Source organism: Podarcis tiliguerta (genome assembly GCF_965153285.1).
Source record: "Podarcis tiliguerta genome assembly, chromosome: 11".
In the NCBI taxonomy this organism is placed as follows: Eukaryota; Metazoa; Chordata; class Lepidosauria; order Squamata; family Lacertidae; genus Podarcis; species Podarcis tiliguerta.
In genome coordinates, this window is record NC_139544.1 from 18821758 (window position 1) to 19975190 (window position 1153433).

The 1153433-nt window shown below is 42.3% G+C and overlaps 6 protein-coding genes and 2 long non-coding RNA genes across 16 annotated transcripts; 4 read left to right on the plus strand and 4 right to left on the minus strand.

Annotated features, from left to right (window-relative positions):
* Positions 1–79448: 79448 nt before the first annotated feature.
* Positions 79449–156257, minus strand: HSD17B4 (hydroxysteroid 17-beta dehydrogenase 4). Its single transcript, XM_083403948.1, has 24 exons — positions 156106–156257; positions 149704–149757; positions 142631–142738; positions 140754–140813; positions 139383–139404; positions 139250–139296; positions 138387–138471; positions 136988–137175; positions 131648–131739; positions 130694–130718; positions 129683–129811; positions 121646–121752; positions 118011–118247; positions 115128–115179; positions 114216–114287; positions 112766–112869; positions 111097–111162; positions 100407–100476; positions 96984–97090; positions 96281–96367; positions 93936–94013; positions 91640–91778; positions 81297–81424; positions 79449–79870 (listed from the first exon to the last, which is right to left on the minus strand). The coding sequence occupies exons 1-24, from the start codon at positions 156161–156163 to the stop codon at positions 79781–79783; spliced, it is 2205 nt and encodes a 734-aa protein (XP_083260074.1). The 5' UTR covers positions 156164–156257; the 3' UTR covers positions 79449–79780.
* Positions 156258–168225: 11968 nt separating this feature from the next.
* Positions 168226–211791, minus strand: TNFAIP8 (TNF alpha induced protein 8). 4 transcript variants are annotated; one of them, XM_083404404.1, is made up of 3 exons: positions 190120–190214; positions 174382–174475; positions 168226–171269 (listed from the first exon to the last, which is right to left on the minus strand). In XM_083404404.1, the coding sequence occupies exons 2-3, from the start codon at positions 174428–174430 to the stop codon at positions 170704–170706; spliced, it is 615 nt and encodes a 204-aa protein (XP_083260530.1). In that variant the 5' UTR covers positions 174431–174475; positions 190120–190214; the 3' UTR covers positions 168226–170703. The 4 variants fall into 4 exon arrangements, with proteins under 4 accessions (XP_083260530.1, XP_083260532.1, XP_083260533.1 ...); XM_083404406.1 differs by lacking the exons at positions 174382–174475; positions 190120–190214 and adding an exon at positions 211628–211791; XM_083404407.1 differs by lacking the exons at positions 174382–174475; positions 190120–190214 and adding an exon at positions 211408–211444.
* Positions 211792–215675: 3884 nt separating this feature from the next.
* LOC310660073 lies at positions 215676–223092 on the plus strand. 3 transcript variants are annotated; one of them, XR_014503119.1, is made up of 3 exons: positions 215676–216097; positions 216244–217327; positions 222963–223085. It is a non-coding gene; the product is annotated as an uncharacterized lncRNA (long non-coding RNA). The 3 variants fall into 3 exon arrangements; XR_014503120.1 differs by having other exon boundaries at positions 215690–216097; positions 216244–216616; positions 222963–223092; XR_014503121.1 differs by lacking the exon at positions 222963–223085 and adding an exon at positions 219699–220151 and having other exon boundaries at positions 215691–216097; positions 216244–216616.
* LOC310660070 lies at positions 220272–221611 on the plus strand. The gene is made up of 3 exons (XR_014503114.1): positions 220272–220493; positions 220560–220954; positions 220986–221611. It is a non-coding gene; the product is annotated as an uncharacterized lncRNA (long non-coding RNA).
* DMXL1 (Dmx like 1) lies at positions 221612–290612 on the minus strand. 4 transcript variants are annotated; one of them, XM_083403561.1, is made up of 46 exons: positions 290014–290520; positions 283021–283146; positions 280890–280967; positions 279820–279898; positions 277982–278108; positions 277120–277186; positions 273025–273200; positions 271227–271416; positions 270892–271057; positions 269921–270133; positions 268632–268876; positions 267876–268542; positions 267617–267738; positions 266492–266581; positions 264371–264473; positions 262012–262128; positions 260512–260733; positions 258382–260040; positions 257010–257120; positions 256061–256230; positions 254314–254411; positions 252761–252926; positions 251554–251806; positions 249757–250835; positions 246962–247153; positions 246209–246285; positions 245295–245422; positions 244068–244316; positions 243493–243606; positions 239615–239790; positions 238483–238616; positions 237896–237981; positions 236101–236302; positions 235073–235190; positions 234510–234572; positions 233231–233317; positions 232384–232505; positions 231040–231181; positions 227564–227614; positions 227237–227297; positions 226860–226987; positions 226309–226401; positions 225559–225650; positions 224894–224946; positions 224152–224369; positions 221612–223762 (listed from the first exon to the last, which is right to left on the minus strand). In XM_083403561.1, exons 1-46 carry the CDS (start codon positions 290098–290100, stop codon positions 223538–223540), a joined length of 9222 nt encoding a protein of 3073 aa, XP_083259687.1. In that variant the 5' UTR covers positions 290101–290520; the 3' UTR covers positions 221612–223537. The 4 variants fall into 4 exon arrangements, with proteins under 4 accessions (XP_083259687.1, XP_083259689.1, XP_083259688.1 ...); XM_083403563.1 differs by lacking the exon at positions 243493–243606; XM_083403562.1 differs by lacking the exon at positions 227564–227614.
* Positions 290613–297614: 7002 nt separating this feature from the next.
* Positions 297615–395771, plus strand: DTWD2 (DTW domain containing 2). The gene is made up of 6 exons (XM_083404344.1): positions 297615–297974; positions 337898–337988; positions 339051–339145; positions 354985–355174; positions 389120–389248; positions 392696–395771. Exons 1-6 carry the CDS (start codon positions 297799–297801, stop codon positions 392864–392866), a joined length of 852 nt encoding a protein of 283 aa, XP_083260470.1. The 5' UTR covers positions 297615–297798; the 3' UTR covers positions 392867–395771.
* LOC310660282 (uncharacterized protein) lies at positions 342560–857332 on the minus strand (the record flags this gene model as incomplete). The annotated part of the gene is made up of 5 exons (XM_083404607.1): positions 857276–857332; positions 736100–736236; positions 516946–517116; positions 343208–345252; positions 342560–342586 (listed from the first exon to the last, which is right to left on the minus strand). The coding sequence occupies exons 4-5, from the start codon at positions 345059–345061 to the stop codon at positions 342560–342562; spliced, it is 1881 nt and encodes a 626-aa protein (XP_083260733.1). The 5' UTR covers positions 345062–345252; positions 516946–517116; positions 736100–736236; positions 857276–857332.
* Positions 837245–856832, plus strand: LOC310660292 (uncharacterized protein; the record flags this gene model as incomplete). Its single annotated transcript, XM_083404616.1, has 4 exons — positions 837245–837313; positions 853956–854120; positions 854283–854944; positions 856775–856832. 4 exons carry the CDS (start codon positions 837245–837247, stop codon positions 856830–856832), a joined length of 954 nt encoding a protein of 317 aa, XP_083260742.1.
* Positions 857333–1153433: the final 296101 nt, after the last annotated feature.

The window sequence follows — 1153433 nt, forward strand, 5'->3', positions numbered from 1 at the left end:
CCTGCACAGAGTCCAGAATTAATCTCATACACAGAAAACTCAGATTTCCAGCTTTGATTTGCAGACTAATCAAGTGAAATTTAGTCATTCAAAAGAGGGATGTTGATTGATTGGCTGAAAATGAAGGAAGAGTTAGTTTGAATTTTTTTTTTTTTTTAAAGAGGTTGTACTGCATGCACAGATCTCTTGTGTTTGTACGGAGTAGAGCTATATTTTGCCCATTCCTCCTGTTTCCTCCTCATTGGAGCAGCCAGATATTGATGGATGAACACTGAGATCCTTTAGAGCTATGCTAACTGTAGATGACAGAGCCTACTGCAATCATGTCAAAATGTAAATTCCTCTACCTCTTAAAGAATAAAAATTTCAAGCGTATAAAAAATGATAAAGTGCACCACATTATAACTGGAAGCACAGCTATAATGCCAGGGAGATGTAGCTTAAGTAGAAGAACGGCCTTGGATAAATTGCTCTTGCCAATGTATTATCAATTTTTGGGGGGGGTACTAACCTGTTTTGGGACGCGGGTGGCGCTGTGGGTTAAACCACAGAGCCTAGGACTTGCTGATCAGAAGGTCGGCGGTTCGAATCCCTGCGACGGGGTGAGCTCCCATTGCTTGGTACCTGCTCCTGCCAACCTGCACTTCGGAAGCACGTCAAAGTGCAAGTAGATAAATAGGTACTGCTCCGGCAGGAAGGTAAACGGCGTTTCTGTGCACTGCTCTGGTTCGCCAGAAGCGGCTTAGTCATGCTGGCCACATGGCCCAGAAGCTGTACGCCGGCTCCCTTGGCCAATAAAGCTAGATGAGCACCGCAACCCCAGAGTTGTCTGCTACTGGACCTAATGGTCAGGGGTCCCTTTACTTTTACCTAACCTGTTTTATGTGTTGGGGTGCAATACAGCTTGCACCGGAGACTGATGGGAAAGAGTAGAGAGAGGGGGACCTCCAAGTTTCCCAGACTGTCCTTCTGACCTAACCTGTGCTGACCTTCCGTTAGGTGCTAGACGGATGTTCTTATTGCCGCTGACCTAATTTCCTGCTTTCTACTTCATCACTCACCTTTGGAGAGGGTAAATCTTTTGTGTCTCTCCTGCTGAGATGGAAGAGCAAGCATGGCTCAAGGCTTCTCCGCCTTAAATAGGGAACATTCCTATCAAAAAAATATTTGCTGTAATAAATTTGGTTTTCTTATTTTCCTAAACATGGAATCTCAGTGTGATTCTATCCTTTGCAAAGTATGCTCCTCCAACAGGGATTCAGTATTTAAATCGACTTCTGCTTAGTGTTTTAACTCCAAACGTCAACCTAGTCGCACATTACTATTACTAAATTCATAACACTGGCAGCCGCAGAGGATTTTCTTTTTTAAAAGTTACAGTACCAATTCATTCATCTATCCCAAATTTAAAAGTAAAGACAAGCAGGAAATTGTTTTACCAACTGCTCAGAATATCATAAAGCCAGTGCTGAATTCCATATTATTATTAATGAGCAAACTTGCCTGCTATTAGTCAATAAAAATAAGCCTTGTCTATGGCAATTATAAGTTAGTATAATTTCATTTTAATAACTTCCTACAAAAAGTCAAAATACCAACCTCAGACAGTACTAAAAAATCAGAAGCTTATAATGAAAAGTTAACTGATACAGATATAGCGGCAAAGCTTGTATTATTGCAGCTTTCTAGTATCAAAGTTCATCTCAATCATCCTCACAACCTAAGTATTCATTGTCATCATCTGTTTTTGCAGAAATGAGTCTGAGACACTTTTCCTAAACTCGAAAAGTTTTTCATCCCCATTTGTGATTTTTTAAGAAACTGCTATAGGAATTTAGGCTATGTACACACTCCCATTGATTCTGCTGGTTTGGGAAGCGCAGGTGGCGCTGTGGGTTAAACCACAGAGCCTAGGACTTGCTGATCAGAAGGTCGGCAGTTCGAATCCCTGTGACGGGGTGAGTTTCCATTTCTCGGTCCCTGCTCCTGCCAACCTAGCAGTTTGAAAGCACGTCAAAGTGCAAGTAGATAAATATATACCGCTCTGGTGGGAAGGTAAACAGTGTTTCCTTGCGCTGCTCTGGTTCGCCAGAAGCGGGTTAGTCATGCTGGCCACATGACCCAGAAGCTGTACGCCGGCTCCCTCAGCCAATAAAGCGAGATGAGCGCCGCAACCCCAGAGTCGGCCATGACTGGACCTAATGGTCGGGGTCCCTTTACCTTTACCCAAACGATGTAAGCCATACTCCATAGCTATCATGTTATTTCCTGATGAAGTACCTGTTTGGGTGGGTTTTCTCCAAAACCAGCTTCTATCCAAATTGAGAAAAAGAATGACCTAACTGCCTTTTAAGCTGGTAGTGTGTCACATTAATGGCTGCCTTCAGAGCATTGCTGGAACAGATTTCAGGTGAAAGCTCCCAACATCCAGCTACCATGTTGATTTATCTATGAAAGCAGACTGAGAACATGTGTGCTTTTTTCAGAAGTCATGGTCATGCAGGCCATTTTCCCACCGACAACTATGTGGATACAATTACCTGAAGAAACTCAGCAGTGAGTCCTGACACAGAGACCCTATTAATCTGTTTAGCGGGGGTGGGGGTTGTATGTTGAAATTAATATGTTGAAATTAATTTGTAATAAATGAAGAGGAAAATGACATTTTAACACCCTTATCACACACATTGACTGCGTTCAAATTTACTTTGAATGGAGGCACAGCAGTCCTTGCCTGAATCAGGCTTAGATCATCATTTAATGTTGCTGTATTTTAACAATTGTTGGGCTTCTGTGAGCACATCAAAAGGCCCTGTGTTCATTCCCTTGACCCTCCTCTTCTTCTTTTGCACAAACAGCCACAATCACAGGCGTGTTCAGTTCAATTAAGAATTAAATGTTATAGCACACTCTAATATAGTTACCTCAACAATGCCAGAAGTACAGTGGTACTTCAGGTTAAGAACTTAATTCGTTCTGGAGGTCTGTTATTAACCTGAAACTGTTCTTAACCTGAGGTACCACTTTAGCTAATGGGGCCACCTGCTGCTGCCACCATGGCGCCACCACACAATTTCTGTTCTCTTCCTGAAGCAAAGTTCTTACCCCGAGGTACTATTTCTGGGTTAGTGGAGTCTGTAACCTGAAGCACCTGTAACCTGAAGCGTCTGTAACCCGAGGTACCACTGTACATCCCCCTGGGCATTAAGACAGCCTCCCTAGATTAGGGAGCCAGTGATTCCACTCAAGAGCATTTTGATACCCTGTAAATAAAGTCCAGAGGGACGCAGGTGGCGCTGTGGGTTAAACCACAGAGCCTAGGACTTGCCAATCAGAAGGTCGGCGGTTTGAATCCCTGCAACGGGGTGAGCTCCTGTTGCTCGGTCCCTGCTCCTGCCAACCTAGCAGTTCGAAAGCACGTCAAGTGCAAGTAGATAAATAGGTACCACTCCGGCGGGAAGGTAAACGGCGTTTCTGTGTGCTGCTCTGGTTCGCCAGAAGCGGCTTAGTCATGCTGGCCACATGACCCAGAAGCTGTACGCCAGCTCCCTCGGCCAATAAAGCGAGATGAGTGCCGCAATCCCAGAGTCGGTCACGACTGGACCTAATGGTCAGGGGTCCCTTTACCTTTAAATAAAGTCCAGCCCTTCATTTTCTGGCATCTTTTCACCTGCCATCCCTGGTAGCAGCACACAGCAAGGGGGAAAACCTCCTGCTCTTTCCTTCCAGGATTGTTGCATCTCCCTGGAGGTTAAGGCAATTCAGACATACTGTATAAACACTCCAGCTTCATATGCATTTCTGCACTGAGACAGTACATGATGTGAACCTCATTGTGTAAGTGGGTGATCACTATTGCAGATATCAATATTGCACACACTGAAGCAACTGGATGCATGAAAACTGAGTCCTTTGGGAGTGAAGCAATGTCAAAGCCCATAACTTGCAGAAGTTTCTTTAAAACATAACAAAAAACTGTAAATGATACATCTACACAGTTCCATATCTTGCACAAGTTCAGCATCTTATTAGAGATTACTTTAAACAGGATTGAGTTAATAACGTCCCCACTCCAGCCTCCATTAGCCCTGGAGCTGTTTTGTTCTTCCTTCAGGAGAGCTTCATTTACATCCTCACTCCACAGAGTTTTGGGAACAAAAAAGACCAAAGGCAACTCCCTTCAAAATGGAGATTTGCAATTCAATACCTTAACCACCTGTTTTAAGGTTAAAACACTCACTGATGGTTGTTTCCTACCAGTTAACTATCAGCTAGTTAAAATTCAGAGAGAGATCTTATTGCTGTGCCTTATTTAGCTTCAGTGGAATCTCCCCGTGTTTAAACCTTCATCAATACACAGGCATTTCCCATTTCTGTGTGAATTAAACCAATTATACTTAACAGTCACATGACTAAATGTTCCAACATGTAGAAAACTCATTTGCCTGTAGAAGGTCAGCCCGGCAGGAAAAAGGACTCTAGCTTAAGATTCTCCCTGACTTGGGTTTCATACACACCATACACATTTCAAGCACATCCAGCACCACAAAGAATCCAGAGACCTGTAGTTTGTTAAGGGTGCTAGAAATTAGTCCTGCTAGGGATGAACTACAGTTCCCAGGACACTTGGGGTTAGGTGCTGTAAATGTGTGGTATGTGTACAACCATATTTTTTGTTTTGTTTGTTTTTTTTAATTCAAGTGGTTCTTCTTTCCAGAGGAGTGAGCCTTCAAGTAGCTTTGATCTGAAGCAGTACAGTGCCAGAAGACTGGGCCATTTGATTCCTCTCAACATGTGTTGTTGTTGTTTAGTCGTTTAGTCGTGTCTGACTCTTCATGACCCCATGGACCAGATCATGCCAGGCACTCCTGTCTTCCACTGCCTCCGGCAGTTTGGTCAAACTCATGCTGGTAGCTTCAAGGACACTGTCCAACCATCTCGTCTTCTGTCATCCCCTTCTCCTTGTGCCCTCCATCTTTCCCAACATCAGGGTCTTTTCCAGGGAGTTTTCTCTTCTCATGAGGTGGCCAAAGTATTGGAGTCTCAGCTTCAGGATGTGTCCTTCCAGTGAGCACTCAGGGCTGATTTCCTTCAGAATGGATAGGTTTAATCTTCTTGCAGTCCATGGGTCTCTCAAGAGTCTCCTCCAGCACCATAATTCAAAAGCATCAATTCTTCAGCGATCAGCCTTCTTTATGGTCCAGCTCTCACTTCCATACATCACTACTGGGAAAACCATAGCTTTTACTATACGGACCTTTGTCGGCAAGGTGATGTCTCTGCTTTTTAAGATGCTGTCTAGGTTTGTCATCGCTTTTCTCCCAAGAAGCAGGCGTCTTTTAATTTCACGACTGCTGTCACCATCTGCAGTGATCATGGAGCCCAAGAAAGTAAAATCTCTCACTGCCTCCATTTCTTCCCCTTTTATTTTCCAGGAGGTGATGGGCCCAGTGGCCATGATCTTCATGTGTTTTTATGTTGAGCTTCAAACCATATTTTGTGCTCTCCTCTTTCACCCTCATTAAAAGGTTCTTTAATTCCTCCTCACTTTCTGTCATCAATGTTGTATCATCTGCATATCTGAGGTTGTTGATATTTCTTCCAGCAATCTTAATTCCGGCTAGGGATTCATCCAGCCCAGCCTTTCGCATGATGAATTCTGCATATAAGTTAAATAAGCAGGGAGACAATATACAGCCTTGTCGTACTCCCTCTCAACATGTATCCTGACTCAAAACAATATACAACCTTAAAGGCTGGCCATCCTAATCTGGTTTTGTTATAATGGTTCCTCTAGCTGGGTGGATCAGTGACGCATCTATCCCCATGTGTCCAGAGAGGATCAGATATGTTGAAGGAGTGCACCTGACCCCTGAAATTAATGTCATGTGTACTTTTTTTCAAAGCAGCTGTCCAAGGACCTCCACTGGTGAATGAAGATCAGTGTGATTCTTGCTCAGTATTTGCACTGCAGACGCTTAAAATTAGTTTTGATTTTGAGTATTTGGAGAATGCCTGAACAAACAGAGTTGACATTAGGACCAGGAAATTGAAAACTGAGATCAAAGTTCAACCCTACATGAAATGGAGTGTGAGGAGGGAAGTAAACAAGACAGCCCACAAAAAGCTAAAGAAAATAATGGATCTCTGGCAGGTGTTTGTGTTTCTCACTCTCAAGGTACCTAATATATTCAGCGAAATGTTTTTTGGAATACTACACAAAACGCAATAAATAGAATTAAAATTTGAAAAGCCCGTTCCTAAAAGGTTATTTTCATATGACAGAAAGCAGCTCTGCAAATGGCCTCTTGAATCAATTTCATGCTCTCTGTTCAGGAACTAAAAGCTAATCCCTGATTATAACAGCGGGGAGAGATAGAAACAATCAATTTGGTAGTGTGATACCTCACAACTCAGAAGTCACTTTCTTGACATGTTTTTGTCATAATTAATAGCCATACATGGAAGGAAGAGGGTCAAACCAGAGTCAGATATGGCTGCATAAAACTTCACAAAGCTAGTATTCTAGTATTGGGTTGGGATGACTCGTGATAAATTCTATGACAGACCAACAAACAAATTCCAGCCATGTATAATGAGAAAAGCCCAAAGTTCAGAGCTCAAGAGCATTGTAAATATGTATTAGTTAACCCCATTTTTTTCTTGGTATATTCAGCAGACCCACTATCATTTGTGATATCAGAATTATTTTGCATTTTAAGGAGGAGACTATGTATGTTTCAATCTCAAGCCCTTGTAGGCTCTTGTTTCGTTCTCTTGTGGATCCTTGCTTAACTTGTTGATCTTTGAGCTATAAACAGTAGTGGCCAAGTATGTTGGGCTAAAGCCACCCTCCATATTCTGCAGCTCACCTGGGCAGCACCAGGACAGTGATGAGATCAGAGACCTCATCAGACTCTCCCACCAAAGCATCTGCACAGCCTTGACTGCTGCCTTCGCCTAAACCAGGGGTCAGCAAACTAAGGCCCAGGGGCTGGATGCAGCCCCCCCCCCGGCTCGTAAATACCTAATAATAAATAAATACTTTATTATTTATACCCCACCCATCTAGATGGGTTTCCACAGCCACTCTGGGCAGCTCCAAACAGAATATTAAAACCACAACAAAACATCAAACATTAAAAACTTCCCTAAATAGAACTGCCTTCAGAAGTTTTCTAAAAGTCAGGTCGTTGTTTATTTCCTTGACATCTGATGGGAGGGTGTTCCACAGGGCGGGTGTCACTGCCAAGAAGGCACTCTGCCTGGTTCTCTGTAACTTCACTTCTCGCAGTGAGAGAACTGCCAGAAGACCCTCAGTGCTAGACCTCAGTGTCCGGGTTGAATGATGGGGGTGGAGATGCTCCTTCACTGGGCCAAGGCCGTTTAGATCAGCACCAACACTTTGAATTGTGCTTGGAAATGTACTGGGAGCCAATGAAGGTCTTTCAGGACCGTTGTTATATGGTCTCAGCGGCCACTCCTAGCCTTAAGGGCTTCCCTGTGTCATCTGATTTTCTCAGAACAAGGGATCATCTGGGCAATCTCGCTCTCTTTTTGGTCATTTATATGTATTTTCTCTTTGTAATAATGACAATAAAGAATTCCATGATTTCCCAATCCTTTCTCAAAACAAAACTATATGCCCAAATCCAGCTTTCAGGGACTTTCAGCACAACCCTGTCATAGCTGTCAACTTTTCCCTTTTTTTAAGGGAAATCCCCTTATTCCGAATAGGATTCCTCGCAAGAAAAGGGAAAAGTTGACAGCTATGCACCCTGAACATGACTGCTGCTTGGAAACAAGTCTCATCAAGTCCCATCAGGCTTACTCCAATGTAAGTGGGTATAGGATTTCAGTCTAATAAAAATACTCTATTACCTCCGAGGCTGAATGCTATTGAAACTTTCTCCAATTAATCCATACACAACTTATTTATTGCTGGGTGCTAGCTATAATTTATTTTCTCTCTACTAATTCAAGTCACAATTGGACTACTTTCTGAAGCCTGCATTTTCTCCCTGAGTTCACCTTGGTTTTGTATTCAATTATTGCCGTTAACATTAAGATCCAGCCAACATATAAGCCAAATGTGGTTCTAATGCAAATAGATGATGTGATCATACTGACAAAGACCTCTACTACTGGATCATTTATAAAAACCACCTTGAGAACATGCTGTTTATTGAAGGAGCCACACATAAAAGCACATTACTTTGATCACTGACCTTATGCCAAGGAGTCCTTCAAAATGCAAATTCTGGGGGGTTTTCTGGGTGCTTTGCAATAATTGTGATAGATGCTCTTCTTAGATGTGCATCTTTCATGAGCTTAGGTGTGATTAATAGTAGGTATCTAAATTGGATTCCCACCACCACTCTAACAAAAGGTGCAAGGATGCAAGGAGGAAAAGCAAGACCATTTGTAAGTGTTAGCTCTGGAGGGAGTCAGCATGAAGTCAACTGCTAAAATTTCGTGAAGTGTCAAGATTGTATTGACAATTTAGAATACCATGAAGGTGCAACTTTCCATTGTGCGCGCTGTTGCAGTGATTCATCTCCTGCCTTCGCCATTCCCTGATGATCAACCATCATAAATGCAGTAATAAATCAATTCACTCATCAAAAAGCTCGTCGGTTTCAGTTAATCGTGCAGTTATTCCAGCTGCTCTAACTTATCAAAGAATGAAAGAACTCCAATATTGTGTGTAATTACAATTATGTGATCAGTCCACTGAATCACAATATAACACATTCATATGGACTTTAAGATTTAAGCATGCAACGTCATCAGTTCCTTTGGTTCCTGTCCTGACTTCCACTTGATGATGAACTCATAGAATCATAGAATCATAGAATCATAGAATCATAGAATCATAGAATCATAGAGTTGGAAGAGACCACAAGGGTCATCGAGTCCAACCCCCTGCCAAGCAGGAAACACCATCAGAGCACTCCTGACATATGGTTGACTCAAATGCAGAAGATTCCCCCCACCTCCACCCCTTTAAAAAAAAAAAGTTTTAATGCTCAGATCAATGCAATACCTACACAAAAGCCCTGTTCAAAGGCACAGCAAGCAATACACATAACTTCAAAGGCACAAATACGCAAAGGCACCGCAGGCTTCACAACGGAATATATTGATCCAATGATGACACCCCCTCCTGCAATCCTGTTCTAAAGGAATGAGGTGGCCATAAGTAGTGCAGCAAGTGACTCTGTTCCTTAGCAAGCAACCTAGAGGGCTGAACCTACTCCATCTCTTCATACCTCTGCTGGTGTCTCCAGAATCTAGGTGATGAGAGAGGTATCACTGGGACCTGAGAGGTGGACAGGGCTGGTGGAGCATCCAGAAAGGCAGGGCTAGATCCGGTGTCTGACAACTCTGGAGGCAGAGTAGGTGGCAAGACAGGCACAGCAGAAGCATCAGAGATGGCCTCTGACAGGTGTGGAGAGGAAGGTGGGGCTTGTGGCTCTCACTGTGGTGACTGGCAGGGTGCGAGAGGTTGAAGGAAATCCCCCCTCCCACTGAGACCCTCCCCAGAATCTTCAGCATTGGGCTCCCTTGAATCAGGGTCCTCAGCAAACCATCCCTCTGCATTGCTGTGACTAGCCCGCCCATTACAGAACCCACTTATTGCACTAAAATTGACCCTCAATTATTTCTTGGGCTGCATTGTATCCACATTCCCAGGCACATTTCAGCCTGATTGCCAAACAAAGCTAAGCCAGTGCACTTGGGTTTAAGGTGCTTTAGCTTCAGTACGCTTAACTGGATTACTGCCAAATACTGGGTCTTAACCTGAGTTGTAGAAAGGTTATTTAGACAGCTTAATAACTTGCAACAAAAAGTGTGATGCCACTGCTTGTTGGCATCCGTCTGTCTGGGGAGACAACGGAAGAGTGTGCCTTTGGAGGTGAAGGCAAACCATTGGAGAGTTACAGCGCCTGCTGTGGCTGTAGAGAATGATACAGGAGAGACATGTTTTGTTGCCACTTTTGCTATCCTTTTGTTTCTACTTGTGCCTAGAGAGGACAATACCTAAACAGGGCCCTGGTGCTATGAAGAAATATTGCTCATTTGTTCTATTCAAGAAAGCCAAACAAGATGCAATATCATTCGCACAGTTAGGAATGGTGCAAATCCCATGTTTACACAGGATTGTTATTGTGTGCCAGAACGGCTACTTCCATGGGCTATATGTGTGGTTCATATTTCTTTTCCTGACCTCTTAAATGACTAGATGCAAAAAAGATAAGGATCTGGATGGAAATTGATTGCATTTGCTATTGAACTAACCAATTATTGTGTTCCTTTTTTCTCCATGCACCATGCTGATGAGTAATGTGTTTTTCTTTCAACACTGCAAAACACAGCATGGAATTTTAAATATTTCTGGTGTCCCTGTGGCCCATACTGCACTGCTTTCAAAATATGTATTGTTGGCTTGCATTTTTTTTTTTCTCTTAGTCACTCACATCACCACTCATAGCAGTCCCTAAATACAACTGTAGAATGTGGCATTAGGATGACAGCAGTTTCTCCTACGTTTAAGCTTACTCTGTTAACTGCCTCAGAACATAGAAACAGGAACACCACAATATCTCACATTTCCAATGAACATATTTGGAACTGGTCCTATCAAATATTAAAACCATATGGAATGAGTTCCTTAAAGTCCAAGCATTATTGTTATTATCCATCATTTCATGTTCTGCAAAACATACAACCCAAGGAATGTATGTACCGGTATATGCCCAGGCATGCAAGAGATCCTATCTTCCCTTTTCTTATGCTGCTTGAATATTTCCGGAGCCCTTGGGATGGGGCTTCTTCTTCTATAAACCATCTCTCACTCTTCACCTCAGATTATTTATGGCCCTTAAAAGCTGGTACTACAGCTTCTTTATCCTCATTATTCCCCTGAAGGGCTGGGTCCGTTTTTGAGGGAAAGTGCCTTCATCCTGGCACTGCTGCATAGCTGGGTCTAGAGTAAAGACCACCATTTTAATTTCCCACCGTGCTCCTGAGTCATACTGCATTGGGGCACTGTGACACATTTCAGTGGTGGCTAGACCCAGCCAGCTGCCGTGGCATGTGGTCAGTGGACTAGGAGCACTAGGCTAGTCCTCTAAATGTCCCCAGTAAATTAGAGTATTAAAGTATTAAAGCTTGGTGCTTGGAAACTTTCACCCAGCTTAGGCATGATGCTCCAATGGGGTCCAAGCGGGGTCCACTACTTTGGGAAGGAGGCAGGAGGGCTCTAGCATCCTGTCAGAGGCCTGGTGCCTGGGTAGTTTCTGTCTGGCTTAGGGAGGGAGGTCACATGCATGACGACAGGATGTCATCACCTTGCAAGCTGGTGCTTCTGGCCCTAACTGTTCCCCTATGAAAAATTTCAGTGCACCCCACTGGCCAGCTGTTGCTGATGGAATGCCAGGTCAGAAAGAAAGTTAAGGGGAGCCCAAGGCAGACTCAACAATGGGCCTTGGCGGAGTCCTGGCAGTTTTCTAAGGTTTCTGGTGCCAGCACTTCTGCAATTAATAATAGGCACAACAAAATCTAAGGGGACGACGACAAAAAGAAAAACACATGAAAAACACATGAAAAACACATACCACTTTATTCTGTGCACATTTGCATGCTTCACACATTTGCCCCCAGGTGAATAAAAATATTTTCTGTTCCGTTCTCTGTTAGTTATTCTCACTACTTTTGTATGCAAAGAAGCAATATTCTAAAGTCTGTATTCAAAGATTATGCTTGCTTTCTTAAAGGAAAAATACTGCAAAAGACCATGAAGCATCATCATTTTACAGATTAACATGGCACTTTGAAATGAATATAGGTGAAATTGTTTTTCTTGGCAGCTGAAAACATTTGCATCCTGTGAAACTGGATCTATATGGTGTGTATTCCACTGACAGCAAATGTTTCTTCATAATTCCTTGGGTTTCTATCTCTCCTCCCTCCCCCCCATTTTATGTTATTATTAACACCTAAAGGGCCCCAAAGTAAAGTTCTCCATTATGTATGAAATATAAGCAGCTGGCAGCAACATATTGAATGTCTCTTTGTGCTAGAAGAGTTTTACCATCTTTGTAGTGGTTATCAGCTGAAAACAGTATAAAGCAACTGTCATTCTATCAAAGATTTCCAGAGGCACAAAGCAGCCAGTTTAGCTTGAAAACTTCTCCAAGATTCCTTCCACTCATGTAGTCAATAAAACCTTTTATTTTACTATTTATCTGACATGAAATTCATAGAAGAGCTGCCTTGCCAGCAGATTCAGTTTATCAAAGACACGTCATGGACTGATACCTCATCAAAGAAAAGTTCTGGTATACTGTCTAATGCACTGGTCCCAATCTGCAGCGCGAGTAGGCCAGCCCATCCGACTGATGCAGAACAGATGTTGGACTGTCAATTTTGACAGTGCTGATCTTCTGTTTGGGAGGGCTAGAGACCTCATTCCAAGTTCCCAGGAGATGAAAGAAGAATAGAACACAGCTTCATTTATCCAAGTTGAGTGCCAGTGTGGTGTTAAGAGCAGCGGACTCGTAATCTTGTGAACCGGGTTTGATTCCCTGCTCCTCCACATGCAGCTGCTGGGTGACCTTGAGCCAGTCACACTTCTCTGAAGTCTCTCAGCCCCACTCACCTCACAGAGTGTTTGTTGTGGGGGAGGAAGGGAAAGGAGAATGTTAGCTGCTTTGAGACTCCTTATGGGGAGTGAAAGGCGGGATATCAAATCCAAACTCCTCCTCTTCTTTCTTCTTCTTATCAGCTTAAAAAGATACCTTACATTTTGGGTGCCCTAAGTCTTATTGGAGGAGATCTACCAATTTCCATCTCAATTTAGTGACTGGTTTTGGGTGCTGGAGTGTTTATGTGTACATCAACCTACCTCATCAAAAAGGGCTTTTGTGCCCATTTTACTTAGCAGATAAGTTTTTAACATATTCTCCATGCGCCAGCCATCACAATGTTTCAAGGGAGGCGTGTTTTATATGAGTAGTAAAACCAGCACCATTTATTCAATCATTTTGAAGTGACTTTTGAGGAACAGCACCCATGCCAAAGAAATGACAAAATATTTAATAAACACAGTGAGTTGATTGGTTTTGGCAGGAATTTGAGGAATGAGCTGCCATCATTCCATAAAGGAGCACCCAAAAAGAAGAGATGATTATTATTCTTTCTTTCTATTCTATTCGAAGTGCCACATGTTGTCCCACAAAATAAAGAAATCAGTGTAACAAAGGAAACACTATCATAAACATGAAATACTGTAGTTTCTGTCTCAGCAAGGCTGTCGCTTCTCAGCATTTTTGCTTGAAAGCAATTCCCATTAAAAGTAGTAGGACTTAATTAGGATGGACAGGACAGGAGTCTGCCAGGACCATTTTTTAAGGGGAGAGAAAGAGAGAGGGAGAGAGAGATTAAACAGCCTTGGACCTGCTGACATTAAGGCCTGTTTCCTCTCATACAAACCCTCCCAAACATTCAGCATCATAGGCTCCACTTCATGGGTTCTACCAACCACGCAATTTGGCAAGCAGGTACAAGACAGTGCTTTTTCAACGATAGTGTCTTTAGAATGCTATATCTAAAGAGGCCTTGAGTGGACTCATCACTGCTCAAGTTTCATCACATGGTGGAGACCTAGCTTTTTTCTTTTCACGGTTGGTCCTTGTCTTTGCTGCTGAGACTATAGTCTTGGGGAGTTGGGAGTGCTTTGCAATAGTTTATTTATGATGGGCTTCATCTATAGGGTTGTATCCAACGAAAGTCCTGCTCAGAGCAGACCTGTTGAAATTAATGGACATGACTAGATGACTGTCGCAGTCTACAGTTCTATGGTTATGAGTCTTGTGGCACCATAAAGGGAACTAGCTTAGGTTCATTAATTTCATTTGGGTCTAATCTGAGTTGGATTCAGTTGGGTGCAACCCAGAGTTGCTTCTGCCAGTAGCAGCAGATGGAACAAGCTTGTTTTCTGCTGCTCCACAGGGTAGGACCCAAACCACTGGACTCAAATTACAAGTAAGCAAATTCTGACTTAAGGTTAGGAAGAACTTTCTGATGATAAGAGCTGTTTGAGAGTGGAGCAGACTACCTCAGACTCTGCTTCATCGGAGGTTTTTTAAGAGAGCTTGGATGGTCCTCTGTCAACTGCAATTCTTCATTACAGGGGTTTGGACTAGATAACCATTGGGACCCACTCCAACTCAACCGTGCTATGATTATATTTCAAAGAGGCCAATGATTTGTTTGCAAAAAACTCAAAGTATTTCTTTCTGTCATGGTCCAGTTTATGGGCAGTCAAAGTCCTGGCAGAGGACATCGGGACTGGGGGCAAGACAGCGGGTTGGGAGCAGGAACAAGAGTCCGGAAGCCAGGAGTCCGGAAGCCAAGGGTCCGAGAGCCAGGAGTCAAGAAGCCAAGGGTCCAAAAACCAGGAGTCAAGAAGCCAAGGGTCCGAAAACCAGGAGTCAAGAAGGCAAATGCAGCAAGGCAGGAAGCATGTTGCTGTGGCAAAGAGCCAAAGGGAAATGCTGACCTTATATCCCTTCCTGACTCTTGCCACCATGTGCTATGAGTTACCAATCAGCCTCATCTGTGCGGCCGCGCCTTGCCTCTTGAGAACAAACTTAGGAAAGCCCCAGTCCTGTGAAGCCATACCCGTCACAGGGCCTGGCTCCTGCATGCACTCCTGAGACTTTCCTTCACTCAAAGAGGAAAGATTAAAGAAAATAGCAGTGTTCATTTCAAGAGGTAAATAAGATTCTGTGAGAAAGTTGTTCATTTTCACACAGTAAACATGACACAAAGAAATTAGTATGAATGGGTGGGGTGGGGTGGCTCCCTATCTTTTCAACCTGAAAAACCTCTCATCTCTACTTAGCTCAAGTTGAGCTTCGAGAAAAATTTTCTTTAGGCAGTTACTGGAACATAAACCACTGGTGTTTTCTGACGGGAAACATAAGTGTCTGTAAAAGATGCCTTTAAAATGCATGAACATCTGGAACACTGCTAATTGCAAACAGAATGCTACATAAAACTTAGAATCAAAGAGTTTCTTTGACTCGTGTGTCTTCCATAGAAAGAATTCCATTTATTCTGAAACTCATATGTTGAAATAATTGATAACATGTTGACTGCTTTACCAGAATCAACCTCATATGTATTAGAGCAGAATAATGAACACCATGGTTTCTCAGCAGTGACAACCGATGGCAGGATCTTCCAGAACATCGTTGCAGATTGTGAAACGCTTCCTGTTCAGTGCTGCTAAGCAAGGGCAATTATTTAATAGTGGGAACTCATAGGGTGGTAATTTCCACTAATACCAGCAGGTGAGCCACATCAGCTTCAGCTAGCAGGGTTACTGCCTTTCTGGTGCAGAAAAACAAACAAGCACTATAGGATGAAACAGAGGAAACAAGCCATACTAGATGTGTCTATGCTAGTGAAAAATGTGCTTTTCTGGCAGGACTTAGGGAGCAGCAAATGACCCACCCATTCATTCCCACCCCACCTCAGTTAGGATGGTGCTGTAATGTGGGTTTTTTCCGGTGAAACCTAATCATTCTTATAAGCATGTCAAAGTGCAAGTAGATAAATAGGTACCGCTCCAGCAGGAAAGTAAACAGTGTTTCCGTGCGCTGCTCTGGTTCGCCAGAAGCGGCTTAGTCATGCTGGCGACATGACCCGGCCAATAAAGTGAGATGAGCGCCGCAACCCCAGAGTCGGTCACGACTGGACCTAATGGTCAGGGGTCCCTTTACTTTTACCTTTACAAGCTATAAAAATACTGCCTAGGTGAATGTTCCAAGATAGGATCACCCACTCTGTTTAAAGACTCATCTGAGAACACACGAAAAGGTTATCTTCAGTTGTGGTACCTAAACCATATAATAGTTTAGTCTTTCTACAGAGGTTTATCAGCACAAGAATCCTCTGCTTTGCTCATTTTTTAAATGGTTCGTAAGATAACTGTTACTCAAGTAAACATTTTTTAGTTGAGTCTTTGCTCTCTCTTTTTTAGTCTGCTTTTGATAAAAATGCCGTCCCTAAATGCATCATTAAAAACCATGACGGCATCTTTATTGATGTTAATTTTTATTGTGAGATTTCTGTTTACATTTTGCTGTTCTTAGTAAGCAGCCTTGAGTTTTATTTTATCCTAGAAAGGTGGGATTATAAATATTGCCCAATTAAATAAACAAACCTTTAAGTGTGACCAGATGGCTTCTTATCATCCAATAAGAAGAGGTAAGTAATGCACAAACTGAATCATGTTTTTCACACTGAAAACTGCTTTAAAGGAGTAATCAAATTAAAATATTTCTTTCTACTTCATATTCTGAGCATGCCATGCTGCTGCTTCCAAAGGCTTGAAAGTTGTTTTAGAATCTTTGCAAAGTGGCTGTATCACAGATTTTCCCAAAGTGCCTAAATTCTGTATGAATTATATAGCTTCAGGGATGACAACAAATGATTCACATACTCCTAAACGCATCAACAGGAAGCCCAATTAGAGAAAAGTTGACAATCTACTATTTGTATTTGCATTGAGAGGCATTCCTGAATAGCAATATCACAGCTGTTTTAAACAAAATGCACTTCAAATCTAAGAAAAATTCATGTCTAGAAACACATGAAGAACTAAATAAAACAGCAGAGCAAACTATAATAAAAGGATAGACCCAGACACCTTGTTTCTTTGAGAACCATCTCTATGCAGGTAAAATATTTCATGTCAGGTAAGAAGCCATACTTAAGCAGCAGGGAGGTACATTGTGGACAAACAGGGTTTGGTATCACAAGCCACATTGATCCACGTGGCTTGGGCAGAATTTGGGGTAGGTAGGAAAGGGCAAGAAGGGACGTGGGTGGTGCTGTGGGTTAAACCACAGAGCCTAGGACTTGCCGATCAGAAGGTGGGCGATTTGAATCCCCAAGATGGAGTGAGCTCCCGTTGCTCGGTCCCTGCTCCTGCCAACCTAACAGTTCGAAAGCATGTCAAAGTGCAAGTAGATAAATAGGTACCGCTCCAGCAGCGTTTCTGTGTGCTGCTCTGGTTCACCAGAAGCGGCTTAGTCATGCTGGCCACATGACCCAGAAGCTGTACGCCGGCTCCCTCAGCCAATAAAGCAAGATGAGCACTGCAAGCCCAGAGTCGGTCACGACTGGACCTAATGGTCAGGGGGCCCTTTACCTTTAGGAAGGGGCAAGTGCTCTCATTGATGTGCAGAGCAATGCCTTTTCTCACCAAAGGCTTGGGACTTGACAAGTACCAGGATCCATGGTGGGAAAAGGCATTCAATTTCCTACCAAGGAGAGAGCCATGTGGGGCCTCATCTTTTGAGGTAAATGACACATGGAACATCAGTTCTTAACAGGGATCCTGAGTTGAGTCCCAGGTCCTCAGCTGAAAAAACATGCTCACTCAAGGGGTGCTGAAGGGTAGGTTCCCACAAGGCAAGACACAGTGATAACAGCAAGAACCTTTATTGAACTGCATAACTGAACAACATGGGCAAGCAACTGCTTATATACATTTCTGGAGGCCTGGGCCACTCCCACTCCCACCGTGATTGGCTGTCTAAACTTCCAAGGTGCTAATTATAAGTCAGAGTTTAAGGGCCAATGGCAGAGGCCCAAATCCTGAAATGCTCTGTGATTGGATATCATGTATCGAATCAGAACACAGGAGCTCAGAATCCTTAGTCCAGACCCAAGCTCAGGCAAACACAGACCTCTCCCCTCTTTCTCCTGCCTATTCTCAATCACATTCAACGTGGCTTACGACAAAGAAAACAGGAATACGTTTCAAAAAAGCACTACAAAAACAATTCCATAATAATATAACAAAACAATAGCAAATATGATAACATAAAGGTAAAGGGACCTCTGACCATTAGGTCCAGTCATGGCCGACTCTGGGGTTGTGGAGCTCATCACGCTTTATTGGCCGAGGGAGCCGGTGGCCAGCATGACTAAACCGCTTCTGGTGAACCAGAGCAGTGCACGGAAACGCCGTTTACCTTCCCGCCGGAGCGGTACCTATTTATCTACTTGCACTTTGATGTGCTTTCGAACTGCTAGGTGGGCAGGAGCTGGGACAGAGCAACGGGAGCTCATCCCGTCGCAGGGTTTCGAACTGCCGACCTTCTGATCGGCAAGTCCTAGGCTCTGTGCTTTAACCCACAGCGCCACCCGTGTCCCTATAATAACATACCCCCCCCCCGAAAAAAACACCCACATTTCAATACTATAAATATAACAAGATTACTTAAACAACATGCAGCATCTAAAAGCAAAAATAACAAGGGAGGTTTACAATTTTACTTTAGTCCTAGAAACACCCCTGCCATTAATTTGCTCAGAATATCTCTCCTGCAGCCACTTCCAAGGCTTCCAATGGCAAGGGGTGAGGTAGCTGGAATCACCCCTCCCATGCATTTAACTCTTCTTTGTAATTGTATGAACTGCATTCCTTGTTAAAAACAAATCATATGATTATATTGTGGTAGCCTGCCCTGGGACCTTATGGCGAAGGGCAGGTAAAGAAATCCTACCAAAAAACACGCAAGACGTTCTAAATTTTTGAGGGATTGCTTGGAAGTCTGGAGTATTTGTCAGAGGGCAATAGCGGTGAGTGCCCACCAAACAGACTTGGTTGATTAAATGAGATATAAGCACATTCCTTGTTTTCTGTTTCTTTGTAAAGCACAAGAGGTCTAGCCCAGGCAGTGCTTTTACATTCCCATTGATTTCAAGTGGGGAGATTTAATCATATGCTTCATCACCCATTGGCATCAATGGTACTTCAAATTTAACCGATCCAAGTATCCTAATGGAATGATCATTACATAGTAAATAAAGCAGGATTCTTGGACATGTCTCAGCCAGCCTCAAGCACTTTTAAATACTGTGGAAGCCATGAGTCAAAACAGGCCCAGGAAGAGAGCAAGACTGGGTCACAGCTTGATTGGGAAGTGCCCTCCAAGTATGGGTAAAATCACAGCAAGTATAGATGTGAATATAGGAAAGAAAAACAGAAAATAGCAGCATTACAAACCTAATCAAGAGTGTAGCTGGAGCACTCTGGTATTTTAAAATATCCCAGAGCAGCTCAGACTGCTAAACGCATCGTATATTTTGATGCATGCATATAAATAACGCTCAGCCGAACATTTTCAGGTGTGAGGGAAGGGGTGATCATTGTGTAATATTCTGCCGGGATGGAAAGGTCACTGTTTAAGGGAAACAAATGGAGTCCTCAGACACTGTTTCTCATTGTAAGTGCTATTTTCTCTTTAGGTTTAACAAAGATGGCTTACTGAGGTCAGGAGAGCTGAACTGATATTTTTACTTCCAAAGTGCTTCTCTTCTCCCTCTCACTTCAAATACATTCTTTAAAATGGAATAGAGGAAGCAATATACGGTAGATAAAAGTTTGAAAACTGTTTCAAAGCAAAAGGATGATTACTGTATTTAAAAGGGACTAAGATATAACATAAAAGACTGTACCAAAAAAAAGGAAAAATGCACACATCACAACTTCATTTTGCAGGTTTTCATTTGTACACACACACACACCTTTATGATGATCTTGGCATTTCCAAAGTACATTTGTAAGGTGTGAGCAAGTGAAGCTTTATAAAACACAAACAAACATTTTCATTGCTATCACAGTTTATGCTCCTGTAGTTCCAGGATATAGCAGGAAAATGAATAGCTTTTTTTATTGTTGCTGTTTCAAGAACTGGCATCAGAGGTCACGATGATGAGAAAACATACCTGAGAGAGGAAAGGTCACTTCTAGGCTTATATTTCTCTCCGGATAATATGTAGCCGGTGGGCTTCAAAGTGTTACTTAATTTCACAGGCCACAAATCTCAGTATAAATTGTGAAGCCCTGCTACTTCTGCTGCTGACAACATTGTAATGAAGCAGAGTTGAGGAAGTAGTGTTTCAATGTTTTGGACGACAGCAACTTCTCACTTGTATTTACAACGCTGGGGGTTTAAATGTGAAGTGATTTGAATAGCTTGAATTCTAAAATACCAGGTGTAATTTTCCTCAGGGAAAAATAAATAAATTGAACAGCCCAAGTTTCCTGACGGGCGAATACCTCTTCAAATTTTCAGTGCCCATGTTTTCCTACACACCGAAACAAATAAGGTCAATATGAAGCTGAAAAGGGAGCACAAGCTTACATTTTATCCATTTTCAGTTCATGATCCAAAATTAAGCCATCAAATTTGGATGAATGTACCCCTTTCAGCTTTCCATTAACCTTGTCTGTTTCAGTGCAGAAATGCACTTTCAAGGTCAATGGAAAACTCGAAATGGTGCAGAAGGCTGTTTTCAAATAATATGTATTAGTAAGCTGTGGGCTTTTTTTGTTTGTTTATTTCTTTAACAGGATCCAGAGAGATATCTGTTGCTCACTAAAGGACACTGTTACATCAACATCATCCATTTAAAGCACTGTAACTGTCCAAGGAATTATAGTTTCTTAAGGGTGCTGAGAGTTGTTAGAAGACAATTCAGAAAGCTACAATTCTCAGCACCCTTAACAAATTACAGTATTCTGAGCAGATGAAGATGAAGGCAGCTGCAGCCTCCTCACCGGAGACTTTTCTTTAGAGACCTAAAAAGTGTTTTTGAAACACGTCGTGATAGTGAAACACCAAGCGATGCCAGAGTCAGCAGTGGTGGGCTCTCTGGGGCCATAGACCCAGGCATTTGCCCAATCATGCAAGTAACTGGTGCTAGATTTTCTATGGGACCAGCCGCATAGCATGAGCTCCCCGCCCCTGGGGTGGCCGCACATGCACGGGGGGGGGGGGCGTGCGTGTGCCCCAGAAGCGAGGCATGAAGTGGGGAGGGTGAAGGATCCCACCATGGCACCCAAACCCTTGCTGCCCACAGCACCAGAGCAACCCCACCCCACACTGGAGGCAAGCAGGGCTGCGCTGCAACTCCTGCCCTTCTGTGCGGGGGGAGCCCGACCAGCCAACGCAGCACTTGGCAGGAAGGAACCAGGTGCCCCCACTGTTGAGATGACACACTTCCCGTGCTGCAGGTATGTGGATTGTTACATGTCACATGTCTGTTTACATTCCAGCACAGATTGCTGGCATGACCAAAACTTCCACTCTGTATTGCTTTTGTTTTATTCTCTCCAAGAAGAACGACAAGGAGAGAGACCATGTTTTTCTTTGTCCTGATTTATGTAGCATAAATGCGTAGTTTAGTATTGTATCCACGCCTCAGGCCTGATCTGTTGGGTGTTTACTCTGCTGAGTAATGTGTGCTCTAGCCTGCAGTGCAGCTTGAGTTGCAGACGCACGTCGGAGAAGGGTGACTGATGGATCTCCACAGTGGCAAGGCTGAGAAGGGAGACGCTCCGGCTGGGGCCAGGCCAGCTGGCTTTTCATCCCCTGGTTCCAACACCCACACCAGTGCTCCCAGTGTGGCCCAGACTAGTACTCCTCCCCATGAGCTTTGGTTCCTCCTATGTCAGGAGAGGAGTGCTAGGCCAGGCTGCCCTACTTCAGGCCCCCTCAAAAAACTGCACCCGGGGCCATGGCCACGCTGACATCCTCCCCCATGCTATGCCCCTTATAGTTTTTAACTCTATTAATGTTCAATTGCTGTTGTTTTTATGATTAAAAATGTTTTTAGCTAGTCTTATTTTACCTGTAAGCCATCTTGAGTCCCTGTCAGGGGCAAAGGGGGGATATATATAAATATATAATGATGATAACAACAGGAGCAGAGGCTCCTGGGATATGTTTCTACCTGGAATCCTGATGCAGAATGCTTTCAGAGGTTTTGAAGGCCCAACTACAAGTTTCAAGCTATTTAGTGGCACCTTTATAATAATAATACCCCACTCATCTGGCCGGGTCTCCCCAGCCACTCTGGGCGGCTCCCAGAAGAATATTAAAAACAGAATAAAACATCAAACGTAAAAAAAACCTTCCCTATACAGGACTGCCTTCAGATGTTTTCTAAAAGTCAGGTAGTTGTTTATTTCCTTGACTTCTAATGGGAGGACGTTCCACAGGGAGGGCACCACTACTGAGAAGGCCCTCTCCCTTGTTCCCTGTAAACTCACTTCTTGCAGAAAGGGAACTGCCAGAAGGCCCTCAGCGCTGGACCTCAGTGTCCAGGCTGAACGATGGGGGTGGAGATGCTCCTTCAGGTATGCTGGGCCAAGGTCATTTAGGGTTTTAAAGGTCAGCACCAACACTTTGAATTGTGCTCGGAAGTGTACTGGGAGCCAATGTATACTGTGGGGTTCTTTTTCCTTAAAATGTCAGGTGGGGAGTCTGATCAGAATCTGAAATATACTCAGAGTTGAGAGTGGATTTTATACTCTTTATTCAGCTCATAGTGGTGAGGAGGAATGGAAGTTCCCCCAGAATGTCTGCTTTATATACATTATTTACACAATGGGCCCCACGTGATTGGCTAATTCCGGGATTCTCCTGTAGGCCAATCAGGTTGCAGATTCAATTCCACCTGGAACTGGATTGGGTGGTTCCTGTGGACCAATCAGACTGCTGCATTCTGGGTCCTATTGTTCTAGGACCAATCGGACTGCTGCATTTTGGATCCTATTCAACTCAGTACATAACAGAATCAGTTCTACGGGGTGGGGGGTAGGAGGGCTTTAAGCGTTCACCACCTGTTGAAGTCTCTATCAGAATCAGGCCTCACACAGCTCCAGTTTGCATTGTGGGAGGACAACTCCCATTCATTGTCTATGCATCAGGACCACAGGAGGGACAAAAGGTTAACATCTCCTGCCTGCCCCTATACACAAGGATCCCTGTCCAGATCAAAGGCTGTGCTGTCCATTAATTTGCCCTTTCTAGACTCCTTTTGACATTTGTTGCTTATCAAAACAGCCACTCCACTTGTGCATTCCCCATTCTCTAGTCATGGAGAAATGTCTCACACTGCATGTTTCCTATTAGTGTCTGTTCATGTACGCACCCCTGGCGCTCTGCTAAGTTTGGTTCCTGAGTAAGTTGCTTTCTGTCCTCTTCTTTGGCTGGAGTGTTTGCCAGTCTGTGTTGGGATACTGCCAGGGAGACATAGTCCGTCTTGACTCCACGTCGTCTCTGGACTTCCATTGATCTCCCGTAGACACGCAGTATCAGCAATTAGTGACATGAGCTCCAGAAATAGCTTGCCACATTCCAGAACTGATGCACGCTCTATCAGCAGATAATGCACAGCGAAAGATGCAGTCAGGAGAGCATGATTTACAAGTTTATTCAGCGTTGATCAGAACAAAGAAAAACATGACTGCCTGCTTGAGAGTTCCAGCAGAGTTCCAGCAGAGAGAAACGAAAGCAAAGACACAACAGAAGCATCCTGTGAGACAGGAAATGCGCAGGCTGTGACACAAACATCCTGCTCCCTTTTAAGGTGGAACGGAAATATCCTAACAGTCTGGACTCTCCATTGATTCCTTTGGCATTACTTACTCAAAAGAGCTTTTCTACTGTCTCCTCTTAATGCCAGGAGGGAATAAGCAATGTTGCATCAAGGATCAGTAGCATGTCTGCTAATCTGGTCACTCCTCTGGTCCGACCGCAACACTCCCATTCTTTTTCCTCCCTTAACCATCACAGTTGCGATGGCATATTTATACTGATATAACAGTAACATCATTACTACACTATCATAATTTAGAATTGAGCTGCCAAATGGGATTTAGGTGCAATCTTATCCTCATCTAGGCACCATAATTCACATTTCAGCATATAGCTTGCACGATTAGCCTGTTGGGGAGAAGCAAGCGAAAGCTAGTAATTGCTGATTCCACCAGGTACTTAAACATATGCAGAGCCTATTTGGTTCGAACGCACTAAAGCAGAAAGGCATTGTAGATCTTCTTGCAAGGTACTATAAAATAAATGTTTCAAGCACTATTAATTATACCTGGCTAAAATTGAACTGTCACAAACCATGAGACACTCACAAGAAAAATAAAAACTACAAAGTAAGAACCAGCCAGCCAGAAAAAAAAAGAAGGGAGAATGATTTACTGAGTTAAAAATGCATTTTAATGTGTATGCACGGACATGAAAACATAATGGGAATTTCATGATCAAAATACAACATATCAGAGATGAAAGAACAGGCAATCTCCAGCCTGCAATGTGAGCTCAATGCAAAGGCACTTCAAGTTTGAGTCATCCTACTCTAGATTCAATGCCTATGTGTTGCTTAACTGTGCGTCTCCCCACTCCCTGCTTGCATGGTTGGGGGGGGCATAGGTATAACATTTAATGGAGGCTTGTGTGCCTCTCTCATTTCTTTGCTCAGTCAAGGGAAGAGGTATCACTAGTGACCTAAAGGCTCTGGATATGCCTGAGTATACTCCGATAATAGAGTGGTCAGTTATGCCTGGCCAAAAAAGACAATTTGCATCATCATAAACAGAGGACATGAATGAGCAGGTAGTGATATATGTATCCTCTTGTACTTCTTGTTCTGTTGTCCCAAAGAGATTTATCATATTTTCTAGTAGCCAAATACAAACCTCTCCCCATATCTAGAGCTTGTGGAGAACCCCACTGGGGGAGCTGCAATATATACATATCAGATATCAGGAAGTCAGAGGAAGGGAAGCATAAGTTATTCACACATCCTGTTTCTTCCATTTCGGGATAACATTCAAAGCTGCTGGTGGCAGTAGCAGTAATTTCATTTTTGCAGGTTACTATCAGATTCCAAATGTATTCAGTTCCGAGACTTTGCTGTAATGTATAGGAAAGCAATTTTATTTCTATGAGGATGATCTGCGCTGTTAAAATAGAATTTATCAAATGGTTATTTTAGCAGCTCATAAGCACACAGGCAGTCTTGAAAATCCCCAATGTGATTCTTTTTATCAAAATTCAAAACGTTAGAATTATGGAGAACAGATGCAAAGTATAAAAGATTTCTGGAGTGTAAGATTTCAAGACGGCTCTCCTTTATTCAGTTTCCTACAGTGCAATGTATATTGTAAAATGCAGTGACTATGCACGGCATTTACTCTTCATTAATAGAGCAATCCTATGCATGCCTATTCAGAAGTAAGTTCCCCAGAGCATAATGAGACTTACTTAGAGACTGATCTACTTAAAGGCGAGCTCAATTGGGTTTGCTTCTGAGTTTAGAAGTATAAAGGTAAAGGGACCCCTGACCATTAGGTCCAGTCATGACTGACTCTGGGGTTGCGGTGCTCATCTTGCTTTATTGGCCGAGGGAGCCGGCGTACAGCTTCCAGGTCATGTGGCCAGCATGACTAAGCCGCTTCTGGTGAACCAGAGCAGTGCACAGAAACGCCGTTTACCTTCCTGCCGGAGCAGTACCTATTTATCTACTTGCACTTTGACGTGCTTTCGAACTGCTAGGTTGGCAGGAGCACGGACCGAGCAACGGGAGCTCACCCCATTGTGGGGATTCAAACCGCCGACCTTCTGATCGGCAAGTCCTAGGCTCTGTGGTTTAACCCACAGTGCCATCCGTGTCCCTTTTAGAAGAATAGGATTGCAATTAAAGATGGTGTGTGGGGAAATGCATTGATTTTGTATGTAAATGTTTAACGAATCTATAGATATTCAGGATCCTTAGAAGAAATGATTTGTTACACATGAAATTCTGAAAAATGTACTTAAACAAGCAAACAGTTCATATCACAGTGGGCTATTGCCCTATATAGTGGGCTTTTGCCCTATATAGTCTTAAAATTGTGGGCAAGATATGGTTTGCCCTGGATCCTTTCACTTGTTGGAGGAGCCACCCGAGGAGTCACATGTCAGCCACTCCTGATATGAGACACTCCCCTCTTCTCCAGCACTTCACTAAGATCTGTGGCATCCCACTTTCCACCCAGTTTAAGGCAATGCAAGTTGTCCCCTGAATCCTTATGGGCTGGATCTACACTGATTTTAAAAAACGCTATAGGAAAAAATGCTATAAAAGCTCTCAATGCAAAACCAGTTGGTGACAGTTCATAGCTCTACAACACCATCTGGTGTGACATGTTTAGAACACAGTTATAACAATATAATTGATTAGTGTAGCTGAGTCCCATGATTAGAGATGCTTGTCCAAGCCAAGAAAATCAGGTTAACCAGCCAGAAGGGAAGTGGGTGGGTTGATCTATTGGGGTGTAGATGTCTCAACATATACTGGGATATCCTCTGCGCACCTTTACATGTGTTTAGGCAATGAAAAAAACAGGGAAGGAGAAGACAGCTACTGTCCTTGGTCTTCAAACCAAAGCTGAGTTTTCCTCAACCTGGGAGATGTAGCAGAAGGCATCCATTTTCTTATTTTCTTTTTCATATAATGTGCACTTTTTTATTTATTTTGATCAGCTCTAAATAGACCCATCTTCCAGTTTCTTCTATCAGAACTCATAAGCAGAGTTCTCCCTTCAATGCAGGCTTCCATATTCTGCTTGCTTTACTCCCCAGAGACTGCTCCTGAACAGATTGCTGTTGTTCTTTCTTCACTGCAAATGCATGCTTGCGGGGTTGGATGTTGACAGCTTTTACAGGAGACGCTTCCTTCGAAAAGATTTCCGTCGCATCTTTTCCTTCCTCAAAGCACTTTTCGTGATCTCCATCCCCATCCCAGTGAAAGCCAACTGATAAATGTTGTCTGGCAAAGCAGATGGGCCCAGAGCCTGATTTTAGTCTCAATGTGGCAGCAGGAGTCAGGTCAAGTCCCACTAAGGTAAGACACTGGGAGCACATAAAGTTTCATGGTTGCTACACACATTGCAGTCAATGCCTTGCTGTCTTACAGAGGCGTGATCTCCACAGGACTGATTTCATCCTTGGCATTTCCCCCTAGACAGACCTTCTTCGGGGACAGCTGCCGATCACAAGACCACTCCTCTGGGTTGTGTGGCGATTCCCACCCCCCACCCCCAGTTGGGATAAATAAAGACACAGGACACCAGAATTTTAGGTTAATGGGTGAAAAATGGCCACAACTTTATTGGTTACAGGTAAGAGCGGTATTGGCTTTAGGCATTGGTCCTATCGGACTATCCGGCATAGAACCGGAAAGCGTTAACACCAACAGGAGGAGCCCCTGAGATGCACATCCCTAGGCACTCCCCGAGGGGTCACCGCTCAGGAGGGCGCTTTAGGCCCTAGCCTCCATAGGTTTCAGACGAGGCAATGCCCCCCGGAATCCTTTATCGGACTACCCTTAAATATTTGGGGGTTGCTGCAATCGAAGAAAAAACCTAGGAAATAAAGAAAAAGCCGCGGCCAAAATCCCTGCACGGCCAAGGCAAAACCTGAAAGTGAGCAGGAACAAGATGCCACCTAAACTGCAGCTGGAATGAGGCAGGAAAGGGGCGATCTCGGGCCGCGCTGTCCTTAAGTGACCCTAGCCCCGCCCCTGCAGCCAGCCGATTGGCTGGCCCAGGGGATGACGCAGCCCGAGGATTCCCCTGATCGCATGGGGCCACAGCCAGCCCCGCGCAGGTGATGGTGGGCATGAGCCCGCAACCCCCCTCCTCCTTATGTCAGGAGTGGCTATATCAAACATGCAGGTTAGGTTCTCCCCACCTAGCTAACCTCCCCCGATTACACGGGTATGCTTCTCTGATCTACAGCTTTCAGTGGTGATCATACTGTCCTCTAGTTTAGAGAGGGGATCTTAAGCTTCCCAAACAAACAAAATGGCAACAAAACACTGCACAACCTGAAAGGGAGCTGTTTTTCAAAATCCTCACCTCTCTGGATTTTGTGATGAAATTATCCAACCATATAACATGTACAAAAAAATGCACATATTGCTTAAAATAACAACAACAAAAACATAAAACCTGCATTATATCAGGTGAAGTTGCTTGCAAAAATGTGCATATTGGGCAAGGTTGCATACAAAAATGTGGAATCACATTTGCAGTTAAATGTTGGACTATGGTTATAAAGGAGATTTAATAGAATTGAATTAACAGAGAAGATGCAGAAGAAATAAGTTGATATAAAGACCCACAAATGGGAGGGGGGAAATCCATGGTAATTTATGGAATTGTTCTTTTCATTTTTCATTTTGATTGATGATTGTTTGTAAATTTGAAAATTAAAAAAAAGATTGCATACAAAAATGTGTAGATTAGTAGAAATTCTCCTTAAAATGCCATCCTAGACTCCTTTGAGAGGAAGGGTGGGATAAAAATTTAATAAATTAAAATGCAGTTGAAACTTCATGCAGATTGGTTGTTGTTGTCGCTAAAAACAAACTACTGGAGAAATGTGGAGAACTGAATTTAAGTTGGGGAAAACAAGGAGAAAAACTGATTCATCCATCTGCAGTGAACCGTAAGTATAGGAAAGGTGTGTGGATCAGTCATTTAACCAAATATGTGACATTTTTAATTCATAAACAAGCTTTCAGGCTATTTGTCACAGCGCTGTCAGGCAAGGAATGTCCGGTGTGAGGACTTAACTCTTTATTGTCCAAAGTACACTTACAAGTTAGGAAAAGGCATGTCCATCAGTCCTATGTCTCTCAGCTACTCCCAGGTGGTCATGCAATGAGGCAGTTGCATCAACAGAGAGGCCCTGCCCCAACCTCGGTTTATTTATCTCCCACACATGAACTACTCACAATCAAGTGAAGACAATGCCTACATGTAACCTGTTTCTGCTCCCAATGTTTCAATATTTTCCTGGTTGTGGGAGACAGTGGAGCAGGAGAGGGGAACTGTGGAAGCCCTTGACTCTGCTTCAGCCTAATCTGTCTCTCCCTCCTCCTGCAACTTCTGTCTCCAGTCCTATTCAGGACACCGGTCCTGAAAAACCTACATTGGCTCCCAGTACGTTTCCGAGTGTTGGTGCTGACCTTGAAAGCCCCAAATGGCCTGAAGGAGCATCTCCACCTCCATCATTCAGCCCGGACACTGAGGTCCAGCTCCGAAGGTCTTCTGCTGGTTCTCTTACTGCAAGAAGTGAAGCTTCAGGGAACCAGGCAGAGGGCCTTCTCAGAAATGGTGCCCGCCCTGTGGAACGCCCTCCCACCAGATGTCAAGGACATAAACACCTGACTTTTAGAAGACATCTGAAGCAGTGGCGTAGCGTGGGGGTGCAGGGGGCCCGGCCGCACCGGGCGCAACATCTGGGGGGGGCGCGCTCGCACTCGCAGCTCTCTGCCCCTACCTGGCTCACTCACTCTCACTGCAGTGCTGGCTGTGCGAATCCGATCCGAGCCGCCGGGTCGCCGCCCACTGTGGAGTGGAGGGTGCCAGGCGTGCGGTGCAGTGTGGAGAGAGAGTGAGGGACTATCTGGGGGAGGGACAGTGCAGCGGGGGGAGAGGCGCAAATTACTTGCCTTGCCCCGGGTGCTGACAACCCACGCTACGCCACTGATTTGAAGATAGCCCTTTTTAGGGAAGTTTTTAATGTTCGATGTTTTACCATGTTTTAGTATTCTATTAGGAGCCGGCCAGAATGACTGGGTTATTATTTATTTTTATTATTTTTATTATTTTTATTTTTGTTTTTTGTTTTTTTTATTTATTTTTATTCTTATTTTTATTACAGCAGCCTGATCTATCTCTTCCTCTTCCTGAACCTGTGATTTACTCTGCCTCTGACCTGCAACTTCTCCTGCATCTGACTCTTGTCTCCTGGCTGTTACACACTCCCCCAAATCACTGATCCATTCTTCCAAGTCAGTCTCCAATCCTGCTTCTCCCACTCATCAGTATCCAGTCGCCACCCCTCATTGTCCAGCCAGTCACTGACAGTACTGGAGAAAAATTCACTGGGCAAGACTGCCTTGAATTTGAAGAGTGCATTCTGAGTCACCGCCAAATTATTGACTTTTAAAAAGAAGAAGAAATGTAACAATAACATTATTACTTTCCTAAGAAACAATTGGAGAAGCAAGTGCACGATGCTGAAAGAAAGAAAAGAACAGGGGAAAGATTGCATTGGTTCTTCCATCCCTGAAGATTAGAACACAAAACTGAATCACAGAAATAACCATGCTTAAAATTATGGTCTCTCTTCACATTGCTCTTAGCTTGTTTTGTCTGAGATTTTAATAAGTTTTAAGGCCAGACGGGACTACTACAAGCCTCTAAACTTGACCTCCAGAATAACACAGGTCATGGAATTTCCTCTGAATCCTGTCTGCAGGGAATCATTTTTCTTTGCTATATAAGCCGACGTGTTGCAAGGAAACCATTTGAGAATGAACCGCAGTGTTTTTGGACGCCTCCAGTTTTAATAACCACAGAACCAAGATGCTGAAACTGTGTGTGTGTGAGAGAGAGACATGTAAAAAATAATCAACCCAACCTAACTAACACAATCTGCATGCAGAAACAGAGTTTATGTCAGCTGCATCCTGCTTTAAAACTGCTCCATGTTTTACTGGTACCAAGGTGCATCACCTCACTGCTATCCTGAGCATGACCCTTAGCTCTTGTCTCCTACAGCTTCACTTTGGATGTTACTGTGCCAGGCAAGGTATTGAGTCCACATGACCAAGGAAGCAAACTATTGTGTCCCCTAGCTGCCCTCTCTAAACTTACCTTGGGTTGTAAGTTTTCCCTCTTTTATCTACAGTAGGGATGGACCGAATGTAAATCAGAATCTCCTGGGAGATCTTAAGAGTGATTTGCAGTTGATCAGTAAGGATTCTGACTCCCAAGAGCAACCACAACATCCACAACAATAATGTTACTATTTATACCTTGCCCATCTGGCTGGGTTGCCCCAGCCAAAAAAGATTCCACCTACCTCAAAATTAGACTACAGTGGTACCTCGGGTTAAGAACTTAATTTGTTCTGGAAGTCCATTCTTAACCTGAAACTGTTCTTAACCTGAGGTACCACTTTAGCTAATGGGTCCTCCTGTTGCCACCGCGCCGCTGCCACGCGATTTCTGTTCTCATCCTGAAACAAAGTTCTTAACCCAAGGTACTATTTCTGGGTTAGCAGAGTCTGTAACCTGAAGCGTCTGTAACCCAAGGTACCACTGTACTGGGAACTACTGGGATGAAAACTTGTGGGAAGGAAGCCAGGAGCCAATTTTTGTGTGATACAACAGCAAGCTTGGTTCTGGTAATGAAAAATTCCTGGGCTGAGCATGTGCTCATTTTAATAGTAAGTTCCCCCCAACCCACACCATTTTTTTACCTGGTTCATGGAGCTCAAATAGTGGATGTCCTGTGGATGAAGGATTGACCTTGTTGTCCTGTAAAGTTCTGTTCCAGTCCTGTTTATGTTGACCCGTTAGGATAGTCAACCCCTGAAGCTTATGGAACAGACTTTTCTTCTAATAGCTTTGGGTGATTACTTATATGATCTGGCAGAATGTTACATTGAACCTTAATTGATAACTGGAGTAGACAGTTATTCTAGGAGGTGGTCATGACAGCCCGAAGGCATTCTCTCCCAGCTGACTACCAGAATTCAGCCCCCTCAATGATTTAATGGAGCAATGGAGGAAGACAACCTGGGTGTAGGTGGGGAAAAGAACATGGCTAATCCAAACAAACGGCTTAGAGTTCATTTAAGGGTCTATTGCTTTTAAATCACCCATTGCCCTTTTTGTTGGGAAAACTCCAGTCAGGAGAACTCTGAAACAGCATGCAGGGGAAGGAGAGGAAGATTAGTCCATATGGTAAGCCAAAAAGCTCGTACTGGCGGCATGATCAGAAGAGCATGATGTTGCATTTACATACCGCCCTATCATAAAGAATATCAAATCAGTTTACTATAATATCTATATAAAGGTAAAGGGACCCCTGACTGTTAGGTCCAGTCACAGACGACTCTGGGGTTGTGGCGCTCATCTCGCTCTATAGGCCGAGGGAGCCGGCCTACATCTTCCGGGTCATGTGGCCAGCATGACTAAGCCACTTCTGGCCAACCAGAGCAGCGCACGGAAACACCGTTTACCTTCCCACCGCAGTGGTACCTATTCATCCACTTACACTCTCATGTGTTTTTGAACTGCTAGGTGGGCAGGAGCTGGGACCAAGTGACGGGAGCTCACCCCCTCGCGGGGATTCGAACCGCTGACCTTCTGATTGGCAAGCCCTAGGCTCTGTGGTTTAACCCACAGTGCCGCCCACGTCGCACAGCACCACCTGCATCATAATATCTATATACTGCATAATAAAACATATAAAAATTAAAGCAAAGACCATCAACTAAGTATTATGCAAAGATGCTTTCTTACTTGTGTGCATAAGCCTGGCAGTAGAGAAAACTTCTCAGCAGGCATTTAAAGGTTGAAGCTTAAGGTTGTCAGGGAAAAGTGAACTAGCAAGTATCTTACAAACTACAACAAAATGCACTTGACGTTCCGGCTGAAACCATCTGTTGATATGGACAGGAGTGAGCCCACTCTTCCTGAAATCATGCAATGCTCTGTCTTCCTGCAAGTCCTACCTAGGCTCAAGATCACCTATCTATTACCTACAGAGAGCCCTGAGATCTTAAGCATCTTTCACAAGAAGCAGAACAGCTGAAGACTAGACTTCTCCATCTTTGTTGCTAAACAAAAATAATTCAGTGGGGGGTTTTTTGTTGTTGTACTCTGGAAAACTGCCATTCTAGGATCATCCTCTTCTTTCACAAGTCTGCAGATATGCATAGAGATGCTTGTTCTGAGCAAGCGAGATAACACAGCAACACAAAGACAACAATCGGCAGGGCCATGAGGATCCAGGAATTGGCAGTGAACCCCCTGCTGGGCCATGGGCTTCAGCCATAGCTGTCAAGTGTCCCTTATTTGAAGGGACAGTCCCTTATTCCAGCGCCATGTCCCGCTGCTGTCCCTTATTGATGGATGTCCCTTAAATGTCCCTTAAATGATGTCCCTTAAATTTCAAAGGAAGCAGCTCCTCTCCCTCCCTCCCTGCTGGCCAGGGAGGAGGGAGGCTCCAACTGTGTTGCTTGGCTGTGTTGCTCACCCAATAAGAAGTCTAAGAATGACTGGAGGGTGGAGTTTGCATGCCTTGTGCTGATCAAATCAGCTGCATTGCCTGGGGACTCGCCTTTGCTCAGCGCTTCCCAGCGGAGAGGTGATGGTGGTTTTCCTCGAGGCTTTGTTTGGCTGCTGTCTGGGCTTTCTGCCTTTGGCTCAGAGGGGCTCAGAAGTTGAACATACCTGTGCTGAGTGCTCGGATCAGAATCGGATGGATACGTCATTGACGGCCCACTCACCCTTGCCGGCAAAAAGATCTGTATGGAGCGGGGGCACATGGTGGGGGGAAAGGAAAGGAGATCTCGTGGGAGGGGGGCTTTTGAATTTGTTTTGGAGGCTCCTTCGATTGACTTATGGGGGGAAAGAAAGGAGCTGGTTGACTAAAATGGTGGGTGACTGTCGATCTCGTGGCGAGGGGGGGAGGCTGTGTGTGTGTGGCTAGTTAATGCAAGCTGGGGGGTTTTTTGAATGCTGAACGCCATTTTGTTGCACGTGCTGCTGCAAATTTTGCAGTGCAAAGCCAGGCCGGGGAGCCATCTTAAGTTGAGGCTGCATAGGCCTTGTGGTGCATATGATTCAGATTCTATTCAGTTGAACCTCTGGTTACAAAGTTGGTTGGACAGTGTTCTCGAAGCTACCAGCATGAGTTTGACCAGACTGCAGGAGGACAGGAAGACTGGAGTGCCTGGAACAGGTGAGGCCGCAGGTCCCTTATTTTGGCTGCTGATCCCTTATTTTTAAGGCTGCTGGTCCCTTATTTTCAAATCTGTAAGTTCACAGCTATGGCTTCAGCAGGTACCTAATGATGCTAATCCCTGAAACCACCTTGCTGTTTTCAGTATGTCTCCTCAACCTTTGCCCATTTTGGCTGGGATTGAACACCCAGGAGAAAATGTTCGCTTGGTTGATTTATAATGCACCTTTTTCTTCCTCTCTGGATGAGGGCCCTGTTCAGTTTGTTTGAAGGAGTCACTACAGAGACCACTACTTGGTTCTTTTCTCCTTTGAAGCCTTCAGTTGAGCCCCAGCTTCAGTTTCAGAGCACCCATTTTTTATTCTAATGTGTGTGTTTTTTGTCAAAGTAGTTTACTTGTAGATGGTGCCAGCTCTGAGATTCCTTTTGCAATCTGGTTCCCAGCTGCCAGTCGGGACTGAAAGTGTTCTGGCTGACATCCAATAGGGACCTTGTGGATTCTCTTTGACATAGCTTTCAATTTTATTGATCATGGCATCCTTCTTGCGTGGACTGAGAATCTGGAGGCCTGCTTTGTGCCTTCAAGCCTTCCAGAAAGTTGTACTATTCTGAACTAGTCTGTAGCTCATCCTTTGCACCACTTCAAATCATGAGGAGAGATTCTCCATAATTATAGAGTGAATTGTCATCAGTATACTGACATGGGGGAGGGGTGAATCAATTTTGGTTTATCGTTTTTCCAGTCGTAAGTTCAGTTCTCCACATTGCTGCATTTCTGTAATTTGTTTTCTTAAGTCCTCATAAAACAATCATCAGCATTTCAGGGCAAAATTCTCCTAATATCCATATTTTGTATGCAATTTGACTTAATATACATATTTTTTTCAAATAATTTCCACTAATTGTAATATTATGTATACTGTCCTGTAATATTTTGATCAGAAAGTTGAGATAATTTTGATCTGGTTTAGTATTTTAACTTTTGCATGTCTATTGTTTTTTTCCTTTTACCACTTTGAGGCTTTTTATAATCAAGCAATGTAGAAAATTTAATGAAATAAATAAATGCCTATACACATTATTTGATTGGAGAACTGCATCCCAAAATTCAGAGAACGGCGAATTTCCAAGGATAGTAGTGTTTCGGTCTGCATATTCATTTCACAACATTTGAATAAGCTTGGTGAGCTTTAAAATATGAACAATTCTCACATATGTATTATGCTATACATTCTTATCTCCTAAAGTAACCAGAATATAAGCAGATATGTACAGCAATGTATATAGCTGTATGGCACTTATTATGTATTAATACATATAAAATTATGCTGCAGAAATGTAATACAGTATAATATTATATGTCCTTCAAATTTATAATTTCTCCCACTAGTCATCTCACTTCAAGGAGAGGATCTGTAGATCAAAGATTAGACTCCAGCTCCCTGTGAACAGGTGAGAAGTCATTTGAGATGAAACGTTGATTATACGTTCTCAAATAAGCAGATAAAAAACCCAATGGAGTGATTTGCTGCCTTCAGAAGATTCCATTCCAAGTTCCAATGCCAATATAAGTGAAATATTGAGCCAAAGGAAAACAGCTGAAGCACTTCACAAGATTAAACAACGCCTCATAAGTTGCTAAACATTGTTAAGTTGTTAAGCAAAGACTTTCTCACAAAGAGCTAAAGCAATGATATGTGATATATGTTTGTTTATCTCCTTCCTTGAGAGGTAAGAAATTCAAGGTAACCTTTTCCAGTCAGCTTCCATAGTGTCCTTGTTTTAAAAAATGTTTCCAGGCAAAGGTACAGAGATAACAAGCTATAGCAACAGCAGGCATGGGCAATGCAGTTGCAATGGGAAATGAGATCATACTAGGCGTCTTTCTGTACTTGCCACAGAATAGTAGAGTCAAAAGAAACCCCAAGGGTCATCTACACTCAAGTAGGACCCTGGCAGAGACACATGCCCAACTGGCATGTTCTCTCCCTCCTGGTCAATCATTTAGGAGCTTCAGGAGCTTTCTTCAGCCCGAACATCACAGACATCGGCACATTTAGGGATCTGCAGAATTTGCACAGCTTGCGTAACAGACCTCAGCAACTCAGCATTTTGGCTAACCTACTTTATTTACATATAAATACACACGGAGCACTGCAACATGGCTCCCTCTCTCTCTAGCATCAGAAAGCAAAGAGAAAATGAACAAAGGACAATAGTCCCACTTCACGGAACACAGTAACACAAACATCCTGTCTCCGTCACTTCCCTCTTTGTAGGGAAGTCGTCCCTCTTTGTATGCCGTCATGTGATAGATAAAAACCCCATGACTGCAACCATGGAGCAGGAATTCTAAAAGTTCAACCCCTTGCAATGCAAGAATCACAGCTAAAGAATCTCTGACAAATGACCATCCAACCTATGTTTAAAACCCTCCAACGAAGCTATAGCATTTGTAGTGAGTGGTATGTAAAGGTAAAGGGACCCCTGACCATTAGGTCCAGTCGTGGCCAACTTTGGGGTTGCGGCGTTCATCTCGCTTTATTGGCCAAGGGAGCCGACGTACAGCTTCCAGGTCATGTGGCCAGCATGACTAAGCTGCTTCTGGCAAGCCAGAGCAGCGCACAGAAACGCCGTTTACCTTCCCGCCGGAGCGGTACCTACTTATGTACTTGCACTTTGATGTGCTTTCAAACTGCTAGGTTGGCAGGAGCAGGGACTGAGCAATGGGAGCTCACCCCTTTGTGGGGATTCGAACTGCCGACCTTCTGATCGGCAAGTACTAGGCTCAGTGGTTTAACCCACAGCGCCAGTTGTTGTTTAATCCAACATCTTTAAGAGTGAATTTCTACACACACACCCCCAGGCACATTCTTCAGTTGTCTGCCGAAACAGACAGGTGCCAACCAAGTCATTGTTTCAGCAGCCTCTAATATTTCTACTATAATCCTTTGTATAAGGATCTGCTTTAATAAGTCCTGCTATATAGATTTCTATCCATATCATTGAGAAATATATAGAGTGCATACACTGATCCAGCATAAACAGGAATAAGCCACTGGAAGGATCATAAACTAGGGCATTACAAGGAAAAGGGGGGAAATGTTGCCAATTTATAGTCTAACTGTGGTGAAAAACAAGAATGATTAGAACATATACTAAAGTACCAACCACAATTTATTGGTATAAATATTATATAACTGCTTTTTAAAAATACTTTGTTAATCTAATAATGTCCTTTCTTTCTTTCAATCAATGCAACACCAGGCATTAAAAAGATATTCATAGTAAAGCAACAGTCTTTTGTATATTGCTAGTATAGTCCTGTGCAAATCAACGCAAAAGGGCATTCCTTTCAATTAATGAGATCTACTCCAGAGTAAATGTCTCTAGAGGTGCATCTTTAAACTATTTATATTTACTACTATTTGGTGTTATATCACAGGTCCTATGTTTTTCTCTTTAAACATTCTGTCATATATTTTGTGTAGAATAGGATCTTCCCTTAAGAATGCTAGGACCTCAATTCATTTTATCAGTGAAGGCATGCAACATCCACAATGATATTTCATTTTTTAAGAAGGCATTTTGTTGTTGTTGTTGAAAAAGGAGTTGGAACCCTGGGACACAGATAATTTTCCCCTATGCTGCACGTTTTTAAACTTACGTGCTTTGGCACTGATCTACTAGTTTTCTTCCAACACATGTTCCTGCAAACTTCACATTTGCTCAATTATTTGCTTGCTGTACCTATTAGAATCTCTGCCAAATTTTAAATTAATTAAATTTGGTATTGTAAGGCTCTACAGCTGAGTAGCGCAATATTGTCTAAATGCTAATTTGGTGTTTGCTCAGACACTTCTCAAAGCCTCCATCTTCCCAAGTTGGATATTCTGTTAAATCTGGGTGTTGCTGTTTTTTTATTAAAATAAAAATAAACAGCCTAGGGCCCTAAGTGTTGATTTGTTTCCCATGTTTTGCCATTTGCTATGAAGGTAGCCTAACTCTTCTTCTGCCACCATTCTGTGTGAAGTTTTATAGAAAGAAAAAAAGAGGGGGGAAAGAATGAGAATGGTAAACAACATTTCCCTCTAGGAATAAATTTAATAGAGAAAAAGAGAGAGAGAGAGAAGGTCAAGCCTGAGCAAAATTCCATGACAATATTTACATACTCTCAATAGGCTCCAAAACATATTTTCAGTAGCTGGTTGGTTTTTTTACAGAAACCAAATGAACAATAGCTTAAGGAAGCAAATCAAAATGGTACTCATGCTTTCTTGCAGTGCTTTAGACTTGAGAAGAGTCCTCACATTGCCTGGGATTCGAAGTTCCATGTCATTACTAGTTCCTTGTGCCCTTGGGGACTCTGGGCACTTATATCTTAACTAGTAGCCTCCACCACATGACAAACCCAGTTTAAAACTGAGGGAACTTTCTAACGTTATATGGCATTACAGTAGTAGCCTACCATTCAAAGGACAAAAGCTCAAAATCTCATTGGATTTGTGCACGCTTAAAGCAGTTATTTGGTGCCAGGTCATTGTATGAGAGAAAAGAGCACAAGGGCATTTTCAACTGCAGGTTTACTATGAACATATCTTCCATAGAACTCTGGTGCAGTGAAATGACTCCATAAATGTCCTAACACCATCCCAAGAATTGCGAAAATCATTCCAGGAGCTCAAGGGTGTTTTAGATATATGGCTCCTCAAAAAGGATGGAGTTGTTTTGTTTTCTTTGTCCCCTCACCTTCCCTGGCATGCCTGATGGTCCATGGTAGATGTTGTCCACCCAAAGGTGAACTTTCTGGAGAACTGCTTCTCCCCTAGGGTGGCAGGTCTGTCCTGGGCTGCCTGGCACACTGTGTAGTAGCATGACAGTGTGCTAGGATGATAGACTGTGGAAGAGAGAGGAAAAACCAATGCCCTGTTTTCCCTCTCATGCATGTACTGCAGATGCATCTGGTGCTGCCATCCAGTCAGATAATGTTTCAAGTGGAAAGAAAGGTGTGATGGAGAGGGTTTAGAAAGGTAGAGGGATATTTTTAAAAAAGAATTCTCCCAATCAAATTTCAATCTAAGCCAAGGACTTTTAGCTCTTAAAGCTCACATTCCTTTGAGGTAGACAAGTCTCCAGAGATAGTTTCCAAGCAAGAACTTGAAGAAATTCACCAGCTCTAACAAAATTGCAAAGACTTTTCAAGCTGTGAGGAGGTTGCTATATTAAAACTAGAAGTGAAAACCAGCCCGACATTTGGAATGCAACTGCAGCCTTGCATTTTCTACTCAGCTAAATAAAACCAAAAGAAACAAACAAACAAAAATATTTATGCATCACAGATTTGTGCTGTGATGCTGGGTCCTAAAAGAGAAATTAGCATTTCATCTGGGCATGTTGACATCACACAATCATGACTCGCTCTGAGGAATGCTAATGAAACAAAAATGGCTAAATGAAGATTTTAGAGTTTGAATTGAATATAGGGAAACCACGAGATGAATTTAAAGAACATAACATTATATGCAACTCTGTTTGATAGATGGATAAATGGCAGATAGATAGATGTTCACCAAGACAGAGACAAAGCAGATGAGTTGACGGTATGAATAAAGAATGGTTCGTATTGGTTAACAAAGCTGTGTGTTTATAAAGCAATAGAACAAATGGATTGCAAAAAGAAAATGAAGTGAAGAAACAAATCATCAGCAAATGAACAACTTTTTTTAAAAAAACTTTTAGCAACAGTTAGAGAACTGCACATCAGACACAGATATACTGATTGCTGAAACAATCACTTCACATAGCTATAATAAGGTTTTTGCGGCAACCCGGATACAGAGATGTTACCGAGTGCTTAGATGTGTGACAACAATGCTAGAAAGAAGTGCTTGGAGCGAATAATTAAGACAAGTAGTGTGTGTGAAATACCAGATTGCTAGAACAACAATCAATACATAAACATTAAGAAGAAAACAACTCACAGTCAGAGCTGCCATTGTATTAAATGAGGTTAAGACTCTCTCTAGTAGACCAATCCTGTAGAGATTGGGGACTGTAGCAGAGAAACCACCTTTGCTGCAGTTCAGTTTTCCTTAATTTCCTCTCACACTGGCTGCTAAGGGAAAGTTAACTATGTCATCTCCAGGCTTTGTGCTGCTTTGGGGGAATATTAGGGCAATGGGGAAGAATAGAAAGGGTTTGGATTCTGTGGATCTGTGGCTTCCCCTTATCTCCACCCCTTTTGTCTCTTGCCTCTGGGCAAGAGGACCACCAAATGTTCTTGAGGGACTGGACTGAACAGGAGGAATGGGAAATGAGCCCTTGGCCAGATCAGCTCCTTTCAGAAAAGGAGGAAGAGTGGGAAGTTTGGCCCTCCCTGTCTCCAGCAGTTTCAGGAGGAGAGGGAGACAGGTGATGTACAGCTGAATGAGGAAATGCCTAGTTACGAGATAGTGGGGGATGAGGAGGGGGAAGTTGGAGAGCAGATGGCAGAGACCTCCCTGGAGAGTATGGGAGACCCTCCTAGTTCAAGGGCTCGCCAGTCCCTCTGCATTCAAGAACAGAGAATGTGAAGGGATGTGGCTCCTGTGACTTCCCATAGGTTTCCAGGATGTTGTGGGAGACCGAAGAGGAGGGACTCAGAGCAGCCAATGTCTCCTATGCGTGGAGATCTGGATCTTTTGTCTTGCAACCAGATGACTGAATAAAAGACCCAGTGGTGTAGTGGTTAAGAGCGGTAGATTCGTAATCTGGTGAACCGGGTTCACTTCCCCGCTCCTCCACATGCAGCTGCTGGGTGATCTTGGGCCAGTCACACTTCTTTGAAGTCTCTGAGCATCACTCACCTCACAGAGTGTTTGTTGTGGGGGAGGAAGGGAAAGGAGAATGTTAGCTGCTTTGAGACTCCTTCGGGTAGTGATAAAGTGGGATATCAAATCCAAACTCTTCTTCTTCTTCTAAAAAGCCATAAAATACGAACTCTTCTTGCCTCTAATGCTACTGAGGGAGGAGAGGATACTGCACGCCTGACATAGAGGGGTCTACCTCACTGGCTGAACAAATGCACCCCACTGGACAGTTCCAATGTGGAACAGGCAGTGGGTGGATGGGCTTTCTACCACGGCAACCAGGAGGCTTCTTCCCTCTCCATCTACAAAGACAGAAGTCCACTGGTATCCCACCAGCATGTACAAGTGACATGAGCACATTGTCATGGAATATTGAGGTGGCCCAGACCTCTGCTGGAAAATTCCAGGGGGCCAAAGTCCCTCCCCCCCCCCAGCTGATACCCCTGCATCCCCTCAGCCACACTCTCTAGAATTATTCCCTCCATAGATTTTGTAACAGAAGAGAAAAAATATATTACATATAAGCTATACAGTACTGTATTAGACATCCTCGTATATATTGCCTGCCAGTGCTTCTTTTCAACCTTGCCTTCACCTTCTGTCTTCTTTCCATCCATTTCTTTTCATTTTATATTTTATTTGTTTGTTCAAAATATTTCAGGATGCCTTTCCAGACACAAAGGTGGCTTAATAAAACCATAAAACAATTTCAATAAAATATGATAGTTTACATTCACAAAGGTTGCTGGCTCCCATTGTGGGAACATTTAAGGACCCATGATCGTCAACTGGCTACACATTTTGAGGATGAAGTCACTCAGCTTCAGAGGGACTTAACTCTGCAGTTCTTGCAGTTTTGTTCAGCGTATCCAAGTCTGGTGTGTTGTGGGATCATTGTCAGTTTCTGCAGCCCCATGATATGGACAGGGTGCTTGTGGCCATGTCATGTGCCCTTTTGACCTCTATTCCTCTTGTCTTATTAAATAAAACAAAGGGGTGTTTAACTGGCTGGGTCCAGAGCATGGGATGGGAATTGGAGACACTGTGTTTCAGTGCTTCTGGCCCTACCGATATGACCAAGTTCAGAGAGCAGCACTGGGAAAGCACAATTGTTCTATATTTATTGTGTTACTTCAGCTACTCATATCTGCGCAGGCTATCTCTCTCTCTCTAATTTTTATTAATTTTTCTGTTTTGCAATTTAAAATACTAATTTAAACATCCTTAAAATACCAATGACTTCCCTTCCTCTCTTTCCATGGTTCATTTTGCATATCACAAATCCCTGCATATTTAACAAAAACTAAACCATTCAGTCTTCCATTATTCCATCCATCAAAACTTTTTTACACTGTTGAATTTATCTTAATGCTTCCAGCATTTTCAGCTGTACACAATTCATTCCCATATAGTCAATAAACGTTTTCCAATCTTCTCTAAACGTATGTTCTTCTTGTTCCCTTATTCTAGATGTTAGGTCCACAAGCTGTGCATATTCCATCAGTTTAAGTTGCCATTCTTCTTTAGTTGAGACCTCACTTATTTTCCATTTTGGGGCTAATGAAACATGAGCCACAATAGTAGTATACATAAATAACCTTTTTCGACACCTGGGAATTTCAGTCTGACTTATCCCCAACAAAAAAGACTCTGGTGTGTGTGTGTGTTTTTAAGTACTTTTAAACATTTTTTTCAATTCATTATGGATTATTTCCCAATACTCTTTTACCCTTTTACAAGTCCACCAGTACCCATATCTGTTCTAAGGGCAGGGAGTAATGGTATGCACCAGATGCTCTGAATCTATGAACATATGTTATGATGGCCTATTATATGCAACAGAGAGAAAACAAAGTGAAACAGAGCTGAGATAGTTGCTCTTTTACTCAGAGCTTTTGAGACCTACTGGATGAAGTGGAAAGCCCTCCATCAGCTGGTACCAACCTTCTCCAACATGGTACCCTCTACACTTTTTGGACTACAGTTCCCATAATCCCTGGCTGTGCTGTCTGAAGCTAAGGGGAGTTGTAGCCCAACAACATCATGAGGACAGCAGGTTGGGAAAGTTTAATATATACCAAGGCTGTGTTTATACAGTAGGGTTGCCATACTGAGACTGCTTTAATATTGCTACATCATGACTTATAACGAAGATCGGACAATTTCCACCAGACCTCTACTAACTCCTCAAAATAAAAGTTTGCAGTGGTGTTTCATAAAGTGCAGAACGGCATGGTTAGGCTCTCAATCAATTCTTTGCCAGAATCACGGACAAAAAAATAAAGCAGTTTTACACCATCTCACGGGCATCAGTAATTAGTAAGTTGACCCTGATACCTAGCTGTTTGCTATGAATATATTTTCCATCAAGTGGCTATCTGAAAGATTCTTCCCCCCTCCCAAAAAAAGAGAACTAAACTGCTTTTTCTCCTCTCATCTCAGAACATTCAGGCTACATTATTTTTTGATACTTCGGCAAACTCTGAGAAAAGAGACTAAATAATTTATAGAGGCACCAAGGAGCTACCGCATGAAATAAAGATGAGTTATTCTTTCTGTCACAAAGAAAAAACAGTTAGCATTCAAATTCATTCACATTTGCCTATTGACTCCCAAAGATTGCTCCGGTTGCACATCTACATACAAAAATACTCCCACCTGAAGACAACAAGCCCACTTGATCAGCAGCAATCTTCAGCCAAATTGTTTGAAGAGGTAAGAGGAACACGCTGTCGTTGCATCCTAAGAAATCAGAGCCTCAGCTGGAAGCTCCAGGTGGGTTCGAGCCTCAGACACAGATAGAACTAATAGGCTACCCACGAAGACAGAATCCAAGCAGGAAAAGTTAGAGGTGCGCTGTTCTCTGATTTAAGCAAGCTATCTAGACACATCAAAGAAGCGTTTCAGTTCAACTCATTGCAAACTTTGTCTGAGAAATCGGGTTGGCAAAAACAGAACTCCACAGCACCATCTGGTGTCATGGGGTGAGAATGCATAAACAATGCACATAAAGTGTTTTTTCTTTGCCAACCTTGCTGAGTCCCATGTTACATGGCTAGTGTATAAACAGAAAGCATTAGGTTTTATCGTCTTCTTTTTCTCTTTAAGTGTATATTACTATTACTAGAAGCTACAGCCTCTGCTCCATTTGCTTGCCAACCACACCTACCCACACCCCCCCCCCCGAAGGCATCCTTCCCTTTACTCCTCAACAATGCCACACACAACTTTTTATTTTGGACAGGGGAGCTTTTAACCACTCAAGTACTTTTTAAAAAAAATATGCTGTGGTTCTTTTTTGGTATTGTAAGCTGCTTTATTGATTACAGCATTTGAGTTCTTGTAAACTCAATGATTTTTTTTTCCTTTTAACTGAAGGACAGTATAGAAACCTCTTAAACAACTAAGCAGGGGTCAGCAAACATTTTCAGCAGGGGGCCAGTCTACTATCCCTCAGCCCTTGGGGGGGGGGGGACAGACTATATTTGGGGGGGGGGAATTAATGAATTCCTATGCCCCACAAATAACCCATTATTTTAAATAAAAGCACACATTCTACTCATGTAAAAACATGCTGATTCTCGGACAGTTTGCGGGACGGATTTAGAAGGCCATTGGGCCAGATCCGGCCCGGGGCCTTAGTTTGCCTGCCCATGAAGTAAGGTAACATAGCTGTATTCACAAACTACTCCCACCACATCATCATCATCATCATCATCATCATAGTACTCTGCCCAACTGACAGCCACTCTGGGGGGTTTCCAACATATATGAAAACATAATAAAACATTAAACATTACAAACTTCCCTATACAGGAGTACCTTTAGATGTCTTCTAAATGTCATATAGTTACTTATCTCCTTGACATCTGAAGGGAGGGCATTCCACAGGGCGGTGCCACTACCGAGAAGGCCCTCTGCCTGGTTCCCTGCAACCTCACTTCTCACAGTGAGGCAACTGCCAGAAAGCCCTCAGAGCTAGGTCTCCGGCCTATGCTTTGCAGGATCTTCACTCTGACTCACACAAAGCGAGGGTTGAGACCATGCCAATGAACTCCGTGAGGTATTATGAAAATAAGAAAGTGCAGATCTTTCAAAAAAATATTTAGTCTTCTGCATTCATACAAAGCATTTTATGTAAGTGTTGAACACACTGCACACACAAATGTGACAAAGGATGATTTCCACAGAGGGCATTTTTCCACTTCAAAAGATTTAAAAAAAGGTATAAAATGCTGCAATGATTCCAGGAAAAGTCAGTGACATGTTCTGCAAATGTTAACGGGCTCATGTCTGCTCACTCTTTGTTTGTTGCAACCTTTTCCCGCGACACAATCATAGCAAAGCACTCAGCTTTCTTCTGACATTCAGAACTGAGGAATCAGTTCATACATCATTGTCAAAGGTACCTGCAAAGCCCACCCACACAATCAATTATTTGGAGAACAGATTGAGACAAAGAACATTTTCAGGTATCCCATGCCCATCATATGGTCTGTGACAGGGATGTCCAACCGGTAGATCCCCGGCTGATCCTGGTAGATTGCAGGATCCTCATGGTGTACAAAAAGTTGCAGGGGGGAGCTAAAAAACCTCTGTGCAATCCACCCACCCCACACACACTCCTCCTCCTCCAATGACAATGGGTAGATCACTGCCAGTTGTTTTTTTTTATACTGGGAGTAGATCACAGTCTCATGGGAGTTGGACATGCCTAGACTATGACATATCTAGGGCAAGGATGGGCAATAGGATGGGCAATTGGTTTTCTCCCAATCCCCCTTTTTTATGGACTGCCAACCTTTAATGGAAAACACTTGGCATTATTCATTTCTTTATTTAAACAATTCATATAACACTGAACTACAATAGTCTGTAAGATGTGTACAAAAATATACAACTGAGAAAAGACAAAAAATCAGTCAAAATGATAAAATCAAGCTTCAATTAAAATGCCAGGTGGAATAGAGAAACAAGTCTTCATTCCAGTACCTGTGGCGTGTCGAGGTCCCCAAGCCACCCCCCAAATAACTCACAACGCACACTTAATTTTTGTTTAAGGTTTTTGGCATAGTTTTGGCCACAACTTTATTTAAATACAAAACTGTGAGTGGTTGTTTAGGCATTGGTTAAGACTATCTGTCCCCCCGCCTGGGGACAGAACTGACTTCCGGCCACCACCGAAAGACAGTGCGGGGGAAAGCAAGTCGGGGAGAAATGGAGCTGAGTCACAGACCCTCAATTCTCATCCGCCTGCTCCCCGAAGGCTTGCCGGCCCTAGTCCCATTCCAGGGATTGGACGAAAAGATGGCAAGCCCCAGGATTCCTTTAACGGAATTCCCTTTCCGCAGCAACCATGGAGGGGCAGGCACAGCCTATCCTAACCCCTCCTCCACCAATTTATAACCAATGCCTAACCGCAACCTTACAAGTTGTAACGATTTGCTACGCAGTAGGCAAAAACCAAATGGCCCAGCCAATCAGCCAGACGGACAAAATTCCTACCAGGCCCCTGCCCCAATGGCAGACGACCCCATGACAGGCATAGCAAGGTCAACGCAACAACCCCTTACTCTAGGGCGGGTGGGAGGGTGATCCGTTGCACGCAGCAAAGAGAAAGCTCCAGGCTGTGTGCAGAGTATTTAAACATTTTACCCCTCCCACCAAAATTGCAACATAACTTTTACCCCAGCAACCCAGTGAACCAATCACTGCCCCAGGCCATCTTTAGAGACCCTGCCTGGTAACAGAGGGGTGGCTCAGCAGACCCCACCGCAACACGTGCTCTCCATGAAGCAGAACACGCTGAAGTGCAATAAGGAGTCAGTCTGATTCAGTCCCTCAACCATGTCTGAAGCCAGGTTGAAATGGATCCTGTTGATTCATATCCTCCAGGAAATCCTGGAACTGCTAGTGCAAAGTCACCTTTGGATGCAACCCACAGATTTTAGCTGGCAGTGTACAATTTTGCACAGGTGTTCATTTATTTTACTGGCGCCTCTTAAAGGTAGCCTGGTTATCACCAAGGCCATTAATAGCTCAGTTTTATTTCCTTAGGGGATCCCCCTCCCGTTTTTGGCATTCGCTGTGTCTCAGTTAAAAATATTACTAGCGTCCATACTAGAAAATAATAATGCTCTAAAAATAATAATGCTCTAAAAATGTACTGCTTTATAGAGTGGGTCAATACATTTTACAATAATCTCTTGGAAAACAGCAACACATTAATCTATCAAAAATGGGTAGACAATATTAAAATGTGTAAGTCAAACTTTAGACCAGGCAAGGATGCATTTTCCAAGGAGGCATCTTAGAAAAATCAATTCATCAAAATGTATGAACTAAAAAACAAAACAAAAGGAACGAAAAAAATACATATCAATAGAACTAGCAATCAGCTAATACTGTAGCACCAAAATGCACTGCTCTATGGAAGGTAAGGAACTTGTAATATGTTCATTTTCAAACCATCTACTCAACAATTTTCATACCCCAGCTATCTCAGACTGCTTTATATTTATTTCTTATGCTCCTTGGAATGACTTGATCGTAGTCAAATGGGTCATAAAAATTGATAATGAAACTTGTATATATTCATTCACAACAACACTGTCCAAGAAATAAGAATGCACATCACAGTTTTTATAAGAAGCTCTAAAGCAAACAAAAGAAGTGAAATGTGTACAAAATCACAGTGCACGATGGTTCAGATATATCTAAAAGAGATATATATCCTTTGAACCAAAACAGAAGAAAATTATTCTGTAAAAAAGCCACAAAATTTAAGTGTCCCACAGATTATTAAGCAGTAGGCTGAACTTCGAATGCATAAGATATAGATGTTCCATGCTCCTCTTACACTCAATATCAGACCCTCCAAGTGTCCCTATTTTACAGGGACAGTCCTGGATTTACAGAAGCCATCCCAGAACTGAGTTCCGGCACCTCTCAGGTGCGCGCCATTGCCATTATAAGATAACAAAGGATGTGTTCCTAGTGAGTTCCAGCACCTCTTTTTCTAGGAAAAAAGCACTGGACACCCCTATTTTCATCCGAGAAATGCTGGAAGCTATGTCTTTATTTTCACTGGAGAAATGTTGGAGGGTATGAATGAATAAATCGATTATTTTTTTTTGTCACTAATCAGCGTGGGTTTGAGGGTATGCAGTATGTATCTTTAGAGGCAGTCTTAGAGTAGAGTGACTGGTTTGGCCGCCCTGGGCGCCACATTGCTGGAATGCCACAACAATGCTACAGAATGAAGCAAGAGGCAGGGGGCACCGAATTTTAGTGTCACACAAGGCACCGTTGAAATTTGAGATGCGAAGTCCACCACTGTGTATCTTTACACATCACCAGGGCCAATCGGTAGAAGGGACTGAAAATGGCATCTCAAAAGAAAGAAAGGGGGATTAATCTCTGGGTACAATGCTAAACCTATTTTTAGAGAAACTAAAAGCCATTGAATGTGAGCACTTTGTCACACATGTACGCATATACCGAAGGGTCAGGTGATGAAGAACAGCAACACAATTTGTGTTCGAGGAAGAATTATGGATCACAGTTCACTAATTAAGGTGTATCACTTATAATTCTTTCCCCCATCAGGAATAAAGAGTCTTATAAGGAATTAATTTTCCCTTCCCCAAAGAAATAAAATTGAAATTGTATGCTCTAATTTTTATAGAAGGGATAATTGGAGCACATGGTCTATAGTCATATACAGCCAGCTTACATTTTTAGGTTGTGTGTGGGGGGGGTTGCATTAATGTTTGATTTTTGTTTAGGATACCTAAAAGAACTATAGTCTCATACAGACTTAGGCTTACTTAAGATTGCTGAAACCAGTGTGCTCAAATGCTATCTCAGTGTAGAATTGCAGCCAAGGTATTTTTTGCAGACAGAATTATTGGTGCAGTAAACATTTGATGCAACGTTAAACGCTTAGCTAGAGAAGCCAGTCAATAGTACTCATGCAACTAAAACTATGGATGTGTTTAGTTTATTATTCAAAAAGTATGTTTTCCCCACATTCAACTCCATCTTTCTTCACCTGAGCCCAAAGGTGGAAATTATCCAACACAGTCTAAGAGTAATTGGTCAAGGAACATCTGTTACCCTCAGCCTAATCTTAGCCAGAAAGATTGCAATACATTTTTGTTTTTCTTTCTGGGCCCAACAAAACGCAAATATGGAAGCTCAGATAGAGATCAAGATTTGCTTATAATGGACTCAGGCCAAGACAAAAGAAAAACAGAAAATTAGAAGATATTTCCATGGTAACTCCCTGCAGGGGAGAAGATTGATTATTCCTAAATGATTCACCCAACTAATGATCAAAAGATAAATACAAGTTCTTGAAAAGTTAAACCTTTCTGCATTCTCCACTTTTGCATTATGAAACTAGATGCAAAAACAAAATGCTTCAAGTCAAAAAAGCTTTGCTAAGGCTCTTCGCAGCTGTCACACATTCCGAACAGTTGGATTTTCACCCTTATGGAATGGATGATTAACAAGGTGGCAGAAAAGTGCTTTCTGAAAGCCTTTGAACTTGCTCAAATTATCACAGGTGTCAAATTATGTATAGCCATCTTAGATTCAAGCTGAGCACGCTCCCCTCTTGGCTCAGCAGTTGGAAAGTCGAGATGGTGGCATTTCTCACCATGTGTGCAGAGTGTTAAGAAGATGTGGCCTTGGAAGGGAGCCAGCTTATGGGCAAAACTAGGACATAATAAATCACTGCAAGATTCTTCTGCAAACAGTCGTTTTCTGGCTTTGAGTAGTTTCTTCAGTTTCTTCAAAATCTCAATGAGAAGATCAAACTTCATCCTGCACTTTCAGCATTCCTGTGGGGAAACACCTTCATTTTAATCATTTTTTGTATATGGTAAATGTGCACGTGTCTGCCTCATTCCTGTTACTTTTAAATATTTACTATGGTTAGCCACCTTGAGACTTTGGCAATAAGGAAAGAACTAAATTCAGAAATTATAATTAATAAATGCCTTCAAATAAAGAATTCAAGTATCATGGTTTTTATTTGAGGCTGAATGTTTTGAGAAATGAAAAGCAAAAGGGAGAGGGGATTTTAATTCTTTTTTCCAGTGATACTGATACAATTATACTGTTTTTGTTTAGATCTTTGAGTGAAGTCAAGTTGGAGGCAAAGATTTAAACCAGGCCATAAGGTAAAGGTGTAAATTATACTCAAACTCAAAACAGCAAAGGAGCAATAAGCCTTCTTTGAGCAACAACAATTTATTTATATGCTGCCTATTTGACTGGGCTGCTCCCAACAAAAAAAAAATTAAAACACAATACAACATCACACATTAAAAACTTCCCTAAACAGGGCTGCCTTCAGATGTGTATTAGATTCAGTAAAGAGAGACTAAATTGATTGAATCTGAAAGAAAATACATTCATTCATTGTTGCCATCTTCTTGAAACAAAACTAGGGGTAGAAAAAAAAACTTTATTCAGTTTGTATTTAAAGGTGAACGTACCTAATTGTCTGAAACAATATACATTCTGAAATACCCTTCAATATTTGGACTTGTGAATCTTGCGGTGCAGTTTGCCAGCCAAGGAATGTGTATTGAAAAGCATACACTAGGGCAAAGTGTGCATAAAAATGCATATATTGGTGAAAATAACATACAAAAATGCATTAAAAAGGAAAATAGCTGTTCAAAATTACATATATTGGACAAAAATGGATACAAAAATGTGTATATTAGGATAATTTCACACTAAAACACTGAATTTTCATGAGGATTTCTTTTTTTAAAAAAATCAAAAAATGATGTGCAAAATTGAGCTTAAGGTTGTTAAAATGAGAAACTTCAGTTTCCTCTTCTACGTTGAACATAGTTGCTTAACTATTTCACTGGATGCCAGGATTGCTGTCAAGCTCGGAGAGTCCTCCCCTCCCTTTGGTAACTTCACAGATAAGAATTAACAAGCAGTTGATAGATTTATAGTCCTTTTATTACAGCTTCATGTTACGATCACAAATACACAGCTTTCCATAAGGAGGCCAGTTGCCTACTCTGAATCTGTCTTCCTACTTCCGCAACAGGGAGGTGCCAATGGGAAGTTCCTCCCCTTCTCTGCCTCCTTTGTTCTCTGATACGTTCAGACCCCTGGGTCTGTGGGGAGGGGGGTTCCCCCACACTCTCAATTGATGTGTCTCCCAGCTGCCCCCTCCTTTCTGGATCTCTTGTCATTATCTCATAGCTGGGTAGCTCCTCCCTAATCTGGGTAGCTCCTCCCTAAGCTTCTGTGTCTGAATGTCTCCCTGCTTCTGTAAACATTGGAGGGGGGGCAAATACTACCCCTCCTCTTCTGAGAGAAGCTGATCTGCCTATGACTGCATTCCACAATCTTCAGATCCAGACCATTCCCTGACCATTGCACACCCAACTATCCCTTCTGATATTCTTGGGCTTCGTGATTACTGCAGATGGTGACAGCAGTCACAAAATTAAAAGACACCTGCTTCGTGGGAGAAAAGCAATGACAAACCTAGACAGCATCTTAAAAAGCAGAGACATCACCTTGCCAACAAAGGTCTGTATAGTAAAAGCTATGGTTTTCCCAGTAGTGATGTATGGCAGTGAAAGCTGGACCATAAAGAAGGCTGATGGCCGAAGAATTGATGCTTTTGAATTATGGTGCTGGAGGAGACTCTTGAGAGTCCCATGGAATGCAAGAAGATCAAACCTATCCATTCTTAAGGAAATCAGCCCTGAGTACTCACTGGAAGGACAGATCGTGAAGCTGAGGCTCCAGTACTTTGGCCATCTCATGAGAAGAGAAGACTCCCTGGAAAAGACCCTGATGTTGGGAAAGATGGAGGGCACAAGGAGAAGGGGACGACAGAGGACGAGATGGTTGGACAGTGTTCTCGAAGCTACTAAATGAGTTTGACCAAGCTGCAGGAGGCAGTGGAAGACAGGAGTGCCTGGCGTGCTCTGGTCCATGGGGTCACGAAGAGTCGGACATGACTAAATGACTAAACAGCAAGTATGCAAGTGGCTGATTTAGGTGCTTTCCTGATAGGTGGCTGATTTGGGGTACACCCACACCAGTTGGTAGCCCTGTATCTTTTTAAACTCTTGTACAGGGGGAGTCTTTTAAAAGAGGCCCCGTGGATACAGAGTACACATGTTCCACAGGGCCTCTTTTAAAAGACTCACCCTGTGGATGTGGCTGTTGCTTCATGTTATGCCAAGTCCCCACAACAGCCATTTTGTGTTCTGCCACACTCCTACAGCAACCGTTCTGTGAATGGCATGCTTGGCGCTTTCTCCAAAGGTTGGTGACCCCTGCCATACAACATCTCAACAATTGATTAGACAGCTCTGTTGTTGTTGTTGTTTTTCCATTTGGCGTGTTTTAGTTTAGTTGCCATTTGTATTTTCCACTTTTATATTGCATTTTTATTGCCTTGGGTCCTGAGTTTTCTCTTGCTAGCAGAAGTATTCCCTGAGTGGAATTTTTCTCACACACTGCTCCTGCCAGTGGTTGAGGAGGAGGAAATGCTCACCAATTACCTCCTCTGCCCTTGCAGTCCCCCGTCTTCCAAAATATGCTCCAAAGTGTTGGAAGACCACCCAGAGCAACAGGGGTGCTGCAGTTGAAAGCAAGAATCAGCAGAACCTCAGTGTGAATTTTTGCTATTCTGTTCCTCAGTATATTGGACCAAACATTTAAAGCCATTTAGAGCCAAAAGATTAATTGGATTTTTTTTTTATTTCTTTATTTCTTAGTCTCCAAAATTAAAGAAATTCAAAGCACTGTGTAACAGAGAAAACAAAACAAAACATAACAAATGGATATGAACTAATCAGCAAGAGGTAGTTTAAAAAGAAAACACCCAAAAGGCATTAACCTTGGCATTGGACAGCCTGTGAAAAGCCATAAAGAATTATCTTGAGAGAAAGCATTTCCTTCAGTTGAACTTATTTGTTCCAGACTTTAATTCTAAACCACAGATTTATGCCTGGGACTCCTTTTTCTTCCCTCTGCTTCATCAAAGCGATATTTCATGGCTATTGTCAGAGCATCCAATCAATAGTCATTAGTATTAATCACCTGACCAGGGTATTTTGTGTGGATATGTTTGTTCTCAGTGCTCTTTTACCCAGGATTAAGTTAGGTTTTAAACCCTGGGTGATATTCAGCTAATTTTTACTCAGAGCAGACCCAGTGGAATTAATGGGCCAAACTTAGGCATTTTCATTCTTTTCAGTGGGGCTATACCAGGGGTCGACAAGGTTTACCGGCCATGGGCTGGATCACTCCCACGGAGGTTGTCTGTGGGCCGGACTGGCACAGCTCAATGCTGGAAATTGCATCTGCACATGTCTGTGCTGCCAAAAATTGCTTCTGTGCATGCCCAGACGCCAAAAATTGTGCCTGCACAGAAGCGATTTTCGGCATCTGGACATGTGCAGAAGCAATTTCCAGTATCTGTGCATGTGCAGACACATTTTCCGGCGCTGCTTGGTGAGTCCCCGTGCCACGCTGCACCAGTTTAGAGCACTGCGCGGGGGACTTGCCGAGCGGGCAGGTCGGCTCAGGGGCAGCTCGTAGGCCGGTAGAACAGTCTTCATGGGCCACACTTGGCCCACGGGCTGCACATTTCCAACCCCTGGGCTACACTGAGTAAAATTTGGTTGACTACCACTAGCACCCTTCTCTCTCTCATTTTGAATCAACCATCCTCCTCTTTCAGGTCCAGCCTAAAGATATGACAGCATAACACACACACACACACACACACACACACACACACATGTATACATGCACACATGTTAAAAGAAAGCAGGGGAAGCAGTACTGGGTCAAGTTAGATCAGGACCAGGTCATTAATACTTTGTCCCGCTGCAATCCCTGACCTTATTGGTGAGCCCTCTATCAGCTAGCACTGCTCTGAGTTTGGATTGGGACCACAATAAAGGCTGTGGTCTCTCTCCTGTACCATGTATTTATTGTTTGGGGTTGTGTTTTTTTTAAAAAAATGCCCACCAGATCTATAGCCACAAGTAACATCATGTCTAAGATTGTCCCCCAGGTCATAGTTTCACAACTTATGTCACATTTAATCCCCTCCCACTTTTGTCCCACTTTGCTCCAGTTTAGCAAACACTAAACTCATTTGATGCCTTATTTCACACACCTTGCATGTATAACACTCTCTGACCAGGCTGTATATATTACCAGCAACTGGGATGAGGGAATCAGCCTACGAACAGCAGAGCTACAAATACAAATGAATAAAAAATATAGAAGTCCACCTTGACACTGAAGATTTATTAAATAGTGGTTCTCCAAATCATAAATTAGTTTAGTGGGCAAGGAATGCATGCAAAACACAGAACTAGGCACACTCCAGCTTACTTTTAAGATACCTAGATTTATGGTGAATATCATTGTTTTAGAATGTGATCATTTCCAACTGTAGAACTTTTGAAATGAGCCTAGTGAGATGCCAGCATAAATGAAAATTTAATAGCTTTCCACCTGAAGCAGCTGTGCAACTCAGGAGCTACAGCCCACAGTAAATATAACAGCTGGTTCAGTCAGCATTGATTTGCAAAATGGCTTCCATCATGTCAAGTAATGCTGTGAGGGTCCATATAGAAAACAGGCTAACAACTTATGTAGAATGAAGAGTAGGGTCCATGGAGATTTGAAGAAATGTGTGCTTTAAGTCATAAATAATCAGAAATGTTCCTCATCTCCTTTTGTATATCTCCCCCACTGCCTAGAAGTGCATTGAATTACAGTATTTACTTTGCAATTATTCTTAAGCAAGCAGCTAGCTTAAGACAATTGAACATGATATGGCGCACTGAATTATTTCCCTAAAGAGAAATGAGAAGCCTATCATATATCTGGGGTTCATTTTGATTTTCTTCAAATTATGCTATGATATATAATGGCATGCCTGCAACACCAATTTACAGCAATGCATGCAATCTTAAAAATATGAACTAAAAAGGAGAGAACACAGTTATGGGGTGAAGGAATTAAAGATGGAATGATTGAGATGCCTTATCGGATGCACCAATAATTTAAAGAAATTCAAGCATTTCAGTCTCATCGAACTATAAATGAATATTCAGATCATTAAAATGCTCTTTCACATTCACTTTAGATTTCACGCCAATGGTTTCCGTTGTGCATTTTTGCTCAGCCTATTGTAATAGATCATTCTAATTTTTTTTCCTTTTTTGTTTAATTATTTTCATTGATTTTTTCAGATTATTACAAATCAAACCAAATTACTTTAATTTAATACAATTTCTTAAAATCAGGTTTCCTGCTCCCATTGCAATCATATGTCCAAGATATTTTCCCATAGCTGTTTCCTTTCTTATTTAATCTCCAGTTGACATCCTTCCCTTGCCATTAAGCCATTCTTCCAGCTGTGTGCTACCTTACAGTCAACTACCTTGGTTTCATCTTATATGTACATAATCCATTTAACATGTGTATTCTTCATCTACATTTCTTTTCCAGACCTGGCGTGTTGAAAGAGTTCACTTCTTTGCAGTGCTTATCTGGGTGGTACAAAGTCACATTCCATTTCATTCTGCTGTTATCAAACGAACATGTGAGCCACAGCCATAAATAACTCGCAGAGTGAACTTTCCAGACTTCTGCCATTAAATTCACCTCTGCAATTCTTTCTTGGCACACAACACACAGAAAAATATTTTCTCAGATTCAGCCTCTCTTCAACAACTGTCCAGGTATGGGCCATTTCTTTCTCCTACTACAATCTTCCAACAACACCCCCGCCCAGAGGTGGTCGTAAATAAAATACATTCACCCTTGGTTGAGGGGGCAGCATAACAAAACCTTGTTAAATTCATTGTAGATCAAGGCCTCCCCCTTTTTTCAAAGTATCAACCAGAGTAGCAACTACACACGTCTCTTCATTATGCAGGAGAAGAAAACCATTAGAAAACCATAAGAAAGCGCAGAGCACCTTGTCCTCCCTTTTCTTTTCATGGCTATGGTAGGGATTCACAAACTTCAGAAAACCATTCAAATACCTTCAGAAAACCAGTCCTGGTTCTTTCGGCAGCTGATTGAATGCAGTCCATTTGCATATGATGCTTCGTGAGGACCTCTTGATTAATGCCAATTATCCAGATTGAGGAGGAACCTGCTAATAATCATGCCGGTAACAGAAGCTCGTCCATGGTGGGAGCACACTCCCAGATAGCTCCCGTTGTGCCTTTGAAATAGGATTACATGACACTGTGGGATGCAGTGAACTTCCCAGACCCCCCTGGAAAGCATCAGAAGAATTTATGCCTCATTCCCGTCCTTTCCCCTGCCTGAACTTCTTTGCAGCCCCCGGAGGGCTACGAAGAACATCTGCCATTAACTCTTAGGCGTGGCCAGAAACTAGATCCCATTCTAACGTTAATGAAAAGGATAAAACTAATCCAGTTAGATGTGACTCAATGTACCAACACACAGTCTATTCATTTGTTTGTTAGATTTGTATCTTTCCTTTCCACCAAATGGTGTTGAGCATGGCTAACATTACTAATGCAAATACAAGTGCTTTCCCTAAAACAGATTATCCCAGTTTTAAGTATTCCTAAATTTCACACCTACCTTTTCTTGAAATCATCTAGAAAGAAGATTCTGCAACTTCCCCAGGCAGCTTTTTCTATTCATGAGCACACATTACAATGAGGTGTCCTCGACTCCCACTGGCTAACAATTAACTCAAATTTGTCTTTCTGGCCATTTGCTTCTTGGTTTGAACTCAACAGGCAGGATGCAACAGGGAGCTTCCATTTTCTCTCTTTTTTCCAGTCTTGAATTGTCACAGCAGCTTCCCCTACCTCCCAGCTGCAAGAACCTATCTACAGTTTGATTGCAAGACTTGCCCAGGAGAAAGCTCAGCATGGTTGGGTTGAAGGGCATCTGAAATAACCACCAAACTCTCTCTTTTCTTACAGGAGCTGTGTTGTTCACTCTAATTGACCACGAGAAAGCCACACTGCTTTCTTGTCTCTGTCAACAGCTTTGCAAAATAATTAACTGAAAACTTATAGGTAGTCATTACAGACAGACATGAGTCCTAATTTGCCAGCCATGTACGTTGCTAAGCATTATTGGCAGCTTTTGGTGGAGCAGTGATCATTGTTTCCACCTCATTAGAAAATCATTTATTCCTTGTTATTATGGTTGCTTGTCCCCACTCCAGCTTTCCTACAGATTTTAGCTTGCTTGAATCATCTAGAACCATAAATTTGTCATGTATCGTTTGACATGGAGTAACTCGGCCATTGCCATCATAGTGACCTCCAGCTGTTTTGGCTACACTTTCCATCAGACCCAGAGAGCATGGCCAAAGGTAGGTGATGATGGGAGCTGAAATCCAAAACATCTGGTGGACACCAGGCTAGTGAGGGCTGGAGTAATCTGTTCATACTTGTAGACATTTGGAAATGAGACCTTATTGGATACACCCAGTGGCGTAGCGTGGGTTGTCAGCACCTGGGGCAAGGCAAGTAATTTGCGCCCCCTAACCCGTGGATTTGTGCCCCCTAACCCCCAGATGTTGCGCCCGGTGCGGCCGGCCCCCCTGCACCCCTCATGCTACGCCACTGGATACACCAGTAATGCACCTGCAACTTGAAGAAATTAATATGCCATAAATTAATATGGCAAAGCATGTTCTAAAACATGGAATCCCCTGGAAGCCTTCAGTGTGCAGTTGCAAAAATCAAATGGCGATTTGGTTAAATAAATTTGTAGTATTTTATATCATGTCAGGCTTCTGTGATTTCCCCTCCATGGGGAAGGGACCCACAAATTCTAACTCTTTGAGAATATGTTACAGCAAGTGAAAGAGAAGAATTAAACAAGACTGAAAATCAAGGTTAAAGAGTTTAAGTCTGGCATGCATGGGATCTTGAAATAAACTGTACAGGAGAAAGCACAATACAAATATGAAAATATAAAGAGGTAATGTCCTGGGAGATCTTTCACCTTTAAAAAAATGTCATGGGAAATGAACCTTCATTATTATGCATCCCCCATCAGACAAGGCCAGCAGAGTTCAAGGCTAGTCTCATTTTCATTGCTGCAACAGAAAGAAATTCCCTCCGGCATATAAGAACGGTGTAAGATGAGCATTACTCTTCACGTCTAATCATTTGCTCCCATTACACCCCACATTCATCTGTCAAAAAGAGAACAGAATTCTAACTGGAAAGAAAGAAAGAAAGAAAGAAAGAAAGAAAGAAAGAAAGGAAGGAAGGAAGGAAGGAAGGAAGGAAGGAAGGAAGGAAGGAAGGAAGGAAGGAAGGAAGGAAGGAAGGAAGGAAGGAAGGAAGGAAGGAAGGAAGGAAGGAAGGAAGAAAGAAAGAAAGAAAGAAAGAAAGAAAGAAAGAAAGAAAGAAAGAAAGAAAGAAAGAAAGAAAGAAAGAAAGAAAGAAAGAAAGAAAGAAAGAAAGAAAGAAAGAAAGAAAGAAAGAAAGGCACAAATACACAGAACTCATTTTGAAGGAACTGAAAATCAAGATTTTCACTTACCTATGTTCTGTTTTCAAGTGAAATAGGGCACAATGAGAGCACAATTCAAAGTGTTGGTGCTGACCTTTAAAGCCCTAAACGGTCTCGGTCCAGTATACCTGAAGGAGTGTCTCCACCCCCCTCATTCTGCCCGGACGCTGAGGTCCAGTACCAAGGGCCTTCTGGTGGTTCCCTCACTGCGAGAAGTGAAGTTAAAGGGAACCAAGCAGAGGGCCTTCTCGGTAGTGGCACCCACCCACATGTGGCTGCATGACATTGGTATGCCACGCGTACATGCTGTCAGTGTGCCCTGCAGCATGCTGACGCCACATGCGCACACTACGGGGCATGAACATGCAGCCATCAAAGAAGTCTGGCGGGGCTCTGCCCTCTGATTTGGGGGGGGCTTGGCCCCCATGGCCCTCCATACTTTGTGCCCATGGTATAGGGCCTTAAAAAAAAAAGGCACTGCAGAGCTATGAATATCTGCTAGTTTTGTACTAATGTATTATTATTATTATCATTATCATTATCATTATTATCATCATTACTGTTATCATTTTAATGCATGCACTTCAGTTTTCTTTGTCTGGGTTTAGAACATCTGGCCACAATGCCACCCTTCAAATTAAGGGCCAAAAACACAGGTAATTTGCTTGGTGCCAATTGTACAATTAAGCCTCGTAACGGTAGAATTAAGAGTACCAGAGCTCTCTAGTAAAGGAATGCATAGGGGACCTACTGAACCTCTACAAAACTGAGGCTCTGAAGGAATCTTGGTAAGCATCTTTCAGCAGCTATGACTTAGAACAATAACCAATACAGTGGTACCTCGGGTTACATACGCTTCAGGTTACATACGCTTCAGGTTACAGACTCCGCTAACCCAGAAATATTACCTCTGGTTAAGAACTTTGCTTCAGGATGAGAACAGAAATTGGCACAGCGGCAGCAGGAGGCCCCATTAGCTATAGTGGTGCTTCAGGTTAAGAACAGTTTCAGGTTAAGAACGGACCTCTGGAACAAATTAAGTACGTAACCAGAGGTACCACTGTACCTTGTACCTGCTTTGTCAAGATGCATTATATTTATCCAAGCATTGTTTAAACCAAAACTTACCTTATTTTAAAGAATTTACATGTTCTTCACCTGCTTCAGTAAACACACACAAACACCTCTGATGCCATCAAATAAAATGTGTGTGTAAATGTGCGAGCCCAGGGCATTTTCGTGATGGAAGCAGGGAATAAATGCCCCATAACCAGGCAAAACGTCTTTCTAAAACTATTCAGGCCCCATAATTCCTCTATCATTATGCTGCCTGAAGCCAACTGCTTCACTTTGCTTCATGGCACAACTAGTGCTGTGTCTAACGTAGCCTGTTCAAACTATAAATTTGATATTTTGCAGACTCAAAAGTCAATTCATACCTATTTCTGCATTTTGCTTCCAAAAGAGAACGAAGAACGTGCTCCCGTTTGTTTCCTGTTAGGCTTTGCTGTTGGCTTAGTTTTTTCCGAGTATGAGCAAGAGAAAAGCAGATTAGCTACTAACACTACCGTTGCTGCTAGAGATCTGCATAATGGATCAGACAGTTTATGCCATCCTTGTTTGTTCAGCTCCTCAAATCAACTAAAAAGTATGATGCCCGGCATTTGAGTCCATGTCAATGTCATGTGAAGGACTATCATTCATTGTTACACCTCTATAGTTGCATTGTGGCAGTGCAGAGGAAGCTTCTAGAACCAGACGTGGAAGGACCGTCACTGCATCACTTCCTCTTGCCCATATTAAGAAAATAAGAGGATTTGTGCTGGATTAGACCAAAAGTCTGTCTAGTCTATCACCATTTTCCCACGGTACCCACAGTTGCCTCTGCGAACCCCGCAGCAACACATGAGGACAATAGCCATTTCCGGGGCTTTTTCTTCAGCCAGAACTTGCCAGAACTCAGTTCTGCCACCTCTCAGGTGGGTGCCATTGTCATCTTAAGAAAACGAGGGAGGCGTTCATGTTGAGTTCTGTCACCTATTTTTCTAGAAAAATGGCCCACTGTTGCTACCCAGCAATTTGTATTCAAAGACATACTGCCTCCTCTGAATCTGGAGGTAACCTATAGCATAATTTCCTGAATTATGCCACATCACCAAATGTGTGATGTGGCATTGCTATGCTTCAAGTTCTCCCGGCCTCACAAGTTGCATTGAGGAAGCAGAGTAGCTCCATGATGTGTGGCAATATCACATTGCACATTTTTTGTTTTTTTATGCATTTATTTGCAACCTGCACTTCGTTTGTTCATGCAATCCCAGAGTGAAGAATGTTAACATACCATGAAACTACATGGCATCTACATACAACTCAATATAAAATCAAACAATAAGCTAACAACGAAAACCACATCCGCCAAGCCAAATGGTTGAGGGAATAGGCATGGTTTTACCAGGCATTAAAGCCCTATTAGCATTAGTGCTGATAGCACTTGCTGTAGAGGACTAACTAAAGTTGGAGTGCCACTATTGAAAAGACCTTCTCATGAGTCACCATGTACCATATCTCAGAGAACTGTGACACCCATGAAAAGGGCATCCTGTTGAAGTACGAGTAGCGAAATCACAGCTAAGACACTCAAATTATATATGTGACTGACACCCTTCTTTGGAAATTAAACCAATGTCCAGATTTTAACATTCAAAAACTTTGCATGCAGAAACTTATAGTTATAGATGAATCAAAAATTAATATTTACAGTTGCACGCTTATCTTAGAATGGGTTTATAGTCTCTTCTTTTAACTTCCAAGCAACTTTATTTTCCTTCTTTTCCAGAGCTCAGCACTCAGCCTTCTGTATCTCAATTGCAGCTCCTATGAGAGATTTCCACTTTTACCTTCTCCTGCAGCTTTGCTCTCTTTCTTTCAAGCAGGAAAGAAACACTCCAGCACTCTATACAACTTAGCAGTGTTCACAGTGGATTCTAAAACACAGTCATCTTGCATCACATAAACTGGAGTCTCTCCTTCACTAGATACCTCCCATGTGACCAACGTTAGCCAATCACATGAGAGCTACTAGAGGACTCTCTAGAATTCAGTTACCAACCAATCAAATTTAAACACATAGTAATGCACACAAGCATATGCAATTTCAGTGAATTAACTGACTATACTTAACACATCCCCCAATGACCTCAAGGTCTAGTCAAGTGTATAAGGAAGCTGGTGGTCTTTCAGGCACGTGGATCTCATATCATCTAGGGCAAGCATTCCCAAACTGGGTCCTCTAAATGTTTTGGGACTACAACTCCCATAATCCCTAGCTAACAGGACCAGTGGTCAGGGATGGTGGGAATTGTAGTCCCAAAACATCTGGAGGGTCAAGTTTGGGGGTGCCTGATTTAGGACTTTATGTATCAAAACATGAACTTTGGATTGATAGCCTATATTGGCAGCTAGTGTAGATCTTTCAATACTGGTGTTCTATGTTGACGAAGAGCTGAGCTGTCCCCTCAAGCAAGTCTGGCCGTAGCAATGTGCACTAATTGCAAGTGTTGAACTAGATCCAAAGGCAGCCCAGGTACTCAAGATTAACATGGGAAAGAGGAAGATGATACAGGGCTGCTATTTTTAAGAGCCATCATGTATCTGTGATAAGGTCTAGTTCTAAGGCATGATGCCTTGAAATGCTTGGGATTGTTAGAAATGCTGAAGGATGAAAACCAGCTAATTGGAATGCCGAGGGGAGTAAGAGAGCAGCTGGGCTGGAACTCTAACCTCACACAGTGTCTCTAAATCTATGGCTACGAGGAAAGGCTGAGTGAGAATAGATCCCAGGAGGTAGGAAAGCTAAAGGGTGGAGACATTCGAGACAGTAAATTAATTACATGCAAATTTACTTGTAGCAGGGAATTCCAGTCTGCCCTTTTACGTGGCAAGCTTGATTGGGACAATATTTCATGCAAGGAACACTGCAGGAAAGTGAACACTTCTTTAATGAATCTGTTGTTATACAATAAAGAAATGGAGTCCAGTATGCTTTTCCAGAAATAGCCTAAAAAATATAATAGCATAAGAGCAGGTAGGGGATGGCAGTCCTAAGGACTATGACAAGTCTCGCCAAGCATCAGACTTTTGTACAATTTTATAGAAATACAATCTTCTCTTTCTTTTTCTGTCAGAGTCATTCAGTAGATTCAGGAATACCAAGTTATCGGGGAATAATTCTCACTGAACTCAGTGGGGCTTCCTTCTGAGTAACTATGTGCTGTAAGAGTTATGGTATTTGAAAATTATTGAGACTTCCAGAAAGCCATTTTCAATCTAGCCATTCCTAGTCTACATTTCATCATTTAGAGAATGGCTATCCAGCTTTTCAGGTAAATACCTCACCCACCTAACATAACATTTTAAATATTAAAGCAAGATACAATAATATCATGTCATGTAAAAGCACCATGAAATAAAAGCAGAACAGAAGCTCACAGCCAGGTTTCATACATACATACAGTATACTGTATATAATGAATGTGTCTAAAAGGGTTAGGTAAATAAAGAGTTTTTCATTTGGTGATGGAGAAACATCCAAGTTGGTACCAGAGAAGCCTTTCCTGGTGATAGCATTGAAGAGTTGGGGCATCTCAGCCAAGAAGGCTCTGTCACATGTCACCACCAGCTTCATGTCTGAAGGTAGGGTGACCAACAGAACTGCTTCCAAGGCAGAACTTAGTAGCCATAGGCTTGGGTGAGAACCAGTGTGGTGTAGTGGTTAAGAGCGGTAGTTTCGTAATCTGGTGAACCGGGTTCGCTTCCCCGCTCCTCCACATGCAGCTGCTGGGTGACCTTGGGCTAGTCACACTTCCCTGAAGTCTCTCAGCCCCACTCACCTCACAGAGTGTTTGTTGTTGGGGAGGAAGAGAAAGGAGAATGTTAGCAGCTTTGAGACTCCTTAGTGTAGTGATAAAGTGGGATATCAAATCCAAACTCCTCCTCCTCTTCTTCTTCTTCTTCTTCTTCTTCTTCTTCTTCTTCTTCTTCCTCTTCTTCAGGCAATCTGGTCTCAAGTCATTTAAGGTTTCATATCAGGATGGATTAAGACCTACCGTATAAACCACTACACAGCTTGAATCTGAAGAACCATGTTTCCCTGTGTGGGTTTTGAGATCTTCAGGGAAGACCTTTCTGTCAGACCTATCATCCTCACAGGTGGACTTCAGTAATATGGCACCCTGGGCGAAGACAACATTTGGTGCGGCCAACCCCCCAATATTTTCAAAATAAACCCCTTTGGTACAGTCACTTTTTTATAGATCTTCTCAGCAAGTACAGTAAATATAGGTAGTAGTAAGTAAACATAGGTAGTAGTAGTGCGCACACCACCCTAAATCTGGCACTGCATGGGCACATTTGGTGAGGAAACAGCAGAGGACCTTCTCAACAGCTACCCCAAATTGTAGCACTACTTTCCTCAGGAGGCTAAGCTGGCCCCCACTCTGCTCAACTTTCCCCAGCAGGCAAATACTTCTTTATTTAGACAGGCCTTTGACCGCTTTGCAGCAAGGTCTTTTAATGGTGGTGGTTGCATATTGTTACAATGGTTGTGTGCCACCCCTTCTCACTGCCAAGTGGTGCAAAATTCCAGGGCATTCCAGGAGCCCCCCCCCCCCAGGGTCTGTGTCCCATTGAGAATCACGATGTGGCGGAGGCTGCTGTAACTTTAAGAAATATGATTTCTTTGCATATTTACACCTGAATCTAAATGGAGCAGGTTTGCCAGCTTGGGAACTAACGGCCAAGTGTTGCAGTTGTTCTAAAATAGTTTATGTGGCTTCTGAATGGAAACCAAAAGTAATCTAGCCGCTGCATTTTGGACCAGTTGGAAGTTTACAAAGTCTTCTTCAGATGCTGCAATAATTCTGGAAGTTAGCAGAACGGGGAATACAATGGCTAAGTTAGCTCTGTCCAAAAGGGGCCATAGCTGGTAAACCAGCTGTAACTGGAAATAGGCACTCCTAGCCATCTGCGCCTTCAGCCAGTATGGTGTAGTGGTTAAGAGCGGTAGTCACGTAATCTGGGGAACCGGGTTCGCGTCTCCGCTCCTCCACATGCAGCTGCTGGGTGACCTTGGGCCAGTCACACTTCTCTGAAGTCTCTCAGCCCCGCTCACCTCACAGAGTGTTTGTTGAGGGGGAGGAAGGGAAAGGAGAATGTTAGCCGCTTTGAGACTCCTTAAAGGGAGTGAAAATCCAAACTCTTCTTCTTCTTCTTCAGCAACAAGGTTGAATCCAGAACGCTCCCCAAGCTATGGACCCCAAGGGAGCACAATGCCATTCAGAACAGGCTGCCTCCCCAGCTTAGAACTCAGAACACATAACACCTCTGTCTGTTCAGAATTCAGCTCCAATTAATTATAGAACTCACTAGAAAAGAAAGACGGAGGGGAGACACAAACAGTTTATCTTTTGCTGCCAGGTCATTTCATGGAACAAATGGCAAAATAAAAACCTGAAACAACATTATTATCCTAACCATCTTTCCTTGCCTGCCCGGAATTAATAGCACCAATATCCCAACTGCAAGGAAGTGGAAAGTGTATTAATTTGTTCAGGTGTTTAGCAAATCTCTATAAGAAATTACAAAAAATTAAGATAGAAACAAAGCTATCCTAATCTTATAATTACTAGATGCGGTCTCTGAAAGATAGCGCATAATGTGTAGTAAGCCACATACCAAGTCATTAATGTGACATTGTTTCTGCTAATTGCTTACAGTGATATGATCAAATCACTGGTTCTGATTTTAACAGATAATGGAATTAGCATCTGGATCAGTAAAACCACCAGAATAGATATAATTGCTGTAATTGCTTAATGCATAATAGTCAGACATGTTATCATCCAAAATTATACCTAAAGGACATCTCCAGAGGACATCTATCAGCAAGTCATTATAACACTGTGAATCAGAGTTTCTGGTGAGATTTTTTAGTTGTTATTATTTCCCTGCCTCTGTTTCATCCCCCTCCCCACCCCTGAATGATGAAATTTAACCTGCTTTTCAGAATGGAAGGTACCCCTTTATACAAACGTTGCAGCTGTTATCTTGGTGCGATGTTTGAGAAAACGATGGAATCAGCACAAAGCCTTACAATGGAACAAACCACTAGAACACAACAACATGTGCAAAATTTTAAACCCTTCAAATATTAAAGCCCTACCTCAAAGACAAGCCCTCCGTTACCTTATTGTGGCTGTTGCTGGCAAGGTTTAGCTGGTTAAGTTATATACCGGTAATAAGCAGGGCGCCAGTGTGGTGATATTTGAAGAATTCTAGGCTTTAATCAGGGAGAGGAGAATTTGGGTGCCTGAAGCTCACGGGATGAGCTGAGAGTAAGTCACTACAGCTCAATCCAACATGTCTTTTGATATGTATACATATATCATCCTGTTTTCTGGGTTTAAAGGTTAAAAAGGTAAAGGGACCCTTGACCATTAGGTCCAGTCGTGGCCAACTCTGGGGTTGCGGCGCTCATCTCACTTTATTGGCTGAGGGAGCTGGCGTACAGCTTCCGGGTCATGTGGCCAGTATGGCTAAGCCGCTTCTGGCAAACCAGAGCAGTGCACGGAAACACCGTTTACCTTCCTGCCAAAGTGGTACCTATTTATCTACTTGCACTTTGACATGCTTTCAAACTGCTAGGTTGGCAGGAGCAGGGACCAAGCAATGGGAGCTCACCCCGTCGCGGGGATTCGAACTGCCATCCTTCTGATCGGCAAGTCCTAGGCTCACAGCGCCACCCACATCCCCACCCGGGTTTGAAGGTTACATTACAGCAAATAGAGTACGCACACTTAGCAACACTCCCCCCTTCACAAAAAATAAAAAAATACCCAGCTGGAAATGAAATCCCTTGTGATTGGAGAGGATTTTTTCTTGTATGTTTTTAAAAAAACAGTCTTGCCAGGAGGACCAGACCCCTTAAGGTTATAATGAACCTCTCCTCCTTCCCTGTGGGCCATTAAGAAATGTGTAATCTCCTCTATGCAGGTAGTGTTTCTACAACCTGGATACAAACAACAGCTCAGGGTGAAATAGTGTGGTCTGAAGAGCAGAGGAATATAGGAAGCTGCCTTATAATGAGACAGACCATTGGTCAATCTGACTCAGTACTGTCAACACTAAATGACAATAGCAGGGTAGGATAGCTGAGGGGGAAATCACATCTGGCAACCAATCTGCCCTTTTGTTTTCAGATAGTACATGGGTAGACGAGTCTAGAAAGCCTGGGAAACAAATTTTCACGGCTATCTAGTGGCTATGGTGGCTCCTCTATCAGAAGTAAGGTATTTAGTGTTAAGTCTTGATTCTGAAACCAAATGAAGCCTCGTAGAGCACCATATACGTCGGGAGGCTTAGTTTGGTCTCTCAAAGGTTTTCTAAAACCTCTGGATCAAAGGAGAACCTCTTTGAAGGCAGTGGGCATAACTCCTCCGTATAATAAAGCATTAACAACTCTCTGGACCATCCAGTCAGTCTCCTTCTCCTAGATGTTACTGTCCACCCCCTCAGGCTGCAACAACTTGAGGTTATCCCTCAGGCTTTAACCAGATGGGGCTGCAACAAACCTGAACTAGTTGTGGCATCTGCTTAGGTTCCTATGGTATATGAAGCAGGTCTTCTTAATGATAAGCAGCCTCGCATAAAAAGAGTGGAGATACAGCATTTCAACTAACACAGTCCCTTTTTCCGGAAGTCATTTCTTGCAAGTCCCGGAACGGATCTCCATTTCCAAAGTATGCCCAAAGTTAATTCACTGTTTAATTATTTCCTCTGATTTCACATAACAATGCATGTTCAGCTAATTAGAATTTCAGACTGAGTGTTTATTTGCATTTTTTTACCCCCACGATCAAAAAAAGAACCAAATAATAGATCATCTTAAGGTGCGGCATTTTCTCTGACTCAATTAAAAAGCAAAGATACACTATTTCTGTTGAACATAGTAACCATTCTTTATAGTGCAGAATATATTAATTACTGATAACATTCACGTCCCGTTGCCTTCTCAGAAGAATGTAACTAAAAACTAATTACCCTGTAGAATAATCTCTTATCAGCTTCATGCATTTCTCTTGTAACCCACCATGGCTGCGCCGACAGACAATGAGGGTGGTCGGTGCCATCAGAAACATGAATGAAAGCTGTCCCTATTACATACACACAACACAATGGAAATAAAGGTTTTGACGCCAATTGACATATTGCCAGGTCAAAAACTATGAGACTGATATGACGATATGGACTTCAAACTGGTTTTGGACGATGTATTGATATATCACTCAGCCCTAATTCATATACAGTGGTGCCTCGCAAGACGAAAAGAATCCGTTCCGCGAGTCTTTTCGTCTTGCGGTTTTTTCGTCTTGCGAAGCAAGCCCATTGGCGGATTAGCGCTATTAGCGCTATTGACAGTTTAAGGGCTAAAAACGGCTTTTTAAGGCTTAAGGGATTAGCGGTTTTGCTGCTAAAATGCTTTTAGCAGCTTAGCGCTTCAGAAAAAGGGGTTTTGGAGCGGGGAAAAATCTCAAAAAAATTTGTCAATTTTCGTCTTGCAAAGCAAGCCCATAGGGAAATTCGTCTTGCGAAGCGCCTCTGCAAACGGAAAACCCTTTCGTCTTGTGGGTTTTCCATCTTGCGAGGCATTCGTCTTGCGGGGCACCACTGTAATCTCCAGGTAGGGTTGAGAATGTTGCCTGTCTTAAACCTTGGAGACCCACTGCTTTTCAGGATAGGCAATACTGAGCAAGCTAGACCAATGGTCTGACCCAGTATAAGGCAGCATCCTATGTCCCAATGTTGAACAGCAGTCAGGAGGTTTTGAGGTTTGGTAGAGAGTATCTGCAGGGATATGTGGGCCTCAACAATTGACCAACTGTGCCAGCCTACAACTCCAACCCTGAATTCAGTTACTTGGAAAGTATAATATGAAGATACACGGTGGGTCCACACTCCTGGTTTATAACGTTATTAAATGTATTATTAAAATCTGATACCATAGGGCACTGCAGAGCAGGGAAACTGCCATTAAAATTTATAGAGCGTTATATTTAATAACGTTTAGAAGATCAATGTAGATCCAGCCACAGACTTCAGCGCTTGCACTACTTTGCTTTTTTGAAGCTGGAATCCTAGGCAGGGAGCACGCAGCTTGCATGGATTTGTCTGGAATTTTGTCCTCTCAAAACTCAATGACTTCCCAGAATCCTCTCCATCCAAAAAGAGTGAGTATTCCCAAACTTGAGTGGCACACTCATCCGCTGCTCCCACGCACACAGATAAACAGGCCCTTCAGTCTTTCACAGTAAAAATGACTAGATAGGATTTTGCTACTGGTCACATAACGGAGGCTCAATTCACTCATTGTAATTTACCACACAGAGGCAGCTCCACACAGCAAGCAATTTGCATGAGTGGCTCTTCACACACTTCTAGCTATTTCAACTACATTTGAAAGTGCAAAGAGAGAAAGGAGGGAGGTACAATATACTCAGAAATAAGCCAAGGTCATTTGGGAAGCCGTCTTATTATTCACACAAACGGGTTGCCAGGTGGGAGCAGCCGTCAAACAACTGAGCTCCAAATTGACAGCGGCAACTTGGGCAAGTGAATTGGGGCACCCACGCTATCCTTTGCAAGAGAACTATCGTCTTAAGAAAAACACCTGGATCCCTTGCAGAAAACGAACACATTGTGTACAAACTGAAAACAGGCACAGAACATCATTGTGGTCACAGTGTCAGGCTAGAACCGAGGAGACCCAGATTCAAATCTTCACTCGGTGGGTGGACTGGGACCAGCCACTGTCTTTCAACCTAATGAGGGGGGTCTCAGTTCCTTGGAGGAATGTGAGAAATAAATGAAATGAGAGAATGAAAGGAGTGGCAATAAATGCACTGGTCATTTGAAAGGTCTGAACTGCCTTTTGTTGCAACATGGCTGCTCTTCTGGAGTTGTTAATAATAATAATAATAATAATAATAATAATAATAATAATAATAATAATTCTCAGCATTACAGTGGTACCTCGGGTTACATACGCTTCAGATTACATACGCTTCAGGTTACACACTCCGCTAACCCAGAAATAGTGCTTCAGGTTAAGACCTTTGCTTCAGGATGAGAACAGAAATCGTGCTCCGGCGGTGCGGCAGCAGGAGGAGGCCCCATTAGCTAAAGTGGTGCTTCAGGTTAAGAACAGTTTCAGGTTAAGAACAGACCTCCAGAACGAATTAAGTACTTAACCCGAGGTACCACTGTACTATTACTGCCAATTATTATTAATTTTAGGGCTATTCAGGAGTAAATTTAACTCTGTCATCTTTTTTCAGGATTGTGCCTATGGCCCCCAACCTGATCCCCTCCTGATGTTTTCAACTATAACTCCCATGAGTCTCACACAGCACAGCTGATGCTGCGATCTGGCTAGTGCTGATGGGAATTATAGTCCAAACTATCTGGAGGGCACCAGATTGGGGAAGGCCGGCCTACACTTTCAGAACCATTAAAGGTACCCCTGCCCGTACGGGCCAGTCTTGACAGACTCTAGGGTTGTGCGCCCATCTCACTCAAAGAGGCCACGGGCCAGCGCTGTCCGAAGACACTTCCGGGTCACGTGGCCAGCGTGACATCGCTGCTCTGGCGAGCCAGAGCCGCACACGGAAACGCCGTTTACCTTCCCGCTAGTAAGCGGTCCCTATTTATCTACTTGCACCCGGGAGTGCTTTCGAACTGCTAGGTTGGCAGGCGCTGGGACCGAACAACGGGAGCGCACCCCGCCGCGGGGATTCGAACCGCCGACCTTTCGATCGGCAAGCCCTAGGCGCTGAGGCTTTTACCCACAGCGCCACCCGCGTCCCACTTCAGAACCATTACATGGCCAATTAAAACTTACAGGAAAGTTATTATAGATGTGTAGTCATGTATTACAAACACTAAATGTCAAATGTAATGCGAGGCAACTGAAAATTTAAGAAACCAATCATATTTGATATGGGGTGCACCAATTGATTTATAATATGTTTGCTCCTTTCTCCTCTAAGAGTTTTATTCTTACGTCTGTTCAACTACTTTCACCATGTTGAAATATTAAAAATAAAAGAAACATGTATATTTGTCCATTTTTGTATCGGGAAAAGAATTGGGTGACCACCGGCTCTCTGAAGAAGCCAGGCTGCTCTCTGCATCAACCTGGCAGCAGTCATTAGATTGGGCTGCTGAAGATGGAAGATGCAAGGATGCGGAGCCACTCCCTCAGCACAGCTGAGACACAAGCATCTTCAATGAATAAACCAAAACTTGCAACTAAGAACTTGTATGAGCTTACGCTTTTCCTCTCCCCTCCCAATCTGTCTTCCTTTTGTGCCATGTCTTTTTAGATTATAAATCTGAAGGCAGGGGCAAACACTCTATCTCAGATAGAGATGGAAATGTATATCTGCCATGTCCTTTCTTCTCTAGAAAAATTGGAGGTATTTTCAAAACAGTCGGTGAAAGAGGCAACAGCATCATATGTTAGAAGTGGGGCGTTTTGATCTTGAAGAAAGAATGCCAAGGTAAGGCAAGGACAGAGCACAAATCCCAGACAGGGAAACATTAGGAAGAGATGCATTACTCTGCATTGAAAATTTAATTTTCTCAGGAATAGTGATTGACATGCACTGCAATCAAATTCCCTATACCAGACCGATAATGTTTCAGTGTGTACCTCGACATGAAAATCCTCCTTAAAAGCATTCAGAAGATGCTAACAAGATTGGGGAACCAAGAGAGAGAAAATTAAAACGCTGGTGTCTCTTCCAAGGCTGAGTGAACCTGACAAAAAGAATCCTAACCAAAGATAAGCCATATAGCAAGATCGCATCCTTCCTTCCGCTGCAATCCTAAACGAACCTATCCAGAAGTCTCCATGGATGTTTGTTCTCCTGCGAGTATCAAGTCTTGCTAAGCTTGAGGGTGATCTTGCGGACAAAAACGAGTTGTCCTCACAACTCTACTCATGGGAGAAATGTGACAGGCAAGCCAGGAGATTGTGTTCATTGTGTTACAATCTCGGAGCAGCTCTGCTTCCTGATGTAAGGGCCTCCCTGCTCATCTGTTCATTTCCCAAGAATAGCCTAGTGCAGACTACAATAAAAGCGAATAAGAAAAGAACGACACAAGCTTTCAGTTCTTTCAAAGATAACCAAGGCCACTTCAACACAAATGAAATTGGCCCAAACGCGGTCCGGCTTCCCCAGCCAATTTCCTGCCATTCATATTCTGTAAACCTTTGGAAAGCTGCCAGTCAATAGAGGGTAAGAGAAATAAAAAACTGTGCTGAACCTTCGCTGCCCTCCTTATTTTCAGGACACACAATACAATATTGGGTTAGGCCATGCAATATTAGGTCATTCTAAGGCAGCTTGTGAGCATGTAGAATTGGCTCAAGGTGAATTGCGAATTCACGCAAACTGGGGAGGAAGAGGGGATGGCAAGTGTGGATGAAAGGGCAGGCATAAACTGTATTTCCTCATAAAGTTCCTACGTTGAACATTTGCCACCAAAGCTTCCCATATTTGGAGTGGTCAGACAGCTATTTTTTTAATGTGTTTTTGCATTTCAAAAATCAGTTGGGTATATAAGGGGCAATATGATCTTTTAGATATGTCATGGAGCTACCTGCTTGAAAAAAAACATTATTATTTTTTTATAAATATTTTTCATTGATTTAAATTATAAAACATACCACACACTTTATCACAGATACATTCTTTTTGGACTTCCCTCAGCTCCTCTGATAATCCTCCGTTTTATTCACTCCTTACGCATTTCCTAATTTAATATTACCTTATATTAATAACATATCCTATTTCCTTTTTCATTTTTACAATATTTCTAATATTAATTCTTCACAGAGCTTCTTGCAAACCAACAAATGTTGTTTGATCATCGCATATACTTTTCAGATAATCTGTAAATTTACTCCAGTCCTCGGTGAACTTCTGGTCCCGCCGGTTTTGGATCGTTTCTATTAATTTATCAAGTTCTGCATAGTCAATTAATTTCATTCTCCATTCTTCCATCATTGGTACTTCTTCTTGTTTCCATTTTTGGGCCAATAATATTCTTGCTGCCGTTACTGCATATAAAAAGAGCTTACATTCCTTTTTATTTATTTCATTTCCCACAATACCTAAAAGAAATGCTTCTGGTTTTTGAAAAAAAACACCACATTTTTAATCCAATTTCACTTGTGAAAGGAGGCACAACGCAGGTGACCATAAGCACAAACACAAATCTCCAAACAACAGTCAATAAGTCCATTTCAACACCATTAATCCACCCAGTATCATGCTAAATGCAAAATGAGTTTATAAGCTAAGATGAAAAAAAGAAAGAAGGGCAGGAACAGAGGTGCAAAGCCACTTGTTTAAACTGAACTGCAGCAGTGTAAAGCATATGCTGTTCCGGGATGGTTTATTACCTCTGTTTAGGGAAGTTTTTAAAGTTTGGTGTTTTATTGTGTTTTTAATATCCTGTTGGAAGCCACCCAGAGTGGCTGGGGAGGCCTGGCCAGATGGGCGGGATATAAGTAATAAATTTATTATTGTTGTTGTTGTTGTTGCTGTTGTTGTTGTCTCTGCTCATGCATTACTCACATGCAGTGAGTGTCAGTGCTGATGGTGGAGCAGGGCCACACTTTTTCACCTTGTCCCCAGCCATTGGGCCTTCTTTCTGCAGCCGCCTTGTGCACAGGGACCCTGTCCAATCAGGACAGCCAAACAAGTCATTGCACTGAGTAAGTTATTGGCACCGAGTCAGTTGAAATCCATCTCCTCTGGGAACCAGCATTTCTGAATTCTTTCCTTTTGAGGAAATTCTCGTAATTATGGCACCCTAGGCTTTAAATGCAATTTCAAGGATGTTATTTCTGCAGCTTTGAATTGTGCTTTCATTTTTTAAAAACCATTTGAACTACTTTACAGGCATTTTTACTTTCTACATCCAATCGCCTTTTTTAAGCCTTGGAAATGCCTGTGACTGTGTGTGTGTTATTCTACAGAGGAAATAAACGTGAATCATTGGGTAAACAGCTAGTCCATTATGGTGTCTGCTATCAGACTCTTTGCATTTTGCCTTTTCTCTCTCTGTCTCTCTCTCTCTCATTAGAGAGGTTGTCTCTCTGATCAGATAACTCAGCAGCCAGCCATATTCATCACTTTGGAGAATACCTCTCAACCTCACACCTGAATATGTAGGTAAAGGTAAAGGACCCCTGGACGGTTAAGTCCAGTCAAAGACAACTATGGGGTGCGGTGCTCATCTTGCTTTTTAGGCTGAGGGTGCTGGTGTTTGTCTGCATAAGCTTTCCGGGTCATGTGGCCAGCATGACTAAACCGCTTGTGATGCAATGGGACACTGCGATGAGTGCCAGGGTGCACGGAAACGCCATTTACCTTCCCACTACAGCGCCGTTTACCTTCCCACCTATTTATCTACTTGCACTGGTGTGCTTTCGAACTGCTCGGTTGGCAGGAGCTGGGACAAAGCAACGGGAGCTCATGACGTTGCAGCGATTCAAACCGCCGACCTTCCAATCGGCAAGCCCAAGAGGCTCAGTGGTTTAAACCACAGCGCCACCTTTATACCTCTACCTGAATATATGTCTCTCTCCACCAGTCATTGGCTGCTTTCAAAATAGTGTACTGTGCAGAGTATGCAGACCTTCCAAGGGTCCCGATTTTCCAGGGATGGCCCCAGATTTACAGAAGCCATCCGGTTTCTGATTTGATACCGGAATGTCCCACCTTTCCTTAAAGGTAAAGGGACCCCTGACCATTAGGTCCAGTCGTGACCGACTCTGGAGTTGCGGCACTCATCTCACTTTATTGGCCAAGGGAGCCGGCGTACAGTTTCCGGGTCATGTGGCCAGCATGACTAAGCCGCTTCTGGCAAACCAGAGCAGCGCACGGAAACATTGTTTACCTTCCTGCCAGAGCAGTACCTATAGCAGTACTGCCTACTTGCACTTTGACGTGCTTTCGAACTGCTAGGTTGGCAGGAGCAGGGACCGAGCAACGGGAGCTCACCCCGTTGCGGGGATTCGAACCGCTGACCTTCTGATTGGCAAGTCCTAGGCTCTGTGGTTTAACCCACAGCGCCACCACACCACTTTTCCTTACGACACCCTGTTTTCATCAGAGAATTGCTGGAGGGTATGGAGTTATGCGACCCCCCAAAGCCAAGGATATAAGTAACTATATGACCTTTAGAAGACATATGAAGGCAGGCGTGTATAAAGAATAATAATAATAATAATAATAATAATAATAATAATAATAGTAATAGTAATCACCTCACAGTTTTATTGTTTTTATATATGTTGGAAGCCACCCAGAGTGGCCGGGGCAACCCAGTCAGACGGGCAGTGTGTAAATTATTATTATTATTATTATTGTTGTTGTTGTTGTTGTTGTTGTTGTTGTTGTTGTTGTTAAATAAAGGTAAAGGTACCCCTGCCCGTACGGGCCAGTCTTGACAGACTCTAGGGTTGTGCGCCCATCTCACTCAAAGAGGCCAAGGGCCAGCGCTGTCCAAAGACACTTCCGGGTCACGTGGCCAGCGTGACATCGCTGCTCTGGCGAGCCAGAGCCGCACACGGAAACGCCGTTTACCTTCCCGCTAGTAAGCGGTCCCTATTTATCTACTTGCACCCGGGAGTGCTTTCGAACTGCTAGGTTGGCAGGCGCTGGGACCGAACAACGGGAGCGCACCCCGCCGCGGGGATTCGAACTGCCGACCTTTCGATCGGCAAGCCCTAGGCACTGAGGCTTTAACCCACAGCGCCACCCGCGTCCCTTATGTTGTTAAATAGGACGTCTCTATTTTCATTGGAGAAAAATTCCAGGGTATGGAGGTTGGTGTTAAGCATTCATCACTCCCCAGTGAGCCCTATAGCCAGAACCAAAGCAAGGTTTTGCACAAATTCAGAAGTCAGCTAAATTCTAGAATTTCACATTATTTTAAATTTGCCCTGATTTTTTTGGTCGTTCAAGAGCAATAAGCCTAAATCACGAAGGCTCGCAAAACTAGTTTCACCGTTCTTAAAATGTGGGCTTCAAGGGTTATAAAAACATATTGTAAAGCAAGAATCAGTATATGCATTTTATATATAGTATACACTGACAGCCTTTTCTAAATCCATAATCCAAATCCAAATCCATAATTGTGGATTTGATTTTTTCTACAAAATTCGTAGAACTGATTGACAAATGCACTAAGGGGAGCATCATGGGAAAAGTTAGGGCCTCTGTACACGTGACGTGGGTGGCGCTGTGGGTTAAACCACAGAGCCTAGGGCTTGCCAATCAGAAGGTCGGCGGTTCGAATCCCCGCGACGGGGTGAGCTCCCGTTGTTCGGTCCCAGCTCCTGCCAACCTAGCAGTTCGGAAGCACACAGTGCAAGTAGATAAATAGGTACCACTCCGGCGGGAAGGTAAATGGCATTTCCATGTGCTGCTCTGGTTCGCCAGAAGCAGCTTAGTCATGCTGGCCACATGACCCGGAAGCTGTACGCCGGCTCCCTCAGCCAATAAATCAAGATGAACACTGCAACCCCAGAGTCGTCTGCGACTGGACCTAATGGTCAGGGGTCCCTTTACCTTTTTACACGTGACACTAATGATGTCACTTGCAGATGACACATAAATGCTCAATCCTGAGATGCCATATTGGCACTCCAAGCCATAGAAAGTGGCACCTCGAGGAAGACGATGTGTGTTCTGCATAGCAGATGGAGGTATTTCAATGGCCTCTCTTTTCTACTACTCAGATAGGGCTGCAAAGTTCCCGTCCTTTTATCATCACATTCATTTTTAAAGCGATTCTTTAATAAGGAATGCACCTGTCGACATTTAAGCGCAAATGTCTGTAATTCCCGAGGACAGTTCTTAGGGGCAGTCAAATCCTCCGGAACAACCTAATTAAGAGAAATTCCAGTGGCTTAGAGGAAGAGCAGCCAGAGGCCCAAAGCCAGGCTGAAGCAAAGGCAAAACACATTAAGGGCTTTACCCCTATTTCACTTCTATTCTCGCGTGTTATTTAAAAGGCCATTAAATGGGTCACTTAAAAGGATGTTGAGCTGTAACGCTTCAATTGGTTTGCAGGAAATGGGAATGAACTGCATAAGGCGACAATGCAGACGACAGGGGAAAATGCATAAAGTCCTTGCTGGAGAAAGCATTCAAAGAAACTTAAATTGGACAAGCTTACCAATGATCCAAGCTATTCCAAGGCAACTTTTTTTTTTTTACATGCAGCTCTAAATCAACCCGTTGCTTTCTCATTTCTGGAGGCAGAACTTGCAGTTTAGCAAATATCCAGTGTATTGACTTCGTTCAATGCTACATAGCACCCTTCTGTTTTTCTAAAGCATCACCAGTTTGAAACCTGCCTGGGACCCCCTTCCCAGCTAAGAGACTTCACATTTAAATTCAAAATTTGCTCTTTCCAAAGCAACACATGAATCAAAATGCAGTCCCCCTTTGAAATGGGCACTTACCCCAATTTTGTAATGTAGCCAAGTAATGCACACAAAAATCCAGATTCTGTATTCATGTGTTAGTGAAAATAACACAAAAGATGCATTATATTGGGGAAAGCTGATTTGCAAAAACATGTACATTGGGCAAAATTGCCAGGCTTGACTACTGTAATTCGCTCTACGCAGGGCTGCCCTTGAAGCTGTCCCAGAAACTCCAGCGGGTACAGAATGCTGCAGCGAGGCTCCTCACGGGGTCTCTGCCATGGGAGCATATTCACCCAGTGCTTTTCAAGCTGCACTGGCTCCCGGTGGAGTACAGGGTCAGATTTAAGGTGCTGCTTTTGACCTTTAAAGCCCTTCACGGGACCGCCTCTCCTGGTATGCCCCACGGAGAGCCTCAAGGTCCATAAATAACAACACCCTAGTGGTCCCAGGCCCTAAGGAAGTTAGGTTGGCTTCAACCAGAGCCAGGGCCTTTTCAACTCTGGCTCCGGCCTGGTGGAACTCTCTGCCTCATGAGACCAGGGCCCTGCAGGATCTGATTTCTTTCCGCAGGGCCTGTAAGACAGAGTTGTTCCGCCTGGCCTTTGGCTTGGAGCCAATTTGATTCCCTCCCTCCCTCTCTTTCTTTTTTCTTTTCCTTCTCCTGCGATGAGGCTACATTTTAATATTTTAATGTTCCATTATTTTAATGTTGTATTTTACTTTTGTTTTTAAGTTGTAATCATTCATCTTGTTTTTACTATTGCTTGTAAGCCGCTCTGAGCCCGGCCTTGGCTGGGGAGGGCGGGTATAAATAAAAAATTATTATTACTATTATTATTACTAAGAAAACATGTATATTTGGAGATATCTGCATGAAAATGCTGGTGAATATCCAGGAGGACTTTAAAAACAACAGCCCACAAACTGGTGAGGAAATACGGATAACTGATTTTAAGACTGGAAAAATGAGGAATTCATAGAAACCGATGGCTTTGCCCATTGCTATCTGCCAATGTCTGCCACCAGCCTGACTTGACAATTAGGACACCATGAATATGTCAGCAGTACTAGTCTAAGGAAAACAGAGATGCTCCAGACCTGGAGGGCTAATGGAGCTGTGTTGCAGGGCAACATCGTTCAGCACTCCCGACGATTAAAGTGAAGAGAGAAACTGACAAGAGAGGAGTCTGCAGAGCGATGCTGAAGGATCCTTGCTCCAATAAATCGCCTGCTATCCTAAGTCTTCAGGGCCCAAGATGAAAATCTGTGCTGCATTTCATCAAGAGGAGATGCAAAAGGCCAGCTCACATGTAAAGGGGAAAATTAATGTCAAGCTAGCTACAAAATGGCACGTTTGACCATAAATATCAAGAGCTGCCTTCTGACAGCACTAACTCTAGAGCATATTGAACAAACAGCAATACAAAGCCTACGTGAAAGTCTTGGTTGAAAGTATGAGGAAAAACAACACTGAAAATAGCTTCATAAGCTACCGTATTTTTCGCTCTATAAGACGCACCCGACCATAAGACGCACCTAGTTTTAGAGGAGAACAAGAAAAAAAATATTCTCTCCCTCTGCGCAGCGCCACTTCAGCGAAGCGACAGGAGAAATGGAGCCCCTTCCATTTCTCCTCCCGCTTCGCTGAAGGGGCGCTGCGCAGAGAGGGAAAAATGCGCAGCGCCTCTCCGGAGGCTTCGAGTTGCTTTCGCTGAAGCCATGGAGCCTGCATTCGCTCCATAATATGCCCACACATTTCCCCTTACTTTTTAGGAGGGGAAAAGTGCGTCTTATAGAGCAAAAAATACGGTAGGTGGGACTTGTAGCCTTGTTTTGCCAATTTCACATTTTGTATCCAGATTCGTTGTTTTTCATTCTCATATACCTTTATGCTTAAGCTCCATGTATTATGAATTTCCCCCCTGGAGTCATACAATCTGAAAGAGTCCTTAAAAAGTTATAATGGAGAAATTGAGGGTGTAGTGGTGCCCACCCTGTAGAACGCCCTCCCATCAGATGTCAAGGAAATAAACAACTCCCTGGCTTTTAGAAGACATCTGAAGGCAGCCCTATTTAAGGAAGTTTTTAATGTTTGATGTTTTAGCGTGTTTTTAATATTCTGTTGGAAGCCGGCCAGAGTGGCTGGGGAGACCCGGCCATATGGGCGGGGTATAAGTAATAAATTTTCATCATCATCATCATCATCAGGCATGGGATAGTTAGCCTCGCCTTCCTGCAACTTGTGAAATTTGGTAGGGAACATGATGCTATAACACACTTGGATGCATGTGTGCAAACATCTCTGGTGGGTTAAATTCAGGAACGTACCACCACCAGAAAACGTTACAAAAACAACACACTATTCCTCTCTTGGGCATGTGGGTCAAGAGCTGTTGTGTGCAGACCTAAGGGTTTCCTCTGGCTTGCTCTGGTTGTGCAAGTAATGCTAAAGTATGGTTTAGCACTATGTCACACGGGTAATAAAATGATTCCTTCTCTGACCCATCCTTAGTACCATTATTGTAACTCTCATTGGTTTTGTAGTTGTACTATAGGTAAATTCGCTCCATTTTCCAGAGAATAATCCTATTGATATGGAGTTCAGATAAACCTATTATAGTCTAATAATAAATAGCTGCAACTGTTGGCCTGATTATCCCTGCAACGTACAAACTGAAGTACAAGACACGAATCCCACATATTATTCATAATTGTAGACTCCGCCCCTCCAAGTAACAGGAGCAACATGGCTTAGGCGTCTGAACAACAATAACCCAGAACAGGATGGTATCAAAGTTACGTTTTATTGAATTACGTTTTAATTTCATATAGAAATATATTAACTGAATGTGTTTTAATTGGAAGTAGCTCCAAGGAACAAGGTCTAAGGAAGGTATAAATGCTTGCAACATTGAAGAAAGAAGAAAGACCATGTTAAACCCATCAACATCCACACCAATTTTCTGTATCCGCAAGAATCAAGGCAACTTGCGAGTTAGCAATAAAGTCTATTAGAAGTTATCTAAGACAGGATTTGCATAAAGGTTTCAGGTTGCTGATCTGAAAAAGGAAACGGCTCCTTTTTTCTTCCCAGGCGAACTCAATCCAGCAGGGAACTCACAGCTTTGCATACTGCTGAAGAATCGTCCCCAGCTTCTGGCTCAGCATGATGTTTCCTTTAACTTTCAGCTTACCAGAGATGAATGCCTACAGCAAGCAGAGTGGGGGAAAAACAATTAAAGAGGCTGTCTCTGCTCTTCCAGAGTTGCACTTTTAAAGAACAGTTACAAGAGAATGCGACAGCGAGGAATTAACTGGGGACGGGGGCGGCATCTGCTGTGGACAATTGGGGTCAAACCTATCGAATCACCAGGAGTTGTGGTTTCTTTGAACTAAAGGAAAGGAATAGAATAATTCTGAATGGTGATTTTGAAGATCTGGACCATTCCAAAGTTAGGAGTGTAGAGCTATGAGACTGCAAATTCTCATATTGCCCACTGCAAAATATTACCATGGGTAGAAAGGAAATGCAGCACATTACCACGAAAGTCATCAATTCAGCAACGCTGATGCTCAATTCTTAGGCTATACATAACCAGTCGTAACAGCATGCAGAACATGAAGAGGCGAATTCTCAGCAATGTATCACTTTTAGGATGCACAAAATGAAGTTGATAAACCCACACTATTATAGTTAAGCATTATGGCTTGCGGCACACTATTCTGTCATGTCTAGGCTTGCCATAACATCTGAAAAAGGACATGCCAGGAAATTCCAGACATGCCAAAGGCCTGGTTGAAGAGGAATGCTTTCGTCTGGTGCCTAAAAATATATAATGAAGACACCAGATAAACCCCATCTCACATATGGGGAGCCACTACTGAAAAGGCCTGTTCTTGTGTTGCCACCCTCCGGACCGCACGTGGAGGAAGCACACGAAGAGGGGACTCGGATGATGAATGTGTTAGAATTCCTGCTCCGTGACTGCAGTCATGGGATTTTTGTCTTTCACATGACGGTCTATGTTTTGACTCCACAGAGTGGGAAGTGACGGAGACAGGATGTTTGTGTTCCGTGAAGTGGGACTATTGTCCTTTGTTTTTCCCCTCTTTGCTGTCTGATGCTAGAGAGAGAGGGAGCCATTTTGCAGTGCTCCGCATGTTTATATGTAAATAAAGTAGATTAGCCAAAATGCTGAGTTGCTGAGGTCTGTCACACAAGTTGCGCAAACTCTGCGGATCCCTAAGTGTGCCGGTGTTGGTTGGCATCGGTCGCTGTGATGTTCGGGCTGAAGAAAGCTTATGAAGCTCCCGAACGATTGACCAGGAGGGAGAGAACATGCCAGTCGGGCATGTGTCTCTGCCAGGGTCCTACTCAAGTGTAGGCTGAACTCCTGACAGATTGCAGGGGCCAGGACACTTCATATGGGGAGGGGTGAGCCTTCAGGTATTGTACATAGCATTGTAACAACTGAAACAAGATGTCCAAGATGACTAACAAATTAGGTGTTTTCTTAATATGGGAAGTTGTTGCTGCCCTAGCCATCCTTTGTTTAGGCTTGTTGCTTTAGCATCTCTTAAGCACCTGCAAATTAAAAGTCATTCCTTTAATACATGAATTCTGCATCTGTACCTTTTGTGGGTTGAGCTTGCCTAGCACCAAATCCACGAAGTCGTCATCCGACAAGGTGAAAATGGTATCAGCCTTCCCGCGGGCTGGTCCCTGGTACACGTCTCCAGTGCCATTCTTTAAGTCCATGGCTGGGGAAAATTGATAAGAGTTTTTTAAAAAAATGGAAAAAGCAAAAACTGAATGTTACATGCTCCCTTAAGAACTTTTTTTTAATCAGGAAGAGAGTCATACAGAACATTGGGAACTTAAAAGATACAAGACAACAGTGGTTAACAGCAATGAGATTAATTCCTGAATTTAATTAGTCTGAACTAGCAAACACACAAACACAGAGCTCAACATTATCAAAGCAGAAAAAAGACAAAAGCAAACATTTCTTTTATCACTACACCCAGATTCCCAACCATATAAGTTCCTAAATTATTTTAATTTATTAACACAGAAGTAATGAAGTCTACCTAATTACGTGCCTCCCGTTCAGTCATTTGAGTTACCTGCTGTGGGGATGCTCCAACGGAGAGTGGCTCAATTTATGAAACTCGTTATCCCCAGGCACTTGGGTCCTTTGAGCCCCCTCACAGTATGACAACCTGTTCGGCTTTCCGCCGTATCCTGCAACCTACCCTCATTAAGCATCCGAGTGAAGAGGTTGTACATATGCTTTAATAGCTAATTACCTGAGGAAATTGCTTCTGCTGAAAAGTGTTGGCTCAGAATCTCTGCGAGTTGCCTCAAAACATTTATTTCCCAGGCCATTTGAGATGAGGTGCCAAGGGGGTGGGCGCACACAGAATGATGCTGCTGCTTGGAGAAGGCAGTGAAATCCCTGACTGGAAGCAGGTTCAGAACATACAACGTGAAGTATTTCTTCACTTAAGGAAGCGGGCTCTGGGCTGGCCCTACTCTCAGAGTCACCCCAGGACCTCAGTGCGTTAGGCAAATGGGGGAACCTTTGAATTCAGCTGAAGTTGACAGGCTCCTCCATGGGACCCAGAGTCCCAAACTCCACAATCTATTCATCTGAACATGTATAGGTTCCTCCTTCAGACCTTCTGGCAATGTGCAGAAGGTCCGGGGGGTAGAGCCAGTGAGGAAAGTGGGGTGTCCATTGCGCACAACCTCCTCCACCAATGTTCTTCGAACATATGGAGCTTAATTTCTGGAGTGGGCTAATAGAATTCAATGCCACAAGTTGTGGAGATGGTTTTAACTAAACTGGTGTATGAGCAAAAGCCAGCAGCACAGAGGCAACAACAACAACAACAATAATAATAGTAATAGTTTGTTTTGGTTGTTTTTTTGAAATTGTTTTTATTGGATTTTACAAATGTAAAGTTCTAACAACACCAAATGCATATCCATGTATAGAGATTTCTCTGAATCTCGAGACTTCCCACCATTCCCCTTCTGGGTCCTATTGTCAACATTTTCAGCTGCATATAATTTCATAATCTATATTTTGCATCTGTCCATATTATCCATAGTGCTTGTTACATTACAAATGTTATTAGAATCCTGCTAATGTTTTCATCTGCTTACAGTGGTCTCCTAAATAAATTTAAAAAAATTCCCATTCTTTCTTGTTGTGGTGGTTGTGGTGGTGGTTGCTTTCTGTTGTTGTTGTTGATGCTGCTGCTGCTGCTATAATTATCATTTTATGTGCCACCCACCTGGCTGGATACAACACTGAATTCCTCCCAATAGGTCTACTTTGAGTGAAACTTAGTTAAATACCATGCTATGTGTACAGAATCCTGGGCCGTAACAGGAGAAAGGGCAGGATAGATCTAACAATATAAATAAATAAATGGCTGTATAAAAATGGGTTTTACAGTTCATCTCTCCCCTCTCAAGCACTTTCTATACTATACTGCTGCAGTTAGTAGGAAAGATGTAATCTTTGATTGGTACTCTCAAGCAGTCTCTCTCTGGAAAATGAAGAGGAAGACAGACAGATACTAAATTTCTCTGTCAGTACAGGAAGTTATCTGCTCAGATAGAGGACGTATAGCGCTTATTACCGAACTCTTGTGCTTGAAAAAGTCACAGCTGTAAAGATAATAGTAAGTACTTCAGTATCGCCAAGTTCAATAGTAATATGCTGGATTCTTTCCTCTGCATCCTGCTAAAAAGGTTACCAAGTGGAACACAAAATTGCCTATAAGTGTACGAAGGCAGCAGCATATTCTGTATGGATTTTCCCCAGAGTAGTTACCGCAAAAAAGAAAAGAAAAATGAAGGCAGTATTCACATTTAATCTTTTTGTGATACATTTCAGGGCCAACTATTATCCGGGCCAACTTATTTTTTAAAAAATCAGTGTCCTACTTTCCTTCAGCATACAGGCTTCTCCCCCTTCTAAGCTAACGCACACACAAGGATACGATGCGGGATGTTTTGTTTTGTACTATAGTGCTTTTTTAATGTTCCATTTCAAGACTATCTTAAATCTTAGCCAAGTATCTCTCCTTTCTTTACGGAACACCAACAATTTCTCAAAATGTCCGCTCTCCCAAAGTCCTATTTCCTGCACAAAATGCGCTGCCAAAATGATCTACTACAGGGTATATAAGCTGTCAGGTATCATGTAGCTTGCAATGGAGAATGTTATGACAAGATTTTGCTCTGCCAATTCATTTTCACATTTTGCAAATTTCCAGAGCCGCTCTCTTCTCTCCTGCCCCTGCTAGAGTGTATAAAAACAACGCCATTGCCAAGCTAATGCTCCTGTAAGGACCTGACATTTTTAATTATGATATCCAAGCAATTTTACCATCGGTGAGACAACAAGTTGGAAGCTGTTTTCTTTGTCTCTAGGTTGTCCTATGAATAACAACTTCACAAAGAACATGTTGTGCTTGTATTTGTTCTAAGAATTGTCTTTGTGAGATGTTGTCTATATGCTACGCAACACACCGTATCCCTGAAGCAGTTTTACATGGAATTTTAATACAGAAGACTTCAGCATTTACCTGATGGGTTGCAATAAAATTATTGCCTTTTTTTTCTTTACAAAAACCCCACAGCTTTCTCCAGTTTAGGATGAACTTTGCATAAAACACTTTAAAAGATTTCACATAATCCTTTCTGAAGATGAGAACATTGCCACATCGCAATACCACCATACTCATTTTTTTAAAAAAAATGAATTATTTTTTCTTAATATAAGATATCCACATAAATGGTTCCTATGGAGAAACATTGCCAGCTGTTTCAGAGAAAAAATAGGGTACAACAAGTATCTTCCATCATTTATTATTTTATTTTATTTTATATAATAATAATAATAATAATAATTAATAATAATAATAATAATATTTCCATACCATCACAGGGAGGTTTGCAATATAAACCATTTAATGGTATACTGGATAACTGCTTGGTTCAAATTTCAATTCACCCAAAAACTTGCTAGCTGAGTCACTTTCCTCTCTGCCAGCCATTTGTAAATTAATATAGCATTAGCTAACCATATAGGGCTGTTGTACAAATGAAGCTGTAATCCTATATACAGACTTACCTGGAAGCAAGTCTTACTGGGACTTACTTCAGAGTAGACATGCACAGTGCCTTGAATACATCTAAAGCACAATATCAGACCCTCCAAGTGTCCCTATTTTCCCAGATTTACAGAAGCCGTCCCAGTTTCTGATTTGATCCCGAAATGTCCTGCTTTTCCTTAGGACGTCCCTATTTTCAACGGATAAATGCTAGAGGATACAATAGGGTGTCCCTGTTGTCATTTGAGATATGTTGGAGAGTGATTGATAAGTAACTATATAACCTTTAGAAGACATCTGAAGGCAGCCCCGTATAGTGAAGGTTTTTTTAAAAAAATGTTTAATGTCTTACTATGTTTTTATATATGTTGGAAGATGCCCAGAGTGGCTGGGGTAACCCAGTCAAATAGGAAGGGTATAAATAACATCAACATCGTTGTTGTTGTTGCTGCTGTTGTTGACTAAGACGTCCCTGTTTACATTGGATAAATTTTGGAGGTATACAATGTAAATGCTAAATAGTCTTGCTTTCATTACTACGAAGGAGGCCTTTTGGTAAAGACCAGTTTACCATTAGAGAAATAAGTCTCTGATTTAAATGGTCTCTGATTTAAACGGCCTCGGCCCAGTATACGTGAAGGAGCGTCTCCACCCCCATTGTTCAACCCGGACACTGAGGTCCAGCTCCAAGGGCCTTCTGGCAGTTCCCCCACTGCGAGAAGCGAAGTTCCAGGAAACCAAGCAGAGGGCCTTCTTGGTAGTGGTGCCCGCCCTGTGGAACGCCCTCCCATCAGATGTCAAAGAAATAAACAACTATCCGACATTTAGAAGACATCTGAAGGCAGCCCTGTTTAGGAAAGTTTTTAATGACTGATGTTTTAATGTATTTTTAATCTTTTGTTGAAAGCCACCCAAAGTGGCTGGAGAAACCCAGCCAGATGGGCAGGGTTTAAATAAATTGTTGTTGTTGTTGTTGTTGTTGTTGTTAATGGTGGAGGGAAACAATGAATTGTCTTGATAAGATCTCAAATGCATTCCATGCAGTGTATAAAAGGAATTCTTATTGTTGTTCTTCTGCATTTATGCTGAAGAATTTCCACTTCCAACACAAGTATTAATTCCGGTTCACGTGTCCCAGCTGCTGAGGAATGGTAACGAAATGAAGAGGCTGGCATGATATGGAATGATACAAGGGAGGAGGTTCTAGTCAATTGCACAAAGCAATAAAAGCTTTTTTGGCACTTGTGAATTTGGGAAGAATAAAATTATTGGCCGTGTCAACCAGAACCGCAAATCATTTCCTTAAGGGCTGCTTCTCGTCATTTATTCCTCTGACATTCAGCCCAAGGACATCAGCTGAAGACACCAGAGATTCGGCCGTCACCCACAACGGCTATGAGCTGCAGGGGTCCAGAAGGCTGCTAGTGCTGTCAACAGCAGCCACGGCAGATTACACCAGAGAAGAAAGCCAAGGGAGAAGCGACAAGCCAAAAGATGGAGTGCCAACACAGCAGCCCCGTGGATTTATCAATGGGAAGAGGCCTAGCAGGTGGGCCAGGAGAACAAAGGCAGCCGTCAAAGCAAAGGCACCGCTGGCTAAAACCTAGCTGCAAACCTTTAGCAGCAAAGTTTCAAAGCAGACCCCAAGAGAATCAAAGTCCAACATCATCAATGTTAACAAAAAGCTTGTGAGATTTTATTATTATCGTTGCCCTTCCTAGTGGAAAACACCAGGCATATTGGAATTGGCGCTGAGCGGTGTCTGGTTTTCAACACTGTGATATACCACCAGCTAAATATACTGATGTCTGAAATAAGGATGGAGCTATGTAGAGGCAAACAGGGTACTGTCCTGGCAACTGCTACTGCTTAGGGTTCTAAAACAGACACATTTTTACAGAACAAAAGGGTGGCAGGAATCATGAAAGAAGCGACAGCTAGCTTCACAGTTTTTCCCATATCGCAATTTTTTACATAGCGCATGCACACACATCATGATTCGCAATATGTGACCATGTTGAATACGATGAAACCGTTACCACAACGTGGACGTCAAACTGATTTTGGACAGTGTATCTATACATCACCTGGCCCTAACTGGAACCTAGTCAGATTGGAGGGGGTAAAGCAGGTTGAACGATAAGGCAAGATTAAAATAGATCTAGCTGCAGAGACATCACCTTGCCAAGAAAAGCCCATATAGTTAAAGCTATGGTTTCCCCAGTAGTGATGTATGGAAGTGAGAGCTGGACCATAAAGAAGGCTGATCGCCAAAGAATTGATGCTTTGGAATTATGGTGTTGGAAGAGACTCTTGAGAGTCCCATGGAATGCAAGAAGATCAAACCTATCCATTCTTAAGGAAATCAGCCCTGAGTGCTCACTGGAAGGACAGATCCTGAAGCTGAGGCTCCAATACGTTGGCCACCTCATGAGAAGAGAAGACTCCCTGGAGAATACCCTGATGTTGGGAAAGATTGAGGGCACAAGGAGAAAGGGACAACAGAGGATGAGATGGTTGGACAGTGTTCTCGAAGCTACCAGCATGAGTTTGACCAAACTGCGGGAGGCAGTGGAAGACAGGAGTGCCTGGCGTGCTCTGGTCCATGGGGTCACGAAGAGTCGGACATGACTAAACGACTAAACAACAACAACAAGCTGCCATTTGTCCGTCAAAAGAGCCCCAGTACATTATAACCTTTTGAAGAGGATATCCAAGGCTATATAAAAGGAAGAGCAACAGGAATGTATGGTTGCTATACGAATACTCACCTGAAGCTCAGGCTGGAAGTTAGGCATATAGAACAATCTGCAGCCCTAGTCAAGTGTTATGGTCACAAATAAAATCTACTTGCAAGCATGGTGAATGGGGACGAGCGCAACAAGCGTCTCCTGTCCCTCGCCTTTCAACTCATGGAGGTCAAGACTTCCTCTACTCAGGGAGACATTCCCCACACAATAATCTGAGTTCTAAATCATACAGAGTCTCCACAAGAGGTTCCACGGTTCAGACCTTCACCATCCATGAGATGGAAAATGGCAGAGGTAGCGAAACTGCTTCGCATGCCTGTCCCCTACTTGCATGTGGGTTTTCACCCATGAGCAGAATGCCTGAATGTTGCTTATATCAAGCCTAAATGTGCCCAGCAGTGCTTGCTTATACGATGAAGCACTGAATAACCACAGTCTGCAGCTGTTTTCTTCTTCCGCTGCCCCATGAGAGTTGCTGACCTAGATGGCTTCAGCGTACGAGGTTTCGGGTTTGAAAATGGAAGGAAAGAGATAAGAAAACAGGGATCTTTCTGCTTCGTTCTTAGTGTTAAGGGAAGGAAATTCCCAATGCTCTTTACTTTTGATGGCTCTCTGACATAGAAGATGTTCAAAAAAGGTATTCTTCATTATTCTTAAAGATTAGTTTTGATATTTTTCAAAAGTTTTAGAAGACTTTGTACCAACTACTTTCTCTCAAGTTTCCTCTGTGTGTATATATATATATATAGAGAGAGAGAGAGAGAGAGAGAGACTTAGCTATATGGACAAAATTCATTTTTCTTTTGGGTCAACCAAGTAAATCCTTATATGGAGATTTGAAATTTAATAATTTTGTTTCTGTACTGAAATTAATCTTGGTATCTTTCATTTATGGCTGATAATCAGCATTTTTGTTGATGTGTTTTTTGTATTATTTGGAATATTATATTAAATGTCTGTGTTGCTTAGGATTCACTAACATATAAAAAACACAAGTTAAAGAACATACTAAAGCAGTGGTTCCCAATTACGGGTCTGGGGCCCCCGGGGGTCTGCGGAACACACCCAGGGGTCCGCGGCACTATAACTTGCCAGGGACTCACTTATCTTGATAATTGCACAGTGAAAGCCACAATGAGGATCCACGAATCACCCAGCCTCTGCTCGTGACCAGGGCCTGCTTGCCGGCAAGGGAAAACTTGTGAAAGTGTTTTGGGTGGCAAGTGAGCTGGGATTGGGCAAAAACCTCTGACACAGTTTCATGGGGCTCTTGCGATTGGGGGCGGGGAGAGTGAGAGATAGAGATAGATAGATAGATAGATGATAGATAGATAGATAGATGATAGATAGATAGATGATGATAGATAGATAGATGATGATGATAGATAGATAGATAGATAGATAGATAGATAGATAGATAGATAGATAGATTAGATAGATAGATAGATAGATAGATAGATGATAGATAGATGATAGAGAGATAGAGATACCCCGCACAAATGGCTTGCTCCACCATCAAGATTAGAGAACTCTCCCACTGCTTGTAGGTATCAGTGAATCTTGCCTCATGAGTTTGGGATTCATGTCTCATCTTGGAAGTCCAGCAGGGGAAATAGCTAAGCAAATTGCCGCTGTCATTAGCACAACAACTCACCTCTGATTATTTAGTTTAGTTAGGGCTGCCATACGTTTGGGATTTCCCAGACATTATTGGGATTCCAAAGGCAGAAGTGATGCCTGGGGGGGGGCGATTTTTAGGTGGGTTTTTAGGTAACAATTTTAAAGGTAAAGGTAAAGGTACCCCTGCCCGTACGGGCCAGTCTTGACAGACTCTGGGGTTGTGCGCCCATCTCACTCAAAGAGGCCAGGGGCCAGTGCTGTCCGAAGACACTTCCGGGTCACGTGGCCAGCGTGACATCGCTGCTCTGGCGAGCCAGAGCCGCACACGGAAACGCCGTTTACCTTCCCGCTAGTAAGCGGTCCCTATTTATCTACTTGCACCCGAAAGTGCTTTCGAACTGCTAGGTTGGCAGGCGCTGGGACCGAACAACGGGAGCGCACCCCGCCGCGGGGATTCGAACCGCCGACCTTTCGATCGGCAAGCCCTAGGCGCTGAGGCTTTAGCCCACAGCGCCACCCGCGTCCCAGGAAACAATTTTAGGGGTTTCCTTTAAAAAATAATATTAAAAAACCCACCTCAAAAACCAGTATATGCTGATATATCACGATGACTGGAATTTGTCTTGGCTGCTTCTTCCAAGATACACGACCTGTTAGTTTCTGTTTGCCACTGTGAAGTGCTTTGGAGTCACAAGACTCTGTTTTGCATTCCAGACATTCCATACTGTTGGAAGTCTCACGGGAGAGGGGAGACGGATGTGACGTTACTGGTTTCCTGTTCCTTTGTTGTTTCAGTTGCTCTCTGCTCTCACAGAGAGAGGATGTGTTTCTTTTCTGTCTGTGTAGCTTAGTAATAAAACTCTTTAGCCATGTAGCTCATAAATCTCATCACTTCCGCGTGCTGCTTTGATTCTCTGCGTAATGGAAACGTGCTTGGAGCCTTATCAGAGGCTTCGGTCATTAATTATCGTCAAAGGGTGATTCCGGAGGAGCTCGGTCGAACGCAGGTTCCGACCGTGACCTAGTCTTACACGGCGAGCGAGTCCCAATGCATCTCAGCCTCAATTCTGAACCAAGGAGCATTGGGGCTTCGCTGAAGTGCTCAGCTGGGGGGTAGAAGAGGTCTCTTGCCCCCCCCCAGCTGAACAGCTCTGCTGCCTCAGAAGGCATCCTGCCCCCCAGCTGAGGGAGCCTCAAGGCTTCTCCAACTTGCACACAAACAGGAGAAGCCTTGGGGTTCCCTATAGCTGGCGTGGTGGTGGAAGTCACCGACCTGTCAATCACATAATGGAGAAGTGGGTGGCTGCACTCATCTGGGCTATGAGGCCGATCCTGATCAGAATCTGACCCATGGAGACTAACAGGTTCCCCACCACTGCTTTGCAACAGAGGTCAATCCCTCAAACTCATTGACTTAGCCATATATATATATATCTGCACTATGATCGGGAAAGACATTGGCACAGAAGAGCAGAGGCTTTCAAGGCATGCATGTTTCATGTGCTTTGTTTTTTCATCACGGCACTTTTAGCATCAACAGCGAACACCATACATAAATACGAATGTGGAATAGTCATACATAAAAACGCAGCTGCCACTGGGGAAAGCATATTATGTATGCTAGCACAACAGAGTGATCGGAATAGAGGATAATGACGGCAGAAAGTATAAGAGGGCATTTACATGATGATCATCAAATGCTATTTACCGCCAGGCCAAAGAAGCATTAGCGTGATCCTCCCACGTGCAGGAGGGGGCGGGCATAATGTGAGAACTGGGATTTAATCCAATCTACTGAGATCTAATTCATTGTTAACAGCACATTATAGGATTGAGTCAGATCTAAATACTCAGGATTCAGTTTCCAAACCCGAGATGAAGACCAGTGGAGCCTTAAATGAATATTTCTGTAGACATGGATGTGTCTTACTCAAAACAGAAAGTATTATCTATTGTTTCCATGTCCAACTGCTTTGTAGATTACGTCTGCTTGCAAACGGGGAAATAAGTCGATGTCTTACAGTGACAAATATGAAAAGGAAAACCTTATCCACAGAAGAGAGGAGGAGGAAGAAAATAAACGAGAATTTTCAGAATGTGTATAGTGCTTTTGACTGTCGAAACTGCACACATCACCACTGCGACTTTTGCAACAAATCTATGCAGCATGATCCCCTGTGTAAATATTGTTACTGAGGAATAGTGTCCTTTTGTGATATATCTGAACTAGGACCTCAACTCTTTGCATAGCAACCTCATTGCCCACCAGCTCTAAGGTGACAAGATGCTAAAGTCTTGTTTTCGATGCCACGAGCACTACTGTAATAAAATATACCTTCGCTTTATTAGAAAGCGAACCTTCCTTAGCTGCCATCTTCCTTTCATCTAGCAGGGCTTAGAACCACATAAGTTTTCTCACTTCATTAGACGACGCAATAAGGCATTCCGTAAATTAATTAAACTTGTGACTTACTCCACTGCACTGCAGTCTTTCCGTCCTTAGTGATGTTCCACTGAAATATGGCATTTACTTTCTTCACCAGCTCGCTGCCAAGCTCTTTGATGCGACGACCAATTTCTCCAAACACAAGGTCACTCTTGAGTCCTACTACCTAATGTATACAAAGAGATATGGCCATTGAGGGATTTCACACCCAAACCCATATCCTGTGATTCATTACCGCACAGTTAGAGAGAATTCTAGCTTCCTTCTTTACAGGATATTTTGTGGCCCTTATCTGTGGCGTTATAGGCCCCAGGTAGCATATTCCCCACCTTGAAAAAGAGCTCAATATGCTCCTACTCTTTTTGATACAAAGGTGGAAGGGTTGAAGGGGCAAATGACAGGTTTCTAGATGAAAGATTAAGGAAACTGCTCTAGCAGTATTTCCTGGTAGAAATACTTCAAAGCCACGTGTTACTATAATTAAAGCCTTTATCCAGCTAAGCTATGCAAAAGTGATTCCATTTATAAGCCACCATTCACAAAACATCTCCAAGCAATTCAGCAACAAAAACATCAATGGTAAAAAGCACATGTAAACAGAATCACAAGCTCAATCTTAAGCAGAAACAGGCTGAGATAAAAAACCTCCAGTTAAATGGCTGGTTGGGAAAAGGAAGGCTGAAAAGATAGGAAAGATAGCTCCTGTCTGACATGTAAGCCGCTTTTTGTATTTTTGTATAAAGCACTGCATAAATGTAATAAATAAAATAATAATAATAATAGGTAGCAGAAGGACATTCAAAAGGGTAGACACTTAAAAGCTCCAATTCCCCCCTGCCAAAATGCTAATAGGCCCAATTTCTACATCATGCAGAATCAAGCTCCTGATGAAATGGTATTGGCAAGATGCCTTCTCCTGCAGAACACAGCTGGGTATACAAGGGCCGAGATGATATTTTAGGCATATTTTAGTTACTTCCATGCAAACACTCAAACCTTCCAACTCAAACATCCTCCCATCCAACCAATCAATTAAACAAGTGAACAGGAGTCTAATACTACTGGATTTACATGAGAATCCTCTGCTTTCGTTTACAACAGAAGCCATGTTGCTAGCCCTGATGACTAGGAATATGGAATTGAACATCTGTGGCGGCAATGTCTTCTGCAAACTGATAGGTCTACAAGGGATAGCTGAGGAGCACTATCTTTAAGCGGTCAGGTTAGGGAAAGTGACCTCAGTGGTTTGTATAAACCAAATTCCTCTCATGATGACTTGCAAAGCCAGGATTTATGCAAAATTAAACAAATGAATGCAAATTGGCTGGAGTGAAATACGTCACAGAAACTGTTGTCTGGGAGGGTGGAGGATTTGGGTCATAATGCAAAGGTTTGCTGCTATTATTACCATTTCATGACTAACTTACCGTATTTTTCGTCCTATAGGGCGCACCGGCCCATAGGACGCACCTCGTTTTTTGGGGGGGGAAATGAATAAAAACATTTTATTTCCCCCCCTCAGCTGCGGCTGCCGCCCCAAGCCTTGCGGACACTCGCCTGAAGCACGGGGAGTCCTCCGGAGGGCTCCCCGTGCTTCGGGCGGGAGGCTGCCGCCCCAAGCCTCTCGCGCTCGGCGGGACCTCCCGTCGGGCGCGCAAGGCTTGCGGACACGCCCCCGAAGCACGGGGAGTCCTCCGGAGGGCTCCCCGTGCTTCGGGCGGGAGGCTGCCGCCCCAAGCCTCGCGCGCTCGGCGGGACCTCCCGTCGGGCGCGCAAGGCTTGCGGACACGCCCCCGAAGCACGGGGAGTCCTCCGGAGGGCTCCCCGTGCTTCGGGCGGGAGGCTGCCGCCCCAAGCCTCGCGCGCTCGGCGGGACCTCCCGTCGGGCGCGCCAGGCTTGGGGACACTCGCCCGAAGCACGGGGAGTCCTCCGGAGGGTTCCCCGTGCTTCGGGCAGCAGGCTGCTGCCCGCAAGCCTTGTGAGCCTGTGGGAACTCCCACAGGGCTTGCAAGGCTTGCAGATAGCTTCCTGAAGCCTGGAGAGCGAGAGGGGTCGGTGCGCACCGATGCCTCTCGCTCTCCCGGCTTCAGCGAAAGCCTGCATTCGCCCCATAGGACGCACACACATTTCCCCTTCATTTTTGGCGGGGAAAAAGTGCGTCCTATGGGGCGAAAAATACGGTAAGTCCCATCAGTTTTAATGTGTCTACTCTAAGCGTGACTAGATTTCTATCCAACTCATTTTCATTATTCAGTGTAGCATATAAACTGTTCTTGAATTCATCATACAAAGCAATGTCTCACACTTTCACACTTTCCCTACCTTAGCTGAAGGCTGTTCAGAGGATGAGGTGAGATCGACATATGCTCCTCCAATTGCAACCTCCCCTGTCTCTTTGACCTGGAAAAAAAAATCAAATATAAGCAATTTCTACAGCACCAGTGCGTGTTTGAAAAATCTGAACATATTATAAACAGAACAATAGCTATATTAGAACAATTTAAAGATCTTCTTTGCATCTTAAATTGCACAGGTCAAATCTAGCAAAGGAAAGAAAGGGTTGAAATAGAAATAATTAAGCAAACTATCCTAAAGCCAGAACCATTTTGCTTGCATCCTTTCATAAAATCAAGTATGGCTTAATGAAAGAAAACCTAAGAACAATCAGTGACAATGTTCCGGTGGGTTAAAAAGCCACAAGAGCAGAGAGGAAATAATCAGTTCCAATCATTTCAAATATTAAATACAGACTTGTCAATGAAAGGGCTGCATGTTTTAGCCAAACATACTGTGTATGAATAAACATTGAGGGCAGGCTGCCAGTGTTTAACAAGCTGCTGCTATTTAATTGGCTCTATTAAAAAAAAAGGATAAGAAGAAAGAAAATGTTGTTTGCTGCTTTTTACATCTTTATTTACTTTTAAAGCTCGGGGGCAATCGCCTTTTTCAGATTATCTACCACTCTGGGTCTTCTATGAAATTAAGGGAACGAAAATGATTTCCAAAAACAGATTATAGAACCACAAAGACTGGGGAAGAGACGCCAAGAGACTCAAGGTCAACAGCATTATCAAAAACTCTCTTTACATGCATTTTCAAAGATGCCAACAAAGTTTGCCTTAAAAAAGAGCAGTATGCATGCGGGCTGGAAGAGATTGAGCAAACTGAACTGAGGTTTTGAACAGCTATTCTAATTCTCCTTTCCAGAACCCTCAACCTTGTTTTTACAAGAAAAAAAATATCAGGGGCAAAGGAAGTGGAGTAGCTATTCCGAAGTCCTATGAGGACAAGTGATGGACTGTGGCTCAGGGGGCAAGCACAGCGCTTGCATTCAGAAGGTCCCAGGTAGAATGCCTGGGATCTTTAGTTTAAAAGGAACAGGTTGCAGATGATAGGAAAGACCTCCACCTGGGACCTTGGAGAGATGCTGGCAGATGAGATAATACCAGACTAGGTAGACAAACAGTCCTACCTGATAGATGTAGCTTCTTATGCTCCTAGCCCTTACCTGCGCTTGTTCCCAGACGTCTTTAGTAAAGAACTAACTTCCCACTTCCACACCCAATTTATGACCACATGTATTTCCTGCAAGGAGCACGAGGTGGCATACAAGGTTTCTGTTCCTCTGTCACAACAACCTTGTGAGGTAGGTTACACTGGGGGAAGGTGACTGGCCCAAGGTCATTGGGTGAGCTTCATGGCTGAGTAGAGATTGGAACGTGGGTCTTGGCAGACATTATAAATGGTAAATTACACTGACTCCACTTCCAAAGACTCCTGAGTCCAATATTATCCTTGTCATCAGCAGACTCAATCATGAGCCATAAATACACCTGGCTTCCCTAGTCGGCCCAAGACCCTTTGCTGCCTGAGGTAAACGACATGATGATGATGATAATAAATTATTGTTGTTTTGTTGTTGTTGTTTTGTTGTTGTTGTTATTTATATCCCGCCCATCTGGCTGGGTTTCCCCAGCCACCCTGGGTGGCTCCCAACAGAATATTAAAAATACAATAAAACATCAAACATTAAAAACTTCCCTAAACAGGGCTATTTCCTTGACATCAGATGAGAGGGCGTTCCACAGGGCGGGTGCCACTACTGAGAAGGCCCTCTGCCTGGTTCCCTGTAACCTCACTTCTTGCAGTGAGGGAACCGCCAGAAGGCCCTCAGAGCTGGACCTCAGTGTCCGGACTAGACAATGGGGGTGGAGACTCTCCTTTAAGTATACTGAGCCACAGGTGTTCAGGGCTTTAAAGGTCAGCACCAACACTTTGAATTGTGCTCGGAAACGTACTGGGAGCCAATGTAGGTCTTTCAGGACCGGTGTTATATGGTCTCAGCAGCCACTCCCAGTCCCCAGTCTAGCTGCCACATTCTGGATTAGTTGTAGTTTCCAGGTCACCTTCAAAGGTAGCCCCACATAGAGTGAATTGCAGTAGTCCAAGCAGGAGATAACCAGAGCATGCACCACTCTGGAGAGACACAAGTGTGGTTATTTGTCATGGGATCTTTACAGATTCTCTCCAGGGAGATGGGGGAACTATATGTTAGCTGCATACAATTTGATCCACTCAATGAATGGGATTTATGCGCACAGGAAGAGATCCATTCTAGGGTACTGTTTTGTTTTAACTGCCACAAATCTTGGTTTCACCCTACTGACCTTGGTCTGAAGATGAATCCTGTTTCCTTCCTTCCACATCTCTGTTTGCAAAGTTTGTCCCGGGTAAACTGGTTTTGCAAACCGCACCTAACACAAGGAAAAGATAGGCATGCTTTAACAGGGATGGGGGAGGAATCCTATGAAATATTAAAAACATTTTGCTATGGCTGTTTTCGCTGTTATCCCTCACATTCACTTTATGTGTTTGCTTGTGGAAAGATGCAGTTTGGATTACTCAGCTTAAGCACTGCCACCAAAGTTGACAAACTCCATCCTCTAAAGACCATTAAGACTGTGGAAAGAACTGCAGGAGCCTATTCCCTTTATTTTAAGGGCAGCATCAACAAATGCAAGCCTGCCCCAATGGAACTGTAAACAACCTCTCTAAAATATGTTTGTAAGCCACTACGCAAATTGCGTTGTATTATGTAAATTGCTTCGAAAACTTTGTGGCTGAAAAATGACAAATACTTACTGCAGATAAATAGAACAAGAAAAAGGAAAGTATAATTGAGGCGTTTATAACGTACATTAATAGCAAACAAAAAAGTACAGTGTATGTAAAACACGTGAGGTAACATCAAATCAAGTGTCAACGTGACACAACGAATCGTATTTTATGTCTGCATCTTAAGTGCAATTAAGAAATCTTGTCTTCATCTCGCAATGAACACAAAATATCCCAGGAGAAGCATTAACAGACCTTAATTGCCTTGAACTTGGTCACATCGTTATTTGCGAAGTGTTTCAAAACATGCCTGGCAGCAAATCCGAAAGAACAAAGTCCATGCAATATGGGCTTCTGAAATCCTATTAAGAGAATACAAATAAAGTGTTGCATTTCTTACACAACATGTCTACATTTAGAAATGCGCTCCAAGGATCATCAGCATTTAACTCATACTCTGCTAAAGGACTTTTCAGGAATTAGTGGTTTGGAGAGGCAATAAAAAGGTAAAGGTACCCCTGCCCGTACGGGCCAGTCTTGACAGACTCTAGGGTTGTGCGCCCATCTCACTCAAGAGGCCGGGGGCCAGCGCTGTCCAGAGACACTTCCAGGTCACGTGGCCAGCGTGACAAAGCTGCTCTGGCGAGCCAGAGCCGCACACGGAAACGCCGTTTACCTTCCCACTAGTAAGCGGTCCCTATTTATCTACTTGCACTTAAGAGTGCTTTCGAACTGCTAGGTTGGCAGGTGCTGGGACCGAACAACGGGAGCGCACCCCGCCGCGGGGATTCGAACCGCCGACCTTTCGATCGGCAAGCCCTAGGCGCTGAGGCTTTTACCCACAGCGCCACCCGCGTCCCTAGTTGGAGAGGCAATAGAGGTGCATTATGGGAGGGCTTGCCCCAGAGGTCACATGACTCTATCAGCCACTCTCATGATGAGGAAACCCCAATATTCCAGGGCTCTCAGTTGCCTCCAGATAGAAAAGGCCACTGCAGAACTTCATCTTCACCTTGCAAGGGAGTGGAAGAATTTGCACAACTTTGAAGGCGAGGCTAAATTTGTGGCTGCTCCAATGTCCCGTTCTACTCCTGTGGCCTCTCCAAGCCAGTTACACCTGAAGAGGATGTTAACCAAAAATGGGATAAGCAGAGATGCTCAGATAAAATGTCCGCAGTATCGTATCCTCTTATAACCTTTATAAAGCCTGGAGACACTTCACCTCATTTTTTTTAAAAAGGCAAACCGATTATTAAGAAGGGGCTATTTGGCTAGGGAGTAAAGATATTCACTGGCTCACGGTTTGATTCTAGATACAATGCAAAAATGATGATTTTGCTCTTAGCATCTGACGTTTGCCTCTTCCTTAAGATCAGCTTGTAAGATCTTTTCCTTGATTTCCCCATATATACAGCCTCAGCTCAGTATACCTGAAGGAGCGTCTCTACCGCCATTGTTCAGCCCAGACACTGAAGTTCGGCTCCGAGGGCCTTCTGGCGGTTCCCTCACTGTGAGAATTGAGGTTACAGGGAACCAGGCAGAGGGCCTTTTCAGTAGTGGTGCCAGCCCTGTGGAAGGCCCTCCCACCAGATGTCAAGGAAATACAACTATCTGACTTTCAGAAGACATCTGAAGGCAGCCCTGTATCGGGAAGTTTTTAATGTTTGATGTTTTATCGTGTTTTTAATATTCTGTTGGGAGCTGCTCAGAGTGGCTGGGGAAACCAAGCCAGATGGGCGGGGTATAAATTATTATTATTATCATCATCTTTGTAGAGTACAGTGGTACCTAGGGTTACAAACACCTTGGGTTACAAACTCCGCTAACCCAGAAGTAGTACTTTGGGTTAAGAACTTTGCCCCAGGATGAGAACAGAAATCGCACGGCGGCAGCACGGCGGCAGCAGGAGGCCCATTAGCTAAAGTGGTACCTCAGGTTAAGAACAGTTTCAACTTAAGAACAGACTTCTGGAACAAATTAAGTTCGTAACTCGAGGTACCACTGTAGCTATATGGCAGCCTATCTGTGTGAGAGAGTGAGAGTGAGTGAGACAGACAGACAGACAGACAGACAGTGAGTGTCTAGTGACTTCCCATTAATGGAACATTGTTCCCAGTAAGTCCAGAATGGCTCAAGTTTTGCAGCATTTATGGAACTGAGTAAGATGTTGAATTCCCCAATGTTTTAGGTGCTTGATGGTTGATTTCATTAGCGTTGCTATTTCTGCTGTTTTAGTCGGTTTTCAAAATTTGTTTAGTTTTGTTATTGGATTGGGTTATATGTTTTGTTTATCATGAACAGCTGCATTTGGTGCTTTTACAACATTGAGGTGGAATACAAATGTGATCTTCAGATAAAGGGAGGTGTGCAAGCAAAGAAAAGAGGGAAAAGAACAAATATGGATAGAATGGAATCTGAGGTACCCATAATGATGGGTCACAAATAGCTGGGAAGAATTAACCTTTTGCTCAATCTGTGTGCACCTATATATAGCAAAGTGAGGGAACCATATACAATTGCTTTCAAATTAAATCCTTTTCCAGAAGTGTAGTAAAAGCAGCAGTGCATCTTGTGGCCCCTTTAAAACTAACAAATCTATTTTGGCATCAGTTTTCACGGACCACAGTCCACCTCATCAATTCATTACATTTTAGTTTTGTTTTTAACAGGCCACAAGATGCTTTATTGTTTTGAATTATCAAAACATGATACCGGCTCCTATAAATCTGAAACATTCTTACAGCCTTCTCTGTGAGCACTGCCATACTTTAAAAAAAAAAAAAAAATCGATAGGAAATTTCAACAGAAGTATGAAAAAGATCTACCGCAAGAAACCAAGAACGTACAGCCTGCCAGCACATAGTTAGTTTTATGTTTACATTCATTGTAATTAAGTGTGCTATATTGGCAACTCTCCATATAGTGGACAGACAAGGCACAGAGGGGTCAATTTCTGCCACACAGGATATTTCAGTATACTCAAGCAGACTTTGGACTTCTATTTCTTGCCATACTTTATAGAAAATCCCATTTGAAAAGCTTTGTTCACGTGTGACACTGATAAAAGCTGCCTTCACCCATGTACATGTGAAAGAGTGCGTGCTTGCTGATTTGTACAGCTCAGTTCTTGAGTACACATGAACAAAGATTCTTTACTTTTTGAACGTTAGATGTGAATACTTGTACAGGTTTGCAGCTCAACTGTTTTGTACACAGATTGCATACTTGTTGAATGTAATGTGTGAACACCCCCTAAACTGTTTCTGATGTGTCATTGCTATTCAAATAAAACGCTAAAAAAATAAAAATGCAGCAGGCACACTCAATGCCTAAGAGTAGCTCTCTGAATTTTGGTTTATATATTCCTCATGGGAGCAAGGTTCCGAGGTAAGCTAAATGAAAGGCAGGAAAAGATAACTACAATTTGCAGTCCTGCCACCTGGAAAATTAATTGGTTTAGAACTCAAAATTATGGGAAAGCCACCTATACTTCAAAAATACCAGTTACCAGCTGAAAATTCAACATTTGGTTAATTTTTTATTTCAGGATAGCAGTTGTCAATTCTCAAACCTTAAATGCATTTAAAAAAAAAAAAAGAATATTGCTGAAAAAGCTGAAAAGGCATTTGTGATTCCTGTCAATAAAATAAAGCAAAAGAGAGCTTCCTTCAAACTTACCTCCAAGGGCCGCAAAACCAGGTTCAATGTGTAAAGGATTCCAATCTCCACTCAGGCGATACAAAGCAGCCTATGGATAAAAAAATAATAAATATTAGGAATTATTAAACAACTGAAAACAGCGGCAACTTTTTTTTTTTTTGCCAGGAGCACAATTTACTTATTTATATGCCGAACAATTGATATTCTTTCCATACTGCCTAGAAATGTTCAAGAAATGTTATGGCCAGCATCAATTAATATCCAAAGAACCTCACAATGAATTGCAGCAAGCAAAACAACAGATAGGAGATGTCTGTCATAAGACACCATAATAAAACATAATGAGCTCAGGACAGCTGCGTTCCTCGACCCAGTAGACAGAACAGGCTGCAGACAAGATATAATTACCATTCCCCATAACTTCTCCATACTGCAGTGCCCGAATAAATGCCCACCTGAATGTGCCAAGGCAGAAGGGCAGTGGGGGGAGAAACACAACCTTCATTTTGAAGCAAATGATTCAGAACTACTAGTAATCCAATAATACAAGACATGCCATTTGGGTTCATCTTAAATAAAGAACTGAATTCAGAGCTCTGTTTTTAGGTGAGGTCTGCAACAAAATGTTGCTGCTCAGGGTTTCCAGCCAGCCATTTCGTTCCCCGTTCCCGCAGGCTCCCCTTCAAAGAGTCAGCCTACTGAGCATGCTCAGATCACCTTTTTTTTGTCTGAAAATGTTTTTATTAGTTCTGCAAACATTAGGGCTCTGCACACTTGCTGTCATCTCTTGCAGGTGTGGATTGCGCCCTTTTTGGGTTACATAAGGATTAGCACCCAAGAAAATGAGAGTTTGCTGTTGTACATAGGACAGAATTCGTGTGTGTGTGTGTGTGTGTGTGTGTACAGCTTTATGGTTGCACCGAAGTCATATTTAAAGACACTTCTTCAAAATCAAGGGAGATATTTTAAATATAGCCAAGAGCCACAGAGTTTCAGTATTTGTTACTTTCACAGGAACCTTCAGCTTTCAAAGATTCATTCACGTCACTTCTTATTGCTTTTCACTCCTCAGACTGATCCTTTGGGCAGCCCGTAGTCTGTATGCAGACTGTACGCTTTCCCATACACTACCTGATTACACGTGTGACTGAACAAAACTCAAGTTTATGCATGGGATTTCTTTACCGTAGTACAAATGCTTTTCGTTGCTGCAAAGTTTAAAGAGAGCTACGAGCACATCATTTCTGACTTTTTCAGAATCACTCCTACTTTCTGGAAGTTGTGACTCTGGGGTCGAATGGGCAGATAAAACCAAGCTGTCTAAACTACAGTGGTACCTCAGGTTACAGACGCTTCAGGTTACAGACGCTTCAGGTTACAGACTCCGCTAACCCAGAAATAGTACCTCGGGTTAAGAACTTTGCTTCAGGATGAGAACAGAAATTGCGTGGCGGCGGCAGCCCCCATTAGCTAAAGTGGTGTCTCAGGTTAAGAACAGTTTCGGGTTAAGAACGGACCTCCAGAACTAATTACAGTGGCACCTCAGGTTAAGTACTTAATTCGTTCCGGAGGTCCGTTCTTAACCTGAAGCACCACTTTAGATAATGGGGCCTCCTGCTGCTGCCGCACCGCGGGAGCCCAATTTCTGTTCTTATCCTGAAGCAAAGTTCTTAAACTGAGGCACTATTTCTGGGTAAGCGGAGTATGTAACCTGATGCGTATGTAACCTGAGGTACCACTGTAAGTTCTTAAGCCGAGGTACCACTGTACAGACAGTTTTAACATCCATAGACACCCACACTACAAGGTTATACTGACTCGAAAGGATCAAGTCAGTGAGGCTGTTAGAACATGGTTCAAGGTCGATCATTCGGGGACATTCCACAAGTAACCCTGTCCCTCTCTGTTTGTTTATTAATAGCAAGGATGGGAACGTGTGGCCCTCTAGAACAGTGGTTTCCCAACCTTTTTTGAGCCATGCTCCACCTAAGCATCTCTAATATCCTGATGCTCCCCCCAGCCCCCGCCGGTGACATATAATTCTTATTATTCAAAAAGGGAAGTCCTATTCACATGGAGGAAGCCTAAAAGGCCACTAACTGTTAATAACTCATTCTCAAATTGCCCCCCTGTGGGGCATGTGCCCCACATTGGGAACCATGGCTCTGGAAGTTGTTGAGCTCCACTTCACAGCAGCTCCAGCCAGCATGAACAATTGTCAGGGATTATGTGAGCCGTTGCCCAACAACTTCAGGCAGGCCACAGGTTCACCATCCCTGGTATAAACAACCAGAAAAGATGAGATTGTGTCTGTTGTGTTGCTCCTACCTGTGCTAGGAAGCAAATCTAGAAACGCTCATGCAGAACATGTTGATGTACAATTAATGACATGCGCCATGACAGAGACAACAGCATTTGAAATGGGTTCACAGGAACAGAGCGATGGAGGACTCATAGGTTCTGTGCTGGTGTGACCTGACTCTGGCTTATGAATGCAGTGTGGTGGGTCTCAATTTGCATACCCTGTCTGTTTATGAGTCCAGATTTAGTTTGCCCACCACAGAAGCATATAAATAGCAACTTCTGCATTTGGAGGGTGGATGGACTGCTAATGCACACTTGCCTCTTGAGATGGAGCCAGTGTGAGGATGCAGGCACAGAACAGCTGTTTCACATGGACAGAACTCCTACCAGGGCAACAGGCATTTAGTAAATCTCCTAGACTTAACAATATCCCAACTGGTTACTTCTTCTTTATTATCGCTATGCCAATGATGCCATATGGGGAAATGAAATCTTCTGAACTGTGTCTTAATTCAACAAGTAAATAGTCTTTAAAAAAAATACAAGACTTTGCAAAGGCAGAGATTCAAAAAGCTCTGACTTCCGCACTGCTCCAACGATGGCATTATTTCAATTAGCATATAAAAACCGATCCGTCTTTAGACCATAACAAAAGTCAATTGATTAGCAGCATTAGACTGAAGTTGGTCATAATATGGTTGGATTGCTCGCCAATTAATAACACAAATTGTCAAGTTTTATTTCCTAACAATTTAGGAGTTCTGCCAGATCAAAAGAGGAAAGGCAATATTCAACCTGTCGGCATCAATTTTTCAGTCTTGCCTGCTGTCAACAATAAAGGTCACTGGCAAAACTAAGGGAAACAGCAGTCTTGTTATACAATCACATACTGTTTTATGAATGGGTAGGGTGGGGTCTGTCACAACAGCAGGTGTTCCAATACAATATATCTCCATACTGAAAATAATTTTTCTCTGGAAAAGCATGCAATACTTTGGTAATAAAACACAGATACTTAGGAGCAAAGGACCCAATTAAAAGAATTGCATTTTTAACTTTTGGCAAAAAAAAGAAGAGATTGTGTGTCAATTTGATCTGGGACTAGAACTTGAAGGGGGGGTGGATATGTGAATTTTATCTTTGTGGCATTTTCCTGAAAGCTGTCAATCTGTAAGGGGTCCAATATAGTACCACCAGTGTATATGACACAATAGTTCAGCCCAGACACTGAGGTCCAGCTCCGAGGGCCTTCTGACGGTTCTCTCACTGTGAGAAGTGAAGTTACAGGAAACCTGGCAGAGGGCCTTCTCAGTAGTTGCACCCACCTTGTGGAACACCCTCCCATCAGATGTCAAGGGAATAAACAACTATCTGACCTTTAGAAGATATCTGAAGGCAAGGAAGTTTTTAAAGTTTGATGTTTTACTGCATTTGATGTTTTAGTTTGTTGAAAGCCGCCCGGATTGACTGGGGCAACCTGGTCAGATGGGTGGCAAAAAAGCAAGCAAATAAATGGACTAACAATGAAAAAAAAGGCTAGCTCCAAGGAGTTTATAATCTTTACCACTGTCAGCATGTAAATAGAAGGGAGAGGGCAATGGTGACCAACAGCAGATAGGCAAGAGATTCATAGGAGCCTAAAATGATACATCTTTGGTATATAAAGGTAAAGGTAAAGGGACCCCTGACCATTAGGTCCAGTCATGGCCGACTCTGGGGTTGTGGCGCTCATCTTGCTTTATTGGCCAAGGGAGCCAGCGTACAGCTTCCGGGTCATGTGGCCAGCATGACTAAGCCGCTTCTGGCAAACCAGAGCAGCGCACGGAAACGCCGTTTACCTTCCCGCTGGAGCGGTATCTATTTATCTACTTGCACTTTGACGTGCTTTCGAACTGCTAGATTGGCAGGAGCAGGGACAGAGCAACAGGAGCTCATCCCGTTGCGGGAATTCGAAACGGCAACCTTCTGATCAACAAGTCCTAGGCTGTGTGGTTTAACCCACAGCGCCACCGCGTCCCATCTTTGGTAGATACCTGACAGTATAAAGAAGCAGTTCAGAGTGAATGCTTTCCTGCAAAACAAGGCTTCAGCATGTGGTCAAATTAGCACACCAGGGAGAATGCTATGTGAAAGCTTTATTTTCTTTCTGATAGGCTCGTTTACAATATACAGGAAGAGAAGTGAAAAGTGCAATCCACCCATCCCCAAACTGGCAGGCTAAAGTGGTACAGTGTAAAACTCTGCCACCTCCATCAAACAATTCATTTTGCCCAGTGCACAGAACAGCTCTCAGTTGTCATAATCAGCCTGCAAGTGTAGGCATGGAAGCTGTTTTGCACCTAACCTGCGTTGCAAGGTAATGAGAGAAGGCCCGTAATACACAGGAGGAACCCAACTTGCAGCTCCTTCCCATGCCAGCATCAACTCCTTCACAAACAGAGTTAACACAAGAATTGGAGCGAGCTGCAAGATGTTCCTGCCCAAGATATCTCACTTTACCTTGGGCTGCAAGAAGCGGCCGTCTGGCGGCAAGTTCCACTGCCCTGGGATGAAATGAACACTCTTGGTCTAAGATTTATTCCAGAAACCAACTGTGCACGATTCCATACGCGAGCAAAACCTTTGTATTTATGATCTGTATATTCCAGGCCTGAGTGATTGCTGCATCTGCTATTCCCATTCAGATAAATTCAAAGTGGTTCATTCTGTCCCACTACGTTCTGCCAAGGCAAGCACTTGAAACCATGCCATCAAAATAAGCTTTATCTCTCGATTCGGAGTAGCAATACAAAAGAGAAGCAGCAAAGTAATCCAACACTTGGGTTAAATTATCAACGAGGGTGAGATTAACAATCATTGCTTCGAGTTAAGCATGCATTTAAATTTTTGGCCGTGATATCGTTTACAATGTTCTAAATTGGATTAATTGTGCATTTCTACACACTGCCAAGTACTAACCAGAGGCATCCCCCCCCCTTTTTTTTCTTTCGGCTTCTATTGGTGCTAGTAACTCTAGTGCTGTCACAAAAGCCGATACTAATAGGTGTAAAGGCATAGCTGTTTAATGGGATTGTCAGTCGCAAGTTCCCCTCTAATCATGGCTATTGTGCATCATGGATGTTGAAATGGAGGACTGCAAGGAAGTGGGAAGGTGGGGACTGCTACATATCAGGAAAGTGTTTCTCAGAAACAAATAGTTTTGTTAACAAATACACCAAATAATTTTAAGAAAGTAAGATTTCAGGATTCAAAATCAAAATAATAACTTCACAGCATAAAGAGCGATGCCTGATCAAAATTATTATTATTATTATTACCTCATTAGATGGCCCCGGGATTCTAGTACTATGAGAGAGGGAGAAAACCCTCTTTCTGATCATTTTCTACACACTATGTATACTTCTATCACCCATCTCCTCCTTTATCAAGATCGCAATACCTCTTTCCATATGAACCTATGCGGACCCTGAGATCATCTTCTGAGACCCTTCTTTGTGTGCCACCTCTTCAAGGAGGGTGGCAACACGAGAACGAGGCCTTCTCTGCAGTGGCTCCCCGTCTGTGGAATGCTCTCCCCAGGGAAGTTCGCCTGACACCTTCATTATACACCTTTAGGTGCCAGGCAAAAACATTCCTTTTTAACCAGGCCTTTGGTTGATTTGATTGACATCCAATGCCCTTTTAAAATGTGGTGGGGTTTTTTTTGGGGGGGGGGGTGTTAGTGGGTTGTTGTTTTTATTTTGATTATATATTTTGTGGGTTTATGTTTTGATTTTGTTCTGTGAACTGCCCTGAGCCCTCTGGGTATAGGGCGGTGTATAAATTCAAATAATAATAATAATATCAAGAACAATAAACGCATGCAATTGCTGCACAACAGGGGGAATCAAAGCAGCGCCTTCCAGTTGTTCAAGAGTACAGCTCCTACCATCCCTGGCCAAAGATCATAATGGCTGGGGCTGGAGGGACTTGTTATCTACAAAAGAAGCGCCCCTGCTGGCTATCCCTGCTGTAGAACCAAAACAGAGCTTTCCAGGCTAAATTCCAAATGCTTTTTTGATCAAGTTAAAGACAAAGTGGATTGGCTTCAATATTACCAGATTAATGAAGGACACTGACAAACTGGAACGTGTCCAGAGGAGGGCAACCAAAATGGTCAAAGGCCTGGAAACGATGCCTTATGAGGAACGGCTAAGGGAGCTGGGCATGTTCAGCCTGGAGAAGAGGAGGTTAAGGGGTGATATGATAGCCATGTTCAAATATATAAAAGGTTGTTTTCTGCTGCTCCAGAGAAGCGGACACGGAGCAATGGATCTAAACTACAAGAAAGAAGTTTCCACCTAAACATTAGGAAGAACTTCCTGACAGTAAGAGCTGTTCGACAGTGGAATTTGCTGCCAAGGAGTGTGGTGGAGTCTCCTTCTTTGGAGGTCTTTAAGCAGAGGCTTGACAAACATATGTCAGGAGTGCTCTGGTGGTGTTTCCTGCTTGGCAAGGGGTTGGACTCGATGGCCCTTGTGGTCTCTTCCAACTCTATGATTCTATGATTTATTTAAGTTGGATAAGAAAAATGGTTTTGCAAAGGAAAAAACCAAATTGGAAACGGAGTTGTTAGATATTAACGTCAAAAATTTGTCTAGGATGTATAATTTATTGTTGGAGTGGCATACAAAGGATGAACAAGTGAAATCTGTGATGATAGATTGAGCAAGAGTTTTTGGTCATAATATAATGATGGAAGATTGGGAAAGGTTGTGAAAGAAAGGGGTTAGGTTTACTGCATGTGCGGTGTTAAAGGAAGATATTATGAAAATGATGTATAGATGGTACTTAACCCCAGTAAAATTAGCAAAGATCTATCATAAGAGTGATAATTTATGTTGGAAATGTAAAGAAAAAGAAGGCACCTTTTACCATATGTGGTGGATGTGTCCAAAAGTGAAAAGTGAAAGACTTCTGGGGGAAAATATATAATGAATTGGGAAAAATGTTGAAATATACATTTATTAAGAAACCAGAAGCCTTTCTACTTGGGATAATAGGAATGGAATTGCCCAAAAAAGACGTTAGACTGTTTTTGTATGCCACAACTGCAGCGAGAATTTTGTTAGCCAAAAATTGGAAATCACAAGAAATACCAACAGTGGAAGATTGGCAGATGAAGATGTTGGACTTTTTGGAGATGGCCGACCTTACTGGAAGAATCCGCGATCAGAAAGAGGAGAAATATCAAGAAGGTCAGAAGAAATTTAAGGAATATCTAGCTAAATATTATAATATAATATGTGGAAATACTTGCAAGTATTAAATTGGTTTAGGATTAAAGTATGTTGAATTGTATAATACTATGGATTGAGATTATGATGAAAAGAAAGGAAGTTGGTAATTTGAACTAGTTAATTATATTAGAAATTGAATATTGGAAAATTGCTAAAATGAGACTTAATGAAAATCAGTTGGGAAGGATTCGAGGAAGTCACTTAATAATGGAAATTAATTTGGATTCTGATTGGACTAAATTTTATCTGTTTGTTTGTTTTTCTTTTTTATGTTTAGTTTTTTGTGTTGTGTTGTGTTGTATTTGTTCTAAACTTGGAAAATTGATTTTAAAAAATAGGAAAAAAATAAATAATTTCAAAATGCTTTTCCATTTAAAGACCTTTGCAGCTTAGGACCAGGTTACCTGAAGCACCAGCTGTGCCCAGACAGGTATTTGTTCATACTCTGAATCCTTAGCAATGAAACCCAGAAAAAGGTTCTGATACCTAAAGACTGTACCTAAAATACTGGAGAAAGGACTTTTTCAGCGGCTTGCCTACCCGCTCACTCCAATTTCTTTCTGGTGCCAAGTGAAAGTATTGGTTGTTGTTTTCTTAACAGGCTTTCAGCTTTTAAAACTTTTGTTGAGCTTTAAAACACTGATAGCAAAACACTGATTTGCTATCCAAGCGGCTGCTTTTAGTGAATTTCGGTTTTTAGCTTATTTTATTGCAGCAGTTGTTCCACAACATACAATACTTTATTGTGAGCTACCCTGATAACATATTTTAAGGGCTGGCCCCCGTATTAGAAAATGACTATTAAATAGACTCAAAGCAGCCCGCAATATCAGGTTTTTATTGACTGAGAGAGTAAAGTAATAAAACTGTGTTCGGGGTTTCATTTCTACATTCCTGAGGAGGAATTCTACTTCTACAGAGAGCTTCACACACATTTTCTCTGCAGTCCCTACTGGGCCTTGAAAAAGTTGTTGAGGTAAAAATAACTGATTGGGGTGGATGTGGGGCAGGGGCTTCATGGCTCAAACCTCACATTCTTAGGACTGAAATCTCAAACACACTTTCTAGGGACTAAATCCCATTGAAGCAAGGTGGAACTTGCTTCCGAGTACATATGCTGAGGATTATGCAATTTGCTGCTATGCTACATCAGAGATCTGCATATACGAAATCTGGAAGTGCTTAGAATGGGAGAAAGGGGGGGGGGGAACCCTGACTTTTCAGTGCATTCTGAAAAGGACATGTGTTGCCTAAAAATGTGCAAATTTATCTAGCTTCACGCACAAGGGACTTCCTGAATTTTCACCTATACACAACAAAAATGTGGTGTGTGTGCACGTGAGTGAGACTACTAATAAGCTCACACACATACAAATGTGACCTTGTCACTAGTAGTAGTGGGGACTCGAAGCAGAGCAAGGCACCTGTAAAAATCAGGCATAGGCAAATTTGGCCCTCCAGATGTTTTGGGACTACAATTCCCATCATCCCTGACCACTGGTCCTGTTAGCTAGGGATGCTGGGAGTTGTAGTCCCAAAACATCTGGAAGGCTGAGTTTGCCTATGCCTGGTAAAGATGAACTGAATTGCTGGATGGCTATCCCTTCAACGAAGGAGAAAAGAACGAGGGAATAACTATTCCCCCAAGGCTGTGTTTTTCCATCATCTGGCAATCAGCGGCAGGCCAAGGGACTCTATTGAGTGTGTCCGAGATAGAATTACTTCTGCCCAATATGGGATTAATTCCCCACACAAGATTATCTGCTAGATTAACAAGAAGCAGCGTTGTGAATTAAGGCCAGTCCTCTTGTGTAACTCCAAAACCCCACGAAAGGGCATTTGAGGTAGCAAAAGAATCAAAAGAGGTGAAAGCATGTCCGAGGCAGCCAGCAATGCTGGCGTAAATTCTGCACTTTACAGAATCTTGGGTGTGGTTTAGAGCGAATATTAAGGAAAAGCTGTGATCAATATTTAAAATCCTCTTTTTTAAAAAAACTAGACTCAACCACAACTTTAGTGAGACTATGCATATTCCCATACATTCACAGGATGCTGCTTAACTATAGTTAATTTCTAAACATAAAGAGAGAGAGAGAGATTTTGCCAGTTAAGGCCTCTTAGGTCTGATTGCAGTAATAAGCAGAACAAAGTCCTGAAGTATTAAAATCAGGAATGAAAAGGAACAAAGGTAACAAGTTAAGATTGAAATGATATTCATGAAAATCCCAATTTGTCACTATTTGTTACAACCAGCACAAAAACTGCAAGTTGCAAAGAAAGTCATTTACTGAAGTTAATTAAAGCTCTATTAAGCTCAAACCTATTCCCTAGGAGAAACACAGAATAGCGCAGAAGACATGTATTACAATGACACAGTATTTCCTTCTGTACTCAGGCTGCCAGATAGTGATAGTTTCTTCACTGTATTTTTTTTTAAAAAAAACAACAACCTGTAAATCACCACTTGAGGGTTTTCTCCATTGGTCTCTACAAAAAATGTTTCTTAATATACATTTTGGGAAAGGGCTAACAAGAAAAAACGTATCAGTCGGGACATGGGTCACAGAACACATATTTCAATAGTGCGATTGATCCCTTGGCAGAGCAATTCTTTCTTCATTGATTTAAAACATCAATCTGATAATTGGCAGGAAAGAGTAATGAGATGATCCTTTAAACTCCATAGTCACGTAGAAAGTCCCCCTGTAGAGCTGAAATTAATTGATTCATCTCTCCACAAACTGTTAACAATTTAAATGCTTTTGGGCTTGGTTTTGATCTTCTGTCAACACTTCCTTTTTACTCAAAGATTTATGGAAGCGAACGCAGTAACTCAGTTACTCTGCAAAGAATAGGAAAAAGGAAAGAAAGTAGACTGTGCAGTTGTTTCATAATATACATGTCTGGAAGGGAAAAGCTAGAACAGAAACCAACTGAACTAAAGGAGCAGCAGCAAAGTGATTTCCATTCTTCCATCAGCCTGCTTGCCTGCCTGCCTGCCTGCCTGAAATCCCTATGACCTATGGCGACCAGGTGACTTGTTAAATACAAGACTCCATACCACACCTCCAACTTCACAGGAATATTTAAATATATATATATTTGGCAGGAAGTAAACTATTTACCTGATCTCCTGTAGTGAGATCCATGGCAGTAGCATCTGGTGGTCTGTTGGGTGGGTTCACCGTGACCTGGAAATAAAGATAAATAAGCACTCTGCCCCTGTTCTTAGTGACATTTTATGTCTGGTTGTTTTGTACGTTACTCAGTTTTGAGACTCGTCTTTCTAAAGGAGCCAGGCACCACCAGCCAAAACCGCTGAGACTAGTACTGCAAGCCCAGATGTTCAAACGGAGTACTTTTTAAAGCCAAGCAGCATAGGGAATACAGTTTTCAATGGCTGTTAGGCCAATTGTATGTTCCTTCGTGGAAATGGTCACTCTCAAAGATGCTTGAGAACTTCTCTTGTCTTTTGCTGCATGCACAAAGGTGGAAAGATACAACCTCGCCCACTATAGAAGAATGGTTGATAAAACTATTGGACTTGGCTGAGACGGCAGAGAAGTTAACATGTCTAATTACTGACATTTACTAAGGATTGGAAATTTCTCATGGACTTTTTGCGTGAAAGAAAAAACGAACTTGTCATAGTTAGATTTGAAGACTGAAAAATACTGGTTTATAGAAGATAGGATGTTTGGATCTTAAGGAGTGAATACTATATTTAGCTGGAGAACAGAGAGCTGGAATTCCTTTTATTCTTCTTTATCTTTTTCTAATCTTTTTTTCTCTTTCTTTCCTCTCTTTCTCTAGGTTTCCCCTTTCCTTGTCTTTTCTCCTTTCTGTCTTTATTCTTTTTCTTGTGGTTGTTTCATATCAGTTTATGTATATATGAAACATATATGTTTCAAATATAAAAATATATTTTGTAAGGGGCATGTATTTTTGTATCTCTCTGAATAAGTATCAATATTGTTTTTTTTTAATTAATCATGAGGACTTAATCATGAGAGCTGCCAGTCCTCCAGGCATGCAAAGGTCACCCTTGCCTCAGAAGCTTTTAGGAAAAGGGCAGGAGATGGCTATTGAAACGGCATGACTTGAGCTGGAAAAAAATCAGTGGCGGAGGGCAGCCGAAGAGATGTCACGCGTACGGCATCATGTGTCCAGCAGGGGTGAGCGTGATGTCATGTGCAAATCGTGCATTCCATGTGTGTGACATCATGCACGTGTGACGTCACATCATCATGAGGAGCTCAGCAAGGAACAGCTTCAATGGCCAGTGGCTCCTCCTCTCTCTCTCGCCCAGAAGAAGCTGACCACTGAAGCTGTGCCACACTTGGTCTCCTCCAGCCCCTCAACTTTATGAGTGCCTGACCCTCTCCACACAGATATGGAGGGGGCCGGACACCTCAGCCCTATAGAGTTGGGACCAGTGGTTTCCATGCACAATCCCACACACTCTTGATAATCCCTCCTGAGAGATCTGGATTCATATTCCAGGCCTTCGGCCAAACTTTTCATACTGGTGACAAACTTTTTAGACATGCAACATTTCACAACACAGTAATTCAGTTTTACTAGCAAACTGGAAGTTAAACTAATCCCTTTCCAGCCCCGGGAGGGTCGTGGGGAGCATTTGCACGACACACCTACGCACTGCAGCCGACACACTAATGTGTCGCGACACACAATTTGGAAGGCTCTGGCTTTAGGCTGTCTAACCCTGGTTCAAAATACATTTTGAATTCGTTCACAAATTACCCATGCTGCCCAACTTAAAGCTCCTATTACCTTGGTTTTCTCAGATGAGCGTTTCCCGCCAAAACCGCCAGCTCCGACAACAAAGACGGAGAACTGGTTATAGCACAAAAGGTCCTTTCCAGAGTATGTGTTGACTAGACAAGATCGGGCCAAAAAAAAAAAAACAATTTTAGTTTAATTGCAAACAACATACCTTCCTTTCTTAAAATACAACCCATAATGACATAACTGCAGGGTATTAGCTGCGGCTCTGATTACAGCATGCTAAAGTAAAAACTAACATAGTGTTGAGCGAAACTAAGAAATCAGCGGAGAACTTTTGACTTAAATTTTCAGGGAACTGGTGAGATGGGCTACATAGTTCTTTTACTCTATTCCTTCTGCCCAGTGCTTTTCTAGAAAAAGAGGCGCCAGAACTCACCATGGACACCTCCCTCGTTCGCTTAGAATGGCAATGGCGCCCACCTGAGAGGTGCCGGAACTGAGTTCTGGCTGGAAAAAAGCCCTGCTTCTGTCTAAAAACTACTGAAATGTCCCTCCTTTTCACTGCCCTGACCCAAGTTTATTAACCGCATGACGCCACCTGAACCTTGCGGTCATTTTCTAAGGGGTCTTCCTCCATGTCCCCCTACCTTCTGAAGTTACGTTTGGGCCCATACACAGACAATTTCATTTGCCTGGGCTTTTGTCATTTAATATAAGCTGGTTATATGCCTTGTTGCACTTGTCTTGAGATTATCTTCACCCACGCTCCTCTATTTTCTGGAATTCTGCTATTTCACATGACAAGCTGCGTTAGAAATCTCTACTAAAGAGAGGCATAAGAATATGTGAAATAAAATACGAGCTTTATGAATACAGAGTAAAAACAATAAATATGAGATTGGCTGTGGGGAGGGGTAGGCCACACGAAATCTTCACTGGAAAAAAAACCAAAACTCTTATATCCTAAACCTATACAGTGGTACCTCGGGTTACATACGCTTCAGGTTACATACACTTCAGGTTACAGACTCCGCTAACCCAGAAACAGTACCTCGGGTTAAGAACTTTGCTTCAGGATGAGAACAGAAATCGTGCTCCGGTGGTGCGGCAGCAGCAGGAGACCCCATTAGCTAAAGCGGTGGATTCAGGTTAAGAACAGTTTCAGCTTAAGTACGGACCTCCGGAACGACTTAAGTACTTAACCCGAGGTACCACTCTAATGCATTCCAGAACATGCACAAACAAACACACTAACCACTTTTGGGGGTTTAAAACTAGGCTGGCAAAATATCAAGGCCAGTTCACATATGTTATGTCTTTAGATGCGTGGCAAACCCAGATAATATTGAAATTGCCCTCAGGGCAAGACAAGATTCCAGTAGCTGTTACAAAGCCTTCCTCCAAGATGGCTTCAAGGCACCGCTAGGAAGGTTCATTCCATTTTAAAGACTCATTTCTCTGCCCATTTGCTCTTAACACATAGTAGGAGAGTTACCATCCAAGAGAATAAGCGCTCCTGAGCCTTTATCTAGGATGTCAGCAATAGTGGCCTCCGAAGTTAGTTTTCCTAAAATCGAAAAGAAGAAAAAGAAATGACACAGAAGTAATACAGAAATACTTACAGGCCTCCCAAGAAAATCAATAGCTAAAGTTTGCAATATAAAATCCACACACACACCCAAGAATAGCATGGCATGATTTGAATTTTGGATCAAGTATATTGTAGAACATACTAAATAGTGAGAATTGAGCTGGAAGGTGAGAACAGAGCCTTGGCCCATGACACATGCATAATACAATAAAAACCTCCCCTTGAAGGGAGAGGATATGAGAATCAGTTCCCTGGATAAAGAATGGGCTGAAGGCTGTTTTTTGCAGGTAGAGAAACTGTACAAAGATCATGAAGAATAATACTAATTACTCTTGGTAGAAACACCAACAGAGTGATGCACCATATATGTGATTTTATATATATATATATATATATGCTTTCGTAGATTTTCACGGGTACAGGAATGCAGGTTTTGGTGTCCTCGGGTGTCTTCCCGTGTAAAAGTTGGGGTGTCTAGGCGACGTTTCGACGAGGTCTCACTCGTCATCTTCAGGCTGGTGCTTTCGGCTTCTTGTTACTGGAACAGAGCAGGATCTCAGTGTTTGAGTTCCTCCTCAACAGTATTTATAGGAACTCAAACACTGAGATCCTGCTCTGTTCCAGTAACAAGAAGCCGAAAGCACCAGCCTGAAGATGACGAGTGAGACCTCGTCGAAACGTCGCCTAGACACCCCAACTTTTACACGGGAAGACACCCGAGGACACCAAAACCTGCATATATATATATATATATATACACACACACACACACGCATACAAACACACACAAATTAATTAGGGTTGCTGAAGTCTTACCTGATGTTGGCAGAGGTTTATACAGCTCCAAATATTGCTCACCATGTAACACCTATAATAAGACAGAAATTTGCATCATTTGCACTGCTGTCAGAAAACCGCAGTCTATACTGCTGCAGTTTTTAAAACGATATAAAGAGATTAAGTATGTTTACTTATTTTTTTTTTACTGCGTTAACACATGACAACGCAATGTATCATTATTTTATTTCTAATATATCATTATTTTATCATCATTTATATGTAGCATTATTTTATATATTAATTATATTATATTATATTATATTATATTATATTATATTATATTATATTATATTATATTTATTATATTATATTATATTATATTATATTATATTATATTATATTATATTATTATATTATATTATATTATATTATATTATATTATATTATATTATATTATATTATATTATATTATATTATATTATATTATATTATATTATATTATATTATATATTATTAGACCCTTGGGTAAAGACAGTCTATTATTTGATCTGGAAACATGAAACAAAGCACAGACACTTAAGTTGCTTTTCCTCAAAAAGGTCTGCACTTTACCCATTAAGAGGGATAGGTAAAGGTAAAGGTACCCCTGCCCGTACGGGCCAGTCTTGACAGACTCTAGGGTTGTGCGCCCATCTCACTCAAAGAGGCCGGGGGCCAGCGCTGTCCGAAGACACTTCCGGGTCACGTGGCCAGCGTGACAACGCTGCTCTGGCGAGCCAGAGCCGCACACGGAAACGCCGTTTACCTTCCCGCTAGTAAGCGGTCCCTATTTATCTACTTGCACCCGGAGGTGCTTTCGAACTGCTAGGTTGGCAGGCGCTGGGACCGAACAACGGGAGCGCACCCCGCCGCGGGGATTCGAACCGCCGACCTTTCGATTGGCAAGCCCGAGGCGCTGAGGCTTTAACCCACAGCGCCACCCGCGTCCCTTATTAAGAGGGATAATAGTTATCATATGTTTTATGGGCTTGTAAATTTTCAGTCTGAGGTGGATAAACTATCAGATACATAGCCGCCACCCCTCACCTTTTTCTGTTTAAAGAGTAATTCTTTGTCTAATTCACACTTTGTTTCCATTTTGTTAAACAGGTAACACCTTAGGTATTCTTTATGGAGGGGGGTGGAATCTCACCTCATTATTAACATTATCTTTGCCCTTTAACTATTAAAGAAGGAGGTTTGAAGTCTTTGGATGCTTTCCCCAGGCCTCTCATGGGTCATAGGAGAAACTTGATGCAAGTTAACGGTGAAGAATTTGTGGCTTTCCAGATAAAGGAGCCCTGGATGGTTAAGTCCAGTCAAACTTGACTATGGGGTTGCGGTGCGCATCTCGCTTTCAGGCCGAGGGAGCCAGCGTTTGTCCACGGACAGCTTTGGTGCAACAGAAGACCATGACGAGTGCCAGAGTGCAAGGAAGCGCCATTTACCTTCCCGCCACAGCAGTACCTATTTATCTACTTGCACTGGCATGCTTTCAAACTGCTAGGTTGGCAGGAGCTGGGACAGAGCAACAGGAGCTCAGCCCATCGTGGAGATTCGAACTGACGACCTTCTGATCGGCAAGCCCAAGAGGCTTGGTGGTTTAGACCACAGCACCACCCACTCCCTCCAGATACTGCTAGAGTCACACACCCTTTCAGCCCCATTCAGACTGGCCAATTGTGAGGGGAAATGTAGCCCAGAAAAATCTGGAAAGATGATAGGTTCCTTTCCCTGATGCACGTGAAATGCATAGCACATTATTTTCAGTTTCTTTGTTTCTCCTTTGTATCGTGACTGACATTGTAATGTTGAGATATTGAGGAGGTAATGAGTACCATATTTTTCACTCTATAGGACACAGTTTTCCCCCTCCAAAAATGAAGGGGGAAAGTGTGTGCGTCCTATGGGGCGAATGCAGGGTTTCGCTGAAGCCTGGAGAGCGAGAGGAGTCGGTGCGCACTGACCCCTCTCGCGTTCCAGGCTTCAGGAAGCTATCCGCAAGCCTGCGGAGCCCGGTGGGAGTTCCCGCCAGGCTCCGCAGGCTTGCAGACAGCTGCCTGCAGCCAGAAGGCCGGGGAGCACGGCGCTGTGCACCCCGGGCTTTGGGCAGCTCTCCGCAAGCCTGCGGAGCCCGGCGGGAGTTCCCGCTGGGCTCCGAAGGCCTGCGGAGAGCAGCCTGCTGTCCCCGAAGCCAAAACAGCGAGACGGGGCGCTGCACAGCCCTCCGTCTCGCTGTTCCAGCTTTGGGATGGCTGCGCAAAGCCTCCGCAGGGCGGTGGGGTGAAGGCACCCCGCCGCCCTGCGGAGGCTACAAAGGATGTCCCCGAAGCCTCAAGCCTTTGGAGTACAGCTGCGCTCCAAAGGCTTCAGAGATCTTTGAGGCTGGCGATGGGAGAAAGCAGCGCTTCCCCCCACCACCAGCCCCACAAGCTCGGGGGGCAGCGGCAAGGCCTCCTCTTGAACGCACCATGTTTTTGAGGGGGAGAACAAGAAAAAAAATATTTCCCTATTCTCCCCCTCCTATGGTCCGGTGTGTCCAATAGAGCGAAAAATACGGTATTTCTTTACCACTCGCATTTGGAATTTGCCATGTGTTGCAGTCGGTTGGGCTTGCTAGGCTCTAGTTTTCATCACTGTCCAAAGTTTTAATGGAATGTATCATCTGGGGCAACAGCAAATGAGGGCAAAGCAGACTGCTTCATTTCAAAGCCAAGCTATATTGACTCCATGTTTACTACTGATGATTAATGCATTAGATTTTCACGTATCCAAAATTTTCCCCCCTCCGTTGCTAAATCTGCATCTGCTATGCATGCTGTTTCATTTGCTAACAGTTTGATACATAAAATCAATTCAATTGTTGTGGCTCACACTCACCTTAGTAAAATCAATATTAAGTCCTGGAACGCTAGACAATCCACCATCGAGCATAGAGGCCTGAGCTGGTATAACTCCAAAGCTTGGAAGACAGCAAAACTCTTCGCTTCCTTCAAACAGGAATTTCAGGTGGTCCGGATCCTTTGTTGACATGCCCACGCCAAGTGCATACAAGATGGGCTGCAAATGGCTGTACTCATAAGACATTGTAGGCAGCTTCTGGCCAATGCTCTGAGACTGTGGGTATTGAAAACACATTAGTATTATTAATTTAGATCTTCCGTTCCTACCAAAAGCAAGCTCAGAGTGATTAACAAGTAGTCTTTGGTGAATGAGAAGCACCTCAAGGCAAAGAGAGAAAGCTGTTATAAAAGGTGAAGACATTGGATTTTCTCTCAGGCCATATGAATGGTAAAAATAAAATAAAATAGACACAAGTGTGTATTAACCAGAAATGGAATCTGTAGCCATTCCAGATGTGGTGGAACAACAGTTCCCATAAAGCGTGTTCTCCTTCAGGGAGAGCACGTGTTGCGGTGGGGTCTGCTGAGCCACCCCTCTGTTACCAGGCAGGGTCTCTAAAGATGGCCTGGGGCAGTGATTGGTTCACTGGGTTGCTGGGGTTACGTTGCAATTTTGGTGGGAGGGGTAAAAAGGTTTAAATACTCTGCACGCAGCCTTGTAGTTTCTCTTTTGCTGCATGCAACGGATCACCCGCCCTAGAGTAAGGGGTTGTTGCGTTGACCTTGCTATGCCTGTCATGGAGTCGTCTGCCTTTGAGCAGGGGCCTGGTAGGAATTTTTCCACCTGGCAAATTGGCTGGCTGGGTGGTTTTTGCCTACTGCGTAGCAAATCGTCACAACTTGTAAGGTTGTGGTTAGGCATTGGTTATAAATCTGGTGGAGGAGGGGTCAGGATAGGCTGTGCCTGCCCCTCCATGGTTGCTGCAGAAAGGGAATTCCGTTAAAGGAATCCTGGGGCTTGCCATCTTTTCGTCCATTCCTGGAATGGGACTAGGGCCGGCAAGCCTTCGGGGAGCAGGCGGGTGAGAGTTGAGGGTCTGTGTCTCAGCTCCAATTCCTCCCTGACTTGCATTCCCCCGCACTGTCTTTCGATGGTGCCCAGAAGTCAGTTCTGTCCCCAGGCGGGGGGACAGATAGTCTTAACCAATGCCTAAACAACCACTCACGGTTTGTATTTGAATAAAGTTGTGGCGAAAATCATGCCAAAAATCTTAAACAAAAATTACGTGTCTGTTGTGAGTTATTTGGGGGGTGGATTGGGGACCTCGACACGCAATCTTTGACCCCTGGCCATGCTGGTTGGGTCTGTTGGGAGCTGAACATCCACCAACATCTAGGAGTGCCACATGACGCCCATCGCTGCTTCCAATTTATAAGATGCTCATTTGTTTTACAGTCTAATAACTTTTATGGGTTCACATGTATGGCTGAAATATAAATAGGAAGGGGAAAAAATCTTACTCAATCCCATGCAGAGTGAAAATCTCATACAAACGTACTAAATTTGATTTCATCCATTAATAGGTCAGCCGAAAGAGGAAAGTCTTCACACCACAGATATCAAAAGTTGGGAAAAGGTAAAGGATGTGTGAGAAAATGTATCTAGAAGAGTTTGGATTTGATATCCCGCTTTATCACTACCCGAAGGTGTCTCAAAGCAGCTAACATTCTCCTTTCCCTTCCTCCCCCACAACAAACACTCTGTGAGGTGAGTGGGGCTGAGAGACTTCAGAGAAGTGTGACTGGCCCAAGGTCACCCAGCAGCTGCATGTGGAGGAGCAGAGACGCGAACCCGGTTCCCCAGATTACGAGTCTACCACTCTTAACCACTGCACCACACTGGCTCCTCCTTTCTTGTATATATCATATAGGGACACATACTCAACCTGAATACCAGTCAAGAGCGCAGAAACTCATTCATAGTTATCTTTAAAATGGTGATGGGAAATTGAGAAGAGATAATCCCTTCCGGGTGCCAGTTAAATATTTTGTACCGATTCTCTTTTAGGACAACTGTTCTACGTCTAAACTACTACGGCTCCAGGGTATCGCAAAACTAGGATATTTCAAAACTCGGTGCCATTCCACTTGCCTGAAACAGGGTCCTTCAACTCCATCTAAGGCAGGCATGGCCAAACTTTGCCCTCCAGCTGTTTTGGGACTACAACTCCCATCATCCAACTCCCATCATCCCATCATCATTTGCTGCCAAGGAGTGTGGTGGAGTCTCCTTCTTTGGAGGTCTTTAAGCAGAGGCTTGACAACCATATGTCAGGAGTGCTCTGATGGTGTTTCCTGCTTGGCAGGGGGTTGGACTCGATGGCCCTTATGGTCTCTTCCAACTCTATGATTCTATGATTCTATGATTCTATTCTATCCCTAGCTAATAGGACCAGTAGTCAGGGATGATGGGAATAGCAATCCCAAAACAGCTGGAGGGCTGCAAGGAGCTGCAAGGAGCAGCAGAGAACACAGCTGTGGCTTGTCTTTGTCACCATGCTACCTTGAGGTGGTTTTTTGTGGGGGGGACATTGCCTTCGCTACCCCGCTTTTACTCCATTCAAGCCTTCCCTGAACTCAGAGAAGCTGCTCTCGAGCCGGTGGCTAGCCCGGAAATCCAAAACTCTACTTCCCCCCATGGTCATATTTTGTGGAGAAAAATTGGAAGCTGCCTTATACAGTGGTACCTCGAGTTAAGAACTTAATTTGTTCCAGAGGTCCGTTCTTAACCTGAAACTGTTCTTAACCTCAGGCACCACTTTAGCTAATGGGGCCTCCCGCTGCCGCCACGCTGCTGGAGCACGATTTCTGTTCTCATCCTGAAGCAAAGTCCTTAACCTGAGGTAATATTTCTGGGTTAGCGGAGTGTGTAACCTGAAGTGTATATAACCTGAAGCATATGTAACCCAAGGTACCACTGTACCAATGCAGATCATTGCTCCTTCAAGCTTGCTACTGTCTACACTTGACTCTCAGTAGCACTCCAAGGTTTCAGATACAAGACATACCTGGTCCTACCCAGAGATGCTGGGAATCAAACCTGCGATCTTCTGCATGTAAAGCAGATACGCTGAGCTACAGCCTTCTCCTTTCCCCAGTGAGACAGCAGCCCATTAGGGACAAATAACCTTAAGGCAGCACATATCTTTGTCCACAAATTATGCCAAGCTTCTCAAAATGCATGTTTGCTTCACACACACACACTTAAAGAGAAATGTGATGCTAGATTTTAGCAGCTGCGGTACAAAACGAAACAGAGGGATCATTTATTTTTAACTTTCTGAAAGAGATGTTACTCTGCCCTACAAACCAATGCCTGGAGAAATTACACCTGACTAGCAAACCTGCAGAACTAGAGTGTTTGGATTCTTCGGAGAAGAAGTAGCAAATTCTCTAGTCTAATCAGTTCTCATAAATGTTACTTTACACTATGGAATAGTGTACAAGGGAACAGTGTGGGGGAAAGCACCGCCTTCTCCAGCTCACATTTTAAAATTGACCTTTTGAGACAGTACACTGCATCTTCCGATTCATGTGTCACAGTAGCTTTTCCTGGCTCCAGGCAACGGAATATCTTCAAGCCAAGTACCTTGCAGAAGCATTTTTACTTACAGGGTCAAAGCCCGTAGAGGATCTTGATGCACTGTGGCTTGTGGGATTGGGGGAGACATCTTGGGATTCTATTTGACTTAACACATCATTCAGCATGCTGACTGATTCTGGAAATACAGAAGGGAAATGGTTTTGAAACCACACACACACAAAAATAAGTCTTTCCACAGCTTCATTCCAAGCAAAAATACAACCGTCACAAAATGCTAACATGACCCTTCAACCTCACTTTTGGGGAAGTCCCTTATTCTTGAAGTCAACACAGTGCCTCCTAACCATTCGTATGCATTGCACTTGTTAATGTGAACCCTCACATATTAATTATAGAGGTTCCCAATGCTGTCTGTGGGCTCCAGTGCCTGCCAGTACAGTCGGACCTTGGAAGTCAAACAGAATCCATTCCGGAAATCTGTTCAATTTCCAAAACATTCGGAAACCAAAGAACGGCTTCTGATTGGCTGCCGGAACTTCCGGCAATCAGAAGCCGCAGAAGCCCTGTAAGGATTTTGGGTTCCAAAGAACATTCGCAAACCGGAACGCTCACTTCCGGGTTTGCGGTGTTCGGGAACCAAAACGTTCAACTTGCAAGGCATTCGGGATCCAAGGTACAACTGTACTTCCACCAGGGCCTGTTAAAGGTCTCAGTAAATACCCCTTCAAAAATCCACAATGTGAGAGATGCGATTTGCTCTTTCTGTTCACTTCCTATTTCCACTGGCTTGGCCTCTGCAACATAGAACAACCCATCTCCCCTTAAACATGCCGACTTTTTGCTGGGTTACACAACTGGACACCAACTCCTCCTTCTGTTTTGAACAGAGGAAAGATGTAAACAGCTTGTTTCTGTGAGCAAGAATGGTGGTGGCTGGCGTGGGTGCCTTTTTCCCATTGACTGGGGGGCAGGCCAGCACTATTACGTGTTCCTATGATTCCCCCCTGCCGCACTCTTTTAGATGTAGCAGCTATTTTGTGTTATGCAGCACATCCAACCAGCTACATTTGGAGTTGCGACACCTCCCACCCCATGGCAGCCATTTTACGACTGTTACCCACAGCACACCTCACCCCAAACACCCACCCACCCCCTTCCCTCACAACCTGCTAACTGTTAAAAGAGTGGAGAGTTTGGAGAACAGCTCTCGAAGTATGCCCCACTATCCTTTAAATATTGCTTAAATTAACATCAGAAACAATCAGTGCTAACCTAGTAATCGAGACACGGGAGGAAATGTACTTGAACTGGCAAATTAAAAATACTGCCAGGTATCAGCTTTGCACCACGATGTATTTGAACACCTCTTCCAAAGCTGGTATATTTTTAGTCTTCCAGTACTTACATCAAAGGTCTAAGGTTCCCCCCGCCCCCCAGTGTTTAGCATCTCTATCAACTTCTTTTCTTTTCCCCACATATAACTTCAGAACACAATAATCTGCCTTACATCTGTGCCAAACTACTGGCTTATCTAGTATTATCTCCATTTTTTAAAAAAAATGTGGGGGATTTTTACATACATTATATTATCTTCTTCCAATTTTTAAATTTCCCATACAATTTTTTCCCCATTGCTCGGTCCTTGCTCCTGCCAACCTAGCAGTTCGAAAGCACGTCAAAGTGCAAGTAGATAAATAGGTACCACTCCAGCGGGAAGGTAAATGGCATTTCCGTGTGCTGCTCTGGTTCGCCAGAAGCAGCTTAGTCATGCTGGCCACATGACCTGGAAGCTGTACACCGGCTCCCTCAGCCAATAAAGCGAGATGAGTGCCGCAACCCCAGAGTCTGTCACGACTGGACCTAATGGTCAGGGGTCCCTTTACCTTTACCTTATTCCTTTCATTATCCTTTCAACCGTTGATTCGCTAACTTGTTCTTCCTGTATTATCTCCATTAAATGGCAGTGAATCTCCAAAAGATCAGACAGGTGTCTCTCCCAACCCTACCTGCAGATGTCAAGGATTGAACTTGCAGCTTTCTTGATGCCAAGCATTTGGTCTCTCAGTAAGCTATGACTCCTTCTAGTATTATTCAAAAGCACAACTTCTGGTGCAAATAGCAATCTGTCACCTATTCTATTTCTCTAGGCCTACCGATTGTCTGGTATGCAATTTCCTTCTCCGCTTCTTGGGAGTAACTTCTGCTATATATTAATTCTCACAGGGAACACAATCGAAAAGAAAAAAGGGGGGGGGGGGAGAGAACTGCAATAGCACAGAGCGCTGACCTTCTGCTGTCTGGCATAGGAAACTCAACTCCAGTCCCAACCTCCAGCATTAGATTTGCAATGATATTTTAGCACTTGAATAGGCTGCAGAACTTGTGTTATGCAAGGTCACACTTCCAGTGTCTCCAACCAAGATGCTAAGGAAATTGGATTACATGAATTGCCTGAAACTTAAGTGCCCTGCGGCGGTTATCAGGTCTGGGCATTAACAGTCTGACAAGTAAAAAAATAACAGTAACCAAACTCACTATGTTAGAAGTGCTACTGGTGCATTAGGCAAAAGCCAGACACGAGCATTATTATGATGATGATTATTAAAAGTATGTATTAAATCACTGTTCTTCCCAAAAGGAGCTATACAGCAGAACTAGCAATGCAGGATGAAGGCTACAGCTATACCTTGGGAATAGTGGTTTGAATCTCACCTAGAATTTTCTCTTTCTCTCTACCTCCCTCATGGAGCTGTTATGAGGCTAAACCACCACACTTAGCCCTTTGTAAAAAGGACAAGACGACAAAGTGGCGGAGGAATTAAGCATACCACAATCTGAGATGCAGCCTTCCACGTTTGTCATTCTGTTTCTCCACTTTCACATCTAAATTTTGGGAAATTTCTGATTTGTTTCACAACTTTGAGAGGCTATGCCTGTATAAGGGCTGTGGCAGTCAAGGCGCAACATCTTTTGCCGGCCTCCTCTTACTGGCAAATGATATATAATGAAATGAAAAGGATGTTTGAAATAACCTTTGTTTTTTTTTATAAAAAAAACCAGAAGCTTTTCTTTGGGGAATTATAGGGACAGAACTACCTAAAATGTATAGAAATCCATCCGAGACCAGGGAGAAGAGTCGGTGGAAGAAGATTGGAAAAAGTTTAAAGATTATCTACAGAAATATTATAAAATTAATGAATGTTAGAAAAGTGTTGGAATGAAGTTATATGGCTTTAGTAGAAATGTTATAAGGAATTAAGTATAAATAGACTAATAGAGTATTAAAGGGAAAAATAAGGTTAGAATGTGTTAAGACAATTATAGTATAGAAAACAGAGGAAGATGGAAAGGAATTGCTGAAACAAGTAATGAAGTGGAATACAAAAAGGGAGGTGTGAAGAGGTCGTGGAAATTAGTAAAAGAAAGATAAGATATTGAAATGGTTTTTGCTTTGTTTAGTTAGTTGTATGTTAGTGTTGTTAGTTTGTATGTTAGTTTTTGGTGTTTTTTTTCTTTCTCTTTTTGTATTGTATTGTATTATTGTATGTTTTTTGTTTTTTCATTTTTGGTGGTGTTATGTTTAATTTGTTGGAAAACTAATAAATATTATTATAAAAAGAAAAGAAAAGAAATCCATTCATGTATGCTACTACAGCGGCAAGAACGTTATTTGCCCCAAAATGGAAAGAAGCAGAAGTCCCAGCAAAGGAAGAATGGATACAAAAACTTATGGAATATGCAGAAATGGCAAAAATTACCGGAAGAATGAGAAATCAAGATAACTTCTTTTTTAAAAATGGTTTCTTGAATATTTACAGATAAATTGTAAACAAATAAAAACACTAACAGGATCAATGTAATAACCTGCAGTTTCATAAGAGTATATATATAAAGAAGATGATTAAATGAGCAAATTAAGTTAATGTGGTTATGCAGAAGATATTAAAAATACATTTAAGGAACCACAGAAAGAGGGGGAAGGAAGTCAAGTTTTGAAATGTCAAAATGATTGTTAAATTAGTGAAATGTATAAAGTTAGTGAAATATATAAACTTGAAAAGTATGTGTGTGTGTGTGTGTGTGTGTGTTTCTCTCTCTCTCTCTCTCTCTCTTTTGCCAGCTACCTGAACACTGAGCGTCTCTGCCAGTTCCGAAGAGGGGAAAGGGTGGGGAGGAGTGCCAGCACAGTAGCAATGCCAATCCAACAATCCTCCCCATGCCATGTCCCCCTCCCTGTGCCTCATCCTTCTCCCAACCAACAGCAATGCTCAGTGTTTGGAAGATAGGTGTACAACGTTCCCTGTCGAGCTCTGCTTGTCAAGGGCCTGGTCCCTTCATGAGGAAATAAGATGGGCCATTAAACTGAGGACTAGAACAGAGAAGTGCATGCAAGCCTTGCCCTCCATGTCCCCAAGCATGCCAGCTACACTTTAGGCCTCCCCACAACTAGCAGAAAGGGGCTAAACATGCTTCGAATCTCTTCCCACAACATGAAACCCTGAAAAGGATTTGGACTGAGAGGGAAATTTCTGGAAGTGCTCAAACATGCTTGAAAACCTTCAGACCTGCATGCTAACTGTGTGACGATCTGAAGAGCAGCTGGACACATGGGGTGGGACTTGGGGGGGTGTACCCCTATCCCTAGGGATGCGGGTGGCGCTGTGGTCTAAACCACTGAGCCTAGGGCTTGCTGATTGGAAGGTCGGCGGTTCGAATCCCCACGACGGGGTGAGCTCCCGTTCCTCGGTCCCTGCTCCTGCCAACCTAACAGTTTGAAAGCACACCAAAGTGCAAGTAGATAAATAGGTACCACTCCGGTGAGAAGGTAAACGGTGTTTCCGTGTGCTGCTCTGGTTTCTTCAGAAGCGGCTTAGTCATGCTGGCCACATGTCCCTGAAAAACTTTCTGCGGACAAATGCCAGCTCCCTCGGCCAGTAAAGCAAGATGAGCGGCACAACCCCAGAGTGATCTACGACTGGACTTAACTGTCAGGGGTCCTTTACCTTTTACCCCTATCCCAGTTTAATGCTTCACATATTTAGGCAAATGCCTGAACATGCATAGAGTGGTTTGTCAGAAGCTGCTAGGTGATCATCAGAGCCTAGATGGGTTTTAAAACTTTAATCTGCCACACACTAACCAACATAGCATACTGCCGCCCAAACTTTTTGCCTCAATATATTTGGAAGGTCATTAGAGGACCGGCTATTGAATCAGCTTCCATCTAAGTGGTGGGGGTGGGGGTGTCAAGAATAAATAAATTTAGAATTCATTATAAGTTTCTTTAATAATGTTTGGAGACAAATATGCTGCAACTCCAGCAAAGATACACAGAAAACCTCTTGTTTTGCCCTTCCTCGACTAAGACCTAAGCCTAATTAGAGTGAGATCATTATAGAGGAAGAAATCACTTTTTGAAAATGATACAGCTCAAATTTCAGTGCTTTTTAATCTGGGGTAAATGAAAATCAGGCCTACATACTCAGCATCTAAATAGCCACACACACCATTATAAGCCACATTTTGTGGTTCTAATTCTAGGCTATTCTCGCAAATGATAGGTAAATAATTACACTAATTGGCATTTTTTGTATAATTATATATGATAGTTTAGTTTATAATAGCTTTTCACAGCATCAAATTACTTACATTAATGCTGGTAATAGTTTTTAATGAAATCTCTGGGGACAGCTTGAACTTGCAGATATAAAGTAACATAGCTTTCATTTTTTTAAATGTGAATACTCTAATTAGTTTTCCTTACTTAACAGTTCGGTGCCTTGAGGCACTAAGGAAAGGGGCTTTCTTACCGAGGGAAATTTTCTAATGTCGTTCCACTGAAAAATTAAATGAATTAGGATGTCAGATATCAGCAGCATTTTACCAGGCTCTCTGCTAATTCTCACAGATGAGAGATTAATCAAAGGCACGTTCTCATCCAAACCACAGCCAAGAACATAACTGAATTCTTCACCCAGCAGAAAAATGTAACAGCGCACTGGATCAAGCATGCTATAGTCCCCTTGGAATGTTAACAACTGGTTTAACTTTCAGCCAGCAAAATAAGAGTAGCTCCTGGGTGGAGTTTGTTCTATCAGAATATTCAACGCATACTTATATTAATATTTTTATGTACAAGCCATCAGCCACTCAGCCCATATGGAAAATAGTAACAACATCATGGCCGATAGTAACAACATCAAGCCTGGCTTCACTGGGATGGAGAAGAGAAGTGGGGATGATTTCTCTAGTTTGAGAAATGAGTGCTTGGCAAAAGAAATCTGGTGCTGGACTAGGTGTTTGTATGGCTGACAGTGTCTGGTGCGACGCGGGTGGCGCTGTGGTCTAAACTGTGGGCCTCTTGGGCTTGCCGATCAGGAGGTCGGAGGTTCAAATCCCTGCAACGGGGTGAGGTCCCATTGCTCTGTCCCAGCTCCTGCCTAACAGTTTGAAAGCACACCAGAGCAAGTAGATAAGAAGAGAAGAAGAGAAGAGTTTGGATTTGATATCCCGCCTTTCACTCCCTTTAAGGAGTCTTAAAGCGGCTAACATTCTCCTTTCCCTTCCTCCCCCACAACAAACACTCTGTGAGGTGAGTGGGGCTGAGAGACTTCAGAGAAGTGTGACTGGCCCAAGGTCACCCAGCAGCTGCATGTGGAGGAGCGGAGACGCGAACCCGGTTCCCCAGATTACGAGACTATCGCTCTTAACCACTAGACCACACTGGCTCTCAATAAATAGCTAAAGCTGCGGCGGGAAGGTAAATGGCGTTTCCGTGCGCTCTGGTTTCCATCACGGTGTCCCATTGCGCCAGAAGCGGTTTAGTCATGCTGGCCACATGAGCCGGAAAGCTGTCTGTGGACAAATGCTGGCTCCCTCAGACTGAAAGCGAGATGAGTGCCACAACCCCATAGTCGCCTTTGACTGGACTTAACTGAGGGATCAAGAGAGGAGAGCATCCTACTCTCCTTCTAAATGTACCCAACTGCTCTTCCCTTAGTCTTTAGTAGTTGGCATCCTTGTGTTAGCATAATCTGTTAAGGCTGTACCAGTAGTGGGGGGCATATTAATAAGCTATTTTGAGAGAGGCTGGGATGTGTAGCTAGAACTCCACTTTTTATTTTTAGTTAGTAGCCATGATCTTCCACACTATTAGTAGATAACTTGGGTTGCAAACACGGTCCACAACTGAAGGGTAAAACCTGAACTTTCTAGGATCTGATCAACTAAACTGCCACTCATAAACATATCGTCAAAAATCATCTTCTTCACCGGAATCAGGTATGAACAGTCCCTTGAAAAAGGGTAGCATTCCTGATTCTGACAAACTCAAAGGCCCATCAAGTCTCTTCCAAGTATGACTTAGCCTTGTACAATTTGCACAATGTTTCCTTTGTCTTTTGCTGCTTTCAGTTCCTAGAATCAAGAGTATATGCTCTGAAATGGAGAAGTCTACTGAGTACCATATCTTCAGATTGACATATCTGATTATTTTAGCCCCACCAATTTGTTCATCAGAGGAGCAAACTAGAGCTGGGCAATATCTGGTTTTCAACATTGTGATATATCACCAGCTAAATATCTCAATTTTCTGATATATCACAATGTCTCAAATAAGGATGGAGCTATGTAGCATCGGCTGGCTTCACGTTTTTCCCCACATCATGATTTCTGCATAGCACACATACACACAAATCCCATGATTCGTGATATATTGCCAGGTCAAAAATTATGAAACGAGTATCATAATATGGACTTCAAACTGGTTTTGGACAATATATCAATACATTGTTCAGCCCTAGTACAAACTGAGTTCCTAAGAGCCTCACTGCCAGACTACTCCAATTCACCAGAATGCAAACACAAGTGTCAAATATCTAAGACTACTCTTCAAGAAAGCTAGAAAACTCCTCGGAAAGAAACAGAATTTCATGTTTTCCCTTAATATGCATTATGGTAAGACCTGACACTTCCAAAAGTGCAACATGTACCATGATGTTTAGCTGGGTGATTTATTTTTTAAAAATAATAATAAAATTGGTTCTTCGATGAAAAGACGACCACACGATTATTTGAGAAACATAGTGAATTTTAAGTGCCCATACCCTGGATAGTTCGAGGTTTGTTGGCATTATTGAAGTCACAGATCACCTCCCATTTATTCTGCACCTCCTCTGGTGTCATCGGCTGGTTCTTCTGTCTGACAATGGCTCCTAGCGATCGCTCCCAGCGTACTAAGCAAACAGCGATAGGAAGAGATAGCCATCAGCTGTTGAAACTGCAGGACCACTGCTTCCTTGTAAAAGTAGTAGCCTTTCCCATCAAAACAAAAGTCTAGATTATCGCTCCCTGCCAAGAACAGAATCTGATTTTTACATATTTCAGACCCCCCCACGTAGAGCAGCAATTCTAGCTCAGACCTTTAAGTAAGAGAGCTTCGCTGAATATGGCTTTTTGCCATGTTGTTTATCTGTATTCACAGCTTGCATCATTTTGAAAGCTTAAAGAGAACAGTAGTTGTAAGAATGATAAAAGCACCTTATTCAATTTCAAATAAGATCTGATAAAAACACACTATCATTTGCCATCAGTGACCAAAAAGCAGGTCCACATAATACAGAGTGCCCATAAAACACCTGTAAAGGGTGCATAGATGGAGTTTTGAGGAACTGTTTCATGGATGTACAGTAAACTGCTCCGCTATAAAACATGTTGGAGGGATTATTGGGTTTTCTTGTTTTTGTTTTTATTACGTATTATGTGTTTTTGCATTGTGATTTTGTGTTGTGGTCCACCCTGAGACCTGTGGGTATCGGGTGGTATACAAATTTAATAAATAATAATTATTATAATAAATAATACTATATGCCTTTGTAGTATAAATGTGAGTTCAATCCACAGTTACTTAACAAAATGTGGTACCGCTAAAGTGGTTTAAAAATGGCTAAAAATACCCCTTTGTATAATTCCGACGTATCGGCATAAAGGTCCACTACCCTTAATAGGCAGCAAATTAAAGTTTCCATATTCTATTTTATGACAACATAAAGATTTCATTTCATATTAAATTCAGATTCTTTTGCAAGTACTAGACCAGATTGTACAAGACCACTTACATTTTCCAATCCATCCAGCTCCGACCTGCAATATAAAATTTTAAAAAGTTAATATAACCTCAAAAAGCAAGCAGTGTCAGAACTGTACTTCTAGCCATACTGGAGAGAGAGAGCAGTATGTTTCATTTCAATAGGGATGACAACAATAGCCCAATTCAGATGATCATATCTTGGTTTAATAAGGAGATTATATGAATATGAGCCTTTTGCCCACCCACTCAACCTCTTCAGTCCTCCTTTCCCAGCTAATTTAATCAAGAAGCCTCTAATTAACTAGCATTGCCTGCTTTGTCTGAAATGGGAAATTATGGTTACTACTTTGTAACAAGTCATAATATTAAACCAGCTTCAACCGTTGGTTGAACATCCTAGCCTGTTTCAAAGCAGCTAATCATAGTTTCCCGGTTTTGATGGAACAAGAAACAATGGTTAATAAGAGGCTTCTTGGTTTGATTGTTGTGAAGGCAAGAACTGGGGAGCTGAACGGGCAAGCAAAAGATTTATTCATTATCTACGTATTAAGCTGAGGTATAATCAGAATGTAGCCAATACGTCAAACAGCTACAGTATATACTCTTTGTGTGGTATTCAATTAAGATTTACTCAGAGTACACCCACTGCAGTTAATTAACACGGCTAAGTGAGGTTCGTTAATATCAATATTAACTACTCTGAGTACAACTTGGTTGAATATTGCTCTTAATTTTTTTGCATTTTGTTTCTTTCACGTGTATCTTTAACCCTAGCACATTATTCTCCCAGCTTCAAAAAAGCTGTTAAGTAGGTAGGCAAACCCAATATTGGGAGTGTAAATTCAGGTATCACTCCCCGCGATTACCTTATTCACCCTAATTTGCCCATGCATGTACCTCACTTTAACTCTCATTTCTCAAAGATTCACAGCTGACCATGTGAACAATCTGTGGCCGGGAAAGGATAATACAGGGATATTACCTCAAACAGTCCGCTATTCTCTTGACAACTTTCATGGCAAAGCCAAAGAACCAGAGGAGCCACATATTCTGGCTTGAAAGCATCCAGCATATCTAGGTTAGATGGAGTTTAAAATAACGTAAGTTTGCAAAAATAAAATAAAAATGCTATACACTCTAGAACAGACGTTGCACACCAGGAATGGAAAAACTGCTATCTTCAGGTTGCTGATGGGCTACAACTCCCATCAACCTCAACCATTCTCCATGGCTGGCAAGAGCTGGAGTCCTACCACATCTAGAGGGCCGCAGTTTCCCCATTCTGGTTGTCTATAAAGAGATAAAATACCAGGCTTAACTGATACTCGTAAGTGCATGCTCACATTCATCCTTTGTTATCCTTGTTTCTCTTCCTCACTTCCCCATTATATTAGACTGTAACCTCCTTGGGAAGGGGGGGCACTAATTAATTAATTAATTAATAATAATAATAATAATAATAATAATAATAATTTATTTCTATCCTGCCCATCTGGCTGGGTTTCCCCAGCCTCTCTGGGTGGCTCCCAAAAGAATATTAAAAACACAACAAAACATCAAACATTAAAAACTTCCCTAAACAAGGCTGCCTTCAGATGTCTTCTAAAAGTCAGATAGTTGTTTATTTCCTTGACATCTGAAGGGAGGGCGTTCCACAGGGCGGGCATCACTACCCAGAAGTCCCTCTGCCTGGTTCCCTGTAGCCTCACTTCTCGCACTGAGGGAACTGCCAGAAGGCCCTCAAAGCTGGACCTCAGTGTCTGGACTGAACAATGGGGGTGGAGACGCTCCTTCTGGTATACTGTGCCGAGGCCGTTAAAGGCTTTAAAGGTCAGCACCAACACTTTGAATTGTGCTCGGCAACGTACTGGGAGCCAATCTGCCTCTCTTCTTGCCTTCAGAATTTAAGAGCGTTATGCGGTGTACGAAATAAAACATTGCAAGTGATAACTTGCTGTCCAAAAACACCCAGCATGGAGTTTTCATCCAGGCATCATAGCACAGAGATAGAAGTTGGGACACATTTCAATGTATCATTCCACCTTTCCTCCAAAGAGTGTTACATGGTTCTCCCCATCTCCTTATCTTCAGGACAACTCTGTGAGGTATGTAAGGCTGAGAGTCAATGACTGGTCCTAGGCCGCCCAGTGAGCTTCATGGCTGAGTGGCGATTTAAGTCCCACTTTCCCAGGTCCTAGTCTGACACCCTAACTATTATGTACACCGCATGGATTTTACAAAGACCCACGGGAAGAACAGATGTTGCACAGAGGCAGGAAATGGTGAGAAAAGCCTACAGAAGAAATACGGTTGCTGCAGGAGCAAGTAGCTTATCAGGTTTTCTGACAAATGCAATACAGTGGTGCCTCGCAAGACGAAAAGAATCCGTTCCGCGAGTCTCTTCGTCTTGCAGTTTTTTTCGTCTTGCGAAGCAAGCCCATTAGTGGATTAGCGCTATTAGCGGTTTAGCGGCTATTAGCGACTATTAAAGGTTTAAGGGATTAGCGGATTAGCTGCTAAAAGGCTATTAGCGGCTTAGATCAGCTGATAAGCGGCTTAGATCAGCTGTTAAGCGGCTTAGGGGCTTGGGAAAAAGGGGGGGGAGGGGGGAAAACCCCAGGAATCGCAAGACATTTTCGTCTTGCGAAGCAAGCCCATAGCAAATTTGTTTTGCAAAGCACCTCCAAAACGGAAAACCCTTTCGTCTAGCGGGTTTTCCGTCTTGCGAGGCATTCGTCTTGTGGGGCACCACTGTAAATGTTGGTGCACATGCACCAAGAGCAAAAAAACCCCAAAAAACCCTCCCAAATTAGCTTTGCCTATATCAACATTAGTCTGGCATGCGATCTCCTCTTGCTCTTCCTTTTGCAATGTGACATACATACTTTCTTTTCTTTTTTTTTCCAAATGCTTTTTATTAATGTGACATACATACTTTCAGTGGTGGAATTTGGTACTGTGGCACCCTCAGCTAGGTCAAAATTTGGTACCCTCCCCAGCAGACGTCCTTGTCAGTTTGTATTTCTTACTACAGAAAGTATTGATCTGATGTGTTCCTATTCCGGTTAATTCAGGAGTGTTCTGGAAAGTTTCTTTCTGCGTGAGAGAATCTTGCAGAAGGTTCTTGTTTGGATTATTTCTTCTGGGAAGCTGAGTACAGCTGGTTTAAACTGGTTCTGTTATCTCTCTGTCAAGGTCATGCTGACTATAATAGGCCAAAAGGAGCCTGGTCTTCACTTTACTTTCTCTTTTCCGTCTCATTGTTCTGGTGTTCTGTACTGCGTGCTATAGCGTTAAGGTTTATAAGTATTGTAAGTTTTATTGTAAGAGCTGCAACTGGATTTTTATGGACTCTGCCAATCCTGAATGTATTGGATTTGTGACCATTGTGCTCATTTGCCTTCAGTAGCAGTCAAGCTCTGCTGGATGAAGTGCAATTGCCTTTGATCTTTATCTTGGAAACTCTGCAAAGTTTTTCCTCCTCTGGAGACGGCACGACACTCCTGCCGTGCCAGGCTTTGGGAAGGAGGCATGAAGGCTCCAGCAGGGTTCAAAGCCCATCTACCTCCTTCCCAAAGCTGGGCAAGAACTAACTAGGCTTTGGGAAGGAGGTGGAAGGACTTGAGGACCCTGTCAGAGCCCTTACAGCTCTTTCCTGTAGCCAGGCAAGTGTTTATGGGGTGCCCTGCGCTCAGCACCCAGTTGCACTGCCCTAAAACCTCCGCTGTCACTTTGGAGGAACGCATGCTGAAGACTGAAATTTCAGTTTAAAAACTCAATAACATGGTGCTCACATAAAATATGCCGGCCCTTATAGGTTCACATTAGAAGTCACCCATGTGGCATTAAGTTGAGTGATGAACAAAAATGTTGGCATCTACTTTTTATAAAACATGCACCGTTTTTTCTGAGCACTTAAGAAGTGGATGTCGACGCCGGGTACACTCAAGTAAATGTCAACTTTAACCTTAATCAGAAATGAAGTGGGAGTCTGTGCAGGACACTAAAAGAATGTCTGTGGAAGAAGATGACAAAGTAACACTCCAAGATTAATATATTTAGGAGTTGGGGGAGAAAGGGAACTGGGACTTCACAAATGCCGTCGTATCTCATATTGCTTCCTTGCATTAGAACAAAGGCCATAAACAGGCAGAAAGCCATATCCAGTTAAAGATGATACAGCTGTAAAAGGGACCCCTGACCATTAGGTCCAGTCGTGACCGACTCTGGGGTTGCGGAGCTCATCTTGCTTTATTGGCCAAGGGAGCTGGCGTACAGCTTCCAGGTCATGTGGCCAGCATGACTAAGCCACTTCTGGCGAACCAGAGCAGCGCACGGAAACGCTGTTTACCTTCCCGCTGGAGCAGTACCTATTTATCTACTTGCACTTTGATGTGCTTTCGAACTGCTAGGTTGGCAGGAGCAGGGACCGAGCAACGGGAGCTCACCCCGTTGCAGGGATTCGAACCGCCAACCTTCTGATCAGCAAGTCCTAGGCTCTGTGGTTTAACCCACAGCGCTACCCACATCCCTGATACAACTGTAGTCGCTACAATTCAGGAGGGTGAATCTCGCACACTATGTCCTGAACAGTCTTTTCTCCACATTTATGAGCAGATAACTTTGTTTGTATCAGATGCGAAACTTTTAACTGCTTTCTTCTAATGCAGGAGCATCCAAACTTTTTTCAAAGAAGGCCAGATTTTATGAAGTGAACATGCATGAGGGCCAACCAAAATTGTTGACCTTTTTTAGGATTGAAGTTGTTGAGTGTTTTTTAGGATTTTACCCTGGGGAAATAAACTGCCACAGGGGCTGGATTAAACCAACCGGTGGGCCACATTAGGCCCCAGAGACGGATGCCAGTTCTAATGGATCATGCAAGTGGATCATAAGAAACACTGTATGCTGTATTTGTGGGTGTGCTTGAAACAATGCTGCTAAAAGTGGTGAAATTATTTATTATTTTTAAAATAGGGAGATATTGGAAGGTTTGCAGCAGTCACTGGGCTGAATCGCTCATTGAAGAACTGGGTTCTGAATTATTAATACAAGACATGAAATAAATATATTTCCAAAGTGCATCAATGCAGAACATTGCGCTTTATGTGTAAGTCCAAGTGACAGCACATCAAAGACCAAAAGCTTTAATCTGAGTCTTAGCGGTCTACGTTTGTTTTTGGAAGACAAGAGGAACGATATGAAGATACAGGATTAAAGTGAGCTTCACACACAAGCACATCTATTCCAGCATCGCAAGCATCATGCAATGAAGCAAACGGAAGACACTTTGAAAACACCACGATCAGCAGCACTAGTGGTCTCATACAAAAGCAGTCAAATCCATCACTGCCAGGCAAGAGGTGGTCAAAAAAGGTGTGTCTCCGATCAGGGGGCAGGAAATTTTCTCAGGCCTCACTTTCACTGGGCCTAGACCTATTTAATCCCCAGCATGCTTTGTGAAAATAAGTTTTGAGTTGTTCCTCAGTTGTTGTTTGGAAAAATAAAAGCATGCGCTTCTCTAAAAGTCTTATGCGGCACTTACGGTGAGTGAGTTACATCAATTTGTTCCCTTTGAAATCTAGGGAAACTGGAATCAGCTCATCTCTATGTTCCTTGAAGGACTAGACTAAAAGTTTAATCTAGTTTATAGTTCCATTTAATCCCAGATACTGTGTTGCCAACAATAGCTTTTCCAGTGATCCAGGAAAAGGTATCATTACTGCAAAAGAGAGACATGCTGCTAGTGCAAAATTTCTTATCACCCAAAGTTAAACGACCAGGTCCAGAATTTTGATTTTAAATATTATGACAAAGAGCCAATGGTAGATCTATTGTCTGTTACAATTTTTTCCGTTCTTTTTCTCTCTCCTTTTTTTCAAAAAAATCTGCACTTGCTGGGGACCAGTCAAAACAAATAACATTTCAAAATTTGAAGTTCTAGTCTGCTCTTGATTCAGAGTAGTTAGGGGACACACCAGAGTGTGGAACAGTAGTTAGCGTTCTGGGTTCATATTCCCACTCAGCCATGAGGTCAACAACTCACAGTCTAACCTACCACACAAGGCTTTGGTGAGGAGAATTATGTACACCACTTTGAGCTCCTTAGAGGAGAAGTGGCATATTACTAACATAACAAATAAAGAAAAGGAAAAAGGAAAAACATTTGACTGTGTGATCCTTTGTAATTTTGCCACCGTTTCGGTGATTTAATGACACAGCCAAAGCTCACCTGAAATGGAAGAAATGTCAGGAAGAGAAAAGTAGATGGGCAGTTCTGTGATATTAAATCAGCCACTTTGCTAATATTTAGATTGCTTACCCTGAGGCATGACAGTCTGCGTTAGCCGAGATCCTGCGGTGGGAGCAATGGTGTTGCAATGGATGTTGTACTTTCTGCCCTCAACTGCAAGTGTGTTCGCAAGACCCAAAAGACCAAGTTTGGCAGCGCTGTAGTTTGCCTGGCCAAAGTTGCCATATATCCCAGCAGCTGAGGAAGTCATAATTATTCTGGAAAACAAAACGCAGCGAATTCCTGCACTAATATGTCATGGCAGAAAACACCTAGAAAGGGGACAAGGGGACTAGGCCAGTAAAAGCAAGGGAGATGAATCCTGCAATGTGATAGGGCAAGTCAGCAAACAGCACCAGGCTTTTCACATAGCAGCAAAATGATTTCCCCTCTTATCTAGTAAGAGAACAGCCAAGTCATTTAGCAAGGTTTGGAAGTGCAAGTTAGTGACTAGCAAATAGGAGATATTCTGCTATCTCAGGCTTGTTGTTGTTGTTTAGTCGTTTAGTTGTGTCCGACTCTTCGTGACCCCATGGACCAGAGCATGACAGGCACTCCTGTCTTCCACTGCCTCCCACAGTTTGGTCAAACTCATGTTCATAGTTTCGAGAACACTGTCCAACCATCTTGTCCTCTGTCGTCCCCTTCTCCTTGTGCCCTCCATCTTTCCCAACATCAGGGTCTTTTCCAGGGAGTCTTCTCTTCTCATGAGGTGGCCAAAGTATTGGAGAGTCAGCTTCAGGATCTGTCCTTCCAGTGAGCTCAGGGCTGATTTCCTTAAATAAACCCTGATTATCTCAGGGTAGAGTCCCACAAACTATGGAAATGGCAGTGATTAAGAGAGACATTTGGGTATGTTACCATGATTGCTCATAGCAAATTTATTCTCACTCAGCCCCCTGCCCCTGCCTGGCTATTTGGGGCAATAATATTGGCTAACCTTAGTACAGGGGTTGCCAAGAAGGTGCCCTCCAGATGTTGCCGACTTTCATCATTCCTACACCAGCATGTCCGATGGGCAGGGATGAGAATTGTAGTCCAATAACATCTGGAAGGGACTATATTAGTTATCCCTTAGGGGGCTGTTGTATGGAGGACAACTAGATAATACCAGTGTTCAAGGTTCCTCACATGCAAGTGCTCTACAGCTATTAAGCATTATTGTTAGTATTATTGAACAACAACAACTATTACTGCTTATATTTAATAACCATTACATCATGGTTTTGATGGTTGTCTACCACCTTAGGGTTCTTTTTCCTTTTTAAAATGAAATATGAATTCTTTTCTTTTTTTTAAGATTAAAGTATCATAGATTTTACAGAGAAACAGGTGGTAACATAACCACAGAGTACTTTAACTCTTATTAATTCAACAGAGTTTTGGATCCCTCCGGCAGTATGTTCAATGACCAATCCAATCTACTCACCTGCCAAAGTTCTGGTTTTTCATATGGTTCCATGCAGCTCGGGTTACCAGGAAAGACCCCCTCAGGTGAACTTTGTGAATTATATCTAGAAGGAATTCAAGCAGTTTAATGCATATGTTTCCTGAATGAGTGAAGGCAGGCAATTCTAAAGCACAGCATGGATGCTTTTCTTTGGAACAATGGCCTGGAGTCTGACTAGCCCTCTGTGCCACTTCTCGTGCAGCTACGGTCGGTCCCCCAACAATCCAGAACAGATTTTCAAAGGGTCTGCAGAGTAAATGTAAGATCTGCAAAAACTACCATAATAGCTTCTGTGGGAAGAAGGATCCTATTAATGGAACTCTGCTCTGCTCCATCAATGGAACCTCAGTTTGGATCTAAGCCAACAGGATGAACCTCCAGTCTGTGAGTTTAATTAGGCCCACCAAAGCTTCCCATTTGGCCTGCAACGTCTTTTCAGCCAAACCCAACACCATATATGACATCAGGTGTGATGCAGGTAAATATATGGCTCAGCCGAAAGAGGGATTTACAGGTACTGATGATCAGCAACACCTGGAAAGTTCTGTGCTAAGCACTAGAAGATTATCAGGTCTTATGAAGAGCTGTGCACTGGGGTTCATAATACTGACCTTTGGCACTTTGCAGGCTGTGCCTTCAGCCTCACTGTTTCATTTCAAAGTATGTGGGCAAAAATGGGTCACCTGATGTCACTGTTGCATCAGGTGATTGACAGGTGGCTGGTCCACCCGCCTGTCAAACATGGGGGGAGGGTGTTGGGAGATAATGATATGCCCCACCGACCAGATTCTGTTCCCCACCAGTGATCCATGTCATTGAGCTTTGTTACTTAGTCAACTCACCCCAGTCTTCATCACTAATTCTAGCGAATGAACGGTCCCTCAGTATCCTAAATAGGAGAAAAGGAAGCAAAATCATCACAACGTCATGAATCTGCGGCAGAAGAAAAAAAATTTGTCGGTCAGATCTACTTACCCAGCATTGTTGATAAGTATGTCTGCAAAATAAATGCACACAAAATGTTATATAGACATATACTCGCTATACATAGTTTTGATATGCATGCTAAAATCTTCACTACTACTTGAGTTGCATTTAATTTTGCCTTTAGCAAATCTGGCCAGTCCTGGGACACAGAGAGAGTACATTTCAGGAATGCAAAATGCTTGCACTTGTTAAAGGCTGGAAGTGACTCCAGTCTCTGACTGCAGCACATCAGGTTGGTATAAGAACAACAACTACTATAATAATAATAATTTTATTATTTGTATCCTGCCCATCTGACTGGGTTGCCCCAGCCACTTGTAACAGACTGGCAAGAGAGAAAAGAACGCCCCACATTTTTGCTTGGAATGAATGAACAGTTACTAAAATTTGGGCAAACGAAAGTGCTTCTTGGAACGTAACTGGCCTAACAGCCTCATTCAAATTCAGGGGCACTTGCATATCTAAATGAAGCAATGCCTCTCAAACAAAGGACAAGGACATGCTGATGCTTGCTATGCTAAGCATTTGCTAGAACAGCAAGTCCAAGGTTCAGGCTGCCAGACAACTTAGCATGAATATATAATGCTGTTGCAATGTGAAAAAGAGAGTTAATTCAAATTCAATACCCCTTACGTATTTTGAAGTGGCACCATAAAACTTTGCCTTGCCGTTTTATGCATCTGTGTATTAGGTCCAGTCGTGGCCGACTCTGGGGTTGCGGCGCTCATCTCGCTTTATTGGCCGAGGAAGCCGGTGTACAGCTTCCGGGTTATGTGGCCAGCATGACTAAGCCGCTTCTGGCGAACCAGAGCAGTGCACGGGAACGCCGTTTACCTTCCCGCCAGAGCAGTACCTATTTATCTACTTGCACTTTGAGGTGCTTTCGAACTGCTAGGTTGGCAGGACCAGGGACCGAGCAACGGGAGCTCACCCTGTCGCAGGGATTTGAACCGCCGACCTTCTGATCGACAAGTCCTAGGCTCTGTGGTTTAACCCACAGCGCCACCCGCGTCCATAGTGACATTCAAAAATGTACATGGCTGGGCCCTAATGAGTAAGAGATTAACAGTCCTGCCCTAATCACAGTAGCTTCAGGACAGGACTCCTCAAATGCCCTGATGCCCACATGGTGCTCCAGGTGAGCTGAAATCCTCCCTCTTCTCATTAATAGGATGGTTGGCTCTTGATGACAGAAGGATGCCTTCATGCAGCTGTCCACCACTCAAGTGGATCAGAAGCCTTTTCATGAGCTGCATCTGAAAGATCAGGGCAGCTATGTGGGAGCTAACCCCCTAAGTCTGTCCTAAACCTCCATTTAGGACAGAAGCACCCTGTCTCATTAAAACATAATAATCATACCTATCCTCCCAAAAGCATCCAGTGCAGTTTTCACAAGCTTCTCGCCGGCTTCCACTGAATCTGCAGAAAGAAGTTATAGAAAAAGAACTTAAACTTCAATCAGCAATGAGAATATTCTAGTTAGATAGAACACACCCATGCTGGTGGAAAGCAGGACACTAGAAAACCTGAATGTGATCCCTAGAGGCCATTACACATCAAATTTTGCTCACGCACAAACTATCTGGGCTATGCATTTGCATAACCAAGTTGATTACCACAGAAAGCAGTAACTCCTTGCGACTGCAGCTACTGCGATTTCTTCCTGCTGCATTCATGATTACCAGAGACATTATGCATTATGTGGATAGACCCAATAGCCGAAATGGGGAAGAAAACACCAGCTTGGATCCTATGAGCCCTTTGGGTGAGTGGAAGCCACTTCTGCTTGTTCATAGCAGGAAGCGCCAATGCCCATCCCAGCTGCAGCCCCTCCGGCACATGCCATTCCAGAGGGGTCTCCTGGCTCTCAGAAGTAAATTTGCAGAGAGGCACCAGGGGGTATGGAGCAGGAAAAAACCCTGCTTTGCATATGGCACAATGTGTACTGCTGTTGTCTGGATCCAAGCCACTGTATGAGCACATGTCCTTGGAAGGTAACACATATTTAAGACCCTGAACCAAAAAAAGGGGGGGGGGCTTAAATGTGGGAACAAGCAGCATTTTGAGTGGTTTTTAATGCATCAAATATCTCCCGATGCCTGGGCTTCGGACATCACAATCTAAAGCAGGCTTCCTCAACCTCGGTCCTTCAGATATTTTTGGGCCTACAACTCCCATGATCTCTAGCTAGCAGGACCAGTGGTCAGGGATGATGGGAATTGTAGTCAAGTAAGCAACATATTGCTTTATTATCTAAGGATAATTGCATGTGCCAGATGGGTAAAACACTAAGCTCATTTAAAGCACCAGACTATGATCTTCAGTTCCTGGCTGTGCCTTGAAGCTAGAAGGACATGAATCAATAAATTTCACGACATGTTGCAGGTTATTTTCTGACGTTCTTCTGACACAAGGGTCAGCCTACATCACACAGTTGCACATGCATTTCATAGTGCTTGCCATAGTCTATGCAGGTAGATGGGAGCTGCAGGTAAATACATGCATGTCAAGTGTGTGTTACATTTGTGTGTGGACTTAAGCCTTTATAAAATGCAGACTGGAAACCACTTTCAAAAGGCAGCGGCGTGTGCTGCGAATAGAGAACAGTACGCTCATCCCATGGCCACTAAGAAATTACCAGATAGATCACAATGAAGCAGCACACAGATGCTTAAAGAATAAAGAAACAGAGCTACCATTTAAGGACTCAGCATAAATATTAGCCTTCATGACCTGCCCCAGGTAAGCTAAACGTGTACGTCTTCATTTAATGCAACAGCGTACAGCATGCTTCTGAACAGCACTGGCTGCAAAAACGATAATTGTTGGAAAGTGAATCACACTTACATAGCCGCAATGAATCGCATAACTTCAAATCCTTCTAAAATGTGTGGGCCTATCGTTCATGGCTCCACATTCTGACTTCCTAGTCACAGCAGACCCAATAATATTGGGTACTCTTAACCTTTCAGCTGGGTGACAATAATTCCCAAACTTTCCCCCCCAGTTCTGAGATTAGGAACAATTGGCAAGCAAAATTCTAGGAAACTACTAATCGTGCAACAGTCATTTAAAACTTCATTTATGATTATATATAATTTTGCCAAAAATGTCAGACCCTTCTAAGAACCTTACCTGGATATACATATTTCAAGTGTTAGAAATAGTAGCTTTGTCAGCATGTGTTTTCTTGGGCAGGGGAGAGGCGGGACAGAGATGAGAGGGGAGAAACATACCATAGTTGGCCACTGCTTTTCCACCTTTGGCTCTGATTTCTTCAACAACATTGTCAGCAGCTGACGAGCTCTTTCCATGTCCCTTGAAGTCACCTCCGAGATCATTCACTGGTTATCAAACAGAGAAGATTGTAATGAGAATTAGGACCAGCTGCTGCAACTTAAGGTAGGGCCAGACTTAAAGATCAGCAGTGCCAACTTAAATAAAATATTGGGGGGGGGGGGAGGTAATCCCCGCCCCACATAATTGATCGAATGTTGGGGTGCAACCTACAGCATTTAAATGGCAATGCCCATCAACTTTGGGGAGACCCATAGCCCTCAAATATTTTATTACAGAAGGCCGAAGGGACCTGGGCCCCTAGGAATTGGCTCCTACAGTATGTTGACCATGACTCTGGGGTCAGATGACACTCTAAGCTAAACCTTGGCATAGTTGCCATTCTGTGTCCGTATAGTTAAAGCTATGGTTTTCCCAGTAGTGATGTATGGAAGTGAGAGCTGGACCATAAAGAAGGCTGATCACCGAAGAATTGATGCTTTTGAATTATGGTGCTGGAGGAGACTCTTGAGAGTCCCATGGACTGCAAGTAGATCAAACCTATCCATTCTTAAGTAAATCAGCCCTGAGTGCTCACTGGAAGGACAGATCGTGAAGCTGAGGCTCCAATACTTTGGCCACCTTGTGAGAAGAGAAGACTCCCTGGAAAAGACTCTGATGTTGGGAAAGATTGAGGGCACAAGGAGAAGGGGACGACAGAGGACAAGATGGTTGGACAGTGTTCTCGAAGCTACCAGCATGAGTTTGACCAAACTGCGGGAGGCAGTGGAAGACAGGAGTGCCTGGCGTGCTCTGGTCCATGGGGTCATGAAGAGTTGAACACAACTAAACGACTAAACAACAACAAAAAAGCTCAGGGGTTGGAGCAAAGCAAGAGTGAGCTCCCCACTGGGAACTACAACTGTGCAAAAATGCCAGAAAGTCATACTTATCAAGATGTGTGAGCCAGACCTAACATACAGTGGTACCTTGGTTCCTGAATGGATTAGTTGTCGAACAAATCAGCTCCTGAATGCCGCAAACCCGGAAGCTCCTGCAGCCAATCAGAAGCCGTGCCTTGGTTTTTGAACGGTTTTAGGAGTCGAACGGACTCCTGGAATGCATTAAGTTCAAGAACCAAGGTACCACTGTATATGGGTCAGAATAAGTACGCATTTAGTCTGCCAATGTTAAATTTTAATCTGGGATAAGGAATTTGCGGTCCTCCAGATGTTATTGGACTGGAGTCGAACAACATCAGGAGGGTCACAGGTTCCAGGTCCTTTATTTAAACTAACACTTCCTAGACTGAAAAATCATGAGCAGATGACTCTGGGACATTTAATGTAATGTTTCTGGCACAGTGAGCTTTTCTGTAATTGGATACCTGTGCAAACAGGGAAGGCTAAGACTACATATAAACTTTGAGCTAAAATTGTCAGAAACCCAACAAGAGCTTACAGGGTGAGCAAAAGTATTTCAGGACCGTATGAAGGCCATCTATTGGCAGTCTCTGTTTAAAAAGCACACTCAGTAGTTAAAACAGGAGTCCCCAATATCATGGATGTATGCAGTTATTCTGCAAAATCTCTTTCTTTTCTTCCCCTGCAGCGCACTAATTAGACTTCATAGCCAGGCAGAAAGAGTTTTATTTTCATCATTGCAATTCAGCGTTTTTGAACTGTAAGAAACATGCATAGATTATTTGCATATTTTCAGACATATAACAAGAGCGTGCAGAAAATCCAGGTTACGTAATAATAATGCAAAGCAGTTCATCTTGGAGGAGAGCTCAAAAAGGAAAGCAAATTGTGCTTGTGGATATGTATATATATATCGTATTTATGAAGCAGGATTACCCCCATGTGGTCAAACTAAATAATGCAATTTAAAATTTGCCACTGTGTTCAATAATTCTTCAGGGTTAATGAAGTACATTAAAAAGGTGTCCATAAAAATTTGTTCTGAAAAATACACAGAATCAGGGGATAGCATAAAATTAATATCCTTATGCAGACACCTCATGATCTGCTTAAAAGCATTTTACTAGCCTAAGTGTTGGCTAAGGCTGCATCCCAACCTTACTTTACCTGAGAGTAAGCTCCACTAAATTCAATAGGACTTACTTCCAAGTGGACCATATTAGAATGCAATAAAGAATACAGATACACCAATGATAAGTGGAGCACAGTAGCACAACTTTAAGCCAGGTGTTCGCAAACCAATTTACTGAAGGGAGACTGATCTTTGATCCAACAGTAAACGGAATCACAGGCATGTGACAAATTACACAGACTGAGATCTCTAGTGAGGTGTGTGAGTTGCAGATCTCCACAGATGATAGCAGCTAGAATTGCATAAAACAACAAATGTAAGGGAAACCTATAGAATGTTAGGTAAAAGGTAAAGGGACCCCTGGCCATTAGGTCCAGTCATGACCGACTCTGGGGTTGTGGCGCTCATCTCGCTTTATTGGCCGAGGGAGCCGGTGTACAGCTTCCAGGTCATGTGGCCAGCATGACTAAGCCGCTTCTGGCAAACCAGAGCAGTGCACAGAAATGGCGTTTACCTTCCCGCTGGAGCGGTACCTATTTATCTACTTGCACTTTGACGTGCTTTCGAACTGCTAGGTTGGCAGGAGCAGGGACCGAGCAATGGGAGCTCACCCCGTCGCAGGGATTTGAACCGCCGACCTTCTGATCGGCAAGTCCTAGGCTCTGTGGTTTAACCCACAGTGCCACCCACGTCCCTTATAGAATGTTACAGTAAGCTAAAGTTCTGATTGTATTGTTCACTCTTTTCAGTTGTGATAGAAGGAGAGGAGAGAGGGGTAGAGTGAAGAAAAAAGTCTGTATCTCAAATTTAATTACAGTGTAATCCTATGTCTACTCAGAGGCAAGTCTCATTGACTTCAGTGGGTAAGAGGGTATAGGACTGCATTCTGGTATTCAGAATCATACTGCCTTTGGTCAAAGCACAGCTATCGCTACTAAGGGGAACAGAAAAGGCTTCGAGACTGCCAACTCTAATGCGATGACAAAAAAAATATCAAAGCGGTTTCCAGAGACCAAGAAGATTTAATGTCCTCCGTAACAGAGCTTGCAAGAGGAAGCCTTGCCAGTTTTAATTCTTGATTTCACACCCTGTTTTTCCCCCCACAGCAAAATTCATTCTGCAGTAGCCTTGAAGCTGAAATAAGGAAATTCGTGTCAGAGGAAGCTCCAATACATGCTCAGATCGCAAAAGCTAAAAAAGGAGACTTCACAGGAGACAACGAACAGACCTCTAGTCAAACTCATTTAAGGGCTCTTCCTATGACCTAACAGCAGAAAGATACCAATTACAATGGTGCCTCGCAAGATGAAATTAATTCGTCCCGCGAGTTTTTTCGTTGTACGAGTTTTTTCGTCTTGCGAAGCACCACTGCATTTAAACACTGACAACGGCGGGGACAGGCGGGGAGAAGCAGGACAGCTGCCGCAGCCGGTACCTCAGACTCACCCGCGCGCTGTGGCCACCGTGCGACGCGGCTGTTGGAGGGCGGCGGGGCTCAGGAGCGCGGCTCCTGGGAGAGAGAGGCGCTGGCGGCAAAGGCTCTCTGAGGGGAGCGCGCGAGGGGGGTGGGCAGCGGCGCGAGGCACCAACCGTCAGCGGGAAGGTGGGAGGGAGGCGGAGGAGCGGGGAAGCGAGCGTGCGTGCGTGCAGTGCGCGTTGCCATGACACGAGAGGCAGGGCCGTTTCGTCTAGCGAAGCAAGCCCTTAGGGAAATCCGTCTTGCGAAGCACCTCAGAAAACGAAAAACTCTTTCGTTTTGCGAGTTTTTTGTCTTCCGAGGCATTCGTCTTGCGGGGTACCACTGTATAAGTGGGTACCATTTTTATTGTTTAATGAATAGATTTATTGAATGTTCCTATTTTTATATATACTTCTAACATCAAAAACTGGGAGTGAAGGGGTGGGTGGTTATTTGCTTGCACGAGACTTAAACATGCATATCTCTATTAGCATTCCAAATGTCAAAATGGGTATTGATTAATTGTAAGGGAGAGCAGTAAGCTCTGTAGCTGATAGACAGATAGACTGACAGGCAAGGATTATATTTCTGTTTCGTGCCAGTTTCAAGTAGCCATCTTAATAATAATAATAATTTTATTATTTGTACCCTACCCATCTGACTGGGTTGCCCTAGCCACTCTGGACGGCTTACAACATATACAAAAACCTAGCAAAACATTAAACATTAAAAAACTTCCCTATACAGGGCTGCCTTCAGATGTCTTCTAATGGTTGTATAGTTACTTATATCCTTGACATCTGATGGCAGGGCATTCCACTTGGAGGGTGCCACTACCAAGAAGGCCTTCTGCCTGGTTTCTTGTAATCTTACATTGACGGGAACCGCCAGAAGGCACTCGGAGCTGAACCTCAGTGTCTGGGCTGAACCATGGGGGTGGAGATGCTCCTTCATGGATATAGGGTCTTTATACTTGGCATCTCTGGAAACTCACATTGAAGGACTAATTTTATTTATTTCCTTTTTATGTTTATGGTGCCACCTGCCTTCCATCACTGACCCCAAGGCTGTATACATGAGATTCCCAGCTGTTACCCAACCAGGCACTAACCAGTCCCAGACTTGCTTAAGTACTGCAAGGCCTCACGTGCCATCAGACCGAGACTTGTACAACTCACAAATGAACTATGCATATATAGAAACTATGCGCTGAATATATTTGCAGTGTTCTGGTCTTCCACTTATAAAACATTGACAGTTATGCAGAAAACATATGGCATTAAAGGCAGGACCTGGGTAATAGCAATAGATCTCGAAGTCGTCTCTGCTGCAAATGTCTAGGATTATTTCCCAAAGGCTAACAATTGTTTGGAAGTGTATCATGTTAAACTAGACTGAAGTGGGTGGAAACCTTGTACTGAAAGACTTGAGAATCACAAGGACAAAAGAAGTTAGAATACGACGCCAACTTAAGAAGGGTTTAAGGTTTGGTTCACTAGGCTTCTGTTCTAACAGTGCTGCAAAGCCTCTGTTTTTGAGTATGTTTTGAACATTCTTACATTGAAAATGACGAAGGCTCGCATTTCAAACAACTTTAACCACTTCCAGAATAAAAGCTGTAATTCGGAGCAGCTGTTAGCTAAAATGAAAAGGAACTGCACACATTTCTGAAGCTTTTAGAGCAGTTTGTGCTGTAGCTGCTTTGACAACTGCTTGGTTTAAACAGCTTGTCGCACTGGTTGTTGGAGCTGCGGCAGTGGAAGAAAGCCCTGGCTGCAACATGCAGTTTGCAATGTGAAACAGGAATTTTAGATTGTATTGTAAATTTGCGAGTTGCAAAACAGAATAGCTGCTTGTTAGAAGAATATGAGTGATATATATTATTTTCCTAATTGCCATTTATAAACTGCTAGAGTTGCCCACTGCTATTAGCAAATAGGATAGCAATTCCTGGCTACATCGCTAATGAAGCCTGAAATTCTGCTTAGTTCTGAGCTACCTAAACATTCAAAAAGCATGTTCTCCGTGCCTTAATTCAGCGCCACCAACCCTTCTGTCACTGACTCAATTCATGATCAAATTACCATCCCCTCAGACATTACCTCCTTTTCCTCCAATTTTCCTTCCCTGTCATTTTCCTGTTTAGCACTGACTGCAGTTTGCTGTGATGTTCAAATGGCCTAACTATGGTTGTCTTCCAAACCAAAATCATAAACGATGGTTTGAAGCAAACCCTAACCAGGGTTAATGATACATGGTGCAAATTTGCAACCCACTATGCACCCAAATCAGTTTACGATGAGCTAAATTTAACACAGAGAGTGGAGTGTTAAATGGAACATGCTCAACTCACTCCCGCTATTGCATTTTCTAATTTTTTGCACTAACTTGTGAACTTTTGTCCATTGCTGCTAAAACCGAAGCTCAAAATGTTCTTGCTAAACAGGCATTGAAAAGGCATCTACCGTAAGTGCAATCCTGGGAAACTACAGCTACTCATTTTAAGAGCTCTCTGGCCATGTGTTAAGAGCTTTGCTCCAGATTTCAAGGTTTCAAATTATGTAAACCTACATGAAAATTCAACACACACTTAGAAGTTGTGCAATTTGAAAAGTGCCCTAACTAGTAGAAGGAGGAACTCAAGATGGAACGCAAGTGATTATTAGGCCAAAACCTAGGCCTTTCACTCAGAACTAATTTACTCAGAATGCAGTGAGTTTTATTTCCTAGTTCAATATTATTTCCTAGCTTATTTCAAGGTTCAATAAGCCTTGGAAGTGTCGTTAGCTAATTAGAAACGAGTTATTTTAATGGGCAGAAGGGGATTAACATACATTTCCATGCATGTAGGAAAACTAAGAGGACTTAATCCATAACACACATTTTATATTGCTGTTGTCTTTAGACCCTTCCATAACTTGGTTTATCCTCCAATGTATTAAACACATTCCAGAGTTTCCAGTATGTTCCAGTATGCTCCTAACCTATGTGCATATATGCGCACTCAGGAACTGCTTGGTTCCCTTTAATGAATCACATGAAGCTGCTGTTGCCCAACTATGAAAAACAAGTCAATTAATCACTAAAGTCCCGCAGTGTTGCATGAGCACCATTAACATGGCATGAAAGAAATTACACACACACAACACTCTTCTAAAATATTGCATGTGGCGTTGTGGAACCGCAAGTGCTTTTGTTTTCAGGAAACATTTCCTTACCAGTAAGTAGCTACCACTCCAACTTAACACCAGATTCCCCATAAACACGTTGTGCCTGTGGGCAAGAAGATGTAGTACCCAAATGCCAGTATGCCATTATGTAAAACCCCTAGCTGTCTTGCCATCGAAACTAGGTCAGAGAAATTAAAACGGAAAAGCTTAACAGTGGATCTCCACAAGTAAGGAATGCAACGATTAATAGATAAATAAATGAAGTGCAAAGGTTGCTGGGACAAGTTGCAGCGTTTTAAATCACAAATGACAAAGGTTGCTGGCAAAAGAAATCAAGTAAATAACTTACCAACCACAGAAGCTCCTCTTTCAGCAAACGCCAGGGCATAGGCTCTGCCCAGTCCTACCAGGGATTAAAAAGAAGTTCTTTTAGAATCTCAACAGTTTAAACACTGAAAAAGAAGTCGAGTTTGTGTGTGTGGATAACCCAACAAGAAAAGGAACATTTATTCTGAGGTTGCTTCACATCCATGTTTTGTGCAATCATCTGATATAGGGAATTAAGCAGAGGCTCAGAAAGAGATATCCAAAGCGAATGTCATCAGTACTCTTGGCTTACTTGCTGATCTTGTTCCCAAGAGGGCTATCCCAGAAGAAGCTAATCGCTTAAGTCCTTTCATCTGCAGAAATACTTGGAACAATCTATGTAACTAAGCTGTGCAGTAGAGAAGGAAATTAGGCAGCCATGGTTCATTCTGGGAAGATGGATGGAGTGAAGGAAAATAAACTTGGTAGATTAATCTACTACTTCCCAAGTTAATATGGTAGCCTTGCAAGTTTAAGTTTAACATCGGTGAACATTTTAGAATATGCCTCCGTCATGGAGATTGTAGTGGGGGAAGTTCAGTGGTACCTCGGGTTACATACACTTCAGCTTACATACGCTTCAGGTTACAGACTCCGCTAACCCAGAAATATTACCTCGGGTTAAGAACTTTGCTTCAGGATGAGAACAGAAATCGTGCTCCGGCGGAGCGGCAACAGCAGGAGGCCCCATTAGCTAAAGTGGTGCTTCAGGTTAAGAACAGTTTCAGGTTAAGAACGGACCTCCGGAACGAATTAAGTACTTAACTACCACTGTAGTTTGAAAACATATTCTGATGCTTATGTTTTCTGAACATACAGCAGGTGTATGTTCATTTCAAGCCACCATACTTTACAATGTATACTCATCTTCACCCAAAATAGCGGCTATACTCATTTGTGAGAAAGGCTTTGGGAGTAAACCCTGAGGGAAAATTTGTACCTGCTACTTTGTGAGACATCTTTGTGAAAAGAAAAGGTTAAAGGGTAAACACTACACAAATCCGGAGCAGAGTTCCTCAGACAGTTGGGATGGCATCTTGTACACTTCCTTCTGGCAACTCCTGCAGCCAGGTAAAAAGGTAAAGGTAAAGGGACCCCTGACACTTAGGTCCTGTCATGAAAAGACTCTGGGGTTGCGGCGCTCATCTCACTTTACAGGCCGAGGAAGCCGGCGTTTGTCCACTCCGCAGACAGTTTTTCCGGGTCATGTGGCCAGCATGACTAAGCCTCTTCTGGCGCAACAGAACACCGACATCAGAGCAGTGCACAGAAATGCCGTTTACCTTCCCGCCACAGCGGTGCCTATTAATCTACTTGCACTTTTTGGCATGCTTTCGAACTGCTAGGTTGGCAGGAGCTGGAACCGAGCAACAGGAGCTCACCCCGTCTCAGGGATTCGAATTGCCCACATTTTGATCGGCAAGCCCAAGGCTCAATGGTTTAGACCACAGCGCCACCCGCGTCCAAATGATTGCTCTGCTTTCCTTTGGACCACATCAGCAAGGCCGCGGGAGGGGTTCTGTCATCTGAGCAGCCCAGGACCTCCATGTACATTGCCCAGGCCTACACTCTAAAGAGGTCAGTTTGATGCTGCTAACATAGCAAAAACAACACAAGAGGCAGCAGTTACAAGTTACCAGTCTCTGCAGCCGCAGCAGGCGCTGTGATTCTCCAGCGATCACCCCCAGAGGCACACTCCATTGTCTTTTGAAACAGATGGATGCCAACAAATACCGTATTTTTCGCTCCATAGGGCGCACCTGACCATAGGGCGCACCTAGTTTTTAGAGGAGGAAAATACGGGAAAAAAAATTCTGAATCAAATGTTGCACTAAACTATTTAAAGCAGCAAAGCGGGCGGCTCCTGTCCACTTTGCTGCTTTAAATTGAGCCTCAGAGGAGGGTAGGAAGGGGAACCATGGCTTATCTAAGTCCAGTTAATAATGCTGAGCCTGACTTATGGCCATCGAGATTAGCCTGGCCATCTCAGTGGAAATCTGGGGAGGCTGAGGCGGACTTTCAGTGGTCAAAGTGTGGTTGTGTCTTCCTGCCCGGCCTCCATTTCCTGCCCTCTTTCCCCCCTGCACCCCCGCACCCTGCTTTGAGGGAAGGAAGCGGAGCCATGGATCCTCTGCTCTCAACTGCAGTGGATTCCCTCCACTTTGAAGCAGGAAAGTGGGAGAGGAGCTGCTTACACAAGTGTAAGCTGCTCCCCTCCCACTTTCCTGCTTCAAAGGGAGCCCAGGAGAAGGGAATCCGCTGCAGCCGCAAGCGGTGGAGGATCCATGGTCCCTTTCCTTCCCTCCTCCGTGATTGCTTTGAAGCAGGAAAGCAGGAGAGGAGCTGCTTACACAAGTGTAAGCTGCTCCCCTCCCACTTTGCTGCTTCAAAGGGAGCCCGGGAGAAGGGAATCTGCTGCATTCGCCAGCAGAGGATGCATGGTCCCCTTCCTTCCCTCCTCCGTAGTTGCTTTGAAGGAGGAAAGTGGGAGAGGAGCTGCTTACACGAGTGTAAGCTGCTCCCCTCCCACTTTCCTGCTTCAAAGCAATCACGGAGGAATCCCTGTGAGCAGCGGAGGATCCATGGTCCCCTTCGTTCCCTCCTCCGTAGTTGATTTGAAGGAGGAAAGTGGGAGAGGAGCTGCTTACACAAGTGTAAGCTGCTCCCCTCCCACATTGCCGCTTCAAAGGGAGCGCGGGAGGAGGGAATCTGCTGCAGCTTCCCCCACCTCCCGCAGAAGCCGTGCGCTCTTTAAAGGGGCTGCGCGGCTTCTCCTGGCTTTTCTGGGAGGTGCGGGGATTCCCCCACCTCGTAGAAAAGCCCGCAGGAGCCGCGCAGCCTTTAAAGAGGGCGTCGCTCTTTGGGGCTTTTCCCAGAGGAGGGAGAACGGACCGATGCGGCCAGTCAGTCCCTTCTCCCTCCTGGAGAAAAGCCCGCAAGAGCGCACTTTGGGGCTTTTCCAGCCTGCCTCCCCCTTGCATTCGCTCCATAGGACGCACACACATTTTCCCTTGCTTTTTAGGAGGGAAAAAGTGCGTCCAATGGTGCGAAAAATACGGTACATTTACAGTGCAATCCTACGCCCGTCTACACAGAAACCCCACTGACTGTGTGGGTATGAGATTGCAACCTTACGGTACAATCCTAACCAGGTCTACTCAGAAGTAAGTCCTGGGGCTTACTCTCAAGGTAGGGGAGTTTAGGGCTGGAGCATTAGATTGCCTTCCTCATTTTGCACTAAAGGCAACAACTCTTTCTTCAGTAGGGGCCATTTGTTCAACATGTACACAACAGCACTGTAACAGAATCCAATTGTCCTTCTCCTATTTTTATTTCAGCCTTGAGCCCATGGACAACTGAATTACAAAAGCCACTTTACTGGGGGGGAAATAATTGATCCTTGTGAAAAGTTTTTTAGAATGCAAAGACAGAAACCGAAGCCCTTTTTCATACAAATGAAGTGGCTTCAAAAACAAACTTGAACAGGCACTTGGCTAAGCAAAATAGCAACACACAACTTCAACAACCCACAGTACCCAACTGTTGGGCTAATTCATGAGATCACTCTTGAGGTGCCCCCCACAAAAAAGATAAGTTGGTAGTGCAGTGTTCTTAAATCTAAGGTTTCTTAAAAGCATTTATAAATTAGAATCGGTTATTCGCAAGTGACCAGTGCAGTGTATCTGTGGGAACTTGTTTTTCCAACAAACGCTCTGTGAATAGAATCAATGCCCTATTCAGTTATCAAGTGCATTGCGACACTGGCAGCTTTAACATTTATGTGCATCTTGGAGAACAAAGAGCCTTGTGCAACTTTAAAAAATAATTTGTTATGGCCTACACTTTTGTGGACTTCCTGAACATTTCAGGAAGGGCCATAGATCAGAGCATCTTATCTGCATGTAGAAGATACCAGGGTCTGTCCAGAGCATCTCCATGTAGGACCGATCTGAAAACCTGGAGAGCAACAGTCAGTCTGCATAGACAATTTTGAGCTAGAAAGATCAATGATCTGCTTTGGTATAAGGTATTTTCCTTTGTTCCTTATTACTATAGCATAGCTGTCAACTTATAGATTTGAAAATAAGGGACCAGCAGCCTCAAAAATAAGGGATTAGCAGCCAAAAGAAGGGAAGTGGCCTGAAGTGGCCTGATACCTTGTCCCACAACTGATCTTTGTGCCAAAGCTGGCAACAAAGTCCTGGCAAAACATACTTTACTTGGACGAAACTCATATCTCAAGCCAGTTATTAATTATGGACAATTCATGTCCCTCCCTTGGTTTCTTCTAACTCCTCTTTTGCATGGCTTATCTAGCTGAACAACCTGCTCAAGAATCCTTATTCGAAACCTGGACTCCCACACCTCACGTGCAAAAAGATCCACAGCAGTTTCATGCAGCAACTTAGTAAAATTCAGGTGATTAATGAATCAACTAAACTCATACAATTAATTGCAATTTGCTTAATTGGGTCAGACCTAGCTATAGATTTTGGGAGGCCCTGGACAGGCAGGGGGTGACACACGCAAACTTGTTTAGCTTTTTTTTAAGAAGACCCCAAACATGTTGAGCTATTTTTAGGAACAAACCCAAATTGTTGACCTACTCCCAAAATAGTGAGCTGTTCCCGCTGCTTTTCCCATTGTGTTGCCATACATCCAGGTTCTCCCTGGCAAAATTCCCCCGATGCCATTTTTACACCCAAGAACCAGGACATGTCAGGAATTTTCCTGACGTATGGCAAACGTATGCATTTTACCCTCTGCCTACCTAGCATCGGAGCCCACTGAAGTCATCTTTTAATGTTTAATGTTTTGTTATGTTTTTATATGTGTTGGAAGCTGACCAGAGTTGCAGGGGCAACCCAGTCAGATGGGCAGGGTACAAATAACAAAAATATTATTTATTATTATCTGAGGTAAAGGAGGCACATCTTCCCTGAGTCTTCCCACTCATGTCCTGGTAGTGGGGCTGAACAGTTGGATCTCACTTAGCCCATAGAGGAGGTGAATCGTCCCTTATGCTTTAAGCAGTAACAGGAATGTATACTAGAAGCTGGTAATCATTGACTCTGAAAAGATGGCTGTTCAGATATATGGCTTTAATAATAACTGAAAAGATATGATAGCAAAGTCATTAAATCATATATGATTTAGCTAAGATTCCTGAAGGAATCTCAGACTAGATGACCCTTGACACCTTCCAACTATACAACTGGATGATTTTATTATTCTAATAAAAAAGGATAAAACACTGGTACTAACTCTAGAATCAGAATACTTTGCATTAAGTGCGCCTACACGTTGAATGGTTCAAGAAGTTTGTGGCAGTACATGTTGCAAAACACAGGCTTGGCTTGTTATGCATGTTTATTATCTTCCTTGGGAACTGTTTCATCTGTGAGTGGGCAGGTTTTGAAACTCACGTATTCCCACCCACAATCTCAGGGATCTAGGCAATATTCTGAAGTGAAGTTAGGAACACTGCCTACCTTTTTTAAGAATATAAAGTTGAAAAGATTTGCAACTTAACAACTTCCTCCAAAGTTTTTTTTATTGTCATTTTTGTAACAACAGCCGTTTTGCAGGGTGGGGAGGTAAAAGGACCATTTTGTAGTCCCCGTGTCAGCAACAATTACATTATCACATTCAGCATTAAGTTGCGTAATTCACTGCAAACCGATGTGGCAATAAGCAAAGCCATTAGTGGTTGTTATTTATTTCGTTACCTATGTTTTCCTCCGAGAAACTAAAAGAGATGAGCGTGGTTAACCTCTCCCCTGCTTTAGTCCTCTCAATAGTCCTGTGAAGCAAGTTAGGCTGGGAAGTAGCTGAAAGGGAGCTTCATCACTGAGTATTTGATTTTGGGTCTTGTCATTTCTAGTTTGACACTCTCAACACAAACGGTCTATGAATACCTGCCAGCCATAACAGGTAAAAAAGAAGCTGCATATAAAAGGGGTTAGGATTTCCCTGAACAAGAAATTCTGGGAACAAACAAGACTGTGTGCGTGAGCTTTCCAGAAGAATCTGCGTGGACACTGCCAGAAACTAGATTGATCTTCTAGTACAAAAGTGTCTACTCAAAAATGAAACGTAGGTTAAATGCATAGATCTTTGCAGCCTACTCAAAAGCAGATCCCATGTATTGCAGCCCAGTACATGTCTACTCAAAAGCAGATCCCAGTGGGACTTGCTCCCAGGTAAGAGGAGTCTCGTCCCCCCAAAAAGAAGCTCGCAAAGAAATGGCAACCTACTATTGACAGCACACACCTAGCAGCCTGGGACCCACGTCTGCAGACCCTGCAGGCGGCCCCCTCCTACCTGCACCCGGGCAGGTAACTAAGAAGCAACCTTGCAAGCCCTCGAGGTCGCTGCTGCTTACCTCCCCCTGCGCCAGTCACCAGCACCACCCGCCCGTCAAACCTCAAGGGAGCGGACATGCTGCTTCAATAACTCGAGAAACACTCCTCCCCAGCTGCACAGCGCAGAGGGTAAGCGGGGAAGAAGCCGGCCAAAGGGCAAGGGGAGAGCGCGTGCGCGAGTTGGCTCGTTGCATTCTGGGAACTGTAGTTCGTTGGAGCAAGCAGCCACCTCCTCCGAGCCGCGCGGCTTAAATACAGTACTAACGAGCGGTTTCAATGGACCAGGATTTCCCCAAACTTAGGTCCCCATATGTTATTGTTGTTTTGAACTACAACTCCCAACTAGCAGGACCAATGATCAGGGATGATGGGAATTGTAGTCCGAGATCCAAGTTTGGGAAACACTGCATAAACCAGTGATGGCCCTCTAGCTGTTTTTGGGACTACAGTTCCCATCATCCCTGACAACTGGTCCTGTTAGCTAGGGATGATGGGAGTTGTAGTCCAAAAACAGCTGGAGGGCCAAGTTTGGCCATCACTGGCATAGACCCTCTGAAGGTGGAATCCAGACCTTCCCTTTAATGTTAAACGCAGAGGTTCTTGAGCACTTCCAAACAAAAGGTGGTAAAAGCAGAGAAGCCTTCCCGTTTTTAAGAATGAAAAATGTAAGTGGCGGGGCCATTTTGAACCGGCAGCTGATCTCTCACTTGCGCCCCTGGAGATATTTAAAAATGGCAGCGCCCTTGTGAACCAAGAAATCTGATTCCTAGTTCATGCAGCAAGGTGGTTCATGGAGGAGCAGAAGCACACCTTCTGTCGTCTAGATGTTGTGGACTACAACTCCCATCATGCTTCACCATTAGTTGTTCTGGCGGGGGCTGATGAAAGCTGTAGCCCAGAGGGCCCAGGTTGGGGAAGGCTGGAGCAGAAACTGGCAATGGGTGTAAAAGTAATGGGAAGGGCAAAGGATATGTAGGTTATGCTGTGGATAGAAATGTGTGTTGCATTTGTGCCTCACAGCACAATAGGGTACAAGTCTACTCCAAAGTAAGTCTCATTGAGTTTCATGGGACTTATTCATGGGTAAAACGGACATGGGTGGTGCTGTGGTCTAAACCACTGAGCCTCTTGAGCTTGCTGATTGGAAGGTCGGTGGTTCGAATCCACACAACGGGGGTGAGCTCATGTTGCTCTGTCCCAGCTTCTGGCAACCGAGCAGTTCAGAAGCACGCCAGTGCAAGTAGATAAATAGGTACCACTGCAGCGGGAAGGTAAATGGCATTTCAGTGCGCTCTGGCATTTGTCACGGTCCAATGTACGCCAGTTTGGTCATGCTGGCCACATGACCCGAAAAGCTGCCTGCGGACAAACGCCGGCTCCTTTGGCCTGAAACGAGATGAGTGCCGCACCCCATGTCACCTTTGACTGGACTTAGCCATCCAGGGGTCCTTTACCTTTACCTACTCTTGGGTAAGTGGGTTTAGAATTGCAGCATGAAACTTGAGTGCTGTTTTAGTTCTAGGGGAGGGAAGGCTTGGGAAGACATATTTATAAAAGAATATCAGCAGCATTCTGTTAATTTGCGCACATTTTCTGAGAAGGCAAAAAGTCTCCTGAACTGCAGCCGTCTTCTTTTTTTTTAAAACTTTGCCAGATGCTTTCAGTTACTGTTATGTTGCAGCTTTTCAAGTTCACAGAGTTACTCAAACCACGGCAGATGTATCTTTCAAATGGAAACAGAAAAGGCATCTCTGATCTTGTCAACTCTGCTGGCTGGGTCATGGGACAATTTGTTCAGTTAAAGAGACCTACAGATATGTTTGAAACGTTGGTTCATCAGAGGATGTTAAAAGTTTGAGAAATGTGAGGTGCAAAGCTTGGTGTGAGGCATGCTTTACTACTTGTGGAATTGGAAGGTGGGATCCATCCCTTCTCTTCATAGCCAAGAAGTGCAAGATGCAGGATAAAAATAAAGACTATCCAAAATCCATGGCCAGACAATATTTGTTAAGACCAACTGAAATGTAACAAAACAGGGGGCAACTTTTAGTGTTCCTCTGTTCTCTTATTAGGCTGCATGGGAGAAAGGGAAAGAAGCTGGCTTGGCATTAGAATATACATTTAGTCACAGCATGAGATAGTAGAGCATACTCCAATTAATTTCCATATGGAAATTTAGATGCATGCATATGGTTAAGTGAACTACATAGTCCATATGTTAGTCATTAAGCTGTCTGGAGACTATTCAAGTTTCAGGTTACTGCTGGGACTAAAAGCCACCATCCGTTCGAAATACATTATTTCCCTCAACAAATTCTGAGCACTGTCGTTTGTTAAGGACGCTGCAGATTTTTCTTTATATACCGAAAAGCCCAACCCTAGCCTCCTACAAGGAAAAGGTTTGTGCCATAGTAAACCGGTGAATCTTTTAAGGTTACAGCAGCTGCTCCGGAAATTCTAAAAAAAATGGGTAATACACTAGCCGCCCACCAGTGCTTTAAAAGCACCGCAATGGTCCTTCTCTGCAACAGTTCCTGCAAAGTACTTTCTGTGAATAAAAAAGTACTTTCAAATCTCGCGAGACTTGCTTTCTTGCGACAGAAGCCGGAGAGAGCGAGCGAGAGCGAGAGAGCGCACGCGCAGTTACTCCCCGAAACGACATACAGTAGTTGGCAGTTGGGGGTAGCACGTGACCACCCGAGTTCTTCTGCCCAGCCAGCCAATGGGGGCGCTCCTCGCTCGGGCCGCGGGGCTTTCGAGGGCTCGGTCGGCGAGACGAGATGGCGGCGCTTAGCGCTGAGGCGTCTTCTCACATGGGTAAGGCGCGGCGCTCTTAGGCGTGGGAGACGCGACCTGTCCGGACGCGGCGTGACGGCGACAAGGAGGAAGGGGAATGACTGCGCCCGCCTCATGGGGACATGGAGGGGGGGCCTGGTGGGTGCCCTTTGCACATGGCCAGGAACGCTCGTGCTATTTTTTGGTAATTATTCCCAACCCCAAACCCCGCCTTTTTTCCGAGGCTCCCGGCACAGTAATAGAAATCTCAAAACCTTTTTAATGTCCAATTTGTCAACCTCAAAAAGCCACCCAAGTAGCAACACACACACACTATGGAAACGTTTGAAAACGAATGAAAATTAAATAAAATAAAACTACACAAAGGGATCTCTGCATTTTTCAAGGCCGGTGGTCCCAAACACAGGACGTGTAAGGGATATATGTAATCCTGCAAAAAAGAGAGCTGCATATTCTCTGATAAGAATACTATATCAAAATCTGATTTCCTCCCCACTAGGGGGACTATTGTACTGCTGACTTTGTTGTTGTTTAGTCGTTCAGTCGTGTCCGACTCTTCGTGACCCCATGGACCAGAGCACGCCAGGCACTTCTGTCTTCCACTGCCACCCGCAGTTTGGTCAGATTCATGTTTGTAGCTTCGAGAACACTGTCTAACCATCTCGTCCTCTGTCGTCCCCTTCTCCTTGTGCCCTCCATCTTTCCCAACATCAGGGTCTTTTCCAGTGAGTCTTCTCTTCTCATGAGGTGGCCAAAGTATTGGAGCCTCAGCTTCACGATCTGTCCTTCCAGTGAGCACTCAGGGCTGATTTCCTTAAGAATGGATGCGTTTGATCTTCTTGCAGTCCATGGGACTCTCAAGAGTCTCCTCCAGCACCATAATTCAAAAGCATCAATTCTTCGGCGATCAGCTTTCTTTATGGTCCAGCTCTCACTTCCATACATCACTACTGGGAAAACCATGGCTTTTACTATACGGACCTTTGTTGGTAAGGTGATGTCTCTACTTTTTAGAATGCTATCTAGGTTTGCCATTGCTTTCCTCCCAAGAAGCAGGCGTCTCTTAATTTCGTGGCTGCTGTCACCATCTGCAGTGATCATGGAACCCAAGAAAGTAAAATCTCTCACTGCTTCCATTTCCTCCCCTTCTATTTGCCAGGAGGTGATGGGGCCAGTGGCCATGATCTTCGTTTTTTTGATGTTGAGCTTCAGACCATATTTTGTGCTCTCCTCTTTCACCCTCAATAAAAGGTTTTTTAATTCCTCCTCACTTTCTGCCATCAAGGTTGTGTCATCTGCATATCTGAGGTTGTTGATATTTCTTCCAGCAATCTTAATTCCGGCTAGGGATTCATCCAGCCCAGCCTTTCGCATGATGAATTCTGCATATAAGTTAAATAAGCAGGGAGACAAAATACAGCCTTGTCGTACTCCTTTCCCAATTTTGAACCAATCAGTTGTTCCATATCCAGTTCTAACTGTAGCTTCTTGTCCCACATAGAGATTTCTCAGGAGACAGATGAGGTGATCAGGCACTCCCATTTCTTTAAGAACTTGCCATAGTTTGCTGTGATCGACACAGTCAAAGGCTTTTGCATAGTCAATGAAGCAGAAGTAGATGTCTTTCTGGAACTCTCTAGCTTTCTCCATAATCCAGCGCATGTTTGCAATTTGGTCTCTGGTTCCCCTGCCTCTTCTAAATCCAGCTTGCACTTCTGGGAGTTCTCGGTCCACATACTGCTTGAGCCTTCCTTGAAGAATTTTAAGCATAACCTTGCTAGCGTGTGAAATGAGTGCAATTGTGCGGTAGTTGGAGCAATCTTTAGCACTGCCCTTCTTTGGGATTGGGATGTAGACTGACCTTCTCCAATCTTCTGGCCACTGCTGAGTTTTCCAAACTTGCTGGCATATTGAGTGTAGCACCTTAACAGCATCATCTTTTAAAATTTTAAATAGTTCAGCTGGAATACCATCACTTCCACTGGCCTTGTTATTTGCAATGCTTTCTAAGGCCCATTTGACTTCACTCTCCAGGATGTCTGGCTCAAGGTCAGCAACCACACTACCTGGGGTGTACGAGACATCCATACCTTTCTGGTATAATTCCTCTGTGTATTCTTGCCACCTCTTCTTGATGTCTTCTGCTTCTGTTAGGTCCTTACCACTTTTGTCCTTTATTATGGTAATCTTTGAACGAAATGTTCCTTTCATATCTCCAATTTTCTTGAACAGATCTCTGGTTCTTCCCATTCTGTTGTTTTCCTCTATTTCTTTGCATTGCTCATTTAAGAAGGCCTTCTTGTCTCTCCTTGCTATTTTTTGGAATTCTGCATTCAATTTCCTGTATCTTTCTCTATCTCCCTCGCATTTTGCTTGCCTTCTCTCCTCCGCTATTTGTAAGGCCTCATTGGACAGCCACTTTGCTTTCTTGCATTTCCTTTTCATTGGGATGGTTTTCGTTGCTGCCTCCTGTATAATGTTTCGAGCCTCCATCCATAGTTCTTCAGGCACTCTGTCCAGCAATTCTAAATCCTTAAACCTGTTCCTCACTTCCACTGTGTATTCATAAGGGATTTGGTTTAGATTGTATCTTACCGGCCCAGTGGTTTTTCCTACTTTCTTCAGTTTAAGCTTGAATTTTGCTATAAGAAGCTGATGATCTGAGCCACAGTCAGCTCCAGGTCTTGTTTTTGCTGACTGTATAGAGCTTCTCCATCTTTGGCTGCAGAGAATATAATCAATCTGATTTCGATGCTGCCCATCTGGTGATGTCCATGTGTAGAGTCGTCTCTTGTGTTGTTGGAAAAGAGTGTTTGTGATGACCAGCTTGTTCTCTTGACAGAACTCTATTAGCCTTTGCCCTGCTTCGTTTTGAATTCCAAGACCAAATTTGCCAGTTGTTCCTTTTATCTCTTGATTCCCTACTTTAGCATTCCAATCCCCGATAATGAGAAGAACATCCTTCTTTGGTGTCACTTCTATAAGCTGTTGTAAGTCTTCATAGAATTGGTCAATTTCAGTTTCTTCAGCACCAGTAGTTGGTGCATAAACTTGGATTACTGTGATGTTAAAAGGTCTGCCTTGGATTCGTATCGAGATCATTCTATCATTTTTGAGATTGCATCCCAGTACAGCTTTTGCCACTCTTTTGTTGACTATGAGGGCCACTCCATTTCTTTTACGGGTTTCTTGCCCACAGTAGTAGATATGATAGTCATCCGAACTGAATTCGCCCATTCCCGTCCATTTTAGTTCACTGATGCCCAGGATGTCAATGTTTATTCTTGCCATCTCATTTTTGACCACATCCAACTTACCCAGGTTCATGGTTCTTACATTCCAGGTTCCTATGCAATATTTTTCTTTACAGCATTGGACTTTCCTTTCGCTTCCATGCATTTCCGCAACTGAGCGTCCTTTCGGCTTTGGCCCAGCCGCTTCATCAGCTCTGGATCTACTTGTACTTGTCCTCCGCTCTTCCCCAGTAGCATGTGGGACGCCTTCCGACCTGAGGGGCTCATCTTCCAGCGTCATAACTTTTATATACCTGTTGTCTTTGTCCATGGAGTTTTCTTGGCAGGGATACTGGAGTGGCTTGCCGATTCCTACTCCAGGTGGATCACGTTTGGTCAAAACTCTCCACTATGACCTGTTCATCTTGGGTGCCCTACTCGGCATAGTTCATAGCTTCTCTGAGTTCTTCAAGCCCCTTCGCCACGGCAAGGCAGTGATCCATGAAGGGGTACTGCTGACACAGCTGCACAATTTTGCAACCCCCCCCCCCAAGTGCTTTGCACCAACCTCAGGATTGCTTTATCTCTAGCATCTTAATAATTAGATAACCTGATTTATTACTGTAGAAAGGACTGGCTGCTGGCATGTTTTCAGTTTCTGAAACAGAGAACATTGCTGCTTTAATTTCAAGGTTTTTTGGTTTGTTTGTTTTTAACATATTAGAGAAAAAAGGGCCAGTTTAAAGGAGTGGATTCACTGAAGTATGTTTTACACCATCTCCAAACACCATTCTAGCATTTCAATCTCTTCTGATTCAGATGAAACAGAACTGGGTGTCCTCCATACGAAACACTGAGCAGTTTCACATAGCTGTTAAATAATATGTTTGCTTGCATGGAGCATTATTATTATTTATACTCTGCCCCACTCTGGGTGGCTCCCAACAGATTAAAAACAGAATAAAACATCAAACATTAAAAACTTTCCTAAACAGGGCTGCCTTCAGATAACTTGCATGGCACCAAACAACGATGCCCTCATAACTACTTTTTGAAAGCCACCCTGCAGGTAACGGTGAAACTACTGAAGTACAGTGTCCCCAACCTTGATCTCCCTGGGCTGTTCCAGAAGAATACCATTGGCAACCGTATCAAAAGTCACTGAGAGGTTGAGAAAAGTAAGTAGGTATAGATGGCTCTACCTAACTGTACTGTCCTGCTTTGAATCAGCAATTTTGTCCCTAAAGTGCAGAACAAATTTGTCACAGCAGGCTGCTCAGGGTGTCAGAGCAGCTGTCTTGGCCAGATGACAACAGCCCATTTGCTGCTTGGAAGCTCTGCTGGACAGCTACCTGCAGTTGCAGTGGTGGCCACTGGTGGAGGAAGAGGGGGCGGGGAGAGCACACCGCCCCTGGCAGTGCGATCCTGGTGGGGTGCAATCACGGCTGCCCCGCCCCCTGCAGGCAGCACACCACCCCCAGGATGTGTGCCACGCCCCTGTGGGCGGTGTGCCACACCCCCAGGATGCGCACCAGCCACGCCCCTGTCTGTTCTCTGCCCCCCCCCCCCGGTGCTAGAGCATGAAGCTCCGCCACTGGTGGTGACACCAAAGGCACTCAGTAGCAATTGTGTCAATGGCTCTGTGCAGCCCACCATTTCAGTGTGACAAGAGTGCCAGCCAACTGCTTAGCATCTTCAGTCTTTCATAATAATGTATGAGAGTTCAAACTATGTAGGGGTGCTGGGATGTGTATTCTAGCCCCACCCCAACATTCCCAACTCCTTCCTCTTCTGCCATTTTTCATTCAGCATAAAGGTATGCAGGAAGATTCTAACTGGAACCCAGATTGTGCAGGGTTCCCAGTAGCAGAGAGTATTAGGATCACATTCAACTGAACACTGTTATAATTCCCCTTTGAACCATTGCACAGAATATGTGAAGGTCAGCAATGAACCCAGTATACAGGGGATATTGGGGTAGGACTTTAAACCCACACAGATTCTTCCAAATGCCTGAAGAGCACTTTTCTCCACTAGGCACCAGAGCCTAATTTAGGAAGAGATGTAGTAATTGTATCCACATCCCTCATTTGTATAAAGGACAGTGACGGAACTCATGCATGCAAAATCATGGCTAGTAGAACAGGCTATGTTTGATTACTTAGTAGTGAGGAAAACATTGCATGTGCTCTGAGAAATGCCTTTCCCGCCTGCCCCCAGACTCAAGCTACAACATAAAAAATGATTTTGGAAGCTACATACACACTAGAGACCTTTGACTACTGTGTTGTATGTGTTAAAGGTAAAGGTAAAGGGACCCCTGACCATTAGGTCCAGTCTTGTCCGACTCTGGGGTTGCGGCGCTCATCTCGCTTTATTGGCCAAAGGAGCCGGCGTACAGCTTCTGGGTCATGTGGCCAGCATGACTAAGCCACTTCTGGCGAACCAGAACAGCGCACGGAAACACTGTTTACCTTCCCACTGGAGCGGTACCTATTTATCTACTTGCACTTTGACGTGCTTTCGAACTGCTAGGTTGGCAGGAGCATGGACCGAGCAATGGGAGCTCACCCTGTCGCGGGAATTCGAACCACCCACCTTCTGATCTGGTTGTATGTGTTAACTTCAGACAATTTATTATGCTTGCTTCAGTGTTTTTCATCCCAGAGAAGCAATCTTTATTTTCCTACTTCTTTGATTTTAGCACATGCCCCTGGAAAAGAGAGACAAAATTTTCATTGAATTCTGAAACCCTTTTAGTTTTCATGCATCAAAGCTAATGTCCTCCATGAATAAATCAAAGCTTGTACAACTTGTCTTTTAATGCAGAGCAATGGCATACTCTTATACATTGGGTTGCACAAAAAAGGCATTTCCTGCCATGTAAAAGACAAGTTACAACTATTGATAACAAACTGAAAAGTGTATCTTGATGAAGGAGCTGTACTTATCCTAAATTCAGTTTCCTGTCTGAAATACTTTGCATAAGGAGGGAAAGTTCCTCCCTTTGTTTTAACAGCTATTATGTTCCCCCAGTTTGCAATATATTTTCAGAAATGCCTGCACTGGAAGTAGTGTTTGTAGCAACTGTGGTGTATCACTAATTCAGCAGTGTCCCTATAGATTAACTATAAACATGTTATTTCCTTTGCTTCTTTGCTTCAAAAGCAGTGAAGTCAACCTCTTTTCAGATACATGCAGTTGATCATCTGTCGGCAGTGGTATCTGAAAAGCTGCTTCCTGGATTTGATGGCAAGCAACTGCATATTGTGCAACACACAGTGGGAAGTTCTAAAGAACAAATTGGCAAAGGTAAACATTTGAGAAGCACTTAACTTTCCACTTTCATAGGAGAGGTCTGCTCCCTTGTTTTCTTGCAAGAACCAAGCTTTGCATTTGTAATGCATGCATTTCTTGAACTAGTTGTGCCTAAGGCACCAGGTCTGGCAAGCTACTGGTTCCACTAGTTAGGTTGTGCCCAAGGCACCAGTGTCTCATTGTGCTAATATCCTGGTTTCACTAGTTAGGTTGGCCACAAATAATGTAACAAACAATTGTTACAACAAGTGCTGTATGTGGCTTGCTACTATTAGAGATACAATGCAGTAGTCTGAATTATAGAGAACTCTTAGCAATCTACTTCTATGTATGTCTACTCAGATGTATGCTCCATCAAATTCAATGGGGCTTACTTTCAGGACTGCAGCTCAGCTTAACTTAAAATGGTAGAAATTTACAGCCATAGGGGGACAAATGTGGATCATTTGGTCATTGAGCGAATTAATCTGTAGAATTTATCCAGTATGTTAAAACTACCACCATAATTATTGGTGAGAGGAGAGAACATTGGATGAAGTCACTGAGCTGTATTTGTAGTTGCTATTCAGGGATGGAGTTTGCATATTCAGACAGAATATGACAATTCCAGATAAATATTGACAGTTGCTCAGATAAATATTGACAGTTTAGTTCTCTACTAGTTGGATCCATTGGGTCTGACCTGTAGGAAAGCCTCATTGTTTAATATGTAACTGATGGAAGTAGTTGAGTACAAATGTGAAATGAAGTGGAATCAGGCTGCTGAACATATGGCTAAAAATTATTCTTTATTCTAATGAGTTCAGTTGTTATTCTCAGTTTTTCAATTGAAATTCAGAAGACCTAAAGATAAAAGTATTAAAGTGCTCATGTGGGGACAACACAGGGAAAAATAACTTACTTTGAATGTAGAATTTGAAGGACAATTTTTTTCCCTGTGGCAAAAGATAATGCAGTAATCAATACATGGTTTCTATTCAGATCTTGTGAGGGAACACCAAATCTATACTAGTGATGAAAAAAGCAAACAGAAGAAACGGAAAAAAATTACTGTGTTCTTGCTGACACTAACAGAAAATGATACTGGCTTCTCCTCCATTTTGAGCTTATTCCAGTCAATAGTACTTAGCAATAAGGGATACTCCATTTTAAAATTTGCCATGAGTGTTTTGTGCCTAGCAAGTGTTGGTGTATTTCTTTTCCCTCCCCTCTTCCAGTAACTCCTGTTTTCATTTCCACATTTCCCTTATTTATCCCTCACTTTTTCCCTTCTTCCCATCTCCATTTTACATACTATGTTATTTATGTTATTGCTCAAGATGGCCATCTATGTAATGACCTGGTAAGAATCATAAATCAAGCAATGCTTTTTCTATTGACAAGATATCATAGTCCCTGTGGTTTTTAACAGTAATGTTTTTTAGGTGGAAACTGAACCAGATCTCACTGGCGCATTGATCTTGGAACATCTACATCTTGCTCGATAGCCACTTCCTTAGATGGTATTGTCTTCCATTTTCCAGCCACTGCTTCCTCTAGCTCACCTTTATTTCTATAAAGGTTTATATTCAGCAGTATCAGGATTTGTGAGTGGTTTTTTGGTGGTAGCAAAGTGAGGCATTCTATCAATGTGAACCAGACAGAACTGGAAGCTCAGCAATAGCGTACAGTATTTTCGTCACTTGGAACCTTCTTGTGTTGAACTAAGAGCCATTCAGCATCTGTTTCATCATTCAGATGTTGAAGCTTTACCAATGGTTTCCTTTCAAATTTATTTTCACTATTTTTTTTTTAATATATAATTTTTTATTAATTTTCCAATACATTTATACATCTTTAACCAAATTGTAACAAAACATCTCTTTTGGACTTCCTTTAGCTTCCCTGGCAATCATCCATGGTTATCTCTTAATTATGCATTCCCTTAATTTATTTTCACTATTAGTCCCGATAGCTTTCATCAGTTTGCCTTTCACTGAAAAATTTTCAAGAGTTTTATTTGTGTCTCTGGAGAATGAGTTTGCCCTTGGTTTGGGGGCTAAACTGTGATGAGTGCCGGCTATATCCAATGCAGGTAGTTAGCTAGTTCAGGAGTCCAACCCTCCAGTCTGGAATCCTATACTGTCCCCGTTCTTCACCCTCACATTCCTATAGAACCCACAAGTTCCCTGACCATTCAGTTTTAATAGAAAATTCCATGAGTGCATATTTAAAACACTTTTTCATCCCCATATCCAATGGTACCATAGTAGTGCATTTTAATTATTAATTTTATGCTTTAATGCAGCAATTTTTGAAGGCAGCCTGCCACTTTACAGATGAGTTTTATTTTGTTACCTCTTTGAGGAGCTCTGCAGCAACTGTCATCTCCCTTTTTTTGCACTTTTGATTGCTTTGGCCACCATTTTATTGGCCTATGAGATTTATTTCACATCAGCTGAAACAGAGGTACCAACTGCCATACAGTTTGCTGTTAATTCATGTCCATTAGCTAGTTGTCCTATGTTCAACATACACTTCCTGAGGCTGCTGCTTTTATTAATGAGGGATGATAAAAGCCAGTGTGGTGGGCAGTTTTTCTGCTATGGGAGAAAACACTTATGCTTCCATCTTTCTTTGTGTGTGTACACCCCTTTTGCCTATCATGTAATGATTACAGTATTTTAAAAAATTAAAAAGTGATGAATGTTATAGGACACTGATTCATTATCTTCTTGCAAGAAGGGGAGAAAACAGCCTTAGAAATAATTGGTGTACATAAATAAAGAATCAAGAGCAATAGGTAGACAAATGTAGAAATGTTCAGTAATTTATTCCATAGATTTCTTTTTCCACTAGATGATGCTTTGTATAGCCACTCTGTACCACTTCTGATATTCCAATATGACATTTTGCCAGATAAAATGCAATTATAACACATTCAGAAACATGTTTGCTCAAAAATAAGTCCCACTGAGTTCAATGGGTCACCCCCAGTTAAGGTATGTACAGGATTGCAGCCTTAGAATATTATGTGCCACCTATATAACAGAAGTATTATACATTATCCAGGGTTTGATAGCACTCAAATTTCTAGTACAGTCATACCTCGGGTCGAATACACTTCAGGTTGAGCGTTTTTGGGTTGTGCTCCGCGGGGACCCGGAAGTAACAGAACGTGTTACTTCTGGGTTTCGCTGCATCCGCAGACGCTCAAAATGATGTCACGCGCATGCACGGAAGTGGCAAATTGCGAGCTGCGCATGCGCAGACGCGGGTTGCGTTCACTTCAGGATGCGAACAGGGCTCCGGAATGGATCCCATTTGCATCCAGAGGTACCAGTGTATATTTTTTCTTAGGCATTCTCCATGCTTTGAATTATACCCATCTCAATCCAAATGTAGTGGTGTTAAGGGCAGCTAAATAAGTCTTAATAGAATGATCTCAAACTCTGCTAATGAGTGGTAAAACTTAAGGGAAATCAAGTTTCTTCCTGCAGCAATAAAACATATATTTTGCAATACCTTAGGGAAAGCAACTACCCATAATAGAAATGGCATGTACAAAAAAATTATTAGAGACTTGTCAAGAAGGAACAAAACATGGCTTGGATTTAATTAAGTAGTGCATATCCATTTTTTGATTCGTTATGCCATAGAAAATCAGGCACAGCCTTTATAATGAATATATTCTTTTAGTAACAATTCTTTTTAAAACTTGGCAATCAGCAAAGACTTGTGTGACATACAAAAAACATTACACTTTCAGCAAATTCCTTTGGATAGTCCTATTTTCACCTCAGTGTTGTATTTTAAAGAAATCTTGTACAAGCTGCTGCAATTATAAGATGCATTTCACCATATTTGCTATACATTTATTCTAGGTTCTACACAGTGACTTCTGTTTCAGAGGCAATGTACACAATATCGTTCAGAATTTGGTGCTGGTACTTATGGTTTGCAGATTCACAATACCACCCATATATATATATATAATAGTTACTGTATTTTGTCACCCCACGCTATAGATTCTCATGTGCTCACATACACAAAATGTTGACTTGTGCATGCAGGGTGCCTCATTTTATTGAGGAACTTCATCTGGAAGTACATTCTTCTACAGAAATAAGAAAAGGCATATGCAAACTGAACTCCATGTGCCCACTGTGGGATTGGAATATTTAGGACAATTTCTATTTAAAAGCAAGCCCCTTAGCGATGACAGTAATTTTGGATTAAGCTAATTTTTGGTTTGTGTGAGGGTATTGTTAGCAGAATGGCAAAATGTATATGGGTGCTTCATTTAACCACACACTACTAATGTATAGTTTTCCTGGCCACACTTTATTACTGTAGCCAACTAAGAATAGCAATACATCAATCAAATCCAGACCATTCAGCTGATAAAGCTCAAAAAATTATGGTACTATAGATTAACAATCCAAAGCCTTAAATGATATGATTAAGGGTAGGGTCATATGGAAACAGCCTTTGTGAATTCCCTCGAGAGTACATGCCACAAGGTTTAGAGGTGGGATGTACTGGTCTTCCGTGGAAGTATGTTATGTGAAACCATGCCAATACATGTGAAGCATATGCAGATGCAATAACCACAGGACAACAGCTTGATGAACTACTACTATCGTTATGGGAACAGGGACTGCCATGTACAGATGTCAGTTTATGCCAATGAAGTATTTCCAGATGCATCTGGCGGCAGCCCTGCACATTTCAAAGGCAATTGTGTGGTCTCTTACTGTCTTATATGAGAACCAGCCCTACGAAGCAGAACTATTTTAACAGTATAACTAAGACCATGTGACCTAAGCATTTATGTATAGCATATATGGATCTAGATTAAGTAGCATAGGTTCTATTAAATCTAACTCCAGTTATCATATATGTGCCATAGTCATGATTTGTGTATATAAAAAAATATTGATCCTTTGTAGGATTATAAATACTCTTCTACATGTAGAAATATGCATTTTGATTCTGATTATCTTGCTGTACACTTTTCCTGTCTATTTTACAAAAGCTTTGTTTCACGAGTAATCCCGTTTCATGGCTTTATTGCTCCACGTTTTAAAGCAAAGTACTGCAAAAAAGAAAGAATAGCAATAGATGACTCCAAATAAATGGGTCAATTTGATGAAGAAATTTCTAAATATTTAGTATTTGTTTTGGTACTCAATTTTGCCATTACCACACACAGTTTTTCTAGCCCTCCTTCATTGAATCCAGACCATCAGTAGTCCTCAGCCTATGAATATACACCACCGATGCAGTAACTTATATATTCCCTTCATCTAACATTTTGTTGACACCATCACAGAGTCTCTGAAGGTGAGACTTGTAAGATCCAAATGGATTGTACAAGGCAGCCAAAAATTCACAATCTGAGAAGTGATCAAACACGTGGTTGACTCGTCCATGAGATTTCGCAGTTAGGTGACGCTGAATGATTTCATGAAGCAGGTCTCTGCATTCATTCAAGAGTTTTGACAAAAACTTTCTGTCAAAGGTATAATCCACTTGATGGAAGCTCACCACAGTTTTGGCCAACTGGTGAACTTTCTTCTTGAATTTCTCCATAAGGATGATCTCTTCTTCATTAAACTGGTTATTCCGGTAGAGGATTGCTAACTTGATTACAGTCTTAATGAGATTTTTAATGATCTTCTCCGCTTCCTTTTTGCTTTGTGTGTATTGCCTTGTCACTCTGTAAAGTTCATCCAACACATCACTGCTAGTGTCATCTATCAAAGCATTTGCTATGGATTTAGATGCCATTTTGCCAAGGATTTTCTTCTGGGCCTGGATGGCCAAACCTTTGGAATTGAAGACATCTGTTGCCACTGGAAGAAAAGGAGTAGATGTTAGTATCTTCAGACCATCTGATGCAATCCATTGAATGTGAAAGCATTTTAAAGCACTGTGTGAGGAGGAAATAACTAAAGTTTCCCACTACATATATTTCCTGTATTAAAATGCTGATTAATTTCCTTGTGTAACAATTAAAAGAACTAAAACTGATGTACTAAGTACTGATGTTGGTATTACTATTTCAGTGAATGGTACCCTATATTGCTTACTTGAAATATAATCACCTAAAGGAATCCTGAAACCAATGGGAAGCTAGTTAAAGGTAAAGCTAATTACAGACCCTAAAAAAAATAAATCCTAAAAAAAAGATGAAGTACACCTGAAGAACACAGAGAAAGATTATTTATTTCTAGGCAAAATACCCAGAATTTTCAAGAAGGGTGGTAGCTACTGGGCAAAGCAGTTTATCATGAGATGAGAAGAGGCTGAGCAATGAAAGCTTCCCTTAAATTGGGCTGGGGGACTGATTGAGCAGAGGCTTATATGTGCCAGAAGCCAGACTCTCCCTTCTGCCTACCAAACATGCTGGTGGGAGCCTGAAATGGGATATTCTGAGGGCTGTGGAATGGCTGAGCCAATCCTGGATTGAGTATATCCTGAGCCGGTCTCACTGCTGTTACATGATGGCATCTGGCTGGCTGGTGCTCCAGCATGGAGCTGGTGTGGGCATAGCGCTGCCACCATTAGGCTCTATCATCCTGCCCTCTCCACTTCTACCACTATGAGCAGCAGGGCTGCAGATGTAGCAGTGGCCCTGTTGCTCCAAAAAGCAAAAAAGGTAGTTAGTGGGGTCTTGGATTGCACCTTAAATGTACATATTTGAACACTAAATGTGCACTTTGGTTGGTAAGGACAATTTGTTTGTTTTGAGTGGAATATAGGATTGTGGTTCTTTGTCTTAAGTGTCAGATTTCCATGCCTGGGCTGACATACTCCCCATAGGACACATGACCCATCTGCAACACCACAAAAAGCTGCACTGTATAAAGAAACACCTTGTCTGTCCTGAATCTAGTGCCAAACAATTCAGGATTTTTTTTGGGGGGGGGGTGAGGGGATTCTTTCTATTCATCTTTTCCACATCACAACATTATTTTATAAACTTCTATTATGCTCCCTCAATTGGTTTTCCTAAATCCACAAAAGCTTTAGCCCCTGTTTCCCAACACAGCAGCTGTGGGCACAATATCTGCAGAGACAAAACTAAAGTCCATCATGAGAGCCATCCTTATCTTGGAAAGTTACACAAGTGGGCTAATTCAGACACACTACTCCACTGGAAGAAAGATAGAGCAATTCTGAGAAATATGATCTGGCCCTCCAAAAGACAGTTTAGATCTTGCAACATCTAAGTGGAATACTGCTTTATTTGTTGTTGTTTTTAAAATCCAGCTAATCACATGCATATGGATTAGCACAAAGCTTTATGCATATCTACTAGACAATATTTGTTGAGAGAATAGCTAATGAACTTTGAATAAAGTCTTACTCCAAGAGCAAAATATGTACATCTGGAAGACTCCTACAGATCAAATCCTGGAACTTGGAATGTGTCCAAGATATCCTACTAGCGCTCATGACAAAGATTCTGCTATTAGACACAGTCTAAACAGTTTATTTTAACTCCCAGATCATTTAAGCATGTCTTTTAATAGCCCAATTTTCACAGATGAAGCTACTCACATGCCAGATGAACTATTGTGATCTATTTTAAGAGAAGCAACTGGGATCACATGATGGACAAACTTGTGTTTTAACCATGTGATGGAGGAAGAGTCAGTCGATTTAAGAAATAAATAGTGCACTTAATGGCTCACTTGTAGTCTCAATTGTAAGAATCAAAACTGCAAACTGGAGTCATGTTTGAAATGAAAGTTGTGCGAATAGAAGATTGTATCGCTTAATACAACAAAACTGCATAGAATACAAAAGAGGCAGCAGCATGCCACACTATAACTAATAATATTGCCTGGATAGCTCCATTGGTTAGAACATGGTGCTGAAAATACCAAGGCAGCCAGTTTGATCCCTGTACGTATGGGACAGCTGCAGACAAACACAGCTTACTGCTTGACCAAAGATTTTAAACCAAATGAATGTGAGTAGACATGGTGACAGTTGGCTATGGTATTTGTGGATTTGTTGCTGCAGGCTTTGCCTCAGCACAACCTCTGTGCTAACATTCCAACTTTCTATCCATCAAGCCTAGATTTTGCATGCCAATGGCAGTTGACAGTTTTAAAACCAGCATGTATTAACATTTATTTAACTGCAAAAGCACTGTGTTTTTCTTTGCACAAGAGTCACAGGGACGTTATCATTAATTTTTTAGTTGCTTTTCCTCACAAAAGTGATGCAAAGCGGCTTACAAAAATAGTATAAACATTAAAACCAGTTATAACACCCACACAACCAGTAAATGCCTAAAAAGCACATCTATGCAGATGACAGGTCATACATATCCCACCACACTAAAAGAGGCAACAAATGTATGAAACCCTTCAAATTAAGTAAAAAGGAAAGCTTTTGCCTGGCGCCTAAGAAATAAGGATGGCACCAGGGAGAGCATTCCACAAGTGGGGAGCCAACACTGAAAAGGTCTGTTCTCATGTGGCCATCTTCCTGCCCTGCTGTGGAAGGGACACAAAGAAAACATCTCAGACGACAATTTAAGGATCTGGGTTCATTCACATGGGAAGAGGCAGTCCTTGAGATACTGGGGTCCCGAGCAACTTAAGGAATTTCAGGTCAAAACTGGCGCTTTAAACTGAGGCCAGAAACATAATTTGTAGCCAGTGCAGTCATACCATAATTGGTGTTATATCTGTGGACCGTCTTGCCTTGGTCAACATTCTGGCTGCTGAATTCTGCACAAGCTGCTGTTTCTTAACCATCTTTAAAGCCCCACATACAATGCAGTAATCCAACCTAGAGGTTACCAGAGCCTTAGCAATGGAAGCTAGGCTATCCCTGTCCAGCTGGGGCACCAGTCAAAGCTGACAGAAGACACTCAGTCCCACTGAAACCACGTGAACCTCACGTGATAGCAGTGGATCCAGACGTTTTCTCAAGCTACGTACATACCTGCTCTTTCAGAGGAATCATAATCCCATCCAGGGCAGATTAATCCCATCTATCCGGTACCAACTAACACTTCCTCAGCCTTATCTGGGTTAAGCTTCAGTTGAACAAAGTCAAGGAAATGAGGGGTAGAAAAACATGGAAAGGAAAAATAAATAGTCTGGGATAATGGGGTAAATGAGGAACATGATAATGCATTTGGGCAGATACAAGAGAGAGGAGCAAAAGTATGTATGTATGTATTTAATTTCTATACTGCCCTATACCTGAAGGTCTCAGGGCAGTTCACATAAAATATCAAATACCGTATTTTTCGCCCCATAGGACGCACTTTTTCCCCTCCAAAAATGAAGGGGAAATGTGTGTGCGTCCTATGGGGCGAATGCAGGCTTTCGCTGAAGCCGGGAGAGCGAGAGGCATCGGTGCGCACCGACCCCTCTCGCTCCCCAGGCTTCAGGAAGCTATCCGCAAGCCTTGCAAGCCCTGTGGGAGTTCCCACAGGCTCACAAGGCTTGCGGGCAGCAGCCTGCCGCCCGAAGCACGGGGAACCCTCCGGAGGACTCCCCGTGCTTCGGGGCGTGTCCGCAAGCCTCGCGCGCCCGACGGGAGGTCCCGCCAAGCGCGCGAGGCTTGGGGCGGCAGCCTCCCGCCCGAAGCACGGGGAGCCCTCCGGAGGACTCCCCGTGCTTCGGGCGCGTGTCCGCAAGCCTCGCGCGCCCGACGGGAGGTCCCGCCGAGCGCGCGAGGCTTGGGGCGGCAGCCTCCCGCCCGAAGCACGGGGAGCCCTCCGGAGGACTCCCCGTGCTTCAGGCGCGTGTCCGCAAGCCTCGCACGCCCGACGGGAGGTCCCGCCGAGCGCGCGAGGCTTGGGGCGGCAGCCTCCCGCCCGAAGCACGGGGAGCCCTCCGGAGGACTCCCCGTGCTTCGGGGGCGTGTCCGCAAGCCTCGCGCGCCCGACGGGAGGTCCCGCCGAGCGCGCGAGGCTTGGGGCGGCAGCCTCCCGCCCGAAGCACGGGGAGCCCTCCGGAGGACTCCCCGTGCTTCGGGGGCGTGTCCGCAAGCCTCGCGCGCCCGACGGGAGGTCCCGCCGAGCGCGCGAGGCTTGGGGCGGCAGCCTCCCGCCCGAAGCACGGGGAGCCCTCCGGAGGACTCCCCGTGCTTCGGGGGCGTGTCCGCAAGCCTCGCGCGCCCGACGGGAGGTCCCGCCGAGCGCGCGAGGCTTGGGGCGGCAGCCTCCCGCCCGAAGCACGGGGAGCCCTCCGGAGGACTCCCCGTGCTTCGGGGGCGTGTCCGCAAGCCTCGCACGCCCGACGGGAGGTCCCGCCGAGCGCGCGAGGCTTGGGGCGGCAGCCTCCCGCCCGAAGCACGGGGAGCCCTCCGGAGGACTCCCCGTGCTTCGGGGGCGTGTCCGCAAGCCTCGCGCGCCCGACGGGAGGTCCCGCCGAGCGCGCGAGGCTTGGGGCGGCAGCCTCCCGCCCGAAGCACGGGGAGCCCTCCGGAGGACTCCCCGTGCTTCGGGGGCGTGTCCGCAAGCCTCGCGCGCCCGACGGGAGGTCCCGCCGAGCGCGCGAGGCTTGGGGCGGCAGCCTCCCGCCCGAAGCACGGGGAGCCCTCCGGAGGACTCCCCGTGCTTCGGGGGCGTGTCCGCAAGCCTTGCGCGCCCGACGGGAGGTCCCGCCGAGCGCGCGAGGCTTGGGGCGGCAGCCGCAGCTGAGGGGGGGAAATAAATTTTTTTTATTCATTTCCCCCCCAAAAAACGAGGTGCGTCCTATGGGCCGGTGCGCCCTATAGGACGAAAAATACGGTACATAAAAATCAAAACAACAACCCAATAACCTCCTCTCCCCCCACCCCAAAAAGAGCCAGCATTTTAAAAAGGGTATAGGATGTAGATCAAGTCAGGCAAAGACCTGGTTAAAAATGAATGTTTTGCCTGGCGCCTAAAGGTGTATAGTGAAGGCACCAGGCGAACTTCCCTGGGGAGAGCATTTCACAGACAGGGTGCCTAGCAGAGAAGGCCCATTCTCATGTTGCCACCCTCCTGACCTCTCAAGGAGGAGGCACATGAAGAAGGCCTCAGAGCATGATCTCAGGGTCTGGGTAGGTTCATATGGGAAGAGGTGGTCCTTCAGGTATTGTGGTCCTGAGCTGTTCAGATCAAAATGAGGAAGAGTATGGATATGGGAAATAAAAGGGAAGGAAACAACTAGAGATGAAAGGACTATTAGGCCAGACACAAAGAGAACACTAGGCGGTGGAGGTGCAAACATATACAGAGCAATGGGTGGGGGGAGGCAGACGTGAACTGGATAAACACACTGGAGAGAAGGATGTCATTAACAGCCAGAAGAGACACAAAGATCAGCCAGATATTTCCTCTCCTCCCCCTCCCCCCCCCCCACCCGCCAACTACAGGACCAGAGTGATGCTAAACAGACACAGGCCGCTTCTTTTAACTTGAGTTCAGACTTTTTCTTCTTCTTTTTTAACCAATTCCACATCCTGACATTTGGATGCTGCTGTCAAACACCTGATAACCTTCAGTGTTAAGGACATATTTTGCTCTCAGGGATATAAAAGAACACTTTGGGCATATTTATAATTGTGAGCTAATGACCTGGAAACAAAATATAAAAGAACCCCAATGGTTAACTTTCACTTCATAATAAAGATGGCATTTTTTAACTCTGGCCCTGCCCAACACATTTTCAGCAGTCAAACTACTCTCACCCTGACGCTTTCTTTCCACTATTTGCTTTGGCATTTTTACAAACTAATTAGACAAGATGTAACATATATGCTGGAAACTGCAGTGGTTTGGGGTTTTTTTGCTCTACTGAAGCCTGGCTATAGACTACTGAAACCTCTGTTCTGAGTATTTTCAGGATCATAGTACCAAAGGCAACTCGCTGAGACCACTATATTCAAAATGCATACATTCAGAGTTGCCTTTCTACTATGACAGGTGACTATGACTAAAACAATGAATGGATTATTGAACATCACCGCTTCATGCTCCAAACGTTTTACCATTTTTTATCTCGAAGAGAATGAGGAAATTTTGCTTAATAGCAGGATTTGGCTGGCTAGCAGGGCCATCACTCATAATATCTGTTTATCAAACAGTCTGCTTCTGCACTCAAACCATATCAATTCTGTATCATGTAAAAAAAACCCAAAGTGGCAGACACTGACCTCACACAATCACATGGTAGATTCTGCTGTTAGAAGACTGATAGTACCATAATGAGATAGTAGCTTCAGTGATACAGCTTATTCCCAATTTGAGCTGACAACCTTAGAAACAGGTCCTGTAGCTGCCCTTTAACCACTAGCCAGGTCTGCAGCAGTTAGCAGGTGGAAATGTTTCGTTCCATGCCTTAAAAACCTTCACCTGCTGATTTGCATATCTCAAACCTTTTTTTTTTTAAAGGAAGATGAGTAGGCCAAGCTGCTTTTATCAGGTCCGATGGTGAGACTGCAGTTGCCCAGGAGGATTATTTTACCCAAAAATTGCACAGAATTTTTCTGCCGGGCTCCTTACAGGTATGACACCTCGTAACGCGGGAATGCCCTACCACACTGTATCCTCAAGTCAATAAAGAAGCAGCCTAGGCCCACCGATCCAGGAAAATCCTAAAGTCCAGGTATCAACCTCACTGCTAGTAATGAAGCAAATGGCTGTTAAGAAGTTTTAGTAAACTGTTCTACACCAGGCATGGGAAATTTGTGGCCTTCCAGCTGTTGTTGGGCAACTCCCAGCACAACTGACTACTAGGCCATGCTGGCTGGGACTGACAAGAATCAGACTCCAACAATATCTAAAGGGTCATAGGTGTCCCCCCCAAAAAAAAATTAATTCCACATAGTTATCAGTACAAAGTCTCTGAGTGAGAGTTGCACCCTTCTGCATTCAAGTTATAGTTTCCTGAGTACGTCTAAAGTCATTGCTGCAGGATACATATGGGTTGCAAGCAAAGTGAGAATATTAGAAATATTATCTTTTTCCAAGAGGGGAACAAAACAGAACATGAGGAGATCTAACCACACTTCTTTTCTAGCAGATATACTCAAGCCTCTTTATTGCTCCATTTGAAAACCCTAAGAGGCTGTGGAGGAAATTTGCTACAGGATGTGGGTAAAGGTGCAATCGGACAGAAGCAGGACGACACAGATTCACATATTACTCTGACAGTGCCATGCTATACAGTAATACTGATCTCATCTTCCAAGCTCTTTAGCCAGAAGAGGGTGAAAAGAACAACAAAGTAGCCAAATGAGTACTGAGCATCCTCAGTTGGTGTGGGATGATGGCTGACTGTTGTGGGGTGGGGACTAAAAACCAGGATGACAAAAATGGAATGGAGTATCCTGGGAAAGGACACAACTGGCCAGTGGGCACTTTAAACATCCCATGCTGCAACATGTGTTACAGGTCCCATTTGTATAACTAACCCTTGTTTAACTTCTTGGAGATTTTGTTTAAAGTTTGTAGGGCTATAGCCCTATTTGAGTGTTCCAGTTATCCTATGCAATTAGAATCACATGAAGAAGAGTGGCAACAAGTTGCTAGCTCAGCTCCCTGTCACTGTTCTCACCACTCTCTCCAAGTTAGAGGCAGATGTCTGCAATGCAAAGCAGAGGTGGGTCCTAAACAGGAGCCTATACATTTAGAAAAGATTCCATACTTCAGAAATTAATGCTCCAATTTGTGGATGGTACAGCATTTTGTTTGTTTGTTTTTTTGAGGGAAAAGGGAACTAGCCCACTAATATGAGGTATCAGAACATCTAAACAGGGCTTAGATGGATGGACCAACAATATAACCCAGAAACACACATTTTATTTTAATCATACAGCTAAAGCATATACTTAGCTGTCCAAAGCTGTGGTTAGAGAAGGCTTAAGCAACATTATGTGGAGTATATCACAATCACCATTTTTATTATTGTGACTGAACTGCATATTCTGTTGAAATATTTACTGATTTTGCCTTGAAGAACTGTTTTAGATAAAATCCTATTTCCCCTTCAAACCATGACACTCACTCATTTCTGCAATACAAGAATTATAACGTGGACAAACACAGCATGGGAGCAACCTTCAGAACAAGGTATAAGCCTGTAACTCTTCTCAATACTCTGAATGACATGGATCTACTTAACAGGAGAGTGCACAGAGTGTTGTTAGTGAGACTATTCCTGTGAATTAGATGTGAATGATTAGTTTAAAACACACAACTATTAACGTAGCTAGCATTGGATTACCATAATCAAGAACTGCTCTTTTCTCATTTATGTGCAATGACTTTCTACCTTCTCTTACAACTAAAACATAAGGCAGTGATTCTTAAGTGCTTTAGCCTAGGCATTCATAGATTCTAAGCCAAGAAATATGGTGTATGCAAATACAGAATGCTGATTCACAGTTCTTTCTATCTATATGAGGGAACATAACAGAACGTTAACACATTTCCTTCCTCTTTGCCTTTCTGTAACAATAAGCGCATCTGCACAAGTACTGCTGTGCTACAGTTATTAGTTGGTACATCAGGCAACATTAAATTCTTAAACTTGCAGAATGATAAGCACTGCCATTCTGCTGGGAGAACCAGCATCAAAATGAACAGGGGAAAGTCATGCAATGTGAGTAGTATTAATTTCAAATTACTAAAGCAGAGGTTAAAAAACTGATATTACCAGCTCTACTGTAGCTGGGTAATGAAAATGTTTTTCAAATTTCAGATAACCAAGGCATCTGCCTCTTCTCAGGGGAGCTCAAGGCAGCATACAGGGTTCATTCCTCCTAACTGTATCTCCACAACAACCTTGTAGGGTAGTTCAGGCTGAGAAATAGTGAAATGCCCAAGGTCACTAAGTGAGCTTCACAGCTTAATACAGATCTGATCTCCCTGATACTATTCAGACACTTTAACCACTGCACCACACTGGCTCTGGATAAGCTTCCTGCCAGAGTAGTTAGCAGAGAGGGGTGGCACTGAGCACCTTGCCTCCCAGCAGTGGTGTCTCTGCTGCTTGCTGAGAGGGACAGGGGCAAGGTGGCAGTGGAGATGGGAACTGCACGGATGCACCAGTAGAGCCAACCTGGTACTCCTGCCAATGAGCCCTCACAGACCCAACCTGGCATCTCAGCCCATTCAGTAAAGAGCAGCAGCAATGCTGCTACCAGGAGGCCAGATGTACAGCAGTAGCCCTTCCTGCTGGCCGCTCCCTGTCTCTTGACTGGAAGGCAACTAGCTCAGAGCAGTAATACATTGTGAGACTCAATGGGCAGCCTCTTCTGAAGACAGGCAACTCTGCTACATCTCTACACCTGGATTGATTGAATGATCCAATCACATCAGATGCAAATATATGAAAGAATTATCTTGCCCCAGGATGCTGTGGAAGATTACTGGAAGGAGGCAACAACAGGAAAATGTGGAAAATCACTGATCAGGCTGCCAACTTTGTGGGAGGGTACTCTAAATGAAAGAAATCCTCACTGCGCTCTGGTAGTGGTCTGAGCACAACAGAATGTCCTTCTGGCATGTACACAATGAACATGTATGAAATACAAGCACTTACATTTTATAACCTATAGACAAATCTAATGACTGAAAACACCATTTTCAATGTACGAATATAAAGGGGTATTCATTCACCAAACCATAACACAATCCAGTCAAAATTTGACATTTAAAACATAGGACAGTGGGCATGTACTGTGGAGTCAGGACTAATCCATGGCTTCATGGTATTCATCTACCTTATGGTTGTTCTTATCTTGGATCATACATGATCCAAGTCATGTTTGAGGAAGTAACATATGATCTGGGTGCCCATGCTGGGGTCCAATTCTCCAGAAACCCCGTTTGTAGTTTCTCTCCTTCAGGGGTATGTGGGGAGTTGTATAAAAAGCACGAGTGACAGCATGAACTCTGGGCTCAAACTTCATTTCCCTCACATGGATGTTGCAAAGAAACTGCTGTAAAGAGGGTTGTGTTCTTAAAGTACAGTAGACCCACAATTTATGAAGGGCTTATGTTCTGGGGATAGTGTGTAAAGCCAAACTTGCATATAGTCAAAACACATTGGGTGCAATGGTGAGTGGGATTGCCATAGTATTTTCCCCAGATGCCCTCTCCCTTTTAATTTTTTTTTTTTAATGTTTGCCAAGCACATAAAGCTGAATGCACACAAGTTAAATGTCCATAAGTTGTAAGTATACTGTTATGAAGCAGGGAGGCTTTTTCTTCAGTTTCAAAGCATAAGCAGCTGGTATAATAGTTTATTGCAGAGTTTCTCTTGAAGTTATCCTGCGTGCAATTCCATCCCTGCCACAGCATCACCCCCCTCTCATGAGCTCGGAGATAAAGTCATGACATGCAGCTTTATTGATTCTCATCTAAAACTGCTGCAAACAAGCTTGTGACCTCAAGCATCTTGCACAGAAAAAGCTTCTGGAAAAGCCACAGTTATCAAAAAACAAAGGCTAAACCTCTCCAAAAAGGCATCAAAAATTCTATGCTGACCTCTCAAAGTAGTTTACAGTTTGCATTTTGACTGAGTCCACTGGAAAAGTGCCACATTCTTTTCCTGATCAGTGTAAGGCCAATTGTGAGTCATTGCTTCTGTTGCACTATTTTACTGTTCAGGAAACCAATGAGCTGTACAGCAGCTTCACATTTTTAATTTATTCATCTCTTTACCCCAAAGTGATGTTCCACTTCCTGCTGAACCAAGCAATACCTTTAGGAGGAAGCAAAGAGGGGGGGAAATAAGGTAAGGAGCGAGGAGAAACCCCTGGAGATACTGCGGGACTGCCTGAAATGAAAAGTTTACTTCCAAGGTTGAGAAAACATTTTCTGATGCACATCAGGTTGATTCTTCATTTCCTTTTGAGGTGTGTAAAAGCAGAGCAGGGGTTTCATGGTCCAGGTGTCCAGATCTGACACTGTTCCATGATCTAGATCAGGGGTCAGCAAACTTTTTCAGCAGGGGGGCGGTCCACTGTCCCTCAGACCTTGTGGGGGGCTGGAGAGCCTTGTCTGCTAGAGAGGGGTAGGGGAGGCTCTAACCCAGGTTAGGAACATCCTTGGTAGAGACACGGCAAGTTATGTTGCCTCTCTAGGAAGAAGCTAGCTGACTTTCAAGAGAAGTGATGGGGGCCTGTGGCTTTCCAGACATTGTTGGTCTAAACTCCCATCTATTGATTTTTTTATCACACTGGTTAGGGATGATGGGAATTTCCAGCATCATCTAGACCAGGGGGCGGCAACCTTTTTCAGGTGTGGGCCGGTCCACTGTCCCTCAGACCATGTGGTGGGCCGGACTATTTTTTTTTGGGGGGGGGGAGAAATGAACAAATTCCTATGCCCCACAAATAACCCAGAGATGCATTTTAAATAAAAGCACACATTCTACTCATGTAAAAACACCAGGCAGGCCCCACAAAATAACCCAGAGATGCATTTTAAATAAAAGCACACATTCTACTCATGCAAAAACATGCTGATTCCTGGACCGTCTGCGGGCTGGATTTAGAAGGCGATTGGGCCGGATTCGGCCCCTGAGCCTTAGTTTGCCTAACCATGATCTAGATTATATTCCGAGCACCCAATCCTTCAGATGTCTGTTCGGTTCAAGTGAACAACAGGTTCAGTGTCACCTCATTGGAAGGATGTGAAAGAATTAACTGTGGTAGGGAACCTTTGGCCTGTGGGTTCCCCAATATTCAAAGCAGATTTTCAGGGAGCTCAAGAGATAGCAGAAGGATTGAAACCAAGCAATTTTTAAAAAATAATAATAAAATTAATTACCATAAAAACTCATTATGGACATTTTAATATTTTACTGTTTTACCTAGTCATGGTATCTACTTCCATACACTGATTAATTTATGTATCATTTACCTTTGTATCCTGTACTACCTTGAATGGATATATGCACTAACAAAACATTTGGAATATTTAAAGTCACACTTATAGCACTGAAATTTATTTTACAAATTCTATTTTTAAGTCAAAAATATGCAAATTTCCAAAACTAATTCAAGGGGAGTTTTTGAAGGTATATTTACTCACTTGGAGGGAGTTAGCAAAGTTAGGTGCAAATGAATTTATTATGTGCAACATTGCAAAGATAGTATTTGCTATTTAAAAAACCAACACCCTTATATTTGCTCAAATCACCAAACATTATCAAACATTTTTTGATAGTTGATCTAGGTATATTTGTACTAGCTTTTAGTGTACCTCGCAAACAAAGTGTTTAACATTTACCAGCCCATGAAAAAAATGAAGCCATGTCTCTATTGTTGCTGTGTAGATGTTACTGTTCACATGCTTGAATCCACATGCTTGAAGGAGGAAGTCTCAATTTTGTGTTTGTGTGTGTGTGTGCATTAATAGTATGTATATTTGCAGTGATCCAATGAAAAGAAGTGCCCCTGAAGAAGGAAAAGAATAGTGAAATGTCTTGGACCTTTAAACTACAATAAACTTTGAGAACACTTCCCTCTTTCATTTTCTTCTTGTTCACATAACTACACAACCCAGAAATTATAAAGCTGTGAATGTGGCTAGCTGCATGCTAAGACTGGCTAAGGTATGGGAAGTACATTGCTAACCACTTAGAAATGTTTTGCTACTTTTAATGGTAGTGATTCTAAGAGAGAGGTGAGCCTCAGCAACGCAAATGGCCAGTGCACATGTAATTTGCTTAACCACATGCTCCTTCCCAATCCCTCCTTGTGGAACCTGGCAAGCCTTAACCACATAATCACACTTCCCATAGGGACATTATTCCCTGTGTTTGTGGTGTTCTTTTACGTTGTGTTAAAATTCATTTTGTGTTCAAGACTGCCTTCAACCTTTCACAGGGCTGTACTGTTCCCCTGAGGAAAGGTGAGAGACCTTCAGCTCCCAGGGTGAACTTCTGTATCTCTAGATCAGAGATCCTCCTTTGGCTCATGGGCCAATCTTGGCCCACCAGACTTCCCCATTTGGCACATGAGTCCACCATGTGTAAGCCATGGCCACCCCCATGACACCTGACAGGTAAGGGTGGGGCTTGACCAAAGCTGCTTTGTCCAGCTCCGAAAGCAACCGGCAACCAGTTGGTTGTCAGGAGCCTTTGAAATGCTACACGAAGCAGGAAATCGGTGCTGAGCAGAATCACTCTCCCTTCATATCAGCTGATCCAAAGGGAGATCAAATACTAAAGAACTTCTGAAGTTCATTAGTTTATTAACTTCTCTTTCTCTCTCTCTTAAATCTTTTTTTTATTCCTTTTTCTCTTTTTCTTCATTTTCCTTCCTTCCTCCTCCTTCTCCTCTCCCTCTTTTTTGCCTTTAATGTTTCAGTTTGGATAAAGAAAGTATGTTTGACAATAATTTTTGTATTTTTCTTTATAAACCTTAATAATTATTTTAAGGAAAAAAGATAGGGAGATGCTGAGGTCAGGCTTTTGTGGCAAAAATAACATACTCATTCAACGTATGTTTCATTGTCCCAAGCTCATCTGATTTTGTTCCTAACATAAAATTTTTTTGTCAGTTCACCAAATGACAAAATAAAACTATGAATAAAATCAAGTGCCATTAACCTAGTCTCTATTTTCTTGGAGAAGGTATTTGAACACTAGAAGAAAATTAGAGAAATTCTGAGTCATTGTGTGTTTGTGTGTGTGTGTGTGTGTGTGTGTGTGTTTTAAATTGCATATCACCCTTCATCCATAGCTCTCAGGGCAGCTTGCAGCATAAAAATAAAACAAAAAACATGTAATACGTAATTTTGAAAAGCTGTTGCCAAGTAATGAAACTTTGGAAAATTATGATATTGAACATGTTAGCTATATATGGAAACGGAAAATGTGTCTGCAGGTTGACATTTCAACAGAATTATGCAAATCTGAAAGGACATGAACAGGTAACTTGAAGGTTGTGAACATAAATTATTACTGAAATTAAGTAACCATTCAAATCAGTGCAAATAAGGATGTAGCAAGAGTCCTGCTGGAGGTTGGATCTGATTTAGTTCAACATCCTATTTCTCATAATGCCCAGTCAGATATCTATGGGAACCTTACAAGAAGGGCTCACTTCTAAATACATGCAGAAGAAGGCTGATCGCCAAAGAATTGATGCTTTTGAATTATGGTGCTGGAGGAGACTCTTGAGAGTCCCATGGACTGCAAGAAGATCAAACTATCCATTCTTAAGGAAATCAGCCCTGAGTGCTCACTGGAAGGTCAGCTCCTGAAGCTGAGGTACCAATACTTTGGCCACCTCATGAGAAGAGAAGACTACCTGGAAAAGACCCTTTTGTTGGGAAAGATGGAGGGCGCAAGGAGAAGGGGACGACAGAGGACGAGATGGTTGGATAGTGTTCTCTAAGCTACCAGCATGAGTTTGACCAAACTGCGGGAGGCAGTGGAAGACGGGAGTGCCTGGCGTGCTCTGGTCCATGGGGTCATGAAGAGCTGGACACGACTAAACAACAACAACAGATAATGTGGATGTTTAATGTAATAGTTACATGAAATGTCCACATCATTCAATATGTCCAGACTATCATTCATGCTGCGTTATGATGTAGTGTGTTTGCAAGTTGGTTCAAGACCCATTGAGGTATTGATTGGCTTCTCTTATTTAACTCTAAACAAGAACCACAGGTCAGATTCTGACCTTATAATGTTTGCCACCTCAGTTCAGTCATTTGCAGAAGAGTAAATGGTCAGACTATCGCAGAATAATCAAATAGCTTAAAGCAAATGCATACTAATATTGGATCCATTTCCTCTTTCTACAGACATTGTGAAAGATTTATTAAATATTTAAGCCACAGCAATTGCTATATTGATAAACTCTGTGTCATGGACTGGCTGGATGCAGAGGAGTACAGCAGGCACCAGCGGGTACCCTTCAGTTCTCGTAACTGCCTCATTGGGGCAAGATCTACTGGAAAGAGTTGCTGCGCTCACTGGGCCTGAGCTGTTGTGTTTCTCTGAATAAAGAGAGTTAACTTCACTGACAATGCCCCACACCCAGCGCAGCCAGCTTTTATGGCTGATGGTGGACCAAACAGAAGACTGGGACTGTCAGGTCTGCCACTGGGGCACTGCGCCCCCACTAGGGTGCCAATTGGTCCATTTGCCAGCTCCCCACAGCCGTCAAGACCATTGCTGACATCAGCTGGCCATGCAGTTGATTCTCACCCCAGCTCTCCCTGTGGCCCCATGCCAAGCTGCAACAACAACCACTGCCTGAAGATGGTAAGCAGTTTTAATATGAACCACCAGCACCACCACAATTCTGGTGTGACTTAATTGATCATACAAATAATGAAGCATTAGTAAGTTCTAATTAACTATGTCCTGGTAGTTCGAATACAGTTTTCCATCTTACCCAGAAGTATACTGTGAAAAAGCACAGAGGTGAGGCTGCACACCTAACAGATTCAAACCCAAAAAATACTGTATTTTTCACTCTATAAGACACACCAGACCACAAGACGCACCTAGTTTTTGGAGGAGGAAAACAAGAAAAAAAAATTCTGAATCTCAGAAGCCAGAACAGCAAGAGGGATTGCTGCGCAGTGAAAGCAGCAATCCCTCTTGCTGTTCTGGCTTCTGGGATAGCTGCGCAGCCTGCATTCGCTCCATAAGACGCACACACATTTCCCCTTACTTTTAAGGAGGGAAAAAGTGAGTCTTATAGAGCAAAAAATACGGTAAGTGTCAAAATGCCTCTTTTTAACGTGGGATACACCATTTAGCAAAGAATGTCCTCCAACCTTTCCCACCCCATCTATCCCAAAATCAAGGAAGTAGCTGAGACATCTGTCTGACTTAACTCGAAACCTCCTCTAACTTTAACCCTGCCCACACTATACTGCAACATGACTGTGTTGTGAAAGAAGGAGAAGCTTTACTACTAAATTGGGGAAAATATGTGTTCCAGCACAACTAAGAAAGGAATTATTCTAACCAGGATGGCAATTTTCACATTAATTCACTCCCCCCCAAGTATTTAAGGGAACATGATGTTACAGATATTTAGCTTAAAATTAGTTGTGCTGAACAGCAGTCCAGTACAAATACCTCTAATAATAGTTTGTGGTCGAAAATTTAATACAAAATTTAATACAGAATGTAGCAAAAAGCACAATTCTATTGATCCATTGAGGTTTAGAAATCAATTATAATGTTCCAGTGCAATTGCTCCTTAGCAGCATCATTTGTTATGGGATATTAAAAGGCAAGTATGTGAGCAATTTTCATCTGGAAAATACAGAAAACAGTGAAAGAAACACACAAATGCTGCAAAGCCATGGAAGAATGAAATGAACAACATTAACAAGACCTCTGCCAAAACAAAAATTAAGAGCCCTATTTTCCTAACTCAAATTTCCTAACCCAATACATTATTATTATTTTTTATCTCACCCCTTGCAGCCCTTCTGAAACAGCTTATAAGACAAACACACACACACAAACACAAAATGCAGTTTAAATAAAAAGCCACACACACAGTAATCAGAGTCAGGAATAGGATCAACACTGTCCAAAGGCCTGTCGGAAAAGAAAAAGCATAGATGGCCAGCGAAAGATGGAAAAAAAACACGCCTGATAAGTCTTTTTAGGAGAGTGTGACTACCAATATGCTACTGTTCCTTTTAACTTGCTGTTCAAGGCCGGAGTCCTCTGCACTCTTACCTAGAAGCAGCTCCCCATTGGGAACAGTTATTTCTGAGCAATAATGCACAGGATTGCATTGCAACTGAGGCATAGCACTGGCAAGGGGAGCTCATTTATGATCCCAGCATCTACAGAGGAACAGGTAAGTTATCAGGCCCAAAAGTTTACAATGCTTTTTTTTGTAATGACATACATCAACACAATTAGCAAACGTTTGTGGTCTTTCATTTAAACACCTGAGTGGAACTCTGGATACACCTCTTTATAACAAATATATTGTTTGGTTTCATCATTATTTTCCTTTTTCTCCATTCTATGTCTCACATCGTAAGATCTAACTACAACAGCCATCAATCCCGCTTAAAACTGAAATATTGCCACCTAAATTTTGGGTGCACAGAAGAAATCCATCAACCGAATTGGGGGGGGTAGGTAATTTCCTGCCATCCTCCCCTCTCCCTATAGCCCCCCACCCAATGTGCCCTAGAGGTGCCCCCAACACACTGAAACAGGTTTGTAAACTGAGACGCAATATACTGTATTCAACTTTTACAAATGCCAACATGTGTTCTACTTTGTTTTCCTTAATTACCCCCCTTGAGAGAAGTTTCACCTTGCTCCATGTGAAACTCAGGAGTTTTGTAGAAAACAGAAGCACATAGGGGCATCTCAAGATGTCAGCAGAAGAACAATCACCCTGTAGCAAAGATAGCAGGGGCAATTTGGATGTTTTATCTTAAATCAACTGAATGTTCATGTGAAACGAAGGTCACTTTCAAAAGGTTTTCCTGCAATCCTTGTGTCATGTCATAGCATGCATGCTGCTTACTCATCTCGCACACAGGAGGGTTGGAATGAACGTGCCGCCAGGAGAACACTGCACTGAGGAGTTGCCAGTGGAGAAAGGTTTAGTACAGTTTTACAATTGTTCAATGGAAATGGATTCACATTTATCCTCTTGGTTGATGAGGAAAGGAAAGGGATGAGTATTAAAATGTTTTTAGCAGCAGTGTATTTGTTAATTAGCTATGCTGCAGTTTGTGGATTTCATTTAGTAGGCTGTGTTTTTTCTGTGCTAAGAAATACATACTCCTTCAACTCCAACTGGAAGGATAAGAGCTATGTTGAAAACACTGGCAAGGTGGGGGTATCAGATAAGCCACGGGGAGAATAGAGGAGCATTCCAGTGTTTTGAAAAGTTTCCTGATTTACTACAAACTGGTATTCTGACTAGCTTATACCAGCCCTTTATTTAAGGCAAGTTTATCTGGCTTCTTAACAAGTCAGGAAATTCCAGTTTTTAAAAGTGTGCCCACATTTTTTAAGGCATTGTCCTTACCCCATTCCCACCCCTTCACCAAACCTCTGATTTAAATGGGTTTTGTATTAACATTTCAGAAAGCCATTTCTTCCCTTCCTCCACCAGATACCCCCTCCTCTGTGTTTACACAGATAATTGGGGTATTTCCAGCTCTCCACATGCTCTTCCATATCATAAAAGTAAATGAAATCGTTTTCCACATTGACAAGCTTTGTTTCAGACCTAGTCTTACTTAAAAGCATACATACATCAAGAGTATATACCCACACTGGAAAAAGAAGTTGTTAACGCCAAGAAACCTCCTTCCTAAAAATAACGATCTTTCAGTTCTCTGTATTACACAACTTCCTTTTGCAAAAGGAACACTGCATCTACTTAAAAAAAAAGTATCTTCCCCTTTCAACTTAAGCCATTGTTGCTTGTGTGAATACATAGCACTCAGCCCTTTGAACATTAATAATACTGTGTATTGTATATAGTTATCATTGCACAAACAAAACGCCATTGGCATCAAGGCTCGTGTTTCTGCATTTTCAGTGAAATCTGAACAGCAGTCTTTAGATGCCTTTTGCTTTCTCCCCTCCCCTACGAAGAGCTCAGTGCTACAGAGAGCACAAATCTCTATTCATCATCTCATATTGCTGCCAGAAGCAGCTCTGAAGGAGACGCGAACTTTTTCAAAAACAAAAACCCAAATCTTAGAAAACACTAAAGTCATACCTTCTTTAGATTCATCTGCCTCGGCGCTCATGGTATCACACTAAATCTCTGGAGATTGCAGATGACGTGCGCGTCTGAGAAGCAGCAAAGTCAACTTCTCAAAAGAAAAAAAGGGGGGCTGGGATTAAGAGAGGAAAAGTTCTGTGAAACCAACGAATCACAGCTCAGCTGCTCTAAAAGTTTCCGCCTCTTTCGGAATGGCATTCTGAGCAACTGTCTGAAAAGGAGCACCTTTGCAGACACCCATTTCATTTTCCTAGGAATCACAGTTTATATATTTTATTCTATTTTAGCCTTTCAAATGGTGGACTTCTACTCGTTAGAGCCTGCTAAGCAGTGTGAGAGCACACATGCACATGAAAGGCAGTTAAGACAAAACAGCAGAAAAGCCACTAAGTTTTTAATATCTCATTAAGAGGCTGGCAAGCAGCATGGGCCTACAACCTCCAACTGTAATTGTCTAAAACAGTGTTTTGAGCTATTAAGAATTAACTTGATATTTGAGTATGAATTGCTTTATAGGGTGGGTGTGGGTGGGAAAGACTCAAGGAAGGAAAAGGTATATTTAAAAAAATAAAAATATACATACTTAAGCATTGTTTCTTCCAGCTTTATTTCAGACTGTGGCTTTTTATCTGTCCACAACAGGAGCAATTTTGGTGAAATATTTTTGCCCCTGCCCCCCTTATCTGTGCATTTCACACCTTTAATGTCTCAGATCAGATAGATCTGGTGCTAAACCACTGTTTGTTGTAAGCAGAGTTTAGAACCCAAACCATGGCTTGAGAGACCTCCGGGTATAGGGTGGTATATTCTTCATCATCATCATCATCATCATCATCATCATCATGGTTTGTGCTTCCAAATGCACAAGGGAAACCATGACTTGCAGTACCTTGTCTGCTTTTACATTCTGCCCTTCAGCTTTGCTAAACTGAAAGGGCCAGAAGCATATGGAGACAATATCTGCAACTGTCGTTTCGGAGGCATTACCGTGGTACCTCAGGTTAAGAACTTAATTCGTTCTGGAGGTCTGTTCTTAACCTGAAACTGTTCTTAACCTGAAGCACCACTTTAGCTAATGGGGCCTCCTGCTGCCGCTGCACAATTTCTGTTCTCATTCTGAAGCAAAGTTCTTAACCCGAGGTAATATTTCTGGGTTAGCGGAGTCTGTAACCTGAAGCGTATGTAACCTGAGGTACCACTGTATACCAAATCTTGGGGCTGGTTTAGATGATACACACCTGCCTCATCTACTGGATAGAGAGGGGAGAACAAGCTTGCCTGCCAACCTCACCCAGACAGCATGCAAGCACCACTCGAGTCTCACTATGTGCATGGTCGAGCATGTGTATGATATTATGCCTATGCATATACCAGATTTCATTTAGGAAATCAACTGGGAGGTCTTAGTGTATGTATGTGGGCAGCATTCCCATATTATGTCCCCACATGCAGGTGTGGAGCCACCACAGGTGGGTCAAGTACTCTGGACAGGCAGGTATGTTCATGGTTCTCAAGGTACTTGGAGCCCTGTCTCAACTGGCTCAAATTGAGTGTGAACCATAGTTTCCAGCCCCACTTCAAACTATGGTGTCCAATTGCAAGCAAAGGTTCATCAGTTCAGACATGATACAGAATCATAATTCGGTTTCCTTAACCATCATTTAGGGTGGCATCTGTATTACTACTACTAATACTTATATACTGGCCTTCATCTGCAGGTCTCAGGGCGGTTTACAACATAAAATTACAACATTGAATATTGAACCTTTACTGTTGTATGAACTATCGGCTTTACTGATAGTGACATAGCTCTGTAATTAGCCTATTCTTAAGTTGTTTAAAAGTTTTATGCTTTTCTTTTGAAATTGCTTCTACTGAAGTATGTCCTAGGTAAATTGTTTTAATGTTACAGTTCAGGATGACAATATCATTACTAATGTTGCGCTTTCTTCTTGCAACAACTCTGCACAATCTAAGTGTCTTCTTCAATAGGCTTTTGTGGTGCTTTGTAAGACCAAAGGCTGCTGCAATTGTGTCAGTCATGGTAATTGCCATGAGATGTATTGGTCTCTTGTGGAAGAGGCACTGTTCGTACCAACAGTGCCCGAGGTGATTGTTAGACTACATGTGAAGAAGCTCTCCCTGTGCCCTGTCAACTCAAACAGCAACTGGCGAGTTACCAATCTCTTGAGCATTAAATACTGTTAATGAAAACAAGCAAAACAGAAAAATCTAAGTTATGTTGGTAGAGAATTTACTTGAGCAACGGAACAATATTTAACTTGTTTTTTTTAAAGAGTGCTGTATTTTTCCTGTAACAGCAAGTTCAAAGCTCGGGAGTGCCTTGTCTTGCCCTGGTAACATCCAGACTGGATAGTTTTTCATTCATGACAAATAGGGCTGCCTTTTAAGTGTTCACAAAGAAACTTCATCTGGTTCTGAATACAGGAAGATATTAACAGGGGTTTTCCACAATTAACATTTTGCCACTACTGAAATATCCCTATTGTTTTCCAGTATGTTTCTGACCTCAATCCAAAGTTCTCCTTTTGATCGATAAGGTCCAGCAGTCCTCAAAATTCCCTCCTAGGGCTCACTTGAGATGGCCCATGACTCATAAAATGGCAGTGAAGGAGCAGAGTTGATAACAAAATGATGGTCAATAGAGACAGAAATAGGTATAATTGATGAGCAGTTACTGACACTTCTATCTAATCTCTTTGCCACAGCAATTTCCTTGTGGCAGGGAAATCCAATAGTTAAGAACAGATATTGGCTTCAAAGGCAACATGATTTAGATAAAATAAAATAAAATTTTATTTTATAAATTTGTTCTTAGTCATACAATTGTTTATAGACTATCTTTTTAGGAACATCCATGGTTTATGTTTTATTTTAGGCAGAATTTGCTGATCTATGTCTAAGCAGAGATGGCTTTTATATTTTCACTTCCACATGCGACTCAAAATAGTTTTACCCATCCAAAATTTCATCTTCCCCTCTCGTTTCACCCCTTTAACTTGTACCCTTTCCCCACTCCACAAACTGTCAATTTCTTTAATCTCTCCTTTAACAGCTTCCCTTACCCTGCTTCCCCTTTATTCCCGGTTTATCAGTACTCATATTATAAATACTGGATTTCTCCTAAATTCCTTTAATCCCCCCTCTTCAAAGGAGGCTCAAACCATCCATTCCTTTCACCAGCCCCTCCTCCTTCCTTCCTTCAAAGCCAGTTAACCATACTGCTCATTTTCATTTTCTCACTTTCCCCCCTTTCTTAACCTCCAGCTCTGCATGCTACAGCCTCTCTCTTGCTGGAAAGCATAGGGCATTCTGGGCACAACAGCCTAAGTCAGGCAGCCTCCCCCCCCCCCCCCCGAGCTGGCTTAGCCTTTCAAAGCCCAGGGCAAGTGTACCCAGCTACTCTCCACTATGCACAGGCAGTATCAGAAAGTAGCCAGGCACAAGGCACATTTTGCGACTGGTGCGGGTCCAACTGAGAGCATGCGGAGATCTCTGGATGCCAGGCTGGCAACTAAACTCTCAATCCGGCTGGCCTCTCCAGCTTTCTTAAGCAGGTAAACAGAAGAGATTATTGCATTTATATCCCACCTTTTTTCTCCAAGGAGTACAACGTCCAACCCTCTCCTACAACAATCGTGTGAGGTAGGTTAAGAGGCTGTGACTGGCCCAGGGTCACCCAGTGAGTTTCATGGCTGAGTGGGGATATGAACCCTGATCACCTAGGTCTCAGTCTGACACTCGAACCACATTGGCTTCTGAGAGTACTTCTGCTATGGGGCAGCTATATAAATTAAGTAGGTAAATAAATATGGGGAAAACAATATGTAACTTAGAGAAACATCTGAAATATTTTCCTTGAAGCTTTTCCTGACTACAAGAAAGAAGATTCCACCTAAACATTAGGAAGAACTTCCTGACAGTAAGAGCTGTTCGACAGTGGAATTTGCTGCCAAGGAGTGTGGTGGAGTCTCCTTCTTTGGAGGTCTTTAAGCATATGTCAGGAGTGCTCTGATGGTGTTCCTGCTTGGCAGGGGGTTGGACTCGATGGCCCTTGTGGTCTCTTCCAACTCTATGATTCTATGATTCTAGGAGGAGGAGGTGGAGGAGAGGGTTCCACTCCACACCAGCAGCACTGCCACACTCCTCCCCTCGCCAGGCCAGGAGCCAGAGCTACCAGGCGCACGTCAGAGCAAGTAGTCAGCAGGCGTTAAAGTCCAGGGAAGGAGAAGCACAGGGGCGCCAGCGGTGGGTGGCTGCACCACTCGACTTCCCCCAGCCTGGTGAATGCTTCTCCCCCGCCCCCCACACCAGCAGCATAGCTAGCCTCTCGAGCACCCACATGGGGGATGGGATGAGATACCATGGGGGCAGCGTGAGCTGGGGCAGGGGCCAGCTAGAGGGCAACCGTGGCAGGGAGAAAGGCGGCAGCTGGGGCAGCCTACAGGCCACGCTCCACATGCGTCCCATGCTGCATTTTCAGGCAGTGCTGGGCCCATACACTGGAGGGTACCCTGAAGCCCCAGTGGTGCCCGTGTCACACCCCCCCCCAAACACACACACTCCCTTCCTCTGCTATTGATGCATCCTGTTCTGGGTGTTTTCCCAAGCCCTCCACAGGAGTTGGGGTGGGTATGGAGAGGGAAGTAAAGTTCTGCTGTGCAAGCAAAAGTCTTTGTGCAAATGGTACAACTTTATTGGATCCAACCCTTAGGCTACAATCCTATATCCACTTAAGTGGGAATAAGCACTATTGAATTCAAGGCGCTTCTTAAGTATACATGTATAGGATTGCAATGTAAGTAATGTAGCTGAGAGTGGCAATACATTGACACTGTAGTGCACAGTAACAGACCATAACATGTCAGCCCCTTTCCTACTAAGGTTCACAAATTTCCAAGCCCTATGGTTCAGTATTTTGTGTAGTAGTAGTAATAATCATCATAATAATAATTTATTATTTATACCCTGCCCATCTGGCTGGGTTTCGCCAGCCACTCTGGGCGGCTTCCAACAAAATTTTAAAATACAGTGGTCTGTTAAACATTAAAAACTTCCCTAAACAGGGCTGCCTTCAGATGTCTTCTAAAAGTCTGGTAGTTGTTCTTCTCTTTGACATCTGGAGGGAGGGCGTTCCACAGGGCAGGTGGCACTACCGAGAAGACCCTCTGCCTGGTTCCCTGTAGCCTGGCTTCTCGCAGCGAGGGAACCGCAGGAAGGCCCTCAGCACTGGACCTCAGTGTCCGAGCAGAACGATGGGGATGGAGACACTCCTTTAGGTATACTGAGCCAAGGCCATTTAGGGCTTTAAAGGTCAGCACCAACACTTTGAATTGTGCTCGGAAATGTACTAGGAGCCAATGTAGATCTTTCAAGACTGGTGTTATGTGGTCTCAGCGGCCGCTCCCAGTCACCAGTCTAGCTGCCACATTCTGGATTAGTTGCAGTTTCTGGGTCACTTTCAAAGGAAGCCCCACATAGAGTGCATTGCAGTAATTCAAGCGAGAGATAACTAGAGTATGCACCACTCAGGTCTCAGCCTGCGTACCAGATGGAGCTGGTAAACAGCTGCCCTGGACACAGAATTGACCTGCGCCTCCATGGACAGCTGTGAGTTCGAAATGACTCCCAGGCTGCACACCTGGTCCTTCAGAGACACAGTTACCCCATTCAGGACCAGGGAGTCCTCCACACCTGCCTGCCTCCTGTCCTCCAAAAACAGTACTTCTGTCTTGTCAGGATTCAACCTCAATCTGTTAGCCACCATACATCCTCCAACTGCCTCCAGACACTCACACAGGACCTTCACCGCCTTCACTGTTTCTGATTTGAAAGAGAGGTAGAGCTCGGTATCATCTGCATACTGATGAACACCCAGCCCAAAACCCCTGATGATCTCTCCCAGCGGCTGCATGTAGATGTTGAAAAGCATGGGGGAGAGAACAAAACCCTGAGGCAGCCCACAAGTGAGAGCCCAGGGGTCTGAATGTTCATCCCCCAACACCAGTTTTTGGACACGGCCCAGGAGAAAGGAGCGGAACCACCGTATAACAGTGCCCCCAGCTCCCAGCCACTCTAGACGGTCCAGAAGGATGTTATGGTCGATGGTATCAAATGCCGCTGAGAGATCCAGCAAAACTAGGAAACAGTTCTCACCTTTGTCCCTAGCCCGCCAGAGACCAGTGCGACCAAGGCAGTTTCAGTCCCATGATGAAGCCTGATTCCCAACTGGAAGGGATCCAAATGATCCTTCTTCTTCCTGGAGTTGTTCAGCAACCACTCGCTCAATCACCTTGCCCCAGAATGGAATATTTGAGACTGGGTAATAGTTGGCTATATTGGCCGGGTCTAGAGATATTTTTTTAAAGAAGTGGTTTAATGACTGCCTCTTTCAGCAGGTCTGGGAAGGCTCCCTCACAAAGAGAAGCATTCGCCACCCCGTGAAGCCCATTGCCCAGCCCTTCCCGGCTAGCTTTTATAAGCCAGGATGGGCAAGGATCAAGGAGACAGGTGGTTGGTTTCACTCGTCAAAGCAGCCTGTTCACATCCTCAGAGGTAACAGATTGGAATTGATCCCACACAACTTGACTAGACAGGACTCTAGCACTCTCCCGCCCTGGCCCTGCTCCCACAGTGGAGTCTACCTCTTCTCTGCTGCTGTTTTCTGCAGATGCAATAGAGGCGGTGAAGAAAGTCTTCTTCACTGTCGCTATCGCCATTTGGTAGACTCGACATTGAGCTCTAACCTGTGTCCGGTCAGCTTCAGAATGAGTTATCTGCCACCGGCACCCTAGCCATCTCAGCGATTGTTTCATTGCCCTCAGATCCTTGGAAAAACACGGGGCTGTCCGGGCTCCATGCAACCGGAGAGCGCGCTTTGGAGCCAACAGTCAATAGCCTTGGTTAACTCCAAATTCCAGCGGGCAACCAGGGAATCAGCTGAAAGGCCATCAACATGGGATAAAGCCAAATTGGTCCCACCTCCCTGCAAGAGTTCTACAGGAACTTGAAGCTCCACAATTCCTGGTTGTTGTTTTTTAAAAAGACATTTTTAGGATACTTTATTCCAGGAAAAGTTGAATTCCCATACAGCTATTGGTTTTAATGTGATCAAAACCAACATAATTGGTTCCTGCCTTCCACAGATGTGTGATAAGGCCAAGTGAAAGCTCATTTGCAATGCATGTATGCAAAACAGGTCATCTAAACTGCATACTAAAACACAGAAGACATCTAATAATGGCTTGGAAGCAAGCAGCTAATTTTTGCACTCACTCATTTTAAAACCTTAAACACACATGGCACCTGCCTCTCTCTTGAAAGTCTGCTTTTATCTTCAAAAGAGTTTTGCCATGCAGTAGTATCTGTGTATGAATCCCATATGAAATTAGATAGAATTAATGTTACAGATTTGATCTAGTTATTTTCCCCAAGATAAATGCATAATTCAGTAATCTGGACTCAGTTTAAAACTGTGTGAACAGACCCCAATTAAGGAATTCTTATCTATTCTAAATTTGGTTCAAGCTTTAGAAAATGTAGTTGTATCAACATGGCACTAGATGGCACTTCCTCACTAAGAAACCATATCCTTTTACACAGGAACAAGTTTGCTGCTGGTTGGAACACAACCATTAGAAGCATTAAAACTTCACAAGAATTTTACACAAGTTTGGTGTGTGTGTCTGTGTGTACACACACACACTATATATATATGTGTGTGTGTGTATATATATATATATATATATATATATATATTCTTGCTATATCAGTTAAAACGATTAATTTTCAACAAGGTTATTGGAGGCAATCCACATAATCACACAAATCCATGAACATAAATATCAATTTCTTTTATGGCCACATTCACTAAAATACAGGAGAGAAGAATTAGATAAGTTTGACACAAGTTACTATGGGTTGCATTCAACTAAAACATTCCCAGAGTACACCTATGGAAATTAGTGAACCTAAATTAGTCATGCATATTAACTTCAATGGGTCTACTCAAAGTAGGACTAGCATTGAATACTACTCTATAGTAGTATCAGAAGAAAAGTCAAAATTTCATCAAGTCTTTCCTATATATAGTTTGAGAGACTTTCTAAGTTTGTTATTAGTATCAATACCACATCCCAAATGGTTTGAATCCAAGTGTGCTAAAAACCAGAGTGAAAAGCTATTTTGCAGCCGTTACATTTGACCTTAGGATTCTGCTTTCTTCTTGTTCAAACCAGATTATTCCAATAGCCATGTAACAAAGCTTATGCACAGTGCAAACAAATACACCTGAGCAGCAAACAAAGTATATGTTTAGTCAACAAAGAAATAAAAGGTGGTACTTATTTTTCTAGATGTTTAGCTTCAAAACTCCTCAGGGAAGCTACCTTACTGTGCTTCTGTATAGCACAGTATTTCAAACTCAGTCCAATCACCACTTTTTAAACAGGCTCGCAATGCTTCTCAGATATTTGTTAGACACACAGCCTTTCCCTTTATTCATGCATAGGTGATTTCACAGCTGGAGATATACATAAGCAGCTAGGGATGGGGATGGATGAAATTTCAAGTCTGGACACTAGATTTTGGAGAGCCTGTAGCCCTCCTGTTTTATTATCAACAGGTCATTGGAGTACCAAGGTGACATACATGCTTAACAGTAATGGCAAGGAGTAATTGTGTGAAAATCACACATACTGAAGTCCCCCCAAACCACAATAAAAGCTTTCTCCAACACCACAAAAACTCATCTGCCCGGGTCTCAACTATATATGCCAAGCCGGCTCCCTCTTTCATGATCAAACTCTGGATGATGGATGTTTTATTCTGGACAGACCCATCATTTAACATCACCACCACCACGAGGCCACGAGAACAGCTGATAGGCACTCCAAGATTCTGAAGTCCAGCAGTCAAAGCAGAGGGGCAAAGGGCTTTGATGTAATTAGCCCTTCTCTCCCACTTATATACTTTCACCCACCTCTGTATGTCTCCCTATCTACAATCATCATTGGGATGGAAGTTTCACTTCCATCCCCTATCCTTGGCCCCAGCCTAGATACAAAACTTTCCTTACCCTGACTGTTCAGCTCTAATCGTTTAAGGCTTGGAGAGAAGCAAAGCATATATGGAAGAGGCCAGAAGACTCTGTCTTCTACTGTACCAGCTGGTGCACTGGTGCATCAGTCTTAAGTACTTAAGGCACTTCAGCTTTAGCAGCCACCAGGATATGCAGTTCTACGTCTAAAAGCAAACACAAGCTGCATACGTTATCATTAAAAGTGGAGAGAGTGTGAACAGAACAGGCAAATCTCTGATCAAACTGATGAAACTTTGTCAACATTTCCATATTATCTGGATTGAGATGAAACATTATTCTAAATTATTCTGCAGAATTATATACCTAGTGATAAGATGCAATATTTGATTGTTCCCAGTTAGAGAACAGCCTAGTATTGATGCAACCATGACCATGGCATTTATCTTAAGTGGAAACTGATGTAGTAAGCTGGAATGCAATCACAGTTCTTGCTCAACAACAATAAGCAAATGCATCCCAAGTAGTAGGAATGACACAACTGAATTTAAGCCTCCTTGCAAATAAGAACAAATATGAGTCATGTTACAACATGGGTGTTCCCATAGTATCACTGCTCAAACATCTAATAGTCACAGAGTGAATTCTGAAAACATTAAAAGGGAGAGTCATAAAGACTCTTAAGAACACAGGAAAGAGAGGAGTGAAAACATAGAGGAGTGATGTGTTTTGTAAGCTCATCTAATGATTTCAAGGATCCTGCTATAAAAGTGTTCCTTAAAGTACAATGATTCAACAACAAAAACGAGCAAGACTAGAATTGTTGCATTATTACATTTGGATTTTAGTGGTCTTTTGAGCACTAACACAAACTTTAAACTGGCTCATTAACAGGGGAGGGGCATTTGGATCACTGAGCATTCAAGAAAATAAATTGAGATATTAACTGCAAAATGTTAAGTTATGTTGCGGAGTTCATGTTCCTACAAATGAGGTATTATCTCTTGACTTATACTTTGTACACAAATGCAAACCACACAAATAGGCACCTATGTGTTATGTTATCGGTCAGAAATAATAACCAATACAATTTACTGTTCATGCATTTCTCATTGCAAACTCTTATTTATATTGAGCTTAATTTGAAGTCAGGAGTCGAAAACACACAAAAACTTGCCTCTACCTTTATTAGGACCAGTTAGAATGCTGGTCCTACTAAAAGGTTCTCTTTGGCCACATTTGCACATCACAATAAATCACACATGAGCCACAGTGAGAATCAGTGGTAGAGTGTTTGCTCAGCATACAGAAGTCCCAAGCTCAATTCTTGGCATCTCCAGGTAGGGCTGGGATAGACCTGAACTCTGAACTCCTTAGAGAGCTGCTGCCAGTCAGTGTGGACTATACTGAACTGGATGAACCATAGGTCTGACACAGTTTAAGACAGCTTCCCAAGTTCCTATGCTTTATGTGAAGCTTTTAGTTTCACTTTTTTAAAGCAATGGCTTCTCATCTCTTTCAAACTGGGGAGTATGGTTTAACAAGCTATGGATTATGAAGTTGGCTTGCTTAAATTCCTTCACCCAACAATATGGCAGGAGGAGAGGTAGGGAGCTAAGAAGTCTGGAGTTTGCTGTAGCTCATGTACATAACCCATGCTTTTTTACAGGTTACAGGGAACCAGGCAGAGGGCCTACTCGGTAGTGGAGCTTGCCCTGTGGAATGCCCTCCCAGCAGATGTCAAGGCAATAAACAACTATTTTACTTTGGGTAAGTTTTTGGGTAAGTTGTTTGGGTAAGTTTTTAATGTTTGATGCTGTATTGTTTTTAATATTCGTTTGGAAGCCGCCCAGAGTGGTTGGGGAAACCCAGCTAGATGGGCGGGGTATTAATAATAATAATAATAATATTTCTTCTGCGGGTACTCAAGTGAACGCAGTATCCACATCTCCCCCCCCCCCATGTTAAAAGTGTGGCACTTACTGTAACAATTTCGTGGTGAGTAAAGGCACCTTTTTTGCTTAAAAAGCACAGCACATAACAATAAACCATGGTTTAGCATGACATTCAAACTGGGTCACTGTCACTTTATTTGCATACTACTTTTCTAGACTATGTAATTTATTACCCATCCTTCACGAACAAGTCTAGAAGGGCTGCTGCTGCTGCAATGATTTAAAATTCAGACATATAAATACTTAAAACAAATCACAGTTGCATGAATAGGGTGGGTCCCGAAAATACACATCTAAGGTGTCAAAGACCAGGGTAAAGAGGTGCATCTTCAGTATTTGCCGAAAGCTGCATAGCGAAAGTGCTAGACATACTCAATGTTAAAGGAATACCTGACAGACAAATGGCAACATGGAGGGCAGAACACTAATTACAGAGCAGTAAAATCAAAGAGAGAAAGCACAATTCGCTTCTCTGACCTCATTTGGAAAGTATGCAACTACAGCATTTCTCTTAGTATCAATAGATGATGTTCATCCCTCTGGCACATACATAGATACACACTGGTAAGCTCTATATTGTTTGCCTTTCCCAGTTTAGCTCTCTGCAAAAACTACCCTCCGGCATCAGCCAGTGGAAAAACACGATCAACAAAAGTAGATAAATAAATAAACAAGGGTCTGGGCAACACAAGGCCTAACATAGAGCCAGGGGGATCAGGGGTGCTTGACGTGCAGACCACTTGTAGCAGCTTACACAAAAGCTGGAGTTCATGTAATATAAAGGCAAACGCTCTCTAACATAAAATAATCAGAAAGCTTCTACCATGGCAGAAGACTCTTTGTTCCAGCAGAGGTTTTATCAGTGGAAGAGAGAAGGAATGTGATTTTCACCCTTCCTTTAGCAGCACTGATCACCTCCCAAAACCTTCTCCAGAAGTTTGGCAGTTCTTTTAGAACAAAATGGGAAATGGTGTGAGGAGGAGTACAAATTGGTGAAAATAGCCTCCTTTCCTTTTTGGCTGACAACAACCTCTGCTGGAATCAAAGAGCCTTCCTTTGTTAGAGCAACCATACTGCATGTAAACCACAGTGATTTCCCTAATTCATTCTGTGAATTTTTGACTAGGGGGCAAAATGTTATTTCACATACAGTTCATGTAATTCTTTCAACAACTTCACTACTTACCGTATTCTTTGCTCTATAAGACTCACTTTTTCCCTCCTAAAAAGTAAGGGGGAATGTGTGTGCGTCTTATGGAGCGAATGCAGGCTGTGCAGCTATCCCAGAAGCCAGAACAGCAAGAGGGATCGCTGCTTTTGCTGCGCAGAGATCCCTCTTGCTATTCTAGCTTCTGAGATTTAGAATATTTTTTTTCTTGTTTTCCTCCTCGAAAAACGAGGTGCATCTTGTGGTCTGGTGCGTCTTATAGAGCGAAAAATACGGTATTTGCCTATTCATTCTGGGAAACCTTTCTAGAAGTCAGCCTAACTTGTTTGTCTTTTAGGTTATTATGTGTTAACTAAGTATTCAAATAGCTCCATTTCCATCTGCAGCACAAAGCTATTTCCCTATTATTCAAAGAAAAGACACTGATATGCACATGGATGCATTAAATACTAGGCGAAAACATGAAGAAAATCTACTACTAAGCTGAAAATATATTAACTGAGCAGAAAAAAGGACAAAGACACAATATGTCATTTTGTCACAGCTGATCGCTTCCTGATTCTTTGAAGATTTATTTTAATTTATGTATTATTTTCTTATATATTATATTTAAGTCTAATAAAGTATTCTTTATTAAGTAAACTACATAGTTTATAATATATGTGTGTATATTTATGTGTGTGTTATAAAATGCTAAAAAATATGAATGTCTTTATTGTCCTTTAAAGCTCAGAAGTATTTGACCCATTATTTTGAATAATGTAAAATTCAGTGCTCCTCACTTCTCCACACTCCGTTTTCTAACAGGTAAAAGGAGGGTAAGCCCACACCCCATTCCTACTGCAGCCTCCCAATTATCTTCTGTGTTCTCCGACCACTGGACCCCTCCAGCTCAGTTGATGCCCCTCTAAATCATCCCTCACCACCTCCATGTCATAGAAGCCAGTGGTTACAGAAAAAGACAATAGTCTTTTAAGAACAGCTCCTCAGAGGAAATAGGGGCTATGTGGTGGGTTAGGCCAGCCAGCCTTCAGGAGTCCTTAAAAGGCATCAGCATGCTACTGAGACCACAGGTCTCCCAGAGAGAATCCTAGTCAGTACTGGCCAAAGTGAGCTCTCCAGGGTACTAACAAGCTTTCTTTTGCTCTTAGGGGCCTTGCTGTCTTTCCTGGTTGAAATGTGGCAATGCCAATTTTGCCACTAGTCTACTGCCTCTGCCCTGCCCCTGCTCTTCAGCACATGGCCTCCATGGTGCAGAGCATCAATCCACCCTCGGATGCGGCACTATTTTGCTTCCCAGGCTCATTCAATAAACTGAAAACTTTGCTACTTTGGAGTCATGCTAGGAGTTTTAGTCCAAAGCATCCAGAGGGCAGTATGCTAAAGGACATACGGCTCTCTGGTCTAAAAGGATGGCTGTCAGCTTATCATAGAAAGGAATCGCCATGGTATTGGAATACAAAGGAATACAACTGAGTATTTCGTGTGGCAATTTTCTTGACTTCTTTTTGAAGGCACTCACTTTCATCCTGCACTGGGTGGTGTTGTGGTAGCTCCATTGCACAGGTTCTTGGAGAGGCAAGTGAACTTGAAAAGGCAGCAATCAAATCGTAGTTAAGGACACAACACTAAGCCATTGTTAAAACATAGTCAAAGTTTGTTCTTAAGAACAAACTATTGCTTCATACTGCAGTTCGCTGGACATTAATAAACCATAGTTAAGCCTCTGGGCAGAGTTCAGATGATGAAAAAAGCCATAGTTTAACAAACCATGGCTTAGTGTTATATACTTCTACAGCTTGGTTATGCTTCTTGCCACTCACCAGTATCAGATGATAAAAATAAAGTGCTCTATATTAACAAAGTCAAATCTTAATGTCCAGTAACTTTTCTCATTCATGAGATGGCATTCTTCTTTTGCTACCACCATACCATGTTCAGTTTAGACAAAGGCCTCTTCCATATTCAGAATGAAGGCCTCCCACTAACTCTCTTTGCATACACCAATTGAATTATATGCTTAATTCATTTGCGCACCTCATCCACAAACTAGTTCCAGAACCTGCTATGCAAATCTAAATAAGGAGCTATGCAAAGAAAGCCCTGTTTGCACTCCTGTAAGCGTAGACAGAAGATTAGATGACAATATGAAATACAGACACCATTATGAAAATGTATTCCACTTGTCTCTACGATTCATGTTTCTCTAATGAAAATTATATTTTTGTTTTTCCTCCATCTTATATACAGCACCATTAACCTTCAGGTGGAAAATTCAAATTTAATATAAAAGTCAACAATTGGGGGGGGGGGGGCAATGCAGCTATATGTTTAGTCATACTAAGGAAAGGAAAAGCACCAGTGCACCCCACATTGCTAAGTGAAGTCTTCCCTAGTACCAAAGGCAGGTGGATAGGATCATTTAGGATGAGGTGGGGGACCCTGGACCAAAATCAGCCTCCTAGGCCTCTCTATTCAGCCCTCTGGAGTCTTCCCAGATGATGCCTCCCTCATTCCTAGGCTACACATCATCATACTTTCATGCTCTTAAGTGCTTTTGACTGGCTGTAATATGCCCTTTAACTGTGTTAATATTACCTGCTTGCCTTATGGCAAGATCTGGGTGTAGTAATTTCCGACTTGTGTGGCTAGTGAATATACTGCCCATGGATCTCACTGAAAAATTTGAATGTGCCCATTGGTCTAAACAGGTTGGTGACTTGTGAATGAATGTTACAACAGCAGGCTTTGGCCAGTTTCCAGTGATCAGTGATGGGGAGAGTTTTAGCCGAAACCTACAGGCTATACATAGAGCTTGCTCCATAATAGCATTTTAAATGAACGCAGTAGCTGAAGAAGCCACCAGCAAGCACCTCTTGAAACAGCACCAAGAAAGAGTCTTGTTACCTCCGAACACTCCTTGGTGCCCACAGAAGATGCACTAAGAAGGTGCCCAGATAAGCACAGGTTACAGATGTAAAGATTCCTCACTCCCATCACTCTTGTCTTTTCAACATCTTGAAAGTCTAAGCTGTGAACAAGAACTTAGCAATTATGCTCATGTAAGGAAGACATTTCTTTAACGTTCATCATCATACACCCTCTTATTAAATGGTTATGTTGGGAAACAGCCAAACACTTTAGGCTTTCTGCACAGTTCCTGGGTTCCACCTTGCTAAATGAAGGTGCTGTTCCTCCCAAACAGAAGCAAGATCCAATCTTCTGGCCTGCAGGTGCCAGATGGGACAGCGCACAGGCGCATGCAGAAGAATGGAAAATGAAGTAAACAAAGAATCTTCTGTACTTCATAGTATTTTGTAGTCCCATTCATACAGGAGACTTTGCCCAAGAATTCTGCTATCCTACATTGTGTTGAGACGAATGAACACGCATACACAGGAAATGCCTTTACACATGTGTGAAGAAAAACCTGGTTTACATCATACACATAGTGTACATATTTTAAGGCAGCATGGCTTTTAATGAATTTTAACTTGACACTGGAGGTTTTAACTTTGTCATGGTATTCAATGTTTTCTGTTACTGTTTAAATTTATTGGTTTTTGTATTTTCTTTTCTTGTAAAGTGCTTTGTTAGATCCACTGAGCCATCCATTTTTGTTGCTTATGCACATCACCTGGGAGCTAACATTTACAGCAAAAAGTGTACAGTACACATGTAAAGACAACTGAATCTTCTCCCACTCACCCTCCAGGGGCTTACCATCTGAACGACGCTAGAAGCGCACCAGGTTGGGGGGAAAGGGCTCTTAGCAGTGGACCATGGGAAGATAAGGCATGTGAGGGTATAAAGGTAAAGGTACACTTGTCCGTACAGGCCAGTCTTGACAGACTCTAGGGTTGTGCGCCCATCTCACTCAAGAGGCCGGGGGCCAGCGCTGGCGGGGAGACGCTTCCGGGTCACGTGGCCAGCATGACATCGTTGTTCTGGCGAGCCAGAGCCGCACACAGAAACGCCGTTTACCTTCCCGCTAGTAAGCGGTCCCTATTTATCTACTTGCACCCGGGAGTACTTTCGAACTGCTAGGTTGGCAGGCGCTGGGACCGAACAACGGGAGCGCACCCCGCCGCGGGGATTTGAACCGCCGACCTTTCGATCGGCAAGCCCTAGGCGCTGAGGCTTTTACCCACAGTGCCACCCGCGTCCCTTATGTGAGGGTATAGCTGTCAGCTATACAACTCTTTTTGATGTTAAATATTACCCACATTGTGCTTTTTGAAAATACAAAAATGGAACAGATATGTGAACGGTGAGGCTGCCATAGTCACATCTAGTTTAGCCTTTGAAAACAAAGGATACAGTTCCTCAAATGAGATCAACTTCCTTACCAAGGACAACTTAAGGTAATGCTTCCTATCAAATTCCTTACTACATGATGTACATGGAGCTTCACCAGCATAAGAGTATTGACCTATCTGTCATTGTTCATTTTCTCCCCACTGAAGCGAAAAATCAATAACTTTTCTAAACCCATTTGCCCTTGTAACAAGCTCTCCGGAAATACAATTCTTATTAAAATCATGGTAATGTATTTTAGATTTTACTTTTCTCCCTTCACCACATTTTGGGCAGTGGCATGTAGAATTATGCCTGCAAGTTCATGTGGTAAGGATAATAGACCCTGGAATACACTAGGACTGCTAATGGCTGCTTTACATACTAAAATATTTTACAAGTACACAAAAAGGTTACATATGTACATGGCATGAACACCCATGGCTTTATATAAGACCCAAGTTCCATGTCACATGCACACTATGGAAGCAAATACACATTTGCTGCTGAATATTATGTGTTGTTTCCAAATTAATCACTGCTGTTGTAAAGGCAGAAATTCCAACAGTAACTGAAAGATTTTTTCTGAAGAGTATACTGGTATAGGGAAGTATGCTACCTACTTCCATCAACGGTCAGGAGAGCTGTCCAGATGGTCGCTGGAAAGACAACATTGCCTCAAATAGTGGGAGTGTTAAGCCATAGATTTGTTGATCAGGCAAGAACACAGAATTGTAGAGTAGGAAGGGACCATGAGAGTCATCAAGTCCAATTCCCTGCAAGGGGCCCCAAACTGGGGCTTGAACCCATGTCCCTGAGATAGCCATCAACACCCTGCAGCCCTATTTGGAATTAATCTTCATGAGAATAACATTCAGATGAGAGGCTGCACCCACTGGCCTTGTGCCAGTATCCCTACCAACCCAGCCCCATCATCCACTTGCTGCAGGGACATGTCTGTGGAGGAGCCTGTTCTCAGTGCACAGTCTTGCTGCACAATCATGGTTTTAAGTCTGAGAGGGAGTCTACTCAGGTAGACCAGGCTCCTTTCTACAGTTCACCCCCAAACAGGGCTCCAAAAGAGGAAATTTCTAATCACAGTGCTCTTACTAGTTGCTGAAATTACAACCAAGGCCAAACTGTCTCCTGTCTCCTATCCAAATCTTGCAAAACTTCAATCTGATTTCTGAATGATTGCTACCCGTATCTCAAATATACCGTAAATAAGGCTGTTCACACCCTTTCCAGACATTTCTTCCCTAAGCAGTGGGCCAGAAACTCCTCAACCTGTATTACTGGAATGTTTGCCTATCTTACAATTGCCACACACTACAGTGCCCCAAGTCTTTTCCTTTCTTGAATTGTCTTTAAAAGATCCAGGGAGTTCACAAATCACATTTCACAAGTACAGAGATGGGTACTGGAATGCTAATACTGGGGGGTATGATTTTTGTTTGTTACTATGGTATATATTTTGTGTTTTATATTTTAAACTGCCCTGTGACCTTTGGGAAAAGGGCAGTGTAGAAATTTACATACATACATACATACATACATACATACAGGAATATAAAATTGAGCATCTTGAAAATCTCTTTTTTCTTCTTAGAAACAGTAAGGATAATGCCTAGTGAAACCTCTGGTATGAAAGAGCAGCAAGCAAGATTTCTGGTTACCAAGAGGCTTATATAATGTTTTGTACCTCCACTAACTAGTGGAAGCAAGGTAATATACACAAATCAAATGTATAAAAAATTGCACTGTCACAGAATTTAGCTTTCCTTGACAAAGAATATGGAGTATCAGTACCTACTCTATTCTTTTCCCATTATTTTATTTTTAAGTGAAGAAAATACAGAGCTCTGGATTACTGGCATGCAGAGAAACATAACTTTGGCATACGCAGGATTTTTGGTTCCAATGTGGGTGCTTTCACTGATGTTTAAGGCAGGAGTCTGGTACAAGGTGCAATACAAGATTGTTCTGAACTATCTACCAGAACAAACCTGAATCATTGCCAAACTCAGTATGCATGTCCTATTCTTCCTGCACTACACCCAACCAAATACACATTATACATACAAAGCAGGTGTATCAAGTATATACCTATTAAAAAGCAAATATTTGCTTTAGATGACAGGAAAAGCAAAAGAATGATTACATTGGTCACCTTAGTTTGCTTACAAATGGAAAACATTGACCAGAGAAATCTGGTTTAGCCACATCACCCAAAACATGTTATACAATGTATAACAGATGTGTGCATGCACATACACTTACTCAATTTTTTAATCTACTTTTTATCTTCTTTCCAAACAACTCAATAAAATATATTTTGGCGAATGACGCAAAATACACCTGTTTGAATACTTCCATTTCCCCCAGTTTCCCCATGGCAGAAACCCATGAAATAAATACTTTGATTACAATCACCATCAAACTTAATATTTTTCCCATTCTACAAACTTCATCATTAAAACACCACCATGTGTCAAGCATTATGATCATGCCTTTTTTTCTTTTTACAGTTTCACAGCAGTAATTTAATTTGAACAATCATTGTTCTCGGGAGGTTAATCAATAATAGACATTATTGTCTAATTCCTTGAATAGGTTAATATTGTTTCCTGCTTTTAGGCTTGCTCAAATTAGAAATCAAAATGCATTTATTTTGACAGAATATGTAAATTTATAATTGCACCCATAAAAAACCCAAGCCATTTGTTTCCTTTCTTCTCATGCACACACACCTTTCACATATAGTAGACATGGGGAAGATGTGCCTTTCCTGGTGTTGCTGGGCTATAATTTCCATCATCACTGATCACTGGCCATGCTGGCTGGGACTGATGTGCGTTGGGGGGTTAACAACATCTGGAGGATCCCTGGTATATAAGCTGCAGAAGCCTCCCAAAACTTGGTGCCCTCCAGGTGTTTTGGGCTGCCACTTCCATCAGACTCAGCCAGCAAAGCCAACAGTCAAAGATAATGAACTGCAAGTTGGGGATGGTCGATATAGGTAAAGGTAAAGGGACCCCTGGTCATTAGGGTCCAGTTGTGGCCGACTCTGGGGTTGCAGCGATCATCTTGCTTTATTGGCCGAGGGAGCCGGCGTACAGCTTCCGGGTCATGTGGCCGGCATGACTAAGCCGTTTCTGGCAAACCAGAGCAGCATACAGAAACACCGTTTACCTTCTCGCCAGAGTGGTACCTATTTATCTACTTGCACTTTGATGTGCTTTCAAACTGCTAGGTTGGCAGCAGGGACCGAGCAACGGGAACTCACCCCGTTGCAGGGATTCGAACCGCCAACCTTCTGATTGGCAAGTCCTAGGCTCTGTGGTTTAACCCACGGCGCCATCCGCATCCCTGGTCAATATATAGGCTGCATTTATTTGCATGGGAAGCTGCCTTAAACCAATTCAAACCACTGGTCCATCTAGCTCAGTATTATTTATACTGATTGTGAGCAGCAGTTCTCCAGGGTCTGAGACGGGGATTTTCCCAGCTTTACCATTAAATGCCAGAGATGAAATTTAGGACCTTTGCTCTAACACTGAGCTATGGCCCTTCCTATTATTTGGCAACTGTCTTTTGAACTGCCTTGCGTGTACAAATGCAGCAGGCAGAACAGATAGTACAGCACAGAATGGCAACCCCCGAAGCTTTTAAATTGGTATCCATTTGCCTTAAATAGCCTTAACAATGTACTGTACATTTAACATATATTTAACATTAAATATTTACGGCTGTAGTCCTGCTTACACAGTGCAGTTGCTTAGATCCTAGCGACCTCTACAGCCACACTTAGAAGCCTCTCTAAGCACATGGAACAACAGGCTAGAAGTAAACCCACCATTCAAGTGGTGTGTATGTGTGTGTTTTAAAAGGCCAGCTCCACAATGAAACCCCAAAAAGGACGAGAAAATAATAGAAAGGGCTCTGGAAATTCCAGAGCAGCAGCCACAATATGCCTTTCACAGCTACACAAGCTGACCCAGCAACCCAACCTGCAAGAGTTGGGCAGACAGTCAACTTCAAAAAGAGGTGCCCCTTCCAATGATCCCAATTGCTTAATGGGATTGCAGGAGCAACAGCGTCTTATTCTCTCCCCCGCCCGCCCTCCAAAAAGAGGAGTTTGCAAAATTGTAGAGTTGGAAGGGACCACAAGGGTCATCTAGCTCAACCCCCCTGCACTGCAGGAATATTTTGCCCATGACCCCGAGACGAAGAGTCTCAGCTAGCAAGATTTCCATCTTTCCATCTTGCACCCCCTTTTTCCAGTCCTACTTCTCCTTGGTATTCCAACTGGGTTGCCAATGGGGGACAGATATATATTGCATATAAATTCAATAAGTAATAATATCTGTGAACTGCCCTGAGACCTCTGGGTACAGGGCAGTATATAAATTCTAATAATAATAATAATTGGGGTGAAGGTATATATCGAATATAAATTCAATAAATAATATTTGTGAACTGCCCTGTGACCTCCGCGTATAGGGAGGTATATAAATTCAATCAATCAATCAATCAATATAAGCCCTGCCTGGAATAGTTGGTCACATGGTGCAACACACAACACAAACACACAATTTGAATGGCAATGTCCATCAACTTTGGGGGAGGGGCTGGCCCCTCAAATATTTTATTTGGGGAGGGGCGAAGGGGCCTTGGCTGCTCTGTATCCCATACCAGCAGGACTATTATGTGAGCGTCATCTGGGGGTGGTTTTCGAATAAGACCAACATGGTAACCTGTGATTTTTATTTATTTATCTATGTGTGTGTGTGTCTACTACTCACTATCCCACGAATTCCTCAGCGAAGTCTAAGACGTTTCCCCAGCCAAGAAGGGAAGCCTCCCCTCAGAGCGCCCCCCCCCCACCGTAAACTATTTAAAAAGAACATTTTCCCGTCACGGGCGGGGAGAAGCTGCCGCTGCTTCTTTCTCGTCATAAAGGACCCCCCCCTCACACACCCCCGACCCCTCCCTCCAGGGTCGCGGCCACGACGTCACACTCACTGTGTAGCCCGTGGAGAAACCGTTGGGAGGGGGAGGGGAAACCCAACGGCGGCAGCGGCGGCGGCAGCAGCACCTTGACGACTCCTCACAACTCTCCCAATTCCCCTGGGCGTGCGAGAGAGCGCGGCTCGGAGTGACAGGCGGGTGAAAGAAAAAGGTTTGGCCCACAGGGGGACGAGGAGAGGCGGGGCTTGAGACTTCGGGCCAATCGCAGAACGGAGGAGAGGGCTGGGGGGCGGGGGTCTCACCGGAGGTTTGAAAGGTGCGCCGCGTGAGGTTTCGCCCTCAGTGGCGGCAGGGCGTTGGCCGCTGCTCGCCAGCGGGAAAGGGGGAGTTTTGTTGGCCGCGTGTCTCAGGCGCAAGAGAGCCCTGGTCTCCCTCTCTCTCTCTCTTTCTCTCTCCATGGTTTAACCCTTTGTAAAGAAACGAGAATGCGAAACACGTGTCTCTCCTTTCTGAAGTGCCCCGCCTTTGGGAGCTTCTGCGCTCCTGTTCCTTCAACCGGCACAGGACGCCCGTCTGTCATCATCCTCTTGTCTATCAGATCCGGAACGAAATGTCTCAACTGTTTGTAGAGTTGGAAGGGACCCAAGGGTCATCTAGTCCAACCCCCTGCCATGCAGGAATCTCAGCTAAAGCATCCATGGCAGATGGCCATTTAAATCGCTTTCTTTTGACGCCAAGTGCTCAGGAAAATCTGTCAAAAACTTTCTACAATGTCTACTTCTAGTTAAGTATTTTTATTTATTTACTTGATTTGGGGGGGGGGTAAGCGGCTCCCCCCAGCAACGACCAATGTTGCTAGGTCATCTGGCCTCGTTTTGCAAGGCCCCCACCACCCCATTTTGTGTGCGCACGTGCAAATACATTTATAATTATATAATATATATAATATAAATGTGTATTCTTTGCTACCAGCCATTAGGGGACAGTGCGCTTGGGTTTATGGATACTAAACCTGGGGACAGGGTGTTAGTGAGAAATAGCCCCCATTGCATGCTCAGTGGGCACATCATGGCTGTCCGACTCTTGAGGTGGGGAAATCAAGATTTTACTATACAGTACTGAAGGGTATCTCAATGTGTAAGTAAAGGGACCCCTGACCATTAGGTCCAGTTGTGGCCGACTCTGGAGTTGTGGCGCTCATCTCGCTTTATTGGCCGAGGGAGCCGGCGTACAGCTTCCAGGTCATGTGGCCAGCATGACTAAGCCGCTTCTGGCGAACCAGAGCAGCGCACGGTAATGCCGTTTACCTTCCTGCCGGAGCCATACCTATTTATCTACTTGCACTTTGACGTGCTTTTGAACTGCTAGGTTGGCAGGAGCAAGGACCGAGCAACGGGAGCTTACCCCGTTGTGGGGATTTGAACCGTCGACCTTCTGATCGGCAAGTCCTAGGCTCCGTGGTTTAACCCACAGTGCCACCCACGTTCCTATCTCAATGTGTACATGCCATCTATTTAAAGTGCATGACTCCCCCAAAATATTCTTAGGAACTGTAGTTTAAGAATGCTGGGAATCATAGCTCTGATATGTAAACTAAAGTTCCCAAGGTTCAAAAAGGTGTACCAGACTGCCTCTTCTGGGGTCTGGAATATGCTACAACATTTTGCTGCAGTTCCCACTTGTGTATGCATAATACATACCCCCAACACACACACACAACACAATAACAAAAAATCAACAATATATCCAGCTGGGCATACAAAACCTAAACATATTAAATAATGACACCCAGTTTAAAATCACAACCATATTTCTCCAGATAGTGTGGTGAGAGATACAATTTAGCTTCAGATTTACAGGTATGTGCTATTTTTCTTCAATAACTAAATCCCAATGGATTTTTTACGCCATAAGGATATAGTCCTTAAAAAAAAAAAAAAATCACTATTTTGCTATAGGGATCCTGGCAGCACCCATGTCACAAGTTTCTTTTGGCAAAATGTATTCATGGTGCATGCCCTCTTATTTAGTAGGGATAACTGGGGAGAAAAATTGAATATGTGTTTTACAATCTTCCATATTTCCTGAATAACTTCATTCCAGAATAAAGCAACCGGTAGGAATCCCTGACACCATTCATCCTACAGTTTGGTGATGTATTGGAAGTAATATTTGGAAGTGCACAATATTTATAAAGAGGTTTTGGGTTTGCTTTGTCATGAAAGGAGTCTTGAAGGACCTTGAAACAACAACAAAAAGTTGTTGGTATTCTCTTTAGCATTTATATAGCAATATGGGAAGTAGGCTAAACTTAGACCTGCTGTATTATATGGTCCCAGATAATTTGCCATTATTGTAGCTTCAGCTCCCCGTCTGTTAAGGGGGGAAAGCAACAAACAATCTTGGAACTAGCATTGGAAGTGACCCTAAAGGTCATCTTGTCTTCACTATACCACTTCAGACTGTAATGAGGCTGAGCACAAATACAAACTTTTAGAAGTCCTAGGAAAACAATATCTATGAGTAAAATTCTGGGTTTTAGCTCTTTAAATAAACCACACACTTTTTCTACTAAAACATACAAAATACTATACAGAAGTTTAAAAACAAGGAGAGAACTGTAAAAGGCAGAAAGTAAGAGGCTGTAAATTAAGTTTAAATGCTATTTTTCATAGTAAACAGAAAAATTGAGATTTCTGGCTTTTAGGAGCTTAATGCCCTGGCTCCCCTTTTCTTGCAACTACAGATTCCCTTATTAATCAGCTGCACTTCCAATTTAAAACCCTCCCTTTAGATCCACAGTCTTCACCTATTTAGGAAAGCCTAAAAAGACCTACCTAATCCTGAGAGAAAAAAGAGACGACTCATCTTCTGTCTGAAAAATGCAGTTTTAAATTGCTGTCATAGGTGTCAGGTCTCCTGTTTGTCTTGCTTTCTAATTTTGCAACGTTGCAGCACTTATCTCACAAACTTCCTACTAGTACACAGTAATTAAAAGCATATTAGTCTGCTTCAGGTGAAAAGCTTCTGGCAGTCCTAGAGTTCATAAGTCTGAAGCAGAAGCAGTCTTCCTGGCTGACATAGGAGACACAATAAAAATCCAAATGTTTTATATATGTAGAGTATGTATATAAGTAGAGTATTAAACATTGGTCATAGGACTCGTTTGGAGAAAGATATTTTTTTCCTCCTCCTCACCCGAGAAACTAACTTTGTGCTTGCTCCACTCTGCTCTCATAGTGTTTAAAATACAAAATTTGAAGATGGGCCATAGCACTTGGATACATTAATCACTTGAAGGGGGGAGGGTGAGTACAAAGGATCCTTGGCCCCAACATCCACATGCTGGGCATAGACACCTCTATAGGTCAGGGTGGGGAACCTGTGGCCATTCAGATATTGGTTACAACATCGACCCAGTATACCTGAAGGAGCGTCTTCACCCCCATCGTTCAGCCCAGACACTGAGGTCCAGCTCCGAGGGCCTTCTGGCAGTTCCTTCATTGCAAAAACTAAGGTTACAGGGAACCAGGCAGAGGGCCTTCTCAGCAGTGGTGCCCGCCCTGTGGAACACTCTCCCACCAGATGTCAAGGAAATAAACAACTATCAGATTTTTAGAAGACACCTGAAGGCAGCCCTGTTTAGGGAAGTTTTTAATGTTTGATGTTTTATTGTGTTTTTAATATCCTATTGGAAGCTTCCCAGAGTGGCTGGGGAGGCCTGGCCAGATGGGCGGGGTATTATTATTATTATTATTATTATTATTATTATTATTATTATAGCTAAGATTCCTGGCTGTTGGTTATGCTGGCAGGATCTGAAGCAAGTCCAACAAGATCTAGATGGCCACAGGTTTTCCATCCCATCTCTATACTGAGAGAACTCAAGGCCCAAATATGCCATTTAACTTGCATCAAACAGTGATTCCCATTGTGAAGGAAACTAGTGGTTTGGAGGTGAGGGGGTTAACAGCTTTTGCTTTCCTTCTATATATGTATTTATTTACGTAGTACTTTTTGTCTGTATAATTCTAAGTCCCATATCATGGGTTCCCTGGTGGTCTCCCATCTGAGCACCTTAGCAGAGCCACCAAGTGTCCAGGGACAGCCCCAGATTTGCAGAAGCCATTGTGACCCCTCCCTCTGCTGGCTCACTGGTCTCCATGGTGCTAAAAGGCCTGGTGAGCTCCTATGGTTGGATCATTTTGTGTTTGTTACAGAAAGAAGACAAGATATGGAAGTAGGATTTCTCTCAGCATCTGCATTCTGTGATGATAGAGAATTCCTCTTGAGCTTTGAGGCGTGAATGCCAAAATCAGTTTAGGGACGTAGATCAGGAGAGTACTAACTGTGGGCCCCATTTCTCCCATTTTTCTCTTTCTTTTCTAGGCTTTCAAGGCTGAGAAAAGTGTTTTCCCAGTTGGGAAGGAGAAATAAGATTTGCCTCTCCCTGAGACCTGCTCCTCACCCACAACCTCCCCCTCCGCCTTCCCCTCTGGACTCCTCTTTCAGAGGACAAAAAAGGTAAAACGCTTCTGCATATAGATGTTGCTTCCAGAGTAATACTAGTCTCTAAGTAAGGCTTCTTAGGAAAGGTCTCTCTGTAACCGAGTCCTGTTTCGAGGTTCAGAAAATAAACATATCCCATGTGACTCTTTGTTTCCCTGTAGGCTCTGCAGACCTCCTGCCAACCAGAACTGAAAACCCCGGGAAAACATGAAGGCAATGTCTATTTCCAAGGATATGTTCAGGGTATATAAGAAAGTCCCTAAAACAGTTATAATTGCTAGCCTTCTCTTCTTTTCCATTGAGATGACATAATATCTGAAGACCTGGAGGGAGAGCAGGGCAGGACAGCTTTTATACTGACACCATGAACCACAGAACCTGAACACGGAGTTTGCCCTCACTCTCTACCAATGCTGGGAAGAGCTCCACCATGGAACGAACCTCGCCATTTCCCCAGTGAGCGTGTCTCTTTCTTTGGGGCTCAAGGAAGCCCATTGGCTCAGCTGCAGCATGCTCTGGTATACAGCACTCACGGTAAGGCAACCTTCTGAGAAACAGCTTTTCGGTGAGCAGTGCATGCTGTCGTGAACTTCACCTTACAGCTTGGCCTGTCTTCCCTCTGAGAGGCCAAGGAAGCCGCCCTCCTGGGGCACCAGGGCTGCCTGGGTCATGGCAGGGTCCGGAGAGCCACACCCCACATGGCCCAGCAGGAGCAGGGACAAGGGAGAGCATGTCCTCTATGGGGGATCTTACAAGCCCAACTGGGGAGAATTTAACATTTTTAAAGCAAATGTCCTGGATTTGGGGTTTGGTTCAGGCCCTGACTCAGCAGCAGTGGAGGGTCTATCGGGAGACTTCATATGTCTTGAAAATTGGCAACCCCAGATGTTTTTGCTTCCCTGATTCTCAAGACAAGACAAACTGATTCTATTGCACACTCTTTTGCACTGACACGCTTTAAGACATTGCTATGTATAAATATGCTATTAAGCTAGAGCAACTGTTCACGCATCTGATGAAACCTTTTAAAATAATTGTTGTTTAAGCCTAAGCAATCACCTAGCATAATTTTATTTTAAATTGTAATCTTATAATTCCTAAGTTATTCCTTATAACAGAAGGCGATGGGTTATCGAGTAAAGCTATCAGAGTGCAACTCAAAGTAGAAATATTGCACAGCTGGGCTGGATCCAGATGACCACGTCTAACACCACAGAAAACAGATGCCCAGTGTTTTTAGTGCAGGTAGCATATCTGATTAGACATATTTAACTGGTGGGCAGACAAGGCTGGTTGTTTCAGAGGCTTCTTTCTTTGCATGTCTTGTTGAGATCCTAAAATGTCTGTCAAACAGTTGCTTGAAAAGCTTTAAGAGATTGAAACCATAACTTGGTATTCATGAATTACAACTGACTTAATTTTCTTTAATGATACATTTCAAGGCACCTGCTTTTTTAAAAAATGCCAATCTGCCTAGGGACATCAAATCAATGAGTAAAATGTGTGGTTGCATTGCACAAACACACTGTATCCTAACAGTGATCTCCGGATCATTAGATTTGTATAGTATTTTCCACCAATGTTAAGGTAGCTGACTTGAGAAATTCTAAAGTAAAAATTTCCACCATTTTTTTTAAAAAAAGTAGCATAATACACTGAGCTTTCTGCAGGTTAACTCTGACATTATGTGAGACTTAAAAAAAAATACTGCAAGATCTTGTGTAATATCTTCAGATGCTCAAAAACAAAAACAAAAAACCCCTTCTTATCCCTGTCCTTCCTGGAAGGCATGAAGGCAAGAAGTGGTGTCTGGTACAGCAAATTGTGCAATATTTCAAAGCAGTATTGCCATTGAGAAAATGGCAAAAGGTTTTCAGTGGGAGGGAGAGAGAAAAGAAAGAAAAATACACCACTGATGGCCCCCTGTCCCTTCATAAGAAAACCCAATAACTAACAGTCCACCTTCAGTGCAAGCCTTCCACATGAACTATTTTTGAAAGTTCATACTTGATGTGATTGGGGGAAAAATACTAATTCAGTAGTTTCTAATTTAGAAACTGAAATGATGGTTTTGTTCAAGCAAGCGATGCAATCACTTGAAAGCAATGGGTTTTTTTCCCATCAGGGATCAAATCTAAAGGGGTTCATTACCATCCACATATAGAATAGGGCTAAGTAACTGCTGCAAGTAACACCTAAGTAAAAGTCGCTGTTCAGCTTTAAAGCACAACTTGTCTTGGTCAGTGGCAACTGCTACATCAGGGTGGGGGACCAGCATAGGTCCCAATTTGGCCTGCAAAACCATTTCCCTCAAATCCTGTAACCCACACCTGATGTCATATGTGATGTTAGGTGTGGGGCAGGCAGAGACTGGGCAAGATCAGCTGCAGAACCAAGTTCCTTATGGAAAGTTTGTGCAGCAGAACCCTGTGGAAAGCAGGGTTGAAGTCACCACTCATTAGCTGCGTGACTGAGTTTCCCATGGGAAATTTGACTGTACAGCCAATCCTTACAGAAAGCCGCTCTTGCACTGCACAGACACACCAAAAACAGCAAGCAAAACTCCTGTTCCATGATGCTGTCTCATACAAAGGCAGGCCCCTTCTCTGGATCCAACCCTTGATGTTTCACGTTCGATATTGCTAGATTCCCAACTTCCCATCAGCCTCAGCTAGGTGTGGGCCAATTTCCAATGCTCAGGGATGGGGAGAGTTTTAGCTGAAAGCTACAGGCTCCATGGGACGTGGGTGGTGCTGTGGATTAAACCACAGAGCCTAGGACTTGCTGATCAGAAGGTCGGCGGTTCGAATCCCCGTGGTGGGGTGAGCTCCCGTTGCTCGGTTCCTGCTCCTGCCAACCTAGCAGTTCGAAAGCATGTCAAAGTGCAAGTAGATAAATAGGTACCGCTCCAGCGGGAAGGAAATGGTGTTTCCGTGTGCTGCTCTGGTTCGCCAGAAGCGGCTTAGTCATGCTGGCCACATGATCCGGAAGCTGTACACCGGCTCCCTCGGCCAATAAAGCGAGATGAGTGCCGCAACCCACGAGTCGGTCACGACTGGACCTAATGGTCAGGGGTCCCTTCACCTTTACCTTTAGAGGCTCCATACAGGACATCAGGGCTTTTGTTCAGCCAGAACTCACTGTAACCTAGTTCTGACACCTCTCAGGTGGGTGCCATTGTCACAGGGGAGGTGTTCATGGTGAGTTCTGACACCTCTTTTTCTGGAATATGCATGATAGCATTCTTAATGACCACAGTAGCTGAAGAGGCCACCAGCAAGCACCTCTTGAAATAGCACCAAGAAAGAGTCTCGTTACCTCCGAACACGCCTTGGTGCCCAGAGAAGATGCACTAAGGAGGTGCCCAGATAAGCACAGGTTACGGATGTAAAGTTTCCTCACTCCCATCACTCTTGTCTTTTCAACATCTTGAAAGTCTAAGCTGTGAACAAGAACTTAGCAATTATGCTCATGTAAGGAAGAATTTTCTTTAACGTTCATCATCATACACCCTCTTATTAAATGGTTATGTTGGGAAACAGCCAAACACTTCAGGCTTTCTGCACAGTTCCTGGGTTCCACCTTGCTAAATGAAGGTGCTGTTCCTCCCAAACAGAAGCAAGATCCAATCTTCTGGCCTGCAGGTGCCAGATGGTACAGCGCACAGGCGCATGCAGAAGAATGGGAAATGAAGTAAACAAAGAATCTTCTGTACTTCATAGTATTTTGTGGTCCCATTCATATAGGAGATTTTGCCCAAGAATTCTGCTAATCAACATTGCATTGAGAGGAACAAACACGCATACACAGGAAGTGCCTTTACACACGTGTGAAGAAAAACCTGGTTTACATCATACACATAGCGTACGTATTTTAAGGCAGCATGGCTTTTAATGAATTTTAACTTGACACTGGAGGTTTTAGCTTTGTCTTGGTATTTAATGTTTTCTCTTACTGTCCCTGTTCATCGATTTTTGTTCTTCCTTTTCTTGTAAAGTGCTTTGTTACAGCCGAACAGTGGCATAAAATGTTTTAATAAATACTCTATATACCGGTAAGTAAAGGTAAAGGGACCCCGACCGTTAGGTCCAGTTGCGGATGACTCTAGGGTTGCGCACTCCTCTCGCTCTATAGGCTGAGGGAACTGGCGTTTGTCCACAGACAGCTTCCGGGTCATGTGGCCAGCAAGACCTAAGCCGCTTCTGGCGAACCAGAGCAGCACACCGTTTACCTTCCCGCTGGAGTGGTACCTATTTATATACTTGCACTTTGACATGCTTTCAAACTGCTAGGTTGGCAGGAGCTGGGACCGAGCAACAGGAGCTCACTCCATCACAGGGATTCAAACCGCCGACCTTCTGATTGGCAAGCTCTAGGCTCTGGTTTAAGCCACAGCACCACCCGTGTCTCCGTGTCGTTCCCCAAAGTGGCATGCAAGGGTCAGGAGAACCCCATAACAGCATGTGTTGGAGAAAAGGGTGGATCGTGGTGTCTAGCAAGCTGAAATGTTTGCACTGACAAGTGTTGCATCAGAAGAGTGTGACACTGAATTCCTTCCTCTGCTATCAGTCTGATGTGTTAACCACTCTTGGTACAAATTCATGATCATGTATGAAATCTGTATTTCAGCAACAAATTGATTAGAAGGGTGGGAAAAAGTGCACACCTTACCAATCTTCAACATCATACCATGGTTTCCCCAGTTTGTGAATGAGCCAGATTGAGCACTGAACTAAGTATACCAAAAGGTGAGTAGAATGATCCAGCTTAAACAAACTGTTACATCCAATTCTAAGGAATTATGGTTTGTTTAAACTACGGTTTCATAACCTGGGCATTTGAAACAAACCACAGTTCCTTGAGTTCAACTGAGTTCAGTTGAAACAAACCACAGTTCCTTGAGTTCAGGGAATAGCAGTTAGTTTCAAACTTGGAAGTTGCATGTTTCAACCTCTTCACTAGGAGCACAAAAAAGATAGGTGGGAGGGAATATATTAAATTGAGGGGACAGACATGACATTAATATCCTTAAAATGACCTTCACGCTAAGGAAAGAGTCTTCATAAAAAGTTCATAGCAACTATGGCATTTTGGAACAATGATTCTCTACACGACTTTTTATTTAGGCATTATGGGTGGGTACTAAATACATGACAATATTACAAAATTTGAGTTAATAGCTGAAGAGTATTCTTCACGAACACACTCATTCACCCATTTTCCTTGTAGAAGTGCAGAACTGTACACAATATTGGAATATTGGCATACTTAAAGTGCAACTTGTCAAAAGGTTTACTGAAAAATAATAGTTCTTCTCAAAATATAAATTTCCATCTTAAATTTATTTAATTATTTTTTTAAAAAAAGTCTGAACTGCTGGTACCCTGAACTGTAAATTTTTAGTATGCTTGGCTGCCTTTGTGATTCAAATATAAAACTCAGAAACTGGAAAATTAGGCTTTGTCTCTTTAACGTTGAAATCATTTCCCCATATTTGTCTTTTGCATTAAAATGTGAAGGGCAACAGTGTTTAAAGAGGAAATGCTTTAATACATACATGAAATATAATCGTCACAGCACTCAAACTCATGATCTGCTCCAAAATAGTTGTGCAGGCTTTCTGTCCAACATAAGCATAACTTTCCATAACCCTAGCATGTATCATCCTTGTTGATGACTTTATAGAAGCCCCACAAGGGACATAGGCCACTCTACAGGCCACTCCAAGCACTTATGTGCTGGTGCTACTTCCTTCATAAGCAGGGTATTAAAAGGCATGCCTTCCAGTCATGTGACTGCTTCATGGCACATGATAGAGCTATTGTCACCAAGTCACCCCATGGCCTGATCATTGTGTCTTAAAATATCAATTGATTCACGGGAATTTCAGAGGAAAAATGATTAAAATTCAATGTATCAAACAACTGTGCTAGTTCTTTGAAATGCCACTGTGCATTTCTTCTCTACAATAGTAGCATATATGTTATTGCACAAATTTAAATGCAGGCTAAGTGCTTAGAAACCACCCCTCTGCTCCTTGCACAGAAATCTGCAAAAAATTACATTTAAAATCATATAAAATGTTACAAAATATTAAAATTAAAATGTTAAAGTATGTGTCCTGAGAATATTACAAAATTCATTATACAAGCCCTTCATTTTTGTTTTATTTACAGCATCCATTCCCAGACATTTTTTTTTTTACAATTAGCATTGTATTGACACTGTTCCCACCCCCAATATTATAGCAAAAAGTATATTATTTGCATTTGAGTAACCAGTCTCTTATCTAGTTTACATACTTTTCTACACTTCTAAAATGAAAGAGTAACCCCAGAATAGTTGTTTTAGCACATAGAAAACGTTGAAGGCTTTGTGCATTTCTATATTTTGGTCAAAACAGTTAGTGTATACACTTTTTACATTTTGGCAAAAGAAACGTGAAAATCTTATTTCAATATACTTTGATTTCCCCCATTATAAATCTATAGTATATTTCATACCCCAGATTAGTCATTTTCTTTTGCAGTATTTTCTAAATTTGCTTCAGAAAGGCAGTTACAAGGTAAACACTATGATCTAAGTGCTGGGGAGAGAACAGCATCTTTGGGCTAAATGAAAACAAATTCACCAGAAAGAGTAAATTGCATTATTTGTCTATTTCCTGAAACACTCAGCGCTTTACAAAACAATAATTCGCATTCAGCATCCTATGCAGCACATTCCTATGGTTCATTTCATCAACACTAAAGGTTCATGTATTGTTTTCTTTAAATATAATTCTTAAACAGTTTTATGAGAGAGATAATCACATAATATTTGCATATTTTTAAACAGGGCTTAGATAAAAATATATATTCTGTATGTCTCTTGGTTTAAGGAAAAGACTGCCATCCTGATAGCAGCCGTTCAAGCATGGAAAGTTCCGACACAAAGTCTACCCTTCAATTCTTAGCTCTGCATACAGAGTTCAAATTGCAACAATGATCAACTTGGATTCCAGGGATTAGGTAGCAGCGGTGGCTCAACTCTCAAGAGGTGCTTATTTTAGACAAGTACAACCCATACTCATAGCTAGCTAGGAGGAGGAATTTGGCAACAGATAGTTGTATTTATCAGGCTAACATCATAAGGCTTCGTTATGGTATGGGTCTTGAGAGGAGAATAAATGAAAAAAAGACCACGTTCACCTACAAATTAAAAACACAGCAACGTACATAAAAAACTTCAGCAACATACATATTTTAAACATTTACTGAATGATCGCATATGGTTTAGGCAAAACCAGAAGGAACTTATTAAATCTTTAAGGCATCAGTGCATCGAGGACTGAAGCGCCAAGAAATAAATATAAACATCGAAAAATGTTATTGTGGTGTTATCTGTACAATCATCAACATACTTTACATACAATTGTTACCCACTTATAAAATATATTTCAGTATTAACACCATACTAGAGCATGAATTTCACATCACTTTTCAATACTTCACTGAGTGAGCTAAATCGATCTGGCAAGATTCTCATCTTTACTGTCCCATCAGCGCCACATGAGAATATGTGATTTGCTGGTCCTGTCTCAATCTGCATGACACCTGTCCCAAGATTTCTGAAAATAGACTGTCGAGAATGTTCATTGATGAAAGTGTGAAGAAGACCAAAGTTAGATAGACTCCATACCTAAAAACAAAAAGAAAAATATTTCAATATGTGTGTTTGTTTTTGCTATTACAAGGACAATACTGTTTGCTTAATCCATTATCTCGTACTAAAATTACTTCATCAATACTGTAACTTTGATTATTGTGTTTTTTAAATATATTTTATTTTATGGTTTGTACTGCAAGCCTACTTAAACTTCTATAAAGAAAGGCAGGGCATAAATATTTTAAATAAAAATGAATTTATAGTTAAGACAATACTAAATAAGTCTTAGGTTTAAGGAAAAAGCAGAAGAGAACGAAACATGAAAGTCCTACTCAATAAAATTCTTAGGCAATGCTCTAATGAAAGTGTAATAAATTTATATTTATCAAAGTCTTAAAAAATGGAATTTTACAATGTGTTACCTTTATGTTTCCTTCAGCAGATCCTGTGACAAAATATTCTTCTGTAGGATCCACAGCAATTGCTTTAATTGGAGAATCATGACTCTGGAAAAATTGTCGTTGTTGCTTTTGCCGAAGATCTATTAAACAGGTATAGCCTTTTCTGCCACCTGATATTAATAGCTGGTGTTTTGGGGCATATGCTAAGACAGTTGCTCCAGTATCATGACAAGTAAAGGCTAAAATCCAAATCAATAAAATAAAATTAGTATTAGTATTTTTATTTTTATTTGCAGTCTTGTATAAAGCTTTGTGTAACAACAATAGTGCACATGAACTGCAATATGAAACCTAGGTTTTATAGTGCTTAACTCAAGTCCAAAGAAACTAAAATGTTACTGATTCTCCTGTTGGCTCTCATGCACATGGTTCAGAGATTTCTCCTCTCTAAGCAAATGACTACGAGGAACCACTTAAATCAAGAAATTTGCCCTCTATTAATAATGCACGTATTCAACAAGATGTTGCAAATAAGCTCTAGCACAAGTTCCAATAATCTATTGGTCAGTTGATTGCATGTAAAATGAATAGTGATTTGTGAGGAACAAGAATGTAAATCTAGACCACAGTATTTGTTTTGCAGAAGCTCAATAAAGAATGTAGTGAACTTTAAGGGAAACATAACAATTATCTGAAATGTAAAAGCTCTACCTACATATAAATATGTAGTTTTAAATTGTTTGTATGTATGCATTAAACTTACCATGCACTAAGCTACTAGAATGTGCAACCAGAGTATCCCACAGACAAATATTTCTAAAAAAGAGAAAGATAAAAATAATCAAATAAACTTTTCTGAATTGCACTTGCTGGTGCCCTCCCTTTTTATACACATCAAATAGTGCTTGTGTGTATACAGTGTGTCTACTTCACTATATCAGGATAACGCTTCCTGCATTGGATAAAATGGACTGCCTATCTGCAGCCCCTGAAAGATTGCCTCTGAGGGAATGACACTGTTGCAATAATAATTAAGTTCTACTCCAAGTAGACCCACTGAAATTCATGGCTATAATTTTGATGCATTAATTTTAATGGGTCTGCTGCGTTTGGTGGTTCTATGCTTGTAGAAATCATTTGTGCAAGGCAGAATAATGCATTTTTGCCAATTCTCTCCTACCTACTGTAGTTTCCTGTACACTCCGATAAGCTGGTCTCAAGGACTGGAGGGCCCTCCTAAGTAGTGTGAAATATGGGGTCGAGGACTTGCAGAGGGTTGGTGGAACTGGTGAAATTCAGGTGTCCCACCTTGTGCGAGCAGAAGCACTTCCCCCTACTGCAAGCCACCACTGGCACAACCCAACATAAAAAGTACTTTCTTCATTTGCACTCACTTTACCACTGTGATCTTGGAACAAGTTTAAGTACCTGTTGTCAGTAGACTGCCCAGCTGTGGCTATCAAAGATGAAGAGCTGATGAAAACGAAGTCACTGGCTGTTTTGTTATGGCACTGCCACGTCTGAAAATTGTAACGGGCATGTAAAGATTGGAAATAAAATTAATATATAATTTGATCTTGTAAACAGTAACATGTATGAGATTGTCTAAGGGCTTTCCACTGTCGTAGTAAAAACCTGAATTTGGCCCAGTAACAAATCCTCAGCCAGTATGGCAGGAGTGTTAAATGCTGATAAGATCTCGCATCTGTCAGCAACCATGCAGCATGCAGCCTTCTGCTCTAACTGCAGTTTCTGGGGCAAGTGCAAGGGAACCGTAACATTCATAGTGCACTGCATTAATCCCATCTTGAAGTCCCAATGCCACAACTATTGTGGTCAAGATCTCCCAGTCCAGAAATAGTCACATCTATCATACCAGCCAAAGCTGGTAAGGTGTTTTGTTTTGTTTTGTTTTGCTTTTACTTCTTTTCATTGAACAGAAGGTCCCTAAAACCATATCATAACATACTTTTAGAAAGTCCCCGTTTCAGAAGTGGTTTGCCATTTGGCTTGTGGGTTTTTGTTAGAGAAGAAGAACGAGCACAAAACCTGCCATTTTTCAACCAAGTATATTTAACAATAGATGTCTAATGTCTTACAACAATTAAAATACAGCTTTTCAATGTCATGGTGCTATCAAACAAAAGCAAGTTGGGGGGGGGGACTTTTTAGGCTCACCAAATATGGTTTGGGTGTGCTTCCATTAAGTAGAGACGTTTTCCAGTTTGTTTGATACAGACTTATAAACCCATCACCATCAACGATCCCAAACTGGGGGGGGAAAACAACAACATTAAGAATATGAATATATATGCAGTTCCAACATATATTGTTTGTGTTTGTGTGTTATATATTGTCCATACATTTAAACTTCTTGTATCCTAAACGTTTAAACCTGTGGTTCCCAATGTGGGGCACACACCACACAGGGGGGCCACTTGATTTTTAAGGGGGGCAATTCGAGAATGAGTTATTAACAGTGAATGGCCTTTTAGGCTTCCTCCACGTGAATAGGACTTCACTTTTTGAATAATAAGAATTATATGTCATGGGGGGAGGGGTGGATCAGGATTTTAGAGATTATTAGGTGGGACATGGCCCAAAAAAGGTTGGGAACTACTGATTTAAACTTATTGTATCCTAAGCTACTGGAAGGAGCAACCAGAGAATTTCATAGAAACACATTTCTTTTTTAAAAAAATCTCTATGAGATGCAAAAGGGATGCTACCTTATTGCCTTGATAATTGAATCTCATCCGTGTAATCCTGGAGTTGCCACCAGACCGGAAACATGTAATTTGCTGAGAATGGCCCCACTCAAACATTCTCACACTGCCATCCTGAGCACCTGTCAAATCTGGAAGAAAAAATAATCCATAAAACTTCAACACTTCTTTAAAACTAAAGTATAGTTAAAATAGCCAAAAAATAGATTCAATCTGAATTAAGAATTACAACCGCCTACAAGTATGCTGGTTTTTTCCTCCATCTTTTTAAACAAGGGGCACTTTTCCTTCCTGGATATTTTCAAACATTTTCCCCATACGCTGCATAATAAATTGGGACTATTGCAAACATCAAAATGGCCTAGAAATATTAAACTTACAGTAAGGTAGTGTTGGATGGGAAGCCATTCTTCGAACATTATTGATAGCCTTCTTGATCATCTGTTAGATGTGCAAAAATAAATAGGTAAGATGCAAAATTGATCAGAAGCCTTTAAAAGTAATTAGTGATGTAAAATGCAGGCGCTACTAAGTTTGTTTACCTTCATGAATTTGGGGCTGAAATATGGATGGAAGTCAATGAAAGCTACATAATTCCCTCAGCATTAGTGCACACTGATATCAACAGAACATAACCCCTGAGTGTGGGAGCTTTCGTTCCACAGGACTAAGGGTCCCAATAGAGACACTCTAGGCTGCATTCTTACCTCTTTTCTTGCCAATTCCTTTCTGATTCCATTAAAATTATTGGAATATTCCTGTATATTGTAAGGTAAGTAAGACAGAGGTAGAAGCAGAAGCATGTAAGAGAGAGGCAAACAAACTTTTACAGAAGTTAACTAGGAATGAAGAACATTATGTTTTGCATTTAATCAATCACAGAAAATTTAGTTGTGACTTATTTGCATTAACTGGAAAATTATGTACAGTGGTGCCTCGCAAGACGAAAAGAATCCGTTCCGCGAGTCTCTTCGTCTAGCGGTTTTTTCGTCTTGCGAAGCAACCCTATTAGCGGATTAGCGCTATTAGTGGTTTAGCGGCTATTAGCGGCCGTTAAAGGCTTAAGGGATTAGCGGATTAGCTGCTAAAAGGCTATTAGCAGCTTAGTGCCTTAGAAAAAGGGGGTGGGGAGCGAAAAAAAATCACAGGAACTCGCAAGACATTTTCGTCTTGCGAAGCAAGCCCATAGGAAATTCGTTTTGCGAAGCACCTCCAAAATGGAAAACCCTTTCGTCTAGCGGATTTTCCGACTTGCGAGGCATTCGTCTTGCGGGGCACCACTGTATCTAAGTATCCTTCGGTTAAAGAGCATGTATTACAGCAGTTAGTAAGGTATTGACACAGCTATGTGGCACATTCATAAAGCCTAATTTTTAAGGAGTTTCCTAAATACTCCTGCAGCTTCTCCTTTCACACTTAATTTGTCTCCCCTGCCCCCATTACTTTTACATATGCTTCTTTCTTCATTTCTTATCCCCATCTTCTCTACTCCAAGTTTATTTTTTAATATTAACCTTTTATCTCTTTATTTCCCATCAGTACCCACTTTGGCTCTTTGCCCCTCAGAAGAGGGAGGAGAAGCATTCTGATTTGGTAAGTGATTAGCAGGAAGGATGGGAGAACTGGAGTGTGGATGTGGGATTTGGAAGGGCCAGAAGATGCAGGAGCAAGCCCCAAATGTTTCCTTCTCCCTCAGTTCATCCATTCATTCCTCCTCCTTTTCTCATATTTGGCTGGGCACTCTGTCCTCCTCCTCTCTCTCTCTCTCTCTCTCTCTCTCTCTCTCTCGCTCCTTTCCAACTTTGCATGGTACATCTCACTCTCCAACCCCCTCTTCCTTCTGTGTGTGCTTATGCACTCAACGGTGCATGTGAGCAGCTACTGGGAATGGTGTCAATCCCACGAAAAGGCTATGAAGCCCACGTGTGGTCCCTTGCCCACAGTTTGAGAAAAAATGTAGAGCAAAAACAGAGTTTAAATTACGTCAAAAAGGCAGACACATTAAGGAAAGTGTTTCATCCGCCAATGTCATTTGAACGAGGCATTATTCCATAGCTAGCAGTGCCTATTTCTAGGTAAAAGATTAGGTAAAACAAAACATGGACACATCCAGCTTTGCTGAATACCGCACACTTGCTTTGGTCTTCCTAGTGTAACAGCTGAAGGGAGTACTCAAAATTCCTTCTACGTGGATGTGTAAGTTGCGCCAATACTTTAGCATGGGCAATTTGCCCAAGTTCTCCCTTTGGATGTTACATAAAAACCATAAATTTGAAGTAAGAATTCAACCTTGCAGCAAAAGAAGATATATGGGAATTACAATGCATAGGATCACAGCCTTGCTACTGTCTGAGCAATTACTATCTTCCTACAGTATCACTGGGCTCAAATATACACGCCTTAGAGATTATTTGAGATCTTAGTGTAATCCATTTTACTTTTGCTCTATTTTCTCTACTTTTTGCAAAGGCAAAAATGACTGAGCATGGATACAAAAATCAAAACCAAGGATACATATAGAACCCTTTCAAGCAGTTATTTTAAGTAACTAGTTCCAATATTTTATAAACTGAAGCTAATCCCTGATAGTTGTATCAAGTTTTATTTATTTTGCTTTGTGTTTGGCAACTTTAACTCACTAACTGCAGATAAACCTGCCATTTTTCCTCCATCAGGAAATAAAGGGCATGAATGAGATTTGTAAAATATATCCAGTGCCCAACATCTTCTGGACCAATATACACATAATGGCTCATGCATGTTTCTTTAAAAGAATCATCAACTGAAGAGATTAAAATACAAAAACAAGTGAGCTTTCCTAATGTAATAGCAAGCAGCTTGCACAGCCTCAGATTCCTACTAGCAGAGCTGATGTGAAAACTCAGAACTGGTGAGGATTTAAAACGTTGGGGAGTAAAAGTAGAGAGATGTTTTCAGAAGTGTTCTCTTCTGAGGAAAGTGTCAGAGCAGCTGGACCAGAACTAAAACTTCAGAATCGCTTTAGAGACAGCATGGAAAGGTAACCAAAGCTAAGGAAGAAGAGGTCCTAAGAGGTTGGGGAATCCAAGGGGATGTAGAATGGAGTCAACAGCGGACTGAGTTACATTGGACCAAATGAAACACAGATGGAGAAAGAATCCTGAAGAAAATGCAAACAGAAAACGCACAACTGAGGACTCTAAGTGACTCTCAGTTTCAGCACTCCCACCCCACAGTAAGGGCACAGAAATACTTGACCCCTATTGTAAAGAGTTGTTGTAAGGGTTACAATTAGACGATGCATGTAAAGCATTTTGAAAGCTCTAAAAGGTACTATATTGATGCTGTTTTGTAATGAATTATTCTGCTTAAAGGAAACTGGACTTAGGCAGTAAATAAAACTAGCTGGGAGTAACAGTGGCTGTAGTAACAAAAGGGACAATTTTACAAGACATGGCTTTTCTATCATTGTAACACCATGATGGGAAGATCCACAGCTAGTAAATTCTCCCCAAGTACAAAGGTCATATCAAGGGCCAGACATGAAGATCAGTGAAACTCAAACAACAAAAAAGGAGAGCTCAATCATGTGTAAAATTTGAAATAAATGGCCAAGGAAGTAAACCCTAGGCTGAACTCGGATTTCTCTCGATGTTTATCCTTTGCACAACATAATAAACTTCTGAATACTGGGCATCAGAACCAGGCTCTGCCTTTGCTTCCCTTCTCCATCTCTGCCCTTTGAAAGGAACCGATGGCAAAAGAGGCAAGCTGAGGAAACTTAGTATTAGCATGGTACCTTTTGGAATGTTCAAAATGCTTCATGAATTTGTGTCACATTTTCAACCACCAAATATGGACAGATTAGTTTTATACTTTCTGTGCTACAATTAGGGATTGAGAATTCAACCAGCAACTTCTTAACTGATATATCATGTTCTTAGACAATGCACTATTACTAAACTTTGCTTTTTTTCCAACAGCGTTTGGATTGTCTGCACTGAAGAAAACTGTTAAATGTATGGATTCACACAGTAACAGAAGTGCTGAGTTTCTTGAGTAATTACTAATGTTTTAATCTTTAATAGCATTAGAAGTGTATATATTCTGAATATGATCTATAACACCTAATAAAACTTAAATATTCAATATTAAGTGTGTAATAGTGTGTAATTCAAGGATTATTCTATCGCAGGTGACTCACCACAGCAGCACCTCTGCCAGTCTGGGTACTACCAAGCCAAGGCATGTTGATCGGAGTGCCAGGATTGCTGTGAGTATAAGGAGTAGTTCCCTGAATGTTTCCCAAGTCATCACGAGCATGGATAACCAAGAAATCATCAGCTCTATAAAGGAAAATGTTCTAATGAGAATTTTATGTTGCAAGAAACGGCAGTTGTTCAGCCCATCTGCATCTACAAATTACAATGCAACATCTCTAATTTAGGCTACTGTAAAATGGTAAGAGGGGGCTGTGTCAGGCTTCGGGGAATCAGCTTCCTCCCCCCCCCCCCCCAGGTAGTAAATAAGAAGATCAAACGAAAGGAACGCCTTACCAATTAGAATATTTAATAACTACAGCAAGAGAATTAAGAACACATCTCCTAGAAATTGTAAGGATCACACACCCCTCTGTCCCTATTAATCTACATCACTCCTACATCTTGTAATCTGTGCTTGTACCCTCTGCACTTTCTGTTCTGAGATTTTCTGAGCTCTTTGTGACCTTGGGGAGGGTGGTGGAGGAATGCTGCCCAATGACTGTGAATCTGTCAACCCTCTGTCTCGCAGGGTTGTTTCTTCTGCTAGCTGTTCCCATTCGTTATTTCCCAGCTTCTGCCTTCTGAGCTATGTCCCTCTGCAAACCACTGTTCCAAATCTATACTGTCTTCCTGCTCCTGGAAAGGTTCAGGAGCAGGGGGAGGGGGTGGCTCCCACCATTTCTCCTCAGTGCAGCCCTCCTCAGCATGGTCCCTGACAGTCTGCTGGGTCTGGCCAATGGTCCATCTGGTCCAGCATCCTGTTAACATAATGCCGTTAACCAGATGCCTGCTTATACTTGACTCTTTGAGTTCAGAACTAAGGTGACCATATAACCACTTCAGTGTCTGGGTCAAAGCAGGCCAGTCTTTTGAGACAGCATGACAGCTAAGCCAACAGCTGCCAAGGGGGGGGGGGTGATTGCTTTTGTCAACACAGGTGGACTGTAAAACCACAGCAAATAAGGGTAACAGAAAGGCGGCGCTAACATTGGGGGAAGGGTGGTCTGGGAACTGAAGCAAACAGAGAGGGGGAAAGTCCAGGGCTGAGGAGATAAAGAAAATCAGGCTGGAGATCCCATAATACTCTTAGATAAATGTTTTAATAACTTTTTAAAAACTAGTTGGATTAAGAAATTAACAGTCTATCGTTATCATGTATTATTATCATGTATTATTATTATTATTATTATTTTCATTTCTATAGCGCTTTATATTTTTAAGAAAAAAATAAATTCATGTACAGAAGCCAATGTTAGGAGATATAGCCAACAAACGAAAAAATATACCCTTTAGCTTCCACTTCTACATCATCATCAACCCAAGTGTAGATCTGTGTAGCAAGAATTCCAGAAACATCTAGTTCTTGAACATCGTGACTTGAAGCTATTGCAATACAATTCCTGTTGGCCTACAATATACAAGTGTAAGGGGGAAATAATAAGCTCAGGACACCACCGGTTAACAATACCTTTAATTCCACTATTGCCTGTTCACCACTGAAAACAAAAGCCCCATGGAAGCGTGAAGTTATGAGTGTGACAGGGTGTTTAAATGAATCCGCATTGGCAGAGCTCCACATAGCTTCATATCATTTGGGTCCCCAACCGCACCAATCAACTACTCTTCTTTGGGTGGAAAGTGCAGAAGGTTAAAAATATAATATCCACGCTGCAGTCAGGTTCAGCATCTGCTTCAGCAAGCTTGTTTCCAAAATTGACCAGCCAGATGCCCCAGGAAAACCATTATCAGGGCATGATTGAAAAAGCTATCTGCTATCATTTTTTCAGTCAGTATTATTGCATTTCAAAGGTTCAACTGGATGAAAAGCTGCCCATATATATGACTTTTCATTTATGTTGTACCCACTCAGTTCCATTGCAACCATCTATTTATGTTGGTAGTAGACCAAAGTTTCTAGAACAGCAGAGTTACTGCAACAAAGATCGCTGTGCCTTTTGTGCATGCAGAACACAACATAATATTGACTGTAGGAGAAATAAAAATGGTGGTATTACCTCTAGCTAAGGTCTGACTATTTTCTTTAAATATTACAATAGCCCTTCCTTCTTGTGAGCCTGAACTACAACATTCCAAAATATTCATTTTTTTAAAACACCCCATTTGTGTGCATACCTTGTTGACAGCAAAAGCAGTGATAATGTCAGACTCTTTATGGATAATTCTAGCTTTACTTCCAGGGTATCCCATATCAGTCTCTATCTGTATATAAAAGGGAAACAAAGAGAGAGGGGGGTTACACACATACCTTTTTTAATCAGTAAGATTTCTATCTTTCTAGCTCATGCTGAAATATAAAAGCTACATATTAATCAGGAAGATTAATCAGGATGTCACATGGAGGAGGGAGAAAGGTTGTTTTCTGCTGCTCCAGAGAAGTGGACACGGAGCAATGGATCCAAACTACAAGAAAGAAGATTCCACCTAAACATTAGGAAGAACTTCCTGACAGTAAGAGCTGTTCGACAGTGGAATTTGCTGCCAAGGAGTGTGGTGGAGTCTCCTTCTTTGGAGGTCTTTAAGCAGAGGCTTGACAACCATATGTCAGGAGTGCTCTGATGGTGTTTCCTGCTTGGCAGGGGGTTGGACTCAATGGCCCTTGTGGTCTCTTCCAACTCTATGATTCTAAGAGTTCTGTGCTACTTGAAAGCATGTTACTTTTAATTAGTTCTAGATAGTCCAGTAAAAAAAGGTAAATTGTTATAAAAAATTAAAACACATTTTAAAAGGTGTAACAACTTTGCATCCTCTCTACTTTATAATCATTTATTGTCCCATCACTGTTATATTTAGTGCATAACCAGAAAACTAGAGGGAAAAAAGCAATTTCACATAAAGATGAACCATGTCTACCTATGAAATATTTAAAATTGACTCGGTATCTACCATTTAATAGTTCAGAACCAGTCACAAATAATGTGAAATTTGTCAAGAGCAGCAATAACCATATGAACAATTCTACAAGTCAGAAGGTTATAGAGGGGAATCTTCTGTTTTTGTATGTTAGGCCTCTGTTACCAAGCCCAGAAATACCAGTATACACATTACTTATGCACTTGTCTGAAACATAGAAGTATCTATGAAGGTTTTACAGGTTGCTGGTTGTAGCCTTTAAACATAATTACAATTAAAGTCTGCATAGTTTATCAAATACAAATAAAATTAATCCACAAATCTGCAAGACTTGACACAGTTGACTCTGGGGGGAAAAAATCACATACAAAGGAGACCAGACGATTGCTGGTGTTAGTCCACTCTGTATCTTCCCAATCAATACCAATGAACCACATAATGTGTTACACAGTTAAAACACACACACACACACACACACACACACATTTTGAGTGTAGGCTATAGTTTTCCCATATCACTATTTATTTTATTTCACATATACCTTATTGATTCCAGGCTCCTCCACTGAAGTACTTTTGATATGTTCGTTTTGGTCTTCTATTGACTACACCAGAAAAGAATAAATCACATGACAAAAGACAAGATGAGACTAACATGAAACTATGAGGCAAGGTTAACAATTACATAGTAGTTTTATGAATATGGAACAACATTTAACTTAGTGGAACAAAATTGTGGAATGCTGCAATAAACTTCTTTGAAGTACATTCTCCGAAGTACATCAGAAAGAGTTCTATACCTTAGATACTATGGTGAAGACTTAACTCTCAGTTCACAAATGGAAATTGGGCAAACTATAATAAATGTATTTATGCCAGACAAATAATACTCTCATTATATTGTTCTCCAGCCAGTGAACTTTACTGTTTACACATTAAGCATATGCAACCTTTGTATTTGAGGAATGTGGCGCCTTGGAAACTAGAACAAGCTTGGATGGGGGTTGGGGAGGAGACCCTGTGAGTTCAAAAATTTGAGGAACGCTGGCTTAAGAAAAGCCAAGTAATGTTATTAAATTTCTGTATAAAAACATACAATACATACCTCATTCAAGCACCTTTTCTTTGAAAATATGTTTCTGATGAAGGTTTCCTGGACCATTTCTTGTTTAACGAGATATTGCCAAAGTCTCTTCACAGATAGTGCATTATTACTTTTAGACCTAAAAATGAAGAGAAACATGTTTTTAAGCATGCTGCAGTTTCAGAAGCTTTTTCTGTAAGCCCAGTTTATTCCCACTACCTTTATAAATCTGGCAGAGGAGAATCCAGATTTGCTCATTGCTCAAATCAATGCCAGGGAGGACGCAGATGACCGCCAAAGAGAATCATTTTTTGCCAGCATGAAATTAATAATCATGTTAACCTATTCATATGGAGCCAAAGAACTAATCCCTCAGGTTTGTTTTGTTTCAAGGAAGCTAGGTTTGAAATTAAGATGACCCAGTCTGAGCAAGGAGTGCAGATGTCATCTGGAAAAGCAGCAGAGCATCTTAGCAAATTTTGATGAAGCACAACCAAAGGTAACAGAAAGAAGAAGAAAACGCTAAGTAATAGTGTAAAAGATAAAATAAAAGAGAAGAAACTGGATAAGTAAAAATAAGGTGGGTGAAGAAGCTCTCTTATTTCCATAAAAGTTCTTATGTTTCCTTGCACATTAAGGTGAAACTTCCTCCAGAAAACAGCAAAAGGTATTTCATTAGATTTACTTTCTTGTTTGTCTTTGTAGTGTTCGGTTTTGGAGAACTAGCGGAAAGGCACCACAATATATAACTTAAAGCACCAGTTACAGTCCACTCAAACTCCATGTTTATCTGCATGATTCATGTTTGCAAAATTGTGGTTGCTTTGCCTTTCCACTTTTAAATATACTGTTTTTAGTGTACATTAAAATACAATTTATTCACGCACGCACACTGCAGAGGAAACTTGCTTTGAGGTAACACATCCACGCTATGCTGACGTACGCTTACAACACTAATTAGAATGCATTGCCGATATGGAAATGTGAATGACAACTGGTTTACAGAGCATGAAAAGTACAAAAACGGCAGAGCCACTGTGCACACTTACTTAAAGGGGGTGTTTGTTGGCTCTAGCAGGGCTTTGTGGCGAAGTAGTGCCGGGCCAGAAGAGGATGCATCTTGAGAAGTATGAACAGAAATGAAGTTTTCTGGCGGGCCGCCATGCATCTCAAGTCGCCTAAGAAGAACTTGCTCCCAGCGTTGAAGTATCTTTAGTACTGCATGACACAGTGGGGAACTAACTGGAAGCTCTAAAACAAGAACAAGTTTTCCCTTAACTGCAATATATTAAGGAACTTTACACTCTATTTTCTGCTAAGGTACTGCTGTCACATCAATTGCAGATTTTACTCTATGGATGGAGCCTGCACATTTTCCTGTCAAGATTCACACAAGCGAGGCAACCAGAAATTAAAAACAAAATCAAACGGACACATAAATTGACATGCTAAATTTGGGCATGGGCTAATGAACTGTAGGAGTAGCTATCAAAGCAAAGCTGGAGATGGCAAACTGGTTATGAAATGAGGAATAACAGTTCTTTAGCCCAACCCTAAAATCCTTTATATATGTTGTTCATGTATGTATAAATATTTTTAGTTACACTTGATCCTGCCTTTCCTCAAAAGAGCTCAAGATGACATACACACCTTTTTTTTTTAAATCTCTGTGAAATAGTTACTGGCCCAAGGTAAGCTAATAAACTTCATGAATAAATGTACATATGTATCTTCCAAATCCTAGTCTGGCACCCTCAGCTAGTACAGCACACCAACACCCTGGTATTAAATGGAGCTTAGTTCCTCAAAATATGACTTAATATGATAATTATTTTCAAGATTTAACACAAAACAGACCCTTTTCACTGTTGCATAGATTCTAGCCTGTTAGCTGGCTGTATGTGCTTTTTATAAAGGCAGTATAAAAATATTACTGCTAGAACATGGCTTGGTATGTAACTTAAATATATGCTCGTTCAACATGAGCTCGGGTTTAGCCACATTTAATATTTCAGCTGCTGTTGTACTGGAGGATGTAAAAAAAAAACACTCTCTCTTTAAGAAGCTCTGTAAAGGGAGGTTTTAGCACCTGCGGCTCATGATGATATTCTTGCAAAACTTTTACTCTTAAAACTCCTCTCACTCAGTCCCCTTTGAATATTCACTCACAAAGTTCAAGAGGGATCATTACTTCAGCATCTGGACATTATATTAGCTTCTCATCCACATATTTCAAGAGTATTGTCCCTGTTATACCTAATTGCAAATTCAAATGTATGCCTATTGTGTTTTATAACTTCCTTGATATTGTATGTGAGCTGGAACTGGTCTGTGATCGAAATAATAAAATTCATTCAGTCCTTTTTCTCAGTCCTTAAACAACGCCATCCCACAATGCCTTTCAGGAAAACAAGTTTGCCTTTTACACCAACTAAAACTCAACTAGACTTGTAACTGCAAGCAAGGACTAAAGAACAGTTGCAGTATTATGATAACAGATAGAATCAGATGTATATAGATGGAAAATAAGATATGGACATGCATGCATGAATAATAAATATAATGGAACCATGGAGAGGGTAGAGGGAAGTCAAGGGACTGGAGAAATCCCACACTGTAATATTGTATTGATGTTTATTTTATATTGTTTGTTATGAATAAAACCATTTTTTTTAAGTAACTGCAAGCAAGGATGTACACATATGTATGCATTATTTTTTTCATTACCAACAGTTGTATAAATTTTATGAAATAATAAAAATAAGCACCAGTAAAATGGGTTAATTAAGGAATATGAGGGAATTCTATATAAACAAATCCAAAAACCCACTAAGACAGACTTACCTGAAAGATCATGCCCAGCCATAGGGTAGAAAGTCTTCAAGTTCTGGAGGACAAGCTGAACCATAGCCAAGCGCATCAGAGACCAACTAAACAGAATACACAAACAAGTATACACGAGCTGTGAAAAGATAATACTGGTTTCCCTTTCCTTTTTATTATTAACTAAAGGGTGTTCCTCTGATTGCTCCATACACCAACTCGCTTCTCCCTGCCTCAGTTGTCTTCCCCCGAGTTTCCCTCCTCAGGACCACAGAATTTTCCCCACCTGCTTCCATATCCCTCCCCAAGACTACAATGTGTTCTTCCTTCCTCACCTCCCAAACCCGCAAAGGGTTGCAATATCACTCCACGTCCCCCTCTCTCCCACCCACAATGTAATATCCCCCACCTTCAGTTTTCCATTCTTTCTCCTCTCTCACTTTCCACAAAACCTGCAAGTTCCAGTTTGTGTACAGAAGCACTTAGGGAGTGTGCAGGAGAGAACTTTAGATGGAAAGGTTGCCTCTTCCCTAGATGCCTCCCATTTCATAGATGAAAACAAATGTAGAAACAGTAAAGGAAAACAAATGAATCAAATCATTTCATACCTATATGAATTTGAATTTGAATGTTCCTGACTCTTTAAGTCTGGTGAGAATTCATCATCACCTTCATCATCGCTGCTTTCCTGACTCTCCTCTGAGTCATATTCAATTCTAGTTTGCGATGATGGAAGAAATGGCTAAAAGGTAAAATGGAAGTCTCAATCGAGGTAAACACAAAACAAAATACACTAGCTTCAAATACTTGGGGAGATCTGCTTATCATTTCAATTTCAGATTACTTTTAGTATGACTTGGCTTGAAAAGGGTAAAACCAATAAAGAAGAACTTAGTATTTTTATTTCTTTTAACCTTAGAAATACAGACAGGAAAAATGCCAGGTTCCCTCTTTCATTTATACTTACCTTATACTTATACATTCATTTTTCCGTCTATAAAACACCCCTATGTGTAAGATGCTCCCTATTTTGGGGGACTCAGATTTAAGAAAATGGGGGGGAGATGTATCCGTGTATAAGACACCCCCTAATTTTTGACATTATTTTTAGGGGGGGAACCTAGTCTTATACACAGAAAAATACTGTAATTCATACATTCTGCACATCTTTCTTTTTATTTCTTGGCGCCATTTCCTTTTAGAGTTGCCTCCTATGGTTAGTCCTCAAGCTACTTTACTAGTTACCTAGCTTTTTACAAATAAGATCAGTCCACAGCTGATGTGCTCGTTTTTCCACCTGCTTAGCCAATAATTTAAGGTTAAGAGATTGCTTTTCAAGCAGGGTTTTTGGAATACAGTAATTCAAGTAACATGTCATATTAAAACACAATTTTAAACCAGAGGTGGAGAGCCTTCTGCTCACAGAACAAACTTGGCCTGCTAGCCCTGACCATTTGGCCCGCAAGACTGTTTTGGGGAAGCCATGTCCATCTGCCCTACATCTGATATTATACATTTCATCGGGTGTGGGGTGGGTAAGGGCTTAAAAGATGCATTCAGTGGTGCCAATGAGGGTATCTGCTTGAAGAATCAAGAGTTGATTGTGCTTCTACTTGAAACTGGATTCTGTTTTTTGCCAAGAAAAACTACCTCACCCGTAAGGCCAGTATGTGACAGAGTGAGAATCACTTTTGCTTATGGAAAATATTCCAAAAGTGAATAAAAATTAAAATAAAATACCTTTGCTATGAAGTAGTCCCAGATACTAAGTTCAGGAGGAATAAATTTCTCTTTGTAATTTGGGGGATCTTGTTCTATCGAGGGTAAAGTAGTCTGTGAACTCTCTTTTAGAGAGGATTTTGATGACATTCTTAAAAACTTCTGTTGCTTCTCACCATCATCTAGGGGAGAAGAGGCTGCAGAGAGAAAAAGATGCATCTTTTTAGTAAAGTTTGGAAACCATTTACCAGATGTCTATCATCAAACTATTTAAGAATAAATGTTAAAAATCAATGTCTTAATTGCAACACCAACCACCAAGAACAAGTCTAGTACAGTATTACAGTATTAGCAATTTTAAAAATCTCTGGCTTCCAAACCCTTAATACTTTATCTATCCTCTCCCTTAACCCTACACCTCCAAAGAGGTGCAATTATACTGCAAAAATTCTGAGCAAAAATTGCAACTTTCATTTCTGCATACCTGAGAAATCAAATCTCCAACTATCATATTACAATTTATATCCCCACAGAAGAGCAGCATGTGGTGCTGCTATTTGCTAATAGTAAATAAAATCCTCACTGGCATGCAGGTTTTAAGAGTACATAATCTATAAATGGAAGTGCACGATAACACAGAAATAATTCAGATTTATTTTTCCAGTATATAATTGTCGCAAAACATGCTCATAAAATTCTCCTTAAAAATGCAACTCACTTACCTTAAAGATAAAAACATATCTGTTATAATACAAAGTATTTTAAACTTTGGTTTTTAGCTAGCACATCAAACATGCACATGCATTGCTTAATATGGTGCATTAGTTTTTGAGCTCAACGAAAATAACAAAGCTTTCTTATGTTTGAAATGAAGGCATAGGAAAATAAGCTTACAGAAAGTGTTACATGATACAGAACTTGAGAAATAATGGATCTTTTAAATTCTTGCTTCCACTCACCCACATCTAAACAGTAACCACTGTGCTTAACTGCTTTCTTGATTTAAATTTTACCGTTTAGGCCTGCAGCACTAGTAGGCTATTTGTTATGGAACTACAGACAAATGCCAAACTTATTACAGGAAATGAAGTCTCACTGACAAAGTTCCTGACTCTACAAAATAACTAAGGAAATTTATCTAAAAATGGTTTAGGATTGGTATCTTAAATGGTTAGGAATATTCTTGTAGTGCTTTTTCTTATACATGGCAGAGAAACAGAGAAAGAAGTTAATAAAACATGTATATAACAAGACTAACAAAAGAACATAAATAAGTGACAATATAAATAAGCGACAAATTGAATCTAAACATCACTGGATAATTTAGATTGTTCTATTGTAAAAAAACTGACAAGTCTTATGTTAATTAGGCAAAAATTCCAAAATGCCCTTTTCTTATTAACCACCCCCGACTGTATCATGTTTTACACAAGCAGCAAGATTTGAGCATTCCTTAGCTTGCACTGGAAAACTGCAACCATCAGCACAGCCAGTTTGCATTCCATTTGCTATCTATTTGCTTGAAATAACTTTAGGGAGGTTGCTCCCATGGAACTACTTTGGCATGGCACTTTTCTGTTTTACTTTACTATTCTTTTGTATTGTCAAAACAACTGAGCACCCTAAATAAAGAGGAATATGGGCTTCTAGTTATTTTTTAAAGGTTGACAATTTGCACTGTACAATATCCTTACAGCATTCAGGACTACTCATCAGGTTGTTATAATAAAAGAAGAAGAAGTGTCACATCTATATATTAAATATTTAAATATCTGAATTTAGCTGAAGGACAACCAGCAGAATCCAAAATGGGTTGGAATAATAAACATCTGTTTTGTCTACCCCTTCTTCCAATGCACAGTGCAACACCCATTTATTAGTATCTATATCCTCCATTAAATCATCATCACTTTAGACATTTCAGGAATACAGATCTAGTTATGGAAGACTGCCCATCATTCACTGTGGAAGATTTCTCTTTCAGAAGTACTGTTATTAAAATATTTAGTCCAACGAGTTAAAAAATAAGAATTTATTTTCAACCTAGATGAAAATGCTAACACACCAAAAGGAAAGCAGAATTCTGATTATGGTGTGTGTGTGTGTGTGTATTTTGTTGTACTCCATCCTGGAATCTGAATTGGATGGAAGGTGGTACATAAATTCTTTAAGTAAATGTGTGTGCACATTTTGGGCTGGATCTAGGAGGTTTACTCCCCCACCCCCGGGTCTCTGTCATCTTGGCCTCCTCCAATTAGGCTCCTCAGTGTGAGGCCATCCCAATTCACAAATACAAAAAGAGTAACTTTTTACAAGTATTAGACCTGTGACATTTTGGAAGACATGTGAACACAAACTTGCTTTATACCAAATCAGAGTACAGTGGTACCTTGGTTTAAGCACAGCTCAGTTTATGAACAACTTGGATTAAGAACGCTGCAAACCCGGAAGTACGTGTTTTGGTTTGTGAACTTTGCCTTGGAAGCAGAACATGTTCCGCTTCCTGTTGAGTGTGTTCCATTTGTAAATTGAGTCCACCACTGCTATAGGAAAGCACACCTTGGTTGAAGAACGCTTTGGTTTAAGAACGGACATCCGGAACAGATTAAGTTCGTAAACCAAGGTACCACTGTAATTGGTCCATCTAGCTTACATGTGCCCCGACATTCAATGGCTTTCCAGTAATGGGCAGCCATTTGTGGATCTTTCTTCCTCTGAAGCTGCTGACAGTGATTCCTGCCTTCAAACACTAGTCCCACCTGAAATCTTCTTACAAGCATGGGAGGAACACAATTTTATCACTGAAAATTCCATGGTAATCCAGAGTACAGACACTGACCGAATGTATTTCCTCTTTTCTAAAGTGAGCTGTCCAATGAAAAGCAGTTAATCCTAAAATATGTGCTTGCATGCAAGTTCTAATGAAGTCGGCTATGCTTACTTCCGAGTACATTCACAGATGGCAAGAGCTATAAATTTTACCCTAAAGCCACAAAGGAATCCATTATCAGAATCCTTCAGAATCTAAGTGTTGACATCATTCATATCTAATCTGCATACCACACAAGTTTACTTTAGGTTATAGATAACAGAAGGGACCATGAGGATCATCCCTACAGGAATCTTTCACCCAGTGTGGAGCTCACACCCATGACCCTGTGATGAAGTCTCATGCTCTACCATGAACTATTCCTCAGGATCATTTGTTTGGTGTAATTAAAAATTATCTATAATGGATTATATGTGGACATTTGAATACAAAGCAGCATTTTGCTGTGGTCAAATAAGCAGGCTATGTGAATGACGATGTTTAAATCAACTCTTCTCTGCCAAGGCCATTTTGTGTCGCCTATGCCAATCACAAATCAAATTATAAATCAGCCAAAATGAAATGTTAAGCAGGTCACATTACCAGAGGATCTGTAGACACCAAGTTTTACACTTATATTATTTGCTGCCCTGCAACAATCTTTGATGGCGACTGGATTCATTTTTGCTACGAACTAAAGGCGGCTTTTATATGCTAAATTAACAGTTAGAAATCCACAGCCATATGCATGGTCATGTGACACAAAACAAGCAGTCTTCATGAGCAAAAAAATGTATTGGAAATATTTCTGGTAATTGCAAGCCATGTTCTTCCTTCAATAATGAAGTCATTTAAAACTGATTTAGAAGGGATTGTTCCAAATGTATGAATGACCAATGTGGTGGTTTTTGTTTTGTTTTTTAATTTTCAACTCCAATTCACATAGTTAACATGATATAAATAAAACACAGTAAAAACCTGAGGTCACGACTTACAAACAGAAATTTTTCTTTGTATCTTTATTCCTACATATGCAAGATCACATATCAGCACTGGATTTAAAAGCCTAAGACTGAAGCTAGTATCTTGCCTGCAGGTTTGGTAGGACTATGAGTACTGATGGCAGTTAGAGATTTGGTAAACCCCACACATTCCATGGAGAATACTACTACCTGGTGTGGGCTAGGCATAGGGAAGTGCCTACCTGCCAAAAAGAGAAAACATAGGCTGCTCTTAGAGTAAAGGAATATGGCTACATCAAACAAAAATAAATTATTTTTTCACGAATCATTTAAATATCATGACAATATTTTTTTAAACTGGCATTTAATAGGCTGCATAGAAAATTAGTTTTAGACTATCAAATACTGGAACACCTAGAACTGTTTGATTAATTTCACATGTAAGGTATGAAATGGCTATTTCAGCTACATTAGAAGTATTTACAGCACAAACCAATGTACATTTACTTTAGAGCCAAGCTCAGCTACTTCCATGTAAGAACTACATAGGATTGCAGCCTTAATGCAGTTATTTACTTAATTTAACTATAGCAGCTAAGAGGAAAGACAGTGCCAGACAGCCTAGCCAGTTTATGCAGCAGGAACAGGAAGGAACAGAGTTCACAAAAGTTTTATAGGTAAAGAAAACAAAGAGTGAACTAACCCATCTTTGATGTTTGTTGCACCTGGCCTTTCTTTGGAATCTTTGCTCCTCCACCAAAGACAGCAAACCACATTTTGTCATTAAGAGGATGAGCCACAATTCTGTACAGCTCATTGCTGGAATGGGTGGCGAGACCATGGATGAAGAGGCTAAGGTAGACTGCTGTCAAAATTTCACAGAGCAAAACTGTGATCCCAGATTGCGCTTCTTCTCCAGTATGATTTAATAACTGTATTAAAGCCATTATACCTAGAAAGAGAAAAAGCACTATCTAGTTTTTAAACACACACAAAAAAACCACAAAACAATTCTCCCCAGAGACAACAGTAAACTTACTGTGAGCTATTTAGGGTGTTTATTTGTTATTTGTGCAGTAATTGCTGCAACCCACCCAAACCAACTGAGTATAATGGTGTAAAAATGTAGTTTTTTCGACTGAAACTACATCAATGCATCCTCAGGAATAGGCCTGTTCCCCAGAATGCACTTAACAGAATCAGAGTTTTGGGGTATTCTTGGAAGCTCAGTTACCCTCAGTGGCTAGCAGTGACTTTTACCAGCTCCCGCTGGTACATCAACTATGGCAGTTTTTGGATAGGGCTAGTCTGGCCATGGTAATTCTTGCCATAGTACCACCTCAATGATTGATTGATTAATGCAATGCACCCTTGGGCCTGCCGTGGAGGCTCCAGTTAATGCAAAACACTACAGCTAGATTGTTGATGGGGACAGATAATCACCAGCACATAACTCCGGCAAATGCTTGTACTGGCTATTCATATGCTACTGAGTCAAGTTCAAGATTCCTGTATTAATTTACAAGGCCCTTAACAACTTGGGCCCAGGTTACCTCAAATACCACCTAATCCCTGCCCTAAGGTATTTGCGGGAGTCATTGAACGCGGTCCCCCATGGCTCAGATATAAGTCTTGTATCCACCAGGAGCTATGTGTGTTTAAGTCCTGTATCCCCAATTTTGGGGAAGAGGCTTCCTCCTGTTCACATTCTGGCACCAACTGAAGTATGTTTTTCTTCCAGTAGGCATTTCAACTGAAGTCTGATTTTGTAGTTTTAACTGATTTTTACCCTTTCTCTGTTTTTTTTGAAGACCTTTCATAGACAATTGTAGTTATACAGTATATTTTGTTTAAATAAACCAAAAAAAGGAACAGCCCTGATTATTGTCAAGAAAGCTAGATAAGACAAATAAAAAAAAATCATTACTACCTGGCCACTGAGATGGCGCAGTATTGGGAGTTACTGTTTCATCTAAGCTTGCTGTCCTTAAGGAATGCCGGTGAGAAAGCAGCAGTGTTTGGTAAACTGTTCCAGTGAATTGGTTTGCTTGTAATGAGCTATTAAAAAAGAAAAGTTAAAATTAAATTAAGCCACTATTTCTATTAATCATGGCACTTCTTTTATTCTTTTAGAGCAGGCATAGGCAAACTTGGGACTACAACTCCCATGATCCCTAGCTAACCGGACCAGTGGTCAGGGATGATGGGAATTGTAGTCCGAAAACAGCTGGAGGGTTGAGTTTGCCTATGCCTGTTTTAGAGTGTCTTTCAAACCCGGTTCATATAATGCTAAACTATAGTTTGTTTAGCTTAAGTCTAATTTCCTTTTCCACCAAACTCAACCAGGATCGCTACCATGGTTTGAGGTAAGCAAACCAGGATCATACACCATGGTTTGAAGTTGGTTTGTGAATCTTATTTTACACTGTAGTTTGTAGTTATGCACAAACTTTGTGTGCTGGTTTAATCAAATATTGTTATACTACTCTACCCCTACTACCCACCTGGTTACAGTGTCACAAGCAAAGAATATAAAAGGGTGGAATCTGGGGTCTGTAACTTACATCTCCAGAAGGTATAAATAGTAAAAAGGACCGAATGATTATCATACCATAAGTAGCTATAGTGCTGTTAAATAAGAGATGCAATTAAGTTTGTCCATTTACATCTAATACTTCAAAAGACCACAGAACATCATAACCCTTTATCATAGAATACACACAGAGGCAGAAGCTGGGGGAAAAAGATTTGTGTATTTTTATACCTTAAGTAGGACTGCAAATAGGGAATTATTTCTCTCAGTGAGCATCAAAGCTCACATTCATTTATTTTAAAAATCATTACCTGTAGCTGTGACCACCACAGAGAGACTGGTATATGCAAGCTGACAGAGATGCAGCTAACGTATGCATTACATGGATCTGGAAGAAAGTTTTAGAGGACACATTACACATCAGGCAAGAATTGTTGTTTATGTAATGTTGGAACCTCTCATTTCCAGAAACAAATTATCAAGTCAAACACAGTATGTCACATGACGTAATGTGCCAGCATCTATTTAAAAATGAACAAAACACACTCGCACCAATGTGGTCTTAATTAAAGTACCGTATTTTTTGCTGTATAAGACTCACTTTTCCCCTCCCAAAAAATAAGGGGAAATGTGTGTGCGCCTTATGGAGCGAATGCAGGCTGCGCAGCTATCCCAGAAGCCAGAAAAGCAAGAGGGATCGCTGGTTTCGCTGCGCAGCGATCCCTCTTGGTGTTCTGGCTTCTGGGATTCAGAATATTTTTTTTTTCTTGTTTTCCTCCTCCAAAAACTGGGTGCGTCTTGTGGTCTGGTGCGTCTTACAGAGCGAAAAATACGGGTAATTCCAAGGGCAGACTATTGTGCCAGGGAATACATGTGCGTAGATATAAACGGGTGAAATGCAACGTAGCATTTAGTGCAGTATGCGTAAACAGAAGAAAGTTCTGTTGTGCAAGTGGACCCTGTTTCGCTTGCGCAGCAACTTAGTTGAATCCCACCATATTTTCAATTGTTAAAAAAAGACTTATTCAAAGACAAAAAAGAAAGTGACTTGTAATAATACTTGCCTTATTATTTTGTACATCTGGACTGGGAGGCGCATGAAGGTTTACTATAGCATGTAGTATGTCATGAGTCAGGTTACTAAGATGTAGCAAAGGATTGGCCACCACGGTTTTGGCACTTGCAGTACAGGCAAACAGAAGCGGTATTGAACTCTGCTCAGATACGGTATTAGTAGGCAAATGAAGCAACAGTTCCTTGGGGATGGGGAGAATAATAGAAATCATATTTTAATAGCTGAATTCTGGAAATACTAGCATAGGTTATTAACAGTGATTGCTTCCTTCTTACGGAATTCCTGCTGATGATACATATACACACTTGAAGTGATAAAGTTAATGGTTTGCCTCTTCCCTCTCAAAAAATTACTCAAAGCTAAACAGGAATCCAGTATGTTATTATATAAGCTGGTGACCAGCCTGGCAAATTACTTGCCCTCTTGAATAAGCAATGTTTCGAAAGTGGCCTTGTGATTGGGCAGGGAGCGTAAGGTTTCTGAATTGGCCAGGCTAATTTATGATCCATGTCCGATCAGCAAAACTTTCACCTGCTGCACCCCGAATTTTCAATTTAAGCCCCAGCTCCAACAAATGACTATTGAGACCTGAGATTGGAGGGCTCTCTCTAGATCTGGTTGCAGTAAACTCTGCCTCAAGCTGGCCCCTATTAAGTTTTAGGCATTGCAACACCAGTATTTGTGTTAAGCTAAATCACCAGTTTGTGTCCACACACAGCAATGAATGTTGCATGAAGCATGTTTCTCTTGTGAAATTCTGTGCCATGTGGTGATGTATACAGAGGGAGGTACAGTAGTGAGTGGCAGTTTCAGAATCATTTTCTCTCTCATATAAGAGCATGTGCACCTTTGCCAATGGTTACCTGTGCAGAGTATTTTGGGAGTAGATTCACTGTTGCCTCTTTTTGGTGGTTTATCTCCCTTTACCATTTAAGTCCTTCAATTGTGCAATTTTGCTGTGACTGCCTTAGCTTCTCCCTTGTTGTATTTTTTATCTTTTAGCTAAGGTAGTCCTCCATGTCACTGTTTAAGATTACAATTCATCTATCTGAGAGTAAGTCCAACTGAAATCAATGGGTCTGACTTGTGAGTAGACATGTAGAGGATTGAACTGTCAACTTCAGACTAGTTTTTTTGAGGAAGGGGAATGAGAAATGGGAGGTGAAACTGACATTCCAAGCCTTATTTCCCTCAAAGGAGGAATTTGAAAGGGGAGAATGAGAACAGATCCTTTAGAAATCACAGGATCCCCCCCACAGAATCTGTGATTTTTATAGTTTAGTCCATATGCATGGATATAATGCATGTGTGATATAATGGTACTTCCAACAGTATGCTTTATTAACCAGAGGGGTCTACTTTTGCACAAAACTGAAATTATTCCTGCTTTGCTGCTGTGCAGATCCATATTGGAAAATGTTGCCTCCCCCCCCCCCCAAAAAAAAAAAAATTAATGGCCTACCATCTAGTATTGCAGATGGAAGTAGAGTAGAGGACAAATTTGTGCTCTTGGAGCTACTCAATGCATACACAACATACACAACAGTGGGAAGGTGAAGATGCAGCAGAAAGATTGCCAAACTAGTTCAGCAACCTGAAGGCACTAGTCCCAGTAAAGTTAGAATAAACTGTTGCTTGTATCTGTCTACTTTGTAAACAAAGTGACAGTGCAATAAACAGAAAAAAAACATGTCTAAAATGAGTTGATTATTGTGGCATGTGGCATGGAGGTCAGCCTCCTGTTGCTACAATGGGAAATGTCACATGACACATAAGCTCATTTATAATTCAGTAAGCTTCAACATGACAAACTGCTCCTGTCTTTATCCTAAAAAGGGTGAGGCATCTCCAGCCCGCAGGCCAATCTCTGCCTCTCAGGGGGTCCAATTTTGCTTGCTGGCCATTTCCCTCAAACCATGCTCACCCACCCAGCAGCTAACACCACCAGATAAACGGATACTTTCTACTTCTGTTCAGCAAGGAACAGGATTGTACAGCCAAGGCAAGATTTTAATCTCCACTTATTAGCTGATAAGCAGGGATTAGAGTACTTCTCAAAAATGCTTCTTAAAGCAGCTCATGTACTTCTGGAATTAGGTGGGCACCAGTGGCAGCAGTGGGGAGAAAAGAAGTTTCTCCTCCCCTCTCCCCAGTTACCACCCACCTGTGAGCTGCTTCAAACAGCCCTTTTGTGAAGTAATGTAAGGCACCCCTCATGTTCCTGTGTCAGCTGCAACAGGAGTGTGGGGACTGCCTTAAAGCGCTTCCCAAAGGGGCAGTTTTATGCAGCTGCCCCCTTCACTTAAAGGAGAAATGGCTGAGTGCTTCAAAAAGCGCTTTTGGAAAGGGCTTTAATAGAGTCCCCATGCTACTATTATAGGCTGAAATGGGAGCATGGGGGCTTTCTTAAAGCCTGTGCAAGTCTCCCCATACCCCCCTGCTAATCTTCTGAGATTGGGAATTTAAAATGGGAAGGGTGAGACATGCAAAGTAATACACCTGGCAGGTGGATCAAATTTGGCTTGCAAAGCCAATCCTGAGAAGCTACTGCCTCCCCGTCCTCAAAGAGCTGTGAGGATACTAGATATGATAGTTAAATACTTATGTGTAGATGCAAAACTATTTAGACATGTGTTATTTGAAGAAATTATAGAGATATCTTTATATACTGAACCAGAAATACATTAATGGGCACTATAATTATATTTTGCCAAGAATATACTTTTCCTCTTAACTATTCATATTTTAATACTACATCTATACTACAAGGAGAAAACGCCATACCTGCTGAGATTCTTGAAGCAGTAAAATCAGTTCCATACGTACAGATGCCAAGCCTCCACCATGAGATCCATGAAGGATACAGTAACTTAAAAACATTCGCAAAAGTGATTGATATTTTACAAGCCACTGTCTTCTCTGAAGGTATTCTCTCTGCTGTGTATTTTCTTGTGTGTCTGATAGTTCTTCGGTCATTTCATTTGATGAAGGTTCATCCATTACTGGGCTAATTCCTGGCTGAACATCTTCTGTTTCAACACTATAGTCACAGGTTTTCTGAAGAGCTACCACTTCTCTTTCAAGCCAGTGATACAGCTGGTATCTTAATTTTCCACCATCTACTTCATAGCCGGTAGATAATGTACGAAGCTCCACCGTAAGGATCTTCAAGCATGCCCTAAATTTCAGCTGTGCAGAAATGATGTCTTCTGATGAAGTGAGAACCTCATTTTCAGCACCTGAACTGTAGGTTTCTGTATAGCTAGAACTAACTTCATTTGGTTTCTCACTCACTTCCTTCTGCAAAGGTTTCATTACAATACAATCTTCACTTTCATCATCTTTGTCACTGTCCCACTTTAGCTCAAAAGGCTCATCCTGGAAAACTGTGCCCGGTTGACTCCAGTCAAACGAAAGAGCAGAATTTGAATGTTTACCTGATGACCCATCTGAAGATAATTCCAGACCATTGACGATAGGTTGTGACCAGTCAATGCTGAAAGGTTTGTTATCCTTTGATTCCAGTGGTCCTGGAGAAGAGGGTGAGCAGCCTTTACTAGTGTCCATTAAGCTAGATGTTCTTCCTAAAGGCTTTGACTTTTTTACCACTTTGGGCATCTTCGATAACACTTCCAAAGCCAGCATGGGACAGCCAGCTTTTAAGTGAGCATACGCAGTCGTAAAAAACAATCTTCTTTCCCTTAAATTGATTTCATCTGCCAGCCCATTTTCTCCTGTTACACAAATCCTCGTGGAAGATAAATCAGAAGACCCAAAATGGCGTCTCAACAAGAGAGGATGTGTCCTTAGGTAATTATAAAAATTGAACACTGAAGGGTTACATCTTGACACATTGCCTTCATCTGTAAAGACATTGCATCAGAGATTATTGTTAATGATTTATTTATTCCATAAAAGAACTCAACCATTTCCAGTTCTAATACAATAAATCCCCTGGAACTACAATTGTATGTAATATTATCCCGCCACTATGTTTATAATGTGCAGTAGGACTCCCCAAGAGGTTTATATTCAAAACATGTAAGAAAATTATATTTGTATCTGCCTTATAAAAAGAATCACATCATGGATTCATTTAGTTCAGTATTGTCTCCATTTCAAACAATAAACAATTGGTTTATCATTATGTGTAAGAACGCTGGATTAATGCGCTTTGTACTCATGTTGAAGAGAAAAAGTAAATAGCAGATGTCTACAGATATTCTTCAAATGATATGGTCATATCAAAGTAAAGGTTTTCAAATACATAGTAACATACCTGAGAATCAGCCCTGTAATGATCACTCAAAGCTCCCATTTTGTAACTAGAATGAGACTGTGACAGATTTTCTTTCTGACCCTGCCCACTTTCCCCTTATTCCATTGTTGAGAGATTCATTTCTTATGTAGCTAAATGTTCATTCACTGTTGTGAACAATGTCCATCTGGACTACCAGTCTGAACCAGAATAGCAATTCTTTGCTGTCTTTTACTGATATAAACTCAAAAGATATTTTCTTCAGATGATAGATTCTTTATATGTTTCCTAACGAAGAGCATATATAAAAAGTCCCAGCTTACCTTCCTCATCCAAAATGGGTTGGCTTATAAGAGTATCAAGAGCATGGCTATAATCCTCCAAAATCCAATAAGCCATACTCCGAAGAAAAGGATCAGCATGTGTGCTTGATGGACTCTCTTTAGTATGATGTCTGCTTCCCAGAATTCTCTTCTGTAGAATTGATTTGTAAGTCCCAGATACTTCAAACTCTGGCTCATAAAGTCTTGCTATTATAAGAGCCAATTGAATATCATTTAGTTTCTCTAGGCAGACCTTTTTGAAACAAACATAGGATTACTTTTAAAAATTGTTTCTGTCAATTTGTATCTCCACTGGGTTTTGTTTTAAGAAACTTAATATGTAAATGGAAAACAAATGTTGGATTACAGCTCATTATTTGGACAGCTTTCTAAACAATCTACCTGCTGATATTTTGCAGTAATGTCAGAAAAGTATTCAGCCTAATACCCAACAAGTTAATTAAAAGCAAAGCTGGCTTATGAAGCTTTCCCCCCCAATAAATACTGTTCTTACCTACAGCGTCCGTTTTCAATTAACTGCAGTTTATTGTTTTGTCTGAATTTGGAACTGCAATTAGTTGAATTATGGCTTATCTCCAAAAGCCAGAATCAGAAACCAGAGCCTGAAATTGGCTTGTTCAGACAACTATGAAATGACCAATTGCAGTTTGTTGAAAATCGAAGGGGGTGCTTTTAATTTTCTTACTGGTGGAAGAGTGGGGAATGCCCACTAAATCTAAATATAATCAATATTTATTACAAATGAACATTGATTACCCGAGAACAGTAAATACAAAGTGTCAAAGTTATATACACAAAAGAGAGTCAAAGAAAAAGACAATCCTAGACCCATTACCTTAACGCCAGTAGTAGCTAAGTCCTTGAAATAGGTTATTTTTTAAGCAGTACAATGTCACTAACTTGAAAACATGAATATCAATATGCACATTTTAACTGAGTAGAACACTGGGTTAAAGAGAAAAATCATAAGTGCGTTGGAGATGATGTCACAGTCCCTTCTTTGATTCAAAGTACAGAGGCATTTGAAATCTTTAACCATAGTAAGCCAAGCCAATGACATTTTTCTTTTAAGAATTCAAGCCTAATATTTTTCCTGTAACAGCACATTACATAATTATGGTAATAGTTATAGCCCCTGTTCTAAATATTTATCACTAGTCTCAAAAGGTAGTTTTATCCTACTTACCTCAACAGCATCTTTTAGGTGACCAGCCAACAAGAAAAATGCTGCAGAATGTTCAAAGCGCTGTTTGCCTAGCAGTGAAAAAGCATTCTTCAATGCAGCTTTACGCCATCTGTCTTCAGTAAAATTGTGTCCAAAGAACTGCGTCATCTTAGTGTCATTTAGAGATCTGAAAATGCAAATATTTAATACACTTGATTAAATCAGAACGTATTCTAATAAGTAAGTGATTGGTTCAGGTGCATCCAGGGGGAAAAAATACTGGTAAGCATATCATCCAAATATCACAGGGTAGCCCCTACTCAAAGTTCAAACAGCAATTTGACTTGCTTCTAAAAATTTCTATACTTAGGAAAAGACAGGACCATTGGTCTTATCTGCAAGTTATTTCTATGTGCATGCAAATATGTTTTCTCATGGGTCTCAAGCTCACCTAAAGGATGAAGAAAGGAACACTGTTTTGCTTCAAAATACCTAAGTTTCTGGATTTTACTCAATCTGAAACTATCATCAGATCATTCATGCCTTTGAGTGAAGCAGATGATGAGTGTATTCTCTGTCGGGTCTTCCATGGCTCAAGCTGGTATACTGCAGTGTGTGCAATTAGTTTTCAACATTTGCTTGTCTGTTACTTTGTACCATTAGTCTTTGTCTATCATTCCTGTTTTTGTTTCTGAGTTGCGACTGTAGTCTATATGTTTCTCCTCGGTGTGAGTCTTTCTAGTCCCCTCCTGGCCCTGGTGTGATCTAACTCAGTTTATCAGTACTGTATTTTAAGTAATCCCTGTATTCCCCATTTTTTTTGAAGAGTCCATTTTTCTGAGTTGCTGTTGTTTAAAAAAGAGCCATTTATATTCTCACATTTTGTCTGTCTCTCCTCTATTTTTATGACAGTCCTAGCCCTAAGTGTTTTGTTGTTGTTGTTTTAAACTTGCTCCAGGCTTTGATCCTTTAGTAGTGATGAACAAAATGTACAATTCAGAGCTACCAGCTAGAACCCCAACAGCTTTCTTGGTAATAGATGAAAAAGAGTAACAGAGCTGCACATCACCTGCATGCAAAATCCTCAAATGACTTCTCTCAGTAGTTAACACAAAGAGATGTTGAACAACATGGGAGACAGAACAGATTCCTGAAGTAGACCATGCATCAATGGCAAAGGTGCTAAAAGGAATCTAACACCTCCAGTATGACTAGTCAAAACTTATCCAACATACCAGGGTTCAGAAAGGGCTTGTTAAATAAAGGTCCTAGGCTGCCAACTTAAGGTTAGCTAGAACTACACCTTCCTGAATGTCTTTGTAAGTGGGACTAGAAAACATACTTCCTATTTGGGGCCATAATATTTAAAGTTCCATTTCAGGCACCTGAGTTTTTTTGACTCCTGCTTGCAAGTTGGCATTTGTAATACTATTGGCAGAACAGGTGTGCTATGACATCAGTAATGAACAGCTACTGGAAATCACAGAAGATTCAAAAACTTATAGTAAAAAAAGTAAAAGTAACCAAGTTAATTATCCACATGTATTGAATTAAATCCAGTTATAAATCTTTACCTGTATAATCCCCAAATCACAGCCTTCTTTTTCATTGCAAGGTAAAAAATGGCCGCATCTAAGGGGTCATTGTTTCTTTGAAAGGCTGCTTTAGCGACCTGTAAAGATAATGGTGTACCTAAGCATTACAGATTTCATACATTTCTATCTAGAGGACTGCAAGCAATACTGAACAATAATATTTGAGTCAAGGTAAAAACATTTATGTCAGTGCTGCTCATTGTTGTGGTTCGAGGACCTGATCCCCGCAAAGTGGAATGAATACACAAGGACACGTGATATAAGGTTAATGGGCAAGAAAAGGCCACAACTTTATTGATTACAGCCGGGAGGGGCTGGCGCCGCAGCATTTAGGCTGCTGTACACGCCCCCTCGGAAGCACCTGATTGGGTGCCTGCCGCTGGGCGTGGGCGCCAGCCAGGTGAGTGGGAGGCAGCGGGCTAACGCCCCCTGCTAGAGGCGGAGCTCGGCTCCCGCCCACAACCATTCCCCTCTCTTCCAGGAGGAGAGTCTTTATAAGTCTTCTTCTTTGGCAATCACTCATAGCCATGAACACGGTCTTAACGTAAATGACTGTGGAGGCTAATTCTGGATCCACACATCCTTCCACAGTGGGTACATAGGTTTCGGGGCGGGGGTTGATCATGGTGAGGGTTTGCCAAATGTGCCTTCCTCTTAAGGGACATAGTATGAGCTGAATGGCATTAAAATGAATTAAAATAAATTCCTACAATGTCTTGCAACAACAAAAAAGCAACCTGAAAACACGTGGTACAATGCATATGATAAATGAGAATTAATGGTTTGTAGCCAACACTGTCCATGTGTGAACAGAATGGACTTCAGTTTGTGCAATGGGACTTTACCTTCCACCCCTCCCCTCATGCATCCTCAAATTCAGGAAGGGAGATCAGGGACAGGCTTAGATTCTCATACCTGGCTCCCCACTCACTTCACTGTATGGAATGATTGAACTAGGAAAATCAGTGTTTGCTTGACTACGGAATCTCCCTTCACATTACAAGAAGAAACCCTTTTTAAAAAAGGGAGAAGTTAAACTCAGGGGCTTCTCCTGGTCTTTCACTTGCAGGATGTGAACATACATGTGTGGCCTTCTAAATACAACCATTACACAATGGTTACACAACCATAAATTTAAATTCAGCGTCAAATGCAGGCAGAGATCTTTGAAAATGTGGTCTGGGCTTAAAATACAGTTGAAAAGATATTTTCTTCCGCTGCAGTCCCAGCTTTAAATTAAGCAGGGGCTTCAAAAAAAGAATGAATGAATCAGAGAACACTTATGAGTGTGCTTACAACTGAATCACCTTATCACCTTTAAAGGTGAATCATATGATGCCCAGTGATAGAAAGGTGAGTGGCCCTGTCCACCTGTTGAAAATCATGGATCTAGCTCACTGGGTGGATCCAGTTCCTCTCCCCTGATTTAGCAGAAAAGGCTGAGTGTGAAAGATCCTTTCCATTGGCTTTACTGGTAAAGGTGCTACATGCCACCTTCTCCTCTCAGACTATCAATGACTGCAGGACTAAGCTTCCTTTCCATTTGTCTAAATTGGTTCATTTGTCTTTTATATTTCTTTTCTTGTCTACTTATCTTTTTCCTATTAAAAAGGTAAAATATATAGAAAGTACACATTTTAGTTTTAGTTACCCATGCTGAAAATACTGATGTTTTTGCTTAAGAACATTCCAAAACCATAAAGCAACATGCTATCAAAGTATTTACCTTCTCAATGCATCTCCGTAAGCTATGGGTATTTCGAACCCACCATCCTACACCCATAGCTCTGAGCTCTGACCATGTTGGATCACCTTTTTGCATTGCAGGAAGCATGTTTAGCAGTTCTTCTCCTGCTACTGAATGAAACGCCCAGGCAAAATGACTAGAAGATAAGCCTAAATTGTTCAAAGAGATTATATTGTTACAGGTGTATAATTTATAACATGCTATCATGCTAAATGCTTTTTTTCGTTTGTTTCTTGTAATCAACGTTTCAGAAGACTTTGGAGATCTTAGGATAACATCCAAAGGATCCACATCACATAATTTGGCTTTTTGCAAATAGGCACATTAGATTTACCAGTCTAAATATGTTACATGGGCATTTGATTGTTAAATTGAACACAGAATTATGCCAATCTCTATGAAGCCCCTACAAGCCTTACATCAGGGGTGGGAAAACTTTTTTCAGTCTGAAGGCCACACTCTTACTTTGGGGTAGCTAGAATATAGCCTACAAAGTCAGACCACATCACTCCATTCAGGAAAACAAGAGGCATTATTAAGAGTTAAATGACACATTCCAGTCAGGCAAAAGCATGAAGCAGTCAGTGCCAGTGAGGGAATGTGAAGTGAAGAGGGTAAATGACTTGGGGAGAATCCTATAGGCTAACCGAGAGGCCTTGAGAACCACATCTGGTCCCTGGGTCTGAGGTTCCATAAAGCAGCATTACATGAAGAGCCCCAAACCAAGCCAAAACAACAATTGTCCAGGCAGCCCTAGTTGTGCAATCATACAAAGGAAATCCAGTTGCTCAGTGGAGACTATGAAAGCCTACATCAGCACAATGACAGAGCTCCGGAAGGCTAACATTTCCTCAAAAATCAATTGTTTCTAAAAATGTTGCCCTACATAATGTAAAATTGATACTATAGGCAGAGTGAAAACCATTACCTTGGTGAAGGAGCTGGGCTCTGTGAGCAGGTGGCAGCGAAGTTGTCATAAAAGAGTGAAGACGTACAGCCAAAAGAAACTTTAAACCACATTCATCAAGTGTTTCTCCTCCTATGATTAAATGTTCAGTGTATATAATTTAATTCTTCATGGAAAATGCAGATATTCATTCCACCCTCATCTTGTTTCACATCATTTAAATCGCATTAGGAACACATGGTTCGACAATTTTATAATGTCAGGAAACCAGTGTGCAGTAAAAACTGATTTAATAGCAATCAAAAACTATTCTAAATTAATATTGTAGACAATTATAGCGTTCATTAATTTGCTCACAGGCAATAAGTATAGCTGAAGTCCTGCGTAATTATATTGTGGTATTTTTCAGTGCACAGTTGTGTTACATATTACATCCATAAGGAATATAGTCTGGATACAAAGGAGATGAATGTTGGACATTTGCAAAATAATACAGTCCAGATACAACATTGGGTAGCTTAGAATGACTCTCTCCCTCATCTCTAAGTACCTACCACTAAATCAAAAGCTGTAACTGCTCTATTTCATTCATAGAACTCTTTGATTCTCAGAAGGCAGCTATCATGTTATATGCCTAAGCAAGTGTTTCAGTGGGAGGCAACTTCTGAAACCATTCAACTAACCATATGTAAAAACTGACAACTACAAAATAAGTATAAAAGGTTCCTAAAGGGCTGAAGCCTACAAGGGCTGCCATAGTTGAACTATATCCCAATATGATGCTAAACCACTGTATCCTTCAAAACCAATCCAATTAAATCCTTTCTATTGTATGCCTGTGGAATTAAGTTTCACCTACTTTGGTCCCTCAGATTTCATAGACTTCCAAACCCTTTCATAATAAACAGATACATTCTGTGACTATTAGCAACACTAGCTAATGGATTATAAAAGTATTGGCCTTTGTATTTCAAAGTGCAATCTAAACATGTTAACTCAGAACCATGTTCCATTGTATTCCAGGGAAGTATTCAAAGGTTTTTAGCCTAAGGGCCACATCCAACATCACACAATCACAATTCTCACAACAGAATGTCCCCTTCTTCTCTGCCCCCTGCAGCCTCTGTTCACATGCCCCAAAATCTGCTCCGGGTCCTCAACCTTCTCTCCACAAGCAGTTTTCTGGGGCACAGAGGGAGAGAAGGACTCCATTCTGCCAGTGGTGTCTGTTCCCCTGACAAATGGATATCATTTGATTTCTAAAGCTTGGTTTAACTATGGACTTTTAAGTATATAGCACATTAGATGAGTATCTAAACAAGCATACATAGAAATTCTGAAACAGTTTTGAGAAGGTGAATATCTGATTTAAACAAATCATGAGAAAACTCACCCTTGCTTTTGTCTCTGCTTTCTCCTATATCAGTGCTGGTAATGGCAATTGTATCGACCAAGGCCATCAAAGACATCTGCTCCATTCTGGTGAGACCGGGTAAGCTAGCGTGAAGCAAGTGCCGCGAAAGAACTTGAGCATGCTCTGGTCCAAAGTAAGTTGGACTGTACTGAGAAAGATCAATAACCTTTGGCTTTTTATCTTCTTCATCTACTTCAAACATAGTGAGATCATCCGTATGTAGATTGGAATTCTGAAAGAGATCATCATAGTTTTCATCTGCCACCTCTTGCTTCTTAAGGGTTCTTTGGTTATTCGACTTCTCTGTACATGATGTATATGAGCAGTCCTCATCTGCGGCAAGCAATGCATATAAAGGTAGTGGTGGAACAGAGTCTATTTCTGTATAGTCTGTAATAGTACATTTGCTAAATGTCATGGGGTCCCGCGTACTGCTCCCACTGGCACAGATTGAGAGAGAACGGTACCGCTTTTCATGCTCAGGATCGTCAATGGCAATAACTTCTCCAGCAATGCATTTCACAAGATGAGAGAGGATGGCTTTTGCTCTACGCACTTTCCCTAGATCCATGAGTTCCAAAAGCTGCAGAGGATGGTACTGAGGTAAAGTAGGACATAATGTATGAGCTGCTTCAAAGAGGCCAGAATCTTCCATCTCCAGGGACAGATCATATACAGTTCGTTTCCCACTCAGTTTCTGAGCGAGACTTGTCATGGATCTGGTCAATGTCCTCTTAGGTGGGTGACCACCAGTTGACTGACTTTGTTTCATTAAGCTTATTATGGATGGTGTACTCCCACTGTAAGAGTCTAGAGTAACAGGATCTTGCTTTGTAGGGGGCTGCCACTGAGAATAAACATGCATTTCACAATCCATCCCAACTACGAGGATGCCATCACGAACCCAAGATAAAGAAACAGGTAAAGGCGGTGAACCTTCTACTGATGAAACTAAATCCACACATCTTAGCAATATAAATCTAGAAGAGCATGACGTTTTAGCATTTTCCCACACAGGCAGTATGAGCATCTCCTTACCACTTTGTTCTTGCATCTTCCCAGACAGCTGACCAAACATATACAGCTTTGCCCCAATGCCTACTGTTAGGATATGCGAGCCGTCTTCTCTAGACATCCAGTCTAAGTGAACCATATGATTTGTTCTAGGTATTAAATTCTCATTTCCATCTATCACTGAACTGCTGTCAACACCCAAAGAGTCCAATGTTGGGTTTAGCTCATCTAAGTGTAGCGTTTGTTCCAAGATCCAACAAGAGCCTCCGGTAGATTCGCATTCAAAAATTCCAACCGTCACCAAAAAGTCTTGAGATGAACGACTGTTTACAGTTGGTGTTCGCTTATATGCCACAGCTAAGCGATTTGTATGTGCACAGCTGATTTCCAGAGCTTGGCCTGGCACAAAAAGAGCACTACTGCTAAGAAGTCCATCTTCTATTAGTAATGGCCATTCTTCCCATATATACATGCCACTGTTCGTAATACTCTCTGCTACAGAAGTCACACCTGATTCCACTGCTAATCTGCACCTCCAAAACCTAACCTTGCCATCTGAGCATAAAGTTGCCAGAAGATAAGGTGCACGACATACAGGATAAATGGAAGAAGAACTCAGGTGACCTGAAATTAGGAAGAAAAAACCCCTCAGGATACTAGATAAATATATTTTTAAAAATACTGTAAATCTCCTAGAGGTGACCAGCATGAAATGATCAACAGGTTTAATAAAGTATAACAAGAAAAATACAGAATTTGAAACTGACACCCCCCGCCCCCCGAAATCAGGAAGTACAAGCAGAGTGGTACCTTGGTACTTGAACAACTTGGCTCCCAAACTGGCTCCCAAACACCGCAAACCCAGAAGTGAGTGTTCTGGTTTGCGAATGTTTTTCGGAAGCTGACTGTCTGATGCGGCTTCCGCAGCTTCTAATTGAGTGCAGAAAGCTCCTGCAGCCAATCAGAAGCCGTGACTTGGTTTTTGAACAGTTTTGGGAGTTCAGTAGACTCTCGGAACAGATTAAGTTTGAGAACCAAGATACCACTGTAAATCCAAAGCTAACCCCCCCCACAACCCCCCCTTAAATTACAAACCTGCTGATGGTTTGATGCTTATGATCTCTACTCCTTCTGGTAAATTCAATTCTTGACTATAGACAATTTCTGAAGAAAGAGTAAGTTGGCTGGTACTTTGAAGGTTCTCTTTGCAGGCTTGATATTTCTGAGTAAAGGAAGACTGGAGCTTCTCTTGATCTGGAGAAGTGTAAAGCTCTTCTTGAGATGCTGCTTCACATGCCTTGGAGTCTATTTTTTCATCTAAAGAAAGTGGACATTTTAGCTAGATGTATTATAAAAGCAGGGTTTTTTTAAAAAAAAACATCTATACCCCATGTATTCAAATTCTAGCCTAATCCTGGCATTGATGTTGACCTATTTTCTTTCAATGGGTTTAATATGTTTGTGAGCTCGGGGTCATGTAACAGCTATCATGAACTACCCTTGGCACTCTAAGACTTCAAGTATCCGCAAGCTGTTACACCTATTTATGTAACGGTATAGTAGTCTGTATACTATATTTTAATACTGAAATACATTAGCAAGGGGCACCAGTCACATTCTACCCCATAAGCTCTACATAGGCAGACCCTAGAGATAGCGAACTTGACTTTTCAAAGCCACACATAGCAATAATAGCCAAATTATCAGATGGAGCTGTTGACAGAGTTCTTCTTTCAGATACGGGAAAATGGGTAGCCCACAGCAAATTGTTTCAAGACTAACATACCTCACATGATAGTCTGAAGATAAATGATTTAAGAACTGTAATGTATTCATTCTTGTACCGGAAATGTTATGCTGTCTACAATGCACCATTCTGCACAACGCAATCATTTTGGATTATTTGCACCAATGCAAACTGTATTGATCAAATTAGTCCTATGAAGCACCTTTTAAGGCTCTTTTAAAAATATTAGGCTGCACTCAAACACTGGATATGATTCAGCCCTTTTGAGTACTGTTACTTTCAACAGGAGGTGTGCTTAATTGCCTCCTTAAAATCAAACACATGCAATATGCTTAACTTTAACTGAATACTACCCATGGCTGGATTCTACCCATTGCTTTTTAGGCAGACACAAACAGATAGACTGAAAATGACTTGTTTTACTTTACTAATATTGGCCTGGTTTGCATTTTCCAAGAATTCTCTCTGTGTGTCTCCCTTCCTCTTGCCACGCTGCTGCTGCATCACTGACAAACTAAAATCTACTTTGTTTTGTTGTTTGAACCCAGGCTCACTGTTTGTTTCCTCCAAACTAGCATCAAGTCATACTATGACCAAGTATTTTCTTAGTGATGAAGCAGCAGGGAAGTAGCAATATAGAAACTTTATTAGGATAGTTTATTTGAGAAGATTTTGAGGCAAGGACAAAAAGAAAAGAAAAACTAAATCCCATGCACACACACATTTGAAGAAGAACCAGAAATATTATTGAACTACAGCATTGCAATAATAATCAAAATAAGCAAGCATTCTATCAATAAATGTGCTTTATAACTTTAAAATTTACATTGCAAACATAAATGACCTACCTACTGAGACTGGTATGGACTTCAAATGTAATTTCCACATATGTAACATTGAACAGTTCTGAGTATGTTCAATTACTATTAAATAGAACTTTTCAGAAAACCCATTTTTCTGATATCCTGCAAAAATGTAGAGAGGTTTAGTTATTAGTAGATGATAATTTGAGCAGTTGTTAACTACTGACTGGATAACGTTCATCCCTCTGTTTTATGGTATGTATGCATTCAATTTATATACTTGAAGGACCATCCTTTGTATAAAAAATTACAGAGTTTGTTACTTGTGAGGGAATACTGTTTTTGACACAGATTTAGTATGGCACAAGCTTTCAAGGAGTCCAGTCCAGTTATCAGATGCATGAAATGTTATCCTGGATTGTAGGTACATATAAAAATTTGGAGGGGGCGAAGAACAATAAAGTTGAAAGAAACAAGGGTGCAGAGTAATGAGAGTACAATATGGTGTTAATCCTGCTATTTTATTTTATTAGCAGTGGCCATTCATACACCAAACACACACACACACAATATTTAACAAGCCAGACACCCTGGCACACTTGGTTCCATACATTTCAAAGGGATTTATTATCTCATGAGAGAGAATAAAAATTGAGCCTTAGATCACAATTCTATGCACAATTAGTTCAGAGTAAGTCATACTGATTTCCGTGTTGCTAAGAGCCAAACAAGATGTGACAGTAAAGGTGTCGTTAGGAAAAACATTATTAAAAAATAATAACAACAAGAGCATGAGAGATTTTCATCAGGTTCTCAGCACACAAGAAGGGAATATTCAACGTTTACTTCCCGAAACACTATTCTGATTAGATAAAGGCAGGCTTCTTCAAACTCGGTCCTTCAGATGTTCTTGGCCTACAACTCCCATGATCCCTTGCTAGCAGGACCAGTGGTCAGGGATGATGGGAATTGTAGTCTCAAAACATCTGGAGGGCCAAGCTTGAGGAAGCCTGGGTAAAGGTAAAGGACCCCTGGATGGTTAAGTCCAGTCAAAGGCGACTATGGGGTTGCAGCGCTCATTTTGCTTTCAGGCTGAAGGAGCTGGCATTTGTCCACAGACAGCTTTCCGGGTCATGTGGCCATCATGACTAAACTGCTTCTGGCGCAATGGGACACCGTGACGGAAACCAGAGTGCACGGAAATGCCATTTATAATCACACAACCACCCCAAATTGGCTTTGAGGGAAAAAAGCTCCCAGAAGTGAAAAAGGGACTTTTCCCATATGTGGGAGGGATGATTTTCACTGTTATAGTAGCTAGGGATTTAAGTCTCTTCCTTCAATGTGGCTCTGTTGAAAATTCCTTTACTTTTGCCACACTAAAATAAAAAATTAAAAATGTAATTTTCTAATGATGCATGAGTTCTTGGAACTAAGGGCTGAACTAGATGCAACTCTAAACATGGGACTGGAATGCTGTTCAAACTCAGTCCAACAAGTCCCTTGAAACATATACAAATGATTATGCATGCCATGGCAATTTGGCACTGTAGAATAGCAGCTTCTGAACAAAAGGACTACATATTAAGAATTTCAGATTACTCTTTTCTAGACTGAAGCCTGTACAATAACTGGTTTACATACACAGCGGAGTGAGAGGAGAATAAAATTCAATTGTAATACAATAAAAGAAATAAAAGAAGCAATAAAATACAATTAACAATCATTATGAAAAATGGGATGGATGTGGTGTCTCCCATCTTCAACCACAAATCCAGACCCAGACCACGTGAATGAAGCTCATTGACCAGTTTGAGAAACCCTGCTTTAGAGGCAGTTAAGACATTTAGTTTGGCTCTTAGCAACATTTGGCCTTCTGCGTTGGCCAGCATGGGAAATCTTTGGCAGATATGCCTTGTGGGCATGAACATTTGTGAAACTATTTTGTTTTTAAAGACTAAAAATGAATTTTAGGAGACACAATTATAACTAATAGTATACAAGGTAAACGGTAAAAAAACCCCAGAAGTTAGTATAGTCATTTTAGAACACTTATCATTCCATAGAATCTGTAAGATATTTAAATTTTAAAATAAAAAGACAATTAAAGCCATAGTGCAACAGCACACCACGTTACAACTGCTACAGCAGGTAGAAATTTTTTTAAGTGGTCCACCAAAACCTTCAGCAATCATCAAGGAGTCCATGGGGGGCAAGTTTGGGAATCACTGCTCTTAAATATTAACAGTATGCTAGGATAAGCCTGTTGTTTATGGGACAGGAATCCCATTTTCTTACTATAATCTAGAATACAATCACTGCTTTAGATTTCATATTTTCACAAATTATTACACAGTCATAATGCCATTGTATTGAGAAGTTACTAAAGACAGATATGCTTTACCAGAGTCAGGTAACATGGTGTTTTTCTCAGACAGTCTATTTTCATGATTATTCAAAATGAAATCTTCTTGAAAAACGTGAAGTAGCTGCATTTTCCCACCACGCTAAATAATAAAAAAGCATATTAAAATACAACATTCTGCCCAAATTACATTTAAATAATCTCGAATAGAATATGTTGAAAATATGCAATACTTTGCTGAACACATTTTCAGGAGGCAAGGGGTGGATTAGCCCCTGAGAGGTTGATAGAAAAATCAGGGAAGGGGAGTCCCTAGAGAAGCTGTGAAGTGGAGCTACAGGAGAGGAATCTGCAGCTTCTGTTGATTCTCTTATGATGGGACCTTCCCAGAGTGTGGTAATAATGCCTACTTTTATTTCTTTGTGGCCCAACCCTATAAACTGTAGAATAAAAGCAGGAATGGCTATACTGCTCCACCTCCACCGGTGTAATACTGCCTCCCTAACCTCCTAGATGATGAGCTGTTGAAGCCATCAAAGAAAATTGGCACAGACTTAGTTCCTTCCACAGTCTGGAGTCACAAAGCAAGATGACCCAGGGGTCTCAAACTGACTCACCGCTGTGCTGCCAATAGTGTGAGAGGATGTCTCATAATAGGCTTCCCTCAACATCACTGCCACCTCCTCCTCTTCAATGTGTTTCATCTTCTTTGCAACCACACAGGCTGTGTAAAAGCCTCATCCAATCACTGATTAAATGAAGTCTGTATTCCCTTAAGTCTTACCTCTTATATATTTGTTTTAACTGTGTGTCTTATCTGTTTTAATTATCAGTTTTTATCCATCCATTATCCATGTTTAATCTCGTATTCTATTCACATGTTTTATCATATGCCTGTTTCTTTGTTCTTATTTGCTTTAACAATTATCTGTCTAAATGCTAACTATTTTATTTATATATTTTTCTTATGCTGGTCTGTGACTGTAATAAAGTTCATTCATTTATTCCTTCGTTCATTAGAGAAAACTTCCAAAAACCTAACTTATTCACCAATTCGTTTTTCTGAATCAATGCATATTCATCCCAAAGAGGGAAGTATCACATAGTGTGAGGAACTCATTGGTTTGCATGTTATTTAGCACGACAATGCCAATTGATGCAGAGATGAGATGAGCTGAACTTAAGGTTAGGAAAAACTGTCTGTAAGATTTGGGTATTTGCCACCTATGTTCTCATCTGGTCAAATGAAGTGATGGGAAGTCCTGGCTAAAGTGATGTGTTCTGCTTTGTGTATAAAGGATGCAGAAATGTTGGCTTGGGCATGGACAAGCCGTCTCCTTGCTGTGGTGTCCATTCTGCTTTCTGTAGTGGCTGGGGGATGTGGCAGGCTGATCTGCTGTAACTTGACACCTTTCTTTTAATAAAATCTGAGGCAATTTTATGGGAGGTGGCAACTGGTTAGTAGCATCCCCTGACTCTGGGCAGAGAAGGGTGGGGTAGTACTGTTCTACCTATGCTAGTAGACTCATACCCAGTTAGAGAGAGCAAAGAGATTCCAGTTTTCCCCAGACCAGCTGCCAATGCTTGGGAAACTCACCGCAACCCTAGCAGGATACTGTGGTTCCCCTTCTTCACTTTCCTGCGGAACTGAGCTGAGGGGGCCAAGGCTGGGAAGCAGTGTGCTTACGGCCAGTTTGGTGGTGGGAAGGAAGGTTAGTCCTTCTCACAACATAAATAAAAAGGCAATCTTTGCAAAGCTTGTCCCCATTCCTCAGCCAAGACCCTGCTCTTACAGTGCCAGATAGGGCCATTCTCATTCCCCAGGATGGGATCACAATGATTAGACCCTGCCTGGCCTTGTTGGGATGAGCTAACCCTGAAGGCCTTGGAATGCCCTCTAGGATAAGGTTATCGGATTTTTTTCAATGAATCCAGGGACACTTTTCAACTTCAATGGATTTTGTATAAGGACTGATTTGTAAATCCGGGGACTGTCCCCGGGAAATGGGGACGTCTGGTAACCTTACTCTAGGAACTACAGGAGAAAACAGAGTATTTTGCTCATTTTTTCAAGAGGCATATTATTTTTAGAAAACAGGTTATTTCTTTTGAATAAAATAAAACCATGATGTTTCCACCCACAAAATGCAAGCGCCTTACCAGCTCTGTAATGGAATTCAACTCTACAATGCATCCTGGTCTAGCTGTGGATTGTTGACTTATGATGTTAAAAACTTCACCAACGTATTTCTGTAAAGTTATAAAGGTCAGTAGTTACAATTTTTGAGATTACATCCAGTCATATCTCATAAACCATTGTCTGAATCTTAATATACCGTATTTTTCGCCCTATAAGACGCACTTTTTCCCCTCCAAAAATGAAGAGGAAATGTGTGTGCATCTTATGGGGCGAATGCAGGCTCCTTGGCTTCAGCGATAGCAACGTGAAGCCTCCGAAGCCTGCGCTCCAGAGGCTTCGTGTTGATTCTGCTGAAGCCCCTGCTCTTGGGGGCTTTTCCCCAAGGAGGGAGAAGGGACTGACTGGCTGTTTCAGTCCCTTCTCCCTCCTGGTCGAAAAGCCCGCAGGAGTCACGCGCGGCTCCGGTGGGCTTTTGCGGGAGGTGGGGGAATTCCGCCACCTCCCGCAAAAGCAGGAAGAAGGTCTTGGAGTAGCGCACAGGCTGCGTGCAGCCTGCCCGCTGCTCCCAGAGCTGCGGGGGGGGGGGGGGGTTCATATTTTTTCCCTTGATTTCCCCCCCTGAAAACTAGGTGCGTCCTATGGGCTGGTGCGTCCTATAGGGCGAAAAATACGGTAATGTAATCACTTGGGACTTTATGAGAAGGTATTTCTGTTTTACTTAACAAAGAGTGAGAATTTTATTTTTGTGAATTCCTTAAGGCAATACAAGTTTTGTTCTGATAAATGGGTCAGGGATGGGGAACCTGTGGTTTGCTACGTATTTTGTGATTACAACTCCCATCATCCCAGGTCATTGGTCATTCCAGGTGGGGTTGATTAGAACTGGATTCCAGAAACATTTAAGGGGACACAGATTTTCCCATGCCTGATCTAAGCAAAGCTCAAAAAGATAAAAATCTCCATATAATTTCAGGAGCCAAGATAAATCAAGCCTGAAAAGGATTAGTCATACTTTTTTAAACTACAGGGCAAGCTAGACTTGATGCATGTGGAAGGAGTTTAATCCTCCCCCTGTGATGTTTCTGTTAGATTATGTTAGATTTCCATTAATTATGTAATTAACAAGCCTATTGGCCTTTACTTACAGAAATTCCTGGATTTGATAGCTCACAGAGAAGTTTTTTGGCATCTATTATAGCTTGATACAGTCTCAAATATTGTCCATCACTTGCAACAAAGCAAGCACTTGGTGAATTACAGTATGCACCTAAAGGCAATTATGAACAGTCTGATTTAGGTAAAAAAGATCAACGAGTACCGATACATTTACACACAGTTTTATTCAGATATCATTATGAGTTGTTGCTATGTTCCTTATTTTATTTATTTATAGGAAGGACTTACCTAGGCAATAACTGGGTATAAGGGTAGGCAGCCATGCCACATTTGAAAAGGCAGAGACATGAAGAGAATTAATTCTTGCAAGCTCAGAAACTCCACCAGAAAAAGATAACGGCCCAACTGGATCAACTCTCCAAAGGATAAGTTCACTGTAAACAGCAGTGAGATCCTGTGATGTGCTTGCTGTGCCTTCATCATGAAGTCTCGATGGTGAGACGTCACACGACTCTTTTATGCTGTCAACAGCCGGTGTCCTTATTGCATTATGATGAGAGGTTGTAAGTAGCAATGGAAGTACTGAATGACAAGCCAGGTCGTTAAGATGGAAGCGATGACCACAATATCTTGATTTGTGGGAAATACTGAGTACAACTGAAAAGGCAGATTCCTCTGCAAAGCTGACCAGCCATTGGTTTAGAGACCCATCTGCATGTTTGGAAATCATCATAACATTTGGGGTGAAGATGCTTAATTTTAAGCTGTTGGTTGATTTACTATGGCCCGAAGAGATTAACATTGAGCAGGAACGCCCAAGGCTAGATGGTTTCTGTTTGCCTTGCTGAAGAGCAAGATCCACATTCTTTGTACAAGCATACATCACTACACTTTTGCAGAGCGAATTTGCATCACCAGTAGGGAAGGCCACAGGAATCCTTGAAACAAACGATACCTAAAAACAGAAATGGTACGGAGAAGCATTGGAATCAAGTGGAACACCTCAAAACTATTTAAAAATTTTATTCAGAAGAGCCACAGTACCTGAACTTGGCGAAACATGCCTGGCTGGTACTCATCTAGCCAATCTACATGCCATACTAACAGTGACCCATCCATAGGATGAATACTAAACAACATGTCTGCATTTTTATTCCATTCAGACAGCTGTACTTCAATCTCATGATCAACAATAGCAGATGACAAGGGGATATAGCTTGAATTTGGAGCTGGTTTTTCACCAGCAAGTTCTTGATTTCCTTTTTGATCTTCTCTATTGCCATCGGTTTCTGGTGGGAGAGAAAAATGTCGCTGTCAAGAGATCTGCACACTGAAACCATCCTTATAGTTACAGGCAATGTGACGTTTTACAGCATTTTCTAGAACTCAAAAAGTTCTAGCAGGTTGAAACAGACATCTCCTATACCCATAGATTGACCTAGCACACATGTTACTTTAGAGCACAGCTAAGTTTGACTGTGGTTTAAAGGTGAAGGGCAGTGTCTAAGTGAACAGGGAGGAAATAGCTGCGTCTTCACGCCACCCTTCGCTCTTGCCGTGATACTGGGAGTTAAATCAAAGTTACGTTCAAACCAAGACTCGGAGCTGACTCTCTCCAATCAACCCACAAGCTGTAACCAAGCCTTGTTCTTGACTTACACCTCAAGACTTTGTCTGGCAAAGACAAGCCACAAGTCCAGGTTCAGATGTAATGGTAGCGTGGCAGCAGTGGGAGAAGGGAGAGTAAATTTGCTGTTATTTTTCCCTTGTGCACCTGCATGCTGGACAGTCACCTTTAAACCGTCTTTAAGTTTAACTTTTTTTCAAGTGACATGTGAATGAGACAACTTTGCCAAATATCCATGTTCAATATCTCCATCAATAATTTCCTATGGCTGCCAATAATTTACTATGACCATTTTCAAAAATATTTCATATTTGGTTTATCTAACAAGGCAATGTTCACATGAGGGATAATCCTTGTTCGGTGGGTAATTAATGTCTGATTTAAAAGCTTTAAATGAAATATTCAGAATCTAGAGGTCAAGGCTTCAAGATTAAGAGTTACACAGACAATGAACTCTCTCGTGCACTTAGGGAAAGAATCCAACATTTTGCAAGTGGGCTTTCACACATACAATAGGACTTCTCCTTCCTCTCCTCCCCCTGCAACCCTCTGTGTGCTCTCAAAATCTTCTGGAGAAGATTCCAATCCTCTGGAGCACATTTTAAAGGTGCCTGTTAAGACATACAAACTAAATAATAAATTAGTGTATTATAGACATTACGTTGTTTCCAAAAAGAGTCAAACAAACCAACAGTAGGCACTTTACCTTCATCAGATTTTATCTCTGTCTGATTAGACTCTTCAGTGCTGACCTCTGAAGAAATATGCTCAAAACTCTTTTTTAGTTGCTGTAGAAAGACTTCCATTGATAGGGTAAAATGCAATTCTTTGTTATTCAGCCAGTGTACAACAAAAGGCCCACTCTTTTCTTCATTTTCATTAAGACTCAGAGACATGATGGAAGGGAGCAAAGGAATGTCTACAAGCAAAAGACCAAACTTACTTTCCCTTCAAGATGTACCATAACTTTTAAATTATTTCCTTTTTAGTAAGTAAAACTTAACTGCGTTAGAAGATGGAGATTAACACACAAATGCAAAAATCACAGGAGAGTTAATCCTACATTTCTTTAATAAAGCACACCCAGAGATATACATAGACCCCACTCCCCTCTGCCCACAGAAAAAGAGAATACAAATATGACTGCTTGAAAGTATGTTATTAACATCTCAAGGATTCATGTCCGAAATTCAAAGAGCTTTTTAAAGTATACCTGAAGATTTTGGGCATGCCCATTGGGATTTCTTATTTTCTTTTATTACAGCAGCAGAAACTAAATGTTATCTGACACAAGGAAGGAGGGCATGTTCAATGGACAAAGACCAGTGTGATTTTCTTGTCTTTGGCTGCAATGTGCCAACATAACCCAACTATGGCATGTGTGAATCACTTCCAAAGAAACTAAACAGATTATATGGCACAGTTTCATTTGAGGTTTTTGTTATTGTTATAAAATTTATATACCACCCTTCATGAAAAGATCTCAAGGCTCTGTTCCAGTTAACATAAATTATCTCCTGTTAATCATCTTCAGCAGCGGTCAAAGCCTTGAACTGAAGCCATGCTCAGCTTTATATCATTATTCATAGTCAGACAGTATGTCTATATTACTTTTGCAGGAGAATTTTACAATGAACTGTACCCACTTATAAAGCAAAAATTGGCATTCATAATCACCTGTAGCTGGGTTGATGCTGGCAGCAATGTGGAAGTGGCAAAGTGCATTTGATTGCAGTGGAGTGTTTCGATGAACTTCGTGAGCATCTTGCTGATGCGGCAAGTATCCAGTATGTGCAAGTGCTATTGACCTCCTTCTTCCTCGTCGAAAGGGCTTTAGATTTAACTGTTGAGAAAATGACATGTTATACAAAAGGAGAAAAGGAATCTAGCAGCAGCAATATAGCTCAGATTGCTGTTTCTCAACAGTCAGCAAGTTACTTTGGTTGTTACTTTAAATACAAAACTATAATGATCTGGGAGGCTTACTCAAAGTCAGGTAATTATCTTCTTACCTCTAAAGCATTTTTCATGCTTTCTTTACTAGAAGCATTCCTCTTAAAGTTATTAGTTGACTTCACAGGTTCCGGCAAATGGTTGTATCCACCTCCATATAACAGACTGTCATTTGGCAACAAAGTCTCTGCCCAGAGACGGCATATATTATCTTTGCAGCATGTCAACAGCACATTACATACGGCACCACTAGGACAGGAAAAAAAGTTTTTTTAAAATCTGCAGGGGTTTCTGAATTTTATACTGTGCTGCTACCTATAGCAAGTCAATTTTTTTCTGCTTTGAAGTCAATACTACACATGAATACTTGGAAATAACTTTTTAAAGAAAATGTAATAAATGTTCCTATTTCCTTACCACCCTTCTACAGCAGCAGTATGATGCAAGTTAGGGCAACTCAAGTCACAGTGGGCTTGGATATACAGTGGTACCTCGGGTTAAGTACTTAATTCGTTCCGGAGGTCTGTTCTTAACCTGAAGCACCACTTTAGCTAATGGGATCTCCTGCTGCCGCCGCGCCGCCGGAGCATGATTTCTGTTCTCATCCTGAAGCAAAGGTCTTAACCCAAGGTAATATTTCTGGGTTAGTGGAGTCTGTAACCTGAAGTGCATGTAACCTGAAGCGTATGTAACCCGAGGTACCACTGTGTTAGGTTCCTGCTTTGTTTCCCTATAGCCAAGGATATTCGGGTGCTATTTGTGCAACACTGGTGAGGACACAAACTCCTAACATCATATGTACAGTGGTACCTCGGTTTCCAAACGTAATCCGTTCCAGAAGACCGTTCTGAGTTCCGAAACATTTTAAAACCAAGACTCAAGAGCAGACAGCTAGGTCTCCAGATCTTGCACTAAGCAGAAGCCACGTAGCACATTCAACTTCCGAGGCTTGTTCGAAAACCGAAGCATTTACTTCCGGGTTTTCGGCGTTCGAAAACCGAAACGTTTGACTTCCGAGATGTTTGAAACCTGAGGTACCACTGTATAAGATTTCCTACAATTAGTGTGATCGTTATTAAGTGACTCTCATTCGATGACTATGTTCCACTCACAAATCTATAAAACAATTACTCAGTGCTGAGGCAGTGATGGAGAACGAAAATGTGGCCAGACAGCGCGCTGCTGAAATCACTTACTAACTGTATTATAGGAACTTTTATGCCCACCAGCCAGGTAGATTAAGGTATTTTTCATTTAATGTCAGAACACATGTTCGGAACCGATGTCAATGTTGCCAAAGTGTCGTACAGCAGACCTTCAGTGTGTTACAAGTGCGGGATGGTTCACAAGGCTTTGCACTGTGGCAGATATTTTACATGCTGCTTGTGGCATTTTACGGAAGCCTATTACATGCAGTAGCAGTGGATGGCATGTGGAGGGTGCGCCACTCACCTGACATTTCTATGCCCCTGTTGCTGCTAAATACTGGGATGTAGAAGGGGAGCAATGAGGTGGTGGTAAGGTCAGTGCTGTGCAAACACACTGCCAAGAGCATCGTATTGGCTCCACCAGTTTGCACTGCACTGACCTTAACCCTCCCATTTTCTGTTCTGATCGGCAGCAGCAACTCAGCTGGAGGGAGGTCAGGTTTGCAGCACAGCCCGACCTCACGGTCTACTACTGCTTATAGATCTCCATAATCTTATCTGTTTTGGGAAGACTTACTTAGATTCATCTGAATGTTTACCCAACCATGGCTGATTAAATAATACTGGCACAATTTTGAGAGCACAAGGCAAAATTTGAAAGCATTCACAATTTCTACGAATTCAGATGGAACAGTGAAAAAATGCTCACCGTGGCATGTAGTTACTGGTCTTTCGCCAGGAGAACCCATTAACAGACCGAGGATGAACCAAGTAGATAAATGAGAAGCCTACTTCCTGTGGGATTGTTTCTGGTGCTGTAACCAGTGGTGTGACTGCTGATTTCCAGCTATCAGTGTTATACCACACCTTTACAAGACAATCATCCTAGCAAAGAAAAAGTGATATATATTAGTACATTATTTTCCATAATTGCTACGCAGAGCTAATTCTTCCACTTTTGCTCACTCTTAAATAAGCTTTTCAATACAACTGAATAGAATTCTTTTCGAAAGAATTATTTAATCATGTTAAATGGAGGATGACGTCACCTTTTCCCCATAAAAACAACTTTTAAAAATTCTTCTTAATCTGTGGTTCATAATTTCTGCCAATTATTTTTAATGAACTCCATCCCTTACCAGGGCCACTGCTTTTTGGAAAATGTAAGCAGCAGCAAAAAAAGTCCATACTCTTTCTGCAAGAAGAGCCAAAGGAGACTCCATTTCTCTGTCCTTGTCCAATCCTGGTTTCTGTACATGTTTGATTCCCATGACACTAATCCACTCTCTGGTTGTGAGTACAGAAACAAAAATATAAAATGATTTGCACTAAATGCTGATCTACCTCACCTTGCATGAACTTCTCAGCTCTTGACAGATACATAGCTGGCTTATTTTAACTGAAACTCATAACTCATTTCTATGTGTGTAAATAAGGGGAAAATTTGGTATTTTAGTATGCCATGCAGTTAAAATATCTGAACCATAATCAGAGCGCAGAAAGAAAGAATCACTGAAAAATCCAGTATAGTAGAAAAACGGTTACTGAAAATAATAAAGAGAAAATGGAAGGTGAATGAAGAAAGATTAGATAAATAATTATTCAAGAAAGAGATAAGTAGTTGTAAAAATTACAGAATTAACAGTCTGTAAAAAAAAATGTAGTCTATAGTCCAAGGAGGCCAAGAAGTTATGACTACATGAGATAACAATACAAAAGCATGAGCATAAAGATATCAATGAAACTCTAGAGAGAAGCTGCTGAAGGACAAGATTTATCATGCTGTTTTGAAGGGCTGTTAAAGGCTTATTTGGAATTTAAATAAGAATGTGCATTGGCATAGAAGGTGCTATTAAAATAAATTTAAGATCTGAAAAAAGAAAAAACATCAATGGAAGTTTTCATAAGATTTGCTAATTACAGAGTAAAAGAGGCAATTCAGATAAATGTTTGGACAGGGTATTCACTTAAAACAGACAATACAGAGGCTAATGTTTTAGTAGGTATGCATCTGAAAATCTTAAGAAACCAGTAATTTTTGACCATTTGTTTAAGAGAGAGACAGATGAGGGACTACTTTTATTCTTAAATTTTTGTTTGGAAAAGAATGGATTGCACTGCAGAATACCAAAGAAGGTCAACACTTGTTAGACATAATCAATAGTTCTCTCCCCCAAGCAAATAAAACCTAACCACTTAATGCTAGGCTGCTGTTATTAATCCTTTCATCTCTCTCAAGCAGAAACAGTTTGAAATTCTTGAGAAAGTAAGGGAAGGGAAGGGAAGGGAAGGGAAGGGAGAAATGAAACATGAACAAAATAATAAGAGAAAAATGTATAACTGCATAATGGATAATTTAAGATTACCATCTGTTAATGTACGGAGACTGAATTAACTCAATAAATGCATAAACATCATTAGGCTATTGAAAAAAGCAAAAAGCTTAAATAATTCTTCTCCAGTAGAAACATAATTTAAGAAAGAGATTAAAAATATCTGGATGCTTTTACACTGAGTTCAGATAAGAAAAGAAAGGGCAGTATATTACTGCTGAAGGTTTCATAGAATCATAGAATCATAGAATCATAGAGTTGGAAGAGACCACAAGGGTCATCGAGTCCAACCCCCTGCCAAGCAGGAAACCTCCATTAAGAATACAGAATGGATAAAAGACCCATCTGAACATTGTGTTTTTGGCATAGATACAATAGTCAATAAACCCTTTATGACATTTATGTCTGTTTATCTTTTATTAGAATAGTAAGAGTTCAAGGAACAATAAATTCATAGGCCTGTATCTAACATGATCCATGCACAGACCATACAAACTTCAGCTCACGCAATGAGAATTTCACTTTCTCCTCCTCCCCACTGCAGCTCTCTTTGTGTCCTCAAAATTTGCTCCAAAGGGGTTGGGGGACTCTGATTTTAGGGGTGCACAGGGGACTGGAGAGGCATGAGCAGAAGTCTGTTTGAGCAATGCTGGATTCTATGCATACATTTTTTGGGGGGCGGGGGGTTTAAAAGAATAATACAATGCATTACATAAATTTACACATGATATTTTAGACTAGAATAAGCAACATGAGTTAAGATTTATGAACACTGGTTCTAACTGTCAACTAACTATATATGATTAATCCATATTTCTGTTGTATTATACTATCCTTTTACCAACTTACTATTGCATATTTGTATTGCAAATAATTCAAATAAATGTGTTTTTAAAAGAAAATGAACAGAAACAGGCGTATTTCTATTATCTATTAGAGTAGGCATGTCCAAAGTCCTTTTGGGGGCCTAATCCTGTATATGTACTGGGGTAAAATCCTAAAAAAAGCTCAACAACTTCAGTCCTAAGAAAAGCTCCGTGTAAGAGTTGAATCCGGCCTCTTTCAAAGGAAACAAGTCCTTATTTGGGTTTGGGTGTTGTACATTTAAAATACCTACTAGAATGCTACTTTGTCCCCTTTCTGAAGCCTTCCCTAATGGATAGAGTCGAATGATTACCAAGAAAATCAACAGTGAGGATAATACACAAGCTCACTTCATCAAATCTGGCTCTCCTTGAAAAAAGTTTGGGTACCCCTGTATTAGAGCAACTACTGCCAGTGTTAAAGTATTTTCTTAAATGGGCATCCAATAATAAATAGCAGCTATCCATTTCCCTTAATTTTGGCACTATAGCCAAAAATGTCAATTCCACAGAAAGTCATTCTGTCTGAAAAACAAGCATCACATGATTGCATCTTAGGCCTTAGGGGAAGTGTTAGTTGCTTCAAACAGATCACCATGTTATTGCAATATTATGCTTCTGTGCTGATGATTATTCATCCGAAGAGCACAAGAACTGTGGAATCCAATATGTTAAGAGAAAAAAACATCACACTGGATTTTAAGCTAGCTGATCTTTTGTCCAAAATTTAGTTTATAAGGGTGACTTATTATAAAGAGCAATTTACTTTATTTATAAACTTGCATAGCACTCTTCATCTGAAGATCGCAGGGCGGCCCACAACATAAAATGGGAAATTATATTGTACGACTTATTCTTAATATTCTTGGAGGAAACTAAATTATGGTTTGTGAAATCTGTAATTTCCTCTTCTTTCAAGCAATTTATGACACTGTTGCAGCATCACAGTTGCTCCATGGATGAGTAGAGTTTGGGAAGATAGGGGCTTTCGCAAAACCACAGACTTACATAGCCGATTAGCTACATGGACAACTTTCCAATCTTTGGCTTGTTAACCACTTATGACTGTGTCTACATGCTGAACATTCTACAAGGCATAGGAGTATCACAGCTAAGCTTGCTTTGCCTTGCCTTTAAAAGCTTGGTGGTGGTCATGTTAACCCATTGGGATAACTGAGCTTCTTGCCCTGAACTTTGACTCAGGACTACTGCTTCTAGCCTAGCTAGTCCTGTCATTCCTGTTGCCCAGTCCAAGCTCTGAAACTGTTATGATACTACGCTTGTTGCTGGGCCTGTCCTTCCTTACTCTCAAATAAGAACCTCTGCCGCTATGGCTTGAGTGGAAGCCAAGATAGGTAGTACCTATGAACTGCCCTCCTCTCCTCTTATTATAGTCACGAGATGGAAAATGACTTAAAATGTGTGTGTACGAATATCAACTTTGTATCCCTGGTTTTATTGGTTCTTTTCATTTTATTGCTTTTTTTCAAAAATGTTTTATTGTATTTTTATTGTAATGACTATTTGTTACCTTAATGCTATATGCAGAAAGGCTAGGTGTGAAGTTAAAATAAGAAATATATTTCAGATCCTATGAAACTGGTTTACCTTTCCTGCTGTAGCAAAAAATTCCCCATCTGGTGAAAACTTCATTAGCTGAACTTCAGAAGCAGTTCTGTAAACAGCAGAAAAGAAAAGGGGTAAAAGATGTTCATCGTGATTTGATACCTCAAAAGCTTAATAAAACTGAACTTGAGTTAAATATTAGAGTTAGCAAAATCACTTATTTGAAATTCAATTATTTTTGTTTTAGTTGCAGATGATTAATTATAAAACTGATGATACAACTTATGTGGTTTACTTGGCTGTTCGCCTATCAAAAACAAAGTTACAACATTAACACAGGTTTTACAATTATAAAGCTTAGTAAAATCTGTTGTAACCCTGTTTCACTTCTTAGTATTTGCATTGTTTGCTTTATTTATGCTGGATGACCCTTCTTAGAGTAAAAGGGCGCTAAGTAATCATATGCACTTCCATATGTTCTATGTTGTAGAGATGAAACATCTACTACATATTTTGGAAAGTATCTCATATATAACACTTTTTAATCTGGGAAACAACATACAATGATTGGCTCACACCGAATGAACTGAATTGCAGTAAACTGTTTCTTGCTAATTTCTCAGTTTACCAAATATGAAATTAGACCCGTGTTGAGGACAAAGGAAGACAATAAGAAAAGAATAAGAATTGAAACATGGATATATGTTTATTATTTGTTTTGTATCTGTATTTTTTAAAAAGTCTGTTCATTGTGTGTGTTTGTGTTGCAATAATAAGCTAATAAAAAGCATATATAAAAAATGAATTGCAGTATACTTAACATTTAAATATACTGCTTTGGAGTAATGCACCGGTCCAAGGAGGTTCAAAAACAAGTGTAAATTAGTCTTAATATATTTCTTACTTGCACTGCCAAATTATTCTCCAATTCCGAACTTCTGTTTTTTCAGGATTTTCGTCTTCTGATGGGTTTTCATAATTGACATTGGACCAAAGTTGCAAACAACTGCAAGCCGTCAATAGACGGGAGCCTAGATTTTGAGAATGTGTACACATAAATTAGAATAAAAAATAGTAGATAAAGTCAAACTATAGACTCTGAAATAACTGTAACAAACAATATAACTATAAACCAACTATATACTCTGAAATATACACCTGAATCTATAAAGTTTTAGGTGATCAATCTGAACTGCTCATAATGAAACCACTTCATTTGCATACACAAAGACTAGAATTAACAACTGTCCTGTAAGACAGCAAATTGGCAAGAAGTCAACTGGCAAAAATATGCATGCCAATCCAGCTATCAGAATTCCATCTGTATTAGTTGTTGCCTAGAGGAAGGGAAGAGATCGATCTAGCTTCACTTACCAGCAATGTACTTCAGCAGCTTCTCTGACTACACTGACTCAGCTAGTAAAATTCCATTTTTAACTGCCAAGTGCCTTATGAACAGATGGGGCAGGCCTGTGTAAAGGATACTCTTTAGGAGGGTAAGCATTATGGGATGGTGAGAACTCAGTAGACACATACATGAGGAATGATAGATGGGAAGGACTTGGAAGCATGGAAGAACAATGATGGCTGCAGAGAATCTCAGTCTCACTCAACTCTTGCTAACTAGTCAAAGAACAGCTTTTTGGTGTCCAGCCGAAGAGTAAGGGATAGTAGGAAGAACCTCTAGATCAGAGTAGCCAGATGTCACTGGTCTCCAGCCCCAACCAGTCCCAGCCAGCATAGCTAAAAGTCAAAGCCGAGTCCAACAACATCTGGGCACCATGTTGGCTAATTCCAAGTTAGATACACTGAAACCTTAAGTGCACAGTATCAAGGCGGGGGGCGGTGGCGGTGAGGCTTTGAGTTTGCTAGGAATTCTGCAACACAAGTAAGGTGAGCAATATGCATTGTCCTGGGCAATTTAAAAATACTGATAAAGTAGCATGTGAATCCTAAGATTTAGGAAGTGGGGACCATGTTGTAAAAAATGACTGAAAAGCAATGCTTTTTCTATCAAATTTCCATAGAATCATACAGTCATCTAGTCCGACACCCGTTATGCTATTTAGACGTGTGTGTTTTTTCCAATTCATTCATATAAATGTCTCTTATTCCTCCACCCCCAAGCAGAAAAAAATAATCAATTCTGCAAAGTATCATAAAGTATCATTCAACATATATTCAAGTTAGTGAGTTACAGGAAAACAGAAACCAAGGTTGGGGTGTATGGTTTGAGAGGAAGAAAGGAAACTTGGAAAAGAAGGGTACTTGAGAATAAACAGGGAGGCCCACTTCAGGGGAGGCTCGGGTTCCCCTGAATTCAAAGTACTCCCACTCCCCAGGCATGCCCCTGGCATGGGTGAGTGTGGAGACTTATGCCAATCCTTCAGCTAACACACTTATTTTATCTCTAGCCACTCCCTATTTTCCCTAACCAGCATGAATTTTATGTTCTGAACTGTTCTGAAATCTACAGTGGTATACAATTTTAATTAATTAATTAATTAATTATTATTATTATTATTATTATTATTAATAGCAATGAAGCATGATATTGGGTGGTTTTTCTATTACATATACTCCCCCACCTCCATCCTACAAGATTGCTCTGCCCAACACTACACTTCCTTCCATAGAAACATGCTTAAATATGAATTAGATTATTATTATTATTATCACAAGATAATTCATTGAAAGGCAGGGAGAAAAGAAAGGCAAACATTCAGCTGATTTTGTATTTACCTGTTGGATCCCATGTTAAGTTATGCACCGCATCTTCCAGTAAAATTTGATCTGACTTCTGCCACTGATAATGTAATCCCTACAAACCAAACACAAATGCAATACAAATTGTTTCTATTCAGAAACAAATTGTGTGTTATATTCAGTTGGCATAGTTGTCAAATAAAGCATAATGAATTCAGAAGACTGATCTGCCAAACTTCCTTCAGCAACTATTGGATAATATTTCCAAATAACTGAGATAGCAATAACAAGTTCTATAAGTTCAATTCTATAAGCTGAAACTGAAACTTCATTACAATGAGCCCAACACTTATGCAAGGGTTTTGTTCCAGGAGTCCGCATGCAATGGGGAAAACATTCAAAATCAGGAATCCCAGGAACCGTCCCACCCCACCCCAGTGAGGCAGAGGACTGCTCCCCAGGGGCTCTGGGAAGGTCATTGCCCTCCCATGACTTTCCCAGAGGCCAGTAAGCAAGTCGGTGCATCTGAAAGAAACTGCTCTATGTTTGGAAATACCGGTACTTGCATCAAATCTACGCAAAAGAAACTGGTCTATGTCTAGAAATATTTGCACCAAATCAAGAAATAAACTGGCATGTGAAAATGCAGAAGTTGATTTCAATAGTAATTTGTTTACTACCATTTTGATGGTTTCTGTTTCTGTTTTTTATGTTTTTTGCCTGCTCATTATAAAGTGGCAAAACCACATAGATGCTAGTTTCTTACAGTTCAGCAGCTTGTAGCTCCATTTGCAACAAAAACTTAAAAAAATTAATTTGTAATTATTGTCTGCATATACTGTACTTTCAATATACCAGAAACAATAATTCTATGGTAAATGAAGTTACACATAATGCATTTTATGTTCCTAAAGCAATAAAGTTACTTTTGATATTTAAAGAGTGCATAAAGAACCAAGTATTGCATTTTCCCACTCCCCCCCCCAAAAAAAAATTCTGTTCCCTCCGGAAAAAACCCCACCAAGAACATTTTCCCTCCATGGCTTCAAATAAATACAACTCACAATGCAAATGCTTAGCAAAGATAAAAAAGATAAATTACTTACAGTATGATGACTACTCTTCTGTTTCAGGTGTTGAACTGGCTCAAATATACAAATCACATTCCCATAAGAAGCTGCAATCTAAAGCAAACAGCATTTTAAAATTAGTTTGTACTGTATTTACTTGCAGGTTGTGTTACTTTCCTTCCATTCTTTGTATCTCCACGCAAAGAGTCGCCATCACAAAAATGGCAACTGTCTAAGTTATTTTGAAGATACACAATATTCATTTGGTTAGATATGGCTACATAATAGCTTTGTTAAGACTCACAATATATCTAATTACCCTGAGGCTGGGAGCTAAAATGCACAATTACATTTGTTCAATTTATATGGTTCATGTATTTTAAATGGGGTGAGAAAGTGATATGCATGTAAAAGATACTCTGAAACATGATAAGAAATGTGTGATACAGATCAGAATTCAGCAATCCTGGGTGTCAAGAGTACAGTACTTTGAAAAAGAATACATACAAGACGTTAACATGTAAGAAACATTTAAAAATCTAAAGCAAAAAAAGCTCAGTCAGTCTGAAATAAAAGGATTAAAGACAAGCAAGGGTTAAAAAAAAGCAAAGAGAAACCACCTATGTATGTGAGGCAATAACAGAGACATATATAATCAATTTTACATATTGCACAGAGCTGGAGAAGCAGATCCAAAAAACGTAGGGGAAAATATTTAACTTCAACTTTAAATATTTTAACTTCAACTAACATCTGTCAGAACCATATTCCACTTTCATGCACAATATAAAATGATATATATATTGCGTATAATGCACTATTATTTTCATGGACAGGTCTTTTTTTAAAAAAGAAAACTTTATAATGTTACTTTTGCAGAAATTCTGGAAAAATGCAGTGAGATGCAGGTTCAAGATTAAAAATCTATTACAAAAACAAATTACAAGGCATAGCAATCTACACATGAGCATGACCTAAAAATGCCAACTAGAATCTTGTCAGAACTGCACAAAATCTAGAGTAGTAAAGACAATAAGAAGGTAGAAAGGTATTGCGCGCTTAATAAAGAAAGTGATAATCTCCAGTATTTCATTCTCACGTGGATCTCAACTGTGAAGAGGAGTCTTATTTTGGGGAAAAGTTTATGAATTTGGTAGTGTGTTTAAATTCACACCTTTCCTAACAGAAGGATGTTCTCCTTTCATGATCTATGCTTATGCAGTTTCAGAAATAAAAAGAAAAAAAGGCAAGAAGTTCAGAGAGTGGATGTATGAGCAAAATCCAACACACCTTATCAGCAAAGGAGAAAGCAATGTTGGATAAAACAGAGAATCCAGAGTCCTAAGATAGTGTCTTAAACTTCAAGAGAGGCCAAGAGAGATCATCAAGAAATCTGTTCCAAGGTAACTCTCAGTTGATTTTTAAAATTGGTTTTAAGTTTCATTTACAACAGTAAATTACTATGTGTGTCTCCTACTATATGACCATATCTTACCACTCCTGCAGACATCTGAAATAGCATGAAGAGACTTCTCTCCAAGGTGCTAGGTTTTGATGGTTCACATGTCATATTCAAACACAGTTAAATATTAACTATGGTTTAATGCATATCAGCAGAGTGCTGCAGCTCTCTAAGAGTGTTCTAAGTTCGTTTCACTTTCCTCCCATCCTGGCTATGCCAGGAACAACAAACAACAAAGCCTTGTATAGTGTCATCAAAATCATGGTTTGTTTCTTGCCTAAACAAACAACATGTGATAGCCAAGAAAACGAAAGAGGATAGTCTCATGGAAAAACCTGTACTATCTCAACCACAAGATGTCTTAGCTGGCTATGTACCCACCGCTGTAGGAAGTGCCTGCCTTTGTGGGGGCTTGGGCCCACATTCACAAAGAACCTTGTAGCATAATGATGACCAGACTGTTCTTCAAAACACAGTACTGTATCAGACTCTAGAATATAAACAGGAGTCTCCAGCAGAGGCATTAAAATAGCAGGATAGCTGCAAGCATAATTCAATCTTCTTACATGCAGGTCCTTGTGAAGGGTTAGTACTAAAAGTATTTGAAGAGTTTAATATCACCTTCAGACAGGATGGCATTGCAAAATGCATATTACAAGAACAAATAAGATAGGTATGTTTAACAAGAGTACCACTTCTACTTACCTTCCCTTGTTGCATAGAGCAATCTACACATCCCACTTGTATATTTCCATGTTTTGCTCCAGGAATTATTTGTAATCTTTCAAAATCAGTCCCCAGTATCACAATATCACATCCTGATGCGTATGCCTAGAAAAAAGTAAATTGTATAACTGCTCTGCCTTTTTTTTATTTGTAAGACAATTTGAAGAAAGGTGTATTTCAGTAATTACCGGTAATCTTTAAAACCCATTTACCTAATCATCTCGTTTATAAGTGTAGCCACATATTTAATCCACTGAACCATCCCTAACAAAAAATTAAAGCTTTGTATTGCTGCTATGAGAAAAGCCACTTTTTAAGTAGCATACACATCCTGACTGGATGCCAGTTAAGTTATTTCAATGATTACTTTCACACAAATTCAGCAAAATACATCTCTTGTGAACCAACACAAGCATCTATACACTTATACAAAGTCAAAGCCAATAACAAACTTCAGCTTCTGCTTATGGCCTGCTTAGAGAGAGACAAACCATAAGCCTGGGCTCAAACATCACAACAAACCATACTCAGACATGTTTGTGGCCCCATGCAGCGCAGTAAGGAGAAAAAAAGGGGGGGGGAGCACTTGTGTTTAAACTATAGTTTATTTGGAACAATGGTTTAATGTTTTGTGAGAACTTGGCCTATATGGGGGTGAGAAAATTTTCTGAAGAGTGTGGAGAATGAAGTGTGCCCTGTTTCTCTCCTAGCTCCTGCAATCTCCCTGGAGAGGTTAATCTCATTGCACATATACCTACAACACTAATCTGCTTTTAGAATATTGCTAGAGACTCAAGTAGGCCAATAAACTGAACTTCTACATTTAGGGACAATGTTAGTTAGTTAGTTAGTTAGTTAGTTAGTTTATTATTCTGCCCTTTCCTCCAATGAGTTCAAGATGGTATACATAGTTCTTCCCCTCTTCATTTAACCCCAACAACAACCTTGTGACGTAGATTAGGCTGACAGGTAGGAATTGGTCCAAGGTCACCCAGTGTGCTTTATGGCCAGGTGGAGACTTGAATCCTGGTCTCCCAGATTTTAGTCCAATACTCTAACCACTATACCATACTGGCTCTCTTTTGATTACAGGATGCTATGAACAAAAGTAGATTGTTATATCATAATCTGCTTGAAAGCTTCCAGAAGCACCTAACTGGTCGCTACTAAAGACACACTGCTACTGCAAACTAACAGGAAGAACTCTTATGGCCTTGTCACGCATTAATGCAACTGTAACATTATATTTTGGGTACTTGCACAATATAATGAACACAGAACACTTCTTAGGAATTCAGCTGTATTATAAATTGTGGCTAACTGAATCTGGAAGTGAAAGCTTCTGGTTTCCTCTTCACGGCATCACTGGAGAAGCATATGTAGTTTGTTCAGATAGTGTTACAACAATTATTGTTTGAGCGGCTCCCAACCCCTTCTCTCTTTTGATAAGACTTTTGACCAGGAGCCACATTATGCTTTGTTAAAAGAGCATAATCATAACATATCATAGAAGATGTAGCCCTTGTAGAAACTGGGCTGTGCATTGTTTTAAACCTTATCAAGATCTTCCAGGGCAGCTTTGGAGGACCAGCCCTGTATGAAAATCCTCATTACAAGTCTCCAAATATGTATTGCCAGGTAATGAGACTAGACACAGCTGCTAAATTCAGAGAGAAGCAACAAATAAAAAAGCTACAGAAATTGCAGTGTTTCTGGAACTCATATACTGTAGTTCTTAACATGCAATCAGTCAGATTGGCAGCCTCTGTAGGCAGTCCCCAAATGGGACAACAGACCACCAATTCTACTCCTCAAGTAAGTTATTAGGAAAATAGCAGAGACTGATGAAAACCAAAGTATCTCCAGCTCAGGCTCAGCAACCTGTTTACTCCTCAGTCCCATTCTGAAGCTGTACCCCATCAACCCCTCAAATGGGAGCGAACTCGAGATGCATGTGCTGTTGACCAGCACTGAAAATGTGATGCTAGCACTTTAAAATGCTGTCATTTTGTTCTTTTTTGCATGTATCCAGTACCTCAAATTGTTATGCTGGCTCCTAAAGTATTGATTCTGATGCCCAGGAATTTAAATATGTTGCCAATGCTGAGCCACAGTTTTTAATACACTGGCTGAAGGAATTAATAGCCTGTTCAGTGCAATAAAATTAACAGAAATCAATTAATATATTTATACAGTTGTGTTAGTCAAGTAGAAGAAAAAAAATATATGTACGTAATGATATGGGGTTTTTTTTCCTGTAGATGTGTGCTTTTTCGTTTTTGTTTAGTTTTGTTTTGTTTCCTTTGCTTTCTTCCCTTTTTCTTTTCTGCTTTTTTTTTGTATGTTCCGTTCTTTTTTGTTTGTATATTATTATTTTGGATTCAATGTTTGTAATTTTTGTTATGATTCTGCATTGAAAATTAAAAACAAAAAAACAAAAAAAAATCCACAAAGCAGTAGTGAAGTAATACCTCCACTAAAGGTAAAGGGACCCCTGACCATCAGGTCCAGTCGTGGCCGACTCTGGGGTTGCAGCGCTCATCTCACTTTATTGGCCAAGGAAGCCGGCATACAGCTTCCGGGTCATGTGGCCAGCATGGCTATGCCGCTTCTGGTGAACCAGAGCAGCGCACGGAAACACCGTTTACCTTCCCGCCAGAGGAGATAAATACCTATTTATCTACTTGCACTTTGACGTGCTTTCGAACTGCTAGGTTGGCAGGAGCAGGGACCGAGCAACGGGAGCTCACCCCGTCGTGGGGATTTGAACCGCTGACCTTCTGATCGGCAAGTCCTAGGCTCTGTGGTTTAACCCACAGCGCCACCCACGTCCCAATACCTCCACTAGGACCAAGTAAAACTTCCCAAAACAATAAGCAATCTATTGAGCTTATCAGATTTTTTCTTCAGGTTACCTTAAACAAAAAAGAGTGCGTGGGACTTCTTTTTTGCTGGGTATAATACAAATACCTGTCTTAGTTTTGAATAGTCTAAAAATGGAAATAGAGAAGGACGCTGTCACCTAAATGTTTGGTCTTGTCTGATAATAGGCACATTTCTACTTCCTAATGAAATTAATGAGATTTACACCTACATTTAAGGGATGAATCTTAAATTAGATGGTGCAAAATACAAATGTTTAGTTTTCATCTGAAAAGCAGAAGCTGGAAGACATTCAGAACATTCTTTAGCAACACAAATCAATGCATATCATTGCTATAATATTATAGCAACAATGTCCATGCACTCCCAGTTGCACTGATAGTCAACACTACTGCTTAAAACAAAACACCCAAAGTTTTCCTCATTGCATCCCTTGACATAAAATAGAAAGGGGGGTTGGGAGAAAGAGCTTTTCCTATGAAAAAGATACAATCTTAATAAAATATCAACTTATCCTCCATGCCAGTGGCATTTTTTCCTACTTCTAGAAACTTTTCACAACAGAAAACCTGTGAATAAATAGTTGGATTTTCATTTAAACAAGGAAAAGGCCTTCCAGGTCACCTCTAAGATAAAAATGTCCCAAGCTACTTGTGATGTAATCACTTCCTTGAATTCACACCAACAAGCAGTTACTGTTTACATTACTACGTTCTTGGACTATTTGATAAACAGTGCTTATGTTCATTTGTTCATTTTTAAAACAATGAAGAACCTGTCAGACCTTGAAGAACTAGAATTTTACTAGATGGTGCCATAATAAAAACATGGAGGGTGGCTCATAGAACTCAGCAAGCACAAGGTCCCAGTTTCAATTCCTGACATCTCCAGTTAACCATCTCAGGTAGAAGGGCAGGGAGTGGTGGAATAATTCTGCAGGGGACTTTAGAGAACTGCTGCCCATTAGAGGAAATAAATCTAGGCTAGTTGATCCACTGGTTTGACTCATAAATGGCTAGATTTGGAAATTTGAAGCATTTAACAATTTTAAGAGTGTATTTTTTGTTTTCTCTCGTAGATTGATTGTTCTAACTCCTTTCAACATGTCTTAAGAACTACTTGCTATTTTGCCAATCCAATACTTTGCACGAGCAAAAGGAGTGGAGTTACTTTCATGCCCCTTAGAATATTATGCAGAAGACCATAATTTTATTATTGTTTACCTAATTCCACAACTATTGCAGGGACGGGAAATTAAAAAGATAATATAGTATTTTCCAAGACACATGCTACAACTACTTTGAATTAAGAGCTAGTCTACAATTTGCATATACCATATTTTCCCATATATAAGGCACCTCCATGTATAAGACAATCCCTATTTTTTTAAACCAAAAATTAAGAAAATAGTATTTAAACATCAAAAAGGGTGGGGGGGGTGCACACCCAAGATCGGGCAAATTTGTTGAGCTTTTTTCGGAAATCGCCAAAACTGGGCTCCTGGGAGGGACAGTGGCTATGATGTTCCGGCAGCTTCTTCACAGAAGGTAAGTGGTGTTTTTTTAAAACAAAAACAAAAACCCTGTGCATTCACCATCTTTGTATAAAACAACCCCCAATTTTTTACTAAATTTTAAAAACAATTTTAAAAACTTATCTTATTCATGGAAAAATACGGTAATTTAAAAAGATCAGTTGTGTTTTACTTAAGTTCATAACTTGGAAAACTTACACTTTTTCCTGATGATGTACAAAGTACAGTACTGGCAAAAAAGAAATGCTACGAAGTTGAATATAGAGAGATACATAGATAGTTACACACACACATACACACAGCACAGCAAGTCTAGAACACTTCCAAAATAATACTTCCCATGTTTCTATTATGGTATAAGAGCTGGAATCAACACAGTAGGTTTTCAGAATTTCCAGCACTGTCTTAGAACAAGTGTTGCAAATACTCTGAAAGACTGTAGTAAGACTCATCAGCTTTTTCTGGTCTACCTCTGCAACAAAACTTAAGAGTTTAACCATTTCATTCCAATAAATATGCAGACAAAATCTCAAATAATTAAATGTTGCAGCAAGGAGATACATGGCAGAAATAGCCTAGAAACAAAACATACTTAGAAGTTTAGGCCCAAGTAACAGAGTTGTTCAATAGTGGAACAGACTCCTTCGGGAGGTGATGGACTCTCTTTCCTTGGTGGTTTTTAAGCAGAGAGTGGATGGCCATCTGTCATGTATGATTTAGTTAAGATTTCTGCATCACAGGGGGTTGGACGAGATGAACCTTGGGATCCCTTCTAACTCTATGATATCAAGAAATGTATTTTATTGCCATCCTATTATTAAAACGCAAGAAAAAAGCCTCACTACGAAACAAGTTATGAAGAACAAATGTTTCCAGTGAGCACCAAAATATGCTTTATTCTCATTATAATTAGTCATAACTCAGGGAGGCCTATTGTTTCGTTTTTGTCTTATTATGTATGTTGTGTTCTTGTTTGTAGTTTATGTTTGGAACCACCTGTCATCCAGGAGTACAAAGAATATATACATGCAATGCTAATCCCTAAGGAAAGTAGTAAGATCAAACTGTATTTATACTAAGGGTTTCCCGAGGGAGGTTGAAATGTACCAAAAAATGATTCTGTGTGACCACAGACCAGTTTTCAAACAGCAGTTTTACCCTGGGCTGAGTCAGTTTACACCACAGTTTACTGTTGCACTGGGAGCCCGTGCAACACCTTGGACTCAAGCAGTCCACATTCCTTTTCCCACACAGCTAAAAGGAGGAATAAACCATGTTTCAGTTTCTCCATCTCCAATTTCTGACTTGACATTATGTATAAAGCAGGAATTGTGGCTTACAATCAATTCTAATCAACTGCAAAAGCAAGTCAACTTTAAAATACAAAATGAGAGCACAAATACAAAAGCAAACCAATAACTCCTCTCCCACAAACACATTTAATAGGCCATATAATGTTTAATCAGACAAAGTCTGGTTATAGAGAAACATTTCATATGTATGAAGGTGTCAGGTGAGCCTCTCTGGGGAGAGTATTCCACAAACAGGGAGCCAACACAGAAAAGGCCACCCTCTGGGACTCTTTCAGAGAGGGAACACCAAGAAGAGACTCAGGTGATGACCAGAAAATAGTACTAATAATTAAGCCATAAGGAACTGTATATGCCCAAAAGTTGTTTCTAGCATGACCCTTTGTCTTGATTCCCCAATCACACACATTTTGTCACAAGCGCACAAGAATGGGAGTACTGCATTTCAAACCTCAAAACCGAATATATAAACACCACACTCAAATGTCACTTCCAGTTGTTTTCGATTGGAAAGCACAGCTGTTAGTTACATAACAGGCAGGCTGATCAATAACAGCCTCAGAAACAAGACAATCCAGATGTTTCCTGGAGCCCACAAGAGTGCCATATAGGAGCCTAACCCTATCTCTTGGCCACTTGTCCTTGATATCCCTTCCAAAGAAAAGAACTCTGCCTCCCTGAACACGTTTTGAACCGCCAGGCTCTAAAGCAAGCGCAGCTATAATGATTTCAATACAAATGAATAATAATAATAAAGGGAGGTACCTCTGAGCATGTGGAGAATGCCTCTGTGGCATTAATGCAACCGGACTCACCTTACGCCCAAGCACTTCGGAAACTAACCACAGCTCAGATGAGGAGTGCGCATTATGGGGGAGGGATTAAAAAATTGTAGAGAAGTGGCAAAAATGCTTGCAGCGGGAAGCGAAATCAAGGGAATTGATCTGCCCCGTCATGGCAAGGAAAGGGCCCGGTCTCGTGCTCGCTCAGCTCCCGACGCCAATACAGGCTCGGCTCCGGTCGAACCGGCGGATCTCGGGCGTGCTTCAACAAGGCACCTGCCGAGCGTCCCACCCGCACCGGTGCCACCGTCCCTGACGCAAACTGCCCGCCCGCGCGCCCTCTTCGCCTGCCGGCTGAGGGAGGCCGAGCGCTGCCCAGAGAAGGGGCGCCGTCGGAGGCGGCCTGAGTCGCCGTCTTGTCGCGGTGGCACCGGACCTGAGGAGGAAGAGGAGGGAGACTCACCGTGAAGGGATGCCCGCCGACGTTCCCCACGGAGAAGCAGTTGTCCCCGGGGTTGACAGCCCCCGTCAGCACCTGGTGCAGGTTCATAACGGCGAGGCTCCCGCTTTCAGAGCCGACGCTCTCCGCCAACGGGCAGGGCAGCTGAGGCACCCGGAGCCGCTCGGCCGCGGCTAGTCCCGCAGGGGGCGGCGGCGGCGGTGGCACATAGCGGGGGGCGGGGTCTTCCTCGGAGGCTCCTCCCCTTCTCGGGCAGAGGCAACGTCCGCTCGCGACCTCAGGGGGCGGGCGGAGGAGCCCCTCGCGCGCGCGGACTTCCTCCCTCAAACCGGCTTCCTACTGGCCCTCGCAGAGTTCTCTCTCCCTCAGCCTACAATAGCGGGCAGACCCTCTCTTGCGAATCGAACCATCGCGAGAGCGGGACCGGCCATGACGTCGTCCGGTTCACCCAGCAACCCGCGAGCTCCCTCCTTTTCCCCATGAGGGATCGTTATGTACGCGTGCGCTAGGACTGTGAGCGAGGGAGGGAAAGAATAAGGTTCAGAGCATGCGCAGTTGAGACTGCGTGCCTCCGCGAGGAAAAAGACGCGGAAGCCGGAGCCTTCCGTGCGAACGCGTGCGCAGGCGCATTGGCGGCTCGGGAAGGAACGTCGACTTAAGGGAGGAAGGAGCGCAGGCGCAGTAGAACCGTCTAGTCCATGGTGGGGTGTGGCTGTTGTCACGTATTCGTCGTGACCGTGAGGAAGGGCGGCGTGTGTTGGGGAGAGAGGCTTCAGCTGTGAAAGGGGCCGGTGAGGATGTGGGAGGAGAATGTGAGGAAACTGGGAGCAGCCAAGAGATGGACGTGGCAAACTGGTGAATAAGCGCGGCTCTGCTGTTAGGAAATAAAGCCTTGGAGAGGAAAGTTAGCTAAAAAGTATCCCTACCTTCCTCTCCACCAAAGTCTCGATCTGGATGTTATAGAATAATATGTTTAAAGTTAAAATGACAAGAAAGAAAGATGTTAAGTGATTTAAGTTAGTTTTATGAGAAATCTGTTTTGGAAAACTGTTACAATGATATACACTGAAATTCAGCCAGGCGGATTTGAGGAAGTCACTTAATGTTACTAAGATTGGATTAAGCAAGGTTAAGATCTATGTTTGCTTGTCTGTTTAAAAATTTTGGGAAATCAATTTGAAAAATTTGAAAAACAACAACAACAAAGTATCGATCTGGATCTTCTAATTCCATTTTTTTTAAGCCGCTAACAAATGTCTAGGAAGCAAAACACCGTTAGCAATTGCATGAATGGCACTCCATCTGGTCTGGCCCTAAAACGACCTGTACCCTGGTTGGTTGGCATCTTGTCTGTCCCGGGATGGCTTCGGGGGTGAAGTCTAAACCATTGGAGAATGACATTCACCTGCTGCCGCTTTCATAACTGCTGCCTCCCGCATTGCTTTTGCTGCATAAGCAGCATCGAAGTACCAAGGCAGTGTGTATGGAGAACATGGGCTGCCCAGATGATATAAGACCCTGCCCCCCCCCCATACCTCCCTGATGTGGTCCAAAGGAAAGCAGAGCAATACATTTGATACAAGCTTGGCAGCAGGAGTTGCTGGAAGGAGGCAAACAAGGCACATTCCAACCGCCTTACAGACTCCACTTTGGATTTGTATAGGATTTACTCCTTAGACTTCTTCTCTTGAAGATGTCCCACAAGGCAGTGAGTACAGATGGTTCCTCAGAGTTTACTCCTGAAGCCTTTCTCACAAATGAGTATGACCACAAGGCAGTGGAGGTTTAGGATCGCAGTTTTTCTTCTCCTGTATGGGGCTACCTTCCCATGTTGACTAGCCCCATCTGCCCCCCTCATTTCCCTAAATAGCACGTGTAGAAGTCTCCTTCTTAACTATTGGATCCACTATTGGTGTTCACTCAATCTGCTGGAGTCTGTCTTCGCATGCAAGGGATACCTTAATGTGTGGCAAGCCCTAACACTTGCTTTCTGTTTGTTCAAAAACAAATTAGCAGTTCTGGATAATCTGTAAATAGTAACTGACCACCTCCCCCACAAATTGTAATCCTGGAGCATGTCTCATTGTTACAGTATCAGTACACACTCAGTTTCCTCGGCACTCAAAAAAATAGTTCAAACTGCTCCTATTATTAGTCTGCCACTTTGAAATATGCAGTAGGCATACAGTGCAACCTTTTTCATATTTACTCAAAAGTAAGCCCTGTTCAGAGGGGCTTACTGCTGAATAAGTGTAAATAGGATTGTAATTATATTAAGTGTCACTGTAGTTTGAATATATTTTCAGAAAAGGTCAGGTTAACTCATCTGATGCAACTGACATTATGAATTTAGCTTTAAGTCTTATACAAATGTGAAGTGACCTTATTGTGCTATATGTCCTGAGCATTGTTTTAAGGCAAAGCTGGCTTAAAAACATTTAAAATCAATAGAGTATATTTTCCCAGATAATGTGACATGACCTTGTGATCCTGGAAGGAGAAGGTACTGGGGTAAAGTGAGGGAAAAGTGGTGTGTAGAGAAAATAAAAATGTGTTTTTATTTTTAAAAAGTCTGAGTTCAGGTGGGTGGAGTATAAGAAGAAGGGGTGTATACATGGAATATAGTTAATCCTGTGCATTTTCTGGTTATCCCAGTTACTAACAAATGCTAAAGAGTTTATTTAGTTTATCCCACTGTGTTAACTGCTAAGTATGCATAGGTTATCCAGAATAACCTAAGCACATTTACTCAGAATTTCTGATGAACAGTACTAGCTCCACAATAATCTACTGTGTGGAAAAGTCCTTCATCTTGACTATTTCCAGCTGAATTGAGGTCTTGGTATAAAGAAACATTCTTCTTCTTACAGTTTCTTACAGTTTAGGATTTCATTGTGAACTTAAGCAACTTGCTATTTTAGTGTGGCAGCAATTCTTTCTGAAGTTCCCCTCTTGGTTGTCATAAGCAATTAACTCTATGGCTGTTCATCATCATATGTTACTGACTACTGAAATCCATGGGATGGAAAGCAGAAGGCTTAAATGAGAATGCAGAAGAGAAGAGTTTCAAATTCGGGGACTTTCCATGGTGTTGGCAAACCTATTTAACAATTATTTCTTATACTATAGTTAAGGAACATCTTCAGTTGGAAAAAAAAACAATTGAGCTGCAAAAAAGAAGGAAAAAAGAGTAATTTCTATGCAGTATTTGAGAACATATTGACAGAGCTATTCATGGAGAACATTGTTTTAAGAAGTGAAATCATGGTTTTGAAGTTTCAGTACCAACAAAATTAATCATAATCCTGAAATATCAAATAGATTTGGGGCAGAATATTTTGTTCTGATTTTTTTCTGTGCAATACTATACCAGAAATTTGTCATGCACATTTGAAAGACTAAAAAAAAAATGTAACAAATGTATTCATGAATGCCTATAAAACATACCTTCAATATCCCACTACAGAGATATAAGCATTGGTGTGTTTTAAAAAAATACTTCACTATACCATATTACAGGAATGTAACCTTACAGTACCTCTCTGTCTCAGACATAGTTCTTTGGGAGAACCTTTAAGTGGAAACTGAACCTGGAACCTCATGAATGCAACTTATGAGCTGTACTAACGAGCTCTAACACCACCTCTGCAATCACTAACTTGCATGCTTTGGAACAAACACACTAACAGTCTAGTACTGTACTAAATGTCATAGATGTAAAGGAATTCCCCTTCTTCGTGCTTGCTCCATGAGATGTCCAGAGGGTGGCTAAACAGGAAAAGGCTTTTTCTGCAGTAGCTCCTTGCTTCTGGAATGCTCTCCCCAGGGAGGCTTGCCTAGCACCTGTTACATATCTTTAGGTACTAGGCAAAAGCACTCCGCCCATGCCTTTGGCTAATATAAACAATCTATAGCCTTTTAAGCTGGGGGGGTATTGTTTTTGTTTGTTACTGTGTTGTGTGTTTTGATTCTGTAAACTTCCCAGTGCTCCTTGGGTGGTATAGAAATTTAATAACTCGTAGAATCATAGAACTGTACAGTTAAAAGGGACCCAACCCCTTGCAATGTAGGACTTTTAGCTAAAGCATCCATGACAGATGGCCATTAATTAAAATAAATAATAATTACTCAGTAATACAAAGCAGAAATATTTTGGATCTTTTAAAAATATACCTGCGTGCCTAGAGAGGGATAGAAGTCCTGCCTAGGCCACCTCTTTGGTGAGAGCCCTCCCTTGTTTTCCCAGTCTGCATCTGTAGCCAACTGTTTTTCTGATGTTTGTTTTTAAGGTGTTTTAGTATTTGTTGTTTGCTGGCCTGAGCTCCTTTATTTATTTCATAAATAAACAAACAAAAAAACAAACAAACCTGAAGTTATTGGGAGGAACTGATGGTCTGGGCTGTTGGAATTTACTCCTGAGGAGACTCAAATGGAAAAGGGAAACTTTGCCACTCTGGAGAAAGAAGCACACTGAAGCAGCCACCCTGGGAGAAGAGGGCCGCTGAAAGCTTTGTTGTTGGGGAAATATGCAAACCATAGAGTGGAGCAGCATTTCCGAAATGAGGGCTTGCATACAGCTGACCCGATGTGTTCAGCTGCCTCCTTTGACCCCTTTGCCAGGTATGGCTCAGGTGCCCCTTCCCCAGAATTACAACACACAGTGAATAAGCAATTGTATGCAGTTAGAATATCTTGATATTCTATATCATTGATATTAACTTCTCTTTTTGTTGCAGATCAGTATCGTGCCATTTAGTAATTTTATTCAGTTTCAGTTTTCACATTGTTTGGATGTATTTGTATTGAAAACACTTGAGGGCCTCCCTGGCTATGTTGACACATGATACTTCGGCACACAAAGTCCTTGCATGTGAAAGCACAGCGTGGATTTCTGGGCAAAGGGGCTGTTTACTTCTTAATATTAGCAGCACATAACCCTGCTGGCATGTGAAATCTTACTTCTTTCCCCCCTAACATTGCAAAGAAGAATTGTGCATGGGACTTAAGGAAATAAGCTCCCATATCTGCTGTATCAGATGAAAGGCCCATCTAGCACCTTATCCTCACAGTGGCTGACCAGATATCTGTTGAAAGCCCACAAACAGGCCATAAGTGCAATGAACGCTTGTCATTCATAGCAACTGGTATTAACTGGCATACTGACTCTAACATGAAGGCTCTAAACTTAGCCATCATGGATAGTTGCAACTGATAGCCTTATCCTCCACGAATTTACTAAACATCTATTAAAATCATCCAGTGAAATATACTCTGAGTCGAGTGTGGATTTCATGCTCTTTATTCAGCTCATAGTAGTGAGGAATGAATGTTTCCCCAAAATATCTGCTTTATATACATTATTTACACAATGGGTCGCACGTGATTGGCTAATTCTGGGATTCTCCTGTAGGCCAATCAGGTTGTGAATTCACTTCCACCTGGAGCTGGATTGGGTGGCTCATGCGGACCACTCATACTGCTGCATTCTGGACCCTATTGTTCTAGGACCAATCAGACTGCTGCATTCTGAATCCTATTCAATTCAGTACATAACATCCAGGTTGGTGGCCATCACTACATTTTGTCAGAGAGAATTCCATCATTTAACTATGCATGGTGGGAAGAAGCATTTTCTAAAATTGTCTATCCTGAATCTTCCAACATTCAGCTTTACTGGATGTCTATAAGTTTCAAGTATTGAGGGATATTTTCTCTCTTTAAAACTAGCCCCTCCCCGACTGTAACCTTTCATCACAAGGGAATTGCTTCATCCCCTTGCTCTTTTTGGTTGTCCAGTTGTGAACACTTTCCAGTTCTAGTCTCTTTGATGAGAAGTGACCATAACAATCAACATCATCCCAAGTGTGGTTGCACTGTAGTCTTGTAGAACGGTGTGACAATATTGGCAATCTTATCTTCAATCACTTTCGTGGAATTTGCCTTTTTCAAAGCTGTTGCACAGCTATCCACTGCAACCCAGTGGTCTCTCATTCCTAGTCAGCCAGCACCAGTTTAAGATTTCTTAGCATAGCATATACCTGTGAAATTAGGATTTTTTTGCCCTAATGTTCATCAGTTTTCACTTGCTTACACTAAATTGCATTTGCTATTGTACTGTCCACTCAATTTGGAAAGATCCTTTTGGATCTTATTTGGATCTTATTTTAACTGCCCTGCACAATTTGGTGGTTCTCAGCAAACATGGCTACATCACTGCTCACTTGTAACTCTATAGGTAAAGGGACCCCTGACCATTAGGTCCAGTTGTGACCGACTCTGGGGTTGCGGCGCTCATCTCGCTTCATTGGCCGAGGGAGCCAGCGTACAGCTTCCAGGTCATGTGGCCAGCATGACTAAGCCGCTTCTGGTGAACCAGAGCAGTGCATGGAAACGCCGTTTACTTCCCGCCGGAGCGGTACCTATTTATCTTCTTGCACTTTGACGTGCTTTCGTACTGCTAGGTTGGCAGGAACAGGGACCGAGCAATGTGAGCTCACCCCGTCGCAGGGATTTGAACCGCCGACCTTCTGATCGGCAAGTCCTAGGCTCTGTGGTTTAACCCACAGTGCCACCTGCATCCCTGTAACTCTATAGGGGTGTTCTTATGTTACATTCAATAAGTGTGCAGTCTTTGTACCCGAGTACACAAGCAGTAGGGCTGTACATTCATAGTTCTTCACATGTAACATTCAGCAGGTGAACAATCTTTAGTCTGCACACATCTGCCGCAAGCAAAAGGAAATAGATTCAATGACTTATTACAATTGAAACAATTCCATTTTACTGGCAACAAGGCAGGGCATGTCAGTCATGTTGTACTTCCTGAAAAAGTTTCTACAAAGGTTTACATTCAATAGTAAGAATTGTGGCAGTGTGGAATCTAGTGTTGCTCTTCATTTCCCCTCTTTCTCAAACTTGCTCCAGTGAGCTTTATAACTGAAGTTCTTCTCACCCAGTGGGGTGAGAAGAACAGAGGTCATAAGACTATTAAGTATAAGGTCTAAAATTAACTAGCTTCACCCCTGGAGTTTGTAAAATAGGGAAAAAATGAAGAACAACATTGCATCCCACTCTGCCACTATTCTTACTTGGTAGGAAACTGTTTCAGGAAATACATCAGGACTGGTATGCCCTTGTCTTGCTGCCAGTAAAAGGGAATTGCTTCAAGGACGCATGTGATAAGAGTCATTGAAGCAATTTCCTTTTGGGGCATCAAATGCATGTCGGCTAGTGATTACACATTCTGTGAATGATGCATGTGAATACATGAATGCTTGTACACTCCCTGAATGTAATGTATGAATATAACTAATGAGCAAGTTAAAAAAAACTTGTTCATAAAGCTGGTCTTTGGAGGATCTGCACCTCCTACACCCCCCCCCCTCTGGGAAAACTGTCCATTTTCTTATTCTCTTACTTCCAGTTCCTTAATCCTTAACTGATCCATAGGAGAATTTGTTGTGCCGCAGAAGATGACTTCTTACAAGCGGAGAACAGATCTGAATTCTTAGAATCCGGGTAAGGCGGTGATTCGCACCCAGCACTTAGCACAGGTGCCTCTCGGCTCAAAAGTGGCAAAGGCACCATTCTGCGTAAACAGCCAAAGCCTTTGAAGAGCACGCTGCTTCCCGATTGGCTGGAGCCGCGTTTCTGATTGGCTGAGCATGTCCGGCGGGGGCGGGAGAAGGAGGAAAGCCCTTTCCCCATCACACGGCCGGCGTTCCAACTTTCGGGGACCGGCGGGGTCCTAGCGCCCTCTTCCGAACGTTCCGGCGCAGGGCAGAAGCGATGGAGGGGAGGGAAACGCCGGCAACGGACGCCGCGGGGGGCAGAGAAGACGAGGAGCCGCTGCTGATGCCTCCCGCTCCGGCGAGCGGCCCCGAGGAAGAAGCGGAAGACTGCGGGGGCCTCTGGGAGCTTCCCGTGGAGCTCAGCGCGCGGAGGCCGGAGTGCGGCCGTTGCGGGTGAGTGGCGCGGCGCGAGGAGAGAATGAAGGCAGGCCGCCGCGGCGCGCGGAGGTCACGTGACACCGCCTGCCCGCCCGCGCCCCCTAGTGGCGGAGAGATGACGGTGCACCTTCGCCGCCTCTTTCCCCCCCGCTTCTCAGTTTTATGGCGCCTCTGAGGAAAAGGAGGATTTCTCTCTCTCTTTCCCTCCTTTCCTCGCTTGGTTGCTGCCTTTAAATAGAGAAACAAAACAAAACAAAAAATCCTTCCAGTAGCACCTTAGAGAACAACTAAGTTTGCTCTTGGTATGAGCTTTCATGTGCATGCACACTTCTTCAGATACACTGAAACAGAAGTCATCAGACCCTTATATATAGTGAGAGGGTAGGGAGGGGTATTACTCAGAAGGGTAGTGGGAATGGGTGATTGGCTGATAGGTGTGGTAAACCTGTTGACAACTGTTAATGACTGCAATTGGTCTTACAGGAAAAAGCAAGGGGTGAGATGACTAAAAATAGCTTCATCATGTATAATGAGAAAAGAATCCAATGTCTCTATTCAGACCAGGTCTCTCCATGGTTTTAAGTTTGGTAATAAGTTGCTGAATTGCAACTTCTCTTTCCAGTCTGTTTCTGAAATTTTTTTGTAATAAGCCAGCTCCTTTGAGATCTTGTATAGAATGTCCTGGGAGACTGAAGTGTTCTCCTACTGGTTTCTCTGTCTTGTGATTCCTGATGCCAGATTTATGTCTATTTATCCTTTGGGGTAGGGTTTGGCCTGTTTGTCCAATATAGAGAGCTGAAGGGCACTGTTGGCATACACAATGTTAGAAGTTTTTGTTGTTTAGTCGTTTAGTCGTGTCCGACTCTTCGTGACCCCATGGACCAGAGCATGCCAGGCACTTCTGTCTTCCACTGCCTCCCGCAGTTTGGTCAGACTCATGTTGGTAGCTTCGAGAACACTGTCCAACCATCTCGTCCTCTGTCGTCCCCTTCTCCTTGTGCCCTCCATCTTTCCCAACATCAGGTTCTTTTCCAGGGAGTCTTCTCTTCTCATGAGGTGGCCAGAGTATTGGAGCCTCAGCTTCAGGATCTGTCCTTCCAGTGAGCACTCAGGGCTGATTTCCTTCAGAATGGAGAGGTTTGATCTTCTTGCAGTCCATGGGACTCTCAAGAGTCTCCTCCAGCACCATAGTTCAAAAGCATCAATTCTTCGGCGATCAGCCTTCTTTATGGTCCAGCTCTCACTTCCATACATCACTACTGGGAAAACCATAGCTTTAACTATACGGACCTTTGTTGGCAAGGTGATGTCTCTGCTTTTTAAGATGGTGTCTAGGTTTGCCATCGCCTTTCTCCCAAGAAGCAGGCGTCTTTTAATTTCGTGACTGCTGTCACCATCTGCAGTGATCATGGAGCCCAAGAAAGTATGTTAGAAGAGGAGCAATTAAATGGTCCTGAGATGGTATGTTTGATGTTGTTGGGGCCAGTAATGGTGTTATTCCCACCACCCTTCTGAGTAATACCCCTTCCCACCCTCTCACTATATATAAAGGTCTGGTGACTTCTGTTTCAGTGTATCCGAAGAAGTGTGCATGCACACGAAAGCTCATACTAATAACAAACTTAGCTGGTCTCTAAGGTGCTACTGAAGGGAATTTTTATTTTTATTTTGTTTCGAGTATGGCAGACCCACACGGCTACCTTCCTGTAACTTTAAATAGAGAGAGAGATTGGGTAGTCAGCTCGTTTGGATAAGATAAGATATGATAAGATACTGCTTTTTTCCCCCTGCTGCTGCAAGCAAGCCAGCTGTGGTGCATAGTGGTTACAGCAGGGGTCAGCAAACTTTTTCATCAGGGGGCCGGTCTACTGTCCCTCAGACCTTGTGGGGGGCCGGACTATATTTTGGGGGGGAAATCAATGAATTTCTATGCTCCACAAATAACCCAGAGATGCATTTTAAAGAAAAGCACACATTCTGCTCGTGTAAAAACACCAGGCAGGCGCCACAAATAACCCAGAGATGCATTTTAAATAAAAGGGCTCATTCTACTCATGTAAAAACACACTGATGCCTGGACCGTCCACAGGCCGGATTTAGAAGGCGATTGGCCTGGATCCGGCCCCCGGGGCCTTAGTTTGCCTACCCATGTGTTAGAAGAGCATCAAACTGTGAAGTCCAAAGTTCCAATCCCTACTCAGCCACGAAGCTCACTGGGATGCAGTGAGGCATACCTCTGAGGAAATAAGCATAGGATCCCCCTGTTACATTTGGGTTTGACAGAATATTACATCTAATGATCTAACCATATAATGTGACCTTTTTGAAGGCATATGCGTAGCCACTAAGCAACATGCATTGGTGACCCTGTGCTGCCATCTAGTGAGCAATAGTGTTCTTGCAAGTTTTTGTATTAAAAAAACACCCCTGAATCTAAAAGCACCCCATGCATCTTATTTATTTCGGCAATTGAAGTAATCGTGGTTGACTCTGGCCCATGAATTTCATCGCATCTACTCAGAGTAATTACTTAGCAGTACGCTACCCCTTGCATGTTTATAGAGGCACATATGTGCTGTTACTGTTGTCAATTCCAGATAGGATAGGATCTTGTTTGACGAAAGGTACTATTGGAGACGGAGGGAAAAGTCATTTCCCCATGTTTCTTTCACCTTCCACAAGCAGCCATTTCAGGAGCATTTCAAAGAGAAAACTACAAATGGGACCTGCACAAAAAGTAAACTAAAATGGCTTAACCTGGCACCAAAATAGTTGTAATGTTGGCGGAATATTTGTCTCCTTAGGGTGGGGGTGGGGGGCATTTCAAAGTTGGGTGTGCCACCACAGAAAAGGCCTTCTTTTTCTTGTGACTACATAAAAGTAAAACCAGCCTCTTCACCCACTTGCGCAAACTGGGGTGTCCCTTGCCCTTCTTGCACCCTTTAGTGACTTCCCCGCTGTCCCAGGGAGATGATGCAGCCCTGCTGTTGTAAAACTGCTAGACCAAGGATGCTGGATCTTTGGAGAAGGTCACAGAGGAGAGGCAAGCAGGTGCAAAAGCTCACCTTTCCTCATTTGGCCCAGGGCAAGATTAAGATACTCTGAGGCCTTAAACTATGTCAAATTTAAGTGGCCACATAGGTACCCCTGACCATTAGGTCCAGTCGTGGCCAACTCTGGGGTTGCGGCGCTCATCTCGCTTTATTGGCCTAGGGAGCCGGTATACAGCTTCCGGGTCATGTGGCCAGCATGACTAAGCTGCTTGTGGCGAACCAGAGCAGCACACGGAAACGCCGTTTATCTTCCTGCCGGAGCGGTACCTATTTATCTACTTGCACTTTGACGTGCTTTTGAACTGCTAGGTTGGCAGGAGCAGGGACCGAGCAATGGGAGCTCACCCCGTGGCGGGGATTCGAACTGCTGACCTAGACTCTGTGGTTTAACCCACAGCGCCACCCGCATCCCACTCTGAGGCCTTAAACTATGTCAAATTTAAGTGGCCACATAGCATTACCTTAAAGGTTGATTGTTCAACGGACAATGAAAATGGAAAGAATGAAGTTTTGTATTTGCTATATATGTATGTAGGTGAGGATGCAACTAAAAACTAACTATCTGACTAGCTTTTTGGGGACAGTGGTATTTAGAGGCACCTCATAATCTGAGGCCCTAAAATGCTGACTACATAGCTTGTGCATAAATCTGGCGTTGCTCAGGTCAGATAGTCTCATCCATTTTCTCTTATTGGTGGGCTGCTGCAGTTGCTTAATTTGTTCTTCCTTTTGGGGGAGTTTGTGGAATTTTTTTGTTTTCTTTTGAATTGTGAGAATGGTGGACTAGAAGTTAAATTAAATAAATATATACTTGGCCACATAAGTTAGCCCTCTTATTTATTTTATATATCCTTGGGCAGACTCTGGCTACAGTTCACCTAAGAAATTAGACACATATATAAAATTTGCCTGCCTGCTTTTCCTCATAGGCTTTCTTGCTGCCTCCTCAATTTTCTAATTGGATTATGAAATCTTAGCTTGTATTCATGAAAGTAGAAAAGAAGAAGAAAGAAACCCATCTAAAATTATTTATGTACAGTGGTGCCCTGCAAGACGAATGCCTCGCAAGACGGAAAACCTGCTAGACGAAAGGGTTTTCCGTTTTGGAGGTGCTTCGCAGGACGAATTTGCTATGGGCTTGCTTCGCAAGACGAAAATGCCTTGCGATTCCTGGGTCTTTTTCCCCCTCCCCCCCTTTTTCCCAAGCCCCTAAGCCGCTTAACAGCTGTTCGCTAAGCCGCTTAACAGCTGATCTAAGCCGCTTATCAGCTGATCTAAGACGCTAATAGCCTTTTAGCAGCTAATCCGCTAATCCCTTAAGCCTTTAATAGCCGCTAATAGCCGCTAAACCGCTAATAGCGCTAATCCGCTAATGGGCTTGCTTCGCAAGACAAAAAAACCGCAAGACGAAGAGACTCACGGAACGGATTCTTTTCGTCTTGCGAGGCACCACTGTATTATGTGTATGTATGTGTCAGTCCAAAAACTATGATTCTAATGTTTTAATAGACCAGGTGGAGGATTCAGTTAATTTGCACAGTGGAGTCTTGCAAATAACTGCCTTGTGCTCCATAGCTATGAAGTTGACTGAACTGGTGAAATTTAGTAAATCAGAGTTCTGTTATAAACTATTATTCCACAGTCACTCTGTGAACTTTCTGTCATAATCATGCCAGTGCTTCTGGGCCTTAGAGATATCTGCTAGCCTTGACATTTTTGCTCGTGTGAGTCACGGCTGTCATCACCAAGAGAGGTTTATTAAATTTAACTTTTGAGATTTGTCAGTCAAAGAGAGAGAGAGAGGAGTAGTTGAAATAGCTCATTCGTAATTCAGCGGAAAGGCTGCCTTGATTTAGAAAATTAATGCACTGGCTAATGTGCTAAATGGTGGGAATAAGCTTTGCAGGTGATGAGAGATGTTTTAGTCCCTCCTAATTAAGTCCCTAATGGGTATGTTTACAAGCCATCAGGGCCTTTCAGATGTAAGCTTTTCAGAAAAAGATAGGCCTTTCAGTCCATCTCCTGCCTTGACAGGGTAGAATTACTTATATGTACTTCTTACGGTTCTTCCTCTAACATAAATTTGACCTGGATAATTGTTGCATGGTGGTGTTAGGTGCTCTTTTTGCAACAATTTTCATCATTTAATAGATATATCCGTATAATCCCCCAGTTCTTTGAAAGTCCCTGCTTTTTCAGTAAGCCTTTCTGAAGACATTTTTAGAAACAGTTTATAGTTCCAGTCCTCTTTCAGACATCCCCTCCATGTCCGTCCTAGTAATAACCTCAGTTTGTGCATGTTTTGGTCTTTTGATAACACTGTTACTGTATGTATTGACACATGGGCAGCGTTTCCCAAACTTCTCCAATTCCATTTCCCCTTCTTAACCTACTCTACCTTTCCCCTTCTCCCAAAGCTTTGCACGCAGAAGGTCCGAAGCTCAGTCTCTAGCATCTGTCCCAAGCTGTGAAAGACCCCAGTCTGAAATCCTGTTGAGCCATTCCCGGTGCTGAGCTAGAGAGATCAGTGGTCTGGATTAGTTGTTTGATTCGGTATAAGGGAGCTTCACCTGTTGGATGGCAGATGTGTGGAGATCCTCGTATGTAGCAGAGTGCATATTAGTCTGCTTTGGTGGACAAGGATGTATAGATGAGATAATGGGATATAATTTTGTAATAGAATGTGTCCCAGTCCTCCAACTCTTTTTGCCCATCTTCTGCCATTCATCTGCTTATGTGATGCATACAGCTCTGAATTTAGTATAGGAATGATGCTTTGCACTCCCCTAGAGCATCTAATGCATGGGTAGGCAAACTAAGGCTCGGGGGCTGGATCCGGCCCCATCGCCTTCTAAATCGGGCCCGTGGACGGTTCAGGAATCAGCATGTTTTTACATGTGTGGAATGTGCCCTTTTATTTAAAATGGATCTCTGGGTTATTTGTGGGGCTTGCCTGGTGTTTTTACATGAGTAGAATGTGTGCTTTTATTTAAAATGCATCTCTGGGTTATTTGTGGAGCATAGGAATTTGTTTATTTCCCCCCACTTTCAAAATATAGTCGTCGTCGTCGTCCCCCCCCCCCCAAGATCTGAGGGACAGTGGACCAGCCCCCTGCTGAAAAAGTTTGCTGACCCCTGATCTAATGCTTGTGAGGGGGACATAAAGATGCTCTTGGAATAGAAGAGATTGCAGAGGATGCAGTTTTTCAGGAAATGACCTGAAGAATGGGAGGAGAAGTTGTCCCCCTCCTCCCGCTTACTAAGTGTTCCCAACTCTCTCCTCAATGTACACCCCATGTACCAGAATCAAAGTTTTGTGACTTCTAGGGATGAGCGGTTCTGGCAGTGGTAGCTATGGGATCTGGCCATGTTACAAGTGTGTGCACATACTGTTCATCTTGCCCAGATTTATTGGACCATCGTCTCATAGTTTCTGTACCTGCCTTTTTTTCTCATATGGGCAAATAACATCATTTCACTTATATGAAAGGATATAAAGATAATCAAATGGATGCATCCTTGGAATAGGAGATAAGCAGTTTCCTGCCTCTAGTAACACCAAATGAGCCTAACTTCTGAACCCTGTATTGGCTTTTGTTTTGAAACACCGCAATCCTTTGCATATTTACTCAGAGGTCTTTTGAGTTGTCACACAGTGTTTAATCCTGTGGTAAGTGTGGAGCTTTGTCATGCAGCATTGGTAGTCTGGGAAATGATGTTGGGAACTGGATGGATAGGTAGATATTGGGAATTCTTAGATAAACTTGAATAGGAATAGTTGGTTTCACATACCTTCTGATTTGTTTGACATTTGTTTAACAATTAGGATTGTTACCAATACTTGAACATCTGTTTGACTAGTAAAATCTAGTCACTGGAATATCACTTGGATATCTCCCACCCCAGAGTAACTCTCTGACACCAGAGAAATCTGAACCAACATATTTGTTTTTATTTCAATCTCATACTTGCATCAATATTAGTATTTGTTGTTTAGTCGTTTAGTCATGTCTGACTCTTCGTGACCCCATGAACCAGAGCACGCCAGGCACTCCTGTCTTCCACTGCCTCCCGCAGTCTGGTCAAACTCATGCTGGTAGCATCGAGAACACTGTCCAACCATCTCGTCCTCTGTCATCCCCTTCTCCTTGTGCCCTCCATCTTTCCCAACATCAGGGTCTTTTTCAGGGAGTCTTCTCTTCTCATGAGGTGGCCAAAGTATTGGAGTCTCAGCTACAGGATCTGTCCTTCCAGTGAGCACTCAGGGCTGATTTCCTTAAGAACAGTGGCGTAGCGTGGGGGGTGCAGGGGGGCCCGGCTGCACTGGGCGCAACATCTGGGGGTTAGGGTTAGGGGGCGCAAATCCACGGGTTAGGGGGTGCAAATTACTTGCCTTGCCCCGGGTGCTGACAACCCACGCTATGCCACTGCTTAAGAATGGATAGGTTTGATCTTCTTGCAGTCCATGGGACTCTCATGAGTCTCCTCCAGCACCATAATTCAAGAGCATCAATTCTTCGGCGACCAGCCGGGGCTTTTTTCAGTTGGAAGTTGCCAGAACTTAGTTCCGGCACCTCTCAGGTAGGAGCTATTGCCATTATAAGAGAACAAGGTAGGTGTTTGTGGTGAGTTCTGGCACCTCTTTTTCTAAAAAGATTACACTGGGTATACTGCATGTTCAGTTCTTAAATGTGGTAGCACAGTGAGTTAGGATCACATTTTAATACTTGGTTGGGGGTTGATTATTACATGATGAGTTCTGATCTTTTCAGGCCATCCGCCCTGCGCTCATTCCATTTGGCTGCTACCTGTTTTGATCTGTTGACATTAAACACACACACACAATTAGACATCATTGGATGGCCGTGTCCCTTGACTGATGAGAACAAAGAGCCTCTGCCTGTAGCAGTGACTAATCTTGTTAATTAATGTCATTACCTTTTGATTGGCTTTGTCTTCTGTGATTGTATTAACTGTAGTCTTGCCTTGAGGAGTATGGGATTGAGAAAAGAAGGCTATTTCAGTGCAGATTGAAACATCATAAGCTGTATCAGTATTGTTATAAGCATCCTAGGGTCCCAAATATAAAATAAGTGTTCATAAATTTACAAGGCAAACACATACATAAGTATATAAGCCACTTGTCTAAAATAGTATAGGAGAACAATCCTGTACTATCCTGTACTAATGACCTGAGTCATTTGGACTCTCCCAGTGACCTCAAATATTTCACTGCAAGGAGAAAGGAAATGGGAAAGTCTCTCCATTGTCTTTATTTATCTGTCTTAAGGGCGTACTTATGTGGGTGAATAGGATGAGCTTGTGACCTGGATTCAGGAATTAAAGTATTTACCACCACAAAAGAATGGCCTGGCTGTCCAGGTAATGCAATCAGTGACCAGTGATCAGGTATCCTGGCAGACAGGCATTCTTCTGTACACCGCCTCTTTCTGTGATGTATGTATGGTGTTTTGGGGGTGGTCTCTGGCTACAGGGTGGGCAACTTCAAAAGTCTTTATAAGAGTTTGCACACCATTGTTTTAGGTTCCTCTCCTCCCTCCCTGCATGGCAGGAGTGGGGGACCCTGTTGCAACAGTTTAATAAAGATCATGCTTACTAGCTGCTTTGCTTCTCCATATTCTCTGGTTGGCGGTGGCGTAGCATGGGTTGTCAGCACACGGGGCAAGGCAAGTAATTTGCGCCCCCTAACCCGTGGATTTTAGTAGGGGCAGAGAGCTGCGAGTGCGAGCGCGCGCCCCCCCCAGATGTTGCGCCCGGTGCGGCCGGCCCCCCCTGCACCCCCCACGCTACGCCACTGCTGGTTGGTCTCTGTTATTTTCTCCTACCAATACAGAACCTACATAAGGACTCTAAACGGGCTCTTGGATACCCCATAAGGGATAAAGGAGCAGTTCTCCCCCTTATAACAAGTATATTCACTGAAAAGATGACCTATTTTTGAATAACCTATTTTTTGCCTTTCACCACATTTCACATATTGTGGTAGTGGGAAAAGAGAAAGCTGTCCCCCCAAATTGTCCACTTACAAAGTGTGTTAATATTTCCCCAATAACATTCCATTTAATGAGAAATTTGAAAAAAAACAAAAACCCAAACCACTGTTCCCAAGATTTGTATTATAGACTGGAGGTGTCTTATTAAATATGTTAGAGAATGCTAAGATTTTTTCTCTAAAAATATACACTCTGTTATAATTGGTGAAAGGCTTTTGTAGTATAGTTTCTAAACTCTTACAAAAAACAACAGCACCGATAGCAAAATAAAGTCAATGCATCACAAATCTATTGATATCATTGGAACAATTATGTTTGCTTTTGCATCCTGAAAAATCCTGAAAAAATACATATTTGATTGACATATATGTTGATCATTATCTGGCTGTAATAACCCTAATAAAGGTAAGTCGCCACTTGCCATTCTTTAGGCAAAAATGTCCGTCTTCATCAGCATTTACATCCTGCTTGATATCTCTTTAATCTTAATTGCTTCTGCCAAGTCCTCAAAGTTTAAACAAAGATTCTGGCTGCAGGCTGTGCGTATAAGACATCCAGCCAACTGCAGGAATGAATTGTTGCCCGAGACAAATGTGATAAGGCCTTCAAAATACTGAAAGAGAAATGTTCAAGAGGCTTTTGTTTAAAGCAGCAAACAGTGTAAAATACTTGCTATTATTCTTGCCCTGCCACAAAGATATGTCCTAAGTATCGGATGATTTTTTTTCAATGGAATATAGTGAATAGTTTTCAAGAGGAAACAGGCTCTTGGATAATCCCCTTTGCTGCTGCTCTCACAATCAGTTTAGGTACTTTTCTCCATTGGCTGCTTTTTTTCTTTGTTTTGGAAATTCTTGGCAATATTCTCAGATTTGCAGAGTAGGGATTTGCAGTGACAGAAAAGGGAGCAGTGAACAGAATGTATTTTCTCTGCAGGTACCCCTTGTAGAGAAATATTAGAGCAGGTGGGCCTGCGGCAACACAACCTGCTCTAAAATGGAGATCTCTCTCCCGTGAAGGATCCACAGGGAATAGCAATGAGAGGCTCCTGTATCCTGATTCACAGTGTTCTATAATAATAATAATAATGTTGTTGTTTAGTCGTTTAGTCATGTCCGACTCTTTGTGACCCCATGGACCAGAGCATGCCAGGTACTCCTGTCTTCCACTGCCTCCCCCAGTTTGGTCAAACTCATGCTGGTAGCTTCGAGAACACTGTCCAACCATCTCGTCCTCTGTCGTCCCCTTCTCCTTGTGCCCTCCATCTTTCCCAACATCAGGGTCTTTTCCAGGGAGTCTTCTCTTCTCATGAGGTGGCCAAAGTATTGGAGCCTCAGCTTCATGATCTGTCCTTTCCAGTGAGCACTCAGGGCTGATTTCCTTAAGAATGGATAGTAGTAGTAGTAGTAGTAGTAGTAATAATAATAATAATAACAACAACAACAACAACAACAACAACAAATTTCTTATTTATACCCCACCCATCTGGCTGGGCTTCCACAGCCACTCTGGGCGGCTTCCAACAAAATATTAAAATACAGTAATGCATCAAACTTTAAAAGCTTCCCTAAACAGGGCTGCCTTCTGATGTCTGGTAGTTGTTGTTCTCTTTGACATCTGGTGGGAGGGCGTTCCACAGGGCGGGCGCCACTACCGAGAAGGCCCTCTGCCTGGTTCCCTGTAACTTGGCTTCTCGCAGTGAGGGAACCGCCAGAAGGCCCTCGGAGCTGGACCTCAGTGTCTGGGTAGAACGATGGGGGTGGAGACGCTCCTTCAGATATACTGGGCTGAGGCCGTTTAGGGCTTTAAATGTCAGCACCAACACTTTGAATTGTGCTCGGAAACGTACTGGCTTTGACAAAGTTTTTTGGGTGTGGCTACATCTCTAAAGGTACTCAGGGCAGTATTCAAATAATTGCACTCGTGGATAAATAACTGCTTGCACAATGGGACTTTCCCGCTCGCCTCCCCCTCTGTGTCCCCTAACCTTCCAGGGCAGGTTTGGGACAGCAAGGGTGGAGGAGAGAGGGCAAAGTCCCACGGCTTCGAAACCTGGAAGTACAGTGGTGCCTCGCAAGACGAAATTAATTTGTTCTGCGAGTCTCTTCGTCTAGCTGTTTTTTCGTCTTGCGAAGCAACCCTATTAGCGGCTTAGCGCTATTAGCGGCTATTAGCAACTATTAAAGGCTTAGCGGATTAGCTGCTAAAAGGCTATTAGCGGTTTAGCGGCTTAGAAAAAGGGGGTGGGGAGCGAAAAAAAATCTCAAGACTCGCAAGACATTTTCGTCTTGCAATCAAGCCCATAGGGAAATTCGTCCTGCGAAGCGCATCGAAAAACGGAAAACCCTTTCGTCTAGCGGGTTTTCCGTCTTGCGAGGCATTCGTCTTGCGGGGTACCACTGTATATGTTAAAGATAGACAATATGTTAAGGAGTTTAACAATAAAGAGCAGAGTGTTTTGAAAACTGAAGAATGATACACATGTATTCACAATCTGATAAAAACGTGATATTAACAATGTGTCTCTTACGTGAATTGTGTATTCGTTCATGCTTAAAATAAATAAAAAGTGTTGCTGATCGCCCCCCCCCCCATCCCTGATGACTAGGAATTCTGTTTTGGCGCCCACAACCCAGGTCCCAGGAGCCATTTGGCTCCTAGCTTTTCTATCCCAGTTTCTAACACTTATGAGGAGATGCAGTTTTTAAGGCATTGAGGTCTTGCACTGTGTAGAGCTTTATAGGTCAGCACCAGCACTTTGAATTGGCCCCAGAAACTAATTGGCAGCCAGTCACACACACACACACACACCATCCAAAACAGTTTCAAAACAAGCCAGATTCCCAGTGTGGAATGAGAATTCATGGCAATTAGTCACACTAAAATTAGCCAACCCAGATTAATGTATGTAAAAGAGAGAAACACACGTCCACAATGTGAGGAACACAGAGTAGTTGCATGGCTCTCTGGGTTCAGAAATTCAGTTTTCTATTTACTGTAAGGCAGAAAGCAAGCGGGAGAAGAGTTCAAGCAAAGACACTATGCGAATAGGGCTGAGCGATATATTAATATATCCAACACTGTTTTGAAGTTCACATCAAGATAATTGTTTCATAATATTTGAGCTGGCGATATATGGTGAATCACAATGTGTGTAAGGGCTAGACTAGGCAATACAGTGGCCTAGTCTACTGTATTGTAGACTAGAAAAGAATCCGTTCCGCGGGTCTTTTCGTCTTGCGGTTTTTTCGTCTTGCGAAGCAAGCCCATTGACGGAGTAGCGCTATTAGCGCTATTGGCGATTTAAGGGCTAAAAACGGCTTTTTAAGGGGTGGGGGATTAGCGGTTTTGCTGCTAAAATGCTTTTAGCAGCTTAGCGATTCAAAATAAGGGGTTTTGGAGCAAAAAAAAAAAAAATTCAAATTTTTTCGTCATTTTTCGTCTTGCGAAGCAAGCCCATAGGGAAATTCGTCCTGCGAAGCACCTCTGCAAACGGAAAACCCTTTCGTCTTGCGGGTTTTCCGTCTTGCGAGGCATTCGTCTTGCGGCGCACCACTGTATCTGGTTTTCAATATTGCGATAACTCACCAGCTAAACGTTGCAATGTTATCACAGCTAAACACTGCAATCTACCTCAGTGTCTGAAATAAGGATGGAACTATACAGAGGCGAACAGGACAATGTCCTGGCAACTGCTACTACTTAGGGCAGGGGTTGGCAAAGTTTACCAGTTCATTCCAGCGGAGATCCCTTCATGGGTGTGATTTCCAGCGGACGTGATTTCTGGCCGTGCCGGTTTAGCGCAGCGTCCAGGGACTCGCCGAGCAGATGGCTCGGTTCGGGGGGGGGGGCCTCGTGGGCCGGTTAAACGACCCCCGTGGGCCGCTTGTGGCCCATGGGCCTTAGGTTGTCTACCCCTGACTTAGGGGTCTAAAACGGATAAATGACAATACAGTATTATCAATCATCTCACAGTTTCATCAGCGTCTGCTTCTTCTGTCACTTAGTAGGCCTGCTGGCAGTCCGGCAGTCTCAGATTCTTTGTATTCACTATGACTCATCACTGTACTTTGGATTGTCCTGAATACCAACATTTGGTAGCCAAGCCCAAAACCAAAAGTCTCAATTGGATGCATTTTGCCTTGCCTGCTGATGAAAGTTGACCATGAGGTGATTGATAATCATTTATCAGTTTTAGACCCTTAAGTAGTAGCAGTTGCCAGGACATTGTCCTCTGTGTAGTTCCTTCCTTATTTCAGATATTGTGATATAGCGATATATTGTGATGTTTAGCTGGTGATATATCATGATACTGAAAACCAGTTATGGCCCAGCCCTAGATGTGAATCGGAAGAAGTCTCAGTGGTCCTTCCTTGGCACTTTGTAGATTTAGAGGGATAAGCATGCTCTCCATTGCAGGCTAATAAAAATACATAAGCAAGGTAGATATTGGCTCAGATTCTTACTGTGTGTATGTACTTTTGTGATAGGCTTTTATTCTCTTTAAATAATTACCCTAAGCACTTAGAGTGATATGGACAGCTCTTTGTGGTTCTCAAGAAGAGAAATCAATAGAGTAAATAAATAGAGATGAGTGTCCTTTAAAGCTTCATTGAGCAAGTGATCGTCTCAATCCTTTCCCACATCTTTTCATTTTGACGTGCTTGCAAAGTAAATCTATATAAAGCTTTCTTCATAAGTTATTATAGGCAAGGTGGGTGGGTTTTCCAAAATACACAGATAACAATTAAAGAGGCTTAACAAAACAAAACAATAAACTCCCACAAGCTTCTGTCTTCCTTAAAGCATGAAAGTGCTCTGCAAGAAAGTATTTGGCAGAGATGCTGTAAAATAGCAGTGGTCTGTTGTTATCTAGATTGTTGCCAAGGGACCAGAAATCACACTGAGTCTTCTCCAACCAAGCACTCATTGCAAAACATATTTACCTAATTGTTTCTCACTTCAGAGAGATAATAATTTTATTTGGCAATCTTGGATTTTAATATTGCTTTTCAGTGAACTTTTCTGAAGTTTGACTCATAAAGGGCATACCTTTGGAAAGCAAGCTGTCTTGTTAGCTTTCTTAATAGAACAGCAGGTTAATTATACACTTCGGTAGCTCAGGTCTTTATAGGATGATGAAAGTAGCTGTGTGTTTAAAGCCAGATGTGCACTTTCTGCTGAAAGGACGTAATTCTCCGTGCATTTTAAAAGCCCCATTTCAAACACTTAGGTTCTCACGGTTCAGACATCTGAAAGCTCCTTTTTGTTTAGCATACAATATATGACATTCTTCATGGCAAATGCATGTAGCTGCCTGCATCTGGACCCAGACAAGGGACATAATCCTGGCTCTCATCTGTACTGAATAGTGGATGTGCTAGAGATGGTTTTCTTACTTTGATAATGGACTGGATGAGATCCAACAAACTGAAGCTCAGTGCAGATAAGAATGAGGCATTGTTAGCGGGTGGTTCCCTAGACTGGTTGGCTGGAGGTTGCCTGCTCTTAATGGGGTTGCAATCCCTCTGAAGGAGCGGGTACACAGCTTGGGGGTTCTCCTGGATCTTTTGCTGTCGCTTGAGGCTCAGGTGGCCTTAGTGACATGGAGTGCCTTCCATCAGCTTCGGCTGGTGGCCCAGCTGTGTTCCTATCTGGACAGGGGTAGCCTAACTTCTGTGTTCTATTGTCTGGTAACCTCTAGGTTAGATTACTGCAATGCATTATATATGGAGCTGCCTCTGAAGACGGTTTGGAAGCTTTAGCTGGTGCAGAATTCAGCGGCCAGGTTGCTCACTGAGGCAAGATGATTTGAGGATATTACACCGATCCTGGCCCTACTGTACAGTGGTACCTTGGTTCTCAAACTTAATCCATTCTGGAAGTCTGTTCCAAAACCAAAGCGTTCCAAAACTAAGGTGCGCTTTCCCATAGAAAGTAATGCGAAATGAATTAATCGGTTCCAGACTTTTAAAAACAACCCCTAAAACAGCAATTTAACATGAATTGTACTATCTAACGAGACCATTGATCCATAACATGAAAGCAATAAACAATATCTACAGTCACACAATCAATCAGTAGCTGAACTGGGTTCCACACAGCCACAAAAACAAAACAAAAAAGCTGCAAAAACGGAAATGCAAAATAAATAGCATAAACAGACAGACCTCAGCTTAAAACTCAGAACGGAAGAGTGGCACTCAGATCGGAAGCGTAAGACTCAAAACAGAGCTCGTTCGTCTTCCGAAAAAAGTTTGCAAACCAGAACACTTACTTCCTGGTTTGCAGTGTTTGGGTTCCAAGTTGTTTGAGTACCAAGGCGTTTGAGAACCAAGGTACCACTGTACTGGCTGGGCCCAATTCAAATTTCTGGTTTTGATCTATACATCCTTAAATGGCTCTGAACCGCAGTACCTCAAGGACTGCTTCTCCCCTGATGAGCTGATCCAGACCGTGTGATCATCATCTGAGCCTCTTCTTCATGTGCTTCCTCAGTGAGAGGCCCGGATGGCAGCAACACAATAACAGGCCTTTTCTTCAGTGGCTTCCTGTTTGTGGAATGCTCACCCCAGGGAGGTTCATCTGGCACCTTCGTTCTATATCTTTGGGCACCAGGCGAAAGTTTCTTTATTGTCAGGGAACTGCCATCAGTGTCCGAGGAAGAGAGCAAGCTCCGAAGGGATCCCAGAGAGCATCCCGGGAGTGGGAGGGGCAGCTCATCTTCTGGGGGAGAGAATCAGAGTAGCTCCAGTGGAGAAGGGGGGGAGATGGGGGAATCGGTGAGGCGATCCCATGACTCCTTGCCGGGGACCAGCGGGGAGAGAAGGGGTCCTCCGCTGCCCATGCCCTCCTTGCGCAGAAGGCTTCCGCGCAGGGAGAGTAGGCGGAGACTGGGCGTCAGAGAACTTCTTTGCTGGAAGAAGTTTAAGAAACGCCCACTGACGGATTCTGGCAGCGATTGAGACGGTCACGGGCGAGTGGCTGCCCGGACAGGAAAGGTTCACTCAGGCAACCCAGCCAGACGTTGGGACAAGCTTACGCACGAGCAACCCCTAGAACCATTACATTTATATTCAGGCTTTTGGCTGATTAAATGTTATATGGCCTTTTAAATGTGTTTGTGGGAGCCAGTTAGGGTGTTTTTTTGGTTTATTATGTATTTTGTACTCTCATTTTGTATTTTTATGTTGTGAACCACCCTGTGGTCTTTGGATGAAGGACAGTATACAAATTTAATTAATACTACTACTACTACTACTACTACTAATATTGGGACGCGGGTGGCGCTGTGGGTAAAAGCCTCAGTGCCTAGGGCTTGCCGATCGAAAGGTCGGCGGTTCGAATCCCCGCGGCGGGCTGCGCTCCTGTTGTTGGGTCCCAGCGCCTGCCAACCTAGCAGTTTGAAAGCACCCCCGCGTGCAAGTAGATAAATAGGGACCGCTTACCAGCGGGAAGGTAAACGGCGTTCCATGTGCTGCGCTGGCTCGCCAGATGCAGCTTGTCACGCTGGCCACGTGACCCGGAAGTGTCTCCGGACAGCGCTGGCCCCCGGCCTCTAGAGTGAGATGGGCGCACAACCCTAGAGTCTGTCAAGACTGGCCCGTACGGGCAGGGGTACCTTTACCTTTACCTTTACTACTAATATTAATAGTGGCAGCAGAGCAATTTGTTCTCAGTTACCCGGTGTTCATAATACACTTGTTAACATGAAGTGAGGAGTTCCAAAAATATACATGTAATAATAATAATAATAATAATTTATTTAAACCTCACCCATCTGGCTGGGTTTCTCCAGCCACTCTGGGCGGCTTCCAACAAAATATTAAAAATATAATAAAATATGCTAATCATTAAGGAAAGTGGTAAAATCAAACTATATTTATACCACAGCTTTCTTGTGGTTGATATATACCGTATTTTTCGCTCTATAAGACGCACCAGACCACAAGACGCACCTAGTTTTTGGAGGAGGAAAACAAGGAAAAAAATATTCTGAATCTCAGAAGCCAGAACAGCAAGAGGGATCGCTGCGCAGTGAAAGCAGCAATCCCTCTTGCTGTTCTGGCTTCTGGGATAGCTGTGCAGCCTGCATTCGCTCCATAAGACGCACACACATTTTCCCTTACTTTTTAGGAGGGAAAAAGTGAGTCTTATAGAGCAAAAAATACGGTATATATATTTTAAAAAAAGATTTTGGGTGACAATAGACCAGTTTTCAAACAGCAAATTATAAAAAGTAGTTTTACCCTGGGCTGAGCCACATAAAGTCTAAACCATGGTTTAGTGTTGCACATGCAAGCTTCTGGGAGCCTGTGCAAACCCTTGGATTCAAGCAGTCCCCTCTCCTGCTCTTACACAGCCAGGAGGCATAAACCATGATTCGGTTTCTCTCTCCTCGATTTCTGGCTTGTCCTTATGTACAAACCAGGAATTGTGGTTTACCATAAACTCTAATCAACTGCAAAAGCATGTCAGCTTAAAACTGGGGGTTATGAGCCTGGTTAATTTAACACACTGCAGTTTATTTTAAACCATGATTCTTGATTCGCATGTAATGAAAAGCCAAGAATCTGAGAAAGTGAAATTGAACCCTCCTTTATTTCTTCCCCCAGCCAGGCAGCAGGATGTTAGCGGAGAGGAGCAGAGGACTTGAGTCTGAGGTTTCACTTGGGATTGCAGAGGTTTTGTGCACATAAAGTTAAATCACGGTTTAGTGTTGCATGCAAACTGGGCCATTGTCACCTCCTTCTCTGGGCCGTTGTTGCCTCCTTCTCTGTCCCTCGTCTAATACATCTGTTAGTTGTCTGGCACAAGGCTGTATTCGGTCATCAGACGTTTTGAATGGGTAAAAATAGATGAAGACACCATTTTTTATCTCGATTCCAGACACAAATTTAGTGCATGAGACATGTGGAGCTTCCAAACTTGTTTTGCGAGTTCAGGACATTGTTCTTGCACTGGATCAGTCTGGTGTGGCAAATACGTCTCTTTAGCCTTTCTTATCCTATTCCCTTCAAGTATCATAAAATACACACCGCTTGATTGCAAACAAACAAACAAAACCCTCAAAGCTGTTTACAAAAGATAAAAGGGTAAAATCAAGAAAAACCCACAACCCTAAATTAAAATATACAATGCTAAAACAGATTAAAATCCCCCCAACTTTCAGAGCATCTGGGTAGGTTTGTCTACATAGGGATATTTTTAGCAGGCACTGAAATAGAGTACAATGTAAGCATCTGCTTGATCGCAATAGGCGGGGAGTTCCAAAGTAAATGTCAGTTCTACTTCTTTCAAATTCAGAATGGGTGCTATGTGGCACCTGTAGTAATGCCAATTCCATCCATTGAAGCGGTCGAGTGGGCACTTGTGGGGTAAGGCGATTTCGTAGATAAACTGGTCCCAAGTTGTGGTGCTGTGGTCTAAACCACTGAGCCTCTTGGGCTTGCTGATCAGAAGGTTGGGGGTTCGAACCCTTGCGATGGGGTGAGCTCCCATTGCTGTGTCCCAGCTCCTGCCATCCTAGCAGTTCGAAAGCACACCAGTGCAAGTAGATAAATAGGTACCGCTGCGGAGGGAAGGTAAACGGCATTTCAGTGCGCTCTGATTTCTGTCACAGTGTTCCGTTGCACCAGAAGCGGTTTAGTCATGCTGGCCACATGAACCAGAAAGCTGTTTGTGGAAAAACGCCGGCTCCCTCGGCCTGAGAGCGAGATGAGCGCCGCAACCCCACAGTCGCCTTTGACTGGGCTTAACCGTCCAGGGGTCCTTCACCTTTACCTTTTTATAATACAGTGGTACCTCGGGTTAAGAACTTAATTCGTTCTGGAAGTCCATTCTTAACCTGAAACTGTTCTTAACCTGAGGTACCACTTTAGCTAATGGGGCCTCCTGCTGCCACCACACGATTTCTGTTCTAATCCTGAAGCAGTTCTTAACCCGAGGTACTATTTCTGGGCTAGCGGAGCCTGTAACCTGAAGTGTCTGTAACCTGAAGCGTCTGTAACCTGAGGTACCACTGTAATAGTAACACATTGAATATAGCCCAGTAGCAAATTGTCAACCAGTGCAGATTTATGAGCACAGGTGATATCTGCCAACGAGGCTGGATAGCTCCGTCCATAGAGCATGAGACGCTTAATCTTAGGGTCATGGGTTCGAGACCCACACTGGGCAAAACATTCCTGCATTGCAGGGGGGTTGACTAGATGATCCTCGTGGTCCTTACCATTAGGGATGCGGGTGGCACTGTGGGTTAAACCACAGAGCCTAGGGCTTGCCGATCACAAGGTCAGTGGTTCGAATCACGACGACGGGGTGAGCTCCTGTTGCTCGGTCCCTGCTCCTGCCAACCTAGCAGTTCAAAACCACATCAAAGTGCAAGTAGATAAATAGGTACCACTCCGGCGGGAAGGTAAACGGCGTTTCCATGTGCTGCTCTGGTTTGCCAGAAGCGGTTTAGTCATGCTGGCCACATGACCTGGAAGCTGTACGCCGGCTCCCTCGGCCAATAAAGCGAGATGAGCGCCGCAACCCCAGAGTCGGTCACAACTGGACCTAATGGTCAGGGGTCCCTTTACCTTTTATGATTCTAAGGCCTCACTTCTGTCAGCCATCACACTGCAGCATTCTGCATTAACTGCAGCTTCTCAATCAAGCGTGTGAGAAGCCCTACGTAGAGCACATTGCAATAACCCAGTCTTGAAGTAACCAATACATGAACTACTGTGGCAAGGCTTTCCTGGACTAGGAATGGCCAGAGCTATGGTTTTGTACTGATTGTGGTTTGCATCTTCTTTAAAGCCTATTCTTTTTGAGCTTGGGCAAAATTTGAGCTTTCGGATTTAAAACTGGACTGTAGAGGGCAGTGGTGTATTTCATCATTGCATATTTTTCCTGCTTTAAAAATTTGATACGGAAAAATTCTCACTGGCTCTTTAAAACAATTTCCTTATGCCTGTATATGTCACAAGAATGCTTAATGCTTCCCTTTTAATTCATTTTAAAGATATCTCAGCTAATGTAATCCCACTCATTTGACCTACAATATATGCATTCCGTGTTTTATAAACTAGTAGGAAAAATCCATGTAGTAAGTTGTGCAGAGACTGTAAAAGCAAACACAAAACACCTATTTTAAAAAGTATTGAACCCAATTTTGCAAATATTTAGTGTTGTTGTTTTTTAACAGATTTTCTATAATGTATGGAAGGAGGCAGTTTTTGCAAATTCCAGCCCTCAATGCCACCTCTGCTCCTCCCACCAAATGCAGTCACAAGGGTTTGCCCAGCCGTTGCATCAGATTTGGGGGTGGGGATAAGGGCTGCAGAAGGAAAGGGGAATGATAGAAAATAGGTTTCCCAGCGCCCCTTCATGGAAGCCTCCACAGGATCAAAGAGCTTCTGTTGTTGTTTAGTCGTTCAGTCGTGTCCGACTCTTTGTGACCCCATGGACCAGAGCACGCCAGGCACTCATGTCTTCCACTGCCACCCGCAGTTTGGTCAGGTTCATGTTTGTAGCTTCGAGAACACTGTCCAACCACCTTGTCCTCTGTTGTCCCCTTCTCCTTGTGCCCTCCATCTTTCCCAGCATCAAGGTCTTTTCCAAGGAATCTTCTCTTCTCATGAGGTGGCCAAAGTATTGGAGCCTCAGCTTCATGATCTGTCCTTCCAGTGAGCACTCAGGGCTGATTTCCTTAAGAATGGATGCATTTGATCTTCTTGCAGTCCATGGGACTCTCAAGAGTCTCCTCCAGCACCAAAAGGTCTTCTATGAATGGTTAAAATGGGGGGGGGGGGACGACCAATGGCTAAAATGTTTTCATTTCAGACAGTTAAAACGATCCTTGAATCTACTCCTTGACACTACCTGATGGGTACTTATTTTTATATGTTTTATTACAAATATTGTGTGTTTTAAATTCTATTTTCCCTCTCTGATTATTTTTTTTTGGGGGGGTGTTATTGGGTTGTTCTTGTTTTTATTTTGATTATGTATTTTGTGTTTTTATATTGCAATTTTATCCTGTGAACCGCCCTGAGACCTGTGGGCATATAAAGTTTATTATTATTATTATTAATAATAAGAATAGAATAGAATTCTAAAATAAATGTATTTATAATTCCATATATTGTCTAGTTTCTTTGTTCTGGAATACCTGAAAATGACGGGTTCTTCTGCAGGTATGAAGTTACAGGCAACACATCCTTTATTAAAATGTGCATATCTATGATGTTTTGTTTTTTAAAAACCCTATGCCCAGAAAACTGATGAATCTTTTTCTTCAAGTACAAAACAAAACCCCAGTCCAAACAATGTATAAAATAATAATAATAATTCTATTTTGCAGCAGCTGGTTGCAAATTGGTTCTTAATTAGTCTAAAACAAGGAGGCAGTGTGCTCCAGTTATTCGTAAGTGAAGGTAACTGTCAGTTGCGGACGTCACTACAATTATATATTGTATTATTATTTCTTTATTAGATTAGTATACCACCCTTCATCTGAAGATGCTCAGGGTGGTTCACAACAGAAATACACAGAGTTTCTCCAAAGGTAAAAACTCTCAGTTGTACACAGTAAAACCAAACAAAGCTGCTACTTCAAGGTTCCACTTCATTTCCCCAATTATTAAGGTTATTATTATTATGCTTATGCATTATAGTGAGAGTCCTAGAGTCCTTGCCTCTAGCACTGACTGATAAATAGCTTTGAAAATAAGCTGGCCTAATGCGTGCCTTAAAAGCATTCAACAACTCTTCCTCCCTTGACACATGCCCTTTATTTACATTAATCTCAGGCATTCTCCTCCGTTTTGCTTTGCATAGATTGTGAGCCAATTTATAGGATTCAGCTGATAAACAAAAGAGCATCCTTTTAGCGCCGAAGAGAGATCTCCATCGGTGGAGATAGTCCATCTTAATGAGTACCTGTGTATTATATTAATACACAGATGGGCTTCTGTGGATGAAAGTGGCTTCTTTCACTTGACCCCAATCCGTAGATGCCCTTCTACTGGTTTCTGAGTGCCAGGGGTAAGGCAGATAGATGGTATCCAGGGATGAGACCTTCTCTAGGGTGGTACACTGAGGTTAAAAAAAGAAGTCCATAAAAATGTATAACCTTCGTTGTGTAGTTTTCTTGTATGCTAAATACACACCTTTCCCCCCTAGCCTGAGATTGATTTTGCTCTTTGCTTTTGACTGTAATTCGTTTTAATAGATTTTAAAATAGTTGAAACTTGGGACTCTACAGTGAAGGGCGGCTAAGAAATCTAATAAAAATAATAATTTCAAGTAGAGCATAGATACTAAAGATCTATTATTATTCTCCCGTAAAGCAAGTAGGTCTATTCTATTGTTAGTTTGCACACATTCAGTATATAATGTAATTTCAGAGCCTATAAAGACACTCAGCTTTTAATGTGTTACAAGATTTCCAACTACTTGAAATATATGTAAGTTGTCTGCACACATGTTCCAATACTCATTTTTCAGAACCTACGCCTCATTTTTCTGGCCCTAGTCTTGTCCCTTTTAATAACAACTTAATATGCAGAAATTAAGCAGCTACAGTGCTTCCAATATTTTATATCTGTTCCAGGAAAGAAACTCCATCAGCCTAATTTCTGCAAGTTCTGCTGAAGGTACAGGTCATTAAAAAAACGTTGGCAATTCTAGCTCCAGCTTAATGAAAAGCAGTGTTTTTTAACTCAAAGTTATGTGCTGATGTCCTTTAATTACTTGGGTCCCATTAAACTCAGTTGGAATTCAGTGTATAATTTACCTGATATTTTAAAATTCCATTCTATTTTGCAGAAGAAAATACGTGAGCTACAAGTCGCTTTTGATTGGTGTTGGTATGTCAGTGTTGGGAAACTAAGAACATATTCCAGAGATGGGATGGCTCAGTTGGTAGAGCATGAGACTCTTAATCTTAGGGTTGTGGGTTCAATCCCCACACTGGGTGAAAAGGGGGTTGGACTAGATGACCCTTGTGGTCCCTTCCAACTCTATAATTCTGAGATTCTATGGGAAAGTGGTATAGACAGCACTACTTCAAACCTGCTTTCAAGGAAATTGGGAAATAAACGAAGTGAACTGATGCTGACCTAATCCTGGAACAGAAGGTGCTTTTGAGAAAATTCTCACCTAATAAATGACTAAAGAGTCATACTGCTGCTTTAAATAAGGTGTATTTATAGAAATATAGCTGGGATGCGGGTGGCGCTGTGGGTTAAACCACAGAGCCTAGGACTTGCCGATCAGAAGGTCGGCGGTTCAAATGCCTGGGACGGGGTGAGCTCCTGTTGCTTGGTCCCTGCTCCTGCCAACCTAGCAGTTCAGAAGCACATCAAAGTGCAAGTAGATAAATAGGTACTGCTCCGGCGGGAAGGTAAACGGCATTTCTGTGCGCTGCTCTGGTTCACCAGAAGCAGCTTAGTCATGCTGGCCACATGACTTGGAAGCTGTACGCCGGCTCCCTCAGTCAATAAAGCGAGATGAGCGCCGCAACCCCAGAGTCGGCCATGACTGGACCTAATGGTCGGGGTCCCTTTACCTTTATAGAAATAGAATGGCAATACCCAAATATACTATTACCACTAGAGGGCATAATATACTGAGACCTCTTTATCCAACAGACCTATGTGAATTAAAATATCCCATGTACAGTAGTAGAAAGTAATGTTTGGGTACGTATTCCTCATATTATGCAGATCAGATTTTTTTTTTAAAAGTCTCTTCTATACTCTATCACTTTCTGTTCCATTTTAGTTGATACCACCTGAGAATCATATTCTGATTTTTCTCTCCACCTCCCCCCCCACCCCTTTTGCTATATCAGAGCTGTGGTTAACCTGCAGCCACCCTAATGTTGCTAAACTCCGGCTCTCATCGACCCAGCCAGCATGGTCAATGGTCAGGCATGGCGGAAGCCGCAGTCCAACAACACCTGGAGGGCCAAAGGTTGACTACACCTGTTATATCAGTTTCAGTTAAGAGAGAGTGTGTGGCATCGTTCAAAGAAATTGGTAGTGACTGGAAAGTGGCACAAAGGCATCCATTTCAAAATTCTGAAGGAACACTGCTTAGTGGTTTCCCCCCTGAAGTTTTTCTTAATTAAGTTTTCCAAAATTTAACACATACATTTCAATGCATAATAAAAAACATTTTTTCCAACTTCCCACCCCCTTATATATGGTGTTTCTCTCCCTCTGCTGCACCCTACTTTCTATCTCTTAAACTACCATAATCTTTAATCCCTTCTGTTGGTCATCATTCAAACCCTGCTCATGTGTTCATCATATAATAAAATTTCTTTAAATAATCTGAAAAGGATTTCCATTCTTCCACAAAACCTTCTCCATTAGGTTCTCTTATTTTAGCTCTTAACTTTGCCATGCAAAGACTGGAGTTCTAATTATTTCAGGAGGCCCATCGCAAAGTTAACTCCATCAGCTTATCATGAGGTTATTTTACATGTAATGTCTGCTCAGTTTATAGCCCTGATTAAAATTTCTCTTTAGCAGGAAGCATCTTGAATTCAAGATGCAGTATCAGCGGATGTTTAGCAGGTTCAAAACATTTCTATAGGGTCTTATTTGAAGGTGTAAAAAAGGAACTTGCACACCTGGGAGGGCAGGGAGCAAGGAAGTGGTAAAATCCTATACAGCAGGTGTTATTGAACTGCAGCTTCCATCATCCTTGACCATTGGCCATTTTGGGTAGGCCTGATGGAAGTTGGAATCCAACAACATCTGGAGGGCACCAGAATGGGGAGAGCTACTCTACTTACCTACTCAGAAATAAGTCCCGTTGAGTTCAAAGGGCCTACTCAGAAGTACAGTAGTGCCCCGCAAGACGAATGCCTCGCAAGACGGAAAACCCGCAAGACGAAAGGGTTTTCCGTTTTCAGAGGTGCTTCGCAGGACGAATTTCTCTATGGGCTTGCTTCGCAAGACGAAAATGTCTTGCGATTCTTGAGGTTTTTTCCTGCTCCCCAACCCCTTTTTCTAAAGCGCTAAGCTGCTAATAGCCTTTTAGCAGCTAATTCGCTAATCCCTTAAGCCTTTAATAGCCATTAATAGCCCTTAAACTGCTAATAGTGCTAATCCGCTAATGGGCTTGCTTCGCAAGACGAAAAAACCGCAAGACGAAGAGACTCGCGGAACGGATTCTTTTCGTCTTGCGAGGCACCACTGTAAGGGGGTGCAGAATTTCAACCTAAAACATAGAGGGGAGAGGGCTATGAGATTTGATATCTAAATGGAACATTCCACGTGCATGAGCTGTATACGTCTAAGTACCTAATGCTTGAGACAAATGAGATGATATAGACGCTACTTTCAGAGACTGGCAGTGGTTAGAAATGGAAACTGGACACTTGGCCTAATTTAGCAAAGCTGTTCTTATGCTCTCAGGTACAGTCGTACCTTGGAAGTTGAACTGAATCTGTTGTGCTGGGCCCAGGGGTTAACCCGAGCAACACGGTCCAGGTCCGGTCCCAAATCCAAGGATTCCACGAGGAGTCAGTCCAACAGGGCCAAGGCAGGAAACCAGGCTAGGTCAGGCACAGGGTAACAGGCAGGTCCCAGCAAGCGGCAATCTTGCTCCCGCAACCTGGGGTGGCGTCCGGCAGCCTTTTATCTCTGACAGGGTAACGGCCGGTCCTGATCCCCCGGTGACTCACCTCCCTGTCTCTCCCGAAGATGAGCACTCCTCCTGCGAGTACTCAGGTCTCTCCTTCTCTCAGACCTGAGTCTCTGCAGCTCGGGAGATGTCGGTGGTTTACTAGACCCAGGGGGCATCTCAGCCTCCCCTGACCAAACCGGTAGTGGAGCAGCTGTAAGTGATGGCCCAGCTGAAGGCAACGAGGTAATCCCCGCAGCTGGAGTCAGGGCAGGCTCAGGCCCCTGACTCGGCTCTGCTGGTGCTTGTAGCTGGGGAACCTGTGCAGACTGGGGCTCTTCATAATCAGGCCCCAGACTCAGTTCAGATGCCGCCTGAGGCAGAGGATCCGGTGCGGACCGAGACTCCTCCGGTTCTGAGTCCGAGCCCGAGTCCCAGGCCGTCAACATCCGTTCTGGAAGCCTGTTTGATTTCCAAAACATTTGGAAACCAAAGCGCAGTTTCTGATTGGCTGCAGGAAGTTCCTGCAGCCAATTGGAAGTTGTGGAAGCCCCGTCGGACATCCGGCTTCCAAAAATAGTTCACAAACCTGAACAGTCACTTCTGGGTTTGCGGCGTTCAGGAGCCAAAACGTTCAAGAACTAAGCTGTTCGGAAACCAAGGTACGACTGTATACATTTTTATGCTTGTGTTCATATGATCTCTGAGAGGGGACCTGGAAATTTCAGCTAATTCCCTTTCTGTGATTTTTATTTTATTGGTGCTCTGAAAAAGGTATCTGACAGCATGAATATTTCTGCCATCAAAATCCACAAACTGCTGACTGATAACTCACACTGCTCTTGGAAATGCAGGTGCTGGTGGTGATGTGTGGAACAGAAACATCCTCTAAAGTCTTCATTAATGAATTGTTCTTAATGGCTACGTTTAAATACCATTAGCACTACACCTTGTTCAGCAAAATGAAGACAATAAGTATCTCGTGTCATGCTCACCACTAAGTCAACTCACACCACTAAGCAAGATGCATTAAAAATGACAACACTAAGGTTCATTAGTTCTTGACTTTCCTTGCTAAGTTAAAAACAAAAAAACAATAAACTTTAGCAAATGTCCCTGGCATGAGATTGGTTTTTAGTGCTCTTGGTGTCGTCCAATGCCATTCAATTAAAATATAGACATAATTCAAGTAATCATAACACTGTTCCCTTTTTACTTGTGGGCAACTTGCATTACAATTTGTTAATGGAAATTACCCGCATAAATCCTTTCTTTTTAAATGAGCCAATAGAACCCATAACGTAGAGTTCTTTTCTATTCTTTATTTAATTCTCTCCCCATTTCCCCTTCTCTGTTCCCTTTCTATCAAATGGTCATTGGAATGGAAGAGTGAAGAAATGCTTAGTCAGATTTTCTGTCATAGTAATGTTCGAGTAAATAATGTGTTACGATTTGTTCTTTGCAGCGATGGATGGGCAATGTTTCCCTAGGCTAGATTTGAAGTGGGCCTGACTGAGACATACTAATTAGGACTCCATTTTGATTGGGTCTAGATTAGTTTTAAATTTTAATTGGGACCCATCATCTCATAGTTTCAGATTGTCAGGATCAGCCACCTTTTCCTAAAACCATGTTTGCAAAAGGGGGGTGGGGTGCCATGGCATCCCAAGGCCTCAGAATTATGACCTAAATGCTGTTGTGTAAGTATGCACAGCCTTATCTTTTGTTCCCAGGAACAAGAGGATGCTTTTGTTTTTTCAGCATAACCTTGGCCTTAATCAGGAGACCTAAAAAATGCTGCAAGCTCTTCTTGCTGCTGCCCAAGTTTGCAGGAAATGGCCGGCTGGCAGGCAGCTTAGTTAAAAAAAGAATTTATTTTGAAATGGGCATGAATTTAAAGGGGTTCGTGGTTGTGAGAGTGAATAAAAGAAATTTGGCTTTTGAACTCTATCAGTATCTAAACTGGGTGCTAGTTCTTTGCAAAGCAGATAGCTGGTTGTCTTGCCATTCTATAGCAAATTCACCATTGGATTTTGCAGGGGTTAGAAACTTGTGGAAATAACATATTTGTTATTTCCAAATAACATTGGAAGCTCCTGCAGCCAGTTGGAAGCCCCATCAGATGTTCGGCTTCCAAAAATAGTTCGCAAACCAGTACAGTCACTTTCGGGTTTACGACGTTCGGGAGCCAAAATGTTCAAGAACTAAGCTGTTCGACTTCCAAGGTACGACTGTATTTAATAACAAGTCACCCGCTTTTATGGGACGAGGGTGGCGCTGTGGGTTAAACCACAGAGCCTAGGACTTGCCAATCAGAAGGTCGGCGGTTCAAATCCTTGCTACAGGGTGAGCTCCCGTTGCTCGGTCCCTGCTCCTGCCAACCTAGCAGTTCGTAAGCACATCAAAGTGCAAGTAGATAAATAGCTCCCGCTCTGGCGGGAAGGTAACTTTCTGTGCGCTGCTCTGGTACACAAGAAGCGGCTTAGTCATGCTGGCCACATGACCCGGAAGCTGTACGCCGGCTCCTTCGGCCAATAAAGTGAGATGAGCACCGCAACCCCAGAGTCGGCCACGACTGGACCTAATGGTCAGGGGTCCCTTTACTTTTACCCGCTTTTATATATTTCTTACATACTATTTTAACCTTTTACTTGCTACCTATTTTCCTCACTTTCTCTTTCTGTACAGATTTATCTTTCCTTCTTTTTCTCCAAAATATGGTTGTGGCACCATAGGTGCAGCTCACATGGCAATTCACACCTTATCATGGGTGAAGCTCACCTGGAGTATGGAGTTATGGAAGACTTACACAAAGTTTTAATGATGTTTTTCCCCAGTGCTGTTGGGATGCATTTAACCTCCACCTGTGGACAGCAAGTTAAGACATTATCGGCTGCTTCTGCAGCAAATGTAGACAGCTAATTACTTTGCACCTTTCCCCAGGAGGCCCTCAGAGCAAGGAAGAGGTAAATAGAAGAAGATTAAAGCTCCTTCCAGATTATCTCTGGACTGCACTCAGAATCAATCCTCTGATTATCATAATTTTCTGTACGGGTGCATTTCACATCAGCCCTGACTATTGGCTCTGCTGGCTGGTGCTGACAGGTAGTTAGGTCTCCTGGAGGGCCAGAGCTTCCTTATCCCCAATTTACTGAGTCTTGACCAACTCAAAAAAGATACAAACAACAGATGTCTTCACAGAACAAATCAGGAGACTTCTGACATGAAAGTATTAAGTTGTTGAGTTCATTGAACACAGAACTGAACGTTTTCTCTTTTTAAAGAGCTAGACATACTGCAGATTATGATGCAAATCAGAGGCACCGAGGCACCACATGGTTGCCTTGGGCCAGCCCCAGTTGCTGATGGCAATCTATTTGTGGCAAGCCTGAATTAATGGACACCTTGGCCTTTGTTGGCTATGGCCTGCTCCTCAGTGCAGATTCTGCTTTCCTCCAGATATCTGTCTCTCTTTCTCCCTCATAACCTTTTAAAATGCAGCCCAAAGACATATATATATTTATGCTCCCAATTGCGCAGAGATGATTTATCTAGTGTATCTTATATTTAAACATAAGCTTGAAATGTGGTTCTTCTGTATTCTACTGTCAGGAATGAGGCTCCACTTATATCCATGGAGAATTGTGTCTCCAGTAGCCTCAGAGCTACTTACCCATACGTAACTAGGAAGAGCTTGCATTGATTTGAGACTAAGAACTTCCAGTGGCTCGTCTTACTTATTTAGGAAAGTTCTATCCAGCCGTCATAAAATATATCCCAGGGTGGGATAGAGCTTCCTCTTTAAAGGGGCTGTAATTGTGTCTTGCAGACCCCTCATTTACCCATTTAGAAACACCAAAGTAGCTTTTTGCCTTGGTATTCTCAATCACCTCAGTTATAATTATTGAAATAAGGGGAATAACTATAGCCAGATTCCCAGGGTCCATCCCAAATCTGAGTTTTGTGTAAGCCTCCGTAATATAATGTCTGCTTCACCCTGTGGTCCTACAACCAGTACTCCATGCCTGATGTAGCTAGTTAAAGCAGCCGCTCAAGTACCGTAATTTAATGCTGTCCTTCCTTCCCAAGAGTTCATTAGCTGACTTTGATGTCCTAAAAGTTGAGCACGAATATTAAACTCATCAGGAAATATATTGGCTGCTTTAAAGGCCTTTCCAGTGGGGATGTACTTTTATGTGTCTCTTCTGTTATTAACTTCAGTAAGTGACACTCTACCACTGTAGCCAGTGTCTTTCAGACATTTTGCCACATTTGTCCCAATTTGGACTTCTTGAGTTGTGACTGAAAATCATTACAATCTGATGGATCTTTGGGAGTAATGAGAAGTGAATTGATGATGTCAGGCTAGGTGTCAACGAGAGAAGAATCAGGATCAAAGCTGCCATTAGTTGTCACCCTTTTCTTTGCTTAAAAGGAAACCAACATTTAAATGGACGTTGAATCCTAACTGACAGCAAGCAGTTCCTTTCTTTGAACTTTTAAGATGTGAAACCCTTCTCCTGTATTTGCCCTAGACATCTGAGTGAATAGCAATTCACTTTGCAGAAAACCTTAGTGTGTCTAGACTACTCTGCCATTAGTCTTGACCACCACCCTTTAACCATCTTCCTCAAATCACCGCCTTGCTCAAATTTTCTGTGTATACCTTTTTTTTGGTTTGTTTTTTAAAATAATATTTATTGATTTTTGCACAATTTAAACATTGCAAAACCAAGAAACAAAAACAGAAAAATAAAAGCCAATACAATACAATAAAAAAGCACTACATAACACTAAACACATAACCAAACAAACCAATTTAAAACACTCAAACAATTTCAGTATCTTTCATTCACTTGTTTCACCGACCTCCTCACACCTCCCTTTTTGTATTCTACTTCTGTCAAATGTTTCAGCGATTCCTTTCCATCTTCCTCTGTTATCTGTCAAATAATTATCTTAACACATTCTAACCTTATTTTACTTTTAAAATTCCGTTAATCTATTTATACTTAAATCATTATAACATTTCTACTGAAGCCATATAACTTCATTCCAACATTTTAACATTCATTAATTTTGCAGTATTTCTGTAGATAATCTTTCCAGTCTTCTTCCACCGACTCCTCTCCCTGGTCTCGGATGTTTATATGGCTGTCTGTAGCCCTGTTCAATCATTCATATTCACACGGTTCTCATCTCATGAGGGAGCAGTGAGGATGTGCTTGGTGGCCTATTGCCATTCACTGGTGGGAAAGTCTGAAAGGAAGAATCTGTTTTAAATGTGTTGGTGTGACGAAAAATTTGGTTTTGCTGGACAGGTTGAATCAACAAGTGTTTCTTTCTCTACCAGCAAATGGTTAATGAATGGCAGCCTCTGATTGGCGGTGGTTCTAGGAGGGAGAGTTTAAAAGGAGAGGATTTGAGGAGAGACAGGTAGTTAGGGATTGGGGGTTGGTTAAGGAGTTGAGGGAGTTAAGAGGGTTGGTTTTGGACGGTTGGAATTGAGGTTGGAGAGGTTAGAAGATAGGTAGGGAGACAGCTTGACGTATAATGAATGGGAGAGAGAGTTGCCTCTGGGTCAAAAAACAACTTCCTGACTCTGAGCGTATTGTGAAGGACAGAGTGTGGTGTCCTGTAGGAGTAATAGACTGAAATTTTACTGGGAGGCAGAGGTTGAGCCAGGAGAAGTAGGAGCTGGAAAGGAACAGCCTACTTGGGACTCAAATCTAGTCTGGAGGGGAGAGATTCTTCCAAGGGAAAGAAGAAACTCCCAGACCCAGTGAAGGGAGGAGATATGGAGAGCCCTTTGGTCTAATACTTAAAGTACCTCAGGAGCAGGCTTGTTAAAGGGGACGGATAACTGAAAGAAAGTATCACCGTATGAAGGAACCAAACCTATACAGTGGTACCTCGGGTTACATACGCTTCAGGTTACAGACTCCGCTAACCCAGAAATAGTGCTTCAGGTTAAGAACTTTGCTTCAGGATGAGAACAGAAAATGTGCTCCTGCGGCGCAGCAGCAGCAGGAGGCCCCATTAGCTAAAGTGGTGCTTCAGGTTAAGAACAGTTTCAGGTTAAGTACGGACCTCCGGAACGACTTAAGTACTTAACCCGAGGTACCATTGTAACTCAAAAACAACTGAGGACGAATTAAAATGAAATCACCCTCTTTTCTTGAAGAAACCTAAGTTTAATCCATGTGTGTTATATACTATCTTGCCTTATATAAATCTCTATTGTTTATTTAAAGAAAACCTGTCTGAGACTCCAACTTACTAGTTATCCCCTCACAAAGGTCCCCCCGCAGGATTCTCAGGGCTAGAATTATAAGAGGAAAGGAAAAGAAACCTTTGGGCAAAGGGTTGTTTAGTAAGGTGGGGGCAATTTATCTGTGTGAGAGCAGGCCCACCGGCATGAGAGGAAAAAGTGCCAACGCGCCTGTTGCAGTTGGCTCCCATCATGATTTAGAACACAAATCATGCAGACCAGATGCCCATGTATGTCGAGCAGAATCTCTGCTTCAGACCTTGCCCAAACACATGTGGATGTGGGCAGGGGGAGCAGCATGGGTTGCCAGAGCAGAACCAACTAGTGGAACCCATCCTCTGCCCCTTGTGTATGTAATGGTAGTCTTGCAAGTATGATTGCAAGGGCTTCATTTTCAGGCAATATGGCTGCTTCCTTGTAGCTCACACAGCACACACACACACCCGCTCAAAAAATGACAGTAATCTTAAAAGTGATTCCAAATCTACAGGGCACAAAGTGAAGCGATATGTCTCAAATGACGATTTGAGAATGGATATGATAGAGGTGGCAGATTGGCAAGCTTGATGCAACATAAAAGAACTTTTAACAGTTAATTCACTCTCCTGCTTGTCTCTGACTCATACTCATCATCTGCATTTGAAACACACAAGCCTCTTGTTTTGGGCAATTGGATTATTAAAAATGGATGGCTTTCTCTAGAGAATTCCCTGCTCATTTTCAAATATCACACTTTATTGAATCATTCATTTAAGAGGAAAAAACGATCTACAATTTCATTCTTATGTAGGAAATTAGATGCATATTATATCCCTATGAATAGATTGAGTTGAAGATTGCGAGCACCTGTTTCAGTGTTTTTCTGTGCCTGTTTTTAATTTTTACAAGAAACATCATTCAGTAACTCTGATTTCTCCCCCATTCTTTTCATATAATTTTCTGATGGTTATTACATTGGAAACAAGAAATGTTTTGAATATTTTTCTCCCCAGTTTCTGTTTTTCTGTACACCTGTGATCATATTATTTTACTGCCAGCTTCAAAAGAGCCATATGCAACTGTGTTTGAAAAGTGTCCTAATGATAGAGTCTGCAGTTGGAAAATATTTATATGAAGATGGGAATTAGTAAACATCCTTTTGAGTTCTAACCAGGATTATCCCTTTGGGTTTTGGTGCTTAAAACCATTTTATGATCTAGATGGTTAGCACACATATACTACTCCTGTTTCCTAAAACTAGCCACAAAAGCTCATTTAGAGAAGGCTTTTATCACTTCCCAAACTTTCAAGCACAAATATTTACAGAGTTCCTGAAGGAATTATAACATGGGCTAGGAACCTCAGATTTGGACTCCTTATGTGGCCTCCCAGAACTTTCTAGTTCACTCTCAGAAGTTTCCTCCGGCCATATCACCTCCCAAACTCCACCCCTCATCAGCCTTGAATAGAATTGTAGAATTGGAAGGACCATAAGCATCATCTAATCCAAATCCCTGTATCACACCCTTCTCAAATGTTTTTGCTTGGCTGATCTATGATATTTAACAGTTGTTATCATTACAGTAGTACCTCGGGTTAAGTACTTAATTCGTTCCGGAGGTCCATTCTTAACCTGAAGCACCACTTTAGCTAATGGGGCCTCCTGCTGCTGCTGCGCCGCCGGAGCACGGTTTCTGTTCTCATCCTGAAGCAAAGTTCTTAATCCGAGGTACTATTTTTGGGTTAGTGGAGTCTGTAACCTGAAGTGTATGTAACCTGAAGCGTATGTAACCCGAGGTACCACTGTATTAATTTTATGACCTGCCATTCACCAATAGATCCCAAAACAGGTTACAGCAATTTAAAATTCAGAAGTAAAAACCAGTTAAAACAGATTATGATCACAGAAATAAGGTGGGATACTTTTATCAAAATCTGTAAAAGGTTAACGAGACTGTGTTTACCCTTACAGAAGCCGTGCTGATTCTGCTTCAGCCTGTCTTGTTCTTTTATAGGCTTTTTATATTTTATTAAGCTTTTCACCATTTTTCCTGGAATAGATGTTAAGCTAGCCATCCTATTGTTTTCCAGATTCTGGCTGGTTCCCTTTTCAAGCATTAATGTTACATCAACCATAGTCCTTGGGTATGGAAGCAGATCTTAGAGATAAGTTGCACATTTTTGTTACAAGATCAGCAATTTTACATTTCAGTTCTTTAAAGAACTCAGGAGAACGCCAATGATTTGTCCATTTTTAATTTGTCAGTAATCTTAGAACTTTGTCTTTTGTCACCACTATTTGCCTTAATTCCTCAGATTTCCTTTCTGAGAAACAGGGATAGGATCTGCCCGATCTCTTTTGCTGTGTAGACAGATACAAATAATTCATTATGGCTCTTATGTGATGTATTTATTTTTCATGTTCATACCCCCACCCTTTTGTCAATCAAGGACCAAGGTAGCTTAAAAAGGTAAAGGTACCCCTGCCCGTACGGGCCAGTCTTGACAGACTCTAGGGTTGTGCGCCCATCTCACTCAAAGAGGCCAAGGGCCAGCGCTGTCCGGAGACACTTCCAGGTCACGTGGCCAGCGTGACATCGCGGCTCTGGCGAGCCAGAGCCTCACACGAAAACGCCGTTTACCTTCCCGCTAGTAAGCGGTCCCTATTTATCTACTTGCACCCGAGAGTGCTTTCGAACTGCTAGGTTGGCAGGCGCTGGGACCGAACAGCGGGAGCGCACCCCGCCACGGGGATTCGAACCGCCGACCTTTCGATCGGCAAGCCCTAGGCGCTGAGGCTTTAACCCACAGCGCCACCCGCGTCCGAGCTTACAGGGTAAGCTTACAAGGTAGCTTACAGAGTTAAAATTTGCAGAAGCACAAATTGAACAGAAAAAAGGGAATGTGAGAAAACAGCCAATTAAAACAGTTGGCTCATAAGTATTAGGAATTGGCTGCAGCCTCCAACTGAAGGCAGCCTTGCGTAGAATATGGCCCCAAATTATCTCCTGGATTCATTTTCACTTGCTTTCATCTTGCTGCCAACATCAGCCAGGCGTTCTGCACATATCAAACATGTACGATGAAGATGGAACGAAAAGAAACAATAGCGTTGGAATGACTGTTGCACTTATGCTGATCTTAGATGGAATCTCCACAACAGGGAGCCTTCTGGCTTCACTTGAAAGGAAGGGAAACAAGATGGAAACTGGTTGGACACAACAGGACACACTTTTTATCATTGTTTGACATTCATATTATATCATACAGAAGAAAAATCTTTCAGGAGTGGGGGAGAATATAAGATTCTTATCTATGAATGTCATCATACCTGACTATTACAAGCTAGAATTGGCTCAACTGAAAGCTGTATAATTTACAAAGGCTTTAATCAATATTTACTGCAGTGTGAAGGAAGCAGGGATCAATATTATTGAACAGGCCTCCACATCATAAGGCCCATGGGCTGATGATGGCCCAAATCCTGATAATTTATGCCACCGTAGAGGAATTCCAAATGCCTGCTGTTTCTGGCCATTTCGTACCACTTCAGGGAAACATTTACAATCCATATAAGACCATGAAAAGTGTTGTCTGTGGTGCATCGTTAGGTCTGATTGCATCTTTCCTACTCTCCCTGGAATTTAGATACACGTCACAGAAATTGTGCCAGTTTTTCCAGGCTATGCCAGCCAGCCATGCTATGTAGCCTATTTGCATCTGAAACTCCCTCACTATGAATTTCTAGGAGAGTGAAATCCTGGTGTGCTTGTGCTGTTTAATTCAGCAAGGACCATAAGCAGAACAAAAATGATGGCACAAATGAGAAATACTACTATGCGTACTTGTACTCAAGAACCCAACTAACACATATCCTTTTGACTCTTTAACTCACTTGCCACAGGGTAAGTTATATTAGAAGAATTAGCACTCGGACAATAGACCAAAGCTTAGAACCAAAGGATTTACGGAGTTACATCATGCTAACTGGGGCTGAAGGGAGTTCCTCCAACAGCATTTGAAGGGCCACAGGTTTCTCATCCCTGGTTTAGCCAAATACAACTTAGAGCCTATTTGAATGCCTACTCTGTGGAGGTGACAGTGGTGAAGACATTTTTCACCTGTCCTTAATATCCAGATCCATGAGGACGGTCATCACCATGGATAAGTGATGGCCAAAACGAGGAAGTAGTTCCAGGACTCCAGAGAGACAGGAAGATGAGACATAGCAGGATCAGGACCTTGGAGAAGAACCATGGAGAGGATTTCAGAATCACAGTTAGTACCGTATTGGTCTGAATATAAGCTGCACCCGCAAATAAGGCGCACCTTTAAAATTCAAGGGGAAGGGGGGGAAATACAATACCCGAATATAAGCCGCTCCCTTGAAATTCTGCAGGCACTCACACCTGTAAATGGCAAATGTAGAAGAAAATCTAGAGAGTACCCATTAGAGAGGACCCACAAGTGAGTTAAACACCTGTTTGTTGCACCGTAAATGCAGATTAAAAAATCAATACTGCACTGTAAAATATGGGGAAAGTGATGAATGACATTAGAATTAATTGCACAACAGTCTAAAGCTCGCAATGCGGCAGTAAAACATTTTTTGGTGCCATTTAAAAATATGTCTGTTTCAACAGCGATATCGTAAGAGCCAGTTTTTGTAAGTTTACAAATTTAAGCCGCACTTAGAATTTGGGGTGGAAAGTGCTGCTTATATTCGGGCCAATACGCTAATCCCGCAGCTGAGGCAGGAAAGTATCCATGTGGTGTCCTGTAGCAACTGGCAGATCCATAAATCCTGGGTTAGGTATTCATTAACTAGAGACTGTATCCCCAAATGCTGTATCTGGCCAGCAAAAGGGCCTGGTGTCTTTCTTCACAGTTGTTGCCTTCTTCTATGTCCTGGTGTTTCAAGCTGTGAGGATTTCTCCTTAGGTCTCTCCTGAACCTCTGTAGAGCCTGTGGACCAAGAATCAGAGTTTGATGCCAGGAGTGTCTCCTTGGGGTTCAGGAGAAGAGATATAGGTTCCATTGAGTGTGACTCCACATGAGGCTGACCACTGAGATTATTGTCAGAAGACTCTGCCTCCGAGGATTCCTGCTCTGGGCCCATAACACCTTCATTATACCATCTAGTGGAGCTCTTCAGAGCAGTTAAGGGGCTTATTCAACATTATCCATATCCATGCATTCAAGCCTACAAATGTGTGTAGGCTTAAAACCTGGAGGATACAAGTTGTGGCCCCACACTTGCTGGTTCCATTTCGGACCTTCCCATGTCCACCACAGTGCTCTGAAGGAAAGTTCTGAATGCAATAAGAATCCTCTCCCAGGATTGGGAACCTCAGTACAGTGGTACCTCAGGTTAAGTACTTAATTCGTTCCGGAGGTCCGTTCTTAACCTGAAACTGTTCTTAACCTGAAGCACCACTTTAGCTAATGGGGCCTCCTGCTGCCGCCGCACTGCCAGAGCACGATTTCTGTTCTCATCCTGAAGCAAAGTTCTTAACCTGAAGCACTATTTCTGGGTTAGCGGAATCTGTAACCTGAAGTGTATGTAACCTGAAGCATATGTAACCCGAGGTACCACTGTAACTGATACGTTGAGGACAGGTCTGTGCGATCTGTAGTCCAAGCGTATGGCTTTTCTGAAAAGGATTACACACCCCTTAAAAAAACTAGGTGTTCTGTTCCATTGCCACTTCTCCTGGCTGATGTTTTACCTTGCTTAAGTAACATTTCAAATAGATGACCACAGCCATCTCTGTGAAAGCTGCCCTTAGCAAATGTGCAAGCCAGGCATTGACTGGGCTGGGGGCTTATGCCAGGATAAGAACACACTGAAGTAGTGTGAATAAGATTTCTGCTTGCCGGTTAGTTTCTGTGTGGTTCTGATCTACAAAATCCTAGTTACCTAAGGTCAAGCCTGTCTGGGTACCAGACTCATCTGGCCACTTAATGGAAAAGCATGTTTAGAGAACTCCAGCTCTCTCTTTTTAGGAGACCATGAAATCCTCCAAGTATCTAAGCAAAGCGGAAGGTTTGATTCATACTCCTATTTCATTAATGGATTATTTCTCAACGCTACTGATTAAATCATGTTATTTAATATTGATTTTGTGTGTATGAGAGACAGAAAAGAGCCATTATGCGTTGTTTCTTCATATATTCTAAAAGTTAGTAAAACAGTGAATTGACTTCTTGCAAATCTTCATGCTAGATCTTTGGTTTTGAATAATATATGTTGGGGAGGGAGAGATGTGTAGATAATTTATGAACATATAATAACTGCCTGTTGCCATAATTGCAAGCTGAGATTACTTGAATTCTTAGAATGGTAAACAAATATAATTTTAATTGTCTAATGTAAGTATAAGCATAAATAGTTAACACCACTGGATGTTTCTTTAATGAGATTGTATTTGAACAGAAAATGTGCAGTTACTATAGAAGTTACTATAGGAATTCATAAGGTGTGTGTTGATCTTCAGACTCTGTAGCGTTTGGCTTTCTCTCACTTTCTCTCTTTTGGGCTGTTGAACTCCTAAGTATCTTTTACTGTTTAGTGAAATTGATTTCCTTCAATATGTGACATGACTTCTGATTGAATCACAAATGAGCTGCCATCATTCAATCAGAAACATCTGCTTCCTAATATTACAGACGTTGGATTGGATCCAAATAATCTGCTGGGTGAGTGGAAGCACTTCTGCTAGGGGAAGGAATGCCAATTTCACACATACCTCTTTCTGTGCTCCCTAAAAACCCATGCTGGAAAGTTGTAGATCTGCCATCTTCAATATTTTGTACCACCCCCTCCCGCTCTGGTAAATGTACTAGAAGCCCCTCAGAGGTATAAGTGCTCCTTCCAGGTGTACAACACAATCTTAATACCTTGCTGAAGTAGTGTATGTTCTGTACCTGGGTGGGAGATTTATATTTGATTTTAATATTGAAATTCCATTTTTCCAATGACAAATTCCGACCTCAAAGTGGCTCACAACTGCTATACTGTCAAACACAATAAAGCAAATTAGCAACAAATTTCATCAAAATGATTAGTGCAATTCCATAAAGTCATCGTAATTCAAAATATCAGAAAATATAAGAAATTGATTAATACAGTTCAACAAAGTCATAGCAACTGTGTACATCACATGGAGTTCCACTGAAAGAAAGTGGGATATAAATTTAAGAGTGTCTAAGACACTATGGACTTCCTTTCTGTAGGACTATCAGGGCCGACCCTGCTATTGGGCAGAGTGATTTTGTGTGTTATGAAAAGTGAGTAAATTGTGAGTTACATAATTTATCATTGATGTAATTATTCACTTCTGGGAGGAAGTGCTTGTGGAAAAAAACTTGGCCAACCTTGGATACTATGCTCCAAGATTTGGGAGAGAAGATGCTATTTTCTATTCCACCTCAGGCAGTAAAATGTGTTGGTTCAGTGCTGACATCTATGCCATACTGAGTGATGGTGCCTTGCTGAAAGCTACACGATGACCTTTGCGGCAAGGATTTGAACACGTTGCTGGAACCATTCATCCTCATTTAGTTTTTCTGGTGTGAAGAATGAATGAATGGTAGATGCAGACTTCTGAGCTCTTCTCTTGTACGATCCTCAATGACAAACGTAAGGGCAGAAGCAGTGCTCTGTAGATTAACCCTAAATGATAGGTATGTTTTCTGAACACATGGTCTTTTATCTTTGGAAGTTGGTGTGTTCAGGCACATTTAAAAATTACTATGCATGTGTACATGGGGTACAAGTCATATATTTCCAACTGTTCAGTGTTTCTGAATTTTCACCTAAGAGTCTGTTTGCTTGTTTTAGAGCACCCACAGAACCACACAGTTGTTTGGGTTTTTTAAAACGTAGCAGAAAAGCACTCAGGCAAAGATGCACTTGTTACATAATTAAACTGCATTATACATTAATTCCTGATATAAATATGTATATTTCTACTCCTTTCTATCCTATAGCCGTCCTGAGAAGGTGTGTTTGTGTCCATTCTTGCCAGTCCACCCGCTGAAAGTCTCCACCTGTTTGTATATCATCCAGCATCCAGCAGAGGTGAGGAAGGTTGTGGGAAAGGCAAAGGTTCAACTAGCAAGTTAGCTCCCCAAACAGGAAATAACGCAAGTGAAAACTGGCTTAAGCCCTGTGAAATTCAGTCACTTTTGAAGCTGTTACCAACCTCAGCGACAGTCTCTAACCTTATAAGCTAAAGCTTACTTGTTTTGTGTTTGCTCAAGCTGTTTTCTCCTGTGATGAGAAAAATAGTGCAGTTTAGTACATACAGTGGTGCCCCGCAAGACGAATGCCTCGCAAGACGGAAAACCCGCTAGAAGAAAGGGTTTTCCGTTTTGGAGGTGCTTTGCAAAACGAATTTGCTATGGGCTTGCTTCGCAAGACGAAAATGTCTTGCAATTCCTGGTTTTTCCCCCCGCTCCTCACCCCCTTTTTCTAAGGCACTAAGCTGCTAATAGCCTTTTAGCAGCTAATCTGCTAATCCCTTAAGCCTTTAATAGCCGCTAATAGCCGCTAAACCGCTAATAGCGCTAATCCGCTAATGGGCTTGCTTCGCAAGACGAAAAAAACGCTAGACGAAGAGACTCACGGAACGGATTCTTTTCGTCTTGCGAGGCACCACTGTACTTCCTTTGTTTCATTGTAGCTCTTTTGATTATTGGTTTGCAGATATTTCTGATTTTAAGTGTGAAATAACTTTCTTTCACTTTATTTTTTCTGTCAGCTAGAAATAGCTATGTTATACTGTATATCATATCTCCCAATCAACACACATTATTGTTGCAAGCTGCACACAGCACACGATTATTAAGCATTGCACAAATACTGTAAATATGTGTGGTTCACTTCCTGAATATTTTTGTGTTCCTTCTTTGTACATTTTCAAGTTCAGGTATATGTTTGCTTGGTAATAGGTTGAACCCAATTATTTGGGGATAGGTATACCATTATTTTGTCATGGGATGTTGGTTTTTAGAGGTTTTCTTCCTTTTCCTGTGAGTCGTAGTGCTTTCAGGTTTATAATACAGGCAAATCCAGTTTTGTGTGTGTTCAAAGAATGACGTAAATCTCTTTGTTTTGTTTTTATAACCATATGAACTGAAGGAAAGTAGAGTATTACGAACTGTACCCCTTCTGGCTGCGTGTCTACCTGAAGAAAAATGCAAAGTCTTGATTGGTCGTCGCTTCAGTGAAGACAGGTAAGGAGCACTGATAGTTTAACTTCCATTTCTTCTATGAGCAGTTACTTGTAATTGTAAGTTAACTTTGTGTTAATTGGCTCAGTGTTTTATAGTGCATATACAATGAAGGTGAAACAAGCTAATGTTCCAATGTGCCTAAACGAAATAAAACAAATTTTAGACGCTCCCAAGCAAATGGCAATTCTCATTGCTTCTTTTTACATCTCCAAATCCATCATCCATGCCCTGTTTATTTACTGTTTGTTTACTCCTTCAGATCTGCTTCTTGGCTTTTTGCTATATATCTGCTACATATATATTCTCTGTCCAGTAAGTTGACGGTGCCTCACATAAATTTGTGTTGCACTGCCATTTTCTTTGAGTAGGATTCACCTAAGTTGTTGCGTACGTGAAACAATGTCTGCTCACACAGTAAGACAGGCATGGCCAAACTTGGCCCTCCAACCTTTTTGGGACTACAGCTCCCAGCTCCCATCATCCCTAGCTAACAGGACCAGTGGTCAGGGATGATGGGAATTGTAGTCCCAAAACAGCTGGAGGGCCAAGTTTGGCCATGCCTGCAGTAAGACTTTCCCTTGTCTCCTGCCTGCTCTACGCCACTGCACCCCCTACATTTGTTTTGGTGGGTTGGGGGAACCCTCAGAACAGGTTTAGGGGATGTGGGAGCAGTGGGAAGAAAGTCTCACTGCATGAGTAGTCCATGCATGGATACAACCCTATGTTCGCATCTAGTATAAGTCGCTGGCTTTGTGTCAGGTTTGCATCCATTCCAAACTTCTAAGTCACATATCTCCTAACTCTGTGGGGGGACATATCGATTTTTCGCCCAGGATCGGTATGAGGAGCAGACCGCAATGTCGATTTCACTCAGCGGTATATCGCTGGTGAAACCACCACCGCTCCTGAGTCCCTCTGCTAGCAGCATCCATTGGAGGGAATCAAGAGTCCCTTTCACCAGCAGGCACCGCTAGCAGAGGGACTCACGAGTGGTGGTTTCAGCAGAGATATGTAAAGTTAAAGGACCCCTGGATGGTTAAGTCCAGTCAAAGGCGACTATGGAGTTGCAGTGCTCATCTTGCTTTCAGGCTGAGGGAGCGGGTACTTGTTCACAGCCAACTTTCCGGGTCATATGGTCAGCATGACTAAACCACTTCTGGCGCAATGGAACACCATGACGGAAACCAGAGCGCATGAAAATAAGTAGATACCTACTTATCTACTTGCACTGGTATGCTTTCGAACTGCTAGGTTGGCAGGAGCTGGGACAGAGCAACGGAAGCTCACCCCATCACGGGGATTCGAACCGCCGATCAGCAAGCCCAAGAGGCTCAGTGGTTTAGACCACAGCACCACCCGCACTTTACCTTTATCAGAGATATATCACTGAGTGAAACCTCCATCCCACTCTGCCTTCATATGACGCAGAGGGAGAAACAAGCTGTATCGGCAAGGCACCAATACAGCTTGTTCCTCCCTCTGTATCTTTTAAACTGTTAGACTGAGGAGTGTGCAGCTGCCCTTGCCTCAGTCGAGCAGTTAAAGGAGCCCCCAGCCCTTGCTGGCTCCCACAAGTGAGCGGCGGGGTGGGGGCACCGTGAAACTGCTCAGCTGAGGGGAGCGCGGTTCCCGTTCCCAGAAAGCGAGCAGTTAAAGGAGCCCTGATCCTCTGCCTGCTCGCATGCAAGCGGGGAGAGCACTGGTGCTGTCTTAGCTGAGAAGTGGGGACCAGCCTGCAAGCCCCTGGGTGAAACCGCCTCAAGGTGAGAGCTGGGGCAGTTTTACCCGGTGTCTCGCAGACAGAGGCCAATGCATCTTGTTTTTTCAACATCACGGTATATTGCTGGTATATGTTTGGCTGGCGATACACCGCCATGTTGAAAAGCTGATATTGCCCAGCCCTGCTCTGGGCAATGTGTTATCATCCAGATGTCTACTGATCGGGATGCAAGTTACTTCTCTTTTCTCAAGGAAATAAATCAGGGGTCAGCAACCTTTTTCAGCCGTGGGTCGGTCCACCATCCCACAGACCATGTGGGGGGCCCGACTATATTTTGAAGAAAAAAATGAACGAATTGCTGTGCCCCACAAATAACCCAGAGATGCATTTTAAATAAAAGCACACATTCTAGTCATGTAAAAACACACTCCTTCCTGGACCATCCGCGGGCCAGATTTAGAAGGCGATTGGGCCGCATCCGGCCCCCAGGCCTTAGGTTGCCTACCCCTGAAATAAACAATAAATGCAAGAATTAGTGTTAGTAACTCCTGAACTTGCTTGTGGAATCTAAGGCATCTCAACCCTTTTAAGCTACTCTTTTTTTAGTGTTCAGCTGTTACCTCATAAGAGACCGTACATGGTATTTGTATCTACTGAGTTTTCCACCAGTTTGGGTTAGTATTATTATCATCATTTATTGAATTTATATACTGCCCTATACTTGGGGGTCTCACTGCGATTCACAGAACAAAATGAAGATATAAAACCACAAAATACATAATAAAAATAAAAAACAATAACCCAATAGCCTCCCCTCCTTTCTGACTCATGGCTAGCATCCTTAGTTCCCTAGTTCTTGGTCCTCAAACCAGAGCCATCTTCAGAACAGAGTGCCCTTTGCACTAACCTCTTGTCTTCTGACTTTAGTGAAGTTCTAGCCCAGTAGTTGCACTCCCTAGTCTGTCACTATTTAGAGAATTGCCACCTGAGGAAATCCGACGCTGAGTCACAACCACTGAATGAAAAGGCACTGGAAATGTCTGTTCAAGGGCTGGAGGTATAATAAATGTGATGGTATGAGCGGGAAAGATAAGATGTTTTGAGAAGTACAGAGAAATGAAGCAAATCACGCCCCAGCCCAAAGGCACACTGAAGCAGAATAACATGCACCTCAAGATCAAATTTTAGATTTCATAGTGTGCCTACTATTGCTCAGTGTAATCTTCTGGCAGAAATCTTTTCAAAGAAATGTTATTAACTTCATAGCACGGGGGGGGGGGGACACCAAGCATTTTATCTATTTACCGTCATGCTTAATTTAAAGTATTCCATAAATAAATAAAGCTATATCCTGTAATGTATAATACTTTATTTAATTATCATTGTGTATTTTTGGCCAAGTGCTTGTTCTATTATTCATCACGAAAGTTCTGATGAAGTAGTGAAACTATTATCCTAGGATTTATTTAACTCTTTTAAGAGATATTTTTACAAGCATTTTTAAAGTCATCAATCCTTTTTCAGTTGAACAGTAGAGTATCCTAACACAGTCGTACCTCAGTTCTCTAATGAAATCCGTTTGGCTTCCGAAATCCATTTGGAAACTGAGGCTCCTTGGTTGCAAGAGCTTCTTGCACTTAGTGGAAGCCATGTCACATGTCCGGGTTCTGAAAAACGTTCGACAACAGAAGCATTTACTTCCAGTTTTTGGTGTTCGAGAACTGAAACGTACAACAACGGAGGCATTCAGGAACTGAGGTTCTTTTGTACTTTAAAGCAAACACTACCAACAGATTAGTAATAAAATAATCAATTTTTCATGTCATTAAGTTATTTTATTGGAGCTTTAAGGGTGATTTTGCACTTGGTTAAGCAAACGTTTGTGCTAATTAAATTCTTTGAAAGCCATTTCTCCATATTATCCTAGTTCTGCATTTTTATTTTTATTTTTTTAAAGCTAAAATAAGGCCATTTGTTTTTTCTGATATCTGTTTATATATATATATATATATATATGCAGGTTTTGGTGTCCTCGGGTGTCTTCCCGTGTAAAAGTTGGGGTGTCTAGGCGACGTTTCGACGAGGTCTCACTCGTCATCTTCAGGCTGGTGCTTTCGGCTTCTTGTTACTGGAACAGAGCAGGATCTCAGTGTTTGAGTTCCTATAAATACTGTTGAGGAGGTGTGGTGTATAGCCTCCAATGTTCTGGGCAGAGAGGAGGTTCCCAGGCTAGTGTGCCTTTTCTTCTTTTGTTCCTTAATTACTTGAGGGATATCTTGAGTGATTTCTTGAGTGATTTCCTGAATCACACTTAGGTGGGTCATTAGGTGTGGATTAGTTGCTAAAGCCTTCGTGTCTTGAACTCTTGAACTTTGTGAAGAGTTTTTCTGAGAAGATGGCTGTACTGCACTTGGTTGTGCTCTGGCTTGGCTTCGTGTATAGGGGCGAGCTGTGGTTTTGTGGCCTGTGCCAGCCAGATCTGTGTAGGGATTGCAGGGGGGTGCAGCATCCGGAGGTGCCACCCTGGTTTGGCTACTGGATGGTGTCTGTAATTTATCTGTGGAGAGGGTCTGGGTTTGGGTCTGGTGTGGTTGATTGGTGATGGCGTTCTGTGTGCCTCTGGATCTGGTGTCAGATTTTGTGGGGAGGGCTAATTTCCAGATGTCTGGCAAGCGGGATGTGTCGTCACGCTTGTTCATGTTGTGAGGGTGTTTCTCTATCTCGATGGCTTCCATGATTATTCTCTTGTGGTGATGTTCCATGTTAAAGAGCAATTTGGAATCTGCAAAATTAATTTCGTGTCCTGTTTCTTTCATGTGTTGGAAAAGAGAGGAAGTTTTTTCTTCTTTTTTGACGGCATTCTTGTGTTCTGCGATCCGTGCATTTATTCGTCTGTTTGTTTGTCCAATGTACGTGGCTGGGCAGACTTTGCAGGGTATTTCATAGACCCCTTGGTTTTCCAACTGAATTTTATCCTTGGGGTTTCTGAGGATATTGGCTATTTTTTGGTTGGTGCAAAAGGCTGTTTTGATATTGTGTTTATGGAGGATTTTGCTAATTTTATCTGTAGTGCCCTTGATATAAGGAAGGAGGGCTATGCCATTGTTTTCTTCTGTGTCTTGGTTTTTGGGGGGTGTTTCTTTTTGGATTAGCTTCGTAACCCTGTTTTGCTGGTATCCATTGGCAATTAACACATTTGAGAGATTCTGTAACTCAGTTGTCAAGTGGTCTTCGTCAGCCAGGCGTTTGGTTCTGGAGATGAGAGTCTTGGCTACGGAGTTTATTTGTGCAGGGTGGTGGTGTGATTGTGCATGTAAGTAGCGGTTGGTGTGTGTTTTTTTCCGGTAGATAGTGTGTCCTAGGGAGCCATCAGGTTTTTTGTAGATTAGGACGTCAAGGAAGGGAAGTTGGTTGTTGGCTTCTATTTCCATAGTGAATTGTATTTTGGGGTGTAGGCTGTTGAGATGTGTGAGGAAGCTATCCAGTTTTTCCTTCCCGTGTGGCCAAATTACAAAGGTGTCGTCAACATATCTGAGCCAAAGTTTGGGTTTGTGTTCTGACTTGTCTAAAGCATTGGTTTCAAAGTGTTCCATGTACAGGTTAGCGATGACCGGTGAGAGGGGTGATCCCATAGGTGCTCCTTCTATCTGTTTGTATCTTTGTCCATTGTGGATGAAGTACGTGTTGGTTAGGCAGTGGTTGGTCAGGTCCAAGATGTATTCGGGGGGATTGTATTTGTTTTGAATGGCTGTCAAGGCTTCATTAATGGGCACTTGTGTGAAGAGAGATACAACATCGAAGCTCACAAGTAGGTCATTGGGTTGTAGGTTTTGCTTCTTTATTGTTTCTATGAACTGGAAGGAGTTTGGAACGTGTGAAGAGATGGATTCTGCATAGGGCTGAAGTTGCTTGGCGAGAAATTTAGCGAGATTTTGTAGAGGTGAGCCTATGGAGCTGACTATTGGTCTGAGTGGTGTTCCTTCTTTGTGTATCTTGGGGAGGCCGTAGAGTTTGGGGCATCTGGATGATTTTTCTCTGGGGATGATTCTTAGCTGGATTTCTTCACTGATAGGAGAGGCTTTTATTTTGGATTTGGTGGTTTTTTCCAGATAGGTGGTGGGATCTGTTTTTATAGGCTGGTAGGTAGGGTCTTGGAGTAGATTTGATAGTTTTGTTTGGTAGTCTGATGTGTTCATCACAACAGTGGCATTACCTTTGTCTGCTGGGAGAATGATTATGTTGTTGTCTTTCCTCAGGTTGGTGAGTGCTTTCTGTTCTTCTTTGTGTAAATTGCTTCTGGGTGGTTTGCTGGAGCAGAGGATGTTGGTGACTTCAAGTCTGATTTTATTGGCTTCATCTGGATTGATTTTGGTTAGGCTAGCTTCGACTCCGCATATGATGTTTTCCGTGGGGATGCGTCTCGGGGCGACTGCAAAGTTGAAACCTTTGGAGAGTACTTTGGTTTCAGTTGAGGTGAGGATCCTGTCTGATATGTTATGTACTGTTTGTTTCATGGGTTGTTGTGGAGGGTGGCTGGGCTTCTGGCGTTTCTCTAGTTTGTGGAGTTTGTTGGTGTGTGTGTCTGTCTTGTGTGAGGTCTCCGTTTCAGCTCTCCAGACGGCTAGTTGTTTGCATTTGTCCCAGAGTGCAGGGTGGATTTTGTTACAGAGTTTGAGGTGAAGAGTGAGTAGATCTTTGTTGGTTTGGTTTAGTAGGTATCTTTTCTTGTGTAGTTCGTTTCTGATTAGAGATAGTTCAGTTCGTTTCAGGATCCTTTCGGTAGCTGGGGTTTTAGAGTGGAATTTAAGTTGGAAGCATGTGGGAATTAAGTTGTTGTCTCGGCAGTTGCGTAGGAACAAGAGATCACATAAGATGGTGGCTCTTCGGATTTCTAGTTTCTCGTAGGTTCTTGTCAGCTGGAAGGTTTCCTCCCCGTAGAGGTGAGATATTTGCTTTCGTAGATTTTCACGGGTACAGGAATGCAGGTTTTGGTGTCCTCGGGTGTCTTCCCGTGTAAAAGTTGGGGTGTCTAGGCGACGTTTCGACGAGGTCTCACTCGTCATCTTCAGGCTGGTGCTTTCGGCTTCTTGTTACTGGAACAGAGCAGGATCTCAGTGTTTGAGTTCCTATAAATACTGTTGAGGAGGTGTGGTGTATAGCCTCCAATGTTCTGGGCAGAGAGGAGGTTCCCAGGCTAGTGTGCCTTTTCTTCTTTTGTTCCTTAATTACTTGAGGGATATCTTGAGTGATTTCTTGAGTGATTTCCTGAATCACACTTAGGTGGGTCATTAGGTGTGGATTAGTTGCTAAAGCCTTCGTGTCTTGAACTCTTGAACTTTGTGAAGAGTTTTTCTGAGAAGATGGCTGTACTGCACTTGGTTGTGCTCTGGCTTGGCTTCGTGTATAGGGGCGAGCTGTGGTTTTGTGGCCTGTGCCAGCCAGATCTGTGTAGGGATTGCAGGGGGGTGCAGCATCCGGAGGTGCCACCGTCTGGAGAGCTGAAACGGAGACCTCACACAAGACAGACACACACACCAACAAACTCCACAAACTAGAGAAACGCCAGAAGCCCAGCCACCCTCCACAACAACCCATGAAACAAACAGTACATAACATATCAGACAGGATCCTCACCTCAACTGAAACCAAAGTACTCTCCAAAGGTTTCAACTTTGCAGTCGCCCCGAGACGCATCCCCACGGAAAACATCATATGCGGAGTCGAAGCTAGCCTAACCAAAATCAATCCAGATGAAGCCAATAAAATCAGACTTGAAGTCACCAACATCCTCTGCTCCAGCAAACCACCCAGAAGCAATTTACACAAAGAAGAACAGAAAGCACTCACCAACCTGAGGAAAGACAACAACATAATCATTCTCCCAGCAGACAAAGGTAATGCCACTGTTGTGATGAACACATCAGACTACCAAACAAAACTATCAAATCTACTCCAAGACCCTACCTACCAACCTATAAAAACAGATCCCACCACCTATCTGGAAAAAACCACCAAATCCAAAATAAAAGCCTCTCCTATCAGTGAAGAAATCCAGCTAAGAATCATCCCCAGAGAAAAATCATCCAGATGCCCCAAACTCTACGGCCTCCCCAAGATACACAAAGAAGGAACACCACTCAGACCAATAGTCAGCTCCATAGGCTCACCTCTACAAAATCTCGCTAAATTTCTCGCCAAGCAACTTCAGCCCTATGCAGAATCCATCTCTTCACACGTTCCAAACTCCTTCCAGTTCATAGAAACAATAAAGAAGCAAAACCTACAACCCAATGACCTACTTGTGAGCTTCGATGTTGTATCTCTCTTCACACAAGTGCCCATTAATGAAGCCTTGACAGCCATTCAAAACAAATACAATCCCCCCGAATACATCTTGGACCTGACCAACCACTGCCTAACCAACACGTACTTCATCCACAATGGACAAAGATACAAACAGATAGAAGGAGCACCTATGGGATCACCCCTCTCACCGGTCATCGCTAACCTGTACATGGAACACTTTGAAACCAATGCTTTAGACAAGTCAGAACACAAACCCAAACTTTGGCTCAGATATGTTGACGACACCTTTGTAATTTGGCCACACGGGAAGGAAAAACTGGATAGCTTCCTCACACATCTCAACAGCCTACACCCCAAAATACAATTCACTATGGAAATAGAAGCCAACAACCAACTTCCCTTCCTTGACGTCCTAATCTACAAAAAACCTGATGGCTCCCTAGGACACACTATCTACCGGAAAAAAAACACACACCAACCGCTACTTACATGCACAATCACACCACCACCCTGCACAAATAAACTCCGTAGCCAAGACTCTCATCTCCAGAACCAAACGCCTGGCTGACGAAGACCACTTGACAACTGAGTTACAGAATCTCTCAAATGTGTTAATTGCCAATGGATACCAGCAAAACAGGGTTACGAAGCTAATCCAAAAAGAAACACCCCCCAAAAACCAAGACACAGAAGAAAACAATGGCATAGCCCTCCTTCCTTATATCAAGGGCACTACAGATAAAATTAGCAAAATCCTCCATAAACACAATATCAAAACAGCCTTTTGCACCAACCAAAAAATAGCCAATATCCTCAGAAACCCCAAGGATAAAATTCAGTTGGAAAACCAAGGGGTCTATGAAATACCCTGCAAAGTCTGCCCAGCCACGTACATTGGACAAACAAACAGACGAATAAATGCACGGATCGCAGAACACAAGAATGCCGTCAAAAAAGAAGAAAAAACTTCCTCTCTTTTCCAACACATGAAAGAAACAGGACACGAAATTAATTTTGCAGATTCCAAATTGCTCTTTAACATGGAACATCACCACAAGAGAATAATCATGGAAGCCATCGAGATAGAGAAACACCCTCACAACATGAACAAGCGTGACGACACATCCCGCTTGCCAGACATCTGGAAATTAGCCCTCCCCACAAAATCTGACACCAGATCCAGAGGCACACAGAACGCCATCACCAATCAACCACACCAGACCCAAACCCAGACCCTCTCCACAGATAAATTACAGACACCATCCAGTAGCCAAACCAGGGTGGCACCTCCGGATGCTGCACCCCCCTGCAATCCCTACACAGATCTGGCTGGCACAGGCCACAAAACCACAGCTCGCCCCTATACACGAAGCCAAGCCAGAGCACAACCAAGTGCAGTACAGCCATCTTCTCAGAAAAACTCTTCACAAAGTTCAAGAGTTCAAGACACGAAGGCTTTAGCAACTAATCCACACCTAATGACCCACCTAAGTGTGATTCAGGAAATCACTCAAGAAATCACTCAAGATATCCCTCAAGTAATTAAGGAACAAAAGAAGAAAAGGCACACTAGCCTGGGAACCTCCTCTCTGCCCAGAACATTGGAGGCTATACACCACACCTCCTCAACAGTATTTATAGGAACTCAAACACTGAGATCCTGCTCTGTTCCAGTAACAAGAAGCCGAAAGCACCAGCCTGAAGATGACGAGTGAGACCTCGTCGAAACGTCGCCTAGACACCCCAACTTTTACACGGGAAGACACCCGAGGACACCAAAACCTGCATTCCTGTACCCGTGAAAATCTACGAAAGCATATATATATATATATATATATATATATATTCTACTTTTATTATTTTAGCATCCTTTTAAAGCCCCCCCCCCAAGATCTTCAATTTTAATTTTAATAAATTAAAACGCTATTGATGTTTCAGAGGTACTTACGAGAACAGAATCTTCATATTTTGTGCAGACAAAAAGCAAAACAAATCTAAATCTTCAAAATTCATCACAGATTAACCTGAAAAATCAATCTGAAAAGTTTTCAATAAACTTGCAGCACTGAACAGCTGAAATACAACAAAAATGTATTGGAAATGAACAAGTTTAGTGGGGGGACACATTGAAAAGTTGCTGAGACTTTGAAGAATGGGCAAGAGTTTACCTCTCGAAATTCAAGGTGGAAGCAGCATTTTCGGAATGCTCATGTCTATAGAGGAAATCTGAATAAAATAAAATAATAAATAAAATAAAATAAAATAAATAAAATAAAATAAAATAAAATAAAATAAATGTAGCTTTCAAGAGCAGTTTTGTGGTGATGGTGCCAACTAATTATGTGATGTACAGTGGTGCCTCGCAAGACGAAAAGAATCCGTTCCGCGAGTCTCTTCCTCTTGCGGTTTTTTTCGTCTTGCGAAGCAAGCCCATTAGCGGATTAGCGGCTATTAGCGGCTATTAAAGGCTTAAGGGATTAGCGGATTAGCTGCTAAAAGGCTATTAGCGGCTATTAAAGTCTTAAGGGATTAGCGGATTAGCTGCTAAAAGGCTATTAGTGGCTTAGATCAGCTGATAAGAGGCTTAGATCAGCTGTTAAGCGGCTTAGCGATCAGCTGTTAAGCGGCTTAGGGGCTTGGGGAAATGGGGGGGGGGGGAACCCAGGAATCGCAAGACATTTTCGTCTTGCGAAGCAAGCCCATAGCAAATTCGTTTTGCGAAGCACCTCCAAAACGGAAAACCCTTTCGTCTAGCGGGTTTTCCGTCTTGCGAGCCATTCGTCTTGCGGGGCACCACTGTATTTTACTGAGTGCATTGGCCATAGACAATAAGTATGGCAACTATCCTAGGAAAAATATAACTTTAGAGACAGAGTGCAGAGAGTAATCCCTAGCTACGTTATCAAAGTTTGTTTCCTTTTTGCCAAAAAGAGATGCCTAAGAATAGAAGAGAATGGCAAATATAATATGGGGTTTTCTTTATGAAATATAAGTCTGTAGTCACAACTTGGCATTACAACAGACAGCATTTTAGATTTTAAAAATTCTGCTCAGGAAAGCAAAAATATATCTAGGAATAGCATGAAATCCCTGTCCTTTCTTAGATGAAATTGCATGGCCGTCTCAGCCCTGTCTTAAAAGTGGAGCAGCATTCTAAGCAGCAAAGAAAAAAGTAGTTCTATATAATAAAAAGATGGCTTCCAAAACAAAAAGGACTTAGAATTTTAATCTCTCTTTCAAGATGGGTTTTGAAAATTCCCATCCCACCCTACAAGTATCTGTTTGCATTCTTAAATGGAGGTTCTTCTGCTGCTATATCAGCAAAGGAGTCTGGTTTCTTATCAATTTGCCCCAACACACCATCCACAAATGTATGAAGGACCATTTATACTCATATCAACCTGGCTCTGCACCAAGATCTTTGGAAACCATTCTGCATGGTTTCCATAGTGTCTGAGATGGGGTAGGTAGCAGTTAGGGAGAGGCCCTCATTAGTTGTTGCTTCCCACTTATGAATTCTGCCCCCTGAGGCTCATCTGGTATAGAGATGTGTTTTTAGCAGCCAGGGGAAACCTTTTCAAAAAATTAAAAATCTTTAACTCAGGCATAGGCAACCTTGGCCCTCCAGATGTTTTGGGACTACAGTTCCCATCATCCCTGACCACTGGCCCTGTTAGCTAGGGATCATGGGAGTTGTAGTCCCAAAACATCTGGAAGGCCGAGGTTGCCTCTGAAAAGTATGTTCATTTTGGGGTTGAGAGGACGTGCCTGTGTATGTAGACCAGTTCTGTGAAACATGCACCACTTCTGTGGAGACATTTCCTTCTGGCTTCTCATATCAGTTGAGGATTACGATAAAGGCGCAAAACCCACTTTCATTTATTTTTAGTAATGCTCAGTCCTTAGCGGCTGGAAAATGCTTGAAGTGGAGTACCTCTGCCTTAATCGACGCTTTCAGTTTGTCCTCAGTTTACACTGAAGCAGCTGGCAGGCTTTTCTCAGCCTCTTTGAAGCACATAAGGCTCAAGAGGAAAGTCCTTTCTTTGTAAGAAAATCACATGTGCATATAGAATGCAACTTTTATTTTTCCTTTTACATCCCGAGATGTAAGATCTTTACAAATCCGGCTCTGATCTGGAGGGGCAGGGGGATGTTGAATTTTGGGGTTCCCCCTCCCTGTGATTCCTTGAGTCTTGGGAACTTCAAAAAGGGTGAAGCCACTCTGATTGAAGTGGGATTTACTATCGAAACACCTGCCACTCTTTGGTACTGCAATATCCTTGTTTCATGCTTTGTTTCATAATGGTGTTCCAGTCTTCTATGGATTCACTCCTGCATAGGTTGATACAGTAGGACAGATTTTTTTTTTTTTGGTTAATTTAAGTAATCTCTATGTTAAACACAGACCATTGAAGCTTTTATTTTAATAGTTAATACAGTGGTACCTCGGGTTATAGACTCTTCAGGTTACGTGTTTTCGGGTTGCACACCGCACCAAACCTGGAAGTACCGGAACGGGTTATTTCTGGGTTTTGGCGCTTGCGCATGCGCAGAAGTGCTAAATTGCGCTTTGGGCATGCGCAGAAGCGGAAAATCATGACCCGCGCGTGCTCAGACACAGCGCTACGGGTTGCGAACGTGCCTCCCGCACGGATCAAGTTCGCAACCCGAGGTTCCACTGTACTACTGTATGATTGGGTCAGGGATGAATGTCTTGTCAGGATCTCCCTCAGCTCTTTGATTCTCTAGTTGCAAGCCATTGGCTTGTGAATATGGAGGACTTCTAAAATGATCAAACCAGTTTCTTTTGCCAAGTTGATAGCCTTCTCCAGGTCTGTTAAGTATCTCTTCCTGGTTGGTAAAGTATGATTCTCTTAATCTCAGGTTGTGGGTTTGAGCCCCATATTGGGCATAAAGATTCCTGCATTGCAGGGGTTTGGACTAGATGACCCTCGTGGTCCCTTCCAACTCTGCAATCCTACAATTTTAATGTAAGCTAAGTAGCAGCTTAGGGATGCGGGTGACGCTGTGGGTAAAACCTCAGCGCCTAGGACTTGCCGATCGCATGGTCGGCGGTTCGAATCCCCGCGGCGGGGTGCGCTCCCGTCGTTCGGTCCCAGCGCCTGCCAACCTAGCAGTTTGAAAGCACCCCGGGTGCAAGTAGATAAATAGGGACCGCTTACCAGCGGGAAGGTAAAAGGCGTTCCGTGTGCGGCTCTGGCTCGCCAGAGCAGCGATGTCACGCTGGCCACGTGACCCGGAAGTGTCTGCGGACAGCGCTGGCTCCCGGCCTATAGAGTGAGATGAGCGCACAACCCTAGAGTCTGTCAAGACTGGCCCGTACAGGCAGGGGTACCTTTACCTTTTTACCTTTAAGTAGCAGCTGACATATTGAGGTGGGAGTGCTTACTTAGCCGCCCAGAGTGGCTGGGGAGACTCAGCCAGTGGGCGGGGTATAAATAATAAATTATTATTATTATTATTATTATTATTATTATTATTATTACCCCAACCTCCCGACAGCTGTGTTGCTGCTGATTACTAGGAGGAACAGGCAGTGGCGGAGGAAGCCGCCCAGGGGTGGTGTGAGCCACCCATAGGGGCAGGGCACACCGCGGGGCCTCTGGAGTCTGCCTGCCTCTTCCCACTCAGCTGTCCTATAGCTGGGGGGAGGGAGATGCAGTGGGCAGACCGTTTGGGCAGCGCGGAGCCTGTGCATGCCCAAGCCACTGCGTCTCTCCCACTGCAGACCCCATGATGAGTGCCGCCCGGCATTTTGTCACCCCTCTCAGTGGTGACACCCCAGGCGGACCACACCCCCCCACCTCCTTCCTCCGCCCCTGGCAACAGGGAGGTTGGCAAAGCGATCCTGTTGATCTCACTGACCTCTCTATTGCCTTACCCCTCTCCCTCCCAGTAAGCAAGAGTGACTCTGTCAGGAGGTCAGGTGAGTACTGCTGCTGAACCATGCCGTCCACTACTAGCTAGGACTATAAGTTGTCACAGAAACTAGCTACAGTGGGCGGGAGGCATGTCTTTCTCCTCCCCTATCCTGGCTGGAGGTGGGGTCATCAAGCCTTGTTGGCCTGTGGCAGGAAAACCAGCAAAGAACCCTGTAGCACCTTAAAGAGCAACAGAGGTATTATGACACAAGCTTTGCGGGCAAAGTACGTTTCATCGCATCCTGGCAAATGCGTATATAACTGTAGAGGAAAAAGTGTAAACTGTGAGACCAGAGGGAAACCTAATGTAAAAAGAAAATGTGCCAAGTTTAAAGGCATTTAAAATAGGCACTGTGGCCATTCATAAAGTTGTGTTGATGAGAATGCAGACATCCTGGCATGGATATAAATTAACAATTCAACATTAAATGTGTTTAATGCATTGTTCGGTGTTCCTAAATCTAAGAGCTGAATGCAGTCATTGGATCATTTTATAGCAACCGCCACTCCCTAATGTCCATACATGGTTTTTGCTGCCTCTGAAGGAATCAAACTGTTCCACCATTTTATGTTTTCTTCTTTCTTATAAAATGGTTGGCTGCTTCCTTTTTTTTTTTTTAGAGGTCTACATTATACAGGAGGGTTCAAAGTTAAGCCTGAGAATTTGCCAAAGGGAAATGAAACTTATAGATTTAATGGGGGGAAAGATGTTTGGGGAAATAGAAACTATACCAAGGTTCCACTTCTCCCTCTGATTGACTAAGACATTTAGGGAGGGAGTTGAAATAATTTACATATAGGGAAGAAAAAGAGAGAGGGGAGAATATGCTATAGGGTAGAGAGAAATAGTTGAGGCACGGGAAGCTAGCACAATTGGAGCAATGTAAAAGGAAAAGCCTAAAGAGAAGACTGCAAATGAAACTAGTCCCTGAATTCTGAAACAGATGGATGTTGACTGGGACATTAAAAAATAATACTTCCAAAGATCAAAGAGCTGTTTCATGAAGGCAGCCAAGGAAAGAAGATAAAAAGGTAAAGGGACCCCTGACCATTAGGTCCAGTCGTGGCTGAATCTGGGGTTGCGGCGCTCATCTCGCTTTATTGGCCGAGGATGCTGGCGTACAGCTTCCGGGTCATGTGGCCAGCATGACTAAGCCGCTTCTGGCTAACCAGAACAGCACACGAAAACGCCATTTACCTTCCCGCTGGAGTGGTACCTATTTATCTACTTGCACTTGGACATGCTTTCGAACTGCTAGATTGGCAGGAGCAGGGACCGAGCAATGGGGGCTCACCCTGTTGTGGGGATTTAAACCACCGACCTTCTGATTGGCAAGGCTTTGTAGTTTAACCCACCGCACCACCTGTCTCTAAGGAAAGAAGATACCTGCTTGCTAACAGTGGGGAAGTCATCAAAAAAGGAGGGGTTGGCAGAGCTGGTTTGCTTGTTTCCTGTCCCTTTCCTGGGGAAGTCTGGTCCATCACACTGCTCCCTGCACCCCACTATTGTTCTGCCTCCAAAGGCTAACAGCTTTCTGCAGTCTCATTCACCAAGTTAATAGGAGTGCAGTACACAGGTTTCTTTCCCTATGCATTTAGGTAGTCCTGGAGAGAAAATGGTGTTGGGTGAAATTATTTGGGGAAGATTGTAAATAAGCAGTTTCATTCCGATAAATGAAGAATTGGAGTTTTCTAAACCAGTGGGGCTAAGTATGTTAAACAGATTTCATACATGTGGATACTTAGAATCCAGGTTTATCGTGAGGTGAAATGGGATAGGCAGGATCGAAAAAGACAAGCAAGTTCTATATTTGTACTCATCAGAAAGAAAGAAAGAAAACACTAAAGTCACTTTTTCAATATTTCTGTAGGTACCCTGAGCTGGCATCTGTGTGCAGAAATAAAAATACCTTAATATTATATCCTGGAGCTGGAGCAGCAAATTTGGAAGAGGTCGACTTGAGCTCACCTGATCCCTATGTGATCATTATCATTGATGGAACATGGAGCCAGGCCAAAGATATATTCTTTAAGAACAGCCTTTTTCGAATACCTAAACAGGTAAGGTTTAACACAGAGACTTAAAAATGAAGTGTGCTTCTGCCTGAGTCAGTTCCCTTTGCAGACTTGCAGACACCTGCAACACAGCATTTGCATATACCTTTTATTATTAATTTAATATGGAAAATGCTGCTCCAAGTGCTCCAATTATGCATGGAACTGTTAAAAGTTGTTACTGTTGCTGTTGAAAACAATTAAAAAAATAATAATCATTGGGGTAAAATTCTTGGAAGAGATGCTTGAATAACTCATGACTGGAGTTTTTGCTGACCAACGGCTTTGCATATTGACATGTTAATGTGGTAGGAGGGTCCTCGACTCCTTTTTGTAGCTGAAATACTAGTCATGTTTCATGTTGTTTTTACTCAACTATGCATTTGATCAATACCGTGACCTAAGAGAGATTTTTACAATGATGACTTCTGCAGCAACACCTGGTATAATCTCTCTTATACCAGAGAGCCAGTGTGGTGTAGTGGTTAAGAGCGGTAGTCATGTAATCTGGGGAACCGGGTTCGCGTCTCCGCTCCTCCACATGCAGCTGCTGGGTGACCTTGGGCCAGTCACACTTTTTTGAAGTCTCTCAGCCCCACTCACCTCACAGAGTGTTTGTTGTGGGGGAGGAAGGGAAAGGAGATTGTTAGCCGCTTTGAGACTCCTGAAGGGGAGTGAAAGGCGGGATATCAAATCCAAACTCTTCTCTTCTTCTTCATCAAAAGTTATCTTCAGCAAAGGTAACCTTTGATTACACCGACAATAGCCCTTGTGTGCTTGGTAGAAATTCCACATTTAGTATGCTGTAAGCCTTTCTGACAGGTTTTAGATCAGGCTGAGAACTGCCAGGTCAGCAACTCACAGAAGTATAGAAAACTGCCTTCTACAAGTCAGATCGTGGATCTGTCTAGCTTGATAATATCTTTATATTGACTGACAGCAATGCAATTCCACAGAGTTTTAGGCAGGAGTCTTCCCAGCCTTATCTGAAGATGTCAGGATCTGAACCTGGAACCTTCTTCATGAAAAGCATTTACTGTACCACCAAGCTGCAGTTCTTCCCCAAACCACAAGCCGTTTAATATTAAACGTAATGTGAATTTATTTAGTTATTTTGTTTATAGAAAAATATTGCATCCTGCTTTTCTCCTGCCTTTGAAAAGTATCCTGCTTTCCGACTCCAAGAAGGGGTTGCAAATGAAGTATAAAACCACAAAGGTCAAAACCAAAATACTGTTATCATTAAAGCAGTTGCAAAAAAAAGCTAAAAGCAGCACACACAAAATCCCCACAGGACACAAAGAACACAGAAACTGGAGGCAATGATAAATTAATTAAATTGATCAACAGCAGAATCGAAGGCTTTTTCTCCTTTAAAAAGAGTATTCAAATGCCAGTGGAACACAAATAGAGGAGAAAGGAACAGCGGAGCAGGGAATTCCTCACGAAGGGCACTGCCTCAGAAAAAAGAAAGGCAAAATGACATACAGTATATCCAGATTTGCACTTCTACAGTGGTACCTCAGATTACAGACATTCAGGTTACAGATGCTTCAGGTTACAGATGCTTCAGGTTACAGATGCTTCAGGTTACAGGCTCCGCTAACCCAGAAATAGTACCTCGGGTTAAGAACTTTGCTTCAGGATGAGAACAGAAATCGCGCGGCGGCAGCGGGAGGCCCCATTAGCTAAAGTGGTACCTCAGGTTAAGAACGGACCACCAGAACTAATTTAGTTCTTAACCCGAGGTACCACTGTACTGAGATTCAAAAATAGAGGCTAGAATGGAGGTCTGTGAATAGAATGCCTTATATCTCAATGTAGGGCCTGGCTAGCTCAATTGGTTAGAGGGTGGTGGTGATAATGCCAAGGTTGCAGGTTTGATCCCCAAATAGGACAATTGCATATTCCTGCATTGCCGGGGGTTGGACTAGATGATCCTCAGGGTCCCCTTCCAACTCTATAATTCTATGAATACTGATCGTCTGTGTAGTGTTCCAAGTGAGTAAGAATATATATATTTTTAAAAAGATTCTCTACCACAAGTAAGGTTTGTTACTTTCTCATCCGTTTAATGTTTTGTTTTGCTTTTGTTTATTAGTTTTATTAATTTCAGAGTGGTTTTCATGGCCTAAATAAAGCCTGAAAGAAGAGCAACTTAAGTTAATGCATCCTGAAGTATTATATAGAGACATTTAAAAATAAAAATGAATTAATGCATCGTTCCAGCTCGCAAGCTCCGTTAGTTATGCTGGTCCCTATCTGCTGTAAAATTCTCATGCAATTTATTAATCCGTTCCTTCCGCATATCATTTTTATCCTTCTGTTACAATTTCTTTTTTAAAAAAATTGCTGAAGGTCTGCCCATATGTGGAACTGGAACCATCAGTAAAGTTCTGACTTTGGTCATCTTAAGCATGGTGAACGGGTGGCTGAGAATTTTGTCGCGTAATCCTAATTGATTATAGGTTGTTCCTGCCCACCTCGCATGTGATTGGACTAGGATCTGGCCCTTACATCGTTCAGAGATGAGGGGCCCAGATCTTGAAACAGTTTGGAGCCAGGTTTTTCAGTTTGAAGGGCAAGAGAATCCAACAAAGAATGGCAGAGTTTTGAGATGTGTGTTGGTGTGTTTAGTGCATTGTATGAAATTCAGTGGGGGTACAGGGTTTGTGAATGCAGACTTAGAAGATCTGCTCCCTGTTTAGGAGTGCATGTTTGCTTCCAACACAGGCTGCTTATATATTTGTAAAATAAAACAAATATCACAAAGACACCGCAAGTCCCCAGTGCTCATTCAAAGGGTCTAAATCCTGTAGCATCCCTATTGGAACTTTCCACTACTTGCGGGGTGGGGAACATATTGTCTTGCTGTTATTGAGGTACTATTAAAAGCAGAAAATCTTGAATCCACATATAAAAGAAATACAGTCGTACCTTGGTTTTTGAACAGCTTAGTTCTTCAACGTTTTGGCTCCCGAATGCCGCAAACCCAGAAGTGAGTGTTTCAGTTTGCGAACTGTTTTTGGAAGCCAAACGTCTGATGGGGCTTCCACAGCTTCTGATTGGCTGCAGGAGAAACCGCACTTTGGTTTTTGAATGTTTTGGAAATCAAACGGACTTCCGGAACGGATTCCATTTGACTTCCAAGATACGACTGTATAGGGTGGGGAATTAATAAGTCTAGCACTCTCTTAGCCAGTTTAGGATTGTGTTGTGCTTAAAACTTGTGATTGTACAGCTCCCTTTTGGGTTTGAAGGAACTAGAAGTCAAGGTTCAGGAGAGTCTACTATTAGTAGGTGCAGGCTGTAGAAGGGAACTACTATTGCTAATTTAATAATAAATTCCTTTCTATTCAAGACATGCTTTTTTGAGAGATACTTTTAAACAACAGAACAGATACAGGGAGCTCTCAGATCTTACCGTAGCAACTAGCAACATGAGTTTTCTATGAGAAAAAAAGGTTCACTCATTCATAAAGGAGCAGCTTGAGGAAACAAAGATCCCATACAACTAGGGCAAAGTTTATATGTACTGTGTTAGTAAGATATTGGGTCACACTCCACTCAGGCATGACCAGGCTAAAAATTGTTAAGAAGCAATAGCTACAAAGATTATGCCTGTTTGCTGTTGTTACAGAACCTGAATACTCATTAAGTGGTCAGTTCACACAGTGAAAATTGATATGCTGAGAATATGGTCAGAGAGAGTCAGTCAGAGGTTGGCATGTAGGGAAATGAATATTTCAGTTGCTTTGCTGCACTCCCAACACCTAATTCAGCCCTAGCTTTTTTAAAAAAAGCAAAACTACTTAGAATGGTTGGGTCATGGCATGGTAAACAAATGTTTTGGGCTTGGTGTAAGGGGAAACAATCTTACCGTTTTTTCAACATTTATCACCAGTTGACCATAAGATGTAACCTGTCAAAGGTGTGTGTGTGTGTGTGTGTGTGTGTGTGTGTAAAATTTGCTAACCTGTCAGTGCTAAACTCAAACGAAGAGCTTTCTAATAACTTTATATCTCATTCTGCATTCATTAGCTGAAACCTCTTCGGAACTGTGCTAAACAGCTGAAAATGAGACATAATAACTGTCTGCAAAGTTCATAATAATGTTCTTTTTCATAAAATTTACATCTGAGGACTGTAATATCCGGCTGCTGCTATCGGTAAAAGTTATTGTTGCGTGAACTGCAGCTTGCTTTTATGGCCCCAAAGATCAGCCAAACACAGGTTTAAAAAGCATCTCCCATATTTTACTGCCATTAATACAAAGGTTATATTATGACACTATTTTCTTATAATCAAGCTGTCTAACCCTTTGAGAGTAACCTGTATAACACAGAAGTAAAGCGCAATCCATGCTTTGCTTCTGCACAAAGTATGCAGTATTTCTTTCTTTCTCTAGAGAATTACTAAGATCTTCTTTCAAAATAAGTTCTCTTTTTCTGCCAGCATTTATTTGCTTCTGAAGTTATTAAAGCAAGGTTTTTATTACTAGAAATAATTTAAATTTTAATAGAACAGTTGCCACACAAAAACTTGCACTAGTTGCGGATTGCACTTTTGCCAAAAAGTACATCTGAGCAAATGTTGAGGCCAGAACTTTATGTTACATTAAACACAAGTCCATCTCTAAAATGACAATTGTGTGTTTAATTCCATTCTTCTCTTTCATAATGCCTCAGATTGCAATCCTATATTCACTTAACCTAGGAGTAAGTCTCATTAAATTTAATGGTACTTGCTTCTGAATAGAAATGTGTACGATAGTACTCTAAAACAAACTACATAGTACATTTTTTCCCATTCCTAGCAGCAGATAACTCATAAAACACTTTCAAGGTAATACTTGGAGGATGATAGACAGATAGATAGACAGATAGATAATTTTAAATGAAAAAGATGTCAAACCTCCCAGATCTAGAAACTTCAATTGTTTGTTAATAATGCAGCAGATGCTTCAACTGTTTGATATTTTTTGATACTATGTTTTATATATGCTGTAAGGCACCCAGAATGGCTGGGGAAACCCAGCCAGATGGGTGGGGTATAATAATACTACTACTACTACTACTACTAATAATAATAATAAAACATTCATGTGCATTTGTGCACACACTTTGAATTGGAATCAGTGATACTGAAAATCTCAGAGCTGTGGTTTGTTTTTTGTGTATTCAAAATGATTGACATACATATCTGTAGCAGAGGTCATTATCTATATTGTGATGGGGCTGACAAATAATGGCTTGCTACCAAAGGTACTTTGGACACGAGTGGTGCTGTGGGTTAAACCTCAGAGCCTAGGTCAGTGGTTTGAATCCCCGCAACAGGGTGAGCTCCCGTTGCTCAGTCCCTGCTCCTGCCAACCTAGCAGTTCAAAAGCACCTCAAAGTGCAAGTAGATAAATAGGTACCGCTCTGGCCGGAAGGTAAACGACGTTTCTGTGTGCTGCTCTGGTTCTCCAGAAGCAGCTTAGTCATGCTGGCCACCTGACCCAGAAGCTGTACGCCGGTTCCCTCAGCCAATAAAGCGAGATGAGCGCCACAACCCCAGAGTCATCTGTGACTGGACCTAATGGTCCCTTTACCTTTAGCTTTACCAAAGGTGCTTAGTGAATTTGAACTTTATCCAAGTCATAATCAGAGTATGACTTCTGAAATCAATGGACTTCTGTATGACTTAGTTGGATGTCACCTAAACTTCCTGGTCTCTACATAACTGTGCTTCGCTAATTATTGGTCTTTCTGATGTTTCTGGGGGCGCGAGTAGCAGTGAAGGGATGTCTGTCCTTAGAGAATCCTAAATACTGCTCATTTATTATTATTTTTTAAGTGGCATAATTGGGATTGAAATGATAAAGGCCAGTCTTCTGCCTGGTGTTTTAGTTTTCTTTATAGAGAGAGCTTTGGATATGTTGGGATATTTCTACATTCAATCTCCACCTTCAGCTACAAGCGGTATATAATACAATCACAGATGCATAGTGTGAATCTGCTGATTGTGTGGCTCAGATTTTAGTGCGCTGTTCAGCCTTGTGGACCTGATCCATTATCAGGATTTGATCCATTATCAGGGAGCGGATGGAGGAGAGAGGCAATTGTGGAGAGTTAAAATTTTCATTAAATTGTTGGAAGCTGCTTACATGCATAGTTCTTATTCTTGTTTCAGATTTATTGCTGTTTATCTTGCAGATGTTGATCAGACTTTCCACAGAAGAGCTTATAATTATGATTTAAGCCTTTTCAGGGAGTCAAAGGGAATATATATCCAATAAATAAAATGCAAGATTCCTCTCATTTTCTTGTCCTAAAGTGTAAGTGTTGTATATTCCAAAAAGCATAAAGAATGTTCTAGGACTATAACAAAACAGTTTCCCTTCCCTTTTACATGTAAATTATGTATATGCATTTTGTATTTCAGCATAAGAGTATTTCTAGCATACTATTTTTGCAAACAGCATTTCTTGCAGATAATCACATAAAATTACAGGTTTCTAAATGTATTCTCTGTATGAGAGATTCTGTTTTATTTTCAGGATGAGGAGTACATTAACATGGCCTGCCTGCCTTTCCTAGCTTACATTTTTGCAGAAGTTAGTTCTGCTAAATTCAGTAGGATTTGCCATCTAAAAAGTGCCCCCAGCTTTTGTGTTTTGTGTACCCCCCCTCCCGTTCTCAGATTCTAAATAGTGCCATTTGAATATAGATATAGAAGAGAATAAGATTCCTCATATTTTTCAAAATACATTTTTGAGTGGGATATTTTTAGTGTATTTCTCTTTCCACTTGGTTTTACTGTATCTATGTGGGAGTTGTGGTTATTTTGTCCTGCTTTTTGGTTGTAAGTTGCTTTGGGTTGCCTTGGGCAAGATAAAGTGGCTGACAAATTTAATAATAAGAATAAGAATAAGAATAATAGATCAATGCAGGTACATAGAGTATTGCTTCAGAAAACCAAGTTGACAGAGCTTGAAGAAACAAGATAATGTCTAGAAAATCCCGGACCATTTGACTACCCAGTTCTAAACTCTTGTAACTATGTCCGAATAATGTTATTATTCTGTGTGACTGACTTTTATATCTGTCTGAAAAAAAATGCATTTTTCTGTTAGCATAGGTAGTCTGTGTGCCTCGCTCAGAGGATGGAAGGGGACTAGATTGTCATAGTAAGTTGACAGAATATGTTTGCAAAACATAGCTTAAAGTTGTCCCCTTTTTACTGAGTATTGTTGTGTAAAGCCATCGTTTGTAATGCTTCATATACTTTCCAGGAGCACATCCATGTGCTTTACAAAAGCGTACTACCCTGTGATGTTTTGGTGCAGACACAACTGAGAGAGGTTACGAAGGGGCCTCACATACACCACAGGCCTCCTTGCAGCAGCTGTCATAGTTGGCGAAGGGGATGCTAAGGAAGCGTTGCATTAAGCTGGCCCAGCAGATACAAATTAGTTCAGCGAAGGGAACACGTTTGTGTGCACAGCAGGCGCGACTGCACAGTTAGGCTACTGGTATTTTGCACGAAGCAATCACTCTGCGCTGCGAGAGAGGCTGCTTTTCACGAAGGGCGATATCCATAGCAGAGTGGGGAACAGATGGCGAAAAAGCACTTGACCTTATCATACCTCGTTATAGGCATAAACAAAGTTGCAGAAGCTTTTTCCTCAGTAGCAACAAGCCAAATAGTAAACAGAAAACACACACGTTTAATCTTTAAGCTGTTTGAAGCCTACTTTGGGGGGCACAGCAAGAAAGGTGCGTCTAAAACAAACAAATGTTGTGCCCACTAAAAGACCTGCAGTGAATTGGCCAGGTATATCCCAAATGGGCTCCATGATCACTGCAGATGGTGATAGCAGCCACAAAATTAAAAGACGCCTGCTTCTTGGGAGAAAAGCAATGACAAACCTAGACAGCATCTTAAAAAGCAGAGACATCACCTTGCCAACAAAGGTCCGTATAGTAAAAGCTATGGCTTTCCCAGTAGTGATGTATGGAAGTGAAAGCTGGACCATAAAGAAGGCTGATCGCCGAAGAACTGATGCTTTTGAATTATGGTGCTGGAGGAGACTCTTGAGAGTCCCATGGACAGAAAGAAGATCAAACCTATCCATTCTTAAGGAAATCAGCCTGAGTGCTCACTGGAAGGACAGATCCTGAAGCTGAGACTCCAATACTTTGGCCACCTCACAAGAAGAGAAGACTCCCTGGGAAAGACCCTGATGTTGGGAAAGATGGAGGGCACAAGGAGAAGGGGACGACAGAAGACGAGATGGTTGGACAATGTTCTCGAAGCTACCAGCATGAGTTTGACTAAACTGGGGGAGGCAGGGGAAGACAGGAGTGCCTGGTGTGCTCTGGTCCATGGGGTCACGAAGAGTGGGACACAACTAAACGACTAAACAACAACAACATCCCAAATGGAGCAAAGCCGCACAAATGTACAGCATTGCACTCTAAAGTTACTGTTAGGTGACTTCCAGAATGGTTTCTTTTCATCAACTCAAGAAAATAAAAACCATTCCAGACTTCTTTCACTTCACTGGGGTTATGTTTGTGAGTAATTGTTCAATCACAGAAGAAAGGATGGCCCACAGCCTAACCCAGGGGTCAGCAAACTTTTTCAGCAGGGGGCCGGTCAACTGTCCCTCAGACCTTGTGGGGTGGACGGCGGTCTATATTTTGGAAAGGGGAAAAAAATGAACGAATTCCTATGCCCCACAAATAACCCAGAGATGCATTTTAAATAAAAGGACACATTCTACTCATGTAAAAACACATTGATTCCCAGACCGTCCGCGGGCCGGATTTAGAAGGCGATTGGGCCGGATCCGACCCCCGGGCCTTAGTTTGCCTACCCATGGCCTAACCCTTTAATGTATTCACATTCTCCCCCCTTTTTTAAATAGCGAGTCCATATAGAAGGTGTTTAGTGACGTTTCCAGAAAGTACACTATCCATTCATTTTATAGAGAACACGTTTTTTTCCAAACAAACAAAAAACACAAGAGTTCAGGCCCTAAATTCTTTAGTTGTACTTTAAAGCTGAACAGTCATGAAGGTTGACACATCAGTAAAAATTTTCTCCATTGTTGTTGATCTTCAATCCAATAACAAGCAGAATCCTGTTCCCAGCTGATGTGAGGCAAATCGTAATAAAATTTCCCTGGAACCAGCATCTGTTTCCAGCACGGGTGACCAATCCAGTTCCCTGTATTCGGCGAGAGGCAGGCTGTGCAAGAAACTGCTGTTTTCAGTTATTGTTGGTTGTTTAGAGCTGAGCTGAAATTTTGTAAAGTGCAATTTGCATATTGAAATATTAATTTTAATCTGAGGAGAGCTTTCCATTGAACTAAGTAGATAAGAAAATGGTGTGTTTATCATTCAGCCAAATTCTAGGCCACAGCACTCCTCTTAGGAGTTGTGAAAGAAGTCAATGCCTCAAGGAGCCCTGCGGTTCTGAGCTAGTTCCCAAGGGTCTGCTGGAGTAAGCAAGAGTTTTTAATTAACACCCACTGTACTCAGAGAAGACAAAGACACACTTAAGTGGTTAATGTATCTGGAAGTAGAATGGGTGGGTGGGCTCAGCAGCCTTCCTGTGTTGTGAGTTGCAATTTCTCATTCACTTTCCTCCTTGCTTCTCTTGTAACCAGTAACGCCTGATGATCCTAAGTAAAATATTCAGTTTACGCATGCAGCCATGTCACTCTTCCTTGAGGTGAGACAAAGAACCTCCTGTGCAGCAGGGCCAACCTCAGGAAAGTTCCCGATCTCGGGAGCAAGGAAGCTATATAGTCTATAGTTTCAAGGCCTAAGTTTGGGGGAGCTCTCTGACCTAACTCTGCACAAACTTGGGCACTTATGCTGTGGCAGTTTACCCTGTGTGACCTTTCTCCCAACCCATATTACTATGACTGAGGTGCAGCAGTATGTGATGTGGTCAGGACTAAAAGCCCTATGTACACAGCACAGCAATATGTGAAAGGTTATGGACAGAGCTACATATGCTTTCTGAAGCCCTTGACTAAGTTTCACATCAAGTCTGTCTATACTTTGTGATCCATAGTTATGCCTTACGCATGTAACTGGAAAACTCTGTAGTCTTCCCGCAAGAAACTTTCAGGTAGCCTCAAGTGTTGTAATACAATGGTACCTTGGTACTCGAAGGGCTTGGCTCCCGAACAAATCAGCTCCCGAACGCCACAAACCTGGAAGTAAGTTTTCCGGTTTGCGAACGTTTTTCAGAAGCCAAACATCCTACGCAGCTTCTTCTTGAGTGCAGGAAGCTCCTGCATCCAATCAGAAGCTGTGCCTTGGTTTTCGAACGGTTTCAGGAGTCGAACAGACTCCCGGAATGGATTAAGTTTGAGAAGCAAGGTACCACTGTATACAGTTATTGACTCTCACTTGTGTGTGTGTGTGAAAGGGTTAACCTGAGCCCTGAGCTCAAGTTACCATTGTGGGTAGGGCTTAGCTTGTTCTCAGGAACCTCTGCTCCCTCCTCCCACTGGCTTCCCACTCTGTTTCTGGGAGAGCAAGCAAAGGAGGAGCCATGCAGCCATGACTCCCTGCAAGGGAAAATGAATCTCTCTAAAAGAGATTTAAAGTCTGCATTTTTTTCTAACCCAAGATTGCATGTTTGTTGTCACTTCTGGAAACTCTGTGAGTTTCACTTATTTGCAAAGCTAAGATTCTTGTTATTCATTCAAGCCTAAGTATTTTCATGAGGAATGTTTGTTTAAAGGTGGATTAGAGAAGATGTAAAATCTAACCAAGTTTTAATGTGCTTGGAGCTATTGTCATTGTGCTAACTCTGCTACGAGAAAAAAGATCTTTCTCCCAAACCGTTCTCTCAATCACTGAGTGCAAAGTTCTTGGTTTATTTCCTTTTGTTCATATTCATATGGTTACTGCAAACTTATATGTATGGAGAATACCTCTATATAAATTCAGAACTCAGATATGTTTTCCTGAATATGGGCTTTCTCAATCTTTCCTCTTCATTATGAACAAAACCATAAATACTTGTAAAATCTGCAGCAACTTCACTCGCAAGTGCCATCATTTATCAGCTTTATTTATTTTCTGCCAGTTTTCACTATTGGAAGAGGTTTAATCTTCTCATACTGTCACTGATGAATTTTTTCTTCACAGAACTGGACTGCGGGCTTCTGATAAGAACTAAAAAACGTTGTCATCCTGCTGGTCATTAGTTGGAAAAATTATTTTATACTTGAGGTTGTTGGTGGTTGATAAAACATCTTTCTAAAATAACCTAGTTCAATAAGCCTGAGCCATTGCTCTTTCAAAACTGAGCTTCAGGAGAAGCTACATATATGGCTGATTCTCATGCAAGGTTTCTTCATGGAAGGCACAGAATATTATCTTGAAAGCAGACACGTTGTTCCTTAGGCCTTTTTTTTTGCCTTGGGGCCTTAGGCAGATGCCATAGGTGGTGCTGAAACTGGTTATCAGGGAAATGTAAGAAACCTTAGCCTTGGGAGCAGAGCATATACTCAGGATTTAATCATCATCATCGTTGTCGTCATCCACCCATCTGACTGGGTTGCCCCGGCCACTCTGGGCAGCTTACAGCATATACTGTACAAAAACATAATAAAGCATTAAACATTAAAAAACTTCCTTATACAGTGTTGCCTTGAGAAGTCTTCTAAAAGTCAGATAGTTACACATCTCCTTGACATCTAATGGGAGGGCGTTCCACAGGGCAGGCACCGCTGTTGAGAAGGCCCCCTGACTGGTTCCCTGTAGCCTTACAGTGAGGAAACTGCCAGAAAGTCCTTGGAGCTATGTAGATCTCAGTGTCCCGGCTGAAAGACAGGGGTGGAGATGCTCCTTCAGGTATACCGAGCCAAAGCTGTTTAGGGCTTTAAAGATCAGCACCAACACTTTGAATTGTTCTCAAAAATGTACTGGGAGCCAATGTAGGTCTTTCAAGATCGGTGTTATATGGTCCTGGTGGCCTCTCCAGTCACCAGTCTGGCAACCGCACTCTGGATAATTGTAGTTTCCAAGACAACTTCACATAGAGCACATTACAGTAGTTCAAGCGGGAAATAACTAGGGCATGAGTTGGTGCAGGTTTTTTGGAGGGGCAGTGGCTAGCAGTTCCTTTCTAACTCTTAAAAAGGTAAAGGTACCCCTGCCCATATGGGCCAGTCTTGACAGACTCTAGGGTTGTGCGCTCATCTCACTCTAGAGGCCGGGAGCCAGTGCTGTCCACAGACACTTCCGGGTCACATGGCCAGCGTGACAAGCTGCATCTGGTGAGCCAGCGCAGCACATGGAACGCCGTTTACCTTCCCGCTAGTAAGCGGTCCCTATTTATCTACTTGCACCCGAGGGTGCTTTCGAACTGCTAGATTGGCAGGCGCTGGGACCGAGCGACGGGAGCGCACCCTACCACGGGGATTCGAACCGCCGACCTTTCGATCGCCAAGTCCTAGGCGCTGAGGCTTTAAACCACAGCGCCACCCGCGTCCCCCTTTCTAACTCTTACATGGCTGATATTAGCTGGCTACCACTTGGCTACTTTTAGCATGGAATGGTAGCTTCAGTTTCGCAGACTTCATGTGTCTACTTCAGTGCGGGCAAATCTGGGATTTGGGTTGATCCTTCTACATCTGGTAGTCTTCTGGCTTCAAGATAGTAGATAGGAAACCATACTATTGATTGATTGATTGATTGATGGATTGATTGAATTTATATCCCACCTTCATACTGAAGGAGCCCAGGGTGGCAAACACAATTTAAATACGAAAACATTCTAAAGCAGTTAGAACATTCTCATTACAATTGCAGTTAAAAAATCTAGTAGCAGTCATAGTTAAAAACATACTAAAAGTAGTTACAGTTAAAAACATCATTTCATCTCCTGATCTCAGGGGTTGCCAGGAACAGTATTCTTCAGCCACCAAGTGTCTGGGTGATGTTTTTAAATTGTTGCTGAAAGTTAATAATGATGGAGACAGATGCACCTCACTAAAGAGGGCATTCCACAAATGAGGAACCTGTATCAATATTGCCTGAATAATGCATCTGTTGAGGGCATGACTCTGAGGAGTTACAGTTTCCCAGCATTTTGGAGCTTGAAGGAACGTAGAAAACCCTTAACATGAAATATTAAGCCAAAAACTTTTTTGTTAACTGAATACAAAATTATATTTGTGATTGTGTGTAATGTGTGTGCTGTAAATTAAGCAGTGCAGCTTAGGTTTGGCTTACCCTTTGATATTGCATGTTGCCACACAGGGCCTGCTCTACCATTAGGCAGAATGAGGTAGCTGCCTCAGGCAACAGATGTTGAGCGACAGGAAGCAGACTGAGTTGTATGTACCATCTGGCCCCTGCCCTGTGACACCTAAGCTAGATGACTGCCCTCGAGTATATGGCGCCATTGTCAGTGTTGAAGAAAGACCCAACTACCTGTCCAGTCAGGAGGGGAGGGGTGCCACCTTGTCATTCACCTCAGGCCAGTTTCCTAAAGTTAGGGGAAAGAGAAACCCTTTCACTCATATTTCCTATTGGTTAAAATGGTAATTTTAGGTTTTCACAGTGCAATCCTGTGCATGTTTGCTCAGAAATATTGCACTGGGTTTACTGAGCCTTACTCCCAAGTAAGTGAGTATAGGATTGCAGGGTTCATACTATACATACCTCATCAGATAGGTCAGCCATATTTACCTTAAATACATTTTGCTACTGCATGTGTCTTCTCCGTTCATAAAATGTATTTGTTTACTATAAAGGGTTCTAATATTTTTTGTATGCAAATGATATAGAATTAAAAAAAAGACATGCTCTTTCACTGCAGAAGGAGGACTATCCTTTGAGACATTTTATTTTTGTTTCAATCTATGGGCTTCAAACAAAAATGGTAGTCATTGGGACTACATAATGTTGGTCCTTTTGGTATGTTTTTGGAGCAGTGTTGTACAGAATTTCCTCAAGAAGTTTTCTTATTCCTTTCCCCTGTTGCTTTTTATTTTGTTTTTTTAACTTTTAACCTAACAGCACAATGTACAGTAATTGGAAGTGAATGCTATTTTCTTGTAGAGCTGGCCATCTTATGTTTCTGGGAATCCTTTAATCTTCTTGCTCTTTCTGTTTCCTCCTGGATTAGCAGGAAACTGTCAGTCACCATCATCTGCCGTGATGCTGGTGGCCTTCTTTCTTCAATCGCTGTGTATTTTGTCTCTGTAAGTAAGGGGGAAAGGTAAAGATAGATGCACCAGCCTTGTCTTGGACTGCTAGAGCTGGCAGATAAAAAGCATTTCATCTTTTATTATTCAGCGGCTGCACACCCATGTTATTCCCTGTTCCTTACCAGATTTAGACTGCCATCCTTACCGGAAGAAGGGATTTGTGCCAGGTTCATTGTGCTAATTGTAAATAATGCTGGTATGTTGTAAACGATAATGACAGCGATGATAAAATAAGTGGAAGCCAGAAGGAGAGACAAGGGCTCCTTTTACATCTTAGAGGCTGTTTTTTTAAAAAGGAAAATCAGGCAAAAGATAGGTGGATTAACACTAGTCTTGAAGCCTGATGTTTTACCAGCTGTCTCTGAAGAGATGGCGATTTTTCACACTGTCAAGCTAGAGGGGAATGTTCAGTGTACATAAACTACATTTTCCCACTGCAGATACAACAACACTTCTTTCTTCTTATGGTACAGCGTATTATTTGCTATCTTAATTAAATTTTCCTTAGGCTAATTACCCACTCACTTCTAAATGGCATTGGAATGTGTATGGTATAAACACTTTACAATATCATTTTTAATTTTAAGAAACCCTAGGCATTCCTAGCTCGCATTGGTCTACCTTTATTTCTGGGTTGCTGCATTAAAAAAAAGAAATGTGTTCAGTTTTACTATCTAGTATATGCAAATAGATGATGCTGATGAAATGCACAGGGTAACTACATCACTCAGCTAATAACTTGACACATGCAGCATACACCCTGCAAACATGGTTATTTTCAATTAATTCTAATATATGTCTCACAGCACATGTAGAAATGAATCCTTCATAGTAGTAATTGCCAAAATACACATTCTTTTGCATTCAGTGAGGGTAGGGGCCTTACACTGCAATCCAGACCGCAGCCAGGGAACAGCAGGGTTGCATCTGCAGCCTTGCCATTCAAACAGGACTGAAGGCTTAGGAAGGCAAATCACTGGAGTTGGTGCAGCAATCAGGTCCAAATTGGGCCCAAACAGTAGGACTGAATTTGGGATCCAGCAGATCCTGGGCCATCTCAGCCCTACCCTTGAAACATCCCATTTGTGGGCTTTCTTTGGGTGCCTCTGATGAGGATCCTGCCAGCGACACACCAGAACAGTTGCACATCAGATTGATGCTGGCATCACTCCAAGGGCAGAGGCCAGCATAGCTGGGAGGGGTATCTATCCTCAGTCCAAACCCACAGCTCTAGCTTGCACAAAGGCAGTTTGGATTGCAGCCCCATTTGAGTAGTTGAGACTTCCAGGTATAAAGGTAAAGGTACCCCTGACCATTAGGTCCAGTTGCGGATGACTCTCGGGTTGCGGCGCTCATCTCGCTCTATAGGCCGAGGGAGCCAGCGTTTGTCCGCAGACAGCTTCTGGGTCATGTGGCCAGCATGACTAAGCCGCTTCTGGCAAACCAGGGCAGCGCACAGAAACGCCGTTTACCTTCCCACCGGAGCGGTACCTATTTATCTACTTGCACTTGACATGCTTTCGAACGGCTAGGTTGGCAGGAGCAGGGACCAAGCAATGGGAGCTCACCCCGTCGTGGGGATTCAAACCGCCAACCTTCTGTTTGGCAAGCCCTAGGCTCTGTGGATTAGACCACAGCACCACCCGCGTCCCATCCTCCAGGTATAGGGTGGTGTATAAATTGTATAAATATTAGTAATAATAATAATACCACAGTTGTGTTCTTAGTGATGATTCAGATAAAAGGAAATCTGATCATAAGTCAGAGAGTTTCTTGGAAGATTTGGACAAAACTGAACAACAGACAATGTCTGCACGTTTTATATGTGTATTTATGCATGTGTGTGTGTGTGTGTGTATTCATATTTTTAGTTAATTGGGGCTTGCCATGAAGGCAAATGGGGCAGTGTCCCCCCTCCCCAATAGCTATATCACACTCTGCACTGAGTCTTTACATGCATTGACTCTGTAAGAACTCACCCTGCCCTGGTTTGATTAAGAAGTCATAGGGTTGCCATATTTCAGAAAGTAAAGTCGTTGAGCCTTTTTAAGAAAACCACCGCAATTGGGAGAAACCTACACCAAAAATAGTGATTTGGAGCTGTTCTCACTGCTTTTTCCCATTGCATTGCCATACATCCGGGTTTCCCCTGACATTTTGTCACTTCAGCAAAATCCCCTCCTGATGCCATTTTTACACCTGAAAACCAGGACAGAATTTTCCTGATGTACGGCAAGCCTAGGCTAGTATAGCAGTAGGAGACAGCTGCTACTGCGTGGACCTCTTTTGTCTTTTGTCTCACCAGAAGTACATATTTTTGCCCAGTGTAAAAATAGCCTGAGGTTTGGTCGTGGGAGCTACCGCTCAGTCCGTTTGCCCAGTTTCGCTGGGGTTGGTCAAAAAGGCATACCCAGAGCCAACTGGGGCACAGCTTTTTGTGGCTTCCATTGCTTAAGGATGCCTCTAGCCAGTCATGTGGCAAACAGCATTGTTGCTGCATTTAGCAAGCAAAGCTGTGGGGCTTAATCCTTGGCCAGCAGTGATGGGAGAGACTGACACTGCAGAGCCACCAGCCAGCATGACTTGCGCAAGCTTCTGGCAGCAGGGATTGCTTAGGGGGCACAGAGACTGCTTTGAGGGATGAGGGAAGGTGGTGGAGAAGCCACGAATCCTCTTTCACCTTGTATTTTTCAGCTAATTTTTAAACAAGCTTCAGATTTGTTTCCAAGCCTATCCCAGATGATCATAGCCACTTGAATACTCTGATCCTTGTGAATTCCAGGAGCAGCGAAAGGTGCATTTCCAGTGATGTTCATGCAGATGGGTGCTGTCAAATGGGCAACTCTTCATGCTGGCTTGCCATGGGGTTATGCATTCATTAGCTGCTTGGTTAATGCAGTTACTCTAGCATGCCTCTGCCCACCTAATAAAAGCCAGCTTCTGCACATGGATCCTGCTCTCTGCATTTGATTCTGAAAGTTGTCTTTACTGATAGAATTGGGGGCAAGGGCTTGTACCCTGTTCGGCTGGGGTTTGAGCCTTGCAGAGGAACAGGAAGCAGTAACAAGCACTTACTTCATTCAAGTCAGACAGCTTAAGACAGATCAGCACCATGGACAGCTCCCTGTAGGCCCTTTTAGCTGAAATCTATTGATGTCTCAAGAAAGGCTAGAGTCGCCTTAAGGCAGTGGCTCTCAACCTTGGGTCCCCAGATGTTTTTGGCCTACAACTCCCATGATCCCTAGCTCACAGGACCAGTGGTCAGGGATGATGGGAGTTGTAGGCCAAAAACATCTGGGGACTTGAGAAAGGCTGCCTCAAGGCATGGGTAGGCATACGAAGGCCTGGGGGCTGGATCCGGCCCAATCTCCTTCTAAATCTGGCCTGTGGATGGTCTGAGAATCAGCATGTTTTTACATGAGTAGAATGTGTCCTTTTATTTAAAATGCATCTCTGGGTTATTTGTGGGGCATAGGAATTTGTTCATTTTTTTTATCTCCAAAATATAGTCCAGCCCACCAGAAGGTCTGAGGGACAGTTGACTGGCCCCCTGCTGAAAAAGTTTGCTGACCCCTTAAGGCTTAAGGAGGCTGGCAGGACCTCACTTCACCCCACCTGGAAACTGCCTGCAATTATTTAAGAGCCCTTAAATGATTCTGCAGCCAAATGCTCCTATGCAGCTGTGGAGTAGGAAATGCTACAAGGAGAAAATTCAGACACATTCTCAGGATGTAACTGTAGAATGTGATGGCAATGTCTTCCTACAAGTGGAATGACCTGTAAGTTGTCCTGTTTTGGGTGACTGTGATGTCCCAGATGCAGGGGACATAATAGTTTGGGGTGCAGTATGATGACAAATGGGACGTGGGTGGCGCTGTGGGTAAAAGCCTCAGCGCCTAGGGCTTGCCAGTCGAAAGGTCGACGGTTCGAATCCCCGCGGCGGGGTGCGCTCCCATTGTTCGGTCCCAGTGCCTGCCAACCTAGGAGTTCGAAAGCACTCCCGGGTACAAGTAGATAAATAGGGACCGTTTACTAGCGGGAAGGTAAACGGCGTTTCCGTGTGCGGCTCTGGCTCACCAGATGCAGCTTTGTCACGCTGGCCACGTGACCCGGAAGTGTCTCCGGACAGCGCTGGCCCCCGGCCTCTTAAGTGAGATGGGCACACAACCCTAGAGTCTGTCAAGACTGGCCCGTATGGGCAGGGGTACCTTTACCTTTACCTTTATGATGACAAATAATGAATGGAATATGTTTTGCCGGCAGGGGGGAGAGATCTTGCAGTTGAGAAGAACATCTATTGAAGTTCTAGCAAACTTTAAAAATCATCTTTTAAAAACCCATTAATTATCCATTTCTTACATTCCTATCTTTTCTGTGTGTTCAGATTAATGGTAACCTATAGGTAGGGATTTGTCATTTTGTTTCTTTTGTGTACAGCAACTAACATAATGTTAAGAGCATTAACAGCAACTACAATATACATGGCAGCTCTTCAGTGAGTACTAGGACAAAATTTGGCCACAGAATAATTTTAGGCTCTAGGTGTTGACCCTGTGGCAGAATGTCTTAAATGGGATAAAAGGGGGTTTGCTATTTATCTTCATTTTTCCTTTCATACTTGTATAATTTAGTTCCATATGAGGAAATGCCACTGTGGGAGTAACTGTGTGTGGTGAAATGCATTTTGCAGATGGCAGTTTTTATATATTTCTTGGATGTATTTTGATTTTAATATCAAATGAAGTATAAAGAAAAAATAAGCACTGCAACTGTTTAAATTATAATGTAGAATATAACAACATGCAGCTGTGGCGCAGTTAATCTTCCAAAGCAAGACCAAGTGTTGACAAATTTTGGAACATCTCCATTTTGCTTCCTTACAAACCCAGCTAACTTGGCCAGCAGTACGTTTGCCTCATCAATCACTCCTCCTAGTAGCAAACTCAGCTGGTGAGTGCTGACAGGATTGTTGCCAAAACAGGGCGACAGAGAAACAAAGCAGAGGTATCAGCACAAATCCATTTTTTAAAGCTCCCCACCTACCGAAAATGTAAAGAGGTGACCCCACAAAAAACAGTGAGGACTGAGCCCAGTAAGCCAAGGAATGTAGTTAGGATGGAGAAGTGGGAAGTGGAATGTTGCACTTGATAGAAATGCCAGGCAAAAATTCTGAACAGAAGCTTTTAGCAGTGAGGTTGCTCTGCAACATTGTGTTGCAGTCCCTACATCTTTGCTTCTCCTTTGTTTGTGTGTCATAGCAGCCCTTCTTAATTCATAGCTGTGTTCACTGAATTTCATTTTATTGCATTCTGCCTCCTCTTCCTAGTTATTTAGAGCAAAAGGGACACATTCAATGCTATTGGGTAATCTATTCCTATCAGCTAAATCATTCGCCATCCTTTCTGGTTAGATTTTATCCATAATTCTGAATTTTTTAATCTTCTTAGATATTGTTTTATAAGCATTGCCCTACATAACTTCTTTCACTTCCCTTTCATGGGTCAAGAAATACTCAGTGCCATTAACAAAGAAAGAAATGGAAGTGTAAATAATTAGTAGCCCTCAAAGCATCCCGTTCACAGGTATTATTTTTGTCTTTCGGCACTTCTGATATTTACAGTTAATTTAAAGTTAAATAGCTCTGGCAATCTGCATAATTACATTTCTTTTCTTTGTTTCATGGCCCTGCCTTGAGATCCGCACTCTGCTCTGTGCCTGCGCTTCCTTCCAGCACTTTTCTTGTCCATTAATTATTAAAAGAATAGCACTGCATAAAATATTGATCTGTTGCCTGACATTCATTTCAGAAATATATGCAGGGGAGGGGGGAAAGGTAACATGAGGAGCCTTTTCAAAAGCTCGCCATTCCACTCTTCTGATTCCTGAGCAGAGACTTTTAAAAATGCTAATTCTGCTTTACTCGCTATTAATTATGCATTCCATAACTATTCAGTATGAATATTTTTCAATGGCGTGCTATTTTTTTAAATTGAAAATTGACATTTTGACCAGTCAAAAGCATACTTCTCTATAAAGGGATGTCATCTTAGTGAAGTTTCATGCCCCAGAAACCAAGAGGAGGCTACTTGCCCACATAGTAGTGATGCTTGGTGGTAAAAAAAATAATTAAGCGTAGACCCAGAATATCTCATAGTCAAACTTACCTACGGTCAGCTCCTCTCAGGGTAACTGATAGTTCTGAGATAACACGCAGATAGAATTGCACAAATAGATGGCAATACGAAATGTTGATGGCACCAGCCTGCCAAAGGAATAGATTCCAAACATTTGGCAATGGTTTCCAAATGCGTAGGAAGCTGTGATCATGAAGAAAAGTGTTAACTAAACTCTGTTTCTCTGAATGGAACTCAAGCATCACACTTTCAGATTATATAGCATCCTTTTCTGAAAGAGCCCCAAACATGGACCCCTCATTTCCAGTCCTGAGATGGAACTGCATCACTCTTGCTTCAGTGTTTATCATACATGCCGACTCCGCACCCCTATTTTAAAAAATAATAATTAGGGAGTCAGCCCCCTCCAATTTTCAGAGGGCATTCAGCTCTGCTGCCTGGCTCCTTGCAACTTTAGGATGTCGAGCAATGTTGTGAACATGATGTTAGGCTGCCCTCCATCATCTTGTACTCAGACCCCTGAAAAATGTTGGTTTGCTTCAAAGTACAGTCCGTTCGACTTCCAAAACATTTGAAAACCAAGGTGTGGCTTCCAGTTGGCTGCAGGAAGGTCCTGCAGCCAATCGGAAGCCGCAGAACCCCTGTCGGACATTCGGGTTCCAAAGAACGTTCTCAAACCAGAACACTCACTCCCGGGTTTGCAGCGTTCAGGAGCCAAAACTGTTAGACTTGCAAGGTGTTCGGGATCCAAGGTACGACTGTACAGAAAAGTCGTACGAAAAAACACGTTACAGAATTTGTATGCACAGAAGCAGTTTTCCCATAGTGTCAGGGAACTGCCATCAGCTCACAGGCGAGAGGTGGAAGGGCAGTTGTGTTACAGGGAGCCTCTGAAGATCTTGCGAAGCACTTCCTCCTCTGGCAAGGAGGAAAGCCCCGCCTCCAGTGGGGAGGGGGTGCAGGGACCAGGAGATGCTAGGGAGAGCCGCAACACTGAGCCTGAGCAAAGCGGAAGGGGAGGCAAGTCCCCCTTTGCCAGCACCCACTCTGCGCAGTAGGTTTGGCCGCAGAGAGGGGAGGAGAAGGATGGGGGTCACACGACTGTTATGTTGGGGTGGCACAAGGACCGGCCACGCCCAGATTCTGCTAGCGACTGAGCAGACATGGGCTTGCGATGCTCTGCACTGTAAATAGTTTGTATTAATAATAAAGCCTTAGTGATGTATGGAAGTGAGAGCTGGACCATAAAGAAGGCTGATCGCCGAAGAATTGACGCTTTTGAATTATGGTGCTGGAGGAGACTCTTGAGAGTCCCATGGACTGCAAGAAGATCAAACGCATCCATTCTGAAGGAAATCAGCCCTGAGTGCTCACTGGAAGGACAGATTGTGAAGCTGAGGCTCCAATACTTTGGCCACCTCATGAGAAGAGAAGACTCCCTGGAAAAGACCCTGATGTTGGGAAAGATGGAGGGCACAAGGAGAAGGGGACGACAGAGGACGAGATGGTTGGACAGTGTTCTCAAAGCTACAAACATGAATCTGACCAAACTGCGGGTGGCAGTGGAAGACAGGAGTGCCTGGCGTGCTCTGGTCCATGGGTCACGAAGAGTCGGACACAACTGAACGACTAAACAACAACAACAGTAATAAAGCCTGGAAAAGACAGGTTGGAGTCTTGCCTGTTTGCTCTCGAGCAACCACACCACCACCTGACAGCAATCTGGGCGTCTCTGAGGTTGCTTGGGGGTAGCAGCGAAAAGGCAGCACGATGAGCAAGCCAGGGACAGGCGCTGAGATGGATCAGGAGAAAGCCAGGTCAGAGTCACTCCAATTGGGAGAAAGGTCCCAGCACTTGTGAGCAAGTTTGGGGAGAAGCCTCAGGATCACAACGCTTTTAGAACTGAGACAACCACACCACCACCTGACACATAGGGAGACTCACTTGGGAAATCTTTGGGTTGTCCGTACAGGCTTCCTACCTGCAGTTCCATGTTAGTGTGTTGAAAGAGAGAGTAGTAGTCTGTTTTCCGGCAGTTTAGTCAGGCATTTCCTCTGCCACTTTTCCGATTGATGCTATTTGTGCATGGCCAGTGTGGGAGTGTCATCAAGTAACATTTTGATTAGCAAGTGACAGCAGAATTTCCAGGTACACTATGAGAGTAACCTGGCTTTTGTAGATCCTGTATAGCTGTTGCTGTGCTTTTGAATCTACTGCTGTGTGGACATAAGAGCATGATTCCATAAGTTAGCCCCAGTGTGGCAGCCACCGAACATATGGGGACCATATGATCACCTGGCCCATGTTCTCTTATTCCTTAGCTTCGAATTACTTTATTTTAATTCAAGTTTCTTCTAGCAAGCAAACTCCTATTTCTCAGATGCTTACTAATAATTCTCTCTCTTCCAAAGTTTTGGAGCAAAATACTTCTCATTGATTCTCTTGTGCTGTGCATCAAGACTAATATAGGGCTTTGTCTAAATGCCAGCATCTAGCTGTAAAGAAATGCATTTAATAAGATGAGCTTCCATACCTTGATAGCAGCAATCATGTAGGAAATTATAGGGGAAAGGATTTATGACCTAAGTGGAGATGGAAATTTAATAAGAGGCTTTCATCATGGCCACGGAAAAGTCATGGAGTTCTTTTAAGTGCAGTTCACATTATGCATAAAATGCACTTATTTTCCTAACATTTCTGTAAATATCTCATAGGTAGCGTGATTACATACTCCTATGGAAGCATAAGAACATGAAAAGCAGAAAGGTTTCGTGACATCAATTTACTTTTTCTGCCTATCCATTCCTAACAGTTGCATGGCAGCTATTCCCTGTAGAATATAGCAACATGGAGCTCTTAAAATGCCACTTTAAATTAAAGTCAAGATGTTTGAAATGGCTAACTTATTTATGCTCTTGATGCAAATTTCAGCAATGGGCTGAGGCTTACTTTGTGCATTGCTTTCTCTGTCAAGAAGGCAGCTGGTGGAACTTTAGCAGCAAGCAGAGAGAAGTTAGAGCTATAGCATATAAAAGCAAAAGGAAATATGCACCCCTATTTGCCTTAAAGAATGCATTTTATAAGATTTTGACACGCAAAGCTACACTTTTTATCTGGGCCATATTGATAAATAGATAATACCTGCACGATATTTCACATTGCCTAAGACCTATGTCTTTTGCGTGTGCTATTTGGGTTCCTTGCTTTTCACTGCTTTTGCATTCCATTTAATCACCACTAATACGTTGCTCATTATATCCCCCTGATTTTAATGTTAATTCTGTTAAAACCTCAACATCAAATGTTGCTGAAAAGGACAGTGGCAAAAGAACCATTTCCCCACTTCAACTTAGAGAAGAATGAAGGGGTCTTTATTTCTAAGAGCTACCTTCTTCTGGGATATCAGGAATCTGCACCCTCACCATTCTACCTCTTTTTGGCTATCTGCTACACCTGTCCTCCATCCTTTTATAGTAGTCTTGTTCTACTGTTATGGACCGGCTGGATGCAGAGGAGTGGCAGGAGGTACCAGCTAGGGAACCCTCAAGGGATCCTCTGGGAAAGAAGTCTCAGAGCTTGGTGGTGGGACAATAATGAGTGGTTAGAGGGAGACGGAGGCAGACTGTGAGAAGGTGAAGAGGTAACAGGGTTAGGTGAGCAGGAAGAGGCCGTGGCAGTGAGCAGGCCAGAATCAGAGGCAGAGGCTGGTGAGGAGAGGGGCCAAAAGGCAGAGGGGAGGAAGGCTGCTGAAGAATCCAGGGAGTCTCCCCCTCCCACTGCAACCATCTCCTCTTCTCCTTGGTCTCCCAGAACATGAAGAGGAATAAAGAGGGCAGAGCAAAGAGAGACAAGACAAAGGAGCCTCAGGTTACTGGGGAAGCACCTGGGAGGAGAAGAGCCTTAGAAAGCGGTGGAAGGATCTGTGTGATATATAATAGAACACACAAACTATATTTGGCATTTCATATGTTCGACACAATAAAAACCTGATCATATATTTACTCAGACCACTCGATTTCAGTCTAATGTCAAAGTAAGTAGGATTGCACTGTTAGATTAAGTCTAAATATTTCAGGGTCTCTGTGCAGTCCCACAGAGTAACAATGGAAACTTAACAGGATAAAAGACTTTTGGTGAAAGCGCACCTTCAGCCTTTAGTATACATGCACAAAGCGGGGGCTTTGTGGAGCATTGCGTACTTTGGCCTCAGCATCCCCTGCCAAAATGGACCTTGGATCCACTAAACTTGCAGCTTAGGCAAGCAGTCTCAGTATGCCTGCCTTGTGAAATGTTGGCAATGAAGCCACATTCATCTACTTGCACGTCCTTCACCAAAGCAGAGGAGGCAGCGGTTGTGCCCATTGCAGGTTTGCTACTAAAAGTGGAACAGCTGCATCAAACTGCCTTTTGCAGCATAGGCAAAGATGTCTGCTTGGCACCAAAAAAAACCCCAAACTGAATGCAGATGTACAAATAACAACACTGTAGAGAGAAAAGAGAAAAGAAAGTAAAAATGGAAAGGCCTAACTGACATTCTTGAGGGGAAGTGGAAGTTTTCTGCTGGGATAGCTCAGTCGGTAGAACATGGGACCCTCAAGACCATGGCTGCAAGCCCCCACATTGAGCAAAATATTCCTGCATTGCGGGGGGTTGGACTAGATGACCCTCACGGGCGCTTCCAAGTACAGTTTTATGATTCTATGATTCTTCTTGATCATTGCCATATCCTTTTGGTCATGTGTACTAATGGTTGAGACTGAGATTCCTGCCAAAACTCTTTCACCTTTCATTACAAAGTTAGGTGAACCCAGGGCTCGCTCTTGTGACAGTACTCGTCAGTACAGGGTATCAGCACACGCTGCCCATGGCAACCATTTTGTGCTAGCACCCATGATACTTTTATTAATACAGTGGTACCTCGTTTCCCAAATACCTCTATTGTCGTACATTTCGGTTCTCGAATGCTGACAACCTGGAAGTAAATGCTCTATTTTCGAATGAATGTGTGACGCGGCTTCCACTGAGTGCAAGAAGCTCTTGCAACCAGTGGGAAGCCGCGCCTCGGTTTCTGGACATTTCAGAAGCCGAACGGGCTTCCGGAATGGATTACATTCAAGAACTGAGGTACCACTTTATATGAGTGCTGGCATGAAGTGGGGAAGCCCATATGTGTGACTACACAGATGACCACTCAAATAAAGGCTAGCTAACTATTTTCCTTACCTACTAAGCCAGAGCTTAGAGCTGGTTTACCTAAAAGTTATTTATAGGGAAGAAAGTGAGACTACAGAAGTCTATAAAAGAGAGGTATGTGTTTTACAGTTTTCAGGAACATTCAGACACATTTCTTTATAAGCAGTAGCCAAGAATTGGATTCTGCCATCTTTACTTACTTGCACACAGCTCTCATCTGTGTTTAGTTCCATTGACGTCAATGAAATCTACTCACTAAGCACTCCATTCAGATCAGGAATGTGAACATTTTGAATAGCTGTATTTTAAATTACAATCAGACTTGTGATTAAGGACAGTCTGGATTTCTCCCTAGATCAGCAATTAACTTTAAAAAATGTTCTTTCACTTAAAGTGACACATAGTTGTCATTGTGTAGAAACATATTTCAATATATTACAATGAGCTACTGAGGATAGCATAAAAACAAACATAATCTGTTAATGAATCATTAGGCAATAAGCCCCTTTGTGAAGATAAGATTTAGTACAAAGATTGACACTCTGGGCTTTTGCATTTTGCAAAAAAAAAAAATGAACTATTCTGTTCTCAAAATAATCAGACACTAGTAATATATCTCTTACTTGCTAACTATAAAATTGTAATGTGTGCATTAACTAAAATATCAGTCATATGCTTTGCTGATCCATTTGCAAAAATGTGCTGACTAGCAGCTGTAGATGAAGATGACGTTAAATAAAGAATTATAATGAATCTGCAGCAAGAAACTTTAAGCTTTTTCCTCTACTCATTATAAAATGTATTAAAGTAACCTGCAGACAGGGCATATATTTTCAAGTCCCTCCAAAGTATTCTAATCACTCACTAATAGTTCATATCCATTTTGACCCATTTTTCCTGACAGTCCTAAAAATAAAAAAAACAACCGACGAAAGCTAGTATTGTCGAGTTGGGACTAAAGTAAACATGACTGTCCTTTTGCTCCTCTGTGACTCCCAGTTGTCTACAGAGTTGCCTTTTCTGCCACAAATGGAAGAAAATAATTACTGCTTCTCACGATGAATGGCATTCTCTCTGCAAGAAGGATCATTTGATATTCTAGATGGATAGACATGGAAGCACAAAGTGGGCAGTCACTGTCTTGCACTGTACTTTGATCCATCATAAAGGAAGTCCTGGAACTAACTTATTGGGGCTTGTTTTGGTCAGTTCAGTATATGTTGAACGTGTTATAAGGCTGGGGTAGCTCAGTGGGAAAAGCATGAGGTTGTTCATCCCAGGGTTGTGGGTTTGAGCCCCATGTTGGGCACAAGATGCCTGTATTGAAGGGGGTTGGACTCGATGACCCTCATGGTGCCTTCCCACTCTACAGCTCTATTGTTCTATGGATGATTTAAATATTCCATGAATTGTTTCCCCACCACTTTTACTAAAAGGTATTCTCTGCAATTGCAAGTAACTGGGTAGCAATCCATCTGCCCTGTGATCATGTGTGGTATAAGGTTTTGTTTGTTTTTTTAAAAAATGTATATACAGTGGTACCTCAGCTTTATTAGAGAACCGACCAAGGTGTCACGATGCCATGAGCGTTCTCCAATATTTTGCAGATATGAAACCTGGTGGTTACTTGCTTCTGTTTACTGTTCTAATTGGAATACTCCAGAGTAACAGTGAGCTTTTATTTCCAGAAATAAAAATGGATGAATGTCCATTGTTGCTTTGTCCCAGTGGTCCTTGGTGCAATGTAAAATCTGTTAACGCATCTTTCATAGTGTAATCTAATTAAGTTTGCATAATGCCTTCTGCACTCCATCTTAAGGTTTGTTGCAAGCTGCAGACTTTGGGAGTTTCCCGTCATGTGTGGTTTTCCTTTCTCATTCTCCCCTCCCCCCCCCCCCGCCTTGGATGTTTTGTTTAGCATCCAGCATTGCTCGGAGGATCTCAAAAGCTTATTATTTGGTGACATTTCAGATGATGGTAATGAAAGTTTTACCCTACAGTGATTTTCTCATTTATTTTAATAACTTAGCATTCTTTTGTGGCAGTGGGTCTGAAATACATGCAGGTTGCGGGGTAGGGTGGGGTGGGGGGAGAGACGTTCCATATCTACAACAGGATATCTGTACAAACATGCATAAGAGGGACGCGGGTGGTGCTGTGGTCTAAACCACAGAGCCTAGGGCTTGCCGATCAGAAGGTTGGCGGTTCGAATCCCCGCGACGGGGTGAGCTCCTGTTGCTCTGTCCCTGCTCCTGCCAATTTAGCAGTTCGAAAGCATGTCAAAGTGCTAGTAGATAAATAGGTACCACCCCAGCAGGAAGGTAAACGGCGTTTCTGTGCACTGCTCTGGTTTGCCAGAAGTGGCTTAGTCATGCTTGGGCACATGACCTGGAAGCTGTACGCCGGCTCCCTCGGCCAGTAAAGCGAGATGAGTGCCACAACCCCAGAGTCATCCGCGACTGGACCTAACGGTCAGGGGTCCCTTTACCTTTTACACACATGCATAAAGAGCATCATGTCATAGGTGGTGTTATTAAAGACATAGGTTTATTTTTTGGAAGGAGAATATGGTTGTATTGTAGCTGTTGGGTGCTTTTAATCACAAACAACCAGTTTTTCTGTTTCAGTTCTGCTTTTTTAAATCTCTTTCAGGTGAGCATCTTTTACTGCTTATTTTGAAAACGTTTTATCTGCTTTTAATCTTTGTTCTTTGGACATTTTTTTTTTCCCGGGGGGACGACGGACTATTTCTTTCAGCTACAGTTGATATGTCCTTATAATATGCAGGTCATGTTGGAGGAATTTTTATTCCAAACAGCAGTATGTATGTGTGTGAATCATCATAACAATAGTAGTAGTAATAATAATAACTTCTAAGATTGCTGAGCTCTGTCTATGTTGTGACTGTCAAAATGACTGTTAGGAAGGAAGTTGGGTGGGGGAAAGTGTTTGATTAAGGACCTGGAGGAGTTGAGCCCTTTGTTCTGAATTTGGGGCTGGTAACCAAGAGGAAAAGGGGCAAGGCAGCAAGAAGGTTGGTCTGGTATAGCCAATGCAGCAAAGACATGTGCTTCCTTCCTGCCCATCTTACTCTTCTTGGTTACCAGCAGTGATCCCCCACATTGGGAAGCAAACAATACTGCTCTATGGCTGCTACTTTTAGAGACCCCAGTTAGTCTCCCTCGCCCCTTCAGTGGCAAAGGTTTCCACAAAATCCTCTCCCCCCCCCCCATTCTTTCCCCTCTTCTTTTTGTAACTGTGGCTGTGTTGTGGCGCTCGTGTACACACGCCTCCCAGAGGCACAACACTCTGGGGAAATGAACATGGCAGCCACAACAGTTTGGAACTTTTTCTGCAGCATACCCACTCTATAAAGGTAAAAAGGTAAAAGGTAAAGGTACCCCTGCCCGTACTGGCCAGACTTGACAGACTCTAGGATTCTGCGCCCATCTCACTTAAGAGGCCGGGGGCCAGCGCTGTCCGGAGACACTTCCGGGTCACGTGGCCAGCGTGACAAAGCCGCATCTGGCGAGCCAGCGCAGCACACGGAAACGCCGTTTACCTTCCCGCCAGTAAACGGTCCCTATTTATCTACTTGCACCCGGAGGTGCTTTCGAACTGCTAGGTTGGCAGGTGCTGGGACCGAGCAATGGGAGCGCACCCCGCCGCAGGGATTCGAACCGCCGACCTTTCGATCGGCAAGCCCTAGGCGCTGAGGCTTTTACCCACAGTGCCACCCGCGTCCCCACCCACTCTATAAAACACTCCATTAAAAAATAAAATAAAAATCTGTGGAGGGAAAAGACATTGCAGCAACTGCAACTGATAGCCATTGTCGTTTGGAGGCCTGTATACACTATGGATGCCTTTATCTGCACTCCATAATTATGTCCTAGCAACACCCCCAAACTGTCAAAGCAGCGAACCTGTCACACTTATCAGGCATCATCAGCAAGTTATAAGTATCGAACACTTAATAGTAGCTAAAACCCCCATTTTAAGAGTATAAATTCACCTGTGGGCTTCACTTGTTGGCAGTGGAAATAAACATTGGCTGATTTACCTGAAGCCCACACAGCCATCATATCTCTTGTGTATTTTCTGTTCCTTCAGTGTTCCTGGATGTTTTTCATCTTTAAGTGTGGACTGTAATGCTTTCTTTGGTTGCTGCTCAACACTCACTCGACCTTGGATGTTTTTATCACCAACCTCTCTAATCATTTTCATTGAAAACCGTCATTGATTTTGCCTGCCAAGCTTTCCCCCTTGTCAAACATCTGAAGAGTTCTGAGAAGTCTGTCCTTTAAGGATTATTTCCAGATTGTTCTGTTTGAAATTTAAAATTAAAACAATAGAGTTTTATCACCCCAATTCACTTCATAGCATTGATCAAACTCAGAAAGTGATCCTTATAAAACAGCCCGAGGAAGGAACTGCGCTCATTTTTTCCATGTTACAAGTACAACCAAGGGGAAATAATAAGGTAATCTCGGAGGAAAAATACGTTATATCTGTGTAGAGCGAGAAATTAAATTAGTAAATCAATCATAAACCTGAGAAGGAGGCTTACTATTAGTGTTCTGTGGGGAAATAAAAACTTTGTTGGTAGAATCGTTATCGTAAGCTGCCCAGGGAACTTCATTATTGGGTGACATATAAATACCATTAATAAATAAATGCTGCTAAGCCAGGTAACAAAATGCTTCACATGGTCAGACGCCCCTTCTGAACACAACACCACAGTGCAACTTGAAACTCGATCTTCGGTTGGCTACAGCTTTATTCAGTCCCCTAATGGGATTAGAAACCCCCTGCCCTGTTTGGGCATTCAGTTTCCATGTGTGATTGGAATGGCGTGAGGACAAACTGGCTGACTGCCCTCAGCACCACCTCTCCATGCCTATCGCCACTAACCTCCATGCAACGGAGGGTGAATTTCTGCAGCAGGGAGCTCCTGATGTAGCTGTCAGGAGCTCACCCTACACTCGAGTAATAATAATAATAATAATAATAATAATAATAATTTATTATTTGTACCCTGCCCATCTGGCTGGGTTTCCCCAGCCACTCTTGGCGGCTTCCACAGAGACCAAAATACACTAAAATGTCACACATTAAAAGCTTCCCTAAACAGGGCTGCCTTAAGATGTCTTCTGAATGTCAGGTAGTTGTTTATTTCCTTGACATCTTATGGGAGGGCGTTCCACAGGGCGGGCGCCACTACCGAGAAGGCTCTCTGCCTGGTTCCCTGTAGCTTTGCTTCTCGCAATGAGGGAACCGCCAGAAGTCCCTCGGCGCTGGACCTCAGTGTCCGGGCAGAACGATGGGGTTGGAGACGCTGCTTCAGGTATACTGGGCCAAGGCCGTTTAGGGCTTTAAAGGTCAGCACCAACACTTTGAATTGTGCTCGGAAAGGTACTGGGAGCCAATGTAGGTCTTTCAAGACCGGTGTTATGTGGTCTCGGTGCCCGCCCCCAGTCACCAGTCTAGCTGCCGCATTCTGGATTAGTTGTATTTTCCGGGTCACCTTCAAAGGTAGCCCCACGTAGGACCCTGGCAGAGACACATGCCCAACTGGCATGTTCTCTGCCTCCTGTTTGATCATTCGGGAGCTTCAGAAGCTTTCTTCAGCCCGAACATCACAGTGACCGATGCCAACAGACATTGGCACACTTAGGGATCCGCAGAGTTTGCGCAGCTTGCGTAACTGTCCTCATCAACTCAGCATTTTGGCTAATCTATTTTATTTACATATAAACACACATCAGACAGCAAAGAGCACTAGCATCAGACAGCAAAGAGAAAAAGAACAAAGGACAATAGTCCCACTTCACGGAACACAGTAACACAAACATCCTGTCTCCATCACTTCCCACTTTGTGAAGTCAAAACATACACCGTCATGTGAAAGACAGCAGTCCCATGACTGCAATCATGGAGCAGGAATTCTAACATCAGCCACCCTGCATGGTTGAGAACCCTGATCATGCATGAAATACTGGGAGGGACATATGCCGAGCATATCCACACTCTCATGTGTGGGGAAGCTGAATGCCTGACTAGGGCTTACCTTGATTATGATTCTGCAGCCTCCTTATATGTTGTACCTTAGATCTGCTATCAGTTACTGCTTTTGGGCAGGAAGTGAATATAGCAGGTGCAGAATCGCAGTGTCCATTGCCCAAATGCTCAAGAGATCTCCCCCACCTTCGATAACCTTATGAAACAGACTCAGATATCGAAAAGGAATCCCTAGCAATTTAATAGATACGATCTGATCTGCACCACACATTTAAAACAGATCCAGTGCACATTTAAACCACACGACGTCTCCCATAGAATCATGAGAACTGTAGTTTCAGGGTGCTGGGAATTTTATCTCTGTGGTGAGGAAACAGCACTTTTCTGTAATCTCAGGACTCCTTGGGGACGTCATGCACTTTTAAACCACCACCTTTCTTCTCCATATCCGGTACAGTGCAACCTCGGTTTTCGAGCGTCTTGGAAGTCAAATGTTTTGGCTTTTGGACGCCGAAAACCCGGAAGTACCGTATTTTTCACTCCATAGGGAGCAGCGGACCATAGGGCACACCTAGTTTTTATGGGGGGAAATAAAGAAAAAAAATTAAACCCCCCCAGCCCCAAAGAACAAAGAAGCCAGGACAGTGAGCGGGATCCATCCCGCTGGCTGTCTTGGCTTCCTCTTTAGCCACGCACAACCTCTCCAGCCAGGAGGGGCTGCACTCGGCTTCGTTTTTAGCTGCAGGGCTGGGGCGGGGGAAGTTCGAGCTTCCCCCGACCCCAGCCCCCACAACAGGCAGCTATCTGCAAGCCTTCCAAGCGCAGCGGGAACTCCTGCTGCGCTCCGAAGGCTTGCAGATAGCTGCCTGAAGCCTGGAGAGCGAGAGGGGTTGGTGCGTACCGACCCCTCTCGCTCTCCAGGCTTCAGCGAAAGCCTGCATTCGCTCCATAGGACGCACACACATTTCCCCTTCATTTTTGGAGGAGGAAAAGTGCATCCTATAGAGCGAAAAATACGGTAACTGCTTCGGTTTCCGAACGATTTTTGGAAGCCGAACATGCCATGCGTCTTCCCTATTGAGTTTTCCGGACGTAAATGCTTCTGGAAATGCAGGCTTTGGTTTCCGAACATTTCAGAAGTTGAACGGTCTTCCGGAATGGATTACGTTCAAAAACCGAGGTTGCACTGTATTGGGAAGGCGTGTTGGAGGTAGGCGCTGTTTGTGGAAAAAGGAGTCTCTGCAGGATGAAGTGTTAAGAGAAATTTCAAAGGCAATGGATTTTGCATGTGCCTCGACACTTCAGACTCTCTCTGTATCAACTCTTTTATCATCATTGATATGAATATTAAGAGGATGTGCTACTTTGGCTTTCCACCCAAAGCCATTCCATGCTATTATGTCTGAATCTGAAGGATCATAATGAATAATGTCTGAATACTATCGCAAAGGCTACTGTGTCATTTTTCAGAGGCTGTTTATAAATCCGGTGAAAGCCTCTGCAGCTGATAAAACACACAGCCTAATGGGAGATTGGCATTTGTCTTTCTTGAAAAATGTTTAAACATATGTGATAGTGTGAAGTGCTTATCACTTAAGGCAGAACTAATTAATCAACTTAAAGTATTTTTAAAGTCTGCAAAGATATATTAAAACTCTCCAATAAATCACATGAATTCATTTTTTATTGTACCTTTTTATAATAGTGTACTAATTTTCATTTATAAACTATTTTGCAAGTACATTTTAAAAAATTAACCCTATACGGTATTTTAAAATGGTTTAGGTTTTAAAAAAAGTTTTTACTGTGAAATATAACATGTGAACAAATAGAATGGCAGGATTTAAATCAATATAGGAAATGATAATGATATAGCAGATTCAAACCAGAGTTTCAGAATCATGTTTTTCAAAAACATTATTATGGTGACTTTTTATTTATTTATTTAAAGTATTTTTAGACTGCTGTTCAGCAAAGCTTCATAAACAGCTGTGCTAAATGTAAAGACCAAATTAATTCTAAATACTGTTTGCGTTACTATTTAATATATAACTATTTTTAAAGATTATTAGTGAATTATAACCAAAAAAACGTTGCACTATAGCAGGCATAGGCAAACTCAGCCCTCCAGATATTTTGGGACTACAATTCCCATCATCCCTGAGCACTGGCCCTGTTAGCTAGGGATCATGGGAGTTGTAGGCCAAAAACATCTGGAGGGCTGAGTTTGCCTATGCCTGCACTATAGTATATACCTATTATAATTCTCAACTACTGCAAAGTATAATGGTGCATATTTTAAGGACTGCTTTTCAAAATAGAGAGCTCCTGTAATTAGTTGTTCCTTTAATCTACAATTGTTGTTGTTTTCAGGTGCAGCTGAGAACTAGCCTTTCAAGTCAGTATGTAATTCGTACCCAGCCTACCAATGCATGCCTGTCTACACTTGAATGTGCAGCTATTTCCCTGGCCATCATGGAGAAGAATGACGGTATTAAAGAAGTAGGTAATTTTACTCTGCTAATGGAATAATAGGGTGAGAACAAGGCTATTTCACAAGGCTGTTTCACAAACAGGGCTGTATTTATTGGCCAAGGACCATATACCATGCATATTTATAGTTGCAAATTGTTAACTTCAGAGGTTTAACAGACGGGAGAAGCAAAGTTCTCCTAAGCATTTTGCACTTCCATGCCATACATCAACATCTGTCAAAAGCAGCTACATAAGTACTGCTTTTGGGATACTTCATTCCATACATTTAACTATGTTCTAAGTAAAGTTGCAACCCTAATCCCATTTACCTGGGAGTAAGGCCAGTTGAATTCAGTAGAACTTACTCTGAAGTGGACATAGTTAGGATTACGGTGCAAATTACATCTTTTTTAAACAATGTTTTTAAAAGTCAGCAAAAATATTTATAGGTTCCATTCTAAAGTGAATCACAGACATATGTATAGTACCAAATTTAGACCCTTGGTTCTTTGTTCTATTTACAAAAGCAGAATAAAGGTATTAGTGTTGTTAGACTGAAAAGTGTGCCACTCCTCTTTCCCCTCTGAGGTTACATAACTCTCCTTTTCTTATATTTCATAAGATCTCATGCCGAAACAAAGGTTGTTGAAGTCAGGCTAAGCAATTATCTTCTTTCACGGTAATGAAATACATAAATGTTTATAAATAGGTTAAACAGCTACTCTGTGGTCCAAAGGCATCGGTGGTGAACCCCAAAGAATAATAAGTCACTGCCAATCCAATTTCAACCAAGCAATTAATAACAATCATTCCTGCATGAGATACTCTGCAAAGATGACCTAAACAACCCTTGAAGTGAGCTTGAAGATTAAAATATATTTGTAAACTCATCCCAATGACTCGAAGCATTCTTCTAGCCTCAGCGTATGACCCAGTGGGTTATTTCAATCTACTAATCAGCTTAAAACTGTCAGATGTCATTATAAGAATTGGGAACATGACAGCTCCGGAGTTTAAGTTTATTCTACTGGGTCAAAGAACCAACAATAAGACATTAGCCTTTGCTGTGCAAGTGGATCTCATGGGTCTGTGATGGAAGACTCTGTCAAGATTCTAAAACGTCTCCAATACACTTTGGCAACTACTACTGGAAATGCTACATGATTGTTAGCACTCCAAATGAGAATCCTAAGAAACAGTACTATAAGGACTGTTTCTCACTGTGGGTTTTCAGAATAAATAGGCTCTGGGACAGGGCTCGGGAACCTTGACCCTCCATCTCCCATCAGCATCCATCACCATGGCCAGGGATAGGGAGAGCTGTCATCCAGCATCATTTTGGCAGCCACCACGCCTACCTGCCCTACACCTGACAGGTAAAGGTGTGACTCAGTTGAAAGTGGGGTTTACAGGCTTTATCAATCACCTGATTGTCAGGTGTGGGGCAGCTTGGCTGGGACCAGAGTTTGTGATGCCTGCAAAGCCTTGTACTTCTGCCTGTACAAAGTAGTGTTCCTTGGCCTGCACAGCTTGATTTCAAACCATGCTGGCAAGGGGAAATGGGTCACCTGGTGATGATTGTGATGTCACGTGACTACAAACGTGACCCACTAGGTGGTGAGGGAGATAAGGATCTGTGCCCCCCCCCCCTCAGATCCAGTTCCTCACTCCAGGCCTTTAAGTGAGTTTATGGCCTTCACAGCGATGGATACCCAATCTTAGGTAACCTGCCAGCTTTCTGTTTCAAGCTACAGTGGAACCTCCTTACGAATGCTTCGGGTTATGAGCTCCGCTAACCCGGACGTAGATGCTCCCAGTTGTGAACTTTGCCCCGGGATGTGAGCGGAAGTCATGTGCTGGCGGTGCGGCAGCAGCGGGAGGCACCATTGGTGAAAGCGCACCTCATGTTAAGAACGGTTTTGGGTTGCAAACGGACCTCTGGAACAAATTAAGTTCGTAACCGGAGGTAAGGTAAAGGTAAATGGACCCCTGACCATTAGGTCCAGTCGCGGACGACTCTGGGGTTGTGGCACTCATCTCGCTTTACTGGCCAAGGGAGCTGGCGTACAGCTTCCAGGTCATGTGGCCAGCATGACTAAGCCGCTTCTGGCGAACCAGAGCAGTGCACGGAAACGCCGTTTACCTTCCCGCTGGAGCGGTACCTATTTATCTACTTGCACTTCGTGCTTTTGAACTGCTAGGTTGGCAGGAGCAGGGATTGAGAAACAAGAGCTCACCCTGTCACGGGGATTCAAACTGCCGACCTTCTGATCGGCAAGTCCTAGGCTCTGTGGTTTAACCCACAGCGCCACCCGCATCCCTTGTAATCGGAGGTACCACTGTACTAAGATTTGTAGCCAACGTTTGCTGAATTGTTAATGGGTACAGGTTGTTTCAAACCTATCTGAATTGCGTTTAGCAATGAAAAACATATTGTTAGTGAACCTTCCTTGTTTTTTTTTTTGGTGTTTCTTTACTCCCAGTTTTATGGAATAAAATATATCTCGTGTGTATTTGGAATATGAAGGTGTACTAAATACTAGCACACTGTTTAACAGCCCTTTGCACGTTCAGAGTAAGGGAGTGGGTGGCGCCATGATCTAAACCACTTATCCTCTTGGGCTTGCTGATCGGAAGGTCGATGGTTTGAATCTGCGCAACAGGGTGAGCTCCTGTTGCTATTTCCCAGCTTCTGCTAACCTAGCAGTTCAAAAGCACACCAGTGCAAGTAGATAAATAGATACTGCTGCAGCGGAAAGGTAAATGGCGTTTCTGTGCGCCCTGGCACTTGTCACGGTGTCCTGTTGCACCAGAAGCGGTTTAGTCATGCTGGCCACATGACCCAGAAAGCTGTCTGTGAATTAATGCCGACTCTCTCGCCATGAAAGAGAGATTAACACTGCACTCCATAGTTGCCTTTGATTGGACTTAACCGTCCAGGGGTCCTTTACCTTTACCTTTACATTCAGGGTTGATAAAGTTCAAAACTCTGCCTACCCTTCCTGTATTTCCCTTTGCAAGAAAAAATGTAGTTTTCTGTTTTCTTCCCGCCGCCTCCACCTTCCCACTTTTGCCTAGCACCAACACAGTAGAGCCAAAATTAGGAACACAAAGAAATATGTCCAGGAAGCTTAGAGCACGACAACAACAAAAAGCATTGTATTAAGATCTGCAACTATTTTAAACAATGTGCTTGCAATTCTTCTGATCATTTTTATATCAAGCACACATTTCAGTATATTAAATATTTCATCTCAACATGTGATAAAATCCAGCCTGCAAGCTTGAGCATAATTCAGTGGAAGCTCCCTTTGAAATCAGTGTGAGTTCCAGTGTGCTCAGGAGTGGGATATCAGTCATTTACTTGGTGCAATGACAAGCCTGTGTTAACTCAAGATGAAATAATATCTGAAACCTATGTATTAAAGCTTTTTTTCTCTCTCTCTCTGTCTCCATCTGTCTCCTTTTTTCCAGACTGTCCTCCGTCCTCTTCAAGCCCTCTGCTCTTTCCAGCTTCAACACGGCGCCCAAGTTCATCACAGCAAGGAGCACCTTCTTAAGAATGGTTTATATGACAAGCCCATGCCAAAAAACAAACGCAAGCTCAGAAGAATGGAGCTCTTAGTGAATAATGTTAAAATTTAGCAATGTCATGTAGAATTAGGTTTATTTTTTAAAAAAAGAACGAATCCTTTAAAATGATGAAGTGGAGTTTGATATGGATTTAATCCAGACAATCATCTCTTTTGATAATGGACAAAGTTCAGGTGGCAACTTGCCAAGGAGTTCAAACATTATAATAATAATAATGAAAAGCAGAATGCCTGGACCATCAGGGAATAAACAAGAGATATCCGTCCCCCATACTCTCACCCCTGTTTATCAGTCTGTGATCTTTAGTATGGCTTCTTTAATTTTTTTTATGGGAAGCTTTTGGCATTACTGCACAAGGAACATAATTTTTTACAAGGCAGCGGTTAGAAGAGAAAATTCCAGTGTGGGGATTTTGATTTGCAACAACAGTGGGAAGGAAATAATAATTTTAACATTTTTTTTCCCCGTTTAATTTTTTGTTCTGATTAAACAATATATCATACCAACATGTCCAGTTCACATTGCGGGATGTTGGTAAGAACAGACTAGTAAATGTGATCATCGGAGAACAAGGTATTTTGTCCTGTCACTCAGGAGAGCAATTACACACTGCAATACACTTGTATGTGATTTGGAGAAGGCATCTCCAAAACATGCAATGGATGTGAGCTAGGAAGCTGCAGCCAACCATAGATCATTGATTAGGAGCTTAACCGTGATCAGGCAACACACTAAGCCAAATCTTGGTTTATCTGCTGCTCGGAGCTAGAAGGGAACAGAGAGCAGCAAAGCAGGTGCAAATATCACTCCAGGAGCCTGCATGCTTCTGCAGTCCTGATCAGCCATAGTTTGGCTTCCTGTGAGTTGCTGTGTTTCCTACAGCCTGGCCACAGTAATCCGTGCTTGAAGAACCTCACAATGAGATTGCTACAATGCACTTTACATGAGCTACCATGAAGACAATCTGATAGCCTCACCTCATGCAAAATACAGCTAATGCAAAACAGCCTAGCTGTTGAGCAAGTCAGCTAGATGGGACCAGGAGGCACTGATCCTTAAAGCTCTTCACTGCCCACCTTTGACCTACCAGGACAAATTTAGGACATAGGTACTGATACATAAAAAAGCATCTCCCCAATATCTGCTAGCCTGTGTTCTTAGCTTGGCAGATAAGGCCCTCTTCATGATCCTACTAGTTGATATGGCCTGTGGGGCCGTTGTCTGAGACAGGGACTTCACAGTGGTGGCTCCCTGACTGTGGAATTCCTCTCCAGGGAAGTGCAGTTGCGCCTCACAATGTTAACATTCAGATGTCAATTAAAAAACAAATCATCTGTGCATTTGGGCAACAAACTCTCTGGGATTCATCAGTTTTGTTATTAATACCAATTTTTAATATCGTTTTTAAGGATTGTAATTTTTAGTTAATTATTAATTATTGACTGTGTTTTTTACGTTGTGCTCCTTTAGAAAAAAAGGTGGTGTATAAGTGTAAATAAATAATAATAATTGGTAGTGTCTGACAAAGTAGTTCCATTAATGCAAGGACTTTGGGCTCCACGAAGGAACTGTGCCTCACGTCTTTCTTGCACCCCACATGCGCCACCTAGATGCGTTCTGGGGGTTCCCTCAACCCTCCAAAGCACATTTGGGGAGGGTATGCAGGGAGAGAAAGTGGAAGTTCAGTTGCACATACGTAAATCCTTGCGCTGACGGACAGGGCCATCTTACCTATAGGCGCTAGGGGTGCGGGGCACCCAGGTGCCGGGCTATCAGGGGTGCCTGGCCAAGAGTCCAGGGCCCAAGAGTTGAGTCTGGGGAAGAGACCGTCCATCAGCCGGAGCACCGCAGCAGGCTGTTCTGCTGCGGGCGGCTCTGTGCAGCGAGTTCGGGGGAGACCAAGTCACCGAGAAGCTGAGGCAGCCGGCCGGTTCCACCTTCCTGCACGCTTGGGACTGGGCAACCGGGGGGGGGGGATCTTTGCACCCCAGCGCCGCATATGCTTAAGACAGCCCTGCTGACAAAACTGCTTGGTTGGAAACCACCCAATACTTTTTAGTCATGTGTCAGGGATTGACATTTTATAGCAATGTTACTATTGTAACACAAAATGAATATGTGGAAGAAGAATGTCCTGAATCAATAATGTATGGTTAACTGTATTTTGTCTAGATGAAAGAAATTAAATCAATACTACTGAAAATATGGGTTGCAAGGAAACACTGTTAATGCTGACATAGAACATTCTTAACTGTAGATGTATCCTGGCTGCAGCAGTTGTTCCTGTGAAAGCAGCAGCAATTAAGCTTTGTAGCCAACATATTCCTCTTAATGGAGGATGCACTCGCTTCCCTTTGATTAATTTTTACTTGCTTCAGACTCATTAACGTAGTAGTATTTTCTTCTGTACCAAAAATATTTTTTCCCCTTCAAGTTTTTAAGAAGAGAGGAAAATCTAATACCCTAGATTCACAGTTTAAAATATCTTGGTATTATTAGTCAAATAACCCCTTCATTTATAATGCCACAGTGTGAATTTTTATTAAATGTGGATTAATGTTTCATGTATATGAAAGAGGTCTGTTTTGGCACCCTTTGCAAGTCTTCTTAATACTTTAGTATATTTTTACTTCTTTGGAACTACTCAAAAGAATGCTTTGTATAATGGGATCTTTTGGAATCTCAATCTTTTAATTTTGTTGAGGTTTTTGTACATTTAGAAGTGGTGCTGTTCCTGTTTGCCACATGGAATATAGCTGGATCAGCTTTCTTCATTGTTCCTCCTCTAATAATTAGTTATATTAACTCTGTCTTATATCCATGTTTATTAGAAGTATAGCTCACTGGTTGCTACTCTTTTCAGGAAATGTTGAACTGCTTTTCAATTTATAAGTTACTAGCAGCCTTATACACAGCATTGATGGGAAATTCTAATAAACAAAAAATTAAAAAATGAGTGTAGTTGTGAAATAAGTGGTCAAAATCGGTGCAGTAGGTTCCATCCGCCATCTTGATTCAAAATGGCATCCAGTTATAGCAAAATATAGACAGAGTTACTGCTCAGTGCACAAAAGGCTCCTTCCATTCACTGATGGGACTCTGATCCAGTGGAAAATCCTGCTACAGAAGGGATAAGGAGCCTGATTCAAATTAGGTGCTTGCTGTAGCACTCGGGGGAGACTCTAAAAATGACTGAACACATGCCAAAATGGCCAGAAGAATCCAAAGTCAGGAAGTCCAAAATTTTAATAAGGAATGAGGAAAATTTATAACTTATCTTAAAGACCATTGTAAACAGTTAAAATCATCAGTAGGGTTGGAATATCACTTGTAGTTTAAGGGTGAATTTTGGACACAGTGGAGATGAAAAGATTTGGATCATCCTAAAAGATGCAGGAAGAAATGATTAATAATCAGACCCACAAAGGGGAGGATAGAAGTGCAGGAGGTTCCTAGGAATCCTGTTTTTATGATCCATGTTCGATATATGACTGTAAAATTTTGAACAGAAAAACAAAATAAATTTAAATAAAATAAAATTATTGAACACACATAACACCCAGCTCAAACACATATAGGTCTATCAAGATTAGTGACACAGTGTGTTTTATGGTTGATTGCATTGTCTTCATTATTTACAGAAGAGCTTGTGTTCCTTTAGGAATCAGGCTAAATGGACATACATGGGACACCTGTATAAGCCTTCCACCTCCTGTAGCAGCCTTCCTGGGCATACATGGGAAGGGAGAAGAAATCCAGGCATGCGTAGCAGGGATCATGTCCATCGACTGTGCAAATGTATTAAGCAATTTATTTTTCACACAAGCTGGTCTTCAGTTTTGCAGTATCTTCTTTTAGTATTTTGGTTTCTTTCTATTCAATTTGTTGACGACTCTTCCCCATTTGTTAAGAGAAAAACACTTCAGTCTGGCACTTGTCTTATTTTAGTTTATCACTTTAGTATTTTTTATTCAGAAATGGTATTGAAAGAAAGCATCATGAAAGTCTGAAAAGGAGAGCCAGTGTGGTGTAGTGGTTAAGAGCGGTAGACTCGTAATCTGGGGAACCGGGTTCGCGTCTCCGCTCCTTCACATGCAGCTGCTGGGTGACCTTGGGCCAGTCACACTTCTCTGAAGTTTCTCAGCCTCACTCACCTCACAGAGTGTTTGTTGTGGGTGAGGAAGGGAAAGGAGAATGTGAGCCGCTTTGAGACTCCTTCGGGTAGTGGTAAAGTGGGATATCAAATCCAAACTCTTCTTCTTCTTCTCTTCTTTTACAGATGGAACAGTTTTAGGGTTTGTGGTATAAGTTTTCTGAGCAAGAATCGAGCTCTAATTTCACTTTCCCCTCTATTCCTCATTACTGTTAATTATCCAAATGAGAGAACTTACAATGAATTAATGTTGCATTTGAATACTTGAGTAATTTCCTCATGTTTCTTTTCTGTATTACATAGATGAGTTTTGTTATTGAGAGTACAAATTACATGAACCTTTTGTCAAATGTGAAGGCTTGGTGTATTTCTTTAAAATCCTCAGAAATTGCAATCAGAGAACTGCCTACCTGCAAGTTATTTTAAGGAGACAAACTTTTTTTATATATAAAAAAAATGCATTGATAGAAAACAAAGTAAAATTGACCTTGAAGCAAGTCTCACTGAATTTTGCAGGACTGCTAAGTGGACATCCACATAGTTGCACTAGCATGAATGTGATTTGTGATTGTGCCTACTCCAGAACAACAGTGTGGCTTTGTCGTTCACCGCTCTGGGGAAGCTGTGTAGATTTTTTTTGCCTCCGTACTGGCAACAAGTGAACTCAGTTGCTCCTCTCCCTCCTAGGCTAGTTTTGAGGATAGAACAGATTACAGTCATACCTTGGAAGTTGAACGGAATCCATTCCGGAAGTCCGTTCGACTTCCAAAACGTTTGTAAACCAAAGTGTGGCTTCTGATTGGCTGCAGAAAGCTCCTGCAGCCAATTGGAAGCCACAGAAGCTCCGTCGAACGTTCAGCTTCCAAAAATAGTTTGCAGACCAGAACACTCACTTCTGGGTTTGGGAGCCAAAACGTTTGGGAGCCAAAACGTTCAAGTACTAAGCTGTTCAGAAACCAAAGTACAGCCGTATTACCAGCTTTACCACCTGGACATCCTTAGTAAAAAGACATGGTACTGGTGTGTGTGTGTGTTTTAAGCAACATAACAATTTGTTGTTGTTATTATTCATTTTATACCCTGTGGAATCCATTGGAGAATCTTTAGCAGCAGTTAACATGAAGTGATTATCTGTCATTGAGTAATCTGCACCTATCCTGTAACAAGTTACTCTTGGCTACAAATGTTGTCTGATCAAAATCTCCATTTGCCCAAGTCCAAATCCTGCTATATGTACCTGTGTAGTCATTGTCTTGCCATTTAAATCAGATGTGGTAAAACTTCACTGAACTACAACTCCCATCAGTCCCTGCAAGCATGGGAGCTATAGTTCAGCAACTACTGGAAGGCCAAAGGCTCCCATGCCCGATTTAAACATTCAACTCCGTATTTGCTTCAAAGCACATTCTGTTAAGGGCGTCACTGAAATCAACGTGCCTTTTAGCAGAGCAATTGGGTCACCAGCATTTTAGAAGAAAAAAATATTATTTTTTCTTTCATTCAAACTGCTGCTTCGGATATGTGCAGGTATCAGACATGCAAAAATACCTCATCCATGGTGTGTGTTGGTGGGGTTTAATTGGAAGAAAATAAATGTTCATTTCTTGACTCTGTGCTCAGTTCAGGAGACAAAAAGAAAATATGTTGACAGAGTATAACGGCAGAGCGGTTCCCGTTACATTGGTGATTTCTACATGAAAATACCTAATACATAATTTAGAGAAGGCAGAAGCAAGTGCCTGGGTGGCCAATGACTCCAATGAGAAAATCATATTGGAACCAAAACATGCTATGTAAAATGCATGATAAGACTTAGTGCTCAATTTTAAATTTTAATTGACTTTGGTCGCATGAGGCAAGCCGATGTACAGCTAAGGTGAATTCCCAAACAGCTTTTTGACATGCCAGCTATTAGAAGTGTTGTAAGTAGTTCGTGGTAATAAAGAAAAAAAGGGGTAGGTGGGGAAGAATTGAAGAAAGATGCATTAGTTAACCTGAAGTGGTACCAAGTGGTCGCTTGACATGAATAACAAGCCTTCATCTAGAACATTAAGGCTATAGTGTGCAAATTTGGAGTCCGTGCTATTGAAACAAGTTTTAAAAATCTTTTCAAGTAGAGATATTAAGAATTTAATGCTGCATGCATTTTTCTGAAGACCTGGAATTGATGGCACTAATGTCAGTATTGTGGGTAGAAGGCTGTGGCTTTCAAACTTTCTGCCTTCAAAGAACCCTTTCCACATCGGCCGGTCTGCCAAGGAACCCTTTTGCATCTGCCAACAAACTCAGGTATTGCAAAGAATTTTAAAGCATGTTCCAGTTCACAGAAGACAATGCCAAGTAACTTCACCCTGCATAAATTGATGCATGGAGCATAAGGAAATGGTAGAATGCTGAGGGAAAATAGAAAAAATGTGTTGAGCTAGTCCAAAATGGCGGGTCTCACAAATTGCCTGAATTTGGACAGTTCTTACTATTCATCTCCAGCTCATACTACAGGTGTAAATTCAGCCTGAGTATACCCAGAACACATCCAACCCTGTGATTACATGTTACAGGGATAGATCCGTTCTTCAAAGAACTGTGTCTGCTGTTACTGATCTCACCGAAGAACCTCAAAGAAGCTTCTGGACACTGCTTGCAAACCACAGGCATTTGTGATTGAACTCAAATCAAACTCAGATCAGACTGGCTTCATGGTTACAAGGAAATGTGCCAAAGAAACCTTATCCCAGTTTTAAAAAATTTACAGCAGAATCTTTGTGTCTTTGGCATAAAGAAGATGAATAATATAGTATGTACTGCTTGTCTTAAATGCTTGTGGTGCTTCCCATACCTTATCTCAAAAATCCTTAGAACAACTTGGCAACTACTTCAAGACTAAAACTTAAAGATAATGGTTTGTCTGATCCAGTGAGTTTATGATGGAGATGAAATACGAAATATACTCACTTCGTGCTCTTAAGCACGACATCAGACCAGCTATCAAACTGCTTAAAATATTGTTTCTACTTCCAAAGTTCAGAGGTGAACGTGGATATATACTGCATGCAAGGGGGAGGTATCAGCAGCCTGAGGGAAAGGGAAAAGAATGGAGTATTCTGGAAGAGGGGAAGTGACTGACTGGAACACTGAACATGAACACTTCACGCCACAACCTTCCATTGCAAGTCCTACTTGTTCAAATACAAATGAATAGGTGTCAAGAGAATTCTCAGCATGAATATATTGGATGAACAAATAGTGTGTGCTCCCCCCCCCCCAAAAAAAATTGTGGCATTAAGACATCTTTTACTCCTGATTCAGTGGTACCTCTGGTTATGAACTTAATTTGTTCCGGAGGTCCATTCTTAACCTGAAACTGTTATTAACCTGCGCTACCACTTTAGCTAATGGGGCCTCCCGCTACCACCACATGATTTCTGTTCTCCTCCTGAAGCAAAGTTCTTAACCCGAGGTACTATTTCTGGGTTAGCGGAGTCTGTAACCTGAAGCGTCTGTAACCCGAGGTACCACTGTAATTGTTTCGCCCACAGGTTATAGAGGCAAAATTAGTAGTTGCCAGATTCCTTCAAGATGAGGGGGTTTCCTGGTTTTCTAGGCCTGTCTTGCCAGGATCCATGGTGATGGTCAGTGAGCAATACTGAAAGCTGCCACAAGCCAGGCTTTCTCATAAATGTAAGGGAAGCTTGATAATGAGTCATAGAGTTGGAAGGGACCCTGAGGGTCATCTAGTCCAACCCCCTGCAATGCAGGAATCTTTTGTCTAGTGTGGGTTTCGAACCTATGGCCCTGAGATTAAGAGTCTCATACTCTACCAACCGAGCCAGGTCCTAGCTCTGAAAGTGCTCTGAAATTTTATTTTACTCACCAAAGCGAGTGTGGTAGTTCCTAACTCAAGAAAGGGAATACATTAATGTATTTTCTTGCACCGCAATAACATCTAGCACGCTCTCACCACTGTCCTGCTGCAAATATCATTATGAAGGTTGCTGTGCTTAGCAACTCTGTAGCTCGAGGATTTGGGCTTCTGATGTCTGCTGCCTCTTTTTTCATTAGTTATTTTAGCCACAGCTTACAACTGTGGGTTAGGCCTGGGAGTATTTAAGCAGAAGCACTGTCCATGTAGCGTTGACATGAAAGTGCTGCAATAGCAGGGCCTGTCAGAAACCGGCATTAAAGAAATATATGGGAGTTCAACTTGGAGAAACTTCTCTCCCTCTCTTTTTAAAAGTTCATTAAAGCATCTTAAGAAGTGTCAGCACAAAGCAGCAAGTTTAATGGGGCCATACAAAGCCCCTGCGATGCTCAACACAAGATTTAGAGGCAGCTCGTCTCCCATTGTTCCTTACCTGCCAGTAAAATGTTTATAACTGTGCCAGTTTATGAATGTATCAGCATCTTGCCAGAAACTAAATGTAAGGTGCTCAAGTCTCTCCTGCAACTGTTATTATACTCTGAGATAATTTTACACAATAATGATTCCACGTGGCCCCAACGCATCACATTTCAGTACAGATCGGCTGTCAAATATACAGTGGCACCTTGGTTTAAGAACTTAATTCATTCCGGAGGTCCGTTCTTAACCTGAAACTGTTCTTAACCCTAGGTACCACTTCAGCTAAAGGGGCCTCCCACTGCCGCTGCGTGATTTCTGTTCTCATCCTGAAGCAAAGTTCTTAACCTGAGATACTATTTCTGGGTTAGCGGCAACCTGTAACCTGAAGCGTCTGTAACCTGAAGCGTCTGTAACCTGAGGTACCACTGTACTAGGAAATGTCAAGTGATTTTGACCAGCAACAACAAAACCACAACTGGCAGGAGAAGAAGGGAAGCAGAAAAGAAGCATATTTGTTCCATTGGTTGCAATCTAGAGCAAGTTATGCTCAAGATTCATTAAAGACAGGAATACTTCCACACTAGACTTGTACTCAGGGGGCTGGGACCGAAAGACACATGGCTGCTGTGTCCTCACTCCGCCCTCCCTGAGCCACATTGCGAGGCTGGGATCTGATCAGATCCCCAGCCTTGCCAAAGCAGCACAGCGCTGGCTCAGGGAGGGCGGCATGACCATTGCACACACGCAAACGCGCGCACACACACACTCCAATGTGAAAAATGTGTCTGGGGTGATTGCCCCAGCACACAGACACACACCCATGCTACGCCCCTGGTGGGTGGTGTTATCAGGTTGCTGAAGGCTGCACCCCATCATCAGAAGAAGATGGCTTTATAGAGCTGGTAGGCATTCTCTCTTTTTGCTGTGCCCTGCAGAGTGTGCCAGGAATGGTTAGTGGAGCAGGTCAGTTGCCTGTTCTCGCTCCCCGCCCCCACTATGCCATAAATACACATTAATGTAATGCAGGTGTCAGCAAACTTTTTCAGCAGGGGGCCGGTCCACTGTCCCTCAGACCTTGTGGGGGGCCGGACTATATTTTGAAGGGGGGAAAATGAACAAATTCCTTTGCCCCACAAATAACCCAGAGATGCATTTTAAAGAAAAGCACACATTCTACTCATATAAAAACACCAGGGAGGCCCCACAAATAACCCAGAGATGCATTTTAAATAAAAGCACACATTCTACTCATATAAAAACACCAGACAGGCCCCACAAATAACCCAGAGATGCATTTTAAATAAACACACACATTCTACTCATGTAAAAACATGCTGATTCCCGGACCGTCCAGGGGCCAGACTGAGAAGGCGATTGGGCCGGATCCGGCCTCCAGGCCTTAGTTTGCCTACCCATGATGTAATGCATCGTACTTTTCCAGACACAGAAATAAGTGACGGGGAATAAAGTTGCTAAATTTCTCTGTGTTAGGCTGCCATTAAAGACACGTGAGCAGGTCCAGTTTAAAGAAAGAAGAAGGTAAAGATATATAGCACCAGGGATAATGTAATGGAATTGGTGGTGACAACTTGCTATGGCCATCGCTCACCTCCTGGAAGAGCCCTTTGAATCATCCATGTGGCTGCAGTCTGTTGTAGAATAAGGGATGGGTGAAATAAAGAGTGAATTAACTACTGAAATTCCAGATAGATTAACTCTAATCTTTAGCACCCTTCAAAGGTTTGCCTCCACACTTAGGGTTAACATCTGGAGTGTCATGGGCCAAGAGTCAGCTTCACCTGATGAACAGCAGCCTGAAGGGGGAGAAGACAGAGTGACTCCACCTGCAGCTGATCAGCCTTTAAGGACTCAGAGGAGAAGGTCCTGATAAGAACCAGCTGGCTTCAGCTTTCTTAAGCAGAGCTTCCAGCAGCAGGCAGATGTTGGAAACAAGGTTTGTAGACCTACCTTGCTGCTTCCTGTTTGTCTTGACCCCAGATTTCCTGACCTCTGGATCATCTGACCACTCTTCACCTGACCCTAGGACTGAACCTGACTTTGGATGCTGAATCTGCCTCCACGTAAGTATAACTCAGAGACGCTTCTGGTTGGCTGGCCTCCACTGAGCTCTGCATCTTGTTGCTCAGCAACGTGACTATGACACGGAGGAGGGGCGAGGTCATGGCTCCAGCTCTGTTCCCAACCTAGAATGTCCAGCTCCCACCATCCCCATGGTGATATCTAAACAGAAGGCTACTGGAGCATGTTGGGTCCATAATACTGGAGAAGTAGAATCATAAGGCATGACCTGTGTGTATTAGACCAGGGGTCAGCAAATTTTTTTAGCTGTGGGCCGGTCCACTGTCCCTCAGACCTTGTGGCGGGCTGGAGAAGCAGCACGGGGCGGGGGTAGCTGGAAGAAGAGGTGAGGGGGGCAAGTAGTCCTCCCCATACCCCAGCGCCAGCCGCTGTGCTTACCTTCCCGGACCGGTGATCTGAGCACCCCTAGCCCCTTCCCCCTCTCCCCAGAAAGGGAAACAGGAGCCCTTCCCTGGTGCTTCAGCCTCGAGGACTTTCGCCGGACACATCCTTTGGTGGTGGGCTGTGCTTGGGTCTGCTGGGAGCTAGCCTGCCAGGCCAGGACTCATTGCAGCGGCTCACTGGTTTCACCCCTTTGCTCCGCACCCGGCTCCTCCTGCGGGGCTGGAGCTTGCCTGGGCTTGCCGGGTGGCACGCTTGCAGTGCACAGTGCCTCTGCAGTGGCGGCGGCAATGGCTGCAGTGGCAGCTCCTCCTCACGCTCTTTCCCTAGGGCTCCTGCAGGCAGGATGGTGGCTGTAGACTGGCAGCTCTTGGCGGGCCGCAGGACGGGTCAGTAGCTGGTACGTGAGAGGTAGGGGAGGGAAGTGGCGCAAAAAAAATATGGTGGCGCAAAAAAAAAAACATGGCAGCCCAAAAACAGAATCCCCACAGCCCATGCCAATCCATGGACCGTCTGTGGGCCGGATCCTGAAGGCAATGGGCCAGATCTATCCTGCAGCCCTTAGTTTGCTGACCCCTGTATTAGACTAGCGGTGGGAACCTTTTCAGCCCATTGGGTCAGATCCTTAGCTCCCCCTTCTGCAGCGGTCACTTTGCCCACCTGACAACCATCTGTCATAATCATGACATCAGATGTGCCATCTTTCAAGCTGCACTGCAAAGGAAGATTCCAAAGGCTTAGATTAGCTGGACTCTGGAATTCCCAATCAGAAACTGTAGTGCAGCCAGTACTGTGGGACCTGAAGTCACTGCCAATCAGCTGACAGGAGCTGTCTTTGAGCACTGCTTTTAGCAGGGATTGGCTACACTCGTGTGTCGCTGGACCTAGGTGGGCTCGAAGTCACTCTCAACTTCATTATACACCTTTAGGTGCCAGGCAAAAGCATTCCTCTTTAACCAGACTTTGGGCTGACTGACACCCAATGCCCTTTTAAAATGTGTTGGGGTTCTTATTGAGTGGTTTTTGTTTTTGATTATGTATTTTGTGATTTTATCTTGTGAAACGCCTTAAGACCTGAGGGTATAGAGTGGTATACAAATTTAATAAATAGTTACAATCTAAACCCTCTATGTTTCACTGTTGTTTTTTCAGTGTGGCTGAAAACTCTTTATAATTTAAATTTGAATTTAGTAGTGGTCCATTTTATACCTGTGCACGGCATAGCCTTGCCTACAAATCTGGAAAACACTTCCTGAGTTCCGGACTCGAGACGAGCCAAATGAGTCATCTTTGATGAGAGTTTGAGAGAGAATGGCGAGGGGAGGTTTGTCACAACTTTGGGAAAACCAAAGAGAAGAGTACAAGGACTAGGAAGGTGAGCACTCTGAAGGTGTTCCTTGAGCTTGTCATGCCACATTCCGAATGGCTAGAAAAACATGGGATTGCCTTGAGCATCTTTGTACAATATCAGCTTTGTCAGTAGTGTTACCGTCCCTTCTGAATTTCCATCCATTCCTGCTTTGTGGCATGTGGCTGTCAGGAGAGCCTTGTCTGTTAGAGAGGGGTAGGGGAGGCTCTAACCCAGGTTAGGAACATCCTTGGTAGAGACATGGCAGGTTATGTTGCCTCTCTAGGAAGAAGCTAGCTGACTTTCAAGAGAAGTGATGGGGGCCTGTGGCTTTCCAGACATTGTTGGTCTAAACTCCCATCTATTGATTTTTGATCATGCTGGTTAGGGATGATGGGAATTTCCAGCATCATCTAGACCAGGGGCCGGCAACCTTTTTCAGCTGTGGGCCGGTCCACTGTCCCTCAGACCATGTGGTAGGCCATACTGTATTTTTTGGGGGAAAATGAACGAATTCCTATGCCCCACAAATAACCCAGAGATGCATTTTAAAGAAAAGCATGCATTCTACTCATGTCAAAACACCAGGCAGGCCCCACAGAATAACCCAGAGATGCATTTTAAATAAAAGGACACATTCTACTCATGTAAAAACACGCTGATTCCCGGACCGTCCACGGGCCGGATTGAGAAGGCAATTGGGCCGCATCCAGCCCACAGAACTTAGGTTGCCTGCCCCTGATCTAGACAACTGCAGCTTCTCTATTCCTGTTCAAGAGATTAGTTAGTTAGTTAGTTAGTTAGTTAGTTAGAATTGATAGCTGTCTGATCATATTGATACCCTGTTTTAAATAGTTTCATCTTCTTCTGTTTGTTTGTTCTGGGTCTGAGAGAAGCTACATTTTACAAGCTCTCCTGTACCACAAAAAAATATGTAAATGTAAATATGTAATTCTTTGTATTAGTCAGTTCCTGGGTATGGTGCATGATTTGTGATATGATCACAGTCATGGTATTTCTCCTTTCCTCTGCTTCTATTATTATGCATTGCGCAGCACACTTCCAACAGGACTATAAATTAGGATAGTAATTCCATCTGGGTTTCTGGTGACAAAAATAGAGAATTTAAGCTGTTTCTGAAAGTTCCTGATGATGCTGAGACCCCTCAAGTGATATTAGCAGTCTCCTGGTGTGTGGCTGAGGCAAGTTTATTAATTCCCTTCCCTTCCAAGAAGATGTAATTAGTAATTAACCACAATTGCCTTGTCCAGAGGAAAAGTTACATGATGTAATTAAGATGAATGCATGTGGTATTACCAGGTGTTCAGATGGGTAAAAATGAATTAATAAACAAAGGAGCTAATCCATTGTGAAACTCAACCGCAAATGAATCATTGGTTCACTTCATAGGATATCTGTCCAAGGTCGTCACATTAGGAATCACTATGGCTACCACCCGGGCTAAAGGGGAATTAATTTATGTCTGAGGTGTGCTGATCAGTGTCTCCATGTGGTACAAGAGTCTACTTTGAAGTTGAGCAGCTCTCTGAATGTCCATAATAGTTGTGTTTTACTGCATGGATACTGACACATGGTACAAAACAGTGCCATTGATCACAAGGGCTGATAGAGATAAGCAACAGAAAATTATTCACAGAACAGTTAAAGAAGTTCTGAAAGTATTCCTAACAAATAAATTAGGCAGTCGCAATATTGAGAGAATGTTGACTGAGACAAATGCCACTGGACTTAAGTTGAAGGGTCAAGTTTTAGTCTTTTTAATTTTTATTATTTATTACATTTGTACAGTGGTACCTCTGGTTACGGACGCTTCTGGTTAAGTACACTTCATGTTACGAGTTCCACTGACCTGAAAGTAGGTGCTCCTGGTTACAAACTTTGCCTCAGGATGTGGGTGAAAATTGCACGCCCAGGGCACGCATGGAGCGGGAAGCGTCAATAGCGAAAGCGCACCTCAGGGTGAGAATGATTTCTGATTACGAACGAACCTCCGGAAAGGATTCAGTCTGTAATCAGAGGTACCACTGAATACCCACCATTCATCTGAAGATCTCAGGGCGGTTCACAGCGTAAATAGTCTTACCACTATAGACAAGTATTTTTTCTGGCATCCTAGCCAGGGCCCCATTTTCTGTATAACTAAGATGAAGCAGAGCCAAGATCAAACACAGATATTCTAGAACCAGGAAACTAGTCAATAAGCTACATTTTTAAAAATTATTATTTGCCTGCTTAATAAATTGGCTGTTCTTAGTTTAATTGTCTGCTGCATTGAATTTATGAGCCCCCAATTCATATGTGGTTCCTGGACGTGGCAACATACTACCATTCCTGTTCATTTGAGCCATTGATGCATATCTCTTGTACAGTCAAGTCTTCTATAGGTGATGCGCTGCATACAATGAGCACCCAATTTGCCTTACTTTCTTTCTCCAACTTTAGAACATAAGAAGAGTCTTCCTGGATGGGACCAATGCTCCATCTACTCCAGAATTCTGTTTTTTATACTGGCCATCCAAACACCTAGCAGGACCTGAGCACTCTCCTCTCCTGCTCTTTCCCGCAACTGGAATTCAGAAGGATATTTCTGTTTGTCCACCTTGCCCTATGACATTTTCAGTTCAGGGTCATGCTTGTTTACCTTCTCATGATAAACCTGCCCTATATTTCCTGCATCCTGATAAGGACCAAGCTCTTCAGGGCCCACTAGCCACCTATTCCATCCCTTCGTCCAATGGATGAAGGAAGAGGTTTATCAGAAGAAGGGACCATACTGGCAAAACCTATCTAGTTGATGTTGATCAGAGTGGATCTAAATTTAATGATTGTTGATATGCTATTTTAAATGTTGAAAGCATATTGCATTCTCTGGGCTCATCCACACTTGTGCTATGTCTAAAAAGCATGGGTCCAAGTGGTTTCCCACTTGACCCACGCTTTCTAGGCATGAATCCAAGCAGTTTTCGCCTTGCCCTGCTTCTTATCTAGGGAAAACCTACTCTCACGTGTTATATCAGAACTAATGGCATTCTGGGGAAAACCCGAATTACTGTTTGTTCTGATTGAGCACTAAAGAGCAGTTTTTCCCAATGGGAAAGCAGAAGAACAAGAAGAAAGGTGAATAAGCCCTCTGTCTCATCCATGATCCTGTAAGGCAGATAATTCTCACTTCTGTTGCCCTGGGCTCCTTTTGGAGGAAAGTTGGGATATAAATAGAATAAATAAATTTATGTACTGAGTTGCCCTGACCATGATTACTCTGAAGTAAGCCCATTAATTCAGCACAGCTTTCTTCCAAACTTACATGCGTAGGATTACAGTCTGAAACTTGAACAAGTGACTTCAGCAAAACTAAGTTTTGTTTTTATTTGCATTTCAGATATCCAATTTGTATTTCATCCCCTTACCCAGATTCAACCATGTAATATATACTGAAAAATAACGATAAACTGAGGACATGGCTAAGAATGTGCACCAGATTTAGGCTTTAAACTCTCCTCATCATGGTAATCTTTAGCCAACATTAAAGCATTCGATATTTTTTCAAGAGCTTAATGTACAATCAGCAGGAGAAACAGGGCACGTTATGCCTGTTTCTCACTTATTATTAACCCCATATATTTATCATTTAATGTACATACATGCTTCCAATCTGCATTCTTCCAGCACTGTAAAATGGTCTTTATAGTCAGAATATGAATGAAAATAATGCCTGCGATCTCTAATGGCTTAACTTTAACAAAACCCACTAAGAACTTTAATGGGCACCATTGCTATTCCACTTTTAAATAATAACTTCTAAAGGGCCATTTTGTAAGAAAAAAAGCATTCTAGCAACATGAGCAAAAAGTAAAGTTGTCGTGACTTTACCCTTTGCTGGGGGAAAATGAGCAAGTCACAAATATGTCATCCTAATGAAGTCTTCTTGTGATTATACTGCAATTTGGTCCCTGCTGCTTGCAAATGGAGAGGCACTTCCCTGCCCCGACTTTCTAGCACCCAGCCGAGTTAATGCAAAACGTGTAAATCTCTTCAAAGCAAGGAGGTTTGCCATGGCTGGATGGAATTCCACTGTGCTGAGGTATCCATTAGGTTTGGAGACAAGCTAATTAGATGTCTGTCTTTTGGGGGGGAGATATTAAGTCTTAAATTCTAGGGCATCTAAAGTTTGTGCAAATCCAGGCATCAATCAGTTAGACAAAGGGAGAAAAAACAAGTCAATTTTATTAGACTACAAGACCCAGTCAGTTGATTATACTGAGAAAAAACAGGACTAGTTACTTTAACGGAGGGTTTGCTCTTGTAATTGATTAACTGCTGCCATCTGCTCTATTGACCTTCGTTAATTTGTTGCATTGCCTGTCATTCCTTATCTTGGGCTGTGTGGAGAGGATTTTTAGGTAAACATCGACATTGCTAAAGTCAGAAGGGAACTTCAGTTGCCGCTGTAGTTTAAGTTTAATTGTATGCATAGTCCGACTTTCTTGTCGAAATCACTGCTGTGCTGTTACTATTTCAAGCACAGGAGCTTATGCCTGAAGCAGAGGAGAAGGAAAGGAAGATGCACGCTGAGCTGATGTGAAACAGGCCACAACTTTAATTCATGAAATTTCCATGACAGCAGCATAAGAAGAATAGGGAGACTGCCCCATTACCCTCCCCCCCCAAACTGAGTTTATGCAGAATCAAATTCTGGTGGCTTTTTGTTTGAGTGGTTACTAAAAGAACAGATCCAATGTACAGTGGTACCTCGGGTTCAGTTCTTAATTCGTTCCGGAGGTCCGTACTTAACCTGAAACTGTTCTTAACCTGAAGCACCACTTCACTTTAGTTAATAGGGCCTCCTGCTGCTGCCGCGCCACCGGAGCACGATTTCTGTTCTCATCCTGAAGCAAAGTTCTTAACCTGAAGCACTATTTCTGAGTTAGCAGAGTCTGTAACCTGAAGCGTATATAACCTGAAGCGTATGTAACCTGAGGTACCACTGTACAAATGCAGAAAAAAAAGACAGTGATCCTTCTCCCACAACCCACCATTTCTAGCCTGGGAAGATCATTAGTTTAAAAAACGTATGGAATGCTAGAACTCTGACAAAATGTGCTGAGGTGTGGGAACGTAGAGAACAAATTAGCTGCCATTGATTTACTGGCTTCCTTGTTCCAGAAGATTGCTTCTTGTAATAATGCTAAGTTTTTGTTTTCAGGCTTTCTATAAATGCGGAGTTCGAATGAAGAAGTTTCTAAAAGCATTGTTTTGTAATCCCCTATAGACCTCTTGAACTTGAACCCACCCCCCTTATGCAAGTACATAAATGTTAGAAATGTGCTGTGTAAGCTGGAAGAAAAGTACTATGCTGATAGTGAAGCTAGGACTGCGTTAAAGATAATCGCATATGGAGCTTGACATCAGATGTCAAGGAAATAAACAACTATCTGAAGGCAGCCCTGTTTAGGGAAGTTTTTAATGTTTGATGTATTATTATTATTATTATTAATTATTATTATTAATTTGTTGGGAGCTGCCCAGAGTGGCTGGGGAAACCCAGCCAGATGGGAGGGGTATAAATATTAAATTGCTGTTGTTGTGGTTTTATTGACCAATGAGTCAGGGTTCCAGTTCCCTGTGGCTCTGGAACCTGGAGGTTAGGAAATGTCAGACAAACAATTAGTCTGTGGAATACCACTGAGCATTAGCTAGAGGAGGGAACTACAGTGGTACCTCAGGTTACATACGCTTCAGGTTACATACGCTTCAGGTTACATACTCCGCTAACCCAGAAATAGTGCTTCAGGTTAAGAACTTTGCTTCAGGATGAGAACAGAAATCGTGCTCCGGCGGTGCGACGGTAGCAGGAGGCCCCATTAGCTAAAGCGGTGCTTCAGGTTAAGAACAATTTCAGGTTAAGAATGGCCCTCCGGAACGAATTAAGTACTTGACCCGAGGTACCACTGTACAAATTGACTGGTGTCCCTTACAAGAGGTTCCTTATAAGCCAGAACAGCTCACACAATGGATTTGATAGTGGGAAAAATATTTGATCTTGATCTTCACCTTGTCTTGCTTGTTGGAGCTTGCTTCCCACTGGCTTTGCAGAGAAAGGGGCATTTTTACATTCTGGGCCTGTCCCCTTCATTTCCATCCTGTGATTCTTCCTTATGCTGCTTAAGAAAAAAACTGTACTCAAAGGACTTAGCTGTAAAGCTGCAAATAAAACGTTTTAAGTGTGTCTTAAGTACAATATATAATATGACACTAGATGGCAATGGTGAGCCTTATGGAAAATTCAATGTATTTTTAAAAACAGCATTTCCAGAATGGTTTTTAAATGTGTGTAGATTCCACCAAAGTTTACTTTAAAATTTAATTCTATCAGTCTCTGATAATTTTAAAGAGATACCTGTACCTAGGTTCTTTTAAATATTGTTAAATAGTTCCTTCCGATATCTTGTCTAACTTTCTGAAGTCATTGAATATTTTTTTCCTGTCTTCCCTCTAGACTTCTGCACATATGATGTCGCTTCATCAGCATATTTAATTAACACCCCATTTAATTCTTCTTCCAGCTCATTAATGGAGATAGAGAAATGGTGCTATGATTTGCATTCTCTAATTAGGTAAGGGGAGTAAAGAACTTCTTGTTATACTTTAAACACTTGGATGCAGGGAGGGGAAATCCTCATTTAGTCCTACCATTTAGTGTTATATTTGTCCTACCATTGCTAATATAGGAGGAAGAGATTTTGTTGGAATTAATGAACCAAAAGCAAAATTCCCTTTGACAGTTAAGAGTCAATGAAACTCCATTTAATGGCATTATCCAACGTAATCCATTCTCTTTTCAAACTTCGCTCCGAAAAGCCTACAAAATCTTAGGATGCTTTAAAAACCCTGCTGGATGCTAGAAAGCTCCTGGATTCTTTTCTTTGCATCGTGATGACTAATTAATAGAAACAGCTTGATAAATGTTCAAGTTCAAGAGTCTGGCCTCCTCTGAAGCGTTTGCATTTGGGATGGCAGTCAAGCTGAGACAAGAAAGTTGTTGCCTCCAGACTCAGAACTTTGATCCTGCTTTGACTGATGTTGTATTGAACTGAGAATTCTTCCAGGTGATGCACCGTAAATTCCCACCAGTTTTACCTTCAGGATGAGGCTGAAGAAACAGTAAAACAGCCAGTCTACATATTTAACCCTCAAAGTGCATTGTTACATCTTGTTCCCCCGAACTTATACCATCTGCCGCTATCCCCCGCTTTACCAAGATTGCTGCAGGTGAATACCAATATTTATGGATAATGTCAGGAGTTTAAAGCTAATCTCACTTGTCTGATATGACAAAGCACCCTGGGTGCCTACTACAATGGCGAAACCCCAACACGAGAACCTAATAGAATGAAAAATTGGTACTTAGCTTAACAGGCTGGAGAATCCTCAGCTCAAGCTGAGTTCAGAGCGATAACAATATGTCTGTTTGAAAAGCTGCTCTAAAATACTCAGCTCGCAGGTACAATTTCCACATGTATAGGTATGTTAAGAAAAATAGAGGCACTCTCAGCAGGGTGAGGGGACTGGGTGAGGTCAGTAATATAAATCGTTTCTTCTTCCCTGTCTCCAGAAAAAGGAGATGGAGGTGGTGATTTTTGTCATAAAGCCTTCTTGTGTGCAAGTGTATTTTCTCAAAGCTTGGCTAGATGGCACTTCCCGCAACTCTCAGTTGCCCAGTTCAAGGAAGGTTCTGTTGAGGAGCTAGCTAGAGGAATTACAAGCAGGGTGAGAGCCAGTAAATGCCTGCTTGGTTTCAATAGGTGTTTGAAAACCATTCAGAAGCAAAAACCTTTCAAAGTGTTTTCCCACTTAGTAGCTGTTTTACCTGACCTCACTTCTATGTCAATAACTGCGGGGAAGAATAGAGTTTAGGACATGTTCATTGGGCTTTTTGTTTGTGGGAAGTAGAGGTGGGTGTCTTCAGATGAATTAGCGCAACACATCCAACCCTACAAGGCACATGATACCCATATCACATCTTGACTTATCACCTCAATAATCTACAGGGCAATATAATATTCACGAAACCAACATGGGTAACAGTATCCACAGCACGCAAACATACTAAACCGTGTTTTGTAGGCAGAGTCTGTTTGTTTCTGCTTCCGTTTGAGACATCACGGGTTCTAGGAAGCTCCTGTGTAGACAAATTCTAAGTCCGTAATTTAACTCCAGACAATGCAAACTGTAGGTTTAGTTGACAACATTGCTTATTAGGTTGGAATGTAGGTTCAAGACTGAATGTTATGTTCCCATAAAACGTTACATTCAACTGCATAGCTTAATCTTCCTTCTATGTGTGTGTTGGGACAGAGGGGAACTGCTTTAGTTGCGGAAATTCAAAGAGTAACTGTTGCGGCAGCGTCAAGTGACACCCTGCGCTTGCTTAGTAGCATGGATCTGTGTAGTATGCCTCACTGTTTATTCAAATACATTTGCGTGCCAAGGCCCCGTGACCAACGGTCCCCTAGCGGATGGATAAAACACACAAACAAGCAGATTTTGGTTTATGGGTTCAAATAGACCACAACTTTATTGGTTACAGATGTGAGTGGTTTGGCTTATGCGCTGGGTGAAGCCAGACTATATATCAACCCACCAGTCTGCAGGGACTCCATCTGAGGGTAAACCACTGGTAGGGGGAGCTCTAAGACTTATATCAAATAGGGGGTCCCCACTGGGGTAGTGGCATGGTCCTAGCCCACGCCTGGGCATCGGACAGAATCCACACCCTTGTGTCCTTTTTCTTAATGAGGAGGGGCAGGCAGAGGCTACAACCTCCCCTCCAACTAAACAAAGGCTTACCCACAATGCCTGACCTCACAGCGTTGTGACGATTGCTACAAGGTAGGCGAAAATCAAATGGCGGCGCCAATTTGCCAAGTAGAAAAAATTCCTGTCTGGTCCCAGCAATATGGCAACTGACGATTAGTCCATAGCAAGGTCGTAACGCATTGAAGCAGAAGAAAGAGGGCAAGGTGGGAGGGAGATCTGGCAAACGGCACAAGAAGACACCCACCCCCCGCTGCACTGGAGTTTAAATTCCCTGCGGACACACCCTCCATCGGTGCTGAATGGTTGGTGAGGCCCACTCCTTGAGCAGGGCCCCACCCAGCACTGATGCCATGGGGGGGGGGTGATGGTAGGACATGCTCCAGTCTCCAGCCCTCGGCCGGGTGATGTAGGACCTGGGGCCTGGCCACAACACTACCCACCAAATGAGGTAAGCGGACATATCGCATAGCACTAAGGTACTGGGCTGGGCTGGAACAAGAGATCCCATAGTTGAGATCACAGGGAGCTGACATTTGCCATGCTGTTGTAGACCCATTCCCAACAGAGCTCTGTATAAAGCCTCATAGTTGCCATAGTCGTGCAGGTCAGGTGACTGCCATCGCAACAAACTCGGTAAAACATGGACCCTAGAAAGGCTACTCAGGATTTATTTGTGTTATCTCAATGTTATATTCCAGGGACGCGGGTGGCGCTGTGGGTTAAAGCCTCAGCGCCTAGGGCTTGCCGATCGAAAGGTCGGCGGTTTGAATCCCCGTGGCGGGGTGCGCTCCTGCTGTTGGGTCCCTGCCCCTGCCAACCTAGCAGTTTGAAAGCACCCCTAAGTGCAAGTAGATAAATAGGGACCGCTTACTAGCGGGAAGGTAAACGGCATTTCTGTGTGTGGCTCTGGCTCGCCAGAGCAGCGATGTCACGCTGGCCACGTGACCCGGAAGTGTCTTCGGACAGCGCTGGCCCCCGGCCTCTTTGAGTGAGATGGGCACACAACCCTAGAGTCTGTCAAGACTGGCCCGTACGGGCAGGGGTACCTTTACCTTTACAATGTTATATTCTGGGTTAGGCAGTAGCACAAGAAGTCAATATTTGAGCTGTGCCCTCAAATGCCACTGAAATATAGATAAAGAATAAAATAAGAATAGTGTGTCTATGAAGAATGGGTGGAAGAGCTTTACATTTTATGATACTACAGGGCTGGGGAACTGGATTCAGGCAGAAAGGTGGATCCTTATCTTCCCCCATCTCCTGCAGGCTAAGTTTGACAGGTAGATGAGGCCAGTCACGCATTAATCAGCTGATGACACAATATGCAGATGACAAGCTATCATTGTACTATCATAATACTGTGCATGGAACTGTAAGGGTCTGACAATCAGCTGATCACTGGAGCTTTCACAGTGCTGTGCATATTAGAATAACTGACTTCCTATAATGTTGTTTGGGCTTATTTTTCACAACTGCATTTATGTATTTTTGCACAATTGCACCTCTGACTTTAAAACAACAGACCTTGTTATAATTGGATGAATAAGACTTTGCATTGGGTTTGTATTGTCTTTTCTTATTCTTCTGAACATAAACACACCCCTTCTCTAGAAAGCTAACATGTCCATAGACGACTGCTAAAACATATGGGGGTTTTAGCTCCTGAAAATGTCCACATATCATAAGTCTGCAGTTGGGATATATATGCATCAGCCAGGTGTGGACAGGATAGGAAAGAGATGAAAGCAGAACATAAGAAAACCCCTGCTTTATGGCCCAAAGAGTCCATTTAATACAGCTTTCTGTTTCCAAGAGTGAGTGGCCAGGCAATTCCTTCCAGGAAAACAACTGTTCGTCTTAGTCCCTTTCACTGACACACAGAGGTACCTTTCAGTTGCTATAGCTACTGAGGGATATATCTTAGGTGCACAAGTGAATCTTCCTTCCCACCCTCTTCTCTGCAGCTCTCCCCATCCCGAAAAAACTATCCAGATCTACTGAACATTGTGGGGTTTGTTGTATGGGGCTGCAGTGGGAAGGGAGAATCCCCTGAAATCAGGCAGAAGAATCTTCCATCTTTACTTCTTGTGTGCTTGTTTCAAGCTATATTATTATTATTATTATTTTATTTTTTATTTTATTTCATTATTTATTCATTAATTAATTTAATTTGTATACCACCCTATACCTACAGGTCTCAGGGTGGTTACAATATAAAACCAATAAAGAAGAGGAGGAGTTTGGACTTGATATCCTGCCTTTCACTCCCCTTAAGGAGTCTCAAAGAGGCTAACATTCTCCTTTCCCTTCCTCCCCCACAACAAACACTCTGTGAGGTGAGTGGGGCTGAGAGACTTCAGAGAAGTGTGACTAGCCCAAGGTCACCCAGCAGCTGCATGTGGAGGAGCGGGGAAGCGAACCCGGTTCCCCAGATTACGAGACTACCGCTCTTAACCACTACACCACACTGGCTCTCTAAAAAGCAAAAACAATCCAATTGCACTAAGCTATCGTGTAAGGTGCACAATAAGTCATGCATTAGCTGATGGAAGTTCTTTTATCTGTCAAGGACCAAGTGAAGTGTGTTGTTTGACATAAATTCTTTCTTTTGAAAACTGTTTCCTTGTAACCAACTTCTATTATTTCCATAACTTTGGTGGAAGTGAGGTGAGGGCAATGTAATGGGGCCTAATATCCATAGGGTGGCAGTTATATAATTGTTATGGCATGACAAAGCCCAGGAGCCATTAGTTAAATATTGCTGCCCATTCCAGCCTTGGGACTTGTTATAGAGGTGGATAAAATGATACTTTAAGCGGCTGAAAGGAAATGTCTTAATGGAGACATGCTTTTACTCAAACCACCTCAAGCATCCATTCCTGTAATGCTGTGGTGTTACCCATAATGAATTCAAAGGTTGGCAGGCTTCATTTGTTTGAGCTGTGTTGCTCAGGTTCCAGCTACTTTCCCTTCCTTTGAAGAACACAGCTTTAAATATCATAGGGGTAGAACTTGGCAGAGGCTGTGTCTGGTGTTTTCTTTAGTTTTGTTTGATACCCTGGAAAACTTTTTTTTTTAGCCAGGCATTTAGACTTGTTTCTTGAGAACAGTGCGATGGCCGTTTCTCATTACAGTCTTTCTTGGCAGTGATCTTAAGCCATGCCTATCCAGTTCGGCTTAAAGGGTGTCAGCACAGTTACCGCATGACTAACAAAACCACCCATAAATAAGTAAATCTGTATGCACCCCTCCCTCCCCCTGAAGCTGTCAACCAGGGCATATAGGGATGAGAAATCCAGTCAGAATTCTACTCACATTCTCCATTTGTAACATTTCTGTTGACTGCCAGAAAGGTTGGGCAGAAAGATACTGCCTGCAATTCTTTTAATGGCTGCATGTTAACCTGCCGTTTCACCCACTTTCATTGGGCAACAAATTACTGACAGTCTCTTAGATTCTCATGGACCAGAAAATAGACAAAACCAAGAGAGAGAGAGAGAGAGAGCACATTTTGTTCTAAAGTGCTTTATTTTAAAACAATGGGAGCACTGTTACAGTTCTTATGTTCCATTACTCAACATGTTTCTTTTTATAGACTGATCCTTGTGGTATTCTGTTCTTCTTGGGCTTGGGGCTTGCAGGAGAAATAGTAATGAGTACCAGACTAGGCAGATTAGGACCCTGGACAGTTCCCTGTGGTCCCTGCTGTCTGAATTAAGGAAAAGATTGTCTCAGCCATGGACCAAGATCAGCTGAGAATTTAAGAAGGCTGGCAGGGCCTTCCCTTCCAGTGGCTCCATCCCCCTGGAAGATCGGCACGCCATCTTTAATGAGCCTGTAGCCTATTCTCTACTTGCATACTCCTGCAAAATAGAAGAATATTTATTTGTATCGGCAACTAACCATAGCAATAAAATAAATAAAATAAAATAAAGTGTACTGAAGATAGAGGTAAAAACTTTAACTATAGAAAATACATTTTGGGGGTTTACATCAATAATCAAATAATAGATCTTATTTTAATTTTCCCCACTAAAAACCTTGCCGTTTTTGCTGTCAACTTATCTTGATCTGCTAAAAGAAAGGACACACTAGCAATGGTTGAGCGACCTGGCATGGACAATAATAGAGGGGTAATAATCTGCTGCAATCTCTGGAGTCATTCTCGGACTCTGAGGATGATGGGAGAGCCATTTCCTCACACCACAGAGAAGGAACAATCAATCGATCACTTTATTTGTATGCTGCTTTTCCAAGGCGGCTTACAACATATAAAACAATTACAAAACTACAAACATAACAAAAGTAGTCATAAACAATAAACAAACCATCAAAAACTACACAACCAAATGCAACAATTTCCACATAAATCATAAGATCCAAAATAAAGATACAAAAATTCACAGCAGCAACCCCCCCCCCGCCCCAAATCTAAACAGTATCCCAGCCCAAGATTCTGTTCAGTAGTCTCAGCTTTTGTAGCTGGAGTCAGTCAGGATTCTGCTCTCCCCCCTCCCAGCCAGGTGGGAAAAGGTCTGCAAGGCAGGCTGCAGGTCTTCCAGGACTCACAACGATGATGGTCTCTGGCCTCTTCAGCAGTTTGAGGTCTCTCCCTTGAATGGGCCAACTAGCATAGCATCTGAGTCCTCCACAGACATTTCGAGATTCTGGAGGAGAGGGATATGACACTTGATAGCCTATACTAGCAGGCTGTTCTTAAAATACACCTATAGTCACATGTTAAGACAGGAGAAAGAAGTAGCTACTTCTAGAGTTGCTGCTGAATTTTTGGCCTACCCGGAGTTTTCAAGTTCATTTTCTCTGAATCAAGTTGGACTGAGCTGATTTCTCAGCGCTGGGGCATGATTCACTGGCAGAGGAAGTGACATCATAGACTTAACATAGACAAGTCTGTCAATAAACATTTGCCTACCCATTGAAGTTGGTGTACCACGCTGGGCTTCATAACCATCTTGGGAAAATGCCAGGCAGCTGCGTTCTACCCCCTCAAAAGCCCCTCGGGATGATCCGTCACTTCTCTATCCTGATGCGCTTCTGCAGCACATATCTGAAAATATGTGCACACAATACTGTAGCAGAGTCCAAGCAGAAACTGGGCACAGGGGTGTGGAATCTAAGCTAATCTATTATGTACAAGATCAAGTGTTACAAAACAAAGGAAACATGGCTCCTCTCTCCTCCTTCTCTGAGAGAGAACAGCAAATGCAAAAGTACAACAATAACGGAACAGTGTAACTCAACTTCCATTCTCATGACTCCAATGGTATGGAATGTCAACACAGACATGCGATGAAAACAATCACACATCAGCAGTGGAGAGAATGAAATCCCAACAATTGACACATTTTAGTAAGGAATGGCTCGTAATCTTCAGAAGACATTTTCATGCATCCTCTGGAGAAGGCAGACACGGATCCAGTGCCATTAAGAACACAGAGCCTAATGTATATGTTATTGAATAAAAACATGAGGGGTATTTTTGGGGAGACGTCTGTTCAATAGGTCAGCACAATGGAAGTGAACCACAATTATGTCTTAGGCAACTTTACTTACAGAACCTGGAGTTATTTGCTTCCAAAGCTTCCATAGGTGTGTAGTATGAACATTTCCAACAAGCATCTGTTAAGCCATCTGTGTTAGTTTACAGCATGCTGTGCTCACTGCAGTGCTTCATATATGTCCTGTTCGACCCCCCACCTTCCTTTTCACCTTCAATATAGCTGTCTCCTGTCTACTGTGACAATTCCACTAGGAGCTTGCATATAATGGGCATTTTTTATTTTGACTTTGTCAGCCACCTTGGGCGTCTCTTGATAGACAAACAAAGTAAAAAACAAACCAACCACTGTAATAAACTTTTTTGTTTTTACATTTCTGCTAAAAATGTCAACTCCACTTTCCCCTTCCAACAGACTGCCAAAAAACCCCAATAAACAACATCAAAAATAAACATAGCAACAAGCCACATCATTAAAATAATGAAATGCATAACACAATACTAAACTAAAAGCAGCAAAGAACTCGGAGCACCCACGAACAAATAACAACCCAAACAGCAGGAGAATCAAAAGCCTGCTGAAAGAGAAAAGTTTTCAGCAAAACACCAGTAAAGAAGAGACTAATTTAAGCTCTTAGGGTAGGCAGTTCCATACTTCAGATATCACTGCAGAAAAGGCTCTCTGGCACAGTGCCACCAATAGTATCTCAGAAGGTCTTGTCTTGCATAAGAGGGCAGTATCAGTTTCTCAAAGGACAGGTAGATTCACAGGGAAGGAGACAGTATCTCAATTAGGTTAGTTCCAAGCCACTTTGGACTTTAAAGGTAATAATCAGCACCTTGAACTGCACCCAACGATGAACCCACCCCAAACAGATGGGAATGCAATTCAGTGGCCTGGTTCTTTTAATCCCATTAGGTAGCCTCCCTGCTGCATGGGATGTGAAAACAAAAACCTGCTGCCTTTTCTTATGACAACAGTATGCTGCACATATCTGAAGAAGGCCTTGGAGGCCCCCAGCGCAGTTTAAGGTAATAATAATAATAAATTTTATTTATACCCTGCCCTCCCCGGCCAGAGCTGGGCTCAGGGTGGCTAACACCAATAAAATCACAGTAAAAACATAATGGGGGGGGGACCAATTTAAAATACAGGTTAAAATGCAATTTAAAATGCAGCCTCATTTTAAAAGTAGCTGATAAATCAAGACCATAAGGGGTAGCCAGTGTGATGGTCTTCTTCGGCGATTACTCGTCGCTGAGTAAGATTGTCTTCCATAAACACGGTCTTAGCAGTGAGTCCGTAAGTGACTCTGGAGGCCAGTTTTGGATCCACACATCCTTCCACAGTGGGGATATTGGTTTCTGGGCGGGAGCTGATCATGGTGTGGATTTGCCAAGCATGCCTTCCTCTTAGCATGTTTCTCCCTTGCGTCCTGAGTTCGAGTGTCTTCAAAGCCCATGACACCTTTGGTAAAGGCTGTTCTCCAACTGGAGTGTTCACAGGCAATTGTGATTCCCAATTGTTGGTGTTTATACTACATTTTAAAAGATTTGCCTTGTGACAGTCTTTAAACCTCTTTTGTTGACCACCAGCATTACGCTTTCCATTTTTAAGTTTGGAATAGAGTAGTTGCTTTGGAAGACTATCACCAGGCATCCGAACAACATGAACGGTCCAACATTGATGTTAAAGAAGTGTGGTACCCTATAACTTCCTTCCATCAGCCCCAATGCACAGTCGATTGTCAGGGGTGGGGGAAGTAGAAGTCCTCACTGCCAGGTGGGAACCACATTGACCACCTCTGGTTTATGGTCCATGATCAGCAATAACACCATGGTTTTGGTATTTTTAAGGGTGTAAGACTGGCACGTGTAGTGGGAAACTGACAAACCTTGCTATTTTAATACAGTGGTGCCTCGCAAGATGAAATTAATTCGTACTGCGAGTTTTTTCGTTCTGCGAGTTTTTTCGTCTTGCGAAGCACCGCTGTGTATTGACGGTTTCCCATAGGAATGCATTGGCGGTTTTTAAAAAAAGGCTCAAGACGTTTCGATTTGCGAAGCAAGCCCATAGGGAAATCCGTCTTGCGAAGCAACTCAGAAAATGAAAAACTCTTTCATCTTGCGAGTTTTTCGTCTTCTGAGGCATTCGTCTTGTGAGGTACCACTGTACCTTGTTTTATGTATTTGTGGTACCCTGCCCTGGAGTCTTGTGACAAAGGGTGGGATATATAAATCTAACAATAAATCTTCTACCATGACAGCGGCTGCATACTATAGCCTTGCTCCCTTGCAATCACTACGTTGTGTTAGGCCTCATTTCCTCTTTCCAAGCCAGACACAGAACTCACATAGAAACACATACACATGCTTCTCCTGCACTCTGTAGGCTCTGCACTTCCTGATCTGCAAAAGCCCCATGGGAGAAGTTCTATTGTAGCTCTTCAACTGAAATGTGGGAAGCTGGAGAGATTGGCTACTAAGTGCCTGAGGTCGCTGATTTTGTTTCTGAGGGAAGTCCTTCCTTTTAATTTTCCGCACTGATTCTTCAGTTTGGCTTCAAGTCCTCTGCCTTTTTCTTGAATCGCGCATGACATGATTTGGATAAACCAGAATCCCACCTGTGTTCCTTGGCCACTCTCACCAAGTTCTGGGCAGTCCGGCTCACTTTTCCCAGAAGCCTAGCTGATGAGTCATTTCTGTTCTCATTCTGCTAAGCAGCATGAGATGTAGGGTGCATCAGGCTTTCTGGAGGGAGAGTAAAGCCTTTACTCCCCAGCAATCCTGATTTTGCCTTTTCCCTCCCCAGTGATCCTGGTGCAGTCAAGAAAGCATCATCCATGCTGTTAAAAGTAGCATGGTGTGGCCTCTTTAAATTCTTACTGGTTCTCAGCTGAGAATGGGCTTTCAGCAGGTCAGCTCTATAACTTAAGAACTCAGTTGGGATCTACCCACTGTTGATTTCAGAGTATTTACTCTGATCCTGCTTTCTGAAACCTGTAAATGCTACCTGTAACTTTGCTTGGGCTGCGTATACATCATACATTTGAAGCACATGATGTTCCCCCAAAGAATCACGGGGATTGTAGCTTACCTGCCACCAAGTGACAGTTCCCAGCAATCTTAACAAAAGACACTTCCTAGGATTATTTGGAGGAAGTCATGTGTTTCAGATATTTGGTGTATATGTCGCCTTGGTGTTTTAAGGGCTCATAGCCTAGCCAGGGAGAGGGCACAGACCATGGGAAAGGTTCTGAGTTTAAATTCCCCATGACTTTCTGCCTACTTGTTTTTGTAGTACAGTGGTACCTCGGGTTAAGTACTTAATTCGTTCCGGAGGTCCGTTCTTAACCTGAAACTGTTCTTAACCTGAAGCACCACTTTAGCTAGTGGGGCCTCCTGCTGCTGCCGCGCCGTCGGAGCATGATTTCTGTTTTTATCCTGAAGCAAAGTTCTTAACCCTTACTATTCCTGGGTTAGCGGAATCTGAAACCTCAAGTGTATGTAACCTGAAGCGTATGTAACCTGAGGTACCACTGTACAGTTGTACCTTGGCTCCCAAACGCCACAAACCCAGAAGTGAGTGTTTCGGTTTGTGAACGTTCTCGACACAGGTTCCATGGATTCCGATTGGCTGCAGGAGCTTCCCGCAGTCAGAAGCCACACCTTGGTTGTCAAACGTTTTCAGAAGTCGCATGGACTTTCAGAACGGATTCTCTTCGACAACCAAGGTATGACTGTACTTCTATGGCAATCATTTCCCCCCACCCACAGCCTATTTGTGAAAATAGTTTTGACACATGAACCAATTTAGTCACATTGAAATATTACATATTCATGACTACTGAAAGTCGTTTTCTTTTTCTCTGTCTACATTGTTTGATTACTTAGTAGCAAAAGATGCTCAGGTGGTTCCCATTAGCTGCAGCTTCAAAATTAGGAGGGATCTATCCCTTAAGGAGTTTGGCTTTTTTCCTCCCTCATATGTCCCCTTTCCCTTTTTATAGACAAAATTGGTTTTCTTTCTACACAGGAGCTTCAGCTTAAGTAATGGAAACGCTGGTGCTTCGGCATTTCTGACCAAGTGCTTAAATGTGATTTATTGCATCTTGTGTGCAATTCTTGGAACTTGCACCTTTTTTTTAAAAAAAAAAAAGTGTGTGTGGGGGGGGAGATGTGAAACCAGTACAGTGGTACCTCAGGTTACAGACACTTTAGGTTACAGGCACTTCAGATTACAGATTCCACTAACGCAGAAACAGTACCTCAGGTTAAGAACTTTGCTTCAGGATGACAACAGAAATTGCACCGCTGCGGTGGGAGGCCGCATTAGCTAAAGTGGTACCTCAGGTTAAGAACAGTTTCAGGTTAAGAATGGACCTCCAGAACGAATTAAGTTATTAACCCGAGGTGCCACTGTATATATTTTATTTGAGTGCCAGTTTTGTTCTGCTGCAATTTCTCTGCATATAATTGAATTCTGAGCTTTCAAAAACCACGAAGTCTAGAACTGCAGGGCTCGGGGTCTACTGTAATGGAAATCTTGGGTTGTACACTTCTAAAATTAATGCTGCTGTTGAAATGGAATGTATGGGTGTACACCCTCACATTTTAGCTCACTTTCCTTCTGCCAGAGTGGCAGTGCCTCAAGCCCTCCCAAAGTGATGTCAACAAATGACAAGGCCCCAGAGCCCTGTCAGCTCTGCCCCGCTTTAAACACATTTCATGGTGGTCTAATAACCCCCTGGCTGGGTCCAGGACCTGCCATTCTACAATGTCATGGAGAGGCCCTATATCAGGAGCATTGTGGGAAATTAAAATGGCATCTTCCCAGTGTTCACCAGTGTGTGGTTGCTGCTGCCTGCTAGTACTGCCACTCCCAGCAGGGAAGCCCACCAGGGGTGAACTGCTGCAATAGGAGGGTGCCCACCTGTTTGTGGAGGACTGGGGCCACCCCTTTCTCAAACCTGGGGCCACATTATTCCTTGACTCCCCAAAGGCCTAGTTCCTACTCTGACCAGAAACCTATCAGACAGTTATGGCCAAATCCTAAATCTGCTCCCTCAGTAGTATTCTCCTGCCATTGAGGGGATTTGCTGCGCGGGGGGATGGGTATGTATGTCAGTTTTCGTTTCTCATTTTTTCTTTTTTCTTTTTTTATAAATGGTTTATTAAGTTTTTTACACAGAAAATAAAACAAAAAAACAACAACGGAAAAAGCAAAAAAATATACAGAATTACAAAAATGCAGAACAACAGAAAACATCAACAGGAAAAAACAATAATAAAAACAATTCCATCTTCATAATATTTCTTGCATTTACTTATTTCTCCGACTTCCCCACACCTCCCTCACTGTATTCCAAATCATATATTTAATCAGCAAATCCCTTCCCTCTATCTTAATTGATCTTTGTCTTAATTTTGGTATCTTAATATAACTTAATCTCCTTAATATCTTAAAATATTGAATCTTTTAATTTTTCAACTTTTTACTAATAACCTTTTACATTCAATCTGATGTCATTCTAACATTCATTAATCTTATAATATTTCTGTAGATAATCTTTAAATTTCTTCCAGTCCTCTTCCACCGTCTCTGCTCCCTGGTCTCTGATTCTGCCGGTCATTTCAGCCAATTCCATATAGTCCATCACTTTCATCTGCCATTCTTCCAGAGTGGGTATCTCTTGTGTCTTCCAATGCTGTGCGATGAGTATTCTTGCTGCTGTTGTAGCATATCGTTTCTCATTTTTTTCAATCTTAAATTAAGTCAGTTGTTTGGATAGCACAATTGGTTAGAGTCTGATGCTGATAATGCCAAGGTTAGGGTTCGGTTCCCATACGGGACAGCTGCATATTTCTGAATTGCAGGGGGTTGGACTAGATGATTCTCAGGGTTTCTTCCAGCTCTACGATTCTACATTTCCACATCAGTTTGCAAATTGTGTTGGGTTTTTTTTTAAGTTCTCACAAAAATTTGCCAGCATTTTAGTGAAAATTTCACCTAACTAGGGGTTGATGTTCCTGCTTGCTTTGTCCCCAACCCCACCAACCCACCTTCCCCAACCCCCAAAGCCCCCTCTTCCTTTACTTATGGTCCATGCTCCCCTTAGCCTCCCCTAAAAGGTAATGGTAAAGGACCCCTGACAGTTAAATCCAGTCACGAACGACTCTGGGGTTGCGACGCTCATCTCGCTTTACTGGCCAAGGGAGCCAACGTTTGTCCGCAGACAGTTTTTTCCTGGTCATGAGGCCAGCAATGATTAAGGCACTTCTGGCGAACCAGAGCAGCACACGGAAACACCATTTACCTTTCTGCTGGAGCGGTACCTATTTATCTACTTGCACTTTGATGTGCTTTCAAACTGCTAGGTTGGCAGAAGCTGGGACCGAACAACTGGAGCTCACCCCGTCGTGGGGATTCAAATCGCTGACCTTCTGATCGGCAAGTCCAAGGCTCAGTGGTTTACACCATAGCGCCACCTGTGCCCCTTACTCCTCCCCTGTTGTTGTTAGTCGTAGAGTCGTGTCCGACTCTTCGTGACCCCATGGACCAGAGCATGCCAGGCACTTCTGTCTTCCACTGCCTCCCGCAGTTTGGTCAGACTCATGCTGGTAGCTTCGAGAACACTGTCCAACCATCTCGTCCTCTGTCGTCCCCTTCTCCTTGTGCCCTCCATCTTTCCCAACATCAGGGTCTTTTCCAGGGAGTCTTCTCTTCTCATGAGGTGGCCAAAGTATTGGAGTCTCAGCTTCAGGATCTGTCCTTCCAGTGAGCACTCAGGGCTGATTTCCTTAAGAATGGATGCGTTTGATCTTCTTGCAGTCCATGGGACTCTCAAGAGTCTCCTCCAGCACCATAATTCAAAAGCATCAATTCTTCAGCCATCAGCCTTCTTTATGGTCCAGCTCTCACTTCCATACATCACTACTGGGAAAACCACAGCTTTAACTATACGGACTCCTCCCCTACTCCTTGCCAAATCTCTGCAGCTTGCCTGCACTACCTTGCTGCCATGCCACCCTTCTCGCTTGACCCAACCCCACCAGCTCACTCACCCAGACCTCCCCCTCCAGCCTTTTCTCGCCCACTACCCTGCAAGGAAGGCTCTAGATTCCTCACAAGTTATTGCACACTGTACTTGTCCCCCTCATGTACATACAAACACACTCCCATCATTTGGGTGCCATATTGTGGCCATTTATGCAGGATTTATTCTATTTGTTTTAGGAGATTTACAGCACCGGAGTCAATTTCTGCCAGAGTTTTCTGCCGGTTCCCGCCCTGCTAAAGCAGTTTATCAAGACTTTTCTGTGCTGCTGGTTGCTGCTTATCAGTTAATGATCTGTGCCATTGAGTGGAAAGCAACAAGAAAGCAGCTAATAAAGGCAGCTTAACTTCCTGGGGTTGCTCACAGCTAGCTTCTCTGTGTCTGTGAGCCAATTTCTCTTTTCTTTCACCCCCCTTCCCCAATCTAAATATCCTGCTCAACCGTAACAGTTTTCCTATAAGTTCTGCCAAAGCAAATATTTCCCTCGTGTTATCTCTTGAGGCAAGCTGAAGTTCTATAAATTTCACTTTCGAGATGTGCTTTCTGCTCCACAAAGACTCTGTGTCTAAATGGAGTTTGTTGTGCAGACTTTCTTCTATGTTGGGGTTGTGGGGTAGTCTTTTGGGAGGTGCGCATCAAAGGGTTCCATGTCTAGTCACCTCCCCACAAATCTTGCTGCCAAGAAAAATGTGACATGATGGAAGTCAGACAATCATCCATTTATTATGCTAAGTACCAGCACACAAGCCCACCAGCCCTTTAAGGCACGGGTAGGCAAACTAAGGCCCAGGGGCCGGATGCGGCCCAATCGCCTTCTAAATCTGGCCTGTGGACGGTCCAGGAATCAGCATGTTTTTACATGAGTAGAATAATTATTAATACTAATAATAATATTAATAATATATTATTTATACCCCACCCATCTGGCTGAGTCTCCCCAGCCACTCTGGGCGGCTCCAATCAAGTGTTAAAAACAATACAGCATTAAACATTAAAAACGTCCCTAAACAGGGCTGCCTTCAGATGTCTTTTAATGATAGGATAGCTGCTTATTTCCTTCACATCTGAAGAGAGGGTGTTCCACAGGGTGGGTGCCACTACCGAGAAGGCACTCTGTCTGGTTCCCTGTAACCTCACTTCTCGCAATGAGGGAACCGCCAGAAGACCCTCGGCGCTGGATCTCAGTGTCCAGGCTGAACAATGGGGGTGGAGATGCTCCTTCAGGTATACAGGACCAAGGCCATTTAGGGAATGTGTCCTTTTATTTAAAATGCATCTTGGGGTTATTTGTGGGGCATAGGAATTCGTTCATGTCCCCCCCCCCCCAAATATAGTCTGGCCCACAACATGGTCTAAGGGCTGTTTCAGAACCATGTCCACAGTCTGATTCAGAGATTAGGAGGCAATCCAGCCATTTCTTTGTTTAGGGTGGGTAAATCAGAATCTGTGTAGTTATTGCTCTATAAGTTTCCTTCATGGGATCACCTCTGTTAGATTCCACCTCTGTTAGGACCAATGGACCTGCAATGGTGGAACCGAAGGCTGTAAACCTCAGGATTGAGAAGAAGAACCAGATAAGTCTAGGTTTTCCTTATTGGCTATGGGCTTTCCCTGTCAATGAAGCAATGACCTCTCCTTTCCTATTCTAAGGCATGGACTAGAAGCCTTTCCCCCCCTCTGCAAGCATTTTAACCTGTGTAGGTCCCTTGGATAAAACCAGTGCTGGTTCCTGGTAAACTAAGGAGCTGGCTCTTAGCCTTAGGCCCCATCTGCACTGTACATTTAAAGCAGCATCATACAACTTCAAACAGTCATGACTTCCCCCAAAGAATCATGGGAACTGTAGTTTGTTAAGGGTGCTGAGAGTTGTTAGGAGACCCCTGTTTCAGAGTTTCCTTTGAAGGGGGCTTGTTTGTTAAACCACTCTGAGAATTGTAGTTCTCTGAGGGAAATAGGGGTCTCTTTAAAAACACTACTGTATTGGCCCGAATATAAGCCGCACATTTTTCCAAATTCCGACCGTGAAAAGTTAAAATGCGGCTTATATTTGCGATGTTACAATATTGCTATTGAATTAGCTGCCCGCGAGGGCCATCGGGGGTGCAGGACAACGGCGCCTGTCCCGACCGCGGCTCCCAAACCTCCCCTGAACCACCAGAAATAAGGGGGAAGGGGGGTAGGCTGCCGGCAAAGTGGTGTGGCTACGCCCCAGGAAGCAGCCCAGGAGCGCGGTGCAATGGTGCGGTGCCCGTCCACCGTCTCAAGCCTCCCCCAAACCGCAAAAAAGAAGGGGGAAGGCCACTGGTAAAGCAGTTACTGTATTTGGCAGCGGATGACCACGTGGGCTTGGGTGGTGAGAATGTGTTTGTTTGGGATGGGTGCTTGTTGACCCCCTTTTGATTCCCTCCCCCAACCCTCCCTGGGCAAGTCTTGTGTGTGTGTTCCTCATTGTGTGATCGCCCTTCATTGGGTGCCTTTAGGAATCCCCCCCCCCCAATTTTAAGGGAGAGGCTTATACTCAGGTATTGTCTTTTTTCCTCCCTCCCTCCAATTTTAAAGGTGCAGCTTATATTTGGGCCAATACCTCATTTTATTTTATTTTTTATTTGTATGCCACCCATCTGACTGGGCTGTCATTTTGAGCATCTGCGCATGCGCGAGTGGCGAAACCTGGAAGTAGCGCACTCTGTTACTTCTGGGTTGCCGCGGAGCACAACTCGAACGCGCTCAACCCAAAGCGCATTCAACCCGAGGTATGACTGTAAATCATCAAACATTGAAAACTTCAGGTGTCTTCTAAAAGTCAAAGTTGTTCATTTCCTTGACATCTAATGGGAAGGCATTCCACAGGGTGGGTGCCACTACCAAGAAGACCCTTAGCAAAATACAGCTCCCAGTACAGTGGTGCCTCGCAAGACGAAATTAATTCGTTCTGCGAGTTTTTTCGTCTTGTGAATTTTTCGTCTTGCAAAGCACGGAAATGCATTGACGGTTTCCCATAGGAATGCATTGACGGTTTTAAGAAAAAGGCGCAAGACGTTTTCGTCTTGCGAAGCAAGCCCATAGGGAAATTCGTCTTGCGAAGCAACTCAAAAAACAAAAAACTCTTTCGTCTTGCGAGTTTTTCGTCTCGCGAGGCATTCGTCTTGCGAGGTACCACTGTATTCTTTAGGAAAAGCCACAGGACTTTAAAGCTTTATGAATCTGCTTAAATGCATTGTGCACATAGGGGTTTATTGAGGATTGTGACTCTGACATTCTGTTGGACTTCCCTGGGGGAGTGGGGAGAGGGGTTGAACTATCCTGGTTAGGGAACTGTTCCCTTTGACCTCCTGCAAAGGAGCTTGCTTACTCTGCCTGGATGATGGTGTCCTTTTCTTCCAAACAATCTGTGTTCCCTGATGAATGGGAATGTATATACTGTGTTGCTTGTAGACACACGGCAGAATTATGTCCCAAATAAGCACTGGAAGTGAAAAAAGGACATGTCAGAATTCATTGTTTGTTTTCACTGCAGGTCAAAACAAAAGCCATTCTTTATGACTGCTGTACATTATAGCAGTCAGTTGTTTGCAAAGTGCTATGTATAATATTGGTGAGCTGTGAAGTGTTCTAGCTTTTTTGCTTTTGTTTTTTAATGCCCTGGACGGCTTTTCCCATCTTGCAGCTGTAACCTCTGTGCTTGAGGGGAGAGGTGCTTGCTGACATATGAACCAAAAGCACATGCTGCCCCTAAGGTGTGAATATTTTTTACACCTGCATCATTGATGGAATCAGTCTTGTGGAAGATCCATGGCCGTGATGAAATATAGCGCAGAAGGCATGCCCTGATATCAGCAGAACAGTGCAATGTCTTCTGATTTAAACCATTTTCTATAGTATCCCTTTTCCACAAGCATTTGCAAACGGGTGCTGAAAGACACTGACCTGTTCTTTGTATGGCATTTTGCTTCTCTTTCAATATTCCAGACCTTGAATGAGTTGGCTGCTAACTCCAGAGTACTAAAATATCTGATATTTGAGAGTTTTGAGTCCTGCCTCATGACAAGCTCTAAGCAATTGCTATTAAATAATATTGGGACAATTGGCTCTTTCTGAGAAGGCCGTTGTTTGCTGCTTCACTGGAGACTTGAAGAATTGAGAACCAAACTCACAAACACTAGAATGTGTTCATGGAGCAATCAATCTTTCAGTTCACATCTTTCCACTAGGCAAGCCTCCCTTTCCCCGCACACCGTCCTTTCCCCCCAAAGGCATGTGTGTGCCGTGTGAGTAAAATGCACACAGTGCTGCAGCAAAGGCTTTGCGAGAAGAGTGACTGAACCCTTGTCAACTTTATAGACGATACATCTACTTGTCCAGAACGACCCTCTTAGGGATCAGCCGAACGCCTTGCCAAAAGTAACAGGTTTAAGCAGAGGACATGCGAGATCTGAAATATTTTGCAGCTCATAAACAAAGCTGGCGGAGTAAGAAGCAAAGAGGAAACGCAGTAGCTTGCTGTATCGCTTGTGGCACCTCTGTGGCAATGTGGGGATATTTACTAGCCTGCAATCGCTTCCCATGAAAGCACCGTATGAATAATTCATGGCTATTTGGGGATTTGCAAGGATTCCCACCCCCTCCCTGGCATCTTATCACATTGCACTGGTAGATACTTTTATTTTTTTATTAATGAAGCTAGCCAATACCTTCATATGAGGTCCCAAATACTGGAGCCTTTATCTAATGCTTTTGATTCCGCCTTGCTCCTCATATATATATTTTTTTCTTATCTTATAATTAGGACTGTCAACTAATTAAAGTCCTAGCGGCCAATTAATTGGGCTGATTTAACTTGGCGCTTAATCAGTTTAAGCAACTAAATGCTACAGAACCTCAATAAATCTCTAGGGGCTTCTTTTCAGAGAGGCCTGGCACTCTGCTGCTCCTGTTCTAGCACAGTGATGCCCTCCTGCAACACTGCGTACATAAATGAATAAAAAATACTGATCTGGAAGGGCTTTTTCTTAGCAGAGTCCTTTCCCCTGACATGCCTGCAGTCAAAAGACGCCTGCCTTGATCACATGCATGCATGATCCTGTGAAGGCTGTTGTACATGGATGGCATTAATTGCATTTTCATAAAAGCACAAGAGTCCTGCTGAATCGGGCCAACAGCTCATTTAGTCCTGCATCCTGTTCTTCATGCTGGCCAACCAGATGCCTGTGAGAAACCTTCAAGCAGGATTCAAGCACAAGAGCACTCTTCCCTCCAATCATCATCATCATCATTTATTATTTGTACCCTGCCCATCTGGCTGGGTTTCCCCAGCCACTCTGGGTGGCTTCCACAAAGACCAAAAATACACTAAAATGTCACACATTAAAAACTTCCCTGAACAGGGCTGCCTTAAGATGTCTTCTGAATGTCAGGTAGTTGTTTATCGCTTTGACACCTGGTGGGAGGGCGTTCCACAGGGCGGGTGCCACTACTGAGAAGGCCCTCTGCCTGGTTCCCTGTAGCTTTGCTTCTCACAATGAGGGAACCGCCAGAAGGCCCTCAGTACTGGACCTCAGCGTCCGGGCAGAACAATGGGGGTGAAGATGCTCCTTCAGGTATACAGGACTGAGGGCGTTTAGGGCTTTAAAGGTCAACACCAACATTGTGCTTGGAAACGTACTGGGAGCCAATGTAGGTCTTTCAAGACCGGTGTTATGTGGTCTCGGCGGCCGCTCCCAGTCACCAGTCTAGCTGCCGCGTTCTGGATTAGTTGTAGTTTCCGGGTCACCTTCAAAAGTAGCCCCATGTAGAGTGCACTGCTGTAGTCCAAGTGGGAGATAACTAGAGCATGCACCACTCTTTAGTTTCAGATGCATTGCTGCTTTCAATCATGGAGGCAGAGTTTAGTTGTCATGGCTAACAGCCATCAATAGCGCTCTCCTCCATGAATTTGTCTAATCCTCTTTTACAGCCATCACTGCCTCCAGTGGAAGCAAATTCCATAGTTTAACTATGAAAGCAACATCCCTTTAAAAAACAAAACAAAACCAACCACAAAAACAGGAATGACTCTGACCATACCGACAGTATATAGAGATTGCTTCAAGGTGATTCCTACCACCCACTTAAATATCGAGGACAATTCTAGGGTGCTCATGTATGCAGGAAGAAATGGGAGAGGCACTGTGTGAACCAGTCTTTAGGACAGTTCTTTTACTATAGTATTAAACCCCTTCATTGTTTTGATTATTTTTTATGATGCTCTGATTATTTTTATGATGTTTTGACTATTTTTATTATGCATTTTGTGCTTCATATAGTGTAACTTTGTGTTGTGAATTACCCTGAGACTTACGGACATAGGGCAGTATACAGATTTTAATAGTAGTAGTAGTAGTAGTAATAATAATAATAATAATAATAATAATAATAATAATAATTAATAATAATAGAATACTCCTGACATAAACCACTTCCTACTGGAATGAGGTTGTGCAATGACTGTGATCTTCCCTCTTAAGATTGCATAAATCTATCAGGGTTCAGCTGCCCCTGTTGGTACACATGGAACTGGGGTGGCTTTGACGAGCAAGCGTGAAGATTCGCCCTCCATGTGTCCCACCCCACAGCACCTGCTACCTGGAGATGTCAGGGACTGAATCTGGGATATTTTTTTACATGCAAAGCATCTAACTCTGTGTGCGCACAGCATGGTGTGTTTGGGTTATATCCCACCATCCTTGTTTCACCCCTTTCCCCATTTTGCAGCCATTTCCCCTCTGCTTTCTTCCCACTGTTTCAGCTTGCAAGCAAGTATTCCCCCCCCCCTTGATTTTGCACACGTCTGTTGGTACGAACAAATCCTGGTGCTGATGAGCCAGAAGAGGCAGTTCAACCAATCGGCATCCTGGTCAGAGCCTGGAGAGGTAGAAGAAATGTACTAATTGACAGAGTGATTTACGGATGCTGATAATCGTTCTCCCTGCCGTCAGCTTTGTCATTTACTAGTAGAACCAAGATTACTCTGTGATTTCTGACACTGGACTCCTTTTAAACTGGTAATAACTTAAAATAGCCTTATAACAGGCAGTACCCACAGCTGTCCATGTTGTTGCTCTTCCTAACACCCTCATAAGGGAATTGTCGTGAGCATATCTCGTTTTATAGCTTTGCCTTCCTCATTTGCTCCTGCTGGCCTTCACAAGGGGTGCCACAAAGCCTTTCCGCCACAAATGTTCCTGGCCAACTCTTAAACTACTATTTTATTCACAGACTCCCCTCTTTCTTTCTTGCTCCTTAAGCTTCCCAACATTTTTATTTTTTGTTCCCATAAAAAACGAGGGTAGAGAAGCTGTTTCTTAGTCCCCCACAAATCTCCCTCTGATCCTTTCCACTTAAATATGAGGAAGAGGAAGTGCAGGGACGAGGCACTCTGCCCTTGTGAGGAGATCTTGAAAGATTACTGTTATCCTTCAGAAAGAAATGAATGAATATCCTTGCAGCAAGCCTGCCTGGCTACGTCTGCCCTAGATTCTGTTTCTCCCCTTGTAATTTATATCTTTCTAAACTTGCTAAAAAGCGCAGCTGCTAAGCCAAGCTGAAAAGGACATTTAACAATTTGTGGCCCCATCTGCACTATGCATTTAAAGCATAATTACAAATTTGAAGATTCATGACTTGCCCCAAAGAATTCTAGGAAATTAAAGGTACTGAAGGTTGTTAGGAAGACCCCCTATCAACTCCATCCGGCACAACCAATGGGCAGGGATAATGGCAGCTCCTATGCCTTTGTTGAAACATTTATTTATTTGGAAGCCAATGTAGACTTCCGCATCTGAAGACTGCTACTGACTATATTCTCCAGAGTTTACATCCTTTGACTTTCTCACACTTCTGGCATCCTGCTATTGATATTCCCTTTGTTAGGAATCCTCACTTTTTCTAACAACCCACTCTCTGGGGAAATTTCACATATTGTGTGCTTTGGGATGGGCCCTCCATTCATTTGTTGACCCAAGCCCAAGCGTATCTTTTCAAAGGTTTGTGTTGTATAACTCTACTACTAGAGTTGGCTAAAGGTCTCTTTTAGCACACAGTGATAGGTGAGGAAGAAGGGCGGACGCTTTCTGCGGGCAAGATAGAGCTTAGACTTTAATATCTGGAGAGGCGAAAAGCCTCCCACTTCCTGTCTAGTTTCTTGGATCTTTGTGTTTTTCAGTTCCTATCAGCGATGTTCCATTGCTCTACACCCAACATAAAAATAAGCTTTGTGGGAAAGAACAAAATTATGTTTTGAGGGTATGTTAATGTGTGCTCTTCTCAGAATGGCCTTTAGTCCAGTGGAGCTGTTTATATATTACAGAACATCTTAGTGTTATTGGACCTAACTGGCTGACCCCTACAAACATCCACCCACACACCCACACACCCATGTTTAATTGTTTGCCAAGACGTGGAGGAAAAAGGATAACTGGGACATTCCAGGCAGTACCGGATTTATGTATAAGCTAAACAAGCTATAGCTTAGAGCCCCACTCTCTCAGGGGCCCCCAAAAAGTTTCAAAGGGAAAAAAACTGGATGTTCATTTCCAAAATATAAGATAAAAAACAAATAAAATGAAACCTACATACAGCAACAGTGTTTTGTGTTGTGTAGGCTCCTATGATGTAAGTAATGGGCCCCACCTGCTAGCCTGCTCCCTAAAATATCACTGGTTTGCTCATTTCTATATATAGGGTGCCTACATTCTGCATGTGCCAATGGCTTTAGATACCTATTAGGTCCATAAATTACCATATAGCATATATTCAAAAAACAGCGACAATTTGTTGTTGACAAAGGATAGCTGGAGATATAAAGGGCCCCATTAACTTAATGAGCTTAGGGCCTCATCAAACCTAAATCCGGCCCTGGTTCCAGGATCAAATTCCAGGAATGGCTTCTGTAATTCTGGGACTGTCCCTGAAAAATCAGGACACTTAGAAGGGTATGTTATACACAATCCCACTTTCAATCCTGTTTCTGGCTGCAAAGGTATTGGGGCAGACTGCTTTGTTTCCAATCTCTGTGTGTCTCATAGTTTTCATCTGAAATACTGGAACGTTTCATAGCACAAAGGTTCCTAGTTTGTCATTGTTTTGTCTTGCTTTTGTGGTGTTTCATCGAAAAGGGCCCCTCCGGACAGTAATAACATGGTAATGTTGGGGAAGCTTCACAGAACAACTAATAAAGTGGAATGAAGTGTGGATGGTCCAGTAAAAATCTAGCATTTAATGCAGTATTATCGGTCAGTGACAATGACCACTGGTCTGGAGGGACCTTTTATCTTCTATCCGTTAGATTGTACCTATGATGGTGACTGTTCCTAACATAACTTGGCAGTCCCCTGAGCCGGGCTGGTTAATCTAGCAATCGGAAGCAAGATGGCTTTAGCTCTTATGTCAATAGTTCTTTTTGCTGAATGGCAGCAGAAAGCGAGGATGCCTGGTTTAGCTTACAATGGCTTATGACAAATATTTGCCCTTAATTACCTGCCGCACACACGCACAATTCCCAAAGAAGGGGTTTGGTCTGCCTAGCACAATGTAAACAACCGCATTTGGCAAGGAATGGCTTAGTCACTTCACACCCAAGGTACTGTGTTAATAAAAGAACTAATCACTCTTTATAAAACTTTATGCAAATATAGTCAAATTAGATTTATTAAAATGATGAAAGAGAGCAGGGGATTTTTTTTAATAAGTAGTTATGTTGTGCAGTATCTGTTCATAAAGCAGATGTAATGATGCATTATAAACTCCGGGAAAATGTAATCAGTCTAGGAGAAAAAAAAAATTATAATGAAATGGTTGTTTAAACACTGTAAAGCTAATGTTATAGTAATTACTTCCCAGCGAGAAAGGCATGGAAGGCATTACGCAGGCTGTGTTTGATTAGTGATCTTGCCAGCAACATCTGGCTATTTGCTCCATTTTATTTTAATACGATTAATTTAATATGATTATCAAACTTAACGTGAGTGGCTAAATAAATAAATAAATAGTTGCAGGTTGGAAATAAAGTCTTTGCAGCACCCATAGTTTCTCTACACAGTGTGTTTCTTTCTTCTGTACAAAACCAACTTTTGAGTGGGAACTTGATGTCCGAGTGGTTTTTATTTATTTAACCTGAAATAATTAATTGATTATTTTGTAGATATATTTTCCCCCCTCCAGTGAGCGGAGAGGAATACACATTATGGGGCTATCCCATTTTGACCTTTCAGAATCCCTGAAAGGAAGTTAACATTGAGAGACAGTGATTGACCCACGATCACATCGTAAGGTGAGCTAAGGGCATTTTGCTACCTGAGAAAAACTGAGGTGACCGAAAGTCCAGAGGTAGCATTATTATCAATTTACGATGGGGTGGAAGGTTCACAGGCTATGAAGGGCTTGCTCACTAATTTATTGACAACTGCACGAGTTATGATAGCTAGGAAGTGGAAGGGGCAAGCAGAATATAAAATAGAAGAATGGTATGAAGAGGTGTGGGATATAGCTATTAATGATAAATTAACATGTGCCATTAAAGTAAGATGGGGAATACGCAGGAGAAATGATTCTGGGGAGATATGGAAGGTGTTTGTAGAATCTGTACTGTTAAAACGGAAAGGGGTCAAATCATCACAGAAGGTGTCGAAATTTTGGGAGGCTGGATAGTTACAATGGAATGGTCTCCGGGGTGGGGTGCCCATTTTTATTCTTATTTATTTGTGATTATTACTTTGTCAAAATATAAAATAAGAATAAAAAATAGAGAAGAAGAAGGAGCAGCAAACTGAACCGCAAGTCAACTCTTACTTCAGCAGTGGTGATGGGCAGTGCCGGATTTAAAGGTAAAGGTAAAGGGACCCCTGACCATTAGGTCCAGTCGTGACCGACTCTGGGGTTGCGGCGCTCATCTCTCTTTATTGGCCGAGGGAGCCGGCGTACAGTTTCCGGGTCATGTGGCCAGCATGACTAAGCCGCTTCTGGCGAACCAGAGCAGCACACTGAAACGCCGTTTACCTTCCCGCCAGAGCGGTCCCTATTTATCTACTTGCACTTTGACGTGCTTTCGAACTGCTAGGTTGGCAGGAGCAGGGACTGAGCAACGGGAGCTCACCCTGTCACAGGGATTTGAACCGCCAACCTTCTGATCGGCAAGTCCTAGGCTCTGAGGTTTAGCCCACAGAGCCACCCACGTCAAGCTAAACAAGCCATTTTTTAGGGCCCCACTCACTTGGGGGCCCCTACAAAAATTTAAAGGGAAAAAACGGGATGTACATTTCCAATTGTATTTCAATTCAACAATTACTTTGATAAAATACATATTTTGTTATGTGCAAATTGCTTTAGATATCTATTAGGTCCATAAATTACCATATAGCATATATTAAACACACAAAAGCGATATTTTGTTGTTGACAAAGGACAGCTTGACATATAAAGGGCCCCATTACCTTCAGTTGCTTAGGGCCTCATCAAACCTAAATCCAGTCCAGATGATGGGGCAACATCCTTCATTATGACCGAGGACTTCAGGCTAACTTAGAGGGCACAGGGCAAACCAAGTACCACAACCAGCTCTGTCCACCAACAGCTCACCGCTACTCTGTGCCCCAGTATCTCTTCCCTCAGGCTGCCTCCTCACTCTGGATAATCATAGGGATGGCCCTGATGCAAAAGCTGTTATATGAACTCAAGTTGTCCAGTCCAAGCCCAACATTGTATCCATGGCACTTTCTGGATCATGCGTGTTTATATCATGTTGTAAGGTTGTATGGCAGTGACAAACCTAGATAGCATCTTAAAAAGTAGAGACATCACCTTGCCAACAAAGGTCCATATAGTAAAAGCTATGGTTTTCCCAGTAGTGATGTATGGAAATGAAAGCTGGACCATAAAGAAGACTGATCGCCGAAGAATTGATGCTTTTGAATTATGGTGCTGGAGAAGACTCTTGAGAGTCCCATGGACTGCAAGAAGATCAAACCTCTCCATTCTTAAGGAAATCAGCCCTGAGTGCTCACTGGAAGGACAGATCCTGAAGCTGAGGCTCCAATACTTTGGCCACTTCATGAGAAGAGAAGACTCCCTGGAAAAGACCCTGATGTTGGGAAAGATGGAGGGCACAAGGAGAAGGGGATGACAGAGGACGAGATGGCTGGACAGTGTTATTGAAGCTACCAACATGCGTTTGACCAAACTGTGGGAGGCAGTGGAAGACAGAAGTGCCTGGCGTGCTCTGGTCCATGGGGTCACAAAGAGTCAGACATGACTAAACGACTAAACAACAACAACAAAGGTGGTATAGATGAATCTAGAAGGATTTCAACGACGATGCTTTATTGTATTTTTGTTTGTAACCTCTTCATTGTGAGCCTTTTGGAAGGACATTAGGTTTTGAAAAGCAGCATATAAGTTTAATAACAGTAAAGTTGTTGTTGGCATCTATTTTTTGACAGTTCTTTCATGAACTGCACTCGTGAACTCCCAATAAATGGGAAACACTAATGGGAAACTAATCATGTGTTTATTAATTGTCATCCAATAAGTTATAGCCAATGACAGGGGAACAAGGATAGTGACTTCATCAAACTCAATTCATAATATGGTATGAGAACTTTTGAGTTGTACAGAAGTCTTCCTCCAGATGGATTTTTTAAAAAATAATGTGGATATTTAAATATAGCGACCATATCCTAGCAAGGAATAATTGATCAGCAGAACAAGAAATAATTATTCATCAATGCTATAAGCTGTGACTAACTTGACCAGGAACAACAGGGCATCTATTAAACAATGACTGACTCACTGAAGGTCCCCAAGGATCTTGCCTGTTTTTTGGAACAGTTGTTACCAGATGGGAATTACAATGGAATGAAGAGCAATTTCATGCTATTTTGAGATTGGGACAGGTGAAGTTTCAATAACTTTAGGATCAAGAAGGAAAGGAACCAGTGACATCTGCTTCAAGAAGCATGAGCTCTGCCAACAAATTTGTGACTTTATCTCTTTGAGAAGGCCTCCCCTTTCAAATAAACAGAGCACATATGGCTCCCACAGTGATAATCTACAAAGTGGGCCTGAGAGATTCGCCCTTTCAGTGTATGTTTGCAAAGTGCGCTTGAATAATAAAACACTATCCTTTTTCTTTATTTTTATTAATTTGCATCAACAGTTTTATTATAGTAATTTTGTAGAGGATGATGTTTAGAGAAGTGTTTTTAATGGAATCCTGATTATTTTTTGTTTATTGCTGTTTTTAAAATTAGCAATATTACAGTGCTTTACATAATTTCAGAGGGGCATGACAGGTAGAATTGTCCAAAAGGGAAGCAAAGTGAAGGTGTGAGGAGTTCAGCTTAAAACATCTTCTATAAGTGCGTTTTGGAATCGTATCTGTAATTGCAACCATGCTATGACAATGCAGAAAAAAACCCCTCCAGCCTGATTTATCTTTGTCGGAGTGGTAATAATAGTCTTGAAATCCAAAGGTATACATGATTCTAAGAAGAGCAATTTATCAACCTTTTCATTTGACACAAATTGAAATTAAGCTACTTCTCATACTCTAGAGGTCACTTTCCAACAGGAAGAATTCACTGTATAATGTATATCCAGCAGCAAAAATATGAAAGCGAAGTAAGCACAGTTGAATGACATTTGTGCGTATCAAACTAAAATGGCAATGGCGCCCACCTGAGAGGTGCCGGAACTGAGTTTCAGCTGGAAAAAAAGCCCTGGTTATAAGCCTCCCTGTGATTGGGAACCTGGATAATCTTCAGATTTTCCTGTCCAGTGCAGGAAGGCCAGTGATCAAGCAGAGATTCACAGTGAGTTTGGGGCAATGGTTGCATGTGCACATACGTTGCTATACCCTTTCAGTCAAAACTAATGCCTGAACAGGGCTAGAGTAGACTACTTTGGGTAAGAGAGAGTCTCTCTCTCTCTCTCTCTCTCTCTCTCTCTCTCTCTCTCTCTCTCTCCCCCTCTCTCTCTCTGTGTGTAAAATGTACTGATGGAAGATGGAAGGAAGTTTTCACTGGGACAGAAAGAGTGCTGAAGGACAGCATCCTCCACAACATCTCAGGGTTGCAAGCTAGCTTAGGAGGTGCAAGAAACAAGGAAGCTTTGGTTCTGTTGGGGCACTGACTCAGAGGACGGAAACGTCTGTGGTTGTCCCCCTCTGTACCTGTCACCTGCCTCATTCTGCTTAACAGTAGCCCCAGTCCTTACATCTGGGGACTATGTGTGTCTGAATAAGCGCTGTGGGTACAAGGCAGCTGAAAGTACTTCAGTACCACCTTTTGAGAGTGGGGCATCTACGTTTCCAACTTAACTCAATAATAATAAAGTTACGCTTTTAAAATTTATTTTGTAGAACAAAATAAAGCTAAACTAGTGGTAGTATCTCACTTTCTTTTCCTCAGTCCCCAGCATCCGTTGTGCTATCAGTATAAGGCAGCAAGTGGAATAAAATATTTCAAGGTATAAATTTCAAGTAATTTGGCAGCAAGAGGAATACAAATGTATTTTAATTGGGGACATGAACATAGAAAAATTGCTGCCTGTGCAAATAATGAAAGGATTATGGGATTTTCTGCAGACTGAAGGAATAGTAGAAACTGAAATATTAACCCCATGTGAGGGTGATATTGTGTGAGTTGCGGTTTTTTGGTTTTTTTACTAGCATTATCCATGTGTATAAATAAATCCAGTTGCTCTGCTGTTATTCACAGAGGAATATTGTTGTTGGAACACATCTGTCTCAAGAGACAATGGAGTTCGCCTCCGGGAGATAAAGTCAAACTGGTACATTAGCAGCACTGAAGGGACCTCCCCGGGGCGCAAACCTTGGTGGTGAGTATGGAGGTTCTGAGTTGCCCTCCATCCCCCGGCCTTGCGGATGTGGTCCAAAGGATAGCAAAGCAATACGTTTGGCACCAGCTTGGCTGCAGGAGTTGCTGGAAGGAGGTGTACAAGGCATCATTCAACCATCTTAGGGACTCCAATGTGGATTTGTGCATTGCATACTCCATAGCCTTTTCTTCTCCCAAAGATATCCTACAAGGCAGCAGAGGTTTAGAATCCGAGTTTTCCTTCTCCCAGATGAGCTACCTTCCCATGTTGAAGGCTACGTATTGTAGAGTGGATTCCATACCAAAAAAACCAGGTGAATGACACTCACACCAACTGGACATTGATATACCAGGTTTTGAGCATCAGAGCCTAAAACCTATGGGGTGGAGTAGACCAGAGTGCATGGCTGGCCCTTGTGATTCCAGGGGGCTAACTCAACAGACAGCAATCTTATGGCTGTAAAAAAAAAACAAAAACAAACAAAAACAAACACCATTTGAGTCTAGCTGGTGGCCCTGAGATCAAATTTGCCACCCTTAGAAAGGATCCCAGAGCCATAGCCCTGGGCACAATCATACCATTGGCTCAATTATTTACATGAGGCTTTCACAAGGAACCAACCATGATGGTTGTTAGAAACCTCATAGGTCTCCCCCTTTATATTATGGTCACAAAAACAGGCTTGTGAGTACCACCCAGGCCTTTTCAGTTGGTTTTGTCCTGCCTTTCTTTTCCATGGGTAGCCCCAGTCTCTCCACTACCTTCATTATTGCATCTGATTTGCTTCTCATGTGCATCCTTAGTTCAGCAGCTCCTTCCTTCCTATTCAAACGTTATCCATCTCTCTGTCCATGTTTGAGGGAATGTGAGTGTGCTGTTGGGCCTGGACTGAGGGCAACTGGTCTTACCTGGCCAGATTTAAGGCCTTGAACCAAGCAGCCATTGTTGAAACTCTGTTTGACTTAAGACAGCTTTTTCAATGAGGACTTTGAGTCTTTTTCTATCCCTGTCCCTGCATCACTTCCAATCTTGCTTCTGCAAGGCAGGTTGGGAGGGCAATGGGCTCCCAGCCTAAGGCTTTGTTGCTGCACACCTGCCCAATTAAGGGTGCTTTTCCAAAAAAGAAAATTCCTGCAAAGATGTATACTATTTGCTCCCAATTGCAATTCTGCCATTGTAAATTCACGAAACTCTCTGCCCTTAAAACCCTGAGCTCTCCACAGAGTTAAGGTAACAAAACATGCTAAATTTTGAGTGAAATATCAAGAAAGAAAGTAATTTATTTTTACACAGCTGTCCCTGCTCTATCCGACTCCAGTTGTGTGATATGATCAGTGTTTAATTTCAAGTAGTTGGAGAGTTTGAAGTGGCAGAATATTTCCCAAAAGCCAAGACAGCTTTAGGGGGCATGTGAAATGAAACTCATAGCTCTGAGGAATCTGATTCAACAGAGGCCCCTCAGGAACTCTAAATTAAACTTCCTCTGTGTGAAACAAAGGAATTCTTTTATCTACTCCAAATGCTGTTAAACACTAGGCCTTCTCCTTTTGGACGTACTAAAATTTCACTTCATACCAAGCCAAGAGCAGAAAGAGATTACTGAAATAAAAATAAGCTAAAACAATTGTAACATTTAAAAACTGGCCCTGGAATCTGCTGAGGTTTCCTCAGACGTCCAAAACACCCAGAGAGCTGTGCGGCCAAAGGTAACCCACCACAAGGTTCTTGTGTCTTGGTCTGGTATATGACATGGCAGTGACTTACCAGATTTGCAAGTACAGTGGTACCTCGGGTTAATAACTTAATTTGTTCCGGAGGTCTGTTCTTAACCTGAAACTGTTCTTAACCTGAGGTACCACTTTAGCTAATGGGGTCTCCCACCGCCGCCATGCTGCGCCGCCACCACACGATTTCTGTTCTCATCCTGAAGCAAAGTTCTTAACCCTAGGTACTATTTCAGGGTTAGTGGAGTCTGTAACCTGAAGCGTCTGTAACCCGAGGTACCACTGTATCTGTTGGCAATTACAATACCTAAAATATTATGTGGGAATTATATACAGAGGGCTGGCCATGATGCTGAGGTGATTCTCCTGCATGTCCTGAGTGCTGCTCTCTGGCTCGCCCATGTTCCTCCAACTCCCTCCCCTATTTCCCTCCTCCTTGAGGGAGAAGGTGGTGAGGCCTGGCAGGGTCAGTCGGGACTTTGGTGACGGGAATGGGAGGCAGGTGAGGTTGCTGCTCCTTTGCACCTGCACATTGGGAAGGGGGAGGATCACAAAAGGCCAAAAGGATCAGCACGGGCCAGGCTTTGCAACTCTTCCCCATGTGTTCCCCCTTTCAACCTCCAGTTTTGGGATTCAGACAGATGAGCCTGCCAATAATAATAATAATTTATTATTTGTACCCTGCCCATCTGGCTGGGTTTCCCCAGCCACTCTGGGTGGCTTCCAACAAAGATTAAAAATACATCAAAATGTCACACATTAAAAACTTCCCCGTCACTTGACATCACAATTGTGCCATGCGAATTGTCTTGCCCATTTGCCAAAGTTGTCCCACAGGGATTCCCCACCCCTGGCCTAATGTGTTAGTGTGTTTGTGGGGAGAGATTGGCAATGTCTAGGGGGTAGGAAGGTTGTTGGGGAGCAGGGTTGTAAGTGAGGTTGGTGATGAGCAAGCAGGGATGGAGCCTCTAGTACAGTGGTTTTCAACCAGTATGCCGTGGCACCCTGGGGTGCCTTGAATGATGGTCAAAGGTGCCGCGGGCAACACTGGCCTCTGTCCCTCTTTCCTTCCCTCCCTCATCTGATTCCGTCTTGCATCTTTGCCTCCCAAAGGCTTGAGCAGCCCTGGCTACAAGCCACCTGGGTGAATGGTGCCGCTGGGGCAGGCCAGGAGGTACTTCCCAGGCCCCTGTGGGGCAGTGTGAAGAAGTGCCTCTCTCTGGGAAAGGGGGGGGGCAGCTCAGAGATCAGGGGTGGCAGCTGTGGTTTCCCAGAGGACACCCAAGGAGAGGAGATTGGAGAGGAGGCTGAGGGAACACTCCACAAGGGTGTGTGTTCGAAAAAGTGTGAGAGGCTGCCAGCTCTGCAGGCAAGGGGTGACATAACCGGACTCCTGAGCCCCACAGGGGTGCTGCAGAAAGAATGTAGTTGCTCAAGGGAAGCGTGGACTCAAAAAGGTTGGAAAACTCTGCTCTAGTATATAACTATCTGCCAACTGATAACTCCTCACAAATGAAAAGCTTATGGCACCATAAATTTATTAGTGTTTGAAGGCTCCACTGCTATTGCTGCTACTAGTAGGAAGCATCTATATAGCAAGATTCAAGTGCTCAAAAGTGCTTCCTATATTACCTCAGCAAAAGCTTAAAGCAGCTTCAGGTTTTTGGCGTTTCAGCAAATCCAATATTTATACATTATCCTGTCTTATAAAGAAATGGAAATTGCATATTGCATGTATAAACTTTGAAACACACTCTAAATTTCTTCCTGTCTAGCCAATATTTCTACTTTTTTTTATGGATGGGTAAGTGCAAGTGACATGAGTGATGCCCCCCTGTTTGCTAGCACACTGGTGGAAATGGCGGAGTTCTGACTGACGGCAGGAAAAGAAGCTTGCTACTTGAGGGTATGTCCCTCAGAAGCCTTCTTGGCCATTCTCAATGCTGTCTTCTGGAGACTAAATGGATGTGGACCAGAAGAACTCAGATATTCCCAGCTTACCTACCCAGCAGTTTCCTTACCTACTGAGTATTTACTTAGGTTTGTGGAAGGATGTGATATTTTACTGCCCTGATTTATAGTGAACAAGTTTCAATCTTGGCCACTGCACCGGAGTTTGAATTGTGGATTTAAAATGACACATCTGTACAACTGGAGTTGGAGTTTGATTTTAAATTATTGATTCTCATACCTTGAAGGAAGTGGCTCAAAGAGGTTTGTAAATCCAGGGAACATTTCACCAGGGGGGAGGTAGATTGGGCTTTTAGGTCTAGGTGATGGTATTTTATGTTTAGAAGGTGCATGAGCAAAAAGAACTGTAAAGGGAAATCCTACCTAAATAATAACACACATGCACACCAACAAACTTAGCTCCATCTTTATATTGTTCTCCATTTTTATGTGACTATAATCTGCTAAATTGTCCATCCTGGTTGGTCTCTAATGACTGTATATTTTAAGGGTCTGAACAATGTTCGCATGAACCAACATAAATGACTGATGGATCATACTTGGATTAATTATAGATTAATTATGTATATAAGGGGTTAAGATCTAATATAGAATCATAGCTGAAAGAGAAGTTCAGAGTTGAGAGACAAGGACCTGTATAAAAGTGGTTGGAAAATTAGACTCTGGGTGATCTCTTAGATGTGGTTGCATTATTTGTTTGGATTATTTGTTTGGATTATTGATTACTTGTTGGGATGGACAGAATCCGGCTTGACAGGTCACCTCAACTCATAGATTATTTGTGTCTGGGAATGTAAGTGATACCTATCTTATATTTTTGTTATCTGCCCGTTCGAAGCTTGTGAGAAACTTCTTGCATATGCATTCTTCAGAAAATGTGTTAACCTGCAACTCAGGTTGACTCTGCCAACTTGTGTTTAGTAGGTCAGTGAGTTCCCAGGGACCAGGGAGGGCACCTAAATGAGGAGGTTGTAGGATAATTTCTGGTCCCAACTCAAAAACTCCATAAAAACGAAATCCTACAATATGCGCCCCAAAGCCAAATATTCATGGTGCAACACCCATCCCTCACTCAAACATAAAAGTAAATAATGGAAACTTTGTCTGCTACCAGCTTCTGAAGCTTTGTAAGAAATCCTGCCATTGATGAAATCCTGTTGTCATTGCTGTGAAACATCTGCAGAATGCTGAGTAAGAGTTGGTCACCTCCTTATAAGGAAGTTTTGCAATAGAGGCAGTGACCATTTTTATTTTTAAAAAAATAATATTTATTGAATTTTCCAATAACATAACACCAAGACAAAAACATATCCACAAAAGACAGAAAAAGAGAAGAGAATATAGAATAATAAAAAAGAAGAAAAATAAAAGAAAAAAACCCAAAAAAGAACCCTCTTCTCCAGCCCCCAACACAAAAATTCCCAAAAAGCAAACACAAAAATACCCAAACAACGCAAAGTTTCAAATTCCTTCTTTTTTAACTTGTTTCCTTGACTTCCTCCCACCTCCCTCTTTGTATACCAATTTTTAATCTAACCGGCAAATTCCATCCAACTTTTGCTACTTTTTCACTTGTTTACCTTTACCCCTTTTAAAATGAAATATAATAATAGAAAAAGAAAATTTACCTTAAATCTTCTAATCTTAAACCCTATAATAATATACCCTTATGTCCTAATGTTTCATCTTCCTTATCTTAGTCCCTGGAACCAAAAAAATTCCTTCCATCATCCCCCCTCGCCGTAGGTGGTCAGACCCTTCTTTTCAGAGAGCGGTCCCCTCCGAGACGGAGGAAATCCGCCATTGCCAGGCGTGCTCAACCCGGAAGCCGGAGGCAGTGGCCATTTTAGGTGTGTCCGATATATGCATGAGTACTCATGTGTGCTGAACTTGGAAGTGACCCCAAAACATCACAAAAGTGGCTGGAACAGTGCAGGGGCAGAAATGGGTGTTTCCAGGCTTTTCCAATGGGTGTTTCAATTAGATGCGGTTTCATGTAAGTGTGCGGTGCCTCAGAACATAACCCTTGCACAAATCAGTTGCTGCGTGTACTCCAAAACAAAAACCTGGTGGTAAATTCCTGGATCAAAATGTGTTGACTTGGGTATCCCTTTGTATTATGAATGATAAATGTGCTCTTCTCTCTCCCCCCCCCCCATTATAACTGACCTGGAAGCTAGTTCCCCCTCCCCCTCCCCCCCCCTGCTGAGTTGTACAAGGACAACACTGAATCGAAGGAGTTAAGATGATAGGGCTACAGCTGGGCTGATTCTAGGTAAGGAGGTAGGAAAGTGTGGACTGGCTTGCTGGGCAGTGCCCCATTTGCCTTAATGGACCAGCTTCCACTGCCTAGAAGCGAACCAGGTCCATAGCAGTCACACAGGCCAATTCACAGTATAAATAGTCTCTGAATGGTCAAGCTATTGGGCTGCAGCCCGCATTAATATAATCTGAGCAGGTGATTTTTTTTTTTAAAGGTATACAAATACGCCATGCGGGTGGCGCTGTGGGTAAAAGCCTCAGCGCCTAGGGCTTGCCGATTAAAAGGTCGGCGGTTCGAATCCCCGCGGCGGGGTGCGCTCGCGTTGTTCGGTCCCAGCGCCTGCCAACCTAGCAGTTTGAAAGCACTCCTGGGTGCAAGTAGATAAATAGGGACCGCTTACTAGTGGGAAGGTAAACGGCATTTCCGTGTGCGTCTCTGGCTTGCCAGAGCAGCGATGTCACGCTGGCCACGTGACCCGGAAGTGTCTCCGGACAGCATTGGCCCCCGGCCTCTTGAGTGAGATGGGCGCACAACCCTAGAGTCTGTCAAGACTGGCCCGTACGGGCAGGGCTACCTTATGCAAATACTATTATAATAGCATTTAGATAGCAGGTTATGGAATATTGCCTTTTAGAATGTCCACATGGATTAAAGTAGGGCTGCCATATGTCTGGGTTTTCCTGGACATTACCAGGATTTCAAAGGTGGAATTGACGACCAGGGGAAATTCCCGAAAGATAGCACTTTGTCCTGGATCTTAGGCAAGTCAACTTAGGCATGTCAATTGAAAAAATCACATTTTTGGGGGCATAAAAAGGCTTGGCGATGGGAAGCAATTAGACAAAGGAAGTCGACCTGAGCCATTTTGGCTTCTTCGTAATTGAGCAAATATAAGATCAAAGGTTGGGGAACATATTGAGGTTCATTGAAACAGTAACGTGAAACTTGGCAAAATAAAAAGCTGGTAGAATATCAGACCAAGGTGATCTAAAGGGGGAAGTGCAGAGTTACTAACCACGTGATGATTAGTCATTGTTCTAATTGCTATGCGTTCCACTGATTTCATTGTTTCAAAGTGGTGCTACTTCTGGCCATATTAGTATTCTTTCTCTAAATGAAAGAGTGGTGGTAAAATTGTGTGCACTGACATGGCTCATTAAAGGCGGTTCCACTGAGTTTATTTCCCTGCCTGAAAGGATGGTGAGTCATATAGCCAAACATTAAGGTCTGTAGACTGCCCCAGAGCTGTATTCAAGAATTTTTTTTTTTAAATGAATTTCATAACATGTTCTTGTTGCATTTTTGTCCCTCTTTGCCTAATAGGTCTCTTGACCCATTCTGTTGTGCAGAAAGCAATCATAATGTCTGACAGAATAATTTTAATGTTCTGCAATACACAGATCCGGACTCCAAAAGTCTTTGGTGTATAAAATCTCTGGTGCCTAGCTGCTCCATTTGGCTCTTCTCATTTGCTTTAGAAATGTGCCCCATTTTTACAACTTTGGCTTTTATTTTCTGGAAGAGGGTACTCACAGGTACGCTTCACCTAAGGAATATACAGTGCATATCTCTCTCTCTCTCTCTCTCTCTCTCTCTCTCTCTCTCTCTCTCTCTCACACACACACACACACACACACACGAGAGAGATAATCACTTCTTTTGACTGCTATTACACTATTAACAGTTGAAGTTGGTGGGAAGAAACATACATGGAGGAGATTCTCAAAACAAAAGTTAATCTGTTGGGTTTGTACCTTCCCTTTCTCATTTTTATTTCCATCCAGTTTTTACTGATTGAGCACAAAATCTAGAAAAAGAAAACAAGAAAGTGCCTTTTTATAAGCCTTGGTAGCCTCAAAGGAACTGTATTACTTTTGCTCGGCAAAGAAACGACTTCAGAAATAGATAAAACTCACGCTTGATGGCTAAGGAAAGAGGGAGTCGTTCTGCAACAAACATTCAGCAGAGCATTGCCATGCAGCTTCAATCTGCTTCTTTTTAGGAGGGTATCAGTCACAACAAGAGTGTTTCAAGATGGATTGTTTTTTGTTTTTATCCCTTCATTTCTTGGAAATGTGTGGAGTTGCACATATGAGAGGCCGTCTGGCTCGCTGAGTGTTTGCTGGGAATGGCTGAGGGACATTGTTTATGGGGAGAAACAGGACAGTTTGCTGATTGATTCTTTTATAGATCCATTCTCTGGAGACTGCACGCAGCAGAGACTGTTGTCTGTAGTAATATAATAATTCCTGTAGTTCCTGAGAGAGCCTGTTTCATATCTCATCAATGCATGCAATCTGATCTGGGTGGAGCAGACAAGTGCTTGATTTACAGAGACCTCCATTGAGGCATTGGGTATCAGCATTTGCCAGTAGACAGCAGTTGTAGTCGAGTCAGAGACAGACACTGACAGATTTAGCACGGCTCAATCTGACTGTAAATGTAGCCCAGGGAACACATGCACAGGCTTGCAGTGTGAAGAAGAGCATGCCAGAAACCTGCAAAGGGCTCAAGCACTACAAACAGCACCTGTGCTGCCAAATGGTGAGGGACTTGGCAGCCAATTCCTTCTGCCGAGGCCCCTGGAAGGAGGATTCTCAAGGTCACCCCAATGTTTTTGCCAGGAGTGGCGTGGCGCTATAGCATTCAAACACAAAAGCTCCTTTCCCCCCTCCCCTTATAAGAGCAGCTCAAGTAACGCCGGTGCCTGAGGCATTCTCAGATTTAATCGTCTAGGCTGTAAATAAAAGCAATGTGACCAGGAAAACAATCACCATTACACTGATTGCTCGGGTGGAATGTATATTGAATCCAAGTTTGGGGTCAAAGGTGTCTTATAATTGTTTTGCTCTCTGACTTGTTTTCAGTCACCAAAAATAAATAGTTGGGGCAGAGAAGTGATCACAGGCATTTCTTTTCATGTGCACTGAGCGATACATTGCTATTTTTCGAGGAAAAGAGGTACCTGAACTCATCATGAACTTCTCCCTTGTTCTCTTACAATGGCAATGGCGCCCACCTGAGAGGAGCCAGAACTGAGTTCCGGCAAGTTCCGGCTGAAAAAAAAAGCCCCCAGATCTGATTTCATAGCATCACTTAGCAGTGTGATGACAGCATAAGAATGTGATTGTGTAGTTGCAGCTCAGTATGGATTTGTACTAGCCAGCAAAACCCACTAGAAAAGAAGGGTCATTAAATAGCTGCCTAACTCAGATGGAGATTCCCACAGACGGAAATTCCCAGGTGTCAAAAAAGGTTATTTATGTATGCCACTACTGCAGCCTGTGTTTTGTTAGCCCCAAAATGGAAAACGAGCGAGGTCCCAACTAAAGAAGAATGGCAACTTAAACTGATGGAATACGCACAGCTTGTGGACCTAACATATAGAATAAGAGAAGAAGAGCATACATTTAAAGAAGACTGGAAAATGTTTATTGAATACATGGGGGGAACTTGTGTACACTTGAAAACGTTGGCAGCATTAAGATAAATTCAACAGTGTAAGTAAGTTGTGATGGATGTAATAATGGAATAATAAATGATTTAGTTTATGTAAAATATGCAGGAATTTATGTTATGCAAAATGAACCATGGAAAGAGAAGAAGGGAAGTCAATGATATTTTAAGGTTGTTCAAATGAATATTCTAAACTGTAAAAAAGAAAATGTAATAAAAATATATAAAAACACACAAAACCTGCCTTACGAGGATTGCAGAGACCAATTCAGTCCATAAACCGCATCGCTATGCCAAGTCTATAGGGAGGCATTAAGGTGTCAACCATCCAGCATAATTTTTCTATTTTGGGTTCTGCCCACCATCTCCTGCTTTGTGTAACATCTTGCCAGACAATATGAGTGTTCCTGAGCACTATTTTGGGACATATTGGATGGTCTTAATCAAGAGATTGCCCAACTGTAGCTTTTGGAGTTCTTTTTTCTTATGGACCAACATGGTTAACTTCATTTTAAAAAATCTGTGTTATACTGAGTCAGGGCTTTTGTGTCTCTAGAGTAAGTCCAGGAAACCTGAGGTTGTTCAGCTGTTGAACTCCACTTCCCATCAACCCTCTCCAGCATGGCCAGTGATTAGGAATTATGGGAGTTGCCATCTACCAACACCTGGAAGGCCACAGGTTCCTAATCTCTGCTCTCAAGCTTTGAGTCTCTCCTACCATTCTACCTGATACTGTTTTCACTGAAGATGCCAAGGGTAGAACCTAGAACTTTACATGCAAAGCCACTGGACCAGCCCATCAAGATGATGTAGACCAGTGCTTTATTCCTGAAAAAAGGTAGTGAAACTCACCACAATGTTTGTTTATTGTGGGCCCAGTCACAGTCCCTCTGCCCCGGGTGGTGGCTAAATATAAGGTGTGATAAATAAACTCAAGCAGACAATGATATGGATTAGAAATGGTCACAGCTTTATTGATTACAGATATAGGTGGACTGCTTGGCTCAGGCATTAGGTATTTAATTTTAAAAGGATAAGGGAACTCAGTTTCCCCCAAGTTCCTGCTCAGAAAACCTCCTGATGTAAACAGTGGACTTGACAATTCAGGGCAGATTTCTGCAGTAGGATGCAAATGATTGGACTGGCCACTATTTGGCAATGTGGCAAATTGTCACTATTCGGAGAGGCAGGCGGAGCTAGAGGCTCAGTCCTTGTGCCTTTACTTCTTTCAGGGCTGTAATCCACCGAAGAACTGTCAGAGGTAATGCTGTGGATAAACATAATAAATTGCTGACTTCATTTCATATTGTGCTGGAAAGGTATCATTGGCATAAAAGATGTGAGAATATGTTCGCAGAGTATTTCTTTTGGTGTACCATCATCTGGGTAGTTGACATATTATTGCTATTTTATTAGAAAAGGCTAATTGGGCAATTAGCGGATGTTTTCCCCCATAATGCTCAGAGGCAGGCAGATTTTTATATTTTATTATTTGTATAATTATCAACTGGCTCCCTAGTAGAAATGTTTCCAACCTATTTTTTTCTAGAGTTCTGTGAAAGAAAGAAAGGCTATAAATACAACTAGCTAACTAACTAGCTGAAATATTTAAAATTTGAAATACGGTAGGCACATTACAAACCTGAATTAACTTTAAAGTAAAGAAAAGGAGACTTGCCCCATAGTTGCTGTGATTACATGTTCCAGCCAAGACTCATTAGGAGTATTTTTAAAAGGCATTTTTGCAAAGAGCTGCTACTCTGTTGTTTGCTATACAGAACACATCTGTGAGGCGCTGCCTACAGATTGTTTCTCAAAATAGGCAGAGTTCCTTGTTTGTGAAATCTGCTATTCAAACATCTGGTGTTTTCAAGATATTTCCAGAGGCATGTTGCTCTCTTTCTTCACATGCCCAGGAGTCAAAAGTACTAGAGTAGCTTCCGACTGTTACTTTCTCCTGGGAAGAGTCATGCTGGGCAAATTGTATGAAAAGACAAAGCACCATTTGCATTTTTTATACAGAGCCTGAAGTGACAACATGTGCTGTTTTGGCCCACAAAGGAGCCATGTGACTATTCCGATCGCTTCAGCATTTTTTTGTTGCAGTTGCAAAGATTCTGCATAAAGGCAGATTCAGCATTGTCCTTGACTTTATTTAGATTCACTGTCTGTTGAGTCAAAGCTTCACATACAGAAAAACCTGACAAACGTTTCTCATTGGAAGCCATTTTACCGGTCCAGGTGTTTCCAGAAATCCCTGGTGTGGCATCACGATGCCTTTTATTAATCAAAAGCATGTCCTTGTGTTAACTAGCATGCTGTGCAACACAAAACATTCTCTCCGGAGAAGGTGTTCCATTCATTTGGTTTCTGCCTAATAGAATAGCATGACCATTAGGTTAGGGGTCTGATCTCCCTGGTATTGAGAATGCAGACTACTGACATTTCTCTGGAATGTTGCCATTATCAAGCAACAGAATGCACCTTGCATTGGGAAGAGTTTTAAAAATCTAGACTAAGCAAACTTCAACAGAGTGTTGTCAAAGCAGGGAGCTGGAGTTGCAGATCACATGGAAGGGGACAACTGATGGTATCTTGAAGATAAACCAACAGCAGCCTGCCAATTTAGGGGCAGACGACTTTTGTGGAGACAAATTTTTGAGATGACTTCCATCAAGCATCCAGGTTCTGTACTTTAAATATAAGATCTGCCTGATGTCTGTGAGACAGTGATGAAGAAAGATGGACTCACCAAACTTTGCCAAAGAAATTCCTAGGAGATTGTCGTGGATGTGGGTACCAGTGTCAGAACTGTTCTATGTTCATGTTCATGCATGCCTCTGAGACTAAAACTCTGGTCTGGCTGAAGCTCCTGGGAGCCCAGAGACACTTGACTAGAAGGCCAGCACTCAGTAGTGGAGAGTTGTGGGGCTTTAAGGTTTATCTGACCTCCCTCTGCCTGAATGGCTGCTGCATCCAATCACCTCATGCGCAGTACAATCCTATACAGCTCCATTCAGAAGTAAACACCACTGAGTTCAAAGGGACTTGAAGGGCCAGCATGTAGAGGATTGTAACTTCAGTGGCCTAGTAGATCTTAGGATCAGTTCTCCAGCAGCAGTATGAGAATAATAATGATCATTGACTTTACAAAAATTACAATGAAATGTATATGAAAACATCATCATCTCTACACAAAGTGATATATGCTAATCATTATTCATTCTATCAAACAAACAAACAAACAAACAGGAACCCCAGAAGGAGGAGTTGATGCTGAGAGGTGAGGACTTGCCCACGGAAAAGCCATTCAGTTGAATGTGAAACGGAAGTGAGGTCTGAAGTGCTTCCAACCCACAATTCATTCCCAGGCTGTAGTGGCTCCCTTCATTAGCTATTAGTCAAATGACTGAGAGGAACCCAAATGCTGTTGTTTTAAAGGTAGAAAATACCAGCAAAAAGACAAATGGCACTGAATTAAAGGCCCCAAATGTTTCTTCTGACAGCTTAATGATCTATGTATAACTATGATGCATGGCTATTTAATGGTCCTCAAAGCTTTTCTGGGAGCCCTGGACTAAACAGGATTTATCTCTAAAATGAATTATTTGGTGTTTTTGAAGAATCAATGATATGGAGCCCCACATGGAATTAAAGGACGAGGAACTCATTCCAATGAGAGATGTTTTCCTGCTTCCAGTCTTGTGTCACATTTGCACTGTGTTTCTTCAAGTTACCAGCAGATTAACAAGTGTTTCTGGGTATTGTCAGCAAAGACCAATCTTTTGTGGCCTTCATTGTGACCCCCAGTGCTTCACAGGACTTCCCAGGAAAATATACCCTTCCCCACTACCATGGAAGTAAGGAAGATGTGCAACAACCAGTGTTGTGAATACGGTTTACTTTGACTGGCATTCCCTTGGAGACAAGTGTGTTTATGGGTGGTTGACCTATGTATCTCCACCTTCTCCTTTTCTTAACCTGGACAGGGTACAAGCACAGGGACTGATTATTCCACTGGTCCATGCTGCCCTGTCAGACCAACTCATTTGCTTTTCAGCCCTGTCCTGCTTACCATCCTTGGGTACCAGCACACCACCAGCCAGACCACTTGGACTAAGAAGAAGAGGTAGAGCTCTTCATGCTACAGCAAGGCCTATGTCTTACCCTCTGCCAATTTGCCTTTGCTGTCTCTTTTCTAGTGAGATACAACCACAATTAAAGTTGTACAACCAGTCTACTTCCTCTCCAAACAAATCAGATTTTTGTGTGATAAGAAATCGCCAGCACCCCTCTGTTTCCAGAGACAATGGAGTGTGCCTCCAGGGGTGAAGTCAGACTTCTGTGTTTACAGCACCAAAGTGACCTCCTGGGGCACAAGCCTGGACGGTGTGTATGGAGGTCCTTGGCTGTGGTCTGGGAGGTTTGCCTGGCACCATATATCTTTAGGTACCAGGCAAAATCTTTCCTCTTTAACCAGGGCTTTGGCCTCTAAATACATGTGGTTTTTTAGAGTGGGTGGGATGTTTTAATGAAAAAAGAAAAAGAAAAAAGGTTGTAAGTTTTTGAGTTGCCTTGGGCAAGAAAAAGTGACTGACAAATGTAATCAGTATTAATAATTCTATATTATTCTTTCCTTGTGCAGAATTATGAAGGTGCAAACTATCAACCTTTCAGTATCAAAGTATAGATTTGAAAGGACAGGCAGAGAAATTAAGAAATATGTAAAAGAAGAGTGAGTTTAACATAGCTATAGCAACTGCGTTTTTTATGAAAGCAACGTCTCCCCCCAAAAAAGCTTAAAGGAGTGTGATTACTTATAAATCTGTTTTAAAACTCTTGAGACAGAAACGACCAGAGGGAACGTAAATAGGCACAGCAGCCAATGACTTCATTCAGCGCTCTCTTTCTCCGGTTCACTTTTCGCTTGCTTATTATTGGCTTTGCTGTCTGATTCCAGGCAGTGCCTAAATGGCTGATGGGGGAGAAATTATTCAGAAATAATAGAGGATAAAAACCACAATCTATGAACCCAGTGGAAACCTGCAGGGACTGCAGTAGTGCGCACCTAAATATTCCTGTTAAGTAGGGAGTTTGTTTTCACAACTTAAAGACTGGAGTTTTATTTCTTTTTGTGGATGTATGTTTTAAGTGCTGAATGTAAAGGAGGCCTGAGGAGAGGCAAGAAGAAAGAGGCAGCCTCGAGTGGGATGGCTGAATCCTTTCCTAATCTGCTTATCTACCCTGCACATTTGTTGGCAAATTGCTTTCCTAGTAGGCGCCACTTAACCAACTACTAATCCACTTTTATACATTAGCACAGTGCTGTTTTTCTAGAAAAGGAGGTGCCAGAACTCACCACAAACACCTCCATCATTCTCTTAGACTGGCAATGGCGACCACCTGACAGGAGCTGGAACTGAGTTCCTGTGAGTTTCCCCCCTGAAAAAAAGCCCTTCATTGGCAGAGGGAAGGGCAGGATAAATCCTCATTAAGAACCCTTCTAGAGGAAGCGTGTTTTCAACTTCCTCGTGAGCAACCAGAGCTCAGATTGAAGAACCGTCATGCTTTGTGCCTGGCACTGGATACCCAAGCAATGGTCGAGTTGTGGATTTGAAAGGCAAGCTAAGATTGAAAACCTGAAGTCCCCCACCCTTGTCCCACAGAAGAGCTGAATAGTCCTACTGGTAGTTGAGCGAAAAAGGAGGTTCAGGGTGCAATTCTATACACACTAATCTGGGAGTAGATCCCACTGAATTCAATAGCACTTATGTCTCCCCTAGGAATACACTGTCAGGACTGTAGATAGGCTAAGCCAGGTGGGGCCCTCCAGATGTTGGACCACAGCTCTGGTAATTCCTGTTCATTGGCCACACTGGTCTGCAATTGATGGGAGTCATAGTCTAACAACATGTGGAGGGCACCATATTGGCTAGCCCTGGGTTAAGCACTGGTTCATACAAGTATTTTTCTCTAAAGCAGCCATAGCTTGTGCAGTCTGGTTCATACCTTTCCTCACATAACCCAAACTGTTTGGATGAATGAATCACCAATCCTGCTTGGTCTGGAGGCAATAAACTTGTCTGCGATTGATGAAGTGGCTCTATCTGATCAGATAACAAGTATGGGGTCTTTAGTGCTGTTTTTTTACAAGCAGGGTTGTAAAGTAGGTTGGAGCTGTTGCTAGGCACAACTTCCTCCATCTTGGGCTCATTAGGGAGCCTTTTTTTCTCACAGATGTGTCAGATTTTGCAACAGTGATCTGAGTTTCTGTATGTTCTAGCCCAGAAGATGACTCAGAAGCTTCAACTGGTAATGAAATGCATCCTCTCCAACATTTCTCTGATGAAAATAGGGCTGTGCTATTCAATGATGATAATAATAATAATAATAATAATACCCCACCAATCTGACTGGGTTGCCCCAGCCACTCTGGGCAGCTTTCAACATATATAAAAACATAATAAAACATTAAACGTTTATAAAAACTTCCCTGTACAGGGCTGCTTTCAGATGTCTTCTAAAGGTTTTATCTCCTTATCTCCTTAACTCGGGAGGTCACATAACTCCATACCCTCCTGCACAATTTTATGTTCCTGTCCCTTTTTCTTCTCTCTTAAATATGACAGCCATTTTGTATTCTATCACATTCCAAGGCAGCCATCTTGTTATGCCACCCCCATGGCAGCCATTTTGTGACTGGTGCTCATGCTGCTTCCTGTACATGTGGAGGCTCCCAGTATATCTTCATAGTCTGGAAATCAGGGTTCCAGAATGTCTGGGGAACAGCTCTTCATTCAGTTCCCTTTTTATTTGCACATTCCCAAATTACCGTAAAGTTTTCACATCAGCCTGTGCTTCAGTGGTTTGCTAGAGGTTTTTGTGTGCTTACGCCAGGAAAGATCTCGACTTTCTAAAATGTTGTTGAAAAGGCTGTCGCAAAGTATGGATTTCAAGCTGAGAAACTGAATGTCTACAAGGCATTGTTTACAATGGCTTTCTCCATCTCAGGCTGCCATATCTGTGACAGCTTTGCCTCTTAACGGTTAGCTGACATGACTTTTACTCCTTAGCCTGACGTGAAGCTGTCCATTATATTTGGAGAAGTTTTAATCAGTGCCAGGAACTATGACATATTAGTGAAATGTCCTTCAAAGCTGTTCTTGCAGGCATTACCACCGCTCTAACTCCTTAGGCTTGAACTGAAGACATATCTAATGACTTGGAGTTAAATGTAACTCAGTGAGCCACTGTCCTAGTGGCAGATATAGATTATGTGTCCAGCTGTCAGAGTACATTCACAGTGCATGTTTTTAATCTTCAGAGTTAAAGTAGACTTCATATTTCTGTTTAACAACAACAACACTGCACCCTAACAATACCAGAACTTTATCCCATTGTGATGCATTTTTGTGCTTTGCGGGCGCTACGCAAAATGGTACTCTTGATTATACTTGTTTCTCAAAGTTCTTGTCTAAGAAGAATGATCTCTGTCTTCGTGTCTGGCCAGACAGAACTAAATATACCACAATGCACAAATAGCAATAGCACAGAGTCACAGCCAGACTGGATCTGCTGCCCACCCTTCCCTATCCATCTTTGCTTTACACTGGTACCTTGGGTTACATACGCTTCAGGTTACACACACTGCTAACCTAGAAATAGTGCTTCAGGTTAAGAACTTTGCTTCAGGATAAGAACAGAAATCGGGCTCCGGCAGCACGGCGGCAGCAGGAAGCACCATTAGCTAAAGAGGTGCTTCAGGTTAAGAACAGTTTCAGGTTAAGTACGGACCTCTGGAACGAATTAAGTACGTAACCCGAGGTACCACTGTACTTTATTCAGAACTTCCTTCAATGCAACTAATTCCCAGCATACCGGTTAAGCACCAAACTAGATGTGATGTACCACCTATATAGCAATTTAATCTGCCTCATTCACATAAAAAAAAAAGCAGTGTAAGGGAAGATCCAGTATTCACATGACCACCTAGGGAAGTGGAGTGAAACCCATCTCCACCTTTGCTCACTGTGCAAGAGGATTTTAAGGAGGTTCCTCACTGTGTGGATGTTGGGGACAGGCCAGATGAGGAGGAGTCCTCCACCCCAGGAGGCTTCCAGGCAGTCGAAAGATGGAGATAACATGGATCCAGGTTCATGCTGGTGGCACAGGCAGTGGCGTAGCGTGCGGGGTGTAGGGGGGGCCGTCCGCAACATCGGGGGGGGGGGGCGCTCGCAGCTGTCTGCCCCTACCTGGCTCACTCACTCTCTGTCACTGCAGTGCTGGCTGTGCGAATCCGATCCGAGCCGCCGGGTCGGCGCCCACTGTGGAGGGGAGGGTGCCAGGCGTGCAGTGCGGTGCGGAGAGAGAGCGAGGGACTATCTGGGGGAGGGACAGTGCAGCGGGGGGGGGCGCAAATTACTTGCCTTGCCCCGGGTTAGGGGGCGCAAATTACTTGCCTTGCCCCGGGTGCTGACAACCCACGCTATGCCACTGGGCACAGGACACATCCCAGAAGAAGAAAAAGAGCTGGGTAATAATGGAGAGTAAGAAACAGGAGCAAGCTAGTAGATGCACTAGTCTCGAGCAGAGACAGGATGTCAGGTGTGCGTGCAGGAGCCAGGCCCTGTGACCAATAGGACTTTGCAGGACTGGGGCCTTCCTAAGTTTGTTCTCAAGAGGCAAGGCGCGGCCTCACAGGTGAGGCCGATTGGTAACTCACAGCAACTGGTGGCAAGAGCTGGTAAGGGATATAAGGTCAGCATTTCCCTTTGGCTCTTTGCCATAGCAACACGCTCCCTGCCTTGCTGCGTTTGACTTCTTGACTCCTTGCTTCTTGCTCCTCGGACCCCTGACTTTGTGCCTCCTTGCTTTCTGACCCCCAGACCCTTGGCTTCCTGACTCCTGGTTTCTGGACTCCTGTTCCCACCCTGCCATCTTGCCCCCGGTCCTGACATCCCCTACTGGGACTTTGATTGCCCGTGATCCGGACCATGACAACGGAGTCAGAAGTGGTCGAAACATTTGAAGGGCTAGATCCAATCTGAAGGGGTCCTCAGCAAATTCTGGGCCTGCTCCTACATTAGCATCAGAAGGCTTCACCAGCCGCACCAGTTGAATGAACAAGCTGCCATTTTAGATTTCCATAATGGTGAGGAACCATCACTTTGAGGCATTCTGGGAAATTTAAAGGGATGGTTTATGGCTAGCTGCCTGCTTCCTTGCACCAGGAGCCCAGGTCAGGTCTTGGAGGTTGATGTCAGGTAAGAAAGCGAGAAAATCAGTAAGAAGCATTATTCCAGTACCTGTAATTCATTGAAGGAAAACAAGACATGTAACTGCGTGCTATACAACAAGTGTATGTTTAGTTTGCCTCTAAATGGGGAGGGATTGTGTGTTCAAAACAACACAGAAGCTTGCCTGAGTAACTAGCCCTAAAGGTAGTAAAGGTAAAGGGACCCCTGACCATTAGGTCCAGTCGTGACCAACTCTGGGGTTGCGGCACTCATCTTGCTTTATTGGCTGAGGGAGCCGGCGTACAGTTTCCGGGTCATGTGGCCAGCATGACTAAGCTGCTTCTGGCGAACCAGAGCAGCGCACGGAAATGCCGTTTACCTTCCCGCCTATTTATCTACTTGCACTTTGACGTGCTTTCGAACTGCTAGGTTGGCAGGAGCAAGGACCAAGCAACAGGAGCTCACCCCATCGTGGGGATTCAAACCGCCGACCTTCTGATTGGCAAGTCCTAGGCTCTGTGGTTTAACCCACAGCGCCACTCGTGTCAAACTGCTTGGTTGGCAGGAGCAGGGACCGAGCAACAGGAGCTCACGCCGTAGCGGGGATTCGAACTGCTGACCTAGGCTCTGTGGTTTAACCCACAGTGCCACCCGCATCTCTCCTAAAGGTAGTAGCAGTAATCTATTCTTGAAGCACTGTTTCTCTAATGAAGGGCTTGCCAGAAAACCACAGTGAGCTCTCTAGAAATGTGACACTGCAAAATGGGCTATTGTACATGTACACATATATACAGAGACACCCCAAGAGGCCGCTTGTGTTCATCCTGTGAAAACATGCTATTCGGTGTTGCCACAAGTTGTTGTCTGTGTTCTCCTGTTCTTCAGTCTCATGGTGATGATAGGCAATCTACATTTTGCCTTTCTTTTGTAACCTCGCCTTTGTGTGAGGCAAGGCTTCTGCATTTGCTAATTAACAGCTGCAGTATCTTCATTGTTTTAAGACACTGGTTTACCCTGATAAAGAACAACAACAAATCCATTATGCCAACGATCAAAGCTCAACAAGGCTGTAGATTGTGCTGCAGATCAAAGATGATCTGTCAAACTTTATTACAAACAAAATGAAAGCACAGTGACTTCAAACATTATTGAATCATTCTTGATTTCCTCTTCAAAAATGAATTTCCCCCCAAAGCTGAAAAATCACCTCGGAGATCTCAAAATGTGCAAACCTGACACCACCTTTGCCTATACTCGAGTCTTTTGCTCCTTACTGCTCTTGATTCCAGCTTTATCCTCCAGTTTTGAAACAGTTACTACTTACACTTGTTACTCATCAGTAAATGCTGGATAGTCAAGGTTTTATCACAGTGTGTTATTTCTTTGTCTATAAGAATACTTATATTTTAATAAATATTTATATATTTTTAAAAATATTATAAAATACTTACATTTTATAACTTGTCATTAGAAAGCCATTTACAATGAATATTTATTCAATGAATATATTTATTTATGTATTTATTCAATAAATAATCAATATTTATTCAATAAAAACCACACACAAATTCAAAATCACACACCATCAGCTAGCTTATGGCAGAAGATGTTTTCTCAATTGTCGGCTTACTCCTGGCGGCATACAAAAGTTTTCAGCAAATGTTTAAAAATTAGAACAGAAGAAGCCTGCAGTCATGGGCGGGGGAGAAGGCAGAGTGACCACCTGCAGCTGATCAGCCTTCAAGGACTCAGAGGAGAAGGTCCTGATGAGAACCAGCTGGCTTCAGCCTTCTTAAGCAGACCTTCCAGCAGCAGGTAGATGTTGGAAACAAGGTTTGTAGTTGCTGGCCCTACCTTGCTGCTTCCAGCTTGTCTTGCCCCATGATCATTGGATTCCCTGATCCCTGGACTGTCTGACCATGTGGATTACTGTTTGCCTGGACACCAGGACTAGACTGGACTCTGGATACTGCCTCTGCCTCCAGGCAAATACACCTTAGAGACTCTGCTGGTTGGCTGGTCTCCCACTGCACTGAGCTCTACATGTTGTTGCTCAGCATAAGACTATGATACCTGCTGAATCTCTACTAGAAGAAGACTGGGCCCATGACACTAGTGGCCTGGTTTTGTGTCAATGAGCCTCACCACTTGGGGCAGGGTGGTGGTGACGACCAACAATGCTGCTGCCGATGTTGTCAGTGATAAAGATGGGATATGAAGGTTCAGGCAGGCCCTAAGGGGCCTTGAACTTAAGTTGCAAATCAACATAAGGACTTCAAACCTGGCTTGGATTTTTATCAGCAAGAATATTTGCTCAAGCATGAAGTTAAGCTAAGAGATGGTGGTCCCCGATTCTAGCCAGTGAGCCTCAGGGCTGAATGTCGATATGAACTAGGGGTGAGTGAATCTGTCTCTTTCACTTTCTCATTTTTCCAGTTCTCCACGTGAGTTTGAGAATTTTTTTGTTCATAAAGATGTCACTAAAAGGGCAGGGGCAGAATGGGGTGTTTACAGGGTTTTTCAATGGGTTTCAATTATACGCAATTTCACTGACGTACATGGTGCCTCAGAATGTAACCCCAACGTAAACCGGGGGGGGGGGGGGGCTGCTTCTATAGACATTTGACAGCTAGAGGTTTCAGCCTCAGGCATTGAGCACACCCCGCATCCTGGTACAATTTTTTTTTGGTATGTTCTTTTCACTATTGTATTCACTTCTGAGCACACTTTACCACAACATAGACATTTTTCTACACATTGATTGGCTGCAGAACTGCACTGCAAAATTTGGAGATGTGCGGATTTTGAATGACTGTTTCAGAAAGCTCGAAAGACGTGATCTTTAAATGAAAATGGAACTGAATCTCTCCCCTTGCCCTTAATTTAAGTCCAATCCTTAGCCAGGTATTCTAAGCAGCACATCCCACTGGTTCTCGTCCATACAATCATAAATCTTTCTGTTTCAAGTGAAGCAAAATGTTGCATATTTACCTAGTCTTTGGGAACTGTCTCAAGGCTTCCCATTGCTCTAAGTGCCCGTGGGGAGTTTCTAGGAATCTGCTCACATGAAACGGTAACCACATGGAAGCGACTTTAAATCGCCCCCTGTGGTGGCAGTCTCATCTGAGCAGGCTGTCTGTGGCATGGAGAAAAGCCCTAATTGACAGGGCAAATTAGTGCACAATTTCAAGTAGCTTCACATGACAAACCCTTTGTCTTTCATTTTCATTAGCCGTGTAGCTATTTTCCATCCATTTCTGTCTTCTACCAATAACTTTGGTAGGTTTTCTCCACTCGCCAAGTTTACGCTGCTTGCACTGATACAGCTACTACATCTTCAGAGCACTAAGCCACGATGAAACACACTTTATTTAAAATCTTGTTTGCTGCAGCACATGCCAATTTTTCCTGACTGCTGAGAGTAGGTGCAATTGCCTTGTGCTTGCTTCCAAATGGCCGCAAGGTGGTGCTGTTTCAGAGCATAAAAGTACACATTTGGCTCCAGCCGCCCATTATTTACGTTGGTTTTGCTTATTAGGTACATAGTACTCCTGTCTCCTTAAACTCCAGCTTCAGAGGGCAAGGAATTAAGAGGCTCTTGCAGCACACTATATCATACTTACCAGGAGACAGTCAAAATAAATGATAGCGAATTGCGGCAGTTGCTTTGTGCTTGCCATTATGGACTTCTAATTTTGACATTAATCACCCAACATGCGAGAGCTGGATGTGAACAATCTGCGAGATCCTGGATACAAGCGTCAGTCTCTCCCTAGTCTTTCTTTGTGGTCTGCTTCTCTTTCCTTATAATCGCCCTATAAAGATCCTCGCCGTTCCCTTCCAGTGAACTTTGGCACAGCAGGCGCAATTACAGGTGGAACTGCGGAAGAATAAGGGGGAAACTGCGCTTTATTATTAAAAAATGAACTCTCGCTACCTCCAGCACAGCTGCTCAATTATTTATTAAAAGTTGGAGGCATTATTTGTACTTTGCCTTTGTAAATCCTCTTCGCGGCCCTCGTGGGCATCCGTAACAAGCTATTAAGTGGCTGCAACTGCAACCTGGAGAGGAAAGTTTTCCTCTTGTAATGATTTCTGCAAATCAACACACAAAACGAGTTTGCTATAAATCCTCACAGAATGTAAACACAGTGAACGGAGTCAGGCCAACCATTGCTTTAGTTCTGGAGTTCTGAAATGAGCAAAGAAAATAGGTTCTCTCGCCCTGCTTTTTTGTGGGGTGCTCTGTCATGCTGTGGGCTCGATGGCCCGTGCAATCTATTAGATGCTGCTGCTTACCCCATGGAAATAAGCAAGGTTTACATAAAAGCAGTCCTTGGTGGTCTTAACTTCCTCTGTGCCCCTTTGTTGGAGGAGGCCAGACTGACAGGCATCCCCTGATATTTTTTTAAGTGATTCCACCTGCTTTCACAGTGGGAGATGTTTTCTCTCCTGGTCCACAATTAATAACCACCTTGATAGGAATCAGACTTCTGGTGTCTGCTATGTGGGTCATAAGGCCATTTGCATCTCCTTGTTCTCCACATGGAGAACATTTTTCACCTCTTTCTGAGACTACTCTTTCATGCAATCTGGTGCTCTTTTGCTGAGAAGATGAGAGGAAATTTAGAATGGAGCAATAAAGCCAGTCGAGTTTCTTTAAAGCTTTTCTTAGCTACCTTTCCACAGTTAGCTTACAGTAGTGATTGCTATTGCAACAGATTAAAATAAAAGGGAATCGCAGAATGCAGGGCAAACCAAATGTTCTCACATTGTTAAAACACACTGGCTGCTTTGTCTGTGAAGTGGGTTGGGTTGCTGTTGTCGGTAACCATTAGTTTCTTTTTTCACAAGGTGAACTCAAAAGCGACTTGTAGAAACGAACGCTAACAACAAATACAGAGTAAAAACAACCTAAAATATATACCCATAATATGTATCAAAGAGCAAACCCAACTCAACCCCGGCCCACCAAAATGAGTAGAATATTATAGGTCTGAGTGAATAACATGCTTTTCGACTGGTGTCTAAAAATAGGCAGTGATGGTACTAGGCATGCCTCTCTGGGGAGAGCATTCCTCAAATGAGGAGCCACCACTGAGAAGGCCCATTCTTGTGCCAACATCCTCGAAGGGGGGTACCTGGAGATGGGCTTAATTTGTCTTTTAACAGTAAAAGGAGCAGGCATGGATGGGAGCAAAACTCACCTCTCCCTTGCCTTACACTCCTGTGCTGCCAAGCTTCGTTACTGAAGGTGATCCACCTAAGCAGGCAGACTTTGGGTTCTCAAATTTTAGTGGTGCCCTGTGTGGCACTGCAATTCTCCACATCCACCCACCCACCCTGCCTCTTGCAATCCATTCTACATCATCATTGTGTCACCCTCCTGTGGCACTAGTGCCCAATGCGGCTGAACTGGTTGCACTACCCTAAAACTGCTTCTGATCTGAGGATCAAACCACACATGGCCTTAACTGTGTTGTTCTGCCCCTGAGTGCAGTGTTCCCCCCTCCCCCAAATTGCCAGCACAATGAGTTTGATCTATATTGGGACACTAGCATGGGAATGGGGGACTTGAATGACAAGCAGGCGGCAGGGCATTTTCAGTTTGGGCCCTCAATTCTTGAATGTTTTCTCCAAGAAGGCCTGCTTAGTGCCAGCCTAGATGTTGCCTTTGGAGCAGGTGAAGAGGGTTTTCAGGTTGTGATGTTTTATTTTGTCCCTATTTTTGCTTTTATTTATGTCCCCTCCACCATCTGTATGTTTGTGTATATCTGACAGACTTATGTCCTGAGAGACTCTTTTTAACCTGAAGAGTGGCATAAAAGAACTAATAATAATAGTAATATATCATCTCTCCAAGTATTGTAAAGTGGTGCCAGAAATTATGGTGACTGGGTATTGTGACTGGCATCGAACTGATTTGCTAACTTCCTGGGAGCTTGCTGAATGAATATAGAGATTTGTTTGCTCATGTAGTTGGGACAGCAACCCTATGAACTGGGTGGAGTCTTTGTATCTTGCAATAAAGTGAAAGTCTTACCAATTTAACACCACCTCCACCCAACAGCCCCTTCCTAGCAAGTGTCTTCAAACTCAGTACTGCGTCCCAATTGTGATACATTGATATGGAGGTTTTGAAAGGTGTGTGCTAGTGACATGACCCACTATTGCGGTGCAGATGTGCTGAGGCAGTGATAGAGAATCTGAGTTGAATCTCTGCTTTCTTTCTTTGGCACCGTACCCAGAAGAAGCAGTTGGATCAGACAGGGACAATTCTTGCTTGGCAACAAAGCTGCAATCTAAAACTTCTGGAAAACTGCATGCAGGCATACTCTTAGTGTTGGAGTGTGAATGGAAACTATTTCTCTTTGTAAACCAATAGATCAATTTGATTCAGATTAAATTCTGATAACTGTAGAGGCTAATCCTAGATTCACAGGTAGGTGTCACATCCATAATTGTCAGTGCAGAGATTTCCACTACTGTTCTGTTTCTTGTATTTGTTCTGGGACTGCAAGGGACATCTCTTATCACAGATTTGATGGCCCACTGAGTCCATGTTTGGAAGAACCCATATATAGTAGGTTTAGTTGACTTCTAGGTGACTTATCACTGCCTATCTCATTTTTGTCTTTCATCCCATGTGTTTGCCCAGTTATCCCTATTTGTGAAGGACCATGATGCTTGGTATGTTGGACTGACTGAGAGCATCTTTGCAGATGATCTCATCTTGGCAGGATGCAGTGTCAGCAACAGACATGGAAGTTGTGCCTAATCTGTTGCTTGAAGTGGTTTATGTCTTATGGCCCATGCACCAGGATATTGAGAATCTGGAGCGGATCAATCAGTGCCTTTGTCTCAATGGTTAGATTGGCATTTTTCCAGCCATGGTTTGCCAAGCTGCCAACATGGTTGCATTCATAGAGTGCCAACATGACAAGAATATATTGTATTATTCAATATCCACTATTGTTCAGCTCATTGCTAAGCCATGCAGGATATAGATTCCAGACAGAGGACAAATATTATTAAACTGATAACAGGCACTAGACTTGATCTTAGATTATGAAAAGTTATTGTGGGAGGAGATATAAAACAACAACAACTAATATTTTGGCCCAGCATGTGATAGAACAAGCTCATAAAAATCTGGAAAGTGTTTTATTGCATTTCAAATGTTCTACCTTATTGGTCTTGATAACATATATTCAGTAGAGATGAAATATGTTTGCATAATGCATTTGACCATGAATTGCACACATGCCCACTACAATGAACCATGCCTTTTTACAGAGTTAGTTTTTACAGCTGAATGGTAATAGCTCTATTAGTGAAAAGATGGCGGTGTAATACACTGTTTGCAAATTGTTTATGTGTACAGTGGGATACACATTCTATCTGTGGCTTGTAAAGAAAATGCGTATTAAAATGGCTGCAGTATGGAGAGTGTGGAATGTAGGCATTCAGGAAATTTAAAATATGAAAATAGAGATTCAATTTTAAATAAAAATTTAAAAAATCCAACTATGCAGGGCTGAAAGATTATTGCATGGCTTTGTTATGCGTTGAGAAGCATTGCAAAAAAAAGGGAACAAGGATCTCTATTGAGAAGCATTACTTATGTAGTTCCACACATGGTTGCACCAGAAATTTAGTTATATGAGGCAATGGAATAAATAATTTTGATCGAGAAAAGTCTGTGCAGGACAACAAAAATGGATTTTACAAGCCCTTATGGTTGCTAAGAGACTTATACTTCAAGTCTGAAAGGACAAAAACTCGCTGTCTATTTTGCAATGGTCTGAAGACCTCAATGTCCTTGCTAGATTTGAACATACTATCTATAAACACCACTTTGTTTGGGTATTGGTTTGGAGGGCCCATATCGATTTGCATGTGTAAATTAAGGTGGATGTATGGATGTTTATGTATTACGAATGAACTGATGTTCTGCTGTTCTTTGTTTTCTTCTCCTTTGTTTTTCTTCCTTTCCTCTCTTTAATAAATTTGCAGCAAAATATCAATTAACCGAAAAGCCTGCCCATGTATGTGTGAGAAAAATTTGGGCGATGCATGATGCATGATGATTATGAGCATTGCAACTACCACTCTTCAAGGTGCTACTGTAAGCTATTTTGTGAATCGATAAAACGGTGTTCTTCATGTAAGGCAGCTACTTCAAACTGAGGATTTCTGAATCACAGCCATGGTATATTGTCCTTCATATTGTCTTAGTGCCGCTGTCTGTGTCCTTGAACGCCACTCCCATTGCTCCGAATGCTGTAGATATTGCCAGAAAAAACTTGCCTTTCTAACATCACTGTAAAGTTTCAGATACCACTCCCAACAAAAGCAAATTCAGCTGGTGACTGCTGACAGGATTGTAGGCAAAATTGGGCCACTGAGAAACAAGAGAAAGACCTCAGCATGCTTAGGGGAACCCCAAGGTTTGCAGAAGTACAAGAAAATCTGTAGGGGGTGAAAATATGAGGGGGAACAAACCCCTCAGCAAAATGAGGACTGAATTTGCTCAGTGGACACTGAATACTAGAATATGTGTGTGTCAACATAAAACTGTTGGACAGGGAGAATAGAAGAAAAGAGGGCATGACTGGCTTGCTGGAACCCAGACTAGGAAATGTTTCATCCTGCAACATTTTGTTACAGATCAGACTTGTAAGGATTCATTTATAAACTCACTTGTGCAAATACAGACTTGAGGATTCTGGTGCTCAGACTCTTTCCTGAAATAAGATTTCTTACTTTTTTAAGGTGCTTTCAGACACCTGTACAGCCTATGCCATGATTTGCAACACAACTGTGTGTGTGTGTGTGTGTATGGTGTTCTTCAGAGCAATTATTGCTCAATCAAATTGAGAAACTATTCATTATTGAGGGTGAAGAGCTGAGAAGCAATAGTTGTCTATGTTTCACCCCTCACCTTAAGCTATTTTCAAGTGAAGTCAGGGTAGCAGGCTGTTTTCTGTGTTATTCTGATCCAGGAAAAAAGACTCGATGTGCTATAGAGATATGAAAAGTGCAAGCTATTGTGTTCAGACCTGCAGTACGTACCTAAAATGTTGGGATGCACCCTTTAAAAATACACACACAATGTGTACCAAAATACAAAAGATAAAACTACGAATCGGCACTGAAGGAAAATAAACTGAATAAGAAGAAACCAATTATTTATCTTCTATTACAAGATTGCAAGGTTTTTGCCAATTATTTTCTCAATAGCAGGAGCCAAGACATTCCCCAGACATGCTGCTTTCAATACTGTGCAGGCTTCAAATATTCAGCCAGGGTGGAACATATATTTCAACAGCCATCTATTGGGAGAGCAAAGTCTATTCAGAGCCTTAAGATCATGTACAGCTGGAGTGCTTGTCTGTCTCTTGTGGAAATCTGTGGGGGTGGAGATATCTGTGAATAACCGCTTCTTTTTTATGATGGGAGGGGGGGGGGCGGCAGGGGGAGAACTCAAGGAGATAGAGTTCAGGAGTCCAAGGAGAGAGAAGACGCATATGCTGCTACATGCCCCATCCAGTTGTGTGCACATTTAAATGGCAGTTTCCTCACATACCTGGAAGCAGGCCCAATCATTTCCTTATTGCTCCTTGTCTGCATATTTCAAGGGAAGCCAGCCATTTAAATGCATGCATTTAATTCACATCTGAAACATGACCTTGAGCTTCCAAATATGTGTATAAGAGGGAAAGTGCGAACTGGCCAATTAAAAAATAAACAAGAAACGCATACTTTGCTTTTCACTGCATCTGGGTCTCGAAGCAGATGCATATACAGTGGTACCCCGCAAGACGAATGCCTCGCAAGACGAAAAACTTGCTAGACGAAAGGGTTTTCCGTTTTCTGAGTTGCTTTGCAAGACGAATTTCCCTATGGGTTTGCTTTGCAAGACAAAAACGTCTTGAGCCTTTTTTTTAAAAACTGCCAATGCATTCCTATGGGAAACCGTCAATACACATGGGTGCTTCGCAAGACGAAAAAACTCGTAGAACGAAAAAACTCGCAGAACGAATTAATTTCGTCTTGCGAGGCACCACTGTACTTTCTTTTGATTGTAGCCACTGGTAGCTCCCAACAGAAGGCTCTTTGATCCAGCAGAGGCAGTTAAATGGGGAGGGAGGTGACTTCTGCTGATTTCTCCTCCTCCTGCAGCCCCAACACCACGTCCTGACTATTCAGAAGATTTGGGGGGTGCAGAGTAGAGGGGAAAGAAGTAAAAATTCGCTCAGACGCAGTAGCCCCTGCAGAATCAAAGTTGCTTCCATCGGAGAGACGTCACTAGATGCTGTCAGTGGCAAGCAACTTCCTCATAAGAGACTCTTTATCTCCTGTGTAGATAACAAGGAGCTATCTATTGATATCACCTTCTGGCTTATGAAGTACCATAACTCTGCTACCTTTGCTTTTTGAGCTGCCAGTGCAGGGCTATTGAAAAATCACCTTACCGTGGTACCTCTGCTTATGAACTTAATTTGTTCCGGAGGTCCATTCTTAACCTGAAAACGTTCTTAACCTGAGGTACCACTTTAGCTAATGGGGCCTCCTGCCGCCACCGCACAATTTCTGTTCTCATCCTGAGGTAAAGTTCTTAACCCGAGGTACTACTTCCGGGTTAGCGGAGTTTGTAACCTGAAGTGTTTGTAACCCAAGGTGTTTGTAAACCACTGTACTCTGAGGGGAAGATAGAGAGGAACCTGAAGAACCCATTATCTAGCTCCTGTAATGATGTTCCTCCCTCAGCTGCTACAACCACAGAACTATGCAAGGGTCATCTTCCCCAGAGAGAAGAAAGGATTTTGTTCTCCATATTTTTTCCTACAGCTTGTTTCATTAATGCTTTAACATATTTATGTAAGCAACAGGGGCGCCGTCTTTGGAGGCCTGGGAGGCTCGAGCCCCTTCAAATTTTCAAGCAGGGGACCAGGTCCCCTCAATATTCCATGGCCTGCGGTGGGCCCTATTAGGCCTTCCCACAGCTGAGATGGGCCCCCTCAGGCTGCCTCCTGCTGCATGTCATCGCACACACATGCCACCCCCCCCCAAGTTGGGTGGAACCAGGTGCATGTGGTAAACAACATTATGCCATTCATCTGAAAAGCTGCATATAAATACCTACCTAATGTGGTTGAGGTTCTCCCCCTAATGCCTCAACAAATGAAATGGATTTGTAAAAATGTTACATTGAAAAACAACAACGAGGCTTTACACTTACTTCTGTAAAACAAGAAAATCCTTAATAAAATATCAAGATTAAACAAACAAACAAAAACCACACACACACACACACACACACACACACACACACATCTATTTATCTATATATAATCTCAAGGAACAGAAATAATAACAGTGTGCATATATATAGTAAAACTGACAGTTTTATCCATATTTGGGTTTTATCATGCTTTCAGTTTCCTTATTATCAACAAATATTTTATATTCTTTGTAAACCACTTGGAGGTTTTTTCTTTCTTTCCTTAAGCAGCACATAAAGGTAAAGGTAAAGGTACCCCTGCCCGTAAGGGCCAGTCTTGACAGACTCTAGGGTTGTGCGCCCATCTCACTCAAAGAGGCCGGGGGCCAGCGCTGTCCGAAGACACTTCCGGGTCACGTGGCCAGCGTGACGAAGCTGCTCTGGCGAGCCAGAGCCGCACACGGAAACGCCGTTTACCTTCCCGCTAGTAAGCGGTCCCTATTTATCTACTTGCACCCAGGAGTGCTTTCGAACTGCTAGGTTGGCAGGCGCTGGGACCGAACAACGGGAGCGCACCCTGCCGCAGGGATTCGAACTGCCAACCTTTCGATCGGCAAGCCCTAGGCGCTGAGGCTTTTACCCACAGCGCCACCCGGGTCTCTTTAAGCAGCACATAAATCTTGTTAAAAAAATAAAACAAATAAAATATAGATAAATACCTACCTAAAATGTTATAGGCTCCTGAAAAATGCATTTATTATCATTGATTGCTTTCTACCCATTTGTTTCAAGGCGATGCTCAGTAAGAACAGCAAATTACAAGGAAACAAAAGCCACCGGAAAGAAAAGTACAGGGAAAGAAACAGCAGCTCTTTAGGTCCACAGGGATTCGCGGTGTCCAAACAACTCACTCATCAATCACAGTTCTGACATCACTTGTTGGCTAAAAAAGCTGAAAGGCAGGAGCAGCCATGTTGGCTTATCTCATACAAATCCCTTAGAAGGTTAAGGCTTGCTGGCACATTTTGCTTTGTAACTTTCTTCTTCTAAATGAAAACTAAGGGTTTGGAGCCCATACATGTCTATCCCCTGTACCCCTGGCCCTGATTGTTGGGCTAGAACTCTCATCCTCATTGACTACTGGAGTTCAACAACACATGTTTTTGTTACATCTGGTGTATGGTATGAAAATCCAGGTTTATTCTTTGCTCTGTCACGACACTTACCAGCCATGATAAGAATGTTTAGAAAATAATAAAAGGAAGTACTATTAAAAAAAAGTTGTGGTGTTAGATGAGAATCAGTGCCAGGAATACAGTATATACCACTATTTAAAGAACTGCTGTTTTTATACTTAAGAATTCTTTTCGGCTGAGGCTGTTTTGCTGCCGAGGAGAAAACTTTGTTGAAGGGAAAACATCAAACCCTTCCCTTTCTTTTAAATGAATATTAACAAAGCAATCGCCGAGTAGGAGAGGGCACTAGAAGTTTCCAGGTAATTCCCCAGCAGGGGATGTAATCTGGTTCTGTTATTGTGTTACCCTTTGATTTACTTCTATTTTTTATATATAAGAAGATGGTATTCATTGGAATGACAGTAAATCATCCCCGCAGGGCAGATTTACACTATTGATGTGAGTGCCCCTTCTAGGAGGCTATCTAGCTGAGTATTATACCATGTACTTATATTAAAAGGTTTGTGGGCATTGTGTAGATACCTGAGCTGGCAGAGATCTTATACATATATTTTATTGCCTGAATAACCCCAAGAGAGAGGCTGTGTAGCTGTTACATCTATTTCTTGACAGGATATAACAGTATAACTCCTGCATTCCACATCTTTCTGGCAGGATATATAATACATATAATACTATAACCCTCTAAATTCTACACTTTGTTGTAGAGGTTGATTGATTTGTACTGAGGCGGAAATATGTTAGTCTTGGCTGTTATGAAACTATGATTGCCCTGTTAATAAAGTCACTTAAATAATGCAGATGGAGTTAGGTGAGAAAAAAGAAATCCTGATACTGCTTTCCTGAGGGAACTGAACAAAACAATGTATAATTTCGTCTTTCTAACTTTAGGCTTTGGGCCTAGTTTATAGCATGAATATATCTATCAATTAAACATAGGAAAATTCACTCAAAACTATTCAGCCAATCAGAGTATGTGTTACCTCAGTGCATGTTACCACATGCCACTCTGGCTGGTTGCCAAGCCAGAGTAGCATAAGGTAACTTATGCACTGAAGTAACAAATGCTGAGAAAATAATTAACCCTTAACTTACAAACTGAATGATCCTGGCTGTTGCATTTCCAACATGACAAGTTAAGAGGTGAAGTAACGCTTGGTTTCACTGGAGACAATGGAAATCAGGGGCCAACCCAAGACACTTGGTGAATCACAAAATGGCACCCCCCCCATCAATGGAAGAAGGAATGAGTGAAAATCTATCTACATCACAAATAAGAAAGGCATATAAAGATGAGGAACATGGGTAGGAGGAGACCAGCAGTGCCTCCTATTCACCCAGAGGCCGCTGTAGAGGCAGCATTGTGGGAGTTGTCAAGGACATAGCAGATCTGGCCTCCAAGGAGTGGGTGTCAGCCATGCCACCATACCACCCCTCTCCTACACAAGGCGTGCCTATGAGGGTGGCAGGACCGAAATAAGGGCCTCCTGCGAGGATCCTAAAACCTGCAGAGGTTCATATTGAGGGCACATGTTCCTTCAGATAGCTTGGACTTAAGCAGTGTAGGGCTTATAGGTTATTAACAATACCAAAGGCAGGAGAGGCGTCCCATTCAAGACCATTTAGCAAATATCTGAGTCTTTGATTCCTCTTGCTTTGAGAAGAGGAATTTTGTTTTTGCAAAAGTGTATTGCTATGCATTTCATATTAATAAATAGAAGACAACACCATCATGCTTTGATGAACACGTTCATGTCACTTTTCCCACCATACTGATCTCTATCTACTCTGTTGCTTCTGGAACAACAATAGAGTAAGACTGCACAGATAAACAGTTGCAGTGAATGTTCTCTTCATCACCGTATGCTATGGGAGCTTGCTTTCCACAAGGAATCATGAATCTGCGAGGCCCTTATGCCCTTCCAGCTCTACGGCATTCACAGTCATAGGTTTTCAATAAAACACTGATTGTTTCTAAATTGCTCTCCAAATTAACAATCTGCCCTTGGATTGCTATTGTGGGACTTGGATTATTTCAAATTCCCTCCCGCTTGTTCAAAAATGTTTTGCGACTTGGTGGTTGTCAGCTCAGATATAGAACACACAGCACTTGTTGGCTGGTGAGCTACTTTCTGTTTCTGTTTCCATTTCAGGTTTGCATCATTATGGGTATATCGGTAGTAGATGAGAGCTGACAGCCTTACTCTTTGTGTTTTGAATGACTGCACAAGGGAGAGAATGAGCAGCCTGCTAGGGGAAAAACTAACAGAGTTATGTTTTATTTTTCTAAAAAATTAATCCATGCAATAGCTATTATTTTATTCATGAACAAGACTTCTGTCAATGAGCCAATTAACTTGGCCACTGAACTGCTGACCCAGATATTTTTTAGATAATTAGTGGTTTGTGTGCAGCCATAAAGGAAGCCTCACCAGAAAAATGCACCTTAAAAAAATTGTTCTCCTGACCATGGTATGAACCGTTGTTTCACATATAATAAGGTTAGTACCTAAAGTGGGGGGAAAGGAAGGGAAGAAGAGGGGGAAAGTCTCTTAACACATGGGACCAGGAAAGGAGCAGGCCACAATTGTTAATGAAACTTACAGAATCCAGTAGTTTGATGCAAGGCAGTAAGGATCTCATTGAAAAGACTGAATCTACCTAGTAAGGGAATCTGGGGAGGAAGAAAGGAGTAGGCAGAGTCCTGGAATAGGAAGGTGTGTGATTAGGCATTCGGGGAGTAAAACAAGTTCATGGCTGGGGTCAGTCTCCGGTACCCATTTGTGGTGACTTCCTGGGTCAGAGGTCTTTGGATATCAAGAATCCTGGGACTCAGCATGGCCAGCAGCCAAAGCCCATGCAAGTAGTCAGAAAAGAAGAACAGAAGATGCTCAGGGTGAGTGGGCTATTGAATATTCTGCTTGGTGGCAGGATAATAAATGACGCCATCTTGTAAAGAACCAGAGGTCTTGGGATATCCACTTCTGTCAACTCAAAGCACTCCAATGGCTTTGTTTTCTATTCTACCTGTGCATCTTTGGTTCAGGGTTTTGTAAAGTTAAATTAAATTAAAGTTAAGTTAAATTAAAATAATAATTCCCCATATTCTCCTCTAAGAAAAAGCAGGGCGGGGTTGTGACTATACAACCATCTTCAGAGCAGCTGAACTTGAGATGCCCCAGTGATGTCAAAGGATCTTTTGCCAGTTGGATGTGGATGTTTCCCTATTTAGCATCTCTCTTGATTACATCAGCAGGGGCACTTTGGTTTTTTGCCAAAGGGAATAATATTACTGCAGTGATGCCTTGCTTAATGAAAGTGAATTTCTGGGATGCTTTACTCAGCAATCTGCTAGTTTATTACATATTCTTAGTCAGCTTTTTTTTTTTTTTTTTTTTTTGGAAGAACATGATTTATTTATTAGTAGGCCCTGTTGATGCTGAATAGAAAAATATATGCATATAATCATCATACGTACAAAACCATATAAATAGATAGGCATGTGAACAGAAAGGGTTCAAGGCTATTTTGGGCTTACCACCAGATCATGATCACATCTGCATAAGGTATTAATATCCTTTTATTTCATCTTTTTATTATTCTGGTAGAGGCTCAAGGGTAATTTACAATATTAGCTGCTCCAGTTGAGAACATTTAGTATAACAGCACTAATGGTTACACAAGTTTAAAGAGTAAAGCACTGAATCATACATAAGCGACTTGGAAGCTTAAATTGCATTTTGGAAGATGAGTAAGGGCCTGATTTTAAGATCTGCTGCCCTGACGAATAAGTTCTCACAAGGATGGGGACTTCTCATTGAGGTTGTGCAATATTATTACAAGCTGCAAAGCTGAAGAGAGATGAAGTAGTTTTGTAAGCAGAATGACTGATATATAGCACTGCAAATGTTGGGAATTGCAACAGTAGAGTTACAGAAAACAAAACAGCAGATCCTTTGTTAATACTCCCATGACCAGGCTAGTTGGAGAGCATCATCTTTCATTTCTCCCAGGAAATTGGTCAGAATGTGAACATTTGATACCTAGTAGGCAGGAAGAAAAGACTTGAACTATAGAACTGAAGGTGAGACTACTTGGTGCATCAAATTCTGTGGGAAGGAGAGTAAAATAGACACAGGAACTGTCTGCTCATCAGCTATTCAGCACTAAAAAGAGCCAGCTAAGAAACAAGAATTAGAGATGAAGTCTGTCTATAAATTACTAGCAGCCTTGTACCTGGCGTTGCTCAGGAATTCTAAGAAGCCAAAAAAGGTAAGTGTGGTTTTGTAATCAGTGTTTAAAATCGGTGCAGTGTTGAAAGGATGTCTGCTATCTTGATTCAAAATGGCATCCAACTGTATCATTATTATTTTTAAAAAACCCTCCTCCTTGATTTCAGAAACCACCCTGAAAAATTGGGTATGATATCTTAAGCAGGGTCCAAATGCATAGTGAAAAACACCTTTCCAAAATATATGGTAGGTCTTGCCCTGAAACATTGCAACTCTGGTTAAATTAATTCCTGAATGACAAAATTCTGGTATTGAGTCAGAGCTCGGCTGGGAAAATGTGAAGGGCTTGTGCTCGGGGTGAAGCTGTCCAAAGAAAACTCTCTTTGCCTTAGGCATACAGCTGCATGTTTTGAAGGTTTGATGTTCTACTGTTTGATGTTTTAATTTTGGGGAAGCTGCCCAGAGTGGCTGGGGTGACCCAGTCAGATGGGCGGTATATAAATGAAATTGTTGTTGTTGTTGTTTGCTTTCAAGTCTCCTGCTATAAAAAGAGAGAGAGAGATTCACACATGATCCTAGGCCCATACAGGCCATCCTTTACCCATTCCAGACTCTGATGGTATCCAAACCAGACATGGGTGGCACTGTGGTCTAAACCACTGAGCCTCTTGGGCTTGCCAATCGGAAGGGCAGCGGTTTGAATCCCCTCGACGGAGTGAGCTCCCGTTGCTCTGTCCCAGCTCCTGCCAACCTAGCAGTTTGAAAGCAAGCCAATGCAAGTAGATAAATAGGTACCGCTTGTGGCGGGAAGGTAAACGGCGTTTCCATGCGCTCAGGCTTCCATCACGGTGTTCCGTTGCGCCAGAAGCAGTTTAGTCATGCTGGCCGCATGACCCGGAAAGCTGTCTGCGGACAAATGCCAGCTCCCTTGGCCTGAAAGTGAGATGAGCGCTGCAACCCCATAGTCACCTTTGACTGGACTTAACCATCCAGGGGCCCTTTTTTACATATCCAAACCAACAAGCAAGAACTCAAGTAGATGAGCCCACCTACAAACTCCATGTTGTAACATGCATAGCACACACATGTGCATCATATAATTTTGTTAGAAAACTCTCTAGAACAGAGATTTCTCCATTTTATGGGCTGAGTCTATACTCTGAAGGATGATCAATGTACCCATAGAAATAATTCAATATGCTGCTTTGCTTGGGATGGACAAGACCTGGTAGTGTGCTGGCTCTGGGATGCTCTTGCGGGATCTTATGGGGCCACCTGAATTCCTGCAAGGTCTCATGTGAGCCTCTCTAGCTTTCCTGAGCCAGCATGCTGAATGGGCTTTGTCACCCAAGCAAGGCCGAGAGCTTTGGGTATATGTGATTTTTGTGTATACATGGAACCATTGTAATTGAGACCTTGCATAAGCTGTGATCTTACTGTACATCACAAGAGTGTCTCCTCTTAATGGCAGGGGATGAAGTGGGGGGAGACACCATCTTGTCTTTCACTTCCAGCAGCAAAATGGCTTCAGTCAGCCCTCAGGCCTGTTGTTTTTACATACCTCCACATGTGGTGGGAGTGCTCCAAAATCCAACTATTCTGGACAACAGCCATACGAGAAATATGTAAAATAACTAAGCAAGTATTAGACATCACCCCAGAATTGGTCCTACTAAACATCTCCCAAGACAACAATGCCCATTTACACCACAAAGAACTCATAACCCACACTGGAGAGACCTGTCAGGAGTAAGCATGGACCAATGGTACCAAATAGTATGGGAAACAGCCCTACTAGAAAAATTAACCAATAAACTGAAACTGACACGGGGACAAACAGAAGAAGATGCCTTTACCCTGGTATGGCTCCCCTTTATCACATACACAGCCCAACATGACAATGACAATAATCCACCAACAGCATACAAATCAGTACTGAATTTAAAAATTCAGTATGGCTAACCTGATCCAAAACACCCACCCACCCCACTCACACATGAAAACAAAGATCACCACAGCCAATCACAAACAAACAACCATACCCTAGGCCAACCCCAACCTCTCTCACCACCAAAGAAACACAAATGAACAGCACGAGCAACGCTGACACCAAACCCTACATACATTAAGCAAAATAGAAACATCACCACCCGACCCCCCCATCTCCCCCCCCCAATGTCTCAACAAATGAAACTGATTTGTAAAACTGTTACATGGAAAAAATACGAGAGTCATAACACATACTTCTATAAAACAAGAAAATCTTTAATAAAAAAAATCAAAAAAAATCTGAAGGCATCATTCATTTTCTATCGATCTGGTAACTTTACTGGCATGTGTGAGGAGGCAATCTAGTCTTTTTATTCAAGAAGCCGAGGGTTCTGGATCTAAATCAGCAAAGCACATATATATGTTCCCTAGTGTCACCTTGATCAAGACTTTCAGCTGTATCCACTTCATATTCTGAATCAGGGTTTTGGTCTTCAGGATTTGAGTAATACTGCCAGAGGCTGGAGAGTGAAATATTTAGGAACAGGGGAACAGCACTATCCTTTGCATGTTTTGTGGAAGCCTCGTAATTGGACGTACATTTTGTAGTGATTCAGTGGGGCTTACTCCTATGTAAGTGTCTGCAGGATTGCAGACCAAAAATTTGAAACAAGGGGGATTCTATATAAAATGTCCTGTGATATTTAACAGCAGGTCTGCAGAATTTTTGACCAAGCTACCAGCTATGTACAGAGGCTCTCCTGAATTCCCCCCCTCCCGCTACTTGTTTTAAGATTGAAAAACAGAACAAAAAAGGTTTCTTTTCCTAGTTACAATACTTAAGGGTCCCTAATTGCAAAAGCTTCACAGAAATAAAGCAAGTTTTGTCTTTTGTTAAATATTTGAAGTGAAGATGCAAGCGGGGGGGGGGGGGGGGGAGGAACCTTATAAACAACAAGAATCGTGTGCCATTTTCCCATGAAAAATATCTGAATTCTTTCAAAGGGATATGCACTTATGTAAGGTCTGAAACTGATGTAGTTGAGAAAAATGGGGAGAGAAGTTTGGACTAGTAACTTCTACTTCATTGACAATGTTCTAGATGACACTACGACATTTAAATTAAGAGAATCCGGATTTGCAAAAGCAATGGTTCTCACAGTTCGTTAATTTTTCCTGCTGCTGGTATTGTAGCAGCTTCAAGGGACATTTAGATCAGGAAAATGGTTTGGCCAGGGTGGAAGGAGGATTAACCCTTCCCTCTCCCAGTGCTGGGAGCTCTTTTCTCTTTTAAAAGTGAACTTGAGACACTGATACCGCATGTAACCTGGTCCTCAGGTTCCTTAAAGCAATGAATATTACAGATGAATGAAGAATTGGAATCTCTTTGTCTGAGGCACCTTTTTCACCCAGCCAGTGTGGTGTAGTGGTTGAGAGCGGTAGTCTCGTAATCTGGGGAACCGGGTTCGCCTCTCCGCTCCTCCACATGCAGCTGCTGGGTGACCTTGGGCCAGTCACACTTCTTTGAAGTCTCTCAGCCCCACTCACCTCACAGAGTGTTTGTTGTGGGGGAGGAAGGGAAAGGAGAATGTTAGCCGCTTTGAGACTCCTTAAAGGGAGTGAAAGGCGGGATATCAAACTCAAACTCCACTTCTTCTTCTTCTTCACTAACAAAAATAGCTTCTCTTTCCAAGGACTGTAATTTATTTGTGGGTTTCCCTTTCTGATTGTGATACAGTTTAAAATGGGTGGTAATGGTCAGTGTGAATGTTGTTTCAGTGTGTTACTCTTTTATACAATGTTTGTCTAGGTCACTGCAGAAATGATCAATTTCATTATTACTAAGCAGAAAAGGTTCCTTTGCAACGAAATATATAAAAAGTGCACCACCTTGCTTCCTTCACCTGTAGTTTGGCACTTGTTTGTTTGCTACAAATGCCACACCTGTATGGATGAATAATAGACAAGTGGGAACAGTTATAGAATTCATTGGCTTTCTGTGGGAAATGTTAGATTAATGGTACTAAGAGGCTGGTTCCAGATCTTCAGCATGTAAAATAATAAAGCAATAAGATGTGGCAAGGGACATATTAATGGGCAATAAATGCATAGCTCAGGTACACTATGTACGTGTGGCTGGAGGCCAAAATGTTTATTTTAATCTATCCAATATTAACAGCCCTTTAATAACATAGGGCAGTGCATAACTTTATGAAAACTAAAGATATTCAGAATTATTTCATCCCAAGCCAGAAGCAATCATTTTAAAAATGTGATGGCAGAGGGAATATAATTTGGATTTGTGTCCCCGCCCCTCCTAATATTTTCAATAAAGGTGGTATAGCTGTAAAAGGGGTAAAGGGACCCTTGACCATTAGGTCCAGTCGTGACCGACTGGGGTTGTGGCACTCATCTCGCTTTATTGGCTGAGGAAGCCGGTGAACAGCTTCCGGGTCATGTGGCCAGCATGACTAAGCCGCTTCTGGCGAACCGGAGCAGCGCACGGAAACGCCGTTTACCTTCCCACCGGAGCGGTACCTATTTATCTACTTGCACTTTGACGTGCTTTCGAACTGCTAGGTTGGCAGGAGCAGGGACCGAGCAACGGGAGCTCACCCCGTCATGGGGATTTGAACCACTGACCTTCTGATTGGCAAGTCCTAGGCTCTGTGGTTTAACCCACAGCGCCACCCGCTTCCAGGTATAGCTGTATGAGAGTACAATTAGATGATATAATGGAGAAGTGGCGGAGTGGGGTGGCAGGGTGGCAGAGGCCCAGGGTTTAAAATTCTGAGAGGAGCATAACCAGGTGCCCACATGACAGGCTCCCTCACTGAGGTAGCATTGCTGAGCTCCTGCCATCTTCTGGAGCCGCGGCGAGATAAGCTGTCCCCAGGCCAGGCCTTCAGGGCTGGGGTGGCATATCCTTTTCCTTGTGAACAGTGGAAAGATGTGCTCCCCCCATGTCCCACCCCTGGGCTGGTTCAGAGGCGAGGTTGGGCTGCTTTACCCTTGTGCATTGTGTGACCTGTCGGGACCGCAGAGCAGAAAGCAAGGCAGGAGGGTGGCTCCTCTGCAGACAGGACAGAAGCTGTCTCTGCTCCAAGCCAGCCCCTCTTCCCTCTTCCCCAGTGTGCATCTTGGTGCCATGCACCTTGGCCATGATCTGTGCTCCGCAGCAACAGTGGTGGGGGCTGGGCATGGCCAGAGCACAATAGCTGGGTGCACAAAGGAAGCCCTGAGTTTTCCCAGTGTGGGTTCTTGCCAGCATGCCCCCCACTACTGTGTCACGGCTAAAAATTGGCCGCTGTTTCTTTAATGCTTAAAAAGCTGGGTCAGCATGAGTCAGCTGACTCATGTTAGTTTGGGGTTGGGTTGGTTGGTTGGTTAAGTGTGTTCTCCTTCATGGAGAGCACATGTTGTGGTGGGGGCCGACAGGACACTCCAAAGTTGTGGGGCGGGCTAATTGATCGTTGGCCACTGTTGTGATTGGGCTTCCCTTGTTGTTGGGAGGAAGTTAATGTTGCTATTTGTTGATTGACAGCCAGAAATGCTAAAACTCCCTGCACGAGGCGTTGAGCTTCCTCTTTTCGCCCCGTGCATCGGATTGCCCGTCCCTCCTTCCCTAGAATAGGGTTGTTTGCTTTGACCTTGCTATGCCTGTCATGGGGTTGTCTGCTCTTGGGGCAGGGGCCCGGTAGGAATTTTGTCCATCTGGCTGATTGGCTGGGGCCATTTGGTTTTTGCCTACTGTGTAGCAAATAGTCAGAGCTTGTAAGGTTGCGGTCAGGCATTGGTTTATGGTTTGGTTGGTTGAGGGGCATGGATTGGCTGTGCCTGCCCCTCTAATGCTGCTGCTGCAAGGGATTCCGTTAAAGGAATACAGGGGCTCACTATTGCTTTTGTCCACCCTGTCAAGGGGCTAGGGCCATGCAAGAGCCCCTGGTTGCATTTGGGGAGGGCTGAGGGCAGGTTCCCTGCTCCATCGCTACCCCCAAGTGTATTTCCCTTTTCTGACTTTTGCAGGGGTGTGGATTATCAGTCTGTCCCCCATGGGGGAGTAGATAGTCGCAACCAATGCCTAAGCAACCACTCACATTTTTGTATTTCAATAAAGTTGTGGCCAAAATTATGCCGAAAACCTTAAACAAAAATTTCTGTGTGAGGTGTGAGTTATTGGGGTGGCCCTGGGGACCTCGACATGCAAGTGAAAGCTGGTAGTGTTGATGTGTGTACAGTTAGTCAGTCGCTTTTGCAGAAAGACTTTTAAGAATAAAAGCAGAAAGTACTCTGCAAGGATACTCTTCTCGTGGACTCTTTTATGGTGACAAGGGTCCAAGACCAGGCTGAGGCAACAAAGGGAGGTCAGAACCTTTTCTCTTTTTTTACAAACACTGACATGCTGCACCTCGCCACTGCCACTTGCACACTGCTTGGCCCGGCCAAGGGGGGGGGGAGAGGAAGGCTGGAAAGTGCCCGAGGGGCAAAGGCCCCCCAGCGCACGCCTCCACCCCAGTTGCCCAGTCCACCAGGGGGGCACAACACTTGTCCCGGCCCGGCTGCCAGCAACCCAAGCTACGTCACTGAATGGAAGATCTGCGATTTAAATGCCCATTATTATTACAGTGGTGCCTCGCAAGACGAAATTAATTCGTTCTGCGAGTTTTTTCGTCTTGTGAATTTTTCATCTTGCGAAGCATGGGTTCCCATAGGAAATGCATTGACGGTTTTAAGAAAAAGGCGCAAGACGTTTTCGTCTTGCGAAGCAAGCCCATAGGGAAATTCGTCTTGCGAAGCAACTCAAAAAACAAAAAACTCTTTCGTCTTGTGAGTTTTTCGTCTTGCGAGACATTCGTCAAGCGAGGTACCACTGTATTTTTTAAATTGCAGAGTTTTGGAGTGTGTGTGCATATTGGAGTGTGTCTGGTGTGTGTGTTTAGTGTTCCTTGTTGTTTGCTTCCAGAAAACCCCCCGCTGTAGTTCTGCTGTTTTCCACTATATTGCCAGAAGTGGCTTTTACATGTAGAAATTAACAGTTAGTGAAACGTCACAAAAGCGAAGAGCTGCCATGTGAATGCAGCTGGTGTCAAATCTTATGTTTTTAAGGTCACTGAAGCCTACAGACATGTTATTGTGACTGTCAAAAAGATTATAATTAATCAGCTGGTAGAGATATGCAGTTTTACATTTTATTTCTGCCTTTCGTATAGAACACACATCCAGATGGTACAGAGAGAGAATACTGAATGAAAAGTTTACTTAGCAAATATTTGATCCATACTTAAGAATCTGTTAAAGGAAATAAAAAAGAAACTCAGTCAACTGAGAACTTCAGAAAGAATCAGATCTTACTTATATAGCACTGGCACCAGCCCTGTTCACACATTATTCATAAGGATGAAGAGAAAGGAAAAAAACCATACTGTTAGCCCTTTCCCCTGATGTTGCATCTTTTCTGATCACAATTAGGGGTTTCGAATGATCTTAAAAATAAATGTGATACATCTTTATTAAGAAAAAGAAAAGGAAATAGAACAGACGAAGTCCATCAATTTCAAAACATCGAAAAGCCACACTGGGGAGCAAACAATTCTCTCTATAGTAAATAATAAGTGGGATCCAATTAGTTATAAGAATTATATTGTCTTTGTTCTGTTTCCTTTGATCTCAGAAAAGTATGTCAGCTTTGCCGTGAAATGAATTCCCAAAGCTTGTCTATCTACTTATTGTGAGTGTTCCTTGCAACCTCCATTTCTTCTGGAAACAATGTTTTTGTTGCAGTTGCCATATGAGAAAACATTTTTTATTTCTATACTAAAGTGATCCGTATAGTTTAGTAACAATACCATTGGGTCAAGTGGGGTTTCTTAATCCATGAGCTTCAGTGTTAAACATTTAATCTTTCCCTAGTATTTCTTAGTAAGGTGACATTCTCACTACGTATGATAACAGTCCCCTGTTCCCCCAGGCATTTCCAGCATATTTTCAGGTAGCTTTTATTTATCCTAAAATTATTTATTTATCCTATTTATTTATTTATTTATTTATTTATTTATCCTATTTATTTATTTATTTATTTATTTAACCAACCACAGGAGTTACATACTACCTCATTATTTCAAAGCAATTTCCTCTTATATTCATATCGAAAGAAAATGTTATTTGTTGCAGATGTTGTTAGGATATTTCCGTTCCACCTTAAAAAGGGAGCAGGTTGTTGTGTCACACCCTGTGCACTTCCGGCTCACAGGAAGTTTCTGTTTCGTATATAGCTGTTGTTTTTCTCTCTCTGTGCCTGGACACGCAGGCAGGCAGTCATGTTTTGCTTTGTTCTGACCAACGCTGAATAAAGTTGTAAATAATGCTCTCCTGGGTGCATCTTTCGTTGTGCGAACTCTGCTGAAAGGGCGTGCCCTGGAATGTGGCAAACTATTTCTGAGGCTCGTGTCGCTAATTGACTGATACTGTTGTACGGGAGATTGATGGATCATCCGGAATCGACGTGGAGGCATGATGGCCTTTGTCTCCCTGGCAGTATCCCAGCAGAGGTTTCCCCAAACCTCCATTGAGATATTATTCCTTGCATCTTGTTCCCAGTTTCATTTGTACAGGATCCGTGCATCTTTAAAAAGCATGCTATATATTTTGGACAGTAGGCAAAGCTGAATTAAGGTACTTGATTTCCTGGTGCCTTTTGCTAAAACAGCCCCCCTTTCTCCCAGAAAAGAATGCACAAAACGTACACAAGACTGATAGCCAGTGGAGCTGCTGTAACAAGGGACTTGTGTGTTCCTTATAGCCAGTCCCGGTCAACAATCTGGCCAATAGACTGAAAAGCAACAACAATTTATTTGCTAATGGTCTGGCCTGGATGCTTAAGAAATGTAATGGAAGGAACATGCTAGTGATCCATCACTGATGTGAGGTGAATCATGCAAAACAAGTGGGCTCTTGCAGACACAGGTCCTGGAACAATTGCTCCAATTGCACCACTGATAACCTGGCCTTAACAATAGATGAACCTTATTTTTTGTATTCAGATTTTGTTAATTCTCTGAGCATATGATTGACTGAGAAATTCATGTATCAGTGATCTTATTTGAAAATGCATACGCCATAGTGGTGTCCCTTGGTTCATACTTTCTTTTTTTAAAAAAGTACAGTGGTACCTCTGGTTACCTACTTAATTAGTTCCGGAGGTCCATTCTTAACCTGAAACTGTTCTTAACCTGAAGCACCACTTTAGCTAATGGGGCCTACAGCTGCTGCTGTGCTGCCGCTGCACAATTTCTGTTCGCATCCTGAAGTAAAGTTCTTAACCCGAGGTACTATTTCTCGGTTAGCGGAGTCTGTACCCTGAAGCGTATGTAACCCGAGGTACCACTGTATATGAATATTTTGATTCAGAACTTAAACAGTTTAAACTCAACATGGTTAACAGAGGTGCTAACTATAGAGGGCTCTGGGTGCCTGAGCACCCATACCACAGGACCCCCGATGCGACTTCCAAGGTCTCACAAGACCTCAGAAAGCATCTCTGAGGCCTCACATGATCTCAGAGATGCTTTCCAAGGTCTCGAAACCTGACTTCCCGTGTCACTGGAAGTCGGGTTCTGAGGCTGGGGAGAGCGCATGACGTCATGACATCATGCCGCAATATGATGTCATGACGTCACATGCAGTGGGCACCCATAACCTGGGGCCCAAGTTGGCTCTCCTGGTGCATAACATTTTGAGCGCATACTTTATGTAGACAAAGTACCATTCCTGTGTTAGGCTATTAGTAAGGATGATATGACAAAGCGTAAGGTGCCTGCAGGCTGGGGGAAAAGTGAAATGTTTTGACGGAAAGAAATAGACAGAGGTTGTAATCTAATTGGTGCTATTGTTCTCATGGAATGTCTTTTAATTCACTAATGAGAGAGCCAGTGTGGTGTAGTGGTTAAGAGTGGTAGTCTCGTAATCTGGTGAACTGGGTTTGCGTCTCCCCTCCTCCACATGCAGCTGCTGGGTGACCTTGGGCTAGTCACACTTCTTTGAAGTCTCTCAGCCCCACTCACCTCACAGAGTGTTTGTTGTGGGGGAGGAAGGGAAAGGAGAATGTTAGCCGCTTTGAGACTCCTTAAAGGGAAAGGCGGGATATCAAATCCAAACTCCTCCTCCTCCTCTTCTTCTTCTTCTTCTTCTTCTTCTTCTGGAAGAGGAGTGGAGGCATCCTTTGCTTATTCTCCCTTGCTTGTTCTGAAGGTTCTTCCAACTTTCTTCAAGAGCTCTGAGGTGTTTCAGGAAGGAGAATCACCCAGAACTGCCTCCCCTCATTTTCGTTGCTACGGCAACATCCTCCCATGCATCTAGGGCACCAATTAGATTCTACCCCAAAAAATCTTTTTGATATTTGGCTGTGGAAGGAAAATGGAAGCTGCTCATCAGCATAGTTCTTCAGACAATGATGACTAACAACTTTTAGTGAATAAAACAAACCATCAGGTGCACTGAATATGAATGAAAAAGATAACATTTTACAATATAAAGGGAAATAAAAATCATTAGGTGGACAAAATAAAAATAATTGGGATGAACTTTTCTGTGTAGTGAATGACTACTCAATCTTCAGCCATGCACAAATAGCATGGACCAATAATCTTCCTGCCCTTCGTCCCATGCAATGTCTTTAGATGTCACAAGAATGGTGGAGAAAAAAATGTGAAGCAGCCTTTTTCATGGGGAGGGGATGTATGAGGAAAAGGAAAGGAAAATACTTCTGAGAATTTCCCCCTCAGTTGTAACTTAAAAAGAAATTTGCAGTGCAAATTCTTGGAAGCATCCACACCTATCCTCCTCGCTCAAGCAGAACATGAGGGGAAGAAAGAGGAAGGAAGGGGGGGACTGAATAATTTTTCTTGTCAAGTAAGCCTTGGTTCCTTATTACCGGTATATTACTAAAGGAAGAGTGAGCAAGCTGAAGTGTGGTCAGTTTTGCACAATTTTCTCTTCCTCCTGGACCTGTCTGCCTCCTGACACATCACTGCCATGAGCTCACCCTACCTGTCAAGTCTTCTTCCAGACTTACTCTACCATTCTTCTTCCTGTCATACAAATTTGGTATAGTTCTGAGAGGACTTTTAAACAAAGGTTGTTTTGAAAGCTACCTTAATTCGGTGAGCATAGAATAATTAAGAGTGGATGAACGTAAGAGGCAAACACAGTTCATATTAAATGGGCAATGATTTCAGTAACGGAACATGATAGAAACTGTTGATAAGAAGGAGAATGTGCAGGAGGGCTGTTGCTGTTGTTATAATGCTATTATTACGACCAGGGAAACTGGCATGGAGAGCGATTTTAGGTATCTCCACAATCCAGCAAACTTTGGTTCCCTTGCATGAGAGAGAGAGACGGGAGAGATGGGTCATTTCCATATTTAAGATGCCTTTACCTTAAGCATCCATTCGGAATGATAGAAAGCATTCTCCTTTCTAAATGTCACTCCATATCTCAAATTAGATGTCATTTCCAGGCATCTTCCATCACTGCACTTCCCATGTTTACACCCACATCTGCACTACCCCTAGCGTTTTTGGCTGAATCCATCCCACAGCAGCTGAGGCTTGGTCACATTACCCAAACAGAACCCCCTGCAAGGAGTTAGCTATGATTAAATTCTAGGCTTTTGAAGCTGGGCTGCAACCAGAATGTTTTCCAGGGCTTCTGATGCTGCACTGCATCTATACAGATTCAAGGGCTCACAGCACCCGGTTGTAATTCCCCATCCCCTCCACAAGCCTATTGAACTTTTCTTTGAAAAAGGAGGAGGAAAACACACCTCTGTGCCTAAAAGGATGAGCTTGCCAATTACAGTTCTGGAGATTTGAACCAGCTTCCCTCGCCCCTTGACATATGGACGCTGGCTGTGGTAATAGCGGGGAATGAAATCTTTTGCCTTAGCTCGTTTGTAGGAAATGATTTTCATCTCTCCTTGTCTCGGGGGCTCTTTGTAGTCCTAATGAATTTAAACTGGTTGTTGGACTCTGGTATTTTCTCAGTGGCTGGCTCCTTTCAGGTTCACTTAAAGATAATAATAGAAACAATGACTCCTATTGATGATTTTGCATTTGCTGGGACTCTGATGTTCAAATATTAATCTCCTTTCCTTGAGTGCACACATAGAGGAATAGGCACAGCGCTTATCAGCATTTCCAGTTTGAGTGAAGCAGAGAGGCAGTGCTAGGATATCTTGTTATCTGTTGTCATTGTCAATTTGCCTCCTTAACAAGTGTAAAAACCGAGCTTTCGCTTCTAAATGCCACGGAGTACTGCTAAGAGTATCAAAGGTACAGCGTTTTGTACAATTCAACTTATCACATATCTGCTTCTATCCTTAAGCTGCTTGCATGTATTCAGTCCTGAAATTCTTGGTCTCTGGCTGGAACATAGGCAGAATAGTTCACTACCTCCGCCTAGCACAATTATGCTGCAGGTGTGATGCTCAGAGCTCACACAGATTCACAGATTCCAGCTTTCCCCACCCCAAGATGCCTTGCAACAGGCTTCCAGCCACTATGACATTCCCAGAATGTCTAGTGTCTGCTGCTTCTCTCTCTCTCCCCACCCCTCCCAAATTCTTGACCCTTGACTGCTATGTAACTAGCTCCTGCCTGGAATATAAATGAGCGCTCCTTGTCTGTGTGATTAGATTAAGTCTTCTGTAAAGGGGTTCTTCACTGAGCTGCTGGGGACATTTCCAACCTTTTATGAAGGCCTTTCCATTAGCTAGGGTGAACCCCTTGCCCAAGGAGAGGAATCTGCAACCGGTCCCCCTCTCCCAGATACAGAACAACTGTCACTTGATGACAGTTGAGGGAGGAGCATAGCTGTCAACATTTTCCCTTTTTTAAAGGGAAATTCCCTTATTCCGAATAGGATTCCTCGCAAGAAAAGGAAAAAGTTGACAGCTATGGGGAGGAGACTGATTTCAGGATAATGTTGCTTTTACCAAAGACAAAATTATGATTATGTAATTGGTTTACAGTGGTACCTCAGGTTACATATGCTTCAGGTTACAGATGCTTCAGGTTACGGACTCCGCTAACGCAGATATAGTACCTTGGGTTAAGAACTTTGCTTCAGGATTAGGACAGAAATCATGCTCCAGCAGCGCGGTGGCAGTGGGGGGCCCCATTAGCTAAAGTGGTGCTTCAGGTTAAGAACAGTTTCAGGTTGAGAACGGACCTCCAGAATGAATTAAGTACTTAACCCGATTTACCACTGTACTATGGTTTTCCCAGTAGTGATGTATGGAAGTGAGACCTGGACCATAAAGAAGGCTGATTGCCGAAGAATTGACGCTTTTGAATTATGGTGCTGGAGGAAACTCTTGAGAGTCCCATGGACTGCAAGAAGATCAAATGCATCCATTCTTAAGGAAATCAGCCCTGAGTGCTCACTGGAAGGACAGATTGTGAAGCTGAGGCTCCAATACTTTGGCCACCTCATGAGAAGAGAAGACTCACTGGAAAAGACCCTGATGTTGGGAAAGATGGAGGGCACAAGGAGAAGGGGACGACAGAGGATGAGATGGTTAGACAGTGTTCTCGAAGCTACAAACATGAATCTGACCAAACTGCGGGTGGCAGTGGAAGACAGGAGTGCCTGGCGTGCTCTGGTCCATGGGGTCACGAAGAGTCGGACACGACTGAACGACTAAACAACAACAACAACCACTGTACTGTGAAATGCTCTTTTCCCTGACACTCTTCTTTTTCTTTTTCTTTTTCTGCTTCTGCTTCTGCTTCTGCTTTTTAGAAAAAGGCTTCATTGATGGTGATTATTATGTTACTTTATTTTATTATTTATTAAGTTTCTGTACCACCCTTCCTATGAAGATCACAGGGTGGTTTACAATAGAAAAACACATAAATACGTAATACAGTAACAAACAAAAACAAAGCCCTCCTAGGTTTAAAACGCCATAAGTTGCTTAATTAGGCAAAGGCCTGGAAAAGAGGAATGTTTTGTCCTGGTGCCTAAAGATATGGAACAAAAGTGCCAGGTGACCTTTCCTGGCTAGAAAAAGTTGTTAGAGCACTTTTCCAGATAGAAAGTGCCCACTGGACATTTGTCAATATCTTTGTTCATTCCCTGTGTGCTCTTTTGTCGCGAAATGAAAGTTTGAGTTTCTCATTATTCTGTGAGTAATATGAAACAGAATGGTGAAGACGTTTCTATTATCATAAAATGTTGTGGTGCCAATATTCCATACAGAGGCTGTGGGAGTAAAATGCATCTAAGTTTGGTTCTGTTAAAACATACCCCCCCCCCTGCCCGCTTTGTCACTTCACAGATGTAATTCACTCCTGCCTTACAAAAGGTGAAAGTATGTGATGTATTATTGGTCTCATTTTGCATCACCAAAACTGTCAAGTGTAAGTGTATTTATAATTGGGATGATCCAGACTCCTTTCAAGAAACATGGATGAAGTAATCTCTAATTCACACAGCAGTCTACACATTTGTGGCTCTACTATGAGCAACATAGTTATCAAAGTCAAAGTAGCTTCCGTTTTAGAAATAGTGTCACCCTTTCATTGCCTTATTGTTTGAAGGAGATTTGCTTCTGGGTTCTTCCACTTTTAGTGAAATTGCTACCATTGGCTTGTCGTGTGACATTGGTAAAAGGCCAGCTGATAAGATAAAGAGCAAGGGAGGCAAAGACAGCTCTATTCGGACACACATTCTGCATGCAAAAGGTCCCAGGAGTTTCCAGGTAGGACCAGGAAAGACGTTCTACCCGGACACTGAGGTCCCATGCTGTGAGGGTCTTCTGTTGGTTCCCTCACTGCGAGAAGCCAAGTTACAGGGAACCAGTTAAGGGGCCTTCCTGGTAGTGGCACCCGCCCTGTGGGACGCCCTCCCACCAGATGTCAAAGAGAACAACAACCACAGACTTTTAGAAGACATCTGAAGGCAGCCCTGTTTAGGGAAACCTTTAATGTTTGATGCATTACTGTATTTTAATATTTTGTTGGAAGCCGCCCAGAGTGGCTGGGGAAGCCCAGCCAGATGGGCGGGATATAAATAATAAATCATTATTCTTATTATAAATCCCAGAGAGCTGCTGTCTGTCAGTGTTGACCGTACTAGACAAGGTGGATGAAGGATCTAACTTGGTATAAGAAAGCTTCTGAAAATTCCTATGCAAGATAGGAGAGTCAGAGTGACTAAGAAGACAGGAATTTGAGATTAGGATGTTGGGGACCTCTGTATCATGATACTGGGACTCTTGTTGATCCTCCACATGAAATAGATTTGCCAAAGTCCTGTTTATGACTAGATGCGTTGGCTTTGATTCTCCCCTGAGACTGGGGTCTCCTCCAAGGGCAAGGATCTCCATCCATCTTCCTAGGGCCAGGGAAGGGGTGCTTAGAGCTTAAACAGTGTCGGTGATCTGCTCTGTTCTCTCCAGTCATCACTGGCAAAAGTGTCTCTGAACAATCCTTAGTTGTCTCTTTTGTATTTTTGGCAGCTACTGAAGACATCCATTTTTCAACAAGCCTTTAAAATGGAGTTTTCTTTTTAATTCCAGTCTGTGTCTATGTTGGACTTGAAGTCGTTTTTATAGGCGAAATTGTTTTAATTGTTGATGCTTCTATTGTTAAATCACTTTGAGATATTTTTAGGAAGCGATTCATAAATTAAATGGGATAATAAATAAATCATACTCCTTGGCTTCTCTGGTTAACACCCCACAACCCAGTTGTTCCCAAGTTGTGAAAGAACCAGATTGGTGTTACAAATAGATTTAGGTGAAACAGACGGGAAGGATGAAAAAAGTTTAATAACATAATTTAAAGACTAATGATCTAGATGTGGAATGAGTCTAAGTAGCATCTAGTTCACAGCATCATCTACTCCAGACTTCCTCAACCTTGGCCCTCCAGATTTTGGCCTACAATTCCCATGATCCCTAGCTAGCAGGACCAGTGGTCAGGGATGATGGGAATTGTAGTGTCAAAACATCTGGAGGGCCGAGGTTGAGGAAGCCTGATCTACTCAATGAGAAATGTGAAAGGCAGCTTTGGTGTCCAGAATTTGACCATTTCCCATAACAAACATTCAAAAACATTGGCTCTAAGAATTATGTGGGTTCTGAAAAGAACTGGTAAGTCTGACGCACCCACCAGGAATGGAAAATCCTCATGGGTCAGATGCAGATAACACACCTCTTGAAGCAAAGCCTGACTAAAAAAGTAAATTACATTGGATTTCTGACATCCATTAAGAAAACCCACAACCTTTTATCAAAACCAATCTCCATCAAAGAGGTTTTGTTTCATTTTGCTTTCCACCAAAATGAGAAGACTCTCATTTATCCATCCTAATCCTGTTTCATGTGCTCAGCTCACATTAACTCTGAAAAGGCACCAGATCTCTATCCCACTCCAAAGTTATAGATGGAAAGACAGTAATTGTTTGAGGTCTCCACTGCCCCAAGCTGACCCTGTCAGACTGAACAACAGTAGCTTGCAGAATGAGCTTTGTTTTAGGAAAAGAGCACCTAGCAATGAAGAAAAATATGAGATGGGAGTTACTGAGTTCTTAGATTACAGTGGCAGATATTGTGGAGGCTAGGCTTCACAAGGGATTTGGAAACTGGAAGTTGTGCATGTATCTACTCAACATAACTAGTATCCTAAATTGTTGACCTACTGAGTCAACAATTCATAGAATCTTTGGGTAGAGCTACACGTTGGAAGTGTAGTTCTTCCCTGAAGAACTGGTTTGGAGAATGTTTACAGAGAGCTATAGCGGTACCTCGTGTTACAGATGCTTCAGGTTACAGACTCTGCTAACCCAGAAATAGTACCTCGGGTTAAGAACTTTGCTTCAGGATGAGAACAGAAATCGCGTGGCGGCGCGGTGGCGGCAACGGGAGGCCCCATTAGCTAAAGTGGTATCTCAGGTTAAGAACAGTTTCAGGTTCAGAATGGACCTCCAGAACGAATTAAGTTCTTAACCCAAGGTACCACTGTATATATTTTATTTGAGGGCTAGTTTTGTTCTGCTGCAATTTTTCTGCATATCATTGAATTCTGAGCTTTCAAAAACCACAAAGTCTAGAACTGCAGGGCTTGGGGTCGGGAAGAAGTGACTGCTGTTATGATATACAGTGGTACCTCGAGTTAAGAACTTAATTCGTTCCAGAGGTTCGTTCTTAACCTGAAACTGTTCTTAACCTGAAGCATCACTTTAGCTAATGGGGCCTCCTGCTGCTGCTGTGCCGTAGCTGCACGATTTCTGTTCTCATCCTGAAGCAAAGTTCTTAACCCGAGGTAATATTTCTGGGTTAGAGGAGTCTGTAACCTGAAGTGTATGTAACCCGAGGTACCACTGTAGTTGTACTGCACAAATTACAGCTCATTCTTTTAGACCTTTTAATGTGCTTTATTAAAACGAGAAGAATATAACTCTTTTGATATTAATTTGAAATATTGTCATCATCATTCTTTGAGGAAGAAATATCTGCTTATTATCCAGTACTAGGTAGGCTAATGCATTTTTGCATTTTGCAACAAGCAAGTTTATGACCTTAGCAACATTATTTTGTGTAGAGTAATGCCCACCCAACCAGTTGCTACCAGTAGATAAAGGATGATTTGATAATTGCAAACCTAAGGCAAGACTAAAAGCTGTTGTTGCACTAAAATAATAAATGGATGGAAGGACAAGAGCATCTTGTATTCTGTTGCTCAAAGAGCTGAATCAAATTAGCCAGATTTAAAGTTCAACAGGTAGTTCAGTGATGCAGTGTAGATCTCTGCTTTGAGGCAGGTAAAAACTTAAGTATCTCTGTAGCCGATTCTTGCTCTCAATTAAAGTCCAGAAGTACTCGGGCTGAAAGCATCTCTTTCTGATGGTTTGTAAAAAAAAAAAAAAGTCCTTTCAGATAGATGAAACTAGCAAGTTTCAAAATGGAACAAAACTGAAGCTGTTTCCTTAGAGGTCCAGTATGATGCCTAGGGACTATGCTGAACCATTTTCATTGAGACCTCTCCAACCATAATGATGTCAGCAGTAGGATCAGGGATGTGCTAACTTTCCACATCTCACCTCCTCAGATATTGTCACCAGTGCCTTTCTCCCATTGCTAGTCTGCCCTCACACCCCCAGGCCTGACCTCTATGCAGTTCGAAATCTCCTTCCTTCCTTGCATGTATTCACTTTCAAGGAGCTCAGAGCAATATACATTGTGTTCTCCTTCCCATTTTATCTTCATATCAACCCACCCTGTGAGCTACAGATTGTACTAAGATAACCCAGTGAACTTCACTGCTGAGGAAGCATCTGAACCCAGGTTCACCTCAGTGCTCAAAAGTTAGGCCGAAGTGAAATCCACATGCACCATGCCCTCTGACACCATGCCAAGTATTAAATAAATTTCACCTCTGCATCCTAATAAACAATGTCTGAGGGGGATCCCTACAGAACTCATCCTGATCACCTGAAAGTTTGTGCCCTCCAAATTTCCTCCACTGCCCACTCTGTGCCTTCCAGGGATGCCAATTGGGTAAAAAAATATGGTGGGGCAGGAAAGCCCCATCCTGGATAATTGATCACATGGCAATGCTCATCAGCTTTTGAGGCCCCGCCCCCTCAAATATTTTATGGGGGGGGCAAGGGAGCTTAGCCCCTAGGAGCTGGATCCTATGGTGTCTTCAAACTCTTAAAGGGCCAACTCTTTGATCTGAGTATGAGCGCTTTCGCTTCACTCTGGACTTCCATCTTTGTTGTTGGACTGATAAATTAGTTTAGGAGACATGCAGTTCCTTAGGCTGAGTGGACAGCACCAGGGGGGGTTTCTGACTCTGCTTTTATATACTTCGGTTCAGAGAGATGCTGCCTTGTCCACCTGAGCTTCAATGGGATCCTAATCTGATTCCTTGTCAGGAACCTAGTCCTGTACGATAGACTCTTTGGTGGTCATGGTCATTGCCAGACTTGATGGCCATGCCAATCTGCCTCTGGTAAGCTTTTTCTTTTGGCAGGGGTTAGGCACTAGGGGAGGTGTTGAAGGAGCATTGAGTGGCTCCCGGCACTTTCAAACTTGACGCAGACTCTGCTAGTATCCACCTGGTAGAAATCTGGTATTTGATTGGTTTGCAAATGGTACACATTGTGTGATGAAATCTTGTCTGGATCTGCCTTCATACCAGGAAACAGCAGGAGTCAGGGTAACTTAAGTAGTTGTATTTATTGGTAAACAGCAGAGCAACAAACCATCTAGACTTGCTACACAGGCAAGGCTAAGGTACCCACTAAGCTATAGAGGCAACCGGACTTTCTATTTCAGACAACACATGTCTCTTAAAGAGGCAGGCCACACGCACTACAGGAAGTCTGTGCTTTCACTGCGGGGTGTTTAGGATTCCTTTCGAATCAACAGCGACAATGTATAAATAGAGTTAGATTACAAAGTCTCATTACAAATTCTTTCCAACATGCATGCTCCAAATCTGGTTGCCCAGTCTTTTCCATAAATACAGATTGCAGTTTAAAACAGCTGCGATCGAACCTAGAGTTTCATTTCTCTATCTACAAAATAACCTCTGTAATTCTTTGCACCCTTTCAAGCGGAAGTGAACTCTGAGTCATAAAACAAAGCCCTGACTCATCTCTAATTAAGTAGCCAATTTGTGAAAGGAATTAAGGCTTGCAAACAGGGGTGGGGGTTAAGAGAAGAAGGAACTGCTATAAGTTTCGAAAATAGCCCATTATTAACAATCTGTAGCAAATCGATTTGTACCTGCAGCTCACTCAGCCCCTTAACAAGCTGAACGATAGCTGAGGTAATTATTTGAGGAAATTATTGCTGTTATAAAATGCAATCAATTTTTTCTTCTTCAAAAAGACACTCCTCCCCATCCGCTAATGTGTTCTAACTTTCTATAGCCAAGCTGGCAAAGTAGTTGATTACAATACAAATCAATGGAGGCTTAGCACCAGTCGCAATGCAGAATTTCCAGTCACAATAAAAATGAATGGCCCCCCCCTTTGTACTGTGAACCACCACAAAGCCATTATTATTTTACCACCGTAATAGTGATACAAATTGCTTAACACATAACATGCTTCAAATACATAATCAACGGCAATGCATTGCTGTGAATATAGTCAAAGATGACCTATACAGTGGTGCCTCGCAAGACGAAAAGAATCTGTTCCGCGAGTCTCTTCGTCTTGCGGTTTTTTCGTCTTGCGAAGCAAGCCCATTAGCGGATTAGCGCTATTAGCGCTATTAGCGCTATTAGCAGTTTAAGGGCTATTAACGGCTATTAAAGGCTTAAGGGATTAGCGGATTAGCTGCTAAAAGGCTATTAGCAGCTTAGCGCCTTAGAAAAAGGGGGTGGGGAGCGAAAAAAAATCTCAAGAATCGCAAGACATTTTCGTCTTGCGAAGCAAGCCCATAGAGAAATTCGTCCTGTGAAGCACCTCTGAAAACGGAAAACCCTTTCGTCTTGCGGGTTTTCCATCTTGCGAGGCATTCGTCTTGTGGGGCACCACTGTATTCATGTGTATCAGATTGGTGTGAAGTCCTTGTTGGCATGCAGAGGGCTGGGAGGCCAGCTGGCTAGTCCCGGCTGGGCCGTTCCCTTTCAGCCATTCTGCTGCAAGACCATCACCTCTGCTTCAACGTAAATCAGCGACCCGGGCTTCTGAGCCAGGGCAGACTATCAGCAGATCAAACTGCGCACACAGAATAGGTGTGAGGCTTGTGGAAGCATACTACAGCTACAGATTTATTAAGCATAAATCAGGACAAAGAAACATGTTGTCTCTCTCTCATGTCATATCAGAGAGAATAGCTAAAAGCAAAAGCTATACACACATCGGAAGTTCCCAGCATACTGTGCTGGAATGTAAACAGACATGTGACACGTAACAATCCCATGTTTGTTCCTTAAGGTGGAATGGAAATGTCAGCAGTGCTCAGAATTATATTGCAGGTATTCGAAAAGATTGTATGGCCAGGTACCAGTACGGGCTCAAGGCGTTTTGCTGCCTGAGGCAGAGGAACATCCCAATTAATTCAAGGTACATACCACCTTGAAGCCACACAGCAATAAGAAACAACTAAACAGAACTGATTTCATCCAGCTTCATTTATTCCAAATTTACAGTAATTTTGAGCTCAATTTGGAACTTACTGCATTCAGAATAACATCTTAATCAAATGCAACTCCTGTGACCCCATAGCCTGCCCTGAAATCCCCTGGTCTAGCAGTGGCTGAAGCAATTGTAGTTTGGGAAGGACTCCCTCCTTCTCTGGTGCAAGCCACAGAAGCGTGCTAGGAATCTTGGGAAATACAGTTTTCTTTGTGTATTGAGGCATGTAGTTTTCAGAGCACCTGCTCTCCATTCAAGGGACTCAGTCTCTGACACCTGAGATGTTTCTGTAGCAGTTTCAATCTGTCTGGGAAGGAAAAAGGCCTCTAGAGAGACTTCCTTCCCAACATCAGAGGAACCTGGGGGGTAACAGTTCCTCTAAGAACCAGCAACACGCCTTCCTTATGTGCATGTGACTGATGTATAAAAATGTTCTGTGAATAAATATTAAATTAAACCTGCTTGACTTCCTGGCCTTCATCTTCCTGTTAAAGCTTATCTGTTTCTCCACAAGACTGAGATGTGTGTGGGTTTGTTTGTTTTTTAAAAAAACTGGTATTGTATGAAGATTATAACTGCTTATTATCAGTATACATTTTTGCTGGTACTGACTTTTCCCGTCTACTAGGTCTATAATTTTCATGAAGTGCTGCGTTAGATGGGCATATACTGAGTACTGAATTACAGAACATCATGCATTGAAAGGAACAGATTGTATGTGTGGAAAATCAACAAGATTATATTTCTTGCAAGTGTAAGAAACAGGTTTGTTTCTTTTTCTCTGGCATAATCTTCTCTAAGCATTGCTGATAGGCGTAGGCTCTCTTCCTTTGCCAACCATTATCATGAACGTACAATTAAGTTATAGAGAAAACACTTTGCCTTGATCCACCCTGTACACTCCTGTTGAGTTGCCCAGTTCCCCACACCTCTGTCTTGTACTGTGGTTGGCCAGAATGGGAATGCTGTGGGATGAATTTTTGCCCACCATGCACCACCTGGGTATGTTATTGTCATTCATTTGAGAGAGAATGATTTGGTTCAACAGACAGGCTTGGAGTTGCTAGCAGAGATCACTAAGGATTTTTGTCGCCTTCAGTTCCATGTTCCAGAAGCAATGCTTACTGTATGTTGTCAGTGTCAGCAGTTGAGCCTACACTCGAGTAGGACCCTGGCAGGCACACATGCCCAAATAGCATGTTCTCTCCCTCCTGGTTGATCGTTTGGGAGCTTCAAAAGCTTTCTTCTGCCCGAACATCGCAGCGACCGATGCCAACCAACACCAGCACACTTAGGGATCCGCAGAGTTTGCGCAGTTGTGTAACAGACCTCAGCAACTCAGCATATTGGCTAATCTACTTTATTTACATATAAACACACATGGAGCACTGCAGCATGGCTCCCTCTCTCTCTAGCATCACACAGCAAAGAGAAAAATAACAAAGGACAGCAGTCCCACTTCACGGAACACAGTAACACAAACACCCTGTTTTCATCACTTCCCACTCTGTAGAGTCAAAACACATACCGTCATGTGAAAGACAAAAATCCCATGACTGCAATCATAGATCAGGAATTCTAACAGTCAGAGCTTTTGGAGAGACAGGTCTGGTGGAGGGCCAACCACACAAATAAGGTTGACGGGGCACAACGGAAGATTAGCTGTATAATTAAGTTTTACACCCCAAAGTTATATAAGAATGATGGCTTCATCTGTCTGTAGAGGGTAACACTTGGACGATCTGCAACGAGCTCTTTTTGGGCTTTTGTGGGTGGAGGAAAACTAGCAGAAGCTGATTGCCTCCTGTGGCATTTGGTTCGGGTGGGTGAATGGATTTTGGAAAATACCCAATTAATATCTGAAGCAGAGTGATGTTTGGGCTTGTCGGGCACATTGGGGTGAATGATGGCCGGGGGACTACAGTGTGGCTGTAAGGTTCATATACCCAAGGAGCACACAGTGAGGAAGTTTCCTTGAGCCTTGCTGCATGATCACAGCATGTGGCTGGTAGCTGGTTCAGAAGATGGGAGAGCTGAAATCTCCTGTCAATCAACCTTACACTGTCATTGGTTTTGGTTAAATTATTCTGACTGGCAGATTCTATAGATGCTATATTTTAATAAATATAACCTGTTACTCATCCTTCTTGTCTCGAAATTTCTTGGGTGTGTTGGCAAAGAACCTACTCTGCAACACAAATAGTATGGATTTCACTAATGTGTTCATGCAAGCAATTTTGTTTGATAAAACATTTATATAATGAAAATTATGCAGACAAACACAAGTTTCAGGATTCTTTGTTCTGTCTAATAATCTTGTTTTGAACTTCTTGAAGATTAAAAGCAAGATATGCCCTATTTCTTCTTCTGTGTGAGAGATAATTTGGTAGGACTGGTAAATAAGCAAAACAAGACAGCAACAAACCCACAATTGTTAGGATAATTTCCATATTTATCTTGTGATGTAACTGAAATTAGCAACAAATGAGGAAATTTCAGTCGCTTAGGTTCCTTAACTACATGTTCCTGAAATCAAGAAAATGGCTGCCTGTCCTTTGTTCTAAATCTATGCTGACAGCTGTAAATTGAAACTAATTCATGAATTTACACAAGTAAAGAAAACTAGATCTTGCTCAATAACTACGCAGCTAATGTTATCCAGGAAATTCTGATCAAACCCTAGCTGATTGTCTTAATTCTCCTTTGTTAATAAATAGCAAGCTGCATGGCATAAGAAAAGATATATGTTGTTCCACTACTTGTTTTTCCTTCCATTGGCTGTAATGTATATGATATACACCTTTTAAAAAAAATGTTGAAGTAATTAATGTAAAGCATATCTTAAAATAAACTTTTTATTTTTCAGACTTCTACATATAAAGCAACACTAGCATTTATCAGATTATCAGTGTGCATACAGTGAACTCATGTACGTGTCTGTGGAATGGGACTACAGAGCCAAATTCTGGTATTTGCACATTCACAAGATGATTTATATATTCCCCATGTGTGTACAAACTGTAAGCACATAGCATTTGTTCTCAGTGGCTGGGGACCCTGTGAAAAGCATGTAGCACAACTTGAGATTTTAGAGCCTATGCACATCAAGTTGCTACACATGCATGGACTATATACATGGCCTGGTGAGCATGCATAGGTCAAGGGTAGAATTTGTTGCTATGATCTTTCCCACCTCTTACTCCCTTTATGTATATTCACTGTATGCATGCTGACAGTCTGGAAAGTCCTACATTTGAATTGGAATGGTGGCAGTTTTTGCACTAATCCAGTTTGCACTTAAACTGAGCCCCATTTGCTCACAGCCATTTGTGAGTTTTGCAAGCCATGCAAGGTTTCATGCAAGTATTAGCAATATTTAGCCGCACATAAATTTCTTCAGTTGTGAAAACAAAACCAAGCAACTGGCAACTTATCAAGCCATTATAACTGCACAACCCATTTCAACTTGGGATCTGTTGTGCTGCTGAAAGGTATATTCTGTATTCCTTCTGTTTAGTTGAACTGATGACAGTAGCCATTAATGTTCTTTGTTATGCTTCTAATTCTGTTTCCAACCGTGTACTGTAGTAATGCTTAATGGTACTAACTGGGCTGCTCAACCTTCCTTTTGGTAAAAGTTGTACCTGCAGTACAAGTTGTCATTGCCATTGCTTTTGCTAACAGCTAGTAATAAGAATAATACAATTTATGCAGATGATTGGGTGAGTCCTTTAATCCTGGCCAGGACATTGTTGTCTGCCCTGTTGGATCTGATCTGGGGAGAAGAGTGCTTTAGTGAAATGACTGGTCTTTGTCAAAGAGAAGACTGCCAAACCCACTGCTGACGTCAGCTGTGATTTTAGGAACTGTAACCTGGAGAACTTGTGCTTGAACTTGCTTTTTCCTCCTCCCTCCCACTCCTTTTTCCTCATGTGTCATGACTTTTAAAACTGCGAACCTGAGGGCAGAGGCTATCTTAGAACGGATAGCCACTCTGACAGCTTTTTTGATTAAAGAGCAAGCCACAACATTCTACCGTTTAGAGGAGGCACTTAACTGAATGATCTGCTTTGTATATGGAAACCATCACCATGTCAGTGTCTGCCCTGTGTTAGGAGTAGAGTCAGCATCAAATTGCACTGTTCTGTTTAAAATTTTGCCTTGAGGTAGATAATTCAGCGGCTGTGTTGACAGGAGCTGACATAGCTTTAAACAATTCACGCAATTAGAAGTAAGGTGTGATTCCACTGAGATGTACTTTTGAGAATAATTAAATTACATATCTGTTTGATTAAAATATGAGGGAACATCCTGTCATGAAAAACCTTTAAATATCTAGACTTTTTCTGCTGAGCTTCTAATGCGAGTGATATAAGGTGCAGTGCAAAGCTACACATGGCTACATGGAAATAAGTCCTACTGAATTCAATGGGGTAACTCTCACAGATTAGATTCCTGCATTGCAGGGGGTTGGACAACTCTACAATTCTATATAAGTGATTGCAAAGTATTTTTTTTTTTTAATCTACTGCTAAATTCTGCATTATGTTGCATATTATTTAAGAAGCCTTACCCACTCCACCCTCACCTTAACCTGCTTATATTTTAAGGAACACAGTATAACTTCATTTTTAGCAAGACTTTGGGAGAGCTTTTATGATTTTATGATGCCGTCTCAACATTTCCATACTGTTTTTATGACTGATCTGCTTTCTATAATTTTCACGGCAGTTTTTCTATTGATTGTTATGGTTCTGCTGGGTTTTTTTTGCCCTCTATGGGATGTTTTTAAATTTTGTAAGCTGCCTCGATTTGCTATAAGTAAGAATGGATGTTGGACTCGTATTCTATGCAAGTGTAACAAAACTACAAAACGCAACATCTTTAGATACTTATGTTTCTTTTTAAATGAAACATTCATAGAAAAAAGTTTTCCCTCCACTTTTATGAGTGCAAAAATAGTTACAAAACTTTATGGGAGAGTCCTGAGGGAAATCTCTGAAGACGGAGTGCTTGCTGTAAAAGATTAACAGTGGTTCCTTGTTATTCCTATAAGCCCAAATGCATCATGCCAATTGAGAAATAATGAATAGCAAATTTGCTTAATTCGCATGGTGTCTAGGGGGTTGCAGAATTTAGCTTTTCAGAATTCGGCCAAGGATCTGGGGAACCAGCGCAGAATCACCAACATTTCAGCTCTGCTTTATTTATTTTGGGATGCTATTTTATTATTTTTACAACAAGCATCCATTCTGGAAAAGAAATAAAAGAAAGAAAAGAAAGAAAGAAGGGATGGGGTGAAAAAAAAGGAACCAATTCAATTCCAATTTACAAAAGCTTCTCTCTCTGTTCATATGGCAATAATTCTTACTCTCCAGAGACAATTAAGTCAATGGTTATTTGTATGCCGGTCACAATAGCCCCAAATATTCCTCACAGAAGGTCGCACTCAGATCTTCTACCTTTATATTTGTTCTTCCTATTAAATGTTCACGGCCCTTATTTTATCTCCCTTCTAGGTTTTCTTCATTTCCATTTCTTTCGTTCCATTTACCTCAGAGATCTCATTTTCTTCTTTCTCTTTTGCATAGCTCACGTTTTCAATTCCCCCCTCTTGAGTTTCAATGCCTGCACAGTGTCTTCTCAATACCTACAAGTATTGTTTTATGATGTTGTTTGCTTCATTCCCTTTCCATTAGAGGGTTTGTCTCATGTGTGGGCCTTTTCAGTGTCAGCCCATGAAATAAATGCACGAAAAAGCCAACAAATATTAGTTTGTGTGCTAAGACTGTACTGTGGGAACCTTAAGGCTAAGCTGGCATAAATTCTCCTTAGGACACATTCAGTAGCTGTTTTGCCAAACAGCATCATTTTGGAGTGCTATTACCACAGTTTATTAGCTTTGTTGAGGCTGAAATCCTAGGCATACTGACCTGGGAGTTAATCCCATGGAAGTCAACTCAACATACTTCTGAACATACATGGATAGAGTAGAGAAGGGAGGAAAATTCAGTTCAGTCTGCTATTTAATGCCAACCTATATAATTTGCAAAGGGACACAGATGGCACTGTGGGTTAAACCACAGAGCCTAGGACTTGCTGATCAGAAGGTCGGCAGTTCGAATCCCTGTGACGGGCTGAGCTCCCGTTGCTTGGTCCCTGCTCCTGCCAACCTAGCAGTTTGAAAGCACGTCAAAGTGCAAGTAGATAAATAGGTACCGCTCTGGCGGGAAGGTAAACGGCGTTTCCGTGTGCTGCTCTGGTTCCGTGCGCATGCTGGCCACATGACCCAGAAGCTGCACGCCGGCTCCCTCGGCCAATAAAGCGAGATGAGCGCCGTAACCCCAGAGTCGACCACGACTGGACCTAATGATCAGGGGTCCCTTTACCTTTACCTTATATAATTTGCACTTCCTGAAACAATCTGTGAACTGAAATGCAGCTATCCTTCAAAGTTTGCACTTCTCTGAATTTTGCAATGCAGTTTTGTAATGCAATTTTCTAACTGCAGCAATCAGTGCAGGAGTGTATATCTTAGGGGAACTTTGGCACAAAACTGCATATATTTGTGAAAATAATTAGTAAAAAGCATTCTATCAGGGAAAACTGCAGATAAAAATGTATTAGAAGAAATTAAGATAAAAATGCTGCTGAATTTGGGGTAGAATGAAACTTTCATTGCTGGGCAGAGTGTCACCCATAAAAATGAATGTATTACCAAGAATGTTTCAATCAATACCAGTGATCTGCAAGACAGACTGCTTCAACAAATGGCAAAAAGACATTTCTAAATATATCTAGCAAGAGGAAAAAACAAGAATAAAATATAAAATACTGATAGACACGAAAGAGAGAGGAGGTTTCTCCCTGCCAGACATGAGATTATATTATGAAGCATCTTGTCTGTGCTGGTTGAAGGAATGACATTTAATAGGAAGAACAAATGCAAGAATGTTATTTGCCCCAAAGTGGAAGGATGAAGAGGTCCCGATGAAAGAAGAATGGATACAGAAACTAATGGAGTATGCAAAAATGGCAAAACTTACCAGAAGAATAAGAAATCAAGGCAACAAACTTTTTAGAAAGGAATGGAAATGGTTTGTTGAGTATTAACAAATTGTAAACAGATCAAGATATTGCCAGAATTATTGTAAAAGACAATTTGGAGTATGCAAGATAGTACGAGAATAAATGTAAGGAACCACAGAAAGAGGGGGAAGTGAGTTGAAGTTGAAAATGTTAAAATTATGGTTAAACAATTGTTGTAATGTATATAAATGAAAATTATAAATACTTTTTTAAAAAATGCTGATGCATTTCCATGAGGATTTTAAAAAAATTAATAAAACTGATGCAGAAATGAGGTGAACTAATTTAAGGCTGGAAAAAATGAGAAACTCTAATTGGGAGCTTTAGTTGTAAAGCAGCCTTTCTCAACCTGTGGGTCCCCAGATGTTGTTGGACTACAACTCCCATCACACCTAGCTAGCAAGGCCAGAGCTCTGGGATGATGGGAGTTGTAGTCCAACAACATCTGGGGACCCACAGGTTGAGAACTGCTGTTGTAAATCAACCTAGCTGTTAGTGAATACAGTGTTTGAATGCAGCACCCTGGGTTCCCCTGGGTGTTGTGGGTCTACAGTGCCCATCATCGCTAACCGCTGGCTATTTTAGCTAGGGCTGATGGGAGTTGACTGAGGCCTCCAGCTTTGACTTGTAATTCCAGATTCATCCAATTCTGATAGGTAATGATCGTCACATGGGTGGAGTTGAGCTAATATAGAACTCTCTTCAGACTGACAATCAGGACGCGGGTGGCGCTGTGGGTAAAACCTCAGTGCCTAGGACTTGCTGATCGTAAGGTCGACGGTTCGAATTCCCACGGCGGGGTGAGCTCCCGTCGTTCGGTCCCAGCTCCTGCCCACCTAGCAGTTCGAAAGCACCCCTAAGTGCAAGTAGATAAATAGGTACTGCTTTATAGCGGGAAGGTAAACGGCGTTTCCATGTGTGGCACTGGTGCTGGCTTGCCAGTGCAGCTTCGTCACGCTGGCCACGTGACCTGGAAGTGTCTTTGGACGGCGCCGGCTCCCGCCCTCTTGAGCGAGATGAGCGCGCAACCCTAGAGTCGGTCACGACTGGCCTGTACGGGCAGGGGTACCTTCAGACTGACAAAAGTTATAAATGTGATTTTGTTCTTATATGTTGTTCTGATAATATTAATGTGTTTGTACTGCCTTGAATACCTTACAATTGTATAAGCAAACCTGCTTCTTTTGTTTGGTTTCCAGACGCATACTTGCCTGTTTGACTGATACACCCAAATTCCTCTATTTCTCTACAAACATGTCTGCATCATAGCATCTTCCATAATGCTGGTAACAAAAGAGCCTTTTAAAGTTCAAATTATTTCCTTCTGAGTTATTGTATTTATTTTCTTTGACAACGTGCTCGATTTTTCAGCTGAGTTTCATGGAAAAGCTAGACAGTGCCTTTGTTAGACCCCAGCATTATCTTCAGCATTGCCTTCCTAATTAAGTAAAGCTCATTTATTTAGCAGCAAATTAATGCAACCAAATTCTCCTGCAATGACATCAGTCTAGAATTGCTGAAAGGTTTCAAAAACTGCACGGGCCCATTCTTTTTGAAGATCCTTGCTATTTCATTCATGTAAGCCATTATAATTAGTAAAGCAAATTAACTGGGTATCTATTTTCAAATGTCACCATTTTCACAGAGTTGTTTTTGCTATTCAGATTATAATTATTTTTTAAAATCCAGGCCTATAGAAACAAGGAAAGTCATCTTGTCAATATATCAGTCAGAACAGTATCAGACTGATGGTCCTCTTCTTAAAAAAGAAAACATTCCTGATGCTCTGAAGTTTGAATCTTCCATTCCAGGTACTGTTTGCAAGACTGAGTTACACTGCGGGATTTCAACTTTGTTCACACCATAGGAAACTGGGCCAGCTGAAAGAATTTAATCATGTTTCTTTCTCTCAGCTGAGAATATACCGGTAGGTTTGCCAATGCATAGAAGACAAATGTTTTTAATTTCCCCAAACTCCATCAATTACATTCCCTGGTAATTGAAGTTAGCATTTACAAATATACCTTAGGGTTCCTTATCAGGTGAAAAAGAAAACAAATATTGACTCGCAAGACAAAACAGTTACTTTAATCTGCAAAATTGATGATGCAGACTGTGATTTTTTTTTTCTTTTTTGTGATTTTCTAGAGATGGTAGCGTTTGACAGAAAACGTTGATTTTAAATTATTTGAATACTTTAATTACTATAAAATTGGCTATTTCTGGAAGAATCAAGATTATTGTGATTTTTTAAAGGTGGGACTTAGCATATTCAGTATTGCTAGATGAAGTGGGGAGGCACGTGGAAAAACTTGGTGCCATCACTGACAGTTCTTAGCTAGAATGGCTTAGCCGGTGGAACAGAGCTGTAGCTGTAGCCTCCTGGAAGTGACATCACTACCACTTACAGGAGTAGGAAAAGAAAAGTGGTAAGTGGCCATGACACCATTGCCTAGAGACCACTGCTGCACCTCCACCCCCACCCTACCAGGTGGGTTGCTTGTGGTTCTAGAGATACAACAATGGCTTCTTCAGAGTCTGGTGGCAAACTGCTGGATGACTAGACTTTTTGGGAGGCAGAAGACCAGGACGATACATATGGATTTGGCCTCCTCAGAGTCCTTTCATTTACACCCTGTTATAGGAGCCTGGGGAGGCTGTCACCATGGCCTGAGTGACAATGGCCTTCGTATAGTGCCCTGCTCAACAGTTTCTGGAAGGGCTGAAACCATTGGCCATGAAGCAAATTTCTCTTGGGTCATCCCAGCCAACCATTCCTTAAGTTAGCAATGGGAAAGTGGGTTGGGTTTATTTCTTCTCAACCAATGTCGTTGCCCTTCCTCCACCCCACTGAGCTATGGCCAGCAGCAGATCTCGGCTCTCTCCTGCCAGGGATGTTTCCTCACAGCATGAGGGATGCCCACATGCACAGCCCTGGCCCCAGAAAGTTTCAAGAAAGTTGGGGTGGGGGTGGGGAGTCCTCCCTACCAGGAATTTTAATGCAAGGGTAGATAAGCTCGACCATCAATATTATTATATGCCACCCCAATCTCCATGAGCAGTGGGAGTTTCCAAGGGTTGCAGGTGTGCTTGCCAAGGTCTGTGTTCTCCTTTGGGACAATAAGGCATAGCGGAGACTGTGGTGTCTTTATGGTGTATGGTTTTATTTAAACATAGTTATGCAACCTGCACTGCAATGGGGCTGGCTTCCCCATTAAGGGTAGCATTGGATTCAAAGGACAGCAGAAAGCCATCTTCTGTGTCCCTTAGTACTAGTCTGTCATCCCCAGCTCACATGGAGTTCTGCCTCTCCTTCTTGCTGCTAACTGACTCCAAGGACCTCCCCTTAGCCTGTGTCATTCAAAGTTGAAACCCTCAACCTGCCCACTAGCATCTAACAAAGAAGGGGCGCCACTCCCCTTTGCTTGGCACTCTTGCCTTCTGATGGTTTCCTTGATGGGCCATCACCAAACTTTGTCCCTTGCCAATGGCCCGTCCAGCTAGCTCTGATTGCTGGCTTGGCTCCTTAGCCATAACTAGACCTAGGCTGTTTCTGCGTTTGGCAAAGTTCAATCAAACTTTGATTGATTCTAACTTCTACTACATCCAGTACGTTTCCGAGCACAATTCAAAGTGCTGGTGTTGACCTTTAAAGCCCTAAACGGCCTCGGCCCAGTATACCTGAAGGAGCGTCTCCACCTCCATCGTTCTGCCCAGACGCTGAGGTCCAGCGCCGAGGGCCTTCTGGCGGTTCCCTCATTGTGAGAAGCAAAGCTACAGGGAACCAGGCAGAGGGCCTTCTCGGTAGTGGCACCCGCCCTGCAGAACGCCCTGCCATCAGATGTCAAAGCGATAAACAACTACCTGACATTCAGAAGACATCTTAAGGCAGCCCTGTTCAGGGAAGTTTTTAATGTGTGATATTTTAGTGTTTTTTGGTTTCTATGGAAGTAGCCCAGAGTGGCTAGGGAAACCCAGCCAGATGGGCGGGGTACAAATAAATTATTATTATTATTACTACTACTACTACTACTACTACTACTACTACAACTATTACATCCAGGAGTTATGGGGAGTCTACCTCCTCAATTCATGATAACACAAACCCTTTCTTGCTGACCTTTTAGGCACAGGTGGTGTCTGCAAATGGACATTCCACTTCAGAGAGATATTAATGTAAGTGCTTTGAACCTATGATGAATGAAAAACTCTCTACAGTGGGGTTTTTCATTTTCTCTTTTTGCTATTTTGAAGCCTCCTTTATGGCAATCCACCTCTGCAGATGCAAAAGGCAGCAATAATCATATGGCGGGGGGAGAGAGAACACAAAACTCCTCATTCAGATCAAGAAGAATGGTTTCCCTCAGGTTTCTCTTCCCTTAGGCTAGAAAAAAAAGAATATAAGAGAAGTGTGCATGAGTTGAAACGAACAGGTTTGACAAAGAAACATCCATTGTTTTGAAAGCAGTTGCAAATTTCTTTTTCAGGGCAACTGACTCTTATCCAGAAGGAATCCTTTCCCCCCTTTCGCCTACATTACTTTGTTTATGCTTCTGCAATGGCTTCCTATTTGTTTTGTCGCATCCTCTGTACGCTCTTTGCGTCTTGGCAGCCAGCTTTTCAATTCTAGCTCGCCTTTTGCTTTATCTTAATTCTTTGTGTAAATGCCTAAGCCTCTTTGGTGAACTTGGGTTGGGGAGCAGGAGAGGGTGGGGAAGATATAGAATATCTTTCTATGTTGCAAAGCTTTTCACCCATCCTGCTAAAGACGCTCTCAAGGAGGACATTGTGTGATCTTGGCATAAAGTGCAGATTGATGCCTTCCTGTGAATGCATCATTTTGTTACAGATCCATGATTGTTAGCTAAAGGTGTCCCTTTTTTCTGCAGAGGTCTCGTTTGATTGTGAGCCAGCTGAGGCAGGGATGTTGCCATCAGTCACCATCTTTTTTACTCTCAGACTTGGATGAAACTTTGGTTCCCATGATTCTGTAGTCTGAGTCATCTTAAGAAAGATGTAGGTGGGTGGGGAGAATGGGAGGCCATTTCCTGAATGGGTTGAAATGCTCTCTGTCAAAGGAATCATGCAGATCTGCTAACACTGAACTTTTGTCCTATGATTTCTGCAGGGTTCAAGATTTTAAGTGGAAACCATGTTTTTATCTCATTAAAGGCATAATTGTTTTTAAAGTTCCAGTTTAGGTTTTCATGTTTCAGACTTATTTATTGTGGAACTATTTCTCCCTCACATAACTCAGCCTATTTAGTGTGGTGAAAGGTATTATGTGTAAAAACCCTAGGGGCATCTAATTACATATTCTCTATTTACATATTTTAAACCATGCACCATGCACCAGCTATGTACCATGCATCAAGCACTATGCACCAGCTACATGAGCGTGGGTATCACAGAAATGTCAGAAAGGATGGGGGTGACCAGGAAGCACATACCCTCCAACATTTCTCCAATGAAAATATGGATGTCCTAAATAATAATAATAATAATAATAATAATAATACTATTTATCCCCACCCATCTGACTGCGGAGCCTTTCATGAGCCTGTTACTGAAGAGTGTGACACCCTTATCTTCAATGAGCCTCAAGAAATGACCTAATCAGAGGTCTAATTGTGGTGGGAAAAATTGGTTAGCACTTAAGGTAAAGGTACCCCTGCCCATACGGGCCAGTCTTGACAGACTCTAGGGTTGTGCGCCCATCTCACTCAAAGAGGCCAAGGGCCAGCGCTGTCCGAAGACACTTCCGGGTCACGTGGCCAGCGTGACATCACTGCTCTGGCAAGCCAGAGCTGCACACGGAAACGCCGTTTACCTTCCCGCTAGTAAGCAGTCCCTATTTATCTACTTGCACCCGGGAGTGCTTTCGAACTGCTAGGTTGGCAGGCGCTGGGACCGAACAGCGGGAGCTCACCCCGCCGCGGGGATTCGAACCGCCGACCTTACGATCGGCAAGCCCTAGGCGCTGAGGCTTTAACCCACAGCGCCTCCCGCGTCACTTAAGGTTAGCACTTACTGGGGCAATAAAATTATAATGTTGCCTAATAAACTGTATTCTCCTTCATTCAGAGCATGTAGCTTAACTTCACTTGCTTTCATCACTTCCTCTTTCTGTTTCATCAGCACTATGTCCTTTAGTCACTCCTACTTTATGACATGCCAAACCTTCTGTATTAGGAAGGTTATTTTTTTGTACCAAGTTAATGTGTGGTGGAATGTCTTGAATCAGAGAATGATTCTATCATTCTTCTTCTATTGCTCTTCATTCTGGATGAACAGGCTTCTTCAACACTATAAACTATTATTCTTAGTGTGACCATGGACAACATGATTTTTCAAAAATATTAATAATTTGCATAATTACCAGCAGACAAGAAATATGTATACACAAGCTATTTCCAGGACTGAGGTAAAAACACTTGCTGTATAATATTTTGTATTTCTTGATGAAGTCCCATGTCTGTTTTAATGTTGTGTGCTTGATTCCATTCTAATATTCTTTCTTCTAAGTGTCAAATTAGGTGACACAGTAGCCATGCAATTACTATTGGCATGAATGGGAGCTTTTATTCCAATGAAAACAGCAGGAATGGTGCAGGCTGGTATGGCAGTAGGGGACTTATGGTTAAATCCCCCCTATCTCTCCAAGGTCCTGATCCAGCTTAGGGTCCGGTCCCCCTGTATGTTATTTACTTTTTTAAAAGTAAATAGGCATGAATGACATCTTGTCTGATTTGGTTTGTAGTCCTAGGGAATTCAGTTCAACATTAGTTTGTAAGCCTCAGGACATAGGGGAATGAATCTAACCAGTTTCCAGGGATTCTAAATTTTAGTTTTAAAACAATTCTCCATCATCTGGTATCTTATTAAAGGAAGTATTATGTCTCTGTCAGTTATCACCAAACATATTGAAGGCATGTCAATACTATGCAAAAGAATGATTCAGGGACATAATTGGCTTTATGTCCACTTATATTAAAACGGTAAATCAGGAATGGAAAAAAACCCAAATAAATCAGATTATACTGGTTCTTCTTTGCTCATCTGTTATGGGGATCTGTGGCCAAAGGACAAATGTGTTAATAAATTAACAGCCGAGTCACCAATGGAAACCTAATCCTTTAAAAATAAAGCAGTTTGCATGAATAACATCAATGCAATATATCCTTTACGGTAACGGCAATAAATTTCAGATGCCTTAAATTACACAAGGCTTTGCTATCATAGGGTTGCCATATTTCAAAAAGTGAAAACCCTGAAAGTTTTTGAGCTTTATTTTTTATAAGAAACCCCCAAAATGGTTTCAGAAATTCTCCCCGGATGCGTCAATTCCACCTTTGAAATCCTGATAATGTCCGGGAAAATCCGAACGCATGGCAGCCCCATGCTATCACCACAATATAAACATTCAAGCTACTCTTCCACATTTTGAAAGAGGCAGGATTTAGGGTTGCCAGATTTCTGACAGATGCTTGGTATTTCTATTTTGTCATAACAGAAATTTTGTTCTCTGTCTCCTTTATCTCAGTTAAATGGATAAATACAGCTCAGGTTCCAATGCAATAAGCTCTACTGGCATGTTAGGTATCTGCCGTAAAAATGCAGAATATCTCTGTATGGTGTTATAAAAATCTTCACATCTGCTCACAGTGATCTGAAACGAACGCTCATTTATTTTCCCTTTTCTATGTGGAATGTGCCTGCATATGTGAAGAGAAATTGTTCAGGCCATTTTATTTTAGCAGACTACCGAGAGTTCTAATTGGGGAGGTGAGGATGTGATGGAGAACCAGAACTATTTTTCTCTGTTCCAGGATATGAAGACTAGGAATCTGGCTTGGCTTTTCTCTGTGCAAATCATATTTTATGCTCCTTTGGCAATGGCCTCCTTTGAGTCAAAACTGCTGTGCTTTTAAACAGTTTCAGTATTTGAAAACACTGCCTAGGATATTGTGGTGGGACAATGTGCTTTTCAGAGGAGGTGACCTTATTGTGGGTGTCCGCTATAGACCACCAAGACTTGGATGTTGTCTTCCTAGAGGAGATTACCAAACGTTCAAGAAGGAGAGCTATAGTAGTCATGGGAGAGTTCAACTTCCTGATATCTGTTGGAACTCAAACTCTGCCAAGAATGTAAGGTCCAACTCATTTCTCCACTGCTTGCTGGCAATTTCATATTCCAGAAGCTGAAAGAAGCAACAAGGGGCTCATCAGTATAGTGTTGGGCTATGGTCATAATTCATTGACAGCAGTAGTGGGGAGACCAAATCGTACTTCTTGTTTATGAGACCTATTTTGTTTTGGTGCTAAGTCATTAAACTGCTAATAAAGTTACTTCTTTTTAATTAAAACAGAAGGAGTATAATTTTTTTTTTTGAGAGCATACTGTAGTTTTATTTGTAGTCACAGCCCAAAAGCTAAAAAATCATCTTTTCACATTTAAATGTAGAAAAAGCTGGGTATGGGATTATTCCTTTGCACTTGTGTAAACTGCAGGAGGTATAGCTCTGAAGCAATTTTTTGGGGGGAAATATGGGAATTTTTCGTTTAATTTTAAAATTAAGATTGGATGGAGTATGCTGATTTATTTATTTCCCCAAGCACAATTACTGTTTCACTATAAAAGTGCTAGGTAGATTTCTAAACTCTTTCACCACATTGCAGCTCGCAAATCAAGGGCTTAACACTTAGCAGGTTTGTTTATTGAGCTGTTTACTGTAGTATTTTCACAGTTTTAATCTAAAAAGAGAAAACCAAGCCAATGTTTTGTCAGATTATCTCTTGGAGAACAGTATGCACACTAGACAAAAGAACAGCTGTGAGCAAGGATTAAAGGAATATTCCACCACAGATTAATTCTTCCTCCCAATATCATCTCCTCAATGTGCATCCCTTCAGTTTATCCTATTCTGTTACAAAGTTTACATACAGCTGGAATGATAAACCAGACATTTAGTTAAAATTTATTTAGGCATGGACTCAAACCTGTTATTGCATGGTTCATACAAGGTGCCACCATATAGCTGCTGATTTCTACTTCCCTCTTCAACCCTCACCTTCCTCTGTGCAGAGCTGCTTTAGTGAGGATGGTGGCTAGAAAACCCCCATTGCAGAAGCAGAATCCTGCTCACACTCAAGCTATAGGACTTAGATTTGGGGACAATTTTTAAAGAATCTAGGACCTTCTATTTGGGATGCCAGTGCAATAGGGAGTGCTTCCACGTTGTAGTTCACCCATCTCTATCCTTGTCAACTCTGCTATTTTCTAATGAAGTTATGGAACTGGCAGTTAGAAAGCATAGGATGCAATTGTCATTTATCAGTTTTATCAAGCACAGCTATCCCAGAATCAAGATTAAGTTCCATTGCATTTACTAATTGCATCTATAGATTGATGGATCAGTCTGTGTCACTTTCACTTGTGTTCATCCATGAATGATGCCCATTCTATTTCCACATTCATATTTTTTTAAAAAATCTGCATGGAAATTCCCATTTGTATTTTAAATACACATTTCCAAATGTATTCCCCCCCATTTTTAACTTGGTTATACATATATTTTTTCATATGTTTCAGAGCATTCGTTTATTGTATTACATTTATATCATAACTTTCCTCCAAGGAGCTCAAGGTGGCATACATGGTGTTCCCTCTTCTCATTTAATTCCCACAACAACGCTGTGAGGTAGGTTAAGCTCAGAGACAGTGACTGGCCTAAGGCCACCCAGTGAACTTCATTGCTGGATCTGAACCCTGGTGTCCCATGTCCTAATCTGACCCTCTAATCAGTATGCCACACATTCATGAAAGCATCCATGGATTTGGGGGGAAATCTGGACTACAGTCCTACGTATACCTATCAAGATTAAGCTTGATGGACTATAAAGAACCTTGATCTTGAGCAAACACACTCATGCTTGCACAGTAGGAGATATAAGGTTAAAGGAATAGCTTGTACTCTATTGACTTTTTCTGACATTGTCTAGGAAGGCAAATTATTCTTGCTGTATGGTCTTTGACTGGTTAAGATTCCTTTCAGTATTTCTAGCACTGCACAGGCTTGCCCACTATATTTAGCCCCAGGCTAGTCTGGAAGCATATAATTTTAAATTAGCATAGCCATGCATGTACCAAGACGGTAGGCATTTTTGAGATTTTTGCCTATGCATACATAGAAGCGTTCAACATTGGGAGCATACATTGAGGAAGGGAGTGGTGGGCGAGAGACAAACATAGCTGTCAACTTACAGATTTGAAAATAAGGGAGCAGCAGCCTTGAAAATAAGGGACCAGCAGCCAAAATAAGGGACCTGCAGCCTCACCTGTTCCAGGCACTCCAGTCTTCCTGTCCTCCTGCAGTCTGGTCAAACTCATGCTGGTAGCTTCGAGAACACTGTCCAACCAACTTTGTAACCAGGGGTTCAACTGAATAGAATCTGAATCACATGCACCACAAGGCCTATGCAGCCTCAACTTAAGATGGCTCCCCGGCCTGGCTTTGCACTGCAAAGTTTGCAGCAGCATGTGCAACAAAATGGCGTCCAGCATTCAAAACCCCCTCAGCTTGCATTAACTAGCCACACACAAGGCATGCAAGCTCCACCCCCAGTAGTTCTTAGACTTCTTATTGGGTGAGCAACACAGCCAAGCAACACAGTTGGAGCCTCCCTCCTCCCTGGCCGGCAGGGAGAGGAGAGGAACTGCTTCTTTTGAAATTTAAGGGACATCATTTAAGGGACATTTAAGGGACATCCATCAATAAGGGACAGCAGCGGGGCATGGCGCTGGAATAAGGGACTGTCCCTTCAAATAAGGGACACTTGACAGCTATGGAGACAAAGCCCTTTTCTCTTTGGGGTGAAGGAACGCAATCTTTCCTTCCACCATTTGACACAGTTAATTCATGGTTTCACTCCGTTGGGCCCAGAGGGCTACTACATGGCCGTGGGCTTTCTCGGTTTGTGTTGATAATCACTCTGGCGCCAACACTGTAGATAAAATTGTGCACAGATAAACGCTCATGCACCCAGACTGTTTTATGGGCAGACGGATGAATGCGTTTTGGATCAAATTAGAAGACCCCTCCCGCAATGTACATCGAGTCTGAACCAGATCAGAGCTTTGCTTTTGATTCTTCGCTTGACCCAGCTATCTCCTGCCATTTTGCTGTACTTGCTTAATTTTAAGCACAGTGGTGGGGTGCTTGGGCTTGTGTTTTTCTGAGGAGAGGCATAACAGCTTTCTCTCCTCTTCGCTGGCATTCCAAAGCAGCGGCAGCAGCTGCTCCCACCCTTTCAAGAATGCAAAGTACTTACGGCCTAGCATGCTGCAGTGTGCTGTCATATCAATGAAATCCTGCCACCTCCATAAAAAATGCCATACTGGGAATTTTTTTTAGCGGAATTAGGCCTACCAGCTGGCTCCTTAAAATGCAGGATTGGGGGAGTGGGCCAGCCAGCCCCCCCTTGAGAGTCAGACAAGCCATCTGGCTGCTTGCTAATGGCAAAGCGAATCTTTTGGGATTCTTCATTAAGATGGGAATGTATTAGGTGGACTTCTGGGACCAAGTAGCGGTGACTTTGTTTTGTTTTTATGTCTCCTGTTATAGGCTCATATAATAATAAAATAAGATTAAAAGTGAAGATTTCCTGCCCACATGGCTTCCTTTCGCTGTCTCTGCTGACACAGGACATTGTTCGGGTTCCACAGCCGGCTGAATATAGATTGATAAGGCATGTTATTCATAGCAGATTTAAATCTGTCTGGTGTGACTGAAATCTGCTTTTGAATATGTATTACAAGATCTATGTCTTCTTTGTTTTGGTCTTCTTTATGTCTAGGTTTTGGTTCCCTAGTCATGTTGTACAGCTTTATTGAAACAGCCTGTTTCCATCTGCATTCTGCACAGTGATTATTACTGGGGAGCTTTTGCTGATTTGGGTGTCATGCTTGGCAAAATGAAATTACCGTATTTTTCGCTCTATAACACGCACCCGACCATAACACGCACGTAGTTTTCAGAGGAGGAAAATCCGTAGACATGCCACCCGTAGGCATTCCCTCCATAACACGCACAGACATTTCCCCTTACTTTCTAGGAGGAAAAAAGTGAGTGTTATGGTGCAAAAAATACAGTAACTATTTAAAGAACGTAACATGCCACCCTCTGCCCCTGAAACGCTAACCAATGTAGAAAGAAGTCTTAAAGGTGCTATGTGTACCTTGCAACTGCCAACCAAAAGACTCCAAAATCAGTTGGGGGCCAGGACTAGGTTGAATCAGCCCTGGATTATCCCAAATCAGCTGTTCCAAAGTGCTGGGCTGAGGAGGGATTTAGGGGAGTGCGACCAGTTCAACCACACGGGCCACTTTGCTGAGAGGGCACCACATCAATGACTTAGAATGGAAGGCCAGAATTAAGGGGGGTGCACTGAATTTTGGCGCCACAAAGGGATTCCCTGAAATTTGAAAGCCCAAAGCCTGCCCCTGGCATGTACAGTCCTAGTTAATATAGCAGGCATCTTCAACTCCGATAACTTTATTCTCAAATTCATGCAGAAAAGGTTTAGTGCCCTAGCCACCCAACACTCTTAAAAGGAATGAGAAGGCAGATGGTAGCATGAATTGTGTCTTAGTTACGCCTTCATCATATTTGGACTCTCTGTGGCATTATGAAAATTCAGAAATATTAAATTGATTGGAGAGGAGGGACTGTCATCTTAAATGTCACAAATATTTGTGTTAAAGTGTGTCAAGAGGAAAAAACACATTTTAAAAATAAACAGGACTTAATGAAGTGCCAATTAAATACAAATTAAAGTATATTTTCTCATGTAGCTTCACAAGGACTTAGTTTCAATTTGCCCATATATTTGAGCAAGCGGAAATAACTCCATTGCCTTCATAAATATGTTTTTCGTAACGTCCCTCTGAACTTGAGTGGAGTCAGATTTTCTCCATCCCATCTGCAGTTGGAATGAGAACATGTGATAAATGGCACTGAGTCGTCACCACTCATGACATGTAAACTGCCAATTGGGAAGGTATGCTTACTTGATATGTGGTTGAAGCTATGTATTATGAACATATTTGAGGCGTTCTCAAAGTAAAGGAAGGATTGAACTCTGATTAATAAGAATACACACAGAGGCTTGAACCAGCAAGACTCTGGGAAGGGTGCGTATAATAATCTCTGTCTCTCCACCCCTCGGCCCAGGTCGTTTTATTCACAAAAGAACTTTTTACAGAGTGTTTGTAAGAACCAATCAGATTTCTTCTGAGCATTTCAACAAACCCCACATGGGGACAAAGTTAAACTACAAACACTAGTTAAGTATGCATACTTTTGGTAAGCAATCAATACACATGATAAGAAGGATGGCTAGGAGGACAGCGATCATTATCACCTTTATGTGAAACCTGTTTCCTGGCTCTAAGATTAACATCCTAAGATTAACATATCAGAAAAGCTACATCAAAGAAACTTGCCCACTATCTTTATGGCCCAAGATGCCTGCTTGGCTAAGTGTGTACATGACTTGTCAAGCAAGAGAAATGGACAGTAGAGGAAATGGCCAGAGATGCAGAGGGTTGTGGGATTTGATCAGAAATTATTGTCAATGTATCAAACCCAGTCAACACGATGCATTCATCGTGGACACAATGGCTTGATGCATATTTTATAATTCCTTATAGTAATCCCACCTGACCCACACTCTGGATATTTGCACTCCTACACATATTACTGACAATATACTCCAAAACTCCAGATGACCCCGCTCATTGGTTTTATGCAGTTAAAATTGAACCTTGCAGAACCTCAGACATGTGGCCAAACAACACTCCCTAAGCACCACCCTCTGAAAATGATCATCTAAATAGGATTAGAAGCAGTGTCACCCACCCCCAGCTCAAACAGCAGCTCCAGAAGAACATCATGGTTGATGGTATCAAAGGCCAGTGAAGGATCAAGGAACATTAGCATGGTCACACTCTCCCTGCCTCTCCCGAAACAGAGATAATCATACAGTTTGACCAATGCTGTTTCCATACCAAAACCAGGCCCAAACCCCAAGTGAAATGTACCTAGAAATGCAATTTCATCCAGGAGAGCATGGATCTGACCCACAACACCTGCTCACTATAATAAAATGCTATGTGCACGCAGCCTAAATTTACAGTTGTTGCATATAGCGAGTGCCAAGTTCTTTTATCCCTCCCCTGCTTGCTACATTCTAGATCTGGCTTGCATTTTCTCGTGTTTTTGAAATTGGAGCATCCATTGTCTTCCTTGTTTACAAAACTATTTTTGCATGCTTGTTATAAACCTGTTAGCTCCCATGTGCCTCTGTAGTGGTCTTATCTACTGCAGAAATACACCGAAATTAGTCTCCCTCCCTCCCCCACACACAAAAATTTAAATCTGTTTTCATCTTATTGACCATCTTTTGGTCCACGTCTTCCTGAATTTCATAATGTGTCTATCTTGTCACGATTTAAAAACCCAGTGTTGTTTTCTTCAGCTTTGATCAAGACACGCTCATTCAGACCATGACAGTTATAATTACAACCAGAGAGATGGCAAGAAGGCCGCCTTTCCCTTGCCTACTACACTTAGCATCTGAGTTTGTATCATTGATCTTGATTTTCCAATATTCTGTAATCCTTTGTCTGGATTAAGACAGCTAATGAAGCGTTGCGGGAGAAAGTTTCAGCTAAATTCCGTCTATTACTTTCGAAAGGCATTGTGTTTGCAAACCAGAACTTGGAATATGTATATGACACATAACGGACACTAGCATCAAATATTCCAACTCAGTAATCCCCGTGCAACGGAGAAATTCCATGCTTTCTGACTTAAAACGAAATTGCAGTATTGGTTACAGATTTGCGGGGTATGGCTTGGGCAAGATCCCTTTGTCCTCCCCGCTTTGAGTGGGCTTAACTCTTTGTCACTGCCACCAGTGCCCATCCACCTGCCATCTCCATCTGGACCAAGCGTGCATCACTGCTTAGTAGCAGGCAGCAAGGCAAATGGAGGCTCCTTCTCCTTTTCCTTGCTCCTGTCAGTGCATGGAATACAGAGCTTCCAACAGCTAAGACATATTGTTCAAAAAGGGAAATATTATTCCATGCTTCAGCACCTGGAGGGGACAAGTGAACAGGCAGCATCAGCAAGAAGGAGAAGGAGAAGGAGAAGGAGAAGGAGAAGGAGAAGGAGAAGGAGAAGGAGAAGGAGAAGGAGAAGGAGCAAAGTCAGGAGGGTCATAGCTGGGTTGCTTGCCTATGTATGGGATTCACTTGGTGCTTGACAGGAAGCATGACAGCAGCAAGACTGAGATAGGATTGTTGAGGCTGTGATCTTCACTCTGGGGACCTGCATGCTTGTTCAGTTGCACTAAGCCATGGCTTGGTGTTGCATCTAAAATGGGCATCAGTAGTTTGGAATCTTTCCTTTTCACCCTGTTTTAAAGCTCTTCCTTACTGGTTGGCGGTTTGAATCCCCGCAACGGGGTGAGCTCCCATTGTTCAGTCCCTGCTCCTGCCAACCTAGCAGTTCGAAAGCACGCCAACGTGCAAGTAGATAAATAGGTACCGCCCTGACAGGAAGGTAAACGGCGTTTTCGTGCATTGCTCTGGTTCGCCAGAAGCAGCTTAGTCATGCTGGCCACCTGACCCGGAAGCTGTACGCCAGCTCCCTTGTCCAATAAAGCGAGATGAGAGCTGCAACCCCAGAGTCATCCGTGACTGGACCTAATGGTGAGGGGTTCCTTTACCTTTACTTTATAAAGAATATGGAAAAGCAGCTTGACCAATATGACCTGCTGACTAAATAAATACGCAGGAGATGGAGGTGGGAGGGGAAGTGAGGTTTTATTTATTTATTTATATATACATACATACATACATACATACATACATGGGACGCGGGTGGTGCTGTGGGTAAAACCTCAGTGCTTAGGACTTGCTGATCGTATGGTCAGCGGTTCGAATCCCCGCGGCGGGGTGAGCTCTTGTCGTTCGGTCCCAGCTCCTGTCCACCTAGCAGTTCGAAAGCACTCTTAAGTGCAAGTAGATAAATAGGTACCGCTTTATAGTGGGAAGGTAAACGGCGTTTCCGTGTGCTGCGCTGGTGCTGGCTCGCCAGCTGCAGCTTCGTCACGCTGGCCACGTGGCCCGGAAGTGTCTTCGGACGACGCCGGCTCACGGCCTCTAGAGCGAGATGAGCACGCAACCCTAGAGTCGGACACAACTGGCCCGTACGGGCAGAGGTACCTTTACCTTTACATACATACCCAGCCCATCTGCCTGGGTTTCCCCAGCCACTCTGAGTGGCTTACAGCATATCTAAAAACATAAAACACCAAGCTTTAAAAACCTCTTGATACAGGGCTGCCTCCAGATGTCTTCTAAAACTTGTGTAATTCTTTATCTCCTTGACATCTGAAGGAGGGGTGTTCCACAGGGAGGGATAAATAGAATATTCATTTTGAAAGTCCTATAATTAACACACAACTACAGACACCATATCCATAAGCAAATGACTGCATTTGCACATCAATTCTTTCTTTATGACAATGCCTAACTTTTTAATAATAATAATAATTTATTATTTATACTCCACCCATTTGGCTGGGTTTCCCCAGCCACTCTGGGCAGCTCCCAGCAGAATATTAAAAACACGATAAAACATCAAACATTAAAAACTTCCCTAAACAGGGCTGCCTTCAGGTGTCTTCTAATACGGCCTCCAAAAAAGAAGGAAAAAACAGCCATTATGGCTAGTAGCAGTGGATTGCCTGATTATCCAAAAACATGAACTCATCTGAACCACATGGTAACAGTTGTCGGTGCTTAATTTGCAGCTTTATATATATATATATATATATATATATATATATATATATATTATAATTAATTTTATTCAATTTCCAATACACATTCTTTCCAAATTTGACATTCGCATTAAACATGTACATCTTTGAACTTCCTTCAGCCTATCTGACAATTCTCCCTATTATCACTACATTTCACATTTCTTAAGTTTATATTGCACTTTATCACTCTTAATCTTAACCTATCTTTCAAACAACATTTCAATCAGTCTTTTTCACAAAGCTTCTTGAAAGCCAACAAGCGTTAGTTGTTCCTCACATACATTTTTGATATATTCTGTAAATTTATTCCAGTCCTCGGAAAATCTCTGGTCACGTTGGTTCCTTATTTTCCCAGTCAATTTATCCATCTCTGCATATTCCATCAACTTCATTCTCCATTCTTCCTTGGTCGGCATTTTTTCCTACTTCCATGTCTGGGCCATCAAGATTCTTGCCGCTGTCGCTGCTTTGCAGCTTTATAATCCTCATGTGTTTGTGGTTCCTTGTTGTTGATACTGTATTTATTTACTTGTTCATTAGAATACTGTGATTCCATGCTGTTGGGGAAAATTTTGCCAAAAAGGTGGGCAAGTGTAGAACATCCCAGGTTCTGGCCCTGGCATTTCTTGGTAAAGCTGGCAATGTCCCCTAGCCTGAAACCCAGGAGAGCTGCTGTCAGTCAGTGAAGGCAGTACAGTGCTACCTTGGTCCTCAAACACCTTGGTACTCAAATAGTTACTGATTGATTGTGTGACTGCAGTAAATTGTTTATTGCTTTCATTTTATGGATCAATGGTCTCATAAGATTGTAAAATTCATGCAAAATTTCTGTTTTAGGGGTTGCTTTTAAAAAGTCTGGAACAGATCAATCCATTTTGTATGGGAAAGCACGCCTTGGTTTTGGAACGCTTTGGTTTTGGAACGGACTTCCGGAACGGATTAAGTTTGAGAACCAAGGTACCAGTGTAATGAGTTAGATGGACCAATGATCTAACTTGGCATAAGGAAGTTTCCTAAGTTCAACCTAATATTTTGACACAAATAAATATAAGAACATTGGAGGGACCAATTTAAGTATTATGCCACATGGATTCTGTTAAAAAAAATGTGATTGAACAAAGAATGGCAATTCCATAGAAAATGGATGGTGAGGAATCAGTTCTTGTTTCCCCCCCAAATATTGCATAGCAACCATCAGAACAGATATGATGGCATGCTATTTTATTGCTGTTTCCCTACATTGTAATGAGGGGATTTAATTACAAATGTACCACATAACTTTGTTGCTATTCATACAAAAAAACTAACCCCTAGTGAAATGTGTGTGCTTTTGCAAAATGTTATTGCCTGGGGTGCTTGCAATATATTTTAGAAATTATTATTAATAATATTGGAATTGTTCATATATTAGCCCCGAAATCTGTCATATGCAGACATAACAGGAAATTGGAAATACAAAGGATTACATTGGTATCATCGGAGGCTTTGCTATAAAAACATTTGTTCTTAACTCCAAACAAACAAAAGTACTGTGACAGAATTCATTGTGCTCCTAAGGATAATCTTCCCATTAAAAAAACCCACAGTGTTATTCTCTCTCCTGTTTCTTCATCTGAGGAATTTGACTGCATTTGGGAACAGAAGCAAACATTCAGTTGAAGCTCCAGTGTCTAAACCTTATCTGTGTTCGGCTAATTAGCTGGCCTACTCATAATTTTAGTTTCTCAGATTTTGTGAGGGAAGAGAAAGGCAAATAATTAAGCAGTATATAAATGTTTTATGTAAGTAAATGAGAGATGTGCCAGGCCACATTTTCTCTGATCTGTAGGACGTGAATTTCCACTCCGTCCTGAACTTGAGGTTTGTCTGTGAGGCATTCCGCTCTGGTCAAAGGAGAGAATCACAAAGAAATAAGTAAGGAAATAGAGACACTGGCAGAACAGCAAATGGTGGCCCACCTAAAAGTCAAAGTGCATAATATTCCAGACTTAAATTTCATGACACCCTAATCTGCTGCCTGAAGTGGCCACCTCACTCTGCGTAATGGTAGGGCCCTCCCTGTAAATATTCTCTGTCCCTTAAAAAACTTCCCAATCAGGTTTGGTTACTGGGATGAACTATTAGGGGATTCCACTTAGGTCTACCACTGTCTGAGAGAGCTCAGAAGTGTCATTTCCCAGTCTTTTGGACACATCAGAGCCTTACTGGAATCCTGAAATGAGCAAACTTGCAAGCAATCTTATCTACGTCTCCTCAGAATGACCGCTCCCAGTATAAAAGGGGGGCGCCCTTTGCGTGGACGCGCATAGCCCCTGGATCTGGAGCGGCTCCATCAGCATAGGCTTGGCTTTGCTTTCCCTCAGGTGGGATACCTGGAAGTCTCCGCCTACCCCAGTCAGTTGTCCAATCCCACCTGGGGGATGGGTTGCCAAGGAGACCAGGCCAGGTAGGGGAGGGATTACCTGCCCACACAATACAGGGAGGATCTTACCTGGCAATCCTCACTTGGCTCCAGAGCTTCTCCCACCCTACCCACCGTCAGTTAATGCCTTATTTTGCAGGTTAACTTTTCTTCACAGGTTTTGCGGGTTAACCTTTCTTACAGGTATGCGGGCGCTGCTACGTTAAGGTCGCTGTTAAAGGGCCGGAAAGGAATTTCCCTGCATTGGCAGGTTTCGCCTTTCCTGTAGCAAAATGTCACAACTTGGCGGTATCAGGCCTTGGGCGGAATCCTTTAGTCCATCTTCCTCTTTGTGGCGGCGATACCAGGGTTCCCCGTTAAAGGGGTTTCTGAAGGGAGGCTTTGACTGTACGCCGAAAGGTCGTCATTGCTCTCCCTTGCGGCGGCGGCGTAACGGGGACGGCTATCTCTGCTTGAACATATGTTCTCCAGAGCCGGCCCATCCCCCCCCCCCACTGGATAACCCTGATGCTCCCTAGGTCCCCAGCTGGGGACTGGGGAGGGAGAACGCCCAATGCCTAAGCCAAGGTCTACCCACATTTGAAATTTAATAAAGTTGTGACCAATTTAATCCCATAGCACGTTGTCTTGAGTCGTTACTCCACATGACGGGGGGGACTGTTCGGGATCTGGGGACTCCGCCTGTCCACGCAATTAAGCCCCAATGCATTAAATGGAGCTGTTGTCAGGAAAGTGTGCATAGGAGTGCAGCCTTAAGGAAGTTCAAGGAGATTTCATATGTCCAGCAGACCCCCATAACCCACAAAAACAAGTCTTCTCTGGAGACTTGATGACTCCCTGCTGATCAAGGTGGGATGGGGTACAGGGGGCTGCTGGGGGGGGGGATTGACTCAGATCGGGCTTGGATACTAAGATCAGTTAATTTAAAGGAAATTCACAGGGGTGAAATTTCTTGGCATTTCCTTGGCCTTCATTCTCTATTGCTCAGGAGGGGCCCCTGGTCTTCTACAGGGTTGTTTTTTGTGTGTGGTCATAGGTGGCTGCAGGCGTAGGAGAGGGTGTCAAAGTTTTCTGTGAATGAAAAAACAAGACAAAATATGGATTCAGTATTCTGTTCATATGCAAATCCTACATGTGAACAGGGTGTTAGGGTGTAACTTCATACCAAAAACAGTTAAAACGCTTTTATTAAAAGATAAAGATCTCGATGCAAAATATAATGCATGATTAATAAATGGGATAATGGAGCAATCATGGATGCGATTAATGTAACAGATGAAGTTGATAAAGTGCAAGAGTTACATGAAGATCTGACAAATGATTAAATTTAATAAACTGTCAGGCAGAAAGATGGAACGCAGCATAGCAAACTGTTATTTTAGCGGGTGGCCAATCCATAAAGTCGCTACAGCATCTCCTGGGGACTAGTATTGTGCCAAACCCTTTGATGTCTTCAACTCTTTCCTCCCCTGTAAAAGAGACTTCCACCTTTCCGTTTCATTCATAGGGCATTCCTTTATAAATTTGTGGGATATACCTTTGAGTTTACCTCGGATGAATCCACACCACACATTTGTGGTGCTATGATATCAATTTAAACAGCCATGACTTCTGGGAGAAATAGCGAGAGCTGCAATTTGTTAAGTGTGCTGGGCAAGGTTCACCTGTCCTATTTTGCCTCCTGAGGAGAAACAGGAAGGAGCCACTGCTACCATGCCAACTCTCCCTCAGAAGCCTTGCTTACTCGCATTGTGCGGTGGCAGCAGTTTCCAACAAGATCTTACAGACCTCTTATATGAGCTCTTGGAGCTCTTGGGAGAGTTCACTGGAAGCTGCCACCCTGGTTGCGTGGGACACCTTTAAGGGTGCTGGCCCATGAGATTCCACCTCCCAAGATGGCTGCTTCAGTCTACCTCATGAGCAGTCTGGCCTTGGTGCTAAAAAAGTGTTTTTAGGAGACCCCTATTCCCCAATCAACAATCAACACAGGGACCTCCAGGAATTATAACTTGGGGGAGGAATAATATTCAGCACCCTTAACAAACCACAACACACAGAATTCTTTGGGGGCGGGGGAAGCCATGATTGTTTAAAGTGGTATTGTAATGCTTTGAATGTGTGAATGTGGCCCTTATCACTGCAAGGTGGTCAAGTGTAGTGGTGTGTTTTTCTACCCGTTAAATATTTCTCCAACATTCCTCAGCTTCCCTGGCAGAATATGCCTTCTGATTTGAAAAAAGCTCAATAAAAAGAGCTGCCCCTAGGCTTCAGTCAAGGTACGGGAAAATGGAGAGGCTTTCAACTGAGGGCTTGAGACAGGTGTGCTCACTGAATGTGGGTTTTAAGGAAGTCGTTCCTTCTATATCCCAACACATAAACACCATAACCTAACATGCACAAACTCATTTAAGAGTAGAAACACTTATTTAAGAAAAGAAAAAAGCAGTTGCTTTCGATTTCCCAGAAAACCCAGCTCAGAAAACAAGAGTGCCCTTGGAAGACTATGAAACGAAGACCACCAGAGAGGTGATAAAAGAAAGGACACTCAGAAATTCTTGGCCACCTCAAAACTGAGGTGCAACAAAACCCCTGCATAAGCATCTTTATTTAGATAATTTTAGAATAATTTCTCAGTTGATGGATAATTGTAGAGGGAACTGCAGAATTATTATTATTTTTAAAGCAAAGCTCTGCTTGGGTCTGAATTCAAAGCCAAAGAAAGGACCTTCTTCCTTAGTGGTTTTGATTCTGAGTCTCATGGGAGTGGGTTTGACATATCACAAACCACTTTAGTTGGGGATCTGCTTACTGTTTCTGTAGGTTAATTGATGTGCTTCCAACATGCAGTAAAATAGATGTTGCCATCATTGTACCTGACATTTACATGTGGGTCCACATCTCCCCCCCTTCTATCTGTAAGTTGGGGAAAACATATGTGCATAATTCTCAAAGACAATAACTTGGATGAGTATTCTTCTTGTAGTTGTTATTTTCCCTTTAGACAGTGGCTGTGCTTACTCAGGCAAGGATCCAATACCCCAGCCTCATTTTGCAGGGACTGTCTATCGTTGTCGAGGAATTTCCTGGTTCTATGGCAAGCCTGGAGAAAGGCACCTTTTAATATTTATATTTATTTAGGAACAATGGCCTATGTATTCTAACTTTGGCTTCAGGGTAATTGGAACAATTCCCATAGCTAGTATTAAGAGGGATACTATATGAATTGTTTTGAGTTTCCAGACATGCTTTATTTCCAAGTTATTTTCCTTTCCTTTTTTCATTCTCAAGTGTTTTTCAATGCTATATATGATACATTGCAAAATCTATTACAGGCTCCCTAAGCAGGTGAGAATGAATGACCCCCCCACTTCAGCTGGACCTGGGAACACCCCCTTTAGTTAAGGTTTCTATCTCATTTTCCAACCACTGACATATTTGCTCATGTGTTAGATTTTGCGTTTCTTATTTGAACGACGTGCTCTCAGTGACTGTAGTTAATGATTGATGTGTCATGCTTAATGACATCACTGGGGCCCACCCCTGTGACATCACCGGGGGGGAGGCCGCCCTTAGGTCTCAGGTTTAAACCTCAGGATCTGGGATGCCTCTGAACTGGGAATCCTAAATAGGGGTCTCCTGACAACTCTCAGCAACCTTAATAAACTAGAATCCCCAGGTTTCTTTGAGGGAAGCCATGACAGTTTACAGTGATATCATTGTGCTTTAAAAGTATGGGATGAATGTGACTAGAGATTAATTGAAATCAGTGGGTCTACTCTTAAGTATGTCTAAACCTGAATTCAACCCCATGAATGGAAGATTTTGTCAAGGCTAGATGTCAGTGGCGCTGTGGTCTAAACCACTGAGACTCTTGGACTCACCGATCGGAAGGTTGGCAGTTCGAATCCCTGCAACGGGGTGAGCTCCCGTTGCTCTGTCCCAGTTCCTGCCAACCGAGCAGTCTGAAAGCATGCCAGTGCAAGTAGATAAATAGGTACCACTGCAGCGGGAAGGTAAACGGCGTTTCTGCACGCTCTGGTTTCTGTCATGTTGTGCCAGAAGCTGTTTAGTCATGCTAGCCACATGACCAGGAAAGCTGTCTGTGGACAAATGCCAGCTCCCTCGGCCTGAAAGGGAGATGAGCGCCACAACCCCATAGTCACCTTTGACTGGATTTAACCGTCCAGGCGTCCTTTACCTTTTTTACATTTACTTTTAAGTCAAGCCAGACCTGATTGAGTGCCAGTACAGGTGGGGACCGTTTTAGGTGTGTCCAATAGACATGCAATCCTCAACATGCGGGTACACTTTTAGACCCAGAAGAGGGCAGAATGGGGGCAGGACAGAGCATAGTAGGGTGGGGCACACTTGCGTGCTCTGTCGGGTGGAGCTGGGGGCTGGGAATGGAACCCCCATGCGAAAGGGTCACTGTCTGTAATTTACAAAGCATTTCGTAGATGTAATTCTGTCCAGGTTAGTTTGTGACTGCATTGCAATTTGTGCACATGCGCAAGATCTGGGGTATTTTGCATTTAGCAGATGCATGTTTTGATCTTTTCCCAATAATAATAATAATAATAATTCCCATGTCTCAGTTCTCCTCCTGTAATCTGTGTTGTTGTTGTTTAGTCGTTCAGTCGTGTCCGACTCTTCGTGACCCCATGGACCAGAGCACGCCAGGCACTTCTGTCTTCCACTGCCACCTGCAGTTTGGTCAGATTCATGTTTGTAGCTTCGAGAACACTGTCTAACCACCTGTAATCTGTAATATATGTTTATGCTAACTACAAGGTACCTTCATCCCCAATTCAGTAATAAGGGAATGATGCATTTTGTTATGAAATTCATCACAACTGGTGGGCAAAAAGGATTGACTCTGGTGCTTCTTGTTGTTGTGCTTTCCATCAGTCATTCAAGGGGAAATATATTTATTTGGCAAGATTTATATTTCTAGATTGTAATAAAACCTTGAAGAAGTTTACAAAAAAGAATAAAACTATCAGCAAAAACGAGTTAAAAACAACATTTTAAAACATCCAAAAATAATTAAAATCAACAATAAACTAAAAACCAGATTTAAAGACCTGCCAGAATACTACATATCTGGAAAGGAGTGCCTAAAAAAAAATGTTTTTAGCAGACTCCAAAAGCGGTAGAGTGAAAGCAGGGAGTTCCAAACTTTGGCTGCTGCCACGCTAAAAGATCAATTTTTAGTGGTACCTGTAACGGTGCCAGTTTGACAGACTGAAATGGTTGAGTGGGAATATATGGGGTAGAGCAAATCCTCCCTCCACCTCCCAAGGTAAACGTTTTAATTAAATCTGAATGCCACTCTGTATATAAAATGCTAGGACACACTATTTTTGGAGAAGTGAAAGGCAAACTGTTAGCTGAAACTTTGCTGAAGGAGTTACGATACTCTAGGGAGAAATAACTTTTGCAAAGAAATATTTTTAGTAGAACTGCTTCGGAGTTTGGCATGGTGTTTATTTTAAATAGAACTTCAGAAGCACGGAGGAGCTTCATAAAGGGTCATTCGCTATATAACCACCTTATTTAATAAATTCACAACTCTGGCTACTTCCCCCTCCTTTATTTTCCCTATTTATGGTAGGGTGGGGGTAGGGGGAGAGGGAGAGACATTCTGTAGTTTGTGAACTGCTTCTTGTGTTAAGTTCATACACATGCTTTCTTTATTCGCATATGTCTCCAGAAATGATGCTATGCTGACAGTATGGGAGCACTGCCAGCAAATTGTTGTTGTTGTTTAGTCGTGTCAGACTCTTCCTGACCCCATGGACCAGAGCACACCAGGCACTCCTGTCTTCCACTGCCTCCTGCAGCTTGGTCAAACTCATGCTGGTAGTTTCGAGAACACTGTCCAACCTTCTCAACCTCTCTCGTCCCCTTCTCCTTGTGCCCTCCATCTTTCTCAGCATCAGGGTCTTTTCCAGGGAGTCTTCTCTTCTCATGAGGTGGCCAAAGTATTGGAGCCTCAGCTTCACGATCTGTCCTTCCAGTGAGCACTCAGGGCTGATTTCCTTCAGAATGGATAGGTTTGATCTTCTTGCAGTCCATGGGACTCTCAAGAGTCTCCTCCAGCACCATAATTCAAAAAGAAACTATTCCCCCTGCTTTTCCCCCTTGCTGGAGGGGGGGGGGGCGAGGCAGCACCTTCTCGGTTTGTCTGTCCTTGCTTCATCGTCTTGTAGCCATCACTTAATTTGGCAAACATTCGACAGCTGAAGCTTTATTTCGTTTAAGTATTATTAATAGCAAGTACTACAGGTCTCTATGGAATAATATCATTTTATTGTGGATGAATTTTTTCCAGTTGCTTTACAACAGTTTCAACATGGAGATATGCAAGTAGAAGAAAACATAATTGAGTGAAGTTGATTTATTTAGTAACACAGCAGGGTATAATTGCTTTTCTGAAGTTAAATCCCACAGAGAGGTGTTTTTTTAAAAAAATAAACACACACACACACACACAAAATTCCTGCACCCGATTGCTCTGGTAGCTGTTTCTTTAATTAGAAATAAATTGTGTTCTTGCAAAAAGTGGATCACTTACAGTTTTTAAAGACTTCATCGGTGCATCATGAATTTCTTCCCCGTCCCTCAACTGCTTGAATTTGCGGGAAATAAAGACCTGTATTCCCAGGGTCAAACATGGAAAATCTGTGATTGGATTTGTCTTTATAGCAGTTGCAGCTGGGATAGGAATGGGTGGTTCCAAATCTGAGGGGAACAGAGATGCTGGCTGACATTTTCCCTGCCTAAGTTGTCTTCTGAAGTCATTAGGAGTCCCACTGCAGACAAAGATAGGAATCTGCTTAGGGAGGGGAGAAGGGGTATTTGCACCAGGAAAATGACGCATGTGTCAGGAAGTGCTGTTCCAGCAGTTGATTTCAAGTAAAACTAAAATTTGCTTGCAGATTTGATCATGGATTCCTTGTTGTCAAATGTAGTTTGGGCCTTTAAACAGGTAGCTGTTAAAAATGGGAAATCATCAGAGGTGTTGATGGAAGTCAAAACTATTGTATAAGATGTGAAGATATCTCCTTCTCTGGACTGTGGCGCAGGCAGTGGCGTAGCGTGGGGGGTGCAGGGGGGCCCGGCCGCACCGGGCGCAACATCTGGGGGTTAGGGTTAGGGGGCGCAAATCCATGGGTTAGGGGGCACAAATCCACGGGTTAGGGGGGTGCAAATTACTTGCCTAGCCCCGGGTGCTGACAACCCACGCTACGCCACTGGGCGCAGGGGAGGGCACCCTCAGTGCACCCCTCTCTTGGGGGCTCACACCACCCCTTTGGGGGCATGCCTCACACCCTTTGGTGAGCATATGCTCCACTGTTGCCCAGGTCCCTTTGGTCGGTCCCACTCCAAAAATATTGGGGGCACCCCCAAAATTGATAGACAATAAATAATAATAAATGAATAAACAGATACAGAACACACCCAGTGGCTCCACAGCTTTGGGGGAGAGAGAGAGTAAGATAAAGTATTAATGTGCGAAATGGGAAATTTCTGCTTTTGGAACCGGCCACATTCTGTGCACAGTTCTTGAGCCATGATAATGTCTCTTACATTCTGGGATGGAGAGACGTGGGTTTGTAGGAACCTCTGAATTTTGCATGGCTTGAATGTAGCCTGCGGTACATATGTAAGAGTAAGAGTGCATATTTTTTTGCCTCTGGCCACGTCAGGCAACTGGTGTATTTCAACACTGCTCTTAGCTGGAAATATTCAAGAAATAAATAGAATGTACACCCAGGACATTGAATACCAGTTTGACTTTCTTGAAATGTCTGTAATGATTTGGACGGTTTTAAAAATACTGTTTTCCAGTGCAGTATCCTATACATATCTGCTTGGAATGAAGTCCCAATGAGTATAATGCAGTTTACTCCCAGGTAAGCATCTGTAGGATTGCAGCCTAAATTACTAATATGGGGCACTTGGAAATATTATCTGTAGCTCAGTCATAGTTTTTTTTAAAATAAGAGCAGGAAAAATGGATTTTCGAAATAGATGCATGCTAAGGTTCTTAAAAACTGTTCTAGTGGGAAAGAGAAAAATATAGGTATTTGCATTCTTCAAGACTTTTTTTTTAGCATTTTTTTTATTTCCCTATTAGCAAGCAGACTTTGACAAATGCTAATCTTGGCAGGCTTTACAGAGCTGCCTTGTAAATGAAGATTTAACTCATGTTCTGCAGGTACTATTAAAATTACAGAGGTTCAAAAAAGACTCACTGTCAAGCCATTAATTCCCATGGTGCTATTAAAATCTGCAAAAACACCATTTGAGAAGAATGATTGATTAACCGTGTCATGGAATAAAGGTCATATGACAAACAATATTTTTCAGACAATAACGGCCTGCGTTTTGGGAAGATTTACTGTTGCAAACACTTGTTAGCTGTAAACTAACCCATGAAAGTAAGAAGTATAATGCATATCTATTGCTTGGAATGAAGTGATTGGATATGATCCAAAGGTCCGCAGGGATCTGAAGTTATGGAGCTCCTCAGTTGCCAGCATATGCTTACTGTGTGCACCTCCACAGAGTGGTTGGAGCACACTTAGTAACTCCCAGTTGCAACCACACTTTTTTGTTGAGATCAAGTGTCAAAAACCAGTATGTGGAATCACCCAGTGGCGTAGCATGGGGGGGTGCAGGGGGGCCGGCCGCACCGGGCGCAACATCTGGGGGGGCGCGCTCGCACTTGCAGCTCTCTGCCCCTACCTTGCTCACTCACTCTCTCTCACTGCAGTGCTGGCTGTGCAAATCCGATCCGAGCCGCCGGGTCGCCGCCCACTGTGGAGGGGGGGGGTGCCAGGCATGCGGTGCGGTGCAGAGAGAGAGCGAGGGACTATCTGGGGGAGGGACAGTGCAGCGGGGGGCGCAAATTACTTGCCTTGCCCCGGGTTAGGGGGCGCAAATTACTTGCCTTGCCCCGGGTGCTGACAACCCACGCAATGCCACTGGAATCACCATGTATATAATTAGCCCAGCTTGTGGAAATGTGCTTACCTGAGTGATCAATAGGCCTTGCTCTCGGGTACCTGGGCATACGATTGCAGCCTAAAAGTCTGAACTGGCTAACTTAAATAATTCAAGCAAAAAAGGACTAGAAAGCAACAGGTCATGCTGGAAACTGGATATTTCAGTATGACCTAATTAATCACTTGTGAATGATTAACAATAAAATGATTTATTTTTATCTTCCTAGATATCACCTGCATCATTATTATTATTATTATTATTATTATTATTATTATTACAGTGGAACCTTGACTTACATCTTCTCGCAGACATTCCAAGTTGCGACCGTGGCAAACCCAGAAGTAAACACCGGGTTTGCTGTGATTTGCACATGCGCAGAAGTGGCTTCTGCCGCCTCTATGCATGCGCAGAAGTGCGCTGCCACCGAATGCGCATGTGCACAATGGCGCCTTTACTAGCGTCCGGTTTCGCCCAGTGAACGGGCCTCTGGAACGGATTACGATCGTAAATAGAGGTTGTACTGTATTATTATTTGAATTTATATTTCGCCCTATAACTAGAGGTCTCAAGGCAGTTCACAGAACAAAATCAAAATATAAAACTACAAAATATATAATCAAAATAAAAATAACAACCCAAGAAATACCAGTTTCTTGAATCTGTGTTCTGTGCAACAGCAAAATATAACAGTATTATTTCTATTTCTGACAACCATGAAACTACACCCTTTAAAATAATAATTAACCAGCATTGCCTGAACAGGTAAGCAGCTAAAAACCAATTTATTTCTTTTGATTCCTTAGAATAAAACAATGTTTCTCCTTTCCTCCATTACCATACTGCATTTCTTTGATGAATTTCAAAGGATCTCCTGCACTTCAAAAATGTGTGGGTTTTTTTTTTACAAAAAATGCATTCCTAAGTGGTGGATAATTTTTTAGCTTAGCTATATGAAAGTTGCATGCAAAGAATACAATGCAGCCAAAGTTAAGCACTTTTAAGAACTATTGACCTCAGGGGGAGAGTTAAGAATGTGATTAAGTCAAATTCAGTTGGACTTTAATGTGCTAAACTTTGGCTAGATCATGCCCCAAATATAATTGCATTGTACAAGGATATTGGCAGAGCAATTCCTCTTCTAAGATGGTAGGAGGGAACAAGAGGTGGGCAAGCCAGTAGTCCAGAACTCTGCTGGATGTACAGCAGCTGAGCAGAAGGGAAGGGGGACTGGAATTTGACCTCCTGCTTCCTTTCCAGTCTGACCCAGTCTACATTTCCCCTCCCGTTGTGGTGGGAAGATAGATATACTAGCTCCATACAGTGGCGTAGCGTGGGGGGTGCAGGGGGGGCCGGCCGCACCGGGCGCAACATCGGGGGGGGGGCGCTCGCACTCGCAGCTCTCTGCCCCTACCTGGCTCACTCACTCTCTCTCACTGCAGTGCTGGCTGTGCGAATCCGATCCGAGCCGCCGGGTTGCCGCCCACTGTGGGGGGGAGGGTGCCAGGCGTGCGGTGCGGTGCGGAGAGAGCGCGAGGGACTATCTGGGGGAGGGACAGTGCAGTGGGGGGGCGCAAATTACTTGCCTTGCCCCGGGTTAGGGGGCGCAAATTACTTGCCTTGCCCCGGGTGCTGACAACCCACGCTACGCCACTGGCTCCATATTGTTTGTATTTCCCCCTTTAAGGAACATGTCAAGGGAATGTGAAGGCTGTGACTCTTTCCAGTTCAAATCTTTCCCAAGTTCACCCCCCAGCATGCCCCATATCTGTTCCCAGCCTGTACCAAAATTGGACCTTTGGTGGTGGTAAGCCAAGAAGCACAGGGTTTTCCACAGTGGCCAAGGAAGAGCCATATGAGGTTGGAGTTCACCCTCGAATGTATATGTTTGTTGCAGATCTCCTCTGGTTCAACCCAGATCATAAAACCTGTACAGTGGTACCTCGGGTTACATACGCTTCAGGTTACGGATGCTTCAGGTCACAGACTCCACTAACCCAGAAATATTACCTCAGGTTAAGAACTTTGCTTCAGGATGAGAACAGAAATCGTGCTCCGGCGGCGCGGCAGCAGCAGGAGGCCCTATTAGCTAAAGTGGTGCTTCAGGTTAAGAACAGTTTCAGGTTAAGAACGGACCTCCGGAACGAATTAAGTATGTAACCAGAGGTACCATTGTATCCACCTGACCTGCGCTAATTGGTGGTGGGCACATGTGCTTTTCTTTTAAAAAGTTTTTTAATTAACAATTTCAACATAACAAAATATTAAAACAAATCATATTTATTATTCCCCCCTTTTCTTCCACCTCCCCATTGAACCCTCCCCCTCCCCCTGAGATTTCCCTCAGCTCCTCTCTCTGATTTCTCAACACATATTGTTCTCTGCATACTTTAAAATTGTCTAAATCCTTATATTATCTGTCCACTGTGTTAACAATCTATAAATTTGTGTATGTTTATTCAAAACCTGCCAAAGAGTCAAATTCATTTTGTTGTTTTTTTTAAAGTAATTTGTAAAAAGTTCCCATTCTTCTTCGAAGTCACAGTTGTCCTTATCTCACAGTTTGTATTTCAATTTAGCCAGTTCTGCATAGTTCATCAATTTCTCTTGCCACTGTTCTTTTGTCGGGGTTTCCTCATACTTCCATCCTTGTGCTGTCAAGACTCTTGCCACTGTTATTGCATACATAAATAAGTTCTTTGTTTTCCTTGGCAGTCCCTTTTCCTGCAATCCCTAACAAAAATGCTTCTGGGTTGTTTTTTTTACAATGTCATTTTAAGCATTTTATTCAATTCATTATATATCATTTCCTAATTTTTTAAAATTTCTCTACATTCCCACCACATATGATAAAAGGTCCCTTCCTTTTCTTTACATTTCCAGCATATGTTTGATCTGGTTTTGTACATTTTTGCCATCTGTACTGGTGTTATATACCATCTATACATCATTTTCATATAGTTTTCTTTCAGAAGAGAACAGCCTGTAAATTTTAAATCCAACGTATTTTTCGCTCTATAGGACGCGCCCGACCATAGGATGCACCTTGTTTTAGAGGGGGAGAACACGAAAAAATTATCTCCCCCTTTCTTCTCAGCGCCCCTTCAGCGAAGTGGCAGGAGAAACAGAGCCCCTTCCATTTCTCCTCCCGCTTCGCTGAAGGGGCGCTGCGCAGCTCTCCCTCTCTGCTGAAGCCAGGAGAGTCTTGCTCTCCCGGCTTCAGCAAAAAGAACCCGAAGCCTTTGGAGCGCAGTGTGAGTTCCTGCTGTGCTCCAAAGGCTTCAGGCGGCTATCCCTGAAGCCTGGAGAGCGAGAGGGATCGGTGCGCACCGACCCTTCTTGCTCTCCAGGCTTCAGCGAAAGCAACGCGTAGCCTCCGGAGAGCGGAGGGAGCGCTTCCTCTGCGCTTCGGAGGCTTTGCGTTGCTATTGCTGAAGCCAAGGAGCCTGCATTCGCTCCATAGGACGCACACCCATTTCCCCTTAATTTTTGGAGGGGGAAAAGTGCATCCTATAGAGCGAAAAATACGGTATTTTCCAGTTTTTCCCAATCCTCAAATTGTATGTTGTGTCCTATATCTTGGGGGCACATGTGCTTTTCTTGGCTAAAAGTGTGTGTTAGATGGCAGTGCTACCTCGTTCCTGCTCCTCTAATGCCAAGCACAGAGGAGACTTAGTGATATTTGTAGACCACAGGGGCCTTCCTTGACACCCACAGGATACCCTCCCAATTTCATGTCCCCTGCTGCAGTTGGCTTGTTGTAGCCAGAGGTGCCACCTGCTCTGGAGGACTGAGGAGGCCCATGCATGATGCTGTGCAACGTCCTGACATCACACTCATGATGCCGCATGACATCCAGGTGCCACACAGGGGACCTGAATATTAAGGGGGTCTGAAAAAAAGATTTGGGGAGCCACAGTGCTCTCCAGGAGCCGGCACCCTTGGTTGTAGTCAATAGAATAGGCTGTGGTGTGTAGTTGGTTGTGGGGTGCCCACAACAGTTTATGTGGTTTGCAAATAGCCCATAAGGTGAAATTATTGGTGACCCCGGCTGTGGACTTTAGCAAATACGATTTCATAGGAATATTGCTGTGAACAGTTGAAAATTCATAGAATAGAATCATAGAGTTGGAAGAGACCACAAGGGCCATCGAGTCCAACCCCCTGCCAAGCAGGAAACACCATCAGAGCACTCCTGACATATGGTTGTCAAGCCTCTGCTTAAAGACCTCCAAAGAAGGAGACTCCACCACACTCCTTGGCAGCAAATTCCACTGTCGAACAGCTCTTACTGTCAGGAAGTTCTTCCTAATGTTTAGGTGGAATCTTCTTTCTTGTAGTTTGAATCCATTGCTCCGTGTCCGCTTCTCTGGAGCAGCAGAAAACAACCTTTCTCCCTCCTCTATATGACATCCTTTTATATATTTGAACATGGCTATCATATCACCCCTTAACCTCCTCTTCTCCAGGCTAAACATGCCCAGCTCCCTTAGCCGTTCCTCATAAGGCATCGTTTCCAGGCCTTTGACCATTTTGATTGCCCTCCTCTGGACACGTTCCAGTTTGTCAGTGTCCTTCTTGAACTGTGGTGCCCAGAACTGGACACAGTACTCCAGGTGAGGTCTGACCAGAGCAGAATACAGTGGCACTATTACTTCCCTTGATCTAGATGCTATACTCCTATTGATGCAGCCCAGAATTGCATTGGCTTTTTTAGCTGCCGCGTCACACTGTTGGCTCAATTATTGTATTAGTACTCAGTGAAAAATATACACGTCTCTCTTCAGTCTTTACCACTGTCATCCGTTTACTAATAGTCTGTTTCCAAAAGTTGATTCCAGGCAATAGAATTCTTCCTTCAAAAGGTAAGGCAAGCAAATTAAGCATACTTTATCTTTATAAAGAATGAATGCCATGCCTGTTTAAAGATTTGTTTCTCTTTCAAATTGAGTAAGTACCTTAATTTATAAAATTGTTGCAATAAAGCAAACCATTAAGGGCTCCTATTCCATGCCACTCTAAGCTCCATATACAAATGTGATACATTGATAAATAAATTAAAATGGCAGCTGAAAGATTGCTAATGATAAAAGTGAATATAATCACAGTAAAACAAAACTTTTATTTATATGTTTAGCATACCCTTGAGAGCATTAAAAAAATTAGAGGAAAAGAGATGACTGTAATCACCAAACAATATTTCTGTCATGGTCAATAATTCAGTGTCGATATAAGATTTCAGCTGCTCATTAAATATTTTCTTTCCGTAGTGTATACAGTTTGTTTTTTAGTATAGAAAATTAATCCTTGTTGGTTATGTGTTGCCATTTTGTACTGCTCATTCTTTTCTTTCCTTTTTTCCCAAAAATGTGCGAACAAGAGAAAGTGATGAGCAATTGGAAATGAATGTTCTATTTCTTAAATGAGATATTTTTTAGGCTAATGAATAAATACCACTAGCATGAGGTAACAGAAGCCACTAGACCTAAATGGTTCATTTGCATCACGTAAATTGGAAAGGCATTATTTGTCCCACATCTCATGCAGTCTACAAATATTAGTTGAATTGGAGTGTTGTTTGGCAGAAGGTTCAGAAATGTTCCCGTAGCTGCTCTGAAAGAATTGATTCAGACAGTACAGATAATAAGTCTTAATGATGCCTCTACACAATGTAAACTCCAGATTCATTAGAAGGCTGAGTAGGAAAAATGTTGAACATCTCATCCAGGGGAAAAAACAACCCTTGGAGATAATCAGCCTATTTCTGTCTCTTTTATTCTTCAAACAGAACCATAGAAGTTTGCTTCACACTTTACTTTCTTGCCACCCACAGATGACCACACTAATGGGTAGACTCTGTGGTCCATCCCCCCAGTGATCACATGATCGTGCCTCCCTTTATTGTTAGTAATGAGTGAAGGAGGCTAGTGTTTCATTGATTGGTTAATTGATTCATGCTTCATATTACCTCTCCACAAAACAGCTTGCAGATAGAAGTATAGGCAAGAGAACAAACATAATCCCAACCAATGGCAAACGTAAGATTGACACAAGTGCTGATGGGCAGATTCCCAGAAGAAAAGACAGCCATTCAAGAAGCTTGGTCCCAAGGGTTTATTGAACCAGCAACTACACTCAGAAATGAACTGGGAGTGGTAGCCCATTTATGAAAAGTAAAACTCTGTTTCTATTTTTTTTAAAAAAACATTTTTATTGATTTTCCAATAAAAAATGTCCAATTAATATATTCAATCATAATACTCCAATTAAAATAAAAAACTAAAATTAAAAAGACCAATTATAGTCCAAATTATAATTATTAATTTTTCGGAGCTCCCCACGGTCTGGGTCTCTGAAGCATATATCCACATTTCAGTCCTGCCTCTCCTCGTTGTTTCCATATTTTCCACATTTCAATTTTGATGCTTTATAATTCTCTGTCCCTGAGTCCACGATTCTGAACCTCTGCTGCCTTGTAGAACATCTTCGGGAGAAGAAAAAAATAAGGAGTAAACCCTACACAAATCTGGAGTGGAGTCTCCAAGATGATTGGATGCTTTCATTTCTTTTCTGTGCATGTAACTATATCCAGAACACCCCTGAATGGAGGAGTGTGATATTTATATCTAGCTATCTAGTTATATCATCTATCTATCTCTAGACATTATTTTGCACAAAACCAGAAAACTGCAAAAATGTGTGAAATTTTACAATCTCCTGAATGTGTGCTTTTGCACATTTTCTGGACAGGATTTTTTAAACAAACAAACAAACAAACAAACAAACAAACAAACAAACAAGGTGCTTGTGCATCTATCTGTGTATTTAATCAGAATTAAATTTGCAGTATTTAATCAGAATATTGGGTTGCAATACATCCGGAATTTCTCAGACATATCCAGAATACTGCAGCTGGCAGCAGCGTTTGGGCGGAAATCGGTAAAAATTGTCCGGGAAAATCCAGACATATGGCAAACCATGTTGGCAGTGTCGTTTTTGACAATTTTCCAAAAAAATAGCTCAAAAACACCTCAACAACATTTTTGTCTGGATTTTACTGTTTGAAATATGGCAACCCTAGAATAACAGAACCAAAAGGCGGCCGGGGGGGGGGGGGGAATGGGAGAACAAACACAACATGGTTTGTACGAACTAGTATATTCCTCATATATAAATTTAAGTATGTGCAGGTATAGACTGTTCCAATCTAATTTGATTGGAGGGGGGAGTGGATTAGCAGCAAAATTGTGTTCAAATGTGAAGAAACCCTGTGACATGCTATACAGTATTTTTAGTCTCATTTTCTAAAAATGTGCAAACATAGTTGTATAGCCTAGATATCCTTGGTTAGGCCGTAACATCTTTGTTTTGACATTAGCATCTATGCAATTAGCCCTTCTCCGTTTGAAAGCATAGCTGGTTGAAAATCAGATTACAGGTAATAGATTAGTTTAATAATCTGGATTTTATGATTTATAAGTCTCTGACTGAAGAACATCTGGTCGTGGCTGGAGAAGCTGCAGCAGTGGAAAGCAGAGAATGAATACAAAACCTCAGAAGAACAAAATATGTCACATTCGAACCACACAAAGTAGTGCCATTCATTTCCAAAGGTTAAATCTAGAGGGCAGCATGAGAAGCCCTATTGACAATCTGGGATATTTTGCAATAGTAATAACGATGCCTCAAATCCTGTGTGGCAAGTTTCCTAAACCAGGCTTTCTGGAAACAAAAATGGCAATAATCACCAAGTTTATGATCAGTGTAATGTTTAATCTGAATCTGATTTACTGAAGGGTAAAGAACTGGCCTTCTATACACTTGGATAGGCATGCACACATTAAATTTGCTCCACTCTGTTGCTTGATAGCAGTGTGAATACTGCTTCATTAAGAAAAATTAATTTTTCCAGGTGAAAGTAAATGCTGGTTAAATGTATTAAACCTCCTCACATCAAATAAGCAGGTTTAAATGGCCCAGTAAGATGCTCTGAAGTCTTTTTCTACAAGAAGCTGTGTTAAAAGCATTATGTAAATGAGTTGGCTATTCAGTGGCAGCAAAGTAGCTTTTTGCCTAATTCCCCTTGCATCCACAGTAACCTAGTTGGGCACTCAAAATGGAAACAAATCTAGACACTTTCTCATTGGATTTCCGGCTTAAAATATCTCCCTCTATAGTCACAAATGCAAATGAATAGTATCTCAAAGATGGAAAAACCAAGAGAGTTTTTCCAGGAAAAACAGCCTATGGGCAGGGAGGTGCTGGGATGGAACTTGAATAACATGGGATCACTGATCAACATGTGTTGCTGTGAACAACAGAGCTAATTGTAAAAAAGAAAAAGATCTGATTTGAGATCAGCCCTTCCAAAGGATTGTAGTAAGCATTCCTTAAATACACACAGAACTGGAACTTGGCTTCCAGATTGCATGTCCACAGAGTTCATCTGCCCTTTACGTAGGAGAAAATGTGTAATGTCAGATACCATCCTTAAACCACACAAGTTATGTAACCTTGTTCATCAGTTTTGAATATTGCAATGAATATTCTGTAGCAACCTACAGAAGTGTAGTGACCAGGATATTGTCCAACAGACACAAATGGCTGGAATATGTTTATTCAGATGCCTATGACACTTGGTAACTACTACCAGCCAAGCCAGGGACACGGGTGGCGCTGTGGGTTAAACCACAGAGCCTAGGACTTGCCAATCAGAAGGTCGGCGGTTTGAATCCCCACGATGGGGTGAGCTCCCGTTGCTTGGTCCTTGCTCCTGCCAACCTAGCAGTTTGAAAACACGTCAAAGTGCAAGTAGATAAATAGGCGGGAAGGTAAACGGCGTTTCCGTGCACTGTTCTGGTTCGCCAGAAGTGGTTTAGTCATGCTGGCCACATGACCCGGAAGCTGTATGCTGGCTCCTTGGCCAATAAAGCGAGATGAGCGTCGCAACCCCAGAGTCGGTCACGACTGGACCTAATGGTCAGGGGTCCCTTTACCTTTACCATTACCATTACCTTTACCAGCCAGGCCACACCTACTATCGTGGTAGTTCTGAGTGTGTGTGTGCATGAAATGGGGGGAAACAGTTTAGAGTACAGGTGGAGGCTATAGTTCAGCAATCATCTGGAGGGCCACAGATCTCATAATCTCCTGACCATTAGCCATGCTGACTGAGGCTGATGGTAGGCGGGGTCAACCAAACCTGGGGGGGGGGGCTTAGTTTCCTCCCCACTGGTTTAAAGTGATGACATGTAAGCCAGGAAGGCTGGAGCAGGTCTGAATTTTCAAGCTAGCTTGAAGGCAGCATCAATGGAATGCTTCTTGCTTTGAGGAAAACTGATACGTCGTCACTGTCAGCTCCAGCTCAAAGATGCTCAGAACAGCAGGATAAGCTAGAAATTGGCAGTGTTTAAATTACAGAGCTAAAGCAGAAAATCTCAGAATCCTGGGGAAAGAAAACAGACTGCACTTGGTGCCAAAAAGGCAGCAGAGGTGATGCCTGATGAACATCTCTGACGATTATAGACATGAGATGTTAACACTGAGAAGGCAGTTTATCAGGTTACCATCCACCTCACTTCTGAAGGCAGGGGACCTGCAAAGGGCTGCTTTGGAAGAAGATCTTAACACCTGGACAGGTTTATGGGGAATAACTTTGAACTGTGCCCAGAAACAGACCTTTATGGAAATCTGCTACACATTTTACCTGTTCACTTTGCATTTGCCCACCTCCTAGGATATTGTAACCCAATTTTGCATGATGGTTCCTGAGATCAAGGAGCAAGTTTTCACCTATTTTTGGAATCAATTGGGTGCCATTTTGAATTTCGAAATGGCATTGATTTTTTCCTAGTTTCTTTGAATTCCCAAGCAACGTTGGGTCTGAGACTGTTCGCCTTCAATAAATAATAAACCGCAGAGAGGATTTCCCTGCTTTACAATATAACACTGTTAGTGAAAGTGCCTGCCTGCTTTTCCATGTTCAATGTGTATATTTCTGAAAGATCAGAAATGATAAAAAAGCCATATGAAACTAGAAGCTTATACAAGTACTGTACCAGTACTCATCACTCGAGTGGAAAGTACATACTTGTAGTCTAGTTCCTTGTAGCATTCTCAGTTATATATAGAGAGCCCTCCATGTATACAGCTGTTTGTGTGAGGACTCTGAATGAACACAAGTAAATTGGGGCTGGAATTTAAAGCCACTAATCTATGTGCACAGTATCCTTAGTTGTTGGATGTAACCATGGATACTGAATACATGAATAGAGATAAGGCCTCTAATGACTTTGTGCCATAATGCACATTCCAGATAAATCCAGAGTTTTCATTAGGACTGTGAATGATTCTTTCATGTGCCCTGGAGACTATAGAATCTGGTCTGTGGAACAGTTTTATACAAGGAAATCCAGGCAGCCCACATGTAAGAGCCAAACAAGGCCTAGGTGGTTCAGAAGCGGGAAAGTATGCTTGCTCACAGTTCCAGGGATTTTATAGCAACTCTCATAGCTTCTTTGATATGTGTTGCCTTATTTGATGCCATATTTTGATTGCTACTTCTGAGTCAGTAATGGAGAAAGATAAGCATGGCAAAGCAAAGGGTGCTTGTGATAAATTCTAGGCAATAATATTGTAAATATTGCCAGCTGCAACCAGAGCAGCAAATTTCCAGAGAAAAATATGGCTGCAATTTATGCTGAAGTTTACACTGATTAGTATCAGGGAGCTGTGTGCTTTATGTTCTGCTCAAATTAGTCTTTTTGCAGATGGAAATAAGTTTTCTTACCCAGAGTATAAAATAATACAGTAATGTATAGTGAGGTGGGTGGCGCTGTGGGTAAAACCTCAGCGCCTAGGGCTTGCCGATCGCATGGTCGGTGGTTCGAATCCCCACGGCGGGGTGAGCTCCCGTCGTTCGGTCCCAGCTCCTGCCCACCTAACAGTTCGAAAGCACAATTAAGTGCAAGTAGATAAATAGCTACCGCTTTCTAGCGGGAAGGTAAACGGCGTTCCGTGTGCTACTCTGGTGCCTGTTCGCCGGAGCAGCTTCGTCACGCTAGCCACGTGACCCGGAAGTGTCTGCGGACAGAGCTGGCTCCCGGCCTCTAGAGTGAGATGAGCGCACAACCCTAGAGTCTGTCAAGACTGGCCCGTATGGGCAGGGGTACCTTTACCTTTACCTATAGTGAGGAAAGCAGTTCCGTAAAAGGTTTCGACAATATGATTGTAATGTAATAGAACTCTAGTGACTGGACAGTAGAATCTGGCCCATTAGGGTGAATGAAGCACTGCTCCATCAACCAACCCAGCTTCCTGGGCTTCCTACTTACAACCAGTTATGTGAGGTAGCACAACCTGTCAGCTTCCTCCTCTCTAGCCTTGCTGTTGTCCATGTGGAACTCAGCAGGGAGAAGGATGGGGACAAAAATAGCTGGACAGCTCAGTCAGTAAAGCATAAGACTCTTAATCTCAGGGTTGTATGTTCAAGCCCCATGTTGGGTAAAAGATCCCTGCATTGAAGGGGGTGGGACTTAGATGACCCTCATGGTCCCTTCCTATTATCTTGCTTTGGCTCCACCTACTGCTGGTCTCCCTTTCTTCCACCCTTCCCATCCAATGAGCACCAGTTACTTCTGAAGGAGCTAATAGAGAGCTGGGACACGGGTGGCACAGTGATCTAAACCACAGAGCCTCTTGGGCTTGCTGATTGGAAGGTCGGTGGTTTGAATCCCTGTGACGGAGTGAGCTCCTGTTTCTCTGTCCTAGCTTCTGCCAACCTAGCAGTTCAAAAGCATACCAGTTTGAGTAGATAGGTACCGCTGCGGCGGGAAGGTAAACGACGTTTCTGTGTTTCCATCATGTTGTGCCAGAAGTGGTTTATTCATGCTGGCCACATGATCTGGAAGGCTGTCTGTGGACAAACGCCTGCTCCCTTGGCCTGAAGCAAGATGAGCGCCGCACCCCATAGACAGCTTTGACTGGACTTAACCGTCCAGGGGTCCTTTACCTTACCTTACCTAATAGGGAGCTAACAGGCACCCGTTGGAGGAACTGCTAAAGGTCAGTTGACTTAAAGGCTTCATAAACCTCGAGCCAACAAATACATTCTGGAAAAAAATAAGAAGGGATGAGACTTCTTTAACAGAATGTCTTGGTTGAAGGAGTCCTGTGAGGCAGGGTGGAGAGACGGAAGGAGCCGTTTTCAAGTTGAGGTCATGTTAATATTTCCTTATGTGAAACTTCTTAAAAGCTTTCCTTGCCAGAACATGAAGTTAACTTAACATTTCTGAGGTTTGAATGGGGAACTCTTTGACCACCTGGTGCTGTGTGGGAAAGCCAATTCTATTACACCCGAGTATTGTTTTCAACTTCAGTTGTAAATGAAACGCATAAGGGAATAAACACGGAGAGGAGGCAGTGTGTTTTCCCAGTCTATTTTTCCTTTGTAGCTACTTGGCCAGCATAATAGGATGAATAGAAAAACCCTTCTGGGATATATTTAAATAAGGTTGCATGAGTGGTTGTCATGAATAACTTTCCACTGTGTAAGTCATGCGGCTGAGGTTTTCCAGATCTTCTGTTTACTGGGAATCACTTGGATCCTTTCCGCCTTAAACACCTGCTAGTGTTACAAAGGACAGCATATTTCATTAGTCGTTTTAATTTTTTGAAGTAAAGGAAATTAGACAAGTATGCAAACCATGCCATGATTATTGCATATCCTCCAACATTTCTCTGATGAAAATAGGGACATCCTATTCCATAAATAATAATAATTTTACTATTTATACCCCACCCATCTGACTGGGTTGCCACTCTGGGTGGCTTCCAACATAATAAAACATTAAATTTTTTTTAAAAAGAACTTCCCTATACAGTGGTGCCCCGCAAGATGAATGCCTCGCAAGACGGAAAACCCGCTAGACGAAAGGGTTTTCCGTTTTGGAGGTGCTTCGCAAAACAAATTTCCTATGGGCTTGCTTCGCAAGACGAAAATGTCTTGCGAGTTCCTGCGGGTTTTTTTTCCCCTTCCCCCCCTTTTTCCCAAGTCGCTAAGCCACTTAACAGCTGATCCTCTAAGCCGCTTATCAGCTGATCTGCTAAGCCCGCTAAGCCGCTAATGGGCTTGCTTCGCAAGACGAAAAAAACCGCAAGACGAAGAGACTCGCGGAACGGATTCTTTTCGTCTTGCGAGGCACCACTGTACTGTGTTTTCTTCAGTTGGCTCATGGGTTGGATAATTCCACACCCTCCAACATTTCTCTGATGAAAATAAGGACATCTTACCATACCCTACAACATTTCTGCAATGGAAATAGGGACGTCCTAAGGGAAAGAGGGACATTCCGGGATCAAATCAGAACTGGGACAGCTTCTGTAAATCCAGGACTGTCCCTGGAAAATAGAGACGCCTGGAGGGTCTGTTATTGGTACAGACTAAGGAACAAATGGACTTTTGCTTCTAATGGAGCTGCCCAGAGTGGCTGAGGAAATTCTGTCAGATGGGTGGCACTCTCAGACCACTCTTCTTCATTGGTCCTGCTCCGCACTCTCCTTGCCTGGCTGGAAAGTGTTGTTGAACTCTGATAATGCTTTTTCTTGCCTGGAGGGAGAAATATGTGTATCTGCTGAAACCACTGGAATTCTGTGGTTGGAATATAGCCTACTCAGCAAAGGTTAAGAACCAGATTCATTGTCAATATTTTCCTACTTACTGGTGTTGCAGCAGGCATAAAGGTTAAAGGTATACACACATTATTGAATTGATACACATCCTGACCCCTCGCAAAAGGTTCTGTTCCTTTCAGGAGTGTGGGTTACATATATGTGTGTTCAGACATGTACCTTGTAACACTGCGTAGCTGAAAACAGAACTTGCACATCTGAGAAGCATTCTGTCCCTTTGGGGCCATTAACATAACACGGGTCAGAAAGAATCTTCCATCTACACGTGGTAAAGAGCTCATCACTTTGAGACCTGATTCCTAGTGCAAGCATATCCATGTTACCAGAGGGTAATGGGGAAAGCGAAGCAATTGCGTTGGTTACTAGTGAGTCTGATTATCTGAAGTTTTATTTATTTATAATTAATTTGCAATCTGGAAAGGCTGAGTCCAAGTCCCACTCAGCCCATAGGACATAAGCTCTGGAGATGACTAGAGGTTCTCAGTCTCTACTTGTTGCCCATTGGCAAAATGGGAATGACAAGGACATTTACATTTACAAAAAACCCCTGCCAGTTAAGCCATGGTATTTGAAAATGAAGAGTTAATTAGTCAGGCTGCACTCCTAATCCCACTTACCTGGGAGTCAACTCCATTGAACTCAATAGGACTTACTTCTGGGTAGACATGATTGGGATTGCATTTTTAGTTCAGTGGGCATCAGCAGAAGTCCTAACTCCAGGCCTAGGTTTGACGATGGTTGGATGGCTCTGCTTTGTAGCAGAGAACAGACAACAACAAGAAAAAAAAGCCTCCAAACCCTTTCAAAGCTGGGATTCAAGAAAGCATGTTAATTATTTGCATCAACCTTGTATGTGCTGGTTGCTTGTGTATCAAATGATCAGCCTTTTGGCCAAGCACTTTGTGACTGAGCCAATTTATATCATTGGCATAAGTTGCCTTCACTTCACCACAGGCTCCTGTTGAAATAAATAGCTTCTGAAAACACAAGGGTAAGAAATATGACAGAGCAGGTTGGAAAGGCCATTGGACAAGTGCAAAAGGACCGCTGCAGTGTGAATACTGAGTGCCTATTTTATTATAACGACTAATGGGTTATTTAAAGCAAAAATGATTTCTTTCCTCTTTTTCTTATTAAGGGATTCAGGCCGAAGTATATTGGTCAATTAAAGCAGAACTAGCCAGCCTTGGCATGTAGGCTGGCATTTTCATCTTGAAACAATTGCTATTTAATGAGCAAGAAAGGGACATTTTGAGGTTCGCTGTTTGTTTTTTATATGTTATCCATCTCTGTACGGTTCAAAGGCAATGCTTCTAATGTACAATGGAAAAAGGTTTAGATCAACTGGACCCCAATAAACAGTTCCATTAAACTGACTATTCACCCTATTAAGTATTTTCAAAAGTAATTTAATGTCTCAAAGTTATCTCTAATAAGTGTGCAGCTTTTTTAAAACTACCAAGAACAATTTAAAATCAAACCTAGCTTTTATTCCCCTCCAATTTAAATAGTACACAAGGGAATGTTTCCAACATATAATACAATACAATAATACAATACACTCTATAAAAATAACACAATTCTAATATAGTTTTAGTAAAAATGAAAGGGACACAGATAGATCTGTATGCTCACATTGGGCTGAACGTTAGACTACTTGAAGGCCACAGTGTTAGCATTCTTCTGCTAATGATCCCCAGGAACTGGGATACAGAGGTAGAATACCCTGGAGACAATATTTAATATTTATGGAAGTTTTCCTTGTAGTGTGGCCTAGCCATGTCATCCATACTATTGAAGATGCTTTACTGTTTTTCTGCATTTTATTTTGCATATGCTCTCATGTCTTAAAAGGTATAGCATTCTGGTGTTTAAACGTTTAGTGGTATAAAAATGCCTATGAACTAAACCATTCATAGTCTTATCCTCCAACTAGACTGGTGACTGGGAGTGGCCTCTGAGACCATATAACACCGGTCCTGAAAGACCTACATTGGCTCCCAGTACATTTCCGAGCACAATTCAAAGTGTTGGTGCTGACCTTTAAAGCCCTAAACGGCCATGGCCCAGTATAGTGGTACCTCAGGTTAAGAACTTAATTCGTTCTGGATGTCCGTTCTTAACCTGAAACTGCTCTTAACCTGAGGTACCACTTTAGCTAATGAGGCCTCACGCTACAGCTGCACTGCCGCACAATTTCTGTTCTCATCCTGAAGCAAAGTTCTAAACCCGAGGTACTATTTCTGAGATAGCGGAGTCTGTCACCTGAAGCGCCTGTAACCCGAGGTACCACTGCATACCTGAAGGAGTGTCTCCACCTCCATCATTCATCCTGGACACTGAGGTCCAGCTCCGAGGGCCTTTTGGCGGTTCCCTCACTGCGAGAGGTGAAGTTACAGGGAACCAGGCAGAGGGCCTTCTGTGTAGTGGTACCCGCCCTGTGGAACGCTCTCCCATCAGATGTCAAGGAAATAGACAACTATCTGACTTTTAGAAGACATCTGAAGGCAGCCCTGTTGAGGGAAGTTTTTAATGTTTGATGCTTTATCGTGTTTTTAATACTGTGTTGGGAACTGCCCAGAGTGGCTGGGGAAACCCAGCCAGATGGGCGGGGTAAAGGTAAAGGTAAAGGGACCCCTGACCACTAGGTCTAGTCATGGCCGACTCTGGGGTTGCGGCACTCATCTTGCTTTATTGGCCGAGGGAGCCGGCGTACAGCTTCTGGGTCATGTGGCCAGCATGACTAAGCCGCTTCTGGCGAACCAGAGCAGCTCACGGAAACGCTGTTTACCTTCCCGCCGGAGCGGTACCTATTTATCTACTTGCACTTTAATGTGCTTTCAAACTGCTAGGTTGGCAGGAGCAGGGACCAAGCAATGGGAGCTCACCCTGTCGCAGGGATTCGAACCACCGACCTTCGGATTGGCAAGTTCTAGGCTCTGTGGTTTAATCCACAGAGCCACCCGTGTCCCCTGTGTATGTATGTATAAACAAAGAAACAAACATCATTATCATTATCCATGACTTTCCTCAATTCCCTTTAAAAGCCATCCAAGCTGTTGGCCAACATCACAGAATCCTAGAATTGCAGAGTTTGAAGGTACCCTTAGGACCATCTGTTCCAACCACCTGCAATGCAGTAATCTTGAAATAGTGAATTTCACAGTATTAATATGCCACCATGGCTACATTTTGAGATACTGAATTCCTAATGATGCGTAGTATGAAGTATTTTCTTTTGCCTGTCTTGAATCTAATCAATGTAACCTGCACACAGTTCTGTGACATTCCTGGGGTCCTTTGAAAAGTCTTAATCCCTTTTCATATCCTATTATTGCAATAGTCATTGGATAAACTTGATTAGAAGTGAGTCTGCTTTTTCTAGTTTTACCACTGAGATTAAATCTACTCTAACGTTTGTTATAAATTGATAGACAGCCAGCAGGAACTTAATTTAATAGAGATAATGGGAGTGCTAAATTAAATTTTTAGTACTGTAAAAATGTTCAGAAATATTGTATATTTTTTAAACTGCTGGTTTTATTTATATTCTATTTCTTTAGGTTAATTGTCTTTAACATCTGGTTGCAATGGTAATTTTAATGTATAGCTTAGGTGAAATCCTAAGAAGTTTTAATGATTAAATGCTATATACTATAAATCTTGTTAAATAAATAATCTACACTTTGGAACACCTTGTCTAGTGAGATTAGGCAGGCACATTCAAAGTACTGTTTCTGGTGCCTGTTAACTTTTTTGTTCAAGCAAGCCAACCCAGTTAAGTAAATTCTTATCTTAACATGCAATTTCATTATATATATATTTAAATTGATGGTGTTATTTATATTATGAAAATATGGAGGTTAATTTCTTTTTAAACATCTGGTTTTATCAGTGATTTTAATGCTTATTTTATATAAGTATTAAGCAGCATATAATCTTACTAAATAAAAAAATACATAAAATAAATTATAATCAAGCTAGCTTCCGAACTTTAAACTTCCTACAGATTGTCATATTCTTTTTTTAGTAAGTTGGCTGAAAGTTGTTAATTTGGAATGGAATAAGCCTATTCAATTACTCCCTGAACAAAAATTAGGTTTATTATATAACACAGAGCGAGGAAATATAGTTGGAGTTAAGGAGATGAAAAGCAAACATTTCTTCTAATTTAATGCTTGCTTAAATTGCATATGCAGGCACATATAATTTCCATGATTACACAAGAACCATAGCAAGGAGCAGTTGTTTCTGTGGTTACAGCTCAAGTTCCATCTCTCTTTCCTTGACAAAGAGGGATTGCATAGAATTCACTGATCACAGCTTTCACTTAGGACCCCTTAACAACAGGCTGTTGAGGGGAAACATATAGGAAAACTTGGCTAACTCACCTAACCCTAAAAACTACCACAATAATTTTTCCCCCAGATGATCAAAATGATAGATAATAAAAACATGTAGGGACAACAAGATGACCTGCACTGCCCTTGACCATAAGCCACCAAATTTTGATTTAAAGGCCTGAACAGAGTACATCTGTACAAATTGTACACACATAGGATCTGTTCAGATTTTCAGATCAATGCATAGAGATCACAAATGGGGACGATGGCCATGATTTCTCCATCATCTATGTTTTTCATTATTATTCACCGTTTTTCAACTTCTGAAAAGGGTTTGGGGTGAAAGTAACAGCCGTGTAGAATAATAGATTACAGTAACCTTCACATGGAAGCAATGGCTTGTCAGTATTTGGGGAATAGCTTGCCATTACTTTGGATTATCAGAAATTGGCAAACAGAGCAATGTATACTCAGGAAAAAAATTGCTAGCGTCTGGTTAATTCCCTGGATATATACAGCCTGGTCTGTTAGGAATAGGTGCATCTTGGTTCAGAGTATAACAGAGAATTATTTTTAACCCAAGATAGTATATTCCTAACTTCACATGAAAAGCTCCATCAAATACCCCCAAACCTGGAGCCTTTTCTTGGAGTTAGCTCCACGTTTTTTGTTTTTTTACTGGGAGAAACTTTAATTTGTGATTAAAACTTTATTCATAGAACCAATCATTTGATCAGACTTGGTGCCCTGTCCAAATGATATAAAGATGCAAGCAACATAGCTCTACCGGGATCCAGAAATTAATATCTCCTAAAGGCGTAATGAATAAAGGCACTGTCACTTTCCTTTCTCATCAGTTTGCAGTGCTACTAAATAAATGTACTTTGAAGAGCAGGTTTGAGGGTGACAAAACCTGAATTGGAGCTTAAGGAGAATAAAGATCAGCTAAGCAGGAGATGCTGCAACCATGAAGGACCTTGAGGTTAAGAGCATATTTTTTACCTCATTTCTTGACTTTATGGGAAATCAGTTTAATGGCTCACCAGAAGGAGGTGAAATATGATAAGGCTTTGTGTTTGTGAGTAACCTTTATTCATCAGTGTGCTCTATCTGTATTTATTTTTTTCTAGGATCGGTTGAGAACGTCACTGGCTACAAGTGATAATCAGTAAACAAGATGGCAAAGGCACAGAGAAGCAATGTCAGCAGGGGGATGAAAGGTATTATATCAGGTTATATGTTTCAGGTAGCAAAAGGATTGTTTTATCATCTTAACTCAAAAACAGTAAGGGATCAAAGTGACACTGAATCTTTGTGAGGAGGTATTGAGGCTTTAACTGGACGGTAGGAGAATATCTGGGAGCAGTTTGTTATGGTCTCAGTGCTGTTCATGCACACAAGGCTTTTTTGTTTTTGTTTCTTTTGCAGCATCCATGAGATGTTGTCCTCATTAAAATGCCATGCTATATCCAAACTTCCCCTTTAATCCAGATGTACTGTTCCTTTGCTTTAAAAACACTTAATGGTTTTTCTGTGGAAATGGTAAATCCAGATTGAGGAAAGATATGGTAGACTCTGCTTTGCTAATGATATTATTGAGCTATGAAGACCTGCAGTGGTATCCATAAGCGAAGGGTGTTGTGACTGAAGTCTGGGGCTGCTGCTCAGCCAAATGACCAGGAGCGTCCCTCAAGGCTTATAACAGTTTGAAGGAGGTGAATTAATGCTCATCACCATGTGAAGCAGGCATGTCCAAAGTCTGTTTTGGGGGCCTAATCTTTGCCTGCTGGTCGGTTTAATCTGGTCCCTGTTTATTTCCTGAGGTAAAAATCCTTAAAAAAAAGGCTCAACAACTTCAATCCTAAAAAAAGGTCAACAACTCTGGTTGACCCTTTGACCAGCCCTTCTCTTCATCAAATCTGGCCCTCTTTGAAAAAAAGTTTGGACACCACAAGAAAGGTGCTCCCTGAGTCTAAATTTACCTAACTGTACCTCTGAAGATATGAGCAGCAGAAGCAGTGTCATGCAACTGAAGTGACATTTCCAGAACCCACTTTTCAAACTTTTGAGAAACTCTTACGCTTTGGGAGAACTTTCCAACTTTTCTCAATGTTCCCTGAATTCAGTTGTTTATATGTTGGTTTACATCACACTTTCTTCTCCCGCAAGAAAAAGAAAACTCAAATGAGCGGGTTCTGGGCTGGAGATGTCTTCTGGAAACTTCTTCTGTTGGATATTTATGCGCCTTCTGCCTCTTTGCTCACTCGTTCCCATTTCAGCACCTGAGGCCTCAGATGCAGACAGCCACCTGCCCAGCAGGAGGATGTTTGCCTGAGGAAGAGCATCCCTTTGATTTGGAAGACTTCTTCAGCTCATGACTGACTAGACAAGGCAGCTGATCAAGGGGTAACACCCTCCGCACCTTTTTGAGCAGATGGCTTACTGCAGGAAGGCCCCAGGAGATATGGTTGAGTGTGGCAGATGAGGCAGTAGGTGGAGAATGTGTAAAGAAGCCAAAGCAACTATCCTGCTTATCTCACCATATGTCTAGAATCTTCTAGCTTTGTTTCGTAAACATATCCCTTCCATCATATGTAACAGTTAAGCCTAACAATAAGCTCTCTCTCTCTCTTTTACAAAATGCCATTCTTACACTGATGTACCATAATTGAATAGAGTAGAATAAATTCTGGTTTGCTCTCATAACTGAAAGATTAATGAGCCCCTGAAAAAAATATCACATGGAAATGTTCCTAGGAAAACAACCCTGCCACTTAAAGTTAATGATAGCTATTAGAATGGATACCAACATTCCCATCGGCCTTTGGAAGTTCTCTTTCTCCTTCCTGTATTATCCTCATGTTTTCTAACTGCTGCGTCTGTCTCTCTTTCTGCTACACCTTCTGTATAACGCAACTGTTTGATATGTATTTAAGTAATGTGGATCTTGGGAAGAGTCTGAAGGGAAGGATGCCATTGATGATGAAGCCTTGTCTGTTTACGTGAAAAGAGAAAAATGCACTGGTGAATACTTACCATTGATGTTGGACATAAACTCTCATCAACATTGCTGTTTTATGTGCCAGCTGTAGAGATAATAACAGCTAAAGAGGAATATACATGACATGATGCAAATCCATGTGGAACAGTCAGCAAATTCCTTTGGTGAAGATTGTCCTCCTTGTGATTATTTTTTATGCCAACAAATTAAAAGTCCACTTTTAATTCAGATCTAGTGTGTAATAGGTAACGAGCCTCTTGAAGTAAATGTTACATTTGCAATGAATAATATAAACAACTAATTATGAATGAATTAGTGAGTGCCGTGTTCTCTGCCTGGCGTAGCATCACTAGAGAAGAAGCGATAGCGCATTTGAAATCTCGCTGCTGTTCATTTTTGCCATAACACGAGGCAATGTGAAATAAAGTTCTATTCAGATCAGTCAGGACAAAGGCACCCCTGTTTGGCTTAACCAGAGCTAACATAGAATCACAGAACTGTAGAGTTGGAAGAGACCCCACGGGTAATCTAGTCCAACCCCCTGCCATGCAGAAATCTCAACCACATTATCCATGACAGATGGCCATCCAACCACCCGAGGGAGTCCATTCCACTGTTGAACAACAGTTCTTCCTCATGTTTAGTCAGAATCTCCTTTCTTTTAACTTATTTCCATTTGTACAGGTCCTACCCTCCAGAGAAAGAGAAAACAAACTTGCTCCATCTTCCATGTGATAGCCCTTGAGATATTGGAAGATGGTTATCGGATCTCTTCTCAGTCTCCTCTTTTCCAGGCTAAACATACCCAGCTCTCTCAACCATTCCTCATAAGGCTTGGTTTCCAGACCCACATCCCAGCTTGCCCAAAACTTAATTGAGATAGTTAATTGATGGTGGGTGGGGTTGAAAGAAGAGAGGGAGCAGGAGAAAGATGGCAAGTTTGAGATAGTGATGAAACATTTGAGAAGAAATAGAGATGTATTTGGAGATATGTGATTGGACGGAGAGGGGAATTAATAACGTAGAAAGTTTCTGCATATAAGCAGTACTTTGAAATGTTTCCGATATATATATATATATATAGAGAGAGAGAGAGAGATCTATCCACAGTATTTTGATTAGGGAGAGGCTGTATGAGGCTGAATTTGAGGTAGTCAACTAATGGCAATCAATGCAGTGGTGGACTTTGGGCTCTGAAATTTCAGCGGCACCTTGTATGATGCTAAAATTTGGCATCTCCCAACTCTTGCACTCTGTTCTACAGCATTGTTGTGGTGCCCAGTGTGGTTGAACCCGTTGTGCTACCCTAAAACTGCCTCTGTCCAATGAGGTAACCAGCATGCAAAGAAAGAATAGAAGAGATTAAGTAGGTTTGGGACTTTATAAAATTCCAAAAGGTCAATGCAAATTTGCCACTCTTAAATGGCATCAACGGTGATGCCTAAATATTAAATACTATTTATCACTCCATTCTGTAAATATTGGTTGGTTTTATAAAAGACTTTTTCCCCGTCCCTTTTTCCGAAAGAACTGCAGTTTTATGAATGGACCTCAAGAATAATTTGCCTGAAATGTATAAATCAAAGCCTAAGTGAGTGAATTTGACATGCACCAGTTATTGCCTAATATAGCTAGATATAGCAAATAATGATGCAGAGAAGAGTATAAGGTCATTTGGGTTTGGAACACACCATATGGCAATGCAGTCTGTTTGCCACCAGGCTTTCTGAGTTTCAGGTGTTGATAGGAAGGAGGAATATTAGCTCCTAGGTTTATATGCCTGCAGTTAAAATTTTAATAAGGGATGCCTTGCTGTCTAAATAGAATTATTTTGGGTAAGGCTTGTGGTAAATAAAGAATGGAAAACAAACTTTGAATAATACTCCTTTTATGTTGCCTCCAGCTACAGTGGTATATTTTATACATTTGAACAATTATGGTCCCTGTAGAATGATTGTTTCAATTCTAATGAGCAACTGTTGAGAATTGCTCACATGCAACTCATATGGTGTATTTAATTACAGCCTCTTTAAGCATCAGTTCAGGTAGCTGATTTTTTCATATTATTATTCGTGATTTTCAGTTATATACATTTCAGTAGTTTTACAGTCATTTTAACATTTCAAAACTCGACTTCCTTCTTCCTCTTTCTGTGGTTCCTTAAATTTATATTTATCATTTCCTGCATATTCTAAATTAACTTATTCTTTTATTTATCTACTTTAATTTTTTGCTCTTATAAAACTGCAGGTTATTAACAACAATCCTTCCAATGTCCTTATCTGTTTACAATTTATTTGTACATCTTCAATAAGCCATTTCCATTCTTTTATAACAAGTTTGTTGTCTTGATTTCTTATTTTTCTGGCAAGTTTTGCCACAGCTGATTTTAAAGCGGCAAGAATCTGGACATTCATGGCCCCCCAACCTTGTATCTCACATTGCAGATGATTTGACTTCCTCAAATCCAGTGTCACGTAGCCTCTCCATATTCAAAATATTATAAATACATATCTGAAACATTTCAAAGCCCCAGGAAATATACATGGTGGACTTTCAGGTTACATCGGGGTCAGCAACCTTTTTCAGCCATGGGCCAGTCCACCGTCCTTCAGACCATGTCATGGGCCAGACTATCTATCTATCTATCTATCTATCTATCTATCTATCTATATATATATATAATATTTTGGGGGGAATGAACAAATTCCTATGCCCCACAAATAACCCAGAGATGCATTTTAAATAAAAGCACATATTCTACTCATGTAAGAACACCAGGCAGGCCCCACAAATAACTCAGAGATGCTTTTTAAATAAAAACACACATTCTACTCATGTAAAAACATGCTGATTCCCGGACCGTCCACACGCCGGGCCTTAGGTTGGCTACCCCTGGGTTACTTGCATTTCAGATGTTTGTTCATGGGATGTGGCGCACATGATCTGACAAAATTTTAGAAGAGGAACATCTACAGGACCGGCTATCGGCATGGTGCTTTGGGTATGACATGGAAGGTGGTAGTTTTGAGGTGGGGAAGCCTTTGTAAACCTGCTGAAACCAGAATACAGTTGTCTGCTTCTTTCTCCCCTGGAAGGAAAAGGAACTGGGGGTGGAGAGAATGCTTTTAAGCAGAAAAGGTAAAACAGCGTTGAAAGAAAAGGATTAAAGGGAAGCAACTTTCTCATCCCCTGCTGTTGCTGGTCATCAGGGCAACCTGTGGCATTAACTTTTGATTAAATAAATAAAGGTAAGGGAAAGATATTTGCTAATGTGTTTCCATGCATCGTTGTAGCCATGCTTTGCATGTTCCCCAGACATGTGTTCCACTTCACTCAGTGGGTCTTTTTACAAAGTACGTGTGATTAGGATTAGTGCTTAGTAAAGGTAAAGGGACCCTGACCATTAGGTCCAGTCGCGGACAACTCTGGGGTTGCGGTGCTCATCTCGCTTTATTGGCCGAGGGAGCCGGCGCACAGCTTCCGGGTCATGTGGCCAGCATGACTAAGCCGCTTCTGGTGAACCAGAGCAGCTCACGGAAATGCTGTTTACCTTCCCGCTGGAGCAGAACCTATTTATCTACTTGCACTTTGATGTGCTTTCGAACTGCTAGGTTGGCAGGAGCAGGGACCGAGCAACGGGAGCTCACCCTGTTGCGCGGATTCGAACTGCCTACCTTCTGATCAGCAAGTCCTAGGCTCTGTGGTTAAAGCATGTTATTCCCCACCTCGAGGCTGAAGTACAAAACAGGGAAAGCAAGGGGGGACACATGTTTGCAGTAAAGGTTATATTCATAGAGTAACTGACACTTGAGGAAGTATAATGTATAATCTATGTCTTCTTTTTTAAGCTGGAAAAATTCCTGATGAAGGTTTAGAAAGAAGAGAAAATCTGTGGTTGTGGCTTCGAGTAGTTGGATATAATTTTCTATGTCATTTTGATGTCCAGATCACATTCATATTTACTTTGCTGAGTGAAGTAGAAGATGCACTAATTAATTCACAACTCATTGCAATAAGGAGTTCTATTCTCCAGAGTCTTATACCTGTAGTAGTAACAAGCATGCCAAGTGCCTAATTAAGATGTAGTGACTGAAACAATACTTCAAGCCTTTGTTTTTTGGTCAGATTCATTCAATTATGCAGTTATTATATTATTTGTTATGGTCAACTGACGTGTTTTTCCCCCTAAAAGCCTTTATTTCCCTTTTTCTTTGCCTGCTGTTTTAGAAAATCTCAGCATTTTTGAAGGGCTCACACTTCCGGTAAATTGAGAATTAGGATATATGCACCAACCGTAGCCAGATAAAATGCTTGTTAGCAGAACAAAACGTAGATAATTCTCATAATAAGAATCATTGTATAATACCCCACCAACTCAATCTCCTGCATCCATGGGAAGTCTTATAATGGCTACATTTGAAAACTTTATAATTTATGCAGCTCTTGGTGTAAACAAACAGATGGCAAACAACAAGATATTCTATACATACTGTCGTCGAAGAATGTTGATCCCTTATTTTGGCTGCCAGCGGAAGGCAACAGTAGCATAAATATGTCATTTATAATTTGTCAGTTTGCCCTACTAATGACAGAAACTGTGACTATCAAAAACAATTAAAAATATTTTCTAAATAATCTGTCCAGTAAGCAGTTTTTGAAAGAAGTGTTTGACACTGTATAATGTTGGCATAACGTGTGTGTGTGTGTGTCTGTGTGTGTGCATATAAGCATCTATACATCAAAATTTATCCAAGGTATGTTAAATGGTCTACTGAGAAATGTAGTCTGTTTAGCTGAGAACTCTCTCCAGATTTTTCACCTCTTTTATCATTGGAACGAGGCTTAGGCTTTTGAAAACATTGAGAACATAATAGTTTCTGGTTTTAATTTTATATTTTCCCTTCCTAAATGCTAAATCAAACACTTGGGAGAAGAGAAATACTCTAGAATTTAGTCGTATTTTTTTAAAAAAACATATATACAAAAAAAATTCAACCCAGATGCTTGGTGACCATTTAAAAACAAATATTCCAGACTTTCCAATTTGGCTTTTCACTGTCAAGTGAAATGAAATATCATGGAACGGGCAAAGAATGAGACATTGTAGTACCAGATCCCATCTGGTATAGCTCAGTTTGATTCATTGTGGCTCGCACTCTGTAAAATGTTTGAAAGCTGCAAAGTCAGTCAATAGTACCTACTGTCAAGCTAAAGATCTCAAAGCTTTGTTTCATCAGAGAAAGAAAAACTTATTTATAAATAGTGCATGTGATATAAACTACCTGGGAGTAAGTTGTCAGGACTGCAGGGGCCACAAAATCAAGTGGCTGAACGTTCTGTTCACAGCTCTAAAATCATGTACTGCATATTCATTGCACTCGCATCAGTCTGAAGTAAGTGCCCTACAGAGATGCTGCATGTATTGGCTTCCTGATTCGCCTAACTTCCGCCTTAAGAAACTTAGATGTATAAAATGGGAATATCAGCACGGACCCAAGACATTTTCCTGCTTGAGGCAAAGGGCTATGCATAAAACAACAACAACAACAACTATTTATACTCTGCCCATCTGGCTGGGTTTCCGCAGCCACTCTGGGTGGCTTCCCACAAAATATTAAAATACTGTCAAACATTAAAAGCTTCCCTAAATAGGGCTGCCTTCAGACGTCTTCTAAAAGTCTGGTGGTTGTTGTTCTCTTTGACATCTGGTGGGAGGGCATTCCACAGGACGGGTGCCACTACCGAGAAGGCCCTCTGCCTTGTTCCCTGTAACTTGGCTTCTTGCAGCGAAGGAACCACCAGAAGGCCCTTGGCGCTGTACCTCAGTGTCCGGGCAGAATGATGGGGTGGAGATGCTCCTTCAGCTATATTGGAACGAGGCCGTTTAGGGCTTTAAAGGTCAGCCCCAACACTTTGAATTGTGCCTGGAAACGTAAAAGATGACTGGCCTAGCAGCTGAACCTTCTTTCAAGACTGGAATGAAATTGTATCTACCATTGGATCTTAGGACTACAGGCTAGTTTAGAGGGCATACAGCTCTGCTCTGTACACCTTGTCATAGATCCCTACCACCCTTACATCTGTTGTCATAGGCAGGTTCCTCACCCCAGCCCTGGGAAAAACGAGTGCAGAGCTGTCTGCAGCCCAGAAGAGAACCTTTTGCAATGATGGCGGTTCCATATATTCACGTGAACTCTTGTGTGTGAAAATAGTCATTGACTCAGATCCAGAGATCTCATGAGCTGAATTCTGCTCAAAGAATCTCCTGCTGCTGGACATGGACAAGGAGGCAGGTGGAGTGGGAGGAGATATACTTTTGGGGCCATTTCCCTCTGCGGTCCCCTGAGCCCTTGAAATCTGGTCTGGATGCTTGAAAGACCCTCGGGGACAGTGTGGCAATTGGTGCAGGAAGATGCAAAATGTGTCTCCACTTCTTCTGTGAGTGGGATCTTCTGCTAGACCACCAAAGGAACTTAGGAAGCTTCCTTGCATTAGGTCACACCATCTTTCCAGAGTTTCAGACAGGAGAGTCAGCCTTACCCGGAGATTCCAGGGATTGAATCTGGGGACTTCTGCATGAAAAGCAGATGAACTCCACAGAGCTGTGGCCCTTCCACAAACTGAAGAAGCCATTCTGCAGAACAGCTACTCTGGATTCAACCCACTGAGATAGGGCAAAGATAATCACGAGACAATTGGGAATCATAATAGTCATAATAAAAAGCCAACCTTTTATGTGATGGATCTGCTGTAGAAGCTCTGCTGGGACCAAGTAACTGTGGAACCCAACTTATTTATGATAAGTCAAATTGTAAATTTAACAGCTGAAAGCTGAACTAAAAATAACTTATAGGGAGCGCCCAGACTGCACATAAATGCACTTAGCACAATGAGGCTTATCAGGAACATCACGTTGAAATATTGCTGCAGTGCCACTTTGGAAAGGAAGTTTGTCTTATTCAACTTTATTTAATGATTAGGTTTTATTGACTGCAGTATTATATTCTGACAGTTCTATGGGTAAACTGTTGTTCTCATAGTGCTCAGGACTGTGGGGCGGTGCTGAAGTCTCAGACAGCAGCATGATGGAAAATGTAGGTTGAAGTCTGTTAATTTTCTTCAGGGTTAGGGCATTCGGTCTGTTTTCACACAAAAAAGACAGCTGCGGCCTTTTGGAAGATATAGGAAGTTAATCATAATAAGTTGTAACACCGATGTCAAAGGGAAAAAGAGAGCTGAAACTCATTGTTTATGCAGATAATAGAACATTAGTTACAAAGTCACACTAATAACTCTCCCCTGGAAACTAAATGCTAAAAATGATGAGTAATGAAAAAGAAATACAAATAGCAACAGTAGCATAATACTGCTAATATGAACATGTTCCACTAATGTGAAAAAATGAGGGGAAAGGAAGAAAAACAGCTTTTCACTGTAACTTAGAGGTGAATTGTTATAGATAGGCTAGAGTTCATTTCTAAGAATCAAGCAGAATTCTCTTGGGTTGTTGGGACAAACCAAGGTCAGGAGCCCCTGACTTGAATGAAGTGAAAATCAATCATGTCTCCAAACTTTGGGATCCCCTTGTCCCTCAGAACTCTTGAAAGACCATAGAATCATAGAACTGTAGAGTTGGAAGGGACCCTGAGGATCATCTAGTCCAACCCCCTGCAATGCAGGAATATGCAGCTGGTCCATACAGGGATTGAACCTGCAACCTTGAGTGTTATCAGCACCATGGTCTAACCAACTGAGCTATCCGGTGTGCTTCATCTCCTTTCTAAATTTCTCTTGGGTACACGCAATGCTCCAGGTGAATCAAGCATCTTACTAACACAGCTGAAGGATTTACTTTGTAAGGCTGTTACACTGATGGCCTGTGGGGCAGGACGAGGGAGAGTGGATTTGTATCTGCCAATTACCGGTGCATTACAGAGGTGACCAGTGTTCCCTACAGGGTTATCCCACAAAATCAACTGGGCATTTTGTGGTTCCAGTTGTAATCTGACTGGAAAGGATAAAAAGTTGAACTGATTGGAAAACCCATCTTGTCCCCCTCCAAACTTTATCTTGGAAAAGGGGAATAGGGTGAAAAGTCACAGGTTTCCTTCAACACAGGAGATGTTCCATAATTAGGATTGGTATTTTCTTCTGAAAATACCAATGTTGAGCTTATTTGCACATTTTCTCCCCTAGTTTCCATCTTGCTCTTTAATTGTGTGGGAAAGTGTTTGCCTTCCACCAGCTGTGAACAATTCATACATATTATATGAATTATTATCCATTGTACATACATATAATACTATACACATATGTATAGACATTCCAGATTTCCCACAGCACATGAACGTGGGCATACAACTGTACAAATACATGCCTATAACTGTACAAATATACAAAATTAATACAAAATTCAGGAGAAATATAGTTTAACTTGGGGCTTGACTCCTTTTTACATGCTATAAAATATGCTGCATATAATTGGTCAGACTAAAAAAATATACAGTAAATGTCTCCAACCTAAGCGGGTGCTCAGTCCAATGCAAGCAAAACTCAAATCACGTCAGAAGTGCCAAATTCCATGTCTAAATCTGTTTAAAATGGATTCCTCCTCCATCCGTCTCTGCATTGCATTTCCTTGCCTGCAAACAATGTGGAGCATCATTTCTTGCCAGTCTTGTAGCTGGCAATTGGTCTGACTCATCATGGTGATTTATGTCCTAATTATTAAACAGGAAGGTAGCAATAGAGACAAGCCATGAATCTTGGAAATTTAGGAAGAAATCAGAACACCAACCTAAGGCCCTGTGCAAGGAGCTGAAAAGCACCCCTGCATTTTCACAACGTAAAAGTATAAAGAACCAGAATATTACCTCTATATGTGTTCTGATCTTTTAAAAACATGTTTTCATTTTTGAACAAAAGGGGAAATGTTTGGAATGGCTTTTCTGATTTGATGGCCCCAATTTCAGAATCTCTCCGGAGTGCACTACAAAAAGAAAACAGCTGAAAGTTTCCGGCTAAGATAAGCTTCTAAACAGACTATCAATACTTATAAGTCAAACAGATGTTAGTAATTTCTGTCTCTGTAAGATAGAGATTGTAATCATAGGCTCAGTTGTGATATCTTCCATACCAACAGACTGCAGGACAGGATATGTTGCTCAGGGGCTCCCCAAATGGAGACCCACGGAGAGTCTTTGCTTTGTAAGTCAGTCAAGTGTGAAGAACAGAAATAAAAGATGTGGATGAAAGTCTAAAATACTTCAGATACTTCCGGATTATCCAATACTTCCACAGAAGGCATGCGGTTCAGAGTTCATCTACCCAATTTTGAAGTACATCTTGAGGCCTACGTTTCCCAATGAATCACAGGGTGGGAAAGAAGGGCAAAATTTTGTAAGAATGAGGACTTAAGATCTGTTCACCAGAATTGCGTCCACTTTGCAAAGAACTTTCTACAAAGGAGATGTATGATCAGCCGCAAGCACTTTATCTTGACAGGAATGCTGTATCTAGTGACTACTAAGAACATACAGTGGTACCTCAGGTTAAGTGCTTAATTCGTTCCGGGGGTCCGTTCTTAACCTGAAACTGTTCTTAACCTGAAGCACCACTTTAGCTAATGGGACCTCCTGCTGCCACTGCACTACCGGAGCACAATGTCTGTTCTCATCCTGAAGCAAAGTTCTTAACCCAAGGTACTATTTCTGGGTTAGTGGAGTCTGTAACCTGAAGCGTATGTAACCTGAAGCATATGTAACCTGAAGCATATGTAACCTGAAGCGTATGTAACCCAAGGTACCACTGTATTTACATGGGATGCTGGAGGTACACTCCATTGTCTCTTAAAACAGACAAATGTCAACATGTGTCACTGCTGAGAAATTTGGGAGGGAATATCTGGAATTATTATTATTATTACTCTGCTCTTTAGTTTAAAAATACTGGTGTACAAAGATCCTGCTCTCATGCTTACAATCTAAAAGAGATGAAATACAGTGGTACCTCGGGTTAAGAACTTAATTCGTTCTGGAGGTCCATTCTTAACCTGAGGTATCACTTTAGCTAATGGGGCCTCCTGCAGCCGCTGTGCTGTCACCATGCGATTTCTGTTCTCATCCTGAAGCAAAGTTCTTAACCCAAGGTACTATTTCTGGGTTAGCGGAGTCTGTAACCTGAAGCATCTGTAACCTGAAGCATTTGTAACCTGAGGTACCACTGTAAAAGGAAAAAGGATTGGGAGGGAGGAGCAAAAAAGGAAACTCGGGCACTACTTTTTAGTTATAAAGTTCTGATAAGGACCATGTTAGATCATCTCAGATACATTGGCTGAACTCCTCCCTGATTGGCTGGTCTGCAGAAGGCAGAATCCAGCTCAGTAAGTTCTGATGTCTCCCTACTCCTAAGGGGTGGATGAAAATCCCAACACCATGAGGCAGACTGAGCATATCTGTAGCCGATCGTACAAATTTATATTCATTTTCCAGAAGTATTTGAGAAAATGCTTTTGGTGGGATTGCAGGAATAGTTTCATCGTCTTCTTATTTATTTAAAGGTGCACGGACTTAGCATTTCAGAGCGAACCAGCTAATTCAAGGATTTTGTCTTATTACTAAGCCTTTTTATTTTCCAGTATACAAATGTGCCTGTTTAAAATCTGTTTAAAAATGAAACTTTTCTTTTAGTTTCATATTCCATCATAGTATTGGCAGAGTAGTATAATTTGGGTCAAGTATACATATTAACTAGCAATGAAGGAGAAATGTTTGCAGTTGTAGAGTTGAACAAAGTAGCCTCAGATCAATTAATATGCAGAACTTTCTGTGTTTCACTATGAAGATGGTCTTGACAGAGAGCTCCATAGATGCTATATGGCAGCTAGCAGTTTTATTGGCCAGCATGTGCTCCAATCAATTCCCTTGTGTGTGTAAGACCTAGTGGTGCCCACTGAAACAGGATAGAACTTTCCAATGGCTTATTCTTTCTACAGTTGCCTGGATAGGTGGTGTTACTGCTCCAACAGTTGCTAGAGGCATGACAGAATGGTAATTATATCTAATTAGGAAAGAGTAAAATGTTATGAGACAGAAAAATAATGAAACTTGATTGCGTTTTATGGTAGGCACATAAAACCTCTAACTTTCATTTTATACTTGGAATTAGCTTACCAGCTGATAAACAACTCAATGATACTTCGGGATTTTCAGTGCAGCACTTGTCTTGCTAATAAACACCCATTCATGCTTATTCTTAAGTCTGAAATTTCTTCGCAAAGAAATGTCCAGTTCCATTTTATAGCCTTCATTTACTTTTTCCTTATATAGTTTATGACTTGCCTTTTTGAAGTAATATGTGTTAAATGGACTGTGCTAAGGTGAAGGATGAGCATTATAAGATAGCTTTGATAAATTAAAATATAATCTTTTTTTCTTAATTGTACACACCAGTGGCATTTCTTTTAAATATGGAGTTCTTTTTCATTTTTATTATCTTTACTATCAAGCAACAAGAATTTAATGGAAATATGCTTGCGATTCATCACAGAATAAGTTCTTTCAAATCATTGTTTCAGCATAAATGTTAATTTCACTTACTTACAGGCTTGTTCTCAAGGATACTGGCAGTGAGCTGGAACACAAACAGTTTTACAGCCGTGCCAAAAAAGAACTTGGATGCAAATCGGTTTTTTCGGCAAACATGTAGAGACATCAAAATTGCCCAGATGTACAGAATGCAGAGCCGACTGCCCATTAAAAATGCATCTGATGCTGAAAGTTTTGAACACATGGGGAATGTCAACAAGGAGAAAAATTGTAAGGATCTAGGAAAACTATATCCCAAAGGCTAAAGCTTTTAAGCTGTCCAGTCACATGGTGGTGATATGTTCAGTACCCTAGATATGCCAAGAAAACTGTCTTTATTGTCAGTCTAAAACTTAGAAATGAGCCCTAGTAGAATATTTTTTGGATCTTGAAAGCTGGCACTGCATTGTAAAATCAGGAGATGCTAAATGAATGATTTGGGTCATTAGGGCATGCAAAGTTTACACTTTTTATTTGTATATGCAAATGTCACACTCATTGCGCCAGATTAGTAGAATGGAATTAGTATACCTGTTCTGCATACTCACTTTGGGCTCAGCTTCTCCTGGTGTAGGTTGGAGTATGCCAGCTATCTCTTATTAGTAATGACAGACAAACTCCCCTAGGCTCTATTCAGATTAGGACTGGCAATCAGGAATGAAAGTGGAGTTGGCTGGGAGAAAGTTGTATTTTCCTGGAGGGTTATAGTCTGTGAGCCCTCTCTTACCTGCTTGCTGTGACATCTGGTGGCAGTCTCTTCATCATTCTGCTTTTCATCATTGATTCCGCCCACCCCTCCTCTCACACTCCCTCTCACAACCAGAGGACAGAGGGAAGAAGGACCACTGCAGCCAATTAAGGGGCTGAGTGGCGGGAGAAGTTTTTATCTGGCTCGGATTAAAATCTTAGCTGAGGAAGAAATTCTCAGAAGTTCTTGCAGTGCATCTGTCTTTTCCTGAATTTCTAACTAAAACAACCTATGTGTCATACGTTCTCAAGGTGACCTGTTGCCTGGGCAGAAATCTCAGAGTAGCAAGTGGTGAATTTTTAACAGTATGCTAAAGATCAGTGCGATTCTCCTGGCCTGACAACATTGATGTCATTGGATTCTGCTTTTCTACAATAATGAAATAGTTTCACAGTTGTTGTTTTTTCCATGTAGAATTGGGCAAGATGCTTGAGAAGGTGGTGGTGGTTCAGCTTCAAGCATACTTGGAGAAAGATGATTACTTTGACCCATTCTAGTGTGGTTCAGCTTCAAGCATACTTGGAGAAAGATGATTACTTTGACCCATTCTAGTGTGGTTGTGGCACTGAAACTGCGTTGGTCACCCTTTCTGATGAAATTTATCAGAAAAGATGAGGAAAGTGTGAGCCTGCTCATTCTCCTTGATCTCTTAGTGGCTTGACCACAGTATTCTGAGGTGTCTTAGGGAGGTGGGGATTGGGGACCATTGTACTTCAGTGGTTCTGCGTCTTGTTCTAGGGCAGCTTCCAGAAAGTGGCCATGGGAAGCTACTGTTCTGCACCATGGGAACTGTCCTGTGGTGTCTCACAGGGTTCCATCTTGTTCCCCATGCTATTCGACATGTATGAAGCCTTTGGAAGCTGTCATTGAGAGATTTGGAGAGATCATCTCTTGGAAGACCTGCTCTCTGCCTTGCGAGTCTTTCCCTACCTGACTTGGGAGAGCAAGGCCCTGACTGACTCCAGCTACAAAAGCTGAGACTGGTGAACAGACTTATTAGCTTGTGGTATTGTTTAAGGGGGGATGATGATGGGGGGTTGTTGCTGTTATTGATATTGATCTATTTTTAGGTCGTACAGTGATTTATGTGGAAATTGTATGTATTGCAATGCAGTTTACGTGCGCTGCTTCTTCTGATAAGGATCAGCCCCAATATGGCTCTAACGTACGATACACTTTACTTGCATTAAAAGTTCAGTCTGTACTATTTCAATGCACTGTTACAATGCTTACTGGATGGATATTCTGTAGCAGCCATTATACATAGCACAGTTATAATTTCCTCATAGTTCAAGCTATTAGCATCACATCGCTAGAAATTTACATGGTCACATGTAAATATCTTTACATTTTCAAAGCATTTATATACAGTTCTTTATCAAGTCAGGTTGATTCCAGGATAAAAAATATTGTTCAACCCAATACAATAAAACACTAGCATTAGGAAACACCAGATTAAAAATTACAGGGGAGGCTGAAGGATTATACAAATTAAAGATTGTAAAATAGGCACCAAACATACCTTCTTAGGGAGGGCATCCCAAACCTGTGGCATTCTGTTTTGGAATTACATTATGCACTCCTGCAGCACCAAAAAACCTCGTGTTATTATGCTTCTTAAAAACATATTACCTTCGGGAGCCAGTAATATTTTAAACTAAGTATTAAACAGTCTTTGTTTGTGGTTTTATGTGGCTAATACCACTGAACTGTAGCCATAGAATACAGCTCTAGAAGATTATGGAACCATATCCAAAGAATTAAGAGTCCATGGGGTCACGAAGAGTCGGACACGACTAAACGACTAAACAACTAAACCACTAAAACACTAAACAACTAAACAACTAAACAACAAAAGATAATGTAAGGTTACGTGATTTATCCACTATTTGGCTGCCTGTCACCATCAACATGGTTTATAAGGTGAAACATGATATTAAAGGCACACTGTTATCGAAGGGGTAATGATGTACAGTTTATTGCTCTCAACTGGCTTGGTCTTCTGTATTCTCAGAACTGGAACCAATTATGAGTTCATGGTCCTTGAACCATCAAGGCACTGTGGCCGTCTTTAAGTTTTCTTAATGGGATAGAGAGGAACTAAAAGGTGAATGAAAACATCTGAAAAATGTCCAAGTTTGCCTATTACTTGTCTAATACTATTACTCTCTCCCCTTTCTCTGTATATACACATACACACAAATTTAGCTGCTGTCCCTCAAAATGTAAAGTAGCTGATAAGAAAAGGCAGAACTTTTAATGGACTATTACTGAGAAATTCTCATATCAAAGTCCTGCAAAATGCACAAGATTGACCATCAGTGGGTGCCTTGGAGATTTAAAATTAAAAAGAAAGAGAGAAATGTAATAAACATAGGCCTAACCCAATTGGCTGAGTCATAGTTTTCAGTGACGTCACCCTCACATCATCATCTTTGTTGTTTAAATGTTCATCAAAATGGCCTGTACCTTGACTCTGAAGTAACCGAATCTGTACTCTAAGGATTACGTTGAAATGAAGTGGAAATCTTATGTCGTTCTAAAGACTGTTTGTTTCAAACTATGAAATGGAATGAAAAATTTCCCTGCTGTTCTAGAATAGTTTCCTCAGACATTAGATTCTTGCAGAAAAGCATCATCCTGCACAGTCTTATTATAATCCCTTAATGGATTTCTTTCTCTTGCCATCTGGTTTCTTCAGCAATTTAAAGAAATTCAAAAATCAATCCCTTCTTAGCATACAATTTGATTCATATTTAGTGGTACTAATCCTCAAATTGTATTCTAATAATAAAATAAATTGAACAGTGTTGCCCCTGAACCATCATAGATTAAAGACCCCTGTTTACATTGGTCAGTTTCCTAGGGAGCTTTTTGCAATAGCGTTATGTAAGGACAAGTGAGTTATTTTTAAACAGAAAATGCTTCTAAGAACATAGACATGAAGTGCCAATGGATTATAAATCTGTTTTGATTCCCGCCCCCCTTATTCTTTTTCAAAGCTTGAATTCATTCTTATCCGAAGGAAGCCTGGTATGCTACTGAAAACATACAGATCATGACAATAGATAATTAATATAAGATTTTAAAGTATTGTTAATTTTGGCAAATGTTCTCATTAAAATAAAACACAGAAAGCTGCTAGGAGTTATGTGAAAAAGACATAAAAATAGGTGATGGATAAATAAAGGATGTTACCTACATAACAAATCAAACCAAAACTACACTAGTTCTGCAGCTGACATATTTTTCATCTCATTATGGGGCCATATCTAGGAAACTGGGGGGGGGGGGGGAGAGAGAGTTGGATTGAGTAGACCCAAGGTTTTCCCTGTATTAGAATAAATCATTGAAAAGCACACCGACAGGTGAATCTGAAGTCCATAAATCCCTTATGTGTCTGATCATTTTTTCTTCAAATTACTAGTTTTTCAAGGAAGACAGATTGTGAAGGCAGAATTGAGGCTGACCCAATGCTATTTTGGGGGTCTCGTTTGGATTTCTCCTAAGTTTTGAACACAAAAAGCTTTGAAAGCTGTCTCCTCCTTGAATAATGAATGGGAAATAAGGTGATAGCAGTGTCTATCACATCTGAAGGTCAAGACCCTGGGTCAGGGATGGGAAAACATGTGCACCCCCAAGATGTGGGACTAGATCAGCCCCAGCCAACATGGTCAATGGTCATGCCCTGGGTCAAGGTGAATCTAACCAATTCCATTTCTCTTCTACCCCTGAGTTAGAGCTAAGCAAATACCTTGCACTGAGTTGCATTACCTATGCCCTCATTTACAGCTTCTCTGCTAAATGGGAGACAGAAGCTTTTCAGTAATATTGATAGAATCCTGAACACTGGATCATTGACTGCCCAGGAGCACACAGCTTTAGCATTAAACTTTGTGTGTACTTTGTTGTAATACCAGGTCTTTTTCCAGAGCCAAACAGAAACAGAGCAATAATTGGCAGCAATGGTTTTCTTGTATCTGAACATAAGAGCATAAGGCGAGACTGCTGGTTCAGGACAATGGCTCAAGTAGTTGAGCATCTTGTTCCCACAGAAGCCAAGCACATGGCTGTGGGAAACCTGTGACCCAGGCATGAAAGCAACAGCACTCTGCCCATTTGTGATTTCTAGCAACTGCTATTTAGAAGCCTAATGCCTCTGACATTGAGGTAGAGCCACTATTGTTTTATATATTTTTAAAAATCTACTGATTTTATAATTAGATGCTTTTATCCTATACTTTCAGGAAAGCGTTCAAAGCGATGTGCATAGTTTTCTCACCCCCTTTATCCTTTGAGGTCAGAGTTAGGCTGCGAGAGCTTGACATGCCCATGCAAATTTCATGACTGAATGAGAATTTGAGCTCAAGTCTCCTTGCTCCTAGAACAACAACAACAACAACAACTTATTATTTATACCCCGCCCATCCGGCTGGGTTTCCTCAGACACTCTGGGCAGCTTCCAACAAAAGATTAAAAATACATTAAAACACCAGTCATTAAAAACTTCCCTAAACAGGGCTGCCTTCAGATGTCTTCTAAATGTCAGGTAGTTATTTATTTCTTTGACATCTGATGGGAGGGCGTTCCACAGGGCAGGCGCCACTACCGAGAAGGCCCTCTGCCTGGTTCCCTGTAACCTCACTCCTCGCAGGGAGGGGACCGCCAGAAGGCCCTCGGCGCTGGACCTCAGTGCCCAGGCTGAACGATGGGGGTGGAGACGCTCCTTCTGGTATACTGGGCTGAGGCCATCTAGGGCTTTAAAGGTCAGCACCAACACTTTGAATTGTGCTCGGAAACATACTGGGAGCCAGTGTAGATCTTTCAAGGCCAGTGTTATGTGGTCTCGGCAGCCACACTCAAAGCACTGTGTCTCAACAGATCTTTCTATAGAACAGAATGCATTTATATTATTTTAATAAAAAACCATTGTCTTTGTTTCTGTTGATTTCTTCCCCTAAGTATTGCTCCAGTCAAAGTTTATGGTCCCATTGATTTCAGTGGAAGAGTTAAGGTTGGGCTTAAAACACTTTCATTGAAATCAATAGGTCTCAAGTGCTTGAGATCCCTGCTTTAATATATACGACCTAACTAGTATTCCAGTTCTGTCAGCCAGCTAACAGATGCAAATGGTTGATGTGGTGTTTGGGTGTTTTCTATAGTTGTATAATTGTACATTCTGTAGAACATAACTTTCTAATAAAAACTAAATTAGAGCAGAACAATATGACCTCTGAAGCACTGCACTCCCAAGAGCATTGCTTGAGTGATCCACAAGCCTAGTTAAATCAAGAAATCAAACATTTATACTAAATTATTTAACAAGCTAGCTTTCAGATCAAGAAAATTATCTGTTCCAGCCCTCACCCTGCCACTCTTCTTCTTCTTCCATACGCACAGACTAAAATTCTTAGAAGTAATTGATTCAAATGTAGCCATGTAGGTCACTAGCTCTTACGGTGATCTGGGTCAATGTAAGATTTATGAATAATTTGCCCTATATTCTGCTCTACAACAACAGAAGTGCAATACTGGAGATCTGGAACACAGGCAATGGAAACAGTTGGCAGGTATCCCTCTTCAAACTCAATCTCAGCCAATTCACACAAACTTTACTTGGGTTTAGTTCCGGCCCAGTTGATTTTTTCTTTCTTTCACAGCCAGGGTTGAATCAGCAGGTCATGTTATAATTGGCTTGGTCCATATGCTCATCCTCTGCATAGGGGCCAGAAATATTTGCGACTGGTTGTTTCACTGTTGTGTGAACAGCTGTTCCTAGACCTGGGCCAGAGGGAAGTGCGATAATAAGCGCACAACTGGATGCCACACACTGTATCAAAGTAGAAAGACAAAAAAGTCAACAGGTTTTAAATAGGATCATTCAGATTGGCCCATATTTGGACTTCTAGAGGTTAGTGGATGCCTGAAATTCATATCATTATTTGAACAAGCCCTTAGAGTATATTTTAAGGGTGTGCATCAGCTCCATGGGGGGATGGAGTAACAAGGTGAATCAGAGTCATGGGTTGGGGGGTCTCCTATCCCTAATCAGAATGTCAAAAACTCCCCTTGAGTTGGATCAGGGCCCACAGAGTGCTGTGTTCACTGCATACTAACCCTGATACATATGTTCCTTGTCCATTGAATGCTACTAAACAGTAGCTGGAAACTGCAGGACAGAGAGTGCTGTTGCATTCAGATCCTACTTGTGGGCTTCTCATAAGCTTCTGGTTGGCCATGAGAACAGGATGGTGGACTAGATAGGCTGCTGGCCTGATCCAGGAGGCTCGTCTTAGATGTCTGTATTTTTCTGTACCAGCACAGCTCTATGTTTTCCTTTATAATGCATCTACGTTTCTTTAGGTCCATGGGCTTTAAAGGAAATGAAGCTTTCCAATATATTTCCCACAGAGCACTGGAGAACTCTGGATTGCTTGTAGGTGTGTTAAAGCACAGGAATGGAGAGGGGCATTATCACTTAACCGTTGCCACGCTTTCCCCATTCATAAGAGATTCTGGAAGAAAGTGAATCTTTTTATTTACCCCACAAAAAGCCCTTGGGTCTATTTGTCTGCAACTTGGCAGGCTTGATACACCTTGGAGGGGATCACATGCCTGCAAATTTCACCCACTCTTGCCCAAGAGGGAGAAAATTAAAGCGGGTTTGTTTGTTTTTTTACTTTCCCCATTATAGTGAATGAGAAAATACAGAGCTTCATTGTGAAGACAGCAGCTCAGGAACTGAATTGCAGATTGAGTGGAGCACACACTTTCAAAATTGCACAGATACTAGGCACATCTTGGGGCCTGTGCATACCCCTAGAATGTGTCATGACTGAGATTATCCTTAGTATAAGAAGAAAAAAGCTTATGGTTTTGGATTGTAAGAGCACTGGTCACTAAAGAAAACCACAGTAATGCTAAGGGCTGATACTTGCATTAGGGCTGTCATAGGGACATGATGGATAATTCTTTCATGAGGCAGCCGTTCATCACATGGCTTGTTAGCCATCCTGAGCACTATAGCCATTGTGGAAGGGTGGGCTACACATTTCCTTAAATTAGTTAGCGACAGCCAATGTTAGAATTGGCACTTACTTTTCTGGGAAGGTAAGATGCAGCCCTTATCTGACTGTGCCTGGGAAGAAGAGGAAATAAGGATACGCTCCATTGAAACAGAAGCTTATTTCTGACCTTGGTTGAAAGATGGTCTTTCATCAGCTTCTTCACCAACAGAAGATGATTTTGGGACCTAGGGTAGCTAAATATGGAGCTAGTCTTAAGTAGGAATCAGAACATCACAGTGACGGGAGAAGAATAGAGAGCTGTTGGGGTTACGTTCTTAAGATTCAGAATTCAGTTACATAACAGTTTTATTGTAGGCCAGTAGCAGTGGTAGGGATGGAACACAGCATGTTCTGTGAAATTACAGAAGACTGTTATTTTTAAGAAGCTATACAAATGTTTGAGAGAGATTTGTCTGTCTATCGTTCATTTGTTCATAGTGTCAAACAGGGGGGGAAATGCAACAGTAGTTCAGATCTAAGTATCATGAGATTTTTAAAAAGCCTTGAGGTGTTCTGGCTGTTCTTGGCTTTTTTGAGTCAGAAACTGAGCTGCTGGTACTTTTTCTTGTGAAATTATCCAGAACTAAAATCAATGGGAGATTTAATAACAGACCACCTTCCAGGTAGGCAATACATAGCAGATATAGGGACATGGCCATCTGGGAAGTGTTGCTGAACTGCATGCCATTTCCTTGAATAAAGAGTTAACTTCACTGACAACGGACTCTGTCTCTTTGAACCGACTCCTGCCTTGACACACACACACTTATATAAGACTGATGTTCTCATCCCTATCCCTCTCTCACAAAGACACATCAGTCCAGTTGTATCTCATTTCAGCATGGACTGTCCTGTGCCATTTCAATGCAGATGTTTCATGAGAAATCTGTACAGAAAAAACCCAAACCATTAAATGACAAGTCAGTCCAAGGGCTCCCTCTGAGTCTGTCTTGCAACTGTTTCAGAACACAGTTCTAGCCGCCTGGAAGAACATGGTGCTCCTGTGTGGAAAGCTCTGTTATCATGTAAGAACATTCATGTGAAAAGAGCACAGGGAGCCAGTTTTGCTTTCCCCTTTTGCAGTGCCAATATACTACTTTTAGGCAGCAAAGAGGAAAGAACTACAAATCACAAACACAGGGACAATCCTGTTTTAAGTTACTCCTGTGCCCCCACTTGCAATTTAGCATGCTTTTAAACAAGAAAATGCACTAGAGTAATTTAAAATGGCTAAATAATTGCTCCTTAAGAAACAAACCAAGGCAAATATTATTATATAATCTGATTCAGATTCTCTTGGTAACAAAGACTTTGAGGGCTCAGATAATCACAAATTTGCTTATATTCCAAAATGTACTTTTACAACCTAGTTATATTGCCAATGGATATAAAGCAGCCGTGTAAATTTAACATTTTCTGACATTCTATATCAGTATTTCAAGGAAAAAAGTATTCAAATAAGCATCTATGAGTATTGAACTGAAGTCTTGAAGAACATAAAGGTTTTATTGTCTGCTAAAAGCCCCTTACTTATTTTTTACTACACATTGATGCAAACATTAAAAGGAAGTTGGCTGTTATTAGTCTGTTGTTAAATTGTAATGGAGAAAATATTAGGAAAACATTTTACTGAAGTTAAATAGAACAAAGCCAGCAATTTTCTTGGGTCATATGTTGCATTTCATTTCATGTTTTTTATTTTATTTTTAAAGACACATTATTACAAACAGCAAGTATTGAGGCCATATGCCTGTGACCTGCTGTTTATAAAGAGATTTTCCCAGACAAACTCAATTACTCCTTTAATGGAATTACCAAATAAATGGTAAATATAAAGTTGGGTGATTGAGTAGATCAAATAGACCTGGAATTTAGAAGAGTATTTGATGAAGTGAGATGAAACAATCCAAATGTATTCAGAGTGTATGGTTACGCAAGTTCAATAACTTGGGTTATAGGTTCTGAGCAACTTGTAATCAACTCTGTAGTGGTAGTGAACCAGCTATGTATTGTAGTCTGCCAGATATCTGATAATTTATTTGCTGTTGCAAGAACACATGGCATTGCACCCCACCGTCCTGCGAATGGAACTCTGCTCATAGGATGTGCCTGCTGCAGGATGACGGAGGTAGTTTTCATCATACCCCATTTCCCTGAAGCCCTCTGTGCCACTTGAGAAAATGCTCTGCAGAGTCAGGGGATCATTTGGAAGAGCTTGGGAGGTGGTGGCTATGTGAAAATGACCTCCACCCATTTAACGTCCATTGGGAAGTCTCCACTGAATTATAGTTCCTTCTGCGGATGGAAGGAGCCCTTCAATTCATGGAACCAATCTTGAAAGCTGGTTTGACCTCTGTCAGGTGACCATACATGGCTGGTAGATTGGCTTTGTGGGTCACAAATAATACAGATTGATGATTAATAAGGTATGGGGATTTTATTTGGAAGCCCAATTTGCTAACGCATTGACATTGTTCCTCTACAATTCTTTGTAAAGAGATAGTATAACCTGGTCCTCAACATAGGGATTTTGACCATTGACAGATTTTTCTTCACTGTGAAGTGGCTCAGCTGATGTTCTGTGGAACTAATAAATCCTATGCTTTTACACCATAAAGTACAATGCACAGAAAACACGTGCTCCATTCCTAAACCTCTCCACTCAGAATTACCATTTGTTTCCATGGAATGTCTTTCAAAGTAAGTATCCTGAGTTACTGAAATATTTCCCCCCTTAAAAAGTTGCTTCTTCTGGTGAGTTATGGATGGGTGCTCTTTTATTTATTTATTCTACTCATTTTAAAATATGGACTCAGATCTTTAGACTCAAGTTCTAAAGTCATGGAAGATCATGGAAGCTTAAAAGCAGATTGTACCCGGTCGGCCAATTGGTGCCAAGGAAGGATAGAACCTTTTTTATGTACGCCACAACAGCAGCAAGAATACTTATCGCAAAGTATTGGAAGACACCAGACCTACCCACCCGGGAAGAATGGCAGATGAAGCTGATGGACTATATGGAATTGGCGGAAATGACTGGCAGAATCCGAGACCAGGGAGAAGAGTCGATGGAAGAAGATTGGAAAAAATTTAAAGTATATTTACAGAAATATTGCAAAATTAATGAATGTTAGAAAAATACTGGAATGAAGCTACATGGTTTTAGCAGAAATGTTATTAAGAATTATGCAAAAACTGATTGTTAATGGGCCAAAGTGGAAAATTTAAAGTTAGTCTGTGTTAAGATAATATTATAGAACAAAAAATTGAGAAAGAGGGAAAGGATTTGCTGAATTAGATAATTTGAACTAGAATACAAAAAGGGAGGTATGAGGAAGTCGAGGAAGCAAGCAAATGAAAGATTATGATGTGAAATTTGGATGTGTTTTTAAATGTTTTTGTTTTTTCTTGGTGTTTTGTTGCACTGTTTTTTCTTTCTATTTTTGATGTATTGTTTGTTAAATTTTTTATTGTTGCTTTTTCTTTTTTTCTCCTCTTTTTTCTTTCTGTAACTTTTAAACCCTTAATAAATATTATTATTATTTTTTAAAAAAGCAGATTGTACCCTTTAGAAATAGGAACCCACAAATTGCCAGACTACCAGTTTTATCTCATATGGAACCAAAACTTCAAGAGTGGCACCAGTCAGAGTCTGGGAAGGACTGGTAGAATATGTTAGGGATTCTAGTTAGTTCATTTCTCGACTCATTCCTCTTTGTGATTTCGTTTAAATTGGAATACTTTGGTGTAAGCACTCCAGCTCTGTAACTACCACACAGTAGTACGTATTCTATTTTTTTCTATCCCAAGTAAGACTGCCCCTGTGTCTTATAAGCCCCATGTAATCTAACTTGTGCATGAACAGTACCTAACTTGTTGCTGATGTTCTAAAATATCTCATGGTAGGATTGTGGTTCATGTCATTCAATATACTCATTCAAATGGACTCTTTCCAAAAATATAATCAAAACATTGGCCATGATTCAGCACAGTCAGCCATACATGGAAGGGATGTGCAATAATCCCTCTACTAACCATACAGGGGCTTAAGAAGTGACCTCTACTGCTTTCATCTCCTCTTTTCCCTGCCTCAAGCCAAAAAAACTCTACTTGGGGCAAAGGATTTGGAACAGGGGCAGAAGCTCAAGGAACCTCTTCTTCAAGCCTCTACAGGAAGTAAAAGCTGTTTTGCCTGGGCCTGGGAGTGCCAGCAGCCACTGCCTTTATGCCTGCCTCTGTTACGTTGTACAATAAGAAGGTGGAGGTGCATAGTCCATAGGATTGGGGGAAACAGTTGACATATACTGTCGTCTTATACATGGATAGTGCATAGTGGGGGGGGGGGACGTGTGATTGGCTGCTGCCAGGAACCGGAGATTGTCATCGGCTATTGGGCGTGTTATTGGTGGCTGCGGCAAGGGCTGGTGTTGATTGGCTGTTGCTTCGTGAATTGGGCGTGCAATTGGCGGCCTCTGCCTGCGAAGGAACAGCTGATAAGCGGCTATTGCAACGTGTGTGAGTGGCAGCGCAGGTCATGTGGGTGAGCGGTTTTTGGCAATCCCCCCCTTTAAAAACCTCAGCAACTCTGGACAATCCTCCCCCAAGAAAGCTCAACAACTCTGGGCAATTTCCCCACATTTTTTAAATTTTGAGTCTCCCAAAATAGGGGGCGTCTTATACATGAAAAAATACGGTAGTTTATATTCTGTGATGCAGCACATAGTCTACATTTTATTTCCTGCAAGTTGCTCTATTTCTTTCCAAGTTTCGTTACTGCAAGCAGGTGTTTACATGAACTTTGTCCTAATGCAAACAAGAAATACGAACAATTTCTCACTCTCAAATGCAGGTGGTCTGTGTTTAAGCTTTGGAGTTTGGCCCAGTAATTTTCCATCATGGATCAAGTGAGATATCATTCAGTAACTAATTGGTATTTTTAAACCTTTCAGTCCATAACAAATAAAAATGGATGGCTTTAAAAATAATAAAATAAAACTTGAATTAGATTTATAATGTTTTGATTGATTGAATTTTTAAAAAATAAGAACACATTGCAGTTCCTTTTTTTTTTTTTAAAGGCTTGGTTAAAAATAAATCTGAATATAATAATGTGAACAACTTAAAACTGAGCCAAAGCTACTCTATCAAGCACAGGTAGGTAGCTGTGTTGGTCTGACACAGTCGAAATAAATAAAAAAAATGTCCAGTAGCACCTTAGAGACCAACTAAGTATGATCTGGGTATAAGCTTTCATATGCATGCACACTTCTTCAGATAGTAATAGGGAAGTAATAGTGCCACTGTATTCTGCTCTGGTCAGACCTCACCTGGAGTACTGTGTCCAGTTCTGGGCACCACAGTTCAAGAAGGACACTGACAAACTGGAACGTGTCCAGAGGAGGGCAACCAAAATGGTCAAAGGCCTGGAAATGATGCCTTATGAGGAACGGCTAAGGGAGCTGGGCATGTTTAGCCTGGAGAAGAGGAGGTTAAGGGGTGATATGATAGCCATGTTCAAATATATAAAAGGATGTCACATAGAGGAGGGAGAAAGGTTGTTTTCTGCTGCTCCAGAGAAGCGGACACGGAGCAATGGATCCAAACTACAAGAAAGAAGATTCCATCTAAACATTAGGAAGAACTTCCTGACAGTAAGAGCTGTTCAACAGTGGAATTTGCTGCCAAGGAGTGTGGTGGAGTCTCCTTCTTTGGAGGTCTTTAAGCAGAGGCTTGACAACCATATGTCAGGAGTGCTCTGATGGTGTTTCCTGCTTGGCAGGGGGTTGGACTCGATGGCCCTTGTGGCCTCTTCCAACTCTATGATTCTATGATTCTATGATTCTAAGATACACAAAAATCTGAAAAAGTGTGCAGTGTGTATGCACACAAAAGCTTATACGCAGAACATACTTAGTTGGTCTCTAAGGTGCTACTGGACTTTTTTTTTATGTATTTCTATCAAGCACATTAAGTTAAAGCAGCGGCTATCAAAGGGTGTGGCGTGCCACACTAGTGTGGCAGGAGAGGATGGCGTGCGGCAGGAAGATTCAAGGGCAAAAAAAAAAAAATGTCAACATTTCACGGTATTATAGCATAGCATATATATATGCATGCAGAATATGGATAGATATTTTTTCAAGATGAGAGCAAGAGCATCAAGTGATACTGAGGACAATCCTAGCTGTTTTCCAGGATCACCGTTTGAACAGACTTCTGAAGGTGACTCGTTTATAATTATATTTTGGGGATGATTCATGTTCTTATGTAGCTACACTTTCTGGATGTCCCATGATCATATTCTAAAGTACAGTGGAGTGGTACCTCTGATTACGTACTTAATTTGTTCTGGAGGTCTGTTCTTAACCTGAAACTGTTCTTAACCTGAGACACCACTTTAGCTAATGGGGCCTCCTGCTGCTGCTGCGCACGATTTCTGTTCTCATCCTGAAGCAAAGTTCTTAACCCGAGGTACTATTTCTGGGTTAGCGGAATCTGTAACCTGAAGTGTCTGTAACCTGAGTTGTGCAGTAACTGTATGTAACTGTAGTTGTGAGGTAAAAGGTCAAGGACCCCTGGACAGTTAAGTCCAGTCAAAGGTGACTATTGGATTGCGGCACTCATCTCACTTTCAGGCAGTGGGAGCCGGCGTTTGTCCACAGACAGTTTGTCCACAGACACACTTGTATTTCTGTCCCTGTCTATAATTAAAAATGAAAACAGAGGGTGGGAGGGAGCGTAGAGCCCAGGGAATTCAGGAGAATGCTCTAAGTGTAAAAATAACATATGGGTTCCAATCCTGTACACTTACCTAGGAGCACCTGCTATTGAGATCAATAGGATTTACTTAGGATTGCAATAAGACATGAGATCAGTATGCTTTATAATAGAAAATGCACAGGATTGTACTGCTGAGATTGCTTAGCTCAGTTATATGTGTTATATCCTGCCCATCAATGTAAACCCCCCCCCTATTTTCCTATTCTATTTGGTGTAATTTACTTTGAGTTACCATTCCTAATGCACTGCACCTTGACATATATAGAGAGTGAAGTGATCCATTAAATTAGGAGCCTTTAAATTTTTTTTTAAAAAAATTTCATGATGGTTCATGCATGTGTGTTCATGTATATGCATGTTTAGACACATACTTGCTTAGAACATGTAAATACTCTGTTTTGTTGTAAAGGAACATGCTTTTGTGGTTAGGATAACAAATTGGTAATCATAACTTCATACAGTATATGAATGGAAAAGCCATTTTTATTGTTAAAATCTTCTGAATCCATCTAACCTGTTCCATTCACATTATTCTTAAGTACAGATTCCTGAAGACATTTTGGTCTTCCCTGTTTAAACATTTGGCTACTCTGGTGATTTACAAGCAAAGCAATTCCTTGCAAAAAAAATGTCTTTTATGTTTCGGATGTATTGGATTCATTATTTTCAATCAGTTGAACAATTCAATATGCTGTTTAAGGTTATTCAAATACAACATAGTCAGCATCAAGGATGATGGGGATTTTATGACTCTCTTGCACGTTAAATGGCTTTTGCAGCAATTCTTCTCTGTGACCTCTGCCAGAAATATTGGTAAAAAGCTGATTACTTGCTGCTCCATTTCAGGTACTCTGCCTGCTAAGTACCAAGAGCGTCTGTCAAGAATATGGAGAAATTATCTAGTCTTTGCTTTTCAGATTCTTGGAAAAGTTTGCTGATTAGACATACACCAGGCATGTCTCCAAAGTCCGGCCTGCCAGTTGGTTTAATCCGTCCCCGGTGGCATTTTCTTTTCTGGGGTAAAATCCTAAAAAAAGCCCAACAACTTCAATCCTAAAAAAAGGTCAACAACTTTGTTCAACCCTCACGCATGTTCACTTCATCAAATCTGTGTTATGTACTGAAGTTCTTACCCTGGGCCAGCAGGGGGATACTGTAGTTAGTTCAGGTCCACATATGCAAATAAGGGATTGAAAGTGATGTGATTGGACAGTTACAGAAAATGGTTACTGTTGCATTGTAGTGGAGCTCTATATAAGCAGGCTGGCTGAACCCTTCAGTTCAGTTCTGTTCTGGCCTGTGAATAAACAAGAGCTGTTTGAAGAATCACTGTGTCGTCTGATATGTTCACCCACAATTTAACAATCTGGCCCTCTTTGAAAAAAGTTTGGACACCCCTGATACAGGAATGATGCAGGTTCCTAGGTAAGGCTGCAATTTTAGCACCAATTATCTGGGGATAAACTGACATGGTTAGGATCGTGCTGTAAGTCTGCAATCCTAGTCTCTCCTCCAAACCGGGAATAAGCACATTTGGTTGAACTCAGTGAGGCCTACTTTTAATAAGATTGTGCTCTTAAGACTTCAGCCTCATGCATATTTTAACTTATTTTAACTAGAAATAAGTCTCAGAATGTTAACTGCTTATTCTAAGAAAATTGTACATAGGATTACTGCCTAAATGTGAGTTTAATTTTTTTTTTAATGTTCTTTCTGTTCCCTGTAATTTTCCACCATTTAAATTTATGTTGTAAATGTATTTCCCAGTATGTCAGGTTCCATTGCAGTTTTAGAAAAGTTTTACATTAAAAATCTTGATGTTTTTTTATCAGCATCAGACTCTTTCAGTCTACCTGCTCTGTAAATTTCTAAAACTGTTGCTCTTTGCAACAAACGTTGCTACTGTTCAGTAACTTTGCAGCATGATGTTCTTGTCAAAATATAATCCACAAACTTGCATGGAGATGTGCTGTGTTCAATTCAAAATAGAAGTGATGCGTAAAAGAGGCAAGTTCAAGGAGAACAAATTCAATGACCAGTAGTCAAGATAGAGGTTAAGCTCTACCTCCACAGATGCAGACCCTCCAAGTGTCCCGATTTTCCAGGGACAGTCCTGGATATGCAGAAGCTGTCCCAGTTTCTGATCTGATCCTAGGGTGTCCCTATTTTCATTGGAGGAGTATTGGAGAACGGCCCTCTTTTCATTGGAGGTTATGGAGTTATGTGACCCCCGAGCCAAGGAGATAAGCAAATCTACAACCTTTAGAAGACATCTGAAGGCAGCCCTGTATAGGGAAGGCTTTTTTTTTTTTAAAAAAAAGTATATTGTTTTATTGTGTTTTTATATATGTTGGAACCTGTCCAGATGGGCTGGGACAACCCAGTCAGATGGGCGGGGTATAAATAATAAAATGATCAAGATGATGATGATGGAATAGGACATCCCTATTTTCATCGGATAAATGTTGGAGGTTATGTAGTATACTTGTGAATGCCAGTTACTGGAAACTACAGAAAGCGAGTGTGCTCTTCTCAATTCTTATGTTCTTACGTTCCTAAGGATGTTAACATTAGAAACTTGTCTTAAAAATAATATTTAGGCTTCAAAATTAAAATTAATCTAGAACTTCTACTTCTTTCAGAAAAGAAACAATAATCCAACCAAACGAGTCAAAAAACACTGTAAACAGCAACAAAAACGGGTTTTTTATCTCTCTTAGCATTTTTCTTCTTAAATTTCAATTTGCATTGTATGTGTATATCTTTGTTTCTTTTTAATTTCACCCTAATGTAATTGGGAACCCAAAGCTTTCTTCCTTGAATTAATTTGTGCTGGCCTGTTTTCTCTCTTCACCTTATTGAATGCTGACAGCGTAACTCAAATATCCTTGACATGCTGATAAAAAATAGGGATGGCACTGTGAAAAAAACCCTCTGAAAAAGTAGACTTTCAGGATTGCAGGCTAATCATAGAACTCCAAGGGAAGGAAACACATTTTGTTCTGTAATTGCTTGCCATGACCCCAAAACATATAAAAGAAAAAATCAAAGGTTAGGCCAACCAGTGAGATGTTGGTGCATGTTGGATGATACAACTTGTTACACAGCTTTGAAACTAGAATGCCAAACCTATTGAATCTGATATATAATTTCTTCTTACTTCCCTATTCCCTTTTATTCATTTTTATCTTGATTGGTACACATAGCAGGTATCATATGCAAAGTCTCAAATGTAAGACTTTGCAGGAGTCAAGATATTTCTTATCTCTATATGCCGTGAATGTATATTTAATTGAAAAAAGGAACTAGTTTGGCATGGAAGATTCAGAAAAAATAGTGTATTTTGGTAAAGGGATCAGTTTAAAATCTGCAGAATGAGAAAATATTAAAAAGAACCAGAAGGGGAAATTGAGGGAAGTCCTTGGGTGGGTGGGATATATGTTTATTTCTTTGTGTGATTTATGTTGATGGATTATGTTGATTAAATTGTAAAACTCAATAAAGAAAAGAAAAAAAGAAAAAAGGAACTAGTTCTAATTTATCATGTTCAAAAAGGAACTATTTCTTGTTCATGTCTACTTGTTATATATTGAACTAGTTCAGTTAAAGTTCCTCCAAATGAACTTTTTAGTTCATAAAAAGTTCATCCTCAGTATTCCCTCTCCTCAGCATTCAGCATAGGGTTCAAAAGCAGATCGGGGGCCATACACATATAATAAGGTGACTGATATACAGAATATCAGTAAGCAAATCTTTCCCCATAATTGTATTTCCGTATTGGAAAAAAGCTGTTTAATTTGTGTCATCCACACAGCTGTTAAAGGGACAAGGCAACATTTGCTTTGTTCTTGTGTTTATTCTCGACATCCCAAGGTTTTAGTCTTCCTTTTTTCCATTAACTGGGTCATATGGAGGTATGGAAGGCTAATAGTTGCGCTATAAGGAAGCTTTCATCAAGATTTGGGAAGCCCCTTGTGAGATCCCCCTTTGTCAAACATCATGACAGAATCAATCTGTTCTAAATAATGAGGAAATAGTTGCATTTTATGTAGCAACCAGGGATCTCATAGCATGTTAGAAACATTTAAATATTTAAGCTTTATGACACCCCCTGAGAGGTAGATAAGCATTAATTTAGCCGCTGACAGGTAGTTAGATAGGTATAGGAAAGGATTAGTAAGACGGTATTACATTGCTGCAAATCTACTTATGGCAGTTTATAGTCCCTCAGTGGAGCTTCATCTCGTCATGAATGCAGGATCCTTTAGTACAGCAATCAGACCATTTCTGTTTCGGGGTGGTCAACTGGCTGGCTTTAAAATGGCATGGCCGCCTTTCCAAGGAGTTAATGAGCTAAGGAGAGATGAAGTGCTCTTTCATTTGCAGATGAGGACGCTTCTTGGCTTAATCAGTCTATGGCGTCCTTATGTTTCTTGCCTCGCTCTTGGAGAAATGTGCACATGCTTACAACTGGAAATGCATTTGCATATTTCTATATTAGAATTGTAATGCTTGCATAACAACTGTAATTGTGGCCTAAAGGGGCTTGTACTGCTCATGTTATAGCTGATCTTCTGAAGTTGTTCTAATTTTTTTTTTAAAAGAAGAAAATTATATTCATATCCCACTCGTTCCTTTCTCATCTCACTTTTAAATAAAGAAACCATCACACCCAGAAGCAAACACTACTGACTAATATTTTGTGTGTTTACTGGAGTAAGAAAATTGGTAGTCAGTAAACCAATCAATTAGTGTCTAAGCTGTATATGCAGAGGAGACCCGTTTTTAGGGGAATGAGATATGAGCCAGTTCTCCCAGAGCATTCTCTCTCTCTCTCTCTCTCTCTCTCTCTCTCTCAACAAGCAGTATCCTAGAATCATAGAATCATAAAGTTGGAAGAGACCACAAGGGCCATCGAGTCCAACCCCCTGCCAAGCAGGAAACACCATCAGAGCACTCCTGACATATGGTTGTCAAGCCTCTGCTTAAAGACCTCCAAAGAAGGAGACTCCACCACACTCCTTGGCAGCAAATTCCACTGTCGAACAGCTCTTACTGTCAGGAAGTTCTTCCTAATGTTTAGGTGGAATCTTCTTTCTTTTAGTTTGCATCCATTGCTCTGTGTCCGCTTCTCTGGAGCAGCAGAAAACAACCTTTCTCCCTCCTCTATGTGACATCCTTTTAGATGCCTCTCACAACTTTCTGCATGCCTCTCACAACCTTCTGCTAATCCCTCATGCTAGGCTGCTAGTCTTAGAACTTTTCCACATTCCCTCTGGTCCCGCTGCTTATCCCTGGGGAAAACGGCTCTTTGGCACTCAGTCAAAGCAAACAGCACTTCAGGTTTTCCCTGGGTTGACATTTGTTCCGATCTATCACCGTGGGTTAAACCACAGAGCCTAGGACTTGCCGATCAGAAGATTGGCGGTTCGAATCCGCGTGACAGGGTGAGCTCCCGTTGCTCGGTCCCTGCTCCTGCCAACCTAGCAGTTCGAAAGCACGTCAAAGTGCAAGTAGATAAATAGGTACCGCTCCGGCGGGAAGGTAAACGGCGTTTCCGTGCGCTGCTCTGGTTTGCCAGAAGCGGCTTAGTCATGCTGGCCACATGACCTGGAAGCTGTACGCCGGCTCCCTCGGCCAATAAAGCGAGATGAGTGCCGCAAGCCCAGAGTCAGCCACGACTGGACCTAATGGTCAGGGGTCCCTTTACCCTTATCATAAAAAAGCGGGTTTTCCATTGGAAAGGAGTGGGGGAAAGAGGGAAACCGCTCAGACCCAACCCATACCTAGAGAGTGCGGGTCAAGTGGAAAATGGCTTAGAACAATTATTTCTAGGTATGGCACAAATGGAAGCATGAACCAGCCCTTAGATGATGATGATAATTTAAAAAACACACATTTATATCCCGCCCTCCCCGGCCAGAGCTGGGCTCAGGGCGGCTAACACCAGTAAAATTACAATAAAAACATAATAGGAGGGGGGGGGGAACCAGTTTAATATACAGGTTAAAATACAATTTAAAATGCAGCCTCATTTTAAAAGTGGCCCATAGATACAATGGAGGACAGTGTCCTGTCACCAGCGTGGCAGTTAGGCTAGTGGGCTTCCAAGAATCTGCCATTTTGTTGTGCGCCTCAGGCAAGAAAATGTCTTGGCCAAGCCCTAAGAAGAGAATCCCAAGTTCTTTGCAGAGAGATCGTTTCCCCACATTGCTTTGGAGCTTAAAGGATCGAGACTTGGATCCCACTCAGCTCTTCAGCTGGCAACGATGTTGGTTTTTTGTTTTGCTGCCAGCTTACGAATTTTGGGAGAAGTAGAAATTAAATAAATGAAGCAAGAAGATTCTGCATTTTGTATTGTGAAGGTATTTTTCTTATGATTCATTTGAAGACCTGTGTGTACCACGACTAATCATAATCATTTTTGCTTCAAAACCACTTTAGCCTTGATTTATAGCTTCTGAGGCACTCTGCAGTTTGAACAACAATGCCATCATTTACTTAAATGGCTGTTTCTACTGCTATATTTCAGCATTTGAAACTGATCATTACAAAACCGACTAGCCATATGATTATTAATTAAATTTTTATAAGGGTAAACATTTATCATGCAATTGACTGTCTTCTCAATTAAGAATTAAATGTATTGTGATTCTGTGAGAAAACAATGCACTTGGGTAGAAATAAAACTACTCTTGATTTGAATTCTACTTTGCATTTGGCCAAATTTGCCGTGAGATGTCCAGTTATTGTTTTTCTCTGAGTAAAATAAAATAAAATATGAAAAGCCCATTTGGAATGAATGTACATTGTGGTACCTGACCTGCATAGATGTGATTCTTCAAAGGACTGTAGTAGTTCATCAAATAGTGCTTCGAAGACCATTGCTGAGTTTTAGGGAGCAGAAAATTCAGAGCCATCGTTCAGTGACTTGGCATTTGCCTTGTATGCCAAAAGTCCCACGTTCAATCCTTGCATCATGCCAGGAGCTTGGATCCCAGAATTAAAACTGGCCCTAGAAGAAATTTAGTGATGTATGGAAGTGAGAGCTGGACCATAAAGAAGGCTGATCACCGAAGAATTGATGCTTTTGAATTATGGTGCTGGAGGAGACTCTTGAGAGTCCCATGGACTGCAAGAAGATCAAACCTCTCCATTCTTAAGGAAATCAGCCCTGAGTGCTCACTGGAAGGACAGATCGTGAAGCTGAGGCTACAATACTTTGGCCACCTCATGAGAAGAGAAGACTCCCTGGAAAAGACCCTGATGTTGGGAAAGATGGAGGGCACAAGGAGAAGGGGACGACAGAGGACGAGATGGTTGGATAGTGTTCTCGAAGCTACCAGCATGAGTTTGACTAGGCTGCGGGAGGCAGTGGAAGACAGAAGTGCCTGGTGTGCCCTGGTCCATGGGGTCACGAAGAGTCAGACACGACTAAATGACTAAACAACAACAACAACAACTAGAAGAAATTAAAATGAGCCTGACAAAGACAATATTAGGCTTGAATAGTTACCCTTGACCTGCTTGAATAAGCACATTTAATCATGCAATTTCCCAAAGTGGTACAGACCAGGTGGACCTTATTATATGCCTTTCCCGAATGTGTTGATTCATACCCAATAACTGCTATCAACTCCCAAACTTCTATGAGGAAAAGTATTTCCCAGCTTTCCTGGGAAGCTTAAAATTGCAGAAAAGTGACCCCCCCCCCTTTTATGAAAACAGCCGCAGGCAAGCAGATATAACTAGATTCTGTCCTGTAGCCATGGGATGGTGAGGGAGGGAAATTGAAAAAATCCCAAGGAATGTCTGGAAATCTCAATTACTGCCAAGTGAGCTGTGAAAGGACTCTGCAGCCTTTGTATTGATGTACAAATTGACTTAGCATGTTTTATTTAATTTTGCTGTCAAGTGACTTCTGCATGCATACATGTCGAAAGGGCCCTGGAAATGCCCCTGGCATTGTGACTGCAAGTAGCACTAAAATGTTTGGAGAAAGTTTTTTAAAAACGAAGTCCTAGGGCTAATCATACATATTTGAACTCGGTTGCTTTTTACACAGAGAGCTTTCTAGCTGAAGAGAGAAAGGCAGCTGGATACTGGTTTACACCACCCCACCACCCATATTTTGGCATTAATTCACTAGATTTAAGAAGGAAAGCTGACGAAATGCTTGCTCTGTCATCTGTCTATCTATCTACCTTAAGGCCGCAACTTATGCTCACTTTTCTTATGCAATCGCAACTGTATGCATACGATCAAATAAATAAATAAATAAATAGGGGAAGAAACTCGAGGGAAATCAACATACTGTATTTTTCACTCTATAGGACACACTTTTTCCCCTCCAAAAATTACGGGGAAATGTATGTGCATCCTATGGAGTGAATGCAGGCTCCTTGGCTGCAGCGATAGCAACGTGAAGCCTCCGAGGCGCAGAGGGAGCGCTCCCTCCACGCTCCGGAGGCTTCGCGTTGCTTTCGCTGAAGCCTGGAGAGCGAGAGGGGTCGGTGCGCACCGACCCCTCTCGCTCTCCAGGCTTCAGGGATAGCCGCCTGAAGCCTCCGGAGTGCAGCAAGACTCTCCTGGCTTCAGCAAAAGGAACCTGAAGCCTCTGGAGCGCAGCGGGAACTTGCGCTGTGCTCTGAAGGCTTCAGGAATAGCCGCCTGAAGCCTTTGGAGCACAACGGGAGGTCCCACTGCGCTCCGGAGGCTTCGAGTTCCTTTCCCTGAAGGGTAGGTGCCCCTTCAGCTAAGGTGCAGCACCCCTTCAGCTAAGTGGGAGGAGAAATCGAAGGGTCTCCATTTCTCCTGCTGCTTCACTGAAGGGACACTGCACAGAGAGGGGGAGAATTTTTCCCCCTTGTTCTCTCCCTCTAAAACAAGGTGCGTTCTATGGTCGGGTGCGTCCTATAGAGCGAAAAATACGGTAACCATTCAGAAGGTGAGAGAGTGGGAAACAACAGTTGGAAATCCCACCAGCCATTTCACTCGCCTCGGGAGAGTGTTCGGGCATCGTCGGAGAGTGAGAATTGGAATCAGAGAATCAGAAAGTGAGATAGGGCCTAGGGGAGAGCACAGAGAGCGAGCGGAGGTGATCTGAAAGCAAGCTAAATTTCCACCTGAGAGCATGGCCCCCAGGTTGCTTCCTTCTCAGCTGGTGGGAAAGCTAAAAAGCAGAGATATGTTCCCACGCTGGTAGAGAAACTGGCTGCGCTGGACTGCTTGAGGAGTAGCATGACTACAGTGTGGCACACAAAATGGCTGGAAAAAGTCTAGCATCTGTGCTGACAAGCTGCGGAAGAAGGAGTATTCCTTCTAACTGCGAAGCTTAGGTACATGACGAGGCTTTAGTCAAGACTGAGAAGTCATTAAACCTGTGGCTGGAAGACATGAATGGACATGTTGATAGGCATACAGTGGTACCTTGGGTTACATACGCTTCAGGTTACAGACTCCACTAACCCAGAAATATTACCTTGGGTTAAGAACTTTGCTTCGGGATAAGAACAGAAATCGTGCTCCGGCGGCGCGGCAGCAGCGGGAGGCCCCATTAGCTAAAGCGGTGCTTCAGGTTAAGAAAAGTTTCAGGATAAGAAGGGACCTCCGGAACGAATTAAGTACTAAACCCGAGGTACCACTATATGTTGCTCCAAAAGACTCTTTCTTTTTTTAGTGTGGTATTACTTACACTTTGGACCTCCTTTACTATTGACAGCAGGTTGGTACCGTCACTATGGGACGCGGGTGGCACTGTGGTCTAAACCACTGAGCCTCTTGGGCTTGCCGATCGGAAGGCCGGTGGTTTGAATTCTCTTGACGGGGTGAGCTCCCTTTGCTCTGCCCCAGCTCCTGCCAACTTCGCAGTTCGAAAGCATGTCAAAGTGCAAGTAGATAAATGGGTACCGCTGCGGTGGGAAGGTAAATGGCATTTCCATGTGCTCTGGTTTCTGTCACGGTGTCCCGTTGCACCAGAAGTGGCTTAGTCATACTGGCCACATGCCCCGGAAAGCTGTCTGTGGACAAACACTGGCTCTCTCAGCCTGAAAGTGAGATGAGCACTGAAACCCCACAGTCGTCTTTGACTGGACTTAACTGTCCAGGGGTCCTTTACCCTTTTTTGCCATCACAGAAGGTAAACGGCGTTTCCGTGCACTACTCTGGTTTTGGTGTTCCATTGCGCCAGAAGCAGCTTAGTCATGCTGGCCACATGACCTGGAAAAACTGTCTGTGGACAAACGCCGGCTCCCTCGGCCTGTAATGCAAGATGAGCACCACAACCCCAGAGTCGTCTGCGACTGGACTTAACTTAACTTCTTAACTTAACCTTTACCTTTTTATATTCTTTCAGCCCCTGCTGAAAACCTTTCTAATTTAGGCAAGCCTGTCCAGATATGTAGAAGTTGCATGTATTTATCTCTTTGTAGCTACTGTAGATTTTAATTGTTTGTGAATTCCTGCTTTTAACAGGCTTTTTAAAAAAAATTAAGAATGTTAATGTTTTATATTTTTGCATATTTTTGTTTTTGTTTTTAATACAGTCAAGCAGTATACAGAAAAATAAATAATAAATAAATAGTGGGAGGAGCAGCAGAAAGGTGTGTGGTGAAGATATTGATACCAGGGTAAAGATCACCAAAAGATCAAGCTAATTCTTTTTCTCCCACATGCAAGGTTTACACTTGAGGGAGCCCATCGACTTCATCTGAAAACACTTGCATTAATTCAGTACTAATGAAGACATAACCAACAGGATCACATTTACATGAGTGTAACAGGACTGGGGGCGGGAAACAGAGCGCATTGTTTATCCCGCGAGGAGAAACCATTTCTGTGTGGCTCTCCTGCAAAGCATTTTGAAAGTTGTTACTTTCTTTTATCCTTCTAAGCATGGCGGCTCAGTGCGTGCAGCAGGAGATAACTTTGAAGTTGCTGTTATTCGGCAGGCGAGATTCCCTACTTAATCTTTGCACTGGATTAGTGAGGGTAATTAGGTGATGAGTCGATTTGTTGCCAGCAAATAGCGTCTAGGCAATGTGCATTAAGTGGAGCAGGAATGGAACATTAAGACGCAGATTTCAAATGAAAGTGAATCATTCTGTGATATACTGTAACCAATACAGTGCTCGGCATTTAATTAATATTATAGATATTGTAGCAGCCAGCATCAAGCGGAGGTTTTAAAGATATATTGACACAATGCAAAGATAATAGAACCGAGACCTCAAATGAGGTTGCCTCACTTTGTTGATCGTATTCACATTGAACAGCTAAGCAGCACATTTTTCAGGGACTGGGTTTTACCTTGATTAAGGGATCTTTGTTGCATCTGCCTTCAAAAGCCCTATGGACCATTGGGTGATATAATTTTATTTTGGTATAATGCTGTGCAGAAATGCCTCAGACTATACGTCTAAAAGAAGGTTGTGTTGACCTCAAACAGACAAGCAATTGCATTCTGCAAGGTGATTAGTTTGTCTTAAAGGGTTCCACATTCTTATTAATAATAATTTTAATATTTATACCCCCGCCATCTGGTTCGGTTGCCCCAGCCAAGTTCATTTCAGTGCACATTACACGGTAGCTGTCTTTGTTTGTGTTCTATTTCAACAGTATTCAGTATTTTGGGGGACAAGTCCCACCCTCAGCAGTTCTGCAAAACAGGGTCCCATTCACTATACATGCCTATCTTTTTGTTTTCTCTCTCTCTTTATTTAACCATAATATGTTTCTAATAAATCCCATATGATTATCTCTTCAGTTTGCCAAGTTACATAGACATTAGTTTAAATTTATTATTCCTTAAAAACTAATTATACTTTTAATATTGTTATTAGTCACTTTTTACAACTTTTGCATGACTTGAATTTTCAAACTATTCAAACATTATTTCTGAATTACTCACTGTTTCTCCCTGGAATTGAATACTTTTTGTCTGGTTGCACATTAAAAACAAAAACAAAGGAGAAGACCACCATGTGGACTTTTATAATCCACAAATTCACATGCCTCTGTATGATCACACACACACACACACACACACACAGAGCGCTAAATACTTCACCTTTCTTGATCACATTTCTTATCCAGCTCAGATGTTACCACAATCAGGGGCTGTCACAGACCATCCTTTTATCTTGTGTTACCTAGTAACTGAAGCTAACCTACAGCAAAGTGAATGGACAGAAAAGTAAAATCTGGATAATGCTCAGGCAGTCAACACACAGATGGGGATAAAGATGACACTGGACCAGGAAGGACATGGGTGGAAGGAGGGGAACAAACAGGAATCAGATACTTCTTGAAACCATGGAATAGAATAACGTGACTTTCAAGACATATGTATTTATTGACTGTGCAAGGGCTTCAGTGGCTTTGCAGTAGAGTGGAAGAAATGGTTGATAATAGTGGTTTAGTGATTAAAAATGGGAGATTAATTGGGTAGATGGCATATTTGTAGGTGTGTGCAAGGTTTGGAAGTAGAATGGGATGAGGGTTATTGGATGAGTAGCAAATATTGTATGACTTGTATAGATGCAAGACAGAATATGGGTGTAATGGTATTTGTTAGTGGCTGACAGCTACATACTTTGAGTCAGGATGTGGCGTGACAAGAGGGACGGGGAAGAAAGAAGGGATTCCCGACTCTTTAGATGTTTTCAAAATGTGCTGCCGTGTTTTCGTTTGGGGGCATTTTATTGTTTCATATTATATTGCAGTTTGTATTATACTGAAATGTCATTTTTGTTGGTTTTTGGTTAAAAGGAAAATATAAGTATATATAAAAAGAGAATTCCCTGGGTGCCTAGATCTAGGTTTGGTGAGATAACCACTGCAGAGATTTAAAATACCACAATATGCACCAAAGTAAATTGTGGAAATATAGACTCTTAGACCTTTAAAATATCGCCTTCTGAGTTGCTTCCTCTATTCACTTAGCATAGAAAGAGACCACACGTTTGGTAAGTTAAAAATTGGTTTACTTACAAACTTTTCAAAAGTCAGATCATGTGCATTTCTGTACAGCAGTCAGAAAAGAAACACAGTGAAACTTAGGTTTTAAAATGGTAAATGTAAATGTTTCTAAATTATTTGTATAGAAACACAAATGTGGCCTGCTTAAGCCATGTGGAGCTCGGAGCTCGGAGCATCCAGCTTAGATGTCCTGACTGATAGAGTTCACATGGTAGAAGCTGGAAGAACAAAGTGTTGATAACTCTTTATTGCAAGGTGAGGGATGCGGCCTATCTAAGTCTGGCAGAATAGCTTACTCTATTGTCTCAATCACTTCTTGCATTAATTAGACTTAAGCTTATCCCACAGATTTTCAGTTTACGCACACACACACACACGTGTACACCCCATGTGTCATTTTTGTAAGCCACTTAGATTATTTTAGTTTTAGGCAGTATATGAATATATGAAATAAATAAAGCAGTGTTGTTGGGGAAACAGGAAAGGACATACTGGTGAGGCCTTTTGTCTTTATACTTCCCTTCTTACTCAACCTGGATGCCTCTTGCCATCTGTCCATCAATAGGATTGAATGAAATTTCTTATCTCTTACTGATCTTCAAGTCCAGAGCAGATGTTGTTCTGTTCACCTCAATTTTATCCCAGTTTCCTTGGTGTGGACGGGAAGATGAGTACAATGTAAGCTCTATTTTGAAAGACTTTGGATGTTTTTCAGTAGCTTGGTTGAAGAATGACTTGTCAATAGGTCAGCTGCATATACATGCATATGATCTATATTATGTTCACATATTATCTCTGTGCCGAATCGTAGCTGGCCCAATTCACATGAAAACCCTCTAAGGCTGACAATATCTAAATGGAAAAATTAAGTGATATTATGATAATGTCACCACAGGTATTTCCATCTTGCTAACTTAAAGTGTATTTGTAGACATATATTTCTAGAAGGAATGGTATTTCTTATTAATAGGGTACATAAAACTCATAGGACACTCTACTGATTGCTCCTTTGTCAGTAAAAAAAAAGAAGTTAGGTCAGAAGGAAACCCCCCCCCCCCCAAAATTCAATTACATTTACAGCAGCAGCTGAAGGGGAACAAAATCAATGAAAGGAGCATACTTATTAGAGACCCGCAGTTGCAATAAAAGTGAAACTAAATCACATTGACAGCATCTGAACTTCAGGTAAATTGCTTTGAATTCAGAATGGGAGCCTGGAGAAATAATGGAAATGATATTGCAGTTGTTGGGGGGAAAAGGAATATAACTTTTATATATCTGTTGCTGCTTTGGATTGTATGGCTAGCTATTATAGGCACGTAACACTAATGCATTGTCTGTATTTTGTTATATAGGGACCTCTGTTGTTTCGTGAACAGCTAAAAATACCATTGTCCATTGAGTCAGACCCCAATGTCAAGAGAATTATACTTTTTGAGGCAAAAGGCTGACTGGTAACCAACAAACTAGCCCTCATCTGAGCACCAGGCTTATTAAGCAGGGGGAGAAGTTGGAGAGTTGTCGGTCAAACCAATTCTTTTGCACCAAATAATTTGTCAGGACTCACTCTCAATCTCTGTTGACTTTATTAACCACAGGGTGAAGCATACATTCACTCCACCACATGCAACCAAATTCTCCAGCTGTATGGTGCATGTTTCATGGGTTTCCATTGTCCTTTGCCATGCTTTGGGAATATAATATGTGAACCAGAGGGGAAAATAATGAGCTTCAGTTCTAATTCCAGTAATTCAGAACCTGGAGGAGATGTCCTCTGAGGGATGGAGCACATTTCTCCCGGGTTCTGAGTTATGATAATTAGATGACATGATTATGATTCTATTAGTAAAGGCCTGTATACTGCATGGAGCCTTAGGTTCATCTAATGGCTAGTTGTCCTCAGGGCTGGCCCAAAATATTTTACTATCTAAGGCAAAGGATGAGTTGACATCCCTCCCAATTCCGTGTACAGAATCTGAGCGGACTGTAGATAAATCTTACTCTAAAATCTTAGCATTTCACTCCTCTGTTGCTGAGGTGTGATTGTTACATCACATGTCTGTGTTTACTTTCTAGGCTTGGAAAGCCTGAGAACGGAAGCTAGCCTTATCTCTTCTGTTCTGTTGTGTTTTTGTACTTTTTACTTTCTGTTCTCTCTTGGAGCTGAAGTGAGAAGATGCCATGATCACTTTGTCCTGTATATACTGCTTAATAAAAGCTTAGAATGAGTACACCAATCTCCCCTTCATTTCTGCTACTCTCTGCTGAGTGTGCATGCACATAGGCATCTGCTATGTGTCGCTGGAGCGCCCTGGGACTGATGATTTATGGACGTCCCGGAACTGCACAACACCAGGAAGATGCACGGAGAGGTTTGTCTCATCCCAGGGGCTGTGTGGGCCCCCAGAGCCGTATTCCGACATGGTGATGGGATATCATCTTCCACCACACCTGAGGTGGCAGGCTTGATTAAAGGGCCCAGGAAAGGCCTTGTGGCAATAGAAGACAATGCTTGGGGGCTCCAAAGGAACAGCCAGAGGCTGCTGCTGCCCCTGAGCAAAAGGTAAAGGACCCCTGGATGGTTAAGTCCTGTCAAACTTGACTATGGGGTGCAGCGCTCATCTCGCTTCAGGCTGTGGGAGCCAGTGTTTGTCCACAGAAAACTTTCCAGGTCATGTTGCCAGCAGGACTAAACCATTTCTGGTGCAATGGGACACCAGGACGAGTTCCAGAGCACATGGAAACACTGTTTACCTTCCTGCCACAGTGGTACCTATTTATCTACTTGCACTGGCGTGCTTTCGAACTGCTAGGTTGGCAGGAGCTGGCACAGAGCAACGGGAGCTCATCATGCGGATTTGAACTACTGACCTTCTGATTGGCACGCCCAAGAGGCTCAGTAGTTTTGACCAGAGTGCCCCCTGCTCCCTGCTTGCCCCTGAGTATTAGCTGCCTGAGGTTGTTGCCTCACCCCACCTATTGGTAGGGCCGGCTCTGGCTGCCTTGCTGATCAACTGTTTGAAGACAGTGCTGGTACTGAAAGGACTGCTTGGGCTTCCATTATAGAGTAAGTATTTGTGTAGCAGGTCTATGAAGTGGCTAAGCATTGGTTTAAAGATGCTCTTAATGTGAGATAGTTAGTTTGTTCCACACTACTGCAAAATCAAACTTATATGAGCTTCCGAAATAATAGCAGTGGGCATTTCTAGACAATTGGCTCAGATCAGCTTGTACACAGACAGATATGCCAGTATTTGGCATGATGATTCAGCTTCTGGTTAGAGCATTTGAAAAAACCCACCCTGAACATTGATTTTTATTTTATTTTAAAATTAAGCTTATCTGTGTAACTAAAAGTCATATTTTAAATGCAACAATGCTATAGTACTTACAGATAAGCAAAACTGTAATAAGAAACAAATTAGATAAGAGAATATTTAGTTGGTGGCAGATCTTAAGAGCCACTAATAATGTACTTGAAAATATTTTTTATTTGTTATATACAGTACCGATGTGAAAACGGTGGATTTCCAGTTGTGAAGTCTGCCTCTCTGTGTTAAATGCCACTACTACTAAATTCATATCAGTCAATCAAGCAATCAAGCAGTCTTGCAAAATGTGGGGATGAAATTTGCAATGTTGTAACCAACAATGTAAGTTCAATGAGCAGTGGGTTAATATGTTCAAATGGGAAATTGATAAAAGAGTTTTCTAGAGAACTGTATGACATTTTAATGAATGAGGGAGATTTCTTGTTTGAAAAACACCCATGCCAAACCCATTGCACATGAAAAAGTTATGAAGCAAAGAATTTTTTTTCACGTTTCCAGCCTTCTGCCTCCTCTCTGTAGACATTTGACCCAATTAATGTCCACTAAAATTCTCCATTCTAGTCCCACGGCTACAGTTGGATGGAGAAAGCAACTGATGAGTTGACTGGACCATAAAACTCCCAATGTTGCTTCAAATGAACATGAGAGATAAAACATGAGGTCTCTCTCCCTCCCTCACGCACCTCTTTCCACACACTCACACACTATGTATTACTACTAATATTGTTGTTGTTGTTTAGTCGTTTAGTCATGTCCGACTCTTCGTGACCCCATGGACCAGAGCACGCCAGGCACGCCTGTCTTCCACTGCCTCCTGCAGTTTGGTCAGACTCGTGTTTGTAGCTGCGAGAACACTGTCCAACCATCTCGCCCTCTGTCGTCCCCTTCTTCTTGTGCCCTCAGTCTTTCCCAACATCAGGGTATTTTCCAGGGAGTCTTCTCTTCTCATGATGTGGCCAAAGTATTGGACCCTCAGCTTCACGATCTGTCCTTCCAGTGAGCACTCAGGGCTAATTTCCTTAAGAATGGATGCGTTTGATCTTTTTGCAGTCCATGGGACTCTCAAGAGTCTCCTCCAGCACCATAATTCAAAAGCATCAATTCTTCGATGATCAGCCTTCTTTATGGTCCAGCTCTCACTTCCTACATCACTACATCACTACTGGGAAAACCATGGCTTTAACTATACGGACCTTTGTTGGCAAGGTGATGTCTCTGCTTTTTAAGATGCTGTCTAGGTTTGCCATTGTCTTTCTCCCAAGGAGCAGGCGTCTTTTAATTTCGTGACTGCTGTCACCATCTGCAGTGATCACTACTGATATTACTTTTACTAATATTATCTCACTGCCACGAACTTGTGTGGTCCGATTGTGTGGCTCATATGTTATTTCCTCTTCAGCTGTGACTGCAGAATGACTATAATTTAGGAGAAAGGGTTAAGTACCCCCCTCCCTGTGCATCATAGTCCCACTTCAGTTCAGGAACACTTTGTACTACTATTAATTGTTTTAAACAGGGCTTTCTTTCAGCCAGAACTCACCAGAACTCAGTTCCAGCACCTCTCAGGTGGGCGCCATTGCCATTGCATGGAAAGGCGGAGTCCCCTCAACCCCAGGCAACCCCTGAGTGGAATAATGACTCAAGACAACGTGCTATGGGATTATAATTGGCCACAACTTTATTAAGTTTCAGATGTAGGGAGACCTTGGCTCAGGCATTGGGTGTTTATCCTTCCCAGTCCCCAGCCAGGGATCTGGGAGACTTCAGGGTTATCCAGAATGTGTGGGGATTGGGCTGGCTCTGGAGAACATATGTTCAAGCAGAGAGCCCGCCTCCCGTTTCTCCATCATTGGAGGGGAGAGCAATGACAATCTCTCGGCGTATGGCTAATGCCTCCCCTCAAGACCTCTTTAATGGGGAACCCTGGGATCACTGCCTCAAGGGGGATTGGGGTCACCGCTTCATGCCCCCCCCCCCAATTTAGGGATTCCACCCAAGGCCTGAAACTGCCAAAGTTGTGATGTTTTGCTATGGGAAAGGCAAATCCTGCCAATGCAGGAAAATTCCTTTCCGGCCCTTCAGCAGCGCCTGCATACCTGTGGAGAAAAGGTTAACCTGCAAAAGAAGACTTAACTGAGGGAGGGGAGGGTGGGAGAAGCTCTGGAGCCAACTGCTGCTTCGCAGGTAAGATTCACCTTCTTTTGTGTGGACAGGACGGTCCCTCCCCTTACCTGGCCAATCCCCTGGCAACACCTCCCCAGGCGGGATTGGGCGATTGGCTGAGGTAGGCGGAGACCTCCAAGTATCCAGCCTTGGGAGAATGAAACCAGCCTGAACTACCAGGAGTTGCATTGGGATCTGGGGGGCTGCGCATGACCATGCAAAGGGTGCCCCAATTGATGTGGGGAGCGGTTATTGCAAGAGAACAAGAGAGGTATTCATGGTGAGTTCTTGCCCCCCCCCTTTTAAGGAAAAAACCAGCACTGGTTTTAAATCCTATAAAGTACTGAAATGCATTCATACATTTCACTCATTATTTATCATGGACCCCATGGTCTGGATCTGTCTTCAATGGTAAAAGCATTTATTAGAGTTGTTCATCAGATCTGGCCAAATCTGAATGGAATCGGGCATCGGTAGGGGCTACTATGCCACCATGTGAATAAACAAAAAAGTTATATCTGTTTTAATTTTAGAACATGTTACATTTAAAGGTGTCTAGCATAAAAACCCACAACTTTACCCATTGGATATCTGGCAGAGTTAATCACCTCTAAAGGGACTACCAACTCTATAAATTTCAAGCATCTATGGTGAAAGAACAGGAAAGTGTTGACCATTTTGTTTCGCAATACAAGTCAATGGGATTTCTGGAGAGCTGTGCCTTCCAGATCATGGTCTGGATTTGAATCCAGGGCAAGTTAGATCAGATCTGGATTTGTCCTGACCAAATGAGGTCTAATCTGGATTTAAATCAGGTCCAATCTGGATTTCCAAATCAGGGCCACAAATTGGATCAAGGGCTCTGTGCAAAGTCCTAGCATTTAGTAAAACATAGCACCTTTTAATATTTAAAAATGGTCCAAATTTTACAGCATTAGGGCCTGAAACATTTCAAGAAGTCCCCCCTGAAGAACAGTCAATAAGATACAGCCCTCTGTATTTGTTCAACACAAGCATGATATATAATAACAAAAAGTGTAACAACAAATTGCATCTACCTTGGCTATCCATTACTCTGGTTATTTGTAAGCAATGACAAGAATTTGATAGGCATTTGTTTTATTGTGCTCTTTTTAGTTAAGTTTTCATAGAGCAATCTATTTCTGCCAGACTTAAAGAAACAGAGAAAAAGATGCTCTCTAGAAATTGCAGGCCCTCCAGGCAGAAAGCAAGAGGCAGACGAAGCTCATTCACTTTTCCTTGATCTCTGTAGTCAAACTCTTAGGGCTCAGGTGTTCTTTAAGAACCAAATAATTGTATTTGATGGAGAGCCCTTGAGGAATGCACAGAGGAACTGCCTTTCTGTTGTTTAGCGATCACTTGCCATCTCTACGTGAGTCACACATGCTTTGAATATACATATAATTCATATTTGCTCGTCTGCTGTCAGAATAACCTGCCATGTTCCAGACATACTTATTTACCTGGCACAGAGCAGGTTGGAAATTTCTCTGGGTATTTAAAATGTATGTCTTTCTTTCAGTGTGTGGCTTAGAGCCGTCAGCAACATGATGTTATGGGAAAACAATACTGGAACAATAATGCAAAGCTGTAACTCAATTTTCTCTCAACAGCGAGTGAGTCTCATTGAGCTCAATGGCATTGACTTGTGAGTGGGCATGTATAGGATTGTCCTCTAAGTCACTAAATGCCAGTTCAGATAAAAACTGGTAACAGAAGAGATTCAGGGCCAACGTCTATGGTGCAAAATATGTGCTGGGGGAGGTTATTGGTTTGTTTTTGTTTAATTATGCATTTTGTGTTCTCATTTTGTATTTTTATGTTGTAAACTGCCCTGTGATCTTTGGATGAAGGGTGATGAAATATACTCAGAGTTGAGTGAAATGAATGAAACTTACCCCAAAATGTCTAGTTATATATACATTATTTACACAATGGGCCCTGCGTGATTGTCTAATTCCGGGCAGCTCCTGTAGGCCAATCAGGTTGCTGATTCACTTCACCCAGGAGCCTGATTGGCTGTTCAATATATTATAGCCAATCTTTCCTCCTGAAGGATCCAAGGGTGGCAAACATGTCCCTGCTTTTTGTTTTTTTAAAGCAACCTAAAACAGTTAAAACATTTTTAAAACTGTTGCATTTTAAAACATTATTTCATCCAGAGATCTCAGGGTTGCCAGAAACAATAATTTTTTAGCTCAAAAATGCTTGGGGAAACAGGAATGTGGTAAATTTGCTGGTACTTAATACCAGCAAAGCACAAGTGAGTATATAACCAGATGTAGGAGAGATATGTTTATAGTCTGTCTATGTAAAAGGAGCACAATACCTCAAGGACTGCTTCTTTCCATGTGAACCTACCAGGACCCTGAGATCATCGTCTGAGGCCCTCCTTCGTGTGCCTCCTCCTCAAGAGGTCCGGAGGGTGGCAACACGAGAACGGGGCCTTCTGTGCAGTGGCTCCCCGTCTGTGAAATGCTCTCCCCAAGGAAGTTCACCTGGCGCTTTCATTATACACTTTTAGGTGCCAGGCAAAAAGGTTCCTTTTTAACCAGGCCTTTGGTTGACTTGATGGACATCCTATACCCTTTTAAAATGTGGCTCTTTTGGGGAGGGCGTGTTATTGGGTTGTTGTTCATATATATAGATATAGATATATAGATATAGATATATAGATATAGATATAGACGCGGGTGGCGCTGTGGGTAAAACCTCAGTGCCTAGGACTTGCCGATCGCATGGTCGGCGGTTCGAATCCCCTCAGCGGGGTGAGCTCCTGTCTTTCGGTCCCAGCTCCTGCCCACCTAGCAGTTCGAAAGCACCCCTAAGGGCAAGTAGATAAATAGGTACCGTGTTATAGCGGGAAGGTAAACGGCATTTCTGTGTGCTGTGCTGGTGCTGGCTCGCCAGTTGCAGCTTGTCACGCTGGCCATGTGACCCGGAAGTGTCTTTGGACAGTGCTGGCCCCCGGCCTCTTAAGTGAGATGGGCGCACAACCCTAGAGTCGGACACGACTGGCCCGTACGGGCAGGGGTACCTTTACCTATATATATATATATATATATATAGTGAGGGTATGAGAGATTACATAGTGCCTGAATGTACAAAAGCATCACTGTGTTTCTTTTCTTGAAGATTCTTAAGCATGCTTGAGGCATGTGGCATTTCCTTGCTTCTTGTGGAGAGTATTCCCTCCCCCCCAACCTATGATAGTATCATTTCTGCCATTTATCCCCCTTTTCGGATCATATGGCAACACTGCTCCTTTACCCTTTCCTTCTCTTATTATTTTTTAGTTGAGGCTGGGTCTCCCCCCCCCCCTTCAGAAAGTAATACTTTGTCGGGAGAAATGGCAGGATATTATTCACAGGAGGAAGTGCTATTATTCTTAAAGGATTTTTGACAGACTGGCTTCCAGTTTCAGAATGCTCTACTCTTGATATGCCCGCTATGATTTTTATGTTCAAATTATAAACATTTCCAACACAGTACAGCTCAATCTAACTCCCCAGGTATAGTTTATCAGAAAACAATTTTGTTTAAATGGAAAGACAAATGAATGGATGCTACCATCGCACACCTGTCACACAAAGGCAACCTTGTGCTTGGGATTCATCACAGGCTAAGTGAGAATTTATTTTAGGGTGGAGGGAAGCTAGGGACTGTTAAAAGTATTGGCCGTGCATCACTGGTGTGCCAGATATGCCACTAAACCATTTTGAGATACGTTCCCGGAAAAGGAGAGAAATGGCCTGCCACGGTGGAAGATTGAGGATTTAACAAGGCAGATGTCTGAATGAGCCCTAAAGGTCAATCAGCTTCATCAGAAACTACTTGAAAGACTACAAATGCAGCCTAATATCCTCATGGGAGGCACCCACGATGGATGTCTAATAGCTATACACTGCAGATCCTGCAATATAAAATTTGCAGGGGATTTAACTCACAAAAAGGGCGAGGACTTTATTGCTCTCAGAAGTCATTTTTCTTCCAAGAAGGCAGCAGCATAGGGCGTTTACTTGCATGTTTTAATGCTTTTTGAGTAGGAGTATGTGAACCAAATGTGCAATTTAATATGCCTCTGAAGTTTGCAGAGATGCAACACGCGTTTGGATCGACTCTGTGGCTATTTACCCGTCCTGGTATACGGCAACCTGGCATGCATAAAATGAAAATAAATTAGCTGCAATACTGATAAAGCCCCTTTGCCCTCCTGAAGCCGATACTATGATAATCTCCGCTGCGTTGTGGCTGTGCTGCAGTAAAAGGAGGATGTGTGAAAATGTAACGAAATGCAAAAGGCTGAGCATGTTTTCCCATGCGCAATAGTTTGCAGGGGGCTTTGTTACAATGGAGAGAAAGAAGTAATAGAAAAGTTAAAACTGAACTATGAGATATATTGAAACAGCCTCCAGCAGAAGGCTAATAACATATTATAGGAAGAAAAGGTGGAATGAAACAGGTGATCTGGAAGAAAAGGGTGTGGAGTATAGCAGAGTACCTGCAATGAAGCATAATTAACTGCACATAAGAATTCTGTACTTTTTTTGTTACAAAATGAACTATACTTGATAAAACTACTGGTTACACTCTTTCTACTTTCCTCCCTTTCATACCTACAGATTTATAAAACATTACACATAAAACCATATGATCAATAGAAGAACTGTATGATAAATTATCCATCACTCCAAGCTTTCTTTGACATGCCTCAGCTATGGCAGCACAAAGAAACTATAATTCATATTGCATTTCAGTTGAATTTTCTTTCAGCATATGACTTGTCCAAAGCCCAGATCAGACAAACCATGAGATGAGTTCTGACCAATATAATATTTTGAAGCCATCACACTGTACATCTTCATGGCATTCCGAAAAAAAAGAAATTTCAAAAGATTCTCCATGGATTCTGACTTTGCTCATCGTATTAGATTGGTCTGGGGAAAGTAATGAAACCTCTTGTTTACTTTGTTCATATTTCTTAAATCTTTATCTTTGAAGCTTAAGAAATTGAGAAGCTGGACCGTCTGGCAAGAGGAAGGAAAAAATATGTTGATATTTACTCAGCACAAATTTAGAATGAACTTAACCATCTGTCTCCGAAGCAATTATTATAGTTCTGGTTGCTTACTGCATTCATTTAAGGCAAAAAACAAAACCACAAGCATTCTTCTGTAGGGCTAAAAGGTAAAGGGTGCCTGGAGGGTTCCGTTGAGTCAAAAAGGGCTATGGGGTGCTCCGCTCATCTCACTTTCAGGCCAAGGGAGCCAGCGTTTCTCCAGACAGCTTTCTGGATCATGTGGCCAGCATGACTAAACCGCTTCTGCCACAACGTAACACCGTGACGGAAACCAGAGCGCATGAAAACACCATTTACCTTCCCGCTGGAGTGGTAACTATTTATCTACTTGCAGTGGCGTGCTTTCAAACTGCTAGGTTGGCAGGAGCCGGGACAGAGCAATGGGAGCTCACCCCGTCTCAGGGATTCGAACCACCAACCTTCCGATCGGCAAGCCCAAGAGGCTCAGTGGTTTAGACCACAGCACCACCCACTGTAGGGCTAATCTGTGATTGGTATATTATACCCTTTCAGACTCAACAAAACTGAAGGATGGAGTATGCACTTTCAATTTTTATGAGAAGATTGCCAAAACTCATCTGAACATGTGCCAAGTGAATTGTCCCCATTTGGGTCACAGCGTGGAACCCAAGGGGTGCCATTTTGCTTATGGAAGGACTGTTTAAGGTATCTGTTTAAGGAAGAGAAGGCTATGCAATTTTTGCTAATTCCCCCTTGTCCTGCAGGTCCCTCACACCACCTTCCACGTAGTTCATAGAGGTTCCACTAATCAAGTACCTGGGTTTGATTTCCCAGAGGGAGGCTGCAGGGGGAAGGGGAATATGCAAAAATCACCACCCCTTTCTTCCACTCGCAAATGATGCCAGCTGATCAAAAGCTGTTCTAGAGTGCAAGAGGACCAGTTGGATTACATCCATAACATTTAGAACATCCAAAATAATTTCCTTCATTGTGTGAGAGTCTCTAAAGTCTCTCCACTGGATGGCAGGAACACAAAATGGAGATGATGGACATGGTGACCCAATGTAATAGCTGTGCTCCATGTTGCAGGTGTTGCCAAGTATTACATACAATAAGAGGGATGTGGATGGCGCTGTGGTCTAAACCACTGAGCCTCTTGGGCTTGCCAATTGGAAGGTCAGTGGTTCCAATCAGTGCAACAGGGTGAGCTCCCGTTGCTCCATCCCAGTTTCTGAGGAATGAGCAATTTGAAAGCATACCAGTGCAAGTAGAAGCTGGTATTGCAGCGGGAAGGTAAATGTTGTTTTGGTGCACTTGGGCACTTGACATGGTCCTCCGTGTATTAGTAGTGGTTTAGTCATGCTGGCCACATGACCCAGAAAGCTGTCTGTGGACAAACGCCAGCTCCCTCAGCCTGAAGCGAGATGAGCGTTGCAACCACATAGTCGCCTTTGATTGAATTTAACCATCCAGGGGTCCTTTACCTTTATCTTACATACAATAGTTTATTATTCTATGTATTTGCCACTAAAACTCCACATTGGGGGATTTTCTTCAGTCTCAGCAACCAAATAAATGTACTGCTAAACTAAATCTAAGCAAGTAAATGTGACTTTTCATAGCAAAAGCCAAGGGACTTTTGGTTCGAGCAGAAGAAACCAAGAGATTCCCAACTGGTGTCAACAATTACAATCAAGGACAAACCATCACACGGAGCACATTTTTATTTATGCCTGAAGAGGAAGGGTCCACAGTCAACATTTCTCCCTCCCTCTCTCTTTATATAAAAAAGAATGATTTAACATTTTTCTTCTGTTTATTTCCAAAGGCAATTTTACATTTCATTAGGTACAACAATATGTCATCAGTCTTCCATATAGTTACAGTCACAGGTAATAATAGTCACCCTGCAAAGGTTAACAACAAAGTGCACATTTTGCAAGGGGTACACAAAGCAAGCTAAATACCCCTTTCTACCAAGTCATTCAAGAAAAGTTTATTGTGTCAGGAAGTAAGTGGGCATATTACCCGCCAGTAGTAGTTCATACGTAAATGATTGGAGTTGACTCAAATGGGCTTTTTTTAAGTCGTCAAGGAGAAGAGAAAGTCGGAAGTTGTGATGTACTGGGAACTGAACAAAGATGTGGCATACTGTGCTATACTGAGGTTCCGCAGCCTATTACATACCCAATAAGGTAATACAAGAGCGTAAGGAAAGAAATTAGCTCAGATTCAGTAGAATTCCACCTGCTCAAATGCCTATATTTATTCAACATAGTTCTAACAAGTGTTGGCAAATAAGATAAAGGATTAACAGTGCAAGTCCATGCATGGCTTCTCAGAAATAAGTCTTACAAAATAGGATGGGACTTACTTGGAAGTAAGTGAATCTAGAATTGCAGCCTAATCACTCAATGGCATTGTTAGCAATCCTTTTCTTCAGAGAATAAGGGTGTTGTTCTAACACTTATTATGAGAACTTTTCAACATTGCTATGAAGTGTGGAAATTACGTGCATGCCTGCAATTATCAGGTGCAATTCTGACACTCAATTCTAGGGATATTGGACACTGAGACCTGGAAACATTCCAGAGTTTGTCAACCCAAGAGTTAGCACAGACCACAGAGATAAATCAGAAGTAAATTTTATTATATTGAAAGGGAACACATGTATTGTCTCAAAAGGGAATTAGTGCATTTACTAAAAATATTAAACAAAATCAATAAACGGCAGACTCACACTTGTCTGAGATTAGAAGAGTCAAAACCAGTGCAATAATTATTCTTAGAAGCATTCCTAGGAAAACTAGGATGTGGTCAGGGAAAGGGTGGAATGGGGTAGGGGGAAGGAGAAGATTTGGCTGAAGAGCTGAAAATGGTACCAGAATATATATTTTTTGAATAACTTTTTTATTGGATTTTATAAACAAAGATAATAGGAATAATAATACTAATAAATAGACCAAGTCTTCTAATGTCATTTGTATATCACAAAAATGGCATAATAAATTTGCAGTAAGATCTTCAACATGGCCCCTAGGAGTTGGCTGCTATGATTATTAGTGGTCAGTGTATAGGTTCTTGGTTCGTGAATTGGATTAAGCAAAACCAAAGGGGAAACAGGATAGAGCAGAATAAAACTAAATTAACAGGTAACATTCAACATCACGTGGCTAAACACCCAATCTGAAGCCATTGTGGTTGTGCTTAGATTAATTACGCGCAATAGTTATTTTTCTTCTTATGTTACCAATGAAACAATGTAAGTGTTGGTATATTGATGAATATAGGAGGGGAGTTGAAAGTGAAGACTTTTTTTGGAGGCTGACAAAAAATGGCTCCTCATAAAATGTGCACCCACTTGCTGGCATGAGCAGAATTAGAATTACAAGAATTTATTAAGTTATAGTGTCATCTCTCAAAGGGGAGATCTATTTATTCAAATGACTTTTTTTTAGTTGGGCTGATTAGATTCCAGAAAAGGCTGACATGTTTTAATAATATTTTATAGACTAACTTCCTTCTTCAGACCCAATTCTGGAATTTACTCTAACTTGTTATATTAAGAATATAACAAGAATATATTAAGCATTCTTTTCTTTAGGTTATTCTCATTTTCAATTTTGAAGAGAACCATATTCAAAAATTTCCACTGTTGATTATTTTAAACCTTTTGGTCTGATTTGCTGGTATGGCTCCATAAGAATAAAATTACCATTAGGAACTTCACATAAGGTTGATTGTCATTTATCGTTACATGGGAGAGTCATCATTATTAACAACTTTTCATCATATTGAATAGGTTTTCATTCCACAAGTGCCTCAGTGACATTTAATAGAGTCATCCTTCCATAATGAATATCTCTACTGTTCATAATGGTTCTCTAGATCTCAAGTAATCTCCATTTACTTACTTTTTTTTTTTTTACCGAGTTGGGGTACTTGTCCAGATAATTGAATAGAGATACTGAGTATATACTGACTATATTTCTGACATTAAGAGGGCCTTGTAAAACCTGTCATAAAAAGGGCCCCCAAAATAAATAAAGATCTACAAGAAGTAGCTAAATGAGATGCCAATACATATAGACCCACTGAGATAATATAAAAACCTATTGGGATAATACATAAAACAGTGTTAAAACACAGGTTGTGAGGAATAATGCCAGCCATCTTGGTTAGCAATATCACCTAGAATTATTATAGAGTGTACCAACAGAGAAAAGGAACATTTGACAAAGACTTTGAGGTGACAGCAAAGTTCAGTAGAAGACAGTGTTAATTATGGATCCATGCAAGAGTTCTAGAGCTTTGTGTCAAGGCAAAACAAGAAGTACTGGTAAGCGGGGCCATAGCTTTGTGGTAGAGCATCTGATTTGCATACAAGGGGTTACCTTGTTCAGTCCCTGGCATTTCCAGGCAGGATTGGGAGAGACGCCCAGTCTGAAACCCCTCATATTTCAGTCTGCCAGTCAGTGTGGACAATATTGTGCTAGGTGTGTCAATGTCTGACATGGCATAAGGCAGCTTACTATGTTCAATGTGCACCAAATTCTTCTTAATGCTGAAAGTGATTAGAAGATTCCTAAGTCTTGAGACTAATTCAGTTGTCTTGTATAATTGACTAGAGTGAAAAAGCAACTTTTCTTGACAAGGGATGCAAAACTAATGGTGTGTGAGAGTGTGTGTGATGGTGGTTGATCCAATATTCTGCCCTCCTTTCAGTGATGGAATGGAAGTATTTTGCTCCTCTACTTTGAACTATTTATCTGCCTTTGGAAACAACGGGAGGGAAATAACCCAGGACTACATAGGTTACGGGGGCCTGTTAGAGGAATAGGAAGGTGTTGGATACTTCAGCTCTGAGCCACCCACTGGTCCACTCCAGCATGCCCACCCCAGCTGTGGAAGTTTTCACAGTGGAGATTGTGAAGTTGGAGCTCTACCCTCAGAGAGGAAGTACCACTACTTCCTATGTCCCCTGAGATATCTGCCCAGGGACTGTAGGACTGGAGGACCCAACTCATTTATCAGATCACCAACGCATGGAGAGAAATGACCTGCACAAGACCTCAGGGATCACCTAGGCTTCTTAGTGATGGCAGAAGATACCCAACCTTGAGGGGACAGCCACTTACTTTGGCTTAGAAGGAGATAAAGAGAACCCCAATTCTATGTTTGGATTTGTTGTTGTTGTTGTTTAGTCGTTTAGTCGTGTCCCACTCTTCGTGACCCCATGGACCAGAGCACGCCAGGCACTCCTGTCTTCCACTGCCTCCCGCAGTTTGGTCAGACTCATGTTTGTAGCTTCGAGAACACTGTCCAACCATTTCGTCCTCTGTCATCCCCTTCTCCTTGTGCCCTCAATCTTTCCCAACATCAGAGTCTTTTCCAGGGAGTCTTCTCTTCTCATGAGGTGGCCAAAGTATTGGAGCCTCAGCTTCACGATCTGTCCTTCCAGTGAGCACTCAGGGCTAATTTCCTTAAGAATGGATGTGTTTGATCTTCTTCAAGAAGAAGAAGAAGAAGAAGAAGAAGTTTGGATTAGATACAAGGAACTTGGTAGAATGAAGAGGCCAAGGCACTTCCTCTTAATTTCAGTGGGAAGCCTAAACCATCCTGCCTTATGAACATGGGGTTGTGGTGATGATCAAAGACAAAGGCAAACAAACAGAGGAATGTGCATATATTCACAATGCCACAGAAACACTACTTTCCCATTCTGCACTGTCCAAATGGCTAGAGATGAAATGTAGTTCAGGAGAATGGTCTGGCTTGGCAAGGGGGGATAGGCAGAAAGTCCAAATTCTGTTTCCCCAGCTCCTCTTGCCATAAGGTTGACTAAACTGAAGGCTGAATTAGTCAGAATTCAGAAAGCCCGTGCCCACAGTAGCACACAGCAGAGCATTTCTATAACTTGCCTTTGGGCTTCCTGCAAACCTCTTCTAATGTGTCAGAAAGCGGGCAGTGGAAATAAGAGCTGGCAGCTTCCTCACCCCTTATAAAAAAAGAGAGACGGAAACCCGTAACGAATGAAAGCACACAAAACTGCTCTTGCCATCTGCAGAGCTCCCAAACCTCTTGTAATTTTATAGCAACAGGATGCCAATGTCTCTGAAAGCCAAAAACCCAGATTAAAAACATGCACACTGAAAAATGAAGCTGAAATTGGGAGGATATCGCAAATCATTATTACAATAATAATAATAATAAAAATTATAGAGAACTCCAACAATGACAAATAAAAATGAGAACGCCAAACAGGAAAAGAGGCTGGCAGAAGGCAGGAGAAACAGACTTAGAGGAATGATATAAAATGTTTATAATGGAAATGGTTGAGCTAAAGGGCTCCCTGAGTAGAAGCATTCCAGCTTGAGGCATCATATTAACACCTTTGAGCCAGGCACTCTGCTCACCCAGTGCTTAATCAAGGCAGATGAATTATGGCACACTTCCTCCAGCTAAAACAAACGTTGGGTTTTAGAGCTGAGCTGTAGCACTCAGAAGTTATTTCCCTAGAGATATTAATGTTTAAAGCAAAATCAAATATTAATAGCTGAACATTGGTCATTTTAAAAACTAAACACACACACACCCAATCTGCACGACTAGCTAGACGATGGCATTTTTGCATCTTTTTCTGAGTAAATAAATTGTTTCCCCCCCTTTATTTCCAGGTAGTATTCAGTGATACCAAAAATAAACTCCCATCTCCTTGACCTGGTCTTTTGAGACCAGGAGCTATCTTAACAGCAGAGAGAGTTCAGGTAATTTAAAAGGGGTGTTCCCATGGACTGCAAGAAGATCAAACCTATCCATTCTTAAGGAAATCAGCCCTGAGTGCTCACTGGAAGGACAGATCCTGAAGCTGAGGCTCCAATACTGCCCATATCCAATCCAGTCTTCCTTGCCGAACCTTATACTGTATATGACAGTCCTCCAGCCCTTAGGACATGTAGGCAGCCAAAATTAGGATCTCTTGCCTTGCAGACATGGAAGTGTCTTCTTTTCACAGAAATCTATACATTTCCCAATAAAAGAAATGCAAAAGTGCCCGGAAGATCTGTGTCATGGACTGCCAAAACTTGAGAGAGCTACGTTTTGTGCAGAAATTACTTTGAATTATATTGCATTCAAGTGGGAAGCTAGTTCAGAGTTTTCTATTCAGGAAAGCCAAGCTAGTATCCTTTTTTAAAAAGTTAAAAAAAGTAGATCTACAGATTATTGTGGCATTTCTCCTAAAATCCATAGAAACAGTTATGTGGTTTTCTCTAAGTGGCATGCACACATTAGCTTGAATATGTTTTCCTAGGTGAAAGCCGCAAGAAAAGTGGGTTGGAAACAGTGTACAGCACAAAATGTAATTGCTGTTGGAAGCTTTGAAAAGAAAATAACATTTGAAAGGGTAAAAATGGCCACTCTGGTTGTATCAATTAGCCATTTGGTATTTCACTTTAGAATTATGGCAGCAAAAGTTTTACAAAGCTGACATTTATTTACTCCTTTCTCTCCTTCTAGCCATCTGGTATTCCTGCTAGAAACACTGGTGCAGTTTTTTTTCAAAAGGAAATTTATTGCACTGCTGGCATTTGGGAAAGATGCTTTTCTTTCAGGTAAGGCTTCCAATGGAATTATGAATGGGGCTGGTTCATATGTTTCAATGAATGAATCATTCACTCTGTTCTCAGTTTTCAGGCTATAAGTATCATTGTTTATGTAGCCAAAACAGCACTATCCGTACAAAAGAGGTTTAGAGCAAGTCTGAAGATTGCAGGAGGGTAAACCTCAAAAATAATAAGGACTGAATGCAGAAAGCGAGGACAGGGGAGGAGTGGGGAGGGTGAATAGGACTTCTGGAATCCTGAACAGAAGCACTTCATAGAACAGCATTTGGTTGTGGGTCCCACTTGTAAATATATAAAATAGTCATTGGGCAACCACAACAGAGTCCAGAAGTAAACCAAGCCGAAATGAAATAGAGCTGGGGAGATCAATCTGTTCTGCTTTCTCTCCATTTCTCATTTTCCTCATCTTAAGTTATCCACATTTCTACATTGGTTTGACATTTATTTTTTAAAGCCTCAGGAATATTCATTAGCATTTTAATGTGAATTTACCCTAATATGCACATTTTCTATACACTTTTGCCTAATATATTGTTATGGGTTGTGGGTGTGGGGATAGGCTATATGCTGACCCCCTTTCTATCTCCTGGAACCAGCAAGGGTTAAAATCTAAGCAGGATTCAAATTGCTGGACTAGTCAGGCTAGCTTCCTGGTGAGGTGATGGACCATTAAGGTAAAAAAAGGAAGTGGATCTGTGCTAAATGGCTGGGGCTCCCTCCCTCAGCTCTCTAGTAGATAGAAAGACAAAGGCCAGAGTTCAGAGTTTAGTTATGGGAGCTGGAAGCTGGAAGCAGCAGGCTAGGAAACCAGAGAGACAGAGTGACGCTTGATTTCTCTTTGAATCCAAGGCTGCAGCTATGGGAGAAGCAAGAACCTTTGGGAGTGTTAATGTAGCAAACTTCTCCATCGTAGGCTCAGGTTGCATATATGTGTAAACAAACCATATATCATAAAGGTACCACAGTCTCCGCTGTCCCTCATTCCAAAGGAAACATGAACCCTGGGTAACTGCCTGGAATTTTGCACCGCACACACAAAGATCAGGGTAGCATGCAACAATATAAATCTTTGCAAATGAATTCTTCCTAATAACATGCATTTTGGGATGTTATTTTCACAACTACTTGCATTTTAAAGCACACTTTCCTATAGTATATGTGTTTTCGTACACATTACTTGCCTGGAGAGCTGTATTGCAAAATTCAGAGAAACGTGAATTCGGAAGGAGGGCTATGTTTTAGTTCGTATATTGTTTGCAAAGTGCAAACACCAGTGCACATCATGGGGACATTAAAAGCAAGATGAGGAAGGTGGGGAGAGTCCAAGGTTCAGAAAGCCTCAGCAGAAACTGATGAGCAGGAGATGTTGCAGTCATTTTGGCAAATATTCAGCAGTGGTCTGTGCCATGGACTTTGTTGGAAGCCACCCAGAGTGTCTGGGGGCAACCCAGTCAAATGGACAGGGTACCATAAATTGTTGTTGTTACCTTAGCTATAGTGGGCACCAAGACCCAAATTGCTTCCTTTGTTGAAGGTGTTCCCCATATAACTGTGAGTCCATCATAATGGAAGAAAGCACCACATGATACTCCCCAGATGCATCACTAGCTTAGAAGTAATAATATTCTGAATGTACTCCAAGTCACACCACATTTTCCCCACACCTACCATATCTACCCATGTATCTATCTATGCTATAAAATACCTTGGGACTTTTGACCGTCTCAGGGTGCCCCTTCTGAATGTCTGACTTGCTGTGCCCATATATTATGTATAAATATTATGTATTTATTAAAATATTTATACAACATTGTACTTTATTTTAGTATTATATATTATCAGCACACAATATTCTCTGATACTTACAATCTTATTTATTTCATTTACCTCACAATTCTATGTTCTGAACATTACAAAAGATTGTACTGATACTGCAAATAATGTGGGCAGATAAGGGCTTCACTAAACTTGAAGAACCTCAGTAATGAAAGTATAGTACAGCAGAGACAGTACTAAGACTGAATTTGTAGCAAGCCTGGCTCAAAATGCTTAATCGGACTCAAAGTGTATGCCCTTTGGTTACAGAGAAAGACAGAGTGACATTTCAGAATTCTGAGTTATGAGATTATTGATCCAGACGAATGTAAGAGCATGGAGCACTCCACGACACTAAAGGTAATTGTGAAGCCTCTGCCTCATGGAGTTCTGCATTGTACTGGTGCTCTTGCAAAGAAACTAAGTTGGGGATCTTGTTTCTAGAGTCTGAGAAATGAAAGGCTCTTTAATATGGAAAGTTGAGACACATCAGAGGCAATGTCTAGCCCTTCTTTTGAAACGCACAGGTAAGCAAATTGCATTTTTTAAAAAACAAAACAAGTGTTGTATGGAAACCATTCTGTTTTTCTTTTCATTTCTTAAAAAGAGAATTATCGCCAAAATGAAAGAGGACAAAAGAGGGCTTAGGTTCACATAAAGAAATGCCTTTTTTATATGCATATATGCAAATTTAGATATAAGTACTATAATTAAAGTAGAAATCTCACTTTAATGGGGCAGACTGTGTACCTGCTCAGTCTTCTGGTAGGTGCTAACTGTTGGTGATCAACAGCAACTTCCCTTCTAATGGTTCTTTGGGTTATAGCCAAAGAAATCCTATTCAAAGTAGACCCAATCATTTAAATGGCTCTACTGGGAGGAAGACTAACATTGGGTGCAATCCATCATCTTTCGACTGGACTTGAACCTGATAGCCCTTCAAACAAAAGAGTCACTCGAATGCAGGATTGTGTTTTGTAAGGCAGTTGTCAGGGAGCTGACAAGGAGAGCAGGTCATTCTTAGATCAGAGAAAGACAGTGAACACTAGCTAACTTTCAGTTAGCTTCTTTATTAAGGAAGCAGAACAGAGAACACACAGAGACTTCCAAGGGTCGCTCCTGTCTAGATGAAGCACTTTCCCAGACTGGTTTGTAACTCTTCCTCCACCCCCTATCCCTCTGTGTCAGACCCCTTCCTCTGTCTACAGTGAGCCCCAATGGACACTCTCTGCGTCCGCCTGGCTCTCTGCTCGGCGACATGCAACAGATACCATGTTCTTGGAGTGGAGGGGGCTTGCAGGCTATCAGCAGAGAAGCTGTCAGGGTAGCTCTGTGGTGAAGCTGCCAAGTCTGATTCCTGTCTCTGCTCTGCACTGGGGAACCTGCCTGTTTCCTCCTCTTCATCATCCCTCAAGCTTCCTGCCTCCAGTACTTCCCAGCTCTTCCACTTCCTCTGGGGTGTGGCCAGTTTCCCACCATCAGGAGCCAAGATCCAAATCCTTTCCCTCTGTGCTTTCCCTGGAGGGTGGCTCTTAGTTAGGCAGCCTCCACCACTCTTGCTCATCCAGCCAACCCCAACAGTAGGACACTAAGTTCTAGGGGACTGTATGGGCAGAATACACAATCGCTCAACATGCATCTCCTCAAGAGAGTCATTTTCATGGGTGGCCATTGCTTACGTTGACCTGGGTCATGCTTGCCAACAATTTATATCCTTATTCATGTATGCATGCGAAGCCCAAATCTTTTGTATCCAAAGAAGAGCAGAATCGCAGAAAATCCTGCAGGCCAAATTCCTGTGGTGTGTGGGCATATTGTTCTGGAGATGTCATTTGCTCTGCAATAGCTCTGGATTTTGTTCCTAAAAGAAATCCTACACAATTTGGAATTTTTTAATGCATTGCCCATCCATGCATTAGCTGTACATTTTCAGGCCCGGAAATACCCACTTACATGGATTTTGAAGCAGAAGTCCTGCAGGGTGCAGACTCCTGCAATCCATTTCAGTGGAATGCTTTACACACAAGTTATTGTATGAAATGCATTGGTAAAACATTAATGACCTCTGCTCTGCTCTAAACCAGCAGGCAGACATTGCTTTAAACAGCTCATTTTCCATCTCTGATAGAAGCTGGAACAGCATGACCACTTCTGTTAACTTTAATTTTGAACATTTTTATTTACAATTAAAGCGCCACATGGCAACTTCAGGGGAGTCACTGGCTCATAATGGCACCGCTTATCTTAAAAAGGAATAGCATTAACTTAAAAATAAATAAATGTTTCTTAACCTTCATCCCACATTGGGGAAAACAACAGACTGATGGTTTTGAGGTGTTTTTTCCTACTCCAATCAGATTCCCAATGTATTGGGGAGAGCTGAGAGCAAGACCCGGATAACATTTGTGTCTGTTGTGTCGGATGAAGTGTGCATGACAATTCCCAAACACCCAGAGCCAGAAAACACGTATTCAGAGAAAGTAAAATGTCTGCAGTAAGCGTTTTCCCTGCCCTTGCATACTGAGTAAACAGCACCATTTCTGTTCCTTTAATACGCCATGATTTTTATTTTCAATTACCAACAATAAAAACTATAATTTAAAGTAAAAATGTTCTGAGCATATTGTAAACTGTCTAGAAAAAAAAGCACTTTATTACAACTGAGAAATAACATAAGCTAATGTTAACTTTTTTGGGGGGGGGGGTGTTATTCTAATACCATCTTTTAAAAAACCCCTGCAAGAAATCTGACCTTGGTTAGAGAACTGTCCCCAAACAGCACTATATGGATTATGCCAGCCTACTGATGTTTTCTTGACCTCTCACTGGCCTATGGAGTTTTACTTCCCCTATCCACATTGGTTGTGGTATTGAACACAACCCAATTGCAAACGTCAACGTATTTTCTCTGGCATTTTGCTTTCAGGAGAACAGGAAAGAAACTGGCTAAAATTTGGGGACATTGTATAGGTTACAATTGGTGCCACTGTCCTAGAGGGACTACCCTGTCGGTCTACTTATGTTTAAATTTCACAATGAAAAGTGCATCTGGGGTAGACTTCTAACGCCATTAAAATAGATGAAGGTTAAATGTGTGTCATTTCAGGAGAATTAAGAGTTTTATTTTATTCTAGTCAGACCTCATCTGAGCTACTGTGTGTCAAGTTCCGAGTGGTGCAACTTGATAAGGATAGAATCTGCATAGACAAAGTGGAATGGGGCCAGAGGATGGAGTTGGTCAGCAGTATGGAAAACAAGTCCTACAAAGATGGGTTGGAAGATAGGTTTATCTTGAAAAGAACTGACAAGAACAAGGTAGGAGGGTGAGGTGGAAAAGGTACAATAGCACTCTTCAAGTACCTAAAGGGCTGTCAGAATGAAGGTTGCTGCATCAGAAGGAAGGGTAGATCTAATGGGCTTAACTTACTGGGAGATAGAACATATTTCTAAATGGTCTGAGCAGTTTAACAATGGAAGCCCAGGGGGGCAGGATGGGATCTCCCTCCCTTGATACTTTCAAGCAGAGACTACACAGCCATCTGTTAGGGATGCTGTAGCTTGGATTTCCAGCAATGACCAGGGTTCTGGTCTACAAATACAGTGGTGCCCCGCAAGACGAATGCCTCGCAAGACGGAAAACCCGCAAGACGAAAGGGTTTTCCGTCTGCAGAGGCGCTTCACAAGATGAATTTCCCTATGGGCTTGCTTCGCAAGACGAAAAATGACGAAAAAAATTGAATTTTTTTTTGCTCCAAAACCCCTTATTCTGAATCGCTAAGCTGCTAAAAGCATTTTAGCAGCAAAACCGCTAATCCCCCACCCCTTAAAAAGCTGTTTTTAGCCCTTAAAATGTCAATAGCGCTAATAGCGCTACTCCGTCAATGGGCTTGCTTCGCAAGATGAAAAAACCGCAAGACGGAAAGACTCCCGGAATGGATTCTTTTCGTCTTGTGAGGCACCACTGTATTCATCCAAGTCTATGATTCTATGAGTTTCATTTATTCTGAAAGAACAAGTAGAAATTTAGACATGTGACTCCCATAGCGCCCCCCCAGGCACTGATTGATCTCTTTGGAAGAGAATAAGAGGCAGGGGGAAGGGGGATTTGGTGAACATTGCCTCCCTCACCGCTTCCATTTTAGTGACAGTCTCCCCCAGATCATCAGGTCTTCTGCAACCCCTTTTGGAGGCAGAAGGAATACAAAAATCCAAGCCATTTACAGTATTTTTCGTTCTATAAGATGCACCCGACCATAAGATGCAGCTAGTTTTAGAGGAGGAGAACAAGAAAAAAATGTTCTCTCCCTCTCTGCTAAGCACCTCTCCAGCAAAGTGGGAGGAGAAATGGAAGGGGCTCCGTTTCTCCTCCCGCTTCACTGAAGGGGCGCTGTGCAGCTCTTCCTCTCTGCACAGCGCCCCTTCAGCGTAGTGGCAGGAGAAACGGAGCCCCTTCCATTTCTCCTCCCGCTTCACTGAAGGAGCGCTGCGCAGAGAGGGAAAGCTGCTCAGCGGCTCTCCAGCGAAGCGAAGCCTCCTGAGCGCAGCGGGAGCGCTCCCGCTGCGCTCAGGAGGCTTCAGGCAGCTATTCCTGAAGCCAGGAGTGCAAGAGGGATTGATGCAGCCTGCATTTGCTCCATAAGACGCACACACATTTCCCCTTACTTTTACGGTCTATGCTGGAGGGTTGCCGCTAATTGGCTGTATCAGTTGCACTGGAATCAACTCTATAGGGCCAAAGTGCCTTTGACCCCATCAATATCTGCCAGGAGGGCAGAGGATGCTGAATGTGGAGCCGAGCATGAAACAGAAGGAGCCACTAGCCATTGAAGCCATGCCACACTTGGCTCTGCACTCGGCCTCCTCCTGTCGATCTGACGTCATGCGTGCAACACGCAGTGCACAACACATGCATGACATCATATGTGCACAACGCACAATGGGCCCCCTCAATCTTGGTCATAAGTTCGTGCTTCTGATGAGTTGTGATCCAAAGACACTTGCAGCTATTTCTGTGCACACAAGGGTGCTTCGACTTTTGTGTTTCTCAAACATCAGCTTCCAGTACGTCACAGCAACTTACTTTTGAAACTGAGGAGATTTTCAAAAGTGGTTTGCCATATGGCAAAGAGGGATGGGGAGGTCCCTGCTGCTCAGTGAAAAAGGACAAGAACCCTGCTAGGCCTGCCAGAGTATTTAGGGATGCCTAAAGTAGCTGTTTAGATGCCAGCCACATATGCTCTGCGTAACCTTTTCGCAAGAATGTGGCAGGTACCACAGCATTGCGGTTGAGTGCGTTTTGTGCAATTTGTGGTGTGAGGCAGTAGCTATTAAGATGTTTTGAAGATGATAATCAGTGAGACAAGATTGCAGTTTACCCTTGTTAAGTTTCAGCAAAGAAAATGTTTGCTGACAGATGTGCATGCGTTTAATGACAGATGTTAATTTATGGAATGATGCACCGTGTTTGCACATTTAATCTCATCACCTCTCTAGTGGGTCTTGAAGGATGCGAGATCAGAACGTACACAAACTGCTACTCTCTCCAAACTATAAATAAGAAATCCGTTTTATAGGAGACCGCTGCACATAATGGGATAATAATCTCAGTATGTTTTTGTTATTTCATTCCCGGGTCTTACACGGAAAACGTTTACTACTTGCATTCCTCAATATGTTCTTTGTAGCCTAGACCCTCAGGCACAACACATACCACAATATTTGTGCTATATCTAGCTGCTTAAAGTATTGCAGACTAATTTTAAATGGATCAAGTTATTGTATCATGAACAATGCCAATGATTTGCAATAATGAAGGAATTATAAAAAAAAAAAAAGTTTTTAAATTATGTCTCATACAATAGGGATGAGAATGAACTTTTCCTTTATTGTATGAAATGGTAGTAGTTATGGAAAGTGCTAGCGGAATATTAAAAGTCAATAATGACACTTTTAGATTTACACAGCATTTAGATTTGTGTGTTTTTTAAAAAATGGACGCCAGGAAACTATGGTTCTCTAAGTCTGAGGAGCCAAGCATTTGAAGGGCCTTTTCCATAACAGAATTATTGTAAGGGAACCTACAGTTTATCTTGAGGAGTTTTAACCAATAGGAAGCCAAAATCACTGCTTTTGTTGAAATTCGTGGTGTGTAAAAAATACCAAGTCACTGCTTACGACTGGGTGGGCTGAGAAGGTGGCCATCTTGTAAAAAGGAAACATGTGTCATCGCTATCTACAGATCACCACAAGGTCATTACAGTATATTTGAGATTTCCACCCCTTCTGACAAACCGGCAACTATATAATTGGTATAGAAGCAGGAAATGATAGCCTTTCTAATCTTGATGTGGTTACGCTGTAACTCCAAAGCCGGATCTGGAGGCCTGCCACTGTTCGCCTTGGCGTGAAAACTCCTCCGTTATGGTCAGGCAGTAAGTAAGTGTGGTTAGAATGCTGTCAGTACATGTAAGGAATAAACATCACTTGTATTTCATATTATCCCTTAGCAAAGTATATCTGCTACATAACCAATAAGTTATTGAACCCCAGCTTGTACCAGCAGGATAAGCCACGCTTTCATGCTTGGCCAGACTGTGGCTTATCTACTGTGTGAGCGGGTGCTTTTGTGCTTAAGTTTATTACCCAAACTGTTCATGACAACCTCGCTAAACCTTTCCATATCTCGTTCCACCACGCGTAAAGCGCAGATGGGAATGTTGGCTTGGCACCACTGACTTGGTTGCGAAGGAAGCTAAACATACAAAATGCATCAGATGGAATGTCAAATGGCTTTCCCTTGAAAGGAAAGAGGAGTGTTTAAACCAGCACTTGTTAAGTTGTTGGGGAGGCAGAGGTGTTACATTGTGAAGAACTGCTTGGCTCCTTCATTGCTCATAAAGGTAAAGGTAAAGGGACCCCTGACCATTAGGTCCAGTCGTGACTGACTCTGGGGTTGCACTGCTCATCTCGCTTTATTGGCCGAGGGAGCTGGCATACAGCTTCCGGGTCATGTGGCTTGCATGACTAAGCCGCTTCTGCCGAACCAGAGCAGCGCATGGAAACACCGTTTACCTTCCCACTGGAGTGGTACCTATTTATCTACTTGCACTTTCATGTGCTTTCAAACTGCTAGGTTGGCAGGAGCAGGGACTGAACAACGGGAACTCACCCCGTCGCGGGGATTCGAACCGCCAACCTTCTGATTGGCAAGCCCAAGGCTCAGTGGTTTATACCACAGCACAACCCGCGTCAAATATGACCTGGGAGCTATTTTAGGGGTATCACATAAAACTAATGACCCATTGCCATTAAGAGGCTTCTTTGCTGGTCTGGCTAATTTCTTGATTCTTGAAAGGGGGAGTCCAACTTATTGCACAAAGCATCCCACTTTGGTTCTCATTGTCCTTCTGGCAATCCTCAGCAAAGTCAAATCTGAATGCTACCTCTGAAACAAGCCCCCTAATTCTAATGATAAAGTCTACTGAGACTCCTTAAACACTGTGAAGTACAGAGGGTATTAGGACATGATAAACTTCTCCTAGGTATAACTATCGTGGAGTCAGCAGAACAAGACGACAGAGGACTCTCTTGGCTTGCAGTTCATTTATTTGTTTAGATGGCAAGAATTCATATCTCACCATGGGCTATTAAATCACTTAAATCATGTTACACAGAAAAGACTGGTTTTATTAGAATATTAGATATGAGAATAAATGTATCCCTAATAGTCTCATTTTATTTCCAGAGTGCTTGATCTAGGTGTCCATTATCCCTAATTTCTTTTTAGAGTTATGCAGTGAAAAAATATCATACCCAATTGCACCTGCAACTTCATTTAAGAGAATATATATATATATATATATATATATATATATATACTCTCTCTCTCTCTCTCTCTCTCTCTCTCTCTCACACACACACACACACACACACACCCTCACACACCCTCTTGTGGGTAAAAGTAGTATCAAGCTTCAGTTATCCAGGATAAAATTCTTGGAAGAATAAGGTAAAAAACAAAACAAAAAAACCCTCAGAGTTTAATTTAAACCAGGAGCTTTGACCCCAAATTTCTAAAGTGGCAAGCAACAGTAGAGATGTCCTAAAATGATCAGTTGTGCCAGCCATGTTGAAAATGCCCTTGCTCCCCAAAGTGCCATACTACTCACATTGAGAACAACAGAACATGGTTTCTATAACTGGCTTTGCTTGCCCTCAGCAATGTGCTTACATAGCCAAATATGAGTGGCAACTTTGCGATATCCCCTTCACTGTATGATCCCTGATAGGCTGGGAGCACACATGCAATTCATCTGGGGGGAAGCTACAGAAACGAGATGCTATTGCAGTTGCTCAGAGGCAAACCGAGGGTCACAATTAAATTTAAATAAGGCGGACATCTCCCAATTAAGGGGCTTGTGTCCTCATACAGGCTGCATGCTCATATCAGAGCACCGCAGCCTGGATGACTGTTGGCACTGGTGTGGAGACTGCACACAGATATGGGACCATTGTGTAAAGGACTTTCAAGCATTACATCTGTCATGTGGAAAGCTGCCATAACTGCTTTTCAGCCGCCTCCAAATAGGGGCTATAACCTTTAAATCAATGAAATGAAATGAGAATTGAAGCATAACTACTTAGGGCACAATCCAATCCCACTGTGGCCCGGCACCAGCACACAGTGTATTCCCTCAAGCCTCAGTAAAGCCCTTTTGCTGCTCTCATGCTCTGATCAAGTGTGCAGGCAGCACAGCAAGTCAACGCAGGGAAATGGTATGTGTGTCTGCGAATGCAAGTGACTCAGGCTTGAGTATTATAGCCAGGGTGTTTTTTGTTGATTGATAGTGGCTTTCACTTGAGTTCATGGCTAAGGAAAGAGTGTGACAAGTCCTTTCCATCTCACGGTTCACGTTCTTCATCACTATGCTGTGTTAACTCTCATGTCTGTACATCAGAGATGGTGAATCTTTGGTTCCCTGGATGCTGTTGAAGATGGATGGAGCTCTCAGCTAGGTCATGCTAGCTGGGGTTGATGGGAATTGGGAGTCCAAGAACATCTGGAGGGCAGGAGGTTCTCCACCCCTGATATATACAGATAGATTGGGCAATGGCATTTGACTATGTATGGGACAACTGATTGAACAGTCTGAGATCTTGAAATTCAGTGCATACATTTAAGTCCCTGCTTCATGATTGAAACGTAAAATTGTCCTAATCAGTTTTTTAGAACAGCTAGAAGCACCAGCAGTGGCACCAAAATCTAGAATAAATATTCACTAACAGATATCCAGAGCAGATTATTCCATTCACAAATTTCATACCCTCCAACATTTCTCCAACGAAAAGAGGGATGTCCTATTCAGTTCATAATAATAAATTTTTATTTTTATTTGATTTTAAATTGTTATTGTTATGATTATTTTCTTATTTATACTGTTCAGTTTCTGTTAATTGATTCTCATGGAAACTTACAGATTCTGGCTTCACACAATTAACTCAAGGCAGTGTCAATTTACTCTTGGCAGAAAGCCAAGGTCTGCTTGACCTAGAAACTACTTACTCTGATTGGTTAACGACCAGCACTCAACTCTGTTATCTGGGAATGCTAGCACAGTGTGGGTTGGGTGTGTTAGGAGTAGGAGTGCTGTGTATGGTTAAGAGAGAGAGAGAAAGAGAGGATTTATTTTGCTTTGTTTTGTATGCAGAAACTCTGCTGGTTTCTTTTCCCTTTTTAATAAATCCTGTAAATAGTTATTCTGAGTCTAGCTGACTAGTCATTTCCACCTCAACTAGCTTCTTCGCTGTGCAGGAAAACTCTGCTACGTTTGGGCTAAAGCCATTAGAGCTATGCCTGACACTTCAAAGTTCCATGAGGTTATGGGTATTGTGCTGCCAGCCTGAGTTGTGGTGGTGTCAGCATCAACGGTGTTGGTTCCAGTAGTTGTTGTTCCTGTTGGTGCAGCAGATGGACACTGGCTGGTTCCTGACTGTTGTGAGCTGGTGACGCAGTGGACACAAGGACAACAGACGCAGCGTGTGAATGCTGGTTGCTGTGGTTCCTGTTTTCTCTCTCGGTGGTCGTGAGTAGCTGGTTCCGGGTTCCAGGGACATCGCTCTCAAGATGGCCTCACAACCAGTTCAGATGGCTTTTGAGCATCTGAATGATTCCAATTACTTGCTGTGGTCGGAACGCATGCAGGCAGTGCTGCAGAGGGATCGTCTCTGGCAAGTGGTGAGTAAGTTTCCTGCGAAGCCTGATGATGAAGACCTCGATAAAGACCAAAGAGCAAGGGCCACAATTGTCTTGGGGCTGGAAGATTCCCAGTTGCCGTATGTGAGGGGAATCAAGACAGCTAGAGGTGTGTGGCAAGCACTTAAAGAACTCCATGTGCGAGAGACAGCGGTTTCCAAGCTGTCCATTCGCAAGGCATTGTACAAGGCAATGTTACAGCCTGGGGTTACAATGCAGGAACACCTACACAGTTTACAGTTAAAGTTTGTTGCGCTACAGGAAAGAGACTGTGCATTAGACCAGCAGGAGAAGGTGGCTATTATTTTGAGTTCTCTCCCGGAAAGCTGGGATAATTTAGTTTTGTCTCTAGAAGGTTTACAGGAGCGTGATTTATCAGTCAGCTATGTTACTGGGCGTTTGATTGAAGAATGGCAGAAGAGGCAAGAAAGGTCGCTTGCTGCAGAGGCTTCTACAGGCGGGCGGTTTGGAAGGAGTTCTCATGCCGTGCCAGAGGTGACGCAAAAGCAGCGTACCGGTGAGGAGTCAGCGTTTGCTGTTAGGCGTTGTTTCCGATGTGGGTCTTCAGCGCATCTAAAACGACAATGTCCGGAGTTGGTCAAGTCTCAGTGGCCGGTGCAGGAGCAGAGACGAGATCAGCAGCAGCAGCGTAAAAAGAAATTCTTCAAACGAAAACAGTTGGCTCAGCTGGTGACCGCCGAGGTCAAGATTGCTGATGAGAAACAAGCTGTCTGGGTGGTCGATTCGGGAGCGTCTCAGCACATCGTAAATTCAGATGAATTGTTTGTTTCCAAGAACTCAGCACAGCGCAGCCAGGTGACTCTAGCAGACGGAAGTACTTCCGAAGTGATTTCGGGGGGTGCAGTTTTTGTTCCTTGTCTTCGTGAATGCCTGCAAAATGTACTTTGTGTACCTTCATTAAGGAGCAATCTGATGTCTGTAGATTGTTTGCTAAAAGCTGGATTTAAAGTGTATTTTGAAGGAGACAGTTGCATTATTAAGAAGGCTGGTGAGATTTTAGGCACTGCTAAGTCAGAGGGAGGCTTGTTTTGGCTTAAAGCAGGATCTCAAGTTGCAGCAGTAGTCAGTAAATCTCAGCCTGCAGTGAATAACAAAGCTATACATGACAACTGTGTGCACTTATTGCATAGGAAAATGGGGCATGCTGGCTGGAAAAGTGTACTAAAAATGTTTGAATTGGCTGATGGGGGTGATTTAAAGAGTTGTAACAAGTACCTTGATTGTAATGTTTTTAAAAAGGTTAAAACCCACAGAGTCTCTTACCCCAGAAGTGACAGAGTTAGTGAGTCACCGCTACAGCTGGTTCACATGGACGTAATTGGTCCATTTCCTGTAAGCAGGGGTGGATCGCGTTTTTCATTAACAATTGTGGATGACGCCACGCGTTACTCTTGGGTTTTTCCCATGAAGAATAAGGGTGACGTGTTCACTAAGTTTAAAGGCTGGGCGGCATCTGTGGAAAGATTTCTGTCCACTAAACTCAAAAGGATTCAGACGGACAGAGGTGGCGAATTTATGTCAAATGCTTTTAGAGATTGGTTACAAAAGTGTGGCATTGGGCATAGAAAAACGAACGCTTTTTCCCCAGAGGAGAATGGCGTTGCAGAGCGAAAACATAGATCTTTACAAGATATGATGTTTGCCATGCTTGAGGATGCTGATTTGCCCATGTCTTATTGGGGGGAGAGCATGCTCACCGCGTGTTATCTCCAAAATAGGCTCTTTCATCAAACAATAGGTACAACTCCGTACTTTAAATTGTTTCACAAAAAACCCAAAATTGACCATTTGCATGTGTTTGGATCAAAAGCCTGGGTACTAATTCCAAAACAAATGAGAAAGAAGGGAGATCCTAAGACCAAACAGTTAGTGTTTGTGGGTTACCAGGAGCTGGGAAAAGGTTTCCGCTTTGCTGAGGGGACAAATGGCATTGTGATCTCCAGGAATGCCAGTTTTTGTGAACATAGTGGCTGGGAGAGACTACATGCCAATACTGAGGTTTGGTTTGAACCTTCTCAGGAGCTTCATGACTCTGAAGGTAAACATAGAGAATCAGAGTCTGAGGGGGAGGAAAGTTCAGATAAGAGCTCTCAAGAAAGTGGAATTAGCCAGAGACCAGTTGCTAAGCAACAAAAGAGAGGTCGTAGTTCTGAGGAGGAAAGTGGGTCAGAAGAAAAATTTTCTCCCAGAAGATCTAAAAGACAAAACAAAGGAGTGCCTCCGGTGCGTTTTTCTCCGGATACTGCAAATGTGTTTAGTGTAATTGCAGAGCCCAAGAGTTTTCAGGAGGTGTTAAAGTTACCAAAAGAGGAGGCAGAGCTCTGGAAACAGGCAATGGAGGAAGAGATGTCCTCTCTGAATGAGCACAAGGTCTTTACACCAGTAGCAGCGCCTGAGGGGGGCAAAGATTGTAGGCTGCAGGTGGGTGTACAAACTTAAACCTCTGGTGACAGGAAAGTACAAATACAAAGCTCGTTTAGTGGCTCAAGGATACTCTCAGAGGCCTGGAAAAGATTATGATGAGATTTTTTCCCCTACTGCTAAGGCGGAAAGTGTAAGGCTGATTCTAACGCTTGGAGCAAAGAGAAAACTCCTGTTAAACCATTTTGATATTCAGACTGCATATTTACATGCATCAATATCAGAAGACCTGTATCTAGCAGAACCGCCTGGTTATGAGACAGGTTCCAATAGAGTGTTGAAATTAAACAAAGCTCTATATGGTCTCAAACAGGCTGCAAGATCTTGGAACAAATGTTTCCATGAGGCCTTAGTGTCATTTGGTTTCAAGCAGAGTACAGCTGACAATTGTGTTTATGTACGTGGTACAGGCAGTGATCAAGAGTTTTGTCTGATTTATGTAGATGATGTATTGTATGCTTGCAAAACTGATAAACAAACTAAAAGGTTTGCCAAGCAATTGTCCAGTAAGTTCAAAATGAAAGACTTAGGCCCGGTTAGGACATATCTAGGGTTGGAAGTGTGCTGGGCCCAAGATGGCAGCTGCCTAATTAGTCAGCAGAACAAAGTTAAACAACTACTGACTACATACAGGATGCAGGATTGCAAAGGGGCAGTGGTGCCTATGGATCCAGGTTTCATAAAAACACTTCATATAGATGAGAGTCCTGAATTTGAACATCCTGATGTATATCATTCTGTAATTGGAAGTTTATTGTATCTAGCACAGTGGTCCAGACCTGATATTAGCTATGCAGTAGGCATATTAAGTAGATTGGTCTCAAAACCCACACTAAATGCTTGGAAAGGGGTAAAACAAGTTCTGAGATACCTCAAACAGACAATTGGCTATATGTTACAATTAAATTCTTCAGAGGATGAAATGTTGGTTTGCTATTGTGATAGTGACTGGGGAAATTTGCCAGATAGAAAATCTGTCACAGGACTAGTCATAATGGTCGGTGGAGCTTTAATCAGCTGGCGGTCACGCAAGCAAGACATTGTAAGTGTGTCATCAACGGAATCCGAGTACGCCGCATTGAGTGAATTGTGCAACGAGGTGGTTTATTTCAAGCATTTGTTAGCAGATTTAAATGTAAATTGTGGAGAACCAGTACAAGTTTACATTGATAATCAGGCTTGTATAACCTTAAGTAAAACAGAGGGTTTCAAATCACGTTCCAAACATATCTCTGTAAAATACCAAAATGTACGTTGCTGTGTACAAGACAATATAATCACATGTACTTATGTATCAAGTGAAGAAAATGTAGCAGATGTATTAACTAAACCATTGGCAAAGATAAAGAACAAGCAAATGTGCAAGAGTTTAGGTTTGCTGGAAAAATAATCTCCTACATAGGTGTTATTTGATGTTAATTGCCCAGCAGAATCTGTGAGGGGGTGTTCAGTTTCTGTTAATTGATTCTCATGGAAACTTACAGATTCTGGCTTCACACAATTAACTCAAGGCAGTGTCAATTTACTCTTGGCAGAAAGCCAAGGTCTGCTTGACCTAGAAACTACTTACTCTGATTGGTTAACGACCAGCACTCAACTCTGTTATCTGGGAATGCTAGCACAGTGTGGGTTGGGTGTGTTAGGAGTAGGAGTGCTGTGTATGGTTAAGAGAGAGAGAGAAAGAGAGGATTTATTTTGCTTTGTTTTGTATGCAGAAACTCTGCTGGTTTCTTTTCCCTTTTTAATAAATCCTGTAAATAGTTATTCTGAGTCTAGCTGACTAGTCATTTCCACCTCAACTAGCTTCTTCGCTGTGCAGGAAAACTCTGCTACGTTTGGGCTAAAGCCATTAGAGCTATGCCTGACACTTCAAAGTTCCATGATATACTGGGTTGCCTCAGCTACTCTGGGCAGCTTCTGACATATATAGAAACATAATTAAACATTAAAGAACTTCCCTATACAGGGCTGCTTTCAGATGTCTTCGAAAGGTTGTATAGTTACTTATCTCCTTGGCTCAGGGGTTGCATAACTCCATACCCTCCAGCATTTCTCTGATGAAAATAGGGATGTCCTAAGGAGAAGAGGGGCATTCTGGGTTCAAATCAAAAACCAGAATGGCTTCTGTAAATCTGGGGCTGTATCTGGAAAATAGGGACACTTGGAGGGCCTGAGGTCTGCTGACTGGACAGCTACCTTCTGAATATGCTGGATGTTGTATTCAAATTAGCACAATTCATTGAAGTGCTCAAGGGAACTGTAAGGCAGGGGAGGGGGTCTGCATCCAGCCTGCAAGAGAAGCCCTTATCTCTCTATGGACAAACTTCAAAGGGGCTCGCTCTCAGTCCCTGCTAGCTGTTTGCCACTGAGAATGGCTCCATTGGCTGCACTAATGAGGAACTCCCTGGTGAAGCCAATCCTAGTTATGTCTTTATCTAACTGGCACCTAGTTCGGGGGTTTGCGGTGGGGAAAACATCACAGGCCTATTAGGGCTGTGGGCTAGAGGTACTGCAAGGCTTCCTTTGATTCAAGAACCAATTTAATACCAATAGTCACAGCTTGCTTGGTCCTCTTCTGAAAAACCATTTAGGGCCTGATTATTTGAGAGACTGTCTGGTTACTGAGATCAGCTGATGAGGTGATTGGTGTAATGGCATCTCTATAATGGAATGTACTCTCTATAGAAGTGTGGCATGCCCAACAGTTTGCAGTTTCCAGCACATGTTTAAAACATATTTCTTTAAACAAGCCTTTGTAGAATAACAACATGCCCTGGTATTTGATTTTGTAGGTCTGTACAGATTTGACTTTTATTTTTATCGTTTTATTGATGGTATTTTCATTTTTACTTTACTTCCTTTTTTGCACATGTTCTGCACCACTTCGAAACATTTGCATTGGTGATCTATAATTTCTATAACTGAAATAAATAAATAAATACAAAGGGTTGCCAAAGGCAAGGACACGCTTCTTGTTATTTCCAGGTTGTTTTGCTGATGAAGAGCTCGATTTCAGCATCATAGTTTCCCTTCCCAAAGTGTTAGTAGCTTATTTCCTTGAACTTCACAGTCTAACTATTGCTATATGGTACTCAAGGGAGCAAATCTCACTGCGACATAAGGTCAATGAGGCACAAGAGTATCGTAAGTAGCAATGAGCAAGTATCCGAAGGCTTGAAGCTGATTCAGATGTGGATGAACATTCAAGGTTATAGGTATCTATCAAACTGGGCTAGGGGGAAAAAACCTCTGAGGGGAAAAACAAAGTTGTTGATTTTATTATATTCTATTTTCGGCAGTGTTGGAAATATGGTGAAAATCAGGTTTACTTGAAAGAGTGCATTTCTATTACTTCCAGAAACTACCCAGGAGCCCAGAAGTGCATTATAAAGTGTATTAAAAAGGAAAAAGGAAATCTGTTGTCTGGAATTTCCCAAAGCATTGCAATTTTTGTTCTGTGAACTGCCCTGAGACTTCTGGGTATTGGGCAGTATTTTATAAATTCAATAAATAATAATAATTTGGGGCCTGAAAAAAAAATACTAGCCAATCATTTGCTCTTGGACATTATTGAATCTGAAAAGAGAGCAGGCAGCACGGACTATGGTGGTCCAGTTCTTCATTGCTTGTTGTTGTTGGTGATCTTCCTTAGTGATTTCCACATTGCCAATACTAGGAGGTGAAACTAATGAACAGTTAGGCAGAATACTCATCAAGCTGTCCAGGGAATGACACAGCACCTAGTGACCAGCACCTGTCCCAGTGAAAGCACTTGTTGCTTTTGTTGGGATCTGCATTCGACCGAGCTGATAAAGCTCTATTTTCCTCCGGAATTGCCCCCGACATGATTGACGACCTGAGCCTCTGATAAGGCTCCAGGCACATCCCATTCAGCAGAGAATCCAAAACAGCACGCGGAAGTGATGAGATTTATGGCTACATGCTATGCTTTATTACTAAGCTACGTAGAGAGCAAAGAAAAATCCACCCTCTCCCTGTGAGAGCAGAGAGCAACTGTACAACAAAGGAACAAGAAACCACTAACGTCACATCCGTCTCCCATTCCCGTGAGACTTCCAATAGCCTGGACTGTCTCTGGAATGTAAACAGAGCCTTGTGACTCTAAGCAGCTGCACAGTGGCAAACAGAAACTAACAGCTTTCACCTGTTGCAGCGAAATCTATTTCTGTGACATCTACCTTGTTGATGGTCCATTTACCTCACTCTTTCTCCAATCTCCTTTGAAGTACATCTGGGCAGCTGATGGCTATATAAAGCAAGGGAAATGGGTTGTTGATGCACAGAAACAGGAATTACTATTTCTTCATAACCCAAAGCAACAGCCATTGTGTGTAAGTCAGAAAATTGGCAATCGTAAACTGGGAGAAAGGGGGAAAATAATCACTCTTCCACTTAACATCTCTAAAACAAACTCTGTCTCTACACCAGCTGCTATGTTCAGCAGCGGATGACATGGTGGGAGTCACTACTCACCTGACTTCTGGCCAATCACGCCACTGTTGCTTATGGGAAGTGGGAGGGGCAAGAGCTCTCAGTCATTCTCACTGGCAGAATGAATGAGAGCTCTTACCTGGGAGGTAAATTTACACGATGGCCAAATGCAGTAAAAAGAAGAGTTAAAACACTTTTAAAGGAAAAGTTGGGATTCTCAGTACAAGATTGTCAGCTCAGCTCAGAGAGACAAGAAGATTTCATGGCATTCCATTGCCTAATTCAACAAAGTGCAACACTATATGTAGTTGTCACTTTTAGTATTAAAAATGTTTTAGTGCCCCCTGAGCAATCTTATTTGATTAATAAGAAGCCGAATGAGCAACCCACCTCTTTTAAGTGTATTTCCCTCCATGAGGCCTCTGATCTATTCTATTGATTAACTTTCGGTTAGTTTCACTCTAATGTCTACAAATAGTGTCCAATGTGCTCCAAAGTCTATACTGTGACTTACGTTATACAGAACTCCCCTGGATTAATTCTGGATTTATCGTTGCCAGTTGTGCAGTTTGAGAAATATATTTTAAAAGCATTCAATATCAGTCATTCCACATTGTATTCAGATTGGTCAAGCCATACGTCTTTTTTTTTTTTTTTTTAATCCTCCAAGTTGAGACATTCTGCTTTTTGGTGGAGTCTAGCAATAGTGACATCAACTCAATTGGCATTTGTGACTATTTTATGTTCTCCCTTACAAGTGGTATAAAACTAAATGTAATTTACTGAAAACAATTTGCAGAGCTAGAGGCTTCAGACTCATTGGGATGAAGATATTGAAAGACCAGTTCGTTCCTGATATATCAACAACGGGTATCACTAATAGGTGCCATAACTTCTGTTTATGAGTCTGTAGGGTATTTTTCTTTTCAATAAGTATTTTCCATGAAGATTTGTGATGAGGAAATTACCTCAGGCCTGCAACACATATGCATATGCTCTACCAACTCTTTGGCTTATGCACTGAAAGCATGTGTATTCTAGATGTATTCTAGATGCACTCTCGATGTATTCTCAGTTTGCCAGCAAATGTGTAGGGATTTCTTTAAAAAAATTATAAGGCTGAACATAATATCTCTATTATTTATTTATTTCAGGTTAGTCATCATCTCATTGCGAAAAGAGTCTTGAAATGACTTACAATAATAAAAATACACAACAATACAACTGACTACATTCTTTAAAAGCAATTCAGCAGATATAATGGCCACCCAAAATAATCAGTTGTAGACAAAAAAACCCCAACCCTCCACCACTCCACACCTGGATGAATACTTTTCTATTCTTTCCAAGTCCTGAATAAAATCATACAAAGCTTTTCTAAAATTCAGGACACTTTCAATGAACCCACTGAGCAGTAACCATACCACATTCACATAAGGATCATTAAAAAAATGACAAGTAGAAACAAAAGTTTTCATGAGCAAAACACATAAGTGTGGCAATAACTGTTTGCTTAGCCTCAAGACTACAAAATGCATGATTCACTGCCATAAGAAGCTATGTGCTCAAAAGCAACTGGGACTTCAATTATAGGGAGATCCGCCTGAAAGCCTCTGCTATAAAGACTGTATAATACAGATTGTGTAGGAAGCTAAATTATCTTGTGTTTGTAGGAAACTAATTATCTTTTGTAAGTTGCTTTGGGACAACTTTGCCTTGAAGGCTGGCATGTAAGGGCTAAGCATGAACGAATGAAATATGTAACTGACACTATTGGAGAGAAATGCAATTCAGGAATTAAAAAAATAGAATTCTACCAGCAGGACTTCTGCATAACTACTGTATATCCACATATTGGTGAGTTGTGTCAGAGCCGGTACTCAGATCCTTTCAATGGGCTAACTTCCAGTGGTACTTCTTTTCACATGTACTCACAAAGTCTGTTTCCAATCTTTAGGGCATTTGAAAGAGAGCAATTAAAATCCAATGATTATCATTTTTATGGCTATTCCAAATGTGAACATATGATGTATCAGTGAAAAATCCCCCTAGGAATTAAAATATAGAGCTACTTAATGTTCAGGGAGGGATTCATTTTTGATCCCTCTCAAAGTGTACACATTCCAGGGTACTTGAACTGGCCCATAAAGAAGTGGTTGCAAGTAACTACTTCATGTTTATTTAACTTTTTTGGATGCAAGAGCCCTAGTGTGAACTTATACTCTAAAGAGGATTTTTTGGGGATTCATATAAAATGTTTCTGTTTGGCTGTTCTAGTCATTTGAGTTAAGCCAGTAAAAGTGCTACCATAATGGGTTCTAATAATATATTGTTATAGAACATGCATCTGTGGGATAGACTGCCATGTCCTATAATTCATGAGGGTTACAGGGTGGTTTTTGGAATTTGGTGTTGTTGTTGAGGAATGAGTCTGGATTATATCTGTAAGCCCTTTCCAGGCCTGTAATTCTGTGTCAAGGAGCTTCAGAATCTAGTAGAAGAGGACATTGAACTGGTCTGATGTCAGGTGCTGGGCAGAGGAGGAGTAGTGGTGGAGACCGCTTCCTCATTCTGACCCTTCCATGTAGGAGGAAGAGGAAGACAGTTCAGATTTACAACAGGGGTTTGCAGGAGGTCACAGTTTAGAGGCAGATGAGGGGGAAAGTGGGGATATCATGGGAGAGCTAGAGCAACAGCTGCCTGACACAGTGTCTTTAGAAAGCATTCCAGACCCACCATCTCCCAGAACCCGGTGAGCCTTAAAAGTAGGAGAGCAAAGAGCTCAAAGATAGAGGGCATGTAGCAGCACCCGTTGAGGAGATGATGACGAATGAGGAGGTGGGAGAAAAGGGGGGCGTGAAGATTCACTTGGGACGGTGCCATTATCCAAGAGGTTGAGTTCTATAGCTTCTCTCTGTAAAGTTTGAAATAAAAAAAGTCCGTAAGAAACTTTTCCTTGGCTTTGTAATTTCCTGGGCAACCAGCCGGGAGCCGCTGACAGCACCCTGACATCTGACCACTTTCTTTGTGTGATAGTGGGCCTTAACTGGCTGTTTCAGTACCACCATTTACATATCCAAAGAGTTTGCCCTGTTGCTATAGAGACAAAGTTGGGGGAGGGGTAACCCTCCTTCTCCTCCTCACCTAGTTCCACCATCTTGTAAGGTGGAAGAACAGTAGCCAGGGTTGTATGTGAATTTTTCATGGGCTGGAAGCTGGAAGGACATACATAACTCTTTCTGAGTGCTGAATTCCAAAACGATGGCTTGTGGGCAGAGGGCTTTCCTCAAAAGTTAGGGGAATCAAGATTTGTTGGGGCGTTAATGCTGTGAGCTCCTCTATCCTATGCTCAGGGAAATAAAACCATGTATTCTAAAGAAACTAAAGTTTCCGGTGACCTTCATTCCAAGGAAACCGAACCCTGGCCAAGCACAGGAACCCCCAAAGTCTCTCACTGCTTGGAGATTTGGGTACGCACAGCAATACACATGGAAGTTGTGTATTTCTTTTTTAATATCTAAAAACTGGTTTCTTAGGTGCAACTGTTATGTCTGAAGGCTGCAAATATTTTGAAAAATCAGTATTTGTATAAAAGAGTATAAAACTGATGGTTGATTGATTTTCCATAATGCAAAATGCCTTGCACTGCAGCAAAGCTAAAAATGAAAGCAAAAAAGTCTAGAAGTGCATCTCATAAGACTTACAAAACAACCCTTTAAATGCTTATTCAGAAGGAAATCTCATGATGTTCAGTGGGGCTTACTCCCAGGTAAGAGTGCCATGGCTCTAACCTTTGAGTTTTTCTACTGTAACTTTGAAAAGTTTGCCATCTGAAGAATATGTTGTAAATCCAGTTCTCCAAAGACCAGCAGGAATTCAAATTAACAAGACTTTGACCAATGCAGGACTTTGGTGCCCTGTGGTTATATGAGGTACTCATGGAACATTCAGGATAGCACACTTTTATACTACTATAATAAGCATTTTGGTTTCTCCAAGTACATAACGATCATCTCTTTGCTTTATAAAGAAGGATTTAAAGGTCGTCAGTTCATTGTCCTTGAGAGCCTGAAAGCTTTTCAGAGTAATGTTTCTTCAATGGAGTGATTGTGCAGAATAGCCCAGGTTGAAATGAAACACTTAGGTTCGTTCTCTTCCCGAGCTCTGCAATCTAAACATTTATTTCTCCGTGAAACTTAATGCCCAAACCTAAATTAATGGTATCAGGGGGGTTTGCTAATTATGTATATAGGTCAGAGCTCATACAAGCAGGAGGTCAATTTGAAAACGTAGGTGTTTTGTTTTCTTTCCTGTAAGCATTTCATGTAGATTTGTGGCCTTCAAATTAAAGGGAACCTCTTTATTGGCATAGGACTAGGGTTCAAGCTGGGAGCATCCATATATTAAAAACATGCTATTGAATGAAACAACACAGCAGTGGCCTCCAGGATGCCCTACCTCCCCCCCGCCCCAAAAAAGTGGCTTGTAACATTTGAAGGGTTTGACTTTGAAGCAAATGGTTGTATCCCCTGGAAAATGAAATATTACCCTATGTGGTTCCTGTAAGGGACTTGGCACCGTGGGAGGGAAGAATGTGAAATTGCCTTCCGAGTTCCTCTGGAGCAATATTGGGGCATGCATAATGGTGGTACCTGGCATAACATGTCCCACACACTGACTCTAGAGTAATTGCATTTTACACAGCCTGCTGCTCACACAGCACCTTTATAAGTGAACCATAAAGACTTGCCTTCTCCAACTTTATTAAAAGAATAAAACCAGCCGAATGATACTGCAGCGCTGACCCAAAACACATGGCTAAACAATAAAACACAACAGTAAACCAGTTTGGAAATGTTTGATGCACTATACAGCCTAGAATACCTATAAAGTTTTAAGTGAATTGTGGAAAAAAGAGGTTTTGCTGCTGTTTCCCAAGTGTTCTCAGACTTAAAAGTCTGACCCAAGGTTAGCTATAACTATGTTGTGACAGGCGCCACTGCAAAGTATTTGAGTGCAATAAACTTAGCGTGCTTCAGGTTTTGAATCTGAACAGAATATTTAATGCCCCGTTCCATAGTTATTTGAAACTAACTTACGTCAGAAAAATCATGGTTAATATTAGGATATGTGATGAATATATATGTGTGTTTCATACCCAATGTAAATGATATAGTTGCAAAATGTACTTTATGTCAGTGTAATGTAATTCACAGCAAAACGGCACAAAAACAGATTATGCCACGGATATGCTCAGCATTATAGAATATTCAGCATCCTCGCTGTGCCATCCAGTAGAGCTTATCTGGGTAGTCTGGGGCCTCTTGCAGTCTGGTCTGAAGGAGGTGGTACAGGTAGTTCGCTTAGGGCTGCCATACGTCCTGATTTTCCAGGACATGCCCTGGGATTTGCATCCAAAAATGGTGTCCTGGATTATTTTTCAGAAATAAGGCAAATGTCCTGGAAAACCAACAACGAGGGTGAAATCATGCCAAAAATGCCTTAAAAAGCTCTAAAACTCAAAAATTATTGTATCTGGTGTCCTGGTTTTTACTTTTTGAAATATGGCAACCCTAAGTTCGCTATGACCTGTTTGCAAAGCATTTTGAGGACAAAACTGCTTGTATCCCCTGGGATCTTGACTCTGCTCTTATAGCAGATGAATCTGAAGGGGTGTCTGGCACACTGTTTAGTCCTCTTATGTTGGATGAGTTTCAGTTAGTAAGGCTCGGGAATGTGGACAAGCTGCTGGATCGGTCGGAACACTTAATCACTTCATATAATGAAAATAAAAATGGGTTTAAATATAAAATTGGAATATATTATTATTAATTAAGTAAAATATAATAATTAGTACTAAAAAATAGTATTCAGTAGGCACTGGAAGCTGAATAGGAAGGGCTCTGCCTGACCTCAATTAGAAGGTAGTTCCATAATATCAGGCCTATCATTGTGAACATATTGCTCCTGGTAGATACTACAGTGATACCTTGGTTCTCGAACGGCTCCATTTTGGAACATTTCGGCTCCTGAACACTGAAAACCTGGACATAAATGCTCCGGTTTCCGAACGTTTTTCAGAAGCCAAACATCCTATGTGGCTTCCACTTGAGTGCAGGAAGCTCTTGCAGCCAATCGGAAGCTGTGCCTTGGTTTTCAAACAGTTTTGGGAGTCGAACGGACTCCCGGAACAGATTAAGTTCGAGAACCATGGTACCACTGTAGTTGTGCATTTGAGCCATAGGGGGCCACTAACAATGATTTCCTCCAAAGATATCAATGATCGGACAGGGATGCAATGGATCAGGCAGTCCTTGAGCCTTCTGGGAATCATGAACGTGATGAGTGCTGCTGCAGGCAGGCCCTGCTTCTGGATGTCCCATAGATATCTGGTTGGCAACCATTAGAACAGGATGGGCTATTGACCTGAATCAGCAAGACTCTCCTTTGTCTTCCTTGTCCAAACACCAATTCATGGCAAAATCCCTCAATTCAGAAACCAAGCCTGTTTTTTTGTTTTTTTTTTAGCAAAGTGGAAGCTTGGCATGCAGTAAACTGTGAACCTGGTATGCTTTAAATTGCTATCAAGTAGAACTGAAATAAATGGTGCATCTCAAAATTTATGAACCACATTCAAAGATATTTCATTTATTTGGACTACTGGTGAAATTTAATACATACTGTGTTAAATTCATTGAATTATGCAGTCCCCCTGAGTATTCTTTTTGGTTTGCTGAAATCTCTCACAAAGAAAGGCAGCAACAGAAAGCTAGCAAACCAGGTATTATAGCCACCTATATGGACTTCATCTCCGATGTTCCTCACTATGGTCACCAAGTGAACATCTTTAATTTTCTCTTGGCTATGTCCATGAAAACAGCCTTTTCCTCTCTGTGATGTCTCTATGGACTTCCTGACTAAACCAACCACATTCTTTATACCAAGTGGGGTGGTAAGGCAATTAGACATGGGTGATAGACAAGACCTGGCAATTCAGTAATTTATTTCACCTGTTCTTAGTCCATAGGGCAGGTCAGCTTCCAAATTTCTTGCTTCTTTTGTTTGCTGCACTCCTGGATTCTTTTCTGATGTCTAGCTCTCTGGCTCTCTTATTGGTTTATATATGCCCACAAGCACACAATTCCAATTCCTTCTCCCAACCTTTTAACCAATCAGAAAAACTGCCAAGCTTTGGGGAATCGGCTTCCTCTCTCATGGCTCTAAGAAGATCAAATGAAAGGAACATCTTACCAGTTAGATTCTTTAATAATCACAGTGAGAGACAACAGAACACGTCTCCCTAGAAATGCCAGTGCTCCCAATTAAGGCTCACACCCTCTCCGTCCCTATTAATCTACGTCACTCCTACGTCTTGTAATCTGAGTTTGTACCCTCTGCGCTTCCTGTTCTGAGACTTTTAGCTCTTCTTGACCTTGAGGAGGGTGGTGGAGGAATGGTGTGCAGTGACTGTGAATCTGCTAAGCCTCTCTCTTCCAGTGTTTCTTCTCCTAGCTGTTCCCCATCCAGTATTTCCCAGCTTCTGCCTTCTGAACTATGCCCCTTTGCAAACCGCTGTCCCAAATCTATACTGTCCTCCTGCTCTTGGGAAGATTCAGGATCGGGGGAGGGGGTGTCTCCCACCATTCCTCTGCAGTGCAGTCCTCCTCAGCACATCCCTGAGAAAAACAAAACAAAAAACCAGAAGTGCATTACAGTGTTGCTAAGTTTCTAGCTCTCATACAAATTAGACTTCTCTGCCAGCTAATGTTTCAGTTTTCTGGGTTGACTTGTTGAACCTTCTGAGACACTCTGAACCCCTGGGCAGGAACAGCTTCTAAATAACCCCATGTATAAACAGAAGGGCATGTTTTATAACAACAAGCAAATACACAATGCTTGAACAATTTCATTCCTTCACAGTATCGGCCTTTATATATGCGACTGTAATTATGGGATCTTGAAATCTGTGCATTCCACCCAAGGGCATGTTTTGGTGTCTCTCTCTATGCAAATTTCTCCTTTCTTTTTAGAAAGTGACTTTCTCTTTTACGTGAGATTCTTCTTCTTTTCTCCATTCCACTTGAGACCATTGTCACACAAAGCTCCATGGTCAGTTGGTCTATTTTAATATTTTGCCTCATTACACAAACTGATAAAAGTTGCCCAGCTCCCTTGCATGCCAGATGTACTAAATTTTTATTTTGTCCCATGTTCTTTCCAGTCACTGCTCAGCCATTCACTCTTCCTGTGTCAGTCCCATTCGTCTGGTGTTGAAGGCTGTTTATGTTATGACTTTCTGTACTAGAGGGTGAAACTGGTGAAGGTGATATCATGCAACAATATTAGTGCAACCCAAAATATTTCATCAAGGCAAGCTGCTGGGGCTTCTGCTTCCCCCCAAATAGAAAGCTGAAAAAGGAATGCCCGAGAGTAGAATGGGAAAAATAGACTATCTGCAATATGTATTTCAGCTACTACTATTACTACTACTACTAGAACAACCTGGTTTAGGAAGAGGTTAGATTGGAAGCCCATCTCCTTCCTTCTGAATGACTTACTTTTCATGGAGGACAGGTGACTCTCATGGATCTCTATTATTATTATTATTAGCTGCCCATCTGACTGGGTTGCCTGAACAGCTTCCAACAGAATATTAAAAACTCTGTAAAATATCAAACATTAAAAACTTCCCTAAATAGGACTGCTTCTGAACTCAATTCTATCAGCCCTGTGGATAGCTCAGTCAATAGAGCAGTAGTCTCTTAATCTCAGGGTTGTGGGTATGATCCCCATGTTGGATCAATTGACCCTTGTGGGGTCAACTCTACAATTACATGTCACTAGTATAGGTCCAGTTTTTTTAATAAAAAATGGTTAAACATATTCTTTTCCAACTCAGTGTTCTTCAAAGGGTGGATTCACACAGCCCCCCCCCCCCAATTGACAATATGATTGTTTGACATGTTTACCAAGCATTAGTTCCTTTGGTCGGTGTCAACGTCCATCCTACAAGTCTCACAAGATCTGGCATTTTTGTCACAGCCTCAAGCTTGGTTGTCTGCTAATCCATCATTTTGTTTTCTCAGAAACGACAGAGCTTGTTGAACCTGCTCTCCCAATAATCTTAGGAGCTTTCGATCTGAAAGAGAGGCCTGCTGATTTAGGTCTGACCTAAAACCACATGCACAGTCTTAGAGGCTGCAAGAAGAAAAGATAAATTACACATTCTACGTGGCTTTCTACAATTCAGAAGACTCCATTTTATAAACTTTTCTTAAGCTATATTTAGAAGTTATAGAATATAGCTTTATTGGGTGGAGAGTATATATATATGGCTTGGAGACTAGGGCATGGCAACCAGCAATGACTAGCCCTCCCAAAAGTTGTGTGAACAGTCTAACCTTGCTTACTGACTCTACGTGTAAAGTCCACTTCCTTGTAGATATTCATGTTGTCTGCATGGATGCTAGCTGGAAGAGCTAGTTAGCATAGTCTTCCCATTACTTTACACAAGAGCTGTAACTTCTGAATAGCTCCACCCCCCTCTCCCTCCTTCCTTTATAAGCCACCTTTCTGCAAGCATCAATGGTGGGCATCATTGGGTAACTGCAGAAGGGCAAGTTCCCAGCAGGTTGCCTGCTGACAAGCCCCACCTGGGCCTATTGTCATTAAAAACTTCCCTAAACAGGGCTGCCTTCAGATGTCTTCTAAATGTCATATAGTTGTTTATCTCTTTCACATCTGAGGGGGAGGGTGTTCCACAGGCCTGGTTCCCTTCACTGGTTCTAATTTGAAAGAGCTAACTATCATCTGCATACATAGGCACAGGTCACAGACTGCATGGAAATATTGTCATCAGCTGCATCATCATTTAGAGAAGCTAAATGATAACTGTTTGCATATCTGCAAGCAGATATTCTATCCATATTCTGGAAAAAACATGGGGGGCGGGGAGCAGACTCAGAGGTTGGGGATAAACTTTGTTCCTGAGGTGAGGGCAAAAAGAACCTATGTATGTTTAGACTGAAATGCCTTATCATAGCTGTGAAAGGATTCTTGCAATTACTGCTTCGTGCCTCTCTCCATCTTGACAAAAACCATCACATTTTGTTCCTTGTACCATTCATCTGACTAGAAATTTTGTGTAGTGGATAAGATATATGACAACTGTGTGGTTATATTTCCATACATATATATATATATTTAAAGCCACCCTGGTTTCAAAGAGTTTCTTCGTTTGGAAATGAAAAGTGGTGGAGGCTTTTTTTTTATTTTATTACTGCTCGGTGGCTTCCCTTCTGTGCTGACTGCTGATTTCCCCAAATCTATTTCCTGTAACTGGCATCTCATGCAGAAACTATCAATCTCTATTGGACACACATGGAAGATGGGATAGCCTTTCAATATTTTTAGCTCGGTGACAGAGAAAGGAGAGGGATGGTGGAAAGTAAGCTGTAGTGTTGAATCAAAAAGCTATTTCTGCTGGGGCCTGAACAACCTCTGAGCCACAATTTTCCTGTCAGTTTTGTACACTATGTTTGTGTACCTCTGAATAAAGCTAAGGAAACTGGAATTCTTACTGTCAACGACTAAGCTATATCTTTTCTGTTCCTGAATAGTTTGAATGTAAATATAAAAATAAAAGTCTTTACCCAGCCCCAATTGGTTCTGTTACCTTTGAAATTTCTCCCCCAAATATATCAGAATCATATGTAGAAACTGTATTTAATCTTGAATGGAATAGTGGAATGGCACAGTTCTTGCAAAAGTATGGTAGCAAGCCACCCCAATCTCTGAGCCATGCAAGATTCCAGAGTTTCCGGGCAGAGTCCAGGGTTCAGTTTCCTTGGAATGATGGACAGTGGAGACTGTAGTGTCTTTATGATATATGGCTTTTATATATATATAAAACCTGAGCACTCCAAAAGGTCTTGCTTCTCCTATAGCCGCAGAATTGGCACCAAGCATAAATCACACATGAGTCTCACTCTCTGGCTTTTGCCAGAAGCCTGCATATAGCCCAGCTCTCTCTCACAACTCTACTCTGGCTATTATCCTTCTCATTACCCACCAGGTAGTGGAGGGGGTCCACCCATTTGTCTTCTGGCACAAAGCCACTTCTCTTAGAGCCCATTAACTCACCAAGAAACCTTCCCCACCCCTTCAACAATGGAATCCCCCAAACTCACAACAGTATTTTGCATTATCTGGCCATTTCTTAAAAGAACTTGGGAGCGACCACCACCACCATTTTACCCTCCCAACAACCCAATGAAATAGTTTAGGTTGTTAGAAAGTGACTGGTCCCATAGTCACTAGTGACCTTCAAAAAGTGAACATTTGATCTCAGGCCTTCCTAACCTCAACATTACACTGACTCTGGGCTATGATTCTCATATAAGGTGACAAATCCTGTGCCACCTATCTGTTTGTTTATCTATCTATCTATCATCTATCATCTATCATCTATCATCTATCTATCTATCTGTCATCTATCTGTCATCTATCTATCTATCTATCTATCTATCTATCATCTATCTATCTATATCTATCTATCATCTATCTATCTATCTATCTATCATCTATCTATCTATCTATCATCTATCTATCTATCTATCATCTATCTATCTCTATCATCTATCTATATCTATCTATCTATCTATCATCTATCTATCATCTATTTATCATCTATTTATCATCTATCTATCTATCATCTATCTATCTATCTATCTATCTATCTATCTATCATCTATCATCTATCATCTATCTATATCTATCTATCTATCTATCTATCTATCGATCATCTATCTATCTATCTATCTATCTATCTATCTATCATCTATCTATCTATCTATATCTATCTATCAATCATCTATCATCTATCATCTATATCATCTATCTATCTATCTATCTATCTATCTATCTATCTATCTATCATCTATCTATCTATCTATATCTATCTATCAATCATCTATCATCTATCATCTATATCATCTATCTATCTATCTATCTATCTATCATCTATTATACACTTCCCTCTTAATACATTATCAAAGCGGCTTACAGTATAATAGGGAGACGGATCTTGTTATAACTAATACATGAAAATAACCATACTTGATTTATGCCTTATGCCAAGTCTGTGGCTATAGAAGCAAGAACTTTTGGGGTGTCGATGCTTTGAGCTCCTCCATATCAACTGAGAATTTTGTTCACTGTGTAAGGGTGCAATCCTGTACCTTAGTTATGCCAATTGAGAAATTTTGGGACTTGGCTAAAGCCACACTACATGGGCAGAATGCAGGATATGCTTCTGCCATAATAGATACCCCAGAGGCACACTGTTTTGGTGTTGTCACCTGTCATTCCCGGGCACACACAAAAGCTTTTTTGAGCTGGAACTCCTCAGAACTCAGTTCCAGCACCTCTCAGGTGGGTGCCGTTGCTATTCTAAGAGAATGTAAAGGTAAAGGTAAAGGGACCCCTGACTATTAGGTCCAGTTGTGGTCGACTCTGGGGTTGTGGCGCTCATCTTGCTTTACTGGCCGAGGGAGCTGGCATACAGCTTCCGGGTCATGTAGCCAGCATGACTAAGCCACTTCTGGTGAACCAGAGCAGCGCACAGAAATGCCGTTTACCTTCCCGCCTGAGCGGTACCTATTTATCTACTTGCACTTTGACATGCTTTCGAACTGCTAGGTTGGCAGGAGCAGGGACCAAGCAATGGGAGCTCACCCCGTCACGGGGATTCAAACCGCTGACCTTCTGATTGGCAAGTCCTAGGCTCTGTGGTTTAGACCACAGCGCCACCTGCATCCCCTAAGAGAATGAGGGAGATGTTAATGGTGAGTTCTGGCACATCTTTTTCTAGAAAAATAGCACTGGCAAACAGGAGATCATTCACCCTTTAAAAAAAAAAGGTCATGCTTGGATGTTTCCCCCTTTCCCACCTGGGCTGGGCATGTATAAGATATGGTGGCAGTGGCAGGTCTCCCATCTTCCTCTATATAATTAGAATATCGAATTGCTCTGCCCACCTCCATTCTTCATCTTCCTTCTTTTTGAAATGAAACTAGTTCCCTTTATGGCTCAGCTCAACATATAGCCAAGTAAATTAATTTTACACCTTTAATATTAAAGGAGAGGGCTGGCATGAAAAATGGTTGAGTTAAAATCAAACACAAGATGAATGATGAGAAAGAATTAATTAGATTGAAGCAGAATTACATTCTTATCCTTTCCTCCTAGTTTGTGGACCTAGCAGTGTATACTGCTTAAAGCATCATGAACTGATCACATAACTGACATCAGGGTGCCATATTTAGACTTCTGCCTTTTTATTTCATACTGAGTTCTTTGTTCTAAAATAAAGGGACCCATGAGATTTATGTCAACATAGGAAGTACTGTTGAAACCAATGCATGTTCATTTGGAAGTAATTTCCACTATGTTCGATGGGACTTACTCCCAAGTAAGTCATCACAGGATCACAGCATTAGACACGAATTAGAAATCTCTTTCCACAATGAGAGATTACTATGGATAACAGATGTACAATGGACATAATTTCTCATCAAAGATCACATACGGTTTCTTAAAAAAACAATGACTGTATCCAGCAAGTTTGTCTTTTGTGTGTGTGTGTTTATGTGAACAGAACAGCATCACTCTTCAAGGAGAAATTGAATGTTTTTCTATTTACGTGATGGGATTTATAGAACAGCAAAAGTACTTTTGCCCTGTAATCATAATAAATTACATATCATGGTCAACAGGGAGAATCTAGGAAGTAAAATGATTTGCTGTATTGTTCGCGTTTTGAAGGCAGCTGTTTTAACATACTGTATGAGAATATATCTCCCTTATTTGCTCTTTTTAAGGGATACAAAGTTGACCCACATTGATGCAATTTTGCCTGGATACTGGCTTTACTACCCAGTATCTAATTGGTCTATTATTTGGCTTGGATTCCTTCCTTCCTTTCAATGAAAAGAGATAGCAGTCAAAATGTGGAGGCAATATTCCAACCAAATTTTTGGGTGAGAAAGAACCCTGTTGCCAACCTCTATTGTATTCAATGCAGGAATCTACAACTAGGATTTCCACCTGACTTCTGCTGTGGAAGACATGGCACAGGGAGCACATCCCAGTGTACTGGGCTCAGCTGAGACCATCTGCTCTTTAGCTCATCTTTTACTGATACTTTCACTTCTTGGCTGCCATTGCATCTGACGGCTGGCAAGGGAAATATGAGACAGGATGGTCCACCTGGCCTCTCTCCCTTAGACCTGCCTGTCTAGTAGCCATTTCATCTGAGCTCTATTTCAAAGTGGGGGGAGGGAAACAGCAGGGCTACTCTCACTGGCCCAGGGGTGCCAACAATAGGGGGTGGAAGGGGCTTTGGCCCCTTCAATATTTGTGGGCAGGGGGCTGATCCCCCTAATATTAAGGGGACCACCATCCCCTGCCACTGCTGGATGAGCGCTTGTGTACTGGGTGAGAGTGGGACATGTCACATGACTCTTCCTCCCTCAATGAGTGTGTGGTGGGGGGCAAATCGGCACCCCTGCACTGGCCTCTTCCCTGCATTCATGGGAGCTCTGCCCATTCACTGGTGAGCATGTCCATAGAGAAGAACCTGCTATACACACATAGGCTCCCTCCATGATTTAGAACCTGGCATATTTGAGGTTCCAAGTCACAAGGGGAGTGTACCTCCACACAAAAAGAATGTCTCCACAGACATTACAGCAGGGGTGGGGCCAGTGCATTTGATCCTGTTGTTTCCATCCACCCAACTATGATTGCATGGGCTCTTGGTCAAAATCTAACTGGAAAATTTTGGTTACAGTTTTCTTGCTCTCCTCTTTTTGTGTTGTTATAACCAAAAGGCCATGTCAGAGCTCTGATCAATGGGTGCTATAGAAAATTTGAAATGCACACACATATCAGGGAAGAGCTCCCAAAAGACATGAACCACCGTCTGAAGAGAATTCCTGGTTTGTTTGCGAGCTGCTGAACTCACAAAACTTGGGTTCTTTGCATGGTTTAGGGTTGGCATTGAGAGAAAGCAGGGCTCTTGTCCATTTAAGAGCTGTGTGCAGGGTCGGAGCAAGGTTTGGGCGGTGGCGGTAGTCCACCCCGGGTGCCATCACTGAGGGGGGTGTCATTTGGGGTGCTGCTGGCCTGTGACTCCTGCCTACCCCGAGCCATCGGGGGAAGGGGATGAGTTGCGCTGCTTTGCCTTCTCCCCTTCCCCCTTTGTTTTGACAGCCCCGCACTCCGGGGCTGCTGGAGGAGGCATGCAGGCAGAAAGGGAGATGACAGGAAGGAGGCTGGCGAGCAAGCGGAGGGTGGAGGGAAGGAGAGAAGCAGAAGCTCCCTCAAGTCAGGACCCAAACCCTGTAACCCCCCAAAAAGCTCAACAACTTTGGTCAATCCTTCCCTTAAAAAAGCTCAACTCCTGGCAGTGACAATAGGTAGATCACACCTAGTATTTTTACACTGTGAGTAGATTGCAGTCTACTCACAGTCCAACCAGATTTCAATGTATGTGTGTGTGTGGGGGGGGGGTGACAAGAAATTGTTTGCTCCGGGTACCACCTGACCTTGCTATGCCACTGGCTGTGTGGCAGGCATAAATTCCTAGTATCAGAATACTGTTATGGGAATGCTTCACCTGTTGGTTTTCTGTTTGTCTGACATCTTATTACTTGCGTATGTTCCCTGATTTGTTTTTGGTCCATCTGCATAAGAGAACACAAATTTCATTTAGTTAATGTGCACTGAAATGTTATGCGAATTTGTGTCTTCTTTTGCAGATGGAGCAGAGGACACAATCCACATGCGTTGTACTGTTCCCAGTCAACCTCTGTGACTAGGCAGCAGCATACCCAAAAGGGGGGCGTTATGACAACTCTGAAATATAGGCTTCTGCTTAATTTTGTGTATTTGATGTGGGGCCGAGGCTGGTTAAAATTTACACTGAAAATATACCTAACAGAACAGCCCACGGATATGGTCAGTCTTGTTCCATTCTCCCTCTCCGTGTCCCCCACCCAGCTCAAATTCAGCGTTCAGTTGCAATCTGAATCCTTGTGTTCCATTGACTTGCATGCAGACAAATCACTTATGAAAATGCTCAGAGAATATATTACAAAAGTAAGAGTGAAATTAGCAGTGAGCAATTTGCACCTTATGCAAATTAGGTTATTCAGACTTGGGAGACGGGAGAATGGCATCTCTCCATAACACACAAAATTAGCCCGAGAGCAGGTTGTATGAAATGAATATGCAATTTGTGCAGGTAGCAAAAGTTAGGAAAGCTAGCCTTCAAATCATCAACACATGACCAAGATCGCTACTGAATTGCTGGAAAGAATGCCATCATTTGTCAACCATGCAATCAAACCTTGGCCCTTGACTATTGTTTTGCAGATCATAAAACTGGCATCAGGAGTCCTGTGATCCACAACTTCAGATTCATGAAGTGTGAAAGTTTCCTTCAGTCAAGCTTTCATTAATGTCTCAAGAAGGATATTAATAAATGGAAGAAAGAAACTTCTGGGGAAAGAAGTATTCTGCATAAGCTTCTTCATTGTTACCATTTAAATTACATTCTGTCTCTGCCACTTAATAAAACCCATTGCCTCCATTTGCAGAAAGTGAAAATTAATTTGGTGTTCTCAACCTGAAACTACCCTCATCTGTTCATTTCTGAAAATTATGCACTCATGCTTTCGAACTGCTAGGTTGGCAGGAGCAGGGACAGAGCAACGGGAGCTCACCCTGTCACAGAGATTTGAACCGCCGACCTTCTGATCGGCAAGTCCTAGGCTCTGTGGTTTAACCCACAGCTACAGCAGGGCAAAACAAATGGGTCATGTGCTGAAACTCAAACCTTTGATTATCTATTTTTCCAGTACAGGTGGTGACCATTTTAGGCACATCCGATTGACATGTGAGCGCTGACATGAGGGTCCTTTTGGACCAGGAAGAGGGCAGAATGGGGGTGGAATGAGGGAAGGGCATAATTGGGGTATAATGTGCTTATGCACACTTCACTGATGCATGTGGGGGCCGGGAATGGAATCCCCTGTCAAAATGGTAGCTTCTGGCACAAAACAAATTTTTAATTGGTACAATAAATAAACATTTTAATGTTGGAGCAGATATCTTTCTTTTTTTAAAAAAGCAGGATATAAAAAAGAAAGTGATGCCATTTTGGAGAGTGGGATGTTGGCGCTCAGTAGTTAAGAGTCAGATATCCTATGGTCTTTCACCTGAGGAAAAAAAGGATTCTGTAAGCCAATCTTTTCCAACTATGTGCCCTCCAGAATTGGTAATGCATGCCCCCCCCCCCATGCCCACCAGCCCTACGCAGCATGGCCAATGACCAAGGAAGATGGAAGTTATAATCCAAAACATTTGAAGGGTACCAGGTTGAAGATGGCTGGCAGAAACAAATGGGATGGACCACTGTGACTTGGACACACGCAGAAAGGCCTAGAAGTTCAATTTCCAGTTTGTTTTTAAATTTCACATAGCGAAACTTGGAAACATTTTTGCCTACAACCTTTTGAAGCACTGGCACTACTTGACTACAACCTTTGTTGAGTCATTTGAGAATTTGGGTTTATGACTAAACAGTCCTAGAGTTATATTATTTCTTCTTGAAGGGAAATAATTCCATGAATAATATGGCTGGCATTATGTGTATCAGCTAAAATCCATGTATTAGAAACAGTAGCCCATTGTTCTGCTGTTCACAGTCCACACGCATGGTCGCCCCATGTTGTGGGAGAAGGCCCATCAAATGATTCCAGAGGGATGGAAAGGTGTTACCAAAATGTTTAAAGCATGTTTAAGATTAGTCTTGTCAAGACAATGTTCATAAGAGGTAAAAGGTCCTTTGAAGGAAAAGCGAAGTACTTATGGAAAATATCACATGAAGGGCTGACGTGTTGTTTTGTTTCACGCTAGATGAAACAAAAATGAGCAGGTGTTCCAAAGTGGTGGCTGTTTCTTGCCTAAGATGTTGTATAATCGGTTGCACACATACAGACACCCTAGCCATGTGGAAGCTGCTTTTCTGCAATGTGTTTTCATGTTACTGAGAGCTGCAGGTTAATGATGTAATTATGTGGTTGAGGTCAATTGCACAAATCTTTCCCATTGCACACCTTGAATCATGCAGCAGGGTCTCCTACGTGGCAGAGAAGGGCACTCATAAGAAGGCGTAATGGGTAGCAGAAACATCAAGCTGGTGGCTCAGTGATCACCATCCAAATCTTTGCTAGAAGATGGAATCTCACTCAAAGCTGTGTTTGTCAAAGGACCAAGCATACTTCTTCATTTCCACTGAGGCACCCTTGGAGGAAGGTTGATGACTTAAGACTAAGTAATAATTATTTAAGAAGCATAAACAGAAACAACTGAAATCTAGAAAGACGCATTATGTGCTTCCTCTCAGGGGTTATAAAATAGGTTCTAAATTTTTTAATCTTTGCCTCATCTGTGTGTGCTTCATCTAATATGCATGCCTAGATGTAATGAATATAAATTGTATCTAAAATAAACTAATAAATTGGATCCTTGATTAGCCAAAACAGTCTCATTTGTTGAAAAGTCAAATGCAAATTCTTCAGGGTCATTGTCTCAACATGAATACAAGTGAGGTTCAGACCTTTTTCTTGAGAACACATTCTTCCCCTTTTCTTAAGAATATATAAAGTGAATGGCTAAAGGATTCTTTTCTTAATAAAACAAAAAAACCCCAAGATGGACTGAGTTTTCTCCTTACTTACACTTCTCAACAAATGAGACTGCTTTGGCTAATCAAGATCTGATTTATTATATAAAGAGCCATTCTCTCCCAATAACAACAAGCAAATTCATTTATTTGTTGCATCTGTATGCTTGTCCCGTGCCTTTTGCTCCCATTGGCGTAACACCCACAGAAAAACTGACCGTCTTTGGCAAGTGTAAGAAGTCATCAGATCTAAGTTCCAAGGTCCATGTGAAATCAAACCCATTTATATACAGGGTAGCGCTCTATGTGTTTCCAAGCAACACACTGAAAATCTTAAACTGCTTTACAATGAGTCCAGATAGCCCAGTTTTGTCTAATCTGAATGGTAATGGTTCTTCTGAATTTCAGGCAAGGCATCTTGTACAACAAGAGCTCCCCTTAACTGGAGATTTCATTGGCTGAACCTGAATAACATCTGCATATACGACAGTTGAGTTTGTGCTCCCATCTTCTTAGAATCATAGAATCAAAGAATTGTGGAGCTGGAAGGGGGTTATCTAGTCCAACTCCCTGCAATGCAGGAATCTTTTTTTTTTTCCAAGAAAGGGCTCGAACCCACGAACCTGAGATCAAGTGTCTCATCATCTACTGAATGAACTGTCCCAGGTTGATGAAGAGTAGCCTAGTACTCTCAAAGCCTTTTGCTAGAAAGGTGGAGGGAGACATGCACATTTAGGATATGTGAAATGGTTGTTTCGGACACACATGCCTCTTAAGCAAAATTGCATTTCATGGAGACTGGTGTTATAGCGTCCAAAGATCACTCTCCCTGACTTTCTTCAAGGGTTCTCTATATCTCTTAAGAATAATCCTTCGATCACTGTCCAGTGCTTGCAAAGATATGAATCACTGTGAAATTATCAAAGGTACAGTGTGTGTATGATTGTGTATTGAATACACTTGTGGGTCCAAGTCTTGAGAGACTGAAATTGCTCTACGGTAAGAGCTGATAGGACTTCACAAACTCAAATGGAGGAGAAATAGCTAATGCAGAGTAGCCCTCATAACCTAGTGCACTTGAAAATGTAAGGTAGTATGGGAAGCAGCTGCAAAAAGGCAGAAATATGAATTATTTCATTATGTGAACGTACTTCAGAAAAACACAGAACTGGTGTGAGATCGATAATTTGACTGGTATTGCAGAGTATTTCTACCTTTCTTCTTCCCAAATCAATAAGAATGTTGAAAAGGTAGATCTTACAGTTCTTATGCTCCCTGTTCCATGTAATTTTGTATGTGCATTTGGATGCAACCATCTAAGAGTAAGGGGTAAGGTTGCATGGAAATATTTACAGGCACACAGGTCCCTTCCAACTCACAAGTCCATGATTTCTGGATCATGACTGATATTTTTTCATCTGTCAAAACCACAGAAATGGCTGCAACTACCTGAGTATAGCCTCCTGGTTCGCAGCAGCCTTTTCTGCATGGGGTCATGCATTCAATACATGACTGCATGGATTAAAAATGGCCAGTTGCATGCATGAACTGTTTCTCATTATGTAATTGCCTTGTCTTCCTAGGCTCTGAATAGTGAATTGTTTTATGCCTGATGTCTAGTCAGGTAAACTGTGTATCTGTAAGGAGCAGACTGTTGCTGACCAATCAGGCACTAATGTCTTTCATGGGATTTGGCAATGCAGTTTTTTGGGGGGAAAGAAAGTAAGCTCACATATTCAGCAAAGTGCTTTCTGGAAGATTGACCCTAGTCTGCAAAGCGTTGGTCCTGCCTTCTGTCCTCACACAACCCCATCACCATGTTTCATTTGCCAGTCCCTACCCTGCTCCAATCCCTATAACTATGATTTATGTCTATTGTAGGTAGCAAGCCTAATAAGAAAGACTTCTACCATAAATTGTACCTTGGAATAGATGGATCAGCCTATTTCCATTCTTTGTCAGTTTCACATGATTTTAGTTATGTCTCTTCTGGCTGGATTTTGGAATATATTTTTTTAATGTGCAGAAGATTCACATGTATATTGTATGCATTTTTGCATGCAGATTTCTCTTTAAAAATATGCTTGTTTCTCTCATGAATTATGCAATTTTATACACTAAAAAAAACACCCCTGCATTGCAAACTTCAGGGACATGCACACTCAAATTGTTCACTGTTCATCTGCTTATATGCCTGAGAATGGTGAATAAGGTGAGCTAGATGGACCAATGACTTTACTTGCTATAAGGCAGCTTCCTCCCAGGAAGGCTAAGAAAACTCTTTGATGTGATGCTTGAAACCATGCTGTGCAAGCACATTGCATTATTTCAATTTGCTATTTTAAGCCAAATAAATGAGTTGTGTGTGTGTGTGTTTTAAAAAATGCTAATGCGTTTCTTTTTAAATCTAATTTTGCTTTACTGTAATGCAGAAGGATATTTCCAATAATTGTGTCCCAGATAATTTGCGGATTATTGTAATGGGCACGATGTCCTCAGAACCTCAGCAATGGCTGTGGCTTTCAGATTTCAATACAAAAGAGACGTGCTGTACCAGGTCTCCATGTGGCAGAGAAGGAGGATCGGAAAACCCACTTCTCTCTCATTATTGAAATTAACATTCATTGATTGCATGTGCCCAACGCAGCACTCAGGCATTCAGTGCACATCAGAAACAAATTTGAAAATTAATGATATCACTTCTAAGGCATGAATCCCAATAAAGGCAATTGGAAAAAGGAAAAAGGAACGAGAAAACAAAACTTTGTGTATTCACTGGTGTCTCTTCAACAGAGAGAGAGAGAGAGAGAGAGAGAGAGAGAGAGAGAAGAGCACATGAAATATTGACAACAACATCACTGGCCAAAGGACTTATTCTTTGTTCTAAGGTACATTACCAGTCCTTCTATGTTAAATGCTGGGGAAAATCTAATAGAATCAGATTGACATTTGAGAGCAGGCTGCACTAAAATAAGTAGTGAAGGATAACAGAACAGAAAGGTAAAAAGGTTTGGACTCCACAATATCACTTCAAAACGGGGAGCACGAAGGATGCAATCATAAACACACTTATTGGGGAGTAAGTCTCAATGAATATAGTGTGGCTTACTTCTAAGTAAATGTGTGTAAATTGTGCTACATGCCAGGTCCAATCTGTGCATGTGGATGGTGCTACACATCTGGTCCAGAGTACTTATGGATTCTTTGGTTTGTCCAATCACATTAAAATGCAGAGCTTTCTTTACTGTGGCATTGCAGAATGTTCTAGAGGCAGACACTTTCCTAACCCACTCTTCAGACAGCAAGTTAAGCTAAATAATCAGGGTGAGGTTTTTTGGGTGGTGAGGGTGGTTTGGACTAGGTTGCCCTCATACAATCATGTACAGCATATATGAAAGTAAAAGCAAAAGAATGGAATGTACACTTAAAATATCAGATGACGGAATGATTTAGCCTATGTACAAAAAATGCCTGCAAGCAAAATATTTTCAAGCTTGAGCTACGCCAAGCCTCCTGGGACAATATTTTGGGGAAGGGTAATAGCTCAGTGAAAAGGGATGCGGGTGGTACTGTGGGTTAAACCACAGAGGCTAGGACTTGCCGATCAGAAGGTTGGCGGTTCGAATCCCTGCGACAGGGTGAGCTCCCGTTGCTCGGTCCCTGCTCCTGCCAACCTAACAGTTCGAAAGCATGCAGTGCAAGTGGATAACTAGGTACTGCTGTGGTGGGAAGGTAAATGGCATTTCTGTGTGCTGTTCTGGTTCGTCAGAAGTGGCTTAGTCATGCTGGCCACATGACCCGGAAGCTGTACGCCGGCTCCCTCGGCCAATAAAGCGAGATGAGCGCAGGCAACCCCAGAGTCGGCCACGACTGGACCTAATGGTCAGGGTTCCCTTTACCTTTACTAATAGCTCAGTGGTAGATCACCTGCCTTGTATGCAAAATGTCTTGCATTCAACACCCTGACCTTGCTATGGACCTCAGTTGGTCACCCTTTGAAAGGGCCTGGTAGGAATTTTTCCGCTTGGCAGATTAGCACCAGCCACTTGGCTTTCGCCTACCTCATAGCAAATTGCCACAACTTTGTAAGATTTGGTGCTTACACATTGGAAAAGCTTGTTTATGGGAGGGGAGGTTGTGGCCATCACCTGCCCCTCCCCTTTAAGGGTATTCCGTTAAAGGAATCCTGGGGTCGTGGTGCCTGTCCGAAGCCTGGGTAGAGTCTAGGGCCATGGCACGACCTCTCTGGTGATCCTGAGCGGAGCTCCAAGTTGATGTACATCAACAGGGCTCCCTGGTGGTTAACCCTTGTGAGACTCCCTGCATGGTGGGCAGGAGCCAGATATAGTCGGTTTGGGTCCAATGCCTAAGCCAATACCATTCACATTCTGTAACCAATACATTTGTGGCCTTTATTAGCCCATTAGCCTAAAATACTGGTGTCCACGTGTCTTATTCATCAAATGGGGGCTGCAGGGCCTTGACACGCAATACCTAGCTAGGAGGACCAATTGTCTGACTAGGTATAAAGCAGCTTCCTATTGTCCCACAGCTGTAGAGCAGCCACTGAGAAAGCTTCTATCCATGCCATTGCAACTGTAGAGATACAGTTATCAACAGAATGTAGAGTCAATATGTCAAATCTTTCACACAAGATAAAACTGAAAGCTGTGGCGAGATCTCATAGGATCAGTAGCAAATCAAGATCAACAGAATCAAAAGCTGCAGCAAGAGCATACAGTAGGATCAGCTGGGTAAAATGTCATCTCTCGTTCCAAGGTTGAAAACTTGAACCAAAGCCATCATAGTCTCAGCGCTAAATCCAGGTCAAAAGCCAAAACTATCTTCAGGAGTATCTAAAGCTGCACAAGCTGTGTGTGTGTGTGACACACACACACACACACACACACACACACAGAGAGAGAGAGAGACAAAGACACAGAGAGAACAAGAGACAGAGAGAACAAAGATACAGAGAGAACGAGAGACAGAGAAATGGAGTGCTGCCTGTCTAAGGTTGCAAACATAAACATGTTTATTGGACGTTATCCCCACTGAACACAGTGAGGTAATATTCTGAGTAAACAGGCAGAATATCAAGTAGCAAGTCAATTTTTCTTTCCCAAGCATATGTTTAGTTACAGCAGATTTTAGGCTGCTTGATCTGCTCTCTTCCTTGCCCTCCGTGAGGCATTGGCAAATCCAGCCAATACATGACCCAGCATATCTCAGCTGATTTTCATGAATCAGAATGGACCTAGGTCCAGGTTGTAACGATCAGTTTTGCTTCAATACAGTGGGCAACACAGATCATTGTCAAGTCTTGAAATGGAATTCATTTTTTTTAAAAAAATGTATCTCTTCCACCCATAAACATAGAAATATGGGATTTTCAGTTTAGGAAAAAAGTTGAGCAAAGTGGTGACTTGATAGAGGTTCACTTTGCCCCCTCAAAAAATAAATATTGTGGAACCCCCATTTTCACTTCACAATAACCTTGGGTATTAGGCTAAAATATGATAAATGGACCAATGTCAACCAGTAGGATTCATGGCTATGTTGGGATTTCAACTGGTTTGTTTATCCCTGGTTTAAGTCCACCTGCCTTTATATTATAGCACACTGGCTCTAAATGAACAATCAGTTCCTTTCCTTTCCTTCCTACATAGTTAAGAAATAGGACAGTCTTGGATTATACAATGTATTCTCATGGCCCTTTCTTTCATACAGTAACCATTGATGTAAAAACATGTGTTTGTTTTACGGTGACAGAGTAATGGCCTTGTCAGTCAATAAATGAAGGAACATTCAGATTGAGCTGCTGTATTCAACTTATGCTTCTGAGGACCAAACACCACACAAAATGTCACAAACGTGCTTGTGGTTGATAGAAACCAAACTCGATGAACAAAGCAACCATATGCATACCTACTCAGAAGCCTTACTGAGTTCAGTGGGGCTTAACCCATGCAAGCTGGTATAGGATTGCAGGCTTCGAGTAGTAGCTTCAGTCATTTGGAGAGCATAGGACAAGGTCCTGCCAAATAATAGCCCTTTAACTCCCTTTGTGCGTTTACATGAAATCATGGTGTCTTAAAACTGCTCTGCTTTGGCTAGATCATGATCAATATTATTAGAGTGGAATGGAAGATTATTTTAAATGGTACCCACATAATAATCTTTCCCTGTGTCGTTTCTTATTTTTAATTCATATCCCTGAAAGTCAGGGGGTGAGGCGTAAATTTCCAAGAATGATTTATAGAACAAGATAATTAGCTAGAGGTGACATACTTGAGTTTATTATGCCGGAGACCGGAGATTCTTTGTACCACACAGTGCAGGTGACTTTTCCAAGGTTGCGCTACCAGTGAGTGATTGCATAATGAGTGATATGAGCTGTCATCCATCCTTTCCATAATTTGCAAAGCCCTGGCGTTCACAGAGTTCTGAGAACACAAAGCAATGAATGAGATATTAAACCATCTAATCCTTTCCTCCCTAATCCCTCCCCCCATCCAGTGCTTGCTTGAAAACAATGGTAATGAAGGGTAGGGATTTTGTGGTTTGATGCAGGCTCCCTGTGGTATTTCTTTGAAATGCTGAGACGCTGGAGCTTGCTCTCCCTTTCTTGTTTAGCCCAGTTTAGCAAAAAGAAAACAAAACAAAAAACCCTTCTTGCTCATCATAACCACAAGACTCCAAGGAGAAACACGAAGCGGTGTAGCTTTAAAGGTCTCATTAATTTCCTTTGTACTCCAAACCTGGAACATTAGAAATTGTGATAGCGCAGATTCTATTCCAAAGTCAAAAATTCACTCCAATTATCCCGCTATTTACATCAAAGAGAGCCTGAAAGGGATGCACACGAGAATTACATTCTTGTGCTGAAAAATTAATACATCGTTGACACTGACCCATTTTCCTGGCTTATGAATTTTTCAAGCTTTTCTGACTTGGAAGACAGATCCATGCTTAAATTTGTTTTGGGATATTGTCCCTTGAAAGATTAAAGAGCAAGGCCTGTTGTTCCTTTGGAGGACTGATAATGCATAAAATAAAAAATATTTTTAAAATGGTCTTCGCAATGCCAATGTCTAGACTATTTAAATCTCAAGCACTTGTTTCAACAAGGAGGCAAATTGAGTACAAATGCACATATGAGTTCAGTTACACAAAATAGCATTTACATCATGATAGCATTCTATAAGACAAAGGCTGAATCTACACTTGGAGATCTGTAACATCTCAGTCACTCTAAATCAGGCTTCCTCAACCTCAGCCCTCCAGATGTTTTTTGGCCTACAACTCCCATGATCCCTAGCTAGAAGGACCAGTGGTCGGGGATGATGGGAATGGTAGTCTCAAAACATCTGGAGGGCCGAGGTTGAGGAAGCCTGCTCTGAATCCTCATGACACAATAATCCTAATGACACAATAATCAACTCACTGCATTCCCATGAGTCCTACCTCATTATTCCAATATGCTCCTGACCCAATTTGTGAGGTTTCTTCCCATCTCTTGTGCCTAATGTAGGTAAGTGACACATGATTCTTATGATGGGAGTGGATGATATCTACAATTTCATGAGGACTTTCTTCAAACACACCCTTGACTCTGTTTTAGGAATGGGTAAATCTGCCAGTTTCAGTTTCTCTTTCACATTAAAATTGGTTATCCACATTTCCACATAGTGTTCTGGAAGCTTCTCTGTGTGAAAGAAATAAGCAAAAGCTGGCTTAAATTGGTTCGGTTATCTCTTTCAGTCAAAGGTCATGCTGACTATAAAAGTAGGGCCAGAAGGAGCCTGGGTTTCACATTCTCTTTCTATCTCTTTTCCTTCTGGTGTGGTGTTCTGTACACAGTATGCTTACTGTTAAGGTTTAGACTTATTATAAGTTATTGTAAGTTTAAGTTAAGTCTGCTGCAACTGGATTTCTTATGGACAGTGCCAACCCTGAATGTATTGGACGCAACCATTATGCTCGTTTGCCTTCACTAGCAGTAAAGCTCTGCTGGATGAAATATTACAGTAATTGCCTCTAGTCCATTTTTTGGAAATCCTGCAAAGTGTTTAAGTTTTACTCTGCCAATTTTTACTCTGGATCAATGTTGAGTAAAATTTCAATGACAGCCTAACAGTGCCATGACACCAGGCCATCCCTCTCTAGGAGTAGGTGTTTATTTTTGGGGTTTTTTTTAAGTAAAGGATCTCTGGACAGTTAAGTCCAGTAAAAGTTGTTGTGGTGTTTATATCACTTCAGGCTGAGGAAGCTGGCGTTTGTCCACAGACATGTGGACAAACATGTGCCAGCATGACTAAACCGTTTCTAGCACAATGGGATCCCACAACAGAAGCCAGAGCACACGGAACATTGTTTACCTTCCCGCAACAGCAGTACCTATTTATCTACTTGCACCAGCGTTCTTTTGAACTTCTAGGTTGGCAGGAGCTGGGACAGAGCAACAGGAGCTCACCCCGTCGTGGGGATTCGAACCGCTGACCTTCCGATCGGCAAGCCCAAGAGGTTCAGTGGTTTAGAACCCGCGTAGGTGATGAAGCAGACAAAGCTGGTAGAAGGCACTCCTAGCTGCAGAGGACACTTGGGTGACATTTGGGAGTTTCCCTAAGCTAAACACTTGTTTTTTCAGAGGAAGTGGAACCACTTCCAGATCAGGCAATTTGCTTATCTCCTGGACATGGGTACCACCCACCCACAATCTCCATCTTTCTTGGTTTCAAGCTTTCACAGCCTCTCTCAATTCACATCCTAATTTACCATATCAGTGATCCCATCCAATGAAAAGGAAGGATGTTTCCAAGGTCCACAGTCTTCAGAAGAGATTTCAAAATTTAATTCAGGATTCCTTTTAAAACATTATTCATTAATTATTCCCGCGTGCCTTTCTTGTTGCCCTTATTGGTTATAAACTGCATTTAGGGGTCCTTTTAAGGGCTGAAAGGCGGTGTGCAGGTATTTTCAATGAATAAAGGAAAAAGAAATCATTATATATGATTTGTGCCAAGCGCTAGATGAGCCAAAAAAGCAAGTGCTGTGTTTTGCTAAGCAGATACTATGTTAGGAACATTTAATATTTGTCCGTAAGATTTCATCACAGCCACTTTTGGAGAGGTGTTTTTGATATATTAAAATTGATTAGATTGTTTTGACAGCTTTACTTCTGCTCGGAGATTCTTACTGTTGCTTTTCTGCAGTAATCAATCTCTAGTCTGAAAGATTGTGGGTTGGGAAGGAGGGGGCGAGAGCTTTGCAAGATGCCAAAAATCATATGAAGCAAAATGAAACACAGTGTGGTTGTCTCCAACTACTCCCCCCCCCACCCCAAGAAAGAAAACAGCCAGCTCAGCCACAAAATCAATGTCTTTGGATATATGACCTCTGGCTGGCTGAGAAGACTAAAACCAAATGTGGGATTAGGAAGGACAAGACATGGAAATTGTCAAATGTAGTAGATCCTCCTTTTCAAGAGTCAGCAGGATGACTTGAAAAATTAACTAGAAATAAGTTATGTATAGCATCACCATACACATACCTAAATAAATGGAAAGCATATGTTACAATCTATACAACCTCCTGCAGTTCTGGTTATAAAGGGAGGGAGAAAAGTGCTGAGTATATAAAAATGGTGGAGAATTTGTTACATTTGTCTCCCCCACTGACCAACAAATGAATTTTATATGAAACATACACTCGACTTTCACTGTCCCATATGTGACCCCGCCTTGTACAGGAAATAATCAGTGTAGAGCTCATAATGTATGGAATATTAAGCATTTTCCATAACAAGGCATGGTGATGGAAGAATCAAGTTGATAAGTGTGTCCTGAGCTATAAATTTGCTATGACCATTTCATATATATATATATATATATATATATATATATATATATATGCAATGGAAAAGATTGCTGGTTGCTGGAACATACACCAACTTTCAATTCCCATTTCCCTGATTTTATTAAATGCATTGCTTACATTCCCAAAAATTCAAGAAAATATTTGCTTTCTCCAGGTTCTCTAGGTTGGCCTACATGACCCTAATAGTCCCTTCCACCTCTACAGGTCTGTGATTCTGTGATACTACTCAGTATTCTTGTAGCTAAGGAGACTGTATGCAGTGTCTAGGCAATATGAATCAACAGTGAAGACCTAGCAGGAGCATTGCTAAGCATGTCTTTATCAGTTCATTCAGATGGTCGCATAAACAGTGTAATATTGTGGAATTCAAGTAATACCACAGCAGCAGCTGAGGTATTCTGATTAGAAAAATACCCCATAGTGAATGAGATAAGGGGTTTGTCGATACTGGAACAAAATGTGGGTATGCATTTGCCTGTCTCTTCATTAATACTGGGGACCCTTCTTCCTTCAAATGTGGTCGGTTTTAAAAAATGGATAGGATGGGGGGGGGGGAGAACCCTGTATTTAAAGAGGGAAAGATAATACTAATGGGGAATATTAATGGGCAAATGGGAAGTTGCAGATCCACATTTTGCTGTGTTATGAACAACCCAAGTTTTCCACCCACTTGCTTAGTTTTTTGGGTTACAAAAATATCATCCCTCGGAGAAAATACTCATGCAAGTGCATGAAGATTCACACAACTGAGTGTTGCATATAGTTTGGCCACGATACACACAGTTTTAAAGACTGAATTCAAAGTTTGCGGCTCCACCTTAAACACTGAAGATTTCCAACACAGAAAGTATTGCTGTGCAGTTAAAGAATAAGACTAATATATAGAACATTGTGTGAAAACACTGTTGACTCCATATTTTTAATTTTTTTGGGAGGCGGGGAGAGGGATCCTTAGAAAAGATCCCCTATGTGGTCCCCACATCGTGCCCACCATTCATCTCCCTCTCTGGCCCAATTCTTGAGAAGAAAAGGTCAACTAGGTCAGGATGAAGATCAACTGCTGGTCCTCCTCCTTGCTCACATATTTACTTGCAAGTGTCAATAGTGGGAAGGGCAGCAGTGCCAGTGGTGGTGGTGGATGTTTCATTTGGACAAATGGATCACTGCCTTATGAACCCCAATCTCCTCTCAGTCAGCCCCCACCAGCCTGTCAGCTTCCTCCTCATGGGCCTCAGTGTTGCCCTAGTAGAACTTAGCAGGCAGTTAGAGGATAGGGACACAACTTGAATTAGTTGGCTCTGCCATTCATTAGCTCTCGCCCTAACCTACTATTGGTCTCTCTGCCTTCTGCCCTACCAGTCCCAATGAGCAATGATCACCACTGACTCTGCTGATCAGCTGTGGGTACCATGATGATATATGGGGCATGGTAGATGCCTGATGACACCAACTCCCAACAAACCTCTTCATGAGAACCATAGAGAGTTACTCTTGTGTAGACATCGTCTACATGTACTGAAAGGCCAGGGCCGTTTGCAGGTGCACTTGCAATAAAATGGAGACTTCACAGTGCCGTACATGAGAACTTACACATGGCTTTGTGTGGGAAATATTTCATGTCCGATGTAGGTTTCGGATAGTCATTGGAGGGTTATATTCAGGGTTAGGCAAGGACCGCAAGCTGAGGGGATTATAGGAAACTGACAGATTTTCTGACAGAGGGCAACCTTCCAAACTGATTTATCGAAGAAATAAATTAGTTGACTGCACTGTGCTTTATTAAGTGGAACATTTTTCAGCTTTTGACATTTTGAAATTGGTATCAGCCACAAATGTTTTCCTAGCAAAGAGGACATGAAAGTTGCTCCGGTTAAGTTAAGGGTCCATGTTTTATTTTCTATTTCCATGCAGCAGACACTTTCAAACAGCACCAAGCCAAAATGAGATGTGTGTGTGTGTGTGTGTGTGTAAACACACAGTGTGGGTATGTTATGTGAATATTTTCACCATCTTTATGTATGTTGATTTTGTACAGCCATTCACGCTTCCCCCTCACTGGATGTGAAAGGGATGTTGAAAACCAATCCCATTTCAGAATACTGAAAAGGTCAAGGTAGTATACTTGATAAATATATGAGACGTTATAACATTTTTGGTATCTAATTTTCATGTCTTGCACAGCATTAATCTTATCGAAAAGATGAACCATTCTAATGAGAACTGGAAATAGTATAAATCTGGCACATTCCCTTGCATAATTTTTAGACTGTAGAGGTGCGAAACTCACCTTAGCTGGCATATATTGTTTCTGTGTTAACAAAAGTGTAAGAGCGATGCTAAATTGAAAGCATATTTCTTCATCCAAATGAAGGCTAATTTTACCACCGCAAAGGCTTGTAAGCTATTTTCATTTTTGTATACGGCAGATCAACTGTTCGGAGGATTTTTCGATGCTCAAGTTCAAGTAAGATATGTAATTTTAGTAAAAGGAACAACTCCCTTGTTCAGCACATTGAATACAAAACATTTAAGTACTCTGAGGTCCATAGGTTCTGAGGAACACTGTGTTTCTTTGGGAAGGTGGGGAATGCCGTATTGCAGACGCCACTTTCCCAAGATGCATGCACAAAAATTCAAAATCTCAAAATCACAGAGAACTTTTGCCCGAGCTTGTAATGTTGGATCCACAATTTGGCCTGCTGGTTATTATTTCAGACTGCATAAGTTCACCTAGCTGTGTGGAACAGCTAGAAAGGATATCAGCTGGCACACACTTTCAGAATCAGGCTGCAGTTGTCCCTGGGAGGACTGGACATGATGGAGTACTGCCTCTCTTCTGAACTTTGAAGATGGATGGCTGCTGCCACAAGTAAATCAAGGGGTTGAATTGTTCCCCATTCCATCCCATTCTTCCACAGTCTATTCCCATCCACAAGGCGTTCAGCAACAGCACCTAGAACTTGTTAATGGGGGGGGGGGAGTTAAAAGGCAGCCCCGGGACATCTCATAAAATGTGAGTGGTTTTTTTAAAAAGCGAATTTTCATGCAAGGATTTTTTAAATGTCTGAATATAGGAAGCTTCCTTATACTGAACCAGACCATTGGTCCACTTAGTTCAGTATTATCCACAATGATTAGAAGTGGTTCTCTCGGGTTTCAGACACAAGCCATTCTCAATCCTACCTGAAGGCGCTTAGGATTTTTGCACCCAGAGCAGATACTTTACCACTGAGCTAAGGCTTTTTCCCAATGGCAAGGTTGTGTGTACCAGTTGTGTGCCAAGCTTCTCCCCTCCTGTTTTTGGTGAATGCTGTATGGCTATCCTCATCAGAAGATTTGATGGTGCACTTAGGGCAAAAGTTGAACACTTTGCATAGCAATAGAGATGGCCACTGTTGCATCAGGAACGGAACAGATGATGTGACTCAGTGATGGAACAAAATCTGATAAATTTTGCCCTTATGTGATCTTATAAACTCTGGCAGCAAACTACTGGGGGCATTGGTTACAAATGTCAGATAATATGCCAGAGTTAGAGGAAGCTGTGAATCTTTTGGAACATATTTGTCTCAACGTTATTGAAAGGGCTTTATTTTTTTCCTTCGTTAATAAGCTTTGTGCTGCTTTTGTATTAAAAATAAGCTGCTTCTTGTGAATGAAAAGTGATGATACTTACATTTCTTTTGATCTTGACAAAGGCCACAATCCTTTTGAATGCTTTATAGTTTATTTGGCTTCTTTCTCTCTCTTTCTCTCTTTCTCTCTCTCAGGTAGTCCTGAGTAGTGGATATATCACATCTAATTCTCTTGAAACTCGGCCAAAGGTCAGTCTTATGCAGGAGTGATACAGGATTAATGTGTCAGTAAATTGCTCATCACTGCTTGACATGAGAAATAGCTGGACTGACAGAGTGCTGGCAGATGAGCCTTTAGCCAAGGAAGTTTTCAGCTGAAGGGGATTAAGACTAAGGCTAAGCCTTATGAGACTTTGACTATGCCACATTGAAAGAAAGAGCCCTGCCCTTTGTCTTTATATGTAGACAGCTTTCCCCTAAATTGTTCCTTGTTTCAATGCATTCAAGCCCTTGCAACTGGAGAAAGTTTAGCCCAAGCTTTCTCTGTGACACTTTTTAGCATCTGTGCCAATTCTCTCTCCTTAAGAGATTTTTGGGGTGGGGTGGGAGGTTCTGAATGCCTGCTGTCAATAAATCCATCATTGTTGCCACAGGAGGGCACTGGCAGTAAATATGAACCTGAGGGTAACAGTAGGTGACTTTATTTTCCCATTATAATATGATTTTACCCCATGGTTGTAAGGAGCCAGTTATATCAAATCACACATCAGGTTGAGGAAAGTGAGCAGTGTGGGAGGAAATTTGTAATGAAGAAAGAGTGAAACATTGTTTTATATTGATTTTAGAACAGTTGGCCAAATAGTAGGGGGGTATTTGAAAAAGCCATTAAAAGTGTATGGAGGTCTTATGGAGGAACTGGATAGGTGTGGGAAACCTGTGACTCTCTAGATATTACTGGACTACAACTCTTAGCAAACCATCCATTGGCCATGTTGGTTGGGGTTGATGAAAGTTAGAGTTCCCCAACACGTTCCCCAGCTCTGAACCAAGGGATGAAGCAGGCGAACACTAGATTTGTTGTGGACCAGCGCGGCTACAATTCTAAGTAAATCGCATTGAAATTAGTTCTGAATCAAGGTGGTAAGGATTATGTGGTAAGGCTGATTCTGGAAACTAGGAACTCATGATTTAAAATGGTGATATGAAGGTCACAAAAAATCTCTTTGCAGTTAGGTGGCCCATGGACTGCAGGTTAGCCGCCCTGCTCTAATCAGACTGCGTAGTTGACATTTCTTAAATCATCCTATTGTGGGATCCAGCTATATGTGGATCACATCCTGAAAGGATGGAAAGAAAACAGTAATGACATCTGAAGATTGCAGGTAATGCCTCTGAAGTTTATGCTCCTTTCCACAGTCCAGCAGCTTAAGACTCATTGTTTTCCGGGGGACTTGCACAGGGAGCAGTATCCTGGATAAGACTGAAAAGGGCAATAGTAGGTTCATGATCCAACGATCTGTGTGCACATTACTTTGGGTACCCATATCTCTGAATCCATGGTTTAAAGCCATGGTTTTCCCAGTAGTGATGTATGGAAGTGAGAGCTGGACCATAAAGAAGGCTGATCGCTGAAGAATTGATGCTTTTGAATTATGGTGCTGGAGGAGACTCTTGAGAGTCTCATGGACTGCAAGAAGATCAAACCTATCTATTCTTAAGGAAATCAGCCCTGAGTGCTCACTGGAAGGACAGATCGTGAAGCTGAGGCTCCAATACTTTGGCCACCTCATGAGAAGAGAAGACTCCCTGGAAAAGCCCCTGATGTTGGGAAAGATGGAGAGCACAAGGAGAAGGGGACGACAGAGGAAGAGATGGTTGGACAGTGTTCTCAAAGCTACCAGCATGAGTTTGACCAAGCTGCAGGAGGCAGTGGAAGACAGGAGTGCCTGGTGTGCTCTGGTCCATGGGGTCATGAAGAGTCGGACATGACTAAACAACTAAACAACAACAAATCTCTGAATCACGACCATAGACTTGCATGTGCCATTCTGCTTGGCTGTAGAGATGGAAAGATTAGGTGGTGAGATGTATTCCATTGGCTCAGCAGAGAGATCAGCTGCCATTTGGGTCTTCCCTCCCTCCCGAACTGTTTCCATTCTATGTGATAATCATAGAAACAAAAAGTTGGATTGGTTTTAGACAAACAAATTGTGTTTTGCGTGAAACCTGACATCATAATTCATGCAACAACAAGACCCGTGCCGTCTTTTATAAAGGAAGAGTGGGCCTATTTACAGATTTAGATTACATATGAAAGTTGGGTATGAGGCAGGCAAGTACAATCCCCTCCCTCTTTTCATATAAATCTACCTAGGCTCCAAAATCATCACCTGAAGCCCTTCTTCATGTGCCTCCTCCATGGGCGGTCCAGAAAATGGCAACAAGAGAATGGGTGTTTTCTGCAGTGGTTTCCAGTTTGTGAAATGCTCTCCGCAGGGAGGTTCACCTGGTGCCTTCAGTATACATCCTTGGAATCATAGAATAGAATCATAGAATCATAGAGTTGGAAGAGACCACAAGGGCCATCGAGTCCAACCCCCTGCCAAGCAGGAAACACCATCAGAGCACTCCTGACATATGGTTGTCAAGCCTCTGCTTAAAGACCTCCAAAGAAGGAGACTCCACCACACTCCTTGTCAGCAAATTCCACTGTCGAACAGCTCTTACTGTCAGGAAGTTCTTCCTAATGTTTAGGTGGAATCTTCTTTCTTGTAGTTTGGATCCATTGCTCCGTGTCCGCTTCTCCTTAGGTGCTAATGTTCCTTTTCAACTGAATCTTTGGCTGATTAACACCCAACACCCTTTTAAACATGTTGTGGGAGGGGAAATTCTTAGTTTTCTTTTTATTTGAATTATGTATTATTATTATTATTATTGTTATATCCTATTTTTATGTTGTGAACTGACCTGAGATCTAAGAAAGAAGGGCAGTATACAAATTTAATAAAGAATAATAATAATTCACAGTTAGAGGTAGGGGAGAAATTCACTTCAGGTCTCATCTGGAGCCAGACCTACCAAATTTGTACCTTCCAAAGCAAGGTGGGAACTGAAGCACAGCCATCCTTAAAAATTTGTGCTTAACTGAATTTTGCTACGCAGTTTGCCAGCCAAGCAATGTTTACGAAAATGCATATACTAGGATAAAGTGTGCACAAAAAATGGATATATTGGTGAAAATAATAAACCAAAATGGATCATATTAGGTTAATATTCTGGTAACCAATGAAAAGGCCCATATGTTGTGTGGAAAGTCCTGACTCCTACAAAAAAATATTGTAAAATATAATAAAAATGACATGGAAGCAACCCTTAAGCAGATTTTGGCTGTGAATGCATAGGGAAATGTCCTAACCATTTTATTTGAGAGGAAAGTTTTCCTCACAACTAATTACTTATAAGTGTTATCAGATCACTAAAAGCACCAGCATTGTGAAATATGCTTCCTAATTTGGACATGCTTGCTGAACAAAGAGGCTACTAACAGGAAGAAATGCATTTGAAGTGTTCCAGGAGTGGCCATGTGTCCTGCTTTAAAGCCCTCTATTTCAAGGGCTGTCTGATTTAAAGAAACGTAAGAAAGGAGTGCAGAGTTCCTGAAGCTGCCTGTCAACAGCCCAAACTTCATTCACTATACCAGACTGATTCATTATTATACCTTCTCTCTTCAGGTGATTTTTTTTCTAGTCACACAATATTTTTCCTAGTCCTGTAATGACATGCGTAGACCTGCATCCCATTATGGGCTGACTGAAAATGAAGACAAGTACATATTACTATAGAGAACCTTTGCATGTTAAAGTGGACCTTATAGATATAATTGTCAAAATAAAAAATAAAAATAAAAATTGTCCAGTAGCACCTTATAGACCAACTGAGTTTGTTCTGGTATAAGCTTTTGTGTGCATGCACACTTCTTCAGATACACTGAAGCAGAAGTCACCACACCCTTATATATAGTGGGAGGGTGGGGTATTTCTCAGAAGAGCAGGAGGAGATGGGTGATTGGCTCAATGGGTATGGTAAACCTGTTGACTACTTATAGATAGGTAGCCATGTTGGTCTGCCATAGTCAAAACAAAATAAAAAAATTCCTTCCAGTAGCACCTTAGAGACCAACTAAGTTTGTTATTGGTATGAGCTTTCGTGTGCATGCAGATTCTGAAGAAGTGTGCATGCACACAAAAGCTCATACCAATAACAAACTTAGTTGGTCCCTAAGGCGCTACTAGAATGATTTTTTTTTTATTTTGTTTCTGTTGACTACTGTTAATGATGGTTAATGACTGCGATTAGTCCTACAGGAAAAAGCAAGGGATAGTATGCAGATGCTTATAGGTAATTGTCATGAATTTATTTATGGACAAAAGAGAGCACTTCTTTACACCATGCAAGATGTAATTATGGTACCCTAGACAAATTCATGGATGATGGATGATGATTCAGTGGCTACCAACCATGATGGCTATGTTCTGTCTCCACATTTGGGGACAAAATGCCTCTAAATAACAGTTACTGAGAACCACAGGTGGGGTGAGCGCTGTTGCACTAGGTTATGCTTGTGGGCTTCCTATGGCATCTGGTTGGCCACTGTAAGAACAGGATGTTAGACTAGGTCGGCCTTGATCCAGTAGGACTCTTCTTATTTTCTCAGTGGACTACTGTGTTTATTCAGGGTTTGGTCCATGTATTTTATATTCTGTTAAAAAGAGTGCATCTGGATGATCAGATGAATCTTCAAATCAGTACAAAATCCTTTTTGATGGAGTATTTTGGAAGTAGTAGAGGAAATAAGTGTTTTGAAAAATAGATAGGACTAGGGGTGGGAAATAACTTGTCTGGCACTCGTGAGCAGAAGGAAGTTTGAAGCCAAGGGTAAAAGAAGCCACACACACAAAAACCCACACGGTAAAAAATGATCAGGCAAGAAGCTTGAGAAAAGGAGGAAGAAACAAAGACTTAGATGGATTTTTAAACCACCAAGGAAGCAATACTGGGTTGTTGAAAGCTTAAGTGATAAAAACTGAATTGTTGCTGAATACACAAAGAAGCCACTAATGGAAATCAAAGAGCAAAAGGTGGGCCAGAGTCTCAGGGTATTTATTTAAACCATATCAGCATTGGACATAACCCAGTCTTTGCTGAAGGTGCAGTGGATTTCCACAGGCCCCAAAGAGCAACACATCTTTTCCTCCAGAAGCTGGGTAGCATCAATGGTGGTTTCTGATGGTGATGCTCAAGGTCTCAAATGTGGTTCTCTCCTCCCCATATAATTCTCACAACAAAGCTATGAGGTAAGTTTGGTTGGGAAACAGTGTTTGGCCCAAGGGCACCCAGTGAGCCTTATGTACATGAAGTGCTATCACTGTGGCATTTGCTCCAACTGTGTAGAGAGGAAAGTGGGACAATGTCTATTGGTTATGCGTCTCTAACAGGCCATACATTTGGAAGAATATCTGCAGAGCCTGTATTTGCATGCAGCCTAACCCTGAAATGCAGAACCCTGCTTGATCAGAGTTCCCTGTCTCTGGCAGAGCTGATATTTCTCTGAGGGGTTGCCACCACAGACTACTGAATGAACCACAGTTGGAGAACCCCTCGTCTCATTATACACAGTCTTGCCTCATATTTCCCAAAGTACACACAGAAACACCCACCCACCTCAGCTACTTCTTGTCCAGTCAAATCCTTATTCCAGTGGTTTTCAACCAATGTGCCATGGCACCTTCAGGTGCCTTGAATGATGCTCAGGGGTGCCACAGGAAACACTGGACTCTGTCCCTCTTTCCTTCCCTCCTCTGATGCCATCTTGCATCTCTGCCTCCCAAAGGCTTGCACAGCTGTTTGTTGCAGCAGCCTCAGCTACAAGCTCTGCAGGCAAATGGTGCCTCTGGGGCTGGCCAGAGGGTGCTAGTTGCCAGGAGCTGAGGTAGCCTTGGAGTAAGCAAGCAAGTGGGTGAGGCAGCCCAGCCAGGCAGTCTGCCAGGCCTTGCTGTTGGGAATGGACAGAGAAGTCCCAGGCCCCGGTAGGGCAGTGGGAGGAGGCATCTCTTTTGGGGGTGGGGTGGAGGCAAGCTCAGAGGCCGGGGCACTGGCAGCAGCTGCCCGGAGGACTCCCAAGGAGAGGGAGAGGAGAGGAGGCTGAGGGTACACTCCAAAAGGGAGGGTGATTTTAAAAAGGGTGAGGCTGCCAGCTCTGCAGGCAAGGGGTGGCATAACTGGGCTCCTGAGCCACACAGTGGTACCGCAGAAAGAATGTAGTTGGTCAAGGAAGCTGGGCACTCCCAAAGGTTGAAAACCTCTGCCTTATACTATTATCACAGTAGCCAATTAGGTGCATTTAGCTAAAAACATTTCAGCTCCCCTGCTCTCTTTCACATACTTTTTGTCCCCCTCTTCTTCAATGCATACATACAGACATAATTTTATTTGTATGCCACCTTTCCACAGTTCAAACCATGCTCAAGGCGGTTTTTATATGTGCTAAAAGCCACCCAGTGTGGCTGGGGCAATCTGAACAGATGGGTGAGGTATAAATAATAAAATTCTTAGGGTTATTATTAATAATATTACAACATGAAAAAATACATAACTTCAACGCAACAAAAGTAGTTAGCAACAATAAATAAAACATTAAAAAACACACAACCAAACTGAACAATTTCCACATAAATCACACCAAGATCTAAAATAAAGATTAAAAAAAACCCCCAACCAATGGCAAAAGGAGCAACAGTCCCCTGGCAACAACCCCTGCCCCCAAATAACACTGCAACCCAAGAGTCTGTTCAGCAGCATCAGCTTATGTACCTGGAGTCTGTCCATCAGTCAGGGCCTTGTCCTCTCAGGCCTGATGGAAAAAAGCCTGCAATGTAGGGAGCAGGTCTTTCTGCACATATCTCTGTTCTCAGATCCCATCCTGCTGGCAAATAGTCCATTCAGAAGGGAAACTATTCTAACCATTAGCCCCTATTAGGGACATATCAACTGGTCATCCTCGACTATTAGCAAGCCATCAGCTTAACAAAGCAGCCCTAACAATATGAACATAGAGACGAATGGCATAACTGCAGGAAAAAGGTAGAATCAGGGATTCAGAGAGGCGATCAATATATGGAAAGGCAAGACAACTAGCAATGCTGATGAAAAGCAGCCATAAAGAGTAGGGTAGATAAAAGAGGGATGCATAATAAGATAGCAGTAAATAGACAGATAAAAGGCAAAGTTCTGGCAGGTAGTAAGGAAACAGTCAATAGGGGAGGGGAGCACAATTAATATGGCACATAATAAAGTGCAAATCAATGGGACAAAACTCAGCTAATTCAGCAAGAGGCAAAGGGTCAGCTAATATTAATAATGAGAACAACTACTAAAGCAAAGCCCTACTTTTAAATAGCTCACTGTAGATATATCAGAGAGATCACTTCATTTACTTGGTGACCTTGGGGGGGGACAGTCACCATTTCCAAATCAAACTTACCTCACAGGTTTGTTGTGAGGATTATATGGGAAGAGAGAAAACCACTTTCTTACTCAAGTTCAGTGCCATCATTCACAATATCAGTAAAGAAAAATAATCCCTTTCACCTGACTCCACTATTCTTTTCAACGGCAAGCCCGAAATTTAACTGCCACTTTGTTGTGTGTCAGTTATGTGTAACCACATAACTAAACCACATGACTAAACCAGCTAGCCTTTTGGGCTTGATGATCGTAAGGTCAGCAGTTCAAGGCTGTGCCATGGGCTCAGCTCCCGTTGTCTATGCCCAGGGGGTGCAACTTCAGGCCTTCCTTTCTGTATCTGGAGCATCAAAAACCCAGTAGTTCTGTGCCCTGTATGTGTGTGTAAATTCTTGGGTAGGCTTTTTCAGTTATTTCATCCTGTAAACATTGTTGTGCAATGGGCCCCAGAAAGCCCTGCTGTTGCAAAACAAAACAAAACAAACAAACAAACATTTGTTTCCTCCTTTACAGCAGGATACAATGGAGGTAGATTCTGTTATTAGTTGCTGAAGTTTTATCTGGGTACATCACACATATATAATCCCAAAGCATCTCTGTGAGAAAGCTTACAATGCAATGCTATTGTTCCAGTTTCTTATTCATTGTGTTAGCGTCTACATCTTCATTCAGAGCTATTCTCCATGCTTATGAATTTTCTCACCCCAGGATTATATATCTTTAACATTTATCTCAAAATTGCCATATAAAAATAATGATGTTGGAGAAAAAGGTGGAGAGAAGCCCACCGACGGGAAAGAGCTAAGCTGTGTGCTCTAAGCTGATTATTGGTAAGAGGACTGGAAGGTGAGACAGAATGTTTATTTCAGCATCTGGTATTAGGGAAATCTGAATCATTCCATTGCTAGACTTTATTTTCATGTTTCTGATCACTGGTTCACACTCCCCCGCCCTCCCACTGGTATTTGCCTTCATGAAATGAACCACACCTCCTGATCCTTGAAAGGTAAAGCCTGTGTCTCTATGGGAAGAGCAGAAGTTTTGTGTAATATTTTTTTTTTTGGGGGGGGGTGGCGGGAGTGGAATCCAGAAGAGATGGTGGAGGAGGAAGATGCAAGCCATGAGAAAAAGGGAAGGGGAAGGAAATGGGGTGCAGGAAGGGATGTATAGAACATAGAAGCAAAGATGTGCATGGACCAGGGCATGTTGGGAACAGTCCCAGTTGCAACGGGATCAGGGGCTTATGGAAACCAGTTGGAGTGCAAATCATGAGACAGGAAACTGGGTTTGCATAGTTGGGGGTATGTGAAGTAGACATGGTCAAAATGGATGTGTGGGGGAGGGGAGGTGTGGCCATCACGTAAGGGTGCGTAAGGGTATTCTGTTAAGGGTATTCTGTTAAAGGGTATTCTGCGTAAGGGTATTCTGTTAAAGGAATTCGGGGTGTGTGTGGATCTTGTCCGAAGCCCGGGGAGGGGCTAGGGCCATGCCACGACCCCAGTGGGAAACCAGGGGGTGCTCGAGTTGATCCACATGGGCAGGGCTCCTGCTACTGGTGGTTTACCCTTACCAGACTCTCTGCAAGGCGGGCAGGAGTCAGATACAGCCTGCTGATGCCAGTGCCTAAGCCAATACCACTCACATTCTGTAACCAATAAAGTTGTGGCCTAAATTTTGCCCGTTAACATTAACCCAAATTCTGTGTCCTTGCGTCTTTATTCTCCTGGGGTGGCTTGGGGATCTTGAAGTGCAAAAAATATATATTGTGAAATTGATCAGCTTTTTAGTGCAAATTTCTCCTAATATATACGGCTTAATACTTTTTTTTTTTTTTTTACATGTTTGGGCAAGGGCTTTCAATGAATATAATGCATTTTGTATGTTATTTTCAGCAATGTATTCATTTAAATGCACATTTTAGCCCAGTAAGTGCATTTTGTACTCCTGGGTGGAGTACTGCACTGCAAAATTTGGCTTTCAGGTTGCATATTCTTTCAGGAATGGGCTCATGCACACTTCCATTAGTGTTGCAATTTGTAGGCACAGGTCCATGCTTTGGGTGCTGAAATGGAACAAATACTAAAATGCAGGAAAACTAATTGACATTTGTTCCAATTCAGCAGTGGGTTTTCTCAATGGGGCAAAACAACTCCACCCCCCAAAAAACTCCCTGCTTCTACCTGGATCTGTGTCTGGATCTACCTGGATCTGTGCCTACAAACCACTGCACAAATGGAATGATGAGCCCAGATGAGCCCAGATGAGCCCAGTGCAAATTAAGTAAATTAGCATTTAAATGTGAACTTAACCAAACATATTTCCCATTCCTAGTATGAAAGAAACTCACAACCCCCTAGATCTGCTGTGGCAGAAATGTTTGCCCAGTATGGAAGGGATGTGTTTATTTTTTTATTCTTTTAATGGATTCCTGCTAAGCCAGTCCTGCATCCAGACATGGGATAGAAGAAATACAGATTTAGTGGGAGAGAAAACTCCTGGAGAAAATGAAGCAGGAGTGATGGGAAAAGGGCCTGGAGGCCTCCCTTCACACCAGTTGATGTACCCAAGACATTTCACAGACTTTTCACTAGTCGTTCTGTAAAACTTACAGAGCAAGAAGGAAAGACATGAGAGAAACCCTAATATCCCAGGGCTAGCTTTGTCACTTATACTGATAGCTTGCGATGATGCTTCATTAACTAGTGCAAACGCTATAACATGATAAAGCTGCTGTCTCTATTACTGTTGCTACAGCTCAGAGAAGGTTGAATGGGCAACTATCATACTATCTGTTTTTGTCGACTAAACCCAGGATATGTGGCTATGGAAAGCGCTCTTCTTTCTTCTTCTCTTCGCCTCCCCTCCTTTCTAAATTGTCCAAAACCCTCTTGACAATCTCCTAAAAGTGCACGTTCTTAACCTTGCATTTTCAATAATGGTTTTAGACTTATTTATTGTAAACCACCAAAAGAATTTTATGTTGCCGGCGAAGTGTTTGACGGAAAGAAAAGCGCATACACACGACCCATAGCCACATTGCAACGAATACGGTTAGCTGGAATCTGAACCCACCAAAATTAGAAAGAAATTATTAAGCACTTTGAGAAAGAGGCTTTCAGGCAAAGGAAAAGTTCTGAAAAACTGGAGGCTGTGATTTGGTACGGCACTAGCTCCATCATTGCATTGTAGTTTAATTACAGCACAAACACACAATCTACCGTTTCTTAATTTAGTGAGAAGGTGCAAAATACTGAACTTCAGTAGTGGTTGGGTTCATTGCTGGAGTTCTGAGGCCCATCTTGAATGTTTAGAAAGCAAAACGTGTGGTATTTTAAGATAATTCATCATTATTATTATCTTTCTGTGTGTCATATTAACTATAGCAATGTTCTCCACATAAGACAAACAGGAACATTTTTTTAGGCAAAAGGATTTGTGCTATTGGCATGCATACCTATTTTTATAGCGCCTTGTAATATATTGCAACCATTTCATGTATAGAACCTGTGAGCTAGCCAGGGATAACAGATGCTCTGGAGACCATTCTTAAGATGTTCCTCCCGCTGACATACAAATCACTCTTTTTATCTCACTATATATATATATAATCTAAATTTTAACCAAATCTGTCAAGGTTCCTCAAGAGTTAAGCTTCTTATGTAAGCTTGAAGCTTCATTATTCTTTTGTTCACAACTTGGAGAATAGATGTAAATTTTAGACGATTAGCTACTTTTGACTGACACATTCCATTTGCTACATTTTGCACATCTTGCATTATTGTTTCCACACCTTTTTGTTGGCAGATCAGCCTACAAAAGACCAGCCAAGATATTTGGAGTCTATGAATTCTATTCACACAGAGAGGTTACCATAGAAATGAAAGAGAGATCTCATTTACACATCTCGGCAGTGCATCTTCTGACAGCTGTGGTTGACACGTTTGGTAGCAACATTTCTGAAAGATTTATCTCACAGAAAAAGGAAACTGAGCATACTGCTAGATAAAGAGGTAAATGATTTTATAATTCCTCATGTTTTCCTCATATGCCCCTCACATGCCCAGCCTCCTCCATTGGTAGATGAAAGATGAAACTGAAGACCCCCTTTATATTGTTCTGTTCAGTATCCCAAGATCTCGGATCCTCCCCATATGCTATACAAGCCTAATTGTTACTCCTAGTTTGAGATGAGCAACACAGACATCTTCAAGTAGTTTTTCTTCTTCTGGGGAGACTGGTCATGTATCCCAATGTCCGGGCTGCCATATTTTGTTAGAGAAATGCAATATTTCCCCTTAGTTAGGGTATCCATTGTGATTGTAGCTTCTGGTTGAAATGTAAGTTGCAGGAGAAGACATAGCGATGAAGTATATCACCTCTTTATGATGAGATTGAAGATTCCTGTTACACCATTCAGTCTTCAAACCCAAACTCTCCAATCCTTTTACACTCTTACTCATATTTTGTTATGTATGGGTAGCATAGGCATCACTGGATATAAGCTGGATATATACACACCATATGCCTACAAATATACATCCAAAGAAAAGCATAGCTCATCGGGGGTTTTGTTTTTTATAACAATCAGAAGTGGTAGCCACCAATGCTGCAATTGTATTTATTTACTTAGGTTCTTTCTAAGTCATCAGTATTTATTACAAGGTGGCTTACAATACAGAGCAAATGTTAAAATCACAATTACAGTTGCATTGCCCAACCACATAGTGGCCACTTAAATAATAAGAAGAATAACCTTGCTCTTTGAATGCCATATTTTTCCCTACTGTGGTTCTAGAATCCATATCTCCTTCTCACAACACCCCAAATAGCATACCCTCCAACATTTCTCCGGTGAAAATAGGGACATCCTATTTCATACCCTATCTGGGATGCGGGTGGCGCTGTGGGTAAAACCTCAGTGCCTAGGACTTGCCGATCGTATGGTCGGCGGTTCGAATCCCCGCGGTGGGGTGAGCTCCCGTCGTTCGGTCCCAGCTCCTGCCCACCTAGCAGTTTGAAAGCACTCTTAAGTGCAAGTAGATAAATAGGGACCGCTTTATAGCGGGAAGGTAAATGGCGTTTCCGTGTGCTGCGCTGGTGCTGGCTCGCCAGCTGCAGCTTCGTCACGCTGGCCACGTGACCCGGAAGTGTTTTCAGACGGCGCCGGCTCACGGCCTCTAGAGTGAGATGAGCACGCAACCCTAGAGTCGGACACGACAGGCCCGTACGGGCAGGGGTATCTTTACCTTTTTATTTCATACCCTCCAACATTTCTCTGATAACAATAGTGGTTTTCACTCCAACATTTCTCAGGTGAAGATAGGGACGGCCTAAGGAAAAGTGGGACATTCCAGGATTAAATCAGAAACTGGGATGGCTTCTGTAAATGTGGGACTGTCCTCGGAAAATAGGTACAATTGGAGGGTCAGAAAGAACTTCGTGGCTTACCCTTGCAGAAGGGCCACACCTCCCTCTAGAAAGTGGAGCTGCATTAATGCAAATAGCAGAATGCCACATTTTTAATCACCTGCAAAGGCCCTAAGCATGGGTCACATCAACAATTTCCTTCTTTTCCCCAAAGCAATATAGCAGAATTTCGAGCCTTCCAGTACAGTACGTTGCCTCCCAATTCTTTCAAAGATGTTACTGGGCACGAAACAGCACGGTGGGGAGCATGTGCAGATTAGTTCCGTAAATGAAAAGCTTGTATTTACTTAATGTAAATATTGCACGGGAAGTGACACATTTGCTTTGTCACATTGTCAGTATGAGTTCCAGTTTTGCACACAGCAATTAGAATCAAACTCAAAACCTTTCAGATTCGCTCAGCATTGTTGTTTGAGTGATGTCTCTAGCCAAGTCTGGGTTCCAGAGTTCAAGGAAGAATGCAGAATTCAATGTTGCTTTATGAATGGTGGAAGAATAACCCATTCAGCAACTGAGGCCAGTTTTGAAAACCACATGAAGGGTGACTGTGCAGGCTGAAATAAACAGTACCTTCTTAGTGCAAACCAACCATTTCTTTCAGAAAATGCTTAAACGTTAGCCCCATGTGACTTAAGGATTTTAATTGAAGCTTGCCACCACCACTGATTTTTTTTTGTTTATTTCTCATTTAACATACACACATACATCCTTTTATTTTCAGGCCACCTTCTCATAGTCCAAACCATGCTCAAGGAGGCTTACAACATGAAAACATTACATAATTACAAATATAACAAAAGTAGCCATAAACAATAAATAAAACACATTACAAAGTGCACAACCAAATTGAACAATTGTCACATAAATCATACTAAGATCTAAAAATAAAGTTAATATCAATTAGAGCAACAAACCCTCCCAAATAAAAAAACGAAACCCAAACAAGACCCAAGAGTCTGTTTAGCAGTCTCAGCTTTTGTAGCTGGAATCAGTTATAGGGCCTACAACCAAGGTGGACAGGCAAACCTGTATTGTAGTCATTTTCTTAAAGTAACTACATTGTATATTAAATGGATGAACTTGAGGGTAGAGGATTGGATTCAACTATAGAGAAGTGGCAATGGTAAAAGATCCAGTCACAACATTTAGGGTGGAGTGGTGCCATGTTTATGTGGAGAAGAGAGCAGAGCAACTGTTCTGCATACAGAAAGTTGCAGATTGAGGACCTGGCATCTCAAGATAGGGCTGGAACTCTTGCAGGTTCTGCTAGTGAGTGTACACAATACCAAGGTAGTTGGACCAATTAGTATAAGGCAACTGCCTCTGTGGATTCTGGTAACACACATACACATGTGGTTCCCAGACAGCCTGTCCTTGGGCTCCAGAGGCAAGTGGATGTACCAAGTGTTCAAAACAGCAACAATTGTTCCAGTTTTAACATAGTCTAGAGTGTGGTTGACACAGAGACAGTCAAACTGTGAGAGAGATATGGGCGAGACAGGATGTGGCTTTCTTAAATATTACATGCATATATAACACCCGCATTCTTGATCTGGAACCCAACTTATCAACCTGGGGCATGGTAGGACATATGCTGGCCAAAGTGGAGGGCAAGGTGGCACCCTCCCCATTCCAAATAAGCACATCTGGCAGATGAATCTTACTCCAACACTGGCAACCGAAGAGCTCCATTTACCAGGCCCAAGTGAGACATGCTAATTTAGGTGGCAAAGGGCAGAGGCTGTGTGGAACTCACAGGTATATCCTCCCAACAGATGGGTATGGCCAGGGGGCTCATGAGGAATGGCTAGAGAGCTGTCCTGTCATCTCCCCAGGATCTGCCACCTGAGATGACCATCTCCCTTTGTCCTCTTCCACCTGATATATCATCAGTTAATCACGGGGAACAGTGACTTCATTGCTCAGCTGGAGTCCCTAGCAGGGCCAGCAATTTCTTACCTATACGTCATACTTCTGTAGTTGAATAATTCCAATGTTGCTGGGCTCTTATGGGGTTTGTAAAGGTGGCTCGTGATCTGTCAGAATCTTTGCAGGCATGTCAAACAAACATAGTGATGGAACTTGATCCTGGACATGGTGAATGCCCTGTGTGAGCTGCAATAACCGGTCCTAAAAGTTGTGTGGAATTAGCCTGGGCTAAAGTCCAGCGTATGGTATTTAATTTCTCTGATCAGATGTCACAATGCTCTCTGTACTCCACATATCACAGCCCTAATAATTGGAGTAGAGGTATGCTGAATCTTATAGGAAGGAAATTTCCACTGAAATCCAACAAACCTTATGTGTGGTTCATTGCATGCTATAAACCACCGCACTTCATCGACAAACACAAGCATAACAAATGGGTGACAAGGGAATTTCACAACACTCAACAATGAAGTGGTTCGGGTCAGCAAATTCCCCTTTTCTCTAGTTCAATCCATAAACTCATATTCCACTACCATCCCTCATACACAGTTGACACATTAGGAATGTGCCATTCTGCCCTTCAGCCTGTCAATTTCCAATATGCTGTAGTAAGGAAAGGAAAAGACTGTCTCCTCTGGCTTCTCATTGAGATATATTGTTCTGTGTTCCCAGAAACTAACTATCTGGGTGGTATCTCATGCAGACTTTAAGAATAGTCATTCCTTTTCAGGAATGCATGAAAGAGTGATAAAGGGGCAACAGTGACTTTTCTTGAGTCCATTCATTCAGGTCATGTCCTCTAGACCAGCAGAGACAGTGTTTGCTCCATCTTCTACATGACTGAACTTTCAGATGTGGTCCTTCGCTGTCCTTCTCCATGCATTCAGTATCTGCTTAGTCTTGTTAACAAGACTATTATAATTCCTATCATTGAAAGTTTTCAGCAGTTGTAATTCATGTGGCTGTACTGTGATCAACTGGAGAGAACTGTGGCTTATGGCTCTGCTGAATGCTAGTCATAGTTGGAGTAGTGTTCTCGAAGCTACCAACATGAGTTTGCCCAAACTGCGGGAGGCAACTGTGGGAGGCAGTGGAAGACAGGAGTGCCTGGCGTGCTCTGGTCCATGGGGTCATGAAAAGTCGGACACGACCAAATGACTAAACAACAACAAAATTAACAGACATGACTAACTGAAGTCTATTAATTTCAATGGGTCTACTCTGAGTAAAACACAGTGGAATTGCAAGAGAAATCCATGTCCCCATACCTTCTGTGATAACTTAGTAAGATGCAGACTTTAGAGGGCTAAAGGGACGTGGGTGGCGCTGTCGTCTAAACCACTGAGCCTCTTGGGTTTGCCGATCAGAAGGTCGGTGGTTCAAATCTGCATAATGGGATGAGCTCCAGTTGCTTTGTCCCAGCCTAGCAATTCAAAAGCACGCCAGTGCAAGCAGATAAATAGGTACCACTGTGGCAGGAAGGTAAATGGTGTTTCCATGCACTCTGGCTTCTGTCATGGTGTTCCATTGTGCCAGAAGTGGTTTAGTCATACTGGCCACATGATCTGGAAAGCTGCCTGTGGACAAATGCCAGCTTCCTCAGCCTCAAAGCAAGATAAGCACCACAACCCCATAGTTGCCTATGGAGATAGATGGGGGAGGGGGCTAAATGTATTTAATTCTATTGCATAGAGTTTGTGCATTTTTTGTGTGTCAAGATCATGTGGGTAGGTCTCTCTCTCTCTCCATTGCTTTGGATAAAATGGGAGCTTGTAAATTTCATTAAGGGCGCCCCTAACTATTTTCTGATAATCCGAGCACCAGGGTACTTCCTTTTTTATGTGCTTAATGTGGAAATTAGGGAGAGGGTTTGTCAAGATCAAAAGCTAGAAGGGGAAAAAGGATGTGCAGTGATAGCAATTATCCAATTTCAGCTTTCAGGCTTTCAGAGGAAGGGCAGTAAAAATTCTGCTCCTAAATTCCAGTAATTTTTAATGCTTCAAAGTTTCCATATCCTTTAAAAATATATATGCTAAAGGAAAAGGTATTGGTTCAGTCCGGAGGATGAATCTCTCTGAATTGCAAAAACCAGGGTGAGAGGAAGGAAGGTAACAATCCGTAGAGGAGCATATTTCAGTTTTGAATTTTTAATGGGCCATTATAGCATAAAAAGCTGTGGGCAGAGAAACCATTTTAGAGTAAATTAAAATACCTTGACAATATCAATTGAACTTTAGCAGCGCAGCCAAGTGATCCAAGTGAATGAAAAGTGATGAAAACAGGGGACATGTTTATAAATATGTGTGTCACCAATCCATTTGGGTTATGGGATCATTTCGCCTTCTGGGGAATTAACATGTCATGTTCACCTGAATGTGTCATAGATCATCCATTAGTAAACCATTCTTATGATTCTATGCAGTCCCTGATCTTTTGTCAGGACACAATGAAAAATAATTGCTCACTTAACCAATACACTTAGAACCGGAGAGCATAATAAATGGGTGGCTTTTGGAGGAGACTTTGGTTCACCTTTACTGCCCATAATGCTTTTACTATATACGTTCTGTCCTATTTTTAGATGGGCTTAGACAGTTCCTAAAAACGCACAACTTAAATACATTAATGCCTTTTAGTTTATTATGGTTAGTTTGCATTTACATTTTAACTTTCCATTCTTTCTTGTAAACTGCTCTGGAAATGCCATTAAAGGCTATCGCAAAAGTACTTTTAACCAATCAACAAACAACTAAAAAAAATTGAGTCTTTGAACCAGTCAGATAAACTAGGATAACAGGACTTTTGCATGACTTTTAGGGTTCCAAAAAAAAGAAATAAAACTTTTAATTGTAAAGTATCAAGTAATAAATGGTGTGGAAACATCATCAGATAGATTTGTTATCATAAAATAAGGCAGTTATGTGATGATTTTGCCCTTTTCATTTGGTTCCAGAGAATGGGAACCAAAACAACAACAACAACAACAACAACAACAACAACAATAATAATAATAATAATATCAAAATGTATGCCTGCATTTTTGTCTTGCCTTCTCCCTGTTAATGAACTGCAATTACTGGGCAACTAGCAGCATGTTATGTATTAAATGAGGATGCAAATGCTTGATTTACTGACTAAATTATAAGGAGTGGTGGATGAATCGTCCTCGATTTTTGAAGGCAATTATTAAAATCATGGTGTTTTATTTTTATTCTTAAAATCTCATTGTTGGCATCTGTCTGTCTCGAGAGACAATGGAGTATGCCTCCAGGGGTGAAGTCAAACGTCTGCATTAGCAGCACCAAAGTGACCTGCCCAGGGCACAAGTCTGGGCAGTGTGTCTGGAGGTATAATTAGGTCATCCCTGCTAAAGGGCAGTCAGCAGCTGTGGGGGAAGAAGGATAGGCGATAATGAAACAGTAGGGCATTAGGACCCAACATGCATTCCTCAAAATCTATTCTGTAAAGCAAGAATGGGAACTGAAAGGAGTCAGCTGAGAAAACTGGAAGGATAAGAGACATAACAAATGGATAAGAGTGAGTGGAAGGAGAGAAAGGCTGCTTATGTCTGTAATTCCCCCAGGTTACAAATGTGTCCGAAGGATCCAGGACTGGTGGAAATGTATAGTCCCAAAGGAGACTTCTTTTTCATTTTTCTGACTCTCTCTTGTGTGAAACAGCCATAGCACAAGAGGCCATCCAATGTCATTCCACAACATTGGAATTTCAATGCAGCCAGTATTTTTCAATGGAGCCAGGTCACACAATTAGATGTATGCCATTTAGTGAGGTCATAGAATGATATCATGTCAAAATTTGTTAATTTTTTTGCTGGTAGATGCAGAAACTTTTCCCTTAAGGTAAAAAGGTAAAGGACCCCTGGAGAGTTATGTTCAGTCAAATCCAGCTATGGGGTTGCAGCGCTTATCTCACTTCAAGCCGAGGGAGCTGGCGTTTGTCCATATACAGATTTCCGGGTCATGTGGCCAGCATGACTAAACCGCTTCTGGTGCAATAGAACACTGTGACAGAAACCAGAGTGTACTGAAATGCTGTTTACCTTCCTGCCACAGTGGTACCTATTTATCTACTTGCACTGGTGTGCTTTCAAACTGCTAGATTGGCAGAAGCTGGGACAGAGCAACAGGAGCTCACCCCATCGTGCAGATTCAAACTGCCAAGCTTCCAGTCCGCAAGCCCAAGAGGCTCAGTGGTTTAGACAACAGCGCCACCCGCTCCCTTATACATCCATAGACTAATGGGTTTTCTGCCGTGTCTATACTTCCTTCCATTCTATTCAGGAGTTGTTTTGAAACCTCTGCTCTATGGTTCAGGTTTACAGTGCTGCAACAGATGCCTGCCCTCTGCCCTGATCATAGGGGCAATTTACACCAGTTTAATTCAAGTTGGCAGAAATTCTGCAGGTTCCTATATTGTTACTATCTGACACAGATCTAACCATGGGGGAAACTGGTTGTTTAGACCATGTGGCCACAGAGGAAGGCAATCCCCCCCCTTCCTCCCAATGCATTCACAGTCTGGATCCTGCCAATTCTTTATAAAGTGGTGCAACTAAACAACCAACAAATGCACAGCCAACCATAAAGCATGGATGTGGTTAAAATGCCACACCAGGTGGAAGCACACTACTGGCTTCTTAATTGCATGTGCATCACAGTATGTTTGCAAGCACTGAACATGTGGGATATAGTTGTCTGTACCTAATGTGCAAAATATGTGTGTAAATCAGCCCTTTGTCACTCAAAAAATTAAGAAGTAAAATCACCTGTTTTAGCTTACTCAATGCATTTTCCCGAGCAGTCGAATTATATCTGGCATTCAGCTCTTCATCTTTTGTCCATGCGGATATCTGCGCATGAGCCCAAGGAAAGGGACATTGATGTGGTTGTCTTAGCTCTCCCTGTGCTTGTCTAAAAATCCATTGTTTGAATGGCTGCTTGTCAATGGAGGGGTTAAAGTGGAGCAATTTATCTACTTGAATGCTGGGAAAGGGGGATTCAAATGTCTTTCTGCTGCTGATCCACATTCAAAGGTACTTACTCTGTATAAATGGAGGCAGCGAATAGGCTAGGTTGTTTTTAGGATAAAAACCTGCATAAATATAAATGGGGGGGGGGGAGAGATTTTCCAGAACAAGGTATTCCAATTAGTTCAGCCCAATTTTCTATTAAGCTGTGTGCTGTAGATAGACATATTGGGCCTTTTATGAGCTTCATTGTAATGTTTATCATTTATTTGTTCATTACAAAAATTTTGCTTCTCTCAGCATTTGAAATGCACGGAGATGCTTTCTTTAATCTGGGGATATTAAATTTTGAACTGCAGTTACAGGAAGAGCCAGAAGAACTGCTTCTAAGACTGCAGGAGTTTTTTGCTTCCAAGAATACATATTGCTGATAATCTTTAAATTCACCGTAGGTGCCCGACTATAGGGTATAATAAAATCAATTGTCGAAAAGGAAATTGACTGCAGCATTACACGGAAATGTTTGTGCTTAAGAAAGCCAAGCATATATTGTTTTGCTGTGGGCAAGAAATATTTCAGAAATCTGTTCTGTGCTGTAGCAGCTGGGACCAATTCAAGAGAGCATCTCCCGATAGAGATACCTTGCAGGCTGAGTGAGAACCAAACTCTCAGCCTCCCTTCCTTGTTTCAATGGATTTGGGTTGGAACTGCCACCAGGCAACTACTGGCAAGAGGTGGCTGCTTTCATCACCAGCTGAGTGAGATCCAGTTGATTCTTCGTCCCACTCACTAACCCCAGAGGAATTTGGTGGGAGCTGCTGTGTGGTAGGAAACCAGAGCTGGATGACAAGGTCAAGTTCAGGAAACATTACCTGGATAATTCTGGTTACATAAGGACATTGGCTAATTTCTGTTCTTTCACTACTTGATTCGAACGGGACTTTTGTTTTGAGAATCTTTTGCAAGCCACTTTGAGGGGCTATAAAGTGAGATGTAAGCCTTTTGTGTAAAATGAACCAGTATATTATGCCTCGCTGCTATTTGTGAAAGTCAAAATATATCTTTTAGCCTCTGCTATTAGAGTCAAGGAATATTATGCTCATATGCACAAACGAGCAACAAGAGCTACAATGAGCTGCATGAAGTACAAGAGAAGGTTGAAGAGGAAGCCAAGCCCAGGCTTTCCCAACCTTGCTGAACTTGGTTTAAAGCAGGCCCCAGTGTCCTCATCCGCTCTGCCATTGACTCTTTAGCCTTTCAGTTAATATTTATGCTCATGGAGCAGTGTGGTGTGATGTGATGGTGTTGGGCTATGACTTGGGATACCAGACTTCAAATCCCTACTCAGGGATGAAACTCACTGGGTGACTTTGGGCAAGTCAGTCACTCAGCCTTACCTGCCTCATGTGAGGATGAAAATGGAGAGGAAGAAAAACATGGACGCCCCCTTCTGATCTTTGGAGGGAAGGTAGAATACAATTGTAATAAGCAAACAAACATGGAGCCACGTGAAGTTATGCTGTGAGCTCGCTGCTGCCCATGGGTAATGAAATTGTTCTTGTGTTGACTTTGGGGATCACTTTTGGGAATCGGTATGGTGTCTATTGGTTATTCTGTTTTTGTGTGTTAATAAAAGTTTGAATATGTTGCCTTATTTATGCCCTCTTTTTTGGTAATGCTCAGGGATGATAAGAGTTGCAGTCCAATAATACCTGGACAGCCACAGATTCCCCAGACCTGCTTTGGTTCATCAACTTTTTGATGACTTACGTTAAAGGCAATAAATCCAGAAATCAGTGGCACAATACTCTGCTATTTCCGCAATGATGCAGGTAGTAGATTTCAATAATTTATTCAGAAATTTATGTATGTCGAATGTCCTTCCACAGCGTATAAGGACACTGGACTGGAAATAATGACTTTATTATGATATTTCAAGATTCCTCATCTGGAAATTATGGGTGGAAAAAACAATCATACCCCATAAAAATTGCAACCAAATCTTTTGTATATCCACATAAAATATTTTTTTGTCTTGATTTAGTGGAAACAAGATATATTCAACCTGAATTTGAAATAATAATTCTGAGAGACACTTCTCAATGAATTAGTCAAATATTGACTCTGTACTGAATAACAAACTGTGCAAGCAGTACTATCGCTTAAAGGGCATGGCAGATTTATTAGTTGGGATAGGGAGGTGGGAGGAGAGGAAAGATGGGTTTTCTTTCATAATTTAGAAGTTCTTTAAGATGATACAGTGATCTATGTTACAAGGTCTCAAACCAAAGAAAATATACTTACCTTTGATGTTGATTGAAGTAGTACTAGACAAAACTGAAGAATCACTGAGTGAGTCTAAAGTCACAATATTTTTGTTGGCTAATGATACCATGATAGTTAATCCACGGTAAATATCAGCAAGGCAATGCTTTTGTTTCTTTGTACAAATTAAATTAACTATTCCCCATCATGCTTCCCAACATCTACATGAACCTACCATGTGGACGTCTCCTTTGAAATGTCACAGCTATGCTAAGAGTCTATGCAAATCTTTGCCTTGTTTCCATTTTCTGAGTCTAAGAAGTGCTGAACAAGTATGGGGCAGGGCAGTTTTAGACTAAATGAGAGTATGGAAGGGGGAGAAATTCATTCAGCTTTCATGTTAATATGAACCCTACATAACTCACACTTCTTGAGCTATCTGAATTTTTCACTTCACCAAATTTTTTGATGAAGTTCTCCAACCAAAAAGTTGTGTACGAAAAAGCATGCCAAGGGTAAAGTGTACGCAAAAGTTGCATATTGGTGTAAATAACATGCAAAAGTGCATTAGGAATGATTTCTTATAAATGAGTGAATTAAGAGGAAGGCACTCAAAATGTTTTGAATATTTTTGCAAACTATTTTTTTAAAAAGAAACCTTTGTGGAAAAGGAGCAATCTAGGATTTCCCATTTAAACTGAAAGATTTGCCCTAGATGAAAGCAAAGAAATGGAAACTTGCTCAAGACAGGATGGAGGAGCTGTTGGTTGGAGAAAATATGCATGCACAGCCAATCTTTCCTATTGCCTCCACTTCCTCATAGAAAACTACAAAGCAGCCACAACAAGAACAGATCGCTCTCAATGCCCGTTGTGACTCACCTCTCCCTGAAAGCTTGAAGAAGGAGGGGCATCATTACCTGCTGAAAATATAAACATTCTTGACTGAAACCCTACACCGTAAGGAAAATTAATGTCTACATCAGAGTAAAGGAATGGGAATGGTTGCCCACCTGGTCCTGTCTAGCTTAACTCAAAACATTCACATCACATTCAGCGTACAAGTTATTTCAATTATATGCTACTTTTGAGTATGTAACTCCTGCTGAGGAAATGTTGGGATCAGGTGCCAGTGTGGAAAAATAATCACAATATGCCATCAAGAGTCCCAGTGCATAAACCAAAAATACATTTCGCCTGTCCACCCCCCCCCCCCGCAATTTCCCTCCAATGTAAAATGCAACTCTGGCTATTGTACTTATGCCTCTTTCCAATGCCTGTGTTGTTTAGATGCTTTTGTCATGATAGGCTCCAAGGTTAGCCTTTATTCATAAGGTTCAGGCAAGAATAGCTGGAAGTGAATATATATTGCCGTAAAATTGCTATTCATATTGATATAGCCATACCTGCAGCTATTGTGTATGACAATATTTAGATCATAATCTGGTTATTTTGTCCTACACTGAATGTAAGACAAAGCATCAAAGATATTTGGATTTATATTTAGACACCATCTTGCAGCTTGGGGGCTTCCAATCTTTTAAAGCCCAGCTTTTTTAAAAACTGCGTTGTTTTTCAGCAGGTCTGTGCAACTTGTTGAAATCTAGGAAGCCAAGCACAGCTCACAGTGCCGCATCTGCGAGTCTGCTGGGTCTTCTGAGGCTATGAAACAAAACAGAAGAATAAACACCACAAGAGAGCTGTCAAACAATGGACAGGCCCCAAAACGTGTCTGATGGAATTAGTTTGGTGGATCATGTTGTGCAGGCCTGATCTGGAGGAGAAAATTGAAGGGAGGGGAAATAAATTTGCAGCATGGTCATCTAAAAGAAATCTTAGCACTGAATCCAAGACTGGACACCCTTTTGATCATCTCCACGGATTTACAACTCATGCCACCTTCAGTGGCAAAGATGGTGGCTGGCATCCCATAGACTCCATCTTGGAAGTGCCATCTTTCCCATCCACCATCATGAATGACATTCCATTGTGAGAGAGGAGCTAAACTATATAGCAAGGTGCATCAGAAGGGAGCACCTAGACAGAGCTTTTAGCCTTATTATCTATTGTGACTGACCATGGACTGATGATGTTGCCTTCCAGTAATAAATGTACCAAGCTATGCCTCTGTTTGGTCATCAACTAGGAGAGAGAACATCCTTTTGACACTCATAAAACTCTTCACAGATCTACTCAGTCTTTACTGACTACAAAAAGGTGCTAGAATTTAAGATCTAACCACCTTTCGAATCCAGGTATGTCTGTGGTTACTTGAAATTGGGCTCTATTGGATTATAAATAAGGAAGTTATAGTACACCATTGAAAATGGTGGATTCTATAGGCTTGGTTTTAATCACAGCTATCCCTGATTGATGGGCTTCCCTTTGTAATTTGTTCTACTGCCGACTATTCTCATGATAAGTTAACAGCAGAACAAGTAACCATGGGAGGTAATGGAGTCCCTCAGAGGATGTTTCACAGACTAGGCAACATTAACATCTGTAAAGTACTTGCGATTCTTCCCAAAGCCAGTGAGTTATTCAATCTTAGGCTCTAAGGATTTATAACATCTTTTGGTTTGGGGGACATAAGCATTTGTATTGCAGCTATTAGTTATGGCTGTTTCCTGGAATCAATTGAACAGAGCTGCTGTTTCTGATTTTTCTCTGTCTCATATTATTCTTGCTATACCAATTATTAATGGGTGTTCTGAGATAATCCAATATCTGTTATAGCCTTGCTTCTGTTTCTTATTTTCAAAGCACCAATAACATGATGCACATTAGAAATACGCAAGGCAACATTAATTGTTTTTCAGTATCATCATTCAAACACGAATACTGGTTTACTTTCAGTCAAACAGTCAAATCTGAAATTGTATCGTATGTTCACCATGGAAGTTCATTTTAACTGTGTTACAACAAATGGATTGTGTCTAAGGGGTCAATTTAAATTTCAGATAGGTGCAGAGGGGTGTGTGCATGCCTGCAAGCATAGTTTTGAAATTTTCAGAGGAAGCGATTTGCTTACCCACCTCCCTCTGAATTATTTTGGGAGGAATTTGTCTGAAAAGAGAAGGGAGGCACGGAAAGGGGTTCACAGCAGATAACAGAAAATACCAAAGTCTAACAATGAGGTAGGTTCAAATGTGGATGCTCATGAGCTTAGAGGGTGAGCAGAGTGGGACCAAGAAAGCTCACTGGGTGACCTTCAGCCAGTCTCTTAGCGTAATGCACCTCAAAGGGTTGTCAGAAAGGTACCTGTTCAAACCAAATGCACACCCTTAACTGCACATTGGCCCTCATCTGTGATGGCCACGGGCCATCTATCTTAATTTATTCAAACCGGAAAGTCCTAACTTATAGATTAATTAAATCACTTGACAGATCTCTCCAGCCTACAGATCATGAAACATGTGGATTCCATAGATCAACTAGGCTGGGTTCTCTCTATGTTACAGAAATATAGGCTGAGGCATTGCATTTGGGGTAAATTAAAATGGTGCAGGACCATCACAGATGTGAGCCAAACTCCTATTGAAAAGCAGCTGCAATGCCAAACCTGGTTGGCTGAAGGCTGAAGCAGTGGCGTAGCGTGGGTTGTCAGCACCCGGGGCAAGGCAAGTAATTTGCGCCCCCTAACCCGTGGATTTGCACCCCCTAACCTGTGGATTTGCGCCCCCTAACCCTAACCCCCAGATGTTGCGCCCGGTGCGGCTGGCCCCCCCTGCACCTCCACGCTACGCCACTGGGCTGAAGGCCTGGTCATTCACACATGCACAGAAACCATGTGAAAGTGCTATATATCATCTATTTGGAGAACTTCTGGGGCGGGGGGAAAACAAACAGGCCTCAAATGAGTCAAGGCATGTGAGGAAAAAGTTCCAGCCAAGAAAGTTAACAATGCTGTAATTGTCATTGCTGCAACTGGTGACAGCAGTCACCATTGTCAGAAATTAATCTGCAATAAGGATGAAACTCTAGCACTACCCTGCTTACACAATGGAGTTACATGGAAGAAAGCAGGAAAGGATTAGGATCAGCTCCTCAGCGTCTAAATACTCTGTCTCCTTGACTGAAAGCTTCATCTTCAGTTAGAACATGAGCGGCAATGCCAGAGGGGATTTTAAAAAGATATTTTCTGGGGCTGGGGGAGGAGAAAGGAGAAGCATAAGCAAATGCACTCAGGATAGTTGCAACTCTTTCATGGCTGTATCTAGGATTCACTATCCTCTTTGACGGGATGTTTAGTTTAGGTGGGATTAATCTAATCTTACCCTTTGATGTATGCACAGCAGTATTTATAGATATTAGCTAATCTAACAAACACAATAAAAATGCTTTAAGAAATATTCACATTTTTTATTTTTGCAATAATTTTACAAAATATTTAAGAAGAGCGCTGCCAATTTTGGTATCTGAGTGAACAAGTCGTGATCATTAGATCATGTCATTTTGCAGGCTCTGTTGCAAACCTTTTAATTAGCTTTAATTATTGCAAACTGGACCTGGAACATAGACAAGCCTATTTTCTAGAATAAGTGACAAATCAAAGTAAAAAAGTAAACATGGGCATGTGGAACATAATCCTCTTGTGGACGAGAGAGAACTGCTTGTATTCAGCAGACAGGACGAAACTGAACTTTCTTTGTCTCTAAGGGATGAATGCACTAGTTTGCAGCAAAAGAAAGGATATATTATATAAAATATTTCTTTCTGGATTGGGAATGTTATTAAATGCATCAGTTTTTGAGATATTGGATTCCATTACAGTGGTACCTCAGGTTACATACGCTTCAGGTTACAGACTCTGCTAACCCAGAAATAGTGCTTCAGGTTAAGAACTTTGCTTCAGGATGAGAACAGAAATTGTGCTCCAGTGGCGCGGCAGCAGCAGGAGGCCCCATTAGCTAAAATGGTGCTTCAGGTTAAGAACAGTTTCAGGTTAAGTACGGACCTCCGGAACGAATTACGTACTTAACCTGAGGTACCACTGTACTTCCAGCCAACATTTGTAGATATGCAACACACATATACAATGTAAGGAGGTTATCGCATAACCCCCTTTGGAGGGTTTGTAGTACAGTGGTGCCTCGCAAGACGAAATTAATTCTTTCCGCGAGTTTTTTCGTTGTACGAGTTTTTTCGTCTTACAAAGCACCACTGCATTTAAACACTGACAACGGTGGGGAGGGGCGGGGAGAAGCAGGACAGCTGCCGCAGCCGGTAGCTCAGACTCACCCGCGCGTTGTGGCCACCGTGCGACGCGGCTGCTGGAGGGCGGCAGGGCTCAGGAGCGTGACTCGGCGGAACCGCCACCAGGGAGAGAGAGGCGCTGGCGGCAACGGCTCTCTGAGGGGAGCGCGTGAGGGGGGTGGGCAGCGGCGCAAGGCACCAACCGTCAGCGGGAAGGTGGGAGGGAGCCGGAGGAGTGGGGAAGCGAGCGTGTGTGCGTGCAGTGTGCGTTGCCATGACACAAGAGGCAGGGCCGTTTCATCTAGCGAAGCAAGCCCTTAGGGAAATCCGTCTTGCGAAGCACCTCAGAAAATGAAAAACTCTTTCGTCTTGCGAGTTTTTCGTCTTCCGAGGCATTCGTCTTGCGGGGTACCACTGTACATTGGAACCTTGGGTTTCAAACGTACTTCATTCCGGAAGACTGTTTGCATAGCTGTCAACTTACAGATTTGAAAATATGGGACCAGCAGCCTCAAAAATAAGGGATCATCATCCAAAATAAGGGATTTCCTTTCCCCCCCACTATGTGCCCTCGCTCCAGACAGACCTTTTCCCCAGCAACGGTGAGTGGGCCGTCAATGACATATCCATCCGATTCCGAGCATAGGTATGTTCAACTTCTGAGCCCCTCCGAGCCAAAGGCAGAAAGCCCAGCCAGCAGCCAAACAAAGCCTCAAGCGGTGGTTCCCACAGTGCAGCAACCCGGCAAAGGGGATGCAGCAAGGAAAACAAACCGTCACCTCTCCGCTGGGAAGCGCTGAGCAAAGGCGAGTCCCCAGGCAACTTGGCCAATTTGATCGGCACAAGGCATGCAAGCTCCACCCCCCCAGTCGTTCTTAGACTCCTTATTGGGTGAGCAACACAGCCAAGCAACATAGTTGGAGCCTCCCTCCTCCCTGGCCGGCAGGGAGGGAGGGAAAGGAGCTGCTTCCTTTGAAACCCGGGAAATTTACGGGATATTATCAATCCGGGACAGCAGCTGGACACGGCACTGGGATAAGGGAGTTTCCCGCCAAATAAGGGACAGTTGACAGCTATGACTGTTTGTCTTCCGAAACACTAGAAAACTGAGGATTTTGCGGTCGGCAAAATCCATTGAAAAAATGGAAGAACATGCAGCGGAAGCCATTGAACTTCTCAGGTGCGTTCAAAAATGGAAGCAATTACTTCCAGGTTTTCGGCATTCAGGTTCCAAATTGCTCGGCTTTTGAGATGCTTGAAAACCAAGGTCCCACTGTACATCACAATCCTAGATTTGCAGGAAGTCAGGGTAGAAAAGGTGAATAAAATTGAAGGCAGGTTGCATAACAGCATTGGGCATGGGAGAGAGAAGGGGAGGGAGAAGAGAAGAGGGAAAGGGTGCTTTAAAACCAATGGCAGAGGTTTGCATAAAGTGCTATGGAATATTTGAGGGCTCCACGTTCTTTATCTCTCCCATGAGGCAGCTGAGGAATGGAAGAGGGGTAAGTTTTTAGTTTAGTAAGAAGGAAGGAACACAGAAGGGGGGGGGATGTCCATTTTGAAGATTGGCAGAAATTTGAATAAAGGTGAGTGGAGAAATACAGAAAGGAAAGAAATTGAAAGGATAATGGAAGTGTTAAACAACAACAGAGGTTTCCCCCATCTGTGATTTTCAGCAACTGATATTCAGAAGCATAATGCGTCTGATAGTGGAGGTAGGGCATAGCCATTGTGGCTTGTAGGCATTGATAAGAGTTACCCTCCATGAATTTGTCGAAGCCTCTTTTACAGGCAGTCAACCTGGTGGCCATCACTGTTGGTTTTCATTTTGGTTAAAAGAAAATATATATGGTAAATAAGAGGAAAATTCCCTGGATACGTAAGATCCTGGTTTGGGACAAGTACTGTTTGGTGAGAGAACCCAGCAGAGATTTAAAACCACAAAATATTCAGCCAAGTAAACAGTGGAAACATAGGCAGTTAGACCTTTAAACATCCCCTTCAAAGTTCCTTCCAAAGTTCCTCTCTTTCCTTAGCAGAGAAAGAGACCACACATTTGGTAAGTTAAAAGTGGTTTACTTACAAACTCTTCAAAGGTCAAATTCATGCAGCATTTAGAAAACACAGGCAGTAAAGCCTATGTCCCAAAGTAGTGGATGTTTCTAAATTATTTGTATAGAAACACAAAGATGGCTTGCTCAAGCCTCATGGTCTAAGCTTGGAGCATCTAGCTTAGACCTCCTTGCTGGTAGAGTTCACATGGTGGAATGAAAAGAACAAAGGCTTGATAACCCTTCCTCCCAAGGTGAGGGAAAGTAACTTAGCCAAGTCTAGCAGGATATCTTTCTCTATGGTCTTAACTCCTTCATGCATTAATTCGATTTAAGTATATTGGTTATATGGAGCTGGATATTCCATAATTAGTACCCTTTGTGGCAGTGAATTTCATAGTTTAACTATGTGCTGTGGGAATAAGTATTTTCCTTTGTCTGTCCTGAATCTTCCAACAATCATTTTTCTTGGATGTTCCTTTAGTTCTGGCTCCTGTGAGAGAGGGAAATATCCAATGCTGAAAGATAATGCAGATGTGTTTTATGTGATAGCACACCTCTATCAAAGCTTATAATCCACTTCTCCTTTGGCAACTGCTCCCACTGAACTGCAAGCTGCAGTTCTGGAAAAACGTCAAAAGGTAATACGTATACTGATTTGGCAGCCATACAGCCAAATGCAGTAGTTGGGTTTAATTGTTTAATTAAATTGGCAATGTTCAATTTTAAAGTTTTTCTTTTTTGTACACCTGGACATCCTTTGATCTTTACTGTACATCCTTTACTTGAAATCAGTGCTATTTTTCTAGAAAAAGAGGTGCCAGAACACCATGAACACCTCTCTTGTTCTCTTATAATTGGAAACTGTGTATTATTGTTGTTATTATATTTTTATTGTTATTTTATTATTGTTATTAATATTATTATTGGTTTCTTTTGATTTATTGGTTTGTTTGCTGCTTGTATATGATTTTTAAAAAAAAAATGTTTGATGTTTTGTTGCATTTTATATATGTTGTATGCTACCCAGAGTGGCTGGGGAAACCCAGCCAAATGGGTGGGATATAAATTAAATTTTTTGTATTATTATTATTATTATTATTATTATTATTATTACAATGGCCCATCTGAGAGGTGTGTCAGAACTGAGTTCTGGTGAGTTCCAGCTGAAAAAAATGCCCTGCTTGAAATTACAATTACACCACTGTCATAAACTGTATATTTTCCAGCTTCCTATTTTAGCTCACCTATCATCACGTCTTTGCCCAATATCAATGAAACTGCATTCCTTGACTGCTCGTCACAAAAAAATTGCCAGAATAATTTAATATGTTGAGTATATAAGCTGATACTTAGCAAGGATAGCAAGAAATAAAAAATTAAAATCCTGTCTTCCATCCTGCGGCTTTGACATATAACAACCAGTTCTTTCGCAGAAGCTCTTCTGAGAGTTATAAGGAGTGTATTTTGGTGTCATTACAGAGAAGGAGTTTAGCAGATCTGTATTTGTCACTCTTTTACAATACTCTAGTGACAACAAGATTCTAAAATGAATACTGCCAGCCGTTAACTAAGCTGAAAATAATATGCTTTTTCAAAATAGCCTGATTCATAGAGCTCAATTGGTGACAGCCTTCCTTCTGAGTCATTCATATCCAAGGGCACACTCCCAAACCAACTTGGACCAAATTCTTGTTTCTTGCTATGTGGTTGATAAAATGCCAGATTCTGCTGGCGCAATGCATATAATTTGAGGCAACGGCCCAGAACGACATATATTTAGAGCAGACGAGAGAGAGAGAGAGAATACTGGCAGCCATTGTGCCAATGTACATCATTCCAACACAAAGACCCAGTTCACATAAGCAACTCCCCGCACTCCTTTTGCAACTTCAAACAATGCTACAGAGGCCACTTTTGTGAAGTGGCTCCCTACATCATGGCGAACCTTATGACAAAGCCAGGGTGTCTTTGACAGAAGGCGCGAGCAATCAAATCACACAGTCACCTCAAATTTATATTGCTAAGCCCCAAATTCATTGCTGAAATAGTATTTTATGTGATGGAGTCGGGTAGGAAAGGTCACCTACAGCTGAGCTGAAATTCCTTTCATCTCCCGCCAAGCTGAATAGTTTTCTCCTCTCTGTGGCTCTTGTAAGTTCAGGTTCACATATTGAAAGGCCAGTGTACATCTATGATTCCTCTATTCTGGGAATATGCTTTGTTTTATAGAAGAAAAAAGGCTGCCCGCCTTCAGATGACCTGCCTCAACGCTTCTTATATCTGCTGCCTAAGTTATTTGACTCTCTGGCTTTTGTGGAGCAAATCCCAATAGCAAAAAAGGTCATCTTCTCTTCAATGTAGCTGACTTCAAACTTTCATCCCATGTTAAAAGTGGCTTTTCGGGGTGTGTTTTTTTAAAGTTAATGTGCTGTGTTGGTTCCATAGGCTGGAGTGTTTATGAATTACTGGCTCAAGAACAGAAGAACAGTATCTAATGTGTCAGAGAATCATAGTGTTGGAAGGGACCATATCTAGCCCCACAAAACGCAGCAATCTCAGCTAAAGCATCCATGACAGATGGCCATCCAACCTCAGCTTAAAAACTTCCAAGGAAGGAGAGTCCACAACCTCCCAAGGGAGACTGTTTCAACAAGCAGGGGGACAAAATAATGTAAATATCACTCAAACAGCATCAACGTATCTTTCTAACACTTAAATCAGCCCTGCTTTGGTTGCTCATAAAACCACTGGTGTTGGCCTAAGTTTTTGTTTTTCTCTACAATTTTTCTAGGGAAGTTTTGTTGTGATCCTAGCATTTCTGATATGCACATGTTATTTTTTTTCCTGTTTCTCGCTTCCCTTTGTATTCAGTGAACTGGGAAATTTTGGCATGGTTATCCTCATCATGTACATGGAAGCTCTTGCACACATAAGGCTCTGGATCTTACCCACTGTCCTTTCCCATGTGTATGAAAATATTAAAATGTTTACTTGTTTTGCAATGATTTCCCCCCCTCCCCTATGTTTTTAGCTGTTTCTATTTTAGCAGTAAGCTTCCTTGAGTCCCTGTCAGTGAAAAAGACAGGCAATAAATGAATAAAATAAAAGAAATGCGAATAGTCCTTATGATCCATTTGTTTTTCTCATTCCTCAGTCTAAGATAGCCATGATATCTTTCCTATTCTTTCTTTCTTTCGTCCCTGAAGACAGCTATGGCACTGTGTGTGTGTGCAGGCAGGCAAGGTGGGAGATTATGCCTTACTGCTTTGACCCCTTACAGGGCTCGCAGTCCCAGATGGGATTTGTACAGATTTAGATGTGGGTCTTTCTTTCATCTGTGATCCTCCTTCAGTTTTTCATCAGATCCCCTGCTACTGCTTTTTTCCTCCAGAGGAAAGGCTCCAGAGACCTATTTGAGCTACTTATTTTCAGTCAGGCCTGCCTGAGAGGGTCAGAAGGTGAGCAGCTGTGATAATGGACTAGCAAATGGCAGGGAAATTCGTGAAATAACTGCAGTGCTTTAAGCCATGTTTGGATTGCAGTGTTTATTAAATGTAATTGTTTTTGTAACTCATGGGTGGGCAGCTGCTACTTTTCAGGGGGGGAAAAAACCTATTCTTTACTAGTTTGGTTATTTAAATGCCTCTGACCCTGAATCAACCGCAACCAATCAAGATGGAGTCAAGGCACTTAAACTGTGATTATAGAAAGAATATTAGATCCCATAAACTGGATAGCTACACACCATCCCATTTTCTGCCTTTCTACTCACCGAAGCCAACAAGCAAAAGACAAGTGAGTGCCAACATAATATTGCACAGAGACTTTCCTGCACCTTAGGATAAGCCATGCCTAAATATAATGAACATCACTGTTGTAAACAATATAAATTGGAGCTGAGTTGGGGAGAACTTTACCCAAGGCACCGCAGCTTATTGCATATTTCCGTCAAACTGGATCCTTAAGTGTTTCACAGAATGAAATAGTATAAGACCCTCTGTGGTATGTGCTACAAAAAGACTGCGGAGAGAATGAATAAAATTGGGTGGCCCGGGGCTTTGGCTCTGATCCTCACAGCACTCTGACAGCCCAAGTTAATTGGACCTTGAAAACACCTCCACACCTTACAGAATCTGCCTGTGCCCTCCAACATTCCTCCGATGAAAATAGGGGCATCCTATTCCATAGTAGCAGTAGTAGTAATTTTATTATTATTTATACCCCGCCCATCTGACTGGGTTGCCTCAGCTACTCTGGGAGGTTTCCAACATACATAAAAACATAATAAAACATTTTTAAAAACTTACTTAAACGGGGCTGAAATATATATAAAAATAAATAAATTGTCCAGTAGCACCTTAGAGACCAACTAAGTTTGTTCTTGGTATGAGCTTCCGTGTGCATGTATACTTCTTCAGAAACCATCTTAGTTGGTCTCTAAGGTGCTACTGGACAATTTTTTTATATATTTCTACTGCATCAGACCAACCCGGCTACCTACCTGAATCTTAAACAGGGCTGCTTTCAGATGCCTTCTAAAGGTAGTATAATTACTTATCTCCTTGGCTCAGGGGTTGCATAACTCCAGTGCTTTTTTTCTTAAAAAAAATGTTTAGGGGTACCCTCATTTTGACTCAAGAAAATCACCATTTTATAGTTCAAATTGGGGGAAATAAATACAGTAAATGGACAAAAATACAAAGATTCACAAAATGTTTGTGGGTATGCATACCCCTGCATCCCCCCCAGAAAAAAAGCACTGCATAACTCAATATCCCAATGAAAATACCTGTAGGGACATCACAAGGAAAAGCTGGTCAATCCGGGATCAAATCAGAAACTGGGATGGCTAATGTAAATCCAGAACTGTCCCCGAAAAAAAGGGACACTTGGAAGGTCTGTCTGCCCACCAATTTTAATCTTGGAGATTCTTTGTCAGCTAATTTTGAAATTACCAATGGGTAATTCAATGCAAAGAGATGTGGGTGGCGCTCAGGGTTAAACCAGAAGGTCAGCAGTTCGAATCCCCGCGATGGGGTGAGCTCCCGTTGCTCGGTCCCTGCTCCTGCCAACCTAGCAGTTCGAAAGCACGTCAAAGTGCAAGTAGATAAATAGGCACCGCTCCTGCTGCAAGGTAAATGGTGTTTCCATGCGCTGCTCTGGTTCGCCAGAAGCGGCTTAGTCATGCTGGCCACATGACCTGGAAGCTGTACGCCGGCTCTCTCGACCAATAAAGCGAGATGAGCGCCGCAACCCCAGTCGGTCATGACTGGACCTAATGGTCCGGGGTCCCTTTACCTTTACCTTTAATTCAATGCAAAACCAATGTTCCACCACCCTCGAAGCTCATATTGCTACTTAGCAAACTAGAACCCTGTGCAGGCATTCATGTGATGCAGAAATGAAAGCATGGAAGGAGTATCAGGGGCATCGGTCAACTCAAGGTGCCCCTTGTACAGAGGCAGCACATGTACTCAAATGGACAACCCATTCTCACAGTTTTTGCCAGGCATGGCTCAAACATATTGCAGCCTATGTGCTGTAGACTGCTATGCAAATTTTGCAAACTTTGAGGCTATTTTGCAGTATGTGAAAGCATTCAAGTCTTTAGAGTATTGGTTTCCCATTTATTTTTCTGAATATAAAATTCTAATTCAAGGTAAGGGACCTCCTCTGCCAGTTAATTTATTTATAATATGTCTAGTTGCACATATTAAATATGATTATTGTGGCTTACATATGTCTTCAGCACTTTGTGCCTTTGAAATTGCCGTGAGGCTACACAAGATGGCTGCATAAAGCTAAAATAATTAGTATAACTGCTTGGAGCGGGATCTTTTGTTTGTTTCATTACCAGGCTCCAGAAGAATGATGTTTAAGTAGCATTAGTAGCTAAGTTTAAAGTTTTTTTTTTTTTTAAGGAGAAGGTTGCTAGAAGCTTTTCACGTATGTTTCCTTACTATGATCATTCTCTGTGCAACCACAGAGGCAAGTTTTCAAAGTTCACCAAGGTTCTCTGGTGACACCCTGTGAATTAAAAATATATATGTTCTATATGGAACAGCTGGAAGTGAGGCATATTTATCTTTCCAGTAGTAATGAGCCCTTGCAGAGCTCTTGAAAGGCAGAAAGGCAGAAAAAGAAGAAATAAGAAAAATATTGTAAGGTCACAAAGTTAGAGATTAGTTTTGAAAGAAGACTAGGCACTAGGGATGTTGGAGGATTCCAACCAAAATGGAAAGAGGAGTGGAAATTGCAGATGTTCATTTGTTAATCCCATCGTGCGAATGTGGTTGGTATTCACCCTTGTTGCTTTAAGTCCACACAATGGATATGTTGTTGATTAAGTCCCCACTGCTCACATTTGCATTGTGTTTCATTTGCACTGAAATGAATGGGGCTGGATAATATAATGACTACCTAACTAATTACATAAATTATATGAGTTAGGTAATTTCGTCACAGGAAACAGTGAGACAAATTGCGTACAGTAGTGCCTCGCAAGACGAAATTAATTCGTTCTGCGAGTTTTTTCGTCTTGTGAATTTTTCGTCTTGCGAAGCACGGTTTCCCATAGGAAATGCATTTACGGTTTCCCATAGGAATGCATTGATGGTTTTAAGAAAAAGGCGCAAGACATTTTCGTCTTGCGAAGCAAGCCCATAGGGAAATTCGTATTGCGAAGCAACTCAAAAAACAAAAAACTCTTTCGTCTTGCGAGATTTTCGTCTTGCGAGGCATTCGTCTTGCAAGGTACTACTGTAGTTCTTTGGCAGAAGACGAACTGTGGCATATTGGAAACAGTGCTGCAGGAGACAAACCCAGAAAACAATGATTTCATACATCCCTAAAAGGCACAGGATTCATTGAAACCTAATTTGACTTTTGATTTTGTTGTTGTTTACACAGAGGTCTGTAAGTGGCTAGCATATGTAAAAACATATGCACAGCATATGTGGAAACATAAACATGGGGGGGGGGAGAGGAAATGTAATAGCAACACAGTCACACAAATATACATGCAAAACGCCCACCCTGCCTCATACAGCCATAGAAAGCTTTTGCAGCACACTAACAGCAAAAACATATTGAAAGTCCATCAAAATAATAATAATAATAATAAATTTTATTTATATCCCGCCCTCCCCAGCTGAAGCCGAGCTCAAAAACCTGACAGGGGAAGAACAGGAAAGTAAATTTCTACCTGGTGCCCAAAAGATGTTAAATAAGGTGTTTGGTGGACCTCACTTGGGAGAAATTTCCCTAAATGGGGAGCCACAACCTAGGAATGGATGGACTGTGTGCAATGTTCTCTAAGAAGAAAATAACATCTCTGTGTCTATTTCTTTCTTCTGAAGGTATAATACTGCTTTTGGATAGTGAATTTCAAGCCAATGATTTAGCTAAATGTATTGCTAGGAATGCAAGATTATTCATAGTGGAACAATTAATACAGATTGACATCTTTATTGCTGATGTACCTGGGTGACTTTGTGGTACACAGTTTGGTTTAGGTTCATGCAGTTCTCATGATATGCTCATGAGAAACATATGTCACCTAGTTGTCACCTTTGACCTCTTAAAATATTTTCTCCACTGTGGTCCTGAATTATTTTCCATGCCTCATTAGAACTTGTGCACAGAGACACAGTTTGCAGGAGGAGATTATCTCCTTTCTCACAGAATCCCATTGTGGCCATTTTTCTTTCCTGTCACCTCTAAAGGATTGAAAGCTGTCTTGAAATGATCTGAGAAAAGATGGCATTCAGCAGTTTTAAGGGAGCGGAAAATGGAGAAGAAGAAGAAATTAAGAACAGAGAAAACATAAGATTAGAAAGAAAGAAACAGTTTGCTAGTACATCAAATCCTCCCCTCCGAAAAGGCTAATCCTGATAGGCACTTTTTGTGACATTACAAGAAGAAAAGCAATATCTTTTATTTCCAGCACATGCGACCTTTATCCTTATCGACCTCCTCAGCATACAGCATTTTAGAGGCATTGCCTCTGGTTTCAGATGTTTTGTATCTGCCTTTTGCTCTCTCTTCCCTAGTGAAGTCTGAGGGAGACACCTTTTGCTGTACTTTGATCTTCTCTCTTCAATGCAACCTCAGCCACAATGGCAAGCCAGCTAGATAAGGAGGAGATGTCATCTATCTTTTATGAAAGACTATTGTATAGTTTCCAGAACACATTCCTTGCTTTTGAAACAGGTTTCGATTTTGTTTTAGCATCCCGCTTGCTTGAAAAAATAAAAAAAGCAAAGGCCATAAGATAAAAATTCCAAATGGCACAGCTTTGATTTTGAGTGAGTTAGTTCATTGTATTGCATTGCCTAGCTGGCCAGAAAGGACTTTCCCCATGACTTGAACCCTAATTGACCACTTTGAACCTGGCTCACTAGCCAGGTAGTCATGTCCCCCTGGCCGCGACAGCCAGGGGAAAACCCTCATCCTCCATAAGGACAGAAAGGCTCCTGAGACTGCAGTAGGAGGGCCGAATGGAGCTCATCACAGCCACGGCAATTCCTCTTGGGCCTTTCTAAGGGCATGAAGGGCCCTGTCGGGCCTCCTTCAGCCATGTGACATCATGCATGCATGCCAGGTACCCACAATGTTGGGCAGAACCCAGAGCACCTGCTCAGGTGGCCACCATTGCCATGATAAGAAAATAATAGTTATTTATTATTTGTACCCCGCCCATCTGGTTGGGTTTCCCCAGCCACTCTGGGCGGCTTCCAACAAAGATTAAAAATACATTAAAATGTCACACATTAAAAACTTCCCTGAACAGGGCTGCCTTCAGATGTCTTCTAAATGTCAGGTAGTTTATCTCTTTGACATCTGATGGGAGGGCATTCCACAGGGCGGGCGCCACTACCGAGAAGGTTCCCTGTAGCTTAGCTTCTCGCAGTGGGGGAACTGCCAGAAGGCCCTTGGTGCTGGACCTCAGTGTCTGGGCAGAACGATGGAGGTGAAGACGCTCCTTCAGGTATACTGGGCTGAGGCCCTTTAGGGCTTTAAAGGTCAACACCAATAAGAGAACAAGGGACGCATTTGTGGTGAATTCCAGAATCATTTTTTCTAGAAAAATAGCACTTCTTTCCTGCCTATCTGGCTGGGTTGCAAAGAGAATGGAGGAAGACCTTGGGTTGGTGCCAGCTTAAGAATTCTGACTCTCACGCCTTCTGAAATGGGCTGGAAAGCCCTTACATGACCGACAGCCATCCCTCCTCAAGTGAAACTATTCAGGGCTTCTCAGATAAGAGGGCTGTGTGGCAAATTCACCCCCACTACCAAGAGTGGCATTGGCATTCTCAATACTTCAATACGATATTATTGTGAATTTCAAGGACATCAAGCAATGCACTTCTCTAGATAAATAGAAATACAACCACTGATTAACATTTAATATTGGAGAAATAAAAATACAGCCCACTGGCTCACATTCGAATGCTTCAGGTAAATTATACATGAAATTCCAGACACATATCCTCGCACCAAATGTAGAAGCTCTTACTTGAAGGTAAGTAATGCTAAAATCAATGGGAATCATGTCTAAGTAAATACATTTAGGTCTTTGATACTGGCACTCCACATTTTAAAAAGGTCATGTTCCCTTACAGAATAAGTGAACATAAGCTCTTGACACAGCAATGATAAACTAATGATAGGAAAAGGGTGAGCATCAGATTTATTCTAACCAACTGCAACCACTTAGAGGTTAACCATTTTTTCCTGAAATTGATTAAGATGAAACTAATAAGAACCTCCAGAACAAAAATAGTATTTTTAATACTTTGCAATATCTTTCATCATACAGCAGAGGAAATAGCTCTAATTTGCACAGGCACTCTCAAGAATATAGATTTAATTAGCAGATATCTGTCTTATTTATTATAAAAAAGCTGAAAATTTATAAAATCACCTCAAGGGTACAAAACTACTGCTTACTGTTTAATACTGATTTTATTGACATTTCCATTATACCGATAAAGAATAATGTACAGATTAAGTCATTTCGTAGCCAGAAGAAAAAAAGATTTTCTTTTTACTGAAACACTCTGTCAGGAAAAGATGAATAATAAACAAAACCAATCAGATTATTATTATTATTTAAAATATGGTATTTGACATCTTGAGAGTCTTGCCTTGCATGCAAAAAGTGAATTCCTAGTCCTAGTGAGGAGAGTGAAATAATTTAGATACATATTTGTGCTAAAGCCTCAGAAACATTTCGGGGGGGGGGGGAGACACTGCCTATACATCCTGTGCAAGCAGTGGCGTAGCGTGGGGGGTGCAGGGGGGGGGCCGGCCGCACTGGGCGCAACATCTGAGGGGGGCGCGCTCGCGCTCGCAGCTCTCTGCCCCTACTTGGCTCACTCACTCTCTCTCACTGCAGTGCTGGCTGTGCGAATCCGATCCGAGCCGCTGGGTCACCGCCCACTGTGGAGGGGAGGGTGCCAGGCGTGCGGTGCGGTGCGGAGAGAGAGCGAGGGACTATCTGGGGGAGGGACAGTGCAGCGGGGGGGGGCACAAATTACTTGCCTTGCCCCGGGTGCTGACAACCCACACTACGCCACTGGTTGGAAGGGAACTGTTAACACTCTCCCCTTTACACCTCTGGTTACTCAGACTCCTCCTAAGCTTGAAAGTCTGTCCAGTGATTATGCTTTCCAGTCCCTCAGTGTCCTTTCATGGTCAGGGATGGGGAACCTTTTCTGACCTGTGGGCCAGAGCCTTATCTCCCCATTCCTAAAGGGCCAAATTTTACAGAGGGCTAGGGCATACCCTCCAACATTTCTCCGATGGAAATAGGGACACTGAGTTCAGTGTGGCTTACTCCCAAGTGGGTGGCGTTGTGGCCTAAACCACTGAGCCTCTTGGGCTTGCCGATCAGAAGGTCAGTGGTTCGAATCCCCATGATGGGGTGAGCTTCAGTCACTGGTGGAGGAAGTGGGGTGTGGGTGGAGCACACGGTCCCCAGCAGTGTGATCCCAGTGGGGTGCTATCGTGGTTGCCTCCCACGTATGCGCTGGGCGCCATGCCCCCGCAGGCAGCACACCATGCTTCTGTAGGCAGCGTGCCACGCCCCTGGGATGTGCACCATGCCTCCGGGACGTGCACCAGCCATGCCTCCACCTGCTCTTCGCCCCCTGGTGCCAGAGCATGAAGCTCTGCCACTGGCTCCAGTTGCTTTGTCCCAGCTCCTGCCAACCTAGCAGTTTGAAAGCATGCCAGTGCAAGTAGATAAATAGGTACCTCTGCAACGGGAAGGTAAACGGCGTTTCCGTGTGCTCTGGTTTCCATCACAGTGTTCTGTTTTGCCAGAAGTGGTTTAATCATGTTGGCCACATGACCCACAAAGCTGTCTGTGGACAAACGCCGGCCCCCACAGCCTGAAAGTGAGATGAGCGTCGCAACCCCATAGTCGCCTTTGACTGGACTTAACCATCCAGGGGTCCTTTACCTTTTACCTTTACCTTACTCCCAGGTAAATGAAACTTATGATATGCTTATCATAGAATCTGGCCTTTATTCCACAGCATCCAGATTTCTTTAAATTTTGGTTCAGAATAGATATGGTCCTGAATATGAATCGTGGACACACAATATTTTCATACTTATCCCTGCTGTGCCTTGAAGTCCTCAGTTCTGAGGAGATTTCTGCACTCTGAGCTTTGAGCGCACTGCTGTTGTACTTTCTACGAACAAAGCTGACCTGAATTCATTCTTTGGAAGGGAGACTGAAACACAGTAAATTACATCTTTGTCATCTCCTCAGTGTAGTGAGGTCAACTATGGCCAGAGAAAGCTGAGCAGCACTTGCTGAGTTACAGGGGAACAGTTCCCTGGTGCTTAGAGAGCCCGACTGCTGCATAGGTCTATTTGACCTGTGCTATAGTTGATAAATGAAAGTACTTTTAGAGTTATCCTGTTGTTAGTTCCTGCGAAATCGTAAATTGCTTTGGGGAAATGTCATTATGCTCTGAAAGCGAAGAGGATGTCAGCAACAGCCTTTAGCGTTAGTTCTGTGTTAGAATGAAAGATACTTAGTCCTCTGTGTTAGAATGAAAGATACCTGGTCCTCTGCCATCTACATTTCTCTTATGAAACCTTCAGAACACTTCCCATCTTACACAACCTCCAATTCTTTGAAGGTTTGATCACTGCAACCGGGTAATATGGAGAACTCATTCGGAAGCATATTCTTGAGGCTTGGAGAAAGGTACTGTGAAAATGAGAATGGGAGATTTATCTAGTCGTAAGGAAGGGAGGAAAGAGAGGGAGGGAAAGAGAAAGAAAGAAAGAAGAAAGAAAGAAAGAAAGAAAGAAAGAAAGAAAGAAAGAAAGAAAGAAAGAAAGAAAAATAGACCTGAAAGGAACTGCATAGTGGACCTAATTATGACTGGTAATTTAGTGTTAATTTTTGTTTATTGTTATAGGGGTGTATTGTACTTAGATACAAGTTGCTTGTATATGCCTGTGAATGTATTTGTGCATGCTCATTTTTAACAGTTTTGTGGCATTTAGCTGTATCTTATCATGTACAATTTTATTATGCACACAGTTTAGAGAGTTCTTTGATTAAACTGTTTATAAACCTTTCAAAATAAAAAAAAGATTAGAAATGTGTTCAGGTGCTTGTCAGAAAGAGTCTACATGTGTTGATTTTCAAAATCCCTATTTTTAAAACTTAAATGCATTCACGAGAATATTTTTAACCAGCTAGAATGAGATGGTGGCGGCAATCTTAAACATGATTATTGCACATGCATATTATGCTGTTGTGTGAGTCCATATGGGCCAAGTCAGAAGACCATCTCCAACATAAAGTTTTGTACCCGGAGAATGGTGTTCAGATTTGTCTTTGAACATCTGGTGTGTATTCATGGGAATAATTCCAAGCCATCAGAAATAACAGCCAGGGAGGACTTTGACTAAACCAGTTGAGGTGACACCTCATAAAGCCAAATTCATGGCAGAGGTTCTTGTTTCCAGCAGTTCCAACCTCTTCTAAATAGCTTCCTGCTTTAATACATGATGAAGGGTAAGAAATGATGGGGTTAGTCATCCCAAACAGTCTGGAGGTCAACAGATTGTGGGAGACTTTCTAGACTGAGGGTGGAATCCAACCAGTGCCCTCACACATGGGCATAGCCAGGATTTTGTTAGGGGGCAGGTTTTTGTTGGGGGCAGTCTTTTGTGAGAAGGGGCAGAACCTCAGATTTGTATTGATTGATTACACTGGTCAACAACAAATTTGTTGTCTGCGTTTTTTCAGTTGATTTAGGATGAATCTGATGCACTGAATCCAAAAATCACATTGGTTTTGCTCAATCACATCAAGTTTTTGAGCTATGGCCACATGTCGTTTTTTTACGTTTTTGTTCACATGTACGCTTGTGTGGAGCATTTTAGAAGAAGTTGGTGGGGGTAAAATGCCATGTCGAATAATTGTTTTGATTGGAAATGATTATTTTAATGACAAGAAGTATTCAGGTCCAATAGTTCTGGGTGATTATGTCGAAAAGAGATCAGTTTGAAGTCATAAAACATCGAAATCTTCCATAAATTGGTGCGGAAAAGCATAAAGTTGGGGGATCAAAACAAAATTAATCCTGATCTTCAATCAGCACGTCGTCCTGTAGCTCATTGTGAGGAAATTCCAGTGCCTATCTTCAGAGAACTTCCTGACATTAGTGACGAAGATGCCTCCAGTGTTGAAGGACATGAAGAAGAAGAAGTGGTTCTTGAAGATGATGCTCCACATCCATTTTCCCAAAAGGAGTTGAATGATCTAGTTCGTGACCTCAGCTTGTCAAAGGACTCTGCCGAACTGTTGGCATCCAGATTGAAGGAGAAAAACCTCCTCTCTGACAGTGCTCGCATTAGCTTCTTCCGCAACAGGCATCAAGAGTATCTCCGTTTTTTCTTGGAAGAGAAGGACTTGGTGTACTGTGCAGATATTGCGCAGCTTCTGCTCAAGCTTGGAGTGCCACAGTATGAACACAAAGATTGGAGACTGTTCATTGACAGCAGCGAGCGATCACTGAAATGTGTTCTGCTACACAACGGCAACCAGTTTGCCTCTATACCCCTGGCTCACTCGAGTACACTGAAGGAGAACTATGAAGCGGTGAAGTATGTGCTGAAGAAAATTGGTTATGATCAGCATAAGTGGTTTATTTGTGGTGAACTTTTTGTTGGGACAACAGTCTGGCTTCACCAAGTACCCATGTTTTCTGTGCATGTGGGATAGTAGGGACCGTGCTCAGCATTACACAAAGAAGGACTGGCCTGTGCGGGAGCAATTGGTGCCTTGCAAAGAAAGGAACGTCATCAACGACCCTCTGGTGGACAGAGACAGAATACTCTTCCCACCGCTGCACATCAAGCTCGGCTTAATCAAGCAGTTCACCAAGACTCTGAACAAGGATGGTGACTGCTTCACTTACTTGTGCCAGGCTTTTCCAGGATTGACCATGGAGAAGTTGAAAGCTGGCATCTTTGACGGTCCTCAGATCTGTCAGCTCATCAGAGATCCAGAGTTCAGAAACTCAATGAACAAAGTGGAACTGGAAGCGTGGAAGGCATTTGTTCTGGTAGTGAAGAACTTTCTTGGCAGCTATAAGGCCAGAAACTACACAGAACTTGTCAACAACATGCTGACTGCTTTCAGAAACCTGGGCTGCAACATGAGCGTCAAGATGCACTACCTATTTTCACATCTGGACCGGTTTCCTGAGAACCTGGGTTCAATGAGTGAGGGGAGAGATTCCATCAGGACATGAAAGAGATGGAGACCAGGTATCAGGGTCACTGGGGACGCAGTCATGATGGCTGACTACTGTTGGACTCTGAAGAGAGACCTCCCTGCCGCTGAGCATTCCAGGAGTTCCAAGAAATGGAAGTTCAAGCCCTGAAGTTTGAAAAATGGTGAAGCAACATGCAATTTACGTGTACTTACCTTTATCAATGCCCACCATTCAGTTTACAGTAAACCTGACCTGATGGAGAGAAACGGATGCCATTTCCTGATTCAGCAGTGCAAAAATACCCTAAATCAGTTGTAGAAATCTAGACAACATTCAAAAAGTAAAAAATTGTTGCCTAGTGTTATGATTGATTATGGGGGGAGCTGCCCCCGGCTATGCCCATACCCTCACACCTGCTGAAGACCTTTTGATCTTATGCCTGCCTCTGCTAGTGAGGAGGGGAGTCCATTTTCCCAGTTCCTCCCTCCTTATGCAGTCCTCAGCACCCCAACCAGATGAAAAGTAGCTCCAGATAGTTGGGGTACCCTCCAAAACAGTGTGAAAGGTGCTGTAGGTTGCCAATGGAGGAAGGGGAAATTGATTGGACTTGTTAGGTGAATTTTTAAAATCTGTGATTTTGTAAATTAGCCTAAATATCATACGGGGCAAATCAATATACTCCTATTCTAATATATATCTCAGTAGAAGAAAACAAATCTCTATGAAAACTTTGCATTCGATTTGACATAGTGAAAAGGATGATTGTGTTTCTATGAAAAGTGTTCTTTTTACTTGAGCTTCTATCTTTTATGTTAAACCCTGGTATTTAATTTCAGCAGGTGGTTTGTGGTTGAGACTTTGCTACTGCTTTGAATTGGGAATGTTCTGTTGGTACTGCTGGAGTTATAAATTTAATCTTGATTGCACCAAATCTATGTCATCAAAACGCTTTTTCGTTCTTTCAATGCTTGCATGTAAAATTAATTTTGTTGCTGGGGTTTTAGATTTCCCTATTCTCTTCTCAGTTGCTCCATTATTTGTCTACATATTGTGTTGTCTTATTTTTTATTATTATTATTGCTTTATTTCTCGTGCCATCCAGGAGTCTAACTGCAGCAGTAAGAGTTGAACAAATAATGTCACCGTTTTTGAAAAGCAGGAGGGAGGCAATCATTTTAGTTGCAAATGATGCTATAATAAATAATGAGATTCATTCGGTTAAATCCTTCCTTAGAACCTGGAGAGTAAAATAGGACTTCTTTAATGGCATGGCATAAAGGGGCAATTTTGTCTGCAGAATGGTGATTTGATTATCATACATTTCCCACAGGGTTTCAGTGCTGAATCAACTCAGAAAACAGCCTCTACCAGTAGCACCATATTGAAAATGTTTGGGCAGAAGCAGCGGATAGAGACCAAGAGGAAAATCTGTGTATATAAATAGCGATATCTGCGAAGAGAATCTCAGAGGGGGACGAATAAATTAAAAAATTAAAAAAATTGTCCAGTAGCACCTTAGAGACCAACTAAGTTTGTTCTGGGTATAAGCTTTCATGTGCATGTACACTTCTTCAGATACCTTCAGATATCACATGAAAGCTTATACCCAGAACAAAATTAGTTGGTCTCTAAGGTGCTACTGGACAATTTTTAAATTTATTTCGACTGCATCAGACCAACACGGCTGCCTACCTGAATCTAGAATCAGAGGGGGACAGGGATAGAAGTACAGGACCGAGAAAAAAACAACGTATGCTCTTTTAAACTTCTTTCTATCCCTCTGCCCCTGCTTCTTTGGCCCATCCCACAAACTAATTTAAAAATATGATGGCTCTGAAGGGGAGGGATTGAGTTTCTTTTAGCATCTATCAAATATAGTTTGTGACTGGGGAAGGCTGTGTGATCCTTGTTGATACTGGGCTCATCCAGACTGCCTTTTCTGCTGCGTTTCTAGGCACACGTGCATACCCTCCAACTTTTCTCCAGTGAAAATAGGGACATCCTATTCTATTATTATTATTATTATCCATGATCATGTTGAGGGTGGTAATAATAATAATAATAATAATAATAATAATAATACCCCACCTACCTAACTGGGTTGCCCCAGCCACTCTGGGCAGCTTCCAATATATAAATAATAATAATAAAACATTAAACTTTTTTTTATTAAAAAAACTTCATTATACATGGCTGCCTTCAGATGTCTTCTAATGGTTGTATTGTTACTTATCTCCTTGGGGAGGTCACATAACCATACACTCCAACATTTATCTAATGAAAACAGGGACATCCTACCATACCCTCAAATATTTATCTGATGAAAATAGAGACGTTCTAAGGAAAAGCAGGGATGCGGGTGGCGCTGTGGGTTAAACCACAGAGCTTGGGGCTTGCCGATCAGAAGGTCGGCGGTTCGAATCCCCGCGACGGGGTGAGCTCCCGTTGCTCGGTCCCTGCTCCTGCCAACCTAGCAGTTCGAAAGCACGTCATAGTGCAAGTAGATAAATAGGTACCGCTATGGCGGGAAGGTAAACGGCATTTCCGTGCGCTGTTCTGGTTCGCCAGAAGCGGCTTAGTCATGCTGGCCACATGACCCGAAAGCTGTACGCCGGCTCCCTCGGCCAATAAAGTGAGAGGAGCGCCGCAACCCCAGTGTCGGCCATGACTGGACCTAATGGTCAGGGGTCCCTTTACCTTTGAGGAAAAGCAGGGCATTCTGGGATCAAATCAGAAACCAGGACGGCTTTTGTAAATCTGGGACTGTCCCTGGAAAAGAGGGACACTTGGAGGGTCTGCAGGTGGAGGCTTTAAAGCTCTGTGCCTGGGCGTCATTGTTGTTATTATGATGATCCCAGAGCTTTTCCCAGGGAAATTCTGCATTTTACTGCTGAATCGGAGCAAATAGCAATTGTTTTTTCTGTGGATTGACATTTACTCTTATTCATTGTGAAATCACGGGTTTAAACGCAGGCCCGGACGACCTGGATAGTGCATTGCAAAAGGAAGTCTGGATGAGCCTGTTGTCCCATTCCCTGTACTGGAAGTGTCATTCTGCTTGCTTATGCTTAGCACATTGATTTTTCACATGCTCACGCACTTAGGGCGTATTCCCATGACAAGCAATGTGGAAGGCAGGCCTCAGCTGAATTTTGTTTTGACTGTTGTGTTGAAGACTTTGAGAGACAGCTGCACAATAATATTGTGTCCCAGGAAACCTACTGTGGGCTATTTTCAAAGGAAGCAACTTTGCAGCAATGTAAAAAACCAAAACAAAACAAACCCTTTAAAGTCACATTGCCACTTGCAAGCCATGACATTGCAAACTTTAAAGGCTGGCATTCCCAGGGCAGCGCTTCTTACTTTAAAAGAAGGCTTTGAACTTGCAATCTGCTATATGAATAGAAACCCCTTAGTGACAAGAAGCCTTTATTGCAATGGCTGGCAAACTTTAAGAATGAAATAGATGCTCAAAGGTCAGAAGAGTATAATTGGTATCCTATTTAAACCCTGTGATTTAGACCTGGCTTTTAGTAGCATGGGGCAAACTCATTTTCTCTCGTTTAAAACCAACTCAGATCTTACAGGCTCAAGACTCCCATTTCATACTTAGATTGGATACATAGAAACTTTTTCTACTTAAAAAGGAATGGTTGGGGGTGAGGGAAAGGAAGCACAATTCCAAAAAGTGAAATCTTAGGGTAGTACAAATATTCAAGGAGATGTGAACTTGGAAATTGATTCAACTTACCAAATTTAAAATCTTCAGCCTAAGCCTTACCTAATTTTGAGACTTTTCCTTAAGGATCAGCAGCCTCTCATGTTACAACTTCATTCTTCCTCCTTATTGCTTGCATTTTTGGCGGTGGGAAAGCAGCGATGGGAAGGACAAACGGCTTCCATTGAATAGAAATGGCTCCCCCTTCCTTGAGAAGGTGTGCTCCTACCTGCACACACCTTGCTCCAGCAAAGGAACAACTGGGAGTCCACTTTGAGCTTTGAAGCCTTGCTCTTCATCACCCTACACTTGACATCATGTGGATGACGGATGGTGGGTAGGCACAACTTCCCAAAAGAGCCCTGTGGGTCACATGGGGAGGTAAGTGGGCAGTGGCTTAGCATGGTTTGCCAGTGCCTAGGGTCACGTATTCATGCACATTCAACTGCCTAACAGCGTCTGCATCACCCAGGAGATCACAGCTGCAGAGATAAGAAAAGAAGAGTAATCTGGAGAGATCACTTCCTGGTTTGCATGGAGAAGCATTTTCAATGGAGCTCAATGACGGAAGTGCGCAGCTGGATTGAGGCAGCACATGGTGTTGAAAACTTGCACCTCCTAACAACTTTGTCCCCAGGGCAACTGCCCCTCCCCCCCACTACGCCATTGTTGGTGGGTCACATTTGGCCTGCAGTCTAGAGTTTCCCTGTCCCTGTTTTAGCACTTGTGTTGCATGCTGAAGATCCCAAGTTGAGTCCTTTGCATCTCTAGGTCAAAAAGGGCCCATGTCTCAACTAACTGGGGAACTTAGAAATCAAGACGATAACAAATATAAAAAGAATGGGAAATGTCTAATGCATATATACAAAAGCATTGTAATGAAGTTGTTATGTATTGAAGTTCTCACCCTGGGCCAGCAGGGGGTTACTGTAGATAGTTCAGGTCCACATATGCAAATAAGGGATTGAAAGTGACGTTCAGTGATTGGATAGTTACAGAAAATGGTTACTGTTGCGTTCTAGTGGAGCTCTGTATAAGCAGGCTGGCTGAACCCTTCAGTTCAGTTCTGTTCTGGCCTGTGAATAAACAAGAGCTGTTTGAAGAATTGCTGTTCACCCACAACTTAACAGAAGTGAATACGGCAGGGTTTTAAAAATATTTGTAATGTTATCGGTAATGTTTAAACTTGGTGGTAATTAGAGATAAAGACTTTATTGACATGCATAAATGAAGATAAAACAAAGGAACCAGGGGCGGGAGTGGAGGGATTTAATATTAAATTTCATGCTTTTTAAACTTTTTTATTTTCCTTTAATGTACTGATTTTGTTTACAGTGGTACCTTGGGTTAAGAACTTAATTCGTTCTGGAGGTCCGTTCTTAACCTGAAACTGTTCTTAACTTGGGGTACCACTTTAGCTAATGGGGCCTCCCACTGCCGCTGCACCGTCGTCGTGGTGCGATTTCTGTTCTCATCCTGAAGCAAAGTTCTTAACCCGAGGTACTATTTCTGGGTTAATGGAGTCTGTAACCTGAAGCGTCTGTAACCCGAGGTACCACTGTATTGTGAAAATTAATAAAAATGTTATTATTTTTAAAAAGGGCTCATGTCTTGAAAAGCCATGGTCAGTGAGTGTAGTAGATAATACTGAGGTAAATGGACCAATGGTCTGGCTCCTGAGTGAGTATCCTAGGTTCCAGAATTTCATATACATTCCTCAGGAAAGTGGGCTAACCAGCAGAATGTGGCTCTACAATTTCCCATGAAAATATTGCTCCTATTAAGCTTTAAAAGGGCAATAAGTTAGGAGATAGGAAGATACCCATTAACATATATATATGACAGGAAACTTAATCTCCTTGGCTGTTTCCATTGCATAGAAATCATTGCGTGCAAAGGGGATTTCATAGTCACATTCCCAGACTTGTCTATTTATTATAATGTATTTAAAACACATCCCTCCTTTCCTCTGAAAGAGCTCAAGATTGTAACACAAGTTATAACAAATATGATAAAACCAAATGATTAAAAACGTCCACAGAAAGATAAACACATGAAGCGCAAAGCGGCTATTAAAGCAATTGATTATCTTCTGGCAGGGAAAACAATTCAACGTCTTGCCACATTCGGCTCCCACCCGAGTGAAAAGTCAAAGTCTGATGCTACTTGGTGGCTTCAATAAACTGCAAACTCAGGTTGCATCAACAGCTGTCCCGTTGTAATTCTCATCCCAGAGTTTATGTGAGTTTGGGACTGGATGCATGCAGCTGCTGCTGTCACTTCGATGCCTACATTCAAAATCAGCGCTCAGCTGTTTAAGGCTGCTTGCAGCCATTGTCAGCTGTGTCAAAAGGATTAGCACGCACCCAGCATTCTTAAGTCCCATTGTGGCAAAAATACTGCAGGAATGTCAAAATAGGTCCCAGAGAGCAGGTGGGAAGAATACTAACTCAGCAGGACATAGAAGAGATGCAAAATGGCACAGGGCAGACAGGACTGAAAAACTGAGCCTGGGAAATATTGGGGAAGACATAAATCAGTTTTAGTCCCGATTACTGAAAATAGTACCGTAAGTTTATTTATCTGCAGCAATCGTACCGCACCCTTTAGCCCAAAATGCTGTCAGGGTGGCTTCTAAAATGGTCCCTCCTCTCTGGATCATAATAAAAAATTCTAGAGGGATATTTTCTTGATGCAATTAGGAGAGGGTATTCTTTTTTTCCAGGTGGGTAACAGAGAACAAGAAGCACAAAGGGGGTACCTATCATTCTGTATTTTCCTGTGGGGGGAAATGGAGAAGCGTGGAGCTCTTTGGACTTTCCAGCTGGATGTTTGCTGAATTTCCACAAATATTCCAGAATCTGTTTCAGGTTTCAGAAGGCATGGATCAGGGACAACATTTTCTGAAAGGTTGAGGCTTCTCTGAGGCAGAAGGTTTTGATGTACTCGTGCATGCCAATGAAAACTTAAAAAAAATAAAAAATCCACAATGCAGCCCAACAGAATGGAGGCAAGAAAAATCAATAGTCAATTCTGGCATGTCTTCATACTTTTGTTGCTGAATTACACCTGGATCAGAATCTCTAGGTCTAGGATAAAGGCCGTACAAGATGCTTGACTTTGGAAAACTTTTTACTGAAAGCGTGAAATAGAAGATGCTACCTTGCTTTCTTCTTAACCCTTAAAGGAGTAGTCACTAGGCATATGTAAAATATTGTTTTCATACCAACCCCTCAGTATTTGTAACGGCATAGAGTGTAGCAGGGTGGAACTATTCTTAGACAGTGAGGCGATAAGCCTAAGGTAGGTAGTTTGATGTTGCAGTGATCCTATACAGTGGTACCTTGGGTTACAAACTTAATTCGTTCCGGAGGTCCGTTCTTAACCCAAAACCGTTCTTAACCTGAGGTACCACTTTAGCTAATAGGGCCTCCTGCTGCTGCCATGCCATCAGCACATGATTTCCGTTTTCATCCTGAGGTAAAGTTCTCAACCTGAGGTAATACTTCCGGGTTAGCGGAGTTTGTAACCCGAGGTACCACTCTATCATCTATCTATCATCTATCATCTATCATCTATCATCTATCATCTATCATCTATCTATCTATCTATCATCTATCTATCTATCATCTATCTATATCTATCTATCTATCATCTATCTATATCTATCTATCTATCATCTATCTATCTATCTATCTATCTATCTATCTATCTATCATCTATCTATCATCTATCTATCTATCTATCTATCTATCTATCTATCTATCATCTATCATCTATCATGCTACCTATCTATATCATCTGTCTCTATCTATATCTATCTATCTATCTATCTATCTATCTATCTATCTATCTATCATCTATCATCATCATCTATCTATCTATAAATCATCTATCAATCTAATCTTCTATTTATCTATCATCTAGCTATCGTCTCTATCTATCTATCTATCTATCTATCTATCTATCTATCTATCTATCTATCTATCTATCTATCTATCTAATCTATTGTCTATTGTATATACCTGCAGATCTATTTAACTCTCTGTCTAGCATACCCTCAACATTTTGGGTGGGAGGGCAATTCGGGGCACCCGCCCCACCATCCCATCTGCCCCATCACTCACCCCCTCCCTGCTTCTGATCCCTTCCTTGCCTGCTTGCTCACCCAGCCCCTATCGTTCCTCCTTCCGTCTGCTGTCCTCCTCAGCCTCAGGGGAGCATTGGGAGACACTGCAGGGACAAACGTGCCCTTGGAAGTCATTCAGGGTTGGGATCAGAAGTCGAGGTGCCTTCTGTCCATCCATAATGTCCCACTTAGAACAGGATACTTGGGGGGGGTATGCACTATCTGTCTATCTTACCATTAGGGGGAGCCGTTCCTTGGGCTGCCTCTACAACAGGAGAACCAAAGTGGTACCCTGAAGATTTTGCAGATCCCCACCTCCCATCAGACCTAGCTAGCATGGCCAGTATCCAGGGAGGATTGGAGCTGTATTCCAAAACAGCTGGAGAGGACCTCTTGGCTACCCATGCTCTACAGTCGAAAACCCCACACTTTTTTTTTAAAAAAAAAACACCCCACCACTATTCAGTATAAAAACCATCTGTATCCATGGTCTGTGTTGTTTCTTAGCATTCATGTTGCTCCAGCTCCATTTCCTCAATATACTCCCCCACAACAGTCTTTCAAATAATATGATCGGCCTCTTCTAATGCTTTAGAGTTTGGGATATTTGCTTGAAGGGGGCTCTTTCTGTCAAATGTGTTGCTCTCAAATAGCCTCCTCTTTGGGTCGTCTAAAAGACCTATTCACATACTGCTGCCTGATCCTGTGTGGGTTTAAAGTCTGGGAACCAGCTTTCAAGTTTACCACCAGGAACAATGGTGTCTTTGAGCAGCACAACATGAGCTGGTCAATCACCCAAATATGTCTGTTTTTCTTTTCGCTGACTTTTCTGCAACCTCCTCATCACAAGTTCTGGTTCAGGCTGACTGTGGCCTTAGGCAACTACATGTCTGGAATTTCCTTTTCCAGCTTGGAGCAACACAGCTTGAATTAATGTAGAAGAAGCTGCTGCACAGCTTTAATGGAGGAGTTTATTCAGCTGCATTGCCAAAGTTATGCTGATGTTTTCTGTATGACGTCTTGGCCTGTGTTTTAAGCGAAGGAAGGCTTTTCTTTGTTTTCTTTAAAAAAAAATAAGAATCTATATTGTACCTATCATGTTGCAGGTGCTGCTTAGAGATTCTAATTTAATTCATCGTTTAAATACTCTGTCACCTGTGTGGAGGGGAATGTTGTGACCAGAAGTGTGCTAGTACTTTAATACATATAAATTATTTTATATTGTTATAGATTTGGGGTGGTAAAGGTAAAGGTAAAGGTACCCCTGCCCGTATGGGCCAGTCTTGACAGACTCTAGGGTTGTGTGCCCATCTCACTCAAGAGGCCGGGGGCCAGCGCTGTCCGCAGACACTTCCGGGTCATGTGGCCAGCGTGACATCGCTGCTCTGGCGAGCCAGAGCCGCACACGGAAACGCCGTTTACCTTCCCGCTAGTAAGCGGTCCCTATTTATCTACTTGCACCCAGGGGTGCTTTCGAACTGCTAGGTTGGCAGGCGCTGGGACCGAACAACGGGAGCGCACCCCGCCACGGGGATTCGAACCGCCGACCTTTCGATCGGCAAGCCCTAGGTGGTGAGGCTTTTACCCACAGCGCCACCCGCATCCCAGAGATTTGGGGTGGGGAACCCCCTAAACCCTAGACATTAATAAATGCTAGAATTTTGATTGTTTGGGATATGAAGGGAGAATGCAAGTTGCAGGAGAATTCGTGGGCTAGCCTATGCAAAATGAGCTGGCCAAGGTAGGGCCATTAAGAAACAATAGGGGGCCATTGAGGGCCATTGGCAATGCAAGAGAACTGTGCTCCCCCCACTCGGTCCTGCCCTGAGGTGTGAACAGAGACTGGGGGTTTGGAAGGTTGCCAAGGTAACTGTGTGTTGGAGGTGTCAGGAAAAGGGAGTCTGGTAGAGCCTCTCCACCTTACAGAGGGGAGGAGTTGTGAGCAGGAGCTGTTTCCTGCATTGGCAGGGGGCGTTCCAGCCCCCTGCCCAGCTGGCCTGGCTGCCGTGCCACATCCCCAGGTAGCCAACCAACCAGGTGGAGGCTTGGGGGCGGGGTTTTGCCGCTCAAACGTGGCCGCGGCAGCACTTCCCTTTCATTCCGCTGCTGGTTTTCGTCGGATCACCCACCCACCCTCCCTTTAGTTCACTGCTTGGTTCTTGACATTGCTATGGACCTGTGGTTGGTCGCCTTGGTTGTCCAAGGGGCCTGGTAGGAATTTTTATCCAACTGGCAAATTGGCACTGGCCACTTGGTTTTTCGCCTACCTCGTAGCAAATAGTCACACCTTTCAGGTATTGGCGGTTAGGCATTGGAATATGTTTGTGTATTGGAGGGCAGGGTGTGGCCATCGCCTACCCCTCCACTTTATGGGTATTCCGGTAAAGGAATCCGGCCCCTTTGCTGGTGGCTAGGGCCATGGCATGACCCCTGGTGACATCAGGCAGAACTTTCAGTTGAAACCTGCTTACAATGGCCTCGTATAAACTTCCCCCATTCTTTTTAAAAGTTCTTGTCTACTTGATTTCTGAGCTTCCCAATTAATTTTGCCATTTCAGCATAGTCCATCAACTTGGTTTGCCATTCTTCTCTGAGATGTCCTAAGGAAAAGCAGGACATTTAGGGATCAAGCCAGAAACTGGGACGGCTTCTGTAACTGACCTTGGAAAATAATGACACCAAGGTCTGTGAATAATGTAGCATATATTCTACTTGTCTAATACCGTCATGCCCAGGGTTCTTTTTAGTCCTATATTGCAAATCCTGATGATAGACAAAATAGAGTATAATGAGAACTACTATTATTAGCCAGGTAACTGTAATATGATGTCTGATTTTCTCATACTCCTTTATCCACGCTTTGCCTCTGTACCGGATAATATAATATGCAACTTAAACAAAGAGGTGCACCTTGATGAGCTCATCACTTTATATGAATAAGCAGTTTAGTGCAGGGGAAAAACCACATAATTTATTTTTAAATATGTCTTTTCATGCTGCATAAAGCATCTCAGAGAATGCACCAATATCTAAATAATACATTTTGCAGAAATAGAGAGAGCTCCACAAGGCAGCATTGCCACATTATTTATCTTTCATTTTAAAAAATGAAATTGCACATAATTATCCTGTGCTATATAAGCCCATTTGTTGAAAGTTGGCAATGCCTTCTGCAATAACAACCTTTTGGAAAATACTGCTTACCATCCAGTTGAATGTAACTAGCTGTTATTAAGTAAATGTTAGGGAAGGGAATACTCAACCCAGACTATATCCTACTATGTATTATTAAATATTCTTGTACATTCCGCCCTACCACAGCCCAACTGTTTCCTACAAAGGCATAGGAACATTTTGCTTTGCGAGAACTGTAGATCATTGAGAGTCAAAATCAGTTTTATTATGCAATGGTGCCTACATTTTAAGCAGTAATTAGTTCTAGTAGCTCTGTGGTTCCATGTAAATAAATAACTACTGAATTGCTTTATAACTAAAAGAAATATGATGTCTTGCAATTAACTTCCATTCTATGCTTCTTTATACAAATGTTGGATTGTGTGTGGGAACAGTCACACACAGAGAGGGCGAAAGCATGAACAATAATAAGAATAAGAATATGTCCAATGCCCAGTGGACAGGAAACACCCTGTACTCATTCATTCAACACATGTAAAATGTTTTATTCTTATCAGTTCATCCTGTTTTGATTTCCCAGCAGTGAAATGGGAGTGGGGGATGAGTGGACCCCAAAACTGTAATGGTTGGCCTTGTGGGAAGACCATTGAAACTTCTCTTCTGAAATTTCTTTTTCTTTTTCTTCTATATTTTTCATCTAGCCAGTGTGGTGTAGTGGTTTAGAGCGGTAGTCTCGTAATCTGGGGAACCAGGTTCGCATCTCCGCTCCTCCACATGCAGCTGCTGGGTGACCTTGGGCCAGTCACACTTCTTTGAAGTCTCTCAGCCCCACTCACCTCACAGAGTGTTTGTTGTGGGGGAGGAAGGGAAAGGAGAATGTTAGCCACTTTGAGACTCCTTAAAGGGAGTGAAAGGTGGGATTTCAAATCCAAACTCTTCTTCTTCTTCTTCTTCTCATATAATTTTAACAATTATTAAACATACTTTTATATCTTATACACATTTTCTATCAATCACATCTGAAAAATTTCCAATCTTATCTCTTAGTTTACATTTCTTACTTTCACTATTACATTTAAATATTATAACTAATGTCTCTCTTCTTTCTCTTCTTTGCAATATTTCATATATTTTTCCTTACAAAATTTCTTGTAGTCCTACTAACGTAATTTGTTGATTACAGTTGCTCTTCAAATAGTTCGTATATTTCTTCCAGTCTTCTGTAAATCTCTGGTCCCACAGGTTTCAAATCCTTCCTGTCATTTTATCCAATTCTGCGTAGTCCATTAATTTTGTCTGCCATTCTTCTTTCGTCAGTATTTATTCTTGCTTCCATTTCTGGGCCTCCATTCTGAAATTTGACAGGATTCACAAGAACATAACAAGAGGCTTCTGGGTCAGACCAATGGCCTTCTAGTCCAGCATCCTGATCTCACATGAATTAGTTTAATCCTCTTTAACAGCAGTCTAGGTTGGTGGCCATCAGTGCCCCCCATGCCCCCCTCTGAAAGGGCAGACTTGCCTGCAATTTCATCTGATTATTATTTTGGTACAGCTCTTTTCCTTTTAGAGCTTGTCGAGAACAAAATCAAAAGTTCAAAGATGTCCAGCATCAATGCCTCTGGACCTAATTTCATGTAATTTGACAGGCTTCCACTCTGGAGGAGCTAGCAGCCTTGTACCTTGCATCATTCAAGATCCCTGCATGATTAGTGTTCCAATTTGCATGGAATCTGCATGCCTGGGGTCCTTAATGCAGACACCTACACTCAACACTTGGGATATGAGTGGTGGAGATGGAGAAGCCGTATGACAGCAGGTACAGAGACAACAATGCAGCTGTTATTTCCCCTTAATCACATGGTATCAGCCCCCTCCATGGTATCGTCAAAGTGAGGATTCCCAGGTAAGATCCTCCCTCTATTGTGTGGGCAGGTAATCCCTCCCCCACCTGGCCTGATCTCCTTGGCAACGCTTCCCCCAGGTGGGATTGGACAACTGACTGGGGTAGGCGGAGACCTCCAGTATCCCACCTGAGGGAAGGCAAAGCCAAGCCTATGCTGAATGGAGCCGCTCCAGATCCAGGGGCTGCGCGCATCCATGCAAAGGGCGCCCCCGTTTTATGCGGGGAGCGGTCATTCTCCCAGTAGTCCAGCAATTCTGTTTGCCCAGGTTTTCTGCAGCAACAGTATTCTGTTTAAAATAAGCAGAAACCCATAGCCCTTCAGCAAAATGGGAGACAAGTACATTCAGAAAAGCAATTTATTCAGCATCAAGATGCCATTCTTAGAGTCACCTAGCAGCTTTTAGCTACACATTTTAAAAGTAGAAGAAAAGCACAGTCCTCTTAGAAACACTTGTAGTTGTTCGGTAGGGTAATAATTAGGACGTGGGTGGGTGGAGCAAGGAGAGATTTAGATAACAAACAATAGGCTCAAGGTCTCTCTCTCTCTCTCTTTTTTCCCTTGGTGAATGTTGGACTAGTTTCAATCAAGTTAGACTTTCCAGAAACAGAGGGAGGGTCTTGCTGTAAGTAGGGCCAATGGTGTAGGGTTTGGGGCAAAGTCAAACTTATCTAATTTGCTACAGACAAATCAATAGATAGGTATCCTCTCACACATGTACCTTATGACAGTTATGTGTCATTGCTCAGAGAGAAGCACACTGGGACATTGGAGCCAACTTCTAGTGGACTCCTTTGCCTGAACCCTTCTGCATGCTGGGACCAGGTAAGAGAGAGGTGAAGCTGCCAGACAAGATACTGCCAGTCAGAGGCGTAGGAAGGTCAGGTGGTACCCGGTGTGGAAAATTTCTTGTCACTGACCCATTAATTCCCCCCCCCCCTTTTGCCTGCAAAAATAGTTTTAAGTTATTTCATATTTTCTTACAAAGGAATGTGGGTTATGGGCCTCTGCTAACAAGGAGGCGACTGTGGACATATACTTAAATCTACAGGATGGATTGTGTTTTGAGTTGAAATTTCAGCCTTCACGACATATGCAAACGGCCAAGTAAACAGTTATTTTCGTGGAGGAGGGTCAAGATATGAACTGATATGCATGAAATTTCAGATATAGCTATATTATCCCTAGTGTAGTGAGATAAGACCTTTGGAACAGGCATTTTTTTAAAAAAAGTTTTTTTATGAACCGCCCTAGTAGGGCAGTAATTGTTCCTTTTTGACACACACCCCTCCATGATGGAACCCGAGGTGGACCGCCCACCCTGCTCCCTTCCTATGCCCCTACTACCAGGATACAGAAGTGCTCTTGAGTGGAACCGCTGGCTGTTGGGGGATACTGTCTATAACCCCAATCAAGGGAGGCTGCCTGCCATTGCTGGGGTAACTATTAGAGTGAGCTGTAATACGTATTCCCCTAACAAAAAGCATGAACAGAATAGCCCAATGACTGTGGCTGTTTGTGCAAAATATGAGGAATGGGGGAAAGAGCCTTTTGATATACCTCTGTCCATGGAAACCCAACAGCAGGATACAACATACGTTATTGCTGGATCATAAGCATGAACATTTGAAGTGGCACAGTTGAAAGTTGCAATGCTAGCTCAGCCAAAGCTCTGATCTTTCTTGTTATCTCTCTGTACATTCACAAAAGTTGACATATTGGTGGGGGAGGGAGAAAACACCAACCAAATCAGAGGTTGCAGGCTAAAGAGGGGGAGCTGCTTTCAATCTGAATCCTGCTGTCAAGTCACTTTGATGGGTTCAGCTGAAGCAAAATGAAAGCATATAGATTCCCCTCCCTTTCTTTTAAGCATTGAAAGATGCAGCCAACTGCAGGGCAAATGATTATCTTAGCTTAGTCCCTACAAGTCAGAAACGCCGGGGGTGGGAGGTTTGTTCTTCAAATGTTTGTTTATGGGATTATATGCATACCTTGGTCTGAGACTTCCATGATACAGTAATTCTGAGCCTCCCAAATGTGTCGCAAGAGATAAGCTTTAGTATATAAGATTAGAAGGGCATAACGAGAGTTGATCACAATTGGGCACAAAATTTCAGTCCAAAATTTCACACGTCTCGAGGGAAGATTGAAGTCAAATCTGCAAAAAGATTCTGTAACAAGACTAAATGGAGAGAGATCAAAAAGGCTTTCTCAGATCCGTAACCGCTTCTGGCAAGATGAGCTGCAAGCCCTTTGGAAGATGAACTCTGAAAATAAAGTAGAAGTAACTTAAGAGTGAATGGTCATGATCCACATACAAATCCATGTCCATTCTGGGCTACCTGAAGGAGGAAAAAGAACTGTGCTAGCAAACCCTGCTCTATGTGATTTGAATTGGTTGCAGGAAAATATTCCATGCCTGTACAAACTGGGCAAAATCCTGGATTGTGCATAGATATGCACAGTAGTGGAGACCAGTGAGGCAGAAGAAGCAGAGGCAGCACTGTGTTCATCAGGAGAAGGATGGGGTGGAGCAAGACAGCCACGGGTCAATTCTGTGGGGCTCTCATTCACACACAGCTTCTCTGCAGGAAAGCCCCTCCACAAGCTTGATGCCTCTGCTGAACATTTGTTGTGAGAAGGCATCATTTCTGCAGAGTGCTGCTTCAGGGATGTAGCACCAGGCAGGAAGGAGAATCACGTGGCCTTGGGCTCTTACCACCCCCAGGAAGTTGCAGTTGGTGGTTGGATAGGTCTCAGTCTTGTCACTGGCGGAGGAAGAGGAGTGTGAGGAGAGCGCACCGCCTCCAGCAGTGTGATCCTGGTGGGGTGCCATTGCAGATGCCCCACTCACCCGCGCTGGGCGCCACACCCCCACAGGCGGTGTGCCACGCCCCCAGGACACGCGTCACACCCCTGCGGGTGGTGCCCCATGCCCCCAGGATGTGTGTCAGCCCTGCCCTTGCCTGCTCTCCACCCCCTGGTGCCGGAGCATGAAGCTCCACCACTGAGTCTTCTGTGGGGTTTTCTTGACTGATGCCCCACCCCCTGACAACCCCCCTTTGGGGCACCCAACTTGCAGAGATTCCATGGCTGTCTCAACACAACCTGGGTTGTCTGAACCCTTCCAAATAGGCACCTTATCCAATGCACAGTCATAGTAAGCTGTTATTGAAGGTTATGCTTTAGGCATATTGAAAAAATACAAAACACATGGCAGACACGCCCCCTCACAAAGTTCAGATGGAGCCTCTATATTCCAATTCCAGGGCTTTGGAAAATAACAACAAACTTCTTCTAGTTCTCTCTTCCCTCCCAAGTGCTCAGGACTTATTTGCTTGAAATTGGCAAGCAAATTCACCTCTCATATCTGCCATTTCCCAACCACTCTCCCACAAAATATCAGGGAAGACCCCAAATGTAAAAACTGCAGTTGTTAAAAAAACACAAACCACCGCAACTATCCTTTCAAAATTTGGCAAGATTATTCCTACAAGATTTATTAAGTTCTACCTTTAAAAAAGTTGTAGATATTTCATGATTTCAAAGTTGAAAGGTGCCCAACACACACACACCTTTTTGGCAGGCTTAATACTGTCTCTGAAGGCTACTATGCCTTCAAATTTCTTCCACTTCTGCCAAAAGTAAAGAAGTGTTAGTCATTCTTTTAGTTACAAATAGTGATTTTGGAAGGCTTCACCCAACGGTTCCTTAGCAGAGGCTAAGTAGCATCAGGTCAAGATGGAAACCTGTGAAACTCCATAGGCTACTGGCCAAACAGAACAGTAGTTTCTGAGCATCATATTTGAAGTCCAATTTCCCAGGATTAAGTAGAGCCAGCACAACACAGTATCCCATGACCCCCATCCCTTTGAGACAACTCAGGAGGATACCATAGCCAAGCGGTTCATTTGATCTCACTGAGTCATAACCGCTGCATCTGGACTGTGTATGAATCTCAGGGAAGATACGTCACATGCATACACCTGAAATACATAGATGATTGCTAGAAATAAACAGTTTCACAGATGTACGCCACACTCTTTGTGTAATATTGCATTAAGCAAAGAGATGTGTACAGGGTGCCTGTCTCAGTTCCTCTCCTCTCAGCCATCCTTTCTTGCTATTGTACTTTTGACAATCCGTCTGCTGGGTATCGCAAATAATCAAAACAGCAACTGCAACTGTAGGGAGACAAAGTTCATAGATTCTCTACTCTGGTAAAGCGTGTTCTCCTTCAGGGAGAGCACGTGTTGCGGTGGGGTCTACTGAGCCACCCCTCTGTTACCAGGCAGGGTCTCTAAAGATGGCCTGTGGCAGTGATTGGTTCACTGGGTTGCTGGGGTAAAAGTTATGTTGCAATTTTGGTGGGAGGGGTAAAAGGTTTAAATACTCTGCACGCAGCCTTGTACATTCTCTTTTGCTGCGTGCAACGGATCACCCGCCCACCCGCCCTTGCTATGCCGGTCATGGGGTCGTCTGCCTTTGAGCAGGGGCCTGGTAGGAATTTTTCCACCTGGCAAATTGGCTGGCTGGGTGGTTTTTGCCTACTGCATAGCAAATAGTCACAACTTATAAGGTTGTGGTTAGGCATTGGTTATAAATTGGTGGAGGAGGGGTTAGGATAGGCTGTGCCTGCCCCTCCATGGTTGCTGCGGAAAGGGAATTCCGTTAAAGGAATCATGGGGCTTGCCATCTTTTCGTCCAATCCCTGGAATGGGACTAGGGCCGGCAAGCCTTCGGGGAGCAGGCAGGTGAGAGTTGAGGGTCTGTGTCTCAGCTCCAATTCCTCCCCGACTTGCTTTCCCCCGCACTGTCTTTCGGTGGTGCCCGGAAGTCAGTTCTGTCCCCAGGCGGGGGGACAGATAGTCTTAACCAATGCCTAAACAACCACTCACGGTTTGTATTTGAATAAAGTTGTGGCCAAAATCATGCCAAAAATCTTAAACAAAAATTACGTGTCTGTTGTGAGTTATTTGGGGGGTGGATTGGGGACCTCGACAGGCAACAAACAATGCAATTGATGGAACTTTACTATGGGTGAGAAAGCAACCTGAATTCATTTCAATAAATCATAGAATCTTAGAGTTGTAAGGCACTCCAAGTTGTAAGGCACACCTGCGGCCCTCCAGATGTTTTGGCCTACAACTCCCATGAACCCTAGCTAACAAGACCAGTGGTCAGGGATGATGGGAATTGTAGTCCAAAACATCTGCAGGGCTGAAGGTTGGGGATGCCTGATCTAGTCCAGCTCCCTGCAATGCAGGAATCTCGGCTAAAGCATCCATGACAGATGGCCATCCAACCTCTGTTTAAAAACCTCCAAATTAGGAGAGTCCACCGCCTCTCATGGCAGTCTGTTCCACTGCTGAACAGCTCTTGTAACTTACAGATCTTGAAGAGACTGTACAAATCAACCTAGACCCTATTCCATACCGATCAAAAGGGAGTGCTTCTGAGATCTATGGCATGTAAACTGAACATTTAAGTGTATGGCTTCGAGTGAAGGACTATGGTGCTATAATTAATTGAATAGAACTGAGCTTTCCACTCTCACCTTAGGACTGCACTAAGAAGAAAGGTGTAGTATATCAAGGAAAATAGATGATACAAATTTCTGCACTAGTTCAGAGCTGCCAGGATCTGGAAACAACGCTGTAAATAAGAAAAAATGGTGAAGGACAGAACTTATACAGAAAGTCTACTGGAATATAATGGATTAAAGCAAAAAAGTTATGCTCAAATCTTTATTTTGTTTAACAAACACACATTCCACTTCATGTCATTTCTTTGCTAGTTCTTATCAGAGTCCACATATTTGTATATTACCATCCTTGTAAGATATGGGACGCGGGTGGCGCTGTGGGTTAAACCACAGAGCCTAGGACTTGCCGATCAGAAGGTCAGCGGTTCTAATCCCCACGATGGGGTGAGCTCCCGTTGCTCGGTCCCTGCTCCTGCCAACCTAGCAGTTCAAAAGCACGTCAAAGTGCAAGTAGATAAATAGGTACCGCTCCGGCAGGAAGGTAAACAGCGTTTCCGTGCGCTGCTCTGGTTTGCCAGAAGCGGCTTAGTCATGCTGGCCACATGACCCGGAAGCTGTGCGCCGGGTCCCTCGGCCAGTAAAGCGAGATGAGCGCCACAACCCCAGAGCCGGCCACGACTGGACCTAATGGTCAGGGGTCCCTTTACCTTTACCTATGCTTGTTAGATAATCTCCAAAGTGCCTTGCAAAAACTGCAGAAAAGTTGAAGCCTTTAGGGTGGGGAGAGAAATCTGTCTGAAATCTTGGAGATCCACTTTTAGATAGTAAGGACAAGACAGAGCTAGACAGGGCAATGGTCTGTCTTGGTATATTTCTTTGTAATAAAAATAGCTATGGTTGCAGGGGTGGAGGAAGGGGGGTGCGGTGGATGCGGGCCACCCCGGGTGTCACCACGGTGTGTGTGTGTGTGTGTGTGACAAAATGCCGGGCGGCACTCACCGCGGGGCCTGCAGCTCACCAGAGCCATGCGTCTCTCCTGGGACAGACGACATGGCTTGAGTGTATGCAGGCTGCATGCTGCCCAAATGGTCTGCCCACTGCCTCTCCCCCAGCTGTAGGGCAGCTGAGTGGAAGGAGGCAGGCAGACTCCAGAGGCCCCACAACTGACCCTGTCCCTGGGCACATTGCCCCAGGCACCCAAGCAGCTTCCTCCGCTGCTGTATGGTTGTGTTAGTTTTTTACACTTCTGTTTTTAGAAGTCACAGATATCTGTACTCCGGAAAACATATGACCTAGGAACCAGATTTTCCTGTTTTGGTATGGAAAGAGGGCAGGCACAGGCATTGGAATTAAAATCTAACAATCAATAGAATGCAGAAGGCTCTAAGATGAGTTTGTTTACTTACGATGACCAAATTGATTCATTTGAAAATGTTAAACTGTTTATGTGCTCTATTAAATCATTTGGAAAATTTGGCACCAGGCTGTTTTTCCATATAACTACTTTGAAATGTGTGTGTGTGGGGGGGGGGGGATTATCTTCTGAGGGCTGCCCTGGTGAAAAAAATAATGGAATTTATGAGTACTTCAACATCTATGATTCAGACACATCTAGCATAGTTATGAAAGTTTTCAACTAATAAACAGGAAACTTAGATATCCTGATCTGTCAAGGGAAGTCTGCACATGATTAATGTTTTTATGTATATTTTATCTGATGCAAATATCCATCTGGGTATGCGGATTACAACACTCAAATGGTCTCTGTCGAATGACTATGCATCTCCTTCTGGAGCTTCTCCTCAATGTCTGCTCTGTTAATTACTCCCCTCAGGTCAAGCTATTTACTTTGAAAATGGTCCTCAGGTAATTTTTTTGTATTAATATTCTGTCATGTAACCCAAGGGGCATATATGTGGCTCTCAGGATGTCTCCCATCCAGACACTGACCAGACTCAGACCAGTTAAGCAAAGTGGTGGCTTTATGTGCCTTCAATTCACACCCTCAGGTATTTAATACCCTGGATTAATTTCACATCACGTGCAGTTTGGCCCCTAGTTCCTATCAAGTGGCATAAGTTTGGCATAAGCTAAGGTTACTTAGGTGTAAGGCAGCGGTGGAGCATATGTCCACGCTGCCTAGGGCGGGTGCACTCCTGAGGGGTGCGGGGTGTGGAGGGTGCCCTCCCAGGCACTGGATAGCTGCTTGGGTGCACAGAGCGGCATGCAGACATTCAGCGCACCTCCCACCCACAACTCCCAAGCCTCCCCCAAGCTGTCAAAACAAAGGGGGAAGGGGGGAATGCCGCTGGCAAAACGGCGCCGCTCCCCCATCCCCAGACGGCTTGGGGTAAACTTGGGAGTCACAGACGGGTGGCACGCCAAATGTCACCCCCCTCAGCGAAGACACCCCGGTCGGTCCACCCCCACCGCACTTCCTTCCTCCTCCCCTGCTGTAAGGCTCACTCTATCAGTTTGCATTTCTTAGTACAGAAAGTATTGATCAGATGTGCAGAGATCTTTCCTATTCTAATTAAATCAAGAGGGTTCTGGAAGCTTCTCTGTGTGAAAGAAACAAGCAGAAGGTTGGGTTATTCCTTCAGAGAAGCTGAGTATGGCTGGCTTAAACTGGTTCTGTTATCTCTGTCAAGGTCATGCTGACTATAATAAGAAGCCAGAAGGAAGCTGAGTTTCACTTTCACTTTCTCTCTCCGCCACCCTTTCTGGTGTGGTGTTCTGTACATAGTATGCTTAGTGTTAAGGTTTAGTCTTATTACAAGTTATTGTAAGGTTAAGTTAAGTTAAGTTAAGTTAAGTTAAGTTAAGTTAAGTTAAGTTAAGTCTGCTGCAACTGGATTTCTTATGGACAGTGCCAATCCTGAATGTATTGGATTTGTGACCATTATGCTCATTTGCCTTCAGTAGCAGTAAATATCTGCTGGATGAAATATTACAGTAATAGGCTCTGGTCTGTTTTCTGGGGATCCTGCAACGTGTTTAAGTTTTTACTCCGCTCACTGTACGTTGAAGTTCTGCTCTGGATCTATATTGAGTAGAATTCCACGATACACTGAACTTTATCTGAATGACTGGACTATTTTCTTGATCTTTTGCTATCAGGGGACAATTCCTCCCTCAAGTTCTCACCACCTCCAAATTTTGCTTTTGTGTGTGAAGTACAGACTTTGTAGCTGCTGATTTAAACTGCAGCATGAACATCAGATGTTTTCTTTCAACTAACACCACTCTGCACATTATATGGTTGTGTTTCTCAGTAACAAAGTGTACATTGTAAGCTGTCACCTCTGACTCTAATTTTCTCCTGTGAGTAGAAGATGGATTCCATCATAACTAGTGCAGAGAATACAGATGCAAAGATGTCATCCATTGATTTTAACTTATCCCTTCATGTGGAATATACTGTGCAGGGCCAATTTTAAATTTTCAGGTCAAGGGTAATTGGCTGAAACCCAATTTGTAAAGAAGTAAAACTATTGCCTATGGCTTTTCATTTGCTTTATTTTTTTTATCCATACTGAAGTTAAAACGATACAATCTTTAACAGTGCTTACCCAGCTCACTGTTGCATTTTATGAAAATCTAATACTCTACACAGTTTAAAAGAAAAAGAAAAGATGGGGAACATCACATTACCCTTTCATCCTGGGAAAATCACATCACATTTTATTGTACTCTCAGATAAACACACATGTTAGCTGCAGATTCCTCTCTTTGCTCTGCCTGCTGGTCTGCCTTACAAACTTTGCAGTTGTTGTTGTTTAGTCGTTTAGTCGTGTCCGACTCTTCGTGACCCCATGGAGTAGAGCACGCCAGGCACTTCTGTCCTCCACTGCCTCCCGCAGTTAGGCAAACTCATGCTGGTAGCTTCGAGAACACCGTCCAACCATCTCGTCCTCTGTCCTCCCCTTCTCCTTGTGCCCTCCATCTTTCCCAACATCAGGGTCTTTTCCAGGGAGTATTCTCTTCTCATGGGGTGGCCAAAGTATTGGAGCCTCAGCTTCACGATCTGTCCTTCCAGTGAGCACTCAGGGCTGATTTCCTTCAGAATGGATAGGTTTGATCTTCTTGCAGTCCATGGGACTCTTAAGAGTCTCCTCCAGCACCATAATTCAAAAGCACCAATTCTTCAGCGATCAGCCTTCTTTATGGTCCAGCTCTCACTTCCATACATCACTACTGGGAAAACCATAGCTTTTACTATACGGACCTTTGTTGGCAAGGTGATGTCTCTACTTTTTAAGATGCTGTCTAGGTTTGTCATTGCTTTTCTCCCAACTTTGCAGTACATCATGCTTAATGGAGTCACTATACTGCCCAGTATAATAGATTAAAACATTTTACCATTCATGAAGCTCAAGCTACACATGCTGGAGATCTGACCAATATCAACAGCAACAGAAATCGTACCCTCCAACATTTCTCCAATGAAAATCAGACTTTCCTATTAGATAATAACAATAATACACAGCTCGGGGGTTGCGTAACTCCAACATTTCACTGATGAAAATAGGGCAGTCTAAGGAAAAGCAGGACATTCCGGGATCAAATCAGAAACTGGGATTGCTTCTGTAAATTTAGGACTGTCCCTGGAAAATAGAGACACTTGGAGGGTTTGCAGAAATTACATTTCTGGCATATATTTTTTTAAGGAAAGATACTTGATGAAGAGGAAGGCAATTTCCTGAAAGCCATTCAGATGAAGTCTTGAAACCAAACAGACATTTTCTTGCATTAATAAAGGTTCAGTTTAATAGCTCTACAAGCCTGAGGGTTGCTTCTAACTTTCTTGGGAAGTTGCTACTTAAGCACAGTTGGAAGGGATACAGCCATGGTAAAGCAGCACTGAAGCAAGGCAGGCTTTCAGGGCAGGCATGAAGACAGTAGTTACAAGCGGAAAGAAAGCCCAATGTAAAGCTCTGAGCATCTGCCTCTCAAAAGTCTCCATCTTGTTTGTAGGCTAGAAGATTTCTGCATGGAGAGGCACCTCACCATATTCTAGAGCAGGACTTTCCAAACTGTATCACAGGATGTTGGGGAGGATATGTATTACGTAATTCTACCTTGCCCAGCCTGTATTCATAGACCGGGATCCATTATTGGAAAGGGAAGCTTATTTCTGCTGTGCTCAATGCCTAAAGTAGTCCCAAAGAGGATGACCAACTGTGAGAACAGGATGCTGAGCTAGATGAGCCATTGGCTGTATACAGAAATCCTTCTTACGTTCTTGTATTCTTAGAGGGACGCGGGTGGCACTGTGGTCTAAACCACTGAGCCTCTTGGGCTCACCGATCAGAAGGTTGGCGGTTCAAATCCCAGCAATGGGGTGAGTTCCTGTTGCTCTGTCCCAGCTCCTGTCAACCTAGCAGTTCGAAAGCACACCAGTGCAAGCAGATAAATAGGTACTGCTGCAGTGGGAAGGTAAACAGCGTTTCCGTGTGCTCTGGTTTCTGTCACGGTGTTCTGTTGCACCAGAAGTGTCATGCTGGCTACATGACCCAGAAAGCTGTCTGTGAACAAACGCTGGCTCCCTCGGCCTGAAAGCGAAATGAGTGCTGCAACCCCATAGTTGCCTTTGACTGAACTTAACCATCCTGGGGTCCTTTACTGAAATATACTCAGAGTCAAGAGTGGATTTCATGCTCTTTATTCAGCTCATAGTGGTGAGGAGGAATGGAAGTTCCCCAAGATGTCTGCTTTATATACATTATTTACACAATGGGCCCCACGTGATTGGCTAATTCAGGGATTCGCCTGTAGGCCAATCAGGTTGCGGATTCACTTCTACTTGGAGATGGATTGGGTGGCTCCTGTGGACCAATCAGACTGCTGCATTCTGGATCCTATTGTTCTAGGACCAATCAGACTGCTGCATTTTGGGTCCTATTCAACTCAGTACATAACATTTACCTTTACCTTTTATTCTTAGAGGCTTGCCAAGTCCTCTGTAAGGACAAAAATATAATCCAAGAATGCACATGAGTATTGGAAATACCAGTGTTCTCTATCTGGTATAAATCCACCATAAAAATCATAGCATTTTGTTTAAGTGGCAATCACAGAAGTCTTAAAAAGAAATCCCTCTCTTGCACTAGTCTGCGTAAAAGAAGTCCCAAGTGCACAATGTAAATGTTGGATATAGGAGGGTTGGCTGCAGCATGCAGGAATTACAAGGGGGTAAAAGTGATGCCTTCTTAACGGAAAGCTTGACAGCTTCCTAGCTACAGCACAGTGTGCTGCCAAGCAGAGCTAAGATACATTGTTACTTTTCTTTGACATAAAAATTGATGCTTGAAATGAATCCTACAACGAGATTTCTACGCTAATTGCAGAAATAGATAACGTGTGCCCTGGGCGGCCATTACTCATTCTACAATAATCTTTCTTGCACTGTAAGTGGCATTCTGCTTCAATAGGACTCTGCAGTGTGCTGCTCCCACAAGGAATGCTAAAAACTGCACTGTCTGTTGAAAGACATGCAGCCTTAAGCTGCAATCTTACACACACTCACCTGGGAGTAAATCCCACTGAATTTATTGGATCTTACTTCTGCAATGCAAAGGATTGCACCCTTATAGTGTCTGATTCCCATAATTGTAGTTTTTGATCATTCCTTTTTCAACATGTGTATATAGCACGTGTGCAACCAGTTTTTGAAAACCACTACCGTCATACCTCGGGTTGAATGTGCTTCAAGATGAGCGTGTTCAAGTTGCGCTCTGTGGCAACCTGGAAGTAACAGAGCGCGTTACTTTCGGGTTTTGCCACTTGTGCATGCGCAGACGCTCAAAATGACGTCACATGCATGCGCAGAAGCGCTGAAACATGTTCCGCGCACATGCAGACGCGCGAACACAGGTTACGTTTGCTTCTAGATGCGAACAGGGCTCCAGAAAGGATCCCGTTCGCATCTAGAGGTACCACTATATTTTGCTTTAGTTTTCCTGTGTTCCTCTGTGTTCACCGTGGTGCTGCTCCTGTTTCTGCAAGGGTCCAATAATTAAGAAAATAATAGATGCTCATGACATTGGTTAACATTTGTGTGGCCTTCCTACAATCAGTACGTGGCAGCTGCAGAGTGTGAAAGACAGTGCTGGATTAGAGGCATTCATTGTAGCTGAAGCTTGTGATGTTTGGTCCTCCACAGAAAGTCTTAAAGAACTCAATGGCCAAGACAAACCTGTGTGTCATAAGGCTGCTGGATGATACTGCATTAAGATCCACAGATCAACACAGTCTACCCCCTTAAAAGATATCCAGCATAAAGATATTTTAAATAAATAAAATAATAATTAAAATAAAATGCAAATCTATGGTTGTTTTTACATATAGCTTTCCCCTCTGAATTCACTCCAAATTGTACACAGAATCCTTTCTTTCTCAGCTCTATCTCTGCCAAATCAGGGTGTCTCTTCATTTCTCCATCAATGGCTTCATTCCACTCCACCAGCATCAGAACTCCACCATTTGCGGTTTCATTCCTCTAAACATCTGTGTGAAGGACTTTTCACCCTCTGTTGCCTCCAACTCTACCACGTCACCCTCCTATTCTGGCAATTCTTCATCCATATTGTTTTCTCCAAAGTCTCTTTGTCCTCCTTGATTTCGCTTTCCATTTCATCCTTCTGCGGTCTGCTTCCATTCACCATTTCATAAATCTCAGCTCTAATCACTTTTATTTGAGAAGCAGCATGGTGTAGTGATTAAGAGCAGTGGATTCGTAATCTGGTGAACCGGGTTCGTGTCCCCGCTCCTCCACATGCAGCTGCTGGGTGACCTTGGGCCAGTCACACTTCTTTGAAGTCTCTCAGCCCCACTCACCTCAGAGAGTGTTTGTTGTGGGGGAGGAAGGGAAAGGAGATTGTTGGCTGCTTTGATACTCCTTATGGGGAGTGAAAGGCGGGATATCAAGTCCAAACTCTTCTTCTTACTTGTTCATCAAACATTTGTTGAAGGATGCGAACAGTCAATGGAATGCCCAAGAATGTATTCACTATGCTGAATGGTCCTGATCTTATCAACAATTTATTATCATTACATCTCCTGTCTCCACCTTAAGATCTGAACAGCACTCTCTCTTATCAAAATACATTCCTTTCCCATAGAGAAGGCATGAAGTGGCAAACTTCCATAAAGGCAACACTTTCAACAGAGAATAAAAAACAAAGAAAATAAAAATTCTTCACACTCAGAACTCCCTTGATTGTTTAAAACTTTTTTTGGCTCAAACAATTAAAGCATGCTTTTGGTTCTGCCTCCAGCCTTTTAATTATGGACTCTTCTGAATGCCAGAAAGTTGCTCATAAACCAGATGTAAAATTTCACTGGCAGACAGAGAAACCCCTCTTAGGTGGAATCTACACACATATTAAAACTGTTCTGAAGATATTTTTTAAAAAAATACATTGAATTTTCCATAAGGCTCACCATCACCATCTAATACCACATTGTATATTGCATTCACACTTAAAATATTTTATTTATGCTTGGCTATCATCAATCACCATGTAATTATCTCTGTCAGCAACCTGCCGAAAGGAGACATTCAGTCTGCCATGTTCCTCCCCCAGAAGATCTGATTTGCTAATTTTCCATGTGCAAGGTTTTCTTTTGGTTTTTGGCTTTGTATGTGATGGATCCCTCAATCATACAGTTCTTTGCCTGCAGGCAGAATACAGATGCTGTTTTTTTGCATCTTCTAATCATGGAGGCAAAGGCAAAAGTTGGACTCCTAACCAGGTCTACTCAGTGCAATCATCATCACGTCTACTAAATTCTTACTGGATTCAATAGGGTTTACTCTCAGGTAAGTGGGATCAGGATTGCAGCCCAACTCAAGAATTGACAAGGGACACCTAAGTGTTATTCTCCACTAGCCCTCCTCCGGCTCCTCACAGTTCACAAACAAGCACTTGCAATATTAACACCACCATACACCTTATTTCATATTATGCTTTCTAATTTATGAACCTGGCTATGCTCATATTTATTGAAGAGCTGCTAAATTCTGATGCAATGTGAGCCAACATCTCTTCCTTTCTCCAACTGTTCGCACAGCTGTGGTAGACTCCAGTACCTGAGGTGATATGAACCTGCAAATAATGCTTACATTTATATTAATGAGCTGGATACTACTTAGCTAATACAGAAAGACATTTTACCTTGCTTCCAAGAGAAAAACATATGGTAACCTTCTGATGCAAATGGCAAAGCCAATAAACAAAGCTGTGATGGACTCTGTGAAATAAGAAAGCATCCCTGGGCTTTGCAGAAAGAGAGAAATATACATGAAGTGCCATGCTACCATCATTAATTACATTTTGAAAAGGAGCTCATGAGAATATTGACTAAATAAAAAATGCTTCCTGCTGCTCAGAATTCCAGATCAGTTCTTGCAGAGCCAACACTTGGTATTTTGGGTCAGGAAGAACCACTTTCTCATTTGTCACAATTCATATCGCTAACATAAATGAGAGTTGATTAAGCTATCTACAATGCAACCCTAGAGAGAATTAGAACTATTTACAGAGGACTGATAGAGTGTAGCCCTGAAAAGGAAGCTCATCCACTCTTAGGAGAAACATCTTGCTAATGGAAAAAGTGACACACAAGATTCTGCATGGCAACTCCTGTATCATAACAAAGCGAATTAATGTTGTCTAATTTGATTCCAAAGTTCCAGGTGATAGAGATAGCTGTAATCTAACATGTTTCACTTGTGTTGTGACAAATAAGAAGCCACTAATTATGTTTCCAGTTGGAGTGTTATTAGGAAATGTGTGCCATCCAAATTAGAAATTGGAAGCTATATGCGAAAAGGAACATAATCCAAGCTGTTTATCTTTTTTCTTTTTTAAAAAAGCTATCTGCTTAAACTGCCGCATTTACAACTTATTCATTTTAAAAACCCTTGTGTGTCCCATTACAATTACCAACCAAAGTTACCCTCTTAATTATACCATCCATATGTCAGATTTAGAAAGCAAGAGCTCCGATAGATCTATAGTTTCTGTTCCGTAAGAGCTTCTTAGATGCTCTGAAGTCTGAATCCCTTTGTAAAGTCCTTGTTTGAGTACTTCCTGGGGGTGGGGGGAAATGCTATTGCACCCATGTCCTGCTTTCAACCTTCCCATAGACATTTGGTTGGCCTTTGAAAGAACAGAACACTGGGCTAGATAGGACTTTGGCCTGACGAATTAGGCTCAGGTGAAGTCAGAGAAAGATGCAGAAATTCATTAAATGCTCAGTAGAGTTCTCAGTGGCTTCTGGGCTTCTTGAAATACATGCCATGTCGGATTTAGTGATAATCTGATGCCTTTCATGAGTCATCTTCTCATATAATCCCCAACATTTGAGACTTCATGGGAGACATCTCTGTTCTGCTGCCAATGTTCTGGCAGTGGTGGTAGGGCCAGAGGCCAAAGTGAGTGGAGCAGCAAGCAGCAATGTTATCTTTGTATGGTAGGAAGCTTTCTGGCCCTACCACCACTGCCAGAACATTGCCCAGAAGGGAATTCCAGATTCTTCACTCTTGCTCAGATAAAGATGAGAGAAATTGAATGTCATACAGTGCTATTTTTCTAGAAAAAGAGGTGTTGGACCTCACCATAAACACCTCCCTTGTTCTCTTAGAATAGCAATGGCGCCCACCTGAGAGGTGCCAGAACTGGTGGAAAAAAGCCCTGATAAGTTTTTAATGTTTGATGTTATATCATGTTTTTAATACAGTGGTACCTCAGGTTAAGTACTTAATTCGTTCCGGAGGTCCGTTCTTAACCTGAAACTGTTCTTAACCTGAAGCACCACTTTAGCTAATGGGGCCTCCTGCTGCCGCCACGCCGCCGGAGCACAATTTCTGTTCTCATCCTGAAGCAAAGTTCTTAACCTGAAGCACTATCTGGGTTAGCAGAGTCTGTAACCTGAAGCGTATGTAACCTGAGGTACGACTGTATTCTGTCGGCAGCCGTCCAGAGTGGCTGGGGAAACCCAGCCAGATGGGTGGGGTATAAATAAATTGTTATTATCATCATCATCATCATCATCATCATCATTATATGTTCTACATGTATTATTATGAAAATGTTGTATGATTTGATGACCAATAGAGTTGCCCTCTAAGAATTCTTTTTTAAAATATCTACTGTAAATATATGAACATCAGACTGTGCTAAGCAAAAGGGATAGAAATAAAACACATTCATTTATATCTGCTTTATCTGCAATGGATAACTGAATTACAAGCATCTTAGAACATAAATAACATGTCAGGTGTGTGTTTTTTTAAAAAAAATTGTAGCACATGACAAATGGCAAGCTTCATCGATATTTGCTTGCCTTACTTCTATTGACATCTGTGATTAAAGATGCCCTGTTATATTATTCAGTTATAAACAGATAGCATTTGTCTTAATTACCAATACAAGGTAATGGCATTTACTGTTGTGCACAGAATAGATCCTGTCTATTAGTGGACTTATATTTATTAAAGTCAATAAACCTCTTTTTCAAACTTTCTAAAAACACATGGAACCAATTAACTTGGCATTTATTTATTTTTTGGTGATTTCCTAGAGCACTATATTATGAATGCAGGCAGATTCACTTTCACTGCATGTACAAGATAAAGCGGGAGATGCGATTCGTTGTGGCAATTCTTAAACTTCCTCTACCCCAGAACTCTTATACAACACTGAGACCCAATAGTGCCCACATGTCTGCCTTTGAAGAGAATAATCCTCTATTTCAACAGCTGCTCCCTCTAAGTTAAGTTTATACACACACACACACACAAACAAACAAACACCGTATTTTTCCGTGTATAAGACGCCCCCTATTTTGGGGGACTGAATTTAAAGAAAATGAGGGGAGATGGCCCAAAGTTGTTGAGCTTTTCAAAGGGGGAATTGCACACGTGCCATCACACCAGCAGGACTGTTGCCGGGGGTTGGCAAAGTGGGCAGCTGCTCCCACCACGTCACTGCGAGCAGGAAGCTCCCTAGAGCATGGGCTGCCAACCAGCTGGCTGGCGGCTTCCCCTCCATGTCTCTGCGGGAAACACTCCCTAGAGTGCATGCCTCTGGCAGCGGCATGGGGGGGGGGGAGTTGCGCGCCCATCAACCAGCTGGCTGGTGGGCGCAGCTCCCCCCCCCCATGCCACTATCTGTGTATAGGGCGATCCCAGGTTTTTGACATGTTTTTTGAGTCAAAAAACCTTGTCTAATATCTGGTAAAATGTGTGTGTGTGTGTGTGTCTTAGAATGGAGAACATAGGCCATTAAGTTGCCCCTTGACAGGTAGCACTAGCTCAACAGATGGATAAAGGACACAGGTCATATGGCCATAGTCATCTTTGCTTTCCTTGACCCCTAGAAATTGGCTCCAATGGGCTATGTCATTGTTATGGTTCTAGGGGTTGCTCGTGTGTAAGTTGCCGCCACTCCTGGCTAGGTTACCTGGTTGAACCCTTTCTGTCTGGACAGCCTCAAGTTTCGTGGCTGCCTCAGTCGCTAGCAGAATCCGTCAGTGGGCGTTTCTTGAACCTCTTCCAGCATAAAAGCTGTTTGACGCCCAGTCTTCTCCTACTCTCCCTGCGTGGAAGTCTTCTGCGCAGAGAGGGTGTGGGCAGCGGAGTACCCGTACTCTCTCCGCTGGTCTCTGGCGAGGAGTCCTGGAGCCACCTCTCCGATTCCCCCATCTGCCCCCCTTCTCCACTGGTGTTACGCTGATTTCCTTCCCCAGCGGATGGGCTGTCTCTCTCCCTACTGGGACCCTCTCCGGCATCCCTCTGGAGCCTTCTCTCCACCTCCAGCTCCGATGGCAGTTCCCTGACAGTCATCTTACCCATCCATACTACTGGATCTAAAGCCTGGGAATGATGGGAGCTGGAGTTCAACATCAGGGCAGGGAGCATACAGGTTTCCTACACCTGTTCTATGGCATAGCAGAGGCACCAACTTGTGAGGGAGGTGGGGGGGGGCTACGACATCGCATCTACTGCTGCCCCACCAATGGCCGGGGGCTGCTTCTCCCTTCCTTTACCTCTGTAGGGCAGGATGCTGTCTCTGCAGTCATAACAAAGACCCCCTGAATCTCCTTTATCCATGTATCCCTCTTTTTCTGTGGGTGGGGGGAAATATCTGCTCCATCCTCTGTCCCCCGAGATTGATGCCCGCCCAGGCATTTCAAAATATTTCACAATTCTTTCACCCTACCTTAAAAACCTAAATTCTCAATTTGAAGTGTAACTTGAGTCAGCCGTGGCTGGATCCTAAAACTGTTTTCATGGAACGTACAAGATTTTTTGCGAAACTTCTATGCTTTTGTATGCTGTCGTTCTGATTTTAAAGATACTTAAAATACTGTCTGAAAGAAAGGGCTCATATCTAGTAGACTGTTTACTTGGCTACCTTGAGTTTCAATATTTTGGTATGGAGAGCCTTATGTATGCTATTCTATATTTTTTCTTGGGCAAGTAATTATCGTATAAAAATATGACAGGCTAACAGATGTTCAGTGTTTCTACGGTGGAGCTCCAAAACAGACTGCAGACTAAATTTCTCGTTTCCCTAACCTTGTTATAAAAAGTTCCTTATATAGTGCAGTAAGAGCACACACCTTGAAGCAATCAAAAGGCTCTTGTATTAAAATGTTCCTTTTCTGTAACTGATCAGTTGTTTCAGGTGGTAATAATATGTAAAACCTGCCGTGCAGTATCATATTCATGATGCTTTTGCAGCGCAGCTCTAAATATGTAAGTCTTTCTGGGTTCAGGTGGTCTTATTTTATGGTAATTATGCTTTGGGTGGCAGTTCTAATTAATATAATTTGAAATCAAGCTTTCAGTATATGACTATACCCAGTTAATCATTCATTCATGCACTTATTCATTTAAAACACATACTCTGCCTTTCTGAAAAATTCAAGGCTTCTAACCAAGAGAGAAAGATAGACTATAAGCAGATAAAAATTGATTCAAGGCGCAACAAAAACAATTAAGACTTGACTACATATAAGATGAAGGGGACGCGGGTGGCGCTGTGGGTAAAAGCCTCAGCGCCTAGGGCTTGCCGATTGAAAGGTTAGCAGTTCAAATCCCCGTGGCGGGGTGCGCTCCCGTCGCTCGGTCCCAGCGCCTGCCAACCTAGCAGTTCGAAAGCACCCCCGGGTGCAAGTAGATAAATAGGGACCGCTTACTGGCAGGAAGGTAAACGGCGTTTCCGTGTGCGGCTCTGGCTCGCCAGAGCAGCGATGTCACGCTGGCCACGTGACCCGGAAGTGTCTCCGGACAGCGCTGGCCCCCGGCCTCTTGAGTGAGATGGGCGCACAACCCTAGAGTCTGTCAAGACTGGCCCGTACGGGCAGGGGTACTTTTACCTTTACCTTTACATATAAGATGAAGCAGAGTTCAGTAGAGTATGAGATTTTTAATCTCTTTTTTTATAAATAATTTTTATTTAATTTCCAATAAACATTTTATCCAAATTTAACCTTTGTTTTATACATAAACATCTTTTGGACTTCCATCAGCCTATCTGACAATTCTCCATAGTCTCACTACATCTCACATTTGTAGTGAGATTTTTAATCTCAGGGTTGTGGTTTTGAGTCCTATGTCAGGCCAAAAGATTCCTGCATTGCAGGGAGCTGAACTATATGACCTTTGGAATGTGTTCCATCTCTGCAATTCTTTGATTCCAAAGTTTAAAGATAGAATTATAAGAACAACAACAATTTATTTAAAAATGCAATGTTTACTAATGACACAGTCCCATGGTCCTGAGAGGGCACCAATCTCAGGAACCAGAGGATACAGTGGATATTCCCATCCACTCATGGAAAAAGAGATATGGACAAAGGAGATTCATCCTCAATGGGTCCTTGTTATGACCACAGAGACAACATCCTGCCTCTGCCATTGGTGCTCCAATGGCACAAGGGAGGCCAATGGTGTGTGTCTGAGTGGATTAACCATAAATTCCCCCATTTTCTTGTCTGCCCCCCAAAAAAAAAATCCAGGGGGGAAACTAGGTCAATTCTGGAATAGTGAATTCTCCTCCCCTAAGAACCAATGGGAAAGAAATTGCCTGGGGAAATGTTGCCTCTCTCCAGCTTGTGTCCTGGTCGGTGGGAAGTTGTCAGGACTTAATTGTGGCAGTTCCTGTGACGTTAACATATGAGAGTGCTGGAGGTAAAATAGTTAAACAGGTTACCCAATCAGAACCTGGGGGGTGGAGTCAGAGGCGCTATAAAACCAGCTCTGGGAGGGGCAAAGGAGTTTGTTGGGAGTTGGGTGGGTGGTTGGAGTGGGAATGAATTGGGATAGAGTTTGTGGGTAGGATGAATTAGTGTAGTGAAATAAGCTGAGTTAGGAATAGATAGGGGCTAGGAAGACAAGTAAATATCTGAGAGGTGGTTTAGTGAGTGAGAGCAGGTAGCGGAAGTTATAGGTCTGGATTGGTACCGTATGAATGTAATTGACTGATACGGTTTATGAAACCACACGCTTGTTAAACTGCAATAAATAAACAGAAGTTTATGTTCCAATTTAACCCTGACTGGACTCAGTATTGTACCAGGTAGGGCCTGGGTGGTGGCAGCGAGAAATCAAGTGGTGGCACAGGGATCAATAGACGATGAAACATCTGGGGACCCTGTGTGATCGCCACAGTTCCTTGTCACAGATGCTTCCTTCCTGTTCATAGTAGGGTGGCTCTATAAAAACACTCACATCCAAAGGCTTTGAACTAAAATCCCAACTGGAGTTTTTATCACATTTTGACCCTTCATAGCTAGGGAGAAAATTTATAATTCACTGCATGAAGTTTCTTCCAGTCATGAAATATCTTGTGCATGAATTAGGAATGCCAGTTTTTTGTTTTGTTTTTTACAGCGAGTGTAAAGCTAACTCAGGGAGGACAACCTCTGGTTTAAAGTTCATGATACGGATAGATTATGCAATACAAATAAATATTGTGAGTCCTTTAGGAGGAGGAATGAAATTGGGATAGCAAGATTCTTCTGAGATCACAATAAAGTAGAAAGGATAAAAATGACAATGAAATTCAATCAGTGTAAGTCCCATTGTTTTTACTGGAAGAATGTAAAATGGCCAGAGCTCAGTGGTTTTGCATGCAGGAGGTCTCCAGCATCTGAAAGAGAGTTGTGTGTGAAATGTTGATGAGCTGCTTCCATTCAATGTTGAAAATATGGAACTAGATAGACCAAATGGTATGACTGAAGCATAAGGCAAATTTCTACGTTCTGCTCTCCAAATGAAATCAATGGGATTGTGGTGTGCTTAACTTGGGCTGAGAAAATAAGAAAGAAATTAATTTCAATTTTAACAACGTTTAAAAAAAATAGTTGAGACAAGGTCCAGATGATTATTACTTTCACTGAACTCTTGAGATAAAGGGTTTGGAACAATCTTTAAAGTGAAACACTTAAAAGAGGAACAATCTCTATTGCTTAATGCCAAAGTGCCCACTCTTTGGAAAATTACAAAATTAGACTTCTTTAATCACTTTAATCTGGTTGAGAGACTTTAGGTGCTTAGCTGTATATTCTAGTTATAACCCAATAAACAACTGGTAGCATTGTCCTCCAAAAGATCATAGCACAGATTAATAGAACTGGGTGCTTTGAGGTTAATCTGTGCAATTTTCTGGGGGAAAAATAAAGGGAACTGTCATGAACAAAAAATATGTTGTTATTAAGTAATTAACTTGTCTTCCAGGCACCTACAATTTACTGATGCACCACACAACACATCAAAGTGCAATGTATATATTCTTAAAGGATAAAGGAATCCCTCAAGGAACAAGATATCAAAATGCAAGGTATTAGGTTTATAATCACTCTGCCTTGCAATGAGCAGCTGGCTTGCAGATGTGGGCTCTCTACAAACCACTTCTCAAATGATCACCTTATTGGTTTTTAAGTCCTTTTGTTACACTGTTGGAAAACTGTTTCATTATCTCTGCTTTTAGTGAGTCTCATTTAAATCCCATCAAGCCCTTCTCTTATTTTCAAAGCTGATTTATGATCATTCTCAAGTGAAACAATCAGTAACCTACAGAATGGTGCTCATCAAGGCTTAAATTGGTAGAAACCCAAGAGGGGAGCTTCAAGGGTGGGGGAATCAACAGTAGTCTGTTCATGTTACATTTCAAGTTAATAAAATTGTCTTATTAGTATAACGTTGTAAAAAAAGCATATTGTAAGATCTGTTTCAGTGCATTCAAGCTTTGTTATTAGAAGGTCTTTTTTAAAGCAAATGTAAATGAGAAAAGGCTTACAGCATCAGACCAGTCATCTATTTAGTCCGGTATTCTGTCTGAGATAATGTGACTATGGTTTGATGGAGAGGGGGGTCTGCAAAAATCTAAAATAATTTCTCACCATTGAAAAGAGCTGCTTGGCAAGGACGGCATTAGAGAACACCAAGAAGTAGAGAGAATGAAAGGCTGGAGCTGGAAATGCAATGAGAGTTCTGCTTTAGGGCGGTGTGAGCAGACAAAATACCTGTCCGTTTCCAATGGTAATACTTGACTAGGTCATACTCGGAGTAGGGCCATTGCAATCAATGACTTGGGTTAGCCTCTGATTGCAAAGGACCTACTGTAACAAGACATCTGTTTTTGAAAATTGAAGTTATATTTTATTTTATTTTTATTTTGCAAGGGTGCAAGTAGTTAGCCTTGTCTAGGGTACAAAATAGTCTGGCACCGGAAGTGCTTCCAATGGGCTCCATTCCTCCCTCCCCATCCATTTTTCTATCTCCCCCCCCCCCCCCGCAACCAGACACTCATCATTTGGTGTCCATTGAGCATGTTCTGTCTTCATTGCACTGTTATTTGGGGGGAAAGGGAGTTGCACCCCTTATACGTCCCCCCCCAAAGGTTTTTAAATACTTTTTCAAAGTTCAGCCTTCTCCTGTTTGGGCTTATTTCAGTTCATTTCTCCTCTTTTGGGTGAATATGCATTCACAACCCAAAGACACGAAACAAAGACAAAAGAAAGCTTATTCATCATCTTTCTATGAACCATAGTTTTGACTTTCTTCACTTCATTTTGCGTTTTTTGCATCATTTTCGTCCTCTTTCTATGCATATTCACCCAAACAAGACGTGTTTTCCTTTGTTTTTACTTACTTCACTTCGTTTTGCATTTTTTGAGCGAATATGCATGAATACCCAAAAACACGAAACAAAGTGAAATGAGCCCAAACAAAGCTTTTTAGTCTACTTTCTATGCATATTCACCAAAACAACATGTGTTTTCCTTTGTTTTGACTTACTTCACTTCTTTTTGAGCAAATATGCATGAACACCCAAAAAAACGAAAAAGCCTTCTCCGAAATAACACCCAAAAATCCTTCTCCTAAGCATGCTGTGATATCACCTTTATGTTTCTCAGTTGCCCAATTTTGTCTATAGAGAACTCACCATCTGAGTTCTCTCGCTATCATGATTTTCCTGCTGGAAATACGAAATTATACGGGAAAGCCATTGCAGGAGCCAACATCAGTTTCAAGTAACGTAGCTTCCTTTTTTTTTTTTTAATTAGGCAGACTATAGAGGTAGTTGATTCACAGAAAAACCCCACATAAATGATTCTGTTCGAATTTATGTTTCTCAGCCATTATATAAGACTAGTACTGCAGAAAGTGAAAGTAATAACAAGTACTAAAAATAATAATGTTGGAACACTTTTTTTTAAAAAAAAGAACATTATGTAAATTGGCAAAAGTAATTGAAAGCTATAATACCCAATGGTTTGTGGATCTTATTTTGTCAATGGTTTTATGGTTTAGATAAAGTAATTCTTATTCATCAGGTCTGTAATTTGTTGTGGAATGGAATTATAGAAAATAACGCCTTTAGGAGAGTGCTCTAATTTTATGCTCTTGATTGCTTCAATTTCCCAAGTTTTTCTTATAGGCAAAGTCTGAATCTCAGGATTGCTTTAATTATGGATTTTACATTATGAGTGAGCTTTATTCCTGACTAGTAAAATGTTCATCATTTAAGAGTGTGTGTGTGTAAAAACAGGGCTGTACTATATAGGCAGGGTGGTGGCAGTATAATAAATATTTGTGTGTTCTGCATGCAATTTATTATCAGTGTTATAGATGTTGCCAATACCACTATGCTGTCTCAAAATGAGGTGGTTTGATATTTCACTAGTCATAGGAGCAAATGATAACTGTTCACTAATAAAGAGTTAGGGTTGTAATTCAAGACACCATGGGAGCAGGAGCTTAATCTAGATGCAAATTAGGTAACTGACTTATCTTCTGATTACCTTCTGAGTTGATCTCATTTTTAATTTATTACTGAACTGATAAATGAACTAAATATTAAAGTCCAAATGACAAAGGGCAAATGCAATAAAACAAGATAAAACAGATAAATGGTGATCTACCAGAAAAAGGATCCACAACATTTCAAAAAGGTTTACAAAAAGTTGCATAGCAAAATGGTGATAATGAATTAATAGTTTTGTTTTGTTAATTGGCAATTATTTTTGAAATAATTATTGACATGATTACCTTTTGAAATGTTAATGACCTATGTTCATGATAACAAAATCAGACACTGCAAGTGTTCCTATTTTCCAGGGACAGTCACAGATTTACAGAAGCCATCCTGGTTTCTGTTTTGATCCCAGAATGTTCCACATTTCCTTAGGACATCCCTATTTTCATCTGAGAAATCTTGGAGACTATGGAGTTATGTGACCCCTGAGCCAAGGAAATAACCTTTAGAAGACATCACTATGTTTTTATATATAGCCCTACCGTGGGTTAAGAACTTAATTCATTCCGGAGGTCCATTCTTAACCTGAAACTGTTCTTAACCTGAAGCACCACTTTAGCTAATGGGGCCTCCCACTGCCGCTGCGCCGCCGGAGCACGATTTCTGTTCTCATCCTGAAGCAAAGTTCTTAACCCGAGGTGCTATTTCTGGGTTAGTGGAGTCTGTAATCTGAAGTGTCTGTAACCTGAAGCGTATGTAACCCGAGGTACCACTGTATGTTGGAAGTTGCTCAGAGTGGCTGGGGCAATCAGGGCAGGGTATAAATAATAATATTATTATTATTACTATTAGGGAATGGGATGTCCCTATTTTCATAGGAGAAATGTTGGAGGATATGCAAAATCCAAACATCAGTTCACGACACTGCACAGGCAAATAGCAGCCTGATCATCATCATCATAATTTATTATTTATACTCCGCCCATCTGGGTGGTTCCCAACAGAATATTATTATTAATAATAATAAAGCGACAAAACACCAAACATTAAAAACTTCCCTGTTATGTAATGAGTTGAGTAGGATCCAAACTGCAGCAGTCTGATTGGTCCTAGAACAATAGGATTCAGAATGCAGCAGTCTGATTGGTCCGCAGGAGCCACCCAATCCATTATTATTATTATTATTATTATTATTAATAATAATAATAATAATTTATTTGTACCCCGCCTATCTGGCTCGGTTTCCCCAGCCACTCTGGGCGGCTTCCAACAAAGATGGAAAATACACTAAAATGTCACATATTAAAAACTTCCCTGATGTCTTCTGAATGTCAGGTAGTTGTTTATCGCTTTGACATCTGATGGGAGGGCGTTCCACAGGGCAGGCGCCACTACCGAGAAGGCTCTCTGCCTGGTTCCCTGTAACTTTTCCCTGTAACTTGAGGGAACCGCCAGAAGGCCCTCAGTGCTGGACCTCAGTGTCCGGGCAGAACAATGGAGGTGGAGACGCTCCTTCAGATATACTGGACCGAGGCCGTTTAGGGCTTTAAAGGTCAGCACCAACACTTTGAATTGTGTTCGGAAACGTACTGGGAGCCAATGTAGGTCTTTCAAGACTGGTGTTATATGGTCTCGACGGCCGCTCCCATATCCAACTCCAGGTGAATCCACAACCTGATCGGCCTACAGTAGAATTCCGAAATTAGCCAATCACGTGGGGCCCATTGTGTAACTAACGTATATAAAGCAGACATTTTGGGGGAACTTCCATTCCTCACTACTATGAGCTGAATAAAGAGCATGAAATCCACACTTGACTCCGAGTATATTTCATTCTCTCAACAGGGCTGCCTTCAGATGTCTTCTAAAAGTCAGATAGTTGTTTATTTCCTTGACAAACAAACAGAACAAATGGCAGCCTAATCCTGAACATTGGCACCATTTGTATCGCACGATGATAATATGGCTTCAATATTTCTTTAGTGGCAGCAGCATCTCTGCACGTTTAACAATTCCAATAGCTCAGTCCTAGAAAAATGGGTGGGGATGGCACTGTGGAGGAGGCAGTGTGTTGAACAAGAACCTTGCATTCTCTTTCCATTTTGACCGTTGCTTGAAGATGAGAGAGGAGCCAGGGGAAGCCAAACAAGCAAACACATAAATGGCTGGAAGCCATTCCGGAGAGGCAGGAAAAGCAGGGGGATAACACTGGGACCCTTTTCCACTTTGAAGAAAAACAGCCTGCTGAGGGAAATGGAGGAGTGGGAGAAGGACAAGGAGAAAGTCACGGCCAAAATGATTTCCTGCGCTTTGATCTCTTGCTTTCTCATGTGTTTGACCAAAATAATTTCTGTCTGCCACCTCTTCATCCCAGAGGAGCCTGCAGCTGTGTTTTCTGTGTGGAGCAAGTGATTCTTTACCTCCGCACTGGGAAAGGAGAGCTCAGGAAACAGGAGGTGGGTACCTTATAAAAGAGTATTTACTATGCTCCCCCCACTTCTACCTTCTCACTGCATTCCATTATTATAGCTCAGTTAATGAGGTATGCAGCTGACTGTCGCTATAAAATGTGAAAGTGGGAAATGGGATAAAATTAGGCCTACCACTTCCGCTGTTGGTATTTTGACTCCGCACTCATGCAGTTTTCACACCGTGATTAATTCTGAAATAGATTCAGCCATTACATGTTATATCACTGAATTTTGTGAATTGCAGCAATTTAACACGTACGGAAATGTGACTTCACACTCTTCCAAAATGCATGCATCGTATAGCCTTTATCGCGTCTTTTAGCATATACTGTTGGAAGGCTGGGGGTTGGGGCAAGAGATAGTTAATGGAGCCAGAATAAATGCTGGAGACTTCCTAATGTTCAGCGGCAAAAACAGTGCGCATGTGCTACTCAGGCACTGCTGCCCTCACTGGGGAGCACTGATGGCATCAGCTCTCTTCAGCGTGTGTGTTCCTGCTCACAAGTAAGGGTCTTTGTGATTCGGACACCGAGTTGTGCATACAAGAGCAGTTTGAAAGAAGCAGACCAAAAGTGTAGCCCTCATTCTGTGCATAGCACACAGGTTTCCAGGTCTCTGTGTGTGGAAAGTACAGTGGTACCTTGGGTTACAAACACCTCGGGTTACAAACACTTTGGGTTACAGAGTTTGCTAACCTGGAAGTAGTACCTCAGGTTAAGAACTTTACCTCAGGATGAGAACAGATGTTGCGTGCCAGCAGCATGGCAGCAGCGGGAGGCCCCATTAGCTAAAGTGGTACCTCAGGTTAAGAACGGTTTCAAGTTAAGAATGGACTTCCAGAACGAATTAAGTTAATAACCAGAGGTATCACTATATGGCTATATAGTCCAAGAAAGCTCAAAGGTAGCTGGAGAAGACAAGACATCCTTATGACCAGTGGTGTACGTGGGTTCTCGGAGCCTAGGGTTGTGCAGTGGGGTGGGTAGAAGGGAGGGAAATACACATTCCACTGTCTAACAGCATCTGTACCACCCAGGAGATCACAGCCGCAAGGACAGGAAGAGTCGTTCCATTGTCTGGAGACGTCACTTCCTGGTTCACATGGAGAAGCTGTTTTCAACAGAGCCCAGTGATGGAAGCACAGCTGTATTGAGGCAGCACTGGGTGTTGAAACCTTATGATAAGGTTACCAGACGTCCCCGTTTCCCGGGGACAGTCCCCGGATTTACAAATCAGTCCCCTGACAAAATCCTATCATTCCTACTGAAGTTGAAAAGTGTCCCTGGATTCATTGAAAAAAATCTGGTAACCTTAGCTTGTGAGGCCTCCCGTCCCAGCCAGAGAGAGGGGACAGTCTAGCTGTGAGTTGAAGGCACTGCTGTGAGAAAATGGAGCATGGGCTTTAAAAAAAATCCACATGGCTTATGCATCTGAATGATTGATTTACCAAAAGAGGAATACTGATCCATCAAACAGCTAATAATGCCTATGATATTTCAGAATGTTTCATTTAGTTCAAAAAATTAATTCTCTGGAAACAAGAAGCAACTAATGGCATTTAAAGTTTGTTTTGTTCATCTCCCTCTACTACAAACTCTTTGGTATCTGAATACATAGGAAATCTATACTTTCCCCTTCAATCAGTACAAACAACCTTCTTTCCCCCCAGAGTATTATTTTGCTATTATAGTGGGCCCTGCTGGAAATCTAGTTCCTGTGTGAATGCATGAAATTTCTCAATTATTTCTTCTTCTTTTTGCATACCTTTCACAGGTTCATTCTGCACTCCATAACTCCTTTTATTGGCAACACCAGCATTAAGGCTCTGTGACACCTTGACTGATGATAGGGCAACCAGAGGCGCTACAGAACAAAGCTCCTCCATCTTTCATAGTTGAGAAAGAAGCTTTCAAGTTTAAGCTTCTTTCTTTCTTCCTTCCCATTCCTGGATTATGAACACAACACAGCTAAAGTTCTATCAATTTCAGTAGAACAATTAAACATGCATGAAAGAGATTACTAAGTGATTCTGGTTTGTCCAGCTTGTGTTTTTAGCATATCCATTTGACATTAAATTCCAAAGCATACTTAGGAAAGTTACGCTTCGGAATTCAAGGTGTTAATAAAGTAGCAATTGCTCTTTTTTAACTGCTAAGGAACAACATCTTGATTTGCTTTTGAATCGTGAACTGGTGCCTACGGCTTGTTAGAGAAGAATCAAGAGGCATTACGATTTGTACAGAGCTTTAATATCAGCAGGCAAAGTTTCCCCATACTGTAATTTTTCACAGTTGCAAAACAGCAGGGTGGTGGTGGGGAGAACAATAACCTCAAGGTTGGTTAGATATATTTATGATCATCTCATCCACTGGGTCAGCTTCTCTTTGAAAAGCTACTTCCGTTCACAGCCTCAGGCTAATTTTGCTTGCTTGCTTTTTTTTAAAAAAAGTATTAACCCTCCCTCTGTATTTCCCAAACATGAAAGTGCAGCTAAGTTTTAAATGCTTCTCTCAACCTGTCTGAAAATGAAAATTATTTCATCTTAGTTTTGCCTGCTGGCACTGTGGTGAATACTGAAAAACGATCACATAGCTCGCCAACAAATGGGTACAGCTAAAGGCATCATGGCATGGAGGGGATCTCACCCCTATGTATCTTTGAAATTCATGGAGAACCTAGAACATGGCATATGAGTTTACACCATGCTGTACTGATCAAAGAAAGGCGTGATCCACATCTTTCCACACAAGGGGGAGAGAGGAGATTTCTTTGTCCTCTAACCAAGCAATCCTTTGCATGCATGCTTTGATGGTATTTACTCCCAGGAGAAGGGGACGACAGAGGATGAGATGGTTAGACAGTGTTATCGAAGCTACAAACATGAACCTGACCAAACTGCGGGTGGCAGTGGAAGACAGGAGTGCCTGGCGTGCTCTGGTCCATGGGGTCACGAAGAGTCGGACACGACTGAACGACTAAACAACAACAACAAGTTTGAATAGGATTCCAGCCTGACAAGCCTACCTACAATCATTTCCATTGAAATTGCAAGCTGAAATACTGATATTTATTAGTGGTAAAATTTTAATTATCGCTCTGAATGACCTACTTTCTTTAACGCTCTTTACTTGATCCTAAGGGCGCACGGAAGTTCGAAATCTCGCACAGCCAGTGTGGTGTAGTGGTAAAGAGCGGTAGACTCGTAATCTGGTGAACCGGGTTCGCGTCTCCGCTCCTTCACATGCAGCTGCTGGGTGACCTTGGGCCAGTCACACTTCTCTGAAGTCTTGCAGCCCCACTCACCTCACAGAGTGTTTGTTGTGGGGGAGGAAGGGAAAGGAGAATGTTAGCCGCTTTGAGACTCCTTAAGGGGAGTGAAAGGTGGGGTATCAAATCCAAACTCTTCTTCTTCTTTACAACAACTCTGTGGGGCAGGCTACACTATTCTCATTTTGCAGACTGCCCAAGAGTGATTGAACAGGGCATCCTGAGAATGATTTTCCTTTGAGGTTGGCTCCACCTTAATCCAAGTCTGGAACTATATGGTCCAAACCAAATCATGCCAAATACCTATAAAATGGGCAGGGTGGAGTTAAAATGCATAATGGGTAGCTGGGGAAGGTTGAATCTCCTTTGCCTTAACAGAAAAACCCCATCAGTTTTCCTACCGGTGGAGGTTAGTCCCAGTTACAAAACCCTATGGTGAGTTCTCTTCATCAGTCCTCGCTGGGAAAAGCTTTCAATGTGTGTCTGAGGAAAGGCAAATGGCTCTGGGGGACGTTTCATCCTCTTCTTTCTACCTTGCTGCACTTGAAATCTCTCTCTTCAACCTCCATCCTTCATAGGGGTTTGACACTGACCCAAACCTGTCACACGTGCCTTTGGCCATGTCAAGGCTGATTTGCATTACTGGAACACCTTGGCATAAATTTGGATGTGTATTCAGCATCTGCCCCCCTGTCTGTCTTGCACATCTGGTGACCTATTCCTCCCACCCCACCCCCACATGAAAGTAAATTTGATGAACTCAGAAATAAAGAAGGTTCACAGAGAGGCAGGGAGGAAGAGATACACACATAAAGTGGGGTGGAAGTAGGGCCATTGCTTTATTGATTAAAAGCCTTCAACATTTTAATGTAAAGGGGGCAAGGAGAAGATAGATTTGCTGTCTTTTTGATTGATGGAGGAGACTACAACCATTCATACTGGGAGAGCAAACAAATCCTAGGCAGGGTGAAGGATGGACAAAGGTGTCAATTTCTGCCTCTCATTTTCCCACAGGATTTGCAAATGTGTGTTTTGAGGTAGTTTAGTAGGGGAGTTTGAAGGGGAGGCCTGGAGTGCTGTCTTACAGTGTGTGTAGGGCCAAGAGACATGAACGTTGAATGAGTTGGTGCAGAAACCTGCAACAGCTGTACCATGCTTTCCTTCTTCCCTGAGAATGTGTTCAAAACAACACCTGCAGCAAGTGCAGGCTGGTTGCCTTACTGGAAGAGAAGGTACAGCAACCTGGTCATCTATTTTGGACCCGGTCCTCACCAACAGGGAGGAACTGATTGAGAAAGCGGAAGTAGTGGGAACCTTTGGAGGAAGTCATTGTTGGGATACTGCCAGGGAGACAAAGTCCATCATGGCCCTCAAGCCGCCTCCGGACGATCCATCGATCTCCCGTAGATACAGTATCAGCAATTAGCGACACGAGCTCCAGAAATAGCTTGCCACATTCCAGAGCTGATGCACGCTCTATCAGCAGAATTCACACAGCGAAAGATGCACGCAGGAGAGCATATTTACAACTTTATTCAGCGTTGGTCAGAACAAAGAGAAAACATGACTGCCTGCTTCAGTGTCTCAGGCACAGAGAGAGAACGAAAGCATAGACACAACAGAAACATCCTGTGAACAGGAAATACGCAGGCTGTGACACAAACATCCTGCTCCCTTTTAAGGTGGAATAGAAATATCCTAACAGTCATAACGTCCTCCTGGGTTTCATGATACAGAGGCAAGGGAAAGATGAGAGTTGTCAGACAAGCACTCTGGACTTTATGAAGGCTGATTTCAAACAGTATAAGGATCTACTGGGTGAGATTCCCTGCTCAAAAATACTCAAGGAGAAGGGAGTCCAAGATGAATGGGAGTTTCTTAAAGGGAAAATATTGGAGGCACAGATCGAGACAATTCCAACAAGAAAGATAAGTGGAAGGTATCTAAAGAAACCAGTTTAGCTGCATAAGGAGCTGATAGATGAGCTGAGATTTAAGAAGGGCATGTGTTATTAATGGAAAAAAGGGAAATAACAAAGGAAAAGTATACACGAGTAGATAACAGTTGCAGGGAAAAAGTCAGGTCATGCAAAGCTCACAATGAGCTAAGTCTTACAAGGGAGGCCAACAGTAATTTTAAAAGGTTTCTTTAGCTACCTATGTTCAAAGCACTAGGAAGAACAAGCAAGTAGTAGGTCCTCTGCATGGAGAGGACAGAAAAAAGTTATTGTTACTATCATGACAGTGTTGTGATCTCCTTATAAAGGTAACAATGGCAAAGAAATAATTTAGATTTTGACACTTTTGATTGATAGACTAAACAACAGATAAAGATCATGTCATAATAAAACGAGTAATTTTTTCGAGTTATTTTAGGAACAACTAGGATTGTGAAATTTACATTTGTTAACTAATATGATCCTATGTGGGATTCAGAAAGAAATAAACATAAAATCCTAAAATTGTAGAGTTTGAAGAGCCCACGAGGATCATCTAGTCCAACCCCCTGCAATGTAATAATCTTTTGCCCAATGTGGGGCTTGAATCCATGAGTCCAACTTTAGAATAAGCTACTGAACTTGTTATCAGTTCAAACTTTTGTTAGCAGTGCAATGAACTTGAGAAAAAGAGCATTTCACAGTTTTAAGGCTTAAATATTAAACATTGTACTTAGAGCAATTAACATTTTGACTGGAGAAACCCAGTGTGGAGACCCAGGGCAAAATTATAGCATTCCTCTTGGAACAGATTTCCTCTCTTTACACTTAACATTTTTTTCATTAAAAATACCACTCTGCAGTTAGTAAGAAACAATAGGTTCCAGTAAGAAAACATACCAATAACACTGCCCATATTTTCCCTCAGCTGAATATGATGAACGAAAGAAAGAAAGAAAGAAAGAAAGAAAGAAAGAAAGAAAGAAAGAAAGAAAGAAATATTCTGGAAGATGAAAAACAACCAAACATTCAGCACTCAGTTAAGAAACAAGACTAGAAATGGTCGCCAAATTCAGCCAAATGCCTTTGAATTATGTCTCCTGTGGAATGCAGTTTGTACTTTAGTGGGAAAATCTTCACTCCAGTCATTTAAATGTTAAATGGAAGGCAGCAAAACTCCCTTCCTGCTGTTAAAATGTCTTATTGTATTTCTCAGAATGTTATTGTTGCAGGTAAGCCTCAGCTTAGGTAGCATGAGAAGGATATAGATTGAATAAATAACATGGGGCATGTTCCAATTGTAAGCATTTTTAGTCCCATTGATTTTAATGGGAAACATTTAAGAATGTTGTTATGTGTCTCCCGCTTCCTCAAGCAGTGAGATGTCCAGGGCAGCTCTGCAGGGTTAAGTTTCCTTTTGATCAGAGAGTGCATTGGATATTTATAGCATCTCTTGGTCAACAAATACACAAGCAGAACATACTGGAAGGAAATCCATTCAGCAGCACAGGAAGGGTGTCTTGTCAGATTCCCAATAAGAGCAAGGGTTAGCTAAGGTCAGTTTAAGGGTTCTGCCTGTTCCTAATTCAAACTGCTTCTAGCTGCTTTCGCTGTCATGCCGTTTTCTGCACCAAACTGATGAGGTAATTATTCAGCCCTTTAATCCAGTCTCTGATCGCTCCTCAGATGTCCCTTTATGTAAAACCATGGCAAATCATTCGCAACTGAGAAAGAACCAAAAGCATAAAGATTTGCTCCATATGGTCCACTCTTCCATTGATGGAATCATAGAGTCACTGATGTAAACAGAGAACAGCCATGATAATTGAGAAGAGTTCTGAAGTAGAAAATCATGCGGCAGAGGCCCATTCATTTACCCCTTGAAGACGTCTGAAGATGGCAGTTCCACAACATCCAAGTATAAAGAATATTGCCTGGTCTTTCAATAATCATTTCACCAAGAAGCAAGAAAACTAACCAGCTCCCCACTTTTTAATAATGGTAGCAGCTTTTCTCAGCTTGGTGCCCCCAGGATGTTCTAGAGTACAAATCCCATTATCATTGGCCATGCCAGCTGAGGCAGTGCTATAGAGTAACATTCAGTTCTCAGAGGGGCTGAATCATTTTCTAATCATCTCAAAGCTAAAATGACACAGTTCTTTTTACTTTTTATGTAACCTTTTAAAAAAGAGGAATGACAATACAACACAAGAGAAGATTATACAATACGTGAAAATAATAATTACTTTCATGTTATATATATATATATATATATATATATATATATATATATATTTGACAAAACGTCGTCAATGCAGTAAGCAGAGCTAAAGGTCCCCTAGTTTCAATTGGATTAGGTCAGAGATCAGGATGGATGAATATGTCCATTTTGGTTTCTCTTAATTTTTCAATTTTCCAGTCATAAGTTCAGTTCTCCGTATTTCCAAATCAGGTTGCTTATTTTTTTTAAAAAAAGTGTCCTCAGGTAAATTGATCAGCACTTTTGCAAATTTTTCCTAATATATACATGTTTTTATGCAGTTTTTCCTTACCTACACATTTTTGAAAAGCAATTTCCCCTAAAATAATGCATTTTGTATGGGTTTTTTTTTCACTGAAACATACATTTTACGGACACATGCCAGTTCGCAAATTTGTGTGCACACTATTTGGCTATAGAACAGCATTACAGAATTCAGAGAATTACGAATTTTGAAGGATAGCTTTGTCCTGGTTGTTTGGAAAGTGAAAATTCATTTAATTTGCCTTTAAATGTGAACTGCATCAAATTTCTTCCCCATCCCTAGTCAGAATTAAATTAAGCTTTTTGCCCTGAAAATTCAGAAAGAGCCCAGCATGCCTTTTTGAGCAAATTTGACTTTGGGAATTGGCCTGGAGATGGCAGCAACAACAGCTGCATCAAACTATGGTTTTGGGAGTAGTGGAGAAGGTAATCTGGAGGCCTGGCATGCTTCCTCCTCCTCCTCTTTTTTCATAGCTCCCCAGTGTCAGGAACATCATTTGTTTGTTTCAAACAATTATAGCCACCTTTCTGCATAAATGGCATTCAAAGCGATTTAACAACAATTCATAAATGCTCCAAAACCAATAAAAATGAAAGCATAAAACAGCAGATAAGGGATCAAAATGTGTCACTGTAAACCTACAATTAGCAATACAATGCAGTAGCTTAAAAATTACAGCAGCTAGTAAGACAAGCAAGACAAGACAAGCATATGAATCTAGTGAAATTATTATTTTTAAGTGTTCACTGTTTGTAACAATTTCCAGAAGGGAAGCTGGGCTAGTTTGTGTTGCGGCAAAACCAGCAAAGAATTTTGTGGCACCTTAAAGACTAACAAAACCCATGAAAACCCGTCATAAACATGTTAGTCTTTGTACAGTGGTACCTCGGGTTAAGAACTTAATTTGTTCCAGAGGTCCGTTCTTAATCTGAAACTGTTCTTAACCTGAGGAACCACTTTAGCTTAATGGGGCCTCCCGCCTCCTGCTGCCGCCGCACAATTTCTTTTCTCATCCTGAAGCAAAGTTCTTAACCTGAGGTACTATTTCTGGGTTAGTGGAGAATGTAACCTGAAGTGTCTGTAACCCGAGGTGCCACTGTATATCAAGTGTCACAGGACCTTATCTCTGTGACATTGTTGCACTGTGCCAACTCACATTCAATTTACAAAAGCTTTAACTCTCAGATCCTTTTCATTAGTGTGACAATTCAACTAGTTATCCCCTGATTTAAATGTGTCCGTTTTCATTTCTATGTAGATGATATGTTTTGCTGAAATAAATTACTGCCACATAACATGAATATTAACAGCACCTATATATGAAGTTAAAGTATGTGGGAGCTTTCTTTCACCATTAGTTTTGCTGAAACAGCTACATGTGGCTCCATTTGCAATATGTTTATGAAAACAGCTTGTAATGTGATTTTATTGAGACTGAGGCCGAGTGAAACAAGCTAGCCATGACTAGATATCAGCAAAGGTAAGAAGTAGGCCTTTCCAAGCATCTCAATGACAAAGCACCAGACAGCATAAAATATAGCAAAACAAAACAAAACATTAAAACCAGTTTGAAAAATCATCATAATAAATCAGCATAAGAAGAAAGAGGAAAATATATTGTATCTATCTATCATCTATCTATCTATCTATCTATCTATCTCTCTATCTTTACTGCAGTCCATAGACCCACACAACAGTTTTGAAACAAGATACAGTTAAGACAACCAAACAACAGTCGAAAGAGACCAAGGTAGTCATTTTGTTATGTCTTGAGCATGATGGTCTTTGTTTCTTGCAACCTCCGAAAGAAACTTTGCCACAGTCAGTGTAATATCATTTGACCTATCCTCCAGAAAGTATTTAATATGGGAGGCTTCAGATTTTCTTGGCAAATTTGCTAATAAGGGTTTGATCAGTTGATCCCTTGCTTGCTCATACTGCCCACAATGCAGTAGGTTGTGGCTCATGCAATTGACATCCTGAGAACATAAACAAAGCCTATTCTGATAGGGGATGCCTCTCAGTCTACCATTAGAACTTCCGATGGAAATACATTTAATCTAACTTTGGTAAATAAATGCCGATAGGTGGGTACGGATAAATTCCTAAGATATGAGGCTAACTGAAAGTCATGCCCATATTGGATTCCAGCTGCAACCGGGCCACAGATTACATTGGATCTGGATCGCAGGTCGCTATGTGAGATGTCCCAAAGCCTTTGCCTCAGGGATACAAGGGCAGTATTGTAGCCCAGTTGATACAAAAGGGAGGGTGACAGTCCAATCGAGGTGGCTTTTCTGGCCATAGTTTTCAGCCATGGACTGATAAACTCCTCGTCGGTTAGATGTACATGTAATCCCTTCCCCAGGCCAGGGAAAATATTTTAAAACTAGGAAGCATTGAATCAAACCTTCATATAGAAAAACCACCAAAGCTGTGCAGAATAGAAACATTATTCATGCTCACCTGAAAGTCAACAAAATGAGGCTAACCTCCTCAATCTAAACTTCCATGGAAGCAGTTCCATAGTCAGGATGCAGCCAGAGAAAAGCCCCTGTTCCACATTCCCAACAGCTTCACCTTTTTAGGTGGTGGGACACACAGCAGGGTCTAAGAAGAAGATTGAACCTGCAGTCAGGTTCAAATTGAAGGAAATGGTCTCTCAGATACCCTGCCCCCAAGCCATGGGATATGGTTTGTTTAGCACTAAACAGCAGTAGATAAAGTTGCTGTCGCAATGAAGGATGTCTGCGAAGGTCAACTGTGAGACTGTTGAAGAGTTAGCACCTGGGCTTTAATATACAAATTCAGCTGTATTTTGGGTATATAAATGTACTGAAGATAGAAGAAACGTTCTTCAGTCAGACACAGACTCTTTAATATGTACATGTTACATTACATTCTAAATTATACAACAGCATTGCTTCTTTCCGCTAAGGGAATATGCTGTGTAGGAATAAAGAAGGATTGGAGAAAGAACTTGAAGCTGTGGGAATTAATTATATCTTGCAGTTGTAGTTAGAGAAGATGTGAAGGAATCTCTTGTATTTCCACTAGACCTAATTCAGTGAGTGATACCTGTCTTGCAGCATTCAAGTACACCTATCATCTGAAAAAAATAATATGCAGTACATTTGCAGTATGTTAGGAAACATCTGCGGAACTTCTTGATTTGCATTGCCAGATGGTGTAGGTCAAGTTCTGCTGAACTGAAATCTCCAAGATATCCAATGGTCAGTACCAAGGCTGGCTGGGGTCAGGGTGCAAAAAGGCTGAGAGGATGGCAATGAATGTTAAGATATTTTTCAGTGGCTCACTAGTGGGTGAGAAATTCATGAATATTTTACAGAAGGCATTCTGCAAGGTAATGCAATTGACAAAGTTTTTATTTATATTGTTCTGAAATATGTGGCAGAAATATTATTGCACTGAAGCTATGTTGTCATTGAAGGACACTGAACTAAAATGCCCAATCATTAAATGACAATCCAGAGAGAGACCAAGATTGGAATGTGAAGAGTTGGTGTAGAGGTGCCTTGCAAATCTGTCCACACTCCGTCTCACAACAGACTGCAGTCATGTTATGCCCATACACACCAAACCAAAGTCTTCCATTATTCTCAGAGATGTTTCCACCAATCACGCCTCTATTCACTCCAGGTTGACAAATCCAATTCCATCTTTTGAAAGGAAGAGCTAAAGGTCCCTTAGGAGAGACTGCTGTCTGAGAGGAACAAGTGTAGCAGGCATGAAGAAGAGGCAAAAGTTCTGGAACAGAATCCCAATATGTCTCTAAATACTTCCAGAAGATGCTTGATTTTGATTGCTTTTTGGAGTTTCACTGTCATGCAAGGGCAAGGTCTCATGCTTTAGATTGGGCATAGAGGTAAAAGGAAGAGGTGAGGGCTCCATAGCTACATCTTAGCTTCTCAGATGAAGGACCTGAATGACCAGAGAGGACTATTATCTACAACTGATGATCCTACCTACAAAAGCGCCTTAAATTTGCCACAGATACAGCTTTAGTTTCCTGTCTCCAGTCCCAAACCATGTCTTACCAACAGGCAAACTGAAGGCAGGAATTGGGCCTCAGTCAGGCATCAATTCTAGTTGTTCCTTCATGCTACGGTGGAACTGAAGCTGCTTTCTCAGCATAATGGTTTCATTTTTTGTCATCTTAGATGTCTTCCTGTTTCAGTGAGAGTTATGGGTGGTGCAGAGATGGTGATTTTGATTCTGCTGCATGTTCCTCCTCTCTGTTATGGAGAAATGAAAAATGGCTATGCTAACGTAATTGCTTCCGCCCATGACCTTCTTCACTATGGATCACGAAGTTTCGCTGGCTCATCTGTGGATAGTGGCAGCAATAAGCAGAAAGAAAGCTATGTTTACTGCACCCTTTCCTGTCCATAAATAGTTTCCATCAGATGATTATTAAGGTTTTTCTAGTGGTATATAACAAACATAGATTTACATAGATCAATAGCCTTTTTTTGAAAAACTTCTAAGTTAGACCTTCTACTGGTTGCTATAAAATGTGATCACTTCAAGGAATGATATTTTCTCTGAAAGTTTGGAGATTATTGGAGCTTTTGCCCTCCAGTAATGAACTTCATAAAACAAGAAAAGAGACATGGAAGATGTTGAGATAATAAAGTGCTAGCCAACCCTGAGAATCAAATACTAGTAAAGTTACTGTTTTATTAACATCTTAATAGCCCCTTTGTGGCCTGTTCCTATGAGCTGCTATACTGAGATCGTAAGTTCATAGCAATGTATATATAGAGCCCAGTTCAAGAATGAGGAAAGAATTTGTATTCTTAATGCTTGTGCTGCTACCAGACCTTACATGAGTCTCTGCAACCTGGTGCCCTCCAAGTGTTTTGGACTACAATTCCTATCAGCTTCAGCTAAAAGATGTGCTGGTTGGAGGTGATGGAAACTGTGGCCCACAATATCTACAAGGCATGAGCTTGGTGAAGGCTGCCTTACACTTACATGACTCTTCTTCTTCCAAGCTTAGTTATACTGTGTTATGATACGGTAACCATTCCTTTCTTTTTATAAAGGTGCTAGTAATTGGCCCTGTATTCACCAGTCTCATTTTTTCGTTTGGCACAACAGAATATTTTATTATTTTTGTACCACTTGCAGAGCAACAGATGCTGTTTTATAATGCCCAGTTTTAGCATATCCGCTAAAGACAATTCATGAGATCATCCCACCTAGGTATTTTGGAATGTGTTGCTATTTTAACTCCATATACAACCCATGATATTTGCTGACACAGTGATGTGTGTGTGTGTGTGTGTGTGTGTTCAAAACTTTTCACATATTTGTGATAAGTGTTCCCTTTTAATCTGAGGCTATTGACAGCCAGAAGTCATTCCTAGGTATTCTGCAACAAATGCTTGCAATTACTAGTACATGAGATTTCCAGAGAGGTGACATTATTTACCAAATATCTCAGAGAGCTTCTGAATATTTGCCAGATAGTCATTTTTGTTCTGTGAAGAATGTTCCAGGGTTTGTTACATTTTTTTAGTCCAACTAGGTTCAATGGAATTTACAACTGTGTATGCAAATGTTTACAGCATCCAGTCTTGCCTTCATCGATAGGGAGTCAAGGAGGTAACAACTGAGTCATATTGCTTTGCGTCTTCTCTCTCTCTCTCTCTCTCTCTCTCTCTCTCTCTCTCTCTCCTTCCTCATGTTATATAGAAAATTCCAATTCCAACTTAGCAATAGATGGTCTGCAATGATAATTGATTGCTTTGGCCCACTAGAAGCTTTGCACCATCATCACCTGAAATCCTAGCATTTTCTAATTTTAATTTTGGCAAAAAAAAAAAAAGCCAAATTGAAAAGAAACAAGGTAAAAGGTAAAGATACCCCTGCCAGTACGGGCCAGTCTTGACAGACTCTAGGGTTGTGCGCCCATCTCACTCAAGAGGCCGGGGGCCAGTGCTGTCCGGAGACACTTCCGGGTCACGTGGCCAGCGTGACATCGCTGCTCTGGCAAGCCAGAGCCGCACACGGAACGCCGTTTACCTTCCCGCTAGTAAGCGGTCCCTATTTATCTACTTGCACCCGGGAGTGCTTTCGAACTGCTAGGTTGGCAGGCGCTGGGACCGAACAACAGGAGCGCACCCCGCCGCAGGGATTCGAACCGCCGACCTTTCGATCGGCAAGCCCTAGGTGCTGAGGCTTTTACCCACAGCGCCACCTGCGCTGCAAATGCAAGATACCCACAGTTCATAATTTCAAGCATTCATGATTACATCCATGATTATACTCAGATTTTGGGTGTTGTTCTTCTGGATTCATGGCCAAATCTGCAGGACACACCTTGTGAATATATGGAGAAATCAAAGATAGTGACATCAGTGTTACTGATTCATGTAAGTTCAGAACCCAGCAAAGAAAAGGGAAGAACTACAGCCTTCTATTTCCCATGCCTTAAATTCATTGTTCCAAAGACTGGTCAATTCAGCCAGAGCCCTTACCAACTGCTGCAAAACATGTGGGATTGGAATGATTACTGGGGTGTAAGAAAGAGCTAGCACTTAATGGCTCACAGAGGGCAATACTTTGGGCTGCATTAGCCCCATGTCTCTGTGCGTGAGAGGCAGGAATAAGCATTATACAAGCCTGTTTCCTCCATAAACAACAACCAGCCAGATGGGGAAGGAAGCAGCATGACCCACCAATCTGCTGAAAAGCACAGTGGCTGAAATGGATTGTTTCCTGCTATCCCTGATTGGCTGTTGATGTGGCATTTTGCCTTCCCTAGAGTGTTCCTTCTAATGGATGAGGTTTGTGTCTCCCATTGATTCAATCCGCCTGTTTCGGCTTCGTTCTTTTTCTTGTTTGCCACACCCTTGGCAGAAGGAGGAATGTGTAGATAAGGAAAACGAGAGAGGGAAGATGTCTGGGAGGTACTTACCTGCCCCAACCCCCCCCTCCCCAGCTGGAGCAGATCTCTCAGTGTGCTTCTGCCTAGGGCTGTGAAGATTTGCTGCACCAAGCAGAGCTAAAGTTAGCTAATAATACCACCCCTCAGGTATAGCTCAGGTTCATTCTTAATGGTGTCATTGTCTCTGGCTATCCTTGTCAGTCTCCCTGAGCATCTGAAATACAGGGTTAGAACCGGAGGCGCCAATTTCCGAGGGAGAAGGGGGAGGGCTGATGTTGTGTGGACACGTGATAATGTGCACATGACGTCAGGAGGAGCTGGGGGCGGAGCCAATTGCAATGGCAATGTGGCAGCAACGCAGGTTCAGTGGCCAACTTGTCTGAATTAAGATGTACGTGGTACCTCAGGTTACATACGCTTCAGGTTACATACGCTTCAGGTTACAGACTCCGCTAACCCAGAAATAGTGCTTCAGGTTAAGAACTTTGCTTCAGGATGAGAACAGAAATCGTGCTCCGGCGGCGTGGTGGCAGCAGCAGGAGGCCCCATTAGCTAAAGCGGTGCTTCAGGTTAAGAACAGTTTCAGGTTAAGTACGGTCCTCCGGAACAAATTAAGTACTTAACCCGAGATACCACTGTATTTTAATTAATTGATGTCTGTTTTGATGCTTATTGTGTTGTTTTTATGATGTTAGCTGTTCTGAGCCCGGCCTTGGCCAGGGAGGGTGGGATACAAATACAAATTTATTATATTTATTATTATTTATTATAGCTCCTACTCCTCCTGCCACCTCTACCAGCCAAGGCTGCTTCCCCGCTCCTTCCTCTCTGTGGAATGCTTGGCTTTGGACTTAACCTTCTCTGGCCCCTTTGAACATTGGGGGAGGCCCTCCCCAAAAATATTAGAGGGGCCAAAAGGGCTCGACCCCTAGGAGATGATGCCCCTGGTTAGAATCTTTTTTCCCCAGAGAGGTCTCAACTGCTGCTTTATGCCAGGCTTTGCCAACCCAGTGTCTCTAGATGTTTTTGGATGATAGCTCCCGTCAGGCTGATGGGCACTGTAGTCTAAAAACATCTGGAGAGCACTGGGTTGGTAAATGATGCTTTGCGTTACGTTCCCCAATAAAGCTGTGGCCTGAGTAATCTCATTTATTGCTGTCTGCCTCTTTCTTCCTCCCACAGCAATTAGACCTTTTGTGTGGTAAGATATTCCTTTAATTTACGAAAGCTTTCCACAGCAGCGCTCTGGCTGCTTTGTAAGTTAATAAGGAAGCTCTGTTCTCACTTTCAACATCTTAAAACCCTGCACTATGTGGTTTCTTAAGCAAGGGTGCCCAAAGGGCAAAATCAGCAACAATTCTACTTTTATTAGATCCAGCGTTGTTGGCCACTCATTTTCAATTTTGTCACCAGCAGGAGAGAGAAATACTTGTTTTCCAACCAGAAAAAGTTTTTGCCTTCCTTGGTTTTTTAAAAATACCCTGTTTAGAGAAGCCTTGTTTTCATAATGGACAATCCTTACAGCAGGTTATTTGATCCTTATTCTACCTTATCAAGAAAAAGTGTAAGGCAAAGGTAAAGGAACCCCGGACCATTAGGTCCAATCGTGACCGACTCTGGGGTTGTGGCGCTCATCTCGCTTTATTGGCCGAGGGAGCCGGCGTACAGCTTCCGGGTCATGTGGCCAGCATGACTAAGCCGCTTCTGGCAAACCAGAGCAGCACACGGAAACGCTGTTTACCTTCCCGCCGGAGCGGTACCTATTTATCTACTTGCACTTTGACGTGCTTTCGAACTGCTAGGTTGGCAGGAGCTGGGACTGAGCAACGGGAGCTCAGCCCGTTGCAGGGATTCGAACCGCCGACCTTCTGATCGGCAAGTCCTAGGCTCTGTGGTTTAACCCTACAGAAGTGTAGGCCACTGAAAATGATACAACTTTATGAAAATGTATGTATTTAGTTTAAATATGTATATAATGCCTTCTATCGCAAAGGATTTGCAGGGGAGACAAATGTCAACATAGAAAGGTTATCATACCATCCCAGTTCATACATTACCTCCAGATGAGATTGCATAAAATTGAATTATTAAAACCCTGCCAACATCACAATCACAAATAAAAGGAATTAAAGATGATTTGTTTTGTCCATGGAAAGCTTCCCCAAAATGCAAATTTGGTTAGAGCGGAAAAGATTCTGCTCCAGATCTGCATAGCCCATAATGACTTGTACCAGTAGAAGCTGAAGAAATCCTCGAACCTGCTCCTATTACAGGATGGAGTGGCTTGTATGATTTGTAGGGCTGGTCAGTATAGGGGACCCATCCCTAACCTGATGTTCTCCAGGCTACAGCTTCCATCTGCCCCTTCTATCATGGCCAATGGTCAGTAATGATCAGAACTATAATTCAAAACATCTGGAAGACAGCAGGTTGGGGACAAATAACATAGAGTTTTCTGCTTAAGAATCATCAAGCAGAAATGAGCTGCTCGCAAAGATAAAGTCTATTGGGTTCCCTTTCTTTCTTTTCTTCTGTGAAATGACTCGCCTAAAGTTTTACAGTGGTTTGCAATGCAATCCTATTATATCTACTGAGAAATAAGTCCCACAGAGTTAAGTGGGGCTTAAAGGTAAAGGGACCCCTGACCATTAGGTCCAGTCGTGACCGACTCTGGGGTTGTGGCGCTCATCTCGCTTTATTGGCTGAGGGAGCCGGTGTACAGCTTCTGGGTCATGTGGACAGCATGACTAAGCCACTTCTGGTGAAACCAGAGCAGCGCACGGAAAAGCCATTTACCTTCCCGCTGGAGCGGTACCTATTTATCTACTTGCACTTTCATGTGCTTTCGAACTGCTAGGTTGGCAGGAGCAGGGACCGAGCAAAGGGAGCTCACCCCGTCATGGGGATTCGAACTGCTGACCTTCTGATCAGCAAGTCCTAGGCTCTGTGGTTTAACCCACAGTGCCACCCTTGCTCCCCGGTAAATTTGGGCATAGGACATCAGCCTTGAGTGGCCTTTTTGGCCATAAGTGTTTAGTAAACGAAGGTGACCTCATTAAATCTCTGCATGTGAAATATGCTTTGTCAGGCAAACCAGTAATCCAAATCCCTTAAACTCTAATCTTAGCTTGTTTCAAATTCAGGAATGAAGAGGGATGGCAGTAGTAATACTAAGGGAAGTGAAAGAATGAAATTTGTTTGATGTTGAAGTGAATAACAATTACAGCATGGAGCTTAATCTTTTTAAAAGCACATTTACATGGAAAATGAATTTATAACAAGGTTGTTGAGCCCCAGAGGATGCAATAAATGATTGGGTCCCCCCCCCCCCCAGTTTCGGATGCTTTCTCACCCTCCACTGCCTTCCACATCCAAAAATTCATAATGAAGTGTCTCTAATGTTAGAGAAAGTGTATTTAATAAAGAGAATATTAAATATAGTGCCTGGCTATCAAAAGGAACACATTTTTGTTGAAAATTGGCTTCCTCTGTTAGCAGGAGAATAAAGAAAAGCTGTAATAATAATTCATGAAAATGACCTCTCTAAGAAAAGATTCCTTTCAAGCACCCAAAATGGGTGCCAAGATCAAAAGGTGAGCTCTATTATGGGCTGATATTTGCAGGCAGCTCTCATTTGATCTGACAAAGACGCATTCATGATCAGTGTGTGAAAATATCACTTTATTCGTGATAAAAAGTTGAAGGCTGTAAGTTATATTTTTTTCTCTTTAAAAGACGGAGCTGGAACAGCCTAGTACCAATGGCTCAAACTGTACCTTTCTTTAGAATGTAAATATTACTGAAAAAGGAAAAAAGAAGAAGAGAAAGAAAGAATGGCATTTGCAGCATGTTCTTCACATACAAGGTATTCTTTCGAATCAGCTTTTCATCTTCCAGATGTTTCTTTTAGAAACATATGCACTATCCTGCTCCTGTTTGTGAACTGCTGCTGATGTACTCAGAAGACAAAAAGTAAGAATGAACTCACTTGATTAGAAATAAGACCAGACATAGGGACTCCTTATATTCTCCAACAGCTGAGCTCATAAAAGCTTAGAAGGAAAGGATATAAAGCTGTTTCAGAAATGTGTTACTGCATTGGCTTAATTAGCAGATGGCTAGATCACTATTTGGATGTTTTTGAGAGCCATCTAAATTTATCTCTCTCTCTGTGTGTGGTTTATACAATTTGCATAGTATTGTCCAAAACAGGTTTCTGAACTACCATCAGAACGTCATAAAAAGATGAAGGTTCGAAGTTGCTCTTCCACTTTCAAGCCATTGTTTTTCCTAACAAAGGTCTAACAAAAAAACATTTCAGGAACACTCAACGGGCAGCTTGAACCTGTCACTGACCTGGATGGAATAGTCATTAAGGATTCTATAGTACACAAGGGCCCCTTCAGGGTGCTAACAAGACCTAAGATAGTAGGTCTAAATGTAAGAAATCAGGACACCTGTGTAGCAAGTGTCAGATCAGGCCTCTCCAAGCAAGCAAAGGATGTTGCCACAGTAGTTGTCTAGAGACTAGGGATGCTAGAAGAACCTGATTTCTGTGAATTCTGGTGTGCACTGACCTAATCCACTCCTCCTGGGTGTCAGAAACGTCCCTTCCCAGAGCAACAGTGAGGATTCCGAATGGGAGGGGTGGCAGGCTGGGGAAAACAGAGGCGTCCTTCCTTCCCATACAGTGTTACCTCAGGTTACAAACTTAATTCGTTCCGTAGGTCCGTTCTTAACCCAAAACAATTCTTAATCCGAGGCGCGCTTTCACTAATGGGGCCTCCTGCTGCTGCTGCACCGTCGTCATGTGATTTCTGTTGCGTGTCGAGGTCCCCAATCCACCCCCCAAATAACTCACAACAGACACGTAATTTTTGTTTAAGATTTTTGGCATGATTTTGGCCACAACTTTATTCAAATACAAACTGTGAGTGGTTGTTTAGGCATTGGTTAAGACTATCTGTCCCCCCGCCTGGGGACAGAACTGACTTCCGGGCACCACCGAAAGACAGTGCGGGGGAAAGCAAGTCGGGGAGGAATTGGAGCTGAGACACAGACCCTCAACTCTCACCCGCCTGCTCCCCGAAGGCTTGCCGGCCCTAGTCCCATTCCAGGGATTGGACGAAAAGATGGCAAGCCCCAGGATTCCTTTAACGGAATTCCCTTTCCGCAGCAACCATGGAGGGGCAGGCACAGCCTATCCTGACCCCTCCTCCAACGGAATTCCCTTTCCGCAGCAACCATGGAGGGGCAGGCACAGCCTATCCTGACCCCTCCTCCACCAGATTTATAACCAATGCCTAACCACAACCTTACAAGTTGTGACGATTTGCTACGTAGTAGGCAAAAACCACCCAGCCAGCCAATTTGCCAGGTGGAAAAATTCCTACCAGGCCCCTGCTCAAAGGCAGACGACCCCATGACAGGCAATAGCAAGGTCAACGCAACAACCCCTTACTCTAGGGCGGGTGGGCGGGTGATCCGTTGCACGCAGCAAAAGAGAAAGTACCAGGCTGCGTGCAGAGTATTTAAACCTTTTTACCCCTCCCACCAAAATTGCAACATAACTTTTACCCCAGCAACCCAGTGAACCAATCACTGCCCCAGGCCATCTTTAGAGACCTTGCCTGGTAACAGAGGGGTGGCTCAGTAGACCCCACCGCAACACGTGCTCTCCCTGAAGGAGAACACGCTTTGCGTGTCGAGGTCCCCAATCCACCCCCCAAATAACTCACAACAGACACGTAATTTTTGTTTAAGATTTTTGGCATGATTTTGGCCACAACTTTATTCAAATACAAACTGTGAGTGGTTGTTTAGGCATTGGTTAAGACTATCTGTCCCCCCGCCTGGGGACAGAACTGACTTCCGGGCACCACCGAAAGACAGTGCGGGGGAAAGCAAGTCGGGGAGGAATTGGAGCTGAGACACAGACCCTCAACTCTCACCCGCCTGCTCCCCGAAGGCTTGCCGGCCCTAGTCCCATTCCAGGGATTGGACGAAAAGATGGCAAGCCCCAGGATTCCTTTAACGGAATTCCCTTTCCGCAGCAACCATGGAGGGGCAGGCACAGCCTATCCTGACCCCTCCTCCAACGGAATTCCCTTTCCGCAGCAACCATGGAGGGGCAGGCACAGCCTATCCTGACCCCTCCTCCACCAGATTTATAACCAATGCCTAACCGCCAATCGAGCTCTTATGCTCGCCGCCAACCACTCACAATCCCAACCCAACCTTCAATCCTCCAATTACCGCATCCAACCAGACATCATTCCCCAGCTCGGAAAGATGTACCCCATCATTGCGGTAAAGGGCCAGAGCCTTGAAGGTAATATCCGGGTGGTAAATCACCAATCCACCCAATTCCGCTACCCTCTTGCTCACTGCGGAATTAATGAGCTTCCTGGCCCTTTCGGCAGCCTTGGGTTGAGAAAAGCCCTGCCAATTGCTCCTTTGCAGTAATTGTGACCAAAATATTTTAACGGTAGGTATTAAGGTCACCAATTCCCCCAAGTCTCTTAGAATCACGGATTGCAAAGTAAAGCAATCAACCTTTGCCATATCATTCTCCCCCAACTGCACCAAAATTGCCAAAGGGGGGCCATGTGAAAGCACCCTCTGCTTAATTAGTGGGATGAATTCACTCCACCGCATTCCCCGTCTGGATATCCACGGCACCTGTACGTGCTGTGGGAAGCCGAGATCCCCTTCCAGACTGCCTCACTCTGATGCCAGCCCAGTACACGATGCTGTGCCCCACAATCCAGATACGGACTGGAGCGAGACCTGCACATGCTGCGGGAGGCCAAGACCCAGTCCCCTTCCAGCCTGCCTAGCTCTGATGCCAGCCCAGTAAACGATGCTGTGCCCCACAATCCAGATGCGGACTGGAGCTAGAAACATGGGCAGGAAGGCTGAGATGGCGCACCCAGTCCAGACTCGTCAGGGTGCTTGCCAGCTCAGTGCATGATGCTGTGGCAGACAATCCAAATGCGAACAGCTGCTCCTATGAAAAAAGGAATAACAGACAGGCATCAGCACAGGCATCATTGGCGATGCTTCCTGACATAACCTTTGTCAGCGTCAGACTTCCAATGACCCGTATTCACAATCCTGCCTACTAACAGGCCCCAGTGCGCAGCCTTTGCAGCAGCACCTATTTGGAAGGAATGAGGTGTGTTCAGCGGTAGGCAAGCCGCAGGCTGCAATAACAGGCGCACAATGTGAGCAATTAGATGCCTGTCGAACCAGAACCCATTTCTGTGCACTAGGATCGAGCCAGCCCCCAGGGGAACGAAAAGCCAAATATTTCCGGTATCCAATAACAGGGCAAGGGCCCACCTCACCTGTGACTGGAAGCCTGATGTTGGCAACCCTGCTCACTAGGTCTGACTTAGAGCTCCAGACACTTATGACAAGCTCCAAAGCAGATAAGGAAAAGTCCTGAGGCAATAAGCCTCCGAACTCTCAGCCCCGTGCTGGCTCCAACACAATTTCCCCAACCCTCAGTACACCAAAATTACAATTGAATACTGAAATAAGTCTTGTCTTGATCTTGAACCAGCCGACAAGTCTTAACTTGTTGCGGATACTGCATAGGTCAAACATTGACCGGCTTCCTGCCTGCTGGCCTGTGAAGGTCGGAGCCTATTCCAACCTTCCGAGACCCTGCGCACGACACACTTTTAGAAGGGTCTCTGAAAAATTAAAGCTTTACTCTAGCAGACATTGCAGCGGACTGAATTCTGGCTGCATCCGATCTGCAGCAGATGGGTGAATTACTGCAGGTCCTGCTCAGAGGATGGGGGCAGGTTCCTCTGAATGGCCGAGGACTGCCAGCTAAATTTTAAGAAATCAATCCCGGCCTTCTCATAAGACCTGAAAGCAGATGGGGAAACGTAAGCTACTACTCCTCATAATTAATAATTGTTGCCAAGTGCCAAAGGAGCTCCAGAAAAATCCGGTCTAGCTGGGCGTCCAGAGCCCAGGATCTGAAGCTCTCCAACTGAAAAAACAGGATAGAGCGACAGCAAAAACATTAGATGATCCCGAAATAAAGCGAGCAGAAACGCAATATTAAACCTTAAGCATTGCGAAGACTCTGCCAGAGCATGAAGACCATTTTGCCAGGATTCTCACACTGCCTGGTTATCAGACCAAGACAGATCCGACGGTCCCTAAACTCCTCAGTCTAGATGTGCACTGACACTACAATGGGGAAAACTCGAGAAAAGTTAGGTTACATGTGATTGCCTTGCCCTGCCAGGCTCAAGGCCACTGTACATGATGATGAAGGGACCCCGGGCCATGAGACCACCTGGCCAAGCAGGAATGGAAGGAGCAGCCTGGAGCAACCACCCTGCATGCAAAATTTAACTGACCTAGGAATGATAGGATCTGACAAAGCAACACTTGCTTCAGAGGAAGTATTACAAGAATAACATCCTTCAAGGCAAACAGATTTTCCACAGGCAAGCAGATGTTTGAGCAACGGTATCCAGCTAGCCCCAAATACGTTAAAAGGGGCAGTAGGACCCACTATCCTCCACTGCCAACAGAACACCCAGCTCCTCAGGGAATAAAGGGGCATCCAGTAAGCTAAGCAGAGGCTGGTGTCACAAGAATCAGCCAGTAAAATAATCCACATAACGATACCCCCAGTTAAACGAGTCTTGACTCGCAATGTTCAATCCAGAAAGGCGCTAAAGGACTCCAGTGCTGCACAGCCTATTGAGTAACCCACTGGCATCGCCTTATGAATATAAGGACCATCCAATTAAAGCCTAACTACTTAAAATCTTGAGGGTGAACCGGCAGCAGCCTAACAGCCAATTCAATATTGCATAATGCCAACAAGGCACCTCCTCCAATTTGTTGGTAAGCTCAACTGCCTGATCCAAAGATGCATATTTCACGGAACAATTCCGGAGGGATAGCATCATTCACTGAGGTGCCTTTGGGATGTGATAAATATGGATCAGATGGAATCGTATGGGGCTCTCTTAGGGACGATCCCTATGAAGTCCCAACAAAGCTGCCACCGGGCCAGCTTCCTGCATACCAGCTTCAGGTTCTATTGCTCAGGGAATTTCCATTTGAAATGTGGAGCTGTCCACATGTCCCCGTCCCTGTGATCCTAGCGAGCTAAGGGGATGATGGCAGCCCTGTGTCTAACATTCCCATCATAGTGAATTACCACTTATAGAATAGTGGGGTTGGAAGGGACTCCGAGGATCATCTAGTCCACTCTCCCACAATATCATCATCATCATCATCATCATAATCTATTTGTACCCCGGCCATCTGGCAGGGCTTCCCCAGCCACTCAGGGCAGCTTCCAACAAAATATTAAAATACAGTAATGCATCAAACATTAAAAGCTTCCCTGAACAGGGCCGCCATAGATGTCTTCTAAAAGTCTGGTAGTAGACATCTGGTGGGAGGGTGTACCACAGGGCAGGTGCCACTGCCGAGAAGGCCCTCCACCTGGTACCCTGTAACTTGGCTTCTCACAGTAAGGGAACCACCAGAAAGGCCCTCGGCGCTGGACCTCAGTGTCCGGGTAAAGTGATGAGGGAGCATGCAGCTGTCCCATACAGGGACCAATCCTGCAACCTAGGCATTACCGGCACCATAGGCTGACCGGCTGAGCTATCCATGATGATCCCTAAAGACTTGGAACAGCCTCACCCTGACCCCTGGAGAGGTCCAAGGTGATGTCTGAATCATCATCAGCCCAGTGATGATTTACCTGCAAGGAGGTGTAAGCCTCATCCCTGCTCCGCTTTTTCCTGCCTCTGAAGACGCTTCCTTCCGGAAGAAGGCACCTGGGGCATCAACATGTCATCCTCTGCAGGAGAGGCAAGCTCTGGAGGCATCTGCAAAGGCCCTGTCATAGTCTGCAAAAAACCTAAACAATGTGAGGAACAGGTGAAACCAATGCTTTGTGCACCACATGGGGACGCTATTCAGGCCAGAAACGCTGCCAGAGGCCATCAAATTCTAGGGCCAAGCGGGCCAAGCCCTAGGATCACCTGCTAGGCCAGACATAAATGTTTCCAATGAGATAACAAACTCGAGGCAGCCCACCGCCTGTCCAGGTACCCCTGCTTGCCCTTTAGAGGGAAGCACCTCCTCAAGAAACCCCAAGTTCTTTTTGGGAGCAATATCACAAATGCACCAAACTACCCAGCAACAAAATAGTCCAAAAGGAGCAGCTTGTTTTGTTATGTGATAACAATGGCTAAGTGGGGGATATGAACCCTGTCTCCCAGGTCCTAGTCCTGCGCTCTAGCCACTAAGCCACAATGGCTCGTCTCTAAAATGGCAGTTGCCACTATAAGGGAAAAACAAACTTGCAGAAAATAAACTTGTTCAGAAACAGCATAGTTAAAGAGCATACAAAGAGTGCTCATTGGAGGCACAGAGAGCCTCTGGCTCCACTCTGTCTGCCTAAGATATACATTAGCAACAAGTGAGCCTGCAAACAAACAGATACATTCTTATAGAGAGAATGAGTCACATGTCACAGGAACTTAACAATTTACTGTACTGCTAACTGTAGCAGGCTTAGGCTTGAATGATATGTGCAGGCCGTGCAGGCCGTGATGGCCTCCAGGCTTCTGCTCTCTGCCTTTTTTGTCTCATTGCAATATTAAAGGAACTCAAAATAGTGCTCCCGCCCAAGGCTAAATTAAAACTCAGCCAACAGCACTGCAATCACCCAAAATAAAGCCAATCTATGAGGATACTATAAACGAAAGTGATTCCAGGTAACCTGGAAATTTACTGTACTGCTAACTGTAGCAGGCTTAGGCTTGAATGATATGTGCAGGCCGTGCAGGCCTCCATGCTTCTGCTCTCTGCCTTTTTTGTCTCATTGCAATATTAAAGGAACTCAATATAGTGCTCCCGCCCAAGGCTAGATTAAAATTTTGGCCAACAGCACTGCACGCACCCAAAATAAAGCCAACCTATGGGGATGGTATAAATGAAAGTGATTCCAGGTAAGCTGGGAACCGCCCTGGCTAGCCCCACAATTAAACAGGCAAAAATGGGGAAAACCTTTTTGCAAAAGAAAACCCCTAATGGGGGCTCTCTCCCTATTGGGAAAGGCAAGCCAAGGAGGATTAAGCACAGGCAGTGCTCACAGGTACAGGGAGAATCTTCCCAAAGGGCAGGATAAGGGGTGGGGTGGGAAATCAAACAGGAAAAAAAAGGGGGGGAATTAAATTAATTAAGGGACTAGAGAAGATTAAAAAGAAGGGGAAAATAAAGAAATGTAACCAGACAATGAGAAGATCGCTCCACTGTCCTCCAGGCGGTCCAAGTGCTCCAGGTGATCCGTTGCACGCAGCAAAAGAGAAAGTACAAGGCTGCGTGCAGAGTATTTAAACCTTTTTACCCCTCCCACCAAAATTGCAACATAACTTTTACCCCAGCAACCCAGTGAACCAATCACTGCCCCAGGCCATCTTTAGAGACCTTGCCTGGTAACAGAGGGGTGGCTCAGTAGACCCCACCGCAACACGTGCTCTCCCTGAAGGAGAACACGCTTTCTCATCCTGGGGCGAAGTTCGCAACCTGAGGTAACTACTTCCGGGTTAGCGGAGTTTGTAACCCGAAGCGTTTGTAACCTGAAGTGTTTGTAACCCAAGGTACCACTGTACTGGGGGGTGATGCAAGCCCCTGCAGTCCTGGAATGCAGGCTGTAAATTCCGAAGATAGCATAGGTCAGACAGAGACAGGTTCAGAGGAACTGCAGCCTTTGGAAATTGCTCCAAGGGAGGTGGAGATGGCTCTACAGTGGGGTGGCCAAACTGCCCCCGAGTCACCATGGACATGGCGAAGAAGTAGGGTCCAAGCTTGGCGTCAGTCCCACAGGAGGAAGGGCGGCCAATGGAGGATGTCCTGTGTGAGGAGGACCTGCCCTTTAGTGAGCCCAACGTCGTCTTCAGCAGATGATTGAGCTATGAGCTCAGACTGAAACTATTGTGTAGATACTAATAAATCTAAGTGCAATTAAACTGCCAATTTGCCGCGTTCTTGGTGTGAGAGGGATATCTGTAATCCTTACCCTGGACTAATGAGCAGATTGGAAAATAATCCTTGCTGGATCAGACTGAAGGCCTACCAAGTTCACTATTCTGTTCACATAGTGGATCTACGAGAAACTAGCATACCCTCCAACATTTCTTCAATGAAAGTAGGGATGTCAATAATAATAGTCTCAGTCAGTTTTATTGCACATATCCAAAGGCTGCCACAATGTATGCAGAATTATTTGACAATTAAAAGAAAATATACTGAATTGGTAAAAAAAGACTTAAAACATTTATATCATTAAAACATTACGTACTCTAAACAAAGCTATAAAAGTACCCCAATGTACAAATAAAAACATTAAACAATAAAATTCATAAGCTAAAATCATCACATGGTCACTAATGTTAAAAACAATATCAATTAATACAGTGTGCAATTTATACTCAGAGTTTGGTGACAAAGATAGAGCATAGCCTAAGGTAGATAGATAGGATCAAATAAACACAGTCACTCTGGGTGGCTTCCAACATATATAAAAACACAATAAAACATTAAACATTATAAAACTTCCCTATACAGGGCGGGCTTCAGATGTCTTCTAAATGTTGTAGAGTTTCTTATCTCCTTGGCTCAGGGGGTGACATAACTCCATACCCTCCAACATTTCTCTGATGAAAAAGCGTGTTCTCCTTCAGGGAGAGCACGTGTTGCGGTGGGGTCTACTGAGCCACCCCTCTGTTACCAGGCAGGGTCTCTAAAGATGGCCTGGGGCAGTGATTGGTTCACTGGGTTGCTGGGGTAAAAGTTATGTTGCAATTTTGGTGGGAGGGGTAAAAAGGTTTAAATACTCTGCACGCAGCCTTGTACTTTCTCTTTTGCTGTGTGCAACGGATCACGCAATAGGGACATCCTAAGGAAAAGAAGGAAATTCCAGGATCAAATGAGAAACCAGGGGAGCTTCTGTAAATCTGAGACTGAAACTGAAAAATAGGGACACTTGGAGGTTCTGAAGCCCACAAGCAACATATGAGTTCAATAGCACAATCCAGCCCATATTCCCCGTGACTGCATTCAGACGTCAGAGGTATTATCCCTCCAATACTAGTGGTAGTATAGAACCATCACGATTAGCAACTATTGATAGCCTTATCATCCATGAATTTGTCTAATCTCCTTTGCAGTAGCAAATTCTATAGTTTACCTATGCATTGTAAACTGAGGCACTGAGGTTTGTTTGCAGGAGCAAATGGTGCCTATTTTGCCCACATAGTCATGTAGTTGGGTGGAAATTTGCTGTTTATAGTAGGTTAGCACCTATAGCCATTTTCGTGGCTACAGTCTCTCTTTTATGATAAACCACAATCCTGAAAATGGCAGGGACCGTTCCCCTGCAAGAGGCTATTTTTCTTTAAACTTTTTCTAGTTGTTCATGTATCCAAGTGAAAATATTTGCCACTCGGTTTTGGAATCAACTTGAGTTTTGTTTACTTGTTGAATCCAAAGGACATGGACTACGTTTGGAACTGAGTGTCAAAGCTTTGTGCAGCTCACATATATTTCAACTGAAGTGAAATTTTAATAGCTAAGATATCACCCCAAGTAAACAGGACAGATAATGGAAACATAAATGCTGACATAACCTTAACTATAATAACAATAATAGCTTGAACTTCTTCAATAATACAACATGTTTTTATTACATCCTTCACCAACACATTTAGATTAAGTGTTTTTAGAGAGATAAATCAAAGACAGCATTATGATTATATTCTTATTTGGCTGTAATGCATCCTGGGGATTTAAAAAACAAAAACCCAAATGTAAGTAACTCTGAAGTACTTAACACTTAGCTCATTGAGGCATTAAATGTTATAAAAAGTGACCTTCAATGCTGTCAGGTATGCGATAATAAAATAGACTTTGTTTTTTGGGCACATATATCAGGGGGAAATGAGTTGTTAATCTAGAACTGCAGGTGTAATCATCCAGATCAAATATTTAGTTATGTGTTTTTGGTTGATAGCACCTCTATCCCCCTTGTGGAATGGCAACGGAACTAAAAATAGGGCAAGACTAGAAGGGAACAAAACGTGAGATGGTGTAGATTGTTGCAGCTCCATTGAACAAAAAAATTATTTGAGGATATCCTCTGGTTCGAAATAACATACCCTCCAACATTTCTCTGATGTTATAGGACATCCTATTCCATACTACTAAATTTATTATTTATATCCTCTCCACTCTGACTGGGTTGCCTCAGCTACTCTGGGCGGCTTCCAACATATATAAAAACCTAATAAAACATTAAACATTTTTTAAAAAACCCTTCCCTATACAAGGCTGCCTTCAGATGCCTTCTAAAGGTTGTTTAGCTACTCATCTCCTTGAGTTGGGGAATTGTATAACTCCATACCCTCCAACATTTCTCTGATGAAAATGGAGATGGCCGAAGGAAAAGCGGGCCATTTCAGAATCAGATCAGAAATTGGGACAGCTTCTGTAAATCTGGGACTGTCCCTGGAAAATATAGACACTTAGAGGGTCTGGAGTTCTCCGACTGACAGTGGTACCATATGCCTTCTCTAGTACAGGAACATCAGCTACATTAAATCCATTCCACAGGACAAAATAGAGAATTCAGTTCATGCAAATGACTACTTAGAAAAAGATGATGCTTCACCCAGTCTCCACACTCCCACACCACTGACTGTGTTGGCTTCCAGATTATGGGATGGGTGCTCCTCACGCATGCAGTTTTTGGAGAGTGAACACACAAAATCCTTGTCGTAACAATGCCAGCCCGTATTTCCTTTCCCCCATTTAATCCAGGCTTGCTATTTCTGGAAGCAATCCAATAAATGACAAATGCCTGTTGACAATGACCTGTTTGCGATATTTGAATCACCCTGTACAATACTAACCGCTCATCTGGATCCCCCTATAATTTGGAAAATCAAGCATCTATGTGTGCTTTGTTTTCAAGAATATTTGCTTCCAAACATCTCAGACATCCTGAAATTTGCTAATGTTTTGCTATTCAAGCAGAAAATTGGACTCCACCATCTCAATACATCATGCTGAAGGTGGCTTAGCTGTCAGAGTTCTAATCCCATGAGCCGCTGCATTTTAAACAGGAGTGCATGGGATCGTGGATTGTTCCTTGTCCCTGCATTGGGACCTATTTCCAACTCAGGAACTGGCACAGCAAAAAGGATGCATCCTCTTGTTCCACCTCTCCTCAGCTTGACCTTGCAAGCACCGCTACAGTATGCCATGGGCATTTAAAGGTCTGGGAGGGATGAAAGCAACCAACTACTAGGCATCTGACTAGTCAATTTTATGAGCTGAGGACCAAATCCATCCCACCGTTCCTTTGTATTAAAGGACCATTTGTACCACAGTTGTGCATCCATACATAATAGAAAAAGAGAGAAATTGACCTTAGCGAACTTGTCAGAATAACCACGTTTTCTATCAGTGCGTCACACAGATTTCTGCTGTAGCACAGTGATTTGCAATGAGTAAATAAAATATTGTTGGTCAAATGCAGTTATATGCAAGAGCTGGGGGGCTGGGGGTGGGGGTGGGACTGGCAATGGGGGGTCCCACCCACCCACTGCCTCTCTGGTGTTTCACTGCTGTCTGCTCCCAGATGCCGTAGATTGGAAGGAAAACCACTCCATGGCACAGGAGGCTATATAGATGCCTTACTATGTATGAGGGTAATGCATAGTACATGCATTAAAGCAGGGGTCACCAACCTTTTGTGGTCCCAGAGACAGATTTGCAAAGCAGAGAATGGTGTCCACTCTCAAGGGTATCTTTGAAAATCACTGACCTAAGATATTAAGCAGGTAATTTTATTATACTCAACCCCTTTCATAAAGGAGTATGAAATGGCATATCTGTCGTCTTAACTCCTTCTTCAAAGATGACTCAGGAGAATGGCTCATGAAGGGAGGAGGTTGTGGTATAAAACACATGTGGCCCAGGGCCAATGAAGAGGGGGTTGGAGCTTGCCTTATAAGCTCCCCTGAGCTCTTCAACCTTGAGTTTTCCCTCCCTCCCTATAAGCAACGTTGGCTTTTGTGAGTCTCATGTTATAAGTGGGCTGAGTAGGAATTTTTTTGAGGTGGGGATTCCTGGATTTGCCTTACCATCTGTCAAGGAGCTGTTAAGTGCGCCAGGTCAACCGTAGGGTAGGCACACACACACACACACACACACACACACGGCATGGAATGCAATTAGTTATTTTATTAACAGAAAATAATAACGCAGCATGTTCCTCTGGTTCATCTTAAACCAGCTGAGACCTTGCTGTGAGGAAGCTGAGGAGAAAATGGTCAGTCTACTGAGGCATGTTTGGGTTAAGGAGACCCTTTAGGGATCTTCCAGTGATTTATGCCTGGTGGGATTTTAAGGGTGCCTTTAGGCCTGACATGTACATTTGGAGTGAACATTGGATGGTGGGGCCTGGGTATGCATGTTGGGTTTATACCCAAGGCAAGAAGGGAGTAATCTCGTCCCCCATCCTTTGTTGGGTAGTCTACAGCTGCATCATTTGCCCAGGGGCTGGAGGGATATGTTAAACCCCTCTTTTGCCCATACTATCTGAATTCGGTTTATCACGCTGATTTATATTAAGGTTCTCCTCTTCCCAGTGGGGCAGGACTGTGAGTGGGAATTGGTTCCCTCGCTCCTGAGTCCTGAGCCTGCGTCATGCCCAACCTGGCTGGCTGGGGGGCATGGTTTAGTCACATTTAAAAATGGCTGTGGACACACGGACTCTCCCTTGTTGTTCCAGGCCTCCTCAGATCACCCACCCTCACTCCCTCTAGGTTTTGCTTCAGCTCCTGACCTTGTTATGGACCTCGGTTGGTCACCGTGGTTGTCCAAGGGGCCTGGTGGGAATTTTTCCCCTCACTTGGCAGATTGGTACCAGCCACTTGGTTTTTCGCCTACCTTGTAGCAAATCATCACAACTTTGTAAGGTTCGGCTGTTAGGCATCAGAAAATGCATTGTGTGTTGGAGGGGAGGTTGTGGCCATCACCTACCCCTCCCCTTGAAGGGTATTCCGTTAAAGGCATCCAGCGGTTGTGGTTCCTGTCCGATGCCCAGGTGGTGGCTAGGGCCATGGCACAACTTCCAGTGACTCTAGGGGAAAGCTTCCAGTTGATTCACATCAACAAGCTCCCCCTACAGGTTGTTAACCCTTGTGTGACTCCCTGTGGAGTGGGCAGGAGTCAAGTATAGTCAGTTCGGATTCAGTGCCTAAGCCAATACCGCTCACATTCTGTAACCAATAAAGTTGTGGCCTTTTTTAGCCCATTAACCTAAAATACTGGTGCCCATGTGTTTTATTTTATCACCAAGCAGGGGCAGGGCCTTGACTCACAAATAAACACTGTATAACCATTTTCTCAATCATTACTTGAGTCTTCTTTGTGGGTGTCGGGGCCAAGACATATAATTATCTACAAGTACCAAGCAACTAGGGTATTTACCTGGAGAAAAGGGTTGCTGCTTCTAGAACTGAAAATCTGACCCGTTCTGAGCATCCTCTTTATTGCCTGTTGGATCAGCTGAATTTCTGCTGATGAAGTGCTGGATTAAGTTCGCTGAATAGAGCTAGTGATTCATTGTGAAACCCATTTGCTTTTGCTTCGTATATCAAAGAGGAAGGTTCCCACTGTGGCAAAGTGGCAGGAAAGATTTTGCTTTTCCACAACACTGAGCAGGTCAACATGAGGGGCTCTTTCCACTGATAGCCTCTCATTCAAGTTCCCTCTGTTGCTGGGTGACGACATCAGTGTATTACTAAAAAGGCACCTGAAAATCAGAAAGAGACCAGCTGTCTCTGGGAACTACTTACACCTATATAAAGCGGATAACATTTTGTTCTTTCCGTCGGATATCTGTGGAGTTGCAAAGCATAATTGTACCTTTTGCACCGTGAATGGTGTTTTTCAATGAACTTGCCACCTTTCCATTCTCCCGACTCTATTAAAATAGGTGAAGAATAGTTCTCCTGAAAAAATCACAAATGAAAGACAGAGGTGTGCACAGCAAGCGACAGCAAATATCAGCATGTTTCTGTCAGTTACGTAGGAAACATCACGTATGCTAGACACTGCAAGTATTAAAAATTATAATATTTTGGCTTAGAAAATTACTGCTTGCAAATTTATTATTTAATAAGCCGCACATGCTTCCATTCTCTGCTTTCTCCCCCAACCCTCTACCATCCTCAATGGAACATGAGATCAAGGTAGCAAAAGTAGCTTTGTAGAGAAAGTGTCAAGCTGCTACGTTTAACTTCTGAGTGTGTTAACCATCACTGAGTGCAATTACAACTGTTCCATTATTTGTGTAGGTCCTTGCATTCAAAATCAGTGAAAGCACCAGGAGCCTAAGTCAATAGCAGTCACTGAACTATCCATTATTGAGAGAGAACTAAGATCAAAAACAAATGTGGAATTGTCCACCCTTTTAATGAAGGAATGGGCAATCTTTTTTCCCAGAGGGTTTCAGGGCACAGTGAAATATGAAGAGCAATCTTGCTTGACCCCATGTTTGCCTGGTGGATTATCTTTTGATGCTGAAGGGGAAATATTTTATAATTCACTCCCCTGCAAATTCTGAGGAGCTTTCGTCTCTCATATACTGCCTTGGCACTCTGATATTCATAGCAATCATAGAGAAGGAATATATTTGAAGGAGAGCAAATATTAATAGAGCCGTTGGTCTGTAGCCCACAGAATACCCACCCTCCTTCTGAAAACTAAAGCCTGTGAGATCTTTCCAGTTCTTGAATAAAGAGCAGGATATTTCCCTTTAGAATTTAGGGTTAGATGCATATATCTTGAAGTACATCACAGCTGTTTTGTCTACATGTCACCAACAGGATCATGCAGTGAACAGGAAATATTGTCATCACCATGATAGCATTCTGTTCAGGAAAAAAGTTAAAGTCTGAGTTCATATGCCTACTGGATGGCATGCTAATGCATAAGGGAATGTGAATCCCTAGGGTGCCCCCTTTTCACTCAACACCCAATGTTTGCAGACTAAAACTTAAAGGAAGATGAACTGTTTTTGAAATTACACGCCCACATTTTGGGCTTGGTAGAAACTTAAAGGTGGGTAAGTGTGATTTACCATGCAAGCAGAAATAACAGGTAGCTATGACACTCTGGTTTCCTGGAAAAAAATGTCAGTTTGCATTTCTTAGTGCAGAAAGTATTAATCTGATTTATAGAGATCTTTCCTACTCTACTTAGTTCAAGAAGGTTCTGGAAGCTTATCTGTGTGAAAGAAACAAGCAGAAGGTCCACAATGTTTGGGTTATTCCTTCAGATAAGCTGAGTACAGCTGGCTTAAACTGGTTCTGTTATCTCTATCGGTCAAGGTCCTGCTGACTATGAAAGGAGGGCCAGAAGGAGACTGGGTTTCACTTTCTCTTCATATCTCTTTTCCTTCTGGTGTGGTGTTCTGTACACAGTATGCTTAGTGTTAAGGTTTAGACTTATTATAAGTTATTGTAAGTTTAAGTTAAGTCTGCTGCAACTGAATTTCTTATGGACAGTGCCAATCTTGAATGTATGGGATTTGTGACCGTTATACTCATTGCCTTCAGTAGCAGTAAAGCTCTGCTGGATGAAATACAATTGCCTCTGGTCTACTTTCTGGGAATCCAGCAACATATTTAAGTTTTACTCTGCTAACTATACATTGGAATCTACTCTGGATCAATATTGAGTAGAATTCCATGACAAAAATATCTTAAAAATTGACCCTGAACCAGTGGCCCCCTGTCCAACTGAAAAACATATAAATTGTAGATGCAGGGAATTCAGTTTTGAATTTGCTATGACCTCTGAAGATAAGAAAGTAAGAAATTCCATACTGGATTAGGCTAGAGGCACATCTAGCCCAACTTTCTGTTCTCACAGTTTCTGACCCAAATCAGAGCCAGTGTGGTGTAGTGGTTAAGAGCGGTAGACTCGTAATCTGGGGAACCGGGTTCGCGTCTCCGCTCCTCCACATGCAGCTGCTGGGTGACCTTGGGCCAGTCACACTTCTTTGAAGTCTCTCAGCCCCACTCACCTCACAGAGTGTTTGTTGTGGGGGAGGAAGGGAAAGGAGAATGTTAGCCGCTTTGAGACTCCTTCGGTAGTGATAAAGCGGGATATCAAATCCAAACTCTTCTTCTTCTTCTTCTTCCTATAGGAAACCCACAAGCAGGACCTGAGGGCAACAGCACTCTCCTCATTTCTGATTCCCAGCAACTGGTTTACCAAGGCATACTGCCTCTGACGGAGGATGCCCAACATACCCATCATGGCTGGTAGCCACTGGTAGCTCTGTTCTCCATGAATTTGTTTAATCTTCTTTTGAAACCATCCAGGATGGTGGCCATCACACCTTGTGGGAGTGAATGCCATAGTTTAACTAGGACTGTGTGGGGTGGTGCTTTCTTTTGTCTGTACTGAGAGAAGGTCCCCCTCCCCACCTCAATAAGGGCTCAAAAATTACAACTGTGGAAAATTGAGGGAGAGGCACACCTCAAGATCCACTGCAATGCTACAGGGGATGTGCAAGCACTTTTCTCAAAATGCACAGTGCAACGGCTTTTAGTAGCAAGATTTCTTCGGCACAGCCTGTTAACAGCCAAGCCTTTGGGACCATAGAACACCAGTCCTAAAGGTTCTAAACTGGCTCCCAGTACATTTCCAAACACAATTCAGTGTTGATGCTGAGCTTTAAAGCCCTAAACGGCCTCAGCACTGTATACCTGACAGATATCTCCACTCCCATTGTTCAGCCTGGACACCAAGGTCCAACTCTGAGGACCTTATGGCAGTTCCCTCATGGCAAGAAGTGAGGCTATAGGGAACCAGGCAGAGGGCCTTCTCAAAAGTGGTGCCCTTCCTGTGGGACACCCTACCATCAGATGTCAAGGAGATAAAGAACTACATAACTTTTAGAAGACATCTGAAGGCGGCCCTGTATCAGGAAGTTTTTAATGTTTGACATTTTATTCTGTTTTTATATGTGTGGGAAGTCGCCCAGACTGGCTGGGACAACCCAGCCAAATGGCCAGGGTATAAATTTTGTTGTTGTTGTTGTTGTTGTTGTTGTTGTTGTTGTTCTTGTTCTTGTTGTGCCCTCCAGATGTTGTTGGACTTCAGTGCCTATCAGCACCAGTCAGCATGATAGGAGTTGTAGTCCAACTAAATGGCAAACCCTGGTGTATACAAATAACAAAGAAAGAGGCAGTTCTGGGGTTTTGTAAGTATTATGATTGGTGGTATTTAACTATGTTTTACTCAAAATAGGCCCACTGAAATTTATTAACATTACTAAATTAGGGCCATTAAAGTCAGTGGGTCAACTTTGAGTAAAACTTAGTTGAATATTACCCAACAGCTGTCCAATTGCTGATAAAACGCGTCCAATTTCAGCTGAATCTGAGGCAGTTTTTGTTACAGTGATTTACATAAGAACACCATGGAGTCAGATCTCTGAAGAGCACAAATCTGAGCTGGGTAGCTGATAAAAACAGGCCCCTTCATTAAAGGCCTGTGTTTTCCTCCCTTTTCTCTAGGGTGCAGACACGAAGCTCATTGCTAGACATAATTTAAGCATTCATTTTCTCACCCCAACTGGGAACAAAGGAGATCTGAATTTCCTGAAGTCTAAAATTAGGCTAATGTTTGGCGTGAGAAAGCAGTATTTTTTAATATATAACAGCATAATGCTATTATTGTAATGCCGCACAATGTAGCAGCTGCATGAATAGTCTCTATTCATCTTGTCCTCTTATACGTTAATTATGAACATGTTACCTATTATCTCTCCATTGTCTCCCAGCTCATGGACTTAGCAAAACATTCAGCTTGGGTGACTGTCACAGTGAAAAGCAGGGGAGGGGAGCGCCATTACCTGAGTCCCTCCCACCTCTTGTTCTTTCTGCTGATACCACTAAAAGTAATGAATGCCCTTATCTGCCTGCAATAATGCAGTGCCTAGTACATAGTGCATCCTCTAATGGGTCAGACCAGAAGAGTTCACAACTCAATGCACTCCAGCAATGCTGCCTTCATACTAATTGTGTCCAATCAAATAACAAGCCCTGTGCAAACTTTAAATCATTTAGGCTTGTTAAAATGCCACAGCTAAAGTTCACGGAGCCATTTTCAGGGTGCATATCTATTTCCTGCTGTGATCTATTCCAGAAATAAAGGATGAAGGCAGATTCTGAGCAGAGTAACTCACATGTCAGCAGCTTGTTTTATTTGGAAGCACGTAGATTTCTTCTGCAGCAAAACAAGGAATGGATGAGAAAAGAAAAGAAATGTTAGTCCCAAACTTTTCATTCATAGATTGTTAAAGATTAATTTAATTTAGTTTTCCTCGGTGCTAAGAAAGCACTAGAGGAAATAGAAGAATTTGGACAAGTAGCAGGTTTTAAACTCAACAGAAAAAAGACAAAAATGCTAGTTAAAATATATTACACCGGTGAAGCTAGCCAAACTCTATAAGGTAAATAACAAATGCTGGAAATGTAAGGAAAAAGAAGGTACCTCATATGTGGTGGTAATGTAAGAAAGTGAAATGCTTCTGGGATATGATATATAATGAAATTAAGAAAATGTTGAAATATACGTATATTAAAAAACCAGAAGCATTTCTACTGGGAATTGTAGATACAGACATTAACAGACAAGATATTAAGCTTTTCCCATATGCAACAACGGCAGCAAGAATTTTATTAGCACAGAAGTGGAAACAAGAGGAATTACCAACAAAGGAAGAATGGCAACTGAAGTTAATGGAGTATGCGGAACTGGCCAAAATGACGGGAAGAATCCGAGAACAGTGGGACCAGAAGTTCATCAAGGACTGGACTAAATTTGTAAATTATTTGAAAGACAATTGTAGTCAATCAAACATGTTGGTAGGATTGCAAGAAGCTTTGTAAGGAAAGTTACAAAAATCAGTGCAGAGAAGAATAAGAAAATATGATGCTTTGATGTTTTTGATTTGAAAGCAACGGTTAAGTAGTGAAAATGCAGAAATTTGAAATGAAAGATAGAAAATCATAAGGAAGGTTTGAAGGAAGTCATGGCCCTAAAAAACCAAAATGTATATAATATAAGAGGAGAAATTGTAATGGAAGCATTATTGTAAAATTAATAAAAATGATATGGCAAAAAATAAATAAATGTAATTTAGTTTTCCAACTCATTTTCAAAGAGCAACTTGTTTTGAGAAGCTTAATGCCATTGATGATGTGCATTGATGATGTTGATACATATTTTCCTTTGGCTATATGGATTTGTCACTCAGGGCTGCACTTTCTTTCCTTCTGTAGATTGATTGATTGATTGATTGATTCATTCATTCATTTAAAGTGGCTCCAGACTGTCCCAATTTTGTGGGAGGGATTCAAATGCATTCCATAAATTTAGGTATATGTAATTAAGGTGGATTAAAGTGTTCTATCTTGTTACAAATCCACTTTTTAAAAAGCACCAGACTTTTTGGGGTTTGAAAATTGACTGGGAAATGCATTCAAAACCATATGATAACTAACTAACTAACTAACTAACTAACTGAAAGACACATAAACATTCTGCAAGCAAGTCAGGATAAATACAGGATGAATGTTCTAATAATAATAATAATAATAATAATAATAATAATAATAATAATAATTTCTTATAACCCACCCATCTGACTGGGCAACCACAGCCAATCTGGACAACTTCCAACAAAATATAAAAGGACAAAACATCAAAGATTAAAAGCTTCCCCAAAAAGTTTTATAATTGTTTAACTCTTTGACATCTGAGGGCGGGCGCAACTACCGAGAAGGCCCTCTGACTGTTTTCCCATAATTGCTCCACCAACAGATCAGAACAAATGCTCAACAAATGCCAGATATAATCCAACCTCTGTGTAAGCTTCATGCAAGCAAATCAGGATGCTCAATAAATAGATCACCTGAGGATGCTCTGACTGATTTGAGAGGGCTAGACCACTTGTTATACAACAGTTCCATCTGCTTTAATTCTGAAATTGGCATGTACTAGTGTGCCCTGTTTCTTCCTCTGCCTTTTTCTTTCCAAATGTTCCTTTCCGCTAAGAGAAAGTAAACTCACCTCATCTTCATTTAGACTGCGGCAGTTAAGCCAGCATCCCTGTTATGTCATGTAATGTGAAGGCGACCTTGAACTAGGTGAAAACGGCATTACTTTCTCAGTGTGCATTCTGTGATTACTTCAGGTTAGGGTTCAAGAGCATTAGCGGAGACCCAGCTGCCTAATGGCAAGACATCTTTAGCACTTTCTGCCTTTCTCCTGCAGAGCCCAGCTGCCTAAGAGGCAGGCTCTGGTGCAGTTCCATTAAAGAGGCTGGAGTTGATTAAAATGTCACCTATGCTGGGTGCTATGAACTGGGCTACTTTCAAATGTGCTATCTGCATAACCTTTGCAAATCATATCTAGCAAGCTATGAAACATAATCACTGTCATACATTAACTAGGGGGTGAACAATCTGAAAGGTCATACAATGAATCTAAATTCCTATATGATGCAAAATGTGAATTGCTTTAGCTTTCTGCATTTCTTGAAACCCATCACGTTCTACCTATGTAAAAATACAATGCCTCTGGATGCAGCAGAAAAAATTGTGAGTGGAGGTACTCACTTAAAAGACAGCGTCCATCTAAAAGGCATACAGAAGGGGTGTAGATGTCTGCCTAAGGTGCAAAGAATTGATTGAAACCTAAGGTTCAGAACTACTGACATTTTAGCTTCCATATCTATTGGCACTCTAGATTCTCATGAGTAGTAAAGCCCCCCCCCCCCCCAATATGCTGGGTATAGAATAACTGAAAATTTCATGTGTAGACAAATGTCAGTTCCAGTGCTTTTTTTCTTGGGGGGGGGACACATACCCCTAAACATTTTGTGAACCTTTGTACTTTTGTCTATTTACTGTATTTATTTTTCCTGATTTGAACCATAAAATGGGGATTTTCTTGAGTCAAAATGAGAGTACCCCTAAACATTTTTAAAGAAAAAAAGCACTGGTCAGTTCTATACTTCCTAAGAAGAAATCTTTGCCAGCTAACAGAGGCTGATCAGGACAAAACAAACATATGTTGGCATTATTTGACTGGCCAGAGTAAGGGTGGCTTTGGAGATCCTGCACATTTACAGATGTGGAACAGAAAGTCATGACTACAGTCATACTTACACTAGAATAATATTAGTGCACGGCCTCTGCTGCGTTCACCATCCTTTGTTCGCCAGCAAGGACTTACTTCACATGTTGCACAATGGCTCCAATTTCCCGTTTCTTTTCAAATAAGACTGCAATCCTCCCACATTTATCTAAGGGAAAAGTCTTATTTATCCCAGTTCAGTGCATGGAACAGCAGCATGCTTTTAAAGTACTCTCCTGAGCCCAATTCAAGTGTTCAAGCAACACATGTGAGCAGCTAAAGTCTGCGTGGGACCCTATTTGGTGTGTACTACCTTAGCTTTCCTACATTGAACAGAATGATTCAAAGGGGACTTCTAAGAGGATGGATGCATGCACAAATGAGAAGCCTGAAAATGCAGGCCTTTTTAAAAAATTTTTATAAAAAAGACATTTTTCAAACATTCCAAGCATATACAATTTAAATGATACAGCCAAACATTTAGAAGGTTGGTACAATAGTTTAGAACTAATTCTTTCAGTTTACTTTGGCCACCTCATGAGAAGAGAAGACTCCTGGGAAAAGACCCTGATGTTGGGAAAGATGGAGGGCACAAGGAGAAGGGGACGACAGAGGACGAGATGGTTGGACAGTGTTCTCGAAGCTACCAGCATGAGTTTGACTAAACTGCAGGAGGCAGGGGAAGACAGGAGTGCCTGGTGTGCTCTGGTCCATGGGGTCAGGAAGAGTCGGACACAACTAAACGACTAAACAACAACAAATTCTTTCAGTTAAGTGTTTTCTACACTCTGTCTTAAAGGATTGTCCCAGAGTGAGCCACAGGTGGTGAGGGTACATTGTCCTTTCAATGTCCTGAGACAAACATGTACCATGAAGTTTCAAAATAATGTTTGGTCTTTATGTTCCTTAGTGCTATAATATTGTTGGTATCCATCTGTCTTGAGAGACAATGGTGTGTGCCTCTGCGGGTGAAGTCAAACGTCTGCATTAACAGCACCAAAGTGACCTCCCTGGGGTGCAAACCTGGGCAGTGTGTATGGAGGTCCTGGGCTGCCCAGGCAACAAGACTCCACTCTTGGCCTCACTAATGTGGTCCAAAGGAAAGCAGAGTGATATGGCTCCAACTTAGCTGAAGGTATTGCTGGAAAGAGGTGTACATGGCACCAGAAACTGGCATCCTTTAGCCAGAAGGGCCTGATATAAGACCCTTTGACCCCTTTCACCACTGATGTCCCTACAGCAGAAGACATTTATAGTTCTCCAGCAGGCTATTCAAATATTCAAGGACAGCTTTTAAGAGAGAATGATTGCACTGTATGAGGTGCTTTCACTTGCACAACTCATTGGGTTTTCCATCCAACCTTCTCCCACTTTGGCTCGGATGATTGTAAAGCTGCTACATTGAATAATGCGAAGTTTCCCATGGAATGGAAATATGTACCCCTCAGTGAGAACTATGGCTGTGCTCACATCTCAGCTCAGTGTGTTAAAAATTAAGCTGAGGGTGTGCTATGATTTCAGAAAGATTTAGCATTGCTGTGATTAGATAAAAGCAGGGCGATACATACAAATGGAGCCTCAAGCAGCTATTCAGTCTGAGATTTCATGCTGTAAATGAAGCATTACATAGACTCTAAGCTTTAGGGGACAAATATCAATAAATGATACATACAAACGTACACAGAAGCAACCTAGTATGTATATCAAATGTATCGGCTGTTAGGACATTTATAACCACCATCATATTTGATAGTTACAGAGTAGCCTTAGGTTGAGGGTTAATTTGTAGAACGAATGTTGATTTTGCTTTGTTTTTATTGGATACACTCTTGGCTACCTGGATGTGTTACAGCTCCGCAGGGGGACGTTTGGCAGACAAAAGGAGCAATCTGGATTTTCTGCCAAAAAGGCACTTTCTCCCCATGGGGCAATAACTCCTGCAGGTGATCATGGCTACAGAGCTGTATTTATTTATCTAGGTTTGTGTCATGCTTCTGCACTGTGTTTTGGAAGAATTGTTTTTTTAAAAAAAACAGTTTGCATGAATATTGTGCACAGAAAAGCTTTGTACAGATTTTTATCCCCAAACAAGGTAAAGATAGTCTAAAAGCATACATTCATCTGCTTTGGGGTCAGTTTGGTACGTGTGTGTGCCTAACACATTGCACATTTATGAGATAAAAAACAGGACTAGAAACACGTAGCATAGTGTCAGATATTGGAATGACAATTAATACAAGTTCTGTGTCCAATGATTTGCCCTGTCTGAGGCTTCCTTACAATTGATGTGCAGGCTTTGCTAAAGAAGGGTATGTGTGTGCGCCACGAAGCAAGGATGTAGCTGCTGATGTAATCACCGTCTTTTACATTTGGTCCCCATTTTCTCTCTTGAAACCGAATCATTTCCATGATTTACAGTACTGTGCCTCTGTCTGCTGGCCTGCTAACCTCACCTTGATCTCTGCCCCTTGTTTTCCCATTTGTAGAAACTCAGGCTACTCTCCCATGCCGATCCCACCATCTGCAAGCTGATGTCTGCATTTCATTGACTCGGCGACTCCCTTTCTTTTTTGCGTCTTTCTCTGCCTGCCTTATAACCTTATGACCTTCTCTCAAATAAAACAATCAAACGCTATCCCATGGTTTCCAGCTGCTCAATAAATCTCCACCCTCTGTTCTTTGCTTCACTTTCTCCTGGAATATCGGAAAACACGATCAAAGCCATGTTTGCGTAATACATTTTCATGTGACAAATATGCAAAGTAGCCATTTGATGGTGTGTTTTGATCTTCTTCTTTCCAATCAGCGCTCGAGCTATTTTGTGGTTTGGAAGAGTGTCATCCATCTAACTTAAAAATCAGAGGAAAGAGCTAGCATTGCCCCATCTGGAAGTGCATAATGTTGAAACAAGGGTAATTGTCAGATCACCACCATCTGAGGATCTGATGTGATCTTAAGTGCCTGAAGCTTGCTCTTTAGAAAATAATTTCCAATTTACAGAGCCAGCATGAGATGGGAGTAGCATTAGAGCCAGGGCAGGTGGGAAGAAGAAGAAGAAGAAGAAGAAGAAGAAGAAGAAGAAGAGGAGGAGGAGTTTGGATTTGATATCCCGCTTTATCACTACCTGAAGGAGTCTCAAAGCGGCTAACATTCTCCTTTCCCTTCCTCCCCCACAACAAACACTCTGTGAGGTGAGTGAGGCTGAGAGACTTCAGAGAAGTGTGACTGGCCCAAGGTCACCCAGCAGCTGCATGTGGAGGAGCGGAGACGCGAACCCGGTTCCCCAGATTACAAGTCTACCGCTCTTAACCACTACACCACATTGGCTGAAGGGGAAGCTAAAAACTCTTTTGTCCCTGTTACAAACCCAATGAAAACTTGTCTACTCCCCCTCACCAAGGCACCAAAGATGATATAGGTATTGGGAGGAAAGGCAGTTTTAATAAAGACAATGGTGCAGGAAAATAGATAGGCATGATCCTGTCCCCATCCTCCCAAGCAGCAGCTATTGCGGGGGGGTTTTAGATCAATTATGCAATCAATGACACATCTACCTTTAGACCCTGATTCTTTGAGGCTGTTGTTCTGCTTGGTTTTGTGCCACTTATTTCACCCAGTACATAGGCTGGTAGCAGAAAACTGGAGGACAGCACTGGCAACTCCACCCACAGCTGTCCCTCCTAGGCTCCTAATCCATACAGTTGAAAATCAGAGCTAAGTGTGTCACAGGCCTGTTATATATCTCCAAAATAAGCTTGCTGCCCTTGGGTTCACTGGAGGATGTTATCCTGTTGCCATTCAGTTGCCTGTCCAGTCAGCATCTGTACATGGAATGGAGATGGGCACCATTTTGTAGCTGACATTGGGCAACAACACATCTTCAGCTGTCCCTGATTGGTAGGCTTTCTCTATAAGTGGCAGCTAGGTATGTCAGAGAATTCTGATGGAAACAGGAGTGGAAATTCCCAGTGTTTGCTTATCTGCCCCATGTCCAGATGGGAAATCAGTCCAGCAAATATAACCAGTGTTCACTGTTGTTGCTTTCAGTCATGTGAAAGCTGAAATAGAAAAGGGAGATGCTGGGGAAATAGAATAAACAGCTGTGTGAATGCAGCCATGCATTTTAGCACAAGATGCTCTGCGCTGTATGTGACAGATAACGAATGAACTGGGAGATGATGCCTTCTTAGATTCTTAGTGGCAGGAAGCAACAAGAGGTTTATTACTTTTACCTTTGTTTTAGATACTCAAACAAGTCATTGTGCATCTAGTCCTCAGCTCCATTTAGTCCTCAGCTCCTGCCAACCTAGTAGTTTGAAAGAACGCCAGTAGATAAATAGGTACTGATGCGGCGGGAAGGTAAACAGCATTTCTGTGCACTCTGGTTTCTGTCATGGTGTTCTGTTGCAACAGAAGCAGTTTAGTTATGCTGGCCACATGACCCGGAAAGCTGTCTGTGGACAAACGCTGGCTCCCTCAGCCTGAAAGCAAGATGTGTGCCACAACCCCATAGTTGCCTTTGACTAGACTTAACTGTCCAACAAAGTAGAGACATCACCTTGCCAACAAAGGTCCGTATAGTAAAAGCTATGGTTTTCCCAGTAGTGATGTATGGAAGTGAGAGCTGGACCATAAAGAAGGCTGATTGCCAAAGAATTGATGCTTTTGAATTATGGTGCTGGAGGAGACTCTTGAGAGTCCCATGGACTGCAAGAAGATCAAACCTCTCCATTCTGAAGGAAATCAGCCCTGAGTGCTCACTGGAAGGACAGATCGTGAAGCTGAGGCTCCAATACTTTGGCCACCTCATGAGAAGAGAAGACTCCCTGGAAAAGACCCTGATGGTGGGAAAGATTGAGGGCACAAGGAGAAGGGGACGACAGAGGACGAGATGGTTGGACAGTGTTCTTGAAGCTACCAGCATGAGTTTGATCAAACTGCGGGAGGCAGTGGAAGACAGAAGTGCCTGGCGTGCTCTGGTCCATGGATTCATGAGGAGTCAGACATGACTAAATGACTAAACAACAACAACAACAACAACTGTCCAGGGGTACCTTTACCTTTACCTTATTGTTTTTGTAGTCTTCTTGGCTAAGTTTCTTGTTGCTAGCTGGCATGGATAGTGTTGGTTTAGATTGTCAACACACATGCGTTTGTGACCTCTGTTACCCATCCCCCTGAGTGCAATAGGAAAGTATTTGCAGAAACACATTAGAAAGTGAAATCCAGATATCATCCCATTTGTAACTTTCTCATGTTCGCTTTTTACTAACATTTAAAGTACTGAGCTCATCTGTCGTAAGATAAATGACAATCAGGTTGAAGCTCAGATTCATGAATATTCATTGAAAGAAAATGGAAATATTGTATATTTTTCCAGCAGTCTTTGCCTTGTCTGTTGAATATATCAGAGAAGTGTAAAAAAAGAAAAAGAAAAAATATATATGACTGATACAGATGCTTTTGCAAATGTTGCTTCTTTGTGTGTGCGCTACATGAGAACAACAAGGGGGGAACTTTAAGAGCCTTTAAATTTAAGAGACTTTAAGAGTCATAATCTAATAGTCTGTTCACTGCTGATCTGAGCATGGGAAAAGAAGCGGTGAAATTTATTTATTTATTTATTAACAGGTGTTAAGCTATCACTGTCCAGATAGCCCCACATTTAGGCCACTAGTCAAAGCTTATGAAAGGCATTCCAGGGCACTGAGGCTACCTGAGCCTCAAAGATTTAGGTAGGTAGCCGTGTTGGTCTGATGCAGTAGAAATATATATATAAAATTTAAGAAATGTCCAGCAGCACCTAAGAAACCAACTAAGTTTGTTCTTGGTATGAGCTTTTGTGTGCATGCACACTTCTTCAGATACCAAAGTATCCCCAAGCTACCTGCTCCTTCAGAGGGAAGCAATCTCCCTTCCATCTGGTCTGGGGAACCTCCCACTAACAGTCCCTCAGTCTTATCTGGATTGATCTTCACTTTGTTGGCTCTCATCCAGGCCATTACCAAGTCAAGACAATGATCCAGCACATCCACTGTCATACCTGCAAATGTAATGCAGAAGTTGAGCTGTGTGTCATCAGCATATTGCAGACAATATAACTCCAAACCTCTGAATAACCCCACACAGCAGTTTCATGTAGATGAGACTCTACAGGGTAGAAGAGCACTTCCCAATCATCACCCTCTGGAAATGATCATCCAAGTAGGACCAGAATCACCCCAAAGCAGTGCCACCTTGGACAGCCACTGCAGAAGGATACCATGGTTGATGGTCTTGAAAGCCAAGAAGAAACAACAAGGACACATTTCCCCAGTCTCCCGACAGAGGTCATCATACAGGGAGACCAAAGCAGTTTCTGTGCCAAAGCTGTGCCTAAACCCCAATTGAACTGAATCTACAAAAGTAGTTTTCTCCAAGAGTGTCTGCATCTGGTCCATGAACAGATCTAGTCAAGAACCTTGCCCAAGAAGGGGAGATTCACAACTGGCCATTAACTACTTAGAGTTTTTAAATCCAGGGATGGTTTCTTGAGGATTGGCTTTACCACTGCCTATTTCAAGTAGACCAGGCCACCCCCTCGTGCAAGGAGGTATTAATCACCACCCTGGCCCAGCCAGCTGCCCTCTCTCTGCTGGTTTTTATCAGCCAAGAGGGGCAAGTGGCCACCCTTTCTGATCCAAGCACCTTGTCCACATTGTCGAGCCTTACTAACTGAAACTCATCCAACACAACAGGACTAGACAGTGCTCTGGACATCCCTTGAGACTCATCTGCTATAATAGTGGACTCAAGTGGATGCAAATGATTTTTTCCCCTTGAAATGCTTTGCAAACAAGTCATAGTGAGCTACCATCAGTTCTACCACCTCCTTCACGCTTTGCTGGATAGAACAGTGAGGATGCAATGGAGGCACCAATGTATGCCTTCTTTTTTGCCTTCACAGTGCCACTAGGCAAGCTCAGTGATTACCCCTCACCAGTGTTCGATTGCATTCAACTGGAATTTTCCTCCGAGGTCTCAGTGAGACAGCTTCCTCATCCACAACTGGATCATGTATGAGGAAGGTCTCATTCAGAGCTGACCTGGCATTCAACAACAGTAGCCATGGACACTAAGGGCTAGTCAATAGGAAACCACAATTCCCAAGGCGCTGGCACACGGCTAGTGACTAACTGCCTAGGAACTTTTATGCAGTGAACAACTTGCATAGATCATTAAATGAATTCACTGTCTGTTTAGGAGGATATCTATCCTCCTGTCTTAGACAGCCCATAAGCTTCTGCACGTATTTCAAGTGATCTCTCCGAAAAAAATTGTCTTGTCATACACAACTGAGCAGGAGCAATATCAGTTCAATACTAAGAAATACTGAGTTGGAGCATCATGGAAAGGAGAAGAAACTCAAAGTCCTTACATTGGATCTTTTCCTTCCTTGACTCTTCTGTTGCCTTGTGCCATCCGCTGAACAGATAGAACATTTTTATACTTAATGAGCATAATACATTCTGCAATTGAATAAAAGTCACAGTGATGTTCTTTATATAGAAAGCGGAATTAGACTTCCAGGACTCACATTTTCATTTGAGAAGGCTGCTGCTTGTTCTGCCATGACATTTCTAATAGCTCTGATCTAAAGATAGTGCTCTTTAAGTCATTTAATTTGTCGGCCTGTAATACCATAATCCACTTTTCTGCTTGTACACCTTGATAAGGGAGCTGTAAAAATAAACAAGCAAAATCCCACCTAGTAAGGACTTCATTATTATTAATTCCTCTGAAATATGGTGAATAGAAGCTTAGCTATTCCCTTGTTTCTGCATCCCCCTCCCTTTTCGTCTAACATCTGTTGCTGAAGGAAACTGAAAATTACTGACGGGAGCCAATGTCTCCAATACTGCAGAGCAATAAATTCTGAAGCTGGTTTCATTATTTTAGTGTGACCAAGCCACAGAATAAGTAAATCACATGGTGGGCCTAACATGCAAGTGTTTCTCTCGCAAAGTTCCTTTGACGTAATATGCATTTATATTGCTGTTTTAAAATCTCAGATTTTTTTTATAGCATTGCTGTTGGAAGAGGATGGTAGGAGCTGTAGATGGTCAGACAGATGGAAAAAAGTCTTGCTGAGTGCTTTATCAGACACCTGCCACTCTCTAAATGGCAGCAGATAGGCCAGACTATCTCTTTATGTGGCATCTGTGCCTTTAAATTTATTATCACAACACCATGAAGCTTCACAGATACTGATGTAGCCAATTTATCTGCAGGGATGTCTCTCTGATTATCATGAAGCATCACTGGTGTGGTGTGTGCCAGTGCTTCAAAAATAAAGCAAAAATTAGAAAGGGGTAGGGGAAGAGAAAAGAAAAGGTGTTTTATAATCACTTCTAACTCTTCATGGCAAGATCAATATCTGTGAGTGGCTGAGAGATGGATAGAAGTGAAGTATGTCTAAATGAAACAGATTTGGTAGAACAATTTCAATTACGCATTTAAAGAAAGGTTCTGGGCAAAATACAGCATTATCAAGTGCAGTTCACTGAATCTGAAAGCAGTTATAAATCCAGCAGAACTAGAAACTGCCAGCCATGTAATTTGAAAATGATCATTGCTCAATATGCCCTTCCGTTTATAGACAAGGGGCAGCTTAGTTAAACAGGGAGCTCCAATTTCCCAGAACAAGAGCGAAGCAAAAGCTAAGGGGGTAGGACGCTGCTTCCCATCACACTCCACTGGAGGCAAATTCTGTAAACAGTTGCAGGATGTGATGAAAAGTAAAAAAAGAAGAAGTGCAAAACCCACTCATCTTAGTTCACATGGGCCTCCTCAGGGCATTGTAGAGAACCTGGTTTTATAAAGGAGTCCCTATAAAGTCTCTCAGTGCCGTAAACTAGCAACCCGTTCCTCCCCTTTCACATTCAATGAAGCTCGTGGATCAAGCAGTTCAGAGAAATGAAAGAAACAGGAGAAAGTCATGTTGAGATCTCCAGTAGTGATGACTTTTTATTGACATCATCACATTCATATGGTGAAAGGTCTCGGGCGTCTCCCAGAGATGCACTGCAGAGAGACTTGCTTTGTTTTACTTCCAGCTGAGAAGCCAACTTGGACATTAAGATTCACCTCTTATACTGGAAATTCAATAGAAAGAAGACATGTGAAACGTGGATAAAATATTGCCAGGGCACTGCCACGCATACAAAGGTTTCCCTAAATATTCTGGATTTTGCTGTTCCTTTATCATTCATTTGGCACATCTTATAATTGTACCCTTTCTCTGTTGCCTTCTGAGTTGCTATAGAAATCTTTTAAAAGTTTTCCAGGAAACATTTTGTCAGGAAAGAATTCCAAGAATCAAGTCCTGTGCCTGTCCCACTGACTTCAGTTGGATTTACTCTCCAGTAAATGTCTTATTTCCTGAGGTCTGAAAAGGACATAAATACATACATTTTTATTTCAGATATTCTTCACGCAAGCACAAAAATTAAGATGTTCATAGTGGCGCATCAATAAAACTGCAAGCACATTTGCAAAGCTAAGCAGGGGTTGGTGTGGTTTTAAATTGGATGGGAGACCATGTGTTGAGATTCCTGCATTGCAGGGATTTGGACTAGATGGCTCTCGGGGTTCCTTCCAATGCTGCAATTCTATGATTCTATGATGGGAGGGGGATTTCAGAGGACAATTTTGAAGGTCAAGGGATATTTGTTCTGTATTAGTAAAGGGGTTAGACTGTCCCTTATTAACATGTATAGGACTGATCTGTAAGCACTTTAAAAGATCACAGAAATGGCAGACAATTTCTGAGCACAGCAGAGTGAAGAGGTTCCACGACAGTTGACAACATTTGAATTGACAAACTCAGTCTGAGATACAATGGGTTAACAAATATTACTTCTTGTATATTGACTAAAGAAATCGCATTAGGGAAAGTGAACTGGACGTGACAACACTGTTCAATTTTTATATTTTATTGAGTTTTGATTTACTATGTTTATTTCCTGACATGAATGCTTGCTGCAAGATAAAATGTATCACCTCACAGCATCACAGCGATGCAGAAAATGTAAGATCACTATGATAAATATAGTCCCTTATCATTAATTTGAAATTGCACAATGAATCTTCTTCAGGTAATCTGATATTTGTCTTCGGCTCCTCAATGTGATCAGATTTTCTGGTTGGTTTGTCAGCCTTAATATTAACAGTTTTGAGTTGAGAAACTTTTCATTGTATCCCTTGGTGGTTTGATAAAGTACGGTATAAGCATTGCTTAGAGAGGACAACATATCTATACAAATTAGGGCTGCTTTTCACCCTAATTTCAAGGATTTTCTTGGAGAAATGAGAATCATTTCTTGTATATATATTATTGACTCTAAATGGAAACAAGGCCTGCTAAACCTAACTATATTTTGGGGTAGTCAATGTGGTGGTGACTTCCAGATGTGCTGATCCATCAGCATGGCCAAAGGTCAGAAGTAAAGGGAGTTATCTAACAACACCTGACATGCACCATATTGGCTACTCCTTATCGATGCCAGTTTGTTTGTCTATATTACTCTATCTGTTGGGTTGCATCCAAACATAACCACCCATGAATTGGGAAAGTGGTGAACACAGGTCTTTGGCTCTGGGGAGAAATTCTATCTCCTACTCCTTCTTGTACAACATGATACATTATCCTATATACACTTTCCTGTGGCTAAGTCCCATTTAACTTATTTCTGAATATGCCTATGTATAACCACACATATAATTGATGCTTTTGAATTATGGTGTTGGAGGAGACTCTTGAGAGTCCCATGGACTGCAAGAAGATCAAACATATCCATTCTTAAGGAAATCATCCCTGAGTGCTCACTGGAAGGACAGATCGTGAAGCTGAGGCTCCAATACTTTGGCCACCTCATGAGAAGAGAAGACTCCCTGGAAAAGAGTCTGATGTTGGGAAAGATGGAGGGCACAAGGAGAAGGGGACGGCAGAGGACGAGATGGTTGGATAGTGTTCTTGAAGCTACAAACATGAGTCTGACCAAACTGCGGGAGGCAGTGGAAGACAGGAGTGCCTGGCATGCTCTGGTCCATGGGGTCATGAAGAGTCGGACACGACTAAACGACTAAACAACAAAAACAATAACCACACAATAAAAGTGTTTCTATACACCAGTGGTCAAAAAAGTTGTGATTTATGGCAAATTATCATGAAACTCCCACTGTATGAGTGAAAGCTTTCATGTACACAAAGACACTTGACGAAGCTCTTTATTTTCTTGCTTTGCATTGCTTTCCAGTATATAACGATGAATACACTGAGCTGCATTTCCCCCCCTGATAATTTTGGAACTGAGTTCCAAAATTACATTTGGACAGACTAAGAACTATTTCCCCACTTCTGTTTATATTTACGCTTTGCTGATGCTACCAGACAAGTCACATAAATAAATAGAAACGAGCACTTGAATAATTGTATGTCTTACTGGAAGCAGAAAGGTCCCCATAAAAACAATAAGTGTCAGAGTATGTTTCAGAGATCTGAGGTTAAAGGAAAAATCTACACTGATAGCTCATAAAACATGATCTCTCTCCTAAAGGCTATCTACCTCTCATGGGCCTTCACAGTCAGCCAAGTAGGCCTCACCATCATCCATCTTGTTTCCTAAATGTGTGTCTGGATTGCTTGCCAAATAGCTTTCTGGCAATCTCCTGGCATCCCTAAGGAGGCCACAATCATGATGTCCCCACTGGAAATGCTACAATAATTTTTTTAAAAAATGCAATCACACATACATTGTTTATGGTAGGAGTATGCTACTTCCATTACTTTTAATATTTTGGTGCCTTAATGGATAATGCCTGGGATTTGCTATTATAGTATATTAAATTCAGCTGGAAAGGTACAATGGACTTGAAATTTTCAATTGCCTTGTAACTGAAAATCATAAAATATTATGTATGAAATGGTTTATTCTTTTCCTTGTTTGAGGTCAGAAATTTTCATACTGATGACACGCATAAAAACATGGCTACTCTATATGTTGTATCAGATAAATATTTGTAGACATATATAATGAACATTCAGATGAATGTTTGTTGGACTATTTCTCTTAAAAATAAATTCTGAAATGTATATATTTTTTTAAGGCACCATCAAAAGAGATGCTCTCAAGAAAGAAGCATGAAATATCTGGTTGACTTTGTGGCACTGTAAAAGAAATCATTATTTCCTCATCAGTTCACCATATGGAGCAATACTCCTATCGTGCTGGTATTATATGCAGTCAGCATTTGTTTGCTGGTGAAGTATTAAAAAGTAACAAGCTGTTGGGCACCAATATTATTATATTTATATGTTAATCATTTACATCTAATACAGGACTTAAGAAACTCCAAAATTGGGGAAGCAACTACTTTATATCCAGACTACAATATCCAGTGGGCTACATGGATTATTATTATTATTATTATTATTATTATTATTATTATTAACAATAATAATTAGATTTATGAACTGCTTTCCATGGAAATGCAGGTTTTCCTGGGGAAACTATAGGGGCCAAAACCAATCAACCAACAAACAAAAACCGCTTGCTCTTGGAGCTTTAAAACCTAGACCTGTCTAGAAACATGGCAGAAAACTCTGGACAAGCTCTTAGTCTGATTGCTCCATTCCTCGCGAGTGTTTGCTCTTTTTCTGCAAAGGCTGCCCTGAATTCCCTACCACACAGAGACAGGAGAGCAAAAATATTATTATTATTTTGTAACAATCCTGTTACCTAGCTCTTTTTAACAAAATGCTAATTATACAACCATTCTAAATTCACCATAACACTTAGGACTCGTTGTTAGGAAAAAAATGAGTTTATACGCAGCATGATTTTAAAATGTGGTATTAATGCAGCCTCTTTGGCATATAACCCTCAATCATTAATTCCGTGTGTGACTGGTCAATCAGATAATGAGAAACACTTCCTAAATGGCAGATGAAAGCTAATTTCTCGCTACCCAAATGAAACATATAGCTTTTCATGCCATTATTATGACCGGTAAGATTTGAAGTGGAAAAAGCCTGCTTCTCAGTAAGACCTTAATGGTGAAAACCCATAATTCTCAAGCAAAGAAATGAATATACAATACTCCAGACCTTTAAAGGCCCTGACTTTTAAAGCCCTAAACGGCCTCGGCCCAGTATACCTGAAGGAGCATCTCCACCCCCATCGCTCAGCCCGGACACTGAAGTCTTCATCTGAGGCTCCTCTAGTGGTTCCCTCACTGCAAGAAGCAAAGTTACAGGGAGCCAGGCAGAGGGGCTTCTCGGTAGTGGCGTCCGCCCTGTGAAATGCCCTCCCTTCAGATGTCAAGGAGATAAAGAACATAATTTTTAGAAGACATCTGAAGGCAGCCCTATATAAGGAGGTTTTTAATGCTTGATATTTTACTATTTTTATATATGCTGTAGGGACACGGGTGGCACTGTGGGTTAAACCACAGAGCCTAGGGCTTGCCGATCAGAAGGTCGGTGGTTCGAATCCCCGCAATGGGGTGAGCTCCCGTTGCTCGGTCCCTGCTCCTGCCAACCTAGCAGTTCGAAAGGACATCAAAGTGCAAGTAGGTACCGCTCCAGCGGGAAGGTGAACGGCATTTCCGTGCACTGCTCTGGTTCGCCAAAAGCAGCTCAGTCATGCTGGCCACATGACCTGGAAGCTGTACGCCGGCTCCCTTGGCCAATAAAGCGAGATGAGTGCCGCAACCCCAGAGTCGTCCGCGACCGGACCTAATGGTCAGGGGTCCCTTTACCTTTATTTATACGTGGTAAGCCACCCAGAGTGGCTGGGGAAACCCAGCCAGATGCGTAGAGTATAAATAATAAAAGTAGTAGTAGTAGTAGTAGTAGTAGTAGTAGTAGTGATATCCAACTAAGTCATACTCAGATTAGACCCATTAAAACCCATGGATTTAAGTCCATTGTGTTCAGTGGATCTATTCTAAGTATGAGTGATGTTGATGGTGAATCTTAGGATGCAATCCTACCTCCTCTTACCTGGAAATACTTACATAGCATTAGGGACATGGGTGGGGCTGTGGTTTAAACCACTGAGCCTCTGGGGCTAGACAATCATAAGGTTGGCGGTTTGAATCCCCACGATGGGGTGAGCTCCTGCTGTTCTGTCCCAGCTCCTGCCAACCTAGCAGTGCAAGTAGATAAATAGGTACTGCTGTGGCAGGAAGGTAAACAGCGTTTCTGTGCGCTCTGGTTTCCGTCATGCTGTCCCGTTGCGGCAGAAGCGATTTAGTCATGTTGGCCACATGACCCAGAAAGCTGTCTGTGGACAAATGCCGGCTCCCTCGGCCTGAAAGTGAGATGATCGCCACAACCCCATAGTCACCCTTTGACTGGACTTAACCGTCCAGGGGTCCTTTCCTTTTTTTTTTTTTTTAACATAGTATCGTGCTGTTAAGGTTGTATTCAATGCATGTATTCAATGTCTCCCATCAGCACAAGGATTTACACATTAATAATAGGAACTTCCCCCCTCTCTGTCTCCCGAGTGCCCTCTAAATCTGTTCTGGGTTTTCCTTCAACAGATTTGGGAAGAATGTGGGGTGCACAAAGTGGGGAAGAGTGAAGAAAGTCCTATTTACGGAACACAGTACAGTGGTACCTCGGGATGCAAACGGGATCCGTTCCGGAGCCCCGTTCGCATCCCAAAGTGAACGTAACCCGTGTCCGCGCATCTGTGCATGTGCGGGTCATTTTTTCGGCACTTCCGCACATGTGCATGGCATCATTTTGATGGCCTGCACATGCGCGCGTGGCAAAATCCAGATGTAATGCGCTCTGTTACCTCCGGGTCACTGCGGAGTGCAACCCGAACTTGCCTAACCCAAAGCGTATTCATCCCGAGGTATGACTGTAGTTGAATGCCACCCTTAATGTCTAAACTGCACTGCAGTGCTATTCAACTTTACTCAGAAGTAAGCCCCACTTTGTTCAATATGGCCTAATTCCAGGTGAGAGTTCATGGAACTACAGTGCTAGTCATTTCTACCACATCCCAAGAAAAGTAAGCCTGTCCTACATCATAACAAAGGCTATTAAAACATGTTTAATTTAATTTATTGACCCCCACCCACCACTGCCATGATTTGCATTGCTATACGCCACCCCAATCTCTGAGCAGTGCAAGATTCCAGGGGGTTCAGGTGTTTACCCAGGGTTTTGATGAAATAAGAGAAGGTCATGCTCCTTACATCTATGACTTGATGTTTTAATGGTTCCCTCCAGTTGTTGTTGAATTGCAGCTCCCAAAAATTCTACTGGCATGACCAACAGCCAGGGAAGATGGAAGTTATATTCCATCAACATCTGGGGGTACCACATTGACTACCCCTAGTTTATCATGTCCATGGGAGTGAGAGATTCTTTTACTTCTCTGTGTGAAGCAAGACAAGATATTCATTATGTCTAGAGATGCTTTCAAGTCCTTTTTGCTTCTTTTAACCTTGTATGTTAAACGGACTTTTCTTACAGAAATATAATCTATTCATTAGACACTTAAACCAGAATATAGGATATAATTCAAGGATCAGTCAATGAATCCTTTGTGATATTGAGAATTTAAAGCAATGGTGGAAAGCAGTTTCAGAGCACTTCAGAACCTGATTTCTCATGTTCAGTGGTTAGGTCAGGAACCGTGTATTTTAAATGGATGCATTGTATCAGCAATTACTCGGGCTTTAACTGCATGTAATCACCCAATCTCTAGAGCATCAAAAGTATCCATGGTTAAGTCAAATATCAGGTTTTCTTTAAAAAAGGTGGTTTTTGAGGGACAATTCACTTACTTATTGTGCTTGGGATCACAGGAAATTTTACATGCCTTTTTAAACAGGGAGGATTGAAAAATGAGGAACAGAATGAGCAGCCAAGGAATTGCCTCTACCGGAATGAGGACACAAGACTCATAAGATTAAATCAACATTTGCAACATAAAATTGTTGTTGTTTAGTCATTTAGTCATGTCCGACTCTTCGTGACCCCATGGACCAGAGCACGCCAGGCACTTCTGTCTTCCACTGCCTCCCACAGTTTGGTCAAACTCATGCTGGTAGCTTCAAGAACACTATCCAACCATCTTGTCCTCTGTCGTCCCCTTCTCCTTGTGCCCTCCATCTTTCCCAACATCAGGCTCTTTTCCAGGGAGTCTTCTCTTCTCATGAGGTGGCCAAAGTATTGGAGTCTCAGCTTCAGGATCTGTCCCTCCAGTGAGCACTCAGGGCTGATTTCCTTAAGAATGGATAGGTTTGATCTTCTTGCAGTCCATGGGACTCTCAAGAGTCTCCTCCAGCACCATAATTCAAAAGCGTCAATTCTTCGGTGATCAGCCTTCTTTATGGTCCAGCTCTCACTTCCATACATCACTACTGGGAAAACCATAGCTTTTACTATACGGACCTTTGTTGGCAAGGTGATGCAACATATAATAGACATGAGCAAATTACAGGCAGGCACACCCCCCCCCCCGGATTAATGGAACCCCACTCACTCCATCCCCATTCCTCCAAAATTCTGGATAGACCCACCTTGCTCAAAGCTTTGTTCAACCAAATTGAACAGGAGTGTTCCATATTTGAACATTTTGTTGCAGGCTCCCACTTTTTAAGTCAATAGACTCCAGAAATTTAAAGTTCTCTTGCACTATAACTAGACCATTCAAATAACCTGCTCTGTGGAAGAACAAAATGTTTAGTCTATGGATACTTCCCCAGTTTGGCTCAAATACGGCTTCTGTTTATTTTGAAATCACGAAGATTATTTTATACACAGATTACATAGCTCTAGTTGATTATCTATGGGTGGCTTACAAATAATAACAAACCCTGTATCATGCACCTTCTACTTCTTTCAAATCACCACTTCATAGCCGTGAAAATTGAACAACTAACAGAATGGATTTGCTCTAGCAGTAAATTTATTACAACGAGGAATCTAAAATAACAAACTTGATTCCTGACAATGCCCTTTATTCACACAAAAAACCCCACCTGACTCCCACATGAGTGGCTGTGTAAAGAACCTCCAACTGTAAAATCTGTAACATTTTACTCTCACCCACCTTTTACTTGGTCTTTGAGAAACAGCATTTCCGCTTTGGTTGTAAGTATCAGTGTATAGAGGGAAGGTCCAAAAAATATCTACATGGTGCCTAGGGAACAACTTACCCCTTAATATCAGCAAGACAAAGGAGATGGTGTTGGACTTTGGGAGGAAGAGAGGAGAACTAGCCCTGCTGTACATTGGGGAGGGCTGTGTGGAGAGAGTCTCTTCCTTTAAATTACTAGGAGTTTATCTCAGTGAAGACCTTACTTGGAAAATCAATACAGCCCAGGTGGTTAAGAAAGCCCAACAGAGACTCCATCTCCTCAGAGTATTGCGAAAGAAGGATGTCAATCAACATTTGATGATCTCCTTCTATGGTCTACATTAGAAAGTGTCCTTTCATACTGCATCACAGTGTGGTACGTTGGTTTGACATCAGCTGATAGGAAGTGCCTACAGAAGGTGGTGAATACAGTACAAGATATTATGGGCTATCCCGTGAATCCGCTGGATGACATCACAGAAGAACGTTGCCACAGGAGAGTGAGGGAAATTCTCAGGGATGATTCACAACCTGGCCGGCACTTTCTTGATCTCCTGCCCTCGGGCAGAAGATATAGAAGCATGATTAGTCGCACAGAGTAAAGAACAGCTTCTATCCATGGGTTGTTAGGCTGCTGAATGAAAAGATAACAACAGGGCAACTGACTTTCAGGTTTGGTGGGTGTGCATCAGTAAACGAGGGGAATTAAGACTAAGAGAGCTGAGTGGGGGGTGCTCATGTAATCTCACTGTATACAAGTTGTACAAGTGACAATAAAGTATTTCAATTCAATTCAAGTTGCTTTACAAATTAAATATATAATGAATGCTTACACTTCAGCATAGGCGTTAACTCCTGTGGGCTGAGGTGTCTTCAGCCCCTTCTATACTGTTTAACAGGGGGCTCCGCCCCAATATTGAGGGGGTGGAGGATGCCAAGCGCTGAGCAGAATGTTGCCTGTGCCTCTGCTGCTGCTGCCTCCACCTCCTCCTTCTGCCACTGCTGCCACGGGGCTCTCAGCAGAAGCAGCTGTGGCGACCACAGTTCAGGTCCTCCACAAACAACCAGCCCTCCCATGGCTGGGGAGCCCTGCTGCAGTACTCTGTTGCCACTGCCATTTCCCCCAGCCCTGCCACTGACTCTGGCTGCTGTAGTGGATTGCAGTGGTGGCTCCCACTCTGGCTGTGCCAGCCTCACCATGCTGCAGCCCGGCTGGCAGGAGGCTCACCTGGTCGTCTGCCAGGCTAGGTTCTTGGCTTCCTCCTGGCTGCGCACAACTGCGCGTGACGTCACAGGTGCGTGACGCGCACTGAGCCCCTACAATGCTGGGCCCAAGGCGGCGCCTCTGTACTTGCATAATAGAATCCACACAAAATTCTCAGACCATGGTTTACAGTTTGTTTGAGATGGGTGGTGTTGGACTCACAAAGTTGTTTTGGACAGTTGTGTTTGCTATTAACAAGAGATGTCAATGACTGGAAGAATCAGAAATCAGGAAGACCAAAATTTTAATAAAGAATGGGAGAAATTTATAATTAATCTTAAAAAACCATTGTAAACAGTTGAAATTGTTAGTTGGATCGGAATAACACTTGTAGTTTAATGGTGAATTTTGGATATAATGGAGACGTGCAAGATTTGGATTAGTACAGGCATAGGGAAACTTGGCCCTCCAGATGTTTTGGGACTACAACATCCATCATCCCTAGCTAACAGGACCAGTGGTCAGGGATGATGGGAGTTGTAGTCCCAAAAGAGCTGGAGGGCCGAGTTTGCCTATGCCTGGATTAGTATAAAAGATGCAGGAGGAAATGACTAACAATAGGACTCACAAAGGGGAGGAGGGAAGTCCAGGAGATTCTTTGGAATCTTGTTTTTTATGTTGTATGTTCGATATGTGATTGTAAAACTGTAATTTGAAAAACCAAATAATAATGTTTTTTTTTTAAAGGAAAGTCAAAAAACCAAGAGATGTCATGGTGGCTAGCCTGGGGTATTTGGTACTGAAATTCACTACAGTGGTACCTCGGGTTACATATGCTTCAGGTTACAGACTCCACTAACCCAGAAATAGTGCTTCAGGTTGAGAACTTTGCTTCAGGATGAGAACAGAAATTGTGCTCCGGTGGTGCGGCAGCAGCGGGAGGCCCCATTAGCTAAAGTGGTGCTTCAGGTTAAGAACAGTTTCAGGTTAAGTACGGACCTCCGGAACAAATTAAGTACTTAACCCAAGTTACCACTGTATTTGAATTATAGTGAGTTAAGATCAGACCAAAGACCCATCTAGTCTAACATCCTGTTCACACAGGATGGTACCAGATGCACAGACGACGATAGAAGAACAGACTAGAAGCTACCAAAAGGCCACAAAGTCTAAAATGAAACTGTGAAGGATAATGGAAATGCTGTCGGGTCCCACCCAGTCAATAAATACTTCTGTTTTGATACATAATTGAATTCAGTTCTTAACTGATGGCAAGAATGTAATTAATTTGCAGGGCTGAAAACAGCCATTGAGAACTTCTTTAAAAGAGCCTCAAGTTAACTATTGTTTTAAATTAAATAGGGTGTGTTTTGTTGTCATTCATTAACCTAATTCAAAGTCAGAGCAAAAGAGAGCCTTTGTGGGAGGAAAAAATATTTAATGTTTTGAAGTGAATGAATGCACCAAGTTATAGTCATCTCCACTGAAACAGGGGTCTTTTTCTGCTTTGTATGTTGGGTCCAATTATCCAGTCAGCCCATGAATACAGATGAAAATGATGTCAAAAGCTAAGTGTTAGTTAACAGTTGGTTCAGATTGCTAGTCTGTAAATATTTTTGCATGCACAGGGCAGGGAGCCCACTATATAAAGAGGAAAGGTTTTGAAAGGATATTGGGAGGCATTGTGGAGTTTGTCCTTATAAAAAAGCGAAGACATGCATTACAGCAAATAAGTTCTTGCACTGGAAAGTAGTAAGAAGATTTAAGGAAAAGCGAGCATTTTAAAATATCAGTATGTACAGTGGTACCTCAGGATAAGTACTTAATTCGTTCCGGAGGTCTGTTCTTAACCTGAAACTCTTCTTAACCTGAAGCACCACTTTAGCTAATGGGGCCTCCCGCTGCTGCCGCACCACCGGAGCACGATTTCTGTTCTCATCCTGAAGCAAAGTTCTTAACCTGAAGCACTATTTCTGGCTTAGCGGAGTCTGTAACCTGAAGCGTATGTAACCTGAAGCATATGTAACCCGAGGTACCACTGTACATGGGTATGGTGGTTTTCTTTTCATTAGTCACACCACTGGAGCTACCAAGTAGGTAATTGTTGTGTAACTACATTAAAAACAATACTTTAAGGGGAAAGCGGGGAGGGGAAGGGGGAAGAATTGCAGGTAACTAGCAACAGTAAACCATTGGTTAAGAGGGATGTATTCAATGTGGGAAATATACAAGAATAGAGTTGTGACTGGGGAAATGGGTGGAAAGCATGATTTGAGATTAATATACTTTTAATTCTCAAATCAGAAGAACAAATCTTGCTGAAACAGCATGGTTTCCGCAAAGGGAAATCTTGGATCAACCAAACTCGAATATCGCCAAGCATATTGACAGTGGTAAATTATCAGGGCTGTGCATTGGATTTGGCCCAATGCTAAACAGAATTGGGCCCATTCGGGCAGACCTGGCTTTGACTAAATCAGTTTGAGACAGCTCCTGTCGAGTCAGAAGCTCATGGCTTTCCTTGATGGGAATATGCTTTTTACCTCTCTTCATACCAGCTTGGGCAAGGGAATTGGTCAAGGTTGGATTGGTCCCTAGCAGCACGTAGGAGATTTTCTGCCCATCAGCATAGCTTATATCTGCTGCACTTGTTTAGCCGAAGCATTCACATGCTCAAATTATACATATGTATTGTACATATACATATGTATTGTAGGTTATACATATGTAATGTAGGTTAAATTAATGTGTTTAGCCAAAGAATTCACATGCAAAATGCTCAAATTAATGTGCATGTTATACATATGTATTGTAGGTTAGCATGTTTATTTCAAACATGAAATAAACATGAAAGCATGTTTATTTCAAGCATGATCTGACTCTCATGGAGTCATCCTCCCATCAATATCCTTGCTGCTGCTTACCGGGATGAGACAGCCAGGGTGATGGTTAGGTCAGGGTCACCTAGCTGCAGCAACAGGAGCACTGCCACCAATCTGCTGTTCATATCAGTGCAGCCATATAGCTCCATCCCCACTGCATGTACCACTGCTGCTGACTCTGGACCCTATTCAAGTTCAGATTTAGTAATTCCAGCATGCTAACTACTGGCTAGTTGGACACCTTACAGAGAATGGCTACATCCCAGTTGATCCCAGGCAAGCAAAAGCAACATTTCCCACATTCTGTCCAGATTAAAGTAAAGGTAAAGGGACCCCTGACCATTAGGTCCAGTCATGACCGACTCTGGGGTTGCGGCACTCATCTCGCTTTATTGGCCGAGGGAGTCGGCGTACAGCTTCCGGGTCATGTGGCCAGCATGACTAAGCCGCTCCTGGCGAACCAGAGCAGTGCATGGAAACACCGTTTACCTTTCTGCGTGAGTGGTACCTATTTATCTACTTGCACTTTGACATGCTTTCGAACTGCTAGGTTGGCAGGATTAGGGCCACTCAAAATTCATAATCCTTACATATACCAAACCAAATGGAACATTGACGGTTGTTCCACCCTCTTCATATACTACTCAATTTTAATTAATGACTTAAGAACTAGTTCTTAAGAGATCTAATCCTAGGGGTGGGCTAGTGATATCCTCTTTTCAGTGTAATCATTGACAAGATTTTGATTGGTTTCCCTATATTCAAAATTTCATTCAAAATAATATTGGGAGGAGTGGGAGGAAGGAGCAGATTATTAGTAAGGCAGGAGAAATTTTAGTAACCAGGGACCTTATCTGTCATAGTGTCCACTGCTCATTTTGATTCCCCCACCCCCAGTACATACCCCCTTTTTTGCGGACATCTGCTATATATTATAAATGATCTAACTCTTTTTATTAATGAAACCTGACAATTTCTTTAGACTTAGATGCCTCTAGTGCAATCCATCCAAGTTGATCAGTCAGTCATTAGACACTTTTATATCTGACAGACCATTGAGTAGCTTTTTTTTATAATTGTAAAGGTTACTTGAAAGTTGTGAGGAATGACTTATAACAACTTTAGTTTCTAAAAGACACCGTGAAGTAGAACATTAAGATGGGAGATAATAAAACAGTTGCTTACTTATCTTGTTTTTCTTTTAATTCTGGGCCACCCAGTAGACATAGGAAGTAGGAACTATGTTTCAGTCTTTGGGATTTCTCCATGTAGAATCCTTGGGGAACTTTGCCTTAAACATAGGTGAAATCTAAGTGAATTATTGACATCTATGCGTAGTCAAAAAGATACAAGGATACACACAAACTATCTAGAGTAGCCTTCCTCAAGCTGATGTCTGACAGATATTTTGAACACCAACTCCCATCTGTCCTTGTGGGTGGCAGGAGAGGATATATTGTTTATTAATATCCTTCTTAACTTGCACTAGCAAGTTCCTTTACTTAGCAGAGTGCATTCCCTTTACACAGCAGAAAACTTGCTGTAAACTCATGTGAGTTTCTTAGGACAATATGCAATTCAGTCTGGCTTTTCCAGATTGAAATGTGTTCTAATATTTTCCTGGTAAGACCCCTTGAATCCCTCCTAAAAGAATAAAGACACCACAGTCTTATTCATAAGCAATAAAAGGAAAGTTTGCTCATGATCAGGCAGAGCACAGTGCGATCCCTGAAGACAGGCTTTAGGCTTAAAGTTTCAAAGATATACAAACATTTACCCCCTAAGGGAGATTTACCTAGTGACTGCAGGCTAGCAGTCCAGCAGTTCACAGGACGAAAGGAAGATAGAAAAGAGAGTAGCAGCATGCCTTGTCCTTTTACCAGGTCTGGAAAGGTCATGCCCACCCACTAGTCACATGCAAGGAAGGATGCTCCAGGCCAGGAGGAACAGGAAATTTCGATTGGCTGGACCAAACATCCCCTTGCATGACCACTCTAGGAAAACAAGGAATGTTGTATTTGACTGCTCCCAGCAGATTACATCCCACAGCCCTTGTGTCAGGGAATGTTCTGAAGATAAGGACTGGGCAGTGGCGTAGCGTGGGTTGTCAGCACCCGGGGCAAGGCAAGTAATTTGCCCCCTAATCCGTGGATTTGCGCCCCCCAAACCTAACCCCCAGATGTTGCGCCCGGTGCGGCCGGCCCCCCCTGCACCCCCCACGCTACGCCACTGGGACTGGGGAATGCATTCCACGGCAGATCCAATGGAGAGCTGGGGGGGGGGAGTCACCCCCCTTGTCCACAGTGTGTTCAGAAGCAGAGAGAGAGAAGCTGAACAGCTAAGGGGTGAGTTACCCAGCTGCGAGATAATGACAACAGAACCAGAAGGGAGGGGCCAGCTAGCTGAGACGTCACTTGAGAACATGGGGACCCACCCCCTCACTTGGAGGTCTGAACGTATCAGAGAGCAGAGGAGTCAGAGGGAGGGAGGAACTTCATGATGGCGCCCAAAATGCTGAGGAAGCCAGAAGAAAGATTAGACTAGCCAACTGCCCTCCTTGCGGAGAGCTGTGTATTAGTGCTTGCAACATGATGCCGTGAAAAAAGGACTATAAATCTGTCAGCTGCTCGTTAATTCTTCTCTGGGAAGTTACCAAAATGAGGGGAGGACTCTCCATGCCTGACACCTTGCCAGTATGGCCACTGGTAAAGGATGATGAGGATCTGAATCCTAAACAGCTAGAAATGAGTACCAGGGTGGGTTGCTCTGAGTAACATGTAATTATTGAACATGTAAAAGTCGTGAATAAATGTTTGTCAAATACGAATGAATCATTCAAAAATAATAATGATTAGCTCATTTGGGAGGCAATATGCTCTAAACTCTTACTCACTGACCTGTGCATTGTTGTTGTGTTGTTTAGTCGTTCAGTCGTGTCCGACTCTTCGTGACCCCATGGACCAGAGCACGCCAGGCACTCCTGTGCATTAGAAATGGAAAATTAGTATCTGTTTTACAGATGGCTTCTGTGAAGTAGACAGCTGTACATTAAGAGTTGGATTCAGACCATCCACCAAATTTATACATGACCATTCATCTCTGTTGACTTTATTTAGGTTCAGATCACTGACCTTGCACTAAACCATGTTTCCTTTTAGAAAAGCAGCTGAAAATAATACTGCCCATATTACAATATAGTTAGAGTGTGCATGGTTGGAATGCTGTGTGTACAATTCTGCTCATCATTCTGTAAATCATTGTTTGTACAATTCTGGTCACCACCAAATCCCCAAAAATGATATTGTAGACCTGGAAAAGGTACAGAAAAAAGCAACCAAAGGATGTAATGATCAGGGCATTTTAGTTAGGAAAAAATGGTGACTGGGAGGCATGACAAAAGTTACAAAATTTTGCACGGTGCAGAGAAGCTGGAAACTTGGTACAAGGATTCCTGAGGTGGGGTCAACATCAACATTTGGGTGCCAGATGCTATTTTGAATCAATATAGTGGTGCAAAACATGACTGCACTCATTTTTGGCACAGGTTTGGTTGCATCTTGATAGATCATTGTCAAACTTGGCACAATAGTTCCTGAGGTGGGGTTTGCAGTCTTCATCAATGTTTGGACACTGAACACCATGCTGTTCCAAGATGGTGGAACACCACATGACTTTGGTGTGACTTCATCCATGTTTTTGGCATAGGTTCAGCTGCCTCTTGTTGCCAAACTCAGCACCATGGTTCTTGAGGTGGGGGTGAGGGTCTTCATTGACATTTGGATGCCAGGTACTATTTTGAATCAAGATGGTGGACCAAAATGTGACTTTGGCATGACTGCACCTGATGTTTGGCAAGGAGGGTTCAAACTCGCAAATTAAAAAATCAATATATATTTTTTTGAAACGGGGTCAGAGCTAAGCTTCAAGAGCAGCTTGACTAACGTTGATCATTGCTGCATTCACAGAATGGCTCTGATGTGTGTGTGGAATTTTCATTTTGGCTAAAAGGTGAAGTAATTATACCAGTTAAACCGTGACAAAGTTAAGGTGCAAAATTAAAGACACACTTTTTAATTATCTACAGGGCCTTGTATGGTGACAGAAATCCAACAAAACACACTTAGACCTGGATGTTAAACATGACTTGAACCCCTCTGGCATATCATTCAATAATGTGTGTGGGTCTCTGTTGTTTCAGATGCATAGCTGAAAAGTTACTGCTGGATTCCAGCCAGTGAGTTGTGAATCAATGTTCCTAAGATGGCCTTCTGCAGAATACAGCTACATAATTTACTGGCTGAGAAAGCAATATCACATTACTGTAACCGTGTCAGGGGGAAAAAAGATGTATATTTTCCTTTCTGGAAATTCCAATGAGAACCAAATTAAAAACAAAAAAGTGTGTGTCTTTTGGTGTTATTTGAATGAAGAACATAGATTTTTAAAATCCCCTGTAGAGCTGTGAAGGAAAATAATTCAGCAAAGTATATCTAGTCAGTTCTTTACAGTTGGGCCTTGTTTTCCAGCGATCAATTCCAGTGTTTAGGAGCTAATAGTGCAGAATAAATTGTATGTTCAAGAAACACTAAAGGAGCAAGAACATTCACAAAATGTTTCTGCGAGAAACAGGGTCTCTGTAGAATTCAAAAGTGTAATGCAAGAAAGAAAGAACTTTGTTGTTACTACTATTTAAAATTGATCTAGTAACCACAAGTATGGTAGATGCAGATATCAGTTTTCACGTAAGCTGATTTTACAGGATAGATTGTGGATCTGGTCAAATTGGATAGAGATCAATTGCAGAAAAAGCAGATAACAAATTATAGGAGGGTACAAAACCCCCCAACTATTGAAGTACATCATAATGATGCTCCTATCAACAATGTGCTAGGAGCTGCATATAGTATATGATGGATAAAAGTTTAGGAAAGCCATGCGTATAGCATATAAGTGCCGTCCAACAATAGTTAAGCACTTTTACATTCAAACAAACTGCCATTTTGTTATTGGGGGAGGTTAATTGTGGAATGTCTCCGACTGGTACCACTGTGTTTTTTTAAAAAAATTAAAATTTGACTAGATTGTGTCATAAGTCCATTCCATATCAGCATCACGGTCACTCAGTCATTCATCTATAATGCTTTGGTTTCTGTGGACTTTCCAATGAAAAGTCCACATGTAAATTGCACACATTGGCTAATCACTCGCCCTCTTAAATGGACATCTCCCGATGAATTTTTCAATAAAGGAGCATTTTGTACATATTTTCATGTAAAATACAGGTATCCATCCCTGTGCACTCTTCTAAGGACTGAAACTGCATCCCAAAACCCAAAGAACAGCACACTCGGACTGACAGTTGTGTTCTGATCGCCGAGCAACTACAGTGGTACCTCTGGTTATGAACTTAATTCATTCTGGAGGTCCGTTCTTAACCTGAAACTGTTCTTAACCTGAGGTGCCACTTTAGCTAATGGGGCCTCCCGCTGCCGTCGCACAATTTCTGTTCTCATCCTGAGGTAAAGTTCTTAACCAGAGGTACTACTTCCAGGTTAGTGGAGTCTGTAACCAGAAGTGTTTGTAACCTGAGGTACCACAGTATAGGAATGTTTACTTGAGTTGTTCTACAGCAAGAAGCAGACTGAACTAATTTCTCCCTCATCCCTGATTACCACTGGATAATGCAAGGAAAAGACTTTGAGCATTTGAAATTGATATAAAGCTGATAAGTATTGTTAAGCAACCTTTATAGATCAGCAAGCTCAAACTGGTGAAGGCATGAGCTGGGTCAGTTTTCTGACCATTTCCCTTCCCATCGACTTCAATGGGGAATTTAATTTGCCATCCCTAGAAGAAAGGGAAGACTTAGTATCCATTGACACCATGGCACATCCCTGAGACCCCTCTGGAATGCTCCATTTTTGCTACCATCACTGACAAACACAGCCAGCATGATACCACAGGCATACCAAGCCTGGATCTAAAAGGTAAAGGTACCCCTGCCCGTATGGGCCAGTCTTGACAGACTCTAGGGTTGTGCGCCCATCTCCCTCAAAGAGGCCAAGGGCCAGTGCTGTCCGAAGACACTTCCGGGTCACGTGGCCAGCGTGACATCGCTGCTCTGGCGAGCCAAAGCCGCACACGGAAACGCCGTTTACCTTCCTGCTAGTAAGCAGTCCCTATTTATCTACTTGCACCCGGGGGTGCTTTCAAACTGCTAGGTTGGCAGGCGCTGGGACCGAAGGACGGGAGCGCACCCTGCCGCGGGGATTCGAACCGCCGACCTTTCGATCGGCAAGCCCTAGGCACTGAGGCTTTAACCCACAGCGCCACCCGCGTCGCTTGTAGGCTGGATCTACACTGACCTTTTTAAAGTTATTAGAACGATATTAGAGATATCATTCTAAAATGTCCCAGGGCATACTGGTAAAATAAAAACCTTCCTTACCTGTTTCCTCTGTAACAACTCAAGTTCCCTACTGCCTAGTTCCTGGTTGCTCTGCAGAATCCTTTGGTGTCACATTTTAATAGCGCATTGTTAACGTTATAAGCTAAACATAATACAGTGGTAACTTGGGTTACATATGCTTCAGGTTACATACGCTTCAGGTTACAGACTCCACTAACCCAGAAATATTACCTCAGGTTAAGAACTTTGCTTCAGGATGAGAACTGAAATCGGACTCCGGCGGCACAGCAGCAGCAGGATACCCCATTAGCTAAAGTGGTGCTTCAGGTTAAAAACAGTTTCAGGTTAAGAACGGACCTCCAGAACAAATTAAGTACTTAACCAGAGGTACCACTGTATGTCCAAATACGTTATGATAACAATTCCTTAACGTTATAAACCATGAGTGTAGATCTGCCCCAAAATACTCTGAAGGTAGAAGAGCTCTCCCTTTTAGCTACCATATTGACCTGAATATAAGGCTCACTTTCCCCCCGAATTCCGACCATGAAAAATTTAAGTGTGGCTTATATTCGTGACCTAATGGTATGCAGCCAGGAGCGCGGGTCAAACAGTGCCAGGAGCATGGCAAAGCTGCACCTACCCATGCGTATTACGCTGTCCTCTCCCCAAAGGCCAGGAAGGGAGAGAGCAAGGAAGGGGAAATACGGCAATACAGCGCAGCTCCCCGCCCCCCAGTATGCAGCCAGGAGCAGCGAGGAATGGAGCAGCTTACATCCTGGTATTTTTTCTTTTTTCTCTCTCCCCCATCAATTTAAAGGTGTGGCTTATATTTGGGTGCGGCTTATATCCGGGCCGCGGATGGGTGGCGGGTGGTGCTGTGGGTTAAACCACAGAGCCTAGGACTTGCCAATCAGAAGGTTGGCGGTTCGAATCCCCGCAACGGGGTGAGTTCCCATTGCTCGGTTCCCGCTCCTGCCAACCTAGCAGTTCGAAAGCACGTCAAAGTGCAAGTAGATCAATAGGTACCGCTCCGGCGGGAAGGTAAACAGTGTTTGCGTGCGCTGCTCTGGTTTACCCGAAGCGGCTTAGTCATGCTGGCCACATGACCTGGAAGCTGTACGCCGGCTCCTTCGGCCAATAAAGTGAGATGAGCGCCGCAACCCCAGAGTCGGTCACAACTGGACCTAATGGTCAGGGGTCCCTTTACCTTTACCTATATTCGGGCCAATACGGTAAGTAAAAAGCAGTGCAATGCTTATCTTTATTCATTTCCATAAACTCCTGAGAAAACAGTAACAGTCACTGTGAGCGACTGTTTCGTTTAGCATCATAGGGGACAGCTAGCCAGCAATCTTGGATAGGAATTCATAAAACACACACACACACACAAAATTTATGAAAGATTCTCTTCTAAGAACAAAATAGACCAGGACAGAAAGTTTTCATTTTGGTGCCACGAGAGTTAGTGACACTGTTGTGCAATGTATTCCGAATGTGGAGAAAATATATTGCTCAGTCTGGCTAGCTCACAAGGGCTTATTACAAAGGAAACAGTGCTTGGCAGGAAGTATTTCTTTCCCCATTTTTTGTCAGTTCAAACATCTGTCATTGCTGGCCTGTCCTTGTTGGCAAACAGACCCTGTTAAAATTAATCTGGCTGATGATTGCTTAAACATGCGACAATAAAAAGTTACCGTGAAAGAATCATAAAACTATGTCGGTTTTTATCCTTCGTATTTGATGGTGATGGTGATACTGATGATGATGAAGCAGCAGTCGGAGAAGAAATCTCAGTACGTAGTATATTTGTGTCTGAAAGAACATACCGAGTTCGGGCTGAGAGTAGACGTTCTACCATCCCTGGCAAGGAAATGGTACTGTTCACATCAATTTTCATCAGGAAGATTTGGTTTCAGGTCCAATTCAAAGTTCTTGTGTCGACCTTTAAAGCCCTGGGGTCCTAATTATCTGAGGGAACATTTCAGCACCAGCCCTCCTCACTGCTTCTGACGAGTTACTTCTCCAGATCTAATCTTTTTGAAAATCTGGATTAGGCTCCACAAGGAGCCGGGACTTCTCTGTAGCAACCCCAATGCTCTGGGTTTCTTTTTCTGGGAGAGGTACCAACCGCCTCCTCACTGCTGTATTTTCAAAGAGAAATTCAAGCCATTGATCATTCTGTTGCTTTTATCTTTGTCCCTCTGTTGTTTGTTTTTATACTATTGCTTGCATGGTATCTTATCGGGTGGTTTGTTTTTTTGGGGGGGATATATTGCTGATCAGTATTGTTATACCATGATACAATTTAGATCATGGGTAGGCAAACTAAGGCCAGGGGGCCGGATCTAGCCCAATTGCCTTCTAAATCTGGCCCATGGACAGTCTGGAAATCAGCATGTTTCTAAATGAGTAGAATGTGTCCTTTTATTTAAAATGCATCTCTGGATTATTTGTGGGGCCTGCCTGGTGTTTTTACATGAGTAGAATGTGTGCTTTTATTTAAAATGCATCTCTGGGTTATTTGTGGGGCATAGGAATTCATTCATTATTATTTTTCAAAATATAGTCCGGCCCCGCACAAGGTCTGAGGGACAGTGGACCAGCCCCCGGCTGAAAAAGTTTGCTGACCCCTGATTTAGATGAACAACAACATTCATTTTTAAAGAAATCAGTAAGTAAAATAATAAAACTAGTTTGTTCCAGACTAATTACACACTGGACATGGGTGTTTCCCCATTCCTACTGATCATATATTGAGGAAACAATTGTATTGATCCCATTCTCTAAATCAGTACTAAATTAGTACATATTATCAAAACTCTTTGCACTCAAGCATCTGTTGAAGCTGGTGGAAGAAGTATCCGTGGATTCAGGAGTCAACATGTACCTTGTTGCCATACATGGAATATCTCTGAATAAATGGATAAAGGGGTGTGTGTGAGAGAGAGAGGGGGGGGGGACTTCAATAGATTCTGAATGACTTCCTTATGTAAGAGAACTCCATAAAAATAAATGAAGGAAAGTTTCGAATCCAATGGAAAATAATATTGGTATTGTTCATTGTCTTTTATGTAAATGCCAATGGAGAAAATAAATAAAGAAATCATGGAATGTTCCAAAGGCTGTTCTAGGAAGAACAATCCACCAACACGTAATGGTTATTTTGAGGGTTTTGTGCTATTGGAAACTGGTGTAGGAATGATTTGGAAACACTATAAGTTTTTGAGGATGCCAACAGACTCTTCGGCTTGTCATGCTGAGTTCTTCCTTCTGCTCCCTGGCAAATTCAGTAACAAACAATAGTCAATCAATGTTCCTAGGTAAGAAGCATGTTAATTTCCAGTTAAGCTGTGACCAGAAGTGGAAGGTAGCCAGATCCGATTCTGCCTCAAAGAAGGAAAAGAAGGTTGGAAAACAACGGGACCTTTCTGAGCCATTAGCTAGTTCAAACTACAATGTTAGATAAATAATAAAGTATATGCAGTATTATCTAATTATTAAAAGCTGTGGAAATAACATACAAATGAAACAGCAGGCATTACTGTATACTATGTAGGTTAAGTTAACACTGAAGAGTGAGATCAAACAGGCAGAACTTCCTGAAGTCTTCCAAAAAGCTGGTAACAGAATAGCTACTTCGTTATTTGGGACCTCCCAAAATGGGAAATGGGAAAAAGATGCACAGAGACAATTATTCAGGAAGTTCATTGCATTCCAAGGTTTTGTAAAGGAAATCATCAAGTTTTACTGTTATGCTGACTCTAAGCTGTGGTTTTTAAAATTGGCTGATAAAAGATATTGAGTGTAGAACAAACTGCCAGAACTTACAAGGTCCCTTATCCAAGGCTAGTCAACGAGATCCTCTCAGCTGGTTATCAGAAAAAGTACAGAACCAGGATGCAGACTTCACAAAGAATACAATTAATTGCCAAAGAACTACTGTTGCAAATCCTTACTTCCTTGCATAACATTTCCCAACACATATTTGTACCCCGAAGCTGTGTCCACAGCTCTCTTAGATCCAAGCTTACAATTTTGAGTAGATACTACTTAGTTTGTCCTTGTTTCTCCAGCTTACACTGTACTCAACATTCAGCTTCCTTACTGACCTCTTACTGGAAGAGGAAATAGATTTGAGGTGGTTGGTTGTGTGTGTCTCCTATAGCACATTGATGAAATGAAATGAAGATGTCCATTTGACCCTGGTTGTTGGTGCTTACACATTTTTAGGTTTTGTTTGACCAATTTCTCTGGTCTATGTATTTTTGGGCTTGCAGTAGTAACCTCTGCTCTCTATGTAGTGTACAGTTAGAAATAAAAAATAACTTAATGGGATTGAACAACGGAAATGAAAGAGACTGCGCCCATGAAAAATAGGGTGGACCCACAAAGGTCTTCTGGGGGTTTTCCCCCAATTGAATCTCTTTGCCACAAGGTGGGGAGCAAAACTCCAACTTGTGACACCTCAAATGCCTTACTCAAACATCTCCTAGCTATGCAAGGAATCCCTGACTGTCAAATGAGTTACATTGCCAAATCCAGGTGGTTTGGCTTCCTTCTAAGTCAGCCCTAGATGAGTCACGGATGGTTCTGCCATCTTAAACTTTATCAGACAGAAGCAGAAACTGCTATTTCTGCTTTTGCAACATCATGCCTAGCATACTGCAGTGTACTAGATGTGGGGCTGCCTTTGATGGAACCAGAGAGCACCAGAACTGTGATTCAGCCTTTTTTAATATCATCCTATTTAATATTCTAGGCACAGATGAAGCTTTGTGGCTCAACCAGTTCCTGAATGTATTGAAGTCAACCCTTGTCAGAGATCAATTACAACCTCTCCTGTGTTCCCAAAAGCCAAACAGAATACCCCTTTTACAATATGTCGAGCTGAGAAGGCATGGTTCAGAAGGCATACCAAGGCATTCTTACAGCTTCTCTACAGTTGCAGGAATCTCTGTTTCTGGAGACATGCCAAGTGCATAGTCTGAGCATCTGTTGGGAAGCCCTGTAAGTATTTTTTATTTGAGCTGAAATCTTGTGGTTGGGCCTACACCAGTTTGCAGATGGTTTTTTAAGCGTTCAGCCTGTTTTAATCAGGTTTCATCCCTCCAAGCTTATGCCTTTGAGAAGATGGAGGTCTAAATATGTATCAAATCACAGATATCGCTGTCTCTCTGGAAGGTCAGATTTTAGTAACGCTCTTCATACACATACAACTGATGGGAGCTACTTTCCTGCACTCCTTTTATTTTAAATAAATGTGCAGTTGTGTTGCTGGGATGGGGGGGGGGTACTGATGGGGTGCGAAAGGTGCATTAACCTTCTCTTCCATTGTAGAGTGCATACCCTCCAAGTGTCCCAATTTTCCAGGGACAGTCCCAAAATTATGAAAGCCATCCCGACTTCTGATTTAATCCCGGAATATGAGCAGGTGCTTGCCCCAAGCGGAGGCAGCAAAGGAGCACAGGAACCAACTCCTGGGGGCCGAGGCCCCTTCACCCCGAATAAAATATTTTAAACCCCCCCCAATTAATGGCCATTGCCATTCAAATGGTATGTGCATGCCACATCATGTGATTGATTATGCAGGGTAAAAATTAACTGCCCCCCCCCCCCACATTTTGTTCAAGTTGGAGCCCCTGTGAGGCAGCATCCCATGGCTGCTGCTGCTGGCTTTCCCTGGGCAGCTCATAGAAGCTGCTGAAGAGCAAGCAAGGAGGATTGATGTTTTAAGGATGTTTTTATTGTGTTTTTAGATATGTTGTAAGCTGCCCAGAGTGGCTGGGGAAACTCAGCCAGATGGGTGGAGTATAGATAATTATATTATTATTATTATTATTATTATTATTATTATTATTATTATTATTATTATTAATCTCCCACCCGCTGAGGCCCAGCCTTGTGTAACATGCCAGTTCTGAGACTCAGGCCCTGGGTGGAAGGAAAAGGGGAGCAGAACAGACCATAAGGGGTCTTGATTTGAAACAACAACAACTTTGTGTGTCCACGTCTAATCTTGCCCCCTTCTAAAATTTGTGTGTGTTTTTCTTTTTGTAATCTACCAAAGAATAAAATAAAATAAAATCCGGAAATGCTCCGGGGGGGGGGGGGGCAGGAGAGATAACAATAAATAAATAAATGAGGAGTCAAGGAGGGTCAGTTGGAGTGAGTGAGAAATGCTCCAGTGTGGTGTAGTGGTGAAGAGCGGTAGACTCGTAATCTGGTGAACTGGGTTTGCTTCCTCGCTCCTCCACATGCAGCTGCTGGGTGACCTTAGGCTAGTCACACTTCTTTGAAGTCTCTCAGCCTCACTCACCTCACAGAGTGTTTGTTGTGGGGGAGGAAGGGAAAGGAGAATGTTAGCCGCTTTGAGACTCCTTCGGGTAGTGATAAAGCAGGATATCAAATCCAAACTCCTTCTATTCTTCTTCTTCTTCTTTCAGCTGAGGGAAGATGGAGGGTATGAGAGTGCACACATATTGCAGCAGCATGAGGTAGCTCCACAGGAAAGCCCTATCCATGTGGCTGCAAGAGTGTGTTGAGGAAGCAATTTATATCCTGGAGAAGTCAGAAGAAGGGCAGACAGAGTATCCTAAAATTAAAAAAGGAAAGGCACCCAAAACTGGAGACTTTGTTGGAGGCCAAAACTAGAGCGCCATTTGACATGAGGGTATCAAGAAGTCCTGGAAGTATTTACCAGGTGGCAAATTACTTCTAAGAAGTTAGGCTATGCATATGATAGCCCAAAGGTGTGGGTGTGGGTGTAGCAGTGGAGATGGATTAAGACTGGCCAGGGAATGTGATTCAGAGACTCAATTTAAACTTCCGAAGACAGCCTTTAATCCTATCAGTCTCTGCTTCTTCCTCCTTGTGTCCTGGGACTAAACCCAAGAAGCACATAGATCAGTTTGTTGTCAGAAAGAAGATGAGTAATTGCTGTTTGTATTTGCTCCTTTTTATTAGTTTGACACTTCTCTTCCCACATTGTGGCATATGGTGCGTCCTCATGAACTGCTCCTGCAGCCAGAGGACGATCCCTGAGAGCCAACGCAGAGGATATGGAGAGCAGCAGGAAAGCCAATCCAGACATTTGATCTTTTGCTCCTTTCAGCTGGGAGCAAAAAAACCTTATGAAGAGAATGAAATGGAAAATAGCTTTCAGGATCATTGTCAGGAGAGGGCAAAGATCCTCCTGTGATCGTGCAATGGTGCATGTATGTGAAATGGTACCAGTCCAAAGTGCAGGCGAAACATCACACGGAATACTTGCAGCAGCTTGAAAGGCGAATTATGCTTCCATTATGACACGGGAGGGAAATCAACAAGGAAATGAAAATGCGATTGGCCTCCCTGTGATCCTGCTAGAAAAACAACAGGAAAAATAAAATACGCTTGGATGAAAAATAATGTGGGGGTGGGGGGGTGGAATAACTTGGCATTCTGAGGCTGCAGGGTTTTTTATTTGTTTGGACCAAAATAAAATAAAAATGGAATGCAGATGAAAAAGAGAGTCGGCAGAAATAAACATCAAACAGGAAAGCCAAGGTATTAGACTAAGGAGAGCAAAATCTGAGCATGGATTTTGACCTCAAAATGTGGGGCTGGAGTGTAGGAGGCCAACTCTAGGATGGCTAGGTAGTTATCATCACTAGTTCTCTAACGGAAAATTGCATGTAATTAACACTACAAATGACAGATTTAAAGGTTCAATTATACCTTTTTAATTAGTGGTTCAAATTGGCATCTGTGCCAGAAGGAAGGGGGCCAGAAATATGCTGGCTTAAACATGTCCAAGCTATCACAGTATCCAAAGCTAGCATGTGGCATCATAGGACTGTGAAGATAATTTACTGGTACACCCCCAGTAAACTCCTTGCATTGATCAGACATAAACTGGGTGGCACGAGGCTTCTGGTTGACTCCCATTCATGGAAATCGGCTGTGTTGGAACAGCAGGATTGGAAGGGCTATGTTGAAGTCTGGAGTTTTGATTTAACAAGTGGCTTCACTGACACTGATAAGTTCAGTCTCAAATTTCAACACTTCCCTCAAAATGGCTTTGCTTCAATTTCTCACCTATCTGTGCTTGGCTAAAACTTACCATCATGCAATGTCTTCCTGCCCAGCTTATATCTATGCTCTGAGTAGCTATCCCTGGACTACATTAGACATTATTTTCCTGCTGATTCTGTGACATGATTGTACAATGGCAGAATGATTTTTAAAACAAAGAAAAGGCCAGTAAGGACCCCTGAATCCACACACAAAGTCAGAGACTATGGAGGCACCAACTAAGGAGCCCAATCCAGTTCATGGTGTGTGTGTGTGTGTGTGTGTGTGTGTGTGTGTGTGTGACCACAGCTGCACAGATGTTATTGGCCCAGAAATGGAAAGAAGATAAAGTCCCTACCAGAGAAGAATGGCAGATTAAATTGATGGATTATGCCGAAACAGCAAAAATGACCAGAAGAATCAGAAATCAGGAAGACCAAAATTTTAATAAGGAATGGGGAAAATTTATAATTTATCCTAAAAACCATTGTAAACAGCTAAAATTGTTAGTAGGATTGGAAGAACACTTGTAGTTTAATTGTGAATTTTGGACATAATGGAGATGTAAAAGATTTGGATTATTATAAAAGATGCAGGAGGAAATGACTAACAATAGGACCCACAAAGGGAAGTCCAGGAAATTCTTTGGAATCTTGTTTTTATGTTGTATGTTGGATATGTGAAACTTTAATCTGAAAAACCAAATAAATATTATTTATTTATTTTTTTCAAGTTCAGGGTTTTGAGTCAGTTGCTGGATATCAGGGGACCACTACAACTGAAGCTGGTGGATAGAAGCCCACAAAGGACCTTTTAGACCACCAGGGTCAGAGCTCAGACCCACATGTGTGCCTTCCTCAGAGTCAGAGGACACAGATGTCTCCCACCATATCTCAGCAGTCTGGCAGTGCAGGGGGTGCAAAAGGAGGGAAACTATGGAACAGAGGAGCAGTTCCCAACATCAGGTCAGGGGGTTGGGATTCCACCACCCAAGGTGGCTGCTTCAGCCTGCCTCATGGGCAGGCCAGCCCTAGTCTCACAGCTGAGATTTCGGCCATCTCAAAGCATGACGCCTACCTAAGTTTCTGAGGAGTTTTTGTTTGCCCTGTCTCCTTGAACTGGCATACTCAAAGGGTGACATCCAGCATCACAAGATCAAACTTCTGTTGATGCGATGGGTTGTCCTCTTCCTTGCCTTCTCCTTGCTTCAGCCACCCTCCCCCAATCTTCTCTAGAAGGTTCCTCAACCCCCTACTGCATATTTTAGAGGCATGTGACGGGCTTCAATGTAGGCTCCATCACAGGAAATGTCCCATCATGCAAGCAGACATCTGTTCTGCTAGCAGACAGAAGCCACTGGGTTTCGCCTTCAATGTCCATAGCCTTCTGTTCCTAGTTCCTCTGCAAATTTCTCTCAGCGTTAACTGTCAACAGAACTTCCCCCCGCTGGCAGGTCAGGAAGAGGGCAGGGGTCTGTAGACATAAAATCAAGAGATTTCCGGGCTATTCCCAAACACTTGTCTCCTCATCCAACTCCTTTCTTCCAGTTCCAAAATTCCATCTCCCACCTCCATATCTCTCGTGCCTCATTTCCTCTTCTTTGGCCCAAAGCCTTCTCAAATATGTCTTTCAGAATCTGCTACAAAAATCCCACCCACCCCCTGTCTTCAAGGGGCTGGGATTTGCCAGGAATTAAACAAAGGGAATGCAATTAAGGTGTGTTATTAATAAAACAGTGTTGCTAGAAAGCTATTGGTTTTCAAAATATATTTCTGTTCCCAAGGAGGTGTGGGGGTAGTTTTGGGTTGTTTACTTTTGTCCTGATAGATTTCTACCCTGATTCTGCCAGGTGGGTATACAATGACAAGTTGTGTGTGTGTGTGTGTGTGTGTGTGTTTGTGTGTGATATCTCACTCACCATGACTGAATGAATAAACCAGTTGCATACGACTGTTTTGCTCAAAAGAGAACCTGGAATGCACACAGCGTGGGAAGATAAGGATATCTGATTTTTTACTAAAGTATCTTTTAAACATGAGAAGAAGAGCTCTATGTAAAACTGAATTTACAGGGTTCAGCAGGGGCCAAGTCTGAAATTTACAACCCTAACAAAAGAAATGGATTGGAAGTTCAGGTCGTGTATCTCCATTCAAAAGCTTGTAGGGTGCTTTCAAAGGTTTACAAGAGCAGACCGTCAAAATGGCAGAACGGCTATATGAAAAGGATGTATTTTATTGTAAGGACAAATGACAGAGAACCTATAAGAGAGGGGCATGTTTTATTTAATGACAGGCATGCATTTGTGCTTTTCCCTTGTACGCCGCATATTCTACACTCTCTCTCTGTTCAGTCAAATGTATTCTATTCTTTTACTTTTGACTTTATTCAGAAAGCCATAAATGCTCCTTTATCCAAATGGATCACTGTTGCCAATATCTTTTCAAAGCTTAGAAGCTGGACAGGGAGCGGGATGAGTATTTTTTCAGCAAAAAAGAAGGCACTTTGCACCTGTAATGGTTCTAGGGGTTGCTTGTGCATAAATCGGTGCCAACACCTGGCTGCGTTGCCTGAGTGAACCTTTCCTGTCCGGACAGCGACTCACCCGTGGCTGTCTCAATCGCTGGCAGAATCCGTCAGTGGGCGTTTCTTGAACTTCTTCCAGCATAAAAGTTCTTTGACGCCTAGTCCTCGCCTACTCTCCCTGCGCGGAAGCCTTCTGCGCAGGGAGGGTGTGGGCACCGGGGGACCCGTGCTCTCCCCGCTGGTCCCCGGCGAAGAGTCTTGGAGCCACCTCGCCGATTCCCCCTTCTGCCCCCTCCTCCACTGGTGCTACACCGATTTCCTTCCCCAGAAGATGCGCTGCTTCTCTCCCTCCCGGGACGCTCTCCGGAATCCCTCTGAAGCCCTCCCTCTCCTTCTGGCTCCAGTGGCAGTTCCCTGACAGCACCACTTTGCACTTTGTAACTCCCTTCTACATACTCCGTCTTTTGCCTATGTTACCAGTCCCAGGGTCTTCAAGTTTTTCTTCCCTACCACTAGATACTTAAATGAGAGAGAAAATGCCATACAATGCCAATGGATAGTATGATAATAAAGCAGATATAGGATAATTTTCTGATTAACAAAATATATTCCAGCAGATCCTCCAACTGTCCCGCTTTTCCTTAGGACACCCCTACTTTCATTTGAGAGACGTTGGACGGAATGGTTGGACGTCACTATTTCCATCGGAGAAATTTTGGAGGGTATGGAATTATGCAACCCCCCCCCCCCCAAGTCAAGGAGATACAACCTTTAGAAGACATCTGAAGGTAGCCCTTATTAGAGAAGTGTTTTTGTTTTTTTACTGTTTACTGTTTTATTTTGTTTTTATATATGCTGGAAGCTGACCAAAATGGCTGGGGCAGCACAGCCAGATGTGCGTGATATAAAAAGTAGAATTGTTGTTGCCGCTATGGAATAGGATGTCCCTATTTTCACTGAAGAAATATTAGAGGGTGTGATTCCAGTTACTGTATGTGCATTTTATATAGTTGCTGAATTTGTAGGCCTCAAAGTCAGAATTCTAGGTTTTCTTACCTTAGATCAGGATCACACATTACATTTGCCATGGAGAAACTTTGTTTTTTTTAAAAAAGGAAAGATATTTCCATGACAAGTAGCCTATGTCTGAAACGCACAGAGTTGACATGATCAATATTCCTAGTGGCCATTGAAGGGATATTGAGACTCACAATATGTCAGCAATGTTACAACCTTTTACGTTTTCCAGAGGAGTAGCCTGGTTAGATTTTTTTCCCAGCAAAAGCAACAAGAAGTCCTGTGGCACCTTAAAGACCAACACATTTATTATTTATTGATTTATTAAACCTTTTACTTGTAACAGGGAAGGTCGTTTTGGCAGCACGGTCTGCGTGAATGAATATATGTGTTCTTCTGGCCTTCTGAGCCTTCAGTCACTGCGGCGTGTTCTAAAAGACCCTCACTTGGAAAGCCATAAAAGGAGCGCAAGCTAGGATCATTCAGGCACATAGTTATCTAGATCATATTTCATGTCGTATATCTTCTAAACATCTATAGTGTGGTGAGACGCACTTCCAAAGTGTTTTGCTGTGGATAGGGTTGAGAGGGTGGGGCTCAGCCAAACTCCACACACACACACTGAAAATTCTTTCCCCTTTCTACAATGCAGGAGTTTTTCAACATTTTATAGTGCCACTGGGGTGAAAAGACATACAGTCCTTGCTTTCCGCTTATAGACAGCCTGCCATCCACATAGCAGTCAGGGGTCTCCATTGCAAACCTCTTTATGACCTGATTGGCTATTACATCGACATCTTCCTTCTTTCTCGTAACACCATTATGTAGCCTCTGTTTGGTAACATCACTGAAGGCAAATGAAGGAATCGCAATGCTGGTTTGAGTGGCATCATCATGTATCCAAATCTGACCATGTAACCATGTTACCTGGCAAGAGAAATGAGGAAGTCAAAGAAAAAATTGTGCAAAAGCAGCAGCAAAGAACGAGATCATATGTTAACTTGGGGGAGTCCTGCGGGAAACGTTTGGGCTCTTTGTAAACCCTTTCACTCCAAAAATGTCCAAGGGAAAACAGATGGCTAAGCCCTGGGCTTCATGCAATTGTAGGAATCTCAGAGCACTTCCTGGATCAATAAATGGTTTGCCCTTTCACATTTAACATATATTTATCTCTTTAGATTTTCTCCTATCACACCCATCAGGCATCTGAGTTTGATTAACTGAACTTCGCCAAACTAGGCAAAACTTTTTTTTAAAAAAAAAAATCTTTTTTATTGATTTCCCAATAAAAACAGCCAATCAACATATCCAATCATAATCCAATTAAAAACAAGAAACTAAAATTAAAAGGACCAAATTATAATCCAAATTGTAATTATTAGTTTTTCTGGGCTCCCCATAGTCTGGACCTCTGAAGCATATCTCCAAATCTTCAGTCCTGCCTCTTCTCGTTGTTTTCATATTTTCCACATCCCAATCTTAACGCTTTAAAGTTCTCCGTCCCTGGCTCTGCGATTCTCAGTCATGTCAGAAATCATATATCCTTTCGTCAGTTGAATACAGCTTTATTTGTGTGTATATATATATATATATATATATATATATATATATATTTTCAACTGTCTATTTGCCAGCGCAGCTTTCCCTGATTCCATTCTCCAAGTCTATCGTCTGAAGTTTAGTGACACAGCAACTCCCAAGTTGTTAATCATTCCAATCCGGGCTGTTACTTCTAGGCAAAACTTTCTAATGTTCTTTCTAAAGGGCCACCTTTCCATTCTGTTATATGCATGGTGCCTGCAGTGTTATTACCTACATGGCAAAGGAGATCTTTATAGAAATGCAGTGGCATGCCTCATACAGTGGGTGACCTGGTAAGGTTAGCTAGATGAGGGGTCTTTTGCTGCAAGCTATCAATGATCACTTTTTCTGTACATCATCTTGTGGCAGCTGTGACTGAAAGCTTAAAGCCTCACTGCTTTCTCATAGATATCATGCCCTAAATAGGCTAAGCTGTCTGTCTGAAAAAAACCAAGTATTTTATTTTTTCTCAGTATGAAAAATACAGAAAACAGCCTTCCTGCCCCACCCCCAATCTTCCTCTCCCTTAGTTGCTGTTGTTTTAATCCCTGATATTCTTGCTCTCCAGCTGGTACATTACTTTTGTAATGTCTTAACATAGTCTTAGAAAATGTGTCTTCTAAGAGGAAAGTCAACCATGATTTGATTCTCTCGAGTCCCATGGACTGCAAGAAGATCAAACACATCCATTCTTAAGGAAATCAGCCCTGAGTGCTCACTGGAAGGACAGATCGTGAAGCTGAGGCTCCAATACTTTGGCCACCTCGTGAGAAGAGAAGACTCACTGGAAAAGACCCTGATGTTGGGAAAGATGGAGGGCACAAGGAGAAGGGGACGACAGAGGACGAGATGGTTAGACAGTGTTCTCGAAGCTACAAACATGAATCTGACCAAACTGCGGGTGGCAGTGGAAGACAGGAATGCCTGGTGTGCTCTGGTCCATGGGGTCACGAAGAGTCGGACACGACTGATCGACTAAACAACAAAAACAACAACAACTTCTCATCATACTGACAAGCCAAATCCAGATTCGTCAACATGAAATGGCAACTGTGTGGAGGCCAAGTTAATTTGTTTCCTGTTGTAGCTGCCTGGTACTTGTCCCTGTCCTAAGCCACTAGCATGGGGCAGCTCTTCATGAGGACTAGAATATCATTTCATGCCACTGAAAACCTTAGAAGATGGAAAGAAAGGAAAGGGTGCTTTTATGGCATCTCATTGTATAAGGAACTTTTATATACTTATTCGGTAGTAATTTTATAATTCAGCAGAGGCTGGATACACTAAGTACACAGAGTGACATTATTTTCATCAACGAAATGCTAAAGGAAATTTGTTTACTGTGTTCTACTCAGGCGTTTAGCAGATCATCAAGAAGTTCCCCTAGTTGTAAACTGGAAAGCTGAAATTTAAATGATCTAGGGAGGAGGAAAGTGTGCTTCTGACGTATATAATCTATGATAGACACCTACTTAAGTCAAAATTTGGCATCACCTATGCTATTTGTCCATATAGTTAAAGCTATGGTTTTCCCAGTAGTGATGTATGGAAGTGAGAGCTGGACCATAAAGAAGGCTGATTGCCAAATAATTGATGCTTTTGAATTATGGTGCTGGAGGAGACTCTTGAGAGTGAGTGCTCACTGGAAGGACAGATCCTGAAGCTGAGGCTCCAATACTTTGGCCACCTCACGAGAAGAGAAGACTCCCTGGAAAAGACCCTGATGTTGGGAAAGATGGAGGGCACAAGGAGAAGGGGACGACAGAGGGCGAGATGGTTGGACAGTGTTCTTGAAGCTACCAGCATGAGTTTGACCAAACTGCAGGAGGCAGTGGAAGACAGAAGTGCCTGGTGTGCGCTGGTCCATGGGGTCACGGAGAGTCGGACACGACTAAACGACTAAACAACAACATGCTATTTGTTACTTCATGCACAAGTATAAATAAAACAAAGTGGGTGGAACGGAACGCCACAGGTGATATATATATATAAGGTATATGTTACATATATTGTTCTGAAATGTGGCTGTTATCATGGAAAAGCCCTATTTGCTATAGCAGCGAGATTGTCCTATACAGAACTGTTGTTTTTCAGCTGCAGATGGCTGCGCTAAGGCTGTGTCTAATCATGGCTTTTGTCTGCTCCATGTCCCCAGATAGAAACCCTTATTTTGTTCCCAGGTATATTTGTTTTAATGAGGGTTAAATTGGTAACCGTTTAATTTTCAGGAGGCTCCACCATATCCACTGCTGGGAACTAGAAGTCCCAGTGGGCACAATGGTAAAGTCCTTGAGCCAATACTCCAAGCTTAGGATGAACTCTCAGAAATACAGGAGAACCAACTCCTTGAATTCTCCACCCAGAGAGTATCTCCACAGGATGGTCTAATCTAGGATGCAATGCAGCAGGTATAGCCTGGATATTATAAAGGCTCAATAAGAGTTTAATGAAGAGTTGCGGAGGGAAGCACTCAGCTTTTATACATTTTCTCATTCATGCCTTTTTTTGGAGTAATTATTCTGGCACTGTATAGCAAGAGTGTTAAAATAATGAAAGAGCAGAGGAGAACCTCTTTAAAATCCCACTGTGGTGAGCTTTTCAGGATCCCACTGTATTGGCCAGCAGAAACTCAGCAGTGCTGGAACAGTAATTTACAGCTATTCATCAGCAGTGAATTGCACACCCACACTTGGCAAAGAAAACATGGTGCGAAACAACAGCAGATGATGGATTATGATGATGGCAAATAGCAAAGATAATGGCTATTGATTTCCCTTTCCCCCCTTTTTGGAAGGGTCCTTCACCCTACGTTTGCTGTGGAGACAGTGACAAAACCAGCTGGCAGTAGCAGGTACTATGAATGTGAAAAGAGAAAGGACCATCACTGATGTTTATATTCATACTTGTTTTATGGTCTATTATCTGTAAATTCTGACAAAAAGATGAGAAGAGCAACCAGAGATAGATAGATGATAGATAGGTGATAGATAGATAGATGATAGATAGATAGATAGATGATAGATAGATGATAGAGATGATAGAGATGATAGATAGATAGATAGATAGATGATTGATAGATAGATAGATAGATGATAGATAGATAGATAGATAGATAGATAGATAGATAGATGATAGATAGATAGATAGATGATAGATAGATGATAGATAGATCATAGAATCGTAGAATCATAGAGTTGGAAGAGACCACAAGGGCCATCGAGTCCAACCCCCTGCCAAGCAGGAAACACCATCAGAGCACTCCTGACATATGATTGTCAAGCCTCTGCTTAAAGACCTCCAAAGAAGGAGACTCCACCACACTCCTTGGCAGCAAATTCCACTGTCGAACAGCTCTTACTGTCAGGAAGTTCTTCCTAATGTTTAGGTGGAATCTTCTTTCTTGTAGGTTGGATAGATAGATAGATAGATAGATAGATAGATAGATAGATAGATATAGATGATATAGAATTCTGATCTGGCACGGGATAATTTTGTTCTCTCTGTCTTCCTGTTTGTGCTCCCCTGTAATCAGGAAGATGCAGATTAATTTATAGAAAAGTTTTAAAATCGGACAGGCAATTGTACTAGGCTCTCTTCAGGTCTCTTTCAGCCCTGGGCTTCTGTTGTGCTATATTCAGTGCTTCTTCCAACAAATGGTGTGAGAAGCATGCAACAAGTTAGTTCACAGAAGCTCACCATGCAGCCAATGGCATTTCCCTTGTCACTGCAAATCTTGCCACGACATTAAGTCTCTGTTTTGGCAAAACTATGGTTTATTTTAATTGAAATGCATTTCATTTTGAAAGATGGCCCATGTTGACATTTTTAAAAGATGAAGTAATGCGTAGGTTGGGGTGCTTTAGATCTTTTGTTTTATTTTACGTTAATGTTACAGGTCCAATGCTTGCAAAGTCTTACTTAAGGACTTAATTTAAATAAAACTTCCTGCCTTAACCTTAAACACATGTGCGAGATCTACAACAAATCACGAATAATATCTACTAGGTTACTAATCCCATGCACATTGCACCTTTGATCACTTCAGCTGTAATCTTACTATAAAATCCATTCTCAGTGGGCCTATTTCTTCTCTTTCAAACCTCTGAGAATCTTGCAGTTGCTGCAGCTTTGTTTTCAATCATCCGTTCTGAAATACTACTGTTTCTTCTGCCATTATGCAATGGCTTTTCCAGACATCGTGAAGAAGACGTTCATACAATATAAGTGATATTAATGTCTGTGCTGAAACTGTTTCCTCAGCTACTAGTAAACTTCCTTTACCCCTTGATCATGGCCAGAGAGCTGTCGTACCCTAAAATAAATGGGCAGTACCTCGCCTGGAGCTGTCTCAGACCCCTGGCAATGTCCTTCCCACCAGCAACCAGAGCAATTGACTAGCACATAGTCCCTCCTCAAATTGCTTTAATGTGCTATCCTGGAATGTGGCAGGATGGACGTCCAAACAGGATGACGGGGATACGAAAGAGTTTTTAGCGAAATTCCAGATTATGGGTATACAAGAGACCTGGTGCTTAGAATCTTCACCCCCCCCATCCCTACCGGGCTATGACGCCTTTGTGATTCCTGCGACCAAAACACACTTGTATGGGCGCCCTAGTGGAGGCCTGGTAACATTTGTTTCGCAGGAGCTTCAGCTTAATATCTCTCCTATCTTTTGGTTAGAGAGTAATTACATTCAAACTTTGCACATCACTAACAGCTCGCTTGGGGAATTCATATGTGTAAACTTGTACAATCCATCTACCTACTCCTCCTCTCATTCAAATCAGCTTTGGGAGGATTTAAGATTTATTTTAGATAAATCTGGGGCTGAATTTCCAAAGTCAGAGATCCTTATAATGGGGGACTTCAATGCCAGAATCGGAGCAGATATAAGCTTATTCACCGATAAGTCGCAATTATTCATAGAAGAGGAGTGGTTTCCTACGTGGAATTCACAGGACAAGACCATTAATAGGGCTGGCATCATACTGCTGGAGTTCACTATAAACTGTGGGCTGCACAGCTTGCACGGCACACCCAAAGACTGGTCCGGGGGATACTATACTTTTCTAGGATCTAGAGGGGCAAGTGTTATAGATTACATCTGGTCCTCCTCAGCATTTAATGATGAGGCATACTGTTTCAATGTGTTCAACAGAACCGAAAGTGACCACCTTCCAATTGCCATCTCCTTTCACCACACACAGCTGGGGCCTCCCAGCTCACCACACCCCCAGGATTCATTGACCTTGGCCCCCGGACGCAAGAAGTGGGACATCTACCTGGAGCAAGACATAAAAGTCCTCCTAAATTCCCCTGAGATCCTAGCCCTGAAAGCTCAGCTGTTAACAACGAATGTGAATCATTTCTCAATTTTCCAGCAAATTCTAGTCTACTTGCTCCCTTCGCTTACGAAACCTTCCCGTGCGATTCTATCCTGGAAGAATCAAACCTGGTTCGACCAAGAATGCAAACAGTGCAGAAGTAGGCTTAGATTTCTCCAGTCAGACATGAAATCAGACAGCACACAGAGCAAAATCAGGGAGTTAGCCCAATTTCGTTCATACTATAAGAAGCTGCTCCAACATAAGAAATTGCTCTTTGCGAAAGAACGCTGGTCGGCTCTGTCAGTGGCCATTAAAACCCGTGACGACAAGAAATTTTGGAATTTAATTAATGCAGGTCTGAGACCCCCCTCATTCATTGTCAATAACATCACAGCAGCCAGCTGGCACTCTCACTTTGCTCAGCTGTATTCCACCTCAGATTCTGACGTAAATGTAGTCACCACCCTTCCAGCATCTGCCTTGCCCACCTGGGAGCCAGTCTCCCCAGAGAGATGTACTCAACTAATTAGCATGCTATCAGGGGATAAATCCCCGGGGGAGGATATGATACCACCTGAGGTATTCTTATCGAACCAGTCGTGGTGGGCCCCTATCTTAGCATCTCTCTTTACCACCATTAATGCTACTCTTAAGATTCCACCTAACTGGAAACAGAGCATAGTTATCCCAATACATAAAAAGGGGGACCCACAAGATCCGCGCAACTACCGACCTATCAGCCTGTTGGACATATCATACAAGGTTTACTCTAGATTCTTGCTAGAGAAATTAATTGAGTGGGCAGAAGAAACAAAGCTATTCCATCCGGAACAGGCTGGCTTCCGCAAAGGTCACAGCACATCTGGCCAATGTCTTGTTCTACTTACCCTGATTGATAAATACCTAAACAGGTTCAACTGCAAACTACACGCGGCTTTTGTGGACCTGACCTCCGCCTTTGACTCCATTCCCAGAGATAGGCTATGGCAGAAGCTTAGTCATACCAGCATAGATAAGAGACTCCTCCTCCTTCTTATGGAAATTCATAATGACATATCGGCCAGAGTAAAATTCGGCCCTCTGGGAGCTCTTTCTGATTCTTTCCCTCTGAATAAAGGGGTCAAACAGGGCTGCCTCTTGGCCCCTTTTCTATTCAATTTCTATATCAATGACATCGTCACAACTATGAAGGCCCTAAATCAATCTGCCCCCTCCTTACAACAGCTCAAGATCCCCATATTACTCTATGCGGACGACATGGTGATACTGTCATTAACCAAGCTGGGCTTAAACAACATGCTCAGAGGGCTCATGACATATTGTGATACCAACTCCCTTAAAATCAATTTCGCCAAAACCAAAATTCTTACTTTTGGCATGAAAACTCGGAAGTCACTCTGGAATTTTGAGGGCCATTCTATTGAACATTGTTCAGCATTCAAGTATTTGGGTATCATTTTTCAGCATGGGCTTAGCTGGTCAGCTCACCTAAATACAACCATCCTGGCTGCCCGCAGAACCATCAAAGCCTTGGAGAAATTCTACTATGCAAAAGGCGGCCAGCTGGTTCCACCAATCAGGAAAGCATTTATCAGCAAAGTCCTCCCGATGTTACTGTATGGGGTTGAAATCTGGGGGTGGAATTTAAAAACACTACAACGGCTGGAGATTCTACAAAACTCTTTTGCACGGAAGATACTGGGTCTCCCCAAGGGCTCGGTTGCAGCACAGTTAAGAACAGAACTGGGCCTCCCCTCCATTGTTGCGAGAGCCCACATTAGAATTATTAGCTTTTATTGTAAATTAATCAATGCCCCAGGTCCCCTACTAGCCAGGCAAGCCTTTTTAACGTGTTCTCAAAGCAATAAATGGTCCAAGGCCATGGTGACTATTACTGCACGCTACTCTCTCCCAAATCTTGACTCGCTGTCCTCTTGGGACAAACATAAAATCCGGGCCTGGATTCTTACAAGAGACGAGGCCATGGACCGGGCACAGTCCACCTCAGCTCGCCTCTCCATGTGGCTCCCTAAAGTGAAAGTGGTAAGATCACTTGCCAACTACTTGATAGACCTGACGGAGCCCAACTTGAGAAGAGCGTTTACTATGGCCCGCTTCCATTCTATACCCACGGCCTTCCTGCAGGGGATTTATTCTAAGACCCCTATTACCCAGCGTCTATGTCCATGCACAATGAATGAAGTAGAGGACTTCATACATTTCTTTTTCTATTGCCCTATTTATGAGCCAATAAGATCTAAGCTCCTCCTTTTGATCCCGTCCACCATTACATCTAAGGAAGACTGTTTGAAATCGCTTCTTGTGGACGCAAATCCCCAAATCTCACGTGGGGTGGCAATATTCATAGTGCAGGCTCTGAAACTCAGGGCTACTCTGACAGGGTAGCGTGCCCTAGACCTGGACCTGTTTTAATCTTTTTATTACTTTTAACTCAATATGCTGAGTCTGTTCTGGGGCCATTTCGTGCTTTATATATACCCGCATACTAGTTTTTGGGCGCTGGCTACTATTTCTTTGCATTATTGTCTTCGGGCAACTTAAATGTCACTACGCCAGCCAAAACACCTGAATTTTGCTGGGTTGCTTGTCTCTAGTTTGTCCCTTTCTTTTTGTATTGTCTTATTTTGCTATGGCAGTTTGCTAATGCAATAAAGGTTTGATAAATGGGCATCTGCCAAACAACCGCAGACAGGAGCTAGATCCTGCTAAGACAGACAAACTGTGTGAGATAGGCTCCCAGTTCTGAGAACTGGGGGCTTGCCTGTTCTAAATGGGCTTGCATTCCCTCTGAAGGAAAAGCTATGCTGTTTAGGAGTGCTCTCAGAGCCAGAAATGTCTTTTTTTTTTTTTATAAATATTTTATTCGGTTTTACATAGAAAGCGACAAAGAAAAACAAAAACAACAAACAATACACCAACAACATACACAATTAAAATACTACAAACAACAAAAATAAAAACAATCTTATCTTCATATTGATCTTGCATTAACTTGTTTCTCTGACTTCCCCAGATCTCCCTTCCCTGTATTCCATTTCATACAATTAAACAACAAATCCCTTCCCTCTGTCATATTTAAACTCTTTTTTAAATTTAAATATCTTAATATAGCTTATTCAATGCTTAGAACCTGAAATGTTGAGTCTAATAATCTTTAAGATTTTACCCCAATAACCTTATACATTCCATCTGATGTTATTTTAACATTCATTAATCTTGTAGTGTTTTTGTAAATATTCTTTAAACTTCCTCCAGTCTTCTTTCACCGTCTCTTCTCCCTGGTCTCTGATTCTGCCAGTCATTTCTGCGGATTCCATATAGTCCATGACTTTCATCTGCCATTCCTCCAGCGTGGGTAATTCTTGTGTCTTCCAATACTTTGCAATAAGTATTCTTGCTGCTGTTGTAGCGTACATAAAGAATGTCCTGTCCTTCATACGTACCTCTTGATTGACCATGCCCAGGAGAAAGGCCTCTGGTTTCTTCGGAAATGTGTATTTAAACACTTTCTTCAGTTCATTATAAATCATCTCCCAAAAGGTCTTAATCCTTGGGCATGTCCACCAAAGGTGAAAAAAGGTGCCTTCAGTTTCTTTACATTTCCAACATTTGTTATCGGGCATATAATAAATTTTTGCTAGTTTGACTGGTGTTGTGTACCATCTGTATATCATTTTCATAATATTTTCTCTTAAGGCATTACATGCCGTAAACTTTACCCCAGTGGTCCATAACCGTTCCCAGTCAGCCAGCATTATGTTATGACCCACATCTTGTGCCCATTTAATCATTACTGATTTCACTTCCTCATCCTGTGTATTCCATTTCAGCAGCAGATTATACATTCTTGACAATATCTTAGTTTTGGGTTCTAGCAATTCTGTTTCCAATTTTGATTTTTCCACCTGGAAGCCAATTTTTCTATCCAATTTGTATGCCTCCATTATCTGATGATAATGAAGCCAATCACGGACTTTGCTTTTTAGTTTGTCAAAACTCTGCAATTTCAATTTATCTCCATCTTGTTCTAGTATCTCCCAATATTTTGGCCACAGAACCAGAAATGCCAATGGAAGCCCAGCTTTGCTTGGTGCAGCAACTGTGCCCTTTGCCCACAGTGACACATGCCCAGGTATCCTCAAGTTTAGACAATTTAATGCTCTCTTTGTGGAGCATCCCCCTACAACCGGTCCTGAGTCTGTGGCTGGCACAGGATGCTGTGGTCCAGTAATGCCCTTTATATCACAACCGTTCAAAAGAATCTGCACCAGCTGCCTATTAACTACCAAGCAAGTGTTAAGGTTTTGCCACTAACATATAAAACACTAAACAAAACTGGACAAGATTATCTGCAAAACCAGCTTCTCTTCCACTGCCCTGTTAAGGGCATTCAGTCAAACAAATGAAACCTGGCTAGTTTTGCCATGGTCTGATTATTTGGGTTTTTTCAGTGATGGAACCAGTATTGTGGAAATATACTGACTCTGGCATCTTGCTCTTCATGCCACTTGCCATTTTCTCCTGCTTTTTTCCTGTTTTTTACAAACAAAATAAAATTGTACAAACTATCCAAATTTTTGAATAACGATCTTACAGAACCGAATATGTTAGCTCATTGTAAGAGATTCAGAAGTCACCCATACGCTTTACCAGTGCTAATCTCAGTGGTCCATTCAAAATCTTTGTTCTGTCTCTCAGTTTCTTTTGGGAATGACCATTTTTGAAAGTTGGGAAATGAAGATTTTATCAATGTCGGGAGAAAGGGCTATGCAGAGTTGGGGCAAAGTTCATAAATAAATAAATGGGAATTTTAAAGGCTCCTATCTAACAAAATTATGCTACTATATTTTTCATTTCTTTACTGGGATTATTTTCCCACACACTGGGTCAATGACAAGAACTCCTTTTTTTCTGAATTATGCCTTGGGGAAATACACATAATGAACGAACAGATTTTGTTTTCACAGTTAACTCATTCATAAAATTAACAGCAGAGTGCTGCTGATTGCTTTGATGTGTTTCGGTAAGTTCCACTGCTTTCACGTACATTCCCCCCACTTTTTGTTATTTCTACAAATCTGCCTGCTGTTGGAACTTTGCAGCAATTCCTGGCCTGTGACAGAGGGACTAAGATCTGAACATATGCTATTACAGAGACATCTATTTTCAGATCTGATGGCTCAGAGCTCTGTGTTGCTTCTTGAGCCCACTAATCCTACCAATTAATTCCTTCTGACTACAGTGACATCTGTTGGCGAGGCCAGAGCTGATGGATTGTGGGCTCAACTTCAGGGTTGCACCAGACGAGCCGTTTCAAAGCATGGCAGTTGTTACCTTCTCTCATTTTACTTTTGCTAGCGCAAACATTTTGGATGGGGCAAATTGGTCTGTTTTCATTCGAAAAGGATCTTAGCTGCAGAAGTCTAATATTGAGGCTGCTGGCAGAGAAGGATTCCTTTCATGAGGCAACTGAACAAGTGTTTGACCTCAACTTTAATCTGGCCAGAGGATGACTAGGGAGTCTTTAAAATGTAAGCGCCATTCTCTTGGTGGGATGGCACCTAAAACCATGGATGAACTCCTGGTTCTTCGCTTGCTGAAAGTTCCTTGGTGATCCACTGGTGGCGAGTAGGACCAGGCATGTTGGGCGTGTTTCAAGGGCAGCCTCTAAACCACAGGATCCAACCCCCCTACTGTTTCTCTGGTTAACAGAACATTCTGAAAGCTATAAGGAGTTGGCTTTCAGGGGAACAGCTCTGAGCATGCTCAGAACATAGGTATGATTTGATAGGGCTGGAATAGCCTAAGTCATCCTCAATCAATGTAGATGGCTCTCATAACAGAAAGAAGGAGCGGGATGCTCCTCAACCAAGGCTAAAAAAACTGGAAGTCTTCTTCTTCTTCTTCTTCTTCATACCCTGTCCATCTGGCTGGGTTTCCCCAGCCACTCTGGGCTGCTCCCAATCGAATATTAAAAACACAATACAGCATTAAACATTAAAAACTTTCCTAAACAGGGCTGCCTTCAGATGTCTTTTAAAAGTAGGATAGTTGTTTATTCCCTTGACATCTGATGGGAGGGCGTTTCACAGGGCAGGCGCCACTCTGCCTGGTTCCTAGAGACACATGGGAGGAAGCATTTTACCATAGAAATACTATTGGATTAGGATTGGGTGAGTGATGCACAGAGCTGATTGACAGAGCATAACATGTAAGTATAAAATATATGTGGAAAGAGCGTGTCGCTTTGAGATTTTTTTTTTGGGGGGGGGGGGTTAAAATAAATTTGCATTATCAATGGGAGGGCTATGCCCCTGTAGCCCTATAAATAGCCTGAACACTTTATATAAATCCTTAAGAATGTTTCGTGAGCTCATCCTGGTATGCCAATGCTGCATATTTCCTAAATTTCACACTTTCTTTGAGATATCTGGGCACATCTGTTTTGATGTGCCTTTGCCTTTGCTTTGCCCTCCAGCTAATCCGTCTGCACCCCTGACTTGGGTTTCAAATGGAGTCTGCAAACACTCACCACTTCCACACAGAAGTATGTTATGAACTTGATGCTCTTCATGCACACAAATTATACACAATATTGACATGGCATTATCTACATAATGATGGGAAGTTGAGGGAAGTTTTTAATGTCTGACATTTTAATGCATTTTTAATCTTTTGTTGGAAGCTGGCCAGAGTGGCTGGGTACAAATTAATAACAACAACAACAACAACAACAACATCAATATGCAACCTATATTATTATTTTCCCATTTAATCCAGTTTTACCATTGCCACAGAAAATCTAATAAGTAAAAACAGAGAGACAGACATATGAATAGTAAATATGGGTTGGGTTAGGGGTGGGGAATGAGATTGCTTTTTGATGAGGCTGATGTTGTGCAGACACCGAAAAAACATGTATGCCTGATCAGCACTGAGTCTACAATCAGCTGTCATATGATGCCAGTGGGAAATCTGAAAACAGAAAAAGCTCACAAACACTCCTGGTTTTAACACTTCCATGCCTGGAGTTCAATGTTTCCTCTGTTCAGAGTCCATTCTTGATGGGATGTCTAACTGGCCGTTGAACTTTTAAAATAAGATTTTATCATATGATTATACCATTTTTAAAACAATTTCTGGGGACTATCTGTGTCCCCAGAGGTACCACATTTATTGTAAAAGCTGTTTATAGAAAGGAAAGGAAATCATCCAACACAATTTAATTTATTTCCCGTATGCTTAAAGGAAAGGAAGAAAGACAGAAGAGAAAAGTTCCCGTAGATAATGCTTTATGGAAGTTTTCATGATTCTAAATTAGAAGTCTCATTAAATAATAAAGGACAATGTGAAATGTAATCTGATTCAGTAAGGCTGCAGTCATTTAAGTACCTGGCTAATAGAGTGCAAATAGAGTTCACGGCAGATTCAAATATATTGGTAAATTCCTAAGTAAAGAACCACAAGAAATGAGACGGATATAGCAAGGCATGGTAATAAGCTGACAAGAAAATAGATTTGAGAGAAATGGAAGGGAAGAACAGTATTAAGAGTCATCAGGCTGTCAGCTGCAATGAAGAAATCAAGCAGGAACACACACAAGGAGGAAATTTAATGTAGAAGGCAATCTATAAAGAGCCATGTATATCACTGTTCACCATAGATGTAATTGCCTGGCATGAAATCAGGCTCTCTCAATTTATCTGGTCAGAAAATATTAAAAATGTTAAACTCATCCTCGCTGGAAAAGAGGAGAGAAACTTCATAATAACCTGATTTGAATTATTTTTTTAATTGCAAAGGGGATTGAGAATATTGATCCAGACAGCTAAATAGCTGTGGTCTTAGATTCACTATGTTTCCAATCAACTGCTTGTGAAGAAACAAATCAAATGAGTTCGTCCTATTTTCCAATCTGCATTACACAAAAAAGCTAATTTTGAAGGAAGTCTACCGAAGGAAACAGATTTTTCGGTACACACAAAAATACGTTTACATTTTATGTAAAAATGTACAAAGATACATACATACACAACCAAATCATATTTTAAACTCTTTGCTGTGATAGTTTTAAAAACAACGGAGGAAGCAATAGCACATAATTGTAATAACACGGGTTTCCTCTTTTTGTACTTTGTGAGGGGAAAGTCACACAGGTACAAAGTTTCACTTGTCAGGGTAACTTTATTTGCATGTTTTCGTCTTCTGCAGACTGGACTCTGTGATGTCAGTTACTGCTGTACAGTGTCTAGCATCCTTTGGTGCTTTGAAAATAAAATAGGATGGTGATAATAAACTAGAAAACAGAACTATAGCTCCCTCATCCCTTTTTCACAACCACCATTCAGGTGGGTTAGCCTGAGAATTCATGACAGGCTCAATATTCCTTGGTGAACTTCAAAGGTGAGGAGGGGCTTGGACCAGTCCCCTAACATGGCCTTCTAACCACTACACCATACTGCAGTTTTGTCAAGACACTTTTAGACATCTCCCCCTCTCTGTCTCCTTCTCATTAATTAGCTGATAGGATGTTAAAAGTACCACATGAGCAGGAAGATTTGAAACATAAACCAAAAGGAGATAGTTTATCATTGACATATGTCAAAGTTACAGATAATTTATGTGGGTTTTTTTACGATTTGTCTGTGGCCTTTCCCACTTCTTTAAAGGTCAATAGGCTGTATACGCGTTGCGCAGATTGCTCACTGACTCTGCAGCTAGATTTATAAGAGCTGGATCTGGGCTTGCAGGTGTCTTGTTCAGAAGCGATAAGAAATATTTCTGCCTTTTGTCAAGGCTGGCAGAATTACTGCCCGTAAATTGCCAGACACATTGTTTAAAATTGCCAGATGGATCAGTATTCTGCTGCTGTCACTCAGTGTAATTTCACGGAGCTCAGTACTATCTTTTCTTTAACATCCTCTGCCTGCCTATTTATCTTACACCAAGAAATGCATGTGGTGCGCATCTTACATGCACTGATGTCTTGAAGTCTGCCAGCGAAAGTCAACCCCACAAAATACAACAGGTCAACAAAGTTCAGCAGTCAAGTTTAATATGAAACTGAAGTGCCAAAGCCCCAAAGACCAAGCTGAAGATAAGACAAAAACCTTAATACTTATTTACCAGTGTCATAAAAAGTCTTTAACTTTTACTCAGTTTGCGGCAGCTGTACAGTGGTACCTCGGGTTAAGTACTTAATTCGTTCCGGAGGTCTGTTCTTAACCTGAAACTGTTCTTAACCTGAAGCACCACTTTAGCTAATGGGGTCTCCCGCTGCTGCTGCACCGCCACTGCATGATTTCCGTTCTCATCCTGAAGCAAAGTTCTTAACCCGAGGTACTATTTCTGGGTTAGCAGAGTCTGTAACCTGAAGCGTATGTAACCTGAAGCCTATGTAACCCAAGGTACCACTGTATGTAGAAATGTTTTGAGCATTGGCCTCAATCCAGCCAGGTATGACTAATTCATATTGAAACCAGTGTGACAAGATATAGTTTGGCCAAAAAAATAAATAAGCAAGTAAAATTTGCCATTGCTAGTGTTATATTAATTTTTTTAAAAAAGTCTGTATTGTCAATGGGGGTGTGGGTGGGGCTATGGTCTAAACCACAGAGCCTAGGGTTTGCCGATGAGAAGGTTGTCAGTTTGAATCCCCGTGACGGGGTGAGCTCCTGTTGCTCGGTCCCAGCTCCAAGTTCGAAAGCACATCAAGGGCAAATAGATAAATAGGTACCGCTTCAGCGGGAAGGTAAATGGCATTTCTGTGCGCTGCTCTGGTTTGCCAGAAGCAGCTTAGTCATGCTGGCCACATGACCTGGAAGCTGTCTGCAGACAAACACCAGCTCCCTCTGCCTATAGAGTGAGATGAGCGCCGCAACCCCAGAGTCATCCACGACTGGACTTAACTGTCAGAGGTACCTTTACCTTTACCATTATATTGTCAATGAGCACACAAAACTAAAACCAATAATTGAGATAATTCTTATTTGGTGATCACTCATAGCCAAGTAAGATTGTCTTCCATAAACACGGTTTTAACAGTGAGTCCGTAAGTGACTGTGGAGGCCAATTCTGAATCCACACATCCTTCCACAGGGACATTGGTTTCTGGGCGGAAGTTGATCATGGTATGGATTTGCCAAGCGTGCCTTCCTCTTAGCACGTTTCTCCCTTGCGTCCTGAGTTTGAGTGTCTTCAAAGCCCATGACACCTTTGGTAAAGGCTGTTCTCCAACTGGAGCGCTCACAGGCCAGTGTTTCCCAGTTGTCAGTGTTTACATTTTTTTAGATTGGTCCATGTTTCACAAGCATATAGTAAGGTTGGCAGTACAATAGCTTTGCAAACAAGCATTTTGGTTTCCCTGCGAATGTCCCGGTCCTCAAACACTCTGCACTTCAGCCGGGAGAAAGCCGCACTCACAGAGCTCAGGCAATGCTGGATTTCAGCATCAATGTTGGCCCTTGTGGAAAGATAACTGCCTAGGTATGAGAAGTGATTGACATTTTTCAACATTACACCATTGGGTTGGATTTGTGGTGCTGCAGAGGGGTTATTTTGTACCTGATTGTGCAGCACTTTGGTTTTTGGGATGTTGAGTGATAGGCCAAGCTTTTCGTAAGCTTCTGCAAAGAATTGAGATAGTTAAAGTGGTACCTTGGGTTAAGAACTTCATTCGTTCTGGAGGTCTGTTCTCAACCTGAAACTGTTCTTAACCTGAAGCACCACTTTAGCTAATGGGACCTCCTGCTGCCACTGTGCTGCCACTGCACGATTTCTGTTCTCATCCTGAAGAAAAGTTCTTAACCTGAGGTAATATTTCTGGGTTAGCAGAGTCTGTAACCTGAAGCGTATGCAACCTGAAGCGTATGTAACCTGAGGTACCACTGTATACCACCCATGAATCAATTTTGGCTCTCTTCTCTGTCTTTCCATACTTCTACTCAGTTCCATGACAGTCTCAGAACAGGTTTCAAAGTAGCAATTCCTCCCCCTCCAGGCAGGTATTCGAATGAGTTGGAGAGATCCATGGAAAGAGATGAGATTACTAAAGACAATAGTTTACATTTTTTATGCCACCCATTCCTAAATAATTATGGGGAATGAGGAGGGTTTTTTTGCATATGGCGGGTATTGGACTCCCTACCTCTTGTGTTACTAGTACAAAATACTTATAACCAGCAGATAATGTTTTAAAGAGATGTTTTAAAGAGAATATTTGATTCTGAAATAATTGAATTGTAAAAGCATGCATTTGACCTAACCAGAAAATATATCAGGGTTTGCTGATTTGATGTCTGTTGTTTGGTGCCATGGAAATATTCCTGTTGAGTCCGACACTGTTTCATCAGGTTCACCGTGCTATGGAGCATGTATCTGAAATGGTTGAATCTGTTAACAGTAGATTTGGAATGAGGTGTCACCAATGCTAACTAACTCACCATGAATGCCTCCCTTGTTCTCTTAGAGCAGCAATGGCACCTACCTAAGAGCTGCTGGAACCCACCTGACAACTGAGTTCCCCTGAGTTCCTGTTGGAAAAAAGCTCTGGGTGTCACCAATATGCAGACGACAATACAACTTTATCTCTCTGTTCTATCTGTTGCTTGGAGGGTTCATCACTTGCTCAAGGCTACCAGATGTCCCTAGTCCACTGTCAACCCACTACACACCCTGGGTTAGATTCTCCAGATGGAAGTTAGCCATGACTTACTTCCTATTGGTTTCAAGGATGGCTAACTTAAGTTCCATCTATTTCAACTGGAACAAATGTGACTTACAGTGAAGTCCAGTGTGTGTTTACCTGAAAGTAAATCCGACTATTGGCTTTATATTGTGCCACAGATTGACAAACAGCAACAGTCTGGAAAAAGTGTAATGCTTTTAGTAAAAGGGAGTATGATAAAATGAGCCTCATTTATTCCTATTGGAACCTTGACCTTTTGATTCAGATAGAATAGCTGTGATATTATACTTTTTAATTGGTAGATTAAAATCTATGATTAATTTTTCAGAGCTATAACACATTGTCCTGATCAGAATGAATCATAATTACATTTTGGGCTTACTTTAAAGTCGGATATGATTCCTTTCAAGAGGGATTGTATCAATAAAAATTAAAACTGGAGAAAGTTTCAAAAGTCAAGCTAGGTTATCCAGCTAGATCAGAAATTAGATTCCCCTCAGTTTTATTTTCATGAGGAAATTTCCACAATACAATAATATTACAATATGTATTTTCTCTGCCACCTATTAACTTTTGAGATCATTGGTAGATTACATATTGTGTTGTATAATCACTGCACATAACATAATTACTTAGATAATTACTTACTTGAGAAATTATATTGCAAATATTTATTTTCTGGGAGCAAAACATACTGGCATAGAGGGGTTTTTTCCCCCTCAAGAATCTTAAGGCTTTTTTGATATGCTTAGTAATAAAATAATCATAATGTAATAGAAAGTGACCACTGCCAAGAATGTAATGCAGTTACATTCCCATAGCCCAGGGCAATTTTTCATTTCCATTTCCCATCGGTCAACTAAATCTGGCATTCAGAATTGTATGCCATATTGTGATGGCAAGGAAGATAATTCAAATGCTCCAATCCCAATGAACTTGAAACAGAAATATAAACTTGGCTAACAAGGTCACACCACATTTTTGTTTGAAATGAAGGCTGGATTCAATTTACACAGCAGCGTATTCGCTAGCAATGAGAAAGCAATATAAATATTGTAACGATTCTAATGTAATATATTTATTTTTTTAAAAATTCATCTTGCCTCCCTGCAGCTTTAAAGTGGATTATATCACTAATTAAAATGACTATAAATGCAGCAGTGTTGCAACTGGAAATATATGATATAGGTGAGGATCCAGCAAAACTATTGGTATAAAGGAAACATTGTCTACATGGGTGGAAATTTCTTTGACATTTACACTGCAATTGGGTATGAGAACTGAAGAGGCAAGCCATTGTTCTGCAGCTTGCCTCTTTGGTTCGATGACCTGATTTGGAGGCATAGTAAAAGAAATGTCTAGATACATGTGTCCTCCTTCCACATGGCACATAGTTTTGTTGGATCATGATATTCAAATATATAGTGAGATGAGATTTAATTAAACAGCAAACAGTTGTACACTTCATGCATGACATTCTGTGAACATTTATCAGGATCTGACCATTTGATCCAATAAGTGACTTCATGTGCATAGGTCCAGATCATGTATCCAGTCACTTAAAGCTTAAGGAATTTTTTTTTATAGTAGCTACACATCATCTTGAAGGGAAAATAGAGAAAATACTGCAGTATACAAGGTTCATGTACAGGGTTCAGTTAGGTGCACTGGATTGGTTGTTGTGTGTATGCATGTGTGTGTAAAGGTAAAGGGACCCCTGACTGTTAGGTCCAGTTGCGGATGACTCTGGGGTTGCGGCACTCATCTTGCTTTACCGGCCGAGGGAGCCAGCGTACAGCTTCTGGGTCATGTGGCCACAGCACCAGAGCAGCACACAGAAACACCGTTTACCTTCCTGCCGGAGTGGTACCCATTTACCATATCTACTTGTAATTTGACGTGTTTTCGAACTGCTAGGTTGGCAGGAGCAGGGACCAAGAAACAGGAACTCACCCCGTCTTGGGGATTCAAACCACCGACCTTCTGATTGGCAAGCCCTAGGCTCTGTGGTTTAGACCACAGCGCCAACCGCGTCCCTGCATGTGTGTGTACACAGCCCTAAAACTCACAAATTACACCGCCCACTTTGTCTCTTGTCCCCAGTATTGGTCTCAGTTCTTCCTGCCCTACAAGGTCCACCATGAAGACAGAGACAAAAAAATTTATCCAGCTTCTTTGCAATCTCCTTATCATCTTACAGCACACCTGTTATCCAAAGTCCAACCAATTCCCTAGCCAGCTTCCTGTTATTAATGTGTTTTCCTGTCCTGTTATTAATGTATTTTATTTTGTTGGTGGTGTTGGTGGTCTTTATGTTTTGCTAATGTGCTCCTCAAATTCTTTTTTAGCACCTCGTACTGTCATCTAGCCTGTTGTCTTTGATCATGGAGTTTTCTTGGCAGGGATACTGGAGTGGCTTGCCGGTTCCTCCTCCAGGTGGATCACGTTTAGTCAAAACTCTCCACTATGACCTGCCCATCTTGGGTGCCCTGCACAGCATAGTTCATAGCTTCTCTGAGTTATTCAAGGCCCTTTGCCAGGGCAAGGCAGTGATCCATGAAGGGGAAGACAGGAGTGCCTGGCGTGCTCTGGTCCATTGGGTCACGAAGAGTCAGACACGACTAAACGACTAAACAACAACAACAACTGTCATCTAGCATTTTGTTTCTCAAACTTTGTGTTCCTTTTTGCTCTACTCATTTAGAAAATACCTCCATGTTCTAAAGGAAGCCTTCTTCCCTCTAATAATGTCTGTGGTTCTGCTCCTTAACCACCTATGCATCCCCTTACCCCTAAAGGTAAAGGGACCTATGACCGTTAGGTCCAGTTGTGGACGACTCATCTCGCTTTACTGGCCGAGGGAGCCAGCGTTTGTCCTCAGACAGCTTCTGGGTCATGTGGCCAGCATGACTAAGTCGCTTCTGGCGAACCAGAGCAGTGCACAGAAAGGCCGTTTACCTTTCTGCCGGGGTGGTACCTATTTATCTACCTGCACTTTGACGTGCTTTTGAACTGCTAGGTTGGCAGGAGCAGGGACTGAACAATGGGAGCTCACTACATCGCGGGGATTCGAAGCGCCGACCTTCTGATCAGCAAGCCCTAGGCTCAGTGGTTTAGACCACAGTGCCACCCTGTCCCCTCCTTATCCCTAGTGCTACCTTTATTGACCTGCAATATAGATTTGAGCTGAGCTTCTAATGTTGGTTTTTTTAAATAACTAATATAGTGTACCAATTTCTGAGGAAATTCAATTGGGGGGGGGGACCTATCTGGGTGTATTCGTATCCCATTATGTATTTTAACTTTCATTATATTTGGCATTTATTCTAACTTCCATTATAGTTCAGGTTATTGAAAGAATAAAATTATATAATCCACAATGCCCATTCTCAGTCTTAAAGAATATCTGAAAGAAACAAAAATGTACAATGCTTTTATTTCACAATGCCATATGCTGCAATTTTCCAAGAGATTTAAAGAGACATTAGTACCAATATGTATAATGTTGCTTTAAATCTCTTGGAAAATTGCAGTGTATGGCACTGTAAAATAAAAGCATTGTACTTTTTTGTTTCTTTCAAATGCTTCTTTTAGCTTAGAAGTAGATCTCTTTGGAAGATCAAGACAATATTTTGTGTTATTATGTCATGGATTACAAAAAGCAAGGTGAGCTACAGCCCAAACTGTATTGGCACCTCAAGAATAGGACCATTAATCTCACTCACAAATGCTTTCAAAAATAGCCTTGGTATATTGCCAGACTTCAGGCATGTCACAACCTTTTCAACAGATGCCTTTTTTCCCTTTGCTGCACACTGACAGAAGATATGAAAACATTTCTTTTCTACTTTGGTTTCTGCAGCACAATCATTAGAGTTTCGGTGCATCTCTGGCCATCAGTGGTTTGTGGCCTTTGGAAAAAACTGTATATAATGAATCAGCAAAGTGAATGATGTTATGTCACAACTCAATACATTATTACGGTCCATTTCTTGGTCCATTTTGGATCTCTTGTGAGCACGAGGCACAAAAATAAGGCATGCACCAAAGATAATCTTTCATCTTTTTATACTAATGTGTCCACAGAAAGAAATTAAAACCTTGTGAGTCATCCTTTCTGAGGGTCAGTTGAGTCTTTATTACATAGCGATCCATTCCATGGTTCTGATTTCTTCACTCTTGTTAGGATTTTAAATGGTTACAGTGGTACCTCGGTTTTCGAGTGTCTTGGAAGTAGAACGTTTCACTTTTCAAATGCCAAAAACTCGGAAAAACACCCCATCATAAGTCAAACTGCTTCCGCTCCATGTTTTTCAATTTTCTTAACTGGATTTGCAGCCAGTCCTTTGTGCTTCAGTTTTCGAACATTTTGGAAGTCGAATGATCTTCCAGAATGGATTACGTTTGAGAACCAAGGTAGCACTGTACTGATGTCACTGTTACTTTTGGTCTGGGAAATATAAGTCTGTGGGACTTGTAACGCTCTCCTTAAACGCAAGCAGAGCATTATGCCCTTTCCCACCAGTTATTCTCAATTTGGATTTTAATCCTGGTTAGAGAATAATTCCTCAATCGTCCTTCCCCCATGACCTGCCCCAGTCTCTTCCTCTGCTGCTCACCATCCACATGTCTGAAGTTGGCATTCCTATAACATAACTTCCAATACGACATGGCCCAAAACTGAGACGCCACCTTTCAGGTCTGTGTGCTCCCACACAACCCATGTGACCAGCATGAGATGGCAGACCTGGAAAAAGAGTTTTTCAGAAATGGTGCCCAAAAATATGTCCTTTGGGGCAGCATGCAAGATCACGGACTTGCAAGATCACAGATTGATCTCAGATTGATTGACTTGCAAGATCACAGATTGATCACAGATTGATCTCACGGCCCCAAATCACATGATGTCAGAATGCTGTCAGCAACTCCCGTCTGGTTGCCCAGGAAAGTACAAAGACAAGGAAAAGTTTCTTACCATCCTTTTTATTTCAAGATTACAAAGAAAGTGTGATGGCCTGGGATTCCGATTCGGAGGATGAAACAGAGGAATCCCGGCCTGCACAGGAGTCCCCGCCTCCAGGGCCGGCTGAACTGGGGCCAGGCCTAGATGCTGAAGAGCCTGCACCTGTGGCAGTGCATCAGGAGCTGGCCCCAGGTGAAGCCCTTCTGGCCCCAGAGAGGCTTGACGACTCAGTGGCCACAGGTGAGCCTCCTCCAGGGCCCAGTAACCCTTCGGCCTCTCCTGATCTGCAGAGGTTTAGAGCAGAGAGGCGAAGGGAACTGGTTGCCCCCAGGAGGAGTGCTCGCCTTAAGGCCAGAGGAGGCGGGGCTCCTGGGGGCCGGGACCGCCCCTGGCCTTAGAAGAGGATAAAAGCCCAGTCAGCCCGGCCCCAGGTTGCGGGAGCAACGTCGTTGTTGGCTTCGGACCTTCCTGCGTTCTTGATCCCTGCTCGGCCTCCTGTTCCTGACTATCCGGTACTCCTGTTCCCTGCTCGGCCTCCTGTTCCCGACCCTCCGGTGTTCCTGTTCCCTGCACAGCCTCCTGTTCCAGCGTTCCTGTTCACCGCCCGGCACTCTGCCTCGGACCTTGCCCCTCTTCGTGTGGACTTTGCTACACCCAAGGTACCTTACCCCCGGGACCAGCACAGTTTGCTCCCGCCACCTCCCGCACTCCCCCTTCGTCGGGGTGCGTTCGGGAAGAGCCAGAGGCCATGGCTGAACAGGCGGCTGCACTGGTGGCTTTGGCCCAGGAGAACCAGGCCTTGTCTCACACCGTGCAGCAGCTCAGTGACGCGGTTGAGGCACTTCAGCAACGCTTGGAAGCCCTACCGGCTTCTGGGGCCGACGCCCCGGCTCCGGGCAAGTACCCAGTGGCTTTGCCTGAGAAATTTGATGGAGCCCCGGCCAGCTTTCCCATGTTCCTGGCCCAGGCCAAACTGTATATTCAGGGGCGAGCCCGGAACTTTCCTGACGACCGTACCAAGGTGCACTTTTTGATTAGCTTGTTAAAGGACCAGGCGGCCAAGTGGGCGTTGCCGCTACTCAGGCAAGACTCCCCCTTGCTGGCAGACTATACGGGGTTTTGCAATCGTTTGGAGGCCGCGTTCGGCAACCCCCAGAAAGAGAGTCAAGCCAACCGGGCGATTCGGCATTTGAAACAGGGCAAGTCCACGGTGGCCACATATACCACGGAGTTCCGGCTGTTGGCACAGGACTTGACCTGGAATGACTCGGCACTGCGGGACCAGTATCTCGAAGGGCTTTCGGACGAGGTACTGGACCAGTTGGCCACAATGGAACGCCCCACCACGCTGGACACTCTCATTCAACGGAGTCTACAAATAGGCGACCGGTTGGAGGATCGTCGTCAGGCCCGGGGTCGCCGACACTTCCAGTTCACGGCACCAGCTTTTTCCGGCAGCCCCACGGTCACAACTGATTTAACGGAGGAGCCTATGCAGCTCGGGGCAGTGCGGCCACGCCTTTCCCCCGCAGAGAAGGCGCGGCGTCGGGATGGAAATCTCTGTCTTTACTGTGGCGGAAGTGGACACTTCGCTCGGTCCTGCCCTGAGAAACGCCAGCCGCAGGGAAACCGCCAACCCCAGTAGCTGATGGCCCTAGCTACCGGGGGTCCCAAACCGTACAGAATGGGCCCGCACCAATGGACTTGCAACATCTTATGGTTTCGGTACGTTTATACCCTCCAGGTGGGCCCTGGATCCTCACCCATGCTTTGGTAGATTCAGGGGCAACCCGCTCCTATATGGACGCTGCTTTTGCCGCCCATCATCAGGTGCCACTTCGGAACAAGCCAGTACCGGTCCAGGTGGAAGCGATTGACGGACGACTTCTGCGTTCAGGTGCCGTTACTCAGGAGACCCAGCCTCTGGTCCTGTGTCTCCAGCAGCACCGGGAGTTGCGAACTTTGGACATTGCCTCTATGCCCCGCTTCCCCCTGGTGCTCGGGATGGACTGGCTGGAGGCCCACAACGTTCAGATTGACTGGGTCAAACGGACCGTGCACTTCCCAGACCCATGTTCCCATGCTCAATCCGGAACGCTGGCGGCCGCGCCCTCAGAGGAGGCAGCACCCACGCTCCCAGCCGTGTACCAGGACTACCAGGACGTGTTCGAGGAACGGGGGGCAGACCAGCTGCCGCCGCATCGGCCTTTTGACTGCGGCATAGACCTCCAACCCGGAGCGCCTTTACCTGTGAGTCGCTTATATTCCCTAACAGAGCCAGAGCGCGAGGCTTTGCAGGACTTCTTGCGCAAGAACCTGGAGCGTGGGTTCATTAGGCCTTCCACCTCGCCCACCGCGGCGCCGGTGCTTTTTGTTAAGAAGAAATGTGGGGAACTCCGCCCTTGCCATGATTACCGAGCCCTGAACAAAATTACCGTCCCAGACCGGTACCCCTTGCCCCTTATCTCGGAGCTGCTGGAGCGGGTGCAAGGGGCACAGGTGTTCACCAAGCTGGACCTCCGGGGGGCCTACAACTTGATTCGGATCCGAGCCGGGGATGAGTGGAAGACAGCGTTTGGGACCCGGTACGGGCAGTTCGAATATTTGGTTATGCCTTTCGGTTTGTGCAACGCGCCTGCTGTGTTTCAACGCTACATCAACCACGTGTTTCAGGACCTGTTAGACAAGTACGTGGTGGTGTATTTGGATGACATACTGATTTACTCCCGTGACCCGGCTCGCCATGAGGGACATGTCCGGACCGTGCTGCAGCGCTTGCGTGAGCACCGTTTGTACGCAAAGCTCAGCAAGTGCGAGTTCCATCAGCGGACTGTGGACTTCCTTGGTCACCGGCTCTCTCCAGATGGGGTGCAAATGGACCCGGGGAAGGTGACAGCGGTTCAAGAATGGGCGGCACCCCGGAACCGCAAGGACCTACAGCGTTTCCTGGGGTTCGCCAATTACTACCGGACCTTCATCGCTGATTATGCTCATCGCACCACCCCGTTGACCCGGCTACTGCGCCCAAAGACGCCGTTTTCCTGGGACAAGGAGGCAGAGGAGGCGTTTCAGGGGTTGAAGGCCTGTTTCCAGAGGGCACCAATCTTACAACATCCTGACCCCTCTCGACCCTTTGTGGTGGAGACCGACGCTTCCAGTACGGCTCTCGGTGCCGTCTTGTCTCAACAGATTGGTCCTGAAGCGCCACTCTTACCCTGTGCCTTCTATTCCCGCCAGCTCCTACCAGCGGAGCGTAACTATACTGTGTGGGAGCGGGAACTACTGGCCATCAAGGTAGCCTTTGAGGTCTGGCGCCACCATCTTGAGGGGGCACGACATCCGGTGGAGGTGAGAACCGACCACCGGAACCTGGAGTACCTCCAGACCACCCGCAAGCTGAACCAAAGACAGATCCGGTGGGCGTTGTTCTTTTCCCGGTTCCAGTTCCGGATCCGCTACATCCCTAGCTCTCAGAATCAGAAGGCGGATGCCCTGTCCCGGAAACCTGACGACAACGCAGACACGGTACAGCAAGCAGAACCCACCACGATCCTACCTCCGGCTGCATTCCTGGCCACCCAGGAGGCGCAGCCGCTGCAGGTTCGGGTGCGGGAACAGCTGCGGGTCGACGCTTGGGCCCAGGAACGACTCCGGGAGCTGGCTGAAGGGTCCAGCCCACAGTATCCGGGGCTGGTCCTGCATCAGGGCCTTCTGCTGCACCACGGTCGTTTGTACATCCCGCCAGGGCCACTACGGCTGGAGGTTCTCCGGATGGCCCATGATGCCCCAGCAGCGGGGCACTTTGGACGGTATCGGACCACCCATCTGGTCAGTCGAGAGTTTTGGTGGCCCCGCCTGAAGGCTGACGTGGCTCGCTACGTGGCTGGTTGTGATGTCTGCCGGCGCGCCAAGGGACCTACCGGGCGACCCCCCGGCCTACTTCAGCCATTGCCAGTGCCACCGCACCCTTGGCACACGGTTTCGTTGGACTTTGTAGTGGACTTACCCTCGTCTCGTGGCTGTACCTGCCTTCTGGTTTTCTCCGACCATTTCACCAAGATGGTGCACTGCGCTCCCTGTCCATCTGTACCCACAGCCAAGGAAACTGCTCAGCTGTACCTTCAGCATGTCTTCCGCCTGCATGGCCTACCTGAGCGCGTGGTGTCCGACCGGGGCGTTCAGTTCACATCCCGGTTCTGGCAAGCACTACACCGGACCCTCGGGACGGAGGTCTGCCTCTCGTCAGCCTACCACCCCCAGACCGATGGCCAGACGGAACGGGCGAACGCGGTGCTGGAGCAGTACCTCCGGTGTTACTGCAGCTACCAGCAGGATGACTGGGTCGACCACCTGGCATTGGCGGAGTTCGCCTACAATAACGCGGTGAATGCGTCCACCCAGCAGACCCCGTTCCAGGCCAGTTATGGTTATCATCCACGGCTGTTTCCAGAGGTGCTGCCGACATCCGCAGTCCCGGCGGTGACGGAGTGGCTTCAAGAGCTCCAGTCCCAGCAACAGCTTTTGGTGGAGCAACTGCACCAGGCCAAGGAAGCGTACAAGGCCCAGGCCGACCGCCACCGCCAGGTGGGGCCGGAACTTCGCGTCGGTGACCTGGTTTGGCTCTCCACTCGCCACCTCCACCCCTCTCGACCTTCGCGGAAGTTGGACGCCCGCTTCACCGGCCCGTTCCCTATCGTAGACCAAGTCTCTCCTGTGGCATTTCGTCTCCGGTTACCCGCAACCCTGAAGGTTCACCCGGTCTTCCACAGGTCCCTTTTGAGTCCGGTGGCCCCACCCGACGAGTTCCACCCGAACCGTCCCCGACCGCAGCCAGTGTTGGTTCGGGGAGAGCCTGAGTACGAGGTGGAACGCATCCTGGACTCCCGATACCGCAGGGGGAAGCTGCAGTATCTCATTGACTGGAAGGGGTACGGACCGGAGGACCGTTCCTGGGAACCAGCGGCCAACGTCCACGCACCTGCCTGCCTCCGAGAGTTCCATGCGACGTACCCCGGCAAGCCGGGTCCGGACCCTCGGTTGAGGGGGGGGCCTGGGAGGGGGGATGGTGTGATGGCCTGGGATTCCGATTCGGAGGATGAAACAGAGGAATCCCGGCCTGCACAGGAGTCCCCGCCTCCAGGGCCGGCTGAACTGGGGCCAGGCCTAGATGCTGAAGAGCCTGCACCTGTGGCAGTGCATCAGGAGCTGGCCCCAGGTGAAGCCCTTCTGGCCCCAGAGAGGCTTGACGACTCAGTGGCCACAGGTGAGCCTCCTCCAGGGCCCAGTAACCCTTCGGCCTCTCCTGATCTGCAGAGGTTTAGAGCAGAGAGGCGAAGGGAACTGGTTGCCCCCAGGAGGAGTGCTCGCCTTAAGGCCAGAGGAGGCGGGGCTCCTGGGGGCCGGGACCGCCCCTGGCCTTAGAAGAGGATAAAAGCCCAGTCAGCCCGGCCCCAGGTTGCGGGAGCAACGTCGTTGTTGGCTTCGGACCTTCCTGCGTTCTTGATCCCTGCTCGGCCTCCTGTTCCTGACTATCCGGTACTCCTGTTCCCTGCTCGGCCTCCTGTTCCCGACCCTCCGGTGTTCCTGTTCCCTGCACAGCCTCCTGTTCCAGCGTTCCTGTTCACCGCCCGGCACTCTGCCTCGGACCTTGCCCCTCTTCGTGTGGACTTTGCTACACCCAAGGTACCTTACCCCCGGGACCAGCACAGAAAGGCTATTAGACCCAGCCTCTTGGATAATGGTGTTGTCCTGAGTGAATCTTCACCCCACCCTTCTCTCCCACTTCCTTATTCATCACTTCTACAGGTGTTGCTACGTGCCGTCTGTCTTTGAGCTCTTTGCTCTCCTACTTTCAAGGCTCGCCTGGTTCTGGGAGGGGGATGTCTAGAATGCTTTCTAAAGACACTGTGTCAGTCAGCTGTCATTCTGGTCCTGCCTCCTCCCCTCCCATTATTTCCAAACCTTTCCTCTCATCTGCCTCTGAGCTGTGACCTCCCTCAAACCCCTGTTGAGGGAGGGTCTTCCTCTTCCTCCTTCCTGGAAGGGTCAGGAAGGGGAGGTGGTCTCCACCACTCTTCCTCTGCCCAGTCCCTGACACATGAGAACATGGCATCCAAAATGGCTGTTGTGCTCTTGTGAGGGGAAATGGGATGTTCCATTCGCCGCCGCCCCCCAGGACAGTTGATAAGTATGCTATCAATAAGTCATGACAAATGGAAATAATGAAGAAAGATATTTACACCCTCCTTGTCTGTGTTTCTTTCCTCTCCCTCTCTTTCATTCAGCCTGTCATAATTAATTCTGCCCGCACAGGCTAGGTCTGAGAAAAAGAGGAAGAAATTTAGAGCTAGATGGGTGGATGTGGAAAGGGGTTAAGTGAATAGGAGTGAGTTGGGGTTCATGGAACAGCATAGGTAAAATTCAGAGATTGATTCAGAAATAAGGCAAGCTATTTCCCCCAAATTTGAGAAATAGCTTGCCTGATTTCAATATAGATATGTTTTGAGCTATGGAGAGCCCACTCATCATAAAAAGAAACTGATAGAGATTCTCTTAAAAACTCTGATTGGACTTTATTTTACTATATACCGTGAGAGAGGCGATAATGCATCACATTAACTGCTGGTATTTTATTTATTTTGTATAATTTGTAGACCTTTTTTTTCACCAAAATGGTGCCAAATCAGTTTCCAATGAAATCAGCAATAGTAATAAACACAAGGTACGATTTTAAAATAATAAAAACACTAACCATAGGGTACAATGTGTGGATTCTCTTGGCTCCAAACAACACTAGCAGTTTTTTCTCTTTTCCTCATAGTTCTTTGCTTCCATCCCTGAAGTCGTCTGTGAATAGGTCACTCATATACCTCACTTAAAAATTTCAGCTATAAGGTTTCCATTGTGGTGAGCAAATTGCAACTTTGACTGTTCTTGCTATTCAGGAACAGCAGCCGGGAGGAGAGAACACTCTTCTCGGAATATTATGCAGTAGACTGTTAACTATTGTTATGAGAGGAAAACATTCTAGGGCACCTCGGGGACTGACTGTTTTATTGTGGCGTGAACATTTGTAAGTGTAGCTCCTGCCATCAAATGCCTCCTTATAGCATAAAGCCTGCAATCCTTCGTTTGCTTTCTGCTGTTATTGAGCAGAACCTGTCAATGCCACCAGAGCAGGACAGTGAATGGAAATCACTTGCAACTCCTGCCAAAGCTAAGGCATTCCACCCCTTTGCAGTCGGTGTGAGCATAAATGTGGTTAATTAGCTAAGTCATAAAAATACATTACATTGGTACCTCGGGTTAAGTACTTAATTCATTCCAGAGGTCCGTTCTTAACCTGAAACTGTTCTTAACCTGAAGCACCACTTTAGCTAATGGGGCCTCCCGCTGCCGCCGCCGGAGCACTATTTCTATTCTCATCCTGAAGCAAAGTTCTTAACCCGAGGTACTATTTCTGGTTTAGCGGAGTCTGTAACCTGAAGTGTATGTAACCTGAAGCATCTGTAACCCGAGGTACCACTGTACGTCATATAGGAAAGGAATTAGCTAGAGAAATAAATGTATTGACTAAGTGTGCTCTATGGCTGGTGCATTTAAGAATCTCTATTACTTGGTGTGGTGTTTGCCCTCCTAGGTGACATCATGCTGGGTCATAAGGAAAGGGTTAAATGAGTGTGAAGTGATTGGCAAGAGGGAATCCAAGGGAAGGAGTTAGAGTTAGAGTTGTAGAGAAGTCAGTCGGGTGTTAGAGAAGAGAGAGGGAGGATAAGTCTGGGCTGGGCCTCAGTGGTGGGAACTTCTCCTCCTCATCATCCTGGTCAACCTACTTCAGACTGGGATCCAAAATTTGGTTGGAGTCAGTGCACAACTCTAGAAAAGAATGTAGAAAGAGGCTATATGATCACAGCAAGCGTGATAAGAGCATATTGGTCTCCTGTTTAAAGCAATGGGACACTCATAGGATGCATGCAGATGGTGACAAAGCAAAGGGTGGAATTAAAAAATGGCTAATGCTTCCTAAAATTTTCCAGCTGGAAGGGGGGGGACCCACCATTTAAGTTAATGATCTGAAAAGACAATAGGTTTCTAAAATTCATTCATTATTATTATCTTGTGGAAAGCACCATCCAGTTCACAATGCAATACTGTTCCCTCCCAAATCCATTTCTGAAATATATGTGGGACTGCAAACATTTTGGCACACCCCTGCTTCTTTTAAACATTCAGTTTTCATGTAAAGGGCAAGCCTGAAAAGCAGAGAGACAGAATGAATGAATCACAGAGAGCATTTAAGACAAGCAAGCCTGGTATTGATTTGCGCATTCTTTGAACAGCCAAGCAAAATAATCCAGCAAGTCATAGCAAACAGATTAAGCAGCATTCTAGAATCTTCATAGACGTAGTTGACAACACATTCAAAATATTCCACAGCAATTCTGGAAATCCTATTGATCTATTTGTTATTATTGTTGTTCAATTGCCTGCATACACCAGGCACAGCTACTGGAGCAGCCTTTACCATCCATTCAAGGGGAGCTTTTAGATTAGATGTATTAAAGTAGGAGGGCTACATTTATGTGGTGCTTTGTAGATATCTTACTTTTCTCCATTCTCCCTTCTCCAGACCCCAAACCCCTGATAAGTTCCTGGTATTCTAAATTAGTTACACCTGGTTCTCCATAATTACTAAATTCACCATAAAGTACATTGCCTCATTCTGGTTCTAGCCATGCTTCATTGCAGACAGTTAGTGATTTTATATACACCTTTCTGTCTGCACCACTATAAAGATTTGCTGCAGTTGGTCAACTTGTATGGTAGTGATTAACACATGTGGCTTTGAGATGATTGTGAAACAATTGCACAACTGTTTCAGCCTACAGGCAGTCTCAGCCCACATTCTCATAACTTTCATGTTTTGTTTTAGTTCAATCCCTCATCATTAATATTGTGGCAACAAATATTGGATACCATCCTTTTCATCTAGGTTCTCACAATAAGCCTGGAATTTCACATGCTCTCGCATGTGTCAGTAATTTTCAATAAATTAATGCAACTTCTTTCCTAACAAACAGTATTTACTACAATAGTATAGTCTTTTCCAAGCTCATGTGGGCTCATGTACCCACTGAATATAAGAGCAGGACCAAACCAGTTGGCCATATGTCTGATGCTCACACATGTCTGATCCTGGCCATGTTCCTTGGCACCTGTACACTGAGCTGAATGCTTGAAAAGAGCCCCTATGCACACATAAGTAAGTGTGCATAAAACATCCCATGTGAATGAGTATTCCGAGAAAGGCTTATGTGCATTCGGCTTGCATTCGTTTTGTTAAGGATACCTGATAGCAAGAAGTAATTTGGACATTTTGGAATTCCTTCCTTTATGCTTAGAGAGAAAATCTCAAGTTATGTTTCAATGATCAGCACTGGTTCTGTGAACTCTTGTCATTCATGGTTATCTATCTTCATCTAGTTTTCCATTTGAGAGGACATGCTCACAGGGTGTGCCTGAAATCTGCTATATTGGTCTCTCCTGGTTCACTGGAGGCCCTGCTAGTGATAGCTTGACAATAGATTGATCGTCCACACAGAGAGGAACTGCAGGAGACACTCTCCTGTTGGTCGTTGTATTTACTGACACTCCAAGTGGTCTTAATGAGTTTTTCGTTCACCAGCTGCAATACAACCTGTCTTGTTGGCAGTCGGCAGCGCCTACCAGCCATTCGTTTCCATTTCTGTCCTCTCATTTGCATGGAATACTTTTGGCACAGTAGTATCAACAGGTGTGAGGACAGCTTTGGTGCCAGTGATTTTCTGCAGGAATAAAGGAGGAGGGTCTATTGTGCAAAGGCAGAATGTTTAGTTGATCTGAGCAGGTTGGCCTTCAAAATCTTGGCATCATATGGGCCATTGACAGTGTTTGCTTAATGTTTGTCTTCTTTTTTTCTTTTGGTAAGATGTGTGAGAGACTGAGACCCAATGTATAAAGTGTGCACATCTGCAGATATTAAAATATCACATCTTATAGTCATATTTCAATAGCTTCTAGCTGCATTGTCACAGTTTGCTGTCATTCAAGAACCAATTGAGTTGGATGAGCTCCAATGGCAACTCCACGTGCTCCGCTTGTGGTGATCATTTTCCTGAAGATATTACTTTCACACCAGCACTAAACCAGTTGCCAGCATTGCCAGATGAGTTGGCAGCCAAATGCCTATTCTACAGGCCATCCTGTCTAACAAAAACATATTACTTTTGAAATGTAGACACAGGCTCTGCAAAGTATACCTGCAATCCCCTAATATATCTGAGTCAAATACATGTTTATACAAAACACTGAGCTTTTAGCACCATGGTTTTCCATCTAACCTTCCTGGGAGCAGCTTTGTATTTAACAGTCAGGCTATTTCCAGACAGCAGCAGACATTTCATCTTCCACTGTGCTTGCTTGTATCGTGTGGCCTTTATTTAACTGGGATACCTGAGAGAACACCCAATGCATCTGAATGCAGTAGATTTTCAGCAAGGTGATTAAAAGCTCTTCATGTCAAGAGTGCACACAGAAAAAAGGATTGTTGGGGAATTAAGATGTGGTGAAAGCTACAGCATGCTTCTAACATCTGAGTAAAGAACACATCTCTACAGTCAACTCAAGAGGAGGGGGAAAGGACAATGACAATAGCAGCAAGCAGTTTCATTTAGAAGCAATTCAAAGGGACTGCACCGCTGCAGCAGTGATGTTTGCAAATGATTATTTGTTGCATAGAAAAAAATATACAGCATCTTCTTCTTCTTTGGTGTTCACTCGTAGCCGAGTAAGATTGTCTTCCATAAACACGGTTTTAACAATGAGTCTGTAAGTGACTGTGGAGGTCAATTCTGGATCCACATGTCCTTCCACAGTGGGGACATTGGTTTCTGGGTGGGAGTTGATCACGGTGTGGATTTTGCCAAGCGTGCCTTCCTCTTAGCATGTTTTTCCTTTGCGTCCTGAGTTCGAGTGTCTTCAAAATCCATAACACCTTTGGTAAAGGCTGTTCTCAAACTGGAGCGCTCGCAGGCCAGTGTTTTCCAGTTGTCAGTGTTTATACTACATTTTTTAAAGATTTGCCTTGAGACAGTCTTTAAACCTCTTTTGTTGACCACATTACACTTTCCATTTTTAAGTTCACTATACAGTGGTATAGCTTCCCTATACAGTGGTACCTCGGGTTAAGAACTTAATTCGTTCTGGAGGTCCGTTCTTAACCTGAAACTGTTCTTAACCTGAGGTACCACTTTAGCTAATGGGGCCTCCTGCTGCCACCGCGCCACCGCCGCACGATTTCTTTTCTCATCCTGAAGCAAAGTTCTTAACCCGAGGTACTATTTCTGGGTTAGCGGAGTCTGTAACCTGAAGCATCTGTAACCTGGAGCATCTGTAACCTGAGGTACCACTGCACAGGGCTGCCTTCCGATGTCTCCTAAAAGTCTGAAAGTTGCTTGTTTTCCTGACATCTGATGGGAGAGGATGCAAATCACAGGTCTGATACTGCTCCATCCATTCACCAAGCACAAGAAGGATTTGATGTGAAGACTCCCAGTGAATGTGATCCAGGATCCTATACATGCTTTGCAGGGACCCTGCTCTAAACAGATAAAGGCCCCACATTCTTTCTCTTGTTAGAACCATAAATAGAAGCTGTTTGCATCTGCCTCACAGGTGTTTTCCACATTGTATCAACCTTGTGGATGCAAGACCTCACCCCACAAGTGCCTGCGTCAAGGAAGACTAGGGAGGCAGCGAGTCCATGCTATTGGGGATAGGAGCTCATTTTCAGTATAAAACCACCTATCCCATTATAAGGGAAAATGTGGTTTTAAAGATAAGAGACAGCGATGGTTACGGAAACAGATAAAAGTGATTGGACATGTTTCAAGTTTCAGAAATCAGAGGAAATTCTTGGGAAGGGAATACTCATTCTAGTTGCCATCTGCGGTAAGACATTTAACAACAGCGCAGGGATCATGGTAATCATTCATGTGGTGGTGAACATTATTATGCACGGCTATTGACTGTTATTCATGCCGGTATGTTATCATGGTTTCCATTCCTCCTCTCTCAATGAAGTATGTGCATATTCCTTCTTTGGAACAGATAGAATTTGTCTCATTAAGTCGTTTGGTGTTTTGCAGCAAGGAGTAGCTCAGGGCAATGGAACCATCCTGAGCACCTTGAAAATCTGATATCAGGTGGACTACCAGAGCAAAGTTTTAAACTGGATTCAGTGGTTAAAAAGCATGTGATGTAGTATTCCTCTGTTAAAACCATGACAATTGAGTTCCAAAGAAAATTAAGGGGATCTGTACAATTATTTGTTTATTATATACTTATTGAATTTATATGCGACTTTATTTCCTGGGAGTTCAAGGTACATTATATGGTTCTCCCCAGTGCTTTTTTTCTGGGAGGACGCATACCCCTAAATATTTTGTGAATCTAATGGGTGAATTCTCTAGCACGGTGAATTGTCAATTTCGTTGTCACCACCTCCGATGGCGGCTTCCTTTCCTTTCCCGGTGTTTCCTGAGTCTCAGACGGAAGTGAGCGTTTAATGTGTGAAGCAGTGTGGAAGTGTGGTGTTCTACTGATGAACATTTGGCCTCATTGAGGGGCAGTCTTTCAATATGAGTAAGGCATGTTCTTTGTACTTTTGTCCATTTACTGTAATTATTTTTCCCAATTCAAACTATAAAATGGTGATTTTCTTGATTCAAAATGAGAGTATCCCTAACCTTTTTTTTTTTTGGGGGGGGGGGGGAAATAGCACTGGCTCTACCTCTCTTCAGTTAATCTCCACAACAACCCTGTGAGGTAAGTTAGGCTGTGAGTGGCCCAAAGTCAGCCAGTGAGCCTTGTGGCTGGGTGAAGATTTGCCCAGGCCAGGCCATCATCACCAGCATTTGCACCGGTCCTTTTATGCAAAGAGGGACGCAGGTGGCGCTGTGGGTTAAACCACAGAGCCTAGGACTTGCCGATCAGAAGGTCAGCAGTTCGAATCCTCGCGACGGGGTGAGCTCCCATTGCTCTGTTCCTGCCAACCTAGCAGTTCAAAAACATGTCAAAGTGCAAGTAGTTAAATAGGTACCGCTCCGGCGAGAAGGTAAATTGTGTTTCTGTGCGCTGCTCTGGTTCGCCAGAAGTAGCTTAGTCATGCTGGCCACATGACCCAGAAGCTGTACGCCATCTCCCTCGGCCAATAAAGCGAGATGAGCACTGCAACCCGAGTTGGTCACGACTGGACCTAATGGTCAGGGGTCCCTTTACCTTTACCTTTTATGCAAAGCACCATGGGAAACAGACTATCTGGGCAATAGAAATCAATCCACATGACAAGACGAAGTACTACTGAAACGGTTAAAATGGTAGATATATCAAAATTGGGTGGGGGGCACTGGGGTTAAGGTGTGAGGGAGTTGGCAGCAGTGGCAGCAACAAGCAAGAAGCCTGCTTAAGAGAAGTGTAAGGCCTTCAGGAACGCACCTATATGAGATGTATTGGCAACAAATATGCAGTGACTTTTCAGCTTACACAGTCCCAGACAACTACTGAAGGGAAATGGCTCTAATTCTTCTGCCTTGCTTTACTGAGTTAATTTGGCTTGCCATATATGCAGAATGATTTTACTTTGGGGTTGGAATTTACCATAAAAACTTCTTATAAAATAATTCAAAGATATAACTGTGTGCCTGGCAAAGGACCTTTTAAAAAAATCTTTCCTTTTTCTGTCCTCATAAATATTTTCTCCCCCCCCCCCCAGTACAAAATTGCTTCTTAGAGCTACCCTCACTGTCAATTTAAATACAACATGATTTAGATTGCAGGGGGTTGGACTAGATAAACCCTTGGGCTGCTTCCAGCTCTCCAATTATATGATTCTAAGACAAAAGGAGTTAAATCCTAAAATTAGCTCCTTTGCTAAGTCCATGTTTAGAGGGTTGTGCAATTAAATAAAACAGCAATCATTTCGGCAAAAGCAAACAAATAATCAGAAAGAAACAAATATTACCAAAAGTAAACAAATAATCAGTTTAGTCCTGAAATCATTATTTTTCTTGCTTTAAACACAGCAGGTCAAACATTTGGGGGTTATCTTCAGTCCTGACAAAAGAGTTCAGAAGTTCGTTCAGTCTTCATGAAAACCCAACCAAGTGACAAAGTTTGCTGAAATGTATTGCATATGGCTCAAAGACCTAACCCACACTTTAATTAGCTATTGTGATAACACTACACAGCAAGCTGCCCCCCCCCCACAACACACTCACACATATCCAATAGTCCCCCCCCCCTAATACTTTTGGATTATTGTGGTCTGACATTTAGATTGTCAGGAAATTTCTTTCAGCGCTGAAAAATGAGCATCTTTTTTACATAACATTGGCCTTTACATTCAATTTAGGCAGGCACTCATTGGCCTCCACGCACCATGCAATTTATTTATTTTTTTGAGAAATATTAGTCTGCAGTTATGGAGAAAGCTAACTCTTTTTTCACCTCTTAAAAAAGTAATCTATCTTTAAAAAGATTATTATAGTTAATATTATCATTATTCTGTTCCCCTTCTGGGCTGGTAAACCACTGAAAATTTTCATCTAATACCAAAAGTGTGAGACCCCTGGGTATAGGGCGGTATATAAATTCAATAAATAATAATAAATAATAATAATGTTGCACACCAAACAACAAACTCCAAGCACTGTAAGATTCCAAGGGTTCCCAGTTTCCTTTGGGAATGAGACATAGTGGAGATGGTGGTGTCTTTATGACACATAGTTTATTTATACATATATGCAATGTGAGCCAACGATGGATGGGTTCACAACATTAACATCCCAAAAGGTTTTGCTTCTTCCATAGCTGCAATGTTGGGTTCAAACAGACACCAAACAATGCTCTGTCTCTCTGTCTTCTCCCAACTTGCTGCTTTATATCTGGCCCACATCACTGTAACTTTTCACTCTAAAACTCTGTCTAAATGGGTGTGGGGCTTCACCCATTTGCCATCTCATACAGAGCCCATTTCCTTTGTTCCACTTAATGGCTCATCACCCAGGCTATCACCTCACCAGGAGGCCAGGCTTGCTATTCCAAGAATTAGAAGGCCTGGTTACATTTTAATATTTGTTGGATCCAGGGATTAGAAGAGTCAAATAGATTAGAAGAGCCAAATAACTAACTCAACCTCATAACAATATATTCTTGTTTACTTGGTTTAAAATGTAACTTTCTTGCACTTCCGCTTGTAGTTCATTGGCCAGGCAATCTTGTAAAATGCAGCACTTCTGCAGGCAAAAACCAGTCTCCAAATTCATGTTTCCTTGGCCCTGGTTCAAATATCCTTGCAGTGCTGAACACAAGGATTACCTCTGCTGAACCGATAGCTTGCCCCACCATCTCTGACTTGCTCGGCGTGGATCAATAAAGGCGTATCCAAAAATCAGTCTCCAACTCCCTAAACAGATGATCTACACTGTCAAAACCAGCAGCACAAATCACCTGAAATAACATCGCAGGGTGTACAGTTTTTCCCTTAATGCAACCCCAGTTTACATGCGCAGGTTCTTAGCCAGAGGGCCAGCCGCACAACAAATATCTGTTCCCATATGTAGATTACATATATTGGCTTGGCGGTGTTTATCTTCTAGGCATCATGTTATAACATAGGCATACTTATTATGGCAACAGCACATGCGTTATTTAGAATGTATATTATGTTTCACTTTTAATGGGATTTTTATCTCAGTAGAGAAAAAGAAGAACAAAAGCATTGGAAGAAGCAAGATGTTATGAAAGTGTGGCTTCCCCAAAGAGTTGAGCTGTCCGTTTCTATTTTCAGGAAAAGCGTATCCAAGTAAAACAGAGTCAGGAAAAGCAGATTATTTGGCATAGCAAGATTAGCCAGCACTTGGAGAGCCAGAGATTGCATCATTGGCTGGCAAACAGAGCTGCATTGTCAACACGAGAACTTGGGGTGGGGGGAAGCAAGAGAAAGTCTGGAAGGAGGTGGTGCGTCAACAGACGCATGGAACATGATGAGGGAAAGATGTTGGGCACATCGATCTGTGACGACGCTAAAGGGTGCAAGGCCACAGTGTGGCTTGTAGCCACTAGACGTATTTGGTTTACAGACAATGTGAGATGGCAGGTCTGATAAGCTTCAGGGCTGAATCCCTCAGTGATGCTAATATATTTTGACCTCGTGGCACATAATGAAAAGAGCTCCTCCATTAATTAAGTTTGTTACCTCAACAAATAATTAGAGTGTATTCTCAATTTATGTCACTCCCCATTCCTATCTTCTTTTGTGCGTAAAATCTCATAAATGTTAATGAGTTGCGAAAGCAGCAAAAGGCAAGGCTGCTGAGGAGGCCAGAGACCACCCTTGCTGCGAGTCTTGGGGGACCAGCTCCCTGCCTTGCAGGTCTTTTCCACCTGGCCTGGGAGAGTGGGACTCTGGCTGGTTGCAGCTGCAAAAGCTGAGGTGGCTGAACAGACTTTGGACTGGATTGTTTTTACCATTGCTCCAAGTGTTTCAAATGTTTTCAATTGTTTTTAACTACTTTTAAACTTCATACCCTCCAAGTGTCCCTATTTTCCACCGACAATAACAGATTTACAAATTAGATCCCTGAATGTCCTGCTTTTCATTAGGACTTCCCTATTTTCATTGATGAAATGCTGGAGCGTATGGTACATGTTCCTATTTTCATTGGAGGGTATAGAGTTATGTGGTATACAACCTTTAGAAGACATCTGATGGCAGCCCTATACAGTGGTACCTCAGGTTAAGAACTTAATTCGTTCTGGAGGTCTGTTCTTAAACTGAAACTGTTCCTAACCTGAGGTACAACTTTAGCTAATGGGGCCTCCTGCCACTGCCACGCAATTTCTGTTCTCATCCTGAATCAAAGTTCTTAACCTGAGGTAATATTTCTGGGTTAGCGGAGTCTGTAACCTGAAGCGTCTGTAACCTGACGTGTCTGTAACCCAAGGTACCACTGTATAATTTTATTATGTTTTTATATATGTTGGAAGCTGCCCAGAGTGACTAGAGCACCCCAGTCAGATGGGTGGGATATAAAGTAAGTTGTTGTTGTTGTTGTTGTTGTTGCTGTTGTTGTTGTTAAATAGGATGTCCCTATTTCCATCAGGGAAATGTTGGAAGGTACGTAACTTATGTGTTTTTAAATTCGCTTGTTTTGTTGTTGTTTTAATCAAAAGATGTCTGGTGTGCCTGGGAAGAGAGGATCTGGGGAGAGCAGGGAGGATGCCAGTCACAGTAGCGCAGGGTTAGGGATTCAGAAGCTTAGACTGACATTCAAGTTGGCGGCCATCTTGTGGCAGCCAAGTCCATAGTTTAACTGTGAGCAAGTGCTGTATTTTGTTTGTGCTGTGCTGAATCTTCTGACATCCAGCTTCATTGGATGAGTCCAAGTTGTATTATGGAAGAAGGCCTGCCCAGAATTTTATGCACCTCTATCATGCTCCTCTTTACTAATTCTCTTGTTGATATTTTGGCCCTCACAAGGCTGCATATGAGGGAATGTGAATCTCCATCTGAAAATGGTTCCCCACCGCTGAGCTAAGTCTTATTAGCAAAGCTATTCAGTCATAGCAGAATGGATATGTAAAACTGAAAAGGTAACCCAGCAACTGACATATGTATTTGCGGGTAACTATTCTAAGTGCACGGGCCATATTATGCCGTCCGTGTGAAGGAACACATTTGATTATTAATTATGACATTTAGATAATGGATTTCCCTGTCATTTCAATAACCCATTTCGATTGCATGCAAAAGCCTGGCACCTGAAAGATGTTTACATTTTGTTTTTGATAGAATTCTGCCACTTCTAGTTTAATCTTCTTTTAGAAATTCCTTGGGACTTATTGATTTTGGATGCAGTGTTATTAAGAAAACTTGATTTGCAGAGACATGGGGAACAAGGTAGCGTTTGTGCAAACCAACAAAATGAAATTGTGACTACAGAAGCCTTATATAAATATTTATGATGATAATTACAGGGTTTGCCCTAGTTAGCCAGGGAATGGTGTAATGGAAACTGATTAGAAAAACGGTAAAGGCACCAGGCAGAATCTTATTACTGCTATAAAGTAAGGCTGGGGAAATGCACACCAGGATTACCTTAAAAGTATGACATAAACTATCTGGTGAAGTATTAAATGAAATGAAAAACCTGGATGCTTAAAAACAAATGTAAACACTATATCCTAACTTATTGCAGTGCTTAGCCTCTAATTTCTAGGTTGCCTTATGAACAAAAGAAGAACCCTATTGGCTCACACCAATGGCCCATCGAGTCCCACATCTTGTTCTTAAAGTGGCCGAAAAAATGCACATGGGAAGCCTGCAAGCAGGAACTTAGCACAACAGTGTTTTCCTCACTTGTGATTCCCAGGAACTGCTCTTTAAAGACACACTGTTTCCCACACTGATGATAGCTACTGTATATCCTCCATTCATTTATCTAAACGCTTTCAAAGCCACCCAAGTTCGTGGCCATCACTAATTTTATAGGTATGGATTTCAGAGGTTAACTAAGTGCTGTGTAAAGTATTACAGTGGTACCTCAGGTTACATACGCTTCAGGTTACATACGCTTCAGGTTACAGACTCTGCTAACCCAGAAATAGTGCTTCGGGTTAAGAACTTTGCTTCAGGATGAGAACAGAAATCGTGCTTCGGCGGCACGGTGGCAGCAGGAGGCCCCATTAGCTAAAGTGGTGCTTCAGGTTAAGAACAGTTTCAGGTTAAGAACAGACCTCCAGAACGAATTAAGTACTTAACCTGAGGTACCACTGTATTACAGTGTCTCTGAAAATTTTTACACATCACTTGGGAAGATAGGTGAACTAATGCCAGTGTACTGGAAGAAGCAAAGATCACCAGTGTTGAAGCAATGATTCTTCAACATCAACTTCGTTGGACTGGTCATTTTGTGTGGATGCCTGATTATCATCTTCCAAAGCAACTACTCTATTCCGAGCTTAAAAATGTAAAGTATAATGCTGGTGGTCAACAAAAGAGATTTAAAGACTCACTCAAGGCAAATCTTTAAAAATGTAGTATAAACACCAACAACTGGGAAACACTGGCCCACGAGTGCTCCAATTGGAGAACAGGCTTTACCAAAGGTGTCATGGGCCTTGAAGACACTCGAACTCAGGACGCAAGGAAGAAATGTGCTAAGAGGAAGGTATGCTTGGCAAATCCACATCGTGGTCACTCCCACCTGGAAACCAATGTCCCCACTGCGGAAGGACGTGTGGATCCAGAATTGGCCTCCACAGTCACTTACGGACTCACTGTTAAAACAGTGTTTATAGAAGACAATCTTACTCGGCTATGAGTGATCGCCGAAGAAGAAGAAGAAGAAGAAGAAGAGGAAGAAGAAGTTTATTACTTGCCTTTGTCTGTCCCGAATCTTCTAGTGCTCAGCTTTACTGTATCACCCCAGGTTTTAATATCATTCAAGAGAGAGAAAAATCTCACTGCTATTTCCACACTATGCTTAATCTCAACCCTCTGTAATGTTTCCCCTTATCCAGTGACATAGTGTGAGGGTTGCCCTGGGAGCAAAATTGTTAGGGGAACAAAATTTCAATGCTCGGTACTGCCTCAGTGCCTCAAAGCTTCCATCACTGGGTTCAGTTGAAAACGGCTTCTCCATGTGAACCAGGAATTGATTTCTCCAGACAGCAGAACAACTATTATTTTCTCATCCCTGCAGCTGCGATCTCCTGGGTAACATGGACACTGTTATGCAGTTGAATGCACATGCATACTCCATCCATGCGTACTCCATGTGTACTCCACCCACCTCTCCACATGGCCCTGGGCACTGGCAGCCAACGCTACACCACTGCCCTTACCTTTTGTCTAAACCAAAAAAGCCCCCAAATTTTGTCCCTTTTCCTCATAGAGTATAGTGTTGATCCAGGTGTGTGATGAAGATATTGTTGGAAATGATTTGAGGGATTTTTGTGGTGAAACCTCAATTGGCTGAACAGCTGTGATGTCACAGAATGTTCATAAGCATTCCAAGGAAAGGTAGCAGCAAGAGAATATGCACAGTCTAAGTCTGTCACACAACCCCCAAGGAAAGGAGAAATATTTGAAGGAGTGTCATTTCATCGTCAAGCAGAGGCACAAAGAGATCTCACTGCAAAGAGAAATATTCAGATGAAGCATCAGATTCCATATTTTGAATAAATTGCAAAAAGAAGTGCATTTTATTATACCTCATAATCGCCAGAAATATAATGTTATGGAGGAATAATCGCATCTAGTTCCCACATGAGGGTGGGAACTTAAAAATATGTAGCAGTATATTGTATTCAGTGCAGTCATAACACTGTGAAAGCAGCATGCAAAGATAAGATTTCCTTCAGCTGCCAGCTCTTGATTTTGATTGTCTGTAAACCTAAACCCATAAGTGCACAAAATGTCACAGGTATATATATATATATATATATATATATATATTAAATGACTGGTGTGTAGCAGCAAGAAAAATAATAAAAAATAATGGAGGGGAAAGTGCCTTTAGAGAAAAGGAAGTCAGAAGGAGCAAAGATGCAGGTCTCTGGGGAAGGGATATTAAAGCAGAGAACTGTCCTACAATACTTTACAGAGCTTCTAGTATTTCAATAATGGTTCCCCAGGGTGTGCCTTTGGCACAACATTTCAGTGTTTCTCATATCTTGTTTAATCTACTCATTTTATCTATCACATCTTGTCTAACCCACTAATCCAAAGGCAGACAAGTCATTTCTGAAGAGACCTTTGCTCAGTGTTAGCAGCTTATTGTCATTAGGAAGAAGGCAATATTGCTTTCCTGTTGGAAATCTGTGGCTGCTTAAGAGTTCGCCGCTGTGATTTCACCGCAATCATATGCGACTCCAACTTCCTCTCAGATATCTCTGTAATCCAGTTAAGTCCAAAGACTTCTGACGTACACTGGTAAACATCCAAAATGATCCGCTGGTTAGAGCAACTCCCCTAAAATGAAAGATTGGAGCTTTTGAGCTAAGTAATTAGAGGTGTGTAAAATGATGCATGGTGGGGAGAGAGATGATTTTCTCCCTCTATCATAATACTAGAACTCAATGTTGCAGAATGTTGGAAGACTTAGAGTAGGAAGTGCTTTTACCCTACAGTACATAGTTAGAAGATGGGATTTACTCAAGATGTAATGAAGGCCACCAACTTGGATGGCTTTAAAAGAGGATTTGGCAAATCCATGAAGCTCTTCATGACAGAAGAGAAACAAACGATGCTTTCTTGCACAGTTGCGTTGCCTGTTCTTGCAGGTGTGCTGTTGTGCGAGATGTTGTCAGAGGTGAGATCTTGTACAAGTCAGCATTTGTTCACACTAGTGTTCATGTTCACAGTTGATAGGAACTCAAGTCACTCCTGCTTCATTCTTGCTAGAGAGGATGGTGACACTTCATTGAAAATACACATTGGTGTGCACAATGTAGTGTGACTTAACACATGCTTCACACTATAATATTGTGTGTTCGCAACAGGCACCCAGCAAAGGATGGAGAGACAGGAATATAGTCAGGCAGATATTATGGTCATATACCCGGGATGGGAAATCTGGGGTCAACTAGATGTTATTGGACTACAACTCACATCATCACTTTACTATTGGCCATTTTGGCTGGAGTTGATGGGATTTGCCATCCCACGATTTCTGCAGGGCTGCATGTTCCCCTTTTCTGTCATATACAGTGGTACCTCGGGTTAAGTACTTAATTCATTCCGGAGGTCCATTCTTAACCTGAAACTCTTCTTAAACTGAAGCACCACATTAGCTAATGGGGCCTCCTGCTGCTGCCGTGCCACCGGAGAACAATTTCTGTTCTCATCCTGAAGCAAAGTTCTTAACCTGAAGCACTATTTCTGGGTTAGCGGAGCCTGTAACCTGAAGCGTATGTAACCTGAAGCATATGTAACCTGAGGTACCACTGTACTGTTCTCAAGGAATGGGCACACACAAACAATAATGAAACAAAATCAGATGTTACTAGGGCTGGAATGGAGATGTGGGCACATGTAACTTGCCTAATAATAAGCACTGGTGAAGGACAGAAATAATAGCAAGAGTGAAATTAAAATTAGATTAAGCAGGGATTTTCGGAAATACCGTAATTAGTTTAGATTGGAATAATGAAAGGTCACATGAACAAAGCGCAGCTACCACAACTCCACAGACCCCTTAAGCATTACTACTCCTTAAGGAGTCAATTAGCAAAGAGCAGTTAAACAATGTAATAACTTCTAATATGTTACTTCAGCATCCCTCTCAACAGCACAGTGATTGGAAAGTCCTGGGAAAGTCATTCTCTGATTGGTAGCTGGAGTTGTCAGTCACAAAACTACACCTCACCCTCTCATCTGGTGCTTTTCTGGTGCAAAGCATGTGCTAGGTTCATGAGTAGTGCACACTCTGAAAACCTGAGGTGCATTGGCAGTTTTAGGAATAACCTGATTTAGTTTGGACAGCTCTGGAACAGTCCAGAGACAGTCTGGATATATTTGAAATGGACAACCTCCCCTTGGGTTTTGTGGTTTATCCAAAACACAGTGCAGGTGGCACTGTGGTCTAAACCACTGAGCCTCTTGGGCCTGCTGATCAGAAGGTTGGCGGTTCAAATCCCTGTGACGGGGTGGGCTCCCGTTGCTCTGTCCCTGCTTCCGCCAAGCTAGCAGTTCAAAAGCATGCCAGTGCAAGTAGATAACTAGGTACCATTGCAGCGGGAAGGTAAATGGCATTTCCATGCACTCTAGTTTCCGTCATGGTGTCCCATTGTGCCAGAAGTGGTTTAGTCCTGCTGGCCACATTACCCGGAAAGCTGTCTGTGGACAAATGCTGGCTCCCTCAGCCTGAAAGCGAGATGAGCATCACAACTCCATAGTTGCCTTTGACTGGACTTAACCATCCAGGGTCCTTTACCTTTACCTTTATCCAAAGAGAATACAGATCTATAATGTACAGAAATGCACTACAGATCGCTATACCTTTATTTTTTATTTTTATTTTTATTTTTTAGTTTATGCCTCTCTTTTTTATAATATTTTTTATTGGGTTTTTTACAGAAAAAATAAAACAGAACAGAACAAAGAAAACAAAAAAACAAAAAATACACAATACAAAAACACAAAAACAACAAAATAGTACAAAATACATCAAAAAGAAGAAACATTAATAAAAACAGTTTCAACTTTATAACATTTCTTTCATTTACTTGTTTCCCGACTTCCCCAAACCTCCCTCCACTGTATTCCAAAACACCTATTTGATCAGCAAATCCCTATCCTCTGTCTTAAATAATCCTTATCTTGATTTTAACATCTTTATATAACTTAATCTCCTTGCAATCTTAAATCTTTAAATCTTTAAATTTAACCACTTTTATACCCAGATCGCTATACCTTTAAAGCACATTTGAAACACATCTTTCCCCTCAAAGAATTCTGGGCACTGCAGTTTACTGCCCACAGAATTGCAATTTCTAGCACCCCTTACCAAACTACAGTGCCCAGTCAAAATATATAGTGCCTAATATTACCATTTCCACTAGCAACATTTATCAGCAAAGGTTCCATATTAGAGACAGCCCTTCAGCAATGCTGATATCTTGAAGACTGGATGAGCCCCAGTCACATCTAGGCTTTATTTTCTTTCCTTTCAGTACAGCCTTTTTCAAGCTTTCCTTATTTCTTAACATATCTGATGCCACACGATGAGAGGAAATGTCATAAGAGTGGGCGGGGGTGTGTGTGTGAGTCGTCTAGCGCCTATAAGACTTTTTATTGAGGTGGAATGAAAAATAATAAACAGCATTTTTCAAATAAAATACCTTCCAGAGGGATGTATCTGGTGTTGATGGGGGGGGGGGGAGGAAGAAAGAATCCAGGGTGATTAATTTGCATGTACAGCTGCCTTCGAGGCTGACAATCATCCATTTGACAGCAAGGAGCAGCCTGATCTACCAAATATGAATATTTCATGGTCTGTCGGGGGGGGGGGGGCAAGCTTTTACTGACAAACAAGGGAAATAGGATGGTGGCTGGTCTGCCACTGGCCAACTGCTGTCAGAGTAAAAGAATCGCTATGAGTGACAATGACTTTCGGAGCACATAAATGGGAAATGCACTACACCAAAGATTTTCAGTCCTCTGATTTCGTAATCTTTCATTTCTTTACTGCTGGTCTCAGGGTGCTGCAAACTCTCCCTTGACAAAGAGGAATCTGAAGCAAATATCAGGGCATTTAGTGACTGAGAATACAAAGGGATTGTCAACGATTATCTGCTTTGCACAAGGATTTTGCGTTTGTGCGTGCATATGTATGCATTACCCTGAAGCATAAACTCCCCAGGCAATTTCCTATCTAGGCAATTTAGGGGGCCAGACCTGCTTATCTCCAACAGTAGAACTTTATCATGTGCTTTCAATCCAACTCTCATTATGGGGTCATGACATGGTATTTGAAAGATCAAACAAAGGACACAACCAAGAATTGTCCTTTTTTTCTTCTTCTTCCCTCAAAACATGCTCAGAACTGCTTTGACCATGACAAGTTATTAATTTTCTTCTAACCTCATTGATCTTTTGCCTACATGTTACTCTTGCTGAAATGACCACCTGAGGCTTTTGTCATGCGCTTCACAGCCAAGCATGTCCTCCCTCAGCATACGTTTTGAAAGGTTTGTGATGGCAGGCTCAGATTCACTCTGCTGGGGCATGTGGTGGAAATAACATGGCCACTTCACCAGGAGAAAACTTGGTCAAAAGGAAATGCAGTTGGGTGGTTGGGGGTAGAGTATTGCATGGACCAGCACCTTATTATCAACAGTGATATTTTGAGACTATGGGTTGAATGAATTTGTGAGAGCCAGTTATGAGGTCATGCGATTGCTTAGCCTAGCTTCCCCTAACTAGTGCCCTCTAGATGCTTTGGATAACAACTCTCACCAGCGCCAGCTATGTTGCCCTCCAGCTATGAACATCTGGAGAATGTTGGGGAAGGCTGTTTTAACCAAACACTGAGATCTACATTCACTGAGCTACCATAACACAAGCAAAATGAGTTGGCAAAATATATGTGGGTTGATCTGCACAATGGGCACATGATGATACAGTCTAGCAGTTATTTCACTCTCTGTGTATTTTCCCTCAATCTAGTTTCTGATGCTGTCAATGTTATTGTGGGCACTCTCATTGCAGACTGGCCCACTTCTGCAGAAATATAAGGTGCATTATTTCTCAGGTTTCATTCCTAGTAGATTATGAAGGCATGAGGATGCCATCACTGAACATTAACTGTCAAAAACTGGTAACTGCACAGAAGCTTTCTAGGAATAGAGGGCCAAAAATCATACAGGCACATTTTGGTGCTTTATGCAAGTAGAGAGCATTTTCAGTGACTCTTTGGCAGGAAATGCAATTTGATTTGAATTTTGGTGTGAGCCCTACCTGATTCGCGCTTTTCAAAACAATACATGAACCAGCTATTCTTTGAAATTTACACTTCTGAATTTTGTAGTATAGTTTTCCGAATAATGCATACAAAAATGTCACAGCCCCTAATATATACAATGTGTGGCTCCTCATAGCTACACGACCTCGTTTGGCTTTCCTGGGAAACTGGGCTCCCATTGCATACTTTGTAAGTGCAGAACTAAGAAGTAGCTTCAGCTACAGGATTGAAAAATATAACCGTAACTTGAATTCTTTTGGATTGCATCATCAATATTGATGTAGTTTTAAGGAGTTGGTTGTGACAACTGGCCTGTGAATTACATATGTTGGTTATGAAAAATAATTTCTAATGTATGTCTTTAGAGTAGACATGGCATAGCTGCAGGAAATTCTTGCAGCCTATCTTAACCACCTCCCCTTGCAACAACCACAGTTACTTTCAGCATCACCATTCACATACTTATTTTCAGAATGCCATATATTACATTTGCATGACTATTGTATATCACTTGCATGACTATTGTATATCACAGACCAAAAAAACAACAACAATTCTGTTCTGGTAGAAAGACATATCCAAGAACTTCGAAATAACAGTAGTGGCCTATTGATCCTAACTAGGATATCACTTCCTGCCAACCTAGCAGTTCGAAAGCACATCAGAGTGCAAGTAGATAAATAGGTACCGCTCCAGCGGGAAGGTAAACGGTGTTTCCGTGCACTGCTCTGGTTCACCAGAAGTGGCTTATTCATGGTGGCCACATGACCCGGAAGCTGTACGCCGGCTCCCTCGGCCAATAAAGCGAGATGAGCACCGCAACCCCAGAGTCAGTCATGACTGGACCTAATGGTCAGGGGTCCCTTTACCTTAGCTAGGATATCACTGGAGCAGTGTGCTCATTTCTGGACACCATAACTTGGGAAGAGTGATGAAAAATGGGAAAGGATGGAGAGAGAAAATACAGAGGTGGTTCAAGGTTCAAAAAGCATGTCACACACAGAACGTTTGAATGAATTTGTTACTTTTGCCAGATGAAAGAAATTAGGGAGGGAATATGATGAGAGTTTTCAGATAGCTGAAAGGATGTCACCAAACAGAGAAAACGATGGCAGATCAAATTCCTTGAGGATATATAGTAAATGACAATAAGCCATGAATTAAATTGCAGGAAAGTAATTTAAGGGGAAACATCCCCAAATGAATACAGTTCAGTAAAATAAAACAAGTTCCTTACGGATATTGGAATATTAGAGAGACTTGGGAGGGGAGGATGGCTTTGATGCTATTAGGGAAAAACTGGATGGGATATGATATCTGACTACACTGGGGGCAAAGCCAATAGAGTTAAATTAAATGTAATTGCTTTGACTCCTACTGTTTGGCAAAGCAGAAGCCCACAAAACATCATTTCCCCTACAACCTCAAAGCAAAGCATTAAATTAGTTAACTTGTAGCATCACTTCCAACTCTGATTCTATGCAATTGCATGGTAAAGGTAAAGGTACCCCTGACCGTACGGGCCAGCCTTGACAGACTCTAGGGTTGTGCGCCCATCTCACTCAAGAGGCCGAGGGCCAGCGCTGTCCAGAGACACTTCCGGGTCACGTGGCCTGCGTGACAAAGCTGCATCTGGCGAGCCAGCCCAGCACACGGAAATGCCATTTACCTTCCCGCCAGTAAGCGGTCCCTATTTATCTACTTGCACCCGGGGGTGCTTTCGAACTGCTAGGTTGGCAGGCGCTAGGACCGAACAATGGGAGCGCACCCTGCCATGGGGATTCGAACCGCCGACCTTTCAATCGGCAAGCCCTAGGCGCTGAGGCTTTTACCCACAGCGCCACCCGCATCCCAATTGCATGGTAAGCAGCTCTAATAGCAACTTTTAGCTGATGGGTGGCACGATGGTAAAAGCCTGTTTCATCAGTCTACATGACTTAGTCACAACATGTGTAGAGATCCCAGGAGTCCCTGGAGATGTTCTGATGAGTGCACATAAACTCAGGCAGATCCTTTCACTCCCAGGTCTGTATCAGAGATGGTAGAACCTCCAAATGGATGTTGTATGTGGCTGTCTAGTCCTCTCTATATGGTCCTTGGAAATCTTTCCAGGCCAAACCTCTGACCAGCCCTACTCTACAGCTTCCTTTAATTCTTTTGCCCACCTGGAATGTGCCATTGAACTGTGATGATGCCTTGTACTTGTCTGGATGGAAGATGGGCAGGTGAGCAAGAGTGTTTGTGTAAAAACTGCTGACTTTTGCATGGCTAGAATGTAGCCAACTATACAAAGATAAGAGCCACATCTATTGCTTCACTCACTTTGCCTCTGGACCTGTCCACAGTTGGGTTGCAGCTCCTGGGAGGTTACCTGTATGCAACTGTGGCCCTCAGCCCCACTTCTGTTCTGTGTGAATGAAAAATTGCAAAGATAGAAACAAAACAAAAAAATAAGGATGGAAAGAATGAAAAATAAATGAGTATTTCATGATAAATAAGAAAAAAGAAGACGTGCAGTAATACTGTTTCATACAATGGCACTACATGAAATTTTAAAATATCTTTGTCATTAGCTTTTTCTGTTCCAGAAGTATAGAGCCAGCACAGCATCTAATTGTTTAAAAGCATCTGTATCCAGTTTAACTTTAATCTGGAGTCATTATGTGGGGCTGCAATTTGTTTATGCTAAAGAAGGGCTAACAAAAGTGGTTTAGCATCTAGTCTGGCTTAGCTTCAGTTGCTTGGAAGCTGCCCTTTCTTTGAATCCTTCTGTAAATGGGCTGCCGCCAGAATGAATTTGGCAACATTTGGAAAGTTGCACTCTTGATCACCAAAGAAGACATTGTGACAATTCCCATTTGATGTGCAGTCAACTCTGAAAGGAATCTCCACCTCTCACCAATTCTCCTCAGAACCATCATCTCTCTAAGGTTTGGCGGCAACAACTTCCCAAATATTTTCTGGGTGTGCAACAATGCTTCACACATTTTCTAGTCGGCATTCAAATATTTCCCCTTTCAAAAAGTTTTCCAGCAGCAGTCAAGAGACAGATTTCAAAATTAAAGCAAAAAGTTCAGTTTCAAAAGGAAACATTTCAGCTCAAATGTCAAGATCAGGAACTAAAATGTGCTAAGTTACATTATAGTTCAGGGTATTTTGTGTATGTTTGTTTGTTTTGTACGTATACATTACAGTGGTACCTTGGTTCTGAAACTTAATCTGTTCCGGAAGTCCGTTCCAAAACCAAAGTGTTCCAAATCCAAGGAGTGCTTTCCCACAACGTAACACTCAAATCGGAAGTGTGGCACTCAAAACGGAAGCGTAACACTCAAAACAGAGCACGTTCAGCTTCCGAAAAAAGTTCGCAAACTGGAACACTTACTTCTGGGTTTGCAATGTTTGGGTTCCAAGTTGTTTGAGTACCAAGGCATTTGAGAACCAAGGTACCACAGCATCTTATTTTATTCTCTTTCAGGAAAGGAAGAAAGAGGTTGCACTGCACCAGATATGTCATCTGGTAGAACCTGCAAGCAATCAGTGTTGATGGTGAACTTCATCCACACTGATGGTGTTTTTGGCCCTTCAAGAGTGAAACAGAAGGCTTTGTAGGTTTTCAGACAGGGAACATTTATCAGCCCTGTTTGGGGATGCCAGAGATTGATCTTGGAACCTTCTGCACCAAAGCTGATGATCTACCACTGAGATGCCTTTCCCAGCTTTATTTGCCATGTATGTGCTCGTTTGCTAGGGATGCTTAAATGATCAAGAGTTGAGCTGCCTAGCTTCAGTTGGATTCGATGAGTTCTACTTTAAAATTGGATCACTGCCAGTATCTTAAGTTTAATTTACAAGCAAAACAGGCAACACCTATGGCATTGCCAATACAGTATATGTCTCTAGAGTCAGCATTGCAAGATGGAGGGCAACAAACCATATCACATGACCTTGAACTTCCCATTTTTAACATTTCACTTAGTGTTTTCCATCAGCTGCAATTTTTCAAAATTGAGAAAGTACACTTTCTTTGAAATTCAGTGAGGAACCAGATTTGTTGGTGATACACAAACTTGCCAGCCAATCGCTAGAAAAACAAAATGAGCCATTAGTGATAAATTTGACTTACTTTATATACTTGCATTTTAGTTGACCATCAGGGAAGAGAAATAAAAGTGCTCTGGGAGGCAAAATCAACTTTCCCCTCTTACGTATTTAGGATCTGGACCATAGCAGACAAACCTGTCATGAATATATTTTCAGATTTCTTTACTTAAATGTGAATTATCATCCTCAAACATGTAGACTATGTGAAATATATTGTGTAGGATGTTATCGGACAAATATTTACCTGAAGCAAATGGTCTTTGAAGAAGCCTGAAGCCAAATTAAGTGCAATATGGGAATGCCTATATATTTATGCGGCAGTTGCAAAGTATTAGGAAACTGCCACCCATTTAAGCACAGAAGGAAATTCTATTCTTACAGAAACTAGACATTAACCTTCAAGCGCTAAACTAAATGTAGTGGAAAACATTTTAATCTGCCCATTTTTTTTATCTCCAGACAACAGTATGAAGGGATTTAATGGTACTGCTCAAGAAAAGGTTAGCAAACTAATAAATATCCAGATTCAAGTCAATGGTTAATTAACATCACATAAACAGAAACTTATACCTACGCTACCTTGTTTAATGAAGCTGTTATGAGAAAAAGAGACAAATACCTTTGAATACAAGCTGCCTTTTGACTAACTTCAAGGATCATTAATGCTCATCTGTAAGAAAAGAAAAGACATTATATAGTTAGGTAGGCAAGTGACAGCCTCAATGTCTACTGGAGTTATGGATTCCATTACTTTATTACTTAGCTGGAACACTCTTTCTCATATTGCTTTCAGGAAGGGTAAACCTGGAGTTTGCTGAGTCAAATGCTAGGCATAATTTTATTTATTCACAACGCAATCCTATGCACAACTACTCATATGTTAAACTCCGTCTATTTCAAAGAGACTAGCCAAACAGGAATAGGATTGCAGCCCTGGTCTTCAAACCTACCCTTCATTGAAAGCTTAGGGAAAGTACCCATGCTAAATAGCTCTATTTTCCCACCTAAGTTATAAAATAAACACACACCCATTTCAATGCATAGTATTTCTGACCCGGCTGATATACAACTCCTCTGTTTCTGCTTCACTTCCACAAAAGAGATATATCTCAAAGAGGTTTTTACAGAAATTCTGAGACTTCAGGGAACAGGTGTCAAGCTCGCTCGTGCTTTGTTTTCTGTGCGAATCCTTCATGGCTGGAGGCAATAATACTTCTGAATGCTAGTGGCTAGAAACCAAAGGAGGGAAGTGTGCCCTTGCGCTTGGGTCTTGCTTGTAGGTTTCATCCAGTCATCTGGTTTGTCACTGTAAGGGGACTATAGATAGACCACCAGCATGATTCAGCAGGCTATTCTTATGTGTTCTTAAAGGATTCTTATTTGTCTTCATAACTGAAATCAATGGATGGGAGGACGTATGTTTCTGAGGTTTGCACCGTCATGTCATGAACTGCATTTGCCAGTTTTGAATCCTTGCACAAACGTTTCCAACATCACTAAAAACAATATGCAAAATCTGAAGGCTGGGAAAGAGGGTGGTCGATAGTCACAAACACTCCACACCGCCATTTCCTCTCAAGTAGGCAATATTTTAGCCAGAAACCATTTAGTCCACAGTTAATTCATTATAGTCAGTGAGATCACACTGAAATAAGTAACCGTTGCATCTCTTTTAATAATATCCACAATGCTATTGAGGGAAAGTATTTGTATATTGTTTTTAAGTACAGTTGTACCTTGGAAGTCAAATGGAATCCGTTCCGGAAGTCCATTCAACTTCCAAACATTCAGAAACCAAATTGCGGCTTCTGATCGGCTGCAGGAAGCTCCAGCAGCCAATCAGAAGCCGCGGAAGCCCCGTTGGAAGTTTGGCTTCCAAAAATAGTTCGCAAACTGGAACAGTCACTTCCAAGTTTGCGACATTCGAGAGCCAAAACGTTTGGGAACTAAGCAGTTCGAAAACCAAGGTACAACCTAGCATCACAAGTTTCAGGAAACATTACAGTGCTATACTTGTCTACTCAAAAATAAGTCTCATTTTGCTCAATGGAACTTACTCCCAGGTTATAGCCAGTGTGATATAATGACTAGTGTGGGGGACTGGGAAGTTCAAATCCTCTCAAAGCCCACTGGGCTACCTTGGGTCCATCACTATCTTTTTAGCTTAGCTTACTTCACAGGGCTCTTATAAGAATAAAGTGGAAGTAGTGAGGAGAAACCAAGGGACGCGGGTGGCGCTGTGGGTTAAAGCCTCAGCGCCTAGGGCTTGCCGATCGAAAGGTCGGCGGTTCGAATCCCCGCGGCGGGGTGCGCTCCCGCTGTTCGGTCCCAGTGCCTGTCAACCTAGCAGTTCGAAAGCACTCTCGGGTGCAAGTAGATAAATAGGGACCGCTTACTAGCGGGAAGGTAAACGGCGTTTCCGTGTGCGGCTCTGGCTCGCCAGAGCAGCAATGTCATGCTGGCCACGTAACCCGGAAGTGTCTTCGGACAGCGCTGGCCCCCGGCCTCTTTGAGTGAGATGGGCGCACAACCCTAGAGTCTGTCAAGACTGGCCCGTACGGGCAGGGGTACCTTTACCTTTACTAGTGAGGAGAAACATGTATTCTGCCTGGAGCTCAATAGATAAAAGATGGATACAAGAGTAGTACACAGCCCAACAGGACAATGACAATAATCCACCAACAGCATACAAATCAATATGGCTAACCTGATCCAAAACACCCACCCACCTCACTCACACACAAAAACAAAGATCACCACAGCCAATCACAAGCAAACAATCACACCCTAGGCCAACCCCAACCTCTCTCACCACCAAAAGAACCCAAGTGACACAAGCAACACAAGCAACGCTGACACCAAACTCTACATACATTAAACATAATAGAAACACCGCCACCCAACCCCACCCCCATCCATCTTCCCTCTCTCCACCCCCCCTTTCTTTTTTCTTTTTCTTTTTTCTTCTCCCCCTAATGCCTCAACAAATGAAACGGATTTGTAAAAATGTTACATGGGGGGGGGGGGACAAACGAGGCATTACACTTACTTCTGTAAAACAAGAAAATCCTTAATAAAATATCAAGATGGTAAAAAAAAAAAGAATAGTAAGCAAAATCACATAAATAGTATGTATAGGATTTATGTATAATTTGAGGACAAGTATATTTGCATATAATTTGAGGACAAGTATATTTGTATATGGGAGGCAGGTGGTGCTGTGGGTTAAACCACAGAGCCTAGGGCTTGCCGATCAGAAGGTCAGAGGTTCAAATCCCCACAACAGGGTGAACTCCCGTTACTCGGTCCCTGCTTCTGCCAACCTAGCAGTTCGAAAGCACGTCAAAGTGCAAGTAGATAAATAGGTACCGCTCCGGCGGGAAGGTAAGCGGCGTTTCCATGCGCTGCTCTGGTTCACCACAGGCGGCTTAGTCATGCTGGCCACATGACCTGGAAGCTGTACGCCGGCTCCCTCGGCCAATAAAGCGAGATGAGTGTCACAACCCCAGAGTCGTCCGCGACTGGACCTAATGGTCAGGGGTCCCTTTACCTTTACCTTTATATTTGCATATGGTTACTCCCATAGCATGACACAAATGATGGCAAAATCTTTTCCCTTCCTCAGGAGTAGCACAAACACTTGCTATTTTCACTATCAATGGTCAAATTAGACCATCTTTCAAGACTCACCATATATTTATTTATAGTCTATTTACTCGGGCATATGGCGCCTTGGTCTCTATTTGCACTCTATCTGGAACTGTGTGGGGCAAGGGAGAAAGATTAGCAAAAGCTGGTGCGAAATAAATGTGACACGCTGATGTCTCTCCATGGTCTGACAAACCCTTTCCTGATAAAAAGCAGATGTAAACATTTCTGCACTATTTGCTGTGTGTTGTACTTAAAATAAAGAACTAGATCTTCAGATGTGAAACTGCCAGAAAAAAGAAGCTGGCACTTCAGAAAGCTCCTTTTAAAAAACGAAACACTCCCCACCCCCATACACAACACCCAACACCCAGAATGATGACTGCAACAAGAATTTATTTACTGGTCTGCTGCAGCTCTGAGGTCCTAATGTAAATTATCTGAACAAAAATAACTAAACCATATGTGAAACCTTCACTCCTATGGCCTCTTCCAGGCTTCTACATCATGTGGGGAACATACACAAGCCCTCACACCCAGACCTTTTTATTGCATATTCATGATGATTTGTGTTTATGATGCTATCAGGCTGGTCCCAAATTCAATACTGCTTGCACCTGCAAAAGTTTTTGTGTAGTCACCCTGCTTCATCTGCAGTCAGTGCATAACCTGTAACTTCCTGCAGAAATCCCTTAACTTGTTATACCATAAATGTTATACCACAATTTTTTGCTCTGCCTTTGTTGAGCTATCAGCCCTCAGGACATCAATGATGCGCTAGCAATGGAGAAGCATTGAGGCACAAACTCTAGCAGAATACAGCGGTACCTTGGTTCTCAAACGCCTTGGTGCTCAAATAACTTGGAACCCAAACACTGCAAACCTAGAAGTAAGTGTTCCGGTTTGCAAATCATTTTTGGAAGCCAAACGTGCTCTGTTTTGAGTGTTATGCTCCCATTTTGAGTGCCACACTTCCATTTTGAGTGTTACACTTCTGGTTTGAATGCCACACTTTCGTTTTGAGTGTTACGCTGAGGTCTGTCTGTTTTTGCTATTTATTTTGCATTTTTGTTTTTGTGGCTCTTTTTGTTTTGTTTTTGTGACTGTGTGGAACCCAGTTCAGCTGCTGATTGATTGATTGTGTGACTGCAGTACATTGTTTATTGCCTTCATTTTATGGATCAGTGGTCTCGTTAGATAATAAAATTCAGGTTAAATTGCTATTTTAGGGGTTAAATTGCTATTTTAGTCAGGAAGGGATTAATCTGTTTTGCATTACTTTCTGTGGGAAAGCATGCTTTGGTTTTGGAACGGACTAAGAACGGATTAAGTTTGAGAACCAAGATACCACTGTAAGTCTGCTCTGAAGGCACTACTTTTTGGGTCAGGAAGTGTTTGCACCCAGATGTGCTGCACCCATTTCCAGGAGTACTGGGGTGGCAGAGGATGCGACGGAGGCAGAGGAGAGGCAGAGGCGGAAGAGAGGCAGCAGAAACGGCATATCTGGGATTTCAAACAGAAGCTGGGATGGCTTCTGTGAATCCGGGTTGTCCCACTCAAAGCAAGAAAGTTGGGTGGTATGGTGTTTAAAGCGATAGGAACACCTCCGTAACTCAGTTAACTCTGTTGGCTTTGCCTGGTTTAATCAAACGAGAAGTAACATATAAACAGGTTTTGTGAAAACATCCTTGTTTGTATTTTTATTTAAAATATCCCAGAGAGTCAGATAATGGAATCTTGGAATCTGTATCACTCTCCAGGGTAAAATCCTAAAACCCAATGTGGGTGCAGTCATTCCACTAATTGTTTTGCATAACCAGAAAGTTGAACAGTAAAGACTTGAGTTTTGGATGCTAAAATATGTTGCAGAATCTGTCTCAAGCAACTGCTCAAGGGACCAACAAAAATTGGCTATTGAATAGATATACTCTCCTATTACAGTTGGAATGGAAATGGGCTCTGTACTCTAGGGAATATGCAAAACAGGAGACTGCCTATTAAGAGCAGAATCTTACGAGATTCTTTATTTTAAAAAGAATCCATTAAAAAGTTTTGTCTACGCTTGCCTCAGATCTTCAAAGTGAAAAGCCCAAATTTTTGTTTGTTAAAGTCATTCAGAGGTCATATAGCAAAGACTATGGCCTATGGCGGTTAGGTATTTGGAGTTAAGTTCATATAACACGGCCACCAAAATATCAGCATCTTTGGAGCTCGTAATAATTTTTTTAAAAACTATGTAAATAATTCCTTTGAGGATGTGAAAAAATAAGGTTCAAAAAGCTGAAGTGATTTACCCATAAAATGTCAGGATCCTAAAGGAATCATGAACTTGGGGCATGTCAGCCACAGATCAAACTACAGGGTGCGTTCACACATGCGCATGTGACTGGGGTAGGCAAATAATAATAAAAAACACAAATGTGTGGAGTTGAAATAGGATGACATTTTACTCAGTACAGATCTCAACAGAAGGTAAGTACTATACAGGAGTAACTTAACACAACAGAACTTTGGTGAGCCATCTTGATCAGGGCAAAGTCATGGCCTGATCATAACCCCAAGCCCCACACTTACAATGAGCAAAGAGACTTCCTGACCCAGCCCAAGGCCACAAAATTCCTGGTGGGCGACACTAGGCAACCCCAAATACATTCCATCTCCAGCCCCACAGGTCACACAGCCCAGAGGTACTGGACTAAGAATAAGCCCCTTACTTCCTAGGGCACCTCAATGTGCTCGCCTGCTTCTCTTACCATCCTTCTATGTTATGTTATGTTATATTAGTATTTATTTATATGCCACATTTTGGCCAAAAAATGCCCCCAAGGCAGCTCACAAACAATACACATTTAAATGCAACCCAAACATACTGATACAAATACAACACAATAAAATAAAAATCAAACTAAATCTTAGCATTTGCGCCTCTGAAAGTTGTGACATAGTTCACAGCTCAAAATAATGCATCAAAATGAGTTTCAAGATATCTAATTTGATACACATACACACACACACATATTTAAAAGTGCAAATATGAATGTTACTGTCAGGGAACTGCCATCAGTGTCCGAGGGATAGAGCAAGCTCCGAAGGGATCCCAGAGAGCGTCCCGGGAGTGGGAGAGACAGCCCATCTTCTGGGGGAGAGAATCAGCGTAGCTCCAGTGGAGAAGGGGGGGGGGAGATGGGGGAATCGGCGAGGCGATCCCATGACTCCTTGCCTGGGACCAGCGGGGAGAGAAGGGGTCCTCCGCTGCCCACGCGCTCCTTGCGCAGAAGGCTTCCGCGCAGGGAGAGTAGGCGGAGACTGGGTGTCAAAGAACTTCTTTGTTGGAAGAAGTTTAAGAAACGCCCACTGACGGATTCTGCCAGAGATTGAGACGGTCACGGGAGAGTGGCTGCCTGGACAGGAAAGGTTCACTCAGGCAACCCAGCCAGACGTTGGGACAAGCTTACGCACGAGCAACCCCTAGAACCATTACAGTTACTATGAGTGTATGTTTGTGTGTGGATTTTGCTATTGTGTTTCTTAAATACAGGTTACTGTGGAAACAGAATGGAAAACTTTTGAGAGCACATGCATGAGAAAATGACCTGAACTTCGAAAAGACTGATTCATCCAACCCAAGGATGGGGAAACATTCCAAAATAAATGTCCCAGGAATCCTCATAGCCAATCTGAAGAGTATCCGTGTTTATAGTAAGTTCTGAAGAAATGATTTTGTGTCAAGCTGAAGTTATAAAAAGGAAAATTTTAATTATTTTCAATGTCTGCCTGTGTAACAAGCAGAACAAAGAAAATCAATGTATGAAAGTTAATAATTTTGATTATGTTTCTCTTTTATTGAGCTGCACTTTAGCATGAAAGCAGATGTGCCTTGATTAGGCTTATAAATATAGAAATGTATTGATTACTTAAATGAAACTGCTTGAGATGCTCTCTGCACTAGAGCGATGTGTTTCTTGAAAGACGGAAAACCTTGCTGCCCTGCCATGGACATGAGAGTCTTCTGCCCTCGACATCTCAATAAATATGAGATACTTATTGACTCTTTTATGAACGCTGAACCAATGGAGTGATATTACATTGATGGACGTTTACAGAAATTGACAGAATCATCCTTTGATTCCGTAGCGTAGGCTTAAACTGTGAGGACATGGAAATGGCAGGATGAATCGAAAAGATAAGCTATGTTTGCATTGGAGCCTAAGCCTGGGGAATTTCTACAAGGTCAGAAGTTTGTGAAGTGTTGCTCCAACCTCCCATCTTCACTTCATCTATCCCCATCCCATGCTCCAGTATTGATTCTTACTCTCCCCTTAAGGGTATGTGAAGCAACATCCAATCATACTCTCTTAATCTTAAAATCCTACCTATTTCTGACCTTCACCTTATAGATGTCCCTCTGGAAAATTTCTGAATAGTGACCCTGCACTGTAACTCCCTCAGAAATTTTCACTGTGGGGAATCCTTTACAAATAATCTTTGTGTCATGATTCTTCGTTTCCCCATGATAAATTAAGTAACATTTTCATTCTTCCTTAAGTCTACTATGAGGAATTGTTTGCAATAAAATGTGGTATTAGCAAAACTGCACTCTAATACTAGTGTAGGATTGCCATTAAATTCAATAGTAGCCACATACACACTCTGTGCTGGAATTTGACATTCAATCCCTGAGGAAATATAACAGGAAAAGCAGATGCTGTAGCACTATATTATATTGCTTGGAAGTTCCACTCGAAGTTGTATAAAGCTGTTCCTTTATTTTATAGCAGCGAGATGGTGCTGAACAGACTTTTGGCAATATTTTTGAACGTTACAGAAAAATATGTGCAGATGTGCACTGCCTTCTGCTTATCATATACACTTATTATAAATAGCTGTTTATACAACACTCCAAAAATGCCCCACAAAAAAACACTTTCATTACAGCAGGCAGCAGCAAAAGATGTGTTCACACCTACGCCAAGCAGCCCAGGCTGAAGAATTGCCTATTGTGCCTTGTTCTGGCAGAACTGCTCAGACGGAAGGTCCTCAGAACGAAACTGCTACGTATTGTTGTGGATCTCATTGGGTGAACCAATCAGTATGTTGCATAGAAACATGGAATCATAGAATTGTAGAGTTGGAAGGGACCCAAAGAATACTCTAGTCCAACCCCCTACATAGCTGGAATCCCAACTAGAGAATTCCTGACATTGCCATCCAATCTCTGTTTATAAACCTCCATCACCTTCTGAGGTAGTCTGTCGAACAGCACTTACCATCAGAAAGCGAAGATCAGAGCCAGACTTGTCCTTGGGCAGCTCCCATGTGAGTGGAAACACACTGACAGGTGAAGGTTGCAGAAGAAGAAGAAGAAGAAGAAGAAGAAGAAGAAGAAGAAGAAGAAGAAGAGTAGTAGTAGTAGTAGTAGTAGTTTGGATTTGATATCCAACTTTATCACTACCCGAAGGAGTCTCAAAGCGGCTAACAATCTCTTTTCCCTTCCTCCCCCACAACAAACACTCTGTGAGGTGAGTGGGGCTGAGAGACTTCAAAGAAGTGTGACTAGCCCAAGGTCACCCAGCAGCTGCATGTGGAGGAGCAGAGACACGAACCCGGTTCCCCAGATTACGAGTCTACCACTCTTAACCACTACACCACACTGGCTCTCTGCACCACACTGCAAAGAAGACTCTTGTGAGGAAGGGGCTGTTCAAGAATGTTTCTAGGTCTGACTCAGCACCCATGGCTTCCTCTTCAGACAATTCCCAAACCTCCTAAGGTCTATCTCACACGAGGTCCATCTCAGCCCCCGCTATGTGCCTCCCCTAGTATGGACACTTACAATTGCAGTCAGAGTCTCCATATTTTTTATTTTTAAAAAACAGTGGCAGGTATGCATTGATTTTATCTGGCAAGGGTCCCAGCTTGGTGTCAAAGTGCATGCTTTGCCCCAAGGTTCAATCTCTATCATTACCAGTCAAAAAGAGCAGGTAACAAATTGTGTGTTGCTGGTGGGCTTCCCATAGGTATCTGGTTGGCCATTGTGAGAACAAAATACTGGACTAGCTAGACCTTGGGTTTCTCCCTGCAGGGTTCTTCTTATGAAAAAGAGCTCTGCCGGAGATGATGGAAAGCTACTGCAACTCGGAGTGGCTAATACAAGGTTAGATTGACAAAAAAGTCCAATCTGGTATAAGGCAACTTTCTATGTTTTCCAGTCCTCTTGGGCACTGGGCTGCCATTATAAATCTTCAGAATGAGAAAGTCATTCTCTAAGGCCAAAAGTAGGGCAATAAGAGCATGAGGAAGTTGGAACCTGTCAGGTCTTTTACTGAAAGTTGCATTTCCTGACAGTTTACATTATTACTGTCCAATAATGAATTGTTTTCTGCTCCATGCATATACCGTAATATTTCATGTCTAGATTCCTTAGTAAAAGAGATCTGTTAGTTATACAGATCCAGACTGATCAAAGTTGCCCCCTTTCCACACAAAGATTCTTCTACAGAATCACCTATGGGAGTTTATCTCAAGACAAAGTTTTTTTGGGGGTTAAAGACATTTGAAGCCATGCTAAATGGAGATCCTGGTCCCCATGTCTCAGCAGGTTACATCTAAGCAGTAAATCATTTAAGAAGCTAAAATTTGCTACGCTATATTTGCCACATACTGTAGAAGGAACTGGACACACTACAAAAATCAATCAGAAAAAGACAAGCTCAAATAAAATGCAATAAAGGCTTCTGAAGTTGAGAGAGACAGAGAAGTATTTACTTTTAATTATTTTTTCTTGCCTGCAGATTTCTCCCACCGTGGGACTACATCTTACAAGGAGAGATCGAAACCAAGACCACTACCATGTCTACCTGCTGATTTTTAAAAATGGGAAAATTCCTATTTACAATTACAATGGCTGTGCTTATAGAATGAGTGGATGGGCAAGGAATGAGTGAACTGAGGAAAGCATTAACTACAGTAATTATCAGTGAGTGCCCTTTTTCCTGTTCTGTTCATTTGTTTCCTTCCCCACCCCCCATGGTTCTTCTACCTCTGTGTGGAATTCTTGGACCCTCACCCACTCCTCCAACCTTCCCCGAGCAAGAACCAAACTTATTCTAATGAAATTTCCATCCACATTTCTCTAAGTGAAGGAAAAGAAACTCAACGTATATTTTCCCCCCTGCAAAGGCTACTGAGGGTTGTGGATTTAGCAGCACCTGCTGAGAGAAGTGGATTTATGTCTGGCGGTTTTACTTCTGGTAAATTGGTGGGAACTTTCCAACTTGGCTGCTCCAAGATTGTCTATTAAGGGTAATCATGTCGAAGCCTTATGGCAGAGTCTCTCTCTTTGAATTGTCACCTTGATGTGCGCTTGTGAAATAGATTCTAGAATCCAGCTCAGGTGACTGGATGGGTCTCATCTCCCATCACATTTGTGTTAGCAATAGCAGTGTACTTTCCGTACAACTGATAGCTTTATCTACTGACTTTCTTCACATCAGCCGCTTCTGTTAGTGTGTTTTACCATGGCAAACATTAGCAGCAATCTCCGTCGCTCCATCAAACCTATTTTAACTATTTCTTCTAATGGCTTTTGACGGGTTACTTAATTGCACTTTCGTAAAAGTTTGGTGTCCGAGTCAGCATTTTTAATTAACACAACTGACCTTTCAGATAGCACCCTCAAAATTCAGAATGCTTGCTAATTATCTGAAAGGTTATCAGGAACTTTTGAATAATGAACCTGGAACTTTTGCTGCTTGAGATGTTTAAATATTGCAAAAATATGCTGCCAGCCAGCACTGGGTCATAACGTGGAGGCAAAAGCACAGTTTACTCAAATGGCTGGTCCATAAATCACAAAAGCAAATGAAACGACAGCAAGGGGAATATCTATTAGGATTAAGTGGGTGACATTTTCATAAGATTATGGGTGTTTTGGCAGCCAGTTTCTAATTGTCAATAAAGACATACACACAGTTTTTTTCTTCCTCAGTATTCATATAGTAAAATAATGTTGCAGTGTGTATTCACAGGTAAGGTCACAATCAAGCAAACCTTTTAAAAAGTTACTTCTTTTTAGGGCTGCCACTTTTCATGGTCTCACTGATTTGTAGCTATAAGAGCAGAGTGACATCCATGCATAATTACTGAAACCATAGCGGAAAGGCAAAGTTTTAGTTTTATTTCACTTTACGGGTGAGGTACTCACTAGAGTAATGACGCTTCAGTGCCATTATAGCACTCACCTTCATTACATATCTTTCTCTGTAACCAGGCCTTTGGTAGTAGTAGTAGTAGTAGTAGTAGTAGTAATAATAATAATAATAATAATAATAATAATAATAATAATAATAATTTTATTTATACCCTGCCCATCTGAATGGGTTTACCCAACCACTCTGCCTGGCTCCCAACAGAATATTAAAAACACGCTAAAACATCAAATATTAAAAACTTCCCTAAACAGGGCGGCCTTCAGGTGTCTTCTAAATGTCAGGTAGTTGTTTATCTCTTTGACATCTGATGGGAGGGTGTTCCACACGGCGGGCACCAGTACCAAGAAGGCCTTCTGCCTGGTTCCCTGTAGCTTTGCTTCTCACAGTGAGGGAAATGCCAGAAGGCCCTTGGAGCTGGACCTCAGTGTCCAGGCTGAACGATGGGGGTGGAGATGCTCCTTCAGATATACTGGACCGAGACCATTTAGGGCTTTAAAGGTCAGCACCAACACTTTGAATTGTGTTCGGAAACATACTGGAAGCCAATGTAGGTCATTCAGGACCGGTGTTATATGGTCTCGGCGGCCACTCCGATTCATTTAAAAGGCTGATTCTATAGCCTTTTAAATGTGTTTGTGGAAGGGGGTTATGGGTTTGTTTTTGTTTTATTGTGTATTATTATTTTTGTTTCATTATGTATTTTGTGTTTTTATGTTGTGAGGTACTCTGTGATCTTCAGATGAAGGGCAGTATAATGCTACTACTACTACTGCTACTACTACAAATCTGCTCCAGAAGATTCCCCAACCCCCCCTCCCCATTTCACAGGTGGTAACTAAGCAATACTGCTGGATACAGCCCAGTCTCAAAGCATGTTTCGGTCTTCAGTGCATCAAGGAACACAAACACATGTGCTTGATTTCTCTCTCTCTCTCTCTCTCTCTCTCAGAAGTAAGTTGCTAAAATGCTCTTTCTCCTCAAAGTTCAGAAGAAACTGTTAAATAAGCAGTTTGCATGAACAGTACTTGTGTTTGCATTGACCTGCTTTTCCAGTGTCCATATTGGTTGTGCTTTATTTATAAGTCTGTGATTATTATTACAAGAAAGGAGATTCTGACTAAACATCAGAAAGAACTGATGTTAAGAGGAGGTTAAGGGGTGATATGATAGCCATGTTCAAATATATAAAAGGATGTCACATAGAGGAGGGAGAAAGGTTGTTTTCTGCTGCTCCAGAGAAGTGGACACGGAGCAATGGATCCAAACTACAAGAAAGAAGATTCCACCTAAACATTAGGAAGAACTTCCTGACAGTAAGAGCTGTTCGACAGTGGGATTTGCTGCCAAGGAGTGTGGTGGAGTCTCCTTCTTTGGAGGTCTTTAAGCAGAGGCTTGACAACCATATGTCAGGAATGCTCTGATGGTGTTTCCTGCTTGGCAGGGGTTTGGACTCGATGGCCCTTGTGGACTCTTCCAACTCTATGATTCTATGATTCTAAGAACTTTCTGACAGTAAGAGCGGTTTGACGGTGGAACGGTTTCCCCTCGGGAGGTTGTACACTCTCCTTCCTTGGAGGTATTTAAGCAGAGGTTGGGTGGCCTTCTGTCATGGATGCTTGAGCTGAGATTCCTGCATTGCAGGGGGTTGGACTAGATGGCCCTTGGGCTCCCTGCCAACTCTACAATTCTTCATCCAAGGATCACAGGGAAGTTTACAATCTAAAAACAAAGAAACACATTAACATAGTGACAAACAAACCAATAACCCCCTACTGCCCCCCCCTCACAGCTCCCCAGTTTTAAGATCATAGATTGTTCAATTAGCCAAAGGCCTGGGAGAAGAGGAATGTTTTCACCTGATGCCTAAAGCTTTAAGTTTAGTAAATATATATATTAGTAGAAAAAATATAAATGCTAATGTTTGGAAACGAAGAAAATAATGCTGAGACTGCTATAAAAATCAAAAGAAGGAATGAAGATTTACTTTTAATACAAATCCGACCTCACATGCTAAAATATAAAAGTTATTTGAAGCTATTCTGTCTTTGGGGTTCTTACACATCATTAATCCCTCCTGCCTCTAGTCAGTTCCAATCAAGCACCTCACATATTTTAGCTCTAGTTAAAAGTTTGCCTTGTTTCAAATAAAGAGAAAAGTGTTATGCAAGAAAAATGTTGCATTTTTAGATACTGCTGAAACACAAGCCATATTAAAGGCAACACAGATCAGAATTCATGGCCATCTTTACCTTATATATCATGTTTTCCCCACCCCCGATCTTTATGGGAATCTATAACAGCCCAGCATATATAAAATTGTCAGCCATGTTGTACAAACAGATGATGATTCAGCTTGGCAGCCATGCCCTGAGCTATCTTCCTGTCCTTCAAGGGAACCTTGAGAAAACCAGAGATCATTGTTTCAGCCTGGAATGACTCAGTGCTACAATAATATGTAATACCCACAGCACATCGTACAGAAATAAAACAGAACCCAACACACATTAGCCTTGCTCTTTGAAGTCTTCTAAAGAGAGAGGGAGAGATAAAATATACATCTAGGTTTACACCCTAGTAATTATTAATATGTATGTGCAGCCAGAAAAAGTGTGAGCACACTGGTTATGATTGAGCCACGAGATGCAAAAACAAATGTCATCTGAGCCATGAACTCACTAGGTGTCCAATTCCATAGGACAGGAATTGTTCTCTCAGCTCAGCCGCCATCTGCAATATGGGGTTAATGATATTGACGTACCACAAGACTTCTTCAGGCGTTAGATATTTGTATTAATATAGGAGGGGAGCTATAGGGATAGATGTGCTAGCTCTGCCTCCATCAACATTCTGCTTGTTCTCTGTGAGTTGGAGGGTCGTCTGTCAGAGAACTATAAGACACAAACATAACCTGCTCCCATAGCTTCAACACCCCACAATTTCTACCCCTCAATAAGCTAGGAAGTTGATAGCACTTGGGCATTTTCAAAAATGCAATTCGATGTTGAGTATTTATGTGTAACTCTTCCAACTCAACCTTCAGCATTTTTTCTTAGAAGTAAGTTCCACTGAATTCAATGGGATTGAACTCCTGGCATATTCAAAATTGTAAAAAGGTACCGCTGACCATTAGGTCCAGTCGTGACCGACTCTGGGATTGTGCGCTCATCTCACTCTATAGGCCGAGGGAGCCGGCATTTGTCCGCAGACAGCTTCTGGGTCATGTGGCCAGCATGACAAAGCCGCTTCTGGTGAACCAGAGCAATGCCGTTTACCTTCCCGCTGGAGCGGTACCTATTTATCTACTTGCACTTTGACGTGCTTTCAAACTGCTAGGTTGGCAGGAGCAGGGACTGAGCAATGGGAGACGACCTTCTGATCGGCAAGTCCTAGGCTCTGTGGTTTAACCCACAGCACCACCCGCATCCCTAGTCCTAGTAGTCCTAGGCTAAAAGGTATAGGGCTTCCTCAACCTCGGCCCTCCAGATGTTTTTGGCCTACAACTCCCATGATCCCTAGCTAGCCGGACCAGTGGTCAGGGATGATGGGAACTGTAGTCTCAAAACATCTGGAAGGCTGAGGTTGAGGAAGCCTGGTATAGGGTGTCTGTTGAAATCGCAGCTAAGTAGCTCAAATCATATATACAACTGACACCGTTCTTTGGAAATTAAAACAATGTCCAGACTTGAACATTCAAAATATTGCAGAAGCCTGTAGATATAGATGAATTAAATAATTCATAATGTTTAGTCATGGGCTCACAGTTTCTTTTTCTAACTTCCAAATAACTGTATTATCTTGTCTTTCCAGAGCTCAGTACTCAGTCTTCTGTATGGGCAATAGGCCGTGCCTTGCAACTTCTATGAGATATTTCCACTTTTACCTTCTTCTGCAGCTTTGCTCTCTTTCTTTCAAGCAGAGAAGAAGAACTCCAACACTCTATTCAACTTGGCAGTGTCCACAGTGTATTCCAAAACACAGTCATCCTTCTTCACATAAAATGGAGTCTCTCCTTCATTAGATACCTCCCATGAGACCAACATTAGCCAATCACATGAGAACTACTAGAGAACTCTGTAGAATTAAGTTACCAACCAATCAAATTTAAAACACATAGTAATGCATACAAGTATTTACAATTTCAGTGTGTTGAATTACTATACTTAACGGTGTCCTGTTATCTATATTATATGTACATTTACACTACGCTGCCTATCTAATAATCAGTACACAATCTATGTAGCACACTCATTACAGCAAGTGTCAAAATAAAATACTATACAACTGGCTAGGAAGATGTCTTTAAAATCTCCTTTTGAAGTTATTATTTATGCATCCACAAACATAACTCTATATGCAGCAAATCTTAGCCAGCACAACTCATTTTTAAGTTAGCAAGAGGATGACCTGCCATATCAGTTACTATTTTTGCTAGCATATTAGAATGTGGTACGTTTCCCTCTAGGAATACCACTAAAAAAAAGTAATTCAAATCAGCTTGAATATGAACTCTTATCCAGTCATATGGGTTGGAGACTTACTATTATAAATAAAGAATCATCCCTTGTGGAAAGTTTCAGGAGGTTGAGAGAGTGAACTGCAAGCTGTGGTCTATTACAGCCTTTGTAATAGCGTGAATATGACATTCAAAAAGATGTGATTTATAAAAAGAATACAACACCATCTACTGAATATTTCAGATGAATACTAAATACTTGTCAGAATTGCATATTCTTTGATTACTTCTATATTATAGCAAGGCTGGTTGTGCAACAGAATATGTAAAATCTTTTCATTTTCACTGAAAATGAACCCAAGTATAACTCTCCAAAGAAATGAATGAGAAAGCTAGGTGGAATCACTGCAACTAAGCCTTTGCCTGTGATTCATTCCCTAGCTGTCTATGATTTATCTGCAGCTGAGCCTGTAATACTAATGAGGGATCACTGCAGATAAAGGGCAGCCAGTCAATCCAATCAATCAATAAGCAAATTTACAGTATTTAAATTGATCTCTGAATATGCATGAGTATAAATGGCCCCACCTTTCCGATCTTTCTAAATGGCTGGAGACATGGATAGCTCAGTTGGTTAGAGCAGGTGGCCATGACACCAATGTTGCAAGTTTGATCTTCATATTCCTGCATTGCAATTCTACGATTCTGTGTGAGTGTGCATGAGAAGTAAATGGTGTTGAATGAGTTTCAAATGAAAAGCAACCTTATATTGCACTGAGTTTGTGGTGGTGTAGACTGATATGTTGCATCTGTCTGAGAAGGAGTCATAAATGGGCAGCATAGATATGAGAGAGAGAGAGAGAGAGAGAGAGAGAGAGAGAGACTGAGACTTACTTGGTTAAAACCTAAGTCCATGTTTGTAAGGAAGTACAGTGGAACCTCGGTTTTCGAATGTAATCCGTTCCGGAAGACTGTTTGACTTCCGAAACGTTCAAAAACCGAGGATCAATGGGTGGTCGGCAAAATCCATTGGAAAAAATGGAGAAATGCACCTCGGAAGCCGTTCAACTTCCAAGGCACGTTTGAAAACAGAAGCAATTATTTCCGAGTTTTCGGCGTTTAGGTTCCGAATCATTTGGCTTCCAAGATGCTCAAAAACTGAGGTTCCACTGTAATGTGTTTAAGTGAGTGAAGGGAGCTATTCCTCTTGACGACTGGGTGGATTGATGTTGTGGCGACTTCTTTTTTCCAGAAGGGAGCACTTTTGAGGAAAAGTAAGTCACCATATAACTCCACCCAGTCCTCAGAAGTTGCAGCTATATTGTAAAGAAGCAATTTTTCATTTGGTTCCCCAGCAGCTGCTCTCAGTTTGGCAGACATTGGAACAAATAGCAGTAGTCTTTTTTGCAAATTTAGCTACAATTGCTGGTACATGCAACATTGACTTATTTCCCTTTCCTATACCTTTCCCGAAAGCAACCGTGAGGTGGGTAAAGGTTGCAATTCTCTGCATAGTTATTTGGGAGTAAATTCAGCTGAACACAATAGGACTTACTTCATAAACATGTATGAGATCTGGCTGTAACCCTCTATCGTATAGGCATAAGAGAGGCAAGCACATTGTAGAGAAAGTGGAAGAGAAATAAATGGGAATTAGGAGTCAAAACATTTTGTGCAAGCCTTTGATTAAGCAAAAGTTTAAGTCATCCCAGCACTTACCATTATATGTGTAACTAATCTGAAGAAAAATATTGTTAAATATCATAGGTCAGCCATATGAAGAATGCCCCAATCAAACCTGATGGTAAAAAGGTCAGATTAGCAAACCACAGCCTATTTTTCAACCAGTTTTCAACCCTCTGAGCTTGCTACTAGACCACCTAACTTTAAATGGCTTCAAGAACTCTGGACAGCATTGAAACAAAGCTACGTCTTGTTCTTTGTACCTATGTTGCATCCTAATGCCAACTTTTAACTTCAGTGCAACTGAGAAAGTATGACACGACTAGCTGCTAGCTGCTTTTGATGCAACAGAAGTAGGTCATAGAAATTACTTATGGTCAAGAAAGTGGTTGCGCTTTGGAGCCCTGGTGGTTTATTCAGCTCTGGCCTGATCTCAGCTGGAAGTAAGGAACATGTGGGAGAGTTTCAGATAAAAAGGCTGAGCTAGACAGCCAGATACAGGATGTCACACAGTATTTATATGGAAGCACAGCTGAGTTCTTGTATTGGTTCAGCTACCACAGATCAATATACTTTGGCTGGAAATCAGGATTACGCCAGAAAAAGGCAGTTTGAACTCAAAAGCTTCAACAATGTTTTGCAGTAGCCTGACCTCCTGGAATGAAAGCGAATATATCTCCACTAAAACAGGAAGGTTGGTGCCTTTGCAGATAGAGACTATTCAGCACTACCAATTTAATAACCCCAAATGTACACTTCATATTATTGTGACCATCCCATAATCCCTAAATCAGAGATTTCCTGCAAACATAGAAGCAAGGAATGAAAGAAATGACTGATCCCATTGTTGTCCCATTCCCCATATAGGCCCTGAGCTTGGAGATTCCATTTATCTAGTATAACAAATACTCACTGATAGGCTTATTATCATCAAAAGCTTTGGGGTGAGGTGTTATCTGGGAGTGGTGATGGGCTGGGTGTGGGCCTATGAACTGAAATTGAAACAGACAAAATTATTGTGCTGTGAGTTGTGGACTCCAGGAAGTGAGTAGGCAACCTGTTTGGAACAAGGTGGCTCTCTCCTGAAGATGGGTGCCGACTTGAACCCCAAATGGGGGGGGGGTGTCATGTGGTACATCCCATACCACCCAGCTCCTGAGCATTCGCTTTGCGGCAGCAGGAGAGGTGTTGGGCCTGCGGAGGGCGATCTTCACCGTCCATGTGTCCCACCATCCAAGCACTTGCCTGGCAGTGGCAGGGGATATCAGCTCCCTCAATATTGAGGGGCTCAGCCCCCTGACCACCAATATTGAGGAGTCAGAAGCCCCTTACACTCTCTATAGTTGTCGCCCCTGCCTGGAGATCCTGGGCTTATAGCTTGGGAGTGCACTGTTGCTTGAGGCCCAGTTGGTTTAATGCATATTTCTGGCAATGTCTGGCTCTTTCTGGTAGTATTCAATGTTCAAGACCCAATTATTGTAATGCACTCTGTGTGGGGCTGTTTTTGAAGACAAGTTTGGAAGCTGCAACTGATGGAGAATGTCCTGGTCAAGTTGCTTTGACTGGGCACATATTACACCAATTCTTAAAATTGGTCGCTGGAGTGCTTCTGAGCCTACTTTAATGTGCACAATGGACCCCAAATATCTGGAGGAACCCCTTGCCACATAGAAAGCTGCCTTGGTGTAGAGATTCGCAGGGAAGGCCCTGCTGTAGTTGACAGGGCAGCAGTATGTGAAAGGGTCCTTTTTTTGGTGACCTCCTTCAGAGGTGTATCTGGCTTTGGCATTGTATACATTTCAATGTCAGGTCAAGGTACACATTCTTGCACATAGCCTTTGTCACTGGAAGAGGGTATCAGAATTTCTCTCCCTTTTAACACAGTTTGATTGTATTGAGACACTTGTAACCTGTCCTGGGACCACATGATGAAGGGTGAACTATGCAATAAACAAATAAATAAATGTCTTTTCACATATAATTCCATAAGCTTCCATCCACTATGAACAGGTGATTTTTTTCTTCTTCATTGTGTAGAGTAATTTGGAAGCAATAGTTCTTCCTACTGCCACTCTGATTTATTTACTGTTTGTTTTGAAACTATATTTATTGATACGGGTGCAAAGATATACAGAAGTTCATACCCAATATAATGGATTTATTTATAATTCACCGAAATAAAAGAAATGCTTCTAAAATCTAATCTAAAAAGGAACAGCGGAGGAAAGAAAGGAAAAGGAGGGAAGAAAGGAAGGAGAGAGAGAGAGAGAGAGAGAGAGAGAGAGAATGAAAAAAGATAAAGACTTTCAGTTCTCTGTCCTGTAGCTAAATGTAGTATTCACTACTGCTGCTCTGTTTTATGTGGGTAACACAAGTTCTTATGTTTTGAAAGAAGGCAAAAATAAACAAATCTCAGTGCCTGAGACTATGCATAATACAGCTCCTTCCCCCAAACTCCCAAGCATCTATGTGGGACATTGCAGCTGACCTACATGGTGGACTGGACAGTGTGGTGTGGTGCCTGAACAAGCAAAGGACTTTATAAATCCAGTGCTTTCCACTTGCTGACACACTTGACATTTTCTGTATCCCCCTTGCCTTGTTATCAGCTTATGTTTGTTTAGCTAGCATTTATATTCTCCTTCTTCAGGCAAGACTTCCACTATTAAAGGAAACATGCATACCATTTATCATTTCCTTGACTCTCCTCGTTAACTTTGATGGCTTCTTCTTGGGCTTGTTTTGTCATTCACTCCAGGTGGGTAACAGCCCTCCTTTAGGAAAACATAACAAAATTGTTTCTATTTGGCCTGAGAGTTGAGGAAGAATACGGCATCTGCCCGAAGACGAAAGCACGTATAGACCAAGATCTTGTATAGACAAGAAGTTGGCAGCATTTTCCGTAGACAAGCCAAGCATGTCGTTCTTCTTCAACACACACACATAATGACACTTATCAGGCTCCATTAAGGTGGCTGTGAGTCCCCAAAATGCTGCAGTAGGGAGTAGATAGTTTGGCTGTGCGCTGTCAGCAAGCATCCCTGGCGTGCTCAAGTCACTCTGCCGCTCCTTGCTCCCTCGGGGTGCTCATCACGGTAAGTCTGAATGCAGCCATTAGTCTTCCGATGAAGAGCAAGAACAGGAAGCGTAATGCCAAGAACAGGCCCAGCGAAGTGAAGGGAAATTCAAAAGTGCTCCAAGCAAGGAAGTCAATGGAGCTGCAGATATGAAAGGTACAGTAATGTTCTGAGTGAACTCACTAAATCATGAGGAATCACTCTGCTGAACAAACGGCTATTTTGGCATGTGTGAGGTCGCCCTGAGGCCAGCCTGATGTGTGTCAATGAGGGATGCTTAGGACTCCATCTTCCCTTAGAAGCCAGAGAGTGCCTCCCTTGCAACTCATACTATGTCACTAGGTAAATCATCTGCTATGGGCAGGATGGAGCCTCGAGGGGAAACTGAGGTGGGTTTGACCAAGTGATAAAAATATTCACAGCGCCTATCTCTTGCCTTCTGAATTGATGGATAATGCAAAGTCAAAATTAAATAAGCTTGTTCATTTTACCCATCAGTAAGCTTCATGCCTCTCTCGGCAGGTTTACAATGAAGGCCAAGTTTGAATTATGGCCCCTAAACATATTTTACAAAGCCCCTCCTCCTCCTGGATTATATTTCTTGGTGGAAAGCCAAGGGAGAGAGGCCAAAAGAAGGGAGAATCATACAGTGTGGTTTGTTTTGGCTGTGATTGCTGTTCCAGTTGGAATGAATGGTGGCTGTGCAAGAGGACAAATGTCACCTAAAGTCAATATAGGCATGGGGCAAGGGAGTGTTAGGAGAGGGAGTTAAAATTTAGGTCAGTCTTTCCCAACCTGAAACCTTCCAGCATAACCAATTGCCAGGGAGGATGGGAATTGTAATCTTAAAACTTCTGGATTAAGTCAGATTGGGGTTGGAAGATTAGAGAGGGGTTTCAGTCTGTTTGGTTTGGTTTTCTTCACTGTCTTGTTTTTCCAATCAGTTCTCCACATTTCCACATTAGACTGAGGTTAATTTTTTTAAAAGTTCCTATGAAAAATTCACCTGCATTTTAGTGACAATTTTGTACACATTCTTTCTATGCAATTTTGCCCAATCCACACATTTTTGCAAAGCATTTTTCTGTAATCTAACACGTTTGAATGTTCTTTTGAGTAATAATGTGTATGCACACTTGTGTATATGCATTATTGTATATGCATTGTTGCATGTGTATTTTTCACTGCCGAATTTGGAGAAGGGTGAATTTAAAAAGATAGCTGTGTTTTTTCGTCACACTTTTTTGGAGGAAGTGTGAATGAAAAAGGTTCACCTTTAAAGGTGAACTGAACTGAATCCCGCTCCCATACACACATCCACCCACCCCTAATGGCTGGTGCAAATGCTAATGGCTAGTGCTAGGGGAAGGTGGCAAAATTGTGTTTTTTAAAAAGTGCAATAGGATCAGAGAAAAGAACAAAAGGTAGCAGTAGAAAGAAATAAAGTGTATCCTATATAGATTACAGAAGACGACTGAGGTCAGGAAGGTCTGCATTTCCACAGAGATGTTTCTAAAGTGCTAGTTTTTCCCCCCATAAGCCTGGCAGCAGGGGAGTAGTGTTGGCGGAGGAAAGGAGCTCTATATAAAACACTTTGTTTCCTTACCTGGTATAAGCTTCCATTGCTTTCACACTGCATCTGAGGTACATAGAAAGGGCACACAGATACAGCAGCCTCTTATGTTTCTTGACCTGGATTTTTATCAGCAAATCCTTTTTCAGCTATAATATGGAGAATGCAATAATTTTTTAAAAACACCCATTCCCCCTTCAGTTCTTTTAGCCATAGGGATTTTGTCTGCCTCATGCCTGCTTAGATATTCTAAAAGTGTGTAGGCTCAACACACAAAGGGTGACTGGGATTATGTTCCAGTCTCAGTGCTCAAATGAAGAGCATAATAAGAGCTCGCAGGATCAGGCCCGTGGCCCAACTAGTCCAGCACTCCCCTCTCCTGAGTTTTCCAGCAACTGGTATTCCAGAAGTATTACTGCCTTTGACCACAGAGGCAGAGCATAGCCATTATGAGGTGTATGTATGGAATTAGGGTGTATGTGGAAATGTAGCAGCCCTGCTCCATGACAACTCTTGTTTTTAACTAAATTTGTCTATAGGTTTCTAAAGACAGCTATGGGAGCTGCCACAAAAAATAAAGAGCATAGGGCTCCCTGAAATTCAAGCATTGCCCTTAGCTCTACACATTGATTGCCACTATGTGCACCAAAGGACCTGGACACACACATCCTATAATAATAATAATAATAATAATAATAATAATTTATTATTTGTGTCCCGCCAATCTGGCTGGGTTTCCCAACCACTCTGGGAGGCTTCCAATAAAGATTAAAAATACATTAAAATGTCACACATTAAAAACTTCCCTAAACAGGGCTGCCTTCAGATGTCTTCTAAATGTCAGGTACAGTGGTACCTTGGGTTACAGACGCTTCAGGTTACAGACTCTGCTAACCCAGAAATATTACCTTGGGTTAAGAACTTTGCTTCAGGATGAGAACAGAAATCACACGGCGGCGGTGCAGCGGCAGCAGGTGGCCCCATTAGTTACCATATTTTTGCTCTGTAAGACTCACTTTTTCCCTCCTAAAAGGTAAGGGGAAATGTGTGTGCATCTTATGGAGTGAATGCAGGCTGCGCAGCTATCACCAGCCAGAACAGCAAGAGGGATTGCTGCTTTTCGCTGCAGCGATCCCTCTTGTTGTTCTGGCTTATGAGATTCAGAATATTTTTTTCTTGTTTTCCTCCTCCAAAAGCTAGGTGTGTCTTCTGGTCTGGTGCGTCTTATATGGTAAGTGGTACCTCAGGTTAAGAACAGTTTCAGGTTAAGAACGGCACTCCAAAATGAATTAAGCTCTTAATCTGAGGTACCACGGTAGTTGTTTATTCCACAGGGCGGGCGCCACTACCAAGAAGGCCCTCTGCCTGGTTCCCTCAAGCCAGAAGGCCCTCGGAGCTGGACCTCAGTGTCCGGGCAGAATGATGGGGGTGTAGACACTCCTTCAGGTATCCTGGCCAAGGCCGTTTAGGGCTTTAAAGATCAGCACCAACACTTTGAATTGTGCTCAGAAACGTATTGGGAGCCAATGTAGGTCTCTCAGGACCGATGTTATATGGTCTCGGCATCCACTCCTAGTCACCAGTCTAGCTGCCGCATTCTGGATTAGTTGTAGTATCCAGGTCACCTTCAAAGGTAGCCCCACGTAGAGCGCATTGCAGTAGTCCAAGCGGGAGATAACTAGAGCATGCACCACTCTGGCGAGACAGTCCGCGGGCAGGTAGGGTCTCAGCCTGCGTACCAGATGGAGCTGGTAGACAGCTGCCCTGGATACAGAATTGTCTATAAATGGATATATTCTGTACATATTGTTACAAAAGCTGGGTACCACCCCCACTCTCTGCAATATTCAGGGGGTTCCAGGTGCTCACCCTGGGGACATCCTATTCCATACCCTCCAACATATCAAAGGACAATAGGGACATTCTAAGGAAAAGCGGGACATTCAAATCAGAAACCGGGATAGCTTCTGTAAATCCAAGACTGTCTCTGGAAAATAGGGACACTTAGGGGGTCTGGAATAGCAGATGCTAGAAACACAGGAAGGGAGAGGGCTCTTGTGCTAAGGTCCCCATTGCAGGTTTCCCACAGGTATCTGGTCAGCCACTGTGAGAACACTATGCCGGACTACATGGGCCATTGGCTGTTTTATGTGCCCTCACCTGTTGGTTTTTCCAGTTCCCTGAGTGCCTAAAGAGGACTATACACTTTTGTTGATAGCTCCTTAAAGTTGTGTAACATTTTTAGACACAATCATCATAAAACAACCTTTATATTCTCACATGTACACACTATCTTAAAAAATAATAATATTCAATGCAAATCTTCCATTGTAGAAGAAGAAGAGGAGGAGGAGGAGGAGTAGTTTGGATTTGATATCATGCTTTATCACTACCCGAAGGAGTCTCAAAGCGGCTAACAATCTCCTTTCCCTTCCTCCCCCACAACAAACACTCTGTGAGGTGAGTGGGGCTGAGAGACTTCAGAGAAGTGTGACTAGCCCATGGTCACCCAGCAGCTGCATGTGGAGGAGCGGAGATGCGAACCTGGTTCACCAGATTACGAGTCCACCGCTCTTAACCACTGCACCACACTAGCTCTCTTGTAGGTGTTTTGTCTTCCATTAGATTCATGCGCTGTGAGTTCTGATCTGGATGCACACCTAAGCATTCACAAAACTATTCAATCCCAAAGCAAGCATCACCAAAATGGGGGGGGGGGGGATGCATTTGTTCTCCCCTTTGGGACTTGAGACTTACACATCAAAGAATTACATGTGTTTGGGCTCATTGAAAATCAGGAGGCTTCACTGCTTTTGCCTCCATGCCAAATTGTGGCAACCAATTGCCACAAGTGACCATGAGTAAACGTTAATATCAAAACATCCATATTTTAAACCAGTTCACAAATGACAGTATTGGCTACAATCTCCATCAATATATCCAGTGCAAATGAAATGGAAATTCTTTCAGGCATATACAAGAGCCACAGAGTCTAAGTGATGGTCTTTGAACCACACAGTCAAAGTGGTAGCTTTTGTTTTATTCTCTATTTTTTTATTTGACTTATTTTTAGGGCTGACCCACAGACCCATCCTTACGTGAATTTATTTTAATTAGTCAGCTTACGCAAGCATACCTGGAGGAGAAGCATGCAGAACTACTTAACAAGGACAGAAGCTTAATGCCACAGATGTCTAACCTTCAAAAACTGGCTATTGGGTATTTTATGGGATAGTAATGTGATATATACATCCCGCAGAATGTGAGACTTTCATTAGGAGACTATAAAAAAATGAAGCATCTTCTGCTTCTTATGAAATGTCTTCATTAAACTGTTTTTTGAAAATTAATAATTTTAAAAGAATGCATAAAATCAATCAAACATTCCTCTTACTATGTTAGAAAAAGCTTGAAATCTAATCCCACTGCTTCGAAACTATTACTGGCCTCTATACAGGCTTAATACAAATGATAGACATAACATGCTGCTCACTGCTATTACAAAATGCCTATTGATAGAGAACAGCGTCTCTCTCTTTAGGCATCTGTGATGTCATCCTCAACAGTCAAAACAGAGCCAGCCTGGGCCTCCTGTGCTATAACACTCCATGGTACCAAAGCGGTGATAAATGACTTGTTCTACAATGCTAAATGCAATGTTGACAGATCGGAGGGCTGGAAGGGAGGTGTCATCTAATCTCCCTGGCATGGAGCTGCCACAGAAAGGGGGATCTCAGAGGCAAAAGAAGAATTGCAGTAAGAAAGTGAGCTCCCAAATAAATATGCATACAACCATTTGAACCCAGGAACTAACATTGGGCCGTGTTAATAAACTTTTAATGCATTTCTTCCCAAATATGTATTTATTTTTATTGAAGATTTCTTAGTGTACAAAAACATGTGCGTTGTCTCTTTTTTTGTGTTTTCTACAATTCAGTTTCATTTGTTGTGAGACATTAGTGTTGCATACAATGTTAGGTTAGGAAGAAAAGAGGGGGGGAATGGTGGGTGGGGTGGGGTGGTTATGTTTCTATTCTTCTGCTTAGTGTATGTGTGGGGTTTTGTGTCAGCATCACTTGTGTGGGTTCTCTTACTGTTCACTTGTTGTATTTTCTTGGTGGTGAGAGAGGTTGGGGTAGCCTAGGGTGTGGTTGGTTGTCTTTGGGTGGCTGTAGTGAGATTTGTTTTTGCGGGGTGTGTAGTAAGCATGGACCAATGGTATCAAATAGTATGGGAAACAGCTTTATAAGTAAAACTAACCAATAAACTGAAACTGACAAATAGAAGACGCCTTCACCCTGGTATGTTGTTGTTTAGTCGTTCAGTCGTGTCTGACTCTTCGTGACCCCATGGACCAGAGCACGCCAGGCACTCCTGTCTTCCACTGCCACCCGCAATTTGGTCAGTGAAATAGCTCCCCTTTATCACATACACAGCCCAACAAGATGACCAAAATCCGCCAACATTAAATAAGTTCTTGTTATTAAATATACCAAGAAAAAAGCACACCAAGAATTCAGGCCAATGTAAGTTTCAATAGTGGGAGTAGTCCCTACTCACAAATCAACAGTCAATAGTAACAGTATTAGTTTTTGTTACTATTGACTATTGATTTGTGAGGAGGAAAAATCCGCCAACAGCATACAAATCAATCTGGTTAACCTGATTCACACACACACACACACACACACACACACACACACACTTTTAATGCATATTATATAAGCAGAGGATAGTCAATTGTTGCTGTTGCTGTTGCTTTATTATTGTTGTTAATGATGATGGCATCAACATATTGATGAAATCCAACTTGCTGGAAGATCTCCTCCAGAAACTGTCTATAGATGCTGAGAGAAGAAAAAACTCAGTTCAGTTTCCAAAGTGTCCTGGGGTGATAATAATTATTAAAGACATGACGGTTGTTGGCTAGGTGACTTGAAGGGGAAATGAGAAAAATGTGGTGTGTTTTGTGTCGTGGGTAAGTTGAAAAGTTACCTGAGTGAAGCGGCTGACCCCTGCATCAAATCACTGGTCACATTTCACATGCTGCATTACCTCAGGTGTGTGAATGTCTTTGCACCCCTTTCTTCTGCAATACTATACACAAGGAATAAACCAAGGTTTTTGCTTATGCCCAGCTTGTGTCTTTTCACTGAGGCATGACCCTCATCAAGTCTTTTTTTGGTACTGGCTATATATAGCCAATGGAGAGATGAAGGAGATTTGTCATGGACTATGCACCTGAGAGACAACAAGGGCCTCATTGCAGCATTAATCTGCCAAAAGGATCTGGCTTCATAACAATGTCACTGAAGCAAGCGAGGGCAATGGAAATGAAAAAGGAGGCATTTTATTTATTTTTTGCAAGGGGTGAGAAAGAAAGAAAAAGAAAATGCCATAAACAGGTGGGCTTTTCCCAGCACCACCAAAAGATTTTAAACTAACTGAGTAGTGTGGGGGCAACATTTGTACAGTATCGCGGGAAATAACTTGGGGGAAATCATTTCATTGCAGAAAACTATTTTAAAATACATGTAGTTCCTCACAACCAACATTTGATCTACGAAAGGCTTATATCCCTGTATGATAGAAACAGATACAAAATTCCAGGCCTGACTGAGGCGATGTTTTTGGTACATGGGAAGCAGAAGGTTAAGGTATTCTGTGAGAATAATAAAAAGGACCATTAACACAATTAAGGTTGGCATTTCATTTCAAGATTAAAGATGAATTTCAGTGTGTTATTTGCATTTTTTTTTCCCTGACATGAAAGATTGCCTTAGAAATAAAATTTTCTACAAAGAAAATCTATGGTATTTTTTTTTATATTCACAAGCACAAATCATATTATATTACCTATATGTATCATCAATTATTTAGAACAAATGCCAGACCATCTATTTTGAGCCTCTAGGCTGCCTCATTAAAATTAGAATGTTATAAATTATCTGATATTGCTTTGGGAACATTTGCCCTCCCATCTTGACTGTTAAATGGTATCAAGTTTATTATTTTTATTTTACACTGCATTCCCTCCTCTGCTCTGTTTCCCTTGACCTCTCATGTCTAGCTCTCCCCAAAACCAACTGTAGCCTAAATGTCCCACTTCCTGCATGAAATTAATTATGAAAGCCCACTGATAGCCTTCTGAAAGCAAATGTTCAGATGACAAGGTTGTGCAGAGGCTAGGCCTGGATAGCTTGCTAAATCTTGTGAAGGAAAAATAAATAGGCTTGTATCCAGCACTTTTTGAGCAAATTCTGAGGTTGTGGATGGTAGGAGGGCTGAAGGGGAAAAGGAGATATTCCGATGTGCAAGAATAATTCCGTTGTGAAAGCAGAACCACTGCATTAGATACAAACCATTCCATTCCAGTCTATTTAGCAGAGCTATTACTCTTATTAATGGGCATCACAATCAGCACTAATTGATAACAGATTGCACACTTTTAGCTTGATATTAGAAGTAGAATATATAATCTAAATTATGCATCTTGAGTCAGAGTCACTGTAGCAGTTAAGAGAGTCAAACTACAGCCTGAGAGATCTTGGCTTCCCATCTCCAAGCAACCATGATGAAGCTCATGTTGGGATACTGCCAGGGAGACAAAGTCCATCATGACTCCACGTCGTCTCCGGACGTCCATCAATCTCCCGTAGACACGCAGTATCAGCAATTAGCGACACGAGCTCCAGAAATAGCTTGCCACATTCCAGAGCTGATGCACGCTCTATCAGCAGATAATTCACAGCGAAAGATGCACGCAGGAGAGTATTATTTACAAGTTTATTCAGTGTTGGTCAGAACAAAGAAAAACATGACTGCCTGCTTCAGTGCTCAGGCACACAGAGAGAAATGAAAGCAAAGACACAGCATAAACTTCCTGTGAACAGGAAATACGCAGACTCTGTGACTCACAAAGCCTGCTCCCTTTTAAGGTGGAGCAGAAATATCCTAACAGCTCACTGAATAAACATGGACCAGACACTGCAAATTGGCCTTACTTTATTGTGATGATAAAATGGGTAGTGGGAGAATCATGTATGCCTCCTTCTGCATCTAGGACATTCGAGTATTAGCTGCAGAGATAGCCATTTTTAATTAAGGAAATGGCATTTGCCCATCACTGGCTCTCTAAGTAGTTCTTACTCTTATAGGTCTCACCACCCCCTGGTTGATTACCCCTGTTCTGTCTGCTGAGGTGATTTTTATGGTGTTGTTAATAGATTTTTGTTTTATTATTTTACTTTCATTTTTTTGCATATTTTAACATGCCATAAGGACCTTTTAAAAGAAATAGTTGTTTAAGAAATACAATAAAATGAAGAATATTGTGTGGGGTAGGGGAGTCACAGTGATAGCATCCTCATGCAAGGGGACTGTGGACCATTGGCAAAAACGTGGCATTTCTGACCCATAGTTTGGAACAATACTTTTCCATGGACTAGTAAGATGAAGATATGGATAAGACCATTTTTTTATTGATCATATTTCAAACTTCAGTGTAGCGAGAAGCTCTTGACATTAACTGTGGGAATGCATGGCACCTGTTTCCAAACAACATATTTCCCTCTGTGTTCGAACATATATCTCCCAGTACTTCAGAAGGCTTGCCTGCTATTCTGCAGTTCTCTGAACTGCAAATTCCTCAGAGTAAGAAGAAAAAAGAAAGCACAGAACGAAACTGTGGCTGCTTTGATCACCAGATCTTGTTGGATCTAATTTGGTAGCTGAAACAGGGAGGGGTCTTTGTTGGTTCCCTAGGAAACAGTAAGTAAAGCATTCACAGTTGGAGAGCCAGTTGACTGTTTTCAAACTGTACAGGAACACATGAGCAATTGCAAAGGGAAGGGTCTCTTTGATATCAATCATCAAGATTAAAAGCACCATGCCTCGTGTCTGTGGAAGTTCTGCTTTATACTGAGGTCCATGTGGATCTCTTTCTTTTTTATAAAAAAAAAAAAAAGGAAAAAGGAAAGAGCGAGCTTGAAAAGATACTGGTTAGAGAAATGCCATGATAAATATTTTACCTTTGGAGTTTTATCTAATGATTATTTATTTCTATCCTGGCCTTCTCCAATGGTACCAGGGTAGGTGTCAGGGACTGGATTGAAGGGGATGAGTTGGAGGAGAAATAGTGGAGATCACACACACATACACACACTGTCAGGAGTTCAGGTTCTCAGCTTGATAACACAGTAAGTGTAGGTAATTAAAAAGGAGGATTTATTGCAAAAAAACAAACAGCTCCGGACGACTCTAACAAAGCCTCTGGCATCATTACTCAAGATGACCCTTCTGAAGACTTCTTCTGGCGTTGACAGAAGATATGACCTTTATGTCTCTTGTTTTGCTTCCTATCTAGCAGCCCTCCCATTCGCCAACTCTTCAGAAATAGTGGATCAACTTCTTCCTGGTCTGAGAGGCTGTCTCTGAATCTATTTGCGCCTTTTTGTGCTTCCTGCAAGCTTTGGCTGTGTTCTAGCCTGCTCTCAGCTACTGCCTTATCAGCCTGTCTGTCAAGGTCAGGAAGAGCTGAAGTCTGCAACTGCCGGCTCTCTCCTGCCTGACTAACATCTAAGCCTCTCTGTTCCTGGCTGCTTTCTGCAGTTGGCTGCAAACCTTCGCTTGGAGCTGGCTCATTCCTGACACCCACCCACACTTCTCCCAAAGCTTCCAGAGAAGAGGAAGGCAATATTGATTTACAGCAGGGGTTTGGGGAAGATTACAGCTCAGAGATAGGCAAACAGAAGAGCTGGGGGTATTAGGAGAAGGGGGAGGGGAGGCCAAGGCCAAGCAGCCAGAGGACATGTTGTCACTGGAGAATATAGCTGACCCCCCTTCTCCTAGAACTCTGCCAGGCTCTGCCCTCGCTGAATTTCAGACGGTGTTATTTTAGGAGAACTTTCCATCAATGATGCTCTACTAAAGTTCTATTTGCTGATGTTCAGCTTTTCGGTTATGTATATTGTATGCTGTTTTTATTCTTCAGGAGCTTTGAGATGCCTATAGTAAAAACAAGGGTATACATTTCTTAAGTAAAGCAAAAAATAAAGCCGAACAGCAATTATTTTTAAACCCTACTCTCTGATGTTGATTTAATAAGGGCTTTGTTCTGTTTTAATTGGTGCTCGTATATTGTATTGCATTGCATTTTATAAAGTATTGGTGGAAGAAAACCAATGAAATGGTGGTAGTATGAGTTGTTGTAATCATATAACCCTTGTATGGAAGCACTCAGAATCTGCACTCTCATCTGATGCAAAAATATATTTGCCAAAGTCTCTTGAAACCCATATCACTATGTGGAACTATAAAGTTATTTACGGGGTACTACTGATTACTCTGCATTTCATATAAGTAGCACAAAGAAAGTATTCTCCAACAGGGGTTATGGGTGTCATCCATAGACACTGTCCACAACTCTTGTGTAAATGGAACATAAATAGCACCTTTGTGATGGTAGTGTTCAATGCTGTTATCCCGAAGCCTTGAAAATATAACTGTTATATTTGATTTTATTTTTTTTTACTCAGAAATACCAAGAAATATATGTTTGTGTTTTTCCAAGGCTCAGGTCACCCACCTGAGGAGACATGGCTGCTCAACACTTTATTTACTGCCAATGATAGTTTCCTCCTGTACTGATCTTTTGTTCCAGGTTTCGGTCAAAAGATCAGGGTAATTTTTTCATCGCTTCAAAATACACACCGAAAAGACAGTGAATAAGTACATTCTACACACATTGTGCGATAAAAGCTATGATAATAAAAAAAGGAACAAACACTAGGTGAAACTGCAAAGCTGTGTTGTAAAAAGATAAAATGCCCAAGAAAATAGCAATCTTGGCATGTGTATATGAGTTAATTGCAGTAATGTTTGTTTTTGTGCACGTTCGTTCACAATTCTATTCCATCCAGTTTCTGCATGGAAAATTGTATTTAGATATATATTTTATTAGATGGTTTTATTTAAATTGTGATTTATCTCAAATGTGTGCATTTCTAAATCTGCTTTATTTTAAAGTGCAAATCTTAAAATGCCCTTTTGGTCCCTTTTTTGAGCTGAGAACTCTTTTGCAGATTTCAGAGATTAGTAAAGCCAAACAATGAGTAAATTGTGATCCATTCGTTGTTATAGGAGGTGCAAATCAGGTCAAATGGCATTGGAATTCACAGAAATCAAATACCCCAACCATCTTGACATGAAGGCGACTACGGCGACCGCAATAACAACTCATATGGTCACAGCAAAAGTCTACAAAGTAAATCTACAAAGCAAACATTGGTTTTATGCCAGACGCGGGTGGCGCTGTGGGTTAAACCACAGAGCCTAGGACTTGCCGATCAGAAGGTTGGCGGTTTGAATCCCCGCGATGGGGTGAGCTCCCGTTGCTCGGTCCCTGCTCCTGCCAATCAAGCAGTTTGAAAGCACGTCAAAAGTGCAAGTAGATAAATAGGTACCACTCTGGTGGGAAGGGAAACGGCGTTTCCATGCGCTGCTCTGGTTCACCAGAAGCGGCTTAGTCATGCTGGCCACATGACCCGGAAGCTGGACAATGGCTCCCTTGGCCAGTAAAGCAAGATGAGCACCACAACCCCAGAGTCTGCCACGACTGGACCTAATGGTCAGGGGTCCCATTACCTTTACCTAATTTGTGGGGATTGTAGTTTGGTGGTGGTGGTGATGATGAGAATGCTCTGTGATCCCTGAGAAGCTGTGGTCCTAAGCTAAGGTTACCAGCTTTTTTTCAATGAATCCGGGGACACTTTTCAACTTCAATGGATTTTGTATGGGGACTGATTTGTAAATCTGGGGACTGTCCCCAGGAAAAGAGGACGTCTGGTAACCTTATCCTAGGCCACCCAGGGCTTTAAAACTAAAGCCAGGACTTTGAAATGGATCTGTCACAAAGTGATAGCCAATGGAAATGGAACACAATTGTCATCATATGGTCCGTCCTATTGATCTTAGATCATAGTCTGGTCCCAGCACCCGTGATTTCTGGCTTATGTATTTTTGAAGAATGATTGCTTCAAGGTATGGCACTGCCGTCTCCTGAGCAATGCTATTTACCCATTATTGTAGGCTCTGGCGGGCAGTGGTTCTCTGGCAACAGTTTTTCCCATCACCTACTTCCTGGCAATGCCAGAAATTGAATTTGGGCCTCCCTCACTCCATTCATAGTTTATGCTCTACAACTGAGCCACAGCCCTTCTAAGGTATCCATCACTCATGATATAGAAGCTTTCATTACGTCTGCTTAATTGTACACTCAATGTGTCAGGGAATATAAATATAAAACAACGGGGGAAATCATTCAACTTTTAGTTTGGTTTCAACGGATATGCATTGGACACCATAATAATGAAATCAGACCTTCAAGGACAAACTAAGACTGTAGCATTATGGAGGGGAGAGAAAAATACAAGGGTGCTGCAGTTGTCTTACATCTTAATTAGTACTATGAATCATATTTACGGAGACAATAGAACATTATAAACAGATATATAATATCAGTGCGGGGTGATCCAGCTCATATACTTAGGATGACAACTTTATTACTATGGAGGACTTGCATTGCAATTAAATAAGGGACTGGGATAAGGTGCTTGGAAACAAATATGAGTAACAGAAGGTCAATGCACTAAGTTGCAAATGGATTGGATTTTTCATTGCTCATGATACCTACACAAGAAACCCCATTATCTGCTCTCTGGTCATAGAAAACTCCTTGTTTTCTGAATGCAATGTATCTCTGTAGAGATGGCTCATATCTAATCCCATATAACTATAGCGATACCTCTTCTGCGGTACAGGGAAGGATGTGTGACACAGCTTGAGGTGCCCTTCTCTACTCCATGTGTTCTTTGGACTCATGACAACAGGGTTTTACTTTCCCTTATCAGAATGACTGGTATATTTTCACTTATGTGAGAGAAAGGAAAAGCATGAATCCAGAAACAGCTCTGATGATCCGACTGTCAGAAGAGAGAAACAGCCTTTGTTCTCTCTAACTTCTGCCCAAAGCTGCCTCCCATTTATATTGTATAAAGCAGAGATGTTCATAGATGTTCAAGCAACGTATTATTTACCTGCCACAACATGCCCTTAAAGTTCTCATATATCCAGTTGGCCCAAGTGCATTTCTGGAATGTTGACTTAGACCATTGGTCCATCTAATTCGGTATTGTCTACTCTGGCACTGACTGTCTGGGGTCTCAGGCTTTCCTTCCCCAGCTCTTCCTGTGGTGATTGAACATGGCATAATTCTGAATAATAATAATAATAATAATAATAATAGTAAATAATTTATTTATACCCCGCCCTCCCCAGGCAAGACCGGGCTCAGGGCAGCTAACAACCAATAATAAAAACAAGTTGATTGAAATACAACTTTAAAAAAAAACAAGATTAAAAATTCAACATTAAAATATTAAAACATTAAAATGCAGCCTCATGAATGCAAAAGAGGAAGAAACAGGCTGGATCTACAACGAGCTGTTTAACGTTATTAGATATATCATTTTAAAACGTCACAGGGTTGTAATTTAAAAGCGTTTTGTGCCTTGTTTTATCTGTAAAAACACAGTTTTCCTACTGCTGGATCCTGGTTGCTCTGTAACACCCTCTGGTGTCACATTTTAATAATGAATTATGCACATTATGAAAACCATTCTTTAACCCTGCCTTAACTTTATAAACCATGATTGTAGATCTGCCCATAGGAAGCTTCCCATGTTAGCTTTCCTCATAGGGACCCATCTTGAGAGGCCAGGCCCTGCCAGGCTTCCCCATGGTGGCAGCGGGGCCTTGCAACCTCCTCCCAACAGGCATGATGTCACACATATGTGTTGCACGTGTGACATCATGCACTCACAACAAGGTCCCACCCATGTCAAGTGGAACTTGGCAACCATGGCTTTCCTCAATCCAGAAATTAGCAAGAATACTAAGAAGAAGCGATGGACTATGGACGCAGGTGAGGAAACTAACTAACTAAGAGAGGCTCTCTTCTCTTTGCCTGCTTTTAAATGGCTTTAACTGTATTTAACTGAACTGTGTGTTTGAGTCAAGCTGCTGTGACCCTCGCTGTGCAAAAAGAACAGCATTTTCAGTCAGAAGATCCAGGAGGCTGGATCTATCATAGCTTGCTATCATTGCACATCCTTTCTGCTGTTGCCAGCTTCCTTTGGAGGAGAAATGAAGGAGTCAGCTGTGAAACTCCTACCCTGGCAAGAAGACCCCAACCCAAGGACTCTTGAACTGCTCTGGCCATGTGGAGTTTGTCAGCATTACCACTTACAGTGTGGGCAGGGATGGGAGAGACAACTGAGGCTGTGATTGGCTCAAGGTGACAGGTGGATATGTGTGCATGACGTCTATGTGTGTGGCGATCTCAAACACAGGAGAAGCTTCCTAATTGTAGAATAGGATGTCCCTATTTTAACTGGAGAAATGTTGGAGAGCATGCAGGCTTCCAGGCAGAGAGTCTTTCACAGCCACACCAAGAGATGTGGCTCTCTAGGCAGGGCTGTCTTAAGCATATGCGGCACCAGGGTGCAAAGATCCGACTGGCACCTCCCCCCCCCCCATGGTTGCCCAGTCCTGGATGTGCAGGAGGGTGGAGCCGGCTAGCCAGCTGGCCACCTCAGCATCTTGCTGGCTTGGTTGCCCCCAAACTCGTGACACAGAGCCGCCTGCAGCAGAAGAGCCCATCATGGCACTCCAACTGATGAGCGGGCTCTTCCCTGGACTCAACCCTCAGGCCCAAGACTCTCGGCCTGGCGCCCCTGGGAGCCCCGCACCCCTAGCGCCTATGGGTAAGACGGCCCTGTCTCTAGGTAGTGATGGTGGCCGGGAATAATGCATGCCATATTGGTCTCTTTGACATGGCTGCTGAAAAGGTGAACGCTTGTTCCGAGTACAGTGGTGCCTCGCAAGACGAAAAGAATCCGTTCCGTGAGTCTCTTCGTCTAGCGGTTTTTTCGTCTTGCGAAGCAAGCCCATTAGCGGATTAGTGGATTAGCGCTATTAGCTGTTTAGCAGCTATTAGCGGCTATTAAAGGCTTAAGAGATTAGCGGATTAGCTGCTAAAAGGCTATTAGCAGCTTAGTGCCTTAGAAAAAGGGGGTTGGGAGCGGAAAAAACCCCCCAGGAATCGCAAGACATTTTCATCTTGCGAAGCAAGCCCATAGCAAATTCGTCCTGCGAAGCACCTCCAAAACGGAAAACCCTTTCGTCTAGCGGGTTTTCCGTCTTGCGAGGCATTCGTCTTGCGGGGCACCACTGTACCCATCTTTGCCAAGCAATGTAAAAGAGGTATATTTGCCTGAATAATTTCCTATTTTGTTCCTACGCTATTCCCAACTGCTGTTCATAAGCAAGTTTTCTTTGAAAAGAAGTTTTCTAAATGAGTTTTTTTTTTAAGGCAGCTGAGAACCTAGATAAACGTGGAGGAGCTGACATTTCTTGCCCTTGTTAATTTTGGCATCTTTAGTGCCGCACAAGCCACCAGTGGTTGTAGCAGTCGACTAAACTACAGGGCAGGATTTGATTGAAGACATCCCCTCCTCCCTATGAAAAAAAGAGTTCAAAAGGCCTGAAAAGGTTTGTAAAAGGTTAAGAAACGGTCACGGTTAGGTATTCTGACATGAACAATTCACAAGAGATTGGGTCTGAATTTGATTACACGAGAGTCTCTTGGCAGATATAATCAATCATCCTTCTGCCCTATCACTACCCATGTCTTAGAATGTGTCAGGTATACTGCTGGAAATTTGGTACGGAGCTTTCTTGCACAATGTCATCCTGTCTACGGTGTTGGCTCTAATTTGTTGTGGTTGAGCGTCGGATGTTGCACTTGTTTTCCACCCTCTACCCCACTTTGAGCCTTCTATCATCTTGTCAGAGGAATTTCATTTTCAGACAATGGGCTAAGAAAGACAAATCTGCAGCGCGGCATCTGAAGACATCCATTGGTAGGCAATGAATCTTTCTTATGTGGAAGCATCGCACTTCTGGAATGATTGGGGGGGGGGGACATGACTGGAAAAATTAGATACTTAAGAGACCAAAAGTTTGCAGAAAACTGGGGAAAATTTGTTAAATATCTGGAGAGTGTAAGTGATGGTCAAATAACGCTAGAAGGTTTTAAAAGAGCACTGTGACATACACGAGAGACATTGTTAAAAGGAATGAGAGAGGAAAAGATATAATCAATGACAATGGTAAAAAAAGGAAATGTGGAAACCAATAGTGACTATGAAAGATTTACGGAAAAGCTGAAGGAAGTCCAAAAATTAAAGATTTGGAAATTGCAATGTGAAATATGAAAATAATATATGTTTTGTTTTGTTTTGATGTAAATTAATAAAAATTATTTAAAAAAAGAAGAAGAGAGAAACGCATCCAAAACAACAACCTGCTCTCTCTCCCCTCCCCCCACCACTTTCCTGGCTCTCAACTTGTGATGTCATGCCCTTGGCTTGGTTGTTAAGGATTTGGGTAACTGAATGCATACATTAATACATTAGTCAGTTTTGAACAAAGATCTATTGTTTCAAAAGTTACGGTCTCCCTCGGAGGTTTTTCAAGAGAGGTTGGATGGCCATCTGTCATGGATGCTTTAGTTTAGATTCCTGTATTGAGGGGCTGGACTAGATGACCCTCAAGGTCCCTTCCAAATCTACATTTCTATGATTCTATGATTAAGAGTCCTAAGACCATAATAGTCCCTAGTCCAGTGGTGGCGAACCTTTTCGAGACTGAGTGCCCAAACTGCAACCCAAAACCCACTTATTGATCACAAAGTGCCAACACGGCAATTTAATATCGGGTCATAATGATTGTCTGCATGTGCACATACAAATAAATATACCATAAGGAAATGGGGGGGGGGAGATTAACCAGAGTTATTGAGCTTTTTTGGGGGGAGGAGTACCCAAAGTTGTGGAGCTTTTGGGGGGGAGGACTGCCCTGAGTTATTCTGGTTTTTCGGGGGGGGGGTGTGTTCTGGAGTTGTTGAGATTTTTTGGGGGGGGATTGCAAACAGTTGTTGAGCTAATATGGGGTTGTTGTTGCTGATTCCCACCCGGAGAGGCGTGGGGGGGGGGAGAGCCAACTTTGAAAAACCCTAGGAACAGCACTGCAGGGGCGATGGCGCGCATGCCCACAGAGAGGGCTCTGAGTGCCCACTCTGGCACACGTACCATAGGTTCACCACCATTGCCCTAGTCTGTACTCAGCAGCAACCCAAGCACTGTGTCTGCATAGGAACATTATAATCTTATACTGAGTCATCTAGCTTAGCAATGTCAACACTGACTGATGGCAACTGTACAGTATTTCAGACAGGAGTCCAAACCCTGTATGGAGACACCAGGGATTGAATCTGGGGCATTCTTCATGCAGTGCATGTGCTTTGCCATTGAGTTATGGCCCTTACCTAGATTTCTTTCCCATATACCCTAGTAACTTTCATGTTAAAGGGTGGGATATAAATCATCATCGTCCACTTGTACTTCCTGTCAGTAGCGCTCTCTGGCTTCTGGAAAAGATCTTGTGGACTAGCCTCTTGACTTTTTGTCACGTGGATGATTCACACAAATCCCACCCAATGGTTGATGTCAGACCTGTGCTTTTTAATTTGTTCATAAGCAAGTTAGTGATAAGCAGTGAAGTGACCAACCCCACTGCTAAATTGTTCAGGGTCAATAAAGCAACAAGAGGTTTTGAAGAGCTCCAAAAGGACTTCTCCAATCTGAGCAAGTAGGCGGTGAAATGGCAAAGGCAATTTGATGTAAACAAGTGTAAAGTGGTGCCTGTCAGTACAAAAGAATAATAATAATTTCATGGGGTCTGAACTATCAGTGACTAATCCGGAACAAGACCTTGGGATTGTAGTGGACAGCTCAATGAGGATGTTGACTCAATGTGTGGCAGCCAAATAAAGGGCCAATTCCAGCCTAGGGGAAACAAAACTGCCAATATCATAATGCAGTTATACAAATCTGTGGTGTGACCACCTTTAGAATTGGTGTGCAATTCTGGTAAATCCACCTCAAAAGGGATATTATAGAGTTGTACAAGGTTCAGAAAAGGGCAAGCAAAATGACCAGGGAAATGGAATGAGAAAGGAATGCAGATTGGGACTTTTTAGTTTAAAGGTAAATAAGAGGTGACATGATAGAAGTTGATAAAATAACCCATGGCACAGAAGAAGAAGAAGAAGAAGAAGAAGAAGAAGAAGAAGAAGAAGAAGAGGAAGAAGAGTTTGGATTTGATATCCCGCTTTATCACTACCCTAGGGAGTCTCAAAGCGGCTAACATTCTCCTTCCCCTTCCTCCCCCACAACAAACACTCTGTGAGGTGAGTGGGGCTGAGAGACTTCAGAGAAGTGTGACTGGCCCAAGGTCACCCAGCGACTGCATGTGGAGGAGCGGAGACGCGAACCCGGTTCCCCAGATTACGAGTCCACCTCTCTTAACCACTACACCACACTGATAAAGTGGATAGAGAAAAGTTGTCCTCCCTTTTTCGTTACACAAGAACTCATGGACTTCCAATGAAGTTGAAGGAGCTGAGACAGAAGGTGTCTTCCAAGAAGCCACCCTCAGCTCTTTCCACAAGTGTGTTTGCTGTAGAGAGTTGGGATTCAGCCCAGATCTAGAAGGTTGCAGATGAACATCTGTAAAATCTAAAAACACAACAAAAGCTTAATATTATGTTTTAGACTCTTCTTAGACATTCTTCTTTGTGGCGAAGGGTTCTTACTGCAATTCAAGAGCGCATTGGGTGCCTATTTTTCATTTTATTCTAACCGCAGAATACATTAATACGTGCCACTCATCTGCTATATCTAGCCACACTCAAAATTCAACCCAGCAGGCTCACATGATACCTGACTCCAGATATCTTCCCGACTGTATACTAAGCCTGACCTTTAAATCAAACACTATCTTGACTCTACTTTGTTTCTATCGTTGCTGGAGACAAATTACTCTATAATGGATGTGTGGTTATTTTTCTTGTGCTTCTGTAAGCTTAACTTGCATCTTCTTGGGAAGATTAAAGAGCTGTTTTGATTCAGTGTTCATTTCCTTTCCCTCGGTTGGCAAAAAGACAAATCTCCTCAAGATACATTGCTCCGCTGGTGTTGTTGTTTTACCTTTTTCATTATAGAGAAACCAGAGCGCTATTTCTATCCTTGGTTTACTTGGCGATCTCAGGCCTTTTCGGGACTGCTGCAGAGTACCAGTGGTTGCTTTCTCTCCCTTTGCGTTGATGTAATTTCATGATAATGGAGTCGCTGGCACTGATTACTCCAGTGGTTTTGATATCTACCAACTCCTTACACTTTCCTTTCAGAGGATGCAACAAAAGCTGACCACACTTTTCTTGGTGACTGTCATCATATTCTTTGTTAATAATATAGGGCAGAATTCAATGTAGCGCTGTTATGAACATTTGGCCGGTGCAATATTTTCTTCTCCTTTTCCTCTCCCTGTGTGCTGTTTTGGGGGTTCCCCTGATCTCCCCACCCTGAGCCAGTTTTGGGGGTTTATGTGAATCCAGCCCATATAGTTTCCCAACCCTGGCTTGAGATGCCAGGGATTATACATAGGATTTTGTGCATGCAAAGTAAGTTGTCTACCACAGTGGACAGAAGTCCATCTGCCCCCTGACTGCTTGCCATGTGCTGTGGCCTCCTCAAAGCAGAGGTGATGGGTGAAATCCAGTCTTTTCCATTTATAAAGAGAACGTTTATTTTCAGTATTAATTTACAGGAAGACATTGCAATTTTAAAGCAGTATAAACAACAAAGCTGTGTCCAGTCTGTTGATCTTTCCCCATCTGTCTATACCTTTAATTTTACCCTTGAGGCATTCCAAAAACACACGCAGAAGCTCTCTTGACTTTTGTGTATACTGTAACTGCACAGGCTAAATAGAAGCCTTTGTGCACATTCTAAGAAGGATGTGGCTGAGGGGTGTGTACTTTTGCAAGTTGCAAGCAGATGTATGCATATTGCTACTCACCTCCTGCTTCCTTATGAATGCATCTGCAGATAAGTTGAGCAAGATGTAGCCCTCGGTCACAAAGACGAATGCTGACACCAAAAACAAAACAAATCACCCACCTGCCCATCAGGCAGCTGTTCTTGATTTATGGCCTTTGTATATCAGACTCTTAGCCCATGATTCTCAAGGTCAGGATGATTCAACATTGTGTTGGTGTGTAACAGAACATGACATTTGGAACATGTATTGTTGGTGGCCTGCCTGATAACAAGACGCCCTGTACATTTATATTTTGCTGGATGAGAACATGGGATAATATAAAAGAATGGTAACATTTCTGGAACATTATGGTTCACAGATGAGCTCTTCTTTCACTATCTTGGTCAGCACGGACTATGAAAAAGGCACAAGGCAGAACTTACTGTCTTCCTACAAGAATATAGTTTTCTCAGCTAGGAAGCATAACAAAGAAAATCTGGAGGGGGGAAGGAAATGGGATCGCAGATATTAACACTTGAGATGTGCTAGATTATAATTGCTCCATTTCTACCGGGCCTGTTTCTTCTCCCCCCAGCACAACCTCAATGCCTTTCCACAGCAATTAGCAATTTACTGATACAACAAGGCAAGTTGAAGCAGGTGTGCCGGCGCATTGTGGGATGAATGCATTATGGAGCAGAACTCCCCACTCCCAGTTTTTCTCCATTTTCACCTCTTTCCTGGGGTGCATATGGGAAGTAGATCGGGTTCACTGTAAGACTGGTCATGTTAATTTTCTCTCTTACCTACTTCGAAATTGTATTTTCAAAGCAAGAACAGGCAAAATGAAGGTATACAAATTCTTATAATAGAAAGAGAGATAAGAACAAAAATAGGTCATGCAGGGCAGAGGTGGAATCAGAGTGTTTCTTTTTGTTAAAGGCTATCCAGTTCTTACCAAGTGATTTGAAGGGAGAACAAGGGAAGATCTTAAAACAGATTATTATCCATGAGTTTGGCTGAAGGAATAATTGAATAAAATGATTCAAATTCCATGAATGCAGGGGAGAAGGGTCTGTAGATCTTTAGAATTGTCATCAAATTACAGCCAAAGTGAGACTGAGGGAAATTTGGAAGGTCCTAGTCAGGCAAAACATTGGTAGAAATTAAATTAAGAGGATGGTGATAGATTGGAATGACTATAGACATGGAAAGCTGTGTGGACTGTTTTAATTCTGCTTCTAACTCATTGCAGAAAACCCGTCTCTCAGCACCATTAAACTGCTGTTAGGTGGAAGCAGATGGTCCTTAATCTGATGCTTAGTCCAAAATAGATGCTAAATCTGAAACTCTTGAAAGTTGAATAGTGAGTCCATATTACCATTCTAAATTGAATATTGATAGCATAGGTATTATCAGTTTTATAAGGAATAGAATGTTCCTACTTCATAATGGTAGAACGCTGAAATTATACCCCCACATCTGTATAATCAGAGTGAACACCAAACAAACGTTGCTATAGAAATTTTAGTTGATGCAAGTTGTATTTAAGTATAGCAGATGCAACATATTGAATGCATATGGTTGCTTTCGCTGACAATGAAAAGGGCGCAACAAAGAACAATGGTTTTGAGGGGGGAAATGAAAATAAGGAAGAACAATGGTACACAAATGCCAAATAGCTATCCATGCTCCAAATTTCAAATGCAGGAGCAGCTAGCAATAAGAGGCTTGGTTTGTGTTTTCCTTAAAGTTAAATATAGTATCCTGCAGTGAGGGAGCCATACTTCTCACTGAAATGAAACAATTGCAGTGAGGAGCCAGTAAACTACTTATTTTCATTCCTTGTTCTTTATGCTGAATGCTGCTGCTGTGTTGTCCTGCAGGGACAACTTGCTGAAATTTAATAGCAGATTACAACGCACCTTATACATCCAACAGCATGGAAATAATCTTTTGCCAGACATAATAGATACAACTGGGATTGCTCGCATAGCTAATTAAAATCCAAATCAGAACTGCACACAGTACAATTCATAAATGCACCATTTTAGGATAATGATGATACATACAAAGCATATCCTATTCCCCTCTGTGTATTGATGTTTAGGACAGGGGATGATGAGGGATTTGCAGTCTTATTTCATTTATAATTCATCCACACCAAGGGAGAACAGGCCACATCATTATCTTTAAAAAGAAATTGTCTGGTTTTTCCCACTGATGCTTACACTGAGCCAAACCAACACCAAATGGGATTGGAAGAACAGAAATCGAGCAACACAAACTCACTGTGGATTCAGCTATACAGCTACAAATAAAATGTTTTAAGTGTGTTGCAAAGTGCAATATAGAAATGTGACACTAGATGGCGACAGTGAGCTATGGCAAATCCAATATCTTTTTCAAAATGTTTTTCCAAAAAAGCATTTTCACAGCGTTTTTCATATGTGTGTAGATTCCATCTGTATCTTCCAACTTTTTCAGAAGCTTATATAGGATGAAGCTGCCTTATGCTGAGTCCATCTAGTTTAGCACTGTTTATACTGACTGGCAGTGGCTGATCAGGGTTTCAGGCAGGGTCTCTCCCAGCCCTAGTTGGTTTCATGGCCCGTCCCAAATAAGGAAGATACATGTCCAATAATTAACTCTTTATTGGCATCAGCATAAATTTTGAGCAAGATCACACTGGTTTCCAGCAAGATCTCTCTGAAATAATGCAAGATCTTCTGGAGTGCATGAAATCTCATGTGATTTTGGCTAGATCTCACCAAAAATTGATACAATCTCACCTAAAATCAGCACCAATGCAAATTCTCCACCAGTGGCAGGACAGAACAGCACTTCCTATTTCACTTTAAGTGGTGAAATAGGACACACCTCACTCTCCCTCCCCCTCCCTTGTGGTGAATTTCTAAGACAATCTTTCTTAGAATAGCCATAACAATAAAATAAAAATCACCAAACTTTCCCCACATTTCTCCCATGTAACTGTGAGCTTGCCTTAGAATGTTTCTAAAAGCTTGCATTCTGCTTAGAAATAATTCTCAAGCTTACATTCTCTCTGCCTGTCTATCTCTGACTGCATAGAAATAGTACGGCAAATGAGGAAGTCATGTTGAAATGAAGTAATATGTTTATGTGACAAGTTTATGTCTGCAGCACTTCAAGCTATATCAGTTAAGAAGCACAATCTATGGGACAATGTTCTATGCAATTCCCTCAGGGTCTTGTTTGAGAAGTCCTAGAATTGCAAAGAAAGGGCACAGGGAACTTAATGAAATACCAACATCTCTCTTTAGAAGATAAACTTAAAAGAAATGCAGTGATTCTAATTATACATCTTGCATATCTAGTTAAAAGTTTGATAGCTGAACTCTCTCAGCACATTCCACTCGTGTATAAGTGATAAAGAAAATTAAAAGGAATAGCCATAATAGGGGGGGAAATAGTGTGCAATGGAAAGCAATTACAAAGAGTAATTACAGTAAAGTCAAAATTTCATAGTGGTTCAGATAATAATCAGAAACTCGAATCTTAAGTATGAGGTTGAAAGGCTTCAACTTCATTTCTGATATATCACCAATACGTCTTGATTAAATGTTTACCTGAAATTCGTAGGGGTTGTATCCAGAGGGGGTTTTGGAAACAGAGAATTGTAGAGTCGGAAGGAACTCGGAGGGTCATCTAGTCCAATTCTCTGCAATGCAGGAATCTCAGCTAAAGCCTCCATGACAGATGGCCATCCAACCTCTGCTTAAATACCTCCAAGGAAGGAGAGTCCACAACCTCCTGAGGGAGACTGTCCTACCATCAAGCAGCTCTTACTGTCAGAAAGTTCTTCTTGATGCTTAGTTGGAATCTCCGTGATAGTAACTTGAGGCCATTGGTTTGAGTCCTTACCCTCCAGAGCAAGAGAAAACAAGTATATGACAACCCTTGAGATATTTGAAGATGGCTATCATATCTCAGTTTCCTCTCCTCTCAGCCATGTTCCTATGGAGTAACAAACTACATGGATACAACCTCGTGGAATAACCTACATAGGATTAGTGGTAGTAGGCTATGTCTTATCATTCACTTTCAGAATCCCTAACAACAAGGATACAATGCTTGGCTAAGTGAAAGCTGAGGACCTTTGGAAGGGGAGAGACTCCATCAGGCAAGGCCTCCTTCTATCTGCCTTGCTCTACCCTCCGACCCTAGGAGTCCTCATAAGGGAGCTGTTCCAGAAGGAAGAACTGTGAGGGGAGAGACTTCAACAGGCAAGACCTCCTTCCACCTGCCTTGCCCCACCCTCTAGTCTCCACTTCTCAATTTGTATTGTATTATTTTATGTACTGTGGCTTGCCGTTCTTTTATTGATTATAGTTTAGAAATTATTTGCGTGTTGAGGTCCCCAATCCACCCCCCAAATAACTCACAACAGACACATAATTTTTGTTTAAGATTTTTGGCATGATTTTGGCCACAACTTTATTCAAATACAAACCGTGAGTGGTTGTTTAGGCATTGGTTAAGACTATCTGTCCCCCCGCCTGGGGACAGAACTGACTTCCGGGCACCACCGAAAGACAGTGCGGGGGAAAGCAAGTCGGGGAGGCATTGGAGCTGAGTCACAGACCCTCAATTCTCATCCGCCTGCTCCCCGAAGGCTTGCCGGCCCTAGTCCCATTCCAGGGATTGGACAAAAAGATGGCAAGCCCCAGGATTCCTTTAACGGAATTCCCTTTCCGCAGCAACCATGGAGGGGCAGGCACAGCCTATCCTGACCCCTCCTCCACCAGATTTATAACCAATGCCTAACCACAACCTTACAAGTTGTGACGATTTGCTACGCAGTAGGCAAAAACCACCCAGCCAGCCAATTTGCCAGGTGGAAAAATTCCTACCAGGCCCCTGCTCAAAGGCAGACGACCCCCATGACAGGCATAGCAAGGTCAACGCAACAACCCCTTACTCTAGGGCGGGTGGGCGGGTGATCCGTTGCACGCAGCAAAAGAGAAAGTACAAGGCTGCGTGCAGAGTATTTAAACCTTTTTACCCCTCCCACCAAAATTGCAACATAACTTTTACCCCAGCAACCTAGTGAACCAATCACTGCCCCAGGCCATCTTTAGAGACCTTGCCTGGTAACAGAGGGGTGGCTCAGTAGACCCCACCACAACACGTGCTCTCCCTGAAGGAGAACACGCTTTATTGCAACTCTTGAGTTTAACTTTTATATGTTATTATTATTTAATATTATTCTAATGATTGTTGAATGTTACTTTTTGATGTAGGCTGCCTATTTTAAAGTTATGTTTTATTATCACATTTTTGTATTGCATTAGGTAGTTATAAGATGTACATTTTTTGTTTCTTCAGCTTGTAAACCACCTTGAGTATTGTAAGATAGAAAGACGGTATACAAATTAAAAATGATGATGATGATGGAACACTGGATGGTGGCAAAAATGTTTTAGAGTCCTATCCTGTGTGCTACTAGCAATTAAGTATACTGTACTAGCAATTAAATATACTGTTTCATGTATGGCATCTCAACTTGTGTCACTGAGCCACAAGTACAAAAGAAGGTTTCTGTGCAAGTGAACAAACTCAGCTTCACTCTGACACCCTCAAACGCAAATGAGATGTGGTCAAAGTGTGTAATGGAACAGTGATACTCAGCCTGATATTTTCCCCTAAATTGCTTGCATGGATGGCTGTAACTTTCTGAAATGTGCTAGGAGAGGAATGGAGAACTTAAGCTTTTCTCCTTTCGACAAGCGTTTTAAGCAGAGATCTTTCCCAGTCTACAGTACTTCTGTGCTGGAGTTGTTTTTAGATGTTCTCGTTGTTATTATTGCTTGTGTGTTTTCCTCCCTGGGCTCTTTCGGGAGGAAATGTGGGATATAAATATAAATATGAGAATAGTAACATTGTTTTTCAGTCTGAGGACCAAACTCCCCCCTGGACTACCTTCCTAAGGCCACACACAAGGGGTAGGTGGGGCCAGATGTAGAAGTGGAAAATAATGTATTTTTTACATTTGTACAGTCGACTGGTTTCAAGACACACTCTTCTTCATCCTTTACCTGCCTTCTTGACAGCACATGACAAAATGTGCCATTTAGCCTATTTTTTAGTTGTTTTGTTCACGATGGTTGTTTTACTGATAATTTGTTAATCATTTTATATGATTTCTGTTGTGGTTGCGATGTTCTGTTCTGTTATTATTTATGGCACTCATGTGAGTGAAAAGCGGTGTAGAAGTCTAATGAATAAAATAAATAAATAAAACGAAGAGCAGTACTTTCTAGGGAATAAAGATAGGCAAGGGGGTGTTAAAAGGGGAGTCTAGCAGGGAGCAGAACCATAGCTATTTCAGGCCAACAAATAGGCATCAAGGGATGGGGGTGAGGAAGATGAATAGAACATCTGTGAAATCTTTTAATGCTCTATTTCCTACTTTTTTGGGTTAAGAAAAAGCTCGCTGCCCAATTTTTGGATGCCATTTTAGCAGCCATGATTGCAGACTGCATGTGCCAGGTTTCCTTATTTAGGCTATTGGTAGAAACGACTGTGCACCATTCATGGGTGTGGATCTATAGTAGGGATATGGTACTTGTGGTCCTCCAGATGTTGAACTACAACTCGCATCAACCCTTACCACTGCTGACTGTGGGTGATGAGATTTGAAGCCCAACAACATCTAGAGGACCACAGATTCCCCATACCTGATCTTAATATACTCAGCTAAAAACCTCCAAGTTCCTTTCATATAATCAGAAAACCTATGTGAGTTTACTCTTAAGCTCCAATGAATTTGGTGTGACTTATATAATGTTGTTGAAATATTTGCTTGTGTTTGTTTTGTGCTTACCAGTTCATGTAATAAAACCATGTGCTTCTTAACAATGGAACTTACTCTCAGTTAAGTGTGCAATGTATCTTAGCCTGATTTCCATGCTATTGTAATTGTATGGAATACTGCAGCCATATTTAACAACATTTATCCTTTCATTTTACTACTGAATGTGTTTTTGATATATAAATTAAATCATTCAAAATTATTTGTAAATTTTCTCAGTGACAATATTTTATATGAAGCCATTCAGGCTATGAACATTATAACTGGAAGTATAATTTTTCCTGCTTGCAAATTATGCCACTGTCGCTTAGGTAATTAACATCCCAACACAATGTGAATTTCAAATGGTATGTTCTATCACTAAAGTCATAACTCAAGCCTATTTATGCAAATAATCTAATCAGCAAGTAGTATAAACAAATTTTGACGCATATGTGAGGAGGTACCTGCTTGAACTGTTAAAAATGAAAAATCCGAAACCACACTTCATTTTTGGGAAATAAAATGGTATGTGAGCCTATGTTGTTGGTGTTGACCAAAAGTTATAATGCAAGGTCACACACTCTACAAAACAGGCAACATGACAAAGTAACACCTGGTGGAAACTTAAAGACTAATAAATTTATAATGGCATTATCTTTCGTTGACTAGAGTCCACCTTGCCTGGGCAGGTGCATTATGGGACCCAGAAGAGCAGCAAAAGAGCAGGGATGAAATCTGTATTGACTGCAGGAGGCAGAGTAAGGATTGTCATGGCAAGGATCAATGCATCATTCTGTTTATCTGATGTTGATGGAATGGGATCCACTGGGGAGTAGACCATACCAAAGCTGTCCAATGAGAGTCAGTCAGCGCTGAAGCCTGTTATGGTTTCACTGGGTGGCCAAGATGAGTATTCCAGCCAGGCACAGACCCAACCTGAGTTTAGGGAATGTCATGACCCTCATGGGGGCTCCCTTTTATTATGTTGAGCCTGCCCAACGCCATTTCCACCCTTATGCAAGGCAATGATTCTACTGCCTAACAAAAGAAAGCCATAAAGGTCACCGAAGGAAAGGTGTCAGTCAGGTTGAGAAAGAAAATTACTTTCTGGTCCCATCAACCAGCCACCTATAATTGTTCAGTGAATGGTCTAATCCAAGGGTGGGTGAGTGGGAAGCTTGTAGGGCAAAATGGCCCCCAATTCCAGAGATGAAAGCCTTATAAAGGCTTCTTCTTCCTCCTCCTCCTGTGGTAATCCATGCAAGAGATTCTTCTCATGGGACACTGAAGGGAAGATGATGTGGGCAGAATTCTCCCCCTCATTTGCCTCTTCTTGGACCACATGCTACCAGGCAAAGGGGGTAATGAGTCAGAATGGAGCATATCAGATACGTGAAAGCTTATCCTCACTTAGCAAGTACACATGGACAGCATTTTTAAATAGCATAAAAGTAGTTAGGTTGTAAGTCACTTAGGGCTTGCACTTCTTCCAAAGTAGAAAGTTGAGACCATTTTTGATGTGGCTTAGCCTACAGCATGTGGATTGTGTTTGTGATTCTTCTTTCCCGGAGTGAAAGGTTTACTCTTGCATGTCATTTTTCCAGTTGGAGAGCAATTGCACATGGTGGGGAATTTCCAATTATTTGTTAATTGCTATCCCACGCAATACCTCCACAGGAAATCTTGCATGCTTATGTAGCCACTGTGTTCTGTGGCTTTTGTAGACACTGACAGCAGACTCTTTCTTCTCCCTCAATAGACGATAAAGAGAAAGCTCCACCCCACCCTGGGAATAACATATTTGCTGAGTGTTATAATAAACTCTTGTCTTTGAAATAAACTTTGTAAATGGAGGCCTAGATTATCGGCCTTGGTGTGTTGTCATAGAAATAAGGAGAAGGAATCTCAGATGAATTTGTTTCTGAAAACTTTCCAGTGCCTGAGGGAGCTGAACACTTTCTTATATATTCAAATCTTTCTTAGCTCCAGGGGGAGGGTGACAGGCTGTAAATTGGCACAGGGTAATCTCCAGCCTTGACTGTGCACTAATACATTCAAAGCGTAGAAACAGAGTATGTTCTAAACTCATTTGGAGGTCTTCGTCTCAAAAGCTACACTTCTGAAAGCCAGTGACAGGGACAAAGATAACAAATGTTGCCTTTGATCCTGTATTAAATTGGGGTGGGGAGGTGGAGAGAAAAAGAAAAGGTTTTCGACAGAATTTGCACCAGCTGATTTTAGCAGCTGGTCACAGCAAGAGCATCTTCACAGCTGCATTATCCATTTAAGGAAAAATCACACCATTTCAAATAGTTGCGGCTTCTCCCAATGAATCCTGGGAACTGTGGTTCATTAAGGATACAGTGGTACCTCGGGTTAAGAACTTAATTTGTTCTGGAGGTCCGTTCTTAACCTGAAACTTGTCTTAACCTGAGGTACCACTTTAGCTAATGGGGCCTCCCGCTGCCGCCTCGCCACTAGAGCACGATTTCTGTTCTCATCCTGAAGCAAAGTTCTTAACCCGAGGTACTATTTCTGGGTTAGCGGAGTCTGTAACCTGAAGCGTCTATAACCTGGACTGTCTGTAACCCAAGGTACTACTGTACTGAGCATTGTTAGAAGACCCCCTATTCCTTTCACAGAGCTACAATTACAGAGTCTCCTGGGAAGAGGGATTGATTCTGAGAATTGTAGCTCTATAAGCTTTTTGAATGGAGTGTTTCACAACAGAAGTGCCAAGTCCAGTGCTACTTCCTGACTGACACATGATTTTGGGTGGTGCAGATCAGGTGATTATATATCAGAAAGTGCAAAATTCAAATGCCTCAAGCATCCCTGTTCCATTCTGTTATCATGGACCAGACACGAACTTTGTTAAACACACAAAGGGTTGTATCTAATGTAGCACTAAAGTCAAGTCACTTAGTGACATGCTGTTTCCATTGGCAAAATGTTTTGCAACAACTGAGTGTTGTTGCACAATAAAATGTGTAACTAGGTTGCTGGTAACTTTGTTGCACGAAAAGATTGTGCAAACTATTTTGCATAACATGTTTATGCTAGTGTAACTGTGGCATTAGATTCTTCTGTTGTGCAACATTAAAAGTCCCCTGTACATTAGCACAAGAGCCCTTATGCTAGGTAAAGGTAAAGGTACCCCTGCCCGTTCGGGCCAGTCTTGCCAGACTCTAGGGTTGTGCGCTCATCTCACTCTATAGGCCGGGAGCCAGCGCTGTCCGCAGACACTTCCGGGTCACATGGCCAGTGTGACAAGCTGCATCTGGCGAGCCAGCGCAGCACACGGAACGCCGTTTACCTTCCCGCTGGTAAGGTTGGCAGGCGCTGGGACCGAACGACGGGAGCGCACCCCGCCGCGGGGATTCGAACTGCCGACCTTTGGATCGGCAAGTCCTAGGCGCTGAGGCTTTTACCCACAGCGCCACCCGCGTCCCTTATGCTAGTGCCACCCACGTCCCTTATGCTAGCAGGTAGCATATGATGGACATAGCTCATACATCCCCTATACAGTTGATGCTTTTATCCAAATGTTCTTTTGTCTCTGAGACCAATATTCAGATATATGGAAATTACATGCCTAGGACTGTGTTGCAACATTGACTTTGCCGGCTCCTACAGGTTAGCTGCCTCGACACACATTATTTATGTATTTTCTATGTAAGATTTTGTTTTTACCCGTTCTTTATCCCAGGATCCCAGGACAAGATTACAGCAATACAGTTAAAAACAACAACAGGTTTTATTATTATTATCTTTTATTTTTTATTAAATTTTAAGCTGGAATTCTTCAGACACATCCTCTGTGGTGCAGGAGTCCCACAACTGGGCAGCTGCCACAGAGAAAGTTCTCTCTGTGGGCTGCCATTTCCCACACTAGGAGCAGCAGAACAAGCAATTGTCTGCCCAGCTGAACACCCAGGTCTGCAGGATGGAGGTTATCTTTCAGACATTTGGGGCCCAGGCTATTCAGGGCTTCAAGCATCACATGTTGGAGCATCTTATGGACTTCATTCTGTTTTTTAATTGCAGTGCAAGGTAACACTTTGAGTGACATGATTTTTCTCTCTCAAAGATCAAAAGTTCCCTAAGGAAAAAAAGACACCATTCACTGCGAAATTGAAATCTCTTCAACTCATAGCAAAACACTTGCCAAGACAGGGAGTGAGGTCATGGCAGGCATTGTCCTGTTGAGTCCCTCCTTGAAAAGGACTAGATTTAACCACTTGACTTTGCAGTCAGTGGGGGCTGGTCCCCTGGGACTGCTAAGACACAGCCCTCCCCATGAGAATGCTAAGCAAAATCTCAAAGCCACATACTCTTTCCTGCCCCACGTACATTTCTGCAAACATTTCTGTCGCTCCCCTGTTCTCTGGTCAGTCAGGTCTCTGCTAAATTCAGTCAATCCTAATCCAAAAATATAGCTATAACACTGAAATCTCTCCCGTGTGTTTCTAAGTAGGGGAGGGGAGGGGAGGGGACTAATCTTTCCCCATAGGTCTGGAAATGGATGGAGTCTTTTCTTAGCACTACTGTTTAGCCCCTTTAAGACTAACCTGTTCACACTGTGATCCAGAACATATTTATAAGGGAGCAAACCCCATTAAATGGAGTGAGTAATGCATGGCTATTGCGGCATTAACTCACCCTGGACATTGTAAGAGTTGGGACCACTTCTGAACCAAGGTAAAGCATTTCATTAGGTGTTAAGTATTAATAAATCTGCAGTGTTTAAGTGTCCACTGTTTCTTTGCAACGGAGGAAGATAGGGAGAGAACCAAAACAGATGCAAGCTCAGTGTGTACCCGAGAGTAACGGGTTGGTGGCAGCAGGGAAGCGAACACAGTGGTGGCACAGGGATCAATAGACCGTTAAATGTCCGGGGACCCTGTGTGATCGCCACAAGCATATTAAACAACAAAACACTATAATTAGAACTCAACTATTATATATATATGTCAGGGAACTGCCATTGGAGCCAGAAGGAGAGAGAGGGCTCCAGAGGGATTCTGGAGAGCGTCCCGGGAGGGAGAGAAGCAGCACATCTTCTGGGGAAGGAAATCAGCGTAGCACCAGTGGAGGAGGGGGGCAGATGGGGGAATCGGCGAGGTGGCTCCAAGACTACTCGCCAGGGACCAGCGGGCAGAGCACGGGTCCTCCAATGCCCACACCCTCCCTGTGCAGAAGGCTTCCGCGCAGGGAGAGTAGGCGGCGACTAGGCGTCAAAGAACTTTTATGCTGGAAGAAGTTCAAGAAACGCCCACTGACGGATTCTGCCAGCGATTGAGACAGCCACGGGCGAGTGGCTGTCCAGACAGAAAGGGTTCACTCAGGCATCCCACCCAGGTGTGGCGCCGATTTACGCACGAGCAACCCCTAGAACCATTACAATACACACACACACACACACACACACAAATATATATATATATATTCCCCAAAAGAAGTACACATGGGGGGAAATGTTAGGGCATCACTCTGCTGTTTTCAATGTGAAAATTAATCCTATTAAATCACTAACCCTTTTTTCTTTTTTAAAAAATAAAGGCAGTTAAAAGTAGAGAAAAATATTTGGAATATTGATGTTGTTGCTTATTTTTCTGACTCTCTTTTTATCTGTTTCCTGTGTATATTCTGTTCCAAGAATGCAAGGGCAGCATTTACTGAGATGATGAAGCAAATATGAGTGGAAAAGGCAGGGGAAGAGAACTGGAATTTATGATAAGGAAATAACATTATACATGTCTTCTCTGAAGTAAGTCCCAGGGAGTTCAATCGAGCTTTTCACTATTTCTTGAGGTATAGCCTCAGGCTTAGTGTAAGTCTGAGAAAAGCTGGGGAGGGTGGCAAACACCTGCAGAAGATCCTCCTCCTTATCAGCTTATGCAATCCTAAAGATTGTTGGGTATGTGTGTCTTCTGTTTACACCCCTCCACCCACACGTTCCCAAATGACAACCTAAAAGTGGTTTTATCCCATCAGACATTCAGGTGCAACTATATTCTGGACTTGCATTAAAAGCTATTTGCACACTCATTCAAAAGAATAGTAAAAGGAACCTCCATACTTCAAAGCTACAGTGATTAATGGCAAGGCAGTGGCACAATCTGTAAACAGCAGGAAATGAACAGATAAGGGTGAAATATGACCCATTTCCTCCCAATGTGAAACACAGCAGGATGCACCAGCAGTCCATTACTCTCTTGAAACACCCTGTGGTGCCTAAATGCTTGGGGAAATATGGCACCTAAATTTCCCTCCTTTAAATAATAAAACAATGCTTCTAGCTCCATTCTAAGCCTCCTAGCAGTGTTACCTTAAAGAAAGGGGATGCAGGACAAAACAGGGCTGTGTTATTACTGTGTCTCATTCGGTTTGGGCTCTGATGGTTTGATAAGTCTGGGCCTGACACACTGAATAGCTATGTAGTTATTTGTGTCCACGGAAGAGTGTAAAAAGCAAACAGAGGAGATAAAACGGCCCAGCGATAGTGGAAGAACAGTAGAAGTGTAAATCAGTTTTGTGTCAAAGCAATACAGTAAAGTTAAAATAGTATGAAAATGGACAAAAACCAGGCTAGCATATACGATCAAAAGCATAAGGTCCTATGCATGTTTGTGATGTGCAATTATATATTCCTTCCCCCTTATCACGTGGGATTTAATATATTTTCATGGAAACTGGGGAATGTTAAGTACATAATACTCAACCCTTGTACTGATAAGGTACTTTAGAAAATGAAAATATGGAGGTCAATGAGCATGGTTTTTTTTGTTATCATCTATTCTATTTAGAACTCGTGTTGACTACAAAACTGATGTACAAAATGCTGCCATTGCAAACCATCGATATTTTCCAAAATCACTTATTTAAGCAATAATGCTCAAATGAATGGTTTGCACTTCAAATTTTCTATTGTCAGGTCAGTGGAAGAGGAACCAAATGACTATTTTCCGTTAGGTTTGCAACCATATTTTCAGCAGAGAAAATAGAATGTTTGAAGATTTACTTAAACCAGAGGCTTTTCTTTACTAATTATTTGAATCATACTTCAGTCTATCAAGTCCACTTCAAAATTTTAACCTGATAATAATGAAAGAATGTGAATGGGTAATAAAGGATCCAGGCAGGCCGGTCCTTTACATGTCTTTTCAGAAGGAAGTCTTCAGGGCTGCATCTGACTAAGTCATATTCAAAGTAAACCCACTGAAAACAAGGCACTTAAGGGACTTAGGTACATTGATTTCAATGGGAAAATACTGAGAACGACCGTTTGATACAACCCATAGAGTTCAATGGAACTTTCTCCCAGATAGATATGTTTAGGATTCTTGCCTTTGACAAAAATCCAGAAACTAGCTAAAATGATGTGCTTAGAATGTGATTATTTAAATCCATATACAGTGGTACCTCTGGTTAAGAACTTAATTAGTTCTGGAGGTCCGTTCTTAACCTGAAACTGTTCTTAACCTGAGGTACCACTTTAGCTAATGGGGCTGCCACTGCGCGATTTCTGTTCTCATCCTGAGGTAAAGTTCTTAACCCAAGGTGCTACGTCCGGGTTAGCGGAGTCTGTAACCCGAAGTGTTTGTAACCCGAACTGTTTGTAACCCAAAATGTTTGTAACCCGAGGTACCACTGTATTCCACTTCAATGATTTCACAGATTTGGGTGTTACATAGCATCCAGGCCAACGTCACACATTCTCCAAGGCAGGAACCCAAACAGTGACAACACTCTTGTGTTTCAGGCTAGTTTTAACTACAGAAGAAAACCCTCCAAGATACCCGAGTCTTTCTAGAATGGTTTCCATTGTCGTCTGCAGGTCTGCACAAAGAAATAAAAACAAGTCCCTTTCCTCAAAGTCCTCACAGTTTATTTACAGGAAAAACAAAAAAGCAAAAGGAAGGCAAAGAAAGGGAAGCCGTTCAAATCTTTAGGTGAATTGAAAAACTGTCAATTAATATAGATGTTGCACCCAATATTGCGGGTGGCGCTGTGGGTTAAAGCCTCAGCGCCTAGGACTTGCCGATCGAAAGGTCGGCGGTTCGAATCCCCGCGGCGGGGTGCGCTCCCGTCGTTCGGTCTCAGCGCCTGCCAACCTAGCAGTTCGAAAGCACCTTCGGGTGCAAGTAGATAAATAGGGACCGCTTACCAGCGGGAAGGTAAACGGCGTTCCGTGTGCTGCGCTGGCTCGCCAGATGCAGCTTGTCACGCTGGCCACGTGACCCGGAAGTGTCTGCGGACAGCGCTGGCTCCTGGCCTCTAGAGTGAGATGAGCGCACAACCCTAGAGTCTGTCAAGACTGGCCTGTACGGGCAGGGGTACCTTTACCTTTACCTTTACCTTGCACCCAATAAATTAATGCAGGGAGGGAGAGTTGGATATCCTATACCAACTCATCTCTGTTTTCCCAACCTCAATGTCTCATGAGAACATGTGAAGGAAGAGTGTGCTGTACTTGTGTATGTTCTTCAACACAATGAAGAAAACTGCATGATTAGGTCTCCCACTGAAGAATATGAAAATTGAAATTATCAGTATTTTTAAAAAATGATTTCAAGGTAGAATGTGAATTTCTTGTATTACTGTGAACTTACCTTGCAGAAGACAGCAATGAACATCCCAGACTTGTGTTCAGCCTCAGAGTCCCTTCCACTTCTACGATTGTATGAAGAGAATCCTTGTGTAGTTGAGTCTTAAATTCTGCTGGCAACTTGTCTGATACTCCACCTGGCCTTGACTAGAAAATAAAGTTGTTGAGAAAAGATACAGACATTGTCAGGGAAATGTCAATTTATGAGGCTGTAAATGTTAACTTTATCCAGAGAAGTGTTGATTACATCAGAATTGAAAGATGAAAGGAATCCCACACAAAAAAATCCCTTCCAAAAGGCATGCTTTATTGACATTTCTCCTTCTCTCTCCAGTAAGCTTGCTTTTTGAATTAAATCTTACATAGACTTATAAATAACCCAGGGATGCTGTAAACAACGAGAGCAGCAGATGGCTTCGAGAGTGACCAGGGACAGTTTAGAGAGCTGAGGGTCCCTTCTCACCTTTAGGCCACCAGAACTTACATGAGGCCCAGGTGTTTCCACATTCACATTGCCCCAAATCTATGCTTGACAGTTAAGGGAGTGCTTCCCTCATGAAAGTAACTTATTTGGCTGAAATCCATAACACATTTCATCCTATTAAAGGCTGTTAAGACCTGTTCTATAGTAAACGGATAGTGGATTGCAGCCACAGTGATGGAATGTAAAGGAGGGGAGGAGAGAGGAAACTTTCATTTAAAAAGGGCCACTATTAGCAAGTCCAACACAACCAGAGAATCATTTTGTTATTCCCAGTAAAAGGCAGAAGACTTATTCCCAGCCGCTACATAAATACCAATGTGAACTTACAAAGGGTATGTTCCCCAATCACCATCACTCTCTCCTTGTTTGTTTATTCAGCCATAATAGATTTAGCTGGAAAATTAATTTAAATTCTGTCAATTCAGAGCCACATAAAATGGTAGGGGGAATCAAAAAGAATCTGCAAAAGTCAGTGTCTTATCATGTCATGATGCAGAGAAGCCTTCAGAGCGCAATACGCCTTTGTCAGAGAATGAATATAGCAAGCGAATAAATAATAAAGTTCTACAAAATGGCAATTCACCTCAACTAATCTTCCATGCAAATCTGCATTTGATTGAATATATCTTTCCTTTCTATTGGACTATTGTCACTGGTGGAAAGCAACAAAGACTGCCTTAAACAGTGGCTTCAGGAAGCAAAATCCAATGTCCACTGACCATTTTTATTTTAAGAATGGAGCTACAATCTAAGGGGAAGGAAAGTTTGATTTAGAAAACCGCCTTTCTCTTTCCCTGCCTACATTCATGCTACAGTGGTACCTCGCAAGACGAATGCTTCGCAAGACGAAAATCTCGCAAGACGAAAGAGTTTTTCATTTTCTGAGTTGCTTCGCAAGACGGATTTCCCTATGGGCTTGCTTCGCAAGACGAAAACGTCTTGCGCCTTTTTTTTAAAACCGTCAATGCATTCCCATGGGAAACTGTCAATACACAGTGGTGCTTCGCAAGACGAAAAAATTCACAAGACGAAAAAACTCACAGAACGAATTAATTTCGTCTTGCGAGGCACCAGTGTACTACCAAGACTGTTCCCTCAAAAACAGTACTTCTGGCTTTCCCTATCTCTTCAACACCAAAACCACTGATTTGTCACAGTGCAGAGATCAGAAGAACCTTTCTCCAGCAGATACGAGAAAGAGAGATTAAAAGATAAACGGCAAAGTGGAATGGCAAATGCCACCAAGTGCACTCAGCAGTGTCTATATGTTCAATGTAGCCATTTAAGCTCATTTTTAGACTAATCAGTTTGCACTACCCTCTAGCTTATTGCTCCAGAGATGAAAGGTTCCCTGTATAAATCAATTCCCTTTGCCTTTGGATTGCCTGTCACCTGCCTCCTACCTTCCTCTACATTTCTATTTGAATAAAATTGCATGGAATGATATTAGTCTGCCTAAAAATCGAAAGCCGTGAGTGTCAGTTCCTACCCAGCATGGTGCAAAGTCCTCTTGCTCAATTTGTTTTTAAATGCAAGATGAACTTGGCTTTTATACTTGCCAAAGTTATGGGAAATGTTGCTCTTGCAAAACGGCACCATGCAGATCCCTCCCAGTCTCCCTATTTTTCAGGTACAGTCCCAGATTTACAGAAGCCATCCCAGTTTCTGATTTGATCCCTGAATGTCCTGCTTTTCCTTAAAACATCCATATTTTCATTGGAGAAATGTTGGAGGGTATGGAGTTATGCGACCCCCGAGCCAAGGAGATAAGTTACCATACAACCTTTAGAATGCATCTGAAGGAAGCCCTGTATAGGGAAGTCTTTAAATGTTTAATATTTTATTGTATTTTTTATATGTTGCCCAGAGTGGCTGGGGTATAAATAATAAAATTATTATTTCTGTTATTATTATTGAATAAGACATCCCTATTTTCATCAGAGAAATATTGGAGGGTATGATATTAGCACAATGTTTCTGGTTTCATTGCCAGGCCTCTGAGAAGTTTTTAAAACTCTCATGGCAACCAGATTATATATTTCTGCACTCCTAAAGCAAAAGTGCATTGATAATGTTTAACTTACAGGTGCAATGTGTGTGTGTGCGTAATCTCAGATATTTTTGAACCAAATGCCCAAATATTTAAGTGTTCAATAGGTTTAACACTTTTGAACTGGCTATAGATTTCAAGTGTTCAAAGTGCTTCATAGTCCCAAATATCTAAGAATATTACTATGATTATTATTTTATTTTATTTCCCCCCCCTGCCCATCTGACTGGGTTTCCAAACCACTCTGACCGGCTTCCAACGGAATATTAAAAACACGATAAAACATCAAACATTAAAAACTTCCTTAAACAGGGCTGCCTTCAGATGTCTTCTAAAAGTCAGATAGTTATTTATTTCCTTGACATCTGATGGGAGGGCATTCCACAGGGTGGGCGCCACTACCAAGAAGGCCCTCTGCCTGGTTCCCTGTACCCTCACTTTTCGCAGTGAGGGAACCGTCAGAAGGTCCTTGGCCTCAGTGTCTGGCCTGGATGATGAGGGTGGAGACATTCCTTCAGGTATGCATTGGTAGCCTCAAGCCTGGATTATTTGTAGGGCACTCTGTGCAGCTGCTTTGAAGGTTGGTTTGGAAGTTGCCGCATGTGCAAAAAGTGACAGCTCATTGTGGGCCCAAGCTCAGTGTGGGGCCAACCAAGGTAAAATAATCAGAATCAGTACTGGATTGAAATAGGCCTCAATCCAAGTGCCCAGCAGAGACGCCACTTGGAGGGGTTTTATGGCCCATCAGCCCCCATGTGGACTTCTGGACAGAGATGGGGTACCCAGTAAACTAAAGATGCAACCCAGTGTCTTATCCACCCAAAGTTGTGATGATTGCTATGAGGCAGGCAAAAACCTGTAGACCAGCCAATTGGTCTGCAGTAAAAAAAGCTCTGGCCTTGCTAGCTAGGGGTGATGGGAGTTGTAGTCCAACAATATCTGGGGACCCACAGATTGAGAACCGCTGTTCTAAGCCATGGATGGGGAGCATGTGGTCTTCCAGAAATTGCTGGACGACAACTCCCACCATCCCTGACAATTGGCCAGGCTGCCTTAAATGGATGGGGTCGTTTATTTATTTATTTTATTAGATTTCTACAGCTGCCCATGAATAAACATGCTGCAGGCAGTTTACAACAAAGTATTAAAAATGCAGAATGCAATAATAATTAAAAACCAACATTGAATAATAAAAGACAGCAAAAGAAGCCCTCACGACAGCAGCAGGATAACAAAATTTTCTAGCTCACAGGTCTGCTATCTCTGCTGTAAGGTAATTCAATCTTATTATCTCCCATATTGCAGATAGGGATACTGAGGCAAAGAGGAAGTGACTTGCTTAAAGCTTACAAGTGCATCCGTGAAACGGGAGACTCAAACCATGGACTTCCTGAGTCATAGACAACTGCCTTACACGCTATAATTGCTTTCAATATCTTCTTGCTTTTTGGTTTCTCCCCACCCCATTATCAGAAATGCATTCCGATTTCCCTCTGGCAGAATAAACTAGAGCTGAACCTTCATATGATTATCTGAAACTGAGTCACTTAAGCATGGAACTGGTTCATAAACTTCAGAGGCTGCATTTGCATGTGAATATTGATTTCTCTCACATGAATGGCTCATCCTTTTATGTTGCCTCTTGCATGAATTTTCTCCCTAGAGAACAGATACTTTTCCGTGCTTCTGCTGCTTGGTGTGTTTTCATCCACTGTTCCAGTCAGAAACACTTCCTTGAACAGGACCAAATGGAGCAATGAGACCGCTGATTATCTCTAGTTCTTCTCCCGCGAAGCAGAAACATTTCATTCCAAAGAGGGAACATCTGACCTTCGTTACGTCATCAGGCAAGTCAAAGGAGGAAAACAGATATCCAGCCTGCATGTGAAATTAACATACGATGCCTTCTGATTGCTGAACCTAGAATATTTTGTCAGTTTCCATTACTGATCCTACTGAGGTGTAGTTAGCATAAGATGAACTTGCACACTACAAGACTGACCCTAAGACCATTACCTATGCAAAATTCATCCTGTAAACCTCTACAGAATTATTCACATTGACAGTAATTTACCTTGCAGCCCAAACCACTGGATCCACCAGCTGAGACAGGTTAGGATGAGGAGGAGATGCTGAGAAATGTGTTGGATTGGCTGCTGTTTGCCTAAATGCTATGGATTCTACAGGTGTGTCTGCACTCCTTCCACTGCAATTATTTCCCTGCCCACCCATCACTGAATGGGAGCTCATTGCAGCCTATCTCCTTCCTTTGTGGATTTTGGTACTTGGTACTGCCTGATTTAGGAAACCAAGAGCTCAGCTATACAGCTGCAAATACGTTTTAAATGTGTTGTGAGCTGCAATATACAAATGCGATGCTAGTTGGCGACAGTGAGCTATGCAAAATTTGATGTGTTTTTTCAAAACGTTTTTTAAAAAAAACATTTTCACAGCATTTGTTATATGTGTGTAGATTCCACCTAAAAGTTTCAGAAATCAATCTCATTACTGAATTTCAGGAGAAAGGAAATAATATGCCATTTGCTTGCCAAATCCTTTATTGCTAGTACTAATGCCCAGCTCACCAACTAAAGTATCTGTCCTTCATTTATTTAACAACAACAAAAGTCACAATAAAGAATAACAATAAGCATTATTATAATTACTACTACTACTTTTACTGCTACCATCATAATCATCTTCACTTAAAATCTTTAGCTTGCTCTTTAAATCAAACTACCAAGTCAGCTTACAATAAAATTAAAAGTACATAAATAAGGTCAAACCAACAAACTTATGAAAGCAGTAATACAATAAATAAATGAGGCAGAATAAAGCAGATCACCAAAAGTTTAAAAGTCTAGGAAAATAAAAAGGTCTTCACCTGGCTCCAGGAAGTCATCAAACTAGGCAGCCTTAAGCAATTTTCTAACATCAAAACAAGATTCCATCTTGTCTGCGGAAGGGAAGAAAACACAATTCTAAACTAAATATATATGCTTTAACAATGATTTTTAAGGATGTTTTCTCAGTTGGGTGGGAATTTAAAAATGAGATAGTGCTTAGATGATGGTGATGAGGATGACAATTTGCATCTAAAGTGGAAAGGCAGAAGGACAGTCCTTCTCTGCTCTATTTTTTTTTTTTTTTTATGATACACAAAAATAGGTACTGGAGGCAGAGAAATGGTGCTCCTCTGAAAGTTGCCTCCCAAGAAAATGCTTCAGATTGCAATCTAAGTTCATCTTTCGGTTACACATAGCCTCTTCACATCAAAATTAGAATGTTGCACCTGTTTGCGTTGGTGGCATTAATAAGAAGTAATATCATCAATGTCTCAACCAAAGTTATGTTCCTGCACCAGCTTATTACCCATATTTGGGCTTCATTTCTGCTGGAGGTGAATCTTCATATACACTCCCTGTTCATCGCATTTGACCTTCAGCAGGAAAATTTCCCAGCGGATTGCGTCCAATAGGTTTCTTTCTTCTTCTATTAGTTCAAATGAAATGTGGGAAGGTGTGTGTGGATTATCCATATGCTATCCATATGCTAACCAGAGCCACAATAGTCCAATTTATGGAGGGCGGATATTTCTTACTATTATATGAAAGGATGGGAATCAGCCCTATTGGAAAAATTGTCATATAAACTGAAAGCCTCTAGAGGTTAAAAAAGTAAGGGCATTTTTTTCCTGTTTAGTATAATTTTATTGTTTATGTTAATAATGCAGAATATAACCACTCTCAACTCCTAGTCAATAAATGGCTGTGGATAATACCATAAAAGAGAAATATGTGAAGAGTTTCATGAACTAAGGTTCAATGGAAATGCAGCTCAGTCCCCTGAAAAATAAAGGATATTCATGTTAATACCTAATTTTGTTTTATGCTTGACTCTGTATTTTAATAAAATGTGTGCATTTCACTTGTCTACAGCATATGAATATGCTAAAAATAAACCCCTGTAGTTTTGACTGCTCCCTGTCCAGACACTTTACTTGAACCAATTGCCCAATAGCCAGCAGATCCACCGTGAATTTATGACATCCAGCATCTTGGTCTGTTATGAAGTAGAAGAAATATGACTCATAGTCCAATGAATGTTTTAAGCAGTCATTGCCCTTTAACCCAGGACGCTTCTCATAGACACATCAACTATTCCATTTCTTAAAGACCTCCAGTGGGCCCTCTCAAAGTAGAGTATCTTTCCCTCTAGGCAACTTGCTTAGATTCCGTTTAATCGTGGATGATTTTTATTGCCAAGCTATTTCATTCTGTCAGATTTTATGAGCATTCATATACTGGCTTACCCTGTGATAATGATGTTCTTTTTTCTCAAAAACTGTGAATGGAATTTAACCTATGGGGGGTGGGGAAAGGGGGCTAAATGAACCATTATGCTAAATACACATCCCAGGAAAGCACCACTCAAAAGTTGAGGTCCCTGTGATCCCTAATTATGTGAAGCATGGTTCATACGTTGGGCTCATTGTGGAAGCTGTGGGCGGAAGGGCCTAAGCATGGTGAAATTGGAATAAATGCAGGATAGCCACATGGGGTTAAAATTGGCCACAACTTTATTGATTACAGACATCATTAGGTGTATATCCAGAATACCCATGGGTGTGCATAAACCAACCTGTCTGCTGGTTGATTTTTTTGGTCAGAGTTAACCAAGGTTACAGATCACCCTATGATGTATACCAAATCAGGGAGACCCTGCCTGAGATCACCATAGTGGCATCTGGATAGAATTACAGTTGTACCTCGGAAGTCAAACGGAATCCGTTCCAGAAGTCCATTCGACTTCCAAAACATTCAGAAACAAAGGTGTGGCTTCCGATTGGTTACCGATTGCGCAGGCGCACTGGACATCCGGCTTCCAAAAAAATTTCAAAAGCCGGAACACTCACTTCCAGTTTTCGATCGTTCAGGAGCGGGAACATTCGACTCCCAAGGTGTTTGGGAGCTAAGGCACGACTGTATCTATCTACCCTGGATCCCTTTAACTGGATACCCTGTTTCCCTGGACATCTGGGGGGTTCCGACCCCACTGTCCAACTATACAAAGTATCCACCCCAATGCCTTATCCACCATCAAGTTGTGTGGATTGGTATGAAATAGGCAAAAATCCCAGATGGACCCAATTTGTCTGAAGGCAAATTCCTCCCTGGCTCCAGATATGGTGACTTCCATAGGAAGGCCTTGTTCTCAGGCAGTCCTGTACACAGAGTGCCAGGTGTGTGGGTAGGGATACCAAGCTCTGATTGAAACTGGTGCCTAGGCATGGTTGACTTATATAACCAGGGAGTTACCAGAGGAAAGGCAGAGAGAAAAAGTCTTCCCTCTGGTCCACCCCCCTCCAGCCAGCATCGCCCATGATTGTCTACAAAAAAATGGAAGAGCCCCAGGAGTCAGTGTGGCCAGTGGAAGAGGAAGTAATGTCCTCACCCAGCCTGAGAGAATGTTCCTGTCCTAATCTCCATGTATAAATAAGTCACAGTGTTTAAGAATGTAATTAGTGGCCATCAGACATTCTGCGGTAACAAATTACATTGCTTAATTTTGAGCTGTGGGAAGTATTTGCTTACACTGGCTGCTATCAATTTCTTTGAGAGATTCCAAGGAAGTTTTTTTTTTGAAAGTGAATAATCTTTCCCCTTGCTTTCTCTCCACGTCACATAATGCTCCCCATCAATCATCTTCCCTCTCTTAATCTCTGAACTCCCAACACTTTAAGCCTTTCTTATTAAAGATTATATATCCATCTGTTATTTCTGCTGCCCTTTTCTGTACCTTTTCTCTATCTCTTTTCAAGGCAAGGTTAGGAGATGCACACACAATTCTCTAATGGATGTAGAATGCTAACTGTTCTGTTTTCTTTTGTTATTAGCTTTTTTTAAAAAAAAATTCCCTGCCTAACCACCCACTTCAGCATTTGACCTACGCATTTTGGTGATTACTCTACAAGAATCACTTGTTAAGAAACCTTGCTAAGCCTCCTCACAACAGATCCATGTGCATGCATGTTTGTGATGAATATTCTTGAGGTAAGAATTGGGGATTTTTTTTATACATGAAAAATTCTGAGCGTAGAAATTATTTAATCATAATTAATGAAAGTAGACTATAAGATTGAGTTGACATGTGCCGGCATGAAGGTCTGACCCAAAACATTTTGCTGTCAAGCGTTTGCGTAGAGGGCAGCAGGCTAGTTTAGGAGACACAAGGCAGGAAGTGTGGCACTCACAGCAATGTCCTCCATCAACTTGCCATCAACTCTCCCCTTTATCACGTACACAGCCCAACAAGACAATGACAATAATCCACCAACAGCATACAAATCAATATGGCTAACCTAATCCAAAACACCCAGCCACCCCACTCACACACGAAAACAAAGATCACCACAGCCAATCACAAACAAACAACCACACCCTAGGAAAACCCCAACCTCTCTCACCACCAAAGGAACACAAGTGAACAGCACAAGCAACGCTGACACCAAACCCTACAGACATTAAGCATAATAGAAACATCGCCACCCGACCCCACCCTCCCCATCTTCCCTCCCTCCACCCCCTTTTTTCCCCCTCCCCCTAATGTCTCAACAAATGAAACGGATTTGTAAAAATGTTACATGGAAAAAATACGAGAGGCATTACACTTACTTCTGTAAAACAAGAAAATCTTTAATAATAATAATAATAAACTTGCCATCAACTCTACCCTTCAGTATTGTTAGGAGCGTCCTACTCTCGTGTAGGACCCTAGCAGAGATACATAACCGACTGGCATGTTCTCTCCCTCCTGGTTGATCATTCGGGAGTTACAAAAGCTTTCTTCTACCCGAACATCACAGCGACTGATGCCAAAAGGTATTAGCACGCTTAGGGATTTGCAGAGTATTCACAGTTTGTGTAATAGAACTCAGTAGCATAGCATTTTGGCTAATCTGCATTTATTTACATATAATACACTCGGAGCATTCTGACTTAGCTCCTTCCTCTTTCTCATCAGACAGCAAAGAAAGAGAGAACAAAGGACAATAGTCCCACTTCATGGAACACAATAATACCAAAATTTCCTGTCTCCATCACTTCCCACAGTGTGGAATGAAAACATACACCGTCATGGGATAGACAACAGTCCCATGACTGCAGACACAGGGAATGAATCTCCAACAAGTATTTGGTGCATGAAGCAACTGCCTCACTCTGCCTGATGATGGTGGTGGTGATGATTATACCATGCTCATTTGACTGGGTTGCCCCAGCCACTCTGGACAGCTTCCAGCATATATAAAAACATAATAAAACATTAAAGACTTCCCTAAAAAGGGCTGCCTTCAATGTATTTTAAATGTTGTATAGTTACTTATCTCCTTGAAATCTGAAGGGAGGGTGTTCCACAGGGCAGGGGCCACTACCAAGAAGGCTCTCTGCCTGGTTCCCTGTCACTTCCCCTCTCACAGTGAGGGAATTGCCAGAAGGCCCTTGATGCTGGATCTCAGCTGGACCCAAGCTGAACAAAGGGGGTGGAGACATACCTTCAGGTCAAGGCCATTTAGGGCTTTAACGGGCTTTATAATTGCTGCCATAGTGTGTAAGGCTGCTGTGGCTCCCCACAGGTCTCAAGCAAGTAACCTTTTAATATTACAGGTTCCGCCCAGGGAGGTTTGGCTGCCCTGACTGAAGAGCTTCAGACATTCCCCTTATCCCTCTCTCTTGAGCTCTCCTCCCTCTTGGGGCATGGATGCCTTACCTCAGCCAGCTCTGATAGTGGCAACTCTTGAGGGTGCCCTTCCAAAAGAGTTCCCTCACAGGGCAGGAGAGACATCTCTTCCTTGGGAAATGAGAGTTTCCAACACCCACTTGCTCTCATCGTTCCCTTCCTCCCTTCACTTCCCCTTTCCTCTTCCTCTTCTGCCAGTTGGCACGCTTAGTGCATCATGCTGGCAGCCACCATCCAGCTATGTGGCTGCTCTCTGCCAAGCCCTCATCCATCTGGCCTCACTGCCAGTGCCTTCTGGTGCTCTCATTTCTGGCTGATGGCGGCCATGGCTGAGCTGCTCAGTCTGTGTCTCAGACCATGGGCAGGTAGTGGGTGCTGCAGCAGATAGTGAATGAGATGCCAGTTAGTGTGCTGCCCAAACGGCTTGCGGTGTCTAAATGGCAGTCAATAAATCAGGAAAGCTAAGCAACATGGCTTGACTACTGAGTATGGAACAACCAATGACTAACATTAGTAGCAGACCATGTCAAAAATGAGCCAGTTGTATGAATAATTCATCCCTCTTTGTGGCTCTTTTGTGGTTCTGGTAAACTCAGGGAAACCAGGGTTCTGATCTCAGGCTCAGCAGAATGGATCTCATACCTGGTCTCAGAAAATTTTCCTAGATTAGTGGCCCATATGATCAGGGATTGGTACATAAGCCTGTAGCGCTCACTTAAGTATATCCCTGATGGAAGAAATCCAGTTAATTTCTTCAGTAAGGAACAGTTTGGGAAGCACTGGACACAGCAATTTATACTCAAGCTTTGAATATCTTCTTACTATTTTCTCAGAAGGCATAAGATAGTAAATGAGTCATTTTCTGCCATTTAAAAATATAGCCTTGCTGTAGCCTTGCTATACCCATAGAATCAACCTTGATAAAATATACCATGTGTGCAACCCTGTGCCTCAAAAGAATAATTAAAATATTTCCATTTAAAATGAACGCCACCTGGTTAACATTCATTAAAATGTTTTAAGAGAGTGTATTCTGTTAATAAACAGATGCCTGAAACATATTACAAGTAATTAGGTGGTGGAATTATCAGCGAAAAAGCTGGTAATAATTAAGCAGATGGTTTTCTAAAACTACCTGCCATGCATACTGTCATAGAGTTCAAACAGAAATACCCATAAATGTTCATATATTCTAGCTAGCATGGGTAAAGCCACTGTTTTGCACAATGTGGTGACATTCTGTTTGGAGTGCATTGCTATCATGCTCTGCTTGTTGGGCTGCTCATGTCAGACACGGCAGTCAGTACAAAATATGACCACTAAGAACATGAGAAGATCCTGCTGGATCAAGCCAGTGGCCCAGCATTCTGGTCTCACAGAGGTCAACCAGATGCATGTGGGAAGTCCAAATGCAAGACCTGAGCCCTACAGCAGCCTCTCCACTTGTGCTTCCCAGCAACTGTCATTCAGAGACATCCTGCCTCCTGACAGTGAAGGTGGAAGGTGGAATGTATTGACCATTTCTCACCAGTCTTTGCTCCTAGCCTGTTTCTGTGCCCAGTTCAAGGTGCTGGCATTCCTAACCTACATGGGTTGAGAGTGTGATAGTGTTGGTGCTGACCTTTAAAGGCCTAAACAGCCTCAGTCCAGTATATCTGAAGGAGCATCTCTACCCCCATCGTTCTGCCCAGACACTGAGGACCAGCTCCGAGGGCCTTCTGGAGGTTCCCTCACTGTGAGAAGCCAAGTTACAGGGAACCAGGCAGAGGGCCTTCTCGGTAGTGGCGCCCGCCCTGTGGAACGCCCTCCCACCAGATGTCAAAGAGAACAACAACTACCAGATTTTTAGAAGACATCTGAAGGCAGCCCTGTTTAGGGAAGCTTTTAATGTTTGATGGATTACTGTATTTTAGTATTTTGTTGGAAGCTGCCCAGAGTGGCTGGGGAAGCCCAGCCAGATGGGCGGGGTATAAATAAATTATTATTATTTGCAAATCTGCCTGACTATTAATATCTTCATCAGCCACTCACCAAATCCACTTTGGAAGTTAGGCAGAACTTTTTCACTTTGGGGTCCCTGACTTTGGAATGCTTTCTCTAGAAGGGGCTCGAGGGCTCAGAACATGATATCTTAGCAGTTCCACGTGAGTGCTTTTTTCTGAGGGGACGCAGGGGGATGCATACCCCTAAATATTTTGTGAATCTAAGTTTGGTCTCATTGAGGGGCAGTATTTCAGTACAAGTGGGAAAATGAGAATACCCCTAAACATTAAAAAAAAAAAAAAAAAAAAGCACTGGCCATGTGAATAGCTCTTTCTCCAATCAGGCCTTATCATTCATAAACTTCATTTTATCATCACATGTTGCTTCTGTTATGCCATTTTTTAAAACATTCTTATTTTAGTGTTGCTTTCTCTCATTTTAAAAGCCACTGAAGAACGGAGCAAAATAAATGAATGAATAAATTTGTTTCCAATACGAATTCCAAGTTCTGGCTTTGACCTATGAAGCCATGGATGGCCTATACCTCAGGGCCCCCTTTCCCCATAGAAAACTACCCAGACCCTGAGCTCAAAATCTGAGGCCCTTCTCTGTGTGCAAAGGGCAACAATGAAAGAAAAGGCCTTTTCTGTGGTGGCCCCCCAGTTGTGGAATGCTGTCCTGAGTGAGCCTTACCTGGTGTAGACTTTGTCATCCATACAGTGCCAAGCAAATATATTTTTACTCTTCTGGGCATTTGTACAGTGCTAATTCTCTTTCTCTCTCTCTCGTGTACTTGTGTATTCGTGTACTTCCATTTCGATGAATTTTTTTGTATATTTTATGTGTTATTGTCACTGTAAATCACTTTGGAACAGTGGGAAGTAATACCTAAACTGAATTAATTGACATAAATTTAGTAAAGCGGGGACTAAATTTTGCAGGCCACCCCATTGCCATATTATGCAAGCAGTAAAAGCATGCCACTTTTGTTTATGAGCATGACATCCGTGCTGATATGTGGCAGGATCCATTATCCCACTGAAATTTTATGTGCCTATACAACACTCTGAGTGCTCTCTATTTGTAGATGGTTGGGGGTTGTCTATTTCAGCATTAAGACATGAAGGGAGGAAAGCCCACGTGAACAATATTTGTTACTGAAATGCAGCTGTTTTCTAGCACGCTTGGATTTCTTAAATGGGAATTAGGTAGAGGCGGCCTATTATTAGAAAGCCAAGAGGCTCACATTAGAGAATATTTATCTTCTAGATTTATTTGTTTGTTTCATTCTTGAATTATCATAGAAAGCAATTCGCATAATTTATATCAATAGGCTGCTTCTGCAAAGTGCGAAGCAAATAATAGTCCTCTACAAATGGCTTCTTTTTTTAAAAAAGGCTGCCTTTTAATCCGCTTATTTACCTTTATGCAAACGTGGCAGCTGCAAAAAAAAAAAAAAGCACCACCTTTACAGAGTCATGTGAAGCACTAAATAAGTAGGATGTGCCAGTGTTTGGGTTTTATAGCTGAGATGGAATAACATCTTCCTATCTGTTTGGCTTGAGACAGCACTTCATTCATTAGGAGAACATACTGACTATTGACAATTTACTTCCCCGGCCTGACCCGCTTAAGCTTGTGGTTAGGGCAAAAGCTTTCGTAGGCTCGTCTGTGTGAACAGGTCAATAACTTCACCAACTAAGTTCCTCTGCTTTGCCTTTCGAAGTGACCTTTTGGCTCACCATCATCACATTCAGCTCATGCTTTATTTCACTTTATTTTACTGTGGAGCACTTTGGAATGTTTGTCATGAAAAGAGCTACATAAATATTAATGTGTTGATGGTGTTATGGCTTTTCAGGTCTATTTTTCATTTCATGGGGTTTAAGAGCTACAAAATTTACTGAGTGCACAGAAAATATAGGTATAATGGACTTTCCGAAATGCCCTGAATGAGATAAAATATATGAATTATTAATCTCGGCAAAGTTAGTGCAATCCTGCTTAAGCACCATATTTTTTAAGCCTACCTTGTATTTTCATCTGCTGCCACACACACAACACTATATGCCGGAGTGAGGTTGGTGGACGTGCTTTAATTCGGCGATTAAAAGGAGAATGTAGATCACTTATAGGGCTTCATTTGTCATAAGCTACGTGGCACGCGGCTTTATACATGAAGGTGAGCCACAAGATAAGTGGAAGCTCAACAAACTCTTGACCAAGATCTCATTAATTGTATGGCTAGTTGCCAGAGACCAATGGTTCCTGGGTCCATCAAGTGTTGTAATTTAATCATGGCTTGGGGTGTTAAACTGGTTGCCAGGCCTCTCTACTCCTGGATACAGCAAGTGTTCAAAGATAATTAAGCCAGGCTAGCTACCTGGGTTGAGGTGATTACCTGAGGTGATGGGCCACTAAGAGAGCAATGGAGGCTCTGTGCCAGATGGCAAATGAGGGGGGGGGTGTCCATCAATAAATAAAGCCAGAGGTTAGAGTTAGGAGTAATGTGACCTAGAAGAAAGCAGTAAGCTGGAAAGCCAGAGAGGCAGAGCATGATGTTTGATTTCTGCTTGAATCCAAGACTGTGGCTGTGGGAGAAACAAGACACTTTTGGGGTGTTAATGCTGTGAACATGTCCATCATAGGCTCAGGTTGTATCAGTGCTTTTTTCTGGGGGGACTCAGGAGTACGTGTACCCCTAAACATTTTGTGAATCTAACAGGAGAAGAAACTTTTTTAAAAAAAATAGTTTCTTCTCCAGCACGGTGAATCGTCAGTTCCATTGCTACCCCCGATGGTGGCCTCATTTCCTGTCACGCTGTTTCCTGAGTCTCAGACAGAAGTGAGCATTTAATGTGTGAAGTAGGAATTGGAATCCAGCATGGTGATTGGTCAATTTCCTTGTTACCACTTGTGGAAAAGTCCTTTCATGGTGACTTTCTTGAGTCAAAATGAGAGTACCCCTAAACATTTTTTTTTAAGAAAAAAAGCACTGGGTTGTATATAGGTGTAAATAAACCATATATCATAAAAACATAACAATCTCCGCTGTGCCTCATTACCAAAAAGAAATGCAAACCCTGAGTAAGTGCCTGGAACCCTGGACTCTTGCACTGCTTGGAGATTGGGTTGGTGTGCAACAGTATGCTGTTTGTGATAGTAGAGATAGCCAGCATGATAAGTATCCATATACAGACGACTTCTTCTTCTTCTTCTTCTTCTTCTTCTTCTTCTTCTTTATTTCATTTCTATACCACCTTATATTTTTAAGAAAAATCTCAAAGCGGTTTACAGCATATTAAAACATCAATAAAACAATCAAAAATCAAAAATTTCTGAAGAAAGTCAAATATAGTCTATAGTCAAAGCAACATGATTAACAGAAAACTAAAGTATTATGTTAAAGATTTCAAAAAAAAAACATTACAAAGGAGGTCAGCTACAGAATACATATTTAACACAAACGAAGTTAACAACAACAAAATCTTAAACATTTCACACACAAAACTGAATTTTTTTATCATTCATGAATTTCAAGCTGGTGGCCATGACTACATCTTGTGGTAGTGAATTTGAACTTCAAGCTTTGTGGTTCACACAAGGGCCAGTCAACACTGTGTGGAGCCTAGGTCTGGAACAGGGTGTGAGGTAGTTCTGCTTCTGAAATAAAGGCTGGCTGGTTTCTGCACCGACCAAACAAGCATGTCTGCTGCCAACAGCAAGACTGTGAATTTGTCCCAAACAGTGGCAATTACATTTCGATAGCAGAGTCACCACTAAATCTGTGCTTGTCTCCATGCAGCCTTGAGAATGCAAGCTCCGCTTAGGTTTCCAGCCATTTCTAAGCATTCAACAGAAAATTTCCCTCACATATTCAGCTCCTAAAAATAAGGACCAGAAACAACTTTGCTGTTTGAGTGAAAACCCTATTGGTTCTAATTCAGTGGGGGAGAAACAGTTCATGCAGCTGAAAGAATATAACCTACTTCTTTATGAGTGAAAATGAACATGCCTTCTCCTAAGAAATGTCTAGTGCTATCAATAGAAAGATTTCTATCTGAAACAACACTTTCTGCTTTACCTTAATAATAAAGGCTGGCAGAGAAGTGACTATTGCCAAGGAAACCACACAACATCTTGGTTAACAAAAGTTGCAAAGGATCCCAATGCAGATTTAGAACACAAGGGGATTGTTTCATCTCTCACGATTTTTGCTGTTATTGATCACTTTCCTGCACAAATCGCATGGTACACTCTATAGGAAAAGCTTGTTCTTTGTTGTCGGTAGAATGTATCTATCTATTTTCACCTTTTTTCAAACACTTGAGTTCAAGAATTAACAGATTATTTTGCAGAAGTTCTCCAGAAATTCAGTGCCAAACTCCCACATTGGGAAGATGGGCTGAAAGGTGTATGAACATCTCTACCTTTTGAGTTCTATGACCTAAGCATGCTCAGTTCAATCCATCAATTCCAGAATTCCTACAAAAAAAACCACAAAATACACCAAGTGGGGGAGAGGATTAGGTTTAAATAGATAATTTTCACATTTAGAGACAAATGCCAAGGAGTTGGGAAATTTGTCCCTTCTTCAACCCATCATCTTCCAGTTCTTTCCTTCCAATGCTAATAAATGTGCAGCTGTTTTTAAAAAATAAAAATATGCAGTTCCTTAATACTAAGCCATGGGAAGGTGATGTCACTGGGTGGAGTGTGAAAAACAATCTGCTTGTTTTCCACAGTTACACAACTGCTGTCATGTGAAAACTGCAAAGCAGAAATCCAGCTGTAATTCTGGTTTCAAAGTTTGCTTTGGCTATTAATGGATACTGATTCATTTGATGGGGTTAATGGATGACATCTAAATTGTAAAAGGATACCTTAACATGCCTGTGTTGTTTGTTTGTTTGTTTGAGTTAAGTATGCCAGGAAGGAGTTTAAAAATCTCATATTATCCACAACTGGATTGCAGACATTTTACTTTAGCAATTGAAGCAAATTATACATGCTGGTCAGCAACAAAGTGAAATAACATTCTCAGCTTTTATGATAGTGAATGCATTGAATGACTTTTACTTCATAAACTGCAGTATATGGAATATACAGTGTTGAAATGCATAGGAATGTGATGAATAGCCAGAGAAAGTCAGTTATGCTGAAAAATGCTATTTAATATAACCCCTAGTTATCCATTAGAATTAAAATGAGAAGCTCAAAGGGAAGGTGCATGTGTAGGTTTCTTACTAAAGGGGTAGGAGATGGGGTCATTTATTTGCTGGAAATGGTCATTTATCTGGTAGGTGAGGTTTCAAAGAGTATGCCCTGGAACTCTTGAAAATGTGCCTTTTAAGTGCCCCTGGTGATGACACCTGGAATTATACATGGTGATGGAAATGAAATTTTGAATCAGTTCAGTGAATTGATTCATTGTGAATCAGATCTATATTAGTATTCACTTATGGCCTTTAGACACTTGACAAAAACATTTTAATTCCAGAAGGCTTATGGTCTGGGTGGCTCCTAGATACTACTGTTATTCTGTCACCTCCTGTATTATTCAATTTAGGTTGTTGTTCTTAAATTATGTTGCTAGTAGACTTGAGAGCCTCACTTTTTATGAAGTGCCCTATAATCCACAAAAGTTTATACCATTAAAAGTGTAGTTTTGCTTTGGAGCTTCTCCTCCTGTGAACAGACGCCAATTCTGTGTTTCGATTCTTGCTTGCCAATAAAGGTTGATTAACTGAATGATTGACTAAAAATGTGTTGGTTGATAATGTGTCACAAGACTCCCCTTGGTCATTTGTGAGTTAGGAAGATAATGCATCCATCACAGATGGTAATTTAATCTCTGCTTTAAAACATCCAGTGAAGCAGTTACTGTTACTGCTGTTAATGAATATGTTGCCTGTTCTTTAACAAATTCAGTAGTTATGAAAGTATTTACCTGATTGATTTGCAACCAATTTCTTTTTATACCCTCCAATTTAGTTCAGATTTGTTCTCTTGTGATTGTTCTATCTTGCCTTTAAAAAAACCCCAACAACAACATAATCTATGGAATCCCCTATCCTCTGATCATTGTTGTCATTTAGGTTTCTCCTTGCAAGGAATTTGGGGTGATACAAAATGGGTATTAAAGGGGAAAGAACTGGAGCCAATTTATGCTGCCACAATTTTCATTCTGTCCAAGTATGCAAGGTGAAAAGCTTCGAGAACACTGTCCAACCATCCGTCCTCTGTCGTCCCCTTCTCCTTGGGCCCTCCATCTTTCCCAACATCAGGGTCTTTTCCAGGGAGTCTTCTCTTCTCATGAGATGGCCAAAGTATTGGAACCTCAGCTTCACGATCTGTCCTTCCAGTGAGCACTCAGGGCTGATTTCCTTAAGAATTGAGAGGTTTGATCTTCTTGCAGTCCATGGGATTCTCAAGAGTCTCCTCCAACACCATAATTCAAAAGCATCAATTCTTCGGCAATCAGCCTTCTTTATGGTCCAGCTCTCACTTCCATACATCACTACTGGGAAAACCATGGCTTTAACTATACGGACCTTTATTGGCAAGGTGATGTCTCTGCTTTTTAAGATGCTGTCTAGGTATCTGTTGTTTGTCCAAATCACCCTTTATCATATATATATATCAATTGTCTCAATTGAAATGTTATAAAGTTTTTAGATAAGCATGGTAATCTCCCGAACCCTCCCACAGTTGCTTTCCTCTACTTAGTGGTTCCCAATCTTTTTTCCCCATTGACCACTTGAAAACTGTTAAGAGTCATGCTGGACCACTTAATGATTTTTCTGCCTGTTGTAGCAACTGTAATGCTCTGTAATGATCATAGTCATATTTGTACAGACACACTGCAGACCACCTGAATGAAGTGGTCTGGGGAACACAGTTTTGGACCCCCTGCTATATACGGATTCATGAAAGTCTCTGGGAAATTCCCTACTATCATGACTAGAGCTTGCATCAATGATTTGGTTATTCTTTGAACTTCTACAATGACTCAGGCAGTAGCCGCGATGGAGTCTAAGCACCATTTCCTCTGACTAGAACCCATTCATTGCTCAGGATTACCAGGGAGTTGTGAGCAATGAAATAAGTTGCAATAATGACTGGAAGACATACAAGGATGTAGAGGAAAACTCAACATGAGTTTTTATAATGCAAGTAAGATTGAAAAGAAGTAAAAATTCATCTTTGAACTTTCTCTGAGGGAGAGATGATAGCGGAAAACCAATATTTGTCAATCACTGTTATACGCTTGCAGTATTTCAGTGCCGTGTATGACCTAAGGATGGCCAAACATCTCTGCTCACCTTCAAAGCCATCTTGTTTTTTCCAGCCATTTTTTAGGATTGCAGATCCTCAAGGGATTTTGTCCACTTTTGGAAAGAAGGACGGCAAAAGCAAGATAATACACATAGTTCACAAACAATAAAGAAACTTTATGTGTGCAAAGTGGAAAGCGAACATTTGAGGGAGTTGAACATCCCACACAATCAAAGTCTGTTGACTGTTTCAGAACATGTTCAGAACCTTCGCTTCCTGATGGGACTGACCTTTCTGCTAAAAAGACTTCAAATCCCACCCTTTTCATAGGAAATTAGGAGCATGATATGCAGAGTGGGAACATAATTCAACCTTTATAGGACTTCAAATCCCATGAGACCCATCCAGCATGGCCAAAAGTCAGGGATCATGGGAGCTGTAGTTCTCTACATCTGTTGGTTACCCCTGTACTAGAATAGAGTGAGACATAAAATGTTGTTTCCAGCTGTCCCCATTTACAAGAGATCCCAATTCTGATTAACCGAGAAAGAAGAGATAGGCCATTATCAGTGCTGAAGATTTGATAAAAATAGAGAAGGGAATGGAAGCAATTGTGTGTGCGTGTATTAATTTAATTACATTGAAGAGATTAAAATGATTGTTTTGCAGCAGGGTATTAGATTAAATGAATAATAATTTGGGCATTTGGATAGAAGAGCAAGATACAAAGGATTTAAGGAAGTTTCTGGGAAAAATGATAGCCTAGCCGCACTTAAAATGATGAAATCTCAATTGCCCTCCGGAATTGTCAGACAGTGTAATTTTATAATTAAGAAAAACACACTTGAAGTTAAGAGATTGGGGTATAAATATTGAGACACTTGATCTTGTGCTTGGAATTATCCAATTCACAGTTAAGCACTCAATTTTATATTGAGACAATATAAGTAGGAGGCACAAAAGTCACAGGATGATTAATCTAAGTGAACAGATCCATTGTTATATTGTTGTGTATAGTATGCACAGTATATTAAATACCTGTCAGCAGAGCACAATTGTTCACATCCTCAAAGCTATTTGGGGACCAGGAATAAATCACAACTGTTTCCATTAAAAAGCATTCCCTATTTTTTCTTATTATATGTTACTGTGCATAGTTTACAATTGCCTAAAGCTCCCTTCCTCAGATTCCTCAGACATCCCTTCTAGATGTTGCTAGACTACACCTCTCAATGTCCCTGACCACCGGTCATGCTTGCAGGGGCTGATGGGAGTTGGAGTTCTACATGATGGGAGTTGGAGTTCAACAGTATCTCCAAGCGACCAGTTAGGGAAGACTGGCCTCAAGTTACATGCCCCTGAACCACTGTGGTGACAAAAAAGGCACAAGAAGTAGAAGTTTTAACTGTAAGTATGAGACACATATATGGACAGCCTAATGCCTATTTAGGTTGGGAAGTTTTATAATTTGACTTTAGCTTGGTGCTAGTGACAGACATCAGGCAGCCATGTATTGATGAAAAACAGTTTGCCTTACCCTGATCTGGTGCCCATCAAGTCATTTTCTGATGCATACAGTCCAGAAAACGGCTTTTAATTTACTCATTTTTTTTACCTACCCAAACTGAGTATATACATGACCATCTGCTCACTGGTGAAGTTCATTGTTACAAAATGCAACTGGTGAATAATGTGCAAATATAGTGGTGCCTCGCAAGATGAAATTAATTCGTTCTGCGAGTTTTTTCGTCTTGTGAATTTTTCGTCTTGCGAAGCATGGTTTCCCATAGGAAATGCATTGACGGTTTCCCATAGGAATGCATTGGCGGTTTTAAGAAAAAGGCGCAAGACGTTTTCGTCTTGCGAAGCAAGCCCATAGGGAAATTCGTCTTGCAAAGCAACTCAAAAAACAAAAAACTATTTCGTCTTGAGAGTTTTTCGTCTTGCGAGGCATTCGTCTTGCGAGTTACCACTGTATCATTTCCTAGAATTTCAAATTTTTGATCAAAATTCATTGGCAGTTTCCTGTAGAGCTAAAAACTATATTGAAATTATTGTTGCACTTCTGCGAAAAATCTGTATCTGTTTCCGCTCCCTTCCCTCAATAGAGAAAGTAGCCTGGGTCACTATGTGTCAAAAATAGGGATTCATGCATCCAGATTTTCCCAGACATCACTGGGATTTCAAAGGCAGAATTGATATCTGGGGAAAATTTCCGAAACGTGGCACTTTGTCCTGGATCTTAGGCAAGTCAATTGAAAAATTGCATTTTTTTTGGCCATTTTGTAAAAGATAAAAGCTCAACAAGTTTGGGGTCTTCCAATTTTGGGGGTGTCCTGGTTTTTACTTGTTGAAATATGGCAACCCTAATCAAAAATCACCATTGAGCAACTTGGATCCATGTTTCACCCAAAAACCTTAAAGAAAATATCCGTGTCCATGTGAATTTATTTATCCTAATGCGGGGTCGGCTTGAGGGTTTTGCCACACAATCACAGGAAAAGTCTCTGTCCAGCACAAAGTCTGCTGCTATTCGGGGACAGCTCCCACTGTCAACTTTAATCATTTAACCCAGAATTTCAGTGAATCTAGTATTATGCAGGTCTCTGTTACATCAGGAAATACTTCCACTTTACAATTACAGTACCTGTGCACTACAGCAGAAGGAAGAACCCGCTGTCAGTGGTTTCTTTTACCGTGTCCCAATGCAAGGCTGTTGTTAAAATATGTTGTTAAGTGGTAAACAGTGTTTTGCAAAGCATGTAATTTTGTTGTCCTGTGTTGATGAATATTCCCTCTGCAATAGCTGCTAATGGTAGGAGGAAAAGACACTTACAGAACACTGAAGTCAAGTGAGCTGAACAGAGCATAAATACCAGGACAAATCCAAACGATTACTTCTAGCATAATACAGATATGCGTGAGAGTTTTTAAAGCAGCATTAACTAGCCTGTGCATGCTTTATTGGGGTAAGTCCCAGGGTGCAGAATAGGGCTTACCATGGTGCATGGGGCTATGTCTCTTGTTAGAGGAAAGAAGGTAAAAGCGACAGTTGCCTGGAGTGGTTATGAAGAGCCAGATGGTTCTCCTCCACTTATGAATTATACAACACAACTCTGTGGTGCAAACTGCTATTTGTGTTGCTATGAATTTAAGGAGATTCATAAGAGCAAGACAGAGATTATGCAAAAGCAGGATGACACCCTGTCCCCCTCTTCCGCACCTTGCTTATTGCTAACAAAGCTCTAATCCCCATCTTAAATCCTTGTTCCACATTCATTCAGCTCAGTGTAACCTCATTGCAGCTGTGATTTCATGATAAAGGCTTTAATTAAAGGCCGGCTTACACAAACAGGCAGCTCTTCATACAAGACTGGATGTGGCCGGGTACACCAGCTGTTTACATTGACACCCATTTCCATAATCATATTAGCTTGGGAAGGAGAGGCCATGATCATAGCATTTTCTAGCTGACCCTAGAAGGGGCCAGATCACATTGAAATGTCGCCACAGCGCCGTGTTTTATGTGGAGAAAATTAATGCCACTCGTTTGGATAATTGTGGTGGCCTAACTATGAACATCTGGTCATCATTTTTCAGTGGTACATAGAGCAGAACTAAGAGTGGGGCGTGTATCTCTGAGAAAAGCAGAAAAAATTTTACCGTTCAAAGTGGAAAGATGGCATCTGATGTCAGAAAGTCAACAATGCTACAGCAACTGTCACTTTGGGGCTGCGTGCACATTTTAAACACCTAATTTCCCCATCCTGGGAGCTGTAGTCTGTTAAGGATGTTTGGAATTGTGAGGCATAAACAATAATTCCCAGAATTCTTTTGGGGGGGAAGTCATGTGCTTTAAATGTGTGTATACAGTCAATCTTAGTTGTAGGTATATAATTCAGTCCCATGAATAGGGGTGAAGAAATTACTGTTATCTGAAGGGATGCCCTGAACTTCATCACCACCTCAGAAGCTGTCTTTCAAGTGTGTTGTGGCAGATTTATTTATTTTTTGCATACATTTTTCTGACAGCCGCCTTGTTCCCCACCACCTCAAATGCCCCCCAAACATGTTACATTGTAGTTATTCTGAGGTTGGCAGCCCATGTTTTTGCTCCTGTGGAAACTACAATTAATCCAGAACACGGCAGCTAGACTGGTGACTGGGAGCAGCCGCCAAGACCATATAACACTGGTCTTGAAAGACCTACACTGGCTCCCAGTACATTTCCAAGCACAATTCAAAGTGTTGGTGCTGACCTTGAAAGCCCTAAACGGCCTCGGCCCAGTATACCTGAAGGAGCGTCTCCACTTCCATCGTTCTGCCCGGACACTGAGGTCCAGCGCTAAGGGCCTTCTGGCGGTTCCCTCGCTGCGAGAAGCCAAGTTACAGGGAACCAGGCAGAGGGCCTTCTCGGTAGTGGCACCTGCCCTGTGGAACGCCCTCCCACCAGATGTCAAAGAGAAAAATAACTACCAAACTTTTAGAAGACATCTAAAGGCAGCCCTGTTTAAGGAAGCTTTTAATGTTTAATAGGTTATTGTACTTTAGTGTTTTGTTGGAAGCCGCCCAGAGTGGCTGGGGAAACCCAGCCAGATGGGCGGGGTATAAATAATAAAGTATTTATTATTATTATTATTATTATTATTATTATTATTAATTATTATTACTATTATTATTATTATTATTGCAAAACAAAAGATTAAGAAGCTACCTCCCACTATCAAACCTAAAAAGAACCCACAAAATGGCAGTGAATTCACCACTCTCCAATAATACCTCAAAGCCAGCTGATAACAAAGTTGCATGGTATGTTTGAACTCTGAAAACATTCAGTCGGGGGACATTCATATGCCGGCTTGAGATGTCAGCAAGCTCTCCCGAGGCAGGCTTGGAACAGAACTTTAGGTTGTCTGTTAAAGCCTGCTTCACAGGAGAGTTAAGTTTCTTTTCATTTGCTTGCATAGTCTGTGTGTGCTTATTTAAATTCTTAGTTATCAACTCCTTCTTTTTGATCCTGTTCACTAACTTTGCTCAGAATTTGTGGCCCTTCTGGTTGTCCCCCAACTAAGAACAGGTTGATTGATAGGATGAGGGAGGCCGCCATTTCAACATGCCATCCAAATTATGGAATGATCTCCCCAGAAAGGTTCAGTTAGCCTTATCATTGCCTGTTTTACTGCCTTCATTACTGGAGGTGATATGCCTCGAAATACTTGTTTGTATAACATTATTCTCGTTTATAAAACCCAATTAAAAAAATACCAGTTGCTAAGGAACATGAGTGGGGAGAATGTTGTTACACCCAGGTCCTGTTTGAATGCTTCCCACATTTGGTCAATGTTAGAACAAGATGTTGGCCTTGATGGGCCTTTCATCTAATCCAGCAAGGACATTCTTCTGTGATTCGGTATTACAGTAGTACCTCTGGTTACAAACTTATTTCATTTTATTCCGGAGGTCCGTTCTTAACCTGATACTGTTCTTAACCTGAGGTACCACTTTAGCTAATGGGCCTCCTGCCGCCGCCGTGCCACTGCCGTGCAATTTCTGTTCTCATCCTGAGGTAAAGTTCTTAACCCGAAGTACTACTCCCTGGTTAGTGGAGTCTGCAACCGAAGTGTTTGTAACCTAAGGTGTTTGTAAGCCAAGGTACCACTGTATTTCATCACACCCAGATAATTTCACTACAGCTGGATTTTGAAAGATGTTTTTTCTTCTTCTGTTTTTATTGCGTATTAATTGTTTGATTGTATTTGATCTCATTTTGTTACACTGTTTTATCTTGAAAAATTGTATGTTCCTTTGAGTGGACAATTTTCCTAGAAAGCCACAACCATCCATTTTAAATACATGCATCATTGTTCCTCACAGAAATGATACTATCCTATGGCCTATCTCAGAGGGAACATCTGACCTTGTACCGTGGAAATCTCCACACTCCTTGCCTTACCGGCATTGGAGCTCCAGCAACAGTTGAGGCAACTGCCCCCCCCAAAAAAAGAAACATACTGGGTTGGACTGGGGGCTTGGCAAAGGTAGATCAAAGAAACTTTGGGGCCTGAAGGATCCAAAGTCTTCCCCTTTCCCTCACACCTCTTCCCCAATCCGAACCCCAAAAACCTAGGGAGAATTATATGCTACCACTGGAGCTAGCATGCATATTTTTTCTCCCAATGGGAGGGAAACCATTTAAAAAAACAGAGTTAAAAGTGGGGTGCCAGTCTTCTTTTCCTTCTGCCTATTGCCATGTGCCTGAAAGGGATTAGAAGATTCAAATTATCTAACTTCAGGTGCACATACACACACACACACACACACACACAGAGACAGACACACACACAGAGACACACACACACACACACACACACAGACAGACGTCAGTAGGATTACTCTATTGAATGTCACCTTCTCATCTAGACGCATTTGAGCCCAAGCCTTAGATGAAACAAATGGTCTACAGAGATGCTCTTTAGTAAATTTTCTCCACAAATGGCTGCTCAGATTGAAAGCACCATTTTTTTCAGGAAAACATGACCAAGTTGTATTCTTTTCATCTCTTCAATTTATTCTGTGGTCCTCAAAGAATTCCACCACAAATTGAAATATCAGCATGTTTTCCCCCCCTGCGCTATTGAATGGCATACAGAGTGAGCACAGTGTGGAGTTTTCGTACATCACCCCATCCTCAAGTTTTTTTCAGCTTCTTTGACAAAATGATACCTTTAAGCCTCCTGTGGAGATTTCTAGTTAACGGATTCTTTCTAGATAAAACCGATCTGTTTGTAACTATCCTGCTCTAACCTTTATGGTCCTTGACTCTGTCTTTAGGAAGTCTCTATGGAAGCAAATATCAAAGGAAGAGGAGGCCAATTAAACTGTGCAAGGTATTTTATTTTTAGAGATATAATCTGGGAAATTGCAAACAATTTATCAGCAAAGGAGTGGGGTTTTTTGTTAGTAGATGTCAGGGTTTCTAACAGATCACTAGGAATTCTAAGTGAATTCTCCCAAACTGGTCTTTAATCAGTGGGTTATCAGAAAGTACTGTTCTGTAGAATATTGTTACAGTATAGAACATTTCATTTCTGCTATAAAGTTACTTTTATTTTGCCTGTCTTTATCAAACTGCATTTGTAAGGTATGGACATCTTTTAAACAAACGGCTGACTTTATGATCTGAGTCTGGTTCCTAGATTTGGAATTGGGTAGGATTTCTTTCTTCATGCCAGCCAGCAACTACAGAAGGTATTTTTGCTACCCTTTAGCCTATAGTTTGGTCATTAGGTTAGAGTCATCTGGATTATTCACAATAGCTGCTTCCCATATTATGATTATGGACTTAGATGTGTAATTGACCCTATTGAATTGTGGCTTAAGGATTCACAGTGCAGCCCTGTATGTGTATGTTCAGAAATAAGCTCCATGAAGTTATTTGAGGCTTATTAATGTATCATGGTGGAGATCTACATATTATTATTATTTTATAGACATATTCACTGGGATTGCAGTTCTGTGCACACAGGTGGCACTATGGTCTAAACCCCCGAGCCTTTAGGGCTTGCTGATCGGCAAGTTTGAATCTGCATGACGTGGTGAGCTCCCATTGCTTTGTCTCAGCTCCTGCCAACCTAGCAGTTCAAAAGCATACCAGCACAAGTAGATAAATAGGTACTGCTGCAGCAGGAAGGTAAACAGTGTTTCCGCAGGGACACCCAAGAAACATGATAAGCCACAGTGGTGGGAATGATGAAAAATGTCCTACAGAGGGAAAGGAAGAAATCACACACACACACACCCCTGCAAAAAAAGGCCTTGCCCTGTCAGAAGGCTTATTGGAAGCTAAAAAGAAGTCACACTTAACAACAACAACAACAACAAAAATTTTATTATTTATACCCTGCCCATCTGGTTCGGTTTCCCCAGCCACTGTGGGTGGCTTGCAACAGAACACTAAAAACAGAATAAAACTTCAAACATTAAAAACTTTTCTAAACAGGGCTGCCATCAGATGTCTTCTAAAAGTCAGATAGTTGTTTATTTCCTTGACATCTGATGGGAGGGTGTTCCACAGGGCGGGCACCACTACCAAGTAGACCCTCTGTCTGGTTCCCTGTAACCTCACTCCTCACAGTGAGGGAACCGCCAGAAGGCCCTCGGCGCTAGACCTCAGTGTCCGGGCAGAACGATGGGGATGGTGATGCTCCTTCAGGTATGCTGGGCTGAGATCATTTAGGGTTTTAAAGGTCAGCACAAGCACTTTGAATTCTGCTCGGAAACATACTGGAAGTCAATGTAGGTTTTTCAGGACCGGTGTGATATGGTCTCGGCGGTCACTCCCAGTCACCAGTCTGGCTGCTGCATTAGGAAGAACAACAACCCCACCCCCATACATATCATTTAAAGGGAGAAAGATAAGGTGAACAGGTGGACATAAACATTAAGTACAAACACAGAATCCCCTTCCAAAGCTCTAACTGGCCAAAATGATTGGCACCCTAGTATTCCTGATAGGTATGATTTATATTCCACACTGAAAACTCCAGCCCTTGCTTCTCCCAACAGAGTTCAGTCTGTGGAAATGTTGCTTGCAAAACCTCAAGTGAGCAGCAGCAGGCAGAGACAATGTCTCATTGCATCCAGGGAGCATGGAACAATTCAATGACAGATAATTACTATACAGCGCTAGGTTTTTCTTTGAAGCTTGCCTATAAATTTAAGTACCTAAATTTCAAAAAAAGAACACCAGGGAAGGGTATAATTCCAAGTAAATAAAATTAGTTTTCAAATAGTTTAATTCTCATCCACAATAGCCCATTCCACAGCCTAAATGGGCTGCGAGATGGAATGTTGCTTCCTTCAATTAAGCTTTTCTTATTATCCAGTTATTTGTCTCACTGCTTTTTTTCTGTGAGCATAGACAGAGTTCCCCAGATACCTTCCTCTTCATTCAAATCTGGGCCATTTCTCCTTTGTAGTTTAGGTTTGCTGGAGCAGAACTTGCTCAACTTGGGTTTTTTTCTTTCTTGTGACTGCTTAGCTAAAATACAAACCATTCATCACAGTGTAGCCAGTGATACAAAGAAAGGTAGCTTTGGGGCAAATTATTTTTAAGGATTTTCAGACAGCCACTACACTAGACTGACTGAGCATTTCCAACCATATAATTGTGTATACAGAGTGCCTGGAGCATGAATGAGAAAGCAGAGAATAAGCCGTAATTCCTATTTATTGAAGTGTTTCAGTGAATGTGGGTTTACACTACTGAAGAAAATTGGATTACTGAGGATTTCTACAGGGTTTTTTTGGCTTTTCAAAGCACCATTCTCACAGTGATTCATGCATCTACATGGAGACTCCTTGGTTCCAGTCAATGAGCTCCTCCTGTCCACCTGTGCATAGCTGATCATACTGGCTCAGAATGGTTAGCATCTTCAAGTATGCAGATTAAAGCTACTTTGCACAAGTCTGCAATGAAAGGACAGGTTTGAGCTGTTTTGTTTCATACCTGCCTTTACCCACCTGGTGTTCTTCGTATGTTTTGTGACTACAACTCCCATCAGCTCCAGACAGTCACTGTCAGGTTTTACGATGTCTCTCCCACACAAGACGTGGCAGGCTAAATACTCTTAGATTTATTTAGTAATTTGCACAGTTGCTGCAGTCCGAGCTCTCCTAGCTCAGTCATCACTGGATGAACCATTTGGCACAACTGGATGACACTGTCTGCGCCAGCAGGATATCCTCCACCTTTTGCCCTACTTCCTGCTGGGTTGACGTTGCCCCAGTACCCGGCTCTTCCTCCTGCTCCCAGTAAATTTGGGTGCAGCCAGCCCCTCCCCCTCCTCCTCCTCCTGAACCAAGTGTAACAGTGGCTGTTGCCCTGCAGCCAGCTCTGTTGACTCTTTGCTGCTTTGAGAATAGACACCTTGCATTCCAGAGCGAGAGGGGCTTACATCACTCTCAATGTGGGAAGGAACCAAGTCTCTACTCCCCACCCACCCCAGTCTGCTCTCTTTCCTCTTCGGATTCCTCACTGTCACTCTGGGGAGGAACATCCCTAACAGCCCAGCTATGAAGGCTGTAGCTGATGCAAGTTCTCATCCAAAACATCTGAAGGGGGTCAAAGAAAGCTCAGTCTAGGTCAGAATCACACATTGGACAGGAAAATTCACTCCAGTTCAATTTATTCATTTTAAATATTCAAAAGCATAATACTACAATTATGTAAATAAAAACAATTTTTTTAGTGAAAAAAACAAGCAAATCGCATTTTAAAGGCCTGTCTAAATACAGCAGTTAAACAAACAATATGAAAGAAAGGTTTTTTTGTACCTGACTGAAAATCCCACATGCACCTCATACTGGCAGTCAAAACATGATCAATAGTAGTAGTAGTAGTAGCAGTAGTAGTATTAATAATAATAATAATAATAATAATAATATCCCACCCACCTTACTGGGTTGCCCAAGCCACTCTGGGCAGCTTTTGCCATATACAAAAACATAATAAAACATAAATGAAATAGTTTTGCTTACTATTGATACTAACTGATTTGAGGGGTCAAAAAGAAATAGCAGCTACCTGAGAGGGGCACCTCATTTTATCAAATGGTACTGCTATCCCGGATTTGAGCAGGCTCCTTTTTATTTTTTAACAATAAGTATATCTGTTTGATGATACCAATTTTTTGGGGGGTGCCTTCCATAAGCACTAAAAAAAAGCAATATAGACAAACACCCTCTTGCTCACTTCACCGGATTAAGAGAAACAATCTTTTCCAGCATTGGAGGTGATCTGAAGCTTGCCAATACATGCTCATTTTTATGCTCTGTTGTGGATATTTTATACAGGCAGAGGCTGTAGTGCCTGGAGTATGTAGTTTTGAAACAAAAGAGTTATTACCCACTGCCAAAACTTTAAAGAGTGTTTGTGTGTGTTTGTGTGTGCTCTCATTTCTAGCATGAAATCATTGCTAAGGTGCTTAAGGAGACGCGGCCAGGATTTTCTTATTATAGAGGCATAAAAACTTCAAACAAAACGCTCCCCATTTATTATCTTTCCAAAATTGTCGTCATAATGCAATTATGCAAATGACGATCTGCAATCACACTGAGTATTTCTTCCATTTTTGAAGCATATATTTATTCGATCAGAGCTGTTTCTTTTTTAAAAGAAGCAGAAGAGGCACTAGGTTGAATTCAGGGAATGTGAAAGAGCATGAGAAATTCCCATTGGAACTGTTCCCGATTCACTGCATAAATAAAGGTGGAGAGGATGGTTGCTGGAGGTTTTATATAGCTTTTTTTTTTTTAAGTGTGTGTGTGTTTATGCGCGCACATGCAGTTTTTCTTCAACATTTTCTCAGAAAAGAGAATGTGAAGCCTGGGGAATGAGGCCTTGCCGAAGCAGTCAGGAAGCCCTCTTCTACCCTGATTTCTGCCTCATTTTCTCTTTCAGACGCACCAGCCTTCTCTCTCTCACTCCACCACAAAAGGTTTCCAGCGGAGAGCAGCTGGTGCCTCATTTTGGCAGCTTTCCACAGTCTCTGGGGCTTTCTCTAGAAATCAATGGCTGCTTATTTTCCCCTGCACTGGGTTTTTATGTGTGAACTGACATGGCCCCAACCATACTGACCCATTCTGTTGAGCTATTTCCATTCAGATTGTGGCTCTTTACAAATAACGGAAATTAGTCGAGGGCCAGTGTCAAACTGCTTGTCACATCTTGTTTTCAGTCTGTTGAAATCAGGTTTATAGTGTCCTATTCAGAAGCCTAGACGGCTTTTGAAGGCACACAATGCATTTCAGGAGTTCTACCAGGCGGTAAATACAGAGCTCCACATTGCTATTAAAAAATAATCAAAATGATTAGTCTTTTGAATTTTTTCTGAAATAACGTCTTTGCATGGAATTTGTTGTTTTAATTGCACAACGTCACTTGTTTCTAGGTATTCATCCCTGCAACGTGTAAAATCATTTGTAGCTGATCTGTCAGTGTTGCAGCTATAACACGTGAATACGTTTCCCTATTGAGTTGCTAGCAATGAATGAATGAATAGATGGAAGAATGAATGAATGACTAATTTGAGAGTTGCTAGAGTGAATGCAGTCAAGCTGGAGATGTTTAGCTTTAGGAAGACCTGAAGACTGTGTCTAACCCTCCCAGAATGCAGCTAGGTTAACATTCTGCATGGAGGATTAATTAAAACCAATGAGGTCATTAGTTAGAGAAAGTGCTTATTTGCTAAACTTGGAACATTTTATATTTTATATGTTTAAAAGATCCTTGTTTTTTTCTCTCTCAAGGCTCCTGCGATTATGTCTGGTGAAATTTCTAAATTATATAAGTATTATTTATTTATTTATTTAAAAAAAGATTTCCATATTCTTTGCAGCTGATTTCAAGGTCTTCCTGTGTAGAATTGACATCACACAAAAGAACAAATGCCTTTTTGACTGGCTTTCAATGCATATAAACTGACAAATAATTTCCGGTAAGTTGTTTGGAAATACATATTCAGCTCCCCGATTCAATATTTTCTACCAAGTCTTAGCAATATGTAGGGAGTAGAGAGGTTAAGATACAGTCACCATTCTGATGTAAAAGCATCTGCTCCCATATGTTTGTGAAAGGCACATTTCAGATTACCTATTGGAGACTCTCTGTATTTAGAGATGTGGGACTCATATTTTGTTGTTGTTTAGTCATTTAGTCATGTCCGACTCTTCGTGACCCCATGGATCAGAGCACTCCAGACACTCCTGTCTTCCACTGCCTCCCGCAGTTTGGTCAAACCCATGCTGGTAGCTTTGAGAACACTGTCCAACCATCTCGTCCTCTGTCATCCCCTTCTTCTTGTGCCCTCCATCTTTCCCAACATCAGGGTCTTTTCCAAGGAGTCTTCTCTTCTTATGAGGTGGCCAAAGTATTGGAGCCTCAGCTTCAGGATCTGTCCTTCCAGTGAACACTCAGGGCTGATTTCCTTAAGAATGGATAGGTTGGATCTTCTTGCAGTCCATGGGACTCTCAAGAGTCTCCTCCAGCACCATAATTCAAAAGCATCAATTCTTCGGCGATCAGCCTTCTTTATGGTCCTGCTCTCACTTCCATACATCACTACTGGGAAAACCATAGCTTTAACTATATGGACCTTTGTCAGCAAGGTGATGTCTCTGCTTTTTAAGATGCTGTCTATGTTTGTCATTGCTTTTCTTCCAAGAAGCAGGTGTCTTTTAATTTCGTGACTGCTGTCACCATCTGCAGTGATCATGGAGCCCAAGAAAGTAAAATCTCTCACTGCCTCCATTTCTTCCCCTCCATTTGCCAGGAGGTGATGGGACCAGTGGCCATGATCTTAGTTTTTTTGATGTTGAGCTTCAAACCATATTTGCACTCTCCTCTTTCACTCTCACACAGCTGCAAATGCAAAGTTTTAAATGTGTTGTAAAGTGTAATGTGCAAATGTGACACTAGATGGCGAAAGTGAGCTATGCAAAATTCAATGTATTTTTCAAACATTTTTTAAAAAGCATTTTCACAGCATTTTTTATATGTGTGTAGATTTCCCCTGTAGTCTCTTCAGTTCAGATGTACAGCAGTGACAGACTCTCCACAAACACATGCCACTTAAAAAAGAACATTAGGACATGATCAAATCCTAGGTCAACCACAAATGGAGGAAGCCCATAGGATCAGCAGACTCCTGTTTTAGGAGTCTTAATGAACTACAAGATAAAAACCCTAAAAATGCTTAAAGAAAACAGGGAAAGAAACTGTGTATACTTACTTTGGAAAAGGAATTGGTTGGACAAAAATATAGGTAAAGTATTAATCACAGCAAAATTGGAGGATCTGTTTTTATAGAATTCTGCCTCCCTCAGTGATATTTGTTACCACAGATGTATAGCCTGTATGGGATATTTGCTGGAAATGTGGAAAACCTTTCTGCAGATTATTTACACTTATTTTGGCAGTGATACAGGACTTAAAGCTTCTGGAGGTTTGTGTTCTATTAAACAGATAACTGGATGTCATCTCCCAAATGACCTAATTATAACACTCCTGAATTATTTGCAATGACATGTGGAGATGGTTACCAAAATGTCAAGCGCCGTTTATTAGAGAAAGAAGGTCGCACCCAATATCAGAGTTGTTTTCCAGGATCTGGGATACGCCTATAATGTACAAATTAACCTGATATATTTGAATGTGGGAAAGCCGTATATGAATATCAATTTGTTAAGAAATGGTCACTCTTCACCAGTTATTGAAATGATAAAAGTGGTGATGGTGTGTGACATTTCACTTTAGTTACATTGGTTTGATGAATTTTTGGTCGGGCTTTTTTAAAAAAACCAATATTATGAATTATTTAATAATTCTTTTCTCTGCCCACCAACCCTGACCCACCCTATATCAAGCTTTTTCTTTTTCAGTCTGTGTAGCAAAGAAGAAATTTTGTACTGATTAAAAAATGCAAATAAAAAATAAGTTGTGTAAATCAGGTTCTCTTTCCTCAAGGAAATGAGAAAACTCTGGATAAGAAGTACCTAAAGCTTGCAAAGTCATTTTAAATAGAGTGAGGGTGGCATAAGAATGGGAAAGACAAAAACAGAATTACACTGGACTGGCAGACATGCTTTTAAAACATCAACAGTACCAAGTTTTGATTAACATGCACAGTTCTACTTTATTATTTATTTTATATAGCAAATCAGTTGCCTACCTTTAAAAATAATTATTATTTGGAGCAAAATATACATCAGGAATATAGAGAGCCACAAAACATTCCAAAATATTCTACGATAAAACAGTGAGATCAACTACAGTAAAACCAAAATAATAAAAGCAGTAGAAGTAAGGGAAGGCACAGAAAAATGAAACAGGGTGAAATGGGATACAGTGGTACCTCAGGTTACATACACTTCGGGTTAAAGACTCCGCTAACCCAGAAATAGTGCTTCAGGTTAAGAACTTTGCTTCAGGATGAGAACAGAAATCGGGCTCCGGCGGCGCAGCAGCAGCAGGAGGCCTCATTAGCTAAAGTGGTGCTTCAGGTTAAGAACAGTTTCAGGTTAAGTACAGACCTCCGGAACGAATTAAGTACTTAACCTGAGGTACCACTGTAATAATGTCTGTCTACCACCAGGATGAAACTTCCTCTTCTCCCGGCAACTACTTGGAAATGCCTAAAATCTGCTCTAGGCGTTGGGGAAAGCAGAGAAAGTACCATCATACAAGCAGAAGCCCACTTGCATGATGTTTATTATATCTATCTGTCTATATTGCTTAATCATTAGTGTTTCTAAGCATTATATATAAAAGTAAATGAAGCAGAAACCTGAAGACTCTTAAAATGGCAACTGGAATATGAAAGCCTTTGTCTGAACTTAGCCTGAACTTCATCAAGAAGCATGACTATCTAACCTCTTTTGGGTGGTGGAGCCACAGGCTTGGGCCCACAATGCTGAATGCATCTTGGTTGACAAAACTGAAGTTGAATTAGGTGAATTAGTGAAGTTCTTTGGAGTGTCTGTCCTACAATGGGGGCACCTCAACAAAAACGGTTGTATCTCCACTATCCACCCACCTAACCTCCAGTGGTGGGAGCATCTGGAACAGAATCTCTGATGACAAGCTCAGCAAATGGGCAATGTTGGAAGGTTGCCTACAGAAGTGTGAGCCAGAACTTATATGAATCCTTGAGTGTGTGCTTCTCGATAATGGACTCTATATGTAAAAAAAAAAGGGGGAGGTCCAAAGTTGTATGGCCCTATTGGTAGAATAAATGTTTTCAGCAACCTTTCCATGTGTGAGCGATATTATGCATTTATTTATTTATTTGTTTATTTTATCTCTTCTATAATAACCATTACAGTAAGATACATAAATAATAATAAGTAAATAAATAAGTTCTTGCTTTTCTTGCTGATTTAGAGATGATCTGTTTATTGTGCACTCATTCTGATACGCTTGCACAAAGCTTATACAGAGGTTAGGTCACATAGGGTTGTCATATTTCTAACAGTGAAAATCTGGATTTCCCAGACATTTGCCCAATTTCTGCCTGGACACTGCTGCCAACTGAAGTATTCCGGGTGTGTTCAGGAAAATCTGGAATCCAGGAGCTCTCCTTGCTTTTGTCTGAACCCTGTCAAGGGGCTGGGAGCATCTGGGGTGAGCTGTGAGATCAAAGCCAGCTTCTCGCTCCCCCAGGATGCTTTCCCTTACTGACATATGGTGGTGCCCAGTGTCAGTCCTGTTCCTGCCACTGTGCAGGTTCAGGTAGTCTGGAACCAATGCCTAATCAACCACTCACATGCTGTAATCAATAAAGTTGTGGCCAAAATTAATGCAAAAAACCTTAAACTAAATTCTGTGTCTATTGGGTCTTTATTTTGGGGGTGGTTTTAGAGGCCTTCACACGCAACAACGAAACTGACCAATCACTGTGCTGGATTCCAATTCCTACTTCACATATTAAACGCTTGCTTCCGTCTTAGACTCAGGAAACACCGTGACAGAAAATGAGGCCGTCATGGGGGATAGCAACAGAACTGACGATTCACCATGCTTGAGAAGAAATAAACTTTTTAGTTTCTTCTCCCATTAGATTCACAAAATGCTTAGGGGTATGCGTACCCCTGAGGTCCCCCCCCCCCTGAAAAAAGCACTGGTTAAATGTATTTCTCACTATTTTCCTAAGCAAAAAATGTATGTTTCTTTTTTAAGGTGCATTTGTTGTATGCGGGCAACAAAGCACTTTAATGTACTTTAATTGTGCAAACTAAATTTCCTGGTATGCACCGGAATCCCTCCTGAAAAAATACTGACAGTCTGGAGGCAGTCCGTGAACTTGTGCTCTAGGTGACTTCAAGCACCTCACTCTTTAAATCTCATGCATACGCTTTGCTTTGTTTGTGTGGTTTACTTTGTTTTGCCACAGGTACAGATAATCCAGTGTGGTTTTTGTGAACCTGACTAGAAATAAATACAGTGAGGATTTGTGGAAAACGTAGGTGACATCTGAAGCAAGAAGCAGCAGGAGACTGCATTTCTTATTTAATATGTCCATCAAAGGCATAAATTAAAAAAGCAAAAAAGAATGATGATATTGAAAAACCTGAGGGTTTTTTTCTTCTCCTGTGCATAGGGATATTGTAAAAACAGCCTTGGCATATCGTTTCTCTCTCCTCAGCGAAGGTAAATGAAGCTTTTACCTTCAGATTTGAGTGTCAAACAGGTTAATGGCAAATTAGATGTCTATTTTAGAAACTTTAATTAACTTGAATAATTGAAGCTGATGATACCTGGAAGTTCCCCCTCCCCCCATGTCTTTCTTATGGCATGTCAATTTATAGCAAAAGCGAAAGTGTATTTTTAAAGTATAGCCTGAGGTGAGTCGCTCTGCTAGGTAAGCTGTGTAGGTAGAAAAACACAGCTTTTAAATAAAACTCTTTTCTTACCCCCCCTTTTTTTCCTTTTGGTAATTCCTGCACCTGTGCAATGACATCACACCCACCTATGTCTGTGCATATTCAAATCAACATTTTTGCATCTTAGACCTACAGTAACAAGAATTTTCAAATGAAGAAAGCCTAATTCCACAAAGAAAGCCTAATTGCTACAGCAAATGGTGACAGTCACCGCTGACAACAACAACAACAACAACAACAACAACAACAACAACAACAACATAATTTTGTATACCCCTGGATAACAAACTAGGCTTCTAAGCGGCTGTCAAAGTATTAAAACCAAGTTACACAGACCTTAAAATATAAATACCCACAATTAAAATGCACAATAAAGTAGTACTATTAAAACAATACAATCATTAAGAAACAGAGGCACAGGTTGATCAATAATAGGAATGCCTGTGTTTCATATTTCAGCAGGGAATACACTCTATATACTACCAGTATGACCAATGAAAAAACCTGTCTCCACATTGGCACAAGCCAATAATCATCAGGCTGTACCAAGCTAACTGGATTCTATTTGTTCATCTTAAGGCCTTGCTGGTCAGCGATGGGCAAGCTGGTGTTTGGGGTCCAGAGCTGCATAGAGTTTTATAAGTACAGTGGTACCTCGGGTTACATACGCTTCAGGTTATAGACGTCACTAACCCAGAAATAGTACCTCGGGTTAAGAACTTTGCTTCAGGATGAGAACAGAAATCATGCATTCACCTTTTGGGCCACCACAATCTGCATCAGCTGAAGTCTCCAGAATACTTTTCGGGGTGTAGCCTAATGGAAAAATTAGCACAGAGGTCAAGCTATTCTTAATATTAGGTGTTCTATGCCATGGGGGCCACCTGGAGCTCCATAGACAAATACGGTTCCAAGAGCACTCCTAAACTGTGCACCTATTCCTTTAGGACAGGCTTCCTCAACCTCGGCCTGCCAGATGTTTTTGGCCTACAACTCCCATGATCCCTAGCAGGACCAGTGGTCAGGGATGATGGGAATTGTAGTCTCAAAACATCTGGAGGGCCGAGGTTGAGGAAGCCTGCTTTAGGAGTACAGCCAGAGCACGAAAAGGCACTCTTGGACCCACTGAGAGTGTCTTTGTCTTAGCAGGATTTAGCTTCAGTTTGCGGTCACTGGTTCAACTTGTTCATGGCTTCTCCTGACTCAGTTTTTTTACACTGTGTCCAAAATCTCCTTATGACTCTTTCCAACCATTTCATATAAGCAGTGGTAGAGCTAAAATGGTGCCTTTAGCACCCAACAACTGAGTTATCACTCAGTTATCACTGAGCTATAACAGATCAGGGTGTAGACATGTAGTTCTTCAAGGCTCTCCGATTAGGAACAGAACCCCTGTAGAAAAGTGTCTCCAACCCTTAACTCAGAGAGAGGGTCCAGAAGGATACCATGGTCAAGGGTATGGTATAAAAAGCTGCTGAGAGATCTAGAAGGAGCAAGCCTTATTACCCTCTGTCTACCCTGACCCTCCATATATCTTCAAAACTGATCCTCTATATCCAAATAACAGCATATCCAACATATCGCTGATATTAAATAAGCCCATGACTGTTTATTTTGTTATGTGCCACATTAATAAGTTCAGAACTAGTCGTTACAAATTGTCAGGCTTCAGGGAATCTGACCCCCCTCACGGTGGGCAGCCAAGAATTAGATAAACAAGAAGAGTTCTTACCAAGTCTTTTATTCAATATCCACAGAGAGAGGCTTTGAAAAGTGCCTCTCTTGCATTAAGGTTGTTGCTCCGAGTAATGCCCCACCCCCCTTCGTCTGTCCTATTATACATCATCCCTACATGGGCCGATCTGTGATTTCTGCCCCTGAGCTTTCTGTTCTCCTACTTTCCATGCCTGCCAGGTTCTGGGAGAAGGGGGTGATCTGGAATGCTTTCTAAAGACACTGAGTCTGTCAGCTGTCTCTCCCCTGGTGCTTGTTCTTCTTCTTCCTGCTCCCCTCCCGATATTTCCCAGCTTTTCCCCTCTGCAGCCTCTGAACTATGACCACTCTTGTAAATCTATGCTGTCTTCCTCTTCTCTGGGAAGTGCAGGAAGAAGGGGAAGGGCGGTGTCCACCATTCCTCCTCTGATATCCAGTCCCTGACACAAATATATTCTTAGCATCACATGTGAAAATGGTATCAGGATGTAGGGAAGGCCTTGCAATAGGTATAATTTGGGCTCCCTAAACCATGCCATCATGCCAGATGCTCATATCTGACAACAGAGTTCAGCTTCAGACTATACTGACTTTATTACATCACCCCTTTGCATATGCTGAAGATATGGATGAGAAGTGACCACACTAAGCCCTTTCTTCTTCTTCTTCTTCTTCTTCTTCTTCTTCTTCTTCCACAAGTACTTTAGAATTTCTTTATTCTTTCAGTGGTTGTAGAACTGGGTTTAATTCACCGTTACGAAATGGTTGCAGGTGGCTATTTTTCTTACCATTAAGCAAAACAATCTGCACCCCAGTATAATTTCTTCTTTGATAATTTTCAGATGCAAATTTCTTTCCTCAGGAACTGATGGAGAATGGCTAAAAAGCATGCAGGAGAAATTTTCAGCGTAGCCCCAGATAGTACTAAAGGATGACATAATGCACTCAATGCAGGCTGTAGCCAAGGTCTGTTGTCCGATATGAACATCTGGCTTATTGGCTTAGCTCAGAAAAACAGGACCATGCCTAACATAAGCCCACTTAACTGTTTTCATATATGATGCTAATACTATCTCAATAATCAGTTTTGAAACACAGCTTCAGTATGTGCAATTTGATATTTCTAGTACATACAAACTTCAGCACAAGAATGTTCTTTGGCATTCTCAGTGACTTTTGAAAGGGAGGATGGATTTGATGGCAGTGTGACTGTGGAATGAAGCCTTTCTTGTGAGTATACAAGGTTACTACTAGAACCTAGTTATGTCTACTCAGGCTGCAATCCTGTTCCCCCTTTCTTGTCAGCATGTCCCACTGGACTCAGTGGGGCTTCATTTTGTGTTCACAGGAGTGGTGAGGTCACCTTTTGGTTCTGTACATTTGCAAAACGTTGTTAAAATAGGAATGACAGTAGGAGCTGGGACCAGTGGGCTAGGCCTGGGGAATGAGTGAAAATGATGTGGAGCTGGTTTGAGAACCACTGGCTTTGGTGGCACCAGCCATCTACAGCGGCTTCACATTTTTACTGCATTCCTGAAAATGTCTATGAGATCTGTCAACCTGCGTTGAAGCAATAGCCCTCCATCTTGATTTACTTAACCAGTGTTTCAACACTCTTCCAGGAATATGTTAACTTGTGTGTTGGCTCATAGCTTCAAGTCTAATGCAGACACTCTCTTGATTTCCCACAACACACATATCCCCAAATCCTTGCTTTGGCACTGTCAGGAATGCATGCACAATGTCAACATACTCTAGAAAGCACTATGCTGTATAATCATTTAAGCAAAACTTCTATTTGCTTATCCTTATCTAGGAATTCTGTTTTGCTGCTTGCACTGAGGGTGGCAGTATATGAGTTGAGCAAAATCTATTATTCACATGCAACTATCATTTCACACGGAACACTGTGCCACACTCAGTATTCTGTTTGCTGAGTGCTCTCTATTCGGCTGCAAAAACAATTTCATTGAGTTATGTTGTTTGGACAACAGAATTTATTGACCTATCTTTTCAGCCACCGGTTGCATTTTGAAAAAGCCTGGATGGTACAGTTACTTTGCCATCTGTGGCAGCAGTTAGAAAACATGGAGATGATGGTCATAATTCTTCGTGACAACCTATATCCTCGCATCTAATAACAGCTGCCAAAAAAACACCTGCCAGGGATCCTTGAAAGCTTTATGGCTTACGGATTCCAAACTAGGAAGTTGCTAAACAAAAATAAAGGCCACCATCCGAAGTGACACTGATGTGCAAATGTTATTTACATTTGTTAAGGACAAGAGGTGCCATAACAGATCCACATGCCTACAAAATGTAGCAGTCGAAACATAATCAGAGCTGCGATCCCTGATGGGCCTTGTTAGTTCAAAGTTCTATCAACGATGAGAAATGAAATAGCGTCCAATATTTTCTTTAGTAGAATTCCTCTGGGTTATATTCCTACAGTATTTATCAAATCAAAACAGCACTTTTCAACAACTCCACTGTGGATAACAGCATTTCAGCTTCACAAAGTTAATGTTGATACTGTCAGACCAGAAAGGCAAAAACCAAAAATAAATCAAGCCCAAAATGGAATGATGTGATTCATATTTTACAGCATGTGACATTTCCCACTGAAATCATCTCTGAGAAATACTTCCAAGGAACTGGACAGTAGCAAAGGAGGATAGTTATTTTTCTTCAGTATTAAAGTGCAAGTTATAAATGCTGCTGTGGGGTTTTTAAAAATGCTACAGTTCTTATACCTTCAGTATTCTTGGGAATGGAGACTAATGGATAACACGTAAGAGAAATATTGTCATAAATATATTATACATCTAGCTGTTTAGGCATGATGCCTTATCTGAGTCTTTACCAGAATCACTAGGGCTTTCTTCTTCTTTTGCAACATTGTTAGAAGGCTGCTTGTAGACTGTCTTGGTTTTATGACAGTTACCCTCATTGGCTATATAAAATCTCATTCACCATGGTGATTTAAGCGTATAAAGCAGGCACAGGCAATCTCAGCCCTCCAGATGTTTTGGGACTACAGTTCCCATCATTCCTGATCACTGGTCCTGCTAGCTAGGGATCATGGGAGTTGTAGGCCAAAAACATCTGGAGGGCCGAGTTTGCCTATGCAAAATAACGTGTCATCAGCTCAGCTTTGGACTTATACAAAGAGATTTTGTCCAGATCCACAAACCCAAAGAATGGCCTGAGTGAGTGCTTTGATGCAACGATACCAAAGAAGGGCGTCAAAAATATGGCCAATTCTAGTACTCTATTAGAAGAAAGTGTTCCTCACTGAAATGCTGTCCTATGACCTCTCTGAGGGTGGAGAGAGAGAGGTCCAATCTGAGAGGTGACATCTGATCTTGTACCATGAAAATCTTAAAACATAACCATACATTCCAAGTCCCCCAATTTTCCATGGACAGTCCCAGAATTACAAAAGCCATCCCGGTTTCTGCTTTGATCTCGGAATGTCCCTATTTCCCCTGCCAGTGCTTCTGCCGCCAAGCTTAGGGAAAGAGGATGAGCCGGCGCTTGCCCTGAGCAGTAGTCTGGGAGGGTCAGTTTGGGTGTGTGAGAGAAATGTCCCTCTTTTCATCTGAAAACTGTTGGGAGCTCTGCCTACAGAGCCTTGCTGCCATTACAGACTCAGGATGCTGCTGAAATGGCAAACGTTTGTAATCACTTGTCTGCACCCAGGAAAACATTTATGTATTACAGTGGTACCTCTGGTTACGAACTTAAGTCGTTCCGGAGGTCCATTCTGAACCTGAAACTGTTCTTAACCTGAGGTACCACTTTAGCTAATGGGGCCTCCCGCTGCTGCCGCACTGCCAGAGCATGATTTCTGTTCTCATCCTGAAGCAAAGTTCTTAACCCAAGGTACTACTTCTGGGTTAGCACAGTCTGTAACCTGAATTGTCTGTAACCTGAAGTGTCTGTAACCCGAGATACCACTGTACTTATATTAAAAAACAGCACACATCAATTGGGGTATGGCCTCCCATCGTTGCACCTGCCAATGACAGCACAGGAGGTTGACATCTTATGGATACCTCCTCTCTTTAGGCCAATAAGGATAAGCATAGCATCAAAGGAAACCAATTAGTATATATCAAAGCAAGTGTGTAAGCATATGTGAGCTTATTTTTGCAGCAACTACTTATCTGTCCTGGGGGTTATCTTGACTACCAAGATGTCATTTACAGGCTTTGCAGAACATTCTCACCATTTAGTTCTACACAATTCAAGATAACCCTATCGATGCGATCTTCCGCAGTTCCCCTGGGGCCTGGAAGGAGGAGAGTTGTGTGGTGAGTTTGCTATTCAGGTGAAAGCAACATCCACAACAACAATACAAAAACTCACAATGAATTGATCCTATTGCTATAATTGTGACCCCACAAAAAAGCATTTATAAGCAGTGCCACCACCCTCCAAGCCCTTGGAACCACCCCTGTATTACAGTCCACCATGTTTCTTGTTCCAAGTCAGCACTAATTTGATATAGCATGTTCACCTTCATGGAGAGCACGTGTTGCGGTGGGGGCCGCCAGGACACTCCAAAGTTGGGGGCGGGCTAATAGTTCGTTGGCCACTAATGCGATTGTTGCCATTTGTTGATTGACAGCCAGAAATGCTAAAATTCCTTGCACGAGGCTAGGGCTTCCTCTTTTCGACCGTGCATCGGATTGCCCGTCCCCCCCCCCCCCCTAGAATTAGGGTTGTTCACTTTGACCTTGCTATGCCTGTCATGGGGTCGTCTGCTCTTGGGGCAGGGGCCCGGTAGGAATTTTGTCCATCTGGCTGATTCGCTGGGGCCATTTGGTTTTTGCCTACTGTGTAGCAAATCGTCACAACTTGTAAGGTTGCGCTTAGGCATTGGTTTATGGTTTGGTTGGTTGAGGGGTTGAGTGGTTGAGTGCCTGCCCTTGGTAGGTTGAGTGCCTGCCCCTCTAATGCTGCTGCAAGGGATTCCGTTAAAGGAATTGGGGGCTAACTATTGCTTGTCCACTCTGTCAAGGGGGCTCAGGCCATAGCAATGAGCTCCTGGTTGCATTTGGGGTGAGGGCAGATTCCCTGCTCCGCGTAACCCCCAAGTGTATTCCCCAATTCTGACTTTCGCAGGGGTGTGGATTGTCAGTCTGTCCCCCATGGTGGGGGCAGATAGTCGCAACCAATGCCTAAGCAACCACTCACAAATTTGTATTTCAATAAAGTTGTGGCCAAAATTATGCCAAAAATCTTAAACAAAAAATTCTGTGTGATGTGTGAGTTATTGGGGTGGCCCTGGGGACCTCGACACGCAAAGAGCAGGTACAGTTTTATTTTAAAAACCAGAGATAGATGAGATATAGATGATAGATGATAGATAGATAGATAGATAGATAGATAGAGATAGATGATAGATAGATTAGATAGATAGATAGATAGATGATAGATAGATAGATAGATAGATAGATAGATAGATAGATAGATAGATATAGATAGATAGATGATAGATAGATAGATAGATAGATAGATAGATAGATAGATAGATAGATATAGATAGATGATAGATAGATAGATAGATAGATAGATAGATGATAGATAGATAGATGATAGATAGAGATAGATAGATGATAGATAGATAGATAGATAGATAGATAGATAGATAGATGATAGATAGATAGATAGATGATAGATAGATAGATAGATAGATATAGATGATAGATGATAGATGATAGATGATAGATGATAGATAGATAGATAGATAGATAGATAGATAATAGATATTTAGCATTCATTTTTTAAAGAAAACTAACAATCTAAGCCCCGTCAAAATCGAATTCCTTCTATTCGCCTGTCAGATGCCCAGGGCAGTAGTACAGAGTCCAGCTTGGGGCAGTGAGAGACCCCTCAGGAGGTTGTGTGTCTCACCCCTTGGACAGTGCCCAGTGTGGCCCACCTTGGAAACCAGCCCTAGTGAGGAATCTGGTTTTTGCTCCTTTGTGAATAAACCCTGGCCAATGTTGTGAGTCTGATCTTGGCTTCCAAGAGACCTAGGGCCCTCACATTCAACAACAATAACAATTTATTATTTATACCCCACCCATCTGGCTGGGTTTCCCCAGCCACTATGGGTGGCTTGCAACAAAACACTAAAAACAGAATAAAACTTCAAACATTAAAAACTTCCCTAAACAGGGCTGCCTTCAGTTGTCTTCTAAAAGTCAGATAGTTGTTTATTTCCTTGACATCTGATGGGAGGGCGTTCCACAGGGCGGGAGCCACTACCCAGAAGGCCCTCTGCTTGATTCCCTGCAACCTCACTTCTCGCAGTGAGGGAACCGCCAGAAGGCCCTTGACACTGGACCTCAGTGTCTGGGCTGAATGATGTGGGTGGAATTGCTCCTTCAGGTATATTGGGCTGACGCCATTCCTAACTGCATAAAACCTATTAAAAAGAGAATACTTTTAATACAAAAACACTGTAGGAATCTAGACTTTGTCTCTGGGGAAGAAAGAGCAAAGTGTGAGTGACAAATGCTATTAAACCACAGCACTGTTAAACTGATTTGGAATGAGTCAATATATCTCAGCAAACTACACATGGAAAATAATTTAAAGTAATAAAAATGATATAACAAGCAGAGAAACACTGTCAACTCATCACTTAGTGAGGGTGAAATCTTGCTATGAAGTTATGCTTAAGAATTTTCAAAACTACCTTTGATTAATGTGCGTCAATAACAGCACACTCGTTATTTCATACATTATGAATTGTTTTAATGAAATCAGATACGTTTGTTTGCTTAAGATAAAAATGAAAACAGATACATCCATACCCCCTCAACTCACTGGCTGCTTTTTCAGCAAAGAGATTAATTGTGTGCAATCTAAGACAAGTTAGATATATGAAGGATTGTGCTTTAAATGTCCAAATCCCAACTGAAATAAGAATGGAGACTATAAACAAAGAATCTGTAGGTTTCAGATCCACACAACATCAAGCAAGGAATTCCCTGTTCTCCATTCTTACCAGGTCTGTATTCTTACACTGAATTGGGATAAACACAGAAAACAAGGCAGACCCTTTTGATTAGGCAGGATGAACATTAATTTCAGTTTTAAAGATCAAAGACCCCGTCGTACTGAAAAATAAGCGAGTAAGCTTAAAATGAGCAATGCAATCTTAATTCCAACTCTCCTATTTGAATTCTAAAGACAGGGATTAGTTTATCTAATCATGCATATCCACTTATCAATCATGTGGAGTAACTGTGTTAATATTAAAAGATGTAGTTTTGCAGTTGCCATAGTCCTGAAAAAATTCTCTTTCTTAAAATGTAGATAGAAGTATCTGATATTATCCTTGTTTACTAATGTAGGTGAGCTTCAGATATGGCTGGATTAATCACTATTTGTATCTTCCATTTATATTTGTTCATTAGTTTTTCTTCAAGAAGCAGAACTGGCAACCTAGCATAAAAAATAGCCCGTCCTTGCTGAATTTTTAGATGTTGAATTAAAAGCATGTGGATAGCGTCATTATGTAGCTCAGTCACTAGGTGGCACTGGACTTAGTTGTTTCTGGGTGGAGTCCGGAGTTTCCAGTTGTTGTTTTGTTCTTGTTTGTGGGGGCAAGAGCACGAAGAAATCTTCTCCAGCTTCCCGACTGGCATGCCTTCTAAGTCTTCCATGAGAAATTTCCTGTTAAAACTTTATTTTAGTCCAAGAGAGGGCAAAAAGATAGGCAAACTATCTGTCTCTCTCATGTTGTGCTTCCAACAAAGTCGTGATGTGCTTTAAGGGGGGAGAGCCATTTATTAAGGTTATTAATATAAAATTAAAATTCTCTTTCCGTGAAAAAGATACAAGTTTTCAGGTAGCTAAAAGGAAACTTTTCCATGACATTTCCTTTTTTCACGGTGAATTTTCCCTTCAAGGAGTGTGTTTTACCCATCAAACATTTTTTTTTCTCAATGGAAAGGATATTTTCAGTCATGAAAAACTTTCCTCTGTAATTTCTGTCCAGTTCTGTGAAGTCTCAGCAGAGGTCTGAAACCCTTTGATGCACAAAACTGAGCATGCGGCACCACAGCAGCCAAGTAGGACAGAGAAAAAAGTTTTTTTATAAGGAAAAATTGTATGAAAATACTTCCCCCCCTCCCCTGCATCTGTTTTCTTCTGATAAGGCAGCTGTAAATATCATTGCTTTTTATACCTTCCACAACACTAAAATTGAGTGAAATGTGAGCTTTAAACACAACAGTCATTATGAGCCTCTTGCTCAGCTGAAGTACTTTCCCTTCTCATCAACTTGGCAATCTTGCCATTGATTTATTTAGGTTCAGTGCTATCCCCCAGTTACATTTCTCAAGCACAGAATTAGACCTTTTAAAGAAGGAAACACACTGCACTTGTAAAGCACATTCAAATCACATTATCTACCTCAAAGGATTGTTCGTTGAGGGCTGCTGGCAGGGCTTTTTTTGAGCAGGAACTCACCTGAACTGGCACCTCTCAGGTGGGCTCCATTGCCATTACAAGGGAACAAGTTCTGGCACCTCATGGTGGATTCCGGCACCTCTTTTTCTAGCACTGGTTGCTGGGAATACACACAAAGGACAACATCAGGATGAGAGTATATTTTGGTGGGGATGCATACAGAGAATTTGCAGTCCTAGATGTACTCTGAAGGAACTTCAATTTAGCACAGTGATGCTTCCTGCCAGGTAGATGGGTACAAGATTGGAATTCTAGGTGAACTACAGTTTATAAGCCAAGCTCCTGGCAGGAACAGTAGAATGACTTTTCAATGTTTTCAATGAGGATTTGTCTGCTGTCTATAGTATACGGCTCTAAATAGGCAAATGCAAAAGAGCACAAATGCTCTTATCTAAAACATTACCATCCTCGAGAAACTGGAAGATTATGTGAAGTGGAATGTCAAAACCTATCACATTTGTCTTTCGTTTTGCAAATCCATCTACTATTTCTCTTTAGCATTTTTCTGTTTCTAGGAAGCCCCGGGAAAAGCTCAACGTCAGAAATGTGTTGGCATGTGTGAAACGCACTGGGAGAATTTCCCCCTTCAGTTGCTTTCAATCTTGAGCAGCGAATTTCTGCACACCCACATAACTTATCTGCCAGCTTTAATTTTTGTGGGTTGCTGTTACACATCAAATGGGTCCACGTTGTCACCACTGCACTTTCAGTCAAGACCCTGAATGTTTTTGTGCATGCATGTTTCCCTTGCAGGTGCAATGTATAATGGGGTTTGTAGCTTTAAAACTGCATCATTACATAGATTGATATTCACATATTGATGTGCCTCCAGTAATATTGCCACAGACATAGACCAATCTGATTTTTCAGATCAAAACCTGGAACACGTTTCTTCCAAGATGTGCTGCTGGGCAAGTCATGTGACCCGTGCTGCAATCTCACACCAAAAAAGCACTTTAGTGGGACGTGAGCGTGGTGTGTGATTGTGTAAGAGTGTGGCACCCAAAATGGCTGCCATAATTTCACATGATAAAGTGGGATGTCCCATTTCCCCCAGGACGCCTGGCATTTATTTGTTCCATAAACCTCCACATAGGCTTTGGTTGATTGAGAGCAATTCATAACTCAGAGTGATGTGATTCCTACAACTTCTTCTGTTTGTTCCAATCTGGGGCTTTCACCTCTACGGTCAGCTGTGGCTGAGTACCGTGCTTATGCATAGTGAGCCAGGCTTCATTGATCCTATAAATTATCTACACAATCTGGCCTAACAATTTCTGTAGAATTTAGCATCAGATAGGCAACAACATCCAAGACTTTGGTTACCATGGAGATATAAGTTCTATTCAAGAGTTATTGCCTGAAGATCTGCAGTGAGGAGTGAGGCTGCACATACTAGCCCTGTCCTCAATTTATTTTCCTGTATTTGTCTATTTCTTATGCTTTCTGAACCACCTTTTATCCCATAGGATCCCATGATGGTTTGTAAAATACCAATTCAAAAACACAACAATAAATTACATTAAAAAATTTAAACCAAACATAAAACTAACAGCATTCAGATCACTATATTTCAGTCATCCAGCAACAAAAAGGTGCACAAGACTAAGAGCTCATCCACACTTCTGCTTGTCCCATGCCTGGAAATCAAGGGTCTGACTGGTTTTCTGCTTGTTCCACATTTTCTTGGCACGTGTCCAAGCGATTTTACCTTTGCCTCACTGCTTTCCCCCAGAAAGCCCACTCTTTAGGGCTAAATCAGAACAAATCACAACCCGCAGAAAACTGATGGCCACTTGTTCTGATCTAGTGCTAAATATCAGATTCTCCCAGGGGAAAACAGTCTCCAAACACATAAATAAGTTGATGGCAAAAGTTACCGTAAATAACAATAGCAAAAGAGATAATTCCCCTCCAAAGGGTTGAGTTCCACAACTGGGGCTCCACCAACAGAGAGGGCTCTAGTCTTTGTCCTTGTACAACAGATTATAACTATTAGCAGAACCATGAAATGGGTATCCTATACAGATGTCAAGACTTGGGCTGAAAAAATATAGGGGGAAATGTTCATTCGAGGATTTGGTTCCCAAGTCATTCAAGGCTTTCTGAGTTAAAGTTACACCTTCAAGTGGGTTCAGTAGCTGCAACTTTGTCTTCAAGCGCCAATGTTGAATCAAAAAGTGCCCCAAGCTATAAACCTGCTCTTTCAGGGCAATGTGACTCCATTCAGAACAGGCTGTCTCTCCAATTTCTGGACACGATAACTACCCACCACCAATGCCTTTATCTTGTCAAGATTCAGTCGCTGAGGGTGGTCTGGCAAGTGGTACCTGAACCAATATACAGCCATGCATACGGCTCCCAATTTACAAAGCCAATCCAAGAGTATACCATGGTTGATCAAAAACTGTCAAGAGATAAGGAGAATCAACAGGGTCACACTCCCTCAATCTCTCCCTATACAGTCGTACCTTGGAAGTCGAACAGAATCTATTCCAAAAGTCCATTCAACTTCCAAAACATTCAGAAACCAAAGCACAGCTTCTGATTGGCTGCAGGAAGCTGCAGAAGCCCTGTCAGACATTCAGCTTCCAAAAGACATTCACTTCCAGTTTTCGATCATTCGAGAGCCAGAACGTTCGACTCCCAAGGCATTCGGGAGCCAAGGTACAACTGTACAGGTCATTTACCAGGGTGACCAGGGTGAAGACAGGGTGAAGTGGGCTAATAATAATAATAATAATAATAATAATTTTATTATTTAAATGCCATCCATCTGACTGGGTTGCCTCAGCCACTCTGGGCAGCTCCCAAGAAAATATTAAAACACAATAAAACATCAACCATTACAAACTTCCCTGAACAGGGCTGTCTTAATATATCATCTAAAAGTTGTATAGTTATTTATTTCCTTGACATCTGATGGGAGGGCATTCCAAAGAGTGGGTGTGACAACCAAGAAGGCCCTCTGCCTGGTTCCCTGTAGTGAGGGACCTGCCAGAAGGCCCTCGGAGCTGGACCTCAGTGTCTGGGCTGGACAACGAAGGTGGAGATGCTCCTTCAGAAATACAGGGCCAAGGCCGTTTAGAGCTTTAAAGGTCAGCACCAACACTTTGAATTGTGCTTGGAAACATCAGGGAGCCAGTATAGATCCTTTAGGACCAGTGTTGTATGGTCCCAATGGTCACTCCCAGTCACCTGTCTAGCTGCCTTACTCGGGATTAGTTGTAGTTTCCTAGTTACCTTCAAAGGTAGCCAAGACAATCCATTTCCTCCATACATCCCTGAAGTTGCCCAGCCATAACAAGTTAAAGAAAGGTGCTCAGGTGACCCCTGTCAGAAAGTGAAAACTAATTAAGTCAATCTGTACTTTACCAAATATTTATCGCTCAACAAAAAAATCTAAACAATGTATCACAAATACCTCTTTCCTTTCAAAAGCAAACTACCCAGATGCACATTAGTAATCCTTTTCCATTCTTTGGTACCATTGATGCATATCTATATCTATATTTCTATATTGGTTTCCTGTGGAAATGTAGGACCTGCAACAATGATGAACTGCCTTTGCTATCTCTTTCTGTTAAGGATCTCTGTCCAACACTTTGTTTCTTTTATTGGCAGCCACAGTGTGATCTCCACTGACAAGCTCAAATATGCTAAACTACTGCTATTAAATATACTTCAAAAGGAGAAGTCAATAGGACACAAAATGATGAATAGTTTCAATGGGCTTCCTGTCACTTGAAGGTGGTTAAGAAGCCTTTGCTTTATAACTATAAGCAGTATATCATCAACTCATCAAGTCCTTGGATTCTGCTTCAATCCATAGGTATTGATTACTCATTTATTTAAAATCTATTAACCATTTATTAGGCTGCAATAAGCTAATTTAACATTGAACACTCATGATAAGATAAATAACGTATAATCAGCTGTAATTAAGCTGGCAACCAGCTTCCATCGGCCAAGCACCATTTTCATAATTTAGTCTCCAAAATTGGTTTGGCCCGAAAATGGTCAGATTTATTTGAATGCATAAGAATGCACTATCACAATTAGCCTGGAAATAGGGGTTATCTCTATTTGCATGTTAATGGACCATTCTCTTCAAAGAATTGTCAGAAAAAATAAAAGGCACTAATGAGATTTTATGGGAACCAACTGCTGGCCATTCTCTTTTATTGCTAACCTTGGGTGACAGAGTCCATGTATCAAATGGAAATTTGCATTATTATAAATAATGGGGCAAAACAGCAATCTAAAACCCAGCTTCGTTCCAATATAGAATAAATAGCTGCTATATTTTAATATGTGGCTGAACCACTGAAGAAAATAGTTGATGCCAACATGTGCAAATGAGTGGGATACCTCCAACACTAATATGAATATAGCAGAATGAAATATTTTCTCAGTCTCCCACTGGAACGCCTCGGGAGTGCTGCCACATGATGTCTTACCACATTGCATCACTCCCCCCCCCCAAAAAAAAACATTATTGGAAATGTGCAGAAAAGTGCCACAAGGTTACCACATCCCACCAGACCTTGAATGGTTTTGGAGGAATGTGATAGGGTGCTCCTTCTGAAATAGGCATAGAGAAATGGAGCAGGGAGGAACATTTTCTTTAAAACTAAAAATGCAAGTAACTCAGCCACCTTGTTAGGTTAAGCAAGGTAAACATCAACCCCCTCCCAAAAATATTGGAGAAATTTAGCCCCTATCCAAGAAAGAAGCAGCAGATGTGCCCCCTTTTTTTCATGAGTGTTATATTTTCAGATAATACTGAGAGGGGAGCAAATTTTGGAGTGGGAAGGTCCAGAGGCAAAAGTAGACAAAGCAATGAAGCTGAATTTTACCTGTGTGCAGCAGGTGTTCTTCATATCTGTGAATCCACCCACTCTGTCCTCCACCCAGGCAAGCAATAGGCATTCTCAGAGTTCAAAGCTGCTGAGAGGTGTGCCTTGGGAGAGTAGGGACTGAGGGAGTCCAGGGGCTAGATAGACAGGCCTGGAGGGACACACTTGGCCCACGGACTCAAGGCTATTCATTACTGGTTTACAGCATAGCAAAGGATGGCATCAGGCTGCTATGTCTGATGCCAGAATTATCTGAAAGCCCACTAAATTCCTTTAGAAATTCTTTAGCCAGCTTGAAAATAACCCACCTTAACCCTGATATTACTATACAGTCATACCTTGTGTTGCGTCCGCTTCATGTTGCATCTTTTTGTGTTACGTTCCCTGGCAACTCGGAAGTACCAGAACGGGTTACTTCTGGGTTTCGCTGCTTGTGCATGTGCAGAAGCGCCAAATCACGCTTCTCACATGCGCAGAAGACCAAATCGTGCCACCGCCTGCACAGATACAGTGCTTCGAGTTGCGGGCATTACAAGTTATGGATGGACTCCTGGAACAGATCCCATCTGGAACAGGAGGTACCACTGTATATGCATACATCTCATTTAATTCAATATAAGAATAAAAAATATATTCTTTTGCATTCTAAATGACTTTTTATTAATCTTTGTATTTTCCATAGCAGTAGAAGAGTACACATATTGACATCATTCATTAAGCAATATATCCAGATAATATTTTTTTCAAGAACTTAAGCTATTTATGTAGGTAGAAAGATAATATTTGATGAAAAACATCAATAATTACTAGAAAGGTTGATGGTCATTTTCCTAATCATGTCATTTACTCTGTATTGTCTTATAAAGCTGGATTTTTGAAGTCAAAGCTGAGTTAGGCACCACAATAGTTCTATAAAGCATGTTTCTTCGACTACTATAAAGCAATTAAACTTAGTGATTACTCAGATACTAAACTTGATCTTAGGTCAGTTCATACTGCTGGAATATAGTAAACAAGAACCAAGGTGTAGATGGGGCATAGTCAAGTTCATTTATATGCTACATTTTCCACAGATACATGGTTCTCAAGACAATTCACAGAAAATAAAGTGGTAACAATCTGAATACAATGACAGCATATATCACTAGCCATAGCACATTTCACACTTGCCAGAGTACTTTGTTTTTTACAAAACCAAACATATTGCAGTATTGACAGTCCAACAATTAACCAAGAGTTAATTAAATAATATTGAAAGCTTAAATAAACATAAAACATACCAGTAGAACAATCAACAGCATCTGATCCTGACAACGTCAACATTATGTATATTCAGGGCTTCAGATAAAGGGACTAATCTATCAATAAAATACGTGGGCCGTATCTTCAAGTGTGATCAGGCATAAATGAAGAACCAAGATATGGTTTTATCCAATCTGTTGTTCCACCCATTCTCTCAATGGAGCTTTTCCTTCCTCTTTTCCGCCCTGCACCCCACACCCAATAGAAGAAGAAGAAGAAGAAGAAGAAGAAGAAGAGTAGTTTGGATTTGATATCCCGCCTTTCACTCCCTTTAAGGAGTCTCAAAGCGGTTAACATTCTCCTTTCCCTTCCTTCCCCACAACAAACACTCTGTGAGGTGAGTGGGGCTGAGAGACTTGAAAGAAGTGTGACTAGCCCAAGGTCACCCAGCAGCTGCATGTGGAGGAACGGGGAAGCGAACCCGGTTCACCAGATTATGAGACTACCGCTCTTAACCACTACACCATGCTGGCTCCTCAAAATCTGGTTCAGAGGGTTGGAGCAATCAAACAGATTGGTGAGGTGCATGAGAGGAAGAGAAGAAGGGGAAGTCCAACTGGGCTAACAGAACTCAGCTAAAACACCATTGGATACAACCCGTTCTTTGAAACTGTCACTATACAGTCAAGAATTGGCCCACTGTGTGGGAATGCTGACCTATTAAACAATTTTGGAATGAAATATATGAAGAAATCAAAAAGATGTTTAAAATATATTTTGGTAAAAAACCGGAGGCATTCATTTTAGGTATAATCACAAATGATATTCCTGACAATCAAAGGAAAGTATTCCTTTATGCAACGACAGCTGCCAGGATGCTTATAGCAAAAAATTGGAAAGGGAGAAAAATTCCATCAATGAAAGAATGGCAAATTAAATTTTGTGAATATATAAATCTGGCAAGACTCACAGCATTCATAAGGGGACAATCGGACCAGAAATTATTAAAAGAATGGTGATGTGCTAAAGAGTATATGAAAAAACATTGTTCTGGAGTAAGTATATCGGTATGTAATGACTGGTGCTTTACAGGGTTAAAGAAAAAGAAAAATGGTGTAAAAAAGTAGAATGGTGAAAGTAATCTACATTAGACACAACAATTTAGTAAGAGCAAAAATTTTGAGGTCTTAGAACAAAGGAAGGAAGTCAATATGTGTATATGTATGTAACGACTAGATTAGAATGATGATATGGTTTTATTTGTAGATGTGTGTGATTTTTGTTCTTTTTGGGGGGCTTTTGTGTTCTGCTTTCGTTCTTTTTCATGTTTGTATGGTATTATTTTGGATTCAATGTTTGTAATTTTTGTTATAATTTTGCATTGAAATAAAAAAGAAAGAAAGAAAGAAAGAAAGAATTGGCCCACCGTGGTGGCACTGGAAACTCAGGGCAAAAAAGAAAGAAAGAAAAATAATGCGGAAACTTATAAGCGTACACACCAGTGTCCTCAACAACACATCATCCCAAAGGCATGTGCTGTTCTGAAACAGAAGAAAATATTTTCAACCATTTTTTTCTATGGAGTCTTCAGCTATATCTATTTCAGAAAGGAGCAGCATGTATAGATTTGCAGTCATTGTATCACTAAGGTTATAAAGCTGTTATTAAACAGTAAGTCACCCGGACAAAGGAAATTATCCTTGTAATAATCTTATAGAAGCTAAAATGTTTACTGCCTATATTTCCATGCGGTGACCTCTTCAGATTATCTTATTATCCCTTTAAAAATATCAGTGACATCTGTTTTATGTAGTGTACTAGGAATTCATTTATGGATTTGGGGCTCTTGTTTATTATACCTCTCTGTGCTTAAATGGAATACTTCGCTCACCCTTTCATCTGTTCACTGCCATACGTGTCCTTTATACAACACCATTAGAAACTAGCACAGAAGAGGCTTTGATATTCAATATCATCACAACATATAGATCTGTGTTTTTATATTATAGGTCTGGGTAATTGGCTATCATGTCATAATCAAGTTGTTTCAGGGATCAAAGCCAGAACCAACGTTCATCAGTAAGTGTTGGCAAGCCCCCCTTTGGATATATCATGATCTTTATACAAACTAAAGAGCTCTAGGCAGCACAAATGGTTATCACCTCACCTATTTGATTCAAATAGAAACCCTGTGAAGTTGGCTAGCCTAAGAAATAATGACTTGCCCAATGTCATCCAGTGAGCTGTGTAACTGAATACGGATTGGGCCCTAGGTTTCCCCAGTTCTAGCCTGTCACTCTAACCACTACAACACAGAGACTCCCAAACTTTGACGCAGTCCAACAGTTTCAGTAGATACTGTGGAGACAATCAGGGTCTTGAATCTTCGTTTATTTTCATCAGAGCCCTGTGTACAAGGAGTGCTAACTTAATTGGTTTTCACTGCTGCCCCAATTTCAATTCCTCCCTCCACCATAACACACACATCTGTTACTTGCATCAGAAGGAAAGCTCCCACTGGTGTAATAAAGAAAGGAAGCCATTTTAAAGAACTAATAGAATAACCTCTTGATCTGCCTCCACCAACCTGGTGCTCTCCGGATGTTTTAGACTACAACTCCCATCAGTCTTACAACTCTCATTACCATAGTCCAAAACATCTAGAGGGCACTAGTCTAGAAAATGATGCTCTAGATATTTATTTATTTATTTTTTAAAAAGTTATCCAAACAGATGTTGGTAAATGCTCTTCTCCATCAAAAAAGGAAGGGAGGAAGGGAGGGAGGGAGGGAGGAAGGAAGGAAGGAAGGAAGGAAGGAAGGAAGGAAGGAAGATCAATAGCATAACTTTGTCACCTGCTTTTTTCATACTTGTGGGATTCTAGGTGACTCACACATTGACACTCATTATCAGTAACACTTGAACGGGTTCCCAATTAATTTGATCAAATGGCGGAAGAGATGGGATTTTTCAGTTCCCGGTGCTTTTCTGTGAGGCATTTTTTTTTTTAAATGTATTTTTCTTCTCTTTAGTTGTTGGACTGAACTGAGCAGTGGCATGATTTGCCTAGAAAATTAAAAAAAGACATGTTCGTGTCAATTTAATCTGTGTAAAGATGAAGCAACTTGCAGCAGGATCTGTGCCAGGATGCTGAGTGACAGCTTGTTTGCTTTCAAGTTATCCTTGCCAAGTAACGTGTATGGAACAAAGATACGCAGCAAGGACACAGATGTTTCTTAAGAACAGTCTTATCTTATTTGCTCATCATAACAAGAAATAAATATCACACAATCAGCTTCCTCAATTATCTGTCTCTTGCAAGGAAGGTACTGTAGTTCTTCATAGATTTAACAATCACTGGCAGGAAAGCCATCCATTTATTTGAAGGTGTGTGGAAGGGCGGGAGGACTATGTATACAACTTCAAGCAAAAATAAGAACTCCTTTTAAAATGTTCAGGGACCCACGAGCTGTTAATGGCATTAACCACCAAGGATGGAAGCAACCATTATTCTTCAGCATTGTTGTTGTTGTTGTTTAGTCATGTCCGACTCTTCGTGACCCCATGGACCAGAGCACGCCAGGCATTATCTTCAGCATTATGAACTGTTTATTAAAGGCTTGGATACATTCAGCGAAAACATGCAGTGACCCACAGTGTGATTTGCAAACCACTTAAGGCAATTAGCTTACAGGTAAGATGGTTATCCCCACACTACGCCACTGCTATGGCTGCAGCCACGCTGTATGAACTGGACATTTCCAGTTTTACCTTAATTTCAGACCTTCCATTTCCCTAAAAGCCAACAACATTACTTTTAGTCTAATGCAGTGCCTGATGGATAGCAGCACAGTCATGCCTTGGAAGTAGAATGGAATCCATTCCAGAAGTCTATTTGACTTCCAAAATGTTCAGAAACCAAATTGCAGCTTCTGCTTGGCTGCAGGAAGCTGCTGTAGCCAATCAGAAACCCTGTCGGATGTTTGGCTTCCAAAAACAGTTCGCAAACCAGAACAACCAGAACAGTCACTTCTGGGTTTGAGGAATTTGGGAGCCAAAACGTTCAAGAACTAAGCTGTTTGAAAACCAAGGTACGATTGTATAGCTTGACAAAAAGGCAAAAGGGGAGGCGGGGATTAAAGACATCTGATGGAAGATTTAAAGAGTGTGTGTTGATATTATGTGGCAACTATGATTTCTACACACATGTATACCTGCTGTTTTCTGGTCAAAAATCACGCCTCAGTCTCTTTCTTCCTTTGTGGAGTAAAGACAATGGAGCTGTGGAAAGATTTACATGTCACCTCCTTCTCTTCCCAGTTTTCCTCTTGCAATCCCTGCTTTTCATTTTAACATAAAAAAGTTAGGAGAATGTTCTACACAACTTTGTATAACATCTAGTTTGACCCTGTAGAAAAACATGTACATCAAATAGCTTCAGTTTATCACTTCAGGAAAGTAAATCCAATCTCGTTTGAGAGCCACTGAATTAAATTAAGCTATCAGTATGATTGTCTAATTTGAAAATCCAATTAGCCAATAGGATAACCTTCAGCAGGAGAACAGAAATCTGATATGGTTATGGTGGCTTTTTCTCCCATCCTTCCTGGTCCAGTCAGAGCCAGCTTGGTTTAGGATTCAAACAAGGGCAGGTTGTGACCACCAGCTTTTGAAACTGTCTTTGTTTTCAGAAAGACTTTGCCTACAAGATGTTGGGTTCAAATCCAGACTAGGCACATAGAACTAGAACTAGTCATTAGGCTATTTTTAAAACTCCTGGTTAGGATGGCCATTTGAACATCCCCCAAAAGAGCAAATGCATCACCAAAAAAAGAGAAAGCGAAAAATATGATGTATGAAATTGTTATATGGTTTATTTCTGTTAAGAAATGATTGCTATAATTTAAATACAATACCATAGTGGGGAAGACTGTGATCACAGGCCCTTTGTGCCTGCTCAGTTTGCTGTCGACCTGCTAACTTTTAATATGATACTGGATTAAATTCAAGGTGCTCGTGTTGATTTACAAAGTCACATTCAAATCGGAAGCTAAATACAAAGTGTTTCTTGCCATACCAGCCCACCTGTCAGTTCAGATCAATGCCAGGGGTGAGGAACCTTTTTTTCTACTGAGTGTTGCATTTCTTTGGGGGTTAACTGCTTTGGGGGTTCAGGTGCTAAAGGGGAACAGAGGCACAAAGCGGTAGTAGCTGGGCTGAAGGAATGGGTTTCCCAAACCCAAAACTGACTGTGCAGGCAGTTTGAAACGGGCACCAAAATCCCTATTTTTCCTTAGCTAAAATCCATTAACCTGAGCTCTGAGTCAATGTATAAACAAAAACCTGGCTGTATAAACAAGTGCTCAGAGCCCTCTCCTTTATCAGTTCGTGACGGCAAGGATGACCTTGGCTGTTTCAGTGGAGTAGGGATGACATGTCTAGGTCTTATCTTACGTCCTGACGCACAGACCTAGTCTGGGAACGGCGCCAGAGTGTGTTCTTGGAGTTGGTGACCTCTTGCTCCAAGATAAGAGTAGGAACAGGAATACCCTTTTATGGTCAGAAGTACAGGAAGGAATACCCTTTTATGGTCAGAAGTACAGGAAGGAATACCCTTTTATGGTTAAGAATACCGGAGCAGGAACATATGTGATGTCAACCTGCCTGTATAGGCTGACGTGGTTGGATTCCTGGGGAAGGAGGGAGAGGGTGCCTGGAGGATATATATACTGCATGAAATTTCTCATTTCTTTGGACTTGCTGTGGACACACCACGCAGGTGCCTTTCTGCTATTCCGGAGAGCAGAAATAAAGAACTCTTTCTCTGAACCAACCCTCGGTGTCATTTGACTTCCTTCATCCTGTACGGGAGCAACGTGGACCCAATCAGTGAACTCCAATAAGGCTGCAGGGCCAGAGTCAAAAGCAGGTGAGACAGAGCCAAAAAGTGAGAACAACAGCCTCTTTCCCCGCACCCCTCTCTCTGTTTTGCAACAAGCCTACCTGCACACCTAGGCTTTGTGAACCAGTCCTACGAATATTGTGTCTCTATGGTACATTCTCTCTCTCTCTCTCTCTCTCTCTCTCTCTCTCTGCCCTCACCTTCGTGTGCTGCTTTAAGCTCAATTGGGACCTGAATCAAAGGGAAACTGTAAAAGCATCCTTGATGGAATACTGAAAGAAATGCTTCCTCCTGATGTCAGCAGCACAGTTCAGATTGCAACAAACAGTTCCTGCATGCTTACTTTATTGTGTTCCAAACTCCAGTCAATCTATGGTAATTTTCACCTCTTAGTGGAATGCAGATTAAGTCCATGCTAATTTTTCTGTTCGCAGCCTGCGTGGTGTAGTGGTTAAGAGCGGTAGACTCGTAATCTGGGGAACCGGGTTCGCTTCCCCGCTCCTCCACATGCAGCTGCTAGGTGACCTTGGGCTAGTTACACTTCTCTGAAGTCTCTCAGCCTCACCCATCTCACAGAGTGTTTGTCCTCCTCCTGCATCTCAGATGTGAAATATTTAATACTATGATATTCACAAATTCTGTGCTCTTTTCATTTTCATTGTTTAAAGTGAATGTGTTTTTTATTATCTGTTTTGCCCATCAGCCCAGCATCTCAGGCACATTTTCATCTTTATAATGTCTGCATGCCTTCGATCCCACTACAGTAACTGGGCAATCCTGATGCAGAGAGTGAATCTGCCTGCCTGTTATCTGTCTAGGTTGACTTTTTCTCTTAATCTTCAGTGGAAGTTTTACAATTGCACAGCCACAGATATGTGCTACCTTCTGCATTAATGTTATTGCTCTGTGAATTGCTGAAATGAGATTTTGTCCACCCACAGTTTGAGTAGCACAGTAACTAAGCAGCTATACTGATTCCCTGCTGCAGCAGGTGAGAAGGATGTTAAATAACCGTTAAATACACATTAATGCATGGTAAACTACCAGTGCAGACAAGGCCTTTATCTGTCTTGCTGTGTGTTCTCGATGCCCACTAGAAGTTAATAACCTGCCAAATCTAAGTAGTTTTAGAAGAGGGATTTTGTAAAAAAGAAATGGTTAAGTATTGGGAATTTTCCATAATATTATTGGAAGGCACAGATTTTTTTTTGGAAGAGACAGTGATCTTCAGACCTACTTTCAAGAACTAAATCAACCTTAGTCGTCCTGATGGATGACTTTATATTGAGAAGGACAGAGGGAATATGGTCCTGTTGCTGTTTCTCACTCTTTTGGCAACTTTTTGGTAGAGACAGTTAGATATAGATAGATGATATATAGATATAGATAGATGATAGATAGATGATAGATAGATAGATATAGATAGATAGATAGATAGATGATAGATGATAGATGATAGATGATAGATGATAGATGATAGATGATAGATAGATAGATAGATGATAGATAGATAGATAGATGATAGATAGATAGATATAGATGATAGATGATAGACAGATGATAGATGATAGATAGATAGATAGACAGATGATATAGATAGATGATAGATAGATAGATGATAGATAGATAGATGATAGATAGATAGATGATGATAGATAGATAGATGATAGATGATAGATGATAGATGATAGATGATAGATGATAGATGATAGATGATAGATAGATATTTAATACAATGGTTTACAAGTTTGAAAACTTCCGTATGTGTGCCACAGCTGGCTCAAAAGCAGGACATTCCACTGCCTTTGTTTGCTTGTTTATAAAAATACTTCTAGATTACAATTTCATTTAAAAAATACCAAAGCTGTTTACAACAATTATACATGCACAAGACAAACCACAAAAAGATTTAAAATTACAGATCACCAGCTATTAAAGAAAATGCTTTCCTTAATTGTCTGCATAAGCCTGGCAGCAAAGACATGTGTTCAGCAAATGTTTAAAGGTTAATATAGAAGATGCCAATTGAATCTCTATTGGAAGAGCATTCAGAACAATTCCCTCCCTTAAAATGCCCCTAGAATAATGGTAGCAGTGTGGCACTTGGACCATGCATGGGATTTTCAAATTCTGCTCTCTGGTGACACATATGCCAGTTTCTAAGCTTAATTAAAAAAAAAAAATCCACAAGGGCGGGTAAGCAGGATGACCCAAATCTTCTACTATACCAGTAAAATAGAAACAATGCGAAATAAAGGAACTGCATCTAAATTTCCTTCCTCACCTGTGGGCATTTCACTTTCATGAAAAGGTTAAGAGTGCATAAAGCTCTTAGGATCTTGGGATAAATCCAGTGGGTTTTTTTTCTGCAGGGATATGCATACCCCTATAAACATTTTGTGAATCTAAGTTTGGCCTCATTGAGGGGCAGTATTTCAATATGAGTAGGAAAATGAGAGTGCCTCTAAGCATTTTTCAAGAAAAAAAGCATTGGATAAATCCCTCATAAGAGCAACATAAGAAGAGCTTTGCAGGATAAAACCAAATCTAGTCCAGCTTCTTCTTCTTCTTTTTTGGCTATCACTTGTAGCCAAGTAAGATTGACTTCCATGAATATGGCCTTAATGGTGTGTCCATAAGTGGATGTGGAGGCCAATTCTGGATCCACACGTCCTTCCACAGTGGGGACATAGGTTTCCGGGTGGGAGTTGATCACGGTGAGAATTTGCCATCCTGTTCTCAAAGTGGCCTACAAGATGGAGGACCTGTGTGCCAAACAACTCTTCTCACTAGTGAATTCCAGCAGTTGGTATTTAGTTGGTAGTGCCGTTGCCCTCACTGATAGGCTACCATCCCTATTTTCCACAAGAACAGGTGTGGCCAATTTTAAGCTATTTTCCAAACTGAGGAGAAGGTTTTTTGTTGCTGTTTTTTTGCTTCAGCTGTTGTCTATCAGATGGATGGGAAGGAAGGAGAGCACCTTTTCCTGTGGCATTTTTCTTTAGCGCCGTGGGATAAAAGGAAAGTCAGGTGAACCCTTCTAAAATGTAGGAGGCACAGTTCCCTTGGTGCTCCTGTGATCTCAGAGCTGTGTGGCAACATAAGAAGGTGCCGAGACTTCTGTATCTTTGAAAGATTCCAAGTTAGGTTTTTGTGTTTTTTTACAGGAAATTGAATGTGCTGTCAATCTGCTCTAAAGGAACTCCAAGGGAAGCCAAGCCGGAGTCTTTAGTATTTTGCAAAGCTCATGGAAAACAGTGACACTTATTGACTTTAATGGACTTTGGACCAGGTCTGCATTGTGGTGGCCAAAATAACAATAACAAAAGCTGCCAGAGGAAGAATGCAATGCATTTTCAGCATGTGCAATGGGTATTTCAGATAGTCAGCAGCCCAAAGCATTTGAGCTTTGTTCTGGAGCTCGAGAGAAGGGCCTGTATATTATTCTAAGGAAGGATTAGAGGTCTTCTTAGGACTCATTTGTTTCTTAAGCCTATCAGTTTTATTTCTGCTCAGTGGCTGCTACTTAAGAAATCATCTGGAGAGATAATCCCCAGAACAGTGTTATTTTTTTCACAGAAAAAAAATGTAATTCTAAAAACTAGACATCTAATCCTTAGGCTTGTTAACTAACAATGTGCCATAGTGAAGACCCTGAGGTCAGCTTCCTTAGGGCTTGGCTCCTTTTTCTCTCTCTGAAAGAACTGAAGAAACAGGAACTAATCTTCCTTCCTCAATTGGCTACTCAGATATTAATATTTTGAGTGCCTAAGGAAACACAAATCTTTCCTAAACCCAAATGCTCTTTTTAGGGGAATAGTTTATCCTCAGCATTGGAAAGGCAGCAACAAATTTGCCAAACTAAAGAGTACAAATCTCACTTGGTGAATTCCTGAACTCATTGTTAAGCAATGGACTGTGTCTCATTCCTGCCTGCGTATGTGTTTTAAGTAGAAGCCATATCTACCATTTATGTTACAGAAACTACCAAGACGACATATATTTTCTAAGGATAAAAAGTGGATTCTCCCCCTTCCTGCATCTCTGGGCTCTCTATGAATAATATATCATACTTTTTTGTTTTACTTTGCTGTCTACCTCTGCATTTTTTATACTTTTATACAGGGTCTGTGCCTGCAAAGACATGATCCACCACGGGAAGCATAATATAGGATTCCCAGAACATGATTAGCCTGAAGGGTTTTCTTTCAAGAGCCACCAGAATGGCTCTGAATGGTAAAATAACAGCTAGCCCCTTGACATGAAGTGATTTGAGTCACGTTAGGCTGCAGACTCAACAGTCAGCGCCATTTTCCTTCTTTCAGCCTCCATGCCTATGTGTCAGGAGTGGGGAACCTGAGGCCCAGGGGCTTCCTTAACTACATGGCAGCATGAGCTCTGTCTCTTTGGAGGTCATCAATGAGCCTCACGTGGACTGGAATATAGCAGCGAAGATCTGCCTGAGGCAGCGCCTCAGTGACATGTCAAGGGTGATGCTAAGTGCACACTTAGTGTCTCACTTGTGTCTTGGAGTCCCTCTGCTTCTCTGCCTGGTGCCAGCTCTTTTAATGCAAACACAGGCAACTGAGCCCAAGTTTCCAGCATTGGCAGCATATATGGTCTATGTTTATTGTTTTATTATCTTGCTAATTATGATGTTTTAAATGTGTATTCTATGTCTGACCTCTTTTAGTAATGTTTTATTTTGGAATGTTTGATTTGATATGTAAATGGAGGTTGTAAAACACCTTGTAATTATTATTATTATTATTATTATTATACATGCCGCGCATCTGACTGGATTGCCGCAGCCACTCTGGGTGGCTTCCAACAAATTAAACACATTAAGCACAATAAAACATACAACATTAAAAATGTCTCTATACAGGGCTGCCTTCAGGTGTCCTCTAAAAGTCAGATAGTGGTTTATTTCCTTGACATGTGACAGGCGGGCATTCCATAAAGCTGTATAGAAACAAAATTAGTAGTGGTGGTGGTGGTAGTAGTAGTAGTAGTAGTAGTAATACACCCCTCTCCCCAGGCTACCCCCCCCCCCCCGGTGGCTGTTCTTTATACACACATACAGAGACAGACAGACACACACACACACACACACACACACACACACACACACACCAAAGCATCTAGAGGGTGGCAGGTTTGGGATGGCTGATTGGAAGAGTTGGAAGAGACCATGAGGGTCTAAACTTTCAATAAAAACTAATATATTTTTTTAAAAAATAATAATCTTATTTTTTGGTATAATCTATAAATATGCTTTGTGCTCTTTGGTTAGTTGCCTTGTTTATAAATTGGGGGTGGGGGTGTGTGTTTGAAATAAAGGGTTAGCAAAGGTTTTGAACAGCCATAACTAAACTGATTGTTTTCATGCACTGAGGTAATTCAGACCAAGGTCCTTCCTAGCAGCCTCTCTAAACTTTTGTTTATGCTCTCCCTGTAGCCCATAGCTAAAGATATAAGTGTGGGAACCATTTGTCATAGGAAAATGTGAGATAAAATGTGACAGAAAGGAAGACAGCCACAATATATTGAGTTACAATAAAGCCGAGCAGTTTTGTTTACCTCAAACGGCGCTACCACAGAGGTTGATCAGTACCAAAGTGCAATTTCTTCACGTGCAATGCAATCCTACACATAACTACTCAGAAGTAAGCCTCGCCAAGTTTAACAGGACTTATTCCCAGGTAGGTGAGATTAGAATTCCAGCCTGAGGCACATTTTGGGCAAGGCAGCATTCTAGCAGCAGCAGCAGGGGAGAGAAGGGGAAATTTTTATTTCATGCCCAGTTTATTTGAGCGCTGCTGCACACAACCAGAACAGCTGCTGCTCCATAATCCATAGGCAGTAATAAAATTTAAAAACACAACCTTTTCATATTAGGCAGTCTCCGAACGAACAGTAGGCATATGATAAACTGTACAGCTATTACTGTCCACTGTGTCAACAGCCTATATTTTAAAGAGCCCCTAAATACACATTGAATGTAAATTGGTCAACAGTGAATATTTAAAGAAGTCTGCATGTGTACACTTTACTTGAAAGGTTGCAGCAAGCACTTGCCGTCATCTGTTATTGAGCTATTTGCACACACACTCTCAACAAGTTTTAATCTTGTCTTCTTAAGTTGTGGGGTCATATGCACTATAAGAGGAACAATGGAGGAAGAAAGGAAGTTTTCTTATACTGAATCAGTTCACCTAGATCAGGGGGCAACAAACTTTTTCTGCAGGGGGCCGGTCCACTGTCCCTCAGACCTTGTGGGGGGCCAGACTATATTTTGGAAAAGACAAAAAAGGAATGAATTCCTATGCCCCACAAATAACCCGGAGATGCATTTTAAATAAAAGGACACATTCCACTCAGGCAAAAACATGCTGATTCCTGGACCATCCACGGGCCAGAATTAGAAGGCAATTGGGCTGGATTTGTCCCCCAGGCCTTAGTTTGCCTACCCATGACCTACAATGACTGCACCTCCCCAAGATTTCAAGCAGGGGTCTATCCCAGCCCTGCCTGGGATTGAACCAAAGACTTTCTTCATTCAAAGCAGATGTCCTATCAGTGTGCTACAGTTCTTCCTTATTCCTAACAGCTTAGGGCTGAGGTACCTGAAAGACCATCTGCTACCACATGAGCTTCCCTGAACCGTGCGGCCCCAATTTGAGGACCTCCTTTGTATCCCCTTCAACCTGAAATTAGCCAGCACCAGAAAAAGAGGCATTTACGAGCCCAAGAATTTCAGCATGTGACCCAAGTTATGGTTTTCTTTCCATTGCCCACCTCACTTTCAAGACCATTCATGACGGCAAAATGCGTGAGCCAGTTACGATGCTTTGTTTGCGAGAGGCGCGTGTCCCCTGCTAAAATCCCGTGACTTTTCAGACCACAAATGTTCTGGGCATTTTTTGTGCCCCACTTTTATTGTACTGTACCTGCTGCTACAGTAGCATCAGAGAATAACCAATAAAGCAGAATGGTGTGGCTAGTCCAGTAGAATGTGGTATTATCGCATCAATAACATGTTGCGGAACTTTTTCAGGGGGAAGAGGGAAGAGATCAGTCAGAGAGCTAATTGTAAAGATAAAGGTAAAGGGACCCCTGACCATTAGGTCCAGTCGTGGCCGACTCTGGGGTTGCGGCGCTCATCTCGCTTTATTGGCCGAGGGAGCCGGCGTACAGCTTCGGGTCACGTGGCCAGCGTGACTAAGCTGCTTCTGGCGAACCAGAGCAGCGCACGGAAACGCCGTTTACCTTCCCGCTGGAGTGGTACCTATTTATCTACTTGCACTTTGGCTTGCTTTTGAACTGCTAGGTTGGCAGGAGCAGGGACCGAGCAAGGGGAGCTCACCCCCTCGCAGGGATTCGAACCGCCGACCTTCTGATCGGCAGGTCCTAGGCACTGTGGTTTAACCCACAGCGCCACCCGCATCCCCCGCTAATTGTAGCGTGCAATAAATGCAGCATGCAAACCAAGCCATGCAAAAACGTTGACCAAACCTTTCCTTTCTTCTACATAACTTTGTGAAATACCGCCAACCCCATTTCATCAAGTCGAAATATGTTTTTGAAGAAATGTCACCACGGGCAGCCTCAGCCCTGTACTAGTGTTTGCAAAACTTAGCATAAAATGCACCGGTGGATTAAAATGTATAGTAGGAAATACCTTTGATATGGAAATTAGTCTAGCCTTCTCAGTTACTTTCCACGATAAAGGTTAGCAGCACATGCAATATGCAAAATTCTCAATCCTACTTAGGGAAATCCTGATTTGAATTGTAGATGATAAAACTCCTAAGAGTATAATTAGCTTTGCACACTTTCTAGAGGTTGGAGGTTTTCGCTTCTTCTTCTTCTTTTTCTTCTTCTTTTTGATCAGCCTTACAGAGAACGAACCAAAACCTATGGAAGGAACAAGAGAGCTTGCTTCTGCCTTCCCTTCTGGCAAAGAGGCACAGATAGTGGCCTTTCTCTTCAAATTTGACCTGTAACTGTACAATCTAACATGGAGTGTGAATCCAGCATGTATAGAACTATCACCAGGAATATCATTTGTAGTCAATTCTGGCATAGAGTCCACATGAAAAAAACATTCGAGAAAAGCACATTGGCTTCAAAGACAAATGTCACTTTCTAGTATTTCCTCTTTTTCCATTCTGTCATTCATATCTGTTGTTTACTGTCACATATTGCATCTCCTGGTTACAGAAAAGGTAGACTGAAAGGTAGGTCCTATTTTGCATCTTGCAGTGTATAGTCAGAAAAGAGCTTCTCATGCAACTTTGTATTCTCTCTCTCTCTCTCTCTCTCTCTCTCTCCCTCTCTCTCCCTCTCTCTCTCTCTCTGTGTGTGTGTTCTACTGAATAGAAAATTATGCTCTTTGAAATATAGATCTTTTCAATGTTGCTGAACATCTGTCCCCTTTTAGTGAAGTGAGAAGCTTTCTTGTTGATGGATGGGTGGATGAACACGATAAAATGTTTTGAGATTTCCTATTGCCCAAGAACGACATGGAGCTGAGCCAAATTCTAGCTTGTAACTGAACATCTCCCAGATTCTCAGAAAAATACAGACTTCCAAGGAATGGCTGGGTTTGGTTTTTATGAAGAAATGGAAACAGCGAATAATCAAATTAAGAAAAACAAGGAGAGGAATGCTATGAATATAAAAAATATCTGAGACAAATCTGGAGAACTAATAAAAATGATTTGGGGTGGAGGAATCTGGGACAACCATGACAGAGTCTTGTCTGCTATCATGGGGTTTTATTTTATGAAGGAGAAGCAATTTTCCTTATGTATGTAAGCAGGAGTCATCAAAAATTAGATCTGAGGCTTCTGGGAATGTAGCTACCAAGTAGGGCTAACAATTTTTAAAGGATGAACTCTGGAAAGGAAAAGGGTGTTCCAGGCTAGAGTCAAGACTAGGGAAAATAGATAGAAAACCATACTGTTTGAAACCCAAGCAGCAAGAAAAGGGTCTCTTTGTGGAGAAGAATGAGAGTGATGCTTCTACATCAGCTTCTGCTTTCTTTCCTGGAACCTAGTAGGCTCTTGCGGGGGTCATGATTCTGTATGTGGCATAGAACTTGGACAAGTATTCAAAATGTCTCCATTTCAAATCTTGGCTGACATATTTTGCATTTTAAATTCATGTTGAATTTGAACATCAAATTGTACTTTGAGATTTAAATTTCAAAACATCTGGACCTATGGACGTCTCTGCATCTCTGCATTTGGGGGGGGGGGCAGATAGCAAATATGGGTTGGATCCAGATCTGTGGAACCCTGCTCACTGACTACTCCTACTGACAGAAGTGTGGGAGAGAGTCGATTTTTTTTTTTTACCAAATTCTAATTCTACTTTTTCAGTAGGATGTGTGTGGAGGCAAAGAGAGTTTTAACTGTTCCCTCTGACCAAAATAGCCATTGACAGTGTGAGATTGGAACAAAGACACCTACCTAGGGCACACTGGCTTATATAGACCTTCTGACCCTGTTCTCAGCATACTTCACACTCATGTGTGCTTATCCCGCTTCAGTCTTGGACTGACCACAATATTCCCCCACCCCCCAAAAAAGAAACCCTACTAGACTTGGTACATGGAGCTGATATTTATCTAAAACACTAAAACATCAGCAAGACAAAAATCTTTGGAAACAGCTCAAGGACAGACTTTGGGGCTTGGCTTTCAGAGCAAGCTCCTTGCCTGATCAACTGTATTTTCATACCTTGCTGGATTCCTTCTCCATCCTCAGGTAATCTGTAGTTTTGGCACCAACTCTGCATCTATCTTCCACTTGCATAGGTAAAGGTAAAGGACCCCTGGATGGTTAAGTCCAGTCAAAGGTGTCTATGGGGTTGTGGCGCTCATCTCGCTTCAGGCTGAGGGAGCCGGCGTTTGTCCACAGAGAGCTTTCCGGGTCATGTGGCCAGTATGACTAAACTGCTTCTGGCACAATGGAACACTGTGGCAGAAACCAGAGCGCACGGAAATGCCGTTTACCTTCCCATCACAGCAGTACCTATTTATCTACTTGCACTGGTGTGCTTTCAAACTGCTAGGCTGGCAGGAGCTGGGACAGAGCAACAGGAGCTCACCCTGCTGCGGGGATTCGAACCTCCACCCTTCTGATCATCAAGCCCAAGAGGCTCAGTGGTTTAGACCAGAGCACCACCTGCATCCCACTTGCATAGCAACAAGGTCTTCCAATGCCAATCTCAAAAGCCAGGCAAAGCCAGGTGGGAGGAGCAGGTGGCTTCAGAGATAAACAAGTCCAAAGCCATTTAGGGCTTCAAAGGTCAGTTTGACATTTGACATTTCTGGAGTGTTTTTAAAGGCAGCCCAAGGTTGAGAGCATTGCAGTAATCCAGCCTGGAAGTAACCAGGGTGTAGATAACAGATGCCAGCTTCATCTCCTCTAGGAAAGGCACAGCAGGGGAACCAGCTGGTGTACACAGAATCTCAGCAGAGCATGGTGTGTAGTCAAATTATAACCTTTCATCAGTCAGCTTATTGATGGAAGTGACCCTCCCTGTGGGTCACTCACTTAGGCCACAAACAACACTGAGAGAGGGGAAAACAATAGCAATATAAGTATGAATGGTAAATAAATAGGTATATTTCACTAGACTGAACAGTATGATTGGGAAATTGTTGCTGTCTCATTAGCCAATGACGTCTGTGGAACATTATTTTTTTTGTACACCAGAGCCCTTGTTGGAACATTTTTTTGAAGGAATATTGTATTGCCTCAGTAACTTTAGGCAAGTATTTTGTCAGAATAAGTAAAATGTTACAGCTGAACAGAATTTTATTTATTTATTTATTAGTTTTATATACCGCCCTTCGTTATAAGAAGGTGGTTCACAAAGTAAAATACAGGATACAAACAAAACAGCAAAACAGTAACCCCAATTCCCACAGATACATTTAAAAGGCTGTAGAATATTAATCAGCCCAAAGCCTGGTTGAAGAGGAATGCTTTCACCTGGCACCTAAAATACACATACAGTGGTGCCTCGCAAGACGAAATTAATTCGTTCTGCGAGTTTTTTCGTTCTACGAGTTTTTTCGTCTTGCGAAGCACTGCTGTGTATTGACGGTTTCCCGTAGGAATGCATTGGTGGTTTAAAAAAAAGGCGCAAGACGTTTTGTCTTGCGAAGCAAGCCCATAGGGAAATCCGTCTTGCGAAGCAACTCAGAAAACGAAAAACTATTTCGTCTTGCGAGTTTTTCGTCTTCTGAGGCATTCGTTTTGCGAGGTACCACTGTAATGAAGGTACCAAGTGAACCTCCTTGGGGAGAGCATTCCACAAATGGGGAGCCACTGCAGAAAAGGCATTGTCTTGTGTTGCCACCCTCCAGACCTCATGTGGAGGAGGCACACAAAGAAGCTCCTCAGAAGATGAATGCATAGTCTGTAAATCTTCGTTTCTATTCACAATCTTTAACTTTGAATTACAGTGGTACCTCGGGTTACATATGCTTCAGGTTACAGACTCCACTAACCCAGAAATAGTACCTTGGGTTAAGAACTTTGCTTCAGGATGAGAACAGAAATCGGGTGGCGGCGGCGGGAGGCCCCATCAGCTAAAGTGGTACCTCAGGTTAAAAACAGTTTCAGGTTTAGAACGGACCTCCAGAATGAATTAAGTACGTAACCAGAGGTACCAATGTATTTTACGATAAAAATGTGGTGGGTGCTGGGAATTGGAAAGGGGCAAGGAAGTGTTGGATAGCAAAACTTTGCATGTCCTGCACCTCAAAACAAGCCTGCTGTTGCCAGCTGCAGTGGATGGTAAGTCGACAGGTGAGCGGAAGAAGGGGAACTGAACGTCTATGTGAAGGTTAGGGAGAATCGTACCCTTCCAGTCACCCCTGACTTGGGTTTGAAAGAGCAGAGCTTCCCCAACTTCAGGAACTGAGTTTGAAATAACAGAGCTATGGTATTTCCCAAAGTTTGTATGTGTCTGACGGAGGGGCATTCACACATGCAGGTATTCTGTGTGTGCGCACTACTGTGCAAATATATGAGGCCCCAGAATAGGATGTTCGTCAATTCAGGTTGCTTCAATCCTTTTGGCTACTCCTAAATTTAAATAACCACAAGGAGAGAGAGTGTGCAGCTCAATTCAGAACCCTACGTCCCCAATCCACTCTTCAGTGATCTGAGCTGACTGCCCCAGTTATCTGTCCTGGAGTCATGGCGATTGCCTACCATACTTGTGTCTCATGACCGATGCAGAAGAACCATCTCATGCGCCTGAAACCCACAATGATTTGCTATTTACTTTACAGGTTTAGCTGTCTCAAAAGTGATCCATGAGTACATGTTTGAACCATCAACTTTCAAATGCTGTGCATCTATATTCTAATCTGGAGCCATCTTTGATACAGCAGCTGGCAACTAGCTATACTTCACACGGCTTGCCAAGTGTCTCATTCACTGGCATATTCAAAAGGGTGGAATTATTGCTGCACTCACAACAGAGTGCGTGTTGTTTCTTGACTTCAAACTGATTGGTTTACTTGGCCAAGCCTATGCTTATTTTATTCCTATCTTTTATTATATTTATTTGACAGGCTCTGGCCCAGCAAGCGAAGGAGACAGTGAACATTGATCACTTCACAGGCTCACGCCTGCCATTGTATAGGGGGAAGTTGTGGACGGGTGTAAATATTCTTGCATACAGTGAAGGAGTGCAAATATCAGAAAAAATCTCCAATAATGAGCTGAGGAAGGGTGACTCAAAAAGATTTTTAATTTTAGTTGTCTTTATTTAAATTATTTATATACTGCTTAATTATCAGATTTTCTAAGCCAGTAGAATAGAAGTTTTGAGCTTCTACAAGGTGAGGCCAAAAGCCTTACAGGCAATATTGCCTGTAAATTTCATTGAATTCTGCCCACATGTTTTTTAAAAAGTTGATAAGCACAAATCCTGGAGCTATTTGTATCTAATCTGGCAGGTCTTGTCCATTCTGCAAGGCCTACCATGCTGCAAAAGTCATCCACTTCTGCCCAAAGTGGGGAAAAGTCATAGCTTTTTATTATTATTTCCCAATGTTGATGGAGCAGCAGAATCAGAACAGACTCAAACAGATGTCTCACAGTGGACAACCCAGAAACTATTTCAGTCTGAGGCAGTACAAAGTATCAAATTCAGAACTGAACTGAACATTGTGGTCACTGTGCAGTCCTGGAACATCAAAACATTACATTGACTCATACTCAAGTGTGCGTGGATACAGAATTACGCACAGTGCCCCTCATACAACCATAGATTCCACATATTGCTGCAATGGTTGAGAGATCTGGTTACACAATTTGATCAGAGGCTACAAAGTCTTTAGAAGCTTGGGGCTGATGCTAAGACTTACATGACATAGGGCAGCAGTGAGTAGAAAATAGATCTGGTTCTACTGCTAGATCTCAGGGTGATTTGCAGTAGATTTCCAACTTCTAACTCCTTAACAAAAGCAGCAAGGTCATGCTACCCCACTCTAAATTAGATTGCTGAAATAAAGAAAACTTTAGGGTAACAAGGAGTTAATTTTTGTGGGGAAGGACTGTAAGCACCTGGTGGTCAGGAGAATTTGCTGTGCTCACAATTACCGTATTTTTCGCCCTATAGGACACACTTTTTCCCCTCCAAAAATGAAGGGGAAATGTGTGTGCGTCCTATGGGGTGAATGCAGGCTTCAGGAAGCTCCCCGCAACCATCGGGAGACCGGCTCCGAGGGTTGCGCAGAGCTGCCTGCAGTCCCTGGCTCAGCGCAGCTCTGCGTGGCCATCGGAAGCCGGGCGCGAAGTCCCGCCCGGCTCCCGATGGCGGCGCAGAGCTGCCTCCAGTCCCGGGCTCAGTGCACTTCTCCCCATCGCCAGCCCCACAAGCTCGGGGGACAGCGGGGAGGCGGAGCATGCCTTCCCGCTGTTCCTGGACCTGGTTCTTCCAGCCCCGCACCTGGGGGGGAAATAAAATATTTTTTCTTTATTCCCCCCCCCAAAAAAAAAACTAGATGCGTCCTATGGTGCGCAGAATACGGTACTTTTTTCTAAATGTATCCTTTTGCACCCAGACTGTGGAGAGCGAATCTCAAGGTTTTATTTGGGGGGGGGGGGTGCAACAATGAAGATCATAAAAGTCTGAAGTCTGTTCAAATTTATATGGGACTGTTTGCAGATTCCATTCTAGATGGTCTCAGCTATGCAAAACATAGAAAGTGCTTTATCGAAGTCAAGAGAACCTACTTCCAAAGATGTTCTAGACAAGTTTTGTTTTTAACTACTCTTTTATCTGTCTCATGTTTTTCACCAGAATGAGCCCTGAGAGGCAGCTATATATTGATCTAACCAGCAAACAGAAATACTGTTGAAAGCAGAGTGGCTCAGCTGGTCAGAAGACGACACTGAAAGGGCGAAGGCTACTGAGATAGAGCTCAAATGCTTTCAAGCCCTGCTCCTGAGATTCCTTCAGGCATATTGTTGGCAGACATAGGAAGAAAAAAGTTGTGGGACTAGAAGGATACATGGTTTGATCTAGCAGGGCTCTTGTTATGTTCTTATGAATGGCATAGCATAACCTAGGCAGCTAAATGTTTTAGGAAACATATCAGCTGATGATGCCATGATAGTAAGGTAAAGGTAAAGGGACCCCTGACCATTAGGTCCAGTCGTGACCGACTCTGGAGTTGCGGTGCTCATCTCACTTCATTGGCCAAGGGAGCCGGCGTACAGCTTCTGGGTCACGTGGCCAGCATGACTAAACCGCTTCTGGAGAACCAGAGCAGCGCATGGAAACGCCATTTACCTTCCCATTGGAGCGGTACCTATTTATCTACTTGCACTTTGACATGCTTTCGAACTGCTAGGTTGGAAGGAGCAGGGACCGAGCAACGGGAACTCATCCTGTCATGGGGATTCGAACTGCCAACCTTCTGATCGGCAAGTGCTAGGCTCTGTGGTTTAACCCACAGCACCACCCGCGTCCTAGCATGCAAAGCCTTGAAGGGTTTGGGGGCCCGATACTTAAATGATCATTTTCCCCCACATCAATCATGTTGAGACCTATGACCAACATCTGTTGGTGATGCTGTCCAGCTGTCACTTTGGACCCCCGCTCATGGAATGCCCAGTGGTGTACAAATGTCTCCTCATTACTGATGTTTGGCTGGCCCCTCCTGCTTTCTTAAGCAAGTAAGCAGAAAAGCTTATTAGTTGCATTTATCTTCCACCTTTTTCTCCAAGGACTACTTGGTTCACCCCGATCCTCAGTAATCCCCATGATGACCCTGTGAGGTAAGTAAAGAAGCTGTAACTGGCCCAAGGTCACCCAATGGGCTTCATGACTGAGTGGGGATTTGATCTCCCAGGTCCTAATCTGACACTCTAACGTCTACGCCCCACTGGCTTCCTAGAGCACTTCTGCTATGGGGCAGCTATATAAATTAAGTAGGCAAATAAATAGGAGGGAAGAAAAATGTCACTTAGAGAAGGATCTGAAATATTTTCCTTGAAGCTTGAGTTGGTTTTATTTTTTTATTGTTTTGTTCGATGGTTTTATGTGTTGTAGACCACTTCGAGATTCTTCCTTTAAAATAGAAAGTGGTATAATAATAATAATAATAATAATAATAATAATAATAAATGTTAAAACATTCCTGTCCACCCAGGATTTGGCAATTAAAAGATATTTTTTCCAGCAACTTTGAAATATTAGGTGTGAGGATATTTGGTTGGTTTCCAAACATTTTTAAAAATGCTGTATTCTTTTTATTGTTTTGTTGTTTGCTGCCCTGAGCTCCTTAAGTAAGAAGAACGGAAATAGTAATAAGAACACCACTTTCTTTGCCCTTAATAGCTTGGTGGTCCACCCCCTGAATCTATTCCTCCTAGATGGGTAGATCCAGATTCCCACAGATTTTGGTTTTCCTTTACTTTGCCTAAGCACAAGCCTCAGCAACAACTGCAGACTAGAAACACTTGCATTCCCGGCTTGAATACTTTAATAAGACCGGCTGCTATGAAACTTGGAGAATCTCCTCAGCTCTCCAGAGATAATAAAGTACTGTAAGGCTTATCCATTCAACAAGGTTTAGCCGTAAGCCACACTAGTGTGGTTTCTTTATATTCAGCAACATCTATTTTAAACATATTGAGCAATCAATTTCAACTTGTTATTGTCATTAGGGATTTGAAACTTTAATAAGCAATTACCAGGGTTCAGTCCTTTATGTTTTTAATTTTTTTTAACCGAGATGCAGCTCAGTCCAAGACCTAAAGCAATCATGCCCTCCAGAATGCTTAATTGAATGAGTCCATAACTCAGACCTGCTTCTGACTGTATTTTTCCTTTCTTGATTTATTGGACTGAATGATACAATACACAGAGAGAGAGCACAGGGAAAATGCAAATTGGAGGTGTCAGCTATAAATATTCAGCACTGCTGTACTCATCAACTCAGTGGAATCTAGGCCATCTGACCTCCTTTCCCCTCTACTTTTGATTAGTATATTGCTCTGCTTTTTGATTGTATATTGGAATGGGGAGCTGTTCCCTTCCCAACCTATAAATTCACAACATGATACTCTATGCATAGCATATAGCTTCTTGTGTCACTCATATATGTGGAAAGAATACCCGAAGAATCCAGGAATGGCTAACTGAATTATTTTGATTTCCTATTCAATTTCTTTCCCTTGACTCTTCAACAAACTGGTGCCTGTGCCCATTTTTGTAATCTGGTTTCTGGAGGGAGAAAGCAATCTGTTATTAAATTTGTAACCATTTCTATTTTCTCCTTCTTCTTCAGCTATTAAGCCAGAGAAATGATCCTCTATCGAGATTAATTTTGCATTAAAGAGCTGAGCCCACAGTGTTTCACAGCCACATTAATGTCATTATGCATTAGGATCCTATTTGCACAGAATTTTCATGCAGATTTAATTTCTTTTCTTTTAATGGAATTGCATATGCTTTTCACCTTGTATGATAAAAATCAAGTCTAGCGGGTCAAAAAATGTTCTTAGAAGCGATAAATGACACCACCATTATGACACAGTTTAACTGCGGGCTTAATTCTCTCCCACTTAGAAGTGGTAAATTGTGCTCATTTGTGATCAGGGTTTTAAATGGTGTCAGAGGCCCTGTTTAGAAGACTATCATTGTGATCTATTAGACTGGTGGACACAAGAGATAGGGACTTTTTGGTAGTGGCTCTACGCTTGTCAAATTCCTCCTCTAGGGTGGTAAGAGATATGTATCACCTCCATTATACTGGATTGTGAATGGACCATTAAAACTTTTTTAAATTTTCAAACTGCTTTCTAATATGTGGTTCGTTGTATTATTTTAACTGCTGCTGCTTTAACATTACCCACGTTGTAATAATAATAATAATTTATTATTTGTACCCCGCCCATCTGGCTGGGTTTCCCCAGCCACTCTGAGCAGCTTCCAACAAAGATTAAAAATACATTAAAATCGTACTCTTTTAGTTTTGGGTTGCAGTTTTACTGATAGCTGATACTGATACATTAAAATTGTATTATTTTCATTTTGGATTGCGGTTTTACTGATAGCTGGTGTGCTATGCTTTTGATGTCATCTGCATTGGGAAAGCTTTGCCCTGAAAGACAGCATATAATTTTAAATAAGTATCCACTTTCCAAGCATATTTGTCCAAAAGAGCCTTCCAGAACCTGTTGGGCCTTCCTGCAGCTACGGCAGGCAGCAGCGGAGCATATGCCCACACTGCCCAGGGAGTGTGTGCTCCCAAGGGGGCATGCTCCCAAGGTGGGCGGGGCATGGAGGGTACCCCCCCCCCAGGCGCAGGATAGCAGCTCGGGTGCACAGAGTGGTGCCTTCACCCTGCAGCCAGGGGCGGAGCGAGCTGCCCACAGGGTGGAGCAAGCCGCCGATGGAGGACATTCGGCATACCACTCGCCCGACCACCTGTGACTCCCAAGCCTCCCCCAGCTGTCAAAAGAAAGGGGGAAGGGGGAATTCCGCTAGCAAAGCGTCCCAGCTCCCCCTTCCCCCAATGGCTCAGGGTAGGCTTGGAAGTCACTGGCAGGTGGCACGCCGAATGTCACCCCCCCCCCCAGAAATGACACCCGGGTCAAACTGCCCCCACCACCCCCTTCCTCCGCCACTGGCGACAGGCCTCGCAGCCTCCTCCTGATGCATGATGTAATTCATGTGCACCATTCTCATGATGTCAAACACACATGGTGCCCCCCAGAACCCAGCACCTGTGATGAGGCAATATCCTTCACCTTGTCCAATGACAGCTCCCTAGTTTTGGTGTTTATGTGTCAGGCTTCAGGGAATCTGATCCCTCCTACGATGGCAGCCAAGAAGCAGTCAAACAAGAAGATTTCTTAGCAAGTCTTTAATTCAATATTCACAGAGAGCAACGTAGAAATGCCATCTCTCTTAAATAATGGCATTACTCCGAGTCCCACCCCCTTTGTCTCTCCTATTATATGTCATCCCTGTGCTGGCTGGTCTGTGCTTTCTGTCTCTGAGCTTTTTGTTCTACTACTCTCAATGCATGCTGGGTCAGGAACGCTTTCTAAAGACATCAAATCTGTCAGCTGTCACTCCACTGATGCTTCTTCTTCCTGCTGTTCCTATTCCAATATTTCCCAGATTTTCCGCTCTGCAGCCTCTGAACTATGACCTTCTGCAAACCACTGTTGTAAATCTATACTGTCCTCTGTGGGAATGTTCAGGGAGGCAGCAGAGGATATATTGTTTATTAATATCCTTCCTAACTTGCGTTAGCAAGTTCCTTTACTTAGCAGAGTTTTACATTCCCCTTTTAAACACACAACCGATAGCTGGTTGCATGCTTGTTTAAGCCTCTCAATATTAGATTCCTGGTAAGTCCCCTTATATCCCTCTTCAAAGAATAGACACGCCACAATCTTGTGTAAAGTATATAAAAGTAGTTTACTCACATCAGTTCACAGTTGGATCCCTGAAGGCAGACTTAGTTACAAAGTATATACATGTGGATCTACCCTATATGGGGATATAATCCCAGTGACTGCAGACCAGCAGTCACTGCAGCTCACACGACAAAAGCAAGATGGAGAAGAGTCGAAAAGAGAGAGATGGCAGAATGCCTTGTCCTTTTTGTTACCTGGACAGGTAAGGTCACGTCCACCTCTAGTCACATGCAAAGGAAGTATGTCCCAGCCAGGAGGAAACAGGAAGCTTTTGACCAGCTGAACCAAACATTCCCCTGCATGTCCACTCTAGGAAAACAAGGAATGTTGTACTTGACTGCTACTTATGTATCACATCCCACATCCTCCTCTTCTCGGGAAGGTTCAGGAAGAGGGGTGGCGGTCCCCACCATTCCTCCTCAGTCCAGTTCCTGACAGCAGGTCTGACCACATAAGACACATAGTTATGTTCTCTAAGATGTTTCTATGACTACATCTCTCCCAACCCACCCAGCATCTGCCACTTGAGACAATTGCCTAACTCTGCCTATTGGTAGTGGGCTGTTCCATCACATTTAGAAATCTGGTTGATCAGGACCCTGAAGTATTCCCATTCTTGGCTACTCCTCTTGCAATTCAGTCTCCTTTCCTATTGTATTTGTTATTTGGATACTGATAATGGTCCAGAGCTCCACTCCACACATGCAGCTATTTCACATTCTTTTCTATAAAAAGTTAAAATTCGGCACACGGTGTACTGACTTGACTCTTAGTGTATATGTCCTGAAGTCTCTCTTTTTCCTTTTCTTCTCCCCCCCCCCCCTTTGGTAGCTGAAAACAGAAAGGTCTTTTTATTCACAGGAATCTAGAGATCCTTTGCCTTATGGCTTCAGTACAGATCTCCACATGTGGTTTCTCATGCTACCTAGATGGAGTTCTACTGAGAGAAAGCACTTCGTTTTGCTGGAGATGACAACAAGAGAGTCTGGTTCCTAGCTGCAGCCTATTGCTCCAGTGCAGTGATCGAGAAGTTTTCAACATTGGCATCCTCAAAACCAGGGACCTTTCCCTTCCCTTCCCTTCCCTTCCCTTCCCTTCCCTTCCCTTCCTTGATTGGGACAGCTCCCGAAGTCCAAATTTGTGTATATGCAATGCTTCACTCTCCATGGCAGGGAATGGGATAGCCTAAACTTAAATACTCCATTGTCATATTGTAATACATACAAAGCTCTGGATATAAATGCCTATTTTAAGAGCTCCTTTTGTGATTTCTTAAGTTGTAGGTATTGTCACAATAATCTAATTTCCCAGCAATTAGATATGCAACACTCAGGTTTAGTTTAAGAAGTGAAAAGTATAAAATTTAACAAAGGATGCTATTGAAGAAAGGAGGAATAGATAGATGACCCCGCAGTGCTACTCCCCGTACGGTAATTTCATTACTTTCCCTTCTGATTTCAAATAATAATAATAGCAGAATCCTGAAAACTGGCACTGGTTTCCCCACTGATTTATTTCATAAAGAAGGTGATGCACTAACAATTTTTGTGTAGTTTTTACTTTTGAAAAGCAAAATAAGAAGCCAGAACACAATCACCACTATGTTGCTATAATGATAATGACAATAAATAATATTATTTATACCCCACCCTCCCCAGAAAAGAAAAAGAAAAAAACCATTTAAAATAAAAATACAGGTTAAAAAGCAATTTAAAATGCAGCCTCATTTTAAAAGTCAAAACCATAAGGGGGGGGGGGGACATAATGGTCAGACTGAGTCCAGACCAAAGGCCAGGCAGAACAGCTCTGTCTTGCAGGCCCTGTGGGAAGATGTCAAGTCCCGCTATGCATATAAGCTATGCATATGTTCCCAAAACAAAAAATATTCTAAAATATTTGACTAAAGGGCAATGAAGCATTTTGAATGTGGAAAATCTACAGTATTATCAATAATGTTTGAAAGAGGAATGTAAATGACAGATCCATGAGCATTTGTTAATTCAGAACTATCAGGAAATAGGAAATAGCAACTACCCACTACAATTATGTTTTATATAACCAATATAACTGCAGGGGATCTGTAAACGTATCTAGACTTAGTTATGCTTAAACTTGAGTCATTGAGATTAATGAGACTTGAGCTCGTTGTTACATCGATTTTAATGGACCCACTCCAAGCATGACTAAATCTGGATCCAACCTTATAAAAATGTGCATAGCTGTTGCTGATAAACATTTGGAACAATGCAAAAATTTGGGATGTTGTAAATAATGATTAGGAGAGAGAAGTTAAAGTGGGTAACCTGATCTGCCTAATCAGCAAAGAAACCTCACCAAGGGGCTAGTGAATGTCAAGAGATATTTTCTGAACCTACAAAAGCTTCCAGCTCACGCTTGCTCACTTCTCTGTGCAGCATTTATATTTGTGATTCCATTTATGAATCACTTCCCATAAAATACTTTAATGCCATTTCATAGTAAAAACTTCTACAACCAAAACAATTAAAAACAATTCCATACGTACAAACAAAACAAAAAAACACCATATATAAAAGCACTCGCATGAATAAAAACGTGGATGATTTTCATAATTTCGGGACTGTCTCAGGAAAATAGGGGCACTTGGAGGGTATGCAAGTGAGAGAAAAGCTGGATTTGTGGCATTTTCATATGGCAACTAGTGGCTACTTGTTAAAGATACCGTATTTTTTGCTCTATAAGACTCACCTCCCCTAAAAAGTAAGGGGAAATGTGTGTGCGTGTTATGGAGCGAATGCAGGCTGCGTGGCTATCCCAGAAGCCAGAACAACAAAAGCGATTGCTGCTTTCACTGTGCAGCAGTCCCTCTTGCTGTTCTGGCTTCTGAGATTCAGAATATATTTTTTCTTGTTTTCCTCCTCCAAAAACTAGGTGCATCTTGTGGTCTGGTGTGTCTTATAGAGCGAAAAATACGGTATGTGCTTCAGCCAAGTACAGGTTAACAGGCTTCTAACAGATTGACCTAGGGATAGGCAAACCTGCCAATTTTGGTTCCTCTCACTTTCTCATTTTCCCTCTTCATTTCACTTCCCTCCACTTCTGTATTTCTGCATCAGTTTGCAAAATCTCTTTTCTTAAAGCCTCGTGAAAATTCGTTAGCCTTTTATTGTAATCTTCTTTCCAAACGCAGCTGGAAAACTGCATTGCGGAATTTGGATAATTTCCAAGCTTGGCTGTGCTTTGGTTCATGTATTGTTTGGGAAAGGTAGCTTGTCCTTTAAATGCAAAGTTTCCTCCTCATCCCCACACTAATCCCAGGAGTAATTCAGCTATCTGATGTGTGTTATATAGGACACCAGAGCAAGCGATCTCAAGGGACACTTCTTATTTCAAAGCACCTGACTGAATCCAGGTTCTATCCTGTCCCATTCAATGGGCAAAAGCCGACAATCAAAATCTGTTAAGCTATCACCTTGCTAATTTCCCAGGTCTCTCCTGAGAACTCACTTCTGTGAAGCTTACAAAGAACTACTCGCTGATAACAGCCAGGCAGGGGGCAATTTGCAGTTACTGCTGCTGAGTGGCAGGAGGTTAAGTATACTGCTGGTCTGAGCTACAACAGCTTGTTGTTTTATTGCAAGCTCTCTTGCATGTTTCTTTTTCCTTCCTTTCTTTTTCCTTTGTCTAATGTGCATATTAGAGAAAGGCTGTGAATATAACTGATGCGTTACTTATCTTGTAGCCTGATCTGGTTGTACGTTAAAGGAAGCCAACCAATGAGGACCACAAATCTGCCTGCTGGAAAGGAGAGACAGATTTTTATTCCTTGTTGACCGGCTTGTAAACCACAATTGCATAGCAAATGTATTGGTGCAATCCTATCCGCAGATATACAGTGGTACCTCGGGTTACATACGCTTCAGGTTACATACGCTTCAGGTTACAGACTCTGCTAACCCAGAAATAGTACCTTGGGTTAAGAACTTTGCTTCAGGATGAGAACAGAAATCATGCGGCGGCAGCGGGGCAACAGCGTGAGGCCCCATTAGCTAAAGTGGTGCTTCAGGTTAAGAACAGTTTCAGGTTAAGAACGAATTAAGTACTTAACCTGAGGTACCACTGTACTCCAGAGTAAGCTCCATTGAGTCCAATGGGACTTACTCCTTGGCAAGTGTATAGAATTGCCACCGTAGGCAATAAACCCAAGCCGTTGACAAGTGGCCCAATCCACCAGCAAGTCTCCCTGGGAAAGAAAGCATCATCAAAATTAATGCAGCATTCCTATGCAGCTCTTATTAACATCAGTGGGCTTTGTGCAAGGGAACTTTACAGTGAATTGTGTCCTTAGTGAACAGAATGGGGCGCTTTATTGTCAGAAAGAATTAAATGAGGCCAAATGATCACATTATTTCCCAGGCCAGCAAATGCATTGACTTACAAGGGTGTTACAAATCTAAACCTTTCAGTACACATTTAAAGCAGTTGTATACATTGAGTGGAGAATGTCAAAAGGAAGGGAGGTCTCTTATGAAATCCTAACTTTCCTTTGTTGCATGCAGCCTCAGCTCTGGGAGCACAGCTTCTTAATCTTAACTGTAAATTGCTGCAGCACAAAGCATCAAGTTAGATTATATTTTTTTGGAGAGGAGGGAATGATTCCACAGGATGCCAGCAAAAATAACCGGAAACAAATGATGGCTTCAGTGCTGTTTCTCAGAATGAACATTGGTGTTTTTCTCTCAGACTGGTCCCCTGGCTTTTGGTTCAAGGCTCTCTTCAGCAACAGCTCTCATCCAAATAACAAACATAACTTGTTCTGAACTGCGTAATGTCAGACCCAAGTCATGTCAGTTTTAAATAGTAAATGCAATATTGCCCCAGATACCAACAGGTATACCTACAAGATCTATGATGCAATAAGAATTTTGTAGATGATATCAATACTGAAAAATATTAAAGAATTTGACATTTAAGCATGATTATTTTTCTTAATCATTCTAAAGGAGACCAAGGTGACAAAGAAACAATTAAAACAGCTAAAAAGAATTCCAATACGGTTGTTTTGTTTTGTTTTTGAGGATTCCTCCTTCTAGTCTTTTTCTCTTTGATGAAATGAGCCAGGATGAGTGCCTTTTCTTCTTCCACTTACGTTTAAATTCAATGCATATTAACTTTCATCTATGAAGTATAGGATACACAGCACAAAAGGCAGGTATTTCCTTGATTCTTCCCCAAAAATAGTTTTCACCTATTAAATATACAGTTTAAATTCAACTTAATTACCAATATAAATTTTATCGTTTCACAGGTCTTGATGGTGTACATCATTCATTTCCTTGGTCATTTATCTGTATATTGTATTTCCTTCAGGGGCACTAGACCTCTTGACCTAAATACTGGGGACTTGCCAATAATTCTGTTTCAGACCAGATGCTCAAAGGATTTTGGATTCATTCTGAGAATCACTTGCTTCTAAGAACTCTTACTGAAGCCAATGGACCAGTTCTAGAGTCATTGGTTTGGAGCATCATCCATTTAAACTCAAAGAAAGAGCTTTTACTTTAAAGTGAGGTACAATTAATAATCTTTAATATAGCTATTTAATTTACTTACTTACTTATTAAATCATTTTATTCTTTTCAAAGGTCCTCCCTCAATCAGGTAGTTAAGCAAGCTTTTTCTGTGCACAGACTTGTTCTGTACTTTCATATTTTGCCAGATCTGAATCTAAGCATACTAAACTCCCATGTTGTCTTTTGCTTTTGTAAAACAGCGGAGAGTCTTGTGGTACCTTAAAGAGAAACATATTTATGGTGGCATTAACTTTTCTGCGCTATGGTCCATTTAATTAGAAGCACCAAGTGCACTTGTCAGATGTCAGGGCCTTTTACATGAGGGTATAAAGGAGGGAATGCAGATGCTGGAATTAGATAGCACTGAAATGCAAAAAGTACAGTCTGTGACAGTTCAGCTGGAACTATATTGTATGCAGAATATGCACAATGACCCTTCACAACAGCAGTAATTGGTGATAATACATTGCTAAGTAAATTAACACCTGCAGTGGGACAGGAAACCATTATCTCTGTTCAGATCCAAATGAGCAGATTTGAACTTCTTGATCAGTTGCAACTTCATGCTGAAATTTCCTTTGAATTTTCCCTGTTCAAAGACCTTAAGGTGATTAACAAAATATCCTAGTAGGTCAAAATGTCCTGAATATTGCTGTTTCTGATGTCAGATTTGTGCTCATTTATTCTTCTGCTTTCAAGGCAATCTCTATGCTTTTCATTTTAGATCTGTCAAATACTCCAAAGCCTTATTTGGTCAGGTCATTTAGCATGCTAAAAACAAATCAAAGCAGAATGAATCAGATCACCTGTACTTTAATTGACTGGGAAGCCAACCGGCATATGAAATACCCAGGACTTCTTAGAACGCCATGAAGAGAATATTTCATATAGCATTATTTTCCTATTTCATCCACACTCAGCCTTGAAGTATGAGTTGTTTGTTCCACACCTAGAATCTAGTATTTGTTTCCCAGTAATTTTCTAGTACATCCTGGCTTTTGGAAGGTTGCTTCCAAATTAGTTAGTAGCTCACTAACATTGTAGAACATTTGCGATCAATTAGATGAATAGGTTTCATTACCTTGTGGTTAATGAAAGGTTTAATATTTTAAAGCACAGTAGAAAGATAAACTAGGGAAGGGATTTATCCAGCAAAAAAGAAAAGAAAATAGTTTATCCTGCTGACCGTTCAATCACTAGAGGACAAAAAACAAAAAAAGGGGGGGAATCTACACCCTATACTTTGGAACTTTTGGAAAATCTCTACTCTGATAATAATAATAATACCAGGTAATTTTAAAAAATCCAGCACAGAGCAAATTCCTCACCTGATCTGACCTACCATGTTTATGTAGCATACTAGCCATAGAACAACCAGATATTGTGCACATTCACCAGGCCTCATGGAGAATGTGCACATAATCCTTCCATGATGAGCGAACTACAGTCGTACCTTGTTTTGCGACCAGGATCTGTTCCAGAGACCCGGCCGCTAGCCAAAAAGGACGCAGGGCAAAGTGCCACGTCTGCGCACATGTGCGAAATGGTTTGCGCTTCTGCGCATGTGCGAAGCGCGATTTAGCACGAGTTGGAAACCCAGAAGTAAGCCATTCCGGTACTTCTGGGTTTGCCATGGACGTTCACCATAATGGACAATAGGCGAGGCGGACGTTTGCAGAGGCATTAGTGTATGCACACTTCTCAGTCAATATACATAATTTATTGAAAAATCTTTCCTCTTCGTGGAAAGATTATATATACATATTCCATGAGGACTGGTGAATGTGCAGACAATGGTCAGTTCTTATGCATATCAGACCCTCCAAGTGTCCCTATTTTCCAGGGATGTCCCTGATTTAGATAAGCCGTCCTGGTTTCTGATTTGATCCTAGAATGTCTCACTTTTCCGTAGACGTCCCTATTTTCATTGGATGGATGTTGGAGGCTATGGAGTTATTTGACCTTGAAACCATCTGAAGGCAGTCCTGTATATGGAAGTTTTTTAATGTTTAATGTTTTAGTATGTTTTTATATATGTTGAAAGCCTTCCAGAGTGGCTGGGGCAACCCAGTAAGATGTATAAATAGTAAAATTATCATTATGGAATGGGGTGTCCCTATTTTCATCAGAGAAATGTTGGAGGGTATGGCATTGAACCGCTCAACTGTCATGAATGAGACAGCTCCCAGTGAAGGTTTGCAGTTAGCTCCCACTGAAGGTTTGCAGACAGCTGAAGAAAGCAAACAGGAACAGAGAGAGTTAACTGTCATACAGGATGAACATCAGCTAGTGTCAACTCCCCCACCCCTTGGAATGCTGGCTGATAAGAGAATAACCGAGAGTGGACGGGAACCCAGCAAAAGCTCTCCGGAGCTCAATTAGGTGCAAAATCATGGAGAGATAGTCAGAGCAGGAAGAGGTTGGGGCTAGTTCAATCTCCCCAAAGAGTCATTGAATGGATGGGCTGCTAGATCGGAAGCAAAACAAGAGGCTCAAAGGGCAGCAGTTCAATATATTCTGTCAAAATCGAAAGCACTCTTCAGAAGGGTCATCTTAATTGATGATGTTGGAGGCTGTGTTAGAGCCGTCCGGAGCAATCCATTTGTTTTGACAATAAATCATCCTGTTTAATTAACTACTCTTACTGTGTGATCAAGCCAGGGACTGGACTCCTGAAATCAACCTACATTTCCCTTAATAAGGAGGGGGGAGGGAGGGGGGTGTAGAGAGAGACAGCAAGGTGCTGGAAGACAGAAATGTGTGTGTGTCATGCGGTCTGTGCCTTTCCTCTTAAGTTAGCTTGTTCCCATAAGGTGTGGTTGAAGATGCCGTCCCTTCGCCAAGGATCAAGCGAGGTGCAACTGTCAGTCCATTTGTCTTTGCCTCAGGCAGTAAAATGCCTTGGCCCGAGCCACAATAATAGAAATGGCTCGTGGTTCTCAGTGTGGTCCACACTAACTGCTCTTTATGCAGTCATGTTGCCGTATGCACAATTACATGACTGACACATTTGTCATTCTGAAATGACTTCAAGTGCTGCAATAGCTAATGCTGTGTCTTTTACATACATTCCTGGTGGCAAGGATGGCTGAATACTTCTTCTATTTAAAAAACAACCCCACCAGCAAATTTGCAGTATCTGATGCACCACCCCTTCCTTTACTGGTGAGGAGCTTCTTCAACTTCTGTAGTATTGATGTGGAAGTATTTTGGCTCCAGCACAGTGGATGATCAATATATCTTAAGAAAGCAAGTGCTAATGACAATTCTGAAGGTGTACTGGAGAGCCAGTGTGGTGTAGTGGTTTTAAGAGTGGTAGATTTGTAATCTGGGGAACCGGGTTCAATTCCCCGCTCCTCCACATGCAGCTGCTGGGTGACCTTGGGCTAGTCACACTTCTCTGAAGTCTCTCAGCCCCACTCACCTCACAGAGCGTTTGTTGTGGGGGAGGAAGGGAAAGGAGAATGTTAGCTGCTTTGAGACTCCTGAAGGGGAGTGATAAAGCAGGATATCAAATCCAAACTCTTCTTCTCTTCTTCTTCTTCTTCTTCTTCTTCTTCTTCTTCTTCTTCTTCTCCAATTCTGGAAGCTTTTTCTCATTTAAAAGAGTTTTCTCAAGAACCCATCTCTGTATTTGGTTTTTTAAACCATGGTATATTGCTCAAAGCCCTGGCAGTGAGTCAATGCAGAGTTCGGTACACTTAAGCCTACTGATTCCAGTGAGCTTCACCAGGCTTAGCTTTGTTGGACCAGGGCCTTCATTTCATCAGTTTGTAATGTCATTATGCTCCCAACATTTGTTGCTTAGCATTGTTCTCCTTTAATGACAGAAGGCGCAGGTTTAAAATGAACCCTGAACTCTTTGATCCAGAACAGATCCATGTTTTCAGACAGACTTCACACTTCCCCATTACATTTCTGAGTATCTTAGGTTGAACTCAGTTGTTTGCATCGTCACACAGAAGAAAAAAGGACATAAGTACAGTGGTGCCTCTGGTTATGAACTTAATTCGTTCCGGAGGTCCCTTCTTAACCTGAAGGCGCGCTTTCGCTAATGGGGCCTGCCGCTGCCACCATGCCACCGCCACATAATTTCTGTTCTCGTCCTCAGGCAAAGTTCTTAACCCGAGGTCCTACTTCCGGGTTAGCGGAGTTTGTAACCCAAGGTGCTTGTAACCTGAGGTACCACTGTAGTATCATGGCTTTGTTGACCATCTAACTAAGGAGATCTGCAACACATTCTCTGTTGTAGAAAGGAGCCAACTCTCAACCTCCGTCTCTTATATGAATCCATATGAATGAGCCAACCCTCCAGTAGTAGTCTTACCTGCGAGCTTCCCACAAACCACACCTTTAGATGTGTATGGTGTCCCTCTGCAAGCCCCATGACCTTAGCTGTATGAGATGGTTAAATCTCAAAGGGGGCACCTTTCTCCACCCCTTGGACTCCATAAGCCCTAAGCTTCTGGTCTCTGGAATCCTCAAGACTTTTGACAAATTCCCCCAGGATATTCTTGCGGAGAAGCTGGTAAAATGTGGACTAGGTGAATTTGTAGCTGCTTGACTGTCCAAACCCAAAGAGTGCTCAGTAATGGTTCCTCATCATCCCGGAGGGTGGGGGGGAATGACAACTGAGGTTCCTCAGGGTTCTGTCCTGGGCCCATTGTTGTTCAACACCTTTCTAAATTACTTGGACGGAGGTACTGAAGGGATGCTCAACAAATTTGCAGATGACACAAAACTGGGAGGGGTAGCCAATGCCACTTGAAGACAGAATTGGGATACAAGATGACCTTAGCAGATTGGCCCAAACTAACAAACTAACAGCTATTTGGAGATCTTGTATGGAATGTCCTGGGAGACATTCTACTTCTATATAGTAGTTGTCATATTACAAAAGAATTTCAGAAATAGACTAGAAAGAGAAATTGCTGAATTGCAACTTATTACCAAACTTAAAACCATGGAGAGACCTGGTCTGAATAGAGACATTGGATTCTTATCTCATTATACAGGATAAAGCTATTTTTAGCCATCTCACCCCTTGCTTTTTCCTGTAAGACCAATTGCAGTCGTTAACAGTTGTCAACAGGTTTACCACACCTATCAGCCAATCACCCATTCCCGCTACCCTTCTGAGTAATACCCCTCCCCACCCTCTCACTATATATAAGGGTCTGGTGGCTTCTGTTTCAGTGTATCTGAAGAAGTGTGCATGCACACAAAAGCTCATACCAATAAAAAACTTAGTTGGTCTCTAAGGTGCTACTGGAAGGAATTTTTTGTTTCGACTACGGCAGACCAACACGGCTACCTACCTGTAACTATAATCCCCTGAATGCGTAGAACCTAGATCAAAGGCTGGAGGAGCAGAACTGATGCTGACTAGGCATTCTTGTATTTAGGGATCATTCCTCCTTCCATACAAGCTTGGAAATAAACACATAGTTGAGCTCTGCATCTTCTTTTGAAGATAAGCATCTTAGTGGTTGGCAGCTCTCTGATAGCAGCACCACAGAGACCTCTAGATGAGGCAATCCAGGTTATTTCCTCTTCTAATTAAAAACAAGGAAAGAGAGAGAATTTATCTCTCAGACCAATTCAAACCTGTGCTTAACCAACACAGAATTTTTGTTTAATTCAAAATGAAATATCTTTTATTACTTTGATCCACTGATATCTTTGGGTATCCTTTAATTTCACATGCTCCTTGCTCAGAATTCAGAGTTACCTGTGTTTCTGTTTGATTAAACTGGGAAGCAGCTGTTCCTGTAAAAGTGCCCCAATTATAAACTATAGATGATGGGGGTGAAAGGGAGTATAAAATATGAAGTGAACACTTCAAGGTTAAGATGAATGATGTCTTCCCTTGTTGTCTGGTAATTATCCAAGTGTGTGCCTTTATATTAAACTCAAATATGGAGATTTATTGCTTGGAATGCCCCAGTTGGTCATGAGAAAAAGTAAATCACTTTAAATTAATATCTAGTTAAAAGTTAATGTAGGTTCAGATGAAATTTTGAGTTGTTTTAAGCTAAAACATAAATAGCACCCCCCCCCCCCGCTTTATTCTTTTATGGTTTAGGGCTGAGAGATTCAGCCCCTATCTGAACCATACATTTATAGCCATGTTTTACCACTTTTAAGAGTCACGGCTTCCCCCAAAGAACCCTGGGAACTTTTTCTTTGGCGTGCTGAGGTTTTTTCCCCAGCCCTGTCCTGAATGTGTGGCCATCTCTCATATTCACATCCATCATAAGGAAATGGGCCATCCAATAAACTGATTTAGCGTCAGGATGCAATTAATACAAAGCAGAATGATATATTCTAGTCTTTCAACATATGTTTTTAAAGATCAGCAACAACAACAAAAAGTCTAGGTTTACATTACGTTTGGTTTGTAAGCAGCAATCACATTATTGTCACTATAAACCTCCTTCCTTTCAGGATTTTAAGCAGATTTTAAGCTTGGATGGCCATCTGTCATGGATGCTTTAGCTGAGATTCCTGCATTCCAGGGGGTTGGACTAGATGTTCCTTGGGGTCCCTTCCAACTCTGTGATTCTATGATTCTACTACTACTACTAAAGTGGGAGCCAGCGTGGTGTAGTGGTTAAGAGTGGTGGACTCATAATCTGGTGAACCGGGTTTGATTCCCCGCTCCTCCACATGCAGCTGCTGGGTGACCTTGGGCTAGTCACATTTCCCTGAAGTCTCTCAGCCCCACTCACCTCACAGAGTGTTTGTTGTGGGGGAGGAAGGGAAAGGAGAATGTTAGCTGCTTTGAGACTCCTTCGGGTAGTGATAAAGCGGGATATCAAATCCAAACTCTTCCTCTTCTTCTTCTTCTTCTTCTAAAGCAGAGAATTCCCATTTACAAGCTCCATGTTTAAAAAAATTGAATAAGCTTGCCAATGATTTCGTAACAAAGGGCTATCAAATACAGTACCCAATACTATTTTTTTATATTAAAAAAATCCTATTAATTTCTTTAAATGATTTAAAGAAATAAGTGTAATAGGCATCAGTCACTTTGATGCCCGTGTAGATTGATTTAATAAATGTAAAAGATCTAGTACTATTTAACTACAGCCAACGAACAGATTTGAAAGCAGCCATAACAGCTCCTGCCAGTCTATTATGCTATTTCTAGCATATGTGGGTTTTATTTTCGTTCAGGTTCAGCTATATAATACGAACAAACACAAATGTGGAAATAACTTTCCACCTTGGCTGAGATCCACTTAGTCCATTTATGTGCCTGCAAGGCATTGATTTCGTTCAGCAGGGCTTCCACGCCCCTCATTCTTGTTCTCAAAAAAGCAGTTCCTCTGCCACATCACAGAATGACGTCTGGATCACAGGAAAGTAACATGGGGGGCTACATACAGAGAGAGGTTGTGCTTCTCAGAATATGGATGCATACCTACCGCCTTCAGTGTCATTCGCAGAGAGCAACCAGAGCTCGAGAGATCACCAAGGCCAGGCACGTGGCCTTGATCCCAGCTGTGGTTGCACCAACACCATACATTTAAACAGTGCCATTTTTCTAGAAAACGAGGTGCCAGAACTCACCACGAACACCTCCCTTGTCCTCTTAGAACTAGATTGCCAGATGCCGGGCAGTGTAAAAAAATCTTTGAAATAAGTCAGTAGCCAAACACACTAATGTAATTTGCTTAATATTAAAACTCAAAGTGCTTTGACCAAATCTGACTTTAAAAAAACATTTGTTTCCCCTCCCAGTATCTCACATTTTCTTTTTAAAGGCAAAAAAAACCCATCTCCTCACCCCCACCCCAAAATACAGTGGTACCTCAGGTTACATATGCTTCAGGTTACAGACGCCACTAACCCAGAAATAGTGCTTCAGGTTAAGAACTTTGCTTCAGGATGAGAACAGAAACCGTGCTCCGGCGGTGCGACGGCAGCAGGAGGCCTCATTAGCTAAAGTGGTGCTTCAGGTTAAGAACAGTTTCAGGTTAAGTACGGACCTCGAGAACGAATTAAGTACTTAACTTGAGGTACCACTGTGATGTTAAAACAAGGCTAGGGGTTACAGGCCAATGTGACAGAGGAAGAGATCATTATTCCCCAGGGTGGGGGGAAGGAAAACTTGAAAGGCCAGAACTGAAGCTTGCACAGGCAAAAAACAAACAACCACCTACATAAGCAAAAAGATTGCAGCTGGTGCCTAAAGATGATGGGGAAGATCTGTTTAAAGGCTGGTCACATTTCGAAGCAAATGCAGAACTTCAGAGAGCCAAATGCCTTCATACGCAAATTGGCAGACAGTCTTTTCTTGGTGCAGTGAATACAGTACAGTCTGAAGGAAAGTCACAGGAAACATAGGAATCTCCCTGATCAGCCAAATAATACCACTAATCCAGTATTGTCTCTATTGAGAGCCAGTGTGGTGTAGTGGTTAAGAGCAGTGGACTCGTAATCTGATGAACTGGGTTCGCATCTCCGCTCCTCCACATGCAGCTGCTGGGTGACCTTGGGCTAGTCACACTTGTCTGAAGTCTCTCAGCCCCACTCACCTCACAGAGTGTTTGTTGTGGGGGAGGAAGGGAAGGGAGAATGTTAGCCGCTTTGAGACTCCTTCAGGTAGTGATAAAGCGGGATATCAAATCCAAACTCTTCCTCTTCTTCTTCTCTTCTTTCTGGTCCTGAATCTCTGAGATAGCAATCTGTAAAATGGCAATGGCACCTGTTACGATATAGAAACAATGCTGCTGCGAGCTGCTTGTTTGAAAACAACATCACGTGATGTTGGGACTGTCCGTGGGAAACAGAGCGCACCGGAATTAGCTCAGAGTGTAATATGAGCTGTACAGGAAGTGTTTTTTCACAGTCGACTGCTGGAATTTGAAGAGAGCAGACATGTTTTTGTAACGCTGCAGAGACAAAAATAAAGACATGTAAATATGTTTCTGTCTATCTCTTTCCCCTGCCGGGGGGGCAGGAAAGAGGGGTGTGTTCTTCTCACGCTGAGAAGGATTGCCTATCGCGACCTCTGCCTGGATCCTGCCGGGAAAGCAGACAGGGAGGTCAACAGGAGACCACGCCGGGTGCCTGGGAGAGTTGCCAGTTTCTCCTGATAAAGGCTTGGAAATCCAACAGCACCCACCTGAAAGGTGCCGGAACTGAGTTCCACCTGAAAAAAAGCCCTGCATTTAAAGCACATGGCTTCCTCCAAAGATCCATGGAAACTGTCATTTACCTCACAGAGCTACGATTCTCAGCGCCCTTAAGAAACTACAGTTCCTAAGATTGGGGGAAGCCATGTACTGTAAATGTAGTAGTATCAATGTGACCTGGGTTTTTCCTCTGCCCCTTTCTCTTCCAAGGGGATAGCACCACAGAATCTAAGGTAGGGATGGACAGATTGATATTGCAAAGGAGTCCACCAGCCGGTGTAGTGTAGTGGTTAAGAGCAGTGGACTCGTAATCTGATGAACTGGGTTCGCGTCTCCGCTCCTCTACATGCAGCTGCTGGGTGACCTTGGGCCAGTCACACTTCTCTGAAGTCTCTCAGCCCCACTAACCTCACAGAGTGTTTGTTGTGGGGGAGGAAGGGAAAGGAGAATGTTAGCCATTTTGAGACTCCTTTGGGTAGTGATAAAGCGGGATATCAAGTCCAAACTCCTCCTCCTCCTCCTTCTTCTACTTTCTTCAGCCTCAGGGACATTACATGTTCATAAAATTACCCAGGAAGGGGTGCCACTTCCAAGGTTTGTTTGTGGTTTGTTTGTTTGTTTTACTTAAAACGTCTGTAAGCCTGGCAAATACAGTGGTGCCTCGCAAGACGAAATTAATTTGTTCTGCGAGTTTTTTCGTCTTGTGAATTTTTTTGTCCTGCAAAGCACCAATGTGTATTGACGGTTTCCCATAGGAATGCATTGGCGGTTTTTAAAAAAAGGCGCAAGACGTTTTCGTCTTGCAAAGCAAGCCCATAGGGAAATCCGTCTTGCGAAGCAACTCAGAAAACGAAAAACTCTTTCGTCTTACGAGTTTTTCGTCTTCCGATGCATTCATCTTGCGAGGTACCACTGTACTAAACATACTAGATGTTCCAAGCAGCTAGTCGTGGTTTTTAGAAAGAAAAAAGCAACACGACAGCACTTGCGCCAGTGTCATTCAACAAAATGTAGGTAGCAGCAAACAATGCTTGACATGCAATCCAAACTGTGAAGCCAACTGAAATTACCCCCGCTCCATCTGAATGAGTATCAGGAGAGGTTTTTTTTATTTACAAGGCATTTCAATAAGGTAGGTAAAAAGGTAAATTACCCCTGGACCCTTAAGTCCAGTCAAAGGCGACGATGGGGTTGCGATGCTCATCTCTCTTCAGGCCGAGGAAGCCGGCCTTTGTCCACAGACAGCTTTCCGGGTCATGTGGCCAGCATGACTAAACTGCTTCTGGCACAATGGAACCAGAGCACACGGAAACACCATTTACCTTCTTGCTGCAGCAGTACCTACTCACACTGGTGTGCTTTCAAACTGCTAGGTTGGCAGAAGCTGGGACAGAGCAATGGGAGCTCACCTTATCGCCTGGATTCGAACTGCCAACCTTCCGATCAGCAAGCCCAAGAGGCTATGATTATTTTAGGTGCCTGTGGTGGTGCAGAGTATTGAGCTATGGTGTCATCCTGGAGCAATAGCGAGGCTCCCTGCTGTCACTCTGGAATGTTCTAGGGTTGAAAATGGTGTCCACCAAGAACCAGGGACACAACCACCACCCTTAATAAGTTCACCTCACACCTGATTGCACACCTTAATCACCAAACCATAAAGATCCTTTCTTTCTTTCTTTTTTAATAAAAATTTATTAGATATTTTATACTTATAAAAGAAAAACAGTAAAAGAAAAACAATACACAAATTCAACAAACAATACATCAACAACAACAAAATAAAGCAAAGAAAAAATACAGTACAACAATGCAACATAAGAAAAAAAATTCCAAAAATCCAAATTTTTGTTTCCAGATCTTTCATTAGCTTATTTCCTCAACTTCCTCACACCTTCCTTTTTTGTATTCTGGTTCAAATTATCAGGTTCAACAAATACTTGCCCTCTTCTTCAATTTAGTCTGTAATTTATCATAACATAATTTCCCAATTTAACACATTAACACTTAATGTTCATATAATTCTTAATAACCCTTCTGCTAAAACCATATAGCTTCATTCCAATATACTTCTAACATTCATTAATTTTGCAGTATTTCTGTAAATATACTTTAAATTTTTTCCAATCTTCTTCCATCGACTCTTCTCCCTGGTCTCGAATTCTGCCGGTCATTTCCGCCATTTCCATGTAGTCCATCAGTTTCATCTGCCATTCTTCCCGAGTGGGTAGTTCTTGTGTCTTCCAGTACTTTGCGATAAGTATCTTGCTGCTGTTGTAGCATACATAAAAAAGGTTCTATCTTTCTTTAACACCAGTTGGCCGACCATGCCCAGAGAAAGGCCTCTGGTTTCTTCCATAAAGATCCTTTCTTACTCTGAAGCCTACAAACAGAGTAGTGAGGCTGGAGGATGGAAACATCCTAAAAGTTATGATCTTTGTGGCATTCACCTGCAATGGACCTACCACAATGTTCGGATCTGAGGCTGAACTGTAGCTAATACCTACAGAACACAATTTCAAGGTAAATGAAACAGACTAATCAATATTAACAAAATGTGGTCAAAAGGTTGCTGTTAATTTTTCTAAGATCTAAGATGAAACATTCTTATTCCTGTTAATTTGGTGTGTAGGCTGCTTTGCGCCAAGATAATTAATATGCTATATCCAGGCTTTGGAACAAACTAATTAAGATTTACTGAATTAATTTTTTAAAATCGCTGAATTACACCTGAAAGTAATTCCTATAATTTCCATGTGAACTGAATGTTAATCAAGCTCATTTTCTGGAAGAACCTTTGATTCATGATATATGTAAGGTTTCATCTCACTTAATTCTGTGTTTGATTGTGGCCATTGCCTTTACTATTTTTACTAAACTGAATAGGGCTGCTGCAGTTTAAGTGTAAAATTCACAATTGTTGGGTGGGAGAAAATTGTTCCCATTATGCTGCATGTGTGTACTTCAATGTTTTCTTATTTTTCTTAAGTATATATCGCAAGTATACATGAAAGTGCACATGAAAACCTCAAAACCACTTGCAAAATTCTGAAAGCTGGAAATAAAAATGTTCAGGACCACATGAATAAATTGTGAATTGAATTGGAATTGTGTTGCCTTCTTTTTCTAGTTCTTCTTGAATTAGAACCATTTTCTCCCCAGGAGGAAAATCTAAGAAAAAGGGAAAAAATACAGAAGGAAATGATAAAGAGAATAAGAAAAGCATTAGACAACATCAATGCAGACCTGAAACACAAGTACAGAAAAATATTGTTGTGGTTTAACAAACATTTCGACATATTAGGAAAAGAAAATACCACAGCAATTACTAATTTGGTAATTATATGAGGTAGATCAAACAAAAATTAATATTTTTAATTTCATTGCTTTCTTATGTGCACACCATATGAATATATATATATATATATATATATGAATAAAATATGATAAAATAAAACAGCAATGTAACCTATGTAACCATGTAACCATGTAACCTATTCTTTAGCATGAGGTAGAGGCACCATCTGTCCATATGCCTCCTTATTCATAAATGAAGAGCTAATTTAGTTTTAAAATTAACTTTCCAAGCACTGGCCACAGCCAAAACTGAATTCATATATATTTTATAAAGAACTAAAGTGCTAAAATACTCCACCAAAGACAGGTGAGGACTATATGGTGTATTTCAAGAATGGAGTTTAATTAGAGAGTCTTTCGATACTATAAACATTTGCTTTACTGGCTCATTAAGTTTACTACTTTTCCAATGCTCTTATTAAGCTATATATGACTGCCATGATTTCACCGGGACCCTTGGGCTGGTGGTTTGGGTCATTATAACATGGGTCTGGTTGAATTTCAGTGTATTAAAAAAATACCAGCTGTAGCCTGAATCCTATCAAAGAAATGTAACTTTCATTAAATGTGGCTGAAGGCTTCAACTACTGCAATAATTCTATGACTGTCTTCCGCTTGAAATCACAACAAATGCATTGTGGGCTTTTTAAAAAATCACTGACCTTCAAGTTTCACCCTGTGACCACATTTTTCCTCTTTGTTCACTTCTGCCTTCTAAGTTCATCTCCCCATACCTCAAGCTACCTTCTGTTTCAGCTAACCTCTACTAGATCAGTTCAACAGGAATAGTAGAACCAGTGATTAGGGAAATGCTGACCACTTAGTCAAGGAGTTTAAACTCCTTGTCCATGGAAGACTGTTCTGGTCCCTTAAAACCGGAGGCTGGTGGCTTCTCTGATGAGAAGAGACCCCTCTGCCAGTGTACACTTAACTCAGGGATCCAACCATACATTCCAATGTGCTGTATATAGTTTATAATATAGTATAGTATAGTATAGTATAGTATAGTATAGTATAGTATAGTATAGTATAGTATAATTATAGTATATAGTATATAATATAGTTTCCAGATATTGGTCCTTTACTCGCATCTTAGGATTCTGATTCTGCATGGGAGTCAAATCACTAGGCTCCTCCATTATCAGGCAAAATTTAATAATACAATCAGAAAGCTCACCGTTTCAGGAGTATTGAGCTTCATGCTTAATGCCAATGGCTCAAGAAGCATTAGTACAAAACATTCTCTACAATCGAACAATGCAGGATTCAGAAGGATGGTGTTCCAATGAAAGCTTTATTACAGATGACAAGAGACATAATGGGCTGGATTCAACTTAGTTCTGCTCAGAATAGACTCAGTGAAATAAATGTGAGTCATATCCATTCAATTCAATGGGTTTACTCTGAATCTGACTAATGATTGATACTAGAGGTGTGCATCAGCTCTGTGAGGTCAAATAACAATATGAATCAAGGTTGTTTGAAAAGCCTCACCCCAGCTCCCAAATAGAAGCACCATGCCAGCAACCCCCTCAATGCCAGAATTGGGCCCTCACAAAGCTTTTTGGTCCTCTGTTACTCTCATTTCTGTACTTCTCTGTTTCTCTAGGTCTATGGGCTTTATAAGAGGTGAGGCTGTCTAAACTGTTGTCTGCAGAACATTGAAGAGCTATAGATATTTGGTGCTGTTAAAATACAGCATTGGAGGAACTTTATAAAAAGGTCAAAGCTTCGTTCAAGTTTTATTTTCTTAAATCTACATTGTTCTGTTTTAACAATAACATTCAGAGCTCCTTAGAAGTCTGCAGGCAAGTTTGCACAGCCTCACATTGTCTAGCCTTTCAGAAGCTACAGATAAGCAATGGAAAGGAATGATCATTGTGACGCTGCAAACATTTTAAACTGTGCAACTTATAATACATACTACTCAACCACCTCATAATTATTTTAAGGTAAGAAAAAAAAAAAACAAGAGACAAACCACCATCTTCCTTCCCATAAGGGTTTATGGAGGAAACTGAATCCCTTTTAATTCCCCCACAAAAAGCCCCTGGACAAACTGTTGGCAATTTGGCGGGCATAATCCATTCTGAAGGGGCTTACATGGCTGCAAATTTCATCCACTTTGGCCAAAAGGGGAGAACGATATAGACATTTTAAAATTCCCCATCTTGAAACCCTAATGAGAGATTGAAGTAGCAAGAGCACAGAATGACTCAGAAACAGAGCGGAAAATTTTAAAATGCATAGATACAGAACAAGGTGAATCTATAAAACTCATTTACACGGCCATGTAGTTAGAGAAATAAAGAAATGCTATATTTCAGTTCCTCCATACACCTCGGGTCTTCTTTGTATCTCACTTTAGTGAAAAAATAGTACTTTAGAGTAGCATATTGACAAAAATAGATAATCCCTTTTGGTGTTTTTGAATGGACAATATCATGTACCATATTAAGATTTGTAAAAGGTCTTCCATTTATAGATTTTTTTTCATATTTGTTCCACATCACCTAAAACATAATAGAACCATGTTTTTTATCAAAAACCAATTTTCTTCCACACTGTGCTTCAATGACATACATGTTATTTTATTAGTCTTTTTTTACATAACAAACTCTTTTTTGGCTACAATTCCAACAACAGAGAGCCCTTCCCACACTTTTATTGAAGCTTCAATTAGTCACTTTGTCTGACATTTTATGGCAGTAGAACTCTCCGGTTGAAAAGGGATTTGTGACCTCTGATTCAGACAAAAAGGCTAATGTATTCTAGATAATACTGCAACAAGCTTTAAATTGATTCAGTGGTAAAACGGTCCTTACTGAGTGTGAGTGTGCCATTGATTTTCTTCAGAAAGGTTGAATGTAATTTCTTCTGGAACAGCGAGAACTGTAGAGGTTCCTTTCTTTACATAAGTTTGTACTTTCTACATTTGGTTCTGATGGTGCTGTGTATAAATAGTTCCATCAAATGGCAAACACCAAACTCCAGATATAGATATAGATGACATAGATAGATATAGATATATAGATATAGATATAGATATAGATATAGATATAGATATAGATATAGATATAGATATAGATACAGATATAAATGATATAGATAGAGATAGAGATATTACCTTCTCTTACTCTGAGAAGGTAGTGAGGCACAACTATAGAGGAAAAAGTTTTTGCTTTTGCTTTAGTTTATATTTTCAGGCTGAAATCTGCATTTTCAGTACAGTAGAATTTTTTTGTCAAGCCAGCATGCAAATTATGCAGAAATTAAAACTGTTTTGCTAAATTGTTTGGCTTGAGTGCAGTCACTTAATACCAAGATGAAAAGGAAACTACCAACAATATAATGAAAAGTTCATTTCACATGGGAAACTTATCATTATAAAATGTATACATCAAAGGGGAAAATAATGTAACCATGTCCTTCTGATGTCTGACAATTACTTCTCTGACAATTCAGGTGGCTGACAATTACTTCACTGTTACTTTTCTCCTACGCCTTATACTTTTTACCTTTAATGTCTTGTTCATATAGACAAGGATAAACCTTCATTGTGTTTCAAGGTCGCCACTCTCAGTTTGTTCCAAGCCTTATATAAATACCCCCTAACGCAAGCCCCAAACCTAAGAAATCGTTCAAACATTTGATTTGCTATTTAAGTATTGATTCTGATCTCATCATTCCACTCGTGATTTGAATTTCTCTAGTTCTTTGGTTTCACTCCCTGGTTTTCTGCATCTCTGCAGATTTCTGGTAGACCAATGGTCTGACTTAGTTTAAGAAAGACATTTTTCTACTAGGGGCTGCACCTCTGCTCACTTTGCTCATCAATCCTGCCTATCCCCCTCACCAAGCCACCCCACGCACCTTGCCAACCCTCCACCCTATACCTCATTACCACCCCACTCCCCCTACTAATCCCTTGGACTTTCTACCATGATGATGAGGAAGTCCAAGCAGGAGTCCAAGGTGAACCATGAGGGAACCACAAACTCCCTTTAAGCCTTCCAACTGCTCTAACTTTAATCCCCACAATCCTTATCTCCTTTCCAACTAACACCTCAGTCCATCATAACATTAGAAATGGGTTCAAAGAAAATACTGTTGCCTGCCTTCTCCAATAGTCTCCAGCTTCTTACTATTTTTAGTACCTTAGAAGAGAAGAAGGCTGGCTGGAACTCTCAACAGGAACACTACTGGTAGAGGTGATGATCCACAACAACATTTGTTGCCGCAGGTCCCAATTTCAATGCATTTGCAGTCCTTAATATAAAGAGCACCATCTCCTTCCTGTAGGCATTTAAAAAAACCTATTTCAATGAGAAGTCTAAGGCATCATTCACTCCCCCCTCCCAATTTCTAGAGCAGGAGATCCCCAAGTCTACAATTAAAAATTATACAGCACATAGTATGGCTCATTACAATAGCTACAAGAAGTAGAAAAATCATCAAAGCAATTTTCAAGTGGTTCATGGAAGGTGCGGAGATTGGGAACCACTACTCAAAAAAACCCCCACATTTTTTGTAAACTTAACAAAAAAATAATTACAGATGAGATACCAGTTTGAAGAAATATCATACATTATATTTTTAGATATACCTATCCATCATGTTCAGCTTATTGAGAGCATTAACATTCTTACTTTAAAAGCTATAAATCATTAGAATTTTTTCCTTGTTCCCAAATCTATTAAACACCAGACAACTTTATTTCTTCAGATTTTTTGATTTTGGTGAATAATGAGGTTACAGTATAGGGAAGCCAACGTTGTACTTTAAACAAGGCAGGAAGTTACTTGTTGACTTGTAAGAGAATCTAGAACATATTGTTATGAGCTTGTGGGTGCCAGACTTCTAATCCCTATAATCCTAGGAAATGTTAAAAACAAAACAAAAAACAGGCTAGCTTCCTCATGGGGGACGCAGGTGGCACTGTGGGTTAAACCACAGAGCCTAGGACTAGCCGATCAGAAGGTCAGCAGTTCGAATCCCTGTGACTGGGTGAGCTCCCGTTGCTCAGTCCCTGCTCCTGCCAACCTAGCAGTTCGAAAGCATGTCAAAGTGCAAGTAGATAAATAGGTACCGCTCCAGCGGGAAGGTAAAAGTCGTTTCCGTGCGCTACTCTGGTTCACCAGAAGCTGCTCAGTCATGCTGGCCACATGACCTGGAAGCTGTACGCCAGCTCCCTCGGCCAATAAAGTGAGATGAGCGCCACAACCCCAGAGTCAGTCACGACTGGACCTAATGGTCAGGGGTCCCTTTACCTTTACTAGCTTCCTCATGAGGTGATCACCTGGGAAATGGCTCATGAAGAGAAACAAAGAAAAGGCGATGGGCCATTAAGAGAACAGAAGAAAGGGGGTTCTGCTTGAATCCAAGGCTGTGGCTATGAGAGAAGCAAGACCCTTTGGAGGGGCTGATGCTGTGAACCCCTCCATTACACGCTCAGGTTGTATATATGCCTAAATAAGTCATACATCATAAAGACACCACAGTCTCTACTGTGCTTCATTTCCAAAAGGAAGCATGAACCCTGGGTAAGCTCCTGGGACCCCTGGGAACCTGCACCATTTTGAGATTGGGATGGTGTGCAACAAAATACACTGGCAAGGAAACCATTATTCCCTGCTCTTTTTCCAAAGGTGTTTTCATTTCCTAAAGCATCCTGAAAATATGGGACAGTCTTGCGCTGTCTTGTCCAAAATATCCCACAGGTACATATGTGTCAGGGTTCATGGAATCAGCTTCCTCCCCCGTGGCAGTAAATAAGAAGATCAAAAAAAGGAACGTCTTACCAGTTAGATTCTTTGATAATCACAGTGAGAGACAACAGAACACGTCTCCCTAGAAATGCCAGTGCTCCCAATTAAGGCTCACACCCCCTCCATCCCTACTAATCTACATCATTCCTACATCTTGTAATCTGAGTTTGTACCCTCTGTCCTTCCTGTTCTGAGACTTTTTGAGCTCTTCTTGACCTTGGGGAGGTGGTGGATGAATGCTGCCCAACGACTGTGGATCTGTTAACCCTCTCTCTTCCAGTTTTTCTTCTCCTAGCTGTTCCCCATCCAGTATTTCCCAGCTTCTGCCTTCTGAGCTATGTCCCTCTGCAAACCACCGTTCCAAATCTATACTGTCCTCCTGCTCCTGGGTAGATTCAGGATCAGGGGGAGGGGGTGGCTCCCACCATTCCTCCTATGTGAAGCCCTCCTCAGCACAGTCCCTGACAACAAGCATGAATGGTATTTTTACAAGTATGAGCCATACCAAGTGTTTCTTCAAAATCCACCCTGGGCACTCCTACTGGCACTTTGACAGCATTCCACAGAGACAAGATCCAGTTGGTTCCTTGTCTACACTGTCAGAGAGACAGCCAGCACTTTACGCAACATGGGAGGGATACCAATGGGCAACAAAAGGAAATTCCCATGAATGGAACAATTACTTGAGGGGATGCGGGGATGTAGCAGGAGAACTGGAATGTGATCAAATGTATGCATGTTGGTGACTTTGGCTCAAAACCACTGATGGCATGAAAGCAGTAGTAACCGTGTCATTTCCAATGAAGGAACGAGGGCAAGCCAATAGTGCCTGATATACTTGTGCAACTATCTTTTATACAGTCCTTACAATAGCAGTGGATGCAGCAGCTGGGAGAAAGAACAGCAATACAGTGGTACCTCGGGTTACATACGCTTCAGGTTATATACGCTTCAGGTTACAGGCTCCGCTAACCCAGAAATAGTACCTGGGGTTAAGAACTTTGCTTCAGGATGAGAACAGAAATCGTGTTCCGGAGGCACGGCAGCAGCAGGAGGCCCCATTAGTTAAAGTGGTGCTTCAGGTTAAGAACAGTTTCAGGTTAGGATGGGACCTCTGGAACGAATTAAGTACTTAATCTGAGGTACCACTGTATACCCAGCAGGGGTGAGTGTTCGAAAAAGTGCTTGTAAAATGCAACATCTCTGCACCAGAAAGACAAATTTGAGAGACAACATGTGACACTTTTTTGAACTGAGAGGCATGATATATAAAGAAGAGGCCCTGCAACAAAATGAGCAGCAACACCTTGCGCAAATATAAGCATGGTTGTGTACAATACCCCTTAGGATTTCCCCCCATTTTAAAGTGATGTCTCTCAGGCACCCCACAGAGGAATCCGCTCGTATCCTTGTGGATGAACTAAGAAGGTCTGCCCCACCACGGTCAGGGAATTTGAACATTAGGCTTTCCAGAAGCACACTGGGAAATTACCAAACATCTGCTGAATAAGATTGCATCCTGCATGAATATCCACCATGAGGTGAGTACAAAGATTTATGTGAATCCATTCAATAACTGGCTGATGTCCAAAGATTCTTGCTTGGCCAAGAACTGTCCACCACATGCTAACTTTTCAGCTACAAAGAGAGAAGCATTTTCTTCAGTTAAAAAGTACTGTCCTAATCCACACATTCCAAACTAATAAATAGTTTGGAGTGTAATTAGAGATTTTGCATTTCTCCGTATTTTGTGATACTGTCCTTGGCTTAAAAGCCAAGCATGCCAAAAATTCATTTAAATGCATATATTTTAGGTTAAATACACTTAGAAATGCACACGCCGAGAGAAAATGTGTGACTGTGCTAAAATAGGTATTTAAATCAAAGATTTTTCTGGTGTATTTGTTTTAAAATGCAGATTAATGTGGAAATAGGATGCCAAATTGACACACTCTCGAAATAGACATCCATCCATCTCTATTTTCAGCAACTTCCTCTTTTGATTACAGCTGCACTCACTGCATCAGATCACCTCACACAGTTCCATCACTTTTAAAAGAGGCTTTTTGGAAACTGTGGAGAGCTACTATAGAAGGCAGGTTCAAAGAAGGTCCTCACATAGCCCTTTGGATTACACCAAAATAATTTTACAGGTGTGGAACCTTTTTGCATTCTGCACTTTGAAACATATTCATCCTTCAAGATACAGTGGTACCCCGCAAGACGAATGCCTCGGAAGATGAAAAACTCGCTAGACGAAAGGGTTTTTCATTTTCTGAGGTGCTTCGCAAGACGGATTTTTCTAAGGGCTTGCTTCGCTAGACGAAATGGCCCTGCCTCTCCTGTCATGGCGATGGTCACTGCACGCACGCACGCTCGCTTCCCCGCTCCTCCGGCTCCCTCCCACCTTCCGGCTGACGGCCGACCTTCCGGCTGCCTCGCGCCGCTGCCCACCCCCCTCTCGCGCTCCCCTCAGAGACCTGCTGCCGTCAGCAGCCAGCGTTGCAGCCAGAGTCGTGCTCCTGAGCCCCGCCGCCCTCCAGCAGCCGCGTCACACGGTGGCCACAACGCGCGGGTGAGTCTGAGGTATCGGCTGCGGCAGCTGTTCTGCTTCTCCCCACCCCTCCCCGCCGTTGTTAGTGTTAAATGCAGTGGTGCTTCGCAAGACAAAAAAACTCGCACAACGAAAAAACTCGCGGACGAATTAATTTCGTCTTGCGAGGCACCACTGTAACCTGAAAAGAAGGCATGATGAGGTTTATTTCTGGTGTGTCTGAACTCGACACTGTGTGGTTAAAGGCAAGCTCACCTACTCAATTAACATATATTAAAAGCGGGTATAAAATCGCTTTAAAAGATTCTAAGAAAAAACACATTTCTAGTAATGTATTCCATTGATATGGTTCCATTTGAAGAATGACAGGCTTGCAGAATAGTAATAAACTGTCCTCTTTGAGCACAGCAACAAAAGGAGAAAGGGAAATAAAATATATTCCCATTAGGCCTAGCATGCCCAAGGGATGTATGTGTTGATTATGTAGCACATTAGGTGTGTCCAAAATTAATTCCCAAGCACTCATCAGAATTCATGAACCATTATTAACATGACTTTCAAGTGTAAGCTGATCAGATCATAGGATTTTTATTTAATGAGGCTAAGATTGTAACTAATTAGAGTTTAAATAGGCTGTGTAGTGGCTTCACATACCATTGCCCTAGTAGCACAAGTATTGATCTTATGGAAAACCAAGGCTTGAATTTGAATCCTTGAACTATCAGAGAGGGGACAAGAGATAAAAACAGTGATTTAGGGCTTGTCTGCATCAGCTCCATAATGCACATTAATCTCTATTTAATGTGAATTTAAAGTACATCAGTCCTACAGCATTTGCATGCAGACAGGCAGAAAGTGATGGAGGTACCCTGCTAAAAAACTTGATGTCTGAAAATTAATGGAAGAATGAAGAGTAATGTACATAATATATACAAACAAAAAATGTCTGGCAGAAAGCTCACAATGACCCACCCAGAGTGTGATTTTCGTGCTTGTTGGGTGATAATGGTTATTATTATGTTACTACATTTGTCTAGTCAGCTTGGGGGAAAATGTTGCACAAAGCCGGGTTAAGCTGCAATCCTTTGTGTCTACTTACCTATGAGTAAGGCCTACTGAACTTAAAAAGATGTCCAAGTAAACATGCATTTCAAATCATAGAATTGTATAGACCAAGGGTCCTCTGGTGTAGTGGTTAAGAGCGGTGGACTCGTAATCTGGGGAACCGGGTTCGCTTCCCTGCTCCTCCACAAGCAGCTTCTGGGTGACCTTGGGCTAGTCACACTTCTTTGAAGTCTCTCAATCCCACTCACCTCGCAGAGTGTTTGTTGTGGGGGAGGAAGGAAAAGGAGAATGTTAGCCACTTTGAGACTCCTTAGAGTAGTGATAAAGCGGGATATCAAATCCAAACTCCTCCTCTAGTTCAACAACCTGCAATGTAGGAATATCAGCTAAAGCAACCATGACAGATGGCCATCCAACCTTTGTTTATAAACTTCAAATGAAGGAGGGACCACAACCTCCTGAGGGAGTCCATCACACTGTGAAACAGCTCTTGCTGTCAGAAAGTTCTTCCTGATGTTTAGTCGGAATCTCCTCTCTTGTAGCTTGAATCCATTGGTTTGAGACCTACCTTGCAAAGCAGGAGAAAATAAGTTTGTTCTGCCTTCTATACAACAGCCCTTGAGATACTTGAAGATGGCTATTATCTCCTGTCAGTCTTCTCTTTTCCAGGCTAAATGTACTCAGCTCTTTCAACCGCTCCTCATAAGTCCTGGTTTCCAGAGCCTTGATAATCTTGGTTGCCGTCCTCTGCACACGTTCCAACTTGTCAATATCCTTAATGTGTTACTTAAAGCATAGGTAAACATAATTAAACTATTTTACTGCAATTATTTCTGTATAGCATTTTAAGGCTAGTTACATTAAATAATTTAGGTTTATATTTATAAAAACAAAACTGGAAAGCAGTTAACCCTAAAACACACCATTTAGAAAAAGAGAAACAAGTTGAGATTGACCAAACAAAACTAATCATGCAAAGTTTGTCACCATTTGAAATCATAATGAGTGTGCTGATAATCATGAGAAAGCAAGACCATAGCTACCAACATAACTTTCTGTTTTATAGCTAAGGATGAGATCCAACATTGTGACAGTAGATGAAACATGACTTTACCTTATTCTCATCCTGTGGGGGGTCACAGGGGAACTACCATGGAAGGGGAAGTTCACTTTGTGTGAGTGGGAAGCCCATCGCACAAAAGGGACACCACAACTACATGTTACCCTACATAAATAAAAAGGAATAGATAATGAGATGAAATAATATACATTTCCTCAGTACTTAAAATGTAAATTGATGCTTGTAAGAGGAAACTTGTAATTCTGGAATATAATAAACATTTTCTGTTAACTCTTCCTGAAATCTGGAAAGTGTCATAGCTCTGCATATTTGAGGACGGATTAGATCTCTAATTAGGCACATTCAAAATTTAATTTACTATTGAAAGCCAGTATTGTCATTTTTTAAGGAAAGGACAAAAATGCGTCATCTGGTTCAAGTTTATGATGTCACCACTCACTAGCAATTCCACACATAGAAAAACATCCTTAATTAGATATTTTAAATTGAATGCATGCTTGCTCTATTTATGGTGCCAGAATTTTCAAGGGTTGATATTTTTCTGGTTAGCCAAAATGAAGAAAAATTGAAGGCTGCATGCTAAGCTTCAACTGATGAAAACAGAAAATTATTTATGTAAGCTTTTGAATGCGGGGCTTGATTCTCAAAATGCATACATAGTACTTAAAGACATAATGCAACATCTTTCAAACAACTAAAACCAACTTGCAAAATGCATCAGTTTACATACATAATACCAAAAGCAATCATTCATTATAAAGATGCTTGTAGTTTGATTAAAGATGGTAACTCTTTTCTCTTCTGAAAACAAAAACAAAAACCAAAAGCCACCTTAGTTTGATGCCAACCAGATGGACCACACATTGATAGATAGATATTAGTGGTAAAGAATGGACTATTCCATCTCTCTCAGAATTCATATTTCATGTGCTGGAATTTCCCCAAACCCACAATGCCCTGCAACCATCTAGTTAATGCTGATGCAGTTGTAGGCTGACTGTAGAGGAAACATTCCACTTAATTTAGATCTGGTCAGGAAATCTTTGAGGGAACTTGGGTCTGTAAACACGATGAAGCAATAGATTTGCAGGAAACTATCTATGCGTGGGTTTATTTTCAAAGAAAGTTTGCACATCTTGCAACCCAATCTGAAGGATGTGTGCTTGAAAGTAGGTCACACTAACTCTCAAATATTTGGGCTTAGCCATAGGAACATAGGAAACTGCCTTAGAATCATGGGATTTTGCAATTCTACAGTTGGAAGGGACCCTGAGGATTATTCTAGTCCAATCCACTGCAATGCAGGAATCTGAAGCCGTCCTATACAGGATCAAACCTGCAACCTTGGCGTTATCAGCACTTAAGCCCTAACCAACTGAGCTATGCAGTTCTGCCTTATACCAGGTCAGACCAAGTAGGTCTATCTCGCAAGGTATTAGCTACACAGATTGGCAGCAGCTCTCCAATTCCTGAAAGCAGCCTAACCCAGTATACCTGGATGTCTCCGCCTACCTCAGCCAATCGCCCAATCCCGCCTGGGGAGGTGTTGCCAGGGGATTGGCCAAGTAAGGGGAGGGACCGTCCTGCCCACACAACAGAAGGTGAATCTTACCTGCGAAGCAGCAGTCGGCTCCAGAGCTTCTCCCACCCTCCCCTCCCTCAGTTAAGTCTTCTTTTGCAAGTTAACCTCTTCTCCACAGGTATGCAGGCGCTGCAACGTCATGGTAGCTGTTGAAGGGCTGGAAAGGAATTTTCCTGCATTGGCAGGTTTTGCCTTTCCCGTAGCAAAACGTCACAACTTTGGTGGTTTCAGGCCTTGGGCGGAATCCTTTAGTCTATCTTCCTAAATGGGGGGCGTGAAGCGGTAACCCATGCCCCCCTTGTGGCGGTGATCCCAGGGTTCCCTGTTAAAGAAGTCTTGAAGGGAAGCATTGGCTATACACCGAGAGGTTGTCATTGCGGTCCCCTCCAATGGCGGTGAAATGGGGGGCAGGCTCTCTGCTTGAACATATGTTCTCCAGAGCCAGCCCAATCCCCACACATTCTGGATAACCCTGAAGTCTCCCAGATCCCCGGCTGGGGACAGGGAGGGATAAACACCCAATGCCTGAGCCAAGGTCTCCCTACATCTGAAACCTAATAAAGTTGTGGCCAATTTTAATCCCATAGCATGTTGTCTTGAGTCATTATTCTGCTTGGGGGTTGCCTGGGGTTGGGGGGACTCCGCCTGTCCACGCAATACCTTAGGCTTTATCACAATTATACCATAACCTTTATTCCACACATAGAAGAGTGAACCCTCCCAGATCTCTCCTGTGAGCTTCTCTTTCTTTCTTCAGCCTCCCACCCTGAGGGATGCTATCTACCTCTTTTATTTCACAATCCTTGTCAAAGCAATATAGAAGTTTGCACCAATTTGTCCACAAAATGCCCTTTCCCATTAAATAAATATGGAATTCACATTAAGAACATTCCGTTGTAGTCCAGTGATGGAATTTGCACAAACGCTTCCCAAAGCACCATTGCATTCACAGTTTGGAAAAATTAAGTGTGCTGTCAAGAAAAAAATAAATGTATCGTATTGTTCCCATTGGCTGCAATCCAAACCACAGTTATGCAGTTTTAAATCCCATTGATTTCATTGAGACTTCAGCAGAGGTATCTAGTGAACTGGATCATAGCCATTGTGATCTATCATAGTTATTCAAGTAACTGTATCCTGTGGTGACCTATGGGTTTCTCTCCCCTTCTTGTTTTCTATGATATGGAAATTAGATCCATCTAGAGGAACGTCAACTATTTTTTTTAAAAAAAAAATAATCCTCACTGTACCAAGGCAGTGCTGTCTGTATAATATTCTATATCTGCAGTAGATTCCTGGGTGTTAGGGTTTAATCAGTGTTTTACCTTTTAAATGGGACACAGTGGCGCTGTGGGTTAAACCACAGAGCCTAGGGCTTGCCAGTCAGAAGGTCGGCGGTTTGAATCTCCGTGACGGGGTGAGCTCCTGTTGTTCGGTCCCAGCTCCTGCCCACCTAGCAGTTCGAAAGCACGTCAAAGTGCAAATAGATAAATAGGTACCGCTCTGACGGGAAGGTAAACAGCGTTTCCATTCACTGCTCTGGTCCGCCAGAAGCGGCTTTGTCATGCTGGCCACATGAACCGGAAGATGTATGCGGACAAACACCGGCTCCCTCAGCCTATAGAGCGAGATGAGTGCACAACCCCAGAGTCATCCACAACTGGACCTAATGGTCAGGGGTCCCTTTACTTTTTTAACAGGCATTGGATTTAACAGTGCAAAAAGGCAGGCTAAGCTTCTTTTCCTGTCCAGGACATCGCCAGGGGAGGTAGTTAAGGACTTGTTTTCTGCAAGTGCTGCTGGGAAGCAGAAGAAGGCAGTGGGCAGAACTCCATGGGGAGACTGAGCGGAAGCAGCCATGTTGGCTGGCTGGAGCAGGCTGTCACAAAGAGACAAGGGGCTGGTGTTTAGGATGCCTCTGGATCCCTCTCCATCAAAACACAGGTTGTAAATATGTGTAAAATAAACCAACTTTCTTAAACTTATTAGTCTATGCTGTACCTCATTTCCCCCAAGGAAACACAAATCTGGTTAAGTGCCAAGCCCCCTGGAATTTTGCTACCGCTCAGCAGAGATTGGTTGAATGGCCACCTGTCATGTATGACTTAGCTTAGATTCCTGCATTGCAGGGGGTTGGAGTAGTTGAAAATTGGGGCCTCTTCCAACTCTACAATTCTATTATTCCTTCCAAGCAAGCAGGAGACCAAAACCTTGATCCATGATCCAAATTTTCTGGAACTCAAATGTGCAGAGTCAGTTTCTCATAAGCCATCCTCTCTTTCAAATCAGAACCAGTGAAGGCGGTGAAGGTCCTGTGCGAGTGCCTGGAGGCGGTTGGAGGATGGATGGTGGCTAACGGATTGAGGTTGAATCCTGACAGGACAGAAGTACTGTTTGTGGGGGACATGGGGCGGGCTGGTGTGCAGGACTCCCTGGTCCTGAATGGGGCAACTGTGCCCCTGAAGGACCAGGTGCACAGCCTGGGAGTCATTCTGGACCCACAGCTGTCCATGGAGGCACAGGTCAATTCTGTGTCCAGGGCAGCTGTTTATCAGCTCCATCTGGTACGCAGGCTGAGACCCTACCTGCCTGCGGACTGTCTCGCCAGAGTGGTGCATGCTCTGGTTACCTCCCGCTTGAACTACTGCAATGCGCTCTATGTGGGGCTACCTTTGAAAGTGACCCGGAAACTACAACTAATCCAGAATGCGGCAGCTAGACTGGTGACTGGGGGAGGCCGTCGAGACCACATAACATCAGTCTTGAAAGATCTGCATTGGCTCTCAGTACGTTTCCGAGCACAATTCAAAGTGTTGGTGTTGACCTTTAAAGCCCTAAATGGCCTCGGCCCAATATACGTGAAGGAGCATCTCCACCCACATCATTCTGCCCGGACGCTGAGTTCCAGTGCCGAGGGCCTTCTGGTAGTTCCCTCATTGCAAGAAGCAAAGCTACAGGGAACCAGGCAGAGGGCCTTCTTGGTAGTGGCGCCTGCCCTGTGGAACGCCCTCCCATCAGATGTCAAAGAGATAAACAACTACCTGACATTTAGAAGACATCTGAAGGCAGCCCTGTTCAGGCAAGTTTTTAATGTGTGACATTTTAATGTATTTTGAATCTTTGTTGGAAGCCGCCCAGAGTGGCTGGGGAAACCCAGCCAGATGGGTGGGGTACAAATAATAAATTATTATTATTATTATTATTATTATTATTATTATTATTATTACCCTATTCTTTTAAGTGTCAGGGTATATCCACCCTGCCTCTGCAAACCTATAGTGATGCTGAAGAGAGCGGACACCTCCTGTATTCACACAGAGCTATGTATATACATCTAAGCTCCCATGTGGACATTTTAACTGATGGATCAAGGTCTATGTATAAAGAAATGCAAGCATCAATATGCATTTCAACACACTGCAGAAGCTAAGAATGCATTTTGTCCTACTAAAGTGAGTCCGGTGTTCCAAATATTACACCAGACTAAGTTTAACATGCTTTTGAAGTCATCAAGCTAACTTCTAATAGGCATGTTTGGTAACTGGAATTGCATAAATTCAATAAAGCTTTGAGCAACTTTTATCCAAATGTACTAATTCCCCAAAGTACCATAGCAAGGAGTTATCGATTTGTCTTGTAGACTGATGAAAGTTATTACTACAGCTTTGGCAGCTTGAGAAAACCTTACTGGCTAGTTTAATTAAAGCCAGAGCAGAATTTAAAGGTGAAGAAAGCATGAAGACAGCAGAAAATATTAGCTTGATACAAAAAATAATCAATCAGCATTCTTGGCAACAAGTCCGTAAGTTGATGCCGTTCTACTTTTATCACTTCTACTGCTGATCAGTAAACATGTGGATTGGGGGGTAAAGAATAATAAATTCTGGCATGGGGAGGAAATACAGAGATCTTTCCTACGAGAATTATAATTTGCAAACATGGGACACTAATTTATATGACTCCATGTGTGAAATGCTTCATGGAAAGAACTTTGCATATTCAGACCCTCCAAGTGTCCCTATTTTCCAGGGACAGTGCCAGACAGAAGCAGTCCCAGTTTCTGATTTGGTCCTGGGATGTCCTGCTTTCCCCCTTCACTGAATAAATGTTGGAGCATATGGAGCTATGTGACCCCTGAGCCAATGAGATAAGTAACTATACAACCTTTAGAAAACATCTGAAGGCATCCCTTCATAGGGAAGGGTGGCTGGGTCAACCCAGTCAGATGCATGGTGTAAAATAAAATAATAATTATTATTATTATTATTATTATTATTATTATTATTATTATTATTATTAAATAGGCCTTCATTATTTTCATCAGAGAAATGTTGGAGGGCATACATATTGTGCACAGGATTTGATCAAGCCCCTAGCCAAATCAGAAATATTTGGAGCTTGGTTATTAGACAAGCTGGGTACAGATAGTCACAGACTGCAACAGGTCAGGTTGAATTGCCCAGAGTGATACATGGCTGTCAGAGGGTGGGGCATCAGGCAGGAAGGAGAGACTAACATTTGGGTGGGAAAGCTCCACAGAAAGGCCAAGACTTTCCCTAAATGCCAGCTATGTCTTCTGGGAGAAGGTAGGAGCTTGCTGCCTGATTCTGATGAAAATAAGTATGTCCTAAGGAAAAGCAGGACATTCAAGGATCAAGTCAGAAAGTGGGGTGGCTTCTGTAAATCTGTGACTGTCCTTGGAAAATAGGGACATTTGGAGGGTCTGCAACCACCTGAGAGTGAATGATCTCAGAGAGCTATGAAATGTGCCCAAGGGGAAAAAATTTGATGTGACTTGAGAGGTTCATATAAAACTTTCGAGGATTCTATAAAACTTTCTATCTGCTTTCCTAGCAGAATATAATGGCTATCTCCCACACAGTGCCAGAATTGGGAAACAATGCTCTGCAGTGGGGGGAGAGAAATGTGGAAAACAATAACAAAAACAACTATGCAACTTTGATTTGTGGAAAACATCACATAGCTGCCAAAGGGAGTACAGGACTAAAGGGAGTTTTTCAACCTGTGTTCAAAATCCACTCCTTTATTTCTGAAGAGTATCCTGTGCCGTTCCAAAGTTTGAATCTCACTATTTACTTCCTCTTCCATCATTACTTTTGAATGATTTTTTTATTATTATTATCCTCTGCGCTGCAGCCTAAGAGAACATGACTCCCACTGGTGTCTCGTCTTTGGCTTGACAAATATGGACATAGAAAGCATCAAACAGACTTAAAATAAAAAAGGTCTGGACGCTGAAGTAGCTGGTGTGTTCAGGTCAATCAGATGAAAGGAAAAGAATTATTATTTGACCAATAACAAGATGGTAGATCAATGGAAACTTTTGAATATGTTCAAAAGATACGGATTGGGCGCTCACAAGTAAGGGGAGACAAAAATAACATATACGGCTGGGAGCTTTAATCATACTGATTGTCAAGTCGTTTATAACACATATTTCATCAACTTTTCACCCAAAAAGACAATGTAGAAATTAAACACACACACACATTTAACAATAGCCAAGCCCACACAGCCCCAGGGGTCTTTAAAGAATCAAAAGCAGCTTTTCTGGGCAAATAGTATACAGTAAGCCCACAACTTGCAGGCATTTAGCTTGTGTGCATTCAGCCCTCTGCAAAAGAGGGCAGAAAGAGGATTGGGGGGGGGCGGTTCTGGGAAAAATGACTTTGGCAATCATCCATATCTTGTCAGATAGGGAGGAGTGAGACCGCCTGCTTCAGAAACCTATCCCTCCCCGGGACTTCATTATGCTCTTGTTGGTGTCCTGTATTTCCCAAGGAAGCCTACCCCACGGTTTGAGAATGGCCACTGCAGCAACAGCCAAAGAACTATCCAAGTGTGTGTGTGCATGTGTTTTGTCCCAGAAAATTTCATACTTTGGTCAAAGGAATAGCCATCCAACCATATAATAGCTCTCCTGTTGGCAGAGTAGCTAAATTGCAGCTACGAAGCCCAATCATGTGCAATAATGACATTTTCTTGAAATTTAAACAAAGTCAAAAGACTTGTTAAAAAGCTTTCATATAGCTAAAAAAGACTATATGAATAGTATTTACATTCACAAGCTTATCCAAACATGGGCTGTTGTTGTTGTTTAGTCATTCAGTCGTGTCCGACTCTTCATGACCCCATGGACCAGAGCACGCCAGGCACTCCTGTCTTCCACTGCCTCCCGCAGTTTGGTCAGACTCATGTTTGTAGCTTCGAGAACACTGTCCAACCATCTCGTCCTCTGTCGTCTCCTTCTTCTTGTGCCCTCCATCTTTCCCAACATCAGGGTCTTTTCCAGTGAGTCTTCTCTTCTCATGAGGTGGCCAAAGTATTGGAGCCTCAGCTTCACGATCTGTCCTTCCAGTGAGCACTCAGGGCTGATTTCCTTCAGAATGGATGCGTTTGATCTTCTTGCAGTCCATGGGACTCTCAAGAGTTTCCTCCAGCACCATAATTCAAAAGCGTCAATTCTTCGGCGATCAGCCTTCTTTATGGTCCAGCTCTCACTTCCATACATCACTACTGGGAAAACCATAGCTTTTACTATACGGACCTTTGTTGGCAAGGTGATGTCTCTACTTTTTAAAATGCTGTCTAGGTTTGCCATTGCTTTCCTCCCAAGAAGCAGGCGTCTCTTAATTTTGTGGCTGCTGTCACCATCTGCAGTGATCATGGAGCCCAAGAAAGTAAAATCTCTCACTGCCTTCATTTCCTCCCCTTCTATTTGCCAGGAGGTGATGGGCCCAGTGGCCATGATCTTCGTTTTTTTGATGTTGAGCTTCAGACCACATTTTGTGCTCTCCTCTTTCACCCTCAATAAAAGGTTTTTTAATTCCTCCTCACTTTCTGCCATCAAGGTTGTGTCATCTGCATATCTGAGGTTGTTGATATTTCTTCCAGCAATCTTAATTCTGGCTAGGGATTCATCCAGCCCAGCCTTTCGCATGATGAATTCTGCATATAAGTTAAATAAGCAGGGAGACAAAATACAGCCTTGTCGTACTCCTTTCCCAATTTTGAACCAATCAGTTGTTCCATATTCAGTTCTAACTGTAGCTTCTTGTCCCACATAGAGATTTTTCAGGAGACAGATGAGGTGATCAGGCACTCCCATTTCTTTAAGAACTTGCCATAGTTTGCTGTGGTCGACAGTCAAAGGCTTTTGCATAGTCAATGAAGCAGAAGTAGATGTCTTTCTGGAACTCTCTAGCTTTCTCCATAATCCAGTGCATGTTTGCAATTTGGTCTCTGGTTCCTCTGCCTCTTCTAAATCCAGCTTGCACTTCTGGGAGTTCTCGGTCCACATACTGGGCTAAGTTTTTCTAAATTGGAGATTCCAGCTTCTTCCTTGAACACTCAAACAAAGTGTCTTTCCTTCTCAGCCTTCTGTACTTTAGGCCACGAGTTCCTTCTGAGAGGTTTCCACTTTTTCCTTCTAGCAGACTTCTTACTGCTTCCTTGGAAGAGCATCAACTTCTCTACTTCTTTCTGTCATATACATTCACACATAAACATTAGCACTATTGTCCTCAATTCTGCTTAGAGAGAGAGATAGTTATCTATCACTTCCTCTTCTTCAGTGTTCATGGAGATGCACCATTGGAGTCAAGTCACTCACACATGAAACAAAATGGAGACTGTAATAAGATACCTCCTGTTTGACCAAAATTAACCAATCACACAAGTTACCAGGGAGCATTCCGGAATTAAACACACAGAAATGCAGTTGAGCATTCCCAATTTCAGTAAATTAAATCACAATACTTAACATCTCCACTATCATTTATTTTTAATGCTGATGTTTCTACAGTTTGCCTCAGCTATCTGCATGCAACTGTGGCATTGTGACTACATTGCTTGCCTTGAAATGCTCCTTCTGCTTCGTAAGACCCCTGGACCTAAGAGGGGCAGGGAAATATGATTCCCCATACATGTTTCAACAGGCAAAGAGCATGAACTCTAGGTTAAACACTCATAAAAGCTGAGCAAAAGCATGCAAATACAATGTTCTCTGCTATATTTCAGCAACGGCATTAGCCGTGTTGTTTTCAAGATATTTCCAAACAAACTTTTAACTCTACTTTCCTTGCCTTCCAAATTGGGGGAGGGACAAAATCATTTTGAATTTCAAGCAAGTATGGCCCCCGTGCCTAGTTAATTTATGTTTCAAGTCTGGCTTGCAGCGAAAACAACTCTACAGTTGAAAAACTGAGGTCTATTTTGAATGATCAGCTTTTACAGAGAATCCTTGATGAACCTGATGTACTGCCTAAAGCATTATCAAACTGTAGAGCACAGCAAGCCCTTTCCCAGCATGATATACTTGATCCTGAATGAAGCGAAAAATAACCAAGAAGAAAGGAAAGAGGTGCAGCTAGAGAATAGAAGTCCAACATTTGTTTTTTATGCTGCCTTTCCTTTTCTTGAAAATTATTCCCATATGAGCAGTCTACTTCTTCTTAGTACATATCTTCCCTAAGCCATCCTGATATTGATTTGTGCCATTACAATTTGCCATATTTTCCTTATAAAAATAGTACCATGATACAAACCCTCGCCTCCCCCTTCCCCACCCGCTTGGTAACTCTGCCTGAGGTAAATATGAAACAAAAGAACAGGGCCAGACAGGGCCACAACATCCACTTCTGGGAATAATTTTGGACTATAGACAGCAGCGATGTGGGGGAAGGGGGTAGGATTCAATTAAGTTCACATTTAAAGGTGGACCTAACCGAGTCACACCTTCTGAAACAAAACACGGGCATTCTTCAAAATCTGCATCTATTCCGTGTTTGCCATGCAGTTGTCCCATCAAGTAACGTGTGCAGAAATGCATAACAGACCCTCCAAGTGTCCCTATTTTACAGGGACCGTCCTGGATTTACAGAAGCCGTCCTGGATTCTGATTTGATCCTGGAATGTCCTGCTTTTCCTTAGGACATCCCTATTTTCATCGAAGAAATGTTGGAGGGTATGGAGTTATCCGACCCCCAAGCCATCTGAAGGCAGTCCTGTATAGGGAAGTTTTAAAATGTTTAATGTTTTATTATGTTTTTATATATGTTGGAAGCCACCTAGAGTGGCAACCAGTCAGATGCATAAGGTATAAATCAAGGATAGGCAAACTAAGGTCCAGGGGCCGGATCCGGCCCAATCGCCTTCTAAATCCGGCCCGGGATCAGCATGTTTTTACATGAGTAGAATGTGTCCTTTTATTTAAAATGCATCTCTGGGTTATTTGTGGGGTCTGCCTGGTGTTTTTACATGAGTAGAATGTGTACTTTTATTTAAAATGCATCTCTGGGTTATTTGTGGAGCATAGGAATTCATTCATTTCCCCCTCCCCCCCAAAAAAAAATATAGTCCGGCCCCCCACAAGGTCTGCGGGACAGTGGACTGGCCTCCTGCTGACAAAGTTTGCTGACCCCTGGTATAAATAGCAAAATTGTTGTTGTTGTTGTTGTTGTTGGGGTATAAATAGTAACATTGTTGCTGTTGTTACTATTTTTATGGAACAGGACGTACCTATTTTCATTGGAAACTTGGCATAAAATTTGTCCCAACAGCTTTTCCCAGCCAGCTAAATGGATTTTTTATCATGGGTGTACTTTGTTAGGGCTTCAGTCTTGTTTTAAATGTACTGTATTTGCTTTTTCAATTATTTTATCTGTTTTATTATCCTATGTGTAAATCACCTTGATATGGTTGTTTAGATGGCAATAAATAAACTAGGGCTGCCATATGTCCAGGATTTCCCAGACATTACCAGGATTTCAAAGGTGGAAGTGATGCCCGAAGGGAATTTCCAGAAGGCAGTGGTTTGTCTTGGCTCCTCGGCAAGTAAACCAAAAAATCATGCGTTCTTGGTGTTTTCATAAAATAAAAAAAGCTCCTGGTTTTTACTTTCTGAAATCTGGCAATCCTAGAATGAGCCACTATCTACAGTGATATACAATGAGTAGATATACAGTGAGTAGAATTGGGACGCAGGTGGCGCTGTGGGTAAAACCTCAGTGCCTAGGACTTGCTGATCGTATGGTCGGCAGTTCGAATCCCCGTGGCGGGGTGAGCTCCTGTCGTTCGGTCCCAGCTCCTGCCCACCTAGCAGTTCGAAAGCACTCTTAAGTGCAAGTAGATAAATAGGTACCACCTTATAGTGGGAAGGTAAACAGCGTTTCCGTGTGCTGCGCGGGTGGTGGCTCGCCAGCTGCAGCTTCGTCACACTGGCCACGTGACCCGGAAGTGTCTTCGGACGGCGCTGGCTCCCGGCCTCTTGAGCGAGATGAGCGTGCAACCCTAGAGTTGGACATGATTGGCCCGTACAGGCAGGGGTACATTTACCTTTACCTTTACAGTGAGTAAAGTTCATTAAGTATATTAGTACAGTACTTCCAAGTACAGTGGTACCTCGGGTTACATACGCTTCAGGTTATATACGCTTCAGGTTACAGACTCTGCTAACCCAGAAATAGTGCTTCAGGTTAAGAACTTTGCTTCAGGAAAAGAACAGAAATCGTGCTCCGGTGGCACAGCAGCAGCAGGAGGCCCCATTAGCGAAAGTGGTGCTTCAGGTTAAGAACAGTTTCAGGTTAAGAACGGACCACCGGAACGAATTAAGTACTTAACCCGAGGTACCACTGTATGCATAGCTCAGCAATGGTACTAGGAACAGAGCTATCAGAACACAAACAATCTTTTTTGGAGGAAGAGAAACATCTCTTACCATATGGTAATTATGAACCATAACAGCTTCTACCAGCGTCATCACAAAGCTGGTATGTTGGGCAGGACAGGCGGAAGCGTCTAGAACAGGCGGCTGGCCCATTCCTTGTGAAAATTATCACCCAGATGTTAACCTTACATCATGTGGAACAGATTCTCCATTCTAAAGATTGTCTTCTGCAGATGACAGTAGTTGTACCAGTGTGATCCAGAGAGTTTGATTGTGAAATGGCAATAGCAAGGCTATATTGTGCTGATATAGAAGGTGCAATAAGGATTTTAAAAACCACTGAATACAGCAAATATGAAATAATTTATTCTGCTCATTTTATTTATTTCTTCAATTTATATGCCTTGGCAACAGTCCATAGTTCTGCAGAGATCCACATATTCTCTTCATGTAGGACACTCCTTTACAAGCAAATCCTCATAGTATTGTACATATAACATACTTCCTTCCACATCTCTTATAGCACTCTGGGAATTCCCCCTTGTGTGGAATTTTGCTAGTCCCCCTTGCTGTCAACATTCCCACATCAACTCAAGATCCTTTTGTTCACCTGAGAATTCAGGAGATGAAGGTGATCCGGTGCTTAATAGTTGGTGAAGGTTTTAAGCTGTATTTTCGAAAGTAGCTGAGCCAAGGGGGGAAATGGTTATATTGTTTTATAGTTTTAATCTATCGTGAGAATCGGCTCTTTTATCTGACTGTGTTGTACAGGGCTCTGAGCTCCTTCAGGAAGAAGGGTGGTATAGAAACATAACTAAGTAATAAATAAATAAGCAGAACAAGACAACCTCTGCTCACACAATACTTAGTATGCAGGCCGGCTCCACCAAAGTGAGGCAGCTAGAGGAAAAACAGTATAAATAAGTAGCAACTTTTAAATTTTTCATCTTATCTAGATTGGCCATATGACTCACCCAGGTTTCCACTGCTGCCATAAGCTGGAATCTCTGCCCATGTTTTCTGCATACTTCTCCCAAAATATAGCTAAGGACAGTCCTGAGTTGGGTGCACTAATGGTCTGACTCCATATTTAAGGCACATCCATATATCCACATGTTGCTGCTAACCTATTTATTGCCTCAACTGATCTTGTCCTTGCATAACGATGAACAAATCACTTTACTTCTGACCCATGTCCATTTCATGTGTGTTCATTCATAAGCATGTTCCATCTCCTTTCCACATTAATCTCTGATTTTTTAAAATCCATATGAAAATTTGGATTCAAATATGTATTTTTTCCAGAAAATGTGATAAATGCACACATTTCCATATCTGTCTTATCCTACAATGATACGTTGCAAACACATTTTAGTACAGTGGTGCCTCGCAAGACGAAATTAATTCATTCTGCGAGTTTTTTCGTTCTACGAGTTTTTTCGTCTTGCGAAGCACTGCTGTGTATTGACGGTTTCCCATAGGAATGCATTGTCTTGCGAAGCAAGCCCATAGGGAAATCCGTCTTGCGAGGCAACTCAGAAAACAGAAAACTCTTTCGTCTTGCGAGTTTTTCGTCTTCCGAGGCATTCGTCTTGCGAGGTACCACTGTAAATTGTTTGTTAGTATCCCTAAGTTCAGAAGTGCCAAATAAAAAGGAGACTCGTGTTCTGATGTGTGTATTAACCTAGGAGATGTGAATTGGGGCTGCAGTCACACAACAGTTTATTCTGTTTCCCCAACATTTCCCTAATTATTAATTTCCATATTATATTTGAGCTTTCACACAACGTAAAAGCTTCTTCCAGAAATCTTGGGGAATACAGTGGAAGTTTAGCACACGTTCCCATCTTAATTGGTTCCAGAAGTAATCATTAACCCAGAAAATATATCCCCACCGTACCCTCCAACATTTCTCTGAAGAAAATAAGGACATCCTAAGGAAAAGCTGAACATTCCCCCATCAAATCAGAAACCAAGATGGCTTCTGTAAATCTGGGACTGTCCCTGGAAAATAGGGGCACTAGGATGGTCAGCCCCACCACATCCCTACTCTTGCTTACACTTTTCTGGTACTTGCCTTCTCTTCCTGTTGCATGAGGCCCTCTATATTTTCCTCATATACTATCATCATGAACAGCAGAAATTAGTTCCTCAAGATACTAATGAGAAGTGAGGGGGCAGCTTCACAATCTGACATCGCAATGTACAGTGGTGCCTCGCAAGACGAAAAACTCGCAAGACGAAAGAGTTTTTTGTTTTTTGAGTTTCTTCGCAAGACGAATTTCCCTATGGGCTTGCTTCGCAAGACGAAAACGTCTTGCAAGTTTGTTTCCTTTTTCTTAAAACCGTTAATACCCAGGGTGCATTGCTTGAAGAGGTGCAGTTGCGACTTGACTTCGAGGAGCAACTCATAGCACGCGGTGTGGTAGCCTTTTTTGAGGTTTTTGAAGACTTTGGTGATTTTTGAAGCTTTTCCAAAACTTCTTTTCAGCCATTTGGTAAGTTAAACTTTTAAAACTTTTTTGGGGGGGGTTTGGATTTTGGGTTGGGGTGTTTGGAATTCAAGGACTTGGTGTTGGGGAGGGGTTTGCAAGAATCTGGAAGCTTGTGTGTTTTCTGGGAGGTTTGGTGCTTTTGAATTTTTTGGATGTGAACAACTGATTTTTTTTGGGGGGGGGGGTTGCGAAGGTAGGAGCTGTGCTGCCATGGGACCCAAGAAGACTGCTGCTGCAGAGGCCGGCGAGAGGAAGAAGGAGAAGGTTACGCTGGAAATGTATGTCGTTTCATAGGCAGGCACCAAGGTCACATAGTGGAAACTCCAGCACCATGCTGAGCTAAGAAATAAATAAAATGAAGCATAAGTGGGTAGCTTCATTAGAAAAAAATGTGTAACCTCCTATCGCTTGCTAAGTATTAGCCATTTGTTTCTTTTATGCGAATGAGCCCAGCAACAGATGTGAGAGCAGGATAGATGTACTTAACACAGCACAGGCAACGTGGCATTCTGTGTAATGCACATTTACCATAAGTGTACACTAATGGGGGCGGGGAATCACAGCTAATAGCAGGTCAAGAATGGAAGATAATCAAATAGAAGGATTTAATAATAAATGGGGGACATTTATTTTATTTTTAAAAAAGAATATGGCCATTTGTTTGATTTAGAGAATATTGCAGTGAACAGGGGGGAAACACTTCAACGTGTAGTAATTTATATGCATTACTGTCTTTCCCAGCTGTGCATCTTTGTATCTTTTTTAACCTTTTAAATTGTGTGTGTGTGTGTGTGAGAGAGAGAGAGAGAGAGAGAGAGAGAGAGAGAGAGAGATTCTAAGTGGTGCTTTAGAATTCCTGTCATATTGTTAATAAAGTTTTGTGTGAGAGGCAGTGTGGTGTAGTGGTTAAGCATGTCGGACTAGGACCTGGAAGACCAGGGTCTGAAACCCCACTCAATATCTGCAGATTCCCATGGGAATCCCCACTGAAACCCCCCAGAGGAAAAGGCTCAGAGCCAGGAGACTGGTGGTGGGTTGATGATGAATGGTCAGAGGGAGAAGAGGGAGCAGACTGGAAGGAGGAGGTGTCGAAGCAGAAGAGATTTAGTGAGCAGGAAGAAGCTGTGACAGAGGACGGCCCTGATTCAGAGGCAGGTTTAACTTTGCCATTTTTGCCAGGTCTCAGCAAGTGTGTGTACATGTTTGTTGGTGTATGTGTTGGTGTGACAGAGATAAAAGAGGCTGACAGGTGCTTGGAGGCAGCCAAAGGAGGAATCATGATTACAGCATGCCTTTATGTAGGAGGAAGCTATTGGTTCCTCCTTGTCACCTGACTCTCAGACTTGAAGGACTCCACCCAACATTTCTGCTCATCATCTTCCCATATCCCTCTCTGACTAGCCGTACATCAGTGAAGAGAATTAGATGCTAGTGCCTTTCTAGGTTCTGGTTTGAGCCTTATGGGCTGAGATGTTAAAATAGTTTATGTGACAGCAATGAATAGGTACATAGGAGCTGTTCACTCATTGGAAAATCTGGCATGCAAACAGCTGCTCATCCACCCCTCAGCTTCCACCTCATGTTATATTTATTCCTTTCGAACACCTGAAAATGAAGCTTCCAAAACTTCTGTGCTGGGTCTGCCAGGTCATCCTATGACCAAAAAAGTACATTTTCAGTTGCTATCGTGATTCAATTTCTTCTAACGGAAATATATTTATGCATTTCCTTGTGGATTGCCAGCCTTCCATCTGCTAGAGAGCTAATGAGAATTCCATGCACCAAGACTCAGAAGGACAATTTCAGATCATGGAAAAATGAACACACCCACCCTGCGATTATTCCCTCCTGGCCATTGCTCCCTGATATATCCCACCTAATTGGACTTGAACTGTTGGTGTGATCCCTTGTTAACTGTTCCACAAGAGGTGGTGAAAGGCTTCAAGGTGGAGATGTTGTAAATGCAAACTGCATAACAAGCCAAGTTACATTGGCTTCATCTTGAGGTGTTTACCTTGCCCTGCTGTCTCTATCACACAGACAGGGCCAGCCCAAGACATCTTGGCACCTGAAGTCAACCACAAAATGGCATCTGAGAAGAAGGTGTGAGTGAAGATCTACATCAGGAACAAGGAAGGAAGTAAATATCTACATCAGGATCTGATGCCCCTGTGGATTCTGTCACCTGAATTTGTCACCTCATTAGCCCTGCACACAGAAGAGGAGAAATAATTTTTCTTTTTTTTTTAACTGTATAAAGGAGGGAGGAATTTACAAGGAAACTTGGTGTGCACTACCCATTTGGGTCATTTTGCTATATTTATCAACAAAATTTATGGGCCACTAACCATTATATTGTGGGACGCGGGTGGCGCTGTGGGTTAAACCACAGAGCCTAGGACTTGCCGATCAGAAGGTCGGTGGTTCGAATCCCTGCGATGGGGTGAGCTCCTGTTGCTCGGTCTCTGCTCCTGCCAACCTAGCAGTTCGAAAGCACGTCAAAGTGCAAGTAGATAAATAGGTACCGCTCTGGCGGGAAGGTAAACGGCGTTTCCGTGCGCTGCTCTGGTTTGCCAGAAGCGGTTAGTCATGCTGGCCACATGATCTGGAAGCTGTACGCCGGCTCCCTCGGCCAATAAAGCGAGATGAGCACTGCAACCCCAGAGTCGGTCACGACTGGACCTAATGGTCAGGGGTCCCTTTACCTTTTACCTTTAACCATTATATTGTACTCACAGGATGGTTTCCATTGGCCAAATTCTTTCTGTCTAGGAGGAATTGTAGCAGGCAAGCCAACTGTTGATGGAAGTTGCCACTCCTAAACAAACAGGCCACAAGTGACAGTACTGAATCCAGAAGCAGCCCTAGACTACACAACTGCTCCTTTCAGGAAAGTGCAACTCTCTCCAGAAAAAGCTATTTTACCACCTCCCTTGGTGCCATCTATTCAGGGTTTTTGGGGGCCGGGTACCCACAATTTCTCAATGAAGGGGATGCCCCCCACGTTCTGTGGGTTGTGTGCATGTCACGCACGCCACGAGGCATGCAAATGTCATGTGTGCATGCCACGGTGATGTCGGCCCACCCTCTGTCACAGGAGCAAGGTGGTGAGCCGGTCACCTCCCATACTCAGGAACATGAAAAACATAACAGCTATATTTGGTCTGGTTTATGGGCTCTAGCACCTGAACTGCCTCCGCTGGTGCAAATGCTTTGGGGACAAAGAACTGGGTGTCACCCACATCTTCAGGACATCTCAGTCCAAACCTCCTAATGACATGGCTTCCCTCGAAGAGAGTCTGGAAACTGCCACTTGTGCAGAATGCTTCAAGAATATTGAAAGGTGTGTCTGCATGTCACACAGAACTTGTTTTGTGGAGCCTGCCCTGCTGCCTATACGTAATATACCAGGCCAAATTCAAGGTGTTGTCATCCAGGTTTTGGTCTTGCTGCCCTGCTGACAGATGTAGCATACGGGATCAGGCCAGTCTATGTGGTTGCACCCAAACTGTGGAATTATCTCCCCAGTCCTGGTGAGATCCCAGGTTAAATGAGATCTGTTCTCCCTGAGCATTTGTCAATTGAAATTTGGGCTATTCCACGCTTTAGGAGGCATTGAGCTGCTGTTGTTCCTTGCTATGGTTTTATAATTGATTGATTGGTTCCATGGTTGCGTTTAAATATTTTGTGTTACAGTATTTTGTAAACTGCTCCGTAATTCTTCTGCAACAAAGAGTGGTTTAAAAGTTTCACAATTAATTAATTAATTAATTAATTAAATCCACATCATTGGTATCATTTCTGGCCAAGTTTTAGATTATCCCCCCCCCCCCCCGTCCAAAAAGAAGAAAGAAAAAGTGCACCGAAACCAACTTTGCTTTTTGCTTAGATTCTGGTGTGCTTAGGTGTCAGAGCTGAGCTCTGAACTGTTAATGAGATGTTGCCTAACAAGTCAATATAGACTGAGCTGCTTAGCCTCCAAACTGAAGACAGCCAATTTATTTCTACTTGCTTTGGCTAGAACCCACAGTAAGTGCGCTTTAATGACAGCTTGACAGCTTTAGTAGTATTTTTAAATTGCTAAAAACAGGCTAAGCCTGTCTAAACATAGTTTATTCACAAGCTCTCACCAAAACAATTCAGCTTTTTTTTCCTTTCCTTCTCTCTCTCTCTCTCTCTCTCTCTCCTTTTTTTTTTTTTTTTTTTTTTAACACAAGATGATCCAGCAGACCATGGAAGCCTGCTACACAGGCTTTATTTATTAGATTCCAAAGCTAAAACCCTCAGGCAAGCAGCAAGTCAACCTAGGCAGTGGTCACATTAAATAGTTTTACTGCGTTAAGATAAAACGGGTCTTCTCTTTGGAGAGGGAAATGGGGAGTTGCTGTGTCAGCAAAAGCTATTCGGCAAGAGCTCTTGTAAGTGATTTATAAATGCTAAAGGATCTATTTAGAACATCATCGGGCAAGGTCTTTCTGTTGAAGGGGCACAGTAGGCTAGGGGAGATGGCTGCAAGCAGTCAACACACTTTCTTGAAATGTCAGGAGAACAGGAGTTTACCATCATTTCTATCATGAGGTAGACATTCTGAATGAGAACTTAAATGATGGCAATTTGTAGTTGCTTCATTCATATTTTTAAAGAGGGAAAGGTATTTGCATTATCTGTCTCAGGTACTAAAATGTTTTTGGCCAACTCTAGCAGAGCTCAATATTAGTGCCTCAAAACTAGCACAATAAGGGCTTTTTTTTTCAGCTGGAACTCGCTAGAACTCAGGTGGACATCATTCCCAATGAGAGGACAAAGGAAGCATTTGTGGCGAGTTCCTCTTTTTTCTAGAGAAATAGCACTGAGCACAAGCAATTTAGCTGTTAAGCATAAGATTGCTTTAGGCCCATTTTCACAATTTCCACAACACTCTCTTCTCTTTAAAATGATAAACCATTTGCTCAAATGCTGCCAGGGGAACCACTACAACGTACAACTTCTCGGGGCTAGTTCCATGTCTCAACAGTTCAGCTAGTTCAGGCTAGCGACACTTAAGAAGTTGAAAGTCTGTGAATTGTGATGTGAAGCAACCTGACTCACAACTCCAAAATTAACGTGCAGATAGGAACATAGTCATCCTTAAGAGTTGGTACAAATTTCACAATAATAATAATAATTTATTATTTATACCCCACCCATTTGACTGGGTTTCCCCAGCTACTCTGGGCGGCTCCAAACAGAATAATAATAATAATAATAATAATAATAATAATAAAGCAATAAAACATCAAACATTAAAAACTTCCTTAACTAGGGTTGCCTTCAGATGTCTTCTAAAAGTCAGATAGTTGTTTATTTCCTTGACATCTGATGGGAGGGCGTTCCACAGGGCGGGCGCCACTACCGAGAAGGCACTCAGCTTGGTTCCCTGTAACCTCACTTCTAGCAGTGAGGGAACCGCCAGAAGGCCCTTGGCGCTGGACCTCAGCGTCCAGGCTGGATGATGGGGTTGGAGACGCTCCTTCAGGTATACAGGACCGAGGCCATTTAGGGCTTTAAAGGTCAGCACCAACACTTTGAATTGTACTCAGAAACATACTGGGAGCCAATGTAGGTCTTTCAGGACCAGTGTTATGTGGTCTCGGCGGCCGCTCCCAGTCACCAGTCTAGCTGCCGCATTCTGGATTAGTTGTAGTTTCCGGGTCACCTTCAAAATAAAACAATCATACTGCTCTGTCATAGGAAGCTGCCTTATATAGAGTCACACCATTGGTCCATGTAACTAAGGGCTGTCTACACTGACTGGTTGTGGCTCTCCAAGGTTTTAGGCAGGGGCTCCTACCAGCCTTACCTGGAATTGCTGGAGATTGAGCCTGGGACCTTCTGCAAGCATAGCAGATACTCTTCCCCTGAGCTACTATCCACATTTCTACAACAATCTGCCATTTCCTTTTCCTTTTCTAAAAAAGCGCAAAAATCATATCATGTGTATTTGAAGGATTTTCTCACAAGATATATCATTCTAAAGCGCCTTCTTTCAAGGAACACATTTCTACATATAAAATTATCCCAAAATACATATTTTTTGTATGCATGCTAGTACATTAGTTGTTCTTGTCAGCCAAGAAGTGCACCAGAGATGTGAAGAGGTGTGAAATCTGAAGCATAAGGAAATTCAAATCAACACATAAGTTCAGGAGAAGTAGACCAGTTCATTTCTGATCATAGCTGTCAACTTACAGATTTGAAAATAAGGGGCCAGCAGCCTCGAAAATAAGGGATTTTCCGGGCACAGGTATGTTCAGCTTCTGAGCCCCTCTGAGCCAAAGGCAGAAAGCCCAGCCAGCAGCCAAACTAAGCCTCAAGCAGTGGTTCCCACAGTGCAGCAACCCAGCAAAGAGGATGCAGCAAGGAAAACCACCATCACCTCTCCACTGGGAAGCGCTGAGCAAATGCGAGTCCCCAGGCAACGCGGCCGATTTGATAGGCACAAGGCATGCAAGCTCCACCCCCCAGTCGTTCTTAAACTCCTTATTGGGTGAGCAACGCAGCCAAGCAACACAGTAGGAGCCTCCCTCCTCCCTGGCCGGCAGGGAGGGAGGGAGAGGAGCTGCTTCCTTTGAAACCCGGGAAATTTAAGGGACATCATCAATAAGGGACAGCAGCGAGACACGGCGCTGGGATAAGGGACTTTCCTGCCAAATAAGGGATAGTTAACAGCTATGTTCCTGATTTCACAAAGAAAATATTCCTTGGGCCTGCCCAGGTTTTAAGCATGCATATGTCCTTCTTCCTATGAGTATATGAATCACTACGCTTGCCAAAATAACATCTATGACGTGGCTTTTATATTTCTTGGAGCTTAGTTAGTTAGTTAGTTATTGCATGCTGAAAGAAAACAACAAAAGTATCTTTGACAGATTTCAGCATCTAAAACTTCCTAACTAAAATATTTTGCCCAACAAAATGGAAACGTAATCCTTTTTTAAAAAATAAGTAAGAAAAAGGCAATCATTCTGTGTGCTATTTTAGATCAGGGTTAGCTATACAGATTCAATTATTTATCAGCAAAATATGAATATTGCTACAGCAAATGAGGATGAACATCTGTACATCAATGAATTATCCATGTAGCTGTCCCTGAAAATGCTTTCTGTCTATATTTTCAGAAGATGTTGTAATGGTGTTTTTGAGGTGTATTTTTATCCAGCGGAGTCATGTTGCGTAACAGCATATGGAATGGCTATGAATCTTACGAGCATTATCTTAAAATCAAGATGCTAAGTACTTTCTTAAGTATCTGTGAATATGATAAGCAGAGAATGACTTGCAGGATTGACAGGCCTTTGAAATCACATCGTTATCCGTGCTTCAAAATGCATCTCTCCCTTTCTCCATTGTAGATGAACACTTTAAAAGATGGAGAGATATCAGCTGGCAATTTTGCCAGTGTCACTCCATTTTGAGTTGGAATGCTGTTGATATAACCATTGCAAAGAGCTTCCAGATTAGGAGACCACACAGTAGAAGTTATGTTGCATAAAAGCAATATGTAGCACGGGCGTAGGGTTGTCATATTTCAGAAAGTGAAAATCCGGACACAAAAGTTTTTGAGCTCTTTACTTGGACGTATGGCAACCTGAAATCCCTCATTTTAAAATAGAACCTTTTCTCTCCCTCCTGCCTACTTAAGGCTGCCACCCTCCCTTGTACCACCTCAGGTATGGACAGGAAGCCATCATGAGGAGCTCCATGTTCCTCCTTTCCCTTCCTCCCTCATATTCATCCCTTCATGTCTCCCACTGAAGCCTATCTCCAAAGCTTTCCCCCAGATGGTATCACCACCAAATGTAAAATGGAGGAGGCGATTGTTAGGCTGGAACCTGGAACTGCAACTGGCCAAACCTCAGCCTCTTTGGCTCTCAGTGAGGAGATTTCACCCCTCCCATACCCAAGAATCTCCTGAGCAGTCTGCTGATTCTGCAGAGAGGAGGAGGCGTGTTCTGATATCTACATATTCTGCTCCAGCACCAAAGTGTGTGAGTCGGTCAGTGAGAGTCGGTCAGTGAGAGAGTCAGTCAGGGAGAGAAAAAGACTGAGTGTTATCTCTGTGTAGATAAGGTCGCTGCAGAAAGCAGCTGTAACACTCAGTGCACTCCAGCATCTCCATTTGTATATAGTTTGTATAGTACAGTAGCTGTTAGTGAATAAAAGAAGATATTCTTCAGCGCTGTCGTCCGAGTGATTTATGCTTTGCTGTACTCTGCTGTACAACGACTGTCTTCTTGTTGAAGTGATCTGCGGTGCTCACAGCTCTGAGTTGTGAGTCCACAGCACTTAGACCTGTTCCTGTGAGGAAGGTGGTCTTCTGGAAGTGCTACCCAGCTCGCCTAGCCCAGTCGGGGCTGAAGTGGATGAGTCCAATTGGTGACACTGGCTCAAGGGCGATGCTGACACTCAGCAGCACCTTCTTGGTTTCTAAGCATGAAGGGCCAGGTTGTTGACAGGGCGCCCCTCAAGGAGTGAACCACCAAAACCGGTGGCAGCAGCAGCAGAGCTGCTAGCTGCGTTACAGGCAAGAGAAGCCCCATAAGGAAGCCGAGACTGCGGTAGGGTGAGAGTAGTTGGGGGGTGGGGGTGGCGTTCATGCTAAGCTTGATGTTTTTGAGCTATTTTTATGGGAAATCAGCAAAACGACACCAGATTTTCCTGGACATTTGACCAATTTCCACCCAGACATTGCTTCCAACTGCAGTATTCAGGATATGTCTGGGAACTTCCAGACATATGGCAACCCTAGTATAGCCAGGATTTTTGTTGGGGTAGAACAGGCCTTTTGTTAGGGTGGGTGCAGAACCTCAGTTACCTATATATTTTTCTTTATTTTTGTTTATTTAGGGGGGTAGCTGCCCTTCCCTGCCCCCCACCTTGGCTACGCCCATGTTATGTAACTGAAGATGACATATAGATAGCATTTCAGCAAGAACTCTGGAATTCTGGTGCTTCCTAAGAGATTTGCTCCCGAGTCTTGACTACATTGCTTTGTAGAATAAAGGAGGGTGCAATAGCCCATTCACACATGCAAAGAAAATATTTGCTTGTACCCCCATTCTGCCATGGCAGGTGCTGGGGACTGCAGGATTTTCTTATGAGGAGATGGACTTAACAAGAGCAGTTCAATGCCTCCTAAAGCGTGGAATAGCCTAAATTTCAATCAACAAATGCTCAGGGAGAACAGATCTCATTTAACCTGGGATCTCACCAGAACTGGGGAGATAATTCCACAGTTTGGGTGCAACCACATAGAATGGCCTGATCCAAATATGCACATGCTTAGTGAGACAACTGAAAAGCGGGCAATCATGGAATCAGCAACCCTGATTGAGTGAGGTGCCTATAGATATAGGGGTCTGATTTCAGACATCCAGCTAAATATGCAGTAGGAAGTTGTTGTTGTTTAGTCGTGTCTGACTCTTTGTGACCCCATGGACCGGAGCATGCCAGTCACTCCCTTCTTCCACTGCCTCCCGCAGTTTGCTCAAACTCATGTTGGTAGCTTCAAGAACACTGTCCAACCATCTCGTCCTCTGCCATCCCTTCTCCCTGTGCTCTCAGTCTTTCCCAACAACAGGGTCTTTTCCAGGGAGTCTTCTCTTCTCATGAGGTGGCCAGAGTATTGGAGCCTCAGCTTCACAATCTGTCCTTCCAGTGAGCACTCAGGGCTGATTTCCTTAAGAATGGATAGGTTTGATCTTCTCGCAGTCCATGGGACTCTCAAGAGTCTCCTCCAGCACCACAGTTCAAAAGCATCAATTCTTCGACGATCAGCCTTCTTTATGGTCCAGCTCTCACTTCCATACATCACTACTGGGAAAACCATAGCTTTAACTATATAGACCTTTGTTGGCAAGGTGATGTCCTTGCTTTTTAAGATGCTGTCTTATATCAGTTACCCTACTTCCTACAACCTGTTGTCAAATTCCATGGACAAAGACAACAGGCAGTAGGAAGTAGGATAACTGATATGGGCAGCCTCCTTTCCTGGGTTGACATAGAGGAAACAAAAAATCTGTAGAAAGCCTTAATGTGTTCCTGAATGTGTGCCATTGAAGTGCATGAGTTTTTCATTTAAGAACTGTACTGATGCTTTTTCTTTTTCTATTAACCATTCATCTGTTAGTAAAGTGGGTGGGATTTTAGCCTATCTCTCAGTTCAGTTTGGATAGAACCTAGTTAACAACAGAGTGGGAGACTCAACTAATAGCTCCCTATCTTTACTCCATTTCTATAAATGAAATCCAAAATGGGTTGCAATAAAATGCAGACCATAAGCATTTGAATTTCTGTTAACTAAAAATTAATACAATTGGAGACCTTAATTTTCAGACTTTTAAGAAGTGTTTTAAGGATTGCCAGGATTGGATATGGCGGCAATTTATTCTTCCTGCAATTACAAAAGTCAATAAGCAAGTATCGGTGTCTAGTATATATGCACTTAGCGGCTCCAAATTGTTTAGGCCTCTAAAAAAATGTTTATATGTTAGAACATTGTTTCTCCTTATCAGGGCTCTGCACATGTGCTCCTATAGACAGAGTCTTGAATTAATCAGAAATGTACAATTCTGTAGTGCTTCCAAGGCACTCTTCCACAATATGCATGGAATGAAAAATGTGCAAGATTAGCACTCTTGTACTCTGCATATCAATGTGCAGTATTCATATTTTAATACCTTCAACCCTGTCTTAACCCTCTTTCTGTCACTTTGTATTGGCTGGCACAATGGCACGATGACACGGAGCCTCCCTTCCTTCTTCCCTCTTGCTTCTGTGCCAGAGAGATTCTATAATAAGCAGCTGATATAATGAAGGGAAGAAACCACACCATGTGCTAATAGTTTGAAACAAGTTATATGCAAGGAGCCATTTAATAGTTGAATGGTTCCTTCCCATAAGAGCGAGGAAGGCAGAGGGCCCTTTGGGTTGGCCTTCAAACAGAACAAGTCAAGATGTCAGGAGATCCATGATCAAAACTACTTTGATTTTGACCTGCCAGCTTTCTGCTTGAAATACAGCGGAATTATGATTGAAATTGCTGTGGGAGATATCTGTGCTGACACTCCCGTACAAATTATTTGTGTAAGTTAACTGTACGATTGCATTTTGTACCTTACATTGGGCAGTTAGATTGCTCTAGTCTAGCCCCAGGCTGATGTACAAATGCATGTGAGAAATATGGAGAAAAACCTGTTGAAATGGATGGGATAAAACATAACTATGGAAAACCCACCTAATATTAGCTTTATTTTAGTTACCAAAATCCAGCTTGATATATGCACAGTATATCCAGGGCTTTTTTTTCAGTCGGAGCTCACAAGAGCTCAGCTCTGACACCTCTCAGGTGGGTGCCATTGCCATTCTAAGAGAACAAGGAAGGTGAGCCCTGGAACCTCTTTTTCTAGAAAAATAGCACTGGGTATATGTATTCCCATCTCCAACATAAGGTAAAGGTAAAGGGACCCCTGACCATTAGGTCCAGTCGTGGCTGACTCGGGGTTTGTGGCGCTCATCTTGCTTAATTGGCCGAGGGAGCTGGCGTACAGCTTCCGGGTCATGTGGCCATCATGACTAAGCCGCTTCTGGCGAACCAGAGCAGCACATGGAAATGCCGTTTACCTTCCCGCCGGAGCGATACCTATTTATCTACTTGCACTTCGTTCTTTCGAACTGCTAGGTTGGCAGGAGCAGGGAGCTCACCCCATCGCGGGGATTCGACCTGCTGACCTTCTGATTGGCAAGTCCTAGGCTCTGTGGTTTAACCCACAGCGCCACCCGCATCCCAATCATCTCCAACATAGGCTCCAGTATTTCCAGAACTGAGGCGCAGCCTTCAAGAATGTCATTGAGCCTGATTAAACTAGTTTGGCATACTGACTGAGGACACTTTGGGTTGGCCTGAGAAATAAACTAGACAATATGATCCCATGGTTTTGCCCTGTCGACTGGCTGCTTGAAATGGCAGGTTCCAGCACTCATGCAACCATGAACAGATTGATATGGGGGTAGATGCAACTGCTTTCTTGCAGGTGGCCTTCTTCATAGAATTGTAGCATTAGAAGGAACCCTGAGAGTCATCTAATTCCTGCAGTGCAGGAAAGCATCATCAGATCTCATTTCAAGTAAGCACCCATCTGCTCTTTCGGGGGCAATACTGACCCACTAAGTTCCCCAACGTGGTGCCCTCCTGATGTTTGGACTATAACTCCCATTGGCCTCAGCCAGCCCATGCCAAGAAGCGGTGGGAATGGTGAGCTCATGCAAACTGGACAATCTACCCATAACTGTTTGCAAGTAGTGGCATGCTTGCCCTACCAGGTTAGGACCACCATGCAGGAGCTCTTGTTAAGTCCATCTCCTCATAAGAAAATGCTGCAGTCCCCAGCACCTGCCATGGCAGAATGGGGTACAAGCAAATATTTTCTTTGCATGCGTGAATGGGCTATTGCACCCTCCTTTATTCTACAAAGCAAGGTAGTCAAGACTCAGGAGCAAATCTCTTAGGAAGCACCAGAATTCCAGAGTTCTTGCTGAAATACTATCTATATGTCATCTTCAGCTACATATCATGGGCGTGGCAGAATGCAAAAGTTAGGGGCAGAGCTAACAGGCATGGTAATGTTACCCTCTCCATTTATAGACTAAACATATGGGAGAAAATGCATATTTACGTATACAGAAAGAAGTTTAAACATTCGATCCTATAGCAGTCTAGAATCATAGAGTTGGAAGGGACCTTGAGGGTCACCAGTCCAACCCCGTGCAATGTAGGAATCTCAACTAAAACATCCTTGGCAGATGGTCACCCAACTTCTGCTTTAGAACCTCCAAGGAAGGAGAATCTACCACCTTCCAAGGGACTCTGTTCCACTGTCAAACATCTCTTACTATAAGAAATGAGATTCAATATTTTTTTTTGAGAAACCCATGCTGGGTCTTAGTAATCACAGCATCCTTTTCTAAGTGCTCGCAATTAATGATCAGTTCTAGAACGTTTCCTGGTATCAATGTCAACAGGACTGATTGGAAGTTACCCAGGTCTTCTTTTCCCCCTTTTTTGATGATGGGGACAACATTTGCCCACCTCCAGTTTGTAGGGACCTCACCTGATCTCCAAGAATTTTCAAAAGATTATAGACAGAGCCTCTGAGATGACATCCACAAGTTATTTTAGTACCCTTGGGAGCAGTTCATCAGGCCCTGGAGATTTGAATTACCGTATTTTTTGCTCTATAAGACTCACTTTTCCCCTCCTAAAAAGTAAGGGGAAATGTGTGTGCATCTTATGGAGCAAATGCAGGCTGCACAGCTATCCCAGAAGCCAGAACAGCAAGAGGGACTGCTGCTTTCACTGTGCAGCGATCCCTCTTGCTGTTCTGGCTTCTGAGATTCAGAATATTTTTTTTCTTGTTTTCCTCCTCCAAAAACTAGGTGCATCTTGTGGTCTGGTGCGTCTTATAGAGCGAAAAATACGGTAATTTTACCCAATAGCTCAATATGTGGCTAGGTGGACCTCAAGTTGCTGTACTTGCTGTACTGTCTCTTCCAGCGAGGCAACCAGCTTGCACTGGTTGCAGGTGTAACTTTGCACGTTCTTAGACAAGAAGACAACCATGGCACAGGTGCTGCAAGTCACTACAGCAGCTCCGTTGACATCCATGTCTCTTGGTCCTACATACACCATGAGACAATTAGGGATGTAGGTGACACTGTGGTGTAAACCACTGGGCCTCTTGGGCTTGCTGATCAGAAAGTCGGCAGTTTGAATCCCCATGACGGGCTGAGCTCCCATTGCTCTGTCCCAGCTTCTGCCAACCTAGCAGTTCTAAAACATACCGGTGCAAGTAGAGAAATAGATACCTCTGCAGCGGGAAGATAAACAGTGTTTCTGTGTGCTCTTGTTTCCGTCGTGGTGTCTCCTTGCACCAGAAGCGGTTTAGTCATGCTGGCCACATGACACAGAAAGCTGTCTGTGGACAAATATCAGCTCCCTTGGCCTGAAATCAAGATGAGCGCCGCAGCCCATAATCACTTTTGATTGGCCTTAGCCATCCAGGGGTCCTTTAACTTTCTTTACCTACAGCATGAGACAACACTCTGGGCCTCCCCCTCATACTTCCCCACTAAACACCCCTGTGTACAAGTCCTTCTCATGAGCTCCTGCTCACAAGCTTCCAGAGGTTGCAATCAGCTAAATATAACTAAATCCTCTCCTAATTCACTTCCTCCTTCTGTTTGTCCTCCTCTCAGCCAAAACGCATAAGCCATGTTGAGTTTAATGGGACTTATTTCAAGGGAAGTGTGTATAGGATTGCATAATTTATACAGCAAAGGCAAATTATTCATTGTATTAGCATTCTTTTCACTGCATGCAACAGACAAATTAATAAAACCCTTCTGTCAATCACACCCGACTTTCCATAGATCTGACAAGGCTTAAAAATATCCACCCGGCCAGCACTGTCCACAAGCTGCATGTAATATAACAAGTGATGGGTCACATAAATTCTCCACTGCACATCGACATCCCTTCTTTTCCTGTGCACACGGACCTGTGCAAAATTCCCTGCAAGAGTTGCTTCTTCATGCAGCTCAATCCACTCCTCCACATCCATGACTTATGCTTGTTCCAAGGAAGTCAGTGTGCTATTTTGACACTTTCCACTTACAATGTGCTGGTGGAATAATACTCCCAGCTCAATGTGTTTCCCTTTATGGAGGAAAGTTTAAAATGTGCTGTCAGTGCATTCAGGTGTTGCAATAAAAGTGGCCACATGTGGGTCTTTCTAACTATTGAAATATATTATTTTCTTCATTTGGTGCCACACGTTTTCCTGTAACGCTGCAAAGATTAATCTATAAAGGTTAATGTGTATCTTTTCCATAGTGATGGGAAAGAGTTTATGTGCAAGGAGGTGTGACTGTTCCATAACAGTGTTCTTGGGAATTTTGTGGTGGAAGTCCGGCGAAATGTATTTCAGCTGGCTGTTGTCCACGATGAAACAAAGCAACCTAAGCGCTTTTATAAGTTTCAGATACCGAGTTCTGTCCAGGAGAACAACCTGGAACATCATTTTGGGCAAACAATCCAGCTGCTCTGCATTTTGAGCGATGTTGGCAAGGGAGTGTGATATTTCATCTCAGGCCGGAATGAGATGCAGTTAGGGAAATAGCTCTTTCTCTTGTTGGGGATTCAAGATCACATATGGAAATTATATTCGCAGCATAATAAATACATAGCTTTAATAATGAAATACAGAGATTACTCAGATTGCTATGTGAGCACCACAGGCACGGCAGTGATTGAAAATGTAACTTTAATCTCAGTATGCAGTTCCAATGTCACCTAGAGTAGCCATTTTCTACCTGGTGCCTCCCAGATGTTCCGGGCTACAACTCACTTCATCCCTGATTGCAGGCCATGCTGAGTAACACTGATGGGAATTGGAGTCCAAAACATCTGGATGGCCCCAGATTGGGAAAGATTCAAGTATACACTTCCAGACTTAACACTACGCCACCGTAGATGCTTTTTAGACTCATTTACCAATGTACCTGGACGCAGGAGGCTCTGTGGGTTAAACCAAAGAGACTAGGACTTGCTGATCAGAAGGTCGGTGGTTCAAATCCCCGTGACGGGGTGAGCTCCTGTCACTCGGTCCCTGCTCCTGCCAACCTAGCAGTTCGAAAGCACGTCAAAGTGCAACTAGATAAATAGGTACCGCTCCAGCGGGAAGGTAAACAGCATTTCTGTGTGCTGCTCTGGTTCACCAGAAGCAGCTTAGTCATGCTGGCCACATGACCCGGAAGCTGTACGCCGGCTCCCCCGGCCAATAAAGTGAGCGCCGCAACCCCAGAGTCGGGCACGACTGGACCTAATGGTCAGGGGTACCTTTACCTTTACCAATGTACCATCTGAAACCAAATGTATCCCCCCCCAACTCTCCTACGCCACTACAGTGGTACCTTGGTTCTTGAATTTAATCCATTCTGGGAGTCCGTTCAAAAACCAAGGCACGGCTTCTGATTGGCTCCAGGAGCTTCCTGCACTCAGTTGGAAGCCACAGAAGCTATGTCGAATGTTCTGCTTCCGAAAAACATTTGCAAACACACACTTCTGGGTTTGTGGCATTCGGGAGCCAATTTGTTTGGGAGCCAAGCCATTTGACTACCGAGGTACCACTGTATTTTCTTATTCTGCTGTCCTATGCATTTGTCAGCATGGTACATAATGCAAGCATATTCTGTTGGAACATTTAGCCCATCCCTTATAATAAAAAGCATACTTTACAAAGGACTTCAATAAAGACTGCATCATTATGAATGGAAAATCATCCCCTTGCCTTTTTCTACCGGTCTTCCTCGTCTAAATTTATTTTAGCACCTGGGGAACCAGGCAGTGCTCTCTCTTCTTTTGCTGCAATTGTAAGACAAGTTAGGGCTTCCCGGTATAAAATTAAAGTGGAGACGGAAGAAAATGACACCCAGTGGCTTAGAACCAACAATGACACATGCAAAATCATTGCCTGGCTTTCAGAGAAATCCCAGGCTTTACAGAACAGAATATGCAAACATTGTTAAAGAATAAACACTGTTGACAGGAACAAGCAAACAAGCATCTGCTTAAAAAGGCAATATAAAGAATTTGGTTGTTTTCAAAGCAGCAGTGGGGCTTTTTTCCCAATAGCATAATGTGTGATTTCAAGCATTATCATGTTTCTTATGCTTTTCTGGAAAAAAAGGACAAATAATCATAGAGGCAATTTAAAGAAAATGTCCAAAGTTTGCCTGTGCAGTTTTCATGGTATGACTGTTTTACTGCACTAGAAAGTTTTTATACCACATTGAAGTGGTAGATAATAGCCCATTAGCTTGGCTGACTATGAAGATTCTTTCTTTTGAGTCAGAATAGTGCACCGCCTAGTTTAGTGCTGGCTGAGTTCAGACGTCACAGTAAACCATAGATTTGTATGAGAAAAAGTTGCAGCACGGCTTGGACGAAACAAGCTCCTCCTGCTCCATCTCCATCATCATCATCATGAGGCAGAGAGTGGAAGTTTTCATTTACAGATTGCTTTGTCCTTGACTTCAGTTTGAAATAAGGCAACTTAAAACCAAGGGTTACAAAGCAGCCCCCCTGCTACAGAACTTAGCAGGCAGAAACAATATGGAAAGCAGGGTCACATATAACTGCCCCAATACCATCATGAGCAGAAATCATTATGAATGATATCAGGGGCTGGGTTTTATACTGGTTTTGAGGAGACTACAAATTCTAACAGAGATTACAAACTAAAACTCATAAAGCTATGTATAACACAATAATTCGTTACAGAATTAGAGATAAGAGTTTATGAGTAGAGACAAGTTCATGTTAGTCCATAGTCAGATTCAACATGAAGGTCTTAGTTTCAATCATTGTGCAGAAGTCAGGAGTCAGTTATGGATCGGAAACCAGGACAGGGCCCTGTTTCGATGTATTCACCTTCATCAGCTAATTTTTAAAGGGTCGTGTAAATTTGAAGACTTTCGGTAAAATATATCCTATTATTTTCTACGTTACTCAGAGATAACAACTACGTGTGGGTAGATCAACGTGTATCTTGAGCTTTTCTGTGTGTTTTGTATTTTTCAAGGGCAGAGGGAAATCTTTGCTACCTTAGGACAAAGAAGGCTGCGAGAAGAAATTTCAGAGGTTTCAAGAGGCTGGCCACCCAAATACTAAACTGCAGTTAATCAAAAGTGAAAGTGGAAAACAGAGAGGACTATGGGAATGGTGAGTGCAGGAGTCCAAGTTTTGTTCTGGCTTGTTCACGTTGCACTAAGCTACAGTTTAGCGTGATGTCCAAACAAAGAGGATATCCAGTGTGCCAAGGAGAGGTTTTTTCCAGCCCTTGTAACCCAAGATCCATCTATCTCCAGTTATATGCAAAGTACACTCGTACCTTGGATCCTGAACGCCTTGCGAGTCGAACGTTTTGGCTCCCGAACGGCACAAACCCAGAAGTGAGTGTTCCGGTTTGGCAATGTTCTTTGGAAGCCAAAGGTCCGACACGGCTTCCTTCTGCCAATCGGAAGCTGCGCTTTGGTTTCTGAACATTTCAGAAGTCGAACGGACTTCCAGAATGGATTCTTTCTTACTTCCAAGGTACAACTGTATATGTTCTTCCACCAAGGCTATATTTTCAGTGAAATGTGCGTCACAAACCCAGGATCTCTTTCCCGGAAAATTGCCACCAGTTTGGACCCCCTCAGAATCTATGTAGTTGGGGTTTTATTTCCAAAATGTTCAAAAAAAAAAATTTGCAACATGGTGGTTCAGATTGGCCCTTCTCCAAAACATTTAGAAGTGTTAAATTCCTGCATCAGGTGACTCATAATAATTTAGACTCCATTTGTTTCCTGTAACTAGCCTCTAATGACATTGGAAAGGTCAGTAATTATTCCATAAAACAACCTGGAATTCACATGGGTACTGTGCTCTAACATCTGTACTAAAGTGTTGAAATAATGTTGCAAGGATCAAATCCAGGTGCCTGCTCTTAAAAGGAGCCCAAGAGGAGGAAAATTGGAAAAATGCATGTTCACAATTTCCACTAAAAAGATTTTCACTCAATGAAACAGCTCAGTAATAGAACTGAGACTCACAGAAGCCTTGGTCCCCATGCTGAGATTCAGTAGAGCTGGGAAGGTGTTAAAATAAGATGGCATCAAGCTTGCCTGGCATAGTTTGCACTTCTGTGGTCCTCAAGTATGCAAACTTGGCCTCCTCTGAGTTTTAAACTGCAGTGCTTCCTATTGCCTCCGTTTTGCTATGTACTCCCTAGAGTACATAGCATGCCGAGTGATAAAACATCACGTCAGCATAACCAAGCTTCAAAACTGGGAACGCATGATAAGAGCAGGGAAACGATGGGAATTGATGCTCCATCAACACAATATAATGTGTTAAGTTATAATTTTCAGTCGTACCAAACAGGCTGTAGAAATAAATTTAAGGAAAGCTTCCTTGACATTCAGAGAACTCTGGCACCAAGAGGCCAGAGATCTCTCAGTAGATCCCAGCCTTCCTTTTCCCACTGCTACATCGATCAATTGATAGATCTCTGGGTGATTTTATACATTATATTGTATTTATATATCTCTTACAGAGATATGTTCGCCCCATGTCCAGAACAGAAATCAGACCAAAGAATATGATTGGTATTCACTGTTGCTGTTGTTGTCGTTGTTGTTGCTGTTTTCAGTCCGCAAATGATATGTAATTGATTACTTCCTCTCCCCAAACCCATTTTCATTGTGTTTCCTTTCTACCGAAATGAATAGCGGGAATAATGTACTAATTACACGAGTATGTGAAATTCCACTGCAGCAGAGAGCAAGCTCCATAATGTCGTTTTTGTTTGAAGATGAACTGCAGAAGGAGTGCTACATGCAACAAAACAGGGACTCCACTACACTCAGTCAGTTATATCATTGTAACTTTGTTGTGAAGATGCGGCACCAGATGGCGCTGTAGAGCAAAAAACTTTGTGCGGTTTCACATAGGGTTTTTTTTTCCCTTTTGTTATAACAATCTAATTAATGACTTATGTATAGCATGTTTTTCCCTGTGTGTAGATCCAGCCTGAGTTTTATCCAAAATGGTCATGCACAGCTTGGAGATGCAAATTGGGAGGAAAGTATATGGAACCTACAAAAAACTAGTCATATTATTAACAATTATGTGGACAGTATTTTAAAAAGTAAACACCAAGTGCTGGTCCAGTTTGGGCCTTGCATGAGGATAAGGGGCTTTAACTTTGCGTTCCCAACCATAGTCCCATTCCAGACTGAGAGGCCTTCAACAGTGATTTACACTAGACGACAAACTCCCATAGATGCAAATGGGAATTTTTCTTCTAATACAAATAACAAAAGCAGAGTGTCTGTGTCAATCAGGACCAAAGTGGAGGCAAAAAGTTGAAGACTTGTAGACAGGCTGTCAGTCTGGATTGCTAGGAGGGGAAGGCATGCTTACTATTAACTTTAAAATAGACATTCATGCAATTTGCTAATTGCATGAGTAACATCTTGTCTGGTTTCGCCTGATAATAATCTTGCAGCCCCGTGAGAGTTTCAGATCTTATCTGTTCTCCTCCAATTCCCTAAAAGAAACAAATGCAATTAGAGGAAATGTCTTCACCATTTGTACATTTAGGGTGGAAGTATGTTGGCACTCATAACGATCCTGGAGGACGGCCACCAGATCCACACACACAAAGGTGCAACGTAGTTTCTTTAGTAAAACCATTATCTTCGGTGACAGGGAAGCTTTTCGGCTCAGGCGCTGCCAAACTGCTCGCCTTAGATTACAGAAAGCCATCTTTGTTTTGGGAAACAGACTACTGGACAAATTGCAAAAGAAAAATAAAGCCAAGAGATTGGCTTTTTGGTGGAGAAATCAATGATTGATTAGATCAGGGACATTAATATCCCCCAGCTCCAGTGAGTAAGTGCCTTGGCAAACTCCGTAGTTACAAGAATGGAACATTCAGTGGTTACAAGAATTACACTAATCACTGATCATACACACCATTAGCTATGACCTACATCATTGCTTGTCTGTTATTAAATTAGTGAATTAAAATATGTTTTTTAAAGAAATGATACCACAGGCTTAAGCCTATTTAAGCCTATTTCAGGTGTTATTTATCTATTTTTTTCTGCTGATATCCTGATATATAATCATGACAAGTCAGAAAATTAGCTGTCTCAGTAATATTTCTATGGTGTATTCCAATTCCCGTTTGGTGTTCGTTTTTATTACATAGTATAACTGATTCAATAATGGAGACATTTCCCTAAAGCCAACTTGTAGCTGGCTGGGCAAGTTAATATGTCAACACGCAGAACTCTGAGAGAGGATGGCAGCAATGGATAACAATTTCATTCGCCTTAAAACCTCCAATTTTACACTGAAGGAATGCTTGACAGCATGTTATTGACCATAGTTTCCTTTCAACGCAGTTCTAAAACACATCCAAAGTGCCATGTTTTTGTTGTTTTGCATCTTTTTTTGATAACCACTCATTACAATTCACAGAAAACGGTGTCATACGTTACCAACAGACCTAACCCAAGGCAGAATTAGTCATCCCACATCTCCTTCCAGCCAGCGATGCTTATGGGACAAATACCTAGAGATTATTAGTGCAAATTATTAGGATCAAACTTCAGAGGAAGGCAACAGCCCTACCATGACAATCTGCCTGAGTGAGACTTCAACTCTGAACACAAATGTGAGCAAAACACATCCACTAAGGCAAGAATGTGGGTATGGCTGTTGCCCTCCAGATATCGGATTCCAGCTTCCATCAATCCCAGCAAGCAGGGCCAGTGGTCAGGGGTGATGGGAATTGTAGTAGAGCAATGTCTAGAGGGCCACAGGTTATTCATTCCAGCATTAAGGACCACTTCAGATGTGATGCCAGCAAAATGGCTGCCACCCAATCCAGCCCCCAGGTGTGAAGGTTTCACATTTGGTCTTGGGATTTGTAAGCAGTTCGATGTGGAGAAATTCACTTTCATGTGGAAACCTTCCATGTGTAACAGGCTGTTTTGGGAGCTGATGGCGCCACCATGAAATTGGAGCAGTCCTACAGCCATTCTTAATTGTTACTACTACAAATCTTGCTGGATCCTACACCACATCTGACCAAAATTATTAGGAAGGAGTGCTATTATTATTTAATTTCTGTCACAAACCACTTTCTTCTTTCTCTATGCTTTTGATAATTTCCTTAGAATTCTAAAAATATATATCAATGGGACAAGTTAACCGCAACTAGCCTAAATTGCATTAATTTCATTAGGATTAAACCAGAACTAACTTAGACTTGACCCAACCCATGTATTGGTAATTGTTTTGGAAGATTGTGGAGGGCAGGGAGTATTTCAGTACACCTTAACTACTGATCAGCAATGATAGCTTATGCAGGTGATAGATTTTTCCTACTTTCTTAAGCCTGTATATTTATAATTTCCACCGGAGAACATCCACTTACTCTTCCACCATCACCATCCCAGAACCAATTAACTACTAATAAAAATAAAGCACTAAACTGGTATCTTGAAATCTGTTCCTTTCAGTGGATGCCTGCAAACACCAGGCATATCTTAAGTGGAAATCAGCCGACTATAGCTCTAATTGCCACAGCTGAATATAACCCTAATTTGAAAACTAATCTCAAACTTATCAAGAGTATAAGCACAGAGCTTCTTTGTGCCGTATTGAGTTAGGCAATCATATGATGTATTGTAAACAGGTTTTAATGAGGAGCAGCCCACATATGCCAGTTTCACTGACTCCTAGAAATTATGCAGCAGCTAAAGCAAATAAATAAAAGCCTCTTTAGCCACTGTGGAATCCTACGCTAAGACTTTAATCCTAAACACACGTACTAGGTAAACCCCGCTGAACACAGAGGGGTTTACTTCCAAGTGAATATGCATAGGATTGCACCGTAACAGATTTATAAAAAGGAATTTAAAATGTAAAATGTAACTATTCTGCTATGAGAAACTAATGCAAAAGGATAGAAAACATAGAGACACAAATCTCTAAGCTTTGGTCCTAGTGATTTCCACTAAAATTAGGGTGTTTAATTTTGATGTATCTGAAGAAGTGTGCATGCTCATGAAAGCTCATACCAAGAACAAACTTAGTTGGTCTCTACAGTGCTACTGGACGCCAAATGTAACAATTGCATAAGGGACACCTTAGGGATACACATTTACAAGTAGTAAATGCACAATTACAACAAATACCTAGATACAATTTAAAATACCTGGATACAATTACAAGAAAATACTTGGATACAATTATAAAAATAGGGTAAATTCAGGAAATAGGGTAATGGGCAGTGCAGGGAAGAAAGAAAAAGGCTTTATTTGACAGAAAGGAGAGAAGGAGGGGAATAATGAGAGAAACAAATTAAAAGGAGAGCAGACTAAAAAGCAAAATTAAGAAGGAGGTGGGCTCCAGACAGGTTGTGGGAGTGAAGGCACCCCCCTCTGAAAGCATCAACTAGAGCCGGGCTTTCTCGGCTGCGGCTCCAACCTGGTGGAACGCTCTGTCACAAGAGACTAGGGCCCTGCAAGACTTGACATCCTTCCGCAGGGCCTGTAAGACAGAGATGTTCCACCAGGCCTTTGGTCAGGGTGCAGCCTGACCCCCTCCTCTGGCAATCTGCACAGAATTTTGCTTAATGGTTGCCATCAATTGGATTTATTTAATTAATTAATTATAATGAAAGGTTAATTAATTAATTAATTATAATGAAATGTTTTTAGAATGTAGGATTATTTTGATTGTTGTTAGCCGCCCTGAGCCCAGCTTCAGCTGAGGAGGGCGGGGTATAAATAGAATTATTTTATTATTATTATTATTATTATTATTATTATCACTATCACTTATTTCTATGGCTACAAGGCCAACACTTTCACCACATAAAAAAGATGCTAGGGCCACTAACTTAACAAAGAGTCGGGTTCAACCACTCCCAGTTTCTGCTACAAAATCTTATCTAACACTTATAAAACCACATGCCTGATGCCTGGAGAACACTCAAGGTGACATCCAAACCAATCCTCGATTATATATATATATATATATATACACACACACACATATATATATGAGAGAATATGTTTTAGATTTCTCTACTTTTGCTTCATGCTGATTTTAATGTATATCATATATATATATATATATATATATATATATATATATATGCTTTCGTAGATTTTCACGGGTACAGGAATGCAGGTTTTGGTGTCCTCGGGTGTCTTCCCGTGTAAAAGTTGGGGTGTCTAGGCGACGTTTCGACGAGGTCTCACTCGTCATCTTCAGGCTGGTGCTTTCGGCTTCTTGTTACTGGAACAGAGCAGGATCTCAGTGTTTGAGTTCCTATAAATACTGTTGAGGAGGTGTGGTGTATAGCCTCCAATGTTCTGGGCAGAGAGGAGGTTCCCAGGCTAGTGTGCCTTTTCTTCTTTTGTTCCTTAATTACTTGAGGGATATCTTGAGTGATTTCTTGAGTGATTTCCTGAATCCCACTTAGGTGGGTCATTAGGTGTGGATTAGTTGCTAAAGCCTTCGTGTCTTGAACTCTTGAACTTTGTGAAGAGTTTTTCTGAGAAGATGGCTGTACTGCACTTGGTTGTGCTCTGGCTTGGCTTCGTGTATAGGGGCGAGCTGTGGTTTTGTGGCCTGTGCCAGCCAGATCTGTGTAGGGATTGCAGGGGGGTGCAGCATCCGGAGGTGCCGCCCTGGTTTGGCTACTGGATGGTGTCTGTAATTTATCTGTGGAGAGGGTCTGGGTTTGGGTCTGGTGTGGTTGATTGGTGATGGCGTTCTGTGTGCCTCTGGATCTGGTGTCAGATTTTGTGGGGAGGGCTAATTTCCAGATGTCTGGCAAGCGGGATGTGTCGTCACGCTTGTTCATGTTGTGAGGGTGTTTCTCTATCTCGATGGCTTCCATGATTATTCTCTTGTGGTGATGTTCCATGTTAAAGAGCAATTTGGAATCTGCAAAATTAATTTCGTGTCCTGTTTCTTTCATGTGTTGGAAAAGAGAGGAAGTTTTTTCTTCTTTTTTGACGGCATTCTTGTGTTCTGCGATTAATGGGCACTTGTGTTCTGTTCATTAATGGGCACTTGTGTTCTTCACACAAGTGCCCATTAATGAAGCCTTGACAGCCATTCAAAACAAATACAATCCCCCCGAATACATCTTGGACCTGACCAACCACTGCCTAACCAACACGTACTTCATCCACAATGGACAAAGATACAAACAGATAGAAGGAGCACCTATGGGATCACCCCTCTCACCGGTCATCGCTAACCTGTACATGGAACACTTTGAAACCAATGCTTTAGACAAGTCAGAACACAAACCCAAACTTTGGCTCAGATATGTTGACGACACCTTTGTAATTTGGCCACACGGGAAGGAAAAACTGGATAGCTTCCTCACACATCTCAACAGCCTACACCCCAAAATACAATTCACTATGGAAATAGAAGCCAACAACCAACTTCCCTTCCTTGACGTCCTAATCTACAAAAAACCTGATGGCTCCCTAGGACACACTATCTACCGGAAAAAAACACACACCAACCGCTACTTACATGCACAATCACACCACCACCCTGCACAAATAAACTCCGTAGCCAAGACTCTCATCTCCAGAACCAAACGCCTGGCTGACGAAGACCACTTGACAACTGAGTTACAGAATCTCTCAAATGTGTTAATTGCCAATGGATACCAGCAAAACAGGGTTACGAAGCTAATCCAAAAAGAAACACCCCCCAAAAACCAAGACACAGAAGAAAACAATGGCATAGCCCTCCTTCCTTATATCAAGGGCACTACAGATAAAATTAGCAAAATCCTCCATAAACACAATATCAAAACAGCCTTTTGCACCAACCAAAAAATAGCCAATATCCTCAGAAACCCCAAGGATAAAATTCAGTTGGAAAACCAAGGGGTCTATGAAATACCCTGCAAAGTCTGCCCAGCCACGTACATTGGACAAACAAACAGACGAATAAATGCACGGATCGCAGAACACAAGAATGCCGTCAAAAAAGAAGAAAAAACTTCCTCTCTTTTCCAACACATGAAAGAAACAGGACACGAAATTAATTTTGCAGATTCCAAATTGCTCTTTAACATGGAACATCACCACAAGAGAATAATCATGGAAGCCATCGAGATAGAGAAACACCCTCACAACATGAACAAGCGTGACGACACATCCCGCTTGCCAGACATCTGGAAATTAGCCCTCCCCACAAAATCTGACACCAGATCCAGAGGCACACAGAACGCCATCACCAATCAACCACACCAGACCCAAACCCAGACCCTCTCCACAGATAAATTACAGACACCATCCAGTAGCCAAACCAGGGCGGCACCTCCGGATGCTGCACCCCCCTGCAATCCCTACACAGATCTGGCTGGCACAGGCCACAAAACCACAGCTCGCCCCTATACACGAAGCCAAGCCAGAGCACAACCAAGTGCAGTACAGCCATCTTCTCAGAAAAACTCTTCACAAAGTTCAAGAGTTCAAGACACGAAGGCTTTAGCAACTAATCCACACCTAATGACCCACCTAAGTGGGATTCAGGAAATCACTCAAGAAATCACTCAAGATATCCCTCAAGTAATTAAGGAACAAAAGAAGAAAAGGCACACTAGCCTGGGAACCTCCTCTCTGCCCAGAACATTGGAGGCTATACACCACACCTCCTCAACAGTATTTATAGGAACTCAAACACTGAGATCCTGCTCTGTTCCAGTAACAAGAAGCCGAAAGCACCAGCCTGAAGATGACGAGTGAGACCTCGTCGAAACGTCGCCTAGACACCCCAACTTTTACACGGGAAGACACCCGAGGACACCAAAACCTGCATATATATATATATATATATCTGAGTCCCTTCTGCAAACAAAGCAACCAGTAAGTTTAATTAATAATGACATTAACAATAATTTTATTTAGGGATCTGTTAGTTAATATGAAAAACATATTATTATAACATGAAGAGCAAATTCATATTTCTGTTTAATCCCATTTCTGCATTAATCTGTGATTATTATTATTTTCAAAAACTGCATTACATTTTGTACTTATATATTTGAATATTTTTTATAAAATATTATCTTTTAAAATATCCATGCTTATTTTCCATTTCTAAATATGCATTTTAAACACATGTTGATGTGTAGTTTGAGCTTAGCACTACATCACAAAATTTGCAGAAGTGCAAAATCCAAAGGGCCGTTATGCACCGATCTTATACATTAGTCCATAAGGAGCAGATAAAGCATTCCTAAGAATGACAGGCTTTAGCTTCTGCTTAATTCATTGATTGTGCTTGTCTGTTGAAGTGGAAGGAGGAGAAAATCCCAACTAAAGAAGAATAGATAACCAAGATGATGGTCTAGGCCGAAATGGCCAAGATGACTGTGAGGATCAGGCACCAAGATGACAAGAAATTCAGTCAAGAGTGGAAGCAGTTTATAGAATATCAGAAAGACCACTGTGTATATTTTAAAACTTTAGCAGGATCGTTGTAACACTTATAATGTAATATGAATCCAGGTAAAGAAGGAGATAAAATGAATTAGAAAAATCTAATTAGATGCATTTCCCAGTAGTGATGTATGGAAGTGAGAGCTGGACCATAAAGAAGGCTGATCGCCGAAGAATTGATGCTTTTGAATTATGGTGTTGGAGGAGACTCTGGAGAGTCCCATGGACAGAAAGAAGATCAAACCTCTCTAAGGAAATCAGCCCTGAGTGCTCACTGGAAGGATAGATCATGAAGCTGAGGCTCCAATACTTTGGCCACCTCATGAGAAGAGAAGACTCGCTGGTAAGACCCTGATGTTGGGAAAGATGGAGGGCCCAAGGAGAAGTGGATGACAGAGGACAAGATGACTGGACAGTGTTCTTGAAGCTACCAACATGAGTTTGACTAAACTGCAGGAGGCAGTGGAAGACAGGAGTGCCTGGTGTGCTCTGGTCCATGGGGTCATGAAGAGTCGGACACGACTAAACGACTAATCAACAACAATTAGATGCAAAAAAAAACCCAACCAAAAAACCATATATAGGGGGAAATTGGAAACTGGGGTGAGGGGAAGTCTGAGGGATGTAAAAACTAAAAATGATGTGAATGTATAAGAACACTGCTTAAAAAATGAAAATGAAATATTAAAAAAAAGATTGTGCAGTTGTGGAGCTGGTGTCACAGCATGGCTGAAGAGCATGCTGGGAGCCCTCTTTTTATATTAAGCTTCTCTCCATCGTAAAATGCTTCTTTTTGGGAGGTTCTAAAGTCTAGCATCAGTAGGGCTGCCATATTTTAAAAAGTTGTCCAGCTTTTTTTTTAGTAAACCCCCCAAATTGTTGAGCGCTTTTTTTTTACAAAGACGCCCCAAAAATGTGATTTGTCGATTGCCTTGCCTAAGATCCAGGACAAAGCACCGCCTTCCGGAAATCCCCTCCGTACATCAATTCCTTCTTTTAAATCTGGGTAACATCCGGGAAAATGCAGACGTATGGCAGCCCTAAACATGAAGCACCATCGGAAGCATATCTGCATGGTAAAAGGTCACACTTGTCAAGGCGCAATGAAAAAGTATATTATGAGTCTGCTACACTTTTAAAGTGAACTCGAGGTGACATTGCAACTGTTCGGCAAGACATATTGTTTTTATCTGTGCTATTGTGGGCTCTTAAGTTATAAACTGGTAATGTCTCCATGTTGGGATTTACTGGTTACATGACAGATTTATAGCTAGAAGCAGATGTTCTTCCTCCATAATAGCTATGCAAGAGTTATGGTTACCGTAGCGCTGCGAAATTATCTCGCAGAGTGGAAATAGGATACCTTATTATTAGAAATAGACACAAACCAAGTTATCCGCTTTGTTTTGTTTCAAAAAGCATGCGCTGGTGAAAGTCACTTTCAATTTTGGAAACTTTCGCTTGAAAAAGAACATCACTTTGGCAAGGCAATCGCTCAAGTTTTTTCTCCTCAGCTTGGCCATCCCACCCTCCATTTTTACGAGCTCATCTTTTAACAACCATCCATAGACAAGAGATAATTTCAGCCCCAGAACTGGAGTTATTTCACTCCCCGATCCATTGTGAAAATGCAGCGGCAGGTAAAATGATGGAACTCTCATTTTATTTTGCCGGGGGGAACCATGCTCCATGTGATAAAACTATTTCACCAAGTTGACAGAAAGGAGAGGATTTGTTTTGAGGACTCGGGCAGAATTCTGAAACACTGACCTATTGCATTAGTAAAAAGATGGTGATGATGTTGATCAACGTGATCAACATCATAAAATTGATTACCTACCATCTCAGGGTAGAGAGAGGCTCACCTCTATAGAATCTGATGTACAGTGGTACCTCTGGTTATGAACTTAATTCATTCTGGAGGTCCGTTCTTAACCTGAAACCATTCTTAACCTGAGGTACCACTTTAACTAATGGGGCCTCCCGCCCCCGGCGCGCAATTTCTGTTCTCATCCTGAAGTAAAGTTCTTAACCCGAGGTACTACTTCTGGGTTGACAGAGTCTGTAACCCGAAGCATTTGTAACCCAAGGTTTTTGTAACCTGAGGTACCACTGTACTTGGAAATTGCAGGCACTTTAATTGGCTTGATCTTGGACTCCGCTAGGTGACCTAAGGTTACAAAACTTACAAATTTCCATAGAGGCTAAAAAATGTAAAGCACTCACAGTTTCTAGGACCTTGGTCATACGTTATAAAATGCACAGCAATTAATGAATTGATACTATAAAGCACATCTCAATTTATGGAGGCTAAAAATTACACATTTCATGGCAGCATGATCATATAGAGTGCTCAAAACATCACCTCTTCATCAACCTTCATGGGAGCCACCCTTCTGTCAATAATAGACATAGCTGTCAACTTTTGCCTTTTCTTGCGAGGAATCTTATTCGGAATAAGGGAATTTCCCTTTAAAAAAAGGAAACGTTGACAGCTATGATAATAGTTTCAATTTTTCCTTCACTGTGGCCTCCTACCCCAGTTTCATGTTAAAGCCATCAGATAACCTAACCCCCCCAAAAAACTTGCAACAATATCGAGAGTGTATGCCACAAATCATGAGATACCAGCACACCATAGAACAAGGAATTAGATTCAGATGGGCTATGTCTTGTGCTACACACAAACACAAATAGTGTTCGTGTGTTAACCAACAACTGGCAACAAATAAGAGGGAGTTAACAATATTTCTAAATGACCAGTCATTCAAAAATGAACAAGGGCAGGCTGAGTAGGTCTTCCCCAATTTTAACTCTTTTCTCAATTAAAAAAAATATCATGTCACAGTACTATTTATTTATCTACTATTCCATTTATTTATTTATTTATTTATTTATTTATTTATTTATTTATTTATTTTAATATATGTTGGAAGCCACCCAGAGTGGCTGGAGCAACCCAGTCAGATGGGAAGGGTATAAGTAATAAAATTGTTGTTTGCTGCTGCTGCTGTTGATGATGTTGTTGTTGTTATGGAATAGGACATCCCTATTTTCATTGGAGAAGTGTTGAAGGGTATGTTTGCAGGTCTTTTAAATATCTGCTGACATCCTGAAATTGGTAGGCAGTGAAATGAGATGGTAGAACTGATTCTTTCCAACTACATATTGAGGATTTCATTTATGAAGGCTTTAATAATAATAATAAACACCCTGCAGTTATAAGTAGTAGATAGTGGAAGAATGGCTCCTGCTCAGCTTCTGTTGAGGTCTTTCCAGGAAATTTACAAGGGAGAGAATTCAAAAAACGATATCTGAAGATGCAGAGTCCATTCTGCTAACTTAACACTCTGCTATTTCCATTCAGCCTACCCAATTTCCCAAAGCTGTGCAGTGTAAAACCAGTCCTGTGGGCTTATTCCATGATGCACCATGACATAACAGAGGCAATAAAACAAAGCAAAACACAACACTCTGGACTCAGCGACATTAATCAAAAAATGACATTTTGAATTCGTTATAAACATGCAGCACCAGATGGCGCCAGAGAGCAAAAAAAATGTTCTAAGCAATTTTTACATGGCATTTTTTTTCTTTTGTTATAACAATTCAATTTCTGACTTATTTATAGCATTTTTTCCCCTGTGTGTAGATCCACCCTCTATTGCCCCTTTCTTGGTACAGCTTCCTGGCTCTGAGCGGAGATTATGTAGCAAGGTCCAGCACAGACATGCTCCTACGTTTTTAAGCATGGTTCCTTTGAAATGAATGGGATAGACTGAAAGAGCAAACTGGCGTTGACAATTTCTGTAAATAACAGGAATTAAAGCTCAAAAAGATGAATTAGCAAGTCCAAATACTATCAAATAATTATCTTTAGTACAGAGCAGGAATATCAAGAGCCTTTTTGACAGCACAAAATTTAGCACAGAAATGTATTTAGACTAGCAGGCCATGAATAATATATTGATGAATAGCATCCTTGAGGATACATGGATAAACAATGCAAAAACAGTCATAAGGCACCTACTTAACTTGCCAATTCAGGAGGAATGTGTGGTCCGTATGCAGTTTAATGAAGGAATGCTCTATAAATGATACATGAGAAAGGGGATCTGACAAAGAACAAGAAAATGGGGGTTCTTTTGAAATTGCTGAACTGCCATTTACATAACTGGAGGGCAGAATGCCTGTGTGGGTGGAAGAGGGCATTTTGACTGCCAATAGCCCATTCCAGAAATACTCAGTCCAGGCCACAATTTGAACAATTCCTACACGACACAAATAGCTGCCTGTTTGTCAATCTGATAGGCAAATGGCTTTGCTGTTTTAGGTCTAAGAAAACCACCCCCAGAGAAGTACAACTTGGCTCCGCTTCCTTTACTGCTAAAAGTTAGGTGAACATACCTTCCACATTTCTCCGATGAAAATAGGGATTCCCTATTCAACAACACCCCTTCATGGATCACTGCCTTGTCGTGGCGAAGGGCCTTGAATAACTCCAAGAACTATAAGCTGTGCCATGCAGGGCCACCCAAGATGGACTGGTCAAAGCAGAGAGTTTAGACTAAATGTGATCCACCTGGAGAAGGAACTGGCAAACCACTCCAGTATTTTGCCAAGAAAACTCCATGGACATAAAAATGAGAAGCTTTGTGTTATGTACTGAGTTGAATAGGATCCATATTGCAGCAGTCTGATTGGTCCTAGAACAATAGGATTCAGAATGCAGCAGTCTGATTGGCCCTAGAACAATAGGATCCAGAAGGCAGCAGTCTGATGGGTCCGCAGGAGCCACCCAATCCAACTCCAGGTGGAAGTGAATCCGCAACCTGATTGGCCTACAGGAGAATCCCAGAACTAGCCAATCACGTGGGGCCTATTGTGGAAATAATGTACGGTATATAAAGCAGATATTTCGAGGGAACTTCCATTCCTCACTACTATGAGCTGAATAAAGAGCATGAAATCCACACTCGACTCTGAGTATATTTCACTTTGAGAAGAAAGTGAGAGTTTCCAAGGCATGCTCTGGTTCATGGGGTCACTGAGAGTCGAACACGACTAAGACGACTAAACAACAAAACAACAATTCAACAACAACAGCAATATTTTTTTATTTATACCCCGCCCATCGGACTGGGTTGCCCCAGCCACTCTGGGAAGCTTTCAACATATATAAAAACAAAATAATGCATTAAACATTTTTAAAATTCCCTATAGAGGGCTGCCTTCAGATGTCTTCTAAAGGTTGCATAGTTACTTATCTCCTTGGCTCAGAAGGGTCACATAACTCCATACCCTCCAATGTTTTTCTGATGAAAATAAAAGGTAAAGCGACCCCTGACAATTAGGTCCAGTCATCGCTGACTCTAGGGTTGCGGTGCTCATCTCACTTTACTGGCCGAGGGAGCCGGTGTACAGCTTCCGGGTCATGTGGCCAGCATGACTAAGCTGCTTCTGGCAAACCAGAGCAGCGCACGGAAACACCGTTTACCTTCTCGCCCGAGCGGTACCTATTTATCTACTTGCACTTTGACGTGCTTTTGAACTGCTAGGTTGGCAGGAGCAGGGACCGGGCAATGGGAGCTTACCCCGTCGCAGGGATTCGAACCACCGACCTTCTGATTGGCAAGTCCTAGGCTCTGCGGTTTAACCCACAGAGCCACTCACTTCCCTTCTGATGAAAATAGGGACGGCCTAAGGAAAAGCAGGACATTCCAGGATCAAATCAGAAACCAGGACAGTGTCTGTAAATCCAGGACTGTCCCTGGAAAATATAGGGGCACTTGGAGGGTCTTCACAAACGTATGTTCCATAGTTAACACATCACAACAAGAGGAGCAAGGCTACTCAAGTTGGTTCTAATAAAACCTGGGTTAATAACAAAATGACCTCAGATAAAAACAGAAACAAGGCGACTAGAAAGAAAACCACACCGTTTATAAGCAGTGTATGTTTTCTACATTTGATTAATTTAGCAACATCTGTCCACTGAAAAGCAGGTGAAGTACAGCTACCATTTTTATGCAAGTGATTTTTTAAAAAAACGAATCAGCTGTCCCATGTCAATCAGGAGCAAGCTTTTATCAGGGAAAGCAATGGTTTTGCCATTAGCTTTCAACTCTTCACCACAATCTGATACTGATATACACCCTCTCAACTATCAAAATTGTCTATAAGCTTCAGCAAATTTAGCTGCAAGGCCCCTAATGTTACCTCGATGGCTAACTCCCCAGCTGTCTGCGCCATCTGTCTGAAATTCAATCCAATGGAAGAAGAAGATTGCGAAAAGAGGCACCCGCTTTTTGTATTTTAAGTTGTTTGTTGTATTATTAGCTAACAGGTCCATAAATGGAATACCAAGAGGGCCTGAGCAACAGAAAACGAGAATGCTTGGAAAGCAGCTAGCGGGAGGCTGCAGCAAATTCCTGAGGTGCCTAGCTATCTGTTTTTAAAATGTGATCTGACCATTTCAAATAAAAAAAAAGCTATTGAGTTTGCTCCTCAGAGACACACATGCCTAATATTTGTGCTTAGCAATACTCCAAGTGATATTTTGTATGCCTGTATTGCAGCAATATTCAAGCAACTGCTAAAGACTTTCATATATGGACCCTGAGGTAAATATTTTGGGGGTGAAATCTTACAGAGTAATACTTTTTCCTGCCCAGGTGCTTAATATCCTGTGGAGGAGGGGGATTAAATTTTCTCAAACTGAGTTTTATCTACAGGTTTATATTTCCCATCTTTATAGTATTGCATGGCAGGCTTTTTCCTGTTTATTTGTCTGGTATTGCTCAGCCTTCTTATGACCAGATCTTTGGAAGATGCTGTGACAGTCACAACTTAAATCACTTCATCTGTAGCCGCTTAACTAAATCATTGGCGAAAATAGTGGTTTGAGGATTGCTTTATGCACATTTTTTCCAATCCATTGCTATTTGCCTACAGCCAGAGGAGAATACGATTTGTGGGCTTGAAATTATTGATTATGTATAAATATTGTGACAGGAAATAAATATTTTTAAAATATTAGAAAATTCTGTAAGTTTTGCAAGTTTAGCAGTAATAAATATACCTTCAGAAAGTCATACCCCAAAGTGATTCCTTATTTATTATTCCCTTGTTAGAAATATTTATCCTCCAGTCAAGGAGGAGAGGAAAATGTTATGTGGCTTAGGTGACCAGCCGCTCATCATAAATAGCAAATGCAATGGGAAGAATTTGCAAACATCTTGTAATGTGAAAATTATTCACCTCAAATTCTGAAGAATAACTCAAAAGAAAAAAAATGCATACTCAGAAGACCCACTCAGTATAAATTTCCTAAGCAAAATGAGAACATAAATATATCTAGCAGTTTGCTCATTTTCCCACTGAATAGTTTTTCTTTCAGAAGCAAACCATGTAAAATATAACCATCACTTTCCTCTCCAGACTACATTTCTACCACCTGCTAATAAAATGCAAGTGAAAATACAAAAGTGTACATGAAAGAATAAGTTGTGTTTCTAAAACTTTACACATTAGGGTGCAATGTCAACTACATTTCAGAACAGTTTCAGAAACCACACCATTTCCAGCCAATGAGTGATGCTTGCTATTGCTTTTCGTGCTTTGACCATTCAATCTTAGCATCCAACATTTTTATTTTTACTTTTTAGAACTGCATATTTAGGATTTACAAAAATGAATTCCAAATATCTTTCAATTTGTCCACGTCAAGTCTACGTTTGTACACAACTTGTTCATGTGCAGCGAGTTTGCACATATCTTGAATCCAATCATTAAAGGGAGCTGCATTTTTATTTTTCCAGTTCATCAGTACCAGTCTTTTTGCCATAGTAAGGGCACAGAAAGTCCATTCATATTGTCCCTTTGTTAGAGTCCATGTTTTGGGTATACAGTTCAAAATTATGTTTTTGTCTGCAAATTTAAAATTGTTCCATACAGACGTGTTGATCATCTCTATTCGCTTCTGCCAGAAATTTTTCAGTGTAGGACATTGTACTGACATAATGTTTCAGGGAAGCATTATTCATGTCACATCTCCAACAGCTAGATGTTTTAGATAGTCCTTTCATAAACAAGCATACTGGAGTCCAGGATGTTCTGAATATTATTTTTTGGTGTATTATTCTTAATTTGAGATCCAGAGACACTCTTATCTTGGCAATCAACATGTTTATCCTGAGCACTAACATATTACACCGCCGAGGCCATCCAGATATTATTAGATTATTGCTCCCATCAAACCTGACCATCAGCCATGTTGACTGTAGGCTGATGGGAGCTGGACTCTATCACCATACAGAGGCCCACAGGTTTCTCATCAGTATATTATTTTAAACATAATAAGCAGGAATAACCAGTGATATAATTAGGCTTCCTTCTCCCCTTCACTCTGTTCACACGACATCCCCATCTTATTTTCAAAAGCAGAAGCCACGCCATACTCTTCATAATGCATAGGTTACCCCAAGCCTTAGCTGCAGAAGGAGAGGTAAATCAATAGCTGAATAACTACATAGTTACAAATAAATCTCAAAGCTCAGCCTACACAGTTAAATAATTTTCTCCTAGTTTGACAACAATGACCTTTTACTGTGACACTTTCTCAACAAGCAGGCATTGGGAGGTAGGCTCGTCGCCTTGGGTGTAAATGAAATCAATGTGCTCATTTTGATGAATGTCTTATTGATTTTGGTTGTTAAATAGGTACATTTCCCTCCACTTTCATTAAGTAAGATGATCACATTTGGAGTTAGATGAGATTGTGGATAATGCTTTCAGGGCCCATCAGCTCCAGTGGCAGGTGTATCGGAGGGAGGCAATGACAAAAGACACAACGAAAAGGGTAAGAAAGAGAGAGTGCTGGGAGGGAAGAAGAAAAAGGTGAATCATGGACTCATCAAAGGCACCGCAAAGGTCATCGAAACCAACCTCCAGTCAAGTCAGGAAATCCACTGCATTCTTGATAGGTGACCATCGGCCTCTGGATGAAAGGGATTGAAAGGCTAAGGAACAGGTTGTGTCTTAATGCTTCTACTTCCCTTCTAGAGTTCCTTAAACTAGGAATTCCCTTGCAGGGTTTGGTTACACCAGAAAAGGACTGCTTCCTCACAATTGCCAAACATACTTGGAAAGCAGCTACTCCGTTTCACCTCTGTTCATACAGGAGGATTTTTTTTGTCAGTCTGAGGGTTTCATTCCCTCATGGACAACCTTGCAGGAAACGCATGCTAGAAATGGGCAGAGCCAGAGGAAAAAAGTGAGTAAGTAAAGGGGAATTATTATTATTATTATTATTATTATTATTATTATTATTATTATTATTTATGCCCCGCCCATCTGGCTGAGTTTCCACAGCCACTCTGGGCGGCTTACAACAGGATATTAAAAACACAATAAAACATCAATGTACCTGGACACGGGTGGTGCTGTGGGTTAAACCACAGAGCCTAGGACTTGCTGATCAGAAGGTCAGTGGTTCGAATCCCCGTAATGGGGTGAGCGCCCGTTGCTCAGTCCCTGCTCCTGCCAACCTAGCAGTTCGAAAGCATGTCAAATTGCAAGTAGATAAATAGGTACCGCTCCAGCGGGAAGGTAAACGGCATTTCCGTGCGCTGCTCTGGTTTGCCAGAAGCGGCTTAGTCATGCTGGCCACATGATCCGGAAGCTGTACGCTGGCTCCCTCGGCCAATAAAGCAAGATGAGCGCCGTAGCCCCAGAGTTGGTCACGACTGGACCTAATGGTCAGGTGTCCCTTTACCTTTACCTTTACTGTAAGTAAAGGGGAATAATAATAATAATAATAATAATAATAATAATAATAATAATTTATTTATGCCCCACCCATCTGGCTGGGTTTCCACAGCCACTCTGGGCGGCTTCCAACAGGATATTAAAAACACAATAAAACATCAAACATTAAAAACATCTAAAAGTCAGATAGTTGTTCATTTCCTTGACATCTGATGGGAGGGCATTCCACAGGGTGGGCGCCACCACTGAGAAGATCCCATGCCTGCTTCCCTGTAACCTCACTTCTCGCAGTGAGAGAACCGCCAGAAGGCCTTTGGCGCTGGACCTCAGTGTCTGGGATAAACAATGGGGGTGGAGACGCTCCTTCAGGTATGCAGCTCAAAGCACTCACGAAGGGTATGGAGCAGCACTAGGGAGTGAAGAGGGCCAGAGAGAGAGAGAGACATGGATTCAACCCCTGGGCATATGGTTCCCCATCCCTGCTTTACAAAGTTTCATTTAAATAAAAGAATGGTCTAACTGAACTGAGTTCTATTTAAGCTGCTTGCTTGCATCTAGGCCAGATTCCAATGCCAAAATAACTCCTGGTATTTCTTCCACCAGTGCTTGCATATCTCAGACATGTCAACCATATTTTTTTTTCTGTTTCACCATCTCATAGCTACAATAGCTGCTTAGCAATGGAGGAGCATGGAGTGACTGCCTTCTCTCTAGAATTGCCACTTAAGAGTCTCCAAATTTTGCATTTTTTTATTTTGCATGGTAACTTAGGTGTGGGGATCTGGGTGGCACTGTGGGTTAAACCACAGAGCCTAGGACCTGCTAATCAGAAGGTTGGCGGTTTGAATCCCCGCGACGGGGTGAGCTCCCATTGCTCAGTCCCTGCTCTTGCCCACTTAGCAGTTCGAAAGCATGTCAAAGTGCAAGTAGATAAATAGGTACCACTCCAGCGGGAAGGTAAACGGTGTTTCCATGCACTGCTCTGGTTCGCCAGAAGCAGCTTAGTCATGCTGCCCATGTGACCAGGAAGCTGTTATCCGGTTCCCTCGGCCAATAAAGCGAGATGAGCGCCGCAACCCCAGAGTTGGTCACGACTGGACCTAATGGTCAGGAGTCCCTTTACCTTTACCTTAACTTAGGAGTAAGGAATTAGATCCTGTCATTTGGCCAGATCCTTATCTCCCGCCCACCCCATAGGGCCAAGTGTGACAAATGAGCAGGGTCGCCCACCTGTCTATCACCTGATGTCACAAGAAACCATTTTTGCCCATGTACCTTGAAATCAAATTGCAGGACAGTCCTGCACTTTGCAAGCTCCAAGGAATAAATGATAATTAGAGCTTGCAAAGCACAATTCTCAGGTCTTCAGCTGATCATTGCACTTGCAAAAAAACCCTGTACTGTGCTTTGCAAGTCACCACAGCTGACATCGTATACGACATCAGGTGTATGGGTGTGTCTTCCTTGGTTCAGAATATAAGGGAAAGGCTCAGCTCTATATGCAGCTTTGCTTTCTCATTTCTCTATAGCAGAATCAACCCGTTTGCCAGAAAATGGACACAAATGCATTTCAACAGCTAGAGAAACAAATCATGGAAAGGCAAGCGATGGTGTCCATAACAGCGAGAATGACTGTTTGGATTACCACGGAACACAATAATAGCAATACAGCTAAAAATGTCAGAGGCTGAACACTGACTTGTCACGTAACAACATTAAACTTTACCACAGCGCATCCGTTTGTTATGTAATCTTGCAGAAATGCCATTCCAGTGTCACGTTTTGACACAATGTGTTGTACATCCGCTCTAAGCAGTCATGCAGTAATCTGGCAATTTGATAGGTTCGCTATTAGTGAACTGTCCATTCTGTATTTTGATAAGCTTGTTTTTTTGGGGGGGCGGGCTGTATTACATCATGACCTATTTGCAGTGATGAGACTGGCCGGTTTGTATTGATGGTTAAGTATAACTAGTCAGAAGGGGTTAAATGGTGTGTGGGTGTGAGAATTGCATTTGCAAATCAACCTGCTATATTAATGAACTCTTCAGCTTATTAATATAGCATTACTTAAGTCAAATGTATATATCTGCACCCACATCTTTCCGTATATATATGTTAATGCAGGATCACTAACTATCACTAAAAATAGCCTAATCTGAAATGCAATGCAATTTGCTTCCAGCCGAAAATTAGTTGGAAGACATGGGTGAGGAGCCTGATTTATCTCTGCTGAAATGCTATTAATGCATCCAATAGATTTTTGGGCTGTACCTTAGTTCTATCCATTCTGGAGTTATTCCAAAAATTACTAACATTTCTTGAAATTAAAATTTCTTTTAAAGCTAGGAACTTTGCCATATATAATCACTTTACTTTTTTGTTGTTTCAACATTTAGTATGTACTCTATTAATGGAATGCCAGCCTGGCTCTTTTCATACATTTTATCATTTGGCAGGCAATGTTCCCTTAAAAAGGATAAGCAGTTCGTTTTATCCATCCTGAATTTGGAAGAGAAAGCTCAGAACCCTGTCCACAAAAAGAGTTAAGCGAGCACCATGAACCATTTTAAACCATAGCACTATTCATGAGACAATATTGCATATAGGGAACACCCTTGTAGCTGAGATGTAGACTATGTACTTGTCATGCAAAAATTCCCAGGTTCAGTCCCTGACTTACCAAGACCCCACCTGAAACTCTGAAAAGTATATAGACACTAACAAGCAACACATACCAAAGCTCTGACATGAGATAAAGCAGTTTTTATGTAAGCCCTGTCCACTGACGTACATAGAATCATAGAATCATAGAGTTGGAAGAGACCACAAGGGCCATCGAGTCCAACCCCCTGCCAAGCAGGAAACACCATCAGAGCACTCCTGACATATGGTTGTCAAGCCTCTGCTTAAAGACCTCCAAAGAAGGAGACTCCACCACACTCCTTGGCAGCAAATTCCACTGTCGAACAGCTCTTACTGTCAGGAAGTTCTTCCTAATGTTTAGGTGGAATCTTCTTTCTTGTAGTTTGGATCCATTGCTCCGTGTCCGCCTCTCTGGAGCAGCAGAAAACAAGCTTTCTCCCTCCTCCATATGACATCCTTTTATATATTTGAACATGGCTATCATATCACCCCTTAACCTCCTCTTCTCCAGGCTAAACATGCCCAGCTCCCTTAGCCGTTCCTCATAAGGCATCGTTTCCAGGCCTTTGACCATTTTGGTTGCCCTCCTCTGGACACGTTCCAGTTTGTCAGTGTCCTTCTTGTTTTCTCATGTTTTCTCTAATTCAGGATTGGGGAACCTGTTGCCTTCCAGATTTTGTTGAACTACAAATCCCATCAGCAGTGGCGGAGGAAAGGGGAAGGGGGCTGTCTGTCTCGGGTGCCATCTCTGAGGGGGGTGACAAGAAGGCACACTGTAGGGGGCTCGCCCAGCTGCCCCTGGGCACTGCAGCGCAAGCTGCCATCATCACACCGCCACAGCCACCTGCGGAGGTTCCCTCTGCCGACGCTGCAGCCGCGAGCAGAGGATCCCACTGCCAACCGTACGGTGCTCAAGTTGCGCCGGCGACAAACCGCCCGGTGTCACATGTTATGTGCTAGGTACATGTAACATGTACGGTGTCACATGTTACTGCTATGTACAGTGCATTCGCGTGCACCGTACGTAGCGGCACCGAACATGCGCCGACAGGAGGTTTGCTCCTCCCCTCGACACCCAGCACTGTGTGCCGGTTAGTCTTCCTTTGCCCCTGCCCATCAGGCCCAGTCTGCATGGCCAGGAATGTTTCTGCCTCCTGCACATGTGTATGTTTAACATGGCATAAAGGTAAAGGGACCCCTGACCATTAGGCCCAGTCGTGACCGACTCTGAGGTTGCGGCGCTCATCTTGCTTTATTGGCCGAGGGAGCCGGCGTACAGCTTCCGGGTCATGTGGCCAGCAGGACTAAGCTGCTTCTGGCAAACCAGAGCAGCGCATGGGAACACCCTTTACCTTCCCGCTGGAGCAGTACCTATTTATCTACTTGCACTTTGATGTGCTTTCGAACTGCTGGATTGGCAGGAGCTGGGACCGAGCAACGGGAGCTCACCCCGTCACGGGGATTCGAACCACCAATCTTCTGATCAGCAAGTCCTAGGCTCTGTGGTTTAACCCACAGCGCCACCCGTGTCCCTTAACATGGCATGGATAGCTGCAAAATTGATGCATACCAGAGTCGGGGCCTTTTCTTCCGTACCACTTCAATTATGAAACTACCTCTATGTGAAATCTTTGTACTTTTAAGGGCCCTTGGGAAATTTAGGAGACAGGAATCTGATTCTTCTAAAGCAGGCATCCCCAACCTTTGGCCCTCCAGATGTTTTGGACTACAATTCCCATCATCCCTGACCAATGGTCCTGTTAGCTAGGGATCATGGGAGTTGTAGGCCAAAACGTCTGGAGGGCCGCAGGTTGGGGATGCCTGTTCTAGAGCATCTCCAAACACTTCAACAGGACTACTCTGGTGTTGTGTCACCTCTGTAATTTCTCACCCCCGTGCTAAGAATGCTGAAATGAACAATTAGTCGTCTTACTATGCACTGTCAAGGTCCTGAAGCCTAGTAGCCCTCTGCCAATTAAAGATCATAGTACTAATGCTCAAATTAAACAAACAAGGTAATTGACAGTGTAACCAAGGTCAAATGAAATTTCAAAAATGTGGAGAACTCAAAAGAACTGCAGTGTTAATTGTGTGCTCAATATTTCCACCCTTGTACATCAAGCTTCCAATTAGAAATGATTTTTTTTTCTTCCAGTCAGGAACCAGCAGCATTGCTGTCTGAAACAATATTTTAACACTAGAGGATTTGATCATTGTCCCCACTTGCAAATGCCCCTGGAAATGCTGTTTTGAAGCAAATATCAATTGTTTGCTTACAATGTGTATAATCAAAATATAATAGGAGCTGTGAATTTTTATGGTGTGATGAGACTCCATGAGAAAATGGTCTCTGCATGAGTGACACTAGCTACACACCACAAGAAGCTTCATCGGTTACCACAAAAAAATGACACCAGGATATGAGATTAATAAATTGTAGGATACATTATGGGGGAAGAGAGAAACACGGGAGAGAGAATTCAACAAAGGGTTGCCATTTTGGGCAATTGTTCTGTGTGTTTATTTAGGGTAGTTCTGCCCTTGATCATAAATGGGGTTCTTTCTAATTATGGCTTTTTCTTGCAAATTAGAATTTCAGAATATTCACATGAGACTAGAAGCAGGACATTCATAGAATAGACAAAGTAATTAATAATCAGCTAGATGGTCTGATATGGTATAAGTCAGCCTTCTTTGAAAGCTGTTTCTTGTTTATGTTTTATTTCTGCATTATGTTTTGGGGACCAGAATGTACTGTGCCTTAGACTCTCTGCTAGCACTCAAAGGAAGCAATGAGACTGTTTAAATGTAGCATTATTCTAGGCTGCATAGATTGCCCTCTGCTTGAACCCTTAGAAATGGCAGATGAGGAACCAATAGCGGTGACATGATTTAGACACTCTAAAACCTTTGGTTTTTCTCTATTTCCTTGCATTCCTCACAATAATGCCATCACAAATTGCCTTCTATATGGCTTTGTTGTTTTTAGTCATGTGGCACTAGGATATGTTCTATAGCAGGGGTCAGCAAAGTTTTTGTGGCTTGGGCCGGTTCACGGTCCCACAGATGCCACAGTGGGCCAGAGTGCGTGCACATTCAAGCGCAAACGCTATTTCCAGCGTTCCTTCTGGCGCGGAGGAGGCATGAGCCCATGGACCCCCGGCGCCCACTCGAGGACCCCCGCTGCCTGCTCGGTCGGCTCCCATGCGCCACGCTAAATTGGCGCGGAGCAGAGAGGGGACCGCCTTCTGCGATGCTGGCCATCTTCCTATTGGCTGCAGGAGCTTCATTTGGGCTGCCCTTTTCTGACCCATTCATGGAAGACTCTGCCGGAACAAAAAGCCTTCTAAGAATGAACAGACCCAACTGGGTACAATCTCTACACACCATTTAATGTCTAACAGTTCAGGACTAATCTTGGCATTTTATCAATAATCACACACACACATAACTCATTTCGTTAAAGTATTTTTAAAAGTGGAGAAGAAAGCCAGCTCTGAAGTTTCATGGTGGTACTTCCAACAATGCCCTGACACACACTTTTCTTGTGTGCTGTTTGAATGCCATCAAGTAATTTATTGGATGAATACATTTCACGATATCCATTCAGTTACAAAACTAACTGAGCTATGTCAACTGAAAATTTAATATTCATTAAATATATTTTCCAGAGAATGACTTATCCACTCTCTGCTCAGCACTTTGAAAGTATATAAATAACATACAGTGATAAACTCAAGGACAAAAATGTGAGTATATAGGAATTGTGCAAGTCATTTTATATAAAATATTAGCATTAAAGTGTATATTTTACATGTACCCTAAGTATAGAATTTCCTGAACTATTATTGTTGTTTATAGAAGCAAATTTACTGTCATATGAAAGTTATAACAGAATAAGCTCCATAAAAATAGACACAAAAGTAATTCGAAATTCCTCATTTACATGTTCTATAAAATTGTCAGCAAACTCCACTAAAGTGGCAATCTGGTTCAAAGTTTGCAGTTCTGACTTACTTCAAATATTCTCTAACCTGTTTATGTGCCAAAGGCAATTGACAAGATTAAAAAAACCAATTAAGACAAGAGTAATACAACATGCAAAAACAAAAAGAGAGACGACCAACTAAGCACATCAACTAATAAACCAGGAAAATGAAAATTAGCGGCTTAGCAACTCCAGTTTCCTGTGAAAGCTCTCTTCCTGAGCAGAAGCCTGTGAGTGCCAGTAGCAGTATATAACACTTCATTGAAGCCACTTCCAGGGTTGCATCCTGTAAAGAGCCCTTTACAGACATCCAATGGATGCAAAGGGGGGTTGATTTAGATGAGACTGCTCCATTCATCATTGAATATTGTCTTGAATATCAGTCATGTCCCTGGCAGATGACTTCTCTTCTAAGGACAACCTGGAGCCTCTATAAACTCAGGGGCATCCCAGAGCAACAGCCAAGGAGCAGCCAGGACCCTCAGGGAAGAATGCCTATATGAGGAGGTTCAGACACACACTCTCCATGCATTGAAAAAATGGATGAAAAGTTCAAAGCTCCTCCTTGGCAGGAAGGTCCCTATACAAATGACAGGAATGTGGCCATTGCATACACTGGTGGGTAGGGGGATAGGGATAGCCTGAAGGCTCCCTTTATGCACCATGAAAAGCTCCATAGCTACTGATAGACCTCTCCACTCCCACATGCACCATAAACTTATCTAGTCCATTTATAAAGCCATCTATGCATTTTTTAGCATTTTGTGTTGATATTGCCACTGTAATTAAGCTACCTAGGGTGCGGCCTTCATATCCAGATTCACCGCTGCAGAGAAACTGAAGGAAGGAAATTCATAGAAGGAGGAGATTCAGCAATCAGGTCCTAAAATTAGTCTATGGCCTCTCTTTCCCCCAAAATTACACATGCAGACAAGGTAGCAAGTATCATTTGTTCCAGTCAATTACAGAGGAAGAGACAGCTTGCTTTCCATATGGGTAGAGATGACCCCAGCTTCAGATTTCAATGTCCAATTCTTTTGATATCATTACATGGATAACTGATCAGATGACGACACAGTCCGTGCCCTGAATGCACTTCAAATTAATGATAAAATCATGATCTTATAATTTATCTTATTTCACTCATACCTGACATAGTGCTATTAGATACATCAGCCTGTTTTCCAGACTTCCTATGCATGCAAAACAAAAAGTTTTCTGTTGGTGTATTGGAAAAATAATATTACATTGTTATAGGATAGAGCCATGCCATATTCAAGTATATTTCTGATAGCAGTCTGGAGTCTTCCTTTTGTCTTCGAATTAGTAAGGGTTTCTTTAACAGCCATGCCTTCATGCTAGAATTTAATGTTTCAAACAAGTTTCAAAATGCCTAGCTTCAACCAAATCCCAAATTCCCACCACTCCTTGACCACCACCATAGATGTTCTGTAGGGTATTTTAACCACTCTACTGCTTAAAAGGTAATATCAGCCAAAACCAGAAGGCAATCATATGGATTCAAAAAGAGTGGAACTTTTAGTCTGGTCCATCAGGACTCTAAAATATCTAAATAAACTCTTTCCCCTCCTTGATGTCTTCTGCTCTGGGTCTTTATTTAGGTTCAGGGGTTGTATTTTCTTCTTCTTCTTCTTCTTCTTCTTCGATCACTCATAGCCAAGTAAGATAGTCTTCCAAAACAGGGTTTCAGCAGTGAGTCCATAAGTGACTGTGGTGGCCAATTCTGGATCCACACATCCTTCCACAGTGGGGACATAGGTTTCTGGGCAGAAGCTGATCATGGTGAGGGTTTGCCAAGCGTGCCTTCCTCTTAGCACGTTTCTCCCTTTCCTCCTCAGTTTGAGCATCTTCCAAGCCTTTGGTAAAGGCTGTTCTCCAACTGGAGCGCCTGCAGGCCGCACTCTAGGCCAGTGTTTCCCAGTTGTTGGTGTTTATACTACATTTTTTAAGATTTCCTTGAGATTTGCCTCTTTTGTTGACCACCAACATTACGCTTTCCATTTTTAAGTTCACAGTACAGTAGTTGCTTTGGAAGACGATAATTAGGCATCCGCACAACATGACCAGTCCAATGTAGTTGATGTTGAAGAATCATTGCTTTGACACTGGTGATCTTTGCTTCTTTCAGCACACTGGCATTAGTTCACCTATCTTCCCAAGTGATGTGTAAAAAATTTCGGAGACACCGTTGATGGAATCTTTCAAGGACTTGGTGATGGCATTTATAAGTGAGCCATGTTTCACAAGCATACAGTAAGGTATTATGATTGATTGATTGATTGATTTATACATACATACCCTGCCCATCTGACTGGGTATCCCCAGCCACTCTGGGCGGCTCCCAACAGAATATTAAAAATACAATAAAACATCCGACATTAAAAACTTCCCTAAACAGGGCTGCCTTCAGATGTCTTCTAAAAGTCAGATAGTTGTTTATTTCCTTGACACCTGATGGGAGGGTGTTCCACAGGGTGGGCTCCACTACCAAGAAGGTCCTCTGCCTGGTTCCCTGTAACCTCACTTCTCAGTGAGGGAACCGCCAGAAGACCCTTGGAGCTGGACCTCAGGCTGACGATGGGGATGGAGATGCTCCTTCAGGTATACTGGGCCGAGGCTGTTTAGGGCTTTAAAGGTCAGTACCAGCACTCTGAATTGTGCTCAGAAACGTAAGGTAAAGGTAAAGGTACCCCTGCCCGTATGGGCCAGTCTTGACAGACTCTAGGGTTGTGCGCTCATCTCACTCTATAGGCCGGGAGCCAGCACTGTCCGGAGACACTTCCGGGTCACGTGGCCAGCGTGACAAGCTGCATCTGGTGAGCCAGCGCAGCACACGGAACGCCGTTTACCTTCCCGCTGGTAAGCGGTCCCTATTTATCTACTTGCACTTGGGGGTGCTTTCAAACTGCTAGGTTGGCAGGCGCTGGGACCGAACGATGGGAGCGCACCCCACCGCTGGGATTCGAACCGCCGACCATGCGATCGGCAAGTCCTAGGCGCTGAGGTTTTACCCACAGCGCCACCCGCGTCCCGCTCAGAAATGTACTGGGAGCCAATGTAGGTCTTTAAGGACCTACAATAGCTTTGTAAACACGCATTTTGGTTTCCCTGTGAATGTCCCGGTTCTCAAACTCTCAGCACTTCAGTTGGGAGAAAGCTGCACATTCATGAGGTAGTAGGTGGTTGACCGGGGATCCTGGGTGGGGGGCAGAGAAATGTTGGTCTCCAAGGTGAGAGGCTGGGATGTGAAAGGAAAGGTACCAGGTGATTTTCACATGCGCCTTCGGTGGAGGATTGGAGTGAGCCTGAAGTTGTAATCATTGAGGTGGGCCCATGCAGAAGAGAGGGGTGACTTGAAATAAAACCTTGAAAGAAGGACATCTTGCTCTGATCCTGCAAAAGAAGCATGGAAGACTTCAGCACCGTATGTCAGACTGAATGCTTGGGAGGATAGCAAGGGAAATTGTGAAGTCTTCCAAGTGTGCAAGGATTCCTGGTTGCTGCCCAATGGATGGAAGCAGAGCGGCTGAAACCTGAAGGAGAAATCAGGTCAGTGTCCCATGAGTGTTGCTGTACAATAAATGCATGGTTTTGCACCATGTCAAATTTAAAAAGGGGGGGGGGAGGAAAGATCCCAGGTGAGAGCTGGGAGGGGCTACTAGCTTCTGTGGGTTGTAACTGCCTTTAAGAGAGGACTCTGTATTCTACTTATTTTACTTGTATTTTTTGTAGATGTTTTTGTTTTTTGTTTTTATTTAGCTCAGTCTTCTATATTTTATTACATTATGAAAAACTTCAATAAAAATCTCATATCCATAAAAAAAACCTGAATAAAGCAGACATTCCAATGGGTAGAATTATATATAAAAGTCTATGTGGTCCCAGTATGTTCACAGTGTTTCAGTGTCCCACAGAGATCTGTGTCTGTGTGGGCTGATTTGTCCTCTTTTTAAAAGCATATTGGCCAAATTCAAGTCCTATTTTGTTTTCAAGTTCTTCTTAAAAAGCATATTATCGTGGATCATTTTAATACCAGCATTGGGTCATGTAAAGTACAAAGCTTTTCTTAAAAGAAAAGGGAAAAGGAAATAAGAACATTGTTACAGAAACGATATCCAATTTAAATTTCAAATGTATGGGTCATATAAACATTTACAGTGCTGAACAGATGTTCATATCAGCTTTGCTTAGTTGTTGTGAGGACATGATAAAAGCCTGTATGAGAGGAATGTTAAAATTGAAAAGTACAGAAGAAGAGCAGAGGGATTTGATCAATATCTCAATGTATGACCCCAATGCAAATGTGTTATTTGACTTCCATCATCTTACACTATATCCTCTTTCTTGCGCAGTTCCCTTTCAACATACAGTTCTTATGCTCTGAATGTAGAAGCAGTGATGAAGATGCCCTTGTCTAAAATAATTTACAATAGATATATAAATCAGGAATATGTAAAATACTGCACAGACATGCTGCAGAACTCCTTTGTGGAATGTATGTAACATTGTCCTTCAGACATTGTCCTCGCTTCAGCCATGGTAAAAGATGACACATAAATATTCTATTCAACCCAATACATACCTGTTCATGCTGGTCAATGGGAGTTTATGTAAGAACAGGAGATGTTTTTATTCACCAACATTAAATAGAAGATTTGTATTTGATGTCGCTAGAAAGAGGGATGAGACATTCTAAGTACATGATTCACAAGCCACTGATAGCAAGAGGACATCTGCGCTGACTTATACTGAAATCTTAGACCTGGAAGAATTCACATTGATTTCCATCAGGATTTTCCCATTCAATGACTATTTGCTGAAGCAAGCCCTAAATCCTCTCCCCAGTACTAATCCCTCTTATACTGAAAATGTCTTTATTACTATTAAGGTCATGGGCTTTCATGATAAATTTATTTAATGTTCATGCTTCATTTGATTTCCAAGGAAAGCCCAACAAATAAAAACTGCTATAGTTGATAAACTATATTTATAACAGTCATGAAAATAAGCAGCTTTCACCCGGATGCTTGGACAAGACATGTGCCACAGAAAACACAGCCATAGGATTGTATAAAATAAGTGCCACACCACTGCTGTGCGTGGAAATGGATGATAAATTGTCCTCAGAGGAATCTATGAAATTATCTCCAGACATTTTGCTCTGGTACTGGAAGTCAAAATGGCACTGCTATTACGGAGGTTCATTTCCAGCCCTATTCAGGCACTATTTCCTGGAACCTTCTAGAAAAGAATATGGCTGCCCATGCTAGTTCCGCCCCCAATATCACCATGCATGCTGGATTCACCCCCAGGCTTTGTACTCCAAACAGGCAAATTCGGGCAAAAATGCATGAAAAGTGTCAAATCAGCCTTATCCAATGCTTGAAGTGGAAATCAAAAGCCATTGCACAGCCCAGGAAACCCTAGAGGGCAACCCCACCATTTCCTCCCTAGGGGTGGAAGGAGGCCAGCAATGACTCCTACTTGCTAAGAGGCCACCGTAGAGACGGCATGTTGGAAGTTGCTGAGGAGACAGCATATCCAGCCTCCAAGGATCATGCTGCAGCCATCACTGTTATTGTAGCAGCGGCAGCGGCAGCATTCTTTGGAGGCTGAATCTATTGCCTCTGTGGATCCTGTCACCAGAGGCGGTCACCTCTCCTTGCCTCATGGGTGGGCCAGCCCTGATTGCACTGGCTATCAATTAGTTTCCAGGCTCAATTCAAAGTACTAGAAGCCTTACGTGGCTCAGGATCCACAACCTCAATCATAGCCCACCAATCCTAACCAAAGGGTGTGATGCTTTTGCATATCCTCCAACATTTCTCCAGTGAAAAGAGGGACATCCCATTCCATAATGATAATTTTACAATTTATACCCCACACATCTTACTGGGCTGCCCCAGCCACTCAGGACAGCTTCCAGCATACATAAAAGCATAATAAAACATCAAACATAAAAAAAAACCTTGCCTATACAGGATTGCCTTCAGACAACTCAGGGATTGGATAACTGTATACCAGGGGTCAGCAACCTTTTTCAGCCATGGGCCAGTCTACCGTCCCTCAGACTATGTGGTGGCCCGGACTATATTTTTTTTTGGGGGGGGTGAACGAATTCCTATGCCCCACAAATAACCCAGAGATGCATTTTAAATAAAAGGACACATTCTACTCATGTAAAAATAGGCTGATTCCCAGACCATCCGTGGGCTGAAGGCGATTGGGCCGCATCCAGCCTAGGGGCCTTAGGTTGCCTGCCCCTGCTCTATACCTTCCAATATTTCTCCAATGAAAATAGGGACACCTTACCATAACCTTCAACTTTCATCTGATGAAAATAGGGACATCCTAAGGAAAGGTGGGACATTCTGGGATCAAGTCAGAAATTGGGACGGCTTCTCTAAATCAGGGACGTCCCTGGAAAATAGGGACACTTGCAGGGTCCGCTTTTGTATAACCCTGATTGTTTTTATTTTGTATTTTAAAGATTGGATCATCTGCTATTCTTCAGGGCTCCACTGATTACATCCTGTTATCTAGCCTGAAAAGGATGTATTTTTGTGCATTAACAACTAGGTTATTTATTTTGCTCTGTGTTGGCAGTCTTAGCAGCTTCTCTTGACATCCTTTTTTATATGACAGCCGTGGCAGTAAAACACAATTCCATGGGACATATTAGGCTGCCCTTTATAAAATGCAGCCATCACAATGCCTTCATAAGATGCCAATTACTTCAACCAAAGCTCACTCTAATTAATTCCATATATATGTTATGATAACAAAGAATCATGGAGAATTAGAGTAGCATGGAAACCGAAGGAGGCTTTCAAAACTTTTGTGACCTTTATGTCACTTCTTTTCTAATGACCAGGATTGCCCATGTTCAAAATTATGCCGGCATTTCTTTCAGGCAGATGAGTAACTTAGTGTGACAACATTGTAAACATCATCTGGCCTTTCCAAAATGTGTTTGCATTTGTATGTATAAAGGGTGTTTGGGCATGGTCTGCAAACTATAGCAACTAGCTTCAGAGATATTCAAACCTCCAAATTGAAGTGGGACTCTCCAAAATGGTCTAGCATGTTTGTCCTGAGCCTTCATCCTGCTTCAGAGCTCTGTAGGGTATCAGGACAGCTACCCAAACCCTGATGTGCACATTCAGAAAATACTTGCTTGCACTCTAACTCTACAATTCTATGATCCATATCTATGACACGGTTTAAGAGCCTTACTTTTTCCTCATGCAAGTCAATGGAGACAGCACCCTCCACCCTCAAAATATGAGTGGGTGGGTCAATGACCACACCATACCTCCATGTCGGTCATTTTCAAAGATTCAGCTTTTGTTTTCCCCCATGAAAGAGAGAGAGAGAGAGAGCGAGAGAGCACATGTTTCCACTGACTTGCATAGAGGAGACATCTGAAGCTTTGGGAAATCAAAGTGAGGTTCTGCCTCAATTAGAATTGAAGCAGGTCTTCTCTGAAACTGGCCAAAGTGGTCCTTGCCTTTCATCTAGAGCAGTCAAGTCCAACAGGTAGATCCTGATATACCAGTAGATCACTAGATGTCTGTGGTAGAACACTGGTAGATCACTGGCTCCCCTCAAAGAAACTCAACAACTTTGGTCCCCCTAAAAGAAGCTCAACAACTTTGACCTGATCACTGCCAGTTTTTAATTCGGTGAGTAGATTGCAGTCTCTTGGGAGTTAGCCACCCCGATCTAGAGTAAATTCCAGAATTATTTTTTCCCCTTTCAGTGTGTCTGATATGTATGTATGTATGTATGTATGTATAGATCAGCCTTCACCAACATGTGGTGGTCCAAATATTTTGGACAACAGCTCCCATGGGCCCCATCCAGCATGGTCAGATATGACTGGAGTTGTAGTTCAAAATAACTGGAGGGCACCACATTGGAGAAGGTTAGTATACATAGGCAAGCAGAGACATGCATACAAACCTGGATATGGAAAAACGCCTATATAAACTGCATGGTCTGGTTCCATTATTAAGGATTGCAAATATTTAAAAGTATACATATGGCAATTAACATAGTGCAAATAAACATAAAATGTATTTTAAAAAACCTATTCACTCCTGAAAAATAAATAGTGGCCCTTTAGAGGGCAGTTATATTGACTATTTAAACTAGAAAATGAAACACGTAATTTTCTCCCATACTTTGATGAAATATATCTATATAAATTTTAATTTTGAATTGATGAATGGTTTCTCGTATTTTTTTGGCAAAATCTTTTAAGGATCAAAGAACCAGTTCTTCCTCTTCCAGTTCATGGAAATTGTCTTACTATTTTTAGCCCACCCTGTGGAATGCCCTCCCATCAGATGTCAGACAGGTAAATAACGATTTGACTTTTAGAAGACATCTGAAAGTAGGCCTGTTTAGGGAAGTTTTTTAATGGTTGATGTTCTATTGTGCTTTTAATGTTGGGAGCCACCCAGAGTGGTTGGGGCAACCCAGTCAGATGGATGGCATATAAATATAATCATCATCATAGCTCGGTCACCTTGAAGCAAACAGCTTAATATTGGCTAACAAAGCAGCATGGTTCACCAGGCTTCCTCAAACTCGGCCCTCCAGATGTTTTTGGCTGACAACTCCCATGATCCCTAGCTAGCAGGACCAGTGGTCAGGGATAATGGGAATTGTAGTCTCAAAACATCTGGAGGGCCAAGTTTGAGGAAGCCTGGTTCAGACCTTTAAGATAAATTATCAGAACTCATGAAAGTACATTTACCATCCTTGCATGCATTTCAACTATCAGGTTTTTCAATGCTATTGCAATGATATTTATATGAAGAAGAGCAATTCACACCCCATCTTTGAGTGTTGGACAAAAAGTTGCATGGAGTATTTCTCTTTAAAGAGAGACAGCCTTGTGCAAAATTGATCTGAACAGAAGCCTAATACTGTGTCATCTTTCTGGGTTTTGTTTCATCCATCATCCATGCTGATCCTAGAGAAACTATGCTCACACCACACTTCCCAGTAGCCAGCCCTTTATCTCCATTTGTTTCTTAGCTTGTGATAGAGCTCGCTAGGGGATTTCTCCCCTTTAGATAAATCATAATATATGCTCAATCACTGCAGACAACCTTATCCTACTTGATCACACGCCAACACAAACCAGGACTTCCGACTCTTGTGATGCAGATGCAAACATTTCAATCTGAAAGGGAACCCACTTATCTTGACAGTAGTAATTGCCGAAGTGCAAAAAGAAGACTCAGTCATGGGCAATCAACAAATCATCAGTGTGATTTCATGGCAATTTATGAAGCCTGTGTAACCAAAGAAGGCTAATTCATTAGCATGTCAAGTCACTGCTCAGAAAAGGATGTGGAGTGAAAGGAAATAGAAATCACATGTCGGGGAGAAAAGAGATAGGCCAAAGAGTCAACATCCCCCCCCCACACACACACAAGAGGCAACTAAAGGGTTAAGGCCCAATCCATAGCCAAAGATTCTAGAATTGGATTCTACTGCCAACCAAACAGTGAAAAGGTCCTTCAAAGCATTCACACTTTAAATATGGTGTCCGCTCAATCCAGCAGCTCAATTCATCATCCCATTAATACAATGTCTCAAGCCAGGGAATTAATTGAGTTAAGAGAGTATGCAGAGCAGGCAAAGGCAGGAGGTTGCATGCATCCTTTGTACAGGGACAGGACAGACCAAGAGACCAGAAGAGACAGAATGAACCCAGACCCTCCAAGCGTCCCTATTTTCCAGGGATGTCCCTGATTTAGATAAGCCGTCCCAGTTTCTGATTTGATTGCAGAATGTCCCACTTTTCCTTGTTGTTGTTTAGTCGTTTAGTCGTGTCCGACTCTTCGTGCCCCATGGACCAGAGCACGCCAGGCACTCCTGTCTTCCAGTGCCTCCCGCAGTTTGGTCAAACTCATGTTGGTAGCTTCAAGAACACTGTCCAACCATCTCGTCCTCTGTCGTCCCCTTCTCCTTGTGCCCTCCATCTTTGCCAACATCAGGGTCTTTTCCAGGGAGTCTTCTCTTCTCATGAGGTGGCCAGAGTACTGGAGCCTCAGCTTCAGGTTCTGTCCTTCCAGTGAGCACTCAGGGCTGATTTCCTTAAGAATGGATAGGTTTGATCTTCTTGCAGTCCATGGGACTCTCAGAGTCTCCACTTTTCCTTAGGACGTCCCTATTTTCATCCGAGGAATGTTGGAGGATATGTGAAACCCATCCCCTCCCATTCACTGCTTGTTTTTCTCAGGCTCTCTCACAGCTGCCCATGGAGGCGCAGGTCAATTCTGTGTCCAGGGCTGCTGTCTGCCAGCTCCATCCGGTACGTAGGCTGAGACCCTACCTGCCCACGGACTGTTTTGCTAGAGTGGTGCATGCTCTGGTTATCTACCAGGCAGAGGGCCTTCTCAGTAGTGGCACCCGCCCTGTGGAATGCCCTCCCATCAGATGTCAAGGAAATAAACAACTACCTGACTTTCAGAAAACATCTGAAGGCAGCCCTGCTTAAGGAAAGTTTTTAATATTTGATGTTTTATCGTGTTTTTAATATTCTGTTGGGAGCTGGCCAGAGTGGCTGGGGCAACCCAGTCAGATGGGTGGGGTATAAATTATTATTACTACTACTACTACTATTACAAGCAAAAAGACAGGGGCTGACTGTCGAATTTATTGGCTGGTTCCTAGTAACTCCCTCTGAATTGCAGCATCTATTTTTCAGCAGGGCTGGGGAATGCATCCCTCCAGGTCTCTCTATGTGGGGGCCTTAGGGCTCCCCCAGGCCACACCCTTCAGCAGTCCTGCTCTGCACCGACCTTGAGTGCCTTTGCCTGGATGGAGTTTGTCTCTGAGTTGTCACAATGTTTCTTGGCGGCCTGGATATGTATGTGTGGAAATCTCTGAATTTTGCACAGCTTGGATGTAGCAACTTCTTGCAGAAGAGCAATTATTTTATCGTCTATATTTCAAGGCAGCAGCTTGATTTTTATTTTGATGGGAAATTGAATTGATTGCACCCGTATGGAGGAACCAATGCCTGCTCAGCAAGTGCCCCCATATAGTCCAGTCATTATAGTGCAACTTAACGTTAATCTGTATTGGTATTAGCTCAGCGAGGGAACATAAGCAAAGGACTCCCTGCTGGCGAGACTCTGCTCTTTAGAGATAATAACAGGGACTTGAGTGTCTCTCTGAAAGCCACTGCAGACCTGAAGATCATTTTAATATTACACTTCAGGGATTAATCAAATCTTTGGAATTATTTTTAGCTGAGCTTCAAGGAAGAAGCAAAAATGTTCTGGTCTCACTAGTGCTAATATATGTCATTATTTGTACTTTTCCAAGGCATTAGCAATTCAGAAGGGAGATTGTCCAGGAAACAATTGTTTCACGAATTTTACATTGAATCTGGAAGTTTTACACCCACCCCTTTCTACAATAGAGGCTCCAACCATATAAGACACTTCCATACACTCCAACATTTCTCTGATGAAAATAGGGATGTTCTATACTATGCTGTGGGTTAAACCACAGAGCCTAGGGCTTGCCAATCAGAAGGTCGCGGTTCGAATCCCCACAACAGGGTGAGCTCCCCTTGTTCAGTCCCAGCTCCTGCCAACCTAGCAGTTTGAAAGCACGTCAAAGTGTAAGTAGATAAATAGGTACTGCTCCGGCACGAAGGCAAACGCCATTTCCATGCGCTGCTCTGGTTCGCCAGAAGTGGCTTAGTCATGCTGGCCACATGACCCTGAAGCTGTCTGTGGACAAACGCCGGCTCCCTCAACCAGTAAAGTGAGATGAGCACCAAAACCCCAGAGTCGTCCGCAACTAAAATTAACGGTCAGAGGTCCCTTTACCTTTACCTGCTACCTGCTACCTGGTCAGAGTCAGGAAAACCTGGAGACTTAAGCTCAAAACTGGAGATCTGGCAACATTACTTGTAGCCTCCACAAGTTGTAGATCCAGAGATTTATGTTGGGTATTTGCCCCTGGAATCTGGTAGCCTAGTACTTATATGATTCTGGGAACATAAGTAGTCAGCTGCGTTTCCTATATTTGTTGTTAGCATTCACTGTTTGTCATTTGTGTGAAGTGCTAATTTGCATGCCGTCTTCCTTTTGGGTGTTCAGACTCAGAGACCTCCCCCCTAAATAAATTCACACATGAGTCAAATTTTAGTTTTGGCTTTTGGCAGAATTTAGGCCACAACTTTATTGATTACAGAAGGTGAGTGGTTGTATAGGCTCTGGTTCAACTAGCTCCCTGCACTCTTGCAGGCAGCGCTGACCCAGGGCACCAGCATAGGTCAGCCAAGGGTGAACACCCGGGAAGGTGAAAAGCCGGGTACAGACTCTGTTCACCACCCAGATGTCCCTCTGGACTCAGGTACGGACCCAACCCCCTCTTAGGGGTTGACCAAACCAGCTGAGTTCCTGGATTCCTTTAACAGAATACCCTTCACATAGGGATGGCGAGACTGCTCTCCCATCCTTATCACCTGAACCAGAGCCTATCTGCAACCTTACATGTTGTGACAACTTGCTACGTGGCACGCGAAAGCCAAATGGCAACAGCCAATTAGCCAAGTGGGGAAATTCCTACCATGCCCCTGTCCCAACGACAGACGACACACAATGGCATAGCAAGGTCAATCACACAAAGCCCTAAAATTAGGGAGAGGTGGGCGGGTGTTCAGAATGCACAAGCCGAAAGAGGAAACTCTGGGTCATGTGCATGGGTATAAGTAGGTCCCTTGATCCATTTGGACTGCGCCCCATTGGTCAGATTGAACCCAACATTGAGGGACCTACCAATCGGGTGTTGTGGCATACCAACCAAACCCACCCACAACACAGGAGGTCAGTCTCCAGGTCTCACTGTAACAGGTGCCCTCTTTTAGGGAGGACACGATATCACCAGATTTGTCAGCCACAGACTTCCCACTCATTTGCCTGCTTTCTTCCTCTCCTTGCCCAGTTTTTCCCTCTGACAGCAAATGTCTGACTTGCAGGAGCTGGCTGCTGGTGAAACATTATTGCTACAATTATAGACTGATTTCATGGGCAAATCATTTTGGTCTGCCCATGCAAGAGATTCAGGAGCAATCTCATCCTGCCCAGCAGGCATAACTTAAGGACAGAAGCATGCGGCGAATCCTTTAAGATTGCAAATGATATTATCAATGATCTATATTGAAGTTTATGCATAATTCTGCTAATGCTAATGGAACTTGTTGCACATTTAGGGGAGAAGATGAGAGGCTGTTTACGTTGTTCAACATTTTCCCTCTTCTGCTATTTAATTATACTGCAAAAGAATGAAAGCACAAGGGCAAAATTAGCTTTAATGCTTTTAATTATTTTCATTTACATATATTTCTATTACCCAATGGTTATCAAAGGAGAGACGATAGAACTAATTACTGTTTCATTGCACTTGCCACTTTGAGTTAGCCTTTTTCTGCGGAGCTGACCTTTAATTCAGCAGAATAAGAAAGAGAATTGATCATCCTATAAATATTTGGCACCCTCCCCATCTTCCCATTGCATGAGTAAACTGATAAGCAATATTTTGGTGAGCGCAGGGGTGATGACAAGTACAGAGCTAACAGATGTGGGACTTGCACAATGTAAATTATAGGTCAGTGCAGTTTGTGTTGTGCCATTTCTGTAGCTATAAAAGAAATTGCTGTTAATTACTAGATTATTACCATACTTAATTCTGCTAATTCCAGGCTATCAAAACAATGTGTGGAAGCACAAATCGTGTTATATTTTTGCTCCTTCTGCAAGGTGACGGTCCCCCAGTTGTATCATTAGTTTAGGAATGCTGCAGTTTTAACTAATGAATTAAATTTACAGCTTTATTACTGGTACACAGAGATTACAAATTTGCCTTGAGATGTTAAACAGCCCTCTTCGGAGTGATTGACTCATCTGCATATTGTCCCTTGAAAACAGAATGACTTATGTTTCAGCATAGTTGTTGTTCTCTGACCAGTACATTAAAACAACAACAACAACAACATTTTAGCAAGTAGTTCTGCTTAGAGGAAGAATTCCCATGAGCTATACAGGTAAATGCAGAAGTTGAATTCTTCAGGCATTTGAACACTGCAAACAAAAAACCCTTCCCTGATTTGACCTAGATGTTCCTAGTTCAACAAACTATGGTTTGTAGGAACAGGAGTGTAAAGCACACAGTCTCTTGTCCACTCCCCTCTCCTTTTCTTACATGCCTGGTTTAGGGGAGGTCTTCTGGTTTGTTAAACCATGGTTTCCCCATGATGTCCAAACTGGGATGCTTTGGTTTAAGAACTCTGTACATCATGGTTTGAGCCCAGTTTGTAGGGGGTACATAAGGTGTCATAAGACAAATACGGAGCACAATCATATGGAAGTCTACTCAGAAATAAATCCTAGTGGGGTCAATGGCATTTACTCTTTGGTAAGTACAGACACTCCAAGTGTTCCTATTTTCCAGGCACAGTCCCAGATTTACAGAAGCTGTTCCAGTTTCTGATTGGATGGCAGAATGTCCTGCTTCTTCTTAGGACATCCCTATTTTCTTCAGAGAAATGTTGGAGTGTATGGAGTTATGCGACCCATGACTCAAGGAGATAAGTAACAATACAACTGTTAGAAGACATCTGAAAGCAGCTTTGTACAGTCATACCTCATGTTACGTCCGCTTCATGTTACGTTCTTTCAGGTTACGTCCTGCGGCGACCCAGAAGTACCGGAAAGGGTTACTTCCAGGTTTCGCCGCTCGCGCATGTGCAGAAGCGCAAAATGACGACATGCGCAGAAACGGCGAATCGTAACCCGTGCATGCGCAGACGTGCCGCTGTGGGTTGCGTTCTTTTCATGTTGCGAACAGGCCTCCGGAACGGATCCCGTTTGCAACCAGAGGTACCACTGTATAGGGAAGTTTCTTAATCTTAAGTATTTTCTTATGTTTTTATACATGTTGGAAGCTGTCCTGAGTGGCTGGGGCAACCCAGTCAGATGAGTGGGGCATCATCATCATCATCATCATCAATATCTTCATAGTACAAAGGTAAAGGTAAAGGGACCCCTGACCGTTAGGTCCAGTCGCAGACGACTCTGGGGTTGTGGTACTCATCTCGCTTTATTGGCCGAAGGAGCTGGTGTATAGCTTCCGGGTCATGTGGCTAGCATGACTAAGCCGCTTCTGGCGAACCTGACCTTCTGATCAGCAAGCCCTAGGCTCTGTGGTTTAGACCACAGCACCACCCACGTCCCTAGGTAGCAGGTGGAGAGGTTGAATTTCCAGGTGGGTGAGAGCAGTGCTTTTTTCTGGGGGGACACAGGGGCACACATACCCCTAAACATTTTGTGAGTCTAACAGGAGAAGAAACTAAAAAAAGAAATTTTTAAATAGTTTCTTTTCTAGCATGGTGAATCGTCAGTTCCATTGCCACCCCCGATGGCGGCCTCATTTCCTGTCCCGGTGTTTCCTGAGTCTCAGACAGAAGCGAGCGTTTAATGTGTGAAGTAGGAATTGGAATCCAGCACGGTGATTGGTCAGTTTCGTTGTTACCATTTCCGATGGCGGCTTCATTTCCTTTCCCAGTGTAATGCATGTTCTTTGTACTTTTGTCCATTTATTGTATTTATTTTTCCCAATTTGAACTATAGAATGGTGACTTTCTTGAGAGAAAATGAGAGTACCCCTAAACATTTTTTGGGGGAAGCACTGCGTGAGAGTACCTTTAATTAATATTAAAAAATAGAATAATAGAGTTGTTGAAATGCACCATGAGGAACTCTAGTCCAACCCCCTGCAGTGCAGGAATGCATGTTGTGCAGCTACACAAATGACTACCAACTAAATACAAGTCCGCTTACCCCCTTTTAGGGGCGCAGTGGCTTTGCAGGATGGCCAGCATTCCTCCTGCCATTGCCTCCACCGACAGTGCTGGGCTGTGGGTCGGGGACTGATCCTTCCTGGATTGTGAGCTCCTGGCTTAAAATCCTCCACTGGACCAAACACCATTTCAGGCAACTTTTCTGCCTCTCTCCTTGCCATGTTAAGGGACACGGGTGGCGCTGTGGGTTAAACCACAGAGCCTAGGACTTGCCGATCAGAAGGTCAGCAATTCGAATTCCCATGACGGGGTGAGCTCCCATTGCTCAGTCCCTGCTCCTGCCAATCTAGCAGTTCAAAAGCATGTCAAAGTGCAAGTAGATAAATAGGTACCACTCCAGCGGGAAGGTAAACGGCGTTTCCGTGCACTGCTCTGGTTCGCCAGAAGCGGCTTAGTCATGCTGGCCACATGACCCGGAAACTGTACGCCAGCTCCCTCGGCCAATATAGCGAGATGAGCGCCGCAGCCCCAGAGTCGGTCACAACCGGACCTAATGGTCAGGGGTTCCTTTACCTTTGCCTTGCCCATTGATTCAGAGAGCCACCAGCCTAGATTTAAATTCTGAAGATGACTATATCCGAACAGCCAGTTCGATGCTGCCTACAAAAGCATCTGTCGCAAGCATTGATGGAAAGCAGTCTGTATCATTAAATCATGTGTGCATTCGATAGCATATATTTTGTATATGCCAGCTTCCAGGGGGGAATATTTTAGGTTGATCTATATCACATTAAATGCAGTTATACATGGACTGTTTTACATCGGCTTTTACCACAGCTGCCAGCCAACTCTCCACAGGCCACAACCAATTACCACTGCGTGGAAATTAGAAAGCAAGCACCAAATCTACCAGGTCAAATTCAAGCCAGCTGCAGATCAGTGATCGCCCGTATTTACTGTGACAGCCTGCATTTCTGATGCTTTGATCAATATTTGGGTGTAGGAACTCTGTAATGCTACAAAGCAGAAATCCAAGATTTGACATCACAAATTTGGCTAGAATCAGATCACATCAGTCTCTACACAGCATGATACGGACATTTTAAAAGGTGGTAACTTAGGATCAAGGTATCCTGGTAATTAAGTGCCATTAAGATTTAAAGCAACATTAGATCATTATTTACAATTGCACCAGGGCAGCCAATGTTTTGCTGGACTATGACTGCATTCAGATGTGGGGCTTATTGCATTAGTTTACTGGTTAAAATGTTAGCACTTCAGTCCCAAATTTCTAACATTACTTTTACATAGCAGTACCTGTTGCGTTATGGGGCTAGGTTTTGGTTTTTTTATCTATATAACTCCAAGTTGTACTAAATGGTGGGAAACAACAGCATGCTAGGATACCACCCCAAATTTCATCTTGATCATGGCTTGATCATGAGAACCCTGGGGGAATTAGAACAGGAAGCTTCCACTATTTTCCAAATTAATGGGGGGGGGGGCATTCTGGAAGCAATTAACAAAGAAATGAGCAAAGTGTTGGTGCTGATCTTTAAAGCCCTAAACGACCTCAGCCCTGTATACCTGAAGGAGCATCTCCACCCCCATCATTCAGCCCGGACACTGAGGTCCAGCGCCGAGAGCCTTCTGGCGGTTCCCTCACTGTGAGAAGTGAGGCTACAAGGAACCAGGCATAGGGTCTTCTAGATAGTGGCACCTGCCCTGTGGAGCGCCCTCCCATCAGATGTCAAGGGAATAAACAACTATGTGACTTTTAGAAGACATCTGAAGGCAGCCCTGTTTAGGGAAGTTTTTAATGTTTGATGTTTTATCACGTTTTTAATATTCTGTTGGGAGCCACCCAGAGTGGCTGGGGAAACCCAGCCAGGTGGGCAGGGTATAAATAATAAATTGTTGTTGTTGTTGTTGTATTTAAACTTCTGCTAAATTCCACTAGGTTTCCAGTAGTTGCTTTTACTTCATGTGAAAGATCACATTCTGAAGTCTAAGACTCCTTAAGGATAAAGATAAAGAATTCTTAAAAGGCAAGGCTGGAGTCTGAAAGGTACTCAACAACAGTTAGACTCTGAGTAGGTGACCTGCGTGCCAGTTTTCTAACTATGGTGAAATGTATTCGATTCCTATTCAAATTATAGTATGTAGTTCCAAATTTGCATCTATACATATAAATCAGTGTGTGCAAATTTTATGCAGATTTGTGTTGGGGAAGGAATGCATTTCCACTTTTGAATGTTTATTTATTGATTTAGTTATCTTTTCATTCTTCATCAGAATATATAATTACAGAATGAATAAAACATCTAAATACAAGCAAAACCTGCCCACGGAGTCTTCAAATGAAAATGCTACTGGAACACAACCGCAAACTAGCTTGTCATTATATTACCACACCACAGTCCAACTTTGCTACTTCTGTTTATTTAAAAGTACATCTATACTTCTCTTTATATCAAAAGATACCCAAAGCAAGTTACAACAATAAAACATAACAAAACAATAAGAAATATAAAACTCTTAATACAATAATTAAAAAAAACCTCCAAATTAGAAATACATCAAAATCCTAATGGAGTCAAACCTTGGATCCCAAACGTCTCCGTTTTGGAATGTTTTGGCTCCCAGACATCGAAAACCCAGAAGTAAATGCTCTGGTTTTTTAAACGTTTTTCGGAAGCCAAACGTCCAATGCGGATTCTGCTGACTGCACGAAGCTCCTGCAACGAATAGGAAGCCGCGATTCGGTTGTCAAACATTTCAGGCTTCCGAAATGGATTATGTTCGACAACCAAGTTTTGACTAAATGGTTAATGCATGTTTAGCTTCTGGGAGGAAGTTGTTCCAAAGTGCTGGTGCCATTACCATTAAGACCCTCTTCCTGGTGGTCACAAGGTGGATCTCCAAGGCCTTTGGCCCCACCAGGAGGACTTCTGCTGCTCACTGCAGTGAACAGGAAATATATATGGGGGTCACCCATCATCTTCTCTGCAAATTTTTGACAGCTAAAGAGGTGAGTAAGTTAAACCTACCCACTCATGGTATCTATATATCAGAGAAACTACCTCCTGCTTACGTTAGCTTGTCAGGGAAAAAGTTGGCAAGCCTATTCATTTTATACCACCAGTCATTCTGATGATCAGTAGGGTTGACCATATGGGATGACCATATGGGTTTCCTGTTGTGTGGTTTAGGCTGATTAAACCTAGTTAACTGAGACTAAGCCCTGTTAAACTCATTGGGATTTACTTCTGAGAAAGCAGGTATAAGATTGCACTGCTAAATTTCTTCCCTTTAATAATCCTGCATCCGAAAGGAAATGAGCAACAATCATTCTTGGGGTCTACGTTTGCCACTTCATCCTACTAGCAACCAGTGTGAACCAGAAGGCTTTTTCTCATATCTGCCAAGGAACAACTTGATGCTTTGAAGAGCTGCAAAGCGAAAACCTATCTGGACCGCCTTCCTCTCCTGAGCCAATACTTGAATTCTGTTGTTCAGACAGAATGGGCTACACTGGGCAAAATTCATTCTCATTTACATAGGGAATAGCTCTGAGGAAGCCAATAGAATTACAGCGCAGAGAGGAAGAGTTGGACTTGGGGCTAATTGCAGCTCCAGCTGACCCATTTTATGCAGATAAGTGGCATGAGCGAGCCTGAAGAGAATTCTTTGATTTCCTTTTTTTCCTTCTACACAAGATCTATAATAATAAGCAAAATAGGCACCAATCTTGCAAAAGATCTGCATTGCCTCCTGGTACAAGGAACCATAATTTGGTGAGGTGTCCCAACCCTCTGGTGAATCATGTTTAAACATTTTGTTGTTTAGTCACACCAATAATGAGGGGACATAAGAATCGCTCGGAAAGGAGATAAACACACATCTGGGGGCTCAGAATGGCTCTCTCTCACACACACAGCTTACCTCAGCTTTTCTCTCTACATATCCTCTAAATTACCTCTGCTTTTTAAAAAAAAATTACTCCTGAGCAAGTTAGGTTGCTGCATCTTTTAAGAAATAAATAAATTGCAGAAATGGGAAATATGGACAGTCCCTGCTAGTTGGAAAGTGTGGTTTTTTATTTTTAAAAAATGGCACTGCATTATCCTACTAATTCTGGAGATAACACCCTTTTAATACTCCGTTGGAGGTTAGGCCCATGGTTTCCATAACTGTCTGATAATTGGCAATTATATTGTATTTGCTTTTCTGGAAGGAACGCCACTTGGGTGACGCCATTTTCTGCAGCTGTTGTCGCTGCATATTTGTTTACAAGTTTAGTCTAGAGAACTATGCAAAACTCTGGCGCTAATAAAGCCAGCCTTGCTGCAGCATGCAAAAGAAGACAGGGAGCTCCTCCATGTGTGATGCAACAGCTCATGGCACTGGAAATAGCCTGTGCAGTAGACCAGCTGCCAGGGACTGGCTGGATGAGGAAGAGTGGTGGGAGCTGCCCACCCCAGAGCCCACCAGGGAGGGCACAGAAGATGACGACTTAGATCCTGGATCCTGATGGTGGGATACTGGCCACACCTCAGAGAAGGGGACAAACTGGGAGGTACTAGAAGCAGAAATCTTGAGGGATCGTGGACAAGCAGAAGCAGGCAGGTGGCCCACCACAAGGAAGAAGAATAAGAAGAAGAAAAGAAGAAGAAGAAGAAGAAGAGTTTAGATTTGATATCCCGCCTTTCACTCCCTTTTAAGGAGTCTCAAAGCGGCTAACATTCTCCTTTCCCTTCCTCCCCCACAACAAACACTCTGTGAGGTGAGTGGGGCTGAGAGACTTCAAGGAAGTGTGACTGGCCCAAGGTCACCCAGCAGCTGCATGTGGAGGAGCAGAGACGCGAACCCGGTTCCCCAGATTACGAGACTACCGCTCTTAACCACTACACCACACTGGCTCTCAAGGGTAATGCTCTAGTGCACGCTCTAGTTATCTCCCACTTGGACTACTGCAATGCGCTCTACGTGGGGCTACCTTTGAAGGTGACCCGGAAACTGCAATTAATCCAGAATGCGGCAGCTAGACTGGTGACTGGGAGCGGCCGCCGGGACCACATAACACTGGTCTTGAGAGATCTGCATTGGCTCCCAGTACGTTTCCGAGCACAATTCAAAGTGTTGGTGTTGACCTTTAAAGCCCTAAACGGCCTCAGCCCAGTATACCTGAAGGAGCGTCTCCACCCCCATCGTTCTGCCCGGACGCTAAGGTCCAGCGCCGAGGGCCTTCTGGCAGTTCCCTCATTGCAAGAAGCAAAGCTACAGGGAACCAGGCAGAGGGCCTTCTCAGTAGTGGCACCCGCCCTGTGGAACGCCCTCCCATCAGATGTCAAAGAGATAAACAACTACCTGACATTCAGAAGACATCAGGGAAGTTTTTAATGTATGACATATTAGTGTATTTTTGGTATTTGTGGAAGCGGCCCAGAGTGGCTGGGGAAACCCAGCCAGATGGGCGGGGTACAAATAAATTATTATTATTATTATTATTATTATTATTATTATTATTATTAACAACAACCTTGCATCTCTCCTGCAGCTACAACAAGACAGCCTCTCTGCTGAAGGCTCTCCAGCCCCTCTGACTCCCAGAACACAAAGGATTGGAATGATTATTGACCTAAGCCATAGTTCAGATATTATTCCTTAGTTGTTGATAAGAGTAAATGCTTGAGCTAGGAGTTCTGCCCACCAGTCTATGAATGTCTTAAATAATTCTGTTGGTAGACCACGAAGGATATTACATGTTGCTGAGCAATGAACCAGACAGGCAGAGAGAGAGAGAGAGAGGTGCCTTCTGCTCACCGTAGCAGAAGATTACAGGGGAGGAGCTCTGACTCAGAAGGCTAGAGAGCAAAGGAGGGACTGCACACCAGTTTGAGTAACTCCTTCATGGGGCTGCCTTTATGAGCCTCCTTGTAGTTTTTTCCTTTCCTTAATAAAGAAACTAACTTCAGGCTAGTTTCAGGAAGTGCGAACGAGGCAAGCTCACCTTTAAATGAGAACTGAATCAAATTTCTCCTCCATCCCTCACTGCAGGGCTCACTTGGATGAATGTTTGAAAACACTAATGTCCTGGTTGTTTACTTCCCCATGTGGTGTCCTTTATGTCAGCCTTATCTGGAGGAAAGATGAGGGAGTCAGCAGTAAATTAGTGGGGAGACTCCTCCCGCTCTGAACAGTACTTAAGTCAGGCTGCTGAGGCTCCTTGGAGTGCAGTTAAGGCCAGCAGCTGGAACTTTATTGCCTGTTAACTTTCTTTTTTCTCTGTGCTTATGCATTTAAGTCTAGATTGTTTCTTTCTTTTTTAATACTGGATTTAATACTGGATTTATGGCTGCCTTGTTGAGTTGTGTCCTATTTGATATGTCAATATGCCTTGTGAACTGGTTCTTCTTGCATCCCCACCCCACCATTTTGTATTTTGAGAATGGCTTTGGACACAAATCTTTGCGGACAGGCAGCATATAAATAACCCCAGCCAATGAGCCAACCAACCAAGGGCGGATCTACTACACACAAGAAAAAACAATCCACACTATAAATAAGCCAGAAATTAAATCTTTATAACAAAATAATTAAAAAAGCTATGTGAAATCACATCGAAAAGTTTTGTGCTCTACAGCGCCATCTGGTGTTGCATGTTTATAACGCATCCAAAGTGCTAGTTTTTTTACTAATGTAACTGAGCCCCAAGTTACAGTAGTTGGGGGTGGGAGCCACTTTTATGTGGCTTCAAGCTACTGTAATGTTAAAAGACTCAGCAATCCAAAGCAGGATCAGTCAAGTGAGGCCATCATTTAGGCCCCATGCACACTAGCGCTGGGAGTTACTTGGTTTTCAACATTGTGATATATCACCAGCTAAGCATCCTGATATATGTAGAGACATTGACTGGCTTCAAACTTTTCTCTGCATCAGGATTTTTGTGCGCATGCATGCATGCACACACGCACACGACAATTTGTGATATATTGCCAGGTCAAAAATTATGGAACTGATATCATGATATGGACTGGTTTTGGGTGATATATCACCCAGCCCTAACACACATCATGATTTGTAAAATATTGCCGCATTAAAAATTATGAAACCAACATCACGATATGGACTTCAAACCAGTTTGAATCCACACTATACATTTAAAGCAGTATCATAACACTTTAACAGGCATGCCTCCCCCCCCCCCCAAAAAAAAAATCCTAGGAGTTGTACTTTGTTTAGGGGTGCTGAGAGTTGTTTGGAGACTCATTTTCCCCTGGCAGGCTAAACACACGCATGCACATCCATTTCAAGGATGAGAAAAACCTGCCACAAAGGTTGCCACATCTGCTTCTAGAGAAGCTGCCAATAGACAAAAATCAGAAGGCGGAGGCCAGTGTCCTCCTCTGGTTCTGCTTGTGTCAAGAAAAAGGTGGCAACTTTGCTTAGGGAAATTTTAATTAATAGGCTATGTTAGTGCCTGTGATGCTGAATTTTACAATCCCTGCAGAGAAGAACGGATCAAAAATAGACTGGTGGTAAAGTGTAAAAAAAAGAAAAAGAACAAACTGAGGGAATCTTGAAGAAGAATTAAATGACAGTTATCCAGTTGGAGAATAATGCAAAAGAATAAGATCATCAGTTAGTGAAAGTCAGGGATGAAAATCCCCGGTCCTCTAAATGTCTTGGATTTCAACTCCCATCAGCCCCAGCACTGATATTTATGGTGGTTAATATTGTGGTTCAACATTGGGGAAAGGGGCATCTTACCTATTTGTGGTGTAAGTCACTAGAATTCCACCCATAGTCATATATATATATATATATTGCAGGGGGCTGCATATATGCATATATATTGCAGGGGGCTGCACCCCCCTGCAATCCCTACACAGATCTGGCTGGCACAGGCCACAAAACCACAGCTCGCCCCTATACACGAAGCCAAGCCAGAGCACAACCAAGTGCAGTACAGCCATCTTCTCAGAAAAACTCTTCACAAAGTTCAAGAGTTCAAGACACGAAGGCTTTAGCAACTAATCCACACCTAATGACCCACCTAAGTGGGATTCAGGAAATCACTCAAGAAATCACTCAAGATATACCTCAAGTAATTAAGGAACAAAAGAAGAAAAGGCACACTAGCCTGGGAACCTCCTCTCTGCCCAGAACATTGGAGGCTATACACCACACCTCCTCAACAGTATTTATAGGAACTCAAACACTGAGATCCTGCTCTGTTCCAGTAACAAGAAGCCGAAAGCACCAGCCTGAAGATGACGAGTGAGACCTCGTCGAAACGTCGCCTAGACACCCCAACTTTTACACGGGAAGACACCCGAGGACACCAATACCTGCATTCCTGTACCCGTGAAAATCTACGAAAGCATATATATATATATATATATATACACACACACACACACACACACATATATATATGTATAAGAAACCAAGCTATCCAGAAAAAGAAGCAACCAAGTATAGCGTTGCTCAAACCAGCACTGCATCTTCTTCCAGTGTATGGTGTAGGGCCCAAGTGATGTCTTGAGGAACATAGAAAGCTGCTTTATACTGGGTCCATCTAGCTCAGTGTTGTAGACTTTTCACTGGCTGGGAGTAGGTCAGCAAGCTTTCACCTATGGCTCTCCCAGTCCTACTTGGAGATGTGGGAGACCTTCTGGATGCAAAGCAGATGCTCTCCAACTGAGCTATGGTCCTTCCCCTTCCAGCCAGATTCCATTTTGTTTGCAAGGAATCGGGAAAGCTATCAAGACTTAGGTATATAATTTGTATAGCCATAGCTTTTTGTGAGGTTATGAAAGACTGTGGTTGAAAGCTTGTATGGCCTACCCAAAGGGTAAAGGTCTGGGATGAAGGTCCACCACAAACTCTCCTACTTAGTGCTTCCTTTGCAGGTTGCTACCATTGCCACAGATCTTTTCATTCTGCATGTGCTGTGTTTGAGCTAAACAAATGTAACATCGCATCAGTGAAAGTCCCTGGTGTTTTGAGGTGGAACAGATCGGTGTTGAATGGCCCAAACAGTGAACATGTATAATTTTTAAAACTACTATACCCCAATTCACCACCGGCAGAGAGCCATGAGAGTTTGTGTGTATGCATGCACACACTCACAGGTCATCTTGTCCATAAGATCTGCATTTTTTAAAACTTCCGCTATACAATCAGAAAAAAAACCTGAGTCAATAATGTTATTGCTATAATATCAAAGTGTCAATATCAGCGTCTGTGCTAGGAAAAGAAAAATGTTGCCTTCACTCTGACATTTTGTTCCTTAGCTCTTCCTTAGACAGTTTGTGGCAGACAATAATAATGTGAGATAGTATTGTGAGCCTGCCCCCATTGGAAAAGGGGGCAGGCCAGCTATAGAAGAAGAAGAGGAGTTTGGATTTGATATCCCGCCTTTCACTCCCTTTAAGGAGTCTCAAAGCGGCTAACCATTCTCCTTTCCCTTCCTCCCCCACAACAAACACTCTGTGAGGTGAGTGGGGCTGAGAGACTTCAGAGAAGTGTGACTAGCCCAAGGTCACCCAGCAGCTGCATGTGGAGCAGGGGAGACGCGAACCCGGTTCACCAGATTACAAGACTACCGCTCTTAAGCACTACACCACACTGGCTCTGGGGAAGGGACATAACTCAGTAGTAGAGCATCTGCTTTGCAAACAGCTTCAGTTGCTGGCTTCTCCAGGTAGGGCTGAGAAAGAATCTTCTATTAAACCCTGAGAGTCGCTACCGGGCAGTGTAGACAATACTAAACTAGATAGATTAGTGGTCTGGTTCAGCATAAGGCAGCATCCAGTTTTCCTATGTACTATTTGATAATATCATGAATCCACTGCTTTGTGCTGTGGCTTGACAAGTGGATGCATGTAATAAAAGAATGAGCAAAAGACTGCTATGTCTGAAGAAAAGCAGGGGAGTCTAAGTCAGGTGCTAACTACCCACTTCCCTTCATTGTTTACTGCAGATGAAAGTCATGTGGGATGGACCAGAATGTCAGACTAGATGGACCAATGGTTTTACTCAGTACAATGCAGCTACCTAGGTTCCCATGATGCAGCTGGAGATCAACAAACATTTCCTCTCATTGGACAGGGCTTTGGGCATGAAGATTTTTTTCCTAGCTTTTTTTTTTACTCAGCACCCAGACCAAAGAGAAACAGTGATTGAAATTATTAAGGCCTCCAAGGCTGAGTCATAATAAGGTAATAAATAAAAGACAGCTTCGATAGGTAGAGAGAGAAGTCTGATTCTTCATTCTCCTGAAAATGAAAGGTTCATAATTTCTAGTTTGTTAGCATGCATTCTGTCAACATCACTAAGAAGATTCTAGAAGCACAGACTCTAGGGCAGAATTATTCATATCACGTCCAGAAACCTCATAGATTCACTGTTCTGATTGGGTGTCTTGTAATTATAAGTGTGCACCAGAAGCCTACTGTAATTTTCTGTTGTATTTCAAATACTTCCAAGGCATGTTTTACATTTTCTCCCCTATACATTTGACTTTGAAATTGGGGAAGGGAAACGATGCTAAAATGTGGTGTTTTCTTCACTTTCTGTTGGGTTGATGCACGTTATTCATGAAGCTTAATTTTGATGAATGACTTAAATACACTTTGGAAATTACCATTGCTTTCGCCCTGCCTAGCTAAGAGCTTGCTTGACTCTAAAGCATTTCTCAAAACATTTGCAAAACTGTGATTCTAGCTGTCTCGAGAACTTGAATAAATGATCCAAACGACTTATGAATAGTCAGTGCAAACATCCAAATTTGCCATTTTGCTCTGCTCATTTGCTGTTCTCTCTTGTGTCTTGGCAAATGTGGCAGCCTGCTTCTCTGCTGCAAATGCTTCAGACGAAATGCTTCCAGCGCTTAGTGCCAGTTCTTCTTAATGGCTGCAGTATCTTTACAATACAGGGACGCACATCATAGGCGTGTTCTATTTTTAAACCCTGCATATTTCAGCCACGCTGCAAATAGCACAATGGATTAAAAAAAAATGCCGCCATTGATTCAGTTAATTATATGAGCTATTCTCAAACAGAATCTACAGCTCGTATAAAATATTCGTGGGCCTGTGACTCATTTTCATCGTACTCTTTATCGACTCACTGCGGCCTCACTGCTGTTGACGGCTTCCACAGGTCTGTGTCCCAGAATCTCTACTGATGGGGAGGGAACCTGGAGCTAATCCAAAATGGAACAGTTTTGCTAATTGATCCTTATCTTGCCTAGCCTTGCAGATGCCCCAAAGTGCCAGAAGTACATAACACAGTGGTCCTGGTCCAGAACTGTGCAGCACTTGGGAACCTCTGCCAAGTCATTTTGAGGGGAGGAGGAGTGGGATGGATAAACTTTGTTTAGAGCACTTCTCCCAGCGTGAGAGCCAGCGTGGTGTAGTGGTTAAGAGCAGTGGACTCGTAATCTGGTGAACCGGGTTCGATTCCCCGCTCCTCCACATGCAGCTGCTGGGTGACCTTGGGCTAGTCACACTTCTCTGAAGTCTCTCAGCCTCACTCACCTCACAGAGTGTTTGTTGTGGGGGAGGAAGGGAAAGGAGATTGTTAGCCGCTTTGAGACTCCTTAAGGGGAGTGAAAGGCGGGATATCAAGTCCAAACTCCTCCTCCTCTTCTTCTTCTTCTTCTTCTTCTTCCCTCTTCAGCACCACAAAGTGATCAGCACAATTAGAGCTCCCAGGATTGACTGTGCATTCAGAAGATACTCCTTGGGTGGAAGAAATATGTATTCCCCTGCCATGGTAGCATCTTTTTGTACCGACAGCATGACAGAGCTTGCTGTAGATGGGAGTGTCTCTGAGAGGTGATAATAGTCATGCTCCCCTGTGCCTAGGATTTATTTATTTTTAATGACGTAGTTGCCTATTACACCATGAATATAACTTGTAGTCAACGTGGAATATTTTCCCCAAGTCTCTACAAGACATTCTCTGGGTAGACAGGTTTCCTGCACCATTTCCCTATGGAAAAGTATTATATGCTTGACAGTAAAATGATTTTAATCAGTTAAAAAGCAAGTTGGTTAATTGCCTACATTAATTCTCCACCCTAAACCAAACACATGCTCGTGGGGAAAAGAAAGATTTCAGCAAGAAGCATCATCATAACTTTCATAAATTTCATGAACAAACAACTGTTCATGTTTCTTCATTCTAGACCCAAGAGAAATTCTCACAAATTCTTTGCTAACTCCACTACTGGGCAATTGTGTCCCTTGTTTGTGATTATGACTGTGTTTCAGGGCAGCTTTTTCTTATATTTGAGGGCAGAGCTAGAGTCCACTGGCAGAGCACATGTAGAAGGTCATAAATTCAATCCTAGTTATATCTAGATAGGACTGAGAAACTCTGAAATCCTTGAGAACTTCATTCAGTCATTGTAGACCAGGATTCCCACGCTGTGTCCATTGACCACCAGTGGTCCACAAGCTTCATTTGGTTGCTTTGTAGCATGTCTGTAAAAATACAGAAAATTCATAAAGCATAGTGCATTACAAATGCTACAACAGGCAGAAAAAATCATTAAGTGGTCCACCAAGACCCTCAGCAACTTTTCAAGTGGTCCATGGGAAGTTTGGGAGCCACTGGTGTAGACAATACTGAAGGAGGTCCAATGAGTGACACAACCATGGCGCGCTGTACACTATTGTGTGACACACCAAGTACTTGCTTGATTGACTTTTTAATTTTTGCATCATTAGTAGGATTAAATGGTAGGGAGCACTCTCCTAAACTCAGTTCCTTTCCCCATGTTCTAAGTTTAATACACTGAAGAGATTTCTTCATGAACGCTTTAATAATAATAGCATCGTGGGCTTTTCACAATATACCTCCAACCTGAGATGGCCACATAATTCATCTTAAAATAAGTCAGCTGGTGAATGTTGAAGGAGTTTCTCATAGCCCCCACAGCCATGCCCCCCAAGGAGCTCTGTTGATCCTTTCTACACAAGAATCAGCTGACAGCCAGAGCATAATGAACTGGCTTCAATCTCTGACTTTGCCGCACAGTATGGAAAAGCTTGAAATCTCATTATCATCTCATTCATTTACCAGAGAAAGAAGAGTTGTCAATTACCCTGTGTCATCGCTCATGCTCTGAGGGTTGGGAAGCCCCCACTGTGCTCGCCTGCATTTCCCCTCCACTAAAACACTAGAAGTAGGGTTGTCTCCTGATTAAATGGACAGCCCTACTTTTCTGATGTCATCTGACTGAAAAATTCTTGGATTAATTAGATAAATTGGAATCGGTTGATGGATTAACCAAAGCTTGCATATATTGCACAGGAGGGGGGGGAATCATTATAAGGGGGGCGTTTACTTTTCTTGCAATAGGTATAATTTTAGAAGAAGTATTCTTCTTTCTCTCAGATGTAGGGAGCATGTTTCTTTGAATATGGTGTTTGGCATCAGGAATTTTATAAGCATGTGTATTTTAATATGTTGCTGCCTGATATATCAGGGGCATGTTTTGAGTTGATCACAATCTTTCCATCCATTAATAAAGCATTAATCAACGAAACATTACAGACCTCATTAAAAGGGATCAAGGCTATGTTGTTTGTGAAAATCAGATATTTTGATCCAGCAAATCTAGTCCTTGAGAAACATCACAGTGTTGATCCAATACAGGGCTAGCCAGTGTAAAGTCCTTCAAGACCACAGCTTCCATCATTCCTGGTCATTGGCTGGCTGGGGCAGATGGGAGTTGGCATCCACCACATCCACATTGACTACATGTATATAATAATTAATAATAATAATAATTTTTGTTTATACCCCGCCCTCCCCAGCCAAGGCTGGGCTCATATACATGTATATGTATATGTATATGTACAGTGGTACCTCGCAAGACGAATGCCTCGGAAGATGAAAAACTCGCAAGACGAAAGAGTTTTTCGTTTTCTGAGTGGCTTCGCAAGACGGATTTCCCTATGGGCTTGCTTCGCAAGACGAAACGTCTTGCGCCTTTTTTTTTTTAAACCGCCAATGCATTCCTATGGGAAACCGTCAATACACATTGGTGCTTCGCAAGACGAAAAAACTCGTAGAACAAAAAAACTCACAGAACGAATTAATTTAGTCTTGCGAGGCACCACTCTATATGTATGTATATGTATATGTTTATGTATATGTATATGTATATGTGTGTGCGTTTGTGTGTGCGTATACACTGATGATTCCTCAATACTTTGCTGAGTAAATAATAACTTCTGCAGAAGCTACATGAATCCGTGTCAGCTGAGAAAACAATTTCATAATTTCCACCCTGATTTCTGGATATTAAAAATTGCATGACATCACCCTGAATATCAAATCTTGTGTTTCTCCATTCACTTGTTCTTGGGAGGGATGTACTAATGCAAGATGACAGTTTGCCAATAAGATTGAATACTGCAGCTGTGTATAGTCTAGGGACAAAAAAACACACATTTTTCTAACACCCATTTTGAAATCCCAATTTTGTTGTAGGCTGTGTGCTTTTTCTCACTCGTTGACAGTATTCAGCACCCTCCAGCACCGTTGTGATGTAAATCACATCATTTACAGGCAGAAGGATAGCACTACAAATCCACTGTGAGTAAATGAATTCAGATTGTGGTTTATAGCAGAGGTTTCATTCTGGTCAGGTTCTCATCATTCTTCGGATGGTGCTGAGCTGCTTCTATCCTTCGGAAATGGAAGAGAGGCATATGCCTCAGCACCTCCTAACTGTTGGCTGTTGTTTCTGCTACCGAAACCTAAATGACTACCTGAAAGAGAGAGCACCCAAAGGTTTCAAAGATGTCCCTAGGCACTTTCCTGCAAGAGATTCATTCCTAGTTTTAATGAAAATAAACTGTAATGTTCTAACGGGAGGTTTTAATTAGAAAACATGCACATCCTTTCACTTTATTCCCCAAGAACCATGTGTGTCTGAAAAAGAAGAGTGCAGAATGAGAGCATCACTTACAAATACAAAGGAAGGCTAGAATCAAGACCAACTGATTACATGGCCTTACAGTATATTGATGTTGATGTGGATTTCATGGGTAGCAAAGACCCCGTCTCTAATGTTGCTACTCAAGACACATGCAATCTATGCTGACCTCAGTGCCTTATTAAAGGATACTCAAAGTTTATGCCAGTATGAATTAAGGTTGATATACATAGAAGTATTTGCATTTGAGAAGATAAAGGAGATTGTAGTCGATATTCTCTGACACGGCAATGCTTCTGTTTGGCATTTGGGTTTTGCAATGGGGCAAGGCTTTTAAAATCTCATAGGGACACGAAATGGATTTTGAAGATTGGCATCAAAGAAGATGAAACTGACCCCTATACAGTGATACCTGGGGTTACATACTCTTCAGGTTACATACGCTTCAGGTTACAGACTCCAGCTAACCCAGAAATAGTACCTCGGGTTAAGAACTTTGCTTCAGGATGAGAACAGAAATCATGCGGTGGCACAGTGGCCCCATTAGCTAAAGTGGTGCTTCAGGTTAAGAACAGTTTCAGGTTAAGGACGGACCTCTGGAACGAATTAAGTACTTAACCCGAGGTACCACTGTAGTTGCAAACAGCAGTTAATGAGGAAGCAACTATCACACCATCAGTTTCTTCACAACCTGGGCACTGACCTTGCCTGCATCCTCTTGCCACAGGTGAGCAATAACACTTCACCAGATTCAAGGAGGTGGGGAAGAATTCATAAGATGCTGAGTAAGGAACAGATGCTGGTGGTTGTAGCAGCTTCCCATTTCTGCTTCTGATGCTCTGTTGAAGAGGAGAGCTGAGCTATGATACGCAACAATAATACTGGTTCACCGGCAGGAGTTGTATAAGCCCCTGAATTGAAGTTCTTGGGATGAGGAATGCTTTCTCTAGGATTTGCTTACATTTCAGCTCCAGAATGTTGATTTTTTTTTCAAGTAATTTTTTATTATTTTCTTTAAATATTCTTTTTCCAACAGTCCTTATTATCACAATATATTCCCTTTGACTCTGCCGAATCTTGACTTCCCTCCCTCCCTACAGTTGGTATATTTATCACATTCTTATCACGTATATTATTCTTATATCTCTCCTATTTTACATTGAAGGTATTGTTCCAGTCCTGCTAGTGTCTTTAAGTTTTTACAGTTCTCCTTTAAGTATTCAATGAATTTACTCCAATTGTTCTTGTATCTCTGGTCCTCTTGGTCCCGGATCCTCCCTGTTAATTTGGCAAGTTCCACAAAATCTGTCATCTTCACCTGACACTCCTGCAGAATGTTGATTTTTGACGTGTGGTGGCACTTGGACATATGAAAATATGTATAGAGTGTGTAGAAACCTCAGGGATCACTGAGACATTGATCAAGCAAATAAGCAAGTCATCAATTTACACTGCCAGACTGCTGCTGTTTTAAAGGTAAAGGTAAAGGTACCCCTGCCCGTACGGGCCAGTCTTGACAGACTCTAGGGTTGTGCGCCCATCTCACTCAAAGAGGCCAAGGGCCAGCGCTGTCCGAAGACACTTCCGGGTCACGTGGCCAGCGTGACATCGCTGCTCTGGCGAGCCAGAGCCGCACACGGAAACGCCGTTTACCTTCCCGCTAGTAAGCGGTCCCTATTTATCTACTTGCACCCGAGGGTGCTTTCGAACTGCTAGGTTGGCAGGCACTGGGACCGAACAGTGGGAGCGCACCCCGCCGCGGGGATTCGAACCGCCGACCTTTCGATCGGCAAGCCCTAGGCACTGAGGCTTTAACCCACAGCGCCACCCGTGTCCCTGCTGCTGTTTTGCCTGTGTTCAATTTCCTACTGGCAAATTCAGGCTGCACAATTAGAGAGCCAATTAACACCATAGGTTTAAAGCAGATCCAACACACATCTAAAGCGCATGACTTCCCCCAAGGAACAGTCGGAGTTGCAATTTCCGTCCGACAGACCTTTCATTTAAATGTATGGCATGGATCTGCCCAAAGTTGATTTGAAACTCTTGTTCAACAAATCTCCTTTCCTACAGAATTGGACTTTCTGCAGTAAGGAAAGGGATGGAGAAAGGCACCAGAAAAGTGTGGGGAAAAACCTTTGCTTGATGCAACATCGTCTAGCCTCCCTGCAAACAAATCAGAATGAATGCTCGGTAAATAGCCAACATTACCTACCTTCCCTGCATTTTTTGTGCAAAGACATCCAGATGAATGCTCAATAAACTGGTTGTCTGGAAGTGATTTATTTATGTGTGATTGCACATGTGTGCATGTAGAGAAAGAGAGACATTTAAAAGGCACTGCTTCCCCCAAGGAATTTTGGGAACTGTAGTTTATCCCTCATAGAGCTACAATTCTTGGCATACTTAAACCACAATTCCCAGGACTCTCTAGGGCAAAGCAATGTTCTTTAAACTGTATTGTGTGGTTGTGACTGCAAGTCACTTGCTCAGTGTAGATGTCTGCATATAATGAGAAACCAGTTAGTTTATGATACTTGAAACACACTGGGGGGAGGGATCTCCATCTCTGTGATGTAGGACTCTAAGCTAGATGTCTCCAAAGATTTAGCCCCCACATCACCCATCAGCATGACACTAAATAATTCTTTGCTAGATATGAGGTTGTCTCAGCCTCCTCTGTCTTGCTTCACCATTCTGATTACTTCCAGAGCAAACAATGCCATATGGAGCTGAAAAGATAAAGACCATGAACCCCTCTTTCATTTTTCATCCTCTTTTTTCAGGATCTGCTTTGCTGGGGTTGTGACAAAACTAAGCAGCTCATGTTAAGTGGTCTACAACATACTGCTTCTTGTAAAAAGCAAAACAAAACCTCAGGCAGCCCTTGAAAACAGAGGTTTGGATTGGAGTGGGTTATTGTTATCCGGAACCTAACCCTCTCCCCTATATACATACACACACACACACAAGCTTCACAAGCTTACAGTCTCGCTGGTGGGTTTCTTTCCCTCCTCCCCATCTGGATAAAATGAGAATTTTTGTTCTCATAAGATAAATAGAAATGGAGCATGATTAATGTTGCTGACCACACCAGGAATAGTGTGCAGATTTGTTAAGAGTAAGAATAAAATGCATGCGGTCAACCCAAAGAGACGGAGAAACTGTTCCCGGAGCCCAGCATGTTAAAAATCCATTTGATTTAGGATTTGAGGTGGGGGAGGAAGTCATAAGATTACTTTGAATCAATAGTCCCATTCTTTCGCTCCGCACATAGGCTGGATAAGTGGAGGAGGGGCCTTGCTTCTTTGCCCTGTCCTTAACTTGCATTCAGCAGAAGGTCTGAAAGGGGCTCCAATGTATGTCTGGCTGTGATGCACACAGGCTCTTCCACCCAATCAGGAACATGTGCGATCAGGGCTTTCAGCTGCATACAAACACGCATGCATAGAAGCCCCATCCAGACTTTCCACTGAATGTACAAAGAGTTGGCGGGTGAAGCCAATGGACATGCAGTGATCGGGGTCATGATCAGACCACTGAAGGAAGGTCTACAAAGGGCTCTAAATTATAAAACCCTCAACAACTTGGAACCTATTTACCTACAAGAATGCCTTTCTCCACATGTGCCCACTCAACCACTTTGATTGGCAGAATTGTAATAATAATAATAATAATAATAATAATAATAATAATAATAATATATTTATACCCCACCCATCTGGCTAGATTTCTCCAGCCACTCTGGGCGGCTCCCAACAGAATATTAAAAACACGATAAAACATCAAACATTAAAAACTTCCCTAAACAGGGCTGTGTTCAGATGTCTTCTAAAAGTCACATAGTTGTTTATTTCCTTGCCATCTGATGGGAGGGCGTTCCACAGGGCGGGTGCCACTACCAAGAAGGCCTTCTGCCTGGTTCCCTGTAACCTCACTTCTTGCACTACTACAGGTGCTACATAATATTAAAAACATTCTTGTTTAGGCAAAGCCTACCCAGGTGCTTAGAAAGTTAAGGTAATCTTAATCTCTTTTAGTATTTTAACTTTTGTATGTGTTAAAAGTATGGCTGTCAATTGCTCTCAATTTTATTGTTTTATCTTTATCATTTTGCAAACCCCTTTGAGTTTATTTTTTGCAATCAAGTGGGGTATAAATTTCATAACAGAAAGCAAGAAAGAACAAAGACTCTCGTGGCAACTGAAGGACTGTCTGGTGAAGTGGATGGTGTTATGTACTGAAGTTCTCACCCTGGGCCAGCAGGAGGATACTGTAGATAGTTATGCAAATGAAGGATCGAAAGTGACGTTCAGTGATTGGATAGTTTGTATGCAAATGAAGGATCGAAAGTGACGTTCAGTGATTTCGCTCAGTGATTCAGCTCAGTGATTCAGCTCAGTTCAGAGGATGGCCGCATCTGGCTGTGCTCTGATGTCCATCGATCCCATCCTCATCGCCAGTGTTAAGTTGTGGGCGAACATATCAGACGACACAGCGATTCTTCAAACAGCTCTTGTTTATTCAGAGGCCAGAACAGAACTGAACTGAAGAGCTCAGTCAGCCTGCTTATATGAGCTCCAGAACAACATAACTGTAGCAACTTTCTAAAACTATCCAATCACCTTAACAATCACTATCCAATCACAAATTAACAGATGGGAAGCCATGGTTGGGTCATTTAAAATTGCCCCAGCTGCAAAGATCCTTTTGGAACTCGTCAGATCCATGCCTCAGATAACACATAAAGAGTCCTGACTTTAATGTTCTGAACATCACAGAAAGCGGATGTGTGAAGGAGTAGCAGCCTCACAGCTGTAAGGGAAATGGTATGTGGGAGATGGATAAACTCAGGCTGCAGATTCGACTTGCATGTTCTCCCTGTGCCAGTCCCTTTGGAGGGTGAGGGCTTGAAACGCAATTCATTGACATATAAAACATGAATCGGAGTCTCGCTGCAGTGATAAGAATGTTGAAAGAGCTTGCTGGTCAAACATGATGGTCATTCAGATACCTAGGGGAAGTCCTCAAGCAAAACATCAGCTCAAAAGCATTCTCCCCCTCATGTTCCCTAACAACCAGCATTCAAATACTGCATCTTGATATTGGAGGTACTGAATAGCCCATGTGACTGGCTGCCCTGTGCTGCATAAATTTATTTAATCCCTTTTTAAAATGGCCCAAACTGGCAGTTGGTGCTAGTAGCAAATTCCACAGTTTAACTGGGTTCTACTACTGCGCCTCAAGGCCCCAGGACCCACCCCCCAAAATAACTTCACACGGACACCTATTTTAGTTTTAAGTTTTTGGGCAAATTTTTGGCCACAACTTTATTGAAATACAATCACATGAGCGGTATTGGCTTAGGCATTGACTCCCCACTATAGCTGACTCCACCTCTCTGGGTGATCGTCCAATGGGGTAAACCAAACAAGGAAGCAACGTCGATGCGGACCTACCGAAGTTCACCCTGGAGTTCCTGTGGTCCTGGCATGGCCCTAGCCCCTCAGTCGGGCTTCGGACGAGATCCAGGACCCCCAGATTCCTTTAACGGAATACCCAGTTCCTGGAGAGGCAGGTGATGGCCACACCTCCCCTCCCCACAATCCAACTGAGCCAATGCCTAACCACCACCTTACAAGTTGTGATGATTTGCTAAGGGGTAGGCAAAAACCAAATGGCTAAAGCCAATCTTCCAAATGGAAAAAAATTCTACCCAGCCCCTGTTCCAAAACAGGTGACCCAAACCAAAGCAAGGCCAAGCGACTCTACCTAAAATGAGGGAGGGTGGGCGGGTGTTCAACAGTGCGAAGCAAGTGCCCCTCCTTGTGTCACGCTGCCAGTTTTAAAGCCCCTGGGATCATGCCACCCGCTGGCGATTGGCTAAAACAGCCAGGTGTGATCCCAGGGCAAAGGCCAGGACTTCCTGCTACTCCCCCCACCAATTTAACCCTATAGGGGGTGAGCCCCAGGGCCCAAGCGCAACCAGGACCCTCTGTTATGAGGATCCCATTTATTATGAGACAGGAAGAAAAAAATCCCTCTGCCCATTTTTCCCCACCCTTTACATAAATTTATACACCTCTATCCTGTCCCTTACTTGTTTCCCCCCTCTAAACTGAAAAGTGCCCAATATTTAAAAAAACCTTCCTCATACAAAGGGAGTAATCTTCCATCATAGGGGAGAAATGAATTTGGGGGGGGGGGGAATGAGAAATGTTACTTTCATGAACTTCCCAGAAGGGAGGATGAAAAGCTTAACTGGTTTTATTTATTTCATTATTTAATGTGCTTCTTTCATTCATTTCTAGAATAGAACAGATCTGCTTTGTCCCAGGTTCAGTCCCCAACATCTCCCGGTAGGTCAAGGGAAAAACTTGGAAACCCACTTTAAGTCAGTGCAAAACAGTGCTGAGCTAGATGAACCATTGGTCGGATCCAATGCAAAGCAGCATCCTGTCTTCATAAGCACTATTACATAATATCTGGAATTTCTGCTCCACATTAAGAGAGAGACCAGGGCCCTGCAGGATTTAGCTTCCTTCTGCAGGGCCTGTAAGACAGAGCTATTCCGCCTGGCTTTCAATTTGAGCTTGGCCTGATCTTTTATTCCCCTTCCTCCCCTCCCCCTCCCCTTTTTATGAAGATTACCCACTCTGGGATCCCACAGCTAATTCTCCCCTGGTCTCCTCGCTGGCCCAAATTGGGCTAATTTAGCCAGCTAGCCCTGGTGATCATCTAATGTTTATTGGATGGATTTCCCCCCTAAATTGATTTTTGAATTCTGAATTTATTGTTATTCACGTTTTATACTGTATTTTATGCTAATTTTTGTTGCATCAATTAAGTGTTTTAAATTTGTTGTTAGCTGTCCTGAGCCCGGTTTTCTGAAATGGGAAGGGCGGGGTATAAATAAAAATTTATTATTATTATTATTATTATTATTATTATTAAGGATCAACAAGTGGAGGCGCATAATATAATAAAAAGCAACTGACTCCTATGCCTGAAGAAACCTATCTCCTTCTTACCACCCAGAGAAGAGGGGCTAAGGCAGGAGATATTCACATAATCCTCTTCAATTTTCTATGCAAAGGAAAATTTTGTCAGTAATGGAACTGAGGTGTAGCTCTTTCCAAACTTCCCCAAAGGAAGCATCTGGGATGAATCAAAGTGCCATTTTCCCACCAAGATAGGTGAGATACCAAAAAGGTGAGGGTTGCCCTTGAACCTAAAGGTCAATCACTGCTGCAACAGTACTGCCTCCTCACCCCGCCATATTCCTTCTCTGAATACAGCCACTTGTGTCTCTAGGTCTTTTGTGCTGACACCTGAGCAGTTAGAATGTTCATGATAATTCCAAAGCAGCTCAGCCAATGGTTAGAAGAACGCGGGACTAATGTCAATAGAGTGAAGTTCTGGGAAATCTATGCCTCCATGACATCTCAAAAGGTCAGAAAAATGCAGGGGTGAGGTGGTCATTCCACTGCAACCTCCCAGATTTTACCCCCTTTCCCAGCCTCCTTTGATTATCTTGTTATTCCACTTCAAATCAATGTGTTCTTTGTTTTAATATGACACCTCATTTGTATCTCTATGCCCACTCTAATAGCGCATTAATGATTTCAACACTGTGCTCGGTTTATACACTTTTCCCCTTTCCTTTTCACAGCTTAAGGACTTGATGTTGCACCTTGTCCTGCAGTTCTGAAATCTCTGTGTCTCGCTGGGTCACCTCAGCTACACCACCAACTCAATTTCCTCATTTCATGACCCTTTGGCACTCTCCCATCTGCAAGCCTGGGATTGGTGTTTCTCGAGAGCACATCCACATGCTTTCACAACGCTCACAAGACAATCTGGCGCTTCATTGTATTAAAGTGCTTCTTCATCCGTCTGTGTCAAAGAGCCACAGCACTGAAATAAATAATTCCTCAAAAAGGTTCCATTACAAAATGAGACTCATTTTGTGATCCCTACCTTTTGAACATGCTTGAAATGAAATTTGTGTGATTGGTTTACGGTCTCATTCAATGATCTGTGACCCGCTTTGAATTAAGAAACTCAACTTCTGGCTTCAGCCAGGATGAGTCAGATGATTGTAGCCACCCACTTGTCAGGTACAATCTGTTCATATGTCATATAATCTAACACTGACGTTCGATTAAATTGAATTTGAGTTCTGTGTTTTTGAACAATAGCTAGAAGAATAAACATCATTATGTTGGCAATTTCTTCCTATGTAGCTGTACAAACATGAATTAGATTCAGATGATACCTGACAAGTAAATATCTTAAACAAAGTTTTCCAGATGATCCACACAGATCTCTTTCCTGAGCAAGAAACCAAAACATTATCTTTGAAGTCAAAGTGTCAGGCAAACAGGAGGTATACATTATAGACTAACTTTTCCAACATAGTTTCTCTTCCATCCTCGGATGGTTCAACTTGGGAGGTAAATAATTACGAGGAATCATGGAAAAATCAAGATGAAACTTGGGTGGGGAATAGTCTTGTGTGAATTCTTTCTAGGTTTGGAAAGTTATTATGTTATTAACTTCGTAAAGTATAGAAAATAAACACTTACCTTACAACGTGAGATGTTCTTTCCTTGCAGCGATTTGACTGATTTGAAATAATTGACCTTCTCAATTTCAAGGGTCTTTATACTTTAAACTTCCTAATTAACTTCCTAGTATCTATGGCAATTGGCATCATTTCCCCTCATTTTTTTTCTCCATATTCCTTCCTATACAAATATAAACACTAATAGTGAGAGTAAGCTTTGCTCTTCATCTGTCACACATATGGTAATCATCTGTGGATTTATAAACATTAAGTTTTGGGGGCAAGTAGGACAGACACAATGCTGGGCTGAATCTCTCCCCCCACTGCTTTCGTGGAACCATTAATCACCCAAGAAATTGTATATGTGTGTGGAGATATTGGACATCCTCACCAGAGAGCAAATTCTAAGAAATTTGGTTGGGGTGGGTGCACTTTTAAAGGATGAGATAACAGTGGACTTAAAAAAAATGCAGGCAGGCAGGAAGGAAGGAAGGAAGGAGGGAGGGAGGGAGGGAAGGAAGCTTCACCACCATGTCAAGCAGTGCTCAGATGTTCTTGCCAGCTCTACAAAAAACCCCATTGTAAATTTTGGTCAGACTATTCCATAGTGGCATTCATAGGGGCATTCTTGGGGTGAAAGAAACATATCCCTATTGACACATTTCAAAGCATTTATAGCAGAACTTCAAAGCATTTTATAGAAGGCACATCTTCTCTTGAAAACAATAGCTACTACACACACACCCCTTCTGAATACATACCTTTTGACAAAAGTTCTCTGGGCTTTTCGTTCCTCTTGTTTCAGCTGATCCACACTCTTGTCCCTCATTGCAGAAGCATATGGAGTAGTCATTATAGCACAGATGTTGATCACCTGGAAGAGGCTGAATGTTGGCACCAATGGCAAATTCAGCTGCACAAAGATAGATATGGTATGGTTCCCCCACAAAATTTGGAAGAGTAGCTCTAAGAACAGCCTCCCAGGTCAAGATTACATATCCAAGAGATGTCTAGGACTTTTGCATCTCTCAGATGTTCCTTCACTGTTTGAGGAACAGCAGGCAAAATGTGTCTAATCCTTAGCACTCTGCCATTGCTATGTGTTGTCAAAATCTTGTGCTGTAATAAAACAAAGTCGTAAAAATGGTAAAGTAAACTTTTATGTTTTAGTTGATCGAAAGCACAATGGCCATTCTTACGTCAGTACATCAAATGTCTTCATTGTGCTTTGCCCTATGTAAATTTAGAAATGATGAACAAATCCAGACTAAAGAGATCTATGTTCATACATTGACAGCTTTCGTGTGTTTTAAACAAATTATTTCTTTATTCACAAGTTATCCACAAAGCACGGCCATCTCTGTGCTTCCTGCTGTGGCTTGTTTGACAAATGCCAATAGATCTGCCTTTCAAGCTGTAGTTCTGTCAACACACGCAACAAGCCATTGGAATATATGACAGATTACCAAATCTGGTACACATATAATGTTCAACAATAGTTTTATTTTTAAAAATACAGAAAATAATTTTTAGGTGTCTGCTGCCCACTGTGTGGAGATGGGTCAACATGTGGTTGCCGTGTGACATGCTGAAAACATGCACTTATGGAGGGTGGGGAAGCTGAGGTGCAATCTGTGTTCATAAAGTGAGCTTTCAAATCAAGGGACTATTTGTCATTTACTGTCATTTGGACCCAAACGTTGGACACGCCAGAGGCTACATGTGGAACCAACCTTTCTCCTTGCCAATAACAGTTGTCATCATTGGACCCCACCACTCACCTGATCTCCGGTTGTAGACATCTCCAATGCTTACCAAGAGGGGAGAGGCAAGGTGGTGGTGAGGTTGGCACAGTGCAAACACCCCAGCAGGAGTGATAGATTGTATCTGTTGGCATTTTTGCAACATACCAATCTTGTCGTCATCTTGCCCCTGCCCCTCTATCTCCCAGTAAGCAGCAGCAACGCAACCAACTAGAGTTCAGGTGAGCAGCAGCACCCCACCACACTGTCCATGTCTGCTCTTTTTCTCTGCCCAACCTTGTATAATGGCCAAAAGTCTCTGTGGAAGTTTGTCTCCAGGAATAATGTGAGTTGTGTGGTGGGAGGCTATTGAATGAAGAGGAAATCACCCCAAATCAGGCAGAGCGACCTTGGAAGCATGCAATCTCTGTTGACTGGGTATGACTGATTGTACCAAATATTCCTGTCTTCTGAAAGGAGTATCCCTTCTGTCCAAGGACATTCTTTCTCTCCATGAATAACAACCTTTGAACCCAACCCGATATGTGTATATCCTGTGGTCTGTCTACACATAAAGAAGACCCTTAAGCAGCTGAATTTCTGGTCAAACGAAGTTATATGGTTTGGCTCTTTTCCCAACTGTTGATTGTGTAGCTATTTCATGAATCAACAGTGTTTTGGTTTTTTAAATTGAAGAGAACCAAGGGGGAAGGGAATGTTGTTGATCTCTAAGCTGCTCATTTCTTCCCATTCAGCTCTTGTGAATAGTCTCAGTGTTATCTCAGCTGTTCCTTCTTTGTCTAACATCTACTGTCAGTCCTCAGACATTTCACCACAGCTGACTGGACAGAAGTGAGAAGCAGGATCTTCAGCAGCTGGGGCAACAAGGCCACCTGCTTCGCCCATGGCTGCTTTCCATTGCCTATGAAACACTAAGGAGACTGTATCACAGAAGTCAGGACAGCCAAGCAGCCAATCTCGTAGAGTGAGACACACTACTGGGACTCTGATGAACAACTGTCATACAAAGTGTGAATCCCAACTTTTGTTGTGTTCCTCCAGGAAGTTTCATCTTACAAGGCCTGGAATAGACACTTCATAGCAAAACAATTTGATGAACGGAGGACTGAAGCTAAATGATAGCAATCTGATTGCACACTGAGCCTGTGTACACAATACAAACTTAAAAGGCAGCCAGGGAATTGTTTTTTTCCAATTTGGATTGAAGCTGGTTTGGGGAATAACGCTTCAAAATGTGATGTTTCATAAGAAAGGAGACTATTGATACGGGATAGATATGGATTGTAGCTAACGTTGTGTGTACACCACATCCCCAAACAGTGCTCAGAGCATACTGGATGCAGAGTACAGTAAATGGAAGTGAGTACAGTGCCTGATAATTGGATTTGTGATCAGAAATTCTAGCTCAATACCTAACAAACTACTATACATAAGACAAAATGCTCCCCATTTTAACAAAAGATATAGCAATACTGCACACAGCTACAATTTCTAAGCAGGAATTTTAAAATAATTATGATTTTCACCTTTACCCAACACTCACTGAAGTCAGTGACACTTTCTCTATGGAACTGAGTGAAGGTATTAATAATACTAATAACAGTACTTCCGCTGCATCCATGGGATGAAACGATGAGAACAAGAGGTAGAGCTGTGTCTCATCTGCTTATTGGTGACATCTCAGGCCACCAATCTCTGACTGACCTCATCAAGTCATTTTACGTCAATATTTAAAAACATGAGAGAAATTGGACAATTGCACCATCCCTAGTTTCAGACATCTTTAGTTTCAACGTTTTAGCTTGTGTGAGATCAAAGCAGACATTTGCAGATGGCAAAAAATGCCTCATTACAAAAACTGCATAGTTGCTCTTTTTTCAAAATATGTCCCCAATAGTCCACCAGCAAAAAGATAAATATAATAGTTCTCTGTGACAATTCCAACTGATGGATATATCTTTATACATATATCTTCATTGACTAGCCTTGCCCAAAAAATTCCCTATGAACTAGAGTTACAGGAAGATCAAAGCTGTCCCTTATGAAATTATATATCTCAAAAAATATGGCAAATAGATGATGTGTCAAATACTATGGGGGGTTTTTAAAATCAAGAAGGCCATTTGACATGTTACCATGACTATCAAACAAATATGGGATTTTATTTCCATTTCTTTTGGGTTGCAGATCTAGATACATAATACCATTCCCATCTCTCTGAAGAGAGCAAATTTGCCCCAAGTGGAGAGGGGAATCCATGTGGCCAGTGAGTCTTCCTTTTGGGTTCCCTTTCAATGTCATCACTTATATAGCAGTAGTTCAAACCAACGTTGAAGGCAGTAAATCAGTTGGCAACACTGGACATGCATACAGTGGACGGTAGATGGTCTCTACACATAAGGAAGCAAAGAAGTGGATATTCGAAGTAAGAGTTTGCCAGCAGTCTGGGTGCAAAAATATTTGCTTGTGTGAGGTCATGGCAGGTTTAGTTACAACAAAAACAGCCTTGCATAGAATGTCTTAGTAGCTGCCAAACAGCTACTGGAGGCAGAAGATATCCAACACTAGTTCTTTTCATGTGCTATGTATCAATTACAGCAATGCCGAGATTCAAGCATTACGAAAACGGTTCCTTGAGCTCTTTTGTTGTCATACAAGTGGACAACTGGTGTATTACAAATGCCTAATTAACAAATACATTAAACAAGAGAATATTTTTCTAACTTCCTGGCAAACTCACAAATCATTCCTTTGGATGCTGCTAATAGTATGATTTCTCCCACAAATATTGGCTGACTATATTGACAGAGTAGCAAGGTCTTTGGCTTTTGGAACGCAATGAAGAATTTGTGGGTCAAAACTCACTTTCCTACTTTAATGTACTGCCTATCCATATTTTTATATATATACAGAGCTTTCAGCAGCTTTCAGTGTGATAAATAAGGAAAGTATGAATGCCACCAAGTAAGTCACACTAACCTTGAGTTTCCTAATGGGATTTTTAATAAGTGTCCCTTATGCAAGCCTTTTCTATTTCATTTCTGTTATACATTCTTACATAAAGGGCAAGGCGAGATTTTCATAAGAACAGAAGAAATTGCACAACCAACTCCTCCTGCCGTTCCAATATAATTGAGTCTCCAAAGCCTTCGCTTCTTTGACAGTTTCACCTCTTAAAAGAAACTGAGCAGTTGGCTGTTACAAAAGATGAAACTAAAAATAAAAAGATGGTGGGGGAAACCCACAAATACATTAATAGTGGAGTTGATACTAATGTGATTAAACAATATGAGATTTGCTACAGAATTCAGAAGAATCTAGCCATGGAGACTGGATGGCTCTTAGATTCATGCGCTGATCAGGATTAGATCATTAATGAAAATCTAAAATACAAATAGGTGCATAAGGGAGGGTTGGATGGTAGGGAATGGCATATTAAAAGGTGAAGACAGGTTTTAAGTCCAATGATTATAGTTCGGTTAGTTTATATGCTGCTTTTCCACACTGGACTGTGCCCAAATCAGATGATGACAAGGACAATGATAATGATGATATAAATAATAACTTATCAAAATGCTATGTCACATCTGAAAAAAATACATATGGTTGCAAAATAGATCAATACAGTGGTGCCCCGCAAGACAAATGCCTCGGAAGACGAAAAACTCGCAAGACGAAAGAGTTTTTCATTTTCTGAGCTGCTTCGCAAGACGGATTTCCCTATGGGCTTGCTTCGCAAGATGAAACGTCTTGCGCCTTTTTTTTTTAAAACCGCCAATGCATTCCTATGGGAAACCGTCAATACACATTGGTGCTTCGCAAGACGAAAAAACTCGTAGAACGAAAAAACTCGCAGAACGAATTAATTTCGTCTTGCGGGGCACCACTGTAAATTCAAATAAGACAAAATTGACAATTCAGTAAATATCACATAAATTGGAGATCAGAATGTGTGAGACAGAAGCTGCTTGACTAGTAATAATTAGCCCAAATGACTGAACTACAGCTGGCTACAGGTGGTGCTGATAAGAATATAAGGCCAATGGCTGTTCTAGTCTAGCATCCTCTTCTCACAGTGGCCAGTCAGATGCCTACAGAAAACCTGGAAGCAGAATCTGAGCACTCTCCCAGCAACTGGCATTCAGAGACATAATGGCCCTCTAACAGTGAAGGTAAAACTTAGCTATCATGGCTAATATCAATTAATAGCCTTCTTCTCCATGAATTTGCCTAGTCCGCTTTTGAGAAGCTGGAAGCTTGCAGACTCATGCTCCCAATGGCTTGTAAAAGAGGAGAAAGGCAGAGGCTGCTGTCAAAGGAAATAGGGCTGATTCCAACAAAGCCTTCATGGACATCTACTTTGGAGGGTTAGGAGAATGGGCAAATTAAACTGCTGGACTATGCCGAAATGGCAAAATAACTGGAAAGCTCAGGAACCAAGAAGACTGAAACTTCAATAAGGAATGGAGAAAAAATTATAATTGGTCTTGGAGACCACTGTAAGCAGATGAAAACATTAGCAGGATTGCCATCACACTTGTAACGTAGCAATTACTATGGAGATGATGGAGTTATAAAAAGCATGGATTACTGAAAAAGATGCAGTAGAAAAGTTTAACAACAGAACTCACGGAGGGGAAGGTAGGAAGTCCAGAGATTCAGAAGAATCTTTTAATTGTGGGTGTGGGTTTTGGTATTATTATAATTATATATTTGTATAAAACCATATATAGAACTAGAACTAGATCTATCTATCTATCTATCTATCTATATCTATCATCTATCTATCTATCTACACACACACACGCGCGTGCGCGCGCACACACACACACTATATATATATATATATATATATATATATATATGAATTCCCAGAGCAGATTTTTGTGGGGAATGCATTGGTGCATGAAGGAAGGGGTGTAAGGAAAGGTTCCATTACACAGATGCAAGTTGCCCAATAACTTCATTGGAGACAACTCATGGCTTCCCACCCTCCTTGTTGCTGTGAAGGGTTCCACGAAGAAATAAAGAAAATACTAAGAATATCATATAGTAGCATTCCTTTTAGGAATTTTAAACGACAATATTCCAAAAGACAAAACTATTTTTTTCTTATATGCGACGTCTGCAGCAAGAATCCTGGTGGCTAAGTATTGGAAAGGGAATCAGTTACCCACTAGGGGAGAATGGTTATGTAAGCTTTCAGAATATTTAGAATTAGCCAAATTGACAGATATAATAAGACAAAAACCAAAAAGTGAAGTGAAAAAGGAATTGGAGTGCCTAAATGAATACCTTAAAAGCCAAGGTTCGAGGACAGAAATCTGGCTGAGTCTGGAATAACCTTGTGAAGTGAAAGGATAAGAAAGAGGGATTGATATCTAGATGCTAGGATAAGATGATAAGGAAATCAGGAAAACAGGAAGATACAATGAGAGGTAAAGGAGGTGCTGTGGGATTGGTGGAAGTCAATGTTTGTTTTCCTTTTTAGTGTTCATATTATTAATTTGTAAGATTTGGATTTGGGTTTTTTATATGCTTGTTTTTGTGTTTTGTGTATTGTTGTTTTTTGTTTTGTTGTGTGGAAAATACTAATAAAATTCACTATTTAATTTTTAAAAAAACAACAACAAAGAAACAAACTTCATTGGCTTCCCACCCTCCTTGTTGCCATGAAGGGAATGTGCCAAATGGCCAGCAGAAGACAAGTTATAGTAAGGTGCTTGGTTAAGAATGGAGCAGCACTATGTGGAACGAATAGTGCAGGTACAGATGTCACATTGTAGATCTCCAAGTGAGGTATGTCTGGTGGTACTCAATGTACCCTCCTCACCCAGCTGGGATATCACAGCTGGCATGTGGATGACGATGGGAACGCACAGAACTCAGACTTTCCCCAATCAGCTCTGTAGCAGTGATGAACTTTGGGCTTTAAAATTAGTGGCACCCTGTGCCATGCCAAAATTTGGTGCCTCCCTGCCTCTCATCATCCGTTGTTCATCACTGTTGTGGCACCCCCTGCATTGCCCTCTCAGCATGGCACCCAGTGCAGACAAACCGGTCATGCTCCTCTAAATTCACCTCTGTCTGTCGTGTCAAAGAGGCACACTTATTGCTGCTGCTATTGCCAGTCTTTGCAGGGGCCCAAGAAAAGGGGCACCTAAATTTTCAAGGCATGTCAGCATGCTCAATTCACTTGTGCAAGGCACGCAGTGTGTGTGCAACACGCCAACACATTTCACGGCATGCGTTAGTGATGTCAGTAGGTTGCATGGCATGCATGAGCAATTTCAGCATGGCACATGCACATAGTGCAGTGCCAGCCCCCTCAGTTGTGGGGGAAGCCAGTGTCCCTGGCCCAGAACCATGGGGTAGGAAGCCATGTCAACTCACAATTTTCTGTACTGGTCTAAATTATAGCCTACCAATACCACATGAAGATATGGGATGCAGGTGGCACTGTGGGTTAAACCACAGAGCCTAGGACTTGCCGATCAGAAGGTCAGCGGTTCGAATCCCCGCGTTGGGGTGAGCTCCCGTTGCTCGGTCCCTGCTCCTGCCAACCTAGCAGTTCGAAAGCACGTCAAAGTGCAAGTAGATAAGGTAAACGGAGTTTCCATGCGCTGCTCTGGTTCGCCAGAAGCAGCTTAGTCATGCTGGCCACATGACCTGGAAGCTGTATGCCGGCTCCCTCAGCCAATAAAGCGAGATGAGCACCGCAACCCCAGAGTCGGTCACAACTGGACCTAATGGTCAGGGGTCCCTTTACCTTTACCACATGAAGGGAACAAGGCAGAAAATGTTGTAGCACCTCAGAATAGACTGAAAAAGCTGAAAGCCAAAGAGTTCAAGTATGAAAGCCATGGTATACAATATAGAGGCATGCTTAAATCAATCAATCAATCAATCAATCAGCATCAGTCCAGTCTGATGTCTCCTAGTTCTTTAATGTGTGTATAAAAAGCAATCAATTGAATCTAGACTGTTTGAGCAAAACTCACCTTACAAAAGCTCAAGAGAAATGCTTGTTTGTAATTTGGCTTCAGTCTAGCCTGTCTTCCTTTGTCAAAGGAATCTTTGGATTAAAATGTTACTCCCTAAACAGAAGTTCATAGTTTTGCCACTGCACTAAATGCAGAAAACAGATGCTGATAGTTTTGTTCAATAGTGTTAAATTGGGGGAGAGGGGTATATTTCTAGGAGAGGAGGCAATTAAGAGAAGTACAGTGTAATTATTTCTCAAAAGCATTGAAACCTGTCATAATTCCGCACCCTTTCATCATGCTGCAAGCAAAGATCTATCAACATTTGTGAACTTCATGTTTTCACATTTTGCAACCAGATAGTTTGCTCGGGGCTCATGCCTGAAATCCAAACGAATGTGTGGAAAAGGGATCTTTTGAGGCATACGTGCGATTCCCAGTAGGAACGCTGATGAAGAAATATCGGAAGGACTCTGGTCCAACACTGTCCACATCCTCATGCAAACTCAGGAAATGGGCTGTGTGGGATTTGCTGACCCAGTATTAGCGCTCAAGGAACATTAAGGCAAACGTGGAAAACTCTCTTCCAACCAACCTCATATTTGACATGTCATCTAAATCTGTGCATATCAGAGAGAAAGAACTTACATCTGAAAGCATCTCATCATCTTGAAATATCATTTCATGTCAAAGCAAGTCTAGCGGGAGTAGCAAAAATATATCCTTAGGAGAAACTAAAACCCCAAGGTTTTGCTTCAGGAATGACTTCTTCCTTCTATGCATTTTTATTTAATACAGTTTGACCTACTTGGAAACAGTTTTTTCCCTTCCAAAAAGTGATATCCCTAATTAAAGCTAACAGGCTTTGTCACCTTGAAAATCTATTATGATTAATAATACTACTGAATCTAAGAAACCAGATGTTTTTCCTACTGACTTTTAAAAACATGTAACTGGAAACAGAAATTCAGTGCATGGATATAGGACAAGTATAGGGCAACTTAAGAGCCAAAGTGGCATTAAATGTGTTATTGCACTTGACATGGGCTTTTTATGCAAATAGCTGCTATAAGGAGCCCAAACAGGATTGTGAATGGGGGGGAGCCGGGTCATCTTTTGCTTCCTGCTACAATTCAAACGGACGCGGGTGGCACTGTGGTCTAAACCACAGAGCCTAAGGCTTGCCGATCAAAAGGTTGGTAGTTCAAATCCCCACGATGGGGTGAGCTCCCGTTGCTCGGTCCCAGCTCCTGCCAACCTAGCACTTCGAAAGCCCGTCAAAGTGCAAGTAGATAAATAGGTACCGCTCCAGCGGGAAGGTAAATGGCGTTTCCATGAGCTGCTCTGGATTGCCAGAAGTGGCTTAGTCATGCTGGCCACATGACCCGGAAGCTGTACATCGGCTCCCTTGGCCAATAAAGCGAGATGAGCACCGCAACCCCAGAGTCGTCCGTGACTGGACCTAATGGTCAAGGGTCCCTTTACCTTTACCTTACAATTCCAACCAAAGGGGCTAGCCAACTCTGCTTTTGGGGATTGGCTGTATCTCAGTGTTAGAGCATCTGCTTTGTGTACAAAAGGTCCCAGGCTCTATCTCTGGCAAGTCTAAGTAGGTCTAGGTGAGATTCCTGCCTGAAATATGGAGAGCCACTGCCAATCAATGCAGACAATACTGAGCTAGGTGGACCCAAGGATCTGACTCTGTGTAAGGTAGCTCTCTATGTTCCTATGTGTCATCCTGCCTTAAAGCACAAAAGGCAGCAGCTAATCTACCTCCCCAAGCCTTTAGGGGAAGGAATTAAGGCTGCCTCATGTTCAATCCCCAGTTTCTCCAGTTAGGGTTGGGAGAGAACCTTGTCTGAAATTCTGGAAAGTCGCTGCCAGTCAATATAGCCAATACCAAGGTAGATTGACCATGGGTCTGACTCAGTATTGGGCAATGTCCTATGTTCCTATTTGCATTAAGACACAAGCTCCCATTAGTGCCAATTAGAGCTTTTCCAGCAAACTTCCATTAGTGTCAATGGGAGCTTTGCTCCCAATGCAATAAACAGATTGATGGAGACTGATTTTTATCAGCATTTGGGGGGGGGGGGTTTAAAAAATCTTTCCAACTCTCCGTACTTCTGATCCTACTCAAGGCTTCCTGCAGCAGCTATTTCCGTTTTTTAAAAGTGTATGTTAAATGCAATTTCACATTTCACATTCATGTCTAGTTTGGCCCTAACATAAATTGCTCCAGGTGTGAGCTCTGTGTTCACAGTGGACTCCTGATATCTCATTTCCAGAAGCAGAGTCCCCACGATTGTTTCAGCACCCCTAGAGCCATCCCAGAAATGCAAGGGAACTGCAGAAGCTCTCTGGTGCATTGTGAAAATGTGCTGCTGCCAGAAATAATAGGATAACCAGAGTGTACAAACCCCCACACACATTTCATTGTTTTGATTATGCCTGTTGCTTATTTGATCCTCACAGAACTCCCCGCAGGGGCATACAAAGCCAGTGTACACATGGCAGTACCACTTTTGTGAACCAGTACTATTATGTAAGGAACGTGGGTGGCGCTGTGGTCTAAACCACTGGGCTTGCTTATCGGAAGGTCGGCGGTTTGAATCCCTGTGACGGGGTGAGCTCCCGTTTCTCTGTCCCAGTGTGCTGGTCCTGGGGGTTAACCGAGAGGCGAGGTCCGAGTCCAGTCCGAGGTCGATGGTGTGGTATGCAGGCTGTCCGTCAAAGCTGTAGCTGGGTCCAAGGCAGGGAGTCGGGTGGGGTCAGGAATTCTGGCCAAAGAGCAGGACAGGGTGCAGGCAGGAACAGGGCACCAACAACGTTGCTCCCACAACCTGGGGCTGGGGCTGACTGGCTTTTATCTGCCCTGAGGCATAGGGTGGCCCCGGTCCACAGGTGACTCGCCAGTCCTGGCCTGGAGGCGAGCACTCCTCCTGCCGGAACTTAGTTCCCTCCGCCTCTCTGCCCTGAGCCTCTGCAGCTCAGGAGTGGCTGGAGGGTTACCGGACCCAGAGGCAACCTCAGCTTCCCCTGACGGGGCTGAGAGTGGAGCACCTGCAGGCAATGGGTCCTCCATCACCTCAGGGGCCAGAGCAGACTCAGCTGGTGCATGCACCTGAGGATCCAGCACAGTTGAGGACCCTTCAGGCTCAGGCCCCAGCCCCGGCTCAGCTGGTTCTGGAGGCAGGGACTCCTGTGCAGGCTGGGATTCCTCAGGTGCAGCCTCTGAGTCCGAATCCCAGGCCATCACACCTAGCTGCTGCCAACCTAGCAGTTGAAAAGCACGCCAGTGCAAGCAGATAAATAGGTACCACTACAGCAGGAAGATAAACAATGTTTCAGTGCACTCTGGTTTCCATCATGGTGTTCCGTTGCACCAGAAGCGGCTTAGTCCTGCTGGCCACATGACCTGGAAAGCTGTCTGTGGACAAACACCGGCTCCCTAAGCCTGAAAACGAGATGAGCGCCACATCCCATATTCGCCTTTGACTGGACTGAACCATCCAGGGGTCCTTTACCTTTTTACCTTTTATTATGTAGGGGCACCATAATCTACAATGAAACATTTTCAAAGCTGCTATGAGTGTGCAAATCAGAGTAGCCACATAGAAAAATCTCAGGTGGAGATGCCACTTAACACCCTGAGCAACTGCTGCTTGGCCACAGCCATGTGCGCCCCCATGGTGCTTATGTAAAGTTCACTTACCAGTTTCAAA

Coding starts and splice junctions, on each gene's coding strand:
- HSD17B4 (XM_083403948.1), bottom strand. CDS start 156,163: ATGTCCGCTCCCTTGAGGTTTGACGGGCGGGTGGTGCTGGTGACTGGC. Junction 139,405..140,753: donor GGATGCTTTTGGGAGGATAG/GTATGATTATTA, acceptor TTTATTTTGCAG/ACATACTTATCAACAATGCT. Junction 91,779..93,935: donor CTGAACAGCCTTCAGCTAAG/GTAGGGAAAGTG, acceptor TGTATACATTAG/GTAGTAGGACTCAAGAGTGA.
- TNFAIP8 (XM_083404404.1), bottom strand. CDS start 174,430: ATGGGATTAATCTGCCCTGGATGGGATTATGATTCCTCTGAAAGAGCA. Junction 171,270..174,381: donor TGATTCCTCTGAAAGAGCAG/GTATGTACGTAG, acceptor CTTTTCTTCCAG/TGGCAACAGATGTCTTCAAT.
- DMXL1 (XM_083403561.1), bottom strand. CDS start 290,100: ATGAACCTGCACCAGGTGCTGACGGGGGCTGTCAACCCCGGGGACAAC. Junction 243,607..244,067: donor GCAACAAACATCAAAGATGG/GTTAGTTCACTC, acceptor TCTTTTTGGCAG/GTAGGCACTTCCCTATGCCT. Junction 224,370..224,893: donor TTCTAGTAGCTTAGTGCATG/GTAAGTTTAATG, acceptor TTTGGATTTTAG/CCTTTACTTGTCATGATACT.
- DTWD2 (XM_083404344.1), top strand. CDS start 297,799: ATGGAGGGGAGGGAAACGCCGGCAACGGACGCCGCGGGGGGCAGAGAA. Junction 297,975..337,897: donor CCGGAGTGCGGCCGTTGCGG/GTGAGTGGCGCG, acceptor TCTATCCTATAG/CCGTCCTGAGAAGGTGTGTT. Junction 339,146..354,984: donor CGTCGCTTCAGTGAAGACAG/GTAAGGAGCACT, acceptor ATATTTCTGTAG/GTACCCTGAGCTGGCATCTG.